This window comes from Ambystoma mexicanum, chromosome 14, assembly GCF_040938575.1.
Source record: "Ambystoma mexicanum isolate Mex_15411 chromosome 14, UKY_AmexF1_1, whole genome shotgun sequence".
Lineage (NCBI taxonomy): Eukaryota > Metazoa > Chordata > Amphibia > Caudata > Ambystomatidae > Ambystoma > Ambystoma mexicanum.
This window is the reverse complement of record NC_090940.1, coordinates 93,943,093-95,096,525: the sequence shown is the minus strand read 5'-3', so window position 1 is coordinate 95,096,525 and position 1,153,433 is coordinate 93,943,093. Positions and strand designations below refer to the sequence as shown.

Sequence of the window (1,153,433 nt, the reverse complement as noted above, 5' to 3'; positions counted from 1 at the left end):
TTGAAGAACCATCAATAAAGAGAATCTGCCCTCCTGCCAAAGCATTCTCCTTCCCCCAGGGTATGTCATCCTAAAATTCATCATAATTAGCATAGTCATGCACATGTTTGCCTTCTTCTATCGGCTCAGCTATAAACATGGCAGGATTCACTATTTTACATCTTGCAAACTTAATTGTTGGATTATAAATCCTTACCTCATAAACTGAAGCTCTTTGGGATGTCAATGTGCCTTTGGGTTTCTCTAAAATGGCAAATAGAGCATGCTCCACAAAGAGGGTCATGGAGCAACCCATAACAATACTTGTAGACTTCTCAATTGAGAACGCGGCAGCAGTCAGAGATTGTTTGCAAGGAAAGTGTCCTCTCATTACTATGTCTAAAATCCCACTGTAATACGCTAAAGGCTTGTACCCCCAATGTAGTTCTCTGCATACGCACTGCTGTCATGACTGTCCCATTTGTGTGCGAAAATAAATAAAATTCCTCAGCATCATTGGGAATTCCTAAAACAGGGGCCGTACAAATTGCTTTTTTCAGCTCATCAAATCCTTCCTCCATTTCTTCAGTCCATTCTATTTTTACTTTATCCACTTGTGCTTTCTTTAAAGCTTGCTAAAGGGGTGTTGTGTATGCACTGTAATCAAACACCCAGGCTCTAACATAGTTGCATAGCCCCAAAAACTGTTACATCTGTTTCACTGTATTTGGCTTTGAGGTTTTCATAATCGTCTCAGCACTTTCAGGTGTCACCTTCCTCCTTCATGTGAAATCAGCTGCCCTATGTATAACACCTCTTCTTAGCAGTATTGTAATTTCTCCTTGTCTACCTTATAGCCCTTGTCTGCTAGAATAGTCATCAACTGAATAGAATCTTGTCTGCACTCATCTTCTGTAGTGCTACAAATTAAAATGTCATCGACGTATTGTATCACTGCACTCTTAACATCAATATTGCCTAAATCCATCTGTAGGACTCTGATAAAGATCGATGGGGACTCACAGTACCCCTGGGGCAGACTGGAATGTTTCAGTCAAGTTTGGCGGAAGACATAAAGGAAGTCAAGGCTTTTGAGTCTTTGTGCAACGGGATCGAGAAAAATGCATTTTTTAAACGATCACCATGAAATATCGAGCTTCCACCGGAATACTGCATAGTATCGTTGGTGGATTAGGAACTAGAGGAAACTCTGCATCTACAATCTGTTTAATCGGTCTCATATCTTGTATAAACCTCCACGATCCTGTTTTAGATTTTTTGATAGGATACATTGCGGTATTACATGAGGATTCCGATGGCATCAGAATCCCTTGTTTCATCAATGCTGAAATGGTTTGAAATATACCTTCATCAGCCTCTCGAGACGTGGGGTACTGTTTTTGCCTGAGGTAAAATTGCTTCTTGTTTCAGCTTTATTTTAACTTCCCCTATTCCCTTTAATAAACCTACATCATAAGGGCCTGTGGTCCAAAGGACGCTTGGCACCTTCGCCAAGTCTTCCTGAAAAAATGCTGGATGCTGCTGCATTATTGTCATTTGCTGTGGGACTTCCCTCTTTTCTATCCTTATCCAGTATGTGATGCTCATAATGAAAGCCACCTCATCATCTGTTTGGTCTTCCCTGAATATATCGTCATCAGTTACGCCAGTCAATCTGTACTCTTCCTCGAGAGCTATTATTGTTCTCCATGGTCTACGGTCATCATCTACTCCTTCGAGTATTGCCATTTCCCCTCGTACTATGGTGCTTCTAATTCTATAGGGATAGTCTGTCCCCCCTCTTTGTGCATAGGGGTTTATGGTCATAATACTGAATTTACAAATCTCGAAAAAATAAATCTTGAAAAAAAAGGCCGAAAAAAAAAGGTCGAATTTTTTTTTATGATGTTTTTTATTCGAAATGGGGGGGGGTTCCTCCCAACCCCCTTTTTTTTGTTGTTTTTTTTTACCATTTTTTTTAATCCCGGACCCCAAAATAAATATATAATTAAAAAAAAAATTCAACTTTTTTTTTCGGTCTTTTTTTTTCGACCTTATTGTTATTCGAGATTATTTTTTCAAGATTTTGACTGACCACCCTGCATAGGTATTCGTGGTTGTGGAATCTCTTCTATTGTGTCCCATCTTATTTCTGGGCTTGGCCCTACTGGTTCCTTACAAACAAGGCTATTATCAAGACCCCACTGTCTTCTTCTTTGTTCTATTTTTTCTTCTACTTCTTTTTGCTTTCTTGCATCCCTTCTAGTTCTTTCTTCCTCTTGATTTCTTTTTTTCTTCTCTCCTTACACTTTCCCTTCTTTCCTCTTCTTCCCTTCATCTCTGTCATCTTTTATTACTTAATCTTTGCGCTTCCTGCTCTTCTCTCTTCCTTCCTCTTCTATCCCTATCTTATATTGCTCTCTGTCTATTGTCATACTTGCTGTGTTATTCTGCCTGTTCTTCTTTTGTCTCTTGCTCCTCCTGATATATCTGTACTCGTCACTCCCTGTTCTTCCTTTTCTGCTCGTCTTCTTTCAATCTCTTCTCTCGTTCTTAGTCTTTTCTTTCTTGTTCGTCCTTATCTTCTCTTTGCCTAACTTCCTCAATGCTTTTCCCATCTATTTTAAGTAGGTTCTGTCCTCCCATCCATTCATCCTGCACGAGCGCTATCTCATCAGCTTTATCCTTCTCTCCTTTCCATCTCCTAATCGCCCTATCTATTTCTGTCAACAGTTTCGACCACTCACTCCTTTCTTCTCTGTCTTGTATGATCTTATAGATCTCTTCTTTTCTCTAAGTCTCCTCTGGACTATCATCGCTACTATAAGCGGGGGTTCATATATTGGATTACTATATCCTGTTGCCTCTTTCAATTCCTTTAAATGATATAACCCTATTTCTTCTGTACTAACACCTTTTACTTCAGGTGAGGTGAGATAGTGGCAGCTGAGGGCTCAACACCTTCCTCTTTACGCTAAGCATCCACTCCTCAGGTGGCGGATCTTCCCTTTCTTCTTGATACATTTTCCAGAGATCTAGAATCGCTAATCCTTTCTCTAATTTCTTCGCCATGTACGCAGCATGCAAGTATGTAGTCATGTGTTGCTATACCACTTTTGGCAATGATCCCCCTTGTGGCCATGGTATGAACATTTTATCTGCCATGCCTTTCACCCATTCCACACTATACTGTTTGAGCTTGGGCATATGCTTTAGTAACGTTTTACATAAGTGCATCAGAGGAGTATCTCCCATAATGACAGGTTTCAATTGACTGTCAATATGGACCAGACTTATGAAATAACCTTAATAATTTTGCTTAAATCGCCACTTTTTCAATGCCTTTAAAACAACAAATATGAGCACGCACCATCAATCGCTGCTCAAGCCTCTAATTTCTTAATTAGCTATCTCTACCTTTTGATTGGTATCAATCACTTTGTTATGCTCAATCACTACTGCTCCTCAACTTTTTCAATTACTTCACAACTTCTATCGCTCTTCGATATTTTTACTCATCCAACAACATACAGACTAGTCAACATTACACATTAATAAAAATAAACATTCTATACCCTATATAGGATTTGAGACGTCATCTTACGAAAACCTGTTTATGCTTTATATGTTTCTGCTCTACCCCTTTTGGGATTTGAAATGCCTCCTTCTGAAACTCCCTTGAGCCAGGACTCTAGGCACTACCTTTTCTTCACACAATATTTCCTGTTACTTAAAAAGTATCACAATCCCACCCCCTTCACTTGCCATTCCCCTTAGTCTACTCACCATTCATTTGTTAATCGACTTGAGGCCTTTGGTATCGACTCCACCTCCAATCCGACCACTTCACCTTTCATCCGCAGAGCACCCGTGGAAACCGTGCAGGGATTTCGTCAATGGGGTACCTGCCCACCATCTCTGTTTTTCTAGCAAATTTATTTCTATCGGCCGCTCTCCACAGGAAATCCTGCGATCTTCTGGCTAATGGCAGAGGATGCCCGATCGTCAGAAAATCTGGAGACCAACTAGTTTTAATCTTTTCCAACCATCCGCAGCACTATCACATCAGCATATGGCCCTTTAGGTATCGTGCATGCAATGGATGGGGATGCAGAATAGCTGACACCAAATAATCGAACCAGCTCAGGAAGATGGCAAAGGTACTGTCTTATTAACAATTATTAAACAGGGAGTTACAACGGACATCAACTGACTTTCGCTCGAGCTCTCAGTGCATTTTTCACAAAAACATCCTCAAATGCAAAAAATACATCAGATGTGAGGTCATACTCTGTGGCTGTCATGATTCCTGCCCCTCATGTCCCCAGCCCTCCAAGATGTCAGGCTGGAGCCAGGCCACGATCACCTACATGGTCCTCATGGCCCTCAAGGGCCTCTCCATCCCTCCAAAGACCCACTTGGAGTCAGACTTGGCGCTTGTGGCACCAGACTCCCTCACTCCCATAGGATAACATTGGGGCTAATACCCTGCCACCGCATAGACTATACGAATGCCAAATCAACCTGATACCCGGCGCACAAATCCCTTGTGGGCGAATTTACACACTCACGGAACCAGAAAACCAGCACCTGAAGGCCTATCTTGACCAATACCTGGCCAACGGGTTCATCCGTCCCTCGAAGTCTCCAGTAGCCAGTCCTCTAGTCTTCGTACCTAAAAAGGAGGGGGAGTTGAGAACGTGCATCGACTATCGCACACTGAACCAGATTACCGTAAAAAAACGCTCCCCCCTGCCACTGATCCCTGAATTGCTTGATCAAGTCAAAGATGCCCAAATCTACACAAAACTAGACCTGAGGGGGGCATATTACCTTGTTCGCGTAAAACAGGGGGACGAATGGAGAACTACTTTTCCCACCAAATACGGCTTGTACGAATATCAAGTAATGCCCTTTGGCCTTTGCAAAGCGCCTGCAGCATTTCAATACTTCATGAACGATGTCCTACGGGAATTGATTGATGTCTGTGCTCTAGTGTAAATCGACGATATTCTAGTATATTCCGCATCAAAGCAGGACCATGTTAAACACGTCTGATCCGTATTGTAGAAACTCTGTCAACACCAGCACTAGGCCAAGCTCGAAAAGTGCTCATTCCACATCTCCGAGGTGGAATTCCTGGGCTTTATTCTCAGCCCGAATGGAATCCGAATGGATCTACACAAGGTAGATGCTATCCTGAACTGGCCATCCCCAAATTCATTCAAGGGGGTTCAAAGTATGCTGGGTTTTGCAAACTTCTACCGTCGGTTCATCCCAGGATTTTCGCAAATCGTGCATCCCATCACGTCATTGCTAAGGAAAAGCAACAAAAAGTTCCAGTGGACAACAGAAGCCGAGGAAGCTTTCCAGGAACTCAAAGCAAGATTCACATCTGCCCCAATCTTACGCCACCCTCGCCCTGATCTCCCATACCTGGTGGAAACGGACGCCTCAAGCATGGCTATGGGAGCTGTTCTCTCACAAAAGGACCCCGAAACAGTCCAGTTACACCCTGTTGCCTTCTGGTTGCGTAAATTCACACCCCCTGAACTCAATTACGCTATCACAGACAAAGAGCTCCTGGCCCTTAAGTCAGCCTTTAAGGCATGGCGGCACTACCTCTTGGGCGCCAGACACACAATCACCGTAATAACTGACCACCGGAACCTCCAGTACCTAAAAACGGCAAAGGCCCAATCCTCACGACAACCACGTTGGGCTCTTTTTTTTGCTGAATATGACTACGTGATTACATTTCGACCAGGGGTGAAAAACGGGAAGGCCGATGCCCTTTCCCGTATGGGGGTGGAAGAGCAAGGGTATCAGACCCCTGACCCAATAGAAATCATCCCGAATGACAAGCTCCTAGGAATCACAGCAATCATAACTCAGAAAGAATTACATGAAGAAATCCCAAACCTGATGAGTCATGAGCAATTACAAGCGTGGAGTGCACAAGGAGAACATTACATGATAAAAGATCAGTTGCCCTACTTCAGGAATGGTTTATTCTTACCAAACCAAGAACTACGAGAACAAGTCATGTCCGGTTATCATGATTCCTTGATCGAGGGCCACCCCGGAATCGCTAAAACCCTAGCCAAGGTAAAACGAAATTATTGGTGGCCCACGTGACGTAAAGACATTATCCAATTCATCCTATCTTGTGGAGTGTGTGCTCAAAACAAGTCACCCAAGCAGAAACCGGCTGGGCTATTACAACCATTGGAAATCCCACCAGCACCCTGGCACACGTTGTCCCTCGATTTTATTACTGACTTACCACCCAGTCAAGGGTTTAACAGTATTCTTGTGGTCGTGGACCTATTTTCAAAAATGGCATATTTCATTCCTCTTAAGGGGCTCCCAAATGCTTCCACTCTGGCAAAGGTATTTCTTGAAGGCATTGTACGACTCCATGGGTTTCCTTCAGTTTTGGTCTCAGATCGAGGTACTCAATTTGTATCTAACTTCTGGAGAAAATGCTGCTCTATGGCCCAGATCGACATCCGGCTATCCTCCAGTCACCATCCCCAAACGGATGGTCAAACTGAGAGGACAAATCAGACGCTCGATCAGTATCTGCGTTGCATGTTACACCAAGCTGAAGGAAGCTGGTTCGACCTATTATGGATAGCTGAATATGCTTATAATAATTCTCTACACACCAGCACTGGGCAGACACCCTTTTATACCATGTATGGCAGGCACCCACGTACTTCTGAGTTGGATGTTCCTACAACCCTGGAAATGCCAGCAGTCAAAACCTTGCACACAACCATTTCTCAAACCTTTAAAAGGGCAGCTGAACACCTACTTCAAGCTAAGAATCGCCAAAAGAAGTTTGCTGATCAACACCAAGCAAAGAGCCCCAACTACCAAGTGGGAGACAAAGTCTGGCTGGCGTCTAAACACGTGTCCATTAAAGGAACCCAAACTTTCCGTCCAAGATACCTGGGTCCATTCACCGTCACCTACGTGATAAATCCTGTGGCGGTCAGACTAGCTCTGCCGTCAAACATGCAGATTCATCCTGTGTTCCACGTATCTCTCCTTAAACCTGTTCAACCTGGGACCCGGGTAGAAATGCCACTGCAGCCAGTAGTAGTCACGGGGAGCCAGAATTCGAAGTCAAGGACATCCTGGATTCAAAGTACGTCAGATCCAAATTATACTACTTAGTAGACTGGAAGGATTATGGTCCACAAGACAGGACATGGGAGCCTTGTGAGTACATCCATGCACCTCGTTTGCATAGACGATTTCATCAAAATCATCCAAACAAACCAGGACCAGACAGAAGAGCCACCTTGAGAGGGGCGTTGGGGGGAGTGCGGTTATGATTCCTGCCCCTCATGTCCCCAGCCCTCCAAGATGTCAGGCTGTAGCCAGGCCACGATCACCTACATGGCCCTCAAGAGCCTCTCCATCCCTCCAAAGACCCACTTAGAGTCAGACTTGGCGCTTGTGGCACCAGACTCGCTCACTTCCATAGGATAACATTGGGGATTGGACTTGTAGTGCATTGATGGGGACAAGATGGATGCCCCCACATATTTCAGTTCCCAGAACTGCATGTGCAGTCTAGTCTTTTGGGTGTGGTTCAGCCCAGAGACACCTGGGATACCCAGAGACTATTTAAGACTATTAAGCCACGCCCAGGCTGAGAAACATGCTTTGTGTTTTCTGCACCTGCAGCGTGACACTCACCGTGTTCGGATCGGTCTCCAGTAGGCAGCAAAGAGCCTGCATCAATCAACACACCCTTGCGCTGAAAGCAGGATGGAGAGCACACTTTCCAAGAAAACAAGGTGAGCTGTGGATCAAAGGGAAGGTTTGGACCCCGGGGAAGAAGGGGTTCAAGCACACAGAGACAATAGGGAGTTAAACTCTACCAATCCTGTGTTTCAGGCCCAGTCTCCAGTCGAGTAGACTCCAGGGAAGGGTTTGAGGTCGTAATAGGTCAGAACAGGCTGAGTGACGTCCCCGTGGATACCAGGTGAGCATTACAGTGGCAAATGTGATACGTTCAAGGGGAACATCGAAGTATACTTTCTATAAGGGCTGGGATTGTGATTGGCTATCTACTGTCAGATGGACAATTTATGCCTACCTCTAAAAACATGTTATCTTCAACACTTAAGTACACAGTATATCATTGGTCTTCAAACTATAAGACCCTTCGTCATACAGCCCTCTATAATTGGTTGGCATGCTCATGCCATGTCTGGAACATTCGGTTCACTTAGCAGCATGTAAGCTCATACTCAGGTGCCAGGAGGTGAACTTGACTTTATCTCCCCACCCAATTAGCCCAACATCTCTCACCACCCATGCCTTCTGCGGTGCAGATTGTCTTTGAACTTGGCCTTACAAACAAATTCTTGTCTCTGGGAATATATGGGAGTGTGAGCACTCACTATCATTGTTCTAGGACTCCACGCTCAACTCTATTTCCATCCTTGGCTCAGGTGACAGGAGACCACGATTTGGTCAATTTTGCCTCATTTAAATGTCTTAAATGACTAAATCTGGGCAAGCTTGTTGTTTTTCTTTGCACCTTAACAAGGGATGATTCAGCTTCACACGTTCACTGCCTTCAAGAATAGATAACCATCCTTGGCTGCTTCAGCTTGGATACCAGGTCAGACAGCCTCACCATTTGATTCCACAATCTCAGCTTATTTTTGCTGCAACACAGTTCACGTATTTTCTCTCCATGGGTCCTGGCTTACTAAATTCATGACACTGATGTCCATTTTCTATACAATGGCGGCTTTGCCTGCAGTCTTTTCACTACATATAGCCAGCTTCTAAGATTACTTAACCTATATTAAGCATCTGTACAGTTATTGAACGGCTTGCATCTTCTGCAATGCTTCACACACGTACAATCTTCTTTTCGCATATGAAAGTTTAATCAATTCTTAACTTCATCATCAGTTTCTGTAAAATCCATGCGTTCCCTTCAGCCAGTATTCTCAGTGCATCACGCTCGTCTTTCATGACGTTACCAGGTCTTATTTTTGCTCCTTTTCATATTTCTTCAGGGAGTTCCTCCCTCAGATTGTCGTCTCTTTGGGGATACATTTGATAGGGTTTTCTCAGAGGATACCTTTTCTCAAAGACTCGCCATGGCATGGTCACAATAGCTCGTGTTAAGTATGGCACACTCTCCGGCTTCCACCATATAGGCGGTAGGGGTGCAGGATTTCCTGCAGAGGCATGTAACTGCTCCTCTACAGTAACTTAGGTCGATTTATATCTATGACCATGCCATCACGGTTTAGGGTGATTTGATCGAATAAATTTGGTCGAAGAAGAATTCATCGATTATTTTTTGACAGATTGATTTTGCTGCAAGTTTATGCAGGGGGACCCCCTGCAACCCTCCCTTAACCCTCCTAAAATAATGATTTCCCTAAATTCACTCCCCACATTTATATGCAGCAAAATTCATCAAAAAACGGTGAAAAATTCTCCTTCGACCAAATATGCTGTGCAATAATCCACTGATCCCGTTCTCACACTCATATCATCTAACAAGTCCTGCCTGCTTGTCACCAGAGTTCCCCCGCCAGTGTTGGCCCCCGGCCGGACCTTCCACTTTGAGGACTTTGGGGTTCTGCGGGAGAACCTGATCACCTGGGCAGTGGGGAGAGCTCTGGGCAAGCCTGGTACTCTTCACCACTCTTTAAGCCCCACTGTCATTCCACCTGGTAGCTGCCTGCCCCAGCTCTTCCTGGCGCACGCTAGAGGGTATATGCCTGCTTTTGTCCTGGCCAGATGTTCCGAGACCAATCGCCTTCCTGATGTATCTCGTTATCGCGTGAAGGTGTGTTGAGGCAGTAAGGGGGTCTTTGCCAGCCGACATCAGTTCCTGTGAGATATTGGATTGTCCAAAGCCTGAAAAATTGCGAGGCCAAAATCTTTTCTCACCTGATCCAATGGACCATCCCATTCCACTCCAGCAATCAATGGCCCAACTCTGCCGCCGCCAAAAGGAGGTTACAGCCAGTGATTTAGAAACTACTGCCTTGCATGAATTAGACAATGTCTTGCAAGAAAAGGTATAGAGAAAACCTGGGTTTTGGGGGCCCTAAAGCTGGTTCTGAATCCTCCTCTGTGCCCAGCTTCAATGCAGTACAAAAGATGCGCCTAGAGGTTGCTGCTACCAGGACAGTTCTATGGAGAACAGACTAAAGAGGAACTCTATCAAACACAGGGTTTCCTACATTTCCTCTTGAACCCCACCCACCTAAATTCCAAATGATGAGCCCACGGTTATGTTCAGTATAGCACACTGCATGAACCCGAGACACCCCATTACTCAGCTTAGATGATCCACTCTTAGAGATTATGCAGGATTCAGTGTCTTGTGTAAGGAAATATTTTCTAGGCATTCCTCTTCTCAAGCCGAAGGAATGGCAATGTTGACTGTGAAATAGGGTGCCGAGGCTTGCTTTCTTATCTTGCACAGTTCCAAAAATGTGTTCCAGAGCTCCACTGGTCTGAAAACGCTCAGATGATGGTTTTTCAAAATGGACTCCGGAACGAAGTTTGGGATGGCCTTGTACATGTGCACCCTGCCACAGTCACGGTCAAAGAGCTTATCAATGTAGCACTTCAAATTGATCAGCAAATCCATGACTGCCCGTCTGAATGAAATAAACCAAAAGTCCATTGACCTTTGCCTCCTTTCCTGATCAGTCTGCCAATCCCGACTAAGACTGAGGTCATGGAAGAACCTTTACCCCATGGAGACTGGTCAACTCTACAGACGGGGGCACATGCACTGGTGACTGCAATGAAGGGTGTCTGCAAACATTACAGTTCCCATTCACCGGCGGAGCAGATGTCGGTGGCATGCCAAGGGATGCCGTAACTTCAAGCTGGCACCAAGAGCTATGCAATGCGGACACAGCCTGGCCCTCTCCAGGGAAAGAAGAAAAGTAATGGCTGATGGATGAATTGGTTGCTTGACAATAACGGGGATTGTCCCATTTGTCTAGCATTCTCTGTGATATATTCCCTGTGCTGTGTTTATCATGTATATTCCTGTATTCTGTTCCATTCCTGCTCCCTTCTCTGTCCCGGATCCCCAGTACCTACCTTCTGCGGTCATCAACGTTTTGGTATCCGAATCGGCAACTCTCTACTGGGTGTGGATTGCCTTACCTCTGAATTATTGGGTGGACTGATTCATTGGATTCTGGACTTCTTCCTTCTGAAACTGGATTCTGGATTTGGATTCTGACTATATTGGGAACATTGACTGGTGCTTCGCTCTGGGAACCTCAAGTTGTGTGAACTGTCAACACACTGTATCTCCTCTTAGTCGTACCGTCGTGCCACCAAGGAATTGGCTTCCCTTCATTTCCTCCTTGTTCATCGGTTTCTTTCTCATTTTTTTCATCCACGTGCCATCCGTTGTGGGTGTTTCCTTTCGGGCCTCCTTCATACTCGCTGATTGTGCTCTGATCCACGCACCTCCATATTGGTGACCAGGTATTTCCACTTCATTGGAGATTATGGGGGTATTTTGGAGGGTCAGGGTGGGACTGATGGGATAGGATCTACTATGCTACCCTTCCAGATAGAAAGCGTGACAGGAGAAAGCCTAACCGTGTCCATACACCACACAGCCCAATGCACACTTCAATAGTCCAAAGGCAGAAATGCCAGAATGATCACAAATCACAACCAAACCCTGCTGATGCAGTTCACCATTTCGTATGGCTCTCGACAAAGAATGTTCAGATCCGGCAATGACACCAGAATGGCATGCCCCGCTTTATTGGTCCCTTTAGGATCCTGAAACTCGTTTCCCCGGCAGCTGCCAAACTACTCTCCAAACATTGGTGGGTGTCACCTGTGTTTCATGTGTGCCTCCTTAGCCTGCTCATGCTGCACACCAGACAACCAATGCCTCGGATATTGCACCTGAGATGTAGTCTTGATGTTACAGGTATGCAGTAATAAAATCACGGCAAAAATATCGCCTTTACAAAAAATTGCAGCAAAAATGCAGTGGTTTGAACCTGTAAAGGTGTACCCCATTATACCATTAAAGGGAAGAGGGGGTTGCAGGGGTGTCCCCCGCTTCCCTTAAATGGTATAATGGGCCTGGGGGTTGTGGTGGTGCCCCCCGCATCCTTTGCATGGATTGCAGCGGCAAAATCACAGCCTTTTTGCCACGATTTATTTTGTAAACTGACATTTTTGCCACAATTTTAACACATGGAACCATGTTACATGTGAGGGAGAAAGCATGAACACCTGGATTGGTTTCAGCTCCGTGCAAACAGCGCCCAGAGCAGGTATTGATTTCTGGTTGCTGGATGGCCCTGGCCAGGTTCTCCAGAGGCAAGGAGGCTCCTTGTTCTGGGCTTCCCAGATTGGACGGTTGCAGATCACACTTGCCGAGGCCGTCACCCCCACTGAGCAGGGATCTGCATACCCGTAGTCTCAGCGTGCAGCAGGCCTAGTCCACAAAGCAGGGCACCCCAAATGTTCCTCTGGGACGGTTGAGGGCGGGGGAGGCGGGGGGGGTGTTTCTCCTGTCTTGCAGCCTTTACCTTCACCTCCATGGCAGAGGACCTTGGGACAGACTGTACCCCAATACAATTCCAGGAGAAATCATTCTTCTGCAGACCAAAGAGGATTCAACAGTGGGAGTGGTCTCCCCCCTTAAATAGGAAATCTGCCACACTGGATTGCCAGATATTCTTCTTTCATGGTCCAATCCTAGTCGCTGTGTTCAGAGACTTTTGCCTGGTGATGTCACTTCCAGAGTGTGTTATCTGCAGGAAGTTGGGAGGAGCCAGAGGAAGTGTGGGAGCCCTGCAAGATTCCAAGTAGGTGGAACCCTTCTATGGGCTGGTGCTCCTCTCCTGTTCCTCTAACTCCGCCCCCTCTCCTGTCTGCCCTGCTTCAAAAAGTCTCTAGTAAATACCACCTTGGTGCGATTTCCTTTGGCCTGGCAGAGGCTGTCCTTTGAAGTACATGGACTCTCTCTGGAAGGTGACAAGTCTTTCCCAAAGGTTTTTCCTGCGTCTTAAGCAAGATGGTCTGATTTGGGTGACAATAAGTCCTAGACGGTGAATACATGCAAGGCCCTGGCAAGAAGGCCACTAGAAGCCAAGCTGATAACAAAATGGCAGCAACAGGTTTATACCAGCACAATTGTAGATTCCCAGAAGCCACCATGTCAAAAATAGACATGACTTATATTTAGGTTTCAATCTGCTACCAGGCGCCTGGAGAACACAATTACATCATATGGATCAGGGCTGCCCACGTTAAAGAATGAACCTGTCTGCTGGAACGTTGGGTTCTAGCAGGCTGTCTGTACGGATGCTCATGTTATTCTGAATCTTCAAGGTTGCCAAACTACACGGCCGAGAGATTTCAGTAGACAGGTTCAGCAGACTTACATGTTTACGTTATACTTTTCAGCGTGAAGCATTTATGAAAGTGAGTCTGATTACCAGACCTCACTTTCAGAGGCAGAATTACCAATGTCATTTTGGGTTAAAAAAATCAAAAAGTTCAGGTCACTGCACCCTCGCAGATGGCATTCTGTTACAGTCCGTGCTCAATAGCTCCCCAAAATAAAGTAAAGAAGCGGAAGGTTTCTTTTTGTGTAGATTTACATAGTTCATAAGAGCAAGTCTGTAGTATGATATGACATGATAAGTTATTTATAACGCAATTAATACCCAGAGATTTCTAAGTGCGGACCCAGCGATCGGTCCGTGTAGAGCACGTTGCCACTGAGCTATCCTCCCGAGACAGCCTGAGTCCTGTGGGCAGCATCAGTCTGGTTGAAAGCTGCGGATGCCCTTTGGCTGAACTACCCTGTCTGATTCCAGCTACTAAGACCCTTACATGCCAGCTTTGCCACTACCTCAGCACAACACCTCTTCCTGTACAAAGACACAAGACCACAGACATGTGGTGCTGTAACATCGGTACATGGCAGGCCTTGTACTGGAACATGTACGTAAACCCCAAAAGAAAACTATCCCCCATTCATTCCGCTACAAAGAAGGCCCAAAATAACGTTTTTCGCCTCAGGGATACATTTGTATTTAATTATTTTGACATGCGTTATCCTGCCGGCTGTCCAAACACTAGCACCCCTCCACAGGGTTCTCGGGAACATAAAACACAAAGGTTGCGTTTCTTAAATAAAACGTTTTCTTCCCACGGCGATGCCTTAAAATGAGCCAAAATACTTCAGGCTTACAGGATAAATGAGGACGTGAGGGTTATTTGGGGATTTCAAAAATAAATACGTAGCAAACATTGCATTATAGTTACAGACTATAATTATCATTGTTCTTTTACTAGGCGCTTAATACCGGAGACCAGTCTCGACGTGCAAGCCCGGGATTCGAACCTGTGTTGCTAAGCGTTGTCTTGATTCCAATACGAACGAATTACACCAGAGCTATCCTCCTGGCGTCAAGGGACAAATTCTCAGAAAGTCATATAAATAAAAAAAAACGCAGAGATGTACTTTTTTATTTGCGTCTATTTTAGAGATGCACACGTCACCTTATTCTCAAAGGTGAAAATGCGCATTTAAGGGGGGCTGTACAGCAGTCCCTTGCATAGATTAGTGCCAGGAATGACCTCACAAAACTAACGTATCACATGTTTTCAGCACCCAAGTGTGTGGTGAGAGTGCATTTCATAGTGACAGACCATTAAAAGGCCTGTCACTCTGAATGGCTGTTTGAGGGATAGAAATGCAAGCGAAAAGCAGTGGGGCCTACCGCTGCTGTTCCACTGCGTTCCATGGTCAGGTAAGGCTGTGTCGTGCAAAGCACATCCTCCCGCGCCCGGTTGGTACAGCCGCAGGGGGATGTTTTAGCTTGCGGCGCATTTTAAAGTGCATACTGTTTATTAATATGTGGGCAGGGGTAGATTCTCTAAAACGAGGGCAAATAAAAATGTGCAAAAGATGCAGTTATTTTATTTGCACTAGTTTGAGAAATGCACAGGTCTCCTTATTCTCAAAGACGACTCGTGCATTTTAGGGGGGCTTGCCAGAAGTTGAAATGATTAAAATGGCAAGCCCCCTCCACACGCTTATGACACTAATATATAACAGGCTTCCAGCACCCTCTGGAATGGCCTCCCTTGCCCCTCTCAAATTTGATCCAGACCACCTGAAGTTCCGGAAGCGGCTCAAGACCTTCCTTTTCTCCTCTGCCTTCTCTATCTCGCTTCCTGGCTAACTTACCTGTCTACAATGCCAACTGGTTGCTTGGTACCCTCAGAGTCTCACTGGGCACCAGGCTCCCCCATGACCAGTCCTCCTTGCACTGCCTCCTGGCCTCACGCACACTTAGGGTCTGTAACTGTAACCCCAACAGCCCCCCTGCCTCCTTGCATTTATCCAGAGCTGCGCTGCCCCGGGTGCACTTAGTCAGAGCAATGCTGCCCTGAACGCACACCCCCCACCTTCCCCTCACTTCACCCTCTGCCTTGCCCCTGCACTTCTCGTTGTCACACTTGCACAATCGCAATGCCACAAGGACTAATAGGGTTGTTTGTCTTGCCACCCCCTCTGTCTAACCTTCCTTGCCTTGTGGCGCCTAGAAACACTTGTGTACAGGCACGTTATAAATATCATATTACTCACGTGTGGGCTGGGAGGGCATTTCACTGTGACAAGCCCTCAACGGGTCTGTCAGCTGAAATGCTAAATAAGAAAAAAAACATTTCTATCACAGTTTGAAGGATAGAAATGCAAGTGAGACAGCAGTGGCTCATGTTCCTGTTGTTTCACTTGAAAAAAATGCATGACTGTGTCAGGAATTACCTTGTCATTAATTGTGCATCCCCTTTCACCTGTTCCAAACAGAGGATGGGAAATATCTTGAATTTTTGTCCTTTTCAAAGCACATCCGATTTCTGAATTCGGATGCGCAATTAAATGTGCAGAAAGGCCCCTTCACTTGCCCAACTGTAAAAAGGAGGTGGTAAAGAGCAATTCAATGTGCACATCTGTGATGCAAAGGGAGCACTTTTTTTGGCATGAGCGCATCCCATCACTTGCGTCCAAAAATGTTTTAGGGATTGTGACGATTCACTAGGTCTCATCACATCTCCCCAGTGGGGAGTCCCTTCTCATGAGGTTAGGGTGGTGAGGCCGCCACCCACTAGTCCCCCTAGAGGTGGCTTAATGCAGGAGAACCTCATGGGGAGAGACTCCCCCACTGAGGATGAGGACAACCACCTTGGTGATAGATGGCACAACAGCTAAACCCAAACCTACCCGAAACCTCTAGCACCCTTTCACCCCCGGCCCCTCTGACTGACACGGCCATGTGCTATTGCAATATCAGGTCAGTTTCACCAACTGAGATGAAGAAGATCATCCGAAAAGCAAAGGTCAACCCCAATGCAAGTACTGAGAAGAGGTGGCTCCAAGGAGCCATGAAGAGTGACTCATGGTATGAGAGTAAACGTTCTAGTGCTCCGCGAGGGAGTGGTCACCAAAACAACATAAACAGAGATGAAGGACTCAGTGATGGAGGGAACCATCCTGGATGTGGGCCAGCCGAGAAGGAATGCAGCACAGGAGTCAGTCCAGCCTGGGAGCATCAAAGGTGGAGCGGAGAACGCTCCCGAGAAGCTGAAAGCAGTCATTGGCTGGAGACGAGAAGCAGGTGGTGAGAATCCTTTGCCTGGTGATGTGGAGCTGGTCGGTAACATGGCTGGAGGCTGAGAAGCAGTGGCACAACCTTGAGAAGGTGGGCTGTGCGGTCCTGCAAAAGGTGCCTACACCGCCGGCCCAACGAATGGAGACGAAGAACTGGAGCAGGAGCCGCAGAGACAAGGAAGGCCTGTGCAATGCTGACAAAGAAAGCAAGACCCCAGGAAGAACGGGCAGAGCGTCTCGAAGCCAGCCAAGATAACAGGTGTAACAAGGGAACCGGTAGGGGCATAAAACCTGAGAGTAAATACAAGATAATTGGACATACTGAGGGCAAGTTAACTGAACCTGATGATACGAGTAATCTTCCTCGTGGCAGTACTTGGCAGGGGAGTGAACCAAGTGGGCCTAGCAAAAAGTGGATGAAAGAAAGGGCTTGGAACCCAAGTCATATAAGGGTCTGGGACCGGAAGCAAAACCAAGCAAGTATCAGAAGGAGCCGCCTTCAAGACAGTGACAGAGATAAGCCCACTGGCCACCAGGGAAGGATTTGGGACCCTGTCCACAATCGCAGTAGGGAAGAAGAGCCCACTGGCCACCAGGGAAGGGTCTGGGAACCCAGTACATCACAAACAGTGGGGAAGAGTGTCGGGGGAAATTCTCCCGGGGCCGGCTGGGCCGTCCGCGGACCTCCGGGCAGGGAGGCCCCAACGCCTCCCGCGTATCCCAAAAATGAGTATGAGGCACACGCAAGAAGCAAGGTGATTCTGCTGTTTATTAAACAAAATGGCAGGGATGGGTCAAGGATCGTCCGTGTCCGTCCTGACACTCTCTCTCAATTCGTGGGGCTCGCAGGCTCTTTTTACCTCAGTATGACGCGCTACTTGCGTCACCTGGGAAAGTTAGCAAAAATCCTATCGCCATTCTGGATTGGTTCCTCGAGTGGTAGGGTTAGTATAGCATACGTATAGAGAACGCTGTTAGTGGTTGAGGGTCAGTCAGGTGGTATACTTGGGTTGTCCCTTCAAATAGATACATGAAAATTGTTACATGAAGACCCCTGAGGATTGGCTAATGTTAATGGCGTCAGTGATAAGTGCCCCATGTTCTGATTGGTCCACTCGCGAGCCCCCCAGTCTGGGACCATCGCTGTTCCCAGCTCGCGGTGCACCTGTCATTTGCAACAATGTATAACTATGGGTATGTGCAGACAATGCGAGAATTTGTTCATATGCTGGAGGGCAGACTACTCCCACCGCCGCAGATGTCCATTGAGTCGCTTAATTGTTGCTGCCTATGTCTCAAAACGTGGGATCCAGGCGCCTCCTTCCTCCTGGGCCTGGCACCCTGTCAGGTTCGGCTTGGTCACGTGAGGAGAGACCGTGGTTGAGGCAGAATTCTGCACATTTAATATTGCATTTTCCACTGTGTGTCTGGCTTAGTTTGCAGGTGTGACCTTGGCTTCGGCTTGTGGCATGCGAGTTTGCAACATTGTGCCCTTGACTGTCTGTTCTCGCCGGGCTCATTCTGCAGGGTCAGCAATTGTACTCTTGCTCGTTCAGTGTTCATGGAGGCTCTTGCTTGCGGCCTACTTGGGCCTGGTGCATAGGTGGGGATGTTTGATGCATGTATCATATTGCTTTATCCCCAGTATCATGTCTTTGTTATATTTCTCATTGAAATGCATGGGGTAGGAGAAGCGTCAGCAAGCATTTTAGATGAGTTCGTTGTGCGTCTTGCGTTTCTGCATTTTGAAAAACCTATGTGAAAAATAATAAAGATGCGCGTCAGTGGGTGTGTCTGTCACCTACGTCATAGCACTGAATATGTTCTTCGTGTGGATTGGTGTGGGGGTGTCCAGTGTGCATGTTTGCACGGGTGTGCTGACCGTTGGCTAGGTCGTCATGGCATCTCTAATGATGTGTTCATTTACTGTTGAATGGTTCAGTCGAGTTCATCCATGCCGCAGGTGTCGGCATGGGCAGGGCAGGCTGGTGGGCAGGCTGGTGGGCAGGCTGGTGGGCACATCCGTATGTTCCTGTACCAGGGTATTTGGTCGTCTGGTAGATAGGCAAACTCCTCTCGTGGCGGGTGTCTGGGCCGCGATCCTCTAGGCCAGGGGTGTGAGGGGATTGGTGGGAGCCTTTTGTTCCATTCTCCCACTTCAGTCCCCCCTCTGGTCGACTTGTCGACCACAAACATATGTTTTTCCTTATCTCCTCTTACTCTCCATATTTTAGTTACTCCTCCCAAATGTCCATAGTGGTTGACATGGTCTTCAAATGACCAATACATATAAACGCAGGTTCCTCCAGGTGTGCAGTATACCCATTTCCCTATGTAGCTCCTTGGGTTTCTTGGGTTTTCGAGCTTCACAGATGGTGGGCCCAGGTGGTTGGTGATGATCTGTTTGCGCAGTTTTTCTCTCTCTTTTATTATTGTGCCTGTGTGCTGGCCATCATCTGCCGGCATCAAGGGGTGCATACCAACCATTTCGATCATTTCGTCTGTAGTGCGTGCCTTCCGGGCCTTCCAAAATCTTATTATGATCAGTGCAGCTCCAGCCAGTATTATGCATCCAACTATAATCTTCAGTCCGTCCAACAGCCAAGATGGCATCCATGACCATAACATTGAAAACCAGCTGTCATCCTTCTTCACTCCTTTACTTTCTTCCATCATTTTGGAGTGCATCTGGGCCAGTTGTGATACTGCTTCTGTCAGTGTACCATTGTCAGCATCGTTAGCAGGAATGATTGTGCAGCATGATTGTCCTATCTTTGCGCAAACTCCTCCTTCCATTGCTGTAAGAAGATCCAATACATATCTGTTCTGTAGTGCTACCATCCTCACTGCTCGCAGTTCCTCTTTTATTGCATTGAATCCATTTACTGTAGAATTAATTGTCATCATCAGCTCCCATCGAGTTATCTGGAGCCATTTTGCGTTTGCGTAAGCTTGTAGTCCCGGATGTATTATTGATGAGAAGAACATTGCTGCTCTGCTGAATAGTCTGTGTTCTGGTGGGATTGAAGTGAGTGCTGTTTCCAACCTTCCCCATAGGTAATTTCCTGTCAGAGGTTCTCCTTGTCTCTTCTTTCTATTCAGGACATTGTTGTTGTTGTTGTCTTCGTTCTCTGGCCCCTTCTGAGGTTTTACAGATCTCTTCTTCCTCTTGTTTCCTTCATCCATTTTAGGGAAGTTCGCCACATTCACATGTTTCTGGGGCACCACTAGTGATGGTACATTAATGTGTACCATTGTGCATATACCATTCCACAGAGGGGGCAGTGTGTGGTATGCCTTGTCTCCGCAGGCCCAGTAATGGTCCATTAATACTGCTGTTCCTGCTCCCCCCTCAGGTAACTCCATCACGCTTGCACAGTTGGTGTTGTATCCCACGTCCACTTCTCCTCTATGTTGGTAGCATATCTTAGGTGCAGACAGCGTCAGTATGCTTATTGGGTCTTCATCCTTCTGTATCCACGTTAGCATGGGTACGTACTTGACCCAAATCGTCCAGCATCTGTTATTGTGTTCCTCAATAGTTGTAATATTTTCTCTTGTTACCATGTTGCTGCCAATCACTCCTATGTCCCATTTGTTGTCCATGTACACCTTCCCTGTTATTGTTACCAGTGGTCTTTCCCAACATCCTTGTTTACCAGGACCTTCAGTGGCGTACCAGTCACATGGTAGGTATTGTAGTGTTACTTTCTTTGTTTCTCCCTTTTCAGGACCACTTGTCATGTATCTGAATGCCTCAGCATGTAAACTGCTCTTGTGGTAACTCAAATAAGTCTTGAGGAAGTTGTTTTCATATGGATATGTGTCTCGCGTTTTCCACACCAGGTTCACCACCGTCCCTTGAAATCTCCCTTTCGTTTGGAACAGTGGCAAGTATATTATACATTGTGCTGTCTTTTCATCTATTTCCGTGGTAACGAATGTTCGAGAAGCGCTCATGGCGTATGGGATCAATGAGCAGACGTAGCAGCTGTCTTCTGTTGTCTGCTTACCTATTTGGGTCATGTGTTGGTACCACATGTTGTTCGAGACGTGTGCTGAATCTGTTATGTAGTTATCAATGCCTTTATTATCTGAGTATGTGCTGCGTTTAACTCTATTTCCCTTATGTGGAATCTTGCTAGTACCACCTCACGTAACACCTGTTGCAGCCGTGGGTGGGGGTATATTAGGTTTGGGTACAGCCAAAATATTGATAGCATAACTTTTCTGCCATACAGAGGCAGCCAAAAACCCGGTGATCATCAAAATCCCTATCATCTTTATTACAGAGGCTAGTCTCACCGGCATTTTGCTCTTACCTTGCTGCAGTCCGGCAGCTTATTCTTGCAACGTTAAAGTTGCCCACCTGAAAATTCTCAATAGGCTTGTTATTAGTGTTAGTTGTTGTTTTCAAGCTCTCCCTATCAAGTAGTCGTTCAGTGCCCAGGCGAAGAGCTGTTCCCACGCCAATTTAAGCGATCTGTCTCTTAGGGCAGGCAAGTGTGGTGAAGATGGGGCATTGATTGTTCTATGGCCAAGATAAATGCTGTGTAGTAGACACGTACCCTCCATCTTTTTAGGTACTTTGGCCTTTTTATGTGATAGACAAATTGGTGTGATAGGGCTTCAGGGTAGTTATCGTCGGAGGGTAGCATCTACTCCTGGGCAACAAACTTTGTTAGTTATCTGTTTTCTTAGCAATACAATAATACGCGGTACCTGCATGTGCGAGAAAGAAAAAAGAGAACATTCAAGTGTTTACATGTGTATATGTGCAAGATAATGTCCTTCAATTGGGTGGTTACTGTAGTGGGTAGGAGGTCGATGGGCAGGGGGTTTGGGGTTCAACTGGCGGAAGTCTCTTTACTCTTTGATCGTGTGACCATGGGGTGGGCGGTATGGGAATTACCAGTTTCTATTTCAGTAGTTGTCTCTGCGGAATCTGGGGGGTGGCAGGGTATGGAGACACTTAGGTCGTCAGCTGTGGTAGAAGTCTCTTCCTCCGTGGGTGACGCTGTCGTTGTTCTTCCAATGGCCCTGTCGGTGACGCTAGGGCGGGTCTGGAGTTTGCAAATCTTTACGTTGTGTAGGTGATTCCAAGCACGCTTATCCTGCAACTTTACTGCTCTCGTAGATACCTCCTCTACAAGGTGGGGACCAGTGAAGCGTGGGCTGTTCCACTTTCTATTGATATTGTGGAGTAGCACGTGGTCACCTTTAGCAATTTTGCACAGTTTTTCCTTTTCCGGTCCTTGGTCCTCGTCTTCTTGCTGGTAACTCTTAGACCCGCCCCGCGTGCGCTCGAGCTGTTGAGACACAAACACTACACTAGTAACCAAAGAAGACACATATTGGTACATTTCATCACCAAGAACAGTTGCAGTGTTTTCATAGTCTGTGAATGCCCTTGATGTTGGCGTTAGAGGAAGGCGCATTTGTCGTCCGGTCACCACCTCATGAGGAGTGAGGTGGTGGTCGGAGCCTGGTCTATTCCTCAGCTCAAATAGAGTAGCCGGTCAAGTGGCACAGCGAGTAGAGCGCTCGCTTTGACATCAGTGCAGAGCCTGCGAACGCAGGTTCGAATCCCGGCAGCGCCAAACTCAGCGTTTCATCCTTCCGAGGTCGATAAATGAGCACCACACACCGTGGGTAATAATTAAGCAGCGCTCAGATACCTAAGGGTTCGTAGCGCTATATAAATGCCAAATTATTATTATTATTATTATTATTATTAGAGCTAGCGGAAGGCAATACAACCAACTCTTCTTTGTTGTTTGCTGTATCTTTGCAATTGCCTCCTTTAGTAGGCCATTCAGGCGTTCGCATATACCGTTGGCCTGCGGGTGATATGCACATGCAAATTTATGCTTGATGTTCAGTAAGGATGTGATGTGCTGGAACATTTCATTAGCGAAATGCGGGCCGTTATCCGACCGCAGTACCTCGCACACTCCCCACCTGGGGAAAACCTCCCTCACTAGAAATTTAGCTGCTCTAAATGCATCTGGATGTGAGCAGGGTCCTGCCTCAATCCACCTGGAGAATGGGCATACTACTACAATCATATACCTATTTCCTTGACATACGTTGATCATATCAACATAGTCAATATGGATGTGCAGGAAGGGTCCCTCTGGCTGGGGTATAGTACCTTTTATCACTTTCAGCGTGTGACTGGCCGTAAACTGTTGACATGTGAGACAATTGCTGATAAAATTTGTCACATGGGAATTTAACTCGGGACAGAACCAATCTTCCCTAATTCGTGCTGCAATAACTTCCTTGCCTGTGTGGGCTGGGTGGTGGAGTTGGCTCAGGGCGGTGTTCAATAGTGCCAATGGCATTACCATCTTTCCAGTGTTACCCTGGCGCCATAGTGCGTCAGTTGGCGACATTGTACATCCTCTTTTTACCCATATTTCTTTTTCTGCCATTGGTGCAGCCGCTTGTAACTCCATTATCTGTGTGGCTGGGAGATGGGTGTACCCTTCTCTTATCAACATCTCTTTAGCTATCCCCCTCCCTCTTCCTCTCTCTCACTCTGGGGGGTTCCATATCTCACCAAAATATGCAGCATACTTCGCATGTGCGTCTGCTGCTGCATTTCCTTTTGAGATATGATCTTCTCCATTAGTGTGTGCGGTACATTTGACCAAGGCTAATTCTTGGGGGTCATTGATTACTTCAATTAATTCAGCTAATAAGAGAGCATGTTGCACTGGGGTGCCGTCAGCTCTCCTAAACCCCCTTCTCCTCCATTTGGACAATCCTGATTGGACAGTAGACGTGACATATGCGCTGTCAGAATATATAGTCACTCTTTTGTCAAAGCTTTCCTTCAACGCCAAAATCAGTGCAACCAATTCTGCTGCTTGAGCAGAGTAATGTTGTGGTAATTGTATGCATTTCACCGCCACACACACCAATTCCTCTGTCATTTTTACCACTGCTGCCCCAGTTCTCCTTATCCTATCACTTTGGTCTATTGTTGATGACCCATCAATGAACAAGAGCTCTCCTTCATTTAACGCGTCCTCTTCAACTTTTCTAGTACATGAGTACATTTCGGTAGTCTGCGTACAATCATGTGCATAGTCTCCTTCCTCAATTACTTCCGCTATAAACCTTGCAGGATTAACTGTGCTGCATCTAACAATTGATAATTCTGGTCTAGATAAGATGATCTCATAACCTGACGCCCTCTGCGTGGTTAGTGTGGACTTAGGCTTGTTCAATATTGCAAATAGTGCATGTTCCACAAATAGTGTGGTTGGGCACCCCATTGTAATTGATGATGCTTTCTCTACCGCAAAGGCAGCTGCGGCGAGACCTTGTTCGCAAGGGAAATGTCCTAACATCTCAGGATCCAAGTGACCATTGTAAAATGCTACTGGTTTGTAACCCATGCTTGTTTTTTGAGCCAACACTGCTTTCATTACTGCTGAGTCGCAATGTGAAAATATAAAGAATTGTCGTTCATAATCTGGGGTGGCCAGTACCGGAGCAGTTGATATTGCATCTTTCAGTTCATCAAAGGCCTCTTTCATTTCCATTGTCCACCCCAATATTTTCTCCCCTTTGTTAGCTTCTTTTAATGCCTCAAGTAGGGGTCCTATGTATGAGCTGTAATCAAATACCCATGCTCTACAGTAGTTGCACAGTCCCAGGAACTGCTGCATTTCCCTCACTGTTTGTGGCAACGGCGTTTTTGATATTGCCTGTGCTCTTTGTGGTCCAATCTTGCTTCCGTATTGGGATATGAGCTGACCAATGTATAGTACCTGTTCCTGACAGTACTGTAACTTTTCTTTGTCTACCTTGTAACCCTTTTCAGCCAATATTGTCAGCATCTTCAATGAGTCCTCTCTGCATCTTTTTTCGCTTGTGCTGCAAATTATTATGTCATCAACATACTGCAACACTGTGCTTTCCAATTCAATGTTTCCCAAGTCCATATGTATTACTCTGTTGAAAATTGAGGGTGACTCGCAGTACCCTTGTGGCAATCTGGTGTGTTTCCATTTTGTGTTTCTGTACGTGAAGCTTGTTAGGTCTTGTGAGTCTGGATGCAGGGGTATTGAGAAAAAGGCATTTTTGAGGTCAATCACTGTAAATCGTGATGCCTCTGCTGGAATGCCACACAATATTGTGGCCGGGTTTGCTGCTATGGGGTATTCTGCTTCCACTATGTTGTTCAAGGGCCTGAGGTCCTGGATGAACCGCCAAGACCCTCCTTTAGCTTTGCGCACTGGGTATACAGCTGTGTTACATGGTGATTCTGATGGTATCAATATGCCATTATTTATAAGGGCCGTTATTGTTTCATATATGCCCTCATCTGCCTCTTTTGATAGTGGGTATTGCTTCACTCTAGGGAGTATTGCACCTTTTTTTAATTTTATTCTTACTCCCCCTATACTCTTTATGCACCCCACGTCATAGGGACTAGTAGTCCATAATGATGTTGGTACTTTTGCCATATCCTCCTCAAAGAAGGGAACTGGGGTGGATGTGGGTGCTTCAAGTGCCATTGCAATTTTCTGTGCCACTTGTTTGTATGTCACTCTTAGCCACATTTCTACACTCATCATAAATACCATTTCACCTTCTTCCTTTTCTTCTGAAAAGAGCTCCTCGTCTGACACCTGGGTGAGCCTGCATCCCTCAGCTAGGGCTATCACTGCCCTCCATGGTCTTCCTTCTCTGTCTTGGGCATGTACTGCGATATAATCAGCAGTTGCTATAATGCTCTCCATGCTCACTGAAATCACCTTTCCTTCTGGTTCATTGGCTGGTGTTTCTGGTCTAAACAAATAGGCTGTTGGCCTCCTCCAGATCTTTCCTTCTATTCCTGGCATCCATGCAAATGCCATGTCTGTTCCGTACTGGAACAGTTCACCATCTACTGGCTCAGCCCTAATCACTGTCTGTCCACAGTATGCTTGCATAATTTGTCGTGCAGTGAGCATGTTTATTCCTGGAGTGGAGCAAATTATGCCGTCCTCCGTAAAGGAGATCGTCATATTCAACCTGCTCATTATGTCTCTCCCCAGTATGTTTACTGGTGAGGCCCTAGAATATAAAAGCGGGACAGACATGTCATAATCCCCTATTGATAAGGGAATGTTATCAGTAAAGGGAACCAACCCCCTAGCCCCAGAGAATCCTTGGGTGTTCATGGCTTCACCTGACATCTTAAATTTACCTTCCCTTATGCAAGACCGGGTCGCCCCGGTGTCAACAAGGAATGATAATTTTTTGTCACCTATCGTTACCTCTATGCATGGTTCCTCCGCACTATTAGGTGTTACCGACAGGATGGGACACACCAAGGCCGTCTGTGGGCTGTCCTATTGTGGGTATAATGATTGACCACTTCCTGTGTAAGGGTTGTGTCCCAGAACCGTCACCCTTCCCAGTTGTGTTTTCTGTAGTTGTGTATTGGTAGAGGTTATGTTATGGTCTTGAATTTGGGCAGGTTGCTGTACTTGCTGCACTTGACGTTGTTGTGTTATCTCTACCTGTTGTTGTGGTAGTGAATATGTCTGTGGCTGTTGTTGTGTTACTAGTTGTTGCTGCACATTTCCCGGTTGCAGTGCCTGCTGTTGTTGGATGTCCTGCTGTTCCCTTGTTGGCCCTTGTTGTCCCTGTTCTCCCCATGATGGTGTGCCTGGTCTCATTCTACATGTGCGTGACATGTGCCCTAATAATCCACAAATCCAACATACCGGTGGTTCCCTGTTCTGCCATGGAAAGCTCCCTGAATTGTCCTGGTATACTGGTTGCCCGGTGGGGTAGAAATTTCTGAATCCTCCCCCTTGCTGTTGTGTGTTATAACCGTATCCCCCCCCCCTCATCATTCCTCCCCTTCCCCTGTTGTAATTATAATATCCAGCTCCTGGCGTTGAGTATCCTCCTCCCATGTTAGTCGTGTATGGTTGGGGTGGCGGCAGCTGTTGTGCTACAATCTGTGATGATTGTATTTGGGAGGGATCTTGTGCAGCCACTACTTGTGTGGGGTTTTGAGTCATTGTTGCAGGTGTAGTTATTAGTGCACCTTCCATCGTGTATTTAGTAAGTTTTTTCTGTACCAATTTAGCCTCTTCCGCTTTTCTATCCTCTTCCTTTTGTTTCATCTTCTCTTGCCATGTCCTACAATAATGTACTATCGTCAGTTGTATTTCTGGCCATGCTTTTGCTTCCATCCCCACTACCTTCTTCAGTTGTTTCTGAACTGCTTCTGGGAGCCCTTGTATTAGTATATGATAAAATATTGCTGGTGTTTTGTCCCATTGTTCTCTAGTTTCCATACGCCACTTCTCTTGAATTTCCTGGATATAATCAACAGGATCTTCGTTCTCACGCATCTTGCGTGAGGTAATTGCTCCTATGTCTGATGTGTCTGGGTACTGTACCCTCAGCGCTTGCCATAATGCATGTCTGCAGTTTGCGAATGGTGCCCCATCGTGTGATGTGTTTGTTATTGTGACCCCGGGGAAGCCTGCTCTCTTCCAGATGTCATCTGCTGCATCCCCCAATATTGATATTAGAAGGCCCTTTACATCCCCCACTGCCAGTTTCTGTCCTGCGGTGTGTTTTTCCATTTCATATATCCATTTTCCCGCACCTCCACTTAATGATGGGAGCCTGCATTTTATATTTTCCTTGTCTGCATGCTTCCAAGGGACGTATTGTGGTCTAACCCCTCCCCTCTCCAGAAGTGTATTAAGTTGTGTCCTGTTTGACCCCCTGGGTTCCACAAAATCGAGTCTGTGCACCCCTCCTCTTCTTCCGTGTCTTCTACATCATCAATTGCGTCCATATTTCCCCTGCTCGTAACTGTTTCTCCTCCATCTCTTCCCCTTCTTTTATCATTTCCTTTATTTAATGTGGGCGTGTGTATTCGTTCTCCCTGCCTGCGTCCAGGGAGGTCTCTAAGCCTGCCTGCATAGGGTGTCAGTTCGTGGGGGAAGGGTGCGAGTTTAGGTGGGCATGTTGCACGTAATGAGCGTGGGGTGGTGGAGCATGTTGGACGGGATGGTGAGGGTGTAGCTGCACGTGTCTGCCTTCCCGCCATTCCTTGCTCTTCCCCCTCACTTCCCTCAAGTTCTTCCTTTCTCCTGCAGGCCCATGGTGATTCTCTATTTGTCCGGGTGATGTATAATTTATCTAGGCTTTCCCTTTCACTATTTCTTCCTTCCTTCTCCACTCCTTCTTCTTCCTCACTACCAAAGTCATCCAGGAATGGCAACCCCCAATCTGTCTTTTTCCCCCTAATCGTTACTGTTTTTAAGTCTATTAGATCTGTTCCTCCCTCTTCTTCTTTACCAATTGCTCCCCTTTGTGCTGATGTTGTTGCTACTTCTGTGTCTCTGTGTACATACCTCCTTTCTTCACTCTCCCCTCACCTATCTTCTCTTTCCCCTTAATTTTTCTCTGCTATTTCTCTACCAATTTCCTCTCTTTTCTTTTTCAATTCCTCCATTACTTCACTACTCATCTTTTCCAATATCCTTTCTTCTTCTCTCTTCCTTTCCCATCTCGCTCTTTCCCGCTCTAATATACTCTCTATCATCCTCCCTTCTTCGTATTTCTTTGTCGTTTCTGATAGTAATCTCCTCTTCCATATTTCCATTTCTTTTTCTTTCTCTTCTTCCTCCCTTTTCTTGTCACGCAGTGCTGCTCTGGATACCCTTTCTGCTACTGCCCTTACCCTTTCGGCTTCTCTCTTTTGCTCCTCAGTTCGTTCCCTCATTTTTTCCAACTCATTCTTGCTCTCTTTCCTTTCCCGTGCTCTCTCTCTCTCCTCTCTCTCGAGCTGCTTGATCAGTGCATTCTGCTCATCCCTTAATTCTGCTAATCGTTCCTCCAAAATCTCTTCCTTTTGTCGTAACAGCTCTTCCCCCTTTCTTTTCCCCTCTTCCCCTTTCATTTCACTCTTCCTGGTATTATCCTCATCCATTTTCCTTACTGCCTCCTTCTCTTCTCCTGTTAATGAACCTCGTAATTTTAATAGTACCTGCACAGCTACCCACTCATCATGTCCTATTTCCGCGACCTGCTCTTCGCCAGTCCTCCCCTCCCCTGCGGGCATCTTCGTACGAGCTGATCCCGTCGTACTAGTCTGCTCCCCTCCCGTGTGGCCACCTGTAGCTGTATATGGTGGCGGGCTGTATGCCGGGTTCGAGTACCCCTCAGCCGCCCTTAATTGTACTATTTCTCGTAGTTCTGTTAAAGGATATAACCCCCTTCCTCCTTTTTCACTACCTTCGCTAGGGGCATATCGTCGCTCTGTTCCTTTTTTATTTCTTTTTCGTTTAGGTTGTTACTTTTTTCTCCTCCCTCTTGTCCGTTCCCTGTGTTCTGTGTGCCTTCACTCTCTTTTTCCCCATTCTCTCCTTCCTCCTTAATCTTCTTCTCTTCCGTTGTTTCCCCCATAATGAACATCCCATTTGGTCCTGGGCGGGACCCTTGGAACATCCTCCATAAGTTAAACACCTCCACGTGGTGTGTCAACTTCTTCCCCTTGTATGTGTTATGCAGATGGGTTAACAGTGAATGTTGGGTATATGGATCGAAACTGCCATTAGGCGGCCATGGTGTTGTCATTTTGTTGTCCGTCCCCTGTGTCCATTCTATGCTATATTTGATCAGTTTCTCCCTATGGGGTGACAGTGTTTTACATATATGCTGTAGTGGGGTAGTGAGGGTGTTCCCCCACCCTCCCGATCCTGTCCCGTATGACATAGTAGCACTTCACTTGTTATCCTACCCCTATTTGGTAGCGGTTATCTTGCAAACAGTGTATGCTATACAATCTTATATCTTTACCTGGCCCCGTAAATTTGGGGACTTGCGATTGTCCGCTAAGGAAAAATAGTAAAATATAGCATTTGCATTTGTATATTCTTTTCTTTCTTTTCTTCCTTTACCGCACACCTTTACGGCCCCCTGCGGCCGAGGCGCACATAGCCCCCTGCGGCTGCGTGCCCCGTTTGATGTTCTTATACAGCCGTCCCACTTTCTTTTACCCCTTCTCCTCTTTCTTCACTTGTCGTGGCCGGCGTTCTCCGTGCGCAGCCACATCCCCCTTTTCACCTTGCCCCGATCTACTCGTTACCGTTTATCTCCGTCTCCACTCCCTTACCATTATTCTCTTCCCCACCACTCTCGAAAAAATGCCTTCTGTTCGAGATATCCTATGAAAGCCCCACTGGTGACGTCACCGATCTCCTCCAAAACTACTGGTAAGTTCTTCACATGTTTTTAAAAGTTCAAAATACACTTGTAATCTACCCCCGTTAACTCCACAGCTGTCTTCCTGTCACGCCTGGAACAAGGTAATCAACAATATAATCGGACTGCGCACGCTGCGTCACCTCGCGTGTGATACGCCCCTCGACAGGAGGGCTTAACCAGCCAATTATCTTCCGTATTAGGCAACCAGCTAGCTACCGCCTACAGGGAAACGTCATCTATCTATCGAGTTTCCTTCTCGATCAATAGGGATCCTCATCTACTCATTGATCAATAATCACCAAATCGTAGGAAACCGCACACACACACACACTTACACGTGGTCGCGACCTAGGCCAATCAGTGTCTATGAGCGGCCACACGTGATGTTTTCGTGCTCCGCCCCCTCCTCTTTCGTAATGTAGCGGACTGCTCTCGCACTTGTCCAGCTACCATTCACTTCACCGTCAACACTAATTTATCAAACCTTCGCCGCGCACCTGTGTAACACCTCCAGCCTTCCGTATTCTATTCCTCCCCCCTCCCTCACAATTTCACATTGCTTGTTGGGCGTGGCATACTCACCAAGTTCTCTTGATGCGGGGCCGCTCGACTGCGTGCACCCCTCTAAGCGGCTCGCCACCTCCCCTCGTCTGGACCACGTCTGGACACTCGCCATCCGCGGGCGGGATACTTCTCAACCGGCTCCCGAAGGCCAATATCCGTATTGCACTGTCCGGTCTTCTCGCAGTTCCGTGATGGTCCTGTAGTCCTCAAAAGGGGGCGGCGGCAGAGGGGGCCGCGCCGCCGGGCCTCCTCGTAACGGGAGCACTCGGAAAAATAAAATAAAAGAAGATCTTAAACAGATCTCAGCAGTGCCTCCAACTTGTCGGGGGGAAATTCTCCCGGGGCCGGCTGGGCCGTCCGCGGACCTCCGGGCAGGGAGGCCCCAACTCCTCCCGCGTATCCCAAAAATGAGTATGAGGCACACGCAAGAAGCAAGGTGATTCTGCTGTTTATTAAACAAAATGGCAGGGATGGGTCAAGGATCGTACGCGTCCGTCCTGACACTCTCTCTCAATTCGTGGGTCTCGCAGGCCCTTTTTACCTCAGTATGACGCGCTACTTGCGTCACCTGGGAAAGTTAGCAAAAAACCTATCGCCACTCTGGATTGGTTCCTCAAGTGGTAGGGTTAGTATAGCATACGTATAGAGAACGCTGTTAGTGGTTGAGGGTCAGTCAGGTGGTATACTTGGGTTGTCCCTTCAAATAGATACATGAAAATTGTTACATGAAGACCCCTGAGGATTGGCTAATGTTAATGGCGTCAGTGATAAGTGCCCCATGTTTTGATTGGTCCACTCGCGAGCCCCCCAGTCTGGGACCATCGCTGTTCCCAGCTCGCGGTGCACCTGTCATTTGCAACAATGTATAACTATGGGTATGTGCAGACAATGCGAGAATTTGTTCATATGCTGGAGGGCAGACTACTCCCACCGCCGCAGATGTCCATTGAGTCGCTTAATTGTTGCTGCCTATGTCTCAAAACGTGGGATCCAGGCGCCTCCTTCCTCCTGGGCCTGGCACCCTGTCAGGTTCGGCTTGGTCACGTGAGGAGAGACCGTGGTTGAGGCAGAATTCTGCACATTTAATATTGCATTTTCCACTGTGTGTCTGGCTTAGTTTGCAGGTGTGACCTTGGCTTCGGCTTGTGGCATGCGAGTTTGCAACATTGTGCCCTTGACTGTCTGTTCTCGCCGGGCTCATTCTGTAGGGTCAGCAATTGTACTCTTGCTCGTTCAGTGTTCATGGAGGCTCTTGCTTGCGGCCTACTTGGGCCTGGTGCATAGGTGGGGATGTTTGATGCACGGCGCTTTAGGTTATGGTATCATATTGCTTTATCCCCAGTATCATGTCTTCGTTATATTTCTCATTGCAATGCATGGGGTAGGAGAAGCGTCAGCAAGCATTTTAGATGAGCTCGTTGTGCGTCTTGCGTTTCTGCATTTTGAAAAACCTATGTGACAAATAATAAAGATGCGCGTCAGTGGGTGTGTCCGTCACCTACGTCATAGCACTGAATATGTTCTTCGTGTGGATTGGTGTGGGGGTGTCCAGTGTGCATGTTTGCACGGGTGTGCTGACCGTTGGCTAGGTCGTCATGGCATCTCTAATGATGTGTTCATTTACTGTTGAATGGTTCAGTCGAGTTCATCCATGCCGCAGGTGTCGGCATGGGCAGGGCAGGCTGGTGGGCAGGCTGGTGGGCACATCCGTATGTTCCTGTACCAGGGTATTTGGTCGTCTGGTAGATAGGCAAACTCCTCTCGTGGCGGGTGTCTGGGCCGCGATCCTCTAGGCCAGGGGTGTGAGGGGATTGGTGGGAGCCTTTTGTTCCATTCTCCCACTTCAAGAGGAAACCACTGGTGATATAGGAAGGGTCTGGGACCCCAAAATAGAGACATTAAAGCAGAGAGCAAATCATCCTCATCATAGAACCGGAGATAAGTCCGCTAGTCACAAGAGAAGGATCTGGGATCCAAAGAAGTTGTTGAAAGCAAGTTACAACGGAAACGTGTGTATCAATATGAAAGCTCTGAATATCACGTGATACCAGGAGAAGGCAGTAACTCTCCTGGTAATAAAGCAGAAGTAGAGAGACGCCAGAGGAAGGAGTCATTCCCCCTGGCTTTGTGTGTCAAGAGCAGACCAAGAGAATGGAGGCATTCTCTTAGTCCTGGAATAGAAGCCCAGTTGGTGATGCCGGGGATAGGGAGTCATTCCCCCTGGCCTTGTTGTGCATTGTATCAAGGCATGCCAGGGGAAGGGAGTCATTCCCCCTGGCCTTGTTGTGCATTGTATCAAGGCATGCCAGGGGAAGGGAGTAATTCCCCCTGGCCTTGTTGTGCATTGTATCAAGGCATGCCAGGGGAAGGGAGCCATTCCCCCTAGCCTTGTTGTGCATTGTATCAAGGCATGCCAGGGGAAGGGAGCCATTCCCCCTGGCCTTGTTGTGCATTGTATCAAGGCATGCCAGAGGAAGGGAGCCATTCCCCCCTGCCTTGTTGTGCATTGTATCAAGGCATGCCAGAGGAAGGGAGTCATTCCCCCCGGCCTTGTTATGCATTGTATCAAGGCATGCCAGGGGAAGGGAGCCATTCCCCCCGGCCTTGTTGTGCATTGTATCAAGGCATGCCAGAGGAAGGGAGCCATTCCCCCTGGCCTTGTTGTGCATTGTATCAAGGCATGCCAGGGTAAGGGAGCCATTCCCCCTGGCCTTGTTGTGCATTGTATCAAGGCATGCCAGGGAAAGGGAGCCATTCCCCTGGCCTGCCAGGGGAAGGGAGTCATTCCCCCTGGCCTTGTTGTGCATTGTATCAAGGCATGCCAGGGGAAGGGAGTCATTCCCCCTGGCCTTGTTGTGCATTGTATCAAGGCATGCCAGGGGAAGGGAGTCATTCCCCCTGGCCTTGTTGCGCATTGTATCAAGGCATGCCAGGGGAAGGGAGCATTCCCCCTGGCCTTGTTGTGCATTGTATCAAGACATGCCAGGGTAAGGGAGCCATTCCCCCTGGCCTTGTTTTGCATTGTATCAAGACATGCCAGGGAAAGGGAGACATTTCCACTGGCCTTGTTGTGCATTGTATCAAGGCATGCCAGACGAAGGGAGTCATTCCCCCTGGCCTTGTGCATTGTATCAAGGCATGCCAGGGGAAGGGAGCCATTACCCCTGTCCTTGTTGTGCATTGTATCAAGGCATGCCAGGGGAAGGGAGCCATTCCCCCCGGCCTTGTTGTGCATTGTATCAAGACATGCCAGGGGAAGGGAGTCATTCCCCCTGCCTTGTTGTGCGTTGTATCAAGCCATGCCAGGGGAAGGGAGTCATTCCCCCTGGCCTTGTTGTGCGTTGTATCAAGGCATGCCAGGGGAAGGGAGTCATTCCCCCTGGCCTTGTTGTGCGTTGTATCAAGGCATGCCAGGGGAAGGGAGTCATTCCTCCTGGCCTTGTTGTGCGTTGTATCAAGGCATGCCAGGGGAAGAGAGTCATTCCCCCTGGCCTTGTTGTGCATTGTATCAAGGCATGCCAGGGGAAGAGAGTCATTCCCCCTGGCCTTGTTGTGCATTGTATCAAGGCATGCCAGGGGAAGGGAGTCATTCCCCCTGCCTTGTTGTGCATTGTATCAAGGCATGCCAGGGGAAGGGAGTCATTCCCCCTGGCCTTGTTGTGCATTGTATCAAGGCATGCCAGGGGAAGGGAGTCATTCCCCCTGGCCTTGTTGTGCATTGTATCAAGGCATGCCAGGGGAAGGGAGTCATTCCCCCCGGCCAAGTTGTGCATTGTATCAAGGCATGCCAGGGGAAGGGAGTCATTCCCCCCGGCCTTGTTGTGTATTGTATCAAGGCATGCCAGGGGAAGGGAGTCATTCCTCCCGGCCTTGTTGTGCATTCCCCCCGGCCTTGTTGTGCATTGTATCAAGGCATGCCAGGGGAAGGGAGTCATTCCCCCCGGCCTTGTTGTGCATTGTATCAAGGCATGCCAGGGGAAGGGAGTCATTCCCCCCGGCCTTGTTGTGCATTGTATCAAGGCATGCCAGGGGAAGGGAGTCATTCCCCCCGGCCTTGTTGTGCATTGTATCAAGGCATGCCAGGGGAAGGGAGTCATTCCCCCCGGCCTTGTTGTGCATTGTATCAAGGCATGCCAGGGGACGGGAGTCATTCCCCCCGGCCTTGTTGTGCATTGTATCAAGGCATGCCAGGGGAAGGGAGTCATTCCCCCCGGCCTTGTTGTGCATTGTATCAAGGCATGCCAGGGGAAGGGAGTCATTCCCCCCGGCCTTGTTGTGCATTGTATCAAGGCATGCCAGGGGAAGGGAGCCATTCCCCCCGGCCTTGTTGTGCATTGTATCAAGACATGCCACGGTAAGGGAGCCATTCCCCCCGGCCTTGTTTTGCATTGTATCAAGATATGCCAGGGAAAGGGAGCCATTTCCACTGGCCTTGTTGTGCATTGTATCAAGGCCTGCCAGAGGAAGGGAGTCATTCCCCCTGGCCTTGTGCATTGTATCAAGGCATGCCAGGGGATGGGAGCCATTACCCCTGTCCTTGTTGTGCATTGTAGCAAGACATGCCAGGGGAAGGGAGTCCTTCCCCCCGGCCTTGTTTTGCATTGTATCAAGACATGCCAGGGTAAGGGAGCCATTCCCCCTGGCCTTGTTGTGCATTGTATCAATTTGTGTCAATCTCCTTCTTCGACACCCTTACAGAATCTGCCCAGTGATGCACTTTAAAATTCACAGAAATGCCCCCTGTTCCGTGAAAATGCACAAAGGGGGCGTAAAAGAGAGGATTTGAATTCACACATTATAGATGTAGACATTCAAATGCCCCTTGAATCTAGGGTGTATTTATTCAACACAACTGACGAGATGCACCTGCCCATCTCCTCAATTGCTCCAAATTCTTTTTTGAGATTTTGCATTTTGGCACAGTAGCGTCCGCAGCTCAGCATGCACAGTTTTGGTGTGGTAATTGCACAGTGTGTCTCCCCTGCACAGTATTTTGAAAATGGCCTCCGGGTGTGCTTGGGATAGTCGCCACAGCAGTTGTTGCCGTTGAGATGGTGAGCAGGGGGTGAGAGGGTTACGGAAAAAGAAGATGTGCTTTCCCACCTTTCTGGGTTGCTCGGCCTTTACTTATTCCCGCTGTTTGAGGGGATGTGCTGCTTGTATTGTCTTCCCTATCTCTGTGTCTGGATTATTGTGTAGTGTAGCAAATGTATACAGTGGAGTAACTTTGCTGCACATGTTGCAGGGGACATGACATCTAAATGAGTTGGTCTCTCCCGTCCCCGGCACACCCAATAACAATTGTAAAGGCAATCATATGTTATTTGTTTCATAAATGTAATTCATATTTCGAAAAAATAATGTAAATCACACGTGTTTATGTTTTGTAACATACACACATAGGTTTCCATACCACTATAAATACTACTAAAGGCAGACATGGTAGAATCATTAACTGATACATATATGTATTTATTATAGGTAATAAGGAAAGTAATAAAGCCGATAGGCGATTCTGTTGGGATACATCTAAGACTGAGACTGCCACCTAAAGTCTTAACACCCAAGGGCTACTCTAAGAGCTATGGAATAGACAGAGACATCCAGGAATTACCATGGTCCATTGGATGAGAATATCAAACAGGTAATACTGGGGTCATTGGGACAGCACCCTTGTGACGTTGAACACCCATCATCGGGTTATTAATAATGGAAAAACTTTGGAAATTAGTAAAGTAGTAGTTTACTCTTTTATTTTCTTGATTTTTACAGGATATATTTTTAGTACACCCGAAGAGGTCATAATAGGAAGGAACACAGGTAATTATGAGATGAGAAGTGTGACAGACACAATTATTAATATTATTTACACAAATATTTATATAAAACTGATGTAATGTAAACTAAAGACAAGAGTGATGATACTCTACTTGTTTATTTACCATATATGGGATATCTGAACTTGAGGAAAAGAATAGACAACTTCTGAAGAAGGGGATAGAACACCCCGAAACGCGTAGAGACACAAAATCCAATATTGGATGTTCAATAAGAGTCATTATTGAAAACAAGAGGAAAACTATCTGATATTAATGATTTGTATTTGTCTATTCAAATTGTTTAACATTGAGAAAGGGTACAAAAGTTGATACTGAACAGGAAATACATTATTGCTGATTGACAACGCATACTTGAGTACAGTATTTAATTTATTTTACTAAAAATTGGTCTACAAAACAAAAAAACATGTGTGATTTACATTATTTTTTTAGAAATATGAATTAAATTTATGAAACAAATAACATATGATTGCCTTTACAATTGTTCTTGGATGTGCAGGGGACGGGAGAGATCCACAAGGTTGTGGACATCTGTTGTATTGTAGTCTAGTAATACAACCCAGTGTCAAGGTTGTTTTTTCTCCCCGGCACCCCATTACCTAACCATAGATGAGCCTATATTTTGAAAACTACTGAATGAAACAAGAGTGCACTAAGATTATCCAGATCTAAATCTAAATGAGTGGGGCAAAATGATGTGCCACATACATTGGTCGGGGGGACAAACACCCTTCTCCCCCCTAAAATTACGCCCATGAATGTACAGCATGAGATCCGTTTTCAGGTAACATTGATTGTACATTCTTAACTTGGGACTGTCATGTATTCTGGACAACTACAGTGTCGACTCATTTGTACATTACTCTTCTTTTGGAAAACAATAAAAGTCACTGTGATTGGAGCTTGCTCATTGTCCACTAGGGTTTACATACTCTCTGCATCTAAATATATGACCAAATTACGATGAGAAGGTTGTAAACATTTCATTAAACACCGGCTAATGAACGTATACCTGCAAGAGGACACAGGTGAGAAAAATGGCAGTGACTATGACCAATTTGTTCCATGCTATGGCCCTGATTCATGGAATTATTTGCGTGTAAAACAGGGATTTGCGTGCCATTCTGCCTGCAAATCCCTGTTTGATGAATGGGGATTTCCAGGCAGAATGGTACACAAAAAGACACGTTTTACATGCAAATAATTCCATGAATCAGGGCCTAGGTGCCACCAAACACTAGCTATGCCAGCACTGCAGCACCACAAAATACCCCACAAATGCAATGCTGCGCACACAGAAATTAATGCCATGTTCTAGCCCACCATGGTGCTGGTGTGTGGTTGAAACAGTATTAGCATACTTGATCGAAAATTATTTGACTCTTTCAATTTGATCATTCTTTTAGGGGAAATTTGGTCAAATTAAATAAAATATATATATTGGGTTGGGAAAGGGAATAGGTAAAGGTGGGGGGAAGTGGGGTCATGCAGGTGGTCTCCCCCCACATTTTAGAACAAAAAACGACCAAAGACATTTCGGTCAAAAAGGAAAAGGTCAAATATTTTCGATCAAGTAGACCGAACCTGTTGAAACGTATTTCTAGGGCATGGCAGTACCATTACTGCTTTATTGCATGAATATTGCTCTGCATCCCAGAATGCCATGCGTGCAATAGTTGTAAATCTAGGGAGCGGCACACATTACCACTAAAAGGCAGCACAGTCCCTTCCAGCCAATGCATATACATATAGTCTCCCCCTATCTAGCGAGAAGTGTAACACTTGCTCTCTGCAACTTGTAGCTTCTATTTGGTTGCCCACTAAAAGACAAAACACTCAGTTACAGGCACTAAATATAATCTCCTCCTGCCTACCTGGAGTTATAAGACTGTTTCTCTGCAACTAGTATTTGGTCTGGCCACTGAAAGATAGTGCACTTATTTACAGGCGCTTAATGCTTTTCTCATCTCCTGGCTGCCTCCAAACAATTCTCGCGTGCTCTTCTCACATTGACAAGAAATTGACTCAGAACCCAATTCTACCTGTTCCTCATCTAAAGCCTATTTCCCGAACTGCTCCGGCAACCTCTTGCCTCAGCCCACGCAAGACTGATGCTGAACTTGAACCACGCAGGCCCTTTTTCATATTATTCTAGCACCCATCACTCGAAAACACTTTGCCCAAACCACTGATTAAGTTCACCAAAAATAGATTTCCCCAAAAATGTGCGGCATTGATGCATGTCTGAATAGTTTTGCCCAGGGGTGAGATTCTGAAATCTTTTTTTCGCAACCAATGAGAGTCACCAGCGTATCTTATCACTTCTGCCCCCAAAAAAGGAGCAGCCGCATCCAGAGATGGCATCGAAATGCGTGCTGCTTAGATGCGCCTTTCAGATCAACACTTTGCGCAAATCGGGCTGAGTTTCTGCACATTCAAAAGCGCTTCCCAAAGCCACTAATGGGTTGCATTATAAATGCAAAGAAAGGAGGCATTGTCCCATGCACCTTTTGGGAACAGGCGCAACGGGATGCACAAATCATCACAGTCACAGGGTCATTTCTCACCCCATCTTGCATTTTTCTTTAAGTGTGACAACCAGGGTTTAAACTGCGGCTGTCACACTTGCATGTATAGCCCTCAAACAGGGAGAGAACTGCTTTTGGGGTGTTGGGGGGGGGGGGGGGGGTGACAGTGTAACAGTGCAGGCTTATGGGCCTGTCACAGTGAAATGTGCTTGAAGCACCCACATGGGTTCTGGGACCCTCTAAAACAGTTTTGCGCTCCCAGAACTGATGTATTCAAGGGGCTGGCTAGCTCATCATTTGCGCTACAGCTCAGCCCCCTGGAAAAGTGCTGGCCACCTTTGAGAACAAGGCCACCTGCGCATTTCCTGAAATGGAGCTTCTAAAAGCAGCGCATCCTCTGCGCTATTTTTAGATGGCCCATTTATGGAGAATTCACCCTAATGTGTTCACAAAATGAAACTGTCCCAAGCTTCGAGCTCAAACTATAGCATCCCAGAGGGCTGTGGGTGGCTGCCTGGCACCTTCAGAAGTCTGTAACTCTGTAACCTAGTGTGTCGAGTGTCCTACATACACTGTTGCTGTCTGAGGGAGAGGGCCTGGCATGGTGCAGAAACTGTTGCAGAATGCATGAATTCCCAGGAGTGAACCAGGACTACTTGCCTCTGAGATAACTTTGTTACTTTGTGCTGCTGTTTCCACTTGCAGCTGTTGCCATCAACGTTTCTCTTAGAAACAATTGATGGGATAAGGTACCCCACCTTTTAAGAAGTGGGGCCTTGAGTTTCGTGGCCATATGGAGGCTGCAGGTTGAGTGCCTTTACCAAGGCCTGAAACAGAGGGGATCCGTATCCGGACTGTGTGCATTCAGCGGCAATACAGGAACACTACAAACATATATACATACATGCATTCCTTCATAAAAACATGCATACATTAAAAAAAATATATTTGTACATAAATTCATACATTCATACATATTTGGTACCTTATCCCACAACCAGTGTCAAGCTACTCATTTGCACATGTCTCTATGCCAATTAAGCCGCTTCATGATTGTTAAGCTACTCATTTGCACATGTCTCTATGTCAATTAAGCCGCTTCATGATTGTTAAGCTACTCATTTGCACATGTCTCTATGTCAATTAAGCCGCTTCATGATTGTTAAGCTACTCATTTGCACATGTCTCTATGTCAATTAAGCCGCTTCATGATTGTTAAGCTACTCATTTGCACATGTCTCTATGTCAATTAAGCCGCTTCATGATTGTTAAGCTACTCATTTGCACATGTCTCTATGTCAATTAAGCCGCTTCATGATTGTCAAGCTACTCATTTTCACAGGTCTCTATGCCAATTAAGCCGCTTCATGATTGTCAAGCTACTCATTTTCACAGGTCTCTATGCCAATTAAGCCGCTTTATGATTGTCAAGCTGCTCATTTTCACATGTCTCTATGCCAATTAAGCCGCTTCATGATTGTTTAGCCTGGCCCGTCTAACTAACTGTCCGGACTGCGATACGTATCTCTTGCCTTGCCACCCCCACCACCCCCCCCGGTCTCCTCCTCATCCCACCACCATGCACAGCATAACGCCCGCACTACTGCAGAGTTACTTGAACCAGAGGCGATACATGCTGCGTTACCGCACAGAACCCCCTCACCACCCTGCGTGCCACAGGCCCACTGCACTCCGGAACCAACAGCTTGGTCTGCGTACCTTCCACGTGGAAGCCCCGGCACGTACCACAAAGGCACTAGGCAGCCCGCCTTCCACTCTACTGCTCCCACCATTTGCAAGGTCAGCCATGCCAGCCTAGTGGAGCTAAATAACAATGCTGTATCCACCACACGACACCCCAGGGCTGCGGTATCTGCACCTACCCACTCAGGCCCAACGCCCGCCCATGCCTGCGGCCTCAGCCCCCCCTACCAACGCCAGAGATCACACGCTCTAGGCAAGTGGTCACTCTACCAAAACTACACGCCAGCCTTAGAACAACACGCAACCTGCAAGTAGGCACGCCCTACTTCTCCTTTATGGGGCCCGTTACTAACTCTGCCCACTTAGACCATAGCACCCCTAATAGGCATAAAGCTACACCAGCTCCACCACAAATATGTGAGCCACACCACACACCTAGCACGCTCTCCATCCTAGGTCCCAATATCCACCTTAATCACCCAAACCCACCCACCACTGATGTCTCCGGTGTCTCCCCCCAACACTGCAGTGACTGTAGCCGCGAATGACTCCCCTATTGCGCAGCCATCGCTGGCTCATTGCAACAGTCCTGTTGCATATCGGAAGACACCCCTCACTCCCACGCCCAACCTCTACCTCACCACACCCACTCTCTTGGCCCATCCACTGCCAACATTACGCACCCCTACACCCCTCTTCTATCCGCCCTCATCAATGCACGCTCCATCACTCCACAGAGATCCGGGACCTCCTCACCACCCATAATCTAGACCTCCTGGCAGTCACAGAAACTTGGCTCGACGAAGCCTCTGGCCCTGCCATTACATTAGCTCTCACCCAAGTATATAGCATCTTTCGGCAGGACCATCAACTAGCGAAAGGGGGTGGGGTAGCACTTATAGCTAAAGAATCTCTGCAGATCAGACTGATCCAATTTCCCCTGGAAAAAAACGCAGACACTATGGGGGTCATTACGACCTTGGAGGTAACCATGCCGCAATTTGCGGCATGGTTACCCGCTTACCGGGTACCAGCTCTGGGTTCCTTGAATGAGGAATTACCGGGCCATTCCAACCTTGGAGGACCTGGTAATTCCTCATTCAGGGAACCCGGACCCGGTACATCCCCATTCCCATTTGAGCCTCGATAGGGCTCAATGGAATGGTGAGGGAGCAAACAACGGGCCCGTTGTTAGCTCCCTGGTCTGCTAGCGGGACCCGCTAAGGGCACCTGGTTTTACCAGGTGCCCTTTGCGGGTCCCACGAGTAAGCTCGTAATGGGGCGGTAAGGGGTTGATGGCTCCAGCGCCATTACCGGCACCGTTAACCCCTTACCGCCAAGGTCGTAATGACCCCCTATGTCCCTTAAACTCTCTTTATCGCACAATTGCACTATCGCAATTTACATAATTTACCAACCCCCTGGCCCTTCAGCAGACTTTCATGAAAACCTACTACACCTCATTGGCAACAACCTAAAAACCGCTTCCAAATCCATTCTCCTCTGCGATCTCAACTTGGGTTTTAATGACCCGAAAGACCAGCAGGCAATCTCGCTCGCCAAAGCACTAAACACCATGGGCTTCTTACAACTAGTTAACAGCCCCACTCCCTCTAAAGGCCAAATCCTAGGCTGGATTGCAGACCACAACTGCTCTGCCACCATCAGCACCAACGCTCCCTGCCCCTGGACAGACCACCATGCTATTTTCTTCTCCATCCCGAATCCTTCTAAGACAAAATCCAAACCACACGATCCACTACTACCACCCTCCTTTGCTAGGGGCTCACGCAAATTAACCAAAGAGAACCTCTCACCTTATCTAGATTTGCTTGTCTTCAAGCCCCCCTTCTCAAACGACACCACTTTACTAGCACAAAGCTACATTGACAAACTCAAGGAAAGAGAGGAGGCCATTGCCCAACTATCACTAAAAAAGCCAAAGCTTAATGACTTGCCAACTCTTGGTTCACAGCCGAGCTCACAGAACTACGGGCCCTGAACCGCACTGCTCTTTCCAAATGGCAATCAAACCCTCAAAAATCCACTAAAAAAGAATTGAACGTGATAGCTACTCAATACAAAAAAGCCATCATCACCGATAAATCCAACTCCTTTAACACTGGAATTTCCAATGCGAAATCCGAATCCAAAGAGATGTTTGCCATTTTCAGGGAACTAGTGACGCCGGGGCCCATCACTCAAAATATCTCCAAAGATGAATCTTGGTGCTCCAGCATTCAAATGGCCATGATCAATAAGAGAACCCTTCTACAAAACAAAATCAAATCTAGCCAAAAGCCTCCTTCCTTTCCACCTCCCAGCAGGCCTCCTACCAACATTCCTAACTTAGATAATCCAGGCTTCACCTTCAAAGACATCACAGAACCTGAAGTGCTCACACTCCTCAAACACATTAAACCATCCAACTGCAAAGGGGATATTAGCCCAAGCCAATATCATCAAAGATTGCGCAAGCACACTAGCCCCGTTCATCACCGCTTTTATAAATGCCTCTTTCGCAGCAGGTATGGCTCCCCCGTGACTCAAAGAAGCTTGGGTATGCCCGCTCTTAAAAAAAACCTCCCTAGACCCCTCCTCCCCCAACAACTACTATCCCATCACCACAGTACCATTCCTTTTAAAGAACCTGGACAACGCAGCATACACTCAGGTCCAACACTTCCTGGAAACTAATGGCATTTTGGGTAAGCATCAATTGGGCTTCCGCCCAGGTCATGGGACTGAATTCGCCCTACTAGATTAAAAAAATCAACTTTGCGAAATGATCGATGAAGGGAAACCAGCGCTACTCCTTCTCCTCAATCTATCTGCGGCGTTTGACCTAGTGGACCATAAGACCCTTTGCAAACACCTCACTACCGCAGCTCAGTTCTCACTCAAAGCTACCTCCTGGATCTCCACCTTTCTTGAAGGGAGAGCCATGAGAGTGTTCTCAGAGCAGGCCTGTGCAGCTCCTACTACCATAGAATGTGGAGTGCCGCAGGGCTCATGCGTCACTCCCACTCTCGACAATATTTTTACAAAGCCACTCTGACATCCTAGACGCATTGGGCATAGCATACACTAAGTATGCCGACGACACTCAGGTCATCATCCCTCTCACTGGCAATTATGAAGCAGACTCCAAAACACTTGATGCGGTTTATGCCACAATCCAGGCTTGGATGGCGGATAACGGGCTCTGTTTAAACAGAGACAAAAGGGAAATTCTTCTAGTTTGTCCCAAGGAAACTCTAAAGAAACTCAAATCGCAATACACCTCGTTCACTGTCGACAATACTCAGATTCCGGTTCTCAAGCCGTCAAGACACTTGACGTCTACCTGGACTCCACACTCTCCATGATACGGCGAGTAAACACTATTGCATTCTCAGCAGCGTACTCCACCAAGCTTATCAGGGTGCAAGAGCTTCTCAGTGCTAGCGGCCAAACTCTGGAACTCTATGCCTCCAGCTATCAGAGCTGGACCTTCAGAAAAAAGGTAAAACTAGGTTCTTCGCTCATGAGGTCTAACCTATCTCTGTAAAGAAATACTTCTAATTGACGCTGTACACACCTAATGCTATGAAATGTAATGTAGGAAATAATTGTATTATGTGAATTGTACCTTACTGTAATTACCTGAAATGTCATGTCAAAGTTCTGAAATGTAAACCATGCAAGGCGCCCAGATACCTACGGGTTTGGAGTGCTACACAAATGAATAAATAAATAATTAAATAAATGCGGTCGAACCATTCCTATCGACTCAAAACTGTCTTGACATCTCGATAGCCACGATAGGATCAAAATTAGACTACTGCAATGTCCTCTTAGCTGGCACCTCAGCAATAAATGTCAACAGATTGCAAATTATTCAAAATAATGCTCTCTGTGCGTCCCTCAACATACAAAAGAGAGAACACATTTCCGCTGCTAGACGCTCTGCACACTGGCTCCCTGTACTTACCATCCCGCACAAATGCCTCACACTCACAGCCCCAGCATACCTGTCGGAGAAGATAATCAGAGCAGTCTCAACCTGGCCTCCAAGGACTCACTACGCTAACCAGCACTACACCCCCAGGGTTAAGCGCACCAAGGCGAGTGGTGCCAGTTTCCCTTTCATTGCCTCCAAACAATGGAATGCCCTGCCACCCTCCCTCAGGAATGAACCCTCTCACTGTTCCTTTCCCAAAACAGCCCTGAAAACCTGGTTATTCATCTACGACACCCGCTCACTCCTCAGCTCCAATCTGCCAACTCGATAACCCCTTGGCTTAACTCATGTACCGCCACCTAGCAGTTACCAGGTTCACTTGCAACCGTATAAAACCTTGGACTTCTCTATGCTATATTTTCACGCATTTTGTGTTTGCATTCACTTCTGCAACTAAGTAAGTGTGTTTGTAACAGCGCAATGATGCCCAAGGGCTGCCTTGTGCGCTTTATAAATGTAAAAAAAAAAAGAAAATAAATGCTCCAGTCTAGTTAACGCCCTGTATTCATGCTTCCCCTCTACAAACCCCTCCCAGGGGTCTGTAACCTGCAGGTCTCCAGATGTTTTGGACTACAACTGCCAACAACCCTTGGCTATGCTGGAGTTGTAGTTCAAAACATCTGGAGAGCCAAAGGTTGCAGACCCATAGTGCCACGCTTCCCTTAAATTCCTAATGGCATTGGCATCATGGTACCCACATCTGAAGTGTCATTACAGATTTACTAAGTAATTCCTGGGATACCAATCTCCCTGCTCCCTGGTCCCCTTCGCGTTAGCCATCATTCGGCGTACTGGGGGGAGTTACAGTGTCACTGTGAGGCATTTGCTGCATCTGGACCTGCAGGGAGGACACCTCTATTTTGCAGCATGAGGCCAGATGCCATATGGCCAAACATAAGTTTGAGTGGACATTTGTGGCTTTACATAATAATAATTCGCATTTATATAGCGCTACGAACCCTCCGGCATCTGAGCGCTGCTTATCATTACCCACAGTGTGTGGTGCTCATTTATCGATCTCAGAAGGATGAAAGGCTGAGCTTGGTCCTGCTGCCCTGCCGGGATTCGAACCTGTGTTGGCAGGCTCTGCACGGATGTCAAAGCAACCTTATCGACCGCAGAAGGATGAAAGGCTGAGTTTGGCCCTGCTGGGATTTGAGCCTGTGTTGGCAGGCTCTGCACAGATGCCAAAGCGGGCGTTGTACTCGCTGTGCTATCTGACCGGCAGAGGTTGAAGACTGGTAGTTGTGTATTGATAGTTTAGAGAATGTTCCTTTTTGCCTCTTAGGGAGGTCCGCCATCTCAGCTCACCCCATTCTTATATAGTTGGTACATTGAGAATCCCCTTTTCTTGCCACTTGACTGTGGCAGAGTATGAAATAATCTCATTACAGGATCAAGATTCATCAGAGCTCTTTTGCTCGGCGCCGCTCTACTCGTCGAGTGGCCGCTTGGTCTTGGTCTATATGCATCTGCAACTCCAGCGGAATCTCATAAAGTGGGCTTTTTTTAGCTTCTAGGCTTTTCACCTAGACTGAACTAGTTCCATTTAGTATTATATTACTGTTTCCTGTCATCAGAAACAGCAGGGTGCTTATGGGGAAGGGTTGTCCTTTTCTCTGTGCGGGAGCGTCCACATGATGATCGATTTATCCTACATGAAAAAAAATGTCAAAATGGCATTTACATCAAGATTGCACTTGAGTCCCCAGCGATAACATCAGGAAGTGTTCTACATTGGTCAAAAAATAAAATGCTTAGTTTGGTAGTTTGGGATAAATGTGCACATATGCAACTATAAGAGAAACTGCTTAAAACGAAATCATATAATGTACTAAACATGACTTAGTGTACTAGAGCAAAACATATTGGGCCTCATGACGAGTGTGGCGGCTTTCCGGTTGTAAATCCACTGGAATACAGCCAGACAGAATTACTGTTAACGCCACTTGGTTCAGCGGATTTATCGCCAGATTACAAGGGGTGGAAAATGGTGTTAGTCCCCATTTATTGTAGTCCACAGTACTCGGTGGGGATTTTGCCACAATTACCACTGGTGGTAGTTCTGCCGATTTACGGTGGTAGAGGGCCGGATTTACCTCCAACATTTTTCTGGAGGTGAATCCTACACTTCACTGCCGAACTTGTAGTTTGGCGGTGCAGTAATGTGGTGGTAACAGAATTACGGCTCCATTACCGCCATTTTTAACCACACCGCATGCTTGTAATGAGGCCATTGTCTTGAATGTTCTGCAATGACCGTTTAACAATAGTAATGATGTCATCCACCGCCCCGTATCTTTTTACCGCATTTCTGACAGCTGTGCAACCTCTTTTATTCACACACTTTAGGAAGAAGCTGAAATCATATCCCTTCAAGGGGCAACATGTTGGTTTCTGCTAAGAATAGAATGCCTCTGGACTTGTAAAAAGTGTCACCCCCGATCTACAACATCAGGGGTCTGCAACCTTTGGATCTCCAGATGGTTTACACTACAAATCCCATCAGACCTAGCCAGCTTAGTCTATGGTGAGGGATCATGAGAGTTGTAGTATGAAACATCTAAATTGTCACAGGCTGCGGACCCCTCTCTCCTATATGTGGGATCTTAGATCAAGCCCTCTCCTTTACTATCTACTGTGACAAAGTCCTCAGCCTGACCCTCAAGGTGGTTGGCCGGATTGCCAGGGGGGCCGGCTGCCACCACCTGCAGTGTGATGCTGCTCCCGGCGGTGATCGGGGATGATCCCCTGCCTACGCTCAGCACGCTATGGGCTGGTTTCAAGGGATCACCACGTGTATAGTCCACAGGGCTCTGGCCCTTTAAAAGAAGATATGCAAAGTGATTCAGTGAACAGAAACACAGTCGCAAAGACAGGGGGCCTTTAACCCAGGACCTGTGGTTATTGAAGTGTTTGCATGGTATAGAAATGCTGACCCCCATAATTAGCAAAGTAGCAGAACTGCCTGCCACCCTAGTGAGCATTGGCAGAATTCACACAAATGCTGACACTGCAGCGGCTCTGTGTACAATGGCCGAACTTTTGTGCATGCACGGGTCCTGCATAAGGAAGATGGCGGAGCAGTATTTTAGAGACTCTGGGACTAATTAGGATGTCCCCGGTCTGGAACAATGCCGGTACAAATGGCAGTAATTCCAGCACCAGCATTTGTTCTAGACCGGGAAACACAAGTTTGCCGGTGGGGGCACAGATCTACTGGCAGGCCTGACCTGCCAAGAGTTCAGGCCCCTACAGGCAAATAAATGCCTGAATCACTGATACCAGTCCTACCAGTGCCGGTAATTCCAGCAATTCCATGGAATGAGATGGGAACTTACCAGCGTCTCTGCCGCTCGTATTATCCTGGTAATACCTGGATATCAGGCAGTGGGGAAGGATATCAGGCAGTGTAGACGGTAGGGGCAGTTTCCCGGCACCTCACCAGAATTACCAGTGTGATCCCGGGAAACTTGCGATGAGCTCCTGCGTCTGTGAACTATGGGAGAGCTGGAAAAACTGAATTAGACAGACTTGAAAGAGCAAACCTGCTGAAAAGCACCCAGTCATGACAAGAAGTCCCAATCAAGCATGCAGTCAAGTCCTTGAGCTGAGCCAGGCCCAGCAGGAGGGGGCCTGGAAGCATAAGGCAGCCCAACGCGGGTGTTTGGAGTCAGAGATGGAGAGGCGTTGGATGGAGAGCGTGGATAGTGGGACACAGACACTGAAGTGGGGTGAAGAAAGAACCACGCACGATCACTACAGGAGAAGGAAGCCACTTTAAGTTGTGCTTTTTTTACCCGCTGTCTTGCACCCCCACCCAGAATGATACTTGGAAAACCCTAACAGAAGATAATGTGAAAATGTATTCCTTCCTTTGCTGGGCTGTGTTCCCCCTAACCCCTACACTGCATGGCAGTGCACAGTCTTGAATCACTTTAACACAGTGTGCAGTTCTCATCTTGTTAGTGCTTAGTGCAGCTGGAACCTTCAGCCGCGAATGCAAATCTAATAGTTTGACTTCTCATGGCACCAAAGCCACCCCTGGAAACCGCGGTCAAAAATGCAACCCACCTTTGGCTTCTAGTAGTGTGGCAAAGTGTGCCGAATTAAATAACTAAATCGACCAGAAAGTTCAAATTATAAGGTTTTTACGGTTAACATCCACTTTTGTGTATGCCGATATCTTTATATAATGCAGGCGAAGGAGGTCCCTGCGTACCTTAAGGGCTGGTCCCATTTCCTCGCTATTACCTTGTTGCAATGCTGGGTCTGCTCCGAATTACTGGCAGGGCGTGCCACCCTTTGGCCAACATCATTGGGCTATGCCCGTGGCAGAGCAGGCACGTCTGCAGTCCTACCAGGGGTGGAATTGGGCCAGACCAAGATGGAACAAAACTCTTCACTCTGCGGAGACTGCCCTTCTTTCAGTGCTGAACTCTCTTCTTTCCGTGCGATGCTCTAAACACTCATCTTTCCTCATCCTCTTGGATTTTCTACTGCTTTGGACCCCGTTGGCCACTCTTTACTTTTGCCATCACTGTCCTTCTTTGGTTTCACAGGTTTCTGTCCTGTCTTGGTTTCATTCTCAGCCATGCCAGAGAACATTTTCAGTCTCTTGGGCCGGCAAATCATCTAAGTCTTTCCGGCTTGCCCACGGTGTGCGTCAAGGTTCTGTCTTGGGCCCTTTTCTGTTCTCTCTTTACACCGCTCCTCTTGCAGCTATATCTCTTCTTTTGGTCTATCACATCACTTTTATGCTGATGATACTCAACTCTTTCTCTATTTTTCTTAATTCTCTTCTGAAGTTCACAATACTCTTTCCGCTTGTTTAGTTGCCATTAAATCTTGGATGTTCTCCCACTATCTTATCCTCAATCCTGGGAAGACTGAAGTCCTCTATTTTCCTGCTAATATCCTTTCTCCTCACTCTCCCCTTCTTTTATTTCCTTTCCGCCATCCCAGCTCTTAATCTCACCTACGGCCCAAAATCTTGGCCTTCACTTTGACTCTAGTCTTTCCTTCTCTCATCATATCTCTCTAACATCACGCTCCTGTCGCTTCCATCTTCACAATATTCACAAAGCTTGTCCATTTCTCACTTTTCAAGCTTCTAAACTTCTAATTTCATCCTTAATTATTTCATTACTGTTCTACCGCCCTCTTTGGACTTCCTAGTTCTCGTCTTTCCCCTCTTAAATCTGTACTCAGTTCTTCTATCCATCTTCTATCTCTTCTCTCCTTTCGAGATTCTATTTCTTCTTCCCTTAATACTCTTGGCTGGTTACCTTTCCATACTCAAATTAAATCTAACTTTCTCTGTCTTGTTTTCAAGTCTCTCTATGGTCTAGCTCCTAGCTATCTCCCTGCTTTGATATCATTCTATACTCCTTCTTGTACCCTCTGTCCTTCCTCACAGTTTTTATTGGTAGCACCTCATCCTCCCTGCGCCCAATCTCGTTTTCGCACTTTCAAGTTTCTAGCTCCTCTTTACTGGAATGCTCTTCCTTATTCTCTCTGTTCTATTTCCCTCTATTCTTTATTTCATGGGTCGCTGAAGTCTCATTTGCTGCAACATCTCTGATTGATTGTTTTCTGAACTTTTTGTTTATGCATTGTGTTTGTGCTGTCTCTTATCCTCTGTACAGTGCCTTGGCTTAAGGTGCTTTATCAGGGATGTCATTTTACCAAAATGCCAGGGGTCACGGAAGTGACCTCAGATGACCCTTGACCTCTGATGACATCACAGGAAGTAATGTCATTTGACCCCACCCCGAAGTGACATCACGGGAAGCAATGGAACACAACCTTTCACCCCTTTCACTAGTCTAGAATTGTGTAGAATTCCAGAAAGCCAAATTATTTGTTATTCTGATTCTTTCTTATTTAGGGTCACTGCTCAAAGTATTACACTTGTATGGAACCCCCTGATTTTTTTTAAGAGGCCTGAACAAAAATGCCAGCCACTGCAGAAACAAAGAGCCACATGGCACTGGCCACAGCACAGGAGCTTCAATGTAAAAAAAAATAAAAATAGAAAACTAAAAAAAGAGAAAAAGTGTATATCTTTTTTGTTTTGGGGGGTAGCAAGGGAGACCACAGGGGTAGCACAGGAGACCTCGGGGTCGCAGGTGCGACCCCTGACTACCCAAAATTACATCCCTCTGCTTTCTAAAATACAAATAAAATACAAAAATATAAATACAAACGAAGTGCAGTTTCCATAGATGGTGGAGACGGAATCCAGACTGAAAAGAGGGTAGTAAAGAATGTGCATTAGTAAAGGAATAAACATGTATTTATTCCTTACAATATGCTCTAGAAGCTTAGAAAGAAAAGGAAGGAGATAAATAGGATGAAAATGAGAGGGCAAAGAAGCATCAATAGTAGGTTGTTCAGGATAGGAAGTACAGAGGCATGCTTGTAACGAGATGGAACAATAGCAGTAGAAAGAGAAATATGGAAGAGTGCAATCAGATAAGGTAAAAGTAAAGAATAAATCGGATTAAGGGAGCAGGAAGGGAATCATCAGGGGAAGAGGTGGGGTGAGCCCTGTTTAGGACAAAAGAGATCGGCATCAACAAAAGGTTGGAATGTCGATAATACAGGAAGAGAAGACTCAGACTTAGTCGAGAATACAGGAGATACAACTGAAGAATGGAGCAAAGACATTTTTTAGGTAAAGTAATTAGCAAAATCAGATGTAGAAAGGGAGGAAGAAGATGAAGGCTCAGGAAAGAAGGAGAAAGAAAGTGATTCAGATTTGGAAAAAGACAAGGATGCGGAGCAAGTGAAGGAAAATATTACTGCTTAGTAGAATGAAGATGGGGGTCATAGGTAGAACGCAGTACAAATAAAGAAGATCAATCGGTTGCTGAGCCGGACTTGTACCAGTGTCGTTCAGCCTGCCAAAGGGAGCCGCAAGCAGCCTGAAGAGAAGGTGACATCCAAGGGTGCGAGAGCCTTGGAGAAGAAGTAAATATCCCCAAAGGATATAGAAGATCCAAAAATTCAGATAAAGTGTCAAACAGGATCGAAAAGGCAGGATCAACCGGAAGAGAATGAAAGTTGGAGCTAGAAGGAAGGGTTGAGTTGACAACAGAGGAAAAGGAAAGAAGATCAAAGGATCTACGATCACGACAGTAGAAAAACGTTGGAGATTGGGGCAAACAGAGAGAAGACGGAAGGGAAAAGAGAGGAGAAAAGGATCGGATAAATAGATAGGGAAAGATAGATAGGGAGAGCAGAGACAGAAGCAGATTCAGGAAAAGAAGAAAGGAGGTGTTGGAATTTGTAATAGAGAAAAGGAATGAACAACAGACAGAAACGGAACAGAACGATGAGTAGAAGAGAGATGGAGATTAAAATCTCCGTAGGGAAATATAGGAGCAGAGGACGGCAAAAGAGTAGAACGAAGAATATCAAGATCTTCACAAAAGGAAGAAACAGGACCAGGCGGGCGATAGATAACGACAAAATGACGAGAAGGACAAGAAAAATAACTGAGAATGGGATGAGACATGAGGAACAGATAATAACATACCAGCAGCACTACCGCGGCCAAATGGGCAGGGTGTGTGGGAGAAAAACTACTGAGCAGAAGAAAGCGAAGCAGGTATTGCAGTATTAAACAGAGTCAAGAAGGTTTCTGTGAAACGAAGAAAATGAAAATGAAAGCAGGAAAAAAGATCACGAACAGAGTGAGCTTTATTACTATGGGAATGAGAGTTCCATAGAGCCATATTAAACGTATGAGAGACATGAGTCAGAGGGGGAGAAATGAGATTCAAGCAATTGTGAGACAAAGAATTTTTGGTTTGGGCATATGAAGAAGAAGATGGCATAGAGAGATAAGGAAGAAAAGAAAAGCAAGAAAAAAACTGCAAAAGGAGGAATATGACTATGCCAGTAGTTGGACAAAGAACAAGGATCTCAGACAAAAGCAAGGAAAGGACGTATGCAGAGACGCAAATCCAGATGGTCAGGCAGTGCAAGCTCATAGTAGGAAATAATAAATAGAAAACAAAGAGCCAAAGTGATGTGAGGAGCCAGGAATTAGACGCAGACACAGAGAAGTATTGTATTGTATTGTATTGTATTTGGTTATTTATATAGCGCCTCTTTCCCCACTTGTGTGGCCTCAATGTGCTTTTTCCTCGGTTGAACGCCCTTGGTGACCGTAGTCGATGCGGTTGGAAAGTTCTAGGGGGTTTAGTTTAGGAGATGCATGTGTGCTTGTTGCCGTTCTAGGACTTGGGTGGCTGGTGAGGCGTGACTAAGCAGCCCAAGAGAGGTCAGACACATGGGTGGGTGCTGCTGAGGGTTAGAGATAGAGGGCTATTGTTGAGAGAACCTAAGTGAGGCCAGCTATACCAAATTCCTTTCGGGTGGTGGTCGCTGTATGCTAGTGGCAGAGGTGTTGCGGTACGTCAGGTGTTTTAGTCTGGGCGGCTATGTGTGCACTAGACCAGATGTGCTTAGCCGTAGGCGTATTCTCTCATGCATGGATACTTGGCCGTGCCTGCGGCCTGTGTCCACGATAGTGGTGTAAGATATACGTACCATAGGCTGCGATGTTGCTCAGCTGGGGCAATATATTTCCAGGTCTATACCAAAGGGCCTAGCTTTCATACTGTAGTATGTATCTGCCGATATTAAGCAGAAATGGAGGCCACACCTAGAATTTGAGAATTTGGGTACTAGGCTAAGAACAGCTAGAGTTGAGAGTCCTGTATGGTGGGAGAGAGGCCTACACCTAACGGTGCAATTTGAGTATCCGGCTAAGCACAGCCGGATTTGAGAGTCCTGTATAGTGGGAGAGTTGCCTACACCTAAAAGTGCAGTTTTGGGTACAAGAGTAGGCTCAGCCAAATTTGAGAGTCCTGCATAGTGGGAGAAGGCCTACACCTGAGAATGCAATTTGAGTACACACTCAAGGCCTAGGCTTGACCGGCCATAGGTTTCAGCCTATTGTATAGTAGGTATCCGTAATTTCACAGTCATCGATGGTTTGTTGTACCTGGCTTGGGGAAATAGGTTTGTGGGGGGGCCACTTGTCTCATTGTTAGTTGTCTCTCGTGTGATTTGGTGGGCAGGGTCGGGTGAGTAAGATGTGAGTGTAGCCACGGCGAAGGCTGCTGGCTTAGCTCGGTTTCTTTTTGGGTTGGAATGATGTTGTGGGTGGGGTGATGGTGGATCGGAAATGCCACAGCGAAAGCTGCTGGCTTACCTGGAGTTCTAGTAGGCAGGCAGAATAGTTGACCGGTATGTGATGGTGTGTCAGGTAACACCACTGGGAGAGCTGCCGGCCCCTGAATTATGAATTACGGTGGAGTTTATTAATGGTGTATTCACGGGGTGCTGTGGCTTAGGAGAGTATTGGGAAGAGCCAGGTTTTAAGTGCCTTCCTGAATTTCAGGTGGTTTTTGATGTTGCAAATGTTTTAAGGGGATGGAATTCCAGATGATTGGCACTTGGACGGAGAAGGAGGAGCCGCCAGGTCTTATGGAGTTATGCAGTGGGATCAATAGGCGAAATGCGTGGCAAGATCTGAGGTTCCTGGATGGTCGGTAAGGGACCATTTTGTCTCGCAGGAATTCAGGGCCTGTGTTGTGGATTGCACGATGGGTGATGCATACGGCTTTGAAGGTGGTGCGCCGAGCAATAGGGAGCCAGTGGAGGACTCTCAGGGTAGGGCTGATGTGCTCCCTGGCAGGAAGGTTAATGAGAAGGTGTGCTGCCGTATTTTGGATTCTTTGGAGTTTCCGTAGTTGGGATGTGGGGGCTCCTAGGTAGAGGCAGTTTGCATAGTCAAGGCGGGAGAGGATGATGGAGTTGATGGCCGAGAAGTGGTGGGGATAGGTGAGGTCAGGGAAAATCCTCCTGAGGATACGTAAGTGAAAGAAACAGGTTTTGGATATGCTGGTGGTGTGTTGCGTGAGGGATAGATCTGAGTCAAATTGACATCCAAGATTTTTAACCACGTTTGAGGGTGCTGGTACTTGTCCTAGTGATTCAGGCCAAGGGATTGGTTGGGGGATGAGGGATGTTTTCCCACAGAATAGGATTTTGGTTTTCCCGGGGTTGAGGATGAGATGGTTGGTCGTCATTGTCAGATTCACCAGGTGAGTAACCTCCTTTCCCAACCTCCTCCTCACCTGAACCTTCTGAGATGTTGTCCTTGGTTTCTGTGGTGGGTCTTCTCTTAGCTTTCTTTGGCAGGCAACTGCCTTTGGGATGTCTTCTTCTTCTTATCGCGTAAATAAGGCCTGGCTCCCTCAGAGGCCACCTTGACAGGGGAGGAACACCTGCCCAAGGGGAACCCCGAGGAGCCAAACCTCCAATGGCAGGGAAAAAGCCGAAAAGGCACAAAAAACCCTGGTAGGATGTATTTCTTCCTTGAGATGGATAGTCAAAGTCTGTAGATAAATTGTCTTTTCTGAGCAACTTCTGGTGTTGATGCGGAAAACGGTATAAGGAAGCTTGGACTTCGATAGGAGTCTGAAGAAGGGAATATATACAGAAACAGTTCCCACTTACCGAGAGCTCTGGCAGAACCCAGAGAGTGAAGGTACCCAAGTCGTGATCGCGGATGCCTAAAATAAACAGCTCCGCGACCGCGAACAATACGGGAGTGCCGCAGCGCTGTGAAATGAAAAGGGAAACAGTGCCGCGGTCAGGGAAAGAAAACAGAAACAATACCGCTGCAACAACACCGAGTAAGTGCGAAATACAGAACGAGCGGACAGGACAGAAAGAAAGTAACAAAGGAAGGCAGAAACCGGAACACAGGCGAGAAGGGAGAGAATACAAGATATGAAGGGCAGAGTGAACGGAGGGAAGAAAAGCCAAAGGCTAAGCGGGAAACTCTAAGAAGAATTGTGGAAGGACGATCCGTAGCTCGCAGCGTTGAAGAGTCTGAAGGAAACACAGATACAACGCGCCGGAAAGGGGGCGTGGTTGTGTCTTATAGTCCAGCGACGCCATGTTGGGTGAGGACTAGACCGAAGTATACTATTATTAGAGACGCCATGAGCTCCACAGCTTCCATGGACGAATCCTGACAGTATACCCCTTTCCCTTCGGGGGCCCTCCGGGCTTCCCTGGGTGGAGGCGGTGGAAACGTTGAATGAGCCTAGGAGCATGGAGATGACCTCTAGGTTCCCACGTTCTCTCTTCCGGAGGATAACCCTTCCAGTGTACCAGATATTGAAGTCTTCCCTTACGGTATCGTGAGTCCACCAGATAAGCTACCTCATACTCCTCTTGAACAGGTGGGTGTAAAGGGTTTTTGTTAGACAGCCTTCGTGCATACGGGTCCGTCTGGTATTCTTTGAGCAAAGAGGTATGGAAGACTGGATGCACCCTTTGGAGTCTGTCCGGTAGTTTAAGTCTGTAAGCAACCGGGTTAATCTGTGCGAGAACGGAGAAAGGCCCTATATATCGTGGTGCAAATTTGCCAGCATGGACCCATTTTGGCAAAAACCTTGTGGACAACCAGACTAACTGGTTGGGCTTCCAGGCCGGATTACTACTTCTCCTCCGGTCTGCCCACTTCTTGTGCATCTGTCTGCTGGACTCCAGTGCCCTTTTGGCAGTCTTCTGAACTTCTAGGAGTTCCACCAACAGGCTATCAATAGCAGGTGTCCTGGTGGAAGGCATACCTAACCATGGCAAGGGGTTAGGATGGTACCCGTAAGTACAGAGGAATGGGCTCATTCGGGTGGATGTATGAAGAGCATTGTTATAGGCGAATTCCGCCTGAGGGAGAAAGGATACCCATTCTTCTTGCTTATTAGAGCAAAAACATCGAAGGTACTGTTCAAGGGTGGAGTTTAGCCTCTCGGTCTGACCATTGCTCTGCGGATGGTAACCCGATGACAACGCTCTGTCGATGCCTAGCTGTTGGCATAAGGTGGTCCAGAATCTAGAGGTGTATTGGGATCCTCTGTCCGAGACTATAGTCCTAGGCAGGCCATGTAGTCTGACAATGTCCCTTAGGAATACTGCTGCCATCTCTGGAGCCGATGGTAGATGGGGTAAGGCTGAAAAATGTGCCAGTTTGCTAAAGGAATCGATAGTTACCATGATGGTATTCATTCCCTTTGAGAGGGATAGCTCCACGATAAAGTCTGTGGAGATATGTTCCCAAGCTCTTCCTGGTACTTTTGGCTGTTGTAGCAAGCCAATCAGTCTCCCTGTAGGATTTTTGCTACTGGCACACACCGGGCACGAAGAGACATATTTGTCTACGTCCTTGCGGAGAGTGGGCCACCAAAATTGTCGACATATGAGATCCCGTGTCTTGCGTATGCTAGGATGACCCGACAACTGAGAGTCATGGCACCACTTGAGTATCTGGCTCTGCAGGGTCTTAGAAGGGATATAGAGAGCCTTCCCTAGGTAGTACAAACCGTTCGGGTCTTGAATGACTGACCGGGGCAGTGCTTCTTCCTCTTTATATTGCTCCATAAGTTCATGCAAGAAAGGGATCACGGTGGACACTCCCAGTGCCTTAGAGAGCAGTAATTCATGACCCTGGATCTTGGTGGGTTCTTCACCTTGGCTCCGGGATAGGGCATCAGCAACATGATTTTCGGTACCAGGTATGTAGGTAAGACAAAAATCGAACTGTAAGAAATAATATGCCCAGCGGGCATGGCGGGAATTGGTGCATTCCATTTGTTGGAGTACCTTTAAATTCCTGTGGTCAGTGCGAATAAGGAAGTTATGGTTTGCCCCTTGTAGTAAATGGCGCCATTCTTGACATGCCAGCTTCATGGCCAATAGTTCCTTTTCGAGGACTGAGTAGTTCTGCTCACTGCTAGACAACGTTTTTGAATAGTAGACAACTGGATGTTCCAGTCCGTCCTCTGCCTCTTGTAATAGCACTGCTCCTACTGCTCCAGCTGAGGCATCGGTCTCAAGGACAAAGGGTTGGTTCTGATCTGGCTGGACTAGAATAGGGGCTGTAGAGAAATGTTCCTTTAAACGCTTGAAGGCCTCCCTCTGGTCTTGATCAAATGAAAACTTGACGCCCTTCTTAAGCAAATGAGTGATGGGTTGTCCGAAATGCAGTCTTCCACTCATCACCCTTACGGATCCTCAAAAGGTGATAGGCTCCTCTGAGGTCCAATTTAGTATAGAATTGTGCTCCTTGAACTGCTTCCAGAACGTCCCTTATCAAGGGCATGGGGTAGCGGTCTCTAACCGTTACCTGATTAAGCCCCCGGTAATCTATGCAGGGTCTGAGTTCTGCTGAGTCCTTTTTAGGTATAAAGAACAGTGAAGTTCTCCAAGATGACCTGGATTCTTGGATCAGTCAGTTCTGGAGGTGAGCGTCTAGGTAATCTCTTAAAGCCTTCTTTTCAGACAAAGACAAAGGGTACATCCGACCAAACGGAACTTGAGAGGAAGGCTCGATGTTGATGACGCAATCTTCCGACCTGTGGGGAGGAAGTACTCTTGGCAATATATCCTTCAAGACTTCAGCGTATTCCTGGTACTGGAGTGGGATAGAAGATACTGTCTTCTTTATTGGATTACTTAACACTTCTAGTCCAATCTGGAGTTTAGGGACCTCCATGCAATGTACTTGACAATAATCCGAATCAAAACACACCTTGTTTGTGTACCAGTCAATTGAAGGGTTGTGCCTTCGAAGCCAGGGAATTCCAATGACCAACGGAAAGTGTGCCGCCTTAATCATATCAAATACCATGTCTTCTGTATGCTGTTCCATCTTCATCCGTAAGGGAACGGACTCCTTGACTATGGGCCCTGAGGACAGAGGAGTACCGTCCACTCCTTCCACTGGAATGGGTTTATTCTTGAGGCGCTCGGGCACCTTGTTCTTCCTGGTCCAGTCTATGTCAATAAAATTCCCTGCGGCCCCGCAGTCCAGCATGGCCAACACCTCGATGGGCTCAGGACTCGTTATCCAGAGTTGGACCTTGAATACCATGAGTCTATTGTCTTTGCCCCCTGTTATTGGTCTTGTAATGAAGCAAGGGCTGTAGCTGGTTCCCCCGACACCTCCCTTGCATAGGTTCGGGGGCTGGAGTTTTCCTTTCGACGAGGTGGTACTTCTGGACAGTTGCGAAGTAGATGCTTAGAAGAGCCACAGTACATACACAGTCCTGCTTCGCGGCGTCTTCTTCGTTCTTCTGGAGTTAGAGGCCCCCTGGTTGTTCCGATCTACATGGGTTCATCCCCTCCGGTGTTTTCTCGGGAAGGTTGGGAAAGAGGTGTGGTAGTCAGTGGACGAGGTCTTCTCCTTTCTTTTGGTCGTTCGTTAAGACGGAATTCAATCTGTAAGGCTATAGTAGTGAGTTCCTGAAAAGACGACGGGCGAGCAATCCGAGCCAGCTCGTCCTTGATATCCTCATGAAGACCTCTTCGGAATATAGTCTGTTTGGCAGAGTCCGGCCAGTCTGCCTTTGTGGCAAGCCGGATAAAACGGGATAAGTAGGTTTGGACATCTGTAGTGCCCTGTATCACATCCAAAATGGCCTCAGAAGAAGTGTACAGGACCTCCGGCCGATCGAATCTCTCCTTGAACAATTGTGTGAAGCGGTCGTAATCCTGTAGCGCAAGGTCATTATTTGTGACCAACGGAGTGGCCCAAGCCAGGGCGTTACCAATCAGGTTACCTATGATGAATCCCACTCTGGACCGGGCTGTCTGGTAGGCGTAGGGACGGAATGCGAAAAACACCTGGCAGGCATCCAAGAACTCCTTGAGACCTCCAGGATGCCCATCATATTTCCCAAACGACAGGGCCATAGGGAGTAGATCTCCCCGGTCATCTCTTTGCAGGACCACCTGCTGTTTTAAAGCTACATTCTCTGCTTTCAATGCCTGTACTTCAACCGTAAGGTTCTGCATCGCCACCACCAACTCCTGATACTGCTCCAAGGACGCCATGGGGGTCTTTTGGCGTTGTATACTGTCAGATTCACCAGGTGAGTAACCTCCTTTCCCAACCTCCTCCTCACCTGAACCTTCTGAGATGTTGTCCTTGGTTTCTGTGGTGGGTCTTCTCTTAGCTTTCTTGTCTTCGGCAGGCAACTGTCTTTGGGATGTCTTCTTCTTCTTATCGCGTAAATAAGGCCTGGCTCCCTCAGAGGCCACCTTGACAGGGAAGGAACACCTGCCCAAGGGGAACCCCGAGGAGCCAAACCTCCAATGGCAGGGAAAAAGCAGAAAAGGCACAAAAAATCCTGGTAGGATGTATTTCTTCCTTGAGATGGATAGTCAAAGACTGTAGATAAATTGTCTTTTCTGAGCAACTTCCGGTGTTGATGCGGAAAACGGTATAAGGAAGCTTGGACTTCGATAGGAGTCTGAAGAAGGGAATATATACAGAAACAGTTCCCACTTACCGAGAGCTCTGGCAGAACCCAGAGAGTGAAGGTACCCAAGTCGTGATCGCGGATGCCTAAAATAAACAGCTCCGCGACCGCGAACAAGACGGGAGTGCCGCTGCGCTGTGAAATGAAAAGGGAAACAGTGCCGCGGTCAGCAAAAGAAAACAGAAACAATACCGCTGCAACAACACCGAGTAAGTGTGAAATACAGAACGAGCGGACAGGACAGAAAGAAAGTAACGAAGGAAGGCAGAAACCGGAGCACAGGCGAGAAGGGAGAGAATACAAGATATGAAGGGCAGAGTGAACGGAGGGAAGAAAAGCCAAAGGGTAAGCGGGAAACTCTAAGAAGAACTGTGGAGGGACGATCCGTAGCTCGCAGCGTTGAAGAGTCTGAAGGAAACACAGATACAACGCACCGGAAAGGGGGCGTGGTTGTGTCTTATAGTCCAGCGATGCCATGTTGGGTGAGGACTAGACCGAAGTATACTATTATTAGAGACGCCATGAGCTCCACAGCTTCCATGGACGAATCCTGACAGTCATCCATTGATCAATATCAGAGAGGCACGATGACAGGTCCAGGCTTAGGTTCTTCGCAATTTGGGATTTTGAGGATGATGTGGGAATCATCTGCGTAGTTGTAGCAGGTAAGGTTGTACGAACGGATGATTGCAGGAATGGGTTGTATGTAGAAGTTGAAGATTAACAGTGATGTGGAAGCTCCTTGGGGAACACCTTTGCCAACTGGACGTGATATGGATGTGAATTGGTCGAGGTGCATGATTTGAGATCGGTTAGAGATGAAGGAGGAGACCCACGAAAGGACTGTGCTTTTGATTCCTAGTGTTTGTAATCTTTCTAAGAGAATCATGTGATTGATGGTATCGAAAGCTGCAGAAAGGTCTAGAAGGATGAGAACCGCGCAGCCGTCTGCGTCGGCTGTTCTTTTTAAGTCATCCCAGATGGAGACTAGGGAGGCTTCTGTTCCCCTTAGTGGTCTGTAACCTGATTGTGCTGGGTCTAGGAGGTTATTGGTTTTAGCAAATTGGCCAAGCTGTTTGTAAGAAGCATGGTCAATCAGTTTGGCGATGAAACGCATATTGGAGATAGGTCGGTCGTTTTGGGGAAGAAGTGGGTCAAGTGTCGATTTTTTGAGAATGCGTTTGGTGTAGGATGTTTTTAGGGCTTTTGGGAAGGATCCTAAGGTGAGTGAGTGGTTAAGGATTGCCCAGGTGACGTTACCTGCACAGGTGGTGGTTAGTATTTTCTTGAGCAGTGTGGGTGGGCACAGTTCTTCTGGAGAGCCTGACGGGCGGCTGGCCGCTACCAGTGACAGGAAATCTTGGTGTGTGATGGGAGAGAAGGAGTCAAAAGAAAATTGCGATTGGGGTGGGGTTTTTGTGAGGTGCTGGGGGCGGGTGAGCAGTGGTGGTAGGATTTTTTGTTTGGTGATGATAGCATTGTGTCTTTCATTGGCAGCATTTTAGAAGTAGAGGGAGAGGGTGTCGCATATGGCTTGGGAGCTTGGGATGGTCAGGCGAGAACATGAGGGTGATTTGAATTCTGCTATGATTTTGTGTAGTTCCTTACTTGGGCTAAGGGCATTTTGGATTCGGTTCCCATAGAATGATTTCTTGCTTTTTCTGATTTCTGATCTGTAGGCTCTGGTTGTCCTTGCTAGGGCAGTTTTGTTTTGGGCTGAAGGGTTGGTTCTCCAGGTACGTTCCAGACGGTGCTTGAGAGTTTTGAGGTATTTGAGATTGGGGAGAACCACTTCGGCGATGGTCCACATCTCTGCGAGGAACGTTTTGATGGGGTGAGGGGTTTGAGGGCATTGATAAGCCAGAGGTTGAAGGAATCAATTTCCAGTGGACCTTCCACTCAGAAGAATGAGTTGAGGGAGTTGCGTAGTGAGAGTTCAAGATCGAGCTGATTACCACTTTGTTCCATAATGGGAAGGTGGACGGGGCAGTTTGTGGAGGACGTGTTGGGTGTTGGATGCTGACCACTGTGTTGAGCGGTATGGTGAAACAGAGTGCTGAGTGATCAGACCGTGAAAGTGGGCACAGGGTTGGGTGGATATGTTTGTGGTGCTGAATATTGCATCAAAGGTGTGGCCTCTCGCGTGGGTGGGAGTAGAAGTGTGATGTTTCAGGTTGAGTAGATCTAGACTATCTGTAAGTGACCTGGTCATAGGGTATGATGGGGAGTCGGACCATATGTTGAAGTCTCCTAGGATGGTGAGAGTCGGGTGTTGGATGAGGTTGGCAGACAGAGCTTCACCAAATGGGTCTGCAAAGTTTTTGTCATAGCCAGGGTGGGGGAGGGTCTATAGATGAGTAGGAAGCTGTGTGAGGGGGGTGGTGCGAGTTGGAGTTTTACCAGGAGGGATTCGTAGTCGGTGATGCTGGTGGAGGTGTCCTTGGTTAATATTGATTGTGATTGTGGTTATAAACTTGTATTCAAAGTAAAAGGGGTTGGAAAATGCCTCGCTGTCCCTACTCTAACAGGTATTTATTTCCCTACCTTAATTAAAATTGAGGGTCTGTCAAGATGTCCAAAATAACTGTACGTCCTGTGTCCAAAATCCTATCCTCGCACTACAACTCTAAAAACGAACTCTAAGGTGTAAAGGGAACTGTCTCTGCTTCTTGAAGAGTACAAATGTTAAAATCCAACACAAAAGTTCCAAATGGTCAATGTTCACAGTTCCAATGGGCACAACTCCCTTCCCCAAGAATCTTTCCACCAAAACAAAAAGTTCACAACTAACTCCAACAAAGGATATCAGTGGTCGATGTTCACAGTTCCAATAGGGATGACTCCCCTCCCCAGGATTCTGTCCATCCAAAGCAAAAGTTCAAGATTAACTAAATTCTGCGAATCAAGAGGATAGCTCTCTCCTCTTGTACTGTAACTCACTCCAGGGGATATAGCTCCCTTCCCCAGGATCTCACATTCAATGAAGTTCAATTCTCAAGAGCATTTACCTTCCTTAGAATTCTCTTTTCATAGAAGCACCAATTGGGTGTGAGTCCCAAACTCACAAAACACATGGCATGTTTCCCTGCCAGGTTGTCTTGTACCACTCCTTATGGGTGTCAATCCCAGATCCACTCTTCACCTGGTATACTCTCCTGCCAGGACTTCATAAACCAATCTCTCCCTTTCTCTAAATGCCATTCTAGTCAAAACCCCAGGGGCATGGATCTTCCTTGGGATTCTCTTCTGCAGCTTTACACACACTTGGTTTTTGCCTGGTATACTCCCCTGCCAGGACCTTTGGCGCACTTGTAATAGCTTCATAAAATTCATGAGGTGAGGGGTTATCCTTCTCTATCCTTGGCCTCTCTTTGGCTTTGTTTCCCTTGGATGCGAGCCCCAGACTCATCACTATTGTGTCTTTGCAAAGTTCACAAGGTAAGGGTTTCTCCTTCTCTCCCCTTGACCTCTCACGCTTTGCTTCCCCCAAACTAGTAGTGTTGGTCCCAGACTTTTCTTGGTCTTCCCCAAGTTTGTACTGTGGGTCCCAGATCCTTATTGGTCTTCCCCAAGTTCATACGGTAGGTCCCAGACCCCAGTCCCAATGTCTAGGGCTTTTGTGATACTGCCCGACAGTGCTTCATTGTCCCAACCTTTTACCTGGGCTCGCCGGCTTTTTCTCTTTATAGCTTACCAGCGTCTTCGGTGAGCCTCTGTGGCCTGGATAGTGTCCCAGCTTCTGCCGCCTTCAGGAAGCATGACTTGCTTTGTTCCGCTATGCTCTGCTTTGCACGAGCCTCTCCAAAGCGCATTGCTCACTGGGCTGTCCTCTCGTGCCTTGTAGCTGTCTGGACCCTTGCACCGCCACTGGTACCTTACTCAGCTGTGAGCTGGAGAAATCCTCCTGCTTTCAGCTGCACTTCCCCACTTAGGGAGCCTCCAGCTTCCCTCTGGCACACTGCTGGTGTCCAGGGGTTCATCCACTTTTTGTGGGCCCAAGAGGTTCCCCAGTTCTCACCAAGGTGTTGGGGTGCAAGGGTTTCCCCTTCACTTCTCTGTGATAGCAGTTCAAGGCCACTTCTTCTGCTATAAATGAATCATGCAGCTCTCTCACACTTCATGAGTCTTTCCTTGCTTTTATGCTGGATCTAGCCAATAGAATTTGGGGAAAGACTAGACTGCTGACGGTGGTTCTCATTCGGCGTGATAATCTTTTCTCCTCGCCTCTTTCTCCTCTCAGCTGTTGGGGAAAAGACTGGACCGCTGACAATGGTTCTCATTAGGAGTGATCATCATTCCTCCATACTTCTGCCTTGTCACAGTACTGATCTTATAACTCCCTTGTGAATCGTTGGGGATTTTCCTCGTAGCAGTACTGGAAAAGGGATCTCCATTCAGGATACTCCTATTCTTCTGCATCCCAGGACTTTCTAGGGGAGTGGTAGGATAAGTACAACCCATGAGTCCATTAGGGAAGCGATGGTTCTTAAGGTTGAAATAATGGGGTTTAGGGTCCATTGATTGGTGGGGATAACACATTTCACCAATGATGTTGTGTCACTCCCTTGAGGGTTGCCTCCCTCCATGTGACCCTCCCTCATATAGCCGCCCTCAGTGTCCGGATCAGGTAGCGGCTGCCATCCTCTGGCCACATGGGGAGCAGTCACCTGCGGGAAATAAGTGATGACACCATTGGATTCTTCACAGTGATCAGAAACTGCATAGGGACAGAAAGCTGCTTACAGCTGCGGACATTGCAGACTCGGCCAAGACTTTACCTGGGGCTTTGCCCCCGGGTTGATGTTTTAACTTCTGATGGGTGGTGAGCAGGTCGGGGGGGGCGTGACCATCAGCCGAGGGATGGCATACCGAGACAATCCACAGAGAGCCGGGCCGCACCACAGCAGTGATGTTGCAGGCACACAGTTCTTCAAGCTGTTCCAGGAGATAGACAGCACTCCCAGGTAGGAGGCAGGAGCCATAGCACACAGGGATATAGAGAAAGATGGTGATAGCAGCAATATTACCATTGCCTGGGATATAGAAAGAGGGTGATAGCAGCAGTATTACCAGTGCCAAGTATATATAAATGGGGTGATAGCAGCAGTATTACCTGTGCAGGTATATAGAAAGATCAGCAGTATTACCAGTGCTAGGGATTTAGGGACAGGGTGATAGTGCATCATTACCAGTGCCAAGTATACAGAAAAATGGTGATAGCAACAGTATTACCAATGCCAGGGATATAGGAAGAGGGTAATAGCAGCAGTATTACCAGTGCCAGGGATATAGGAAGAGGGTCATAGAGGCAGTATTACCAGTGTCAGGGATATAGGAAGAAGGTCATAGCGGCAGTATTATCTGTGCCAAGTATATAGAAAGGTAGTGATAGCAGCAGTACTACCAGTGCCAGGTATATGGAAAGGTGGTGATAGCCACAGTATTACCATTGCCAGGTATACAGGAAGGAGGTGATGGCGGCAGTATTACCAATGACAGGGATATAGCAGAGGGTGATAGCAGCTGTATTACCTGTGCCAAGTACTTAGAAAAAGGGTGATGGCGCACTACTACTTATGCCAGGTATATTGAAAGAGGGTGATAGCACTAGTATTGCCAGTGCTAGGTATATAGAATGGGGTGATAGCAGAAGTACTATCTGCGCCAGGTATATAGAAAGAGGGTGATAGCAACAGTATAACCTATGCCAGATATATAGAAAGAGGGTGATAGCAAGGAGTATTACCTGTGCCAGGTATACAGAAGGATATTGACAGCAACAGTGTTACCACTGCCAGGCATGTAGAAAGGGCATACCAGGCGTGTAGAAAGAGGGTGACTGGGCAGTATTACATGTGCCACATATATAGAAAGAGGGTGATAGCAACAGTATTACCAGTGCCAGGTAAATAGAAAGGTGGTGATAGCCACAGTATTAGCAGTGCCAGGTAAAGAGAAAGGTGGTGACAGCCACAGTATTACCAGAGCCAAATACATAGAGGGTAATGGTGCAATACTACCTATGCCAGGTATATCAAAAGAGGGTGATGGCACTAGTATTGCCAGTGCTAGGCACATAGAATGGGGGTGATAGCAGAAGTACTGCCTGTGCGAGTCATAAAGACAGAGGGTGATAGCAACAGTATTACTAGTGCCAGGCATATAGAAAGTGGGTGATAGCAACAGTATTACCAGTGCCAGATATATAGCAAGAGGGTGATACTGCAATACTACCTGTACCACCAAGAGTGTCATAGTGCAGCATTACCTGTGCCAGGTATACAGGAAGAGGGCGATAGCAGCAGTATTACCTCTGCCAGGTACATAGATAGATATTGACAGCAACAGTGTTACCAGTGTCGGGTATATAAAAAAGAGGGTGATAACAGAATAACCAGTGCCAGGTGTGTATAAATAGGGAGGGTGATTGTGCAGTATTACCTGTGCCAGGCATATAGAATGAGGTGTATAGTGCAGTGTTACCTGTACCAGGTATGTATAAAGAGGCTGATGGCAACAGTATTACCGTGCCAGGTATATAGAAAGAAGGTGATAGCAGTAGCGTTACCTGCACCAGGACCAGTGCCGCAGCACCAGTGCTACCTACATGCACACCGTGTACAGGCACACTGAGGCAAACAGCAGTTCACCCCACCCCAGGCACACAGAGACAGCCATTTTGAAAGTAGAACTTGCAAATAGTGCCTAAAGTGAAAAACATTCCAAATCCGTGTGTCCATTCCTCCCACTTCTCGCCCATGTTTTTGGTTTTATGACCATCAGCTGCTGTGTTTCAAGGAAGAAAAGGTATAGATATATCATGCTGGGAAGATAGCTCAGCAAGTCCAATGACTGCCTCTGACATCTGTGTGCAACCTGCTGTGCCTGGCGCGTGTCAAGACAGGGCTCACTCTGCCCTTCATGCTTCTGAGGTCGTTACATTCAGTACAGTTACCTTGGGAAATAATACCATCTGTGATCACAGCGCTTAGAAGTGGGGGGATCCGGCGTGAAGTGCTAAAAAATAAGGAGATATTATTATCCTTGAATTCTTCATGCAACTCCGCGGCCGCTGCTTCAGCAAGGCAACGCTAGGCAGGGCTGGATTATCCATGAGGCAACTATGCACGTGCCGAGGGTCCCCCAAGTTCAAGCAACACCCTCCCACATCCACCTTATCCCCAGGACACAGTGATAATAGGGGTCACATTTCCTGATGTTTTTGTCCTACAATTATTGGATGGGTTGAGAATCTCTCAAAGAACCTTTCGCATTAAGAAATACTATGACAACCGGATCACAAAAGCCACAAACACTCAGAAATAACTATTCAACGTCGTTAACGAGATGAGAAATCCCCCTGGATGCAATAACACACCGGTACCTTCATAAAAATTATGCGATGATCTCACAGATCATTTTAAGAATGAAATCAGACATAAACCTGATACCATACAGGGTAGACCAATCAACCAGACCACGCACCATCCCCTATCCCGGGACCACAGAACAGGTTGAACAGTTTCACCCAAATGTCAAGAGGAAAACTCCCCAGCGTGGTGAAAAAAGCAGCAAGTCAGGCTCCCCAGTGGAGCCCTGCCAACCTGACCTCTATACATCAATCCTTAAACAGGGAACGCCTAAACCGCTTCAACTTATCACTCTCAATCGTGAGAGTACAGCGAGCATTCAAATCTGCCTACATCAAACCACTCCTCAAGGATACAACGGGGGCCGTAGAAGACCTCTCAAACTTCAGGCCAATCTCAAACATTCCCTATCTAGCAAAACTCGAACGAACAAACACTGGAACACGACGAAAATCACCAACTATTGGACCAGGTACAAGTTGGCTTCAGACCCATGAGAGGGATTGAGATGGCACTTCTCTCTATATGGGACGACCTAAAGACCAACACAGACTCCAACACTAACTCACCACTGATACTACTCAACCTCTCTGCAGCATTCGACACAGTCAACCATAACATCCTCACCAAGAGACTAGAAGAAATAGGGATCAACGATAGGGTGCTGCTCTGGATTAAATCTTTTTTGTCTGAAAGAACAGGAACAGTATGGATAAAATGGTATTGTACAAAAATGTCACCCTCGTTTGTGTGCCCCTGCAGTCACTGCAACTTTGGAGGATGACATTTACTGCACCCAAGCAGAGTGGGTGTTGCAGGGGTGTCCCCTGCTCTTTCTGGGTGTAGTAATGGGGGTCAGGGGTTGCAGGGGTGTCCTCCGCTTACCTTTTTGGAAAGCAGGGTAAACGTAAGAAAAAAAAAAGAAAAAAGAAAAGCACCCTGTGGCGTCAGCTCCAACCCATGTTAGTGGGAGGAGCTGACACCACAGGGATCGCAGAGTGCGGGCAGCACACTTCTGCGTATACTGCCCTAAAGGTAAGTGGAGTGGGGGGTTAGGAGGGGTAATGCAGGCCAGGGGAACGGGAAGGGGGCACAGTGATCCATATGATCACTGCGCCACGCCGTAATAGGCGTCAGCATTTTGGCCGTCGCAGTAACGGGCGGCGCAGTGATCACATAGATCCAATAAAACCATTCAAATCTGCACCGCGGCACACCACCAGTGGAATACCACAACGATCCTCGTTATGCCCACTACTCTTCAACATCTACGTGATGCCACTAAACAACCTCATCAACATACATGGCTTTACTTGCTACAACTACACAGATGATACCCAAATAATCTACAAACAACATGTGATGAACAAGAGGAGAACACAACGCTGATAGAGTGTATCAAAGAACTCGAAAAATGAATGAACACTAACAACCTCAAAATCAACCCTTACAAGATGGAAATCATGATTACATCCAACAACCAAAGAAGCAACCAGTACATTTCATGGCCCACAGAACTGGGAACACCATCAGCACCATCCAAAGTTGCAAAAAACCCTGGAATCTTAATGGACAACGAGCTCACCCTTGAATAGCAAGTAAACGCGATAATTAAAAAATGCTTCTTTCACCTACAAACGATCAAAAAGATTCGCCCATTCCTCTCCTTCAAGCACAACACATTGGCCATCATCTTTGAAGAAAGTGTATGTGATCTACTCTGATACTCCGGTGCAATTATCTGCACAATTGTTCAGGAGGACAAGAGCATTCAAAATATAAGTACCAATAGGATCTATTGGGACACTAGAGATAACATTATTCATTTTCATTTTAAACAACCAGGGATTTAATCTGTCTTATATCTTAGTAAGTGGGAGTCTATGAGGCTCTGCATTCAAATTGGATGAATATGATCTTAAAAAACAGTACAACAAAGACGAGCGTATCCATAAACTGCCACGCGCGACGTCACATGTGATGTTATCGTGCCACCAAATTGTGATGACGTCCCTTTTAATAGCGGCCATTTTAGAATGGCGCCTGGCATTAGGATCGCGAGGAAGAATAGCGCCTGGCATTAGGATCGCGAGGAAGGAAGGGTCATGCTGTATTAAACCATGTGTTAAGCATTATAGACCAGATTTCTTGGTAAACACTAGAATAGGGGTCCAACTGATCACATATTCATGTGAACTTTTATACTTTTCCTGTTTATACAGGGTTTTACGGGTCATGTAGCTTGAAAATTGAACTTTCAGCAACAAATCTAACTTAATGTCAGGCATGAATAGTACTTGAGACGCGCCTTAGAGGTAAGCCTTCACACCATTCTCTATATATTCTTCATACAATGCAAAAGTATGAGCTCGGCCATTTTAAAATTCCTATAGGTTGGAGAAAGGCCCCGGTTGCCATTACTCATTTGCAGTGCATCTTGGACCGAGACACTCCTGGAGAAGCAGAGCGCAGCTATGCTATAGAGTTGCCATGAGTTTTTATGGATAGAATCAGTAGCATTTATGAGAAAATTTGACTCTTTGCACTGAGAGCTGATGGGATATCATTCCTAACGGACAGAGTGAATACAAGGCAGCTCAGATGAGTTGATTCTAGAACATACTTGACAAGATACAGTCTAGAGTAGGAATATTTCCATATTCCGCTTTAGCTACACTCCATCGAACAACAATAGATTTGATTTAAGGCTAAATAAATGCATTAATCAGCCATCTATTTAACAGGTTGGAGAACGGTTGACCTTGCGTTTATTAGTACTGAAGTTACCCACTTGGATCACCCGATCCCGTCTACACCAGGTGAATGAGCTAGGGTTGGGTCTCGATAGATTGACCAGTGATGATACTAGCATGTGCATACATATGAATACCACATACTAAAATGAGTATTTTCTTTTATTTATTTCTAGCTATAGATTACTGTGAAGGTTCTTGAAAGAAACAGTGTGAATTCTTGCTCCTGAATAAAGGACCCGAAACACATAGAGCAGAGAAGATTTTTTTCTTTGTTTTTAGAATTTGTGAATTGTGTATTAAATTGTTATTAATTTGTACATCTTTGATGTTACAATTACTGTTAAAGAAAACTTGTGTTTTTGCAAAGAATTGTGTGATTGAACTTATTCAGATAACACTACAGATCAGTAATTAGAATTGTTGTTTGTTATATAATAATACTTGGTGTGCAGGGGACGTGAGTGTTCCACAGCCAGTGGACACCGGTTTCTTTACTGCTGTTATACAACCCAATGCCAGGGTTGTCTGTCTCCCCCACACCCTCTTGCCCATAGAAAGAATATTGATTGAATTCTTATCATCAGGTGTGCACTGTACAACAGATTTTTGGTATCATCAGATTAATCACAAGAACCTCTCTTTGATCACCAATGCATAGAACACCCATATAGCAAGTGCACCAGCTCACCTTCATCACCAAAAACATTCCACACCCATACCAAGTGCATCGAGACCCAACCCCCAAAATGCAGCAGGTACAGAACAGCCCAATAGTTCGCCTGAAACCTCATTAACTATTAATATACCTCTGCGTCCAGCGACTTCCAGTATACCGATTTTAGACATTTCATTTTTTGCCTATTTCTTTTAGTTGGTGGGTGCTGTCAGGTCTGCTAAGACCCCCTGCTAACCTATGTCCGAGGTGGCTATCGCTAAGCTGAAACTCAGCAGGCCTGGAGGAATTCGGCAGGAGGGAGTTAAGCATATTCCAGGTGATGCAAACATGGACCGGACTAGGAGGAAAGGGGCTAAGCTTGGCAATACCTGGAGGGAGGTACGAGGTATGACCTGGACTGGACTACGACGCTGGAACGGTATGAGCTTTACAGAGGGAAGAGAGAGAAATACATACAGCTATGGAACATAAGTAGAGCAGAGGATGAAAGCAGGAGCGGAGGATGAAAGCAGGAGCGGAGGATGAAAGCGGGAGAGTAAAGCTGGAACAGAGGAGTAAAGTTGCTCCACTTAGTACAGGCAGGTGCGAAGAGAAAAGGTGGAGACGAGAAAGAACCATAGCGAGATCACGAGAGTCTGCTCCGTGGGTGTGACCTGACCTGAACTCTTGAAAGAGATGAACTCTTGAAAGAGATCAAAGGTCACAGCGCATATAGTTTCTCCTATGGAGTTATCCAGTCTCCATATGGGAAGGAGGGCTCAGGAGTTCTCTGTATGTGGGATGGTACACAGCCCCTATAATACCCGCGGACACCTTCGGAATGGACTCACTGGCACCCTCAGAATGGACTCAAGCACACAGAAGAGAGGACCGAGAGGAATATTCAAGAAGCAGAGAAAAGCTGGAAAAAAGGGAAGCAGACAGGGGAGGAATTGGGCCGGAACAAGACGGAGCTGCGCTCCGGCAAAAACTGTCTTGCCAGCGCGCCGTTCCGTGTAGACACGAGGCCCAAACCCCTCCAAGTTGAGAAAGCTCTCTGCCTCGACTGCCGAGAGTCTCAACGCTGTGTCTCAGCGTTCAGGAAACTGCCACGGGTCTCGCTGTGTCTCAGACCCAGAGAGCTTCAGCTGCACGCGTAGACGCAGTGTTTTTACGCGTGCAGCTGAACGGCGATATGCAGCAACTTCACAGACTGCACCTGAAAGTCGTCCTTTGCTCAAAAGCCCAAACACAAACAATGAAACCGTCCAAAGCTGTATATCTGTCTCATGCTTTGCACACATTTTACTGTCAGGGTGACTATTCTGACACAGGAATTGAGCACCATACCCAGTGTGCATTGCATGCTCAGAAAGAATAAACGCAGGGACGTAATTTCACCAAAATGCCAAGGGTGGCGGAAGTGACATAACACAACCCTTGACCCCTGATGGCAACACAGGACGTGATGTCATTTGACCCCACCTCGAAGTGATATCACGGGAAGCGATGGAACACGACCTTTCACCCGTTGACAAAACAGAAAGTGGCATCATATAGGATTGTACACTACGAAAAATATGGTTACAATATCACTATAATGTGATGTACATTTCATACAAGAATGGATCGCCATATGTATCATTAATATCAGTGTGTATAGGCCCATATTACCAAATTACTGTGAATGCAAGCAGACGTCCATGACCAAATGATAATGATGTGTTATTATATAGCACTTACGCTTAAGCGCTTCATATAGAAAAAATATACACCCAACATCACCCAACCTGTGTTGGTACTCATTTATCGACCTCAGAAGGATGAAAGGCTGAGTTGAGGCTTTTAAGAACAGACAAAATCAGTGACTCACCACCTGAAGTGTGCCTGAAATAAACCTTTAATGAGTCTAGCAATTATTGTATAGATTTCCAGAAAGACACATTATTTGGTATTCCTATTCTTTCTCATTTAAAGTCAGCGCTTAAAGTGTTAGACTTGTGGCACTTGTGTTCTTATTTTTCTTTTGTTTTTTTAAGGGGCCTGAACAAGAAAGGCAGCTACTCCAGAAGTAAAGAGCCACATGGTGCTGGCCACAGCCCAGGAGCTTGCATTACAAAAAAAAATGATTGTTTTTTTTTTTTTGCTATTTTTTTTAGAGGTCGCAAGGGAGACCACAGAAGTCACAAGGGAGACATCAGAGGTCGCAGTTGCGACCTCTGGCGACCCCTAAATGACGTCCCTGAATAAATGTTTGAATTACTAGCACAGACATGTTTGATACATTGGCAGTGTAAGAGTGCAGAAGTAGGATACTGGCACACAGGTGGCAAATCTTTGGTTATAAATGTTTAATGAATACAAATGAAAGAGAAAACCTTACTGCACCCTATTACTAAGAGGGGTTTCCCTGCCTCAACCAAATACTAAGGATTCTGTCAAGATGCCCGTCAAAAACAAGTAGTCCACCTGCGCTTGTCAAAAACCTATTGTGTTCCCTTACACTCTAAATTAAACTAAGTAAAGGGATGATCTTCTTGGGTCAGAAGGATGGCCCGCGTCTTCTGGACGATAGACCAAAGTTCACTTTCGGGTGTTGTAAAAAGGAAATGTTCTTCAAAAAGTTCAAAACCAAAAGTCTCAAAAATATTCCTGGCTTGCGACTCCACCAATGCACATATAAAAAGAAAGTCTTGTATCTCCACAGTGTTAAGGGGGGATGTCTCCTTCTCCGGTTTATCAACACTTTTCACAGTGGCAGGAAGGACGACTTCCTTCTCCATGTAGTTCACAGTGCCAGGTGGAATGGCTCTGTTCCTCTGGTCCTCCTTAGGTTCCACACAATGCCAAGGAAATGACTCCCCTTCCCTGGCTTCTCACAGAATGTTCAATGCCAAGAGAATGACTCCCTTCTCTTGGCTTCTTTCCCAATGTTCATTGACACCCGGGGGAATGACTCCCTTCCTCTGGCCGTTCTCAGGCTTTTCATAATGCCAAGGAAATGGCTCCCTTTCCCTGGCTTCTCTCACAATGTTCAATGCCAAGAGAATGATTCCCTTCTCTTGGCTTCTTTCCCAATGTTCATTGACACCAGGGTGAATGACTCCCTTCCCTTGGCCGTTCTCAGGCTTTTCACAATGCCAAGGAAATTACTCCCTTTCCCTGGCTTCTCTCACAATGTTCAATGCCTAGAGAATTACTCCCTTCTCTTGGCTTCTTTCCCAATGTTCATTGACACCAGAGGGATCGACTCCCTTCCCCTGGCCTTTCTCAGGCTTTTCACAATGCCAAGGAAATTACTCCCTTTCCCTGGCTTCTCACACAATATTCAATGCCAAGAGAATGACTCCCTTCCCCTGGCCGTTCTCAGGCTTTTCACAATGCCAAGGAAATGACTCCCTTTCCCTGGCTTCTCACACAATATTCAATGCCAAGAGAATGACTCCCTTCTCTTGGCTTCTTTCCCAATCTTCACTGACACCAGGGGGAATGACTCCCTTCCCCTGGCCTTTCTCAGGCTTTTCACAATGCCAAGAGAATGACTCCCTTATCTTGGCTTCTTTCACAATGTTCATCAACACCTGAGGGAATGACTCCCTTCCCCTGGCCTTTTTCAGGCTTTATTTGGGTGTCAAGCCTGGCCCACGGAGTTGTGTTGGGCAGACCTGGTGTACTTCCCTGCTAGGTACTGCCACGAGGAAGATGCACTTTGGAGGAAGTCTCTTTCCCTTATCCAGGCTTCCCCTATAAATGCTTCACTGTCCTGCCAGGTATAGCCTTTTCCCCCAGTTCCTCCTCTTTCTTCTCTTTGGGTCCTAGACCCTCTTAGTAGTGTCCCAAAAGATTCTTATCTTCTTTCTCGGGGTCTTGAACCCCCTTCATATTTCTGCACAAACTGTTTAATACTTTCTCTTATAGGTGCAGCTCCCAGACTCGCGCCTCTTGCTTGGTTTTGTTAATAGACTTGGTTCACTCTTCTGCCAAGTACTATTTTGCGGCTCAAAAGTGTAATAGAGTTCCTTTCCCTCTGTAAGGGTCCCAGACCATATATTCTCCGCTTCCCTCTATCCCCTCTGAGCTTTCCACCACCTCCTCAGGGCCCAGCACCTTCCCAGCAACCTGCAAACCCTTTCTTGTGGTCTACAGTGGTTCTGGGTCTCCCTTGGTGTCTGAGGTCAGCTGCGGGGCTTCCACAACCCCTGTGGTCCTTTTTTGGTCTGCGGCTACTCTGCACCGATAATTCTCCTTTGGGTAGAACAGCTCTTCCTTCCAACGCTTCCCGGTTCTTAGGAATGCTGGGAGCTTCACTTTCCTGGCTTGCCGAGCAGTCCTTCCACTTAGACCGGCTGCGGACCTTCTTGCTCCTGTCTCGGCATCCCGATCTGCCTTCTTCCTCTTTCATGGGCTGTGCTGGCTCTCGCAGTTCCTCTACGGAGGGCATGACTGAATTATGATTCACTCCTCAGTTTTTATACTTGCACAATGTCCATATAGACTGGAATGCTCGCTGTGGTTCCGCAGGGCGCTCTTCATGGTTCTGCACGTTTTCTTTATTCCAACACAAGTATGATCACTCCTTATTGGGTTTGCAAGACTCTTCCTCGTCTCAGTTTTGCAGCATACCTCAGACATTAGTGCCTACTCTTCCTCGTCTCAGTGGTTCTTACAAGTGTTGGAGTATCTACTCTACACAAGTACATGGAAGTGTAGGGCATTAGTTTACTGTGCCCAGGGAATGAGGATGAGGGAGGTTGGGATGTATTTTGGCCATACAGCGTTGTCCCTACAGAGTCGTCCCTAGTCCCATAGGTCCTCATGGGGGGGGATCCCACCCCATGAGGTCCTCCCGCTGAGTACCAGCATAGAGGGACTATCGGTTAGCAGCCTCATCTCCCTGGCCTAATGGGATGGGGCTCCCCCTAGAGGAGAAGGGACGACAACTGAGGATTTATCAGAGCGATAATTCGTATGTTCCCAAAATGCACTTTGTTTTTATGCAAAGCAGCCAGCATCCTATGTTCAGGGCACGTACATCATTCAACACATAGCTCCGCCCTCAGATCCCACCCACACCATTGACAATACAGCCCCAGTCCCACCCACACCACTGACAATCCACCACCCCCCACACCCCACCGCAAAAGTGGAGGGGAGGGGTGCTCCAGTACATTTTATCAATTTCCAGCACTGGAAGCAGGAATGACTGAACGGAAAAATGGGATTAGATAACTGGACTGGACTCGAGACTGAGGAGTTGGCAATTGAGGAACTTTGACAAAAAGGGCAAAAGAAGGCACTGGGCATAAGGGAGAAGACTGACCAAACAGATCCTGGACAGCAGGACTAGCTCTCACAGAGGAATGGGAGCTGGAAATGGATAAAGAAGGATGTTATACACAATGGGACTATGAAGAAATCCTTCAACACATTAGACGATTAAACTCTTTGAGAGCCCCAGGGCCCGACGGCTTAAGTAACAACACCATCAAAAGCCAGTCCGAAGCATGGGCCAAATTATGCGTGCATCTCTTCACACTCATCTCTGAAAATAATTACATACCCAAAACCTGGAAAATGATTCAACAAATGGACAAAGAGAAGAAAGGGTATGCACAGGCTGTGGACCCTCACGTCCCCTGCACACTCGTGGTTACTGTCCTGAGACAGACAATAGCTAAAGCTTTATCAATGTGAATATTCACAACAAGGTAAGTAAAAGAGTTTGGAATTGTTCAATTTTTATAGGTAAACAGACATTTCACCAATAGGTTAAGGGTAAGTATAATGTTTTCATATATTTAAAAGTTCTCAATTCCACTAATTTCAAATAAATGTTATTCAGACATAAATCGATTTTTTATTTTGCAAATTGCAAATGCTAATAACCTCGTAGCTCAGACAATTTTTATAACACCATACATTTCTGTTTGTACATGTTTTCCCCTATTAACTTCATATTGTGAAAAACAAGTGACTAACAGTCTCTGTAATGTTTACTACAGTTACAGCGGAACTCAACGCGTTTCGGGAAATAATTTCCCTTCACCAGGAGTAAATGCTTGTGATTTTCATAGTATACATCAGTTCATAAAAATTCTTAGATCCTTCAAATTCTTTAGTTCTTCCTGGGTCTCACTAGAAAATGACAACATTGAGATAATATTGTGTGAGTAGCTTTTAGAAAATCAACTATGATTCTTCATATGGTCACCAATAGTACAGTCTCCTACCTCACATTGGTGCCCCCAAGTTATTCATAGTGCTGCAATTTTAGCGGTGGTAACTATCCCATTCAGATGATCTATACCTCATCACAGGTAGTCAGTAACTTATAAGTGTAATATATATCTGCTTAGATAATGGTGCAGTTAGGTGCAGAAAGCAAGTCACTTTCATGTACTTGATCGTAAGGATTTATATCAGTGTGTGGAAATAAAAGGCCTACCTTAAATAGATTAGACTCTGTTCAGACGTTACCCTCTAATCCAGGGGTTAGCGACAGGTGATTTAGGATGCCTTAGTGTCCTAGTTCAAAAACGAAGAGGAGGAGATGCTAATAAGTTTGTAATGGTCAGTAAAGGTAAATACAAACGGGCACTGGAGTAAGAATCTTACCTGTGCTGTCCTAATTTTCAAGCGGGCAAGGCAGTGCTGTCCTCTCTTAAGGTACAAAATCTACCTAAAGAGTAAAGAAAGAAAGGAGGTAGGAAGTCTTAATGGTCTAAGAATCTAAAGTTATAAAGTTAGTGGAGTCACTACACAAATTAGGGGATGGGTCCCGTTTTGGGAAAAAAAGCACAAGGTCAGTCTCTTACCTCTGTGTGAGCAGGCAGGTGTAACTTGAAAGTGTTCACCTTGCGCGACATCCAATAACGGATGTGGACGTGCCTTCCATGATTATCAGAGCACAAAAAGTAAAAACGTCAGAAAATGGCGTTTGCGGGCGCGAGCGCGATGACATCACATGTAAACATGTGACATCATCACGTCTCTCACACCAAAAGTAAATACGCGTCAAACGCGCATCAGGAGCTAAAAGGCTTGAGCTTATCTATATAAATTGCAGGAAGATTTCTGACGCTACCCAGTGTCTAAAGTGGGTGCAATCGCACTAACCAAGTAGGACGTATTCCTAATCATTTAATGTCAATATTCGAATGCCAGTGTACAATGTGTTAATAATGAGTTCTGGAGTCAGAGAGGTGGTCGGCCCCTCGCTATGTGATGTTCATCCGGTATCCACAACAGTCAGGCTGACCACAAGTCTTGTAAGGAAATTCTAAAGTATTCTAATGATCATGTGACCCTCTCATGCCTGATATCATTATAGTGTAGGGGAGTGTAGACTAATCCCACCTTAGGGCACCTCTGCTCACAATCTCCCTTATTTTTATGGCACCATTTCGACAAGTATGCGTTCAAAATTCATAACACATTTGTGCTAAGTGATTAATGCTCCCCTGATCATAATCAACCCTATGTATGTGTTGGATGTATCTATGTGAACCTATTAAAGGAAAGCTCCCAGGTGAAAATCTTCATTCATCCCATAGGGGTTCATACTATCCAATTTGTCAATCCAGAACAGTTCTTGTTGATCCAATCTTTTAGCATGATTTCCTCCTCTTGAGGCTCTTGGGACTACTTCCAGTATTTGTTAACGAGCTGGGCTACTGAATGACGTTTGTCAGTGAAATGTCATGCCACTGGTGACCGTTCGTTCTTCGTCCTGATGTTGTTCTTATGCTCATTGCATCTATCTTTCATTTTCCTAGTGGTTTGTCCCACATAATATATCCCGCAAGGGCAACTCAGTGCATATATTACCGACTTTGTGTCGCAGGTAGCATAGTGTCTAAGTTTAATCTTGGCTCCTGTTCGTGGGTGTCTTACATAATCAGCTTTAGCTATTGTCTGTCTCAGGACAGTAACCCCGAGTGTGCAGGTGACGCGAGGGTTCCACAGCCTCTGGATACCCTTTCTTCTCTGTTTTTTTCAAACTCACAACCTAGTGTCAGGGTTGTGTGTTCTCCTCTGCACCTTGCTACTTGACTAAAATACATAAAAAGTTGAATTTTATACATATTTAGGTGTGCATGTGTGTTTACTTCTTTCTCTCGAAGAAAGACCCTAGCCAAATTGGCTTTGCCAAGAATGTTGGTACCAACATTAATTTACTGATCCTTAACATCTTGAAACTGGAATCGCTCAGAACCCGAACTAATGCTCACGCTATTTTTCTCAATCTCAGGATGGCGTCAGACAGCATCAATAGAAACAAACGGTGGAAAAAACTGCAACAACAGAACTGGCCTCATGAGCTGCTGGAACCCATCAAAGCGCTCTACAGCGATACCACCATCCGAGTCCGACTAACTAACGACAGAGTCCTGTCTTCTGCAATCAATACGACCAACGAACTCAAACAAGGGTGCCCACTAGCTGCCGCCCTTTTCAACTTTTATCTACTCGACATCGGTGAAAATCAAACAATCCCCATATCCAATCCACTGAGACTTAATGCAACCTCTGTCCCTTACATCTTATATGTGGACGACATCGTAATCTTGTATAAGACAAAAGTTGGCCTACTAAGAAGGCTGAACAAACTCAAAAATTTCATAAAGAACAACAACTTGGAAATCAACTAAAAAAAAACCCAAGTTCTGTCTCTCTGCTATTGCTCCAAGAAGCAAAACGATTCCTTAAGCCTATACCCAGCAGGGCAAAAACTCGAAGTAGTTAAGGAGATCAAATATCTCAGTGTCTGGCTCTCCCAATCCCATGCCAAACAGACCTGGTCCACCTACTTAAGGAATGGAGCCCTTACCTTAGCCAGACTATACCTGATTATCCACCGGCAATAAGACCAATACACCACAAAACCAGTTTTGGCCTTTTATAAGCAGAAAGCCAGTGCTATATTATTGTATGGAAACAAAACACTAATCAACATATTTTGTAACATTTAGCCGTTGGTGGAAGGCCTTTTATGGTGTAAAATACTCTCCTTTGCCCATCGTTCCCGGTGCCCAGAATACGGTACAAACTGGGAGTCCAATCACTAGACTCCATCAAAAGTTGGAAACAACTGGATGTCTACAAAAAGATCATTAATAACGACGAAAACCCGCCAACCAAGATTTTCGCTGAAACAAAGGAAAGACCAAACCAGACCACCATAGAACTATGGGAAAAAGCAGGTCTACTGCTCTTGAATCAAAATGACATCACAGTCGAGATGCTAATAAACAGACCTCTGAAGGCGAAACGGAAAATCAAAGATAACGACTGGATAAAAACTACCAAAGACAATAAAAAGGATAGAAGGACCAAAGTACATTGTTGGTGGAGCCTGGGGGTTTCAAACGTGGAGAGCCTTAACACTATAGCAGAACTGAACTTGCAAGTCAGAGTGAGAGTTTTTGGGGAGGTTAAAGGAAGGCTGTTGAAGCAAGTCGGCGGAAGAAAGGAATAAGCTGTGCGGAGGAGGAGAAGGGAGGAGCAGAAGGGTTTAGAGCTGGAGTGGGAGAAGGAGGCAAAGATGATGGCTGTATCACTTCAGGTGGTTGGAGGTACACTTTTGATAGCAAAGGACGTTACTGGGCAGCACCTGGGGGCCGTAGAGGCAATTAAGGAGGAGGTTGGATATTTTGGGCAGAGCGTTAGAAGTCCTCTGGAGGAAGGAGGCAGAGCCAAGCAAGAGGGCTGAGAGAACAAGGGGTAGGTTCTGAGGTACGAAGAGAAGGTACAAGAACAATGACAGTAGGGGGGTTTAGATGGAAGTTTGGAGGAGGATTGTCTGGTAAGATGCAGGAAGATCAGAGAGACGAGACCTGAGGTAGAGAAACCAAAAACCACCCTGCCTGGGTTTCTCCACCAGGTGATCTCGACCTAAAATGTTTGAGCCCAACTCGGGAGGAGTGACGAGCACCTGGTGGTGAGGAGGATAGGTCTGACCAGAGCCGGGGCCAGAACATGAGGGAAGTCTGGAGACCTCCACCCGCCGACGCTTGAAGACTTGGTTTGTGCCTCACTAGGGGTAGTGCTGAAACTGGAAGCAGAAATTATTAAGAGGTGTCAACCCATGCGGGTGGAGCTCAGTGTTACCCCTCACATCTCATCAATACAATGGCAAGGACGACAGGACACGTCTTTCTCTCACTCTACTTTATTACAACCAATTCCTCTTCCTCCCGGAGGCTCCTCCCTTTCCTCTTGCTACAGCTCTGTCCTTTAACCCTTTGGGTTCCTTCCACATTCCATCACAACACCTCCCCCTCACATATCTCCTTATGTCTCTGCCACACATCCTCAATGAGTATGCAAGGCCTTTTGAACATTCACTTGGGTCGCCCCTCTGGATCCGCCTCTTCTCTTCTTTCTGCTGGTGCCGAGACATCATGCTCGCTCTCTCCTCCTTCTTACTTTAATGTTCTTGTGTCTTGTCCAGTATCTCTGTCTGGCATGAAGTGCTTGAAGAACAATGTGTTCCTCTTAACTGCCCTCTAGGTGTTGGCGGTCGTCACCATGGTCCCTTTCACGTTGGTCACCCAGAGGGGTGTGCTGTCATAATTTGCATATGTATTCCTCTGTATCCATTGCTTCACGAGCACCTCTTCTCCTTCGTCAAACTCCTTGATCCTCACTTTCCGGCTCCAGTCAGTTCTTTCCTTTGTTGCCTCTTTTGCCTTTGCGTCTCTGTCTCTCACCTCATCCTCTAAAACGTCTCTGTTTTCAGGTTGTCTCTGGGGTCCTTGGGTCCCTTGAGCAGGGTCGGATTGGCCTGTCGGCCTTTCGGCACGTGGCCAGGCCGAAATCATCCCTGGGGAGTGGGGGCCGGTTTCTGGCCATGCCTGGGCCGTTTTTGGGAGAAAAAAAGAATTTAAAATAAATATATATATACATTTTTACTAATTCTTTTTTTTTTTTCAAAAAGCCTTTCATCCTTCTTAGGTCGATAAATGAGTACCAACACAGGTTGGGTGTTATTGTATACATATGTGTTGTATAAAAAAGAGCTTAAGTGTAAGTGCTATACAATAACATATTATCATTTGGCCTTGGACATCTGCTTGGATTCACAGTAATTTAGTGTACATAAGAACAATGCTATTTGATGCCACCTCCTGTTTTGTCAAGGGGTGAAATGTCGCGTTTCATCCCTTCCCGGGATCTCACTATGGGGTGGGGTCAAATGACAACACTTCTGGGGATGTCATCAGAGGTCAAGGGTCGTGAGGCGAGGGTGGGCCACTTTTTAGGCAAGAGGTGGGCCACTTTTTTTTGGGTGACCAGACCTCTTTCTTGTCCCAGTTCGACACTGCCCTGGAGCTAAGAGTGTCTTGGCCTGGCACACTCTCATTAGGTCTCCGGGTAGTACTCCTGTCACCGAATGTGGTGTGTTCCTGTAATGGTGTAGCATGCGGCATAGGGCCTGCTGGATCGACATGCCCTCAATGATTGCCTTTCGGATGGTCCTCTTGATCGATGACATAAACCGCTCTGCCATTCCGTTGACTTGTGGCCATAGGGGTGTTATCCTTTGGTGGGTGAACCCCATATGTTTTGCAAACCTGTAAAAGTTCTGGCCACTTAATGGCAGCCCATTGTCCGCCTTGACTGTGAGGGTATGCCCCACTCGAATACTTCATCCATGACCCGACAACCTGAGCAAATGATGTGGACGATGTGTGCTTGATGATGGGGAATCCGGAGAACTCATCTACAATTATCAATAAGTAGTCCCCGGACTTAAGTGGCCCATAGAAATCCATTGCAACTCCTTGCCACACCTTCTCGGGTATACACGTTGGTTGCATGGGAAGTGGCAGGTCGTTTCTCATCGCAAACTGACATGGTAGGCAGATTCTTATCATGTTCTCCACCATTGCATCCATGAGTGGGAACCATGCTGACTGTCAGAGTAGTTTCTTGGTTGCCTCTACTCCCGGATGACCTTCGTGTGCTAACTTCACCAACATCCTCCGGAAGGATGATGGGATGACAATGCGGCAGCCTCTTAACAGTATCCCCTGTTCCGACAATGCCAGATCCGTGCTAATCTTTGCCATGCGTTCTAGCTCCTGCTTGTTCACTCCTTCTTGATGATGCAATAGTCTTTTGTAGACTTTCCATTTATTTGAGACAGTGGGCCTCATTACGAGTATGGAGGTAGCCATGCCCTTAATAAGGGCATGGCTGCCTCCATACCGGGCTCCAGTACCGGGTTCCTTCAATGAGGAATTACCGGGTCATTCCGACATAGGAGGACCCGGTAATTCCTCCTTGAAGCAAGCCATCCCCATTCCCATTTGAGCCTCCATAGGGCTCAATGGGAATGGGGAGGGAGCTAATAACGGTGCCGTTAATAACGACCCGTTATTAGCTCCCTGTTCCCCTCACGGGACCCGCTAGGGATGCCTGGTTTTATCAGGCGTCCTTACCGGGTTCCGCAAAGGGAACCTCGTAATAGGCACTCCCGTAATGAAGGGTACCGGTCCCATACTGGCACCCTTCATTACGGGAGTGCAAAGGTTATAATGAGGCCCAGTGAGTTGTTTGGCCCATCTGGTGAACGGGTCAGCTTGCATTGCTCTGGCCAGGTCCTCAATGGTGACGGCGGGCAGTAGGGCCTGTTCTGTGACATAGCACAAGTATTTCACGTCGCTTTCCCTTGGTGGCAGGTTGTCTGTCATCGGGTGTCTCAAAATGTAGTCAGCCGGGTTGCTGCCTCTCCCTGGTCTGTGTGTGATGACATAGTATTCTTGGAAGCAAATGCTCCATCTCTCAATTCTGGGTGGCATTTTGGTTCTTGGATTGCCGAATAATAAAAAAAGAGCCTGGTGGTCCGTCACAAGGGTAAATCTCTTTCCGATTGCAAAGTGGTGGATGTATTCGCAGCCCCTCACCGCGGCCAGGCTCTCTTTCTCCGCCTGTGAGTATGCACCCTCCGTCTGGGATAGGGATCTGCTCGAATATGCTACAAAGCAGCTTGCAGAGGGCGTCTAGCCTCTTGCATTGTGCCAGGATGGCGCCCAGACCAACCGGGCTGGCGTCGACCACCAGTTCTGTGTGCCATTGTGGATTGAAATATGCCAGGTGCGTAGCACTTGACAGTTCCGATTTGATTGTGTCATACGCCTTCTGGTAGTCTCGTGACCATCAGAACGGCTCATCTTTCCATAACAGTCGTCTCAGCGGTGATGGCGTACCTCTGCAGGTATCGGGCGCAGTACCCGGCCATCCACTGGAAGGATCTGACTTCCCCCATGTGGGTGGGTTCCTGTAAATCGTTAATTGCACGCGCCTTTTCTGGGTCAGGCTGCATCCCTTTTCCCGAGAAGATGTGGCCATAGAACCTCAATTTGTCCTTGTTAATATTGCATTTCTCATAGTTCAGGGTGAGCCCCGCATCTTTCAGGATGGTGCACACGTCAATGAGCCCCTGGTCATGTTCCTCTTGGGTCGTGCCGTACACTAGGATGTCGTCGAAATAGTTAAAGGCTAGCTTGCCCAGGAGAAGCAAGTGTCTGATGGTCTCCTGGAAGATCTCCCCGACCAACTAGACTCCAAAGTCCAGCAGGTTGTACCGAAAGAGACCATCGTGAGTGGCAAATGTTGTTATCACTCTGGAGTCAGGAATGCAATGGCAAGGACAAGACACATATTTCTCTCCCTCTTACTTTATTACAACTAATGCCTCTTCCTCCTTGAGGCTCCTCCCTTCCCTCTTGCTATAGCTCTGTCCTTTAACCCTTTGGGTTCCCTCCACATTACCTAGCAACACCCAGCTTCCAGACCGGCACAAAAGATTGAGATCTGGAGGCTCAGTTGCCAATGCCATCGATGAACCAATTTTTTTTAAGAATAGTAAACCAAAGTCTACTGAACTCTTGTGTCTGTGCGTTTTGTGGGTCCCAATGGGCCATATTCTGACAGTATTTACTCTCTTCATGAAACAAACAAAAATGTCAGGGCTCAAGCACGCATTCACCAAGAGCAACAGCATCACAGCTGGCCAATGAGTCTACTTGATTTGTCCATATCTGAAACCCACGCCGAGGTACGCGGCCTCCGCCCCTTCCGTATTTATATATTTGCCCAGTTTGTGCTTCAGTTTCTTCCTGGCAGAACACTGGACTTATAAACAACAATAATTAGATATCAGATCCTAGAGGGCCAGGCTATGAGATCCAGACAAAACACTTCCTGTTTTTCAACGAAAACCGATTTTTCATAATGCTGTGTCACAGAGCCATGTGCTAATGTTTAGTGCAGGAAGTGGGTGGGCGGTTAAGCGTCCTTCTCATTGCTAAAGCAGTTTACTAGGTGTTATTAATGGAGGAGAGACATATTGGCCACAGATAGGTATGTTAAATGCAAACAAGATAATGCAGTGAGTTCCTCTAATGAGTACACTTCCAGCCAGATCTTGGCTCTAAAGATTCCCTGAACTACAGCCTGGAGACACCCATTTGTCAAAGGTTGTGGCTCTGGTTGGTTTCAGGTTTGGAATTACATATCAGTCTGAAATTAGATTTTGCAAAAGGCAATGGATAATCAGGTTTTGCAGAACAAGAAAGGGACTTCTGCAGCTCTCACTGAAGCAGAAAGAGGCCTCTGCTCCCCAACGTTGGAATTTTTCTAGAACACAAGAGGTTGTTCTTCAGAGAGGAAAGAGGCAGTGCTGGAAATGGACAACATCTACTCTGGGAACGCCTCTGCCCTCACTTCATGAGGGGTGGAGGGGAATTGGTTGGACGGATGTGGCTGGGGTTGAGGGGCGGAACCCCAGCTTAAGTCGAGCAGCACCAGCTCTCCTCAACAAACCTAATCAAGTGCAGCTGGAGGGAGCATTTGCAGGAGGAGTGAGTGATAGTGATTTGAATAAAAGCGAAGAGAATTTTGGTAACATAAGAATGACCACAGAATTTTATATTTGTGATATGTCTTTGGTAGTGATTGAAGCCTGACGCTCTTCTGGGCAGATCATGAAGAGTGCTGTGCCTATTCACAGGATCTCATCACTTCTCCCCAAGGGGGAGCCCTTCTCTGTGAGGCTAGGGAGGTGAGCCCGCTACACAACAATCCCAATAGGGTTGGCGGTAAGCGGGACCTCACCGGGAGAGACTCCCCTTTTGGGGACAAGGACTCCCGCTTCATCAAGGAACTCCCTAAACCCCTTTATGAAGAACCAGTAAGATCATCAGAACTTCCTGAGAACCATCCCAAGCAAGTCACCATTTGTTACTGTGACATCACACCAAATAACCAACAGAAAGACAAACATACTGAGAAGAAGAAGAGCATGCGAGAAATGAAGATTACCCAGTGGGTGGGAGCCAACCATACTGGGATCAAGAAGATCGACCAAGTAACAAAGAACTTTCAAGGAAGAGAGACAAAGAACTACAGGTCTACTCTGAGGAGGATCCAGCACTTCCCAATAAAAAGGAAAGAAGGACCAACGTACAATGTTGGTGGAGACTGGGGGTTTCAAACCTGGAGAGCGAGAGAAACCAAGAGAGTCCAGGAGGTCCACTTGCAACTGAGAAGGCGAAGGTAAGGAGACAGCCATACTGGGATGAAGAAGGTCGAGCGAGTAACAAAGACCTTTCAAGGAAGAGAGACAAAGAACTACAGGTCTACTCTGAGGAGGATCCAGCACTTCCCAATAAAAAGGAAAGAAGGACCAACGTACAATGTTGGTGGAGCCTGGGAGTTTCAAACCTGGAGAGCGAGAGAAACCAAGAGAGTCCAGGAGGTCCACTTGCAACTGAGAAGGCGAAGGTAAGGAGACAGCCATACTGGGATGAAGAAGGTCGAGCGAGTAACAAAGACCTTTCAAGGAAGAGAGACAAAGAACTACAGGTCTACTCTGAGGAGGATCCAGCACTTCCCAATAAAAAGGAAAGAAGGACCAACGTACAATGTTGGTGGAGCCTGGGAGTTTCAAACCTGGAGAGCGAGAGAAACCAAGAGAGTCCAGGAGGTCCACTTGCAACTGAGAAGGCAAAGGTAAGGAGATAGGGAAAGGGCAAGAAGCCAATCTGTGTATGCCTAAGAAGGAATGCCAAGGCGGTGGCGTGACTAGGAGGAGGTGAACCGGCTGGTCCTTAAACGATGCTGAGACCGCAGGGGAAGGGGCACCGCCGAGTCAGGCACTGGAGCAAAAAGAAAGAAGAGACGCTAGAAACGTTCAAGCTACGAGATAGAGCTTACCCCACAGGAAAAAACAGGGATGCCAATCCGGCAGAACAATGGTAACTTGAGCGCCGGGAGACCCGAGAGGGGAAAAGGTCAGAAAGAGCCCGACGGGACTCATCATACTCATCCTAGTGGTAGCGAATACCTTAAAGAAAGGGAACAGTACTGCAGGACTCATCATACTCATCCCAGTGGTTGTGAATACTTAAAGGAAAGTTAAGAAAGCTTATAAATATAGTCCATTAAGTCCACAAATTGATCAAAACCTTTCTTGATAAACCAAGGTACTGTACATAGAGAATGACAGGGGAGACCCAAAAGGTGGAAAAGACCCTTAGAAGAACTAAAGGAACTGATTCATGGAATCACAAATAACTATTTGAAGATAGAATATTGACGCTAGAAAAGCCTGCCCAGGAGAAGGGAGGCATTCCACCGGACCCTTTCTATTTCTTCGGATGTTTGGTTACTGGTAGGGTCAGCACACGATAGCTTTTTGGACCTTCGGACAGATCATTAGTTTTGGACTACACTACCGACGATGAGCACCCTGGTTAGGTAGGGCAGACCCTTTTGGTAGGGCTAGGCAGGCCTTTCCTCTTATCGTTTAAATAAAAATAATTTGTAAAGAGTACCACCATTTGGTCTGCCTACTTCTTGCAACCTACCATAGTGTTCTCTTTGATCATTTGATGTAGCAAGACACTCACCATAACATTTAAATGCCTGCAAATCCTAAGCCATATATACGCATTTGGAGAGTGCTTTGGGGATGTGAGGCCTGGGCTGTTCCGCGTCTCATTTTCCTAAATGCCCTTAACACTCCACAGAGCTTGTACATGTATCACTCAGCCAACCTGACTTACCAGACCGTCCACGGAAGCGTGCCTCCAGACTAAGGGCAGGAGCACAGAAGAGAATCGCTTGGGCTGCTTAAGGGTACAAGATTTTGGGTCGGAACGGTGCTCCAGCAAGATATATCTCCACCATGCTCCGGCCCATTACCGCCCCTGGAAGAAGTAATGCAAGGGAGTGAATTCCAGAAGGGCTGGTAGGTGTACAACCAGTCTCAGAAATCACACAAGAAACCAGTACAGCCTTGAACAGAACAAAGAGAGAGCTGGAGACTAAGAAGAACCAACAGTGGTGTGGTGAACTGGCAGGCAAGCAGATAGATGGGCCTGGATGTTAGTTTAAAGTATGAGCTTTGACAAAGGGTCATCATGTCTGCCTATGCACAGAGACCTTGCTTATTCTCGTCTCCCTGTACCACTCAGACCCCTGAATGCTTCTGCAGGCCCTCTTTCAGAGAAGTGCTGCTCGAATTGCCCCTGGATAGTGCCACAGAAGTCATGCATTAGTTCTTAAAAAATGTGTGTGACTCGCTAATAGTCGCATTTCTTTCAATGGGTGGGTAAACCAACCAGTAGCGGAGGCAGCTTTTGGTGCCGGGGCGATCAAAGGGTGCCAGCAGGAGGCTGGGGGAAGAACTGGGCACCAGAGGGGAGCTGTGGGTGGCGTGGCTGCCCCCCCTGCCTGAAACCAACATGAATTCCCCGTCAAACCGCCTTGATTCGGCTGGGCTTCCACGCTGTGCTAGGCTGCTCTGGCATATTCGTGGCAAATATTTATGCACCTCCAAAAAAAAGAAAAGAATAACCAGCTGCCACTGCTACATTGACTTCTTCAGGAGAGGTTTACTCCCTCAAGAATTGGCATTAATGTTGGTAAATCTTAATCCTAAATTGGGATGGTCAGGACTCGGGGCTAGCTGGCCTTTTGGTTGTAGCCCCTGAGCTTCTATCTGGGGCTACAACTAAAAGATCCAGGGCTGTAGCGCCCCTATACCGACCTCCCCCCATAGCGACGCCTTTGGGGATATATGTGTCCAACATTTAAACCACAGGAACACTCCCATTCCAACATGTCAGTGAATTCCACATTCAGCAGGGGAGCACAGTCTGTCAGATCACAAACGCCATTTTGCTCTGGGTCCAGAATAAAGAGCTGAACTGCATGGAACCGTGCATCAGACTCCTCCCCTGCGCCCCACGCTACGTTTCAGTGGCACCTCCATCTCTTGAGTTCAGTCTTTCCGCTGGTCCTTTTCTTCTTATTCCCTCTTTTGTTTCCTTTCCTCACCCACGTGCTACGTTCTCCTGTCTTCTTTCTATTCCATCCTGTTTCTGCCTGACTGCCTGGCCTCTGTCTTGCTTCGCCACTCCAGTCCATCTAGTTGCCTGAAATACCTCCTACCTGGATTTGCTAATAGTTCCTCTACACCATCTTCCAGATGTTCTTTCCAGCCCACTCTCTTTTTTCCGCTGTAGTGTTCCTCCTTGGGTGCACGCTTCCCATTTTCCCATCAGAGCACCCTGGCTTTAGGAAGGATCATCCTTGGCTGCAGAGGTGTTGCTGGGTCTGTAAAAGATCCGGGCTAAGCTAATGTCGGACAGTCAGGACTTGGGGCTAGCTAGCCTGAGCTTCTATCCGGGGCTACAACCAAAAGACCCAGGGCTATATCCCCCTCAGCCACTCCCTAGCAACGCCTCTGCTTGGCTGAGGGAAGCATTGAGACAAGGTACGAAATGAGAACCCCCTGGGTTCAGCGCTTGACACCTACCCTACCACCTGCAGCCTATCCCTCTCTACTTGCTTTTCAATACCCCTTGGTCTTTCTAAAAATCCTCAAGAAGCACCTGGTTGTCGCTACCAGGGCTGCCTACTAACCGACTGTCTTTTCTCTCCCTACTATTGCAAAATCCTGGAGCTTGTGGACCTTAACAAGATCACCATATATTCAGAGGCCACGAGGTCTGTTGCCAGGGGTGGACTGGGAACCAAAAGAGGCACTGGAAACAATGTTCAAAGTGGCCCAATATTACACATTTTCAGCAGGCTCCACCCTTTTTCTATGAGAACATTTTGAAATAAAAAAGGTCACAAAAGAGGCCCAGGGTGCAGAGGGCTATGGGGAAATCTCCAGAGTTCCCTACAGGCCAGTCCACCCCAGTCTGTGGCCATTTCCAGTCTGAATTCCGCAGCCACCCACAGAAACAGCACCAACCCACGCCTCCAACTTTCTACCTAATGCCTACCGCTACACATTTTCATCTATTCTTATCCTTCCTGACCTGTCTACCGGCTTCAACACTGTCAACCACCTTGCATTCCTTCTCAAACTCCGCAACATCAGAATGCAGGACCCTGCTCCCGCCCTGAGGCCCCTCTACCTCTTTGATCAATCTTTCTGCATCTCCTGAAACATGGGGGGGGTCCATTTCTACCCCCCTGAGTTGGGGACGCCAGGACCCTGTCCTTGGCCCGCCTCTCTTTACCCTCTACACCTCCCCCTTTGTTAAGCTTATCACCTACTTCGGAATATTAAACCACTTCTTTGCAGATGGCACACACACGTTCTTCTCTTTTCTCTCCTTCAACCATCAGGTCATCAACCACTGGATGGGACTTTGTTATCACCTGATCAACTCCCTACAAGACACAGGTTAACTACTTCGCTGTCCAGAATGTCTCACCCCCAACCTCTGAACTCTGCCCCCCCCCTCTTCACAAAGACTCACAGCCTGGAGGTCCTCTTCTGTAGTGACCTTACAACTCCAATGCTTATTCACCTCTACCACTGCCAGGCTCAACCTGCTTAACATCTGGGGATACAGCCGCCTTCTCGCCCACCAATTTGTTTATTTATTTATTGTGCATTTGTAAAGGTGCTTATGCATCAAGAAATTGTTTTTCATAGTGCCCACAGGGCAAAGGGGTGAAAACAGGGGAACAAGACAATGGAATAAAATAACAATGGTTAGAAAAAGGCACAGGTGGTCCTACTAGGCCTCGTGAACATTCGGAGCATGTAAGAGCAGAGAGAGAAGGGATAGGGGGGTGGGGGTAAGTGCTAGAGGTTCCACAGAGGGGGGAAGTGCCAGAGAGCCAGTTGCAGGGCAACTGGAAAGTGCCAGGCAGTGACCACTTGGTAGGAGAGGGGTCCCCTGCCAGTACAATAAGTGCAGGCCTGTGAGATAGCACAGTTCAGTGGGTGCCAGAGGTCTTGTGCAGGGAGAGGGCGGAGGCTGCATGTGATTGTACAGAAACCCAGGACCCAGAAGGACACATAAGGGCCCAGGCCAATCTCAGCGACTGTGCATATTAGCCAATCTCAGCGACTGTGCATATTAGCACAGGAGGGAGAGGGGGAAGGAGGAGGAGAAGAGAAAATTCTTAAGAATCTTGCGGAATTTGAGGAGATCCGGCTCAAGACGGAGAGGAAGGGGGAGGCTGTTCCAGAGGAGGGAGCCAGCTGAGGAAAGAGAGTGGCCACCCGCTCGCTGCTTAAAGAAGCGCTTGACTGTTAAGACGGATTTCTGAACTCTGTCCTGGTGGCGCAGAAGTTCAGAAGGCCAACCTAATTACTTGGAACAGGGTAACCTCTGGACGAGCCAGACCAATCAAGGTAGCGATCGCGGCGGTCAAGACTAGGTCTCAAGAGGGGTGAGGGTGACTGAAAGCCCGCAATGAGCACACAAAGCAAGGACACTTACAAACTACTCCAAACAGGTGTTATATTAAAAATATATACACATTTATTCCAAGGCCTTTAAAACAATGACTGTAGCGAGAAATCACAATATAACTCTAGTAAACCAACACATACCATACCAATACAATATATATACAAATACAACAAGTCTCAAGCGTTAGATGCACGAAATGTGTAGTCCACCTAAAAGGGAGGGAAAACAGGCAGTGCAAAATAATGCTTAGACCCAGTCTGCCTTCAGAGGCACCTAACTAAAAGGAAGTCCGAGCCCTACGAAGAGTGGAGCCTTGTGCTCAAAAGTACCTGCACACGCTGGTGCCAACGGGCAAAAGGGGAGTCTCTTTGAGGGAAATCAGGCAGTTCAGTTTAGTGCACAAATGAAGAAGAACAGTGTTCCGCAACTCAAGCGCAGCCTCCACTGTGGGCAGAAGCAGAGCGTGAGTACGGAAAGGCGTGCTGTTTAGACACAGCGGGGAAAAGCTATGGGCTCCTGCAGGAGGGCGACCAGTTCCTAGCTATGCTACTCACCGGTCCCCGATGCAAGCGGACCCAGGCTTCTCCGCGTCAGTTTCAGTCGCTGGCAGGTTCAGAAGAGCAGGGGACGTCTCGTCGTCGTGTTGAGTCTGCAGCAGCAGAGTTGAGTAAAAGACGTCCCAAACGAAGGAACCCGCACAGTTTGTTACCACAGCAGGGCAACGGAGCGGCCGTGTGTATCCGAGCCAAATGTACACTACTCACTTCAGACCTGGGAACACCAAGTGTACGAAGAGTGTGAGAGTGACAAGGACTCGAAATACTACACAACCTGGCGGCGGTTACAGAGCAAGACTCCTGTGTAAGCTGGTCAGTCTGCTGGATGGCCCAGAGACGCTTCCGAAGGCTTACGAGCAGGAGATGGTGAAGATGCCAAGAATAGCTGTTCCCGCTATTCCAAGGGTCGAAGTACCAGTACAGGCCTTCTGGTTCGATCAAAGGTGAAAAGGGTTTCACAAGGCGACAGCAGTGCAGAGGAGCAGTCCTTCAGCGGGTCACCAGCGATTCCTCGGTTCCGCCTCTTGGTTGCAGGATACTTGGCTCCTGTATTCCTTCGTTCGTGAGAACTCAGGAGATCGACATGGTAGTGCTGTTTCCAGCCCCCTTTTATCCACGGTTCCCTTCGCGCCAAAACGGAGGGGACCCAATGGGAGATCCGCTCATCAACACTCACACCATTCGTGGACCTATCACGGACCACGGTGGTCCCAGGCATTCACACCACCCTAAACTCTCTGGCACCCAGGATGTGTATTGGGACCAGACATCCCAGCCCACATCCTGGAGGCACACACCAGGCATGTAGAAGCCCGCAAAAGCATCCATGTTTCGCGGGAAAGTACATGCCCAAATAAGGAAGACCCCGGGTCGGCTCGACCTGGGGAAGGTGAAGGGAGCAAGACGGTCAGCAGACAGGACAAAGGAGCCTCGTGGGCTGGCCATTTTGGGAGCCAGGCCACCATTTTGGGTTAAGCGCGAGAAACGCGCTTAAAACGCCAAAAAGAGCTCAAAACACAAGAAACGATCGCTGCCACCATTCCCGTCCGTGAATCACTTGCACCGATCAGTTACAATCCTAAACGAGTATTTAGGGCCTGTAGAAGGCTAGAGACCCAAGAGAGCAGTAACTTAGCTTACAGTGCCCTCTTGTGTCATGTTGCACGAAAGCCGCAACATGATGAAAGAAACTACGGAAAACAGCCTTTCCCGGTACTGACTGTCTTAAGGGCATGTCAGTTTCCCCGTAAGAAAGGAGCGAAAGCCCAGAGGAGTGCGGCAGAAGGCTGCACTTCTCTGGCAAAGTCGAGAACAAGGTGAAAAACAACAGCAAAAAGTTTAGGGGTTGCCACATGGAAGGAAAATTACCTACAATTACGAAATCTTTCCTAACACTCGCCCCTCCCAGACTATGGACAGGGGGAACTAATCCATCCCTGGATGAGTCTCTTGTTCAGGTTGGTTAAACATTCTGGACAACCCATCAGCATTGCTATGTTGGACACCTGGCCTATGCTCAATAGTGAAGTCGAAGCCTTGTGGACGTATGGACCACCTAAGCAACTTTGGATTCTCCCCCTTCATGTTCATTAGCCACTTTAAGGGCTTATGGTCAGTTTGCACAGTGAAGAGGGTCCCATAGAGGTAGAACCTCAGCTTACTTAGGGCCCACACAACAGAGAAACATTCTTTCTCTACCGTGGGCCATCTGAGCTCTCTGTCCTTAAGCTGGCGGCTAATAAAACCAATAGGGTGTTCCTTACCCTTCTCATCTACTTGTGATAGTACAGCTCCTATCCCAGTGTCAGAGGCGTCCGTCTGCACGATAAAAGGCCTTCTCACACTCGTCGGTCCAAGTTACCTTCTTGGGCTTCTTCGGAGTTGTGAGGGCAGTCAGAGGGGCAGCTATGGTGCCATAGTCTGCCACGAAGTTTCGGTAATACCCCGTGAGTCCCAAGAAGGCTCTCACTTGGGTTTGTGTAGTGGGGGTAGGCCAGTCTTGTACTGCTTGTACTTTACTGGGAAGAGGCTGTATCCTCCCTCCACCTACTTCATGTCCAAGGTAAACCACTGAGCCTTGTCCAACCTGGCATTTACTAGCCTTTATGGTCAGGTGTGCTTTCTGAAGAGCCTGGAGCACAATCCCGAGGTGTTTCACATGGTCTTCCCAGGTGGCACTGAAAACTGCTATATCGTCCAGATATGCAAGACAGAATTCGTCCAACCCATTCAAAACATGATTCACAAGCCTCTAGAAAGTGGCAGGTGCATTCTTCAACCCGAACGGCATTACCCGGAATTGGTAAAGGCCGTCTGGAGTAGAAAATGCTGTCTTCTCCTTGGCATGTTCTGCTAAAGCTATTTGCCAATAGCCAGCAGTGAGGTCAAACGTGCTGAGGTACTTGGAGGCACCCAAAGTATCCACCAGCTCATCTGTTCGAGGCAAGGGGTGTGCATCTGTCTTGGTGACAGCATTCAGAGCCCTGTAGTCCACGCAGAACCTCAATTCAGAAGTGCCTGCCTTTTGAACCAAAACCACAGGGCTGGACCAAGGACTACTAGAGGGTTCAATCACCCCAAGGTCTAACATCTTGTTGACCTCGGTCTTAATATAAGACCGTACTTTGTCTGACATCCTGTATCCCCTACTTTTGGTAGGTACACTGTCTCCTGTGTCTGTTATGTTTGCACCAAGGTGTCAAACCAGGCGACTGTGAAACAGGGGGGAAAACTGCCTAAGCAAACTTTTCACCTCAGCCTGCTGATCAGAAGTCAGGTGAGGGGCCACTCGGACACCCTCAAAGGAGCTATCTGAAGGACCGCTTTGGAACAGGTCGGGGAGAGGTTCAGACTCCTCTTCCTCAACATCTGAAGCCAGTAGCAGTGCTGCGATTTCGACTCTTGGGACGAAAGCCTTCAGCCTATTCACGTGACACACTTTTGGAGCCTGTCCAGGCCTTCCAAGGTCCACTAAATACTTAACCTCACCCAGGGGCTCCAACACTCTGTAAGGGCCTGACCATTTGTCCTGTAAAGCTCGAGGGCTTATGGGATTCATGATCAGGACTTGCTGACCAGGTGTAAAGTTGATGAGGGAAGCTTTCTGGTCGTACCAATGTTTCACCAGCGCTTGTCCTGCCTTCAATTTATCACTAGCCAAGCCCATCAGAAGTACCATCCGTTTTCTGAGCCCTAGCACATAATCAACTACGTTGGTAGTAACCGGGGGAGTGGGCATCTCCCATCCCTCTTTGACTATGGCTAAGGGTCCCCGTACAGGATGACCAAACAGAAGTTCGAAGGGGCTGAAGCCAACACCCTCCTGTGGTACCTCTCGGTAGGCACACAGTAAGCATGGTAAAAGAAGATCCCATTTTCTTCTCTGAGGTTCTTCCAGAGCCCCAATCATGCTCTTTAACGTTCTGTTGAAACGTTCCACCAGACCATTGGTCTGGGGGTGGTATGCAGAAGAGAACTTGTAGGTGACCCCACATTCTTTCCGCATAGCCTGCATATACTTCGACATAAAGTTGCTGCCACGATCCGACACAACTTCTTTAGGGAAGCCAACCCTAGTAAATATGCTAAGTAAAGCTTTTGCAACTGACTTGGCAGTTACAGTTTTCAATGGGATGGCCTCAGGATATCTGGTTGCATGGTCGACCAGCACCAGGATAAACCTATTGCCTGAGGATGTTTGCGGGTCAAGGGGACCAACGATGTCGATCCCTACCCTTTCAAATGGTACCCCCACAACTGGGAGCGGTACCAATGGAGCTTGGATTGTCGAGCCAACCTTACCAGATAACTGGCAGGAGGCACAACTCCTGCAGTGACTTTCTACTTGCACCCCCATCTTGGGCCAGTAGAAGTGCATGGATAACCTTTGCTTGGTCCTCTTCATACCAAGGTGACCAGCAAGGGGCACTTCATGCGCCAACTGCAGGAGGAAGGGCCTAACAGCAAGGGGAACCACCAACCTCCTATGGTCTCCTTCTGTAGACTCTGTGGGCTCACTATACAGGAGTCCACCTTCCCAATAAATCCTATGCGTCCCAGGAGGTTCACCCTCAAGCTGGGAGCAGGCCTGTCTCCTTAGGCCTTCCAGAGATGGGCACTCACGTTGGCCTTTACTGAATTCGTCCCTATCAGGACCTCCTTCAACTAACAAGTCTTTTAGTTCAGGATGGTCGTTGGGGTCAAATACTTCAGGCATCGCCACCTCCTCGTCAGGCCCGGGCGATTGACCAACTTCCTCCACCGCAGTGGTAGGCGAGCTCGGGGGAATATTCTCTTTCCCTCGTCTTGACTTGTTGACTCCTTTCGCCTTGGGTTTCCCCTTCGGCTGGGGCGGCGTATTGGTCTTGGCCAATGCTGCCCGTGCTTGAGACCGTGTGTAGGGTCTTTCGGCAGTGTCTCCTGCGAGCCCTAAAGCTCTGAGATCATTACCTAACAAGACGTTTCCCGGGACGTTTCTCTGAATGCTCACTGGAATCCTGACTGCTGTACCATTTAAAGTAAGATTTACAGGTATTACTGGGAACATACGGAGTGGGCCGTCAGCCAACTTAGTGGGCATCATAGTAGCTGTGGAAACTTCCTCTGAGTCTACCAAGGTAGAATTCACTACAGTTCGACTGCACCCACTATCCCTAAGAGCTGGAGTATCTACTCCATTGATCAGCACACTGTCTTTAAAGTAGTGCTTGGTATTATCTGGAATCCTAGCATAAGCCTCTGCGACTTTAGGCTCCCAGGAACCCAGGGAAACTAAAACTACCTTGGCCTCTATCCCGCTGGGAAATGAGTCTGAGGAGAAGGATGCTCCTGTAATCTCTTCTTCCTCGTAGGAGGAGAAGGCCAGATTAGCGGAGTGGACCCCTAAAGGTCTAACCTTACACCAGGATCCCCCTTCACGTGGTCAGTTGCTCCACAAGCAAAACAATATCCATTGGGTCTGTTTACATAGGGAGGCTTATTGTAACCAGAGTTCTGTTTCGGAGGCTGACCTCCACTACCCTGTGAGTTCTCTTGTGTCTTACCCTTATTTTTCTTTTTGTGGCCCTTTTGAGAAGAAGATTTATCAGATTCTCCACCCTCCTTATCTTTCGACTTTTTCCCTTCCTCCTGCTTACCAGGATGAGTTTTGTCCTTATGGGACACTCAATGTGACACCCATAAGTCTGCTGCAATGGCCAGTTTCTTAGGATCTATCTCCTTCGAATCGGCCAAATGCTGCTTAAGCTCCGGGGAAGAAGATGCAAAAATGTGTTCCAGCATGACAAGATTTATCATGCCTTCGAAGGTAGAAACCTTATAACCTTCGACCCAGCCAGTTAAGTTTTTCAAGGATTCGGTGACATAAGATACCCAAGTACCACCTTCTTTTTTCTTATACTCTCTGAATCGTTTCAAATATTGGGCCGGAGTTTTCCCAAACTTTAAAATGAGAGTTTGCTTTAACATTGCGAAATCAGCTCGCTCAGCCTTCGACATTTCCATAAAGGCACTACAGCCAGAATGGGGCAGTCTGCTGAGTAACCAGGCAATCTTATCAGCATTGTCAACTTGCTGAACTTCGCATGCATACTCAAACGCATTCAGCCAGTCCATAATGTCATTCCTTTGCTCATACACACTGAGCAGATCTTTCGGAAACCGTGGATGAGAGGAGGCCCCAGACCCATGTCCAGGACCCTTGGACCCATTTGCAACCTGAAGCTTGGCCAGTTCCAACTGGTGATCCCTGTCTTTCTGTTTTTCTGCCTGTTCGATTTTTAGTTTGGCTATGCTGAATTCAAGCTCCTTCTGCCTAAACCGCAGCTCTTGCTTCTTGAATTCAAGCATAGCCTCCCCATCAGCACTGGCAGAGGAAACATTAGACATCTCATCCTCCCTGTCCTCGTGGTCGCGGTGGATCAGTGCAGCGGCAGAACCGTCGGTTCTACCAGTGAGAGCAGCCCCACCTCCTTCCGCACTGTCCTCAGAAGTTATAGCGTCAAGCTGCGCTTCTTGCCACGCCACGATTCTTTGGATCATATCCAATTTCGTGCCTTGAGAGGAAACACCTCTCTCCGCACACATCTTTTTCAATGTTTCTGATTTGGAAGCATTTAAAGTTAACAAGGTATTTGTTTCCATACTGTTAGATAGGACTATGGCCTTTTTAAAGTTATACTACAACAATTCACTACGTGTCCTGGTTGGAATAACCTGACCTGAAATGCCTTAGTTCGTGCGCAACACTGGATACCTTCAGTCGTATCCCACCGCTGTACACCAATTTGTTGAGATGGATTTCTGAACTCTGTCCTGGTGGCGCAGAAGTTCAGAAGGCCAACCTAATTACTTGGAACAGGGTAACCTCTGGACGAGCCAGACCAATCAAGGTAGCGATCGCGGCAGTCAAGACTAGGTCTCAAGAGGGGTGAGGGTAACTGAAAGCCCGCAATGAGCACACAAAGCAAGGACACTTACAAACTACTCCAAACAGGTGTTATATTAAGATTATATACACATTTATTCCAAGGCCTTTAAAACAATGACCGTAGCGAGAAATCACAATATAACTCTAGTAAACCAACACATACCATACCAATACAATATATATACAAATACAACAAGTCTCAAGCGTTAGATGCACGAAATGTGTAGTCCACCTAAAAGGGAGGGAAAACAGGCAGTGCGAAATAATGCTTAGACCCAGTCCGCCTTCAGAGGCACCTAACTAAAAGGAAGTCCGAGCCCTACGAAGAGTGGAGCCTTGTGCTCAAAAGTACCTGCACACGCTGGTGCCAACGGGCAAAAGGGGAGTCTCTTCGAGGGAAATCAGGCAGTTCAGTTTAGTGCACAAATGAAGAAGAACAGTGTTCCGCAACTCAAGCGCAGCCTCCACTGTGGGCAGAAGCAGAGCGCGAGTACGGAAAGGCGTGCTGTTTAGACACAGCGGGGAAAAGCTATGGGCTCCTGCCGGAGAGCGACCAGTTCCTAGCTATGCTACTCACCGGTCCCCGATGCAAGCAGACCCAGGCTTCTCCGCGTCAGTTTTAGTCGCTGGCAGGTTCAGAAGAGCAGGGGACGTCTCGTCGTCGTGCCGAGTCTGCAGCAGCAGAGTTGAGTAAAAGACGTCCCAAACGAAGGAACCCGCACAGTTTGTTACCACAGCAGGGCAACGGAGCGGCCGTGTGTATCCGAGCCAAATGTACACTACTCACTTCAGACCTGGGAACGCCAAGTGTACGAAGCGTGTGAGAGTGACAAGGACTCGAAATACTACACAACCTGGCGGCGGTTACAGAGCAAGACTCCTGTGTAAGCTGGTCAGTCTGCTGGATGGCCCAGAGACGCTTCCGAAGGCTTACGAGCAGGAGGTGGTGAAGATGCCGAGAATAGCTGTTCCCGCTATTCCAAGGGTCGAAGTACCAGTACAGGCCTTCTGGTTCGATCAAAGGTGAAAAGGGTTTCACAAGGCGACGGCAGTGCAGAGGAGCAGTCCTTCAGCGGGTCACCAGCGATTCCTCGGTTCCGCCTCTTGGTTGCAGGATACTTGGCTCCTGTATTCCTTCGTTCGTGAGAACTCAGGAGATCGACATGGTAGTGGTGTTTCCAGCCCCCTCTTATCCACGGTTCCCTTCGCGCCAAAACGGAGGGGACCCAATGGGAGATCCGCTCATCAACACTCACACCATTCGTGGACCTATCACGGACCACGGTGGTCCCAGGCATTCACACCACCCTAGACTCTCTGGCACCCAGGATGTGTATTGGGACCAGACATCCCAGCCCACATCCTGGAGGCACACACCAGGCATGTAGAAGCCCGCGAAAGCATCCGTGTTTCGCGGGAAAGTACATGCCCAAATAAGGAAGGCCCTGGGTCGGCTCGACCTGGGGAAGGTGAAGGGAGCAAGACGGTCAGCGGACAGGACAAAGGAGCCTCGTGGGCTGGCCATTTTGGGAGCCAGGCCACCATTTTGGGTTAAGCGCGAGAAACGCGCTTAAAACGCCAAAAGGAGCTCAAAACACAAGAAACGATCGCTGTCACCATTCCCGTCCGTGAATCACTTGCACCGATCAGTTACAATCCTAAACGAGTATCTAGGGCCTGTAGAAGGCTAGAGACCCAAGAGAGCAGTAACTTAGCTTACAGTGCCCTCTTGTGTCATGTTGCACGAAAGCCGCAACATGATAAAAGAAACTACGGAAAACAGCGTTTCCCGGTACTGACTGTCTTAAGGGCATGTCAGTTTCCCCGTAAGAAAGGAGTGAAAGCCCAGAGGAGTGCGGCAGAAGGCTGCACTTCTCTGGCAAAGTCGAGAACAAGGTGAAAAACAACAGCAAAAAGTTTAGGGGTTGCCACATGGAAGGAAAATTACCTACAATTACGAAATCTTTCCTAACACTCGCTCTCCACCCCACCCCAAATTCCCCACTTTAGCTGGCTCTCTAAGCAACACCATTTCCTTTCCAAATCCCTTGCATCTTTATATCAATTAATGGGTTAGTGTCCCCGCCCCTTGCCTGTCAATCTCTATGTCTCCTACTGCCCTCTCCTGGCCTTCCTCTGCTTCAGCGTCTTCCTCAGTCTTTCGATCCCACCATCATCCTGTGCACTGTCTTTCTTCTGCCCCTTCGTTCTGATTGCACCCTCCACTGCAACACTCTACCCCCTGAAAATCAGTAATCAAAGTCAATGGGAACGGTTGGGAGCGGTGTTCCACTACTTTTATTTTTTTTATGTTTACCATTCCTCTACTTTTTGGGACCATATTCACCATTTTATGTGGAGCATTTGTCCATTCATGTCTCTGTGCAATGTGTAAAGTTGTAATAGGAGCCGTAGTAACTAGTCACTTAGACTATTGCAATGCCCCGGACGCAGCACCTTGTCACATGTTGCACTATGCTTCTGCCTACCCTCTCCCCTGCCGAGACCACAGTTTACACTACTTTTTTTCAGTACACTTCTACCCCTGCAGAAAAATAACACCACAGCCGCTGTTTGCTTAAGGCTTCACCGGACCCCACCACCTGTCCCTGAAAGGGACCCCTGTGCTCTTCCACAGCTGGCGCCCTCTCACATTGCTAACTATCTATGGCAAGCCATATTTGTGGGATGCTCTGATTTCAGAAATGGTATCTTGTCTCAGGAGGATAGCTCAGGGGCAATGTGCATGCCTTGGAAGCAAGACCACATGGAGCCACACAGGTTCGATCCCGGGTCGGCGTTTATAAACCTCTGGGTATTAAGCACATTATAAATAACCTATCGTATCATATCATATACATGTTGCTGGTCAAAACACCCTGTCTTCGCAATAAACAGAAGAAATACAATTGGAGGCTATGAGCCACATCTGCTGATAGCATTGAAGTTCATTAGATCCAAACGAGCCGAGTGAACAGAGGGGCATCTTCAGTTGTAATGTGAAAGCCCAAGTCCCACACCAGCTTCTCTGATAGACACATCTGCAGCTCCCATGGAACACCCATTAGGGGGCCCATCTAGCCAATAGGAATACAATCGTAATATTCTACGGTTTATAATGCAGCATGGGCCCGGAGCATACTGCCAGAGACGTCGGCAGGTCCTTTCAACCGTTTCAGTTAAAATAGGACCAGGACTGGGGCGGGTGGGGGCGTCCCGAGCAGCTGCCGCATGTTGGCAGTCTTATGACACAGCAGTACAATTTGGGGCATTGAACCTGCGGAGTGTGCACTTTGCAGACTGCCTTTTACTGGCGCCCTCAGGCTGTTACCTGCCTCATATCGGTTGACATCAGCGCTCTGCTGTCAAAGACCAATTTTTAGCAGACATTTAGTGTTTCAGCTCCCCACTGACTGGCTCCTGCAATAACCTGCATCTATTTTGTTGACTTAATTATAATGTAAGCACCCCACAGGTGCCTCAGACTGTTTTTCTCAGCAGGTAGGCGGGGCCCCTCAAACACCATATTAAAATGGGCCCACACCAACCCGGTGTGACGAATCAACTTCCCGGGCACCAGTGGTCCACGGATGAATATCGGTTTCGAAACCATCAATCAGCCCCACACCTCTAGTACACAAGAAGGGATCCAAACAGATTGGAAACATAAGCAAATTATAAACCTCCTTGTCCAATTTTGGTAACGTGGACGGGAGTCTTATCTCCGAAAAGGTTTTGAATCGTTGGTTAGTTGCAACACAGCTAAAATACAATTATTACCCAATGATAAAAGGGACTGTCCAGTCAAGGTTGTATAAAAATATCTACTTTATTATTATCACAACAGATAGTTCTACCAACATGACAAAATACAACCCACCCTGTAAAGAAATACAGACAGTTTCAAAGAAGGGAAAAGGATGCACTCTGGATACTGACAGAAGGATAGTCGGTATTATAAATATTCGCAGTTCAAGGTTACTTGGCTTCAGCGCCAAGGGAGCAATGGGACTTAAAATGTCTCTAGGGGCTTCAGAGAAGGACCAGGGGGACAGAACCACAATGTACCTTGTGCTGTAGGTGTTCTTGGTATTCAACAGGGTCAAGTTGGCTTCAGTGCACTTTGCAGCTTCTGTGACAGCTGCTGGTGACAGGCGGCAAACAGTTTGACGGCTGCAGGCTGGCCTACACAAAGACTATGGGTCACAAATCATTGTCTCAGTGCTGGTCAGCGGTTCTGAAGCACTGGTCGAGATGTCTCGGATGTCTTTAAACGACTGCGGTGTAAAAACGGTCAGCATTGCAGCTCGAGGAACTCGACTGGCTTGAAAATGTTATTTAAGGCAGATGTCAGTAGATGCTTGTCTATGCACTTCTCCTAGCTTCTTCACTCAGTTTGTGCCGTCCTTTAAGGTGGATGGCACAAAGCTGAGGAGTGCATTGCAGGCAGCTGCTGTGTCCTTGGTTTCGGGTTCAGAGACTCTCTGGCACTTCCCACCTAGGAAGCTTGCTGCAGCACGTAGCAGGGCATGCTGTGTGCTGGCCGGGTACCAATTCTGGAGCTGCTGGAGGATCCTCTGTATTCGGTATCTCCCTCTGTTCTCTGGGAGATGTTTAGGGGGGGATCTTGCTTCCCTCTTTGCAGCTCCTGGCCTTCCTTCACTGGCAGAAGATGTAAGGCAGACTATACCTTCAGCCAGGGTCCAATGATGAGATCTACCTTCTGCTTCTGGTGGAGCCTTTAGATAATTTGCCAAAAGAGGGGCTCTGCCCTCTTTTAAAGCCAAATGGCCCACAGAGATTGGTGTAGGCTAAGCCTAACTTAATGAACCAATCTTGGGTCCCAACCAACAATCTCCTGTATATAGGAGGTCATAACCAGAGTGCTTTGCAACAAAAAAGGTAAAGGGGTGAAAACATGTGATACTAAGTCCCACGCATCTTCCTGTCTGTTGTGGATCAAAGGGTCTCTCTGGTTAATGGAGCTCTCTGTGGTTTCTCATTAAAGTGGCAGGTCTCCCTTGAAGCTGCACAAGGGACTAGACTCCCTGGCTCCTGCAAACCACATTGTCGTACCTTATGAATGGGGTCCCCCTGTGGGGTGGACTACGGTACACATGCAGTCCCAGACATAATAGCTCACTGACAATTGATACTGAGGGCGGAGCTGGCTTCAGGTTGACACAGCTGCATATGAAAGGTTTTTGGGGTTTTTTGTCTCCTTTGTAACCTCTGCAGTCAGGCCCCCTGTGGGCCTGTTTCAATTACCCTCTGATAGGTATGCAAATCACTGCCACCAGCTGCAGGGCCCGACAAAAGAGCAGAGTATATCCATGCAGCCTTTGTTAGTTAATCAGGCTGGCCATGGCAGTGAAGAGGGAGACATAAGGGGTGGTCCTCGTTGCACCGGTCCTGCCCTCATCAATGAAAGGGGCGATGTTGATAAGCTGAGAGTGATTGGTTACCCATAGTGTTCAGAATCGGCAGCAGATGGCAGTGGGAAATTACACGGGAAGAGGAGACACTAATTATTGGCTGTTAGGAAGAGGACTTGTGCCCAGGCAGAGAGGAGAAGGATGGCCAGTGCAGCAAGGTGGGGATGGGTTTAAAAGGGGACAGCCTAGACCCATGGGTGGTCCAACATAATGCTGGACATACAGAAAGATAGGCCACATTTTGCAAGTGTGTAGGAGCAGAGGGGGAATGCAGCAGAATGAGGGGGTGAAAATACTAGCCAACATACCATGCAGAGCAGCCTGACTATTATGCCCAAGATCAAATGCAGATGCAGACACATGCACCACAAATGGCACCAGTACAACCTGCAACAGTGCAGTCGCAGCAGTCAATGACCTATACATCGCAGGTAAGGGTGCACACAGAGCCACTGAAAACAGTACCGCAAGCACCGGCACAGCGGAATGCTGTAGCCAAGCGACACGCAGACACCACAATGCAGACTCCTGTACAGAGACTAGGGGGAGCGACTTTAGTGGGAGGGAACCCTTTCACTGGGATTGGGCTGACTTTATATCCACAATAGGGCAGCCCACAGACTGACTTGATGTGTTCCATCCTATCTGTTATACCCGACACGAACAAGGAACCATGTGTACGGCTAACCATAGGTGACAAGACTTTTTCTTTTCTCATAAATACGGGGGCAACATACCCTATGTCAGGGATTGCCATTAATGGTCAAGGCTTCTCTGGGGCTATGGATTTGGTTCCTTTTACTGACAAACTGCCAATTTCCATAGGGGAGCTTGACCTTACTATGCCACTGTTATATTCCCGATAGATAGCAGTTAACATAATGGGAAGAGACATGATGAGCAAACTTAATATGACAAGAGTTCATTCATGCATTTTGTGTTCAGACTGTACAGAGGAGGGGGGTGGTGTCCCTAGATCCTGAGTTATTTCATTATGGGGTGGGAGGGCTATTAGCATGGCTCCCAGGGATGAAGGGCAAACTGCTTGCATGCCCAACAAGTTTTTGTTTAGACCAGAGATTCTCTTAGAAGGAGAAGAAGGACAGGTGTTTCCACTAGAGTTCAGGACAGTTATATTGAGAGATTAACGGATAGTACTGCATGGGACTGATGATACAGGACGAGCATGGTGAGCAGTAATTGCAGTCGGAGAGGGGCCTAGACTGACTGACTTGACAGAAGAAGGATTGTTTCGGGAGGACTATTCAGTGTTCTTTATGAGCATTACTTTCTGGGTGAGAATTTATTACAGGGAAGTCCCACAGAGAATGGCCCTAATGAAAAAGGCGCCAGCACCATTTCACATGGAAGATCTGGCACAGGTACCAACCACATTATGGACCAACAGTCCCGTATGACACTGGCCTGTTAAAATTAAGCTCAAGCCAGTGGTGATTTTATCAAGGGCGAAGCAATATCCTTTATCAAGGGGGGCAGACAAAGGTATTTTTGAGACAATCTCTACGCTAATGCAGCAGGGGATTTTGTTGCCATCAGAATCACAATTTAACATGGTTGTGTACCCGGTGAAGAAGGCGACAGGGGGGTTGTGGCATTTTATTCAGGATTTGCGCCCTCTGAACCACTTTGTTGAAGCAGAGTTTCCTTTAGTTCCCAATCCAGCAACAATACTGTGTAGTATTCTGCCGAAAGAAACTCCTTTTATGGTGATCGATTTGAAGAATGCTTTCTTCTCTATCCCACTTCATGAAGAATAACAGGCGCTGAGAAATAAAAAATGGAAACACACAAGACTACCTTAAGGGTACTGCAAATCTCCTGTTATATTCAATAGAGTCCTCCAAATTGACCTAGGGGACATACATTTGGACATCATGGTCATTCGGTAGGTAGAGGACATTTTGATAGGTAGCAGGTCAGAAGAACAGTGTTGAAAAGACTCAGTACAGTTACAAACAGTACTAGCCGAAAAGGCTTACAAGGTGGACAAGGTTAAATGAGAGTATTGCCAAAAGAAGCTTTAATATATTGGACAGTTAATATCGCAGGAAAGCAGAAAGGTGACAACTGAAAGAGCAGAGGTGATTTTCAGAACGCAGCCACCAAAGACCGAGAGTTAAATGCAGCAATTCTTAGGTCTCTGTAATTACTGCAGGACCTGGGTGTTCCACTACAGTACATACACTAGACCTCTTTTAAGCAGGCTCAGGGAGGCCCAAAGGGGGGACGGTAAACTAAAATGGACAGGGGAGATGACAGAAGCATTTGAAGAACTAAAAGGGGCAATATGCACTGCCCCAGTATTAGGGATTTCAGACTACAGTGCAGAATTTTATTTGTTCTCAAACTCCAATGGAGTAGTGTAGTGATGACGGCAGTGCTCATACAGAAAACTGCCCTAGGGCACAAATCGATAGCTTACTACAGTAGGAATTTAGAATTGGTGATGAGAGGTCATTATCCTTGCGAACAAGCATTGGCTGCTGCTGCCTTTGCAGTAGAGAAATCAGCAAGTGTCACGATGGGCTGTATCACTACGCTGTATGTAGAGCATGCCTTTTTGCCATTCTTGAAAAGCTGAAGTGCACGTTGACCACACAGAGAGCGTCTGGATACAAGATGATTATCTCGAATCCGGCGGTAAAAGTAGCAAGGAGTCAAATTGTGAACCCAGCTAAATTTATAGCAGAACAAGCAGAAAAAGGAGACTATGTACATGGCTGTACCAGGTACACAGAATATTATGATATTGCGACCTGCATGCACAATTGTATTCTCTGCCAGAAATTTGCTGCAGGTCACACGTTGGGTGTAGTGCGACGAGCAAAACCACACCCTAATGGGCCCTTACAAAATCTCCACACAGATTACATGGTTATGATCCAAAATTGTAATGGCTACAGGTATATGCTTGTAGTACTATGCCCATTTTCTCGTTGGATCGAAGCTGGTCCATGCTCACACCCAATGCCCTCAGTGCTGCAAAATTCCTCGTCAGAGAGGTGTTCCCACAGTGGGGGCGTGCAAGGTCCTACGACCAGATAATGGACCTCACTTCGTAAATGAAGTGTTTGAGTATATCACAGCCGTGCTGGGGATTAAGCATAAGTTTCCTGGGCTTATAACCTGCAAGCGAATGGCATTTGTGAACGCCTCAATGGCTTGCTCAAAGAAAAAAAATCACAAAGATAAAAATGACACTGAAAAAGGGATGGCTTAATTTCCTGCCCTTAGCATTATTAACATTGCGCAATCAGCCTGAATCTGACCACCATTTAACCTCTCATGAGGTGGTGACAGGATGATGCATGTGCCTCCCACCTGTTCCTCCCACTAGAGTGCTGACGGGCGACCATAATATTGCACTGTTCTCGGTAATGAAATACATGAATATCTTGCTTCGATGATGGCTATTGCTTCTTTTATTTCTCAACAGTTGAAGTCCCGGATGGGGACGTCGAAGAAGGATGATGAAGACAACGCACAAGTAGAACAATCTGAACTGCTTAAACCACTACTTCTTTATCCAGTGGGCAAAGTCCTTTTAAGAAATGTTGTTAGAGCGTGGCACAAGCCACACAATGATGGCTCCTTTATAGTAGAGCAAGTAAGTAACAGACAAGGCCATCAAATTAGTATAGTGAGGAAAAGGCACAGAACTACCTGGGAGACGTCAAGTCCATTCGAGGTGAGACCTGTGAGGAATTTGAGGGTGTCCTCACTTCTTTCCCCAACATATCTTCCTCCCAGGTGACCAGGGAAAAGCCATTGCCATCGAATCCTGACCCTGGGGGTGGATATATGAAGGAGGATCACCTGGGTGGAGGAAACTTGGGGAGTGGGGAAGAGGCACCCCTGGGTGAGCCACGGTATCCCCCATGTAGGTTATTACGAGTCATTTCCCTGTCGTTTACTTAAATAAATTCCCAGTAAACACCAGTCAGGTATTGGGGCAATGAAGAGGCCATACATCCTCTTTCTATTGATTCTTACACACACACACAAACACCACTTTGGTACTAGGACCAGGAAGATGCAACAAAGACTGACAACAGAACTAACCAAACACAGTCTAGTAGCCAAGGACGTAATCAAGCTGGCAGGATATGTAACGGCCAGTACTGGATGAAGAAGAGGGTTCTGAATGAGAGAGCAGCCAGGTGGAAGTGAAACCCTTAGAAATCGGGAGAACCTGGAGAGGGATGCAGAGCAAATGCAGAAGGAAGCAACGTGGAAAGCATGCCGGCACAAGAAAGCTCTGCAGAGGAAAGTTGGTGCTTCCCTCTGAACCAGAGAGACATCTGGAGAAGCCAGGTGAGAACTGAAGGAGCACCAGTGAATGAACTGCAGCCGAAAAGGGGCTGGTGGAATCACAGAGGCTGTAAGGGTGCATAGGCTATTTCGGTGAGCAAGAGAGATGGTGTCCACAAAGCCAAAGGAGGACCGGCAGGACAGGGAACGCTTCCCGGAGACACAACCAGTTCTGCAGCCCCACACCATATGTTGGACACACTAATCGACAACGGTGGGTCTGCCCAGTAGCACTGGAAACCCAGGGGGCATACCGACACAGGTATCAGTGGGAAATCTGCCATATATGACAAGCTGATAAAAAAAGAGACTGTATTTTCCGTGAACTCCCTTACTTAAGCCAATTTGGGGAAAGTTTGGGGGAAATTCAGAATAAATACAACAACAGATTAATGGACTGTGATAAAACCAGGGGAAACGTTGATTGAAGTGAATTGGTTATGAACTGACATGAAGAGTAATGCTAACAAACAAAGCCAAACAAGTAAGCATAAGTGAATGATTTTGATGAACATTGTTAAGAGGCAAACAAGCATTGCCAAGTGTCAAAAATGCATTGCTAAGAGTCAAGCAGATGATATTGCATATTACTGAAAGAAATGAATGGTTGAAAATTGAAAGAAAAACCTGGAAAAAGGGGCGTTGGATGCTTTGATAGAGACCTGAAATAGTGAATATGTTTCCTGGCATCAGAGTGTACTGGGAAGCTTAAGATGGCTTGTGCAAGAGAACTAGAACAGTAACTGAGTTTCCTAGTAGGAGTTTGTACTGGGAAGCTTATAATGGATTGTGCAAGAGACCTAGAACAGTAACTGAGTTTCCTAGTAGGAGTTTGTACTGGGAAGCTTATGATGGCTTGTGCAAGAGACCTAGAACAGTAACTGAGTTTCCTAGCAGGAGAGTGTACTGAGAAACCTATATTGGTCTTTGCAAGTGAAAGCTACTAAAGAAGTGAATGGTGACAAAACAAGCATTAATAAAGCTTCACGGCCACTTGAAAGGATAATAAGTCAAGCCTCACTGTGAAGCTGGTACTGTGACAAGATTCAAGTAATTTGTGTCATTTGCGTGACCTGTGATGGGTGGACCGTGTGGTCCGAGAACTGCACCTAGACCCAGTACACCCACCTAAGGAAAAGCCAATTTCTGATTGAATAAAGCAAAATCTGTGTGAGCTGAAATTGACAAACTGAATTTTATAAATTGGTGAAAGGTAACCAAACCAGAAAAGCTGGGACGTATCCCAGGGAAATGTGTTATCTTGGAACATTGAAAGACCAGAAAGCTTGGGGAGGGGAACCCCTCTTTTGTAACGGGATTTCTTTCAACCTTGGGGAAGGCAAACCCTTTTCCGTCCCCATGAGTTTGAAGAAGCACAGAACTTTTATTTTGAACACTTATCATTTGATGCCTCGTTACCAGGTTGCCGATAAAACCCAACGGTAGGCGACGGGTTACCGGCAACCCTGTAACACTGTTACCACCACCTGACTTCCCGGTGCCACTGGGAGATTATGGCAGGCGGCGTATGGCAGGCGGCGTTAACAGTAAATCCCCATTCCCGTGGAGTCCAATAGTCCAATAGGACTCCACGGGAATGGGGTCACTGAAGCACCGGCACAGTTGCTAACGGTGCCGGTGCTTCCGTGAAAACACTGCTGGTAGTGGCCTGAACTCCCGACAGGTCAGGCCTGCCTAGAGTTCTGTGCCTTTACCAGCAAACTCTTAGTTTTGGCAGCCGGGAAAGGGTGCTGGTATGTTGCTACCGGCACCCTTAGTTCAAGATCGCCAAACCTCTAATGAGGACCATTGTATACAATTAGATGTAACGGCAAGTATAGGTTCTGGACATAGAGAAATGGGGTATAGGGGTGCACAGGTCAGTTTGAGTAATCATATACTATTTAGGAAACCAAAAGAATTGCGGGGGGATGTGTATCAACAAGGATTAGGGAACAATATTACGTATTTCAGGTGCAGGCGGGCATACGTCACAAGGCCACTTGGGACAGAGAAAATCAAGCAGAACCAGAGCTGTGTATTGCTACGCAGCAAACCCAAATGCACTCCAAGGGGAAATTAATCCCTATACACAGATAAATGTTTCTTAACTGGATTTGCACCGTTCAGGCGAGTTTTTGCGTACAAGAGTACCTTGTTATCTTCTATACTTGATACAAATGATTAGTAGCAATTTCACATTAGCAAAAAACATAACGTTTAAAACATCAATGAGGAATGTATAAATAAATAAATCAGAACTTAGAATATAGAGGTAACCCTTAGATTTTAATCTTTCAAGTCCACCAAGTTATTAGAAGCGATAGAATCAGATTTAAACAGTGTCCTCTATTCACATATAGAGAACATATATGTCCATGTTACATATAATACACAGAACCTTTTTAGAACGTAGAGAATGCCTTACAACAACTGGCATTGTGTAAATCAGCCACAGGTCTCTGAAAATGTGTCACTTCACAAAACTATAATCAATAGCTCCAATCAACATCAACTTCCAGCAAAAATCCCTTTTTGAGTGTCAAAAAGATGACCGACGCATTTCGGTTCATAGAACCATCGTCAGGGTATAGACTTTCACTGTTCCTATTTCACAATAATATTCATAACATGGACACAGACAGACATTTGCTTTGGCCTTCCTGACACAGACTATCATTAGTTTTATTTAGGTAGGGAAATCTCACCTTAGCGTAGGGCAATATAGGCCGTTTTCCAACCCCCCGGTTTTGTTAATAAAGGTTCATAGCACACATTCTATTGAGTTGTCTGTGTTTCCTTTCTGATGCCTTCACAGACCACCCCCCACCCACAAGCCCAACACAAACGATCCACCACAAGAAGAAGAAGAAAAAGAAGCAGAGGAACAGCAAGATATTCAAACATGTTCAAAGACCAGAGCTAGACAAGAGCACACAGAGAGCTAGATTAGGCACATTGGGCCTCATTGCGATGTTGGCGGTCCGGAAACAAAGGCGCCGGTAGCAACGTACTGGCACCCTTTCCGGACCAGCAATAAGTCTGTCGCTAGGGGCATGAACTCCCAGACACCATGGGAATTGGAAATAACCGTACCGCGGCCTCCTGTGATATCCCGGTAGCACTGGGATGTAAGGCGGTAGTAACAGTGTTACGGGGTTGCCGGTAACCCACCACCTACTGGCAGGTTATACCGGCGCCCTCATAATGAGGCCCATTGTCTTTTCTTATACTAGGTAATGACTGCACGTCTTTGAACTGAGTTCAACTAGCAATTTTGCACTTGCATTATCAAAAGAAAAGCACTTTTGTGAACTCATAGCAGCCCAGAGCCAAGTACCAGAAATAATTTGCATTTATGGTTTCCTCCTTTACGTTGCACACACTTATCCAATTCTGACAAGAAATAACATGTCTATTGTTGCCTTGCTTGGTAACACCAAAGTTCTGTTTGTATTCAAATGACCTTTTATTGCCGCATTAGCACAGTACTATCACAGACGAGCCCAACTGTTTTAACAATGATAAGCTCCAGAGTTAGGAGTTTTGGTAAAGGTTTGTGTCAAATTTGTGGACAACGTCAAGAGAGTATCCGTATGCAAGCTATGGACACTGCTGCAAGAGTTATTGTACTGACATTTTTCGAATTCGGCTGTCTCTACCTCTTTACTCTACTCGCTTTAGAAAGGGCTGCATTGTACCACACACACTTTGAAGAGTATGCTAACACAGCCCGTATCCCCACTGTGACGAAAGCAATCCCTGACTTAATTAGCAGCTCTGCCCGCAAAGTAAAAGGACTTTGGAGAAGTGTGAATACTGACTTTGAGCTTTGAAATGCCTGTTTAGCTGATTCGGCCCAAGTCACCAATAACTTATGTTACCAGCACATGAAAAAGGTCGGGAGAGAAACCACAAATGAGAGCGTCTTTGTGTATTCTCTCATCCCCTATGCCATGAGTACCTCCAGAACATTCATAGCAACAGAAATTCCAGCAGCCAAAGCCGAATGCCTTATGCACTTAGCACTCTGCACCACGAGAGGCCAATTTCAAAAAAGATGGCCACACTGCGGTGGATGTCACAAAAGACGTTCTTGTATGAAGATAATTACATTAAGACTTAAGCATTTATGGAGGATTACTGGAGCTCAGACAAAATGATACAGTATATACTGGATGCCCCAAATAAAGGGGAAGCAAGAGTATTGACCCAAAAGAAATTGCAGTGCCCGAAAACAGGGGGAAAATGAAACAGGAAGACTGCCAGGTTGCTGGCAGAGACCTTAACTGTTGGTGTATGGACACGTATGTTTACAGGAGAAGATTGGTTGGAATATGTTGCATGCGGGGGATGCAGGGAAACTTTCCCTGCTTGTAATGCTTGATATTTCAGCCGCTTTTGATACGGTGGACCACAGAATTCTGTTAGATCTCTTAAATAATTTGGTTAATGTGGGCCCTGGGGCACTTCAATGGTTTACATATTTTCTCACTGATCATCAGCAAAGTGTCCGAGCTGGTGAATCCCTTTCAGAAATCCTCTTTCAGTGTTGTGGTGTGCCACAGAGATCGGCTCTCTCCCCACTTTTGTTTAATATTTATCTTCGTGCCTTGATGAATATCCTGGAAAAATATCATCTCAGGTTTCATTCTTATGCTGATGACACTCAGCTGCAGCAATACAATAGATGGGTATCCCCTACTTCGCTGGCAAGAAGGGGAAGCAACTAGCAATAATGAACAATGGTCAAGCCAGCGGATTTAGAACTGAGTTCACTTAAAAGGACACAGTCTCATCAGCAATGTAGGAACAGGAACCCACAGTCAACACCGCAGATCACCCCATACAGACCACAGCAAAAGCTTTAAAAAATACATTTTTTTATTAGTCAGTCAAATTTCATTAAGAGAATATTAAACAGTTTGAAATTCACACAAGGAAATAACATACAAAAATATAACACAGGTAAAGTGCAATGTGTAATAAAAGTGCTAGTCACAAAAGGAGGCTGCAGACAATTCACTGCCAGTTAAGATTACAAGGGCAGAATGGCAATAATCCCTCATATACATTTTCAGTTGCCAGGGCCACATACTCCATCGGGAAAAGACAATCTCTCGAGCAGGAGAAGCCAGGTCAACTGGACAATTATGGATATAAAGGTTTAATTCATAAGTTGATTAAATCAACCTATCACATAGGCAGAAAAGAAAGAGGACAAATAATTTGATCCGAAATAGGGCAGTCCAATAAAGTATTAGCACTGCAAGACCTCACAATCCTAAAACCATACACTAAAAATCTGACATAGCATGCTATACGTCCACTACTAAAGTGGCATGCATAAATTCACGTAAATACATATAGACAATGTAGTAGGCATGACACCAAAAAGAGTCGTTTCGAACGAAAAAACATCTAACTGAAATGCAGATAATGTCCATCTTCATCAGGACGTTGCATTCCCGTACATAAATTCTTGAAAATTCGTCTGTGTTTTTTTTTAACAAGTACACAGATTGTTGAACATTTAAAACAACCTTTATATTAAAGGTAGTATCACATGGATAGTAGTTCTACCATAGTCTCAACCGCTGAAAAGGCGATGGCTCAGGAAGCCTGTCTAAAAAGTCCAAGAAATCACAGTCCAGCCATGCCAACAATAGATCACTAATGGATTAGATCTAGAAACTGGATGAAATCGGATGTCGCCAGAAATGGCGCAAAAATATGTCCTTAATTTGAAATGTCACCTCGTATTGAGTCGAGCTTCTAAGTCTTCATAAGTTCCCAATAAGGTGATCCGCAAGATGTCAGTCTGTATGAGCCGTTATCTGCAGCGGCCGCCAGAAGTCGAGCAGCAAAACAAAACTGGTCAGATGCACCAGACAGCGGTACATCAGGCTCGATGATGTAGAGGATGCTCTCGTCCTGGTTACTAGATGTCTAGAGAAGATACGTGGATGGAAGAAAATTGGCTGCAACTGAACCCAAAGAAAACAGAGGTGATTCTGTTTGGACCTAAACATCTTCTTGATGGAGGAAAATGTCCCCCTCCTCCTCAGTTTTTGGGAGCCAGCCTCAAATATTCCACCAAGGTAAATAATTTGGGCTGTATTTGGCAGAGTGACCTGGGATGTAATGCCCAGGTCTCAGCCAAGGTGCAGTCCGTATTCTATAACATTCGCCTTTTGCGCCAAGCTCTACCCTATGTGCCTAAAGCAGATCGGGCGGTAGTGGTGGGGGCATTGGTCAATTCAAATCTTGATTACTGTAACGGACTTCTGGCTGGAGCACCGAGTAATCAAATCCATCGTCTTCAGAAAGCACAAAATGCTGGAGTGAGACTGGTTTTTGGGGTAGCCAAAAATACTCATATATCTGGTCTCCGCCGATCACTATATTGGCTGACGGTCGAAGATCAGATTATATTTAAGACTGGTTGCCTGCTTTATAGATGCCTGCATGAGATAGCACCAGTATATCTAATAAACAAACTGAAACAATACCAACCCACTCGTACCCTTAGGTCAGAGGATCAACTCTTCCTTGTAATTCCTAGGATGAAGTGCAGTTCTAGAGGAGATATGTGTTTCTCAGTGACCAGACCCAGACTGTGGAATAGTCTCCCATTATATCTGAGACAAGCTAACTCCTTGATGAGTTTTAGAGCAGGTCTCAAAACTTATCTTTTTAAATAAATCTACGATCTTGGATTACTTTTTGTCTATGTTGTATTCAATTGACTCAGTTGGTCCTCTTGACCCTCTGTGTCTCATTGTTTTGTTCCATCTGCGCCAGGATACGATTTAGTTTGTTGTGTGCGCGTTTGCAAGTGCTTCAAAATTCAAAATTCAGGGATGATGGGGCGCAAAGCACAGACACTCCTAACGGTTCCAGTAGAAGTCGTCCACAAGGAAAATGATGACTATCTGAAGGAATGGGCACCGAGTGCCAAACTGCTCACGTGGGTTGAAAATGAAACAGGCACTATGTCTATCATACCACTCGAGAATGCTTCCCTGTGTTTCCAGAATGATGGTCCAGTGAAGGCTGGGGAGAATAAAGGATGCAAAAGAACATTGAAGATACCAGGAATGAAGGTCGGTACTGCAGTAATAATGGACCAGTCCTGGGCCTGTGGGTTCAAGGCATATATGCAATTACCACCAAACTGGGGAGAGATATGCTCTCTAGTACAGCTGAATAGACTAGCCTTGGTAGTGCCAGAGAAGGGCATTCAAGTGGATGGGTTTCCTAAAATGGAGGCACACCAAAGGAAGAAAAGATCTGTGGAGCTGCCAAGAGTGAAATGAGGAAATGATATCTCATCCAACATGGAAGCACTGGATATGATGCCACCAGAGCACAGACTGTTCAGCAGAAACTGAAATGTTCTTTGCATCAGTTGCAAATGAATGCAGCAGCCTTGCCCATCTCCAAATCCCGCCTGCGCTTGCTGTCACTGAGAAGCAGCACCTGCTTGTCTTCACACTCTCCTTAGGCAGGTGATACACTCCTATCTTCTCCTAGGCTTCAAGGATCAGGATAGAAAGAAAACAAGTGTAAACTGTTGACTTGAACCTCCAGGTGAGTAGGTGCATTTACATATTGTGCTGTAGCCTAAAGGATCTTTGTGCTGGTGATCCAACACTGCTGTGGCTGTAGAAGAAAGGATTTCAGCTGACAAAGAAAGCCCGAAAATGTGGCAAAAGACTACGGGCCTCATTAAACCGCCTGGTTACCGCTGGACTCGTATTACCATTCCGCTTCCCTGACTCCCGGAAATACCAGGGCATTACGACCCTGGTGTCCCGGGAATTCCGGAGGCGGAATTCGGTAAATCCCCATTCCCAATGAGTTCCATAGGACTCAATGGGAATGGGTAAGTGGAAACACCGGCACCATCTTCTGATGGTGCCGGTGTTTCCACGGCCGCCTGCAGGCGGGCGGTGTTAAACCCTCCAGGTCAGGCCTGGCGGGAACATCAACTCCCACCTGCAGGACTCGGGATCGGGCGGTCCGGAATTAACAGTGGCGGCGGGTTTACCTCCGGACCGCCCGACCTGTAATGAGGCCCTACATGTCTGCCGTTAGAGTTTTAGCCGCTTGAATGCACATTACTTACCTCTCTGAAGACCCAATTGAAGTTCGAGGCAGACCGGGTTCTGTTGACTACTACTGCGCAAGCGCAGGGATGTAATTTCACCAAAATGCCTGGGATAGTGGAAGTGACACCACACGACCCTTGACAGCTGATGACATCACAGGAAGTGATGTCATTTGACCCATACCGAAGTGACATCACAGGAAGCGATGAAATACACCTTGACAAAACAGGACGTGGCATCACATAGCATTGTTCCTAAGTACACTACGATAAATATGGTTACAATATCACTAATGTGATCTACATTTCATACAAGAATGGACCACAATATGTATCGTTAATATCACTGTGTATATGCCCATATTACCAAATGACTGTGAATGCAAGCAGTAGTCCCAGGCCAAATGATAATGATGTGTTATTATAAAGCACTTCCGCTTAAGCGCCTTATATAGTACAAATATACATACATTATCACCCAACCTGTGTTGGTACTCAACCTCAGAAGGATGAAAGGCTGAGTTGGCCTTGCCAGGATTCAAACCTGCAACCAGCATATCACATACACACAGATTGGAGTAGCGAGCGCTCAACCCACTGAGCTATCTTATCGGCTATAGTAAAATGAGCAATTACATGTCTGAAAGCAAATTACACTCTGTAGTGGATACCATTAAACTGGTAACTGAGATTCAACAGCAGGCCAGTTCATCTGCAGGTCTGGTGCAAAGTTGGCCGCATTTCAAGCCTGCGTGGATCTACTTTTCAGGCTTCAAAGGTTGGCAAAATAGGGACAGCAGCACACTCACACGACATCCCATGCAAACAAACATCCTGAACAGAATGCCATGGAGATATGAAAGATGGACACATTACAACAAAGCATTAATTGTGGCACAATGAAATCAATGGCCACTTGATGTGCTATGGTCAAACATTTCTACACTCTACACAAGCGTTTAGGCACAAGGATTTTGTCAAGTGACCGAGGACACCGAGATGGAATGTCTTGTGATGATCTTAACAGACGGCAGAAAAAACATGCTATAACTGCAATTTATGAAGAGCAAAATACATAGTACGAAATGAATGCTTATTCTACTCTAAATGTTTTTGGGAAGCTTTTGTCTGCATTGTGAATTTGAGGTGTTTAAGAACAGATTAAATCAGTGACCCACCCCCTGATGTGTATCTGAAATAAACCGTTAATGAGCCTAGCAATTATTGTATAGGATTCCAGAAAGACAAATGATTTGTTATTCCTATTCTTTCTAATTTAGGGCCACTGCTCAAAGTGTTACATTTGTGGCAGCCCCTGTTTTTTTAAGAGGCCTGAACAAGAAAGCCAGCCACTCCAGTGAAGAGGGAAAATCCAAATATCCCTTAACTCCTGACAGGGCCCCCAACCAGAAGAAGCACTCCCGACAGAATAACTACCGACTATAACGACTATCAGAGATTGCACCCGGTCCCACCGCTCCCAGCGTAAGCTCACATCACGAAAGACATCCAGCCAAGTGCCCATTCCATCCCGCGATGGCACGAGCCCTAGCCAACACAAGCAACGACAACCAAGACTGAGCTGGAGACGACTATATGGACCAAATCGATTGAAGTCCCCGCAAGCCATGCTGCAGGTCGTTAGAGACTTCATGATGACATAGCTGCATTAGACAGGAAGCACACGTGCAGTCGGCACAATCGGGACACTCACACACCAACCCACACAAAGAACATAAGCGTACAGTTCTATGAGCTAGAGGACAGCGACACACACACACAAGGTCTACGCGTTTGTTTATTTTCCATATAGGCTTGCTACTGCACCGCAGAAACGCAAGATGCCAGAAGAGCTTGTGTATATGCTTGGAGATGCTACCCGCTATTAACCCTATGGATGGACAGTGGCATTCAAGGGACCTGACCACCTACGACATGCTTTTAACCTATGAACAATTGTACTGAAAGTATAACCAGAGTTGAAGTAGGCCTCATACAAATCCAGCACACTCGAATCGTCTCAGAGAGATCCCGAAACTGCAAGCTAATGAGCAAGCAGAATAGCCCTGGCAGGGACTGCCACTGCCAAGGCCACAATGTTACAAGTGACATTCCTCATTCCCTGTGCCCGGATGAGCCCAGCTGTAGAAGAGAATACCCTGAGCTAAAATACAAATCAAATCGAAGTAATTCGGCCTCACCAGCGGTCTCCTCACACGTGATCCGGCCAACCTGACCTGATGCCAATACCTGGAAGCTGGGAAGATGCAGCGGTCTCACGTCGGAGGCTGAGCCTTGCAACAAATTGCAACAATCTACCTACAACATGCGTTGGGACTGGACCGCTCTCATGGCATTAGTAAAGACACCATTGTTACACACGGCCATATAGTCACACCTTGTTGATACACATTGTACAAGAACAGGTGTCTCGCGGGCTGGGAACAACGGTGGTCCCAGGCTTGGGGGCCCGCAGCCTGACCAATCAGGACACTAGGGGATAGAGGCTGGCGGCCAGAATCTCCAGCCAATCATTAGGGGTTCTCATGTAACAATTCTCAGGTAGCAATTTTTAGGGACGACCCAAGCATAGCACCTGACACAGTGTCTGGTAGTAACAACACGCACTATATGTTCCTATACTGAACCTACCACTCAAGGAGCCAACCCGGAGTGGCGTTAGGTTTGGGGAAGGATTTTGGTAAGTGACGCTGGTTGTGATGTCACGAGTGTACAAAAAGGTCCTGCGAGCTCGAAATCAATGAGATGTGCTTGGACTGGATTTGGCCTTGTAAGTTATCCCTGCTCGTTTGTCATAATAAAATGGCAGTTACCCTTTGCTCCTTGTGTGGACCTCGACTTCTTTGGGACATTGGAAGGAGTTAGGGCCTTCCGTGAGCTGGAGGTCCACGAACCCTATGTACGGCTCTGCCGACCCCAGAATTTACCCTAACAAGTTGGAGGCACTGCTGAGAGTCGCTCCCCAGCAAGATCGTTTGTGACGTCAGCTCGGCAAGGTGCGGCCCCCTCCGCCGTCAGACCTCAGAGGACTGCAGGACCCTCGCGAAATTGCGACACAAACTGACAGCACAACCGGAGATTGGCCGTCGGGAGACAACTTCAAAAATGTATCCCGCCTGCGGTTGGCGAGTGGCCACACGCGGTTCAGAGGAGGCGAGATGAGCCAAGTGGGAGGGGTGCCAGCAGCCGAGCGGCACCAGCAGACGTGCAACTAATGTAAGTGTGGTCCACACGATGAGCAACAATCTATTGTGTGGGTGGGGGGAGGATGCGTAGGTAGGGTGGAGGGTGGTGTAACATTGCCATAATGTTCAGTACCAAGACAGTGGTTGGCACATGTATGACTGTAGGGAACGGAGCGGAGGTAGTACCTTTTTGTGTTGGTGAACGTCTCGTGGCGGGACAGCAGGTCCCTATGTAACGGAAGGGTTGTTGCGCCAATAGGTCTGGATAGTGAGCACATGTGTAAGGGCATAGTTTTCCTATGAATCGACGCTGTAGTTCGGTGAATAGATGTGGTTTTCCTATTAATTGAATGTTCTGGTTCGGTAAATAGATGTTGGATTCCTGTACAAGTTAGCTGTGGCTATCTTAAGATTGCGGAAGGTAATTGACTGGTTAAGTTTCTGGGGTAGGAAGCGTATCACTCGTCAGGCGACGCGGCAGGTGCAGTTCAATTAGAAAAAAGAGTTGGTTGATGACGTATACTCCACTCCGGGGGAGGTGGGAAGACAGCGCTGGGGATTGTGGATTTTACATGTGGAATTAAAATGGCGGGAGTAAGAGTATAATACGTGCACTAAGTGTTGATTGTGAAGGGTTAGCTTTGTGACGTCACCCATAGACCATTGCATAGGACATTGTGTGATCAGCGGGTGCAAAGCTCGCAACTCAGCGCTCAAACTACAGAACAGGTGGATTAGCAGCCTTGCACGGACAGCGCCGGTACGTGATCAAGGGGTGCGCCGAGCGGCGACAGCCCAGTAGAGGCTGGGCAGTACCAGAGTACGCTGCACTGATGTACGGTCGCAGGGGGCTGGACACATTGAAGGGGCTTGCCGGGAGGTGGCAACGCCCGTGAAAGCAGGATACACTGCGACTTTGGGGGAGTGTGCTGGATCGCGGTAGCTCCTTAGAGGCGGGCGGTACGAGAGTATGCCTCACGAGAGGTGTGGCTGTTAAGGGCCGCATGTTTCAATAATTGAACGTTAAACTGCATACCAAACACTTTTCTATCCTTTTTCTAATAGCGGAAAGTCGAAGCCCTCAATTTGAGATCAGGTAAAACCTATGAGTAAAAAGCAATGATGTACCACGGGGGCGGGGAGGAGCACCATACAGGGTACACGGGACGGTACTGACCCCAATCCAACACATCTGTAAAACACTGCCTACTTATCGAAACAAAATAGTAAAGAAAGAGTAGAATGGACTAAGGGTACGGATGGGAAAATAACAGTACCGTGGCCACTTAACGGCAGGTTCTCTAAGGATATATTACAGTCACTACTCACTTACAGAAAATCAATACTAAAAATTTGGAACATCATCAACACTGATAATTTTAAGATTGCCCCTCCACGCTTTGCATTTAAACATATGCCAATTTTAAGAGACAAATTGGTCCACACTGATCCACAATCCATATCCTTTGGTCTCAAGCAAGATACACTCTGGAACCTTCCACCTATGTTGGGGCATTTTAAATGTGAAAAATGTTCAGTTTGTAATCTCACTCAGAATCTCAAAACAATTGACATGTATGGAAAAAAGTGGCAGTTGAAATCCTTCACTAATTTTGCCACTAAGTGGGCCATTTACTTTATTAAGTGCCCATGCGGCCTAGTCTATATTGGAAAAACTAAAAGACCTGTTTGGCAAAGATTTGGAGAGAATGGAGTAGCAGACAAACCTTTAGTGGAGCATTTTTAAAAAGCCCATCACACCCACGAGGACATCTTTTGGTGTATCTTGAAAACTCTCAACCCACACCCACGTGGTATTGATCGGGACCTTAGACTTCGTAAACTAGAGCAAAGATGAATCTATAATCTTGACTCCGTCAACCATGGGATAAATCTGTATATCGAATGGAATATTTTCCTGCGTAAATGAACCAACAACATGCAGATTTCTCTTTTGAGCAGGATGATCCACCATGAGAGGAAGTGTGCACCTGTCCACAGCCCTGGACACTGAACACTCCCAGCTCCTTTATGTGCGAGATGTATTTTCAACACTTGCTATCCACAATAAATATGGGTAGAACATGTCTGTTTGGGACTCGTGGAACCCAGTGCCACTTTGTTGCACTTAATACTCCCCCCCTACTACCTGGCCCCCGTTCCACCAGTGGCCATAGCGGCCCTAAGAAAGGTTGTATCATGCAGCTCCAGTGGCATGATCCACTATTAGAATAACTAGGTGATTGTCCACAAATTCTTTGGACACTGTACTCTGGTTTCTGCACATGTGAGAGGAGTCTGTGATACTCCGCGTCTGTAGCTGTGATGGACGGAATCTACAAATACGAGAAATATAGCACCCAGTGCAGTTCCCTGCACTATTTGTCACTCTTGGATTTATGTTCCACATTTGGCCAACACTACACGTCATTCATTAGTCACACTTTTTGAAGGCACGAATTTGCAACATACATCTGGGTTGTTATGTATTTATTTGTTAGACCGAATCGTGGCTCCCACACGTAAAATGGTTAATTTGAGATGTGACGTATGGTTACGCTATGTCTCCAACGTTATATCACATGATCCCGCACGTTGCAGTCCTTTCCATTCACACAGACGCTAACAGCTATCCAACTGACGCAGACACGTCTCGAGTAAGTCCGACGCCTTGCTGGAATTTCTTTCGCCCACCCGATTTAGCCTTGGGTTGACAGTTAACAGCATTCCACTTCCCTGTCTTGCAGCGTTATCTCATCAAAGGCGCAAACTAAGTGTGAACACCAAAAACGAGGTTCCTATTCACGGACCGTCTGTTCGAAAATAATGAAAACTATGCAGTCACATGCGCACAGGTATGTGGGCCCTTGTAATAACTATGCAGCCCCTGGGTTGTTGTCTGGTACAGTTAAGATCATTGTGTGACTATACCCCGTCAGTCGTTCAGGCTCTGCAGTTGTGAATTTGCTGGTGGTTTTGCAACCTGATTTTTCCCCTGTGGATATTTCCGAAAAACGCATGTATAAAGTACAATAATTTTTCTGCTAGAAATGTCTTTCTAAGATATAGGACTAGCTCTTACATATGAGAATAAATTAATACAGGCTGAGAAGAAAACGCACTCTCGATCTCCGATACTGAAATTATTTTTGATTGAATGTGACTCAAAATAATTTAGGGTTACCACCTATTGTGTTAGGCAAGAAATATTTGACTTCATTATTGTTGTATAATTGAAAATAGAAAAATAGAATGGTGTGCACCGAAGAACAACGGCGCTGGGAGAACTTGTGAACAAATAGAGTTTATTGACAAATGATGGTAGGTCGGCCATAGCATTACTGTTCTGATACAGTTTTTATTGTTTGTTTTTAGATATATGTGTGCAGCATTTTAGAATCAAGAATCTGTATACAACAACACTTCTCCCTAATAAGGCATCCTTTGTCCTGAAGAAAGCCTTGAAATGTTGTCCATCTCTGAATCTGTATGAAAGACTAGAACTGTTTCATAACAAGGCTGGAAACAGATCTATACTGTCGACACTGTCATCTGAGGTCTTTTTCTGATATATGTAGATCAAAATGAATGCATAAAAAAGTCACCCATCAGTTACTAACATCACCTTGATTCTGCTTGTGGCTAAGTGATTTAGAGTAGTCATAACCAAATATTTCCCAACAACAAGTTAGGCTGTAGTGCTGTACACATGTGAGATGCATGTTTTAGTTCTCTTTTATGTATTTTTGTATGACCAAGTGGTCAGTGTTTTATGACGTGCTATGTTGAAAAAATTGTGTATATTTTTATATACCTGACCCTCTCCATATTTTGATAAACGTTTATAAAGATGGTCTATCACTTTTATTTATTTATTGGTAATTGCTCGTCTCCAGCTGTCTGTGCAACACATAAGGGTAGCCTTTTGGGGATTTTGCTTGTCTGGATGTTCACATGTCCTCTCCCAAATAGGTCCCCCTTCTATAAAAAAAAGAGGACCCCCTTTTTGTGCTCTTTGAGTATATACTACTCACTTACATACACAATACATACAAGGGGAAAAAATTAGCAAACTGCATGGAAATATTTGAGCTGTAGCGAATGTTCCAGGGGGTATGACCCTGGGATGTTGAGCCTACAGGAGGTAAAGGAAGAGGGAGGGGACCCATGTGCTCCACCCCCTGCACCTCCCAGAATTGCCTCGGACAATGCGGACGAGGAGGAGGAACAGGGTTTGTACCCGATTACAGAACTAAAAGAAGCTGCAGATCCCCGGGAATTAACTGCAGGCAAGGGCTACTCAAATCCCATGTACAAACCACCCCCATACGCCCCGAATGCACACACCCCACGGGCAGAGGTAGGTAGCCCTGATGCTGGAGAAGGAGGGCTGAGACAGGCGAAGAGCGAATTTGCAGGGATAGGCCCAGATGAGTGGATAGCGGCACAAGTATTATTGAAGTTACAAGGGACCACCACGGGAGAAACAGAAGGGGTAACCAAAGAAATAGAGGATTTGGGGAAAGGATGTAAAGGCAAGTCAATGGACGACACGAGAGAGGAGCAGTTACGGGAGGAGGAGGAGGCAAAGCTAGAAGCGAGGATCGCAGAGTTGAAGGAGAAGAGGAACGCATTAGTGAAACAATTAAAACAGAAGGAACGGGAGGTGCAGCTAGAATTAGAAAGGCAGGAGAAGGCGGAGCACGAAAGCAGGGAACGGGAGGAATTACTGGAGAAGGAACGGGAGAGATGTTGGGGAGGATAAAAACAGGAGGGATGAGCAAGGTGAGTACGGAAGCGAAGGGGCGTAGAACGCAAGAAAAGGAAAGGGTTGAAGCTGAACGAGAAATGGCATTTTGGAGAAGAAAGATATTGCTGGAAAGCACACGTAAGTACAAGGAAATCAGGCTGAAGGAGTTAAGTTCAGCATTAACAGGGGGAGCATAGAGTCAGAGAGACGAGGACGAAGAAGCGCTACAGAAGGTACACAAAGAAGTAATGGAAGAAATAGATTGGACACGGGCAGATGAGGCAGAACGAGAAGAGCACCAACCCCGACGGGTACTGACAGGACACACAGGGAGTAGCGTGGGAACGGCCGGGGTGCATCAGACAGAGTCGGTACCACAGAGTACAACAGGAAAAGAAGACGCGGATGTGGCAAATTTTACAAACATTGATCTCCAAAGCGTAACAGTGTGGTACCCAATCCCACGTAAATTGGCATTCTCTGACGTATTCTGTAGTGAGGAAGACGAAGATAGCAATGGCGTAGGAAAGGAAGGGATAAGTAAACTGTACATTACATGAATAGGCACAGGAATGTCAAGGGAATGTAGGACTCAAAATTAAAAGAACGGGGGGCAGCACACTGGCACGAAAACAGAGGATACGGCAGCAACAGTAGCACCACATACACCCTACACGAATAGACTCAGAGACCTCCCCGGGCGCAGAAGTGATGGGGCAGCGGTAACACACAACAGGGGACACACATGTCAGCGGGGTGGGCACACGGGACCCCGGGATGCCTCAAGCAGGCCACCCAATATAGACATCACAGACATCGGGGCAGACATGGAAGATGAGAGAGGGCCAATCCAGATACAACAGTATAGATGGACACCGGAGGAAAGGCCTGAATATTCACAGATGCCATTATTAGAGAGAGGGGGAAATAGGCCACAATATATACCCTGGAAACATGCAGACAGGGAGATCATTAAGAATAGGTTGCCATCACTCAGTGGAGGGGCAGGGAAATGGATATATGAAATAGAAAAGCAGACAGCGGGGCCCAGGCTGGCAGTGGGGGGCGTGAAAGGGCTGCTAATATCCATACCAGGTGATGTGGCAGATGACATCTGGAAGAGGGCGGGGTTTCCAGGGGTAGCAACACAAAGCACCACACATGACGGGTCCCCATTTGAGAATTGCAGGCACGCGGTATGGAAAGCACTAAGGATACAATACCCTGATACATCAGACATAGAGGCAATTACGTCACGCAAGATGCATGACGATAAAGATCCTGTTAGTTACATTCAAGAGATTCAAGAGCTTTGGTGCCTTGAAACGCTGGAGCCATGGGACAAAACAATAGCTATCTTCTATCACATCTTAATACAAGGGTTGCCAGAATCTGTGCAGAGACAACTAAATAAATTAGTGGGAATGGAGGCCAAAGCATGGTTAGAAATCCAACTAACAACAGTACACCATTGTAGGTTATGGCAAGAAAAGATGAAACAGAAGGCGGAGGATAGAAAAGCGGACAAAGCTAAATTAGTGCAGAAGAAGTTGTCAAAATATACGCCTTAGAGGGAGCACTAATAACAAGCCCTGCACCACCAACTTAGACAGCAGTGTCCCAACCCCAGCCACAACTACAACTGCCACAGCAGCCGCCACAATACAACACAGCCCAGCAGCACCAACCACCAATGGGGAGGGGTACATGGGTATGGGCGGTTACCAGCAAAACTTTAGAAGAAAGGGAGGGGGAACTAGAGGGCTGGGCTTTGTGCCACAAGCACACTACCCAGGAGGAGGGTTCCGGGGTCACACACAACAGGGATGGCAAGGCCAAGGAGAGGGAGAAGGGGGATTTCCATGGCAAGCGCGAGAATCGTCCCAATGTTGGACATGCGGACTAGTAGGTCACATCTCCCGCACGTGCAGATACAGAACAGCACAACAAGGGTGGGGTGAGCAAGGGCAACAAACCTGCCAAGGGGGCCAGAATGGGTATTATCAGCAGGCAGGACAACCACCCACGGTGCAACAGCAAGGCATACCCAGCCACGGGCACAACATCAAACAGTACAAGGGACATTACAACCACATCAACAGCAAGCACTACCGCAACAACAAAAACAAAGCGCACCAACAGCACAACAACTAACACAGTTACAAGATGGCTCACAACAGCCAATGGATACGACGGACGTTTGTGTCAATAGACGTTGAAGGGATAGTGGCATGGGAAGATTGGGTTGCGGTACACACCGTAGACGATGAAGGAAAGGCATGGAGGGCAGTAATAGCACTATCAGAAGGGTGTAGATTGACGCAGGTATCTGATGAGGAACTCTTCTCACAAGAAAAGGGAACAAGCGAGATGATGTTGGGAATAAGTGTGTACCTTTGGCTACATTTAACGTATAGAGAGGTAGCCCAGAAAATGGCAATGGCATTAGAAGCACCCCTCCCAGCACCGCCCCCCTTCTGCGAGGAGGACTTAGCAAAGGTACCAACCTCATTATGGACAACAAGTCCCTATGATTTAGGGTGCATAAAAAGCATAGGGGGGAGTGAAAATAAAACTGAAGAAGAAAGGAGCAATTCTGCCCAGGGTTAGACAATACCCACTGTCGAAGGAAGCAGATGAGGGTATTTATGAGACGATAAGCGCCCTCATCGAAAGAGGCATTCTAGTGCCATCAGAATCCCCTTGCAACACTGCAGTGTACCCCGTCCACAAGGCCAATGGGGGATCGTGGCGTTTTATACAAGATTTGAGACCCCTCAACAACATTGGGGAGGCAGAATACCCAGTAGCGGCTAACCGAGCTACAATACTCTGCAGCATTCCAGCTGAGGCCACGTGGTTCACTATGATCGACCTCAAAAATGCCTTTTTCTCGATACCACTACACCCAGAGTCGCAAGAATTAACAAGTTTCATGTATCGTAACACAAAGTGGAAACACACAAGATTGCCCCAAGGGTACTGCGAGTCGTCGTCTATCTTCAACAGAGTAATTCAGATGGACTTAAGCAACATTGACGCAGGGAGTACGATACTACAATATGTAGACGAAATTCCTATTTGCAACACCACGGAAACTGAGTGCAGGAAGGACTCAGTTAAAATGCTCACTGCATTAGCGGAGAAAGGATACAAGGTAGACAAAGCAAAATTGCAATACTGTCAGGAGGAGGTTCTGTACATAGGCCAATTGATATCCCAAACGGGCAGGCACATAGCACCAGAGAGGGCACAAATAATTTCAAGCACACCTCAACCACAGACGGTAAGAGAGTTACAACAGTTCCTTGGTCTATGCAACGATTACAGGGTATGGGTGTTTGATTACAGTACATACACAGGTCCCTTGCTTACAGCCCTCAGGGAAGCACAGAGGGGACAGAAGACACTGAAGTGGACACAGCAAATGACAGATGCATTTAATGAATTAAAGGAGGTGATATCAACAGCACCAGTCCTGGGTACCCCTGATTATAAGGAGTTTTTTATATTCTCACACTCTGATGGGGTGGTAATGAAAGCGGTACCAACACAAAAGACAAGCATGGGCCACAAACCAATTGCATACTACAGCGGGCAACTAGACCCAGTGATGACAGGGCATTTTCCATGCGAACAACACCTGGCTGCTGCAGCTTTCACTGTAGAAAGTCATCATCAATAACAATGGGATGTTCCACAACACTTTATGTGGAGCACACCATCTTTGCGATCCTGCACAAGCCAAAGAGCACACTAACAACAGAGAGAGCAACAGGGCATGAAATCATCCTCTCACGTCCAGAACTAAAAATAGTAAGATGCAAGAATGTTAACTCAGCACATTTTTTGGCAGAATAAATCGAAGAAGGGGAATATGTCCATGATTGTACAAAAGCTATTGAATACTACTCAGAAACGCGTAAAGTAGAGGAAGATGCACTTGAGGGGGGAAGACGTACTATACATCATTGAAAGTGATGGGGTGAGAAGAACAGGGGCAGCGGTGGTAAGATTAAGAGAGGACTGGACAAGCGAGGCAGTAAAATTTATTAAACTGCCTCCCCAATATTCGGCCCAAGCAGTAGAACTGGTGGCCCTGATACTAGCCCTTAGAAAGAGTGCAGGGAAACGGGTCACTATCTACTCAGATAGTGCCTACGTGACATCAACAGTACATTCTGGATTAGCAAGATGGTTGAGAAGAGGGTTTAGATGGGCAGATGGCTTACCAGTACAGCACGCTCTCCTCCTAGGGGAACTAATAGAGGTTGTAACATACCCAACAGAACTATCATTAGTGAAGTGCCAAGCACATATTAATGGGGAAGACCCGATATCAAAAGGAAATGAAGCAGGAGATGTCTATGCAAAGCATGCCTGATATTTTGGGGAATTATGCGACCTCCAAGAAAAACAAAAATAGAGGGGCGGGGCAAGACAGATGCTAATGAAAGAGGGGTACAGTCACTTACCACAAACACAGGTAATGGAGCTACAGGCAGCAGCCCCAATGAGTGAAAAGGAACTGTGGGTAAAAAGAGGGTACTCGATGTCCCCCACAGATGTACTGTGGAGACAAAACAATACGGTAAAGTAGTTATGCCCCTTGCATTATTAGAAATAGCACTAACACAACTACACTATCCTGCGCACACAGGGAAAGAGGTAATTGCGGCACGTATTAAGGAATCATGGTTTTGCCCTGAATTAAATGCCCATGTTTCAAATTTAATAAGTAATTGCCTTACATGCCAGCAGTTTACTGCGGGTCACACGCTTAAAGTAATCAAAGGAGTAATACCCAGACCCAAAGGCCCTTTCTTACACCTCCATATCGACTATGTTGATATGATAAATGTATGTCAAGGCTACCGCTACATGATTGTGGTGGTATGCCCCTTTTCAAGGTGGATAGAGGCGGGCCCGTTCTCCCATGCTGACGCTTTAAGGGCAGCCAAGTTCCTGGTTAGAGAGGTGTTTCCAAGGTGGGGTGTCTGTGAGGTCCTATGGTCGGACAATGGATCCCACTTTGCCAATGAGTTGTTCCAGCATATCACTGAATGACCAAGAATAAAGCACAAGTTTGCTTGTGCATACCACCCACAGGCCAACAGCGTTTGTGAATGCCTCAATGGCCTCCTCAAGGAAACGATAGCAAAAACACAACAGACAGCTAAAAAGAACTGGCTCTATTGCCTGCCCATGGCTTTATTTGAGCTACGGACTAAACCAGGGTCAGACCACCACCTCACCCCCCACGAGGTGGTGACCGGTTGCCTAATTCACCTCCCATTAGCCCCACCTACAAGGGCCATCCATGACTGTGAAGGGGCAATCAAAATATTTGGAAGTGAAATGCATGAATACGTTACTTCACTGGTTACTAGTGCTTCGTTTATCTCTCAACAGATCCAACGGACACAGGGGAGGTTTGAGAACGATCGACAAGAAACCAGCGACCCCCATGAAACAGTAAAAGCATTACCCATCAAAGAAGGAGACAGCTTCCTCCTACGCAATTACCGTAGGAAGTGGAAAACCCCCAGATTCACAGGGCTGCACTCTGTCGAAGTGGTCCCAGATAGAGCAGTGAAACTCAAGAGTAAAAGCGTTTGGCATCATACCCACGACATCAAGCCTTACAAAGCATCAACCTCTACTCAGCTCAGCATCGACAGGGCCAACGCTACAGTAACGACAGATACACAGGATAGCAACAGTGCTCCATTACCGATAACACAAAACACAGACAGTCCTATGAACTCAAATGAACAAGAACATGTACATCACCCGATGACAAGACGCTCACAAACACTTGATTTCTTTAATTGAATAAATAAACTGAATATTCATTATTAAATAATACAGAACTGCACAGGAACTACCCACTGGAAAATGTATGCTGCTTTGATGTAGACACGCCAATACAGCACGCATACACCCACTAGGAATACACTGTGTTTACACTGTCTTAGCATAGTCTCTTTTTACTGCACATGCAGGGTTCTGCATCTATGTAAAATGTGTATGCATAAATGTTAGAAGTAGGTTGAAAATTGATTTAGATGTTACCCCCATTGAACACCCTGAAGCACTGTCCCACCAACACATTCATATGATACGAAGGCCTTCACACTTCTGGCCAAGACTACCACGAATTTACTATATTGTTTTCATAGTGTACATAGAACAAACGTACCCACAGCTTCATGACACCCTACCCATACTTAGAAATAGATCAATACGGAAAATATGGGAACAGTGGTTTGCATGGGCATTAAATGATTATTTAGTAAATCGGGCTTGAAATACTTACAAGTACTAACATAAGTAACGCTTTTTATCGTGATTTTCAGGCGGCAACTTTATCATCCCATCAAACAACCGGACAAAGGTGGTAAGAAGTGTATAGATATACTTACTCATGGCTAGGCCAATAAAATTGGTTTTGACAATCGTGTGGCTCATGTTATCCACCCGATTACTAGCCGATGTCATTTGGCAACTGTACTCAGCACTGCTTGTCTCTGCAACTCCCAATACTAAAATCCCACCTACCCAAGCTTCAAGGAGCACTGTGTCAGGTGATACGACCAGCACGGATGGAAAGGTAAGGAGAGGTAAGTGTAGTGTTGGTACTGATGTTAATGCGGTTGACACATATCTCACTGGTAAAGCACACATCACAAACAACATGTGGTACAAGCGCATATCAAAAATTGGTAAGGACACAACACAGGACAGCTGCTATGTCCGCTCATTGATCCCATATGCCATGAGTGCTTCCAGAACCTTTGTAGCCACAGAAGTACCAGCAACAATGGCACAATGCCTCCTATACCTCACATTGTTCCAAACACAGAGGAGTTCCCAAGTGAAAACAGCAACCCTCTGGTGGAGATCAAAAGCAACATACCCATCCGAGGATAACTTCATCAAGACATTGGGCCTCATTATGAGTGTGGCGGAAAGGCAACAACGGCGCCGGTAGTGCTACCGGCGCTGTTGTTACCTCTCCACCACACTACAAATTCTGCTCGCCGGTGCCGGACTGCACGCCTGGTCTGACCAGGCGTGCATACCGGCACCCGGGAGCAGAACTCATGATTGCACCAGCACCGTTATAAACGGTGCCGGTGCAACCATGCTCCCGACCCCCATTCTGCCCTAGAGGGCAGAATGGGGATCGGGAGGCCGGCCATAACGGCACCCGCAAATGGGCAATTACCGGGTCCGCCAAACTCAGCATGACCCGGTTATTGACCATTCGCGGGTACCGGAAAAAACCAACTCTGGCGGTAGCCCTGGCCTTAATAAGGGCACGGCTACCGCCAGAGTTATAGTGAGGGCCATTACCTATGTTCGACAACTACTGGCAACACACTCAAGCACTCAAGAAGTGGGAAAATATGAATGTCCCTTGCCTCCCGACGGGGCCCCCAACCAGAAGAAGCACTCCCGACAGAATAACTATTGACTATCCGAGATTGCACCCAGTCCCACCGCTCCCAGCGTAAGCTCACATCACGAAAGACATACAGCCATCCGCCTATACAATCCCACGATGGCACGAGCCCTAGCCAACACGAGCAATGACAACCAAGAACGAGCAGGAGACGACTATGTGGGCCAAATCGATTGACGCCCTCGCAAGCCATGCTGCAGTTCGTTAGAGACTTCATGACGACATAGCTGCGTTAGACAGGAAGCACACGTGCAGTCGGCACAATTGGGGCACACACACACCAGTCCACACGAAGAACATATGCATACAGTTCTATGAGCTACAGCCTCTCTCTCTCTCTCTCTCTCTCTCTCTCTCTCTCTCTCTCTCTCTCTCTCTCTCTCTCTCTCTCTCTCTGTCTCTCTCTCTCTCTCTCTCTCTCTCTCTCTCTCTCTCTCTCTCTCTCTCCGCGTTTGTTCTTTTCCATATAGGCTTGCTACTGCACCGCAGAAACGCAAGACGCCAGAAGAGCTTGTGTATATGCTTGCAGATGCTACCCGCTATTAACCCTATGGATGGATAGGAGCACTCAGGCGACCTGACCAGCCACGACATGCTTTTAACCTGTGAACAATTATATTGAAAGTATAACCAGAGTTGAAGTAGACCTCAGACAAATCCAGCACACTTGAATCGTCTCACAGAGACCCCGAAACTGCAAGCTGCTGAGCGAGCAGAATAGCCCTGGCAGGGACTGCCACCGCCAAGGCCACGATGTTACAAGTGACATTCCTCATTCCCTGTGCCCCGATGAGCCCAGCTACAGAAGACATTACCCTGAGCGAATTTACAAATGAAATCGAAGTAATTTGGCCTCACCAGCGGTCTCCTCACACGTGATCCGGCCAACCTGACCTGATGCCAATGCCTGGAAGCTGGGAAGATGCAGCCATCTCAAGTCGGAGGCTGAGCCTTGCAAGAAATTGCAACAATCCACCTACAACATGCGCTGGGACTGGACCGCTCTCCTGGCATTAGTAAAGACACCATTGTTACACACGGTCACATAGTCACACCTTGTTGATGCACATTGTACAAGAACAGGTGTCTCGCGGGCTGGGAACAACGGTGGTCCCAGGGTTGGGGGCCTGCAGCCTGACCAATAAGGACAATGGGGGGATAGAGGCTGGTGGCCGGAATCCCCAGCCAATCATTAGGGGTTCTCATGTAACAATTCTCAGGCAGCACATTTTAAGGAACGACCCAAGCATACCACCTGACACAGTGTCTGCCAGTAACAACGCGCACTATATGTTCCTATACTGGACCTACTACTCAGGGAGCCAACCTGGAGTGGCGTTAGGTTTGGGGAAGGATTTTGGTAAGTGACGCGGTTTGTGACGTCACAAGTGTACAAAAAGGTCCTGCGAGCCCGAAATCAACGAGATGTGCTTGGACTGGATTTGGACTGGATTTGTTATCCCTGCTCGTTTGTCATAATAAAACGGCAGTTACCCTTTGCTCCTTGTGTGGACCTCGACTTCTTTGGGGCATTGGAAGGAGTTAGGGCCTTCCGCGAGCTGGAGGTCCGCGGACCCTAAGTACGGCTCTGCCGACCCCAGAATGTACCCTAACACCAGAAACAAAGAGCCACATGTTGCCGACCACAGCCCAGGAACTTATATAAAAAAACAACAAAAATATTTTTCAAATGTATTTAATTTTTTAGGGGTATCAAGGGAGACTTCAGGGGTCACAGTTGCGACCCCTGGCAACACCCAATGACGTCCCTGCGTAAGCGTTTGCCAGGGACTTAACTATTAATCTTCACATGGATACATAGTTAACTTAACTTTTCAAGGCAAGTGTTGAGATTTTAAAACGTATTTGTTCATTTACCAGAAGCCGGTGCAAAGATTGTCTGGCTGTAGAGAATGTCAGGGGCAGTGTCGAGGCCTTTCATCTTTTTCAGTTCAAGTGGGCCTGAGCCTCAGGGTGCCCCCAGCAGTTTCCTCCATGTTCGCAGTCTTACTACACAGCAAAATATTTCTTTAATTCATTACTTTAAATGTGCCCTCTCCAAGCATGCATATTACTGGTTGCTCTTTGCTGGCTGCTGTCCCCTTAATTCAATGCTTTAAATGTGCACTTTGGGCGTGCCCGTTCCAGCCTCCAGAAGCATCGTTATCCTTGCCTTTTACTCCGGTTTCGTCTGCATTAGCCCCTCGCTGGCAAAGAGCAAATACTATTGTTTCATCTCCCTGCTGGTATGCTGCCCAGCGATAATCTGCAGCAATTAACATCCTCGCTGCATTCCTTTGTATCAATTTTTATTTAAGTACCACACGTGTGCCTCTGGCTATTTTCCCCAAATGGTAGGCATGGTGGCCCCCACAAATTATATTGAAATGGTCCCACACTAGCCCCGGCAAATCTTCAGCCGGACCTGCGAGACACGATCACTATTTTTTTTTTTTAAAGATATTTATTGTTTTTTCAAAATACAATACAACCAGCATCATCAACATAGTAATCGGTTATGTGTCAATAGTAACTCTCCCCCTTCCCTCCCCCCAATGCAAACCCAGACCGGGACGTTGGGCAATCTACTGTTTGCGCTAAGGTGAGCCTGGGCTATCCAGGTCCTCTCCTGAGGAGCTGTCCTCTTTAGGGCGGAACAGAGCTGCTGTAAGGGCTATCCATTGTAAAAGGTCCTCAGAGTCGCCAATTTTTTGTTGTCGGTGCGCCAGCTCCCAGGCCCCGGTTTCGGCCACAGTCCATCTACGGAGGTCTTCCCACCATGTAATGAGTCTAGGGGCGCTGGGGCGCTTCCAGGCCATGGCGATACGCCTTTTTGCCAGGATGTACATTAAATCCTTGAGTCTGTTAAGGGGCTTGTTCTTTTTGCCTCGCGGGTATGAGCCCGATAAGCAGGCCCTGGGGGACTGCACGTCCAGTGTTATGTCCTCTTCTGCTACTCTAGCTTGAATTTGGGACCAGAAGGTCTGTATGCCCGGGCAGGCCCAGAACATGTGGGTCAGTGAGGCTGCGGGTTCTTGGCACTTGGGGCACGTCACTACACCGGTGCCGCTGAATCTTGAGATGACAGCTGGGGTAAGGTAGGCTCTGTGGATGATATAGAATTGAATGAGCTGGAATCGGGCATTCCTGGAAACTCTTTTGTGGTATTGTGTTATGGCTTCCCATTCCGTGTCTCCAAACTGCGTGTTTAGTTCGGATTCCCATTTGCCTTTACATTTGAGTTCGTTATGTGTGGTGTTGTCAATTAGGATCTCATAGAGCCTCGAGGTTTCGCGCCCTCCTTCTGCGACGCTCAGCAAGTTTTTGATGGCCTCGTGCCCGACGCAGAGGGATTCTGCATCTGGCCATCGCTTCTTGAGTTTTTCCAACACCGCCCCGTGTAGGAGGAACTGACCCAGCGGGACCCCTGTCAACTCGTGCAGCTCAGGAAATGTGTGGATGCCCTGGTCGTCCACTAGGTCACCCAGGGTGGCGACACCGGAGGGTTCCCATATGTTCCGGATCGCCTTTCGGTCCTCTGGTCTGTTGGACATGATGGCAGCTATTGGGATTTGTGGGGTGTAAGGGTCGGTCAGCTTGACCGATTTGCAGGCACGATTCCAGAGCTGGGTGCCCAGGCGGATTAGGTGTGTATTATGCGTTTTTGGCGCTGGTTTGATCCAGAGAAGATCCCTGAGCAACCAGGGTGCGTCTGGGGGCTGTAAGAGGCGTGTGTCCGTTGAGGCGTCATCAGCCATCCACTGAATCACGTGCTTGAGCTGGGCTGCTATATAGTAGAGCTCAAAGTTGGGGGGTTTTAGGCCTCCTTTGTCGTACCGTCTCTGTGTTATGTCTAGGGCGACTCTGTGCCTTCCTTCCCGCCATAGAAGTTTCCTACAAAGTTTATTCAAGTCTCTGAAGAAATGTTGCGAGGATATTGTAAGGGACATTGGTGAAGAAGTGTAGAAGGCACGGGAGTGCCACCATTTTAAGGAGTCCCGCCCTACCAGCCATCGAGAGGGGCAGCTTGCACCAGAAGTCAATTGATTTAGCCAGGCCTTCCTTTGCCCTGCCGGTGTTTAGTGCGTGTTCGGCTACGGGGTCGCGGTGGATCATAACACCCAGGTATTTGAATGTGGTGGGTTCCCATTTGAGGGCTAGAGGGGGGAGGTGTTCTTTCTCGGTCTCGCTAAGGGCAGCCAGGGGGAATAGGCAAGACTTGCTGTGATTGATCTGGATCCCGGTGCATCTGTGGAACCCATCTAGGGTTTCAAGAATGTAGGGGAGGATGTGTTCGGGATCTTTTAGGTAGAGGAGCATGTCGTCCGCGTACATGGAAACGAGGTGGTTCACTCCATTTATCATTATACCCCCGTCTCTGTACTCCTGCCTGAGGTATGCCGCCACTGGTTCGATCGCTAAGATGTAGAGCAAAGGGGATAGAGGGCACCCTTGCCGGGTGCCTCTGGCCAGGCTCCATTTTTCTGAAAAGGTGTTATTGGTTCGCACTCTGGCGGTGGGATCGGTGTAGATGAGTTTGACCTAATTTATGAAAGCCGGACCGATCCCCATCTTGGATAGGGCGGCGTAGAGCCATTTCCATCGGACCGAGTCAAAGGCCTCAGAGGCGTCGAGGGACACAACTGCGTATTTTCCGGGTATGCTGTTTGTGCTGTGTATGACGTGATGCAGCCTGCGCAGGTTCTCTGAGATGGAACGGCCCTGCACGTAACCCGTTTGGTCCTGGTGTATGAGGTGTGGGATGGCAGCTTGAAGCCTTCTGGCCAGTAGTGCTGTAAGGATTTTGTTATCTACGTTTAGCATGGACAAGGGACGATACGAGTCGCAGTCAGTGCTATCTTTGTCGGGTTTGAGTAAAGGGATGATGGTGGCTTCAGCCATGGAGTCGGGGAGGTGGCCTTTTTCGTACGCCTCGTTGTATACTTTGGACAATAGGGGGGCTAGTATGTCCTCGTAGGCTTTATAAAATTCACCTGGGAGACCGTCTGGTCCCGGCGTTTTCCCAGAGGGCAGTGACCTGATGGTGGCCGTGACCTCGTCTGGGGTGACAGGGCCTCCGAGGGGGTCTGCCAGGAGGTCTTCCAGGCAAGGGAGCCTGATGATGTCCAGGACATCTTCAATTGCGGAGTCTGGGGGCGGGGCGGGATCGGAATAGAGGGTTTGATAATATTCCTTGAACGCTGCATTGATCCCCACTTGCGTGTGGAGGGTCAGGCCATCTATGTTACGGATAGAGCCGATGGGGTGCCTGGGGGTTTCTCGCTTGTAAAGCCACGCGAGTAGTTTCCCGGGTTTGTCGCCTAGGGCGTGGTTCCTTTCGGTGTATTTGGTATAGCTTAGTTTCCCCAGTGTCTCCCAGTGTGTCAGGCATGTCTGTTTGAGTTTGACCAATTTGTGCGTGTGGGCAGGGTCAGGGGATGGTGTTGCTTCGAGGGCTTGAAGTTTGGCTTCGGTGTGCGCTAGTTGGGACGTGGTGAGTTTTAGGGCCCCTCCAGCGGCGGCTATCATTTCCCCCCTTGTCACCACTTTATAGGCTTCCCATGCTGTACTTATGTGTTGGACACTATCAATGTTGGTTTGCCAGTAGTGTGTAGTGCCCTCTCTGATTTGTTCATTAAAGGCTTTGTCTAGTAGCGCTTCGCTTCTTAGTTTCCATGTCGGGATGGGGGGTCTAGGGGCTGTGATCGCCCAGGAGGTCATCAGGGGGGAGTGGTCCGATAGCACTCTGGCCAGGTACTGCGTGTCCTCAAATCTGGCCGCATGCTCTTCACTAACGAACAAAAGTCTATTCTGGTGTGAACCTTATGTGGTGGGGAGTAAAAGGAGTAGCCTCTGGTTTCGGGGTTTTGTGCTCTCCACAGGTCTTTCAGGCCGTATTGCTGCGTGAGGGCGTTCAGTATTCTGGCGGGTGGGGAGGGGTGACCATGCTTACCATCCGATCTGTCTATGCGAGGGTCTAAGGTGCAGTTGTTATCGCCTCCCCATATTGTTATGCACTCGGGGACAGCCGGGTGTACAACGAGCGAAAGAAGACAGTTGCATCATGATTCGGGGCGTAGGTGCAGATCAGGCGCATATCACGCCCTTCTATGGTGCCCTGTACCAGGGCCATTCTGCCTTCATTGTCCGTTTTGGTGTGGGTCAGCGAGACAGGGACGGAGGGGGCAATCCATATCAAGACTCCTATGGAGTATGTGGAGTACGAGGAGCCCACCAGGGTACCTCTCCAGACTTTGGCCAGCGCTGCTAGCTTGGGGGCACTTAGGTGGGTCTCCTGAAGGAGGGCGATTCCGACTCTGTGGCGTTTCATGTAGGCGCGGATGCGGCGCTGTTTGATGTAGCTATTTAATCCCCTGACGTTCCAGGACATGACTCTGATCTTCTCAGCCATAGTCTGGATGTGGTTGTGGGGCTGTGGACAGTCTGAGGTTGAGGTATTTCACAAACTTGGTCAGCCTGGTGGCGATTCCGTTGTGCGTGGTCCCGGTCTGGCGTGTGGAGAACTTAAACTGAAATCCCAACTTGGGGTTCCCCCCATGAATAATAACGTCTAACTTAACTTTAAACACAACACGTCTAGCGAGGTTACCCTTGCTCTGACTTTCCCGTTTCTGCCCCATCGGACCTGGGTCTTCCGGTGCCCTACGGGCGGGTGAACTCACCCAAACTAGCCTGGGGGTAGGGGAGGGTTTGCCTCCGGGGATGTTATCAAGAGGTACGCCGTGTCTGGCGCCGCTCCGGTACCATCAGTGTCACTGCCATTGCTGGCGTGTTGCTGTGTGGTTGATGGGTGCTGTCCATGAGAAGTGAGGAAGGGATCATCGCTGCGGGCGGCTAGGGTCTGCGTTGCTTCAGTTCAATGTCTGGGATCTGTTCTCTGTCCATCCATTCGCAGGCCTCTGCGGGGGTGTCGAATAAGTGTGCCTTGTTGTTGCGCAGGACTTTCAGTCTAGCCGGGTAGAGGAGTAAATAGCGCAGGCCTGCGTTCTTGAGTCTAGCTTTGGTGTAGTGGAACTGGGCCCTACTCCTTTGAACTTGCAGGGTGTAATCGGGGTATATTGCGATCTTTGCAGCGTCCCTCTGTATAGAGCCACCCATTCTGGAGAAGGCCAAGATGGTTTCCCTGTCCTTGTAGTTGAGGACTTTGGCTATTATAGGTCTGGGTGGGTTCCCCGGAGGGGGCCGCCTGGCTAGGGAGTGGTGGGCTCTTTCTATGGTGAAGCCCTGTGACAGTTTTCCAGCTCCAATTTCGTGTATGAGTAGGTCCTCGATGTAATTAGTGGGGTCGTTGCCCTCGATGCCCTCGGGCAGGCTGATGATTCTAATGTTATTTCTGCGGGCCCGTCCTTCGGCCTCATCAGCCCTGTCTTCCAGGTTCTTCACCTTTTGCGCCAAAATGTCCACTTCCTTTAAGAGCTGTGTTTTGGATTCAGTGTTGTCTCGAACTTGGTTCTCCAGGGCGTCCGTTCTGTTGGCGACGGAGCGCACATCCTGCTGCAGTAAGTTCAGGTCAATGGCGACCGCGTCTATTTTGTTCTCCATGGTCTTCTGAAGTGTCATGATGGCCTCTAGTAGCTGGGAATTGGCCGGCTCAGGCGTCTCTGCGCCCGGCGCCTCCCCAGGGGCGGGAGCCGCCTCGGGCCCAGTCGCTCCGGCGGCCGCGAAGGACTCCATGGTGGTTTGGCGGTGTTTGCTTCGGGCGCCTTTGGTGGTCATGTCCCCGCCGCGAGGCCACCCAGTCCTCGGAAGGCACTGTGCGGTCTGTAGCCTCTGGTTGTACTGATGGTCCGCTGTCATGCGAGGGATGCCCGGAGTGGGTAGTCCTGCGTGTGTCGTCCGAGCAGGTACTGCCGGCTAGTGTGGGGGTAGCTTTCGTGCTCCAAGGGGCCTGTCTCCCGGTGGACGTGTTCGTGCGCTGGTTGTCCTCGGGCCTTGCTCAGGGTGCCAATGGGATGTGGGTCATCGGCCCGCCGGGCAATGTCAGCGTGGGCGCCTCAGCTGCTTGGCAGGGTGGCTGGGTGCAGGTCGGCTTTGAGGCCCCTGCCTCGGGTCCAGTGGGAGTGTAGTAAAGGCCGCACCAGGCGCTCCCCCCCTCCAACTCCTTACCGCTTTCCTTCGTGGTTGCGGGAGTGCGGATCTCAGCGGAGGCCGCCGCTGCCGCCCCAGTCCGATTTCCTCCGAGGCAGTTCCGACTCCCCCTCCGACGGCCTGGGGCTCGGGCGTGCAGGTCCGGGCCCCATGGATGCAGGCAGCCCTCTTCAGATCACCGTTGGTCGGGCGCCCAGGTCCTCAGCGAGCTCCCTCGAGGTCGGTCACAGCGCTCCGCTTACAGCGTCGGGCCGGGACTCACAATGGCTGCCATTTTCTGTGTCCGCATGGCGTTCTTTCCTTTTCGACGTTGCGGGCCAACGGAGGGAAGTAGGGCTTCCAAACTTCGACAGCGGGCGGATCAGGCTTTCGCACGGCTTGTGTGCGGTTTTCAGATGTTTGTAGTTGTATAAAGCAGTAGTTGGCGGCAGATTGATAAACGTATCGCGCGGAACTGCACCAAACACGTCTCTCCTACATGGCGGTTAGCCACGCCCCCCTACCAACACGATCACTATTATTAGGTCAACCAAATGCCTCCATTCTGGGATCTTTTGAAGTGTTTCAGTGGGGTAGGAAGAAATTCTTGCAAAAAAGTTTCCCACCGGCCTTCATTGGGAATAGATGGAATTACTGCATGCAGAATTTCTGCCTGGCCCATTACCACTACTGTAGTTGGCGCTAATGTCTCCACTTACAACCGAGCGATTTTATTAGCATATGGGTGGTAAAACCCGTGCAACCTCATTACGAGTTTAGTGGTTAATTGGCATTGAATCCATGATTTACCGTCAAAATAATGTATTGTTACTGCCACTTGGTCCTGTTGTAGTATTATAGGATTAAACGTGGTGGAAGGGCGGTGCAAATCCCCATTTTTGGAGTCCATAGAACTCCATTGGGATTTTTGGTGGATTTATTGTGAGCGGTAATACCGCATGGTAAATAAGTCGATCTTTGGCCTTAAAGTGAAGGATTTATCTCCATTGTCATGTTGGATGTAAATCCTTCACTTTAAGGTCATACTTGGTAGTGTGATAAAAGTGGTGGTAAAGAAAAGTGGCAGCAACGGAATTACCGTCACTTTTTAGGGCACCACCAAACTATTAATAAGAACCCTAATTGTGTGGGTGCATTTTTCCGAAATACCACCTGTTTGATCAATACCACACAACATGTAATGAGGGTCGTTGTGCCTAAATTTACTAAGTTCACCATAGAGGGGTGGAGCACCCCAAATGATCACTTGATCTTGGCCAACTAGTCCCAAGGAAGGGCCGGGGTCTGGTGAGATGGCGGGAGGAGGGACCCTTTTCCGTGCACCGAAGGGTAGCTGGAGTGGGAGACAGACATGGAGGGGATGTCAGCCCACCCCTTCAGAGAAGCCCACGATCACACAGTCAACAGAGAACAGGAGCAGGGCATCTAATGCCAATCAGTGCCAGCCTTAGCGGTGGCAGCGCCCCGGCCGGTTTAAGAAAAATGTGGTGCCCCCTCCACCTCCACTGCTCAATGCGTGGGTGGTGACCATTTTTTGTTTACTCCCTACTCCGGGAAGGGAGTTAATCACTGGAATAGGGCGCTCATGCTAATGCATGAGCGCCCTATTCCAATGTAAACCTCCTCGCTCCTGCGTCAGTGCGGGAAGGTGGGGAGGTAATCAATTGCATCAGCAAGCTATTGTTATTCAATGCGCCCCGCGGGCGCATTTAACAACAATAGGCCACATGCTGCGCCTTCTCCCACCAGGCCTGCATGGAGGAGCCCTTTAAAGACTCCCCCCAGCTGGTCTGTCGGGGCGCGGGGGGGGGGGGGGGGGCAGAGGCGTAGCCAGGATTGTCCAGCAAATGGGGCCTGATGCTAATGCAGTTGGGCCCACTGCACTGACAAAAATATCTGTAAATGCCCACACAGCGCTGCTGAGTGGGCATTTACAGATTTTGGGTGGGCCTTGCTCCTCAGGCCCTACCCTGCCTACGCCTCTGGCGGGGGGGGGGGGGCTAATAGCACCCAGGATGGGTAATGGTGCCCCGGACGGTCACCCAGCCTGCCCTGCCGCTAATGCTTGATTTGCCGTCACTCATAAACTCCAGCTCCATGCGGGTGGGAGGATGCTTTAAAATTGGCCAAGTACATGCTGTTTATGAACATATCGAAAACTGGAGTTAAGTGCCAAATAAAGCTGTTTTAAATCCGAAACTTTATGCAAAAATTATCGCATTGCGGGAATCCAAACGCGTGTTAATTTAGACTCGTAAAACTAGCGGATTTACACCGCTCAGGCCCACTGACACATCTGGTGGGTCTCTGTTTACATCTTGGCTCCACGATTTATTATTTGGCAAATTTGAGCTGGACAGTGAAAGCTTAGATTGGGTGCACGCGAGGGCTTCTCGCGCACACTGTCTAAATATTTAACAAAATGGCTGCCGACTGTCATACACAACAGTGGGTCGCACTGTCAGCCAGAGAAACAGGCCATACATCACCCAAGGGTGGTAGACCTTATGCCTCACCAGACAGGGCCGCCCACTGGGATGTTGGTGCATTAATGCGGGAAGGGTGTGAGTGGGGGGGGTGCGTAGGGAGGGGTGAAGGATTCAGCAACTCAGGCCATTATGATCATGTCTTTCTATGGGGAGACAAAATAGATTCCAGAGGCAATAACATACAAAACGTGGGCCAGCCAGGCGAGCATATTTGGATATTTTGGGGTATCAGTTCAGCATTTCTTTAAACCAAAAAACTCCACTGCACAAGAAAGAGAAAATGAGAAAAAAACACCTTCTCCTAGGGCCTCTGGAATAAATTACCCCCTTAACTCATGGCGGCCCCTTCTCTCCTGCACTTCAGGAAGGGACTGAGGACGCTACACTAAAAAGAACACCAAGCATTCATGGTTAAGGTGCCAGATTTCAGTCGGTTGAGTCTGGGACACCCGAGTCTTTGGGGCAGTGAGTGAGCAGAATAAAGTTTGTCTGGGCTGGGGGGTGTGGAGGGGTGAGTGGTGAGGACACGAGGATCCTTGCTAGCTGTCCTCCCCACCAACTCACAGATCTAAGTTACTTAATTGTTTGGTTTTTTCCTCGAGTACCATTTTCAGAGAGGGAATTTTCCTCAGGTTACTACTATCCGTTGCATTTTTATAACCCATTGTCACATTACCTTTTGCCTCCAATCCTTCCCTTTAAACTCTTCAACGACTTCCCTTCACCACTTTTCAACGTTCCTTTCACTCCTAACCACTGCCCCTGAGCCCTTTGCCACTAGCCCATTCATCCCAGTACAGCTGTACCCGTCCTCTGTGCCCCTCTGTATCACCCCCGCTGTATATCTGTTCTGTTACTTCTGAAAAGCGCTGTTATGCATCTATACTGTTGTACACCTCTGTAAAGTGCTCAGTTATGCATCTGTACTATTGTATACCTCTGTAAAGCACTGTGTTATGCATCTGTACTGTTGTACACCTCTGTAAAGTGCTCTGTTCTGCATCTGTACTGTTGTACACCTCTATAAAGCGCTCCGTTCTGTATCTGTACTGTTGTTTGCCTCTGTAAAGTGCTGTTAAGCATCTATAATGTTCTACACCTCTGTAAAGTGCTCCTTTTCGCATCTGTACTGTTGTACACCTCTGTAAAGCATTCTGTTATGCATCTGTACTGTTGTATACCTCTGTAAAGCATTCTGTTATGCATCTGTACTGTTGCATACCTCTGTAAAGCGCTCTGTTATGCATCTGTACTGTTGCATACCTCTGTAAAGCGCTCTGTTATACATCTGTACTGTTGTACACCTCTGTAAAGTGCTCCTTTTCGCATCTGTACTGTTGTACACCTCTGTAAAGCATTCTGTTATACATCTGTACTGTTGTATACCTCTGTAAAGCATTCTGTTATGCATCTGTACTGTTGTACACCTCTGTAAAGTGCTCTGTTATGCATCTGTACTGTTGCATACCTCTGTAAAGCACTCTGTTATACATCTGTACTGTTGTATAACTCTGAAAAGCATTTTGTTATGCATCTGTACTGTTGTACACCTCTGTAAAGCATTCTGTTATGCCTCTGTACTGTTGTACACCTCTGTAAAGCACTCTGTTATGCATCTGTACTGTTGTATACCTCTGTAAAGCATTCTGTTATGCATCTGTACTGTTGTACACCTCTGTAAAGCGCTCTGTTATGCATCTGTACTGTTGCATACCTCTGAAAAGCACTCTGGTGCTTCTCGAAGCCAGGTGGTCCGCGCTCAATAAATACCATAATAATGACAATCCCTCGCCCTTCACCCCGACTCTTCCAAATGACCCTACCCCTTAACTTCAGCCCTTCACTCCAACCCTACAATCCCTGCTCTACATGTAAAAACAACCTATGAAAAGGTTTACTGTGGTCAAATCTACTCTATTAAAAGAACTCCAAAAGTAAGTGACTGCAGGAAAAAGCACTGAAACAATTGGCCTGCCCCCAATGTACATACCTAAAAGCAGCATGACAGGAGGTACAGCATCAACTCAAATGCTCCCATGCGCGCCAGCTCATGTTGAGGGGAGTAGTTTGCTGCTGCTGCTGGAAAAAACAGCAACAGTGCCATGCCTGCTCTTTTTTTTTTTTAAGCAGAGGTGTTCCCTTCTACATTCCTGATCCCGGCTAATTTATGACTTTACCCCCACCACACCTATAAAGATTTATAAGAAACCGTTGCAACAGTGTTTTTTCAGCAGCAGCCTTCCATTGCCAGCAAAGTGACCCACCACAGCTTCCAGGCCATCAACTCATTAGCAAACTGTTATTGCAATGTATCATTGTGCAAATGAGGCAATATTTCGTCCTCCAAAGTCTTCCCAATTCTTTAATTTCACTCACTTGACATCCTTCCTGACGTATGCCTCTTCCGACTTCAACAGGTAATGCCAGTAAGTGACTCGCAGCAGCACGGGGTCCTTACGAGTTTGGCGGTAATTCTGCGGAACTCCCGCCAAACGGAATTACTGTTACCACCACTTGGTCCAATGGATTTACCGCCAGATGACAAGTGCTTGTAGGCCGTGTAATGCCCCATTTCTTGGAGTGCCAACACTATTGGATTACATCGGATTATAAATTAATTTACTACAAAGTCAGATTAACAGTAGAATCCTAATGCGTTCATGCGAATAGGTTTTTGTCAAGGATACTCACCTTTTAACTCCTGGGCCTGGATCACAATTCGCTCGCCAGCCGACTAGTATTCAAAGCTTCAAGACTACCACAGTGGTGATTCGCGCAGTTTAAAATCCAAATAACACAAATGCGCACCTTCATTAAATAAAACGTTGCGATAATGAATCCTGCGCAATTACCTGTGTGTAAGAGGATAGCAAGATTTACGTCACAAGCCGCAGTTAGTGGACCGGATACTCAAAAAATAACACATTGGAAGGATTGCAGAGAATGCACTCGTTTCATTTGCGCTATTTTCAGAAATGCTCCGGTTCCCTTGTTAACAAAGGTGACCTGCATATTTCAGGACGGGCTGGACAGTGGCGCAAAGATGGGCTGTCCAGCGCCTTGAATACATTAGTGTTGGAAGCGCGCTCTAGAAACGAATGTATGACAGGTTCAGCGCGCGTTTGCCCGGGACGGCCCGTCTCTGTGAAATGACAGAGGAAAAAAAGCATTTCTATCCTTTTTGGGAGATTTAAATGCTAATGTGACAGACGCAGATTAAGCCATGGATGTCACACTTCAAAAACAAACCATGGCATGGCAAGAAATGACCCTTCCATGGTTTGATGCTCCCTCTGCGTCCGTTTCAAACAGCGCAGAGGGAGGCCCCTCATTTCTGGGCATTTTAAAACTCATCACGTTTACGAATTCGGGGTGCGCTTTAAAAGGGACAGAAGCGCTCCCATATTTGTGCAAAAGGGCATCTGAATGCCAAATCACCCATGCAAAATGCAATCAAATTGGTCATAGGTCAAATACGCTAACACCGTAACTATTGCTTTATTTATTTGTACTCAATTTGACATCCAAAGGAAGCAAAGCTAAGAGGGCTGTGCCAGGATTCAAACCTGTGTCCTGCAGGTTGTGCACAGGTCTAAGGAGCAAGCGCCTAACTGGTGAGCTAGGGAAGTAAGGTAGAGGAGCTAAGAGTCTGATGAGGGAGTGGCCACACAAGCCAGCCCACCGGGAGCATGGGATGGAAGCAGGAGGAGGTTGGCCAAGCAGAGGTGGTTGGCCAATGGGGCATGAGACTGGACCACGGTTATCGAGGAATCGCCCTTGGCCTAGCTTTGTTGGTCACCTACAAGGATTTAATTTGCATTATAATCTTCTGTGGGAGCCACTGGTTCTGTACTGGGCCACCAGTTAGGCACTCGGCCGCAGTGTTCTCAACCAGCTGTAGCCAGCGCAGGAGTAGAAATACGGAACAAGAGTAGACAGATGGAATTCATATAGTCTAGAGATTTGCAAGCTTTGGCTCTCCGGATGTTTTGGACTACACATTTCAACAGCCCTGGGCAGTATAGCCAATGGGGAGGGATAATGGGAGTTGTAGTTTCTAACATCTAGAGAGCCGCAGGTTCTGAGAATATTGTGAAAGCAGACCCACAGCCATAGAGAGCTGAGGCACATGACCACCCCAGGGAAGCAGATAAATGCCACAGAAAATAAAGGAGCTGGCACATAGCCAGGACAGCCAACTGATGCCAAGATGACCGCTGAGCTATTAAGAAGCTTGGAACGACAAGGCCATATGATATGGGACACAAAGAGATGCGCAATACCTAATGTGAATGGCCCATACAGCGTGCATGTGACATGCACTCATCATAGGAGGTCGCAGAACGAGCATTGAAACTGGGCCTATAAAAGGCCACGTAGGAGAGTGGACAGAGGCCTCTGAGAAACCTGAGGGTATTCTCACTTCTACTCTCTTTGGATCCTCCATGTAGGTAGCCAAGGAAAGGCCATTGCTTTTGGATCTTGCCCCTCGGGGTGGACAAGCGATGGAGGATCACGTGGATAGAGGGCCCTCTGGGATTGGAGGTGAGATACCCATAGGTGAGTCACAGTATTCCATATCCTCCTATCCGAAAGGAACCACTGTCCCAGATATAGGTATGGAATATTGTTCATCTTGTTGCCTGGTTTCTGAGAAGGGTAAGAATCAGTATCATACCAGACATGTTAAACAAAGCAAGAGAAAGGGTAGAGATGAGATACATGGGAATAAATCTTGGTATCCCCTTATCCTCAGGATCACCAATCTAATCTTCCCCCAATCTTTATGTGTTACTATAAAAGTGTTCCACTTCTCTCCTCCTATACGATGCATGATAATACTGAGACGAGAAAAGAATAACTAGGAGCTGTGAAGATTACCTCCATTTCCCATTCAAGTACTGGGACGAAGAAGAGGCCTAAAGGTTAGGCATTTCTATTGATTTACTTAACTATGGTCAGGCAAGCCAAGCAAGGCAAACCCTTAACCTTCACCTGCAACCTATTAATCCAACACAAGTGTATAAAAGCTGGAGCTGCAGGCAGAAAGGAAGAGAGCAAGAGCAGAAGATTGGAAGCCACGCGGGAGTAGAAGCCGAGACATCAGTATGCCAAAAGAAACCCTGGGAATCCCGCTGATTTGTGAATGCTGATCGGAGGTCCCTCAGACAGGTCGGCAGGCAGCAGGTGCTGCACAATGGCAAAGGTGAAGCTCCACATAACAGCCGGCGAGTGCGAAGTGAAGCACCCAGCTATTTGGCTGTACCTCGGAAGGAGGAAAAGGAAAGAAGGAGCCGCCGGAGGATCTGCCGAGACTGGCTAAGTGTCAGGGACACTTAAAATAACTTGGGCGATCGAAGGAGAACGTGCAGAGGATAATGGTCAATGAAATAAGATTGAACTAAATGAAATAAATGAAAGTAAATTATCGCTTTGAATGAAACAGACCAAGTTACTTTACTGAATACTGAACTGAATGAATCAAGTGAAAAGAACTTATTTTGAGTACCAGATTGAATTAACTGAACAAAAGCTACATTTATTGAATACTTCTTTGAATACAGTAACAATTGAAAGGCAGAAGCAAAGATATAATCAATAGTGCAAGCCACATCTCTAGCAAATGGAACTATTTATCTGAATGCAATGAGATAAGGTTCAAACATCATTGATGAACATTGAAGTACAAATCAAAGAGGAAGCTGAACTGAAGGAAAGAAACAAATGTGTTAAAAGGTGTGAAGCTGCACCGTTTATTGATTCAAATATTGAACTTTGAAAGAAACTTGAAAGTTCCTGGTTGCATGACCTATAATGGGTGGACCGTGTGGTCTAAAACGGCACCAAGACCAGAGAGCAGCTACTTGTGAAATACAGGATGATGGAAGAGTGAAAGTTAAGTTCCTGGTTGCGAGAACTGTCATGGGTGGACCGTGTGGTCTAAAATTGCGCATTGGCTAGAGAACTTCTTTATATCAACAAGGAAGCTTGCTGCGGTGAAAGCAGGAAACCAAATATTGCTAAACATCAGATCTGGGGAAAGGAACCCTGAGTTGTGAAAGTCCATCTGAAAGACCAAAGTTCAAGATATTTCATTTTGATATTGATATTAAGCTTGGGGAAAGGAACCCTAGGATTTGGTGTCCTGGAACTGTGTTACCCTGGAATTGTGTTGAACTTAGGGAAGGGCACCTTGACCTTTATAAAACTATATTTCATCTAATGCTCAAAGGAGGAGACATTGAACTTGGTGGTGAACTTATTGACATTTGGGAGAGAAAGCCGACAAGTAATCTAGAGCTGGAAGTGGATCAGAACATTATGTTTGGAACACTATTTGAGTTATGGTTGATGTCCCTACACATTGTTTTGTATTAGTTGTGAGGGCAAGTATAATATTTGGACCCAGACAGACTTAAGTTGGACATATTGACACAGACTTTACTTAGTTTCTTTAGGTAGGGAAATCCCACCTTAGTATAGGGCCAGTTAGGCTATGATCCATCCTCACATTTTCTTTAATAAACATTGTTCAACTTTGAATCTGTTGTCTGTGTCTCCTTACACAATGTCAACCCCCCCCCCCCAACCCCCGATGAGGCAACCAAGGCAGCAGCAGGCCAGTGGAGCCCACGGCAGTGTCAGGAGAGCTTTCCCATCCATTAGTCTGTGAAAGGGAAGGGAAGGGAGGCAGACACCTGGGGTTGTGCCAGAGTGCCTGAAGCAGGACCAGAGAACCAGGAGAAGCAAGTTCTTGAAGGTCCCGAGGGCCCTGGCAAGGCTCCTATCACGGCTATGGAGAAACCCGAAATAGGTCCTGGGAGCTGGACCTGCTTAGCCCAATAGTGAGAAGGGCACTATATCCATATTAAAGCACAAGAGAAAGGGCAAACATCCTTCATATTGACAAAGGCATTATATTCCTAGAAAAAAAGAGAGAGAAAAGACTGGATAAACCATGAAGGTCAGAAAGACACTATATTCCTTATAGAGGAAGGATGATGGAAGAGAAAAAACTACCCTAAAGTGGGAAACTATTATACCCTTGTGCAGTAGCACCTGGAGCGTACCAAGTGCTGGACGGGATTACCACAATAACTAATTTCAGTCCCAAATAACCGGACAGACTGAAAGAAAATGGAATAATACTACTTTATTATCAGCTCAATAAAGTAGGGAAACCTGGCAAGCATAACAAATCGCAGCTCACTCACTCTCAAAGCATTTCTGTTACACAAAAGACTTCATACCTCGATGTACGTCAGCTAGGACATCCTCCTACGTGGCAAACAGTAAAAACCTATCGAGCAGAGGGAAAGGTTAAGGGAACATATATACTTATATTGTACGTAAGTGTTAGTAACATCATGGGCTGTCCTTTATCAAGCAGGCATGCATTGAACTACCCCTAACTTCATATAATACAGATAATAGTATAATAATAACAGCGGATTGGCTTCTGCAACAATGTGTAGTCCATCATCACATTGGCCATCCTAATTGGTTGGCACCCTCTTCCAACCTTGGACATTCGGCTCGATAGCAGCACGTAAGCAAAACGAAACCCAGGTGCAGGGATCAACATCAGACAACTGCCCACTTGGCTACTTAACCTACCCTCTCTCATCAGCTAGGCCCTAAGCCAAGGCTTCTTTGCACTTGACCTTGCTGACTGTTCCTTCCTCGGAACATTAAAGGGAGTAAAGGTACATTGCTATCTTCGTCTGGAACCTTCATGAATAAGCCTTGTGTTCTGGTCTTGCACCACGTGTGAGGAGACCATGATTCTGTCCTCTTATCCTTCTCTCTAGTAATATTTGATTGAATCATATTGGGTGTTATTACTCTCTTCTGCTTCTGCAGACTTGGTTGCTCGGTTTTGCATATGCTTTCTGCATCTTGGATTGTCCAATACTTGGCATTCGCAAATGTTAATTCCTTTACTTATTCTAAGAGAAATATTCTGCACGTAAATGGCTTATCTTCTTCGACTCCTTTTGTGCCTTGCAGTTGCTTCCTGCTGCTGCATCCTTGATCCTAAGCCAAAAAAATATCCTTTGTTCTGCACAATTCTGTACTCCAGCACCTTTCAGCTCTGCAGCTTTCGTTTTTCTTCTTGAGGCTTCTAGCTTACTATTATACAAAGCCAACATCCATTTTCTCAACATGGCTGCTTTACTCGTGTTATATTTCCTACGTTTTGCGAGCTTATAAATGTCTCATTTACCTTGCGTTTCCGCGTATGTACATCTTCTACTGCATTTATTCTCACTTATCGTCTAATCATACATGATTTCTTCATATTAGCATATTCCTTTCCTTTGTTACCTCGGTTAAATCTTCATTCTTTAAGTACTCTATCGCTTCAGTGCGCTGTCGTCTTTTCTCTTCATGGCGTCACTTTGCACTTGTCAGACTTTACTTATAGTTCCTATATGCCCTGTGGTGTCTGCAGACTTCCTTCTACCACATCAGATTGAGGGGACAATTGGTATGGTTGTCTGTGCGCATAACGGTTTTCATATCTTTGATGCAGTATTGGGACGATACCAGGTGTCATGCACAGTGCTTTCTTGCTGTTCTTCCAAAATGACGGAGGTGAGGGGTGTACTCCATGAGTGACGTGTACATCTGCTTCTCTACACACTTTATAAACCAGAGCGGGCACGGGAGAGAGTAATCCCTTCGCCTGCCACTGTTGATTTAGGCCTGTTCCCAAAAGGGAATCCCTGCCTTCATATGGCTAAAACCCTAGCCCATTCAGGGGGTCATCCCGGTCCTGTCCGAGTGCTGAAATAAACCATGGGCCTCATTACGAGTCCGGTGGTAAAACCGCCTGGTTACCGCCGGACTCGTATTACCATTCCGCCTCCGTGATTTCCGGAATTACCAGGGGATTACAACCCCGGTTTCCCGGGAATCACGGAGGCGGAATGGTGTTAATCCCCATTGCCATTGAGTCCTATGGAGCTCAATGGGAATGGGGATCATGGAAACACCAGCAGCATCTCGTGATCACCTCCCGCCTGCAGGAGTCGGGATCAGGCGGTCCGGAAACAACGGTAGTGGCGAGTTTACCGCCACCGTTATTTCTGGACCGCCTGATTTGTAATGAAGCCCCATGTATGCCTTCATTTTGCATGTCAAAAGGCCTGTGGATCCACCACAAACATTACCAACATTTCTGTTTTACTCTCTATGGAACATCACCAGCCTCCATACTTTACTGTCAATGTGACAGCACCAGCCTTTCTCAGCAGGAAGTAGGTAAGTGATACTAAGCACACACAAGCCACACCCACCACACTCTTGAAAACTTGGAATGATCAAATAAGGACACACATTGCAAATCGTTAAATATTGTACACAGCAGCAAGAGGCAGGTCTCCACAGTGCATGCTATAGAAATCATCTCACTCACTCATTGATTTGGCACAGAATAAAAACATATTAACATATTCCAAAACAGTGAACAAGAGTAGGAGACACAATGGAAAGCACCGTCATTTAGGACATCTGGGATTGAGAAGGATGCCAAAACAGCATATTGTTGCTTCGCAGATTTTAATTTGGAGGTATATACAAGTACGGGCCAACTAAAGAAATATCCCACAGCAGAAAATAATAACATTCCAGTCGGTCCCTTTGGTGCAATTGTCTCTCCGACATGTTCAGGTATACAGTCCCCAGGCCCTTGGGGCAAATGTCCACTGGAGCTTTCATGGTTTGTACTGAATGCAGGCTTTCCAGGGTCCTGTGTCGTGTGTTTGTGGGGGCAGGGTGGTCTCTGCAGCAGGGAGAGCTAGAGAGGGGTCCCTAGATGAGGTTAGGCAAACCTCTGGCTCCTGCCCCTTTTCCTCTGTAAACTGTTTGCAACCTCGCGGACCCAGTCTCATTCCTGTGCACAGTTTCAGGTCCTGCCTAAGGCCAACTTGCCCGGCAGAACATGGCTATTCTGGCTGATTAACCCCTAGTAGCCTGCTTTCACTTCCCCCCTTCTTGATCTTCTCTGTGTCACTCCCTTCGCTGTGGTGGTTGAGTTGGTATCACTTCTGGGTACTAAGGTCTGTAATCGCTTTCTCTGCCTGGAATTTTGTCCACAATGCCTCCTGAATCTCTTCCTCTGTAAGCCTCACTTCTTCAAATCTTATTTCATTTCTGTGGGAACACACTCAACCCCCAAGGTCATCCTCACTGTTGTCTCCTCCTTTCCATTCCAGGCTTTGCGTATGCTGATTCATTTCTCGTTACCACTGTGATAAATCACAGAATGTCGTCACTGCTTCCGAAAGGGGAGTCCCTTCCCATGAGGCCAGGGAGGTGAGGCTACTACCCGATAGTCCCCCTGGGATGGTACTCAGTGGGATGATCTCATGGGCGGGAACACCTCCTTTGGGACCAGTGATGACCACATCAGGAGAACATGTTATTTCCACCAGTCCCATGACCCTAGAACCCCTTCCCACAGGTATCCCACTTCTCAGTCCCCTCTTCCTCTTCTCTTATTCCTTCAAGCCCTGCCAGGAGGAGCTGTGAAAGCCAGTAGGAACCCGACGTGCACACAGGTATTGACTAGGACGCCAAGGAGAAGAGAAGGAAGCCTGAAGTTGATCCTGGATGCCAGGACTGACCAACCCGTGAGCGACCAAGACCGCTTGGCACCCCAGCGGCCCGGGAGCGGGAAGCCATGCTAGCCCGGAACAGAGAAGCATTGTGAGTGGCTGCAGAGCAGGGAAAACTCCAAGAAGGCAACAGAGTCCCATGAGTGAGCCCAGCGACTGCCACCAAGCCGACAACCGTGCAGCCTGCAGGAAGAGGTATGTGGGTAGTTGGGAAGACCGGGGGTGCTCAAGCAAGTTAGGACACAATTCACAAACCAGTGTCTGGGATCCAGAGACAAGTAAAGGGAGGCAAAGAAGTACACATGGTTGTACTACGGCTTGGCAGGAGAGTAACCCAGGCCTTGGAAAAGCCAAATTGCTGTGGGATTTGTGAGTCTGGGACTCGCACCCAAATAAAGAGATTTGGTACTTGCTGAACAATTCTTACAGTGATTGGTAGGTTAGTGAACCAAGGCTGTATTACCCACCTCAGCCTGTGAAGCCTCCAGGCCAATCATTAACATCAAAGTACCTGGTGAGAGGGAACCAGGCCTGCCCAGCAGGGCTAAGAACCCACCACAGCTGGGAAGTCTCCAGGCCAATCTTCTACATCGCAGTACCTGGTGAGAGGGAACCAGGCTTACCCACCAGGGTCAGAGACCCCGTACAGCTTGGGAAGCACCCAGGCTATTTTTCCTCAGAGCAGTACTTGGTGAGAGGGAACCAAAGCTGCCAATTAGGGTCTGGGCCTCATAGACTAAGAACTGCCTTTTGTCCAGGGGAAGGGAATCATCCCTCTGGACCACGAAGCTAACACTTTGATTTGGTTAGTTTAGTGGGTTAGGGACAGATTTAGGATTTTGACACTGGAGATTGGGAATTTTTACTTTGGACATTCCGAGACTAGTTATTTCCGTAGAGGCAGGGAACCCCCTCTTAGAGTAAGGGTGAGATAGAGTTTTATTTACCTTTTTGTCTTCTAATAAAAGTTTATAGCCAAAACCATAGCCCTTCCGTGTCAGTCTTTTACTTCTTCACCCTTATATGATATGATATGGCATTTGTAACGTGCCTATACACAAGTGTTTCAAGGCGCGACGAGGCAGGGAGGGGGGAACAAGGGGAGACAGACAAATGATCCTACTAGGCCAGGTGTCATTCAGATCGCGCAAGTGCAGGGTAAAGGGGACTGGAAAAGTGCAAGGGGGAAAGTGCAGTACAAAGTGATTAGTAAAATACAAGATAAATAATAAGGGCCAGCTGGTGGCAAGTGCAGTATAAGTGCAGACAAGTGCTGGGAAGGGGGGCTGTAGGGATACAGAGACAGTCCCGCAGTGCAGAGTTTGCCAGGGAGGCAGTGCAGGGGAGAGTGGCTAAGCCAAGGACCGAGATTGGTGAGTGGCCCAGTTGCTGATTCAGTACAGTTTCAGTGATTTAGCAGTGGAGAGGGGGAGAGAAAGCAGAAGCAAAGAGGAAGGTTTTGAGGTGCTTCCGGAAGCGGAGATGGTTCTCCTCAAGTTTCAGGGAGGCAGGAAGGCTGTTCCAGAGGGAGGCCCCTGCTGCGGAGAGAGATCTCCCCCCAACTCGTTGCTTGGAGAAGCGGCTGACCCTGAGGGAGTTGGAGGCGGATGAGCGAAGAGCTCGAGAAGGAAGATATTTAGGAAGAGAGAGTTGAAGGTATTTTGGCCCAAGGCCCCAGAAGGCCTTGTGGACAATGCAGAGGGTTTTGAACTTAATCCTCGCAGCGACAGGGAGCCAGTGTAGCGATTTCACCTTCCTTTGTCTAGTCTCGCCTATTGAGGTTGTTGCTCCCTTTGTTACTTCCTCCACCCTGCCACTCTAGCCTTATGTTGGTAACTGCTTCTTCAATGCCACCACATCCTTCTCCTTATCCTCCTCTCTAGATTTTTCTGGTTAGCATTTTCTCCTGTTACCACCCCCTTTTATTTGCACCACCTTCTGGTTAACCTCTCCTCCTAATGTTTCTACCCCCTTATCTTCCACCAGCTCCTCCTTGTTGTTAAACTCCCCTTCAGGAATTACAACATCCAGTACCTTCTCTCCAGATAACTCCTCCTTCTCCTCCTGATGCCACTACCTCCTTTTGCTCTCCACTGCCGCTTCCTCTCCAGCTTCCTCTGCTCCTCGAGTCTCCTCTCCTTTCAGCGCTCTCCATCCTTCTCTGAACTTGAGCCCCCTGCGTCTTCCAGCCACACCTTCTGAGCAAGGGTCCGCCTTTATAAAGGTTAGTAACCCTTTTCCCTTTTCTGTCTGCATATCTGTAGTGGGCTTTGGGCTGAGTGGTGATTTGGCCATGGGCCTATGGTCAGGTGGGCTGACAGGGGACTGGCTTAAGGTGATGTCAAGGCAAGCCACCATTTTGAGTTTCAAATTTGTTCTTAACTTCTGCCCACTACTTGGCTCGCCTCTGGTAACCCCCTCCTCAGGGCATCATGGTATTAACAGAGACTCCCTGGCACCCTCGCGGGTGAAGCTGAAGTCAGGGACATGCATAGCAAGCCTGACAAATTCTCTTCTACTGAAGATCCTGCTTCCACGTTAGGAAAGCCGCCTGCATGACATGCCAAAAAGGCACCGAAAGCCAAGTCTCTGTCTGATGGGCAATCTTCACGGTCAACAGGAGTTTAACAAAGAATTGTGTCCAGCAATTGTGATTTCATGTCTGCATGACTTCTACAGACTCGGTCTGTGCATTTAATTTTTTGGTATTGATAATTATAGTCAAAAGAGACTTTTTAAATCATAAAATACGTCATCAGAAAGATACATATGTGAAAATCAACAAGGAAAAAGAAGATAGTTGTAAAAGAACATCAACGTGCATTATCACCAGGTAAAATTCCAGGGTGCCTAGAGAAGGGAGGATAGCTCAGCGGCAACGTGTGCGCCTTGGAAGCAAGATGACACGAAGCTCTGGGTCCGCGCTTAGAAACCTCTGGGTGTTTAAGCGTGTTATAAATACGCAACTAAGACAAAAACAGTTACGCAACTAAAAACAAAAATTCCTGTAACAGCCCCTTGATGCCCACGGGCTGTGTGAGCGCTTTAAAAATGTAAAATAAATAAATAAAGATCTTCCAGTTTAGTCAAGTGATAAATTGCATTATTATTGTTTCCTGCCATATAAATATCCCAGCTATCTCCCAAATACCACTCATTAATATAAGTCTTACCAGGGCATCACTTCGTGGTATGACAAGATTGTCACATAGCGCCAACAGATGTTTAGCATTTTCAAGTACTGTCTCATCAAGGCGCAGTGAGCCTGTGAAACAGCATGCATCACAATGGCTTTTCCCGACGCCTGGGCAATGATCGTTTATTTATATAGCGCCTATACACAATGTGTTTCAAAGCGCTTCAAGGCAAGGGAGGGAACAAGGGAAAATACAACCACACTCTTACAGGCCATGAACAGTAAGGATGTGAAATTAACTATCGTACTCGGCCTGACGACATTTCAGATAGTGCAAGAGCTAAGACATAGATAAGGAAGGGAGGGGGAGAGTGGGAAGGAAATGGAAACAGACAGGCGACTACCATACTAGGTCTGCCGACATTTGTGGTAGAGCTGGAGAAAAACAAAAGGTGAGGGAGAGGGGTGCAGAAAGGGAGGGGAGGAACAAAACAAGCAACTATCATACTAGGCCTGACGACATTTCAGATAGTGCTGGAGGCGTGGTGGGGAAGAAAAAAACAGTAATGGGAGGGTGGAGGAAACAGACGAGGTTGCTATCATATTAGGTGCAGGGACAATTCTGATAGAGTAAGTGCATAGAAGAAAGTAAGGGGAGGAGATAGGAAAAGAGAGAAGGGAAAGGAGGAGAGAAAAGAGAGTAAGCAGTCAAAAAGAGTGGAGAAGCAAGAGTGGAGAGTGAATACAATTGCAGAAGTCAGTAGTAACACATAATGTTGCAAGCCAGGATACAAGATGAAGATGGGAACAGCATGATTCAGGGCCACCATGAGTACAAGATGCAAAGGAAGTCCAGCATGAGAGTTGAGAAAGAGTGACGCACCGTGAATGAATGAAGTCCATAAAAGTCAAATCCAGCATTGGCCACAAGACAGTGATGGTGAAGGAAGGCACCAGGTGGGCGGGGCTTGCTAAGTGGTGAAAAACAGCAGCAGGCAGGAAGGTACCAGGTGGGCGGGGCTTAGGCCAGGTGACCTAGATCCACTTGCACCTGCTCCCCATCTGCAAAGGAAAAGAAGCTGGAGGGCTCCTTAAGTAGGGAAACAGAGCGGCAAGCAGGAAGGCACCAGGTGGGCGTGGCTTGCTAAGTGGTGAAAAAGAGCGGGAAGCAGGAAGGCACCAGGTGGGCGTGGCTTGCTAAGTGGTGAAAAAGAGCAGCAAGCAAGAAGGCACCAGGTGGCCGGGGCTTAGGCCAGGTGACCTAGATCCACTTGCACCTGCTCCCCATCTGCCCATATGCAACACGCATATTCTCAAGTGGACGCATATTCTCAAGTGGACCTGGGCATCAGCGCAGAGCACGACAGTGAACTGTCTGCTATCGGCCTGTTTTGGGGAATTTAGAGGCAGATTGTAAGTCTCGGCAGCATTTCTGTTAAATTGGATGATAATCGCTATTTAACGAAAGTGCTGCCGAGAAAACTCTGCAGGTGGAATGCAGTCATCTATTCGGGTGTTGAGGGCGGGGTTGAGGGAGTATGTTACTGATGATATGATGTCCAAAGGCAGTACTAGTCTGCACTTTCAAAAAATATTAAATTAAAGTTATATTGGCAACATGCACCGACGCATCCAATGGGTCTGAATACCTATTATTTTTTACAAACGTTTGTGCCCAGACCCGAGTGTGCAGATATGCTGTTTGCTGAGTTTTGTAAGATTGTGTGTGAAGAGAATATTTTGGTTGTGCGACGAGGGAGTATGGTGCGCTTACCTGGTGCCACTCCTCCACAACACCGAAACTTCAGTGAGCGGACTGCCGCAGAAGGAGGTGCTGTATTTGTACATTGTAGCTAATGTGGAGGAGTGACACCAGAATGAGCATGCAAAGCAACGGTTCCTGAAGTTGCCAGTTGCCACGTTGGTTTCCAGCCAATCCTAGCAATCGGTGCCCGGGTTTATACAGTGGCGCTTTCTGAGGTCCTGATTAGTTAGTCGAGTATGATGCCTTGCATAGTTCTGAAACACATCAGTGCAACCACTAAAGTTAAACTGCCCTATACATTCTCAAGAGGTAATCATTGGGTTGTTGCAACAAAGAAAAGGGTCATTTTAAACGTGCGTACCTTGGTCAGTGTAGGTGGTGAAAAAGGCATAGGTCCTGATTAGTGCCGGATCCGCATGTCAACAATAGTGTCATAATTAGGACAGAATCCCTAATGTTCAATTGGAACAACATTTCAATAAACCTTTATTTATTTATTTATCTGGATTTGTATAGAGCGGGTAGTGCGTTCCATAGTTTTACAAGAAGCCAAAGCTTACCTCTTTCTACTCAACATAAGATGGCTTTTGGGTATAACCCATAGGAAGAATAAAGAAGGCTGGTAATTATGGAAGGTAAATTATACCAATCATAACATGTTAATTAAGAATGATATAATATCTCAAATTTGAATGCACATGTTACATACAATTTTTGTTTATCTGCTTGAATAGTCCCTGAAGATGGTCACCATTGACCGAAATGCATTGGACAGATACATTATTTGCCACCGGCCTATTTTCGAACTTTTTAAAGAATAAAAAATCACTAATTGTGAAAAAATACATGTACCTTTGGATGAATCTTTATTGATGAATATAACAGGCTTATTTAAACAACATACTACCAACTAGTGGATTCCCACACATGTCCTTCCAGTTGTCTGGAACACCTTACCCAGATCAATATTCGGTCAACATTTTATATCACCCCACAGTGCGAATAGAGAGAAATCTGGCGACAGGACCAAATAATTGAACTTCAATCATAAAAGTCTATTACAAACTTCAGATCCACATTAGCTGTGCCCGGCACAACCTGGTCTACCCTCGCTAAAATCTGACATCAGGAGAATAGGTGTTAATTACAGAAAGTGTTGGTAAGCCTTGATATGACTTTTTCAGTAATGAATATCTTGTTCAGAGCCAGGCCCTGTATCAAAACACACTCTCACGTATGTTCGGCTCTGCATGGATTGAATCAAGCCCCAATGACTTTGTGTCTGCTAATCTGATTGAATTTTATCTTCAAATATTTCCATATGATGCAATAGTTTGGAAAAGCAATTGTGTAATTGGAAATGCCAGGTGCAGCAAGCTTAGAGGCTATGAATAGAGTACTGTTACTCGTAGTGTATAAGTCAACCAGGATGTGTTCATAATCGCAGGTCTTGGTAGTGATATGTGTCATTTTCGTGAAGAGATTATAGCTGCTGTCATTAGTGCTCAGGCCAATACGCGGAGTCCATGAGCTATAGTTGGTGTACAAACTAGCAAGCGCGCTACCCTTGAGAAACACTATGCAAGGAACGTGACCCTTGACAACGTTATGTGTTAACGTCCCTGTTAATGCATTAACACATTTCCAATAGAAGTTGAGCCTCCTAGCAATTAATGTAGAGATAGGTCTGGTGATATGGTTTTCCAAACAGACATATTAAATGGCAATTTGACCAATGTTTTAGACATTTGTTCTCTAAGGCATTGAGAGGTTTAAAGTGTCTATTAGCCAAAATTCCATCTCCATATGTAGTTACAGGGGTACCTTTAGCACAGTAAATTTTAATAATGGTGTTGAGTGTGCAGCTTCCATATTTGTGGGAGAATGCCTGAAGCACCCCTGTTAGTTTTAGAATGTAACTGCGTGTTGTGTAATTGCATATCACTAAGAGAAACGAGACTGAGGAAGTACATCTCTTCTACTACCTCATCGGATAGCCACTTGAGGAGACTCCACGTTAGAAACTGCTAGTCTTCCATCGAGGTTTTATGAGCATCGTTTTTTAGTCACCACATGTTAGACCCATTTGGGTCAGCAATATTGGTTTCCTTCCCCTGAAGAAGTTCCCACAATGACCTGAAATGTTCAGTCTAGAGGAATGAAACATGTTGGGTTATAGGACAACACCAGACCAAGTGTTGTGATAGACACTAAGATATATGCCATGTGTAATACATGTATGTGTACCCTTACATAGACATATCAATCAGGCACTCTTTACTGTGGATAACAATTGCGTTTTTTGTTTTATAAAAGGTGTGCTCTTCATTAATTCTTGTTATTTTTGTACATTTGTACCTTGATCATATAAGTGTTCTGTACTGTATTTGCACTTTGTAATCAACCGACGGGTGATAAGCACGGGACACTTTATCAGGCACTCACCACTTTTTGTGATGGTTTTTATCAGAATGTTTGTACCCTGTCCTTTTGATGTATTAAAGATACAATAACGTTGTTTGAACTTATGATGTTGGGTTTTAAAGTGTCTGGTTGAATACTCCATGCGCATTGTGTTCCCATAGATCTGGTGGAATCAAATGAGTGGTATATTTCCAATACCTTAGTAATTGTAATGACCAAACCCTTTAGAGATAGGAAGCTCCTTTTTCATTAAGATTGTATTCTAATCAGGTTTGCTCGAACATCCCCACTTATTTACCTGGTATCCCCCCGGTTTATATACGTGTAATGCATGCGCCAATTAAATCTACTCTCAATGATTAGAGCTAGATGTTTATATTCATTGACAGTCTGCATGGTAATCTTGTTGATGGCCCACTTATAGCCCTTGTGGTTAGTTCTAAAGGGATGGAAACCCATGATATTGGACTTTTCGGTGTTCATTTTGAGCCCGTTATCAGATGCATATCTACTTAACAGACCTAGTTGGACTTGCAGACCATTTTGATTGTAGTCCATAATGGCAATATATACATAACCCAGCCATTGCACAGCAGTTTCTCCAATTTTGATGCGCAAATCTTAGTTGACGTGAGAACAGAGGTAATGTCAGCTAGATAAAGGTTGAAAAGAGTGGGGGGCTAGAATACAACGCTGTTTCAACCCAGTGCATGTGTTCACCCAGTCCGAAACTGCCCCATATTGATTTAAACGTATATGAACCCTAGCATGGGGGTATAGAGTGGTAATTATGGTAAGCAGGCTCCTAGGTATGTTCCAGTTCTGCAATTTAATCCAAAGTTTGGTTCTAATTACTGTATCAAATGTAGAACTGAAATCGATGAAGGTTGTATGTATAGACTGGTTGTCGATTTTCCAAGCTGTCTCTGCCAGAGTGACTAAGGCCAGCACATTTTTTTAAATTTAATTTTTATTTATTTATTGTTGTTTTTGATATAATCATCTTTACAACACTTACATTACAAAATTGCAGATTCTTTAAATAACAGTTAAACATTTAAAAAAATATCAATTCGAACATTTAAAACGCCAAAAAATAAGTAAAAAGAAGCTCCAAGTAAACAGCACTCGGTAACAGGTGTGTTTGCAATTTACGTATACTTTTGCATTTTATCACATCGCCACAACCATCGATCATGTGGATTACTGTCGATTACTTCAGACATCTCACCTTGTCTTAGTCAATGTATACTGCTCCCTTGCATATGTTCACATTCCATACAATTACCTAGCTTATTAAAAGCTATGAGCCCCAATTCATGGTACGCCTTGTATACCACACGTCTGGGCCATACAGCCATTATGTTCATTATCCAGATACATGTATATGCTTAACATTTGATTAGGCTTTCAAGAGTGACAAAAGCATAAATAAAATGGCACTATTACACAATTCAGGTCAACCTATGGCTTCATTTGTTCCAAATTGCTGTCTATAATTGTCAAAAAGTGAAACCGCGCAATGAGCAGAGATTGCCTATATCCCCACATGCATTGTATCCATAGGAGTTCTAGGTTAGAGCAAATTCACAGGAACTCCCATATATTTTTGCCTGTCATTATCAAAAAAGACACAGTCTAAAACAAGATGTTTCAAGGTTTCACTTACATTATGTTTGCAAAATCTGCAACTGTCCTCGTTTAGTGTCTCCCTAGAGTTTTGCCAATGTTTCATAGCAGCCAAGAGATTGAATTTAAAACGCATGTACATTGTTCTAACCTTGTGGCATGGAACCTGCCTAATATATGAAAGGTGGGGTTTCTGGTTATGACGAAACTTAGGGTATTCTGTATACGCTGTCTAGTTCCCAATCATATCAGAAGTAACTGCCCAATCGTATTGATACAGTTTCGTTTTTACAATTTGTGGCCGTCAAACCAGATCTTCTGTATTCATTGCAATCATTCCTAGATCTGCTTTTCGACTAATAACCGAAAGGGTAGAAGGACTGCCGTCACTATGGCGACGTCAGTTTTATTACCGATGCGAAGCGCGGCGTCTGTGCTCGCTTCCAGACGCCGACGCTTGTGAAGGAGACCACCTCTTGTGAGGTAAGCCCTAAGCCCTCCACCTTAGCATTAATTTGCTTTCCAAATGTATTCGTGCCTGCATTTTAGTGCACCAAAAACAGTATGACACGAAATGCGCGTGAACTACACGTTGCCAGGAAAATAACATTCCCTTACTACTGATTAGCCAAGTTTGACTACTGAGTACGTTTAGCTATTGAACCAAATAACATGATAAAATAATGTAAAACGGTTGAAATTAGTCGTTTGGTGCACAGTGCTCGCTAACAACAGATTAACGTCTAGCTAATATGTCAAATGAGTATGCTTACGATTGGGTAACAATTTTTTAACAGGCGGGATTGATCCCATGAAATTTACCAAAATTAAACAACCTATTTGAACAAGTGAACTTTAGCGCTCACCAATTAGGTAAGCAATTTCTTTGTATTTTAAAGATACCAATACAAATATAATCTGTATACATATAAAATCTAATGATTTGTTCCTTTTGCTTTTTCTCCCTTTTTTTGATGTTTTCTTTATCACTCCTAACAATCCTCCCTGTTTCCCCTCCTTTTGATCTCTGTCTCACTAATCAGCCCTGATTGAAAAAGGCGAGTGATTCGCCGAAACACGTGTCTCTATAGGGCAACTGTCCGATATCTATAGGGCAACTGTCTGATAAAATATATTTCATGAAAATCTGACAATCTCTTGTACTTTCTTTATTGTATGGCGCTTGATCTAAAGTGGAGCAGGGTTCCTCCTGAGCCCTATATATTTACTTATTCCTAGATTCTGTTGACACAAATGAGCGGCTATATGCAATGATTTTGCTATGCCATTCGTTAGCATAATGGCCAGATCTTCATATAGTGAATTCCGTATTGGATTTATCATTTTTGCATAATTGGTAAATCTACGCCATAAACATTTTGATGCAAGTGGTGAGAGCCCTAATTCATGGATGATAATGGAATTGGGCAAGGAATTGGGTTAATGCAAAACCTTTTTCCATATCATTCCTTGAATTGTGTTCAAGACTGGTCCAATAGCTAAAGTACACAGATCCAATCCGTAGAGAATAATTGCTTCCACCTTGAGGAGGTAGAACTCAATAAGTGAAATTAAAGAGAATCTGCAGAGCTTCAAATGTAATAACTTCATCTGTGCGATCAAGGGGGTAATTTTGATGGAAATTGCTGTCTGCCATTTCGTTATACAGTCAGTATTAGTCAAATTATAGCCTAAATATATCATCCCCAATGCCCGTGGGATCACAATCCCCTTGATATGCCAATGGTAAGGAGTGATTTTTCTTTGGTTCGTAAAGACGAGAATATTTGATTTTGCTGGATTTATCGTCAAATTATGGTTGTCACAAAACTCAGCAAAGTGCAGCAATTTGTTTTTAAGGCCAAACGGAGACCGGTCAAACAGGATCAAATCGTCCGCAAAGGCTAGCAAGTTAATACGGAGGACACCTAATTTGAACAGAAAGGAATAACAATTAGACCGTAAGTTGTCAATATCAGTCAGATACAAATTAAATAATATGGCCGCTAGGTTGCATCCTTGTTTGACTCCTTTAAAAGGTAGGTATGGGATCTGTTAAAAGCCCAGTTTGGTCTATTCTAACCCTGTAATTTGTGTAAGTGTGAAAAAGGGCAATCATGGCATTGAGATGTGCTGGAATTTGAAGGGTTTGCATTTTCCCCCATAGAATTTCTCTAATAACGCTATCAAAAGCTGAGGATCGGTCTAAGAGGGCCATATAAATTGGCCCATTCTCCTTCTGACGAGAGACCCGCAATAAGTGTGCCAAAATGGTGGCATTCAATTGGGTGCCCATTCCTTTCCTGAATCAGGTCTGGAACCGCGAAAGGATGCGCTGAGATGAAATAAATTAATTTAGTTCTCTAAGGATTAATGCAGCGAAGATCTTAGCGACACATCTATCGGCGCAATGGGTCTAAAATTCCCCGGATCACAGAGAGCACCCTTTTTATGCAAAGGGATCACAGTCGCAGATAGCCAAGAGGGTGGCAGCGTTTTTGTTCGAAACAAATAATTGAATCGACATTTCAAGCAGGCTGCCCATAGCTTTGGGTCATCTTTTAAGATGCAAGACGGAATTCCGCCTGGACCTGCAGCTTTGGAAGGTTTCAGGTTCCTAATTACATCTCAATATCAACCTCTCCCCCGGGACAACTAGCTGGTATGTCTGTCACTAAGGATTGGGTTTGACTGATCACAAATTTCCTTAGCAAAGCGTATTTATTTTGAAAGAGGTCAACCCAGACCTCCCCACTCACAGCAGAGCACCAGGCGGGGTGGGGGCTTTCATTAAAGGGTCTCTTAGGGACGGCCAGACTTCCCGGGTATTTTTGCATATTAAGTTATTAATAATTTTTGAGGTAGTTGCCAAATTCTAAGGTTTTGATATCGTTTTTGTAATTTGTCAAGATTGCCTTTTTCTCCACTAAATTTTCACTTATATTCTTAGTCTTCCTTGACAATGTACGAATCACAATATTTTTCTGCCATTTTCTTCTAGCAATTGCTGCAATGTAGATCCCAGATAAATCATTACGTTGTTCATGACATTTCTGGGCTGCCAGAAGCTCAAGGTGCTCACAGATCATAATTTCATTCAACAGGTCACATGACCTGCATTCCCCTGCCGACATCAGAGTAGGGTTGATTTTTACAATGTCCCGATTAACTAGGATATTCAGTTGCCTACATAGTCCTGGATTTCACCTAATAGATAGAGCATGCCTATCAATTTCTGGTACTGACAATGATTTTAAAAGTTTGTAAACTGGATAAATAATCTCAATGGAACACTCCAACAAACAATGATCACTCAAATACAAGTTCAATACAGTACACGAGGATGCCGTATTGGCCAGGCTGCTTGACAACACAATGTAGTCAATTGTTGAAGATTTCGATCCACGAGACCATGTGACTAATGAATCATTAAGATTAAAAGGCACAATTTGCATATCCCACTCTTAAAAAAATGTAACCCATAATTGTCCTCTCTCATGCGAGGCAGTGGCATAGACATAATTTTGTGTTTCATACCAAGGATTACTTGTCATTAGAGTAGAATTAAAGTCACCACCTAGAATAATTTGCACATTTGGTGATTTAACAACAACATCCATCAAAAGATTATTTAATCTGTCAATTATAAATTCAATGTGTGTATTGTTAGAATTCCAGTATAAGGAAATAATTAATAGATGAGCACTCACAAGAGTGCATGGGGCTACTTCAATAGCAAGCATCTCAGTCATTGAATATACTAGCCACACTTTAACACAATATACATTCTTCACAAGGATGGCAAGACCACCTGAAGGGTGCCCAAGTACGCCCCTTCAAACAATAACCTTCAAAGTGAAGGTCCAGCATTGACATGGTTTCTTGTACCAGAATTATTGCGGGCTGCTTGTTCTGAGGTAGCTTGCTAAACCATAAGCAAAGATTTTTAAACCCACAATTCCATGAATTTACCACAAAGACATTGTTTTATAATTTTTCCTTCACTGGTATGACATTAAGTATGGATTTCATCATGGGTTCCAACCAGGCAAGACTTGTTACAATTTGTGCTACTGATTCCGATTGAACTCTTATTTTTTCATTCAAGGTTGCCAACAGGAAATCCCTTGAATCAGTGTTCAAGTTTTGCGAAGGCACTGGAGCTTGATACTCAATGAACCTTGTAGCCTCTTCCATTGAATAACATGACAATAATGTATAGCCCAACAGCTCGAAGTCTTTCTGATGTTTCCAAATGAGTGAAGCAATAATTGTGGTTTGAAATGTACAAATCATACGAAAATTGGGTGAGTGGGGCAGTCTGATCCGGTCTATATCTTCAGGTATCAGGTTACGCAAGGCCGGTATCTGGTGCAAGACTTTCATCAGGGAGGCACGATTTAGATTGGGTTTGTGTATCTTGGACGGATCTGCCATCCAACCCATCACCAGTTTCATTGGCGGCGATATATCCTTACATGCATTCGACGTGGCCACACTAGGACCATCAACGTCAGTTCTATCATTTCTGGCTTGATTAGGTTTTAAGAGATCAGGGCCAGACGGGTACATCGTTTGATTTAACACTGAAGCAGCTTGAGGGAACCCATTTACTTTGTCCACCAACACTTCTTGCTTTGAGTTATTGGATGGGACCAATTCCCTCAGGTCCGCCCCAGCATCGTTAGTCCCACTACTATTTTTGATGAGTCCCTCGGAATTATTCGTAATATTTGCTGTGTGCTGAGACAACAATGTCATTTTCTTATCCATTTTCTCAAAGAACCTTTGCAGATGTGTTTGGATTAGAAAGGGAGAGCTTTGGGAGGGAACATCCTTACCGAGTTCATGAGCCCCCTCTATCATATCATGTAAATTCAAATTAGGCGGCCCGATCGAGGGTAAGGATGGTAAGACTTCATTTTGCTGACAAGGCGATTGGCTTTCAGTATTCAATTGAGTAAGGTCAATAATCATTTTGTCCGTAGATCTTAAAGCAGTGTTTTTGAAAAACGAATTCGAACCACTGACTTTAGGGATCTGTGGAAGATTTTTTTTTTGTTATGGGGGCAACAGTTTGAATTTTAGCATTTTGAACGTTTGTCTGCACCTGTCTTTTCAATGCTCTAGCATGGAATTTTTTTAGCTTTGCGAGACTTAAAGAACGTGGATTGTTGAATCCCACTCTGTTCTGCCAAGTCTTCAAGGACTGGTTGTGTGCCCATGTGAGGAACCACATTCAGGTCAATCAGATCAGTGAGGGCAGACGAGCTGTCCGGCATATCATTAGTAGCTGGAATCTTTGTTACAGGACTTCCAATCTGTTCGCCTCGGCAATATCTCAGGTGGAACCAGATTGGCTGCCACCAGAATGTTTTCTAAGACCAGCATTCATTCAGGCTGAAGTTTGGTAATTTCTATATAGGCAGGGACATGGCCTTGACTGTGCTCGTCAGTAGTAAAGACTTGTTGCTGCATGGTTTGGGCACATGTTTTTTGTAATGGGGACTCTGGCACACATATTGGATCAGTTTGTGTGGCTTGTACCCGAATGGAACATACAGGAGCCGTCTGTTGATTTTGTACATTGTGCTTCCCACTAAGAAGTTGGTCCGCCCAGAATGTCTGGCATTTTTCCTGAGCCATCAGAAACCCTTCAATTCTACTTAGCCTATTCGAGATTTCTGAATTAGAGGAGGTTAAAGCATTAATGGCACCATGGGTGTAATCGTGCCCTTTATCGAGCAAGTTCAGAATCCTAGTCAATACCGGAAAATTTTTGATTTCTCGATGGTTGAGGTCTACTAACGTATCCTCAAGTGGATATAGTGGGAGCGATGAGTTGGGCAGGCGCGGATGGTCAGGTATACCTTTATGTTGATGTAAATCAAATCCTAAAACAGGAGGATGCGGGTAAAGTATGTCTCTCGGGTTACCCACAAGCTCATGTGCCAGAGAACTAGCCTTTTGCTTAGTCCCCTTTGCTGCTAAACTCATGTCTTTTTTCCCTTTTTCTTTTAGGTGGTTCAAGTTAGCAGCAATTGCCGCATGAAAGTGTACCTGTTCTCTAAACCCATGAGAGCTTGAAGCTGGTGTTGATGGGCTGTTAGACAGGCGAGTTCTACTATGTAGCTCGGCTAAAACAACCGGGGCCACTAGAGATGTGTCTGATGGAGGGAGAATAGAAGCATCGCCAACAGCACCCAGGAGAGAATTGTCATTAATTGGCACGTTGCAAATTGGATTAGAAGGATATAAATGGCCATTATTAACATCGAAACTATTATTCTTTAGAATCTCTACTTGAGCGCTATGTGGTTCCACAACCTGGTTATCAGACATGGGGGACAGAGCAATACCTGGAATCATAATGTTAGGACCAGGGGGCTCACTACTCCCTGCTACATTCCTCGCACACCTCCCCTTTTTTTTAGTCTGGTTTACAGACTCTACTGACAGGTCATCAATTGACACATTCCACTCAAGCATTGTGTCTTGAGACCCGTTCAGACAGCGTTTCCCGCTCCTTAAATTTTTGACCATTCTTTTAGGCAAAAATAAGTTTAGGCACCCTTGTTTTTTAATTTCTTTTTTTATATATTTAGCCCTGAAAGCCTAGCGGCAGTTTGTACACACACTGAACAAGATTCTCAGCTCCAGAGAGTACCTGTGTGAATCCTGATAGCCAGCACCTCCACGCTCGCCGCCAAGCCGAACAGCCACACTTGTGATGGCACTTCGGTGCTATTATGGAAGTGAGGCAAATGACGACAGGCTGTGGGCGGTTGTGTGGGAGGAGGTGGAGGAAAAGATGGGAACGTCACTTAGTCAGTGAAGTAACGACACAATGAAGAAAAGTTTAGCAACGCGGGAAACCCGCAAACTCAGAACTCAGAACCTAATAGAGTTCAGGGTGAAACATAGTCCATAATTACTTTTAACAGATGGGTGGTCAAGAGTTCTTGTTGTTCTGTTTTGGCAGGCACTGAGAGCTTCTGCTTGCCGAAGGCGATATCGCAAAACTCAGCCGGACTCAGCAGAAGCAAGCTGACAACAAGGGAAACAAGGGAAACGGAGCTTCCAGCCAAACAGCCACACTTGTGATGGCACTTCGGATGCGCTCGCGAGATGCACATGCACCGGTGCTATTATGGAAGTGAGGCAAATGACGCCAGGCTGTGGGCGGTTTTGTGGGAGGAGTTTTAACAGATGGGCGGGCAAGAGTTCTTGTTGTTCTTTTTCGGCAGGCACAGAACTTTTGCTTGCCGACTGCGATAAAACAAAACTCAGCAGGACTCAGCAGAAGCAAGCTGACAACAAGGGAAACGGAGCTTCCAGCCAAACAGCCACACTTGTGATGGCACTTCGGATGCGTGCCAGCACATTATCCAGGGTGCTGGAGTTCTTACGAAATCCAGTCTGATTATGGGGAATGACAATTGCCTTCTCAATCCAGTTATTTAGTTAATTCAGAAGTACTCTGGCAAAGATTTTAGCCCTTCCCATGAGACCAGGGAGGTGAGGCCACTACCCTATAGTCCACAAGGGAGTGGTACAATGCACGAGGATCTCATGGGGAAGGACTCCCTCTTCAGGAAGGAGTTGGACCATCTAGCGGGCAGCCCTTGTAACATCAACACGCCCCCACACACTCTTACCTCTCCTTCCTTGAAGAACCTCTATTTAGAGAGTAAACGTATTGTGAGGGTCTAGGAGTTAGAGACGGACACAAAGGTGGCATGTTGATTGGCAAAGACTTTTATTAATAACCAAAAATGGGGGAAATTGGAGGAAAACCTAACTAACCCCATCTCTAAGAGGGATTCCCCTGCCTCAACAAAACTAGCTAATGAAACTGTCTGTATCAGAATGTCCACAGTACAGTTCTGCGTCCTGTGTCCAAATCCTAACCTATCTTTCACAAGCTAAACTCAATATAATGTGCAAGGGTAAATGTCTTTTGACTGCCGATCTGCAGCCGACCTTGTAGATCAAACACAAAAGTTGCAAAAGGTGAAGGGAAATTAAGCAAAAATTCCACCAAACTCAAGGGGTTGATTCCCTTTCCCCAGAGTCTTTCCAGCATCTGAAAACAAGTAAAGGTTCCAAAAGACTTGAGGCTTGCCTCCTTTTCCCAGTACCCCTCCTTGGTCTACTCTCCTGCCAAGTACGGTACAAGTCCTTCTCATTCATCCACAGCTTTGGTTTACTCCCCTGCCAAGGTCTGTGAGTGTACCTTGAATATGCAAGCTTCGTTTTCGTTGGTATTATGGTTTGGGGAATTTGCCTCCTTCATGGGTCACAGACCCCCTTCACTTGGTTATCTTCCCAGCTTTCTTATTTCATCTGCTTCTCACTGAGTGAGGTCCTGTTTCCACCCTCCTGGCAATCTGTTTTTCTCCTGCAAATGTGGAGTCTGTGCCTGGCTGCTGACCATTCCATTAGGTAGGTGCACTTTCTGTGCATTACTGCACCTCCAGGGGAATTATTGAACCTGAAAAATCAAAATTGGAAAATAAAAGAGAAGAAACAGAAAAAAAAATGAAATTTGCATAAAATTGTTGGAAAGGACTGTTTTATTTGGCATTTTCATCATGCTGCCATTTTTTGAGCTTTTTAATACCTGGAGCTGCCTTGCTATTTTGAAAGCACAAGTTTTTTCCCACTATTGCCTGCTTATTTGACTATTTTTTTGCCTTTGCAAGATGTCCACCGTGGATTTCTTTGTTGTGTAGGCAGGCTGTGCTGCACTCCCATTGATTGCTGAGTGTTTTCTTCCATCCAATCAGGTACCGGCAGGCTTCAGCCGGCCCTCTCAGCAAAGGCCCACTTCTAAGGCCCCTGTATGCTCCCTGTCCACTTTCGGAAAGCTAATTGGGGACCACCCTGCACCTTAACCACACTGATCCTGCCACCTCACTCCTCTAAGAAATCCGGACTGCCTCGATTTTGCCTCCTCCAGAACTATGGGTTAGTTGCCTCCTTATGGACTCACTCCTACCGCCTTTGACTATCACTGTTCTTTCTGCTTGTTACTCCCATGTTGTCATCCTGATGCGCAGTGCTTCATAAAACGCTTTGCTAACATCTGATTCCAAGATTGAAATGTCAAATCTTGCTGTTTTTGCTTTGTGTTAAAAAGTCAAATCTTGCTGTTTTTGCTTTGTGATAAAAAGTCAAATCTTGCTGTTTTTGCTTTGTGCTAAAAAATCAAATATTGCTGTTTTTGCTTTGTGATAAAAAGTCAAATCTTGCTGCCCATTCCGAAATTCTCTGTATTTTGCTTGTATACTGTTTCTTCTCTGTAACTTGCCAGCCCAGTGACCTCACCACTCTCCTTTGTCCCACACCTACCTGCCTTAGCCCCCCCCAGTATCTCCATCCTCTCCTCGCTTCCACCCCAATGGCGCTTTCTGTTTCTCTGATCTTTTCCAACTGCTTCTCCATTGACTATCCTTCCCTTCTCAGTAAGTCTGGTAGGTAGAAGTTCAAAAAGGATATCTTGGCCTCTAACCCTGGTCTTCCTATCGCTGACACCTACTCCAATGCTTCCGCCAGACAGAGCCTCACCGACATCCTCTTTGTCATTCCTTCGCCAGATCTATGGACTCCTCATTTGGTCTGTGTGCTCTGCCCTATCTCCTCCATTAATGGTGGTACTCGCTGGGAAGTTCTCATGGCTTCCTTCAACTCCTCTAAAGTCATCATTAATGTCTACCTAAATGGCAGTGTCATGGTCCATGGCCCTCAGGCCAATCTCCTCCTCTTTGATAGGCGCTTCCCTCGCCTCATCAATTTCCTCTCCTCTCATGCTGTCCCCTCCTCTCCCTGTTGGCTACCTTGCCCTCTCTCCTCCTCGGCCCCTCCTAGGGCTCTTTCTCCTCCGCAGGGCATACCTCTGATCTGTACCCCTCCGCGGAAGGTCTTTAAGGCTGGCAACCTTCTTCATATTGCCACTCTGAACTCTCGCTCTGCTGTCAAACACTCCTCTGACATCTGCCACCTCCTTGAAGAACTAGACCTTGATGTCATTGGTCTTACTGAGACATGGTTCACGGCCAGCTCTGTCACTCTCCTCCGTGATAGCTATAAGATCCTCTCAGCACCCAGATCCTCCCGGTCCAGTGTGGGGGGGGGTAGCCCTGATCTTTCCTGAGTGGATTCCTGCCTCTATCATTCCCACTCAGACCTACTCCTCTTTTGAATGCCTTGTCTGTAGGCTTTCTCTCTCGCCTACCCATTGTCTTACTGTGGTTACCATCTACCGGCCTCCTGGTCAAATCACCTCATTTCTTTCTGAGTGAGCAGACCTCTCCTCCTCCCTCCTGGCCTCTACCACTCAACTCCTCCTCCTCGGTGACCCCAATATACATTTAGACTCTCCTTGCTCCTCCTCTATATTCTTCCGTGACCTCTGCGACTCCCTCTCCCTGTCCATCCTCCCCTCTGGCCCGACTCACTCTGCAGGGCACACACTCAATGTCTTGATCTCCTCTGACCTCCTCCTCTCCATCCCTCTGACCACTCCTCTCTCCTGGAGCGATCAATCCCTCCTCTCCTCTCATCTCTCCCTCTCTTCCCCGCAAGCCAAGGCTACCCCAACACTGCCACCTACCTTCTCGGACATCCGGCCCATGAAGCGTGTGTCAGTTGAGGTTTTTGCCGCCACTTTCTCTGCCCCCCCTCCACCTTTGGCTGTCTCACATCCTGACACAGCCCTGTCTCTGCTCTACTCTTCAATTTCTGATACGCTTGATGCTCTTGCCCCTGTCATGAGGATCCATTTGAAGTCTAAAGCCAAGTGCAATTCCTGGTATGACTCTAGCTACACTTAAACGTAAGTGTAGGGCGGCTGAGAGGAAATGGAGGACTTTCTGTTTATCCTCTGACAAACTGGCCTGTCGCCTGCTACAAAGGCAATACCGACTCTCTGTCCTAACCAAGAAGAGAGTCCACATTCCAGCTCGTGTCTCTGCGGCATCTAACAACTCGGCCGAACTCTTTAAAATCTTCAAGGAGCTGGCCAACCCTACTACAGTCTCGACCCCTCCTGTTGCCTCCCAGGCTCTTTGCAATGCCCTTGCCTCTCACTTCATTAAAAAAACCAGGACATCCTGTCCATCCTCTCCACCCACACCCCTCATCTCCCCCCTTCATCTGTGCTTGCTGACCCTCCTTTAGCCACCCCCCACCATCCTTCTCGTCCTTTCTCCTCTGACGAGGTCGCTAGACAAGTCCGATCTATGAAAGCCTCATCAAAACAGGTTCATCCCTGTTCCTATAAAAACCATCAAGCACCATATTGACACCCTCGCTCCGGTCCTTGCTGATTTTTGCAACCACTCTTTTGCCTCTGGATCCTTCCCCTCCCCTCTGAAGCACTCCTTTGTGCATCCTCTTCTCAAGAAACCCACAGCTGATCCTTCTTGTCCAGCTAACTATCGCCCAATTTCCATTGCTCCCTTTCTTGGCAAACTCCTGGAAAAGTTGGCCATCTCTCAGCTTAACCTTCATTCCCATTCTGTTGGCTGTCTCCATAACCACCAGTCTGGCTTCAGAGCTGACAGAAGCATGGAAACTGCTCTCCTGAACATCCATGAAGATTTCCTCTCCAACCTTGACTCTAACATTCCCTCTGTCCTCATCCTCCTCAATTTCTCCTCTGCCTTCGACACGGTCAACCATACCATCCTGCTCAACCGTCTCCGTGAAAACCTGGGTATCACTGATCAGGCTCTGGTCTGGCTGACCTCTTTCCTCTCAGATCGACCCTCCCAGGTCCAACTTGGGTCCTTCCTTTCATCTATCTTCCTCTCTACCTGTGGTGTTCCCCAGGGGTCTAACCTCTCGCCCTGGCTTTTCAACCAATACCTGGCAGCTCTCGCCCACTGCATTGCTACTCTCTGCTCAAATTTCCAGTGCTTCGCTGACGACACTCAACTCATTTTCAGGCTGCCCTCTGCTACCTCCTCTCCCTCTCTCATCTCTGACTGCCTAACTGCCATTCAAGATTGGTGTGCGGCCAATGATCTTTGTCTGAATGCCAGCAAGACGGAGATCCTCCTCATCGGCACACCTTCACCATCCTTTCCCCTCACTTTCTGGCTGACCTCCCTTGGCCCTCCTCCTACCCCCACCTACGAGGCTAAGAACCTCGGGGTCATCTTTGACTCCACCCTTTCCTTCTCTGCCCACATCTCTGAGGTCTCTAAAAAGTAACATTTCCGACTGCACCTCCACAGAGGTACTCTGCCTTTCCTCTCCTTCCCTCAGAAGCTCATGGTATCCCAACCTCTGGTTCTCTCTAGCTTGGTCTATTGTAACAGACTCTTTCTAAATCTACCTGCCTCTACTCTCCGCCCTCTGCAACTAATCCAGAACAGGACTGCGAGACTTGTCCTTGGCCTCAAGCCCTGGGATCGTAGCTCTCCAGCTCTGAAATCTCTCCATTGGCTCCCAGTGGATGCAAGGATTAAATTCAAAACCCTCTGCATTGTCCACAAGGGTTTCTGGGGCCTGGGTCCAAAATACCTTCAGCTATCCCTCCGCAAATACTGCCCCTCTCGAGCTCTTCGCTCCTCTACCTCTAACTCCCTCAGGGTCAGTCATTTTTAAAAGAAACGAGCTGGGGGTAGATCTCTGTCTTCGGCTTGGGCCTCCCTCTGGAACAGCCTCCCTGCCACTCTAAAACTTGAGGAGAACCATCTCCGGTTCCGGAAACACCTCAAGACCTTCCTCTTTTATTCTGCCTTTGCTCCCCCTCTCCCCTGCTGATCTGTTCTCTCTTGGCACTGTGCACCTGGCCACCCTCTGTCCTCCGGGCCCAGGTACCTGCTCACCCTGCCACCTTCCTGCACTGCCTCCGGGCCACCCCTTGCACTGGGGTCTGTATCTGTACCCATACAGCCTCCCCTTTTTCTTCCTGAACTTATCAGACCTACCCTGTCTGCTGCCTTAAACCTAGCACTTGCAAATTGCAGGCTGCACTACCACTGTTTGTTGCCTTTATTATTTATTTATTGTTATTTATCTTTTTCTCCTCTGCTTCGCACTTTCCCTTCTGCCCCCTTCCATGCACTTTTCCCCTCCCCCTCTCCCATGCACTTGCGCGTTCTCAATGTCACTGGGCCTAGTAAGATCGCTGTTTTGTTCTCCCCTGTTCCCCTCCCTTGCCTTGTCGCGCTCTGAAACACTTGTGTACGAGCGCAATAGAAATAAAATATCAATATCAATATCAATAGCTCTCTCTACAAGCCACAGCCATGCTTCACTCTCCTGCCAAGATCTGTGAATCTCTCTTGAATGTGCAAAGTTTATATTTATCTTTGTTATTGGTTGGTGTTTATCTCCCCAGCGTGGGTCCCAGACCCCCTTCACTTTTATGTTCTTACAGTTCTCTTTATTTATCGACCACAGTCTTGGTTTACTCTCTGGACAAGGTCTGTGGTTGGTGCTTAAATATGCAAGGTTCGTATTTCTCACCGTTCAGTGTTTATCTTCCCACCATGGGTCCCAGACCCCTTTCGTGTAATTATTCTGCCTCGTTGATGTCACATACATCTACGTTTCATCATTCTCTCCCTCAGCAATTGCTTCATGGCACCCATCTTCGTCGAATCAACAATCACTGCTCTGCAACTAGGTGCCCTGGGAACTCTAGTCGAGTGTTCCCGGGAACTCTAGTTGAGTGTTCCAAAGTCAAGATATCTGTGGGTATTCAAAGAAGGGAATGTGAAGAAATGCCGTATAGCCTTGTTGCGTTACTAGTTTGGGTATACTTAGTCCTAGATCAGTGGTCTTCAAACTGTGGAGCGTTGCCTTTGCCCACCGGTCCGAATGATACAAACAGTTGTGCAGTCTTGCAGACCTCTTTTGTGCGTTTGGTATTATACCTTAACGCATGTGTGACATCCAGCAAGTGCAAGGCTCTCTCTGCTGGAGAAACCAGAGTACCAAATAAAACTAGAAGATAGAATGGTTTGTTAAGGTGAAAAGCTGGAGGGAGATATAGGCATGAAGGAAGGGTTTGTGTGAAGCACTACCTTGGATCAGTGAACTGCCATATACGGCGGTGTGCAGGAGAGGGTTTGCCTCTCCCTTATCTATCTGGCAGATGTAATGGCCACTAAAAAGGCAGTGTTCCATGATAGAAACGTTATCAGAGGCCAGCAAAGAGGTTCAAATGGAGGGCCAATTTACCTAGAAAGAACAACATTGAGTTCCCACACTGGAGCTGGAGCCTTGACAGGGGGAAAAACTTGAGAGTCCCTTGAGAAATTCGTTGACTAGCCTGTGTGACCATAGAGCAGGCAGTCCTGTAGTGGGAGTGTAGCGAGAGATGGCTGCCAGATGCACCTTAATGCATGCCTGTGCTAGTCCTGCTTTTGCTAGAGACAGAAGATATGGCAAGACTTGTGAGCTTTGATTTGAAGAGGGTTTAATCGTTGCCGTTGACACCATATTGTAAAATGGTTCCACGTGTGCTTGTAGCACGAGAGGGTAGAGGGTGCCCTATCCCTTGCTAGAATCCTTCTGCATTCTAGAGGTAATGTGAAGTGTCCGAATTCCTGGGCTGCAGGAGCCAAGCCATCAACTGCAGGGATGCGGGGTCGCGGTGCAGCACCGATCCTTTGTCTCTGGAGAGGAGGTCTGCCAGAGGAGGTAGCTTGATGTGAGGGGCCACGAGAGATTAAGTAGGTCTTAGTACTAGATTTGGTATCGCCATGCCGGGGCGATCAAGATCATTTTGCATTGCCTCTGTTTGAGTAGAAGAAGTGGAATTGGGGGAATGCAGATATTAGCAAACCGTCCCATGGGATTGAGAAAGGGTCCCCTAGACTCACTTCTAGAGGATACCGGCTGGCAAACTGGGAGCTGTGCAACTGTGTTGGCAAGTGTGTATTGGGTTTTATAGATCACAAACCCAGCAGGGTGGCAAAAGAGCACTGCACTACATGGGGATACAGCACTAGGGTGCTGTGTCAGTCTCACTCACTGAGGACCCGCTCCATCATTACTTAACGCGCACGTTGGAAGCCATTATATTTCACATAGGACACAGGAACAGGCCACACCGATTTAAAGATCCGCTGCCATGAAGGAGCTGCGAAGTCGAAGCCCTCAAGCTTGACAGATGGACTAGAAGAGGGCACTAAGCGATGGGCCAAAGGGTTGAGCAACCATTGCTTTAGCCCAGGTTTGTCCAACTCCAGGCCTCGAGGGCCGGGATCCTGACAGGTTTTCAGAATATCCCTCATTAATATTCATGAAGAAACCCGTGCATACATTTAGAATCATTGTATGCACATTTATCTCATGAATACTAATGAGGGGTATCTGGAAAACCCAACATGGATCCAGTCCTCAAGGCCTGGAGTTGGACAACCTTTCGCCCATCATCTTTCCAAAACAATTCAGTTTCCTGCATAGGTGTGTTTCTCGACTTTGTCCTTTCATTATGTCTGGGATCCTTGAAAGTCGTGTCCTGGCACCTCGTGGTTGGTGGGCGTACAAGAATGGGGACTCAATGCCATGCTTTGATAGCTTGAGTGATATTTTTGAACCGGAGGGCTATCTTGATTGGAAGGCTGCAAGGCAGAGTGCATGGCCCGCTCTGGAACCCAATGATGGGCTGCAGGGAAGTGGTCCTCCATGGCCTATCACATGGCCAATCAGAAGGTGCCCCAAAGCAGTTGGCAGTAGGGGATTGGAAACACTGAATCAGGCTACTTCTTGCTTCTCATCACTTTCGATGAATGCCTGGATCTTGGAGCCCAGACTGTCAGTGTGGCGCCGCCTGCTGTGGAAGACGCGAGTACAGTGCCTGCCTGGCACATGTCCCCATGGGTTACACTGGAGTGCTAGGGGAACCTCTTGGAAAAAGGGTCTGCGGATGAAGCTAGTCCTGGGCGTTCACCGACACTCCACTTTGTAACCACCACCTGCACGTCTCACACCTCTGCGCGCCGTCTCCCTCTAGAGGGCCAACCTGGATGCCCCATTGACTTTATTCACTGCCCACTGAAGATGCTCAATCAGAAACCATGTGTTAAAATAACCTTCAATTCTTATTCTAGTGCAGGCTTCACCTGGATATCTCCAGAAGGTGTCTTTTAAAGCATTTCAGTCTTGAATAGGCCCTAGGGTTACTTCCTCCCACCTTTTAAAGACGCAGAGAGAGGCAAGATATGGTTCCATGTGATAATATCGCCGCAAAAATATCGCCGTACAAAAATGTCACCATATTTTTGCGGCGATATTACCCCATGCCCCCATATATTCTAAAAGGGAGCAGGGGATACCCCGCAACCCTCCCACCCATTCACCCCATAAATTATCCCCACCAAAAATATCGCCTATGGCAGTTCCCGACGACCATATGTACGGCGATATTTTTGGTGGCGATAATATTACCTGATACCCAAGATATGGGCTCCTGAGGTGGTGTAGGGGGTTGTTAAAACTCCCACCAACAGACCCCACACCAGCCATAACAGCATGCGAATTTGTAGGGTGCACGCTCACCACCACAGGGGTATCTTGGCGCTATTGACAGATAACAGATGTTTATTGGTACCCAACTCAATGGTAATCGTTGTATCGACTTCGGAAGGATGAAGGGCTGAGTAGACCAGCCAGGATTCGAACCTGTGACCAGCAGGTCAAACACAGGCCCCTGTAGTGGCTGCATTAGTCCGCTGAGCCACAGAGTCGGATCCCATGCATCACAGCCGCAGAGAGAACCAATCGGATATCCCCCATATAAAGAATGGACTGGGACAGGCAAGCAAATCAGGGAACAGCGGGGTGACAGCCCTCTATGCCACCACCCGCAACCACCCCTACTGTACACTCACTCCCCAAAAAATAAATCTGTCTTTAAGTGAAGTACAAATCGGTAGCAGGTCCGACTTCTCTTTTCATGAAGGCTTGGACAGGTTTGGGCTCAGCGCCTTGCTTCCTGACATGTTGTCTGAATACGTGGGTTCAACTCCCCGTCTATTTTATCTGTTTTTTAATCATCTGCCGCCACCCCCCACCCCGGGTGCACGCTCACTACAGTGACTCATCAGCATCCAAACAATTCCTTCTTTTATTGGCTTCAAGAATAGACTTTCACTGGAAACCTCTACCAGGCCAGCGCCTGTTCTTAGTTGACAAAGAGGCGTGGGGTGAGAATCACAGCTCTTAAAACCAGCACCTGCGGGAATGTGGCTGTGTTGGTTGCTGGTATAGCGCTACACACCACTGTCCAGACAAGCGACCGCAAAGCGCTTAAAGGGACGAGTGGAAAGAGAAGTAGAGGCAGAGAGGGATGCAGTGCATTAAAGGCAGTATAGAGTTATCTCGGCTGCTTATAGAGTGGTTTACACCGCTGTCAGGTTTCTTCAAAGCGCCGAGCACTTTGATCACGGTGGCATTTGGGGTTGGAGCCAGTCAACGCAGACAGTCAATGCCAAGTGTGTTTTATAGAGCTCACAACTGCCACTTTCCACAATGAAATCCAAGCACTGGAACACGCACTGCTTAGTTTGCAAAATGCCAGGGCCCATATATTTTCTAGCATGCCTGTGACACATTAGCTCCCCACCCATGGCTGACCCCTATAGTGGCAACACATTTGGGGTTAAAGTTGGACCTCTCGCTGGTTCAGTGAGGATAATGGACCCACCCACTGTGGCAGGTATCAGGTAATAATGTCCCCATACATAATGTCCCCAGGAAAAGCCATTGGAAACATTATATATGATATGTTATGATAGGTTATTTATAATGCGCTTAATACCCAGAGGTTTCTAAGTGCGGACCCGGGGATCGAACCTGCGGTGCTCCGTGTGGTCTTGCTTCCAAGGCGAGTGTTCTCATGAGCTATCCTCCCGAGATTATGATGACATTATGTATGGGGACGGGTTGCGGGGACATTTTTGTCAGGAGACCTTTTTGCTGGGACATTATTCCATGGAACCCCATTTAGAGATATCAATTTCCATAGCATACTAGCTGTGTCTCGAAATAAAATAAATGTTTAAGTATTTCTTTAAACACAACATTGTTAACCTGTTGCTCCGATTCTGCAGTGAATGGCACATGCTGGCCAGAGCAGCCATGCTTTCATCCTATGGTAAAATGATGGACGCACGCAGGCAAGAGCCTCACTGAGCGGCAGGACCTGCCCGTCAAACACTGCAGCAAGTTCTGCTTGTATGGGTTGGCACTCGGGAACCTCCTTTTAGATAAGGGCCTTTTGCCTGGCCTTGCCCCTGTGCTGGAGCTGGTGGCTGTCCTCTTGTCGCCAAACCCACCCTGCTGCGGCAGTGCTGCTGGTTATTGCAGTAGTGAAACTGCCCCAATGTCATTCAGGCTGAGTGGAGCCGTGTGCGGGCATGGCCAGTGTGAGTGCCCCAGCACTGTCCTCTTCCAAGTCATTGCTGCCCATCTGGGTCATCAGGTTAATGAATTATAAGGAGACGGCCCATGATGCAGAGACCCTGGCCAGTGCACACTGTTGTTGCTTTTCCTGTGACTACTACTTACTGCCAGTTAAAATACTAAGGTAAGTTGCCAAAATACCACAACATAATCAACCAGCGGCTGACAAAATAAGTTCCAGGGAGCAGTGTACTTCCTGGCATGGGGTCAGGTGGCAGCCCTATCCTCAAGGGCCACGAGGTTGGCTCTGTTAGAGCGGGCAGATAATGTGCCTGTGTGCAGGGGAGCCGACTTATGAATTTCCGGGGGGGGGGGGGGAGGGGCAAATACAGGAAGTGACATCACTGCAGTCGCCAACTTGGTGCAACAGCGCGGGGGTGGGGCGCGCGCAGAAAAGTAGAAACATTGGCTAGCATGTACTGCATATACTAAAGTCAAGTAAGAAGGGGATTTAAGTCTTCGAGTTGCATTCCGGTAAGACATCACTGCCCCTACTCCCCCTTACCATGGCCCACCTAACAGAACTGACATGCACCCATGCTATCAGAAAACTTTCCCGCCCACCCCCTTAACCATGGGCCACCTAACAGGACTGACATGCACCCCGGGCTTGCACCCATGCTATCAGAAAACCTTCCCGCCCATCTAACAGGACTGACATGCACCCTGGGCTTGCACCCATGCTATCAGAAAACATTCCCGCCCACCCCCTAACTATGGCCCACCTCACAGGACTGGCATGCACCCCGGGCTTGCACCCATGCTATCAGAAAACATTCCCGCCCACGCCCTAACCATGGCCCACCTTACAGGACTGGCATGCATCCCGGGCTTGCACCCATGCTATCAGAAAACATTCCCGCCCACGTCCTAACCATGGCCCACCTCACAGGACTGGCATGCACCCCGGGCTTGCACCCATGCTATCGCCAAACATTCCCGCCCACCCCCTTAACCATGGCCCACCTCACAGGACGGGCATGCACCCCGGGCTTACACCCATGCTATCAGAAAACATTCCCGCCCACCCCTTAACCATGGCCCACCTATCGGGCTTGCACCCATGCTATCAGAAAACATTCCCGCCCACCCCCTAACCATGGCCCACCTAAGAGGACTGACATGCACCCCGGGCTTACACCCATGCTATCAGAAAACATTCCCGCCCACCCCTTAACCATGGCCCACCTATCGGGCTTGCACCCATGCTATCAGAAAACATTCCCGCCCACCCCCTAACCATGGCCCACCTAAGAGGACTGACATGCACCCCGGGCTTGCACCCATGCTATCAGAAAACATTCCCGCCCACCCCCTAACCATGGCCCACCTAACAGGACTGGCATGCACCCCGGGCTTGCACCCATGCTATCAGAAAACATTCCCGCCCACCTAACAGGACTGACATGCACCCCGGGCTTGCACCCATTTGAAAAAATAAATTAAAAGAACACATTACATTTTAATACATATCTACAATACATACAAGATAATGCAAACTCGAATACATTTAATTTCATAGGATTCATTTAATATCTTAAACAGACTCTATGCACAGCTGCCTTAAAGTTTCAAAGGACTTACTTCATAGACCTGATCTACATATTCTTTTCATCTTAATCATACCCTGCCAGGCCCCCACCACTTTCTGGGTGTGCAAAAGATTGCAATGAACTCGTATGAAGACGCTACATAGAGAGGCAGCTGGCCAGCAGCAGGCAAGACTTTCCAGCACTCCACAAGCGAGGGACATTCTAGTAAAGTGACATAACTTTGATATTGTTCAGAGATGAGCATTTCACTTATATCTCTCTCATCCAAGAGATATAAGTGAAAAACATGCTCAGCATGTGCCCTTGAAGGGTGGACAGGGAATGCTCAGCGCAAATGTTAATTCCGTTTCATGCTCTTTCTCTGCCTCCAAATGGCTGTAAAATGCCCGGGAGGGTGAAAGTAAACACACCCGGCTTTTACACCTTACTTTTGCACTTGGGGGCTTTGGTAAAGGCCCAAATGTTTGCAGAATTAGATTGGCGGTCACCCTGGCCTAGTTCCAAACTGAGCCATGCCCTGGGCCCAACAGGAGATTGGCCAACTCACTGTGCCCAACTCATGCTGGAAACACCCTGTGCCATTACTTGGTATAATAACACCTTCTGCCAGCACCAGACTGAGCAACATTTTGCCCATTACAGACTGAACAACTCCCTGTCCCAAATAACAGACTGAACAGCAGCCTGTGCCCAGCACCACAAAGGGCATGTAGGTATGCCCAGAAGCAGGTCGAGCCGCGCCATGCGAGTCTCTCTCTCCCCCCTCTTCATTTCCCTCTCCCTCTCCCCTTCCCTCGCCCTCTCACCTCTTTCTCCCCTCCCCCTCTCACCTCCCTCTGCCTTACCCTCACCCTTCCTCTCCCCCTCTCCCGCTTTCCTCTCCCCTTTCTCCTCCTCCTCTCTCTCTCTCTCTCTCTCTCTCTCTCTCTCTCTCTCTCTCTCTCTCTCTCTCTCTCTCTCTCTCTCTCTCTCTCTCTCTCTCTCTCTCTCTCTCTCTCTCTCTCTCTCTCTCTCTCTCTCTCTCTCTCTCTCTCTCTCTCTCTCTCTCTCTCTCTCTCTCTCTCTCTCTCTCTCTCTCTCTCTCTCTCTCTCTCTCTCTCTCTCTCTCTCTCCTCTCTCTCTCTCTCTCTCTCTCTCTCTCTCTCTCTCTCTCTCTCTCTCTCTCTCTCCCTCTCTCCCTCTCTCCCTCTCTCTCCCTCTCTCTCTCTCTCTCTCTCTCTCTCTCCACTTCCTACTTCCTCTCCCTCTCTCTCTCCACTTCCTACTTCCTCTCCCTCTACAGTCCCTTTTAGTATTGGGCAATAATTGTATTTTTGCTGTGTTGCAACTAATCAACGATCCGCGACCTTGCGGAGATAAGCCTGCCATTCAGGCCACGTTACCTAAATTGGACAAGGAGGTGTATAATATACCTGTGTTTCCAATCTGTTTGGATCCATTCTGGTTTAGTAGAGGTGTGGGGCCGATTGATTATTAGAAACCATATTCATCCCTCGACCACTGGTGCCCCGGAAGTTGATTTGCCACAAGGGAACTCTGGAGATTTTCCAGTAGGGCTCAGCACTCTGGACCTCTTTTGTTTTGCATTTCCAAATTTTCCCATAGGAAAAGGGTGATATGGGGCCACTTTGAAAATTATTTCCAGGTCCTCTTTTGTTTCCCAGTCCACCCCTGCTTGGAGGCACAGTTTGCAGATTATTTGTCATAGGAACTTAAAAAAATATGTTAACATATATTTTTCATTATGATCAATATTTTAAACAATAACATTTTTGAGTGAGGGTGCGATGGGAGGTCCGTAAATGAAGAATAGCAATAACTATACATACATATATAACTCATTTGTCTGGGCTCTGGATAAACACATCTTGGCTGGCTTGGTTTTCAAGATGGCTGACAATTTTAAACGCACAGTGGGGCGATTTTCTTTTCACAGGAAAAGAAAAACATTGCAAACATTTTAAAGTTCAAAATGCAGAAAGGAAAGCCTAATTTCAGCGCCAAATTGATTTCTAGCCATTATTATTTGTAACACAAATAAATAAATAAAAAATAAATAAGTGAACAAAAAGGTGCAACACAACTATCAAGACAACAATTGAGTTAAGCACTCAATGCGGGTTTGAATCCCAGGGAGCTCACACAGTCGTGCACCTTTCTGTCAATACATTGGTGTGCACACTGGTCTAAAAGTCATATGAACAAAATATGCATTGATAAACGCACCCATACTGAGCTGCTGCTGTTTGTGACTCAGTCATGTTGTAATCGCAGACTCTCAAAGTCCGGGCCACAGAAGACGGGCATTTTTAAAGCGGTTGCCTGAAAAGCTTTGATTTTGCCCGATTTAAAAAAAATCAGGGACATAAGCGAAGCCAGGAGTCCAGAAGACATAACTACATAAAATATTAGGTAGACCATTCTTTTTGTGGTCATCATAAAATGCTAATCAGAGCATTCGTTTTAAAATCCCTCCCAGAGTGGTTAGAAACTCCCTTGCATGATACTGCTTTGCTGTGCACTGTAGCAGCGAGCACGCCGTTCCCCTTAAACAAAAGAGGACCTGGCTTAATCCGACATTCTCACGCTTTTACCCGGTCTACAGAGAAGTGATGCAGTATCGATGGAAAGGGCCATCGATGCTGCATCACTTCTCTCCGGCCCGGGGGGGGCTCAGCCCTGACTTGATCTTGGCGGGGGGGGGGGTGCCCGGGCCCCGGAGCCCCTCCGTACTCGGCACCCCTGCCCGTGTGCTCGTTCCCTGTTCTCATGACCGGACACCAGGGGTTTTGCTAGATCTGGAACATATCCGGGGCTACGCTAATGTCGGGCTGGTCGGGACTCAGGGCTATAGCCTTTTGGCTGCAGCCCCTTGTGATGTCCTGTCTAAACCACAACACCCTGAGCTTCTGGGGCTATAAGCAAAAGCTCCAGGGCTATAGTCCCCCCGATACCCCTCCTAGCAACGCCTCTGCTGGACACTGCTGCTCCGCCGGTGCCCTCTGGAAGTCGTTGAGCTGCTCCAGGCTCTTCCGATGAAGGCTTCTCTGAATGATCAAGTTTCTTGGGTATATGGCATGGTGTCTCTTGCACAAGTGCTGCATGGCCTTCGTCACCAGGTGGAAAAGCGTCTCTATGTGATTTTATCGAAAGAATTAATCGATGGAGAATTCATCTAACATTTAACTGATCAATTTTGCTGCAATTATATGCAGGGTGAGACCGCCCGCAGCACTCCCCCCCCTTAATCCCCTACATTATTTATTTGACTAAACCCAACCCCCTAATATATTTGGGGCAAAATCCGATCAAAATAATTTGATGAATTCTACTGCGGCAAAAACTCATCTACAAAGTGCTTCTCAATGCTGTCCTCAGAGCTGTCCACAATTACCTGGCAGCAGGTTCCATACGGAGAAACCCTTGCCCTCACCTGAGTTCATCACACTTGATGGCATGGAGATGTTGGTGTCTGGTTCACCGCCCTGCGTCGTAGGCGATGCTGGCAGAAATGCTCACCACTTCTTAAAGATGTACCCTAGCTGTGCCAACAGGAGACTTACTTGCTCACACTTCCGGAAGCCATACCACCTCTTTTATAGGTCATCCATGTGCCTCTTGGGGGTGCCAAGAGTACTTATCTTATCCCACATTCCACTCTTGACCTGTAAAGGAGTTTGATGCCCCTTTTTGCCAACAAAAGTATTGCCTGTGACCAGGACTTCCAGCTCCCCGTCAGGAAACATTGCTTTCCTTGTTTCAGCCCAACACAACTTCTGGAGGTTCTGCAGGATGCCAGCACCAGAGCACTGCACAGCGGGCGAGGAACAGGGCAGAATTTGTGAACCTGGACAACCGCGCATTGGCGTAATAGCATGCTGCACTACCGCTGCATGCGTTAACGCCATTGCGCTACTTCTGGCCAGGGGTCAAGTCCTAAAAACAAAAACCAGTGGGGGGAGGGACTCATTAACATACCAATTGAATGTGGAGTCATCAGAAATTAGCATATCAAGGTGCCCTCTTAAAAAAGTAGGGGGACTCCGTCCACCCGCATGTACCCTTGACTTGAGCCTTGCTTATGCTTCATTTAGTCTGCGCTCCAGTCAAAGCAATGGAAGGACACAAACATGTGTTGTACCACTGCCACTAAAACTGTCACGGGGCACAGTACGGTAGTTCTGTCATACTGCTGTGGGCCACGTTGCCTTCAAAATAGAAGTGAAGGGTGCAAGAGCTTGGAAAACTCATTACAAGTTTGGTGGCATTGCAGCGTTCAATCTGCCGAGATACCACCAACCTGTGCTGTCTACATGCTTACCTATGCCTGTAACATAGCTGATTTGACCGGGCAACCCGCGCTGCCCATATGCCTAACCGATGCCTTGTAACATACCCGATATGACCTGGCAGCTTGTGCTGCCTACATGCTTACCTATGCCTGTAACATAGTTGATATGACCGGACAGCCTTTGCTGGCCACATGCTTAACCTATTCCTTGTACCATACCCGATATGACCTGGCAGCTTGTGCTGCCTACATGCTTACCTATGCCTGTAACATACCCGATATGACCTGGCAACTTGTGCTGCCTACATGCTTTCCCCAAGTCAAGTAACTGCTTGACCCGAATTGGCAGTCTTGTGCTGCTTTACCTATCCATCCTATGCCATCTTCTTGATCTTAAGCATTTTGCATGTTGTACCTACTGTAACTATGCCATGCAACCGCTATATAAGTATGCTGTAACTACTGTAATTATACTATGCAACCACTACATAAGCACCTTTGTAACTAACCATTGTAAGATAAGCGTCCAGATGCTTCCGGGTTCGGTGAGCTATATAAGTGTCCAAATAAATAAATTAATTAATAGCAGCATTAGACAGGAAGCACACGTGCCATCCGCACATCGTGACGCAAACATACACTTGAATGCATGAAGAACACAAGCGTACAGTTCTATAGTTAGAGGACAGATACATATACATACTGTCATTGCTTTTATTATTTTGTCATTAGCTTAATGCAGCAACGCAGAAACCACAAGAAGCAAGAGATCCTGAGTAAAGCTTGCAGATGCTTATATGCAAGTAATCCTATGGAACTGCAGGAGCACCTATGGGACCTGACAGAGCCAAGTGTGACTAACATATGGAGAATATAGAATAGCACGAACATGTAGACACCTCGTTATGGCTTAGAAAAACTACAGCAGGCCACAGATCTCAGCAAGAGCTGAGCTGAATGCAGGCTGAACAGAGAGCGAACGTGAGACAGGACCCGCTGCCAAGGCCACCAGATACGAATGACATTCCATTCCCTGAACGACGGTAACACCAGCTGCAATAAATGATAAAAATCCCTCATAATTCAGAGCTGCAGAAGCTCCAAATCACAGTCTCTAAACACGTGACCCGGCACACTCAATGAATAGAACCCAGAGCTGGGAAAGAGTCAATCTCATGTCGCAAGACAGAAGGTTGCAACAAAGATGTTACAATGTGAGACAAGAGTTGCACGAGATGAACGAGCACTCTCATAGTCTAAGGTGGTGCACACAAGTTACAATGCAGACACATAGTCATTCTTATTACCTTGAGAAGGTACACCAAGAGCTGAGAACCACTGCGGATCCCAGGCCTTGGGAGGACAGCTCTAGCCAATCACAGTTCAGGCTCCTAGGGGTGGGTAGCAACGGGCAAAAACCAATGGTAAGACCCTCAGACTGCAACATTGTTTAGAGATAGCGATTTGGGGATGGACCAGGCCAGCCACCTGACAAGTGAGAGCCAGTAGAATAGCTCATATAGGGGATTCCAGCCAGAAGATGGTCAAGTCAGCGGCTTGGTAGCCCTTGACATACAACGCTGCTTTTCAGTTGCCTCTTGGGAAATTGATCCAGAGACCCACGTGGCCCATGAGGACGTGTTCGCGCTCATCTACGTTGGAGCAGAAATTATCCTCGAGGCAAGATGTGTCCTACGTAACAATGATGGACAGGCACAAGTTCGAAAGCCCCTTGACATCATAAGCCATTGTTTAGTGCCAGTCCACAAACAGTCACACTTTTAACTTATTTAAGAATTAAACCAGTTTTTTTTTAAAATATATTTTAAAATTTTCCCCATTTGGCTGCCTTTTCTCGTACATATCAAAAGCACCAACCTAACATGAGCAAGGACTGCACAAGTCACCCAACTCATACATGACATCCAGCTGCTCACCACTGTAGATGGCCGACTCTTGCCCAGCCAAATACCCTAATAAGGCTTGGAATGTAATTACTTCTGGAGCGGAGACAATACCAGGCACCTCAACAGTACAGGGTGTAGGAGCTTTCAATTGAATTTTGGTTTGTGTTGCTCAGGGGTCAAAACTGTTAGATAGCTAACTGGACATTATTTTAATTTCTTTCATTTACATTTTGGATTGGGTTGCTGCGAGTTGAGGAAACCCCACTGTCACATGACACTAGAACTAGATGGACACCGTGCTGCCCATGAGTAAAGAGCAATGTCGGAGCCCCTGCAATGATGCTGGGCATATATAGGTAGTCTGGCCATGGATCAAAGTCAGGTGTTTTCTGCCTGCACGCTTCTAGGCACTATACCTTGTGCAAAGGCTCAGTGCCCATGGTGTTTAGTCATACCAGCCTGGGGAGCCCGGCTGGTAATGGCGTGAGCCAATGGGCCCAACTCACAAAGATTTGCATGGAGCAAAACTGAGATACCATTAGCCTCTCAGATCGGCTCCTTATATCTTATTCAAAAACCCTAAAACTGGAGCAAGTCTGAAGCATCTCTAGAATGAGCACATGCAAATGTGATTCTGAAAGATTTGCTACAGGGCATCTTGGAGATGCTGCGGGCACCTCTGGATTTGCACCAGGGCATCTTGGAGATGCTGCAGGCACCTCTGGATTTGCTCCAGGGCATCTTAGAGATGCTGCGGGCACCTCTGGATTTGCTCTAGGGCATCTTGGAGATGCTGCAGGCACCTCTGGATTTGCTCCAGGGCATCTTGGAGATGCTGCAGGCACCTCTGGATTTGCTTGCTCCAGTGCATCTTAGAGATGCTGCGGGCACCTCTGGATTTGCTCTAGTATAAGGCTTTGGGAATCAGGCATGATGCTGGTGGAGCAAATCTGAGATGCTGCTGGCACCTATGGATTCGCTCTAGTATAAGGCTTTGTCAATCAGGCATGATGCTGGTGGAGCAAATCTGAGATGCTGCTGGCACCTCTGGATTTACTCTAGTATAAGGCTTTGTGAATCAGGCATGATGCTGGTGGAGCAAATCTGAGATGCTCTGGCACCTCTGGATTTGCTCCAGTGCATCTTGGAGATGCTGCGGACACCTCTGGATTTGCTCGCTCCAGTGCATCTTGGAGATGCTGCGGGCACCTCTGTATTTGCTATAGTATGAGGCTTTGTGAATCAGGCATGATGTTGGTGGAGCAAATCGGAGACGATCAGGGCATCTCTGGATTTGCTCCGGTGGAAACCTTTGTTACTATCAAGACATTGTGTAACATAGCCAAAGCATACTCTAACAAGTCCTCCCCACACCAGGGATACCCTAATCTACAAAGAACGTTTAAGCTTAATGAGTCTTTAGCGTCCTGGGCCACCTGTGCCAACGGCGCATACGTTCCAGGGCTTGGCCAGAGCAAACATTCAAAACCTACTCTTCAAAGTCCATCCCAATTCTAATGCAGAATAAACAATCATGTCCCTCAGGTCACACGAGGTCTACAACAGGCCTGTCCAAGACCTTGGATTTCAGATTTCACGACGGGTCTCTCCAGCACCTTCCTTCTTTCTCCAGCTTCCCGTTCATTGGTGTCCTTTCTTCTTTGGTCTCTTTTACATCAAGAGTTCAGGTTCACAGTAGGCCTCCCTCGTGGGTACCAGATCCGCAATAGGCATCTCTCATAGGCCTCAGCACCTCCTTCCAAGGCCTGGAACCTCTTATTTTCTTTCACAAGGGGTCACGGGTGAGAGGAAGGGGACCCTCAGGCTTTGGCATTCCAGATAACCCAGGAAGTTGACAGGAGTGAGGCGGCCTTCTAGTCAGGCTTCCTTTAGTAGGGTCTCACAGCTCCCTCCTCCTTTCCCTCCAGTCTCTCTGGTTTGCACGACCTCCCTCCAGACAGCAGTCCTTCCTGGAGTCCTCCCTCCAGCAACCTCTCCTTGTAACCAGGAAGTATCTGCAGGTACATCTGCTTTCTATGGGTCATAAACACTGAATGATTTAACCCCGCCCATTTTATACCCTTACGGCTCTGGTGCAACGGACTCCGATTGGTTACTTCCCAGACTTCTTTGTCTTCCACCCTGAGATTGGTTATACTCGGTGATGATTTTTCTCTATCAGTTTAGGGATTGGTTCTCGGTATTGATTTATTGGTATTCTGTTTACATCCTCTATGGCCTGCACAGGAGAGGTTTCTAAGGTGTCTGCCGACTGCAGGGCCATCTTGGAATTCCCTAGTTTGATCTTGGCAGCTCTTCAGCCCTCTAAGGTCTCTATAACAACAAGGAAGCACCGAACGGGCAGCGCCTCTGTGCCGGATCACGGTGTCTTCGTTCTGCCCTTACACCGTCTGCTCCCTCCCACGGGTAAGCATCTCGGTTCGTTATCTGTTGCCCCCCCCCCCCCCCCGGACCCCCCTACTCCCCTTTCGGTTTGCATCTCATTGTGCTCACATGATTGTTGGACCTCTAGTGCTTTCCTCACAAGGTTTTAGAGGTTGAAAGATTACCATATCTCAGAGGGGGTGAGGAACCCAAGGCTCATGGCCAATGGGTAGACTTGGTGATTCCTTAGAAACAACACTTTTTAAGTGCTCACCAATACTGTACTTGTGCTGTGCTATCCCAGCCTCGGTCACCCAGCCCTTTTAAAGATCGAGAGCCTCCCTTCTGCAGTTTTGCAAAAACATATAGCGTGAGATAATTTTTTAAATAATGCATTATGATATGGCATAAGTTACCACACGAATGCAGGCTCTTGCCCCTCGTTCCCCCAGCTATGCATTGCCAATGTGTTTATGTGGCAGGAGTGTAATGGCTTAAGAACCCTTTACCCATCCATCTACCAATAGGAGGCACGCTAGTTCTGTTGACTTAGGAGGTGCAAGCTCCAGCACCCCCTCGCCCCCGATTCCAAACTCATTCTGTTAAACGAGGCCCTGTTTCTGCAACTTTTACAAAGTACAGTGATGAGAAGAGAGCTTTTACGCTGCACTTTGTGTTTTGTAATGTTTACTAATGGCAGTGAGCGTGGCCGTGTCTGCACTGAGCTGCGTGCATTCAAGGGGGAGGACTGATGGGAGTTGTGGTTAGGAATGTCTTGCAACCTGCGTGTCGTATCTGTGAACCAGGGTCGGACTGGGGCATAAAATTGCCTCGGGCACCAACGAAAAAGTGGCCCACCGTTGCAAATGGGAATTCATTCTTTTTGTGACGCAGTTTTAATAGTACCCAAGGGGCAGGTTTTTGATAACATGTGATGCAAATTGTATATTTTAAAGAATATTTACTCAGCAACAATGCTGAAAACTATCAGCCGCCTAGTAAAGTAACTCATCACACTGGCCCACATTGGCCAAAAAACTGGCCCACTTTGACCCAAAAAACTGGCCCACACCAGCATTTTGCGTTTTTGGTTCGGCCATGGGCCTATTGCCCTTTGAGCCAGTCCGAACCTGCTGTGAACCCTACTTCTTCCGCTTCGGGATGCAAATGTACGCCAGCCTACAGTAGCAATTCAAAGCGTTTAGTAATGCCATTTCCGTCTTCTCCACGGTTCACACACGCACAGAGAAGCAATGTCATCTTTCTAGTTTGCAGATCACGTGTTTTGTACTTCCACTCCCACACAGGAAATTCTTTGGGGAAACTGGTGGGGGTGGAAGTTCAAAACATCTTGCAGGTGCCATCTTGAAATGCTGCTTCCCTGGCTCTGGTATGAGTGTATGGTATGCCTGCATACAGTGGCAATGGAATGTTATGTCGCGTCTTCCTGCTTGGATGTCGCTGACGATGTCATGGCGAGAACGTTGCCTGAGCGACTGGGGTGTTGGTGTGTTGTGGTTTGAGTTTAGAAATTCCAGTCCAGGTAGTTGGAACCATGTAGCCTGGGTGGTGGGAGCCAGTGGGCTCTTGTCCTGCTCTGTTCCTAACTGATGTTGCCTCAAGAGCTGAATAAAGGAACTTGTGTCTAACCCTACCTGCTGCCTCCAGAATCCTGCTTAATATTGTTTCAGAACGTCAATGGATGCACCCCTTTTTCCTTTCACCGCAGGTCGACCCTCATCCCCTTTTATTGCCATGCACCGACGGAACCACTGCTGTTTATTTGTAGCTTGATATGATATGTGATAGGTTATTTATAATGCGCTTAATACCCAGAGGTTTCTAAGCGTGGACCCGGGGATCGAACCTATATTGCTCCGTGCCGTCTTGCTTCCAAGGCGAGCACGTTGCCCCTGAGCTATCCTCCCGAGACTTTCGATTCATAAAGAGATTGCAGATGTTGATCTCTAATAAATATTTATATAAATGCTTAAATGTGTTCATATGCATCAGGGCAGAGTCCTGAGGGAGGAGCAATCAAGTAGGGTGGCTGTGGCGTGCAAGACGGGATGGCGCTTCATGGAATGATTGGATATATTGAAATTCCATAGTTGCCACCTACTCTTTATGCACCATCCTACACAGCAGGTGCACATTGTCCCTTCAGAGGTGCAAGTGCCACTTGTGGGTGCACAGGTCAGAGTTCCTGGACCTTCTTTCTGAACATCAGCCTCATCATGATCCACCCGCCCCCACCCCCATCCACACCTCCTCACACAATGGTGTTGTCCTCTGGCTTCTTATACATTTCTGGGTAAGGCCCCTGACCTTTTGCCAAATAACCCAAGCTACTCCTCACTGATGAGGCCAAAACACTTCTGGGGTTGCCTCTGGTCTCGTGCACAAGGGATGGCACCAAACAGTTTGGGCTGTACTGCCTCTTTTGGGGTGGGACCAAGCCTGATTTGCATATGGTCTTTCCTCTTCCTGTAATGGCTTGGCAGGCGAAGAACGATGGTCTGGAGGGCTGCCCAGAGCAATGGCAGAGGTTACGATTCATTCTAAACCATCACCTCTTTGGTTCTGCTGTGAATGGCATACGCCAGTTTGACAGGGGTCTATAATTGCAAGCTACTGTCATTATGCTGAGCAGTGCTTGTGTGCTCTGGCAGATCAAGGGCTGCTGTGAGCTCCTCTCAATTTTTATTTTTAAATGACAGCCAGGGTATATTAAACCACATGTAATAAAATGCAGGGGGCAAATCAAAACAATAAATACTTCTGGCGTTAAATACACTTTTACTGAATGCATTCAAAATAAGGGTGGCGTGGATCAAAAGCTGGGCCCAAGTTGCTTTAGGAGTCGCCCAGTTGATGGGGCATTTGCGCATTTGGTGAAGCAAACAGTAGGTTTGAACCCTTGTCCCCAATCTATTAAGGGTACAGCAGATAGGTGCTCAACCCCGCAACCACCACTGTTACATGGAACGGGCAGTGCCTCCATTGCTAAGTGCTTGAAAGGACTGCCCATGTCACACAGTGTGTTTGTGGCACCTATTGAAAGACAAGGAACCACCTAGCGGTGAAATTATAAACAGCATCTCGGAAAACTGTGTCCAGTTGTATCAGAGACATATTGGGCCCAAAATAGTGGCGAGATGTGCTGGAGAGATGGCGATTATGACAATAAAAAAGAGCAATATGGACAAATGTCACTCTCGTCGATTACATGCAAGACAAAATGACCACATCATCAGCCAAGAAGAGTGGAAAACGTACATCCCGTACCATAGGTGTATACGCCTTCACCTCCCAAAGCCATCCACTGGCACCATCAACACTAAAACCTGGTAGGGGTGGTGACAAATCACCGGGTATCGTCACTGCTTCCATAGGGGGAGCCCCTTCACAGGAGGCCAAGGAGGTGAGGGTGCTGCCCCATAGTCCCCTTGGGGGTGGTGCACTGCAGGCCGATCTCATGAGAAGGGAACCCCTCTGTGGCACCAGTGATGACAATATCGAGAGCGCAGTATCCCTGCCAATCACCTGACCCTAGACCCCCTTCCTACAACCTTAACAACCCCTTCCCTAATAGAGTTGTGAGTTATTGTCACACTACCATTACATACCCTAGAAAGTACTGGGACTATTACATACCCTAGAAAGTACTGGGACTATGAAGAGCACAACCTTCACAAGTGAAGTGCATTTACCTACCAACACAAAGAAGTTCAGGCAAGGAGGAAAAAGCCACCGCGGAACCAACATATGAGGTACAGTCAACTAGAGTCAGACGCAAACATAAAAAGGTAATAAGGACTGTGTACTTGGTCAGATCCTCCCTGGAGGAACCGGGAGCTGGCTGGAGGCTCGCCGTAGAGAACAGGAAAGGCTTGACGGAGCCTCGCCGAACACACGCTGTGTTCCTCGTTGTCCAGGTTGGAGAATCGGAGGTCCGGGAGGAACAGAGAGTTGGACCACACGGTCGGACCGAGAAGCGCACACAGAGGGACCAGACCTATGAACGCTGCAAGGACATGCGGGGATCGATCAAAGGCATTATGAAGCCCGCTGCAGGAAGAAGCAGTTCTGCAAATCCGCCCGAGCAAGCCGGTAATGCCACAACAGGTACCTGGATTACCATAGCGGTTGGTAGAGATAACAGAGAATGATGAAGGCCATGTCCCTCGTACCAGTACTTGGTGAATTCAAAGAAACTAACAGTGCCTGGCAGGTTAGTGAACCAGGCCTGGGTACGACATGAGATAAACCTGAGAGATGGTTCTGGGACTCACAAAGTCTGTGAAGCCCCGCAAGAATGGCACATAGGGGGTCAAGGACCCAATTATCAATTCGAAGATGCACGCAACGAAGGGGCTGAGGCCTGCAGCAAGTCGGGGCGGTCCAGAGACAGGATAGAGTGGTCTGGGGCCCACACAAAAAGAGAGAAAAGCTACACAACAAGTCGGGGAGATCCCAAGACATCCCAGAGGGGTCGGGACCCACATAAGAAAGTCCACAACAAAGTGGCCTGGGCCCAGAGCATGTCAGGGAGGTTGTGAGACAATATAAAGGGGTCCGAGACCCACACAAAAAGAGAGAAGCTACACAAGTCAGGGAGATACCGAGACATCCCAGAGAGGTCTGGGACCCACACAAGAGATAGAGATGTGCCAAAAGTGAAGATAAAGGGTCGAGGACCCATTGCCAAAAGAAGGGACATTTTCTGGAACACTAAGAGCTACAGCCAAGTCTGGCAGTATAGTGAATCAGACTTCATGTTACATATGTGAACTGGGTTTTTGTGAAACAAGATTAACAGAGCAAGAGAAGATGAGGGAAGGCAATTCCCTGCTAATCCTGCTGTGTTTTTGGATCCGTTTGAAAGAGCATCCAACATCAAGAACCTTTAAGTTAAAGAACCACTTGATGTGTTTTCTCGTCAAGAATTTAACATTTGAGGTGACATCCATAAAGAGACAAGACTCCTTCTGGATCAACAAGACACCCAGTCTTTCCTTAATTAATCTAGAGAGTAAGGGACGGAAATGGGTTTGGACATCCCGACAGATTCCTTGAGTCTCTTTGTTGAGGTAGGGCAAACCCTCTTAGAAATAGGGCCAGATAGATTTTTCTTTCCTTTACTTTTATATATAAATTAAAGTCTTTGCCAACAAACATACCATCACTGTGTCAGACTCTTAGTTCTGCACCCCTACAGGGCCGCGGTGTCAACTGGTCTCTACCCATGCTATATGAAGTTATTGGTTAGTATAGCGCTTTACACTTATGTCAGGCTGTCTCAAAGCATAGACACCTTACGGTCACTGCTTTAGTCACTGCAGCTGCCCAACCATTATATGACATTGTACTCAGTACTAATCCTCCGCACACACTGCTCACGGCTGCACACCTCTCTCAAACCATACTGTGATGCAATGCAGATACACACAGACCACTAGAACTGTGTCGGACCCTATGGTCGCTAACAGTCCCTCTGATGTATGCAGTCTAGTCAATGTCAGGAATTGTCACATCTAGGTGCCCCTGTTGTATGCTCCAACCTCTCAACCAGTTGTATCCAATCTAGATACTATAGTGCACAGGCTGCACCTGACCGATTCTACCCGACTCTAACCGGCCACCATCTATCTTAGTCTGGCCTGCGCCCCACCAGCGCCACTAGACTCCACCGATATTCTCAGACCATGATCCTCTGGCTTGCCCTAACCATGTTCCCTTTCTGCTTAATACAGGACAATGTACCTTGTAGCAATAATAGCTACATAGCCCACCAGGACGGCCTGGCTAAACTAGGGTGCCCCAGACACCACCCCATCCCTTGCCCCACTCCGTTCCTACCCTCCACACCCCCTTTCCCCTCCACTTACCACCACCCTCTCACATCCACATCCCTCGTCATCCATGGCCTACCCACCAACAGCCACCACAGTCCCATTGCTAAGCCTAACCAAACCAAAATGAGCACCAAACCTCCCACCCGCTTTAAGCCGCCCGGGCCAACCCCCCTCTCCCTGATTCCCAACATCACAGCCCGCAATGACAGATTAGGCTCCAGGCTCCCCACCACAAATTCTAAACCTAACTCCAGACCTTACACCAAAACTAATACAAAGCACATTGCACCAAACAAGCCCACTCCTCCCCCACTAAAAGGCGCACTACTCAACGTCAGATCCCTGGCTGCCCACCCCACAGAAATTGCAGACATCATCCTTACCAATGACCTGGACTTCTTAGCCTTAACAGAAACTTGGCTTCATGAGGCGTCCGGACCCTACTTATCGCTAGCCATCCCAGACAAATACACTATCTCCAGAGCAGACAGACCTAACGCCAGAGGTGGAGGCGTAGCGATCATTTCCAAATCCGCCCTAGGCCTTAGACCAACCAACACAGTCGCATTCACATCCTGCGAGCTACTCACAACCAAACTACAAACCTCCCCCACAGCCACGATCACCATCCACCTCATATATAGACCCCCAGGTCCCCCTGGGACCTTCGAAGAAGACATCACATCCCTCATCACCGAAATCTCCAAACGAACAGCACAAATCATGATCCTTGGAGACTTCAACCTCGGCTACCAAGACCCAAACGATGCACATGCTGCATCCCTAGCCAATGTCCTAACTGATCATGGTCTCACTCAACTCATTGTACTCCCCACCCACCAAAAAGGCAGAACCCTTGATTGGGTAGCAACCCACAATTGCAACACAACTTGCAAAGACCCCCAACCTCTGGCATGGACCGATCACCACATGACCCCCCTCGAGGTTTACACCAATCAGGTACTGCCCAATCAGCACCCCATGGCACCAGCATGCCCCACCAGGAATAAACGCAACATCACTGCTGAAGCCCTACTACCTCTGGTCTTACCGACCCTCAACGCTCTCCCAGCTAACGCTGACTTAAACCTGCTGATCGACACCTTCAATGATTCCATGGCCAGAGCAATGGACACCGTTGCCCCCTTGAAAATACACAAAGCTAAACCCAAAGCTCATCTGAACTCGTGGTACACCCCTGAGCTCAAACTACTCAGGAAAGAGAAAGTCAAGGCTCACCACACCTGGAAGACCAACCCCACTGCGGAAAACAAATCCAACCTCACTAACTTATCCTCACTTTACAAAAACGAGATAATCAGGACCAAAAAAGATACATACAACACCAGGAGCACTCAGGCAGGATCCTCCACTAAAGAATTATTCAAAATTCTGAAGGAACTAGAAAACCCTATCTCGCCCCCGGAAACCTGCCTGAAAGACAAATCCTGGTGCACCAACATCCAGAACACCCTCAACAATAAAATTCTACGACTCCAAACTAAAATCGAAAACAAACGGCAACAACTCTTCAACAATAATGTCACCAACCTTAGCCTACCCACACCTAACAACGCTATCGCAGGCTTTTCGTTCAAAAAAGTCACCATCCCGGAAGTTCAAAAAATCATCACCTCCCTGAAACCCTCTAACTGTAAAGGAGACAGCTGCCCGGCTCAGATCATAAAAGATGGAGCCAGAGAGCTCTTCCCCTTCATCACCAAACTCATCAACCTATCCTTCACCAATAGCTCTATCCCCAGCAACTTAAAACAATCATGGGTTCTCCCTCTCCTGAAAAAACAATCCCTCGACCCCGCCATACCCACAAACTACAGACCCATCACCACAGTCCCCTTCCTACTGAAAATCCTGGACAGAGTCGCCTACATCCAAATTCAGGAATACCTCGAATCCAACCAACTGCTAGGAATACGTCAATCTGGCTTCAGACCTCAACACGGGACTGAAACCGCCCTTGTTGATCTCAAAAGCAGATTGATGAAATTAAAGACAAAGGCAATGCCGCAATCCTACTCCTCCTAGACCTCTCAGCGGCCTTTGACCTGGTCAGTCATGAGGTCCTCTGTAATCACCTGGCCACCGCAGCCCACTTCTCCCCCCCCCGCCATCACATGGATACAATCCTTCCTGGCAAACCGAACCATACAAGTCTTTTCCACTACAGCTGCAGCAGACCCCATCACATGCGGGGTCCCACAAGGTTCCTGCGTATCCCCCACTTTGTACAACATATTTACAAAGCCTCTATTTGACCAACTGGACCATCTGGGTGTCACCTACACAAACTACGCAGATGACACCCAGATACTCCTCACCATCTCTGGTAATTACCAAGAAGACTCCGCCCGGATCAACAAAATATTCTCCATCATTCAGGCATGGATGGCCTCCCATGGTCTCTGCCTGAATGATGAGAAGACAGAGCTCCTAATCGTCGGCTCCCCCAACACTCTAACCAAACTTGACCCTAGCTATAACAACATCACCATCGATGGTCATTCCATTCCCATAGCCAAAAGCGTAAAAACCCTTGGCTTCTATCTAGATGCCAACACCAACCTTAGCAAACACACTAATATGACCGCCTCAGCCGCTGCCTATACCGGCAAACTCATTAGGGCCAGCAGACCCTTCCTATCACCCAACAACTGCCTCACCCTTGCCAGGGCCCTAATACAATCCAAACTGGATTACTGTAACAGCCTGTACCTAGGCGCTAATCAATCCGTACTCAACAAACTGCAGGTAATACAAAATAACGCCTTGCGCGCAGCCCTCAACATTCCCAGACAAGAGCATATCTCTGCTACCAGGAAAGCCTGCAAATGGCTATCCATACGCCAAAAAATTGATCTAAAAACCCTCTGCCTCACGTACAAAGCCCTCAATCACCTAGCACCACCTTATCTAGCTAATAAACTCACCCTGAAACCTGACACCAGATCCTCCAACACGCTTTGCCTACTAGTGCCCAGGTTCCACCTAAAAAGAGCTGGAGGGGTAAGCTTCACAGTGCTTGCCCCCCAACTCTGGAACTCCCTACCGCTGAACATCAAAACTGTCGAATCCTTCCAGATCTTTAGGAAGCAGGTCATCAGCTGGCTGCTAAACAAAGAATAACACTACTAATTTTAGACCCGTGCGGCTACTGGCTTAGACACTGTATTTATTCTGAAAATTGTATATTGTACGCACTGCATATGTTCTGTTTATTGAACACTGTATCTATATGTATATATTATAAACCTGTACGAAGTATGCAACACACAGATACTTCTCAACCCTGTAATCAAATTCTTAAGCGCCCTTCTACCTCTGGGTTTGGAGCGCCATATAAATAAAATAAACAAACAAACAAATAGAGAATGAGCAGCAGGGGAGAGGGAAGTAGGGAGTAAATGACGGTCAAGTACAACTCAATTCCAATACCCAAGCAGTCTTCAGGCTCTGGAAACAAAGTACAGACTGCCTATGGCTTAATGGAGACTGGGTCCCTCTTAAGCCATTAATAGTTATCCTCGGACTAATCAGCGTATACATTATCCCTTTTAAATTTCCCTCTTTGTGCTGCGGTTGCCTTCTTATTTGAACAGATGGTGGCAAGGTGGACCCGACACAGGACGGCATCTTAGTTTATAAGACTTCCAGCTCTTTGTGCATCACTCTATCGGGGGATGCAATTCCTTACTGCCAGGGCAAGTAAGCAATTAGGAATAAGTGCACTGTACTCCACAGTGTTCATGCGTGTTGGGGCCAGGGGGTTAAGAGAGGTGGGGGGACTGAGGCCGACAGGCATGTGGCGCGTTAAAAGAACTAAAATAAATAAATAAATAGCTGCATACAACACTGAATACATTTGAAGAGAATGGAGGCTTTTGCAATTTCATGCTGCTGGAAAGGTAATGGATAGGGGCAGAATCAAACCCTTTAAGCATAATATATTAATTTGGGGAGGACAGGTGTCTGGGCCTAAGGTAGCTGGGATTACATGGACCCAAAGCAGCTACAGTGGAATGGTTACCTGGGAATTTTTCTTTTCTGCCTCTGGAGTCTGAACAGAGCAGATACAGAAGACTTGTCTGCAGCACAAGCAACAAGCAGAAGCTGTTATGTTGTTTCAGCACAAGGTCTGAAGATCATTCAGTAGGCGCTCCCATTGACGCATACCAAGCGAGAGTCGCTTTGGCTTTTTTTAGTGGCAGTGAGTTGTGGTGCCGCAACGAGAGTGGGCAAATTGCCCGTCCAGCCTGTGTTCATTAATTCTCTCCATCGCAGCCCCTCACATATCTAATCTCTTCTTGTTTATGAGGAATTTGGGGGTTCGCACGTATCCAGTCCATAGTGTTCTGGGCAAAACGAGGAGCTAAACCAGGCCTCCCTGGGTTCAAGCAAAATTGAAGAATGATAGCTGGAGGATTTTGAATTAATCAGAACCACTGGCATTGCTCTGGGCAATCCTCCATACCATAATTTTCAGGCCTCCAAGCCATTATACAAAAGGAAAGACCCTATGGGAATTGGGCTTCGTCCTGCCCCAAAATGGCAGTCCTGCACGAACTGCTAGCTCACATCCCTTCTGCACGAGACCACACGCAACACCAGTATGCAACCTAGCTGGAGGGCTTAGAGGGCAACATCACCTGGTTCACCCACATTCCATGGCCCACCGAGTTAAGAAACCCACCAGAACCATCCAACGTGGTCAAAAACATTGTCATCCTAATGGATAACGAACTAACTCTAGAACCACAAGTCACCACAGTAGTAAAGAAATGCTTCTTCCACCTACACACGATGAAGATGTTTCCCTACCTCTCTTTCACACACAGAACACTCAGCGTCATTGCTCTCGTCACGTCAAGAATAGACTACGCCAACAGCATCTACCTCAGAATGCCAGAATACTTCATGAGGAACCTACAACAAATTCAGAACAAAGCAGTAACACTAACCTCGTGCGCCCATCCGTACTTGCGCCTATACTGTTTATATTGCTTGTTCTCCTTACTATGCTCTGTATATACTTCCATTGCCTACATGTATATTCTATATTTGTAACTAAGCTTCGCATATTCTTGTAAATGCTGCGCCTTGATACCCCTGGGTATATCTGTGCATTATAAATAATAAAACAAACAAACAAACAAACTACTCCTTAGACTATTCATTAGACTCACACATCACTCCAGCACCAAGAACACTGCATTGGCTACAAGTCAAAAAATGAAATCCTCTTCAAAACTCTCTGCATAACACACAGAGCGATCCACAGCCAAGGAGCATAATTCATGCAGGAAAAAAAAGTCACCATCTGCAAACTAACTTGAAAACTAAAATCCAGCAACGACATCTGCCTCAAATCAAAACAATAAGCTAAACACAAATAGTGATCAGCATTCTCATGCATAGCGGTGAAACTATGGAACTCGCTCTCAAGGGAAATACAAACAGCAGAAGATCATCTACAATTCAAGAAGATATTAAAAACATTGCTTTTCAGCGCACCAAGCTGAAAAAACACCAGAGAAAACCCCACCACTGCAATGCAAGAACACACAACGCAACTGGACCACCCAAAGAAATATCAGACACTAAACGGAAAAACACTAAGGGTTAACCCAACGCAAAAACAACCCAGACAACCCCTGATAACCCTTCCAATAACTCTCTAGCGATCCGTTTACCCAGCATCCAACCCAGACCTTCACTACAAAACACCCACACTACAGGCACTCTACCAACTCTCCACTACACCCAACACGCAAATGAAACACCCACATACAACCACAAACAAAACATCACACAATGAAACCATACCAGCACCTTCAGGGGCTTTTGGGCAGAGACGTGCCCACAAAGCCGAGGGTAGAAAAGTGCACAAGAGACAGGAGTGTAAGGAATCCTAGAGACAATAAAGGATAGGCAATAACTACAGACAGGCAACAAAGGCAGTGAACAAAAGGGGCAGGGAGTACAAGTAAGACAAACATGTTAGCGCTCCACTTGGGGTGTATGCAGAATGAGGGAAGAGTTGCCCACAGTACTGGGGGAAACTCTAGCCTTCTGAGCTGGTTACTATTACAGGGCCCTACTCTGAATGCGCATTGGAAAGGAGCAGCAGGATTGGGCGTCCGTGTATGGACCCTAAGACACAAACAAGGAAACAGTACTTGCAACATTGAAGCCTGTGCGGGCCCAGCGGGAACTGGACAGTGACTGCCTCCTAAAACAGGAACCAGCACAATTAACAATGTGGCATAATGTACAATAATGAAACGTGACAAAGGCAAGGGGCAGATATTGCCTGCTGGGAAACCCAGCAGCCAAACTCTGAACAAAGGAATTACACAAGCACAAGTGAGGACAAGAACAGTAACAGAAATATCCAGGGAAATAATAGGAAGTCAAAGTGAGCAAGGTTCAGGACAGAGCAGGAAGAAAGAGGAAAAGCAAGAAGACAAGAATCAAAGTGCAAGGATACAGTAGACTGGAACTGCAGACTATAAACTAAGGACCAGCATCAAGGAACAGCAGACTGAACTATTGACCAGGAACAAGAAAACTCAGGACTGAAACTCTGGCCTAGGATAGCAAGGACTGAACTGTAGACTGGTAACAAGGAACTGTAACTATGGAATTTAATAAATACGGGCAGGACTGTAGACAGATAACCAGGAAGCTCAGGACTGGAATCTAGGAAGCTAAAAACCAGGTAACACAGACTATGGGCACAAAACGAGGAACTGCAGGCATGGAACAAAATTGAGGGAAAGGGGCTGCAGACAGGGAACAGAGGACTGCAAGCAGGGGAGCAGGGCTCCATTCATTGCAGGATGCACAGCGGTGCAGGGCAGAAGGCAGGGGAGTGTAGGCAGAGTAGCAGGGCTGCAAAGCAGGGAGCACAGGGCACTGGAACAGGAACAGGTTCTGCAGGCAACAGGAAATGGCATAAACCCAAGGATCAAAGCACAAAGGGCTGGGGGCAAACTCCATGTAAGAGCCCTGTGCTCCTGCAGGCAGCTGCTTAAATTCTGATCAGCCCTGTGCTGAAGAAGGCTCATTAGCAGCACCTGGAGCATCACAAATTAAGGTAATCTGCCCCTCCCTCTCTGGTCCTGGGAAAATGAAAGCAACATTGATCTCCAAGGCCTCTGGGGATTGTAGTTCTAAGACTGCTGCCTAGGAATAGCCAGGGAATCAGAACTGCCACGAGCTGCATTTTGGGATATGTAGTTTGTAAAATTAAATAGGGAAGTTCCAAAGTCTTGCAAACGGAAAGTAAATACAGAAAAAATATTAGGTATTGTCCAGGGAGGCTTATGAAGATGAATGAGACCCAAATATTCCATGATGGGTGTCACTTAGTGCTCCTGTGGTACAGTCATGACAAGTACACAGTGACCAGATTTTCCGGCCTGAAGCTACTAGCAGCACATCAATGCTCCCTTGTGCTTGTCCCTCTCAATCCAATTAACTGCCCACCCCACCTCCTTCCTTTTCAGATCCACCTGATCACCTGGAGACCATGAACAATGGTAGTGGTGCACTGTACAAGTCACAATAACATAAGACAGGTGTGGCTTTGAACTTGTGGGAGTCGCTGGAGATGACTTTGGCTAACATTCAAATGACTAAAGTGGTTTTTCAGGGAGCATGAAGAGGAAGTAGCCTTGACTAAGGGGTGAGGTCATCTAGGCTGATGCTATGCTCCTAAATCTTGATAGAAGATTAAGGGATTCATTATAAGTTTCCCAGTTTCCCACCGTAATTACCATCTAATTTAATCTTTAAACATTAGGGGTAATAATCATAGTGCAACAAAGGTGTGTCTAAGATTGGAGAAAAATACGCAAGTCAACAAACGCTTCACTTTATTCAAAAATTGCCAAATCCCCAAACACCACATTTCATACATTTGTGAACGATCGCAGACTTTTTTTTCCGAAAGTATAGCAACAAACTAAATACTGCACTTGTCTGGTTGACAAGGTCACACAGTAAAATACAAAAACATGTAACAAACATACAATCGAATCCTGAAATTGTTTCATTAGGATTTCACGGTAGATACGCAAGCAACTCAATACTTTTTAAAGTTGTGGTTCCATAACATTAATGCAAAAAATGTAATCTTGCAATCAAAACATCTGTCTACTAGACAAGACAGCATCAAATATTTGTCTTATGTAACGAGCTCATGTGAGGTCCTAGTTAAATCAACCCTACACTCGTTTCCTTGTAAAAGGGCTGGTTTTTATCAGGACTGAAAACTCTACATTCTAGTTGTCCAAGAAATCCTGTTCTTGTCCAGTAACAGGCGACTCTCAGAGGTCCTGTGGATTCAAAACACAGGGAAAAATCAGTGCATTAGGGGATTCCTATACACAATATGTAGTTACATTTACAGAACTGTCTTGGAACAGTGAGTATCCTGAATCACTTTGGGTTTTCTGGTTGATATTACAATATATTAAGTATAAGAATCCCCTAACACACTGATTTGTTTGTGTGTTTTGAACTCACAGGACCTTTGGGAGTAGGCTGTTACTGGACAAGAACAAGATTTCTTGGACAACTAGAATGTAGATTTTTCAGTCCTGATGAAACCAAGCCCTATTACAGGGACACAAGTGTAGGGTTGATTTAATTAGGACCACACAGGAGCTCATTGCAGAAGACATATTTGATGCTCTCTCTTGTAGTAGAGCTCGTTACAGAAGCCACATATTTGATGCTGTCTCTTCTAGTAGACAGATGTTTTGATTGCAAGATTCAAGTTGTTGCATTGATGTTATGGAACCACAACTTTAAAATGTATTGAGTTCCTTCGCTATGTACCATGAATTCTTGATGCAACAATTTTAGGATTCGATTGTATGCTTGTTACATGTTTTTGTATTTTAATATGCAACCTTGTCAACTAGACAAGGGCAGCAATTAGTTCACGGATATATTTTGGGGAAAAAAGTTTGTGATCATTTGTTGCTGTCAGAATGCACCAAAGTATCAACCGAAAAGGATACAATATTCAAAAGGATACAGGAGGTAGGGTCTTCCGGATCCCTGTTCACCCGACTTGATAGTCGTGAAGTCAACAAAGACCTTCCAAATGATACAACCCTCTGGCTGATAAAACAGGCAGAGCGATGGATCACTGGAAAGGGCGTGGGTAAGGTATAGTAATCCAGCCTAGGACAAATTAAAGTATCATGAATAACTGCTCCAACCTGAGTATGATGAGTTAGATAATGACAGGAATGATCACACTGACCTGTATCTCTGGGTAGAACAATCCAGAAGTCTCTTGATGGATTTGAAATGAAGAACAAAACGACAGGGAAGGGAAAATTAGTAAGGGAGACTTATCCCGGACGGAACGAGGCTCACGCTAGATACGGGTTGAATTCACCACAGGATAGCGTCCCAAGTTCAGTTCAAAGTCACTTCCAATAATCCTTGAAAGGCTTCCTTCCCACTTAGGGATCAATCCTTCTGTTAATTCCACAGATGCAGGAGTTAGAAGAAAATAGTGTTTGAAGACAACGTGAGCGTGTGGATTTACACGCGGGCAGGAATCGCGCAGCCTGGGCCAGCCGCGTGTGAAGACAACGTGCGCGTGTGGATTTACACGCGGGCAGGGTTCGCGCAGCCTTGGCCAGCCGCACTTGAAGACGAAGAGCGCGTGTGGATTTTACACGCGGGCAGGATTCACGCAGCCTGGGCCAGCCGCACTTGAAGACGAAGAGCGCGTGTGGATGTTACACGCGGGCAGGATTTACGCAGCCTTGGCCAGCCGCGTATGAAGACAAAGAGCGCGTGTGGACTTTACACGCGGGCAGGATTCACGCAGCCTGGGCCGGCCGCACTTGAAGACGAAGAGCGCGTGTGGATGTTACACGCGGGCAGGTTTTACGCAGCCTTGGCCAGCCGCGTATGAAGACAAAGAGCGCGTGTGGACTTTACACGCGGGCAGGATTTACGCAGCCTGGGCCGGCCGCACTTGAAGATGAAGAGCGCGTGTGGATGTTACACGCGGGCAGGTTTTACGCAGCCTTGGCCAGCCGCGTGTGAAGACAAAGAGCGCGTGTGGATTTTACACGCGGGCAGGATTCACGCAGTCTTGGGCCGGCCGCACTTGAAGACGAAGAGCGCGTGTGGATGTTACACGCGGGCAGGTTTTACGCAGCCTTGGCCAGCCGCGTATGAAGACAAAGAGCGCGTGTGGACTTTACACGCGGGCAGGATTTACGCAGCCTGGGCCGGCCGCACTTGAAGATGAAGAGCGCGTGTGGAATAGCACGCGAAGGGATAGCTCCAGGAATCAGCGTGTGGCGGAACACACGCTATCGAAGGCCCAAAAGTAGCTGTAGGAATATACCAGGATGTAGATCAGAGGTTCAGCTACACGACGCCAATAGAGACGATCAGAAGCAGCGAGTGAAGTTTCTACGCTGCTTAAATACGTGATACCGTAGTTCACGTGACGAAGCAAAAGTCACGTGAAGTTAGCGACGTGAAAAGTGTAAACGTCGTTTTCCCGGTAACGTATCGAATAGCCTCCATTTGGAGTAGAACGGTCTAGCTGTTCTACGAGCGTAGCGTCCAGCATGCATGACAGTTGCACTTCGGAATGACTGGCACATTTGCCAGCACTTTTCCTGCACTGCAAAATTTATATTGCGGGACTAAGAGTCTACTCTCTGTTCCTTTCCAATTCACCCCACACTTGTTGGCCATCACACTTTGACACCCTTGGGCCACCAGCAATTTACAGAATTCTGAACACCAAATAGAAACCCATCCCCCAAAATGCAAACACCACAAATGTCTGCATAGGCCCCAAGTGGGCCGTATGAATGGGGCCATCTTCGCAGGTGAGTATATGCACTTGTGATGGTGAATTGCAAGACACATTGATACACTTTTTTTTGTTTTGTTGCAACTATTGTTTCAGAGCGAGGACTCCGTGGCTTAAGCCTTTTTAGAGGATGGAGTGAGACATGTTTTGGAACCCTTGCTCCAAACAAAGAGCACAGCGTGTCCGTCTGTACCGTCTCCTGTTGCCGTGCATATAGAGAAGTCCTGGACGCGTGCTAGCGTGAGCTCATTGGATGGGCTAGAGGAGACAAAGGAACCAACCACAACCCCCAGGTCCACCCCCTCTGCATTCCCCTGGACTCTCTACTTTCCTCCTCTGGTGCTTTGCAGTACTGCTGGTTACATTCTCTCCTTCCGCCTCTGCCTTGTAATCTCCCCGTTTATTTATTTTATTTTTACATTTGTAGCAGCGCGCAAAGCCCAAGGGCATGTAGGTGCTAGTTTCTAACAAAAGGCATCAGGTAAGAAATTAGCCGATGGTGAAATCATTTGAGGAACACAGGTGTACATAGAGAGTCCAGCAGAAGTTACATCAACGGGTAAGTCTTCTTCCATGTCATTTATTACAGGCCCAATGGTTCCCTTACTCTATGAGCCCTCTGTTGCTTCCGGAAGATAGGTGCACGCTCAAAGACCCAAATAATAATCAGTTAGTGTGCACCTCTTCCCCCTTCTAACCCTGATCCGCCACATGTAAGCACATCAACAATAATTTAGCATTTATATAGCGCTATGAACCCTCAGGCATCTGAGCGCTGCTTATTTTTACCCATGGTGTGTGGTGCTCATTTATCGACCTTGGAAGGATGAAAGGCTGAGTGTGGCCCTGCCGGGATTCAAAACTGCAACAGCAGGCTCTGCAAGGATGTCAAAGCGAGCACTCTACTCACTGTGCTATCTGACCGGCTCAAGGGTACTACCACAGATAATCTGCAAGTGAGCACATTAATAAGGGTACTAACCAAGCTACTAACTTCCCAAGTGAGCACATCAATCAGGGTACTAACCCGGACCCTCACTTCTGATACTCCCCATGTGAGCATATCTCTTAGGATACTAACCATTATAGTCGTTAAATTAGCTCATCAATCAGGGTACTAACCTGGACACTCCCAAGTGAGGCCATCAATCGGGGTACTACCACAGATATTCTGCAAGTGAGCACATCAATCAGGTTAGTAAGCTGAATACTTCCTAAGTGAGCACATCAATCAGGGTACTAACCCGGATACTTCCCAAGTGAGGACATCAATCGGGGTACTACCACAGATATTCTGCAAGTGAGCACATTAATAAGGGTCCTAACTCAGCTACTAACTTCCAGTACTCCGCAAGAGAGCACATCGGTCAGAGAACTAACTTCTGATACTCCCCAAGTGAGCTCTTCACTCAGGATACTAACCTTGATACTCCAAATTGAGCTTATCACTCAGGGTACTAACCTGGCTAATCTCCAAGTGAGCACATCCATCAGGGTAGTAACCCAGATACTCCACAAGTGAGCACATCAATTAGGGTACTAACCCGGACCCTCACTTCTGATAATCCCCATGTGAGCATATCTCTTCGGATACTAATCATTATAGTCCTTAAATTAGCTCATCAATCAGGGTACTAACCCGGATACTTCCCAAGTGAGCACATCAATCAGGATACTAACCCGGATACTTCCCAAGTGAGCACATCAATCAGGGTACTAACCCGGATACTTCCCAAGTCAGCACATCAATCAGGGTACTAACCCGGATACTTCCCAAGTCAGCACATCAATCAGGGTAGTAACCCGGATACTTCTCAAGTGAGCACATCAATCAGGTTAGTAACCCGGATACTTCCCAAGTGAGCACATCAATCAGGGTACTAACCTGGATACTTCCCAAGTGAGGACATCAATCAGGGTACTAACCCGGATACTTCCCAAGTGAGCACATCAATCAGGGTAGTAACCCGGATACTTCCCAAGTGAGCACATCAATCGGGGTACTAACCCGGATACTTCCCAAGTGAGCACATCAATCGGGGTACTAACCCGGATACTTCCCAAGTGAGGACATCAATCGGGTACTAACCCGGATACTTCCCAAGTGAGCACATCAATCAGGGTACTAACCCGGACCCTCACTTCTGATACTCCCCATGTGAGCATATCTCTTAGGATACTAACCATTATAGTCCTTAAATTAGCTCATCAATCAGGGTACTAACCCGGACACTCCCAAGTGAGGCCATCAATCAGGGTACTAACCCGGATACTTCCCAAGTGAGGACATCAATCGGGGTACTACCACAGATATTCTGCAAGTGAGCACATTAATAAGGGTACTAACTCAGCTACTAACTTCCAATACTCCTCAGGAGAGCACATCGGTCAGAGAACTAACTTCTGATCATCCCCAAGTGAGCTCATCACTCAGGATACTAACCCTGATACTCCAAATTGAGCTGATCACTCAGGGTACTAACCTGGCTAATCTCCAAGTGAGCACATCCATCAGGGTAGTAACCCAGATACTCCACAAGTGAGGACATCAATCAGGGTACTAACCATGATACTCACTTCTGATACCCCCCATGTGAGCATATCCCTCAGGGTACTAACCTGGCTAATCCCCAAGTGAGCACATCAATCAGGGTACTAACACGGATATTCCACAAATGAGGACATCCATCAGGGTAGTAACAATGATACTCCATAAGTGAGCACATCAATCACAGTACTAATGGTCTATGCCACGTTTCCTCTTCAGCAATTCCAGGGTCCTCACCACAAAAACACGACGAACATCTCCCGTGACCTAAGAAACTCGGACAATGTACACAGCGTTTAGCAGTCATCTGTAGGCCCCATTAATGTTGCGGTCATCACCGGTTCGGCGATTGGCTGTTTTCACTTGCGTTTTCTGTAACATGCTTGTCATTTCTTGAGGAATTTGTATCAACTGAGGCAGAGTGAATTCCAATACATGTTATCTGGGAGGGCATCCGCAGTGAGTGAGGCCTTGTGTATTAGGGGAGATGCATGCATGCGACGGCAGCTGTACAGAGGGATGTTTGGTGCATTCTGGGATATGCAGCCCATCAGGGAGGCTTCGATACTGGGTGAGGTAGTTTGATCTGCGCTGCAGTCATGTCTTCATAAGGTGAAGTAAATTAATTATGTGATTTGACGTCAAGTGGGTGTATTGCTACTGAGGGCGAGTGCATTCTGTGACACTTAGTCCTATTGAGGAATTAGCACTGGGCGATGTCGATTACATTGTGGGACAGGCAGTCCTCTGGGACCTCTACAAATACATTGTGGGGACATGTACTGTGGGCTATGTGTACTGTGTGAGGAAGAGCTCACCCCCAAACCATGGAGTCCATTTGGGGCTTCTCTAGTCAGTCAAGTAGAGTGTATTCTGGAAAATGCAGTCCTGTGAACTAAGGACCATTCATTCTGGCAAAGGACGGCATCACCAGGCATGTGATGGGAGTTATTTAATATCGATAAAATATGCTCTGCCTAGCATATCCTCCTTCTCTGTCCAAGCACCCACAATATGGAACTATATCCCCTTTAGCATCCGCATCATAGAGGTTCACCTCGCCTTCCAGAAGGAACTCAAGACATGGCTCTTCCCATCTGCATCTTGACTGACCTAATCCACCTCTAGGGTGAACTTTCACCCCCTAGAAAGGTTGGTGGGGGTATCGATGAGTCACATGGGGAACTCCAAGCAAGTACACAGCATGCACAGAAAGGATTTCCGCAGACCTGCATGAAAGGACCTGCACTACGTCATCAAAATGAGTAATCAGCCATGACTCATGGGTATGTATCACAATCCATCTTGATGAACGATAGCCGTATCCCTCCCAAGGCACGGCCCCACACCCACAATCCTCTACAATCATCCACTACTTGACCTCATATCGCACAACACCCCAGCCACTAGAAGGCAGCTAAGTCCCATGACAAAAATTCGGTCTAGCTGGACACAGTCTCCTTAACTTGCATACTCTGCCGACAGCCCATCACAGCTCCCAACCCACAAGCCAGTTCTCCAGGAGTCACAAGCAGGGACTTGGCCACCCCTACCCACCTTCGTACTGGCTAAAATGCACACATGCATTCTAAAATCCTCTTACCAATCTCTCAAACCTCAGACTTTGGCACTATAAGGGCGTTCACCAACAACGCTTTGGAAGTAGGTGCTATACAAATGCCATATTACATTACTTATGAGCTGCACTTTGACATATGATGGCACTAACAGGCACAAGGGTGTACCTGGGCATATGTTGGCTGTAGGTGGCCATATTTGACTGTGCATGGCACATGATGGCAGGATTTGGGCATTTGAGGCTTCAACCCATATTTATTTGTTTGAGTTTGATAACCGTGAGCACAGTCACTTTGCAGCAGAGAAGGGATTCTGATCATCACATGTTTTAGAAACATTCAGATCAGTTACCTGTGAGGGAAAGGTACAGGGAGAAGGGCATTACTATGAGAAGGAGACAAGCATGAGGTGGGAAGTTGGAGGAGTGCATTGTAGTGTGGGAGAGGCATACATAGTAAGTGCAGGAGAATGACAAATACAGGGAGGAGGAGCTAAGAGTCCAATGCATGTTCATTCCCCTTAGTCATACATGTAGGGGTCTAGACCCAGTACGATTCTGGCATGACTTCTTTTTTAGTCTTTAGTTAGTACAGGTGGTTCTCAATGGCTCTGATGGGTGCCAGTAGGTTGTTCCATCCAGATAGACGCTCCGGCTGCATCAAGAGTTCTGCCACCCCTTGTCTTTCTCCTGACTGCAGACTTCAAGCATGGCGGTCTCAAGATCCTGAAAGGGGAAATATTTTTTAACTTGTCTCAAGCCAACGCTTCTTCCAGTACACCCTGTGAATGATGTACCATTCCGTAATCAAAGGGTGGCCATGCAGAAGAAACCACGTCTTGCAAATTGTGTTCTAGGATCACGTCACCGACCATGACTTGCCACTATATAAGTCGTTAGTATTTTGTTTCCCTTGCCCGTATCCTCCTCAGATACGCTCCGCGTGAGTTGGTTTGAATCTCTTGCAAGACCTGTGTCAGTGACAATCTGATTATTTAAATCTTGCCTTTCTACTTGCTCCTCTGCAAACCATCCGAAGGCAAGAACTTTTGGGCAATGTGAGGTAACATGGGCAGGATTACAGGGTGGTTCTTGCTAGGCTCATAGTAGACAAGGTAAGTCATTGTATACATTCCAATAGTTCCTTGGGATTTTAGTATACATTCTATTTTATTCACTGTTCCTTAACTCACCCCCCTTCCTGGAGCCCCCGAGTTGTGTGACCTGAATCCCACAGTGCGAGGGGGCGCATATATAAGCCGCTCCTGCCAAAGGTTTCTTGGATTGGTGTGGCCTTTTCCTACGGATTCCCAAGAGACTGTCACAAGTGGAAAGCAATCTGCATATCATCTGCACACATTTGCAAGGAAGCAGAGTGTAGCATGCTAAGGCATGTCCATGGGGCTAGCTATGCATTTAATAACCACCGTGAGAAGATGGAGCCTCAGGGGACTCCACATAAGAAAGCGGTAGGACGTGAGAGAAAAGGTCCTGACCGGAACTGGATTTATCTCTCTGCCAGGAAGGATAAGCAAATGAAGCGCAGAACCTGATAGGACGAAGGAGAATGGTGTTGTGGACTCTGTATGATAGCCTTACCTGAGGATGAAGGAGATTGGCCCTGAGCGTATTAGAGTGCAAGTGACCTGGAAAATGACAAACGTATTGCCTCTGACAATCCTTGTTCACTTAATGTCTGACATAGAAGGAGGAGGAGAATAGCCATTTCGAAGCCCTCCAAATGTGATCAGATAAGGTAAATGAGACACAGGAGGTAAAATGGGCCTGGTATGACACCATTTGGTAACGTGAAGAATTTGGTATTAAACTCAGGACTACGGGTGACTTAACAGGATGGGGTGTTATCAAATACATAATGGACACTGACCAGGGCACTAGCAAAAAGGATGGAGTGGGGACGGCCTCCACTGATCGGATAACCAATCTGAGGCACAGGAGAGTGGGTGGGGAGGGGTCAGTGCCAGCAGGCATGAAGAAGCTGTGGGTCATCAAATGAAAACAAAGACATTGGAGAGAAGAGTTACAGATTCCATCGCAGACTCAGCCACTGGGGACATAACGACCAGAGAGACAGTAAGGGACACAAGAGGACGATTCAATTGCAAGGGGTCAGAAGGACTAGTGCAGGGATCAAAACTCATTGGGAGCTATTTAGATCCTGCGTGTAACTCAGAAGAGCCCAGTAGGCTTGACACCAACAAGTGTCTGGAGGTAATTGTGACTATCCCGACCAACGAGTGCCATAAAAACCTGCCTATGTGACATTAACTCTGTGTGTTTGGGAATGGCACCACATTTGAAATTGTGTGCCGTCTCACCCAATGGATGGCAGAGGATTAGGACGAAGAATACAAATGAAAATTTGATTATTTTACCTCAAGAAGCCTACAGCCGCTTCTATGGAAACATTATATATAAAAAGGTTCTTTAAAGAAAGTGAAGATGTTCCATTTAATGAGATATGCATTGATTAGCACCACAAATGTGCCAAGAGAATTTCAAGTACTCCTTGGGAACCTGGATGGTTCAGCGATAGAAATTCTATAGCAATCTCACAACCTATGCATTCAGGTCTGTGTCACAGATAAAGAACAGAGTACGTGGCCTGAAGAAGGCAGCCAACAACTATACCAACGAAACCGGTGTAGACTGATTTTTTGTTTGCTTTGAAAACATTAGTATTCAAGAGAGATAAATAATGGCAATGGTTTCAAATGTAATGTATCAAGAATAATTCCATAACAGTGCTGACATCTTGGTTCTAGTATAAAACCACCTTTGAACATATTGACATGTAATGACATCAATGAGTGATTGAATATTCTTGGGTCCGATCAAATTTTGGAATTGGAGTATTTACTGAATTGTTCTCAGTAAAACGTTATACGTGTTGATGAACAGAAATAGAACTATTCAGAGAAACCATATGTTAAATACACAGGCGATGACTAGTCTATGGCACGTGCCAATCTATTGTAAGGCAGTACACACCCAGTGTTCCCTGTCCAGACTGAGTTTAGTAGTCAGTGAAAAGGGTGGATGTGCGACAAAGAGGGTAGGTACGGAGAGGCTGGCACGATGTCTGTCCTTCTGTGCACAGGCACAGTCCGGCACCCTTTTGTGTGAAATGCTCTAATGATGCAAGCATTGCTTTGCCTCAGCAGTGGTCAGACATGTAAGCCTTCTGCAATGCCAGGGTGTCATTACACGTTTGCCACATGCATCGCCGATTGTTCATCTGCGACTGGTCACCATGGAAAGGGAGAAGGGACTACGTGTAGTCCCTTTGCTCTGTTCTATGGCGGCCATTTTCTTGGCTTACTTTTAAAAAATCTTTTTCATGGCCACCATGGAAAGGTTCTTGGCTTACATTTTAAAAATCTTTTTCATGGCCACCATGGAAAGGGAGAAGGGACTACGTGTTGTCCCTTCTCCCTGATCCAAGGTGGCCATTTTTTTCTCGAGCTGAGAAACGGTTTCCCCGCCATTTCCCAACTCGAGAAAAAATACTGTTTGTACCCTGGTACAAGGTGCCAGAGTACTAATCGCAATAGAACCCTCGGAGGGAGGATATTACTGGTCGGCTAATTCCCCTAGGTTTCATTAGTGCCCTTGCTTCGCTCAGGCTTGTAACTGTCGCAGCGGGTGCATTACACAACTGGTAATGCCCGCCCTCCTCGGGTTCTATTGCTGTATTAACAGAAAGCAGGAACACATGAACAGCAACAGGGGACAGAAGCCTGCTCTGCCCACATCGCTCTATCCCTCATGATGTAGCCAAAGGCTTAACTTGCTCAGTGTTTTGAGATAGTTCACACTGCCCAAAAAGTAGGAGCTCTTTGTGAAACTAAGCGCCCTCCACTTACACTGCATAATCGCATAGACCTACCGGAAGGGAAGGATTAGGAAACAATGGCACAAAAATATGTAAGAGATGAGAAGACAACCAAAGCAAGAAGGTAGATGGTGGGGAAGAGGATATTGCAAGTGCAGCTAGAGGTAATATGAAAGAAGGAGTGGAAGGAATAGAGAAATTGCAAAAGGTAAAAAACAGAAGGGAGAAAAAGGGGAGCTGAAAAGATCATGATCAAAAACAGAACAAAATACCAGGAAAGAAAGTGAGCAGGGAGAAAGTAAATGACGAGGGAAAAAGAGTAAAGGAAATTAGGGGATTGAAAAGAAAAACAAAAGGGAGAATTGAAATACTTGGAAATAAAAGATCAAATGCCTCGCTATCTATGGAGGCTCAGGTCAGCTCTGCCTGTCAAATCAAGTCAGTATAAACTTAAAAGTTTTACGCAGGGTCCTTCCTTTTCTTCCTCACCATCTCTGTGCACCTATTGTGTCTTCTGCTGTGGTCACTTGGATTATTGTAACGCACTCTACTTGGCTCAACCTATGTATTTACATCACCATCTTCAAGTCTTGCAAAACTCAGCCGTGGGAGCGGTTTCCGGTTCGTCTTAACGTGCGCACATTTCTCCCATCTAATGCGCTCGGCATTGGCTCCCTGTAACAAGCGAAATTTAGTTTAAAACACTTTGCAGTGTCCATCATGACTTTTATGGTTGTGCAGCTGAATTTTTGCAGGACAAATGTCGCCCCTATATCCCATCTAGATGTCTTTGCTCAGCTACTGCCCTGTCCATTTAGGCCTCTCTGTTTCACCGCCCAAGAATTGGGGGGGCGCTTTTTCCATTGCTGCTGCCATTCCAGGGAACACATTACCGCTTTCCATTCGCACGACCAAAGAACATCTTCTGTTTTGTCGTTAGGTGAAAACCTTTTTCTAAACTTTTTTCTTTCACCTATCTGTTCCCCTGCGATACTTTCCTCTCTAGCGCCATGTCTTCTGGTGATGGCTGCGCTTTACAAATTCATACAACATAACATAGCAAATGAAAAAGGGAAGGAACGCAGGCAGAATTAAAAGAAGAGGCCGGGAAAGTGCAGACAGCAGCCTGAGGAAGGTGAAGGACAGGAAATATAAACAGCAACGAGGACCTGTCAGTTAAAGAACTGGAGAGGGGCGACGATGAGGGAAAGCTCAAGCTCAGAACCAAACAAAAGCCGGTAAAACAATGAGATGATCAGCGGTACAACGGTGAATTGGAGAAACTGGAAAAGGGCACTTTCTAGTGTTTCGACATAGGCAAAATGTTGTCTTGAATCTACCCCGCTAATCACTTGCTCTCGTTTCCAATGGCTACATGAGTGGGAACTACCCTTACTCCAACTCTATAAGCCTCCAACTCTAAAAGCCTTCTCGTAATCTCTGCCATGCCTCGACTACCCTTGTGGCTCCTCGCCCTCCCTGTGCTTCTGTGCTCTCTCTTCTTCCTCTACTTGCATGGAATTCGCCTTCCCCGGACATCCGAGAACAGTCCACACTGGTTAGATTTGTTCAAAATCAAAGTAAAAGCCTACCTCCTCACCTCCGAGTTACCTTCTTAACTTACCTCTCATCTGCCTGCTAGCTAACATCTTTCCTTTGCCTCGAACCTGCCTATGTCCCTCACTTTTCTGCCTCCATTCTAGCACTTCACCCATCATGGTCACATCCCTACCACAACTGGCCTCACTGCCTACCTGCACTTAAACGTTTCGAATGTTGGCTGCCCTTAATCTATGTATGTACACCCATGTATTGTCCCTGGTGACTGTTCCATTTACTCCCCTCTACAACATGGTCGGAATGTCACTCAAACTCACCCCTTTGCAAGAAGCTCACCGCTTCCCGTCAAATCGGATTTCTTATCTATTGAACATTTATGTGTGATCAAAAGAGCATTGATCCTGTATACAAATAAATTCACATACATTATAATACCTAGAACCAGCACCACACGGAGACAGTAATGTGGGGACAGGGTGCAGGATTCAAGCATTGGCAGACTAGGACACAGAGGCATAATAAAGTATTCTAAAAAGCCAGCATGGGGGCAGGATGTTAGAATACAAAAACGTGAACAGGCTAGGGCCCTGCAGGATAGAGAAGGACTAGGGAAGCAGCAGTAGAGGGAAACGGGAGGATGGATACATGGGCTGTGGCAAATGAGGGTCGACTTAAGGCTGTACGAACAGTGTGCAGAAAGGGGGTGCCATAATAACTGGGACAACAGAACGTGAAGGAAGGGCACAGCTCAGGGAACAATGTGAAAGGCGAGGTGCATCTGCAATCCTGCAGTGGGGTCAGGCATCGTCCAGGGGACAGAGCAGGATGGCTCTGACTGTTGGCGCATCCTCTGCTAGGAGGCCTTGCAAATTCTTAAAAATCCTACTAGACCTGCAGGGAGCGATCCTCATTTTACATACATGACCTAAGAGAAATGCATTTGTCCCAAGGGGGCTGGTGACAAAATATTTACCAGTGCTTTTCGTAAAATGGTGCCAGTTGCCATAAACACACTTGACATTTGCTGCAATGAGGTCATGCGTGCACAGTGAGACCTGTATTTGCCATTTACTGCAACAAACTGTGTTTGCAGTAAATGAAAAACATGTTTCTAACATCCCCATTCTCGCCAGCAAGGTCGAGCATCATGCAAACGGTACTCGTCCTGCATAAAAACTACTTGCCAATGCTGGTGAGCTAGTAGATTTTGCGAGAAAGTGTAAAGTAGACCTACCTGCTATCTACAGCATCATTCCCCTCTCCCATTTCCTTTCCGCCTGCCCTTCCTGCTCCTAAACTTGATGTCCCCCTTGATAGTGATCTTGGACTACAAGAACTCATCACTGTCTCCACCTATGTTGCTTGTATTAACCTTCTTAACATTTGTAAAATTCATCAATTTCTTGCTCACCACGCTGTGAAAACTCTGATCTACACTGTCTGTTCAGCAAACTCAACTGCTACCTGTGCCTAGTCCTGGGCCTTACTCTCTACTCCATCTTCCTTGCTCCATCTTCCTTCTAGAGGAAGTCCACAACTTCGCTACCTGCACTCACTAAAACCTACCAAGAGCCACACCCCATGTTTACCTACCGACACCATGCTGGATGGCTCTCTATGTATAACCACTCCCTTTTCAAGTTCCTTACCCTAGTATACAAAGTTATCAGTGGTCTTCCTTAGAACCCATTTGATTGTTCTCAGTCTACTCACCTTATCCTTCCCACCGCACCTCCTCTGCACACAAGCTCACTGTCCCATGCACCCTTGGGCCTCCTCTCACTCACGCTCTTTCTCCCGGGTTTGCCCTGCTCTATTGGAAACCGCTGTCCATCACAATCAAAGCCAACCTGACTATGGATCTCTTTAAAGTTCTGCTTAAACCTCACCTACTGGCTAATGAGGGAGCTTCCCCAGCCCCCTCCCTCAACCTCACTACCTAACCTCAGCACTTCCACCAGTGTAGCATAATATAAATGAGTAGATTTGTAGAGTATTCCTCTTTGGTTTGCAGCATTTCACCCCCCTACATTAATGTTACCTTTGTAAGTTACTTTTTTTTGTTTTGTCTCTGGTCTTTGTTCCATTTTGTTCACAACTTCAAACTGGCTCACCATTATTTCTTGCTGTTGCGCTGCTGTACAGGCACCTTTCCTGGGAATGCCTCCGCCATCTGTAAATGTGCTAATTTAAGTAATTTCTGATCGAAATTGAAATACCTGTTCTTAAAAAAAAATACAAGTACAAAATAAATACAAACACACGTTGGAGTGTGATGACCAGTTAGTTTCAGCATCTCAGGAATAGAGTGTTAGAGTGGTTTTCCCATCAGGCTTCCACTTCCCCATGGAACACATAAATCACCTTTATGCGTGGGAGCACATGCACTCAAGAATGCCACCCTAAACCCAGCCACTATTTTATGGTGCCTTGACAGGCAGTACCTACGACTGAAAGGGTGGTCAAAGAAGCACCAAGGCTGAGACTGCCTGCATCCTTCATTTACCCCATCCCTATCTGTAGAACTCCAAAAGGTCACATGAAAGTAGGCTTACTCCCCGCAGCCACCCTAAACTCAAAGAAATGTTTCTGCAACTCAGTGCAAGAGTCTAGAAATCCAGACAGGCCAAAATAGGGGTAGGGGGGGGGGTGAACTTGAGCAGATGAAAGCAAGATGATGCAGAATCCAGTCTTTTACCAATATTCAAAGGCCATTTTTTACTGCACATTTGTTATCACTACTTTCTCAGCAAAAAGTAGAAGGTAGGTTTGGGTTTGGTGAAATTGGTTGGGGAGGGGTGTGAGGTTATCTCCCCCAGCATTTCACCAGGCAAACAAACAAAAAAACGCACAGGAACAAATCCACAGTGAATATTCGCTGGCGAAAATCCATAGAACCAATGAGTCCCATTGATTAATAGGGAGACAGATGTTCCCGGTTCCTTTTCAACTTAGCAGGTCAGGTTAACTGACAATATTAGCTCATATTTCTGTTGCTAAAGGTGGGTGAAGTGTTAAAAGGTTGGACAAACACTTCCAGTGAAAGTTGACATGCTACTGGCAGGTTTCCCAACCAGCATCCCAAGGACACGCCCAGCCCATCATGTGCCGAACATAATACACACATAATGCACACAGTCAAAACATCCACACTGTCCTTTCAGTATTGACAAGCACAATGTACATTGGCAAAATGATGTGTGCACGTGACTGCTAAAACAATTTCTATTACAATGCCCATGCTGCATGGAAGGTTTGCTTGTGCAAACTTCCCAACCTTAGTCACCAGGACACGAGCACAGGCGTTGGGTTGAATGGATGGGGAAATAATGAAGGGATATGTCATGGCAGGGCAGGATCGCCGTGTTGCTAACTGCCCAACAGCCCTAGGTAAGGGCATGAGTGAAGCGAGGACCCTGGGGGTGCCAATAACGAGAACACTGGCCCAACCCTGGAGGGATACATCGCTATAAGCACCTGCATACAGCAATGCTGCATGGATTGCAAATAAAGCCCTCAACACGGCCTTTTACTAATGGCGTCCCTTTTCAGTGTTAACTAGGGCGACGTGAAAAACACAGGCACAGACTCCAATCTGAGAGACGCTTTAGACAGAGTGTGAGAAAGCCAAGGGTATCCTCACTCCTACTCCCCCTCTTGTCAGGTGGCCAGGGAAAGGCCATCGCTTTTGGATCCTGACTCTGGGGCTGGAGAAGCGAGGGAGGATCACCTGAGTGGGGGGTCTTTGGGTATTGGGAGTGGGGTACCCACAGGCAAGACATGGTATCCCCCCTTCCCTATTGAAGACCAACCTAACCCTCCCCCAGCCTTTATGGGCTATTGTCAAACATCTCCCCTCATTTTCCCATATATTTCCTATGACAATACTGAGATGAGGAAGAGGCGACTAGGAGTAGTGAACACCAGCAACTCTTTTCACCATTCTAGTACTAGGATGAACACAATGCCTGCAGAGTGCTGTGAAAGTCAGGCATGTACATCTAACTATGGTCAGGCAAGTCTAATTAGAAACTCACACCTGCAACCTGTCAAGGGGTTGCAGGTGTATAACAGGAAACCAAGAGAGCAGCAAAGGGAAAAACAGGGAGGCTTATGTGGGAGGGGCCAGCAGGGGGCCGTGCTCGTGAGTAGGCAGCTGTGGTAGGTCTTGCAGCAATGCCAGGACACCGGCAGATGACCCCGGAGACCCGTGGAGCCTAGGAAAAGTTGGGCCGTTGAAATTACTCTAGTAGGGAAGCCTCTTTGGTCTGGAAAAAATTCAGCTGGAGCTGCGAACCAGAAAAAAGAAAGTGAACCGCCAACAGCATCCGCAGAAGCAGAGCAGAGTTGCTAGCGCTTCCAGGGAGGCATCAAAGCGCGAGCGGGGCTCACAATTGAATGGAAGCCGGCAAACGGAGCAGCTACCCGACAGGACTGCTGGAGACCAGTGAGTGAAAGGAAGCCTTACTCAAGACCGGGACGCTCCGAGAGGCTGGATGTAAGCAGAATGAATGCTGAGCGCCTGAAAAGCATGCACAGAGTGGGAACAAACCCAAATTTACGGCAAAGTAGCAAAGTAAACAATTATGCAAAAAGCATAAATATTGAATACTGAACTGAATGAAAACCTTTGAGAGCAAAGCTATGAGTAAATGAAAGTTAAATGGGAAAGCGCCCATTTTAAAGCAACAGATGAAATACGAACGGATGGGTAAAAGCATAACAGAAAGTTGGGGAATAAAATAAGACAACCGCATAGTGAACGTTGTGAATAAATACAGTGCAACAAGACCCAAGACGGGCATAGCCATGAAGGTGTGAAGCTGCACATAAAGCCAAGATGCCGATAAGAAGAAACTAAGTGAATGTGAATCTATACAAAGGCTGGATACAGAAGAACGTGTGTGGGCTGAAGAGCCTGAGGTTCCTAACTACGCGACCTGTAATGGGTGGACTGTGTGGTCTGATAACTGCGCCCAGACCAGGGAACCGTCCATTGTGAAAACCAAAGACATGGTGAAACAAACCAAGAAGGAGCACTGGGAATGAACTGTTAATGTAATCCAGAAGGAGTGTCAAGTTGACCTGGAGTTGTGTTAAACATTGAAAGAATGAGAGCACTATAAATTGCTACATTGAAGTCTTGGGGAAGGGAACCCTGAGATTTGATGAATTGCAGTGCTGTCTTGAGGACGGAGCCTCAAGACCCCTTCTCTTTTGAACTGTTCTGCCTTACGCTTGGGGAAGGGAACCCAGAATATTTAGTGGAACTGTATTGCCTTGAACTTGGGTAAGGGAACTTCAAGGAGTTGTGGAACTTTCTTGAACTTGGGGAAGGGGAGCTGAAGAGGAAGCTAGGAGCTGGGAGAATCTCAGAACCTTGCGTTAATCACCATTTCTTTTATTGTTAACATCCCTACACATTCTTTAGCTTCAGTTGTGAGGGCAAGGATAGGTTTTGTACGCAGAGAGACTTAAGTTGAACTTTTTGACTCAGACTGTCCTTAGTTTCGTTCAGGAAGGAAAATTCCACCTTTGCATAGGGGCAAGTTAGGCATTCAGCCATCCTGACATTTAATTTAACAAACCATCTTATTTTGAACTTTAAGTCAAAACACTGAGGCTACTGGGGAAATTGTCCTTATTCCAGTGAATACACCCTGCGTCCTGAGAGTACCAATGGCAGAGGCCATCTCCAGACAGCTAATATAAAAAATGGATTCAACACAATAAAAACTGGGAGATTGACAAGAAACATCTGAGAATGAAGACGTGTGTGTCTACGCGAGTATATGTGGAGTGAAGCGCATCCAGAATCCAAGTGATTTGCCCGCAGCTGAAACTACTGTGGGCAAATCGTTTGCATGAGAAAGGTGCAAACTACCAAATATTTGCACCTTTCTCATGCGAACACACATACATTCTCACACCCACACACACACACACAACACACCCTCAGCACACCCACACCCCCAACATAAACAAACCCCACTTACCTTCATCTTCACGCTGGGTTCCTGCAGCACCAGTTCCCTTTCACTTCCGTGATCGGGAACCAGTGCTGCAGGGTCCTTTTCTTTTTTTAAAGGAAGGCTGCGGGGGTGTTCCCCAGAACTCCCACTCACAATATGAAGTATAGTGAGCGGGGCGATGCGGAAGACACCCCCGCAGCCTCAGTTTTTTTTTTTTTTTACAATGCTACTACCAAAGGATCGAACTTTTTGGGTGTTCGAACCTTTGGTGGTAGCATTTTTAGAACTTTTGGTCTTTGCAACAATTTTTTTAAAGTAAATAAGAAAAAGTAGTTTTTGCCAACTTTTGTCTTACTCCCAATCCTCCCAAGCTCCTCCCTGCATTTCTTCCTCTTCTTACTCTGCTCTTTTGAGGATAGGTCTGAGAGCCTGGGACAGCCAGAAGACTTTACCCGAAATAGAGTGGAAGGAATGAGAGGAATGGGAGTTAGGATTCGGCCAGGGTCGCAGTTCACACCACAGGGGAATATCTTCTTGTGAGCGTACTGTGTCCCCTGGAGAATCTCTAAATCTCTAACAGGAGTCGGTGCCTCGCTGGACGCGATGACGCTGATCCCCCACATCGTGGCAACAGGGACACGGATCCCTGCATCATGACAGTAAAACGTGGATGGTGCGGGAGTCGCGTCATCTCATTTTGACCAATGAGGGGTGATGCATGGAGCGTGTCCACGCGGGTAGGTACTTTTCTCTAACCCGCGTGGTGTCGCTTCAGTGTTCATAAGGAACTTCTACTTAAACTAGCATCAGACCTTTGGAGAACGTTCTTGCAACAGTCACACTTTTGGATTCTGGCAGCAAGTTTAGTTTAGTTTAAGGAACCAGGTAATTAGGCAAGTGAGTTAGAGAATTGCCTGCCTGTCTAAGAATCAGGTTTACTGCAGACAGCAGCATTAACTCAGGTAAGCAGTGTGTTGGAGTTGAGACCTATAATATTGCCATTTAACGATTACAACCTTGTGTATAAAAGCACTTGCATTAAAGGCTTATGTTTACTGCAACTCCTGTCCTGATCTTACAGAACAAGGGGGAGTGTCACATAGCACCCCTGCCTGGGGGGGACCTTATTCCCAGTAACCTTAAAAGTCCTTACAGATTGCCGGGCTCCTCCTGGATGGGTGGTGTATTGCCTTCAGCACTCCTGAGAACTTCATGCAAGAATACTCCATATCTTGTCTAGCCTGACAATGGGTGAATGAGGCAGTCGTTTACGGTGTGAACACTTAGAACACACCTTTTTATGGTCTCCTCTATACCTGATTCCATCTACTCCAATAATCAGAAGCGAAACCAAATGACTGTCCACTTCACCTTTGAAGATCCAAGGACCTTTAGAGCAAAGAACGAGCCTAGACGTAGTGTGATAAATCATGCAGACTCCTCACAGAATCCCAGCCTAAAGTCTCCTCCCATGTGGCCAGGGGAAGGCCGACACTACTTGATCCTGACCATGGAGGTGGTATTAGCTGGGTGGATCACATGGGACGAGAAGGCAAGCAAGGGAAAGTGAGGACTCCATCAGGGAAAACATAATAGTCATCATCTTCTGAGGGCGAGGGTTCCCCGATACCTGGCTATTTGATGGCTTGTTGTCACCATACAACTTCCCCTCCCAGACATCCTCTAAACATAATGTTTGAAACCTCTTATGGTAAACATGGAAGCAAAAATCAAGGAATTAATACTACTTCTGATTATCATAATTCTACGTTATATTTGAATTGTGACGTCAAGAAGATACCATTAATTTCTTTAAAAAGCCTCCTCAGCATACATTGTGTATTTACATCATTGAAGCAGAGCAAATTGAATGAACTTAAAATAAATCAGAACATTAGGAACTTCAAGTCCTATAATGGTCTAGGTCCTGGACGAGGAAGAGGAGCTCAGCGGTTCAGAACTGCAGTAAGCAGTCTAGTGGTTCTGATGACCCACACCTGAGCGGGACTTTTGAATATTTAAAGCCTCTTCAGGTGCAGGCCATCAGAATGAGTAAGAAGCAGTGGAAGCAGCAGAAGTTTGAGGAAGTTGCAGGACACAGACGCTGCTGTTGTGGAAGCAGGACGCTGTGTAAAAGCTGTGGAAGAGGTTGGGAATCCTTTGAGATGCAGAGAGTGCTCAGCAAGAAGCAGTAAAGAATCTAGCTTCCCAGAGGGAGAGAGAGAGGTTCTCCCAGTCCTGCACGCTGCGCCGGTGTGTGGTGTTCAGAGTACGAGCGGAGCGCAGGCAGCTCCAACTGCAGGAGGCACGAGTCATGGGAGCATTACCAGAGCTGTCAGATGCCTGGGTTTCCCAGACGAGATAAGGAACACGAGCAGCAGGTCTGGAGGAGACGCACAAGATGACCAGGGATTTGGCCTTCGTTAGGTGACCCGGGGCGCTGCAAAAGCGACTGCTGGCTCACAAAGAGTTTTGAATACCGCACTAATTAATTAAGACAATTTAGGCGCAACTCTTATCTGAAGAGAGTGAAAAGGGAACAATATTCAAACGAAGTGAACGTGATACACAGAAAGGAAGATTATGTAGAGAGGAAATTATAACAAGCATTGCCTGAGCCAAAGAAAGGCAAACAAAGGAAACCAAAAGGTAGCAGAATAGAAGCCATCCTTGTTGGCAATAATCAAGGGTGGGGGGGGGGGACACAATCTGCAATGCCTGCGGGCAAATGAGTCAGTGTGAAAGACATTGGCAATGCATAAAATAATTATGATGCAACTTTCCCCATTGAGGTTTGAAGTGTGGAAAGTTGGAAGCAAGCCTTACCACAAGGTACTGATAGTAGTTGTAGGGGTTTTTATCCTGGCAGGGGAGTAGACCAGGAGAGAGACACTTTGTTGTTAGTCCTGGCAGGCGAGTGGACCAGGAAGAGGGGACAGTAAATACTGCAATGTGGTGGAAGGCTGTGGCAGAAAGAAAGTGGTAGATCCACTGGTTTGCTTTGTTGAACTATTGTGAAATCATTCTGACAAAACTGTGTTACATAAGAAGTATTTTGGTTTTATCAAACAGCAGTTTGTGGACATTTTGACCAAAGCCCTGAAGAGTGAGAAATCCTATTTTACAATAAGACCATTGTGTTGTTAAGTGAAGAACTATGGAGTGAAGAGAACTTTGAGTGGAACGTGGCTATTGGAAGAACGTGCTTACTTTTGACTTTTTTTGGGAAACATCCTGATTTGATCTAGGGTAAGGGGATTCAACCCTGCATACATGGATGTATGTTTATACTTTCTCTGTATGCATCTAAATATTATTTTATGAAGTTTGAACAGCCAGATAACCCCTACATGATTTTGTTGTATGTTTAAGTGTGAGGGACAGAGATCTTTGGATATGTGTTTTCTTAAGCTTTGGGTTTGTTATGTTAGGGAGAGTCAGGCGTTTTTCCCAACCTTACTGCATGTCCGTCTCCCATTTCTGACCCCTCACAGTAAGCTAAGTCCAGGTGTTCAAACAGACAAAGCCTCATCACGAGTTGGGTGGTAGACCTTAAATGCGATGGTCACAGGGTTACCGTCTCATTTAAGGGTCCGCCCAATCATGAGTATGGCGCGTTACCCCCAGCTGAGAGTAAACCCGCCGGAAAAATGCAGATTTTCAGCGCAATTACAGTGCACTAATTGCACCAAAAAGTTTCCATTGGATACTGCCCAACTCGTGATGAGGCCCACAGTCTTTTCTAAATGCTATGCAATGCGGGAATCCATCTGTATTGTCCAACCATTGGAAAAGTCCTGAACCCCAAAGATACACAACAGGGACGACAAGGGCTCACCAAGGTTCCCCGTCCTCGACAACCTAGCATCATTGTGAGGGCATGTCTTTCACTTCTGCAATAAAAGCATCAAAAGGGCAAATCCATTGAGACTTTTTGTGAATTGGATCCAGGTTCCACGGAACCCCTCCCTGTGCATAGTTGCCAGAGGTCTCTATGGTATTATGTGCAATTTAGGCAATGTTAACTCCCACGTACAACTCTCAGTACTGATCATTACAGCGTGTTTCCAGCAGGGAATATTGGGGTCTACATCCTCAGCTCCCAGACTATTAATTACTTCATCTCAATGTTCAGGCCTCTGGTGCTCCTGGCCCACTGCTTAGGGTTCTAAATGTACCCCGACGACATCCAGAAATGCCGAGGACACTCAGGCGCTTCCAGCAGTGAATGGAAAATCGAGGCTGTGAAATTTCTGCCTGTAGAGGGTAAACCTCCCAGAATACCCCTAAAATTAGCTCCGCAAATTCCATCAGTGTACATTGCTTTTTAATTTCAAATGTACTCATTCTATCATCAGAAATACACAACCAGGACTGAGATTTCGTGAAATTACAGAAAGCCAAAAATTCCAATTCTTTGAAAAGTAGGAACAAGTACATTTTCTGAACTGGCTGATCAAAAACCCAACAAACCCCACCAGAAATGTAATTTTGCGAAAAAGTATTTGAACATAAAACTTCAGAACTCACTGGAATCAGTGAGCAAAAATCTTTAAAGCTCAAAACATTATGCTGGCCTTTAAAACCGCCACCAATGTGACTTAAAAAGCACACGCATTCAAACAAGCAAACTGTCTCAACTTGGGTTATTTGAACAAAACATTTCTTGCGTAAGTTATACTTTTTTGTTGTAACCAAGGAGCTTGCTGGAAATTTAGACAACAAATTCCAAGATGGGCCAATCGACCAGCATTATTTCATTTGAAACCAATCCAAAAGAATGGCTCTTATGGTCACAGAGGACCAGAGCTTGTGCAGGCTGGATGTGGTGTCTGGCTCTTCAACCAAAATGATACTTTGAAAAGTCAGCATTCTCTTTTGGGGAGCAGCGGGGACTAGGCTCTTTTCTGCAATGAAAACAAAATTACTCCAGAACGGAAAGGAGCATTTGAAACACACGATTCATCACCCAGGCTCTACAGGTTTTAATACTTTTTTTTTTTTAAGTAGAGTTCTAAAACAGGTCTCCGTTTATCATGTTTTTAATTTCTTTTCTGGAGAAGAGCTCTCAGAGTCGGAATCGTCCAGTTCGACTCTGTGCCGTTTCAGCTCACCGCAGTTTTGGGGAAACTCACGCAAAACTGAAATTTCGCCATTAGTGCTTACACTAATCGTGTTCAAGTCCACTTCGGGCACACAACAGTCTTTGAGCAAAAGTGCACCCGTCTCAACCAGGGTGTCATGGTCTGTGTTTGAATGCACAAGAAGTCCAGTGACATCAACCCCTGGTTCGCTACAGCTCTGTCCGTTGCTGTTGAGGAAGGAAGGGAATGGGTGCTGCCCATTGTTGTGCTTTACACAGGGGGGGTCAACCCCCCGGTCTTCGGGGACATCAGTCTGAGTCCTCGGACAACTACTTGATCCATGGCTCATTGTGCTGGCAAAGGAGTCCTTTGGAACTACTAAGGTGTGCTGCTTTGGAGACTGGGAACTGTTCTGGCAGTTCCTCTGTTGCTTGCGTCCTACAGTCAGACTCAGGGGCTCCTCTGGGCACCTGTTTGATTCTTTGCAGACAGATTTTCCATTGAGAATCTTCACCTCCTGATTATGCTCAAAAGGACTAGTGCTGGCACTGTGGGAGGTACTTCCTTGAGCCTCGAAAGACTGCCTTTCGCTCTCGCAGCATGGACTAGGACCATTACTGGAGTTCTCGAACAAGACACATCTGTTCACAGATTCCTTGCACCAACCTTCAGGGAGAAGATCTCTGGTAACCTGGCGGTCTACTAAACTTGAGTCATGTACCTCATTTACGGGAGGTGCTGTACCATTTCTAGCACTAGCTCCTGGCCTTCCTTCGTCATCATCCTGATGGCCATGGGAGGACTCGCCGTCTTTTCTAGCAGAGTAGGATATACATGAATTTTGTAGCCACTTATAAGCTTTGTAGATCTTCCGTTCTACAGATTCGATGTTTGTACGTGGTGAGGGCTTGGCTTTGACAACCTCTACCTCAGTAGAGCTCCTTGCCGGCGAAGATGTTGGTGAGGAAGAGAGGTCATCCACTTTGATCTGCGGGTAGTCACAAGTATCTTCGCCAATGTAGGCAGTTGCATTTTCGGCATTAGCATTTGGCTTCTCCTCTTTCTTTGGCTTCGGACGGCGTCGCATTGCATTGCGTTGCCGTGTCAAGGCCCGCCGTTCATTGAGGTCTTCCTCATCCTCACTGGTACTGCTGCTACTGCTGCTGCTGTTACTACTGCTGCTGCTGCTTGAACTGCTCAATCTAACCTCCTCTGGGCTTGGTGACCTGGGCCGCGGGAAAAGGTCTGCTTCAACTTCAGTTTCACAAGCTTCGTCGTAGGAATCACTCTCGGTGCGGGCTTGAAGACGCTTATCTTTATGCCTTCTGAAATTGGCCAACCTCTGCTGACGCGAAGACATCTCCTTCCTGGCTGCTGAGAACTCTCTGGACAACATGGCCCCCAAATTAAAGGCTGTTTGATCTGGTTCTTCAGCTGTGGGTTGGGGCGAGTGAGGCAGTGAGGTGGAGGACTCCGAATCGCTGTAGCCGGAGCGCTCGCTCACTCCGGTGTGAAGCTGAAGGAAGGTGCTGTCACTGTCTGAGTCAGAGCTCCAGCCCTCAATCTCCCGGCGCACCAGCGAATCAAAGAAGGCCATCATTCGGGGGTCCTCATGAATCGACTGACTGGCGTAGTCATGGGACAGGCTGCTGCCGCCACTGCTGCTGCTGTTTAGAACAAGGCCAATGTATTCTTCATGCGTGTACAGGCTACGGGAATCGTCTTCCCGCCTCCCATCAAGGTCTCCAGTGCAGTTCGGCTGCTTATAAGGGCTCCATATCTAGAAAAGAAATCAAAACATATACGGATGAAGGTAATAAAGTAAAATAGGTTATATATCAATCTCATTGTTAAGCTATTATTAAGACAAATATTTACATTTGTTCCATAAGAGCAAGCACATCTATCTCAGATGCTCCCATATACCAATTATTTTAAATAAGTGTATGTTTTCATGGGGATACTAAGTTCAGGTTTGAATCTTGCTTTTATTATCATGGGGCAAGCCATATTATGTCCTGTGGGAAAAGTGTGATGTGTCCATTTGGGTAACTGGCATTTACAAAGTAGAACTTCCCTCTCAGTTAAAGGGGTGGGGATTGGGGTGCAAAGCGGATTACCTCTCATTCAAAAAAGGTCTTACTTTTGTTCTTCCCTTCGCTCTCAGCGCAGTGTTTTTAAAGTGTACAGAGATTAACCCTTCCGCAGGTGAACTCATATTGTGGCAGCTACATTTAAAGTCCACTCTCATCCCATCTTCAGGCAGAAGTAAGAAGAAGAGACTTAGGTGGTCTTGAAAGCTCGAAACCAAATATAACAGTCAGCCTAAAAAAAAAATCTCACGACTGCATGGTCTCATGGTAAGAAAGCATAGCTATACTTTTAATCTCAGGGTGTGATAAGAGCGCCATTGACCTTTGTCCCAGAGTGGGCAGTGCATTGATTTTACAGATCTCAAAGAAAGTGGGCCCTATCCTCTTTCACACTCGGGCAACTACAGAGTGGGTAATTGTCACTTTTGACTATGGCTTGGTGGGAATAACCCAATCCTCCCCAATGACCCTACCTTGAAATGGTCCACCTGAATACATGGAAATAAAGGTGTTACTCCTGGAACATAGTATATTGGCCGTACTTAAAGTCAACACAGATCTCCAGGAAGTGGCTGTGTCACATACCTAAAGGGCCCTGGTCACCTGGCATGAGACACCGGTGCCAATCGGAAGGAGACGCTTCCGTAAAGTAGCGCTTGGCATGTAAGAGTGCTACCGCTGCTTCCCAATGACGCTTTCTTTGGATCCCAGGATTGGCTGGAAGCAAGGACCATATCATTGGGGATTTGAAGCTGGCTGCATATTTTACTGAAGAGCCAAACATATGTTGGGAAAGGACTTGAGGTCTGAATGTCTGAACCCAGCTGAGGACACAGCAGGCACACACTGGGCCTCCTTAGGCCAACAGGACCCTAAAGACATTTGAAAATCTCTTACCTTGAGCTGTTTTTATGTTGGCCCTTCACAGCCATGAGACAAGTGGCTTTGACCATAAAGAAAAGGGTAACATGGGGGAGCATCTTACTAAATGAATGCCAAAGTGTTTGCTGTTGACAGGGGATCTTCGCTGGCACCACAAAGTCTGGGTGCGGGGCTCAAGATGGCTATGGCTGACCCCGAGACCAGCCTGCTTTCCTGAATTACAAACCTATCTGAATTCTGAGAAACCAGTTTTTTGGAACCGTAGGGTGGCTCTGACTGTCTTCAACTCCTAGATCATGTGTGCAAAGCAGGCATCCCCAGGTCGGTGCCCTGTACCAACTTCCTCCAGAACTGGCTTCGATCCATCAGCACACAGATATTACCCACACGTATCGGGCAAGCAGTGCAGTGATGAAGCCACTATGACTTCAACAGACCAACAAACAAAGAAGCTACCCTCTGTCTGAGAGATGCCAATCATGACACTACCCCTTAAAGAGGGGCATCAACCTCAAACCTTTGCAGCACTTCAACACTACTCTACACAAGTTTCTGCTTTTTTTTCTACCGCTCCCTGCTCCTCCACACACAGGATCCAGTGCCAATCGTGGATCCCAAGCAGCCCAGCAAGATCGCCCAAGTCGCACAGCGTCCATGCGAGCATGTCACACTACATGCCCCCTAGTGGACATGAATTATTTCAAAGCCCCCCCCCAATAGCTAATTAACTATTTAATCTGTCATACCCATGTACTGCCCAAACACACTGAAGCAAGACAAATAGCCTTCCCACACACCTGCTTGCCGGCTGCTTAAGGTCTCAGGTGTGCAACTCCATTCACATGACACAGAGAGGCTTTCTGGGATTTAAAAAGAGTTCTCCACTAGATGGGAAATCAAATGAGGGGTGAGGACTGTAGGGTGGACATAGGCAGGCCCGACTAGTGTGCAGTTCCAGGGCAGCGGGCCTGCCATTAGGCTCTTGGCTTGCCCTGATCTGTGCAGACTGCCCACCCAGCTGGGAAATTAAGCAGAACCTGGGGCATGAACCCCCAGCTTGAAATTGCCCTTTTCTCGGTAAAGGAGAGTAGGGGAAATATTAAAAAAGAAGCATAGGTTCTGCTCTTACTAGCAACTAAGCTACCATTTGAATTCATACTATACCTCTCTTTTGTTGTACATATACAGTAGTATATTGGTCTTTGGGCTAGGTGTATACGACATAAATAACTTTACGGCATGAATAGGTGCCATATAGACGTGCTATGTCCCAGGAATGGCTTCCGAGCAGTGAGCATGCAGGCCAGCACTGTTGCTGCTACTGTGTTATCCAGCAGCCATGTCATGTTCCACTGGCGCACAAAGAGTCGCAGGGTCTGTGCATGCAAACCACAGTGGTGCATGCACAATGACGAGGACCATTAGTGCAGACTGCAGCAGCGCACACCCAGTTCCGCTGAGAAGTCCAATTGCAAGGAACGATAGTGCGGGGCATCACTTGGGGGAGACGGGGCATGTGCGAACCAGGCACATGGCAATCAATGACATTGGCATTGATGGCCCGTGGTTGCTTCATCCGCAGCCGGTGTTGCATATACCCTACGTGGTGACCAGGGCGTGTTAAGGGGGTGGCATAGCTACGATGAGGAGGAAAAAGGGTTACAGACGAGTTTCTAGCTTCATCACATGGCTTGGCGGCATGTCATTTCCCAGAAGTAAAGTGGTGTGCTGCCATGGTGTCCCTGAAAAAGGAGTGGGCACAGAAGCTGAACACATCAGTCATGGGAAGAGACAGACTTTCTGTGAAAAGGGACTCTTAAGCAGCACCCAGCATGTCTTAAAGGTCCATCTCTCGAGGCAAGCCAAGACCTGCCTATCGACACAATAGTGTATCTGGACTTTGCATCTAATACCATTCCATCTAATGCATTTGGATTGAGGCATTTGCATCTAAAATATATGCCTCGAGTGCATGTTTTTGGGGGGTAAAGGGTTCATTTTGATTGTGGTGGGTTTTAAAGGGTTAAAAACGGGGGGTTGCGGGGAACCCCCCCAAAAAGAACAAAAAACTTCATTGATGCATATTTTTTCAATGCAAAAAAATTCGATGCAAATGCATTCGATGTAGAAAAAATGTGATGTAAAGTCCATAAACCCACAATAGTTGCCTTTGCATGGTCTCTCCAGTCTTAGGAAGCGGTGCGTAAATAACCAGGTGGGGTTCTGCCTTGCTGTGTGGTTATTATTTTTATCAATATGTATTGAACTGTTGTGGCAATAAAAGTCTCAATAATATGTAATTTTACTCCACTAAACGTAATTTGAGATAATCACTCATCATACAATATACGCCGGAAAAAAATCGAAGGGCCACCTTACTATACCTTCTTATGTCCATCACCATCTCTATTGTTGCAACAACCATGCCCCCAGCAGAAAATGTACCTTGCTCTCTCACAGAAAGAAATCTCAGACTTCGCGCAAGATTACCCCGCCTCTATGAGCCTATCTACCATAACAAACTCCCCAATCCCCCCTTGAGATCCACCTCACGACACCCCAAAGTATGTCCTCACCTAACCACGCCCTGTAGCAACTCCACCCAACCTAAACTTATCCCTATAACCACCCAGGACTCACCCAATACAACCACCTTATCCGGAGCTTTGATCAACACTAGATCCTTAGTGGCCCATCCCACGGAAATAGCAGACACCCTATCCACTAACAACCTCGACCTACTAGCAATCACCGAAACTTGGCTGCATGAAACGGTAGGCTCAGCACTCTCAATAGCCATCTCCAAAAACTACCAAATAATCAGATTGGACAGACCCAATAATAGAGGAGGCGGTCTGGCCATCATAGTAAAGACCAACCTTGAGCTAAGATTATTCAACCAATCACCTGTCAAATCCTGCGAGCTCCTCACTGCAAAATTACCCATCTCCAACTGCCGCACCTTAACCATCCATCTCATATATAGGCCTCCCGGCCCCATTGGCTCATTCGAGGGAGACCTATCCAGCCTCATAGCCAACAATACAAAAGACACCTCTCAACTACTATTACTTAGCAACCTAAATCTTGGCCTGAACGACCCAGACGACAAATCAGCACAAGTCATAGCTACCATGCTAGCCGAATACGGCCTACTCCAAAAAGTACTCACCCCTACCCACAATAAAGGCAGGACCTTGGACTGGATTGCCACCTTGAACTGCGATGCCACTATTACCAAAGCCACTCCTCAACACTGGACAGACCACTACCTCATCGACTTCACATAATCACTCAATAAAGAAGTCAGTAAAGAAAATACCATGGCACCACCACTGCCCACCAGAGGAAAAAAAATATAACTCCAGACAATCTCCTACTACTTCTACTGCCAACCCTCAATGCTCACCCTGACAATTTAAATCCAGAACGCCTTGTAGAAAGCTACAACCAGGCTATGAAAAATGGACTAGACATCATTGCCCCTCTAAAAATGCAAAAAAGCAAACAGCAAGCTCACCTGAATAATTGGTTCACCCCCCACCTGAAAGAACTAAGAATGCGCAAAAGGAAACTAGAATCCCAATGGCGCAATACCCCCACAGAAGAGAACAAACCAGCTTAAACTCTTCGCCAATAATTACAAAAAAGAACATATTTAACGAAAGAATCGAAAACTCCAATTCTAACACCAGAGAACTATTTACTATACTAAGGGAACTAGAATCCCCAATACCCCCGCCGGACAACATAACTAAAGACAAGCAATGGCGCACCAGCGTACAAAACGCTCTAATAAAATCAAAACTGTCCATACTAAAATCAAACTGAAAAAAGATTCCATAACCCCTAACGTATCATCACCCAGTCACCATGCCAAAACTACCAACCCATCAAACCCGAATCCTTTCAGGTTCACCAAAATATCCATCCTAGAAACTAAAAGGGTTATAGCCTCACTTAAACCATGCAACTGCAAAGGCGACAACTGCCCACCTCAAGTAATCAAGGATGCTGCCAGGGACCTAGCCCCCTTTATAACCAAACTGATCAACGCATCCTTCTCCTCCAACACCATACCTAATAATCTCAAAGAATCTTGGGTTCTGCCTCTCCTCAAGAAGCAAACACTAGACCCCCGCTATTCTCACCAATTACAGGCCCATCACTACGGTACCGTTCCTGTTAAAGGTAATAGACAGAGTAGCATACCTACAAATCCAGCAATACCTAGAAACCCACAAACTCTTAGGCACCCACCAATCTCGTTTCAGACCACAGCATGGTACTGAGACAGCTCTCATCGACCTTAAAACCCAGATCAATGAAATTAATGTCAAAGGAAACACCGCCATGTTACCCCTCCTCGACCTGTCGGCGGCCTTCGACCTGGTGGATCACACAGTCCTGTACAAACACCTGGCCTCGGCAGCCCACTTTTCGAAAGAGGCCATAGACTGGATACAATCATTCCTGGACAACCGAACTATGAGAGTCTCCTCCTCAATAGCCTCAGCAGACCCCATCAGCATAACTTGCGGTGTTCCCCAGGGCTCCTGCGTCCCCCCACCCTCTACAACATCTTTACCAAGCCCTTATTTGACAAGTTGGACAGACTGGGTGTCACATACATTAATTATGCAGATGACACCCAGATCCTCATACCCCTTTTGGGCAACTCCGACTCAGATACGGCCTTGGTAAACAAAACATATCTCATCATTCAGGCATGGATGGCCACACATGGCCTATGCCTGAACGATGAGAAAACCGAAATCCTGCTCCTTGGCTCCAACGCTAATCTAAAAAAACTCAGCCCTAGCTATAAAGCGTTCAACATCGATGGCAATACCATTGTAGCTGCCAAAACAGTAAAAACCTAAGGCTTTCACCTAGACTCAGCCTTGTCACTAAATAAACAAGTAAACTCTTTAGCATCCTCCACCGCATACATGTGCAAGCTAATCAGAGCATGGAGAGCATTCCTCTCCCAAGCTAGCTGCATCATCATCACTAATGCCCTAATACTCTCCAGGCTTGAATATTGTAACGCCATGTACCTAGGAGCCAACAAACACATAATCAACAAACTCCAAACTCTGCAAAATAATGCACTCAGAACAGCCCTCAACCTACCCTCTAAGGAACACATCCCTAACAAAAGAAGAGAACACAAATGGCTCAAAATCTGCGACCGCATCCCGCTCAAAACAGCATCACATACTTTCAAATGTTTAAACACCGCAGCCCCCCCCTATCTCGCTGCCAGAATAGTAAAAAAGACCTCCACCTGCCCCACCAGAACGATTAACTCCTACCGCCTTCAGGTACCCAAATTCAGACAAAAGAAAAAATGGGCAGCAGTAGTTTCCCTGTCATGGCAGCCCAACACTGGAACGCCCTCCTACTCAACACCAGAGCAGACCAATCCTACCACAGCTTCAGGCGAAACATTCTCACTTGGTTACGTTCCAATGATCCCCAAGACTGATCTGCGTACCTTCATACTAACAGACCACAGCCAACTTGAATGTATATATCTATATCCCTTAAACTGACCTGACGAAATGTAATTAACTGTATGTATATATGTAAATATGTGCACATCTTGTAACTAAGTTTTTATGTAACCTTATCTTCCTGCCCTCTGTTGTGCCCTGTTACCTCTAGGTTTTGTGTGCCATACTAAAATAAACAAACAAACCAAACAGCGAGTTGTGAGCTTGGGGTTAGTATTGGGCATTAAGCACACCCTACTGGCAACTTAGCATCACTCCTCAAGGCCTACGGGTGAGGGAGAGGGGCTGGGGAAAATATTTTCCATCACACAGGGCTATCACCCAAACGATACAGGCGGTCTAGGTATGACTGTGAAAGATGCATGCGCAATCCTTCCATGGAATTCGCTGCACAGCTGTTGCTCAGCCTGGATGTAATGACGGAAATGTAAACAGGTATGACTGTGAAAGATGCATGCGCAATCCTTCCATGGAATTCGCTACACAGCTGTTGCTCAGCCTCGATGTAATGACGGAAATGTAAACAAACTTTGACTCGTTTTTCTTTAACTTAGCTTTTTTCCTTCTTCTACTTGAAAGTTAAAATATGTCAAAAACGTAGGATTGGTTAAATGTCTATGTTCTGGCGCGGCGGATACAGCTTGATGGATACACTCCTCTTCAATTGACAGGCCTGCCCTGGTGTGTGCCTTGCGCACATACGTTCTGAGACTCACCTTGATGACCTTTTCAACACCGGATGAGCAGATCATATAGTTCTGAGGGTTGAAGCGCACCTGGTTGACTATCGACCGATGACCCTTCAGGACCATGAAGGCTCCGTTCACCACTCGGCCAACGCCGCCTGCAAGGAAAAGTGTAGAGAAATAAGAGGGAAAAGTCCATCAAGAGGGTGAGTGCAGAAGGACAGTGGCGCATGCAATCTTGACGCACATTCCGACTCGCTGACAGACAAGTGAAACAGTGCGCACGCATGGCTCAAGCACACTCTGAACCGAGCGCTAGCTTGGTTCCATTGGTCAACATGACATGAAGTTCCAGAATCGTATGCTGCAAGCACTAACATACTAGTACTTATACTGATCTATGTTACGCGGGCTTCGATTCCAGGAGCATTGCCAATAACAGGCATTATGTATCCACAGAAAGTTTCTAAATATAGCAACACCAAAAGGATGCTACTTAAACCAGGTCCTCCAGTCAACACATGGGTCTCAGCAGGAGGGACTTTAAACCCCAAGCTCCTACCAAAAACAGAGTGTCCCCAGAAAGTTAAGGACAGTAAGCTTGACCCCGCACCTACGGATTGGCATCGAGAGGCACATTTAAAAGGATACAAATGCAACATGGCCAAGAAGAAAACTGTGCCTTTTGGCCGCAGTTAAACCATGACCTTCGCCCCCGCCACCCACTCAACAATGGTGGCATTTCAAACAGAACCAGACAGCATTTGGAGGCCCTCGTCAAGAATTAAGGCATGCAGAGACCAACTAATCCAACTCAAGCAGAGTTATTCCGATTGGATGACCTCTCTGTGACCTCACGAGAATTGGAGGCTCCTCTTCAGCTGTGTGTGTTACAGTAGCAACTTTACTGGGGCGTCCTCAGACTGGGATTGGGAGGTTGCCAGAGAATCCATCCGCAGCAGGCGCCCCCCAATACCAGTTACATGGATGAAAGTGGAATCCGACTAAACACCCGGATGACCAAACAAAACCTCCGTTAAATAAACAACAAAAAAGGCCCACGCTTAACAGGCAGGCCTCTCATATTATTTCCGTGTAGGCATTTATCTGGCCAAGATTCAATCACACGGGCACAGAAGACGACCACTGTGCTGTAGTCTTCTAGAGCTGGACATGTTATCATTTAAACTATTTAAACATGGGGGGCCAAGGCAACCACTCTCAGTAGTCAGCCCTGCGGTGCATCGAGGGAGGATGCAGGCCCTGTAGACTACACTGGACGATCATGCGTGTCCTTACATGGTCATTACACGCAACACTGGAAATGCAAGGAGGGTGCATTCGATGCTGGTAACAGTGAATAAGCATACCAGGTGGGGCCCCTGGACTCTGATATAGAGGAAACACTTTCTAATCAAGCTATTTAACAAGTGTTCATCTGTCAATTAACATAACCTCGAAACTCCAAAACTGTGAGAACCCTACATAATCGCTGCTGTGTTCTTTACAACACACATCAAGCGGGAGCACAATCACTGATTTCTGCCACACCCCAGTAGGCATGAAGTTATCCAACAAGTAGGAAACCTTTTAGCGTAGAGCTGGCACAATAGCTATGCCAAGGGTCTGCAAACTTTGGCTCTCTTGATGTTTTAGACTACAGCTCCCATCAGCCCCAGCCGGCATGGCCAATGGTGAAGGATCATGGAAGTGGCAGTCCAAAGCATCTGTAAAGCCACAGGTTGCAGACCCTTGGTCTATGCTTGCATTTCCTACCTTGCTCTCCATACACTACTACGCATAGAGCACTGGGATAGGCTCCTCCTTCCAGTACCACCCACTGTTCCTTCCCACCACCAACCCCTTCCAAACACCCACCTCCCCCCCCCCCGACTCACCCCTGGTATTTTACCTGGCTCAACCAAGCACTGCGCTGTGCCCTCCCGTGACTCCCCATCAGACGACTGAACTCCTGCAAAGAGGCCGCAAACCAGTTTTAGTATGCAAAGCACCTCATTGTACCACCCACCATACCCTTCATTTTATTTATTTCTTTAATGATAAACATTTTCAGCACAATGATTATTTTTGAATTGTGACAGAAGCTTTTTGACGTCTCCCGGTCAATGCAAAAGCTGATCAATCATTTCCAGTCGATGAGTTCACCACGTCCCACTATATGTTGGATATGTCGTACTGGGGTCTACTCATTACACATTATATTGGAGCACCCGTTATCTTTAATACGCTCATCAGTGACATGTTACTGTTTCCGCGTCTACCAGCACGCATAGGATTGACGCTGCTTACTCAGTTTCAACATCGGTTCTAACACCCAATTACATTCGTGATTATGCAGCGTAGTTACTATGCACCATAGGTTAAACATCCAAGTGTGGAGGTAAACATACTTTTTATTTTAAACATTCTAAATGATCAGATTAGCAGGTATTGTGGTAAGAGTGGATCCAGTTATTAAGCCAACGGGCATGTCATCGGAGGCATATCTTTCACCACAGCCCCCAGTTTCATACTTCAAAACAAATTATGTGGGCTACGCCTTCAACAACTGTCCCAGTGCACACTGCATAGGTATGGAATTAGTGTATATAAACACTGCCAATTAGGATCGTGGTTTTTGTCAACCAAACAATGGCAGACATGAGGAACGGGGAGAATTCATCTTGCATAAGCACATGATCATATTTGGAGATACACAAATCAGAGGTTGTAACAAAAAAGGGCACTGTTAGCATGCATATCTGGAACCCTCAGCCCAATGAGTTATGTGGCAAATGAGGTGGGCCTACCATCTCAACGTTCTGGGTGGATCAACCTCACGGCCGTGCACAATTACGTGCCTGTATTCTACAGCCGAAACTTCGAGTCCCAACTTAACAAAATAGCATACATAAAGACTGGCCCACGGCCAAGATATGTTCTTCAAAAGCGCAGCCTCCAGTAATCATTTCACTCATTGTATGCATCGGCAGCCTGCTAAGCACAATGGCAAGACGGATCTTAGGCCAAGCCTCATTGGTCATTTGCTACAATCCCAAGGGAACTGCCTTGCCCCGCCATCCCTGAAAGAGCTGCCTCAAGGTGGCCGACCCACTAAGTATGCAAGCATAGTGTGAGTATGTGTGGGAGTGAGAGTGTGTGTGTCTGTGTGATAAACCCCTATCCAGAACCATCATGACACGAGCCACGCTTCTTACTCACCTTCTAGAGCCAAGCTCTGCTTGGGAGGTGGGTAGATATTGGTTGGCACGGGGCGTTCACGTACCATTGCCCACTCCCTTGCATCAAGCGCGCAAAGATTGGGAACAAACAAAGCTCTCTTGAGCAAATACCTATTTGAAGACTCCAAGCCTGGATGGCACTTGTACTGTCAAGATGTAGACAGCAGTTTGCCGTCAGCCCGGAGAGAGCTCTCTGGTGCAGATTGCACTGTTGAGCAAGTAAGGAGAATTTTTTGCAAAGGTGGGGGGGAGGGGTCGGGAGAAGAAGGGTATCTGGCTGAGGAATTAGCCCAACTAATGGCCAAAAAGAACATGTTTGAGCCATGCATTCGGCACTAGAGAAACCACAATAAGGCGAGCATGTCAATGTCACTAGTAAGGGCTGTTTCCTCAGGGAAAGGGCGCCAAGCAAACAAGGGAATTGGTTCACTGTGCAGCAATGGCACATAATGGGATCCTTGTCAAATCCCGGTCTCCCCGGTACTTCAGATCCCACAGTACTGACATTTCTCTTTACAGAGTAGGAAAGGTAAACAATTTCATTAATAACAAAACAGTCCCTAAGATTCTGGTGCCTACCAATTTAATGTCATTACATATTCCTTGCTAGAAAATCTTATGTAGTGGGACGAATCAGCGGTATTGGTCCCTTCTCCCCAAGGAGGAGCCACCCCCTTTGAGGCTCGGGAAGTCTGCCCACCCCGCAAGACCCTCCATAGGTGTCTGGGCAAGTGAAAGCTCACTGGGAGTGACTCCCCCTTAGGGGAAAAGGACTCCTGTTCCTGTGAGCAACTCCCTGGATCAGCCACACTATCAGCATATATGGGACTGCCTAATGGCAAGAATAATTTAACATCCTAATATGTGGCTGTAGGCAATGCTGAAGCAAAACCATCAGAGAAGGTAAAAGAAGATGTCCCTTTAAGAGTCTTGCACTTAACTGAGACGAGCAGAGGAGAGAGGGTGTTGGAAGCAGGGGAAGCCCCTGACATGAATGCACCAAGGAGGGGTGGAGTCGAGACAAGCCGCAGAGCCCTCTACTTACAAACAGGTGAGGATCATCAAAAGTGAGATGCCAGGAGACCGACAACAAGGCACCATTGAAACCGTTGCCCGTGAGAGAAGAGGTATCTAGGACATGGTGGTGGCATGACCACGAGCAAATAGTGGTGGGCAAAGTGCCCGCACCAATACGCAGAGACTGCTGGACGGGAGCAGAGCTCCCTGGCGTCCGAAGAAGGCAGCAGCCCGAGGGGAAGCAGAGATCGAGACGCCAACAAAAGCAGAGCAAGAAAAAACAACCGAGAAGAGTACCTGAGTGAGTGTGAGCCCTGCAAGGTTCCCATACTCACCTTAAGGTACCGGGAAAGATTGGAAAAGTGAGAGGCAGCTAGGGAAGGAACACATGAAGAGTACAACTTGTCCCAGTCATAAAGACAATTCTAGAGGAACGCAATTGTTGATTTACAAAGGTTAAAGGTGTCTAGAGTCAATAACCAGCAACCCTGTGAGGGGAAGAAAGTGTATGAATAGTGGAACTCGTCCTAGTCCCAATGAAAAGACACAAGGACTAAAGTTATTTAACTGACAATGTGGAGAGCTTTTAAGAGTGAATGCCAAATAAACCCAAAGAGGTAATAGAGAGAGAATGGAGACAAATACGCTGGGAGGAAGGGATGTGGTTTCATAAGCCAATAGAGGAAGACAGAAAATACAACCCAAAGCTATATCTTAAGAAATATGGTATCATAGTACCAAGAGAGTATGAGAATAGAAGAGAAAGCGCTAAAGAAAGATTCCAGAAGAGAGCACTTATACAACGGGATCAAGTCCCTCGTAATCTAATCAAGGGTGAATTGAGAGACTACAAAACAAGAGCCAAGAGTGTACAAAAGTATATAAAGACTCATTGGCCACAACGCATCCTTAAAGAAAGCACACAACCTAGGAGTATTGTCAAATAATTATAGGAGCTCATGTAGAAGATATCCAGGCTTTATTTAAGATGAAAATAGGTGAAACAGAGACATTTGAACCAGAGACTATTGAAGAAATCAGCAATCCAAGAGAATAAGGATCTTCTCTTGGGTTGTTAATCTTAGTGGTAGGGCCAGGTATAGTTAGGTTTGGACCGAGGTCATTTTAGGACTTCCTGATCAGCACCCTTAGTTACTTTGGATAGGTAGGGCGAACACTTTTAGTGGTAGGGAAAGTTAGGCCTGATCTACATAATTGAATTAAAAATCACTAAAATGCCCTTAAAGTGTCCGAATCCTACTTCCAACCCAGCACAGTGGACACCATTAACCAATGGTTCCCAGAGATGTATGAAGAGTAAGCAAAAAATTCAAATAAACCACAAAGATCACCACTTCAACTTGGGGAACAAAAACCAGACAATTGGTTTTGTTCAAAGTTCAAAAGAAGCTGAGATTGGTTCTGGATGATTTGGAAAAGGGAAACATCTAATCCTCTAAACATATTCACTTCTAGCAATTCAAGAGTATGAAAACCGCCAAATCACTTGTGGTCTGAATATGCTAATGAGAAGGAAAGACTTGCATTTGCCCATTACCATCGACTCAAAGTCCATATAGCGGTCGGCCTACCAGAATTATTTTTCCTCTGCCACGGAGCAGATTCTTCTCGAATGGGACAAGCAATAAACAGATGAGTGAAAAATAAGTGTGGTAGGAAAACAAAATGGTGCAGTGTTTAATGATGGCTTAAAAGACGACAACATGCCAGGTTTGCTTTTAAGTCCATCCGGTGTTACGGGCCCCAGTTTAGAAATCCATAAGTATCACACCTCAATAGAGCAGGTTCCATGTATCCACAAAGGGGCTGCAGGTTCCCTGTATCCACAAAGGGGCTGCTCCTGAACGCACTCAAAGCTTGACCTAGGTGAGCGAAATAATCAAAATGTCTGCTCTGAATCTTCTTACTGAAATGTCTCGTGCCAGGCTACCAGTAGGCTTGCACAGCCAGGAAAGAACATATTCCCATGCAACACCAGTTCCCCCTGCTCGTCACACTCTCCACCAGCTCCAGCACCACATGCGTGCAGAGAGTAACGGGACACACACTATAATGAAAAAGAGCTGCCCGTATATCAAATCCACTTATTGACTGCGGCGAGGAACTCAGTCCACTCTTACAGCTCTTAGGTCCTGGATCCACAATTTTTAGAAACCTGCTTCATGTCCGCTGATGGGAGGCTTTTTGAAAAAATGCCCCCCCCCCTTCCCCAATCCAGCAACACTTGCCAAAACAAGTGTTGGTTGTTGGTTTGCAGTGGTGACACAGAAGGCTCGGGGGTCAAGTGCGGCTGGATTGGCTGACAGTAGATACTTAGCAAATAAATGCCAACTTCTGAGCAACTTGCCCCCTTCTTCATTTAAGACATGGGGATTAAGTTCCCACAAGAACACTGATCTCAGTAAAATGATATGTTGGCAAGAATGGACATTAAGGCAACATCTGCCACTAATTGGTCCCCCATATCAAACTTAAATACATTTGACCTCCTTTATCTCCAGTACTTGAAAGCAAAACACTGGTATGTTTTTGTTGTTATTTGAAGTTACACATGCAAGTACAGGTAAAAAAAGTAATAAGCCTCCTGACTCATGCACACTCCTTGTTGTAGGCCATCATTGGTGGATTGCTGCACATCCAGCTTGCAGTAAACATAAGAATTTGAAAAATCGGGGGGCGCTGCTGAGCGACAACGAATATGCCTGACTAGCATGTGAGCTCTGGCCTCGTCAATATCCTCTGCCCAAATAAATCCTGCATTGAGCCTGGTGGACTCGCTCCAGTTGAGGAGGCGAGGGGAAGACGGTGTACGGTCCCTGTGACAATCTGGGATTTTCTCAGGTCGCAATGCACGCCGGTGCGTTCAGCGGCGCAGACACGTGGGTCTACTCTATGTGTGATTCCGAGCTCCCCTGGGAGAGAGCGTGGCGCGGCGGCTTGGTGAGGCCGGCCATGTGACAGCGACCAAACTGCTGAGGCACTGAGGGCACAGAGATGGTGCAGGTGAATCGGAGTGATATGGGGGATGGTGGACCACCGCTGCATGGCGGGGTGTAGCTTGACAGCAGCCGAAGTGGCCCACCTACCAAGCTGTTCTCCATGTCAGAGAAACAGTGCCGGTGGCTGTGAGGTCCCTGTGTCGCGGTGGTGAAGCTGGTTGCCGGTAGAGCGTGTGGACCGGCCCTGGTGATCAGGAGAGCTGGGGATTCTTGGCCTGCATGGCAGTTGGTGCACTGTGACCGCGCTGTGTGCCTTGGCAATTAAGGGGTGCAGCTGTATTACTGGAGCTGGGTCAGAGCCTTGAGCGGTTCTGGAGGCAAGTTACACAGCCTTGCCTGCTGTGTTCAGCTGGGAGTGACTCAACACAGTTGTGGTGTGCAGAGTGGAGGTGGTGAATAATCTTAAAATAAACAAAAGTTCTCTTGGTGGTTTTGCACCTTGGGTGATTGCTCTTCGCCCCAGGATCTCCCTCCGTCGGGCTCGGATTCTCCTTACAGTTTGTGCCTCCCTCCGTCTGGTTCACTATGGCCATTCTTTAACACAGTTCATGTACTTATCACTTTCATCAGAAAGCAAGGTTTTCCTTCTCCTAGCTTTCTCTCTGCATCCTTGTCGGGTTCACACTTGGCTTATTTCACAGTTCACAATCTTATTGGAAAGCGGGGTTCCCTTCCCCTAGCTTTCCTCTGCCCATGGGTCAGAGACTTTCGATTGTATAAGGGGTTTGACGTAACCCTTATAGGACCACTCAGACGCCTCATGTCACCCCTTCCTAGGGCTTCTGGTTCTTGTAGTTTCAAAGAATAGGTCCCGGTCAGAGTCTTTCGAATGAGCGCCCACGCATCGCCAGACCCCTCTGCACCTGGACTTCAACTGGGCTTTCTCTACAGTTCAACCACATACACCAGTTCTTTGTCTTTCAGGTTCCTTGTTGTTAAGATGGATTTCTGAACTCTGTCCTGGAGGGGCAGAGGTTCAGAAGGCCAGCCTAGTTTCTTGGAACAGGGTAACCTCTGGACAAGCCAGACCAATCAAGGTAGCGATCACAGCGGTCAAGACTAGGTCTCAAGAGGGGTGAGGGTGACTGAAAGCCCGCAATAAGCACACACAGCAAGCAAACTTACAAATTACTCCAAGCAGGTGTTATATTAAAAATAGACACATTTATTACAAGGCCTTTGTAACATTGACCGTAGCGAGAAATCACAATAAAACTCAAGTAAACCAACACATCACAATCAAATACAATATATATACAAATACCAACGAGTCTAACGAGTTAGACGCACGAAATGTGCAGACCACCTAGATGGGGAGGAAAACAGGCAGTGCGAATAATAGTTAGACCCAGTCCGCCTTCAGAGGCACCTAACTAGAAGGAAGTCCGAGCCCTACGACGAGTGGAGCCTTGTGCTCAAAGGTACCTGCACACCCGGGTGCCAACGGGCAAAGCGGAGTCTTCTCGAGGGAATCAGGCAGTTCGGTGAACAAATGAAGATGAACAGAGCTCCGCCACTCAAGCGCAGCCCCCACTGTGGGCAGAAGCAGAGCGCGAGTACGGAAAGGCGTGCTGTTTGACACCGCGGGGAAAAGCTATGGGCTACTGCAGGAGGGCGACCAGTTCCTAGCGATGCTACTCACCGTCCCCGATGCAGGCAGACCCAGGCTTCTCCGCGTCAGTTTCAGGGCTGGCAGGTTCAGATACGAGCAGGGGACGTCTCGGCGTCGTGTAGATTCCGCGGCAGCAGAAGTTAGAGTTGAGGATGTCCCAAACGCAGTGAACCCGCACAGTTTGTTACCACAGCAGGGCAACGGAGCGGCCGTGTGTATTTCAGCCCAATGTACACTTCTCACTTCAGACCTGGGAATGCCAAGTGTACGAATCGTGTGAGAGTGGCAAGGACTCGTAATACAGCAGCAACCTGACGGCGGTTACAGAGCAAGACTCCTGGGTAGGCTGGTCAGTCCACTGGATGGCCCAGAGACACTTCCGAAGGCTTACGTGCAGGAGATGGTGAAGATGCCGAGAATAGTTGTTCCCACTATTCCAAAGGGTCGAAGTACCAATACAGGCCTTCTCGCTCGATCAGAGGTAGAAAGGGTTTCACAAAGCAACAGCGGTGCAGAGGAGCAGTCCTTCAGCGGGTCACCAGCGATTCCTCGGTTCAGCCTCGTAGTTGCAGGATAAATGGCTCCTGTATTCCTTCGTTAGTGAGAACTCAGGAGATCGACGTGGTAGTGGTGTTTCCAGCCTCCTCTTATCCACGGTTCCCTTTGCGCCAAAACGCAGAGGACAAAATGGGAGATCTGCTCACAAAACACTCACACCATACGTGGACCTATCACGGACCGCGGTGGTCCCAGGCATTCACGACACACTAGACTCTATGGCACCCAGGATGTGTATTGGGACCAGACATCCCAGCCGACATCCTGGAGGCACACACAAGGCCTGTAGAAGCCTGCGAAAGGATCTGTGTTTCGCGGGAAAGTACATGCCCAAATAAGGAAGGCCCTGGGTCGGCTCGACCTGGGGAAGGTGAAGGGGGCAAGACGGTCAGCGGCCAGGTTAAAGAGACTCGTGGTCTGGCCATTTTGGAAGCCGGGCCACCATTTTGGGCTAAGCGCGCGAAACGCGTTTAAACAGCCAAAAGGAGCTCAAAACACAAAGAAACAATCGCTGCCACCAGTCCCGTCCGTGATTCACTTGCACCGTTCGTTAACGATCCCAAGAGAGTGTCTAGGGCCTGTAGAAGACTAGAGACCCAAGAGAGCAGTAACTTAGCTTACAGTGCCCTCTTGTGCCATGTTGCGCGAAAGCTGCAACATGATAAAAGAACTACGGAAAACGTTTCCCGGTACTGAATGTCTTAAGGGCATGTCAGTTTCCCCGTAAGAATGGAGCGAAAGCCCAGAGGAGTGCGGCAGAAGGCTGCACTTCTCTGGCAAAGTCTAGATCATGGTGGAAACAACAGCAAAACGTTTAGGGGTTGCCACATGGAAGGAAAATTACCCACAATTAAGAAATCTTTCCTAACACTCGCCCCTCCCAGACTATGGACAGGGGGAACTAATCCACCCCTGGAGGAGTCTCCTGTTCAGGTCGGTTAAACATTCTGGACAACCCATCAGCATTGCTATGTTGGACACCTGGCCTATGCTCAATAGTGAAGTCAAAGCCTTGTAGACTTATGGACCACCTAAGCAACTTTGGATTCTCTCCCTTGATGTTCATCAGCCGCTTTAAGGGTTTATGGTCGGTTTGCACAGTGAAGTGGGTCCCATAGAGGTAGGGCCTTAGCTTCCGTAGGGCCCACACAACAGAGAAACATTCTTTCTCCACTGTGGACCATCTGAGCTCTCTGTCCTTAAGCTGGCGACTAATAAAACCAATAGGGTGTTCCTTACCCTTCTCATCTACTTGCGATAGTACAGCTCCTATCCCAGTGTCAGAGGCGTCCGACTGCACAATAAAAGGTCTTTGATAATCAGGGGCCCTGAGGACAGGGGCCTGGCACAAGGAGTCTTAAGCCATTGAAGGCCTTCTCACACTCGTCGGTCCAAGTTACCTTCTTGGGTTTCTTCGGAGTGGTGAGGGCAGTCAGAGGGGCAGCTAGGGTGCCATAGTCTGCCATGAAGTTGCAGTAATACCTAGTGAGTCCTAAGAAGGCCCTCACTTGGGTCGGTCTGTGTAGTGGGGGTAGGCCAGTCTTGTACTGCTTGTACTTTACTGGGAAGAGGCTGTATCCTCCCTCCACCTACTTCATGTCCAAGGTAAAGCACTGAGCCTTGTCCAATCTGGCATTTACTAGCCTTTATGGTCAAGTGTGCTTTCTGAAGAACCTGGAGCACAATCCCGAGGTGTTTCACATGGTCTTCCCAGGTGGCACTGAAAACTGCAATATCATCCAGATATGCAAGACAGAATTCATCCAACCCATTCAACACATGATTCACAAGCCTCTGGAGAGTGGCAGGTGCATTCTTCAACCCGAACGGCATTACCCTGAATTGGTAAAGACCGTCTGGAGTGGGAAACGCTGTCTTCTCCTTGGCATGTTCTGCTAAAGCTATTTGTCAATAGCCAGCAGTGAGGTCAAACGTGCTGAGGTACTTGGAGGCACCCAAGGTATCCACCAGCTCATCTGTTCGAGGCAAGGGGTGTGCATCTGTCTTGGTGACAGCATTCAGAGCCCTGTAATCCACGCAGAACCTCAATTCAGAAGTGCCTGCCTTTGGAACCAAAACCACAGGGCTGGACCAAGGACTACTAGAGGGTTCAATCACCCCAAGGTCTAACATCTTGTTGACCTCGGTCTTAATGTAAGACCGTACTTTGTCTGACATCCTGTATCCCCTACTTTTGGTAGGTACACTGTCTCCTGTGTCTATGTTATGTTTGCACCATGGTGTCAAACCAGGCGACTGTGAAAACAGGGGGAAAAACTGCCTAAGCAAACTTTTCACCTCATCCTGCTGATCAGAAGTCAGGTGAGGGGCCACTCGGACACCCTCAAAGGAGCTATCTGAAGGACCGCTTTGGAACAGGTCGGGGAGAGGTTCAGACTCCTCTTCCTCAACATCTGAAGCCAGTAGCAGTGGTGCGATTTCGACTCTTGGGACGAAAGCCTTCAGCCTATTTACGTCGAACACTTTTGGAGCCTGTCCAGGCCTTCCAAGGTCCACTAAATAGTTAACCTCACCCAGGGGCTCCACCACTGTGTAAGAGCCTGACCATTTGTCCTGTAAAGCTCGAGGCCTTATGGGATTCATGATCAGGACTTGCTGACCAGGTGTAAAGTTGATGAGGGAAGCTTTCTGGTCGTACCAATGTTTCACCAGCGCTTGTCCTGCCTTCAATTTATCACTAGCCAAGCCCATCAGAAGTACCATCCGTTTTCTGAGCCCCAGCACATAATCTACTACGTTGGTAGTAACAGGGGAGTGGGCATCTGCCATCCCTCTTTGACTATGGCTAAGGGTCCCCGCACAGGTTGACCAAACAGAAGTTAGAAGGGGCTGAAGCCAACACCCTCCTGCGGTACCTCTCGGTAGGCAAACAGTAAGCATGGTAAAAGAAGATCCCATTTTCTTCTCTGAGGTTCTTCCAGAGCCCCAATCATTCTCTTTAACGTTCTGTTGAAACGTTCCACCAGACCATTGTTCTGGGGGTGGTATGCAGAAGAGAACTTGTAGGTGACCCCACATTCTTTCCACATAGCCTGCATATACTTTGACATAAAGTTGCTGCCTCTGTCAGACACAACTTCTTTAGGGAAGCCAACCCTAGTAAAGATGCCAAGTAACGCTTTTGCAACTGACTTGGCAGTTACAGTTTTCAATGGGATAGCCTCAGGATATCTGGTAGCATAGTCGACTAGCACCAAGATAAACCTATTGCCTGAGGAGGTCTGTGGGTCAAGGGGACCAACAATGTCGATCCCTACCCTTTCGAATAGTATTCCCACAACTGGGAGTGGTACCAATGGAGCTTGGATTGTTGAGCCACTCTTACCAGATAACTGGGAGGAGGCACAACTCCTGCAGTGACTTTGTACTTGCACCCCCATCTTGGGCCAGTAGAAGTGCATGGATAACCTTTGCTTGGTCCTCTTAATACCAAGGTGACCAGCAAGGGGCACTTCATGCGCCAGCTGCAGGAGTAAGGGTCTTACAGCAAGGGGAACCACCAACCTCCTATGGTCTCCTTCTGTAGACTCTGTGGGCTCACTATACAGGAGTCCACCTTCCCAATAAATCCGATGCGTCCCAGGAGGTTCACCCTCAAGCTGGGAGCAGGCCTGTCTCCTTAGGCCTTCCAGAGATGGGCACTCACGTTGGCCTTTACTGAATTCTTCCCTGTCAGGATCACCTTCTACTAACAAGTCTTTTAGTTCAGGATGGTCGTTGGGGTCAAATACTTCAGGCATCGCCACCTCCTCGCCAGGCCCGGGCGATTGACCAACTTCCTCCACCGCAGTGGTAGGCGAGTTCGGGGGAATGTTCTCTTTCCCTCGTCTTGACTTTCTTACTCCTTTCGCCTTGATTTTCCCCTTTAGCTGGGGTGGCGTATTGGTCTTGGCCAATGCTGCCCGTGTTTGAGACCGTGTGCAGGGTGAGAAACGTCCCAGGAAAGGTCTTGTTAGGCAACGATCTCACAGCTTCCGTAGGGCCCACACAACAGAGAAACATTCTTTCTCCACTGTGGACCATCTGAGCTCTCTGTCCTTAAGCTGGCGACTAATAAAACCAATAGGGTGTTCCTTACCCTTCTCATCTACTTGCGATAGTACAGCTCCTATCCCAGTGTCAGAGGCGTCCGTCTGCACCCAGGATGTGTATTGGGACCATATAACAAGGTGGGTTGTCCTACCCTCTATGGATCTCAGGGGTGCGGAGGGTGAATTCAGTGCACACTGGTTTTTAGACCCTTACGGGTGCCCGTGCAGTTTGGGCAACCGTTGTAATAAACAGCATGCTTGCTGCTGTCAAACGGGTATCTCTAATTCATATACATCATTCATATACAGAATTCCAACGTTTTTATACAAAATTGCAGCTTTTTATTATTAGCTGATGCTTATTTTCTTTATGCAAAACATTTTAGTAGATTTTTATATATGACAATCTATAATGTCCATTGTGGAACACAAAAGCATACTTATGCATTCACTATGACATAAATGCAAAAGGCATGGAAAATAGATCATTCACTTGTACATTTAACTGGCAGTTTGTTTGTAAGCAAAATGTTCCATGCCAATGAGTATAGAAAGCACAGGATGAAAGTGCAAATGGAGGAGACGTTGGTAGTCGCTCTCCTATGCCCGGCTAAAGTCTGACCTCATATTTGGTCATTGCGTATTGGGACCAGACATCCCAGCCCACATCCTGGAGGCACACACAAGGCCTGTAGAAGCCTGCGAAAGCATCTGTGTATCGCAGGAAAGTACATGCCCAATTAAGGAAGGCCCCGGGTCGGCTCGACTTGGGGAAGGTGAAGGGGGCAAGACGGTCAGCGGACAGGACAAAGAGCCTCGTGGTCTGGCCATATTGGAAGCCAGGCCACCATTTTGGGCTAAGCGCGAGAAACGCGTTTAAACAGCCAAAAGGAGCTCAAAACACAAAGAAACGATCGCTGCCACCAGTCCCGTCCATGATTCACTTGCACTGTTCGTTAACAAGCCCAAGAGAGTGTCTAAGGCCTGTAGAAGACTAGAGACCAAAGAGAGCAGTAACTTAGCTTACAGTGCCCTCTTGTGCCATGTTGCGCGAAAGCTGCAACATGATAAAAGAACTACGGAAAACAACGTTTCCTGGTACTGACTGTCTTAAGGGCATGTCAGTTTCCCCGTAAGAATGGAGCGAAAGCCCAGAGGAGTGCGGCAGAAGGCTTCACTTCTCTGGCAAAGTCTAGATCATGGTGAAAACAACAGCAAAATGTTTAGGGGTTGCCACATGGAAGGAAAATTACCCACAATTAAGAAATCTTTCCTAACACTCGCCCCTCCCAGACTATGGACAGGGGGAACTAATCCACCCCTGGATGAGTCTCTTGTTCAGGTCGGTTAAACATTCTGGACAACCCATCAGCATTGCTATGTTGGACACCTGGCCTATGCTCAATAGTGAAGTCAAAGCCTTGTAGACCTATGGACCACCTAAGCAACTTTGGATTCTCTCCCTTGATGTTGATCAGCCAATTTAAGGGCTTATGGTCAGTTTGCACAGTGAAGTGGGTCCCATAGAGGTAGGGCCTCAGCTTCCGTAGGGCCCACACAACAGAGAAACATTCTTTCTCCACTGTGGACCATCTGAGCTCTCTGTCCTTAAGCTGGCGACTAATTAAACCAATAGGGTGTTCCTTACCCTTCTCATCTACTTGCGATAGTACAGCTCCTATCCCAGTGTCAGAGGCGTCCGACTGCACAATAAAAGGTCTTTGATAATCAGGGGCCCTGAGGACAGGGGCCTGGCACAAGGAGTCTTTTGCCACTTGCAACCTTGGGCGCAACAGTTTGGTTTACTATCAGTTTGCTTCGACTCACTGGCTGTGCTGAACTCGTAGGTTTCTTTGTTCTCTGGAGTCAAGGATAGTACCACGGTAGCCAGCTTGCCTCTCCACCTGCATTATGAAAGCGGGAGGACCCCCGTGTAGCATTGATGTCTGCTGCTTCGCACACCAGCTGTAGCCCCTGGTCTTATGCTTTGCCTTTCGGAAGCTTTGCGGGTCTGAGGTGAAAAGGGCAAGGGCAATTCCCCCTTCGTCATCTTTCCAGATCTCACCGCCTTTCTTCTCTTCTTGAAATGCCGATTTGATGTAGCTGTCGCCTCGTGCGCTCGGCCTTGCTCGGATTGTGCTTTCGGGCTCCTCCTTTTATCCCTGTGGGGAAGGTAAAGGGCCATCATGCGTGATTATTGTTAATTGCCTGACCCGTGTATTGGGACATGTCCGGTAAATGGCTTTGTTGTTAGTGCGTCGTTTGTTATCGTGTAAGAAAGTGTTTGTATTGGGAAAAGAGGGGGGTAGAATTTCCAGATATCCTACAGGGTAGGATGAAGAAAAGGTGTTCTAGGGAATTATAGTCCTCTTGCTAGAGAGGTTGGTGAACTCAAAAAGGTGAGGTTGGTAGGGTTTGTGAAACAAACAGGAATGACTGGGATTATTATCGTGAAATGAGCAGGGGTAACTGTGGGAACAGTGGTGTTTTGTCAAGTAGACTGGGAGTTTGGGAAAGAATAATCAGAGGGATGTGAATTAGAATGATGGGGAGGATTTGGTAACAAAACAGGAAAACAGGGATTCTGGGAGATGTGGTTTCCGACAGCCGCAGGGTTTGGATGTCTAAAAGGTTTGCCAGATGTGGAGGGGTTGCTGGGTTTAGGGAAGGGGGATTCATTGGGTGGAAGGGAGGTGGATCTACAGTTGCCTATAAACACGTTAGAAACGTGGGCCCCTGTGTTATACCGCTTCTCACCAGGGGTGTTTTCGCTAGCACGACCCCGGGTTCCCCTACCCAGGTGATACTCCCCCCACTGGTCCACCCCCAGGAACTGGATCCAACAGCGATGGCCATTTCCTGGCCACCTGGATAAGGGATTCCTGGGTCCTACTCAGGAGAGCACCTTAGGTTTCTCACAGGACCCATGGATTCCTACACAAGTACACCTGCTAGGGACGCAGCAGTGAACAACTCTAATGGTACCCCAAGGGGCAGCCCGGAGGCCCCTGCACACATGGAGCCCATCATGGCTGCAACGCATAGTGGTTTCTCCTCTGTTAATTCAAAGCTGGATGACATTGTGGCCGATATATGTTCCTTGCAAGCTGGATAAGGACAGCGGGTCCATAATCATGATTGAAACGCGCATTAGTGAGCTGGAGGATAGTGTGAAAAGTCATGACCAGGAGATTGCCATGGGTAAGAAGGAACTGATAGCAGTGCTGGTGAAATGCGAGGACTAAGAGTCACGGTCACGCAGGACAACATATGCATTGTGGGGGTGCCTGAGAATGCTGTCAGGGCTGTCATGGAGCAGTAAATTGAAGCCCTTTTGAAAGACCTGCTGGGGGGCACACTTTTTGGCACAATTCCTTGTGGAAAGGGCTCACTGTGCGCTTGTCCCTGCCCCGAAGGCCGGTGCACCACCACGCACGATATTGCGAGGCGTTTGAATTACAGGGACAGGGATCACATATTGAAGCTGTCAAGAGAACGAGGGTTCGCTACAGTGCGAATCGAGCAAAGTTTTTATATATCCAGACTTTTCTGTTAACGTCCAAGCCGCCAGAAGATCCTATGATCCCGTCAAGCGTATGCTCCGCGAGCGACAAATTCCTTACGCCATCCTCTTCCCGTCAAAGCTTTGCATATAGCATGGTGGCTGTGCACACTTTTTTGAAAACCCTTGTGAGGCCAAGGCCTACGTCAAAGCGTTGATTCCACTGCTGGTAAGAGGCAGCCCTGGGGGTGAAAAGTCAGGCCAGGGTCCACCGGCTGGTCCGTTGATCTCAGGCGAGTAACTGTGAAAGTTCTTGTTAAGGGGCTATGTTAGATTTGGATCAATGCTATGAGATATGCCGGGGCAACCCAAAGCATTGTATGCGAAGTTGCTGTTCGCATTGTTCTCTGTGATTCTTCAAAAGGAAATGTTTGGAATATGCACAATTCACATATCTCCAATCCCCCAAACACCCACACACTTCTCTCACCAACACACACACATCTCACGAACTCCCCATCACAACTTGCATTCCTGAACCTGTCACTCTGTCATACATATACTCCCGTGCTATGCCACACTGTCAAGTCACAATTTACACTGCCCAGCCCCTGCCATACTCCACAATCATACTCCCAACTCACACCTTACACTCTTTAATTCCTCCCGCAATATACAGTCCTTCATTCTTTTGTGCTGCTTCTGCATCTTGCATTCTTTCACACTCTTCCCTCATCCTTTTCCCCAATCTGCAGCTCACTGCCTGCTTTCTGGCTCACTGACCACATGCTCCCTCTAATTTCTGTACCTCTGATCACTCTCAGATTTCTAGCCCACTGCATCACTGCTTACTCTGCTCTCTTGTGCACCACTTCCTCCACTGACCCACTATTCTCCCTCTGCTTTCTTGCCTATCACTTCACATCTCACCCATCACTCTCCTATCTCTCCTTTCCCTCTCATAGTGTAACCATTTTTTTTTAATGTAGATTTTGACAGAGATCCTCAAAAAATGGGACATTTTAAAATAGAGCCGAGGATATGCTATTTTTAGACAACCCATTTTTGGAAATGAGCAGGTCACCTTATTCTCATAGGTGGCCGGCGCATTTCCACAGGTTTGCGCTGTAGCACAAATTGTGCGCTGGCTATCTGCCTTGAATGGTGTTCTGGGTTGTTTGACCGAAGTGTAATTATTTGCGGCGGAATTGACCGTAGTCAATTTCGCTGCAAATTGATTTGCACTTAAGCCAAACAACCAAAAATGTACCTTTCACCACCAAACCCCACCCCACCCCCTCCCCTACTTAACTGCTTGGTCGTTGCCGCTTCCCCTGCAACCCTGCGGTGCCAGATCCGTCCCTCTAACGCGGGTTGGATCCGCCTCCACAGGGTCCCTTTTTCGTTATTTTCTTTCTTCTGTCCCGCCTTCAATTTTGAGGAAAAAGGGGAAACACTTCTGCAACCACCCTAGACCAAAAATACGGAACAACCCCCGCAACACATGTTAAGTATTTATAAAAATCGATCGAATAGTACTGGACGAAATAGGTCAAATTGTAACATTCGATAGATTTTTGTCTTCAAAATGGGCAGTACTTTGAATAGAATTGCTCTCCCGACAGTGTTCTGCAAGCTCCCAGCGCCTTTCACAGGGACAGGCACTCCAGGTGCGTTCCGCTGTAAAATGCGACCCAAAAAATGCATTTTTATCCTGTTTGAGGAACAGAAATGCAAGCAACAAAGCAGCGGTTCATACCTTAAAAGAAATGCATGACAGGGTCAGGAAAGACCCTGTCATGCAGTGGCGCCCCCACATCCTGTGCGCGTAGGGTTGCCTACAATTTCTGCACATTTAAAAGTGCATCTTACTTGAAAATGAGGGATGCGCTTTTAAATTGGCAGAAATGCCACTTTATTTGATCAAGGAGGTGAAAAAGTCCCTCTGAATGGGTGCGCATATAAAATGGCCCATTCATGTGTCCCTTGTGCTTTTTTTGGGCGCAAGTGATGAGATGTGTTGGCGCATTTCATTTCTTAACGTAAAAAAAAGTAGAGAACCTGGCACCCTGAGTATTTTATTTTGAAACTAATTTTAGCAGATTCGTTTTTTTTAAAAAAAAAAGTTTTAAAGATGCTGTTTTTGCACAAAACAGCCGTTTTCGCTGCATTTTGCGGGATCGCAAAATCGCTATAAGCTAGAGGGTCTCGGTTGGGATGCTTAAAACCTCAGATCGAAATACAGGAGGAGGAACATATAAGGCGGCTAGAGAATGAGTAGGGGGAGATGAATGGCAGGCCACTGCTGGGAATGATCAAAGGGAAACCTGATAAAATTTCAGGAGCTAGCGGATAAGGAGGTGTTGTATATGTCTAGGCCGAAGCAGGTTCGCAAATGCAGAGAGGACGACAGGCCTGGGAGTTCTTGAGCTAGGACCATCAGGGTGGAAAGTAATGCATATACAATCCCGGGGCCAGAGGGGTGGCAGGGACGGTTCTCACCACAGAGTACGATATCAACACTGAATTTAGGAGGCATTGCATGGAGTTATATGCTAACGTAGAGACGTGTTCTGAAGAGAGTGTGTTGGAATACTTGGGTAATATAGACCTTCCAGAGATTCCTGAGGGGACACGCCTCAGACTCGGCGTACCTATAACTGCGGAGGAGGTAAACTGCTGCAATAGCAGCGTTGGCACCTAGCAAAGCACCAGGGTCTGATGGCCTGGGTGCGGAATTCTATAGAGAGGTTAAATTAAACCTAGCACCTCATTTGCTTCAGGTATGGGAGGAGTTGCAACTGTGGAACTCTCCTCATCTTTACAAGAAGCTATTATCACAGGGTTGTTGAAGACTAACACACCGCCGGATGAGGTAATCTTGTATCGGCCGTTGTCTCCAATAAATGTAGATGCAAAAATATTTCCCAAAATTCTGCCTGCTAGACTGCTTCCGCACATGAAAACCCTGGTAAAGCCTCATCAGTTGGGATTTATCCTGTCTCTGTCCACGGCGCTGAACCAGAAGTGACTGTTTTGCATTATGGCCTAAATAAACCCACACAACAGGGCAGTGGCGGCTTTGCTCGACGCTGAAAAAGCCTTGGACGCTGAGTCTTGGAAGTACCTATTCATGGTCCTGAGGCGTTTACGGTTTGGCCAATACATCTCAAGCTGTGCTCAACTCCTTTACACCCACCGCACAGTGAGGGTCCGTACTAATAGCAGTGCTATCAGTAAAGATCTAAATATATCTCTAGTACAAATGGTTTGTACTAGAGATATATTTAGATCTTTACTGATCAAACTTCAGCCAAACAGTTTAGTAAGACCTGACTCTGAAGTTTGCTGATGTCACATTTGTATCAGTGTTGAATTCCTGCTACCACATTAGAAGGTCATAGTGTTACAAGTATTGTATTTTAAAGTTGTTTTAATCTAATTGTGTTTAACTGTGTTTTATCTATTTCAAATACATTGAAAATGTTTAGAATTGTAATATTTGTATTTGGATGTGCTGTTGCCTTCTATTGATATACACTCTAGTCTTTTTCAAGCCAGTCAGCCCTCTAAATCTGTGAGACGGGCGAAATGGGGGGGATCTGGGTATGGACCTTTCTGACGTGCAGTGCAAGAGATGCTGCCTCTTAACCAAAGAGCTGTCCATTGTGCCAGATACAGATGAATTCAATGTAAGATTCTAAACCGGTTGCACTATACACCAGCAAAGCTAGCCAAGTTCACCCATGGGACTACCGGCGCCTACATGGAATGTGGGATGACCTCAGCGAGCTCCATCCATATGTTCTGGGAATGCCCGTGTGTCGCTCATTTCTGGGAACAGATGGCTGGGGCCTTAAGTGACATAGTCGACATCCCCCCATTTCGTCCCCTATTAATTATCTTTTAGGGGACAGTGGCTAGGTGTTGATAGTTCCTTGGTGACGCTTTAATGACGCCTGTATTGTTGCCAAGAAATGCATCCTGAGGTAAAGGAAGTCAAAATCTGCCCCAAGGCGGTCAGAATGGCTGAGACACCTGGTCTACAGCAGCGAGAGGGAGGAGACAGATGTTGCCATGGTAACCTCAGCCTGTCGGCCCAAGGACATTTGGAATCCAATGCGTGGTAGATCTAGCACAGTCTGCACAAGCAGAGGCAGATGTCCCGCTGGAGACTCTTGGGGACCTGGTGTTTCTTGCTACTTTGCTGTGTTGTATTTTCGACTCTATGGCACCATGTCGCTAGCCTTGCATGTCAAGTCAGTAATGATCTTGTGATGCCTGTATGTTTATTTCAAAATAACAAATTTGAAAAAACAACATTTGGGCTTTTGTGTAGGGATGGCATAGGCATATGGTAAGCACTGCTATAATGGTACAATCTGGTTATAAAATGGCAAAAGCTGGGAAATGGTTAGAGTAGCTGGGCATATGATAGCAGTGTCTGGCACATGCTGATCTGATATGAGATACATTACTCACCGTAATCGTATTTCTGATGCTTGCATCTGCTTAGATTCACATGCTGTGCATAGGCCGACATCTAGTGGAAGCTGCGGAGTATTACAGCTTGTTTTTTGAAACTCGAAAATGGGCGTCGACACAGGGCATGCCAGTAATACTATCCCTAGTGTGACGTCCACTGTACCCATGATCCCTCACGCGTCTAGGACCCTCAGATTGTATTTGTTCTGACATGAGGTAGCATGAGGAGTAGCGTGAGTACAGATAATCCAAGCAGATAGATAGATAGAAAGGTAAGACTACAAGCATCCATGCGCCTTCTCTCAGAGGGGAGGAAGGGTGGGTCGCATGTGAATCTAAGCAGATACAAGCATCAGAAATACGATTACGGTGAGTAATGTATCTCTTCTGAGGCTTGTTGAATCTGCTTAGATCACATGCTGTGCATAGATTAGCGAGCAGTGTTAGAAGGAGGTGGGATGTGAGAAGGGTCATGAGCAAATAAATGTCTTAAAACCACTTGTCCCACTTGAGTATCTGTGTTGGAATGGGTGTCAATGCAGCAGTGCCGAGTAAAATTGTGACTAGAGCTCCAAGTAGCTGCTTTGCAAATGGTGTCAAGGGGTACATTTGCAATGAAAGCCAGAGTGGCCCCAGAGTTTTTTCAGAAAGAGAGTAACACAGCTGGATACAGTTAACAATCCACTTAGAGATGGCACCTTTAGAGACGCGATCTCCCTCTCTGCCTGTAGCTACGGAGACAAACAGCTGATCTGTTTTCCTTAGCGGTCTGGTCTTGTTTACATAGTAGAGGACTGCCCTACGCACATCTAGGGTGTGTAGTTTCACCTCAGCCGAGCTTTGTGGGTCTTGGAAGAAAGCCGGAAGCTCGATGTATGGTTCTCGTGGAATTTAGAAATAAACTTAGGTGAGAACCTAGGGTGTGTACGTAAAACCAGTTTATCTTTATGAACTGTAAAGAATGGATCCTGCACTGACAGAGCCTGAATTTCACTGACCCTTCTTATAGATGTTATTGCTACTAAGAAGGCCGTCTTATAAGTCAGGTGTTTGTGACTGCTTTTATGCATGGGTTCGAATGGGGGGCCCATGAGTTTACATAGCACCACGTTAAGGTCCCATCCTGGTGGTGGGTTTGAAATAGGGGGGTGAAGTCTCTTTACCCCTTCCATGAAAGCTTTAACCACTGGTATCTTCCACCACGACACCTTGTTATGGGATGTGGTGTATGCTGACAGCGCTGCCAGGTGTACCTTCAGTGAGTTAAATACCAGTCCTGCATCCAGCAGGTGGAGCATGTATGTGACAATTGTGGAAGGAGTGCAATCAACTGGGTTGACTTGCTTATTCTGGCACCAGATAACGAATCGTTTCCATTTGTCAAAGTAGCAGTGCCTCGTGTTTGGCTTCCTAGATTCCTTTAGGATGTCCATACACCTCTGAGGTAATTTGAGATGTCCGAACTCTATGACCCCAGGAGCCATGCTGCTAGGTTCATTGAGTCGGGTTGAGGGTGCACTGTTTGACCTTGGTGCTGGGACAGTAGGTTGTACCAGCCCGGGAGTTTGATGGGTTCGCACACCGCTAGTTTGCGTAGGTGTGGGAACCACGTTTGTCTCACCCACATGGGAGCAATTAGGACGAGCGTCATAGACTCTCTGTTCATCTTGTTGACCACCTTCCTGATGAGGTGTTGGTGGAAAAGCGTACGCAAACATCCCTGACCAGTTCATCCACAGGGCGTTCCCCTGGGAGTCTGGCTGGGGGAACCTGGATGCAAATCCTGGGCACTGTCTGTTTTCGCTTGTGGAGAATAGGTCTATAGTGGGGAAACCCCACTGAGAGAAGATATCTTCTACGATTTCTCTGTGTAGACACCATCCGTGTTCCTCTGGGAGGGGATCTCTGCTCAAAGCATCCGCCAGAGAATTGAGATCCCTGGAACATGTTGAGATGACAGGAAGATCTTCCGTCTGAGTGCCCATATCCAAATTTTCTGGGCAAGCTTGGACAGATTTGGCGAACGAGTCCCTCCTTGCTTGTTTAGGTAAAACATGGCTGTAGTGCTGTCTGTCCGGATCTGCACTGATAGATTCAGCAGGTAGGGCTTGAACGCTTGAAGCGCTCTGAATACTGCCAGAAGCTCTAGCAGGTTGATGTGATTCTTGGCCACTGAGTGAGACCAGAGGCCCTGAGCTGTGTGGTGGAGGTGGCGAGCTCCCCACCCTGTCAGGCATGCATCGGTTGTGACTACCGCCTGTATCTCGGGATCGTTAAAGGGTTTCCCTTTGGACAGATTTTCTCTTGTCCACCAGTGAAGGCTTAGTACCAGTGTTGGCGAAACGATCACTAGCTTGTCCCATTGACCACTTGCCTGAGACCAATGTTTCGCCAACCATTCTTGCATGGGACGCATGCGCAGGCGCGCGTGGGGGACCAGGTAAATACATGACGCCATCATACCCAGCAAACGCATTGCTTTGCGTACCGTTATCTGGCGACCGGCCTGATATTGCGGAATTTGCAGTAGCATATTCCGAATTCTTTCCTCTGATGGAAAGGTCAACCCCTCTTGTGTGTCTAGGATAGCTCCTAGGAACTGTTTGGAGGTGCTTCCCACCAGACTTGACTTCTTCTCGTTTATTGAGAAGCCTAATTCGAAGAGGAGGTCGATCGTCCTTTGAATGAATGTTCTGCAAATTACTGGGGTTTCCCCCGTGATGAGCCAGTCGTCCAGGTAAGGGTACACCGGGATTGCCTCCCTGCGTAGGTGTGCTGCCGCCACCGCCAGTACCTTGGTGAATACCCTTGGAGCCGAGGCTATCCCGAAGGGCAGTACCTTGAACTGGCAGTGCCGACTGTCCATCTTGAAGTGCAAGTACTTTCTGTGCGCTGGGAACATGGAAATATGAAAATAGGCATCTTTCATGTCCAATGTTGCCATGTAATCCCCCTTTTTTAGGAGGGGGGATTACCTCTTGGAGAGTAGTCATGCGTAATTTTTGGGGCTTGACATACTTGTTTGCAGGCCGTAAGTCCAATACTGGGCACATTGTCAAATCTTTTTTGGCACAAGGAAGTAAGTTGAATAAATACCCTTGTTTACCTGGTGTCCCGGGACGAGTTTTATCGCGTCCTTTGCTAGAAGATTGACAATCTCCTCGAGGAGGATCTTCTGTTGGTCCAAAGAATGTATTTTTTGTCGTGGAGGGTGGTTTTGGGGACGCTCTAACAGTTCTATGCAGTATCCTGCGGACACTGTGGACAGCACCCATCTGTCTGAAGTGATCCCGTCCCAAGCTTGGGTGAAGTTGGAAATGCGTCCCCATACTGGGGATGTGTGAGAAGGGACCCTGAACGGAACGTCACTGTTTTGGTGGAGGCGTGCCGCCGCCTCTACTGGGGCTGCCTCTACCCTTACCACGCCCTCTCTCATTACCCCTGCCATAACCCTGGGTAGACTGCTGGCTGTTGTTGTTCCATTGTGTACCCTGCCCCTGGGAATAGTTAGACCCTCTCTGGGAATTTTGTCCGCGTGGGCGACGAAAATTGCCATTCCCTCTCTGGTTTGGGGGTTTATTGGTTAGCTGGCCTAGGGATTTGAGTGTCTCATACTCGTCCTTGGCATTTTTCAGCGCGTCCTCGACCGCCTTTCCAAACAATAGATCCGGCTCCACTGGTTTGGTTTCGGCTTTGAACCCAGAATGTCGCAACCAAGCATGCCTTTTGATAACAGTACCTTCTGCTATCAATCTGCCGGCGTTATCCACGGCATCAAAGGTTGCCTTTAATATGCAACTGGACAAGGCTCTTCCTTCCGCCGAAACTCGTGCCAATTGGCTTTTTAAGGGTTCTGGGGCAGAATCTATGAGTGCCGCGACTTCTTCCCACTGGTGGCAGTTGTAACTCGCCAGCAGGGTGGTGGAGTTGGCAATCCTTGCCTGGTAGGCGGAAGTGGAGGCTACTTTCCTGCCCAAGCCATAAATCTTCTTGCTCTCCTTGTCGGGAGGAGCTTCCGACAATGACAAGGGTGTTCCCGCCCTCTTACGGGTGTTTGTAACTACCAGGGAGTCCGGTTTCAGATGCCCTCTTATGTACAGTGGATCTGTTTGGGCTGCCCTGAAAAGCTTCTCAACTCTGGGGTTTACCGCCCTAGTGTGATAGGGATTAACAAGGGAAGGGTCTATCCTCCTTTGTATTGACTAAAGGATAGGGATGGCCTGGGCAACATGTCTCCTTTCTCCCACCAACTTCTCGGCAATGTCCCTCTCTTCCTGAGCACCCTGGGTGTCAATGTGGAAGTGTTCTGCCGCTCTGGACAGCACTTCATTCAAGAGAGGCTGGTTATCGACAGGGGAGTCGGTAACCAGGGGTTCTTTATCTACCAGGGAATCTAGCCTGTAGGTTTCTGGGTTGTCCTCCTCCTCCTCCTCCTCCTCTTGGTCCTCGTCATCCCCATAGTAGCCCGTCCCAGTTTGTTCTTCCAACATGCCCGAATCTGGATCCTCATAAAGGGATGGATCTCCCAGATATTGAGAATAGGGCTGTATACTGAAGGGGTCTGAAGTAGGAGCTTCAACCCGGGACTTCTTACTTGGGGATATAGGATCCTTAGACCCTAAGGGAGTTGACCCGTCGGGGGTAAAAGAGAGAAAGTGTTCAGGGTTTTTGGCGTAGAAATCTGCCAATGATGACATCCTTGACATGACTCTGTCTATGTCATTTGTACACTATTCTCTTGAACTGGGAATGATTCTTTCTTCAAGGCCTTTCCCGGTTTTATCTAGACTAGACCTACTGGTTTGAACAGGGGTCTTTGGGATAACAGAAGACTGAGACTTGTCCATCTGTTTAAGAGGGATAGAATATTTTTGAGGCGTGGAAGGAGGCTGAGACTGCTTCCTCTGTTTTTCCCTTCCCCGTGTGTGGAAGAGCGTTTACCCTGTTTTTTCGCCCCTCTGGAGCCTTTCGACGCCTGGCGCTGAGGTTCGGGGGTAGTATCCCTATCTCTGGATAGTGGAGGTTGGGACTCGGGAGCAGCCATTGCGCGGCCTGTTGATGCCGACTCCTGGAGTGCGGACTGGGGATAGAGGTTGGTTTAGTCTTCTGACGATCGAACCTCCGTTACCTTGGGGAGCGAGGCACTTTTGGCAACAGTGGATGGTTGCCTGGAGTCATGCAGCGATCTAGATCGAGAACGCCCAGAGGACACCGATTCGGACCGTTCTCTATGTGCCTCTTTCCGAGTACTCGACGTGCGCGTCGAGTCTCGGTTGGACTTCATGTATTTTGTGGAAGTGCTGTGGGTAGCGCTTGTATCGCTGGGGGTCTTCCCCATAGCCGCCCTGCCGGACGACCTTCCGAGGTTGGGGACTTGCGCTTGGCTGTCAATTGACGCCATGTTGCCCTCACCGTCCGAAAGCACGGAGTCGCTGCCATCGCTGAAGGCGCCCTCCGCTGCCATGGCCTCTTGAAACCTGGCGTGGTAGGCCCAACGCTTGATCGAATGGTCCTCGAGTGTTTTCGGTTTGAACCTACTACACGGTCTGCAATTAGCCTCGGGGTGGTCCCTCGGTAAGCAGAGATTGCACGTGGCGTGCCTGTCAACCCAAGGGTACTTGCGGTTGCACTTGGGGCAAAATTGGAAAGGGGTACCCTCCATACGCACCTTGTGGCAGCGGGCTAATAAGTGTAGGAATATATACGAATGTACCTATATACCAAAAGGGTGTAGAGTATGTCCACCCCCCACTCTCCCTACTTGCAGGGCCGAGGCCAGAGGCCTTCCTAGGCCCGGGCCGAGGCCAGAGGCCTTCCGAGGCCCAAATCCATCATGCAGCTCTCGACGGTCGATTCTTTCTCCGTGCCGGCATCGAGTGTGGATGTTCGGTGACTCGACGTTGGGGTGGAGAAATGGGGAAATATAACAATATTTTAGCAAAAAGTATGGCTAAGGCCAGGGAACTCCGCGGAATGCTTCCGACCAGTATGGCGGAAAAAAACAATCTGAGGGTCCTAGACGCGTGGGGGATCATGGGTACAGTGGACATCACACTAGGGATAGTATTACTGGCACGCCCTGTGTCGACGCCCATTTTCGAGTTTCGAAAAACAAACTGTAATACTCCGCAGCTTCCACTAGATGTCGGCCTATGCACAGCATGTGATTAAGAAGATTCAACAAGCCTCAGAAATATGGGATACATTACTCACCGTAATCGTATTTCTGATGCTTGTATCTGCTTAGATTCACATGCTGTGCATAGGCCGACATCTAGTGGAAGCTGCGGAGTATTACAGTTTGTTTTTCGAAAGTCGAAAATGGGCGTCGACACAGGCGTGCCAGTAATACTATCCCTAGTGTGACGTCCACTGTACCCAAGATCCCTCACGCGTGTAGGATCCTCAGATTGTATTTTTTCTGACATGAGGAAGCATGAGGAGTAGCGTGAGTACAGATAATCCAAGCAGATAGACAGAAAGGTAAGACTACAAGCAATCATGCGCCTTCTCTCGGAGGGGAGGAAGGGTGGGTCGCATGTGAATCTAAGCAGATACAAGCATCAGAAATACGATTACGGTGAGTAATGTATCCCTTCTGAGGCTTGTGGAATCTGCTTAGATCACATGCTGTGCATAGATTAGCAAGCAGTACCAGAAGAAGGAGGTGGGATGTGAGAAGAGTCATGAGCAAACAGGTGTCTTAGAACCGCTTGTCCCACTTGTGTATCTGTCTTGGAATGAGTGTCAGTGCAGTAATGCTGAGTAAAAGTGTGAATAGAGCTCCAAGTAGCCGCTTTGAAAATGGTGTCGAGGGGAACATTTGCAATGAAAGCCAGAGTGGCACCAATGCCTCTAGTAGAGTGGGCCCTTGGCGTAAAAGGCAGAGTCTTTTCAGAAAGAGAGTAACACAGCTGTATACAGTTGATAATCCACTTCGAGATAGCGCCCTTAGAGACGCGATCCCCCTCTCTGCCTGTAGCTACGGAGACAACCAGTTGATCTGTTTTCCTTAGCGGTCTGGTTTTGTTTACATAGTATAGGACCGCCCTACGCACATCTAGGGTGTGTAGTTTCACCTCAGCCGAGCTTTGCGGGTTTTGGAAGAAAGCCGGAAGCTCGATGGACTGGTTTACATGGAACTTGGATATGAATTTAGGTGAGAACCTAGGGTGTGTGCGTAAAACCAGTTTGTCCTTGTGGATAGTAAAGAAAGGATCTTGCACTGACAGAGCCTGAATTTCACTGACCCTTCTTATGGAGGTAATGGCTACTAAGAAGGCCGTTTTATAAGTCAGGTGTTTGAGACTACTTTTATGCATGGGTTCGAATGGGGGTCCCATGAGCTTAGCTAGCACTACGTTGAGGTCCCATCCTGGCGGTGGGTTCGAAATAGGAGGGTGAAGTCTCTTTACTCCTTCCATGAAGGCTTTAACCACTGGTACTTTCCACCACGAGACCTTGTTATGGGATGTGGTGTAAGCCGAGAGGGCTGCCAGGTGTACTTTCAGCGAGTTAAAAACCAACCCTGCATCCAGCAGGTGGAGCATGTATGTCACAACGTTGGAAGGAGTGCAATCAACCGGGTTGATTTGTTTATTCTGGCACCAGATAACGAATCTTTTCCACTTATCAAAGTAACAGTGCCTTGTATTTGGTTTCCTGGACTCCTTTAGAATGTCCATACACCTCTGTGGTAATTTGAGATGTCCAAACTCTATGACTTCAGGAGCCATGCTGCTAGGTTCATAGAGTTGGGTTCCTGATGCACTGTTTGACCCTGTTGCTGGGACAGTAGGTTGTACCAGGCTGGGAGTCTGATGGGCTCGCACACCGCCATCCTGCGTAGGTGTGGAAACCATGGTTGTCTCGCCCACATGGGAGCAACTAGGATGAGCGTCATCGATTCCTTGTTCATCTTGTACACCACCTTTCTGATGAGAGGAGTTGGTGGAAAAGCGTACGCAAACATCCCTGACCAGTTCATCCACAGGGCATTCCCTTGGGAGTCCGGCTGGGGGAACCTGGATGCAAATCCTGGGCATTGTTTGTTTTCGCTTGTGGCGAATTGGTCTATAGTGGGGAAACCCCACTGAGAGAAGAGATCTTCTACCACGTCTCTGTGAAGGACCCATTCGTGTTCTTCTGGGAGGGAGTCTCTGCTTAGAGCATCTGCTAGGGAATTGAGCTCCCCTGGAACATGTTGCGATGACAGGAAGATGTTCCGTCTGAGTGCCCATATCCAGATTTTCTGGGCAAGCTTGGACAGATTTGGCGAACGAGTCCCCCCTTGCTTGTTCAGATAGAACATGGCTGTCGTGCTGTCCGTCCTGATCTGCACCGACAAGTTCAGTAGATGGAGCTCGAACGCCTTTAGCGCTCGGAATACTGCCAGAAGCTCTAGCAGATTGATGTGGTTCTTGGCTACTGAGTGAGACCAGAGACCCTGAGCTGTGTGGTGGAGATGGTGAGCTCCCCACCCAGTCAGGCATGCATCTGTAGTCACCACGGCTTGTACTTCGGGATCGTAAAAGGGTTTCCCCTTTGCGAGATTTTCTCTTGTCCACCAGTGTAGGCTCTGTACGAGTGTTGGCGAAACGACCACTAGATCGTCCCAATGACCACTTGCCTGAGACCACTGTTTCGCCAACCATTCCTGCATGGGACGCATGCGCAGACGCGCGTGGGGGACCAGGTAAATGCATGACGCCATCATGCCCAGTAACCGCATAGCTTTGCGTACTGTTATCTGTTGACCTGACTGATAATGCGGAATTTGCAGAAGTATATTCCGAATTCTCTCTTCCGAAGGGAAGGTCAATCCTTTCTGAGTATCTAGGATAGCTCCTAGAAACTGTTTTGAGGTGCTTGGCACCAGACTTGACTTTTTCTCGTTGATAGAGAAGCCTAATTCGTGGAGGAGGTCGATAGTCCTCTGAATGTTTGACCTGCAAATTCCTGGGGTTTCCCCCGTTATGAGCCAGTCGTCCAGATAAGGGTACACCGGGATTGCCTCCCTGCGTAGGTGTGCAGCCGCCACCGCCAGTACCTTGGTGAATACCCTTGGTGCTGAAGCTATCCCGAAGGGCAGTACCTTGAATTGGTAGTGGCGACTGTCCACCTTGAAGCGCAAGTACTTTCTGTGCGCTGGGAGCATGGAAATATGAAAATAAGCATCTTTCATATCCAAGGTTGCCATGTAATCCCCCTTTTTTAGGAGGGGGATTACCTCTTGTAGCGTGGTCATACGGAATTTTTGGGGCTTGACATACTTGTTGGCAGGCCGTAAGTCCAATACTGGGCGCATTGTCAAATCTTTCTTTGGCACAAGGAAGTAAGTTGAATAGATACCCTTGTTTACCTGGAGTCCTGGGACGAGTTCTATCGCGTCCTTTTCTAGCAGAATGGCGATCTCCTCGAGAAGGATCCTTTGATGCTCTAGGGAGTGCACTCTTTGTCGTGGAGGATGGTTCCGGGGACGCTGCAGTAGTTCTATACAATATCCTGCGGATACTGTTGACAGCACCCATCTGTCTGAGGTGATCCCTTCCCAAGCCTGGGTGAAGGTGGAAATGCGTCCCCCTACTGGGGTTGCGTGACAAGGGACCCTGAACTGAGCGTCACTGTTTTGGTGGAGGCGTGCCACCTCCCTTGTTGGGGCTGCCTCTGCCTCTTCCACGACCTCTCTTGTTACCCCTGCCGTAACTCTGGGTAGACTGCTGGTTGTTATTCCATTGTGTACCCTGTCCCTGGGCATAGTTGCCTCTTTGTGAATTTTGGCCGCGTGGGCGACGAAAATTACTGTTCCCCCTCTGGTTAGGGGGTTTGTTGGTAAGCTGGCCAAGGGATTTGAGAGTCTCATATTCATCTTTGGCATTTTTAAGTGCGTCTTCGACCGCTTTCCCAAACAATAGGTCGGGTTCCACTGGCTTGTCTATTAAAGAAGCCTGGGTTTCTGTCTTGAATCCCGACTGCCGTAACCACGCATGTCTCTTGATAACAGTACCTTCTGCTATCAATCTCCCTGCGTTGTCAGCGGCGTCGAAAGTTGCTTTTAAAATGCAACCAGAGACGGCTCTCCCCTCTGCCGAGATCCGAGCCAGCTGGCCCTTTAACGGTTCTGGAGCAGAGGCAATGAGCGCCGCGACTTCTTCCCATTGATGGCAATTGTAACTAGCCAACAGGGTGGTGGAATTCGCAATCCTTGCTTGGTAGGCGGACGTTGAGGCTACCTTCCTGCCAAACCCGTAAAGTTTTTTGCTCTCCTTGTCGGGAGGAGCTTCTGATGAAGATAAGGGCGTGCCAGCCCTTTTTCTAGTGTTGGTAACCACTAGGGAATCTGGTTTAAGATGTCCCCTTATATACAGAGGGTCAGACTGGGCTGCCCGGAAAATCTTTTCAATTCTGGGGTTGACAGCTCTGGTGAGGTTCGGATTCACCAGGGAAGGATCTATTCTTCGTTGGATGGATTTGAGGATAGGGATGGTCTGAGCGACCGGTCTTCTCTCTCCTACAAACTCCTCCGCAAAGTCCCTTTCCTCCTGTACACCGTGGGTGTCGATGTGGAAGTGTTCCGCTGCTCGAGCGAGAACCTCGTTAAGGAGGGGCTGGTTATCAACTGGAGAGTCAGTAACTGGGGCTTCGCTTTGTACTGGGGAATCTACTCTGTAAATTTCCTGCTCATCTTCTCCCTCCTCCAGGTCCTCATCCTCCGCATAGTAATCTGTCCCGGTTTGTTCTTCCATAATGTCAAACTCCTGGTCCTCTTCAGGGAAAACTTGTCCCTGGTAACTGGGGAGTGGAGTAGAATATGGAGTGGAGTAAGGCTGAACCTCGAAGGGTTCAGGTCTTTCGAACCGGGGCTTTTTACTTAGCGGGATAGGATCGGAGGAGCCTGAGGGTGTGGCCCCTTGAGGGTTATATGAAAGAAAGTGTTCTGGGTTCTTATCATAAAAATCAGCTAAGGAAGACATCCTAGACATAACCCTGTCTATGTCTTCACTGGACCATTCCCTGGAACAGGGTATTACTTTAGCAGGTGATTTATGGGACTTTTCAAGGGTAGACTTGTGTTTGCTTGTCTGCCTAGGGTGAGAGGATGGCTTTACAGGGGTGGAAGGCTGTGCTTTCCGCTGTTTCCCCCCCTCCCCGTGCGTGGAAAAATGTTTTCCCTGTCCCTTGGAGGCCCCAGAGACTTTCGACGCCTGGCGCCGAGGGTCTGGAGAGGTATCTGTGTGCTTCGGGCGTGGGGCCTCACTGGTGTTAACCGCGGTCTCGGTATCTTGGAGCACGGCCTGGGGGTGGAAGTCGTCTTCGTCTCCCGACGATCGAACTTCCGTTAATGTGTGTAGCGAGGCACTCTTGGCAAGAGTGGATGATTGCCTTGCGTCGTGAGGCGATCTCGATCGAGAGCGCCCAGAGGACACCGAGTCGGACCGTTCTTTTTGTGCCTCTTTCCGGGAAGTCGACGTCGTCGAGGTCCGGTTGGTCTTAGTGTGTTTAGTGTGTGTTAGGTGTGTAGCGCTTGCGTCGCCGGGGGTCTTCCCCATAGCCGCCCTGCCGGACGACCTTCCGAGGTCGGGGACCTGCGCTCGTCGGCTGTCTTTCGACGCCGTAATGCCCTCGCCGTCCGAAAGTACGGCGTCGCTGCCATCGCTGAAGGCGCCCTCCGCTGCCATGGCCTCCTGCCTGGCGTGGTGGGCCCAACGCTTTGTCGAACGGTCCTTAAGTGTCTTAGGTTTAAACCTACTACACGCTCTGCAGTTCGCTTCGGGGTGATCCCTCGGCAAGCAGAGATTGCACGTGGCGTGCCTGTCGACCCAAGGGTATTTGCGATTGCACTTGGGGCAGAATTGAAAAGGGGTACCCTCCATACGCACCTTAAGGCAGCGGGCTGCTAAGTGTAGGAATATATAAATGTAACTATATATCAAGAGTGAAGAGTATGTACCACCCCCCACTCTCCCTACTTGTAAGGGCTGAGGCCAGCGGCCTACTAGGCCCGGGCCGAGGCCAGCGGCCTTCCGAGGCCCAGATCCGTCGTGCAGCAGTCGACGGTCGATGACTTCTCCAGCTGTCGTCGAGGTTGAGGGTCGACGTTGGGGTGGGGAAGGGAATGAATAAGAATTATAATTATAATAACAGCAAAAGTATGGCTAAGGCCAGGGAACTCCGCAAGATGCTTCCGACCAGTATGGCGGAAAAAAACAATCTGAGGATCCTACACGCGTGAGGGATCTTGGGTACAGTGGACGTCACACTAGGGATAGTATTACTGGCACGCCTGTGTCGACGCCCATTTTCGACTTTCGAAAAACAAACTGTAATACTCCGCAGCTTCCACTAGATGTCGGCCTATGCACAGCATGCGATCTAAGCAGATTCCACAAGCCTCAGAAATATATATATTTATAGCATGGTTCGAGGGGAGCTTTAGTTCCTGCTTGTAGCCAAGAAGAGCCTGGTTAGCTTGATACCAACAGCTACCAGGAGCTACATTTGGCTCCCTAGGCTGAACAAATACTGTATACACCTATGTAAATTAATCTCCGCGAGTTTGGGACAGTTAGTACACATCTATATGGCATTTAAAGCATAAGGGGTCATATAATGGGCAAATGTTATGTTTGCAGCTTATCTTGAAGGTGGATTTGCAGAACGCTGTGCACTAGTCCTGGTTCTTCAGTGTTAGCGCCTGGTCGCTGGTAAATGCTGGCTACCCAGGAGCTGCCTCTAGCTCCTGCTTATCCAATCTTAATCTCAAGCCCTGTTAGGATGAGGCAGGGTCTACCTTAAAACTCTTCCAAAAGTCCTTAATAGTCTAAATACAATATTAGGTGATAAAATTCTAGGTTTTGCCTGAATATATGTCAAATAAAATAAAAAAATATTAGGCGATAACCAAAACCCGAATTGCACTATTCGGGAAACAAAGTGCATAAGGAACGGTGGGAATCAGAACCAGTATTGGTTGCGCCCTGGTAATAAATACTGCAGTAAGTTTACACGAAGGTCAAGAAATGTCTAGGTCTTCATGTCCGCATAAAACACCTTTCTTAATGGGGCTCCTTGCAGGAGTGGCAAAAACATTGGCCAATGCATTATGGACAGCACGTCCATAGGCAGGGCAATCTCGGACATCAAGCAGAGCATATATTGTCAAAGTATTTCCTTTTATCCAAAATTACATGTGCGCCAGCAGGTGGCAGAAAAAAGCACCATGTTAGAAGGAGGTGCCCGGTAATATGCACATGTTGATATGATGCCTGGGCAAGAGCTGAAACTGTTGGCTTTGCCAATACTCGTTTTCAACAAGACATTAGCGGAAGGAACATATGAGAGGACACACACTGCTTACATACATCAAGTGTCTGAAGCCACACTTAGGCAGGAGGTGTATATTACTTCAGGAAGTGGCTTACAGCTGTGATTAAGCCATTGCCATTCAGAACGCTGCTTAGAAATAACAGTGGAAGCCCAATTGCAGCACATAGGTTGTGTGACAGAGCTAGCTAAAAGAGATCACAGGAGGGTGTGTTTTGGGCTGTGAGGAGTGGTTAGTGGGCAGGAAAGGCCATAGTAATGACCATGGACATGGGCAGTCAATGGGGGGGGGGGGTACAGAAAAACTGCCACAAGCTGTGTGTTACTCCTCACAGCCCATCTGTCTACCTGCAACCCTATGCCAATAGTTTTGTTCTATAGGCGGCGCTGAAGCACCACTTGACAGCCAAAACTAAAAACGCAAGCATAATACCACGAACGCTACTTTCGCATAGCAGCTCGTTTCTGCAGAGAATCGCAATGGGCTTAACTATTAAAGCACACCAGTGGAAACACGCTCTGTGTGCAGGTCCCCGGAGCTCATGACACTAATTGAATGCGCTTTGCAAAGAAGCAGGCTTTGAGAGAGGCATGTCCTATTATTGGAGTTACAGGGAAAAGCGGGGGTCGCTGCAAGAAGGCAGGATTTAAGGATTAGGAGGTGCTAGCAGAACGGGTGTCCCAATGTTTTGCAGATACCTGTATTGTTTTTTCTAAATCCTCGCGCTGGAATTGAGAGAAATCTACAAAGGCGATCGAGTGTCTTTATTGAATACAACAACAAAAAGCAGATTGTCCAGGACGCCATGCACTGTTTCTATGCATCTGCCAGATGCCGGTGAATAGAAGGCGTAGCCACATTCATAAAGGTTACACAAGAAAAGAGACTTCGGATTATAGCCATAGCCTAAAGCCCTTTACACGGGGGCTAAACCGTTAGCCCCTCCACCCACATTCTCGAATCCAGGGCAGTCCTCATCCCACCAGTGAAGAATTTAAGCCAATTCCCATCCCAAGAGGTGGCACACACCGTGCCCAGCAAAGACTGCTGCGGGCAGAGCATGGCGGGCCGGGGACACATCCACACGTGGATGTATTGCCCCTTCTTCAAGGTACACCACTTGGGGCAGTCCATGGCCTGTCACTGAGAAGTAGAAACCCCCAAAGGTAGTGAGAGTAACTCTTATTCTAATTCCTATTCGTGGGCTGTGGATAGTCTCAGACAGCTTCCCAGCCTCAAGGCTGTGGATGGATTTCAAGCTTAAACAAGTCTCTATTGCACGGTAAGGTTATTATATTGGCTAAGCACAGGCGCCACCTCTGTAGGTCTTGCAGATGTGCGATATGCTCTTGAAGGTCACCGTCTATCCGAAAAATAGCATTTCATAGGAGGGGCCCTGCAGAGCAAGACCCCAGGCCCTTAGGTTCCCAGGGGATTTAGACCTTTAGGACTAATAATCATCATTTATGGCGCCAGAGGGCAGGCCTCTGGGCACAGTAGGACTGGGGCTCAGCATACCTGATCTGGCTGGACGTAATCCATGAAAACGTTGGCATAGATTCACTGGGAGCCAACTTAAGGTCTTCCATGGGCCCCTTGATTACCGCCAACAAGCACTGGGCCAACACATCCTTTCAAGTGTGATGCCGATCCACTCGGGCGGTGGGAGATCTGCGACTTGAACCCATGTTCAAAGAGACTGGTTTCCATGTTTTGCCACAAAGCGCTCAAGAGAAATTCAGCAAGAAAGGGACAAGTCGGAAAGATCCAGAAAAATGCATGAAAAGGGGATTGAGAGGCTTCCATGGCAACCCTCAGCTCTTGCAGCGCTTCCCTTTCAGGTGGGTTTGCAAACAATGACATAACAGTGATTTTCAGAGCCTTTGGACCATTGCTGGATGCGCAACACAGAGTAAAGCAATGTGCAATCAGCTTGCCATTGTCTGCTTCCTCGAATAAGCCATCCATTAATATATTTCCCAGAAGAGATTGAACAATGCAAGCATGGCGTGGGCGAAAACAAAGGCCCCCTGTGCGCATATTCTATTTGTCGCTCTCCGGTAATCTTCAACAGTCCTCAACTGGGAATATGTCAATGTTGGGTGTTCAGAGAACCACAGAGGCAAAGTCAGTCTCACCGCCCCTGTAAGAATTTATCTGCGCTAAGCTAATTCTTTTGGGAGACTTTAATTGATATTGGGGGAAGGATTCTGATGCTAAGGCCACAGAGTTAAGAATACTATTCGGGGACCTGAAACTCAAGTTGATCCCAAAGGCAACTCCCAATAAAGGTAATATATTAGATTGGGTGGGCACTCCTAACTTGTCAGCCAGCAAGGTTACCATCTCTCAATGCCCATGGTCCGATCATTTCTTTGTACTTTTTGATTTGCCATGTCCGAAAACAGTTACTAGAAACCCTAAGCCCAGAACGTTGGATACCATCACGCAATCTACGCAAATTATCCACAAAGGCAAAGGACAGCTGGATCATTGCACTGGCGAACAAAGTTGCCAACATGGAGTCTGCCAAGGAAGTGGCAAATGCTCGTCAAGAAACCCTCACGAAAGCGGTAAACACAATTGCCCCGATGCATATGAAACTGCTGCAACATAAAGAGTAACAGTTGGCATACCCCCGAACCTCAAAGATCTAAAGTACATAAAAACAAATGCTTTAAAACATGGAAACATACGGCTTTAGAGGAAGACAAAATAGACCATGGTAGGGCTACCAAAAAATATAAAGTAGCGATTCCTAGAGCCAAAGAAGTAATGTACGACAGCGGGATAACAGGTGCAGAGCATGACTCCCAAGCGTTATTTAAAATCTTAAAAGAATTGGAAAACCCTTGTCCAAAAAGTACAAAGGCTGCCGTGCAAGATGAAGCTTGGTGCTCAGTTATTCAGGAAGCAATGCTCAATACAATGCATCACATTAAACAGAACAAATTCCAAGGCACTCTGAATTTAACAGACCAAGCAGGAACAAGTGCCTACGCTCCTAAGAAGGAAACATTTCACACCCCATGTATGAGCTGGTAGCAGAGATAGAGATAGCGGATGCGATAAAACAAACTCAAACCAATGTGCTGTAAGGGTGATACATGTCCCGCTATGAAAGTTAAAGCATTCTACCATCTTTACTAGCCCCAATTACCACATTTGTGAATTCATCTTTCGAAGAATCACATGTGCCTGAGATATTAAACAAAGTGTGGGTTACACCACTATTAAGGAAACTTGGGTTAGACCCTTTTCATTCTTTGAATTATCGACCAATTACTACCATTTCTTCTAAAAATCTTAGAGTAGCCTACAAACAGATATCAGAACACCTTACAAATAACAATATTCTGAATAAATGGCAAGCAGGTTTCAGACCTGGGTACAGAACGGAGACAGCTTTGCTGGATCTCAAATCCAGAATTCTGCAACATATGGACAAAGGTCAGCTTGTACTTCGGGTGTTGCTAGACGTGTCGGCAGCTTTTGATTTAGTGGACATACAATATTGATCGAAAGACTGCAGACTGTTGCCACCTTTTCAAAGGAGGCAGCGGAATAGGCCCAATCTTTCTTGGAAAATCGACTGAACCGAATATGTACCAAAAGTGCAGAGGCACCCCCAATGCAAATGCATTAGGGAGTTCTGCAAGGGGCTGTCTCTCCCCCTCCTTCTATAACATCTTTACAGTTCCACTTTTTCAGAAGCTTGAGGAGAGAGGGCTAGGGGGCACTTCACAAAATACTCTGACGACACACAAAAAGCATGGTTCTACTGTCCGGAGGCTACAATGAGGATGTTGAGGCCATTAATGCAATATATAGATTAATGCAGGCTGGGATGGTCAAAAACTGTCTCGCCTTAAACAACGAGAATACAGAGTTAATGATAATGGGAACCAGCAAATAAATCCAGAGACTGAGTGCAGATTATCAATATCTACAGATCACAGACTGCCAGACAAAGGTGCAACAAAATGTCTAGACATTGGGTGTCTATCGCGATCATACTTGTGTCCTGGTGTCTTATATATGCCATATCATATCATACAGTGAATATGAGAGCCCAGGTAAATAAACTGGTAACAACATCCACGCACTACCTTAAATTGTTATCCCAAATCCCCCCATTTCTCTCCAAAAAGAGCCGCGCGACTATAGCAAGGGCCATTATCAATACAAAAATTGATTGTTGTAGGAGTCTCCTGATTGACATCGGCAAAGGAGATTACACAGACTTCAAGTTATCCAAAATAGCACCATAAGAACCACTGAAAGATTGAAGAGAAGAGACCATGTCTCTGAAGCCCAAAAACAATGTGCATTGGTTGTCAATAGAGGCAATAACTGAGTTTTGCTTCTTAGCTATTACACACAAATGCTTCATGGGGATCAGCTCGGAATAGTTGAGTGAAATGTAGAGGAGCAGCTGGACGCATTTTCCATAACTCTCGCCCCCTCACCACGGTCATATTGGGTCAGTAGAAGAAGAGGCCTATATGGGACTCCAGTGTTGTCCATATACCACATGGAGTGTACGACAGACAATATGCACTCAGACTACCATATCGAATGTATCCTCGCACTGAAAGAGTGGAAGGATATCGTGTGGACGGGTGTTAGCACGCACCACTGGGCATCATGGAGCGCTGAGTGAAATCTGATGAGGGTAGAGTGATGTCATGAAGATGTGCGAAGAGATACTGAAATGATAAGAAAAAACGTGAGTGATGATGTGACTGAAGTGACAAGAGAAACATGTACGAAATGAGAGTAATCATGAATACAAAAGAAGATGAAGTAACTTTATGACCAATAAGTGTAAATATGCAGCAACGCAAGGTAGAGAAGGCATAGAGAAGCTTGCTATAGAGTAATATATAACATGGCTAGTACAGCCATAATTGGAAAATGGACGCTGGTTCGTGCTAAGACTCAAATCAGCTACTTCAGAGACAGAACAGGGATGCAGCGGCAGGAGATGCTGGAAAACAGCTTTGTGTGCAAAACGAAGAGGAGTCTGTGTTGCCTGGGATCAAGGATGCTATTTTTAAAGAATAGCTGCAAGGCACAAAGGGAGGCAGACGGATAAGCCATGGGCATGAGACATATTTCTCTTAGATTAAAGAAGAAAGCATCTGCAAGAGACAAGTATTGGACAATTAAAAGTGTATAAAGTATGTATAAAATAGAGTGAGCAGGTCTCTAGAGGCCGAGAGGAGCAATGACATCCATCATAACTGAATCAAATAGCAGTAAATAAGAGGTCGAAATTGACACATATGTGGTCTCGTCACACGTGATTCAGAAGTTGTAAACAGGGGCTATTCATTAAGCTGTGGATGAAGAAAGTGATGTGCTTACACTCCCGTGAATGTCCCAGGACAGAGAACAGGCTACAAGGTCAACTACAGATGGAAAACTTTAGCCCACGGTCAGACTGTTGAGAGATGATGGACTAATTTGGAAAGTGGGGAGTAATCCGACGTGACTCAAGCACCTGGGTTTCGTTTCGGTTACGTGCTGCTAGTCGACCTGAAAGTCAAAGGTTGGGTGAGAATGCCAACCAATCAGTGGGTTTATGGGGAAACCTGCTATACAATGTTGCAGAGACCAATCCGCTGCCATTTTGTCTGCTGTAATCAGTATTATAGGTATTTAGAGGTAGTTTGAGGCGTGCCTTATAGATAAGAGACAGCCAATGGTGTACCTATCGGGGTTACCCTATGTATTCTATAAGTAGATATGTTCCCCTAGCCAATCCCTGCGGTCAATAGGTTTTACAGTTTGCCACATAGGATGAAATCATAGATGACGCATATGGGGGTACAAAACATGTGTAATAAAGTTTGTGTGCGAGTGTTGTGAGAAACCTGAAGGTCAATTTTCCTTTTGTTTACATAATCTACAAAAGGAATATCCCTTACTCTGACCACTTCTACTATCTACTATTTGTCCCGTACCTAGCACATTGAAGCAAAATCTCATATACTCATGTCTCCAGGTTTTATCGGGAAATTTTAATAGATATGGTGCAAGCTCCCCCATTTTTTATATTCCGAGACCATATGGTTATATAAATGAGTCATCTTAACCTCTTGGACAGTTGAATTCCAATCGGAATGAAGCATGAGTTTTTTTTATTTTCATTGGGTTCGTAATAAGTGTATCTCTATGGATCCCTAGTTTGTCCAGAATTTCATTTGCTTCTTCCAACATGTCCCTGAGGTACTTTGATGTAGGAGCGCCACTCCTAAGGCCTCTGCCCATTACATCATACAGAGTAGTATCTTTGCTAATTACCAGCTTCCTGAATAGGGCCATTCTGCGCCATTCTATGGTACTTCTAATAGAATGCAAGCCAAGCTCATATCTTAATGCTACCAAAGGCACGCATTTTGGCAAGCAATGTACCATCGTTTTTACGATTTTGGATTTAAATGCAGTTACTTCCATCCGGCACCATAAGGGTGCAAGTTCTAATCCATGGCACAGTTGAGGCCCTATTCTGTTTTTATACAGGCGAATACAGGGCAATAAAGAGAATTTACCATATTTTCCATCAACTTTACGTAGTTGAGAAACCATAGGAGTGATTTTCGATTCCAATAAAGCCCTAAAGTTTGCCTTGTTCTTGTTTCCAAAAACTGGGTAGCCTAGATATCTTATTACATTCCTTGTCGGTAATTTTTCATGATTTAGAAAAAGAGTGTTCATTTTTTGTTTTCTTATTTGACAAACAATCGTTTTTTTTAATAATTAATTTTTAGTGCATTTTTGATAATGTATTCTTTAAAAGCAGTTAAGAGTCGTTGGAGGCCTATGGGGGTGTGATCATAGAGAGTCACGTCATCTGCATAGGCAGTCCACTGGATCTTGGTTCCCTCCACTTTAGGTGAATTTACAACCAATTTTTTAAAACTCTCTCCTATATCGGAGAAGTATAAATTGAATAAAGTTGGAGCATATATGCAGCCCTGCCTAAATCCATTTTTAACCCTTATTTCTTGGGACAAATTTCCTTCCATACTAAGTCGGATCTTAATTCTAGAGTCCTGGTGCATGTTGTAAACAATTCACAATAGAGAATCAGGCATCCCTAGGTGTGTTAATTTTGTCCACAATATTGATCTATCGACTAAATCGAAAGCAGATGTTAAGTCAATTGACGCCAAGTAGATAGGGAGATTTCCGGGGGTCCATGCCACTCTTTGCATAATATTTATTAAAAGACCTCCTGCATCAGTACCTACATTCGTTCTAAAGCCAAACTGAAAGGGCGATAGAATATTACACAGATCCATCCAGTTCCAAATACGCTCTAAAACTAAGCTTGCAAATATTTTGGAATCAACATCCAAAAGGGCTATTGGCCTATAGCTAGTTGGTAAAGCCCTGTCCCCTTTCTTGTAAATTGGGACTACGTAAGACATTCTCCAGCTATTTGGAATTAGATGTTTCTTTATGAGGTCTTTAAAAAAGGAAAATAGCATTTTGGCCCATAAGTTAGCTTTCTCTTTCATAACCCTGTTGCAGAGCAAGTTTGGCCCGGGGGCCCTGGATGGAGAGCTTTTCACAATAATATATTCAATATCTTTAACACAAAAGGGAATATTCCATGTGGAATATCTACTAGTTCTGATCGCATGGTGGCAATGGCGCCCGGACAGGAGGCAACACATGCAGAAACCGGCACTCCCTCATGGCCCACCGGGGCACTCACCTGCATCTGGACTCGTGGGGATCTTCCACATGTACAGATTGAAGTCATCGGAGCCAGACAGGACATACTGTAAAAAAGGAGAAACACAGGCTCATTACTGACTGGAAACTTTGTGGGTAAGTCAAACCATATTTTAAATGAAAAGAAGAAGTTGTATCATTTAGGCTGTGTTCACATCAGGCAGCAGTATAGCAGAGCTAGACTCTGTGGAGTCGCAGATCCTGCACATGGTCTGAAAACATGACCCGAGCAGCGCATGTGGCACAAAGGGTCAGACACATGGGCACCTATTACCCGCTACTTTCTTCACGGAGGAAAACAGGCAGACATCTTGCTGATCTGAATCCCAGAGAATGCTATAAAAGCACTATGGAACAATAGACTTTCTGCAGGCACGAGGCACTTGAATAAAGTGCCAGGCTATTATGCAAGTCTATGCAAAAAGGACAAGCATACTCGTCCTTGGCACATAAGGGGTTAAGACTGAAAATAAGCAAAAGCTTTCTCGGAATTCAGGCTCAAACGTGGAACAGCCGAGTTTCACCAACTGTCCCAAAGACCTCTGGAAATGTGCCCCATTTAGGCATGCATGAGGGCACCAACCCCAGGCACACATGTTCTGCACAAGCCTGGTACCAGGAGGGGAAGATCAAGGCACTACAGAGGTACTGCGCCCACAGCAGTTTGGAAATTGCTTAAAGAAGTGTGTGTCTAGCTCAAGGGTAGGTCCCACAGAAAGCCAGTGACAGAGGGGTAGGGAGATACTAATGGGTCATGAAATTAAGCTCTTATGTCTGTACGCCGCATCTGAGCTGATGGGTGTCACATTTCTCAAAATGATAAAAAGAAGTTTCTGAAAAGATTGGTTAAGAAAATATTCTACTACTCAAGCACACAATAGAAGATCACATTACCTCATTTTGGGAGAGGCTACAATAATTTTTCCACGACATACTCTTTTTCATTCAGAAGGTGGGCAAATGCTATAGTCCTGCGTAGAGTCATGGGGGACATCTTTGGGAAGGAGAGGCAGGGTGGCGATTCCATGCACATCTTAAACCAGGAAGGGCTCTACCCATAGTTCTCTTGCCTCTGCATACAAAGCAGGCTTGTGCTGGGCTTGCAGAGTCTTAGGACAGGCTAGGTTTCCTTTCCTACCCACTCCGCTTCCATTGCTTTCTCAAGATCTTGGGTAGGAAGTAGCCGGACACCATCCCCCCTCCTGCAGCAAAATATCCTGGAAGAACACACCAATCCAGCACCCAAAATCCCACTCAAACAGGACACAAGTGCTGCTGAAAACACTTCTTGCAAGGATTTCAAGAGTAATCAGTTTACTTAAAGTTGAATTTTTCCAAGACGAGAGTTTTATAACAATTGTAAATAAGAGTTAAGATGTTTATACAGTGTTCCCAATATAAAATAACAAAACATTCAACTTATTTAACAGATTTCTGACATCGCAAAGTAGCGACCCCACAGGATTTGAGATTTGCTGGTTCATTTACCTAGTTTCAGGGCATCAAGACACATTTGGGGTCAAAACCATACTCTGAAGGAAAACAAATCCCTTTGGACGTGTTAAGACTTGGCAGCGGTAGAGATCTCTCTGGAAAGGACGGGCTTCAAGCCCAGTGGAAGAGTTTCTGACAGATTCCTACATCACTTGACAAGTAGCCAGTGGGAAAAAGCCAATGGACAAGGCACTGATTGCCGAATGTAAACTGTCCCTTTAAAATGAATATCACTCCCAACTTCATGCGGTTAAAAGGGAGGATGGAAACCAGAGATAATAGCTTGTGAGGCTGCACTCCTGGTCACAACCAGCTCACAATGGCCACTGGAAAGTTCAAGACGAGTTGGCACTGAAGGCGTACAATTTCAAACCCTAGTCCAAAAAATAGAATTGATTTGTTACATTATTAAAACTGCAATGAAACTTTCGGGTTACTGCCTGATGTTGTGCCTTTCCCTCCAGCTTACTCATTGGCTACAGAAGGAAGAACCATATTAATGGCCCCACCTTTAAGTTCAAAAAAGAGATTTTTCTCATTATTCTGCTGTGGACTACAACTGCCACAGTCCTTTTGTTTGAAGTCCCGGTGGGTCTACTAGAGTTACTATCAACGTCCATTGCATGTCCATGATGTGAACATTCCGAAAATGCATTAACTATGCAAGGAATTGTGCCAGCAGCAATGATCTCTTCCTTCTGCAAGCACCAGGGCAATATTTAATGTATTATGTTGATGCTGATCAGGGGAGCAGGTGGAGATGGTCTGCAGAAGAAACTGCAAGACTAAGCCATGCCACTCGGACAGCAAAGCCTTGATGGACCTTAGGGACCAGTCATTTCCCGATGGCTCATCTTACTCAATGCAGGGGCCACATACAGGGCCACATCCCTGCCGGGGTCTGGCCATCAATGGTAGAGCCACTTGTGACCAGTTGTGAACATAGTGCCTTTGCTCTGTGGGATTTGAGGGTGAAACCATGAACATTTCTGTATTCTGCAATTGCTACTAGAAAGCAGAAGAGAATGTGAATATAGCTACTGATCCTGATTGGTCAACAGCCTTTATGTTTTGGTGAATGCAGCCTCTGATTGGGAACTGAAATCTGCATACCAGTTCCAAGACCTCATAAGTAATGCAGGATGGTGTTAAAAAGAAAACGCTGATCAGGGGAGCGGGTGGAGATGGTCTGCAGAAGAAACTGCAAGACTAAGCCATGCCACTCGGACAGCAAAGCCTTGATGGACCTTAGGGACCAGTCACTTCCCGATGGCTCATTTTACTCAATGCGACCAGCCAAGACCAGTCTCGCTAGTCGGACCAGACTCCTACACTGTAGCCGCGTATTCCTAGAAGATGTGAAGGCACCACGAATTAGACACAGACAACTGAATGTAATTGTAAGATACACACTTTTATTAACTAAAAATAAGGATTGGAGAAAGGACTAACTTGCCCTATGCTAGGGTGAGATTTCCCCATCTAAATAAAAATAAGGATAGTCTGGGTCAGGAAGTCCAAAGCAAATGTAGCCTGTGTCTGAAACCTATAAGTGCCCTCACACCTAACTGTATACAATGTGCAGGGATATTGGCATCAGGCGAGAAGTGTGCAAAGTAAAAGTTCAGAGCTTCCTCCAGCTTCTAGGTGGAAAAGGGTTTTCCCTTCCCCAAGGTTCAAATAGTTCACTTTACAAAAGAGGGGTTCCCTTCCCCAAGCATGCAAGTTTTCCGATACTTCCACTGTATCAAGATAAAATAATTCCTTGGTATATTCACTGCTTCCCAGCTCTCTGGGTTTGGTTACCTTTTCACCAGTTTTATACAGTTCATTCAGAAAGTGCAATTCATCAACTTCACCAAGTTCAGTTCACAAAGATTTACTTTATTCCGTCACAATGTTGCTTTTCCTTAGGTGGGTGTATTCAGTCTAGGTGCAGTTATTAGACCAACCGGTTCACCCATTACAGGTCACGCAACCTATACGCCTTACTTGGATCTGTTTCATAGTTACTGTATACCCTGTTTCATTAGTCAGGACCAGACGGCAGGAGATGTTGAGTGAGACCGAGGGGGATTAATCCCGTGACCTTTCATGTTGCCATCCTGAATTGAAACATTTTGATATGGACGATAGCTAAAATCAGCCCTGATTTGAAAAAGACCCTTGTGTGTCGAAACATGGGTTATCTAAAAAGGGCAACTTATTAAACGCACATACTTCTCACTCAAAAATACAATGTGGCGCAGTTTCTAAAGAGTGGAGCTTTCTGTCTACCGTTTTCTCCAAGGGGTTGGGGCCTTGATACCCCTTTTTTGCTCTGCACGTAACTGCGACATAAATCTAATTTTTACTAGCAATCTGGCGCATGGGCCTGCAAGTTGGTACTAAAAACGCCCCAAACCTTTCTTACACTGTTTCATTAGTCTCTTGCCACAGTTTCAACTTCACAGTGGGAATTAACTTAATATCCTTTCAAGTACCCTCCAAGCTTTATCATCACTTGATTTGTCATCATTCACTTGTTTAGTAGTTTTCACTTGCAAGACCAACATGGGCTTCCCAGTACACTTTCCTGCTAGGAAACTCAGTAACTTGTGCATTCCATCATAAGCTTCCCGGTACACTCTCCTGCTAGGAAACTCAGTAACGTGTGCATTCCATCATAAGCTTCCCGGTACACTCTCCTGCTAGGAAACTCAGTAACTTGTGCATTCCATCATAAGCTTCCCAGTACACTCTCCTGCTAGGAAACTCAGTAACTTGTGCATTCCATCATAAGCTTCCCAGTACACTCTCCTGCTAGGAAACAGATTCTCTGTTTCGAGTTTCTTGATCAAAGCACCTGGCGCCCTTTTCACCAGGTTTCTCTTCCATGCAGACTTGCCTACTATTACAGTTCTTATGGGCAATGCTTGCTTATTTAACTCTTGGCAATGCTTGCTGATTCAACTTCTCATTGTTTTAATTACTTTTCATATTTGACTGTTGGTATTACTAGCTTCAATTTGGATATTCAAATGGTAATGTCTTTGGCACTAAACCACCCATCCACCGTGTCCGGGTCCCCCTTTTCACCAAGCGGGACTCACCGGCCTTCTCCCGGTCTGCTTTCCACTTTGTGACTTTCCAGAGAAATGTGTCTGCTCCCTCTGGGGTATGGTATCCTCCACGACTTCCTCGCTAGCTTTCTTAGAGCTACGGTAGACTGCAGTCAGAGGTCCTGCACCTGTGAGCGTTCAGGAGTCACTCCTCTGCTCCCAGTACTTTGGCTCCGTGCCGCACTGCTTTCCCATCTTCGCCTCAGACTGCTAAAAGCCCCTCTCGCTCGCTGCACACTCTCTAAACCTCCCTGCATCTTGGGAAGGTGCCTTCACACAGTCCCAACTTTGGAGCTGCAACTCTGCTTTGCGCTTTTCGTGCCTCTCCCACAGGCTCCCAGCAGAGCCTGTTTTAAAGTTCCTGGCTCCAGGATAATGAGCCCAACAACTAGACGGCTCATGTTTCTTCTTCCAGTCTGTCTTCTGTGTTAATGGTGGCCTCCTCGTCTCAGTACCTAAGCTATGTTCGTGGGAGTTAGATTCCAAAAAAGAGAAGAAGATGTATGGCTCTGGTGTGTCTCTTCCTTGTCCCAGTACCTGACTGGAGTGTACTGGGATTTAATAATTTAGTTAAAGAATAGGGAAGAGACTGACCGTAACCTACAAAGGTCGGGGGGACATTAGATTCACTAGAAATGGGAAATTAGGGATACTGTGTCTCACTCAAGGGTGCCACATCCCCACTCCACAAGTCTCCTCCACCAAGGCAATCCTCCCTCACATATCCACCCCTAGGGTCAGGATCCGATAGCAACTGCCTTTCTCTGGCCACCTGGGAGAAGGATATGTTTGGGAAAGAAGGGAGGACACCCTCAGATTCCTTCCAAAGACCTTTGACCACAACACTGCTACGGGCTGTGGGGTGCATTTAAAGGCCCCAAACAGAAGTCCCTTTCACTTGAATGGCAGGCATTTTAAACACTGAAACAAAAACGGCCTGGCCTTGTTTTTGTTTTCCATGTAGAAAGGGTCCTACTTGGCATTACCAATGGATAAGCAGCCTTTTAGTTTACAAAAGGAGGAATCAAAGATACCCGTCACATGGAAAACAGGATTTTTAAACATTGAAAACAAAAACGGCCTGCACATGTGTGTGCAAATAAAAACAGTTGAAAAAAGTAAAAGTGAAAAAGATATCGCTGCTCACAGAAAAATGTCAGGAAAACAAAACATGATGTGTGGGTTGACAAAGAGAAATGTATATTATGTTTCACCCACAAAACTCTAGTGACAATTGAAGAGCCACTTTGTCTTCATGAATGTCAGCCCAAGGCAGACTCTTTTGCAGGCTGTGGGCAAAACTTCACAAAGACATCTCCCACTTCCAGCCCGGATGTCGCATCTCCCATCTAATGATCAAGCACAATAAAATATCATGCTAAAGGTGTCGAAATTCAGTGTTCTACAGACCTGCTGGCTCTGAAAGCATCGACTCCAAGAAAAGTTACTGCTTGGCTGGAGCACGACTAAAAAGGTGTGAAAAAGGGGGCACCCACTCAAAGAGCAAGCATCCAACACAAAGGAGACTGATAAAGGCACAGGCTGAACCAGTGAAAACAAATGGGCGGAAGGCAGAAAAGGGTCATTTACTCACACATGAAGACTCACAATTTATTTAAAAGGACCGTTCTCATTTAGGCCTTTTTCTCAACCATCATAAGGCAGATGGATTTCATCTATGTAACTGTTATGGCCAGTTGAACTAGGTTTCTGGCTGATCTGAACATGTTTCAAATATGAGAATTGGTGAGCGGTGGGAAATGAAACTAGGGATGTTTAATAACTCACATATTCATAACTGTTGTACTTTTTAATGGAAACTGGCAGAAATGTGCCACATGGCCGTGCAACATCATACGGATTTGGTGGTTGGCTTATCTAATTCTCCATGGTTAGCGGAATCAGAAAATATGTTTAGTATGCCAGTTTCTAGTAAAATTATTTAGTTGTGATACTTAACTAGGTCTCGCCAAAATGTTGAAAGGAAAACAAAAGGGCACTTACAAATGAAAATTGACATATGTTGCTCCAGAACCCTCAACCAATCCTGACTTGGAGGCTGAGTTGGGATGAGAATGAAGGGTAACTGTCCAATCCTAGTGGCAAGGATTATTGCAGGGTACTTCCCTAAGCTTGTAAAATTGTTGGTGTCATTGCCGCTATATAAGGGGGACTGCCTTAGGACAGGGTACACACAGATAGAGGAAACACAAGGACAGAAAAAGGAGAAAGAGAGAAGGACAGAGAGAAGAGACAGTCCATCAGCAAGGCTGCTGAAACTTACCACCTGACAGCTGTAAGGAGACGGTAGAGGAGATTTCTGAGAGTACATCTGCGTGGAGCTGTCTATTTCTAGGAAGGCCTCAAAGCTGACTGGGTCCAATGGTGGAGAGTGGGAGGCCAACTTTGAGAGTGGTGTGACCAGACCCCTGTCTTATCTTTCCAGAGTGTCCTGAGATGCACCTGGCTTTCCTGAACCGTAAACAGAGGTTTGCGGTGTAAGTAGAACTGAGCTGTGGGAAACCAAAAGGTGGGGGAGTCTGCTTGCCTTGAATCCTTTCCCATTATAGTTGGCAGGGGTGCAAAACTGTGTAGATCCTTAGCCTACATAACCAAAAATATTAATTTAATGAATTCCCCATTTGGCAGAACGCTACTGGGTGAATTTTGTTAACATTCGAAATTAACAAAGCTCACTTCCCACTGTGTTCTGAAAATTATAGCCTATAAATTAATTGGGTAATCATTGCTGTCCAGCTGACACCAACCTCTTTAAGGAAGAGGGGTGTTTTTGTTCTTAAATCAATCCAACCTTTTTATCCAGCTTCCCCAACACAGGCCTTTCAGTTAGGAGGGTCTGAAATCCAAAATTCCCCAAAGCATCCCAATGTTTCTGTCTGACTTCCCTCCATAGACCAAAGCAAGAGGGGGCTGGGTTGTCTGAAAAACCGATAAATCACCCTGTGTTTATTTTAAACCAAAAGGTATGGGCGAAATCATCATTACCCATCTTGAAATACTACTGCTAGCCTTTTAAGCCTGCAAGAAAATCAAAATCGCACATTACATAAGTGCCCTCTTTATTGATCAGTGTACTTCTTTTGTGAAGTGAAATTTACAGAAAGTGAAACATTGTGGTGGTGTTCTCTTTAACTCACTTTTCTGATTTATTTATGCTGAGATAAGTTGATTGTGCTGTGCCATGGATAGTGGGGTGTAACAATGTCGTGCTAATTCCTATTACCTTTAATTTCAATAAATACCAATATATTTCCCGTACACCAACCTGGTTCTTGGCTCATTGTTAGCTCAGGGGTGAGGGATCCAAGGGGCATGATATGTGTCTTAGATGGGGCTTCAAAAAAATAATCTGTTAAATAGTTTGTTTCATAACCAGTGGGTAGGGAAGGAACTCCCTGTGTTTAGAGTTGCTTCTCAATAAACCGTTACAGGGTACACCACAAAGAAGTTAAGCCTGTGATCTCATTCTCCACACATTCCTGGGTGTTGCAGAAACCCACAACAAGCAGAGACCACTCTGGCGTCAAACACAGACCTCTTGACTGTACCATAAGCAACTCTTGGAGAAGGTCACGGGTCCATCCCCTCTACACTGATCCTTCTGTTGAACACCACAACAGGCAGAGGCCACTGAAGGCAAGCACAGAATAGAGGACCACAGTGTTTTTTGAAAGACAGACGAGATTCAACCCACCAATAGAAAGCCACTCTAACAACAAACCAGACATAACCTTCAACACAAACAGGCAGCGCAAATGGTATACCTTCCACTTTACAGTGTCTAACAAAACAAGGAGTTTATTTGAAAGCAGGGCCTTAAGGGCTGGATCCCTCCAGTTCCCGAACACATCAAACCTGAAAAAAGGCACCTCTCCACACACTCCACTCCAAGGCGTGTCCCTGGGTGGTACTTCATTTCAGGAGACAGACTCTGGTAGTGACAGCCCACCCTCTCCAGCCAGCCCTTCCCCTGGAACTTTACTCCTGTTTCCAGAACTTGCCCAACAGCACAGACACTGCTTTATGGTTAATTCAGTAGCTCAGGGGTTCTCATGCTGCGCCCCACTGCCACACCCCCTTACCCTCTTACACCTCAGACTCTTGGCCCACCTTGAAATGCTATGAAACTGCAAGTGCGCCTAGCTGGAAATTATCAATGCAAATGAGTCTTCTGCCAGGTGGCCAGGCTCACTTCAACAGCTAAATAGATGCATGGTTAATTTCATTAAGTATATCATCTTCTCATTTATCGCCAACTATTCCCTTTCTTACATGTGGCATTGTACTATAGAGAAAAACACAGTTTGCTGGCCTGCCGTTTGCATACTTGCCGTAAATAGTTATTTTTGTCAAGTTGGTTAACCGTGTGGTTTGTTGCATTGTAACCCACTTTCACTCAATACAGAATACTAGGCTAACCCTTAAAAGACAACCACACAGAAATAAGTGTATATTGGTGTACAACTATGGATGACATGTTGTCTGCTGCCAAACTGCAAAGTCTTGATCCAGGAAACAAAGGGTACAATTAGAGCTTCTCCACTTGATCACATTATGTGATCCTGGGCAAATGCGTTTACCTCACAATGGGTCTCATACAATGTTTGGTGGTATTTCATTGGTAAATACGCCAAAATACCACCAAATGGATTTACTGTTACCGCCACTTGGTCCAATAGAATTGCTGCCGGATTACAAGTGGTGGTATGGCAGTGTTCGTCCCCATTTATGGAGTCCACAGGACTCCATGGGGATTTCGGCAAAACTACCACCAGCGTTAACTTCCGCCAAAATGGCCACATTTTGGCGGTAAGGTTGTGGAATTACCTCCAGTATTTTGCTGGAGATTCTTCCTCCACCCCACTGCCAAAATCATAGCTGGCGGTGGGGTAATTCGATGGTAACTCCATGACCACACCGCTCAACTTGTAATGAGGCGCACTATACCGTATTTCTCACTCTGCTAAAACGGTGATCACATAGAAGGGATTCTTTTAAGTGTGAAATGTACAAACTCCTCACTCGTTATGGTTTAATAAGAGTATATTGTTGCTACACACATAATAGCAATGACCATTCATAGAGCCCACATTACAGAGTGAATTGTCTCTTAACCGAAGCATGGCAGATATGTTGCAAGGCTCCTCACTTAGCCATAGGCTCACATATACACACAAGGATTCCTAATAGGAACACTGGTGATGCTGACTGTGCATAGACTAGAGGGTGTGCAGTCATAAAGTCGAATCAATAAAGTCGAATGACAAAAATGTCGAAAATAAAATGTCAATTTTTTTTTTCGATTTTTTTTTTTTTATTTATGTCTTTTTTGGGTCCCGCGAGAAAAAAAAGGGGTAAAAAAAGAAAAAAAAAGTGGGGGTTTGGGGGGGAACCCCCCATTTCGAATAAAAAACGTAGTAAAAAAGAAATTCGAAATTCTTTTTTTCGACTTTTTTTTCGACTTTATGACTTTTGACTTTTTTACATTCGACTTTATGACTATAAACCCGACTAGAGTCTAAACTCTGAACACGCGGCAAATCTGATTATTTTATGTTACTGTTTAAAGTGTGTCCCTAGCTCTGGAGCAGCAGAGTGCTGCACAGGGCGTGGCTAGCCAGCGCATGGGCTGGAAGCTTTCATCAGTAGCGCAATAGTGTGAGTTATTCTCTGTATGTACATCCATTGGCACTTCAGAAATACTGACCAGAGTATTGCTTGGCGCGAATTTGTGGTTGTGTGCAATTTTACGTGTACTTGTTAAAACCTCTATAAAAAGATTTTTAAAAAAAACTGATGGTACGAAAATGGGCCAGACCTCCTCACTTTGTCAGCAAGCCCTATTCATAATGCTTCATGGACCCAGCACTCCCACCCCTTTTAATCCCACTATAAATTAACAGCGTCCACAATGCAAGGTGATCTGAAGTGTCCCAGGTGGCCGGCTGCTAGTTCTATCATTTTTGGAAACGATCAAAATAAGATTTCATCCACACGTAGGATTTATAGCAGCAATACACTTCCGAAGGTTTGCCAAAGGAGGAGAAGAGAGGACTACAGGGGATGTGGTGGTAGAATTTGGAAGTGTGAAATGGCAGATGAATACCACAATATATGTGTGATAAATCATACAGAGAGACTGAAGTTTGATGCTTTGGAAGCTGACTACCACGCGAGAGTGACCAGGGCCAGAGGAACAGATCTATTTCCTAAGAGGAACGTGTCCGAGTTCTGTGTTCCGATCTGTGTGATTTGGCCGTGGCAGAATTGTTTGTGGCGGAATTGACCATACCCCCGCTCCCCATGTTTGGTATTGATTACCCAATTTGATCGATTTTAATCGATCAAATGGTACTGGACGAATTCATCCAGATGCACCATTTGATCATTTAAAATCGATCAAATTGGGTAAGACCCTGTATTCTACACAGCGTTCCCGTTAGGATCAGCGGGAGTCCTTCACCAGGCACAGGCAATTTGATGGCACTTGCCACAGACACCAGCAAAGGAAGTATCTTTGTTAGTGTCTGAAGATGGGTAGATCATGTAAGCCCAGAGTCGCTCTACTGGGGACCAGAGATCCATCTACATCCAAAAAGTGTTCAAGGCCTTTGCATTTGCAAATGCCATACAACGTGCGACAACTGAGACAGGCCAAGATGGAGGGTCACTGTTGGTCTGACTAATACCTTTACTGTCAATGTTACCGGCCAAGATGGAGGGTTCACTGTTGGTCTGACTAATACCTTTACTGTCAATGTTACAACTTAGCCAGTGCGACAGCCTTCAAATATATGTCAGCTCAGTAGAGCAACAGGATTAATGTTCTGGCAAACTCTTCAGTCTTTCTAGCTAATGTCTGGAAGGCGTCTGCAGACAAAAACTCCCGGAACCTTGAAAATAGAAGCCAGAAAAACAAAGTTAAATGTTGGAAAATAAATGGTAAAAGTGACCCCTTTTCAGGGACATCAGGGAAGAGGAGCTGTGCTTTTACAAGATTAGCTACAGTGAGACCAGATATGGGGACCCGACCAGGTACCCGACTGTGAACGTCCATGACCTGTGAATGCCCTGCACCAGAAAGCCTGCTATGAACAGCTGAAGGCCAATGGAGTTCAGTGGCATTGAAGTTCCCAAACAATCAGGATATCCTCATCCAAAGCCCCGGTGATGGTGACGTTTGCGTAGGTTACCCAGGCCAAAAGGAACAAGCTAATTTAGCTGCTTGAAAGCGGGCTTGCTTAACATAAGGGGCCTGATTCATGGAACGTTTTCCTATGGGATTGCACCATTATAAACCACTTCCTTGAATCAGGCCCTAGGTATGGTAGGCCAGGCCATTGTTCTCAGTGCAGTTCTGAAGCTGGTCAAAAAGGAGAGGGACAGACATGTGAGTGAGCAACAAATTGAAAATGTGTAGTAGTGGGTCACCCAACGGTGGGCAGCGGTCTCCCAGCGGGAAGTTAAGTGTTAGGATGTGTGCGGATAGGCAAATGCAGAGGAGATGAGGTGCAAACTAATTTAGTAACGGTGTGAAATCTAAGTGAGTTTGGAGAAGCTGATGATTACTACAAGCAAGGGTGTTATGTTGTGTTGGTGCCATCAATAACACTTATGCTGCACAAAGCCCACATCAAAGGGCCGCAGAAGAATAGGAGTGAAGGTGAGAGGGAATGAGGGATTAATGGAAAGAGTGACATAGGAGTGGTTTTAAGGCTATCCCATGGTATGTTAGGGGCTGCGCATGGTATTGCAGGGAATAATGTTCGTCAATATATTAACAATTTGTCAATAAAGAACGAAGACAGCTCTAAGGAAACGTGAAGGGCCTGGAGTAGCAATGATCCAGCGCTAATGGCTTAGTAAATTCTATCATTATGGAGTAAGAGCTCCTCAGATGATGGTGATGCAGAAATCTATGGGTTTTATTGATGATCCGTGGATGAAGAAAGGCGCCCTTTGGTTGAGGACAACCGGTTTCGTCCATGCCTCTTCCACATTTTGGTCCAGCGCATAGCACTTAATTCTGATGAGTTTGACCACCTCAATAGCACATCTGGAAGGCCGGTCTCTTTGCTGAGATTCTGATCCGACACTGCATATGGACTCGGATCAGACGGGAAAGAAACGGGAAAACCCTGTGCCTTACACTGCATGCGTGTGTCAAACCCCGGGTGTACACCACACCAAAGGGCATGGAGGACTTCTGCAATGGTGACTGCAATTGCATCATTACCCCCATTAAGTTACATGGATTTCGCCAGGTCCCTGTAGGAATAATGCACCCTACCTAAGTAGATTCAGCCATGTCAGAATTCTGTTGCTGATTTCCTGTGTGGACTTCCAATGCCACCGGACATCTGAATGAGTAACGCAAAGAAAAAGTATACAAATTCCACTTATGCACTGTTTACATGCATCTGCCTCTATCAGAATGAGGGTGTATACCTTCTGCTTGGCTATTTTGCTAAAGTCTTTTCAGAGCATGCTTGCTCCCGATTATAGGTAACCACTTTGTGCAGTGCAGCAATAACCAGACTTTTAGTGAAGATGTATGCGAAGGTGGGTTATGTGGCTGGTAGCTATTGACATGGAAAGTGTGCAGGCTTTCAAGGGAAGTGCTTAAATTGCTTTTTTTTTTATTGATAAAATGTGGAACGCTGGTCAATTTCAGATTCAAAATACAGGAATATCATCCAATTTCAGATTCATGCCAGACTGCTGTGCACACTGCCCATCATGATGGCAGGCGGGCCACAGAGAATGCCTTCGAGATCGACTGAATACGATGCTGCCTCTCCAGCATGCTGCCACCGGGCAGGGAGAGGATACAGGGCTGTGGAAATAATCGAGGCAGAATTGATCAGCTGGGTGGGTTCGGAAAGCTTTTTGGAAACTGGCTAGTAGGCAAGAGTAATCTGCCCATTTAATTTTTCAAATGTTCTCATTAGAAAAGGGTTGCCAGACAGGTTTCAGAAAATCGATGGGCACCTCATTGGATGGCTTTGTGCTGAATTGTACTATGAGTCATGTGTGGTTGGCTGAATATGACTCAATTTTTCTAGCCATTATTGATCTATCAGCAGCGTTTGACGTGGTCGATAGATCACTCCTTTGGGCTAAATTACACGGATGGTGTATTCCGGAGGAACTGTTAACGCTCATTTCTGATCTCTATCACGGGCCACACGTGCGTATTTGTTTTAATCATCAAGGACTCCTTGCCCGACGCACAGATACCTAGCGAGGAGCGAGATAGGGTTGCCGGTTGGCACCCTGCCTATTCAACTTGTACATGTCCGATGTGGGAGATTGTTAGTTGTCGTCCGTGTTTGTAAGCCCTAAGATTGGAAATCTTAAAGCGATGTGGCTTGCTTACGCCAACGTAATATTCCTCCTATTTGAATGCACACAGAAAGGCCTACAGAGCTTGCTCAATGCCTTTTCTAATTTCTCAAGGGTACACAGTTTGAAAGTTAATCCATCAAAGACTAAAGTCATTCACTGTACTATGCGGAAACGTGATGCTAGGTTTACTGGGAATTTGGATTTAGAGCTGACTGAAATGGTTGACCACTTTACATACACGTGGTTTTCCCATCTAGAAAAAAAACATGATAGCAGCTCACTAAAGAACAGCTTAAGATACACACGAGGGCATTACTAATTCAGTTGTGTCGTATTGATATTAAATATGGTAAATACTTGTATCCTGTATTGAAGTTTTTTAAGGGACGATTGTCCCAAAACTTCTGCATGGGATTGAGTTGACAGATTTTTGGATCCTGGATTGCTTGCCTGTCCTAGAGGGATTGGTGTGGAGGGAGATTCTTCAGGTCTCCACCAGAGTGCCTAATCTGGCCATTAGGTATGGGGTCGGAATTTCATCTTTAAGCGTTAGGACATGTTGGAGGGATCTCCGTTTGTACAGAAGAATCATCTGACGCACCAAGAACTCCCTGTTTCCTGATTTGAAAACTATTCTGGAAACTTTGGGCGACAAGTATATTAACACCTTTTCCTCTTTCTGTCTAACGCAACTTTAGATGGTGGGGTCCAGTGGCAGATCTGCTTGGTAATCCATGTGGAGTTAAGAAGCTGTTATAGCTACATTATTGATCCGATACTGTGCATTCCATGCATTAAGTCCGATCACTGAGTCATCTGACAAGGGATCACAAAACATTGGGAACACTAGCTCTGCATCTCTCAATTTACCCAGATCGGGAAGTAAGCAGAGGTTTTTTGCTCTTCCGATGGAACCTTATTTTAACCAAAGGATTCATGATTCAATATGGGCTATTGCCCCCAGACCAAGGTCACCGTGGCTTTTGCATGGGAGAACAGCAGGAGGAGACACTAAGACACCTTTTGATAGCATATGCTGCGACTCAGGGGAAAAGGTGGAATTGTTTTGGTAACTATGCTGATGTGTTCTCTTTTGGTGATGGAGAAATGATGTGGCAGCATTGCCTTTCAGTAAGAAGTGCTGCCATAGTACTTGCCAGTGACTGGCTTCTTGGCCCACTTAAAATTGGAAGAGTCTCAGCCGCATCATGTTGCACTTTAGTCACGTTGCACTTTAATTTTGGATTTTGGACAGGGTGTCCGTTATGCTCCCTCTATTTATTTTAGCTGCCTATTAAGTAGTGCTGAAACCAACCTTGATATTGTCTATGAAAGGTCCTTTTTTTATAATGGTAAAAAATGCATGTTGTAAATGAACTAAAGTGATTGAATTGTTTTAAATTGTTGTTTTAACAGGTTTTAACTATGTGGATGAATTTAATGTGTTTTGTGCATGACATTTTGTGTAGAAATATTTGGTGTAAAATGTTGTTAAGGTGATTGTTTTAACCAAATAATAAAAAAAGGGGTTGAGCTTGCTGAAAATGTCTCATATGTGGCCACTTTGAACATTATTTCCAGGGCTTCTTTCGGTTCCACCCCTGGCTGAATTCCACACACTGTGTGGCTAGCGCTTAAAACATGCAAGTTAGCGCTAGCTCTGGGGATGCACTGAAGCCTAGAATACACACCCAAAACATGTTCACATTTTTAATTTGGATATTGAGCATAAACCTAGCTTTGGGAAGCAAGGCGGTGCTGTACATATGTAGGGGTTACAGGCATACATCAGCTGGGGTGAATATTCTCAACCTAGATACTACGAACTTAGGTTACAGGTTTGCTTTTGGGTTGCCAGGTTGGCTCTTGCTCCATTGGTCTCCCAGTGTTGGGCTTATATGGTTAAGGTTTGGGACACCGGTTTCCAGTATAAAATAGACTTCACAAATGTCTCCCTTTTCACTGCTCAAGTAGTTCGAGACTAAATTAGTCAAGTCTCTCTTTCTGAATGCAACTGCATTCACGCGTGCAACCTTTCATATCTTCAACATGGGACTTCTATCCCTCTCAATATTCATGCTACGCTGTTGAGCACTTGGGTTCCAGGATTCGGCATGGGATTTTTATCCCTCTCAATATTCATGCTACGCTGTTGAGCACTTAGGAACCTTCACTGCAGGTTCCAGTGCTCGGCATGGATTTCTATCTCTCTCAATGTTCACGTTTGTTTGTTGCACACCTGGGAATCTTCAGTAGAGGTTACAGTATTCTGCATGGGAGTTCTATCTCTCTCAGTATTCAGATGAGGCTGTTGCATGCTTGGAAACTTTCAGTCCAGGCTCCGGTATTCGGCATGGAATTTCCATCTCTGTCAATGTTCAGGCTAGACTATTGAGAACTTGGGAACCTTCACTCCACATTCCAGGATTCAGCATGGGATTTCGATCTCTCGCACTGTTCAGGCTAGGCTGTTGTATACTTGGAATCCTTCACTCCAGGTTCCAGGATTCGGCATGGGATTTCTATCCCTCTCAATGTCCATGTTTGGCTCTTGCACGCTTGGAAATCATCCCATGCCGAATCCTGGGAGGAAGATTTCCAAGCGTGCAAGAGCCAAACATGGATATTGAGAGGGATAGAAATCCCATACCGAATCCTGGAGGGAATTCTATCGATCTCACTGTTCTCTGAACTTCTTTGGCAGTGCAATGTCTCACTTGATTCCCCTCGCTGGCTGCCGCTCACCAGTGCTCTCCTTCTTGCACCACGCAGCTACTCTCCTTCGGCCATGACCCGCACTTTTCTCCTCCTTTCTCCATGAGTTCTTTCTCGCTACCATCGTTTGCAGCTTCAGTGTCTGACATCAAAGATAGGATGGCATCTTCTGTCTAGCTCACCATTCTCCAGGTCGCAAGCCCCAATTCTGCTTTTCAGGGTGCACTGCTTGTCAGCGTCCCAAATCCGGTCTGGAAGGATCTCGCCGTTCTCCGCTTACCGAGGCGTTTCTCTTTCCAGCAAAGCTATGGATCCTCCCTGTGATTGTAGGCACTGAAGACAGATTTGAAAGGTTTGTGACTTTCAGCATAAGCCAGGAACCTGCCACCAGAGCTCACTACCAGGATCTTCCCAACCTCACAACCTGTATCCTGTGACAACCCCACAGAGAGCCACTGATGCACCTCGCGCAGCATCTTCACCCGGATGAGGACCACTCTAAGGCTTTTGATGTGCCACAGTGCTGCTTCTGGCCACCTGATCGCAGTCAGGGGCGACAGACTTCCTAGAGTGAGTCCCTCTGCCACTTCCATATCGTGATTAATCATAATGGTCGTGGGTGGACAGTCGTTACTACATAAATAATCTATTTTGAAGGGACCACCTTATTTTGTTAAGAAATATCACAATAGAAGGTTACAAGAGAAACAACACATATATTATCGTGGATACACAGACACATGACGTACAAAAAATAAAGTACAGAATACAACAACAACAACAAAACAAGTGTTTACTCCAAAGCACTTATAATGATCACATGGCACTGCTTCCAGCTGCTGGCAAGCTACCCCGCAGCTAACAATAGCACACATCTAATCCTTGAAGGGAAAACTCCACTTACAATGCCCTGGGAGGCTCTTTATTAATACTCACGGGGAACCTACACACAACGTGATTAGAGCAAAGCATCGCTTCCGTTCTGAGAGCAGCTCCATAGCTGACAACGCCCACGCGCTCTGCGGGCTGCCATTTTGAAAACACTGTCAATGGGCAATGGCGTACACACTGAACAGGATCAGTTAACATTGCTGCACGTTCTATCGGCAGCTTATGCAGTTGAGCCATAAGCCACACAGACGCTATATTGTCTTGCCACTGGGGTCGATACGTTCCATGGCACGCCCAAGTCGAATAACCAAACGGCTCCGCGTCAACGGGACACCAGGTTTATAACCCTGGGCTTTGATTAATGCATTTGTTTTAATTCTTGTATTGTGACGCTATATAGGCTCAAGAGGCTGAGCAAGAGCAGCTGACGATTCCAGAGGAAAAGCCAAGATGGATCTGGAAGGACTGGACCCTCCCTACACTTCTGGTGGGCATCATGAACCCGTTGGACTTAAATACTAAATAACAAGAGGTCATACAAATAAAAAGGCAAAGACTGGAAGCATGGGTCCCCTTCGTCAAGGAGCCAACTGGTCACTCTACCTTGGCAATGTACATTTAGGCCTTGGGGCAGTGGTCACAGCCAGGACAGATATGTACATATTTATAGTCGCTATAGGGGAGATTCGTCTGCACATAGAGAGCAGGGATGCGCGTGAAGAGTGTGCCTGTGGATTGGCTCGCAGGTGAGCCTTCAGCCGGGTTGCGAATATTTTCACTGATTGAACTGCTTTGAGAGCAAGTGGGAAAGCGCTCCAGTGGGGAGGTGCCTGGTCCTAGAGAGAAGGAGCGGGGAAAGGGCAAGGTGGCTGAAGGTTAGTGACGGCGAGATGGACGCAGACAGACTGTTGCTTGATTTACAGAAAGAATCGCAGGGAGTGATTTGCATAGAGAGCCACCCAGCATAGTGCAAATGGCAAAGTTGAATATTTTCTTGAGAGGTGCAAAAGTACAGAAGTGGGGCTACAGTAAACCGGTGTTTGACCGAACGATGAGTGAGGGGAGGATGGATATTAATGATCTTTAAAACGTTGATCCTGGCAGCAGTGGCAGTTATGGTGTCGCTGACACGGGATCCCAAGGTTGTGAGCCGTGGGAGACGGCGTGTAAGATTGTGATTAGAGGGTGGGGACGGGAGGAGGAGGGCTTCTGCTGCAGAGGTATTTCGTATCAGGCGGCAGGAGGCCCGTGGCAGTCTGAAATAAGGTGCTGCACAGACATGCCCGCCCTGCCACCTCCTACTGCAATCCCAGCCCTCCAGCAGGAACTGCCACTGGAAGGTGAGGACGGCACGGGTAGTTCAGGTCCGGCGGGTCAGTCAAGCAATGCCTGAAGAGGAGGCCAGACGGGCCTACTGGGCAGCCAGGAGTTTCCCAGACTAAAGGCTCTTTAAAAAGCACCATTCGCCACTAACATTCCCAGAAATCTCCCCACGCCCCACTCTTCAAACTATTTGTCACCAAAAAGCCACCAATTTCCTTTTTTGGTGTCCTGGCCTATTTTATGTCCAAGTCCAACCCTGCAAGCAAACCATCTTTAATAACCCTTTGCCCCCACACTCCCCTCCACCTGTGGAGGCCCAGACAGATGCAACCCAAATCACACACAAAAGGTTACTTGTAGCCATGGTACATGGGACTTTGGGGCACTCGCCTCACTGCCATGCTCGCCACACACCAACCGCAAAATTAGACCTTTTTGGACCCATATATAGGGGAGCCGCCGCCGGGACAAGCCATCTGCGCCATAGGGTATTCCCACCACAAACGCATTGAGGCCATAATAATGGGAAGAGGCGATATATAAAAGACGACTACTACCACCAAAAGTCCCCATACTTACATTTGGACGTTCTTTAAATGTTCCCACACTGCCGCCTCCCCATGACCCTCCCCCACTCCCCAGGCAAAATCAAAGTCAACTCCCCTGCCCATATACACGTTGTGAGGGCAATGAAGGGTTAAAAGAGAACCTCTCACTTAGCGGGGGCATGGACATGCAAAGTGGCGCCAGCTGAGGTATAAAGCAGGCTGAGCGTACACATCTAGCCAGACCCAGATGACTTGCGCGCCGAGATGGCTCCATGTCACAAGGAAACAACTTTTTCACTTCACTCCCAGGGCCCAACTCAACATATAAATGTATTGTGGGAGTTGTATTGTCATGTTAAGTTGATTTATAGCACACAGCGCTGCCATTTTCATAGTCTCCAGGTGCTCACGTGGCTCTATAAGGTAAGGTGGGCTGGGTTATGATGGAGAGAGGGATAGGAAAGATGTTGTGCTCATCTGTGATGATTGCAGAACCAGGAGCAACTAACGCTTGTACGTGTGAGCTTTCTGTGTGTGCTTTGTTTTGTGCACTGTGACTTGTCTCCAGAAGGGTGGCGTCCAGTGTTTGAGTTGTTTGTAGTCGGAGAGCATTAGGGTCGTAGCTTGGTGCGGTTTGGGTGTTTTGGTGGAATGTTTCACTAGCACTCGGGGTACGTTTTGTGGGTGGGACGTGTAGTGTGTGGAAGAGAGATGAGGGGGTTAGTGGGTTTTGGGTGAGTTCTGGTTGTTAAGGAACTAGATTATTGGTTTTTCATTCTGTATTTATCCTGTGTTGTCTTTATTCTGGGCTCATGGTTTGTAAAGATGGGTGTTGTATGAGGTTGGGGTGGTCTGTTCGCAGGGTGGTAGTTGTATAGATCGGTCTGTTAATCTCGGCTTTTTGAATAGCCAGCTTTTTAGTTGTTTCCTGAAAGTTAGGAGGTCATCCTTCGTTCTTATTTCCTTCAGGATTGAGCTCGATATTTTGGCTATCAATAGGAAAAGGCTCATCCTCTGAATTTTCTTTTCTTGTAGTGTCTTGTTTCTATTTGGAGGTCGGCGCTACTTCTTAAGTCTCTTCTCGGTTAATGTTGGCTGATTTTTGCTTGGAGGATTTCGGCTCCTTATCTGTATAGTGATTTATGGGAAATGCAGAGAGCTTGGAAGTTGATGCGCTTCTTTACTGGTAGCCAGTGTAGACTTCTCAGGACTGGTGTGATGTGGTCTCCTCTATTAAGTCAAAGGCGTAGTCTTGCTGAAGTATTTTGGATGCGTTGAGGTTTTTTGGTGAGGCGTCAGGCATTCCTAGGTAGAGCGTTTGCGTAGTCTATTCCTGATAATACCAAGGAGAGGGCCGAAGAGGCATGCAGATGTAGTAGTCGGAAAATTAAGCCTAACAGCCATTGTAGTGTCAGGCAATTGGGCCCAACAGCGCACACCTGAAGGAACCTGGGAGGCATAAAAGGCCCCCCTCAGGTGCAGGAAGTAGAAGGAAGGAGTGGAAGGAGCTGGAACATTAGCGTGTTCTGAGAGAGTCCCATCCTCCTAAACTCTGAAGTGCAGAGGCTGTGCAGTGAAAGATGTGCGTAGGAAGCTAAATGCTACCAATACCCATTGTTCTACTATTTGAAGGCTATTCCTATTCCGAGTAGTAACATGTTCCTAATTAAAGAGAGGGAACGCTGGTATGACCATTACTGAACATTCAATCTTGACTATACTGAAATTACAATCAGTGGGAAAACTACATTAAAGAGTCGTCGTGTGTGCCTTATTGGGATTCTCCAAGGAGGCCTGAACTGTATCCTGTACTGCTTCTTTGGGAATACAATTACATAACCACCTTTAAAGCTGGAAAACAACATCAAAGAGTGGTTGCGTGTGTCAAATTGTAGTTTTTACCGAAAGATGGAACTTTATACTTTGTATAACACGGACATACCTTATATTAAACGATTGAAGAAGAGAACAAGAATTGCCAAGAGGAACCCCATACTATTGTGTAGCTGACCTTTTCTCAAAAGTTTAAAGCAATCCAGCAATACTGTGAAATCATTAACAGTTAGTTGGCCTAAACCGGCCAGTAAACAACTATTCTGTGAAGCTAAGCGAGTAGCACCAAGGTTTCTGGGTAACTGTTGGGCTGTAAGGTGCAAGGACAGTTGGGGAAGGAGAATTGGCTGCTTGTGAAGAACATATTGAAGCAGACTGAACCTGTCATACCTAAGACTGAAGAGAATTGAGTCTTGGAGGCAAACGCAGGTTACCATTTTGCCAGTGAGACAAGAAAGGCTAAGAGGCTGCCCCTTTGAAGAAAGAGTGCCTAGCCTACCTGAAGAGGTTGAAATAATGTAAAAAATGATCTTGTAAAAGTCTGTCTAAAAGTAATTTGAAGTTGTGGCAGTAGTCCAAAGTATTGAAACACCAAAGGTATATTTGGTTGTCAGTAGATGTTACATTGCATTTGTCGAAACCAAGGTAAACTACTATGGGACAAAGGTGACAAGAAATATAGTTGTTGAAGCAGATGCAGGAGTATCAAGAAATCATCCTAACAAATATACCATTTTGAATGTTGAACTAATTATTCAAGGAATCCTAACTGTTAAGTAAGAACTGTGAACCATTAACAGTGTGAATATTGCTTTTCTTTTGAACTGTGGCAAATCTTCCTGTGAGAATGACAAAGCATTGTGGCCAGGATTGCCATTGGGGCTATTTTGCTTCAAGTGGAAAGTGGAACACTTCACCCAAAAGAGAAGATTTGTTGCTAGTGGAACTTTATCTAAAAAGGAGATTTGTTACCATTGGAACTTTTATTGTTGATGAACTTTTGCTTTGACTTTACATCTTTAAGAACAGAGTTAAAACATTTAATTTCTAAGGTGGACCATTTGGCAAAGTGACTTTAAATCCTGCGAGGGGATCCAGGCCTTCAGAAGATCATTTAGGAAATGTGAATGTTATTCATATCATGTGGAAATGCCATACCTTTCCTTTGTGTGTGTTGTTTAGTGTGAAGGCCAGTTATCCTGTGTTAGAGTGTTTCCCAGTAGCGTTTAGAGTAGTGAGTGAATTCCTCAGCAGATTAGGAACAGTGAGGCGTTTTGATATATTTTCTTTAATAATAAAATAGCATATTTTGAAAGCTCTTCTAACAGTTGTCCACCTCGCATTACTGACCCCTCACAGTGTCAATGACCTGGCCGGCCCTGGAGGCAGGAAGGCTGCTTGGCACTACTGGCATACTTAAATGAGGGTGTGCATTGAACTGTGGCTCCTTGCGGAGCAAAGCACTGTAGCAGGCTGCCTAGAAGCTCTCAGAGCTTTAGGTGGGGGCTCTACTGATGTGGGAGGCTGGGGCTCTCTGTAGGGCCGAGGACAGGAACTGATCTATATGATCCATCCTTTCCTCCAGTCCCTAATATAACAGAGAGCGTCAGTTGCCACCCAAGTGGTCTCCCAGCACCGAGTATTGGAACTGGATTTATTGAATTGGAAATGGGGAGGGAGAGAAGCAGGGAGGCAATGCAAAGAGCGCAGAGACTAGAGGGAATTAATGTAGGTGAGTCAGGAAGGTCTGCTCGAATGTCTCCTAGTTTGTGTCTGGTGGATTTGGCAAGAGGTTTAGTGAGGGAATAGGGTGACAAAGGTGATCCAGTTTAGTCAGCGCTTTATGTAGGCCTTTGTGCATTTATCTGTGAGGTAAAATCAGTGCTTTAACTGGGCCGGGGCCAACCAGGGCTGAGCCACAGCAATACCTAGAAAGTCGGGCTTATCCATGATCAAGTCAGCAAGCTGTGACTGACGGAAGTGGAAGCCAGTCGACGCTGTGGCTGGCTGGCACTTCTGTCAGTCACAGCTGAACCCTCAGCATCATCAAAATGATAACTTCCTCTTGCGCCACTTACAAACCTCACACGAACACGAGGGACACGAGAGGAAGTTGATAAAGGGTTACCATCTAAACGTACCCTCCCCATCCCCACGTTAGCACTCCGGAAGAGCCCGCAGCACTGGGTCCAACAGATCCCCCATTGTATAGTGTCCAGTAACAGAGAAAATCCTCTGCTTTCTCGCTCGGGTCAGTTTGATGGGATACAGAATGCAGGAGCAGCCCTGAAGCAAGCAGACGAAAAGAACCAGGTAGCCTGTTCGTGCTGCCCAGAGTCCGCTATCCACTGCAGTCACATCCATAATGTCACCGGTGGGCGTCCTCTACCCTAGCCATACTCTGCACTGCCACGGCCGGGAGCTGTCAGCGCCTTCCGCAAAAACAAGCCCGAACCGAGCAACTGGGCACGCCGTAACGCAGGCTCACGATTCTACCATTCAAATCCACCCATCTGGCTCCCACTTATACCATTTTGCAAGTTGTTACATTGGCCCAGACTGGAGCCGGTGATGTAGGGGTCGGGGCTTAGGGTGAGTCTCTGGGCTTTGGCAGAGAAGCAGGACCAAGAAACATGCAATACAACAATGCTTTCATATTGGCATGTCAGAGAACACAGATATTGGCCAAGGTGTAATGCAAATGGTATACCTCTTTATTTTTCTTCTTAAAAGGAATAGTTTCAGCCTGCATGTCTTGCATGGCGTGCTGTGAACATGTGCTTCTTGAAAAAACAATGCCGAGGCGTTGCAGTGTTTAGTAATCCCTTTACTAAAGTTTTGTAATACGGTAACCAACTAACCAACACCTGGCAAATGATATATTTGTTTTATTTTGTGTGCTACAGATATGCAATTAAACTTTAAACACAAGACATTCAACAGTTAAAACATGCAATACGTTTCACTCACTATTCCAGCGGTCTGCAACCTTTGAATCGCCAGATGTTTTGGACTACAACTCATAGCAGCCCTAGCAGGCATAGCCAAATGTGACAGATCATGGGAATTGCGCATGTTCAAAACATGTGGAGCCGCAGTTTGCAGATGCCTGCACTATTGTTGCACCAATCCTCTGTAAGAGAAGTGTGGTGATGGGGCGACACTTTAGGAGCAATGCTTTAAGTGGGCCCTGGGCAGTGACTGCAAGATGGGGCGCAAGGTGCCCGCAGAGCAGAGTATACGCTGGGTTTTATGTAGAGTTGTAAAATTGAACACAGAGGTAAGATGGTCCATCAATGGAAGAGTAGGGTACATAAATAACAACCATTGGCAATGAAATAGTCTTGGCGTTTGTCTAGCCATGAGAATGGCACTTTGCTATGTAGACCAGACAGTTTTTACATGTTCGTCTTTAGGCCACGCCCATCAAGTCTTAGACCACGCCCATCATGCAAACCATGCCCCCAAATTAGACCCCCACCCTCAATTTCTTACCACACTTAAAGCACTGGGTAAAAGTGATTAGTGAACAGATATACGCTGGGCTTCATACATGCTCAAGCATACCCTTGCAGCATGGAAGCGGTTTTAGGTATGGCATTGTGTACATGTGTCCCAGATCCAACAACCAGGCCGTTAAATCTTGGCACTGCCCCGTTTTATGTGAATCACAGCCGACTCAAGAGTTCATTACGTGTTCGCAGGTGAATGGGGAGGGGGTGGGCTGTGTCTCTTGGGGGGCCTACAAGTAAATGACCTAAGAGCAGTAGACAATGAATGATCGGGAAGGGCCCCATTCGTTTTGGGAGGCGACTGGATAGTGACAGAGGGGAATGTCAGTCACCCCTGAACATTCACAAAGGAGGTTCCCCAGGCAGGCGCAACCTCGACCAGGAGCCATAGAGGGGTGCAAGAGAAAAGGGTGTTCTGCTGATGAAATGCCACTATCAGCAGAAGCATGAACTCTGCAGAAACCGGTCCACTCGACGCAACAGCGCTGTGCTCACCCGCTCCCAATTAAACATGGCAGAGCATGACATGACATTTAGGATTTTGTCTGTTTTTTTTCGTGGGTACGACCTTAGGGCTTGCTTCAGATGGAGATAATCCCAGACCTTGTCCACAGGATTGAAGGCTGAATTTTGCCACTCTGGTGAGGGCCTGTATGGATATGATGGGGGCCATATGGTTATCCCTTGCTGATGAGAACAATCTCCTGGTCAGTACCCCTCCCGAGCCTGGGGAGGGTGGAACAAAAATGCAGCAAGACTAACTGTTGCATCTAAATATTCGGGTTTCTACAAATACTGCGACTTAAAAATGTTGCCTATACCGAATACGGTTCCTTTGCGCCGTACTAAAATCCTGACCCCCCCCCCCATTACTCGGACTAATGGGAGCAGGGGTTGCGGGGGTGTCCCCTGCATCCATTGGATGGTGGCGGGATACAATAAAGAGACAAGTAAAAAAAGGAACAAGTTACTTACCCGTAACTGTTGTTCTCCAGCATGGGTCTGGCATGGATTCACATGCTCATGAATATTCCCCGTCGTCAGGCTGGGAATCCTCGGTAAAGAAAAATCAGTATCAGTTTCGTTTCTGATCTGTCTTTCGTAGTAATAACCAATCACTGATCTCTGCGTCATACGGACCACAGCCAATGACTGCCATCTCCCTAAGCCCCGCCTCTGGCAGCCATCTTCAGATTTGGTAGCACGTGAAGTGGCAGTATGACCAAGTGAAGAGCCGCAGAGGGGTAGGCGGGAGGGTTCGCATGTGAATCCATGCCAGACCCATGCTGGAGAACAACAGTTACGGGTAAGTAACTTGTTCCTTCTCCAGCATGGGGTCTGGCATGGATTCACATGCTCATGAATAAAAGAATACATAGCAGTACACACATGCACAACCACGGGAGGTGGCAACAGGGTCAACATTAAGCAATACAACAACTCAACATTAAGCATCTCTTACCTTCTCACCAGGCTCACCTTTAGGCGAACAGGTTGCGCAGCACTGCTTGGCCGACCCTGGACTCCTCCCTGGAATCCCGGTCGACGCAGTAGAATTTCGTGAAGGTGTGCGTCGACCTCCACGTAGCAGCCCTGCAGATGTCCAGCAGGGGCACACCAGATAGGAACGCCGTGGTAGCTGCGATCGCTCTGGTGGAATGGGCTCTCGGACAGCCGGGCAGAGGTCGGTTTGCGAACCGATGACAGTACATGATACAGCCGGAGAGCCATCTGGAAATGGAAGCCTTCGAGAGAGCCTTCCTCTGATTGACAAGTCCAAAGTTCACAAAAAGTTGTGACGTCTTCCGAAAACTCTTTGTGCGGTCCACGTAGAACTTCAGCGCTCTAGCCACATCCAGCGAGTGCAAAGTCCTTTCAGCCGGCGACAAAGGCGACAGGAAGAAAACAGGCAACACCAAGAGTTCGTTGAGGTGGAAGTCCGACGGAACCTTGGGCATGAAGGAGGGGTGCGTCCTGAGCACTACCCTCGTGGCGTAAAAAGTCAAGTAAAAGTTGCAGGAAAGGGCCTGGATCTCTCCCACCTGTCGTGCGGAGGTCATGGCCACAAGAAACGCTGTTTTCCACAACAAGAACTTCAACGGAGCTGAGTGCAGAGGCTCGAACGGAGGTCCCATGAGCTTGGTCAGCACCACGTTGAGCTCCCACGCCGGGGCCGGGGCCTTCACCGGCGGGAACGATCTGAACAGTCCCTTCATGAACTCTTTCACCAGACGATGAGACCACAAAGACGTCCGTCCCGTGGTTCTGGTGTATCGGGAGATCGCAGCAAGATGAATCTTGATGGAAGCGTGCGCCAGTCCAATCTTGGCCAGCGTCAGCAGGTACGGCAGTACTTGAGGAGCCGTAATCCGTAGAGGGTTAATCTTCTGTGCTTGGCACCAAACAGAGAACCTCTTCCATTTGTGTCCGTAGCATTTAAGAGTTGAGGACGCCCTGGCCTTTGCAAGAACCTCTCTGCAGTCGGCCGGTATGTCGTAGCCTCCAAACTCTAATGCTGCAGGAGCCAGGCCTGCAAGTTCAGCGACTTCGGGTCGTGATGGAGGATGGCGCCTCCTTCCCTGGAGAGAAAACCCGCGTCCACTGGCAGCTTGATTGACGGGGACGCTGACAAGTCCAGAAGGTCCGGGAACCATATCTGCCTCGGCCACGCAGGTGCGACGAGGATCATCCTGCACCATGACCTCTTGAGCTGGTTGATGAGCCGGATCAGCAGCGGCAAAGGAGGGAACACGTATAGGAACAGGCCCTCCCAGGGGAACGAGAAAGCATCGCCCATGCTCCTCGGCTGGGGAAACCTGCTGGCGAACCTCCGGCACTTGGAGTTTGTCGCCGTCGCGAACAGATCGATGTGGGGTGTGCCCCACCGTCAGAAGAGGCGGTCCACTAGATCCTGTCGTAGTTCCCACTCGTGGCACGAGCGCAGCTCTCTGCTGAGCAAGTCAGCGATGGTGTTTTTTATTCCTGCCAGATGAAACGGCACCAGAAACATCCCTTGGGCGATGGCCCAATGCCACAGATCCTGTGCCTCCTTGGACAGGGCTGGGGATCTGGTACCGCCCTGCTTCCTGATGTAGATCATGGTGGTGGTGTTGTCGGTGAAGATCCTCACCACCTTGCCCTTGAAGGACGGAAGAAAGGACCTGAGGGCCCAAAACACTGCACGGAGTTCCAGGACGTTGATATGGAGGGACTTCTCCGTCGGCAGCCAAAGGCCCCTCGTGTGCAGATTTTCGGTGTGCGCTCCCCACCCTTCCAGGGAGGCATCCGTGGTCACGTCTTCTCGTGGCCCGGGGTCTGGAAGTCCATGCCCGCCGTCAGATGCGTGCGGGTGCCCCACCACCGGATCGCTCGTCGGAAGCTCTCGTCGAGTGTGATCCTGTCCTCGAAGCTGCCTGTCGTCTGGATCCAGCGAGCGTCCAGGAACTCCTGTAACGGGCGCATCCGAAGCCTGCACAGGCGGATGAGATAAATGCAAGAAGACATCATTCCGAGGAGGGACTTGATGGACCTCACACTGGCCGCGTCCGCAACCAGCATCCGCTACACCTTGCCCAAGATGGCCCTCGTCCTTTCCTCCGATGGAGAGGCCAGAAGCGCCACTGTGTCGAGCTTCGCTCCCAGAAACAGTGCGTCTTGCGCGGGCACCAGGTGGGACTTGGCTTAGTTTATGGAGAATCCCAGGTCCGTGAGTAGTTGGACGGTCCTCGCCGTGTGCTCCGCGGCGAGCTCCTTTGTCTTTGCTCAGATGAGCCAGTCGTCCAGGTAGGGGTAGACGTGGATCCCCTCCAGGCGCAGCCGCGCTGCCACCGGTGCGAGGCACTTGGTGAACACCCTGGGTGCCGACCTCAATCCGAAGGGAAGGGCTCTGAACTGGTAGTGACGCCCTTGGACCACGAATCTGAGAAACTTTCGGTGTCCCTTTAGGATGGGGATATGGAAGTAGGCATCCTCCAAATCCAACGACGACAGGAAATCGCCCTCCTCCAGTTGACCCAGGACGTGCTGGAGGGTGACCATCCGGAACTTCTGTGCCTTGATGAATTTGTTCAGTCGTCGTAGGTCCAGGATGGGACGCCATCCTCCCGTCTTCTTCTTCACGAGGAAGTATCTTGAGTAAACTCCGGAGCCCCAAAGCCTCTTTGGGACGAGCTCGATGGCGCCTTTCTTGAGCATCGCCTTTACCTCCAAGAGAAGTTGAGGGACGTGATGTTCCTTCCTGGCCACGGGGGGGACGCGCGGGCACTTCTTTAGAGACTCGAGCGCGTGACCCTGGGCCAGGGCGTCCAGCACCCAACGGTCGGTGGAGATGGGCTCCCACACGCTGATGAAGCTCGCCAGCCGGCCTCCCACCGGGGTGCTTCGGTGGGGGCCCGACCCCACGGCCGGTTCAGTCCTGCTTCGACGAGGCTTTGCCGCCTTGTCCTCCTTGGCGACGACGGCGGAGTCCGCCCGACTTGCCTCATCCCCTGTAGGCTTCCTGTGACGACGAACGGGCCGCTTGACGATAGGTGGAAAATCTGCCGCCGGAACCTTTGGAGGCACCCTGCTTGCCTCCGCCGCTCCGAAAGGGCGGCCGTCATTGCTGGAGAACACCAAGAGCCCGGGCCGTCTCCGTGTCCGTCTTGATGGCTTGTAGGGAATCGTCCACTGTTTTCCCAAACAGGTTGCTCCCGTCGAACTGCATGTCCAAGACTCTGGTCTGCACGTCCTGACGGAAGCCAGTTGCCTTGAGCCATCCACGCCGTCTAAGGCACACGCCGTTGCCCAACTGGAGAAATCCAGTGTCAGCGATGTCCGTCGCTATCGTAATGGCGTGGTCCGACGCCACTTCTCCTTCCTGCAAGATCTCTAGGGCCTCCGCCCTCTTGTCGTCTGGTAAGAAGTCCAACAGGGGGGCGATTTTGTACCACAACTCCCTGTCGTAGCGGGCTATGATAGTCAAGGCGTTGGCAGCCTTAATCGTCGTCGCTGCCGATGAGATGACTCTGCGTCCCATCGTGTCCAATTTATTTCCCTCGCCGTCCGGCGGGGAGGTTGACGTAGAGGCCGAGGCCCCCCCGCTTTCTTCCTGGCCGCCGTGGAAACGACCGAGTCCGGGGTCGGCTGTGCCCGAAGGCACAAGGGGGCCACGTCCGGGACCCGGTACTTCTTCTCGTACCGATCCCTTCTCGCAGGCGTTGTGGATGGGTTCTTGAGGAGGGCGAGACCCTCATCCCAGATATCGTCCAGTAGAGGTACCGCGAGGACAGTCTTCCTCTTGGTCTCGCGCCATTGATAAAGGAAACCTTCCTTCTTCTCTTCCGGGGAGAGCTGGAAAAGCTTTCATGCCGATCATGGCATGAAACGATCCAATCTTGTCAGGCGGGGAAGCCCGGGGAGGAGGTGACGACGGGAGATCCTCTTCGTAAACCTCGTCGTCTGTACCCGTCGCGGCCGTGTCAGTCCCCGTATCATCCCCACGGGTCGTGGACGGGGAGGAGGGCTGAGCAGGGCGCGATGGTTGAAAAGGAGGTGGAGGATGAATCCTTCTTCTCTTAGGAGGAGGGCTCCCAGAAGGGCCTGGCTCCGGGTCCCCCGTCGGGAGAGGTTCCTCCGTTGGTGGCAACGGCAATCTCGTCCTTATCTCCGAGCATAAGGACTGTATAGCCAACAAAATGGCCGCCAGGTTGTCTTGCGGCACTGGATGAGGGGATTCCGATGGGCGGTCAGGAGCCCCGTCGGCACCCTCGACGTTCTCGTTGTCTCCTACGTCGGGGTCCCTCCCGACGGGCTAGTCTTCTTCCACGCCAACGCCGTGGCTTAAGACTTCGATCAGCTCCTCCTCAGAGGTTGAGGCCGAGTCCACAACGACCTCCTGCCCCCCCCTTTTTCTTCTCCGTCAGAGGTTTCACGGGGGTCCTGTCGATGGGCATGAAAGAGGACTCCCTCCGCGGTGGCAGGGAGACTCTGGGCCCCGAGGTCGCCACCACTGGTGTAGCCTCCACAGGCTGAGCCAGGGCCGCCGCGACTGTTTCAATAGAGGCCTTGGCCGGGTGGATCAAGGCTTTCACCACCTTAGGTGCGCTCACCGCCTTCTCCTTGGGGGGGAGGGTCACCGCCTCGCTCCTCCTACGATGGGGCCTTCGAGCTCGACCGGGGTCTCTCCAGGAGCTTCGCCGGGTGCTCGGCCTTCCTCTTTCCCGAGCCAGAGGGTTGGCTGGTGGTTGATGGCGCCGGGGAGGATGCGCCCTGCCTGGCGCCCGTAGAGCCCGACCGTTCGGCGCTCCCGGTGCCAGCGGACTGGCGGTGCTTGGCCTTCTGTTGGACCCCCGTCGCCGGGGCGCCCTGAAAGGTCTTAGAAGACCGCTCGGACTTCTTCTTCTTCTCGCCCGACGGGCTCTTCCCTTCCAGCCAGTTGGCGAGACGCAGATGGCGGTCCTTCATGGTCCGCTCCGACATTGCTACAAAAGGCACAGTCCTTCTCCACGTGTGTCTTGTCCTCATGCAGGCAGTAGAGGCAAAGGGAGTGTTCGTCCTCCTTAAAGACATTCTGAAGCTGGCATCCAGGGCAGACCCTGAACAGCTTTCCGGGCATCGAGCTTCCCTTCTCCTGGGCCATGATCGAGATGGGCCTGAGAAACTTCTGGAGTCCTCCAAAAGCGTGGCTCGACGAAATCTTCACCCTTGAGGGGCGTAGAAGAATCCGACACGGGTCCCCGTTGATCGGATAAAGATATGGTGGAGCTTGAGGCGCTTTTGACCGAAAAAGAGAACATTTTCCTAAGAAAAGGCACGAAAAAAGCACTAAAGCTCGAGAGCAATAGCACGAGGATCCCAACACTTGAACGTGCAGTAAAAATCTGAAGATGGCTGCCAGAGGCGGGGCTTAGGGAGATGGCAGTCATTGGCTGTGGTCAGTATGACGCAGAATCAGGGATTGGTTACTACTACGAAAGACAGATCAGAAACAAAACTGATACTGATTTTTCTTTACCAAGGATTCCCAGCCTGACGACGGGGAATATTCATGAGCATGTGAATCCATGCCAGACCCCATGCTGGAGAAAGAAGAAAAAAGACCCTGCAGTGCCAGTTCAGACCCATGCTAGTGGGACAGAACAGACACTGCAGGGATATAGTTCAAACGGTGGGTAGGGGGGAGGTGGGTAGGGGGATGTGGGGCACAGTGATGTATGTGATCACTCCGCTGCACCATAATGGAAGTCAGCTTTTTGTAAGTCGACGTTGTGGGCGGCACAGTGATCATATAGATCCAAATATTCAACAGACAGAAAATATGTCGTTTGATGCTTCCATTTCGTCAATGAATGTCCACATAAACCAACCAAACAAGCATCAGCAAAGCCAACCTGTTTTGTTGTCTTATGTCAAGTGCCTCCTAAAATGCAGCAATGAATGTTCTGCCATCACTAAAGGATAATGATAAAGTTTGCACCATTAAAATAGATAATTATTAAAATATTTAACTATCAACAGGAACCCACTTCAAACAAAAAAGCAGAGCACAACAACCAGCGGCCTGTTCAGACCATGCAGTAAGCAAGGACCCTATCTGCATTAACGGATCCTGCACCCTGTCCAGACCATGGAGTAAGGTAACCCCCCCCCCTATCTACATGCATTGCCGGATACTGCCCCCCTGGTGAAACATTGAATAAAAATCAAACCACCCTCTAGATTGCCAGATCCTGTATCCTGTTGACATCCCGGAGTAAGATAACCTTCTCCCGGGTAATCCCCCTTCTGCATGCATTGCTGGATCCTGCAACCTGCAGTACGGTAAACCCTTATTTGCATTGCTTGATCTTGCCCCCTGGCGGGACCCTGGAGTAAAGGTACCCTTTTATCTGCACTGCTGCATCCTGTCCCCTGGCAGGACCCTGGACTAAGGTAAGCCTGTGTCTGCATGCCTTGCTGGATCCTGCCCCCTGGTGAGACCCTGGAATAAGGGAACACCTTGTCTGCACTGCCGGATCCTGCCTCCTGGCGAGACCCTGAAGTAAGGTAATCCCCATCTGCGTGCATGCTGGATCCTACGCCCTGGCAGGACCCTGGAGTGAGGTAACCCCCATCTGCGTGCATGCTGGATCCTACGCCCTGGCAGGACCCTGGAGTAAGGTAACCCCCTATCTGCATGCATTTCCAGACCCTGCAACCCAGAGAGACCCTGAAGTAAGGTAACCCCCTATCTGCATGCATTTCCAGACCCTGCAACCCGGAGAGACCCTGAAGTAAGGTAACCCCCTATCTGCACAAATTGCTTGATCCAACACCGTGGCAGAACCCTGGACTAAGGTAAGCCTGTGTCTGCATGCCTTGCTGGATCCTGCACCCTGGGGAGACCCTGGAGTAAGGTAACCCCTTACCTGCACTGCCGGACCCTGCGCCCTGGCAAGACCCTGGAGTGAGGTAACCCCTTATCTGCACTGCTGGATTCAGGGTAAGGTAACACCCCTGGATTCAGGGTAAGGTAACACCCCTGGATTCAGGGTAAGGTAACACCCCGGGTAACCCTCTATCTTCATGCACTGCCGGATCCTGCGCCTCGGCCCTCCCTCCCATCCTCGGCACTCTGGGACGGGGAACCGAGGCCTCTGCCTCTCGGCCCGCAGGGTGCGAGCATGGCGGCCCAGCAGAGGCCCGGGGCTGATTCAGCAGCTTGCCTTAGAAGGGCATGAAGGCTGCCTGGCAGCGCGCGCGGCTCCCGCGTGGCTTTCATCTCGGGAGCAGGAAGTATGCTGCAGCAGAATGCCTGGAATGCGAGCCATGCTCTTCCCGATTTGGACCAAGCCAGGCTTCCTTAAACCGCTGCTCTCTGGGGAAAGGCCCCTCCAAGTGCAGCCTTCCCTTTCTGCTGATGGGAAGAGCTTTCCAGCAGGCCAGGGGCCACAAACTAGGACCAGCGCGAAACGCACATCAGCGAGACTTCTCCTTCCTGACTCAAGACTGCGCAATTTTCCAAAGAATGAACTGCGTGTATTCCTCACAAACGTGTTCTATTGGTTTTAAGTCCACATGACAAAGTATGCAGTCAATTTCTGGCAGTAAACGAAAGAAACATTCATGAACTGGGATGAAACGGAGAACCAGCAGCGAATGACTAATCACAAGTCCCGATGAAGCACTATACGCAAGAAACAGGTGTTGGTTCGCTTGCCAACATTTGCAATTAAAAAATATATATTTGTAATGACCAACATGGATTTTAGATTATTTTCAAACACACTAAAAAGCATTAAATTAAGTCGGAGACATCATTCTGGTACACACGAACACGAGCGTTAAGCAGGCTAGGATCACCAACTCCATGACAATCCCGTGTCTTGAGGCTAGAGTAGGGCCTAATCTTTCTGGTGCAGAGGGCCATGTTGCCTTATCCGTTCTACCACCAGTGCTGGAAACGGACCAAATATACAGTGGGCTACTACCCCCTCACTCTTCCTGGGAGGGGGCAAGGGCCTTTCAAAGTGAAGTGGCTATGGGGCGGAGCTCGGTGTAGATTAATGTGGGGTGCCCCGACTGTAGGGCGCTGGCTGCCTCGCGTAAAATAAAAGTGCATTTTGGGAACATAAGAATAACCACATGTGACACATATGTCTGATAGTAATTAAAGCATGCAACCCTTCTGAGCATGCACTTCACACTGGGTAATGCGCTCGCCATACTCACCCTAATAGTACAGTGTCTGCAAACTACAAGCCCTACATACTCCTTTGGACCATTTCACCATTGGGGCTTGGCCTGTCCGGCTGAGCAGCTTTCTTTAAAACAGAGAATGTGCAGTCAGGGGGGCAAAGGGCTTCCTCGTTATGGGGAGTTTGGGACTTGGGTATACACACAACGGTGCTCCGGGAAGACACATTGTGCAGGAGCGCAGCACCATCTTGTTCTGGCCCAATTCCTCACCCGGCCACCGCCACTTTTAGAAATGGCAGAAAACCTGCAGGCACAGCCTTTCTGTCCACAGTTGAACATGGTTTCAGCGCTTCAGGTGGAGCCTTATTCTGTGTCGTGTCCAGCAGCTGGCCGGCCACATTAAATGGCAGCAGAGGGGAAAGTGGGCGGCTACTAAAGGGTATGACCTTCCCTTACTTTTCGGGGCACCCCGTAATCGTTCCCTTACTTTATGCGACCTAGAATACTGTTCCAGGACAGCAACTTAAAAAAAATACTTTTTTTGTTTTAAAGATCACCCCTACTGGGGACTCGAACCTGAGCCCTGCCGATATAAAAGCCAGTGTAACATTGCACTGCGCTCTCTGGTGCTGGAAGGTTTTTTTTTTAAGGTTGCGTAGGATGTAAAACCCATTCCCAGGTAGCCAAAACGCCCAGCTTGATCGGGATCTGCCTATGAAGGGCCGCAGGGCTCAGACTTGTTAGCAGGTAACAGAGGGGTGTGTCTATGGCTGGCCATGTTCTTTAAGAAGAACAAGTTACTTTCTTACCTGGTAACGTTCTTTCGATGGGATGGTCCGACGATGTATTCCATATCTATGACATGTAATCACCACAGCTGTGCTGCTTCGGAAACTTTTTTCGGCGTCTGCGTCCTGCGTCGATGACGTCGATGCGCCGTCGTCGAGGACCTCCTCCGACGTCTGACGTCATCCGATGTGATAAGTAGGACGCACGACACCCGTAGCCTCAGTTGTAGTTTTTTCCCCCAGAACGTGTGACATTAGTCAACTGCCAGTCAGACACAAAGCCTTGCGGAACGTAAGCTGCAATCGCAAAAGAAATTCTGCAGCGGGGAAGGCAGGGAGGGAGCGATATGGAATACGTCGTCGGACCATCCCATCGAAAGAACGTTACCAGGTAAGAAAGTAACTTGTTCTTCGAGGGGATTGGGTCCTCTGACATATTCCATTTCTATGACAGACTCCCAAAGCAGTACCAGAGCAAGGAGGAGGGAAGGAATTTAGAATCAAAATTTAGAATTGCCAATCAAATAGCAGAGCAAAGGACTGCCTTGCCAAAGGCCAGATCCTGTCCTCGGATGGAATCGAGGGAATAGTGACGTACAAATGTATGTACTGAAGCCCAGGTGGCTGCATCACAGATGTTGCGAATAGGAACACCCCTCTGCAGGGCAGTAGATGCAGCCATACCCCTGGTAGAATGGGCACGCAAGCCAGCCGGCGGGTCCTTACCCGCCAAGCGGTAACACTCCGAGATGGCCAAAATAATCCAGCGAGACAAAGTCTGTTTCGTCACAGCCTGTCCCAAACGCTTACCAGCGTAACCAATAAAGAGTTGATCGTCCACTCTGATCCGGGACATGCGTGAAACATAAAAGCTTAAAGCTCTCCTAGGATCAAGCCTATGGAGCCTCTCCTCTTCCTTACCAGGATGCGGAGGAGGATAGAATGCCGGAAGAACAACCTTCTGGGCTAAATGAAATTCCGAAACCACCTTCGGAACAAAAGAAGGACGAACTCTAAGGACAACCCTGTCCTTGTGAAACACAGTGAAGGGTGGCTTAACTGAAAGTGCCTATAACTTGCTCTCTCTGCGAGCGGAAGTAACCGCAACCAAAAACACAGTTTTCAGAGTTAACAGCCTCAAAGGGCAAGAATGCAAAGACTCAAACGGAGCACCCATAAGAAACTTAAGAACAAGGTTTAAATTCCAACCGGGCACCAGGAAAGGTGACGGAGGGAACTCATTAGTGAGCCCTTTCAGAAACTGTGAAATTAAAGGGATTTTAAAGTAGGAACCCTCCTCAGACGAGCGCTTAAAGATGGACAGCGCCGTCAGGTAACCTTTAATGGTACCCACTTGCAAGCCCCTGTGGGCCAAAGAAAGTAAAAAGGACAGAACCATGGGGATGTCACATGCAAAAGGATCCACATTCTGAACTCAGCACCAGTCGCAGAACTTACGCCAATGGCAACGGTACAGAGACTTTGTTGCTGGCCGTCGGGCCGAGAGCAACACCTCCATCACGTCTTCAGGGAGGTCCCAATCCTTATACCTCAACCTTACAGAAGCCAAGCGTGAAGGTTGAGGGATCTGACCTCTGGATGGAGAACCTGACCCCCCTCCCGTGAGAGCAGATCGTCTCGGTAGGGAAGACGACGTGGAGGGCAGATGGACAAGTCGAGAAGGTCCGGGTACCACGTCCTCCGAGCCCACACCGGAGCAATGAGGATCATCCGGGAACCGAACTTCCGTAACCTCCGCAGCACTTGCGGGATGACCGGGAACTGGAGGAAACGCGTACAGCAGCGGGAATGACCACTCCACCACAAACGCGTCTCCTAAGGCTCCTTTTGGAGGAAATTCCCGCGAGCAGAACCTCTCGCACTTCCGGTTGACACTGGAGGCGAAGAGATCCACTTGAGGGGTCCACCAAAGGGCGAAGATCTCCAGGAGAATCTCCTAAGCCAACTCCCACTCGTGAGAGATCATGCTCTGCCTGCTCAGAGCGTCCGCCGTCACGTTTTCGTCTCCGGCCAGATGAACTGCCGAGATCGAAACTTCCTGCTGGATGGCCCAGAACTCGAGCTGCATCGCCTCCCTGCACAGAGGAAGGGACCCTGCCCCCCCCCCCCTTTTTGTTGAGGTAGTGCATGGCCACTGTGTTGTCCGTCAGGATCAGGACATTCTTTCCTCGCACAGTCGGCAGAAAAGCCTTCAGGGCTAGCCTGATGGCCCTCAGCTCCAACAGATTGATATGGAGTCTGGACTCCGACGGAGACCAACGACCGCTGACTGTCAGCTCGTTGGCATGAGCTCCCCATCCCGTGAGGGATGCATCCATCACGATCGTCACCTCCGGTCAGGGAAGCCAAAATGGAGCCCCCTTCATCAAGTTGCCTTCGACGGCCCACCACAGAAGGTCCCGGGCGACCGAGGGCGGCACCTGAACCGGGTCCGACATCCTGCCGGAGGCCTGCGACCATTGCATCTTGAGTGCCCACTGCAAAGATCTCATCCGCAGGCGAGCCTCTGGCACCAGAAGAATGCAGGATACCATGAGGCCGAGCAACCTCAAGAACTTGAACGCTGGGAGCGTCTGGACATGCTGAAACTTGTGCACCATCTGCTGAATGTGAAGAGCCCTCACCTGGGGAGGAAAACACTGCCCCAGGGAAGTGTCGAGCACTGCTCCGATGTACTGGAGCCGCTGTGTTGGCGTCAAATGGGACTTCTTTAAATTGAGGGAGAAGCCCAGCCTGTGAAGGGAGTGGCAGGTGACGGACAGATGATCCAGGACTTGCTCGGAAGAGCTCCTCCTGATCAACCAATCGTCCAGGTAGGGGTAGACGTGAATCCCCCCTTGCCCGAGATGCGCTGCCACCACCACCATGAGCTTGGCGAAAACCCTCGGGGCGGAGGTCAATCCGAACGGCAGGACCCGAAACTGAAAGTGCGAGTCGCCAACCGCAAACCTCAGGTACTTCTTGTCCTTGGGATGGATCGGCACATGGAAGCATCCTGGAGGTTAGAGACACCAACCAGCCCTGAAGCTGAAGGGCCTGGAGGACTTGAGAGAGAGTAACCATCTTGAACTTGTCCTTCCTGAGGAGTTTGTTCAAACCGCGCAAGTCCATGATGGGTCTCAATCCCCCGTCTTTCTTTGAAATCAAAAAAAGGGGAATACCATCCCTTGTTCCTCTCCACTACAGGCACCAGTTCTATGGCGCCTTTCTCCAGCAGGGCTTGAATTTCCTGCGCAAGGAGCAGATCCGGACTCTGCAAAGAGAGGTTTCCCGGTGGATTGTCATGAGGCCTCTGCCGAAAGGGAAGACAGTAGCCGTGGGTTATGATCTCCAGAACCCACACATCTGAAGTAATGGCACGCCACTCTACAAGATGCTGTGCCAGCCTTCCCCCAACCGGCGAACCATGGGACATGGCCTCATGACTGAGTGGTAGCGGCTGCGGCGTTACCTGAGGGCAAAGAGGCAACTGCCCGAGCGGCCTTGGCACCACGGGTACCCTGTCGTCCACCTCTGGTACCCCTGCGTTGGCCTCTTTGACTGCCAGCTCCTCTCGCTTTACTGAAGGACGAGTAATAGCGAAAGGGACCACCCCTCCATTGCTGTCCCCTAGGACGAAAAGGCGGAGGTTGCAAACTGCAGTGCCCAACGACTTCGCTGCAGCTTTGGAGGCCTGCAACCTCTCAAGGCTCTTGTCAGCCTTGCTGCCAAAAAGGTGTTCACCGTCAAAGGGCATGTTGAGGAGCCGGGACTGCACATCAGGAGCAAACCCCGACTTCCGCAACCACGCAAACCTGCGTATCACGGTGCTCGCCACCATGGACCTGCTGACGCATTCAGCCATGTCCAAACCCGACTGAACGGACTCACACATAGCATCCTTACCATCCTGGACCATAGCAAGGAAACCAATCCGCTCGTCCCCTTCGGGAATATGTTCAGCCGCTAACGCAACACAGTTCCACAGAGTGTGTGTGAAACGAGACAAGGCACAAATGGAGTTGGACGCCTGAAGCGCCATACCACCAGAAGAAAACACTTTCTTCGCCCAGCCATCAAAACGTTTGTCGTCCCTATCAGGAGGGATGGTAGGGTACGATGCCTGCTTTGCCGGGGCCGTGGCCGCCTGCACCACCAAACTCTCCGGAGTGGGGTGTCTGGTCAAGTAGCAGGGGTCGCTACTGGCTGGATGGTATTTTCGCGACAAGGACCTGCCCACCGCCGGGAGACTCTCCGGAGCAGTCCAAGCCGCCGCCACCCTTCTCTGTAGAGCCATATGAAACGGCAGTACCGGGTCAGTTGGGGGACCAACATCAAGGGTGTCCGTGAGATCATCCTGCACAAACTCCCAGACCTTCCAAGTACTCGGAAACCCTAGCCATAAGGCGCCGGTACGAGGAATCGGCATGAGAGCCAGGCTCAGGCCTACAAAACTCTACCTCCGAGAGGTGTCCAGTCCACTGGCATCATGCAGTGACTGCCTCAAATCGTCAAATTGGCTATGGCCCGAGACCATCTCATCTGGAACCTGACTAGGAACCAGGCCATCAGAATCCTCATCCACCTCCGAAATATATTCCAGGTTGTGAAAAGAAGGCACCCGAGAGTGCTTGCTCTTAACCAGAGCCTTTCTAGGGGGTTCCCCCCTGCCACGGGGGTACCTCCGACACCCCGGCCTCGAAAGGCGTCAAGTGAATCGGCGCCGGCGTCGAGAGAACAGGCATCGGCGCCGAGAGGATCGGCGTCAACGTCGAGTAAATCGGCGTCGACGTCAGATGCAGCGCCGCCAGCATCGACACAGTCCTTGAAGCCGGAGCGCCGAGCGTGTCCTTCGACGACCTGAGCGTCGACGGCTTCGACGACTTCCTCTGAGCCAGAGCCTCGAGAAAGCCTGTCGACTCCCTCGACGGCCGACCCCACTCGGGGGCGCGGACGGCTTAGTACCCTGCGACTCGAGATTCGCCAGCATTTTCTTCCCGAAGGAAGCCCATTCCTCTGGCATTGCACGGCTGGTGGGGTAAGCGACGTGCCGGGCAGAGTCCTCAGAAGAGGACCTGGAAGACGACCTCTGTCGGCGCTTCCGAGAATGCCTCGAAGAGGCCGAGGAGTGGCGAGACCGACTCCTAGAAGGAGACCACGAGACTTCTGACGACGACGCGGAGAGTCACCTCTCGAATCATCCATCGAAAGCCCCGTAGACTTCGACTTCCGGGCCTTGGACACCCGACCTACCGACAACTTCTTACGTTCCCGTAAAGCTTTGGACGTAAGCGACTGGCAGTCGATACAGTCATCCGTGTCGTGGGCCTCCCCGAGGCACCAGAGGCAGGCGTCGTGCGAGTCCGTCACCGACATCTTGGACCCACACTCCCCGCAGTTCTTGAAGCCCGGACACGGGGTCGAAGACGAAGTAGAACACATCTTCTTACGAAGGATTTTCTCACAAAAACAAACAGGTTCGAAGAACCGAGAAGAACAGAACTCCAAAGAGTCGAGGCGTAACCGAGATTCAAAAAGCAACACGTTCGCGGAAAAAACGGAACTGAGGCTACGGGTGTCGTGCGTCCTATTAATCACATCGGATGACGTCGGAGGTGGTCGTAGATGACGGCGCATCGACGTCATCGACGCAGGACGCAGACGCCGAAAAAAGTTTCCGAAGCAGCACAGCTGTGGTGATTACATGTCATAGATATGGAATACGTCGGAGGACCCAATCCCCTCGAAGTGCGAACACAGGGTGGTGAAGGGGAGGCTGCAAGAAGGTACATGCTGAGTGGGACAATGACACACTAATGCTGATCATTTAAATCCATTGTCTTTCGTTGTGTTTTCTTCCGTCTTACTAGAACTGTTGTAAAACACAATGTTGTAGGGTGGAGGCAAGGAAGGACCCAGGTATGGGGGTTGAATGTGGGGCAGCTGGAATATGGTTGTACTGTTGGTACCCTTCGACCAGTGAATGGCAGCCTGCAGGTATGCCTCCAGTAACTGCAGATGGATCTTCAGGTGGGATGTGGAAGCATGCCTCCAAGGACCCTTGCTAACAGTGGCGCGTTATGTGCAGCCAGCTCCAGTTTTAGACACACTCGGGTCTTAAGTCTGAAAAGAAATGCGGGCCCCTAACCTGTCGCAAAACAGTATTTGGGGGCAAGGCCTAAGATTTTGGTGCAGCCTGATAACCAGTGGACCCAAGAGGTGGACAGCTGAAACCTAAATCCCCCCCATGTACCACACGAAACATTGGTTGCGTGTTGACAATAAAAAGGCCCTGGCAGGAAAGCATACCAGGCAGTGCATAATTAAACAGTGCATATTATACAAGCAACCAAGGAGATCCTGAGAAGGATATATATCAGTGTTAGCAAAAGACGGTGCAACTATATTAAGAGAGAGAAAACCTGGCAGGAGAATACACCTGGTATCCCGCAGACAAAGAACAGTCGTTTGTGAGAAACCTGAAGGTGTTCGCTCACCTATTCCCCAGGGATCTTCCACCCATGTGGCCAGAGAAGGGCCATCGCTTTTGGACACCGATCCTGGGGGTGGACAAGCGAGGGAGGATCACCCAAATAGAAGGTCTCTGGGGATTGGTGAGAGGATGCAGGTGAGGCATGGTATGCCCCCTTTCCCAATTTACATTTACCCTACTCTCCCTCCACATTTATGGGTGCTGTCACTCTTATCCCGTACCTCCTCCCCCATTTCCAGTCCTTACTGAGACGAGGAAGAGGTATCCGTGAGTAATGCAGATCCCGTATGAGACCTATGCACATAGTACTGAGAGGAGGAAGAGGACTAGAGAGGCACCCTGCAATACACTACAGGCATGTCCCTTTAATGAGGTCAGGCAGGGCCAGGTGAAATCAAAGTACAAGTCAACCTATGAGCACTTACCTCATGGCGTGGTCTCTCGAACAGAGATATGCTAAGCCCTTGGTTTACCATCATGATTTCTGTGTCATCAGAAATTGCCCTGCATGAATAAGGCACAATGAGGACATGAGGTGGCAACAAGAATGAAGCCGAGGGTTGCAGTCATGTGTAACATATTATGCTCCACAGTAAGAAATCCCTGGTGAGTATAGGGAGTTGTAGGATATTTTTTTAAACAGACTTTTACTATTTTGCCCACCCTGACAAGGGGTTGTGAACAATGGGCTTTGTAATTGTTCTTCAGGTAACAACCCAATATTGGTTTACATCTGTTGAGAATGAAGTTGCAGCAGAGCACGCAAGGTAAAAAAGATATCTGCACCCATGTAAGGCAACTTACATCATCAGGCTTGTGTGATGTTGGGTCTTTTCCAGTTGCGCGATTACACTCTTTTGCCTTGGGCTCGGTTTTGTGTGGCACCAAAGTTGTGTGTGGTCTTTTGGGATTCACCATATGTTCTCGTGCACATGTTGAATTAAAAAGGATGACTAATGACACTCGTGTGATTTAAATGTTATTTGAATATATGTTGTATGTAGGTTGATGACATTTTGATATATATGTAATTTTTTTTGAGTGCTTTATGTTGCCCGATGAAGACGTGGTGAAGTTGTACCCTTTACATCAAAACCGGTCGGTCCTGCTATATCTGGAAATGTGATCGTGTCTTTCAAAAAATCAATTAAGATCCACTCTAGAATAAAGAGAGGAACATACATGTTTGATTATTGTTTATTTCATTGTGATGGTTTGTAATTTTAATTGGTGAGTTGTATGAATGTGAGTTGTAGATATGGATATGAATGTTGGGATGAAGGCATATTGCCCAGCTCATATGTGAGAATGATTTGTGTTGCTTTCATTATATATATTTTTTATGGCCTGCATTGAATTATTGTTTTCTGGATTTATTCATGATTTAGTTCATATACATTTCTTTATCAATTAAAATAAATATTTTTGATAGCTTTTTTAAAAAAAATAAATGATGTCCTCTGGATATTCTTTCTCATAGTTGAGTTCTGTAATTCCCCATTCCAGAGAGGGGGGGGATTTCCTGCCCTTCACTTCTATACATACTGGCCCTGCAAGCAGCATGTTTTCCTGCCTTGCGGCAATAGCACTCAGAACACCATAATCATGCCTTAAAGTTTCCCATGCCACTAGCCGTTTCCACTAGCCACTGGGTGGCGATAGTTGACTGCTGGCGAACAGGAAATAGTGTGAAGTAGGTCTGTGGAGAACGGAGAGTGTGAGTGACTTTATTCCTGGCTTGTAGCTTCATCTTGCAATGTTTAACCCTGCTATAATGTTGCTCCACTGACAGACTATGTTCCAGGTTTTCTACCAACATGCCTTCATAATCTTTCATCGACCGCTCACAGAGGATGTCTTTTATGTTACCAGCATCAGTCATTTTACTGTTGAAACGTGTCTGGTTGCATTATAATTTTCTCCCCCAAAAACACTTAATGTAGACCTTTTAAGTTTAGGTGAAGTAGCCGCTTTTCCTCTTATGCTGCCTCTGAACCTCACTCACCAAAACTGGCTACTCCATTCTGACCTCAAACAGGTACTCAGCGCCATAATGTCACGGGGGATGTGAACTGTAGTAATGTTTACCCTGCCTATATCCTACTCAGGACCACCCTGTAACCCGGTCCTCACTCTCCACTGTAACTATCTTGTACCATGTTTTCTGTGTATTCTACTCTCTGTATGTAACTACTCAGAGCCTGGACTAATGTATGTGCTCTGATTGTTGTATTATTGTGTTCGTGTAACGATATGCAACTCTGCTGTGCACATGATTATGCGCCCAGCTACCTGAGGGTTCGGTCGTGCTTTATAAATAAACAAACCAAACTAAACTCTTCGGCAGCCACTGCAGCACTGGGCCAAGAGGAAGAGCGCTGCTTGCAATCCGAGCTAAAAATCTGCGCAATGTTTGTGACGTCAGCACAGAGCAAAAGGACATGTTTGGATCACATGTGTGACCATGTGACAATGTTAATAAAAACGGCGCACGTTCCGCCATTCAATACCAACTGACCCTGCCTGACCTGTGTTGTGTGGCGCTGCGCGAGCGCCGTCATGCAGACCGGGGGCCTGCCTGCAAGTACCCTCATCACTGTGGGGCCGGACTGGTCGGCCCCATAACAATTCGCAATGAGGATGGGATACGGACCCCTGGCGAGCCCCGTAAAAGGGAAACAGCCTGCTCCTGCCACACCGCTGCGGCGTGGCAAAGCTCGCTGCCTCCTGGGAGAGTTGGAGCCCGGCAGAGATGGCGCGGCCCAGACACGCTGCCGTCAATGCTCCCAGATGGGGGAGCCTGGAGGCCGAGTGGCGTGGGGCGCTGCAACATCGGAAAAAGAAAGTAAGCTCCCGCATGGGGGAGCCTGGCAATGACAATGCTGCTGCCGAGGTGGTGCAGCCCAGACCGCTGCCGTGGTCATTTGGGGGAGACGAAATGTGGCACAGCCTCCACCGCCGCCACACTGAGCAAGTAACTCCTGCCTGGGGCAGCCATGGAAATGACGCTGCGCACTGCAGGGCCAAGAGTAGGCGTGACGGTACGCTGTTACTCATTGGCCCCGCTGGTGGGGGACAACACAAGTGTTTCGCCATCCTCCCGACTGGGGGAGCCTGAAGTGGCGTGGCCCATGAGTCACCGCCTGCCCCACCCTCACAACATCGTCACCCCTCCTCATGGAGGCTTCCGCCGCATTGGTTTAAGTTGTCTCCCAACCTGCATTGGTTTGAATACTACCGCATGGGGGAGAGAAGGAGCGGCGAGACCACTGACCGCCGCCGCTACATTAATATGATCATCTCCTACCTGAGGAGAGAGAGCAAGTGGCACGGCCCTAACCGCTGTCACTGTTGTCCCCGCCGGATAGAGGACACAGATAAACTGGCATTAACAATGGACACCCACGCAGCAGATGTGGCCCCCTGGTGTACAGAGGTGTGGCTTTGCCTGCCAGCGGAGAGGGGCTTGGGGGGGAAGGCTCCATCCCGTGCGACACCGGACCAATCAAGGAACTGTCAAGTGTATGCATGTATCATATGGCCCAAGGAATAGTGGCTAATGACGAGTGTCCGAAACTGCTATCCCGCATGGCCCCATTCTCAAAATGGTCGCAGTAAGATAGCATGGCATCAATGTTGGTTATCACGGCCTGTGTGCCATGCAATTACCACCATCACGCACAAGCTAATACGTTGAATGTACAAATGTTGATAGTGCACCCCCTGTAAATTGTGTATACGTTAATGCCCAAAATGACTAACGAGTTCAATGTGGATTTCTCATTTGTGACAACAATCCATGCGGTTTGATATTGCCGGTATGGTTTCATTTATTTGACTTTACCCTTGGCATGGGATGTTATGACATCAGCACAGGGCTCGTGCAGAGTCACATGTGTGACCATGTGACTATGTTAATAAAAGCGGCAGGTCAACTGACCCTGCCTGACGTGTGTTGTGTGGCCCTGCGAGAGCGCCGTCATGCAGACCGCCGGCCTGCCTGCAAGTACCCCTCATCACTGTGGGGCCGGCCGGCCCCATAACACACACCAATCGACGACCAAAATGGGCGACCACGCGTAGCCTAATGCGCTTCTCCACGAGCATGCATCAATCGACGTTAAAAGGAAGAACACACGGTCCCTAGTGGCCGCGTGAAATGAAGGTTTCTTGGCCGGCGCCTCGCTTGCTGAAAGGCTCTGTTTACATCATCTTTCAGATCGGTGCTGTTTGAATGGTGGTCCCACAGGATCGGGCAGCAGGGCCATTTATAATGCTTGCAGAGTATAAATGTCTTTATCATTACATGGTTGAAGGGGACACACTATGTAAGTGGCTGGTAACTTGAGACCAAGCTGGCCGCATTTATGAGGCCTCATTCCTACGCCTTTCTGACGAATGCCAAATAACATATTTGCACCACTTGAGGGCAAGACAGCAGTTAGGCAATCCTGATCCGGGTGGGAGGGGACAAAGGGGTCTATAACGGGCTAAACAAAGGCACAATGGTACTGTGAAAGAATGCCATCGGTGAGGATGGGAGAGTTGTTTTAGTTTCACTATATGTTATATTATTTGACATGTGTATATCGCTCTATATATCATTGGTATGACCTCAAAGCGCTGGTGGGTTGAACGCCCTCGGGGACCGTAGTCCAGGTCAGTCAAGAGAGTAAGGTGTCATAGGGTGCGTGGGTGCACTCATTATGTGCGCAGCTGATGCGATTGCCTGATGGTAGCTGCGCCCTAGCATTAGGTGTGGTGGTAATTGATATCAGTTGAATGTGTGCAGTCTGGAGGTTGGTCACCAAGACTGGGTTCTGGCTGGGTTAGGCCCGTGTAGGACGCGTATGTGTGCAGCTAGGCCGATTTCCGTAGGGTATAGCTGCGTTTTGTCAGAATGTTGAGATGTTCATGAAGTATTGTTTGTATGTGAGCAGCTAGGCCGAAACTGATCTAGCGGTGTAGCTGCGCTCTATTGTGTGTTGCTGTAGAGTAGAGCGTGAGTATAGTGATAGGATAGGCGAGTGTCTGGGTGGAGGTTTGATCCTTCCAAAAAGTGCAACCCCCGACACGAACCCCGACCCGGCCGCCCCAAAAGGCAAATGCAGAGGAAGTCCACCATTCCAGCAGCAAACCACTTTTGAGCTATACTGACTCAGACATCGCCTGCCTGTCCCAAGTGTCTTCATGCCATGTGCCTTTGCTGCTTGTGGACTGCGCTGTGTATTGGACCTAGTCGTGCAGCTCAGCACACCAATTGCAAACTACTGCCTCAGAAAGTACCCTAAAGGCTGGCTTCAGGCTGTTGAGCTGCAAGAATGAGACTAAAAGGAATTTGCAGTGGTACTGTCCCTCTGGCTGGCCTTGGAGTTCACTAGTGATTTGTAAGACCCCACTCTCTACCTTTGTCTAAAGACATGTTTCTTATTCAGAAATTGCTGCTTAAATGATTGTCTACGCCAGTCTTCAAGACCCAGAGTGCCCTTTTACTATAGAAGTCTGCACTCTCTCCAACAGCGGTGGGGTGGTAGTGCTCTATTAGTTGTGTGCATTTTTAGTTCAATTAAAGGTCCTTTTTTGACATTTTGTCACAGGTGCATCAAGCCAAGCGCCAACATTTAGAAGCCATGGAAATGGTCCCACCTCGGAAACGGTTCAAATTAGTTTTTGCAAGCTGTCCCCGGCTAGGGGCCCCCAATAGACAAATACTTTCTGGCAAGCGCAATCAGTTAAAAATCAATGGAATCAGTGTCTTGCGTTAACATGATCTGAGAAACCAGGAATGAGACGCGGACAGAGAAGACATATTGTTGGTTAAAATCTTTTATTAGAATAATTAGGGTTGGTAAATGCCTCACTATCCCTATTCTAGGAGGGATTTCCCTACCACAAACCAAAAACTACGTAGTCTGTCCAGTGTCAGGATGTCCAAACAAAAGATCTGTCCTGCGTCCGTAATCCTATTCTGACCTTCACACTCTAAATAAACTCTAAAAGGTGCAAAGGGGATTGTTTCTGGACTTCTCCAGGTGTTCAAATGCTCAAGTTTACCACAAGAGTTCAAATCCAACAAAAAGGCTCTTCTCATGAAAAATAGGTTCTTGACTTTTCCAAGTGCTCAAATGTACAAGCTCAACACAAAAGGTCCAATTCAACAAAAAGGCTTTTCTCATGAACAGTGCTCTTCTTCCCAGGGATTAGCTTTCTTCCATAGGCTCCTTAAAATCAACTTTCACCAGTTCAACAAAAGATGAATCAACTTGTAAGGGGGTTAACTCTCTCCCCTCTGTATTCTTACTTCTTACGGGGAGTTGGCTTCCTTCCCCAAGCTTTCTCTTCCTTTACAGTTCTTTAGGGATATATCGCTTCCTAAGAGCTTCCCTGTATCTTTATAGTTTCCCAATAGTTAATTCAAGGACCTTTCCTTGAAGAACTTTAGAACAGCCTTACTGTTGTTCTCCGCCTGGACATACTTTGCCAGATTGCGTTGCATAAGTGTTTCACCTTCACCTGGTGTACCTTCCTAGCAGGACCTTTTAATCTCACATACACCTTGTTGCACAAATACTTAACTTCACCTGGTAAAGTTCCCTGCCAGGATAACATTTCATTGTACAGATACCCAATTCCAGCTGGTAGCCTCTCTTGCTAGGACTTTGTTACTTTAACACTTTATGGTACAGGTACTCAACTTTGCCTGGTATTCTGTTTGTCCAGGACTTTATTATACAAACACTTTATTGCATAAATATTTATTTTCACCTGGTACACTCTCATGCCAGGACTTTGTTATATAAACAGTTAATTGCTCAAATGCTTAGCTTCACCTTGGGTGTTTGCTTTCCAGGACGTTCTATTATGAATCACTCTTCTATCACAACCCTCGTTTGGTATATTGGCTTACTAGGTCTTTGTAATCTTTCCTTCCCGGTTGGGGTTTAATAACCCATTGGCAACTTGCGTTATAAGCACTCTGGCTTCTCTAATGACTTCGCTGCTTCCTGCTCGCGACATTTTCAAGAAGCGTTTACCTTTAGTTAACCACCCGGTAATCCACTTGCTTCTTCTAGATTCACTGGTTATTTCTGTTGCTCATGCACAGCAACCTTTATTCTCTGACAACCCAGTAACCAACTTTCTTCCCAGCGCTTACTGGTGGTCTCTAGTGCCCCTTTGCTCCTCTCTGCCTTGCTGTACTGCCTTTCCGTAAACTTCGTCTAGGGCTGCAGTCCAGTGGTGTTGATTTTCATGACGCGCGGCTCCCACTGCTTTCTCTCTCTAAGCTGTGGACCGCCTGCACCCTGGTTTCTCTGTTCCTTTGTCGGGTCTGCCTTTCTGACATCTGCCACTGCGTACCTGCCTTCAACGCGGTGCTCAGCGAGCTGACAGGTTTGCAAGGTGATTCGGTGTCAGCAGCTTTCCTCTCGCCTGCCTGCTGTCAGCTGCGACCGGCCCGTATTTAAACTTCCCGGTCTGCATACTCACTTCCCAACAAGTAAACCACGGCATTCACTGCCCGGTCCTTGTAATCATCATTCCTCGGTCACTCTGTCAGTGCTTCTGTAATTGGTTTCTGAATGTCTTAGGGGAAGTGGATACTGAGCTTCCCGTGGAGTGATCTTCACTACTCCCTGCCTCTTCCTCGTCCCAGCTATCCATCTATTCTCCCTAATGGGAGTTTAGACACACTTGCCTTACACAGAGGTGGAGAATGAGTGACAGTATGCCATTAAGGCATGAAGGACTGAGGAGACATCCCTGAAAGGGAAAGGGGGCCACGTGTTTTCCTCCAACAATGTCATTGAGTCTCCCCGAGAGTCACCTCCCCCCCAGGTGGTCGTCCCTCATATAGTCGCCCCCAGGGTCAGGATCAGGTAGTGGCTGTCATCCCCTGGCCACAAAGGGGGAGGCCATCCCAGGGAAAGTGCTGATGACATCATTGGATTCATCACAATTCCAACAGATGATGTGAGTGAAGTGGTCTGCCCTTGCCAAAAGAAAACAAATTTAGGGGGGGACTCAAAATGTTCTTGCAAATTAAGGGTAGAACAGAAGGAAACATTTACATTTGCTTCGACCAAGCTAAGAGGCTTCCCAGAATCAGCAATACATGCAGGCAAGTGGCAAAGTATAAACTATTCAAAGTGGGAGAAAGGGCCCCAATTGTCCCTCAAACGAGGAATCCCACCAAATGTAACTTGGACGGATTCAAGCATATATCCTAACCCCACTTACCATTTGCATTTTGCTGCTGAAAAAAAGTTCAAATAAATAACTAAAACTCTGCAAAAATGCATTTGGTGAACGTGGGCTAGAGCCGAATGACTGCTCGGGCAGCAGACTCAGTCAGGGCTGTGTTCTCATCAGGGATAATGCATACTGAATGCCACCCTAACACGGAAGTGCCTTTAGGGTTGCCCACTTATCAATACTATAGGCATGGTAGGGGTTTGGGGCAGTTAAGGGCAGTGGGGCCCTCTACTGCACGACTGCGCACACTGTTGGCTTCCATCTTCAAAGACTCTCTGTTCCTCAGCCTAAGTTCTGCCAGGTGGCCTTATTGTGGCATAAAGTCCAACACATGAAACTCATTGGGCTTCCGTCATTTAGCAAACACTGGCCCTGTACAGGAACCCTGAGCTGTGCAGAGACTGCACTCTTAGACAATATACAATATATTATCAGAATATGACAGCATTTCCTCCCACTGCAACAATCCCTCACTATGTGGCTGTGATAAAATGCCATCTAGTGAGGGCAGGAATGCCTGAACTTTTGGGATTTTTAGAAATAAAAAGATGCTGGTAATTCTATTTCTGAAATGGAGGACTGCCAGTCAAACTCCCTTTTTATAATGCACAATGCCAAAATCACAGTGCACTCGTGCTTCTGCTGTGACGGTCTATTGACATCTCAAGCTACTGCCATGCAGCTGCAACAGGGCAGGTTCAAAGGTCGCATGTGCATTTCTGACAACTGCTGGAACACAAGGTTCCAACAGGCTGAGGTGGCATTTTAATCATCTGCATTCTAGTTGAACCTATAATAATGGTGTGCCCTTGTCAGCCTGGTGGCACATTAAACTGCAAATATAAGGTAGGTGTGACTAAGATTTCATCGCTACTGGGATCACACAATTCCACGGGAACAGGATGTGGAGGGGGTAGGTCAACAGTGTGGTTTTATCGCTTTGTGCGACAGAGGGTATGTGGCTGTTTCACGTGTGTGTAGTGACAATGGCTGATTGCAATGCTGTATGAGAGAAAAAAGGGCCCAGTGGTTTTAGAGTTGGTTCCAGTGGTGTGTGAAGAGAGCACCCATGATTTCAGTTATTTTTGCGGGATGTGGGGGCTATTGGTTTCAGAGCTGTGGGAGGAGGCATCAGCGGTGTCAGTGCTGTGTGCGGGGAGGGTGAAAGGGGCCATTTCTGGGAAGGAGAAGAAATGAAAGAAAGGGGACACACACTTCACCACCTGGCAGGCTAGATACACTTCATGTGTGCGACTCGGATCACACCCAGAATGCAGCTCGGCTTTATAGGGACGTCAGCAGACTGGGGGCGGCTGGGAGGCGCATTCCTGGCATACTCCTGTAGAAGTGTAATATCAACAGAGGTGGCTGGGCTGAGGTCATGTCTGGGGGCATGCCATGAGTGCAAGTCCCAGCTAGCAGAGGTCTAGGCAGGGGCCAGCCAGAGGAACTCTCCAGCTGCTTCTCACACAGAGGCTGCCAGTGGATGCACATGGTCCTGCGTGGGACCACCTTCACAGGAGCAGCGCGGCTAGGCGCTTACATTTGCATTCAAAATTCCAATTAACGTCATTGGCATGAAAAGATACACTGCTACTGCCAACGTTAATAGCGTTTGACTGTCAGACAAAATACTGGCGGCTTGCTATGGGTGGAGGGATTACTGGGGTTGCCATCCCCTTGCTTGAGTGGCAGGGGCGTGTGTGTGCCCCCCACCTCCCTGGGTGCATTTTTTGTATTTTTTGTATGAAGAGTCCTTTGGACTCTGCAACAAACATACTGGGAGTCCCTCCCCACTGCCTCCCAATATTGTGCCACTGGGTAGAAATGGTAATTGACAGGAGAGGGGTCCTCACACTGTGGAGAGGAGGGGCAGCCTATCCGGCCGCCACAAGAAGATAAGGTATGTATTTTCTTAATGCAAGGATTACGTATGTAGGTGCGTGTGTATGTTGCTGTGTTTGTTTTTATGTAGCGTGCATGCAAGCAGTTGATGTATGAATACGCATGTGTGTTGTATGAGAGCGTGTGTGAAGTGCCCTACATTTAGTGGCCCCGCTCCGACAGTGGGAGCGAGGACACTAAACTTAGGGGTTGGTACTGCCATGCCCCCAGGGAGCAGGGCAATCTTTTTTGCTTCACCCTTGATGCCCAGTATATTTTACTGTGCATGTAGGGCTAAGCAAACATGGTACACGTTATTACATAGTTAGAGTTCACTACATTGATATAGTAGCCAGCCTGGGTATACTTTCTTTCTGAGACGTGGCATTTTTTTTACCAGCTTAGAGCTCTTAAACAGTAATACTGGCATACATTCGTGCGGCCTGCATGGACATGTATGGGAACAGGCCGCAAGAACATATTTTGTATAGTACCATAGGATGTGGCCAAAGACCTCATGAAAATGCGTTGGAAATGCTCCCGTGCAGTTGGTGACTTGCATCAATTGTGTTTTTGCAAGTGCTACAATACAAAACCGATAGCAAACTGTGTGGCTTTTAACACTATTTTTCACAAAACATGCTAGAAAGTGCACATTTTTGACCCCATTTTTAAAGAATTCTCTCCTCGCGAGAACCATCCCAAAACCGCTTACTTGGTTCAGGCTCCCTCGCTATGCTCAGTTGCTACTGCATTACTTATTTCAGGCTCCCTCGCGATGCTCAGTTGCTGCTGCATTACTTGGTTCAGACTCCCTCGCTATGCTCAGTTGCTACTGCATTACTTGGTTCAGGCTCCCTCGCTATGCTTGGTTGCTGCTGGATTACTTGGTTCGGGCTCCCTCACTATGCTCAGTTGCTACTGCTTTACTTGGTTCAGACTCCCTCGCTATGTGTTCAGGCTCCCTCGCCATGCTCCGTTGCTACTGCTTTACTTGGTTCAGACTCCCTCGCTATGCTCAGTTGCTACTGCTTTACTTGGTTCAGACTCCCTCGCTATGTTCAGTTGCTACTGCTTTACTTGGTTCAGACTCCCTCCCTATGCTCAGTTGCTGCTGCTTTACTTAGTTCAGGATCCCTCGCTATGCTCAGTTGCTACTGCATTACTTGGTTCAGACTCCCTCGCTATGTGTTCGGGCTCCCTCGCTATGCTCAGTTGCTACTGCATTATTTGGTTCAGACTCCCTCGCTATGCTCAGTTGCTACTGCTTTACTTGGTTCAGGATCCCTCGCTATGCTCAGTTGCTACTGCATTACTTGGTTCAGACTCCCTCGCTATGCTCAGTTGCTGCTGCTTTACTTGGTTCAGGATCCCTCGCTATGCTCAGTTGCTACTGCATTACTTGGTTCAGACTCCCTCGCTATGTGTTCGGGCTCCCTCGCTATGCTCAGTTGCTACTGCTTTACTTGGTTCAGGCTCCCTTGCTATGTGTTCGGGCTCCCTCGCTATGCTCAGTTGCTACTGCATTACTTGGTTCAGACTCCCTCACAATATGTTCAGGCTCCCTCGCTATGCTCAGTTGCTACTGCTTTACTTGGTTCAGGATCCCTCGCTATGCTCAGTTGCTACTGCATTACTTGGTTCAGGCTCCCTCGCTATGTGTTCAGGCTCCCTCGGTATGCTCAGTTGCTGCTGCATTACTTGGTTCAGACTCCCTCGCTATGCTCAGTTGCTGCTGCATTACTTGGTTCAGGCTCCCTCGCTATGCTCAGCAGCTACTGCATTACTTGGTTCAGGCTCCCTCGCTATGCTCCGTTGCTACCGCATTACTTGGTTCAGGTTCCCCCGCTATGTGTTCAGGCTCCCTCGCTGTGCTCAGTTGCTGCTGCATTACTTGGTTCAGGCTCCCTCGCTATGTATTCAGGCTTCCTCGCTATGCTCAGTTGCTGCTGCATTACTTGGTTCAGACTCCCTCGCTATGCTTGCTTGGTGCTGGATTACTTGGTTCAGGCTCCCTCACTATGCTCAGTTGCTACTGCTTTACTTGGTTCAGACTCCCTCGCTATGCTCAGTTGCTACTGCTTTACTTGGTTCAGACTCCCTCGCTATGCTCAGTTGCTACTGCATTACTTGGTTCAGGCTCCCTCGCTATGTATTCAGGCTCCCTCGCTATGCTCAGTTGCTGCTTCATTACTTGGTTCAGACTCCCTCGCTATGCTGAGTTGCTACTGCATTACTTGTTTCAGGCTCCCTCGCTATGTGTTCAGGCTCCCTCGCTATGCTCAGCTGCTACTGCATTACTTGGTTCAGGCTCCCTCGCTATGCTCCGTTGCTACCGCATTACTTGGTTCAGGTTCCCCCGCTATGTGTTCAGGCTCCCTCGCTGTGCTCAGTTGCTGCTGCATTACTTGGTTCAGGCTCCTTCGCTATGTATTCAGGCTCCCTCGCTATGCTCAGTTGCTGCTGCATTACTTGGTTCAGACTCCCTAGCTATGCTTGGTTGCTGCTGGATTACTTGGTTCAGGCTCCCTCACTATGCTCAGTTGCTACTGCTTTACTTGGTTCAGTCTCCCTCGCTATGTGTTCAGGCTCCCTCGCTATGCTCAGTTGCTACTGCTTTACTTGGTTCAGACTCCCTCGCTATGCTCAGTTGCTACTGCTTTACTTGGTTCAGACTCCCTCGCTATGCTCAGTTGCTGCTGCTTTACTTGGTTCAGGATCCCTCGCTATGCTCAGTTGCTACTGCATTACTTGGTTCAGGCTCCCTCGCTATGTGTTCGGGCTCCCTCGCTATGCTCAGTTGCTAGTGCATTACTTGGTTCAGACTCCCTCGCTATGCTAAGTTGCTACTGCTTTATTTGGTTCAGACTCCCTCGCTATGCTCAGTTGCTGCTGCTTTACTTGGTTCAGGATCCCTCGCTATGCTCAGTTGCTACTGCATTACTTGGTTCAGGCTCCCTCGCTATGTGTTCGGGCTCCCTCGCTATGCTCAGTTGCTACTGCTTTACTTGGTTCAGGCTCCCTTGCTATGTGTTCGGGCTCCCTCGCTATGCTCAGTTGCTACTGCTTTACTTGGTTCAGGCTCCCTCGCTATGTGTTCGGGCTCCCTCGCTATGCTCAGTTGCTACTGCATTACTTGGTTCAGACTCCCTCGCAATATGTTCAGGCTCCCTCGCTATGCTCAGTTGCTACTGCTTTACTTGGTTCAGGATCCCTCGCTATGCTCAGTTGCTACTGCATTACTTGGTTCAGGCTCCCTCGCTATGTGTTCAGGCTCACTCGGTATGCTCAGTTGCTGCTGCATTACTTGGTTCAGACTCCCTCGCTATGCTCAGTTGCTACTGCTTTACTTGGTTCAGGATCCCTCGCTATGCTCAGTTGCTACTGCATTACTTGGTTCAGGTTCCCCCGCTATGTGTTCAGGCTCCCTCGCTGTGCTCAGTTGCTGCTGCATTACTTGGTTCAGGCTCCCTCGCTATATATTCAGGCTCCCTCGCTATGCTCAGTTGCTGCTGCATTACTTGGTTCAGACTCCCTCGCTATGCTCAGTTGCTACTGCTTTACTTGGTTCAGACTCCCTCGCTATGCTCAGTTGCTACTGCTTTACTTGGTTCAGACTCCCTCGCTATGCTCAGTTGCTACTGCATTACTTGGTTCAGGCTCCCTCGCTATGTATTCAGGCTCCCTCGGTATGCTCAGTTGCTGCTGCATTACTTGGTTCAGACTCCCTCGCTATGCTCAGTTGCTTCTGCATTACTTGTTTCAGGCTCCCTCGCTATGTGTTCAGGCTCCCTCGCTATGCTCAGCTGCTACTGCATTACTTGGTTCAGGCTCCCTCGCTATGCTCCGTTGCTACCGCATTACTTGGTTCAGGTTCCTCCGCTATGTGTTCAGGCTCCCTCGCTGTGCTCAGTTGCTGCTGCATTACTTGGTTCAGGCTCCCTCGCTATGTATTCAGGCTCCCTCGCTATGCTCAGTTGCTGCTGCATTACTTGGTTCAGACTCCCTCGCTATGCTTGGTTGCTGCTGGATTACTTGGTTCAGGCTCCCTCACTATGCTCAGTTGCTACTGCTTTACTTGGTTCAGACTCCATCGCTATGTGTTCAGGCTCCCTCGCTATGCTCAGTTGCTACTGCTTTACTTGGTTCAAACTCCCTCGCTATGCTCAGTTGCTACTGCTTTGCTTGGTTCAGACTCCCTCGCTATGCTCAGTTGCTGCTGCTTTACTTGGTTCAGGATCCCTCGCTATGCTCAGTTGCTACTGCATTACTTGGTTCAGGCTCCCTCGCTATGTGTTCGGGCTCCCTCGCTATGCTCAGTTGCTAGTGCATTACTTGGTTCAGACTCCCTCGCTATGCTCAGTTGCTACTGCTTTACTTGGTTCAGACTCCCTCGCTATGCTCAGTTGCTACTGCTTTACTTGGTTCAGACTCCCTCGCTATGCTCAGTTGCTGCTGCTTTACTTGGTTCAGGATCCCTCGCTATGCTCAGTTGCTACTGTATTACTTGGTTCAGGCTCCCTCGCTATGTGTTCGTGCTCCTTCGCTATGCTCAGTTGCTACTGCATTACTTGGTTCAGACTCCCTCGCTATGTGTTCAGGCTCCCTCGCTATGCTCAGTTGCTGCTGCATTACTTGGTTCAGACTTCCTCGCTATGCTCAGTTGCTACTGCATTACTTGTTTCAGGCTCCCTCGCTGTGTGTTCGGGCTCCTTCGCTATGCTCAGTTGCTACTGCATTACTTGGTTCAGACTCCCTCGCTATGTGTTCAGGCTCCCTCGCTATGCTCAGTTGCTGCTGCATTACTTGGTTCAGACTCCCTTGCTATGCTCAGTTGCTACTGCATTACTTGTTTCAGGCTCCCTCGCTATGTGTTCAGGCTCCCTCGCAATGCTCAGTTGCTACTGCTTTACTTGGTTCAGACTCCCTTGCTATGCTCAGTTGCTACTACTTTACTTGGTTCAGGATCCCTCGCTATGCTCAGTTGCTACTGCTTTACTTGGTTCAGGATCCCTCGCTATGCTCAGTTGCTACTGCATTACTTGGTTCGGGCTCCCTCGCTATGTGTTCGGGCTCCCTCGCTATGCTCAGTTGCTACTGCATTACTTGGTTCAGACTCCCTCGCAATATGTTCAGGCTCCCTCGCTATGCTCAGTTGCTACTGCTTTACTTGGTTCAGGATCCCTCGCTATGTGTTCGGGCTCCCTCGCTATGCTCAGTTGCTACTGCATTACTTGGTTCAGACTCCCTCGCTATGTGTTCAGGCTCCCTCGGTATGCTCAGTTGCTACTGCATTACTTGGTTCAGACTCCCTCGCTATGCTCAGTTGCTGCTGCTTTACTTGGTTCAGACTCCCTCGCTATGCTCAGTTGCTACTACATCACTTGGTTCAGGCTCCCTCGCTATGTATTCAGGCTCCCTCGCTATGCTCAGTTGCTGCTGCATTACTTGTTTCAGGCTCCCTCGCTATGTGTTCAGGCTCCCTCGCTATGCTCAGCTGCTACCGCATTACTTGGTTCAGGCTCCCTCGCTATGTGTTCAGGCTCCCTCGCTATGCTCCGTTGCTACCGCATTACTTGGTTCAGGTTCCCCCGCTATGTGTTCAGGCTCCCTCGCTATGCTCAGTTGCTACTGCTTTACTTGGTTCAGACTCCCTCGCTATGCTCAGTTGCTACTGCATTACTTGGTTTAGGCTCCCTAGCGATGCTCAGTTGCTGCTGCATTACTTGGTTCAGGCTCCCTCGCTATGTGTTCGGGCTCCCTCGCTATGCTCATTTGCTACTGGATTACTTGGTTCAGACTCCCTCGCTATGTGTTCAGACTCCCTCGCTATGCTCAGTTGCTACTGCTTTACTTGGTTCAGGATCCCTCGCTATGCTCAGTTGCTGCTGCTTTACTTGGTTCAGGCTCCCTCGCTATGCTCAGTTGCTACTGCTTTACTTGGTTCAGGATCGCTCGCTATGCTCACTTGCTGCTTCATTACTTGGTTCAGACTCCCTCACTATGTGTTCAGGCTCCCTCTCTATGCTCAGTTGCTACTGCATTACTTATTTCAGGCTCCCTCGCGATGCTCAGTTGCTGCTGCATTACTTGGTTCAGGCTCCCTCGCTATGCTCAGTTGCTGCTCGATTACTTGGTTCAGGCTCCCTCGCTATGCTCGGTTGCTGCTTGATTACTTGGTTCAGGCTCCCTCGCTATGCTCAGTTGCTACTGCTTTACTTGGTTCAGACTCCCTCGCTATGCTCAGTTGCTACTGCTTTACTTGGTTCAAGATCCCTCGCTATGCTCAGTTGCTACTGCATTACTTGGTTCAGGCTCCCTCGCTATGTGTTCGGGCTCCCTCGCTATGCTCAGTTGCTACTGCATTACTTGGTTCAGACTCCCTCACTATGTGTTCAGGCTCCCTCGCTATGCTCAGTTGCTGCTGCATTACTTGGTTCAGACTCCTTCGCTATGCTCGGTTGCTGCTGCATTACTTGGTTCAGACTCCCTCGCTATGCTCAGTTGCTACTGCATTACTTGGTTCAGGCTCCCTCGCTATGCTCAGTTGCTGCTGCATTACTTGGTTCAGACTCTCTCGCTATGCTCCGTTGCTATTGCATTACTTGGTTCAGGCTCCCTCGCTGTGTTCAGGCTCCCTCGCTATGCTCAGTTGCTGCTGCATTACTTGGTTCAGGCTCCCTCGCTATGTATTCAGGCTCCCCCGCTATGCTCAGTTGCTGCTGCATTACTTGGTTCCAACTCCCTCGCTATGCTCGGTTGCTACTGCATTACTTGGTTCAGGCACCCTCGCTATGTGTTCAGGCTCCCTCGCCTCGCTATGCTCAGTTGCTACTGCATTACCTGGTTCAGGCTCACTCGCTATGTGTTCAGGCTCCCTCGCTGCTGCATTACTTGGTTCAGACTCCCTCGCTATGCTCAGTTGCTGCTGCATTACTTGGTTTAGACTCCCTCGCTATGCTCAGTTGCTGCTGCATTACTTGGTTCAGGCTCCCTCGCTATGTGTTCAGGCTCCCTCGCTATCCTCAGCTGCTGCTGCATTACTTGGTTCAGACTCCCTCGCTATGCTCAGTTGCTGCTGCATTGCTTGGTTCAGACTCCCTCGCTATGTGTTCAGGCTCCCTCGCTATGCTCAGTTGCTGCTGCATTACTTGGTTCAGGCTCCCTCGCTGTGTTCAGGCTCCCTCGCTATGCTCAGTTGCTGCTGTTTTACTTGGTTCAGACTCCCTCGCTATGCTCAGTTGCTGCTGCATTGCTTGGTTCAGGCTCCCTCGCTATGCTCAGTTGCTGCTGCATTGCTTGGTTCAGACTCCCTCGCTATGTGTTCAGGCTCCCTCGCTATGCTCAGTTGCTGCTGCATTACTTGGTTCAGGCTCCCTCGCTGTGTTCAGGCTCCCTAGCTATGCTCAGTTGCTGCTGCATTGCTTGGTTCAGACTCCCTCGCTGTGTGTTCAGGCTCCCTCGCTATGCTCAGTTGCTGCTGCATTACTTGGTTCAGGCTCCCTCGCTGTGTTCAGGTTCCCTAGCTATGCTCAGTTGCTGCTGCATTGCTTGGTTCAGGCTCCCTCGCTATGCTCAGTTGCTGCTGCATTACTTGGTTCAGACTTCCTCGCTATGCTCAGTTGCTGCTGCATTACTTGGTTCAGACTCCCTCGCTATGCTCAGTTGCTGCTGCATTACTTGGTTCAGGCTCCCTCGCTGTGTGTTCAGGCTCCCTCGCTATGCTCAGCTGCTGCTGCATTACTTGGTTCAGACTCCCTCGCTATGCTCAGTTGCTGCTGCATTGCTTGGTTCAGACTCCCTCGCTATATGTTCAGGCTCCCTCGCTATGCTCAGTTGCTGCTGCATTACTTGGTTCAGGCTCCCTCGCTGTGTTCAGGCTACCTAGCTATGCTCAGTTGCTGCTGCATTGCTTGGTTCAGGCTCCCTCGCTGTGTTCAGGCTCCCTAGCTATGCTCAGTTGCTGCTGCATTGCTTGGTTCAGGCTCCCTCGCTATGTGTTCGGGCTCCCTCGCTATGCTCAGTTGCTACTGCATTACTTGGTTCAGACTCCCTCGCAATATGTTCAGGCTCCCTCGCTATGCTCAGTTGCTACTGCTTTACTTGGTTCAGGATCCCTCGCTATGCTCAGTTGCTACTGCATTACTTGGTTCAGGCTCCCTCGCTATGTGTTCAGGCTCACTCGGTATGCTCAGTTGCTGCTGCATTACTTGGTTCAGACTCCCTCGCTATGCTCAGTTGCTACTGCTTTACTTGGTTCAGGATCCCTCGCTATGCTCAGTTGCTACTGCATTACTTGGTTCAGGTTCCCCCGCTATGTGTTCAGGCTCCCTCGCTGTGCTCAGTTGCTGCTGCATTACTTGGTTCAGGCTCCCTCGCTATATATTCAGGCTCCCTCGCTATGCTCAGTTGCTGCTGCATTACTTGGTTCAGACTCCCTCGCTATGCTCAGTTGCTACTGCTTTACTTGGTTCAGACTCCCTCGCTATGCTCAGTTGCTACTGCTTTACTTGGTTCAGACTCCCTCGCTATGCTCAGTTGCTACTGCATTACTTGGTTCAGGCTCCCTCGCTATGTATTCAGGCTCCCTCGGTATGCTCAGTTGCTGCTGCATTACTTGGTTCAGACTCCCTCGCTATGCTCAGTTGCTTCTGCATTACTTGTTTCAGGCTCCCTCGCTATGTGTTCAGGCTCCCTCGCTATGCTCAGCTGCTACTGCATTACTTGGTTCAGGCTCCCTCGCTATGCTCCGTTGCTACCGCATTACTTGGTTCAGGTTCCTCCGCTATGTGTTCAGGCTCCCTCGCTGTGCTCAGTTGCTGCTGCATTACTTGGTTCAGGCTCCCTCGCTATGTATTCAGGCTCCCTCGCTATGCTCAGTTGCTGCTGCATTACTTGGTTCAGACTCCCTCGCTATGCTTGGTTGCTGCTGGATTACTTGGTTCAGGCTCCCTCACTATGCTCAGTTGCTACTGCTTTACTTGGTTCAGACTCCCTCGCTATGTGTTCAGGCTCCCTCGCTATGCTCAGTTGCTACTGCTTTACTTGGTTCAAACTCCCTCGCTATGCTCAGTTGCTACTGCTTTGCTTGGTTCAGACTCCCTCGCTATGCTCAGTTGCTGCTGCTTTACTTGGTTCAGGATCCCTCGCTATGCTCAGTTGCTACTGCATTACTTGGTTCAGGCTCCCTCGCTATGTGTTCGGGCTCCCTCGCTATGCTCAGTTGCTAGTGCATTACTTGGTTCAGACTCCCTCGCTATGCTCAGTTGCTACTGCTTTACTTGGTTCAGACTCCCTCGCTATGCTCAGTTGCTACTGCTTTACTTGGTTCAGACTCCCTCGCTATGCTCAGTTGCTGCTGCTTTACTTGGTTCAGGATCCCTCGCTATGCTCAGTTGCTACTGTATTACTTGGTTCAGGCTCCCTCGCTATGTGTTCGTGCTCCTTCGCTATGCTCAGTTGCTACTGCATTACTTGGTTCAGACTCCCTCGCTATGTGTTCAGGCTCCCTCGCTATGCTCAGTTGCTGCTGCATTACTTGGTTCAGACTTCCTCGCTATGCTCAGTTGCTACTGCATTACTTGTTTCAGGCTCCCTCGCTGTGTGTTCGGGCTCCTTCGCTATGCTCAGTTGCTACTGCATTACTTGGTTCAGACTCCCTCGCTATGTGTTCAGGCTCCCTCGCTATGCTCAGTTGCTGCTGCATTACTTGGTTCAGACTCCCTTGCTATGCTCAGTTGCTACTGCATTACTTGTTTCAGGCTCCCTCGCTATGTGTTCAGGCTCCCTCGCAATGCTCAGTTGCTACTGCTTTACTTGGTTCAGACTCCCTTGCTATGCTCAGTTGCTACTACTTTACTTGGTTCAGGATCCCTCGCTATGCTCAGTTGCTACTGCTTTACTTGGTTCAGGATCCCTCGCTATGCTCAGTTGCTACTGCATTACTTGGTTCGGGCTCCCTCGCTATGTGTTCGGGCTCCCTCGCTATGCTCAGTTGCTACTGCATTACTTGGTTCAGACTCCCTCGCAATATGTTCAGGCTCCCTCGCTATGCTCAGTTGCTACTGCTTTACTTGGTTCAGGATCCCTCGCTATGTGTTCGGGCTCCCTCGCTATGCTCAGTTGCTACTGCATTACTTGGTTCAGACTCCCTCGCTATGTGTTCAGGCTCCCTCGGTATGCTCAGTTGCTACTGCATTACTTGGTTCAGACTCCCTCGCTATGCTCAGTTGCTGCTGCTTTACTTGGTTCAGACTCCCTCGCTATGCTCAGTTGCTACTACATCACTTGGTTCAGGCTCCCTCGCTATGTATTCAGGCTCCCTCGCTATGCTCAGTTGCTGCTGCATTACTTGTTTCAGGCTCCCTCGCTATGTGTTCAGGCTCCCTCGCTATGCTCAGCTGCTACCGCATTACTTGGTTCAGGCTCCCTCGCTATGTGTTCAGGCTCCCTCGCTATGCTCCGTTGCTACCGCATTACTTGGTTCAGGTTCCCCCGCTATGTGTTCAGGCTCCCTCGCTATGCTCAGTTGCTACTGCTTTACTTGGTTCAGACTCCCTCGCTATGCTCAGTTGCTACTGCATTACTTGGTTTAGGCTCCCTAGCGATGCTCAGTTGCTGCTGCATTACTTGGTTCAGGCTCCCTCGCTATGTGTTCGGGCTCCCTCGCTATGCTCATTTGCTACTGGATTACTTGGTTCAGACTCCCTCGCTATGTGTTCAGACTCCCTCGCTATGCTCAGTTGCTACTGCTTTACTTGGTTCAGGATCCCTCGCTATGCTCAGTTGCTGCTGCTTTACTTGGTTCAGGCTCCCTCGCTATGCTCAGTTGCTACTGCTTTACTTGGTTCAGGATCGCTCGCTATGCTCACTTGCTGCTTCATTACTTGGTTCAGACTCCCTCACTATGTGTTCAGGCTCCCTCTCTATGCTCAGTTGCTACTGCATTACTTATTTCAGGCTCCCTCGCGATGCTCAGTTGCTGCTGCATTACTTGGTTCAGGCTCCCTCGCTATGCTCAGTTGCTGCTCGATTACTTGGTTCAGGCTCCCTCGCTATGCTCGGTTGCTGCTTGATTACTTGGTTCAGGCTCCCTCGCTATGCTCAGTTGCTACTGCTTTACTTGGTTCAGACTCCCTCGCTATGCTCAGTTGCTACTGCTTTACTTGGTTCAAGATCCCTCGCTATGCTCAGTTGCTACTGCATTACTTGGTTCAGGCTCCCTCGCTATGTGTTCGGGCTCCCTCGCTATGCTCAGTTGCTACTGCATTACTTGGTTCAGACTCCCTCACTATGTGTTCAGGCTCCCTCGCTATGCTCAGTTGCTGCTGCATTACTTGGTTCAGACTCCTTCGCTATGCTCGGTTGCTGCTGCATTACTTGGTTCAGACTCCCTCGCTATGCTCAGTTGCTACTGCATTACTTGGTTCAGGCTCCCTCGCTATGCTCAGTTGCTGCTGCATTACTTGGTTCAGACTCTCTCGCTATGCTCCGTTGCTATTGCATTACTTGGTTCAGGCTCCCTCGCTGTGTTCAGGCTCCCTCGCTATGCTCAGTTGCTGCTGCATTACTTGGTTCAGGCTCCCTCGCTATGTATTCAGGCTCCCCCGCTATGCTCAGTTGCTGCTGCATTACTTGGTTCCAACTCCCTCGCTATGCTCGGTTGCTACTGCATTACTTGGTTCAGGCACCCTCGCTATGTGTTCAGGCTCCCTCGCCTCGCTATGCTCAGTTGCTACTGCATTACCTGGTTCAGGCTCACTCGCTATGTGTTCAGGCTCCCTCGCTGCTGCATTACTTGGTTCAGACTCCCTCGCTATGCTCAGTTGCTGCTGCATTACTTGGTTTAGACTCCCTCGCTATGCTCAGTTGCTGCTGCATTACTTGGTTCAGGCTCCCTCGCTATGTGTTCAGGCTCCCTCGCTATCCTCAGCTGCTGCTGCATTACTTGGTTCAGACTCCCTCGCTATGCTCAGTTGCTGCTGCATTGCTTGGTTCAGACTCCCTCGCTATGTGTTCAGGCTCCCTCGCTATGCTCAGTTGCTGCTGCATTACTTGGTTCAGGCTCCCTCGCTGTGTTCAGGCTCCCTCGCTATGCTCAGTTGCTGCTGTTTTACTTGGTTCAGACTCCCTCGCTATGCTCAGTTGCTGCTGCATTGCTTGGTTCAGGCTCCCTCGCTATGCTCAGTTGCTGCTGCATTGCTTGGTTCAGACTCCCTCGCTATGTGTTCAGGCTCCCTCGCTATGCTCAGTTGCTGCTGCATTACTTGGTTCAGGCTCCCTCGCTGTGTTCAGGCTCCCTAGCTATGCTCAGTTGCTGCTGCATTGCTTGGTTCAGACTCCCTCGCTGTGTGTTCAGGCTCCCTCGCTATGCTCAGTTGCTGCTGCATTACTTGGTTCAGGCTCCCTCGCTGTGTTCAGGTTCCCTAGCTATGCTCAGTTGCTGCTGCATTGCTTGGTTCAGGCTCCCTCGCTATGCTCAGTTGCTGCTGCATTACTTGGTTCAGACTTCCTCGCTATGCTCAGTTGCTGCTGCATTACTTGGTTCAGACTCCCTCGCTATGCTCAGTTGCTGCTGCATTACTTGGTTCAGGCTCCCTCGCTGTGTGTTCAGGCTCCCTCGCTATGCTCAGCTGCTGCTGCATTACTTGGTTCAGACTCCCTCGCTATGCTCAGTTGCTGCTGCATTGCTTGGTTCAGACTCCCTCGCTATATGTTCAGGCTCCCTCGCTATGCTCAGTTGCTGCTGCATTACTTGGTTCAGGCTCCCTCGCTGTGTTCAGGCTACCTAGCTATGCTCAGTTGCTGCTGCATTGCTTGGTTCAGGCTCCCTCGCTGTGTTCAGGCTCCCTAGCTATGCTCAGTTGCTGCTGCATTGCTTGGTTCAGGCTCCCTCGCTATGTGTTCAGGCTCCCTCGCTATGCTCAGTTGCTGCTGCATTACTTGGTTCAGACTAGGGCTGTACCGAATAGCATATTTAGTATTCGGCCGAATACCGAATAGTTTGTTAACTATTCGGCCAAAGCCGAATATGAAGCCGAATAGTTGCTTTTTAAATAAATCGTGTTCCAAACTTCAAAAAACACACTTATTAAAAAAACGAATAAAGCACAATTTTAAATGCATTCTATACTTTTATTTCTCTTCAGTGTAATTAATGTAGCATCTTCATTTAAAATATAAAAGCCAGAAATAAAGAAGATTTAACCAAAATGAAGGGACCAAATGTACAGAAGATTGTTGCATATTCATTGCCAGTTAAAGTAGGAGTCTTCATAAACGCAAAAGGACTGGCTTTGTGAATCAGATGCATTGCATTCGCTATCCAGTTGCAAAGTCGATGCAGTCGAGTTTTGAAACTTCTTTTCAGCTCACATAGAAATGTATAAAATGGTTCATGTCGGCTCATGCAGGACACAAGTCAAGAGGAAATCTGAAATGTGTGAACTCCATCTCGCAACTATTCACCCCACCCAAACAAATGCTGCTCACTTTTAACTTATCCTAGCCACTCTTTCTCGCCAATACACAAACATATGCAATTTATAATTCCTGATAAAATATCAGATAATGTTAAACTCAGGACTCAAGTCCTTAAAAAAAAGAAAAGGGGGGACTATGACGTATGCAAAGGGAAGTGACATGACAGGAACTGAAAGTATCTGTGCGCAGTTTGTTTTTTCCAACTGAAAAAAGTGCACATTGCATATAAACATTCAACAAAAGTAAAGATGTTCCTGTATTGTTGCAGGCTAAGTATAAAAGATGAGCACCTTTTTTGTCAAAAGAATCTGTAACAAAATATGCCCTAAAGTGCAGATTACAACATAAGATATTTTTCAGCTGTGTAATAACAGTTTTTCTGGTCTAATTTTATTCAGTTTTGCAAACTGAAGTCTATATTTGCCTTTCTGAGTTCATGTTGCATTGTATTCAAATGAGAATGTCAAAGTATTCGGCGAGAGCCTAATAGCAAGGAAGTATTCGGCCGGAGCCGAATAGCTTTTTTTCAGCCGGAATTCAGCAGAATACTTACTCGAAGCCAAAGTTCGGTACACCCCTCATTCAGACTCCCTCGCTATGCTCAGTTGCCGCTGCATTGCTTGGTTCAGACTCCCTCGCTATGTGTTCAGGCTCCCTTCGCTATGCTCAGTTGCTGCTGCATTACTTGGTTCAGGCTCCCTCGCTGTGTTCAGGCTCCCTCGCTATGCTCAGTTGCTGCTGCTTTACTTGGTTCAGACTCCCTCGCTATGCTCAGTTGCTGCTGCATTGCTTGGTTCAGGCTCCCTCGCTATGCTCAGTTGCTGCTGCATTACTTGGTTCAGACTCCCTCGCTATGCTCAGTTGCTGCTGCATTGCTTGGTTCAGACTCCCTCGCTATGTGTTCAGGCTCCCTCGCTATGCTCAGTTGCTGCTGCATTACTTGGTTCAGGCTCCCTCGCTGTGTTCAGGCTCCCTAGCTATGCTCAGTTGCTGCTGCATTGCTTGGTTCAGACTCCCTCGCTGTGTGTTCAGGCTCCCTCGCTATGCTCAGTTGCTGCTGCATTACTTGGTTCAGGCTCCCTCGCTGTGTTCAGGTTCCCTAGCTATGCTCAGTTGCTGCTGCATTGCTTGGTTCAGGCTCCCTCGCTATGCTCAGTTGCTGCTGCATTACTTGGTTCAGACTTCCTCGCTATGCTCAGTTGCTGCTGCATTACTTGGTTCAGACTCCCTCGCTATGCTCAGTTGCTGCTGCATTACTTGGTTCAGGCTCCCTCGCTGTGTGTTCAGGCTCCCTCGCTATGCTCAGCTGCTGCTGCATTACTTGGTTCAGACTAGGGCTGTACCGAATAGCATATTTAGTATTCGGCCGAATACCGAATAGTTTGTTAACTATTCGGCCAAAGCCGAATATGAAGCCGAATAGTTGCTTTTTAAATAAATCGTGTTCCAAACTTCAAAAAACACACTTATTAAAAAAACGAATAAAGCACAATTTTAAATGCATTCTATACTTTTATTTCTCTTCAGTGTAATTAATGTAGCATCTTCATTTAAAATATAAAAGCCAGAAATAAAGAAGATTTAACCAAAATGAAGGGACCAAATGTACAGAAGATTGTTGCATATTCATTGCCAGTTAAAGTAGGAGTCTTCATAAACGCAAAAGGACTGGCTTTGTGAATCAGATGCATTGCATTCGCTATCCAGTTGCAAAGTCGATGCAGTCGAGTTTTGAAACTTCTTTTCAGCTCACATAGAAATGTATAAAATGGTTCATGTCGGCTCATGCAGGACACAAGTCAAGAGGAAATCTGAAATGTGTGAACTCCATCTCGCAACTATTCACCCCACCCAAACAAATGCTGCTCACTTTTCACTTATCCTAGCCACTCTTTCTCGCCAATACACAAACATATGCAATTTATAATTCCTGATAAAATATCAGATAATGTTAAACTCAGGACTCAAGTCCTTAAAAAAAGAAAAGGGGGGACTACGACGTATGCAAAGGGAAGTGACATGACAGGAACTGAAAGTATCTGTGCGCAGTTTGTTTTTTCCAACTGAAAAAAGTGCACATTGCATATAAACATTCAACAAAAGTAAAGATGTTCCTGTATTGTTGCAGGCTAAGTATAAAAGATGAGCACCTTTTTTGTCAAAGAATCTGTAACAAAATATGCCCTAAAGTGCAGATTACAACATAAGATATTTTTCACCTGTGTAATAACAATTTTTCTGGTCTAATTTTATTCAGTTTTGCAAACTGAAGTCTATATTTGCCTTTCTGAGTTCATGTTGCATTGTATTCAAATGAGAATGTCAAAGTATTCGGCGAGAGCCTAATAGCAAGGAAGTATTCGGCCGGAGCCGAATAGCTTTTTTTCAGCCGGAATTCAGCCGAATACTTACTCGAAGCCAAAGTTCGGTACACCCCTCGTTCAGACTCCCTCGCTATGCTCAGTTGCTGCTGCATTACTTGGTTCAGGCTCCCTCGCTGTGTTCAGGCTCCCTAGCTATGCTCAGTTGCTGCTGCATTACTTGGTTCAGACTCCCTCGCTATGTGTTCAGGCTCCCTCGCTATGCTCAGTTGCTGCTGCATTACTTGGTTCAGGCTCCCTCGCTATGTGTTCAGGGTCCCTCGCTATGCTCAGTTGCTGCTGCTTTACTTGGTTCAGACTCCCTCGCTATGCTCAGTTGCTGCTGCATTACTTGGTTCAGGCTCCCTCGCTATGTGTTCAGGTTCCCTCGCTATGCTCAGTTGCTGCTGCATTACTTGGTTCAGGCTCCCTCGCTATGTGTTCAGGTTCCCTCGCTATGCTCAGTTGCTGCTGCATATTTGGCACAAACATCTACAACCCTCCAGAACTTCCCTAGCAGCCGCTCACTGCATTTGATGCCACAAAACTTTATATTATGCATTATTTATGCATAATTATAAAGGGCAGCTCCTAAACGTACATAATTCAGTCATCGTTGTTCTTTTTCTCTGCTCTTTGAAAAGTAACTCCTGCACAGGATTTGAGCGCCGGCGGACACTGGTGCTCTGGCCATCGGATATCAGAAAACGATATTGATTTATCGAGCAGACAAATTAAAATGATTGGAAGTGGAAGTCCCACAATACTACACGTAGCGGATTATAAGTGGCATTTTGGAAATGCGTATTTGAAACTGAGAAGCATTGTACATAGTGTTGCAGTCAGCATCTCTAGAAGCTGGTGGACTGACTCTAGCCCGATACTTTATCCCTTTCCCGGTTCTTTCGCTTGGCTGAGTAGAGTCAAGACTGTACTAGCCATGTCCATCCCCAAGGGGGCGAGAATGTGCACGGAGCCCGATCTCCTGCCTGGCCATACACTAGAGGGGGAGGTCTTGCAACCCACAGCTCTCCAGATGCTTAGGACTGCAACTCCCATGATGCCACACCATTGACTATGCTGACTAGGGCAGATAAGAGCTGTAGTTCAAACCATCAGGAGAGCCAAAGGTTACAGACCCCAGCACTAGAACGTTCAGATCGTGTCCGAGGCAAACTCTGCTATCTAACTATTACTATTTAGTAAAATAAATACATCCTTCTCAATTATTACTTATTTTTTGCTACCTGAATAATTTCAATGTTGTATTTTATACGTTGCTTTTCCAATAGCACCTTTTCCATAATTATTTTATTTCGCTTTTGCAGCCGCCCTGCAACATTGGGCTAGGCTCCACGTGTGCCCACTTGGACCCTACAGCAGCATGCGACATAGCTGCCCTGCAACATTGGGCTAGGCTCCACGTGTGCCCACTTGGACCCTACAGCAGCATGCGACATAGCTGCCCTGCAACATTGGGCTAGGCTCCACGTGTGCCCACTTGGACCCTACAGCAGCATGCGACATAGCTGCCCTGCAACATTGGGCTAGGCTCCACGTGTGCCCACTTGGACCCTACAGCAGCATGCGACATAGCTGCCCTGCAACATTGGGCTAGGCTCCACGAATGTGCCCACTTGGACCCTACAGCAGCATGCGACATAGCTGCCCTGCAACATGGGGCTAGGCTCCACGAAGGTGCCCACTTGGACCCTACAGCAGCATGCGACATAGCTGCCCTGCAACATTGGGCTAGGCTCCACGTGTGCCCACTTGGACCCTACAGCAGCATGCGACATAGCTGCCCTGCAACATTGGGCTAGGCTCCACGAATGTGCCCACTTGGACCCTACAGCAGCATGCGACATAGCTGCCCTGCAACATGGGGCTAGGCTCCACGAAGGTGCCCACTTGGACCCTACAGCAGCATGCGACATAGCTGCCCTGCAACATGGGGCTAAGCTCCACGAATGTGCCCACTTGGACCCTACAGCAGCATGCGACATAGCTGCCCTGCAACATGGGGCTAGGCTCCACGTGTGCCCACTTGGACCCTACAGCAGCATGCGACATAGCTGCCCTGCAACATTGGGCTAGGCTCCACGTGTGCCCACTTGGACCCTACAGCAGCATGCGACATAGCTGCCCTGCAACATTGGGCTAGGCTCCACGTGTGCCCACTTGGACCCTACAGCAGCATGCGACATAGCTGCCCTGCAACATTGGGCTAGGCTCCACGTGTGCCCACTTGGACCCTACAGCAGCATGCGACATAGCTGCCCTGCAACATTGGGCTAGGCTCCACGTGTGCCCACTTGGACCCTACAGCAGCATGCGACATAGCTGCCCTGCAACATTGGGCTAGGCTCCACGTGTGCCCACTTGGACCCTACAGCAGCATGCGACATAGCTGCCCTGCAACATGGGGCTAGGCTCCACGAATGTGCCCACTTGGACCCTACAGCAGCATGCGACATAGCTGCCCTGCAACATGGGGCTAGGCTCCACGAAGGTGCCGACTTGGACCCTACAGCAGCATGCGACATAGCTGCCCTGCAACATTGGGCTAGGCTCCACGTGTGCCCACTTGGACCCTACAGCAGCATGCGACATAGCTGCCCTGCAACATTGGGCTAGGCTCCACGTGTGCCCACTTGGACCCTACAGCAGCATGCGACATAGCTGCCCTGCAACATTGGGCTAGGCTCCACGAATGTGCCCACTTGGACCCTACAGCAGCATGCGACATAGCTGCCCTGCAACATGGGGCTAGGCTCCACGAAGGTGCCCACTTGGACCCTACAGCAGCATGCGACATAGCTGCCCTGCAACATGGGGCTAAGCTCCACGAATGTGCCCACTTGGACCCTACAGCAGCATGCGACATAGCTGCCCTGCAACATGGGGCTAGGCTCCACGAATGTGCCCACTTGGACCCTAATGCACCTTGCGACGTAGCTGCCCCGCAACATGCGGCTAGGCTCCACGAATGTGCCCACTTGGACCCTACTGAACCATGCGACGTAGCTGCCCCGCAACATGCGGCTAGGCTCCACGAATGTGCCCACTTGGACCCTACTGAACCATGCGACGTAGCTGCCCTGCAACATGGGGGTAGGCTACTCCATTGTGCACGCCTAGACTCTTTTACACTCTTTATTACTTTCTGCTTGCTTCCTGCCTGTAACCGAACTCAGTAACCACCTTCACTTTATTGCACTCCATAATGTAACCACTTCTTGTTCATCCTTTCCTGTAACCAAGTATAAGCGCCTAGATCCGTCCGGGTTTGGTGTGCCATATAAATAAATAAATACAATATTAACGTGTTGTCTTCACTAGGTACCATTTGGGTGCTGTTTGATGTTGCTCCTTTATTAATTGCATATATTTTCTGTCTGGAGATGCCCCACAAACCCCCTGGCGTTCCCTGTGGATTCCCAAATGGAATGTTTCAGGTGAAGGTATTTTTCAAGCAAATGGTTTCCCATAAGGAGTTATTGAAAAGCAATGTTCAGAGTTTAGGAAAATGAGCTTGTTGCCATCACCAAGGGACTAGCTACTGTCAGTGCTGAATTTCTTGGGGGACGGCATAACACGGATATTAAAATGTCTTATTTAAAGATTGCTTGGTTGGTAAATGTACGGTGCATCTACATAAAACCAAGTCTGTAATATAGCCTGGTGGGTAGGGGGCAGGTGGCATGTTCGAATTTCAGTATTGCCAACCCAGGCCCTAAAACCAGTAACTAAAAGTGATCACCAGTTTACCCAAATGCGGTCCAACGGCAGAACACTGAACACGTTGGTTAGCCATCCAACTCTCCACTATTTGGATTACAAAATGGACAAAAACCACATCGGATACGAGCAAAGTGTACTCAAGCCTACCCAGAAAGCAGCAGCCCCAAGACCAATAAAGATGTTTCCCCACAGACTCTTCTCAGAGTGCCTCTCTGATTAAAAGTATTAAAGGAAGACAAGTGATCGTAGTGACCTTGACTTAATAGGGCTCTTCAGATACCATGAAAAGCATAAGGACTTTCTTGGGTCGGACAGGAGTAGGGGGTAGTCTAAAAGGACCGTGCCCCCCCCCCCACCCATTGAAGGAGGATAATGCTGAGCACCCAAATGGCTCTCAAGGAAGACGGATCAACTCTGGCAGATCCTCCCGCGAGGAATGCACATGTACCTGCTCAGCCAGGCTGCCTTCTCTAGATACCCTTAAAGAAATGTCCCATCGATGAATGCCCTCGATGTCCGCTCTCTCCCCTCTGCCATAGCTCCCCAAGACGACAGGCCAAAAGTGAATGCCCGTCGGCGTGTTCACACAATACGCAACAGCTATGTCGTCAGTGTAGAGCAGCGCCATCTTCCCGCGTTCCAGAAGTGATAGCTCCTGAATGACAGGAAAATGTGCCGCAAGTTGCAGGAAGACTATTATAAGGGCTCTGCCTCGGGGACCCAAGATCGAGGATGCATTTGTATTAAATTGAATGTATAGAGTGCGTTTGCCAAAGCGCTTTACAAAAGGATGTGAGCAGAACTCAGTAACCCCTTACGTTCCCCTTCCACACATCCACCCAATCAGCCCTCTGATCATCAGATGTCAACCTGTGGTAGTTCAAAGGATGCGGCGCACGAGCTTCACAGCTGGAGCCACATCAGGAACTGGCAAAATAAGGATAAGCGCTGGAGGCCTTGGAGTGATTGATGTGAAGATGGTAGGGCGACCCCAGCATCATGTTTGCAAATGGCTCATCGGCAATTGTCCCCCAATGGAGCACTGCTTTAGGGTTCAGAAGCAAAGTAGCAGTGCCTACAGGGATGGCACATGTTCATAGGGTGGAACAGGGAGAATTGGCGAAGCCTGATAAGACGGCAGCCCGAGTGGGATCACTCGCAGGTCGCCTAGACCACCTGAAAGGGGACAATGGCTGGCTACATTGAAACACCACCTTCCATCGCAACATCCAGGTGGCAAGCCGTCATCATCAAAAGGGGCAGCATTCCGGATCTGCTAGCACCCATTTGGTTCCTTCCCACCTCGGGCATTGGGAAGGCAACCGCACACGCCTCGCGTCAGGTCCATGACTGCTGAGCCATCCACCACTCAATGGCCTGGCTTACCTCCTCCCCAGATCAGTCTGAAAGGTCTTGCACAGTCAGCCTCGGGCAACTGCAAAGTGTGTCGTCCATCCCAAATGTCCAGGCGGTTTGGGATTCACAGGCACTAGGCTAGGGACCCTGAGCAGGAGCAGCCTTGAGTGAGATGGAGGTGGGCGCCTCTACCACTGCCTACTGGAAGAAGATTGGGCAGTCTGGCAGGGTCTTTCAAATGAACGATGAGAGTGCCGGGGTCTCGCAACCACCGTTCTTGCAACTTCTTAATGTGCTATTTAGAACAGTCTTGTTGGACCAGGAGACTGATATCTAATCTTTATTTACCCCATAACCGGAATATGGCATCCTGTTCAGAATTGCACCCCTGGTGAGGTGAGGGATAGGTTGGACTCCTCACACTGGAATGGGCACTCTTTGCATGTTTAGGCAATTTTGGCACCGCAGCATTGATCCCATTACTAGGCCTATAAGGCATCGGGACCAGAAGGCTGTTGGGTCCTGTGGGCACCTCAGGATCATGTCTGGTGTTATGCCTTTTATTTATTTAATTTATTGTGCATTTGTTAGGCACTTCTACAGTAAGTCAATTATGTTTCAAAGCACCCACAGGGCAACAGGGAGGGAACATGGGATTGAAAAAAAACAACTACAGAGGAAGATAAAGACGAGCCTACTATACCTTGTGAGTATTCAGAAAGTGCAAGTGCAGCGAGAAGAGGGAAAAGTGGGGGGGTGGTTAATTGACGGAATGTCTGTGCTCGTGATTGAGCAGCAGATATGATATGAAGTAGCATCTATAATGCACCCGCACACAAGTGTTTCTAGGTGTGACAAGATAAGGAGGGGAGGGAAACAAAGGGAGGACAAAATAACGTAGGCCTTGTGTCATTCAGATCACGCAAGTGCGGGGAAGAGGGAAGGGAAGAAGTGCCAGAGGGAGAGTAAGGAGGAAGTGCAGTTAACTCACAAGTGCAGCCAGCGGGTGGCTCATAAGTGCAGAGAGGAGGGACTGTAGGGTTGCAGATACAGGCCCGTAAGTGCAGGGAGGCCCGTGGCAGTGCGAGGGCAACTGAACATGCAGGAGTCTTGGCCCGAGTTCAGAGGGTGACCAGTACGCGGAGCAGTCAGGTGCATCAGCAGGGGAGAGAAAGTGTAAGCAGAAGCAAAAAGGAAGGTCTCGAGTTGCTTCCAGAACTAGAGGTGGTTCTGCACAAGTTTGAGCGAGGCAGGGAGGCTGTTCCAGAGGGATGCCCCAGTCGAGGAAATAGATCTGCCCCCAACTTTTTGCTTGGAGAAGCATCTGACCCTCAGAGTTGGAGGTGGATGAGAGAAGAGCTCAAGAAGGAAGATATTTTGGAAGAGAACGATGGAGGTAGAGCAGTCCTAGGCCCCAGAAAGCCTTGTGGACGATGCAGAGGGTCTTGAACTTGATCCTTGCAGCCATGGGGAGCAAGTGAAAAGATTTCAGATCTGGAGAGATACAATCCATAGGCTTGATGCCAAGGACAAGTCTTGCAGTCCTGTTCTGAATAAGTTGTAAAGGTCGAAGAGTAGAGGCAGGAAGATTTAGAAAGAAGCTGTTGCGAAAGTTCCGCCTAGAGAGGACCAGAGTTCTGGAGACAGTGAACCTCTGGGGGAAAGTGAGAAAAGGAAGAATACCTCTGAGGAGGCGAAGCTGACAGTTTGACTTCTTAGAGATGAGAGAAGGAGAGGGTGGAGTCGAAGATGACACCAAGGTTCTCAGCCTCACAGGAAGGAGCAGGAAGAGGGCCCAGAGTGGGCAGCCAGAGAGCGAGAGAGAGAGGAAAGGCGGGAGTGTGTGTCCCAATGAGGAGGATCTCTATCTTACTGGCAGATGAAGTGCATAGTAAGGTAAGTGTTATGCAGCCGGAGGCCGCATTGGTAGAAAGTGCAAGCCTACAGGATTGAGGCCGATGGGTGCTGAGGTAAGTGCTGAGAGGTAGACACAGGCTGGCACGATTGGGTATGGGAGGCCAGGTCCCCGAGGGATAAAGGCCCTGGGCACCAATCATAGCTACTGTCAGATTAGCTGTGGAGGGAAGAAGGGAAGGAGGAGGTGAAGAGGAAAGTCTTGGGGAGCTTCCGGAATTTGATCAAGTCCTGCTCAAGATGGAAAGGGATGGGGAGGCTATTCCATAAGAGGGAGCCAGCTGAAGAAAGTGATTGGCCTCCGGCCCTCTGCTTAGATAAACACTTTACACACAGAGAGATTTGGTGCCAGAGGACCACAGAATTCTAGGGGGAGAGTATTTAGTAAGAGAAAGTTGCAGATAGAGTGGTCCCAGGCCCCAGACAGCCTTGTGGATGATGCAGAGGGATTTTAATTTAATCTGTGTCGCAACGGGAGTCAGTGAAGCGTTTTAAGGGCAGTAGAGATCCGGTGCCTGGGCTTAAGACCAAGGATAAGTCTTGCTGCCCTATTCTGGATTGGCTGGAGGGGTCATAAAGTGGAAGAGGGTAGATTCAGGAGAAGGCTATTGCAGTAGTCAAGCCTGCAGAGAACCAGGGCGTGGGTAACATTGAGCTTCTGGGCGTAAGTGAGAAAAGGGAGAATTCATTTGAGAAGAAAGAGTTGAAAGTGGGCCTTCTTGGCAATGTGAGGTAGGAAGCAGAGAGAGGAGTTGAAGATGTGGGTAGAACCAACGCCACAGTGGTCAGTATGCTGGCTCTGCTGGATCATGTTGGTGTTATGCCTTGATGTAGGTAGAACTAACGCCATACTGGTCAGTATGGTGGCTCTTCTGAATCAGGTCTGGTGTTAGGCCTTTATGTAGGCTCTGCTGAGATAAAGGTCTGCCTGGGATGGAGAGCGCCCAGGCCTAGGGAAAAAGGGGTTTTCTTGCCCATAGCTTTCTTGCAACAAGTTCCACTCCCGCAAAGCAACAAAGTCTAAAGTTGATCAGCAAGAGAAAAAAGTCTGATCCCCCAGCACAAGCAGAAAAGGAACAACATCTGCTATACTTGATGAACAGAAAGCAGTACTTGGGGGTACCCTACATGAGTAGGACTCTGGAATGTAAATAAAGCTGTTCTTGCAGAGGTACGAGGCATGGGGAATTGCAGATGGAGATGAAGAGGAAGCCCCGGTGCACATCATCCCCCTCCCCCGGCCCGGGCAATTGAGAAAGAAAAGCGATGGCTTGCCCAGGAACTTAGCAGGGTGGCACCACACATTCATTCGCGTGGGGTAAAGAGAAGGCACTGAAGGTGAAGTTGGGTGCGCTGATTCTAAAGTCAAGGCCTGAGCCTGCAAGGGGTTGTGCATGCTCCCAGTTGCAAAGTATTGCGCCCATTCACTTTATCAGGGATGGACTTCCACGCAGACACTAAAGACATTAAAGTAGAGCCGGCCTAATCGGCTTATTTGATGTTACACTCATTCATAGACAATACCATAATGTTGCAGCATAACACACAAATTGTCTTAACGGTACAATTACACCAAGGCCTAGGTACATACTGCGGTGGTCCCTGCTTGTGCAGAGGTTTTCACAAATAAAACCGAGTGGGTAAACGGATTAGGCTTGATGCAGCTGTGGTACCTGTGGTCTCTGGCTATGAACATGATCACCAATACAGTCATTAAATGATGGCCTCTGGCACCAGGCAGCCAAGCGCTGCAAATCCAGTACGACCTTTGTCAGGCACATAGTTCCTTTCTTCTGTCATCAGGAAATGAGGTGAGGCCGGGCTGGGTCTTATAAAGAGCACTCCACAGAAACAACTTCTTTCCTGTGGCTATGGGCTGGACCAGCGAATTGGGGACCAACTCTGTGGCGCACAACTCCTTTCTCCTGAATCAGGACATGAAATGAGGCCGCACAGAGACCCAGAGCGAGGAATTACTTCAGACAGACATGGCTCCTTTCTTCTGTTATCAGGAAATGAGGGAAGGCCGGTATGGGTTTTACAAAGAGGATTTACTCACAGACAACTCCTTCCTTGTGCCTATGGGCTGCAGCAGCAAACTGGGACTACCTCGGCGGCACACCGCTGCTTTCTCCTGAATCAGGACAAGAATTGAGGATGGGCGGAGCTCCACAGGGAGGAGTTAGTTTAGAGGCAGGCACCTCCGTTCTTGCGGGGCAATGACGCACACAGCGCCCTTCTCTCAGCCCTGGGCTAAGTGACGCAACGGGCAGCGCATGCTGTGATCTTGGCCTAGGGAAGAGAGGGGACATGGGTGGGCTACAACATCCAGTACTGAAAGGGTAACTGCAGTACAGGAAGGACAACACAACAAAAAGGGGCCTACGGCGCTTTGGTGTACACTCACGTGATGCAAGCGCCACCATCGGCCAACACTAAAAGCACATGGCCTCAAAACATCTGTTTTGCATTCCTGTAAGGAACATAACATCTGTGATGCGCAGGCAGGATTTTAACCTGTTAAATCTATCGGCCTGGCTGTTTCCTTCCATGCCCTGCCATGCGGAGCTGCAAAGTGTCCAGCATTCCAGTGTCCTCGTTGTGCTCTGAGATAGAGAATGCGCTTGGAGAGAGCAAGGGAAAGGGGAGCTCGCAATCTAAATTAAGAATCAAAGTGATATTGTTCTGTCCGGTGTCCCCTCTTCTTCAGCTCTTCCATCTCCTCCCTGGATGGCTGAGCTCTGAGAACCCTTATGGTCCAGGCCCTGTTGGCAGTGTTCTAGCAGAAATAGCAATGAATCATGAGAGTGGGAAGTGGATACTCGTACCATGGTCGTGAGATACCGAAACTATCCGGCGTTTAAGCCCACAGCGCCTTGCATGCTGGGACTGGGCGCATACTTCTAGTGGAGTACACAAAACAACAAATCCCAGTATGCAAAATGACATGGGGCCATGTGGCAACTCTGCATTGAGCAGTGCATGTTCCAGAATCCCCCCCACCCCACTTCCTTCCAGAATCACTCGGGAAGGAAGGGGGGATGGGCAGGTATTGTGCAGGTATGAACTATAGGATGGGCCACCCATGGTAAACGGAACAACTAAAAAGGTTCAGTAAGAGCTCGATAGCAGGGTAGAGTCGCCATGTTATCCGCCAGAAGAATCTGGAAGTATAACCTGTGCCGCTCTTGTTGCAAATAGTCGGAGCATGAACTGTCGCTAACCGCTTTATCGCAGCTGCAAGAATCGACAGAAGAAGCCAATTACTCGAGTGGGCGCACAAACAAGAAATCACCAAATTCCACCAAGTACGTATAATGCACCACTCCAGTGGACCCTGGCCGCAAGCATGGCTACACGCACACATCAGAATACAGCAAGGACTATGACAACATTCGGGTGTGCTGGCCACAATTCTCCACCTACTCACACCAGACTATGCCTCAACACCTCCGATATCACAATGTAGCGCAGACTTATGACAATTTTGGGCACGCAAGACACTGGTCAATCCTAAGGGTCCCTCACTAAAACCCTGCCTAAATACTCCTCCCAGGTGGCCAGGGAAAGGCAGACGCTTCCTGATCCTAATCTTGGGGGTGGTGTGTACTGCGGGAAGGATCACCTGGAAGGTGACAAGGCCTAAGTTGGTGAGGAGATCCCGTGGGATGAGACACAGTATTTATCTTTGAAGTAGAAGAACCTTTTAAAGATTCATAGCCATGTAATGGCTTATTGTCGCTATGATATATCTAAATCACACATTAAGCCTATGTATGTGGGTAAAGCTGGTCCTTAAATACCTTAAGGAAGGAAAGACCATTTAAGACTTCTAAGATCAAAAATCTGTCATGATGCCTACCCCCGGAGCACCGCGCCAGGCCCAGCACCCCCGGGAGCAGTCATCATGCCCCCGGGTAAAAGCCCAGCGGCCCCTTATAGGGGCTCTTTGGACTCTGTCCTGGCGCCGTTGGTGCCAGGCTCATGTTGGACATCAGTCCTGGCGCCATAGGCGCCAGGCTCATAAAGGAAGGTGTTTTGTGCGTTTACCTGATGCAGACCATGCTGCAAGATTCAGGCCTCCCTGAGACCTGAAAGGGACTATTTTTTCATTGGGACTATTTTGCCACTCGGGTATGGGCCAGGGAAGGATACTTACCTGGAACTACTTTGGGGGCTATTTAAGCCACGCCCAGACAGTAGCTCACGCTTCGCGTTGTTCTGCATCCAAGCAGCTGAACGCTCACCGTGTCTGCTCCTGCATCTAGTCTCCAGCCACGCCCGCCTCGATCCTAGAACACCTGTAAGGAAAGAAGAGAAGAGAAAGGTGAAAACCAAGAATTTTATCAAACTTCTTACCTGCATCCGGAACCTTCACGCCAGCGTTCCTGAGAAAAGACTTTCATTTAAAAGCACCGCGTTGCTCGCTGTAGCGCCGCGCTTCACTCACCTGTCCTCGGGAGTTCTACTGGCTCCACCGCAACTGTCTGCACCGGTCGCCACATCTCTGCGCCTAGGGGAGAGAAGAAGAGACAAAAGGTGAGCAGAAGGAACATATGAGGAAAGCCTAATTTTCCGCCATAACACTTACCGGTCTTCTGTTGGTGGACCATTCCTCATTTCGGGTCGGCGTCGCTTCGTTGGCAGGTACCGCACCCCGGCCCCTAAAGGGAAAGGACAAAAGACATTACTGGAGGAATATAAAGACATTAAGAGGGATCGCCCCCATCGCTAACTCACCTGAGTTTACCATCGGCAATTCAATCCCTCAACGCATCGCCTTCATTCTGCACCTGAAATAAAGGACAGATCACAGGTTAGGAAGGCAACAGAAAAGGAGGCTCTACACTTGAACTTTTGTAATCTTCATACTTACGGCGTTCCGCTCGGAAAAGTCAAGTGGATTTTGCCAGCGCCATTCTGAAAACCAGTGAAGTAACTGGACAAACACGCGCCCCTGCACCAGAAGCAGGATGGAGAGTTCATCCTTTCAAACCATAAGGTGAGCTTCAACCGGGGATTTCGGAGGAAGTTAGAGAAGAACGAAGGGGGGGAAAGGGGGAGCAAGCACACTATTCTGCAGACTGTTAATCCCCTTTCTCATCTGCAGAAGGATATTCCTACGGGCCAGACAAGCAAGATTTGAGGGTCCTGTTCAGTCGGTGTTCCGAGTTCTGCGCATCACGCTCGAAGAGGCCACAGCAACCCAGACTAGACCAGCGCCTCCGTGGGGGTCAGGAGAGCGTTACAGAACGCAAAGCCTTCCTACAAATTTCCACCCAGGCGCTATGGAAACTTCTCAGACTGATCAGTTGGCCCAACTACTGGGGGAATTACGGGCCGAAGTACACGCCGCTCGTCAAGAGACTAATGCTCTCAGGAGGGAAGGATTGTATCAAAGGAAAGAACTGATGACCTAGCTAGACAGTTTTTGCAAGGTCAAGCTGGACACACTCCTCTACCCGGTTCCGGGGGGAACCCCGCTCCTGTGGTTCCCAGTAACCCTGTGCAGATTAATCTACCTGGAAACATGCCACTGGCCCCACCCGAACTCTTTGCTGGGGACCCCAAACGATTCGCCGTATTCATGAATGAGTGTCGTTTGCACTTCCTATGCAGACCTGGGGCCTTCCCTAATGACCAGACCAAGGTAGCCTTTGTATTATCATATCTCAGCGGCTGTGCTGCCGATTGGTCAGTTCCACTGGTTACTCAAGATGACCCGATTCTCCGTGATTTTCAAGGATTTCAAGCAAGCATGGAAAGGTTATTTGCTCGACACTCTCAGGGGCAGGCTCTGGATGACGAACTCCTATCCCTGCGACAGGGCAATCAGGACCTCCTACCCTACATTGCAACCTTTAATAGACTAATTGTGGAAACTGGGTGGCCAGAGGATAAAAGAATCACGTTATTTTATCAAGGTCTACGCAGAGAACTTAAAGATGTCCTGGCCCAAGTTGTAAATCCGCCCCAAGAATGCACAGAATATATAGACTTAGTGGTCCAATTGGATCACAGACTTTAAAACAGAAAAGCAGATCGGTCCAAGTTTGAGACCCGGGTGTTGGTCAAGACCCACGCTAACCCCAATGGTGCTGATGTCTCTGCGCCTATGCAAATCGGAGGGGTTAAAGGACCTTTAACTCAAAAAGAACGTGAAAGAAGACGGCAGATGCAATTATGTCTTTATTGTGGGTCCTCTGGACACTTTCTACGAGATTGCCCGGCAAAACCGCCCAAGAAGGTGGTAGGAGCCGCTGATAAAAACCATGAAGACTCTGTTTCGGGAAACGACCACACCCGACAAGCGTAGGGGTCCGCTTGCCGAGCTTGAAAACTAACTCTCAGACCTTGCATTTCATTGTGCCAATGGTCCTCGTAGATCCGGAACAGCCTAAGCGGTTGCATGCAATAAAGGCATACATCGATAGTGGGGCTATAGGAAATTATGTGGATCGTGAATTGGTCTCTAGGATTAACCTCCCTCTGCGTCCTAAAACCAGCAAAGATGTCATCACCACAGTCGATGGAACCGAAATTGCCTCTGGACGGGTAACACATTCCACTGCTGAGGTGACACTTATAGGTCCGGACGGCCATCGGGAGGCAGTTGCGTTTGATGTAATCAAGGCTCCACAGTTTCAGGTTATTCTCGGAATCCCTTGGTTAGAGACACATAATCCTCGAATTGATTGGCGAGCGAAGAGAATAACCTTCCCGGATTGTGCACAAACCTGCTACCCAGAAAATCTGAAGATTAGTCTAGCATCTGTAACCTCTGTCTCCATGCAACTACCTCCAGAATACCAAGACTTTCAGGACGTCTTCCAAAAGGAACAGGCCAACACGTTACCTCCCCACAGATCGTACGATTGCCAAATCGATCTGGTGCCCGGTGCACAACCCCCTTGTAGCAGGATTTATGCCCTTACTGAACCTGAGAATCTGCATTTGAGACAATATTTAGATCAATACCTAGCCAATGGTTTCATTCGCCCGTCAAAGTCTCCGGCATCCTCGGCTTTGTTCTTCGTGCCCAAAAAAGAAGGCGACCTTAGAACTTGTATCGACTACCGCTCATTGAACCAGATAACTGTTAAAAACTGTTACCCTCTGCCTCTGATCCCTGAACTCCTTGACCAGGTGAAGGATGCTTGCATATACACCAAGTTAGATCTCCGGGGGGCATATCATCTGGTGCGAGTAAAAGAAGGCGACAAATGGAAAACGGCCTTCCGTACAAAATATGGATTATTCGAATACCAGGTGATGCCTTTCGGGTTGTGCAACGCGCCTGCTGCCTTCCAATTCTTCATGAACGATGTCCTTCGGGAACTCATCGATGTTTGTGTTGTCGTATATATCGATGACATTCTTGTGTACTCCTCTTCGGAATCTGATCACAGAAAGCATGTCAGGGCCGTCCTTGAGAAATTGCGCCAGCACAAACTGTTTGCAAAGCTGGAAAAGTGCGTTTTCCATACCACCGAGGTTGAGTTTCTTGGATTCATCCTGACACCTAAAGGGGTCCGAATGGACTCACGAAAGGTGGATGCCATCCTCAAATGGCCATCACCTAGTTCGGTGAAAGGTGTCCAAAGCATGCTTGGTTTTGCTAATTTTTATCGCAGATTTATCCCGGAATTTTCACGTGTGGTACAACCCATCACTGCACTCTTGCGAAAAAATAAACGCTTCGAATGGACCGAGGAAGCCGAACAGGCCTTTCAGGAATTGAAAGCTAAATTCACGTTCGCACCCATTTTGAAGCACCCGCGTCCCGATCTCCCATATGTAGTCGAAACGGACGCGTCCAGCTTAGCCATGAGAGCTGTCCTGTCTCAGAGAGACCCTGAAACCAACCAACTGCACCCCGTAGCATTTTGGTCCAGAAAGTTCTCGCCGCCTGAGGTAAATTATGCAATCACTGACAAGGAACTATTAGCCATTAAGTCCGCCTTTAAGGCTTGGCGGCATTATCTTCTTGGCGCCAGGCATACCATCACCGTGATCACTGATCACCGAAACTTACAATATTTAAAAACTGCCAAGGCTCAATCGTCACGTCAGCTCCGATGGACTTTGTTCTTTGCTGAGTTCGATTTTGTAATCACTTACCGCCCCGGCTGTAAGAATGGCAAAGCGGACGCGCTATCTCGAATAGGAATGGGAGAAATAGACACAATCTCTGAACCTGTGCCGATAATTCCCGAACAAAGAATTTTGGGGATAACCTCTTTACAAACACTTGAAGACATTCAAGCACGGGTAAAACAACTCCTGGACTCTACAGCCTTGCAGGATTGGATCCAAAGGGGGTCTTACTTTTCGGTCAACGATGGCCTACCTTACTTCCAAGGACGCTTATTTCTGCCAGAAAAGGAATTGCAAGAACTGGTTATTTCCCGTCATCATGATACCCTGATGGAAGGACATCCTGGCATTGCCAAAACTGAGGAAAAAATTAAACGACAATTCTGGTGGCCTTCCTGGCGAAAGGATATTAAATCTTTCGTGATGTCCTGTGGAGTTTGCGCCCAAAACAAAGGCCAAAAGACAAAACCCGCCGGTCTTCTTCAGCCTTTAGACATTCCACCAGCACCTTGGCACACCTTGTCACTAGATTTTATCATGGACCTGCCCCCTTGTAATGGATACAATACTATTCTGGTTGTGGTGGATTTATTTTCCAAGATGGCCCATTTTATTCCGTTGAAAGGATTACCTTCAGCTTCTGTCCTAGCCAAGGAATTCCTCGAAAATATCATCCGTTTGCAGGGATTCCCGTCCATACTAATCTCCGACCGGGGAAGCCAGTTTATTTCTCATTTTTGGAGAAAGTGTTGTCAACTGGCACAAATCGACATAAGACTCTCAACCAGCCACCACCCACAGACCGATGGTCAGACGGAGAGAACGAACCAGACCCTTGAACAATACATACGATGTATGTTGCACCAATCGGAGGGTAATTGGAAGGATATTTTATGGGTGGCCGAATATGCATACAATAACTCGGTACACTCTGAACTGGACAAAGACCCTTTTATACCCTATATGGACATCACCCTCGTACTTCAGACCTGGACTCACCTCTGAGCCTTGAAATGCCCGCAGTGGACCATTTGCATTCCACGATAACTCAAGCTTTCAAGGAGGCAACTGCACATTTGCAACAAGCGAAAGGGAAATACAAAAAGAATGCGGATCTGCATCGGAGTGAGGCGCCTCCATACCAAATAGGGGATCAAGTATGGTTGGCTACCAAACACTTATTGCTCAAGGGACCTTGAACTTTTAATCCAAGGTATTTGGGCCCTTACTCGATCAAAGCTATAATTAACCCAGTGGCAGTCAAGCTCGATCTACCAGCTAACATGCGGATTCACCCCGTTTTTCATGTGTCACTTTTGAAACCAGTGCAACCAGGAACCAGATTAATAAAGCCACCAGAACCAATCCAGATAGATGGGGAGCCTGAATTCGAGGTGAAGAACATTTTGGATTCTAAGATCTCAAAATCAAAACTTTTCTATCTAATTGATTGGAAAGGGTACGGGCCTCAGGAAAGGTCTTGGGAACCCAACGACCACGTACATGCACCTCGGCTGATAAAAAGGTTCCATCGGAATTTCCCAAACAAACCGAAACCTCCAGAGGGAACGACCTTGGGAGGGGCCTTGCGGGGGGTGGGGGGGGGGGGGAGTGCTGTCATGATGCCTACCCCCGGAGCACCAGGCCAGGCCCAGCACCCCCGTGAGCAGGCATCATGCCCCCGGGTAAAAGCCCAGCTGCCCCTTATAGGGGCTCTTTGGACTCTGTCCTGGCGCCGTTGGCGCCAGGCTCATGTTGGACATCAGTCCTGGCGCCATAGGCGCCAGGCTCATAAAGGAAGGTGTTTTGTGCACTTACCAGATGCAGACCATGCTGCAAGATTCAGACCTCCCTGAGACCTGAAAGGGACTATTTTTTCATTGGGACTATTTTGCCACTCGGGTATGGGCCAGGGAAGGATACTTACCTGGAACTACTTTGGGGGCTATTTAAGCCACGCCCAGACAGTAGCTCATGCTTCGCGTTGTTCTGCATCCAAGCAGCTGAACGCCACTGTGTCTGCTCCTGCATCTGGTCTCCAGCCACACCCGCCTCGATCCTAGAACACCTGTAAGGAAAGAAGAGAAGAGAAAGGTGAAAACCAAGAATTTTATCAAACTTCTTACCTGCATCCGGAACCTTCACGCCAGCGTTCCTGAGAAAAGACTTTCATTTAAAAGCACCGCTTTGCTCGCTGCAGCGCCGCGCTTCACTCACCTGTCCTCGGGAGTTCTTCTGGCTCCACCGCGACTGTCTGCACCGGTCGCCACATCTCTGCGCCTAGGGGAGAGAAGAAGAGACCAAAGGTGAGCAGAAGGAACATATGAGGAAAGCCTAATTTTCCGCCATAACACTTACCGGTCTTCTGTTGGTGGACCATTCCTCATTTCGGGTCGGCGCCGCTTCGTTGGCAGGTACCGCACCCCGGCCCCTAAGGGGAAAGGACAAAAGACATTACTGGAGGAATATAAAGACATTAAGAGGGATCGCCCCCATCGCTAACTCACCTGAGTTTACCATCGGCAATTCAATCCCTCAACGCATCGCCTTCATTCTGCACCTGAAATAAAGGACAGATCACAGGTTAGGAAGGCAACAGAAAAGGAGGCTCTACACTTGAACTTTTGTAATCTTCATACTTACGGCGTTCCGCTCGGAAAAGTCAAGTGGATTTTGCCAGCGCCATTCTGAAAACCAGTGAAGTAACTGGACAAACACGCGCCCCTGCACCAGAAGCAGGATGGAGAGTTCATCCTTTCAAACCATAAGGTGAGCTTCAACCGGGGATTTCGGAGGAAGTTAGAGAAGAACGAAGGGGGGAAGGGGGGAGCAAGCACACTATTCTGCAGACTGTTAATCCCCTTTCTCATCTGCAGAAGGATATTCCTACGGGCCAGACAAGCAAGATTTGAGGGTCCTGTTCAGTCGGTGTTCCGAGTTCTGCGCATCACGCTCGAAGAGGCCACAGCAACCCAGACTAGACCAGCGCCTCCGTGGGAGTCAGGTGAGCATTACAAAATCCCCCTTTCTCCCAGGGGAGGAAAGGAATGACAGAAAACTATAAATCTACATTTAAAATGAGAAAGCTGACAAGAAAGCCTAATTCTAATGATTGGGACTACAAGTCCCAGAACTCCCCAAGTACTGGGACGAGGAAGACGGCACAAGAGCAATGTTGCAGGAGTAGTCAGCCTGTTATGCACAATGACCCAGACCTGAGGGAAGCAGAGAGGTTTGAAAGACCTCCACAGATGTGGGCCATTAGATGTAGATGGAGAGGGAGCTGTAACCGGAAAGGACACAGCCGTAGCAGCAGCAGAAGCATAGCACGATGTTGGCAATCCAGTCAGAAGAGGGTGTGAAGAAGGGATGCATTGATTTTGATTAAGCAGATTTCAACTGCCTATCCTGAGAGGGTCCTGTTCCCCCTAAATCTGAAGTGCAGAGGATGAGCAGCAGAAGGCGTGAAGGCAGCCGTGTTTTCCCCCATGTGAACCCGATTGCAGAGATTGCGCAGCAGTGAGCTTGCCGGAGGCCGTGGCTTAAGAGTGTTATGCAGCCTAGGGTCGTAGGAGTGAGGAGCTCCTTGACTGCGTGGCAGGACCGCAGATACCTTCACTGAGGGTGTGTGTGTGTCCAGACGAGGCCAGAAGCAGTCCCAGCCCTGCAGAATGCGAAGGGAGCAAGACAGAAGCCGGCGAGTCTTACCGAGTGTTCTGATCCCTTGCACAAACAAAGGCAGGCAATTGTATCCAAGCAGAGTCATTCACATACGAGTGAAAGTTATATTAAACTGACCACTGATTGACAGACAATGAGAAGTATGAAAAGTAGCACTCGCATATAAGTGAACATTATTCATTTGACTCAAGTTTCAAACCCATTCATTGAATATTCAAATCTAAGAAAACTGATGAATGAAAGACTGATCGTGTATGCATAAAAGTGATTCTAAGGTCAAGATTAACCTAAGGATCATTTGTGTAGCAGTGGAAAACAATGTGACATTGAAGTTAAGTGGTTGAACATTACTAATTATGAACTGGGGAGCAAGCATTGCCCAAGCCAGGAGGGAAACAAGTATTACCAAAGCCAAGATTGAATCTAGCATTTCCCAAAGAGTGGTGCAACCATTGCCCAAGGCCAAGAGAGATACAATTGTCACCAGAGCCAGGGGCTGGTTAAATATTGCCTAAAGCCAAAAGAGACTAACAACACAGCATAACTTAAGCTACTGTGGTTGGCAGGAAGCAAAAAGGTGAATGCCAGGATATGAAAAGGTAAAACCCGATGATAAATATTCCCTAACCAGTTGTTGACTCACATTGCCAAAGCGACAAGGAGGGAGGTATAATTATATCCTTACAGGAATTGTGGTTGTTTTTGCTGCAGAAAGACAAGAGAGGCAAAGAGGTTGCCCTTCTGAAAGGTGAATGTTCAGAGGAAGAGTGCATTGCCTACCTGAAGAGGTTGAGTAACACTGTTGTGAATATGGTCTCTTTTTTTTTACCTCTTTATTTTAATTTTTTAAAAGATAACCTCAATATAATAATAAATGTATACATTAGAATAGTAAATCAGTACAATGTAATCAAAACAATGAAGTAGTAATCAGTATGGAACTAAAACAAATACAAAATTGCAAAAACATTAATAATATCCGCAAGATTTTAGAATGTCTAACGAAAGCAATATGGTCTTTTTCTAAGTTGCTAAAAAAAAATCACAGGGCTGCAGACTGCTGAAGCTGTGGTTAGAAACTCTTGGTTGTCAATAGATTTGACACTTCAGAGGCATGATTGAATGTGGAACACTATACGGCAGGCGAGTAGACCTGCATGGTGATTCCTTGCAGAAGCTAAGCTGATATAAGAGTTATTCAGGTGGAAGCGAGTTATTCAGGTGGAAGCAGAGGTGCTGTGAAGTCATCCTGACAAAGATGTAAGCTGCATTTTCTAATGCTATCCAGATAAACGTGAGAAGTGCTACCAAGCAGCTGTGTTTCTTTTACCTTTCCAGAAATTGTGTTTTCTTTGAAACGGACAAGGAACTGTGTTTCTTCTTTAGCATGTATAAGTTGCGGCAAAGCATCTGGACTGAGAATATAATTGATGCTATTTGTAGAAGTGGAAAATCATTGTTCCAGGAAGAAAAACTTTTCCGTTGGTTGAACATTGATTGACAGAACTTTCTTTTGACACAGTGAAGGAGCCAAGACCTGAATTGGAACTCAAGGGGCCTCATTACAAGGTGGACAGTAAAACCTGCCGGTAGGCGGAAGTGTAAGGGCCAGATTTCCTTTGCTTTAGTGTTTTCCTTTAGTTTTGATAGGCATGGAAATCCTCATCAGGTTAGGTAACGTGAGGCGTTTGATGAAATGTGCGACTGAATAAAATGACTTATTTTGAGAAATCATCCAAAAGTTGTCTGTCTCACATTTCTGACCCCTTGCAACACATAGCGAGCCTCTAGCACCGACACCACCCCCACTCTTCTCATCACCCACCCACCCACACGCGTGTCCACACGGGTTGCTCTCCATCAGAGCCTGGCCAGTCTGCTAAACCTTATTTGGCCAAATGCAGACATGCATCCTCATTCTCCTACATGACCTCCACCACTCTGGACATCGGTCCTCTAAGGGCTTTCCCACTATCAGCGCATTGAGACTATAATAATGGTAAAAGGTGCTACATTGGTCTTTCCTTTAGGCATATTTAAATAAAGGGCAGTGCTGTACAATCCCAGATTGTGCACCTTGTAAGCAGCCTTTCATTGTTTTGTGTGGGTTTTTAAAAGCATAAACCCTTTCAGGATTTTTTTGCACAATCAAAAAAATCGCTGTGAGATTTGAAGTGTCTGGCAAGTGACATACGTCGCCTTTGAAACGACCAATATTAAGTTAGGTCTGCTTAGTGTACTATTTCTATAGCTTCGGTTCAGGGATAGGCATGGATCGCCATAATACATTGCTTCATTTCGGTAGATAAAGCACACTTTATTGGGTGCTACTAGCATCGCATGGACGGCCTCAACCGCCCATCAACCTCACCTGGAAATCAAAATAAACATACACCTGAAAACTGTATCAAGCAGGTCTTGTCTGCCCTGCTTCACGACTAGTGCTTCCACCGGGACAAGATGTGGCACTCATAAAGACGAGAAGAAACCTAGGTACAGAGTCACTCCATGGCAGGATGATGCTCTTGCATCAAAGGAAGGAAACCATCAGATCCGGTCAAACCTTCATGGACCCCTGGCTACGCTCTGAACTCTTTCATCCTCACGTTATATATCCGTGCATTGCGGCCAGTAGGACGCCATCACCATGGCTCATCCTGAAACGTGCACCACTTTCAAAGTGAGCACTGCTAATCAGACTCGCTTTCCTAAAAGCTCCATGCCAAAGAAAAAGCACAGTGAGCCATGTAGCTGCCCACAGCTATTTACTGACACCCCCAGTAGCTGCCTTGCTGGGGCAATAAGGCAGGTTGAAAGGTCATGTGTACACTCCTGAACTCAGCTGCTGGAACTCAAAGCTGCAACAGGCAGAGGTTTATTAGCTGCAAACATAATGAGTAAGAGTGTGGGAGCCCTTCTACTGAGAACAAACGTAGTTCAAGAAACCCTTTTCTTCCTCTCAGGAGGGTCATTTGAACCATGTTCGTTGTCAGTAGAGGGGCTTCCACACTCTTGATAATTTAGTAAAACTTGGGATTTCAGCTAAGTTACCAGGAGTAATGCAGAAGTCCAGACCTTGCTCTCTGTGCTTTGAGAGGGTAAGCTTCACCTCCCTGACAAAGCCCAAAAAGGCCGAAACACAAGTCTGGGGTTGCTGATGGGACTCTTGCTCAGAGGAGAATTCCCCGTTATTATGGTGCTGGACTGTCCTGGTGGGTGGGACCAGACTGATCTGCAAATTAATATTCTCCTCTATGATGGGCCAGTGAGCTAAAACGTGGTTGTAGACACTCCTGAGTGGAAGCAATTCTATAGAACAGGTTATTTGAACCATGTTTGTTCTCAGTAGAGAGAATCCTACACTGTTGTTTATCAACTGCAAGTACCGCCGGTCAGATAGTACAGCGAGTAGAGCGCTTGCTTTGACATCCGTGCAGAGCCTGCTGACGCAGGTTCGAATCCCGACAGGGCCAAAACTCAGCCTTTCATCCTTCCGAGGTCGATAAATGAGCATCACACACCGTGGGAAATAAGCAGCGCTCAGATACCTGAGGGTTCGCAGCGCTATATAAATGCCCAAACAAAACCTCAGATTTAAATGTAATATTGGTGTGCCCCTGGTCAGCCTGGTGGCACTAGATTAATAATTAAATATAAGCCACGTCCTGTTTGACACAGTGCCTACTGGAATCATACAATTATAAAGAGACAACGTTTAGATGACGTATTATTGTCATATTGCTAAGGTGAATGATTAATATTAGGGTATTTATTGAGCGCAGACATGACTAATGACAGGGCTGGGTATGTATTAACTGCCTGGCCTGTGATCGCCCACAACCACCACATGGGTACCTGTCCAGGAAGCTCCAACTGGATTCAACCCAAAAAGGGTCGACATCTTCCGGGAGAGGAACCCTCCCGGGGAGGACCCTTGGGATCTGGTGCATCTTCGACATTCCTTATATGACAATGGCCCACTCACACCAGGGTGCTGATTACGGGGGTCTGTTTTAAGTAGTCAGACAGAGAAAGGGTGGAGTTAGAATAGCCCAGAGGATACGTTTAGTCCAAAGAGGAGTTCCACCATCATGGATTATGCTACGGATCCCGAGACAACCCGATCCCTCCCCATTTCCTGTATACAAGGCACTCTGGACGTGACATCAGCAGGCACAGGACACCTGTTACAGCAGCTAAAATTTGACTCTTTACAGACTGGTTAAAGACCATTTCACTGTAGCATTTTGTGTATATGGGGAGGGTGGTCCTCCCTTAGTAAATTCTAGACAAGTGGTTTTCACCTGGAACGCTGCTGGGGATATATAGAGATTTTAAAGTCCTCTGCCATAGAGGTGAAGACAGAAGGCAACAAGGAAAAGGTAAGTTCTTCTTCCTACCCACCCCAAGGGAACATGTGGGGTGAAACTGCAGTGTGAACAAGGCCTACTGCAACCAAAGCACTGGTACCCATGACCCTGTCACTGGAGGTATCAAAACCCCTGCAAGTGCCATCTACACACCATCCTAGTTAGTAAAGGCAGAAGAAAGAACTCACCTAGCCCCTGGAGACTGGGGCAAAGGCAAATACTGCCCTGTATGGACACAGCCAGTATGTACATGTTTACTTGCAGGGACGTGGCATGATGGGTAAAGCCAAAGTGAGTCTTCTGTGTGGATAATCACCTTTATGGACAGAGCGAACATTGACCTGTTTACTTGCAAGGGCATGGCACTTTGGCCAAAGCCAAAGTAAATGATCTTACATTGGGTTACTGGCCTTCATGGGCACATGGACATGTTGCATGCTTTCTTGCAGTGGCATGGCATTATGGGAAAATCCACAGGGAGTGTGGTTACATGGTAACACTGTGCCGGATTAAATGGCTCAGTAGGTCAATGTACCTTATTCTGCAATAAGTGCGTGCAATTCACAGCCTTGAAACCTGAGCTTCAGGGGTTCAGCCTTCCATGGACATTGCAAGTTATTTCCTTTATATGTTATTACTTGTAGGCCTTGGGATGAAGCACAGCTATCTTGAATTGCAAGGCAAAGAACATTGCAGCCACTGTGGTGGCCCAGAGCACCACTGCTGTGAACAGTTAATTGCCCCGTACTCTTTTGGGTAGCCTACACTCCTTAAATGCTCTTGGGGACAGCATTAGACACGCACTTCTTGACTTCAAAAATAAACTTATTCTGAATAGGTAAATATGGTGTAAACGAGAAACCCGATAGCCGTACCATCTTCCTCTGAGAAGGAGAAGAGCATTCATGTAAAGGCGTACGGGTTGGTGGACGCACTTCTTTGCTCTCCTACAAGTCAACTCCTGGGTCATCCAGAAAGTGACTAGGCACACAAAGATGCCATCTAGGAGAAGAAGCCAAGAATGTTCGAATCCAAAAAATACCGCATAACTTGAATAACATAGCGTGCACACAAAATACGTTAAAAAAAAACAAAACCTCGAAATGTAAGGTGCAGAACTGCAGGAAACCCCAAGATTCTAACAGATGTATTTATGACATCTTTTAATTGAGAAAGGAAGATGGCAACAGAATTCTCCTACCCTAGCAACAGGACTTTAAAATATCAACTGTAATGTCCCAAAGAACATCGTTTGAGGGACGTTCTACACTTTTTTTCTATTGAGTTCCTCCTGTTTTTTTTTTAAAGTAATTTCCTACAAATTCGACACTAATTACAAGAGAATTTCAACGAAGATAACCATTATTTTGAGAAGAGCCATGCCAAGTTCTGAAGGCATTTGAAATTACATGTAGTCTTGACACTACGTGTCTGTACAAAATACATGACGAAACTGCCAGTTATTTTGTATTTCGTAAAACGCGATGCTATTTCTGCATGGAGAGCAGGAGCACGGCTTCCCCCAGACACTCAACCGTGGACAAATGCAAAGCAAGCCTAACATAGCCAGCCACCTGTAAATCTTGCTAACATAGCCACCCATCAAAGGTACAGTGAGCTAAAACGTGCTTGTAGACACTCCAGAGTGGGAACCTAGCCGTAGAATAGGTTATTTGGCTGTGTTCGTTCTCGGTAGAGGGGCTCTCAGACCTTTTTCTAACACTGCGAGCACATCTTTTGAGTAGCGCTTTCTGCCACAGTCATGCGTCTTCGTGGCAGCGCTGTAAATAACAGATGCTACTATTATTCAAGCCAGACTCTGCCCACAGCTCCTGTAAACGCCACATGTTTTCTCCAAGCATCCCCAGATGTCTGCCGGTCTATAAAATATCTGCGCTGACCCCCAGCACTGCCTTTTAAGGAGCTGCACTTCACAGCCGTGTTCGTGATGAACGGGAGCGAAGCTCTCCAGAGCAGCTGGCAGTATAAATCCACAGCGCTTCCATAAGGGAGCGAGTGTATAGGGGGGGCAGACAGCAGGCTGTGTGCAGACCAGAAGGGTGGACCTGGGAATGGCTCTGGGCCTCCAAGGAACTAGTTTCAATAATCCCCATTATGATGTCATTGCAGAGGATTACTGAAATCAAAATGCCGCTGTGACATCACAACACTATAAGAGCAACACCTTCTCTTCATAGATACAAACAGTACACACATGGGCCTCATCTCAAGTTGGGCGGTAAATCCGCCATGATACCACCCAACGCAAATAGCGTTACCGGAACTCGGTCCGGTGCTATTAGTGCCGGGTCCCGAGTTGTAGCAAAGCCGCATGTCCCCATTCCTTTTGGTCCATTGGACGCAACGGGGCATTTTCGGGGCAATTACTGTGTCGCTGGTTGCGCTGCGGTAATATGTGCCTAAATTGGGCGGAAAGTCGGCAGATTTACCTCCAGCTAATGCTGCAGGCTTTGATTTGGGCGGAGCAGTAATGCGGCCGCAATAGCGTTACTGCCACATTTTTACCGCTCCGTCCAACTTGTGATGAGGCCCAAGTGAAGAAGTCAGTCATGATGTAGTGGGGACAACATCCCTCACCAATGTAGAACACGTTCCTACACAAACACGGGAAGTACATCCATTACAAAAAGCACATGAATCACAGTAAAAACACTGTTCCATGCATCACACATCTGAAAGTGACGCAGCCTAGATCAAGCATAAAAAATATGCATTTACACATAAATCTAAAGTGCAGATGTGCTCTAAGTGCTCAACAAGGTTAGTAAAGTGCAAGTGCTTGAGCAAAACGTGGCTAGCGTGGGGGCGCAATCAGGCAGATGGCGCACGCACACCTAGTCATAATTGCAGCCAAAAACAAAGGGCCATCACAATACAGAATGCTGCTTCCCTGGGGGAGGCGAGTGATGAAGGCAGGTATTATGGGAGTGAGAGGGAGGCGAGTCTGGTTCCAGATCTCTCGAGTTTCCTGTGGCCATGCATAAAAAGGACCCTTAGCCCTGTTTTTTATTTAGAATTCTGGGGATTGTAGTATTCCTGAATTTCATATGGCAAAGAAAAAACGACAAGTCCCAGAATGCAAAGGCAAAAAAAGGACTGGAATGCTTTCTCACGCATGTCCACGGGAAACTTGCTTCCTGCATATCTTTCTTCTGCACCCCATGCAAGGCTTATCTGGGCACAGCGCACGCAGCAGAAAGGGATAAAGGGGGACCATTGCAGACTGGTAACTATCAAGCATGGGGCGCATCCCACCTCGAGGTTCCGAGTGACATCCTAGAGCGCTCGCGCTTCGCGCTTGTTGCTTATGGGATGCCCTGGAGAAGCTTCGCTCTCGTTGTCGATCAGATCTCACAGGGAACCCCGTGGGTGATAGCTGGCCATCTACAAGTCTATATGTGTCATCACGGATAATCCAGAGTCATCCACACTTTATCAATGATCCCAAGAGTGGGGTCCTGGTGTCCACCCCACAGCCTGCGACTGAACGCACTCAGACTATAGGCCATGTCACCTGTTCAAGGGTAAAGCTTATAGTTATCTTAAGAAGGGCCTTCATGATTTTTAAAATATTTGTATTTTGCATATTTATTGAACACAGACCTAGTGTCGGCAAGCAATGGAGTGGTATACAGTATAGATGGTTGGGGGGGGGGGGGGGGTGGGGAAGCAGTCCTTACCATATAGCAGTTACTATTGCCATGCGATTTGGGCAAGAGGTAATACTTAAAATGTACAGTCAGTTGGGAACATATAACAGTGTTGAAATCAGCGGTGGGGAGCAGGGGACCGAGTGTAGTCACCAAGAGCAGTGGCCAGTGGCACTTGGTGGTAATCCTACCCCCCTCCCCCCTGATCAGGCTATAAATACATATTTCCCAAGAAGGTGTGGAGGGACCGAGTGTAGTGGGGGAGCCATAACCAACCACGGGAGATCCGAAGGGGTTCTCCCGAGATTTATTTTTTACAATAATTGGTTAAAATGGTACATTTTACAGCGCACATTTGTGAGAAATTGGGGGGGGGGGAAGCAAAAAAATTTACCATCCGTTTTGGAGGGTAAGACAAGAAAAAAAGACTCAAACACCAGGTCACCAATAGCACAGAGACGCATTTAAAGGTCAATTTCATGATGACTTTACACACAATATATGCCAGTATTCTGTAAGTGTTAACAAGACATTTCCATGATGGCTGTCCCCAATAATGGCAGCATTGCCAATGTGAGAAGACCAGGTTATGCCGGCTGTGTAAATATATGGCAGTATTACCACATAAGAAGGCATCCATGCTGGCTTTGCCAAAAATGCCAGCCCATACTGACTGTGTCCATATATGCCAGTATTGCCAAGTAGGAGGAACACTTCCAGAAGAGCTTGGCCCACAGTTCCATTAATGCCATTGTAAAGAAAACATGTTCATGCTGACTATGCTAATACAGGCCATTATCCCCATGTAAAAACACTAAATTTGACTTTGCCCATAATGCTATTAATAATGCCATGTCACATTAAGGAACATTTGTATAGTGGCTGTGCCAATGTAGGCCATTATCCCCATGTAAGAACACTCATTTTGGCTTTGCTAATAATGCCAGTAATAATACAAATACCAATGTAGGAGAACACGTCCATGCTGGCTGGGCACCTATAGGCTGGTATCACCACATAAGAAGACTCAGTTTGGCTTTGCCCATAATGCAAGTAATGGGATTAAGCCTTTTCAAGAAAGCACGCCCATGCTGGTGTATACTAATATCACACCACTATTGCCTGCTCTGGCTTCTTCGAGCATGCCAATGCACATTTTCTTGCCTCCTACCTGAGGTCCCACACTGGTTCCCCTTATCACACCAGTGAATGACCCATCCCTCCTATTAAAATCCAATGAAATACATTAATTCTCCCTTACATTCACCAGTCCCCTCCCTGCCCCCCACACACACACACACACACACAAACCCCCCCCCCCCCAGCTCGCTCCACTGGATGGCCCGCGCGTGCTTGCACAACTTGTAAGCAGGGAGACATGTCAATCAAGCACCTATCAAGTCCTGGTTCCTGACGTACATGCTGAGGGGCTGGATCTCCCTACCCCAAGCCGTCCTCACTAACATTGTGGCACTTGAGCGCACCCTAGCCATATTTTCTAGGGTTCAGTATGTCAGCCAACATGGGCCATGTAAGACTGGTAGTGCAAAATGCCCCTGGCCTTACATGGCTCATTGGGCATACACAGCTGGGTCGTACACGCAAAGGAAACCATTGTTTCCACAACAGCACCCAAGCCCAGGAGAGCTTCCTCAGCTGCAGCTGAGGTAGCCTCAGGTATCTGCTGGTTCAGGTTTGGTTTAACCATAATGGGTGGTGTGAACAATATGTGTTCATATTGTAGTCTCTTTTGAAGTTCTAATGAGATAGCTGCGCACATGATTTAAAAGGACCTTAGCTTGCAGAAACAGAATGCCCTTGTTTGGATGGACTGCTCACATGTGCTTGTGAAATAGGCCAGTGGGTTAAATTAGCCCAAACACAGCATTGTGGGTGTAAGCTGAGATTCTGGTCTCTGTCCACCATTAGCCCATGAGTGAATGGCCCCCCATAAAGCCATTTGTGCTGAAGAGTATAATGCTGTTTGCTCTCGTCAGAGGGAGAGAGAGGAAGCGGCTCAGATGGTAGCTTGTAAAGCATGCTGGACTCGTTTGGTCGTGCCGGTGCTTTATATATTTAAGTTGTTTGTATACACAGGCAGACATGCTGAAAAGTAGTTTCCCACAAATTGGCAACCCCACATGGAACATCATTGCAGTTAAGATTCCGTTGGACTATGCTGCCACGGTCGGTCGGAGAGTAAGCAGAGGTTGGGAGTGGGTCGTGGAGCGCACTGCAGTTATTTGCACAAGAGTTTTCCAGCAGCCACACCTTCACTCACCAGCTGACCTCTTTGACACATTGATCTGTGCAACTGAGGATCCCCCTTCTATGTGAGGAATGGAGATTTACACTCCTGGTGAAGCACTGGCAGAGAAGACTGCAGAAAAGAGGGGTGAGACCGTTTCATGCACAGAATGTGATGTTTTAATGATGATGTACGGTCTGATGTTATGAAAATATAATGTGTTTTCTATGGAAACATACTGTTAATGAACCATAGAGAAATGCACCTAAAAATATAATGTGTTTTCTATGGAAGCATACGGTTAATGAACCATAGAGAAATGCACCTGAAAATATAATGTGTTTTCTATAGGGAGCATACTGTTAATGAACCATAGAGAAATGCACCTGAAAATATAATGTGTTTTCTATGGAAGCATACTGTTAATGAACCATAGAGAAATGCACCTGAAAATATAATGTGTTTTCTATAGGGAGCATACCGTTAATGAACCATAGAGAAATGCACCTGAAAACATAATGTGTTTTCTACAGGGAGCATACCGTTAATGAACCATAGAGAAATGCACAAGGGCATACACGAGCTGAAACCATGGTAGGGGTGAATCAGGAAATGATGATGTAGATTGCCTCCATATGTGGGCACACTGCACTTAAGTGGGACATTATCAAAGCAGCTTTGTGATCACAAAGTAAGTAGGAAAGAAATGGAATTGCAATGATCCAAGAGTCGACCGCAATTAGAAAAACAGGTACCTGTTCCCGTGGAAGGTACACCAGGATAGGAATTAATGATCAGGAAAGACTTGGGGGTGGTGTTTTTGCGAAAAATGCCATGAATACACTGCCAACAACCCTGATATACAATTACCAATGCCTGTGTCTTTTGACCTAGAACAAAATAGGATATTTAAGGGAAATATTAACCGCTAAGGGTGATAAGGTCATTAGACCCTGCAATGAGAAGCATAAAACAATGGGAAGATTCCACAAGACAAAAATGCATGAGAGAAGCACAGATTAAAAATCGTAAGCAACAATCCGAGAAAGAGAAAGTGTGCGCATATGATCAGAAAGAGATGAAAAAAGATTGGGATGAGGAAGACCGCAAAGATACAATGAGGATTAAGGATGTGTATGTAGCCAAGGCTTACCCCTCAGCCCAGACACAAAATCCAGCCCAGACACCCAAATCCAGCCTAAATCCAGCCTAGACACCCAAATCCAGCCTAGACACCCAAATCCAGCCCAGACACCCAAATCCAGCCCAGACACCCAAATCCAGCCAGAACCTTGGAAGATGAGACAGATCCATCGTTAGAATGTTTAATGGTTAAAAGCCCCCCCCTCCAGCCCCTATCAGGTTCCTAGCGATAAGGTGGTCTCCTCACCACTTCGTGCCCGCAGGATTACAGCCCACGACACAGAAACCGCAGAAAAGGTAGTTTTGGCATGGATCCACATTGGGGTGTAAGGAGTAGAACGAGTTAAAGTGTATGTGCCCCAGCAACGAGATACGCTTATATTTGCATATGCAAACAAATGTGGAAGTTGCATAAAAAAGAAAGCGCCAAGGATAACGTGTATCCCTTGCCAGATGATTATGAGGACATAGACCAACAGTTAAGGATTACAAACGTGATGCAAATTTCTGTCCTGAAATAGTGTCAACATTTTTATTTTGGATTATAAATGCCCCCATCAAAGTCTATGGTAACTAGCGTTTCCAATGAGAGAAGTGTCTGGGTTTCATACTGATAATCCAACGCACCAGATTCATGTTCCTTAGAATAGGATAGAGTTACTGTCTTTTAGTAAAGATTATCCAGATATTAGACAGAATCCAGAACAGTGTTATACCCAGATAGACCAGGTACTTAAAACAGGTCCGCTTATCAGTTGTTTTCATGTATTCTGCCAGCAGATCTATGGCGCCAATGCAGAATGCAAGACAGTTTAGATCCTGTCAAAGTGAGAAGAAGTGAAAGGAGGAGTGAATAAAAGGGGAAGACTGGGGAGTAGTCCAAAGAAATAATAGCTCTTTCAGCACTGCTAATAACACGTTTCCAGCAAGTGGTTCCCTGCAAGCAAATTAATTGGGATAACTTAACTGCTTGCAGACAGGAAGAAGGGGAGTCAGTTGAATAATATTTTGCATGAAAGGAAGACGATTTTACCGTGTTTAGTGGAATGGACATGGCTATGCCAGAAGGACAGAAAGCCTTTTGTTCATATTTTGTAGAGGGATTGTTGCCTCACCTAAAGAATGATATACACATCTATGAGTCTACATGGCCAACTCAAACTGTTGCCCAAATTTTGACAATGGCTACATGTTAAGCCAATCGCCATGCTAAAGATAAAGGGCAGAAGGAAAAGAAAATTAAAATTAAGGAATTAAAAGTTAGAGCACTAATGCAACAGGCTTTTGCAGAAAAGGGGAAAAGGTAATATATATAGACAAAGAAGAATGTATAGAGGAATACGAAGTGGTAGCACCCTGCCAATTAAATAAAGCAGGTACAATAGACACGGGGTGCCATTTTTGTTAGGTAGAGGACCACTGGATAAGGGAGCACCCTTTGCGCCGAAAAGGGCATGGATGCTCGTATGGGTGGGGAATGACAAGAGGACTTTTTTTTTTAGGATGGGCAAAGTATAGTACACAAATGCTGGGACATGCGAAGAGAATAATGAGCAACAGCATAATTATTTTGACCCTAGGCAAGGGCAGTAATATTCAGCTAGGAATCATTATGAAGATGAATATAGCACAATAGACTGCATAGCAAACGGCCAGTCCAAAGTCCAATATCTGATCCTGTACAGTTCAGAATAGGTCCTAAATCTTGCATTACTCAGCTTGTCACCGATAAACGTGCTTTAAATCTGTTGGGAATGGATGTGTTGAAACATGTGCATGCAACTATACATTGTTTGCACCCCAGTTCCCTTGCCATGGAATGCTGCTCTATAAGAGATTTGATATTTTAAAATCTGTTTTATGTAAATCACCTGCTTTTAGGCACACCCGATTTATGATTGTGCACGAAAAGCAAGGCTGTGTGTTAACTGTACTAACTCAACAACAAAGGGGAAAAACAGACTGAGTGCATATTTTTCTTCCACACTGGACCCAGTGGAAAAAAACACTTCCAAATTGTTTAAGGTGTAGCGGCTAACTTCACATGGGATAACATACATCATTGTACCATGAGGTTTAAATTATTGTAATGCGTTGACACTGTATAAAAAAACTGTGCGTCATCAAATACAACGCTCCAAGGCCAGTATAAAAGACATGCGAAAGGTAATGCTTTTGTTGACCAAATTGCAAAGGGAACTCTGCAGTCCCCTGTATCTTTTATGTACATTACACACATGATGCAGCCAGATGACATTGTATTTGAAAAATACCCTTGAGCCAGTGCAAACTACTCAGCACAAGGCCACTGAGCACGAGTTTCAGGAAAGGAAACAAACTGGGAAATATGTAGGATGGTTCTTGGATAGATATACAAGATAAGGAAACATGGAAATGACTGCATATATATTTACCTTTAATGTTGTCCTATGCCAATGGCCGTCTCATATAGGTGCATGTGAATGTGTAAAGTTGCTCACTAGTTTGGAGTAACACTAAACTAAAGACCAGCCAAGATTGCCTATCAAACAGTTTAGCATGTGTATCCTATAACATTGGGAAGAGAAACGAAGCCCCAAAAAGACATTTTCAGCCACCTGAATTTCTTTTGAAGTGTTAAAGCTAGAGTTCATTAAAGTTGCCTCCCTGTCAAGAAAAAAGATGTGTTAGTGATAAGAATGTATGTTTAGCAAATGAGTAGAAGTATTTCCCCTGGGAAGACAGTACTGCATTAAGCATTTGAAGAAAAGAAAATTACTCGTAAAGGAGTATTTACCCTGATGTGGACCATTTTACACTGTTTGGAGCAACACTAATGTATTTTTTGTTAATGCTGCAGCAGAATTAGTGCACGCAGGCATTGGATGGTCTCTTTACAAAGTAATTATGGGCCGCCTAGCAAATGAATGGGGTGTGCCAAATTTCAAAATATGCATTATATTCACTGTTAATAAACTACTCTAAGAGTTAGCTAAACACCTGTCTATTCTCCGCAAACAATTTCCTGATTGGAGTATTTTTCTAAACACCATTAGGGAGGCCAGAACACGGCATCCAGGCAGATGACTGGGTATTTATTGAGCATTTGTCAGGAGGGGCCCGAGGGTAGAGACATGCCCACTAAGCCAAAGGGAGAAAGGAACACAAGAAGTTGGATTACAAGGAGTCCTGTAGACAAGAAAGGATAGGCAACAGAGGCTGCGAACAAAAAAGGGCAGGGAATACAAAGATAACAAACACGCTGCGTTCCCTCTTGGGATGTACGTAGAATGGGGAAAGTGTGTTCCAAGGAACTTGGGGAAACTCCAGCCTTCTGCACAGATTGCTATTACAGGGGCCCACTCCGAATGCTCATGACATTACTTACCTGTAACTGTTGTTCTCCAGCATGGGTCTGGCATGGATTCACATGCTCATGAATATTCCCCGTCGTCAGGCTGGGAATCCTCGGTAAAGAAATAATCAGTATCAGTTTCGTTTCTGATCTGTCTTTCGTAGTAGTAACCAATCACTGATCTCTCCATCATACTGACCACAGCCAATGAATGCCATCTCCCTAAGCCCCGCCTCCGGCAGCCATCTTCAGATTTGGTAGCACGTGAAGTGGCAGTATGACCAAGTGAAGAGCCGCAGAGGGGTAGGCGGGAGGGTTCGCATGTGAATCCATGCCAGACCCATGCTGGAGAACAACAGTTACAGGTAAGTAACTTGTTCCTTCTCCAGCATGGGGTCTGGCATGGATTCACATGCTCATGAATATAAGAATACATAGCAGTACACACATGCACAACCACGGGAGGTGGCAACAGGCTCAACATTAAGCAATACAACAACTCAACATTAAGCGTCTCTTACCTCCTCACCAGGCTCACCTTGAGCGAACAGGTTGCGCAGCACTGCTTGGCCGACCCTGGACTCCTCCCTGGAATCCCGATCGACGCAGTAGAATCTCGTGAAGGTGAGCGTCGACCTCCACGTAGCAGCCCTGCAGATGTCCAGCAGGGGCACACCAGATAGGAACGCCGTAGTAGCAGCGATCGCTCTGGTCGAATGGGCTCTCGGACGGCCTGGCAGCGGTCGGTTAGCCAACCGGTGGCAGTGCATGATGCAGCCGGAGAGCCATCTGGAAATAGAAGACTTCGAGAGAGCCTTCCCTTGATTCACAGCTCCAAAGTTCACAAACAGCTGTGATGTCCTCCGAAAACTCTTCGTGCGGTCCACGTAGAACTTCAGCGCTCTAGCCACATCCAGCGAGTGCAAAGTCCTCTCGGCCGGTGACGAAGGAGACAGGAAGAAAACAGGTAACACCAGGGGCTCGTTAAGATGGAAGTCCGACGGCACCTTGGGCATAAAGGAGGGGTGCGTCCTAAGCACCACCCTCGAGGCATGGAAAGTCAAGTACGGTGCTTTGCAGGATAGGGCCTGGATCTCTCCCACTCGTCGTGCGGAGGTAATGGCCACCAGGAATGCAGTCTTCCACGACACAAACTTCATCGGTGCGGAGTGCATCGGCTCGAATGGGGGCCCCATGAGCCTAGTCAGCACCACGTTAAGTTCCCACGCCGGGGCCGGGGCCTTCACCGGCGGGAACGACCGAACAGTCTTTTCATAAACTCTTTCACCAGTCGATGGGACCACAGGGACGCCCGTCCTGTGGTTCTGGTATATCTGGAGATCGCCACCAGATGAATCTTAATGGAGGCATGGGCTAGCCCAGCCTTTGCCAGCGATAGCAGGTACGGCAGCACCTGAGGGGCCGTAATCCGTAGGGGGTTGATCTTCTGTGCTCGGCACCAGACAGAGAACCTCTTCCACTTGTGACCGTAGCATTTGAGAGTCGAGGATGGCCTGGCCTTTGCAAGAACCTCTCTGCAGTCGGCCGGTATATCGTACCCTCCAAACTCTAGCGCTGCAGGAGCCAAGCCTGCAGGTTCAGCGACGCCGCGTCGTGGTGGAAGATGGCGCCTCCTTCTCTGGAGAGGAGATCCGCGTCCGCCGACAGCTTGATGGATGGGGACGTTGACAAGTCCAGAAGGTCCGGGAACCAGATCTGCCTCGGCCACGCCGGTGCGACGAGGATCATCCTGCACCGGGACCTCTTCAGCTGGTTGATGAGTCGAAGCAGCAACGGCAACAGAGGGAACACATACAGGTATAGGCCGTCCCAGGGGAACGAGAACGCATCGCCCATGCTTCTCGGCTGGGGAAACCTGCTGGCGAACCTCTGGCACTTCGAGTTCGTCGCTGTTGCGAACAGGTCGATTTGGGGTTTGCCCCATCGTCAGAAGAGTTGATCCACCTGATCCTGGCGCAGCTCCCACTCGTGACACGCACGCAGCTCCCTGCTGAGCGAGTCGGCGATGGTGTTTCTTTCTCCTGCCAGGTGGAAGGGAACCAGGAACATCCCCTGGGCGACCGCCCAGTGCCACAGATCCTGTGCCTCCTTGGATAGGGCTGGGGATCTGGTACCTCCCTGCTTCCGTATGTAAAACATTGTTGTGGTGTTGTCCGTGAAGATCCGCACCACCTTGCCCTTGAGCGACGGGAGGAACGATTTGAGAGCCCAGAACACGGCTCGGAGTTCCAGGATGTTGATGTGCAGGAGCTTCTCCTCCGGGAGCCAGAGGCCTCTTGCGTGGAGATCTCCGGTGTGGGCGCCCCAACCTTCCAGGGAAGCGTCCGTCGTCACTGTCTCCTGGTACGCCGGCGTCTGAAAGTCCTTGCCTGCCGTGAGGTGCGCTCGAACGCCCCACCACTGAATCGCCCGCCGGAACACCTCGTTGAGGGAGACCCTGTCTTCGAAGGTGCTCGTCGCCTTCGTCCAACGGGCGACGAGAAATTCTTGAAGAGGGCGCATCCGTAGTCTGCAAAGGCGCACCAGGTAGATGCAAGAGGACATCATCCCCAGGAGGGACTTGATGGACCTCACCTTGGCCACGTCCGTGGCTAGCAGGTGCTGCACTTTTCCCAGAATGGTCTTCGTCCGTTCTTCCGATGGTGCCGCCAGGCACCTCACTGTATCGAGCTTTGCTCCCAGAAACAGGGCCACCTGCGACGGCACCAGGTGGGACTTTGGGTAATTTATGGCGAATCCCAGGTCTGTGAGTAGCTGGACGGTCCTCGCAGTGTGTTCGACGGCGAGTTCCCTCGTCCTTGAGCGCATGAGCCAGTCGTCCAGGTAGGGGTAGACGTGAATCCCCTGCAGACGCAGCCGCGCCGCCACAGGTGCCAGGCACTTGGTAAAGACCCTGGGGGCCGACTTCAATCCGAACGGCAGTGCTCTGAATTGGTAGTGGCGTCCCTGGACGACGAACCTGAGGAAGTTTCGATGACTTCTGAGGATGGGAACGTGGAAGTATGCATCCTCCAGGTCCAGCGACGATAGGAAGTCGCCTTCCTCCAGCTCGGTGACCATCCTGAACTTTTGTGGCCTGATGTATTTGTTCAAACGACGAAGGTTCAGGATGGGGCGCCAGCCGCCCGTCTTCTTCCTGACGAGGAAGTACCTTGAGTACACCCCGGAGCCTCTTCGGGACGGGCTCGATGGCACCTTTCCTGAGCATCGCCCGAACTTCCAAAAGCAGTTGCGGGACGTGATTTTCCTTCCTGGCCACAGGTGGAATGCGAGGGCACTTCTTCCTGAATTCGATAGAGTGTCCTCTTGCCAGGGTATCCAGCACCCAACGATCGGTGGAGATGGACTTCCACACGCCGACGAACTTCGTCAGCCGGCCTCCCACCGCCACCGGGGTGCTTGGGTGGGGGCCCGAGGCCACGGCCGGTTCAGTCCTGCTTGGAGGTGGTGGCCTTGCCACCTTGCCGACAGCGGCGAGGTACTCCCTGCTTGCCGCAACCCCTGTAGGCCTCCTGAGACGAAGAGCGTGCCGCCTGGCGGTAGGACGAGCCACCGCTGGATCCCTTGGAGGCCCCCTGTCTGCCTCCGGAGCTCCGAAAGGGCTGTCGTTGCTGAAGGGCTCCTAGAGCGCGGGCCGTCTCCGTGTCCGTTTTTATGGCTTGGAGGGATTCGTACACCGCCTTCCCGAACAAGTTGCTGCCGTCGAACGGCATGTCCAACACCCTGGTCTGGACGTCCTGACGGAAGTCGGCCGCCCGGAGCCAACCCCGTCGTCGTAGGCAAACTCCATTGCCCAGCTGGCGGAACCCGGTATCGGCAATATCGGTTGCCACCGTTATGGCGTGGTCCGACGCCACCTCGCCTTCTTGAAGTATTTCCAGGGCCTCGGACCCCTTGCCGTCCGGTAGGAAGTCCAATATGGGGGCCAGCTTAAACCAGAGCTACCTGTCGTAATGGGCCACGATCGCCAGGGCGTTGGCCGTTTTGATCGTCGTCGCCGCCGACGAAATGACCCGTCGCCCCATGGCGTCCAACTTCTTTCCCTCGCCGTCCAGAGGGGAATTCGACGTTGAGGCTCCTGACCCCGCCGCTTTCTTCTTCGCTGCCGCCGAAACCGAGTCTGGCGTTGACTGGGCCCTGAGGCACAGGGGAGCGGTCTCGGGGACCCGGTACTTCTTCTCGTACCGGTCCCGTTTGGCTGGTGCTGTGGAGGGGTTCTTGAGTACCGACAGGCCCTCCTCCCAGATGTCATCGATTACAGGCACCGCGATGACAGTCTTCCTCTTGGCCTCCCGGCGCTGATAGAGGAAACCTTCCTTTTTCTGCTCCTCCGGGCAGATCTGGAACAATTCGGACGCCCTGGCGATCATGGCGTGGAATGAGCCAATCTCGTCGGGCGGGGATGCCCGTGCGACGGGAGACGGGAGACCCGTTCTGTCGCCGTCGCCCTCAGAACCCGTCGTCGAGCCCACCGCACCGTCATCTCCCGACTCGTGGGAGGATGAGGATGGAACTGCAGGCCTCACGGGGGCGAGCGGAGGAGAGGGTTGGGTCCTCCGTCGTTTGTTCTGAGGACTTCCCGACGGGCCAGGTTGCGGGTCCTCCAGCCTGGGCCGTGGTAATCTCGTCCTTATCTCAGAGCATAAGGACTGGATCGCAGACAAAATGGCCGCCAAGGGTTTATAGTCAAAAAGTCGAAAAAATAATGTCGAATTGCAAAAATGTCGAAAAAAAAATGTCGAATGTAAAAAAGTCGAAAACACATACATATAATAGGAAAAGTCATAATTTCGAAAAAAAAATGTCGAAAAAAAAAATCGAAAACCCAAAACATTTTTTTTTTTTTTACCCAGATAGTAACATTTATTATGGGGGGGGTCCCCCCCCAACCCCCCATCCCAAACCCCTACCCCAACCCCCCCCCTCCTCCCCACCCCCATAGATATACCTTTAATTATTTTAAAACAATGTTTAATATAATATTAAATAATTAATTAATTATTAAAAAAAACATCCCAAACCCCTATCCCCAACCCCCCCCCATCCTCCCCATCACCCCCACCCCCCATGGAAATACCTTTAATTATTTTTTAAAAAAAGTTTAATAAAATATTTATTATTAACACATAAAATCGAAAAAAATCGAAAAAAAGTCGACATTTTTGTTTTTCGACATTTTTGTTTTTCGACTAAATATTTTCGACATTTTTGCTTTCGAATATATTGTATTCGAAATTATGACTGGATACCGCCGCCAAGCTATCCCGAGGCCTAGGTTCCGGCTGCGCCGGAAGGGAAGGCTGCTCTTCCTCGCCATCGTCATACTCCTCGGTTATCTCCCGAGGATCTTCCTTGCGGGACCGAACCTTCTCGAATTGTACTTCGAGATTCCTCGTGACCTCGGTCAGTTCCTCCTCCGAGGCTGACTCCGAGCTCGAGGAGGCTACCGTCCCCCCCCCCCCCTTGTTCCATCATGGTGGCCATGACGATGGGCTGAAAAGAGGATTCCCTCCTTGGTGGCAGGGAAACTCTAGTCCCGGAGGCAGTCTCCGCTGGCAGGGTCTCTGCCGGCTTGGCCAGAGTCGCCGCGATCGCCTCGATAGAGGCCTTTGCCTGCTGGGTAGGGGCCTTCACCACCTTAGGTGCGTCCTGGGCCTTCTCCTTAGGGGGAGGGGCGACACCTCGCTCCCCCTCTCCCGAGATCGGACAGGGCTTCTCCCGAAGCTTACCCGGGGTCTTGGACTTCCTCTTCCCCGAACCGGAGCGCTGGCTCGTGGTTGACGGTGCCGGGGAAGGTGCGCCCTGCCTGGCGACCAAAGAGCCCGACCTTTCGGCGCTCCCGGAGCCAGCAGACTCGCGGCGCTTGGCCTGGTGTTGGGCCCCCGTCGCCGGGGCGCCCGCACAGGACTTAGAAGCCCGCTCGGACCCTTTCTTCTTCTTCTCACCCGTTGAGCCTTTCTCCAACCAGCTGGTGAGACGAGATAGACGGTCCCTCATGGTCCGCTCCGACAAGTTCTTGCAGAACTGGCAGTCCTTCACTACATGAGTCTTGTCCCCATGAAGACAGTAGAGGCATCGCGAATGTTTGTCCTCCTTAAACACATTCTGCAGTCCGCATCCAGGGCAGCTGCGAAACAGCTTGGGTCCGGGTGACGAACTCCCGTCCTGGGCCATCTCGAAGTAGGCCGCAAATCTTCTGGAATCCTCCAAGGGGTTGATTCGACGAAATCTTCACCCTTGAGGGGCGTAGGAAAATCCTGCAACGGGTACCCGTTAATGGGAGTAGAAACGGTGGAGCTTGAGGCTCGATTAACCGAAAAAATGTGAAAGTTCACCTGAAAAAGCGCGAAACACGCAGTAAAAGCTCGAGAGGTAAGCACGAGGACTCCCAACACTTGAACGTGCGGTAAAAATCTGAAGATGGCTGCCGGAGGCGGGGCTTAGGGAGATGGCAGTCATTGGCTGTGGTCAGTATGACGCAGAGATCAGTGATTGGTTACTACTACGAAAGACAGATCAGAAACGAAACTGATACTGATTTTTTCTTTACCGAGGATTCCCAGCCTGACGACTGGGAATATTCATGAGCATGTGAATCCATGCCAGACCCCATGCTGGAGAATAGGAGCAACATCAGTGGGTGTCTGTATCTGAACCCTAAGGCACGAACAAGGTAACAGTACTCACAAGATTGAAGCCTTTACACGTCCAGCAGGAACCGAACAATGACTGCTTCCTGAACAGGAACCAGAGCACTGTAAACAATGACACGAAGTACAACACTAAAAGGCGACAAGGGAAGGGGCAATGATTGCCTGCGGGAACTCCAGCAGCCAAACTCTGTACATAAGAATTACATAAAACACAAGTGAAGACAATAACAGACATATCCAGGGAAAAAGGAAGTCAGAGAGAGCAAGGTTCGGGACAGAGAACCGGAAGAAAGGAAGCGCAGAAAACTTGTATCTAAATGCAGGGAATGGCGACCGGAAAACAGAACACGGGAATCAAGAACGGTAGCTCAGGGCTGGAAAGACAAGAGAAAGCTAGCAAAGAGAAATCAAGGAAACAGTACTACTGAAGTGGATGAAAAAAGGGGAGGACAGAAGACTCAAGGAAGCTAAGGACAGGAATCATGGCAGAGGGCGCAGCACATGGCAAGGAACAAGATAATTGATGGCAGAAAGCAAGTGGGTGTAGCCAGGGAACAGAGGGCTGCAAGCAAGGAAGCTGTAGCCAGGGAATAGAGGGCTGCAAACAAGGAAGCAGGGCTGCAGTATGGAAGGCACAGAAGTGCAGGCAAAAGCCAGGGGAGAGAAGGCTGAGAAGCAGGGCTGCAAGGCAGGAAGCACAGGGCTCTGGAACAAGAGCAGGAACTAGAAAACACAGGACACAGCAAATATCCAAGGAACAGGGCAACAAAGGTCTGGTCGAAAGCTCAATGCAAGAGACCTGTGCTCCTGCAGGCAGCTGCTTAAATACTGAGCTGCCCTGTGCTGAAGTAGGCTAATTAAGAGCACCTGGAGCAGCAAACTTGAATGTAATTGGCCTCCGCCCTCTCTAGTCCTGGGAAAGCGAAAGCTGCACTGTTCTCTAAGGCTTCTGGGGAGTGTAGTGCTAGAACTGCTGCATAGGAATAGCCAGGAAATGGGAACTGCCACAAGGTGCATTATGGGACATGTAGTTTGTAAAAGTAAATAAAGTTCCAAAGCCTTGCAAACGCAAAGTAAGGACAATAATATGAATAGGTGTTGTCCAGGGAGTATTACGGAAACAAATTCCCAAATAGTCCACGATGGGTGCCAATTGGTGCGCCAGTGGCACAATCGTGACAGTATACCCGTCTCCAAGCCCCATGTAGTTAGACCAAGAAGAAGATGGAGTCCAAGGCCTGTCTCACTGTAGAAGGGTCTTTTACTGTGATAGCATATCATGATGAACCAAACCTTGTTTAAGGCTTCAAGGTGAGAGTCTTTAAAAGGAGGACACTTTTACATCCTGTAGAACCTTGGTGTGTAAATCCATGAAAGGCAAGTTTTCAGAGAAACAAAACACTGCAATGCGTCCATGGACTGAGGCACTGTGAAGCTCTGCTGCATGCTCCATTGCTTCTTCTTTCTTGAAGGAAGACATTTTCCGTAGGGCTGGCAATGGTACAACACTCATAGGTGGAACCAGGGCTACGGCTGGACTGGTTGCCTTAGGGAGTTCTTCCAGATCTTCCAGTGTATGGAACAAGTTACTTACCTGTAACTGTTGTTCTCCAGCATGGGTCTGGCATGGATTCACATGCTCATGAATATTCCCCGTCGTCAGGCTGGGAATCCTCGGTAAAGAAAAAAAAAAACAGTATCAGTTTCGTTTCTGATCTGTCTTTCGTAGTAATAACCAATCACTGGTCTCTGCGTCATACTGACCACAGCCAATGACTGCCCTCTACCTAAGCACCGCCTCTGGCAGCCATCTTCAGATTTGGAAGCACGTGAAGTGGCAGTATGACCAAGTGAAGAGCCGCAGAGGGGTAGGCGGGAGGGTTCGCATGTGAATCCATGCCAGACCCATGCTGGAGAACAACAGTTACAGGTAAGTAACTTGTTCCTTCTCCAGCATGGGGTCTGGCATGGATTCACATGCTCATGAATAAAGAATACATAGCAGTACACACATGCACAACCACGGGAGGTGGCAAAGGCTCAACATTAAGCATTACATCAAACTCAACATTAAGCATCTTACCTCCTCACCAGGCTCACCTCAGGCGAACAGGTTGCGCAGCACTGCTTGGCCGACCCTGGACTCCTCCCTGGAATCCCGATCGACGCAGTAGAATTTCGTGAAGGTGTGCGTCGACCTCCACGTAGCAGCCCTGCATATGTCCAGCAGGGGCACTCCAGAAAGGAACGCCGTGGTAGCTGCGATCGCTCTGGTGGAATGGGCTCTCGGACGGCCAGGCAGCGGTCGGTTTGCCAACCGATGACAGTACATGATACAGCCGGAGAGCCATCTGGAAATGGAAGCCTTCGAGAGAGCCTTCCCCTGATTGACAGGTCCAAAATTCACAAAGAGTTGTGACGTCTTCCGAAAACACTTCTCGCGGTCCACATAGAACTTCAGCGCTCTAGCCACATCCAGCGAGTGCAAAGTCCTCTCAGCCGGCGACAAAGGCGACGGGAAGAACACAGGCAACACCAAGGGTTCGTTGAGATGGAAGTCCGACGGTACCTTGGGCATGAAGGAGGGGTGCGTCCTGAGCACTACCCTCGTGTCGTGAAAAGTCAAGTACGGGGCCTTGCAGGAAAGGGCCTGGATCTCTCCCACCCGTCGTGCGGAGGTGATGGCCACAAGAAACGCTGTTTTCCACGACAGAAACTTCAACGAGGCCGAGTGCAGAGGCTCGAACGGAGGTCCCATGAGCTTGGTCAGCACCACGTTGAGCTCCCACGCCGGGGCCGGCGCCTTCACCGGCAGGAACGATCTGAACAGTCCCTTCATGAACTCTTTCACCAGACGAGTAGACCACAAGGACGTCCGGCCCGTGGTTCTGGTGTATCGGGAGATCGCAGCAAGATGAATCTTGATGGACGCGTGTGCCAGTCCAGCTTTGGCCAGCGTCAGCAGGTACGGCAGTACTTGGGGAGCCGTAATCCGTAGAGGGTTAATCTTCTGTGCGTGGCACCAGACAGAGAACCTCTTCCATTTGTGTCCATAGCATTTAAGAGTCGAGGACGACCTGGCCTTTGCAAGAACCTCTCTGCAGTCGGCCGGTATGTCGTATCCTCCAAACTCTAGCGCCGCAGGAGCCAGGCCTGCAAGTTCAGCGATTTCGGGTCGTGGTGGAGGATGGCGCCTCCTTCCCTGGAGAGTAGATCCGCGTCCACCGGCAGCTTGATTGGCGGGGACGCTGACAAGTCCAGAAGGTCCAGGAACCATATCTGCCTCGGCCACGCAGGTGCGACGAGGATCATCCTGCACCGCGACCTCTTGAGCTGGTTGACGAGCCGGATTAGCAGTGGCAAAGGAGGGAACGCGTAGAGGAACAGGCCCTCCCAGGGGAACGAGAAGGCATTGCCCATGCTCCTCGCCTGGGGAAACCTGCTGGCGAACCTCCGGCACTTGGAGTTCGTTGCCGTCGCGAACAGGTCGATCTGGGGTGTGCCCCACCGCCGGAAGAGGCGATCCACTAGATCCTGCCGTAGTTCCCACTCGTGGCACGAGCGCAGCTCCCTGCTGAGTGAGTCGGCGATGGTGTTTTTTATCCCTGCCAGATGAAACGGCACCAGAAACATCCTTTGGGCGACGGCCCAATGCCACAGGTCCTGCGCCTCCTTGGACAGCGCTGGAGACCTGGTTCCGCCCTGTTTCCTGATGTAAAACATGGTGGTGGTGTTGTCGGTGAAGATCCTCACCACCTTGCCCTTGAGGGACGGAAGGAAGGACCTGAGGGCCCAGAACACTGCACGGAGCTCCAGGACGTTGATATGGAGGGACTTCTCCGTAGGGAGCCAAAGGCCTCTCGCGTGCAGATTTTCGGTGTGCGCTCCCTACCCTTCCAGGGAGGCATCCGTGGTCACTGTCCCCTGGTGGTCTGGGGTCTGGAAGTCCATGCCCGCCGTCAGATGCGCGTGGTTGCCCCACCACCGGACCGCTCGGCGGAAACTTTCGTCGAGTGTGATCCTCTCCTCGAAGCCGCCCGTCGTTTGGATCCAGCGCGCGTCCAGGAACTCCTGCAACGGGCGCATCCGGAGCCTGCACATGGGAATGAGGTAGATGCAAGAAGACATCATTCCGAGGAGGGACTTGATGGACCTCACCTTGGCCGCGTCGGAAACCAACATCCGCTGTACCTTGCCCAGAATGGACCTGGTCCTTTCCTCCGACGGGGAGGCCAGAAGGGACACTGTGTCGAGCTTCGCTCCCAGAAACAGTGCGTTTTGCGCGGGTACCAGGTGGGACGTGGCGTAGTTCACGGAGAATCCCAGGTCCGTGAGAAGTTGGACGGTCCTTGCCGTGTGATCCATGGCGAGCTCCCTCGTCTTGGCTCGGATGAGCCAGTCGTCCAGGTAGGGGTAGACGTGGATCCCCTCGCGGCGCAGCTGCGCCACCACCGGTGCAAGGGACTTGGTGAATACCCTGGGTGCCGACCGTAGTCCGAAGGGGAGGGCTTTGAACTGGTAGTGACGCCCTTGGACCACAAACCTGAGGAATTTTCGGTGCCCCTTTAGGATGGGAATATGGAAGTAGGCATCCTCCAAATCCAACGACGACAGGAAGTCTCCTTCCTCCAGCTGCCCCAGGACGTGCTGGAGGGTGACCATCCGGAACTTCTGCGCCTTGATGAACTTGTTCAGACGTCGCAGGTCTAGGATGGGGCGCCATCCTCCCGTCTTCTTCTTCACGAGGAAGTACCTCGAGTAAACTCCGGAGCCCCGAAGCCTCTTTGGGACGAGTTCGATGACGCCCTTCCTGAGCATCGCCTTTACCTCCAGGAGAAGCTGAGGGACGTGAAGCTCTTTCCTGGCCACGGGGGGGACGCGCGGGCACCTTCTTTGAAACTCGAGCGCGTGGCCCCGGGCTAAGGCGTCCAGCACCCAACGGTCGGTGGAGATGGACTCCCACACGCTGACGAAGCTTGCCAGCCAGCCTCCCACCGGGGTGCTTCGGTGGGGGCCCGACCCCACGGCCGGTTCAATCCTGTTTCGATGAGGCTTTGCCGCCTTGACCTCCTTGGCGACGACGGCGGGTTCCGCCAGACTTGCCTCGTCCTCTGTAGGCCTCCTGAGACGACGAGCGGGCCGCTTGACGGTAGGTGGAGAAACCGCCGCCGGAACCTTTGGAGGCGCCCTTGCCTCCGCTGCTCCGAAAGGGCATCCGTCGTTGCTGCAGAACCCCAAGGGCCCGGGCCGTCTCAGTGTCCGCTTTAATGGCCTGAAGGGAATCGTCCACTGTTTTCCCAAACAGGTTGTTCCCATCGAACGACATGTCCAGGACTCTGGTCTGTACGTCTTGACGGAAGTCCGTAGCCTTGAGCCATCCACGCCGCCTAAGGCAAACGCTGTTGCCCAACTGGCGAAACCCAGTGTCGGCGATGTCCGTCGCAATAGTGATGGCGTGGTCCGACGCCACCTCGCCTTCCTGTAGGATCTCCAGGGCATCCGCCCTCTTGTCGTCCGGTAGGAAGTCCAGCAGGGGAGCCAGTTTGTACCATAGCTCCCTGTCGTAGCGGGCCGCGATAGCCAAGGCGTTGGCCGCTTTAATCGTCGTCGCTGCAGACGAGATGACCCTGCGTCCCATAGCGTCCAATTTCTTTCCCTCGCCGTCCGGTGGGGAAGTCGATGTGGAGGCCGCACCCCCCCCGCTTTCTTCCTGGCCGCCGCAGAGACGTTGGAGTCCGGGGTAGGCTGCGCCCGGAGGCACAGGGGGGCCGCGTCCGGGACCCGGTACTTCTTCTCGTACCGGTCTCTTCTAGCTGGCGTCGTGGAAGGGTTCTTGAGGAGGGCGAGGCCCTCATCCCAAATGTCGTCCAGTAGAGGCACCGCGAGGACCGTCTTCCTCTTGGCCTCGCGCCGTTGATAAAGGAATCCTTCCTTTTTCTTCTCCTCAGGGCAGAGTTGGAAAAGCTCGGATGCCCTGGCGATCATGGAGTGGAACGATCCAATCTCGTCGGGCGGAGAAGCCCTGGTGGGAGGTGACGACGGTAGATCCTCGTCGTATACCTCGTCGTCCGTACCCGTCGCTGCCGTGTCAGTCCCCGTATCATCCCCTCGGGTGGACGGGGAGGAGGGCTGGACGGGGCGCGACGGCTGAAAAGGAGGTGCAGGGTGAATCCTTTTCTTGGGCGGGGGAGCACCAGAAGGTCCCGGTTCAGGATCCCCCGACGGGAAAGGTTCTTCCGTCGGCAACGGTAGTCTCGTCCTTATCTCTGAACATAAGGACTGTATAGCCAACAAAATGGCCGCCGAGTTGTCTTGCGGCACTGGCAGAGGGGAATCCGACGGGCGATCAGGGGCCCCGTCGGCACCCTTGACGATGTCGTCACCTGCGTCGGGATCCATCCCGACGGGCCGGTCTTCTTCCACGCCAAAGCCGTGGCTTAAGACCTCAATCAGCTCTTCCTCTGAGGTTGAGGCCGAATCTACGACGACGCCCTGCCCCCCCTTTTTCTTCCCCGCCGGGGGTTTCACGGGGGTCCTATCGATGGGCACAAAAGAGGACTCCCTCCGAGGTGGCAGGGAGACTCTGAGCCCCGAGGTCGCCACCACTGGTGTAGCCTCCACAGGCTGAGCCAGGGCCGCCGCGACAGTATCGATGGAGGGCTTGGCCGGATGGATTAAGGCCTTCACCACCTTAGGTGCGCTCACCGCCTTATCCTTGAGGGGGGGGACACTGCCTGGCTCCCCCTCCGATGGGGCCTTCGAGCTCGACCGGGGCCTCTCCAGGAGCTTCGCCGGGTGCTCGCCCTTCCTCTTACCCGACCCAGAGCGTTGGCTCGTGGTTGAAGGTGCCGGGGAGGGTGCGCCCTGCCTGGCGCCCGTAGAGCCCGACCGTTCGGCGCTCCCGATGCCAGCGGACTCGCGGTGCTTGGCCTTGTGTTGGACCCCCGTCGCCGGGGTGTCCTCAAAGGTCTTAGAAGACCGCTCGGATTTCTTCCTCTTCTTCTCGCCTGACGGGCTCTTCCCTTCCAGCCAGTTGGCGAGACGTTGATGGCGGTCCTTCATGGTCCGCTCCGACATGTTGCCGCAAAACGCACAGTCCTTCTCCACGTGCGTCTTGTCCTCATGTAAGCAGTAGAGACAAAAGGAGTGTTCGTCCTCCTTAAAGACGTTCTGCAGCTGGCATCCAGGGCAGATCCTGAACAGCTTTCTGGGCGTCGAGCTTCCCTTCTCCTGGACCATGTCCGGGCCTGAGAAACTTCTGGAGTCCTCCAAAAGCGTAGCTCGACGAAATCTTCACCCTTGAGGGGCGCAGACGAATCCGACACGGGTCCCCGTTGATCGGATGGAGAGTCTGTGGAGCTTGAGGCTCTTTTGACCGAAAAAAACAAAGTTTTTTGAGAAAAAACGTGAAAAAATAGCACTAACGCTCGAGCGCAATAGCACGAGGATCCCAACACATGAACGTGCGGTAAAAATCTGAAGATGGCTGTCAGAGGCGGTGCTTAGGTAGAGGGCAGTCATTGGCTGTGGTCAGTATGACGCAGAGACCAGTGATTGGTTATTACTACGAAAGACAGATCAGAAACGAAACTGATACTGTTTTTTTTTTTCTTTACCGAGGATTCCCAGCCTGACGACGGGGAATATTCATGAGCATGTGAATCCATGCCAGACCCCATGCTGGAGAATGATAGTCAGCGTGATTTTCTTATTGGAAGGCACATTAGGCAAGACAGGAAACTCATTGCAATGTACAAACAAGGATGCATCTTTGTTCGTAAAAAAAAGGTTCTTCAGTGGCATTCATGTACCAGGAAGGGTTCTTGAAAGGTACAGTATCCACTAGAACAGTATCTGTCTCAACAACAGGGTAATTTGAGGGATGTAGATCAGGATTCGCTTGGAGGTTTAGACAGTCTTTGTGAACGGAAGGAAAGGCTTCAAGAAGCATGACACCAATGACTGTGCTTATCAATAGGTCTTGGACAACTTTGTTCAAGTTCATGTCTTCCCTGTTGGTTAGGGTAGTATCAGGCAAGGGCAGGCTTTCGGGTGGCTGGCCTTCAAAGTCGTGTGTGCTCCGGTTGACTGATGGATCTGGGGTATTGACTGATGACAGAACTGGACTCCATACAGGTGCTGGGTTAAGTTCAGGATGGGTCTCAATTTCTGACTCATGGTCTGGTGCCGGAATGTCCAGAGAAGCAGAGTATATATCTGACTTGGTCACTTCAATAGAGGCTGTAAGTGTGAGTAAAGGACTGACATCAAGGGCAAGAACTGGCAAGTCCTTCAACTCAGCAGGACCTTCACTCAGAAGGTTACACTTGGCTTATGGTGAAATGGCAGCTTCCGCTGTTTGACCAACTGGTGGAGTGAATTCTTCACTAGTTTTGCAACAGTCTGAGGTACTTTGGCTGGTAAGGGTATGAGCTGTGTTAAGCTGTAGCTGGTATGCATATGCCAAATTCAGGTCTTCCATCTGCTCTGTGTAGGTCTGTGTCAGTTCTGTGTTACCATTCCAGGCCTTACCATGTCGATATTCAAAGACAGAATGTCAGGTGTTTTAGATAGTGCCACATGGTCTGGTATATTGTGGCCCGCTATAGTCCTGTTATGCAAGTAGACAAACTCATCATAGGAGGTCTTCAGTTTGTCTTCTAAGGCACACAAGCTGTTTCTCTAACTGGTATGTTCCTGTGACATCTTCCAGACCTACAATATCAGACTCTGGTGTCGCAGTAGAGGAAGGTGTTGAAATGTGAAGACTAACCTTTGTGTTACTGTGGTTAGTAGTTTTCGGGGAAGCATTAAGAAATCCTATGACCTGTATTGGTCCTTTGTACACAGGACCAGCATCACTAATCTCACAACACAGAGTCATGTCCTATTGAATCAGTGTTTTTAGCAACCTGGAGTGACTATGCAGCTAGCCACACTGATCTAGAGAAATTTACTTTGGCAACAGGGATCCTATTAATGTATTGCTGTGGCATGCTTTGAGGTAAGAGAAGCACCTGGAGAAGGAGTTTCAAGTAGATTCAAATGGGGAGTACTGTGCGCTGGGAGAGGCTCAGTGGAACGCAGGCTCTGAGAGGTAAGTACAGAATTGGCATAAGGTTCGGACTTGATGTGTGCATTGGCAGCACTAAAGCTATTATGGGAATTTCCCATGGGCTGTGCTATTAATGTCTGCAAAAAGTGGTTTTCATCTTGCAATTCCTCTGTAGATAGTAGCTCAGGGTCGTAATCACATATGTCATTGTAATCTAACATTGTTGGATCACTGAGCCAGTGTGTGTAATAAGCATCACACAAAAAGTAATTTTCTTGAAGATATGTCTCCCTAAGATTAGCAGTTCTCTTAGCAAAGGTGCGTGAACCTACAGTCTTCAGCATGGGTTTCTTTTGCAGGGATTCAGATACCTTAGACTTAAATGTGCCTACCCTTACTGGGAAAGCAGAATAATGTTGCTCTTGCATTCTGTCAGGAGGGTCCTGCAAGTAGAGACGTGCCCACTAAGCCAAAGAGAGAAAGGCACACAAGAAGCTGGATTACAAGGAGTCCTGTAGACAAGAAAGGATAGACAACAGAGGCTGTGAACAAAAAGGGGCAGGGAATACAAAGATAACAAACACGCTGAGTTCCCTCTTGGGATGTACGTAGAATGGGGAAAGAGTGTTCCAAGCAACTTGGGAAACTCCAGCCTTCTGCACAGATTGCTATTACAGGGGCCCACTCTGAATGCTCATGACTAGGAGCAACAGCAGTGGGTGTCTGTATCTGAACCCTAAGGCACGAACAAGGTAACAGTACTCACAAGATTGAAGCCTGTACAGGTCCAGCAGGAACTGAACAATGACTGCTTCCTGAACAGGAACCAGTACACTGTAAACAATGACACGAAGTACAACACTAAAATGCGACAACGGAAGGGTCAGAGATTGCCTGCTGGAAATCCAGCAGCCAAACTCTGTACATAGGAATTACATAAAACACAAGAGAAGACAAGAACAGAAATATCCAGGGAAAAAGGAAGTCGGAGAGAGCAAGATTCAGGACAGAGAACCGGAAGAAAGAAAGGGCAGAAAACTAGTATCTAAATGCAGGGAACGGCAACCGGAAAACAGTACACAGGAATCAAGAACGGTTACTCAGGCCTGGAAAGACAAGAGAAAGCTAGCAGAGAGAAATCAAAGAAACAGTACTACTGAAGTGGATGAAAAAAGGGGAGGACAGAAGACTCAAGGAAACTAAGGACAGGAATCATTGACAGAGGGCGCAGCACACGGCAAGGAACAAGATCATTGATGGTAGAAGGCAAGTGGGTTTAGCCAGGGAACAGAGGGCTGCAAGCAAGGAGGAGAGCAAGGAAGCTGTAGCCAGGAAACAGAGGGCTTCAAACAAGGAAGAAAGCAAGGGGGCTGTAGCCAGGGAATAGAGGGCTGCAAACAAGGAAGCTGGGCTGTAGTATGGAAGGCACAGAAGTGCAGGCAAAAGGCAGGGGAGAGAGGGCTGAGAAGCAGGGTTGCAGGCAGGAAGCACATGGCTCTGGAACAAGAGCAGGAACTGGAAACCACAGGACACAGCAAATATCCAAGGAACAAAGGGCTGGTAGAAAGCTCAATGCAAGAGACCGGTGCTCCTGCAAGCAGCTGCTTAAATACTGAGCTGCCCTGCGCTGAAGTAGGCTAATTAGCAGCACCTGGAGCATTACACCTGAATGTAATTGGCATCTGCCCTCTCTAGTCCTGGGAAAGCAAAAGCTGCACTGTTCTCTAAGTCTTCTGGGGAGTGTAGTGCTAGAACTGCTGCATAGGAATAGCCAGGAAATGTGAACTGCCACACTGTGCATTATGGGACATGTAGTTTGTAAAAGTAAATAAGTAAGTTCAAAAACCTTGCAAACGGAAAGTAAAGAAAGTAATATGAATAGGTGTTGTCCAGGGAGTATTATGGAAACAACTGAGCCCCAAATAGTCCACGATGGGTGCCAATTGGTGCGCCAGTGGCACAATCGTGACAGCATTAGGACTGCAGCCCAGGTGAAAAGGGTGTTGCAGGCATTGCTCACCACTCAGATGGCAGCAAAAATATTGTGGCTGCTAGTTTTAGGTCCAGGCTTTACGCATAAAAGCAAGCATCATTTTCTTTTGATTACCCACACTATTGCCTGCCATGTTTGACACTAAAAGTACCCCTTCTGCTGAGAAATTGACATTTGCATCATTGACATTTGTCCCAAAGACATTGCAATATGAACTTGAGATCCAGCACAATCAGAAGTTAACTACAAACTGTGAAAAGGAATCACTTTTTGTAAGGGACAGCTACTAGATGGGCAAGAGCATCATTATAGACTACTTGTGGGGTGAAAGTAGGAAAAATACACTTCAAGGAGCGATTGCGCTGCATGAAACCTGTCCTGTTGGAATTCCATTTTGCTGTTTTACTTTGCTCCAGAACACAAGCTATGCCAAAACCACATGTATGGCTATTTCATCCCAAAGAGGGTCTACGCATCTTTATGCTCCCATCAGAGAAGAAGAAAAAAACAAAGGCTTTGTGCCAAGGGGATTGTATATGCAGTACTGTTAAGACAGAGTGTTTGTATGTTAGGTGAGTAAGTTATTACTGGAATGTTATGTAGCGCTATCCTTATTTAGTATAGTAAAACGTTTCCCCGATGCAACCATGTCACTTAAGACAGGCAACTTCAAAATCCACCACAAATGATTTTATTGGTCAAAAGAATGTTATTAGGGAAATGTTGGTCATAGATGTAGCAGATTAATTTACTTACTGAGATAGGTATAGTTAGAGAACTATGTTAAAGGATCAATTCTGAACAATATGTGTCAATATTGTAGGCGCTTTGAAAGTTGTATAACATAGGTTCTCTAATGAGATAACTGCACACATGATTTAAAAGGACCTTAGCTTGCAGAAATAGAATTCCCTTGTTTGGATTGACTGCTCACATGTGCTTGTGAAATAGGCCAGTGGGTTAAATTAGCCAAAAGACAGCAGTGTGGGTGTAAGCTGAGATGTTGGTCTCTGTCCACTTTTAGCCCATGAGTGAAAGACCTGTCATAAAGCTATCTGTGCTGAAGTGTATAAAGCAGTTTGTTCTTGTCAGAGGGAGAAAGAGGAGGAGGAGAAGAAAGAGGAGGAGGAGGAGAAGGAGAAGGAGGCTCAGATGGTCGCTTGTAAACCATGCTGGGCTGGCTTGAAGCAAAATAAACCAATCTCTCTGAAACTTTGAACGATCTCCTGTGCTGGTGCTTTATTTATTGAAGTTGTTTGTGAACACAGGCAGGGATGCTGAAATGTAGTTTCCCACAGTGGCTGGTCAGCTTCCTGTTGCCCTATATGGCCGAGCTGCCCCTGGGGTTACGAAGGATACGGGGCTATGTGGGACAGGTGACACATTGCCCTCTTCATCCATGCATTCATTCCGCCTCCTCAAAAAATGAACCGGCTCAACAAGCTGGTATGTGCTGTAATGCATCTTACAGTGTCAGGCAGTGCACAAAGGTAGGATTATGGAAGCCTATGATGTTATTTGTCCGGTGTCCGATTTAGTAACAATGTCAAAATCACTCAGCAATATATTACTAGCAATATATAGAGCTTTAGATTAGTAACTGGATTTGCCATAGACCAATTCACACTACATCATTACCAAGTTTAGGCTTGGGCAAGTTCCCATGGCCACATATTTAAGGGCTTAGTTTAGATTTGTAAGTGAATGATGTGTGTGCAGTTGCACTAATGGTCAGCTGGATGATATCCTATGAAGAGTGTTCTGCCTCTTCACCTGAGAAGAAGGTCTTAAGGTACCACTGAAAAATCTCAGGGCCTGAAATAGGCCAAAAGCAGAGGACTTCTGAGAAGCTGGCCTGTCAGGCAGTTACATTCAAGTTATGAAAAAAGCCCCCAACTTTATAATAGATGAAAATCTGCAGCGAACAGCTTGGACATAGTTTTAATAACAGAGGAAGCGGAGAAGAGCGGAGGAGCAGGAAGGGAGGGATAAGAAAGCAAAGGAAAGAATAGGCAGTGGAGGAGGTGAAAAGGGTTGACAGAAGAGGTGGCGGAGAGGAAGAAAAGCAGAGCAGAGGAAGCAGGAAGGAGAAATGGAGGAACAGAGGACGAGGAAAATGGGGAGAGAGAAGTAGGAAAAGAGGAGAGGGAACAGGATGTTAACCTGTGTTAAAGGAGGTGGAGAGGAGGAACAGAGAAAGGGGAGAAGGATACAAAGGTGACACAGGGGAGAGATCAGAGAAGAAACACAAGGAGAGAGAAAAGGGAGCAAGAGTCAGTATCCCTGGACCTCGATTCTCGACAGTCAGAGTAGCTGGCAGGCCTCAAAGGACACCTAAGGGACCTTAAAAGGCAACCACATGAGGTCCACTGCCACTGCACGAGGGGGGAAGCCTGATGAACCCCATTGTCCACCGATCCTGAAAGAGTTGGGCGCCTGACCACCATCCTGACAATCCACAGGATCAGGGAAAGGGTGCCAGTTATCTGCAAACCAGGGGGGTGATGGCAGCATTTTGAAAAGTCCAGCACTAACCAAGAAAGGCCCCGGACAAACCAAGAGAGAAGTGAGGCAAACTATGTAAATGGCAGAGATGGAGTGACTGTTTGGCAGACCTGTTTAGCCTGACCAAAACGTGCAAGGATACACTTGTACCAGGACCCACCCAGGGCTCAGTTGAAGCCTGGATCCCGTTTGCATATATTTAGACTGAGTTTTCCATTGATCCCTTAGTGCAGATATTACCCTCCTCTCATCTCCCCTAGATAAGCCTGCTAGCAGCGGACCTCTATGCATAGAGGTGATCTAGCATTGGGATTAACTTGATCATTCTCCTTTTCTGCCAACGCTTGAACTGAATAGAGAGAATGTATTCAAGCTCGGGAGGATAGCTCGGGGGCAATGCACTCGCCTTGGAGGCAAGACGATGCAGAGTAACACAGGTTCAGTCCCCGGGTCCATGCTTAGAAACCTCTGATTATTAAGCGCGCTATAAATAATCAATTATAATAAACCAGCAGACCTTTGGACCTCAGCAGAGACCATACGTTCTGGATGCAGAGATCAAGGGGAGAAGAATCCTTGCGCAGGAAACACTGCAGCGTCTAGACCACACAACACGTGTGGATAAAGTCTTACAGACTTATTTCTGGGAATTTCATCAGTCGCAATTAATGATGTTGCCATTTAACTTTTTGTGTAGGGTAGTCTGCAATAACATGTATGCACGTATTACAATGAAGGTTCTGGGTTGTTTAGGATAAAACATATTTTAAAGACTGGATCGCTCACTTGTACGAAATAGTTCAGGCGCAGCTATAAAGGTTAAATCTAGGTTTTGGTGTCTAGGACCAGTTGGCCTGCAGACATGGTCACTTTGGGCTACCAGAGGGTTAGTGTAACACCAGCCCAGGTGTGGTGTGGAACACTTATAGCCTACAGATCACCAGGAGACTCCCAAGATGAGAACATGTTTCAGAAATCACCATCGTCACTGGACGGAGACTTTGCGGGCCAAAGAGCCAAAATCCAGAAGCAGTAAATACACAATTCAAGAGACCAAAATAGATCTAAAGAAATGTGTGTTGTAGAATTTGCACTCCGCAACTTTTACGTTTGTTCTATAAAGCACCTCCTGTCAACGATAAAGGTCTACCTCCAAAAGACGTTTTGCAAAAATGTGGACCTTGTAATGAAGGCTCCTAGGCCAGGCAAACAGTGACCGCACACTGATATGATAATATGATGTAATGAGTCATTTATAATGCGCCAGTACTCAAGTGTTTCTAGGCCTGACAAGATAATGGAGGGAAGACGGAGGCAGGACAAAACAACGATCTTACTAGGCCTCGTGCCATTCAGATTGTGCAAGTGTAATGATGCAAAGTGCAGGGGGGTGAGGAGAGGGGGAAAATGTCAGGGAGAGGGAAGGGGGAAGTGCAATCAGGGCAGCATTGCTCGGAGTAAATGGAGCCAGGGCAGCACGGCTTTGGGTAAGTGCATGGAGGCAGGGGACTGTAGAGGTTACAGTTACAGCCCCTAAGTGCACAGTAGGCCCAGAGGCAGTGCAGGGAAGACTGATCATGGAGGAGCCTGGTACCAAGGGCGAATCTGAGGGTAGCCAGGCAACCAGTCAGTGTAGAGACAGGTAGGTCAGGAGAGAGAGGACGAGGGAGAGAGAGGGAGAGGGAGATGGAGAGAAAGAGGGAGAGGGAAAGGGAAGAGACGAAAAGGAAGATCTTGAGCTGCTACCAGAACTTCAGGTGGTCCAACTCAAGTCTGAGAGGGGCAGGGAGGCCATTCCAGGGGGGAGGATCCTGCAGAGGAGAGCGATCTACCCCCCCACTCTCTGTCTGGAGAAGCGTCTGACCCTCACAGAGTTTGAGGTGGCTTGCGAAAAGGTTCGAGAACAAAGGTGTTTTGGAAGAAAGAGTTGGATGTAGTGCGGACCCTGGCCCCAGAAAGCCTTGTGGACGATGCAGAGGGTCTTGAACTTGATCATTGCAGCCACCGGAAGTCAGTGGAGAGATTTCAGTGCTGGAGAGATATGGTCCCTCGGCTTGAGGCCAAGGACAAGTCTTGCAGTCCTGTTCTGGATAGGTTGTAAAGGTCAAAGAGTAGAGAAAGAGGCTGTTACAGTATTCCAGCCTAGAGAGAACCAGGGCACTGGAGACAGTGAGCTTCTGGGGCAAAGTGAGAAAAGGAATAATACCTCTGAGGAGATGCAGCTATTAGTGAGCCTTCTTTGACAGATATGTGAAGTGAGGAGAGCAGGAGAGAGGAGTCGAACATGACACCAAGGTTTTTCTGCCTCGCAGGAAGGCAGAACAGGAGAGCTCGAGATGTGCCGGCAAGAGAGTCTGAAACGTGCCGCCAGGAGAGCCCAAGACATTTTGCCAGGAGAGACCAGGACCTGCCACCAGGAGAGTCCGGGACATGTATTGCTGCCACAGGCATTTCAGTGAATGAATATGCTAAAGGATGCCAGTGACTCTTTATGGGTGCTTGGCCGTTAGTAGTCACCCGCTCAAAGCCAAAAGTGGGCCTATCAACTTTTACATATTGGTGATGCCAGCAGCATCCGAGTCATACATTGCGCTCCTATAAGATTAAAAGAGGATCCTGTTTGGCAACAGGATTGCGTGAGGATGATTTACAATTAGTTTGGAATCATTGATTTTGGACAAGATGTGTCTCCATTGTCATGAATTAGAGAAAGTGGAAGACCCACTGGATTTGCTCATCTTCCATCCACCAATGATGAAAGGAGACTGATGTTTAATCACCGATAGTAGCCCTGAGGAAGACACTAGTGATTCAAATCCACTACCGCAGCTTTGTGGAAAAATATGTATGGTGTTATGTGTTTGCTGGATTGGATCGATGGGATTAAATGACGTGTACTACATATTTTAACTTTTATCCGCCCGTATCTTTGTTGTAAACTGTGTAAACCTATAACACTGAGATTACAACTACGTAGAGCAGGATGATGTGATACTACAACTCCCAAGATCAATTAATTACCACTGACTAAGATGGGAGATGAATTCCGCAAAATGTGGAAAGTTGAGCCGATGAAGAAAATTCCAATGAAGACTAAAACGTGTTCATCCAAAATATCTACAAATTATTTTTCATCGGGAAAGAATTGTCCATTAGTTGAAGAATCTACTATATGTGAGGACACACAATTTTTCTGTAACTTGAATTTGCCCAATTTCCTACTTCTATGGCAGAGAGTCTCGCCTTTTTTATTTTAAGGGTGAAGTAGGGCGGCATCGGAGACGAGTTGAGGGGTCAAGAAGAAAACAACGATCACAGTTTGGGCTGAGAATCCGTACCCATGCTCAAGAACCCTAAATCCGAGCCTAGCCAAACCCTAAATCCGAGGCTAGCCAAGATGCACCACCATCCACCCCAGTTCGCTCTCTCCCTAACTGCTCGCGCATCAATATTTTTCCGCTTCCCAGCTGGCGGAATCGCTGTTCAAGCTGCCATTTGGGAAATCAGATTTAGACATTGGGCCTGGCAGCCTGACTGGAGCAGGTGCCCAAGAATAACACGCTAATTACTGTAATGACTGGCGGTCGCTGAAAACAAAATCTTAATTATATAAATGAATATCGAAGGCGACGACTGAACGCGCACTGGGGTGTATAGGAAGCTCACAGTGTGAAGGGGCAGCCATGACTGTTCACGCCCAGTCTGGAAGGCCTTCATTGCATTCATGGGCTCGCAAACTAGCTTCAGGTTCAGCTCAGATCTTCATGGGGTCACGAACTAGCTTCAGGTTCAGCTCAGATCTTCATGGGGTCACGAACTAGCTTCAGGTTCAGCTCAGATCTCACTTAATAAATGGAGTGATGGGGGCCTTGGAGGCCCAGGAGCTACCTCCACCGAACATATGGGCAAGGCCAAACACAGGTAGCCTTCTCCTAGTCCTCCAGTAGGCCGCCAGTGGCTGAATCGATTAAGCTACATAAAGCTGCAAACCAGCATTGCATGGAATTAACGATAAACTCTGAACACATGAAGAATTGAAGGCTTTGACTCACTCAATCAATCTTAAGTACTGGAAAGGGAAGGGACAGGTTTATGGGCTCTTGAGTATTGGCCTGTATATGTACTGTGCAGAAGAGGAACAACCATATAGAAATCAGACTTTCCCAGTCCCCCAGAGGGTGCAGTTCCCCTCAAGCAGCTGGGCCAGGGGTTTGCAACCGGTGGCTCTCCACAGCTACCATCAGTCGAAGCCAACACCAGCAATGGTGGGAGATCAGAGGAGCCATACTCCAAAGCATCTGGAGAGCCACAGGTGCAGACCCCTGAGCTAGGCCATGTTCAAGGAAACACAGTCCACCCCAAGTACATTTCAGCCTTGTTGGACTTCGTGGGTGTGGTGTTCCTACATTCCCTAGAACAGCAATCAAGGGGCCGTATCTGCCCAGAACCACCAGCCCCCACTTTGGGAGACTAAGGGGTGGATTATAATAACTGCTGTGAATTTGCTCTGGCACAAGCAAGTCTGCCCCATTATGGAAGTAGAGCAGCCATGTGCTCCGGATCAGAAGGAATGGGACCTACCATTCCGGAGTCAGGCAGACTATTCGGCATTTAGTTTGCCCCATTCTATGATGAAACAAAAGGCCACCTCGAGGAATCCACAATTGTTATCAATTCAAAGGGGGCCACCCATCACTGTGTTAGCCTTTAAATAAACTGCTCATATTGACCAGATTGCACTCCCCCTTCCACCCTTTCTAGAAATGCATACTAATACAGGGCAGTATTGCCCCATATCCTTGCGCAATACCCCAACTAGTCCAGCCATTGCAATTGTTCTTTGCAGCTTCCATGAAGATGACAGTATTGATATGGAGAGTAGAATTGTTTTGATGGCAGAAGCAGGCAACCAAGGCCTTCACAGATATCCCCAGGGCTTTAAGTGGGTGTGGGCTAGCCAGGTCTCAGCCCTGGCAGTCTCCAAATAATGCCCTTGAGCCGGGGATCTACAGGGCTCTCCGAAGTGACGTTCCCAACCAGATATCTTCCTTGCAGTAATGTAAATACAAAGGTGAGAGATAATTCTGATGTGACAGGCATGATTATAAATACAACATCAGTTAAATACATTTTCTGTTAGGTTGTTTTCAAACAGGTTTGATTATTGCAACATTATATTAAAGTATTGTCATTCCAATATTAATTAGTACATAGAATTACGGATTTCTTTCAAAAGATCTATGTGATTGCATGGTGCAGTGACCTATTTTATATAGGAATATATTTATTTTGGTCAATACTTTTAAGCACATTTATTTTAGTTAATATATATTTTAAAGTAGAATTTACTTCCCTTCATTGCAGGTATGAAAACTCGTTGGATATGTTGAGGTACTCTTAATTATGTAGGTCCCACGTCTTTCAAAGGCTTTGGGATTTGAGGGTGTACTAGGCCCTTTTTAGGCCCCGCCCCCAAACATGTGCATCATGGCACGTCAGAGCCCCCCATTAATTTGCTACCCCACTTAAAGCAATGGATATGCCTCGCAGTTTGTCGTGCCAGCGCCGGCTCTGCGTTGGTTATGGTGTTGAGCAAGTGTGACTCAAACTCAACCGCGAGCGCCCCGTGGCTCCTGGAGTCCTGGGGTACCTGCTAAATGCCCTCTAGTCACCCCTTACCTGGTCCCGGTCGCCAGCGAAGCAGCAGCTCTTCATGGTGCAGGAGTTGAAGTAGCCCTGGTTGTCGAACTGGAAGACGGGCAGCCGGGAGTGGATGTCGTAGAGCACTGGCGGGAGGCGGCGCCGCAGGGCTAGGAGCTGGGTGCCGCTGCTGTTGAAGCGGACGCTCATCGCGCTCTGCAGGGACAGGTTGCCCCCGTATCGCAGAAGGGAACTGCAAATGGAAAGAAGACGGCATTCAGACACCAGGAAGCACGCAGGACTGCAATCAGGACCAATCAAATCCCAGCAGGCGTGTATAGCAATGGGGTTCCCAGGCTTCAATTCGAGTAGAGCATCTCTAGTTGGCACATATCCACCAAAATCTTGCTATCAGGACTATGAACATCCCAGTTTATTTATAGTTCAGTTCAAAAGACCTTTATTCGACACGGAGCCATCTAGCCACAGTTACATATACACAATTGCAATTTTACCTTTATAAATAATACAAGTGAACAACCATTTTTAAATTCATTCATCAGTACTGCAGAATCCAAATGAGTAAAATCCATTGGCACCATGTTAAGAAGTCCTACCAGCGTCGTGTAAAAGACCATCTTTCGAGTGCATATATGGCCCTTTTGGACATTAGGGGCTCCACCAATACACCCTTAAACGTTTCGCCCTCACTCGCCATGCTGGAGTCAGATATGTGGCAACACAATAAACAACTTTGATTACATCACATTTTCTTAAGAAAGGGAGTGCAGAATCTTTGTTACCTATTCATTATCATTCAGTAGGAGAACTAAGAGTCTCCGTCTGGGGCTTGATAACCAGTTCAAAAATATAACAAAAATGGGCCATGGTCTCCTCTGCTGCCAAACACATGGAGCCTAGGCCACTCCCATTTGGGGCCCACTTCTTTGTGGTGCTGGCCAGGTTTAGATTGGAAATTCTAAACCTTATATAGAGATTGCGCGAGTATTGAGGCTTTATCATGTCCAAATAGCTTTCAAAACCCGGGCTTAACTTCCCCGGCAAGAACGTGGGACCCCCTGAGAGTAGCCGGCGTTCATTTGCCAGTTCGACTTCTAGCACATATCTAGCGAGATTCGTACCTTCCGTGCTGTGTGCTCTCCAACGATATCGGGCGTTCAGTATTTTTACTGAACGCCCAATATCGAAGCCCACTTAGTGATCGTTATTTTTCTTTGCTCCAAAAATTCACTACAATCCTCAAAAGCAACTTTGGGGAGTTGTAAAATAGTTTCAATTTTAAAGAAAGGGAAGGTATTACAATTTGCAATTAAAATGGCTGTAAATGATCAAACTGCTGCAACAATGTGAGTAATGTTACCTATTGAATTTGTGATAATAGCATTTTTTCACCTTTTGAAACAATCTTAGATGCTGGAAGGTAATGTTATAAAATATGAAAACAATTTGTGAAATTAAGTGCAGAACTTTTAACATCAATACCCATTGCAATGGCTTACAAATAAAAAACAGTAAGGGGCAGCTCCAATACAATTTCAAGAATAAAACATAAGAACATATTTTTGAAAATGCTACTAGCCAATTCTCTTGATGAGAACCTGCGCCCCCTGTGAATCAGAGGGCCTCTGTCAGCGTTGTATCCCCACACCAACAGATTCAGCACAGGAACAATGCTGCTGTGACTGAGGTTTTAGAACCACAAAGCACAACCTTTAGGTGCCCTGCTTCTTTAGTGGTCGTTAGTGCCACTGTCTACTGTCACTAGGGGCTACGTGTTAGAGCCATAAAGCTTAACTTTTTGGGCTCCTGGTTCTTTAGTGTGGGAGTCTGAAGGCCGCGTTTCCTGCGCTGCCCACAAAAGATCCCGCACAAGAAACACCACCCACAGACAGTGCCAGTCCCTGCTCTGCCAGCGCTCAGTTCGAGAGTTTTCGGTGCGCCCCCCCACCAACATTCTGACAGCATCCGCCCGAGACTCCTCTCCTACTCAAAGATGTGTTTGGTTGGCACCTAAACTAAGGGGCTGGCGATTACTTTTGTTAAACCTTTCTCTGTCATGAGCAGCCCATTTTTACAACTTAGAGGCAATTAGAACTGCGATGGGACATTTACAAATGAAAGTGCCACAGAGCCCCAACTACCTCCCAAAAATGTGCCTCAAAGGCCTAGCAAGAACAATTGTCAGCCCAACAAAAGGACGGAGCCCCCTGCTGTTCTGGTAAAGTGTGTGTATGGGCTGCGCCCTGCGTGGCGTGTTTCTTTAATAGGCGCTGGGCTAGACCAACGCTTAAGTTTACATGACACTGAGCTGGAGGCAAGGCACCCTTTATCGCCAGAGGGGGCGCCCTTTTGCAGCCGCATCTCCTGAGCGCCCCTTGCGCCGGTGCTGCCCACAGTTGTCCCCACATACAAGGGGAGGATTCAGCATGCAGAGCAATGGGCTGTGGAAGGCGAGCAAGTAAGTGGGTCAGGCAAGCTGGGGACCTAGAAAGAGGCGTGAGAAAACATAAAAAGGAGGGTTCGGCCCAGGACGACACCGGGAGGCAGGTACAGAAAGAAAGAGGAGTTCAGGGGAGTAAGGGGACCTATAGAGTGAGGTAGAGAATGTGCAGTGGGTGAGGCAGGGTGATGGTATGAGGGGGTGCATGGTATGAGGGGGCATGGGAGGAGAACCAGATTTGTTGTCCATTCGTTCCCCGGAAGAGGCCATGCTAAGACAAGGACCAGCACATTAAAAGCAGCCTTTTTTTGGCGTGACCTAATGGGGGATGAAGAGACATAGAACTGTACCTTCATCCTTCCACTACATTAAGAGACTTAAGGCCTCATTACACAGTAGGTGTTTACCGGTACCGGTAAGGGCACCGGTACCGGTAAACCCCTACCGCCTTACTACGAGTTCCCTTTGCGGGACCCGATTTTAACAGCTGGTTTTACCAGCCATTAAAGTTGGGTGCCGCAAAGGGAACTCGGAGTTAATTACGGTACCGCGATTTGCGGTACCGTAATTAGCACCTTCCCCATTCCCATTATGCCCTATGGGGCAAAAATGGGAATGGGGGAAGAGCCTTGGTGAATGGGGAATTACCACCCCCGCTCACCTTGGAGTAGGGCGGTAATTCCGCCATCCACCAAGGCGGACACGGTAAAATACCGGCGGCAACCATGGCACTAATAGCGCCATGGTTACCGCCTACCGTTTAATGAGGCCCTTAGCCTCAATACAAGTCTGGCAGTCAGGAAATAAGGGTGCTGGTAGCAATGTACCGGCACCCTTTCCGGACCGCTAGACTACGAGTATGCTTGCAGGGGCCGGTGTGTAATCACCACAGCTGTGCTGCTTCGGAAACTTTTTTCGGCGTCTGCGTCCTGCGTCGATGACGTCGATGCGCCGTCGTCGAGGGCCTCCTCCGACGTCATCCGATGTGATGAGTAGGACGCACGACGCCCGTAGCCTCAGTTGTAGTTTTTTCCCCCAGAACGTGTGACACTAGTCAACTGCCAGTCAGACACAAAGCCTTGCGGAACGTAAGCTGCAATCGCAAAAGAAATTCTGCAGCGGGGAAGGCAGGGCGGGAGCGATATGGAATACGTCGTCGGACCATCCCATCGAAAGAAGGTTACCAGGTAAGAAAGTAACTTGTTCTTCGAGGGGATTGGGTCCTCCGACGTATTCCATATCTATGACATGTAATCACCACAGCTGTGCTGCTTCGGTGTCCCCATTCGCATTGAGTCCTATGGGACGCCACAGGAATGGGGACTTACAGTTCCCACCGCCCAACATCCTGGGCTGCCAGGACTTGTAATATCCTGGTGGCACTGGGATTTCAGGTGCAGAAACGGTGTTATGAGTTCGGCAGAAACCCGTCGGCAGCAACCCACCAGTACTACCGGTGGGTTACCGCCGACCTCGTAATGAGGTCCACTGTCTCCTCTTCTCGAATACTATTTCTGGTCCCACGGTTCCGATAGAGGAGTCACATGATCAAAAATCTTGGGAGGGGGAAATGGAGCTGTATCATCAGAGTACGCCATCTAATGTTTGAATTGAGTGTTGTGAAGTAGTGGTGTAGTGTGAGTTGATGTTTAATTTGTGGTGGGATGCACATGAGCAAAGCAGCAGGGTTGGACTCAGTGTGTGTACTTTAACATTGGCATGCTCAATGTTTGTAGACTCATTTTTGTATTAATGTTTTCCCCACTGTGTGTGTGTGCATAGGCATATTTACCACAGATGAGTGTGTTTGCTTGACAGTGCAGTGTATTTGTGTCTGCGTAGTTGAGTGATTATATGTGTCGTTTCCAATACAGTTACTCATTAAGTGTGTGTGTGTCTGGGGAGGAGGGAGTGGGTTATTTGTGTGTGCATTTGTCACTGATGAGAGTGTGTAACTGTATTTGTGTTTGCCAGTGCTTCGTTTGTGTGTGTGCAATCCCAATTGCCGTTGTGGAGTCTTTATGTGGTTGTGCATGCATTTTCTAAATGTAAAATGCATTTGTATTTTACTCTGTCTTGCAAAGGTGGAAGCACAGATTTTTAGGGAGGAAAATAGCAATGTCGGTTCCCCGTGGGAGTATTTTTTAGGCAACTGAAATTTATGTTTAAGTATTCAAGATTGTATAACTTTCGGTAATCCATACTTCTAAACCTATAGCAATTCACTCAAATGAAAAGATGCAGTTTTACTTTAAATATCTTCTTGTGATCAGCCAGTAATAATATTAGAGCTCCTTCCTGTGCCCTGCTCTGCTAGTACCGCTGATACAAAAGGCTGTGTGGGTGAAAGCAGCCACCAGGATTCATGTGCCTGTGTCCTATTTTTTTATAATACATATGTGCCTGTTTTAGTGAGTAATGGTGGCTGATATGCCCAATATGTGCAGGGCTGGCTCTATGCATCTGCGGGCATGTCTGTATATAAGGTTTAAGTTACTTACCTGTAACTATTGTTCTCCAGCATGGGTCTGGCATGGATTCACATGCTCAAGAATATTCCCCGTTGTCAGGCTGGGAATCCTCGCTAAAAGAAAAGACTGTTTCACTTTCACTTTAAAACTGTATTTCTCATCTAAACCAATCACTGTCCTCTGGTTCATACTGCCCCCATTCAATGACTGTCCTCTCCCTAAGCCCCTCCTCTGGCAACCATCTTCAGATTTGGTAAGCATGTAAAGTGGCAGTATGACCAAGAAGAACCGCAGAGGGGCCGGAGGGAGAGTTTGCATGTGAATCCATGCCAGACCCATGCTGGAGAACAATAGTTACAGTCAAGTAACTTAAACCTTCTCCAGCACGGAGTCTGGCATGGATTCACATGCTCATGAATAACAAATACATAGCAGTACAATATTACACAACCACAGGAGGTGGCAAGGCTCAATGGAAGCAATTTACTCTTACCTCCAGAACAGGCTCACCTCAAGCGCACAGGTTGCGTAGGATTGCTTGGCCGACTCTGGACTCCTCCCTGGAATCTCTGTCGACGCAGAAGAACTTCGTGAAGGTGTGCGTGGACCTCCATGAATCAGCCCTGCAGATGTCCAGCAGGGGGACACTAGACGGGAACGTTGTGGTTGCAGTGATCGCTCTGGTGGAGTGGGCTCTCGGACAACCAGGCAGCGGTCTGTTCACCAACTGATGACAGTGCGTGATGCAGCCGGACAGCCACCTTGAAACAGAAGCCTTGGACAAGGCTTTCTCATGGTTCACAGGACCAAAGTTCACAAACAGTTGTGAAGGCTTCCGAAATCTCTTTATGCGTGTCAAGTAGAAATTCAGTGCACAAGCAACATCCATCCAGTGCAAGACCCTTCCCACCAGTGACAAAGGTTTCGGGAAGAAAATGGGTAACACCAAAGGCTAGTTGAGGTGAAATTCCGGCAGAACCTTTGGCATGAAAGATGGGTACGTATGCAGTACCACCCTTGATTTGTGGCAAGTCAGGTACGGTTGCTTGCAGGATAGGGCCTGGATCTCACCTATACGTCTGGCATAGGTGATGGCAACAAGGAAAGCCGTTTTGCACGAGAGAAACCTGAGTGGAGCCTGATGCATAGGCTCGAAGGAGGACCCCATGAACCTTGTCAGAACCACATTGAGTTCCCACACCGCGGCAGGAGCCTTCACCGGCGGGAAAGATCTGAAGAATCCTTTTACAAACTCCTTGACAAGTCTGTGGGACCAGAGCGAAGATCTTCCTGGGGATCTGGTGTAGCAGGAGATAGCCGCCAGATGCACCTTGATGGAGGCATGCGCAAGACCAGCTTTTGCCAAGGATACATATGGAAGAATCTGTGGAGACGTGACCTTCAGAGGTGTAATCTTCTGCGACCTGCACCACGTAGCAAAATGCTTGCACTTATGGCCGTAGCACTTTAAGGTTGACGATGCCCTGACCTTAGCGAGGACTTTCCTGCAGTTCACTGGTAACTCATAACCTCCAAACTGTAAGGCTGCAGGAACCAAGCCTTCAGGATCACCAATCCTGGGTCGTAATGAAGGATTGCACTCCCCTCTCTGGTGAGAAGACCCAGAACCACCGGCAACTTCACTGGAGGCACTGCTGAGAGGCTGAGAAGGTATGGGTACCAAATCTGCCTCGGCCACGCTGGGGCAATGAGTATCACCTTGCATTGGCATGATCGGAGTGTGTTGATGACCCGTAGCAGGAAAGGGAACAGGGGGGTATGCGCATAGGAACAGTTCCCACGGGAAGGAGAAGGCCCCCCCCCCCCCCAAGCTCCTAGGCTGGGGTAACCTGTTGGCAAACTTCTGGCATTTGAGTTTGCAGCCGTCGCAAACAGATCGATCTGGGGTCTGCTCCTTTTGGCGAACAGGCGGTCCACCTGATCCTGATGAAGCTCCCACTCATGGTAGGAGCGGAGTTCCCTGCTGAGGGAGTCTGCAATGGTGTTCTTGATTCCCGCTAGGTGAAGAGGGACGCAGAACATCCCCTGTCCGACCGCCCAGTGCCAAAAGTCCTGGGCCTTCTTGGAGAGCGCCGGGGATCAAGTGCCCCCCTGCTTCCTGATGTAGAACATGGTGGTGGTGTTGTATGTGAAGATCCTCACCACCATGCCTTTCAGAGATGGTAGGAACGACTTGAGAGCCCAGAACACTGCCCGTAGCTCCAGGATGTTGATAAGGAGGTCCTTCTTCTCCGGCAGCCACAGACCTCTGGTGTGCAGACGACCGGCATGCACTGGCCAACCGTTCCAGGGAGGCAACCGTGGTGAATGTCTCCTGGTATGGGCGGGGGGGTTTGAAATCCCATGCCCTGGGTGATGTTGGAGGAACGCCCCACCACAATATCGGCTGTTGGACTTCTCAGTTGAGAGGGATCTTGTCCGTGAAGTTTGCGGCCACCTGTATCCAACGGCATCCAGGAATTCCTGTAGGGGTTGCATCTGCAACCTGCAGAGCCGGAAAAGATAGATGCAGGACGACATGATGCCCAGTAACGACTTGCAGGCCCGCACATGGCTGCCTTCATCGATGATAGCTGTTGCACCTTTCCTTGAATGGCTGCTAGCGGAGAGGCGACGCCAGGCAAGAACCCATATCGAGTCTGCCACTCAGGAACAACGCATTCTGCAATGGCGTTAAGCATCACTTTGGATAGTTGACAGAGTACTCCAGATCTGTCAATAGTCTTCATGTTTTTGTCGGCCAGCTCTTGTGTGTGGGGGCGCATCAGCCAGTCGTCCAGGTACGGGTATACGTGTATGCCCTGTAGATGTAGCTGTGCCACCATTGGTGCCAGGCATTTTGTGAACACTCATAGCGCTGACTTCAAGCTGAATGGTAGGGCCTTGAACTGTTAGTGCAGGCCATGCACCACAAAACGCAGACATTTCCGATGTTTCTTGTGAATGAGGATGTGAAAATAGGCATCCTCCAGGTCCAACAAGGTCAAGAAGTCTCCTTCTTCTAGTTGGCCGAGCACATGCTGCAACGTGTCCATCCTGCATTTCGGGGACTTTAAGTATTTGTTGAGATGTCGCAAGTCCAGGATGGGCCTCCAGCCCCTGGTCTTCTTTCTGACTAGAAAGTATCTGGAATAAACTCCGTAGCCACGGAGCGTTGGGGAACTAGCTCAAGCACCCATTTTCGTAGCATGGCTCGCACCTCTTCCAGGAGCTGAGGGATGTGCTGCTCCTGCCGGGGGAACCGGCAGAATATAAGGACTCCTGCGTTGGAACTCCAAGCTGTGCCCCTGGGCGAGAGCATCTAGCACCCATCTGTCGGTGGTCATCCTTCTCCACTCGCTGTCAAACCTAGTCAGCTGGCCTCCCACCGGGTGCATGAGTGGGGGCCCGACGTCTTGGCCGGTTCAGGTCTACTTGGGCACCGGCGTCCTGCCCTGAGGGCAAAAGCGATGCGGTCCTCTGCTACCGTAGGCCTGGGAGCAGCCTCTGTAGGCTTCTTACGTAGAGGATCGGGAAGGCTGTCTGTACCACGTGGAGAACATTTTCATAGACCTGCTCAATTTTCCCCTGGAGGAGCGAAAAGTAAACTAGCGGTGCTATTGGAGAGTGCAGAGGGAGCGGGCTGTCTCCATATCCGCCTTGACGGCCTGGAGGGACTCGTCGACGGCCTTCCAACAGATTTCCCCCATCAAAGGACATGTCCAGCACCTTCGCTTAGACCTCCTGACGGAAGTTAGTGGTCTTCATCCATCCCTGCCGACGAAGGCAGACACTGTTCCCCATTTTGACGGAAACCTGCGTTGGCGACATCCACTGCCACTGTGATGGGGTGGTCCAATGCACTTCTCCTACGTGGAAAAGGGCGAGGACCTCCATCTTCTTATCATCGGAGAAGAACTCCAGGATCGGTCCTAGTTTGTACCACAACTCCCCATCGTACCTGGCTGGGATCGCCAATGCGTTGGCTGCCTTGATTGTGGATGCAGAGGTGTAAATCACATTCTTCCCCATGGTGTCCATCCTTTTCCCCTCACTGTCCGGAGGGACTGAAGACAACGGGTTAGCCCACCATTTCCTCACAGCCGCTGACATCACAGAGTAAAGCCATGGTTGCAGCCTTAGACATTTGGGTGCAGAGTCCGACACCCTATACTTCTTTTCCAGCCTATCCTGCTTGGCTGGCGCTATGTAAGGGTTCTTCATGAGGGCTACGTCCTCTTCCCAAATATCGTCCAGAAAGGGCACCGCCATGATAGTGTTCATCTTGGCCTCTCGCTTTTGATACTTTGATACAAGAAGCCCTCCTTCTTAGTTTCCTTGTGCACCAGCTAAAATAGCTCTGAGTCCCTGGAGGTCATGGAGTGGAGTGGGGAAACCCTATGCAAGGCATCTAAATGTGGCGACTCATCGTCCACTGCGACGAGGTCTTTGTCGTCATCCATCGTCATGGCCGTATCCGTTCCTGTACCCATGTCTGCTGGGGGAGTTTGCTCTCGACGCGGCGGAGGCGGTTGATATGGGGGCGTCAGATGACGCTTCCTCTTCTTCGTCTGACGGGCTGACCGGGGACCTGGGGGAGCATAGATATCGGTGCCAGAGGCATTCTCATCTGGATCTCTGACACCAAGGTGCGGAGAGTCAACAGAATATCCAAGGAAATGTCCCTTGGGAAGGCAACACAGGGAAACAAGGCCCTGCACCGTCATCGCGGTCTTCCTCGTCATCGTCCTCGTGGACCGTATGCATGGACTCCTGACCTTTGTCGTCCATGGACGAGTCTTCTATGGCTTGGGAGACGACCTGGGAGGGCTGTTTTGGGGCCTCCTCTCCCTCCCCCTTTTTCCTCCTTGAAGGTTCTGAGCCGGTATCTTCACCCCTTCTGGCGTACTTGCAGACTTTGCCAAAGTTTCTACAGTGGTGTTGTGCTGTGGAGGCAGGGACACTTTCTGCACCTTGGGAGCCACCCTCATAGGATCAGCGCTCTCAGCTGCGATGCTAGTAGTAGCCGTCAGAGTTGCTGACAAGGTCTTTGCCTTTGTCGGTTGAGCCTGCGTAGGCTGTGCTGCCTTCTTCTCCTCTGTCCGCGGCTTCTCTGATCTTTCCCGTAGCTTAGCTGGGGTAGATGACTTCCTCTTTAAAGAGAAGTTTGATGGTAAGCTGGCAATGGAGGCGGAGGGTGATGCTTATCGTGCCCTATCCACTTTGGGACCCGCTTTCCACGGCAAACCCGGTTGAGTCAGACTTGCAGATCTTGGCCTTACCTTGGGTCCCCACGGATGAGGCGCCCTCAAAGCACTTACAAGACCGCTCCTTGGACCGGCCGGTCCTGGATGAGGCATGACCCTGCTGGGAGCACGGGTAAGAGGCCTTGGTGTCAAGCCATGCCACCAGCCTACTATGCCTGTATGTAATTTTTCTTGGAGAAACCGAGGCATACCTCGCACTCCCGATGGTCTGGGATTAGGCAGTAGAGGCATTGTAGGTGCTTGTATTCCACAAATACATTCAGTAGCCCGCATTTGGTGCAGGGTTTGAAGCGGAGACCTTCCCTCCTTCTCCATCATGGTCGCAGGGCGCGAAGTAGGCACAAGATCGTCTTTGAGAATCTTCGATGAAACCTAGCCCTTTAGGGGAGCAGAACGTCACCGACGAGTCCCTGCTGTCAGCAGATGAAGGAAAGAGCGCACAGGCTCTTTGAAAAAAAGGAACTTCTCATCGAAAAACATGAAAAAACATACAAATAGCTCGGAGAGCAAACTCGAGGACTCCCAACACTGAAGCGTGCAGTAAAAATCTGAACATGGCTGCCACGGGAGGGGCTTAGGGAGAAGACTGTCATTGGATGGGGGCAGTGTGACCCAGAGGACAGTGATTGGTTTAGAGGAGAAATAAAGATTTAAAGTGAAAGTGAAACCGTTTTTTCTTTTACAGAGGATTCCCAGCCTGACGACGGGGAATATTCATGAGCATGTATTCCCATGCCAGACCTCATGCTGGAGAACTGGATCTTTGCTGTGTGTTTGTGTATTATATGCGTTATACATTCTTGTAGTCATGTCTGCAGATAGTCGTGGGTATACATATTGGCGGCATTTTCTGAGTAATCCGAGCTGTGTGTGTGTGTTAAGATGACCAGATATCCCGGTTTTGGCGCGATTGTCCCGGAAATGGGTGCTCTGTCCCCCTTTTCTAAAGATTATTTTTCCATTATAAAATGCAGTGGTCCCGGTTTAGGTCTCCATAGCTGGCAGGCAGGAATGCACAATCTCACAAAGAAGAAACTATCACAATGTGTGTATTCCACCAGTAACACTTAAACCTCCTTCTCCTCCAACCGCTACTGAGGTGTAGTGCCTTGACAGCCACTTTCAAGAGTTGTTCCTACTTTTAGGTGTGTGTGAGTGGTGTGTGTGGTGTGTATCATCGTGTCCTTGGGCATAGTCAGTTATTCTGATTGTAGTTCCAAGAGTGCAAGCGTGCTAATATGTTATCCGCATTTGCGGCTGTGTGTGGTGTTATCTGGGTGTTCATCATCACCCATCGGAATGCCAGCCGATGGAGGGAGGGAAGGGGGGTGGGTTGTGTGTTTTTTAAAGTTAACTAGATCTGTGGTCATGTCCCTAACCAAAGTGCTTTCATATGCGGTATGTGGGGGTGTTATAGAGAGAATTCACAAGCATAATTTGTGTGGTGTCCAGGACCCACGTTACAGGGTCCAGGCACACCTTTGCTGGGGCCACCCAGCCAACACACAGGGACAAGGAGCACCCTGTCAGCTCGTAGTCATATGGGCACTTCCATCGCCCGGGGGCACCCAGGCAGTCACGGCCAACGCTGCCAGAGTTGCCCAGCAGGGGCGGCGGGGCACCGCTACTGGGTTGCCCGGCAGGGGCCCTGCGACACACAGGGGACATAGAGGACAGCGGTGCCCATCATCGCGCGGCATAAAAAATTACTTAGCAGGCAGGAGTCTGTTGGCCTCAACTGACGAGCCGGAAACGGCTCATCCATTTTATTGTGCGAGTCATATGGTCACAGCATGTGACATTAGCACAAGCCCTGGGAGGAACGATTATACCCCAAAAGGGTTGGCACACCACATGTCTCCTTTTCTATAACAAAACAAACAAAAAAAAACAACGGACATCACAATAAACCCAAAAGTCACAAACAGTAATGCTGGCTTCATTTGGGAGTCATTGGCTGGAACACAGAATCAGACACTTAGACTCAGGCAGTTACAAACATGAAACATACGCTGAGCATTCTGTACATGTTGAGGGTGACAGTAATGGGAGGTGGACTCCCGGTGGCACATTGGTAATTCTGCTACCCATTAAAAGACCCTTAATTAATCTGGGGTGAATAGAACTTCAGCCACTGAATGACGCCATTGTCGGTTTCTGGCACCATATAGAGCAGGCCGACTATATGCAGGAACACAGCTTCACATAAACATTTTAACAAGGCCCACCTTGAGCAAAGATGACAAGCAAGCGCATAGCATCAAAATTGACATTGCTGAGTCACTTTAAGCATTATCAGAGCTGCAGGAGACCAGTTCATAGTTGCACAAGCATCGGTTCCGGACAGTCAAACTCACAGTTCAAGGGCCGGCAAAGGAATAAATAACCTATCATCGGCCTAGTCCATAGATGTTGGGGGCCGGCAGTGACAGGGCAGTGGTGGCAGGCCACTCATTTCACTTCCCCTGCCACGCACGCAGGGGCTGCTGGCAGGACACTGCTGGTAGAGGGCGCACAAGCACTTGCAAGAGCTGCAGCCCTCTTCTACTCTTTCCCTTCTCCTTTCCATGTGTTCCTTGGCAGTCACTGTCACCTGGCCCAGGGATGGCGCCAGCATGGCAGGTGCACACTGGCGTGGGGCCTGCTACTGTATGGTGAGCACGGGCAGCCACACGGTTTCTTTAATGTGCATATTATTGCTCTTACCTGGAGCCTGCAGCCAGCACCGCTTTCATTTTATGATGTCACAGCTCCACACCGGAGCACGAAAACATTTTTATTCTTTGTTCTCCACATTTCAAACTCACTGCCGGTGGTCCCGGGATTTTCAGAGGACTCGTATCTTATTGTCCTCGAGCTGACGCGGAGCGCTACTTTTTTATTTCACAGCCGGGCGGCCGCGGACGACATTTGTACAGCCGGCCCTCTACTTTCAAATGCTCCGACGTGGAGCGTTTTACGTTTTCCTTCCTCTTCCCACTCCGCTCCGGAGCACACACAAAGTTCTGAACCCAGCTTCACTCGGGGAGCACCAGCAGCCGCGGGACACCTTTTCTTTTACTTTAGAGGGCTCCGACATGGAGCATGAGGTTTTATCACTGCGGGTTAGCTCGAGTTCGCCCGGAGGGGGGATGGGGGGGCTCTCTTCAAGTATACTTCGCTCCGACAATTTGGTCAAGTGTTGGCAATAAAAGGCAGTAGGTTTTATTGATACATGTATGGCTATGGGAAAATAAACAATCCTCGTATATCATCATTAGATCATCCTTTTGGGCACCGGGTCCCCGTGCCGCCTTTCTTGTCCCACGACTTGTTGTGGTCACCGTACGGTGTCCCGAATTTCTTTCTATTGTTCTTCTCCCCTTTTTCTAGGGTGGGAGGGTTTTTGTGGAAAAGAAAAAGAGCAGGAAGACACCGAGTACACAGCGAACTTGCCTATACAGTTTGGGTCCCCGTGCAGGGTCGACAAACAGTTTGTGTTTTTTGGAGCTGCAAGCAGCTCATTATATAGGACCCAGAGAAGGCCCTGGGTCTTTGTAGTGTGTGGGGGGCTGTGCACCAACCCCCCCAGGCCAGCCTACAGCTGACTAATTGGGCCCCCTCTGCCCCCCCCTGGGGTGGGCGGGTGGGATCCCTTTGTACTTCCCTGCCTAGGTATCTTGGGTCTCCTGGGTGCAATGAAGCCATATATTCTCATGGAATGGTGAGGTCTTTTTATTACCTCGCCCTTACTGCGCTTTGATGCGCCAGACCATGCTGACTGTCTCACTTATCCGTGGGACAGAGAGGGGCACTGACCCTGGAGGAGGGTGCTGCCCCTCTCCTGACCCTGCTGCCATGTAACAACAGTTACCTGGCCTCGCCTTGGGCGGCCCAGCGGCATTACCCAGAAATGTGCGACATCCACACACCTTCATTTCCTTTTTTTTCATAATAACACTGATGGCAGGAGCACAGGAGAGGGTCCACGCCACCAGCTGGCCCAGGAACGCTCTGGGGGCCATGGCAGCAAGGCAATACACACGCTGAAGGTGCCGGTTGCAGGGGAGCAGGCACTCATCTTCTCCAAAGCTGGAAAACAGAGCGCGGGATGCCACGCTGACACTACTTCTTTTCTCCCCACTGGTCTGAAACACCATATTAGGCCTCTTCTTTGGGGGGCATCTAGAGGTTGCAGCAGGGGCCGCCTCTCCACTGCCCAGGCACTGCTGACACCCTCTCTCCCTCTCAATCTCCAAACGAAAACTCCACACACACAGAGCACAGTGCGGACCCCTCGCAGGGCCCAGCAGACAGCCGGGCAGCCACAGCAGTCGCGTGGGCTCCTCTTCCACACGACGGCAGATGCCGCTTTCATACCAGGGCACGGGGGCCCAACGCCAATGGTGTGTCCTGGGCATAGGGTCCAGGCACACCTTGCTGGGGCCACTCAGCCGACACACAAGGACAGGGAGTACCCTGTCAGCCCATAGTCATACGGGCACTTCCATGGCCTGGGGGCACCCAGGCCATCACGGTCAAAGCTGCTGGAGTTGCCCAGCAGGGTCGCGGGCACACAGCTGCAGGGTTGCCCTGGCAGGGGCCCTGAGACACACAGGGAACATCGAGGATAGCGTTTCCCAGGAGGGGCACTGTCCTATCGGAGGGCCATGCAGGGAAGGCCCATCTGTCCACTACGCAGGGCCATCATCGCACTGCATACAAAATGACACAGCAGGCAGGAGTCAGTTGGTCTCGACTGAGGAGCCGGAAACGGCTCGTCCCTTTTATTGTGCGAGTTACATGGTCACAGCATGTGACATTAGCACAAGCCCTGGCAGGGACCATTATGCCCAAAAGGGGTGGCAAGCCACAAATCTGTTTTTTGGTATCTGTAGTTATTGTATATCCAAACATAGATGTGTTGGGGGAGGGGGGTTTAAAAAGTGAATACTTTGAGTTTGGTAGATTAGATTTGTCTAATCTTTTCCCCCTGCACTAATTTAAGTTAAGGGCTAAGAGTGCATGGCAAACAAATCTACAAGCAGATAGTTCTGAGATATACACCACAAAGCATGATTATGTGGGCTTGTGGAAACCCTTTTTTGTGCATTGTGTGAGAAACCAAAGGGTGTCTCACTGATCAGTCCCTTGGGATATGTCATCCTGGTGGCCGGGACATTGCCATCGCTATTGGATCCAGAACCCGGCAGTGGACTAGTGCGGGCAGATCACCTGGATGGAGGGCCCCTGGAGAGTGGGGCACCCGGAGGAGAGACGTGGTATCCCTGTTCCCATTTTCCTGTAGAACACCCTAATTCCATGTACTATCTAGGAACTTTACCCCCCCCCTTTCCTACACACACACTGCTGCACAGACAAAGCGCTTCAGGGAAAGAGACTCACACACAGCCAGTCCGTTTAACATGCCCCAACATCAGGGTCAGGCAGAGTCAGGCACATAACTTTGATGACTTGCAGCTGAATCCTTTTACGTTTTCCCACTGGGATAAAAGGAAGCGCATGAGAGCACCCGGAGAGCAAGGCGAGAAGGACAACCGAAGCGAGCAACACCAGCAGAACGGAAGGGCTGGAAATCCCGGGATGGCGACCATAGGGACCAGGAAACGAATGAAAGGCTGTGGTCCTACCAGCTGCGGGGTGAAGGTCACTGCAGAATCCCAAAGGGGCAACTCCCTGCTGCTGCTGTACTACAGAAGATCATGGTGGTACCTCCTTCCTGTGCGGTGTGATAACTTGAAAGGAAGCTAGCTGCGCTGGCCCAAAAGCCTTGACTAGACGGAAGGTCTTGATAAACTATCAGCCTCTGCCAGTGAGTGAAACCGGAGACCGGCTTGTGTTGATAAATGAAAAGGACCTATACGTTTGAAGTGCTAGTTGGTCCCGTCTGTTAGCCCTACGTAGGATCTCTGCGATTCATTGGCACAATTCTTTGTGTCAAAAGTTGAAACAATACGTCCCAATATTGCGTTGATTATGACTATACCTTTCTCTGCGACATTAACTCCAGATGATCCTTTGAGCTTGGCAGTCTCAGATGGGTGGTCTTCCTTTCCTGTCTTCTCTGAGACGGACGTATCCTCGGCTATCCAGCGGATTAAGTCGGGGACCCCCTCGAATGCTATTCCCCTGACGGCGATGAAAGAAATGTCTTCTGCGCTGTTGTGCGAGATAACGCAGGCAGTTAATGCGTCATGCCAATCTGGCAGTATTCCTTCTGGGCTTATGTCAGCCACCATGATTCCTCTTCTCAAGAAACCCTCACTTGACCCTCTGCAACCTTCTAACTATCTCCCAATCTCACTCTTGCCGTTTCTAATCAAGACCCTCCAGCTTATTGCGATTTTGCGATCCCGCAAAATGCTGCAAAAACGGCCGTTTTGCGCAAAATGCCGCAAAAATTGCCGTTTTGCGCAAAAACAGCATCTTTAAAAAAAAAAATGTAACTTTTTTTTTAAGTAATCTGCAAAAATTACCGTTTTGAAAAAAAGAATCCTCAGGGTGCCAGTTTCTCAACTTTTTTTTTTTATTCACACAAGAAATGGAATCACTTGCGCCCCAAAAATTGCAGCCCAATCCACAAGGGACACATGAATGGGCACATTTTATATGCACGCCCATTCAGATGGCCTTTTTCACCTCCATCAAATAAAGTGGCGTTTCTGTCAATTTAAAAGCACATCCCTCATTTCCAAGCAAGATGCACTTTTAAATGTGCAGAAATTGTAGGCAACCCTACGCGCACGGGATGTGGGGCTGCCACTGCATGACAGGGTCTTTCCTGACCCTGTCATGCATTTCTTTTAAGGTATGAACCGCTGCTGAGTCGCTTGCATTTCTGTTCCTCAAACAGGATAAAAATGCATTTTTTGGGTCACATTTTACAGCTGCAGGCACCTAGAGTGCCTGTCGCTGTGAAAGGCGCTCGGAGCTTGCAGAACACTGTCGGGAGAGCGATTCTATTCAAAGTACTGCCCATTTTGATGACAAAAATCTATCGAATGTTACAATTTGACCAATTTCGTCCAGTACTATTCGATCGATTTTTATAAATACTGAACATGTGTTGCAGGGGTGTCACCCGCTCCCCTTGTTTAGTATTTTTGGTCTAGGGTGGTTGCAGAAGTGTTTTAACCTTTTTCCACAAAATTGGAGGCGGGGACAGAAACAAAAAAAGAAAATAACGAAAAAAGGACCCTGCGGAGTCGAATCCGACCCGCGTTAGAGGGACGGATCTGACCCGCGTTAGAAGGACGGATCTGGCACCGCAGGGTTGCAGGGGAAGCGGCAGCGACCATGCAGTTAAGTAGGGGAGGGGGTCGGGTGGTAGTGAAAGGTACATTTTGGGTTGTTTGGCTGAAGTGCAAATCAATTTGCAGCAAAATTGACTACGATCAATTCCGCCGCAAATAATTACACTTCGGTCAAACAACCCAGAACACCATTCAAGGCAGCTGCCAGCGCACAATTTGCGCTACAGCTCAAGCCTGTGGAAATGCGCTGGTCACCTTTGAGAATAAGGTGACCTGCTCATTTACAAAAATGGGTTGTCTAAAAAGAGCATATCCTCCATTCTTTTTTTAAATGCCCCATCATTTGAGGAACTGGGTCAAAATCTACATTTAAAAAAAAATATAAAAATGGTTACACTATGAGAGAGAGGGAGAGTGATGGGTGAGATGTGAAGTGATGGGCAAGAAAGCAGAGGGAGAGCAGTGGGTCAGAGGAGGAAGTGCTGCACAAGAGAGCAGAGGAAGCAGTGATGCGGTGGGCCAGAAATCTGAGAGCGAGCAGAGGTACAGAAAGTAGAGGAAGCGGTTGGCCAGAAAGAGGCAGTGATCTGCAGATTGGGAAAAAGGATGAGGGAAGAATGTGATAGAATGGCAGAAAAGATGCAAGATGCAGAAGCAGCACAAAAGAATGAAGGACTGTATATTGAGGGATGAATTGTAGAGTGTAAGGTGTGAGTTGGGAGTTGGGAGTATGATTTGGAGTGTGGCAGGGGCTGGGCAGTGCAAATTGTGACTTGACAGTGTGACATAGCACGTGAGTATTTGTATGATAGAGTGAGAGGTTAAGGAATGTAATTTGTGATGAGAGTTGGTGAGATGTGTGTGGGTGTTTGGGGGATTGGAGAACATAGAAGGGGAATATTTTCAGCATTACAATCGATAATGATCAATTTAGTTAATACTATTAAATAGGCATGAAGATTAAACCAGAAATGTAGCCAAATCAAACACTGTTCTGCCAAGCCAGAGACATCTGGGACTCTTCCTATTAAATTAATACAAAATATACATAATAATGATACCCTGGCTCTCTTCTAGCCTTGCACTCTGCCTATTTCCTGCAATGTGGCAATCTTACACCCTCCAGTTAATACAAAATGTCCTGCAAAAATGCTGCAATAAATAAAGGTTTGTGCCGCAAAATTTGCCATTTCATGCCGCAAAATTTGCCATTTCATGCCGCAAAATCCTGGAAGGTCTGTCTAATGAAACTTCTCGAAGCACTGGTGTCCCCTTTACTGTCTTTATTTATGGAGTCTATGGGCTTCTTTGATCCTTCCCAATCTGGCTTTGGAGCAGGTCAGGGTACTGAGCGCATCTTGGTCTCAGTTGAGGACGACATGGCCAGGCTGGTGGATGCAGGAGGGGTAGGCGCCCTGATCTTATTAGATCTCTCTGCGGCTTTTGACACTGTCGACCACCCCATCCTGCTTGACCGCCTGGCCCAAGTTGGAATATCGGGTCAGGTTCTTGCCTGGCTCTCCTCATTCCTGACTGATAGAACCCAGACCCTCTCACTCCCTCAGTTTCTTTCTGGCTTATTTTCTTTTTGTTGTGGTGTCCCGCAAGGGCTCCACTGTGTCTCCTATTCTCTTAAATATTTACATCTGGCCTCGTGTGTCTCATCCGCTCCTTCGGCATTGGGTGCTATTCATATGCCGACGACACCCAGATCCTGATCCGGTTTGATCGGGATCAGGCTGAGGTGTTGTTGTGCTTGCACCGGTGCCCGACTGCCGTGGGGCATGGATGAACCACAATTGGCTGAAGTTGAATGGAGACAAGACGGAAGTGCTGGTGGTGGGCTCTCCTCCCGATCTGTCACTCTGGGTGTCCTCCTTTTGGCCCTCTTCCCTTGGTCCCCTCCCAGTCCCGGCAGTTAGGGTTAAGGACCTGGGTGTGGTTGTTTCTGCCTCCCTATCTATGGAGGCGCAAATGGGGCAAGTTTTCCAGGCAGGCCATTTCCACCTAAAATTACTTAAGAAGGCGCTTCCACTGATCCCCCCTCATATTTGCCCTCCTGTTTCAGCTCTGGTATTCAGCCACCTAGATTACTGCAACTCTCTATACCTGGCCCAGCCTCGAGCTCTAGTTCAGAGACTTCAGCGCCTACAGAACATGGCTGCTATGGTGGCCACCGGTGCCCCCTATGGGGCTCATATATCGCTGGTGCTACGGTCCTTTCATTGGCTGCCCGTCACCCAGCGCATTGTTTTTAAGTCCCTATGCTTGGTACACCATGCTCCGCATGACCAAGAGGCTGAATACCTTCGTAACAAGTTTACTCGCCATCTTCCTGCAAGGCAGTTATGATCAGCCACCGCAGGTTTACTTGTTGTTCCCCCTTTCCACCGATCACACCTTGGAGGTAGAGCTTTTTCAGTCGCCTCATCTCAGCTTTGGAACAGTCTTCCGCTGTTCCTGAAAAGCTCTTCAAACCATCTGGCATTTAGGAAGCTGCTGAAAACTTATCTGTTTCAGTGAATTTCCTATATTTGGCTCTCCTTCCTCCTCTCTCTCCTCTAGTGCCATGATACCTTTGGGTGACCGTGCGCTTAACAAGTTTTAATAACATAACATGGGTTGTCGAGAATCCGCGAGCAAAAGCACATTTTAGGGAGAATGAAGAATGCCGAGATTGTACGTGTGAGAGAAGCTGTGAAATAAAATAACCGAGAAAGGAGGAGAATAGTCAAAGTGGTCATACAAGGGTAAAGTCAAGGGTACAAGCTGCCCGCCTCCCTCGTGCAGTCGAAAGTCTTTGATAAAAAGTGAAACAAAGTATAAAGTTAACCTAAGGAATTATTAACCCTGTGATGCTAACTAACAACTGCAGATACCAGAAGGCCTTGAGAGAGGAGACCGGCATAAACCATTGAACTGTACCCAGTATTGTGGGTTGCGCGTAGAACAGCAGCCGTGAGAACGAGAAGCTTGATTGTTGAAAGTAAATACAGTTGCTACAAAAGAACAGAGTGATCCAGCGAGATGCGATCACCTATCCGAAGTCTCTCTATTAAACTGGCAAGTACTTTGAAGTGAAAGCGTGAAAGATTGCAAAGTAACAAGTGTGATGCTAGCAGTTTGAAGGCTCACACCCGATCGAGGGAAGCCAGAACTGCCTACAGAGGAAGGTCTGAGCCCGGAGGAGGGGCACCTTAGTGAATCGGTGAAAGTTAACCAAATATTTGTTTTAAAAGACTTTAAGAGCTCCTGACGGTTATAAGCTAGAAGAATTGGTAAAGTAAACAACTGTGATGTGAAGGCTACAGTAAACCCAACGCAGGGATGCCAAGTGAAAGCAAGGGAAAGTGAATCGTGCATTTTTATAAAGTGACTGAAAAGTGGTGTAAAGACGAAGGTGAACAACAAAGGGGTATCATGAGAAAGCCAGGGAAGTGGGGGATCCTGCATGGTGAGATCTTAGGAAAAGTCTTGTGATGCCAAGCAAAAGACATTGATTCGAGGGATCCTGCCTTTTCTCAAGAAACTGCTGCCTGATGTAAACAGACTCAGGTGGGTGCTCACAGCCATGCCACTGCTCCGCCTTGTCATGGGGAAGGGAGTGCATTAGTTCAGCAGTCTTTCTTTAATTTGATGGTCGTAGCTTGCTCCCATCTTAGATTTAGGTTTAGATTAGGCCTTTTTCTCACCCACATACTTGTTCAATAAACGCCCTTCGATTGTACTCCTTGTGTCTGTCATACTTCTGATAACCATGCCTTCCTTACAATTGTTTGATGGCATGACACCATCCTTGAGAGTTCACTGTGTTTGGCATGGCATGTGTGTTTGGATGTGGACTGGCCAATGTGGTGAAACTACATGGGCATGGCCAAATGTTACAGCAGGATTTACTCCTTTATTTTTCAATGAAAAGTGTTTTGTAATCTTCACTACAATGTCACTAATTTGACAAAATTGTAGACATACAGTGTTGCAGTTGGTTGCCAAAGATCAGACATACAATAGCTATCTATCTTTCAACATATTTTTTCCTATAGCGAAAGAGAGGGGTTACGGCCTGTGCAAGAAGTTTTCAACTCAACACGGGGAGGGTAAGTAAATAAAGCAGTGGAGGAAAAGATGTAGAACTTAAGTTCAGGGTAAGGCCCATCTCTAAAGGCCGGGAGTGTCTGCCCACGACAGTCTTCCTCAAATCTCTGGCAGTCACTTTACCAGCGTGCCCACCCTGGTTACGACTCATGGGCTCTGCCATGGTCATGTGTAGTAGGATGAGGCGACGGCCGCAGAACTGCTACTGAAGGAAGCCCTGTATTTATGGGGGTTTCTTCGTTTTAAGGGCAGATGGGTATTCTCTCTACTAGCCAGTACTTCCGGTAGGATTTTCTTTCCTTCTCCCTTGGATTTTCATCAGTTATTTTGGGCTGGTGGTCTGGCAATTGCCGCTAGAGTCTGGGTTAGAGCTGCTAGCAGTCTTCACTCAGCACGCTTCTCTGAGCTTTGGAGTCCTGCTAGTGTTTGGGGCAAGGTTCTCAGCAGGCTTCCTACTCTAGTGTGTCCCTTCAACCGGACCGCTCCACCCACAGCAGTGGGCCTCAAGGTTCTGCTCTCCTGGTTCTCCTTCAATGCTTCACCTCACTGTAACACCACTTTCTCCCGCTCCCTGGAAGGCCATCTCAGGCGGCTGTTGCCCCTCTGTAGGCCCTGACTGAGTGCGGGGCAGTGTCCACACCAGTTTGGCGCACAGGTCCCTATTCGTTTCACCTCTTCTGTTAGTGTGCCCGGATAGATGCATCTTTCCTTAATAAGGGTTGGGCCCAGGCCCTACCCGGGGCCACAGCGCTGCAGCATCCGTGCATGGGTAAGGTTCTCTCCCCATTGCCAACACAGCTGCTCACAGAGTTCACTGCATATCATCTGGTTGTCTGGGTGGGGGTCCATGCAGGACCTTCGACACCTGGTCTACATGGTTTTCCGTCCGGGTACAGGTCAAAGAGTTCAGAGTGCTTCTGGGGTTGGTTCTCCTTGGAGGCACAGGGTTGGTTCTGGGCCCAGGAAGGCAGGGTGCATATTGCCCTATGGAGTCGTCTTACTGCTCTTGCCAATCGCTCTACCCCGGGGCCACGCAAGGCAGGACTGAGGAGATCTGGGGAATCCGCCTTATATCACCTCAAAGAACTGGCATATTGAGTGGGTGGCTCCACCCCCAACCCCCCCTCCCCCTCCCCCAGAGATCACACGAACCATCTTGCACCAATGCCACAGGAACCGTGCAGTTACGATGTAGCGTGGAGTCCCAACCACGGGGAGCCGAAAACACAGCGAAGTGAAATTACAAAAAATCCCTACAGGTAAACTTTAATGATATGATATGAGTGGGTATTAAGCGCGTTAAAAATAACCTGGCGGTTTCTAAGCGCGGACCCAGGGATCGAACCTGTGTTGCTCCGTGTCGTCTTGCTTCCAAGGTGAGCACGTTGCCCCCGAGCTATCCTCCCGAGACTCATGGGTAAAGTCATACCATCAAACCGCTGGGTGGGTTACCATGTTGCCAGAGACTCTTTGTGCCGTTATAGGATTCGTGTCTTCCAGATTCACCGATATGGCACTTTTTTCCAGTGACAACCTAAAAGGTGCGCACACTGCGCCAACTGAGTGGTTAAGAAGAGAATCCACGCGCGCGGACTTGAACTCTAAGCACCAGAGTTTGGACGGATATTTATTTCTTTGGCTACCGATCTCTTTTATCGGACTAGAACACCCGGGCCATGCACACTTGGCACACGCGGGATTTCTTCTGCGGTGCCCAGCTACTGCATCAGGAAAACGTCAGGAGGAGCTGGACGAGAAGGGATCCCCTGACTTGATCTCCAGCGGTACCCAGTGGAGCGCAGGGGCCGTCCTCTTGCCGCCAGCCGAGGGAGCAGGGGACAAAGTCACCCCAGCTTAGCGCCGCAAGCATGGTCTGGTGCTGGGGTCACGGTTTCCTACACCCCAAAGCCAAAGCGGACACAGCCCTAGCAGGCGCCCCACAAACTGCTCTCGAGTAAACAAAAACACACATAAAATAAATAAGCTGCTCAAAGCAGCCGGTTTTATTTCCATGAGGGATTTGCTGGGCACGAGCATAACATGCACAACAACACCCACGATGCCCATGTTCTGTTAAAGAATGACTGATCAAGAAGCCTCATTTGAGGACGCGCGAGTTTGGAGAGATTTCAAGCTGGCCCTTGTCTGGTGAAAACTGTTCGGCAAGTCCTGTCAAACTGACATCGCTTTGCATGCTGGTACTTGTAGTACTACATTTACAAAGGGGAGATAACCCTCAAGTATGTAACAGGAATTCAGAATGGCATGAGCAAAAAACCAGGGCGTGCTTGACATCGCGCGTGGCCTCTGCATATACACCCAGGAATGAGGTTAGGTGAGGCAGGTAGTAGTGTGTCTACATTGCTAGGTTTGGTGGAATTCTGCATTCCCCGCTCGTCGGTTTCCATGCAGATTGCTGATGTGTAGTACAAGAGAAAATCTGTTCTGCTGTCAATCAGGCAAATGTACCCTAAAGGATACAAAGGCCAGACATTCCATAGACATGGCGTCATTGCCTCAGATGCCACTACCTGCGGTGTTGCACATTCTGTGCAACGGTCAGGCAATGCATAGACCTGGCATCACGACACCTGATGCCACTTCCTGTGGTGTTGCACATTCTGTGCAAAGGTCAGGCAATGAATAGACCTGGCATCACGACACCTGATGCCACTTCCTGTGGTGTTGCACATTCTATACAACGGTCAGGCAATGCATAGACCTGACATCCCGACCTCTGATGCCACTTCCTGTGGTGTTGCACTTTCTGTACAACGGTCAGGCAATGCATAGACACGGCCTCATGACCTCTGATGCCACTTCCTGTGGTGTTGCACTTTCTGTACAACGGTCAGGCAATGCATAGGCACGGCCTCATGACCTCAGATGCCACTTCCTGCGGTGTTGCACATTCTGTACACAGGTCAGGCAATCCATAGGCACGGCCTCATGACCTCAGATGCCACTTCCTGCGGTGTTGCACATTCTGTGCAAAGGTCAGGCAATGCATAGACACGGCCTCATATGCCACTTCCTGCGGTGTTGCACATTGTGTACAAAGTTCAGGCAGTACATAGACCTGGCATCCCGACCTCCGATGCCACTTCCTGTGGTGTTGCACATTCTATACAACTGTCAGGCAGTGCATAGACCTGGCATCCCGACCTCCGATGCCACTTCCTGTGGTGTTGCACATTCTGTACAACTGTCAGGCAGTGCATAGACCTGGCATCCCGACCTCCGATGCCACTTCCTGTACAACTGTCAGGCAGTGCATAGACCTGGCATCCCGACCTCCGATGCCACTTCCTGTGGTGTTGCACATTCTGTACAACTGTCAGGCAGTGCATAGACCTGGCATCCCGACCTCCGATGCCACTTTCTGTGGTGTTGCGCATTCTGTATCTCATCAGTCCGCTCCATTACTTTTGTAGGACGTGTGCCCTGTACACACACATGCGACTACAGCACGTTACACAAGGGAGGGGTGCATCAGCAGAACAATGGCATATCCAGACGCCTGAGTTGGCTGGCTCAAGTGGGGCACTGATTTATGCAGGGGTGGCATGAACACGCACACGCACACGCACACCCACCCCCCTCCTCCTCCTCCTCTATATGCATCTCCCATATCTAATTACTAACAGTGCCTTACATTCCTGTGTTTGACGTTTTCATGATCATAGGTTAGAATAATAGGGTGGCACCTGCGGTGGCCAATCAGATTCCAGGGATAGCAGGTGCTACCCCAGGTATGAGTGCAGGGGAGGGGGAACACTAGGTAGCACATGGATGGCATAGCGTGTTTATTGTCATGTACTACAGTTGTTGGCTATAGATCATAGATTTCCAAGTCATGCCTTCGACATATGACCACACTACGTGACCCTGAGCAAATAACTGGATCTCTGCGCGCCTCAGGCCCTTCACCGGAAAAACAATCGACAATGCATTTAAACTGGCTCACCTTGCATTGCTTGCACACGGCACCGCAGGACCCAGCGCGCACACTGCTGGGGCAGAAGCTCATGAGAGTGGTCTATGTCGGTGTCTGGCACGAGGGCTGCAAAGGTGACGCGTAGCTGCAAAGTCTGCCATAAAGCGTAGCTGAAAGGAGGACCTACAACTACCCTCTGAAAGCATTGAAGTCCAGAGAGGTTACAAGGACACGCTTGGCTTCACACTTCATGTGAAACTGTTTGAGGGCATTCTCAACTGGCAGTAGCCGAGTGGCACTGGACGCCAGTCTCTGCCAGGTCTCCCCTACTGGGCATCACTCCCGCCCAGCTTTCCCGCCTTAAGGAGTTACACATCTTCCTTAACAGCAAGTACTGAGCAATCGCTCCCAGGGCCAGTACTATTCACAGGCAGGAGTCTGCCTGCGTAATGTAATGGCCCGATTACTTGTGGGTAATCTTCATTACCCCAACTCCATCTCTTCCTCGTTACGGTCCCTATTCCATGCACAGCACTCCATTGCTTTCCAGTTATGTTTGTGCCTGCCGTAGTGGCCCTGTAGTTATGGTTAAGTTGCTTTTTGGGCAGCTTATAACTTTGCCCCCACTGGACAAATCCTTACCAAACTTTGCAAAAAAAGCACATGGCCCTGTCAAGATTGATTCTGGGACGTTTAGTGAAGTTCCATCAAGGGGGGACAAAGTTCTAGGGGGTGTCCTAAAATGTCTGTTTTTTCCATAGACGCAAAATTTATGGCAGGACCGGCGGCTTGGTGCCGAAACTGTGCAAAATCCATTCAGTAGTTTTTTTAAAAACAGCCCAAAAGTAGGTTAAAAAAAAAGGTGATATCTGGGTTCGTTCCGGGATGGGCATCCGATTGGCCTAGAGGGTGACGTGATGTCCGTGGACATCGGACGCGCCCACCGATTGGATGGTGAAAAGCATGAAGTGCGTCAGATTTTTGGAAATGCCCGCCATTTTGGATTCACGGACAGCCACCGTTGTCCGCGAACATCTCAGTAAAAATATATTAAACACAACATTGCACTTGTCAAACTTATCAAACAATCTCTGGGGATGTGAGGGATGATGAGGATGGGATGGGTTATGGCTGTAAGAAGCCAAAAAATTGGTGTTTTCTTCCCAGAACAGTCCGAATGTTCAGGTACAGTCCTGTGATGTTTGCCAACGCTCCAGACTTTCGGGAGCATCTATGCCTAGTTCTGCGTTACAGGATTGGTGAAAAGCTGTTTTTGGATGGCTTACAACTTTGTTGCCATTTGACAAATATGGACAAAAGTTTTCAGAAAGATTATAGACCCAACCTTGAATGTTGGTGTAAAGTCTGAATGTCAAATGGGGGCGAAGTTAAAAATAAAACATGGGCAGATTTCCAGCAATCCCATGCAAGGAGCATTGGCAAGGAACTGAAAGCATGGTTTTGTAAATGTGCCTGTGTTTTATTTTTTGAAAAGTGTCATAATGTAGGTACAAAAAATAGTGATATACGTTCTGGTGACTGCGGTATAGCCTGTGGCCATGAGTAGTGGCCAGATTGTCTGGGTCACGGCATAAGGTCATGACCCGAACAATCTGGCTACTGGCCATGACCAGGGGGACGACAAATGGGTTGTAGTGGCCATGTCCACCTGCAACTGGCTATCTGTTAAAGCTATTTGAAAGTGGGATAGATTTGAAAGGGAAACTAAAACATGCTCAGGGCAATATAGTCCTAGGGTTCCCCCTTCGCCTTCTGCAAGCTGCCATGGAAAGGGAAGAGGGTCTCTATATGGAGCCCTGCCTTCCCTTTCCATGGTGGTCATCTTGGAAAAGGATTTTCCTTCCTACAGCGGGACGGCGCAAGCATCCCTCTGTAGGAAGAAAAATCCTTTTTTTTAGCACCCCGGTTTCCCGCTTTGGGAACCCGGGGTGCAAATGGCCTTCATCCCCGATTGCAGGGGCTGGAATGGGGAAAAACGGTCCAGAGCCCTCGTTATCCGCCCTCGCTTCACTTGGGCTGCCGGGCCGCTATCCCCTGTTCCAGTACCTGGAACGGGGATGAACGCCCCATTATTCCCATTAGCATAACAAAAAATGCTAGTGGGAAAGTTGGAAAATCCTATTGAGTCTATGTACATTACTGAGAAATGTAAAGTAGATGGAGTCTATAAGATTATTTTTTTGTTCTTTTTTTTTACTCGGAAAGGTGGTTCCTAAAAGGAACCTTTCTTTTGTTTTTTTATGTATTTTTTGTTGTTGCAGAAGAGGTTAAAGCATAAGGTGGGGAGGGAAATGAGGGAAGAGGCACCAAGCACTAATATGGAGGGGCAGGTGGACAGGGGAAGATGTTGCACGTGTGTGTTACTTCTATGGTAGGGGCAGTGTTTCTCATGCTCTGATTACACAATCAAGCTTTACTAACCTTAGCATCACCTCTGCAGTGAACACTAAACCACTTCAACCTAATACAAGTCATAAAACAATGACCATTAACCACAGTAAGACCAGGCCTACCGCTACTTTCGACTCTCTCTCCCACCCACCAGCTTAAGGGAGATCTTATCAACGCAAAGTCTCTAGTAGCACATGCTACAGAAATTGCTGGTTTAATTGAAACAGAGAACTATGACTTCCTAGCAATCACGGAATCCTGGCTGCACCAGACAGCAGGCCCCTCGCTGATCGCTGCGCCAACAGGTTATACTATTGTAAGAGAGGATAGATATAACACCCGAGGTGGGGGAATAGCAATTATAGCTAAATCCTCACTAGCAATGAGATTAGTAGCTCCTATGCACGCTTATTCATGTGAATCCCCGACTATAAAGTTACCTATCTCAGATTCACAAACTATTGTCATGCACCCAATTTACAGGCCTCCGGGCCCCATTGGCTCCTTTGAAGAGGACTTATCCATGTTATTATCTGACAACCTAAAAAGTACATCCCAGGTCAGGGGTGTACTGGCCTTTAGGGAACTCTGGAGATTTCCCGGTGGGCCTCTGCACCCTGGGCCTCTTTTCTGTGGTATTTCCAAATTTTCTCATAGGAAAAGCATTGGACTTACTGAAAATGTGTCATACAGGGCCACTTTGAGCTTTATTTCCAGGGCCTCTTTTGGTCCTCAGTAATTATTTCCAGGGCCTCTTTTAGTTCCCAGTCCAGCCCTGTCCCAGGTACTGCTACTAGGAGACTTGAACTTAGGTTATAATGACCCTAACGGCTCCCAAGCGACTATTATCGCGAATGCCTTATCCGAACTCGGCTTTGAACAAAAAGTAACTCATCCCACTCACGTCAAGGGCCGAACACTTGACTGAGTAGCCAACCACAATTGTAACATCAATGTCAACACCATCAGCCCCCAGGCTTGGACGGACCACTCCCTCATAGCCTTTACTCTAGACTCCAAAATGATTTATGATTTATACTGCTAACAACCCCATAGCGCCCTCCTTGCCAACCAGAAACAAAATGAATATAAATTGAGATAGACTCCTTCCACCGATACTTCCCACTCTAAACTCACTCCCAGACTCACTCGACCCCTCCACCCTAGTGAATAAATTCAACAGAGTTGTATTAGAAGCTCTTGATACCCTTGCCCCTTTAAAAATAAGGAGTAGCAAGCCACGAGCACATCTAAATGCCTGGTTTACTCCATGCCTTAAGTCATTAAGAAAAGAAAAATGAAAATGTGAGGCTAACACCTTCTGTTGAGGACAAAGCAAACTATATGAACATCTCTGGTAAATACAAAATTGAAACACTACAAGCTAAAAAAGAAGGTTTTGACTATAGGATATTACAGGCTAAATCAGGTACAAAGGAACTTTTCGCCATACTAAAGGAATTAGAAAACCCCATCCCTGTACCCAACAACTGTGTCAAAGACCAGCCTTGGTGCGCTGGCATACAGAAAGCACTTACAGACAAAATTGCCAATCTTCAAGTAAAAATGGACAAAAAAAATGAAACGTACCAATAGCTACTACACAGCCCAGAAATCTACTGAACTTACCTAAACCAGACGTCCGCTTCAACTTCAACAAAGTCACTATACTGGAAGTTGAAAAAAATAATACTCTCTCTCAAACCCTCTAACTGCAGAGGAGACCAATGCCCAGCCCAAATCATAAAAGACGCTGCCAGAGATCTCTCACCATTTATCTCTAAGCTTATTAATGCATCCTTTAGATCAGGTACCATCCCAAGTGATCTCAAGGATTCATGGGTCCTCCCTCTTCTGAAGAAACAAACTCCTGACCCTGCCATACCCACTACCTATAGACCTATAACAACAGTACCATTCCTCCTCAAAATATTAGACACAGTGGCGTGCTTACAGATTCAAAGCTTTTTGGAACAGAACAAACTCTTAGGCACAAGGCAATCAGGTTTCAGGCCTCAGCATGGAACCAAAACAGCACTTATCGACCTTAAGGTCCAAGTGGACGAACTTAGAGATCAGGGCAAATATGCCCTTTTACTCTTACTTGATTTCTCTGCAGATTTTGACCTGGTGGATCACACTACCTCTGCAACCACCTAGAATCAGCTGCACATTTTTCACAACATGGATACAATCATTCTGGAGTGAAAGAACAATGAGAGTCTTCTCCACCTCAGAAGCAGCTGATCCTATCCCTATCGCATGTGGTGTTCCCCAGGGCCCCTGCGTCTCCCCTACCCTGTATATTATATTCACCAAGCCCCTCTTTGATGATCTGGGTTGTCTTGGTGTCACCTACACTAACTATGCAGATGACACTCCGATTCTCTTCCCACTTACAGGGGATTACAACCAGAATTTGGCCTTGGTGAATAAGATATACCTCATCATCCAAGCATGGATGGCATTACATGGCCTATGCCTGAAGGCTGACAAAACGGAACTCATCATCCTGGGGACCACCCCCAACATCGACAAACTCGTCCATAAATATACTTCTTTCAACATAGATGACAATTCAATAAAGGTAATGAAGGAGGTTAAACAACACTAGGTTTTTACCTTGACTCTAGCCTTACTCTGACAAAACAAGTGAGAGTGCTATGGCATCCGCCACGGCTTACACTTGCAAACTGATCAGGTCAGCTAAACCCTACCTTTTAACCAGCAGTTGTAGCACACTGGCAAGAGCACTTGTGCTTTCCAAGTTGGATTATTGTAATGCTCTTTACATCAGAGCCAACAAATACATTATGAAGAAAATACAAATAATCCAGAACAACGCCCTAAGAGCAGCCCTAGGAATATCCAAAAAAGAGCATATCACTATAGAAAGGAGAAACAACAATGGCCATCTAGCGTTGACAAAATTAAAATTAAAACTGCCCCCCCCCCTAACGTACAAATCCCTCAACAATGCAGCACCTCTCCATCTCACAGAGAGGTTTAACAAAAGACAGACAACCCGACCGACCAGAACGGTCTACTCAAACTGCCTAACAGTTCCTCTATTCAAACGAGCTACCATAGGCGGAAACAGCTTCCCGGTCAAAGCTGCCCAACTACGGAATTCCTTACCCCCACGTCTAATCGAAAACCAAACTTACCGACACTTCAGGTGCAATCTGGTAACCCAATGCACAATTTGGGAATGCTGTAAACTTACTGCGAAACACTCTTTTTGACTAGGTATATTCCTTATGTAATAACTATGCAATCTGTAAATAATGTACACTCCTGTGACATATTCTGTAACTTGTAATCTTAAAATATCCATGTCTCTGCGCCCCGATACCTCCACGTCTGGCGTGCGCTACAAATAAACAAACAAACAGCTTCAAAAGCACTTCGAAATTGCTTCCCCCTGCAGAGTGGTGTGTTGCAGTGTATAGAGAGGACGGTTGTCTTCGAAAGATATGGATCAACAGCCTCTTTTATTGCTTGCAAGGTAGCTGGTGGGATCTTGTGTGCCAGAGAAGTAGGCTGTGTGGTTACAGTGTTGGTTAAGGAAGATGAGATAGAGGAAGACAGCCCACTGCTTGCTAAGAAAGGAACAACCTTTCTGAGAGCATTGCAGTGGTTGGATTTGGTGTGGCGGCGCATGGAGGTGGTCCCATAGGAGTACTGTCTGGATAGTCTGTGACTGAGTACACTCAGTGCATTTCACTTTAGTAGCTTTAGCCTTTGGTACATTCCCAACAGTGGTAAAGAACGGCCACACCCATGATTGTCTCTGGGTGCTAGAGATAGGAACCTCTTCTACCTCATCTTCTTGGTCCTCTTCTTTGGAAGTACTGTGCTTTTTTCGTTGTGTAGGTCCTCCAGCTGGTGGTGGCTCTTGCGGAGGAGCAATGGTAATAGCTGATGCCATTTTTAAGATAAATAGCAGTTTTGCTAATATTCTTCCAAGTATGTGCTTTCTACTAGATTGTTAATGGATAATAAGTAAGTTAGGTGTAGGAGCTGTGCAAGGGTACATTTTGAGCTTGAAAGTTCCTAGATCAGTAGAAAATGCAGTTCCGGACTGTCCTCGAAGCACAGACCCGATCACGAAATGCAGACGCATTCGCGGACACATCATGCTGTGCGTGAGTGCATGGTCACGTGGCACTATCCGGAAGGTTCGCAGTGACATCAGACGTTTGCGGGCGTCGCCGGCGCAAAAACAGTAGAAAAAGTTGCAAAAAGTGTATAGGAGTGTTAAAAATTATGCTAGAAGGTGGGAAATGGCAGATTTTTAAGGTGAAACTTCGTAAATTGGACAACAATGTCGCTAAATTGGGGCAAGTATGATATTAGTAATTTGTAGGAAAATAGCATGCACTGGTAAAAACCCCATGAAATTCACTGAAAAAAACGTTGTTAACGGGACGTTATGGTTAAGTTGCACTAATAAAAACCTATAAAATTCACTGAAAAAAACATTGTTATAAGGACGTTATGGTTACAAGTGCAACTGAAAAACCTTAGAAAATTCCCATTTATGGTAAGCTAAGCAACCATAACTCACGCCACCACCGCGCACTGCTACGACTAACACCCAGGATATCAAAGATGACATCACAAATGTCATTGATGACATCACATGTGCAATTAATTTTGATGATGTCTATCCCTAACTGGCAAATTTCTGAGGTTTTCCAGTTTTACTTGTAACCATAACGCCCCTTTAACAATTTTTCATTGAATTTCATATGTTTTCATTAGTGCAACTTAACCATAACGTCCCTTTAACAAAGTTTTTTCAGCGAATAGTTATGTTAAATTAAGTGAGCTTGTATATCACACTTCTGCTATTTTGACCTCATTGCCTCATATGGCCTTGCACTAAAACAGGAAAGGCGTTGTTAATGGGAGAGAGGGAAAGGCAGATGTGAACCCTCTGACGTTGGCACTCGTAAACTGGAAGTACCAAGTGGCATAACTCTGAGTACTGGTCGAAGAGTTTGTTTCAACCAGAATAGAGAGCCCAAGATCCAGCAGCTGGAATCGACACTGCAAGGAGCTACTTTAGTCACGGGTGTGGCAGAGGCGCTGGCGCAGCGATAGTGCTCCAGAAGCGAGCAGTTGCGTTTCTCAGTTAGTGAATAGTGTAACGTGGAGCAAGGTGAAGATGAAACGGTTAATGGGAGAATCCTGAGATGTGGTGGAGAAACGGATCACCTGTAAGCTAACTCTTAGCTTGATGTTCAATAAAGCTTGCTGCAGCATTTCTGACTTCCACCCTTGACCTTTGACAACTGGACCGGCCTCCATATTTCAGTGAATCCGCAAGGGGGTTTTGGGGAGATAGCAGGCTAAAGGGAGTGCGGATACAAGTATTGGGTGCAGTATGACTGATGGGGTGGATGCAATCTAAATCTGTGGGGGGGGGGGGGGCACAACTGTGGGCTGTCCTCGCTATGTGGTTCTTGCTGTTCTAGTTTGAAGGGCAAGAGGAGACTGACACAAATTAGCCCTAGTGCCGCCCAATGCACTCAATAGGTTCATCAAGGACCAGGAAAGGAATCTTAAGGATTGTGAAAAGGCATAAGTAGACTCAGAGTAACGCCGATTCCTGGCAAGTAATCTGTCCATTATCTCTGCATTCATCTTCCTCGTCACGGTCTATGAGGGTGTGCCAAGTCAGTGCATGAATCATTCAAGACATGCAACCAAAATGTGCAAGCTTTGCTATGGCATTTGTGTATTGAGAGCCATCTAACTTATCATAAGATACAATAGCAATCCAGTGACACTGGGCTAATAACCTCGGCGAATATCAACGGGCTCATTCCCTGGAACTCCCAAGAGGCCCTCCCCACCCCCGGCACCTGACAAGAACTGCACAGCCACTGCCTGGGACTCCCAAGGGGCCCCCAGAATCCGGCGAGCACTGCACAGCCACTGCCTGGGACGCCAAAGAGGCACCCAGAATCCGGCGAGCACTGCACAGCCATTGCCTGAGACTCCCAAGAGGCCCCCAGCATCCGGCGAGCACTGCACAGCCATTGCCTGCGACTCCCAAGAGGCCCCCAGCATCCGGCGAGCACTGCACAGCCATTGCCTGGGACGCCAAAGAGGCCCCCAGCAAGCACTGCACAGTCATTGCCTGAGCCTCCCAAGAGGACCCCAGCATCCGGCGAGCACTGCGCAGCCATTGCCTGGGACGCCAAAGTGGCCCCCAGCATCCAGCAAACACTGCACAGGCATTGGCCCTATAATCTGGCAGCCTCCCCTGTAACTGAGATACATACGAGAGAAAGGTTTCCAACCTTTACTAAGGGTCCAATAATCACAGAGAGGCCAGAAAATGCAAAGGATAACCTTGCCATTTCAGAAGACCTCCAAGACTTCCAACACAGAGATGACGACAGAAGAACTAGGAATGGAAATGACACATGCTCACCATAGTAAACAAAGCGAAGTCAGAGCATCCACTGCAAGAAATGGCGTTGGGAAACGAAAATATAAATCTGATTTTCTGCAAGTTCTGAAACAGAAGGAGTGGTGGGATGAGGACCACTTATTTGAGGGAAAGGTTTTGAAGCAAACAAGTGCCAGATAGGAAAGGAACAAGGCCAACCAAGCAAGGGTGGCCCACGATGCAGCCTGTGCGCCAGGTTCACTCACAGCTAGACCCTCCCCTTGATAGGTCAAAGCACAAAAGTGCAGAGCTTCTTAAAGTTGGAGATACAGGCACCCTGAAACTGTGCAATGCGTCAGCACGCACCATCGTCAACCAGCCAAAGGGTCTTAGGACAGCTGGCCAAAAAACCAAAGCGCTGTGCTTGGGTGGAGCGAGGACAGCCTTAGAACAGAAAGCAATCCATGCCCCCCGTGAACCTGCCTCCAGTGGAGAGGTGTGCTTTCACAGCCAATTGATGGGGGCGGGAGATGTGGCATAAAAGAGCATTTGTAAGAGCTGAAAGTAACATTTTAAGGGGCATGTGCAGCTCCTGGGTGAAGACTCCCTCAGAGAATAAAGACTGCGATGAGACAGGTGGGCAAGGGAGCAATTGGCATGGCCTATGAGACCTCCCTTCAGGGAGTGCAGTCTCCCTGAACTTCGCTACCTCTCCCAACCACCACCAGGTCTCTACCCTGGCAAGAGTCACTGGGTCTCGCTGCTATGAGCGCAGCCTCCTTTAACAGGCCAGTAATGTCTAGCCGGGTCACCTTGCACTGGCTAGTGGACTATGGCTGGTCTCCATACAGTAGAAAGTGTATGGGTGCCGGCTAGCTCTCCCACCCACCACCAGGTCTCTACCCTGGAAGGAGTCACAGAGTTGATCAGCAATCCTCACCTGGTCTTGCGGCTATGAGCACAGTCTCCTTTAACAGGCCAGTAATTTCCAGCCGGCTCACCTTGCACTTGCTAGTGGACTATGGCTGGTCTATGTTAGGCAGAATCATGTGCAGTGACCTTAGGGACCACTACACACAATTAAGACCACAGGTGGTAATACAAGTTGTAGGGTTTCCTAGCAAGGACTCGTCTACTTCTTCTAAATTAACACTCTCAGAATCAGAAACATCAAAATCCACATTGGCTGGAGAGGTAGGCCCTTCTGACCCACTCTCCAGACTTTTTCCCATTAACTTTACAACCAGTTCAGATTTCTTTCCTTTACCAGAGAGATTCTCATCTCTACACATGGTTCTAAGAACCTCAGCAGTATAGAGTAAAAGACTCTTCAGTGTAGTTTTCCATATTTGACATGATTTCTCAGTCAAATAGAATGAGTGGTGTTAGCCTTGTGGTTAGTTGAACCCAAGCAACAGCAGTACTCCAAGTGTAATCACTCTACTTCCGAATCCCACCGCTGCCAGCAGTGTTAGGCAGAATCCTGTGTAGTGCCCTCAGGGACCACTACACACAATTAAGACAACAGGTGGTAATACAAGTTTTACCTTTGGTACAAGCCTGTACTAGTAAGTTATAGTGGTAGAAGTAACAGAGCAGCCAGGCTTATCTCAAGAGTATATGAGCAGTAGCAGAGATTACACAAAGGGACCACAATTACTGGAGCTCAAGCAAACACTGACTCAAGGTTTCAGGTAAAAAATATAAGAACATTTATTTTTAAACCATCAGTTATAAACACAACACCTCTATTACACTTTAAACAAAACTACACGTTAAATATACAACTAACCAATTCACTTTGTACAGTATGTCTCAAGGTAAGTACCCTGTGTTTGAATGAACCGGTGTTATGAACAAAACACGATACCGCGGATACGGTTGCTATCACTTTTTGACAGTTCGGTCTACTCAATAAACGCGTATCCGTGACATTAAATGCTACCGGGGCAAAAACACACTTAGCACCTGAGATGCCCAGAGAGAGTTTGAGGCAGAAATCACAGGCAATATTTAGGTTAGGCAGACAGTATCGAGAAACACTCAGAAACAAGAGTTCAAAAGTCAAAGGGTCGGAGCCAGGGTTAAGTGACACCGGAGACCTGTTGCCGAAGATCACACCGTTAGACAGTTCACGATTCAGTGTAGGCCAAGAGTACTTTGATATTGTCAATGTTCGGAAGCGAAAGTTATAAGAAGGAGGGAAGACAAGGGCGAGCCTTGAGGATGAAGAAAAAGGGATTCACCCAGTTTCCTCGAGTAGTGCACAGTACCTTATTCCAATGATGCAGCTGGTGCCCTGGCAGTTGTTCCTGTTGGTTTCCCGCAGACCCACGATTCCTGGAGCTTCGTCGTGAAGGAGGACGTCTGAAGGGGGTCTGCACAAAGGTGTGCTCCTTAAAAACAGGAGAGGCTCGGCAGGTGGCTATCCGGACCACTACAGCAGTGTGCAGCGATTTCGGCCACGGCGGAGATCTCTGGCTGAAGAAGATGAGCTGGTTATCCCCACCAGGCTCAAGGGAAGAAGACTCCGGACTGGATCTCCTCTTAGTCGTCGAAGGGTAGATAGCTCAGGACTGCAACAGGGCTTCACCGGGATGGGGTAGGTGCAGCAGCCGTCGTTCTCTCCACTTCTCTTCGGTTCCTTGTAGTTCCAGAGGCGACTCTGACTTCTAGCCCAAGAGACCTGCCTTTTATGTGCAAAACCCCCATTCACACAGCCTGGCTGTCAATCACGCAGCAGGGGGGTTGTCCAGCCAGGACAACCACCTCAGCCAATCATGGCAAAGTGTGACTTGGGTTTCCTAGGATACCCTGTGCAGGGGGTGACTACAACCTCTCCCTCACATTCGGCCCACCTAGACACCCAGGCGCCTTGAGGAGGGCTTCTCTGCAGAAGCCCGCCAAAAGACGGTGAACAAAGAAGGCGAACCTAGTTTGCCGCGCAAAGTAAAACACAAGAAGGGCTTTAACAAAAAGAAATGGCGAATAAACCCAACCAGAGCCAAAAGAAAGACGATTTGGTCAAACGGGTTAATGTTAAAGGCTAATATAATAGCCAAGAACAGTACCACGTTTATCTAATAGAATCGCGGTAGAAAAGTTAACAATAATTTGCCATTTATATAGCGCTACGAACCCTCAGGTATCGGAGCGCTGCTTATTATTACCCACGGTGTGTGGTGCTCATTTATCGACCTCGGAAGGAAGAAAGGCTGAGTTTGGCCCTGCCGGGATTCGAACCTGCGTTAGCAGGCTCTGCACTGATGTCAAAGTGAGCACTCTACTCGCTGTGCCACTTGACCGGCTATGATCCCATAGCCGGTCAAGTTAGGGTAGTTAGGTAGATACAACTGCCGCCAGCCAAGTCTAAATGTTAAAAGAGCGAAACAATGCTCAGAGAGATACAGACAGAAAAGGGGTACAGATTAGCCCTTTCCAGTACTCCATGTAAGATGGGGTGTACTGGGTCTGTGGTAAAAATGACTATGTAAAGTAAATGGCAACTTTACCTTTCTCTTGGGGACAGTAGTCAGCCCCAGCGAAATGGAGTCAGAGGGAAGTCTTAAAGACAACCCTGGGTTACTGCACTAAAGGTGCTGTGTAACCCATACAAGAACAGGGGCACCTGGAGTGGTGTGCTCCAGTGCCCCAGATCACACAATGAGTAAAAACACATAGGCCAAAAACACATGTAAGAGTGGAAAAAGGATGTACCACTCTTACCGGGTGGAAAAAATAAACTCCAGAAATCCAGCAAAGCTGCTGGAGGACTCACTAGGTGAGGAAATTAGCCCTAGAAGGAGAACTCTCCCTAACAGTCTCCATACAGTAGAAAGTGTCTGGGTGCCGGCTAGCTCTCTACACTAGCAGGATTCTGCCTGCACTGATGAGCAATCTTTACCTTCTCTCCCACCATGAGCTCAGAATCTCTGCACTAACCAGCACTCTGTACCAGTCGCAGGTCTCTGCACAGTCAGGAGGCTCTCCCGGAATCTGGCTAGTGCTCTCTAACCCCCACCCCTCCACCCCCCGCGTCCCCCTGATCATTTTCATCCCACAGGCACAGGCATCAGGGCTGTGCTTGACAGTTTAACCTAAAGCAGCTTTGTTTTTTCACCACAGCTTGCACAATGTTGTTTTCTTTAAGCTGTTACCCATTTTCGTAGGCCTTTTTGGTTTGGTTTTGGTGCCAGCAGCTAGTCTTAAATAAGGAAGTTACTTTTTCATGGGATATATTTAGCCTGGGAAATAAAAATTATGACGTTATATTTGTATATAGCGCCTGATGCTTGATTCCTACTCCTTCTGGACACTGAAATCATAGAGGCCATTATTCCACTGATTTAACCTGAAGGGTCCCCTGGACTTGCACCTGTGCCGTGCAGGGTGAAGAGAGATGTCCAGGAGAAGCGCGTGAGCCATTTTGCCAGGAAGTGGCTTATGTGGATCACAGTCGCCTTGTTAAGGTTTCCCTCTATGCTTGCCCGCAATACAGCCGGGGAGATGCCAAGACAGCCGAGGCTTCATTTCCCAAGTCCCTGGGTCTTGCACACAGTCCCCGGCCGCCATGGTTTGATTATTGCCACTCAGAGGTGAGGATTATGCATAGAAATCCCAGAGATGCCGTTTTCCGTGTATACTCGTAGATGGCAAATAACATTTGGAAAAGCTCATTGGTGCTAACCAGGCCTTTAAGTGGGGTAAGAAATTGAGGGGGGGGGAGGTGGGGGACTCATTTTGAGGCGTGGCTTGCATGATGGATGTGGCCTGAAAAGTACAGAACCATATGCTTATATTTATATATTTGTGTGCAGTATATGCTATAGGGCACCTGGCGGGGTCCTGATTTACCCGGGTGGGTATACATATAATAGACAAAAAATCAGCATGAAGAGATCCGACAGAAAACAGAGAACTTCTGTGTGTGTGTATTTATTTTGCATCAACACAGAAAGTTTCGGGTGACAAGACAATTTATTTTACAGTTCTTTCGATAAGCACGAAAGATAAGTGAAATATAAACGGACAAGGTTGGTTATGGATAGTGGTAACCACAGGTGCCTCTCCCGACGAAGGCCAGCACAAAGACAGGCGTTAATTAAGCCCCTTTTTTGGCTGAAACACACCCTGTGTCGATCCCTGTGACACAACTATACCATCCCCCCTCGTGTATCTTTTATGTAAATATTGTTGTGTGCACCATGTGTAAACTATGCCTTGGACCAATGCAAGTCTCAGGCGCATGTTTCCCTGCTTTATAGGGTTGTTATACCCCCTCCATCTGTGGGAAATGTGCATCCGAATGAAGTTTTGACCTCAATAATCCTGAGGTCGACACCTATCTGTGTTACCACTATCCATAACCAAACTTGTCCGTTTATATTTCACTTATCTTTCGTGCTCATCAAAAGAACTGTAAAATAAATTGTCTTGTCACCCGAAACTTTCTGTGTTGATGCAAAATAAATACACACACACACACAGAAGTTCTCTGTTTTCTGTCGGATCTCTTCATCCTGATTTTTTGTATATTTGTGTGCGTACCTTACTGTGGTTTGTGCACTTTTCAATATATTTCTATGTTTATAAAAGATGGCTTGAAAAGAACACAATTCGATGCATCTTTTATAAAGCTTTGACGACGGGACAAAGTCTGAGGCGTCTTTGTCCGTCAGCAAAGCTTTATAAAAGATGCATTGAATTGTGTACTTTTCAAGCCATCTTTTATAAACATACAAATATGTCACGGAGTACCCAGGTTCGCCGAGGGTCTAAGACACCTCAGTGACCTGGGGATGGGGTGGGGAAACAAAAGGACAGTAACTTCGTCTGGTGACCCTTTGCGCAAGGGGTCATCAGAGGAAGTTACAGCGACTGACTGATGTGCCAGCCAGCGTCATGCTGTGGCTGGCTGCCTGGCACTTCTGTCAGCTTGCCTGACTTAATGGCGGGCGCATCGCCTGTTGTGGCTGTGGCAGGATAATGTATCCCGCCGTGGTGGGACCAGGGGGGCCCCGGCAGGGCCCCGGCTCAGCGCAGCATCTGGGAGACTGCCAGGGCACAGCCCCCAGCTGGCCCCAGCCCACTTAAAACACTGGGTCTAAACTATGCTGGGTGCCTGTGCTCCAGTTCACTGCCATAGTACAGGGGAAGCAGCAGTGGTTTAAGTGGGGTGAGAAATCGAGGAAGGCTCTGAAATGGGGCGTGGCCTAGGACTTTTTGGGCGTGGGAGGTGGCACGCAGCTCTTGTGCAATGGCCGGCTAATACATAACCTGGCACTGTGTGGTCACAGTGGCTCAGCACTGAATCATTTATAATGCCTGGCGTTCAAATGCCACAACACACCAAAGGAACTACCAAAGGACCAAACACAAGGCGGAACTGCACACAGATTAGATGAAAGCTGCTTTCAAGCTTAACTATGTAGAGATGGGAGCCAGCTCGAAAGGAAATGCTTTCTTTCCAAAACGTCATACAACATTGTTCACTGCTTGAGAAATGCAATGTGCAGCCACGCGCTGTTGGAAACAAAAGCCTCTCATGTTAATCAAGAAGGGCCGGAGGGGTTGGCGGGGGCCAGTGGAAGGAAGCATGCGTTTAAAACACATGGAGCGCTCAGTGGCCCACGTGTACGAAAAGAAGTAGTGGCACTATGTTCCCTGCTGGCCCAGCCCTGCTCCCCACAAAGCCGATTGCCACGCTCCCTCCCACGCGCACTTCCAAACCCGCAAACACAGAGCGCCTGGGGACCAATTCCGTTGGTGACGGTGCGCGGTACAAATACCTTTAACATTTAACACCCGCTGTTTAAGAGAATGTTCATTGCAGCGCACACTCAAGTGCAAGTTTCAACTTGTTCCTAGACTTTTATTTTAAAACTAAACCATCCCGGAATGATTTATTTTAAAAATTAAAGTATAAGAACAGTAAAACTTAAAAACAACAACAACAAAAAAGTAGAGGAGCACCGCTCCAGCCCACGGCTGAGGCCGTGCTGTGGCTCGATTGGGGAGGATGATGGCCACTCGGAACACCGCCCAAGACATGGCAGACAGCCATGCAGGGAGACAACAGGACATGGCTGCAGAAGGGACAAGTGGCCAGGGAAGACGATGGAGGCAGGCATCCTGAGGAGATGGGAACACGGCCTAGACCGCTCTCCTGATTAGTGCATTTCTTGTAGGATTCTTCTCCTCAAACATCGTTTTTTCTTCTTTGGGGCTCGCTTAATTTAAATGAACTTTCGACCCTCAACGGGTGCAATAATGTAATGGCATTATAGTCCTTCTGCCTCGGTCTACACCAGCCATGAATGCCCCATATGCACACTTCAGAGCGTGGAACCTCCCATCTGCGTTCACCAACTCTACAGGGTTTGCACCGGCATATATATCCGCCCCCCACACCCCTCCACTCCATCGATTGCGGGTTTCATGTTTCAGAAGAGATGCGATGTTTCCCAGAGGGGTACTTTGGTCTTACATTTTACATTTTAGTGGAAAATATTGCAATACTTTATTGTGCACTGCCAACACTCACGTTGAGACCTCTGCGAACCTACAAGTCTCTGCGTGTGTCGAGCAGTACAAAACAAAAGCCTTATGAAATGCACAGTGCAGCCATGCACTGTGCAAAACAAAAGCCTCGTTCATGTTAATCAAGGTGAGGGGGAGAAGACGAGGGCAGGGGCGCACGGCAATCATTTCTTCTGTGCACCCCCATCCACAGGGCTTGGTGTAACAAATAGAAGGGGGGGCTCATTTGGGGGTGTGGCCTTCAGGACGGTCCTGGCCTGAAAGTACACAAACCATAGTAACGCACATACGCCATAGCATACAAATATATAAATGCTATATATGTGCGTACCTTACTATGGTTTGTGTACTTTTCAAGGCATCTTTCATGGTACATATTTGTGACATTTTGTCTTTATGGACAGTGGAGTAACGAGGATTGGGTTCTGTTGTTTTTTTGTAGAATTGCGAGTTGGTGTTTTCAAAGCACGCACCAGCAGTTAATCGGCATTCAAAGTTCAAAGTGTTTGCAAAGAGATAGCTTAGCTACACCAGTAAGATATGGAGTATTTAACTACCATATTATGATTCGAAGGGAAAGTATAAGGTGCTAAAAGAAAGTCAACTGTAAACCTGGTAATGAAACATAATTGTTTCATGTATTTCAAGGGACAACGTTAAGAAAAATGCACTGAACAAATCGAGCATAACACACTACAAAGTTTGTCAGCCCCAGCGGAATAAAGCTTGGAAGGACAGAAAGGTGGGCTTGTGAAGGAGTGAGAATTTGTACATTGTGTATACTGTGCTTACAATACTTGAGAATAAGATAGTGCACTTTGACACGTTTCTCTGGTTTTAGAGAGAGAGAGAGAGAGAGAGGTGAAATATTTTTCTATTGTATGTTTTTTAACTGCATATTTTTTATACGTTTTTGCAGATATGTTTTAAAAAAATTATTTTATATTTAACACATGGACTGAAAAATCTATTTTTGACGTGATAGCAATATAGTTCCCTTGAGACGAGTTAACTGTGTAGTTTTCCTTTTCTTTGCATATTTGTTTGTATTAGACTATTACCCATAAGGTAGGATGGCTACATTTCCCTTAGATGGGGAAGTTTTGCATAAGAGGATACTTTTCAAGCCATCTTTTATAAAACATAGAAATATGGCACTGGGCCCCCAGCCTAGGCGAGAGTCAAAGACACCTCTGTGTCCTGTGGAGGGGGAAACAAAAGGACACTAACTTCCTCTTGTGAGCCCTCGTGCGAGGGGTCACAAGAGGAAGTTACAGTGGCTGACAGAAGTGCCAGCCTGCCTTTGGAGACTGCCCCAGCTGGCCCCGGCCCACTTAAAGCACTGCCTATCTGCCTCTGCAATGTACCTGAAGCAGCGGTGACCCCCCCGCCCTCTCCCCAATCAGGCAATCTTTGGAAAATGAGGCAGATCGATCAGCATCTGTTTGGTGGGGAGGAACTGGAACAGATATACATTGTTGTGCTTTATGCCCCTCCTCCCCAAACCGATGATGCATCACGCTGACAGCATGCAGCATCAGCAATGCGCACTCTGCCAGAGGCTAGTGAGCGGCCTACATGAGACCCGGCAGGGCCCCGCCTACTGACACTATTTGGAGACTGCTGGGGCTCGGACCACCGATAGCCCCACCCCACTTCAAGCCCTGGGAAGCAGTATGCTTGTGCGGCAAGCATCATGTCACAGCAAATGCACTTTGAGGTTGTGCACATCCCCACTCTAAACCTCGCATGCATCTGGCTCTATGCGCCCCCTCCACATTTCACTGTTGTCTGTATGTGGGGATTTCGTTGTGAAGTTCCCCTCTATCCCTGAAACTCCCGCTCCTCCGACTGCCGGAGCCTGGGGACCCCTGGGTAACGCGGACGGGAGGGGAATAAAGGGCTCTTGTCCGCAGTCTCTAGCCGCCCCTCGCCTGGGAGCCCGGCGCGCAGACAGCACCCAAGTGCTAACCAAACACGGCTACAAAGGGGGTATTCAGCCCCAAAAGGAGCCCCCTTACTGTAAATAAATGATGCCGTGCTGCGGGGGGTGAGGCCAAGGGCACAGCTACAAGTGGCGATACCCTATAGGTGCGGCTCAGACGCCCCGTGCCCATACCACCCAGCAGCCGGGGTGGTTTAGCGCCACCCAGACCTCGCGTTCTAGTCCTGGGCTACATTCCGAGACCCCACGGCCACCAATGGAACCATCTCAGGGTAATTCCGGCCACCCGATAAAATGAGCTCTCACCAAAAAGAGGAGGACTGAAAGGGGACCTCTGGCGGCTGCAGTCAGTCTAGTGTCTGCAGGATGGCCAGGAAAGGGCGGCTACCTCGAGGCGAGGGCTCTGCCCCACCCAGCTTTAAAAATAACACCCAGGCACTTGTCTGCAATGCACTACAGTGTTCTGTGTGACCTCCCAAGCCATCATGTGCGGTGCGCCGTGCACGAGTCAGGGGCGCACTTCAGTGCTTTCACTGCTGTGCAAGGTGTGTGGGGGGGGGGGGCATGTCTGCCAGGCGATGATGTCATAAGCCCCCTTCCATGGGCGGGAATTACACGACCCCGTCATTGAGCAGGCAAACGCGTCCCTTTGCCCACGATGCGGGGCAGGAAAGCCATATTCTGGAACAGAATGTGAGGGGGCAATATCAAACAATGCTATGGGTGGCATGGGAAAGTGGCATAATGCGATGTTCTGGAGGACAACGAGAAAATGGCTTGGAGCCATGGAAAAGTGAAAAGGGGCAATGTGAAAATGACTTGGGCAATTTTGGTGGTTGAAGGTTAAATAGCAAGGGACAACATGAATGTGGCAATGCGAAAGTGACATGGTAAATGTTCCAGGGCAATTTTAAACACGCAGAACTGTGTTCTGCTTGACACAATTGGCATAGAAATGTTGAAACAGATTATAGTGCTTCAAAGCATGGTAAAAAATATGTCATTAATAGGCCAGTTTGCAACTGGCTAAGCAATGTGGCAGATAACATAGCAATGTTTAAACTGACAGGTTGCACACTGAACTGAACTCTAGCATACTGAAATTGAGAGTATAATGGCCAATTTGAGCAGCACACCTGGCGTACTGCCATCTTGAGCATTCTAGAAATAGCAGCACCTCCTAGTACGTGTAAAAATACCCATTATTAGCAGCTTTGTGGATTATTTGAGCAACACTCGGATATACTTTGAAAAGAGTTCTATGTGAAATTTCGCTTTTTAAAAGCTGCACATTAAAAAAAAAAGACTGATTTCTTTCAGTCGATATTGTGTGGCCCTCAGAAAGCCGAAATAGCATGAATTCTGGGGGTATCATCCCCAAACCCCATTTCCTCATTGCTCCCCCATGCCGCCTTCTTTCGCCCCAAGCATACTGTGATGAGTCAATGGCGTCATCACGGATTCCCCGGTGCTGGCCTCCTCCCGGTGCTGGCCTCCTCCCATGGGGCCACGGGACGGCAGCTGCTCCCTGATCCTGGAGGCGGCTTTATGATGGGGGAATCACATGGGAGGAGGCCACTACTGCGGTGATGTTATGTCTTCACTGGATGAGACGCTGTATCTCCCCTTTCCCATGAGGAAGACCCTCTATGACCCAAAACCCTTTTGCACAAGGAAGGCACTCTAACACCAAAGACTCTCAAGGCATACTGCCAAATGCTTGTTCCCCATTGTAGAAGAAGTAAAGAAACACCGTCTTCATATTTTTCTGGTCAAGTGCCTAACTATGACACAAACACACACAGAGTCAACACAACACATTTTCTATCCAAAGTACCTTTATGTAAAATCAATAAGAGCTAGTCAAATATCATGTATCCAATAACACCTATAGACTTCAACTCCGAGAATTCCCAAAGTACTTTTATGAGGAGATGAGGAGTATACAGGAGATTGAACAAGATACCAAGAACCTGAACCCTAATGTGCAGTCTAGTTGATTTTCCAAAGGACTGGTGCGAGGGACATTTAAGCCTGGTGAGCCACTTTTTGGAGCGTCAAGAAGGTGGTGTTTTCCATTCCGGGTCCTGCACGGAAGCGCAGTGTGAACGCAGAGACGCGAGAGAAGCCGGCAGAACGTCTAGAGATACTCCAATTTGGAAAGCATTTGAAAGCAGCACACTGCAGAAGGGGGAACCGGACCGGAGACGCTGGAGAAAACTAGTGAGTCTTCCTGAATCGAGTGGGACCCAAGGGCATTTCAACAACCACACCAACAGCAGTTTGAACCTAATACCATTGAAGAATTGTTTGAATCCAGAAAAGGCAAAGTGCAACCCCCAATGAACTAGGAGTATCTAAAGTGCAAATTTGGGGCAAACCTTGAACAAACCTCACCACAAACATATACACTAAATCAAGACCAATACATACAGTATCGGTGAGACTGAGAAATTATAAAATGCATGGGAAGTCCTGGCAAGCAAGATACCAAGCAATCAAGATATATAAAAAGTCCTTTTATAACTGAAGGGTAAACTCATGTACAAGTGGAAGGACTGAGGAGCAAATAATACTTGAAACAAGTGGGAAGGCGTCCTGCCACTTCCTTTGGAACCGTTTACCTATGTGTTTTGGTAAAGGCTAAATTCTTTTGCATGTTAGGTATGGCAGTGGCTTTGTTATTTGGCTAACTGTCATAGGTATTCTAAAAAGATGAGCAAGAAAAGCCCTTTGAGAGTGCATCATAGCATGCTTTTATTATTTTGCTAGTGCTTATAGGTGCACAACATATTTTATGCATCTAGAATTTTTCAAGAAATAATGCTATTTCATAATATACATCTTAGATCAAAATACATTCATTTTGTTTTATAAATGTACTAGAAAAGAAAGAGTGAGTGTTAAACATAATTGTGACAAACGTTCAGCAAATACAAAATATCTAACACATATAGTACACAGAGTCACCATCAATAATGTTTTTTGTGTCTTGGGTGGATCATATATGCAAGACAGCATGGTGTCTGTGAGCTCTAAAAGAGACAGGGACCTAGTCGTTGGTCCATATTTTGTATTTGCTGAACGTTTGTCACAATTATGTTTTCCCATTTCCCATCACCATCTTCAACTCCATCATCATCATCCTCTGTCTGGGGGGAGCAGAATGTTCCTGCGCATGCACAGATTGTGCAGCATGGCACACACAAGCGCAATTTTACCCATCTTCACTGGGCTGTAGAGCAGTGAACTGCTAGATCTGCTCAAGCAGCGGAACCTGGCCTTCTGTAGGCCAAATGTTCTCTCAATCATGCCACATGTGCGGACGTGTGCCCTGTTGTACGCCTCCTTATGCCTGTTCCTTGGCCTCCGTACAGGCGTCATCCGCCATGGCGTAAGTGCATATCCAGCATCAGCTAAATGGGATGTAAATGTGGGGGATATGTCAGTGTTTGTGGCATCATGTCTTGATCAGATGCAGCGCAATCTTGCGTCATCATTCATTCCTCCATATGGGCCCAGCAGTGGTCGGACCGGTGGGTGATTACCATTCCTGGGTCATTGTTGTCGACGTTGGCATTTGGACATTGCCCAACGACTTGCTGTGCATATGTAGTTGCCCTTGTGGACAATAGTGGTTGGTAAGTATGGCATTGTGCAGTGATGTACACACATGGAGGAGTCAATCAATCAATAGACTGATGATATGGTCGATGCAGGTTGTCTCATGTGCAGGCATCATGTGCATTGGGGGAGCAGTGGTGCATAGTGTGGGTGGCGTTGACCATATATTGTCATGATCTCTGGTTTATCTCCCACTCTTTAGTATAACCTTTGAGCTCTAAATATCCCCTCCAATTATTATTTCAGGGGCACCTCTGTTTCTACTGTGCGAATAAAGGCTGATTGTCAAGATCCGTGTACCTGATGAAGGTGGTCTCCATCTATTCATATACCACCGAAACGCCAACTAGTCATAAGTGATAACTGCAGGCCCTGTTTTCCCCTGCTGTTTATCACTGTGGCCATGCACGCGTTATAGCGGTAGGCGTTGTACACCCCTTTCAGCCTGTGTCATGATTCATGCCAGCTTATGTAAACCACTATATAACTTTTTGTCAAAGCCTAAAAGTAAGTGTACATTTTAATTTCACAAATGTATATTTGTGCGACACTGCTAACATTGTTGTGATTTCTAACCAAAAAGTATGATATTGCTCTATACATAGCATTCATTGTTTGGTGCATGACCTATGCCATTGATTTAAATTAGGCCCAATACACAACACTTTGTGTGTTAATGTTTATGTTGATGTTCTTTTCAGCCGAAATTAGGCCCTACACACAGCATGCATTGCCTAGTGCATGATCTGTTTCATTTATTTTGATTTACTTTACCCCTAAAACAAGTAAGGGTCAGCCAGGGTTAGTTCCATCTCTATTAACTATCTTGGCATATATATTTTTTTCTGCCAACATTAAACCATTTTTTCGGCAGCATGCATATGCTATTTGCATATGTATAGTTTATTATGGGGTTGTACCCCTACTTTCGCTAATTTTTGTATAAATGTTATCTTCATTGACAGAATTGGTCAACCAGTGTTCTTTCTTTGTTTGTATAAACTGTGTTGTTTATGTATGTTTTCTGTTATATTATGTACTCATTGAATTGTTATTCTCTTTGCTATAAACAAAAAAATAAAAGAAAGTTTATTTTTCTATACTAGTGTACCCACTTTACCCTCATAAGGTGACTTTGACTGGTGAGATACCAATAAATTTAATACTGACAATCTGATATATACTGCTGTTTAGGCTACCAGTTGAATCATTACTGACAGCTATATAAATGATGTTTTCAACTTAGTTCGATCAGGAACACCCGTGTGTTTTTAGGTACGCCTCCTTATGCCTGTTCCTTGGCCTCCGTACAGGCGACACCCGCCATGGCATAAGTGCATATCCAGCATCAGCTAAATGGGATGTAAATGTGGGGGATATGTCAGTGTTTGTGGTATCATGTCTTGATCAGATGCAGTGCAATCTTGCGTCATCATTCATTCCTCCATATGGGCCCAGCAGTGGTCTGACCGGTGGGTGATTACCATTCCTGGGTCAATGTTGTCGACGTTGGCATTTGGACATTGCCCAACAACTTGCTGTGCATATGTAGTTGCCCTTGTGGACAATAGTGGTTGGTAAGTATGGCATTGTGCAGTGATGTACACACATGGAGGAGTCAATCAATCAATAGACTGATGATGTGGTCGATGCAGGATGTCTCATGTGCAGGCATCATGTGCATTGGGGGAGCAGTGGTGCATAGTGTGGGTGGATATATTGAGTGGCTCAAGTTGTATGGGCTTGTGGTAGTATTGGTTGTGTGTCTCATTTGGCAGGGTGTGTACGGGCACACTGTGGCAACCTGTCATGTGTGGCTTTGTGACGTGTGGGTTGTGCTGACTGTCCATTACATGGGCGGGGGTGATGCGTGTGCAGTTGCAGCAGCCCACTCACACAGGTCATTGCACTGGACACCCCCCCCCCCTTCCACAGGGCCTGTGCATTGGCTTTTGTACTCGCCCAATAGCCATGTGCTTTGTCCAGCGTATCTTTCCATGTACTGCGGCAATGTCGAATTCCGCAGGACCATTGAGTCATGTGTTGACCCCGGATAAAAACGTGCACAGCAATGTGTTATCACTTGTCCGGAGTCACATACCATCTGTACATTCAGCGAGTGGGACAGTTTCCTATTGCGGTACACCATCTCCATTGCACGTGGTACTGTCAGCCCTATGTGGGTGCAGTCTACTGCACCTATGCAATTTGGCATGGCCGCAATGGCATGGAAGGCCAACTTGGTGGCAATGACCTGGGCAAGGGTACGGCGGTGTTTTTTCCGACACATGGCGCAGTAGGGCATCCAGTACCTGTCCCAGTATTTTAGAAAGACAGGGTTGTGAGAGCCCGTGCAGCTCACCAACTGTGTGTTGATAAGTTCCGGTGCCAAGAAAATGCAGTACCGACACCACCTTCAGGGGCAGGGGGATTGCGGTGGAAATGCCAATGTGGCTGCTGATGTCGTCCTCAATCATGGTGGTGATGTACATGATTGCTGGACGGTACAGCCGGTATAATGTGTGGATCTGTCCTGGGGTCAGGTTCCAGGGTGAGGCCCTGATGCAGGGTATTGCAGGCTGCCTGCGGGGCCGTGCCAGCTGCACAATTGGGTTTGGCTTAGGTGCAGGGTTTGCTAATTGCCGCCTGCGCCTACTCTGCCTCATCCTCCTCTGCACCATTACTGCCACCATATGCAGTGCTGCCTGTAGGTTCAATAGTCCCAATGCTGCTACAGCTGCTGCCTGCATAGTTGTGTTTGGAGTTGGACTGGGTGTGGGCGTGGGCCTTTTGTAGGCTCCCAGTGGCCTGCTGGGTCCAGCTGGGCTCATTTGGTGCACCTGTGGCCTGATTCAGCTCACCAGGCATTGTTTAAATTCATGTCCGCGGTGGCGGCAATACCGCCACCGTGTCCACGGTTTTTCCGCCATTTTTGTGTCAGTGTTTCCATGTCCGTGATACTCGTAATGCGCACAGTGTTACATATTGCCGGTAACGGCGGGAGGGGGGGGGGGGGTTGTTCCCTGCCAACGCAGTTTACGGGTGCCTTAACTCTACGGTGGTGGTTTTGGTTTATGGTGGTGGTATTTACGGGATCGTAGGTCGGAATGTGCCGATCGTGGAAATGGTGCCACTATTGTTATATGCAACGTTAAGTCCGGACCGGCGGACTCGTAATGAGGCCCAATGTCTCCCAAAACAAGGAGAAAGTTGCCTTAAAGTAAGACAATTAAAGAATTTGTTGTCTAAACAGGAACCTTGTGAAGCAAGGCAGCAAACAAAGAACTACTAGTTAAAGAGACTGTTTTCACTCTGCTTAAGAATCATGGGGAAAATATCCACCCTCTGAACCCAAGGCTTCCACCATGGAGAACATTTTTGTTGGAATTGTTCTTACTTCAGCTGTTAACACTTTTTTCCAGTTTCAAGTTGAAGATATTTTACTTACAAATATGTACTGTTTTGTTTGTAGTGTGAGCATCAGGATAGGACGTTTTGGACACAAGGACAGCTTTTTCAGTTACTGACATCCTGAAACAGACAGATCCTTAGTTTTGGTTTTTAGGTAGGGGAAACTCCTCTTTAGCATAGGGTCAGAGAGGTATTTTCCCAACCCTTTTTGATTTAATAAACGTCTGACAAAAACATGGCAACCTTGTGTCTGGCTCTCATTTCTGACCCCTCACAATATCCACTCAATCCCCCACCACGTTCACACATACGCAACCACTTACGTTTACCCCCTGGCCCTCCCCCTTCACAAACATTCCTTTTACACACAAACACACACACAGTCACTCCACAATCACATTGGGCTCCTGCGACTCCTCCTCTGGGTTCCACCTTGCCTGTCAGCCCCTGCTCGCACTCGTGTTCATCGCAGGGCCTGACGGTTCGATTTAGAATTAACGCTCAGAGCGGTCTCTTTTTAAACTGATTATTAGTAATCGTTTCTTTCACTTCACTACCCTTTGAAAATACCCAGTAATGCGTTCGTGCAATGACAATTCTAAATCCATTTTATTTTCTGGCACTTCTGATTATTTTATTAACTAGCACACAAACACTGAACAAATGGTGCAGTTGTATGGCAGGGCACAATATTTAAAACTGGTGTACTTGCTACTGGCATATGTTTTGGCACGGTTTTTGTGATCTGGCACAAATGTTTGCCTATTGTGCAACCACTGTTTTGTTTATCAGGCTCACAATTTGCTGATTTGCTGCAGATAAATGTTTCTGTGCTCTATGGCAGGCCTGCACCTGTGGAAGGAACTGCAGTATCAAATGCATTCACCTTCAGAACTGCCCCTAAACCCAATGGTATTAATCCAGCTTCTTCTGAACATGGAATATGATCCATTATGATCACAAATCCTCCACCTTGGCCAGAAAAGAGAGGGGGGAACGGAGGTGGGGATGAGGGTCGAGGACTCCCAATCTTTTGCAGCAGTTAGGACGTCTGACGTCAGCTTCCTGGGGAGGGACTTTGCCAAGTCCCCTGATTGGCAAGGGACAAAACGGCCCTAAACGAGGAGGATGGTCACATTTTAATTCCTGCTATTTGGAATGGGAAATCGTGCGCTGGCGGTTCCCAGCCTGGTGACCGGGAAGCATTCGAAGCATGTGAATCCATGAAAGATCCAATGCTGGTGAACACAGCTTTAAAAGGACCGGCAAGAGGCGCCAGAATTAAAACCAGGACTGCATCAGGATCCATCAAATAAAACGGACCATGTTGACACCCAAGTCTTGGGGATGAAACTTCCATTGAGAAGTTGAGGCCACACCCACTAACTTGATGTCCTCTTGCCCCTAATGAGGCCCTCCTCCTGTATTTTAACCAGCTAGGATAGTGTGCATTTTGGCAATGAGAGAGAGAAAGCATTGTCGGAGGAGTGCAGAGTGCTTTTCAAACACCATAGGCCTCATTACGAGTTGGGCAGTGCAGGTAAAATGCAACGTTAATACCGTTACCGCTGCATTACTGCACCTCCCAACTATAAGTATGGCGGAAAGTTCGAGGATTCAACTCCAGCTCAAAGCTGGAGGTAAAGCCACCACCTTACTGTAAAATTTTGGCAGAAGTACTGCTGCAGTAATTCCACTGAAATCCCCCGTAGAGTCCTATGGGCTGCAATAAAGATGGGGACTAATACTGCCCCCGCTGCTTGTAACCCGGCAGTAATACCGCCGGACCAAGTGGCGGGAACGGTTTTACAGTTCGGTGGTATCTCAGTGGATTTACTGCCGGGATACCACTGACTCGTAATGAGTCCCACTGGGAGGTACTCGGAGTCACAAGATGGCAGCTTGCAGCCACAGTTTGCCTAAAACGTCTCTGCTGTGCATCTCCTACCGGGACCTTTCAGACATGGAAAGAAAGGGCTAGTGGAGGGCTCTTCATTTACTCTTGGCTACCCTGCCCTTCTCTAGGCTTCTCAGCCACAGGGCATGGTCGTCCAGGGACAACAATGGGCAGGAAACAGAACCAGTCAGAGTTATTTTTGTTCTCATTTTTAGACCCTCTTGCTGCAGTCACCACCAATGATTTGGTGGGAAATGACTAAACTGTCTGTGTAGCTTAGAAGGCCGCCTCCGGCCATGGCATTTCCTGTCGGCTGATGTCCAAGGCTTGACATCTCCTGCTGCCAAGTCTTAAAGGCAGGGAAATGCTTCTGCTAACCAATCGCCACTGATTGGTGCCAGGCTGGAGCAACACCCCCAAAAATGCTAGACCTCAGTAGCATCCCATGTGAGGTTGCTATTCTTTGTCCCCTTTGTGTATTTCGCCATAATTAATTATGTGTGGGAATTGTAGTCCCGGATTATAAACCTAGTACTACAAGTCCCACAATGCAAAGTTAAAATAAGGACTCAGCTATCTTCTCCTGACTTCAATGGGTCATGTTGAATGTGTCAAGACATTCAAAATGTGGTGAAAAGGGTCTTGTGGGAGAAGGAGAGGGATTGCATTTAGAACAGTACATGTTAATGTGGGCACTCTTCTTTAAATAAGAACTTTCGTTTTGAACTGTGCCAGCTCCGCACCATAGTCAGACGACCCAGGATATTGTGGCAAGAAATTGAGCATTTAGCAGAAGAACACTTGAAAAAGGCAGTGTGTGTGGGGCTTTAAGAGAGCCAGATAGTATGTGCACTCTTTGCTTCCATTTAATAGAAAGAGGGCCTGATGTCTCTCTGCTTGAGAGTACAGTGTTTTTGTTCTTTTTTGGTTTAATGTGCATGTCCATTTTATATTATTAACTATACTGATCTTTATCAGTTGTAATGGTGCAAATATTGCTGTTCCATTTTCTTCAATCCCACCAAGCACCACACTGACCAACCCACCAACACCCCACACAACTTACACTCCAATAACACTCGCTCTGCCAGTAATGCGCATACTCACATGCTGTTACACTGCCAAGTTACAAATCAAACTACCTAACCCCCGAAACGCTCTGAACTGTGCTCCCAGCTAAAACCGAATGCTCTCCATTTCATCCTGCGGTCTACAGTGCTTCATTCGTTTCGCTCCTTCTGCATCTCGCATCCTTTCTCAAAGTCCATCTTCAACTTATCTACCCTCTGCAACTTACCCAGAACAGGACTGCAAGACTTGTCCTTCGCCTCAAGCCCAGGGATCGTATCTCTCCAGGACTGAAATCTCTGCAATGGCTCCCAGTGGCTGTGAGGATTAAGTTCAAAACCCTCTGCATTGTCCACAAGGTCTTCTGGGGCCTGGGGCCGCAATACCTTCAACTCCCTCTTCCTAAATATCTTCCTTTTCGAGCTCTTCGTTCATCCGCCTCCAACTCCCTCAGGGTCAGTCGTTTCTCCAAGCAACGAGTTGGTGGTAGATCTCTCTCTTCTGCAGGGGCGTCCCTCTGGAACAGCCTTCCTGCCTCCCTGAAACTTGGGGAGAACCATCTCTGGTTCCGGAAGTACCTCAAAACCTTCCTCTTTGCTTCTGCTTTCTCTCCCCCTCTCCCCTGCTGAATTCCTGACAAACTGCACTGGTTACCTGGCCACCCTTCTGATCTTGGGCCCTGGCCCTGCCAGTTGCACACCTGCACTGCCTCCCTGGCAACCCCTGCACCTGGAGACTGTTTCTGTATCCCTACAGTCCCCCTATCAGCACTTATGTCTGCACTTACCTTGCACTTGCCACCAGCTGGCCGTTTTATTGGTCTTATTTATTCTACTATCCCGTGAACTGCACTTTCCCCTCTCCCTTCCCCCTCGCACTTTTTCTCTTTTCCCCCTTCCCATGCACTTGCGCAATCTGAATGCCACCTGGCCTAGTAGGATCGTTGTCCGTCTTCCCTTTATTCCCCCCTCCCTTGCCTCGTCGCGCCTTGAAACACTTGTGTATAGGCGCGTTATAAATGCCATATCATATTTTTGTATTTGTATTTTATTTATTTATATAGCGCACCAGGGGCAACCGGGCACATCACATAGATACAGCATGAAAAGGCAGACAGTGCAATAATTACAAAGTTTACAGGTTTAAAAATAACGATGAGAAGACAAAGCAAGATTGTATTTACAAGGATACAGCTATGTACAAGTTAAATAGAGAACCCAGTGCTAGAGATCTTGGGCGGGCAGCCAGGCTTTGGTAAGGTGTTTGAATCTCAGGAAGGAGGGTTCTGCTCTGAGCTCATTTGGAAGCGTGTTCCATAATTTGGCAGCCATGATAGGGAAGCTAGTTCCACCTGATCTTTGGAGATTGAAGCGTGGAATATATATCATATCCATCGAGTACTTTCCCCATCCCTTCTCCTTAGCCGCAAAATCCCACACTAAGCCCCTCTGCCCTGCATGTTCTAGTTCTTGGTTTCCACTTCCACCTGATTTCTCCCCTATAAATTGCCTCTAGCAACATGTCCCCTGTTGCCTTGCCCTCCACACCCACACCCCCTTAAATAACAAGCAGACTCTCTTTGTGGGTGGACAGGCAGCAGTTGCTTTATTAAGCAGGAGGTAGCTTGCAGGTGTTCCGTTTTGGCAGTACAGCATCAGGATTCTGCTCTAAGCTAAAAGTCCTTACACGCTCTCACCCCCTTCTCTGGGCCACCACTCGCTCTCTGCTTTATTGCCCATCGCTCCGCTCTGGACGATCACTCCCTCTCTGCTTTCTTGCCCACAACTCCCCCTTTGTTCCACCGCTCTCTATCGCGCTCGTTCTTCCCCCTCATACTGACTATTTTTCCATTAAATAAAAAAGATTGTGTTTTTTTGGGGGGAAAAATATCAGTTTGCAAAAACCACTTTTATTTGCAGGTGTTTTTCCAAAAATGGCCCATTTTGCATGTTCTTTTTTGAAAACAGCGATTTCGTGGTATATTTAGCGATCGCGAGATCACAATAAGCTGGAGGGTCTGCATTGTGATCTCAAAGCATGTAAACATTGTACGAGTTTAAGGCACATTGTGATCCTGCTGCGGGGATCGCAGGTCAGGCGGAGTCCTCGGATGAGGACGGGGAAGGCGACCTGTGACGGCGCTTCCGTGAGTGCCTCGAAGAGGCAGAGGAATGTGAGACCGACTCCTGGACCGAGACCCCCCCAGACTCACGACGATGATGCGGAGAGTCGCCCCTCGAATCGTCCGTCGAAAGTCCAGTGGATCGCGACTTCTGGGGCTTGGCCACCTTACCCACCAACAGCTTCTTCTTACGCTCCCGAAAAGGCCTTCGATGTAAGCGACTGGCAGTCGACACAGTCATCCGTATCGTGGTCCTCCCCGAGGCACCAGAGGCAAGCGTTGTGCGTGTCCATCAACGACATCTTGGACCCGCACACCCGACACTTCTTAAAACCTGACCGCGGGGTGGAAGAAGCCGAAAGACATCATTACAATACACAAACGAACCGCTTCAAAGAACCAAAAGGACAGGATTCAGTAGAACCGAGGCACGCCGAGATCTCCGAAGCGAACACGTTCGCGGAAAAAACAGAACTGAGGCTACGGGCGTCGTGCGTCCTACTTATAACATCCAGTGACCTCGGCTCGACGGAGGCCCTAGAGGACAGCGTTTCGACGTCATTGACGCAGGACGCAGAAACATTTTCCGAAGCAGCACAGCTGTGGTGATTACTGTCATAGATATGGAATACGTCGGAGGACCCAATCCCCTCGAATAATGTATTGCGAAGCACGAGGGGCTCGAGGTGCGCTTGGCTTGTCCTAAGCGGGCAGGTGTGACCATGGTTGTCTATTGGGTAGACTGTGTCTTAAACATGTCTAGCTAGAAAAGCTGCCCAAGGCTGAGGGCAGCGAAGTCGTGTGTGTATATGGCCGTTTATGGAAAGATGGAGGATGGGAAGAGAAAAGTGAAAAAGCCTAGAAGTACATCTTCAAAAGAAGAGATGGACAGAAGATAAGGAGCGAATGTGCCTTCACAGAAGCAGACAGAAGCTATACAATAAAATATCCAAACCTGATGAGCGTCACTTGCATTTAATGCAGAAGCTAATGAGCGTCGCGCGATGCCAAGAATAACAGCAGATACATTAAGAGGAAGTGACCGTGAAGTCGTACATTGCAAATAGTGATGTTAAAGGTATGAGAAAGATCAGGGGTCGGTGCGTTTGCCCACTGGAGCCTATGAACGGGCATAGGGCTCGCTGCGAGTGTTAAATGAGTCCATGGTAAGTCACACCCTCCAAACGAGGGCGAGTGGAGGGGTACACGATAAGGGGTTGGATCATGTGGTGGTCTTTCAGAATGCAGTAAAGAAGTCGAGCTTTTTACACTTCGTCCAGTTCTTCTGGCCCAGCTCTTCGGTTTAGGATAGTTGATGCCACACAAGGTTGTGTGCCCCTTCCAGGAAACCGGCTTCACTTAACAGAGAATGAAGACCCCCTGAAGGGGCTCTGCGTAAAATACAGCAGAGAGAGTGTGTAGCCTCGCCTAAAAACAGCGCACTGCTGCGCTACAGGCATCCACACAACAGCAAAGTTACCCTGCCCTCTTCCTCTAGCCGCAGCATTCTGACCGCCCCTCGTTCCAATCCACCAAATGGCAGTGGTGCGTGCTATGAAGCCCAGTGACTTTGGAGAGATCTGGCAAAGAAAGCGACATAACACTAAGAGCTAGATCGGGGTGACCAGCAAGGGGCTGGGGCGATTGAATTGTCACACTTTAGGTGCTGTGGTGAGCTCACCTTAGGGGGTTAGGCTATTCTGCTCCCTAACCACATCTTTATCATGCCACCATGTCCACGTGGCCTCACCGGAAGCTACAGGGCAAGTGCCCCCACTATCCTCCTACAAGCAGCAAAGCAGAAGGATGCACCTTTCAGGGACCATTTTCCAAGCTCAGAACGGATAGGAAGGTTGCAGGGCTATGGGACAATGCACCCTTCGTCATGTAGTGAGAGTGATCTTGCGAAAATAAAATGTTGAATCCCAAAATACCAATTGTTTTTTTTTCCCCCATATATATGCGGGGGGAGTCCACCCGCACACCAATATCCCTCTACTTTTTTAATTAACTTAACCCCCCTTGCTCCTCCCTCCCACATATCCCACATATAAGTAGGGCAAAATGGATTTTTCGAAATTCGGTATTTAAGGTTTCGAAATTATTCCATGCTCTATTTTGGTATGATCCCAAGTTTTCCGGGCAACTACCACTAATGGCTGATTGACAAACAGGTGGTCTTCTGTTGAATCCTGCTCGACCACCTCTGAGGTTGGCAGAATATGCACTAGAGCGGACGAGCTCTACCCACATCAACAAGGAGTAAAACGCACATCGTCTGACCTGTCCATGGCAATAGAGGTGAAGCCACTTGACCTTTAACCCGCATGCCTTCACAAGTAATGACTTCACACCACCTTTGACATTGACGAGATAAAGAAAACCCACAATAACAGGAAGACTACGAACTTCAAAATCTAAGAGAAGCAGGTAAACATCAGGCACTGGAGTCACGGGGGCAAAGCGAGTGCCAGTAGCCTTTTAACGATGCTCCTGCCATCAGCTACTATGTCACATAATAACCCTCAGGGGGAGTAGGGTTCTTAGCCCTGGGGGCCTTGAGTGGATGAGGGTGGGTGGCCGCATGAAGGACAGGCCGCTAGCCTGCCCTCTGGGGACTTGGGTGTGCATGCTGGCACAGTCACCCGACTGCTTTGGCAACTGTCCGGTCATCTGCCCTTCCAAGGGCTCTCCAAATACAGCATCTCTCTAATGCGTTGGGTTGTGTGTGCAGCGGGGCAGCTTTTCACTCCGACTGCCCTTAGGCCGAGCTAGGTCTCAAATATGAACCACTTGTCACAACTAGCAAATGGGGGCAGAGTTACCAAGGGGGTTATCTGCTTCCAGCAACTTAAACAGTATGTGGGGGCGGGAGGCTCAGTACAGCCAACTTTTTCACCTGAGGCTTTTTTAGCTGGGAGGAGGTCATGCAGCAATGGGATAGGCGGAGGCCCATTATGACCACAGTAGGTCAACGGATGAACGTCATACGTAGACGTAGTGAAAGAGGGAGCTTGCATGCCAGCCAGTAATGGAGTGACAGCCCAGGGGTGTGTGGGCGACTACCTCTCCTAGTCAGTTTGGCATAGCGAGGCTTCCAGGGTCTAAAGCCCTGGGATAGTTAGGGGCAATTAGATGTGATTTATAAATGAGGCTTCTTAAATGTTAATTAAATCAACTTGTATAATGTGAGGAATTTGACCATCCGCACAGGGAGAGTGCGCTCGCCTGGACCATTTGATTTTTTGATACATGAAAATGAATGATGGGAGATCAACCTCTGAGGACTGTGTGAGGCCATTCCGCACACAGACAGTATCTGCTTCCTGCACAAAACGCATAGTCACATGTTCTCACTGGAAGACACAGCCTACAGGAGCAGTCTTCCCCAGTCATATTCAACTGGAATGTGACAGTCCGGGGTACATCAAAGCATCTCAAGAAGGGGAAGACACACCTTCCTCCAGCATGGGCAGCCCAATTTAAATATCAACGGCCCCATGGAACTGCTTTACTTTTGTATTATCCAGCTGGTGGCAGTGCATACTAACGGGATAATTGAAGCAAGCCTGAAGGAGCTTGGTTGTCAGAGGGACAACAGGAAGGCGGGGCTAACACACCTTTGGCATGCAATGTGTCAACTTGAAGCTAGTTCCCACATGTCTGTATGAAAGGCAGTGAATGGCCTGTCTGGGTCCAGCAGTTACAGCAGGTGTCCCTGCAGACCAGACCCCTTTCAGAGGGACGAAGGATGTGATTTGGGGGAGACAGGAAGTCTGCTCCCAGCTCAATCTTCAAGGGAAACCTGTGCTTTAATCAAGAGTCACAGAGGGCTCAGTTAACCAGAGAGACTCTTTGATCTACAACAGACAGGAAGATGGGTGGGACTTGGGTATGTGTTGTCACCCCTCGTCTGTCTTGTTGCAGAGCACTCTGGTCCTGAGCTCATGCATCACAGAAGAGTGTTGGTGGGGACCCAGGATTGGTTCATTAAGGTAGGCTTGGCCTGCACCAATCACTGGGGCACATTTGGCTTTGAAAGAGGGCTGAACCCCTCACTTGGCAGACAATCTGACGACTTTGAAAGGAGTAAGAAGGAGGATTCATTTGGACCCGGGCTGAAGGTACAGTCTACCTTATATCTTCCGCCAGTGAAGGAAGGCCAGGAGTTCCAAGAGGGAAGCAGGATCCCTCCCCTAAACATCTCCCAAGGAACAGAGGGAGATACCAGACTCAGATGACCCGTCCAGCAGCACCAGAACCGGTACCAAGCTAGCACACAGCGTGCCCTGCTAGGTTCTGCCAGCAAGCTTCCTAGGTGGGAAGTGCCAGAGAGTCTCTGGACAAAGGACAAGGCCGTTGCCTGCAAACACACTCCTGAGCTTTAGGCTGTCCACCTTGAAAGGACATTATGAGCCCTGGAAAGAAGCTAGGAGGAGTGCCAAATAAGCATCATCCAGCGTCCATCTTTTTAAGGACATTTTCGAGACAGTCGAATAAAAGAACCGCATGCGGCTGCACCGCTGACTGTTGTCACGCTGCAGTCACCAGAGCTGTCTGAGACGCCTCGACCAGCATTCCAGGTATGCCAACCAGCACAGAGAGAACGATTTTTGGCCCTGAGCCGCCACGCAGGACAGCCCGCAGACGTCCATCCAGCCTTGCTTGCTGAACTGCCTGCCACCTGGTACCCGCAGCTGTCTCCCGCCACTAACTCTGTCTTAAGGACTGCAAAGCACCCTGGAACTGCCTCAATGCGGTCGAGCACCAAGAACTTCTTCAGCACCCGGTGCATTGTGGTTCTGCCCCCCCCCCCCCTGGTCCTTCTCCGAAGGCCCTTAGAGACAGTTACGAACCTTTCCCCCCCTTGGTGCTGAAACCAAATAACCTTGAACAGTATGACTGATTACTTTACCAAACTACCCTCCTGTCAGTATCCAGGGTGCATCCCTTTCCTTCGTGAAACTGTCTGTCCTCTGTGTTCCTTTACAGGGTGGGTTGTATTTTGTAGTGTGCTATAACTGTCTGTTGTAGTAATAATGAAGTAGATATTTGTATACAACTTTGACTGGACAGTCCCCATTATCATTGGATAATAATAGTTTTTTCGCTGTGTTGCAACTAACCAATGATCCACGACCTTGCGGAGATGAGCCTGCCGTTCCGTCCACGTTACCAAAATTGGACAAGGGGGTCTTATCATTCACTTGTATTCTAATCTGTTTGGATCCCTTCTGGTGTACTAGAGGTGGACCACTGGTGCCCCGGAAGTTGATTTGTCACATATAAAACGCTTAACACCGGAGACCTGTCTTTAAGCACGGGACCGGGATTTGAACCTGTGTTGCTCTGCGTTGTCTTGCTTCCAAGACAAACACGTTGTCCCTTGACTACCCTCCCAGCTTCCCCAAACTTTTAATGTAGGATTGTTTCCCATCCTTTTAAGAGCCAAACCATGTTTTAGTGTGCTCGTGGTCTGTCTCATCCGATTATGGGTGGAATGTGACCTTGGTGGTTATTGCAGCATACACAAGAATACAATAACTTCTAAGTACATTATGCATGGGAGCGTGGACGTTAGTGCTTATTTTCCGTTTGGCCCCCTGCATGCAATTTCCCATATTTACAAGCCAGAGTGCAAAGGTGAAGAGTGAAACCGCCTTTACTCTTCACTTTTACTCGCAAATGCGGCCTGCAAATAAGGCTTTGCAAAGAGAGTTTGCTCATTGCAGACGGATTTCATAGCCACCCATCAGTTTTACACCAGCATGAAAATCTCTTGCTGGATTAAAACAGAGGTTTTACAGACTGAGTGGGAAGTAGGAGACTCCGGCCTCCGTCTCAGCCTGCAAAACGTTATCAAGACCTCCCGGGGCGGTACAGCAAGGCGTAAATGGCTTTACGCCCTCCTATACAGCACCAATGTTTAAAATGACTGTTGGTGCTTCCAAATTCCTTCTATCAGACCCTGTTAATGTTAAAGGTATTTGTACCGTGCACTGTCACCAGCAGCGCGGTCCCCAGGCGCTCTGGTGGATCTGAAAAGGGAAGAAGGTTAGTAGGATTGAGCGGGAGAAAGGCAAGAGAGCAGTGATGTGCTGTTGGCAACCTCAGTTCGATTTGCACCGTTCGCTGAGCTTAGGTGTGCTTTTAGGTTGGGAGCCGTTGTGTGAGGCTATGTGTGATATATTTTGTTGTTGCAGTGTGGTGAGGTGTGTGCATTAGAGGTATGATGGTGTTTAGTTAGAGTTTGAGATGTGTATGCAGAGGGTGAGATTGTTTAGTGGGTTGGTTAGTGCCATCACTGTTTAGAAGTGACGCAATGCTAATCTTCACAATTATGTATAAATGCGACGCAAGCTAGTATTACAGTTCTGTCTACATGTGACACAAGCTAATCTTCACAATTCAGTCTAGATGTGATGCAAGCTAATCTTTACAATCCTGTCTAGGTGTGGTGAAAGCTGATATTCACAATGTTGTCTAGATGCGACAAAGCTAGTATTTCAGTTCTGTCTAGGTATGACGTAATGCTAATCTTCACATTCTGTCTAGATATGACCCAAGCTAGTATTACAATTCTGTCTAGATAGGACATAATGCTAACCTTCACAATTCTGTCGCTGGCTTATACATGCAGTGTTTTGCTGGACTAGCTAGCACAGAGTATAGCCTACCTAGTTGTGAGATATTGCTCACTAATAGTTCTCCTGATGTGAGAGATGGCTAGGCAGCTCAGTGAGTCTATGTGGGGCGACAGTTGCAGAATGGAAGTGGGTACATGCACATTACCTTCTATTTGGTGGCAATAAGATAGGATCAAAGTTGGGCTTGGCAAGCTGTCCTCCAGCTAAATGCCCACTAATGGACTGGTGTCCTTTAGGTGTCATGTGTACCCACTCTTTCTCGGGTGCGAGTCTTAAGTTGGATGCACAGGAGATACAGTACACACCTTCTGTCCACAGAATACAGTAACCAACATTGATGAATGTGCAAGCGCGATTAGCATTGGGTTCTAAAAATACAGCTTGCCTCTCTTACAAAATATGCATCCATTTCTAAAAGGCACTAAACTACAGCTGGGGGATGGCATAGGAGGAGAGACCAGATGCTCTTGCGGGTTTGGCCATTTATCCACCCATTGACTGCAGATATCCATGGTAATCTCTATGGCCATTCCCAGCCACTTTCTGCTTTTCTCCGCCCAAAACACATCCTCCCGAGATCTCTTTGAAATACCTTTATCAAGCCTTACCATCAAACTGTGCTTGAAGTGCCTGTCATGGTTTTTTTCAAAGCAGTGTTCTGACAGTTAATTACTTAATTGGAGCTATAAACGTGCTATTGGTGTAGTAAAAAGGTCTTAACCAGGGCTGGCTTCAGCCACCTGATTTATAAGCAGTGTTCTTCACTAACTCCTGTTAAAAACAAGCAATGGCACAGTCAACAGTTTTGGCTTGAGTACAAGCATTAGGCATTTGCCAAGCACTGCTATTATATGCCCAGGTACTCGCACCATTTTGCAGCTGCTACCATTGATGGCCAGTTAATACCACTATGGCAGTGCCCGACAGATGCCTTTCCCACGCCTACACAAAAGCCTAAACTATTGGCACTACCAATGCTCGTTATTCAAACCGATTGCAAAGAATCATTCGGCAGCGTGACCTTGTTAGTCCAGATTTAAAATCACACAAAATGCAGGTGTTGATACTTGTATGGGACTATCTGAAAAAGTCATGCAGCGATGGAGCACGGCCTTCACTTTCAGAGTGCGGCTAGTGCATCGTTCCACCGCTACATAAGATTTCCAATACAAGGTACCAAAGCCTGTGTGTACTGAAAAGGCGCGCATTTCTGCAAATCCCAGAGGTGCGGATGGAGGGGGGGGGCAGAAGCACAGGACAAAGCTCCAGCGAAGGTGCTGCGGCTCTAGTCCCCCGCTGGAGCCGGGCAGGGAATGAGGAGGGCGGCTACTCCTAATAGGCCAGCCCCAGGGCAACGGGTCACGGATAACCTAATCAAAGCGTGCTGGGGACACGCGCTTCAGCTGAGGTCAGAGGGCACGGCATTCTCAGGGTCACAGGTCAAAGTGGAAGAAAGAGAGACAAGAGACCTCCTTGTCGGGACCCTGACCCTGGTTATTTGTGACAGTCTGTACCTGCACATGAACGGGGTGAGGGAGGGGGGAGGGGGTGAAGTCAACTACAACGAAGACACCACGAAAGGAGGAGGGAGCGGGGGGAGCAGTCACCTACAACATAGACAGCCAAAGCGTGGCCTTCCAATCCCACCACGTCACAACCCACGGAGGTTTCTTCGGAGACCATCCTAGCTTTTGGTGAGCCATCCTTATTGGGACACACAAACACCAAGGAGGATGTTTAGGACCCACGCCTCTTCTAGCTCACATGTGCGGCTGCTCGTGCAGTTACTGCAATGCAGTAGACTTTCCACAAACTAGCCTTTCTGCTAGCTAGTGACCTTGGCTTCGGCTTCCAAGTGCGTGCAGCGGGAGGGGGTCGAGGTGGGGTCGGGGTCCCAGTAAAGCACACAGCACCGCCGGCTGACTGGCACCTGTCCCTTCCAGAAATCACCTGGGTCACCCTGTGCTTCGGCCACACCTTAAAGTAACCCCCTCTTCCCATTTCGCAGGCCGCCCCATACCAGTCGTGTGTGTGAGTAGAAGGCGGCTGTAGCGGTTTTCTTTCGGAAGGAGATAAACTCGAACCTCACAGCCTCGGGATTCTACGCCGAGCTGCATCCTAGCGGTACCCCACAAAAGGAATGCACATGTATTCTTCACGGGGCCCCGATCTACCCTAGACCCCTAGCTGGCCCGGTCTACACATGATGTGTTACATGTCAGTTTTTCACTTTACGTTTCACTGTACTTAACGTTGTTGGACGTTTCACTTTAGTAACTCCACTCAACATTTGGGGGAGGGAAGGAGTTCCAATCCGCCCGGGACCCACGATATATGCAATGGCCTCCCATGGCCTTTTATCCCCGGAGCAAGGCCAGCCTTAGAAGCGGCAGCGCCCGGGGCAGCAAATCAAAAATGTGGCGCCCCGCCCCTACCCCTGCACCAAATGTTTCAATAGGCACGTCTCCGCTACCGAGAACCGAGTACATTTAATTTCAATAGGGCCCCTGCCGCGCAGTCTCCCACCACGCCAGCTCCGGGGAGACCTTGAAAGACACCCCCCCCCACATGGGGTTGTAGGGGGCTAATGGAAGGGCGCCCTAGGCGGCCCCCGGTCCACCCTGCCCTAAGGCCGTCTCTGCCCGGAGTGCTGCTGTACTTGTAGCTGCGCACTGCCCTTTAGGTGCGACAGGCCTTCCTTAATAATAATAATAATTTCGTATTTATATAGCGCTACGAACCCTCCTGGTATCTGAGCGCTGCTTATAACCCACGGTGTGTGGTGCTCATTTATCGACCTCGGAAGGATGTGTCGGGATTCGAACCTGCTTAGCAGGCTCTGCACGATGTCAAAGCGAGCACTCTACTCGCTGTGCTACTTCACCACTTTTTGACATTTGACAAAATTCATTTGACAGTTCTTCAAAGCATCCATTGTATTGTAATGGTGTTATATAGCGCCCATCTGCCAGTAACGTTGGCCTCAATGCGCATGGCTCTGTGAGAAAGGAGGCCAGGGTATTAGATGGATAGCGAGAAGGCAGATGCAGAAACCTTTGGGGCTGGTGGATGCAGGCCAGAAAGACCCTACCTGTGTGTCCATATTAATATGTTGATTGGGGTCGGTACCAACCAGGCAGGTTAGCCATGTGGGCAGCCCCCGGATTGCCTGCATGGTTCTGCAAATCACACTGCCCCCTCTCAATGCGCAATATCAATAATAAAATAATGATAAGGATGCATTACTTATATAGCGCTTTCGGCAACGCACTTTGCATAGAACATATTTACATACAATATCACCCAACCGAAGTTCGTACTCCTTTATCAACCTCGGAAGGATGAAAGGCTGAGTTGTCTGTGCCGTGATTCAAAACCTGCACATGCAGATCACAACAGATCACAGCAGCTAGCGCTCAAACCACTGATCTATTTTATTGGCTATTAAATACTTGCCAAGATATGAACTAATCGGCTAGAGCTTCTGTCGTCAATGGTACTATCGGATCAATGAAGTTCGCACCGGCCGATCTACCACATCTAATATCAGTAAAATATTCCATAATATCGTTAATTAACCCAAATGTGGACACCATTGCTGTACTGCTTGACACCGAAAGGGCATTAGACTCCCTATAATGGAACTTCAGGTTTCACACCGAAAAGGCATTAGTCTCCCTATAATGTGACGTTAGTTTTGACACCAAAAAGGCATTAGACTCCCTATAATGTGACGTTAGTTTTGACACCAAAAAGGCATCTGACTCCCTATAATGTGACGTTAGTTTCGACACCGAAAAGGCATTGGACTCCCTATAATGTGACGTTAGGTTTGACACCCAAAAGGCATTAGACTCCCTATAATGTGACGTTAGGTTCGTCACCGAAAAGGCATTAGACTCCCTATAATGTGGCGTTAGGTTTGACACCGAAAAGGCATTAGACTCCCTATAATGCGTCTTCAGGTTTGCAGTCCTTACGAGAATGAGAACCGGCTCCATAGAAATGGTCCGACACAGAGTACACACCAATGGGGTGATATCCGATCCTTTCCTGCTCTCCAGAGGAACTAGATAGGGTTGCCCCCTATTGCCTATACTCTTTGTCATAGCAGTGCAGCCCCTGGCTGCAATACTACGTGACTTTCATGCACACAGAGGGCTGAAACTATACAATCAGCAAGTGCTCCCGTTACAATATGCAGACGACTTGGTATTGTATGTGAAAAACCTCTGAGAACCTTGCCCTGCGGATACGCCAGGAGCAAGAATTTCGGCAACCACTCAGGTCTTCAGATCAAATGGGACAAAACCAAACTTTTTCCGCTGGCGAAATCTGCTACAGCACCTCAACGCACCCTTTAGGCGATGCTACCTATTTGGAAAGTGTTAAATACCTAGGAGTCGTAGTTGCAAGAATGTCTAAAAAGCTGTATGATCTTAACTTTAAGCCTCTTATCGATGAGGTTTGGGCCAATGTTGGGCAATGCTGCATGGGCATCCCACAAGCGAGGCAGGGTAACTGCTGTTACCATCGGCAGCTGAGAGAGGGGCAGCCCCAACTTTTTTTGTGCCTGCTCCTCTCCTCCCCCCAGCTACGGAGACACGCAGTCTCGGCAGCACAAAGCCACGGAAGGGTAAGGTGCAAACAGTCATCTCACCCTTCCTCCAAAAAGCAAGGTGCTATGCACCCTAAGGAAAACAACCATCAGGCAGGGCCCATGTTCAAAAGATCTGCCCCCACCAGGGGGCCAGACAGTCGGCTATCCGGCCGGGGGTTGCGACAACAGCAGCCCCCACCACATGCACAACAAAGACCCAGGGCCTCCCTGGGTCCTATAAAGATGAGCAGCATGCTCAGAGTAAACACAATCTGTTTGTGGACCCTGAACAGGGACCCAAGCAAACAGGAGGTTCACTGTTTACTCAGTGTCTTCCAAATCTTCTTGCTTTTTTAGCAAATCTCAAAGTTCGCTGTACATCGCAGTGTCTTTTTTTCTTTCCTGAACATTGTACTGTTCAAAGCAATTCGATTGCAGCCTTAACGAAGCAGGAAGAGGCAACCGAACAGCCAGCGCAGCCGGCGTCAATTTCAACATTTCGGCATAGAGGAAAAGCGAGCGGCGAGCGTGTCCAAAACGAAACAAACAAAGACGCGTGCTGCAGAAGCATCCTAAGCCAGTACGAACGAAGGAGAGAGAGGCACCCGAGCAGCCCAGCGCGGACGGAGGCCGATTCAACAACTTACAGGTGAACCATCGTGCTGGGGCTACGAGGGAGGAAAAATAGATACTTGTGTCCGGGAAGAGATACAATTTGTTACAGTGGACTGGAGCCCCTGCTTGATAAGGCAGGCGGGGCAAGATAACACAAGCCAGTTTTTAACGGGGGCAGAGCCACAGCCAGCCTGGTAGCATGGCGAGCCGGGAGCTCGTTCTTTCTTGACATCCACACAGAGCTAATTTCAAGCTCGGAGGGCCCAAATACTAAGATTAAAAATATTTTCTGTAATTTTGCACGGGCGCCCTCACAGCGAAACCAATTATTTAAATACCATTGAAACAAGTCTGGGGGCTGCCCATTTATTAAAATGAACATCGCACAAAGCGGACACTAGGAGACAATTTTCTTTGAACCCTTTCAAGAAGGTACCAGCCATCAGTTCCCAGCATGGGCAACAAATAGAACAGGCTCAAAGAGCTCGCCGATAGCAACAGTTTTAACTCCTTGATAAAACTTTTTTCCTTTTCCTATAACAGGCATAAAAAACCATGGGGCCTAAACGGAAAGCACGGGCACCCTCAACACCGGCGCAAAAGCCCAAATCACCACAATAGCAGCCATTGAGGCGGCAGAGCACTACGAATGGGCATGGGTTAGAGAAAACATGTATGGCCTACCCAGGAAGGCATTACCAGCCCACCCAGCCAAGATGAGGTGTCTGCACCATTAAAAAGGAGGAAAGTATCTGAAGGCGCCAAAAAAGGTAACAAAAAAATTGTCAAAGCTATGCGAGAATGTCGCGGAATTACAGCAACTAATGGTAGAAGTAAGGGGGAAACAGACACCGCCCACAAGGGAACCTGGGGCTTCAAACCCTACCGTCACAGTAGAACCTACAATAACGGTTGTCAACCCACCCGTAACCCTACCTACAGCAATCCCGCCACAACAAGTACAGCAGTTGCCAGTAGCACCCACAGCTATAAATACAACAGCCTCCACAACTCCAGCAACAGACACGCAGCAGGTGCTCTAAAAGCATGGGCAACCCCCAGCGCAGACAATACGGGCGTGACAGGGACACCCGGCAGCAATACAACTGACATTGTAACAATCTGTAATGCACAGTTAGACCAAAAAATGAAATCTTTCCGAACAGAGATATTAAATAGATACAAAAGATGCATGGCATGGAACATTGATACCACAATCAAAGAAGCCATAAGGGCCAAGGAATTTATAGAAATTTGTTCCTTAATAGAAGCCCAACGCAAAGGGAAATACGCTTTCAGAGACCCCAAAAAGATAGAAGAAAAAGCGATTGCCAGAAACGCCCAGGTCAAACAAAACTGGGACAACTGGTTACAAGCCTTTGCCATCTTAGCAACAATACATGAAGAAAAAATCCCCATGGATGGTAGGAAGATCTGGGCATACGTTGATAAAATAAGGGAAGTAAAAGTAACCCAGAGGGGGAAGACATGGCTAGCATATGACATCAGATTTAGGAGGAGCATGTCAGAAAGGCCGGCCATTGAGTGGGATGAAGTCCAGAACGATTTATACACCCTCAACCCCGAACCTCCCCAGGAAGAAGATACCATGCATTGTTCTTCCAAAAATAGCAAAAATTTGCAAGGAAGCAAATCCCATGACAATGATAAATCCAAAAAAGGGGAGCAGCCCTTTCGGAAGAACCAGCCCTGGGTGGCTAAGAATAATGCCCACAGACAGAACAAACAGCAGGCTGCCAAATCCAACATCCCATGCAGAAATTTTGGGAAAAACCAGTGTACATGGGGCAAAGAATGCTGGTACAAACACGCCTGCACAAACTGCAACAGCAAGCAACTGCACCTGACTACCAGCCAAGAAAGAATGATAGGTGCAACACCCCAATTTTAGAACCGGGACGAACACCCATCAATCCGGGCAACTTTAGGGATTCCCAAACAACTACCCAGACAAGGAAATAAGCAGGACATTATGGCAGGGTTTCACCAAAGGTTTTTCCATCCCATTCAAGGGCTCTGGGTCACACACCATCCCGATGAACCTGAAGTCAGCCAGGGACAAACCCCAGATAGTAGAAACCAAAATCAAGAAAGAACTGCAACTATGCAGGGTAGCAGGTCCCTGGGACGGCATGCCTTTAAAGAACTATTTAATATCTCCACTAGGCCTGGTCCCCAAAAAAGAACCTGGGAAAATGAGGCTAATCCATCATCTCTCCTACCCTAAAGGCCAGTCTTGAAACAACGGCATCCCACACACAGAATCCGCCGTATCTTATACACATTTCCAAGAGGCGGTAAGGCTCATACAAGAGTGCGGCAGAAATGCCTTGATGGCCAAACTCGACATCGAATCTGCTTTCAGACTTTTGCCAGTACACCCAGAGTCACAGCAGTGGCTAGGTTTCACTTTTAACAACAAATTCTATGTAGATAGCTGCCTCCCCATGGGGTGCGCAGTATCCTGTGCGCTATTTGAGCAATTCAGTTCCTTTTTCCAATGGGCTTTCATAAAGCAGAGACCAGGGACAAAAATAGTGCATTACCTAGACGATTTCATGGTCATGGGGACACCAAACTCTGGGGAATGCGGCAGGGCTTTAGCAAAACCTGAGCACATAGCCGCACAGTGGCATTCCCCTAGCGAAGGAAAAAACCACCAAACCAGACACAAACATCATTTTCCTGGGCATAGAAATAGACACAGGAAAAGGCCTCTGCAGAATCCCCAAAATAAAAATAGCAGAACTCCTTTTTAAAATACAAAACCTGATAACGAAAGAAAAGGGGACAGTAAAGGAAATACAATCCTTAGCAGGAAGCCTCAATTTCGCATCCAGAATAATAACGCAAGGGAGGATATTTTCCAGAAGCCTAGAGTTCAAAATCAAATCATTCACCAAACCACACTTGCATATCCAGCTAGGTAGAGAGGTGAAACAAGACCTGGAAACATGGGGAAAATTCCTCAGAGATTTCAACGGGTCTTTACTTTGGCGAACGCCTTTAAATACCTGGTCAAACAGGGTCCTATACACCGACGCAGCCGGGAGCAAGGGGTTTGGAGCCATACTAGACTCTGAATGGGTGGCAGGACACTGGCCCAATTCATGGCAAGCAGCAGGGTGGACAAGAAACATCACCCTACTAGAAATATTTCCCATCTGGCTAACATTACACATCTGAGGCAGGCGACTAGCGAATACGGAACTTTTGATCTGGTGCGATAACAAGGCAGTAGTAGGCTCCATAAACAGAAGGTCTACGAAATGCCCTTTAGTACTGAAAATATTACGAGCCATTACAACAGTCACACTACAAGAAAATGTTGTAATCAAAGCGAAGCACAATTCAGGGGCAGATAATAACATTGCTGATGCTTTATCTCACTTCCAGTGGACAAGATTCCGAGAGCTAGCGCTGCATGCCCAAGAACAGATGACGCCAATACCAGCAGAATGCTGGGCAATAATAGGAAGACAAGAATAATGGCATCAACGCCAACGCCAGAGAGCACAGGCCGGGATGCCCAACGAAAACCAGGCACCTCCGAAACGGGTGGCAACAACACATTGGCATCAATGCCAGCACCAGAGAGTGCAGGCCGGGATGACCAATACAAAGCTGGCACCCCTAAAACAGGTGTCAACAACACATTGGCATCAACGCCAGCGCCAGAGAGCCCAGGCCGGGATGCCCAACAAGAATCAGGAACATCACCAACGGGTGCCAACAACCTCACAGGCTTCCTAACGGAGATGGCAGAGAGGGCAGTGGCAAGCACTACGGTAACACAGTACAGTAAGTGTTTGCAAACAGTATTTAAGGCCACAGGTGTAAACCACATAGAATTAATAACTATTAAAGATATAGAAGTATTTTTAAAATGGGCTAGGGAACAAGGTTTCAAAAGGGATTGGCCAAAAGACACCTGGTGGCAATTTCATATTTTACAAAAATACGGGCCGATTCAGACCCCAGCCAGAACGCCCTCATCTCTTAGGCAATGAAGGGATGGGGCAGAATAGGGGGTGCCCAAGTGGACACCCGCCGACCCCTTGATTTCAGCAAACTGGTGCAGATAGCAAGCCAGTTGGAAGCCATATGTTGGCACCCATACGAGGCAATGTTATTTAAAACAGCCTTTTTCCTAGCCTACTTTGGGGCTTTCCGGGTAGGAGAACTCATCGCTTCCAGCACCAAGGCCACAAACGGCCTGGGTGTCATGGAAGTCAGGGTGAGACACGAGAGTGTTAACATAGAAATGCAACAGTCGAAAACGGGTGCAAAAAGAACCATCAACATTTGTTGCATTGATGAAGCAACAAACTGTCCGGTTTGCATCACCAACCTCTATTACGCCCAACGACCCAAAGCGGGGGAGGAGGGGTTTAATCCACAAGGATGCATCGGCCCTAAGCCGCTACCAATTTAAAGGAGTGCTGATAAAATCAATCAGCAAAGCGGGGTGGGATCCCAATCAGTTCCGCACCCATTCCTTCAGGATAGGTGCCACCACTGCAGCATGGCAGGGAGGCTTAGCACCGCAACAACTAAAAAGCATAGGGGGATGGAAGTCAGACTGTTATAAAAGATAGATCAGACCACAACTGATATAGCCATCCTCCCTCAAATTTTCTTTTCTTTTCCCTCCCTCCCTCCACCACAGAAACAGGCTTTTCGAGGACCACACTCCGATCAGCATGGATAGTTGGCCACTCATTCGTTTTCAGGACAGGCAGATGGGCAGAGGAGAATAAAGAAGGGCCACCTTTCGGAAACACCATTACTTCATGGTGGGGATTCAGAGGCCTACGGTGGGCCGAAGTCCACGAAACACTAGCAGAACTGGTGGCATACAGGGACCCCCCAGAATTCCTGATCATTCACCTAGGGGGCAACGACCTAGTCAACACGGCTAGACGCATCCTATGTGAGAAAATCTGCTCCTCCCACGCACAACTGGAGGGTTACTGAAATATACTTCTCAGCCATCTTACCAAGAAAGAAATGGCTAGGGGCCAACTGCTACAAATCTATAGACATATCCAGAAGAAAATTGAACAGGAGGATAGAGAGATTCTGTATGACAAGAGGACTGGGTTTTATAAAACACCCAGCCATTACACTAGGCAACCCAGACCTCTTCCTCCACGACGGCACCCATTTGTCTAACCAGGGCATGGAGCATTTCTTTCGGGAAATCAACGCAACACTTGCTCTCAGGGGCTGTGTCTAGGGCATTCTCTTGGGGGAACACGGTCAGCCGGCAACCTGCCCGTGTGGGGTAACCTCAGGACCCGCTGCCCAAAAGTATGATACCATCATGATATGTGATATTGTGTATTTGCCATAACTCATATCTGTACAATAAATCCTACGGCCTTTTATTGCCAACACTTGACACATGTTGTGTGCCTATCATTAAGGGAAAGGGCTTGGGGTTCAGTCAATACCAATGCATGCATATGGGTTCAGCAGTTATGGGCAATGGATGGGCATCCCACAAGCGAGGCTGGGTAACTGCGGTTACCATCGGCAGCTGAGAGAGGGGCAGCCCCAACTTTCTTTGTGCCTGCTCCTCTCCTCCCCCCAGCTACGGAGACACGCAGTCTCGGCAGCACAAAGCCACGGAAGGGTGAGGTGCAAACAGTCATCTCACCCTTCCTCCAAACAGCAAGGTGCTATGCACCATAAGGAAAACAACCATCAGGCAGGGCCCAGGTTCAAAAGATCTGCCCCCACCAGGGGGCCAGACAGTCGGCTATCCGGCCGGGGGTTGCGACAACAGCAGCCCCCACCACATACACAACAAAGACCCAGGGCCTCCCTGGGTCCTATAAAGATGAGCAGCATGCTCAGAGTAAACACAATCTGTTTGTGGACCCTGAACAGGGACCCAAGCAAACAGGAGGTTCACGGTTTACTCAGTGTCTTCCAAATCTTCTTGCTTCTTTACCACAGACCCCGCCCACCCTACAAAAAGGGGAGAAGAACAAAAAGAAGTACAAGGCACTGTACGGTGCCCACAACAAGTCGTGGGACACAAGAAGGCGGCACGGGTTGGAGGGGGTAACCTCAGGACCCGGTGCCCAAAAGTATGATACCATCATGATATGTGATATTGTGTATTTGCCATAACTCATATCTGTACAATAAAATCCTACGGCCTTTTATTGCCAACACTTGACACATGTTGTGAGGCTATCATTAAGGGAGAGGGTTTGGGGTTCGGCCAATACCAATGCATGCATATGGGTTCAGCAGTTATGGTAAATGGGTGACACTACCGCTGTCTAGGATGGCATGTATCACCCTACTCAAAACGACTGTCCTCCTGAAAATGATGGTCCTCCTGAAGGGTCTACATCTGTTCACCAATGTCCCTGTAAAGCTGCCCAGTAAATTCCACACCAAGCTCAAATCAACAATGGCCTACTTAATATCGGCTGGGAAGTAAGTCAGACTTGTATCAGATACCCTCACTTTACCCTATAAATGATAAATGGCTTGAAAGTCTCAGGCCTAGAAGATAACACACTGGTCGCCATAACTGCACGCCACGCCGTGGTACGATCCTATTGCTGCCAACAGGATTCCAATGAGCGATTGCAGAAGCTACTCGCTACTCGCCCCTTCCCACTCACTGGAATCCACTTTACTCTCCCAACCAGAGACAATCAATCTAAAGAGGTGGATACTGCGGGGGTGACAGTATGGGCATATCAGACTACAACCCCCACCATAAACTGCTAATGTATACCTAGAGGAAGTACAGGGACTCCCTTTCACCTCGGACAGTGGCATAGGGAAAGCAGAGAGTGGGAATTTGACATTGGGAAGAGTGTTGAATGACAAGGGGCGGAGGGAGGCCTGCATCCAAACAAGGCAAATCTCACTAAACCCTAAACACCGGCCAATTCATTTCAAGCATCTCCATCAGATGCACTGCAACCCTATGAAAATAAGCACGTTTCATCCAACGGGATCTGCGTCTGTCCGAAGTGCAAGATGGAAGATGCTGATTTCTGACACCTGGCCTGGAGCTGCCCACTAGGGGGCAGATTCTGCCTCAGATATTCCCCTCAACCCAACCATATGCTTGCTTGGGGCCCTCCCCCTCATAGGTAAGACCCTGAGTAAAATGGTTACCCTGGCACTTCTTTTAACGTGGAAGCAAATCGCCTTGTCGTGGATGGTTCCTCCCTCCCCAAAGTGACTTGTTAAATGCAAATCACAGAAAAGTCTATGCAGCTGTGATGCCCCCAAGATCCCGACCCAAGAACATATGGTCGACACTTACAACCTATCTTTGGAACTCTGCTGGTCGGTCTCGAGATTCCCGCTCCCCCACACTCACTGCAGAGTGGATATGAACTATGAAACTAAGAACCACTAGTCTGGCCCTTCATCTGTGCTTATCCAAATACGATGCTAATCAGAGGTGAAAACCTGTCTCTGGTTATGTGTTATCTGATTGCTGTTGGAATCATGCCAAAATGTCGCCACGATGGTGGCGACATTACTAAAACTGCTCAAGCGCAGTTTCAGCTGTACAAAAATCCCGACCCCCATTACACTGACTAAGGTGAACGGGGATTGCGGGGTTACCCCGCTCCCCTTAGTCGGTGTAATGGGGGTCTGGCGTTGCATGTGTGGGGGATAAGAAATACAATTTAAAAAATTAAAAAAAGGACCCAGCGACGCCAGCACCGCCCCACTTAAGTGGGGGGAACTGACGCTGCAGGGGTACAGGAAAGTTGGCGGTGCACAGAGAGGTGCGCTGCATGAAATGTAAGTGGGGGATGCAGGTTGGGGGATTGCGGGCCGGGGCATGCAGGTAAAAGTGATCCATCTGATCACTGCGCCACCCTGTAGTTGGAGTCAACATTTTCATCGGCGGAATTACGGGCGGTGCAGTCAGATTCATGCCGTCCTGATATTGGACTGACCTTGCTGTTAAGTTGTGTAAGGGTGTGGAAGGAGGAGGCTGGCACACAGGTAGCATGTTTTTGGGCAAAGACTTATTTAAATCAAAAGAAAGAAGGAAACCAAACTATCCCCAACTCTAAAAGGGATTTCCCTTTCCCTGCTTCAATAAAAACTAAGGAGCTGTCAGAATGTCCATAACTAAAAAGTCCACCGTCCTGTGTCCAAATCCTACTTCGATCACTTACACTTTTAAATGAATTCAACTTGATCAGTCTCTTCCGAGTCCAGAAGAATGACTCCCTTCTTCTGGATGAACACAGTTCATGTCTCCCTTCCCCAGGCAGTTCGACATAGTAGGGGGACTGGCTTCCGTCCCTTGGCCTCTCAGGCTTATATTTACAGTGCCACTAAGGAAGAGGAATGTCTTCCGTCCCCTGGCCTTTTTCACACACCTGGTGCGCCCCGCCAGTGACTCACTTGGACAGACCTGGTATTTGACCTTACCAGGTACTGCGACGAAGAGGGCTTGTTGGAGGATCTTGTCCTCATGCACTGTTGGGTCCTTAACCCCTGGGTATGCTTGACTGATTCTTCCCAGTATCCCTGGTACAAATCCCGCCAGGAATGCTGTCTCTCGGTTTGTACTTGACTGGTTCTTCACAGTGTCCCTGGTACACTGCCCTGCCAGGAATACTATCTCTCCTCCAGAGGGTCCTTGACACTGTCATTTTGTTTTCTTATCCTTAGGTCCCAGACCCTTAACATTGGTTTCTTTTTCTCTGGTCCTCAACACCTTCAATATGTCTTCTCGGGCCCCAACCCTGTTTCTGTGTTTCTCTCTCTGGTCCCAGACCCCTTTGTATTGGCTTCTCAGGTCCCAGATTCCCCCCCGCCCCTCAAGTTTCTGCATTTCTCTCTCTCTGATTCCCTGACCCCTTTATATTGGCTTCTCGGGCCCCAGACGAGTGTTCCTGTATTTCTTCTCTCGGGTCCCAGACCCCTTTACATTGGGTTTTGTAGTGCCCTTGAGGTCCCTGGACCACCCCTTACTCTTCTGAATGGACTCCAGATCTCTCACTTCGGTATCAGGCTTCCTCGCGTCTTCCGTCGATTCTTCTACATTGTATCCTGTTCGCGCATTGCCGTATGCGGTTCCCCAGCACTTCATGGGAGCCCAGCTCTGCGTACCTGCTGGACTGTCTTTGTCGATGCTCTTCCGCGTCAGGAACCTTAACCTCTTCCAGTCCTCGGTCATCTTCCAAGCAGGTAAGGGCGCCGTCTCTCCTTCCACCACGTCCCAGTCAGTAGCTGAAGGTTCAGCTGTTCCGTCTGTTTGGTGCTTGTCTTGCTCGCGGTTACTCCAGGGAGGGACTGACAATGTTGTTAATCTTTCTTCTCTTTTTAAATTCCATGGAAGATATTATTATTATAAAAGCTAGACTGCTCAATGCGATGGTCTAGTGAGATCTTCCTAGTGCAGATCATCTTCCTCGTCCCAGTATATTGAGGTGATAGTTCAGTGGAGTCAGTCTTGATCTTCCTCGTCCCAGTACTAGTGGTACTATTGCTATAGCAAAAATATATGGGGGAACTTGTTTGACCAGAGGAAGGAAAAGGAAGGTGGGTGCGGGTGCACTATACTGTGTTGACCTATGATGTTCTGCCTGAATTCCAGGGGGGAATCCCTCCCCGTGAGATCCCCCTCCCCACTGAGTACCAGTTCCTCGGGGACTATCGGGTAGCAGTCCCACCTCCCTGGTCTCATGGGATGTGTCTCCCCATTGGTGAGAAGGGACGACATCACAGAATTCGTCACAGTTGTTATATTGATATCCCGACCAGTGCTTCAGAACTGCCGATCAGCACCGAGACAGTGATTCCTGACCCTGAACCACCATGTAGGCCAGCCTGCAGCCATTCGTGCAGCTTTTCTTGCCGAACCGTCTTGCCGCCTGATACTCGCAGCTGACTCCCATCTCGATCTCTGTCACAGAAGCCTGCAAAGCGCCCAGAAGTCGACTCGACCTTGTCGTGCACCAAGAACATCTATTGTGGTTCTATCCCCCTGGTCCTTCCGAGAAGACCCTAGGGACATTTTAAGACCCATTGCTCCCTTTGTGCTAAAGCCAAGAAACCTTAACAAACACTTGTGGTTATTAACCATACCGACTCCCCTCCTGTCAGTATCCAGAGTACATCCTATTTCCTTAAATACAGTCATTTCTTAGAACTGTCTGTAGTGATATAAATAAAGTAGATATTTTTGATACAAGCTTGAAGGGACAGTCCCTTTTATCATTGAGTAATAATTGTATTTTCACTATGTTGCAACTAACCAACGATCCACACCCTTTAGGACATAAGGCTGCCGTTCCCTCCACATTACCAAAATTAGAAAAGGAGGTTTATAATGTGCTTGTTATTCTAATCTGTTTCGGATCCCTTCTGGTGTACTGGAGGTGTGGGGCTGTTTGATGGTTTAGAAACAGATATTCACCCCTGTACCACTGGTGCCCCGGAAGTTGATTCATCACAGGTTGTCTGAAGATCTAAAGTGGGGTCATCTGGAGAGCAAAAGGTTGCAGACACATGGTCTGAAGCAATGCCTGTTGCTTTGACAAATGTTTTCTTCCCCACGTGATTCTTGTAACTGACCTCTCAAGTCCCTGTATTCAATGATTCTACTCAAGATCACTTTGCAATGGCTTTCAGGCACCCGACTTCCAGTTCCTGCATGCAGCCTTCCTCTCCATGTTCAGTTTGTTAATGACCTCGAACCTCAGATTCCAGAATACAACACTTTGTTTCATCTTGTTCTCATTTTCAAGACTTCCTCAAGGGACTCAAACTTTAATTTGAAACATGAAACTTTTTCAAGGGTTTCCCTTTTCAAAGCGCTCTAGGAACTCGGCCCTTAAGATCAAGCATGGAACACTTCTTCTCGTTCTCAATTTTCTTAATGTACACTATGCTCTCTTATCTCAAGTTTCAGCAGGGACCGTTGCCCCTCTGCTCAGTTTTCTCAGTGTGCTCTATCGAGATGTAGCCTCAGACAATTTTCTTTCAACCTCTGGCCTACTCTCTGGTTTCTGCCTCTTGATAATGGTGTCCACGAACCAACTACCTTGTCGGAGGGGTCCCGTCCCTCACCCTCACTTAGTCTTTCAGTCTGCTCTCACTCACACACTTGTCATCAAGAACATATTTAGCAACTCTGCATCATTCTAGTGTATGGCTTCTTTTCTTTTTTCAGACCCTTGCTCTTAACTCCAACTTGCGTCGCCTCAGGTTCTTGTGGGGGGGGGGGGGGGATTTCGTTATCTATGCTGCTAAGAGGCTCTATGCCTGACATCTGCCGGCTTTCGTCAGCTGAGCGTCACACTGAGTGTCCACACTCTGCTCCATCCATCTGCAATGCCCTCCTTCAAACTCGCATGCCATTCCTCCTCTGTTGCACTTTTTCGTCCAGCTGCAGTGCCACAGGCCTGGCCTATCGACTATGGACAGGGAAGAAAGACCCCCAGTTGTCCAACGCAATTGCATGCAACTTCTCTGTCCCCCACCATCTTAATCTCTCCCACACAAAAAAGTCCCCAAATGTACCTTAGACCTCCAAGGTCACATCACTGAAGCTGTAGCAACTTCATGCCACCTGCTTTGCCCACCTCCTGCCAACCCCCCATGCCTCAAGGCCAGATAAACCAACACCACTCAACTCTTCCAAACTGCTTACTCCTCCAGACTTCCAGGATCAGGTTGCTGCAAATAGTAAATCAGGCGCCCCCGACAGCCCTTGTCCCCCAGCACTATTCAAGAAAATCCTCAGATGCACCTCACCTACTGATGGGGTACTTTGTAACCTTAACTCTTTCCTTACTTCAAGGACTGTTCCCAAGAGTTCAAGATATCCCATGCCAAATCCCTCCTGTGCCCTACTAGTTTCAAAAACTACAGAGTGATTGCCTACTGCCACTTCCCGGATAAATTAGCTGACCGTGGCCGTTACCAGCATCTCCCCAATCAGGCTGAAGAGCGTGACTGATAACTCAAGTTGGTTTCAGAATGCAGACATGGGGAAAGATCCATGCTCATCTCCCACTGGAACAACCAAAAGATGCATGTAGATGCAGATAGATGGGGCAATAGCACTGGTCCTGTGGAACTTCTCTGAAGCATTCAACACAATTGGCATCATTATCCTCTCCTGCTGCGTCCATCTTGAGATCGGCTACCGTACCCAAGGTTCAATATTCACATTCGTCTGCGGAAGGTCAAAGATCATGCACCTTGCCCTGTTCATTCTGAATCTCATCTAGTTTGTGTTGGAATACCCTTCTTGGTGGCCTTTATGTCACCCATGCTATTTATTAATACCTTGGTTGAGCCAAATTAAGCAATGTTAGGCTAGTTCAACTTATGCTAGGTTAAACAGGCTTTTTGTGACTTCCTTACCCTGTAGGCTTTTCTTCGTATTAATGCCGTCATGCCTTTTAAGCCCTAGGCCTCCTAAACTGGGAATGCCTTGTTGAGTTCTAACAAGTGATGTTAACCTGTGCCATGTTGGAACCGGTTACGAAATACCAGGCCATTCATTTAGGGGCAAAATGTGCAGTGATACTGCCCTCTGACACCTCACTAACTACCGAGCGCAACTCCACTTAGCCTTCTATGGGGCAAAAATAAGATGTGGCTAGAACCACACCACGCACTAGCAACTGACATAGCCCACCAAGCACCACCACAACCACACACATCGCAACCAGCGGATTACAAAGCAGCCAGGTACTGGAAAAGGCCGGTTTGCAAAGTTCTTACAATTAAATATGGTTTTCTGACTGCAATGCCATGTTAACGCCCATCTGCAAAATAGGATTATGCCATATACGCTAGCCATCCTGCACGGTTTACTCTGTGTCAAATATTATGCAGCATCAGCGTATGGTCCCTCAAAACCTGGAGCAATTCAAATTGGCACACCCAGGCTGGCCGAAGCACTACAAGGCCATACCAATGACAGAGGAGCACCCTACGAATGACATGAAACATAAGGTTTGACCTTTTCTTCCGATTACCAAAACACTGCCTAGGGCTCCACTTTAAAAGTCGCTAGTAGCAAGATAGTATAGCTAAGATATGGAAATGTCCACTGCTGGGATCCAGACAATGTTCTAACATGAACCAGGACTTCAAGTGACGAATTTACTAGTGATCCACCACAAGAACTTAGTTATAAGGCCTAGGTGCCATTCTTTACTAAAAATTCTCAGAACGCATATAAAGTCAACCCACCCCTCCATTAGCTTTGCCTATTTAGATGTATCCCTTTCCTTCATCTCACAAGGCATCTTCCAGTATTAGTGGCCACTACTACCACCTCCTGACTGGACTACATCAACCCCAAGTACATCAGTCTGGCTTGTAAGGGAGGCATGGTATCACATGTAGGACACTGACACAAGAGTTACAAGTCTCAAAACCTGTACACAATTCTTGGGGTTTAGAAATCAAATAATAAAGAAAACACAGTCCTAGTCAGTCTTTGTCAAATCAAAATGGCCTATACTAACAAAACCTGAAGGAAAGTCAGTGTTACAACATAAAGGATCAAGATCGCTGAGTCAGCTCTCCTCCCCACGTTGGACAGCACAGAGTAAGGCAGTCTCCGTAGACAGGGTGACGCACTGGCTCAGGTTATCAAATAAAAAGGCAGATCAAAAACGTGGGTCGAGGCACGCTTGGCCATCCATGTTAAAGTTACTTATTCCAGCTTTTCAAATGTTCTTTCACAGTTCAACAAAAGTTCACGTAGGTCTCCCTCGGTCGGGCTCGAACCTCTCAAAGCATCAATAGTTCACATAGATCTCCCTCAGTCGGGCTCTGACCTTTCACTGACGAAGACTTTCGAATGTGTGAGGCTTTTACTATAGACCTCCGCAGGACTACTTCGAATTTCACTCCAGCTTTCCCTTTATGTTATTTACCCCAGTGTCTCCTGGTATTTCCATAACATAAGCACAAACGTTCAAAGAAACCTTTCTCTTAAAGCTTTCACCTTTTACTTCCCCTTTCACCGGGGTTAATCTTGACCATTGCACATTTCAGAGTTTGTTCACTTTGTCACGAGACAACAAACATTTTGCAGAGACTTTTAAGTGGGCTACTTCCTTTCACCGGACCACTCAGCCACTCTGTAGCACTGGGTTCACAGTTATCGGTAACTTAAAAGTTCAGCACTGGTTAGCTTTCTTTTGCATCTCATTAGCATAAGCGCAATGTTCAATTGTGAGATACACTGTTGCGGCTTCAGTCTTTACTTGACACAAACTGGACTTTCGTGTCTTTCACTAAATCACTGGTTGTGCACGTTCCTTTCTGGTCTCTGGAGCTTTAATTCACGAGTCAAGGTTAATAGCACAGGCTTGGCCTTGCCTCCCCAACACAGCCGTTCACCCGGGAGGGTCGCCGTCGTCCTTGAAACACAATGCAGGTTTCTTCTTGTTTGTGATTTGGCTTTCTCCACATCTCCTTCACAGCTTCCCGGAGGCAATGACCTCCTGCAGGGCACTTAAGGGTTTCTCTACCCTTTTCCCTAGTTTCTCCATCAGTCGTCCTGCTCCAGTGGGTACACCTTCACCCCGGAAGATCTGCTCCTTCTCGTGTTCCACTTTGCTCAGAGTGTGTCTCTATGTTCCGCCTTTTATCCGTGTAGGGAGAGCTAACGGGTATCAGATGTATGTGATTAAAGTCAAGTGCCTGACTTTGCCTGACCCGATTAACAGGACATGTCCAATGAGATATGCAAGTGTTAGCTTTCCTACCCTCAGTCGACCTCTCCCTCGGGCCAGTGTTTCTTTAGAATGGGGGTGGGGTGAGTTGTGACATTGGAGGATCAGATAACATAGGATGGGGTATGGGTACAGGAAAGGGGGGGGGGGGAATACCACATCTCACCATCGGTTGCCTCACTCCCACTCCCCGAAGACCCCCCCACCCAGGTGATCCTCCCTCACTGGTCCACCCCCCAGGTCCTGGATCCAAAGGCGATGGCCATGCCATGTCCACCAGAGAGAGAGAGAGAGATCCATGGGGACTAGAAAGTGGGACACCCTTTGGTTTCTGACAGGCTGAACACCGAATCTCCCACCTTCAGCTGTCCTGTACACTGAGGCCAGACGTCTAGCCTTTAACAAGTCTGAGACTCCCCCACCCCCTCATATCTTCAATAATGAAATCTAGACACCACCATTCAATAACTGGATTCCAGTCAAGATCTGCTTCACGCATAAATGCATCCCCTGTAAGCACACTTGTATAACTCATCAGGAAATACCTGTGCTCATGCAAACACGAGCTGCTCCAGATCCGAGAATGTTCCTGCAGCTCAAAAGGAGGTACTTACTTTGCCATCTATGGAATGCCCTCCATGGCACCATTCACAATCGGGACACAAGGAAGGCTCCCATCTCTTTTCTTTCTGAATCTTATCTGTCCTCTCACCTCCAAGTAGGAAGAAGAAATGGCAACAGTGGAAGATGTGCTGGGAAGTTGGTCCACACCTCACCGATAGATGGGATTTTTGAGAATATGACACATCGTTTGGATGTGAACATCATAGGTTATGTAAAAGCAGGGTCATATTAGGTACTGGAGAAGTACAGCCCTGCTCCCTGTCTCTGCACACAGATAAAGGGGACCTGAGGTGGTGGTCCAATGTGAAGCTACTGCACATATCGAAATAAATATTTGATGAGCAGGATCTAAACGTTTCTCCTGGGAATCCTGGGGGGTCTGTCTCCCAGTGAGCAGGAGCTACCTAGGGGAATGAGAAGCTAGTGCACAGTGGGCCACATACCCAACTTCAACAGGAGATGCAAACTAGAACTTTTCGCACTTTACACATGACCCATTTGCTTTACGTGTATTGTAGGGGATTTCTAATGTACTGCTTGAAAATAAGATCACTTTTTAAGACAATTGCTTAAAGTTATAAATATTGAATGACTACATGGCTATTTTTCTGATGTTGTAAATGCCCTGAAGAAGGCGGGCCAGAGTCCCAATCTGAAACTCGGAACTCATGGGACTCGAGCATCTTTAAGACACTCTTTTATAGATATTCTCAAGCATGCAGAGAGAATGTCATACAGGCATGTTTTTCTGGCACCATATCAATCTACCGAAGCTCTTCTAGGCTACAACCATGATCCAAGTAGCTCCCAGCGATTCTGATCCCTTTAATGTGCCTGCATTGCTATGTGTTAGGGAGAATTCTCATTCTATGGCTAATTTCCCTTACCTATAGAGTCCCCCAGCAGCTTTGCTGGATTTTAAGGGTTCGTTTCTTTTTACCTGCTAAGAGTGAGACTCTTTTCCCCACTCTGAGGCGTTTTTGCTATGTGTGTTCTAGGCTATTTTTGTGTTTAATGCCTATAGGATTTTCTCTCCCCCATAGGAACCATCTTTATTCACATGTGTTACACAGCACCCTCAGTGCAGTGACACAGGGGTGTTGTAGCGACCCCCAAACAGACTCCATACCCTGGGACTGACTACTGTCTGCCAGGGCATGTAAAGTCCCCATTGACTTTACTAGTCAATTCTTATGAACTTAACCAGTACAACCTATCTTACTATGGAGGTACTGGAAAGGGTTAATAGTTTTTCCCTTCGGTTCATTTTCGGGGAGGGGGGGTACCGTAAAGTCCCTCTCTCTAAAGTTTCTGGCTGGTGGCAGTGGTTACTACCATAAATATTCGACCGCAAATATTTTCCTATAGGGATTTTCCCATTGTTCGAGGCTACCACTTTTTCTGACAGCCTCTAACATACCGCCGTTTTATTTTATTATTAACTTTACTCCGGTAGGTTTTATTTCCCAGAACTTAATATAAATTCTTTCTCGGGTCTTACTCTAAACTCCTAACCCAGGTCGGGGATACTTTGTTCGTCCTTTTGGCGGGCTTCTGCCAAGAAGCCCTCCTTTCGGCGCCACGGAGTCTGGAGTGGGTCCATTGTGTGGGAGGGGGAGTAGGCCCCCTGGACAGGGTTGCCTCCGTAACCCATGTCGCACTCTATCCCGATAGGCTGGAGGGTCTCCCGCCAAGATGACCACTCCACTGTGTGAGCGATAGCTAGGCTGTATGAATGGGGTTCTTTTTGCATAAAAGCAGGGTCCTGGGGACTGGAAGAGCAAACGTCGCCACTGGAACTACGGAACCGAAGGGGAGAGAAGCCACGGACATCTTCAGCACCTGCACCACCGGTGAAGCCCTGCTGTAGCGTCTCACCACTTTTCTTCCACACGACAAAAGGAGATCTTCTTCGCAAGGGCCTTCTTCCCTTGAGCTGGTGGGACCAACCAGTTTACCAATCGCTTCCTCGGACCTGCCTTGGTCGAATCGCCAGTGCCCAGCACTTGGAGGCCGGATAGCCAGGCAGCCATCCACCCGGACCGCGATTTAAAGGAGCATACCTTTTTTTTGTTGGGCAGCACCGCGGCTGGTTTCATCCCTGGGTAGGGTTTCATCCCTGGGTAGTGCAGTAACTCGAACCTTCCTCCATGACGAGAGCCTCTCTTCCTCTGCTGGATCCCTCGAACTGCAGGAACTACGAGGAACAACTGCCACCGCAGGAGCTGCTTCTTCATTCAAAAGGTACTTTGTTCCGCCAGGCCTCCCTTTCTGCGTGGTAGCCCTAAAGGTGTTTTAAATCCTTTATCTACTTGTTGGGTTGGCCGCCCTTTCGTCTAACATTGTCTTTCGCCTTGCATCTACCTTTTCAATATTCGTTAACCAAAGACCTGACTGCAGCTACAAGAACATTTTTGCTCCTAAGCTCTTGGTCCTGTACCACTGACTCTGGCTCAGGCCTATTGACTCTAGCTGATTTGTTAGATATGCTCTCACTAGATTGATTCTCAATGAGAAATGTGTTGATGCACCTGAATCTTCTAAACACCTCTTCCTTCCTACTGTTTTAACTTGTGAAGTGCCATTTTGCTCAGTTTTCAATTACTTATCTTTCTGCTAAAGTATTACTGTGCATTACTTGTTCACAAAACTTCAGGGAAGTGTTGCTAGGGGGTGTCTGAAGACATTTCAGTTTAAATTGTGCTTTCCCTCCATTTCGCTGAATTGCTAGAGTGCCATTTGTAGTTGGTTTTCACTGTGCTGTTTTGCTCTGTTTTCACTATACCGCCAACTTGTCTACAATTGACTAGGGAGTTGTGTATACTTTCCTTGACTAAACTTAACTTGCTTTATCAACTGTGATTTATGTGTTGAACTAGATGTGTATAAAATTAATCTATATATTCTCTTTTTGATACAGAGCTTTGGTCCGTGTTTCCTTGTACCATAGTACTGTAATACCTATTGTGTAAACCCTGAATACTGCTCATCTCCCTCTTGAGATAAGTCTGACTGCTTAGCCACAGCTATCAACTAAATCTTTGTGGTACAGACTGATACCAAAGGGGAATTTTCTTGCTTATACCTGTAGTCTTAATCTCCTCAGTGCTCTCTAAGGGAACTGCACAGGATTCTGCCTAACACTATGCACCTATCTCAAGTGCCAGACAGGAACGATGTGCGTCACCTGTCATATTTATGTTGACAGATATGTACAATGTGTGTGCTTCTCGAAAGATCCACGCACAGGGCCAGACATGCAGAATGCACATCACCAGAATCGCATGTGCAATGTTGCGGTATGTTACTGAGATTTATACCACGCGCCGCTAACATTTGCGTGCCAAAATCCACTCCTGATGATAGGGCATTGCCCAGTAGGCAGGAGCTTCTTCTGGGGAATGGAACATAACGTGCGGCAAAGTTAACGTACGCATTGGATTCAAATATATACCATTTTGTTTATTCAATATATATATGATCCGTTCTGCTTCAATTGTTTTGCAGATGCGCCCTAAATCGCCTTAGTACACGTTCCCAAACACAAGAGTTACTGTCGCATAGGCCGGTTTGCATGGCACCAGTTGGTCTAGAGAGTGAAAAGGAGCTTAATCTCAAGCTAGCCAGGCTCCTCTAGCTTACAACCAGGTGCTGAATAGTTCCCAGCAGCAGAGTCGAGCTCTGGAACTTGGAAGATCAAGGAAGCAATCAAGGGAGGGGGGTGGGGGGGGAAGAGCATAGGAGACGGACCGAGGAGGCCATGAAGGAGGCAGAAGTGGCGATAGCGAAGTAGGACAAAGTTCAAGAACATAAACAAGATAGACGGTGCCTCGTCACTCGGCATGTGGGCCCAGCTGCGCGGTCTTCTTTAAATGACTGAGGGGGATACCGCTCTTCTGATAAGCTCTGGCTGAAACGGGATTTATTTTGCACAGTCCATTTGGCAATTGTTTCAGCAGTGACATTTTTATTATGAAAAATGAGGAAAATCTATCACGCGGGAGAAAGCGGTTATAATTGCGTTTTCGGGAATTATTTTCCGTGAGGAGACTCCGGCTCGGCCTTCAGACTATTTAAGTCATAGGATGCGGTTCAGTTCAGCCTGAAGCCGACTGCCCATGTAAATCGCGGTAGTTACAAATGGCAGTCAATGATGCCGACCGCAGAGCCCGGAGACGAGAGCTCTAAACTGGACCTCACCATCTGGCCAATACTGTGTGATCCTGGGTAGAGCGCTGCACGTGCCAAGTCTTCATTCCGTTTCCTTATCTGCCAAAAAAACGAGATGGTTTACCCAAAGCTAAGCGCTATCGACAGAAAATGGAAACTTACACTAGTACAGAGGATTCATGAGGTAGGAGCCAAACCACCAGGCCAAGAGTTTTATGGGCTTCTGCCAAGATTATTCTAAAAACATTCACCTCATGAAATCCTGATCTAAAGAGCGAAAGACTGCGTCACTTAGCGTCGTCACACAGAGTAATTTGGGCACGTTGTTTTACCAACAGGTTCTTTTTCGAAGTAATTTTCATAGAAATAATTACTTCAAAAAACATTGAAATACATGTGTGGAGTAAGGGCTTAAAAGGGGTCTGTGGTAGGGATATAGTATAGGCAAGGGGGAAGCTTGGGTGAACGGCCTTGGAGGGGTTAAATGGAGGGCATCGGCATAATAGAAACCTTGCGGGGGTCGGCCTTTTCACAACTTTGGTCTTATGTTTGCGGTCTTCGGACCTAGATCCTGAAATCCGAACATTAAGCAAACTATGATGTCCGGGCATTTATCACGGGCCGCGGAGCTGAGGAGCGAATGACTAGACACTCAGGCAGTAAAGGTTTTACTGGAGGAAAGAACCCTTGGTGGGCTTTCTAGCTCCCTTTTATTACCCTGGTCAAATGGGCCGTCACGGCCACGCTCTCCAGCTGCAGTGGGCTCCAGGTGTGGTAAGGGGGAGTCCTACTTGGATGGGGAATCCAAACATGAGTGCTACTAGGCTGACTAAGGTGGATGAGTGTGGGGTTTGCCTGTATGATCGGAGGAAACGGTAGAGCTCCGAAAGCCACAGGCGGCCTTTGGCTATCTGCATTACTTTGTTGATCGAGGACATGAACCTTTTGGTGTCCCCGTTAGCTTGGGCCAGTATGGCGTGATGTGATGGTGTCGTATTCCCATGTTGTAGAGGAACACCTTAAATTCTCTGTTCCCGAACGGCGGGCCATTGTCACTCTCGATTGAGGATGGTATCCCGTGAATGGCAAACATCTTTTCCAGCGCTGTTGTTGCTGAGGTCACGTCAGTGGATCTCACAGGCCCGACTTCCGGATATCTCATAAATTCATCCACGGCCACGGGGCGATATGCGTTGTTTGGAATGGTACATAAGTCTATGCGGACAGCGTCCCATCTGTGTTCACTCTGAGGTGAGCTGGCGATTGGTTCCGGGGGACCTAGCCGGCGAGCTGCTTGGCATGACGTGCAGGCCTCCACCAGAGGGGTTACCTTTTGTTGAATCTGTGGCATCCACACCCTTGATTTGAGGAATGCTTGTGTTTTTACCATCGCCTGGTGGCCTTCATGCGCTAGCTGGAGTGCTCGGTTTTGCTAGCTGGCGGATACTACAATGCGGTACCCTTTTTGTATTAGCCCTTTTGGGGACACTGACAGTTCGTGCCAGATTACGAAAAGGATATGCATCTGTTCTTGAGCTTGTGGGATGTAGTGGGCCACCGCTGAGAGGTAGTTCTTCCATTCTCCCGTTAGTATGGCCTCTTTTGTGATCTGGAGACAGGTGGCCTTGTCTGTTTCTGTTATCATTTTGTGCAAGTGTATCGTTTTTGACCAGGCACAGGCTATTATGTGACAGACTTGTTCTTCCGGTTCTTTCACAGCTTCACACTCCCTCACGGTAGCCGGTGTTGGGTGTCGCAACAGAAAGTCAGCCGGTTTGTCTACCTCGGCTCAGTATTGCACTTCCAGGTCAAATTGCTGAAGCTGGAGCATCCAGCATTCTATTCTTGCTGGTGGGTGAGGCGCAGATCCCTGGACTATTGTTATGATATGGGTTGAAACAACGAAACACAATGGACACAGGAGAATGATACAATGGCCCTCGTAAAGGATACGGGTTGGTAGAAACAAAGGATACACTCGATGTCTTCTTATCTTCGTAAGATGACAGGTAGGGCGTAGTGTATCAAAGGGAACCTTCTAATCAATGTCACTCTCTGACTAGTAGTTTAAACAGTCAAAGAGAGCTATTGGTGAGAAGGGCTTTTGAGGACCAAGATCCACCAGGCTGTTGATGAGAGGAAACTGATTAGAATGCTGGTAGATAAGAAGGGCAATAAAAACCTAAGTTGTAAACACTGACCTGGAAGTAAGGACAAGGAAGTCTCTTTAGATGGTCTGAAGGGTCCGAGGATACAACGACCAGGAAAGGGTAGTGAGGAATCTAACCCGGGCGGAACGAGGGCCGCACTAGAGACGAGTTGGTGCACACAGGAAAGCGTCCAGAGTACAGTGCACGTGCGGGAGAGAAGAGGAATCCTGGTCCAAGAGCAGCAAGTCCTTAGGCGGTAGAAGAGAGGCAGAGCGAGACTCTGTGAGTCTAGATTGGCTGAGGCAGAGGGGGGCTCTTCTGGTCTCTGCGGGATCGTGGAACTGGAGCAGAGAGGTCTCTGCAGGATCGTGGGGTACTGGAGCAGGGAGGACTCTGAGAGTCTAGAATGGCTTAGGCAGAGCGGGACTCTGCAGGATCGTGGGAAACTGGAGCAAGGAGGATTCTGAAAGTCTGGAATGGCTTAGGCAGAGCGGGACTCTGAAAGTCTGGAATGGCTTAGGCAGAGCGGGACTCTGCGGGAATGTGGAGAGAATGAGCCACGTAGGAGCGCAATTAGCAGCTAGCTCAAGGAGGAGCTGCACTGTTCCCGGGAACTGCGTAGGGACGCGGAAGGCAACCGCACCTTGAAATGAAAGTAGCGTCTGCGAGAAAGTAGCAGAAACAGCTCCGGAACGCGAGGTAACAATAACGATCAGAAGCGCTGTTGCAAGGCTTCCGTCTTGCTAAATAGTGTCAGCTGACTTACGTCTGACCGACGCGCTGACGAAACGTGTCTGCTGGTCATGTGACCTTTGCATTAGCGTCTCCCGAACAGCTTCCATTGGGTGTAGAACGGTCTAGCCGTTCTCAAGGCTGAGGAAGCAAGGAAACAGGGATGCCTGGGTTTAGTAACGGAACCGGATGGGGAGGCAGGCATGACAACTATGGGCACCAGTGGCTTGTGGTCTGTTAGCACCTTGACTGGGTGCCCTACAATGTAGATGTGGAAGTGTCGGCACCCCACAGTATGGCTAGCAATTCTTTTTTAATGTGTCAGTAGTTCCTTTCAGTCGGTGGGAGAGCCCGGCTGGCAAACGCAATGGGGTGTATGGTCCCGTCTCGATCTTTTTGGGTCAGCACTGCTCCGAACCCGACCAGACTAGCGTCTACTAGTAGTTTGGTCTCACGGGATGTATCAAAGAAAGCCACTGTGGAGTCTCTGGACAGTGAGTCTTTTATTCCTTGGAATTTAACCTCATGTGTCTCATTCCACTACAACGCGGTTTTCGTCTTGGCGAGTTCCCGCAGGGGTGGGGCTGTAGTGGCCAGGTTAGGGATGAACCTCCCACAGTAGGTCGCCATCCCGAGGAAGCTGTGGACCTCTGTGGTGCTGGTTGGTGCTTGGGCGTTTTTGATTTCCGCCACCTTGGTTGGGTCTGTGGATACTCCTCTCTCAAGTAAAGAAATACCCAAAGAAGACAAGTGTCGGCTTTCCAAACTCACACTTCTCCGTATGGAGGGTGAGCCCTGAGTCTTCAAGCCGCTGGAGTACCGCTGCCAGTCGCGAGTTGTGTTATTTGTCAGTTTTCCGATAAACCAGAATGTCGTCAGTCACATTTGTGACCGTAGGGAGATCTTGCAACACCTTCCTGAGCTTGTGCTGGAAAGCCTCTGCTGCAGATGAGATCCCAAAGTTGAGTTTGCAGCATCTTCGTAGTCCCAGATGAGATGAAAAATTCGGAATGTAACGGGACTCCTTGGCCAGGCGGATCTGGTGGTATCCTGACCTCTAGCTTGCTGAAAACGGTGTCGGCCCTGTGGTTTTTTCGATGATGTGGAGGTCTTCTAGTTTGTTGAGCTCGGCCTCCACAGCTGCCCTCATGTGAAATGGTACTCACAGGTGTCCGACAGCTCTTGGTTCCACAATGGGGTCAACGTGGAGCTTCACAGTGCGAACCTTCAGGCATCAAATCCTCTAGAATAATTTCTCATGCTTTTCCAATAAGCGGTCAATTACTTGTGTGTGTGTATAGCGAAGGTGAAGTGAATGAGCTTCAGTTTCTCTGCTGTTGGGCAGCTTAGTAGCGTTTCAATCCCTGCATCTACTACGTATATGAGTATTCTGCAGCTTTCTTCCCCATGTGCGAGTCTGTAGCTGTTTCTTACACCTGTAGAAGAGCTGCACCGACTTTCGTTGTAGGGCTGGGAGCGGGCGAAGTTCTTCATATTTGTTGGCCGGCATGACATTCACCGTGGCCCCAGAGTCGTCATCTTCACTGGTGTCTCGTCTCCCATCACTACACAACTGCGGTGTGACTGTGTTCTGTGTACCGTTTCCTCTTAATGGTTTGACTGCTGAGAACATGTGTATTCTTTCTCTCCTCGTTCTCCTATGTCGGGTTGTCCAGTCTGGGGAGGAGTCCCTCCTCGACTGTTCCTCCTCCTTACTGTTGCTTTCGTCGTCCTCAGCGTTTACCGCTCGTGCTTGTGGTCTGATGTGTGTTCGCGGTCGATGTGGTCGAGGTTCTTGTTGGCAGGCCGGTGTGTCTGGGGGGTGTCTCTGGTCTCTATCACTCCTCCATTTCCTGGACGTGTCAGGCATTTGCAGCTCCTTCGGTCCTCTGGAGCTCAGATACACTGCTGCAAAATAGTTCAATTTCCTGCATTTGTGCCACGAGGTTCCAAATGCCGGACATGGCTCTTCCTTGCGTCGTTGTCCTCCGCACCAGAGGCAGTATCCAGGTTTCCCAAGTGTTGGCTTCTGTTTGCTTCTCCCTTGTGGGAGGGTGTTGATGGTGGTGATGCTGTTCCCTGGGTTTTCTGTATCGAGCAGCAGTCGGCTGATCATTTGTTTCATCTCTGCTACATGCTCGTTGGTTCTTTCTCTCTGGCATCCCATGCCGAGGATTTGTTCGAGGGGTAGGTCTGTTTCAGATAGTATTGTCTGCAGAGCTTTTCCAACGATAGGCCATAATGACCTGTTGCCAGACGGCAAATTCTTCATCCGGGATCTCCCAGAGGCAGCCGTGGAAGTGGTTGATGTTCTCATTTGGCGCTGTCATGCCTGGCTCATCTTGAACCTCTCGAAGTCTGGACTTAGTCGTGGTTTGAATTTCATTTGCAGAGCCATCATGCCTAGGTTAAGCATCAACAAGGTCTGCTTTTCTTCTGGGTCTAGGACTTTCCTCTATTTCATGCTGAGTTCAAACTGCTGAATCCAGAGTTCCCAGTGGAGTGCCACTCTGGCCCAAAATGGTTCAAACGGCTTCATGAACGTGCCTCGGGTCGTGTCCAGCCAGCTGCTGGTACCAGGGTTCTGTCCTTGGCCTTGAGCTGTTGCTGGGGACGTGGCCAGGTCAGACGCCATGTTGTCCATCTGCCTTTCTGTCTGTGGCATGTGCTGCACGAAGTGTCTGTCCTGTGGTCGTCACCCGGCTTTTTGGATGCGAGTACTAGAGGGAGGTACCTAAGTGTGGCTGCTTTCTTTCTTTATCGCTGCGGCGTCGCCCCTTTAGCTCTTGCGTGGTACTCACAGTGTCCCTGCAGTGTCCCCAGGCTTCTCGCGTGAGGTGCCTGGTCCCTCAGACTGCTGCTGCTGCTCACGTGCAGGTCAGCAGGGCGTTCACTGTGCTGGTGGCAACGCAATGTCGCCCGGAGTAGTGCAGAGTCTGTGCGACTTTGTTCTGGCAGGATGGTTGTTCCTCTTTTTGCTTGTGCAGGAGGGCTTTTTTATTTGTTCCTGTTTGCCGTCGCTTCTGCCCTGCTATGGTGGCTCAGCCCTTCCCTGGCAGGTCCTTCGTTTACGGGTAGGCACTGCAGAGTGATCGCGTGAGTTAGGGGCGTGGTTCTCGTGAGCCCGGGCTCGGGTGGCAAGAAGCGGTCACATTTCTCACCTCGGAGAACAGTGAATTTACTGACTTTTAAAACTTTAAAAAGTAAGTAAATATGCCATTGGACAGTACGGATGGAGGCAGGGCATGGCAGCCGGGCGACCGCCCGGGTCACCATTAACCCCACCGCCACGCCAGCTTGAGTTGGGGAGGGGGGAGAAGGCACGGCAGGTGCCCATATTTGCGTCCCACTCTCGGAAGCGGGGGAGATTTAATAGCAAAAGGACGCTGATTGAAAAATGGGGCACCCCTACCCACCGGATCACCAGGGGGCATGCAGGGGCGCCACATTTTTTTTTCTGCCCGGGGCGCTGCCGCCACTAAGGCCGGCCCTGGATGGAGTGACAGACGACAAGCAAAAGGCGGCGAGGCAAAGAATGGAGGGATGTCAGAGGAGGGAGGTTGGGAAGCTGCATTATCGCCTCCTCTTCCACTCTCTCACACCTATTTTTTTCTATCATTGTGCTCTTTCCCACTTTGTTCCCCCCAGAGTACTTTTCTATCCACTCATGCGTTATATTCCTCACTATACGAGCTGCCAATCTCATAAAAATAACATTAGGTTACTCATCATGTGACCCTTCAGATGTTTTGGACTTCAACCCCCATAATCCCTAGCCAGCATTATTTAATATTTAAATGTAATTAACTTCGCTACTTGCTCTCGGCGACTCTTCTCCCCTAAGAATTGGCAGAAGAGGAACTGAGAGGGCAAAGATAAAATTACAGACCTGTCAAGGAGGCAGAAGAAGGGCTGCTGAAGCTGCAGCTCCTGACTGCCACACTGCACTGCAGTCGGCTTCAGTTACTGGAAGCAGAGCTGCAGCTCCTGACTGCACTGCAGTCAGCTTCAGTTACTGGCAGCCGAGCTGCAGCTCCTGACTGCCACACTGCACTGCAGTTGGCTTCAGTTACTGGCAGCTGAGCTGCAGCTCCTGACTGCCACACTGCACTGCAGTCGGCTTCAGTTACTGGCAGCTGAGCTGCAGCTGGTGAATGCCACACTGCACTGCAGTCGGCTTCAGTTACTGGCAGCAGAGCTGCAGCTGCTGAACGCCACACTGCACTGCAGTCGGCTTCAGTTACTGGCAGCAGAGCTGCAGCTCCTGACTGCCACACTGCACTGCAGTCAGCTTCAGTTACTGGTAGCTGAGCTGCAGCTCCTGACTGCCACACTGCACTGCAGTCGTCTTCAGTTACTGGCAGCTGAGCTGCAGCTGCTGAACGCCACACTGCACTGCAGTTGGCTTCAGTTACTGGCAGCTGAGCTGCAGCTCCTGACTGCCATACTGCACTGCAGTCGGCTTCAGTTACTGGTAGCTGAGCTGCAGCTTGTGAATGCCACACTGCACTGCAGTCGGCTTCAGTTACTGGTAGCTGAGCTGCAGCTGGTGAATGCCACACTGCACTGCAGTCGGCTTCAGTTACTGGCAGCCGAGCTGCAGCTGCTGAATGCCACACTGCACTGCAGTCGGCTTCAGTTACTGGAAGCCGAGCTGCAGCTGTTGAACGCCACACTGCACTGCTGTCGGCTTCAGTTACTGGCAGCTGAGCTGCAGCTGCTGAACGCCACACTGCACTGCAGTCGGCTTCAGTTACTGGCAGCTGAGCTGCAGCTCCTGACTGCCACACTGCACTGCAGTCGACTTCAGTTACTGGCAGCTGAGCTGCAGCAGCTGAATGCCACACTGCACTGCAGTCGGCTTCAGTTACTGGCAGCTGAGCTGCAGCTCCTGACTGCTACACTGCACTGCAGTCGGCTTCAGTTACTGGCAGCCGAGCTGCAGCTGCTTAACGCCACACTGCACTGCAGTCGGCTTCAGTTACTGGCAGCCGAGCTGCAGCTGGTGAATGCCACACTGCAGTCGACTTCAGTTACTGGTAGCCGAGCTGCAGCTGGTGAATGCCACACTGCACTGCAGTCGGCTTCAGTTAATGGCAGCTGAGCTGCAGCTCCTGACTGCCACAATGCACTGCAGTTGGCTTCAGTTACTGGCAGCTGAGCTGCAGCTGGTGAATGCCACACTGCACTGCATTCGGCTTCAGTTACTGGTAGCTGAGCTGCAGCTGGTGAATGCCACACTGCAGTCGGCTTCAGTTACTGGCAGCAGAGCTGCAGCTGCTTAACGCCACACTGCACTGCAGTCGGCTTCAGTTACTGGCAGCTGAGCTGCAGCTTCTGAACGCCACACTGCACTGCAGTCAGCTTCAGTTACTGGCAGCTGAGCTGCAGCTCCTGACTGCTACACTGCACTGCAGTCGGCTTCAGTTACTGGCAGCTGAGCTGCAGCTGCTTAACGCCACATTGCACTGCAGTCGGCTTCAGTTACTGGCAGCTGAGCTGCAGCTTCTGAACGCCATACTGCACTGCAGTCGGCTTCAGTTACTGGCAGCTGAGCTGCAGCTCCTGACTGCCACACTGCACTGTAGTCGGCTTCAGTTACAGGTAGCTGAGCTGCAGCTGGTGAATGCCACACTGCACTGCAGTCGGCTTCAGTTACTGGCAACCGAGCTGCAGCTGGTGAATGCCACACTGCAGTTGGCTTCAGTCACTGGCAGCTGAGCTGCAGCTCCTGACTGCCACACTGCACTGCAGTCGGCTTCAGTTACTGGCAGCCGAGCTGCAGCTGCTTAACGCCATACTGCACTGCAGTCGGCTCCAGTTACTGGCAGCTGAGCTGCAGCTTCTGAACGCCACACTGCACTGCAGTCGGCTTCAGTTACTGGCAGCTGAGCTGCAGCTCCTAACTGCCACACTGCACTGCAGTCGGCTTCAGTTACTGGCAGCCGAGCTGCAGCTGCTGAACGCCACACTGCACTGCAGTCGGCTTCAGTTACTGGCAGCTGAGCTGCAGCTCCTGACTGCCACACTGCACTGCAGTCATCTTCAGTTACTGGCAGCCGAGCTGCAGCTCCTGACTGCACTGCAGTCGGCTTCAGTTACTGGCAGCCGAGCTGCAGCTGGTGATTGCCACACTGCACTGCAGTCGGCTTCAGTTACTGGCAGCCGAGCTGCAGCTGGTGAATGCCACACTGCAATGCAGACTGATTCAGGGCCCTGCCTCGCAGAGACCTACATGAACGTTACCTTCACATCCATTTCTACTGATAGGACCTCCTAGCACACCAAAGTCAACGTTGTCTGAGCCACAAATCAATCTCCTTCCATCATCCCCTCCGCATAACAAGGCGTCCTCCATGCTGGAATACCGTATTTGAAAATTCTCTTCCCCCATAAATGTCATAACGAAATCCATCACAATTTCAAAGAAGGGAATAAATCATGCACGGCAAACCCCCCATAAGAGGATGCAAATGGACGTGTCCATTGTCTTGCATCTGATGCACGGAAAGATGATGGGAGCGGAGACACCAATATGGGTGAAGGGGTACCCGGGGCCGCATATAGGGAAGCAAATATGGTGGCTAAGGGGACAAGGGGCCCTAAGGCCCCACCGGCGCCACGTGAGAGGACATGGCGGGAGGGTAACAGGAGCACTGCGGGGCGCCCATAGAAGAAACACGGGAGGAACAACGGCAGTAAGGTGACCAGAATCCATTGAAATAAGTGCAGTTTGCCAGATCCATCTCCTCTCACATGCCCACCTCTGGGGAAGAGTATGAGCGCGCCAAGACGGAACATCTCTTCAATAGAGAAGACAAAACGATGGACTTGGCCAGGCATGGCTAGTCGCACCAGGCCGCCCGGCCTTCTTTGCCCCCATTCCTCCTCTCCTGCGCATCTTCACCGGAGCCAATAGGCTCCGCTCTGATGATCTGAGGGGCCTCATCCAATATCCCCATGATCTCAGGGGCTGAATCCGTGATCCATGGTACTGTCCCCATGGTTCTGTATCCGCAAGAGCCCGATCCATTTTAAAATGCACCCAGCCCCATTTGCACACATTATTGAATTCCACGTTGGATATGAAATGTGTGCCGATGATATTCAGATACACACAAATCTCTACAGGGAACTGATGAAAGCAATCGCGTAGGGAACTGCCTATCCCACACTCGGCTATGGATGAACCAACACAAACACTGCCTTAAGGCTTCCAAAACTGGAGACATGCTGGTGGGCTTGACTGACCCAACAACCGTTCCTTTCAGATGGCCTGGCTCCACGGGCTGTCCGCCACAACCTGGGTAGAAAGTGTGCAACTTAAGGGTAGTATATGACTCTAAACCGACTCACCCCCACATCAAGTCTGTCAACAGAAGGGTCTTCCATCACCTGCACATCATGAGAGGAAACTGACCACTGACCCCTACTCGTCATGCTCCATGGCATCGCTCTGGTCCATAGAGTGGAAAAGTCCTACGTGGATTAAGTCATATCCCTGTACAGGGTGCTCCTAGCAACGTCAATCGCAAAACTCCAAAGTGCCTAGAACTTTGCTCTAGCATCATCCTCGATTCTCAACAAACAGGACACGTCATACCGACCCTCATCACACTGGCCCTTTAATCCCTTCCACTGTCAACTGATCAGAAAAGAGCCAACTTTAAAGCACTCTGTATAGCCCAGAATAGGTTTGGGTGGCCCTCCATGCTTATAAATCAGCGAGAGGCCACTACATCCCTGAAGCTACTGTCCACTCACCGACTCAACATCACCTGTTCCCAGGCAGATCCCTCCACGAACCAGGCCTGAACCTTTGCCACTTCTCCTTCTTCGCCTCAGTCTGGAAGAAGAGGTCTCAATTTTACTGGGATCTGAAATGCGTTCAGTCACAGGGGGTGCTCTGTACCATGGCACTGCCACTGGCTGATGCCCAATTTCTTGACCCAGGCTCTCACTGAACAACACCAACTCTTTGAAAATATGAACACTGAAGTTGTTCCAGTGGCTGACTTTTAAGCCCTCACTACATTCAACTCGGTCTCCCAAAATACCTCCCTGCTAGGGTTCTTCGGTCCTCTATCTCCAACTCTCTGCAGATCACACATTTCTCCAAGCAGATAGTGGGGGGGGGGGTAGATCTCTTTTTTTGGCAGGAGCCTCCCACTGGAACGGCCTACCTGCCCCTCTACGTCTTGAGCCGGATCTCCTCAAGCTCCAGAAGTTTCTCAAGACCTTCCTTTTCTCCTCCTGCTTCCCTCTCCCCCTCCCTTGCTAGCCTCCTTTTGCCGCTGTGACTGGTTGCCTGTGTCCCCTATGAGTCTTACCGAGGCTAGGCATTCCTACGACCAGTCTTCCCCTGCGCCCCCGTTCCCCTGGCACTTGCCCCCTTGGGCTCCCCCTTGCTCTTGCCCTTCACTTCTGTCTCTCCCATCCCTTGCCCGACCTTTCCCTTACCCCTCGCTCTTCTTGTTACTGCACTTGCACGTTCCGAATGTCACAAGGCCGAGTAGGATCCCCCCGACCCTCATCTTTTGTCTTGTGGTGCCTGAAAACACTTTTGATGTATAGGCGCCATGCAAATAAAAAGGGAATGGACTCCCAACCTGGCCTGCCACCAGAGTCCCGCTGGGACTTGCCAGCAGGGTTCTGCAGTACCCACATTCTCCACGCTCTTAACCTCAAAGCCATCTGATGCCACTGCAAAGGGGGGAAAGCAGTGTATGAAAACATGAATTCAAAATAAACCCGAAGAGCTCTCATCGTGATCCGAACCATCAACTTGCACTACAGCAAAGACGACTTGCAACCAAACTAAGCAAACATAAAACAAAACACCGTTTTCTAAACAATTAGGAGTTCCAATACCATTATTAACTCCTCGTCCCTCCCGTTTGCCTCTCCACTCGGACGCTGTCCTGTTTATCCTTCACAGTGCCCAAACTGTCGACGTTCCCACTGCTCGTTAGGCGGGTGCAGCACCTTAGGAGTCTCTGAACAATGGCAGGCTGGCAGGCGCAGAGGACTGCATGCCTGTGGTCGAGATCACTATCGCCACACACACCTGGGCCCAGGCACGGTGGTGTCTGCGCGCGATAATACACCATGCGGGCCTTCAGATCTCAGCCTTGACTCCGGGATCGGACAGCACATTTCCACCGCACACACAGACGAGAGATGCGAACCAATAGGAAAGCTGGTTACAGACGAGAGGTGCGGACCAATGGGACCGCTGGTTACAGCGCCCGCCGGGCATTCTGACTTGCTTTGCTCCAGCGCCCACTTCTGAAGTGCCAGCAGAACCCCTGATGGCTTTTGCCACAGGATGTACAAGGAATGTAGTTTCCATCAGAGCTTTATCATCCAATTAGCTACATGTGTTAATAGTTATATGTAAATATCGGCATGCCATTACTGCATGTACAGTTATGTCGCTGCCCGACAGGGTGCAACACTTTTATTCAAAATATGTTCATTTCTTGTTTCCGTCTCTGTCATTCACGTATTTTTCTATGTTCTTATTTTCATTTCTCCTTTTTGACTTTTGCCCTTTGCTGTTTCTCCTTCCTTTTATTCTGCTTCTATTGTGTCCTGGTGCACCGTTTTTCCAGGTTACCTTTCTTCTCACCTTTGTCACTTATATTTAAGGCTGTGGTATTTAGTTTTCTATCATTTCTGACTGTACTGATCCACATTTATTTTTTGCCCATTTTTTTCTGTATTTATCCACATCTATTACTGGTCATATAAAAACATAATTCGCAACCAGCATATTTATTTATTTATTCAAAAGAAAAAATTCAGTTTAAAAACAAACACACACCTACCCCCCCACCATCCCCGCCCCTATAAATGTCGGACCCATTTCTACCATAACAATGCATGGCTCCTCTTGTTATTGCTACTGACCTAACATATATGCTATCAACATTTTGATGAACTTTAATACTATTTTTCATACAACTACAATGCGATTGGCCTTCAAAGCACCATTGACAGCACAAGGAACCAAGCAGAAAGACCTGCGTTTCTGTGCTTTCCCATTTTTATAAATGAATACAGAAAGCAAATAGTTTTCCCATCTCCATTGATATGTAAAAACCAGTTAACAATAAATACAGAGCGCCCTACTTATCTGTAAACTTCCTCCATTTTAAATGTGTGTGATTTGTGCTTCAATTGCCCGTCCCTTTTCTTCTCTAATGCTTTTGAAGCAGTATCTGAACCTTTTTTTAGTTGCAGAAGTAGGACATTTTGTTGCTATGCACATAGATTGCGCCAGCTTAAGGGCAGTGGATGGTAAGGCCTACCAGCGAAAGGGTAGTTAATGGCTTACTGTAGAATGGCATTCCTACCTGGAATCCAACATGCGTGTGGGCGCTATACTTGCAGCCCAGCCAGTATGCGGGTGGTAGTGGGCAGACATATGCAGGGCACAGTAGCAGAGATTGGCTCTTGGCGCAGGTGGCCAGCCAGAGAGCTACTTGAATGGAAGGGCTTTAGCTGCTGATGGACCTAAGCTCCCACCATAGAGGGACATGTCAATGTCCTACCCGTGTTGCAAATAATAAGGTACCTTTGTTTGTTTATTTTTATTTCTTTGTTTATTCATTTATATAGCGCGCCGAGTCCAGGGGTATCTTGGATGTAAGTTTGACCCGGAGCAACTGCAGTAAAGCCAGTAGACAAGTTGAGAAAGCGGCTAGGAGACTAGCGGGCCACATTGGCTGACAGATAAGAATGGACTACATTTGTTCGGGTCTCCCTCTAAGAGTGGTGGCCAATGCAATGTCCTTCTGGCTTTGGAGATCTCCACCGGACAGTGTAGATCAAGAGTTCGTGATTGCGGCCAGTATTACAGATGTGTGTTGGTGGAAGGCAACTTCCTAAACTGGAGGTTCAGGGTTAAGTAAAAGCCTACAGCTTTGGCTTGGAGTTTTATGTAGCGTTAAAATGTTGCCTTCTGGCTGGTTGTGATCACTTAAGAGACACAGCACATGAATAAACGGTCCTGTTAAGAAAAGGGTAGTATAGAGAAGCAGCACAAGTGCATCGCAGGAGCAGTCATGGGGGCGGGGAACCTGAGAAGTCTCTGCGTCCTCAAACCGGATCTATTTTGCGGACTTGATACCCCCAGAGGACACGGAGGACACTCTGCAGTGAGGATGGGATTCGATCCCAAACTGACTCCCATGCCCTGTGTCTGCTCCCAGCATGTACTATTTTCTAAGGAGCTGGGACTGACTGTCTACAAGTATTATCAAGCATGACGAGGGGCCTCTTGGCAGCCCAGGGGCAGAGTTTTGCTTCATGGGTACCGATTTGTTTTCCATCAGTCCCGGCAGGCTTGCAGGTGGTGGAGAGGCAACCAGGGCTGTAGTAACATGGATGGGCAGTGCGGTGGCAGCGGGAAGATCGCATGCCTGTGGTCGAGATTAATATCGCTTTACCGTCCGTGGCGCCTGATCACACCGCCTTCAGATCCCGTCTGCGATTAGCGATGTCAGACAGACACAAGCACTGCCAGTACGCACAGGAACCCAAACAGTACAATAGCGTCAAGTTACAGGCATGAACTCCAGAGCGGCGAGGCACGGGCTTGCTTCTCCAAAGCAGGCCAGGATCCCAGAGCAAGCAGCAGTGAGTGTCTATATCCAACCCTAGTTACACAGCAGCGGGGGGTCATTAGGAAACAGGCCGAAACCATTCTCAGCATGAGGACCAAACTACACTGGTCTGGGGCCACTGTTGCACTTGGACTACCAAAACGCTGCCAGGGACTGTGCTGCTAAGTGTAAACACCGAGAGCACAGGTTATTTAGCCAACCACATGCCCTCGAAACATCATGATCCTGCCAACTGTGCAGTCTCTACCAGCAATGTCTGGTCTTTACAGGCTTTCCAGCCAGAATCAGAGCATAAGCTGCACACATGCAGCCTTTTCCACTCTAGGAAGCGAGCCTTCCAGCCTCGGTGATGATACGGCTAAAAGCTTTGGGTCCATGTAAATGGAGGGTTAGGATGAATGGAACTTACATTTCCAAAGACAGCCAGAGCGCACATAGCGAGGCTAGCCCCCACTAAGACCACCCCCCTCTTTCTGGATACTCTACATGAATAAAGTAATACAGACATTTTGTTTGTCTGGAATAAAAACAGTCCACTTTATTGAAGAGTTAATTTACGGGCGAGCTTGGCAATGCCAATGCCCCTCGAGAACTCCAGATGGCCTTCTGTCATTGCAGGGCTTCCCAACCGATGAACCCATCACTGCAGTTTAACATTAATTCCGCAGGAACTAGGTCACTTCCAGTTAAGTCCTTCCAGGTTAAACCCCGCCTTTGGTAGCCTTTCCTACCAGGAACAGTCTGCTAACTTCCATAAATCTGTAACCATCCCGGCCTTCAAAGAAGAGGTGTACAGTACAGTACACCTCTTTTGGCGGCCGGGATGGTTCCCGGCCCGGACCAGGAAGGCTGCTCCCAGCCTACCTGGCTCCGCCCCTTCCTTTTCCGACCTCCCCTCGCGAGGAGTAGAGACAGAAAGAAACCTGAGGGGCAGCCCACTATGCCACTGCCCCTTTATTGGGGGCTGGTGCATCTGCTAATGGGCAACAATCACAGACGGGCGAGTATGTATGCATGCATGTATGCCCGCACTTCCAGCAGCCAGAGTTCACTGGGGGCGGCGACAGACAACCATTAAACATGGCATTTGCAGTGCAGCCAATTAACGTAATGTTGCATTTAAATTCATAGAAAAGCAAACCCCATTGTGGCTGTAAATGGAATCTTTAAACCTGCACCATAAACCACGAGGTCAAAGTGCACGTGCTTTGCATCTGAACACTAGACGGATGGTACATGTCTTAATAAGGCACATTTTACGGTTGCATCTGCAAAGCAATTTGATTGAAAATGCTCACATTGCAAGCTCCAAAGTATTATAGTGTAGATTAAGGTGAAGATATGCATTGTGGAAGGCAGACCCCCAACCCTCACGTCAGGTGTGGTAAAATGAGGCCCAAGTGGCAGTAATGGGGGCACCTGGTACACACTTACATTGTCCCCGCGCCACGAAGCCGTTGCTCTTTAACCCTATCCAATTTAGCATTTCCAAATGTCCCATTACCAATTGGAATTGGCTCAAGTGCTCATGCTGTTGATGGCCAAGGTTGGTGCAATGCACACTATGCACATTCCTTACAAGATTATTCCCCTTCTGCCCCCGTTGAAGGCCTGCATTGGACGGAGAGAAGTTACTATTGACCTTTCAGCAATCGCCAGCTCCCGCAGCCCCAGATGTGTCTCACAATGTAGGGGTGCATGTAGACTAGACGGGGGTCTAAAGTGTTGTCCTTACTCGGGAAAGCCACTTGTGGGACGTGGAATGTCCCAGGCTGCCACATTCAATTTTACAGTATCTTACCAATGGACAGTCCCACATTTTAAAAAAATCATTTGTAGCTCTTAAACCACGTAAAATGCATTCATTTCTGTAAACAATTATTTTCTCATGGGATGTAAAATAAAATGCTTCCAATATCCAATTGGAGGGTCGCCCCCCAATGTCTCACAAGGTGCTGTTGCGTCCCCCCTCAGCACCACCTGAGGCCTATAAACGGGATTTCATAAAAAGTGCAGCAGGTCCATCAAGAAGACAAAACTAAGCAGAAAGCGTCTTAAGTAGAGTTCGCACCTGAGACCTTGTATTCACCCTTCAATCTGCAGCGGCAAGTATCCCCGTATTTAGATTTGTACATGTACGTGTATGTTTGTATTGGATTTCAGACAGTGAAGAACGCCTATATAGCGCCGTTTTCCCAAGTGCAAAGCTCGTTGGGTTGGTGGGGCACTTTTGTGCTATCGCACCTGAAAGCAATGTCCATATTGGGCAGGTGGAGCTCCTAGGCTGGCACAAGCTGCCCATGGATCCAGGCAGCTGGTCTTGCCTCACATTTACACAGTGGTAGAGTAAGCTTAGGATGGGTGGAGGGCAGGGTAGGGTAGGGTAGGGTAGAAAATGGGCTGGCTCAAGATGGAGCGAAGCTCCGGCAAAGTTTGTCTTGCTGGACCGTGGCCGGAGCTCTGCAGCTTCCCTGGGCCCTGAAAGCTCCCAGATAGGTCCTCAAGCCAGGCTCTAGCAGCCTGTTCCTCAAGACTCGTTGGCGCAGGAGACGGATTGCAGGAACAGCCAAAGCCTCGCAGACTGGGTAGCAGCTGTCCAAATTGCTATATATTTCTTGCAATTTGCAGACGTTGTTGTGTATTGTGACTACTGAAAAGAGCAGAGTCTGCCTTCTATTACTCGCTCAAAATGGTTTTGTTAGCCACAAGAAGCCAGGCAGGTAAGTGTTGCAACACCTCATTAAAGTGACACGTGTTATGAGGCCCTCCTGCAGTAGAGATCCTGGCAACTGCCTGAAGCTCCATGGGTGGGGTCTTTTATAACCTCAGTTGGAACACTGGGCCATGATTGTTACGTCTCCCACTACCCCACACACTTACCTGGGTCCACGTAACCCCTTGACCCTCAACCATCCTGTCAGATCACTGCATGGCAGACCCGGAGTTTATCGCCCCTCCCGTTCTTGGCAGCTGAACTGGAGATTGACATCTCGCTACAACGCAAAGCGTTGCTCACGGAGACCCGCGCGTCACGGATCACGTGATTGCCCTTCACGCAGCAACGCTCCCGTGTCACGTATCACGTATCACGTGACCCCTGAAATGACCCGCGCGTCACGGATCACGTGATTGCCCTTCACGCAGCAACGCTCCCGTGTCACGTATCACGTATCACGTGACCCCTGAAATGATATAAGAGACTTCCGGAAACAAGGAGCGTTGCTTCACAGCTGTTTTCCTCCTGGATCACGTGACGCTACTTCTACGCTTTTGATACTTACGGATTGTTTTTGTGCCTCGACCACGCTTTGTTTCACGGATTGCCTCGCATTACCCTTCTACTAACCGAACTTTTGGATCTTCAGTTGCCGACCTACGCTTTGCTCCACGGACTGCTTCTGCCTCACCCTCCTGTTCGAACTTTGGTCCTCTTGTTTACTTGACTTCGGCTTCGTCTCTGGATACTCTACGGATCACGTCTGTCTGTTTGGTAACCTGGCCTCCGGCCTCCACTCTAGGTGTTTACCTATCCATATTCCTAGCCTCCAGCAACTCCTGCTCCGGGGTTCAGCCTTTCCTCACATCTCTGGGCCACCTCTTGTACAGATAGGTAAGCAGCACCAACTTACCTGTGTCTTTAGTTGTCCTTCCTGTTCTGTGCATAACTGCCTAACCTTTTGCTTTACAGCGTTCAAGGGGTTCTTCCGGCTGTTCCCAAATCGGCTCGACGGACTTCCACCTGTGGCCTCAAAGATCGCACAGGCAGTATTTCTGGTGTTGTCTGTGTGGTACTTGGGGACGGAGGTATTTATACTCTGCACGACCATCAAGTCCATAACAGACTGTGAAGCCTTTGGCCGTTCAGAGTATGAATCCCTCCGCCGGGGACCCAGTGACCGCTCTAATGCAGGCCGTAGCGGCCCTTAGGACCGACATGGCGGCAGCTACGACCGCCATTCACCATCGCTTAGACGCCTTGCAAAGCACACGTTATCCTTTGCCTACAGACGCCGAGTTCGGAGACCCTGCCCCTCCAGTACAACCTGTCCCGGCCCCGGCCTCCGCACCCACACCTGTTTTGCTCCCAACCTCTTTCCCACTTGCCGCTCCAGAACGCTATCAGGGTGACCCGCGGAAGTACCGCACCTTCATAAACCAATGCAAGCTCCACTTCTTGTGCAGACCCCAAGCCTTCCCCGATTCTATCACAAAAGCTGCATTCCTTTTGTCCCATCTTTCTGGTGTAGCGGCTACCTGGGCAAACCCAATGCTAGAAAATGACCATCCAGCTTTATATGACTTTGAGCTCCTCATAACGGAAATGGCTAAAGTGTTTGACACCCGCTACAAGGCCCAGTCAAGGGACCTGGAATTACTAGATCTCTCACAGGGAAAGCAAACACTTATCGAGTACATCACCCGTTATAACCAACTCGCCGCTGAAACCTCCTGGCCAGAGGAGAAAAAGGCGATCGTGTTCTACCGTGGGTTATGTAACTCCTTGAAGGACGCTCTATCAGTGGTTCCTGCTCTTCCTTCTGTGTTTACGGATCTTGTAGACCTTGCACTACAGGTGGACGCCCGGAGGTCCGAACGGAAGGCAGAAACCACGTTTGCTGGCCAGTCAACCCCTGTTCCTTCCCCCGCCAGTTTTGAACCCATGCAAATAGGTGGGATCCGAAGCCCAATAACGCAGTCTGAACGGGAACGTCGGAGAACCAACAACGCCTGTTTTTACTGCGGGTTAAATGGACACTACGTAAGGGAATGCCCCCGACGACCAAAGAACAAGGCGCCGGGTTTTCTGAAGGCTCGCCCATGATACAGGGGGCACCGGCGAGCCTATCCACGACCCCCACTGAACCCGCCTTCGGTCCTATCAGACCGGTTGTGGTCCAGGCCCTGTTGAAACCTACCCAGGAGATCGTCCATGCCGTTCAGATCGTGATCGACTCCGGGGCCACGGGTTGTTTTATAGATATCACATTAGCCCATCGTCTCAATCTGCCTTTGATCAAAAAGGAACACCCGGAACCAGTGCAAGCGGTCGATGGCACGTCCTTGGCCTCTGGTCCGATTAAGCACCAAACTGCACCTTTGGAAGTGGTGATACAGAGCACTCATAAGGAGAGCCTGTCATTTGACCTCATCACCACACCACAGTTCGGGGTTATTTTGGGTATCCCCTGGTTAAGGCACCACAACCCTTTGATCAATTGGGGAACGGGACAGGTAACATTCGAGTCAGAAGAATGCCAGCACTTCTGCCTAACAGAACCTGAATCACTCTCCTCTCCCGCCAGAATCCTCGGCGCCTTGGCTTCCTCCAGTATCAGGGAAATAGCCACTGACACCACGTCAACACACACTGTGGGAGCCGTTATGGCAGGTATTCCTGTGGACTACCATGATTATCATATGGTCTTTGACAAAGTCACAGCGGAAGGTCTACCTCCACACAGACCTTATGACTGTCCTATTGATCTTCTCCCGGATGCTCCTATACCAAGGGGTAGGATCTACTCGTTATCACAGTCTGAAGAACGGGCTTTGAAAGAATACATTCAGCAAGCCTTGCGTTTGGGTCATATCCGTCCTTCCTGTTCTCCAGCTGCCAGCCCTATTTTTTTTGTCCCGAAAAAGGAAGGTGATCTGCGCCCATGCGTGGACTATAGACGGTTAAACGCTATCACCGTGAAGAACAGGTACCCCATTCCGCTCATCTCCACGCTACTGGACAGGTTGACAAAGGCGTCCCTGTTTACCAAATTGGACCTGAGAGGGGCATACAACCTAATCCGCATGCGGCGTGGAGACGAATGGAAAACGGCATTTTGCTCCAGACAGGGTTTATTTGAATATACAGTGATGCCTTTCGGGCTCTGTAATGCACCTGCAACGTTCCAGCGTTTCATCAACGATGTATTCTCGGACATCTTGGATATGTACGTGGTGGTCTATCTGAACGACATTTTGATCTATTCATCCTCCTTGAAGGAACATATCGCTCATGTTAGAGAGGTACTCTCCCGTCTCAAGAAGAACGCCCTGTTCGCCAAACCCGAGAAATGTCTGTTTCATACAAGGGAGGTGGAGGGTTGTCTATGAATGAGTCAAAAGTCCGTGCTGTCACGGAATGGCCAGTCCCTGTCAACCTCAAACAGCTCCAGTCTTTTCTCGGCTTTGCTAATTTTTATCGACGTTTCATTGCCGGTTTTTCTTCCATTGTGTCTCCCCTGACTGCGCTGACTAGCCCTCTCGTCCCTTTCGTCTGGTCCTCCGTACACCAGGAGGCTTTTGAAGCACTTAAATCCAGATTTGTTTCTGCCCCCGTATTGCAGCACCCCGACCCGGACCTTGCGTAGAGGCTGACGCTTCCTCGTTTGCTCTGGGTGCCATACTGTCACAACCATGTCCAACCACGGGTAGTTTGCATCCGGTAGCCTATCACTCACGGAAGTTCACTGTAGCCGAGTCACACTATACAGTGACCGAGAAAGAGTTGTTGGCCATCAAGGACGCCCTCCAATCATGGCGTCACCACCTCATGGGGGCGAAACACCAAACCATAGTATACACGGATCACAAGAATCTACAGGATCTGGCCTCTCTTAAATGCGTGAACAGCAGACAAGTGCGTTGGCATTTGTTCTTCGCTGCTTTTGATTTTGTGGTTAAGCACAGGCCAGGTCTTGTTCATGGTAAGGCTGATGCCCTATCCCGTTCACCTGGGGGGGAACCACTGTCTTCATTTCCAGACACATTGTTGGGGAAGGGTCATGTTGTTTGTTTGTGTACACCATCCCAGCCACTGCTTACCGCCATCAGACAATGGGTCTCCCAACATCCGCATGCACTCACAGAATGGGACATTGTACTACGAGAGGGGTTGCCGTTTGTTCAGGGCAAGTTGTTCCTTCCCACATGCGATGTGCGCAACCAAGCAATGGCCTGGTCTCACGATGCTGCCATAAACGGTCACCCAGGGCAGCAACGCACCCTGGATCTGTTACACCGGTGGTGCTGGTGGCCGTCCATGAGAAGGGATGTAGAGAACTACGTGAACACCTGTTCAATATGTGCCCAATGCAAGTCACGTAGAGGACGCCCCCTAGGCCTACTCCACCCATTGCCCATACCCCCCCGACCGTGGCATACTATCTCCATGGACCTTGTCACGGATCTGCCACGCAGACGAGGTTATGATACCATTTGGGTTATCGTGGACTCCTACACTAAGATGGCACGCTTCGTTCCCTGTACCGGCATACCTTCGGCCCCAACGCTAGCCCGCCTGTTCTTCAGGACAGTCTTTTGTCTCTTTGGTCTTCCACAGGTCATCATATCGGACCGCGGGTCGCAGTTCACTTCCTGTTTCTGGCGTGCCCTTACCAAACTACTGGGAATTGATGCTCGTTTCTCCTCTGCCTATTACCCAGAAAGTGATGGGCAGACTGAGAGGGTAAATCAAGCCATGGAACAATATTTGCGGTGCCTGACCCTTCAATACCAAGACTCCTGGTACAATCTGCTCCACCTCGCTGAATTCGCATATAACAACTCACGACACTCGGCTACTGGTTTCTCTCCTTTCTATTCTATGTATGGTCAACATCCGCGCACCCTTCCTCTCCCGGATCTCTCCTCCGACACCCCTGCTGCCAACGCCTGTGTTCGCGACCTTGCGGACGTCCATGCTCGGACCCTTGTCCATCTCCGTGAGGCCCAAACATTGATGAAATCAAAGTCTGACCGGAGACGGTCGGTGGCCCCTGCTTATCGCGTAGGGGACCGGGTGTGGTTGTCAACCCGACACTTGCGTATACCTGGGTGTCGCAAACTGTTGCCCCGTTTTGTGGGTCCCTATAAAATCACTGGGATCTTGAACCCTGTGGCCTTCCGCCTTGCTGTCCCTCCTTCTTGGCGAGTCCACCCGGTTTTTCATACCTCTCTCCTCAAGCCTTGCCTGGCCCCTACCCGTGTCACTGCGCCACCACCCTCTGTCTCGGTGTCCTCTCCGGATGTTTTCGAGGTCAGTGCTATCTTGGGTTCCCGTTTTCACAGGGGTCGTTTCCAATATCTCGTCGACTGGGTGGGTTACGGTCCCGAGGACCGATCTCGGGTTTCCTCCAATGATGTCCATGCCCCGCTTCTTGTTGCCCGTTTTCATAGGGACTGCCCTGCCTGCCCACGGGGTCGTGGGCCTTTGAGGGGGGACTCTGTTACGTCTCCCACTACCCCACACACTTACCTGGGTCCACGTAACCCCTTGACCCTCAACCATCCTGTCAGATCACTGCATGGCAGACCCGGCGTTTATCGCCCCTCCCGTTCTTGGCAGCTGAACTGGAGATTGACATCTCGCTACAACGCAAAGCGTTGCTCACGGAGACCCGCGCGTCACGGATCACGTGATTGCCCTTCACGCAGCAACGCTCCCGTGTCACGTATCACGTGACCCCTGAAATGACCCGCGCGTCACGGATCACGTGATTGCCCTTCACGCAGCAACGCTCCCGTGTCACGTATCACGTGACCCCTGAAATGATATAAGAGACTTCCGGAAACAAGGAGCGTTGCTTCACAGCTGTTTTCCTCCTGGATCACGTGACGCTACTTCTACGCTTTTGATACTTACGGATTGTTTTTGTGCCTCGACCACGCTTTGTTTCACGGATTGCCTCGCATTACCCTTCTACTAACCGAACTTTTGGATCTTCAGTTGCCGACCTACGCTTTGCTCCACGGACTGCTTCTGCCTCACCCTCCTGTTCGAACTTTGGTCCTCTTGTTTACTTGACTTCGGCTTCGTCTCTGGATACTCTATGGATCACGTCTGTCTGTTTGGTAACCTGGCCTCCGGCCTCCACTCTAGGTGTTTACCTATCCATATTCCTAGCCTCCAGCAACTCCTGCTCCGGGGTTCAGCCTTTCCTCACATCTCTGGGCCACCTCTTGTACAGATAGGTAAGCAGCACCAACTTACCTGTGTCTTTAGTTGTCCTTCCTGTTCTGTGCATAACTGCCTAACCTTTTGCTTTACAGCGTTCAAGGGGTTCTTCCGGCTGTTCCCAAATCGGCTCGACGGACTTCCACCTGTGGCCTCAGAGATCGCACAGGCAGTATTTCTGGTGTTGTCTGTGTGGTACTTGGGGACGGAGGTATTTATACTCTGCACGACCATCAAGTCCATAACAATGATGCCATCACCCAGGCACTGTGCTAAGGGGTACTTTCATATATGAGAAGTCTTTATATGATAATCTAAATGCTTTATATTTGTTACATATATTAACTGCTGTTGATTTATAGTTTATTTGCTGTATGTTGTAAGCTTTATATGCATTGTTTTTGACCAAAATAAATAACATGTTTTGTCTCTTTTTTTGAACTAGCTATTGTTCACAGGATCTGTTTTTTAGGTCATCATGCCAGGAGCACTCCCCGGGACATCTGGCAGGCATACCCGTACCTATGAATTCTATTTCATAAATAAGCTATAATGAATAAGGCCCCGCCGCGGTGGAATCACGATTTGTGTGTGCAAGTACCTCACCCCAGCCACCAGTGGGAGAAGGGGCTGGCCCTACCCATGTAAATATAGCCCAAACAATCCCAGTGCAGACACATTCATTGGTCTCACATGGGGGGGGGGGGCGACACATGGGAGGGCAGACAACACTCATTATTAACAGAACTCTAGCTCAACATCCAACAGATTTAGGATGTCCGAAAACAGAACTCTAAGTTATAGCGAAATACAGATTTCAGAGGTCATCAGAGGCCCCACAACCATCCAAACATTTACCAGTTCAAAGACAAGTGATGAACTTTTAAAACTGAAGAAGAAACATTTCAGAACAGAACTACATGGTCATTTTTTACGTGAATACCTCAAAGCCAACATCATCCCGGCAGGACTGGTGGTAAGAAACAAACCTTGTTTATTCCTAGAATAGAAAGAACATACAACTAATTTCAGCTACATAGCCACGAAATGCAGCAGGGACCTTATGGTCTTAACTATCACCACAATACAAATAGTGAGTGCAGTGCAGCGATCCAGAGAAAACTAGACACTGAGTAAGAGAAATTCCTGTCTAACACAGCACTAACTAATGCGCGTGATCAATTAAAAGACATTAATAAACTCTTCGATTACTTTAAAGCTTCAACTATAGCACAGAAGACAAGGAATTTGACGAAGGACATTAGAGAATTTAAATTGGATGGAATGTATCCATACACAAAAGACAACTACTTGGAAACCCTGAACAGACAAAGGGTCACATCTACACAATCTGGACCTTTTGGCAGAAGAAGGTGGGTGACATTTTCAGACTTGAGCAGCGACTCTGCAACAGATGATAACACCAGATATAACCAACAAGCAGCGTCAAGAAACTACCCACCCCCACCCCCTTCTTTAGGCAGAGGAGGATTCAGAGGAGACAACTGGGGGCCACCACCATGGATACAACCTTATGGAACTGGGAGGAGACGAACGAGACAGAGGAGACGGTCATTCCAATAACCGATGACCAGCATAATATACCTATTTTTAACCTTGCTGCAACCGAATTGTTCCAAATACAAATATCTGTACTGTCAAAAGGCCTAACATTTGTGCCGTCTACACACACTGATTGGTTTGACACGATGGAAGTGCATAGATTCCTTAGGACGATACGTTTATGTACGTTCTTTAAGGAACACACCGAACAGACTAGAGAAATGGACTCAGGACTTCACCCCATTGAACAATCAGGTACCCAAGTATGTTCTCACCTTCGAAAAATGCATTTTGAATTACCTCAACAGATTAACACAGAAAAGTGACTCTCCAACATAATATTTCTAAAGAAGAGAGGGAAGCCCTGGACACATTAGGATCTGATAAGAACCTTACCATCAAGCGAGCAAATAAAGGGGGAGGGATAGGGATTATGACCACCGAACAATACCAAAAGATGGTATATGCACTACTGAACGACACGGACAGCTATATACCACTAAGAAAAGACCCCACGAAAGAACTAAGCCTCAATATCTCAGAGACAGTATCCTATGGACTACAAAGAAAATTGGTTTCCGAAAAATAAGCAGAATTCCTTAACAGCACTCGATTCACAAGACCATATGGACTCTCCCGGTAGAGCTATTGTATCAGGATGTGGTTCCATTCTGGAACCAATATGCACGTTTGTTGACATTTCTCAAACCGATGAGCGTCTAAACGGAAACTTACCTTAAAAGATACAACGCATACCATCCAAATCTTTGAGAAACTAAAAGTTCACCCCGACAAGCAATTTCTAGTTACTATAGATATTAAATCCCTTTGTACTAGCATTCTGCAGAACCAGGCCATTGAATGCATATAGCAACACTTGAACACATAACCTGCCAACTAGGGTCCCACACAACTTCATAGTATAACTAATGACTCTAGCCTTATGCAAAAATGTCTGTCTTTAACCAACAATTTTACCTTCAGACTAAAGGCACTGCAGTAGGTGCAGCTTTTGCGCCTAGTCTGGCCATTTTGTTTATGGCCAGTTTCGAAGCAGAACACATCCTAACTGATCTGAACCCTTTTCAGGAACACAACAACTGGAGAAGATACATAGATGACGTCATAATCATCTGGAACGACACAGAAGAAAAACTTAAATCGTTCCTCAGTTGGCTTAATAAGCGGGATGAAAACATCAAATTTGCAATGGAATATAACCACTTGGAACTTAATTTCCTGGGCTTGATGATTAAACACAACAATGGAAGATTGTAATGTAGTTTGTATTGCAAGAGTACTGATAAACATCAGTACTGACACATATTACTCCAGGTTCCAGAATGCAGTAAGCGTTTCTCCCATGCTCGCAATGTTCCATTGTTACTGTTGCACATGAGCGAGCCATCACGCCAGGTTCAAGAGTGCAGTATGCATTTCTCCCATGCTCACAATGTTCTGTCGCTACTGTTGCACATGAGCGAGCCATAACTTGAGGAACACTGTTGCACGTGAGCGAGACATCACTCAAGGTACCAGAATGCAGTAGGAGTTTCTCCCATTCTCAATGGTCACATACTACCGTGCCACACTTTTAGACCTTTATGCCAGGTTGCAGAAGGCAGTGCAGGTTTGCCTCCTTCACCGTTTACTAGTCGTCGTGACATGCGTGGGAAATGTCACTCAGTGTTACAAGCTGTAGCACTGTTGATCTCCCACTATCAAAACGTTCCAGTTTATCCAGTGCGGGGGCCTCGCTGGCATATATTCTGGGCAGAGGTGGGTGGGGCGGGTGCCCTGAGACTTCAAAAAGAAATAGTGTCTTTTTGAAGTCCCTCTGACTTCATAGAGAAATTATTTCTGTTACAGGACTGTATTGGAAATAATTTCTTTATAAAGTCAGAGTGATTTCAACGAGAAACAATTTCTTTTTGAAGTCATAGGGGTCCCCTGCACACCAGGACGTGGAGGCCTCCAGATCCATGGCAACAAGCTTTCCTGTTGCAGGGAGCTGGATGCCTCGTTCCCTGTCCTGGATCAACGGATGCAAAGGTAAAAAAATGTATTTTGTGTAAATGTGTGTGCGTGCATGTAAGTGTGTATATGTCTCGGGAGGATAGCTCAAGGGCAACGTGAGCAACTTGGAAGCAAGTCGACACAGAGCAACACAGGTTTGATCCCCGGGTCCGTGCTCATTAAGCACGTTATAAATAACCTATCATATCATATAATGTAATGTCTGAATGAGTGAGTGCATGATGTATGGGTGGCTGCCTGTGTGTGAGTGTATGATGAAAGGATGCAAATGTAAATATATGGGTGTGAATGTATGGGGAATGCTCCGATCACCTATCAGCAATCTTCATTACTCCTAGTCCTACTCTTCCTCATCACAGTACTTGTGTATGAGACACATTGCCCCATACACAAGCAATGGGACGATCAAGAGGGAAGTGGATGTAATGCCTGGCTTAGTTACATGTAATCTTCATTACTCCCAATCCTGCTTTTCCTCGTCCCAGTACTTTCCTATGAGGCAAGGTGCCTCATAGTTAAGTACTGGGATGAGGAAGAGGGACGAAGAGGTAATTCTGTGCTGAGGAGCCGATTTCGGCAGTTGGGGTGGTAGTCTAGGCCAGCACAGTGTGCAGTGCGACCCGTGATTTGTTGCCGAACATGGGGGGGTGGGGCTCCCACAGCAAGACCCAGGGGGGCGGGGGGACCCCAGCAAGGCTCACAAGGAAGCCTCCATATTTTGCGCAACGACACTGATCTCCACTGTTTCTCTTCAGTCTGCTCTCTCAAACAACTGTGGCAACACAGTCTCTCTCATACAACTCCCCTTCTTGGTGGTAATTTACCAGTTGTCTTCTTGTTCCAGGTCTTCCTGGTAAAACGCAGCAATGGTACCTCTCAACCTATCGAATCAGCACAGCGGATGAAATCAGAGGATTCTGCATTTGACGAGTGGAAGTGGTGACGAATCTGAAGACTTTGTCCCTTTTTCCTTAGGGGGAGCCATCCCCCTTTGAGGCTAGGCAGGTGAGCCTGCTCTGCAAAGCCCTCCCTAGGGGTTTGGGCAAGAGGGACCTCACTGGGAGGGATTCCCCTGCTGGGGGACAAGGACTTCCATGGTGAATTCCCTATACCCCTTGAACATTCTGCCTATGTTCATGAGCGCAAGAAAAGAAGACAATACATCTATGTGTTTGACTCAAGGTAATACTGAACTTTCCACCTGCTTGACAACCTGTGGTGAACAATACACCCCTTCTGAATTCCGGGGGGAGAATAAAGAGCCAACCACCCTTGAATGGAAGAGGAGAATCCCAATGCCGAGGCAAGTCTCTGATGTGTGGCAAGGGGAAGAGCGTTGCAGACCAGCGGAGCCAGATGCTGCGTGGAAGGTGGTGGATGCCAGAGAGGGGACGCTGTACTCTGGATGAGGAAATGCGCACAGCAAGAGGAGTCAAGGCTGTGCTAAGCGCGCTGGACCTAGAGGCGTGACCATGCACAGGACGTAGTGGGCACGAAGCCTGCAAACCGCTGCTGAGTTCAGGTACACAGGGAGGACTGGGTTCTCTGCTCTAAGCCCGTAGAGCCAGCAAAGAATGGGAGTCAAGACTAGATGCGAAGACTGCAGCATTCAGAGGCGAGGAGTAGCAAGCCACGGAGAACACTGCCTTTGCAAACTAGACGGATCCTCCCTGGAACAAGCACTGCAAGACAGCTGGTATGCCGGTTGCACAGGTCAGAGGGAGGAGAATAGAAGAGCGAACGCGAAGGGATTACTCAAACCCCATCCAAAGATCACAGGGACCTGAGAAACCAGAGAGAACGAAATCAGGAAATGGGTTGCAGGAGCCCTAGAAACCAGAGCAGCATAAACCCCCCGGAAGGGTCACAGGGACCCAAGGAACCCAAGAGAACGAGAAGCATAAAGGGGTGACAGGAACCCTAGGAAACTAAGTGAGATATTGGGTCAGGGAACCCAAAAGGAGCCATAGTGGCAAAATAAGCAGCGTGAAAAGCATATATCCCCGGGAGCACGGGGTGTGGAGTGATTGACCAAGTTGGTGTAAAGGGATCAGGGAAACATCTCTCAACATAAAGAAAAGCTGGTAAAATAGCTCAGCGGGTTGCGCGCTCGCTGCTGTGATGTGTGTGATCTGCAGCTTGCAGGTTCTAATCCGGGCAAAGCCAACTCAGTCTTTCATCATTCGGAGGTCGAGTACCAGGTTCGGTTGGGGTGATTAATATATGAAAATATGTTCTATGTACAGCACTGAGGCATAAGCACTGTATAAATAACACATCATAAAAAAACGTTGGACATTTTGTTTTGAGATCGTTTCAAACTTTGGGAACCTTTGGAGAACATTTGATAAGACTGATAAGAACAGTTTTTTTTGAGAGGCACTTTTGTTAATTTCTAAACCTTTGGAACCAGGCCCAGGGGGATTCCTGGAACAGACGTGGACGCCTGTGTGAAGATCCTAGAGCGCAGGGCACTCAATCCATTTCTTCTACATTTTTCTAAGTGGCAGGGCCAGTTCAATAGATGGGTTTGGCCCAATGGCTATCTTTATTTTGGACTAAAGTTGAGCTCCTTAGTTTAGTTTGATTAGGAAGGGAACTCCCTTTTATTAGTAGGGTCTGTGAACCATTTGCTAAAATGCTAACTAAAACACTACTGTCACATGTCCTCTGGTCCCAGTCCTCCTTCTGGCTTGCCACGGAGCCTATTGAAAAATGTGGACGGGTATGGGGCCTCCGGTGTGTACAAATGGACTTGACAGCGGCTGACAGTGTCACTGCCTCCTCGCAGGCATTCCCCACCTGCAGAAGCGCTCCCCGTCGCTCATCTCTCACTGCCACAGCTTGGGACTCTGCAGTCGGTCGGTCACTGGTAATTAGACCGGTAATGTGATTCATGGTGTGTTACGCAACGCACGGTCAGAGGATTTACTGGATTTTATTTTTTTTCGGCTCAGTTCATTCCTCGACTCGAAAGATTACAATAATTCCGTTACTTTGCAATTTAGGTTTTTCTCACTGCAGACCTGCTTTGCATTAAATTTTGACAGTTGATTATCCGCTGGAGCCACGGGAACTGTTGACATATGCGAGGCTTGCTTGGAGCTAGAGAGGTATTTTAATTCACTCAATTTACGATGATGTTGATTTCATTTTGTAAAGTATGTCCACTTCATTGCATTTAACTAGTTGGCGTTTCTATTTGATGGTATTTATTTTAAGTGATTTATTTTCGTTTTACATTGACACCTATTTTAACTTAATTGTAGTTTTATCAAGAACTATGTGGTGTGCTTATCTATGTTTGTGTGTACGTTGATGGATTGTTCAATCCAGATAAGGTTTGTTGACTGACTGGCTGTCAGGCATGCAGCAGCAAATCTCTCTGCGATTTTCCAGTGGTTGGGTGAGACCTCTCAGCGGCTCTCGTGTGCAGGCCCTCCTTCTGCCTCTCAGTGGGTGCACCTCTCTGTGCATCTCTTCTGCTCTGACATCGTCTCCTTTCCTTCTGGCATTCAATACTAGTCAGCTTCCTTCTTCCGAACTAACAGGGTTCTCTCGCCTTCCGACAGGTAGTGCTCGCCAGCATCCCTCTTCCAGTCTGCTAAGGTTTCCTCACATTCCATCAGGTAGTGCTCACCAGCATCCCTCTTCCAGTCTGCTAAGGTTTCCTCGCCAGCATCCCTCTTCCAGTCTGCTAAGGTTTCCTCACATTCCAACAGGTAGTGCTCGTCAGCATCCCTCTTCCAGTCTGCTAAGATTCTCTCACCTTCCAACAGGTAGTGCTTGCCAGCATCCCTCTTCCAGTCTGCTATGGTTTCCTCACATTCCAACAGGTAGTGCTCGTCAGCATCCCTCTTCCAGTCTGCTAAGATTCTCTCACCTTCCAACAGGTAGTGCTCGCCAGCATCCTTCTTCCAGTCTGCTAAGGTTCTCTCACCTTCCAACAGGTAGTGCTTGCCAGCATCCCTCTTCCAGTCTGCTAAGGTTTCCTCACATTCCAACAGGTAGTGCTCGTCAGCATCCCTCTTCCAGTCTGCTAAGATTCTCTCACCTTCCAACAGGTAGTGCTTGCCAGCATCCCTCTTCCAGTCTGCTATGGTTTCCTCACATTCCAACAGGTAGTGCTCGTCAGCATCCCTCTTCCAGTCTGCTAAGATTCTCTCACCTTCCAACAGGTAGTGCTCGCCAGCATCCCTCTTCCAGTCTGCTAAGGTTTCCTCACATTCCATCAGGTAGTGCTCACCAGCATCCCTCTTCCAGTCTGCTAAGGTTTCCTCGCCAGCATCCCTCTTCCAGTCTGCTAAGGTTTCCTCACATTCCAACAGGTAGTGCTCGCCAGCATCCCTCTTCCAGTCTGCTAAGGTTTCCTCACATTCCATCAGGTAGCGCTCACCAGCATCCCTCTTCCAGTCTGCTAAGGTTTCCTCGCCAGCATCCCTCTTCCAGTCTGCTAAGGTTTCCTCACATTCCAACAGGTAGTGCTCGCCAGCATCCCTCTTCCAGTCTGCTAAGATTCTCTCACCTTCCAACAGGTAGTGCTTGCCAGCATCCCTCTTCCAGTCTGCTAAGATTCTCTCACCTTCCAACAGGTAGTGCTTGTCAGCATCCCTCTTCCAGTCTGCTAAGGTTTCCTCGCCAGCATCCCTCTTCCAGTCTGCTAAGGTTTCCTCACATTCCAACAGGTAGTGCTCGCCAGCATCCCTCTTTCAATCTGCTAAGGTCCTCTCACATTCCAACAGCTAGCGCTCGCCAGCATCCCTCTTCCAGTCTGCTAAGATTCTCTCACCTTCCAACAGGTAGTGCTCGCCAGCATCCCTCTTCCAGTCTGCTAAGGTTTCCTCACATTCCAACAGGTAGTGCTCGCCAGCATCCCTCTTCCAGTCTGCTAAGGTTTCCTCACATTCCATCAGGTAGTGCTCACCAGCATCCCTCTTCCAGTCTGCTAAGGTTTCCTCGCCAGCATCCCTCTTCCAGGCTGCTAAGGTTTCCTCACATTCCAACAGGTAGTGCTCGTCAGCATCCCTCTTCCAGTCTGCTAAGGTTTCCTCACATTCCATCAGGTAGTGCTCGTCAGCATCCCTCTTCCAGTCTGCTAAGGTTTCCTCACATTCCATCAGGTTGTGCTCACCAGCATCCCTCTTCCAGTCTGCTAAGGTTTCCTCGCCAGCATCCCTCTTCCAGTCTGCTAAGGTTTCCTCACATTCCAACAGGTAGTGCTCGTCAGCATCCCTCTTCCAGTCTGCTAAGATTCTCTCACCTTCCAACAGGTAGTGCTCGCCAGCATCCCTCTTCCAGTCTGCTAAGGTTTCCTCACATTCCAACAGGTAGTGCTTGCCAGCATCCCTCTTTCAATCTGCTAAGGTCCTCTCACATTCCAACAGGTAGTGCTCGCCAGCATCCCTCTTCCAGTCTACCAAGGTTCCCTCACATTCCAACAGGTAGCGCTCGCCAGCATCCCTCTTCAGCTTTAGCAGGATCGCCTTCCTCTGGTCTTCCAGTGGCTTTATTCGAGCACACTGAGCCGCAGCTGTGCACGAGTGATGAATAATGGCAACACAGTGCAGATGCTCCTGCGTTTCAAGCTACAACAGGGACACTTCACCACAGTTACTTTGTTTAGTCACAAGCAGGCAACTTCTCACAATTGCAACTCGAAATGAAGCAAACACAACTGGCCCTGTGCAGGTTTATATGCCATCATTTGAACTTTAAAGGATAACTCCCTCCTGAAAGCTGCAACTCACTCTTGTCTTACTTTACAAAGGATAAGGGCTGCTTGTGCAATGAATCCCCAAATGAAGAGAAAGCGGAGCCCAGAGGTGCAAGTCTGATGACCTAGGCCCATGCTGGCTCTGACCCCCTTCCCAGCAGGTCCAGAAACATGGGTCTGCTGAGCAGAGGACAATCCTGCAGGTTACGTGGACATTAGGATGAGAATTATGAAAAAACAAGCGAGCAGGCAGAGACACTACGTGGCCTAAGTCAGCAGGAGGACGGTGCAAATGGTGAAAGTTACAGGGTTCGAAATTGAGGGGAGCTGAGAGCTATTTAGCTCCTGCTTGTAGCCTAAAAGAGCCTGGTTAGCTTGATACCACCAGATACAAGGAGCTTCTTTAGGCTCCCGAGGGCAACTGATGACAAACAAACATACCTCTATGTGAATTTAAATCTGTGCATTAGGGACAATCTATAAATAAAGTTTAAGACATATCTATACTACATTTAAAGCATAAAAGGTCATAAATAATGTACAAAATGATATGTTTACATCTTATTCAGAAGTTAGATTTGCCTAACACTATGTACTTGCTTCTTGTTCCCCAGTCGTAGCTCCTGCTCAGTGTTTATTGCTGGATACACAGCTGTTACGCTGTATAAATCCGCAGAGGTAGATGGCTCATAGATTGGAAAGTGAAAACTGCAGCAGGTCGTCCGTCGGCAGTCGCGAGCCCTCGTAACGATACGCCTACCTGACCCAGATGTTATCTCTGGCCTCAGGCCACCCTTAGGAATGGGCACAACAAGGACCTCGAAATCCTTCCAGTGTACTTAGACACTGACTTCTCGAGCCACTGCGCTACCAAGATCCGACCGCAAAAGATACCTCTCCCCTTGGAAATATCCCGTCCTGATGAAGGCCACATCACTAGTGCTCACCTAGCTCACCTTCTGGCCGAAACACTGTTGTGTTGACTTAATGTATTGTATGTGGTGTTGTTGTGCAACCCTACATTGTTCTGACGCATTGTCTGCCACTAAAATGTGCTATCACCTCACTAAGTCTGCTAGTTTCCTTCCCAAGGACTCCTTAGTGGACGCAGAAGCAACAGATTGATACCCCAAATATCCATCATTTGTTCCCTACAAACTGGGTACTAAACCTTGAAAATGTACACTAGCTGATGTATATTTTGCACCATACTTTGTGTATTAAAAACACCAATTGCAATTTAATTAAAACCCTTTTGCAGCCCACAGAATTGTCCCGTCACAGATTTGTCAGGCACTATTCATATTAGTTGACACCCACCACGAAAAGGTGGTTGGTACTAAGGAGTGTGTTCAACCGGTTTTCAGCAGTAAAGACTCTCATGACCTTACTCAACTCTGTTCTACTCACGATATTACCCACTTGGGCAGAGTAAGGTATTAACCAGGTGCCCTTTTATGAAAATTACAAATGTAACTGTGGGATGATGTCATGACCTGCCACGGACGAATCCTGGAACGGGGTATGCTATGAATACGATCTGAAGATGGTGGTTAAGATAAATGTGATCAAGGAGAATGGGAGAATTGGATAAAGATTGGATTTCTTTTGTAGAAGTCTTTTCCAATCACATGTGGGTGGACTGTAATTAAATATATGGGAGTGTTTTACCTGTTGCAAAAATGTATATAATGTATGCACTTATGTGGTCCGGGGAGACTCAGGTTAGTTTGACTCTACAGCGTCATCTAGCTCCTCCCCGGACGATTGTACAACAAACTTGCTTTACGAAAAAAACGTGCACTTGCTTCTTAAGTGGTGGGCCTGCTTTGAGTTAAGGTGATTAGGGGCCGACTACTACATGGTCTTACAGCGCCAGTAGCTAGTGAGAAGTTGTTACATTGTGCACCTGCCAGGAATAGTCAGACTGAATGTAGACTATGGAATAAGAAGAAAGGAAAAAGAGAAAAGAGGCGTAGGGAGAAGCGAGAATAAGAAATGGACGCAGAGAACAAAATGAGCAGATATAATGGGGTTGAGGTAAAGGGAATTGGGGTGTATAAGGGAGGGGGAGTGTATGCAATGCAGAGAGAGAATCGAACAGAAAGCTGATCATGAGAGGGGAGATGCACAGTCTGGTGCAACAAGCAAGTTTCCACTGATGGCACTTTATAGCGCCTTGGAGGAAAGCACTAGAATTAGTAGAAGCATGGTTGGATGGCCCAGTGATCTGCTCAGGCAGCCCATGCAGTGTGGATGCTCTGAATTGTCACGTGTCATTTTGAGGCAAATCCAGACAGGGGCAAGGATCAGCTCTGTACATAAAGCGAATGCAGGGAAAGGGGAGAGAAAGCGTCAACAGCTACCCTAGGCCCAGCACATGCATTCCATTTAATAAAGCGAGCCTTTGCACCCTGTATATAGAGCCTGAGAGGAACGTTCCCTAAGGCCCAGCGGCTGGTGTTGGATCAGTCTACACACTACAGCAGTGGGTGCAACCTTCGGCTCTCCATATGTTGCAGACTACAATGTCCATATCTGGCCAGGGCCAGTCTTGGGGCAGGGCTGCCCTGGCGACTGCCCCGGACGCCATTAGCCCCCTGTCACGCCAGCTCGGGGGAGTCTTTCAAGGTCTCCCCCAAGCTGGTGTGGTGGGAGAAGGCACAGAAGCGCCCTATTGAGATTAAATGCACCCCGCTCTCGGGAGAGGGCGCATTTAATAACAAGAGGGCACTGATGCTGTTGCATCAGCACCTCCTGCATGACCAGGGGCACACAGTGGGAGGGCACCAAATGTTTGTTTTGCTGCCCAGGGCGCTGCTGCTGCTGCTAAGACCGGCCCTGTAATTGGCTATTGACTATGCTGATTAAGGAAGATAGGAGTTGTAGTCCAAGGCATCTGGAGAGCCAAAGGTTGCAGACCCGTGCAGTAGACTATGCATCGTTCTGAACTTGTTATGGCTACTGTATGGCGTTACGCTGTCTTGTAACGACCACGGTTTCCTACATATACATTAAATGGGTTTTCCTTTATTTATCGGAGGACGAGTCGATTTGCTAATTTCAACGAGGCTGTGGTTTTGAAGAGTTAAAAAAATCTGAAATATTCTAAATGTGTGTGGCTTCATAAGCATGTGCCCCGGCCTGCATGTACCTGCTGCAGGCAGCCGGGAGAGGCCGTTTTACAGCTCTCTCCGGGCGGTATGCGGAAGCGCGCATTACCCGAAAATGAAAACGCAGCCCAGCTCAGAAGACAAACAGGCTCCTTCTGCCATCTAGTGGCTGAAAGGCGTTACGTCAAATTAATACACTTCATAGTTATTTTGCTCTTACCAAAACAAAAATTCAAAAATATATCTAATTAAGGAATGTGCCAAAAAACCTCCAAAATGCCACTTTTTACATTGTATTTTTACTTTCTCTCTAACATTTAATTTAGCCCGAGCGCTGCTCAAAATGCATTTTCAATACGATCGCACTCATTTTATCCAGCTTGGAGGCACAGCCAATACTGCCAGAATTCGAACCTCCGGGTGAGTACTCAACCAACCGAGCAACATTACTGCATAGCAGGACTAGAAATGGAAATAAAAGACTGTGGGATGCCACTTCCTGTGGAGCGAAGGGTGTTGCCTGTGTAAAGAGGGCAGGCACTTGATAAGTAGAATACAGTGGTTTTACCTACCGGTGTGCCTTGAATGGACCACAACCCCAGGTATTTCCTCCATGTGCCAAGCCTCTGGATGAACCGTAGCCAGAGCCCCACCCGACCAAGACATTCTGAGAGCAAAAGTGTAGACCCTTTTTCCATTGAATTCTCCTTTAAATCAAGATCATAGCCCCCAATAGCAATGGGGCAGCTACTGGACAGCGAGCTAGTTGTGACATATTGGTTTTTGAAGACACACCCAGATGCCCAATAAACTTGGCCAACCCAACACACACTGCCGTTTACTAGCTTTTATTTATAGTACTATTTTACCTTCCACCTAGCATTTCTCCCACCACCTTCCTACAGAAACACTTAACAGATTACAAACCATATCCATCGCATTATATTGCACAATAACTGGCGTTTCACCTGCCCCCAAAAACACCGCACACGCAAACTGGCACATTAGCAACTATGCCACTCATGTTATAAGGCGCAGTAACTCATGTTCCACCTGCCCCCAAAACACTGCACACGCAAACTGGCATATTAGAATTTAAAAAAAAAACATTATAAAACTTATGTCCTGTAGTTCTACATATTCCAATGGGAAATGTATAAACATATGTTCCACAAAAGTAAAATGCCTTGGCCTTTGTGTGAAATGCGAGCGCACTCTTCCATAGGTTGCGATGTATTTATTTATTTTATTGTTTTTTTTATAACGCGCCTAATACCATACCCGAGTTCGGCGTCTAAGCGCGGATCCGGGATTCGAACCTCTGCTGCTCTGCGTGGTCTTGCTTCCAAGACCAGCGCGTTGATGCGACCATGCGAGGTGGCTCAAAGTTCTCAGCTTAGCTGACGACGCAGGTGCAGTGGGAAGAAGGCGCACGCCCCCCACATGGTCCCCCAAATGCGGCAAGGTGCGGATGATGATAATGCACAAGTGGGCTTTCTCGTTTCGTCAGATTTAGAATCTGGGGAGATCCAGCCCTGCCGGACAGAAATGAGAGAAAGCCTGCATGAAGGGCGAGCACAGACTCTATGGGCTGGCTGTTCAGCACTCAATCGCAGAACAGGAGACCAGTCATCGGAAGGGCACTATATGAGACCACTTTACATGACATTAGCTCATCAGACTGGCGCTGGCATTGTGGGCGGTGCTGGAAAGTGAAAACACTCTGGGATCCTTCTCCTCCTTGAGGGGGTGGTGCCCACGGAGGGGGCGAGGCTGAGGGGCAGGGCAACACAGTATCTCATCCTGGAACCCAAGCCTGGCGATTTCCATAAAAGCAAAGAGCATTTTAGGAACCTAAAAATGCCCACAATTTTAAATTTAACATCTCAGTGATAGTGTTTTAACAAGAAACTCTTTTGAAAGAGCAATGGAAGTTGAACTCTGCTCTTTTCATTGGTCACAATCCCCCTGTAAATTGCAAGCCATATATACCGGGTTGAACAGCCTGTGAACATGATGTGAAGCTTCGGCTGTTTCTGCATTCAGTCTCCCATGCCAAGTCTTCTGAAGCATGGGTTGCTGGTGGGTGAGAGCTCGGCTGGCAAACAGATCTGGGAGTTTCCAAGACAACATCTCCAGCAGCAACGGGTAACCCGTCCACACACCTGTCCCCTTCCATTTCTCACATCTATCCAACAGTTGTGTCCCACGCCACACACCAAAACAAATCTCTTTGTGCTGGAATACGAGAGGCTATTTCCCAACTGAAAGGGACCCATTGTATTGATGTTGCAATAACATGAGGACGTCCTGCTACTGCGACCAATCCTTTGACTTGCAGATTGGAACAACAGATTACCCAATTGAGTTATCCTAACATTGCTCTGAAGCACTGTATGTTCATTAGCAGCGCTTGCGGATGCATGCACGATCTCACGCTTGCTGGGCAGCAATAGTGGTCCACGCATAGCAAGGTCTCAGAAGGTCACCATGCAGTATCCAGGCAGCTAGCCGCTGAACAGTTATTGTAGGACCTTGGTCCAACAAATGTGAAGACATCCTAATATAAAGCCATGACACGCGTGTTCTAGGTAGGCTCTCTGGTCTAGAGAAGGGGTACAAATAAGGCCTCTAAAACTCTCGCATATTGCAGAGAAGAGTGCTCCGATAGAGGAAATCAAAAGACAAAGCTCCTCTCACGCGGAGGCGTCACTTTCAGTAGCATAAGAGAAAGGCACCGTCGCCAGTAGCCGATTCCCTGCTGATAGTCTGGGGTGCAAAAAAAAAAAAAAAAAAGGGAAATTCTAGATAAACAATAGCAGCAATTTTTCTCGAGTTGAGACACAGCGTTGCGACCGTTTCTCAACTAGAGGGGAAAAAATGGCCGCCAGGGATGGGAGCATGGCGGCCATTAAAAAAAATAGAAAAAAGTTAAACAAAATGGCTGCCATGGAACAAGAGAAGGGACTACAGGTAGTCCCTTCTCCCTGTCCATGGCAGCCGGGGAAGAAAGGGATGGAACTACGGGACTCGGGTAAGTCTTATCCAGCCAGGTAACAACCCGGCGAAGGCCAATCAGATTGTTTGTACCCTCGCTGGGTAAAAATGATGCATTAGAGCCCACAACAGTGGACTTTATTTTATGGTATTGTAAGGTGTGTGTGACCATTGACGAAGTAAGTGGTCTAATGAGTGTGAAGGTCACCTCGCACACAGTGGAGCTCAGCAGTGAGGGTTCCAACACTATCAGAATTTGGCAGGGGTGGGTGGGGAGGAGCTTCAGCTGCAGTTTGTGTGAATTGCCTCCTTGCCCAGTATGTACACATCACAACAGGAAGCTTGCAACAGGTGTTTAGAGCCTGGATTCTAAGCTTCCTGATTGGCTGCAGAGCTGGAAAGAGTAATAAGGAACAAGTTACTTACCTGTAACTGTTGTTCTCCAGCATGGGTCTGGCATGGATTCACATGCTCATGAATATTCCCCGTCGTCAGGCTGGGAATCCTCGGTAAAGAAAAAACCAGTATCAGTTTCGTTTCTGATCTGTCTTTCGTAGTAATAACCAATCACTGGTCTCTGCGTCATACTGACCACAGCCAATGACTGCCCTCTACCTAAGCACCGCCTCTGGCAGCCATCTTCAGATTTGGAAGCACGTGAAGTGGCAGTATGACCAAGTGAAGAGCCGCAGAGGGGTAGGCGGGAGGGTTCGCATGTGAATCCATGCCAGACCCATGCTGGAGAACAACAGTTACAGGTAAGTAACTTGTTCCTTCTCCAGCATGGGGTCTGGCATGGATTCACATGCTCATGAATAAAGAATACATAGCAGTACACACATGCACAACCACGGGAGGTGGCAAAGGCTCAACATTAAGCATCACATCAACTCAACATTAAGCATCTTACCTCCTCACCAGGCTCACCTCAGGCGAACAGGTTGCGCAGCACTGCTTGGCCGACCCTGGACTCCTCCCTGGAATCCCGGTCGACGCAGTAGAATTTCGTGAAGGTGTGCGTCGACCTCCACGTAGCAGCCCTGCATATGTCCAGCAGGGGCACACCAGATAGGAACGCCGTGGTAGCTGCGATCGCTCTGGTGGAATGGGCTCTCGGACGGCCAGGCAGCGGTCGGTTTGCCAACCGGTGACAGTACATGATACAGCCGGAGAGCCATCTGGAGATGGAAGCCTTCGAGAGAGCCTTCCCCTGATTGACAGGTCCAAAGTTCACAAAGAGTTGTGACGTCTTCCGAAAACCTTTCGTGCGGTCCACGTAGAACTTCAGCGCTCTAGCTACATCCAGCGAGTGCAAAGTCCTCTCAGCCGGCGACGAAGGCGACGGGAAGAACACAGGTAACACCAAGGGTTCGTTGAGATGAAAGTCCGACGGTACCTTGGGCATGAAGGAGGGGTGCGTCCTGAGCACTACCCTCGTGTCGTGGAAAGTCAAGTACGGGGCCTTGCAGGAAAGGGCCTGGATCTCTCCCACTCGTCGTGCGGAGGTGATGGCCACGAGAAAAGCTGTTTTCCACGATAGAAACTTCAACGGGGCCGAGTGCAGAGGCTCGAACGGAGGTCCCATGAGTTTGGTCAGCACCACGTTGAGCTCCCACGCCGGGGCCGGAGCCTTCACCGGCGGGAACGATCTGAACAGTCCCTTCATGAACTCTTTCACCAGACGATGAGACCACAAGGACGTCCGGCCCGTGGTTCTGGTGTAACGGGAGATCGCAGCAAGATGAATCTTGATGGACGCGTGTGCCAGACCAGCTTTGGCCAGCGTCAGCAGGTACGGCAGCACTTGGGGAGCCGTAATCCGTAGAGGGTTAATCTTCTGTGCGTGGCACCAGACAGAGAACCTCTTCCATTTGTGTCCGTAGCATTTAAGAGTCGAGGACGCCCTGGCCTTTGCAAGAACCTCTCTGCAATCGGCCGGTATGTCGTATCCTCCAAACTCTAGCGCTGCAGGAGCCAGGCCTGCAAGTTCAGCGACTTCGGGTCGTGGTGGAGGATGGCGCCTCCTTCCCTGGAGAGTAGATCCGCGTCCGCCGGCAGCTTGATTGGCGGGGACGCCGACAAGTCCAGAAGGTCCGGGAACCATATCTGCCTCGGCCACGCAGGTGCGACGAGGATCATCCTGCACCGTGACCTCTTGAGCTGGGTGACGAGCCGGATTAGCAGAGGCAAGGGAGGGAACGCGTAGAGGAACAGGCCCTCCCAGGGGAACGAGAAAGCATCGCCCATGCTCCTCGTCTGGGGAAACCTGCTGGCGAACCTCCGGCACTTGGTGTTCGTCGCCGTCGCGAACAGGTCGATCTGGGGTGTGCCCCACCGTCGGAAGAGGCGATCCACCAGATCCTGCCGTAGTTCCCACTCGTGGCACGAGCGCAGCTCCCTGCTGAGTGAGTCGGCGATGGTGTTTTTTATCCCTGCCAGATGAAACGGCACCAGAAGAATCCCTTGGGCGACGGCCCAATGCCACAGGTCCTGCGCCTCCTTGGACAGCGCTGGGGACCTGGTTCCGCCCTGTTTCCTGATGTAAAACATGGTGGTGGTGTTGTCGGTGAAGATCCTCACCACCTTGCCCTTGAGGGACGGAAGGAAGGACCTGAGGGCCCAAAACACTGCACGGAGCTCCAGGACGTTGATATGCAGGGACTTCTCCGTCGGGAGCCAGAGTCCCCTTGCGTGCAGATTTTCGGTGTGCGCTCCCCACCCTTCTAGGGAGGCATCCGTGGTCACAGTCACCTGGTGGGCTGGGGTCTGGAAGCCCATGCCCGCCGTCAGATGCGCGCGGGTGCCCCACCACCGTATCGCTCGTCGGAAGCTCTCGTCGAGCTTGATCCTTTCCTCGAAGCTGCCCGTCGTCTGGATCCAGCGCGCATCCAGGAACTCTTGCAACGGGCGCATCCGGAGCCTGCACATGGGAATGAGGTAGATGCAGGAAGACATCATCCCGAGGAGGGACTTGATGGACCTCACTTTGGCCGCGTCGGCCACCAACATCCGTTGCACCTTGCCCAAGATGGTCCTGGTCCTCTCCTCCGACGGGGAGGCCAGAAGGGACACTGTGTCGAGCCTCGCTCCCAGAAACAGTGCGACTTGCGCGGGCACCAGGTGGGATTTGGCGTAGTTCACGGAGAATCCCAGGTCCGTGAGGAGTTGGACGGTCCTTGCCGTGTGGACCACGGCGAGCTCCCTCGTCTTGGCGCGGATGAGCCAGTCGTCCAGGTAGGGGTAGACGTGAATCCCCTCGCGGCGCAGCTGCGCCGCCACCGGTGCGAGGCACTTGGTGAAAACCCTGGGTGCCGACCGTAGTCCGAAGGGAAGGGCTTTGAACTGGTAATGACGCCCTTGGACCACGAATCTGAGGAATTTTCGGTGCCCCTTTAGGATGGGAATGTGGAAGTAGGCATCCTCCAAATCCAACGACGATAGGAAGTCTCCTTCCTCCAGCTGACCCAGGACGTGCTGGAGGGTGACCATCCGGAACTTCTGCGCCTTGATGAACTTGTTCAGGCGTCGCAGGTCCAGGATGGGGCGCCATCCTCCCGTCTTCTTCTTCACGAGGAAGTAACGCGAGTAGACTCCGGAGCCCCGAAGCCTCTTTGGGACGAGTTCGATGGCGCCCTTTCTGAGCATCGCCTTTACCTCCAGGAGAAGTTGAGGGACGTGAAGTTCTTTCCTGGCCACGGGGGGGACGCGCGGGCACCTTCTTTGAAACTCGAGCGCGTGGCCCCGGGCCAGGGCGTCCAGCACCCAACGGTCGGTGGAGATGGACTCCCACACGCTGACGAAGCCCGCCAGCCGGCCTCCCACCGGGGTGCTTCGGTGGGGGCCCGACCCCACGGCCGGTTCAATCCTGCTTGGACGCGGCCTTGCCGCCTTGGCCTCCTTGGCGACGACGGCGGGGTCCGCCAGACTTGCCTCGTCCTCTGTAGGCCTCTTGCGACGACGAGCGGGCCGCTTGACGGTAGGAAGCGAAACCGCCGCCGGAACCTTTGGAGGCGCCCTTGCCTCCACCGCTCCGAAAGGGCGTCCGCCGTTGCTGCAGTACTCCAAGGGCCCGGGCCGTCTCAGTATCCGCCTTGATGGCCTGAAGGGAATCGTCCACTGTCTTCCCAAACAGGTTGTTCCCGTCGAAGGGCATGTCCAGGACCCTGGTCTGGACGTCCTGCCGAAAGTCCGTAGCCTTGAGCCATCCGCGACGTCGAAGGCAAACGCCGTTGCCCATCTGGCGGAACCCAGTGTCGGCGATGTCCGTCGCCACGGTGATGGCGTGGTCCGAGGCCACCTCACCTTCCTGCAGGATCTCAAGGGCCTCCGCCCTCTTGTCGTCCGGCAGAAAATCCAGCAGGGGAGCTATCTTGTACCAGAGTTCCCTGTCGTAGCGGGCCACGATAGCCAAGGCGTTGGCCGCTTTAATCGTCGTCGCCGCCGACGAGATGACTCTGCGTCCCATGGCATCCAATTTCTTTCCCTCGCCGTCCGGCGGGGAAGTCGACGTGGAGGCCGCACCCCCCCCCGCTTTCTTCCTGGCTGCCGCGGAGACGACGGAGTCCGGGGTAGGCTGCGCCCGGAGGCATAGGGGGGCCGAGTCCGGGACCCGGTACTTTTTCTCGTACCGGTCTCTTTTCGCTGGCGTCGTGGAAGGGTTCTTGAGGAGGGAAAGGCCCTCATCCCAAATGTCGTCCAACAGAGGCACTGCGAGGACCGTCTTCCTCTTGGCCTCGCGCCGTTGGTAAAGGAAGCCTTCCTTTTTCTTCTCCTCAGGGCAGAGTTGGAAAAGCTCGGATGCCCTGGCGATCATTGAGTGGAACGATCCAATCTCGTCGGGCGGAGAAGCCCTGGTGGGAGGCGACGACGGAAAATCCTCGTCGTATGCCTCGTCGTCCGTACCCGTCGCTGCCGTGTCAGTCCCCGTATCATCCCCTCGGGTGGACGGGGAGGAGGGCTGGACGGGGCGCGACGGTTGAAAAGGAGGCGGTGGATGGATCCTTCTTTTCTTGGTAGGGGGAACACCAGAAGGTCCCGGTTCTGGATCCCCCGACGGGAGAGGTTCCTCCGTCGGTAACGGTAGTCTCGTCCTTATCTCGGAGCATAAGGACTGTATAGCCAACAAAATGGCCGCTGAGTTGTCTTGCGGCGCTGGCAGAGGGGAATCCGACGGGCGAGCAGGGGCCCCGTCGGTATCCTCGACGATGTCGTCGTCGTCACCTGCGTCGGGGCCCATTCCGACGGGCTGGTCTTGTTCCACGCCTAGGCCGTGGCTTAAGACCTCGATCAGTTCCTCTTCTGAGGTTGAGGCCGAATCTACGACGACGCCCTGCCCCCCCTTCTTCCCCACGGAGGGTTTCACGGGGGTCCTATCGATGGGCACGAAAGAAGACTCCCTCCGAGGAGGCAGGGAGATTCTGGGCCCCGAGGCCGCCACCACTGGTGCAGCCTCCACAGGCTGGGCCAGGGCCGCCGCGACCGTTTCGATAGAGGGCTTGGTCGAATGGATCAAGGCCTTCACCACCTTAGGTGCGCTCACCGCCTTATCCTTGAGGGAGGGGGCACTGCCACGCTCCTCCTCTGCCTTAGAGCTCGACCGGGGTCTCTCCAGGAGTTTCGCCGGGTGCTCGGCCTTCCTCTTACCCGACCCAGAGCGTTGGCTCGTGGTTGATGGTGCCGGGGAGGGTGCGCCCTGCCTGGTGCCCGTAGAGCCCGACCGTTCGGCGCTCCCGGTGCCAGCGGACTCGCGGTGCTTGGCCTTATGTTGGGCCCCCGTCGCCGGGGCGCCCTCAAAGGTCTTAGAAGACCGCTCAGATTTCTTCTTCTTCTCGCCAGACGGGCTCTTACCCTCCAGCCAGCTGGCGAGACGTTGATGGCGGTCCTTCATGGTCCGTTCCGACATGTTGCCGCAAAACGCACAGTCCTTCTCCACGTGCGTCTTGTCCCCATGAAGGCAGTAAAGGCAGAAAGAGTGTTCGTCCTCCTTGAAGACGTTCTGCAGCTGGCATCCAGGGCAGGCCCTGAACAGCTTTCCGGGCGTCGAGCTTCCCTTCTCCTGGGCCATCTCCGAGACCGGGCCTGAGAAGCTTCTGGAGTCCTCCGAAGTGTAGCTCGACGAAATCTTCACCCTTGAGGGGCACAGATGAATCCGACACGGGTCCCCGTTGATCGGATGTAGGATCGGTGGAGCTTGAGGCTCTTTTGACCGAAAGAATCGAAGTTTTTGTGAAAAAGCGCGAAAAAATAGCACTAACGCTCGAGAGCAATAGCACGAGGATCCCAACACATGAACGTGCGGTAAAAATCTGAAGATGGCTGCCAGAGGCGGTGCTTAGGTAGAGGGCAGTCATTGGCTGTGGTCAGTATGACGCAGAGACCAGTGATTGGTTATTACTACGAAAGACAGATCAGAAACGAAACTGATACTGGTTTTTTCTTTACCGAGGATTCCCAGCCTGACGACGGGGAATATTCATGAGCATGTGAATCCATGCCAGACCCCATGCTGGAGAACAAAGGAGAGGTGTGGAATGCAGGCTTTTATGGTGCTCAGAGCATTCATTCTACACGTTCCGGTTGTCTAAAAAGAATAAGGCATCCTCGACTGGGCTTTAATCAGAAGGAACGACCCGACTGCATAACTAATTACCTCAAAACTGAAAGGAATCCATAAAGCTTTATTGCACCGACTGTTTCGGTCCATGCCAATAAATGGGCTGCCTTTCTGTCCTTGTTGTACCATTTGTTTGTTTCGGCAGCTAAAGCTGTGTGGTTTTCTGCCATTGGGGCTCGCCACTCTGGTACATTGCCACCCCAATGGAATGCTTGCCTGGGGGACTTTGCCATTCTGCTGCCCTCGCACCCTGAACTGAGTTCGCTGGCCTCTTGCCTGGGGGACTTTGCCACTCTGCTGCCCTCGCACCCTGAACTGAGTTCGCTGGCCTCTTGCCTGGGGGACTTCGCCACTCTGCTGCCCTCGCACCCAGACCTCCATTTGATGGCCGCTAGGCAGAAAGACTAGAGAAGCCAGGGCCACATCAGCAGACGAGGAGAGCCAATAGAGGGGCGAGGACAGAGAAACGAGGCCCCGGGGAAAGCTAACCTCACAGCTGTGGGGTCATATCAGGAGGGACCGCAGAAGGTGGCCTTCGGATGGCCAAGTTTACAGAACAGTTTTGCAGGACACTGTACACACTACAGGTGCATCCGAAGTATACTCTGGTGGTGTGCGCAGTTCCGCATGCATAATTTTCTCCCAGCCGGTCCCTTATCCACCTCTAGGGTAACATAAGTGTCAAAACTGCAGGACTCTTATTCATAAAGGGCACTGACGTGGGAGATTCCTCTCCAGGGCCACAGCTAGGATGTATGTGGCCCTGTGCGGCAAAAGACTAGTGGGCCCCTAATTTGCATATGAATTGACCTCATCGGAAGTGACATCACAGAAAAGCAGATTACCAGGCACCATGGAAAGTGACATTACGAGAAGTTGCCATGAGTAAGCCAACACACAAATAGCTTTGTGATGTGCAATATATGAATAGCCACTAGAGCAACAATATAGCAATAGCGTCATCTACAAAGTGACTGATTTAATTGTACTCCCATTTCCGGCAGACAAATCACAGCAAGATTAAATGATTTGCCTAGAATTACAAACCTTAGTACAACGGTGAAACCAGAATTCGAACCCAGTCTGCAATTAAGACACTTCAACACAAACATTACCACATTTAGTATTTACAAATATTTGTTAATGTTTGAGCTTGAAGAGTTAAAATAATCGTTTTATAGAAATGCATTGAAAAGTACACAAATAGCAAACATAACGAATAATGAACCTGGCAATATATAAATGGTTATAGTCACACCTTTGCTGCGCCATCAGTCGTCTTGGACGCAATTGAAAAAGGTGATGGGCACCCCCCCCCCCCGCACCTTCCCCCCAGATGCAGAGCCTTCTTTCAAGCTTTTGGCCAAAATAGGGGCACGGCCCAGCAGGACCAGCCCCACAGCGGCTTGCTAATAGCATTCTATTCCTGCCCGCAGGCAATACAGGCAATATGGTGCCCTGGACCCATGTTATGCAGTGGCCACATAGGTGCCAGTGTAGCCCGCAGAGAAAGCCCAGACACTTGATTACACACTACTATGGAAGTCAATAAGAAACCCTTCCAGCAGGGACGCCTTTCATGGAGGATGGCATTATGGTTAATAATCTCCGTGCCTTGGCATGCAGCATTCACTGCTTCCGGGTGCCCACTGCACAGCTAAGTTCTTCTTCTCAAGTGCCCAGTAGGAGATTTTCAAACTATGGCAAAGAACAGTAAACCATTGGTGGAAGGCTGGATTCACGGTCAACTATGCCGGCTTTTTAGGAGACAACTATGTTTTTTACAACAAAACAGACCCGACCCCTGGATCCCTGGTCTCCATTCACACACTATAATGCTTAGTGGGTCTTGCAACTGCCTGGTAATGTGTCCACATTCACTCTCTCCCCAGTTGGTCTTTCTCCTCTCGTGTCTTTGTTGTAACAAACACAACGTTTGAGCATTAACACCTTTTAAGTGCTGAGGACGAGTATGCTCGTCCTATTTACATAGACATGTGCTGAGGACGAGTATGCTCGTCCTATTTACATAGACATGTGCTGAGGACGAGTATGCTCGACCTATTTGCATGATATGTGCTGAGGACGAGTATGCTCGTCCTATTTGCATAGACATGTGCTGAGGACGAGTATGCTCGACCTATTTGCATGATATGTGCTGAGGACGAGTATGCTCGTCCTATTTGCACAGACATGTGCTGAGGACGAGTATGCTCGTCCTATTTGCATAGACATGTGCTGAGGACGAGTATGCTCGACCTATTTGCATGATATGTGCTGAGGACGAGTATGCTCGTCCTATTTGCACAGACATGTGCTGGGGAAGAGTATGCTCTTCCTATTTGCATGATATGTGCTGAGGACGAGTATGCTCGTCCCATTTGCATAGACATGTGCTGAGGACGACTATGCTCGTCCTATTTGCAGACGTGCTGGGGAAGAGTATGCTCGTCCTATTTGCATGATATGTGCTGAGGACGAGTATGCTCGTCCTATTTGCATGATATGTGCTGAGGACGAGTATGCTCGTCCCATTTGCATAGACATGTGCTGAGGACGAGTATGCTCGTCCTATTTGCACAGACATGTGCTGGGGAAGAGTATGCTCGTCCTATTTGCATGATATGTGCTGAGGACGAGTATGCTCGTCCCATTTGCATAGACATGTGCTGAGGACGAGTATGCTCGTCCTATTTGCACAGACATGTGCTGGGGAAGAGTATGCTCGTCCTATTTGCATAGACATGTGCTGAGGACGAGTATGCTCGTCCTATTTGCATAGACATGTGCTGAGGACGAGTATGCTCGTCCTATTTGCACAGACATGTGCTGAGGACGAGAATGCTCGTCCCATTTGCACAGCCATGTGCTGAGGACGAGTATGCTCGTCCTATTTGCATAGACATGTGCTGGGGAAGAGTATGCTCGTCTTATTTGCATAGACATGTGCTGAGGACGAGTATGCTCGTCCTATTTGCACAGACATGTGCTGAGGACGAGAATGCTCGTCCCATTTGCACAGCCATGTGCTGAGGACGAGTATGCTCGTCCTATTTGCATAGACATGTGCTGGGGAAGAGTATGCTCGTCCTATTTGCATAGACATGTGCTGAGGACGAGTATGCTCGTCCTATTTGCACAGACATGTGCTGAGGACGAGAATGCTCGTCCCATTTGCACAGCCATGTGCTGAGGACGAGTATGCTCGTCCCATTTGCATAGACATGTGCTGGGGACGAGTATGCTCGTCCCATTTGCATAGCCATGTGCTGGGGAAGAGTATGCTCGACCTATTTGCATAGACATGTGCTGAGGACGAGTATGCTCGTCCTATTTGCACAGACATGTGCTGAGGACGAGAATGCTCGTCCCATTTGCATAGCCATGTGCTGAGGACGAGTATGCTCGTCCTATTTGCATAGCCATGTGCTGAGGACGAGTATGCTCGTCCTATTTGCATAGCCATGTGCTGAGGACGAGTATGCTCGTCCTATTTGCATAGACATGCATACTAGCCCAGCAGTTAAGGGGAGTATGGTTATGATGGAACCTTAGGAAGTTGGTGATAATAAAGGCACTCTTCGGATGAAATAAAAGGTTAATTATAAAAAAGAGGATATTTGCTCTAGTACTGGCTGAGCATCCAATCAAGAATCTATGTCGCATCACAATGTAGTGTCTCATCTTTGATTGGAATCCCTTTCCACATAGGCGTGTTGCCATTTATACTGCACCCTGAGGAACATTTGCCTTAAAACAGGTCAGTGACCATCTACATATTGCGCTGATAACAGCTCCTGCAATCACCCAGGCTAGTGGAACTCTTTGCAGCAGCGGGCCCGAAAAGGATGACAGGCTGTGCCAATCTGCCAGGGTTCTTACTTGGCAACGTGTGGCAATGCACCAGTCTCAGGAAAAGCTGAATGAACCAACTGGACTACATAACCAGCTTAAAATAAAAAAAACATGTTGCTGGAGTCGGCCCAATAGATGCCACCGTGCGACTATGCAACGCCTGGGCTCTCATGAGCAGAGTCAAATGCAGAAAACCAGCAGCAGCTGCTCACCTGTTGGGTTTGCGGATGTCCCACAGGCCCACGCCTTCTTTCGAGTTCGCCGTTGCCAGCAGCCTGGGCTCCACGGGGTTGAACATGACACTGTGGAAGGCCGAGGGGTAGTTTGCCAAGCAGAAGGGATCTGGTGGGAACAAAAGCAGAGGGAAGCATGAGGAGGTGACGGAGCATTGAATCATATCCCAAGAACAAAGCCATACAAGTAGGGAACCTGCACAGTGGCACAGCACCCTAGGACCAGAACTACTGAGCTAGGTAACTTGCAGACGCTAAACACATAGGATGTATGTGCTGCTTGCAATGCCACTAATGGGGCGCAAAGTGAAATAATGGCACTGGCACACAATGAAACGCTGCAGCGAGTGTATATCCCCTTCAGGGTGCAGAGCAGATACCTGTGGCGAACCAGAAGAAGGAGGCGGACCGAGTACTGCCTCGGTTCAATGGTGTTTATTCAAAATAAAAATAAAACGCCTGTCTAGCCCTATCGCTATGAAGGAAGCTCCCTGCCCAAAAAACTAAATGTAAGGGTGCTCGTCCAAGTCCAAAAGAAAACAGTCCTTAGTCCAAATCCCAATAACCAACTGGCCCTACCACTTAGGAACACTTAAAAAGAAGGAGGCTAAAGCAATAGCTTCTGTCATTGGTTTCTGCCTGGCCCAACACTTGGTTCTCTTTTCTAAGAAGAAGGCTTAAAAGATCGTCTTGTTCTGTCAAATTTCACCCGTTTCTTGTAATACAGTTCTCAGCCTCTATGTAGGTTCTGTATGCCAAGTTTAAGTCTTTACACAGATTCCATAAAGTTCCCCTTTCTCAGGAAAACCAAGTATTCCTTATCACAATTCCACCATTTCTTACTTGGTGCTCGACAGTGTCCTTGGGTCTCATTACAACTCTAGCGGTAGCCGTGCCGGCAAAACCAACATGGCTGCCACCGGAGTTGCATTTTTACCAGCACCCGCGAATGGGCAAGAACCGGGTCATGGCGAGTTCGGCGGACCCGGTAATTGCACATATGCGGGTGCCGGCAATAAGGGACTCCTCATTCCCATTCGGCCCCATAGGACTGAATGGAAATGGGACGTCGGATGCAGCGGCACCATTTGGTGCCGCTGCATCCCACGTGCTGTGCTCGCGGGTGCCGCTCTGCCCACCAGGTCAGACCAGACAGACCAGACAGACGCCCGTGAGCACAGGACGTAGTATGGCGGTCCGGGAACTACGGTACCGGCATGCTTACCGGTACCGTAGTTCCCGGACCACCAGGGTCGTAATGAGGTCCCTTATCTTGTTAAACACTGGAGCCCTCCAGGTTCTTTCTCCTCCCTGTTCTCTATATTTTGTAGTTCCAGGACCCTCAAATGCCTCTGGTCCTCTGTCCGGTTTGCTTTAGCAGAGCCTCGGTAGGGAGTCTGATCGTTCAGGTTTTCTGGGCTCCCGTAACCCCTGTGCCTTCTCCACCATTATGCTTTAAGGTCTCCCGGTTTCCCCGTTTTTTGCTGTAACCCTTGTGGCTCTCCCAGACTGGAATACAAATGTCTCTCTGTTTTTCAGGGTTCTCCAAAGCCCTCTTGTGGCTCTCCAAGCCGTGAATACGAAGGTCTCTCAGTTGTTCAGGGCTCTCGAAGGCTCTCTAGTGGCTCTCTCATAGGCTTGGGTAGGGCATCTGCCTGTTTGGGTTTTGTCAGCTCCTGTAACCCTTACATCTTCTGCGGCCCCTGGCATCACAGTTCGCCCCTCTCAACAGCGTTATCTCTTCGGGAGAGTTTGCCTTCTTTTTTTGCTGCTTGGTACGGCAGCTAACACACTTCTCATGTGATGATTGGGAATCAGACTTCTCCACTGCAGTCTGGTCTCGATGTTAGTTAATGGGCCCAAGGCCCACCACGGCGAGACGGCCGCTTCACCGTCTCTGTCTCTCTCCTGACCATAGCTTCTTGATTGTTCAGGACGCCAGCCTTCCGGAGTCTGGCTAGCAATTTGCTCACTTTCCACGTCACCACCGGCTCTGTGGACTAGCGTAGCTCCGCTCCTCCAGGATGTCTTCCCGTCAGAGGCTCGCCTCTGCGTAGGTTTCCCTCTCTCCGATTCAAATTCCCTCGTGGTTTTATGAACGTTATCAGAAACAAAAGGGGTGTGTTGTTCCCCTTTGTCTGTGTACTTCAGGTCAGGATCCGCATTACCTGAAGACAAAGAGACTGAAGCAATGTCACTGTTTGGTGGATTCAAAACAGAAGTAACAAGTCTTTCCAAACCCCATGTAGGCAGATAATTTACTCTGGACCGGGAGTTTTGTACTGGAATGGAAGTCCTTGTCCCCAACAGGGGAGCCACTCCTAGTGAGGTCCCACTTGCCCAGACCACTATGGAGGGTCTTGCTGAGCAGGCTTACCTCCATAGCCTCAAAGGGGGTGGCTGCCCTCTCGGGAGAAGGGACGAATAGTTCAGATCCTTCACATACCCTACTGATAATCAATATGTTCAGAGCCACAGATGAAGGGACAATTCAGCACTATGACAATGTTCCACTTGACCCATGGAATGTAAGGTGGGGGTGAGTGTCAAAACCTCTTCTGTGATTCTGGGTGTGGTATAGGGAATAAACCCTGGTACTCCAGAAAAACCCAGGTCAGGGGTTAGGAACATGTTCACCCCATTAACACGTGGTCCTTTTAGGAGGACTATAAATAGCATTGCGGAATATGAAAATAAGAAGAAATGATCTGCAGGCCCACAATCAGAAATGCTTTGCATTCCTCAGATAATGTCATTCTTATGGGAAAAGAGCAGGAAAACTGCTTAGCGGCATAGTGACAGGGAGAGCCATCCATGAAGAAACTACTGCAGAACCTCATCAGCTCTGCTTGACCAGCTCAGAATTTTCACAATCACAAGCATCCCCAAGACTTGAAAAGACACAACATGGCGGACCAACCTTGTATAGGCTTGGTCGGGGAAATGCAGGGAGACTATCATCAAAGTGAAAGCACCTGATGCAGAGAATCAATTAAGAGACAATCAATCTCACCGTAGCACAAAGTATTATGCATAGGTGTAGCCCATCAATGGAAACCCTGCCCAATGCAGGTGGGGGTGTGGACAAAGACATATTACAAATACATATATGCACAGACAGAGTCCCAGGGAGCACATAGGTGTCAGTGTTTGGAGAATGAGATGGTGTGGGTTTGGAATCGGCTGGAGAAAGGAGAGGCTCATGGTAAAGTGGAGTTTAGAGGCGACAGGAAGAGAGGAAGGAGGGGGTGATAGTGGGAGCAAAGGAGACGGTGGAAAGAGAAATATCTAAGGAGGTGGTGAAGAGAAGATGAAAGGAGGAGGTGGTAGGAAAGGAACAGAGGAGGATGGGTAGTAAAAAGATCAGAGGAGGCGGTGATACAGAAGGAGCAAAGAAGGAGGAGGGAGACAAAAGAAGCAAAGGAGTAAGAAAGGAGGGATACTAAGAAGCCTAAAGACGCTGGTGAAAGGAGGGCCTGGAAAGCAGAATAATCTGGGAAAGGCCAGAAGAGAGAAGAGCAAAGAGGGAAACACATGCCTCACATCTAGGGGGCTTGTGGGAGTAGATGGGGGGAGGAATGAGCATATAGTGAGCATCAAGGAGGCCAAGCAGGAGTTTCAGAGGGTGGAGTCTTAGAGCAATGCCCCATTGGTACGAGCATACTTTGAGGAAGCGTGGAGGAGAGCAAGAGTGTGCTGGGGGCCAATGTAATCAGGACCCTTGTGCTAGGGGAAGGCCAGGGCCACCAGTGGGCAGCACACAGTGTCTCAGAAGCAACCTAGCTCCAGCCCAGACTCGGCAGTTCCACCACTGAAAGTCAAGGGCCCGACGCCCATGTGGCAGTACTGACTGAGCTTTTTGTGGATTTTCTTACAGTGATGGCGACTCCCCAGAAATACCAATAGCCTACCCAGGATCCCACAACCTTGAAACTAAGTGACATGCGGCTCTGTGAACTGTTTGTTTTTCCCAAAGACTGACAAGGAGGAGAGAACCATTGACACTTAAACACATTCCTTCTATTTTGGGTGGCAACTTCAAATAACTTGAAATAATTGCTATCCTGACAACTGCATGGAAGAATTACTTTGGCATAGATTAATCCATCAAAAAAGAGGATGAGATCATGTGGATGAAGGCAGCTTAGTGGTGGGGGTGACTAGCTTCCCAGTAGAAAAGATCACGCTTTCTTTTAGTTTCCTTTAGTCATTTTACTTTCCCTGACCCATTCAACCACTGTGTGGAAACTCTGCAAACATGTTATACTTATATCTCTAAAATTGGTCTTTCCTTACATTTCTACGAGTACATGGTCCTACCTGCCAAATAGAAACCTTAAAACCTTTTCAGCACAAGCATTTTGAATGCCACCAAATGGCAATAGCCAAACAAATTTGGATAAAGCAGAGCTGTCCTATGCAATGGTAGAGGAGCAGACTGGTACAGGCAAGACCATCCAGCTCGCTGAGGAAATCAGGGTATTTGTCTGTTAATGATCCTTTTTTCCAAATCCAATGCCATATGTAATATGGTGGGGGACGAGAGCTAATTTCCCATTCCCAGCTTATATTAAAAAACAAAATACTGCTAATACTTGCAACGTGGAGTTCCTGCTATGAAGAAGGAAACGCACCATTTCAACCACAAGTAGAGCTGTGGTTAACATTTTGATGTTCAGTGTAGTTTAGTATTTTATTCCCCATTTCGTTTTAAGCTGGGAGTAAAATGATTTTTAAAAAGGAGAAAGAAAATTATTCTCATTCCAAAAGGGGAATTGTTTAGTCAAGTAAAAATCAAGTTGAACTCTCTGACAAGTGATTTTTTTGTAAGGCCTTATAATAAATTTTAAAATTCAGAAGATGCATTCATGCTACCTACAAGTTCCTCTTCAGATCACGGAGTAATACTAAGAACCTTCCTGTGGTACTGCTCCGAACATATCAGTAAGAGGGCGGTGGTGGCAGGCGGTTTATGGTCTTTGCATCGAAAAATGTTTCAACAAAACTTTTCCCATTGAATTCCAACTAACGAAAAAAATAGTATCGAATGCATTTTTTTAATACTTTTTTTGGGGGGGTTCCCCCTAACCCCCCGTTTTGACCCTTTAAAAAACCACCCCAAACAAAATGAACCATTTAACACAAACACATATATATTCGATGCATATTTTTTCGTTGGTTGGAATTCACTGGACAATGTTTTGTTCAAACATTTTTCGATGGAAAGACTGGATACCGTGGCTGGCTCCCATGTGTCTACATTTCCTATTATTTGCTGGGTATATTTTTACTCCCTTTTTTGTTGGGAGAATTTGACTATTTTTATGGAGTAAAAGGGGCCTGTATGCTACCTATCTGTGGGACTGCCTGCAAACAATGCTCCAGATAAGACCTTTTTTAAGGACACTTTTTTTTTAAGACGTGAGTTGGTGGATATTTTGTAGGCGAGTAAGACTTTATTAATTCTAGAACGTATGAAATCAAGCTTTTTTGCAATTATTATTATTCATAGGGAATTTAAGGAGCACTGACCTAGTTTCATAATGCAACTGAGCGCTTTACAAGTAATGGGTGTGGGGGGGGGGGGGCTACACGGAGGGGGAAGCATTTCACAAGAGATCAATACAAGGGAGTGGGGAGGTAACAATGGGGGAGAGGGAAAGCGGGTAATTAAGCAGCAAGTGATTTACAAACAGGGGAGGAAACAGGAAAGAGCAGATCACCCAGTCTCAGGTTAGATGGGGAGTGGAGGTTGTGAAGACTTAGGTGGTAAGCAGGAGCCATTTCTTTCAGGAGGAGGGTCTTAAACTCCTTCCTGAAATGTAGTAGCGAGGGAGCGAAGTCTGATGCTGACGGGGAGAAGTTTCCAGAGTGTGAGGGCGTAGAGCGAGAGAAGGCCCGTCTTCTGGTTCTTTCCTTCCTGCACAGTCGGAATTCAGGTCTGCAACAGTGCTGGCTTCTGGGTGATCGTAGGCCTACAGATATGATCTGCTTCTCAGCGAGGGAGCTCGGAGACTTGAGGGTGGCAGCCTTGTAGATGATGCAGCAGGATTTGAAGATGATACATGCTTGCAGCAGGAGCCCAGTGCAGTTCAATAAGGGTGGGGATGCTGTAGTTGAATTTGTGGAATCATTTGAGGAGTTCTGCTGCAGCTTGTGGACACCTCTCAGGAGTTCCAGATTGGTTGATGGAAGGCCTTCCAGGGGGGCATTGTCACCATCCAGGTAGAAGAGGCCCAAGGCTGGGAGAGTAATTCATGCAAATTAAAACACACACTTTTAGATCAGGCAGTACTATTAGAGCTCCATCGTGCAGCACTGCCCTGCTGACAATACTGAGCATCACTCATCTGTGGAGCTCTGGTGATGGAAACAGGGAGCAGGCTACTATGTGTCTCCTTTTGTTGGCAGTATTTTAACTCGTCATTTTATTTTGTTGGGAGTATTGGACTATTTTTAGGGAGTAAAAGTAGCCACTATGCTGCTTAGCTGCGTGGCTGTCTGCAAGCATCAATTTTCTTTGGTTTTATTATTACCTAAAGAGCCACCATACAAATCATTCTAGAAGACCGCCTGGAAAGAGGCCAAAATAGTAAAAAAAAAAAAAAGGACAGCTGAAAGAACAGGATAATATGTTCCAAAATATAAAAACATTTTCTAGAATGGTGGACAAAGGTAGAGTAGTTGTAAGTAGATATTTATGAGGGGCCGGGGTAGGGAAATACTCTAAAAGGAGGTGTATGCAATAGATCCCCTCTACCAGTGGGTAAAAATACTGTCAGGCCTCCAATAGCCCCTGGAAATAACACTTTGGAATAAGTGGATCATTTCTGTGAAACTTTATCCTGTCATTTATGAAAACATTGTTTACATTCAACAAATCATCTTTGAAATGAGTTATTAATTGTACATGACTGAAGGAACAGAGGAGGGAACAAAATCAGTCCTTGTTATGTATCATATGTACATTTGAATGATAGTTTGAGAATTGATCTAAAATAGATTTTTCATATTTTCCTGAATTGGTGTCCGTTTCAGATTACGATTGAAATTGGTCATTTTAGTAACATATTACTTGGGATTTTTCCCATAAGAGTGCCCAAGTATTTCCTCAATTTGGTTTAAGGAAACCCAGATTTGCACTATTTATCATATACCTTTAGGCAGGGATATTTACCTGGATCACCTGAAACTCATTACAAAAAGCAACATAGACATTGAATTTAACTAAGGATTAGTAGCGCCCCCCCCCCCGCCCGCAATCCCCTCACTCCAGGGTGAACTGAGGCCTCCACTAGCCCAAGACCAGACCTGCATCTGTGGTCTTGGTGACTTGAGTCTGTTGCAAAATATGCCATCAATCAGGACTTTTCCCATTGAAGAGGCAGCTTGAGGAACACCTTGCAGAGTCCATCTCATGGCTTTCGGGCCAGGGCATGGGGCTCTGCAAGCGCGGTGCATGATATATGGCTCTTCATAGTGATGGTTGGGTCATGGCTTTCGGGCCAGGGCATGGGGCTCTGCAAACGCGGTGCACGATATATGGCTATTCATAGTGATGATTGGGTCATGGCTTTCGGGCCAGGGCATGGGGCTCTGCAAGCGCGGTGCACGATATATGGCTCTTCATAGTGATGGTTGGGTCATGGCTTTCGGGACAGGGCATGGGGCTCTGCAAACGCGGTGCACGATATATGGCTATTCATAGTGATGATTGGGTCATGGCTTTCGGGCCAGGGCATGGGGCTCTGCAAGCGCGGTGCACAATATATGGCTCTTCATAGCGATGGTGGGGTCATGGCTTTGTCTCTGTGGATGGCACGGGCCAATGTTCCACAGGATTCTTGGTGACCAGAATATCCAGCCGCATTCAGCACCTGCACGTGTGCATAGCGCTCAGCGCACTATGCATCTGTTGTGTCTGTTGCACAATGCCTGGGAATAAAAGAGCAGAGTTTATGCAGGCCCACACACCTTTGCGTGTTATTTTCTCAGAGTTCTGCTTCATCACTTTTCTAAGGATTACTTGGTTACCAACCATGCTGGCTGCTTTCAGGATTCCCCTGGATTACCCTCTGCCCTGGTTTGCTCGTGCGGTATAGTCTTCCACCCACTTTTGGGACTTGTGGTGTGTCAGAAGAAGGACACAGACTCTTGTTGGACATTTGTAATGTGTGTTTATTAAAGAAAAAAGGTAAATGCCCATCTTTCCCTATTTCTGTGGGGTATTCCCTACCTAACAAAACTAAGCTGCTCACCAGTTAGCAGTGAAATGTCTTTAAAGAATCTGTCCACTGTCCCAAACTAACCCTAACTGACCCTACCACCTCGGAGAACAACTCAAGACAGGAGAATGGCTCCCTTCTCCTGGGCTCTTGCTTCTCGCAAGTTATATTCAGTAACCAATCTTAAAATAGTTCTTTGTGACCTCTTTATAGTTCACACAGTTCTTTTAGTACTTTATCGTTCTTCTGGTCCTTCTCAATATGGAACTCACTTGATTTAATATTAATATCTCTCCTTTTATCAGTGTCTATTCTTGGTCGATTACTTTTTCCAATATTGGTTCTACCCTTTTCCCACCATAGGGTTAGCAAACCTTTCTGTGATTCTCTGTGGCTTTCTTTACTGAGACTATAACAAGTCCGATTGCTCACGGAGGGTTTTGCCTCCAACTCCTCGTCTCTCTTGATTATGATGATTTTCATCCACCTATTTTACTGATGGATTCCCATTATATTGACTGGGCAGAGAATGAATGTTCATATAAATGATTTTCATTAACTTCTCAATAGTGTATTTTCATTATATTGACTAGGACAAGTATGAATGTCCATATAATGATTTACTGTATCCTCCCCAGGTCTCCCGCTTTCCCAGTTACCCGCTTGTCTCGGGGATAGTCACCGGGTTTCTGTTTTGTTCGGGTTTCTCCTTCACTCGTCCGCAGCCTTTTTCTCTTGCATCCTCTCCTCGTTGTTTCAGACGGGTGCTCGGTATCTCCGTGCCTGGTGTGCTTCGCGGTCCCATTCGCGTAGCGGTTTCAGTGTGCTTGACAGGACTTCTGGTCCACCACTGGCTCGCTGTGGCCACGCTACTGCTTCGCTCTCTATCAAATGCTTAGGACGCTGCACGTCTGCTTCCTCGACTCTGCATGGCAGTCTGTTTGAAACTCCTGGCTCTCCGGAGTTCCCAGTCTCCTCCCCTTATAGAGGTGACGTAGCCGTGGGGCTTAGATTCTCCTCTCCTGTTCTCCAACGTGGCTCCTTGAAGCCCTTCGTCTTGGTTATTCATCATTTTCGGCTCAGTGGAATAAAGTCCTTCCCTTAAAGGAATATTTACAATTTCAGTTTCACAATAACACATATTGGTTCCTCCTTTATGCGAGTACTTGTGGGGCATAGTTGAAGAGGTACATTTAGGAGAGTCTTTAGGGAGTTCCTCACAGCAGGAACGGGAGTCCTTGTCACCACAGGGGGAGTCTCTACCTGTGAGGTCCCGCTTGCCTCTACCGCTAGGGAAGGTATCACAGAGCGGGCTCACTTCCCTAGCCTCAGAGGGGCGGGGGGGCTCTCCCTCAAGGAGAAGGGTAGACTATCTGTGATTCGTCACAGACTTGCCTCTGGATTACTCTCTGCTTTGGTTGCTTCTCATTTTCCTGAAAAAATGTTTAGCAGCATATGATCAGATCTGAATTCTTCCTCTTGGATCTTCCCCTTCCTTCTGACTTGTACTAATCTGGACTCTAACCTATGTAGGTCTGGCTTGCTTGGACTCTGCGACCACATTCTGTTGGACTGTTTAGCTTCAGTTGATTTCTGCTCCTTGTTGACACCTACCTGCCTCCTGTGTCCTCTTTGTCAGTCTGACCTCCTGGGAACTGCATTCTCCCTTCTGAAGTCCTCTGGCCTGCTTTACTTAGATTCTCCACTTTTTATTCATCAAACCAGGTACTTCTGAGTATTGTGGTGCCAATGTTGGGGTCATAACCCATAGTGATTCTTCTTTCTTTTTTTTCTTGTGTTTAATCATTAAGATTTTTACAAGTACAGTAAAAGTAGAAACAAAAATCTTTAGTACTCAGGAAACCCCTTACTCGTTGGAGAATCACTCTGAAAGAAGAAACAAGACAGAAGGAAGGAAGCATAAAAAAAAGAAGGAAAGAAGGAAGAATCATAGGGCCGGTGTTTCTGAAGATGGAGTTTGTTTCTTAGTCTTTTTGAGCGCCAGATCCAGCAGTTTGGCAGTTGCCATGGACCATCTGGCATTTTCACCAGCCATTAGGCGACTCCAGCAAACTTCCTCTTCCATGATGGTAGAGTCTGACAAAAGTGGTGCCAAGTATGCCGCTCTCTCCGTGCTCATTTGGGGGCATGTCATGAGTAGGTTTCTTACAGTTTCAGGTTGCTCAGGGGTGTCACATATTCGACACTGATTCGAGATCGCCGATAATCTGATGGCCATGATCTCCTGCATCGGGAGTAAGTTCAAACGCGATCTCATAAAGAGTTTCCTCAAAGGTTTGTCCGGGAATTTAGCACAGTACTTCAATGGAGTTTTTAGCTTGTTAAAAGACAGAGTAAGATGCTTTAACAGTTTATTAGCCATGGCTTTCTCATTCGTGACAATCCAATCTTGGTGCTCTATTTTGGACTTTACTCTTTGAGGGTTGCCAATATGATCGTCTTCTGAACAAGCTAAATCACTTAGTTTGTCTTGGAGGATCTTTATCCAGCCATTAAGCGCATTGCAGTGTCCACTCTTGATTTCTGCGGCCACCACCTGGTATACTGGTAAACTGTCCGCCAGTCGAGTCTTTCTGTACACTTGCATTGATTATTCTGATTTACTGGTATGCTTTTTCCAGCACCGGAGTAGAGCGGTCTGGTGACTTCCTCCCTACCTTTTGTTTCAACCTCTAGTTTTGAGTGTTTCGTATTGCTCACTTGGAGGGTGGGACGTCCATGAGGACTGGCCTTGTAGTACCCACAATAAAGTCCTTGCCAGGCAGACTTCATCACATTACAATATGTTGAGGACTTTGAAGAGAGGTGGGGGGAGGGGAAAGGACAAGAAATAGTCTATGGTTAACCAAACTTGTATGGTCAAGAAACAGGACCTTTAAGCAGCATTGGCCCTACCCTACGGTCCTACCCCTAAACCTTTCACTTCCCCCTGTCATTTGTCTTATGCACTGCTTGGCTCTGAACTCAGACAATGCAGATAATCAGGTATGGCTATACCTTACATACACCTGGCCATTGGAAAGGTCAAGGAGTTTACAAACAATGAGCACACAAATTACTTACACAAAACAAAAAGAAATCATTAGTAATGAGTCCAGCTGATTCACAATTTAAAGGAAGGACTGAGAGGTGCTAACAGCATATTGTCAGGCACCACAGCATTCTCGCTAGATTGCTACATACATGGCATCTGTCCGACTGCATCAGTCACCGGCTCAGGGATCGGAAACTACATTGCCCAGAATCCTGAGCCAGGACACGGCATACGTGTCATGTGACCCGCAATATCACCCGCAGAATGCAAAACTCACATCCCTGCTACAGGAATTTAAAACCGGCTCTTCAGAGACTTGGCACTTCTCAAATTGGCTACAGTCTTGCAAGTGGCGTTTGTTCCTGGTCTTCAGTTGATACTTCTGGCATTTCTCTGATCTCGGGTTCTGTTCCCTGGATTTCTTTGCCTTCACAGATTGTGGCTTGCTGTTTGGTATTTCTGGCTTCGATTCCTTGGTGTTTTTGGACACGGACTTGGTTAATGGATTGGATTTGCATTACACTGCTTTGGTGACATTGTGGGTTTTTTGGGAACTTTGGGGCTTTATATTGGATTACGCTTGTGGATTATTGGCAGCAACCCTGTGGAACCAGCACGGCCTTCGCTCTTCTAATGCCTCAAAAACCTCTAAGAACACCCATACATCCTGCATCAGGTAAATCAGATCTACAAGGGGATTGTCTTGGAGGTCTGATCCAAATCAATTTGGCTGACATTGGGCCTCATTACGACCCGGGCGGTAAGGGATTACCGGTACCGGTAAGGGCACTGGTGCCAGTAATCCCTTACCGCCCAATTCCGAGGTCCCTTTGTGGGTCCTCCCTTAACGGCTGGTTTTACCAGCCGTTGGACGAGACCCGTAAAGGGACCTTGGAGGTAATTACGGTACTGCAATTTGCGGTACCGTAATTACCGCCTTCCCCATTTCCATTGAGCCCTATGAGGGCAAAAACAGGAATGGGGAAGGGCCAATGGCGAATGGGGAATTACCGCCCGCCAACCTTGGCGGAATCGGTACTGGCGTCAACCATGGCGCTAATAGCGCCATGGTTAACGCCTGGGTTGTAATGAGGCCCATTGTCTTTGCTCCTTTTACAGCTTGGGGACGAGAGCCTGGCAGTGTGCCGCCTTTCCTTCCTTTTAGCCAACCCTCCGGTTAGCGCAGTCTGCTGTTTTAGTCCGACTGGTAGATTGGGAAGGCTATTCACTTTAACCGAGAACCCAACTCCTGACACGTACAACAAGCAACATGGACAAAAGATTGGACAAAACGCCCAAATATCAGCCTTGGCATATGAAGAGTAAAACATATAAAATGCATTTGTTGCCTGGGATTACAACACCTTAAAGAAAAAAAAAGCAATTGATAACAAAAGCTGCAAAATTGTGCAGGTACTTAGCGGTGCATGGCAAATGTCTAATATTTATGCACAAGCGAAAACTGTTTGCTTTGCCATGGCTTGTTTTTAACAGGACTTCAGTGAAGGGCATGCATAAATGAAGTGGCTGAAGGCAGACCTGGTTTAGAGATTTGTATTACCCCAGTAGTGTGTTTACAGCTCCAATTAAGTAATTGGGCCTCAGTTTGGTGGTATCCCGCCGGTAAATCCAGCAGATTACAGATGCCGTTAAGGATAGGTAATTCCCCATTCCATGGAGTCCCACCATAAGACTCTTTGTGGCGAATGCTGGTGTTACCGGTGCCAGTAATACCGGCTGTTTTTTGCTGGTGGGGGGGCCTGACTTACCTCCAGCTGTTGGCTGGAGGTAAATCAGGATCTGCACCAGCAAACCTGTAAGTTTGGCGGTGTGGGGAAAGTGCACCACCAAACTCTCAGAAAACTGCTTTGAAAAAAGTAAGGCTTGATTAAAGTGAGCTGAAAGAGTTCCCAAGAGGAGGTGTTTTGGGCGGGCATGGGCAGGAACTGACTGGGAATGACAACAGCGATTACCGTGGCCATAGGAAGCCAAGGGGTGGGTGAATAACCAAACAAAACATACAAGTTTTGTGTCGCCCCTTCATATGCCATTTCTCCCTATATGTGCTCTAATGCAATAGTTTCGGCTTATAGGTGGCCCTGTTTTTTCTTAAACCTATGTTTTAGTCAAGAAGCGGTCATCCCATGTTTGCTGGTATCTGGGGCCAGTAATGCTCCGCCCGCCTGAGCCTAAGGTAGGCCCGAGCGCAGTGAGGGCTCTGGGCCGTTATGAGCCCTGTGGACTCCCGAACAAATAGGTTGTCACTACTTGCACCTCGAGGCCGGGGGCAGTTTGGGGGCTGGAGACGAGCAGGCGTTGAATGAAAACAAATGGTGAAACCCAGTCCCTGGCAAAATCCACTTGCACTCCCAGCCATCGGATTGGCAGAGCGCCCTTCCCCGGGTGCGAATATGAATTTTACTTTGGTAGGAAGTGGGAACAGAGGGCGCCTCCCTGAAAACTGTGTATGTTTCCGAACAAGGAAGACTGAATTTCACGGAGTCATCCGCCAGAAGTAAGAGTCACTTGGAAATCTGTTTCCCTTAAAAAAAATGTACAAGAGAAGATACAATAACACCACCTCGTTGCCTAACTCCATGTCAACACTGTGGCCTGAAAGCACAACTATAATACACGCTGCTACAATCCAACTTAATGGCACTTACTTTAGCAACCTTAGAGAAACGAGCATTGGCAAAGCCAGTAGGCCTAGCTTTGCAACTATAAAGTCAAAGACATTTTTGACATTTGAGGACTACATATTTTTTTTTTACCCTGGTTGCTAAGACTAATTGGGAGAATTGTAAAAGTTTATATAGAAGGTGCCCACTCGATTAGGGCCTCATTCTTTAAGCAGAAAAACAGCAGCAGCCATGGACATTACCATAATCCTTAATGTGTCTAATAACAAATAATGTGATGTTATGTTATTTTGCATTTATATAGCGCCTTATATACCATTGGTATGGTCTGAAGGCGCTGGTAGGTTGAACGCCCTCGGGAACCGCAGTTCCGATCAGTAGAGGGAGTAGAGAGAGTCAAAGGTGCGTGTGAGCACCGGGTATGTGTGCAGCTGGTGCGGTATTCGTGTAATAGCTGCTTCTTTCCGGTAGGTGTGGTGGTTGAGAGATCAGGGGTATGTGCCAGACAGGATGTGGCTGCGTTATGCTTAGTGCTGCATAAAAGTGGAAAGCACATCAATGTACCAAAAATTATGGAGAAAAAAAACATGCTCTTAAAAGCCATATTCAAAAATGATCTCGCAAACTTAAATAATCCTGCTCGCTTCTGCATAGCAGCTGCCACTGACATACAGCTCTCACCAGGCGCTCGTTCTGCATCAGGTGGCGGCTGATTGGCTCACATCTATCCTCCCAAACAGGTGAATGCAGGTAGAAATAGGACAGCAGGTCATCGCTTTCCCCACACTCCTGCAGTGTGGAGACCCAAAGGATGCTTCAACCCCCACCCCCCATGCTTTTTAAGACATACATGTGCCCAGAGGGGGGATATATGAATACCTCCACACACTCTTCCCAATTCTAGGCGGATGTCACCCAGCTACTTATTTAAACTAAATGTGACCACAAAACAGGACAACACTGTGGAATGCCTTTCATCAAAGCAAAGTTGTACAGTGGGCAACAGACACTGCTTTAATGAACAATCATTCTGAACACAGGAAACAATATCAAAACGAAACATTTCTTTCAAAAAGCCAGACACCCTGGGCCCAATTCCACTTTGAAATACAGAGAAAAACCTGAGCTAGTTTCCAACATCGCCTTTAAACAACAAACTAATATATTCACCAAAAGCGCCCCTCTACAGCTTGGTTGCATCAACAACAAAAACGTTAACTTTGGACCATAAATAAGAACTAGTGCAATCCTTGGTACTGAGCAAATTAGACTAATCTTACTCAATTGACATGTGCCGCCCCCAACATCCGCAGATTCAAATGCAACTGGTATAAAACACGGCGGCATTCCAGAACTAAAGGCGCAATAAATGCGACCACATCTCAGATGCACGAGAAATACTCTCCAAACCCTTCGTATTGACCAGTGAAGTGTCTGGAACAGAGGCTAGAGTACTTCTCGCAGGGTCCTCCTTCTCACTGAAATCCCCAACAACCTCCCTGAGGAGCAAGATCATCCACTGTAGACACCTTAGAACTCAGGGACCAGACCTTTTGGAGCAAGAGAACACCTGAACCACGAAAAGAACAAGACCAGAAATGTCTCCGATGCTCGCTAAAAAGGACTTTCCCAAAGGAGCCCAGACAATAGACAAAGTCCCTCGCGGACGGGAGCACTCGAGGCACCCAGGAAAGGACTGCTCGGGCCCCCCATGTATGGCCTTTTCACTATGTCTGTGTAACCAAACGATTCTATGCAACCCTACCGTGTCTTCCATGTATCTTTATAGGCATGTTTGTGATCTGTGCAAACCTTGATAACCTTGACACCATGGCCTCACTAGTATGCATCTTTAAGAGCTTTGGCTGAAAGCTGAACCTCTCCAGCACCAGACATAATGAGAGACTAAGTGGACCCTCCGGGAAGTGAACCTGCTACCATCAAAGTGCCCACAGGTCTGTGCGGTGGGTGCACCGGGACCTCAACAGGACCCCGTGTCATATGATAGTCCCGTCCACTAGGTAGAGATGTATATGAATGAATAGTGATCTGTTTGAATAATCATTTGGGATCTTCAAAACGTAGCATGGAGTTTATACAAATCGGGACCAACGTCTTAAGTCCTGTGTTTACCAGACTTGTGGTAATTTAGCCAATATTTTGCCCATACAAGACAATGCTTCAGATGGGTTTTCAAATCAGAAAGAACTTGCACAAGTGCAGAGGGCCTAGCCCCATCCAGCGCCTTTGCTGGGTTCTCATTCCATTTTCTGCTGAGCCTGTTGGCTGGCACGTTAGATGTGGTGGGCGAGGGCACTGGTAATAGAAGAGCGCATATGCACTAAATGTCTGGATCTGAGGTCTGAGGTTTGAATGGTGGGAACTAAAGACCGCCTTTGCAGAATCCAGCCCCTGAAGGATGTCCCCGCAAGATCGCCTCCTCTCCTGGTTTTGTTTTCAAGGAGATCACCCCCACCCCGCATCCACTTTGCGCCCCCCTTTCCTCCTCCACTTACCTGCTACAGGCTCTGGCTCTCCTCCTCGTCGGTCTGCAGGCCCCGAAGATGAAAGCCCCATCTTCTGTATGCAACCTTTTGGGCATCAGGCTTACGTCTTCGCAGCCTACACAACGCGTCCGAAATGTGTATGCACTAATCTTATGGAATTAGTCTTCTCTCCCAGTTCCGTCCTCGGAAGCCTCAATCACATCAGGTTTTCAGGTTAACCACGATCTACGTTAGTAAGTCTCATTTAGAGCTAGTGTATTTAAATAAATAGTCAAATCAAACTTATTTGGAACATGACATTCCATCAAAATTACAACACATAAAATCGTCACATATTACATACACTATTCCCATGATATTTTTGTGCGCATGTCATAAAAACGAAAAAGTTGTTTTGGCTCTTAAGGTCTGGAGTTGAAAACCAAAAGGTAGTGTACAGGCAATTATTCCTAATGCTTTCTTCAAGAACTTGAAAACGTTATGTTACGTTCCGTTAATAGGCTTTTATACTGATCCAAATCATCACCATAGTAGTTTCACAGCTCCTAGGTTGTCCACAGAGTCGACAGTGCCCCTGCCTGGGGAATCAGACATAGGGCCTCACTCCCAGTTGTGTACCAGAACTCCAGCGCTACCAGAACTCGGGTTGTGTGGTGGGGTGGTACATCCCTATTCCCCATTGGGTCCATAGGACGCGCTATTGGGTCCATAGGAAGCGCTATTACCGCAGGTAATTGCGCCAGCAATAATCATGCCGAGAATAGCCCGAAAATTGTAATTTTTACCTCCAGCAAAAAGCAATTTTCCGCCCAACTCGTGATCTGGCCAGCCCTTAAATGCGGCGGTAATACCGTTACAGCTGCATTCAAGGGCTCAGGCCAAACTCTTCATGAGGCCCCTTAGTCTGCTGCAAGAAATTCAACTAGTGAGCAAGTGAATGGTAAGAGGTTGGGACAGGGGGACATGCATGTTACTACAAAGGAGGGCGGGGTGTAGCAGGGGGAGAATGTTTTGTGGTAGCATGTGTACATGTCAGTCAATTAGGTGATCCGTACGTCGGGAGAGAGGAAGCAGGGAGAAAGCAGTGTATGTCCTACGGTGTGGGATTGAGTTTCCAAGATATGGCAAACTTATTTGGTGAGATGGGAGGTGGGGACTGCAAAGGTCCAAGCAAGCTAGGCTTAGAACACAATGTGATGAAAGCGAGCTCCAGCTTTGCATGAGGCATCGAATGGCTAATGCTCATAGAACCCGTAGAGATCATCCATGGCGGGGTCATGCCTCTCAGTGGGGGGTGCTTCTGGAAAGCCATGCGCAGAGATCAGGGATCATGGAAACCAGGATCATTCCTCTTAGTGGGGGGTGCTTCTGGAAAGCTGCATGCAGAGATCGGGGATCATGGGAACCAGGATCATTCCTCTTAGTGGCCGTGCTTCTGGAAAGCTGCGTGCAGAGATCAGGGATCATCAATGCCACGATCATTCCTCTTAGTGGGGGTTGCTTCTGGAAAGCCATGCGCAGAGATCAGGGATCATCAATGCCAGGATCATTCCTCTTAGGGGGGGTTGCTTCTGGAAAGCCACGCGCAGAGATCAGGGATCATGGAAACCAGGATCATTCCTCTTAGTGGGGGGTGCTTCTGGAAAGCTGCATGCAGAGATCAGGGATCATGGGAACCAGGATCATTCCTCTTAGTGGCCGTGCTTCTGGAAAGCCACAGATGCGGCACTGGGTTGTCTGACAGGAGCACGGATGCTCTTGCAACACTGAAGTCCAGCAAGCGGGCGACAAGTCCTTACTTGAAAACTCCCACAAAAAGAACGGAAAACCAACAATGCCCCATTCTCTTTGGTCCCAAGCACATGGAACGTGAAGAGAAACGCCAGCTTATTTTATGGGGTAGTAGAGGTCGCCACCACACCCCCAGCTCAACAATCGCCCCATGAGAACTAGTTTTAGGAGGCCCTGGGAAGGGTACATCTTTGCTTAAATAACAGTGGTGCAGCCATTTGGGTAGCAAAGATGTGTGTTCTCTGGCACCTGTCTTCATTAGAGAGGCGGTAGCCAAGCCAAAGGCGCTGATGCAGCTTCCAGGAAACAGTCCCAACTGGGGGAAATACAGGGGCGACTTGGGGATGCATGGCCATTTGAAGAAAAGGCCCCAGGTCTCAGTGGGATTAAGAGTGGCCCCCCGTGCTAGCGGTCATGATTTTGTGACCTCCGGGAACTGCTCCAAAGTGGAAGGGGCAAGAGGCGCGGGACACTTAATGCGGTCAGTGCTGGACAGAGAAGCCTTAAGGCATGGGCAAAGGGGGATATACCCCAGGCCCCCAGCTTCCCAATGTATTGCTTCCTACTGCTGAACCTTAGTGCTCTGCAATGGCTGCAGCCTCCAGCACTGCTTTTGTACAGAGTGGCCACACCTGGGACCTCCCTTCATGGGGAACCAGACAGATTTCTTTTGACTTCATTGTGGATGAGAGTGGCAGATGGTGTGGCTGCCGGCGGGTGCGGCTACTAGTTATTTATATGGCCATGATTATTATGAGTAATGGGCTGGAACATAGACAGAACCTACTTTTTATGTAACAGCGGCGACTAGGTTTAAATAAAAAGTCTCTGCAGCATTTACCTTACAATAAGTTTACAATTAACAAACAAGTTTAACATTTGAGCCTGCGTCTCAAAGACTTGGAACATCTGTCATGGAGACAATGTGAAATGTAGAAAGTGCACAGCTGTACAATGGGCAGTAGCCACAAAACAAGGCGTGTGTAAATACAAGATGTCAACCTTCCAGGTTTGTAATTAGGTTTTCTGGCATTAAAATACTGGGTCATCATAACCATTCCAATGAAACGCATTAGCGACGAGGATTAATGCAGAGGACCAAAGCAGGAAATTGTTATTTTGAGACTAAGACATGCATTACTCACCGTAATAGCATTTCTGATGATTGCATCTGCTTAGATTCACATGCTGTGCATATGGTCCGACATCCAGTGGTAACCGCAGAGTATTGCATCTTGTCTTTCAGGGACCGAAAGGGGATGTCGGCATAGGCGTGTCTGTAACACTATCCCTATCGTGACATGTGTAGTACCCAAAATCCCTCACGCGCCGAGGTCCCTCCGATTGTATTTTTTCTCCCATGAGGGAGCCCAAGGGTATAGTGAGTGAGTACATAAAGAGAGAAAGTTGTAAGAGAAAGTTGTAAGACGTCTATGTTCCTTCCACCCCTAGCGGGGAGGTAGGGAGGGCGCATGTGAATCTAAGCAGATACAATAATCAGAAATGCTATTACGGTGAGTAATGCATGTCTTCTGATGCTTGTTAAACTGCTTAGAATTACATGCTGTGCATAGACTAGCGAGCAGTACCCGGAGTTGGAGGTGGGTTGTGAGAAGGAACAGTAGAGAAAAGATGTCTTAGTACTGCTTAGTACTGCTTGTCCCACCTGAGAATCAGACCTAGAATGAATGTCTAGGCAATTTGCAAATGGACTCTAGGGGAACATTTGCAATGAATGCTATGGATGCCCCAGTGCCTCGAGTAGAGTGTGCTCTAGGCTTCAAGGGCAGTTCTCTCTTCGCAAGAGTGTAACATAGTGTGAAGCATTTGACAATCCACTTTGAGATCGCCGATTTAGAGACAGGATCCCCTTCTCTACCAGCTGCCACTGAAACGAAGAATTGTAGTTTTCCTCAGTGGTTTAGTTCTTTCCAGGTAAAACATGACTGCCCTGCGCACGAATAGTGTGTGAAGGCTTCTTTCGGCCATGTTAGTAGGGTTCTGGAAGAACGTGGGTAGTTCAATTGACTGGTTCACATGGAACTTTGAAATAAATTTCGGCGCAAACCTGGGATGTGTGCACAGAACTATCTTATCTTTGTGGACTGTAACAAAGGGGTCTAAAACAGAAAGCCTGTAGTTCGCTAACCCTTCTGATAGAAGTGATAGCCACTAGGAAGGCTGTCTTATAAGTCAGATCTTTCAGACTTGCTTTATGCATAGGCTCAAAGGGAGCTCCCATGAGCCTGGTCAAAACCACATTCAGATCCCATCCAGGGGCTGGATGAGAGATGGGAGGATAAATCCTCTTAACCCCTTCCATAAAGGCTTTAATTACTGGCATCTTCCACCACGATACTCTCTGCTGTGATGTGGTATAGGCTGACAGAGCAGCCAGATGAACCTGTAGGGAATTGAAGACTAACCCAGAGTCCAGCAGGTGGGTTAGATACAACACAATGTGTGAGGGTGAGCAACAATGGGATTGACGCCCTTGGAATTGCACCAGATGACAAACCGTTTCCATTTGCTGGCATAGCAATAACGTGTATTAGGCTTTCTCGCTTCCCTGAGTATGTCCATGCATCTCTGAGGGAGTTGCAAGTGTCCAAACTATGATCTCAGGAGCCAGGCTGCTAAGTTCAGAGTTTGTGGGCATGGGTGGAGGGCCTCCCACCTGTCCTGAGACAACATGTTGTTGTGTGACTGGTGGGCAGTGTGACTGGTGGGGAGAGGGGCATCTCCATCAGGTGAGCGAACCAGGGTTGGCGGGCCCACATGGGGGCCACCAGTATCATGATAACCGGTTCCTGGTGCATTTTGTGCACCATCTTGTTGAGAAGGGGAGATGTGGGGGGGGGGGAGCGTAGACACATTTCCCCAACCAAGTTATCCAGAGACCGTTCCCCTTGGATCGGTTCTGGGGGTACCTGGAGGCATAGTCTTGGCATTGGGCGTTCTCCCGAGTAGCAAACAGGTCGATCTCTGGAAAACCCCATTCTGCGAACACGTTGGGCACAATGTCTTCGTGCAGCCGCCATTTGTATTCTTCTGGCAGAGGAAAATCTATGCTGAATACGTCTGTCAGAAGATTGAGTTCCCCTGGAACATGTTGGGACAACAAAAACATCTTGTGTTTGAGAGCCCATATCCAAATGTTTTGTGACAGCTTGGATAGCCCTGGAGAGGAGTGCCCCCGTTTGTCAGGTAATACATTGCTGTAGTGCTGTCGGTTGGGATCAGCAGTGTCTTCTCTTGCAGTTGCACCTGAAAGGCTTTCAATGCTTTGAACACTGCTAGTAGCTCCAGTAAGTTTATATGATTGGATGCTACTTGAGGGGACCACACTCCCGTGTGCTGTCTGCTAAAGCAGGTGAGCCCCCACCCCCCACCCTGTGAGCGATGCGTATGTCGTAAGAGTGGCTTCCACTGCCGGGGTGGTGAAGGTCTTCCCCTTCAAGAGGTTTTCTCTTGACCACCACTGCAGAGAGAGAATGAGGGCTGGCGAGACAACTAACAGATCTTCCCATTGTCCACTGGCCTGACACCACTGGCTATTGAGCCACTCTTGCATGGGACGCATGCGCAGCCGCGTGTGGGGAACGAAGTATATGCATGACACCATCATCCGTAGCAAACGCATGGCTTTGCGTACCGTCACCTCCCGACTGGCTACATATTGAGGAATCTGAGAGAGCATGTTCTGAACCCTCTCGCTGGAGTGGAAGACAAGGCCGTCTTCTGTCCGAATTAGCGCTCCCAGAAATTGTTTTACTTGGCTGGGGACTAAGCTGGATTTCTTGTAGTTGATTGAAAACCCCAGGCTGAAGAGGAGATCCACTGTTTTTTGGGTGTTCGAAAAACAAGCGTTGAACGAGTCCCCCGTAATGAGCCAGTCGTCGAGGTAAGGGTAAACTGGGACTGATAGTCTGCGCAGGTGTGCTGCTGCCACTGCCAGGACCTTGGTAAACACCCTTGGCGCCGAGGCGATGCCGAAGGGGAGTACTTTGAACTGGTAGTGTTTGTCCTGAATCATGAACCTTAGGTATTATCTGTGCGCTGGCAACATTGAAATATGAAAGTATGCATCTTTCATATCCAATGTTGCCATGAAATCCCCCTGTTTCAGCAATGGGATCACCTCCTGCAGTGTTACCATGCAAAGCTTCTGGGGTTTTATGAACTTGTTCGCTGGGCACAGATCCAGAACAGGACGCATGGTGAGATCCTTTTTGGGTACAAGGAAGTACACTGAATAAATACCCTCGTTTACCTGAAGAATAGGGACTTCTATGGCGTCCTTTCCCAGCAGTGCTTCCACCTCTTGGATCAGAATCTCCAGATGGTCCGGTGAAAGGCGCCGTGAGCGCGGCGGTCTGAACTGTGGAGGTCGGGTGAATTCCACGCAGTAACCATGGGCGACCGTTTTTAAAACCCACTGGTCGGAAGTTATCCCCTCCCATGCCTTGAGGAAAGATGTTAATCGCCCCCTGACCGGGGAGACATGGGAGGGGACCTGGACTTGGTGGTAATTTCTGACCAGAGGCTGTGGCTCCTGTGGGATTGGGGCCTCTGCCTCTACCTTTGCCGAGTTTCTGACCCCTTGGGGGGTAGCAAGTAGAGCTTCCGGATGCTTGATTCGTGTTGAAGTTACCCGTGCCGTAGTTGTTCTGACCGGCACGGGCTTGTCCTCGAAAGGACCGCCGAGAATTATTACCCCTCTGGGAGGAGGGTTTTTGTGTAATCTGGTGCAAAGACCTAATAGTCTCGTGCTCCTTCTTGGGCGTCTCCAACGCTTCATCCACTGCTTTCCCGAAGAGGTTAGTCTCCTCAATGGGTTTATTAATGAGGGAGGCCTGAGTCTCCGGTCTGAAGCCCGATGTACGCAGCCATGCATGTCTTTTCAGAAGAGTACCTTGTGCAAGAGACCTGCCTGCTGTTTCTGCAGTGTCCAGGGTGTTTTTCACCACATTCTGGTTAACCAGTTTTCCCTCCGAAACAATGGCGAAAAGCTTTGTTCTGGCGGGTTCAGGAACCTCCTGGAGGCCTTCTTGGAGTAAGTTACATTGGGCATCAGCATAGCTTGCTAATAGTATTATTAGCAACCCGAATGGTGTATGCAGCTGCTGATGTCACACGTTTGCCCAAGGCATACAACCTTTTAGTCTCCTTGTCCGGTGGGGATTCTCCCGTGGCAAGGGGTACCCCTGCTCTCTTTCGAGTGGTAGTCACTACCAGTGAGTCTGGGATGGAGTGCCCTTTGATATACAGAGGGTCGGTAGGAGAAGGCCGAAATTATTTTTCGACTCTTGGGTTCACTGCCGGTGTCTGAACAGGTGTGACCAAAGAGGGAGTTACCCGTCTCTTGACAAAGTTAAGGAGGAGGATGGATTGACTCGCTGGAGGTTTTTCTTTAATAATATCCTCCACAAAATCCTGCTCCGGTACCACCTCTTGAGTGGCAATTTTGAGGAACTATGCCGCTTTTTTCAACATGAAGTTGAAAGCCATTTGGTCATACACAGGGGAGGCCTGGCGAGCCGGGGTGGACAGAGGAGAATCCAGGCACAAAATATCAGCGTCCTGATCTTGTTGTGTCCAAGGGTTTTCACCTTCCTGCTGGATTTCCTCCCAGTTGTCCGTCGTGCCCTGTTGATCATCCTCATAGTTTTCGAGAAAAAGGAAGCTTATATATATATATATATATATATATATATATCTCTATAAGTATCCATATGTATCACGTCTTCTTGCTGGAAAACCGGAGACTGATCTACTTGAACCTGGGGGTTAGGGTCTACCCGTGCTTTTTTCGGGGGCGAATGATCAAGAAAGGATAATCCGCTCCAGCCGATCCATACAACCTTTGAATTTTTCTGCAGTCCATTTAGAGGACCCAAACGGGCCGGTGCGAGTAGAAGTGACATTCTCCGCACATTGGCGTCGACGGGAACCTCCAAGGGTGTCGTAGAGAGTCTCTTGACTAACTACGTAAGTCCCATCGGAATCGGGAATCCAATCCGCCGATAACTTTTCCGCGGATTGACCCATAACCTTCGGCGGGACCGGGATAAGACCCACCGCCGCTGCGATTCTTCCGATGCTACTTTGGATAGTCGCCCAAGCGTTGTGAGAAAAAGGCTCCGATGATTTGTCAGCAATAGAAATACCGTCCGTGCCACAATGAGGTTTAGCGGGCGGGTTTCTGGGTAGAGGCCTAGTCATCGTTTTTGGGCCTACTGAGGCCTTGGAACTCGTCGAAGCGTCGGGCTCCCGACTTTCGACGTGTGTAGGATTAGGAGTAGCGCCCTTGGTCTGTCTTGGTTGCCCAGTCGCCATGCGCTGCTTCAAATGCGGGGAAGGCCTTGGATCAGAGCGATCCGAGGGAACCGGCGAAGACTTTGTCGGCCCCGTTGGCGCTTTCGCGTTTTTCGATGAAGGCGTCAAAATTGGCGTAGGGGTTGTGTGCTTAGTGTGATGCGATTGTACGCCCCGGTCGCCGGGTGTGGTCCTTGTAGCAAGACCAGAGTCGAGTCTGGAAGGGTCGGGGACGGGCGCTGCGGATCTAGAAGTGTCCGCCTCAAGGTCTATAACATCCGCGTTGGACGTTTGGTCATCCGAAGTATCGCCGTCACTTTTGGCTGGTATGGCGGTGGGGGAGGGGGGGGGCTCCACCTGTGACATGCCGTACGCGGCCCACCGCTTTACACAGCGCTCCTTAAGGGTCTTGGGCCGAAGGAGTTTGCATGCCGCACACCGCTTCTCGTCGTGCTCTAGGCGGAGACAGGCGTTACACGTCCTGTGTTCGTCCTTCCAAGGATATCTGACCCTACACTTAGGGCAGAATCTAAAAGGAGTCCTTTCCATAGCAAAAAGGAAGGATGACCAAACCGAAAGGGAAAAGAGGGGAAAGGAGGAAAGACATACTAAACAATATGGCCACCCCGACCACACTCTCCCTACTGTATAGGTCGGCCAGAGGGCCCGACCACGTAGACAATCCGGCCGCCGGATCTTAGGCGCCGAAATCCACAGCCGTAGACGATTCCTCCGTAGTCTTCGTCGAAGTTGTTGTTATTGGCGAAGTGACTTAACGGGGAATAAATCGACAATTCGGTAAAGATAAACAAGGTCTCTAGTAAGAGCTCTGCTATAGGGCGACCAGCTATCGGGACGGAAAAAAACAATCTGAGGGACCTCGGCGCGTGAGGGTTTTGGGTACTACACACGTCACAATAGGGATAGTATTATAGACATGCCTATGCCGACGTCCCCTTTCGGTCCTCGAAAGACAAGATGCAATACTCCACGGTTACCACTGGATGTCGGACCATATGCACAGCATGTGATTCTAAGCAGATTAACACGCATCAGAATGTATAGTATTATAAAGGCACCACCATGACCTACACTGACAGGTACATGTACAAGTTAAGCAACTTTGGCTTGAAATAGCAAAAAGTACCACAACGGTTTATTCCAAGAATATTGCAGGCTCACAGAGCAGGTTCGGGAACATAGGGGGATCTTACTACAATAGTGAAGGGAAATGCTGGACTATGACGCTGCTGGTCAGATATCATCAACACCTGAGACCCTCCGATGGCCACGAGGGGCTCTTGAGGGCCACTTTATTCCTGCAGAGAGAGAATACTAAAATAGAAGTTTTCTGAGGGGCCTCAATTGCTTCTGTGTCCATGACCTCCACAATCTTTAGGATGGCTCTGTGCTGGTGCACTGGATGCGGAACGCCAGCCTACAGGTGGCTGCAAACCCAAGAAGACACTGACGGATGACTCCAAAAAAGCCACAGGAGAGTGTGCATGCCGTACAATGAGCTCGCTGCCACAGCAGTTTCCCCCAAGTGGTGTGAACGTCTCCCTGGACTCCCCTGCATTCCTTCTCAATGGCGGAAACGCTCCTGGCATACATAATCTGGCATTACAAGTCTCGCCTTCCCTGCATGCCTTCAGACAAAAGCGAAACACTCCCGTCATAAGAGGTCCACCATAACAAGCATCGCCTCGCCCATTTTCCTGTTCGTATTCAGACAATAGAAGACAGCTCCTGGCATACATGGTCCTCCATTACAAGCCTTGCCTTCCCTGCACACCGTCTGACAACAGAGGACCATTCCTGGCATATCTGATCAGCCTCTACAAGCTTGGTGCGAAGGTGTTGTGCGCGTGTTTTCACCTGCACGCTGCTTCATGGATCCTCTCTTCCTGTTGCTTCTGCTACTGGCTCATTCCTCCTTTCCCAAGCTTTAAAGGGGCTTTCTCCTCTACTGAAGACTCAAGCTAGGCCTCTAACCTCTCAGCCCTACCTTTAGTGGTGTAACCGGTCAGACTTCTCCACTAGATCTGCGACCTTCTAGGTTCCTCTGGAGGAATGACTGTCTTTGAAAATAATGATGTGCATAACCAAAGGGGTGCACTGATCCCCTAGGAGAAAGAGGGGAGTTACTATAAGTAAATATTTGTATTATATTGTATTTGGGTGCCTTCTTGACTTTCTGAAATGAAATAGATTGGGGTGGGGCCGGGGGGTCTCTATTCTATCATTTGCCACTGCCATTTGTGAAATGCAGGACTTGTCTCCCTGTGGTATCTGGAAGCCCGCCCCACCCCACAACGAACAGATTGCAGAATCAACTGGGAATAAGTGAGTGAAACACCGAGCCAAAAACAGTGTTCAGCGTAGTCTGGGCAGGATCTGCTAAAGAGTCAAGGCCCTGCTCAAGGATTTGTACTCCTAGGTGTAAAGTTGAATTATCAAACGGTGCAGGTGAACAGCGATAACAGCAAGGGTCTGCGTCAGAAGAATAGGCTGAATTTAGGTTATGTGTCTGACAAGTGAATGTCAAAGTTCAACTAAATCCAAACAGGGGATTCACAGACCATAGCCTTCTAATTCCAACCAGCTGGGACCGTCATGCATTTCGCCATTGTTAGGAGCAGAGACTAGGGAGGCCTTCAAGGTGCCCCAGCTCCGGTGGACATTTTGGTTAGAGTGACAGAAGAACTGTAAAAACCTGGATCATGGAATAAAGCCGAGGCACTGGGCCCAGCTCACAAGCCGTTCGGCCAGCAGGAGCATCTTGGACCCAATGATAGTTGCCCTGCGTTACTATAAGCAACTCCCAGGAATACATGGAGATTTCTGCCACTCAACAATCAAACTGGGCCTGCTAGACTGAAAAGGAAGGTGTGCCACTCCTTGATAAAGGAAGAGGCGGAAGCCACCAGCCTTTTGAAGCCATGGTGACGTCTTGGAATCGTGGCTTGTTAGTGTTGAAAGTCACGCTGTGTCTGTAGACTTTGTTTTGGCAGATTACTTAGGTCTGTAGTTTTGAAAGGCCTGGGCAGGTCACAATGACCTGGAGGGCGAGGCAGCCCCAGCTAAGGAAAAGAAACAAAGTATTTGGCACAGAGTGAGGACTGCATAGACAGAGCTAAGAGCATTTTCATCAAAGGGAAGTGCACTCAACTGGTCCATCAGGTCTTGTATGATGGGTGATGAACACAACCATGAGCACCTTTGGAAGGAAGCGTCGGCCACCACTGTTCTAGCAGGCGTCCAAGTCTCACACAAGTGCTGCCCTGCCAGCGGACTACATCCAATGAGGAAACAGAACTACTCACAGACAAGGACCATACACCTGCTATTCTTTCTGTGTCCGGCCAGGACATGGTGGCGGGCCACACTTTCATTCTGTATACCTTGAATGCTTCAAGCCTTGGACTCTTTACCAGAAGATTGTGAGCTGAAAGAGCCCAGCAGCGGTGGCCACCCTCAACTATGCCGAACGGATGGCCTCACCCTGCAGTCTCAAGCTTCCTTTCCAGAATCAGGACGGTCCCATTTCCAATAGAAAAGATGGTTTCCAAGTGTTCAAAAACCCTCCTTTACTTTCCCTGCCTGGGTAGCTTTGGGTGTACATACTCTAGAGTTAATCGCATTCTGCCATTCCATCTCCTTTTCTGCTTGAAATACAATTCAATGCAACAGTTATACCGCAAAACAAACTACTGCAAATACAACTAACTGAAATGTGGGTAATAAGGAAAAGGGTACTGTCCAGATTTGGCTTGGAGTGGTCTTATGTCTGAAAGCCACGCACAAAAGATCACACCACGGATTGCAGCACAAAAGGTGGCACTCCCGCAGGTGCAACCTTTTGTGCGCGGTCCTCTCCCCTTCCTTGTCACGGCCCTCCCATCCACGAACTCCCACCCACTACGCAGCACGCTCCGCACCTCGCAATCTGCCACTGCCAACTTACCTGCTGCGAGCTCTGGACTCTAGCGCCCTGGTTTCCTTCTGGGAGGAAGGATAGCTCAGGGGCAATGCGTTTGATTGGAATTAAAGAAACGCAGAGCAACACAGGTTTGAATCCCTCGCTTAGAAACCACTGGTTGGTATTAAGTGCCTTATAAATGAACAATTATTATAAATTCTGTGTTCTGCAGAGCGCATACCCTGGTAGCCCGGGGGACAGCAGGCCACTCTTTTGTGACCCGGGCTTCCGATTACACGCTCTGCAAACTGTGGGTGCCCCCACTCATAGATCCATATGGGTGTGTGTCGAGACCCACTACGAGGTAGCCAAAGATGTTGCACACCTAGTGTTGTAGTGCTTGAGAGGGAGAAGTCTCCTGGTGTAGAACTGGGTCGGAGCTTCTGGAAAATGCACTCGACTGAGTGCCTCGCCGGCAGTGAGCCGTGAAGGAGAGGAATCCTGCAGGGCGGGTCGCTGTGTCTGTATCCGAGCGGGAAACAAAGTAGTACAGCGCTGGTCAGCGTCTGTATTCAAAAGCAGAAAGGCCAGGCCCAAACGCGTGTCCAGAACGACCCAGATGAATCAGACTACCTTAGATGGACTGAGCCGGAACTACAGAGAGCACGCTTGAATGTTAGTTGCCCACGTAGAGAAAGATGTAAATGTGCTCCCTCCTGAGATGAGTGGCCACCACGGCCACCCGCTCAGTGAATTATTCAGGGTCCGATGACAGACCGAAGGGTTGGACCACCAACCGGGAGTGGGTGGTGCCAACCATTAAAGTTAGGAGCTTCCTGTTCTTCCGATGTATCAGCACATGAAAGCAGAAGTCCAGAAGATCTAGGGTCTGAGGGATCTAAGGAAGGGTGACCTTGCAGGCATAAGTTCAGTAGCTGCAGAGTGATGATGGATCACAGACCTAGACCTCTTTCCCCACCAAAATCAAATGGGAGTACCATCCCTTCCCATCTCAAAAGCAGGCACAAGTTCCATCACGGCTTTCTACAGGAGTTGGGAAATGTCCTGCTGCAGGAGGTCATATGGGAGAGGGGAGGGCAGTCCAGGTGGCAATAGAGAAAAAGGAAGGTGATAAGCCTGAGAAACAACCTGAAAGGACTAGTCATCAGAAGTGGTGTCCATCCACTCATGGAGGAATAGGGACAACATCATAGCAACAGAGAAGTGCTTTGAAGGGATCTATTTGATCACTGCATGCATGAATGTCGACTTCGAAAAGACAAAGTGCGGAAACGGAGGCCCGTCGTGATCGAACCTTATGTTTTTTCTAAAACATAACAGGGAGCTTTTAGAACTAAGCGGATGATAAATTAAATAGGAGGCATAGTCATAGTAAGAAAAAGCAACTTGCCGAAAACAAAACACTCGAAAGGCAACTACTGCGCAATGTAATGTTAGCCGACAAGGGTATATTATAAATGTTGCCTATTGTATCTTGATCCAAATAAAGCCTTTATATAGATTACTTATCATTTTCTTAAACCTCGACCATGGGAACTTGAAAACGGAGGATATTCCCGGGTTCGCCTAAATTGGCCGAAATTGCAAAAGATTTTGGTACAGGTGTAGAACTTTGTGCTTGACACTTTAAACAAGCGGGGGGGACCCCCATCAACCATATTCCCCTTTGGAAGGAGACTTGGAGGAGTGACTGCGTGGTAAACCGCTGCAACCCCCAATCCCCTTTTGAAAGAAGACGTGGAGGAGCGACTGCAGGGACCAAGATTCAATAAATCTGCCGGAATACCCCCCAAATAAATAACCCTTTCCACCACTTGGTCCGGCGTAATTTCTGCCAGATTACAAGTGGTGGTGGTGGTGGTGGTGGTGGCGGTGTAATTCTCCATTTATTTTGGTTCCATTGGACCTATTGGGGCTTTTTATTTGCGGAATTAATGTGGTTAATCCGCCAATTTTGCTGATTTTTCGGCCTTGAGTTTGAGGATTTACTTCCAGGGATTTTCTGGAGGCAGATCCTCCACTCCAGGCCCCATATCGTAATTTAGCAATTTGGTAAAGTTGGCGCTAACTGAGTTGCCACCAACTTTACCACTTACCACCAAACTCGTAATGAGGCCATATGTGCATAGTCTAAAGACTTTTCAGCGTTCCACAAAAGGATAGTAATGTAAAAGAGAAGGAACAGTTCAACCAACACCCTTTGTTTTTTTTAAATCACAACTAGCTGATGGTTCCTCCAAAGAAAATATAGGCCTGTGCCCTGCAAATGGCAATGCTTCAGTCAGATGACAGGCAAAGGCCAATCTTGAGGTATTAAAGTTACATGTTTTGGGGTACAACAGGCTATTAGGACAGAGGAAGATGATGCAGCTATGTACTAAAACTTGCACTCTTTCTACTGGGATAGGATACTGTAGTTTTTCTGGACTTTTATGTACATTTTCAAATGCTTGAGGTACTGAAAAATGTATGTGTGTCCTTTGGTAGCATACGCTAAATCTCCAGCTGAGGAATGTTTTTCAAATGTCTTGAAATAAAGTACCTGCATTTTTCCTGATGACATTTACATTCCAGTGAGTCGTATCATAAGTGAGGTCACATGTGATGTCATCGTTGGCGTCATTAGCGTGCTCATGGGCCATTAAATGAGAAAGCTCAGAGATAAAGTGGAGTAGCTTCCAACACTTGTTGAATTTTAGGATTTGTTGCATTGAACTGGAACTTTTAACATCACTTGAACTTATGTTTGTTCGCTGAATTTGAAAGGTTATGATATGCTTCAATCCTCCTGCAGTAATAAAAATGTTTAATTTTGATATCATAAAAAAAAAAAAAAAAAAAAAGATTCTATATTTTTGGCTAATACCCTTTGACGGACCATATAAAGGGGTTTTCAACCAAGGCAGCAGGGGATGAGCGATCCATGGAGTTGTCAATGTTGCGTCTAGGTGCACCTCTACCAGGGCGGTTGTAATGCCGCAGTTGTTTTTTCCTTGGAACATTTGCTGGATTGCCAAACCAGTGGACTTGGCTGTCCCCATCCAAGGCTATGTCTGAGAGCTTAACATGTACATTGGGCACAAATACCAGGAATGTCCCCACCAGAACAATAACATTCCACATGGTGTGGGAAAATGTGGCAAGAGTAAAAAAGGTAGTCACCCTCCACCGCCGCCAGGAGTCAATAAAATGTGGCTAAATGCATCCAGTTTGTTATTCTCCTCATCAGGGAGCAAGCTGGGAAAGACTGCAGCTTTTGCACCCTCTTTGGAAGCCTGAACCATCAGGAGTAGGGTGGCTAGAAAGCAACACCAGATCCAAGAGTGTAGGTCATGGTTTCCTTCCAAAGCCTTTGACCACAGCAAGAGTCGAGGCTAATGGACATGAACGCGTCTGAAATGGTCAGATTAAAGGAGAAGATGGCCTCCTTGAGAGGGTCTTGCTACAGGTTGTCCGTTAGATAAGGTTGCACCTTGATGACAGAGCATAGTGGTACCTAGGCATTTAACAGCATTGGCAATGGGCTTTTGATAAAGGTACAATGACCTGTGATGGGTAATGTGGCAAGGCCACTGGCATCCCAGAGGTCAGAAGCCAAGTTGATTAAGTCCACATTCAGTTTACAGTATTGCTCTGGAAAGTCTCCCAGTTCAGTCTCCTTAAGAGACTCGGAGCAAAAGGGCACGGTCACCAATCTCATCAAAAATATGATCCAATGAGGCCAGACATTCTGATCTGGAGGCAGTGGCCAATTTCAAGCTCTTGCTCTTCCTCTTCCAAGCGCCAGGGATACTATCCTGGAAGGTAGAGCACCACGGCACTGAAGGAGAGCAGAAGCTTCCACGCCCAAGGCCTTGACCAAGCTCCCGGGCATGCAATAGTGGGCCAACGGAGGTACTCTACTGATCTTAGAAGGTGCACTTGTGCCACCACCATCACCGGGGCCGAAATTGTGAGGTCATGACCAAGAGGTCTAGCATCTTTTGCCAGAATCTGTCGCTCTAGCCCTCGTTAAGTGGTAACCTCCCAAGTGTAAGAGGGGATTCCTTGAAGGCTGACTTATAGTAGCGATAGTGAAATGTATCTTTTTTCACATTCTCGGGTCTTGTCTCCTTTTAAGGCCGAAGGCTCCCTCCTATGCAGCATGGGACTTTGCCCACTATCCTGGAGTGCTGTAAAGACCTTAGCGACCCACTCCCAGACATCCTTGGGGGAGGAAGGATAGTTCAGGGGCAACACGTTTGTCTTTGAAGCAAAGCCAACGTGCTGCAACACAGGTTCGAATCCCGACCCTGCACTTAGAAACCACTCGCTGGTATTAAGCATGTTATAAATGAAAATAAAATTAAAAAAGAATCCTTAGCGTGCATCGAGTGGCAGAAGTGACAATCGTTGGGGTCATGATGATCTGGTCCCAAACACCAAACACAGCACCTGTGCAGGCCCATAGCGCTCAGGGCTTCCCAGCATTAATAAAACCCACGGCCTTATGTAGGGACATGACACAGGTCAAAATTCGAGATAGCAGTGACGTTCCAAAGCAGCACCTGCGAATGCAGAAAAAATGAACTGAGGTTCTGGGGCGCAACCAACTCCACAGAGATGGACCAGGATGTCACATCCAAACTCATGGGTGCCAATGATCCAGAGAGAAGCCAGACTTTAGGAATCTATGGGAGGAAGAAATCCATTAGAATAAAGATTCAGAGAAAACTATTCAGAAGAGGTCCATGATTAACCCTTTCACTGCTGAACTCCGTGGGGTGCAGACTGCCATTGCCATGTTTGCCGGGACCTGAAGGGTAGGGCACACAAACCAACTCCTAATTTTGGATGTATGCATTTGTTTTAGGGGCAAAATGAAACACCATTTTTTTGCAAGCAGAGTTGAAGAGCAGAAGACTTTAGTTTCATGGGCGGATAGGAAACTGAGAACTATGGAAGTCCGAGAGTGTGTACAGGAAACACTCCTCTAGCAGTTAGCAATAAGGCAACGTTTGATCTGGTTCTTGCCAGGTCCAAAATATTGTGGAGTCTCCATATTAGCTGTAGCGTTAAGGCCATTGCGATAAGAATTACTCCATTGCTGACTTCTGTAGGAGTGCGCCCTGAACAGGATTCCATTTTCCTCCAATTTTTTGCAACGGTTTGTAATTTGGCTGGTGTATTTTTTTTAAACAAACATTCCTTTCGAATATATTAAAAAAGAAAAATATTGCTTTTAATCCCATGAGGGCAGAGCCTGGACCCTCAGAATGTGACCTTTAGTTCTAAGGGTTGCGATGCACTGGAAAAGGCAGATACTTGCCCCGTGTATATGGAACCTCTTTTATATGCCCCCACTCGCCATTGCTACCGCTGACACCCCAACTCATCCCAGGCCTGGCGTCCTAGTTAAATGTATCCTCTACAGTTGAATGCAACCCAAGGTTGATTCACGTCTTCCTATTGAGTACATAACGATTGTCATCAAAAAGAAGTTCTACATAGAAACGTGAAATAATGACGAGTTCCTAGCAATGAATATGCAGGATTATCAAGCACCGACCCCCCAGTGCTACTGATGGTTGTGTGGACTCACCTCCTTGCAAAGACTCGCGTATGTCCCAAATCAAGACTCTGCCATCATCGGATGAGCTGGCAAAGACGTTGTCGTTCACAGGACTGACGGAGAGTCCGTACACGGCATCTTCGTGCGAGAACACATCCATTGATGCACCACTAGTGTGAAGACAAAAAACAGCCATTATTATTAAATATACATACACATGCAGACATACACAATATTACATCATCCGGTGCACTTAGACATGAGCAGAAGGCCACACCAAACCTTTTAAATGGCCAGCCAAGGGCAACCGAGTCTTGCCGCATGCCAACGTCCTATTATGTACTACTATTATGTGGAAGGATGCAAGGGTAGTGGGTGTGGTTGGCACTAAGGCATAGCATTACAAAAAATATCGATTTTCTAGTAGAGGCTGGTTTCTTAATGAGAAGCAATACCCAAGCGATGGATGGATGGATGGATGGATGGATGGATGGATGGATGGATGGATGGATGGATGGATGGATGGATGGATGGATGGATGGATGGATGGATGGATGGATGGATGGATGGATGGATGGATGGATGGATGGATGGATGGATGGATGGATGGATGGATGGATGGATGGATGGATGGATGGATGGATGGATGGATGGATGGATGGATGGATGGATGGATGGATGGATGGATGGATGGGAGTTCTGCAGACTGTGCTCCCTCAGATGATGAAGGAAGAGGGAATGGATGGACCCGTACAAAGTGATGGGGTCCGTTTAATGACATCGGCTGGGCCACAGCAAAATACTTTTTTAGATGTCGAATTGGGCACAATTAAACGGTTTTCCCTCTCCAAAGTCTAGAACAGGACAAATAAAAAAATGCATACCTTTCCACATCATGCAGAATAACTTGCTCATCGTTTCCTAAAGTGAGAAAATAAGTGAATTTACGGGGATTAGTCCACAGAATTGCAAAAGCATGCTTAATCCTAACATATCCTGATAGTTACCATCCTCATTCCCACAATGCATTTCTCTAGAGCCCCACCCAGCCCCCTGCCCCTGATCCGGTGAGTGCTCTGTGGCTAACCTCTTCCTCGCCACCTACCTCCAGTGAAAAGGCAAAGGGAGCTACACATGTCCACTCGCCACTAGCCATTGGCGAGTGATTAGTGATTTTTGGCTAGCAATAACCGCACTGCCTTCGTGTAGACTAGAGCATTGACTTTTTGGGCTTGACCCATACACCGCAGACATGCAAAACGGTTTAGACTTATAGGTAGGAAAAATAGGGCCCTTCTTTTCTGTGTGGACCTCTCCTAGGCCTCTCCTTGGTTTGCACCCCGAGTAATTATCTAAAAATGATGGCCTTCAGCAGTCCCTCCAGGGTCGTCATATGTGTCCCCTTTGTTCTTTGGCCTTCATGAACAAACACCAATCCCCAGCAGTCGCTGCAGGGGGCGCGAATGCATCACGCAGTGGTGTATTCAAGGGCGGGGGGGGCGATCTTTTTAGATTTCTCTTACCTGCGCCCGGAGCACTGTTACCACCGCTGCATACCGTCCAATATTGGCACAGGTGTTTAACGTGGGTTTAAAGCGATAATCAACTTCTATATTACACGTGCAGAGATTGCCATGGGGTGAATGAATAACAAAACCTGCCTGGTGCCTTAAGGCAGCATCACTTTAAATGTGGGGGTCGGGACATTGGGAGTTTGCCACAGCGGGGGTTTGCCCTTGCCGTATTGCGCTGAACGGCTTCTGTAAAATCACATGTTTATAGTGATACAAAAGAATGACATTTCAAAGCTCGATATAGTCACGATAAATGTCCAACATCTTCCACAAACAGCATTTATTTCCTTAAAAGGCCACTGACATCATAAAACGGCACGGGCGGAAGCTGTGAGGCTACAGCATCGCTACTACTCCTCAGGAGGATAGCTCAGGAGCAAAGTGCTCGCCTGGGAAGCAAGACGACGCAGAGCAACACAGGTTCGACCCCCGGCTCCGCTAAGAAACCTCTGGGTATTAAGCGCGTTACAAATAACATGATATCATATACGCACAACGACCAAGACAGCCAGATCAGAGAACGGGTTATACCCTGGCTTGCAGCAGTGCGTCCGCGCATGAGCTTAAAAGGTGGTTACTCTGCATGCACCTGAGCACGCTTCCCGATGTGTAATGGTCAGTCATCCATAACGTTAACCCTATGGGTGCTAAACAAAAACCATAAACTCCTTTAGTCACGTACAAAACCAAACCCCGCATAGAGGGTCAAAGATTTAATATTTATTTTACTAAAAAGCTCATTATAGCTGGCTGATATTAATTGCTTTAGAAAACAAATGCCAAATGTGTAATGTGTATTATACTGCAACCACAACATCCCTCTAAAGTTGATTCACTGAACATTTTTTATAATATAAACTAGGGGCAAATATGCAAGTTGCAAGCTACTAGCCAGTCTTAAAAAGTCACTTGCCACCTTCATGCCGTACATTTATTTTATGTATTTATAAAGCGCACCTTCACCAGCAAGGACATCGTGACGCTAACTATATGAGATAGGGCAGAGGTCTGCAACCTGTGGCTCTCCAGATCTTTTGGACTACAACTCCCATAAGCCCTTCTAATTCAATATGCTCACTAGAGCTGCTGGCAGTTGTAGTCCAAAACACCTGGAGAGTCACAGCTTACAGACCCCTGAGAAAGGGCAACAGAGAGCCAAAAAGAAAAAAACCTAGAATGGAAACGTTTTTAAGGCACAACAAAAAGAAATATGATCCTGCATAGTTCCAGAGTAGGGCAGTCACCACCGCAAAAGGAGTGGCCCCCAGTCCTGGAACATTGAGAGCGGGGGGATATGAATAAGACAAAGGGAGACCGAGCAGATGCAACGAAATGGGACATGTGGCAAAATATAGCCTGTAAATACTCAGGCCCAGTTCCGTAAAAAGCACAGTGCACAAAGCATAGTGCCTTAAATTCCACAAGTGTCAATGAGAAGGCAATGCAATGCGGCAAGAATCGGAGAGGCCGATGCCTGAAAAGAAAAAAAAACCCCAGCAGCTATTCTGGCCACCATGTTCCAGAGAACCAGTGGGCGGAGGAGCAAATCGAGCGGCTGAGCCATGTACAGAGAATTGCAGTAATCGAGAGATCCAGCAACCATGGAAGACGCAACCACTGAGGACAAATTTGCCGGAAGAAAAGGGAGGACTTTATGTAGAACTTTAAGTTTGAAATACACTGACAGACTGAACTCACCTGTGCCTCCACAGACAGAAAAGAAACCAACTTAATTCCAAGGTTTTTAACCACCCGGAAAGGTTTAGGCAAGCGCCAAAGACCAAAAATCCGCAGTCCACAGGGAGGCACTCAAAGCAGGGCCCACCAATAAGACCTTGCTCTTACTGTCATTAAGGAGAAGCCAGTTGTCACTCATCCAGGTATTAACCGAGAGGAGGCAAGCCTGGCAGCGCGAAGCCGTAGCCTGCTGCATAATATCAAGACCTTTTAGTATCTTGGTGTCCTCTGCATAAGAATAACACCTAAGACCAAAAGTAAATGAGCTTAACCGATGGCTGAATATAGATGTTGAGAGGAGAAAGGGCCAAGCCCTGTGGAACCCCACACGAAATAGAGATGGGATCAGAAAGAAAGAGAAAGAGAACGATTGGGAACGACCCAACAGAAAGGAACGGAACCAAGCAAGGACCGGGCCGGTGATGCCCTCAGAGGAGAGCCTGTCAGCTAAAATGATCTAACAAAATCAATGCCCCAACACCACCCGGGTCCACCAGGCAAGCCAGGTCATCCACTATGGAAAACCAACACTGACTCGGTCGGTCCCCGTCCCGGGGCTGAAAACCAGATTGAACAGAATCAAGAAAGCCTGAATCCTGAAAGAAAGAACGAAGAGTAGGCATAAGATTCAAGTAACTTCAAAAAGAAAGGAAGTAAAGAAATAGGCTGAAAGTTTGAAGGAGTAGAAGAATCAAGAGAGGGTTTCTTCAATAGCGGGATCACCAATGTATGCTCGAGTGTGGAAGGAACAGAACTATTAGCAAAAGAAAAATTGACTGCAGATGACACCACTGGGCCAATAAGAGGAACCATCTTTTTCAACATTGCCAATGGTACGGGATCACAAAGAGAGGCAGATTTTAAGCTCTTAGTGGCCCAAGAACATTAACAACGTTAACAAGGGAAACATTGCCCAACCCCAAAAGGAATCGGGGGCGAAGGGGCCCTTAACCCGGCTGATGTTAAGAATTGTGACCCAGAATCAACAATTTGCTGAAAAATAGTAATAATCTTGTCCAGAAAGAAATCAGATAGAGAATCACACAAGCTTTTACATGTGCACAGCATACAGTTTCTTACTCGCCAAGAGTCATAAATCACTAGCCAAAGGTTAGTAGGGGGGTACCCATTTTACACCCTGATATACACTACCAGAATGGTCACGCCCAGTAGGCACTTTCCCCAGAGCATGGCCTTCAGCCATGTGACTGTGCACGTCCAAGACACCCATTAACATCCACTGCGGACACAGTGCACGAGGCATGGAATCTGCCAGGGCATTTCCGCATTAAAACATGACATTTGTATAGCCTTATAGACAGAGAGGGGTCGTTATCATGGGATAAATGATCCGCCAACAAGTTATGGCCAGAAGCAAAGCAGAGGACCATAAGTTAGGGAAGGGCCATAATCACATGCAATAATGACACTTCAGCAGGTCATTAGGGCTATTAATTAGCACACAGTGGCAGTCGCAATACATGCTTTGGATTTTTCATGGTGAAGTCAAAAATTGTGCTTTAAGAGTGAGTAAAGTAAACTGACAATAAGTAAATTAAATGTGGTTTTGTACTATTTAAATAACATGGTTTACTATTTTAATTGAATCTTGGTACAACTGGCACAGGCTTAATGTGAGCATGTATTAGGTGTCATGTCAAAGTAAATGGCTTCTCTATAACAAAATGAAAATGAAAGCATTTTCCAATGTTTGATCTTTCTTTTTCGTGTGTTAAATAGGATGTTGAGACAAAAAAAAGGTCCTGCCAGAGAGGAACGTCTTGTATAAACAAAAACCTGCATGGAAATTGCATGGTTTCCCCGTCTGCTTCTGAAGACAGTATGTTCAGAATCCAGTCAATACCAGTAGTTATTGACTGCACTCTAAACATTCTGATTGGCTGAGAGAAAGTCAATAACGATTTCAGTGCTATAAAGACGACATAAAATACCACATAGACTTGTTAAAAGTAAACAGCTTCTGTGCAGTAATTATTTCGATAGAACAGGGCTTCAGATAAGATTTGTAAGTTACGTTACTCCCATCACAACAGAGGATCAAAAGGACGACTCGAAGACCAGTTTGATGATTCAAGAAGTTCGATTACAATAAATAAAGTTAAGGGTTTGGGTGTCACAGGAGTCACTTAGCGGAAATTCACCAGACCATAAGTAAGTTAGGCTTCTCTGCATTCCTTCTCTCTCTCCTGCTTAGGCCTCCATCGAGACAGGAATGGTAAGTTGCTTACAGTCTTTGGGGTTTAAGTGCATTTCCTTCTGGAGTGTAGAGGTCGGTGGCTTTTGCAGAAGTGGTCAGGATGTCACACTTTCCCTTAGACAAACCTACACCACCACCCCTAGTCGCTCAGGTCGGCTAAACACGGGTCAGGCATCAGGGACTTTAAGATCTTTTCCAAGATGGCACTGGGGCCTAGGGTTGTTAGGCAGAACAACGTCTGAGGCAGTCAAGAGACCTCCCTCTGTGCTGCTCCACCTGCCAACGACGAGACTGTCGAGGAGCTCCGGTCCAGACAAGGTCCCGCTCTTGCAGCTGCTCTTCGTGGGCACATCCTGCCCCATATGTCTCCCCGCTTCCTCCTCCCTGGTCGGCTGCTTCTCTCTCCACCTTGACATTTCAACAGGCTCCGATCACTTCCTCCTCCACCCCCCTTTCCTATTCTTCCTCCATTCTGATGCTCCCCCTAATTGCTCTCAATGGTATTCTTCTCCTTTCTTGGATTGCTTCCCTGGTCCTTCATCTCTTCTCGTCTCGCCATGATGTTCTCCCCACCTCTTCTTCAGTCTTATTGCTAATTCTTCACCTCCTTTCCTCATTCTCTCTCTGCTCTTCTCTACACCTCCTCCTGTTGCTCTTAATCTCCTCTACCTCCGCATTACCTCTTCCTGTCCCCCTTGCTACTCTGCCACCCACTGTCGCTCAACTCGCGCTTCCAACTCCTGACTTCCATGCCTTTCGGTCGCCCCCTCCTGCTTTATACTCTGGCAGGAGTGCCAGAGGGGCTCCTCATTTCTTGATCGACTTTACTGTATGAATGTGACAAGCGAGCTTGGACTCTTGCCAATGGAACTAGAGACTTTCTATCTGTTGTCCTATGGAAAGCCCGCCTGAATGCAGCTACTGAGAGTGCGCTTGTTTCTGCGTGGCCCGCCATTTTAGATCCACATTGGTTGGGACCGTGGTTGCCTTGCAGATTTCAGAGCTCCTCTTTTCATGAGGTGGGAACGTAAATCATTTCTGACCTCGTGAAGGATCCCTCCCACGCGGGCAGGTTTGCATGACGTCAGTGGCCACCAAATGTGTCCGCTAAAACCACCTTTTCACAACAGAGTCCTGGGCTCAGAGGAAACCGGCGGCAGCAGCTCCTTAGACAACCGGGCCAAGGCATCATTTCCGTTTACTTTATCAAACTTGGCTATATGTTTGTATTAACCCATAAGTCCTTTCTAAATATTACAAGTAACATTTCTCCCAGGGCAACTATCAAGCTCTTGAGCTGCACAGTGGACCTCCTTGTTGGTAAGAGTCGTACACACTTCATGCCCTAGACCCGGAGCTTGCTTACTAGTGGGCACGGGTCTCATAGGGCTGCGGGAAGGGGCACCTCAGAGGTTCGAGTCCCTTCCCTGCTGAAAAGGGTCCTGCACTCAATCCGATGGAGGGAGTCAGCAGAGCCTCTGCTGGACCCAGGCTTGTTACTTTCTCTTTCCCTGCAAACTGTCCCTTCTGTATCCAGTCCCATGGCCCTTTAGGAAGTTCACTCTCTGGGGGCCTTTCCAGTCTGGCCAAATCTGGTTGGCCAGGGGTCTTCAAAGTTCTTGGAGGGGACTACAGATCTTAGGCTAGTGACAGACTGGGGAGCTTGGGGGATTCTCTGTGTACCACCTTCTGACCCTGAATCACTGAGCGGATGGTGGCTGCTGGCACTCCCCGATCCGGCCTCCAACATGGACCTTGGTCAGGCTCCCGATTTTTTGAAGTTGGGAGTAAAATATATATTTAGTCTACAAAAACAAAGTAGGTCCTATTCTGAGGAAGGATATTTTCTCTCTGAAACATATCTTCCTGCAATCATGACTTCATTGCACTTAGTAACTCATGCAAATGAATAGGTGTCCACCCTCCCTCCCCCACATGGTGGCCCCCCTCAGATCAGGCAGTACCATTGCATAGCTCCTTCCTGTGGCACTGCTCTGCTGGTACCACTGATCAGAATATATGCATGGGGATGTGTGGGTGGAAGCAGGACAGTGTAAGTGGCTGGCGCGCCGCTCATATGCAGGGCTGCCTAAATATGCTTTAAAGGGGAAACTTCAGACACACTTGTTTGTTTCCGCTACAGAGTTACTTTTTGGGGAAACACCCGAGGCCTAAGCAATCATTCGTTTTAATATGTCCGTGGGTTTTAAAGCACATTGAACGTGCATAAACAGGGCAGCGGTTCATAGTCATAATGTCGAAAAAATAATATCGAAATACAAAAATGTCGAAAAAAAAATGTCGAATGTAAAAAAGTCGAAAATACATACATATAATAGGAAAAGTCATAATTTCGAAAAAAAAATGTCGAAAAAAAAATCGAAAACCCAAAACACTTTTTTTTTTTTTTTACCCAGATAGTAACATTTATTATGGGGGGGGGTCCCCCCCCCAACCCCCCCATCCCAAACCCCTACCCCAACCCCCCCCCTCCTGCCCATCCCCCCCACCCCCATACCTTTAATTATTTTAAAAACATCTTTAATATAATATTAAATAATTAATTATTAAAAAAAACATCCCAAACCCCTATCCCCAACCCCCCCCCCATCCTCCCCATCACCCCCACCCCCCACGGAAATACCTTTAATTATTTTTTAAAAAAAAGTTTAATAAAATATTTATTATTAACATATAAAATCGAAAAAAGTCGAAAAAAAGTCGACATTTTTGTTTTTCGACATTTTTGTTTTCGACTAAATATTTTCGACATTTTGTCTTTCGAAATTATTGCATTCGACATAATGACTGGATACCCAGGGCAGCTATTGCGTTTACTAAAGAGCACACCGTGCCCCTTAATCTGAGCAGTAATGCGCCTCCTCTGCCTTCCGAGGATGGCTAGGCAGGGAAAGCCCTTAGAACTTTCCCTTAGGGCAAGGAAGGGTTTCAGAGTTTTATGATTATATTTACAGGTCATGAAGACTGGCACACCGCTATCCAGAATCTTGGATTTCCTCCTCAAAACTTCGTGATCGGGCATTTTTCATTAGTCAGTAACAGTACTAATTAATGCAATGCTGGACACAAGTTTTGAGGCTGGAAAGCCAAGATTCTGGATGTGAGACTGGCAGTAAACAGCTAAGCAGGGCGGGAAGCCCAGTAGGAATGGGGCTAGACTTACAGAGCTCAGCCAGAAGCAATACATCTGGGTGCAGAGCCATGAAGCAAAAGAACCCTTGCAGTGCTTCTGATATTACAGCCCACCTCCGCATATTACAGCAGATTGCAGACCCGCAATCCCTTTAAATCCCTCCCTTAAATGCAGAAGGTCAGATGAGGGCATCTTGCGCAAGGATGCGTATTTTAGCCAACATTATTGTGTCAGCGTGGAACCCTTAGGTTGCCCGTTTTCATTGCAATGGCTCATTTACAAACAAAAACAAACCTCAATTTATTATCTGTATTTTTATATTGCAGCTGCACGGGTGTGCCAACCAGAAGCATGTACATGGGCTAGAAAGAGTCAGCAGGCAAGGCCTGGGACAGGTGCTTTACAAGGGATTGTTGCTAGCCAGTGGCGGATGCAGGAACATGACTAAAGAGACCTGGGACAGGAGAGACACAAGGCAGAACTGGTTATTAACGGGTAAATACACACAATGTATGTAGAGAGCAGATAGGCGAGCGAGAAGGGCTAATGTAGGAGTATGGGCTAGTATTCCACTGCGCTGACCACCCCTTATCTGTTGAGTCAACCATTAAAGTTTAGACGGCATAAATAGGCTGCAAAAGATAGGGAAAAGGATAGATTCAAGCCCTACAAAACTAGATCATAACAGAACTAAAGTTTTCCCATCAGCGCCAATGCCTAATTAAGCAATATGACCCGAACAGCAGGGGCATTACCAGCTCAGGTAATGCCCCGACGGGGCCCATAGTTGCGGCAGGCATTTCTTTTTGTTCTCCCACAATGCTGCAGCGTTTTGGGACAAAATAAAAGCTTTCAGTGCCCCGGTCACGCAATTTTTGCGGGCTGGGGTAGTAATAGCAATATAACCCTTGCGTCGGGGGCATTACTGACTCTGGTAGTGCCCCAGGGCCTTCGGTAAGGCCCTCGCTTTGCTCAGGGCCTTACCTATGGGCATTACTTGAGTCGGTAATGCCCCCGCCGCTCGGGTTATATTGCTTAAATAAACACAATGGTTGTGACATTTAGAACCACTTGCGCAATCTAATGCTAATGTCTTGCTTTTCAATCTTCCAACAATGAATGAATTTTAACAAACGTCTTTAATTGTCACATTCGCGGATGATAGGTAGACTTTGCCGACACGCGTTTCGACCTTCTAAATCAAGGTCATCCTCAGGACTTTTGGAATATTGAAAATCAAGACATTAGCATTAGATTGCGCAAGTGGTTCTAAATTTCACTACCATTGTGTTGTTTATTATTAATTAGGCATTGGCGCAGATGTCAAAACTTCTTTAGTAATGTAGGAGTAGGTAGGTCAGAGATGGGCAATCCTCTGGGAACTGATCACACCTTTCTAATACCCACAGCTGCAAACGACAGTCCCAGTGACTAACAAGTGAAACTATTTGGAAAATTGGGGGATCATCTGTGGATACTTTTAGATTTCCAAACCACCAGGTTGGGCTCGACCACCACTCTGGCTACAGTTAGGAACAGAGGCCCTTTTCAGATTTATTCCATGCAGGGCCTCCCCGCAACCTGGAGGCTGCAAGACTAGGGAACATCAAATAGAGAAAAAGGGATCTTAAAGGGTGGAACAGGGAAGTGGCATGAACGTCATTCAAACTTGGTGGCCATCTTGCTCAGGCTCTGCGCATCTGTCCCACCTCTGGCATACCTCAGCCTCAGGTTAGTTTGAGGTTTTACATTAAAAATAGGGCATTGCAGGTGCTGATTTACTCGGTTGTACTTTTGTTTAAAATATTACATATTTTGAATAATTATGTATTGATCATTTGCCCTAAAAAGATTTGTTCAATAAAATATGGAAATATAAAATATTTGTATTTGAATCACGTCCCACCCTCTCTATCCAAATGCGTGGGACTATAATTGTGCATTAAAACTGAATGTGCTCTTTATGGCCACCGGCAGATGAATTTGCCATTTTACAGGAATACAAGCAACAGAAAGCAAACGCAAAAATAAAAAAATAAATAAATAAAAAAGGAGGACTGGGTAGATGAGCTACTTACTCTGGACATCTAACAACTTGAGACACCTGAAAGAACTATCGAAGTAGCATGACATTAAGAGGGGGTAAACAGCCTAGTAATCTCAACTCGCAAAGAAGATGTCCCAAATGCCCAGTTCCAAGACAGGGGATTCAGAAGTACAACCTCAAGCATGGGCGTCCATTCCAATGGTCCGCAATATTTGTATAGGACACAATGAACCAGAATAAACAGGGATTAAGCGGTGTGCTATCAAATGATGACGTAAGTATTGCTTTCTGCAAAGCTCCTTCTTCGTCACTGAACACAGTACACAGAGAATGTTCCTGAAGAGTGAAACATTGCCACAGCCCATGAAGTGGAAAGAAAGCGGACTGGGAGGAGGGTTTGAACTGCATGGAAACCTTGTGATCTTTGGCCAGCCAGTGAATATTGTACGGTCTTGTGTTTAATATGCCATGTAATGCATCCTTTAAGAGCACATCATTGATATTTACTCATGCAGAACCCCATGCATTTGCCTGGTCTTAAAATTAGCCACATTGCAGACAATGATCTGTCGTGCTCCTGCCATGCCTTCTTTCCATTTTAGCACTCTTCTCAAGCCGAGCACCCATCTGGACCCCACCAATAATATTTAAGGCTGACTTCATGTTGTCTGTTCCCACCACAGACAACTCACCTCCAGAAAAGACTCTGGTGTTTGCGTTGTTGAAAGCCAGGCAGAAGATGTTGGAATGGTGCTCCCCCTTCAGCTGAATGGGGTGGATTCGGGAGTGAATGGCACGCTCCATGTGCCACAGCAACACCCTCCGGTCATCTCCTCCTATGGAAACAAGCATGCGTAATAATGTCAAGCGTATTCATTAAACCACTGGCAGTACAAAACAATGGAAAACTTCACCAGAATTCCAGGGAAACCCACCAGGACAGTACCGGGAGAGGCCACCCTTCTCATTTTGGCACAAACAGTTCAGACACAAGTTGCCCTGGTGTGTTCAGAAGGAACCAGTGACTCAGAGATATGTCGAGTTTTGGTTAAGTTAGAGATGTGTCTGGGTCAAAGACAACACGTTATCCATTCGAGTTTATGGTGTGTTTGGGTCTGAAGAGGGCGTAATATAGCATTCTTTACATTTACAGTGATTGAATCGGCTCCTCTGACTTTGTGGTCTTGTAGTTAGATGGAGGAAGTGATGGGGAGGGGGTAGAATGAGGGGACCACTCCATTTAAACAATGTAACAAAATAGAAACTTGACTTGCAAGAGTCCAACTACAAGACCAAAAACGAAATGTGGTCAATTGAATCACATAGAACAGAACCCACTCTCTGGGTAAGCAGGGAGCACAAGCTAGCATTGATTGAGTCTGAGGAAGCTAAATATAGCATGGTTTAGGTCTGTAGCCAGCTCATAACAAATTCTGTGGTTCTGGAGGGAGCTAATATATCATTGGGTGGGTCAGAAGAAGACCATCATTGTATGGTTCTGGAGAAAGCACAGGGTAAAAGATTTGCACTCACTACTAGCCAGTGGCGATTGATATTTGACTCTTGGCGAGTAAGAAATTAGGTTCTGTGTGGTGAGGTGGCAAGTGACTTTTATGGCTGGCTAGTAGCTTGCAATTTGAATGTGTGCCCCATGGAAAGCTCAATATAGCATTGTGTGGGTCTCGAGGAAGCTCAATGTAGAATTATTTGGGTCTGGAGGGAGGTCAAGTTAGCATTGATTGCACCTGAAGGAAACTGAGTAAGCATTCATGGGTCTGGAAAAACCTAAATACAGCATTGCTTGGATCGAGAGAAAGCTCAATAAAGCATCGTGTGGGTCTGGAGACAGCTCAATATTGTATTTATTGGGTATGGGGGAAGCTCAACATAGCACTGCTTGGGTATGGAGGAATATCAATGTTGCATTGTTTGGGTCTGGAAGAAGACTAATAGCATTGCTTGTGTCTGAAGGGACATAAATATAGCATTGTGTGGGTCTGGAGGAACACCAATATGGAAATGTTTGGGTCTGGAGAAAGATCAATATAGCATTGTTTGGGTCTGGAGAAAGATCAATATTGGATTGTTTGGGACTGGAAAGAGCCCAATATCGCGTTGATTGGGTATGGCGGAAGCCCAATACAGCATTGTTTGGGTATGTAAAAAGCTCAATATCGTGTTTTGGTATGGTGGGAGCACAATATAGCGTTTTTTGGGTATGATGGAAGCCCAATATGGCCCAATTTGGGTATGGAGAAGCCCAATATAGCACAATTTATGTCTGGAGGAAGCCCAATTTAGCATTGTTTGGGCCTGTAAGAAGACCAACATAGCATTGTTTAGGTATGGAAAAAGCCCAATATCATGTTGGATATGGCGGGAGCCCAATATAGCATTGTTTGGGTATGGCGGGAGCTAATTATAGCATTGTGTGGGTATTGAGGAAGCCCAATACAGCATTGTTTGGGTATGGCGGGAGACCAATATAGCATTGTTTGGGTCCGGAGGAAGCCCAATTAAGCACTTTGTAGGTCCAGAGGAAGTTCAATATAGCACTTTATGGGTCTGGAAGAAGATCAATATAGCATTGAGGGGAGGGGGTTTGGAGGAAGACCAACATAGCATTGTTTTGGTCTGGAGGAAGCTCAATATAGCACTGCGTGGGTTCGGAGGAAGTTCAATATAGCATGGAGGTGGGGGTTGGAGGAAGACGAATATAGCATTGTTTGGATTTGGAGGAAGCCCAATATAGCATTGGTTGGGTATTGAGGGAGCTCAAGTTAACATCGATTGCACCTGAAGGAAATTTAGTAAGCATTCATGGGTCTGGAAAAAGCTTAATACAGCATTGTTTGGGTCGGGAGATGTGTGGGTTTGGAGAGCGCTCAATTTAGCATTCGATGGGTCTGGAGGAAGCTCAATATAGAGTGAGTGATAGAATCTTTATTCAGAAATATAAATTCCCATCAAAGAACAGACAATTAAAATGTTACAACAATAAAAACATTTAAATACAATCAAAATCATGTAATCCACAAAAGTATGCGAAAATCATTTATCTGTACATACAAATTACCTACGTAATATAACTGCCCATTCGATATACAATTACACGTTATGGGTCGTCGATAAATCTGGGGCGGACAATACCAATTTAAGTGCTATTTGCACATGTCTGATGTTGGAGGTTCTTAGTGCTGGGATTATAAAGATCTTTCTTAGATTTGCTAGGGTGGGACACAAAGAGGGCACCCTTTCTTCAGTGAACAAGAGATTTGCTCTGAGGGCCATAATAACTGCTCTTTCCCTTGGGGTGGCAAACCATTGGACATTTGCTGGCCTTGTCATTTTAAAGGCAATGTTACGATAATGAAATTGGACACTTTGTTTCTGTAAGTCATTTTTGTTCTTATTCTTGCTCTTGGAGGGTAGAAGGCCTCTATTACCACTCCTGTGGTGGAGTTACCTATCCGCGACTCAACACTAAACAAATAACCATGGCCAACCTCTCATAGAGAAGATGTTATTTACATTAACCAAGGCGAGGCGGCCTAAGAATTTGTGGCCATGAGATCCTTCACTAGGGGCCTAGTTATTGATAACTGGGGCCTCTCCCACAGAAGCAGCCAGTAAATCAACAGTTGTATTGCTATAAGGTCTTCTATATAAGCCAGTTCAAGTTCTTTGTATAGTAGATGACCTGGAAAGCCCTGTGATAAACCGATGATGTTCCTTAAGAATTTGTTTTTGGTTATTTATGTATTTTTGTTTTATAGTAACTCCACGCAGTCGCACCATATGTTAACAGCGGTGTTGATTTAGCTGCGTAAATGTGCAGGGTATGATCCATGGGAAATCCATCCAGTTTTGCCCCAAATCTCAGGACTGAGCCATTTATTTGTGATGCCTTTGTAGTTTGCTGCTTTATGTGCAGTGACCTGCCCAAATCACTAGAGAATGTCACCCCAAGATAGCCCACTCAAGACTTTTCCCTTCTACCCGTATGGTGTTCCCCCGTGGTTTAGTATCGCCAACACAAGCGTTGACTTCCCTACGTTAAATGCTAAACTCATTATAGTATTTTCTGGGCATGGGGAAGCTCAATATAGCACTGTGTGGGTCAGGAGGAAGCTTAAAATAGCACTGGATGGGTCTTGAGGAAGACCAATATAGCATTGTTTGGGTCTTGAGGAAGACTAATATAGCATTGTTTAGGTCTGGAGGGAGGTCAATATAACATTGTTTCGGTCTGGAAGAAGATCAATGTAGCATTGTTTGGGTATGGAGTGAGACCAATATAGCATTGTTTGGGTATGGAAGAGCCAAGCCCAATATCGCATTGTTTTGGTATGCAGGAGCCCAATATAGCATTGTTTGGGTATGGAGGAGGACCAATATAGCATTGTTTGGGTATGGAGGAAGCCCAATATAGATCTGCTTTGGTCTGGAGAAAGCTCGGTATAGCAATGTCTGGGTCAAGCTCTAACAGAGGGTGGCAGACCTATGGTAGAACAGCAAGCAAAAGTATTATGCACGGTGCACAGAATGGTGCAACTTCTAGCCCAGTCTCATTTGATGACCAAGCTTCCAAATAACACATGGATGAGATTTAATTTCTTTTTTTTTTTTTTTTTTTTTTTAAAGTGCCAAACCTCATGCAGTAAAAGAGGCTCGTCTGTTGCGTTGGAATCCGATTTGCGGCTAACAAGAAAAAAAGGGATAATTTTTAAAGGCATTACCTGTAGAAAATGCTCTCAAATTTAATTTTACATTCTAGTTTCAAGAACAGGAAGTAAAATACTAGGATGTCGGGAGCCTTTCGTGTGGTGCCAACGTTACGCAAAGTTTAGAAAGATTTTAAATAAAAGGTCCTACGCCATAGCTCTGACAGTGGTTAGAAGCCATTTGAAAGACAAGAGATTAAAGTCTACCTTATCACCAAGATTATGGGAAACATTTCAAGCACAAAATTGGTGGTGATTGGAAGGCACATCTTCAGGGGGTCCCAAGAAGACACCTAAAATGAAGGCGCTTCTGTCACCTGGAAAGCTGCTGGGCGACATAAGAACGTGAAACAAGAGCGGCAGCACAGAGAACGACAAAATGCATGCAACAGCCTTCCATCAGGAGTGATGTGGGTACAATCAGTGAGGATATTCAACAAGCATTCATAACGCCAATAGGGTGGGATTCTGAAAGGTGAAAAGATGTTCGATGTTCACACATGGGCAGTGATCTTTCTAAACTCCTATGCAGGGCACTGCATCCTGCACATTTATGGCAAGCCCTGCCCAAAGTACTGTTGCAAGAGTGAAAAACCCCCTCCCTCTTATAATCCTAGGCAGATCACTGCAATACGTGGAGAAGAGGGCAGCCTGCGAGAGCGTGAAGGAAGATGAAGGTCAGGGAGCGCATAAGATAGAGAAAGAGGTACAAAGCAAACAGGTCGAGACAAGGGGGTGAGTGCAAGAGAAGGACAACGAAAGTGGGTGCCGGATAAGGCGGGCATGACCGTCCTGGACAAAACTTGCAGTAGGCAGGGATAATGAAGGGATATAAAGAGGTATTTTAAGCGTCTGCTCAAGAACCGATACAAGCTTTCTTATTTTAGATTAACAAAGGTGTCATTCCATGGTTCAATTAGGTCCTTCAAGCTGCGACCGAAAACGATTCATATATTTAATCCTTGTTAGGATGTCAAAGGTCTTCTTTCAGGATGGCACTGCTCCGCGTGTGTGTATTAACAATTTAAAAAAACTGATGACAATTTGATTGTGATACAGACTGTAAATAACTGAGGAACTCACTGAATGACCATAGGAGACAATGGGCTCCATCACAACCGTGGCTGTATCCCGGCGCTAAATCCGCCAGGATTCTGCCAACACAAATAGCATTACCGCAATAGCGTCAGATTCCGAGTTGTGGTAAAGCTGTAAATCCCAATTTTTTCAAGAGTCCATAGGACTCTATCGGGCATGCTGAGCGCTCTTACCGAGGCGTAATTTGTGCCGCGGTAATAAAGCCGCAAATGGGCAGAAAGTGGAGCTTTTTACCTCCAGCAAAAAGCTGCAGCTAAACCTCCCACTTTCTACCCAAACTGGGGATTGGGCAGAGTGGTTATGCGGCAGTAATAGCATTACTGCTGCATTTTTGCCGCTCCGCCCAACCCATTATGACCCCCAATAACCTGTATTTTGGAAACAGGCTCATCGGTTTAAAATTGCTTTGATTTTGTTACGCCTTGACAAAGCCCGGTAACGGGAGAAACCTTTGCACGTGCCACCATTTGGATGATGTTGGTTTAGGATAGGTTTGTAATAAGGCCTAGAATGTCTTAGGACTGGTTCAGTACCTAAGGACTCCAGTTTGGTAACTAATACATCTATTTTCTTATGTACACGTTTGTATTGAGTTTCTATTAACCCTGGAGCAGAATGCCTCCTAACTAATCTGTACCTTTATCATTTTTTTGACTAAGTGACTATCAGTCTCAGTTGGGTCACTGCAGCCAGGATCCTTACTGAATCAAAAGGTTCCAAAAATCTGGAAAAAAGGAATGAACTAACAATGTATCTTAAAATCATAAAATGTTCTTTACTGCACTTTGACAAAGACATTTTTGGCACCAACAGTGTGCCGTGTCCACCTACTGTGAAGGCATCATGAAGTAGACACAGACAACAGATTCAAAATTGGATCGCAAAACTTTATTTAACTTAAATGTCAGGATGAGTAAGGCCCAACTTCCCCTTTGCTAAGGTGGGATTTCCCTACCTAAATAAAACTAAGGATAGTCTGTGTCAGGTAGTCCACATCAAAAGCCAGTTTGTGTCCAAACCTATGCTTGCCCTCAAGTCCATGTGTAGGGATGTCAGCAGCAAAATGAATAGTGCTCAAAATAAAGTTCTGAGCTTCTTCCAGCTCCTGGCTTGTAATCTGCTTCCCTTTCCACAAATTAAAAATAATTCACAAGGTATCAGGGGTCCCTTCCCCGATAGTTCAAATCTTCCAGCTTTACAAAACATCATAATTCCTCATGATACTTCCCATCTCTTTCACCATCAGTACTTTTCACTGGTTCACATGAATAGTTCAGTTTCTTAACTTCAAAATGACCTAAGCGACTGTTGCAAAACTCAAGCTTCTTTATGGATAATTGAATTTGCTTTTTCCATAAAGGTAGGCACTCAGTCTAGGCGCAGTTGTCGGACCACACTGTCCACCCATTACAGGTCACACAATGTGGACCCCTTCTGATCTGCTTTCTGTGAGGAAGGCATGGTATCAACAGTAGACACAGACACAAAAAGATGCACATTTTCAAAATCGTTATTGTGTAATTTCAAAGGTTTGGGAGAATTCCTATCTGACCCTAACTCTATAATGGGAGTAGTCTACACCATTAAACAAAAGAAAACAAGTCCAAGTCAGTATTATCAAATACATTGACCTTGTTATAAACCGAACCCTGCCCTCGCTATTAAATACAAAATGTGAAAAGGGAATATGCGCCAACAGAAAATAGCGTTTCAAAAGGAAAGTCGGAATGGCTTTTATAAGCAGGTGACAACTCCCTTCCCCACGTTCAAGTCACAGGGTCTTAACAGTTAAGAAAGTGATAGGTGGAAAGCACAGTCCTCTTAATGTGGCACACTATGGCTTGCTGATACAATTCAACTGTTCATTCTTGGGCTTCAAGCGTTTCTCAGTTCAAAACAGTTTCTTTGCCTTGAATCAAAGATATTCTTGACACTTACTTTGGTACAATTCACTCCGACTTCCCTCGTTAGGGCTCCAGCCTGTCTTTGCTCTTTACAGTTCACTTTGTAATTCACTCAGGTTTCCCTAGTTTGTGTCATTCACTTTCTTTGTAACACACTTTCACTTAGGCTTCCCTCAGTCAGGCTCAAGCCTTCTTATTTTCACTTCATTACTCTGTCAAAATTCACTTTGTAGGGATCCCTTCCCCACTTCTGGTCTTATTGTCTCATTAGCGTCGAAGACTTTCGAAACTGCACAGTTTTTAGATACTCCTATGCATGACCACTTCGGCATCCCGATCAATATGATTCACAGTTCACACTAAAGCTTTCTGGGCTTTGTAGTTCCATTTACAAACGTTCATAGGCTTCCCTCGGCTGGATTTTCACCTTCCATTTCTTTATTATCAACGCGCTTTCAAAATATTTCACAGCTTTCTTTCGTTAGCCTCGCGCAAAAGTCCAAACACATTTCACAGAGATTTTCAGTAATGCGATTCACTTCCACAGGACCACTCCGTTTCTATGTAATAACTTGGGTTGCTTTTAACAATTGAATCCTTCAAGCGATTATCATTTGCGTGACCTTTGCTTGATACAGTTTCACTCGCTTGGAACACAAACCAGACTTTTGTTTAATTTGGTAACTCACTGGTTGTGTTTATCTCAGTTCTTTCCTCTTCGCCTTGAATGTGGCTATCAAGGTCTTTACCAACGACTCCTCTGCTCCTCCCCAACTCAGCTGTTCACCCGAGAGGGGAACAGGCAACCTTGGAATACATCAAAGGAAGGCGCTCTCCATATTCTTGGCCTCACTTTGCGAACCTTTATGGCCTCTTGGAAATACGGTTTGTTCGCCTGGCTTTCTTTTGCTACTCTCAGAATTTGAACAGCCCCTTGGCTTTCTGACCTCCGCAGTCTGGTTTGCAGCAGCTCATGAACAGCTGACCCTTCTTGTACTGTAAGGTACTCATGGTGGTAACAGTAAAGACAGACACAAGTGAACACAGTTCAAGGGTGTTTATTAAACTGTAAATGCAGGGTGGAAAAACGCCTACTATAAACCTAAATCTAAGATGGGAGCAACCGTCGACCATCAAATGAAAAATAAGGCAGTGCTTGTGGCGTTGTGTCAAAAAAAAGGCCTATACTAAGAAAAAACGATTGCTAAATCTTACAGCCAATTATAAAAAGTGTGTGAGATAGGGTTTCAATAAAGAAAAAAGTGTTCAAAAATAAGAAGTCAGGATGTGATTACCAGGGGCCTCCCTTCCCCGCGTTTTCAGCACAAGACAAGGCGGGACCTTGGAGCACAGCACACGCTCTAGCTTTCTCTGCATGAGCCGACAGTTCCGTTCCAGTTATCAGCTTCTTCAATGGTTAAGTCTCTTTTCAATAAAGTCTCTTGCCTTCGAGGACCTGATGTATTCAACAACAAACAAACAAAAGGTTTCTTTGCAAAATGACTGGGCGAAGACTTTTCACCTCTGATCTACCTCGACCGGGCTCGGACCCACTTGACAATGGGGACCATTCACTTCCCCATGTCTTCTAATGCTTCTTACTTTCACAAGTCTTAATGTCTTTTAAAACAGTTCTTCAGGGTTCGCCCCAGACTGTCGGCTTCCCTCTGCCGGGTTCACGCTCATCAACCTTTGCCAAACAGTTCCCTATGGGACTTTAGACTTCGGCCCGTCTTGCTAGCATCCCTCCAATGGGTTCACTCTTTCAACACACCGTTCAAGTCGGATTAATTTCCCTTTCTTTCACAATCATCTGTCGGTCAAAGACTTTTGACGGTACAGAGGATTTTACGAGAGCCCTACATGACCACTTTGACCTCTTCTCGCCTTTTTCCAAGGCGTTATGGTAGTCTAGCGTTTCCTTCATGAGCATCCATGTGGTGCTGGATTCCCCCATCTTCTCTCAATAGTTTATTTATATCTTTTAAAACTTCAGATTAGCTGCTTGCTACTTTTTGTTCAGCACAGTTTGGTTTCTTATCGACTCCCCCCTCGACTTGCCGGCTGTGATGAACCACTTGGCTTTCTTCTCCTTTGAGTCAAGGTTGGTACCACAGAGACCAGCGTCTCTCCCCGACCTGGTTATCAGCGGAGGAGAGTCTTGTGTATTGCTGACATCTGCTGCAACACACGCTGGCCTTTGTTCACGGTCTTAGTTTGCGTCCACAGAGATTTCATGGGCCTGGATTGGAAAGGGCAAGGTCACTTCTCTCCTTGTCACTCTCTCGGTATTTTGCCTCCCCTTGAACTGCCGTGCCGAGTTAACCCTCACATCGGTTAATCTGCCTTGCTCGTCCTGTGCTTTCATGCTCCACCTTTATCCCTGTGGGGAAGGGAAAGGGCAGTCAGGTGTGTGTGATTCTGGCCAATTGCCTGACTTTGTGTGACCCTAGTATTGGGACATGTCAGGTAAACGGCTATGGTGTTAGTCCGTTGTCTTTCCTGTTGTGCGAAAGTGTACATGTCGAAAAAGGGGGGTGGGCAGTGTTTTTGAATATCCTACATGGTAGGATGGGGATAAGGTGTTGAAAGTAGGGGATGCCACATCTCACCCGTTAGCGTCCCCCATCCAGGTGATCGTCCCTCACTGGTCCACCCCTGGGAAATTGATCCAATAGCGATGGCCTTGTCCTGGACACCTGGATGACAGATCCCCGGGGACTAGCTAGGGAGACACCTTCAGGTTTCTCACAGTACCCAGCCTCGCTCAAAGTGTGCCTGTGTGCTCCACCTTTCATCCTCACAATGATATCTAATTGATGGCAGGTGTGTGTGTGATTGAAACTGAGTGCCTGACCCTGCTTAGCCTCGTTAATGGGACAGGGCCACTGCAAAGTCCTAAGGGTAATCTTCATAGCCTCATTCCTTCTTCGGCTCCGTTGTTTTTTCAGCGTAGAGAGAGTAAGGATCATGGGAGTTTTAGTGTCCCAGAAAATAGGTAGAGATAGGGGTTTAATAGTGGTTAGGAAAAGGGGAATACCATGTCTCACCATCAGGTGTCCCTGCCCCACACGCGTGGACCGCCTATCCAGGTGATTCTCCCTTGCTTGACTGCCCCCAGCGTTGGGATCCAAAAGCGATGCCCCTCCCCTGGCCACCAGAGTACGTGACCCCCGGGGACTAGGTTGTGAAACCCCTTCTGGTTTTTCACATTTCCATACACAAACGTCCACTGCTTTCTTTTGACAGTGAAACTTGCTTCTTTCATCAGTGTTACACTTTTCCAACACTTTGGCCACCATGCACTTTGTTACGCTTTCTGTATTCTTCTGGCTCTTGCCAATACAGATTTCCTCTTAACCTGCAGGTCCTTAACTCTTGTAGCTTTGTTCAAAACTTAGTTTCTCATATCAAACCCTTCTTGGTATTCTCTTGGCTTTGCCAAAACTTGTATCCCAAACAATTCAATATGTGGTATCTGCTGCTTGCATCGCTTTGCTTTAATTCCATTCACAAGTGCTCATAACTTGCTTTTGCTCTGGGCGGCATTCAAAAGGGTTCCTAATGTCTTTCAATTCATTCAGTATTAAAAAGCACCCGATTTAACATTCAAAATTGCCTCTAACAACTTTCAGTTTGTTTGACATTTGAAAGCACTTATTTCGGCATTCAAAAGTGCTCATAACCTTCAGGTTGTTAGGTTTTCGAAATTCCTTTCTTTCATGTCCTTGGAGCGCCCTGGTATGAGTGTTCCCTGTTTCCACTCACCGGCTTCATACGTCAGCTTCCTTCAGCTTCCAATAGCTCTGCTCATCCCTCACGGAGGTCGGAGAGAGCACTGCTCGCTCTCCTGGAGATCCGCGGCAACTGCAGTGCTTCTGCGTCCCAGAGCTCCTACTGCTTGCGCCCAACACAGGGGATTTGCAGGACTTCCTGACCCTCTCTTGTCCTGCCTCAGCCCCAGTGTCCCTTTCCCTGGCTCAACATGGCTTCCAGCACCCGTGTCTTCTGGTTCTGTCTCTTCAGGCTGCCTCTCTCCAGCCTGCTTTGCTCCAGCCGGCTCCAAGCTCCAGCCTGCTGTCTCTCTCTCTCTCTCTCTCTCTTCGTGCTGTGCAGCCTGCATTTTTAAACTCATTAGACTTTTAAATGGCCACAGCTGTGGGTTAGTCATTCCAATTGCCTGACCATAGTAACACTCATTACCGGGATATGCCTTGCTGTTCCATCTGAAATCCTCCATAGCCCTCTTCTTCATCTGAGTACCAGAGTGGTGTTTGGGGAGGTTTGCATTAAAGAAGTGTGTAGAACTCTGTGTTGCCTCCTCCTCGTCTTTGTACTTGGCTAATATGAGTATATATTAACACTATAAGGCTGATCTGGGATTAACTCACCCAAATGAGGATGTGTCCTCCTAATTGGTCTCTTCCTCGTCCCAGTTTTGAGATGGTGTTTCTGGAGGACATTTTGTAGGGTAGAAAATGGAAAGTGCTGATAGCAACCCACACATGCCTGAGGGATAGAAGGTTCATTCTGAAAAGGGAATTGGGGATATCAGGTCTCACCTAAGGACGTCCTCTCCCCAAGTTCCCTCCACCCAAGTGATCCTCCCTCGAATAGCCACCCCCAGGATCGAGGTCCAAAAGAGAAGGCCTTTCCCTGGCCACCTGAGAGGAGGATCCAGGGGAAAAGAAGTGAGGACACCCTCAGGTTCCTCACACCACATAGATGACATATAGAGTCATACATGGTTTCAGTGTTACCTGGTCATCTACACAACAGCAAAGGTTCCTTCCCGGTGAGTGGGTAAGCTACCGGGAATTTTTGATGCTTAGGCCATTAAAGATGGCCTCTGTGTATGCTTAAGTTGATAAATATGATGCATATATCTGGCTTAGGTCTGTTGTAAAGCGCTTGAGCATTGTGGTCGGCTTGTGGACTAGTGTCTTTGTTTCAAGTTTGGATATGCTTTAAGATCCGGATGAACACATGCATATCACAGCTGTGGTTTGTGATGTGGTGTATGAGGCAGAGTGTTGAGTGGTGGGATTTGATGTAAGTTGTGATGTAAGAGTGAGCAAGGCTAGATACCAACCGTGCATAAGGCTAGAAGGGCAGAGAAATTAGAAGGTATTCTTATGGAGCTGGGTCGTGTCGACTGCAATTCAGATCACATCAATTTAGAATGTAATGTGCGCCTTGTTGAGAAAGATGCATTTTTGTTGTGAACACATCTTATGTTATCAATTGAAAAAAACATACAGTCTCATAAAATGCAATAATCCAATCTAACCCTACATGAGTTTTGCTCAAAGAGGTTCCTCTGGACGTTTCCTAATTTAAAACACAATTTTAAGCTTCAGTTCAAAAGATTTTTGATGTTTATGGGACCTCATCTGGATGGAAAGCTGTTGGGCCACGTAATATTGGAAACGCTGATATGGTTTAGCGAAATGCGCTCAGATTTTAAAACGCAGCTTATTTTAAGTATTTCAAGAACATAGATCAGTTAAGGTTATACACCCTTGAAGCTTGGTGTAAAATTTGCACTCAGCACGCGCCATTGGTTAGTGATAATTGATTCTTGGCGAGTAAGAAATTGTGTGCTGCATGTGTATGTATAGCAGTGAGGTGGCAAGTGACTTTTAGCTCGCAACCCGAAATGTGTACCCCTGCTTAAAACATTGCTGAATGAAAGGTGAGGTTCTGGAACACCTTACAGCAGGGGTCAGCAACAAGTAGCTCTCCAGATGTTTTAAAACTACCACTCTTGGGATTCCCTCACCATGGACTATACTAACTAGGACTGATGGGAAATGTAGTCCAAAGCATTGCGACTCAAAGGGTGCATGTAGACCACTCTCTGCCCTACAGAATCAAAATGGAGTATCCCATTTGTGATGCTGTTTGCAAGGCATCCCAGGGATGTCCTAGATTTGACAAATGACGATCAGCGGAAAATAACCCTTCATTGACCTACACTTCACACAGAACCAAGACAGAACACAACAAAAATAGCAGCCAGGACACATGAAGAAAGTGCACCACATAGTTGTTTGCTCCTTGTGGCGGGAGAAGGAAGTGCAGGGAATTGCTGATGCAGGCCCAGATACTCAGCGGTGCCGTCAGGAAGACCAGATTGTGTGAACCATGTGGAATTATAGATGCAAAGGGTACACAGCTGCAGATCCACCAACAAATTAATCAAGACAGGATCCCCCTACCCTTCTACCCTGCACGCCCCACCTCCACTTGACCTTCCAAGGGTACCTTTGATAGCCTCTCCGTATAACTTTATGCACATCATTGCATCATACTGAACCCTTGTTGCAGTGCTCTGTTGCCTCACAGCTAGGTTTGCGCTATACAACTGAGAATCTAGAAGGTGTCTGACCCACTAGTCCAATGGGATCTGTCATCCAGGTGGCCAGGACATGGCCATCGCTTTTGGATCCAGTTCCAGGGGGTGGACCAGTACGGGAGGATCACCTGGGTGAGGGGTCATCAGGAGTGGGAGACCGGATGGTGAGACACGATATGCCCTTCCTTGTAACACCTTTACCCCCCCCCCCCCCCCATCATGCCCAGTAGGATATTTAGGGACTCTACAACCCTCCCCCATTTTACAACACAAACACTTTCTCACTGACAGCCTGCTCAAAGAGAAAACAGACTAACACTCGAGCCGTATAACTGGCATGTCCTAATACCATGGTCAGGTGAGGTCAGGCAATTATCAACAATAACTCACACCTTACCTCCACTACACTTCCCCAAATGGATAAAAGGCAGAGCACAGGAGCACACGAGCACACTTTGAGCAAGGCAAAACACACGAGGAAACAGCATTTCCAAGATGCCAGTTTTACGAGAGAAGAAAGACGGCAAAGCAGAAAGGGATTGCATGGAGGGAAGTCCCCTTGATCTTTTCGACAATGAACCGTTACTTTCATGAGCCCTAGAGATTGGAAAGCGTAAGACCAGGAAAACAGGCTTACAAATCTTATACTGTGTGTCGGAGGTAACCGGGGCCCTCCCGCGTCGATAATCAAGGTGGGGAGAATCACCAGACGCCGTGGTACTGTCCTTGACTGCAAGAACAAAGCAACATCAGTGAAATCAGCACAACTAGTGAGTTGGGGAAACCAATACAAGACTGGTCTTTGTTAAAGCCAAGGTTCAAAGCAGCAACACTGTATGGCGAGCGCTGGAACAAACATCGTTTGAAATACATATGATAAAAGACAAGTAAAGTTGAACTGCTGACGAGCCATTGAACTTTGAAACCAAGATACAATACCTTTGACAGAGTGGTCTGGCACTGCGTGTTTGCTCAATCGAAGGTCTCTGTAAGGTATACAGCTGAAAGTGAAAGAGTTGTAGAGAATTGGGAATCGAAGTGGTCCTGCAATGAGTGAAACTAAATCCTGCACACAGTCAAAAGTCTTCGATGTTGACACAGAAAAGAAAGTTGGCGGCAAAGTAGATAAAGTTGGTCCAAGCCCGGCAGAGGGAGATCAATTGAAAGCCTTGTGTTAAAGTGGGTCTGAGCTCGGCGGAGGGGGACCCGGGGTGAAGCGAAAATCCCCTGAGAATTGGTACAGTATGAAATCCTATGATGAATGGATCTTTGAGGTTTTTTCGTTTTGCATCAGGCCCTATGAAAAAGAGACTTTGAATGGCAAAGAGACTTTGGTACAGAAGGCCACGATGTTGAAGTTTTGAACTGCATGCTGGTGCTAGAGAAGCCAGAGACTGTTCCAAGCTGGAGTGTGCCGCCTTGTCTCATGCTAAAAGGGGAGGCCAACAGCTTGAATATCCTGACATATTTCTTTTCTTCAACACTTTACTAATACATATCATTGTTTCCCACACTGTTTGTATTTACAAGTAAGTATTGGCAATATGATTATTAGTACAGGCCCTTTTATTAGGACAAGACACCACTAGGACTGCGTTATTATTATTTGATGGTCGTAGCTTGCTCCCATTTTTAGATTTAGGATTAGATGGGCGTTTTTCAAACTCAACTGAAGTTCAATAAACATCCTTGAACTGTGGTCACTTGTATCTGTCTTACTGATGGATACCATGCCTTCCTTACAAAACCCAGCCATGCAGTCTGCCTGGTGGGTGACAGGACCACAAGAAGTCAATGAAAAGTGAAGTTGTTTGGTTTGAGTAGTCGGGATGAGAAGAGAAAGGAAGAAATATGCACTTATTAGACACAATGTATAGTTAAAGAAGGCTTTCTATATAGTTTGATTGCTCTGAGCTGTGGGCCAAATGAAACATTGGCGGTAAACAGGGTTCTAACCTGACCGAGCGGCCAGCAGCTGCAGGCAGTGCTGGAAATGGTTAACATTTATTGGGGGAACCGCCACTTCTTAGGAGGAGCGGGGCTTTGGGAGAAGGGGAAGGGGTGGGGGCCCCGGCTAGGTTGCGCAACACAGTACCTTTATATAGAACCCAATTGTGGTGATTTGCATAAAAGCAAAGAGCATTGTGGGAACATCATAATGTCCACAATCTTAAATGTTAAACATGTCATAGTGATTTAGTAAGAAAGCCTTTTAAGCGAATAATGGACTCTTCTGTTTTGATTGGTCACAATATTCACCCTAATCAAGAGGGGTGTGTAAATTACAGGACATACATACTAGATTGGACAGCTACAAAACTGTATTTGAGGCTCCGGCAGTTTCTGTATGCAGGCTCCAGTACTGTGTGTTCTAAACGCTTGATGAAGAACAGGTTGTGCAGCAGGAGCAACCTGCGCTTCAAGCAGACTGCTTTCAGAAGACCTGGCAGCGCTTCATAGAAAACAGGATCTAGGAGAGTCGGGTATGGGAGAACCTGGGTCTAGGGGACAGAGCGGCGCTCCGACAAGACGTTTTATGCTGGAACGCCGCTCAGTCTTGTCGCCTGGCCCATTCCCTGCGCTGGCTGCAGGCTACTTAGACCAGTAGAACCCAGGCCAAACATCCAAGTGCTAGGTTTAAATATTACACACGCTGAACGCTCTCTGAAGGTAATGTACTCACAGAGCGAACACGTTTCCCAAAATGAAAGCACCGAGCATGAGGTACCTCGCAAATACTGGGCCATACTCCAGTCTAATGCCCACACTCCGACCACCCTGATTGGCTGAGGGTCTGAAGCACACACCCTAGGTCAGGGGCCAGTAACCTTTGGCTCCCCAGATGTTCTTGACTACAGCTCCCATGAGCTCTAAGCGGGAGAGTCCATGATGAGCGACCATGGTAGTTGTAGTACAAAACATCTGGAGAGCCTCAGGTTGCAATTGGTACACATGCATGCTAAAGGTACCTCTGGTCGCGACGCACAATCCGGATGATTGACGTTTGCGCAACACATTTTCTATCCTTTTAGGAAAGATAATACTGGAGACACGTTGGTAAAGAAAACAGGATCCTGTTTGAGTTTTCTGTCCAGATCTAGCTCCCAACTATGCAACATCGGGTCACCAGTATGATAGGGGGTAGGAGAACATTAATGAAAATAGTTTTCAAGTGCTTTCATTATAATGTATGACATGGCCAAGGGCATTGGGATAAGGGACGCATTAAGCAGAGAGGCCGTCTGAAAGGTTTGCGTGACAGGGACCGTCTTACCCAAACCTTGCTCACAAGAGCTGGAGGAAGGTGGCTGGCAGTGTAATTATCACATATAATGGACTCGAGTGGCGCAACGGCCATTGGGCAGATGTTGACTGGACCTGGCTGACCTACATAGCCGTGGCTGGGCAGGACACAGACAAACCGTGCCTGTGGCTGCACAGTCAACAAAGGCCCAGCAATTACTAATGCAAAACGTTCCATTGTTAGCACCTGTATTCGGACACATATATTTTTTGGGATGGGCGTTAGTACTTGCATTCCGGGGGAATAATTGGAAGGGTAGGGGGGCAGGAGACAGCTCAATCTTATTTATTATATTTATGTTTTACAGTTGTAGAGCGCCCTTAGCCCTGGGGTATTTAGGCGCTGGTTACAGGACAATGCAAGGTTAGAGACAGGGTGGCAGAAGATGGTCGACATAGTTCATTAGGTGAAGAGCCACGTTTTCAGGGATTTTCTGAGGGTTCAGAGCGAAGGGTAAGCAGCAAGGAATTCCAGAGTTTGGAGGCAGTGACAGGGGAGCTAGCGCCACCTGCTCTAGATCTCTTGAATCTAGGAACGGTGATGCAGTGGCGATGGTAGGCTGCGCCTGTCAGCCTTGTCGAGTTTGTTTTTTTCGCTGTGTTGCTTAGGCAACGGTGGACCATGAAGAGGGTTTTAAATTTGATGTGTTCACGAATTGTGAGCCAATGTGCCCTTCTTCTGGTATCTGAAAGGTGATCATATTTGGGAAGATCAAGGATCGGAAGTTGTTTTGGATTATTTGCAGTTTATTCATATTCCGTTCAGAGGTGCCTGTGAATGGGGCACTGTAGAGTGTCTAATTCAGATTCTATGAGGGCTTGTGCAATGCTAATGCGGTGGTTGATGGAGACGAAAGGCTTGCTGGTGTTTGACTATCGTGGTGTGGGCAGCAGAGGATGTAATTGCACTGACTTGTCTCGTCATGTCTAGGGTGGCATGTAGGTAAAGTAATAATGCTGTCCATTATGAAGCCGGGTCTAGTTTGTTGAGTAATACCTGTGGTCCAACAAGTAGGATTTCAGTTTTTCGTCATTAAGGCAGAGCAGATGGGAAGCTATCCAGGCCTGGATGGTTTTGTAGGTGGCGTTGAGTGTGGTGGTATCCCGAGAGTAGTTTCCTTTAAGGGGGAGGAGGATTTGGGGGCCGTCTGTGTAGTTAGTGTATGTAATTCCAAGGGCATTCAGGTGGTTGAAGAGGGGTTTTGTGTAGACATTGTAGAGAGTAGGGGAGACGCAGGAACCTTGTGGGATTCTGCAGTTGACTGGTGATGGGGAAGCTGCGGATTCCCCAGCAAAGACGCATGTTGTTCTATCAGCGAGGAAGGAGGTGATCCATTTGGTTGCTTCAGTGGACAAGTTAGCAGCGGTAGACATTTGGTGGCAGAGGGTTTTGTGGTCAACGAGGTCGAATGCAGCGGATACGTCAAGTGGGAGTAGGAGGGTCAACTTGCCTGCAGCTCTGGAGTCGTCGGGTGGATTTATTAGGTCTAGTAAGGCTGATTCAGTGCAGTCTCCTGGGCGGAAGCCCAACTGAGGGACACAGAACATTTGATAATGCTCAAGGTAGTCTTGGATCTGAAGGTAGGCAGCTAGACCCACTATCCTTAGTATGAAAGCAACTGTACTGAGGGGGCGGTAGTTGGTTGCAATGGTGGGGTCGAGCAAGGGTTTGAGGAGTAGTAGGATTCAGGCTTCCTTAAGGCTATCGGGACAGAGCATGAGGTGAAGGAAGTGTTGATGGTGGCCGTGATAAAGGGGGATCAGGTCCACAGCACACTCTTTGATTAGGGGGCAGGGCAGGCGTCACCTTTGCAGCCTGAGGGTTTAAGACCTTTGATGAGGTGGGAAAATTCCACAAGTGAGGGTGGAATTAGAAAGGGGTAAGGAGAACAGTGCTTCAGGTTGTTGGTTGAGAGGGGTGGGCTGAGACGGACAATGGTGATTTGTTTTCGGTGGATTTTCTCTTGTAGTAACAAGATTTTACCCATGAGGGCATCTTGTATATTACTGCACCATGCGTCATCTTGGTTGAGGGTGGTGGTTTAGGGGACTCGAGTTCACATAGGGTAATGAAGAGTTCTCGCATATCTGATTTGGCGTTGGTGATTCTGGTATTGTATGCATCGGCTTTGGTGAGGCGTATAGCTTGCTTGTATTCTTTAGCAATAGTAGTGAAGTGAGATTTCTGGCATCAAACTGAGATTCCTGCCATTCTGTCTGTATATTTCCTTGTGCAAATGGCTTTGAGGTCCGGGGTGAGCCACGAGTTCTTGTGTGGGGATGGTTTTGCCTTGAGCTGTATCAGAGGGACAAGTGTGTTTACCGCTTTGGAGAGAACATCATTGTAGTGGTCAACGAGCATGGTGGGGTTGGTAGGGAGAGTTGGGTAAGCCTAAAGTCTGTGAGTAAGGTGAGGAGGCTGTCCTTTGCGAGGTTAGTGCAGAGGGCATGGATGCACTGGGGCTACTGCCAGGTTTGGTAGTGGGAATGAAGAAGGTGATGTGGTGGTCGGACCATGGGCAGGGAGTGTTAGATAAGATTGAGGTGTTGCAGTTATAATCTGCTAGCCAGTCCAGGGAGCAGCCTAAGAAGTTGGTGGGTGTAGAAATACTTTGAGAGAGGCCAAGTGCACGTAGGGCTTTGGCCAAGGAGATGGCACCCTTATCAGTGGTGTCGATAAAGCCAAAAGCGAGATTGCCTAGGAGTAGGGGTCTAGTCTTGGGGTTCAGGAGTTGCAAGAGATCCTCTTCGAAGATAAAAATGGGTCACAGGGTAGATAGACGATGTGCTTTGTTGGTGGTAGTGGGTAACAGCAAGAGTTGGGGATACAATTTTGCAATTGGGTAGGGGGCTTGCGTTGAAGGCTCTGATGAGGAGAGATTCTCTGTAGATCAGAGCAACACCGCCATCTCTACAGTCAGATCTGTCACTGCCGAGTATGGCGTAGCCTGGGAGAATGGTGACAGTTAGAGCGGGGCCTGCTGTAGCGTGCAGCCAGGTTTCAGGGTTGCCGGTTGGCATAGTGGCACAGATTAGGGTGTCAGGTTTGTGAATGCATGAGCGTAGGTGAATGTTTCGAGTATATGTTGAGGCGGGGATGGCACTAGGTATCGAGGGAACGGTATTGAGAGTCTCACAGCAGTTCTTAAGTGTGTGGTTTCAGGCTTGAAGGAGAGAGAATTAATTGCTTGTAACATTTAAGCTGCACTAGAATAATCTCATTAGAATGTGGAAAGAAGTTAGATGCCCCCACGCAAGTAAGTTTTTGCCCCTCTCCCAGTCCCCGAACTTAGCCCTTATAACAATATTTGAATATTTAGCCTTGCAGAATTGTAGTGTAGGTGCACCCCTAATGAATATAAATGTGGAAGAACTTCGTAAGTCGAGACAGCGGAAGGAAGATCCAAGAACTACATGGGGCCTCATTGTACAACATTTGGCACCAGTGCAAAGCAATTGTGCTTCGCATTAGCACATGGAGAAAATGCCCTAGTCACCTAGTGCATCAATATATGCATTTAAATGCAAAGTGCATCAGGACAATCTATGTGTGCTACCCTGTGCTAACGGAGATGGATATAAACCGCATGACAAACGGTTCCCTATTGCAAACATGGATTAAAAGAATAAAACAGGCAGTGCAATACTTAGCTCAAAAAATCCAAAAATGTGGACCCCCACAAGGATACTACTTTGAGATGGTTGTGGTAGGATCATTATGTGGAAAAGAGTAGGAGTGGTAATGCCCCTTTTGGCCAGTAGAGGTCGCTATTCCCTTTGTCATCAGCCATCGCATTGCACAGCATCAGCAACTTTTACATAGCGCCCAGGAAACAAGGCCCAGCATCTAGAAAGCCTACACAGCGCCCCCCAAAATTTCACGGACTGGCACACTCATTACAGCCGCCAGTCCATTTATGCACAGGGATGAGGGCCCTTCACGCCTTTTAAATGAAATGGCCTCAAGCAGGGGGGTGGGGTTTACCAGCAACTGCCCCCATGTTGTCAGCAGTCTTGTAACACAGCAATATATTCCTTTTTCTATTTTCTATTTTCGTTCTGGGGCTTAAAATGTGCTTTGCAGGGCTCGCATTACAAGCTGCGTTTCCTGGAGCCCTTCCGGCCGTCACTTCCCACGGGATATACAGAAGTGGAATCATCTCATTTTCTTTCAACACTGGTTCCTCCACATCAGTCAGTGGGCATTTGGTGTTTAAGCTTCCTGCTGGCTGGCAGTCTCGTGATAATTAACCTTAGCTTTGTCGCCATTGTAATGTACGCACCCCAGGGCTGCCTCAGACTGTTTTCACTCTAAGCAGAGGGCCCCCCAACCATCATATGGAAATGGGCCCCCCACCCATCTTCAGCAGGTCTTTTCTATACAGCAGCTAAGACAGGATCCAGCCTTTCCAGCAAATCATGGCACAGACCATGTGGCAGAAAGGCATATAGGTGCCCTGTGAGCACCTGCAGGACCAACACCTTCATCAGTTCCCAAGTAGCATAAACACACCTCGACCCCAGCCCTGGAGCGCTGACAGGCAGAGAGAGCACAGGACACACCTGGATCAGATGACGAGCAGACACCTGGAGCACTGACCTCGATGAGGCACAGATCCAGGACAACATTAAACGGGCACATGCAGGGAAGGAACTGGGCAGGAAAAGATTAGAGCTGCGCTCAGGGCTTTAAGTGAGGTAAGAAATCGAGGGGGGTGGGGGCACTCATTTGGGGGCGTGGCCCAAAAAGTACACAAATCATAGTAAAGTATGCAACCAAATATATAAATGCATGTAAGCATTTATATATTTGTACGCGTACATTATGGTTTGTGTATTATGCAAGCCATCTTTTATAAACATAGACATATTTAACATATTTCTATGTTTATAAAAGATGGCTTGAAAAGGAACAAGTTACTTACCTGTAACTGTAGTTCTCCAGCATGCGTCTGGCATGGATTCACATGCTCATGAATATTCCCCTTCGTCAGGCTGGGAATCCTCGGTAAAGAAAAAATCAGTATCAATTTTGTTTCTGATCTGACTTTCTTAGTAGTAACCAATCAATGATCTCTGGGTCATACTGCCCCCAGCCAATGACTGCCCTCTCCCTAAGCCCCGCCTCTGGCAGCCATCCTCAGATTTGGTAGCGCACCAAGTGGCAGTATGACCAAGTGAAGAACCGCAGAGGGGTAGGTGGGAGGGTCCCATGCCAGACCCATGCCGGAGAACAACAGTTACAGGTAAGTAACTTGTTCCTTCTCCAGCATGGGGTCTGGCATGGATTCACATGCTCATGAATAAATGAATACATAGCAGTATACACATGCACAACCACGGGAGGTGGAAACAGGCTCAACATTAAGCAATACATTAAGCATCTCTTACCTCCTCACCAGGCTCACCTTAAGCGAACAGGTTGCGCAGCACTGCTTGGCCGACCCTGGACTCCTCCCTGGAGTCCCGATCGACGCAGTAGAATCTTGTGAAGGTGTGCGTCAACCTACACGTAGCAGCCCTGCAGATGTCCAGCAGGGGCACACCAGACAGGAACGCCGTGGTAGCAGCGATCGCTCTGGTCGAATGGGCTCTCGGACGGCCAGGCAGCGGTAGGTTTGCCAACCAGTGACAATGCATGATGCAGCTGGAGAGCCATCTGGAAATGGAAGTCTTCGAGAGAGCCTTCCCTTGATTCACAGACCCAAAGTTCACAAACAGTTGTGACGTCTTCCAAAAACTCTTCGTGCGGTCCACGTAGAACTTCAGCGCTCTAGCTACATCCAGCGAGTGCAAAGTCCTCTCGGCCGGCGTCGAAGGCGATGGGAAGAAAACTGGTAACACCAAGGTCTCGTTGAGGTGGAAGTCCGACGGCACCTTGGGCATGAAGGAGGGGTGCGTCCTCAGCACTACCCTCGTGTCATGAAAAGTCAAGTATGGAGGCTTGCAAGATAGGGCCTGAATCTCTCCCACTCGTCGTGCAGAGGTGATGGCCACGAGGAACGCGGTCTTCCATGACAGGAACTTCAAAGGCACCGAATGCATAGGCTCGAATGGGGCTCCCATGAGCCTGGTCAGCACCACATTAAGCTCCAACGCCGGGGTAGGGGCCTTCACCAGTGAGAATGATCGGAATAGTCCCTTCATAAATTCCTTTACCAGGCGATGAGACCATAAGGATGCCCGTCCCGTAGTCCTGGTATATCGGGAGATGGCAGCCAGATGTATTTTTATGGAGGCGTGAGCCAGTCCAGCTTTGGCCAGCGACAGTAGGTACGGCAGCACTTGAGGGGCCATAATCCGCAGAGGGTTAATCTTCTGCGCACGGCACCAGACAGAGAACCTCTTCCATTTATGACCATAACACTTGAGAGTTGAGGACGCCCTGGCCTTTGCAAGAACCTCTCTGCAATCAGCCGGGATATCGTACCCTCCAAACTCTAGTGCTGCAGGAGCCAGGCCTGCAAGTTCAGCAACTGTGGGTCGTGATGGAGAATGGCGCCTCCTTCTCTGGAGAGAAGATCCGCGTCCGCCGGCAGCTTGACTGGTGGGGACGTTGACAAGTCCAGAAGGTCTGGGAACCAGATCTGCCTTGGCCACTCCGGTGAGACGAGGATCATCCTGCACCTGGACTTCTTGAGCTGGTTGATGAGGCGGAGCAGCAACGGCAATGGAGGGAACGTGTATAGAAACAGGCCGTCCCAAGGGAACGAGAAAGCATCGCCCATGCTCCTCGGCTGTGGGAACCTGCTGGCGAACCTCTGGCACTTGGAGTTTGTCGCCGTCGCGAACAGGTCGATCTGGGGTTTGCCCCATCGTTGGAAGAGTCGATCCACTTGGTCCTGGCGCAGTTCCCACTCGTGGCACGAGCGCAGCTCCCTGCTGAGTGAGTCCGCGATGGTGTTTTTTTATTCCTGCCAGGTGGAAGGGAACCAGAAACATCCCCTGGTCGACGGCCCAGTGCCACAGATCCTGGGCCTCCTTGGATAGGGCTGGGGATCTGGTGCCACCTTGCTTCCTTATATAGAACATCGTGGTGGTGTTGTCGGTGAAGATCCTCACCACTTTGCCCTTGAGGGATGGAAGGAACGACTTGAGAGCCCAGAACACTGCTCGGAGCTACAGAATGTTGATGTGGAGAGACCTCTCCTCTGGGAGCCAAAGGCCTCTTGCGTGGAGGTCCCCAGTGTGGGCCCCCCAACCCTCCAGAGAGGCGCCCGTCGTCCCCGTCTCCTGAAACGCCGGGATTTGAAATTCCGTGCCTGTCGTGAGGTGAGCACGGATGCCCCACCATAAGATCGCCCGACGGAACTCCTCGTCGAGAGGGATCCTGTCCTCGAAACAGCCCCTCGCCTGAAGCCAGCGGGCGTCGAGGAACTCCTGTAGCAGACGCATCCGAAGTCTGCAAAGGGGTACAAGATAGATGCATGAGGACATCATCCCGAGGAGGGACTTGATGGACCTCACCCTGGCCACGTCCGTGGCTAGCAGGCGCCACACCTTGCCCAGGATGGACTTGGTCCTCTCCTCTGAGAGGGAGGCCAATTGCCCCACTGTATCGAGCTTCGCGCCCAGAAACAGTGCTATCTGCGATGGAACGAGGTGGGATTTGGGGTAGTTGATGGCGAGCCCCAGCTCCGTGAGCAACCGGACAGTCCTTGCCATGTGTTCCACGGCGAGTTCCCTTGTCCTTGCCCGGATTAGCCAGTCGTCCAGGTAGGGGTAAACGTGGATCCCCTGCAGACGCAGCCGCGCCACCACTGGTGCCAGGCACTAGGTGAAAACCCTGGGTTCCGACTTTAATCCGAACGGTAGGGCCCTGAATTGGTAGTGGCGTCCCTGAACCACGAACCTGAGGAACTTCCTGTACCTTTTTAGAATAGGGATGTGGAAGTAAGCATCCTCCAGGTCCAAAGACGATAGGAAGTCGCCTTCCTCCAGCTGTCCCAGCACGTGCTGGAGGGTGACCATCCTGAATCCCTGCGCCTTGATGTACTTGTTTAAGCGACGCAGGTCCAGGATGGGGCGCCAACCGCCTGTCTTCTTCTTGACGAGGAAGTACCTTGAGTACACTCCGTAGCCCCCGGAGCCCTCTGGGGACGAGCTCGATGGCACCTTTCTTGAGCATTGCCTTTACCTCCAACAGTAGTTGAGGGACGTGATTCTCCTTCCTGGCCACGGGAGGAATGCGAGGGCACTTCTTTTGGAATTCCAACGAGTGCCCGTGGGCCAGGGTATCCAACACCCAACGGTCGGTGGAGATGGACTCCCACACGCTGATGAACTTCGTCAGCCGGCCTCCCACCGGGGTGCTTTGGTGGGGGCCCCGACAACCCGGCCGGGTCAGTCTTGCTTGGAGGCGGCCTTGCCGCCTTGGCCTCCTTGGCGACGGCGGCGGGACCCCCCCTTGCTTGCCACGACCTCTGTAGGCCGACTGGGAAGAGGAGCGGGCCGCCTGGCGGTAAGTGGAGGAGCCACCGCTGGATCCTTTGGAGGCACCCTGTCTGCCTCCGGAGCTCCGAAAGGGCCGTCGCTGTTGAAGCACCCCCAGGGCCCGGGCCGTCTCTGAGTCGGTCTTGATGGCCTGTAGGGACTCATCCACCGCCTTACCAAAAAGGTTGTTGCCGTCGAACGGCATGTCCAACACCCTGGTCTGGACGTCCTGGCGAAGGTCTGTCGCCTTGAGCCATCCTCGTCGTCGGAGGCAAACTCTGTTGCCCAGTTGGCGAAATCCGGTATTGGCAATGTCCGTTGCCACCGTTATGGCGTGATCCGACGCCACCTCGCCTTCCTGCAGAATTTCTAGGGCCTCCGCCCTTTTGTCATCAGGCAGGAAGTCTAGCAGTGGAGCTATCTTGAACCAGAGCTCCCTGTCATAGCAGGCCATGATCGCTAATGCATTGGCTGCCTTAATCGTCGTCACCGCCGACGAAATGACTCGTCGTCCCATAGAGTCCAACTTCTTGTCCTCGCTGTCCGGCGGGGAAGTGGAAGTTGAAGCCGCCGCACCCGCTGCCTTCTTCTTAGCTGCTGTCGAGACGACAGAGTCCGGCGTGGGCTGGGCCCTTAAGCACAAGGGGGCGGCATCGGGGACTCGGTACTTCTTCTCGTACCTGTACCTCTTGGCTTGTGTCGTGGAAGGGTTCTGGAGGACAGCAAGCCCCTCGTCCCAGATGTCGTCGAGTAAAGGCACCGCGAGGACTGTCTTCCTCTTGGCCTCACGTCGTTGGTACAGAAACCCCTCCTTTTTCTGTTCTTCAGGGCAGAGCTGGAAGAGCTCGGAAGCCCTTGTTATCATGGCGTGGAAGGAGCCAATTTCGTCGGCCGGAGACGCCTGCGGGGTCAGGGGTGACGACGAGATGTCCGCTGTGTCATCTCCACCGTCATCGTCCGTCCCCGTCGCTGTATCCGTCGCCGTATCCTCTCTAGGGTTCGGCAAGGGGGATGAGGGGTCCACCGGTCTCGCAGGCACGAAGGGCGGAGCGGGGTGGACCCTCCTCCGCTTGTTCGGAGGGCTTCCCGACGGGCCTGGTTCTGGCTCCTCCGTCGGGGTCCATGGTAATCTCATCCTTCTCTCGGTGCATAAGGATTGGATTGCCAACAAAATGGCCGCCGAGCTATCCTGGGGCTCGGGCAATGGCTGCGACGGACGGGATGGCCGCTCCACTGGGCCCTGCTGTCGTCGTCGCCATCTTCGATCACGTCAGCAGGGACCGCCCCCTGGGATCGAACCTTCTCGAACCTCTCGTTGAGGCCTATGAACCTCTCGTTGAGGCCTAAGGACCTTTCGTTGAGGCCTATGGACCTTTCGTTGAGGCCCTTCTCGGTTTCCACCAGTTCCTCCTCAGAGGCTGATTCCGAGTCTATAATGGCCACCGGCCCCCCCCTCTTTTTCAGCCAGGGGGTTCACGGGGGTCTTAGCGATGGGCTGGAAAGAGGAATCCCTCCGCGGTGGCAGGGATACTCTGGGCCCGGAGGGCGTTTCCACGGGCATAGTCTCAGCCGGCTTCGCCAGTGTCGCAGCGACCACTTCGGTAGAGGCCTTTGCCGGGTGGATCAAAGCCCTCACCACCTTAGATGCGTCCTGGGCCTTCGCCTTGGGGGGGGGGGGGAGTCAGCGCCTCGCTCCCCCTTCGAGATCGACTGGGTCCGCTCCAGCAGCCTACCCAGGTTCTCGGACTTCCTCTTCCCCGAACCAGAGCGCTGGCTCGTGGTCGAACGTGCCGGGGAAGTAGCGCCCTGCTTGGCAACCGAAGAGCCCGACCTTTCGGCGCTCCCGGTGCCCGCGGACTCGCAGTGCTTGGCCTTCTGTTGAGCCCCCGTCAGCGGGGCACCCTTACAGGACTTAGAAGCCCGCTCAGACTTCTTCTTCGCCTTATCACCTGCTGTGCCCTTCTCCAGCCAGGCGGCGAGGCGGGAACAACGATCTTGTTTGGTCCGTTCCGAAAGGTTCTTGCAGAACGCACAGTCTTTCTCCACGTGCGTCTTGTCCTCATGAAGGCAGTAGAGACATCACGAATGCTCGTCCTCCTTGAAAACGTTCTGTAATCCGCATCCAGGGCAGCACCTGAACAGCTTGGATCCGGGCGTCGAGCTTCCCTTGTCCTCGGCCATGTCCGTTGAGGTAGGCCGCAGATCTTCCGGAATCCTCCAAGAAGTATAAACTCGAGGAAAACTTCACCTTTGAGGGGCGTAGAAGAATTCCGAAACGGGTCCCCGTTATCGGAAGTAGAAACGGTGGAGCTTGAGGCTCGATTAAACCGAAAAAATGAGAAAATCTCCTGAAAAAACGTGAAAACGCAGTCAAAAACTTGAGAGCTAAACAGGAGGACTCCAAACACTTGAGCGTGCGGTAAAAATCTGAGGATGGCTGCCAGAGGCGGGGCTTAGGGAGAGGGCAGTCATTGGCTGGGGGCAGTATGACCCAGAGATCAGTGATTGGTTACTACTAAGAAAGTCAGATCAGAAACGAAACTGATAGTGATTTTTTCTTTACCGAGGATTCCCAGCCTGACGACGGGGAATATTCATGAGCATGTGAATCCATGCCAGACCCCATGCTGGAGAAGTACACATTTCAATCCATCTTATATAAAGCTTTATTGACGGACAAAGCCTGAGGTGTCTGTCGGCAGAGCTTTATAAAAGCTGGCTTGAATGGTTTACTTTTCAAGCCATATTTTATAAACCTCGAAATATGTCAAGGAATCCCCAGGTTCAAGGGTTAAAGACGCCATGGCGACCTGGAGAGGGGGGGGGTGGTGAAACAAAGGGACAGTACTTCCTCTGGTGACCCCTCATGTGGGGGTGGAGGGGTTACCAGAGGAATTTACAGTGACTGACGGAAGTGCCAGCCAGGCACATCATCGCTGGGGCTGGCTGGCACTTCTGTCAGCTTGCCTGTCTTCATGGAGGGCGAGTCTCCCATCGGCGCTGCGGCCGCTGCAGGATAATTTGTCCCGCCAATGTGTCCCGCAAATGTTGTGGTGTGACCGGGGACCGACGGCAGGAACCCGGCTCAGATCCACTTTTTGGAGACTGCCAGGGCCCGGCCACAGCTGGCCCCAGCCCACTTAAAGCACTGGCTGTGCTCCAGCAAAAATTTCTTGCTGGAGCGCCATTACGTGTAGACGTGAAGCCCTTCGTATGATCCATACATGCACAGCAGCCAGCATCCTAGATTCAGGGCACCCACATTATTTGACACCCAACTCTGCCCTTCAGTCCCACCCACACCAATGACAATCCACCCCCTCCCACCTGCCTGCACACGCCCCGATCCCCCACACAAAGAAAAAGAGAAAGTGAGTTCACCCAGCACATTTTGTCAATTTGCAGCGCTAGCCATATGACAACCTCTCTTTTAAAGGGTCCTCATCTACTTGCGACTTTTAGTTGCCACAGACACTTCTAGAGACCCTGCCTTTACGCAATGTTTTGTGACTGGTTAGGGAGCCCCCACACCCCCCCTCGGCTTCGTAGAGCAGAAAAGGGAGCAGCGGAATTACTCAAACTGTTACCCACACGGATCTACAGGCAACTCGTTATTAAGTTGCACCTGATAGGGCTTGAAGGACCGTCTCTTGCCTTTCTCAAGGTCTTCAGTGCAGAGGGCCTTTCCAGATGTTTTCTTTCTTTTATCAACCCCTAGCTGTCTTCCTACTCCTCTGCCTTTCCATTCCTCTTTGTCCTGCAGTTCCTTCTACTTTTCCAACACAACTAGAACATTGTGGTACTTCTAGCAGCAACGGGAAAATTGCTGGTAATATACAAACAGCACCCATTTTACCGCCCGCCACATTGGGGAGATGTACCCCTGGTGCCATTTAAACTCATGTTACTCTGCTTTTATACTGCGCCACATCACTAACAGAGTTTCAGAGTGCCTGATCCTTATGCGTGGCATACTGGGCCCCCACCTGGGGTGCCCCAGATCTTAGTCTGCTTGAGGAATAGTGAGCAAAACTGTGGAATGCAAGAGCAGAGCGTGGGAGGAAGAGAAGAGGAGAGGAGAGAAGAGGAGAGAAGAGAAGAGAAGAGGTGTTTTTTGTAAGGATGGACATGTGGTAGTCCATGTTATATGATTTATCTTCTGGAGAAAGTGAATAAATATGTGTGTTGGTTTAGCTGAGGGGGGAGGTGGGTGGGATGTATGTTGGTTTTGTGGTTCGTCCTTTGTGTGTGTGTGTGTGTTTTGTGTATTACATTTTTATTGCCTTGATCTAATTGGGTTTTGGGAAACGAATGGGATTTATTGCTCTAAATTGTTGCGTTTATTTGCATAAAGGGATACGTTAGATAAAATGTGCTCTGATTTACTTGAAACTGTAACAGCACAAAACCTATGTATTGGTTAGAAAAGCTATTTTTGTGAAAATTTAAATAAAGTGATGAAGAAAAAAGAAAAAGACATTTGGCTCCAAAGCAATTTTGGAAGGTTATAAATTAAATATCGAGTAGTGTTGTGTGTGTGAAGGGTTCCGGAACTGCCACACCCATCTTCATTCAGGGGCCCAGTCCAAGAGTGGAACAGTCATAAAGGGGTAAGTTGGTTTCGTGGGGAAGGAGCCAGACATCCGCCGGCATACCATTAAAAGGGGAAACTGAAAACACACCATTCTGCTGCGTTACCTTTAGCCAGTCCTTAATGCACTTCTCCAGCAGAACATTGACTGCTTAGGTTAGACAGGCATCACTCCATGCTCTGTTCACCTCGCTGTAGCACAACACACTCATACACACACACACACCATATTATAAGTGCATCTACTTTCCATTCCTTCCCCATGCAACCTACATCTCAAGCACCTGCTTCCCTACCCACCTAAGGTAGCATGTGAAGAGAAGGTATTCCCCATGATACCCTATGGAAAAAGAAAGAAAAAAAAACAGCCGCTGGCACGATCTTCCTCAGTTCCACCAGGTTTGCCCACAATAACAGTGTTGGGAAAGAATTTCTTTTTGCAGTTCTCCCTCCATTGACACAAATGGACCCCTCCCCCACCCCCCAACTATTTGCTATTGTTGGATCCCTGATGGGATCCTCAGAGGTTCGCAAAGCCCTCTCGCTTCATTTTCCAGCCGTTCTGGGGCACTGGTCAGTCCCCAAGGCTACCAGTGCAGGTGGACCCAATCTCCCCTCACCAGATTCCATTGTTTTTAAACTGCACAAATCACCCTACAGCGATGCACAGCAGGGCCACCCTGCACCTTTTGATTTTCCTGTTCATAACATTTCTGTTACTTTCATGATGTGTCCAGTTTTTGCAATTGTTCCTGTACTAAAGGGAAGTGCAAGCGCTTCCATTCACTGTAAGGAGAAATACTTCAACATGCTCTCAAGAGGGTGTGAAAAAGTGAGACCTCTGATGCCCATCATCGCACCGCCTTTGTACAACAAGCATTGGCAGTGTCAACAGTTTGGGCTTTTGCATAGGCATGGGAAGGGCACTGCCTTAGTGGTTTTAAGTGGCCATTGATGGTAGCAGGTGCAAAATGGTACGAGTCCTGGGCATCTAATGGCAGTGTCTGGTAAATACCTAATACTTATACACAAGCCAAAACAACTGGCTTTGCCAATGCTGGTTTTCAACGAGACTTCAGTGAAGGACACACTGCGTTCTTATACAACGAGAGGCTGCCAAAACCGCCTGATCTGACCATTGTCGTTGAAACCTTAAAGAAGCAAGTGCTGAATACAAAGCATTGGATGTCTAATGCCTGCAATCTTGGTGTCCAGACTAAGAAAGATTTCCACCTTTGGAGTGCAGTGAGGTCCAGTAGAAAAGCAGAAAAGGGAGGCCACCAGGAGGAGCGCAGGCGATGGCTGCCTGAAGACGCTGCTCCTGCCGAAACTGGGCCGTGTTGAGGGATTGAGCCCCCCCGCGACCCTCCCTAATATATCTGTAGTTCTCAGTGGCGGTGAACCCCGGGGGACCCCCCCCTCCCGGGCGAAAGAGCGACGCCGAAAGATCCTCGGGTGCCCGGGACTGAGGCCTTGCGGCCCAACGAGAGAATCCACGAGAGGCCCCGCCCGCCTCCGGAGCTGCGCGGGGAGTCATGGTGCGCGGTAGCCGTTGAGGCCTGCAAGCGCGCCTGACCTCTCCACCCTACCCTGGTCACAGAGCACGCCGGCGCTCCGGCAGGGACTCCACCGTCAGGGCCCCTCGGCACAGGAGAACGGTACCAGCGCAGAGCGGAAGCCCCAGGCGGCGGTGATTTGAGCCGCGGACCCGCACCTGCCAAAAGAGAGGCAGCCCGCTTGACCCGAGCTCCCGAACACGGAGTCGAGCAACGGGGGCGACGAGGCCCCGTCCAGCGGACCTTGGCAAGGGCCATCAGAGCGGTGGACAGCGAACAGCGGGACACGGCTGGTGAGAGGCCCAGGCGGGAGGAGACTTACGCAGGTGGTGGCCCCTGGGCTCCTTCCCAGGGCGAGTGCCCACCTGGAGACGAACTCTGAAGTAAACATGGCTGATAGTATCTAACCAGCACGCCATGGGCGCTGTGCCCCCCTTCCCTGGGGGCCTAGCCTGGACCCTCATCCGATCACAATTTGACACACATCGTCGCCACCTCCCCACCACAGGGACAGACGACCACAAGCAGCGGGAAAAGGGCGTGTAAAGAGTGTGAGGCCCCCGCAGGAGGCCGGTGGGGCGTGTGCCCGCTCACAGATAGCTCCCCACGGAGCGGTTTTGCCCGAAGGAGAGAGGGTAGTCTCCCAGCAGGGTCATTGCTCCTGGCCCCCGAGGACCACCGGCCGGAGGAAGAGAAAGGGAGATCGGATGAGCTGGCGCCACACACTCCAGGAGTACCACTACCAGGACGCCAGAAGGGAGATTAGCGGCCCGGAACAGACGACCAGAAAGTCCCAGCCAAAGACCTCGCCCCCGCCCACCCTTACAATGGAAAAGGGCTTTGCCTTGGTCCTGCAGGAGATCAGAGACATGCGGGCGGACATTGCCCTGAAAATGGAGAACATGGACCGTAGGGTGGACAAAGTCGAGGACAGACTGTTGCAGCTGGAGACCAACCATTCCTCAGCAACGACCCAAGAGATGGACATGTCCCTGAGAATAGCCGCTCTAGAAAAAAAAGAGACGAGGAGAGGCCAGGCAAATGGACGATTTCGAAAATAGGGAACGGAGGAACAATCTCAGAATCTTTGGGGTGCCGGAGTCGGAGGGAGAAACGGAAAGAGAATTAAACCGGGTGGTGAGGTACATCATCACCCTCCGTTTCTCGGACGATATGACAACCGAACCAACATTTGATCGGGTCCACAGAGCGGGGGCAGAGTGGGAGCCCCCGGTCAATTCTAGTCCGCTTTCATTACTACACTGAGAAAGTGAAGGTTCTGGAGGAGGCCAGAAAGACACGGGAGATTACCTATAACAATGCACAAGTGTCCATTTTCCAGGACCTCTCTTCATACACGCTGGCCAAACGCAGGATGTGCTGCCCTCTAACACAAATGCTAAAAGGGAAGGGGGTGCGCCAAAGATGGAGGTACCCCTTCTCCCTCTCGTTCGAGTATGAGGGTCAACGGTCGACTCCGATTACAGAGGAGGACATAAGGGGAGCAATCCAAGAGTATGTGTCGGACCCGTCCCCCCCGGAGAGAACCCACGGGATTCACAGCGGAAGGAGCCAGAGAACACAGGCCACAAGGAGAGAGGAGAAAGAAGACGGGTCCACGGAAATTTAAGAAACTGAACCCGCCGTCCCTGACGACGGACAGGGAGGACGCCGACCCCGGACACGGAGGAGCGGGCCGGTCGGGCCTGGGGTAGTCTGGTAGCTGAAACACCAATCTGGAAGTGAAAAAGCGGCACGGGGAAACCGGGCAAAGAACTTGGTTCATGATCACGACGTCCGGCCTGGCTCAAAGACGAGTTGACTTCCAGGACCATGGGGTCCAAGGACGTAAGGGGCCTCCCGGAACAGCAAGTATGTCGGCTACCTGGGGGAGGGGGCTTGGGGGGTGCAGGGGGGAAAGGGGGGCTCAAGGAGGAGTGATTTCTGACATCAGCCCAGCCAGAGGCGGTAGGCTGGTGGTCTGGCCAATTACCAGCAATGGTGGAACTATTTGGCTGGATGCCGGGGTGGGGGAGGGGGGGGGGGTCGAAGGAATAGTTGGGGTTGTTCAGTTCGGAGGGGGGACCAGGGGGCAGTTGGGGACAGGTTTAAGGCCCACCTGGGGGGTGGGGGAGGGGGCAAGGGAGATCAGGTTATAATACAAAAGGAGCAGGAAAGGAAAAGTGCCATGAGTCAGCTATCCAGTAAGATGTTGATCCTAGACAATGGCTGACGATCTGTCTGCCCTGGGCGTGGGTTCCCTTAATGTGCGGGGGTTGAACACCCCAACCAAGAGATCCTTAGTCTGCAGGAAATTCAGGAGGGCAAAGCTTGACCTGCTCTTTCTTCAGGAAACACACTGGGCTCGGGGGAAGGAACCGAAATTGCGAGGAGGCGAGATCGGGGAGGTCCTCAGCGCATCACACAGAACCAAGAAAAGGGGGGTAGTCATACTGCTAGCAAGGGATGTTGGCTTTGAAGTGGAAGCCACGGTGAAGGACCCAGAGGGCCGATATCTGCTGGCAAGGGACTCTTTGCGGGGCTCCCCTCTGACTCTGGCAGTTGTGTACGGCCCCAATGAAGGCCAGGCGTAATTCTGGGAGGGAGTGAAGGACAGATTGAAATTGTTTGTTCACGGAATGTTGGTGGTGGGGGGGAATTTCAATATGGTCCTAGACCCAACCGCGGATAGAAAACGCTTGGGGCCCCAACCCACTAGGGCTGCAGATGAAACCATGGCCTTCCAGAGGGTCAACACGGAGCTGGGCCTGGTGGACACCATTCCGACTCCCAGGACAGGGCTCTCCTCCTTCACATACCACTCAGCAATCAACACATCATACTCCCGTATAGACTACATCCTGGTAGACGAACCCCTTCTTCCACATGTCTCTGGCCACAGGGTTGACCCGGTCCCTTGGTCCGACCACGACTTGGTCCGTACCACCATAGTAGGGGGATGGCGGAGTGGCAGCAGAGGGCGATGGAAATGTAATGACTCCCTGTTGAAGGACGAAGTTCTGGCACAGGAAGTGCAGGACGCCATCTCGGAGTACTTCGAGTTGAACGACAATGGCGAGGTGGGCACCCATGTGCTGTGGGACGCCTTCAAGGCGACCTTACGTGGTGTCCTCATTAGAATGGGAGCCCAGAAAAAGAGGGAGAGGGAGGCCCAGGAAAAGTCCCTGAGGGAAAAGATAGCCCAACTCCAGCCGGATGACCTCCCGGAGGCACCCCTGGAAAGGGATCAGATTGCCTCCCTACAAAACTACAAACTCCAGTTGAAAGACCTCCTGCTACATAAGACTGAGTGGAGCCTCCAACTAGTGAAACAGAAATATTATGAGAAGGGGGACAGAGCTGACAAAATCCTGGCCTGGAAACTCAGAGAGATTCAGAGGAACAGAACGGTGAAGACAGTGAAGAATGATCGGGGATTGTTAGATCACGACACCCCGAACATTGGAGCAGCCTTTTGCCGTTATTATGAAAAGTTATACTCGTCAGAATATGACGGGGATGACACCCAGATTGAGGGTTTCCTGGACTCCATCCAGATCCCGTCCTTGACAGGTGAAATGCCGGAGGGTCTAAAGGGCCGGGTGACGGAAGAGGAGGTGGAGCATGCGATCAGTGGGATGAAGGTGGGAATGTCCCCGGGGAAGACGGCTTCTCCGTATACTTCTACAAGAGGTTTCGGGCTATCCTAGCCCCACATCTGGTGAGGGTGTTTAACGGGGTGTTGAAGGGGGGCTCTCTGCCGGATACCATGATGAGGGCCATAATCGTGGTTCTGCCCAAAGAGGGCAAAGACCCCACGGAAGGCTCCTCATATCGCCCGATTTCCCTCCTCAATATAGATGTTAAGATCCTGGCCAAGGTGATAGGCAAACGGATGGAGGGGATAATGCCCAAGCTGGTTCACAGGGATCAAGTGGGGTTCATAGGGGGCAGGCAAGGCTCTGACAACATCAGAAAGACGATAGACCTAATCCACCATGCCCAAGAATCGGACCTCAAAGCAAGTCTGCTTTCCCTGGACTCCGAGAAAGCTTTTGACAGGGTAGAGTGGAGGTACATGCAACTCCTCCTCCGTCGAATGGGCTTCGGGGCTCACATCAGGAACTGGGTTTCCGCCCTATTTGGGGCCCCAACGGCGAGAGTGCAGGTGAATGGAGAACTTTCCCTCTTACGCAGGGGACGCGGCAGGGATGCCCACTCTCCCCTTTAATATACGTCCTGACGATGGAGCCCCTGGCCATAGCGGTCCGAGCCCACCCCAACATTAAAGGGATTAAAAGAGGAGAGGTGGCGTTCAAGCTCTCCCTGTTTGCTGACGATATTCTAGCATACCTAGTGGAGCCCAGCTCCTCGCTCCCCCCCCCTCCTGTCCCTGATGACGACCTTTGGGCAATTCTCGGGGCTAAAAATTAACGCATCAAAATCAGTGTTACTCCCCATGAGGGCTCAGGACCCGGGGCTGGACCACCAGGATAGGTGTGCGGGGATTGTTGGGGGGGGGGGAACTCCATTAGGTATTTGGGTGTGCTCCTCACGAGAGATCTCTCAAAATTAAGCTTCGGCGAATTATGGGCCCATTAAGTCGGAGATTAAATCAGATCTGAGGAGGTGGGGAGGTATGATCCTGTCCTGGTACGGGCGCATGACAGCGGTGAAGATGAACATCCTCCCAAGACTGCTGTATCTTTTCACGGCACTCCCAACGGGGGTCCCTGACCAGATGTTTCGAGACTTACAGAGGGCAGTCCGAGAGTTTGTATGGCAAGGGCGGAACCCGAGGATAGGGAAGGCCATTCTAATGTTACCTAGGGAGGAGGGTGGTTTTGGGCTGCCGGACTTCCTTCTCTACCACCGGGCCGCCCAGCTAAGGGTCCTGTTGGAGGATGTGAGGGAGCGGATGGGCACCTATTGGTCTTATCTGGAGGACATGGATGCCCACCCTCTGAAAGTATGTGACCTTTTGTGGTTGCCGCGTAAACACATCCCAAATAAACTGCAGACCCACCCAACCCTGGGAATACTTTGGTCGATCTGGAAACAAGGTCCCACAACTGCACACCTCACTTCATGGCCCTCCCCGATGTCTTCGGTTTGGGGCCACCCGCTCAAACTAGGTAGCAGGGGATTCAGGAATGGCCAGTCCTGGTCGGATGGGGGCTGGAATGGACGGGGCAACTGTTCAAGGAGGGCGAGTTCCTCGAATACGAGGAGCTGCAAGATGCGCTTGGGCGGGGGTCTCTTTTAGTCTTTGAATACTTGCGCCTGAAGGGCATCCTCTGTGACCAGACTTGGGGCCTGAATCTGCGGAGACAGTTGACCCCCTTTGAAAAGTTACTAGACACGGCCACAATAAGGAAGGGGGTAGTATCCAAAATGTACCAGATATTGAATACTGTTAACTTGGAAGGGAGGAGAGGGTTTCGGGGGTTCTGGAATGACTTAGCGGGAGAGGCTCTCTCGGTGGACGCATGGTCCAGGGTATTTAAAATAGCATCCCATGGGAACTTGTTTACGTCGGTCCGTTTCTCATATGGGATCGAGTCCCTGGTACTGCGGTACAGTCCAGTTGGTGCTACTGAATACACCATACAGAGTTGTTGGTTTTTTTTTCCCCCTGGGACAAAGGAAGAAGACTGATTCCAAAAGAAGTGCTACACGTCATAAGCAAATGATGAAACAAAACAGAAATTTGTTCAACTACATTTAGTAGGAACGCCTCCTAGTGATTCTAGTGATCTTTATCAGTGTGAGAGTCAAGTAACCCCATCACTAGAGGGCCTTGGAAATTGGTTTAAAAAATCAGAAGAACCCAAAAAGAAGACACACTAAAAGGAATCAGCTAACTAAAGTTTTTCCATTGTGAAGGTTGGACCCTAAAGAAAAGCTTGATGGAATCCTATAGAAAGCGGTTTCCCACAGAAGAATAAGACTATAAGAAGAATATTATGATTGTACATTTGATTGAATGTTGCTTAAATTTTTACCCCAGAAGAATTTCCTTGTGATTAGTGTGTAAGTGTGGAAGGAATGAAACATGTCGGGTATGGTTTGAATGTGGTATGAAAGTAAGCATGGGTTTTATGAAGCTGAAGTAAAAGGTTTTTACGGACTAAGCTGCTTGGCTCTATGATAGAGGTAAGCACCTTTTAAGATCCAGGTTAAGAAATTAATTTTGTGAAATGTTAAATGGTCAAATGATACATGAGATTAAATGTACACAGCGATAGTGTATCGCAATGTTGTAGATCTTGTGATTCAGTATAAACACTTGAACAACTCTCCATAAAAATAGAGTGGTGATAAAAAGAAAAAAAGAAGAAAAAAAGATTAATAGTTTATGTGTTGAAATATGAAAAATAAATAACTATTTTTGATAAAATGTGGTGCAGCCTATGAGAATTTAATGGGGACTAATCTCATATAGTAGGGTTAAACTTTTCTATGGACTTGGGGAAGCAAGGGACCAAGTGAACATTGTGTATTGTTTAATAGTTCTTGTTTTTAGAGGGCTGTTCACTATCGGTCGTAAAAATTACTACCTCTAGTCTCTCTGAGTTGATTGGGTACATCGGACATGGAGCACAACTTTAAGATCCTACAGGGATGGCATAGAGACCCATTGAAGTTATCCAAGGTGTTCTCGGGGGTGTCCCCCAGATGCCCAAGAGGATGTGGCCAAGTGGGGACGAGGGGTCACACGTGGTGGTTCTGCCCTAAGGTACAGGGGTTCTGGGAGAAGGTACGGGGATGGATGGCGGAGGTCACCGAGGAACTACTCCCACTCAATCCGTTGACGATGTTGTTGGGCCTCCCGCCGGAGGAGGCGGAAATATATAGGTACCCAAGAATGTGGGAGACCATGTTGCGAGCAGGAAGAGTGGACCTAGCGCAAAGGTGGAAACGCCCACAGACCCCTCTAAGGAAGACTGGCTAAAAAAACTTAACATGTTCCTCATGGACAAACCGACGGCCATGGTAAACAATGAATCGAGCACCTTCCAGGCAAATTGGTATGGGGTTTACCAGGCATGGGGGTGGGATGCTCACTGACATTATGTGGACAACATGGGGCATGAGGGCGATGGAGCCCAGAGAGTACCACTCAAGGACAATGGAGTAACCCACGGCCCGGGAGACAGCGGATCCGTCTAGGCCAGAATTTACGGGAACGCATAGCACAGCTCCAAGGCACCGAACTAGGAGTACTGAGGACGACTCCTGCGATTGGTTTTTCGATGGGACACTGATCTGGGGGGAGGGGCGGAGTTGGGGAAGGGGGAGAGGGGGAGGGAGGGAGGGGAAGGAGACCACGGGGGTTTGATGATGATGTTAAATGTGATATTCATATTGCTCCCGGTGTTGTCATTGTTTCTTTTTCTGAAAAATTACCAATAAAACCAAAGTTTAAAAAAAGAAAAGCAGAAAAATAGATTTGACTTCTGCAAACGAGCGGATTCCGAGTCTTGGCTAAAAACCAAAGCGTTCCCTCAACAGTGCAAATCTTAAAAAGCAACCTTGGTTTAATCTTCTCTGTAGTGGCAACAGCACCAACGCCAGAGTATTTTGCATTCAGATGGTAATTTCTCTGTATGGCTGAGACCGGCGGGGGTGGACCAGGAGTTGGAAGGAGAGGATGTTGCAGTGAGTCTATGAAGCAAACATCTAGACTTTCTGGGATATAGGTCCATCATCCACTTAGACAGATGGCTGCATTGATGTTTTTGGGTAAACTATAAATACTGATGTTTTTTCAGCAGTTCCGGTCCTCCTGATCCTCTAACACCAATCCACTGGCAGTGAGCTCCTCTTCCAAAGGATGGATTTGCTGATCATCTAGCTCTAGCAGTCTTTTCTGTGTTCCACTTCGGCAATCCTTGAATCCACTGGAGACAATCTCTATTGTATTATTTCCAACCAAAAAAAGGATACAGTGCCCTTACAGGGATCAACATAAAGTCTTGATGAGCTGGAGTGAAAAGCAGCTGCTGAGCAACAGGCCTCACCTACTAAGCAAGCACTACCATGAAGAACGGGAAGCTGCTATAGAGTGTGCTGCTAAACAGTTAGAAACTAGAACGTTTTGATGGATTATGTATGGCCCATTATGCGTTAAAGGTCTTCTAGATGCTCCTTTATGCACATTCCCCAAAGGCAATGTCACATGGGCATATCTGTATGCCACCAGTTGGCCTGGAAACTCAAATGTAGCTCCTGGTAGTTGTGGATGTCAAGTTAACCAGGCTCTTCAAGACAACAAGCAGGAGCTTATCTTGTTTCACGACTTTCGATCCCTGCATTAGCTCCTCCAAGGCAGTAACCCACACTGGATTAGGTAGAGGTTTAGCCCCTGAAAAGACCTAGGGTCATTCTTATGTCTTCATGGTTGTTGAACCCACATAGGAGGGGCGGGGGGGGAGGAATGGCCTATCTGTTACCGCCTCAGAGAATCGTATTTGCTCGGATTTTATTTAACTCAGAAATTCAGCTAATAGACTCCAGACACTGCCAGGGCCCCTCACTCAACATCTATTTCACCCCTCAAAACGTTCATCAGCTGGTGCAGCAAGCCTTCTACCTTGGAAACCAAGGAGGCAAAGCTTTTACACCTAGCTACATACCAACAGTAAAGTTACATTCTTAAGTTAGCTTTTACTATCCAATGTCAGCACTTTGGGGTTGAATAGAGAAATTGCAGATCTACAGCCAGACACTGGCTCCCCCATCACTTTTGAGAGCTTCCACCAAAATAGATGAGCGGTTCTCCATTAGCAGCTCTATGCTCGTTTTCTTTTGATTCTGGATATAGATACCTTGAATATATATTTTTTAAGCATAGTTTTGGTCCCTTTAAAAAACATGCAAATGACGTAGTTTATGAGAAGGACTTAGCATTATGTTTGCCAAATAAAGTCCCGGGCTGTTTCTTTATTTTAATTGTTAGGAGGTGTGCAAAAGGGAATATACACTGCACCACAGTCCCTCGCGCAGCGCAGCCACCACAACAACAACAACAATTCCATGTTTAGGAGGAATAGTCTAGATTTGTAGCTCGAACACTGCATTTCTGAAAGTCTTTGCTCTTGTTTGAACTGCACTGCTCTTATTTCATTGCAGAGGTTAGCCTTAATGCCTTTCTGCCAAACCACGTCACCGTTTTAATGTTAAAAAGGTACACAGGTGGTTCAGTGCTGTGCGCAGATTCTCAATCCATAGAGGATGCATTCATGATGTCCTTTCTCTACTCTGCCTAGAACTCTCTGTCCCAAACTCATGCTTTCTAAAATAACGCCCACGACTTGGTCATCCGCACATGCCCCCATTGAAACTCTCAGTAATGTACAGTGGTCCAAGGTGTGAATAGGACACCCAATCATGTTTTCCCTTTGCATTCTGGTACTTGTAGCTTTGGATGTAGTAATTATAAATACAGAATCTCAGTCACAGGAAGGTAAATAAACAAACAGGTGTGACATAATAGAATACTGCAGAAATCCAAGGATTAGTAGTGAATACAACTCGTACTCAGCCCCACATTAGTACAAAACCATCAGTGATCCCAATGAAAGATGAAACGGGACTGCCCGACAGGTCGATCTCCGTCGCCTCGTTGAGTAGCGCAGGATAAGGGCAGTCTGCAGACTTCCGGAGAGGCGTGAGGCAGAACAGAAGTACAGCAAGCAATATAATACTGTGGAACACAAATAAAGGGATTTACATAATGGGCAAGAGGGTGCCGACCCGACAGAACCATCGCCCATCATGCAGGAGCCGCACAGGCCCAGTGGAAACAGAGGGCGCTCCCCCTTAGCTGCTAGCTGCTTGTTGCCTCTTAGGGAGTGCTCCTGGGCTGGCATAAACTGTCAAAGGGAAACCAAGGGAAACGTGGTTTCCCTTTGACAATTTAGTTCTCCAGCGTTCATGTCCAATAAATCATGCAAGGCCGAGAGCGTTTTGCTTCCCCAGCCTTGCTTGGCTGATTGCGGATGTAGGCAGGGGAGCTGCACGTTTGAGTGTGTGAGGGGGGGCCCTCCAGTAACCCCCTGTACATTCAAACAGATGAGGGCACGGTCAACAGAGCGCTTTGACTCCTATGTGCATGTGCAGGGACCAGGAAGCGTTCTTTTCTTCCAGCTTCACGTTCATGATGTGCAGGAGCCGGGTGGGTTTCTGGATCCACGGTTGTGCGGAGCAAAGTCTGGACCGAGGCTGCATGCAAGATGTATTTATTACATTTTAAATATGTAGTGTATGTGTGTGATTGAATGAGTGAATGCTGGTGTGTGGATGAGCGACTGAATGTGTGTATGAATGCGTTTGTACTGGGCCGCCAAGCTGATTTTCACAGGCAGTCAGTGGGCGGGTGCAGCAACAGCAGCATGTTTTTACTGGGCCCAGTAAAAAATGCTGTTGGTAAAGCAACAATTATATCATTAAGTGGCTAGACTGGCATTTTGATGCAGACAAGCCCCTATTTTTTCCTATGACCTTTGTTTTACTGGGCATCTATAATATGATAAAGCAAGCACGACACATTTTATTACCAGGCTAGACTGGCATTTTGGTGCAGCCATCCAAGCTATTTTGTACAGGTCATCCATGATAAGCCAAGCATGGTATGTGTTACTACGTGACTAGATGGTAATTTTGTTGCAGCAGTCTAGCTAGCTATTTCTTACGGTGGCATGGTATTTTATTTTGGGCATCTATGATAAAGTAAGCATGGTAGGTATCATTTTACATGGCTAGACTGGCATTTTAGTGCAGCATATCTAGCTATTTCTTACAGTTGCATGGCATGGTTTACTGGGCATCAAGGGTAAAGCAAACATAAGTAAAACGTTACTTACCTGTAACTATTGTTCTCCAGCATGGGTCTGGCATGGATTCACATGCTCATGAATATTCCCCGTCATGCTGGGAATCCTCAGTAAAAAAAAAAAAGTTTCACTTAAAACTGTATTTTTCCTTTAAACCAATCACTGTCCTCTGGGTCATACTGCCCCCGTCCAATGCCAGCCCACTCCCTAAGCCCCCGCTCTGGCATCCACCTTCAGATTTGGTAAGCACGTAAAGTGGCAGTATGACCAAGAAGAGCCAGAGAGGGGTAGGAGGGAGGCTCCACATATTAATCCATGCCAGACCCATGCTGGAGAACAGAAGTTACAGGTAAGTAACTTGCTCCTTCTCCAGCATGGGGTCTGGCATGGATTCACATGCTCATGAATAACGAATACACAGCAGTACAACCTTACGCAACCACGGGAGGTGGGAAGGCTCAACAGAAGCAATTAACTCTTACCTCTGGAACAAACTCACCTCAAACAAACAGGTTGCGTAACACTGCTTGGCCAACCCTCGACTCCTCCCTGGAATCCCCGTTGACGCAGTAGAACTTTCTGATGGTGCGGGTGAACCTCCACGTAGCAGCCCCTGCAGATGTCCAGCAAGACAAGAATGCCGTTGTCGCAGCGATTGATCTGGTGGAGTGGGCTCTCGGACGCCCAGGCAGCGGTCAGTTTGCCAACCAATGGTAGTGCGTGATGCAGCCGGACAGCCACCTTGAAATGGAAGCCTTGGACAGGGCCTTCCCATGATTCAAAGGACCAAAGTTCACAAACAGTTGTGAAGTTTGCCAAAGACTCCTTGTGCGTGTCAGGTAGAACATCAGGGCACGAGCAACGTCCAGCGAGTGCATGGCCCTCTCAGCTGGTGACTAAGGTTTCTGGGGAAAAAACAGGTAACACCAAAGGCTCACTGAGGTGGAATTCCGACGGAACCTTCGACATGAAAGAGGGGTGCTTATGCAGCACCACACTCGATTAGTGGCAAGTCAAATATGGTTGCTTACAGGATAGGGCCTGGATCTTACCTACCCTTCTGGCAGAGGTGATGGCCACAAAGAAAGCCATTTTCCACAAGAGGGATTTGAGAGGAGACTGATGCATAGGCTCGAAGGGGGCCTCCATGAGCCTTGTCAGAATCACGTTGAGTTCCCACACCGGGGCAGGAGCCTTCAATGGCAGGAAAAAATGAAAAAAAAACCTTGAGAAATTCCTTGACAAGTCGGTGGGACCAAAGTGAAGATCTTCATGGAGACCTGGTGTAGCAGGATATCGCCGCCAGATGTATGTACCTTGATCGAGGCATGCGGCAGCCCGGCCGTGGCCAAGGATAGCAAGTATAGAAGGACCTGCAGAGCAGTGCCCATCAGCAGGGTAATCGTCCGAGACCGGCACCACGTAGCGAAAGGCTTCCACTTGTCACCGTAGCACTTCAAAGTCAACAATGCCCTGGCCTTGGCGAGGAGCTCCCTGCAGTCCACTGGCAACGCATACCCTCCAAACTCTAGGGCTGCAGGAGCCAAGCCCTCAGGTTCGGCGACCCTAGGTCGTGCCTCCTTCTCTGGTGAGAAGATCTGGAACGACTGGCAACTTGACCAGAGGCAAGGCCGACAGGTGGAGAAGATCCGGGTACCAAATCTGCCTCGGCCACACCGGGGCCATGAGTATCATCCTGCATTGACACTGTCCGAGTGTGTTGATGACTCGTAGCAGGAGAGGGAACGTGTTCAGAAACAGCCCTTCCCACGGGAAGGAGAACGCGTCCCCCAGGCTCCTCGGTTGGTGGAATCTGCTGGCGAACTTCTGCCACTTGGAATTTGCTACTGTCGCAAACAGGTCGATCTGCCCAACTTGACGAATAGGTGGTCCACCTGATCCTGACGAAGCTCCCACTCATGGCAGGAGCGCAGTTTCCTGCTGAGGAAGTCTACAATGGTGTTCTTGACTCCCGCCAGGTGCAGAGAAACGAAGAACATCCCCTGTCCGCCGGCTCAGCGCGACAAGCCCTAAGCTTCCTTGCAGAGTGCCGGGGATTGAGTGCCCTCCTGCTTCCTGATGTAAAACATTGTGGTGGTGTTGTCTATGAAGATCCTCACCGCCTTGCCTTTCAGAGATGGGAGGAATGACTTGAGGGCCCAGAACACTGCCCGTAGCTCCAGGATGTTGATACAGATATCCTTCTCCTCCAGCAGGCAGGGGCCTTTGGAGTGCAGACGTCTGGTGTGCGCTCCCCATTCCTCTAGGGAGCCGCCTGTGGTAACCGTCTTCTGGTATGGCGGCCTTTGAAATCCCATGCCATGGGCGATGTTGGTGCGAACGCCCCACCATACTTTTCCCGACAAAACACATCGTTCAGCGGCATCTTGTCTGTGAAGCTTCCGGACACCTGTATCCAACAGGCATCCAGGAATTCCAGAAGGGGGCGCATTTGCAACCTGCAGAGCCAGATGAGGTAGATGCAAGATGACATCATGCCCAGTAACGACATGATGGCCCGCACCCTGGCTCTCTTCGTCAACGATAGCTGTTGCACCATCCCTATAATGGCTGCTATCCCCTCCTCTGAGGGTGATGCTAGGCAAACCACCGTATGGAGTCTGGTGCCCAAGAACAGCACGTTCTGTGATGGCGTGTAACAGGACTTTGGAAAGTTGATGGAGAATCCCAGATCCGTCAGTAGCTGGACGGTCGCTTGTGTGTGTCCGTCGGCCAGCTCCCGTGAGCGGGGCGCGTATCAGCCAGTCATCCAGGTATGGGTACACGTGTATGTCCCGTAGAGCCATCACTGGTGCCAGGCATTTCGTGAACACTCTGGGGGTTGACTTCAAGCCGAAAGGCAGGGACTTGAACTGGTAGTGCGGTCCCTCCACCACGAAACATAGAAACATTTGATGTCCCCACGATGGGTACGTGGAAGTAGGCGTCCTCCAGGTCGAATGACGTCAAGAAGTCTCCTCTTTCCAGTTGATCGAGCATGTGCTGTAACGTGACCATCCTGAATTTTTGGGACTGGCTTAGATGTCGTAAGTCTAGGATGGGCTTCCAGCCCCCTGTCTTTATTCTGACCAGAAAGTATCTGGAATAGACTCTGGATCCCCGGAGCTGTTGGGGAACTGGCTCTACCACCCCTTAGCGCAGCATGGCCCATACCTCCACCAGGAGCTGAGGGATGTGCTGCTCCTGGCGGGTCACCGGAGGGATCCGAGGACACCTGCCTTGAAACTCCAGTGTGTGTCCTTGGGCGAGAGCGTCCAGCACCCATCGTTCAGTGGTGATCTTTCTCCACTCGCTGACGAACGTCATCAGCCAGCCTCCCACCGGGGTGCACGAGTTGGGGCCCAACATCCCGGCTGGTTCAGGCTTGCTTGGGGGTCGGCGTCCTATCCTGCGGGGGATGACGGCGCTGACCTCCACCACCACTGCAAGCAGCCTCTGTAGGCTTCCGAGTTGTGGATCTGGAAGGTTGACGTTACAATGAGGAGAAACCTTTGGAGGACCTGCTTGACTTTCCCCTGGAAGAGTGAAAAGAAGAGCGGTGATTCTGGAGGGTGCCCAGGAAGCGGGCTGTCTCCGTATCCACTTTGATGGCCTGAAGGGACTCGTCGATGACTTTCCCAAATAGGTTCTCTCTGTTGAAGGTCAAGTCAAGCACCGTCGCTTGGACTTCCTGGCAGAAATTTGTGGCCTTCATCCAGCCTTGGCGACAAAGGCAGACACTGTTCCCCATCTGCCGGAACCCTGTGTCGGCAGCGTCCAATGCCACCATGATGGCGTGATCAGCCGCTACCTCCCCTCCTGGAAGAGAGCCATTGCTTCCATCTTCTTATTGTTGGGAGGAACTCCAGAATAGGCCTCAGCTTATACCACAACTCCCTGCAGTACTTGGCTAGGAGCACCAGTGCGTTGGCTGCCTTGATAGAGGACACTGCAGTGTAAAACACTTTTTTCCCTATGGCATCCATCCTGTTCCTTTGCTGTCCACAGGGACCAAAGACAACGAGGACTGGTTGGCCGACCGTTTCCTCAAGGCCTCCGATACCACCAAATCCAGCGATGGCTGCGACCTCAGGCACCTGGGTGCGGACTCCGGCACCCGATACTTGCCAGGCCCTCTTCCCAAACATCGTCCAGGAGGGGCACAGCCATGACGGTCTTCCTCTTGCCCTCACGCCTCTGGTACAAGAAGCCCTCCTTCTTGGTTTCCTCAGGCAGTAGTTGGTATAGCTAGGAGGCTCTGGCAATCATGGAGTGGAAGGATCCCACCTCATCCCGTGGGAACACCCTACATGGTGGCGATTCACTGCCTGCAGCGGCAAGGTCCTCCTCGTCGTCCTCCTCCTCCTCCTCCTCCTCCTCCTCCTCCTCCTCCTTAGCAGCGGCAGTCGGCGACGAGGTCTTAGCCTGTGCAGAGTGGGCCTGCCTGGGCTGTTGGGCTTTCTTCTCCTCCATCCGCGGCTTCTCCGATTTCTCATGTAATTTAGCCCGGGTAGATTTTCTCTTCGAAGAGGAGCTCAATTGCCGGCTTGGAATGGAAGTGGAAAGTGTCGATCGCGCCCTATCCACCTTGGGACCAGCTTCCACAGCGAACCCGGTGGACTTGGACTTGCGACTCTTGACCTTATCCTGGGACCCCACAGATGAGGTGCCCTCAAAGGACTTAAAAGACTGCTCCTCGGACCACCCAGTCTCAGGTAAGGCATGACCCTGCTGGGACTATGGGTCAGAGGCCTTGGCGTTCAGCCATGCCGCCAGTCTACTGCTCCCGTCCGTCGTCATCTTCTTCTTGGAGAACCTGAGGCAGATCTCTTACTTCCTTGTGATCTGCGTGCAGGCAGTAGATGTATTTTACGTGCTGGTCCTCCACAAACACATTCCGTAGCCCTCATTTGGTGCATGGCCTAAAGAGGGACCTTCCCCTCATTCTCCTCAGTCATGGTCACAGGACACGAAGTAGGCCTTCTAGAATCTTTGATGACTTGCACCCTTGAGGGGCGTGGAACTTCATGGATAACAGATCCCCGCCGTCAGCAGTAGAAGCAAAGAGCACACAGGCGTCTTTGAAACAAAAATAGAACTTTTTTTGCTGAAAAAAACATACAAATAGCTCAGAGGAAACTCGAGGACTCCCAACACTGAAATGTGCGGTAAAAATCTAAAGATGGCTTCCAGAGGAGGGGCAAGGGAGAGGGCGGTCATTGAATGGGGGCAGTATGACCCAGAGGACAGTGATTGGTTTAAAGGAGAAATACACATTTTAAGTGAAAGTTAAACTGTTTTTTCTTTTACCAAGAATTCCCAGCCTGACAGGGAATATTCAAGAGCATGTGAATCCATGCCAGACCCCATGCTGGAGAAGGGTTATTACGTGTCTAGACTGGCGTAGATGGTGCAGCCAGTTTGGACATGTTTTCTAATTGTGGCATGGCATTTTTAAAAGGCAAAAAGCCAACATGTTTCCTTATAGTATCACTACTTGCATTATGCACAAAGCAAAACAGGAGTATGTTCTTACATGGGAAAACTGGCATATAAAGTTGCAGCTATCATAGAAACCTATGGGCACAGCCACAGCAAACATGTTTTTATACTGGTATATAGTGTGGCAACAGCAACATGAAAATGCTCCTGTGCACTATTGGTGACTTGGATCTACTGGATTTTTGTTTTGGATTGAATTTAGCCTACAAAACCAACTTTACTTAGAAAGTGTGCTGCACAAAGCATCATTTTAACCCATTATTCAAAATATGTTATCGGAGGGAAAAAGCCACCGAACCCCCATCAAGCTCCCTCACTATTCTCAGTCGCAGTGGCATATTTGTAAGACATATTTGCACCAGCCTCCACTGCTATACAAAAAGGAAACTTTAATGAAACAATACAAACATACTAAATCAAAAAATACAATAACCCACCTCTGTAAAGGAAATGCATATTAAGGAATAAAACGGGAATATGCGTGCAAAGGCAATTATTTCAGCCACGATGTCAGTATATTGAGGAGGTCTTTAAGAAAAAGGTAGTACGTGGGGTCTTAAGTCACTAGAGTCCTTTAGGGTCGGGCAAGGGGGGACCAAGGCCCTTCAAACACCTTAACATGCTGGTCTTTGGTGCTCAGTGTTGATGCGACTTCCGGGCACTTTCAATGCGTCAAGTCCGCGTTTGATACGTTTGAAGTCAGAGATTCCAATTGGATAATGGTCGTTGAAACAGTACAGCCAGCTCAAGCCAGCTACAGATGGTACAACAATGCAGTTGTGTTCGGATTGAAGCAGTGAAGAAACCAGGCAGCGATGGGTCGAGTCAGTGTCTCGAATCGTTCCATTTGGCTCAAAATGTTCCAATGGTGCAATGCAGTTCTTCAATGGCGATTAGCGAAAAAATGCTGGAGCACAGAGACAATGAATCGAGACAGCAGTTCAACAGCAGATCAAAAAAGAGACAGGCGTCAAAGGCAGTTCTGGGTGCTTGCAGTGGCTCGAAAAAGCATCTTGAAGCAGTCAAGCCAGCGTGAAAATGAATTGAAGCTGGAAAACAGGATCCATAGCTGTGTAACTTCCAGGTGCTGGGGGGGGCCTGTCTGGGTTTCCAGGGGCACGGTACGTCCTTTCTTCTACTTTTTCAAGCCAGGAAGGTCTTAGCACTTCTAGGGTTCTGTCATCTCTAGTGAGCAGATTATGGGTACCGGTGGTCTCAGCCGCAGCAGGCCTTGTCCAGCCAGCAGGGCAGTCGAATGATTCTCTTGGGATAGTTAGGGGGAAGACTGTACCTCTTACTTGGAAATCTTCTTCTTCACCTTTATGGGAGGGGACTTTGGACCAGACTGTACTCCAAACCAGGTTCCAAATAAATCCTTCAAGCGTCCAAAGATGAATTAACTAAGGGGAGCAGCTCCACCCTTTTGTAGAAATAAAAGGCCACAGCGGTTAGTTCCCATCTAGCTTTCTGTGATGGGGTTCAACCCTGGCTGCTGTGGTCAGAACCTTAAGCCTGTGAGGTCATACCCAGCTTGCTTTGTCTGCAGGAAACGGGAAGGGGGAAAGGAAATCGGGGGGCTCTGCAAAATCCAAGATGGTGGACCCTTTATATAACTGGAAAGTTCTCTCCAGGGCTAGCTACTGTGTCCCTCTTCCTGACTGCCTACATCAAACGGTCTTTGTTCATTACCACCCTGGTGCAATTTCCTTTGGTCTGACAGGGCTTACCTTTTGAAGCACTGGACCTCTCCCGCCCCAGGTTACCATTTCAGTCTGCCTGGGAGGTGACAACTCTTCCCTAGGATAAACAAGTGTTTTGCTGCAACAAAGACCAAAGGTTCTCTTTTGGATGAAACTCAGCCAAAGACAGTGAAATCAGGGGAACCCCTAATTGGGAAGGTCACAGGTAATCAAGCCGATAATAAAATTACATCAATAGGTTTTTGGCCAATAGAATTGTGGAGTTCCAGAGACCATCATGTCATTACCAAACATGGCTTATACTTGCATATGTCATCTGCCACAAGATCCTGGAGCCCACAATTATATAATTTAATGTGGAAGCTTTGAGATCCTGGCTGCAGGACATTTGGTTACAGCTTCTGGCAGGAATGCATAGGTCACCTCGTTACAGTCTTCTTGCCAAACCACAAGGCAGCTCCTGAGAGGTGCCAGTAGACAGGCAAAGCAGAAATACGCGTTCACTATACTTTTAGAATGAAGCATTAGGAAAAGGGAGTACTCGGATTAGCAGACATGTTCAGAGGCAGATCTACCCAGATAATTGTATTACTTAAAAGAACGCTGAAGCGGTTCTTCGCTCACAGAAGGCATTTAGTCACAACGGGTCTGAAGGAGCTACTCCCCCCACCGTCCGACCCTGTGTTGCTGTGTACAGGTGAAAAAGGCACACTGTAACCTGCTGCAATAAAAGCCACCTGTCACCGCATTCAAACTGCCGAAACCAGAGTAGCTTTGGCAGTTAAAAATTACTTCACAGGTTTACCCCATCCTTTCACTCACTTAAGCACGCTGCAAGTGTCGGGAGCTGTTCTAGTGGAAGCAGCTCCCGGCACTAGCAGGTTCGCATGTGACAGGAGATGGGGCGCTGCTTTTCCTGCTGCCTGAACACAGCTGAGACATGTTACGACTGTTTGTGAGTTAGGCACCGATCGGCCTTCCCCATGGACAGAGAACTTCAAAGAGCGGGTTGCCTCTGGCAACAAACGAATTGTCTTGGGTTTCAGGAAGTACGGCTTGCTTCCACACACCTGAGGCAGTTTAGGAAGGACACCTCCCCTACAAACCAATATAACTATGACTTCTCCTTGCTAACGCAGCCGACATAAGACGCCCCCAACTGGCTCACCTCCAAACAGGTAGGTACGATAGCTCCCCTCACAGGGCAGTATAGGTATTGCCAACACTCACCCGCTAACAACTAGGGCGTTAGGGTTGATGCCTTCACCCACAGAGCACTGGCTCAAGCAGGCAATAACGATAGGACACGTCCCATTCATACAGCAGTAGAAGTATGAGGGGGTTCAGTCTACAGTGTGCACTCTATAAATGGTCACACTCACTCACCCACTCAGTACAGGTAAGGCACCTCCATCAAATAAGACTACTCCACCACCAGAAAACAGGAGTACAACAACTGTCCCCATTAGGACGTGCAGGCATGATGTTTTGCATGTTTAGGCAGTACATGTATGGCCCTAAGCGACCAGACACTAGAGTAACACCTACCCCAATATGGCCGCACAGGTGTGACTACTCGCCCACCATGGGCAGTTAAAGTATGCCATCACTCTGCATTAAGCAGTACAGCTGTTACCAATCATCAACAATTAAAGCTATGACACAGGCCCCAACCAGGCAGCACAGCCCCATAGGTAGGTGGTGAAACAGCCACGTTTACTCCTAAAGACAAATAAACCCAACAAAATAAAACAGCCCTCCCAAAAAATAGGACACAACCAACATATATAAAAGCCTGCCCCTGCTTCCACCCACAAAGGTCCATATATATGTTCAGATGAATCCGTGATGCCAACAGAGGAGGGCCACGGAAAGGAGCTCTGCTATTATTACTGCCTGATCGGAAGAGAACTCAGCTAAAAATGCACCTTTTAATTTTCATTAGTTTCTAGGTGTAATAAGTATGTATTACGAAAAGTTTTCGGTTTTAAGAGTAAAAACTTTTTTACTGGCCTAAATGATACTCCATTAGGAATGGGAATTACCTTTTACTGCTCAAAAATCATTGTTCTACCAACTTAAAAAAAATAGGGAGTGCGATTCTCCCACTTCAAAACCTTCTCTGGAACCACAAGTGCAAATAAGGTACCATCCCACTTCAGGTAGTTGAGCCAGGACCCGTTCCACGGAGCAAAGATGCAAACTAAGTAGAGGCACAAAGACGTAAAGGCATAACAAAGTAAACGTATGGTGAAGTGAGTGCAGGCGAGGGAAGTGCAGACAAAGGTTTATGGGGAAAGCCAAGACAGAGAGATACCTATAAATATGGCTCATTCCCAAAACCGGGAAAAAAACAAACGCCTCCCAAAACAAGCTGTAAGGGTATGAACACCCCTGGTATGAGGCACTATGGCGGGGGTCTGCAACCGCTGGATCCCCAGATGTTTTGGACTACAACTCCCCTGAGCTCTAGCCAAAAGAGGAATAATGCAAGTCATAGTTCAACATTTTTGGAGTGCCACATGTTGCAAATGACTTATGTGGGTTTCAACGCTGTGAGACAGGAATGTAATCATGAGAGAAACACAGACACAATGCTTCAAGTTAATGAAAACCTTTATTTTGTAGAGAAAGTGTTTGGAGACTGCCTAACTTGTCCTATGTCTATAATGGGAGTAGTCTCGACCATCAACAAAAGTATTAAGTCCAAAGGCAGTCAACAAAAGTGTCTGTACTAAACCTATGCTTGCCATCACACTCTCCAATACAATAATGTGCATGGGATTGGACTATATAAAAAGGGTGCTTCAAAGTAAACGTCAGGACAGTATTGGAGATGGTCCACAGCTCCCTTCCCCAACGCCCAGTATTCCTCAGCCCCAGGCGGGACCACTCTTGACACCTTGGCTCTCTTCACAGTTATTCAGCAGTTCAACGTATCAGAGACTTTGGATGAACACACAGTACTTTTGGCTCTGTGTGGGCACACGCTATGATACATAGGCCTCTCTTTCAGCCTTCTCTTCTCATAGTGTCCCACCCATTCCCACTCAGTAGCATCAGTTTCCTTTCGATCCACTAGCAGCTTTGCGACGAGCTTTCCAACATACAATGATTTTGTTCTCAAAACGCTTATTCAATTTGCTAAAGGCATACACCCAGTGCGCCAGATATGATTTTGAGGTGGGAGTAGTTTACTCACTATTTTTAAACTCTGCGAGTAAATGTGATTTCATAGCGAGTAAAAATGAGTTTTCCCCTTCACAAGAGAATAAAACATGTGACATCCAGATGACGCGCTACATAAAACAGTTAAATACCTATTTGCATTACCACTAAAGTAATTGAGTTTCCATTTCATTACACATGTAACCATTTCATTTTTGCTTTGTAACAGTGCTTGCGATGACTGTAGAGTCAGGTTCTGAATGTTTTAAGTGTAGTTTTGAAGATTTGAATGAGGTTGTGGCCACTAGGATTGCGGTCACAACAACCACTCACCCATGCAGCTGCCCATTTATAGTACAGTTTACAACATTGTCTGCATCTTAAGGTTTAATGGACGTTTAAACTAGACATTGTATACTCATCTGCTTCCCAGATAAGGTTTTGAGGTGGCAGTACTGTACACACCGTTTTAATAATTAGAGTGTAAATTAAATTGTAAGGGTGAAAATAATTTTCCTTTGCAAGAGTAAATAATATGTGTTGCAAAGATGTCTGGCTTCAAACAAATAATTACATTTGTGAAAAACCTTCTCTCATACCTTAATATGTATGAGCACACCACATATATGCATCTTAATGCATCTTGATGCATCATGCACTGGTAAGATATCTAAGTAGGCTGAGTGCTCGCTGCGATGTCCAAGAGATCTGCTGGTCGTAGGTTTGAATCCCAGCAAGGCCAACTCAGCCTTTCATCCTTCCAAGGTTGATAAATGAGTATCAACTTTGGTTAGGTGATAATTGTATGTAAATATTTTCTATGTACAGAGCTTTGGCGAAAGCCCTAGATAATTAACATATCACTTTCATCATCATGGATGATAAATGCTGAAAACACAGGAACTCTGAAAAATACTTTGGTGCAATGCAAGCAAGCATTCACTAAAGAGCATAATTTGTTTATTAAAAGAATACTTCGCAATTGTATTAGGTTTTCCATCTTATTACAGCAATGATCCTAAACTGCTAGGAAAAAATATGCATGAATTATGAAATACATCATTTCCATGAACATTTATAGACCCAAAATAGCAGAAGTTGAACAGATACAAACCATTCCCCTCGCACTGTGTGCTGCTACTGACAGGCTTGTGCGCACAGTACAGAGAAAAATGCCTGAATTGCTCCTACATGGCCTACAATTGCATCCATGCAGATAAGAATCACAAGAGGTGTTCTGGTGTCCATTAAGTCACTTAACATTTGCATTTCACTCTGCTCTCAATAGGTGAGTAAATGGTACTGTGCTGAAGCAAGCCACGCCATGTGGGAAAGAAGCTTGCGACATGCCGTGGGATGCCCCAGCATTGGATTCGCACCAGAAAGTGTGCAGAGCTGCGAGGGGTCCATTGAAGGTCGGCGCACACAGCACAGACCAACATGAGCTGTCAAACGCAGAAGAGGCCCTGAAGAGACCCACAGCAACACCAGAGAGTCAGAAGGAGACGCCAAGGCATACCGGTGAGTTGGCCTGAAACAGGTGATCCCGGGTTGCTCCAAAGGAGACGGCTAGGATAGAATAAGTATTTTGAATAAGGAATCATTGAATTAAGGCGAACTGGGCGCAACTCTTCTATTGAGGGATTTGAAAAAGGGGGAACATTGTAACCCGCATTGCCAAGGAAAAAGAAAATTGTTAAGAAGATAAATTGGACACAACTCTACTAATGAGGGATTCCACATAGGGGAATACGGTAACCTGCATTGCCAAAGCCATTAAAGACTGATATACATACAAATTGTATGCAACTCTCCTAACCAGGGACACCAATTAGAAGATTATTGTAACCCTCATTGTCAAGTCAGCAGAAGTGTTATACAAAGGGAAATTGGGTACAACTCTCCCAGAAAGAGATGCCAAGTGGGAGACAATTGTAACCAGAATTGCCAGCAGCCAAGAGGTTGCACAGCCAGAGATCAAAGCCTGCAGGAGCAAAGACTTTCTTGTATGAGGGACCAAGGGGATGAGAGCTGTAACCTGCATTGCCTAAAGCCAAAAGACAATCAAGAGAACCATTATCCTTTTGTGGAATATCAATTTGGGAAGAAATGTAGCACATTCTTTTAAGAGTCAAAAGACTAACAAGCGAAGCAGCTGTTGGTTCACATCTCCTCATTTATGGTTCTAGTGTGGAGTTTGAAATAAGCATTAGCACAGAGAATAAGTTGTAGTAGTAGGAGTTTTATCCTGGCAGACGAGCATACCAGGAAGAAGAAGCCGATTTAAAGCACTGTTGTTGTGGTAAAAGGTTGTGTTGGAAAAGAAGTGTTGACTATCACCTTGTCTTGATAAACTGTTGCATTTCAAGTTTTTCTTTTGAAGAAGAAGCAGGATGTATTAACAAGTGCTTGAACTTTTGAGAAAAGAATGCTTGTATTTGATTTGTGAATTTATGTTTGGAGGAGAAGACTTTTGCTTTTCCAAGCAGGAGGTTGTGGAAACGTTAACAATTACTTTGATTTGTGAGCAAACCTTTGGAAGAGAGATAATCACTTTGTTAACTGAAATGATATTGGATGGAAAAGACTTTGTATGCTAGATTGAATGGAAATTAGTTTTTTCACAGAACTTTCTTGAAACTGAACTTTGTTCCAAATATTCTGGAATTGATCCATGGGAAGGAAATCCAACCCTGGTCACAAGGATTGCTGGATACATCTTTTGAGTTCCAATTGATAAGTAATTTTGGGGGATTTAATACAGCCAAACAACCCTTGCACAAGTTTGTTTTGTATGTTAGCGTGAAGGTCAAATACTTTTTCGACAATAGGTCAGGATGTCCCTGCCCAACGCTGGGACATCCTGGTTAGGCTAGGGAAAGATGGGCGTTTGTCTTACCCCCTTTTTGTTTAATAAAAATGGCATCTTCTGAGAAAACTATACCTGTATGTCCGTCTCACATTTCTGATCCCTCACAGTGGCCATTGGCAGATGGGAGCACATCACATTTTGTGTTGATCCATGTACAATGCAACGTGAAGACAGTGTCCAGGTGACATAGAATGTGAGCGGCGTAGCTAAGCCAAAGCGGATGAGCAAAAGACACTGAGGTTGAAGGAAAATAAATACTTCTTTATTGAGGGATTTTCACTGTGGGTCAAATGGATTGTACTCGTCCCAACTCTTTTGTTGTCCGCCATTTTCTTACCGAAGGAAGGAACATCTTAAAGAAAATACAACTTACATGTCCAGGATCTGATCAAAACAAAAAGTCGTCTCTGGTAAACATCGAAGTCTCCGACTTCATCATCAACATCCATAATTTATTTGGACTATTTAACCATACAATTGCACATTCAAAAAATAAACACTTCATATTCAATAGTTCAAAAAATCATGTAACCCGTGAAGTATGTAAGACCAAGCATTCATAATAATACACTGCAACTAACATAAAAAGGAAATATTAGGTGCTGCTGAAACTCGACAAATACAAACATTTAGTAAAATTGAAAATAGTAACCAAACATTGTCTAAGTGTACAGGTTCTGCAGCACAAGGTGCATCTAATAGGTCGCTACAGCAACAGTACATCCAGATGTTATGTAGAATTACACACATTTAAAGAAGAAGCACATGCTTTACAAACACGATCGCAGGCTACTCCACCAGATGTCAGATGGTCAGAAACGCAATCAATATTGACATCTTTGTCTCTGCTGGTTGCAAGTGAGGCACAGATCTGATCACTTCAGTGATTATCATGGAATCAGTTGGAAGTCTCCCTGTGCAAAACTTGTGCAATACTCTTGATGATGGATAGCCAATTATATCAAGATCATTTTCATAACCAAAAGGCCCCCATAATCAGCAAACGTCGCATTGGCACATTACTTGTGGTGGCAAAACAATGTCAGGGTTTTGCTACTTCGGCTGCTCAGGAGGCGTATGCAGCACAAGATCGCGCAGCTGTATTCTATTGAAGCGAGCTCTGGGGATTTAGTATTCCTGCCTACTTAGGCGTAGAGGAAAACCGCAGTATTTAAAAACTTTAGCGCGTTTAACCCAGAGCACATATGCGGTCCCACTTGGAATTGGGTTTAAGGCATGTCAATTATGAGGCCCCATAGAGACCAATTGCAAAGTGGCTCCGACTGGATTCCTTGCGGGGATCATAGAGGCCAGGGTGGAAATAACTGGAAGTGGTTTGGAAAGGATAAAAATATATTTGAACTGCTCCATTTTTCGCATGCAGTTTTAAAAGGAAGCGATTATAAAACATGCAATGACGTTTAAGTGGCCTATTCCAACTGGTCTGTCCAGGGCGATTAATAAAATACCTGCTCAAGGATTGAGCATTTGATAACAAAGTGTGACAAGGGGAGTACTCTAGCCTTGTTGGGAGGGGATGGGGCCAAACCTCTTATTTATTTATTTATTTTGGTATTTGTAAAGCGCGCCTAACCCGGAGGCATCTTAGCTGGGGTGGGAGGCCTACCAAGTAGTAATCCATTGCCAATCCTACTCCTGAGGTGGACGGTGGTAGTTGAGAGGGACAACATTCTTGTCCCCTCCCCTTGAGACAGAGTGTGTTTTTATAATACCCCACTAAATCAGACCATGCCACCTTTACAAAATACTCACTCGCCATGGTTTCTTATTCTCTTCTAGAAACATGGCGTCCAACCCAAAGAAGCTGCCAAGAGAATATCAAGGAGAGCCTGAGCCAAAGACCCACACCATGCAGCCCCAGACACTAATGCAAGTGGTCAGTGCCGGACCCCACCCAGAAACCCAAACATAGCACAGAGAAATCACTCCAGCACCACTGACAATCAGTGCTGCAAGATCAAACATGCAGACAAGAGAAAGTGCAGCTGAGTAAAGCGGCTTTCTGGTGCGGCAGAAGAAGAGCTATATGTGCTGTCTGGAAGCACCAGTGAGCAAATGTGAGCAGGGACTAATCCAGTAGACCACCAGGGAAATGCAAGGAGAACGACTCCCTCTCCCCCTCCCCCTCATGAAATTCACCATAATGTCCATCATCGGAGAGATGAACTGGAACATTGCCCGTCCGGGGCCGCCAATGTGTTGTCGTGGCGAAGCTGTGACGATGAAGTGTGCAAGGTTTAGCCCCCTTCTTGTAATGTTTGCCAGAATCAAATCCTCCCGGGTTAGGAAGGCTGGGCCAGATTGGCCAGGGTAAGTGAACCAATCACAAAAGGGGATGGGCTATAAGAAGAGTCCACAGAAAGCAGGAAGTGGAGGTTATTTGGGTGAGGTCCGAGACAATGAAGGACCAACCGACCAGCAGGAGGGAGGAAGGAGTGGCAGAGTGTGGATCTGAATTGTGAAAAAGGTGAGGTATTGGCTTTTGATTGGAAGTGATACTATTGTATGAAATGTGCGTGAATATGTGGCAGAACTACTGTAAGGAGTGTGAGTGAAGTGTATGGTACAGAGTCAAAGGAGGGTGTGTGAGTAGTGGGAGGAAGGAGTCGGAGTAGTTGTTTGGAGGGAGTAGTGATTTTGAGGGAGAAGTAGTTGGTTGGAGGCAGGAGTAGAGATTTGGAGTGAGTGTTAACAACTAAAGATGTAGGCGAGGCCTAAGAGGCGTGAAACATCGAAGAGGATTAGTGGGAGGAGGGTTGAAGCACTGCGAGTAGACAGTAGAAAGGTGAGCGGGTTGCGTTAGAGAAAGGTTGAATCCAGAATCCAACAGTGCAATTGCAAGGCAGTGTCCCAATTTCCTTTAGCACACTAACAACTTGATAGTGTAGGGGCAGTTAAGAAGTCCAAAAGGAGGCTTAGCTAGCCGCCATTTAAATTACCATCATTAGACCCGGCAAGCTTTTAGACAGTAGGGGATAACATTCAGAAGCACTAAGCTGAGGATGCAGATTCCTGGGTTAGCGAGAAGGGTCACATCAAGACGAGAGGAACGACAGTAGGGCCCATTGAAAAGTTAATAAAAACCCTTGATTCGCCTCAGTGTATTTGGAATGTTTCTTGTGCCACCTGTGTGACAAAAAGAATTGCCATTGGCTGAACCCCATTTAGATATAATCACAATTCCGTGGGAATTTCTTTTTTTATTGCATCTGAGATTTCAATTAGTTATTTACCTCTGGCAATTCCAACTGCTACATGCAAACGCACATGAACAGATAAATGCCCTTTTTCCCAAAAAAACATAAGAGGCATTAATCATTTTCTTGCTCACTTTTCCATCTTATGGTTACATGAGGAAAAATGTCCGATTCCTCCATTTCAATCTTGGAGAATTTGCACTTTAGGAGAGGCCTGCTTTTTTTGCAAACTGTCTAATTCGATTTCGGTTGTCTTTGGGGTTTCTAAATATTTATACGTTTCCTGGTCTACAAGAACAGAGCATCTGAATTATGTAGAATAATGTTAATGACATGCAATGTCATTTGGTGCATGGTAATTCGTTTATATTAATTGAATATTAGATTTTTAGTATATGATTTTATTTCAGCCAGATTCTTTTTTAATTGAATTTTATCCAAATTAGAGATGAAAAGAAATGTTGATAGTGATACTTATTTGTATGTTTTACATGGTATAGTCGAAACAACTTAGTTGACTTTTGCATTTAGTCAGACTTAAAAAAATTGTGGTTTGATTTGGAGTACATTTAATGGTGATGAATGGTATTTCAACTTGCATAGGAATTGTGCTTTCTTGAATTGCTATTGTGTATTCTGCCCAATGCAATGATTACTCGTGATATACCTTTTTTAATGTGATGTAGTTTTAAAAGTATGTCTGACTTTTATGGAGTAATTGCTCTGAAATTAAGTTTAATTAAATGAAAATAAAAAAGACAATCCCTTGCTATTCAAATATGCAGAAATCAAAATGCACTTTGAGCATTAATTCTATTCCAAAACCAGGGACAGCTGAAAGAGTTTCTCTTTATCCAGGGAGGGTAGAGTGCCCATCAACTAGGATTGGGGTATTGTGAAGGTATCAGGAAGTAGACACAGACAACGGGGTAAAGCTTTCTTTACAAACTTTTATTCAAATAAAAAGAAGGTTGGAAAAAGGCCTCAATTGCCCTCTGCTAACGTGGGATTTCCCTACCTAACTGAAACGAATGATAGTCTGTGTCCAAAGCAAATGTCTGTCTGTGTCCAAAACCTATACATGCCCTCGCATCTACTTGTATATAATGTGTAGGGATGTCAGCATCAAAATGAGAAGTGTTCAAATAAAAGTTGAGAGCTTCTTCCAGATATAGGTTGGAAAAGGGGTTCTCGCTTCCCCAAGATTCAGGATAGTTAACTTTTCCAAAAAGAGGGGTTCCCTTCCCCACGTTTTTAAGTCTCTCAATGTTCCACAACAACACAATTCCTTGGGATACTTCCCGGCTTTTCCGGCTGAGTTGCCCTTCACCAATATCACAGACTTCGGTTCATTAATTTTAGATCACATCAGTTTTCCTTGATCTTCAATCACAAGCTTATAAGTGAGCTAAGTGGCTTTTCCTTTAGGTGGGTGTACTCGGCCCAGGTTCAGTTGTCGGACCACGTGGTCCACCCATCACAGGTCATGCAACCGACACACATTACTTGCTTCTTCAGAGCCACCATTCACTTGTTATACTTTCAAATATTCTCAGAGCTTTTGCCACTGCTTATTCTTTGAAGTTACACAGTTCCTTATATTCTTATAGCACTTGCCAATGCGTGTTCTCTTCAGTTTACACAGTTCAGAGTTCCTTTTTATCATGGAATCTCACCAACTGCTATCTATCTATCCAATTGGTATTCAATTACACTTGCTTTCTTTTGTTTCGGTATTCAAAAAAGTTTTAATTTCATTCCAATCGGTCACATTGAAACTATTATCAAATTCCTGGTTCTCCTGCTGGGAATTTGCACCCTGTTCACAGGTGTATTCACAAGTTCAAAGATTTTGGTTTCCCTGGCCCTTTCTTGGCCTTGTCATTTTCACCTTGTTTGCAGTTCGATATTCACAAAACCCTTTCATTCATTCATTCAGTTTTCTCAGCAGCTTAATTTTATCGTAATTATCAACAGTATTTATTTCAAGCGGGACCGGCATTCACATTGCTGAAGCGGTCTCTCGCTCACTCGCGAGAGATCCGGCCTGCAGCAACCACAAGGTCCACACCACAGTGTTGCAGAGTCATTCAGGCTTCTTTGACTCACCGGGTACGCTGTCTCCAGGTGCTATTCTCTGCACAGGTAGACTCTCTGTGGCTGTCACTGTCACTGCTCCCGGCTCGACGTACCTCTCATACAGGATCTCCACCCCCTCGGATTTATGGAGGAGTCTTCTTGACTCCAGGAGGTAGGCTGACCAGCTCTGCTTCCAGAGACCTTTTCGAATGCTACTGCCACAATGTGCTTCCGCTGCAACAACTCTGCAGCTTGTAGGCGCTTCGGGCACACACCTCCCTAGCTTCAGCTCCGGCTTCTCCTGCAAGCGCTCCAAAGGCGATCTCCTTAGCCTCACCTAAGCGGGCCATTAAACTGCCCCCTGGACCTCAAGTGCAGGCAATGTTCTTTTACTGCATACCGGTCTTGGTACTCGGCATCCCTCTTCCTCATCCCAGTACCAGAGTGGTGTTTGTGTAAGTCTGAGGTAATAAAGAGAGGATGTATGGCTCTTGGTTGTCTCTTCCTTGTCTCAGTACCAGATTGGTGTGTATTGAGAGAGGGTCTTCTGGAAAAATAGGGGCGGGATTAATAATACCCTACAAAGGCCTGGGATATATTCGACTCCTTATAAAAAGGAAATGGGTGATACCGTGTCTTATACAAGGGTGTCTCATCCCCACTGCCCAAGTCTTCTCCACCCAGGTGATCCTCCCTCGCATATCCATCCCCAAGGTAGGATCCTAAAGCGATGGCCTTTTCCGGGCCACCTCGGAGTAGGATATATTGGGGAAAGAAGAGAGGACGTCCTCCGATTCCTCACAGTATCCAAAGAGTACAACTGTCTCAAACTTTCCTTGTCGTGTTTAGGCCAAGGAAAACTAAACAGCCCTCCTCAATCAGGACATCCTTAGGAGCATCCCTTTGGGCTGCCATGTGGAGGTCGAACCAGAGATTCATCCCGTATTCAACAAGGCGAAGCAATGCTGAAATTGGGAGGACCACCTATGCCACAGATATACAGCCAATTTGGAAGAGGCATGGGGAAGACCTAGAAGCGTATTTAGGGATCTGTTCTTGTACCTGTGTGATTGTGGCCTTAGGCCCAGTTCTCAGCCCCATAAAAACAAGCCAGATGGGCCTTAATTGTGTAGATGTTTTGGAAAGGAGCCCCAGGCTGGCTACTGGAGAAATGTGAGAATCTCAGAACTGTGCGTGATCAAACACTCAATGGGACTCACTTTTTAGGAATTGGTTTACTCCAGGGAGAACATTGATAAAACCTGAAAAACAAGGTAATCAAAGCGGGTTACTGCTTCCAAAGGGAAATTGTTCAGATTGGAACCGATCAAGGGTTTTTTTTTCTTACTTCAAAAGCAAGACATCACTTCCGATCCCTTTGCTTGACAAAGGGATGAAAACAAAGAAACGGGCTTCTTCAGACCAGATGGCGTTTCAGATATTAAAGTAGCATTGTCCCAACAAAGCCATTTGAATGGCCAAGTAATTAACCTAAAGACAAAGAAAAGGCAGGGTGAGCACACAACCTTTGGTGGACAACTGCTTAAACAGGGAAAGAGAGGGAGTCCACTCACCCATAGGTCCCCACCTGCCAGATGCAGAATTCTCCAACTATAGAGATAATATTGCCTTAAGGGGAGGTGGAATCCACACAGATCACTTTACAAAACTCAGAACAAAAACATGCCATAACATTTGAGCATGAGCTTGAGGTAGGACAGCAGTAACTGGACATGTGAGGGCTGCACCTTACAAATGGTAACTAAACCTTACAGAAGGCCTTAACTGGCCTTAGCACATGGAGACCATTATTGACCTCTTCTCAGTCAATCAGAATGTTTGGAGTGCAGTTTATAACTACTGGTATTCGCTGCGCTCTCAACATTCAGTCTTCAAAAGCAGACAGGGAAACAACAATTCAATTTCAAAACAAGATTTCTTTCAACAAGACACTTCCTCTCTGAGAGGACCTTTTTTTGGCTAAAACATTCTATTTAACACACGAAAGAGAAAAATAAAACAAGGGAAAATGCTTTTTCTTTATTGGAGAGAAACTGTTTACTTTTGCATGGCACAAAATGCTTAACCAAGTTAAACCGGTTTCATTTCAACCAAGTTTGCAATTAAAATGCTTAATGAGAACTATGTAATTTTAATATTAGAGAATAAAACCACATTTAATTTAGTAACTCAGGTGCCAATTCACCCAGTGTTAAAGTAAACATTTTTAATTCACTACTCATTGCTACTACCACTATAAGCTAATAGCCTCAGAGACCTGAAAGGGTCCTTATCACTTTGGATAAATGACCCTTCACCCAACATATGGCCCTCCGCTTCACCTCGCGCTATAACTTGGTGGCGGGTCATCATCTTATGATAATGGCCCCTCCCTCTGTATATATGGCGGTGTTACTGGGGCTAGCTAGCAAGACTGCATTTGGCACATGATGGCAACAACTGGACAAGTGAAGCTGAAAATGTCATTTGGTGGCTATACAATGCATATGAGAGATGACCTGGCATGGGATGGCATTGCTCTGGTATTAGGAGCTGGGCTCGCACATGAGCAGAGCATCTGCATATGCCGGCTGCATCTTTAAATAAAATAAATAAAATAGTGTCAACGCACAAACATTATTCCATTCAAAAGCCAGATTATATGGCTTTATCAGTGCTGATCTTTCTATCCAATGGGCTCTCTTTGTAATACTTTTTGCTGCTCCCTGTTATCACCCCATGACTGACTGGCAGAACAGCTCATTTACGACCTTCTGCTTTCATCCCAGAGCCGACGTTGACGGGCAAATCAATACACTTCAAAGGTTCAGCAGGTGCTCAACTCTGGAAGCAGTCCACATATCAGCTCGATCTAGCGTGGCAGCAGAGGTCAGGTCAGAGGGCAAAATAAGTGATCTGAAGGGGTATAGAATGATTATCCCCGACATAAGGCAAGAAGGGATAGGGTACCCCAAATAAATGTGTTTTTAAATAATATCAAAACATCAGGTTAAGTGGGACTGGCAAAGTATTGCAAGAGGGAAGAGCGGACACACAGAAAGCTTGATGAGAAAATTCAATGGGTTTGAAATTAGGAATTTAGAGTCGCAGGATATCAGAATTTCCGATTGTACTACCACCTCCATAAAACACACGATTGGTCTTCAAATAAGCATGTTGCTGCATCCTAATACAGGCCTTGCAAATTCAATATTCCACTAGACCTGCAGGGCGAGTTCTTTAGTTTACATACTCGACCTAAGAGAAATGCACTCACTCCCATGGTGGCTGGTGATAAAATATTTACCACTGCTTTCTGTAAAATGGTGCATGTCACCATAAACACACTTCATATGTGGTGCAATGCTGCCACCCAAAGGCAAGCCATGTACAGTGTAACCTTTATTTGCCATTTACTGAAAAACGTTTTTTTGCACTAAATGTCAAATAAAAAGTTTCAAACATCCCCATACTCGCCAGCAAGGTCAAATACCACGCAAATAGTACTCCCCTTCATAAAATCGGCTCACCAATGCGAGTGGACTAGGCTAGTCGATTTTGAGAGCCTTGTAATAGCCTTGACATCTATGTAGCGAATTCAAACAAAATGTTTACAGTGGACACGTGATGAGGGAGAGGGAGAGAGGACATTCACAGTTAAAGAGGTGAGGTGACTGTCCTGTCAAATGTCTGCAAACAGCTCTTTATAAATTTTAAAAGCTGTTGGAGACATTCTGTACTGTACACCTGAGGCACTCCGCACCAAACAGGCAGGACGTCGGACCTGCAAGTACCAATCTGGATACATTGCGAAAATCCAGAAAGGAAAGATTTGAGCTATCTCATAAATAAATCCGCAGTACACATGCAAGATGGCATAATAGTGGGGAGAGCCTTGTGATCCACTGTGTCAAAAGCCACTGAGAGACTGAAAGGAACTAGCAAGTAGGCACCACCACCATCCAACAAGTATGGAATCTCAACACCTGCAAGGTACAGCCTCTGAGCTGCAACGGATTGAATCGTGAGAAGTAAAGTGTGAGTGTCGAGGCGTTTGTGGCCTCTTAGCCGCACAGCCTTCAAGTAGAGGATATGGAAAATGAAGACCTGCAATAGAGCGAAGGTTAGCAAGGTAAAAGGTTCCCTGCTTTTAATAAGTCAGCAAAGTTCCCTCAGAGAGAAGCATTCCCAATACGTAAGCAAACGGGAAGTAGGGCATGAGGAATCGGCTTAGCCAAATAAGCATCAAGGATGTCGCCTCAGTAAGATATTGCATTCATGGTGTTCACAACTGGCCTCATCTCCTCAGTAGAAAACAAAGACAACTCTTCCCAACACGTGACATGTTGTGGTCGACAATTAAAAGACTGAGATGGATAATGGTGACATGGCAACATTATCAATCAATTCTATTTTTCATGACAAATATTCATTGATCAATTCAGCTTCTGCTAGAGTTGGAGAAAAAGAGGGGCTCAGGAGAGAGTTAACTAACTTTATGAAATGCTTAAAAAGGTCCTTAGTGCGACTCAAAGTACTGGTTATTGGAGTCTGCACAGAGATGTTTGGCCAGCTTGCTTTTATGTAAACAAGGTCAAACTTGTCCATGTTGAATTTTGATTGGAGGAGATTCTTAAAGTTTTGCGCACACAGTGTTTTTCAACAACATGACAGCAGATTTGTTTGCAAGCTCTAAGAACGGTGCTGCTTCATGAATTTGTAACAATAACTGGATATTCATGCAAATGTTCAGCACCATCACAAGGGAACACCAAGTCTGAAGAGGCAGGTTCCTCTGCCAACAAATCAACGTCAATAATTTAAAAAGATCATATGCTTTGATAGTAAAAAGATGTGTACATTGGGTGTTCCTGTCCTCCCTAATTCAATACTGCAATCACTTTTAAGCAGTTTATGATTTAAACCTTCCCAGGGACCCCATGCATTAGTGATAAATCCCAATCATGAGGTGAAGAAACAACCATCAACTATGATTGGTTTTGTGGTAGCCTCTTTATTATTTTTGTGGCTATTCTTGTAAGATTTTCTTAAAAAGAAATTGAGTGCTTTGGTTAAAAGAGACAGCACAGAGAAACACCATGATTTTAACATGACATGGCTAAGTCAAAAACTGGTCAAAACTGTGTGTATAAACAAAGGCAAAGGTGAACAGTACAGAAGGTGCAATTCTTCTCAGGTCTGTACAATCAATATGCAATGACTCCTTGTGATTGTTATAATTGAACTCGAGGTATACACAGTATTACTTCATAAAGGTCACACCCTCGTAGTTCCAATGCTGTGAAGTATTGTATTCAATTACTGTTTTTTTCAATACATTCAAACAGATCACTAGAGTTAAGAAACATAAAGTCCTTTTGATGTAGGGCATAGATATTTAGCCCTAACTGGGCTACTGTAGACAGTGGCAGTTGTATCTGTCTATGTAGAAAGAATGGTCAGCAAAGGCTGATCCATGACCAAGAGAGACTGGTCCGACGTCTATTAAACAATAAAGAGAATTCAGTGTGGTCCTTAGGTGTGGTGTTTAGTCAATTTCCCACGAGGATCACTGACGTTTCGATTGTTCTAATTCACAATCTTCTTCTGGGGCCTTATATATGCAAGTCTTCCTAAAGGTAAACAAAGACAAGAGTGTCCACTCAGAAAAGGGTACCAAGTGTTTCTGTGGGAATAAAAATGCAAGTGGAAGGATAAAAGGCACTGTATTGGTGCTGGTACAAGAAATAAGTGAAGGGCTGAGGGCCATTGCAGTCCAGTAACTGACCTTTCCTGGAAGCTGTGTGGAAACTCCTATGCTTCCAGAGATTAGTAGGGGTTATAGGCATAGGCTACGAACTGGTGTTACAGTCTGTACAGGCTGCAACTAACATCCATGTGGTTGCCTAAGTACTCGGGTCGATTTTGAATAAGCAACACTGTGGAAAAGGGATACAAAAAGAAAACGGGAAGCTGTGTCAGTATATGAAGATACCCTGTATGGGGATAGCGCTATTGGTAAAGGCTTAGTTGTGGGGAAACAAATAGTTTCTAGGGTCATAGTCACAGGGGGGCTGGAGTGTGCTGACCTGTGTAGAGCTTCATATGAATGTAGCTGGAACAAATTCGCCGTGAGCTGCGAGTCAGGCGCGGTCCCGTAGTGGAGTGTAAAGAAGCTGTTGGTAGTGCTCTATAAGCGCATGCGCGCGATCAGTGTACTAGAGCGTGCGCATGCGCGGAGCGTAGCAGACTAGTGTCTGTGGCTTGCGCGCGTGTGGTGTGTGGCGCAGGAGGAGGGCGTCTGTGAATGACACGGAGCTGTGTTTCACGTGAATGCGAAAGCGCAAAGGGCGATGTGTCTAAAACAACGTGCCCGGACATTATGTGACTCCCAATGGGTGCGTGGGGAACTCCAAAAGTGTGCAAGGCTTGGGCAGATAGCCAAGCGGAGGGATTTGTAAACGGCAACAAGTACTGTGGATAGGCGCCCCCCTTGAAGATGGGGGCGGAGTAAATGTGGAAAGGGCCAGGATGAAGGGTCGGGGGTCCTAACTACTTAAAGCTGGGTGCTAGCTAATAATACTTCACTCCTGATGGATGTGATTATGCACATGTTGAATGGGCCCGGATAATAGTATACTGGTCCTGGAAGGAGGAGAACAGGATAGACCTGATGAGCCTGGGCTGGTTTAGTAAGGCATACAGGAAAAGGAAAACAGGGCGTAGAGCGAGGTGTCAGAAAGTCAAGGGCGCTCTCAGGTTGTGGCTTGATAGTCCATGGGGGCTGCTTCATTAAGACCATTAGTCAGGGTTTGCAATTTGATTATCCACCAAGATTCCTTGAAATTCAGGGAGTTGGATATGTTGGTGGTGCCTAGAACCGGTCAATCACCCACCATTTGAAGGAATCATGGGCATGTTGTAGTTCCATGAAGTGTGATACTAATGGTGCATTGTGTACTTTGCACCTCATCCTCGATTTATGGTCGCTTATTCTTTTGTGCACAGGTCTGGATGTTTGTCCCACGTATCTAAGTCTGCAGGGGCACTCAATAAGATAGATCACGTTAGTTGTTTTACAATTGGTGAATTGTCCGAGTTCCCATTCCCTATCTCCTATAAGGAAAGATTTCATTTTTTGCGTCTGGTTGCAAGCCATGCATGTGTCGCAAGGGTGATGCCCTCGGATTTCCTGCATGTTCCATAATGTAGATCTTGTGGGTTTCCTACGGGACCTGGCATGAGTAAGGAGGTCTTTCAAGTTCTTGTTCCTTTTCAGGGCCATCCTTGGTAATGGTTCGTTTGGTAGATTAAGTTGGATGATGGGCCAGTATTTTTTGATCATGTGCCTAAATTGCGAGGTGTTGGCACCGAACGTCGAGATGCAAGCCAGCATGTTGTCTGTGTTAGGGTCATGAGATTTGGCAGTTAGCAGTGTTTCTCTCGGTGTGTAGAGGGCCCTCTTCATTGTGTTTTTAAGCAATTTTTTAGGGTAGCCCCTAGTTTCCAGTTTCTGCTGTAAAAGGTTTGCATGGATCTTGAATTCTCCTGTTTCAGTACAATTCCTACATATTCTGAGGAATTGTCCGTATGGCAGGTTGTTTCGTAGGTTCTTAGGATGAGGACTATTGTAATGTAGAATGGTATTCCAGTCTGTTTCTTTTTTGAAGATAGAACATATCAGCTCGTTATTGTTAACACTGATTTTGAGATCCATAAAATTGATATTCATGTTGCTGTGTTCCATGGTGAATTGTATGTCTTCTGATCTGCCATTGATCCATGTGAAGAAACTCAGTAGCTTGTTGTTCTCTCCTTCCCAGACAAAGATAATATCAATGTACCTACACCATGAATGGATGTTGTCCTTAAATGTGTTATTCTCATTAAGTATGAAGCTTTGCTCATATTCAGCCATGTAAATTATTGCCATGCTCGGGGCAAATGCTGCGCCCATGGCGGTTCCGCAAATTTGTAAGTAGAATGACTCGTTAAAGCTGAAATAGTTGTTAGTGCTAGTTCTAACAGTTCTACAATGAAATTGATGGGCACTCTCCTTTGTGTCATATGTATTGTAAGGTGATGCCTGATGCATTCAATTGCTTGGTCTTGGGGAATGCTAGTATAGAGGCTCTTGATGTCCATCGTGACAAGTTGATTTCTGGTATTGTTGTACACTAGGAGGTGTGCAGAGCCAGATCTGAGGGTTGGTGTTCAAAATACCAGAAATCAACTTTTCACGATGGACATCAAGAGCCTCTATACTAGAATTCCCCAAGACCAAGCAATTGAATGCATCAGGCATCACCTTACAATACATATGACACAAAGGAGAGTGCCCATCAATTTCATTGTAGAACTGTTAGAACTAGCACTAACTAACAACTTTTTCAGCTTTAACGAGTCATTCTACTTACAAATTTGCGGAACCGCCATGGGCGCAGCATTTGCCCCGAGCATGGCAATAATCAGGTTGCAGGAGGGAAGAGCCACATTTTAAGGACCTTCCAGAAGGTGAGGTGGTCCTCTAGGAGGCAGAGATTGCAAGGGAGGGGGGGGGGGGTGGAGTTCCAGACTGTGGGTTCTTTCGACTGAGAAGGTGGATCCTCCTAGTCTGGTGAAACTGAAAGGGGCACCACTAGGAGGTGTGCAGAGCCAGATCTGAGGATTCTGTTGAGTTGGTAGTGAGATACTTTGTCTGGGAAGTAAATTTAACTATATTTCAAATGCACAATCTATAAGTAAACATTAGCACACACCTATACAACATTTAAATCATATGTGGCCATAAATAATAGGCAACATTTTAGGGGATATTAGATTTACAGAATACTATGTACTAGCTCCTCGTTCCCCAATGGTAGTTCCTGGTCACTGGTTAATGCTGAATACCCAGGAGCTGCTTTTGGCTCCGGCTTACAATTTCAATCCCTACACCCAGCCTTTAAAATTCTTAAATAATGTATACCTACATTTAAAGTCAAAACGTATATGCATGCATGTAGATTTAGGGGAAGAAAAAAGGAAGTCAGGAGAAAGTGGAAATTGGAGACCAACTGGCATAAAAGGAAAATAGGCTAGTTCCCGTAATGCTTATTACATTATATTTCTTGAAATGCAAGCAATGCAATGATTGGTGAACTAAAGCGCCAGTAGGCAACCGTTTGTGTCTTGTTACCATATCTCAGCTAAGGGCTGGGCAGTTCGAAGTGATTATCTAAGTAATGCATTCGTTTGGATCTGCAGAGCAGGTATGCCCTTTGTATTGGTAACCTTTCTGAATGAATTATGGAAGTGTAAGGTTGGCTACAATACGATGAATGCACTAGCTATGCCTATAAACCATCTGATTTAGGCATAACACTTGGCACTAGTCGCTCACGAAGATGGTCCTGAAGAAGGCAACCACCATTTCTTAAGTGTCGCTGAAACCGGTCGACCCATGTTTAGGGATTCTCAGAATTAAAAAGAGTACCTTAATTTTTTAGATCCATCTAGCGAGTTGAATGATCATTAGCATCTTCAAAAGCGGGGTATTTTCATACCCTAACAGAGATCCAGAATCTGGGGTAAATAAAGAAGGAGTCCCCAAGAGGGTGCTCTCTGGTTGTAATGTGTGTTCAGTGTCAGTAGTGGTGTGTAGTTTATTAGTGTTTGGTGCACATTTACAAATAAACATCTAAAAAGATTAGGGCACTTTCACAACCAAAGTTGGGTAAGAGAGGGACCCATGTCTGAGTACCTTCTTCCCTTTCTAACCACAATTCTATACAGGTGTGCACAACCAGTCTCTAAGGAAAGTAGGTGGTACTGTAAGGGACCGTTGGCTTTTTTTGTCTCCTTCAAGAAGTACTATCTCCTAATAGATTAAATGTATGTGTGAGTCGAATATGCTATAAGTGTCGTGCCCATTTTTTTGTATGATGTAGATTGAGAGTTGGGCAGGTCCTGTTAAGGTCTAAAGGTGGCCCCCTTCTGTGTTAGTGAAGTTTGCAAACACCCAGAACTTTGCTGAGGAAAATGAAAATTGGGGTGTAAAACCCCTGGAAGGAGATGAAGAGAAGGGCAGATCCATAGAGTAATACCCTTAGATTCTAAAGTACATTACAAACTATAGCTCCCGAATAGTGCTGACCCAGCAGACATGCCAGGCTGTCCCAACCACTACAACACCCCAGCTGCATAGAAAATACCAGTCCTGAAAACAATCAAAAAAATATGTGTTGACCAGGGAATTCATGGATCTGGAGAAAGCGACACTCCCAGATTGCTATCCAAGAGAAACCCCAAATCTCTGAAACTGTGCAGATTGAATGCTATATGTCAAACCCTGCAGGAAACCCTCTGTAGCAACAGAAGACATGGCGCAAAAGGGTAAGGGGGGGGGGGGTTCCTCCATGAAAGGAGTCTTTTCCCAGGCAAACCAGTACATATGCACTTTCATCTATAAAGGTATATTTCTCAGCACTGGTAGACTTCAAGACTGCAAAAAGATGTAAGATGGAGATGACTTCGCGGACATCCTGCTACAGATGGAACGGCAAATGTCAGATACAGCCATGGATGCCATTATAGTAGTAGCACACAATGAAGGCACTGTGGGAGTGTCAAGGATATACTGCCATATTAGAACATGGAAAATAGATACTGCAAAGAAGTGAATCATACAAAAGCACCCATTCCATGGCAAGAAGCTGCTTTGATCAAAATTAGACTCAAATGTAAAGAAGTAATTCGCGGATAGTCTGCACTCAGTGCCTATCTACGAAACATAGCCTCAAAAGACTCTCCTGACAACTACTCCGATATCAGCAGGCATCAGCCAGAAAAGAGCTAACTGCCAAAGGACATATGGCTGCATTAATATTTCTAGTGTCATGGGTTTAAAGCCACTGGAAACCTCTAGTCACCCAGGACCTGGACAATTGGGATACCAGCTCTCAAATACAAACAATGGTACCCCTACCACCTGTAGTGAAGCCAGCGCTACATTGTTGGCTGTTTCCAGGCCATTATGTGAGAGGGATGGACCTCAACACACCAAAACAGGTGATCCTCACAACTGATGTTAGCAAGATAGGGTGGTGAGCCACCCTTCTCGAACACACTACTCAGGGTTGATGGGACCCGGTTCAAGTCTTCAGATCATCAAACTGGAGGAAGTGAACGCTATTTAGGAGGCGCTGTGGACCTTTTCTCACATGCTGAAGGGTAAAATAGTCCACTTAAGAAAGACCATAAAACAGTAAAAGCCTACATAAAGAGGCAGGGGGGACCAAGGCGAAACATCTGAACATCGCTTCTCAGTCCAGGACATGGTCAGATGTCCGACTGCGCACCCTCAGTACGATCAGTCAACATCAAAGGAATCAACAACATTGATGTTAGACAACAAGTTTCTTCTCTAGGGTTATCCCTGTTGAAAGCAGCCTTCTATCCAATATTCAGCAACCTAGACATGTCTGTAGTAGACTTGTTCATGGAGAGAGACAACAAACAACTGCCAATGTATTGGTCATTAGATCCATATGAAAGGGCATTGGACATGGACGTTGTGGGTCCTTCATGTGGCCCAGCAGCCTACTCTGCACCTTCCCTCATTCTCTTTATCGCCAGGACACTGTTGAGGGTGACAGCAGAAGTGATCATAGTATCCCCGCCGTGGCCCGGGAGACCACAGTTCCACTGCTCCTGGAAATATCAATACAGAAACTCCCTGTACACTTCCTATAATGCCTTACCCACTGGAGAACACAGATGCCTGAAAGGATGCTACTATGTCTAAGGCTGATGGCATGGACATTGTGGGAGAGGGCTGTTTGCCTAAGGATTATTAATCAGGCATAGCTAAAGCGGTGCCTGTCTCCAGAAGACCTTTCACATGGTGTTCGTACACACACACACACACATCACTGGAGTTCATGCCAGCCCTGGTGGATGTGAAAAGGCCCAGGTCTTTCTGCACAACTGTTGTCAGCAGGGGCTAGCTGTGGCCATGTGTGCTGCCAATTGGTGGCCATGGAAACAACCATGGGAAGACCTATCATACTGACCCCCTCGTTACCCAAAGAGGTCATGCTTTTAAACCTGCCCAGAAAGGCACGTCGGAATCCATGGGATCTACCATTCTATCTCTAGGGCACTACAAGGGCCACCCCTTTGGAGCCCTGTAGGCTGTACATATGTCCTGGCTCTCATTTAAAACTATGTTCCTCATAGCAGTACATTCTGCAAGGATACTGGGGGACATTGTGGCTCTTGAATGTACGTCTCCCTGTATCCAGACATGGTAATCTTCAAACCAAACCCAGAATACCTCTTCAAAATCCGCTCCTTATTTCACCTTGATTAGGAGGTAGTGCTGCCAGTCTAGGACCAAAGCCAGTAGGGTGGGAATAGTAGTCGTTCTACCTTCGATTTAAGGATGGAAATGTTACTGCACTTGGACATGCGCACCCCATACAGGGAGAGTGATAATTATGTTCATAACATTTGGAATGGGGAGGAAGGATACAAAGAAAGGTTCTATATACACTGAGTACATGAGTCAGGTTCCTCCTTGTGATGACTTACGAAACGTCTGAGGAGACTCTCCCGCCCATCATTCAAAGTAGACCAACATGGGCAGTCACATTATCATGGGCAGTGGCTACTGGTGTGCCACTTATAGATACATAGGGAAGCAACATGGGCCTCCCAACCACACTTACCATGCACTATTTGATTCAGGTGGGCTCCTCCAGGGAAGCCCAGGTAGGGGAACAAATCTGAGCACTGTGCTATAGGGAATCAGCTATTATTTTAATTAGATCAGTTTTTCTGGCCAGTGGTTCTTTCCCCATTTCTTCCTGGCGCTCAATTTGCTACATCAAACATGACTGTTTTAGAATCGATGATGATAGCCCACAGCAGTGCTACATGCATTCTCCTTATGCCCTGGGGCCTCAGTAGCATGGTAACGCATATAGTCCATAACAACCTATATTGAGGGAATACAAAAAACAAGTGGATTGTTGTTCCAATGTCTTGTCTCAGCTACACACCAACTCTGCCACGTTACTCACATGCCTATGGATTGTTACAGAGTTTGATCCTGAACCCACAACTACAAGTATAGGGTTCTCATCTTAAGGCATCGGTACTCCTATGGACCTTACAAAAAAATAAATACATTTTAAAATTGAATGCCATTTATAAAGCAGTGTACAAAGAATAAAATGCAGTACAATAAAATGCAAATAAACCAACTATACCAAATTTATAAAGTGAGAGTTAGGACTGAAGAAGATGATGATTCTTCAAGGAAGTACGGAATACAGAATAAGAGGTAATAGAACAAAGAGAGTAAGGAAAATAAATCCAGTGCAAAGGGGCAAGAAAGGAAAAGCAACAAAATCATGATTGGGCACACAGAGGACGAGGGACAGATAATAGAAATTGAGAATGAAGAGAACGAGCGGGAGAATAAAAAGACACCAAAGATGACAAATAATTAGGAGCAAGACCATAGAGAGATTTAAACAATACAAAGAAAGTTGCATTTGCAATGAGAGTAGAAGGAAAGTCAACCAAGCGAAGCAAGAGAGTGAGAGATAGAATCACAAGGGGACAACGAATACAAGAGGCGAATAGAAGCATTCAAAACAGATTTAAGTGGAGCCAAACAGGAAATAGGAGGACCAAAGAGAATAGTGGAACAATAAAAAAGGCGAGAAAAAATAAGAAAAGAAATAAGAAATTTAGTAGTGCCAAAGGTCAGAAAAGGACAAGCTTTCTGAATATTAAAAAGATGAAAAATCGACAAGAACAGGAAATATGAGAAAAAGATAGATCAGTGTGAAGATAAAAACGGAGGTTACGAGCAGTATTAGAGAGAGCTAACAAGGAAGGAGGGAAAAAGACAAAAGGGGGGTGGCGGGAAAGTAGTTTTGGCAGGAAAAAACAGACCTTTGGTTTTGTTCGAGTTCAAGACAAGAAAGGGTCTGACATCCAAGACTTGATTGCGAGAAAAGAGGACATAAAATTATCGTGAATAGCAGATGAGAAGGAAGAAAAGGAAAGAAAAGAAAAAGTAGTGTCTCATCAGCATAAAAGTGATGCAAGATCAGCAGAAAACAGAAAATGGCCAAGCACAGAGGGGAACACCATGAAGAAGAGGCACAGTATCAGAAGTAGAACAGTTCAGGAAACAGAGCACGTGTGATTAAAGAGAAGAGCAAAGCCAAGCAAGGACAGAACAGGCAAAACCAAGTGCAGAAAGGCAAGATAAGAGTAGAGAGTGTATTAAAGCAACTGTCTAGGGTTAGGAAGAGAGAGTCATCCCCTACCACCTCTCATTAGGACCCCAATTCCCAGAGCTCGATCCTGCCAAACATAGTCGCTTATTTCCTGAAGGAATTCATTCAAGGATGAGAATCCATATGTACATATGGTATTAAGTAAAAAGGTCTTTAATTTCATTGGACGTTAAAATCTGAGAATGCTCAGAGCAGTCTTTCTTAATCTGTCACACCTCTGTCGCAAACCAGTGCGCACAGGGGCTGATAGGCAGGGTAAGATGGAAGTCGCAGCCGTGAGGTAAGTGGTTGTCTTTGTGCCTGTTTGTCTGTGTATATGTTGTGGGGTAATGTTTGTAGTGTGGAATGGAGAGGACTGGGGAGAAGGTACATGTAAGTGTGTTTGTGAGGAGGAGTAATTGTTGAGTGGAAGGGAGGGGGCGGGTGGGCAGGTAAGTGTGTGTGTGTGCTTGTTTGTGTCTGCAAGCATGTGTCTGTGGGTGGGGGGTGGATAGGAATGGTTATGGCGGGGAGGATGATGGGGAGTAAAGGGTTGGAGCTTGTGGGGGTGAAACCCCCTGATTTTAAGGTTGAGGGTACGCAGGGGATTGATTTTCAGGGTGGTGGGTGGGTGAAAAGATATTAGCGCATATTAAAAGCTGCACCAAATTGGATGGGTGAAAAACATTGATTTAAAAAAAAGGTTTCTTTTTTGCACGCGTCCTTTAATATTCAAGAATACCACATAGAACCGTACATATCCATTGGCAGAATTCGTGAGCCAGAGAGTCAGCAGCTTCACTCTTGGCTGCGATCCGAGGACTCCAACAATAAACTCCTCTTTAAAAACACATTTTCAGTAGTCTCCTGGAGGGTTAAGAGTGCCTTCAGAAGCTATTTTCAGCCACTTCTAACTTCCCTAGATTGGACCACGCACATAGCGCAACCCTATAAAATGTGCACCAGAACAGACTTGGCCTGGTATCATTATTATTATATTGAGCGCAGACCTAGCTTCGGGAAGCAATGGAGCACTTTACAACTATAGACGGTGAACACAGTGAAGGAAGCAGAGGAAAAGGCAGTGGGGAGCTAACTACAGGGACGGGCGGGCAATTAGCAACATGGGATCTACAAGCAACCAGGGGAGATAACAGTAAGGAGCATATCACAGAGTCTCAGGTGGGGTGGGCAAAGGAGGATGTGTGTGGACATAGGTGTTAGGGAGCAGACATTACTTGAAGAGGAAGGGCTGAGCTCTTTCCTGAACTTTAGAAGTGATGGGGCCAGTCGGAAGTTGACGGGAGAAGACTATCAGCGATCTGTTGCAAGATTTCATATGAACCTACGGTTACCCCGAGCCTGCTGGTTCAAGAGGGAGACGTTTGTCATGACATATGTTCATCAAGAACAGGAGAAAAACCTCAACCACAAGTAGTCAAATTCCAAAGCCACCCCCCCCCCTTCCTGAGGGCCAGAGCCTTGGAGCCCCAGATCATCATCTTGGTCTTACTAGTGTTGACAAGTAGTCTCTTGACCTGTAGTAGGTGTCAAAGGCTCCAAACAACTTAAGGAGGCTGTTCTCAGACCCAGCCATCAGTAGAGCATCATGTGGAAAAAGCAGCAATAGCACCTCCCAAGCGCCGATCTTGGGACATTAGCCCTTTCAGGTGTCAACCACTTAATAACATCATTAATAAAAATGGTAAATAGGGCTGTGGACAGACCACAATACTGCCTCACTCCTATCCCAATGGGGTACCTTCCTGCTTCAACAAGACCTCACACTACCTTGTGTCCCAACATGAGTTGCTTTAACAGGTTGGCCAGCCCTGGGCCAAACCAGGCCATTTGCAAGGACTCCCACAGAAGGGCCATAGCTACAGTGTGGAAGACTGCCCTTAGATCTACACAAGCCAGGAATAAAATCCCACCTACAATGCAGATGTATTTCATGCAGTTGTGGAATAGAAACCAAAAGAGGAACTAGATTTTTTTTCTCCAAAACCCTTGTCAGTTGCCCCTCAGAAATAAATGCATGGATGAGCAACAACAAAGTGAATTCAACCCGGACAAAACTGAAATCAAGATCATGCCCAAAAACGACCTATATAACCGCATAGAGCATGGCCTACTGAAATGGGAGCCAGGCATGAAGCATCCAAAGTAGTCATAAATCTCTGAATATTGATCGATAACAACCTTATAGTAGAACATCAACTCAATTTACCCTTTCTCACCTTCCCACACTGTACAATCAACATCATCCTCCTTGTCATGAGGTTTCTACACCAAACCTGACCCAAGTCCCGAGACCTCTAACCCGAACCAAAAATCCTACCACGCGACAAGTTCCACAGAGAGGCTTCAGCTGCTGGGAGCTGGCCGAAACATTGACTATTTTAGTACCCTACCACCAAGAATCCCTGAGAAATTCCCACCATAAGAATTATCGGCCAATAAACAACAGACCACACAAAGAAGGTCTCCCCGGAAAAACCCAATCCTCGCTCTCCGAAAACCTAACCACCTGATGTCTACCACCACAAACGCCTGGGAACTCTAAAAACCCATGAGGGTGTTTGCGAACAAATGACAAATCCAAGACCTCAGAGGAAAAGCAAGCCAGCACAAGCCGATAGCCACATCGAGGCTCTCACCACAGTGTGTTGCTGCACACCCATTAATTGCTGAGACCAAGAAAGAAGTCACCCCAGGATGGCAAATCTGAGACTTCTGGAACCAAGCAAGCAAGCACACCTAAATCCACAGAGAGGCACCCACCATTGTGTGTAAACCACTTCAATCTATCCAGTCAACAATCACCTAATAACACGGCTCACCTGCTGTGATCAAAATCAACAGGAACTACAAAGAACTTCCCAAACAGGGGGCCTACTTCCAAAACAACATAACGCACAACCAGTCCCGCTATAGAGCACAGAGCCTCAACAATCCTGAAACAATGTGACACAAACATGTCCAGATACAAGAAGGGCAGCGAAACAAGAATGGAAAACAGAAAAAAGGGAGTTCATTGTGGCAAGTCAGAAAGAGGACACAGACTCTTAGAAGACATGATGCACTGTATCCTTATGAAAATAATTTCTAAAAGCCTACGTCTCACTATAACTATGGGTGGTCCCTGCTTATATTACTAACTACGGTGCTCGTTTGTCAGTCGTGAATGTTCAAATAAACAAGTCTGCTGTCCAAAACGATCCTATCTGACCCTACCACTATGAAAACAAACTTAAAGCAGGAGAATGACTCCCTTCTCCTGTCGGTACTCCTAGTACCAATGTATGTCCTTTATTTGCTTTATGTAAAAATACCTCATTTTAAAATGTCTCAAGAAAAATAGACCGATTTACAATGCCCAATTTTCTTTTGATCGTAAAAACAGCATTGTAGAGGTGTTTTTCTCTCGAGACCTTTAAAATGCGTAAAAAAAATATATATAACATTCAGGGTGTTTTACACCCGATCCCCAGCACTGTTCCTCCCTGTCCCACCCTCTCCCATGGGATTTCAGCACCAGATCCCTCGACCACCCCACCTGCCCCCACATTTACCCATTCTCCTCACCCTCCGCTTCCGGGTCCTGCAGAGCCCGTCAACCCCTGCACGCACTCGTGTGCGGGAGGGGCAAGACAGTTTGATTTAGAAAGACTGCATAGATAGTCGTTTAGTGAAAAGGATCATTATGTAAAGTGATTTTTACTTCAGACCCCTTTATTAATATTTTATTTGCAAATAGTCTCTTGTGACTTTGTATATCAATCTCTTTAGTTCATCAACTGCATGATTAAATCTTTTCTTATTAGGAATCCCTTTTACGATTTTCTCATAGGATTTATATTTCTCCTTGTTGCGGTTATTGGCTCTTGTTACAGAATTCTTCTTCTGGGGAAGTTTCCCCTCCTGGACAATTGTACATTCTTTTCACTTGGGTTATTTCTCCTGATATATAATTCACTTGTCTATTTTTCTCCAATTCTATTTCACACTTGCTTCTCTTTCTCTCATTTCTCTCATTGTCCTTTTCTCGTTTGAGATATGTAGTTATCTTCAGTTTTTCTGAGGATATTGGGTGAGATTGGTTTTCTCTTACTTTGCTTAGCTTTTCAATGGTTCCTTCTTGAGTATCTGTAAGATTCAAGGTAATTTGTTTTGCAATAAACTATTTTCTGTATTCTTCACCAAGATGATTAAGTGGTGATACCCTGGTTCCCCTCCTGAGCTTCACGTTACCTTCATGCCTCAGAGGGGACATCCTAGGGAGCTCTATAGGGTGGGCAGCTCTCCTCGTATCGTATACCGCAGTTTGCTTCATTTTACTGGCGTCTCCCTCTCTCTCCAGCTTCACTTGCTGCTTCAGTATGCCACTGTGTAACTGGAATCCTTATGACTCTTCTGTCGGTGGTCGCAGCGATAGTTTGTGGATAGACTATCCACTGCCGCTTCTCAATCGTGGTCTCGCTGCCACCTTCTCGCAGGCTCCTGCCTTGCTGCTTTCTCTTCGATACTGTTCGCAGTGCTGCATGCATCCCTCACTGCATTCTCAGGCGAGTTCAAAACTCACAGGCTTCCGACCTCCGTGTGTGTGTGAAGTTCCCCAAGCCTACGCACAGGTTTGTCTCTCTCCTTTCCTCTCTGGCATCCCAGGGAGGACTCATTAATCAATCTCCTCGTCCAAATATATTGGTCATTTCTATTTAAAAGGTACATACTATTTAAAGGGATATACTTGTTTTCTTTAAGAAAATGGCATCAAAGATGTGCTTCTTTGTCCCAGTCTTGATATTCTGTATCTTTTGGTCCTTTTGAGCATCCCATGTAAGCCACAATATGTTTAACTTCAGGGAGTTCCTTATGAGAACAGGAGTCAGTGTCCCCAAAGGGGGAGTCTCTCCCAGTGAGGTCCCACTTGGCTCTACCCGGGTATTGCACAGCAGGCTCACCGCCATAGACTCACAGGGGGTGCGAGGGTAGACCCTCCCCCCCTTGGGGAGAAGGGACAAATTCCCTCGATTCATCAAAGTATCTGCACCCCCATCAAACAATGGGAGCCACCTACAAGAATTCGCAACACCTCAAAATCACTGTTAACCACCTCTAAATTAACTAAAGGTACAGACTAAGACAAGAACAAAAACATCATACATCTCCTGCTACCTCTCCACATACAACCCTACTACACAGGAAAAATGCAACCCACAATAAAGGACCCAACGAATCCTAGAGTGGAGCTGTCCATACTACCAAACCAACCACCACAACACACAGAACCCAGCAACATTAAAATCATCTTCGGATAAACACCCACAAGAACCAGTGGCAAGCTAGAATCCCTAACCACTTACACCCCTTAGATAAACAGAGATTGGAGAAAGGATCACAGGGACAACCAAACACTGCACATCTCGTAATCAGAACAAAGAAACCCATCACACAACTTAGTGGAACTCCTCAATGGAGGAATAGATGCTACAACTTTGCACTCAGCAAATAACAGGCTCACTCAAGAGAACTGAAAGAAAGACAGTCCCCGATCCAACCAATACACAAAAAATGATACTCAACAAAGAACAAACCAACTCGCACACACTACACTCCAGACTACTCAACCTATGATCTATGGCAAAACACCAAAGAGACGTACAACCTCTTAAGAGAAGGCAGCACAGATGCGCTGTTCCTCACAGAAACTTGCCCGACAACTACAAAGTAATCACCCACAAAGCGATACCCAACAACTACAAACAAATACATTCTAACAGAGAAACCTGAAGAGAGGAAAATCACACTAGCCCACAAAAATCCCATCTGCTCTACACCACTCCCCTCAACGAACATAGAAGATTGTGAATCACTCCTAGTCAACCTCAAACTCAATGAGCAAGCCAACATGCTGTTCCTCCTGATCTACAGACAGCTCTCCTACAATCCCAAATTCACCACAAATCACACTGACGCCACAGCCAACCTCTCTCCAAACCATGACAACATAATTGTTTTGAAGGACTTCAACATATGGTTCGAAAGAGAATAGGAAACCATAAACTCCCTCATAGCCCTACTGGAAACCGTCCGCTTCAAACAAATGGTAAAACGGTCCCACCCATAGAGTTGGACACACTTTAGACACAATCTCCTGTAGAGATGGACACTCAACTGCCACCTCACTGGTACCAATCATATTGAGCGACCATCGTATGATCCCATTCACCCCCAAAATCCAGAGCCGCATGATGCCCACAAACATAAGTCAAGTTTGGTTCATGCGCGTGAGCCTTTTCTTTTTCAGAGAGTAATAAACCACTTGAGTCATGTGTTGTATATTTAAGTTCTTGGTTTTAATGCCCGTTAGTGTTTTCTTGTATTGTAAAAAGTACCAACTTTCCCCTATTACGAGGCACATGCAGTATTTTCGCCCCGGCTTGGGTTTTCTCAAGGCACAATAATAATAATTTGCGGGAATGCAGAAGACTGTACTAACTACAGACCTATAAATCAAATCTACCTTACCCATTGACAATTCTAGAGAACCATGCCTATAAAGAACTTCTCAATCATGTAGAAAGCAACAGAATACTGACTAATTCCAAGTCGGCTTCAGACCCATGAGAGGGATGGAATCAGCGCTCCTCCCCATATGGGGCGACCTAAAAATAAACATGGACAACAACACCCAATCGGCCATCATGCTACTGGACATATCAGCTGCCTTTTACACAATCAGCCACGCAACACTAACCAAGGCAAACATTAGGTGTCAAAAGCTGATTAGCAGAGTTTGCCAATTAAAACGTTCTTGATTAGCAAACAAACCCGTTTCATTAGCTATGTTGTACTAATATTTTTTAATATCACCAGAAGTTATGAATACGCAAGACATAAAATGAGCATCAACACAGCATTGTGTACCGGTGAAGACAGGCATTAGCAAGATGTGTCAGGCCTTGCAAATTATTTAAAATTATGCTAGACCTGCAGGTCTCATAACTTAGTTTATCTACTCCACTTAAGAGAAATGCACTCAACCCATGGCAGAGGATGACAAAAAAAGTAATGCGCCATACACCGTGAAACCTTTATTTGATATTTACTGCAAACAAAGTAAATGTCAAATACAAGTTTCAAATATCTCCTGCAAATGGTACTTGCCCTTCATAAAATCTACTAGACTATGCAAGTGGGCGCGTAGACTTTGCAAGCCCTGGATGAGTGTCTGTAAAATGTAGAAGGTTAGCTGCATGAATGGACATAAATAAACAGATATGACAAAAAGGCTCTGAAAACAATTTGGCCTGCTCTCTCCCTCAGGTGCAAATATATTATGCACTTCGAATCATAGAGGAAACAAGCTATGGAGGACAACTACAGAGTATGATATTGCGGTAGATCTGAAGATGTACAGACTGGATGGAACTATCGATGCCTGCTTGGCGTAAACATCTAGTTAGCTTTGTGTATTCATTCGAACCTAGAAGTGTTCCCAACAGCCTCTCTGAAAATTGACCTAATAGTACGCCCAGTAGACTCTCCGTAGAAAATGGAATTTAGAAATGCGCCCAATGGCATCGCTGTGAAGGTTGCATTTAGAAGTGTAACCAATACCCTCTGTGAAAGTTGATTATAGAAGTGTATCCAATAGACGCTCTGTAAAGTTGAATTTAGAAGTGTATCCAATAGACGCTCTGTAAAGTTGAATTTAGAAGTGTTCCCAACAGACGCTCTATAAAGTCGAATTTAGATGTGTTCCCAATAGCATCTGTGAAAGTTGACTATAGAAATGTATCCTATAGACACTCTGGAAAGTTGCATTTAGAAGTGTGCCCAATAGCCTCTAGTAAACTGAATCTAGAAGTGTGCCCAATAGCCTCTCTGTGGAAAACTGTATTTAGAAGTGCGCCCAGTACCCTCTCTGGGAAAGTTGCATTTAGAAGTATGCTCACTGAAAGAGCATATAACCGATCATACCACACCACCATGCTTACTCTCTCCTTACATCACCACTCAACTAGAACACAGAGATACTATGACACCATTCGGTATAACTGTTCTCATACCAACATTCCGCTGCTTACTCCACATCATTCTATGTAATCACTGCTGGTTCCACACCCCCAGCCAGGCGTTTTCCTCAGGCCTAACGCAGCCACACCCGTTCCGGATAAATCCTGCCAGAACGAACACATTCTCCTGATCTCTCAACCACCACACCTACCGCTAAGAAGCAGCTACTACACGAGTCCCGCACGAGCTGCACACATACCCGGTGCTCACACGCACCTTTTGACTCTCCCTACTCTCTCTACTGATCTGAACTTCGGTTCCCAAGGGCGTTCAACCTACAAGCGCCTTCAGACCATACCAATGGTATATAAGGCGCTATATAAGTGCAAAATAACAATAACAATAACAATGTAGGAGGAGAGAAAGTAAGAGACCAAGCAGAGTGGATAGCCTAGCAGGCAGAGAACTGGGCAAACTAGGTGGAATATAGTAGTTTGCTGCCAACTCACTTTCACGGCAACTGGTATTAAGCAACAGGGTGATAATAGAATGTCAAGGATTATGGGATCAGCTAATGGATTGAACACAAGTGTACAGATGTATGCAACCACAACCAGCAGGTCACACGACTAGGATTTCCATCAAAAGCATTTGGCTGCATGATCTTGTACATTTTAAAAGGTTTTCCCTCGTCAATGTGATGCATCTTCCCCAAAAAATGAAATATAGTGGATACTGAGATTTCGATACACTAACCTACATTTTACTGTAGAGAATGGAGGTAATGCAGAGATTTACAGTATCAATACTGTAATTATGCATTATATAACAACTCACATATTTAGGAATGGAATTGGACGACTATCTTTAAAAATAAAAAATAAAGGTTAATACATACTGATCTTTGCCAGACAGAATATAGTTGGCTTAATAAATAGTATCATCCTGATATACTTCTGGTTTGCAACTTATTTGAAAAAGGAAAATCTTGCCTAGCACGTCCACACATGCCTTTGCTGCACTCTCTCCATTAGCCCCTTTTGAACTTGCAGTGAACAGAGAAAAGAGGGTGGCGAGAGCCCCAAGGGGAAATACAGAGTGAGCTATGCTTTCTTTGAGCAGGGTAACAAATAGCTAGCTTTGCTACACAAGTGTCAATTTAATTAGCAAACCTACAGAATTGCATAGCAAGTTGCTATACACTGCTTATTTCATGCCTTGCTAACAAAGAGACTGGAGGTATGTGGCATACAAAGCTCTGCACTACAATGGCTGAAATCTTTTCTCACCAACTGTGAGAAACCAGAAGGTATCTCACCCACTAGTCCATGGGGATCGGTCATCCAGGTGGCCAGGACACGGCCATCTCTTTTGGATCCAGTTCCTGGGGGGTGCGTGAGGATCACCTGGGTGAGGTGTCTTTGGGGAGTGGGACACCGGATGGTGAGACACAGTATCCCCTTCCCTTTAACAACTTTACTCCATTCTACCGGGTAGGATATTTAGGAACTCAACCCCTCCTCGCCCCTTTTACAACACAAACACTTTCTCACAGACAGCCCGCTATGGGAGAAAACAGACTAACACCCAAGCCGTGTACCTGACATGTCCCAATACAATGGTCAGGCAATTCCTGACCATCACACACACCTGATTTCCATTACACTTCCCCACACCGATAAAAGGTGGAGTATGAGAGCACACTTTTGAGTGAGGCAAAGCACACAAGGAAACAGCATTTCCAAGATGGCAGTTTAACAAGAGGAGAAAGACGGCGAAACAAGAGGATTGCAAGGGGGGGTGGAAGTTCCCTTGACCTTTTCGAGAAGAAACCGTTACTTTCACAAAGCCTTGAGAATAGAAAGTTTAAGACCAGGAAACCAGGCTGAGTAATCCTGCATTGTGTGTCGGAAGTACCCGGGGCCCTGCTGCGTCAATAATCAAGGCGGGGAGAATCGCCAGCTGCCATGGCATCAGTGAAATCAACACAGCCAGCGAGTTGGAGAGGCCGATATAGGAACGGTCTGTGTTGAAGCCAAGGGCGAACGCTGAAACGAACATGGTTTGAAACGCGTGCGATAACCAACGCGAGTGAAGTTGAGTAAGTCTTTGATGTTGACAAAGAAAGTTTATGGCAAAGTAGATAAAGTTGGTCCGAACCCAGCAGAGGGAGACTGATTGAAGATTACATGTCAAAGTGGATCCGAGCCTCGTGGAGAGGGATCAGGGGTGGATAGTAAAACACCTAAGAAAATTCTGTATTTGTGAAATACAAAAAAGAAAGGAACTTTACTGTTTGTTTTTGCATCAGGCCCTCTGAAAAAAAAAACTTTGAATGGCAAAGAGACTAGCACAGAAGGGCATGATGTTGAAGTTTTGACTGCACCCTCGTGCTAGAGGAGCCAGAGATTGAGCTAAGCTTGAGTGTGCCGCCTTGTCCCTTGCTAAAAACGTGGGGAAGGGAAGCCTAGGGCTTAAATATCCTGACATATGATTTCTTGAACACTTTTTCTTTCACATAACATGGTTTCCCACACTATTTGTATTTACAGGTAAGGATTGGCAATAGGTTTATTAATATAGGCCATTTTGTTTGGACAAGACACCACCTAGAACTGCATTATTATTATTTGATGATCGTAGCTTGCTCCCATCTTTAGATTTAGGATTAGATAGGCATTTTTCAACCCCAACAGAAGTTCAATAAACACCCTTGAACTGTGGTCACTTGTGTCTGTCTTACGGTTGATACCATGCCTTGCAGACACCGATTGATGACCTCTCTTGGTACAATATCTGGTCGAGGGTCTTCTAAATATGTACTATTGATGGAGAAGAGCTCTAAATTAATGTACCGCTGGTATCTAAACCCAGAGAGGCTTCATAAGTTTGATCTTTCGATCTCCCCCGCCTGTTGGAGGTGTAAGAACTCCCCAGGAAGTCTGTTCCATATGTGGTTGGCTTGTGTTCAGTACTGGAAAGAAGTATTGGCGCAAATAAAAAAGATTTGCGGGTTGTGGCAGATTGTCTTGTGATATTATTTGGGAATGAAGACCCTCTGGGTCAATATAAATGATTGGTCAAATCTTCCAAACTGATGACCCACTGTTTGGTTGCAGCTAGAATAGTTGTGGCTAAAAATTGGAAATCCCTGACGGCCCTGGATATATGTGAATGGTGGGCAAATATTTGGTATGTAGCCGCAATGTCGAAGATCGATGCAGCCATTAAAAAAGAAACGCTGCAATTTCTAGCGGAATGTTATTGCATTTGTGAATCAAAATGGCAATCCCAGTGTACATCACAGGCCGCATGAGTTCTCAGAGTTTTCCTTGTTGTAACGTCAATGATTTAGGTTTCACTGCTCTTCTAGCTCCAACACTTCTCCCTCCTGGCTTTAGTCCTCCAATCTTATATTTTTACATTTCCTTTTTTGTTGTTTTCTTTGTTACCAGAGACACTTTCAGTTCATGTACATGTCGGCCACTGATCTGCACTGTTATTCTGGGTCTGTCTCCGACCATTGTTCAATTGCGCTTTTGGATCATTGTGTTTATTTGTGTTAATCTGATGAAAGTGTCTAATAAAACATTAATTGCAGCAACAAAAAAGATCCCTCTATTGACAAGTCAAGAAAAGGATCTTTCTGAAACCAACATTGCAAATTACAGCCATTGAGCAGAATTATAGCAAGGAAAAATCTCCATCTACAAACCAAAAATCACCCACATGTCTGGCAATGACATACGCCTTGAACCCAAACAATATTTGAAAATGAAATATGGTGCTTCAGCCTTTTTAAACATCTCAACGAAACTCGAAGTGCCTACCCAAGAGAATACAGACAACAGAGGAAAACCTGACCTCCAAGAAAACACTAAAAACATAACTCTTTGATTTGCTGTCCTAACTCCCCAAAACGTGACCTTGGTCAAAGAGAAGCACGCAGCTCGATGAAGAGAGGTACAGCACAAAGATATAGGCCCAGGGTTGCCAGATCACGTGATCCAAGTTGAGTAGCCTACCAGTGATAGAGGGACACCAAGCATTGTCAACCACTACAGAGTGGGTTTCAGTTTACTCAACAAACATTGTGTGTGACAATGATTCACAGTATGTCATGAGGATCACCACCTTTTCCCCACAAACTCTTCTATACCACTCCATACTCATTCAAGCACACCAACTATGCCAGCCATACAACCTGAGACCATACAGCAAAAGTCCACACCTGCTCCGGTAACTCATACAAACCCAACACAGTCAATGCAACCCTAAGCCGCAGAAACGCAAAGCCTCCCTTATGAACTCCAATTCTGCATGTCAACCACCCTATACCACCTAATAGCAAATGACACATTGACCATTTTTTCGGAATTGAAACTACCAACACAACAGCAAAAGCACTTGTGCGCTCACCCTTTCCTCCCACAAACAAACACTCCTCCCTCTTATTTTCAAACCCACCAGAGCCCATTCAAATGGGGACGTTTTAAAAAATAAATTATTGATTTTAAACAACATAACTTAGACACTCATGTATATTGCATCACATTGTCTAGTCAATCCTGTCCGTATGTGGCACACACCCCAGCCCCTCCCTCCCTCATCCCAGCCTATTCCACTAACATCATACTAACATCTTACATCTACTTTATCTATGTACCTACACATTCTTTATTAATTATATGGGTCATATTGCTATTTAGGTATTGCTATATTGTAAAGTCCTCAGTTCCTGCACCATAGGTCTCCAAGAGTCAAGGTCTACACTTGCGTCTTCCTGGCCCCGGCTGCTTCCTGCCAGACTGAGGTTTCCACAAGCATCCATTTCTGAAGATCATGCCACCTGAGCACTTCGGGTCTCTTGCGCGCCTTCTACACCCTTGCTATTGTCCGTTTTATGGGGACAACGTTTCTTTGATTCTACCAGTATTCAACATTCTCGATCAGCTGATTGGTGGCCATTGGAAGCTGTGAGTGCCACTATGAGGCATTGCAGGGTTCAGAACTGAGATGTGAAAATCAGGAGCTAAACCCAGCTCCTGGGTGTCAGGCTTCACCCAGTATGCAGGAGCTACAGAACCAGGAGTGAGTAAGCAGCGCACCGCAAGTGTAACTTCCACATAAGTTGCACACTTTTTGCCCATTAAGTTTAAATGAGTACTAGCGGTGCTCTAATTCTTATTTATTAACATTCTAAAACACTCGAAGTTAATGTTACATATGCATGTTTGTAAGGCACCAGTTGATCAGGGGAGCCAACAGTAGCTGCTGCTAGCTGTTGGTTTCCAACTAACCAGGCTCTAGTTGGCTAGAAGCAGGAGCTCAATAGCTCCCAGCAATTTCAAACTCTGCATCGGTTAGGAAGTCCATGGGAAAGGACGAACGTAACAAACTGAGTTCAGAGTGTCCTAGATCGAATCTGCCAAATAAAGTGGCTCAAACCCCAGAGAATAACCAATCCATTATGGCGTTTTTTCTCCCAAAAAGGCCAAGATCCCAAGGAGGGCATAGACAAGGCGATAACATCCCATCAAGATAGGTTGTTGGATGTCCTGGGGCAGCTTACTAAGATTTGTGAGATGCTTGAAGAGATAAGGTCAGGGGTTCTTCTCTGTATGTCACAGTTTTTTACGCAAATGGCGCGTAAGATGGATCTGCCTGCTCGCAATGCTAATACAGCAAGGAGAAAGGTGCTCTTGATGCACATGGATCCCAAGCTAGTGGATATGGCCAAAAGGTGAAGGGATTTCTATTTGGCTACAGATCTGTCAGGGACTTGGCATCGTTTGTTCACACATTTACAGCTTTGGACAACACTCAGACCAAGATTTAAAAAAAAAGGTTTTTGCCCCAAGTGTTTTCCCCTGGACTGGAAGAGGCATGCCCTCCTACTCTAGCCTAATCTTCTAGGACCTTCCCTCCACTCGCAGTTTGCATCGAGGAGCTCACTCAGGATACTTTGCAAACAGAGGAGGACAAGAGATCTCTTTCCCCCCCACCCCCCATAGCGAGAGTCAACGGGGTAAGGGGCAGGCTGGTACAGGATCAGTACTTTCGCGACTCTCTTCTGGTACGCCTTTTGCCCACCCGACCCCTCAAGAAGGGTTGGGTGGCAGGTGTGACAAATCGAGGGGATGTGTCCCTTCTCCCCCAGGTTGACCCCCCTCCCCCTTGTGAGGCTAGAGAGGAGAGCCCGGTCCACAATACCGCTAGGGAGGGTAGAGGCAGGTGGGACCTCACTATTGTTCCCATGAGGGCTGGACATACTAGATCTTACATGGATGCTCAAAACAACCAGAAGATGTAAAATATCAAGAATGGGGTGGAGAAGCACCTCACAGATGCCATTATCTCATGAGAAAAAAGAGTATATGCCTTCAAATACAAATGAACAATCTACTGAGATGAGGAGGTTGATTAATGAGCCCTCTCTGTGAAGACAATGGGAAGAGGGAGACAAGCATGTATGTAAGCTTGGCGTCCATCTGGGACAGATGGAAACACAGAAGCCCACGAGTTTCGAACTTGCCTGAGAACACAGTGCAGGATGTCGGCAATACTGAGCGGAGAGAAACCAGCAAGGCAGGAGCTTGCAAGAAGATGGTGGTGAGACCAATGTGAGAAGCCGCGGGGGATAGCCTAGCCACTAACTATTGCCGAGACCACTGACAAAAGTGAGTCACCAGGTGTCCGGAAGAAGTAACTGAAGTGAGAGGGAGGCCGATGAAACAAAACAAACAGCAGTCTGTGAACCCGAGGAGAAGCGCCTGACCAACAAAGCTCCAGAGGAAGTCAACAGGGAGAACGGGGAAGCACCCACGGAATCGTTATACCTCACAAACAAATTATCTCAGTGAAGAATATGAAACAGAGTTAATGTGGAGACAAATTAACTTAAAACCTATTGACACTAAAGAAGGAACCGTTACTAAGTTGAACAAAGTGAGAGAAAAGCAGTCGGGGTGAAACACCCTGGGAAAAGAAATCACTTAATAGCTTATACAAGAAGAGTATAATGTGAGGGAGAGAACAAAGCATGAACCAGAGTTTGAGAAGACTAGACAATTGGACTATATTTCAAGAGAAGTAACCCAAGTGAAGGGGCATACCACTGTCCAAGAGGTAAAACCCACCAGAACAGTAATACTTCACCAAGATGCATTAACAACAGCGAGAGATATGAATCATATGAGAAAGTCCCAAAGGGGATTCCCAAAAAGAACGGAAGAATTAATAATGCAGTTGATGAACTAAAGAGACTGATCCACAAAGTCACAAGAGACTATTTGTGAATTAGATACTAACAAGGAACAAATATATTGGTATCAGGAGTGCCCTATTGAGAAGGGAGTAATTTACCTGATTTAAGTTAGTTTTCATAGTGGTATGGTCAGATAGGATAGTGTTGAACAGTGGCCTTGTTTATTGGGACATTCACAACTGAAGAACGGGCATCATAGTGATTAACATAGGCAGAGACTACCCAGAGTGACAGGAAAAAATAGGCCTTATTGAGTTACTTTAATAAAATACTGTAAATCATGTCCTCTAAGAGTCTGTGTCCTTCTTCTGACTCACCATGGAGGCTTGCTGGTTTCTGTCAAAATGAGTCCCTTCTTACAGCAGACGTGTGGGTACTGCAGGCAGTGACAGGGTATCGCATTGAGCTCCATTCCCTCCTCCTCATTGTCATATGGGACCCCCAGTTCCTTTGTGCTCGATTCAGGGAAACAAGGGCTGGTGGATTGAGAGGTACGTGATCTCCTTCAGAAGAGGGCGGCAGTTCATGCCACTTATCAGGCTTCCTCTTTTCTCAATTTCATTTTTAGTTCTGAAACCAGATGGGAGCTTTCAGTTATCACTCTAAAACCCCTTAACGCATTTGTGTTTTATCATCATGTGGAGAAGGAGGGTATCCACGTCTTAAGGGACTCCTTGCTTCAAGGAGATTGGATGGTCAAGGTAAGCCTGAAGGATGCTTACCTTGTGGTGTCGATTCACCCGCCCCATCAGGAGTGTCTGCAGTTGTTGTGGCAAAGCAGCTGTTTGCAGATCATCTCTATTCCGTTCAACCTGTCCTCGGCTCCCTTGCACTTGTCACACTCACCTGGTCTCCACTGGGGCGTGCTCGTTTGCGAAGGATGATGTCTGCACTGGTGGTGTTCTGCTTAATGAGGGCCTGTTTGCGTCTTCCCTTCTGTCTTGCCTCAGAGATGTTCGTCTGCAAGTTGAAACAAGATATTAGCCAACTGTGTGGAGCTGGTTTTGGTTTTCACCTCCTTCCGTGTTATCCTTCTCTTTCACTGGCTCACCTTGTCTATTATATCGGTGAGCTCTCCGTCCTGCACACTCTGTGGCAGGGGCGTGGTTACTCTGTAGTTCCAGGATCGAGTTACTTCACTGATCCGATGGAGGCTGCTGAAGTGGATGGACCGGAGGAAGCAGGTAAGTCTCTATTCCAATAACTCCTTGAAATAGCTGCCTAAAGTCCTTGCATGCAAGATATCTAATGTTCGTTTTTCTGTCTTTCAGGTGCGGCTCAAAAGCGGTTTTCGGATGATGGATGACTCTCCTGACAATGATGTGCAGGAGTGTTGCTAGAGAGGGTGCCTTCTGTTCTGATCTTCTACAGATGCGGTGGCCCTTGGATAAGCGTGAAGGCGAGGTCCGGATGTTCTGCAGTTAAGGCCTTCAATGCATGAATAACTCTTGTTCTTCTATTTTCACAGGTGCCGATGGATAGAAGACTCTGGACCGGCGTGGCAGAAAGGAAGCAAGAACTGACACGGTGAGCGTTACGCTGCAGGAGTGCAGATTAACGCGAAGCATGTTCAGTTTGCAGGGTGCGGTTTAAATAGCCTTGCAAGTAGTTCCAGGAAAATAGTCCCCTTCATCGTATCCTGTCTCTCAGAAAAAGTAGTCCCAAGCCACACCCTGTACTGAATGGCTCAGCATCTCAGAGCCAAATAAATGGACTGTGTTTTTAACACTTACCATGAGCCTGGGTCCTGGGAGGTCCTAAAAGGAAGCCAGAGTCTGGGCTGGGCTTGCGGGTTTCAGGGTTTTGGGGGCATGCCCCATGACAGCACCCCCCCTCCAAAGCCCTCCTAATCGCAGACTCACCCATTGGTTGTGGTTTGTTTGGGTGATTACGGTGGAACCTTTTTAATAACCGTGGAGCATGCACATTCTTGCTAGGTTCCCTTGATCTTTCATGTGGTCCGTATCCTTTCCAGTCTATCAAGTAAAATAGTTTTGACTTAGTGATTTTTGAGTCAAGAATTTCTTTCACCTCAAACTCAGGTTCCCCCTTTACAGTGACCGATTTCGGTGGTTTCACAACTCGTGTTCGAGGTTGCACTGGTTTCAATAGTGAGACGTGGAACACAGGATGAATCTTCATGTGCGGTGGCAAGTCCAACTTCATAGCCACTGGATTGATAATGGCTTTAATGATATACGGACCTAAATATCTGGGATTGAAGGTACGAGGTCCCTTCACTGGTATGTGCTTAGACGCCAACCAGACTTCATCTCCAACCTGATATTTTGGAGCTTCACTTCTATGCACATCGGCTGATTTCTTGTACCTTTCCTTAGCTTGTTTTAGATGATCCGTCGCTTGTTTGAAGGCCTGGGAGATGGTAGAGTGCAAACTTTTCACAGCTGGCATTTCCAGAAGTTGCGGTGGGTCAAGATTGGAAGTTCGCAGATGTAACCCGTAGATTGTATAGAAGGGACTTTGACCTGTACTGGAGTGCAGGGAGTTGTTATAGGCATACTGGGTGATCCATAAAACATCCTTCCAGCTGCCTTCAGTTTGATGTAACATGCACCTGAGATATTGCTCTACGGTCTGATTTGTTCTCTCTGTCTGACCATCAGTTTGGGGATGGTGACTGGTGGAAAGACTTACGTCGATTTGAGCTAACTCGCAACATTTCTTCCAGAAGCGTGAGATAAACTGGCTGCCACGGTCTGAGATTAGGATGGAAGGAAATCTGTGAATTCGAACAATCTGCTCCAGAAATTCTTTAGCCAGAATTGAAGCGGAGGGCAATCCTTTTAGGGGGATGAAATGGGCCATTTTTCCGAAAATAAATCCACCACTACTAAAATTGTGTTGAACCCGTTACAAGGAGGAAGGTCCGTTATAAAATCAAGAGATAGGGTGTGCCAAGGTGTAGGTGGGATGTCCAATGGCTGAAGCAGGCCCGGTGATTTATTTTTCTGGGCCTTGTTTTGAGCGCAAACTCCACAGGATAGTACAAACTGCTTGATGTCTTTACGCCATGTCGGCCACCAAAAATGCTGCTTGACCTTGGCCTCATTTTTTACAATTCTGGGATGACCTTCTACTAATGAGTCATGGTATTGTGAGACAACCTTTTCCTGAAGTTCTTTGCTGGGTAGGTAGAGACGTCCTCGAAAATAGGGTAATTGGTTAGTGACTGAATGGTGAGGACTTTTGGTCGGCCAATTCTTTAGGGTGTTGGAATCCATGAGATGAGGGATTTCTTCTTGAATGTCTTCTAGCGTTAGAGACGTAGTAATTCCAAGAATCTCTTCACCAGGAATGATGGGCACAGGGTCGGGATTGGCGTATTCCTCCTCTACTCCTATACGGGACAGTGCATCTGCCTTGCCATTTCGACAGCCAGGTCGGTAAGTAATTACAAAGTCAAACTCCACGAAAAATAATGCCCATCAGAGTTGATGCGATGATTGAGCTTTTGCCACCTTCAGGTAGTGTAAATTGTGATGGTTTGCAATTACTGTGATGGTATGCCTAGCTCCTAAGAGGTAATGCCGTCAGGCTTTGAAGGCCGCCTTGATGGCTAACAGTTCCTTACCTGTAATAGCATAATTCAACTCAGGAGCCGTAAACTTCCGTGAGCAAAAGGCTACTGGGTGTTGTTGACCAGTTTCGGGGTCCCTTTGGGAAAGGACCGCTCCTTTTGCCAGACTGGAAGCATCTGTTTCAACCACGTATGGAAGATCTGGACAAGGGTGTTTCAGGATCGGGGCTGAGATGAATCTTTGTAATAGCTCCTGGAAGGCTTTCTCAGCCTCTTCGGACCATTGAAATCACTTGTTCTTGCGCAGAAGAGTGGTGATGGGGTGCACTAGTTGCGAAAATCCTGGAATGAAACGATGATAGAAGTTTGCAAATCCGAGCATGTTCTGTAATTCTTTCATCGAAATTGGAGATGGCCAGTTGAGAATGGCTTCAACCATTCGTGAACCCATGCACACACCAGGAGGGGTTAATACAAATCCAAGGAACTCAACCTCAGTGACATGGAAAAAACATTTTTCCAGTTTTGCAAACAGTTTGTGTTGTCGAAGTTTGTCCAAAACGGCCCGCACATGTTTCACATGTTCTTGCTCTGAACGAGAGTATACCAGAATGTCGTCGATGTATACTACGACACACACATAAATCATTTTGCGCAAAACATCGTTCATGAAATACTGGAACGCCGCTGGGGCGTTGCAAAGGCCAAAAGGCATCACCTGGTATTCAAAAAGCCTGTATTTGGTGCGGAAAGCGGTCTTCCATTCGTCTCCTTTCCTGATCCGTACCAGGTGGTATGCTCCGCGAAGGTCTAACTTGGTGTAAATTCAGGCATCTTTAACTTGATCCAATAGGTCAGGAATCAAAGGCAAAGGGTAACGGTTTTTAACAGTGACCTGATTCAATGCGCGGTAGTCGATGCAAGTCCTAAGGTCACCTTCCTTTTTAGGCACAAAGAACAAGGGTGATGCCGCCGGGGACTCGGATGGGCGAAAGAAACCGTTAGCCAGGTACTGGTCTAAATATTTTCTCAAATGCAGGTTTTAGGGCTCTGTGAGAGCATAGATTCAACCGCACGGAATCTGTGCTCCTGGTACAAGGTCGATCTGGCAGTCATACGACCTATGAGGGGGCAGTGTGTTGGCTTGATCCTTTTGGAATACGTCCTGGAAGTCTTGATATACCAGAGGGAGGGAATTGGTTGGTTTCATGATCGTCGTCGCCCCAGTGACGAAAGGTCCTTTAGTTGGATAACAAGTTTGAGCACAGTCGACTGAGAAGGTCAACCTCTTGGCACGCCAGTCTATGCAAGGATTATGTGATACTAACCATGGCATTCCCAGAATTATTTGAAATTGTTGAGCCTTCATTATATCAAACACTATGGTTTCCCGATGACCGTCTTGGCACAAAAGAGTCATCTGTCGTAGAATGCGTTACTGGACCCGAAGTGATTTCAGTTCCGTCGACTGTGGTGACTAAGTCTGTTGTTGCCTTTTCGCAAAGGGAAAGGTTCATCCTCGAAGCCAACTCTTGATCCATAGAATTTCCAATGGCTCCACTGTCAATGTATGCTCTGACTGCATGCATTTGAGATGGCTGTTGGTGGTTTATAAGGACCATAGGCAAAAATAGGTGCGAGGTCTGGGAGTCCTTCTTTTCGCTCGGCAAACGGACCTCTACGCCTGCCGGGCGGAGAAGTTTTCCGGCTCAGACTCTGTTTCAACCTTACCAGCGACTCCTACTGCCTTTTTAGGTGGCTTTACTGGGCACTTTCGAAGGAAATGGCTGGCTGACCCGCAATACAAACACAGTTGTTGTTGTCTTCTCCTATCTCTTTCGGCCTTGGATAATGGCCCACGCACTCCTCCGATTTGCATGGGTTCTGACACGTCGGTGGTCTTGGAGGCGTTTTCCTTGGGGCATACAAATACCCTTGAATCGATTCTAGCATGATCAGCCTTACGGTTCTGCAGTCTGTGATCGAGCTGGACCACCAAGTCTATGTACTCAGCACAGTTTCTGGGCGGGTTAACCACTTGAGCTAAAACATCCTTTAACTCCCCTCTCAGGCCGCGATAAAACAGCGTGGTTCGTTTGTCGTCCGGCCAATCAGTTTCCACAACAGTCTGTTGAAGGTCACAATGTAAGTTAGCAGATCCTGGTTGCCTTGACACAAAGACAAAAGCTCATTGTCCAATGCCTGACCTTGGCAGCGCTGGGCAAACAGCTTCTCCGTATCCAAATCTTTGGAAGTCTCTCAAGATGGGATCATCCCGACTGACCAGCGGTACCGACCAGTCAGCAGCACTGCCACTAAGATATGAAAGTACAAAGGCCACTTTGGACTGGTCGTTTGGAAAGGCTCCTGGCCTGCATAAGAAGTGTAGACGGCACCGATTCATAAAAACCGCATACGTTTTTGGATCTCCAGATAATCGTTCTGGGGGTGCCAAAGGTACAGCTCCTGGGAGGACCACCTGAACTGGGTTGCTTGATGCAGGGGGTACCATTGACCCCACTCCAGGTAGCGACGTTTGCCCCGACTGACTGGAGCAACTGTCTGGCGAGATCATCGATGCGGTCCTTTGCTACAATAAGTTCCCTTCGTAAGGCATTGGTTTCCTGCCTAGCCGAATGTACCTCAGCCCTGAGTTCCCCCAAAAGTTGAGCTAGCTGGTCCATTTATGAGGTTTCCATGGCGCCCAGGTAGAGAATTTGTGTAAGGCTTCACGTTCTGTCACGCTCACCTGGTCTCCACGGGGGTGTGCTTGTGTACGAAGGATGATGTCTGTACTGGTGTTGTTCTACTTAATGAGGGCCTGCTTGCGTCTTCCCTTCTGTCTTGCCTCAGAGATGTTCGTCTGTAAGTTGAAACAAGATATTAGCCAACTGTGTGGAGCTGATTTTGGTTTTCACCTCCTTCCTTGTTATCCTTCTCTTTCCCTGGCTCACCTTGTCTATTATATGGGTGAGCTCTCCGTCCTGCACACTCTTTGGCAGGGGCGCGGTTACTCTGTAGTTCCAGGATCGAGTTACTTCACTGATCCATTGGAGGCTGCTGAAGTGGATGGACCGGAGTAAGCAGGTAAGTCTCTATTCCAATAACTCCTTGAAATAGCTGCCTTAAAGGAGAGTTCCGGGACTTTTTTTTTATTGTCCCTACGGTTCGGCCATGTGTTTTTAAGCATAACTCGGTAGATCGTAGAAAACTTTCCTATGGACCTTACCCGACTTTTCGTCCATTAACGCACTCGAAATCAGCCGCCATTTTATGATAATCCTATCACTTGCCGCATCGCCCTGGCTCACCTGCTTTTGCGGCACTAAATCAAATCCCCCGCCCCTGAGCCTGACATCAGCAGACGCGTACCGCCCATTTCCCAACGCCAAAGCACGTTTCGTGTCAACAATCGCTGCGCCTCAGCTAATGAAGTGTCGCCATGGAAACGGCAGGACGCCTCTTTCCTCAATAGGTATAAACACACCGTTTCACAACACACAGCAGCAGATTTTCGATTCCATTACTCTCGCTGTGTTACTTTGAGTATTCTGTGACTCGTTTCTGTGCTCTGGTCAGCTACCTTCGTTGATTGTAGCCCGTGTGAACAGATACCAGTACCACCGCTATAAATTATTTTACTTTCTTTACCACACAATGGCTACAATAATGCCGTATATGTACGAGCCCGAGTACACCGAGGAAGAACTACTGGAAAGGCAAGCACGCGAAAACGATGGGGATTCGGACGGCAGTTGGGAGGACCAGTCAACGGATGAAGAGCCTGGACCATGTCGCATGGACGGCGTCTCCACCTGGTGCACGTGCAATCGGTGCGAGCTAATGCCAACTGAGGAGGAGAACTGCTGCTGCCGTGAAAATTCCGGGTGCTTGGCCTACATTTCGGAAGGCGAGCCAAGTCCGCAATGCATCACCGAGCTGCCAGAGTTCAGGGAAGCCTGCCTCTCACGGACAGTGTTGAGGATGATGATGGTGCTTATGCACGAACTTTGCGGCACTGTTCGTCCGCGTAATCCGAGTAACGAGTATGTATACTCTGGTTGTGATGTCAGTGATGCCACTACTATTTCATGGTCGTCTCCCACATATAAAACTACATCTACATATCATTCGAATGCATGTAAATTGGTTCCATGTTGTGCATTTTCTAGATAGAATTTTTTTCAAAGCAGAATGACATTTTTGTACCTGAATCGACAGTGATAAGAAAGTTGTCATTTTAATACAGTTTGCATCTTTCATTTTCACAGGTGGTACAGGCTGGTGGCCTATCGTTGCTTCACTTGGTGGCTTCACGGGAGGCTCGGACACCGCGTTCGGAGAGTAATACCTGCCTGTGCGGTACTTGCCATTAGACAACATTTCCCCAGCGACAGTGGACAATACCGCGGCTTTTCCCGGGATGTGCTGCAACCGCAACTTTACAATGTGTAATGTTTATTATTTATGTTCAATTGAAATTAAGATCTAAAATAAAACCCAACATATATTTTAACAATGGTTGTTTTGATTTGCCAAGCATCTCCCCTCACGCTGGACGGCCCCCTGCAATCCACATAAGTGTGTCTCCATTCACGAGTCTTCCTGTGTCTTGTCTGCACGACCACCGCCCCAATCCACCCCCCACCCTATCAAAGGCAGTTCGCACCGGGGTACTTGCACTGGCAAGTGGAGCTGTCAGGGAGCGATAAAGGCCAAGAGGTGCCAAAGACCATGTACACTTCAAAGTGGTCTATAGAGCATGGGTTGTTGTTCCCATGTCTACCGCCAGACCCCGTGTCTCCTGCCAAGCATCTCCCCTCACGCTGGACGGCCCCCTGCAATCCACATAAGTGTGTCTCCATTCACGAGTCTTCCTGTGTCTTGTCTGCACGACCACCGCCCCAATCCACCCCCCGCCCTATCAAAGGCAGTTCGCACCGGGGTACTTGCACTGGCAAGTGGAGCTGTCAGGGAGCGATAAAGGCCAAGAGGTGCCAAAGACCATGTACACTTCAAAGTGGTCTATAGAGCATGGGTTGTTGTTCCCATGTCTACCGCCAGACCCCGTGTCTCCTGCCAAGCATCTCCCCTCACGCTGGACGGCCCCCTGCAATCCACATAAGTGTGTCTCCATTCACGAGTCTTCCTGTGTCTTGTCTGCACGACCACCGCCCCAATCCACCCCCCGCCCTATCAAAGGCAGTTCGCACCGGGGTACTTGCACTGGCAAGTGGAGCTGTCAGGGAGCGATAAAGGCCAAGAGGTGCCAAAGACCATGTACACTTCAAAGTGGTCTATAGAGCATGGGTTGTTGTTCCCATGTCTACCGCCAGACCCCGTGTCTCCTGCCAAGCATCCCCCCTCACGCTGGACGGCCCCCTGCAAACTGCATAATGCCACGACATATACACGTCATTCATTCACAAACACACCCCTGTTTCGAATTCTTTATAACCCACTTCATATTTATAATGAGAACTTCTTTGCACTTTGCTAGTCAACCCGTGAAGGTGCTGGTTATCTGCTCTTCGTCTCTGTGAACTTCCGTGACCACTTCGAGGAAACTCGTCAGTTTGCAACCTGTGAACTGCTCCCTGTTCTACGACAAGAAACTACTCTGATCCCTGCATCTAACTGTTTGCTCGTCAAGGTAAGGCCATGTACCATACTCATTTTGCGTCCAATTTCTTTTCGTTCAAGACAGTACATGCAAGGAACTAGTCACATGTTCTGAGTTTAGTCAAATTATTTTTCTATTTTTTTAAAGTTATTCAAATACTTATCCGCATGTGAATAACGTGTATAGTTCCAAGAACCAAAACATACCTTGCATTGAACCTTTTATGTATTTAATTTTTTAACACATTGGTATTCATAGAGAATTGTTGATCTTTACTTTTCAGAACTTTCCACAATGCCTGCCTGTTCCATTGGCGGTTGTCCTTCGAAGACCCATAATAAATCTGAAGGTACTATAATGCATGTTTTCCCTAAAACAATAGATCAGATAAGAGAATGGGTCCGATATTGCGGATATCCACCCTCTGAGCTTGAAAGTAGAGTCCTAGAAGTCTTTGCGGACAAGAGGGGTGATCGATACCGCATCTGCAGCAGGCACTTTACCTCTGACATGTACTCCACATCATTGCTAATAAAGAAGAACACACCGCGAGCGAGGCGAAAATTGCTCTCAACCGCTATTCCCACTCTATTCGTCCACATCCCTCCACTGGTGAGTCAAGTTTACGTATTTATCTCTCGGCCTTGCGGTAGTGTGTAGCATTAGCTAACAATAATTTCCCCATTTATGTATCCACTCAATATGAAGGCGGAAGATTCTCCATCCGTGTCGTTATTGCAGTCATCAGCCACTTCAAGCGCCTATCGGGTAATCTTACTTGGCTATTCTGCCACTGACTTGTTTTAGGCATGTAAATCAATAGTTTTAATTTATCGTGTAATTATTTTACCTAATGGTACACCCTTGTACTCGTCCTCTAGTCTTTGTTTTCAGTTATAATTATTGTTATCCAAAATAATTCAAGTACTGTCTTTCAGGGAGATGCTGAGGAGTCCAACGTATTGACGACTACCGTTGATGTCACTCAGATGCTCGAGGTACGTTTCAGGACAGTTCCATCGATGGAGATCATCAGATCTTGCATTCTTGTAGCGTGATTGTTACACACAATGTTTCTTTCGTTTTTAGCCATTGATATGTCCTTCTGTCGTCGCCCTCCTATGTGTCTTCTTTTTTCAATATTGTGTTCATTACTAATGAAAGTCCTATGTTTCAGGGAGTCGATGGAGCATTAGTCCAAGAAGAAGGGGGAGCGTGCAGTTACGGGTCGGCGCAACAGCTTGCAGAAGTGTGCACCGCAGTTACATCGTCCCTTGATGTTCTTATGCATTTCGAGGTATGGATACTGACAGTTCGATGAAGCGAAATCATATGACGTGATTACATCCGCTATACTTCCTTCTTTATTAACGCAAGTACTATGTTTCAGGGAGATGACGGAGCTTCTTCTACAAGAACATCACCCCTAGTAGTTGATGCAGATTTCTGGGTGGTGACACTTCCAACGATCGAGCAAATCGAATCATATTTAGATATCCATTATTTATTTTAGACAACTGATCATTTGTGCAGGTCTATTTAGATGAGCCGTTCACGCCTGCACAAACTTTCTGTTCTTTTTATCAAAATAGAAAACCATACTAATGCAATTACTGTGTTTCAGGGAGTCACTGAAGCATCATCTTCAATAATATCATCAATGGAAGTCTATGAGGAGCCCGAGGTATGGATCTTGACAGTTCCATCTAACTAGATCAACAATGCGTGAATAATTGTCGTTTGAATGTTCTACACAAAGCGTTCATTCGTGTTTTGCTATTGAGATGTACGTGGGTATTGGTCCCCAAGTACATTTTGTGTTTTCGATATTATTATACATACTAATGAAAGTTCTATGTTTCAGGGAGTCCATGGAGCGTCAGTGCGTGATGGATGTGCTTATCAGGAAAACATAGTCGTTGCAGCGCAAGAGGAAGTGGAGACATGCACACACGAGTCGGAGCAACAGCGTCCTGATGTTGAAGTTCGAGGCAAGAAAGTTTCAAAGAAAAGAAAGCAAAAGAAGGTTAGTGTCCTGGTCACTATATTATGTTGTTTTTCACTGTTAATAGTTCAATACTGTAAGTTGTGTTTAAACTGAACACCCCTTTTCCAATCTGTCCTCTAGTTGCGAGTGGGTGTACGAACTAGATCTACACAGACAGTGAAGCGAACGAGAGATGTTGCTTGTCAAACCTTTTGGCAGGGACTTGAGACTGGAGAAGCATCGTGCCAATGGGAAGAATATGAAGTGATTGACAACGGAGCTATACCACCACCAGCCATTGATAGTGAATGTCCTCCTGGTAGTTCGGATGCAGTCGGAGATCAATTCACAGAATCCACACCCGCAAAAACTAAGACGGCGAGAAAGTTGAAGAAATTGTTTTATTCACCCATCGCCGGAGAAGGAACAGATGTTGCAATGGAAGAGAATGAAGTAGACGACAATGAAATACCATCAATATCACTGAACATAGCGGAAGACGATATCAGAGATTCTACCTTTCATGTGAGTGACATGTCCTCAACGTTACAGGCTGAACCAGCTGGGATGCAGAGTGACAGTATAAGGAAAGAGGCCAAATTCATTGTATTCGATAGTTGTTTGATTGATATTATTATTCGGATTAAATGTGGGCATTTGGTAGGTGGGGAAGTATGTGGGGAGCCATTGATTAATGTGACTCGTGCAATTCGAGGCACTAACCTTAAAATACATGCCACCTGTACAAAATATCATCCTTTCACATGGTCTGCACAACCTATGCTGGGACAACTGCCAGCAGGCAATCTACTTTGTGCAGCGGCTGCACTTTTTAGTGGTTCAAGTTTTAAAAAATTAGAGTCTTTCTTTCAGTTTGTGGGAATCCATTTCATTGCGAAAACTCAGTTCTACAAATACCAAACCGATTATCTATTTCCAGCCATTAGCGAAGCTTGGAGAATGGAAAAAATGTCTATTGATAGTACATTCGCGGGCAAACGGTTCAGGCTAGCCGGTGATGGACAGTGCGACAGCCCAGGATTTTCAGCCAAGTACTGCACCTACCACTTTCAGGACATGGAAAGTAAGAAAATTGTGAGTTCGGTGGTCGTGCAGGTGTCACAAAGTACATCCTCAGTGGCCATGGAGAAAGTTGGCTTTGTAGCATCATTGCAAGAACTACAATCGCGGGGAATGGTGATCGACCTGATAGCCACGGACAGACACGTTTCAATTGCCAAGACAATGAGAGAACAGTACAAAAATATAAATCACCAATTTGACGTTTGGCATCTTGCAAAATCAATCAATAAAAAATTGTCGGCTGCAGGTAAAAAAAAAGAATTGCAAGGTATTTCACAGTGGTCCAAGTCAATCAGCAACCATCTTTGGTGGAGCTCAAAAACATGTGGAGGGTCGTTGGAAATTCTACTGGAAAAATGGCGGTCAGTAATGCCACACTGTACAAACGTTCACCGATGGAACACGAACCAACATTTCCACAATTGTGAACATGGCCATTTGTCCACAGAGGAGGCACGGAAGAAGAAGTGGTTGATTCCTTCATCACCCACTCACAAAGCCATTGAAAAGATTGTATTTGATAAAACTATAACAAAAGCTTTGAGGGGACTCACGGAATTCTGCCACACAGGAGATTTGGAGGTGTTCCACAATATGTGCCTCATGTACAGGCCAAAACGATTGCATTTTGGCATGGAGGGCATGATAAATCGGACTCTTTTAGCGGTCTGCACATAACCATAATGTTGGCCGTCAACAAAGTAGGACGACCGGAACTTTAGGGACGCTTCGCTACAATAAGGCCTTCACTAAAAGAAGTAAACAATGGGTGATCAAACCAGTGTTTGAGGATATGCAATATGAGTTTATTGAGAAACTTATTGTTGACGTCCTAGATAGGCACATAAATGGAGTTGTGAACGAACCTGTGCAGGGGACAACTGCATTGCCACCCAACATTGCATCTGTTCCATGTCCACCTAAAGAAGAACTCATTGAGAAATACACATCACGGTTTAAATGATTGTAATTTGATTGTCTGTTCTCTCAAGTCTCCTCATGTCGCAGGCCCATTGAATATGTGTATCTAGCCAACCTTGTTCATTTGCGCATTAAATTAAACCAAACAGTAATATAAATCATTTTTCAATAAATATAGAATCTCTCCGTATTTATGGTTCTGTGTGGCTGCAAAGCACGCAGACAAAATGCAAAGATGGAGTGTAAATTTCAAGTCCTGTGAGAATGCCTTACACTGAATGTAGCTAACTTGGAATGTGTGCTCGTTCAAAGTGAAGGTCAGCTGCTTTGATTTTTTCTCGGGTGCCAGAATGGCCCACGACTCAGAATAAGGTTCTATTGTATTTTGACCTTGACAGGCCTGGACCACGTAAGAAACGATAATGAATATAATTTCAGAAACGAAAGCCATTTCATGTTCGTTCATTAGAAGAAATAACGTCGGCATAGAAGGAGTGGTATTTCGGGGCTGCCCTACGCACAGACGCAATGGAAAATGCAAATATAATGTAAGTAACTCTTTAGATGAGTTTATACCGCAATTTAATTACTATACAGTAGCTTTAAAGACGGGTTAAGTTGTACTTGTTCGTTCTATGTGGCATGTTGTTTTGTACCGCGCACTATCTTGGGGAGAACCGTCTACTTTTACGGAAGCACCTCAAAACCTTTGCTTCTGCTTTCTCTCTCCCTCTCCCCTGCTACAACTGGTCCACTGTCTGCGATCTCGGTCCTGGGCCCTTCCACTCTCCACCTGCACTCCCTGTCAACCCCTGCACTGGGGGACTGTCTCAGTATCCTACAGCCCCCCCTTGACGTTTAAAACCCAGTTGCACTGTCCTAGCTATGAAATAATTTCCCGACCGAATATATAAAATGAATAATTTTAATAAAGATCTGATGGTGAGACTAATTTCATTGTTTATGTTTTTCAAACAGGTACATCATGCATTACTGCATGTGTCACGAGTACCAGACACCGGCGGACGGTTTTTTTAACCGCCAGTTGCTTCTCCGCGTGAACAACGTTACCACCCTGACCATTTTATGGGACGATCGCCAAGTACAAGTATGCCCTTATGCGGTACTAACGGCTAGATGCAACATACAGACCGTTGTGGTGGCCTAGTGCCTCGTTGTTGGAACAGCCATGCGATTATCAGTGCGACCGAAGAGCTTATTTTATCGTAAACCAACACCCTGTTTACTGCACACGAACATCGCTTGCCTCAAGACGAACTATTTTGGATCGAGAGCAAATAAAAATGAAAATCGCTGAATATTCTCTAAACATTTGATGTCCAATAAATGTACTTTGCCAAATGTACAATCTTGCAGTTTGCTTTTAAACCACAGTTTGATATTCCGAATTGTGGCGCTGTATTGTGAGATGATCTAAGACCCTGTGTACAGCAAAGGAACATCGCGTGCCTCGAAACGAACTATTTTGGATCGAGAGCAAATAAAAAAGAAAATCGCTGAATATTCTCTAAACATTTGATGTCAAATAAATGTACTTTACCAAATTTACAATCTTGCGGTTTGATTTAAAAGTACAGTTTCATATTGCGAATTGTGGCGCGCTGTGTTGTGAGCTGATCTGTGTTGGTTTCCGGGTTCTGTGTGGAGTCGCGTAGAAGACGCCTGGGCGCGTTTGCCTACGCAGCACAGTCACGTCACGGATAGAGGCGGGGAATATGAATGTTTTGATAAAGTCTGTTTCAGGGGCGGGGGATTTGATTTAGTGCCGCAAAAGCAGGTGAGCCAGGGCGATGCGGCAAGTGATAGGATTATCATAAAATGGCGGCTGATTTCGAGTGCGTTAATGGACGAAAAGTCGGGTAAGGTCCATAGGAAAGTTTTCTACGATCTACCGAGTTATGCTTAAAAACACATGGCCGAACCGTAGGGACAATAAAAAAAAAGTCCCGGAACTCTCCTTTAAGTCCTTGCATGCAAGATATCTAATGTTCGTTTTTTTGTCTTTCAGGTGCGGCTCAAAAGCGGTTTTCGGATGATGGATGACTCTCCTGACAATGATGTGCAGGAGTGTTGCCTGTAAGTAGAGCGCTGTGCGAGATGCGCTAATAGTTCGCTTTATTTTAGCCTTCTTGTTGTGTGCGACTAACCTGATTTGTCTTTTTTGTTCGGCAGGTGCAGCGCTTTTCCAGGAAGAAGATGGAAGGTCCGACTGACGGTGTCGAGATGCGGCGCATTGCAGAATGATGGAGAACTGCTCGTTGGAGTTCCTGGAGGAGGCCGAGTCAGGTGCGTCGCTACCCGAGAGGGTGCCTTCTGTTCGGATCTTCTACAGATGCGGTGGCCCTTGGATAAGCGTGAAGGCGAGGTCCGGATGTTTTGCAGGTAAGGCCTTCAATGCGTGAATAACTCTTGTTCTTCTATTTTCACAGGTGCCAATGGATAGAAGACTCTGGACGGGCGTGGCAGAAAGGAAGCAAGAACTGACACGGTGAGCGTTAAGCTGCAGGAGTGCAGATTAACGCAAAGCGTGTTCAGTTTGCAGGGTTCTGTTTAAATAGCCTTGCAAGTAGTTCCAGGAAAATAGTCCCCTTCATCGTATCCTGTCTCTCAGAAAAAGTAGTCCCAAGCCACACCCTGTACTGAATGGCTCAGCATCTCAGAGCCAAATAAATGGACCGTGTATTTAACACTTACCATGAGCCTGGCGCCAGGACTGAGCCCAGGTGAGCCTAGCTGGGGCCTGGGAGGTCCCAAAGGAAGCCAGAGTCTGGCCTGAGCTCGCGGGTTTCAGGATTTTGGAGGCATGCACCATGACAGCATTTCACAAAGCTGTTGAGCCCAGTGATGGCCTCCCTCAGGGCAAGGGAGGAGGGAGGAGGGAGTTGCGTAATCATCTCTTCGGATGACATGCTACTGATGGCTCAGTAAGTGCAGTTGCCTGTGACACCTCAAGATGGCTGCGTCCCTTCTTTAGGGTATGGGGTTTTCAATAAATTCCCAAACATCTATTCAAGCCTGCGCGATGCATCTAGTTTCTGAGCTTCATTATATATTCTCAACAATTCCTCCTGCTTCCGAAGAAAATTATAAAAAGGGATTTGTCACAAAATCATCTTCATCTCAAAAAAGGATCCGTTCTCTCCCAGACTGCTGGCCAGTATGGTAGGAATGCTCACGGACTCAATCCAGTCAATTATCCTTGCACCACTGCATTACAAAGCTCTGCAGGGACTGAACGCAAGACATCTTCATAAGGGGAGATCTGATAATCGGCAAGGGAAGACCTAGAATGGTGGCTAAAACACATGGTGGCCTGGAATATCAGAGCCATTTTCAGATCCTCTCCAGACATTGTGTTAGAAATGCAAGTATTGTAGGCTGGGGGCAAGAAGGGAGGACATCTCTACGGAAGTAAAGTGGTCCTTAGGCGAGAAATCTCTGCATGTGAAGTGTCTGGAGCTTTGACAGGCTATTTTGCAGTAAATAGTCCAGCAAAACATGATGAACAACCTCTGCGTTGCAATACACATCAATCACTTGAGGGGGACAAGGTCCAAAGGCCTGGCAGTCTAGGCAAAAGATTATTGGTATTTTAGACTTGGTCAAGGAATGATGTTGGAGGCAGAATACCTTCCTGGGTTGATAAATACAGTAGCCGACTGGAATTCCAAACAACTTCAAGACACAAGAAACTAGAAACTGAAGAGTGACGGGTCTTCTAGACAGAGACCAGTTGACTTCTTGCCTCATTGTCAGTTGCCTTGGTTCTTCAGCTGGACACCTGATCCAGAGACCCTGGCCGTGGATGCTTCCCGTCAGGATTGGATGCATCAGGAGGGGTTATGCCTTCCACCCTTTCGGGGATAGTGAGAGTTCTGGTCCTTGTGTGCAAAAAGCAAGTGTCTCTGGTCCTTCTCAGGTGCAGTTTCCCGGACCTCCTGATATTGGCAATAGATATTCCCAGACTTCTCCCGTTGCTTCCACATTTCTGGACGGATCCAGAGGGGCAGGACGGGCATCACAAACTGATCTTAGGGAACCTCCTATAACTGGTGGCATAGAGGATTTCACAGAGCGTTGGTCTTTCCCAGCCTTTCGGGAGACGCTTTCCTGGTCATCAAGAAGTCTTGGTCCAAATCCACCCAATCACCATACTCAGCAGCATGGTCACGGTGGGTGAGCTGGGTGTCAATACCATTTCTGCCCCTCCAGTAGTGGTAGTTAATTTCCTAGTCTCATGAGAGCAAGGCTTACAGAACCATTATTAATTTCAGATCAGCCATATCAGCAGGACACGTGTTGGTTGAGGGGGAACTGACTGGGAGGCACTTGTTAATTGAAGTCAATCCATGTTAAGATTCCACCTAGGGTTAAGTATTCTGTTTTTTGGGATGTTAATCTGTTTTTTCCCGTTTGTTTAAATCATGGCCATCTAGTGGAGGCTTGTCTTTGCAGCAGTTGTGTGCAAAGTTGACAATGTCAGTGTGCCTCAGTTCCATTAAAATAAAGTGTCTGATGTTAAAGCATTGGATGTAGACAATACAGTTTATTCCCCCTAGAGAGTGACTTTCTTATTCACACGTAGAATAAAGTGAATGGCCACTTTGGTTTCTCATCCATCTTTCCCGTAGGAGAAATTCTGTGTGGTCAATTGCCTGCAATGTTGACAGTAAAACTAAAGTGTCTCAGCCTCCTATCTCTCAGCGGCTTATATCCTTCCGTAAACCTTTCGGGCAGTGATCCCAGCCACTTTGGCCTGCTTGGTGAGATAAGTCATGAAGGAATTTGGGGTGGATGCTTCCATCTTTGGGGCCCAATCATCTAGTGGGGCCAGGGCTTTTAAATCAGTTCTTCTGAGGGACAGATTGGAGGAGATCCTACGTGCAGCTGACTGGTGTAGACGTTTTTTCCGCTCCTGGTGGAGGTTTGGGTCCATTCCGCACCAATCTCTTTGCCTCTCACCTTAATTCTCAGGTGTCACAGTTCATCAGTTGGCGTCCACATCAAGAGGCTCCGACGGTAGATATGTTTCTAAAAGGACTGGTAGGTACCTCAATGGTTAGGAGTTTCCCCCTTTTTACTAATTCCTCAGGTTCTTCTTCAGATTTGCAGACAGCCGGTGTCTGTGGTGCTGCTCACCCAGTTTTGGTGCCAGCCCAGGTGTGGTTTCTGGCCCTGTTGGAGCTGGCAGTAGATATTCCCTGCCTCCTTCTGTTATTTCCCCTTCTTCTCACAGATCTCAGGGGAGAGGTCCACACATGCTGGTTTTACAGGGGCAGCAGTCTCTCATCACTTGTAAGATTCCTGGGCATTCCCACGGCTTTCAGGAGATGCTTTCCAGGTTCTCAGGGACTCTTGGTCTAGATCCCCTCAGGTTTCCTACTCTTCTGCGTAGGCGTGCTGGTGTGTTTTTGCCGATCCGGGAGAAGTGGTCAATTTTTGGTAACATTGTTCAATGAAGTTAAGGTGTATAGGACAATTAATACATTTCTGGTCAGAAATTTCGGCAGGACACGCGCTAGCTAATGGGGATCTGGTGGGAAAGCATTTCATGGTCAATAAAGCGTTCCAGTCCATTAGGATTAAGGTTCTACTGAAGGCTAAGTATTTTACCTTTTGGGATGTTCATTTATATTCAACATTTTTATTCAGATGGTAAACAAAAATGGACAGCACAATTTTGCAACCCTCTAGTTGGACTCAAAGTCTGACCACATTGCACAAAACTAAGACACAATTGTTCATAACAAAAATAAATGTTCAATTAAAAGCCCACTGTGACTCCCCCATCAGAGCTTATCAGTCCAACCTTTGTACAATAAAGAGAAAACAGAACACAAAGCCGCCCCTATTCGGGGATCAAAAATGATGATAACCTGATTAAGTCTCTAATACTCTTCTGAATAATTACTTTAACTTTTCCCCCTCTCACCACCCCTGCACCTCCATCCCTCCCACCCACCCCACAAGGAAACCATCCAAACTAAAGTAAAACTAAAAACATCAGTAATTTAAAGGGGCATCCTCATCACTTAATAACATATGAAAACATACATCAGTGGTCTGGTTGCTATTGAGATCAAATCCCCTCAGGATTCACACAAAAGAAAAAGAGGAAAGATCTACCACCTTAAACAAATATATATCATAGTTATCAATAGCAGAGGTAATTCCCAGAGAGTCACTGTGGAGTCTGACATTCCCTGCTGCGTATAATATGTCAAAAAGGGAAGCAACTCCAATTCTACATCCTTGGGTGACACATAGAAGGCTGCCGTCAGACTCTCCATATCGTAGATTTAATATACCTTGCCCAATCATTCATTGTGGGTGGGGGGTGGGAACGTTCCAGTATAAAGTTATACCCAACTCTAGCTTCCAGAAACAAATTGCCCGTTAGGTGAGGTACTTTCATATCAAATTTGCCATCGTCATACAATCCAAAATGAAGAAGTGGGGGAACTAAAGGCCTCTCCACACCCTCCGCAGCCTTCACCCAAGCCAAAACCTCTTTCCAAAAGGTATGGATTACCGAACAGTCCCACCAAACATGTCAATAAGTGCCAATCGTACCACACCCCCTCCAACAAAGCAGACTTGAGTTTGGGAACATTTTGGACAGCCTATCAGGCGCATACTGCCAATGCTGCAATAAGCAGTACCCATGCATCTTATATTGCATGGCCATAGAGGTTGACCATGATTGTCGACACATCAAAAGCCAGGGATCCCTACCCTCTGGAAAAGAAATATCTTGTACCCAGTGCTGCTGAGCTTTCTGTTTTTCAGGGTCCCTAACTTCTTCCAGCAGGGCAAAATAAAGCTTCGAAAGCAAACTCTTCGAATCAGCATGACAGTCTAACACCCGCTCAAATGTCATCAAAGGGCGATCAACATTGTTTTCCATACATGGTTTGAAAGGACCCCCCCCCTTATCTGCAAATACATAAAGTTAGAGATTAACACCTTCCCCAACTTCACATCAAGCTCTGGCTTTGTGAGAAAAGAACCAACTGTCCTGCTCGTATCAGAGCCCTCTCATAACAGGACTGAAAGTTAAGAGGTTCATGGATCTTGTCCATCAAGGGGCAGAGCCCAGAGACAACTCAGGGGGAAGGCCAAGTCGTACGATTTCCTCCACAAACCCCACAAGTTTGCCAATACAGGGTGTGCCCCAACTCTCTTTGGCAGACAATTAACAGGAGCCCATAACCATTTTCCCCACAGTTACCGGGGACATCAAATCATTTTCGAGCCATACCCACTGTTTATCGTTACTGCTCGGTGATGAGCCAACAGGACTCTCAATTGAACCACCCTATAAAATTCCCACAAATCCGGGAAACCTGCCCTTCCCTTATCTTATCTTATGGTTGTATCATGGTGCAAGAGGCTACCCGTGGCTTTGCCTCCTTCAACAGATATCGCAGAACAGCCCGTTTTGCCTCCATAAAAAAAAGATTGTGGAAATTCAATCGGCAAGGCTTGAAACAGAAATAGTAGACATGGGAGGACATTCATTTTCACTGCAATGAGATGACCAGCCCACCAAGGGATCAGATTCGACCATCTTGCCATGTCAGATTTAAAGTATATGACTTCAGATCAGTGTGTAGAAACCGAAAAGTGTCAGTGAAATAATATTTTACAAAAAAGTCCCCCAATGACTTTCCGACGCCCCCCTCTGGCAGCTGGGATCCTTCCCGCAATGAATACCAATCTTTTACGGGATCCGCCAAGACATTAAAGTCCCCTCCACAGATCGTGACCCCCCCCCCCCTTATTCCACACCTCTATCAAAGAGAAGGATTCTTCACAAAACTGAATCGGTTATTGGTTGGGGGGGGGGGGGTACAACACACAGTGTCACTTTAATAATGTTCAACTTCCCTCGGACCGACATAATACAGCCGGTTGTATACTAATTGTTCGTATTACAACTGTTCGAATGACAATTGACCTTTTCACAATTGATCGAATTGTGAAGGTCAATTGTAACATATATGCGGGGGGAAACCCCCCGCAACCTCCCCGCCCAAAACCCTATATATATATATACGGTCAATTGTGAAAAGGTCAATTGTGACCCTTTAAATTTGGTCAATTGTTCATTCGAACAATTGTAAACGAACAATTTGGGTAATCCCAAACAGCCTCCCATTGCCTTCTTAGAATGCAAAATCTGCAAACCCCACGATCTTCTGATCAATCACCCCACACCACACTTTTGTTTCAAGCCCGATGACCAAACAACTGTGCCAACTCCTTTGCCCTTAACATTGTATGCCTCATTCGGTTTGAAACTGGTTTCCCAAATAATATATCAACAGTTGACTGCCAAAACTACCTCCCCAATAGAGACCTCTTTTGCAGGGAATTCAGGCCATTAACATTTAAGGACTCAATTCAAATCAATGCTTACCCAGTCACGAAAATAAAAATGGAAAGACATGCACATGAGAAGCTTTGCAAAAATGTGAAGCAAGCAGAACCATCTAACCACCTTCCCCGCAACCAGAAAGTGACCCATCAACAATGGAGCAGGTCCTCTGTGATAAAAAAGAAAATCCTTCCATTGGTTCTCTTGTCAACCGCGCCCCCTCCCACTGCCCCCTCCCACTGCCCCCCCCTCCCAACTGCCTGAACCGCAACCCCTCCCCCCTAACAGAGACCTCTATGAAACTAGAGCCACCCAATTGGGTCCCTCCCAAGACCCAAAAATAAAAACAAAACCCAGAGAGAATATGCGGCCAGGGAAGCAAAAATGTTTATATTATTAACAGGGCATGCCTTTAAGACCCCATACAGAACCCTGTCGAAATACGGGCTATCTACTGCAGGCATCACCACTGCCCCCCCCCCCCCCCGGAGGCTCCAAGACCTCAAAGAGAGCTACAACATCCAATACAAAATTCTTCTCTCAATGCTTGTTCAGTTTCCAAAACGTTCCGAAGCCCTTTCTTCTTCCTCTCTGCAGTTGAGGACCTTCAGTGCCCTGTCTTGGCCCACCACCTGAGTGCCCATCCGTAAATGTTCCAAAGCTCCTTCTGCTAATGTTGTGACACAATGTTCCGCTCCGTGTTTAAAATTGAGAGAAAAGGGAAATCCCCATCTATAACGCACTACATTATCTCTGAGCTGCTGCGTAAGAGGGCGACATTCCCTACGTTTGTTCAAAGTTAAAGTAGACAGGTCCTGATAAGATTTGAATCGCTGATCCTTCGTGCATTATCAGCTCTTTTTCTCTTGCTCTTTGAAGTATCATCTGCTTTTCTTTTCGGCGAAGTAGTGACACTTGACCAACACTATACGTTGCCTTCCTGGGGAGCCGCCCCCCCCCCCTCACTCCACCTCTGTGGGCCCTGTCAAACACAAAGTCAGGGAGTTCCAGACCCTCTTACAAGGAAGCCAGCAATGAGCGAGCCAGACCTTCCAGCGAGGGCATCGATTCACCTGGCTTTTCTTTCAATCCCAAAATTCTTAGGTTACATCTCCTTTCCCTATTCTCAAGGTCATCTAGTTGCAAAGTCCATCTCTCTGGTTTCCAAGTCCTGTAGCCGAGCGCTAATATTCATGTCCACCAGTTCAATTGAGAGCCGATTGTTCTCAAGGGCCTCCATTTTATCCTCTAACTTTCCAACTCTCCCTTTCAGTTTGGAAACAGAAGCTTGGATCTCAACCCTCCCTGACTTAATTTCATCCAGTAAAAGCGGAATGTCTGCCTTTGATGAGACCTTCTCTGACACATCAGCCAGTCCCTGTGTTGTCTCCATTTGCACTGTAAGCCTTGCAAAGGCCTGAAGTGCACACAATGTCAAGGCAGGTGGGGTGTGCTTTGCCATTATGAAATGAAAATAAAGAAGACATGCCAGGAGCGGGACTATTGCCAGACACCCCACCCCTCACTTGCACAAGTTGCTACTAAGGGAAACATCCAGAACCACAACCTTGGGAGCACAGTATTGAAAAACAATGGCCATGAGGGGGAAAAGACACTGTGCCCCACAACAAAGTCAAATTTACAGCGCGGGCCACTTCACAAGCCATCACCTTTAATAGGGTGGGGACGGCTGCTCTATCCATCAATAATCACCCAGCAGCCCCACAGTGTGTGCAACTTCTGTGTGAGGGCTAGGTCCTCTCCCAAGCGTGAAGCATGCCCCCTCTCAAGAACTGTAAAAATGCTGCGCTGGCTTCCAAACCACCGGGATGCCCCCACCTCACGAACAAGCACTTGGGAGTCCTCTGAGTAAATGGACATGTAGAGGCCTCCTAATCACCATGCCTGAAACAGTTCAACCTTGAATGGGACACCTGTATCACAACGGACGCCAGCGCATACGGGCTGGGTGCCACTCTGACCCAGAAGAAGGGCGACACGGAAAATATTGTGGAGTTTGCATCAAAAGCCCCATCATCAGCGGAGAAGAATTACTCCACCGTTGAGAAGGAAATGTTGGCATCTGCCTGGCCCGTCGACTACTTCAGATCTTATGTTTGGAGCATGAAGTTTAGACTGGTCACCGACCACGAACCCCTCATTCACATGTTGAGCCCGGGCGGCACAAAGACTGCCACCCCGAGACTGGCCAAGATCGCTGCAAAACAAGAGTACACATACGAGATAGCCCACATTGTTGGCTGGAAAAAAACGCAAGCGGACTGCATGTCCAGGCTCCTGAACCAAAACGCCCCTGGGACCACAAGATGAATGTGTTGTAGCCTCTATAAGTGACTTGAGGAACGGCAAGTACATGGACCTAAGTGAGCGCCACTGGCAGGAGGAGTTAGAGCAGGACGATGCTCTAAGGCGCGTAGCAGCTTGGGTCCGCGAAGGGTGGCCTGACGAAAGAGCAATCCCTGAAGGCCTACCCCATACTGGAAGGTGAACAAGGAAATCACCACCATGAACGGTCTCATTCTGAGAGGCGACCAAGTGATCCCGCCCAGCGGAATTCGCAAAGTGATACTGTGCAGAGCACACTCGGGCCATCTGGGACGCAACATGACCCGACGCAGGATACACAACGCCTACTGGTGGCCAGGCATGGATCAGGACATACGACAAATGGTCGAAAGATGCCTTGAGTGCACAAACAGTGACAAGCGTCTGGCTGTGAGACAAGCCCCCATGCTGCCCACCGAAGTCCCCAAAGGGGTGTGGTGCAAACTAGGATTGGATTTCATTGGGCCTCTGGACAGCATGCCTCCAGAACATAAATATGGGATAGTCACGGTCGACTACTTCTCCAAATGGGTCAAAGTTGACTTCACCTCGGAAATCACCACAAGCACAGTCATCGAAGCACTCACCACCATATTCCAACACGAAGGCCTTCCCGAAGAAATTGTGACGGACAATGGCGTACAGTTGGTCTCTCGAAAGATGGAGAAATTCCTCAAACTCAACAACATTCGACAGCGTAGAGCAAGGCTCGACCACAAGTCTCTACCACCCACAGGAAAATGGCCTGGTCGAGCGGGCGAACCGCTTCATCAAAGGGGTGCTGCAACTAGCGCACGCCTTGGGCCTAAACCCATACAAGACAGTCAAGGAGGCTGTCGCAGCCCACCGCATCACCCCCAACGCTGTCACCGGCGTTTCACCTTTCCATCTACTAAGGTGGAGAAGGGCAGCATCCACACTGGTACCACCTTGGCTCCATCAAGTGAGGGCCGACGAATATGTGGACATGGAGGACGTGGTTTTTCGCATGCAACGTAACAAAGAAGCCATGAAGGCTCAAGGGATCGAGCCGCTCGCCAGACAGCAGTTAACAAAGGCGACCTGGTAAAGATACGTCTCCCTCACAAAGACACTTCGACCGGCTCCAGATACAGCAGTCCCACAGAAGTCATCGAGAAAGACTCAAACCACATTTGCGCCAGCGACGGAAGGAAATGGAATCTAGAAAGGGTGGCCATGTACCGAAGAAAAGAATCCGTTGAGCAGCCACACTGAGAAACCGGAGAAGACCCGGACCAACAAGAGCCATCCGAAAACCCTCACCAGTCAGGAAGAGATGCCTCAGAGTCACCCTACGGCGACGAGTTCTCAAGCGCCAACTCCCCAACCCCACTCAGGGAGTCACAGCGAAGGGCAAGACAAGGAGAACCTGAATCACCCACACCTGCCCCGTTTCCAGATCAAGGCAGACCTCAGAGAGAGAAAAGGAAACCCAGCAAGTTTGCAAATAACTTGTTCTGCGTTTTCGCCGAACGCGCAAAGAGAGGCCAGCTCCCTCATCCTGGTGATATAGTTGTCCACGGGTTCGCTCCCTTCTTGTTTACGGGTGTAGAACCTCAGCCTGTTTAGCACCACGTTCTCCTTATTGGTGAACCTCTTCACAATGCGACGGGTCGCCTCCTTGTAGATGTCATCGATTACTGGTATGGCTGTTAAGCTGGCAAAAATGTGCTGACCTTCAACCCCCATTGCATTCAGCAGCATCGCCTTCTTCCTGGCGGGGGCATATCCTGTGCCGCCCACAGCCTCCAGATACGTGGAGAAGAGGGGCTCCCATTGCATCCACGGAATTGCCGGGGTCCCAGGTGACGGGAGAAACGCAGGGGGGGGGTGCGACGCCTTGCATGGTGGGCCTGTGGGTCTTTAGGTATCCTCGTCACCAATTATGTAGAGGCCTCTAAGGACGACAGGACTCTCAAATGGGTTCCAACTGTCTTTATTAATAAGACAAACTGGTGGGCATAACTTGTCCTTGGGCAGGGCAGGGGAGTTACTCACAGTTCCTGTCTGGGCCTCCCAGTTACTTCACTGGGGGCACTCATCCGAGCCACCTCAGCGGCAGGCACTGAGATCCCTGTAAAAGCTCCGGCAGCTTTCCCTCGTCCTGCAATGCTGGCTGCACGGCCCCACCCCATGGTCTGCCAAACGCCTGGCAGGCCGCTGACTCTCAAGGCAAACAGATCTCTGCATCTGCTTTAGCAAATGCGACCGGAGTTGCACCAAAATACTCCAGGGAGCCTTAGGAGTATTAGTTTAACAGACATAGCCTGTCACAGGGGCTCTGGAGGTGTCCATTTTCGGTGTTAGCATTCAGTGGATGGAGGAGACGGCAGTTCAACCAGCCATGCCATCAGCGCCCCCTGGTGGTCTCGATTTAGCCCATTTGGTTTTTCACCTATTTCAGTCCTGGCCTGATAATGAGGCCTTGTCACGTCAGCAGCTGTCTGCTACGCTAACTACTTGGTTATGTCTTAGTTCCATTAAAAGAGTTTCTGATGTCAAGGTGTTGGATGTGGACAATAAGGTGGTAGATAAGAATGTACATTTCTGGAACATTGGTGGGATCGCTAGACATCTAATGGACCATGACTGGCTAGCCTTTGTATCATGAAATGAGATTATATGTATGCAGGAGATAAAGGGGTTAAAGACTTAACATCCCGGCAGTTGAGGGCCCCAGAGGCAGACCGTGGGGGCGGGGGGGTTGTTGACGCTGGTGGAAGTAGGGTTTGGGTGGGGGAAAAAAAGAGTGGAGAAAGCACCCTAGATTTGCAGCTTGTTGTCACTACAAATACCAAGGGGATGAAACTACTTATTTTGAATATGTACAACAGGCCCTATGGCATTAACCCACTGGGGACATGGACCTTAATGCTTGACCTTGTGACTAGGTGAGATAAAGATGCTTTGCCCTTATCAGACCATTGTTGGTGGAGATCTTACCCTCCAGTTTGAGCCCCTTCATAAACTGGAAGGGCTCTGGGAGGACATAGATGTGGCCTGGGAGATTCTGTCAATAGGGGCCAGCTTTCCCATTCAGACACACAAACATGCCCTGGAGACAGCGAGGATCTTGTATGACCTTAATGGAAGGGCATGCAATGTAAGGTGCATTGAAGATAGGCCAGGGAAAGACACCTTTTTTGGTTCTGGCTGTTCTTCCAGGATGGATTATATTTTGGTTACGATTGGTGACTGGGCTGGAGTGGAAGAGTTTCTTATTTCAGTGCCCATAAACCTCATTCTGTAAAACTAAGGTGGCAGGGTAAGGGGGATATTGGCAGTGTGGTTTCCGTTCCGATCTGTAGAAATGTAAATGCAACTATGCTGTCTGATTATATATTGGCCTAAGCACGCTCGTATCACTTTCGCATCATGAAACAATGTTGCAGCATGTGACCCTGAAACCATTGCTTGAGAAGCCATTTTGTGCAAGGAGGCCATTTTGAGTTTTTGTTCTGCTCTCTCCTCATTGCATATATATATATATATTTTCTGGTGTTCAGATTGTGCACAATAACCGACCGCTGCTTGAACTTTGAGTTGCTTACATAGTTAGGAATGCCGATTTGTTTTGTCTTATAATGAGAGAACCTTGAAGCTGTACATAAGCATGAATAATCTGCAAACCCAAGTGCCGTTCTGTCTAGTTAGGCCATTATAGCAGGCAGCTAGAACGAATTATACATGGCTGTATGTGCTCCCCTGCGGGAGTTGTTATTCATTTCTGCTTCAGAACTGTCTGACCTTAGCACAGAGAGATAACATTGGCTGGTAAGACAAGGAATGTCACCTCGTTATAGGGAACACGATAGGTTTTCCTCCATCCAGATGCACCTGGTTCTCAGATAGTAAATTGTCTTGGCACTGGCAGCAAGAGTGTAGAATGTCTTAGTATAATGAATTACGTAGTAACCCCTTGAATCCTAGCCTGATGAAGTCTGAACAAATGGGGCCGGGCAATGCCTTCTAATGCTGTGAAGTTTGCTATATATGTGCCTGTTGTACTTGTGCTCGCTATCTCTTCTCACGGTGTCTGCCTTCTTACACATCGTGGTGCGCGGAGATTCATTTGATCAAATGCTATCTGAATGAATATATTTGACTTTGGATCCTCGTGACTGGCGTGTCATTAGTATGTGGTTGGATGCCTTAATTCCGGTCTTTGATCCGTCAGATCGAGATATCTGGGAACACCCGACAGGTCGTCAAGTGGGACAATATTTTGCCGGCGGGGATAAAGCATTCCATTTACCTCTCAATCCTCCCCGCAATTGAACATCTATATGAGCCTAGCATGGGGGGAATGCTGAGGTATTGGTTGATTATAATCATTTGATCTGTGAGCTTGGTCCCTGGTTCTCTAGTGTAGTGACCCATCCCAAGCCGAGAAGTGAGCACAAACCCTTGTGGTTTGCTAATCTTTGTAGCCAGGCCAAGAAGGACCTTATGCTCTATTTTGCAACAGATGGAAAGGTGAACAAGGGGGTGTTGCATATTAAAAGGAGCAATTATAGAAACATAGCGAAGTCCAGGAAAACAGAATTCCTTAATTCCAAATTGGACGCTATTAGGGGTTTTTGGCCTCTTGTAGCCGAACTGAAGAATTCCAATGACAACAGACTACACTGCATGATTACCGAAACATAATGGTTTTCCCACTTTTGTGGCCTGTATAAAACTGAGGCATGCCCTTAAGGCTCTGTTGTAACAGAATCAGTGGAGAGTGGACAGAGGTTTACCGACCATACCAGGTCGTCTATCATTATCACCATGGCGGCTGTACGAATAGCCCTATAGAACGGTAAGGGGCAAAAGGCCCCAGGCCTTGATAACATCCCGGTCGACTTTTAAAGGATGAGACGGACATTAGGGTACCATTACTATCAAGGCTGCTCCAAGCAGTGGCCAATTGTGAGTATATTCCGGAATCATGGTGTCGCGCAGAGATTATCCCCATATATAAGAAGTAGAGGAGGGGGATCTGGCCAATTACAGGCCAATTTCATTGCTCGACACCATGGGAAAACATTTTACCAAGGGGCTCCTCCAACAACTGCAAGTTTGGGTGACCAGCAATGGGCTTATTTCTGCATTTACAGTCTGGGTTTCAGCAAGGGCTGAGCACAGTGGACCAGTGCTTCCGCTTGTCTACCATCCTCCAGAAATATACTGCATTAAAATGTATGCAGGTCTAAGCTGTGTTCATTGATCACAGACCGTCTATGACAGTGCACCCAGGACCCAGCTCGGGCAGGTGCTTCTGAGACGAGGGGTGCCGTTTCAGTTGGTGTCTAATAGCTGAGCTTTACTCTAACAACATGGTAGTTGTGAAGTGGGGCCCAGGAGGAGAATCTACAAAGTAGTTCCCAGTTGACAGAGGTGTGTGGCAAGGCTGCGCCCTGGCCCTGCTCCTCTTTTGCCTCTATATCAATGAGATTATCCTGGACCTGGTGGCAGAATGCACTGAGAGGAGGGCTGGGGGGAGCTGGACCCCCTAAAATTGGTACCGACGTTTAACCGGCTTTATTTTTTGCTGACTACATCTCCCATGGGGATTAGGCCTGGTTTGGAGCACTTTTAAGTGTTCAAAGCTAGGTCTGACCTTAACAGGAGCAAGACCAAGTCCAAGGCGCAAGTGTTTAGACCAAGGAGATCCAAGCCTGTGGTTCTTCGCTTGGAGATTGATGGTACTCATTTGGAACAAGTGACCGATTACGATTACTTGGGAGTGTGGTTTACAGACACTGGTTCATGGGTAGCACCGTCCACTAGGTCACAGACCATTATGGAAAGAAATAAGAGGAGGCCTCAAGAAATTCTTTGTCTGCTATGGAAAGCAAGCTGTGTCCCCCGCTTTAGATCTCTATACCCTTCAGGCCATACCTGTGGCACTCTTTAAAGCTGAGATCTGGGGCCACACTAATTGCTTGAACCTGGGAGTAGAGGAGAATACATTATTGAAAAATGTACTTAGACTACTGTGTAAGTTCCCAAGTGCCCCACTCTTAATGGAATGTGGGCTTGTCCCTTTTATTGGCCAGTTGGTCTGGAAACCTGTTTTTCTATTGGATATCAGGCTCTGGGGGTCACCTGGGCTGGAAAGGTTTCAAGAAGCGCTTTTTGATCTGATGAACCACCCTGGTGGATGTTCCCTTCAATGGATGGTTCACATTAAACATCAACTCAATCCAATCGGCTGATCTGGATGAACTATGGCGGAATCCGGGAGGGGGCGCTCGAGAACCCAGCCAAGATGGCATGACCTTGTGAGCTCCTAAACACCTTGGAAGATCCGGCAAATATCCGGAGGTTTTGAGACGGCGTTGACACCTCAGAAACGGTGCAGAGCAACAGGACGCCCATAACCCCTCCAGGGCGAAGTCTGAAGACTGGCGATACCCGGGGAGCTGGGAATTGAGTCGCCTGCCGTAACACAGGACTGCAACGGCTCAGGGCGGGAGAGAAGGAGCCGGCCCAGAGTGCGAGCACCATGGAGAGTCAGGCCCTGATTGAGGATACGCAGCTGTGACAGAAGAAGTACCTGAATACAATCCAGCTACCAAGAGGAGCCCCAATCTAATCCTCAGTGACCCCAACTGGGGCGAGCAATCCAAGGACTTCCGACACAGAGGTGCGGTGTGCTATGGGTCTGGGGAGCCGCACCCGCAGTCAAGAGGTGCATACTGACTAGAGCGGTACCGGGGACGACAACGCCCGGCAGGTGCGGGATCTGCGCACACGGCACTGAAACGGCGCTGCAACACAGACGGAGGCAACACCCCGCCGTGCTGGGAAGTGTGGGCCCTGGCACGCCAGCGCAGCTGGTGCCACACGCATCCGGAAAGGGGGGTGACGCTGGGGATCTGTCCTGGACCCCTGCCCAGGGAGACGCGCCTGAACGGCCCCTTGGGCTCAGCTCGTGAAGTCGGGGGTGGGGGCGCCAAGGCTCCACAACCGCCGGACACGAGAGGCACTGCGGACTCCATAAAACTTGCAAACAGTGAATCTCACCGGCCGAACAAACAACCCAGTGGCGCTCAAGTGGAGTCGGGGCTACCACAGAGGCAACGGCACCCGTCAGGAGAGAGGAGTCGGAACCACCATGATCAGAGTAGCCGGGGCTACCAGAAATGGAAGGGAGTAAGTAGCGACCCGCTGCGCCACCATAGTGGAGCTTCCTCGGTTTCATACACCGGACTGGGCTGAATGAGGCCCTGAGCACTCGGAGAGACTCGACCAACACCTGGAGAGAGGACTGCGCCCCACCCACCCCCCTGACATATTCGGAGGTACATGTGTCCTGAAGTGGGAACAACCTCATGGATATTGACCGAACCCCAGACAGGGGAATGACCGGAGTGGTCCCTGGAGGACGGCACCCAGAATCCGGCATGCCATTAAAATTAGCCAGCAGCGGGTGTGCAGATAACCCGAAGGCATAGCAGACAGCGGCAACAGATGTAAGTGTGGCCAGCCGTGCGGCACAAGAATGACCCGGTGACGAACAAGGAAGCAGTGGCAGTCCGCTGCACGGGAGGCAGTGATCCCCAACTCTTAATGACACTGGAGCCGCATATGTTTGGAGGAAACGACCAATGTCCCGAAGTGCCATTGAAGCGGAGCCTCGCCCCGGCAGTGCACGCAAAACGTGACAGAGAAAGCAGCAGGTGAGGGGGAAGGAACAATAGGCGGGCACAGCATATCACAGACCCCTACCTGAAGGCAGGCAAAGCCTGCCAAAGTAAATACTACAAAGGAGGAAGGGGTGACTCTGGACTGGCTAGGTTCTAAGACATGGGCTCGGAAGAGAACGTTGCTGTGAACTGAGCCGTCAGACATCTGGGAACGGCAGGGCAGCCTCTAGCACTCAATACAGTTCGCTGATGCCCGCGGGGGGGGGGTTCTGTGCTCCCTTTATATGAGCAGCTGGCAGGGCAGGCCGTGGGGCAGACTTGGGAAACACTCTTGAGGCAACACACAGGCATTCAGGCAACAAACACAAATGCATGATTGCCCATGACAGGGGTCAGTGAATAGCAGCCACAAAAACCGGGTATAGGACGGGACAAGGCAACCCGCACAGAGGCAAACAACGGTCTCTGACCAAAGCCCTCCGGAACACTCTCTGGGTTGAGGTCGGGGGCCCCTCTCCTTAGCCCATGGTCAGCAAAGAAGATCTGGCAATTTAAGAGCACGATTTGGTAATCGTACGGTACTGCTATCGTGAGACTGACCTGCAGCAACTGGTCACTGATGACAATTGGGGCAGTGGCGCATAGGTATCAAGCATTGGATGCAGCAAATAACACCCATACCACACAGATTTCAGAAACTGCTGCAATGTCCAAGTCAGGTAAAGGGGGCAAACAACAGATCAAACTGCATTTTGATACGCCCTTTCAGGCAAAAAACCACTGACTGATGGAGGTGTCCCCGGAGAGACGTCTCCAACCAAGCCCCTTGGATCCCAATGGCGTGCTTCTGTTACGCTCACCTGGTATCCACGGGGATGCACCCAGCCCTGGTTGGATGATTTGCACTCTCAAACCCTATCCCGGTCCCTTGGTAAGGCTTTGGTAAGGCCTCTGGTTAAAGATGGTTCTGCAATACAGGAGAGCTGGATTCAATACCAGATTGTCTTTATGTTTTCCCACCTCCCTTGGCCTCAACTCCTTCTTCCCCCTTGGGCCCTCTCCTCACCTTAATATTGTAGAAGGTGGATTCTCCGTCCTGCTCCTCGCGGCAGGGGCGCGTAGATGTGGGGGGCGAGCAGCGACCAAGTTACTTCACTGATGCAAGCCCCCCCTGTGGGAATCCAGGCCTGCTGCGACTCAATAGGTTTGCTGCTTTACAGTCTTTATATGCAGTTCTTATGTTCCTCTTAGTTCGAAAAATAATGTCTTCCTTCTTTCCTTTTAGGTATGGAAAGGTATTTTGGAGTTGTCATGCAGTTTGAAGATGAGCATGGGCTGGTAGGCGAAAGCACGGTGTGTGCGATGCTGTCCGGTGAGTAATGCGCAATGCGCGGCGCCGTTTCGACTTTTATATTGCTAACCTGTGTCTTTTCTCTCCTTGCAGGTTGCGATGTTCCTCGCCGAGCGCGTAATATTCCAGCAATGATACTGACCAGGAGATGACTACCCAAGTAAGAATTGTGTGGCTTTCTTCATTCGGAAGGAAACGTGAGTAAACGCTTACTAATGCTTTCTTTCTTTCTCCTCTTTCCAGGTTATGGTATTCCAGGATGCATGCGGTGCCGGATGATGGAGTTTGTACCTTCAGGTGAGTGGAACTGAAGTCAGCGATGGATTGAAGACAGGATACTTTTCCAGGTAAGTTTCGTAGTGTTCTTTCTCTCTCTGCAGGTCCTTGGTTTCAGGTAAACTGGCCTCAAAGAACTGGATACGGTGAGCAGTACGCTGCCCACTGCAGAATAACGCAAAGCATGTTTTGCTGTTTGGGTGTGGTTTAAATAGTCTCAGGTAAAGTAGTCCAGGTAAAATAGTCCCAGGCCTGCCACACCCAAAAGACTAGACCGCATAGCTCAGTTCCTTGTAACTGAGCTATGTGTGTGCCTCCATGTTGGCTAAACCCCCCTCCCCCAAGTTAAATAGTCCCAAGTAAATAGTCCCATTCTTATGTTGGTCTTCATGATGGTCATGAGCCTGGCGCCAAAAGCACCAGGACTGACTCCAAGAGAGTCTTGGATGAGGTTTTAAGGCCTTGGACCTGGCCCTAACTGGAAGGCTGACTTGCCAGTGAGGACCAGGGACTAGGGTCATGACAGCTTCAAGATATCAAAGAAATATTCACTCAATTCCAAACAAGCATACAGTCTCTAGATGGGAAACTAGACACTCTTACTTGGAAAGTCGATCACATGCAGGTCCGCCTTGATAAACACAGAGAGAGGCTGGACGAGGTGGAGGGAAGAGTGTCCAGAGTAGAGGACGAGTCTGCATCGGTGGCCAGAGACATGACATTTGTAAAACGGGCGCTGAAGGAGCTCGTTGACAAACAAGACGACTTGGAATCCAGGTCTAGAAGGAATAACCTGAGAATAGTTGGGGTTCCTGAATCAGTGGAGCAGAGGAATATGGAGCCCCTGGTGGAGGAGATGCTAAGGGAATCATTGGGACGGGAGAAATTCTCAGTGGTGTGCATAGTAGAAAGAGCGCACCGGGTACCGAGTGGGAAACGAACAGTCCTGGGGCCACACCAGATCACAGCCCGAATGTTGAATTACCGGGACAGAGACACTGCCCTCTGCAAAGCCAGACATAAATGAACAGTAACCAATAAAGGGGATACGATCAGACTGTTTCCAGACTTCTCAGACAAAGTACAAGCCTCCAGGAGAATGTACACGAAGTCAAGAAGAAACTAAGAGAAAGGGTTATCCGCTATGCCATGCTGTTCCCGGCCAAGCTGCGGGAAGAACATGAGGGGCAGGCAATCTTTTTCCACACCCTGGAGGAAGCCAATGCCTTTTTGGAACTACAACCGGGGAATCCTTGACAGCAAGGGAACAATGGGTGACCACATGATTGTGGGCACATATTCTCTGGTGATGAAAGGTACTGGAAACAAGTGGAATAGGATCCGAGAGCGGTCGGGTCACAACCGCAAGATAGCAGAAGTGTGGTGGATGGCTGGACTTCAAGCTATCCCTCATGCGGAAGCTCAAGTTTTGTGTATGGGTAGAGAATAGGTTTCAGCTGATGAGTTGGGGTAATCGGCCGGGGGGAGGGAGGGGTGAGCTGGGGGCTGATGAAAGGCAGTTTATTGGGGGCAGTTAAGGAAGGGAACGGGGGCACTCGGATAACTGACGAATTGGGGTTGTTGGTGGGGGTAGGGGGGTAATGAGGGAAAGCTGTTACAAGCCCCTGAGTGAAGAGGAATCAAGGATGCAAGCATCATGACAAAAATGCAGGAACAATCAGAAAGCACCATGGACAGCTTACGAAATACGGAGGGGATCTTCTTATAGAACACAATGTCTGCACCGCTTCATTGCATCACATGGAATGTGCGGCGGCTGAACTGCCCGCCCAAAAGCCGTAAAGTCCTGTTATATATAAAGTGGCATAGGGTGGGGATCGCATTTTTACAGGAGACCCATCTGACACCGGGGAGGATTCTAAATTCAGGAAAAGCTGGGGGTGTCATAGGTACTTTTCATCCTATTCCTCATATGCAAGAGGGGTGGGTGTGTAGATCCATAGCTCGGTAGGGTTTCGCCAAACAAGCATGGTTAGGTTCCATGTGTTAAAAATCTATGCAAAAATGGCTGTGGACACAAAATATCACGGCAAAAAGGCTGTGGTTTTGCCGCCGCAATCCATGTAAAGGATGCGGGGGACACCCCTGCAACCATTATACCATTTAAGGGGAGAGGGGGACAACCCCGCAACCCCCGCAACTCTCGCTCACCTTAAATGGTGTAATGGGGTACACCTTTAACGGGTCAAACCATGACATTTTTGCCTCGATTTTTTGTACAGGCGACATTTTTGCCACAATTTTATCACTGCATACCCATGGTTAGAGACGAGGAAGGGAAGAGTCCTGCTACTACAGGGAATGATACAAGGCAAGCTATACAACTTAGTCAATTATTACAGTCCGAACCAGGACAAAGTGGAAACACTTTTTTATTTTCACTGGACTGGATCGACCAACAGATGGGGAAGCTCACACGGGGGGAGGTTATCTGGGCTGGGGACTTTAATGCGGTCATGGACCTGACCCGTGATCGCACATGGAGCACTTATCGCACGGTTCCCAGAGCGACGAGCAAACTACAGGGGATGTGCCCGACATTGGATCTTGGGGATGTATGGAGGGTCAGGAACCGAGAGATTCGTCAGTTCACGCACCACTCCTTGGCCCACGATTCAGCCTCACGGTTAGACTTATTTCTGGTGTTGCACACATTGATGGGGAACACCACGGGGACAATATTCTCGGACGCACGTTATCAGACCACACCCCGGTCTTGATGACTGTCGCAATGGGCGGTCGTGAGATGGGGAGACCCCCCCTTGGCAATTTAAGAGCGATAGCCTCACAGACACGTCGTCTCCTGACGGTCTAACAGAGGCGATAGACAGGTTTTTCGAAGTTAATGTCAGCTCAGTGAACTCAGCCGGGGCATTATGGGAAAGCTTCAAGTGTGCGATAAGGGGAGAGTGCATATCAAGAGAATCCGGGGTAATACGGCACATTAGAAGGGAACTATCTCTTAAAGAACGTCACATCAGCCACAACATCACACCCCCGAATAAGCGGAAATCGGCCAAATTTATATGGCGGGGGAGCAGCGACATGACAAAATGGGGAAGGGCAGAAACTAGGCAGGACTCTAGCGAGAGCGGCCAAGCTAGATGATCTCAAAACCGAGTTCAGGCTATAGCAGATTACCAGGGGGTGGACACATTTGCGGACACTGAAATAGTTCAGGAGTTCCACCACTTTTATAGTCGATTATACTCGTCGCAGACTCAGGCCTCCCAGAGGGAATTGGACAGCTATCTGGATCAGGTGGCCCTACACTGGTGTGCGGAAGAGGAGAGGGAATGTTTGGGGCGTCAATTAACGCTGGAGGAGGTGGTGAGCGCAATTAAGTCCCTCCCATCAGGGAAATCCACTGGCCCGAGCGGGTTGGTGGCGGAATTTTATAAACACTACAGTGCCAAAATCAGCCCTTACCTGTTACAGATGTATCAGCAGATCCTCCCTACGCTGCCAAAATCAGCCCTTCCTGTTACAGATGTATCAACAGATCCTCCAAGAGGGTCAGCTACCAGGGTCGGAAAGGGAGGTGGTGGTGCTTCCCAAGCCGGGAAAGCCCTGCAACGAGAGCTCCTCATATCAGCCAATTTCACTAATTAATCTAGATAACAAAACATTGGCCAAAATACTGGCCTCTCGGTTAGCGCCGCTGATGCGCACAACAGTGAGAGCGGATCAATCGGGATTCATACCTGGGCGCTCTACCTCACACGGGCTGCGCAAATGTTTGGACTGTTCTCTGCGGTGCAGCAGGAAGACCAATAGTAGCAGCTCGCTAGACGCCACCAAAGCTTTCAACTCTGTAGAGTGGCCATTTTTATTCCCTATACTGCGATGAATGGGACTTGGGGAGCAATTCATAGCCATGGTGTCATTACTGTACACAAGACCGGTAGCCAGAGTCCAAGTGAAAGGCCAGCTCACATCACATCTCGTTAGACAGGAGAACCGGGCAAGGATGCCCTCTCTCACCCCTATTGTTCGCCTTGGCTATAGAAACCTTGCGGAAAGAATCAGGGAACTTCACCTACATTGGGGTTCATATGTACAATCATAGGGGGGTAATTTCGTTATATGCAGATGACATGGTGCTGTTTGTCAAAGACCCTAAAAACAACCTTGACCCGATAATGCAGGACGTGCCGAGATTCGGTGACCTCTGTGGGTTAAAAGTAAATGCTGGGAAATCTGCCCTGTTTCCTCCAACTGAGAGCGTGGAACAATACCAGGACGCGTGGGGGTTCCAATGGCACACAGACTACACCCGTTACCTAGGAATCAACAAAGCACGGGACAGGGAGGTGGTGTATAAACACAAATACCAAAGCACGCTTCAGCAAGCGAGGGCGGCCATGGATAGGTGGATGAACTTGCCGCTGAATCTCTACGGAGGGATCTTGTTGGTTAAAATGACGTTACTTCCTAGGTTCCTGTAGGTTTTCCTAAATACTCCCATACCGTAGCCAGAGAATACTTCCGGGAACTGAAAACAGCGGTATTATGGTTCATATGGGCGGTTTAACAAGCAAGAGTCTCCTAGGATAAGTTGGTGGCTCCCATACACGAAGGGGCATAGCACTCCCAGATTTTGAAACATATTATAATGCGGCACAAGCAGGGTTTGTCCTTTACTGGTTATGGGAACTGAGGGACAAAGGGCATGTAGAGGTAAAGAGGGCGGTATCAGCACCTTCACTCCTGCGCTCCAACATTCTCACAGCACCCAGTAGACAATCCGGAGCACAAAACATGGTAAAGGTGACATGTAAAGCGAAGGAAAGTCCAGAGTAGATGTCCTATACTCCCCTAAGCTACCGGTTATACACATAACTGGGGTTCCCGTTATGGCGAAAGTGAGTTTTGTCGCCCTGATGAAGTGACTGGGGATATCGTGCTTTGGGGACATCTTCCCAAACGGGGTGTTTATAACACTGGAGAGCTGGAGGACAATGGGGAACTCACAACATTGGAGGTGTTCCGGAACTATAGGTTGAGAGTAGCCATGCAGCAACTGTTTCACCACATTTCCCATGCAGCCACACATAGCACTACATTTAGACAAGTTGCTTCAGGGCGATTATGATAACAAGGTAACCTCATTGCTCTATGCCGCGGCCTCACTGTGGGGGAAGAAATGAAAGCCTCTCCCTGGAAAAAATTGAAGCGGTCCCTGGATCAGGAGATTCCCAAAGAAGTGTGGAGACACTCCTGTGAGGGGACGAAGAAAGGGGCTATCAGCACGAGGTTCAAACGGATTCACTTTAAGTACTTACACCAATTTTATTATACATCTGCACTACTCACAGGCTTCTTCCCAGACTCATTAGACAGATGGGTGAAATGTGACACAGCTCCAGCTGACTTACTACATTTGGCATGGGAATGTCCCCCATACTAGCATAATGGAATCAGGTATTTGAACGGTAACTGGCATAGTAGGGGTAGAGATAGAACCTGATCCACAGACGGCGTTGTTGGGATATACCAAGCCGATATATAAAAAGCACACAGAAACTAATAGGATTGATATTTATTGTGGCTAAACGGCATGTGGCAATGATGTGGGGAGGAAAACAGAAACCTACAGTGGAGCAACCGAGGGCTGACATTCTATATTGCCATGATAAGGAAAATTAATATAGCGCTCTACGACAGTCCATTCCAGGTCACAGCGCAGCATGGGGCACCTATATATAATACTTGCTTGGACAAACCTGAAAACGGTTGAAAACCATACGAACCCCAAAAGACTAGAGAGACAATGGTGAGACACAGTGTACAGACACCTACAGTATGGTTGAGTCGGAACTGGAGCTGGATCAGCACGGAGAAAAAAAAAAAGGAACCATACACTGAATGGTGAATTAATGCACGATGCGCAGGTCAAGCAATCAAGAATGATTCACCTCCAAGCCTAGGGCTGAACACCTGGGGTCGTCGGGGGAGAGGGGCGGGGGGGGGGTTATTGTTGATGTTGGCACCTCAGTGCTGGTTAAAAATGCCAATAAAAAGAAATGTAAAAAAACAAAAACTATGGTGGAATCCGCGCAATATGCTGCGTAGTCTATAAAGTGATGTTAAATTGTTTGCCAAATGTGATGCGCAAGAACGCCTTATAATCTCATTTTTAAAACTGAAAGTGGGACTGGCATATTTATCACTGAAAACCTCACTAGGTGGAGAGAGGTACCTGGATCTAATAACCCCAGCCCGTGCACGTACCTTATTCCTGGAGTTTAGGATTTGCATGTTGCGACCTTTACGCGTGACTGGAGGGGTAGCAATTCCGAAATTTGACCAATGCGTGGCCTAGATCGTGGGTCTTACTAATTTCCTGTTACTATGCTTGTGCTACAGTGATTTGAGAAAAATATATTTGATGCCACTGCTTAGGAAAGCATGTGTGAATACTAATATAGAAGCTATTAACCTTTGCAAATCCACTGCTCGAGTGAATGATGTGTATTTTGTAGCTACATTTATCAGCTTGGCTTCGTAGGACGTCATTTTAAACCGTTTGATTAATTCCACTGGGTTTTTATCCACTAGGTTTTATTGGCGAATTGAATATTTGTATCTATCATGAATTGTCTTCTATTTCTGTGTATGCAACTAATGTATTACCTTTTCGTTTTTGTATTTGATTGTGTGCGCTAAAGGAAAAATTGCTGAATAAGGTATATTTTGTTGAAGGTCTGACTTTCTTTGTCACTCGTAGAACCAGGAATTTCACCACCTCAGTTTCTTATCCTTCAGTCCAGAAGGATCAAAAATGATGTGTGGTTAACTGTTTGCAATGTTATGAGCGTATGTCTTCCGTTTACCGACCTCTTTCTACCTCTCAGCTGCTAATTTCCATCAGGAAGCCCTTTGGGGCAGTTTCCTCTGCCACATTGGAATGCTGGGTTTGTTGGGTAATGAAAGAAGTGAAGTGGATGTCTACGTCTTCGGGGCCATTCCTCTACGGGGGCTATGGCTTCTAAGTCCGTTTTCCTTTGGGGTACTTTACAAGATAGCCTTTGAAACACTTCTCTGTGTATAGGTGCTATTCAAATAAACAATAAATAAGGCAGCTGACATCCAGGGAGTCTACTTTTAAGACTTTTTAAATCACAAAAAGGTTCAACATGTTGCTAATGTGGTTTTGCAAGTGCTTTGAACTTGCATAATATGAAGGCTCTGGTTTTGCCATAGAAGGGCTAACCCCCCGCACTGACGTGAGTGAGGGTTAGATTCCATTAAGAGACACCGAGGTGAGTATTATCCCTCCCGCCCTCCCTCATCATGTGTTTGCTTTGCTGCAGTTCCCTTCTGAAGATGTGGTTTGAGTGGACGTTTCACAGTGTTCCAAAGGTGGTCCATGGTGGCTGGACATCGCTCTCAGGATGGGCGTCAGTGCTTGTTTGGACTGTTTTCGTTGCTCTTGCCTTTGCCTCGCAGCTACAGAAGAGGACAAGCAGGGCCAGCCTTAAGGGCAGCAGCGCCCTGGGCGAATTGGCAACCCCCCCTTCCCCCACGCGCCCCTGGTTAACAGGGGACGGGGCAGAAGGGGGTGGGGCCAGGATGGGACACTTTCTTTTTTTACCCTCCTTGCTTCGGGAAGGAGGTAATGATATTAATAGGGCGCGTCAGCAGCCCATTGTCATTGAATGAGCCTGCCGCCGCTGGTGCGTTCACTGACAATGAGGTGCCTGCCACGCCTTCTGCCACCACGCCAGCTCGGGGGAGTCTTTGAAAGACTCCCCCGAGCTGGCGTGGTGGGGGGCTAATGGCACAGTTTGTCATTAGGTGCGCCTTTGATGGCAAAAGCCTGCCTGACACACCGCCTCCCACTATGCCAGCTCTGGGGAGCCCTTGAAAGACTCCCCCGAGGTGGCGGGGGCTAATGGAGCCCTGGGCGGTCGCCCGGCTCACCCCCCCTGAGGTCTGCTCTGAGGACAAGGGACTATCTTCGTAAGACTTTCTAGGGGAGCTCAGACCCCATTGGTGGAGAGCGGTATGGCTGCCATCTTGGACGAGGGTCCTCCGTCAAACTGTTAAATTTGTTGTACGTGTTTTAATAAAGGTTTAGTATTGTAAAAGCATGTTTATTTTCTTTGCTGCTGTTTTGCAAAGAAGGTAATGCATAATACTCGCATTCGTATCTCTTAATAGAATCTGTGGTGTCACGTGACCCTGCGCGCGCGCAGGGACGTGACGCCGGAAATAATAAAGGAATCACCGGAACTGGCGGATCGGCGCCAGTCCGGGTTTAAGCATGCAAGCCGTGAGTCGCGTGTTTCATTGCGCACAGCTGTTCCCGCGCCGCGCCCTGAACGAGCCTGCACCCACGCATCGGCAGAGGCCCCAGCAACACACGGGGGCCCAGACATCCAAAATCACACTGGCGACGAGATGAGCCACGGACCCGACGCGGAGCCGCACACCGACGCCCACACAAAAAAAAAAAAAAAGTGCAGCCGAGAATAACGGTGCACTTGAGGTGGTTGAAGCCCCACTTTCTGATCAAGACAGGGGCTCCCACACACAGCTGCAACAGAACCATCTATCACTCCTGGTGGAATCCAACGGCTTTGAACAGGTACGGCGCAGCGGCATACAAGCTGACCGCGACAACCCCTATGACATCGTGGTGCCACACTCCACACCGCCACCCTAGGCCCACGCTCCAACGCTAGGAAGAACACCCCCATAACTAACATGTCGAGTCCAAGCACCAGCCCTGGGAGGGCCGGCACAAGTCCTTCTTCCAGGAGGAGCATCTCATATGAACATCCCGACACAGACTTCATTTATGCCACCATTTGACCCATTCACCTCAGGCGCCGCCATCAGATGGGAAATCTGGCTCCAACAATTCGAGATGCACCTCGAAGCCAGAGACATCACCGTGCCAAAGAAAATGCGCACTTTCCTCCTACTGAACATTGGAGCAGCGGCCCTGCGCCTCTTTAATGCAACACCCAACCACGGCAACGCAGACAACTATGACGCAGCGAGATCTGCACTCACAAATATGTTCAAGCCCGACCTCAACCTGGACTACGAACGCTTCCACTTTTACATGGCGAGGCAGCGAGAGAAAGAGACGGTTGACAAATTTCACGCCCGCCTTTGTGAAATGGCTGTAGGCTGTGAGTTCCCGGACGAAGAATTCGCCATCCGTCTCCAAATCATTAACGGAATATCCTCTGAAAAACTGAGACGGGCTATACTTTCAGAACGTAACATACGCCTCTCACGAATCCTTGAAATGCCGCGTCTCCATGAGCAAACGGAAGACCAGGTAGCAGTCATGGAAGCAGCGATCCAGAAACTACCACTAGACTGCCCCGGACCCACGGAAGATGTAGCAGCCATTTCCAGACGCCAGAACACTCGCACGAGGCAAGATTGGAAGCCCCACCCACCACAAGGGCGGGACAAAAGCTGCAAATGGTGCGGAGGCCCATGGCACAAAGGCGACTCCTGCCCCGCATGGGGATCCACGTGCAGGAAATGCAATCGCCTTAACCATTTTGCCGCTGTCTGTTTAAACCCACCAGACAAAGACCCTGCCCCACGCCAGACACAAGAACGCCGGAAAAAGTTTGCGCCCAGAGAAACCTCACACCTCCAGACACGAAAAGGAAAAGCCAGAGCGGTCGATGAGTCCCAAAGGTCCCCAGACTCGAGCGACAGCGACATCAGCACGTCCCCCGAGAGAGGAGACAAAAGTAGACGGAAAAAAGGAAGCAGACGAATACACCGAATACATCTTATATCTGCAGTTGAACCACATCGGTCACGACAGAGGAAGAGGCCGTCGTGCACCGTTCTCTCCAATGGAGAACCACTGAAGGTGGTCATCGACACTGGCGCAACAGTGAACGTCATGCCGGTGGCAGCATTCAACAGACTGCACCCAAAGCCCGATCTCCAACAAAAAAGAGTCAGACTATATGCCTACGGTTGCAAGAAACCCCTCCCCGTGCGAGGGTCATTCAAATCAAACTTCGCCCACGAAAACACCAACTGCCGTGCGCGCATATACGTAGTGGACGCCGGCTGCGAGACGCTACTGAGCTGCAGGACAGCAGAGAAGCTGAAACTAATACACTTCGCATTCAGCCTCCAACAAGACGAACTCAGCAGCCTACTGAAACGACACAGTAAACTATTCCAGGGCATCGGGTGCCTCAAGGGGAGAACCATCAAACTTCACATAGACCCCACCATTGAACCGAAAGCAGTTCGACACAGACGGATCCCGTTCCACCTACGAAGCGCGGTAGAAAAAGAACTGGCCAAGCTTGTAGAAGAAGCGATCATTGAGAAAACATCTGGACCAACCCCGTGGGTCTCCCCCATGGTCGTGGCACAAAAACCCAAACAGCCGAATGCAGTAAGAATATGCATAGATATGAGGCTTCCCAACGTCGCGATCGGGAGAGAACGCCATGTAACCCCCACGATCGACGAACTCGTCGTAGACCTCACCGGAGCAACCGTCTTCAGCAAACTCGACCTCAGATCGGGCTATCACCAGCTACGCCTATCAAAAGAATCGAGGTACATCACTACCTTCTCATCTCACCTCGGCCTGATGAGATACAAACGGCTAAATTTTGGAATATCCTCTGCGGCAGAAGTATTCCAACATGAAATCCGCAAAGTCATCGCAGGTTTAGAAGGGACCACCAACATCAGTGATGACATCCTTGTATACGCCCCAAATAAAGATGAACACCACCAACGCCTAGCGGCAGTCCTGAAAAGGCTCGAAGATGCAGGCCTGACACTCAACGCAGAGAAGTGTGAATTCAACAGAAGTGAACTGTATTTCTTTGGCTACATATTTGTCACGCTGCGGAGACCGTGGAAGTTATGGGCAAGATGGAGGCGCTATTAGGTCCTTACAGTCTGTCTGTGAGCGGTCCAGTCTTTTTGTTGCTGCTGCATTTAAGGAAGCCACGCCCCCTGCGAGTCGCGTTGCAACTCGCTATGCTGACTTTCGATTTGTGCCTACTACAGTTCCTGACATACCGAGCTCCTCTTTTGCTTTCTCGGTTAATCACCGCGGCCCATCGCCTTCTCGTTAGGCGACGGCCGTTCACTCTTGCCTTTCCTTTCCTTGCCCTTTATCTGGTCCTCGGTTCCCGCCTAGCTTCTCTCCCGTAGTACCCTCTACCTCGCTCGGCGGGTTCCTATCTTCCCCGTCGGCGAGGTTCCGGTTTTCCGGTTCCCTGTGGCTCGGGGTCTTTTCCGTCTTCCCTCGGTCTTGTCATTCCTCTCTTTCACCCCCTCTTTCATTCTCGCACGCTCGCATTCATTCGCTCTCTCATTCATACTCTCTTGCATTCACTCTCTCTCTCATTCGCGCACTCCTGCATTCACTCGCTCTCTCATTCATACTCTCTTGCATTCACTCTCTCTCTCATTCGCGCACTCCTGCATTCACTCGCTCTCTCATTCATACTCTCTCGCATTCACTCTCTCTTTCTCTCACGGACTCACTACTGCTCTCTATTACTCACACTCTCTCTCTCCCCATTCCTTTACCTGTCTACCGAAACAACTTACCTCCGTCTGCAATCTTCTGTGCCTATGTTCGATCCTTCGGAAGCATAGAAGTTCTCCTTTGTGGCTCCACACTCCATCGCCTCTCCCAGGGCTCTTTCATCCATGCCAAGGGATCACAGTCCGGTAGCTGTCATCCATTGGAGTATCAACTGGACTTTCGCCTCAAGACTTTAAAAGCCTCTGGATCCGCAATTCCTCCATTCTATCCGCGCCTGCAGCCTCACAGGGTTTTTTCTGCCTTATTGGCTTTTTCCCTGTTTTGGGAGGGGCGGACTCCCCAGGGTTCACCTGACGGTTTATTCCAATAACGGTCAAGGTGGCCTCCGGAGGAGACCGTCCCTATCTCTTCGAACGCAAGAAGGGGAAAGGACTCCTTAAGAAGGATACTGAAGAGGAGAGAACCCCGAAAGACCGGAGGAGAAGACAGAAAGTCGCCAGTCACAGTGAAGATCAAGGTGAGGAGACTCCTGGGGAAGGCACTGTGGGAAGTGGCTGTGACAGTTTGCAACGCCAAACGAGAACGATGGCCTCCTTGGAACAATACCAGGAGATGGTAACAGCGATTCAGGGTCTCCAGGCAGAGGTTCAGAGCCTTCGAACAGAGAACATCAACTTACGTCAACAGGTGACGACTCGAGAGGATTTCCGAGGCGACCTGCCTCCCCTGACGTTCTCCTTCGGGAAGTATGATGGCAGTCCGCAACTCCTGAAAGGATTTTGGATGCCTGTATGATTTACTTTACCTTTCGACCTAAGGCCTATGAACTCGATAGGGCCAAGGTTGGGTTTTTGGTCTCCAACCTAGTGGGCAATGCTTTGGCCTGGGCTACTCCACTGATAGCGCAAGCAAATCCTGCGGTTAATGACTACGCACAGTTCACTCAATTGTTGCGGAACAGATTTGAACGACCAGAGGTCCAATATTCTTCTTATGAAGCCCTCCTGGATCTCCGTCAGGGAAATCAAGGTGTACAGACATATGCCTCTGCGTTTATGAAGTTGGCTACGGAGGCGGGGTGGCCAGATTCAGCCCAACAGACCCTCTTCCGAAGAGGATTACATGATGAACTCAAGGACGAACTAGCCCGGATGGCACGTCCTGCTTCCTTTCCAGAGTTGGTCACGATGTCTCTGCAGTTGGAGTTTAGATTGCAGGAGCGAAGATTAGAAAGGAGGAGGTTCAGACCACATCAGACTATCGGGATACCCGCCTCAAATCCTCCTACTCGATCGCAGACAGAGGAACCTATGCAAATAGGATCAACTAGGGGCCCATTGACTCCCGAGGAACGAAAAAGATGCAGAGAACAGGGTCTTTGCATGTACTGCGGATCCTCTAAGCATCTGCTTCGGAGTTGCCCCGAGGTACCCCCGAGACGGTCGGGAAACGCGTCTCCCCGGTCTTGAGCAGGGAAAGGAACCGGGCGGAATTGATTAATCCCTGCAATTTCAGGCAGCAGGATAAGCCGAAAGAGGACCATAGACTCATGGTATTTACAGTTCATCTAACTTTCGGATCTCTTGCTTCACTAGAGACCTTGGCTATGCTGGATTGCGGTGCTGCTGGAAACTTTATTGATATTCAGTGGGTTCAAGAACAAGCTATCCCCCTACTTCAGAAAGACTGTCCTTTACCGGTAGAGGGTGTAGACGGAGCTCCTCTCTCTTCTGGACCTATCATTCAAGAGACTTGTCCTGCCACTATGTCTTTGTTTCAACACCAGGAACAAATTACCTTTGATGTCATCAGAGCTGCCCATTTTCCAGTCATCCTGGGCATACCCTGGTTGCGCAAGCATAATCCCAGGATAGACTGGGCTACTAATACAGTAAGTTTTCTGTCTTCATATTGTTCCACTTCGTGTCTTCCCCAGACATCTCCTTCCAGGGGCAAGGGGGTTGCGGTTCCAACTTCCTCGGCAGTGGTTCAAACGATCCCTCTTTATTACCAGCAGTATGCCGAGATCTTTGAGGATATACTACCCCGTACTTTACCCCCACATCGAGCAGAGGATTGTGCCATCAATTTGAAACCTGAAGCATCGGTACCGTTTGGACGCATGTATCCGATGTCCCTACCAGAAAGAAGGGCATTGAAGGAGTATCTAGATGCTAATCTACAGAATGGCTTGATCCAGGAATCTCACTCCCCAGCAGGGGCTTCAATGTTCTTCATCCCAAAGAAGGGCTCTGCTGAACTCAGGCCGTGTATAGATTACCGAGGATTGAACAGCTTGACTATTCGAGACAGATATCCTATGCCTCTCATAAAGGAGGTACTGGGAGCAGTAGAAGGAGCCTCTATATTCACCAAATTAGACCTTCGGGGAGCCTACCATCTGCTGAGAATAAAGAAAGGGGATGAGTGGAAGACGGCCTTTCGAACTCCTCTGGGACATTTCGAATATCGAGTCATGCCCTTTGGCCTGGTGAACGCCCCGGCAGTCTTCCAGCGTTTTGTTGATAAGATTTTTTCTGACTTGCTGTATGCCTCAGTGGTGGTCTATTTAGACGATATTTTGGTCTTTTCCTCCTCTCTCTCGGAACACTGAAGGCATGTCTCCCTGGTCCTCCAAAGGTTAAGGGAAAATCAGCTCCTGGTCAAGCCAGAGAAGTGCATCTTCGAGGCTGCCTCAGTGTCATACTTAGGTTTTATCGTCTCAAAGGAGGGGGTACAGATGGATCCTGAGAAAGTAAGGGCAGTCCTTAGATGGCCTGTTCCGAAGAGTCCCAAGGACATACAGAGGTTTTTGGGTCTTTCCAACTTTTACAGACGATTCATCCCTAACTTCTCTGACATAGTCTTGCCCATCACTCGTCTTCTAAAAAAGGGCCAGAAGTTTGAATGGGATAAGGATGTCGACCAGGCCTTCCTGGTACTCAAGAAAGCCTTTACTACTGCCCCCATTCTAGTACAACCTAACCAATCTCTCCCCTTTGTGGTTGAAACGGATGCCTCTGGAGGGGCCATTGGAGCTGCCCTCCTACAAGTCGGCGAAGATGGAGTGGAACATCCGGTGGCTTATTATTCTAGAACACTTACACCTAGTGAAAGGAATTACTCGGTGTTGGAACGAGAGCTACTGGCTATCCGACAGGCCTGTATTGAATGGAGACATTTGTTACAGGGAGCTGCCCATCCCTTTCTGGTTCGTACTGACCACCGGAATCTGAAGATATTGCAGCAAATGGAGTGTCGCAATTCCAGACACGCTCGATGGGCCTATTTCTTTTCCCAATATGACTTTGAAATCTCATATCTTCCCGGAAAGGAGAACGCTTTAGCGGACGCTCTCTCTCGGAGACTGGAGTACCAAGAGGAAGAGAAACAGGGTCAGGAAGGGATACTTGCTGGCAAGAGAATCCTGGGAATGGTCAGCTCTTTCCTACAAGAAGTAGAGCTTGCCACTAAACATATCGATGTGTCTTCAGAGTATCAACCACTCCTGGTGAAGAGGGGTGGGTTGTACTTTCATCAAGGCGCCCTGTTTCTACCGTCTAAGGAGTTCCAAACGCAAGCCCTATATTGGTGTCACGACCTTCCGTCTGCGGGTCACAAGGGACAGAGGGCAACCCTACGCCTGGCTTCTAGATATTTCTGGTGGCCGACAATGGTAAAGGACACTAAGGCATACGTGATGAGTTGTCCAGTATGTGCGGCCAACAAGAATACCACTCACAGACCATTGGGCCTGCTCCAACAAGAGCCTCTACCATCTCAGCCTTGGGTACATGTATCTACCGATTTTATTGTAGATCTTCCCCCATCGGGGGGATACACAGCAATTATGGTGACTATTGACTCCCTGAGCAAGATGGCACATTTCTCTCCCTTACATGGCTTGCCTTCCGCCCCCATGACGGCCGAAGTGTTCCTGAAAGACGTAGTGAGATTACATGGCTTGCCTCGGACCATAGTGTCGGATAGGGGAACCCAATTTACCTCCCGTTTTTGGTCAGCGTTATGTAGCTCTCTGGGGATTCAGAAAGCATTGTCTTCTGGTTACCATCCCCAGAGTAACGGCCAGACCGAACGCTTAAATGCCACCATCAAACAATATCTACGTTGTTTCTGCAATCAGGAGCAGGATAAGTGGCAGTCTTATCTAGCACTGGCAGAGTTTACCTACAACAATACCCAACATTCTGCTACAGGCATCAGTCCCTTCTTTTTTACCTACGGGTATCATCCGAGACATATTCCTCTTTTTGGGATTCCTCCTACAACTGTACCCTCGGTGGATCAACATCTTCATGATCTCCGTACCATCCAAAAGGAAGCTGTACAGAAGTTGGAGGCAAGCCGGATACGTTACAAGAAGTATGCGGATAAGAAGCGATCCCCTAACCCTAACTGGGCTGTAGGAACCAAGGTGTGGTTATCAACCAAATATCTCCCTCGTTGGGTTCACCCAGGAAAGTTCTCGGCCCGCTTCATAGGTCCTTTCCCTATTTTGTCTCAGGTAAATCCAGTGGCCTTTCGGTTACAATTAGCACCCAAGATGAAGAGGATTCCCCCTGTTTTCCATACGTCTCTCCTAAAGGCTTATCTTCCCGATCCTACGAGTCATCGTAGACCCTCTTCTTTAAGGATCGAGGACCCGGACCCTGACGAGTATGAAGTGGAGAGGCTGGTGGATTCCCGTTACAGACATGGCACTATACAATACCTGGTCCATTGGAAAGGGTACTCTGCAGCAGAACAATCTTGGGAGCCCAGACGTAACATCCATGCCCCACGCCTTCTCAGATTGTTCCATCGCCTTCACCCAGGGAAGCCCGGGGGAAAGGGGATAAGGGGAGGGCATACTGTCACGCTGCGGAGACCGTGGAAGTTATGGGCAAGATGGAGGCGCTATTAGGTCCTTACAGTCTGTCTGTGAGCGGTCCAGTCTTTTTGTTGCTGCTGCATTTAAGGAAGCCACGCCCCCTGCGAGTCGCATTGCAACTCGCTATGCTGACTTTCGATTTGTGCCTACTACAGTTCCTGACATACCGAGCTCCTCTTTTGCTTTCTCGGTTAATCACCGCGGCCCATCGCCTTCTCGTTAGGCGACGGCCGTTCACTCTTGCCTTTCCTTTCCTTGCCCTTTATCTGGTCCTCGGTTCCCGCCTAGCTTCTCTCCCGTAGTACCCTCTACCTCGCTCGGCGGGTTCTTATCTTCCCCGTCGGCGAGGTTCCGGTTTTCCGGTTCCCTGTGGCTCGGGGTCTTTTCCGTCTTCCCTCGGTCTTGTCATTCCTCTCTTTCACCCCCTCTTTCATTCTCGCACGCTCGCATTCATTCGCTCTCTCATTCATACTCTCTTGCATTCACTCTCTCTCTCTCATTCGCGCACTCCTGCATTCACTCGCTCTCTCATTCATACTCTCTTGCATTCACTCTCTCTCTAATTCGCGCACTCCTGCATTCACTCGCTCTCTCATTCATACTCTCTCGCATTCACTCTCTCTTTCTCTCACGGACTCACTACTGCTCTCTATTACTCACACTCTCTCTCTCCCCATTCCTTTACCCGTCTACCGAAACAACTTACCTCCGTCTGCAATCTTCTGTGCCTATGTTCGATCCTTCGGAAGCATAGAAGTTCTCCTTTGTGGCTCCACACTCCATCGCCTCTCCCAGGGCTCTTTCATCCATGCCAAGGGATCACAGTCCGGTAGCTGTCATCCATTGGAGTATCAACTGGACTTTCGCCTCAAGACTTTAAAAGCCTCTGGATCCGCAATTCCTCCATTCTATCCGCGCCTGCAGCCTCACAGGGTTTTTTCTGCCTTATTGGCTTTTTCCCTGTTTTGGGAGGGGCGGACTCCCCAGGGTTCACCTGACGGTTTATTCCAATAACGGTCAAGGTGGCCTCCGGAGGAGACCGTCCCTATCTCTTCGAACACAAGAAGGGGAAAGGACTCCTTAAGAAGGATACTGAAGAGGAGAGAACCCCGAAAGACCGGAGGAGAAGACAGAAAGTCGCCAGTCACAGTGAAGATCAAGGTGAGGAGACTCCTGGGGAAGGCACTGTGGGAAGTGGCTGTGACAATATTCAGCGCGGAAGGCGTATCCCCTGACCCGTCAAAAGTGCGAGACATCAAGGACGCCAAAGCACCACAATCAGCCTCCGAAGTGAGGAGCTTCATGGGGATGGCCACCTACTGCGCACCCTTTATCCCCGACCTCGCAAGCGTTGCAAGTCCACTCAGAGAGTTAACAAAGAAAGACCAGAAGTGGGAGTGGACCGCAGCTCACCAACAAGCGTTCCAACAAATTAAGGACACTCTGTCTACCTCCACCACCATGGCCTTCTTCGACATAGGAAAGCAGACCGAACTTCTCGTGGATGCCAGCCCTTGTGGTCTAGGAGCAGTATTAACCCAAACAGACAATGAAGGCAGAGTGTTCCCCATCGCATTTGCCAGCAGAGCCCTCACGAAACCCGAACAAAACTATGCGCACATAGAAAAGGAAGCTCTAGCCATTCTGTGGGGATGCCGACATTTCAAGGTTTACCTGCTAGGGAAGCAAGCTAAAGTATTCACAGATCACAAACCTCTAATCCCGATCTTCCGAGGCTCAGCCCCCCACCCACCTGCACGCATAGAAAAATGGATGCTGCAGTTACAACCGTACAACATTGTGGTGGAGTATCGCCCAGGATCGGACAACCCAGCAGATTACCTGTCCCGTCACCCAAGGCCAGCTACCGACAGTGAACAGCACCACGCGAAGGAGACCGATGAGCATGTCTGTCAGGTAGTGGCCTGCGCAAGACCGAGAGCCCTGACTCTACAAGAAGTTGTGCGTGAGACGGAAGAAGATACCGTCCTACAACACACGGCGGCAGCCATCCAGTCTGGCAATTGGAAGAACTATCTCCTGTCAATTGCCCACCGCACAACACCAGCCCGGACCAAACTCAGAGCACTGTTTGAGATCAGGCACGAACTCTCAATAGCTCCAGAAGGAGTGCTGCTGAAAGGGCACCGCATCATATTGCCAGAGTCCCTAGAGGAAAGGGCTCTCAGATTAGCCCACAGCGGACACCAAGGAATCATAAAGTCAACAGCCTACCTCAAGTCCAGGATGTGGATGCCAAACATGCAGCAAAGAGTAGTAGAACTAGTGGAGTCCTGCGAGGCCTGCCAAGCATCCAGGAGGCCCGAACACCCTGAACCAATCAGCAGTACCCCAAGGAGCTGCACACGCTGGGACGCGGTCAGCATGGACCACTGCACCATTGCTGGAGAAGGATACCTGCTCGTGGTCATCGACGAGTTTAGCAGATATCCGGAAGTCGAACACGTAACCTCGACCAACGCCGCAACCACCATCCTCGCGCTGGAGAAGATATTCGCCACCCACGGAATCCCGAGGAAAATAAAGAGCGACAATGGACCCTCTTTCACCAGTCAGGAACTACGTGACTACTTTAAGGAAGTGAACGTCAAGCACCAGCGGATCACCCCGAGATGGCCCCAAGCAAATGGAGACGCAGAAAGATTCATGGGATCACTTAACAAGGTCATCAGAATTGCCAAAGAACAAAGGCACCCGTGGCTGACGGCCGTATACCGGTTTCTGAGGACGCACAGACAGACCCCGCACTCGGCCACCGGGATCAGCCCCGCCACCCTCATGTTCGGGGTACCTATACAAGCGGAACTCCCTGTACACCCCCACTGGACAGCCCCAGAACCTGACATCCCAGCGATAGACGCCAGACGGCTAAGGAGAAACGAACAGGAGAGCATCGCCAGGCGGGCCAGCCACCGAGAACTAACCCCAGGAGACACTGTCATTGTCAAGAACAGAGCACCGCCCAAGAAGATGTCCCTAAACTTTGAAGTACGACCATGGACAGTCAGTGCAACCAACCACAGCATGGTCACCGCCACCCGAGGAGGAGAAACCGTGACACGCAATGTGTCACACTTAAGGAAAGTACCTCCGGAAATGTGGGAAGAACCATCAACACCCCCAAGGGAAGACGAAAGAGGGACACCGCAAACTCCTCGAGGACCGGCACCTACGGAGAGTCCAGCCACAACAGGAGATGTAGACAGATCATACTCGCCCAATGGGGAAACCGAAGCGGAGATCAGGGAAAGGGACAGGCCTAGAGAAAGAAACACCCGCTACCGTCTGAGAGAAAAGCCCAAACCGTCATGCCGTCTCCAGGGATATATAGTAGACGGAATCTACAGGCAAACGCCCTCGCCAAAATGAACCCCAAGAAGGACATGAATGAAAGCAGAAGCAGTGAAGTCGCATGTTACTCGGCAAGTCAGAACAGTTTGCAAGACCCCGTGTTAATTACCATGTTGTTAAATGTAATGCATAAATATCTCCAAGTTGGGGAGGAATGTGGTGTCATGTGACCCTGCGCGCGCGCAGGGACGTGACGCCGGAAATAATAAAGGAATCACCGGAACTGGCGGATCGGCGCCAGTCCGGGTTTAAGCATGCAAGCCGTGAGTCGCGTGTTTCATTGCGCGCAGCTGTTCCCGCGCCGCGCCCTGAACGAGCCTGCACCCGTGCATCGGCAGAGGCCCCAGCAACACACGGGGGCCCAGACATCCAACATCACAGAATCTATACCCCCACTCATGTCAGTGCAGTGTGGGGGTAGCCATTCTTCAGACTTCCCTGTTGCCCACTGGTGTTATGCCTATTAAGGGAAGGCTAAGGAACAGCGTGATTGTGCCAGAGAAATTGTATCACAGATATTTGGGGGGAAAAGGTGTGAACGCATACATTCCAACCACTCCATTGCACTCTATGTAGCATGGGATTGACACTTTTTAAAAACATTTTATTTTTCATACATTGTTAGTCTCTCCCTTCTAACATAGCCCTTACCCTAAGTCAATGGGAAAATGTAATTATTTCACAGATTCAGAAATCTTCCTCCCAGGCTATCTAAAATGTTGGCATGTATGCAGCTTTCAGGTTTATAGCCACCACTGAAATTCGTTGGTGCAAGTTCAAATTTATTAGACAGAAGTGGAAGAAATCCTAAATAACAGATGTCTTGTAAAGTGTTAAGTTTTAGCTCAAGTAAGTTACTTCCTCTAGGGCTACAAAAAAGTAGAGGGTGCATGCACTATTGAAGCAGAGGGTACAATGCAGCATTGCGAGTCATCTGGTATAAAATGTTAATTTTATATTTTTAAACCTGGATGTTAATGTACAGTGGTGTTGACAGCTGCGACTATAACATGGTGCAAAAAGTAAGCGAATCTCGTATTAGCAGAAAAGATGAGATATCAAAGTACTGACAACAGCACTACTAGTACAAATATTATCTGTTTTGTGGTTGCACATATGGCCTGTCCTGCCTCAAAGAGCTATTTTGTGGGCAAGTAACAGGAAAAATATGCATTATAATACACTGCAAGACCTTTCAGACAAAACCAATCAAAAACTGCTAATGTAAACTAGAGAGCATTTTCTAAAGGGGGATAAATACATAGTCAGAAGAAGTGTCAACCCCCAAGTCAAAAAACAAAAACAAAAAAGCACTAGGGCTGTGCAAAGGCACACCCGCTGCGGTCGAGTTGCCCTAATTCGTGGGCGGGCGAGCTAAACTCTGGACCCTTCGGCTCTCGATTTCACAGCCTGTCTAAATGTGTCAGCGGCACTGAGGCCTGGACGTCCCAGCCGAGCCGCGGCCTCGATTTCTAACCCCTCCCACCAAAAGCGCCTCCTACTGGGGGAGCCCGCCCCAGGGTCTACTTAGACACACGTTTGGACACCACCGCCTTCTTGAATAAACAATGCTTATTTTGGCCTCGTTTCAGTTTTATGTACAGTGTAAGTGCGAAAAAAAACAAGTTGCGTAGCTAGACCTACCAAAAAAAATAATCCACCCCACCCCCCTACCGCCCCCTCTTCAACAAAACAACTTGACAGCTGCACCCGTGTAGTTCATTGCGTAGCGGAATTCACAATAACTACGTGGTAGGCGTGCGTGTATTTACAAAAATGTTAAGATGTGCAAAACTCCCGTGTTTAATTGAGTAATGGGGACCAGAAGCATTAAAATAACCCCGCGCAGAAAAGAGAATAAACTGCCTGCAATGTACGACAGCAACTTGTTAAACACACTGATTTACGCAAACAATGACAGGGGTCCTGTTGAAAATATCATTTAAAAGCACTTTAGCCTCCTTTCCTCCCCCTGCCCCACAACACTGTCATCGCAAACCCAACAATGGTTGATTACACAGAATATTATAACTCTTCGGAAAAAATCAATTTTAGATTGCAATGCGTTTGTTTAGTTTGCACTTGCGGCTCGTTTAAACCCTTCCTCTAGTCGGGCAAATGGAGGTGCACTTTTTAACTTTACTTGTCCCTCCCCTCCACATTCTTAAACCTGTCAACCATTTTAGATTTCGGTTAGGAAAATGTGCATTTATATATAGATATGCATCTGGCACCAGTCTCTTGCAACATGACGAAAGACAATTTACAGTTAGGGCACATGCAAGGGGGTATTTTTTAGGGTAAAAATAGGGTAGTCTGTACAGGGTGGACGTGGGCAGTTGTTACAAGAAACAGCATAAACAAAACGTACCTGAGACCAGCATCTGCCCTCCATTGTTGGAGAATTCGATGGCATTGACACATCCAAAATGCCCCAGCAGGTCCTTTTTGTAGAGGTTCCTGGAGCCCTGCAGCCTCCTCCTCTGAAAGTCCTCCTTCACGTGGGGGTCCCCTTCCAAGCCCCTTTGGGACAGGAAGCCCAGCACCGACCTCATGCCACAGCCCCTCTTTCTCTTCATGCTTCCAAAAAATTCCAACAAACACTCCAAAATAAAAAAAAATACGCCCCAGGCAGGCTCCTGGATCTGTGCAGTGTCACTCCTCCTCCTCTTGCTGCTTGACCTCTGCTCACCCAGCCTTGGCAGAGAGATGTTTAATCAGTTTGCATTTGCTGTTCAGCACCCCCTACACCCCCCTCTCAGCTCTCTCTCCCCCCTAGCCCCCTGACTCCTCCCTCCAAGCAGCTGAGCCACAGCTGCAGCAGTAGCAGCTTCTTTCCTGGATGCAACAAGGAAATCCTCCTGACAGGTTCCACGATATGCATACATGTACGTATCTCTCTTGTAATTATTTCGTTCTTGACGTTTCCTGGCTCAATTAACTGTGTCATAGGGGCACAGAGACCTGTGGAGCCAGGCACCTCTCTCCCTTGGGAGAAAGATTAAAAAAAAAAAAAAAAAACTAGAATAAATAAATGTTACAGACTAGTTTTAGTTCTTTTTTGCTGCCTCAATCTACTCTTGGCTTCCTGGGTGGTGGCCAGATCCTCCTCCCCTCAGCCAATCAGGAGCCAGCACTTTATGTAGTCTCTGCCTGCATCATAATAAGGGGACTCGAGGGGAGGGGGCTGCCCTGGCATGCTGGCGTGGTGTGTGTCACTTGCAGCGGATGCACGGGAAAGCAGCTTTGCAGCCAGCTGCAGTGCTCTCTTGATTCAGAGGGAGGGAGGGGCGCAGGGCGATCCGTTTCCTGAGGCGGAGGGCCACCAAATCTTGTTGATCGCGAACTCTCGTGTACAAAAGATCGGGAGGCGTTCGGGCTACCAAAAGATTACTCCACCAGAAGCTCAGAATATTCCAGACTTAATCAAATGCAGTTTGGGTGAGGTAGCTCAGTGGATCAAGTCGCAGACTTAACCAAATGCAGTTTGGGTGAGGTAGCTCAGTGGGTCAAGTCGTCTACGGCAGAACGATGTATAATTTGCAGGTTACACATGGGGTCCTTATTGAAGTACCATTGGTTTGGGTAATAAGTGCACCTACTTATTTTTGAAGTGATGCTCGTTTGAGACCAAAATTCGTTTTGCAGTCTTTTAAAATAACAGAAACGCAAATGTTCTTCCTGTGACTCTGAATGGCACTGTTCCTTACTGGTTTATATGGCGTATCACCCTATATTAAATCGCCTGTGTGCCATCAGGAAAGCCAGAGTCATACAAGGCTGAAGAGAGACAAACCAACCAAAAAAAAGTCAGCTGTTCAGTGCTATGGAGTTTCGCAAAAATGGAGGCCATTGTCGTATATCCTATAGTCACGGTGCCCCAAAATGTAGGTCATGCTACAGATAATTTTTTTATGGCACCTCAAATTACATTTGGAATACCAGATGACTACCTCTAAATACGAGACCCTCACTTGATCTGCAAGAGTGAATATTTTAATCCAGAGAACAAGAAGTCCGACTCTGTCTGGATACACTTGCAGGCCAGGAAGAGCATTTTAAAAGCATCGTGTTGCGCCAATGATGGCAAATTAAGAGCTATTCAAATTTGGGATGACCTAAAGGTAAACCAGTGCAATCTGCCTTCTCTGCTGTCTATGCGTCTGAAATGAAAGGAGCCTGGCATTAAGGGAGTTGGCATAGTACTACTTAAAATGTATCCATCCCCCTCTTTCTGTTGTGTAGAAGGAATAGAAATGAGTACTTTACTAAGCTGGTCTGGTGTGACAAACCCCGCATGGCATCCCTGAATTGAAGCTGAGATCAGCATCGCAACTCAACGATCCTTAACCTTTTCAGCAAGGGCAGAGTTAAGGGGAAGGAGGCTGTTAATCAGTCTCTAGTCCTCTGCAGGCTCTCGGGGCCCAGGAATGCGCGAACACCCACATGCTTGTGGAGTGCTAGTATGATTTGAATCAACGTCCATTACAGGAATTACTCTGGATCTACATGATATTTTCCTCCTGTGCCCACCTTTTCCATCTCCTAGCGTGCACTGGCAGCTAAATGCCAACTTCTACCCTTCCTTCAGGGGATAGGGTGGTACCAATGAGTTTCATCCCTTTGTAAATCTATACCTAGGTCATGATCCTACATGTTCCTCCTCGGGTCAAAACAAGGATGCATGTAGTAAAGGAAAAGAAGAAGAAAGGATAGATTGAGAAAAAGTGATAGCTCCTCAATGGGTCATTGGAGTATTCTCTGAGGATATCTTCTGGCCAAAGCCAAATCTGGCAAGTATGTTCTCCAGTCGCCAGAGTGCTGAACCCTCAACGGTGGGATTGTGGCGCTCAAGATCTTTCTGACTGTTGTATTCCCATTTCAATACTTCTTGAATTGGGCGCTATTTCTGGTGTTCTTTCCTTCATCAGCTTCTGTGACCGTTGACCCCATTTGCTGCATTTCCTGTCAGTATGGTGTCCTCAAATGACAGATCTGGTTTTTCCATGAGCTTTCTTTGACATGAGATTAATTTGTGACTTTTTTTTAATCTTCATTTTCGATTTTGTCTTTTGCTTGAACATCTTTATGACATTTCGTTGGCTTCACTGGACGCTGCAGTCGTCTGGTACGGTGCTTTGTACCCCAACATGAGTTTGGCTGGCCATTTACCGATTGTCAATCGGGGATTTGTGATAGTCCCTCAGAGTGGCTCACAGGGCTTATATAATAGTGACATTCCACTCGCTTCACTGTAGATCCGCGTTCTTGAGTGCTCCCATCAACTGTTCCACCATCCCATTGGCCCTTGGCCAGATAGGTGTGATCATTCAATGACTGACGCACATATTTTTTGAGAATTTGGCTAATTTATGATTTCAACAGTGTTGCTAGTAGTGGATGGGGATGATCTCGAATTCACATTTGTATATCTTGTATGTTCATCTGTGATGACGATAAGATATTTATTATCCTGGTGCTGTTTAAAGACACTGCGTCAACGTCTTGCCATACTGCCTCTAGAGGCACTATATGTTGCGGTTCCAGATCATTCAGCCTGCCTGTGTACTGGCAAAGATCGAGATTTTCCTATGGTGGTTTATCGAATGTGCCATTTGGTTGCTACTATTCCCCGCACGCTCATGTGCAATGTCCACACTTTGTTGTTGTAGAGTCGAAGATGACCGTGCGCCATCTGTGAAGAAAGACACCATTTACAGTCTTGGATAGTTCTTTTTGTACCTGTTTAAAAACTTTATTTTATTTATTTATTTGCATTTATCAAGCGCGCTTGCAGCCCATAAGGCATCGAGGCGCTGTTACAGATGATAAGCAGACTAGATTTACAGGCGGGTGCCCAATGGGCTCATGGTTACACGGTAACAAACAAATATGCAGGGAATTGTTCAAACCAACTCGTGATAGATATTCTGTTTAGACAAAGAGTCTAGTTTTAATAGCCTTACGGAAGGCTAGGTGTGATTCAGTCTTGGGTGGGGTGGCACGGCGTTCCAGTGCTTGGCTGCTTGGGTGGGGAAGCTGGAGCCTCCAGCGCGCACCTTTCGTGAAGTGGGTGTGACAATCGTGTTGGCATAGCGTGATCTTAGGGGTCTGGTGGCCGTGTGCTTGATGATTCTGTCGGTCAGGTAAGGAGGGGCGAGATCGTGGAGGCATTTGTGGGTGAGGGCAAGCGTTTTAAAGAAAATTCTCTCTTTGACAGGGAGCCAGTGGGCTTGCCTTCTGATTTCAGAGATGTGGTCTCTTCTGGCGGTACCTGTGGCTGCCCTGAGCGCATTGTTTTGAGCTAGCTGCAATTTGGCAACGTTTTTGCTGGAGGTCCCAGCGAGGAGGGCATTGCAATAGTCTAGCCTTGACCCGATAATTGCCCTGGCAATGGTGAGGCAATTGTGGCGGGCCAGGAAGAGCCTTACAGCGTTGAGGATTTTAGAGTAATAGGCTGAGGAGGTGGAGATGGCATTGACCTGTCTGTCCATGGAGAGGTCGGAGTCAAGGTAGACTCCGAGGGTCTTAACATGGTTTGAGATCTTGATAGGAATGTTATCGATGGTGAAAGACGAGTACTGGTCTCCAAGGTTACCCAGTGTGAACGGTGATCCTATGAGGAGGAGTTCAGTTTTTTCACTATTGAGGCAGAGCCAGTTTTCTGCCATCCAGGATTGGATGGAGGAGTAGATGGTGGTGAGGGTGTTGGTGTCTGCTTGGTAGTCGCCCGAGAGTGGGATGAGTACCTGTCTGTCATCCGCGTAATTGGTGTAGGATATGCAAAGGGAATCCAAGATGCTGAACAGGGGCCTTGTGAAAAGGTTGTAGAGCGTAGGTGCTATACAGGACCCCGGGGAACACCGCAGGTGAGGAGGCTCGGGGTGACGGATGCAGACTCCGAGAAGACTTTCATGGCCCTTTCTTGGAGGAAGGAGGTGATCCATTGTCAGATTTCGGGGAGAAGTTGGCTTGGGTGGCTAGATGGTGGCACAAGGTGTTGTGGTCCACGAGATCAAAGGCCGCGGATAGATCAAGGAGCAGTAGGAGAGCAGGTTTGCCTGTATCTCTTAAGATCGTCCATTTGATTCTTAAGGTCTAGGAGGGCCGTCTCGGTGCCGTGCCGTGGGCGGAATCCAGATTGCCGCAGGCCTAGGAGCCGGTTATCCTCTAAAAACTTCTGGACTTGCAGGTAAGCTGCTTTGTCCAAAATTTTGAGCAGGAAGTGTACAGTGGTAATAGGTCTGTAATTACCAGGGACTGTGGGGTCAAGTGAGGGTTTTTTAAGGAGTGGGCGCACCCAAGCTCCCTTGAGTCCGGACGGGACAAGGCCTGACTGGAAGGAGGAGTTGATAAAAGCTGTAAGGAAGGGGGCTAGGATGGGTGCTGAGTCTTTGATGAAGCTAGCTGGGCAGGCGTCGCCCTTGCAATTGGAGGGTTTGATGGAGTTGAGCAGGGTGATGACCTCTCGCTCAGTGACATCTTTGAATTCAAATAAAGGGGAGGTGCTGGTCTTGATGGGTGGCTCAACGTGCAATTTGGCTATGATGTTGGAGAGGGCTTTTTGGTGGCCGTGGATTTTGTTTTGGAAGGTGTTGAGCTTGTCGAGCATGGCCGACTGAATGCTATTACACCACTTTTCATCTTTGATGATTGATGGGGGTGGGGGGTGGCAGATGGTTTTTCCAGTTCCCTAAAGATGGTGAATAGTTCCTTGGACCCTGACTTGGCTTCAGCGATCCTGGTGTTAAAGGAGGCGGCCTTCGCTAAGGTAACGTTAGTCTTGTAGGATTTGGAGATTGTTTTGAACTTGAATTTGGTGGCCTCAGAGGGGCTGACTTTCCAGGCGGAGAGGGCCGTCCTTTTTTGCGCACATTGTTCAAGTAGTTCTTTGGAGAACCATGAGTTGGCATGTTTGGCTTTTTTTGCGTTTTTTAGGGTCAATGGAGCAATGGCGTCAACGGCTGACGTGATGATATCCTTAAAGGTGTCCACTAAGGTTTCGGGGTTGTTAGAGGAGGGGGCCTGGAGGGCAGGGTTGAGGAGGTAGGGTGCTAGATTCTCAACTGTGAGAAGACGAGAGCTCCTGGCGTAGGTTGCTGGGCACGGTGGTGGGGGGGTGAGTGAGGGCCACTTTCTTGGTTCCGAGGGTGAATTGGATGTAGTGGTGGAACGACCAAGGGATAGGGGTGTTAGCAGTGATGTGAAGGGAGCAGTTGTGATGACTGATCCAGTCGAGGGTGCGCCCTTCTATATGAGTGGGCTCGGAGATGGAGTGTGTGAAGCCGAGGTTGGACAGGGCTTTCTTGAGGGATTTCGCAGGGGGGTACTTGGGGTCCTTCAGCCCTAGGTTGAGGTCACCCAGAAGTAAGACCCGTGATGTTTTGTTTATGTTGTTGGACAGTGCGTGGATAAGGGTGTCATGGAAGTCAGAGGATGAGCCTGGGGGTCTATATACAATGTGCAAGGTTATGATGCAGTTGGGAGAAATGTCAATTTTTAGAGCGAGGTAGTCGCTGTTGGTGTCAAGCAGGCCTTCAACTTCTCTAATGGCAATGGCTTCCCTGGCGATGAGGGCAACGCCTCCACCTTTCTGCAAGGTGCGGTCTTTCCTGAAAATGGAATACCCAGGTGGGATGGCAAGGGATAAGGCTGGGCCTGACGTTTCATTGAGCCAAGTTTCAGTAAGGATGAGGAGGTCGAGGTCGTCCTTGATGAGCAGGTCGTTGACGTCAAGGGCGTGTGCGGGTATGGATCGGGCATTGATCAGTGCGCACCTGGGTGTGTAGGCAGAGAGAGGTGTGGAGGTGGGCGGGCTAGCCGGAGTGGAGAGTGGCTCGGAAATGGAGAGTGGGGTGGAGTCAAGGGTGGCCATGGGGGCAGCAACAGCATGGGCAGTGAGCATGGGAGAGCCAGTAGGTTTGGGCATTAGCAGAGGTGCATAGTTAATGTTAATAGAGGTACTTGAGGTACTTTTGTTTGTGGCAGCCGTGAAGTCTTGTTTGGTGGTATGGACAATGAAAGTCTGTCGTAGCGTTGCCACCGAATGAGTGGCATTACAGGGGCTGGGGTTGGCCTTAGTGAAGCAGCGCGAGATGCTTGGAGGCTGGCTTCTCACGCCAACCCTTGCATTCCGGTACCCTATGTTGGGTGTGTAAGTGAGGGGAATGGTAAGCAGGGTGCATGACCGTAGTCGTGCATTCCTGTAGGGACAATGCGTGGTGCGCATGACAGTGACCTGGGTAAGTACACACAGGGGGTGTGACAGGTAGGCGAGGAGGCTGGAGGCCTTACCTTGTGTGAGCTTGAGCGAGCGTGGAGGCGCCATCTGCACCGTCGAGCAGCGGAGAGCTGCAGAGAGTGAGCTTGGCCTTTTCTCCTGGCCACTTGCAGTTGTTCCATGTCTACTATCCAAGGTGACACCTGATTCTGCTACATATGTCTCTACTTGTGGCAATTGCCTTGCACGGTTCTTGTAGACTTGGCTCTTTGGTAGCTTCTTCTGCAATTTGTTCCAACCTGATCTGTCTTGCATGGATCCCTAGCATTAAGAAGTTGATGTGTTCTCTTGCCAGCGTGGTCTGGGTACAGATTTGACTTAAAGTGCCGTGAAAAGAAATATGCTAGATGGAATGTATTCCCAGGTTTGTAAATTATTTAGAAATCCTATTCTATGAGCCTCAAACCCCTCAACAGCATTTGTTTTTTGGGTTGCCATATATCATGAGCAATGCATCCACAGTAATCTCCATGCAGAAGGATGGCTTAAAGTACACCGTGTGATCAGCTGGTGCTATGTCTTTATGACTAGTGGCGAACCAGAAGAAGGACTCGGACAAAGATGTGTCGGGTTTGGGATATTTTATTTAAATAAATAAAAAAAACGCCCATCTAACCCTATTGCTATGAGGGATGTTCCCTGCCTAACAAACAAAAAAGTAAGGGTTCTTGTCAAAGTCCAAAGGAAATAGTCCTTGGTTCAAATCTTACTAGTTATCTAGTCCTTATCACTCTGAGGAAAATAACCAGAAAATGGAGGCCAGAGCAATGTCCTCTAACTTTGGGCTTCGGCCTGGCCAGAATAACTAGGATTTATTTTCCGAGGGGTTTTAAAAGTTAGTCAATTTCCAGCAACAAAGTTCACAACTTATCTGCAGGTTCTGTATGCCAAACCTTCCATACGGTTTCTTCTTTCCACAAAGAAAAGGTTTTCGTAATATAATTCCACCATTTCCGACTTGGTATATGACAATGTTCTTGTTTTGTGCTTGAGGATTTGAATCCTCCAGGTTCTCCTCTCTCTCCAGTTCTGTATGCTAAGTTTCGTGTTTCCTGGGCTCCCCAAAGTCCTCTGACGGTCTAGCAGGCTCACTTTATCAGGGCCTTCGAGAGTTGTCAGCCCATTCGGGATTTCTTGGTTTCCATTACCCTTGTGGCTTTCCCAGACCCGATTTCTCAGGGCTCTCCAGAGCACCCTGATAGGATTTTTTTTTTTTAGCTCGGTTTTGGTATGGCGTCTGCCTGCTGCCATTTATCTGACCTCTGTAACCCTTGTGGCTTCTACAACCTTGAGAATTAATGTCTTTCACCTTCTCAGGACTCTCCAAAACCCCCTGGCCCTCTGATAGGCTTGCTTCAGCTAGATTTAGGTGGTGTGTCTGCATGCTTGGGTTTCATTCACTGGTAACCTTGGTGGCTTTGCCAGTCTCGAATATCACTGTTCTCCCCTCTCAACGGCGTTACCTCTTCAGGAGCATTTGCTTCCCTTCCGCTGCTCGGTTCGGCAGCAAATGCACTTTTTGTGCGGAGCTCAGAGATCCCCTCTCTGCTGCAGTCTGGTCTCTGCTTCAGTTAACGGGCCCCATGGCCACCATGGATTTGGTGAGGTCGCACCACCAGGCAAGAATGTCACTTTACTGTCTCCGTCTCAATCTTGGCTTATTCGCCAGGCAGGATGCCATCCTTCCAGCAGCTTGCGTGCAATTTGTTCATTACCCACACTACCGTTGGCTCCACGTTCTAGCGTAGCTCCGTCCCTCCAGGACGTCTCCCAGTCAGAGGCTCCCCTCTGCGTAGGATACACTCTCCTCCATTCAAGGTTCCTTGTGGTTTTATGTACGTCATTGCAAACAAAAGGGGTATGTAGTTTTTCATTGACCTATGGCGTTCAGACAGAATCCAGCATTACCTGAAGCCAAAGAGATTGAAGACCTGTCATTATTCGGTAAATCCAAAACGGGGTTAACAGTTGTTAAGATTTCCATGTAGCTGGATAACGTGTTCTGGACGGGGAGGTTCTTGCAGGAATGGAAGTCCTTCTGCCCGAGTGGATAGTCATTCCCAGTGAGGTCCCACTTGCTAAGACCCCCCAGGAAGGGTCTTGCTGAGCAGGCTCACCTCCCTAGCTTCAAAGGGCATGGTTTCTCTGGGCAGAGGGGACGAATAGTCCAGATTCATTGCAGACTTTGAAAGCATCCTGATGTGCCTTACATCCTATAAATGATCTGTAAAGTGTGGTCAACTTTCCCATTGATGTACTTATGGTGGTAAAATCTTTCAGATAGCTGGTACAGTATAGCTGGTAATGCATAAGGAGTGAAGATCTGTAACACCAAAGAGGAGAAGGTGCAATGGCAATGGCTACTACCTTTCCTGCGTCAGAATGCGTTCACTTATCGTTAACATTCATGGAATTACCCATTTTCACCAAAGCCCATCTACCTCAATCCGCCCTTCTCTGAATATTTTTCCCAGAGCCACTGCCCATTTTGACAACGGCGACATTGGGAAGCTGTGTGGTCTTCAGGAAGCATTGCAGAAGTGGGAGGAAACACTGAAGTCGAGGGAGAAGGCAGAGTGCCACTGATGCCATGACAAATGTTCTAATTTCTCTGGAAAAGCACAAATGAAGTCGAACTTCTGGAGAATATGGATCATCACTAATGGGGACAAAGGCTGTTCACACGTTGGGGGGAAGTGAGGACAATGTGCAGGATCATTTGAAAAATTGTTACTCCTTTTTATTCCACCCTTACTGCAGCTTCTAAGTCTGAGTTCCTGGGAACCTTCATTAGAGACTCGCTAAATAAGTCGCCTCTACCCAATTGAAGGTGTAGCCTTAAAACCTCTGTGTATAAATGTGCAAAGAAAAGGTCCCCAACCCCAAATCCTGGCTAGGACGGCCATTACTCCTTGACTCCTAAGAGATATCAGTGGTGATGTGCACAACTTGACAGATTTCAAGACCATACTACTCTCCTCTAGTCATGAAGGATGTGGTTAAATAATAAAACAACTACCTTACAGGAATTTCATGTTGCAATAGTTGCTTCTAGACAAGAAAATATACTTTATTCGAGACCATGGACGTCCTTCAGGTAAAGGTAGGGCAATGGAGAGGAAAGATCACTGGAGCAGGTCATCCTTGAGTTGTAGTGGATGGTGCTACTGCGGGCCCTTCCAGTTCAACAAATGCTTGCTCTGAAGGTAGAGCTGTTTTTGGCACCCGTAACACTGCAGTTGCCAGGTTGAAGACCCAACATTCCTGCTCCCCAAATGCCTGTCAAATACAGAGGGGACCCTCGGGAATTCAGAGCAATTTATGCTCTGAAAGATACACTTTTTGAATCGTTCTACTCTTTATGCTTCTGGCCAAGCCAAGGTGGCATTCATACTGCTTAATCTAAAAAACACTGCGCTATTTTGGGCCACAACCCCAGTCGATCATAATGAACCCATACTTAATAACTGTGACAATTTCCATGCTTCCTTTCAAACCATGTTTGACAGATAATATGCATTCCAAACCATGCAAAATGAGTTATTAGACATACAGCAAGGAAATAAAGATTTGTTAAACTACATAGCCCGATTTTCGAAATGTAGCTACCCAGGCCTTATGATCAGAAGACGTTCAGCTAAAGTATTCTAAGACGATCTTAAAGCTGGTATGAGTCAAGTCGCGGCCCGCCCGATAACATGTTAGAATACATCTTTAGTGATAGGAATCGATCACAGAAGGTGAGAAAGAAAAGGAGAAAGACAACCTGACTGAAAAGGTTCCTTCCTCCAACTGGAAACGTTCAGCGCCCTACAGTTCCTGAACCCATGCAACTTGGACGTACCTGAGGTCACCTCAAACCTGAAGAAAGAGAGAGAAGATGATAAATGTTATGTTTTTATTGTGGTGAATCTGGGTATTGCGTCGGGTTTTGCAAGAAAATAACACCTACTTTGGGGGTGGAGGGAGGGCAAACCTGCTCGTTAATTGTGGGGAAGACATTGATGATCACTGTGAAGACCCTTCCCCATAGTCCCCTATTACCTTCCCATGCTCATTTTAATATTGACGTCCAGTTACATACTCGAAAGAAACATTGGGTAAATGTTAGTCAGTGGGAAATTTCATTGATCTCATATACACTAATAAAATGATATTGAATTATAGCCTAAAGAGACACCAGAACCTATTCTGTCTGTAGATGGTTCCCAATTGACTTCAGGCCCTATATCGCATTGTAACAGTGACCTACGAATTGGTGAATCAAGCAATGCATCAGGAAACGATGCATGCAATTTCAGCTAATTTTCAGATCATTTTAGAATATCTTGGCTGGAACACCACAACCACTGAATAAATGGGAAGGACCGGACCATTCAACTCGATTCACGTGTATGTTATGTGAGGGGTCAGAAATGAGAGGCAGACACAAAGTGGTAATATTCTCAACATTAGCCATTTTATTAACAGAAAGATGTTTAGATAAAGGACTAACTTTCCCTTTTCCCTATCCTAATGTGAATGTCCTTCCCTATGAAACTAAGATTAAAAGAGGCTGACCTTGTGTCCAAAATAAATCTGACCCTCACACTAACATACACAATCAAAAGGTGCAAGGTAAATATTTCAAAGTTCAACTCAACAGAAATGTGCAAAAACTCATACATATAATTTCAACCATAACAATCCTTGTGTCCATCGGTTGGTTCCCTTCCCCTGGATTGTTTCAGGAAAACCATTCACAATGTTATTTGTCAAGACCAGTTCCTTAAAGGCAATACCATTGTCTTTTTTACCTACTAGTTTCCTTAGGATGGCAAAACGAATGTCCCTTCCACAACAATGGTTGGATTATGGCAAAGGAAAGTCTTAACTACTTTTCAGGATGTTTAAAGAAATGTCTTTTCTACAATAGTAATTCAAGTATGTATGGCAGAAGACGAGTCTTTTCAAAGTCTCTGATTGACAAAATGTTCAATTGAAACAACAAATTGATATGACCAAGTCTCTCTTTAACACACCAGTTCAAAGTGAGTTTCCCAGTACACACTCCTGCCAGAAAACGTCTCAACTGAAACTCTTGATTTCCTGGTTTACTCTCCTGCCAGGAATATCTCCCCTTTTGGCTCCCACAGATCCCATGGTGTACTCTCCTGCCAGGTACCTCTTTCCAAAAGGTTCACTACCTGATCATCTTATCAGGCCTCTGCAACATTTACATTATCCTTGGGTATCACACAATTGTACTTCTTCAATAGTACAACTTTGTTGACTTAAGTTGTTGTCCGAATTTCCCCCCATACTGACATCCCATATATGAGTGTTTGTTCAAGCTCTGTCAACCTTTCTTTCTCTCTTGGAAATGCTTGTATGAGGTTCCCTCCAACTGACCTCATATGTCAGGAGAATTGAACAACTCTTGCCTCTTTGTTTCTCTCACAGTGTCTTTTGCCTCATGGCAATGCTGGTTCCAGGCTTCCCCCAACTGACATCTCATGTCAGGAGAATTGTACCAAGTGTTCCTTCTCTTTTAAGTTCTATCTGGTCGGTATTCAAAAGTCTTTTCCGAACACTCTTTATTTTTTGTTTGCATGTCCTTTTGACCTCTATGCTTCTAGGCTGACTCCCCAGTTCACCATGTGGCTGCTGCGAGGAGCTTGTGTGGGGCCAGCTTCCCCTTTTTGGCAGAGTCTTGTTTTTATGTCTCTGCCTCTGGGTGGCGCTGGTTGCAGACCTGCGGGGCGTTCTCTACTATCTCCAGAGAAGACCATAAATCATTATTTAAAATTTCCTTTCACAAATCTGTATATCCGAAAACATGGACTTCAATTCCCGTAGTGCGAACCATTGTCATTTGCATCTAGCTCAAATCAAGACTAAGACTGATCACCCTTCACCAAGAAATCAGTTGCCTTAAAAACCAACTACCTGCCTCACCAAATCATGATAGGCAGTCTCCTAGAGGCATCTCTCAGATTCAACAGTTTTGTCAATCACAATTTCTTTACCACTAGCCCACTCCTCACCTGAAGATTCTGTGTGGAATTCTGAAGGTTCGTCAGAAGAACTCTCCTTCTCTCTCCGGGCTGTCCTTGTTTTCTTGTTGATCTTCTTGCCCTTCTGCTTGAAGAGATAGGGACGGGCTCCCCTGGAGGCCACTTTACCTATAAGGCTATTTGCCCGGCAGCGGGGACTCCAGGGAGCCCACCCCAAACCAGGGAAAAGCCGTTTTGAAAAACCCTGCTAGGTCTTGAGGTAGGTTGTGGTTTGTGGAGCTCTGTAGAGTAATCCAGTTGTTGTATTGACTTCCGGTACCAGTATGCACTGATATGTAGCAGTAGAAATGAAGTCAAGTCTGTTGTAATAGACTTCAAGTACCAGCATACACTGGTATGTCGCAGTAGAACTGATGAAGCCAAGTCTGTGGTAATAAACTTCAAGTACCAGCATGCACTGGTAAGTAGCAGTCCAACTAGGAAGGACGGACTCACGCCAAGGCGTGAGCAAATTCAAATAATAGCTTTTATGCCAAGAGCAGCTGTCCTGGAGGCGTGTGAAACAACACGAGTTGAAGAAATTCACCCAACAGCGAGAGGAGGGGTCGTGAATTAAACACACACAGCAGCAGCGAGAAGCGCCGCGCTCTGTAAACCGCAAAGGCTGGAACAACCACCCGAATCGGATGAAGGCACAGAGGAATCTGCTCGGGAGCGGAAAACAGAATGAAACGGGATAGACAACACGAGGGAGAGAGCGGGGAAGAACACAGAGGGTCTGGGATCACTGGAAGGAGCGTAAGCAGTACTCAGTACGGCACACACAGCAAGAAAGTTGCAACACACAGGTGCTCTCCATTAACTGATATTTAAAGCTGCTACTGAAGGAAGACTAGAGCGCACCGTGCTTTGATCTTGAAGTACTAGTCCCTTTTTCATATCGTCCACCTTCTCCATAGCTTCCATGGGCGATATATGACAGTAGGACCCCTTCTCAGTGGTCGTCCTCCCGGCTATCCCGGGTGTAAGCGATGGAACCTTTGGATGAGTTGAGGTGCAGAAATGTCTAACGGGTTCCTGTGAACTGTCTGACATTGGGTATCCCTTCTATAACACTAGGTACTGCAAGGTACCCTTCTTGAACCGTGAACCAAGTAGTCTGGATACTTCATATTCCTCTGTCATTCCACTCTGTTTGGGTCCAAGTTTCTTCGTTTTTCTGGTGTGTGTCTTCCACATTTTCCTTAAGCAAGGAGGTGTGAAAAACTGGATGGATTCTCTGCATTTTGGCTGGAAGAGCCAAGCGAAAGGCCACTGAATTGATCTTGGCAGTGATCTTGAAGGGCCTGATAAAACGGAGAGAGAATTTGCCTTGGTGTAGCCACCTGGGTAAGAACTTGGTCGACAACCATACTTTAGTACCAATGTCCCACCGAGGATTAGGTTGTCGCTTGAGGTCAGCCCACTTTTTGCTTTCTCGACTTGAAATCTCAAGGTTGGATTGTGTTCTTTTGTTGAGAGTCTGAAGTGTGTCCATCAGTTGGTCAACCGAAGGTATGTTGTTAGATACTGAACCAAACAGAGGAATGTGTCTGGGATGGAAACCATAGGTGCAAGAGAAGGGGCTTTTGCCCGTAAATGAATGTCTCGTGTTGTAAGAAAACTCTGCCATAGGAAGAAGTTAATACCAATCATTCTGCTCATGTTTACAGAAACACCTGATGTATTGTTGTAAGGTTGCGTTTAGGCGTTCGGTTTGTCTGTTGCTCTCTGGATCTCTTTATCCCTAACGACTTGCACAGAACTGTCCAGAATTTGGACGTGAACTGCGAGCCGCGATCAGAAACTATGGTGTGTGGAAGTCCATGTAACCTGACCACGTCTCTTAAAAACACCTCTGCAGTGATACACACTATGGGTAATCATTTTAATGGCGAAAAATGAGCTAATTTGCTGAATGAATGAACTGTGACCATGATGGCTGAGTAACCGTTGGAAATGGGTAGATCCACAATGAAATTGGTTGAAATGTGTTGCCATGGACCAACTAGTGAGGGTTTCTGCTGCAGTAGCCCTAAAGGTTTGCATTAAGCATACTTGTTCTGAGCGTATATGGGACATGAAGCTACATAGTTTCTGACGTTCTTTGCCATAGTGGGCCACCAAAAATGCCTAGACGTTAACTCTAGAGTGGCATTTTGTCCTTTGTGCCCTGCTAATGGTATATCATGACACCCGGCCATGGCCTGTTCTTGAAGGTCTGGAGTGGGCAAGAACAAAGATCCTTCCTTGAATGGTAGTTCTCCTCTTTGGGTCATTCCTTTGTTCAAGGTGCTTTTTTCCTTACTCTGGGCAGTTTGTATTTGTTGAAGGAAAGAGTTAACAGTGTTAATAAACCTCTTCCCTGCCAAAAGAATCTTTTGACCTTGATATCCCCAAGAGTCTCCTTGACTGCGTGAAAGAGCGTCAGCAAGAGGATTGTCCTTTCCTGGTAAGTATGTAAGAACAAAATCAAATTGGGAACAAAAATAGGCCCATCTTGCATGTCTGGAGTTTCGGCATTCCATTTTCTGGAGTACCTTCAGATTTTGGTGATCTGTACGGACCTGGAAGGGACAAACCGTTCCCTGTAAAAGATGTCTCCACTCTTCACATGCCTGTCTAATAGCCAGGAGTTCTCTTTCAAGTACTGAGTAATTTTGTTCGCCCGGGCTGAGTGTTCTGGAGTAATAGGCGATGGGGTGTTCCAATCCGTCCTCCTTCTTTTGCAATAAATCTGCTCCAATCGCACCACCCGAGGCGTCGGTCTCCACGACAAAAGGCAATGATTGGTCCAGCTGTCTCAGTATTGGAGCAGTCACAAATGCTTTTTTGAGTCGTTGGAACGCTTGTTCCGTCATTTGATCCCAAACAAACTTAACACCTTTCTTTAGGAGGTTCGTAATTGGTAGGATGATATCAGAACAGTTTGGTATGAATTTACGGCAGAAGTTTGCAAGACCTCGGAATCTTTGTATGTCCTTCACTGAAGCGGGTACTGACCATTGAGTTATTTCTTGAGTCTTGGCAGGGTCCATTTGTACACTGTCTGCAGAGCGGATAAATCCTAGGTAAGGCACAGTAGTAGCTTCAAAGACACACTTCTCTGGTTTCGCCAATAGACTGTTTAGTCGTAACCTGTACAGAACCTCCTTGACATGTTGACGGTGTTTGTCCAGATTGGTAGAAAAAATGATCCAAATAAACGACTAATAAAGAATATAGCAGATCAGCAAATATCTTGTCCATAAAACGTTGGAACTGGGACAGTGCATTCACCAAGCCGAAAGGCATAACTCTATATTCATAATGCCCAAGGGGAGTTCTAAAAGCCGTCTTCCACTTGTCCCCTTCACGGACTCTTAAAAGATGGTATGCTCCCCTAAGATCTAATTTGGTGAAGAGTCGTGCTTCCTGGACAGCCTCAATAATGTCTTTCATTAAGGGTATTGGATATCTGTCTCATATGGTCAGGCTGTTTAGGCCTCTATAATCGATGCACAGCCTTAGTTCTGTGGTGCCTTTCTTGGAGATAAAGAAAAGGGACGCCCCTACTGATGAGGAGGATTCACGGATGAGTCAGTTTTGCAAGTTATTAGCCAAGTATTCACTGAGAGCTTCCTTTTCAGGCAAGGATAATGGGAACATTCTTCCAAAAGGTGCTTCTGCATCCGGAATTAGTTCGATCTTGCAATCCTCCTTCCGATGAGGTTTACGAGGTTGTGTCCAAAAATACATCCGCGTAATCCTGGTATTGGGTTAGGAATCATATTGACACTGCGAATGGTCCTTTGTACCATTGTCTGTACACTGGGTATAGCAGGTTCTGAAGTCAGGCAATGCTGGCAGCAATAATGTGATTGAAACTCCACAGTGTTTAGACACCAGTCAATGCTTGGATTATGTCTTCTAAGCCAAGGTATGCCCAATATGACAGGAAAATGAGCTGCCTGAATATGATCGAAGGATAAGTATTCATGATTATTTGACATCCGGACTCTTATTTCCTGGGTTTCTTGACTGATGGGTCCAGAGGTTAATGGTATGCCATCGACTCCTACTGGAATTGGTCATATCTTGGAGCATCTAGGGACTTGATGCTCCATGGCCTATTTATCATCCACAAAGTTTCTGGCTGCTCCACAATCCAACATGGCTAAACATTCAATAGGCTTCACTTGGTTCCAGTCTAAAATAACCTTGATCACCCTGAGACTGTTACTGTTGATCACGGCTGGTTGAGCAGCTGCACAGGGATGAATTGAAGATTCCCCTCCCTTATCCCTGTTCAGGGTCAGGGTCTTTCGTTTCCCTGTCTCCTGGGAGGAACTTCGGGACAGTCACGTAACAAATGGGTATTGGAGCTGTAGTACATGCAGAGCCAGAGTTCTTTGTGTCTCTTTCGTTCGCTTGCTGTAAGCGGTCCTCTGGCTGTTCCTATCCGCATTCACTGGTATGTCGCAGTAGAACTAATTAAGCCAAGTCCGTTGTAATAGACTTCAAGTACCAGCATGCACTGGTAAGTAGCAGTCCAACTAGGAAGGACAGACTCACGCCAAGGCGTGAGCAAATTCAAGTAACAGCTCTGATGCCAAGAGCAGCTGTTCTGGAGGTGTGTGAAACAACACGCAGTGAAGAAATTCACCCGACAGTGAGAGGAGGGGCCATGACTAAAACACACATGGCAGCAGCGAGAAGCGCCGCGTTCTGTAAACAGCAAAGGCTGTAACAACCACCCGAAGCAGATGAAGGCACAGAGGAATCGGCTCGGGAGCGGAAAACAGAATGAAGCAGGATAGACAACACAAGAGTGAGAGAGGGGAAGAACACAGAGGGTCCGGGATCACTGGAAGGAGCGTAAGCAGTACTCACTACGGAACACACAGCAAGAAAGTTGCAACGCACAGGTGCTCTCCATTAACTGATATTTAAAGCTGCTACTGAAGGAAGACTAGAGCGCACCGCACGTTGATCTTGAAGTACTAGTCGTTTTTCAATATCTCCCACCTTCTCCATAGCTTCCTTGGGCGATATGACAGCATCTGCCTCAATCAATAATCTATACCGTAATACCTTTCTCAATGTGATACAGACAACGGAACGAATAACAATGTTGGATGAACTACAGAAAGGTGGTAGACAAAAAAATTGAAATTTTGTCTACAACAGATTAAAGGTTTAAAATAAGGAAAACCATGTAAATCTGTGAAACAAATAATAATAAAAAAAATAAAAAAATGTGATATGAAATGCAGGGTAAAAATAGCCTCCTTATACTCACTAACTGTAGAAGGTATGAAGTTGAGGTGAGCTGGAAATAGAATGGATACCTGGAAAAAATCCACAATTCAAAACAAAAATGGAAAAAAACCATTTGAAAACAATCCAAAAGACACCTATTAATGCACCATGAGATTTTCATCAGAAATGCATGCAATTAGGATAAAATGCTTTAAAAAGAATTAAATATCCATTGGACTTACTGCATATAGCCAATAGAGAACATGGTGTCTGCTCTTAGGCCCTTAGGCTGTGAGCTGAATAAGGTGCCTTGGGGAAAAGCAAAAATCTTTCCCCAAACAGCTGAAAAGAAATTAAGAGTTATGCTAAAAAATAAATCGAAATAGCCAGAACCCAGTCTGGGGCTTCAGAAATCCAGAAAAACAAATTTAGGAGTGGAATCACCCCTCCCATCAGGGAAGCTTTGCTGCTCTCCATCTCCTTCGAGCCATCTGTGTCTGTCTCCATCTTCCAGCTATGTTGCCCCAAACAGCAATGGCCAGGGTCCAGCTTACTCTGTTATATACCCTCTGTGCCTTCCTGTTGGGGACAGACTCCCAGGTATGCCAGAGCGATTCTGGAAATCCGCAAACTTGGAGGGCCCAACTCCCTCCCCCAGTTTTCACGGAGGACTAAGTCAACGCCAAGTTGAAACTGCTGTTTATTACAGACAAAACCAACAGGGATCAATACAAGAACTCAAAAAAATTGCTATGGGTTTTGTCTCCCCATGATTACATATTACGTATTACTCTTACATATTAGATATGTAAAAGTAATTGGGCTAGGAAAATAGTGTAATTTATAAATCTTTGTTTGTGTTCCTGCCCTGAAGAAGCCTACCATGAGTCATCTGTTAGTAGACTTGGTGTAGGCTGTGTGCATGCTCTCCCTCCCAGTCTGTTGGATGGAAGTCATGCTTCAACTAGACATATAGTGGTTTCGCAAATGCTGCATGGTCTGCCACCTATGATTGCCCAAATTCAACCCAGCCAAGTATGGCCTGCAAATGCTTAAGTGCACGTGGGTTATGGAAATGTATACATTTCCCTAGGAATTGTGGAGCAAGTCCCTTTCCCTCTTTGGGTAATGAAAGCCCCAGAATTATGATTTATCTATGGGCTTCTTGGATTCGAAAGATACAGCCTTTACTGCTAGTGTCCTAATGATTAAGTCCATCTTCTCTAAATGTAAATTTAAGTTAGCATGTGTACTGTACATGTCATCTACTTGTGTCTAGCACGTCAGCATGTCTGTATGCCTTCTAAGAGGGATTGTATTCTACTAGAGAATAGTCAAGGAGTATTTTGTACCCCTGTGGGAATCTAGTGATGCATGTTATTGCCCATAGAGGGAACAACTGTGTATGCATAGCTCTCTGAATCCAGAAGTGGTGTAGTATTAGCATTCAAGATCCTATACTCTGTTACCAAGCAGTACAAACCATCCACTGTGAATATTGGAATAATGTATGTAATGTAGAGGCTTGCCTGTTGTATTAGAACCTCTTGTTCCAATAACTGTTTCGTTTCACAATTTTCAGATGCGGCATAGCCTGTACTATGATTGGATATCATTTCTGAGGCATTGGTGTTACAAACAATTGACATTATATGTGAAGGGTAATCAATGTCATGTCCTAGATGATTCTTGTATCACTGTATTACATCTAAAACCGCCCACGAGGCTGCATAGGAACTACTACATTTATTTTTCCAATTTCCTTCGTGAAAGCCGGTTTAATGATCTCTTTCCGCCCGAGGGCTTTCCCTAACATATAGTCTAGGCCAATTATAGTCAGCTAAAAAGCCATATTGTGTAGTATGCCAATTGCCAAAAAGTCATCTTGTGGTGTATGCAAATATGACTCAATTAGTTCCTCAATTTCCTTTGGATGTTCCCCTTCATTGTCAATTGTAATTATATACACATTATTGTCCTCAACCACTTCTCCTGTTGGAGTAGCCACCTCTATATTTTGATTGGTAGGAATGTGTTGTAATAGCTTCTTGTGTCGCTCTTTGAATATGGAGACCTGTGTGCCAGAATCCAATTGTACCACTAACCAATCCCTTGGATCTTTAGCCTCTGGTAGTGAGTCTGGTGTAGAGTTTCAATCATTGTTGCCATTGTCCATTCTCAAAGCTGTAGTTTGCTTCCTTTCTCTTGGCAGGCTTCTGCTCTCACCTGGGTATCGAGCCCTAAAGGATAGTCTCCATCTCTGTATCTTTGTGGCTACCTACAATATGCCCTATCCTTCAACTGATAGGTACCCTTTTCACTACATTTGACCTCAAATGGTCTTCTATTCCAATCAGCTTTTTACCTGTGACTGGTACTATCACTTTATATAGTGTTCTGCTAAAAAAAGGTCTCCCCTTTCTCTTTGGCAGGGGGCATACTGGAAGCCCTTGTCCTTCACCCTCTGCTTCTAGCTAAGAGGGTATGCTTACTTCCTGTTTGGTACCAGTGGCACTAGTAGGTGGTGCTCTATTAGAGTGTTTATCTTCATCTTAATCCCGTCCTTCACCCTTTCCCAGAGTCTATTACCCAGGTGATCTCTTCCCAGGGACCTTTAAGTAGCTGTGACCAAACTGGAGTTACCTTTCCTGGTCACTGGGCAATGCTGCTAGAGTCTGACAACTACTAGTCTTACTGACATCACCTCTTATAAGGGGCTTAAGTACTCATTCTACCCAGGAATATTTGCCCCCAAGCTATTGCCAGCCCTAAACACATTGCTGCTTCTCCGTGAGAGGTTAATGTCTCTTTCAGAATGCAGGTTAGTGCCAATTAATTGAAGGAACAACAAACTGTACACTGAAACCCAATGATCACAGTGCTCCACGGGAGGATTACAACCTGTTGGCATTATTATTGCTAACGTTCTCTGCCTCTGCTGATGTGTGACATGAGGGTAAGCTACCTCTAGCTGGCTCAGTTCACTGGAATACCACCTACGGATGCCATTGTGCCTTGTGGGGCCAATGCCCAATAAGGCTTATAGGGTCTGGAATAGATGTGTTCCTTCCTCCCCTATTACTAGTGTGTTCTGGGTGCTGCTGGAGCAGCTCCCAAGACTCTATATTCTAAACTCTATATTCTAAAGCTTGACACGGACAGTGTCAAAATGTCTCACCAGAATGTCTTAGCGCTCCTGGGTATGTGGGCCAATTGTGCTCCTATCCAGGTGGAACCTAACTAAGGATGTGTCCTAAGATTATCCCTTCCATAGCAAATGGAAGGACCATATCTAGCCCTTGTGGTGGGGTATGTCAATCCCTTTTGAAACCAGTTCTTGTGGTCTATCTGCTGTAAGGCTACTTCAGGATACCCATAGGGTGTGTACTATTTGATCTAGATCCCTCCTACTGTTTAGGTTCTCAAATATGTCTCCTGGCTCGGTGCCAGGTGTCTATGCATTGTGAATAGGGCTTCCCCTGGCAATCCTCCAGCCACTACCACTGTGAAGTTGGTGTTGATGTTCCTAACACCTCTTTCACAACAGCAGTTCACAGATATAGGGACATCATCATGTGTGTTAGCCATTCTAATAACATTTAGCGTGATAGCTTTCAAGAGTATTTGTTCTACACCCTGCTTTTCACTAGAGTGTTTCAATGCCTCCTAGCTTGATAGCTGTATAGAGGACTTGCTTGAAAAGGCACCCTGCCCTTCACTAGAGTGCTATAAGCTTTGGTTTACACCCTACTCTTCACTAGAGTGTTATTCTTTGTATTGCTCAGGCCTGAAACACCCCTCCCGAGCCCTCTTCAGTAGGCAGGTGGGGAGAATATCGTTAGGATGTAGGAAAGGTGAACAATGTCCCATCTGGGTCACCAACGTGACGTGATTCTTATCACCTCAACCTCCAGAGTCTTGCCTCCACTCCTAGGGCAGTGTCCATGACCACCCCAGCAGGAGCTGTGGTAGGTGTAGGTGTAGGGGTAGGGAAAAGCATGCACTTGTCACTGCAGCAGAGATGGGAGCAGGCAACAACCGCTAGGCAGCTGCTCTCAATAGCCAACACAGGAGAGGTTTACCAATGTCCAGTGCTCACACCATCCATTAACCCCTGGTGTGTATTAAAGGACATGTGCCTTGTATAACACATCAGTACACAGTAGCTCAAATAGATGCCCCACACCTAATATTCATGTTCAGTGTCATCTGATATCACTCAGTAATGAACCTCAATGAATGTCTTACACTCACATATACAAATACATCATTTTAATTATGAGAAATATGTAATATAGAAACATCATCATCATTATTATCATCACTATACACAACACTCTTAGAATGCAATAAACCTTTAATGGAAAAGCTGAACCATTGTCATTTGCCTCTACCTCAAAACAAGACTAAGGGTAAGACTGAACAACCTTCTCCAAGACATCAGTGTCACATTAAAAACTGCCTCACCAGGTCGTGATAGGCAGTCTCATAGAGGCATCTGCCTCAATCAGTAATCAATACCTTAATACCGTTGTCAATGTGATATCAAATGCCGGGTAAAAAGAGCCTCCTTATACTCACTAACTGTAGAAGGTAGGGAGTTGAGCAGAACTGGAAATAGACTGGATGTCTGGATAAAATCCACAATTCAAAACAAAAATGGAAAAAAACAAAAATTGGAAACAAATCCAAAAAAGACACCTATTAATGCACCATGGACTTTTCATCAAAAATGCATAAACTTTCGTCCCTGGTCGCTCTACGGCACTTAACATCCGCCGCCTATTCAACATGCTGTCCAGAATTGACCCGAATGCGGATGCAGTGGCAGTAACATTGGACGCCCAAAAGGCATTTGACATGATCTCAGGGAAATACTTATGGGCTGTGCTGGAAAAAATGGGAGTGGGTCCAAATATGATTTCTTATATAAAACTACTATACACAGGACCACTGGCTAGGGTGCTGGTCAACTCTATTCCCTCCACTCTCTTCGCGCTACATAGAGGTACGCGTCAGGGATGTCCATTCTCCCCCATACTTTTTGCGCTTGCCATTGAACCTATGGCTGATCATGTAAGGGAACGATACACCAGTAAGGGCATTCGGTTACAGGACACGCCGGAAATCATCTCACAGTACGCGGATGATGTACTCCTATATGTCAGCCACCCCTCCACATATCTAGACCCGATCATCCGAGACATAACTAAAATAGGCACATACTTCGGTTTCACCATCAACTATTCCAAATCAGAAATTTTCCCTCTCACTATAACAACTCAACAACCAGAGTGTGAATATCCCCTATGCTGGTCCCTGGGTGGCATCAAATACCTTGGGGTGCAAGTGTCACTAACCAAAGCTTCCTTACTGGCGGACAACTACGAGACAATGGCACAGCTCATTGAGTCGAAAATGCTCAAATGGCGCAATCTCCCACTATCCCTTGCAGGCAGACTCTCTCTAATAAAAATGATAGTGATCCGCAAGCTCCTATACATCTTTGCCAACGTGCCTGTTTGGCCCGGGAAGCAATACTTCAAGCGGCTCCACTCATAGTGCGCCCAATCTCTGTGGCACTCTGGGGCGGTCCGCAAGAAATGGCAACAGATGACCTTACCATATGAAAAAGGGGGTTTCACAGCCCCGGATCTATCATTGTACTGGAACGCAGCGCAGGCCCAGCATGCCACTCACTGGTGCACACATCTAAACCCGCCCCCACACGTAAAATTAGAGTAACTGGCAGGGGATGGGACCAACATCATGACCCTACTACTACACTGCACATTCCAATCATATGCTCCATCAGACCCGGTGGCCACCACGATTAGAGCGCGGAAGAGTATTCTGCATTCTAAGCAAGAACAATACCCATACTATAAGTGGCTCCCCATATGGCAATTTCCCGGACTCTCCCCCAAACACGACCAACACCTCTCGCAATACTGGGAAAACCTGGGCTATCGAGCCCTAACCGATCTATTCCCGATGGTACATTTATCACCCCTCAAACATGGTGACCCGTACACTCCAACTCCGCACTCGAGATGCTGCAATATTACAGGCTCAAAGCAGCGATACGGGCAATGTGGCCTTCCTACCCAGATGAACCCCCAGACTCACCTGAACTCCAATACATAGCAAAATCCGCAGGCAGTAGGGGCATAATATCCTCTCTGTATAAAATGCAGCTGGAAAAAGGAGTAAATCTATCCCTCAAACCATGGGAAGCATGGGCCAGGGAGCTGGAAACGGAAATCACTGAGGAACTGTGGAGCAAGATGTGTGCACACACGCGCAAAGTTTCCATTAGCGCCAGATTCCGCTGCATACAATACAAACTCAACAGGCTCTATTACACACCGCATAGAGTTGTGAAATTCACACGCACCCCGACTCACACATGCCCGAAATGTAAATCAGGTGAGGCAGATCATGTACACAAGTTTTGGTCCTGCGCTGCGCTAAATTCGTTTTGGGTGGAAGCGGCAAAAGCGCTCTCAGAAATAATTGGGTCACCAGTATATCTGGACCCATTAGCCCTATTGTTCGGAATCTGGGTTGGGGAAAATGAAAGGAAAATGTCAAAATTCCTAAATGTAAGTGCTATTGTCACCAAAAGATGCATATTACAATGTTGGAAGCGCCGCTACCCCCCCTACCCTCCAGATGTGGCTGAAAGCCCTCACCTGTGTACAAAGGTGTGAAGAAGAGTACATTGGATCCTTACCTTTACCATCGCGCCCCAAAAATGTGTGGTCAGAATTCTGCACCTACTTGAACAATAGAGACGAGGTCGAATGGAGCTCCACCCCCCCCCCCCCCACCAGCCCAGCCCAACTCACCTTGAGGAACGCGTCATTTATGCTTTTCCATGCTGGTAATCCCCCTCACCATGAGATGTCTGAAATGGTTATGATGCAATACCTTTGTACGCTACTATGATGTTTGATTGTCGGAGGGGGCGTGGCCAGCACGCATGCCGTGAAGACAGGTTCCTTCGGAGCTCCGTCCCGTGATCCTTGTAACACGGATAAATATCGCTGAAAATCACGCTGTGAAGGGCTATAAACATATATTCTGGAACGTAAACAGATTGCCGGCGCTCGACGGAGTTTTCGAGTAAAATCGGAAAACGGAAGCGTCGAAACGAGAGGCTTAAACTTGCACCCCTCGGACCAGCAAGATGGCGGCGCCCGCGATCAAGTGAAGCCAACTGAGACCGCAGTCCCAGGACGCCCCGCAGCTCGCTGCGACATTGCGACGAAGCGACTTCTCTGGCCCTGGCGCCCGGAGGCAGCCCACAGGGTGGAAGCGCTGAAGGAGGGAGTGAGACCGGAGCCTTTCGGCGCCAGCGGCGACGACGTACAGAGGAAGCTCCGTTAGGCAGAGGCAGAACGGAGCGGAGCCAACCCGGACGAACAAGGAGAAGCCGGGAACATACCCACGTTGATGCCGGGAGGCGCCAGTGACTCGAGGAGAGCGACTTGAGCCCGCACGTCCTGGACCCGCAACACTCGAGGAGGGTCGAGGCTGGTGTGCGATCGCGTCCCTGGGACTTTTTGCGGGCCGCCGAGGCGGAATCCTCCCCCTTGGCCTCGTCCGGGCTCCCACAGGCGGGAGACTGACCGACCCCCCCCGCTACACCAGCGACAGCGACTGCGACACACGGAGGTGGATCGAGGGTTCGACTCGACGACGCCCACACACAGGTGAGCCGGACCATAATCCCACAGCTGGGAAGGTGGTGGATTGCGGCGCAATACATTATTAAGAGAGGGACACCGTGGAGGCATTCACAACTAGGCCCCACGACTGCTGCTCTGCCCGGGGGAGGGAGCGGGCCTCATCAGACCAGCAATAACCCTGTCGCTGAGGCAGCCAGAAGCACATCATAGCGACCTGTGATTCACCCGAAGCCTGGCGCCCGCCTCACCATACACCTAGCCCCATTGCCAAGCGGTGGAACTCCTAGAACATCACAAAACACCACAATAAGCGCAGCTACAATGCCACTAATTGACGGATAAACCCAGGAGCCCCCACCCATTGGGGCTGGCATCAAGAACAACTAAAACACCTGCAGTTGGGACACCATGAAAAGCGGAACCCAATTAAAATAGCTGGAGACCGTCCTGGACTGTACCTCACCCGCTTGATTTGCGGTCAGGGCAATTGGACTTAGGGGATCCGCACCCATAGCCGTTTGAACATCGACCAGATGGAAGGCCCCATCTGAGAAACTTTACCGGACACCTTCAATCCTGAGACATGATCTAAGGGCCGCAGTTGAGACTACCATAGCTAGCACAACAAGAACTAGAACTAAAGCTTTACAATCTAACGAGGGTGATGTCCCCCCCCAAAGGCAAGCTGAAGTTGGTCACAATGGACTCCTTTACGACGGCCAAGCCCCAGAGACCGCCGCAACAGGCCCAGGAAACGGTAGCGGAACCCTCCCAACAGGGAGAAGATCTTAAGCACGCACAGGTCCTGCAGGCAATAGCAGCCCTCCGCACGTCAGTAGAAGGGAAAATTGAAGAGATGAGAACAGACATGCAGCTTATGCGACAAGACGCCCGCAACCTCGCGGAAAGAGTGACGACAGCTGAAAACACTCTACAAGAGAATGTGGAAGGCACCCAGGAGCTGAAGTCGAGAGTCCAGGTCCTAGAGCAAATGGTGTCGAGACTCGAAGCGCGCTCGGAGGATGCTGAGGGCCGAGCCCGCCGTAACAACATTCGCCTGCTGGGGGTTCCCGAGGACTTGGAAGGCTCAGACCCGACTGAATTCATCGAGACACTCCTACTACAGGAAATTGGCCCAGGGAAACTCTCGCAGGGTTTCTCTGTGGAAAGAGCCCACAGGTCCCTCCAGAAGCGTCCACCTCCGGGCTCACACCCTCGCCCAATCATAGCTAAAATCCTGAATTTTCGAGACCGAGAAATAATACTACGACACTCCAGAGAAGGTGCAGAGATCAAACGAAAGGACTCGACAATAGTCATATACCCAGATTACACCCCCACTGTGCAACGAGCAAGGAACTCCTTTATCCCAATAAAAGCACAATTAAGAAAGCTCAACCTAAAATACATGCTACTTTACCCATCACGCCTCAAAATCCTCTACAAAGGAAGAGCCATATTTCTGGAGACCCCAGCCGCGGCAAACTTGTGGCTAGAACATAATAATCTGGCTGACGACAAGGAAAACCCTCCGGGATCGGGAATGAGATGATCACCCCCACACTGAATTGAAAGATATACCCGCACTTCCACCAGTGAGCCTATACAGGCAGACACCTATGATATATCAGAGTTCTACTGTAATGATTGCTAGATCGGGCAGGAACTCCAGAAACCACACGTGCATTTGCGGAATGACCCACCCCTCCGGACACTGTGTGGGCAATTTACCCACACGCCTCCCGACCTGGAAGACCAAAAGTGGCCTGGAAGGCTCGGGACCCCTGAGCGTTGCAAGTTCGAAGCAACTGCTGGGGGCATTTCAAGGTTTTGTTCCACTGTTTAATTTGTTTTGTTCATCTTCCCCATTCAAAGGAATGGGAGTTACCAAATTACAAAATCTCCCATGAATGTGATAGAAGCTGCAGGAGGGGATGGGCCGGTTGGGGGGGGGGGCGGGAAACAGGAGCATTTTCGGAAGGAACCGATGGTTCCCGGACCGATCTGAACTCAATCGAAGAGACCCGACATGTCATCTAACGTCACAATAAAGATAGTGACGTGGAATGTGAGGGGATTGGGAACCTACTTACGCCGGAACAGAGTCAAGTCATACCTGAACAGGAAAAAAGCACAAATAGCAATGCTACAGGAGACACACTGTACGGCGGACGCCTTGGCCAAACTGGGGGAACATTGGGGAGGACAGGGAGTGGGCACTACATACTCCAAATATGCACGGGGGGTATACACCTGGATCCACCCCCAGCTCCCATTTCACCTAGTTGAGTCAGTCATAGATCCTGAGGGTAGGTTTGTCATTCTCTGGGGCCGGCTGGAACAAGAAGAAGTATGCATAGTGAACTCTTATCTCCCCAATACTAACATCCCAGCACACTTAAACTCCATGTATACTAAAGTCGCACCCTATAGACATGGCATTTTTCTTTGGGGGGGAGATTTTAATTGTGTCCATGAGGCGAACCTAGATCGCTCCCTGCCTCACCCGAAAGGCTCCTCACCGGCAACCACAGCCCTGTCTTTGTTGACAGATAGGTTGAGCCTGGCCGACATTTGGAGGGAACGCCATCCTGACTCCCAGGGGTACTCATACTTCTCCTCCCCACACGACCTTTATACGAGGATAGATTACGTCTTCATAGGCAAAGAACACCTATCACAGATAGAGGAAGCGCGTTATTTAGGTAGAAGCATCTCCGACCACTCCCCTCTCCTAATAGAATGGAATCAGACTGGTCCTAGGCCCCCTAGCCCTATGTGGAGGATGCCGATAGACGCTCTCGGTGACCCTGTGTTCAGGGAAGAACTGCACGAGTTCATAGACAACTTTGTTGAAAGAAACAAAGGAAGCGTAGATAGCCTGAGTACGGTATGGGATGCTCTCAAAGTAGTAACGAGAGGCGAAATCATCACAAAAGCAGGGGGCATCAGAAAACAATTGAGGGGAAAATTGGTTCAATGGGAACAACAGGTTGAGCAGCTAGAAGCCGCCCCGGTGAGCACTCACCTAAGGGAAGACAGCCTGAAGGAACTTAGAGCTAAATGTGCCCTCGCATGGGAAAGACTAGCCAAATTTGACTATGCCGCTAAAACAAACAGAACACACAGAGAGGCTGACAGACCTGGTAGAATGCCGGCCTGGTTATGTAGGAAGGAGCACCCTAAACACACTATCACCAAGCTACAGACCGAAGAAGGGGAGATAGTACAGACCCAGCAAGATATAAACGACACCTTTAGGGGCTTCTACGAACTCCTCTATTCTCATAGCGACCAGGTCCCCCGAGAACAAATTATAGACACCCTGGGAGAAATAGGACTCCCCAAAATCTCCCCGGAACAGGCAGCAGCACTAGATGCAGATATCACACCAGAAGACATAACTGAGGCAGTCAAGTCGCTAGCCACGGGTAAAACCCCGGGGAGCGACGGACTGCCCACTGAGTTCTACAAGGCCTATGAGACCTCCCTAACACCCTTGCTCTGCGAGGTTTTCCAAGAAGCACAGGAGAGGGGGATACTCCCTGATAGTATGAGGGAGACCCTGTTGATTCCAATTATCAAACCCAATAAGCCGGCTGACAGATGTGACTCCTACCGCCCGATAGCCATGCTTAATTATGATGTTAAGATATTGACCACGGTGTTAGCAAACAGACTGGCCAAAATCATAGGGGAGGTGGTACATGAGGATCAATGTGGCTTCATACCAGGTCGGAACACGTCTATGAACCTACGAAGGGTACAACAGATTATTGCTCAGACAGAGGCTAGCGCGGAGATGTATGCATTGTTGTCCCTCGATGCCATCAAGGCGTTCGATTCAATATACTGGGAGTGGCTAGTGGCGGTCCTAGTTGACTTTGGCTTTGGCCCAGGCTTCATCAGTTGGATCAAGATCCTTTACACCAAACCTAAAGCCAGAGTAAAAACAGGAAAGTACATATCAGAGGCCTGGGATATATGCAGGGGCACCAGGCAGGGATGCCCGCTCTCCCCCATGCTTTACGTACTAGGGCTGGAACCTATTGCTGTTTACTTCCGTAGACAATTTTTCGATGCTGGGATACAACTAGGGGGAGTTGACCATATAATCTCCCTTTACGCTGATGACGTACTGCTGTATGTCAGGGACCCACTGAACAACGTACCCACGATGTTAAATGTCCTAGACAACTTTGCAAAGTACTCTGGCATTCAGTTTAGTAGGGCGAAATCTTGCTTATTCCCCCTAGCAGGCCTCAGGGGGAGAGACATAACAGATCTCCCGGAGGTAGGAATACGATGGGAATTGGCCTCATTCAAGTATTTAGGGATACACATACTGCACACCCCCATTCTAATGCATGAGCATAACACGAAGATTGTGGTCCCAGCCCTGAAAAAATCCATGCAATTCTGGGCGAAGCTTCCCCTGTCCATGATGGGCAGAGCGGCAATAATAAAAATGATCGTCCTTCCTAGATTCCTCTACGGGTTTCAGAATATTCATTTTTACATTACAGTGCCCTTTTTCCGCCTGTTAGAAAGAATGATCCGGGACTTTTTGTGGGGTACAGGAAGACGCAAAATAGCACTCTCCACCTTGATGCTGCCATACGCCCAGGGGGGAATCCAACTCCCAAACTTTGAAAAGTATTATTTGGCGGCACAGCTTAGTTTCGTCACCAAATGGTTGGCAGACGAGGTCACACCTGAGACCCCCCTACTACAGACCCTGGTCTCCCCGCTATACTTAAAAGAACTCATCTGGGCCCCCTCCCACTTGATGCGCGGTGCCCCCCTTCTTAGCTGCACTGGGACAAAAAATCTGGCGCAGAACGGAGACCCTTACATGCACCAAACACCAGTATGCCCCAGACATACCACTAATCACGGACCTATGTGGATCCGCCATTGATTTGCAACACCTCAGACACTGGGAAAGAAATGGGATATACTCGTGGGGGGACCTGTTTATGGACGGAGCCTTCAAAGACTTTGAAACACTCCAGGAAAACGATGGAATCCACTCGGGCCAGTTTCTGTGGTACCAGAGGCTGAGAACCACAGCACGTACCAAATGGTCGTCATGGCCGGAGGAACCGGAACCAAACCCCCTAATCACGCTTCTCTATACTCTGGGAGAAGGATGGAAACCGGTGTCCCAGATATACGCCCAACTGAGCGACATCCCCAACCCACGAAGCGCCAACTTGAGAGATAAATGGGAAACTGACATAGGCAGAGAATTGTCTGACGAAGAATGGGAAAGGGCCCTGTCATTTCCTAAATCGGTCTCTAGAAACCACAGATTCAGACAAATTCAACTTAACCTCCTACATCGAACATACCTGACACCATCCAGGCTAACAAAACTTAACAACAAACTACCCTCTAACTGCATATGGTGTGGACAGTATAATGCAGACTTGATCCATATGTTCTGGCAATGCACTAAAACGCAATTCTTGTGGACCACTATTCAGCAGACAAGCAACAACATGGGAGCGACTAGATACAAGTGGACCCCGGAGGAATGCCTACTGGGCACGTATACCAGGCCGGCCAAACTCAAGCATTTCACCAAACTAATGGACATCATGTGTATACTGGCAAAAAGGGCCGTGGCAATGTCCTGGAAGAAGGCAGCAGGGCCCCAACAGAAACACTGGCACTCTGAGTTGAAACGCTGGGTGCGAGCAGAAACCTCAGCGTGGGAGGAAAGCATAACTAGATCGACCGACGAATCTAGCTCGTCCCTGGAAGCTTGGAAGGAACTTACAGACTCCCTGTTTTATCCCTCTGATGACAAGCCTCCGTGAATCAATAAGAGCCAACCGTACAATGGGCCTGAGACCATAGTCCGCCAGTTATTAAGCTGTTTCCCTCCTTTTCCTTCCCCCTCACTCCAAACCGCCTGGAACCCTTCCCCCCCGACCCACTTGGTGACACCAACCCGACTTAGCACGCAGAATCACTGGGAGAAAGTTAATGTTTTATGGTTTGTTTGTTGTTGTTTTTCCTCATTAACTCTCAACATCCTTGTACCCTGGCATATGTTATCCTACAAGTGTGTTCATTAATAAATGCCAATAAACAAATTTGAAAATAAAAAATAAATGATGTTTGATTGTCTCTGCTCATTCTGTGCTGCACCTGTCTTAACCTTCTGCCAATAAACAAATGATTTTTTAAAAAATGCATAAAATTAGGATACAATGCTTTCAAAGGAATTAAATGTCCATTGGACTTAGTGGTGCTCCGCATATAGCCAAATAGCCAATCCAGAATAGCGTGTCTGCTCGTAGGCTGTGAGCTGAATAAGGTGCCCCGGGGAAAAGCAGAAATCTTTCCCCAAACAGCTCAAAAAAAATTAGAGTTCTGTGAAAAATAAATAGAAGTAGCCAGAACCCAGTTTGTGGCTTCAAAAATCCAGAAAAGGAATTTAGGAGTGGGATCACCGCTTCCATCAGGGAAGCTTTGCTGCTCTCCATATCCTTCCAGGCATCTGTGGCTGCCTCCATCTTCCATCTCTGTTGCCCCGAACAGCAATGGCCAGGGTCCGGCTTACTCTGTTATATACCATCTGTGCCTTCCCTATTTCCAAGCCCTCCACGCCTACTGTCTGCTGTCTGTCCTTCAGAGGCCACTAGGAATTGTCAACAATTACATATCAGGTGACCACATCTTTCTCTTGCAAAGACTAGCCAAGGACATGGTCCTGTCCTCCAGAGGTGTAAGGAACTAGTGGTGGCAGCAGTAAAAACAGACACAAAGTAGTTTGGAAAAACGCCTACTCTAAACCTAAATCTAATATGGGAGCAAGCTACGACCATCAAATAATAATAATGCAGTCCTAGTGGTGTCTTGTCAAATAAAAGGGCCTATATTATGAAAAACCTATTGCCAATCCTTACACCTAAATACAAAAAAAGAGTGTAGGATAAGGTTCATAAGAAAAAAGGTAGTGTTCACTAATGATACGTCAGAATGTGTTAGCCGGGGGACTCCCTTCCCCACGCTTTGAGCACAGGACAAGGTGGGACTCCGGAGCACAGCACACGCTCAAGCTTTCCCAGCACGAGACAACAGGTCTGTTCTCATGCATCAGGACCTCTGGTTGTTAAGTCTCTTTTCTACAAAAATTCTCTTGCCTCCGAGGACCTGATGTGTTTAAAATAATAAACAAAAGTTCCTTTCCGTATGCACGTTGGGTGATGGCTTTTCACCCCTGGATCCCCCCTCTTCGGGACTAAGATCCACAAACATTTACTAGCGATATCAGGACCTTCGGTGGTTAACTCTCTTGCTTCCGAGGGCCTGATATGGTCAAAATAGCAAACAAAAGTTCCTTTCAGATTGCACTTGGGGTGATGATTCTTCATCCCTGGGTCCCCCTTTTCCGGGTTCAGACCCTCTCGAATATCAGCCTCCCTCCGTCGGGTTCACTATGGCTTGTATTTTCTTCACTCCTGGGTCCCCCCTCTTCCGGGTTCAGACCCCTCTCGAACATCAGCCTCCCTCTGTCGGGTTCACTATTGCCTGTATTCAAACACTTTTATCTGTTACATTCACGTGTCGGTTGGTGATGGTTTCTCACCCCTGGATCCCACTCTTCCGAGCTCAGACCTTCTCGAATGTTTGCCTCCCTCTGTCCCGGCCAAACCGTCATCTTACTTTCCTGATGAAAGCCATGGACATGGAAAAGTGGAGCCCCGCCGTCCTTTTCCATGGCAACCCTGCCTTACTCGCCCTGGCCACAGATGCGAACGGAGCAGCATGGCTGGGCTTTTAATTGGTGGTAATAGAAATAATCCTGCGTTTTGCAGGCTTTACCGGCCCGGTAATGGCACCAGGGCCCAGTGTTATAGCGCTCACTCAGGCCTTTAACTTGGGCCCCGGGCCGTTAATGGCTGGTGTAGCCTGCAAACCATGGATTTATTGCTTAAAGTTGGGATATTCGTGTCTTCTCCATTTTCATATAGTTTTCAGTAGGTTATTGCTTCCTCTTTGAGCTGTTTTTTGTTTGCTGTATACCCTGTATGAGTGGAGAGCCATTTACGAACAAAACATTATATGCAGGACCACTAAATTCCAAAACAGTCAGTGCAAGCAGGCATCTAAATTTGCACTTGACTCTAGCCATTGACTAGTGTTCATTGGCTCTTGGCGGGTAAGAAATGAAAGTGATGTGTAGAATTGAGGTGGCGAGTGACTTTATACCTGGCTAGCACCTTGCAACTTAAAATGTTTACCCCTGACTGCAAGGCCATTGACATGAATGCAGCTCCACGAAGGGCCAAAGCTGTATATGAAGGGCCACTAACTATGAAAGAAACTGTGTCTGCAAGGCCCTAACAGTGCAAGAAGGTGTAGGGTGTCAGTGACAACCAAAAGCAAGGTTGCTAATAAAAGCATATGCCCTTGTCTGCAATACCTTTGACTTATTCACCTCTAGTTACTACACACCTCTGAAATCTAAAACCATTATTGAACTTAATGTTTTCTTAAACAGTTCACTGCAGACATCCCTCTGTCGGGCTCACTTTTGTCAACACAATGTTCATAGAGGCATCAGGCTTCGCCCCTTTCTATCTACATCCCTCCGTCGGTTCACTCTTGCCAACCGCACAATTTCTTCTCCTTTCTCACTATGCAGGATTCCTCTCCCTTAGCTTTCCTATTACGTGCAAGTGAAAGACTTTCGACTGTACAGGGGGTTTTCCTAGACCCCTGTATGACCACTTTGACCTTTTCCTTGTAGGGCCTTCTGGTTTCAGTAGTTTCATCAAACGGGATCAACCAGAGTCTCTCGAAAGAGCACCCACGTGGTGCCGGTCCCCTCTGCAGCTGGTCTTCCTGAAAAATGTTAACAGTTCTTTGAACTTCTCTTAATTTCCCATTTGCTACTTTCGTTCAGCACAGCTCAGATTCTTATTGGTTCTCCCCTCGACTCACCGGCTGTGATTAACTGCTTGGCTTTTCTTGTTTCTGAAGTCATGGACAGTTCCATGGTAGCAAGCGTCTCTCCCTGTCCTACTTATCAGTGTAGGAGGGCTTTGTGTACTTTTGACATCTGCTGCAACACACGTTGGCTATTGTTCGCTGTCTTATGATTCCTTCCACTGAGGCTTCTCAGGACTGGGTCGGAAAGGGCGAGGCCGCTTCTCTTCTTGTCGCCCCTTCGGTGCTCGCTGCTTTTTTTTCCTCTTGAACTGCCACCCCGGGATAGCTGTGTCATCGTGTGGTTTGCCTTGCTCGTAGTGTGCTCTCGTGCTCTGCCCTCTATAGCTGTGGGGAAGAGAAGGAGCCATCAGGTGTGTGTGATTCTGGTCAATTGTCTGACTTTGCCTGACCCTTGTGTTGGGACGTGTCAGGTAAACGTCTCTGGTGTTAGTCCGTTGTCTTTCGTGGTGTGCGAAAGTGATCATGTCGGAAAAGGGGGTCTGTATTGTGTCTGAGTATCCTGCGTGGCAGGATGGGGGGAAAAGGTGTTATAAGAAGGGGGATACTGCATCTCACGCACCGATGACCCCCCATCCAGGTGATCCTCCCACACTGGTCCACCCCCAGTAACTGGATCCAATAGCGATGGCCGTGTCCTGGCCACCTGGATGACAGACCCGCGGGAACTAATAAGTCAGACACCCTCAGGTTTCTCACAGAGTTCACTAGGGATTTTGACAACAATTGTATTTTAACGTATATCCTCATTTATATACACAGCATGGATAAGGACATGGTGCTGTCCTTCAGAGGCCACTAGGGATTTTGCCAACAATTGAATTTCTAGCTGAAAGCACCTTTCTTGTGCACAGCATGGCTAGAGACATGGCTTTGTCCTTCATTATAGAACTACAGAAAGCCTGCATTTTGTAGTTCGCAGTGTTCGCTACCTATGTTTTTTGTTTTGCAAGTACATTGGCTTCCTTCCTGAAATGGTCCTCCATAGCTGTTAACAGACATTGTTTACACAATCAGAAGGTGCTGTTCCAGGGTCACGGTCATTGGCTAGCAGCACAGACTATTAGGAAAAACTCTTATGTACTTCAGTGCAACATGGAAAAGCAAATTGCACAGCTTGCATTTCACTAAATATAAATGTGTTTACATCATGCTGTGCATTATTGTAAGGAGGCCTGCATTTCACTCAATAAACTGGTTTCATCTCACAGTCTAGAAGGCCTGCTCTGCGACTCAGATCACATGCCATATTAAGCATGGTTAATATGGGCAGACATAGAAAGTTCATGTCACTATGTGTTGTTGTAAAGTAGACTACCTCGAGCACCTGGACAGTACTGAGACGAAGAAGAACATCAGGAACATTTTGTTAGACCTGGGTATCCGTACTCTCAACCCAACCACGGAAGCCACATGCAAATTACCCTCCCACCTTGGTTGACAGGAGATGCCTACTTTGAATGTACAGGCCACCCCCAGGCAACCAATGGGGGGAAGAGGGTTAGGTAGAGGTTGTGGATGAGTATGGGGGGGTTAGGGTAACTGGAAAGAGGGTTAGGAGCTGTAAATGGATAGGCAAGGGTTAAAGTATGGTAAGTACACAGAACGGAAACATGAAATCACACTAAAAACCTGTCTCACACTTTTGCCCTCTTGCCTCACTTATTTCCAGACCTTCCTGACACCTAACCACCCTATCCCAGTCCTTTTATTCTACAGTGATTCATTTGATCTTGACCAACATGCTCTGCTTTGAGCCAAATTCACATAAACCTCCCAACCAAACGGAGTACACATGAATACTTTTTTTCACTCTTGTACCATCGCTCATTCGCAAACACTTACACCTGTTACTCACCGCTCCACAAGTAGGTTGGGGATTCAGGATTAGGAGACCTTGGAGACGATGGCAGTACAGGAATTGATGTCAGCCTCCAATGTTCCAATTCCCCTGAATACAATGATTCAGGCTTCCTGAAAGAGGGGCTCTTTTCCACAATGTACCTCTCTGCTATTTCAATCTGAACAGGCAGAGGTGTCAATTGAATAAAAGAGCGGGGAGAACACACACCGCCAAACCAATGCTGAAAAGGAATACAAAGAGGATTAGCAGTGTTGAGAGAGCTAGTAATGTATTCAAACAACAGTAGTGGAGAAAATATACCTAGATAAGGAATGGAGTGGAGATTCCCCTGCAATGGAACTGTTCTACAAAGAAAATGAGCCCAATTATAAGGAGATATATGAAATCAGTGGATTCTATCTATAGGATAATTAACCCCAAAACAAAAGACCTGATTGGTAGGAATCATGGGGATAAATGTAGTCCAGATGTAGAAAAACGGTGGATAAAATACTAAACAGTTAAATTAGTACATGGTAATACCCCAGCGGCACGAGGGTCGCACTAGAGCCGAGTTGGTGCAATCTCTGGAAAGCGTCACAATATGCACTTAGAAAACAGTTCAGAAGAGTGATAATCCGTAAGATTCCAAATGTTCAGCGAAACTGGAAAGGTCCAAGAACTCCCAACAGGGACAGTAATTATGAGGGGAGCAGTAGTGAATAGGTGGTGCTGACAGGCAATCAAAATAACAGGAAAAGCAAGGGTACCTTGGTGTGTATGGTAGGCACAGCCTCCGGAACAGTTGAGACGTCCCGAGATACTCTTTACAAGTGATTGCAGGAGGTGGTAGGAGCTGGGTGAACAATCCAGTCACGGACCGTGTTGATCCCAGGAGAGATGAGCGTAATCAGGAAGAGAGAAGGCACTACAGGGGCGGTCCGGGTCAGTATCGTAGCGGTCGAGGAAACAATGCCGAATCAGGAGAGAAAACAATCCAGGAGTCAGGCGAAGGTCGAAACCAGGTAATCAATCAGGAAATGTGAGTAATATTTCACGAACACAAACAGATGTAACCGTGGCGGCGAGCAAAGCTCAATTAGCAGCAATGAGCCAAAGAGGCTGGCAGTTTTAACCCACAAGGGGGCGTGGCTTGCACACACGTTTCCTACGTGCAAGGTGTGTCAGCTGACACGGACTGTGCTGGAGCTTGTACAGGCATCATGGCAACCTGTAATGGTTCCACATGGAAGTCTGCGAATTTGACGTGATTCGCAGGGGAACCATTTTCTGCCGAAGCGTAACAGCATTCTCCCCCAAAGAAACCGGCAACCCCCGGGCGGAATGAAAACTCCTTAAAAGGTCAGGACAATGCAAGTTGGACAAAGGCTCCCATGTACGGTCCTCAGGGCCAAAACCCTTCCAATCAACCAGATAGAACACCGTACCCCTAGAGATCCTGCAGTCCAGAATGCGGGACACCTCGTATTCTTCTTCACCAGCAACCAAGACCAGAGAAGGACAAGGAGGCAAACGAGTACACTGGACAAAAGGTTTGATCAGGGAAACATGAAAGACAGGATGAATGCGCCATGAGCGTGGCAGCGACAATCTGACCACCGCAGGATTAATGACATCCGAGATGGTATAAGGCTCCACAAATTGAGGCAGAAGAGAGCCCTTACCGCAATACACAAGTTACGGGATGACAACCATACTTTCATGCCAATCCGATAGGTCGGTGCTGGGATGCGATGCGTGTCTGCATACTGCTCCGCGCGATCTTGATCTCGGAGCAAATGGCATCGTACATCCCGATGAGTCTGGTCCAGGTCCCGTACACAATCATGTGCAGCCGGGTTGGATTCCGGCAGGGTTGGATCAAACGGGAGAGCCCTAGGATGGCAACCATACAAGGCAAAGAAGGGAGAAACCCCCATGGATGTGTGCAAAGAATTATTATATGCGAATTCAGCGTGTGGTAAGGAGGTGAACCAGGACTGTTGGAACTGAAGACATAAACAACTAGAAATTGTTCAATAGTAGCGTTGGTCCTTTCGGTCTGTCCATCCGTCTGAGGGTGGTATGCCGAGGAATATCTATCCTCAATGCCAAGAGGAACCGTAAGGGCTTTCCAAAACCGTGAGGTAAATTGTGTACCATGATCAGAGACAATGACAGAGGGCAATCCAAGGAAACGAAAGACATTTGCCATAAATAGTTTCGCCAGCCCCCGGGGCTGAAGGCAATCCAGAGCAAGGGATGAACAGGGCGTATTTTGTGAAATAGTCCACAATCACCCAAATGGTGGTGTGTCCCTGAAAGTCGGGTTAGTCAACAATGAAATCCATCGACACCATTTGCCATGGTTTGTATGGGACCGGCAAGGGCTGTAATAACCCCACGGGTTTGGTTCTAGAAGTTTTGCATTGGGTGCAAATGGTACATGTTAGGATGTAGTCTTTTACGTCTCGTGCCATGGAAGACCACCAAGCCCAACGGCGCAATGCCTTAAGTGTTTTCTGACATCCTGGATGTACTGCAACCAGAGAGTCATGGGACCACTGGAGCACCATTATGCGGGCCTGACCCGGTGGAATACAGACACATCCTTGGATGAATGGCAAGCCATGAACCAGTTGCAAGTTCAATTCAGCGATTTCTGCCGGATGGGTAGAAACCCAATCCGAAATGACTGAGCGTAAAGAGGGTTGGACCGCACAACCACAAATTACTTTGTTTGGTAGGAGAGGCAGCATATCAGTCCGTTGGCATTGGTTCCCTGCATGAAGGCGGGAGAGGGTGTTAGCCAACACTTGGGCTTTAGCAGGCCGGTAGGTGATAATGAACTGATATTGTGAAAAAAATAAATGCCAACGCGCCTGCCTGGCAGTAAGGCATTTAATTGATGTAAAGGCTAACAGACTTCTATGATCCGAATATACTGTTACAGAATGTCTTGTCCCCAGGAGATGGTGTCTCCATTCTAGGAAGGCGTCCCTGATGGGTAAGAGCTCCCGTTCTGTAATAGAATAATTCCTCTCATAGGGTGCTAGTTTGCGAGATCAGTAGGCGACGGGATGTATGTCGCCAGAGTGGGGACACTCTTGAGACAAGACAGCACCAACTGCATTTCCCGAAGCGTCAGCTTCTACAAAGAACGGGAGGTCAGGATCGGGATGTTTGAGGACAGGGGTGGAAGTGAAAGCAGCTTTTAACTGGTCAAATGCTTGTTGAGCCCTGGATGACCATACATACGGAGTCTTGGTGCTGGTCAAGGAGGTGAGAGGTGCCGAAATCTCAGAAAAACCATTAATAAAACGCCTATAAAAATTGGCGAACCCTAGGAATGATTGTAGAGTCTTGATAGATTTGGTCACCGGCCATTCTAAGATGGCTTTGATTTTAGATTGGCTCATACAAACCCTCTGGTTAGTGAGGTTGTATCCCAAGAATTCCACCTCTGAGGCGTGAAAAATGCACTTTTCAGCCTTTACATACAGTTTGTGATCTCTCAGCTGTTGGAGTACTGTTTTGACATGTAGAATATGATCTGCTTGGTTTTGGGAATAGATCAGGATGTCATCCAGATAAACTACAATGTACTGATCTAGGATGTCGTGGAAAAGGTCATTCATAAACACCTGGAAGGTGGCTGGGGAGTTGCAGAGCCCAAAGGGCATCACTAGGTATTCATAAAGACTGTAGCGTGTCTTAAATGCCGTCTTCCACTCGTCCCCCTTCCTCATACGCACCAGATTATATGCCCCTCTGAGATCAAGTTTAGTAAAGATTTTGGAGGATCCCAATTGATCAAGGAGGACAGATATCAAAGGTAGGGGGTACTGTTTTTTTTTATGGTGGCTGTGTTCAAGGCGCGATAGTCGATGCAGGAACGTAAATCCCCTTCTTTTTTTGGTACAAAAAAGAGCGGGACGCAACTGGAGACTTTGAAGAGCGAATGAATCCCATGGCAAGCGCCTTGTCAATATACTCTTTCAGTACGGCGTCTTCCTTGAGAGTAAGGGAGTAAACCCTTCCAGTTGGTATCTTTATCCCTGGCAGTAGGTCTATTGGGCAGTCATAGATCCGATGCGGAGGTAGGGTTTCAGCCATCCCTTTGTCAAATACATCCACATAGTCTGCATACTGAGTAGGTACAATAGATAGGACATTGTTTGATAGAGCTCCAATTTGCATAGAAGAGGATACCAGTGCCCTGACCGGACTACCCTGGCTGATTCCAAGCAATGAAGTGCATTGGGTATTGCAGATGTTGGAAGGGAATTGGATCTGATGTGCCGACCAATCAATGACAGGATTATGGAACTGCAGCCACGGAATACCCAGAATAACTTTGTATGCCAGAGCTTTAATGACAGCAAACGTTATCTCTTCGTTATGGCCTTCCTCGGTGCTCATAACCAATGGGACCGTCTGATGGGTTACCATACCAGAGACAAGGATCGAACTGTCCACTGCATTAACAGTTTCAGGCCCATTTTTGCAAATCAATGGTATTCCTGACATAGAGGCAAAGCATTGATCCACATAATTACCCATTGCTCCCGAGTCTATCACTGCCTTCGTCTGGAATGAACCTCCATGACTCAAAGAAAAAGTAACTGGAAGGTGGAACAACTGAGTAGGGATCAATATTGGAGAGTCCATAGGTGGTCCTCCCGACATAGGGACTCCATCTACTGTCGGGATTTGGCGTTTCCCGCCTTTCTTTTGGGCTTTTTCGGACATTCAGGCAACAAATGGTCAGAAGCCCCACAATACATGCAGAGATTATGCGACCTGCGGTATTCTCATTGAGCAGGCGTGAGTGGACCCCTAACTGCTCCAATCTGCATAGGTTCCGGCGCAGGAAGTGTCGAGGATGCAGTCTCTGCAGGAGCAGAAGCGAATAGGGCAGGCTTCTTCTCTCCATGCCTTTCAGCCTTGCGGGCATCAACTTGGAGAACTAAATCAAGTAACTCCCCAAAGACTGTGGGAACAACTGGGACGGTGGAGAGAATGTCTTTTAATTTGTAAGAGAGACCCTGATAGAAGACCATGGTCTTCTTTACTTCAGGCCAATCGGTCTCAGCTGCCAGCTGATTAAAGCGGGCCAAATAAACCAATAGGGAATTATTCCCTTGCCTGTGCTTAAGCAGCTCCAGATTCGTAGCTTGAGTGGTATAGCGCGTATCGAACACTTTACTCATCATAGTAAGAAGGGCATCACAATTGTAGAGAACATGACTGTTCGACTCTAACAAGGGGTTTGCCCAGGCGGCTGCAGTGCCATCAAAATGTGACAAAACAAAAGCAGCCTTAGTTATGGAAGTAGGAAAAGAAGCAGGACGGCACAAAAAGTGTAGTTTGCATTGATTAATGAATGTCCTATATTGTTTAGGATCACCCAGGAAGCGTTCTGGAGGAGCCAGAGGAAACTGGGTAGTAAGCATGATAGGGGTGCCTCTTGTATTGGAGCCGGGAAACCAGACCCTGAAGCCGTAGCCCCAGTGCCTGTGAGGCTGGAGTAGTTACCAAGGCCTGGATCGTGTCCATACGTTGGCGCAATGCCTCTTGTGCATTGGTCAAGTCGGTTCGTAGATCCATGACCATTTGCACAATCTGATTCAAGGCATCACTGGCCTCCGTGGACATTGTACAGGCTGATAATTCTGTCACTCACCACTCCACAAGTAGGTCGGGGATTCAGGATTAGGAGACCTTGGAGACGATGGTAATACAGGAATTGATGTCAGCCTCCAATGTTCCAAGTCCCCTGAATACAATGATTCAGGCTTCCTCAAAGAAGGGCTCTTTTCCACAATGTACCTCTCTGCTATTTCAATATGAACAGGCACACGTGTCAATTCAATAAAAGAGCGGGGAGAACACACACCACCAAACCAATGCTGAAAAGGAATACAAAGAGGATTAGCAGTGTTGAGAGAGCTAGTAATGTATTCAAACAACAGTTGTGGAGAAAATATACCTAGATAAGGAATGGAGTGGAGATTCCCCTGGAATGGAACTGTTCTACAAAGGAAATGAGCCCAATTATAAGGAGATATATGAAATGAGTGGATTCTATCTATAGGATAATTAACCCCAAAACAATAGACTTGAATGGTAGGAATCTCAAGGATAAATGTAGTCCAGATGTAGAAAAAGGGCGGGATAAAATAATAAACAGGTAAATTAGTACAGGGTAATACCCCGGGTGGCACGAGGGTCGCACTAGAGCCGGGTTGGTGCAATCTCTGGAAAGCGTCACAATATGCACTTAGAAAACAGTTCAGAAGAGTGATAATCCGTAAGAATCCAAATGTTCAGCGAAACTGGAAAGGTCCAAGAACTCCCAACAGGAACAGTAATTATGAGGGGAGCAGTAGCGAATAGGTGGTGCTGACAGGCAATCAAAATAACAGGAAAAGCAAGGGTACCTTGGTGTGTATTGTAGGCACAGCCTCGGGAACAGTTAAGATGTCCCGAGAGACTCTTTACGAGTGATTGCAGGAGGCGGTAGGAGCTGGGTGAACAATCCAGTCATGGACCTTGTAGATCCCAGGAGAGATGAGCGTAATCAGGAAGAGAGAGAGAAGGCAGTCCAAGGGCGGTCCAGGTCAGTATCGTAGCGGTCGAGGAAACAATGCCGAATCAGGAGAGAAAACAATCCAGGAGTCAGGCGAAGGTCGAAACCAGGTAATCAATCAGGAAATGTGAGTAATATTTCACGAACACAAACGGACGTAACCGTGGCGGCGAGCAAAGCTCAATTAGCAGAAATGAGCCCACGGAAGCCGGCAGTTTTAACCTGCGAGGGGGTGTGGCTTGCACACACGTTTCCTATGTGCAAGGCGTGTCAGCTGACACGGACTGTGCCGGAGCTTGTGTTAGGCAGAAACCTGTGCAGTTCCCACTGGGACGACTGCAAAAGATTTACGACTACAGGTGTTTGGCAGTAAACCCACTTGGTAGCAGTCTGTACCACACAGATTCACTTGGTAGCTGTGGCTGAGCAGTCAGACTTCCCTCAAGAAGAGTTAGGCAGTATACAAAGTATTCACAATAGGTCAAAAGAACACAATAGAACAAGTAAACACTGACCAGGGCTTGGTGTAAAAGAGATATCATTATTTATTTAAAACCACATCTAGAAAAACACTCCGGCACTAATAGTAAGCAATTCAAAAACACGGTCACTAAAAGATATACACTCCCTTAGAAGAATATTAGACAAGTCTTAAGTAAAGCCCCACTTATTTTCAGACAGCGGTGAGCGCTTAACGCAGATGGCACTCTAATAATTTGTTTTAAAAGGGAGAGAAAAGCAGAGAATAAATTGAAACAGGTCCCAACACTTTTACAAGAACACAACAAGAAAGGAAGGCAAAGTAAAACCGTGAAGTTAGAGTTCAGTAGGCTGGATCCACTTTAAGAGGATCAAAACGAAATGTGTCCAAGGTCACACGGTTGCAGTGCACAAAAGTCTTGTAACGGTTCAAAAAGAGTTGGACCAAAGAAAGGGACCAGTTAGAAGGTCAAGGCGGCCAGCCCAGTCCAGAAGGTTAAGGGGTTATTATTACCTTGTAGCAATCTTTAGAAAGGGAGGCCTGGCGGACACGGTACCTTAAAGGGGTGAGAATACTCCAGCGGGGGCAGTTGTTCCTGGCAGCGGATGCAAGTCGGTGCTTCATCCTGGGGAAGAGAGGATCTCGTCGGGGAGGAAGACAGGAGTCCGTTGCACTGCCAGGGAAGAAACCAGCCGCGGAGTTCTCAGTTAAAAGGGACGGTCTTTTAGTTCGCGGTCCACTGGTAAGTGGCTATCCGGTTGCCGGGGTGCTTGGCACGGGCAATTCGACTACAAGCCGGTCTGGGGTGCGAAGAGAAGAAGGTAAACTGGTTGTGCCCACCAGTCAGGGGAAGAAGCCTCTCCAGCCGGGAGATCTTCTCTGTCGTCGGGAAGTGGTGAGTCGGTTCCGCAGGGCTCCACCGGTGGTGTCGTCGTGGTAGGTCGGCTCAGCTTCTCCCTCGTCGGATTCTCAGGTCCTGTGGCGACTTCTGAAGTTCCAGTCCCCAAAGCCCTGCTTTTATGCAGCACACCCCCATTCACTCAGCCTAGCTGTCAATCAAACATGCTAAGTGGTGAGCCGGCCGGCTCACCACTTGGGCCAATCACACAAGAGTGCGACTTGAGTTACCAAGATAACTCAGTCCAGGGTGCCTAAACCCCCTCCGACACCCCCTGTGGTACCCAGACAGAGTGGCACCACTTTTGGAGGCTTCTGTGGAGAAGCCCACCAAAAAGTGGAACAAAGGGCTCGACTTGGGTTGGAGTCACAGAAGAGAACACAAACGCCATTTTAGAATCGAGTCCTGGCAAAAAATACCAACCGGTGAATTAATATTAAATAAATAAACTGGCGGTATGTTGGGGGCTATGAGAATTAAATAATTAAAGTTGGTAGCCTCGAACAATGGGAAAATCCCATAGGAATATATTCGCGGTCGAATATAAAAAGTAGTATCCACTGCCACCAGCCAAAACTCGATCAGGGGGGACGGTGACGTGCCCCCTCGACTAACAGACCCCGGGGCAATCGAATTGCCCCGACCAGTACGTCCACAATATGATGGTTTGTACTGGTTTCAGTTAATAATTTGGGACTAGTAAATCCAATGGTGACTTTACATGCCATGGGAGACAGTAGTCAGTCCCAGGGTATGGAGTCTATGGTGGGGTGTCACTATGACACCCCTGTGTTACTGCACGGAGGGTGCTGTGTAACACACATAGGAAAAACACCTGAGACCCTATGGAGTAAAGGACCCCATAGCCCATAAAACACATTAGCAGTCAAAGGAACACCATAAATCATGTCCAAGAGTGGGAGAAAAAAAGAGTCTCACTCTTGGCAGGAGAAAAAAAGTAACTCCAGAAATCCAGCAAAGATGCTGGGGGACTCACTAGGTTAGGAAATTCAGCCTAAAGAGAGAATTCTCCCTAACAGCTTGGACAGGCGCCATGGCAACCTGTAGCGGTTCCACAAGGAAGTCTGTGAATGTGACGTGCTTCACAGGGGAACCATTTTCTGCCGAAGTGTAACAACACCCCTGTTGCCCAAATTCACCCTGAGGGCCCGCACCTTACTAGCAATGCAATTTTCACACTCCTCATATGATCCACAGTTCCAAACAAGAAGCCTTTGCTGCAAAAGGAAATCCAAACAAGGTGGTCATAACTTGTCACCTGTTACATTCAGAAAACTATAGCGTCCACTGGGCGTGAAATGCCACTTAATTGAAGCCCCTGAACCTGCGCGTGAGTTCAGAGGCATAGATGAACCGGCATTTACAGCTGGAGGTCGTGCCACCAGCTTATGCTGAGTACCTGACGCAAACTTTGCACTCTGCAAACACTGCTGCGCCCTGAGAACGAAAGTTGTGTCCCCCGCTGTTCATTCAGATGAGAGTACACAATCATAGCGGCGGCCCAGGAAACAGAATGTTCACCGCTGCGGCCCAGGTCCTCTGCTGCGGTATGAAAGAACAACGCCAGACCAGCATTCTAAAGTTGCAAAATCCTTGTGCCGGCTGATAGCATGGCATGCATGCTTCCGGGTGCAAGCACCAGCTGAAGCACGCTGCCTTCTTATCAACGTTGAGCCTAGCGTGAGTATAGTCCTGAGGAGACTGGATAATGTAGATCCTCCTTTCCCCTTCCTAACAATACTCTCCCTCTCTAACAGAGGGGCCTGACACTCGTGGCATCTTCGATGAAACTGTTTGACATTCAATGGAGTATGCACATTTGTCGCAGTTTCCCAAGACCTATCTTCTGGCCCAAAACCCACCCAATCCACATAATACTGCATTGTCTTCCCTCGTCTTTCAGAGTCCAAAATACATTTTACCTACTGCTGCTCCTGTTCTTCAGTTTCACAATTCAACAGTTCTTGGGTTGACATTCCGGCCTCAGCTGGTTTCAATATCGACACATTAGAGTAGAACTAATTGTTAGTGCACTCATGTAGATATACCGTCCAGTAAATTAGTTAACAGTTTTAATCAAGTTTAAGTGCGGAGGAGGAATAATGACCCTGACACGAGATCATGATATTAATAGTGTAGCAAAGAGTCCAGTCTATGGACTCTCCCGTCCCCCGCAGACTTTAATGCTGAAAATGAACCAAACTTTGAATGCATAATTTATACCACTAATTCGAAACTCAATCCAATAAAATAGTACAATTGATCAAACGACTGAAGACAAATTATTGATTCCTGTTTCCTGCAGAGGCCAAACAGCCTGGTGCGTGCTCGACATGTTTTCGGGGTCCCTTCAACCTCAAATATTTAGATGCCATCCATGCTTTATCTCGCACCTTATATTCAGGTGGTTCACTCATTTTCTTGTCAGCATATTTCTTATACACCTCTGTACCCCTCTCGAAATTTTGATGAGCCTTCTGCCACACCATCTGAATTTCCTGATTGCAGTCTTGTACTGCTGGGAATGTATTTACTACCAGCAACATTCTTTGATGTAGGCCGTACAAACAAAAGAAGGAGACATCTGCAAAGAAACATGATCAGAATTGTTATAGCACCATTCCTCTAACGCTAGCGCTTCCAACCAATTACCTCCTTGTAGTGTCACCACACAAAGCAAAAACTGCTCCATTGACTGATTTACCCTCTCCGCCTGCCCATCTGTTTGGGGATGATAACTAGCAGACGGCTTCGCCTGAATACCCAGTTGGCTACTGAAGGCTTTTCAAAACTTTAAAGTAAACTTCAACCCCGTGTCTGAGACCACAGAAGATGGTATCCATGTAAATGCACCACATTCTGCACAAACCATTCTGACAGCCTACCTGCATTCGGCAACCCCCTACAAGGGACAAAATGAGCCATCTTTGTGAAATAGTCCACCACCACCCAGATGGTATCACAACCTTAGACAACTATGTTATAAAATCCATAGAAATATCCTCCCATGGCTTACTTGGCAGTGGTAAAGGCTCCAAAAGCTCCGTCTGCCTTTGATGGGATGCCTTGTTTTGTGCACACATTTGTGGAGAATCCTGCATATCCCCCTCTAAAACCCTGCCTAGAGTCTCCTCCCAAGTGACCAGGAGAGGGCAGACGCTTCCTGATCCCAATCCTGGAGGTAGTATACTGCGGGAGGATCACCTGGGTGGATCACCAGGCCCAGGAAGGTGGGGAGATGTCACATGGTATGCTTATTTCCATTATTATTTCTCCATCCCCTTCGTAGTCAGTAAACAATTCTTCATCAGTAATATCTTTTAGCATTATGTTTGGTTCTATGCATAGCACACTTCTCCACTCGCGTCCTTGCGTGTCCTGGCCTATGACCACAATGCATTTGTTGGAAACTTGAACTGCCTCATTGTCTATAGACATAATTGTGCCTGGCACTACATCTGTTGGTTTGATTGGTCGGAATATGAAATCGGATGGTATTCTCCACTCTTTTTGTGTTATTTCAGGCACTACTCGGGCTAATACCTGTATTCCATAGACGAACATGTCCATGTCAATGGGAATCCCTCTAACTGCAACTTCCTTTGTAATCGTACTTATTAGCAAGAGTGCCTGTACGGGGCATACCCCTGGCGTCGAGCACACTATTCCTCTTTCAGTAAAGGCTATGGTCATTTTTAATTTACTGAGTAGGTCTCGTCCCATCAAATTGATTGGCGCGTCTTCGTAGTACAATAAGGGTGCACGCACTGTTTTTCCCTGCACTGTTACATCAAGATCTTTTGTATAAGGAACTTTTAAAATAGCCCCAGAGAACCCCTGCGTCTCCAAATTTCTTCCCGAGAGCTGAAACCGCCCTTCTGTGAGGCATGATTTTTCTGCTCCAGAGTCTACCATAAAGATAAACTGCTTGTTTCCTATCTCTGCCGCCAGTAGTGGTTCCTCATTTGCACTTTGTGTGGTGGATAGGACTGGACACGCAAGTGCTCCCTGTGGGCTGTCCTAGTCTTGGTATCTTTGCTGACCTGGCATTGAAAAAACGTTGTCATCCACGACCGTTACGCCGCGGTATGGTGCAGGGGCACCGTTTGCGGCCGCTGTAAAAGGGTTATTGTTTATGTTCCCTACTGGGTTTTGTCTCGCCATGGGCTGTAGTGCATTTTGCTGTTGTGGCTGCTGCTGCTGTTGCTGCTGTTGTGGGGCTTGCTGTCTCTGTTGCATTTGACGGTCATAGCAGTATTGATCCTGTTGTCCCCCTCTCCCCATTGGAGCTCCATAAGGGCTACCTGGGTGTGGGCTGCCCCACCCCTGTTCATTGTTCATGGGCTGTTGTTGCTGTTGAAAATACCCGGATGCTCGCATTCTACAATCTCGTGAATAATGTCCCCATCTTCCACAATTCCAACACGACCCCTGTTGTCCTCCCCTTGGTCCTTTACCACCATACCCTCTATTTCCCATTCCTCCATATCCTCCCCTTTGCCCGCGGTACCCACCTCCTCCTTGGGCCAGTCTGTTCTGCCACTGCGATCCTTGGCACGGCTGTTCCTCTCCGTTCCACTGTCCCTGATCTTCTCCAACCCACTGCGCTGCTATCCCAACGGACCTTCCTCCCGCGGTTTCCTCTCCTTCGTTTCCTCTGTCTGCTGTTGCACTGGCAGTAATGGCGGCAACCTTCACTAATTTCGTCTGTACTAATTTTGCTTCGTCTGCCAGCCTCTTTTGCGTGACCTCCTTTTCCTTCTCTTTGATCTTCCTCCAGTGGTGTACAATTATGCTCTGAATTACAGGCCACCCTTTGGCTTCAATCCCGCTATTTTGTCCAACGCCTTCTGCACCTCTTTCGGCAACCCCTTTTTAATGATAAAATAGAATAAAGCTGTTGATTGATTCCATGCCGTACCAGTTTCGTTTCTCCATAAATCTTGCATTCGCAAAATGAATTGCGCAGGATCCTCGTTCTCCTCCATTGTACACTGCAACACTGCATGTAAATCTGGAACGTCTGGAAATGCACGCCGCAATGCATCCCACACTTGTGCTCGAACATTGTTAAATGGTGATCCATCGTGTCGGTCACAGCTCATCGTTACTCCCAGGAACCCTGCCCTTTCCCAGATTGTGTCTGCTTGGTCCCCGATTGCTGAAACTAATAGACTTTTTACATCACCTATAGCTAACGGCACGCCTGCCGTGTTTTTCTCAAATACATGTATCCACTTACCTGCCCATCCCATCAGCAGGGGGAGGGGTTTTAACAAGTTGGTTTTGTCCATTTGGGCCCACGGAATGTTATTTGGCCTACCTGCTCCTTTATGTATCAGTGGCATTTGTAGTTTTTGTTTCTTTCCCGTTCCGCTTGTCCTCCCTTTTTTCGTTTTACTTACCAATATGTTTCCTATCCTCCCTGTTCGTTGTCTTAATTTACCTTGCCATAATGGTGGCGATAGTGTGTCTGGGTAACGGTGGTTTGGCAGCGGGGATCCCTGTGCGGCAGCTGCCTCTTCGTATTCATCTAATTCATCCCATATTTCTTCTATTTCTGACTCTAACTCGTTATTATCCTCCCAGTTTTCCTTGGGTTCACTTCCTTGTCTTCCACTCTGGTCTCCACTTTGTTGACTCTCTGGTGTATCTGGGCGTATAATTCTCACTGGTTTGTTATTCAATTGGAACAGGAACTGTCCTGACTGCCACTCTTGTTCTTGCCTCTGCTGCGATGACGTTCCTTGCTATACTATAGATTGCCCTGATACCGAGGTTGCTGGGGTTGCATTGCTTGCTGCCCCGATCAGAGGTGTGAGATCTGCCAATGACAGCGGGGGTACCTCCCCTCCCCCTGGCAGCATTTGCCCTTTGTCACATAAAGCTCTTAACCGTGTTATTTCCATTTGTGCTTGTGCTAGCTGACGGTCCAAATCACCTGTTAAACGTGCTATATCCACAGGAGGCGCTCTCGTGGGGCCATACAGGCCTCCTTTGCCATATGGTGGAGGTTCGGGGGCTGATGCCCTGCTGTGGGCAGTGGCGGTGGGTGGTATATACAGGGGTTCACTAAACCCTACCCCTGGCCTAGTCATTAAGGCATAGGTTTTTGTTACTTCGTTTTTGGTTGTAGTTGTTGAGCATTCCCCTTTTGGTGTCCCACCTACTTCTTCAGGGTTTTTCTGCTTTTCCGTCATTCTGTTTGTACCTACCTCTGCCGTGGGGGAAACTTCCTCAAACATTCGCCATAAATCTAACACTTCTCTCCGGTTCTGTAACTGTTTCCCTTTGTATCGCGCTAGCAAATGTGTTGATACTAAGTCCAACACTCTTTTGTCAAATGATCCTCCTTCTGGCCAAATTGGTGTAACCCCGTCTCCCTTTATCTCAGTGATCCACTGATCGTGATACTTTTGTATCCTGTCGCTATAAAGTGGAAGGTGCTGGCAAATATGTGCTAGTGGTGTTACTCCCCCCATGGCAATGTTTCTTTCCTCTGTATTCTAGTACCTTTGAATCTCTTCCCTCCTCTTACTTGGTATATCAGTTAAAATATGTAGAAATAATACGTTCTTTATCAATGCTCACAATTACCATATGTCATATTAGCTTTCTGAGAGGTGTTACCTGATCACCCCTTAAGGTTTATTTCTTCTGCTTTACCTTATATCGATCACAAATTACTTGTGTTAAAATACTTTAGCATTTTCAACAAGACATATACATAAAAGCAGACCAACAAACATATAATCATGCAACATACACATGCACTGCCTGCGCGCGTTTGTTCTTTCCCTATTCCCGTTACTGTCTCTGTTTTTTCTTCCTCCCTATGCTACCTACTATTTCGCATTCACTCCCCACCTCTTTCACTTTATTATGTCTCAAGATTTCGTACTTCCACGGAAAAAGAATATTCTAAAAACTACTCTGAGCCTACACGAGACCCCTACTATTTTTCTCTTTATCTCTATTCTGCACTTGGTCAGGACAAATGCTACGCGGCGCCGCCTTCTACCCCCTACGGGCTAGGATACCACTTCTCTTCTTCTTCTCACTTCTTATAACACCTAATGGCCATATAAAGGATAGATCAGAAAAGCCTCACCGTCACTCATGCAGGCCCTATTCTTGGCTACCTTCCCTTTGTTGCTAATTCCATTCTTCCCGTATTTTCCCCTTACCTTCCTTTGGGGTCTTTGCAACCGGGACTCCACGTGTTCAGTCAGGTACTCCGAGGGTCGCCGCTCACGGCCGGACCTCGCTCAGGTCCGTCCCCCAACCAAGCCGTGGCCTGCCTTGGCGAGCAGCTTTTTCGATCGTGTATTCGTCAACCGGGAACCCTTGACCCTTTCTTCTTGGTGTGCACAGTCTGGTCAACCGCGGAGGCGATGGTTCTGCTGGGGGGCGCCCTGGATCTTGCTGCCGGGCAGCGCAGGCCTCAAGGCACCTCTCTAAATCACGTCGGGGTCACCAAAAATGTAGGTGCCTTTCCCCGTCTTACTACGTGTGAGAGAAAAAGAAATAAAATAACAGGCAAACCCCTTGTCGGGGAAAGAGGCACTGAGACCCGGCTGCAAGAGTTCAAAGGATGGTTTATTTCTCCAGCTAGGAAATAACCCAAAAAACTCTAACTCATTAACATCAATGCCAGCATTTATATTAGTTAAAGTAACTCTAACAAAAAATACTAAATGGATCCGATTGGCCAGACGGTGTGGTGCTGTAGGTGTGGGTAGCATCTCTTTCTCCTGGTTGGCTGAGTAGCTGATGGACGTCAAACATCTTGTGCTTCATGCAGGTCAGGGTCCGGTCACTGTGGTCACTACCTAAGCTAGTATTGTTGCATACTAAATGACAAATTATTTAAAACATTTTATGCTACTTGTCACATTTCTACATAAGTTACACACAATGATTATTGTCAATACAATTGGGTCATTCCTGGCTTTAATTGAAGGCCTTGACCTTTATTGTGCATGCAAAAGAATCAGGCTATGTTTCGCATCTTTTTCTAGGTTTCAAATTCATTAGTGCAAATAAAAGCATATATAATAATAAAAATGCTTAAGGTTAGTTGTGGGTGTGTTGGGTGGGTTTCGCAGCACAGGCGATGGTCTGGCACTTTAAAGAAATACCTTACAAGGGGTGTAGGGTCAGGATGGAAATAAATTGTTCTAATGGGGGTGGGTGGCTTGCACGTTTATGAGGTCGAATTGAGCAGAAAGTGCTTAGCTCATCTTGGTTCACATGCCGGTTCTCAGACGAACTGTGATCTCAGAGGAAGAAAACTGTAGCATATTGATTGTTGCAACTTTCTCCAGCTTCAGCATGAGAATGGAAGCGTAGAGCTTTCCTTCGCAGGGGGAGTGCAAGGGTGGGGGCCAGCCAGCCGCTTGCGCGCCTTGAGTGTGTGTCTCTGTCCTTGGCTGCTGCGGTGGAAAGGGGAGCTGAGCGTTGCTGTACTATCGCAGTGAGGCCTGTTTACCCAAGATGGAGTCGAAAAGGGGCACAAAAGATGGATGCCCCGTGTCCTGCTCAGTAGTCCCATCTATGCAGTAGTCAACCGTAGTTAACTTTACATAAGGGCAAGGGGCAATTCCACTACCGGAGGCACGTGGTCCAAGCTTTGTACTGAGGAGCGTACGACGCGAGGGGGCCTGAGGACCCCTCGCTCCCATACACCCTACATGGAAGAAAGTGAGCCAGAGATCATTCACGAGATATTGTTAGCCAAACGCAATGTTTCCATTCTGGCTGAAGCCTTCCTCAAAGTAGTCCCCGAGGAGGAAGGCAGAAGCAAAGATGGTCCCTTTAAAAAATGTCTATAGCCCCAAATATGTCACCTTTGTGTCAGAGTCCTTCTGCATGGAGCTGGCTTCCCATTTCATCACTAAAACCAGGACATGCTGTCCTCACTTTCCTCTTCCTCTCCCTCTATCTCTATCAGGCCCCCCCTTGGCCACCTCTCCATCTCTTCTTTTTTCTTTCTTCTCTCTCACGACTCCCGAGGTCCAATCTATGAAAGTTTCGTCTTAACTGGTGCTTCCCTGCTCTCCCAGAACCATCAAGGACCACATTGACATGTTTGCTCCAGCCTTGGCTGATTTCTGCAATCACTCTTTTGCCACTGCATATTTCCCCTCTCGCCTCAAGCACTCCCTTGTGTACCTCGTCCTACAAAAGCCTTCTGCCGACCCTACCTGTCAACTATCATCCAATAGACTTGCACCAGACCACCTGACGCTCCGGAACCAGCTCAAGACCCTCTTTTTCTTCTCTGCCTTCTCTCTCTCGCTCTCCTGTTAACCTTCCTGTCTGATGCACTGACTGGGTGTTTGGTACCCTCAGAGTCTCACTGGGTGCCAGGCTGCTCTATGACCAGTCCTCCTTGCACTGCTGCCTGCCTACTGTGACCTTACGGGCTGCAATCTGTAACCTCTAAAGTCCCCCTGCCGACTTGAACTTACCCAGAGCCGCGCAGCCCTGGTCGCAGATACCCAGAGCCTACTGGACCTGGCTGCACTTCCCCCTACCCTTTTCCCTGCACTTCCCCCACTCTCTTCCCTGTGTACCTCTCGTGTCGCACCTGCACAATCTGAATGTCAAAAGTCCTAGTAAGATGGTTTGTCTTGTCTTCCTTCTGTCTTGTGGTGCCTAGAAAAACTTGTGTACAGGCGCATTATAAATGCAATATCATATATCATATCACCCACACACTTCCTAAAACACTCCAGCTGGAGCCCCTATATTCTTTACTCCAAAGACAGTGAGAGTAAACTAAGACCCTGTGTGGATTATAGATAGTTTAACGCTATAACTGTAAAAAACAGATATCCCTTCCCATTTGAGTACTCCTTGATCAAGCTTATGATTGTATTATCTCTGCCAAACTGAATCTAAAAGGAGTCTACAATTTAGTGTGGCTATTTTCGGGCATTGAGTGGGAAACAGCCTTTCAAACCAGATTCAGATTTTGAGTATCGCATCATACAATTTGTTCTCTGCAAAGCCTCCTGGGCTTTTCAGCATTGTGTACGTAGTCATATATTTGTATGGCATACTTATATATTCTGCTTCCCATCAAAAACACATAGGTCAGTAAACTGGACGAAATCGGAGGTCCTACCTCTCAGACCAGATATACAATGGGACCCATGTGCGGTCACCCCTTTTCGCCTCCAATTGCACTGTATGCAATATCTAGGGATCCACTTTACTCCGTCCATCCAAGAAATTGTGGACCTGAACTAACCACCTACCCTGGCAAAAATTAAATCAGACTTTACCAGGTGGAACACACTTCCACACTCCCTGATGGGTTGCATCAGCGCTTTTAAAATTAACTCTCCCAAAACTCACTTACTTAACAATGATGCTAGCCTGTGCTCCATCGAAACAAATGTGTAAAGACTTAAACAAACAATTAACAAAATTCATTTAACGAGGCAAGAGGGCAAGCATTTGGCTGGAAATTCTACAGGCTTCCAAAAACGATGGAGGGCTGGTAGCTCCAATATGGCGGACATACTACCAATCAGCCCAGATATGTTGGCCCAAGAGATGGCTGGATACATCAGACATAGCCAGCTGGAGATTGATGGAACTCTCCCTAATCTCACCTTTTACGCCAGCAGAAATCATGGCCATTCCTTTAAATAAACTTCCTACACGTATCAGCTCACACCCACTAATAGGACCTTGACTGATGCAATGGCATAAAATGAGATAACAGCTGGTCCCGATAGACGGATGGCCCCGGCTTGGATCAGCATATGGGCTATCCTATCAACATACCTAGACCACACCTTACACAAATATCAAAACTCCCATTGGCCAAAGATAAGAGTACTGGACCTCTACGATGGGGATACACCACAGGGGCTTCAAGAAGCTAGCCAATTACTCCAGCTGTGACACACGGAGTCGATACATTACTGTACCATACAGGAGATGATTAGGTCCAATACAACCAGCCAGACATTACTAAGTACCCCATTGTTGGGAGAACTGGAAATGGAACGTAACCCAATGGATTTCCCACGACTATGCTAATTTTACATTATATGCATCCTAAATAGTACCAAACGCAACATAACTCTCGCAATACAATGGTCCAATGACTTACATATCCCAATAGACTTTGGTGATATATTTGACTATTTCGAAAATATCCCCTCAATGTCGCAGAATGTTTGCAATAGAAAAATACAATACAAAATGATCCAAAGACTGTACTACACACCAAGCAAACTCTATTGCATGGGCCTTATCCGCTCACCTGCATGCTGGAGACAATGGGGCGACATGGGTACAATGGGCCATATTATGTGGTCATGCCCCCAGGTAAAACCATATTGGAAGAGGGTCCACACAATGATCACCCAGATCCCTAACATAATGATAGACTTGACCCCCGGACCATTAGTATTTGGTAAAAGATGCCAAGTGGCACACCAACCCAATTATAAGAAAGCTTGCACACACAATCCTCTTTTCCGCATGCAAACTGTTAATCATGCATTGGAAAAAAGTCAAAATCCCCTCCAAACATGCAAGCACATCGCTGATCACTAAAATCTGCTCACTTGAATGCTCTGCCCTGAGAGGGTTAGTGCTAAGCAGGCAGACCACTTAAGGGATATAGTGGACACATACATCGATTAAGATGGCAATGTGGACATAGCCCCCTTCACTATCTGTCACGCCACCTGTCCTGGGGTCTCCTTACCCGTTACGGCGCTCCACGTCTTGGAGGTTGTATCCTCGCTTCCGGCTTCGGGGTTCGGGGGTGTCCCGGGTCTCGGGCGCTTCCGGGTCTCCTGTGCACGCTGCTTTGCGCATGCGCGGGCGTCCGCTCTCCGCGCTTCGCGCATGCGCAGTGCGCAGGATGCTCGATTCTGGGAGGTATGCGGCCCAAGCCTCGTTGTGGGGTATCCAATGCCTGGGAGACGGAACGGCTTGCGTTGCAAGCCTCCCAGGTGTTGGTGGGCCTATTTAAGGAGCCCTGATCCTTTTCCAAACCGCGTCTCAACGCGGTTTGTTCGGATCGTGTCTTTGCTGCCTTGTGTGGAATTCCAGTGTTCCTGCTTGCTTCCTTCTTCCCTTGTTCTGCCTGGGGAACCCCTGTCTCTCTGTCCTTGCGCTCCCTCCTTCTAGTTCCTTCCTGTTCCTGAGTCCTCCCTGGCTTCCCTTGTCCTGGTCCCTGCCTGTCCCTCCTTGTCCGCCCAGCTCAGTCATTCCTGCCTCCATCCCTCTCCAGTCCCCGTGCTCTTCTCATTACCAGCCTGCCCTGCTTGCTTCCTTGCCTTCGTCCCTGGTGGTACAATCTGCTTCCTGCCTCCGGATCTGCCTTACGCCGGAATACCTCTGAGGACTTTGAACCATCTACGCAGAGGCTCCCCCTGCCAGTGCTTGCACTGTCCTGACGCCACACTAATCAGGGGTGAGCAATACCGTGGCGTTGGGAGCTGGTTCGCCTCCAATCCGGTTCTATTCGGGCTGGGGTTGGGCTTGTTCCCCGTGCCATTAATCACGTCTCTTCGGATCCTCTGACAGCCTGGCCTCGTCATCAAGAAACCCAACCGGACGAACAGGTATGCAGCGTTCTCGTGACGCTAGTTACAACAGATTGAGACGCCTGTCTTCTGACACCTCGGACTCTACGATGGAAGAAGATCCGGGTCTTCGTAATGAACTTCAAGCACTTCGTGCTGAGATGGCGGCGCTTCGTCAGGAAAATGTAGCCTTACGCCAAATGATGACACAGAATGTTGGTGCCATTCCACAACCCGAAGGTCCCATGGCTCACACGGCTCCCATCAAGTTCGATGGAGATCCCCGCCGTGTGGGAGAATTTTGTAATCATTGCCGTATACACTTTCTCTTCCGTTCATCTCACTTTACCAATGACAAAGCCAAGATCGGATACATCTTGGGCAACTTATCTGGGAACGCGCTTGCCTGGGCAACTCCATTGGTCGTTACCAATAATCCAATCCTGAATGATTTTCTAGCCTTCGAGAAAGCATTCTTGGATGTGTTTCAATCCCCCAATCTGGCTTCAGCAGCGCAGAATCAATTGATGGACATACAACAAGCCAATACCGATATCATCTCTTACATCAGCCGTTTCCGTCAGTTGGCAACTGACTCCTTATGGCCAGAGGTAACACAGAAGACCTTGTTTCGCCGTGGATTAAGAGAAGAATACAAAGATGAATTGCTACACATTCCGGAACCTGACGATCTACAGAAACTTATTGAACAAGTATTAAGGATAGACCAGAGGTTGGCCGAAAGAAGAGGCGAAAGACGACGTTTTGAGAAGGGAAACCTCAGACCACTGACTCATCCTACCGGGATGTCAGCACCTTCGGATGCTACCCAAGAACCAATGCAACTGGGAGCTGTAAGGGGCCCATTATCGGAAGAGGAGAAGAAGCGCAGGAGAAGTCTGCGATTATGTTTATACTGCGGGGGTGCTGGTCATTTTCTGGGAACCTGCCCTTTGCGTCCTATCAAGAAAGGGGGAAACTAGAAGACCTGTCGTCTAAGGGAAAGGCTACGACAGGTCCTTTCTTACTTTCAGACCTTTCCAGCCCTGGGTTACAACTGCCCCCAATGCAGCCTGCCGCCCTGATGACTCTGGGGATAACTTTGAAGTGGCTTGATAAAACGATTGATGTCCAGGGTCTATTAGATTGCGGGGCCTCCGGTAACTATATTGATGAGGCATTCGCCATCAACATTGGTATGCCTTTACTTACCAGGAGAACTGTTATACCAGTAGAGGTCATCGATGGTACACCTTTGGCTTCCGGTCCCATCCGGTTGCATACCATCGGCATGCTATTACAGGTCATGGGGCATGAAGAAAGGATAGCCCTCGACGTCATCAAGTCACCTTCGTATCCTGTGGTTTTGGGACTGCCCTGGCTTTTGCGACACAATCCTACGATCAATTGGGAGTCCCGTACTTTGACTTTTGTTTCTGCCTTTTGCCTAAATGAATGTCGCTGCCACAACACCTCCTTGAAGTCTACAACCTTGATCCCTCTAGTTCCAGGGGAGGACTCATCTGCTTTATGCTCTCTGTCCCAGATTCCAAAAGTTTACGCCGACCTTTGTACGGTGTTTTCGGAGCCCGGAGAAATACCTCTTCCTCCTCACAGGACGTTTGACTGTTCAATAGACCTGATTCCTGGTGCTGTGATTCCTCATGGGAAGTTATACTCTCTAACGCAGTCTGAAAAACAAGTACTCCGGAATTATCTAGATGATTGTTCTAAGAAAGGTTACATCGTACCCTCCAAGTCATCCGCCGGTTTTCCGCTGTTCTTTGTTAAAAAGAAGGAGGGGACCCTGCGACCCTGTATCGATTACCGTCAATTGAATGACATAACACTCAAGGACAGGTACCCTCTACCATTGATTCGGAACATCATGGAGTCCTTACGTTCTGCCAATATCTTCACTAAGTTGGATCTCCGAGGAGCCTACCACCTGGTTAGAATCAAAGAGGGCGACGAGTGGAAGACAGCATTCAAGACACCCTTTGGGCACTACGAATACAGGGTAATGCCCTTCGGGTTGTGTAATGCCCCTGCCGTCTTCCAACGGTTTATGGACAACGTGTTTGGTGATTTGGTGGGCATTTCGGTCTGGGTTTACTTAGACGACATCCTGATCTTCTCGGACGATCCAAAGTTACACGTCTCGCACGTTCGTGAAGTACTTCTGCGATTGTCACAGAATCACCTATACGCCAAAGCCGAAAAGTGCTCATTTCACCAGAATAGCATGGAGTTCCTGGGATACGTAATCAGCAATGCAGGTATACACATGGATTCGGGCAAAGTGAAGGCTATTCTGAATTGGAAACAACCACATGATTTGAAATCCCTTCAACGGTTTTTGGGGTTCGCCAACTTTTATCGGCGTTTTATCCCACAGTTTTCACAGTTCACGGCCCCATTGTCACGTCTAACCAGTGTCAAGATACCTTTCCTTTGGGATCATGTGGCATCAACTGCTTTCGAGCACTTAAAGACGGCGTTTAGTACGGCTCCTGTTTTGCGTCATCCTAACGACGAGCTGCCATATGTCATCGAAGCAGATGCCTCCGACTTCGCTGTTGGAGCGGTCCTACTGCAGAAACATCCTACATCTGGCGACGAACACCCTGTGGCCTATTACTCGCGGAAACTAACCTCCAGTGAGCTGAACTACGCAGTCATTGAAAAAGAACTTTTGGCCATCAAGACGGCATTCGAAGAGTGGAGGCATCATTTACTTGGTGGTCGTTTTCCTGTAGAAGTACGTACTGACCATCGCAACTTGCAGTTCCTACGATCATTGCAGTGTCGCACTGCTCGTCAAGCCCGATGGGCCTTCTTCTTCTCTCACTATGATTTCAACATCACATACATCCCTAGCTCCCAGAACCAGAAGGCTGATGCCTTGTCCCGATCTTTGGAAAAAGAAGAAGTGGGGGACAGTTTGAACATGCCTATGATATCTCCCAAACACTTTCTACTAACCTTAGCTCCGCATCTTCAGAGGATCATCCGAGAGACCTTGAGGGATCCAGAACGTATCGACCTGCTGAAGAAACCCCAGATCTGCGAACGCAATGGGTTTTTGTTCTTTCTGAACCGGTTGTACATACCTTCGACTGCTCTTCGCTTGGACATCCTACATGGATTTCACGACTCTCGAGTAGCTGGTCATCGTGGTATCAAGGCTACCCAGGAATTAATCTCCAGACAATTCTGGTGGCCCGGATGGGCCAGAGAAGTGAAATTATACGTGGAAAGTTGTCCTGTCTGTGCTCAGACGAAGACACCCAGAAGAAAGCCTTTGGGGCTCCTCAAGCCTACTGAAACACCTCCCTACCCTTGGCATACTATCGCCACCGACTTCATTGTCGAGCTTCCGCCCTCTGCAGAACACACTTGTGTCATGGTGGTTGTGGACTGTTTCACTAAATACGCACACTTCATTCCATTCATGAAGATTCCAACCTCCTCCCAGATGGCATTGGCTTTTCTACACAACATATATCGGTTACATGGACTCCCTGAGAAGATCATCTCTGATCGTGGTTCGCAATTTCTTTCTTCTTTCTGGCGTCAGTTGTGTACTCATCTGGGTATCCACAGGGCCTTGAGCTCAGGCTACCACCCGCACACCAACGGCCAGACCGAAAGGACGAATCAGACCCTGGAGCAGTACTTACGTTGCTATGCCAATGCCACTCAGTCAAACTGGTTAAGGTACCTGGACCTGGCAGAAGTTTCCTATAACAATGCGACCCATGCTGCCACTGGCATCAGTCCCTTTTTGTGTTCAGCTGGACAACATCCCAAGTTGGTTCCCTTCTCACCTGTGGTGTCCAGTTCCGTTCCATCTGCTGATCACTTGGTCTTCAAGATCCAGAAACAACATGACCTGGCCCGGAGAACCCTTACGAAGACACGCGAACGCATGAAGGGGCAGGCTGATAGGGGTCGAACCACGGAGCCCAATTTCCAGGTGGGCGATCTGGTTTGGTTGTCTTCCAAAAATTTACCTGTTCGTAATTTACCCACTAAGTTGGCACCCCGATTCTATGGACCTTTCAGAATTGCCAAACGTTTGTCTTCAGTGGCTTTTCGATTGGTGTTGCCCCGCACTTGGAAGATACACCCAGTATTCCATGTCTCCCTTTTGAAGCCCTATGTGCAGGATGTCTTTGGACGTTCTGGTCCTCGACCCTCCTCTGTTCTGGTTCAGGGGGTTCCTGAGTTTGAGGTCCAGGAGATCTGTGATTCACGGATTCGTCGGGGTGTACTCCAGTTCTTAATCGACTGGAAGGATTATCCTGCTTGTGATCGCACCTGGGAGCCGCTCTGTAATGTGCACGCTCCCCGGCTTGTCCGTGAATTCTTTCTTCGCTTTCCCTGGAAACCTGGGGCCCCGGGTCTTTCTGGGAGGGGGCATAGTGTCACGCCACCTGTCCTGGGGTCTCCTTACCCGTTACGGCGCTCCACGTCTTGGAGGTTGTATCCTCGCTTCCGGCTTCGGGGTTCGGGGGTGTCCCGGGTCTCGGGCGCTTCCGGGTCTCCTGTGCACGCTGCTTTGCGCATGCGCGGGCGTCCGCTCTCCGCGCTTCGCGCATGCGCAGTGCGCAGGATGCTCGATTCTGGGAGGTATGCGGCCCAAGCCTCGTTGTGGGGTATCCAATGCCTGGGAGACGGAACGGCTTGCGTTGCAAGCCTCCCAGGTGGTGGTGGGCCTATTTAAGGAGCCCTGATCCTTTTCCAAACCGCGTCTCAACGCGGTTTGTTCGGATCGTGTCTTTGCTGCCTTGTGTGGAATTCCAGTGTTCCTGCTTGCTTCCTTCTTCCCTTGTTCTGCCTGGGGAACCCCTGTCTCTCTGTCCTTGCGCTCCCTCCTTCTAGTTCCTTCCTGTTCCTGAGTCCTCCCTGGCTTCCCTTGTCCTGGTCCCTGCCTGTCCCTCCTTGTCCGCCCAGCTCAGTCATTCCTGACTCCATCCCTCTCCAGTCCCCGTGCTCTTCTCATTACCAGCCTGCCCTGCTTGCTTCCTTGCCTTCGTCCCTGGTGGTACAATCTGCTTCCTGCCTCCGGATCTGCCTTACGCCGGAATACCTCTGAGGACTTTGAACCATCTACGCAGAGGCTCCCCCTGCCAGTGCTTGCACTGTCCTGACGCCACACTAATCAGGGGTGAGCAATACCGTGGCGTTGGGAGCCGGTTCGCCTCCAATCCGGTTCTATTCAGGCTGGGGTTGGGCTGGTTCCCCGTGCCATTAATCACGTCTCTTCGGATCCTCTGACAGCCTGGCCTCGTCATCAAGAAACCCAACCGGACGAACAGGTACGCAGCGTTCTCGTGACGCTAGTTACAACACTATCATATGTCTGCATATACGCACCACCGATGAACCAAATACTGGCTCGAATGGACATCATTAACAAACAGCGCTACACAATATAAATCTCCTCGATACTGGTTGATGTCTAAGCAGCGAAACTTTGTGCTCTACTAGACAGTCCTTGCCTACCCAACTATAGAATGTCAAACATCTCTACAATGTATGTGTGTTATTATTGTCATTGAAATAACAACAACCACCATTTTTGCTCTGGACTGGGATATAACATTGAACAATGTGAACTGCCGAGACGCTGTTTCTCCTCTTCCAGTAACTTCTAAGCTGGCTGATTGTGGGTGCCGGGGGTGGGTGAGTTTGGATAAATGTTACCGAAAACCCAGCCTCTGAGTTTGGCCGATTGGCCATGTAAGCTGTCATTAACATTCTATGCAAAATTCTAATAAAAAGAGTGTTTAAAAATAAACACTTAGGTCACATTAGGGAAGTATTACGAATCTTCCAGGAAAACAAACTCTATGCCACATTGTCCAAATGTACCTTTCATCAGGACAGGATTTCATATTTGGAATATATTCTGTCTCCAAATGGAGTGGACACGGATCCTCAAAATAATGTAAGTAATCTTGACTTGGCCAAAAACTCAAAACATTAAAGAGCTGAAATGTTTCTTAGGTGGTGCCAATTTGTATAGGCAGTTTATCCCAGACTATTCTGAAGTTCTAGTCCCGTTGACACAACTTCTGAAAAAGGAAACCACCTACCTTTGTATGGGACACTGCCTGACAAAAATGCTTAACAGCTACTACGGGAGAGGTTTACATCAGCTCCCATATTTCACCAACCTCATCCTCCAAACTATATATTTTTGAAGCCAATGCTTCTAATCAAGTTGTAGGAGATGTTAGGGGTTGTAAACATGAGATGGACACATAGGTATAGTTTGTTCGCAAGTTCCCATTTTTATTTAATAAAAAGGGGTGAAACAAACGCCTATCTTTCCCTCACCTAACAACAATGTCCCTGCCTAACAAACTAAGACTAAAGAAAAATGACCTTGTGTCCAAAAAGTATCTGGCTCTCACACTTATATATACAACAAAATAATACACGGGTTGGTTGGCTTTCATAAATCCCACAAAATAACATACAATGGTGAACTCAAAAGTTCTGTATAGTAACAAAGTCTCATTCAATGTATCATATAAAGCCTTTTTCATTCAATGGGCCTCATTGCAAGTCCGGTGGGTTGCCGCCGGACTTGCAATATTTACCGGCGCCTGGCTTGCTAGAAACACTGGGGGATTACGACCCCAGCGTTCCGGGAAGTCAGGCGCCGGTTTTTACACCTTTCCGACATTGGTCTCTTTGGCAAAACAGACGGTTGTGTGGATCTGTACGACGGGAATCGTCCAAGATGGCCGCCGATTTTTTGTGCTATACGGGCGGCAGCAGTCTAGTTACTTCACGTTCTCAAAGGACGATATCAGCTGGTCACGTGATTCCATTTAGGAACAGAAGGAACTCTCTTCGATGCGTCGCTTCTGTGTTATGTGGTGCTCCGTAAGTTCGTTTCTAGGTTATTACCTACGCTCACTGTTGTGTGCTAATTTCCTCTTCTAACCCTTCTCATTTGACTATTTCCATTTCTAGAATTCCTCAACAGCGCCTTCTTTCCGTCGTGCTCCCTGAACGACTTTCTTTCCCTGCTTCCAACTTCCAAACGAACAGCAAGTAGTAGGGCTCCTACATTCTTCAAGAAAGTGAGTTTTCCTCCCTGCTATTGGAACCAGTGGAGACCCTTCTCCTCTCTCTCTCAGATATTAATCCTCTATCTTTCCGTAGCGATTCCTTGTGCCCCACTTTCCGAAACATAGGTGCCTTGGCTTTCTACGAGTTGACTCTGCACGCATACTTAAAATCAAACCCGTTTAGGATCTTCCGTAAGTTGAAACTCGCTTTCCTTTTCCTAATCCTTTGTCTTACCTCTTTTACTGCAGCATACTTATCTGTCCTGTCTTTCTTCTGTAGAATACTCACCACTGCCATTCCGTGGTCCAACGCCCGGAGGATTACGATAACGCTCAAGACCCATTTCTGAAGATTTCCATCGGCATCCACAGATGTTTTTTTCCCCCAGAGGGTTTCCCTGGGGGTTGTGCTCTCTCCCTCGCTGGTCATTCTGTCCTGGTGAGGGGAGGCAGGATCCTCTGGGAGATCTTTATCTTCTGCATTTGCTGTTTCACTAATTTTCTGTCTGACCAGGTTAGTGTTTGCAATTTGGTATGTAATGTCAATATTTTGCAGGCATCTTTAACTACAAAATACAGCTTAATATAGATATCAATAACAGTTAGCGACGCCAGATATAGTGGGCAGACAGCATTGGAATGGATCAACAAATACAGCAGTTTATGGCAGCAATGCAATCCATGTCCTTGGAGATGCAGTCCCTTAAACAAGATAATGCCCAGTTACGACAGCAGGTTGCCCGAGCATTTTCAGAGACCCCCCCCAGTTGCCTTAAACACAGGCAAGTTTGATGGAGATCCGCATAAACTGAAGGAATTCCTGGATAGTTGCACTGTTCAGTTTACCTTTAAGTCCTGATTCTTTCCTACTGATAAAGACAAGGTTGGCTTCCTAATCTTCCACTTATCGGGTCCAGCCCTAGCTTGGGCCACCCCATTAGTCACCTCAGGCAATGCCATTCTAGACTCCTATATGGCGTTTACCAATAGCCTAAAATCAATGTTTAGCCGGCAAAGATCTTTGTAACCACCCAGGAGAAACATCTTGATCTAAAACAAGGAACTAAAGACCTTATGGCTTATATCACCCAATTCAAACAGTTGTCCTCTGAAACGGGATGGCCTGATGACGGACTTCTGACATTATTCTGGCGAGGCCTCTCGGAGGAACTTAAGGATGAGGTTTCCAAAGTCCCGCGGCCAGCAAATTTGGCTCTGATCACCTTTACTATGCAGATTGAATACCGTCTCCAAGAGCGTTCTCAGGAGAGGAAGAAAGGCAAAGGTGTCCGTCCACATTCTGATTCTTTTCCAATCACGAGCAAGCCAACTCCCGTATAAGAACCCATGCAGATAGGTCCTGTTAGGGGTCCTATTTCTGCTACTGAAAGAGAACGTCGAAAGTCATTAGGGCTATGTATGTATTGCGGGTCCTCCTCGCATAATTTACGGGATTGCCAGATTGTTCCTCCATGCCGTTCTCGCATCCTGTTATCGTGAAACGCCAAACCCCTGCCATAGGGGGAACCACGGTAGGTGCGCATAAACAGGGTTCCCCATATAGGATTGGATCATCGCTTGAACCATCTGCAGACAATCCATGATAGTTCTATCCCTAACCATCATCTTACCTGACCAAGTTCTACCTGCGTTACTTGATTGCGGTGCTGCCGGAAATTTACTTCCATTGGCCAGTTAGGAATCATCCCAGAATGTCCTCAACAATATCATAGTGTGTTCTCGACACCCTGATTTCCTTTGTTGCCTCCTCACTGGAGAGATGACTGTCACATAGAATTTCTCTCGGACAGACCGATTCCGTTTGGACGGATGTACGTCCTTTCCCAACGAGAAAAGACAGCTCTCAAAGAATATCTCCACTCAAACTTAAAGAATGGTCTCATCACTGAGTCTAAATCTCCTGCCGGTACCTCTCTATTCTTTATTCCCAAGAAGGACTCGGAGGAACTTAGACCTTGTATCGACTATTGAGGCCTCAACAAAATCACTATCTCTGACAGATATCCCATGCCATTGATCAAGGATATTATGGAAGTGGTTCGTGGACCGGCTCTTTACACTAAATTAGATCTTCGAGGGGCATATCATCTGATTCGGATTGCTCCTGGTGATGAGTGGAAGGCTGCCTTTCGAACACCATTTGGCCATTTCGAGTACCAGGTAATGCTGTTCGGTCTAGTAAATGCGCCAATAGTCTTCCAACTATTTATGGACCACTTATTCGCAGACATTCTCCTCCACTTTGTCATCATTTACCTAGATCACATTTTGATCTTCTCTTCAAATAAAGACGAACACATCCATCATGTCAACATCGTCTTAGACCGGTTACAAGCTAACCAACTATACTGTAAAGCAGAGAAGTGTGAATTCCACCAACAACATATTACTTATCTGGGATTCGTGTTGTCTGCTCAAGGCATTTCTATGGACCCCAAGAAAGTGTCTGCAGTTCTAGACTGGCCTTCCCCGACTACCATTAAAGAAATCCAGCGATTCCTGGGTTTCGAAAACTTTTATCGTAAATTTATTCCCGGCTACTCAGAGACAATTCTACCTATCACCAGACTACTAAAGAAGGGGGTTTCATTCTCCTGGGATCAGCAAGCGCAACACGCCTTTGAGACTCTGAAGAATTTATTTACCTCTTCCTCAATTTTGTCCACTCCTGATCAATCCCGACAATTGATTGGCGAAACGGACGCCTCTCATCATGCATTAGGGGTTGTACTCCTGCAAAGGTCGGATCAAGGGGAAGAAAGACCCTTAGCCTATCTGTCAAGAACCTTTAACTCCTCAGAAGAAAATTATTCAGTTCTCGAAAAGGAACTACTAGCAATTAAAAGGGCATTCGAGGAATGGAGACATCTATTATTAGGCTCACCCTTTCCAGTGGAGGTTTGCACAGACCATCAGAACGTCAAGGTACTTCAACAAGCCCAGACTACTAATAGAATACAAGCACGAAGGGCTCATTTTTTTTTACCTTATCGGATTGAATTCTACTTCCTACCAGGGAATCAAAATCTGTGAGAAGATGCCCTATCTTGCAAGACCCCTCCAATTACCAGATTCTACTCAGTAAGGATGTTTCCAAAGGCTAAATTCATTGCAGTAATCACCTAATTTCTTCAGCTGCTCACACAAGATACTTCGCAGCAATGGCAGATATGCAAGGATCTCGCTTCTACTCATCACCAAACTAAAGATCAAGGTTATTACTTTTTTGGAGAACAAGTCCTTATCCCTTCCCCATCTCTCCAAATGGAAGTGCTCCGTATGTGCCATGACTCCAGGGCCGCTGGACATCGAGGTATTCAGACCACCCTCGATTTAGTCAAACATCATTTCTGGTGGCCCAATGTCCAATCAGACATTCGTGACTACGTGACAGCATGCAATACGTGTATTCAATCCAAAACTACTCGTGCTCCACCATTTGGTCTACTAGCCCGAATGCCTATTCCAGAAAGACCTTGGCAAGTGATATCTACGGACTTTAAAGTGGATCTTCCTTCTTCTTCTCAGTACACCACCATTATGGTCACTATCGACTATTTCACGAAATTGGCTCATTTTACCCCTTTACTCAAGATCCCAGGGGCTGCTCAGATGTCCAAGATATTCATCTCTGAAGTGTTTTCCCGACATGGTCTCCCTGATACTATTGTATCAGACAGAGGGCCTCAATACACTTCTCGCTATTGGAAAAGGGTATACCACATCCTGGGAATCAAAAGAGCGCTTACTTTTGGATATCATCCCCAGACCAAAGGGCAGACTGAACGCCTCAATCAAACTTTGGAAGGTTACTTACGTTATTCTGTCTCAGCGGCACAGGACAACTGGTTGGATCTTCTGCCTTTGGCGGAATACGTGTACAACAACGCCAGGCATTCGGCTCTCAAAACTAGCCCCTCTCATTGTTGCTATGGGTATCATCCTTCCTTTATACCTACTGTGCCTTCACCTTCCTCCTGTTCTCCAGGGGTGGACAGCCTCATAGCTGATATCCAGAATGGACACCGGATTGCTCGTTTTTCCCTACAAGTGGCACAAGACCGAGCTAAACAATATACTGACCGACATCGCCATGAGATACCAGTCTTGAATGTGGGAGACTCTGTCTGGTTAGCCTCGTGATTTCTCCCCAGACATTTAGTTCCCTCCAAACTATCTCCTAGATTTTTTGGTCCTTTCAAGGTAGTGTATTTGATGGGAACAGCTGCGGTTCGATTGGCTTTAACCTCTTCCTGGTCTCGCATACATCCGGTTTTTCATCTTTCCCAGATTAAGTTATCAGTGAAAGACCGTTTTCTACGGACCACCAAAGCCGTACCTCCCCCAGTAGTGACCGATACAGGACCTGAGTATGAGGTGGCCAACATTTGTGACTCTCAATATCATAGGAGTCGCCTTCAATTCCTCATCGACTGGAAGGGTTATTACCCAGCGGAAAGAACCTGGGAACCGGCCTCTGGTGTTCATGCTCCCCGTCTGTTACAACGATTTTGCCGACTCCACCCGGGGAAGCCGTGGTTAACCCCAATAAGGAGGGGGCATACTGTTACACGTTTCCAACGTTGATCTCTTTGGCAAAACAGACGGTTATGTGGATCGGTACGATTGGAATTGTCCAAGATGGCCGCCGATTGTTTGTGCTATACGGACAGCAGCAGTCTTGTTACTTCACGTTCTCAACGGACGATATCAGCTGGTCACGTGACTCCATTTAGGAACAGAGGGAACTCTCTTCGATGCGTTGCTTCTGTGTTATGTGGCGCTCCGTAAGTTTGTTTCTAGGTTATTACCTACGCTCACTGTTTTGTGCTCATTTCCTCTTCTAACCCTTCTCATTTGACTATTTCCATTTCTAGAATTCCTCAACAGCGCCTTCTTTCCGTCGTGCTCCCTGAACGACTTTCTTTCCCTGCTTGCATTCTATCCAGCTATTCGTATCCACCTTCCAAACTAACAGCAAGTAGTAGGGCTCCTACATTCTTCAAGAAAGTGAGTTTTCCTCTCTGCTATTGGAACCAGTGGAGACCCTTCTCCTCTCTCTCTCTCAAATATTAATCCTCTCTCTTTCCGTAGGGATTCCTTGTGCCCCGCTTTCCGAAACATAGGTGCCTTGGCTTTCTACGAGTTGACTCTGCACGCATACTTAAAATCAAACCCGTTTAGGATCTTCCGTAAGTTGAAACTCGCTTTCATTTTCCTAATCCTTTGTCTTACTTCTTTTACTGCAGCATACTTATCTGTCCTGTCTTTCTTCTGTAGAATACTCACCACTGTCATTCCGCGGTCCAACACCCAGAGGATTACGATAACGCTCAAGACCCATTTCTGAAGATTTCCATCAGCATCCACACAGGGTTTTTTCCCAAAGAAGGTTTCTCTGGGGGTTGTGCTCTCTCCCTCGCTGGTCATTCTGTCCTGGTGAAGGGAGGCAGGATCCTTCGGGAGATCTTTATCTTCTGCATTTGCTGTTTCACTAATTTGCTGTCTGACCCGGTTGGTGTTTGCAATTTGGTATGTAATGTCAATATTTTGCAGACGTCTTTAACTACAAAATACAGCTTAATATAGATATCAATAACACCGGTAAATGTTAATCCCCATTCCATTTGAGTCACATAGTACACAAAGGGAATGGGGACCACTGAAGCACCGGCACCGTTAATAACGATGCCGGTGCTTCCGTGAAACAATTCGGTCGAGTGCCGTTCCCCACACCAGGTCTGACCCTGGCGGCCGGGATGGTACCCGCCCGCAGAGTTATACTTTGCCGGTCTGGTAACAGCGGTGCCGGTCGGTTTACCGGCACCGTTGTTACCGGAACAGCATGGTCGTAATGAGGCCCAATGTCTCCTTCCACTTGGCAAAGTGTTTGTCTTTCTTCCAAAGGCTTATTCACAATCAAAGCTATTTCACTTGGCAAAGTGAGTGTGTCTCTTCCATAGATTTGTTCACAAATCAACACAATGGTTAATGTTTTTACAGGTTCCTGTTTGGAAAAACAAAAGTCTTTTCCTTTCAAATACCTCCTGCGTGAAATAATAAACATCTTCTCCGCCTAACATAAATAAATAAATCAAAAGTAAGTGTCCTTTTCTCAACGGGCCAATCACTTGTAAGCAACTCTTCTTCTTCAAAAGAAACAATTTAGTGAAGACGGTTTCAACGATCAATTTCTGAAATGTAGCAGTTTATCGAAATAAAGTGATGGAGTCAACATTTCTTTTCCACCACAATCTTTTACCACAATCACAGTACTTAGAATCACTTCTTCTTCCTGGTCCAATCGCCTGCCAGGACTACCTACAATTATACGTTTTCTGGCTTACTCGCCTGCCAGGATAAAACTCCTATTACAACAATGTTGTACTCTGTGGTATACTGCTTGTTCCAAACTCTCCACACAAGAACCATAAATGAGGAGATTTTAACCAACAACCGCTTCTCTCGATATTCTTTTAGCTTTCATCAAAAGGGTTTACATCTTTTCACAATTTATATTCTACAGAAGGATAATTCCTATCTTGCTTGTCTTTTGGCATTGCACGTTACAGTTCTCTCCTCCTTGCTCTCTCATACAAGGAGGGGTTTGCTCCTGCAGCGTTTGTTTTCTGATTGTCCAGCCTCTTGGCTCCAGGCAATGCGGATTACAATTGTCTCCCACTTGACATCTCTTTCTGGGAGAATTGTACCCAATTTGCCTTGGCATTACTCTTTTGCTAATTTGACAATATGGGTTATAATAATCTCCTGTTGAGGAGAGTCATGTCCAATTTGTCTGTATATCAGCCTTCTCTGACTTTGGCAATGTGGGTTACAATGTTCCGTATTTGGAATCCACATTAGGAGAGTTGCACTCAGTTCACTTTAATTCAATTGTTCATTATTCAAAATAATTATCATCTAGGGGTCTCCTTCCGAGCGACCCCAGGGTCACCTGTTTCAGTCCAACTCACCAATATGCCTTGGCATCTCCTTCTGACTCGCCGGTGTGGCCTCTTCTCTCTTCTGGACATTTTCTGCTTCTGATGACTCCTTTCGGTCTGCCACCTTGCGTGCTGACCCTCTATGGAGCTCACGCAGCTATGCACACTTTCTGGTGTGAATGTAGCACCGGAGCAGTTCACGGTGTGTCAGGAGCATCTCTCCCACACAGCGTGGCTCACATCAGTACTGCTTCCTATTCATGTCCTCTGCCCGGCTGCATTGTCCTCACCTCTGCCACATCTACTACATGGCTTTCTTCTACCCTCATAATGCCATCAGTCCCTGCTTCTTCCTGATGCTGCTTCCCTCACACCTGAAGGGCCTTCCAGTTTTTAAAGGTCACGCTTAGGTGTTCTGTAATAAAACAACCAGACCGCTCCCTACAATTCTTTATTTTATTTTGTATGTATTTATTTACATTTATAACGCGCACAAGCAGCCCGGATGCATTGTGTCGCTGTTACATGGATTCGGCTTAGTTACAGTTAGTTATACATACATGGGTACATGATGTGCTACATGGGTAGCAATATGGTTTCACAAGGGGTTACATAGTATAGAGCATATCGCGGCATAGCACATTACATATAGCTGCTATTGCATGTGTGCACATCAAGACATGGCATGGGGATACTGCAGGCATTGCAGAGAATTTAAGAGAATAGCCATGTTTTGATAGCTTTGCGAAAGGGGAGGTGTGAGGGTTCAGATCTAAGGGCGAGCAGGAAGGAGTTCCATTGACAGGCAGCTCTGAGCCCTTGAGGTCCATAATGTTCTTATTTGTTTTATTCTTAGTTAATCCCATCTGATTGGTTAACTGAGAGTGTTCTGATTTAGGGGAGACGTTTAAAGGAGTTGGCGTTTTTCATTTTTGGTTTGGGGCAAGCAGATCGAGAGTATTTCCCTCGTTGCAAAATAATGAGTTAAGCACAATGTGAAAAAATCCCCAGGGAATAAACACCAATCCTCTTCAAACCTGTAAAGCGGAGTGTGGTGGCAAAACATCACCAGTCCCAACACCTTCCTATTTTGTTTGACAGTTCACCTCTGCAACACTGTAATACGGCGTGTGCTGGTAATGTGGAGTAGCTCTTTGACTTCGGCCATAAGCTTATTCATAAATTCTAACCTTCATCTGTTAGTATTTCTTTGGGAAAACCGCCCCTAGAGAAATAATGTAGAAGATGTTTTGGATCTGCTGAGTGGTATTATTTTGCATGGGGAAAGCCTCTGGATATCGGGTTGCATAATCTACCATCACCAGGACATACTTGTTGCCCAATTTTGATGTTTCTAGAGGTCCTATTATGTCCATACCAATTCTTCTATGATCAGCAGCGGATTCAGAGGGGCCGGTACTGGCATGTGCGGGCTAATCTTCTGACATATGTCTCAGGTTTGTATGAAAGTTTTTATATCTGCGTGGACACCTGGCCAGTAAAACTTTCCACTTATATGTGCCTGGGTTTTAACGTGTCCCAAATGCCCTCCTGTGAGATGGGAATGTGTGATCTCTATCACAACCTTTCGGTGGTTTTTAGGTATTACTAGTTGGGTCTTTATAAAACCTTCTGGGGAGGTTACCCTTCGGTAAAGTAACCCAAGTTTTAAGAAGAAAAAGGTACTTCCCTTCTTAATGCCTTCCTCTTCTGGGATTGCTTGTAAAAAAGCTTCAGCGAGGCCTGGATCATTTTGCTGGGCAAAGGCTAGGTCGGGATAGATGGTGGGTTATTCTTCTTTTCCTTTCTTCAATGTTAAGAGATTTATCAGCTTTGCCAAAGCCTAAGTTACCTCACCGTGTTTTATCTGGTTCGCTTTTTTTAAACTGAGGGAACGAAGCTCTTTCCAAAATTCCCTGCACATTTTGGTGTCCCCGACGTACCTCAAAAGGGACTTCGCCATGATTCTGTAAGAGAACCTTCATGTCTCCCCTGAAGTCGGGGTTATTAACGCCCGCTAATATATCTATCCGAACTTCCATGCTAAGCCAGACTTTGGGGCTAATTGTATGTAACACCTTGGAGGGGGTATCAAAACCAAGTCCGTAGGAATCATTCCTCTTTTCCTAGGGGGTATAATAGCTTCTCTACTGCTACAGATATCAAACCCTATTGATTCCTTGGTGGCGATGGAAGGGTTAGAGGCTCTCTGACTACATTTTCTTAAATTGTAGGGTTCCGCAATTTGTTTCAATTGAGTCACATCCCATTTCTGACACCATATGTAAGGAACTCATGGTGGCAACAGTAAAGACAAGCACAAGTGATCACAGTTCAAGGGTGTTTATTGAACAATGAATTTTGTATGCAGGTTGGAAAAACGCATAATCTAAACCAAAATCTAAGATGGGAACAAGCGTTGATCATCAGATGAAAAAATAAGGCTGTTCTAGTGGGGTTGTGTCAAAACAAAAAGGCCTATGCTAAGAAACCTATTGCCAAACCTCTCAACTAATACAAAAAAGGGTGTGGGATAGTTTTCTGGAAAAGAAAGAAGTGTTCGTAAATAATATGTCAGGATGCAGTAAAATGGGACTCCCTTCCCCACTTTTTCTGTATGGGGTAAAATGGAAGTCTGGAGCACAGCATACACTCGAGTTTTCCCAGCACGAGTTAACAGTTCCAATGGCAGCAATCAGAACCGTCGATGGCCAAGCCTCGTTTCTCCTGAAAGTATCTTGCCGTCGAGGGCCTGATGTATCCAATAACAAAACAAACACAAAGTTATCTTTCACAGTTCACATTGGGTGACGACTTCCCCTCTGGATCCCCCTTTTCTGGGTTCGACCCTTCGCTCACAAAAATCAATGGGCCTCATTACAACTCCGGTGGTAGCCATGCCGGTAAAAACGTCAGGCTGCTGCCAGAGTTGTGTATTTGTTCCGGCGCCTGGCTTTAGGGAATCACTGGGGCATTACAGCCCCGGCGGTCCCTGAAACCAGTCGCCAGAAAATGTAACTCCACATTCCCATTTGAGTCCAATAGGACTCAATGGGAATGGGGAGGACGGAAGCACCGGCACCGTTAATAACGGTGCAGGTGCTTCCATCAAACTCTGCGGGCGAGTGCCGTTCTGCCCGCCAGGTCAGACCTGGCGGACAGGACGGCACTCGCCCGCAGAACTCAGTGTGCCGGTCCGGTAACAACGGTGCCGGTAGCTTACCGGCACTGTTGTTACCAGAGCCGGCACACTCATAATGAGGCCCAATGTCTTTTCAAACAGTTCCGGTGCACATCCCTTGTTCGGGTTTACCTTTGTCAAAACCCTGTTTTTCGAGACTTTAGACTCTGTCCCCTTTTCGTTAGCAACCCTCTTCTGGGTTCATTGTCTCCAATTTCACATTCACTTTTACTCTCAATGTTCACTTGATTCTGGATTCACTTCCCTTGCTTTCTCAAATTTGTAGATCAAAGTCTTGCGATTTTACGAGGATTTTACTAGACCTCCATAATGACCACTTTGACCTCTTCTGGCGGCTCTCCTACGGCCATCTGGTTTCTGTAGTTTCATTCACTCAAACAGGGTTTGACCATAGTCTCTCTGAGTGACAGCCACGTGGCGTAGGTTCCCTCTGCAGCTGGTCTCTTCTCAATACTTTTACAGTTCGTTCACAGTTCCTTTAACTGGGTTCAAACTTGCCACTTCGCATATCTCATTCAACACAGCCCAGTTCTTATCGGTTCTCCCCTCAACTCACCGGCTGTGATGAACCGCTTAGCTTTCAGCTTTTCTGGAGTCAAAGCCCACACCACAGTAGCAGGGGTTTCCCACGCTCCCGCTTATCAGCGTCGACACGCTTTGTGTACCCTTGACATCTATTGCAAGCCACTTGTGCTATTTTCTGCAGTCTTAGGCTCTCCTCCACAAAGGTTCCGCGGGTCTGGGACGGAAAGGGCAAGGTCACTTCTCTCCTCGCCACCCTCTTGCTTTCCGCCGCCTTTCTCCTTCTCTTGAACTGCTGCGCCGGATTAGCTGTCTCATCGTGTCGTCTGCCGGGCTCATAGGGCCGTCAGGTGTGTGCGATTTTAGTTAATTGCCTGACTTTGCCTGACCCTTGTATCGGGACATGTCAGGTAACCAACATTAACATTAGTCCGTTTTCTATCACAGTAATACAAAGTATTCATATTGGAAAAAGAGGGTGTTAGCGGTTTCAAGTGTCCTACAGGATAAAATGGATTTTAGAGGAAAAGGGCAACACATTACGCACCAAACTTGATGTGCATGTGTAAGTGGTTGGACAAGAAAAATATATCAATTGAGTCCAGTGGTCGAATTTAGAGGGAGTGGTTGGGAGCGGTGCTCCTCTACTTTTTTAAATTAAGTTTGACTGTTTCTATACTTTTATTTGAAAAAGAAACCATTCCCGAATGGTTTCGTTTTAAAATAAAAGTGTAGGAAGAAGTTGAAACTTGCGCTTTCAGTGCACTGCACTGAACGTTCCCTCAAACACCAGGTGCATGTGTTTATTTATTGTGTGTGGGGGTGGGCATGGTGATGGGGTTTGTGGGGAGTGGGGGCAGGCCAGAAGGGAACATAGTTCCACTACTTCTTTTCGTAGACTTCGACCACTGATTGAGTCACTTGTTTTTGGTGATTGACATGCAGAAAAAAATGCATCCAGCATTTTCGGCGAGGATAAACTAAGGACGCTGCAAGTTGCACAGCTCCTTATTCAGGGATCTGGCGTTAAATAAGAAGGACCCATCCTAACTATTAGAATACAAACCCCTATATGGGTCTCCTCGTTTTAACTACAACACACACTGTTATAACAGGACTCAACTCTGAAAAACCAGAGTCAAATAAAACTTGCATTCAACCTAAATTGATACTGCAGTTAAAGCATAAATACTGTCCTTAAACTCCTCCTGATGAACCAGCATCAAAATTGCTGGAGAAACACGTGTAGAGGATCAAGCAATCTAGGACTACCTACTACCTACTATTCTTTAAATGACTCTTTTTATTGTGAATATACTTAAATAAATGAACTTTCACCAAAAACAAGCCACTCAATGGATATATTTTTCTTGTCCAACCACTAACACATGGCACGTAAAGTGTTGCTCTTCTCCTCTAAAATCCATTTTCAACCAGTATTGGGCAGATACAATATTTGGAGCAGCAGGTCAGTGACAACTAATTATCTCAACCAAAATGAAGTTCGTCAGTGGTTTGTATTTTGTCTGCAATGCATTAGTAGTTTTTGTCGTACGGGGTAGGATGGGGAAAAGGTGTCACAAGAAAGAAAATGGTTGGTAGACTGAGAAAGACGAGATGGGTAGGATTTGTGGGGCAAACGACCTACGTTATAAGATGGGGAAAAGGTGTTAAAAGAAGGCGGATGCCGCATCTCATCCATCGTGGTCCCACCCCCCCTCCCTGAGGAGCCCCCATCCAGGTGACCCTCCTGCACTAGTCCACCCCATGGACCTGGATCCAATAGCGATGGCAGTGTGCTTGTTTTTGCAGTGGTAAGATTGATTTTCTTGCCTGTGGTTTGCCTCCCTGTACTTTTCCTGCTGTTTCTTCTGTCTTCAGGCTTTTGACTATTTGCATTGATTTCTGGTTTGTCTTGTCTTGTGTTTTTTGGCTCCTGCATGTCTTGCTGTTTCCTTCTGTTCGCAACTGCCATGGTTTCGTACAGTATGGAATATTTGCTATGCACTAGTTTCTCTTGTATGTGAGGGATGCTGAGACTTATCAGTATCATGTCTCTGATCACAAAAGTCTGCACTGGCACCAAATGGTGTGAGATTGACAACTGCTGCAGATTCGTTAAGTACTCATCCATAGATTCATTAGCACTCTGCCTGAAGTTGTAGAACTTCAACCTTTGTTTCATGATGTTTTCCTTAACCTGGAACCTTTTGATCACCCTTTTCATGGATTCCTCATATCTGTCGTTGATCTGTGAACAGTCTGTGTTCTTCTCTGAAGAGTGTTGAATACTGTGACAGGTCAGAAAAAGGATGTGGACTATGTAAGGGGTCAAGAGTAAGACTCTGACACAATGGCATGTTTGTTGGTTGTAATAGGCTTTTATTTTCATAAAATAATACAAAGGGTAGGAGAAAATCCTATCTATCCCTAAATCTAAGAGGTGCTTCCCTGCCCCAACAAACTAAGGACCGTTTGTGTCAGGATGTTTAAACAAACAAGTGTCATGTGTCCGAAAATTCTAATCTGGCCCTTACATTATAAACTAAATATAATATGTATCGTATCGGAGTACTCTGGTATGCTTTATACTTGTAGCTTGTTTCAAACATTCTCTTCACGTGTATTTTGCTTTCACACTTCTGGGTTACTCCCTTGCCAGAATGTCACTTTACTTCTCACTCCTGGTTTACTCTCCTGCCAGAATATGGCTTCACTTCTTACTCCTGGTATACTCTCCTGCCATGATATTGCTTCACTTCTTACTCCTGGTATACTCTCCTGCCACAATATCACTTTGCTTCTTGTCTCCCCCTCGTGGGTATGAGTCTCACACTCTCCGTCTGCCTGGTGCACCAATCTGCCAGGGCTTATGTTTTCTTGAATTACTCTTTCTTTCAACCACTTCACAACAGCGTTCCACAGTTGGGTCACTGACCCCTTTCCAACATAGTTCATATTAAATTTATCATCCCATTTCAATGGTAGGGTCTCAAACCCCTTTTTCACTCAGTTCTTAAGTATTACATTTCTTCTTTTATGGTTTTGGTTTTCTGTCTCTCTTTTAACAATGTTCATATACACATCACTCCTTCCTTTGGAGTATTGGGTCCCTGACCAGCTTTTACCAATGTTCTCATTTATATCAATTCGGTTGTTACTTTCAGTGACTTTCGTATACTCCGCGCGATGCAGCATTAGTTTCTAAGCACCCTGGTAACCCATTCCGTCTGCCTGGGCTTACCAGGGGTCTCTTGCGGTCATTGCCTCTCCTCTTATGTTTCTCATTCGGTCTGCTGACTAGGCGTCCGTCCTGTTAGCTGGTCCATTTTTGCTCTGGTCTTTCTCGCTCCAGGAAGTTCCTGCTGTTCCCTGTTACCAGGCGGCAGACTGCTTTCAGTTTGGTTCTTACTTACACTGTCTGATTAAACCTCTGAGCTGCAATTCAGAGGTTTCTAGCTTCTGGCATACTTGTCAGCCTTTGCACAGATTGCCAACATCCTCGGGCTCTGCCACACTCTCTGTCCATTACTATCAGCTGGGCTGTTTTAAACTTCCCAGGATTAGTCAAAAGCTTCCAAAGACTAGAACACAGTGTTGGCTTACCGCTTCTAGGCATCTTCATTGTTCCATCTCTCTCTCGTCTCTGTACTTAAAATGGGGGGGGGGGGAGGGTCAAACAAGGCATTTGGCTGGAAAAGCCTGGGGTTTTGTCCTATACATTACAATAGGCCATGCAAGTGGGTTGTAAAGGTGCATGTGTATCATGGGGCTTTCTGATTGCCAGATTATGTTGATTTATGATGTTCCTACCCCTCTGGAATTTGGCATCCCCCATGTGATGCTCCAGCAGACAGCCACCCCCATAGTTGGTGTCAGGTATCTTCTGCCATTCCCAGGCCACATAAAAAAAGCTTCCCTCCAGAGAATCAGTAACGTTATCGCCAAATTCATCAGAACTCTAAGGACATTTTTCAACACGTTGTACCGGGGTACTCTAAGTGTTTTCATCGCAAGTTGAGAAACTGTGTGTTTGCTGTTTCTCAGCTCGTGATAAAACTACAAAGAAAGATGGCTGCTGTGGGAACTACACATAGTCCCTTCTCCCTTTCCATGGTGGCAATTTCAGAGTCAGAGATGCGCGGGCAACAATACTGTGCCTGGCGCGGGACACAGAAGTACAAAGTAAGTGAGGAGGGAGTACGGGGGCTAAATATGTAGTAAAGAGGAGTGGGTTGATGGGGAGGTGGGGGCGCAGGGGAGCGCACTTAACTGATTCCTGGCGAGAGAAGATGGTGGTGTCCCGCTTTGAGTGGGCTCTATACTGTGTGGTAGAGACCCTGTTCTGAGCTTCCTCATTGAATGGGAGGCTGCCAGACACCCATCCCTGGGTACTAAGAAGTTGTAAACCTAACTATCCCTATGGCTATTGTGACGATCCTTCAGATGGCATCACTTAGGGGAGCCCTTTTCCATGACGCTAGGGAGGTGCGGCCTCTAACCAATAGTCCTGCTAGGGATGGTAACATGTGGGAGGACCTCATGGGGAGGAACTCCCCTCCTTGGGAAAAGGCCATGAGTCCAGAACACAGCCCTGACCCCATAGGGTAATGACAAACACCAAACATTCTCTACCTCTGGAGCAGTCTGAAACCATGTGTCATTTTAAATTGTCAGACAATCTCACTGTGATGAGTACAGGGACAAAGAAGATCGCAAACAAGGTACCATGAAGTAGAAGGAGTGCTCGACCAGCTGTTGTCAAGCGTACTGACGTTATGCTGGGGCAGTCCCCACTATTTAAACTAAAAAGTGAAGAAGGATTTTGTTTTAAATCCAGAAGGCGAACCTGATGAGGAAGAATGCTGTCGACAAGCCAGTGAGGGTTGAAACAGGGCTTCGGGAGACTGCAGAGAGGCAGCTCTCCAGAGTAGCAGTGATGAACAGCGGGATGCCCAACAAGCATTTTGCGAGTTTGCTGGGCACCGGCACCTTTAAAGTGGAAAAACGGAGAGGTGCTGGTGTGACCTGTAGTGGATCGTCTGAGCGCTACGCCCTGTCTGGCTACTCTGGCCAACTGTGGAGCCACGTAGGTGGAAGGTATGGGGAGCACGAGAAACTGGTGGTGGCATGACCTGCAATGGGTGGACTGTCCAGTCCAGAATGTGCACCGAGACCACCTACAGTACCTCACTGTCAAGACAAGCAGGCCTATGAAGAGAAGAAGTAGAGGGTGGAAGAACAATTCCATGGCCCTTGGTGAAACCGGTGAAGCATTCCCCGAGAGAAGGTAACGGGAATAGGAGTAAGTCTGGGAGGGGGCCATAAAAGTGTGAGACTGAAAATCATGAAGCAGAAGTAGAAGTGGAGGAAGTAGTGGAGAATGTTGTAGGGCAATTCCCTGACTGGTTCCACAAGAGTGTGGTGCTGGAAAGTCATGGAGGACTGTGAGAAACCTGACGGTGTCTCCCTAGCTAATCCCCGGGGATCTGTCATTCAGGAGGCGAGGACACGGCCATCGCTATTGGATCCAATCCCTGGGGGTGGACCAGTGAATGAGGATCACCTGGATGGGGGATCCCTGGGGAGTGGGACACCGACGGGCGAGACACGGTAACCCCCTTCTTCTTTCAACACCTTTATCCCCAGCCTACCATGTAGGATATTCCAAAACACTGCCCCTACCCTTTTCCTCACTAACACTTTCGCACAACATGAAAGACAACGGACTAACACCAGGGAGGTTTACCTGACGTGTCCCAATACCAGGGTCAGACAAAGTTGGGCAATTGACCAGAATCACACACACCTGTTGGCCCTTTCCCATCCCCATAGGGATAAAAGGTGGAGCACAAGAGCACAGGACGAGCAAGGCAGACCACACGACATGAGAGCTAACTCAGCATGGCAGTTCAAAAGGAGGAGAAAGACAGCGCAGACAGAGAGGGTGACAAGGAGAGAAGCAACCTTGCCCTTTCCAACCAAGGCCTGTGAAATCTCTGCAGAAAGTATAAGAGTGCGAACAATAGCCAGCGTGTGTTGCAGCAGATGTCTAATAACCAAGCAGGGAAGGATGCTGGGTTTGGAAGTGCCAACCTTGACTCCCAGGATAAAGAAAGGCACGTGGTTGATCACAGCCAGTGAGTCGAGGGGAGAATCAATATGAAACCAAACTGTGTTGAATGAACAGTAGCCAACGGCTAAATGTGAAAGACTTATTGATACATTGATAAAGAAGGGGATAACCAGCAACAGAGAGAGTACGGCACCATGTGGGTGCTCAAGCAGGAAACTCTGGGCAATTACCCAAAGGTAGAAGCTACGGTAACCAGAAGCCTTTGAGAAGAGGCGAAGAAAGGTCAAAGTGGTCATGCAGGGTTCTTGTAAAATCCTCTGTACCGCAAGTCTTTGACCAGCAGATGATTGCAAAAGGTAAGGGAAGTAAATCCTGCATGGTGAAAATTAGTACATGAACTGTATATCAGAAAAGTCGGCAAGAGTGAACCTGGCAGAGGGAAACCAACGACGAGGGGCAAAGCCGGAAACCTGTTTAAAAATACATTAAGATTTGTGAAAGCAAGAAGTATTGCAGGGCAAGGGGAAGGGAAGTATCCCCCTTGTCATTTGGGATCCGAGCCCGGCTGAGGGAGATCCAGGGTTGGAAAGCTATCACCCAAAGTTGAGAAGGGAACTGTCTTATGGGGAAGGGAAAGGACAGTGAGTTGTGTGTAGTTGTCGGCAATCGCCTGACTCTGCCTGACAGTGTTGGGACACGTCAGGTAAATGTCTCTGGTCTTAGTCCGTTGTCGCTCACGGTGTGAGAAAGTGTTCGTTTTGGAAAGGGGGGGTAGAGTTTCTAAAAATCCTACGGAGCAGGATGGGGAAAAGTTGTCATAAGGAAGGTGATAGAAGCACTGGCACCGTTGTTAAAGGTGCCGGTGCTTCTGTAACGGCTTTGCTTACCTTGACTGCTGTGCCCGGCAGGGTCAGACCTGTCAGGCACAGCGGCTCTGGCAGGCAAACCTGTAGTTTGCCGGTCCAAAAACAAGGGTGCCGGTGAGTTCCGGACCAGCAAACTTGTCATGAGGCCCCTTGAGATTGCTGAGTGATACGTTTTTGACTGAAAGGCCGTAGTCAACCCGCTTGAGGGAGGCTAAAGTTGCAAGAAGAATCTGAGTCTGGGATTCAAGCGCCAAAGAGCAGTCGCCCAACGTGAAAAGATTGCCAAAGGAACTTTTGTTTGTTTATTGTTTTTGGGACAGCTGGCCTTCTAAGGCAAGAGACTTTTGCAGGAAAGAGACCTGGCCCCGGAAGGTCCTGGCATCGTTGAAAGGAACTGTAACCTTGTGCTGACGAGGCCCAGGAGTGTGCTTGCTCAAAGGTCCTGCCTTCTCCCGTGCTAAAAAAGTGGGGAAGGGAGACCCAGTCATACCATCATGACTTATCATTTGGTAAACACTTCTTTCTTTTCTTGAGAACATTATCCCATACTATTTTGTAAATTAGTTGTATGGATTGGCAATATATTTTTTAGTATAGGCCCTTGTTATTTTGACAAGACGCCACTAGGACTGCTTTATTATTATTTGATGGTTGTAGCGTTTACTGTTGCCACAATGAGTTCCTTACAGTGCCCATGGAGGAAGGCCAGAGTGATGGGAATCTCAGTTTTTCTGGCATTGAGGCAGAGATCATTGGAGGTGCACCAGGACAGGTTGGCAGTCAAGGATGATGGAAGGTGCAAGAGGGTTAGCAGGAAGTTTGAAAAAGAGTTGAGTGTCATCTGCATAACACTGGAAGTTGGGAGAGAAGGAGGAGATTTATTTACTTATAACGTGCCGGAAGCCCGCAGGCATCAGGGTGCGACATAAACTCAAGTGGACCAACAAATATCACGGGACAAGTTCATAAGAAAATAGACCGGGAGGGAGGATTTACTTGAAAAGCAAGGTTTTAAGGATTTTTTCAAAAGTCTGAGTATTGCGGTCTTGCATCATGAGCAGAGGGTGTAAGGAACTCATGGTGGCAGACACAAGTGATCGCAGTTCAAGGGTGTTTATTGAACAATAAATGCAGGGTGGAAAAGCGCCTAACCTAAATCTAAGATGGCAGCAAGCATTGACCATCGAATGAAAAATAAGGCAGTCCTAGTGGCGTTGTGTCAAAATAAAAGGGCCTATATTAAGAATTCCTTACAACTAATTACAGAAAGAGTGTGGGATAGGGTTTCAATAAAGAAAAGAAGTGTTCCAAATAATAAGTCAGGATGTGATTTCCAAGGGTCTCCCTTACCCACGTTTTCAGCACGGGACAAGGTGAGAGCTTGGAGCACAGCACACACTCCAGCTTTCTCAGCACGAGCCAACAGTTCCCTTCCAGCTATCAGGTTCTCCGATGATAAAGTCTCTTTTCATTAAAATGTCTCTTGCCTTCGAGGCCTGATGTATCCAACAAAGAAACAAACAAACACAAAGTTCTACTCCACAGTTCTCGTTGGGTGATGACTTCACCCCTGGGTCCCCCTCTTTCGGGCGTAGACCCCTCAATCAATTCTTTATTGATATCAGAACCTTTGGTGGCTGAGTCTCCTGCTTCCAAGGGTCTGATAGTTCCAAATGAAACAAAACAACACAATAAACAAAAGTTACTTTCAGATTGCACTCGAGGTGAGGTGAGGATTCGTCACCCCCGGCTCCCTCTTTTCTGAGTGTAGACCTTCCTACATTTCAGCCTCCCTCTGCCGGGTTCACCATGGCTTATTCACTCATTCGAGGGTGACAGTTCTTCACCCATGGGTCTCCCTCTTCTGGGCACAGACCCCTTTAGAATATTTGGCTTTGTTTTCAGCCTCCCTCTTCCGGGTTCACTATGGCTTTGCACAAAGACAGTTCACCTATTAACTTTCAGCAGTCTTAATGTCTTTTTAAACAATTCTTGTGGACATCCCTCTACCGGGTTCACTTTTGTCAACACACTGTTTCTCGAGACTTTAGACTTTGCATATCTCAATTGGCATCCCTCCACTGAGTTCACTCTTGTTAATGATTGCGGGAGTCACTTCCCTTGCTTTCTCTCGGTGCGGGATTCACTTCCCTTGCTTTCTTACTGGTTCGCAAATGACAATGGGCGCCACTTCCCTTCACCTTGTCTTGCAATACTTCTTGCTTTCACAAATCTTAATGTCTTTTTATACAGGTTTTCGGGCTTTGCCCCTCGTTGTCCGTTTCCCTCTGCCAGGTTCACTCTTGACAACTTTTAAGATATACAGTTCATGTACTAATTTTCACCATGCGGGATTCACTTCCATTAGCTTTTGAAATCATCTGCTGGTCAAAGACTTTTGACGGTACAGAGGATTTTACAAGACCCCTGTATGACCACTTTGACCTTTCTTTGCCTCTTCCTAAGGGCTTCTGGTTACAGTAGTTTCTACCTTTGGTTAATCGTCCAGAGTTTCCTGAGTGAGCACCCACGTGGTGCCGTAGTCCTCTATTGCTGGTTTTCCCCCTTCTTTTATTAATGTATCATTAAGACTTTCAAAGTTCAAATTAGCCGTTGGCTACTTTTCGTTTCAACACAGTTCGGTTTCTTATCGATTCTGCCCTCGACTCACCGGCTGTGGTGAACTGTTTACCTTTGTTTATCCTTGGAGTCAAGGTTGGTACCTCCGAGACCAGTGTCCTCCCCTGACTTGATTATCAGCGGAGGAGGGTCTTGCGTACCGTAGACATCTGCTGGCTATTGTTCCCGGTTTTATACTTTCTGCAGAGGTTTCACAGGCCTTAGTTGGAAAAGGCAAGGTCGCTTCTCTCCTTGTCACCCTCTCTGTCTGTGCGGTCTTTATCCTCCTTTTGAACTGCCGTGCTAAGTTAGCTCTCACGTCGTGCGGTCAGCCTTGCTCTCTCGGTGCTTTTGTGCTCCACCTTTTAGCCCTGTAGGGAAAGGAAATGGCACTCAGGTATGTGCGATTTTGTTCAATTGCCTGACTTTGCTTGACCCTCGTGTTGGGACCTGTGAGGTAAACAGTTTTCAAATTAGTCCTTTGTGTTTTATGTCGGGAGAAAGTCCTCATGTCAGAAAAGGGGAGGGGAAGAGTTTCTGAGTGTTCTGCGGGGTAGGAAGGGAAAGAGGTGTTATATGGAGTTATAACCCTCGTATTGGTGATCTCAGAAGGGTAGATTTTGTATGGTTTGTGGAGCAAACGGGAATACCTGGGATCGTGAAATGAACATGGGTGATTGTGGGAACAGTAGTTTTTGGTCATAATAGATTGAGTTTTCGGAAAAGAATAACCAGAGGGACGTGGAGCCGAAGGATGGAGAGTATTCAAGCGGAGAATGGGGAAACAAGGATTCTGGGAGTTGTGGGTTTTGAGGGTAATGGGTGGTAGGATTTTGTCAAGGGAGCTCCTTTGGATGGAAGGGAGGTAGAAATGGCATAACCAAGGAAATCCTCAGGGACCTCGTCCCCCTCACTCTCTCCCTCAGTATAATATTGCGTTGCCCTTTGGACATTCCCCTGAGCATAACCCCTTGCTCCCCTACCCAGGTGATCCTCCCTCACTCGTCCACCCCCAGGGTTGGGATCTGAGAGCGCCTGCCCTCCCCTGGCCACCTGAATAAGGGATTCTCGAGGTCTGCTTGGGAGAATATCCTCAGGTTTCTTCCAAGGGAGGTAATTCCAAAGTTTGGCAGCTTTGACCTGGAAGGATCTTTCCAGACCCTTCTCCCTTTTGAACTTGGAACAGATAAGCTGCCCTTTGTTAGGCGACCGCAGTGCTCTGACCGGGCGATACTGTGGGATCAGCATTTTCAGGTAGGATGGAGCGTCACCATGCACACATTCATGGATGACAGTGGCCACCTTATAGTTAATACATTCTTGGACGGCCAGCCAATGCAGCTCCCGTCTATGGGGGGCAATATGCACACACCTAGGGAGATTGTTGACGGATCGCACAGCACTGTTCAGTAGTAACTGGCACCTCCTGAGGTTCCTAGCAGAGGTTCCTATCAACAGGGCATTGCAATAGTCCAGTCTTGCCAGGACAGTAGCTCGGGCGATCATAGCAGTGTTGATCTTAGAGATGAATGGCCTTATGTTCTTTAACAGGTGGAGAGAGTAGTTACAACTCATGGTCAGTAGGTCGACATTGGCGACTGAGTCAAGAAATGCCTCGAGACAGATGCCCAGAGTTTTGACCCTGTTGAGGACACAAATGCTGCTCGTATCAATTAGGAAGCTGGAATATTCAGAGGTGAGTTTGGCTTGTGCTGTTTTAGGACCAAAAACCTGTAATTCGGTCTTGTTGCTGTTTAAATAGAGCCAATTAGAGGAAGTCCAGCGCTCAATCAGATGGTAGGTAGTGGACAAGGTGGTGGAATCTGCCAAGTAGTCTCCAGTCGCCTCAATGACCAGTCGAAATCGTCTGCATAGTTGGTGAAGAAAACACCTTGATTGTGTAGCATGGTGCAAAGAGGGCGGATGTACAGATAGGACAGATTGGCGATAGACTGGCCCCCTGCGGAACTCCACACCTAATCTAGTGGCAGTGCAATCCTTTTTTATAAGCGCTATATAGACAACATATTTGGAATTTCACAGGGAACGCAGGTGGAACTTAAGAAGTTCTTGGAGAATCTGAAAACCTTACATGATAGAATAAAATGTACGTTCTGCTTTGTTCAGAACGATATTCATTTTCTTGACACGATGTTTAGTGACTAATCTATACACCAATCCTACAGATAAAAGTAGAACTTTACATGCTAAATTGTTTCATCCAGAAGTAATATAAAAGGACTACCTTTTAGTCAACTGGTGAGAATACAACACATTATATCAGATCATGTTGAGTTTGAGAGACAAGCGAACATAATGTTGCAACGCTTTAAAGCAAGATAGTATGACTCTTTGACTCTAGACACAGCCAACTATAAAGCGGCAAGTTTGGATAGAGACACTGTACTTCAAAAACGCATGACATCAACATGACATAATCTAGTGTATGTGTATACACATTCACGACAAAGCCACAGAGTTAAGAGGATAACAGCTAAACATTGGTCTATATTGCAGCACAACAGCATAACAGCCGATCTTTTTCCAGCACTACCAATGTTTGCTTATAAGAACAAACCGTCTCTGAGAAAGTATTTGGTACATGCAGAAGGTGAGGCTAAGTTCAAGTCGAGTAACACTAAAGTTGCCACTGTACCATGTCATGCTTGTCAGCACTGCCATAATGTTATACAAGGTTCAACCATCAATCATCCATATTCCGGGAAGGAGATTAAAATCAAATTAGCAACAACTTGTGACTCAATGAATGTTGTTTATGTGTTGAAATGTCCCTGTGTTTTTTTTTATGTGGGTCTAACTACACGTAAAGCCAGAAATGGACCACACATAAGTCACAAATACGAACACAGAACCAACGGTCGCCAGTTGCAGTACACTTTATGGAAAAGAAGCACACCATCGTTCAATTACAGTTTGTTAATTGGGAACAAGTGAAGAGTGGGAAAAGAGGTGGCGATGCTGTCAAGCGGCTACATCAGCGTGAGATTTGGTGGACTGAGACCCTCTCCTCACTACATCCAAGAGGCATGAACATGGAATTTGATTTGAATTGTTATGTTTAATAGCTGGCTGTTACTTTTGGTTAATACACTTGGGGACTTCTGGGAGATAACCGATACGGGTGAAAACATTGAGTTCTTACCACTGGGTCTATAACTTTCCAGCACGATCATTGGATTATTTTCTGTTTGATTTTGGTTATTTATTTCCTGTATTCTTTTTTTCTTTTGCCCATACTTCCTTGACTGAGTTCTGATTAACTACTTGACGGGTATATTTTCTAGTATTTAGCTTTTTTCTACCTTTTCCTTTTTTCCACCCCACCTTTTTGATTTACCACCTAGCAGGCACACGCTGAAGTATCTTCTTTGACTCTAAAAATCTTTTTTGACCACAGTACCACTGAACCATCTCTCCAGCTGGAGGACGGGTGCTTTTCCTACCCATCATCATCGTTTTATGACCTTATCATTCTACCCATATGCTGAATGGACGGTTTGGGGTCATGCAGGGTAGGTTTAGAACACTTAGTGTTCTAATTGTTCATATCGTGGAAGCCCTAGCTAGTGGCTCCACACTCCTATTTGAAGCTACAATTCCACTGCTGTTTTTTTTTCGTTTTCTGTTTAGTAATATGTTTTCCTCGTAGCACTTTTATAATTTTTTAAATATTTGACATTGTGGATCACAGAGGGTGCACGGACTACCTACTGACTTCCCCACTGAGGGAGTCATTGGGCACCCGAGCACCTTCCCGGATTGCGATGTTAGCAACAAGCTTTGATGGCCACAGCCTAGAGAAATTCTGAGTTAGTCCAACATGGCGTGTCCATAGACAGGCAATAGAAATGTTACATGTTTGCTACCTCGATAAGGAGGGCCTTTATATTGCTGTGTTTAGTTCTGGGCTATTCTTGGCAGCAGTGTTCAAAACAACGCAATGTTTGAATGCGCAGTCTACTGAGGCAGAGGAACTGCGTTGTGTACTTTGAGAGTACGAGGTTCAGGTATGGAGACTATACCATTTTGGGCATTGTTTTTTTAAAAAATATATTTTTATTAACGTTTTCAATTATAACAACAATACCCTCCCCCCTCCACCAGTCCCATATTTTCCCCTACCGCCTGGGCAAATTTTCAATCTAACCATCTTCTACTATATTTAAGGCTTGCATTCTAATTTACATAATATTCAAGATTCTCAGGATGTGTGGACACCATTGCCGAACAAATTCTCCTTTTAGAAAGTTCAAGAGCAATGCCCATTCCTGTTAACATTTTACATATTGTCTTTGCATGATATACGTCATCCATTCCCTTGCCACAAACCCCCTTAGTTGAAGGAGCCAATCTCTAACCGTTGGTGGTTTTCTATAACCAGCCATGCCGCCATCAACATTAACATAAAAGCTTTGCTATGTATCTTAGTTAACAAATTAATTTCAGGATCAAACATTCCACACAACCATTCCATGGGCGTCAAGATCACATTTGGGGGAATTACAGTCTTTATGTGCTTCATAACTTCTTCCCAGAAGGTCCTCAAATTTTGACAATCCCACCATACATGTCTCCAATCCCCCTTCTTACCATTCTCCAATCCCCCTTCTTACCATAGCCACACCAGCACTGTTACTGTTGGGAACATTGTATGTAGCTTTCCCGGTGTATAGTGCCATTGAACCATGATCTTATATCACATTTCTCTAATGTGAATCGACCTTGTCAGTTTGGAAATATTTATCCACAAATGTATCTAATGTTCTCTAGACAGTTCCACTCCAAGGTCTTTTCCAAATGTTTGCATATATCCCCAGGTCTGTTCCCTTTCTCCTTCCATCAGAATCCCATACAGCTTGAACACCATTTGTCTGTCTCCTGTATGTGTGGTTATGAACTTTTCAAAACCTGTGAATTCTCTGCCGTTGCTATGTTACCCCCTGATGCCCCTATCCAATGCCTTAGCTGATAGTATTCGAAGCCTTTCCTTTTCTGTTAGGCCAATCGACTGTTTACAATCCTCAAATAAGCGGATATCTCCTTCCTGCATCATGTCATGCATTTTCACACACCCCAGTGCCTGCCATTGTCTAAACACTCCTTGCACCATCCCTGGGGCGAATTGTGGGTTCCCAAATAAGGGAGTAAACAGGGATGGGCACGTGGACATACATCCCTTTTCTAATAATCTGTCCCATATACCACATACTACAGCTAATACCTGGCTCGCCTGCATGTTTGTGGGCCTATCTCGTCTATATAGCCAGAGAACCCCTTCCAACGAAGATCCTGCCACCTCCCTATCCATCCTTGCCCAGGGTTTACTGGTGTTACCTGTATACCATTCCCTTACTACCCGTAGTTGTGCTGCTTCAAAATATTTCACAGCATTTGGTAAGCCCACTCCCCCCCTTCTCTAGGTGCCATTAGCGTACGTAGCGCAATTCTAGGGGTTTTGTTGCACCATAAGAATCTCAAGACCATTCTGTTCAGAGCTTTAAAAAAAAGAGTGTGGGACCGTTATTGCAAGAGCCTGACATTTATATAGTATACTCGGGAGGATCAACATCTTAATTGAAGCTACTCTTCCTAGCCATGAATTACGAAGTGGGGACCATTTTCCCAAATCCTCTTTTACTTTCTGTAGTAGTTGCGGGTAATTATTATCATACAGCTGTGAGATCCCCTTAGTGGTGTCAACCCCCAGGTATTTAATACTAGTGTCTGCCTCTGCGAACGGACAGTAGGAGGGCAAAGCCTTCTCCTGTATGGTAGTGAGACCCAATCCTAAAATCTCCGAATTCCCCATATTGATTTTTAGGCCTTCAACCCTCTCTATATCCTTTAATTCCTGGAGTAGTGCCAATATTGACTGTTCTGGATTACTTATAGTAAGCAAAATGTCATCCGGAAGCGCGCAAACGTTGTGATCCTTACCCCCAAGAGGAATGCCCCCTATCATCGACCTCTTTCTAATTTTATGCAGAAACGGCTCCAGATATATTGCATTGAGAAGTGGCGACAATGGGCATCCCTGCAGAGTACCTCTACCTATTCCTATAATACGGGAAACATGATTATTAATCACCAAGCATATTGTTTGAGTCTGATAATTCACTTGTGCTATCTTTATAAATTTGGTCCCCATTCCCATCCTTTCCATAGCATTAAACAGAAGAGGCCACTCAACACGACCAAACGCCTTTTTCGGCATCCAGTGCTATCAACACTGAGGGAATTTGTTTAATATTAACTTTTTCTATCAAATGAATCACCCTCCTGATATTATCTGAGGTCTGACCCCCTATATTAAATCCTGATTGATCAGCATTGATTAGGCCCATGAGGAGCGGTGGCAATCGTGCTGCAAGGAAACCCGTGTATATTTTGCATCAATATTCATAAATGCAATGGGTCTATATGACCCAGATTTCGTCATATCCTTGTCTGGTTTCCTGAACACTACCACTTTTGCTTCTGCCATAGTCAGCGTAACCCTCCCTTTTGCTACTATCATATTGAACAATTCTGCCGGTCTGGGAGATAGTTGTTTTGTGTATTTTTTTTATAAAAAACCACTGTGGACCCATCAGGTCCTGGTGCTTTATTCAATGGCAATGCTCTTATTGCCGTCTCTACTTCCTCCCCCATAATGTCACCCTCTAATGCCTCCCACTCCCTTAAGGTTATCATGGGCAAAGATACTTTCGAAAGATAGCGTTGTATTTCCTGGGGGTCTGGGTGATTCGATGTGTACAGTGTTTCATAGTATTGGGCAAAAGCTTCTACAATGGCCACAGATTCGGTTGTTAAGGTCCCATCGGGCTGCTGTATCGTCAGAACCATCTTAGCTGCCTCTGATCCCCTCAATTGTCGAGCTAATAATTTATCAGCCTTATTAGCCCGTATATAATACCTGTGTTTATTCATCAATAATGCTCTTTCAGCCCTTCAAGTCCATAATAGCTCTAGCTGGCTGTGTAGTTCCTTCAGCTTTTTGTCCAATTCCCTCATCCTATGCTGCACTATAGCTTGTTGGGTCTCTCGCAATTACGCTTCAAGGTCCCTTCCAATTTCTCCCTCTGTTTGTCCCTTTGGGCCCGCAGAGCAATACGTACCCCCCACATTACAGCCTTAAAGGCATCCCATGTCACTTCATAGGTGACCGTCCAATCAGTATTGTCGGAGAAGTATTATTCTATCTTTTCTCTTACCTTATCAGCCATGACTACATCATTCATTAATTCCTGACGGAATGTCCACCTCCAGAGCCCAGTTTGCGGCCCCACATCCCTAAAAGTCACTATGAGAGGGGCGTGATCTGACAATGATATAGAACCTATGTCCATCTCCCTAACCTCCCCCACTAACCTAGGTGTAACCCAGACATAATCGATTCTAGACAAAGATTGGTATATGTGCGAAAAGCACGTATATCCTCTTTCATCCCCCCTCTTAATGCGCAATACATTGTGTAATGCCAATCTGCCCATATTTCCCTTTAACACCCGTGGAGCACTGTCCCTTTCCCTGCGCCCCCACTTCTATCTACCACTGGGTCCCACGCTAAATTAAAATCTGCCGCCAGTATTATCTCACCCCTTGCAAAATCTTCCAATTTAGCTGCCACCTCGCTCAAGAACCCCACCTGTCCTGTATTGTGTGCGTATACTGTGGCAAGAGTGAATCTCCCCTATTTATCCACTAAGGTCCTCTCCACCGTAACTAGTGTGTCTCTGAACCCTATCATAACTCCCAGAGTCTTCCCCATTGCATTAGCTTGATAGATTTGCGAGAATGACTGTATCTTGACCCTCATTTTCCCAACCTTCTTAATATGTGTCTCCTGTAACATGATAACATCCACCTTTTCCTTTTTCAGCTTTGCTCCCACCTTTTTCTGCTTAACAGGGGAATTCAATCCCCTAACATTATAAGATAATACTCTGAAGGCAAAACATTAAGTGGGCATTCCTAGTCCTGCTAGCTTTGTTCCTTGGACCTCGTAGTAGTAGCAATCTCCTAACTTTCTCTGCCCCCCCAAACACTCAACCCCCCCTCCCAACTTCCCCACCCATAACCCCCCCAACAGTCCTCTCAGGACTAGACCAAAGATCCTATAATACCCATGGGGGCAGTCCCCAAGGCTAAGGTCTAGTACATATCCCAAGGTCCCTCCCATTGGGAAGCATCCTAACACTTCCCTCAGATTCCAAGACATTGTCGGCCAGCAACCCCTCCTGATTGCCCAGATATCCTGCTCCTTTTTGATTCAACATTTCCCTGTTATGTGAACATTACCTTTTACACCTAGAGTACCCCATCGCCTCCTCCTTTCGCACCACCCTATTGCCCTCTCTCTGCTGGACCTTTCAGTTTTGCCGCTCTTTCTCCCCTTTTCCCTTGAACCGTGGACCAGACCCCCTGTCTCATTCCCCGCTGAGAGGAAAGCTCAGATCGTCTCGTACTCTGTCCCTCTTCTTCCTCCAAATTCAGCAGCGTCAACCCTTCAGCACATGATGTTATCCGATGCCAAGGTGAAGAGCAATCCAAACGGAAACTTCCATTTATATGAAATTTGTCTTGAAATCAGAGCGTGTGTAACCTGACCCATTCCTCTTCGCTTCTGCAGGGTTGCCATAACCAGATCTTGATACAACTGAACTTGTGCCTCATTCACTGTAATATTCCCTTCCGCCCTTGCTGCATGCAGAATGTTCTCTTTCATTCCATATGAAGTTAGGGCAATAAGAATGTCTCTAGGCCTTGCCCCTGGTTCTCTCCTCCTTGGGCCCACTCTGTGAGTACGATCAGTTCCGATGTCCTTAGGAGGCACCTCCGTCAGCAGGTTTCCGAAGCATTGCTGCACTACGCCCTTTAAGTCTGCATCCTGAACTGACTCATTTAATCCTTTCATCCTAATATTTGACCTCCTTGAGCGATTCTCTAAGTCCTCTGCTTGAATCTCTAAGTTGTGAGAGGCCCTGGCCAATTGTTCCAACAGTTCGATATTCTGGTGCACTTCTTCCGATGTCTCATTTAAACCTTGCTCGACAACGTCCACCCTTTGACCTAATTGCTCATTTTACTATAACCGGTAAGATACCTATAGGCAGTAAGATAGCTCAGTGGGTTCAGCGTTCACTGCTGCGATGTGTGTGTGATCTGCTGGTTGCAGGTTTGAATCCTGGCAAAGCCAACTCAGCCTTTTATCCTTCTGTGGTCGATAAATGAGTACCAAACACAGGTCGGGTGATATTATATGTATATTTGTTCTATATAAAGCGCTTAAGCATAAGTGCTATATAATAACACATCATTATCATTTGGCCTTGGACATCTGCTTGCATTCGCAGTAATGTGGTAATATGGGCCTATACACACTGATATTAAAGATAAATATGGTGATCCATTCTTGTACTTACCTAGAACAATGCTATGTGATTCCACTTCCTGTTTTGTCAAGGGGTGAAAAGTCATGTTCCATCGCTTCCAGTGATGTCACTTCGGTGTAGGGTCAAATTACATCACTTCCTGTAATATCAGAGGCCAAGGGTCATGTGATGTCATTTCCACTACCCCAGGTATTTTGGTGAAATGACATCCCTCTATGATGTGGCATTTATAACGCCCCTGTGCACAAGTGTTTCTAGGTGCGACAAGATAAGGAGGGGGAAACAAAGGGAGGACAAAACAACGATCTTACTAGGCCTTGCGTCATTCAGATTGTGCAAGTGCGGGAAAGAGGGAAGGGGAGAAGTGACAGGGGGAGGGGAAGGGGGAAGTGCAGTTAGCGCACAAGTGCAGCCAGCGGGTGGCTCATAAGTGCAGAGAGAAGGGACTGTAGGGTTGCAGATACAGACCCTTAAGTGCTGGGGAGCCCGAGGCAGTGCAAGGGCAATTGGACATGCAGGAGCCTGGGCCCGAGTTCAGAGGGTGACCAGGTGTCCAGTGCGAAGAGCAGTCAGGTGCATCAGCAGGGGAGAGGAAGAGAGAAAGCAGAAGCAAAAAGGTCTTGAGTTGCTTCCGGAACCAGAAGTGGTTCTGCTGAAGTTTGAGAGAGGCAGGGAGGCGGTTTCAGAGGGAGGCCCCAGACGAGGAGATAGATCTGCCCTCAACTCTCTGCTTGGAGAAGCGTGTGACCCTCAGAGAGTTGAAGGTGAATGAGCAGAGAGCTCGAGAAGGAAGATGTTTTGGAAGAGAAAGTTGGAGGTATAGCGGTCACATGCCCCAGAAAGCCTTGTGAATGATGCAGAGGGTCTTGAATTTGATCCTTGCAGCCACGGGGAGCCAGTGAAGAGATTTCAGAGCTGGAAAGATACGATCCCTGGGCTTGAGGCCAAGGACAAGTCTTGCAGTAGTATTAGCACCACAGGGAGAATTGTTCTGTATACATCTTTTACTTTCTAACAATTACGAATTTCTATAATCTGTTTGAGATCTTGACTGCAGTCCCCATTCTACATATTAGTGCAATCCTCTGTGTCATAGTTGACCTCTTATGTGCTCTCTCCCCTCTGATTTTGTCTACTTGCTCTTCCCTTCACAAATCATTTGGTACTTTAAGCATCACATCTGTCATTGCTACTATAGTGTTGGTGTCATAAGCAATGTTTCACTTCTTAGTCTGTAGCTGCTACAAGTAAAGACTTGTAAAATTACTTGTGATTTTAATTAAAAAAGCAAATAATGATTAACAGGTAAACCCTGGAGGAATGCAGTGGGTTTCTTTTGTCTACGCGCTCCTCTACATTTGCAAGATCTCCTCTTAGCTGTGTGCAGGAGAGTGCTGCACCCTTTTGCTTCCCATAGCTTTGCTGAACTGTTCTGCATGGGATGGATGCCCCGATCATAGCGCTCACGTCATCACTACCGCCAACTGAGGCAACCCCAAAGTACAAGACAAATACTAAGTGAGTACAAGGATGTTGTACAGTATGCACCATAAACTCATTAGTCTTCCCAACCTCCCATGGAAAGAGAAGCCATGCAGCGTAGTGTACATCGATGGAAGTGGAGCGCATGCTCGCATAGAACTGGGACATCATAAGAATACCTGTCAACTCACCCCCTTTTGGCGGATACAACCTGCCATAATGTCAGTTCACTTCCCCGCCAATCCCCTTGCCTGTCCATGGGCGTCAATGGTTCTCACCTGCCAAAAACAAAATCTTCTTTGTTCACTCTCATTGGCAACTAATAAATTGACCGGTATGCATGAGAGCGGGAGTGGGGAGTGTCAGGCCATGACGGGTGCTGCAGGGTGCATGATTCTGGAGAGGCTGGCGCCTGCAGTGGTGCCTGACAGACAGCCAAAATTACAAGCCACATCATTCCATGAGGTGCCCTTCATCGCACTGTATGCACTGTGCACCAATGGTGCGGCTCAATGACTCCAGCAAGGCAGAGGTGCAGAGGTGGAAGGATAAAGACCTTCCAGACCCACAGAGTGCCACTTGCAACTGATGTTTGCTGTGAGCTGTTCCGACGTATTGTTCCTTTGTCAGATTTACTGCTACTGACCTCTGCTTCATTTTCCTGGATTGAGCTTCGTCTTGTGGACTGGCTTGGACTTCGTATTGCTCAGTGAACTGGAACTCTTCTCCTCGGTACTGGATTTATTTGGTCTTCCACATCAGATTTGTTTCATTGATTCATTGTGGACTGGTTTTTGCTGGATTTTGTTCTCCTGGAGCCTTGGGATTTGTGTGGATTCTGGACTATGATTGATTCTTTCCTCGTTCTGGACAACACCTCTCTTCAGCCCTGTGAAGTCGGTTTCTTGCTAGTGTCACCAAGAAACATGTACCCATCATTTCGAGGTAAGGAGAGGGGCTGGAGTGGAGGACACTGTAGATAATAACCAGAGTTTTCTTACTGTTTCACTCCCATAGTTGGGGGTGAGTCTGGCATATCTCTCAACCTTTTAATTTCCAAGGGCGGGTGAAAAAGGAGAATTTTGTTTTGGGTGGGTGAAAGCCCATTGAAATGAATGGACGCACAGGAGGCTTAGCGGGTGAGTGAATTCATGTCAAGATGGTTAACACCCTCCTAAAACGTGTGAATTGGGAGGGATGGTCTGGTGGCTTACTCCCGCCTTTTCACCTGACCACTTGGTGTAGCGATTAACTACGCAATCCTACACATAAGGGTTGTGAGGAAAGTCTTGCTGTCTTAAAGGGTTCGTCCGGGTTACGGGTGACAGGGAGTGAGCAAGGGAGCGCATGCTCGATGCAGAGACTGAAAAAGCACAGAGAGTGTCATATTTGTATATAGCGTGGGAGGCCGGACTGCAGAGACCACGCGCACACAGGGTTGTTGGTAACAATGGCCCAGCCCTGCTATCGTACGGGCCGTTTATTCAAATCACCACATCACGTCTGGGCATGTGACGGTCAGACGTTACAACACTCCTCCTTCACAATAATATTTCCTTTTTTTCTTCCAGTTCTGAGGGGTCCATGAGATAGTCTTACATTCTAGCTGGTAATCCTCTGTCAGCTCTACTGGCATACTTTCCTTCTCTGATGGTTCCGTCTTGCTGATTCGAGGATACCAGTACTGAATCTGTTGCTGCGCTGCATTCGTCTCTCACATGCTCCAATGGTTCATCTTGATCAACTATCATTATTAACCTCTCTCCCTTTTTTTGTCAGAAAGAGATGTAATTTTCTCTTGAAGAGAACCTCTTGAACCAACTGCAGTTCCGTGTCACTGTCTCGCCAAGCAGTGATCATTGATCCTTTACATTTTATGATAGTCCATAAGTCTTCCGGGGGTATCATCGGTTTCGTAACAGTGCCTCATCCCTAACTGTATTGGGCAAGGTACTAATTTTCTCTCCAGATAGTCTCGGTTGATTGTTCCTCCACTGCCTCTGGCTCACCAGAGTCGCAGCTATCTGCAGCATGTTCCTCAAGACATGTTCAGGTATCACAGATCTTATCTTCCTCTGCAGCAGTGCCTCTGTTGTGGATACCCCCTTTGATGTATGCAGAGTCATCCTGTATGCCATCAAAAATACAGTCAGGCCTTTTTCCACAGAGGTTCCTTCTTCTTCTGCTATTCTGAAAACTTTGTTTAAAGGCTGGATGAACCTTCCTACATCCTCAATGGCTCTGGGCCAGAAGGGGGTTATGCGATGGTGCTGGATTTAGTAGAAGTCCACAAACTCTTTGAAAGCTGCATTTTGGAATTGTGGCCCATTGCCAGAATGCACAGACTCAGGTGGCTAATGAGCCACAAAAGCATCTTCTATCTCAGGCAACACCACTTCGGCTGCCACTGATTCCACACACATCACCATGGGTTTCTGAAGAATTCATTTAGAATGAGTAGAGAGTGGTGGTTCTGCTGAATCATGTCAAAGTCCATACTTGGGGCCTGCTGTTGAATTTCCGCCCTTCCTGGTGATTCAATCGGGGGTGGTTTGGGGGTGTTTCCTGTCACCTGACACCATTGGCAAAAGGCCAATACATCATGCACCTTTTTGTCCATCTCTGGAAACCAAACCTTTACCTTGCTTGGTTTCCCTAGCCCCTTGGTGAGCAGTGTTGGCAAAACAGATCATTTTCTAAATCAGGTCTGGTGCTATCACAATTTGTGTCCCTCTTATCAGCACCTCCTCTGCAGATACAGACAGTTCTGAGTGAACTTTCCATACACCTTGCATAAAGACTTGCATATCCTGTGTCTAGTGACCAACATCAGCTAGACGTGACTTACAGGGACCACCAATGAGCAGATCGACTACCTTCTGCATGCCATAATGTCATGCAGTAGCCTCTCCGATCATCCACAGTGTCATGGATTTTGGTACAGCTGATGTGGTGATCAGGTTCACAAATGCTTCATCTTCATTTTCCATGTCTGGAACAGCAGTTATTTTAACAGCCAAATAGCTTGATAAATAGTCTTCTGGTCCGGAGAGTGACACCGTCATCTTGTAACGGTATCCCATGGTTTTTCCAACAGTAATTATTTCGAAGTAATTTACTTCAAAGTAATTACTTGGAAAACACTTTGAATTATACAGCAGGTTGTCGGTTAAGGGTAAAAGGGGTGGGACGGGGCTTGGTGTATGTGAGGGTTCAGAAATGTGAGGCGGCGACATTTTGGATGATTTCCTAAAAATACGCCATTTTATTAAATCATAAAGTTCATCAAACGCCTCACTATCCCTACCCTAACGAGGATTTCCCTTCCTATCAAAACTAAAGGAAACATCTGGCCCTCACACTTAAGCAAAGAATAAACAAGAAAATATATGGCAATTCACAACAAACATCAACAATGATGTTTATCATATATTCACAGTCTCTTTTTATAATCTGGGTGAACTCCCCTTCCCCAGGTTTCAAGTTCAGTTCAGTTTCAATGTTCAACATAAAGAAACAAGGAAATCCAGTTATCCAACAAAGTTCCAGTTTAGTTCTTTAACTCCCTCACTTTGTGAAAAGAAAGTTCTGTTATACAGTTTTCCATCAATAGAAAGATCTTTTCTTCTTCTTGAAATAATAATTTCACTTCATCAAACAGCATCAATAATGTTGTGGTTCACGCTGCTTTTCCACAACTTTAGAAATGTCATACAAGAAATGCAATTTCCTGTCAGATTCAAGACCCACAACCTCTGGCTAGACACAAGAACACAGCCTCTTGATAGCACTACTCAAGTCTTTCTTTATAGCTTTATGAGTCAGAGTTTAGATCTTTGTCAGGATGACTTCACAGAACCACTACTTCCACTAGGATAACTCTCATATCCGGTTAACCTCTGTAAGGATTCACTATGCAGGTTTATTTGCCTGCCCCACAGTGCTCCGCATTCAACTGGGCTGCTGAAGCTTCGACCGACTGACAACACAAGATTTACTTCAGCTTCAACAGTCTGCACTTTGTGATTGATAGCAATTTTTCAGAAAAAAATATTCACATCAGTGCTCCTCAATACCTTCATGTAGGCAAGGCACTCTTCCTCTGAACATTAACCTTTCAGAAGGGCAGCCTCTTTGCCATTTGTCTTTCTGCAGCATTAGTACTTACCACAACATGAACAGTTTGGACCTTTATGACTTTGAACAACTTTTCAGAAAAGAGAAGATCCACTTTAGTGCCTCTCAACACCTCCAAGTAAGCAAGGCACTCTTCTTCTGAACAACCACTTTGTCAAAAGGGCAGCCTCTTTGCCACTCATGTCTTTCTGTCACAACACCACCAAAGTTTGCCAAAGGTTTGTCCTTAAAGATATACTTCTATCTTTTCTCTGTATGGCTTTAGTAATACGGGTCATAACGATCTCGAGGAAACATTTACATTTAGCAGGTTTCACCTTTTTACAACTTTGCATTTGCCCCTTTACTTCCTGCCCACCAAAGTAGCTTAATGGTAGGCCTGTGGTTAGTCTCTTTTGGTTGAAGAAAAACTTGCACAACTCTTGGTTTGGGCAATGCGTGTACACTCCTGACTAAAACAAAGCTTGCACCATGCTCGGCTTCGAGAAAATATACTTCTGTCACTCTCTTGGGCAATGTCTGTTTCACTTTTGGCTTCAGCAATGCTTGTTCCCCTTCAGAACTCACAATTCAATGTTAATTCTCTTAACTTCAGTGCAACATTGACTTCAACAACTTCATAATGGACTTGTCGGTTAACCTTTACCTCAGAGTACATTTTTAGGCACACATGATCAGTCTTTCAGTTTTAGATGAGAAGATTTAGAGTGTTTTACTCTTATGCGATTGCTACCGAAGATGTTCATTCACACGAAAGGGCTACTTCTGAAACTTTCCATTGTCTGACAATCAGCAGTCGGTTTATCACTACTTTCATTCGTACACAAGTAATTCTGCTTGGCTACAGTTGCCTGCCTTTGTTCGCACAAGAGCTTAGAACGCTCAGTAACACTCACCAGCTTCTGTCTTGCTCCCTTTGGCTGCTGCAGGGCTTGGACTGCTTCTAGCTTCTCTTGGACACACACCCCTCTTAGGTAACAGTGTCTTCGGTCCTGTCACGCCACTAAGGAGCTCCTCTCGCTGCTGAGATCCTCGACTGCACAACTCCATTCTGCCACGGTTTCCAGCAAGCTTCCTGCTGCGCAATCTCTGCAATTAGGTACACATGGGGAAAAGCAAGCTTCCTTTATGCCTTGCACTGTGCAGTCTCTGCACTACAGATTTAGGGGGGGTTGAGGAATCTGAGGGCATCCACACTTCTTTCCCCAGTATAGCCTCCTCTCAGGTGGCCAGGGAAAGGCCACTGCTTTTGAATCCTGATCCTGGGGGTGGATATGCAAGGCAGGATCAACTGGGTGAAGGAGACTTGGGGAGTGGGGAGAGGACATCCCTTGGTGAAACATGGTATCCCCCATTTCCTTTTCATAATGAAACCTCTATCCCTCAAGCCGTTGTAGGCTATTGTCAGCCCTTTCCCTGTTCCTCCCTTAAAGTGTTCCCAAAGAAACAAAGGTTCAATACTAGGACGAGGGAGAGAGCAACTAGAGAAATACATCCTCATTTGGACAATACACACACCTACTAGCCCCATTTGTGTACTGAGACGAGGAGGAGGACAGCAAGAGTAAGGCAGAACTATTGTCGCAACAGTGGGCGGTCTCGTTTTTTCTGGACTCATTATGGTGGCGGGAACTTTAAAAGCCAACATCCTTTTGGAAATGGAGCCAGGTGTAGAAGCAGGGCTACGGACTGCTTGGTGCAGGCAGATGTCTCTGGATCGGCGGTGTGGCAAGTGCAGTGCTCAAGACTCATTATGGTGGCAGGAACTTTAAAAGCCAACATCCTTTTGGAAATGGAGCCATCTGTGGAAGCAGGGCTACTGACTGATGGGTGTAGGCAGACGTCTCTGGATCGGCGGTGTGGAAAGTGGAGCGCTCGAGACCCGTTCAAGGATGCAGAGTTTATGCAGCGGTAAGCGAACCTGAAGGACGGTGGCTGACCGCAAGAGGGAGACCTGTATGATCCAGCAATGTCGTTGCAAGAGTACCGAACTGCAGGAGAAGCATAGCTGGGTGAGCCGAGCCACTGGAAGCTGTTGGGAGAAGATGCAAGGTACTGCACAGGAAGAGAACTCTTGTACTTTTGAATATTGAACAGAATGAAAGCAAGTTTTGGCCACTCTTGAATATTGAGCACAGTGAAAGAAAGTTGTGAAATTTGCATAAAACACAGAGCTGCATGATATGCTAAATCCAGTATTGGCAACAGCCAAAAGAACTCAAAGAACTGTATGCCATGGGGAAACAAGCATTGGCAAGTGCCAGGAGAATGCAAGAAAGTGTCACAAACACATAGTGGTCAAACAAGCCAAGATACAGTGCTAGGAAAGTGTGAAACAGGTGAATAAAGTAAGCCTCACTATCAAGTTGAAACAGTGGCACAGTGTTGGTGGAGAAGGAGCCAAGAAGGGGTATCGGTTGCGTGACCTATAATGGATGGACCGTGTGGTCCAAAAACTGCCCCTAGACCGAGTGCACCCCTGTATGGAAGAACCACTGAAAGCAACTATAAAGAAGCTTGTTTTAAAATAACCTCTTATGTGTTTTGAAGTCAAGAGACTGAACTGCCTATTTGAATTGGTGAAAAGGAACAAGATCATAAGAGCTGGGAAGTGTCCCAAGGAATTGTGTTGTTGTGAAAAGCTGGACCATTTGAACTATTGGGGAAGGGAACTCCTGTGTCTTTGGAACTATTTTGAACTTGGGGAAGGGAAGCTGATTACAAGCCGAGAGCTGGAATAAGCTCTGAACTTTATTTTGAACCCTTTTTTTTTAACAACTTTATTTATATTTGCACACAGGTTATGCACATAGTTTAGCAGCTTACTTTGATTATACAGACATATTACTTATACAGTTTATTAGCCTTCTGTGTTCAGGTTCTCCGATTCACTGAGGTCAGCCAGATATTGCTTGTATCGCGCCCATATGTTTCTGGGTCTACTTTGTGGTGTGACCAAGTCAATATACAGTTCCTCAGTGTCATTAATCCACACCATATCTCTGTTCCAGTCCTCTATTGTAGGGGGTTGTACGTTCTTCCATCTCATCAATATGACTCTTTTGGCTATGAGCAAACTCAGATTCAATCATTTCCGCCACGTCGGATTCAATTTCCCTTCTGCCCCCAACATACAGATCTGTGGTGTCCATGTCACCGGCTGGTCTGCCATCTTGTCTAGCGCCCTGCATACCCCTGACCAATAATGTCTCAATTTGGTGCAGTCCCACAGCATATGGAATATATTAGCGTTTCCAGCATTACATCTTGGACAGGCACCATTCGATGTGGGGTATATCTGCTTAAGCCTTAATGGAGTGTAATGTATCCTGTGCACTATTTTATAGTGTATCAATTTGAACCTTGAGTTACACGATATCCCTTTAGTCAGTGCGCAAATCCGAGACCACTCTTGATCGTCTATCAGTTGCCCCAAATCCTGTTCCCATCTCCCTTTAGCTGTGTGGTTTATCGCAGGGCGTGTTTGTATTATAGTTTTGTACAGCGAAGGGCAGTGACCTTTTGGGTACCTCCTGTGAATATATAGCCTAATGCCATATTTATTTCTGGTTCTTCTGGAAATGTTGGGTGGGTTCGTTGTGCCATGGCTGCAACCTTATGGTATTGCTGTTTATGTGTGTGTGTGTCTCCCAGTGTATCCTTAATATCCTCCCAAGATATAAAATGTTGGTCCAAGAATAACTGGCCCCACTGTGTGATGCCTTTAGCGCTCCAGTGCCTTGCTATTTCACTATCAACACTGAGTGATGGATATCCCCATATTGGCATGCTTGGATGATATAGTTTACTGGCACCATATATGTCAGTGATTCTGGACCATGCCGTGGATGTGACTTTGGAGGGGTTGATTGTATTGTATTGTTTCGGGGTAGGTCTGGACATTCTTTGCAGCACTCCTATCGCCTCTCTCTCTTGTGGCGACAGGGAAACGTCAGCAGGGTTAAGAAAGGATGTGGCCCATCTTGCCGCCTGTTGTGCCTGTGCCGTCAAGTAATAAAGTTCCATGTCCGGTGCCAACAGTCCTCCCCTTGGGTATGTGTCTGTCAGGACTCTCCAGCTTAGTCTGGGGTGTCCGCCCCAAGCAAAATTTGCGCAGGCGCTATTGATTTTGGTGAACAGAGCGCGGCCGGGCCATACCGGAACCGTGCTAAGAGGTAGAAAAGTTTCGGTAGTATCACCATTTTGATTAAGGCTAATCGTCCCGCCATTGATATTGGGAGTACACTCCACCGTTTCATTTTAGCGCAAAGGGTGTCTGCTAGTGTCGTGTAATTTAATGCTCGGGATAGTTGGGCCGTTCTGGCTATGTGGGCCCCTAGATACACTATGTGTATCGGACTCCATATAAGTCCGTGAAGATTCCGGGGTTGTGGTGTGGCGTCTGTGAGCGGGAATATTTCAGATTTGTGGGGGTTGAGGTGTAGTCCTGAGTATTCGCCAAATCTTTCTACTTCTGTCAGGATCTTGCCGAGCGTTCTGTCTGGGTTATTTAGGTATAAAAGAATGTCATCTGCATATAGCGTTATAATTTGCAGTTTGCCTTCAAGCCATATCCCAAACGAGCTGTAACGAGACCTGAGGATATCTGCCAGTGGTTCTAGAACTAGGGCAAAGCGCAAGGGGGAGAGCGGGCAACCTTGTCTGGTGCCTCCCAACAGCTCCAGTATGCCCGTGAGGGCTCCATTCACTCTTATCCTCGCGTGAGGCCGAGTATATAGCACCCCGATCCACTTTATAAATTGTGGGCCAAACCCGTAGTTTCGCAGTACTCCAAATAGAAAGGGCCATGGGACTGTATCGAAGGCTTTTCTCATGTCTAGTGACACCGCTATCCCTTGAGTGGTGGCAGGAATGGAAGTCATTATGTGATGGCATCGTCTAATATTAGTGGCTGTGGATCTACCTGTTATTCTACCTGTTATAAACCCGGCCTGGTCTTCATGTACCATGTATGGCATATATGGTGTGAGTCTCGTAGCAAGTATTTTGGCCAGGATCTTGGCATCAGTGTTTATTAGTGATAATGGGCGATATGATCCACAATCTGTAGCTGGTTTACCGGGCTTCAGTAGAAGCGTGATTATTGCTTCTCTGGTGGTTTCGGGGAGTTCTCCTATTTCCAGAGCTTCTTTCCAGACAGCGTGCAGTCTGGGTGTAAGGACTTGACTAAACTCCTTATAGAACTCTGCTCCTAGTCCATCTGCGCCTGGAGCTTTTCCATTGGGAAGAGCTTTAATTGCTTCATGTATTTTGGCCTCCGTAATGGGTGCCTCTAGTAGATTCTGATATAAGTGTTGTTGGTATCTTGGAGAGGTATTGTTCAATCTCGATGTCTGCGACCGTGCCCTGGGGGGAGTATAATTCTTTATAGAATTTATAAAACGTGCCTTTCACTTCATTCTGGTCTGTGGTCACCGTATCATCATCTATTTGTATACAGGGTATGCTAGTGGGTCCCCTTTCTCCACGTACTGTTCTGGCCAGTAATTTCCCAGGGCACTCTCCCTCCCCGTATCTACGTGCTGCTATAGGCCTATCAAAGTATCTTATCTCTTGGTCTGCCGCATCCCGGTACTGCTCCAGTTTAGTCTTAATTTCAGCACCCAATTGGGGGGTCGGGGTCGCGGCATATTGGGTTTGTAGTGATGTTAATTGCGTCTCAAGCCTCTCTAATCTGGCCCTGATGTCTTTGAGGATTCCCCCTTCGATGGATATCGATTGGCCCGTTATACAGACTTTAAACGCTTGCCAAAGCGTGGCCTGAGTTGAGACTGAGTGCTTGTTGATCTCAAAATAGTCCTGCACATATTGCGCCATCGAGTTTTTGTATACTACGTCCCTTAGTGCTGCTGGTTTAAACCTCCATGGCGGTCTTGGAGTGGCCTTGTTCATGATTTGCAATGTTAGTTGTATCGGTGAGTGGTCGGAGTAGGTTCTGGGGTATATGTGAGATTTCGTAACCCAGGCCATGCTATCCGTGTCTATTAACCACAAGTCGATCCTGGAATGCATATCGTGTACTGTTGAGTAGTATGTGTATTCTCTGCCAGTAGGGTTTAGCGTTCTCCAGACATCTTTTAATTGCAGATCTGTCATTTGTGTGTTTATTGTCTGTGCTGCCTTGGTTAGTGTTCTGGTTTTTGTTGACGTACGATCTAACTGTACGTCCAGAATCGTGTTGAAGTCTCCACCACATATTACCCGAGCTGTGGGGTATCTCGCTAATGTTTCAAACACTGTGGTGTAGTATTCGGGTTGGTCAATATTTGGGCCGTATATGTTCAGAAAAACTATTTCTTTGTCGTACAGCATACCATGTACTATAACATATCTCCCTTCGGGGTCGCGTTCAGTCCCTTTACATACGAACGGAATTGTTTTGTGTATTAATATCGCCACCCCCCCTTGCCCTAGTGGAGTAGGTCGTGAAGTATTGATGAGTGCCCCAATTCGAAATCAATTGGTCGCCCTGTCGAGGGCCTATATGTGTCTCCTGGAGGAAAATTATCTTGGCTTTTTGTCTATTGAGGTGAGCCATGATCTTCCTTGTCTTAATCCTAGATCCCAACCCCCTGACATTCCAGCTCAGAGCATTGATAGTTTCGGTGTTGGGCTTATCCATTATCTATGTAGTATTTGCGATGTTGTGTGTCTCTATATGTCTGTATTTTGGCCTGAGAGTTTCTGTGCCTGGTACCTGTGTGCTTTTTGTGCTTACAACCTTGCTTTTTCAAACAATAATCAAACTCCCCCAGTCTTTTCCCTCCCCCCTCCCTCACAGTTCCCCGAACTTCAACCGTGCCTTGATTTCCTCCCATCTTCCCACCCCACATCTTCTCTAGCACCTGCTACAGGGGGGGCTGCGGCGTTTCCTGTGCCCAAGCCATCCATTATTATCAGCGTTGTCTCCGGTTCTGGTCTGTTGCTCTCCTTTAGTTGGCATCTTAGAATCAGCATTTGTGTTATGTTTCTTCTTGTTGTTTCTCGACATCCGTAGTATGCGGCTCCTGACTTGGAGCTGTCTCTTTGCTGCGCTGGTCCTGTTTTCTTCTTGATCATAATGTCTGTGAAGTTGACTCAAATTTCTCCTATTGATTTTACTTCCATTTCAGGATTGTCCTTTATTCAGCGGTATGTGCGTCTCTATGAAGGTTGCGGCTTCCTCAGGAAATGTAAAAAAGTACGCCCTATTTTGATGTTGGATCTTGAGTCTGGCAGGGTAAAGCATTGCATATTGTATCTGCCGATCACGCAGCATCTTTTTGATTCCTGTGAAAAGCTTTCTCTCCTGCTGGACTGCTAGGGTGAAGTCTGGGTAGATGCGTATTGTGCTGGTTTCCCACTTAAGCTATTGTTTTTCTCGTGCAGTTTTTAGGATCAGGTCTCTGTCTCTATAATTAAGTATACAAGCTATAATGGGCCTGGGGTATGCTCCTGGTTTCGGTTTTGGGGCCAATGTTCTGTGCGCCCTTTCCACCATGAATACTGGCGACCATCCTGCTTCTCCTAGCAGTGTTCGCAGAAGATTTTCCACCGCTTTCTCCATCGTTCCTTTAATTGCCTCTTCCGGAACACCTATTATACGGATATTATTCCTCCTTGATCTCGCTTCTAAGTCTTCACACTTAGATTTAACTGTCCCCAGTTCAATGGCCATCGTGGACACCGTATTCTGCAGTGTTTCCATCTTGTCTTCTACTCCTGATATTCTGGTTTCTGCCTCCGTCATGCGAGACATCGTTTTGTCAAGCTGTGTTTTGATGCTTGCAACACTTGCCGTGATTCCGTCCAGCTTGTCTGTTAGCGTTGCAAATCCCTGTTGCATAGCTTGGAACACCGCTTGTGGGTCCATCATGGAGGCAGCAGGGGTCTGTTCAACCTGTATTAGCATTGCCTCTTCTTCCTCGGGCTCGGAACCTTTCGGCATTGTGGTTGTGTATTTCTCAATTGTGCCCTTGTTCCTTTTCGGGCCAAAGCTTTTGGGCATTGCCTCTGGTCTGGGAGCTACGCCGGTGTATGTCTCCTCTGTATACCTTGTTATTATATTCACGTAGCATGGGTTTGGTCGGTGTCCCGATATTCCTTGCGTAGTTCTCTGCCAGGATCGGGGTGTTATCGGCCGACCGGGGGATTTGTTCAAGTCCAGTTCAGTGTGGGTTGCATTGGCTTCAATCCGTGGGGTCGCCGAGGCGCGGGTTTGTGTAGTATCGTGTCACCTCTGTGTCAGGGGGAGGCAATGTTATTTGCGCCCCTTATTTAATCACTCTTTAGATGCGGGGGGAGCTGTCTCAAACCGGCCTTACCCCGGTTTCAATCATCAGTCTCTTAAGGCCAGCACCGGTAGGTCGACAGTCGTCCGCCCGCCGCCTTCCCAACTCGTCTGTTGGACCGCGGTCCCACCCGCAGCCCAGCAGTGACACGCTGCAATGGCCGTGTGGCCTACCTTTCTGCTGTGGGCCGGGTTCTCGGATATTCTCCTCTTGTGTGGGGAAGTTGCTTTGTTGTGGGCGGCAGGGGGTCGGCAGGGTGCTCTACGAGGAGCGGAGCGCCCACGACACTTCCCTCCGCGCTGAGAGGTCTCCGTGCATCGGTTCCGCCTCCGCTTTTACTGCTCCTGCGCCGGGTTCCTCCTCTCGATCTTGTGCGAGTGCGCCACACTGAGTCCCACTCAGCTACGGAGTCCTGATCCTGCGAACCGCTGTACCTTTTTTCCCAAGATTTCATGTGGGTGGTCCTGGTTCACTGAAGCATGTTTCCCTTAATATTCGTGCCGAACCGGAGTGTATAAATGTCATAAGCAGGCTTTGTGGCCCAGGATATCGCCGGAGCTTACACGGACGCCGCCATTTTGTTCCGTGCGCAACAGCGCCCCCTCATATTTTGAACACTTTACTTTGTTGCTGACATCCCTACACGTTGTATACAGTCAGAAGTGAGGGCAAGCGTAGGTGTTGGACACAGACAGACATTTGCATTGGACTTCCTGACGACTATCCTTAGTTTTCTTTAGGTAGGGAAATCCCACCTTAGTATAGGGCAAGTTAGGCCTTACTCCATCCTGTATTTTAAAGTTAATACATTTTTGTGTACCAAACTTCAACCTACTGTCTGTGTCTGCCTCATGATTCCTTCACAGGGGGACAGGAACCTCTCAGGACAGGCAGTTGATATCTGCTTTGTCAAAGTCCCGGTGTCCCTTCTTCCCACCAACTTCTGCATGGATTGACAACAATGTGCTTCTTCGCTGCTGCTGCTACTGCTGCAATTCTTCAAGCACCAGCTACACCTCCATCTAAAGGCCTGCACCTGAGGGTGCCTTTTTAGCCTCTCTGCTCCCTTCAGGTGTGGGTCATTAGGCTTAAAAGCTCACCACTCTTGCAACATTGCTCTTGGGCCCTCTTCCTCATTCCTGGTAGTTAAGGGATTATGGGACTTGTAGTCCCAACCAACAGATATAGGTTTTCCTATCACCTTTTTATTTCTAAATGCAGATTTATTTCTCTTCAAGGGAAAAGGTACAAGCGTTTATTTGAAAAGGAGAAGGCAGTTCATTTAAACCATCTTTTATAGGTTTCCTGCCATTGCACCTCTGGGAGCAAGGGAATGTTTAGCCTTGGACGTTTCAATTGGTCTTTCCTTCCTGGGGATATTTAAAGAAGTCACACCAGTTTTTCTCCCACCAATAGGTTTACTATGTGTTTCAGACACATCATAACGACAATAACCCATTAAATGTCTCAGTTTCTTTACAAGGTGCTTCCCCTTTAAAGATAAATACTGTGTCTCATCCCACGGGATCTCCTCACCACCCTGGGCCGTATCTCTTCCCAGGTGATCCTCCCGCAGTACACCACCCCCAAGGTCAGGATCAGATAGCGTCTGGCCACCTGGGAGGAGACTTTAGGCAGGGTTTTTAGTGAGGGATCCATAGGATTCATCACAGGTAGGGGTACTAGTGTAAGGGAAAGGGGACTTGGAAGGGACCCGAAATAAAAAAATTAAAAATGTGAAGTGATTTTTCAAAGTAAATTATTCCAAAGTAATTATCGTCGGCAAAATTACATTGAACCCTTGTGACTACAGCATCCAACTTTGTAGTTGCACAGGGGGATGAAGTGCAATGCCTGTATGATGGTCAAAAGAGGTTTGTGACCCGTGACCACCATGATCAGCCTTCCAAATATATATAGGTGGAAATGATGCCATCCACAAAGAACCACCAGTGTCCCCGGCTCAATCTGAGAGTATCTCCTCTCTCTTGGGGTCAGTGCCTAACTGGCAAAAGCAAAGCAATGTCTCACTCCTTCTGCATCTCTCTGGGCCAGCAGATCCCCCAGCCCAAATGGACTGGCATCAAATACAAATTCAGATTGTTTGAGAGGGTTGAAGAATTACATTGTCGTATAAGTTAGAGCGCATTGGCATTTTCAAACGCTTTGTGAGTTATCGAATTCCATTCTCAATTCACGGACATTCCGAATCAAATTCTGCAACGGTTCGGTGATAGTGGGCAAGTTACGGACAAACCTCCTGCAGAAATTGTTCATCCGCAGAAAACTTCAGACCTCTACCGTGGGCATGGGAGGTGCAACATTTTTGATGGCTAGAACCTTCTGCAGGTCGGCAGAAATGCCAGTGTCCTGAAAGTCTAAACTAAAGAAATGTACCAGCATTTCTTCTTGTGGAGAGTGTGAGGAGCCAGGAATGAGACGTGGCCACATAGGACTCATGTTTTGGGATAAAGACTTTTATTAAATCAAAGGGGGTTGGGAAAATGCCTCACTATCCCTGGTCTAAGACGTATTTCCCTACCCTAACAAAAACTAATGGGCCTGTCCTTTGTCAAGATGTCCAAAATGATATGTCCTGTGCCCGTAATCTTGTTCTGGCTCTCACACTCTAAACCTAAAGTTAAGGTGCAATGGGTATTGTCTCTGGATCTTGAAGGTGCACAAATGTTCAAATCCAATACAAAAATGTAAGTTCAACCAAAGAGTTCCAAATGGAAATATTTTCAATGTTCCTGGGGATTGCTCCATTCCCCAGGTTCAACATCACCAATATGAACATTTACAAACAAAAGATTGACCAAGTTCCTGGTAATCGAAGAGGGTAGTTCTTTCCTCTTGGAGTGTCCACAATTCTCAGGGAAATTATTTCCTTCCCCAAGCTCCTCTTCACACACAAGATAGTTTAGAATCCCAAGGGCACCAGTCTTCCTTTGAGTTCTCTTACAAGTTTCAACTCAGGTGCGAAACTCAGACTTGCGGGTCACCTGGTATACTCCCCTTCCAGGTTCCTTTTCACTTTTTACAACAACTCACAACCTCCAGGGCATGGGCCTTCCTTGAGGTTATCTTCTTTTAATGATTTAAGGTTCACACTTGACTATGCCTGGTGTACTCCCCAACAGTTCTCTGCCTGGTATACTCTCTTGCCAGGACTTTTATGCATTATTGAAACAACTTAGCTTGTAGTCTTTCTCATACAATTGGCTTTGCCTGGTATACTCTCCTGCCATGACTTGTATGTGATTATTTTCCCTTTTGTCCATGAAACAATATTTGCCCAAAATTGGCTTGTTAGATTTTGTTCAACAGAATTCTCTTTAATAATCACTGTTGCCTTCACTTTGCTTTCCTCCTGTAAATATGGGTTCAGCAACCCATTTGTGGTACAATCCACAAGTAATTTAGGTTCTTCCTACACTTCATTCTGTGACTCCTGTGTCCCTTGCTCAATGCAGCATGCACTTTTAAGCACCCTGGTAACCCGTCTGACTTCCTTGGACTTACCGGGTACTGGGAATGCTCTTAGTGTGTCTTAGTTCTGGTTTCCTTCACTCTGCTGGCTTGGCATACGTCTCTTCCACCTGTGCGCACCTCCTGCTGCTTTGCGCTCAGTGGTGGTGGCTTCTCTCTACTCCAGCTTCCTCTGGTGGTATTGCCTGCTCAGAGCTTCCTGCCACAGGCTCCTGCCCGGTGTTCTGACCGGCGATGTGCATTGAGGTCAGTGTCCGCTCCTGCAGCTCACACCCCTCATCATCAGCTGTGTTGAATTTAAAGTTCCCAGGCTGTCGGAGCAATCTCCAAAGACTAGACTGTAGTGTTGGTTTGCCGGGCCTAGTCATCTTTATTGCTCCGGCCCTCTTCCTTGTCTCAGTTATTGCCAGATTGTTCCCTATGTCATGTAGGGAAATTTAGGAAGTGGAGCTGGCAAAGAATTGCGGGAGGATATTACAATAGGCCATCAAGGCCCGGGGAAGGGAAGGGACAGCCCCAGAGGGGAATGGGGTTATGTGATTTTCCTCATCAATGCCATATTGTTCCTCTGGGAATCACCTCCCCCATGTGATCCTCCCACATATAGCCGCCTCCCAGGGTCATGTGATAAATCTGATGGCGTCATCAATGATTTCCCAGTGGTGACCTCCTCCCATGTGGCCAGAAGACGGCAGCCACTACCTGATCCTGACCCTGGGAGCCGCTATATGAGGGAGGATCACATGGGGGGGACAACCTCTGGGGAGATGTCATAGCTTCATCGGGTGAGACATGGTATTCCCCATTTTCTCTTGAAAATAACCCTCCCATATTGAATACCCTCATGGCCTATTGTCATACACCTGTCACGGAGTTCCCCCCTTCTCACCTGAGACCGATCCTTGCTGGACTCCATGGGCGGTGTCTTCTTGCGGACAGACCTGGACTTGAATAAGGCTGAGCAAGTCTCTTCCGACTCCAGCGTGCGTTTAAGATTCCGGGATGCAGCAATCCGGGGATCCGGGAAACGAAGAAGACGTGCTGATGGCGCACGAGTCCAGGAAGCAGGAGGAAAAGGGAAAGGGGCAAGGAATGGAAGTAGAAAAGCTAGGAACCAGGAAAGCAATACTGCGAACTACGGAGCACACGTCTGATCGCTACTTGGCTATAGCATAGAGACGTGCGGAGCCACGGGGGTGCGGTCTATTAGTAGAATACGTTACGTCCAACGTATAGACCGCGGAAGGCGTGTCACGCTGGTCGGCCATGTTGGGAGTGTCAATGCCGTTGCGATAAGGACCAGGAAGACCAAAAGGGGCGCATCCTGTGGGTCATGACAACACCCACTCTTCCCATGAAGATTAGGGAGATCATCCTCTCCAGCGCCACTTATCATTCAACCAAGACTCATTCACCAATTAACACTACTGAAAATGTTTATTACATTTGTCCAAATCAATTCCCAAAACTGGATTTCCTTTCCCAGAATTACCAAAATACTGGGAAGAGGAATCGAGCAATGCAGAGCAAGAAAGGCCACACGCCTAGCGAGCGCTTTAGTGGTTGCTCGTACACACCTGTGCCCAGGAAGTTTAAAAAGCAAGTGAAGCAGGGAATCAAGGTCTGCTGCTGGCGGGAGAGAGCTGTGTCTCTGTGTGAGGTTGACTGCAACCCTGAATGCAAGTAATTGAACAACAAGCAAGTGCGAGGGAAAGAAAGCATGAACTTAAAATTAGTCAAATTAAAGTAATTGAACAACAAGCAAGTGAGAGAGAAAGAATGCATGAACTGAATATTAAAAGGGGAAATAACCCTTACAAGCAGATAAATATAAATTGTGTGGAGAAAGAAAAAAACACGACCGGATAAAATATCCAGAGAACATATTTACAAAGTATGTGTGCACCTTTGGGGAAGGGCAGAAAACCTGTGTGAATACAGGAAGCCCTGGCAGGAGAGTATACCAAGCAATCACAAGTGTGTGAGTACAATAAGCGCTGGCAGAGTATACCAGGCATTCACAAGTGTGTGAATACAAGAAGCCCTGGAAGGAGATTATACCAGGCAATCACAAGTGTGAGTAAAAGAAGCCCTGGCAGGAGAGTATACCAGGCAATCACAAGTGTGTGAAAACAAGAAGTCCTTGTAGAAGAAAGTACCAGGCAACTAAGTTTGTGTGTAATGAAGAAGTCCTGGGAAGAAACATCAGGACTGAGAAAAGAACTGTGTTGGTTAAAAGAAAGAGCTCCTGAGAGGAAACATCAGGACTACGAAAAGAGATTGTGTGAACCAGAAGTTCAAAAGGAGGCATAATTGCAAAGTAAGACAAATGTGTACGTCAATACTGTTGTGGGCCAAAAAAGGCACAAGGAACTGTTGTATGCAAAACTACAGAGAACAAAGAGGAATCCAGGGGAAGGGATCCACCCTCTGGATGTCATGAACCATCGAACTCGCTCCTTCTGGTCCTCCTGGTCCCTGACACCTTGGACCTTACACTCCATAATACTACCAACATGACGGCAAGCTCAGAACGCTGCTCACCAGTCTTCACGTTCTACGCAGCGTCCTCTATAATGAAACCACACCCCCGCGGCCCTGCGCGTCTCAACGCTGCTACTAGCTGTGTCTCAGGTTCGTGCTGTTTAGTGTCTACAATTGTACCTGTATCCCTCTCCCACTCCTCACCTGTGGTTTCTGAGTTGGCTTCCGAAGGCTCGTCTGAAGAAGTCTCCACAGGTTTCTCTCTCCAGGCTCTTGGGTTCTTCTTTTTCACCGTCTTGCCCTTTTGTTTGAAGAGATAGGGCCGAGCTCCCCCGGAGGCCACTTTGCCAGTAAGGCTATATGCCCGGCAGCGGGGACTCTGGGGTGCCCACCCCAAACCAGGGAAAAGCCACAGCAGAAAAACCCTGGGTGGTTTCAGGTGCGTTGGTCTGTTCAAATAAGTATTCGCAATCCTTCTTGGAATACTACTCAGCGAATGGGTAACTCACAATCCTTCTTGGAATCCCACTTCTTTAGAGTACTACATTTACCAGAATGCACTTGGGTGCAATGTCTAAGCTTTGGAAAAGATTCCAAGAACTCAGTGAGCAAGGTTAAGTAAAATAAACAGAAGGAGGGGTTACACAGGTCAGAGGAAGCACACAACTCAGGGGGCACGAGTTGAAGTGACAGCTGCTTGGAAAAGCGTGTGTTGAAAAGAACTGCAGATAGCAAGTCCCCGCTCGCTGAGTTAAAAAAAAGCCCCAGAGCGAACGCAGGTGTCTGCTGACTCCAGCAAAATAACAAACACACACGCTGGGAGATTAACAAGAAAATGCGGGCAGGGAAAGGTCCAAATTAAAGAAGAAATATTCCCCACAGGAAGCGTGGTGGCAAAATGTACGATAAAAGGCAGGCAGACAAACAATGGAAAGGCAAATGGGAAGAAAAACAAGGAGTAGCACGAGACAGGAGCACTGTCAACTAGCGTTGGGAAAGAAATCAGTTGCAACGCACCGGTTGCCACACCTGACAGTTAATTATAGCCTCTGTTCCAGCGAGGCTAGAACGTAACGTCCAGGTAAAGGAGGAGCTCAGTCCTTCTTCCATTGTTTCCATCTCTTCCACAGGCTCCATGGGTGTTTCATGACAGTATGACCCCTTCTCAAAGGCCTTCCTCCAGGTTTACCCGGATACATCCGATGGAATCTTTGTATGAGTCTGGGTGCTGATATGTTGCGAATCGGTTCCCAGGAGCTTTCTGACATGGGGTATCCTTTCCACAACACTAAGTACTGTAATGTACCCTTCTTGTATCTGGAATCGAGCAATCTAGAGACTTCATATTCCTTATCCACATCAAGGGGCTGGTAATTCGCCTTCTTCATCTTTCTAGCATGAGGATCTGGTACATATGCCTTCAGTAAAGATGTGTGGAATACTGGATGGATTCTCCCCAGTTTGGGTGGTAGAGCTAAACGAAAGGCGACTGGGTTTATCTTCGCCGTTATCTTAAAAGGTCCAATGAATCTAGGTAAGAACTTGCCATGATGTACCCATCTGGGTAGAAACTTAGTCAACAGCCATACCATCGTACCAATTTCCCATTTGGGGTTAGGTCTTCGCTTCTGGTCAGCCCATCTCTTGTAGTCTTCACAAGCCTTTTGTAGATTGGTCTGGGCTTCTTTTTGTCGGTTCCGTAGATTGTTCAGAAGTGTTTCCACAGATGGAACATTAGATGAGACATGTCCGAACAGTGGTATGTGTTTTGGATTGTATCCATAGGTACAATGAAATGGACTCATACCTATGGTTGAATGTCTTGTGTTATTATATGAAAATTCAGCCAGGGGTAGAAGATGATACCAGTCATTCTGTTCTTGATTACAGAAGCATCTGATGTATTGCTCCAAAGTGGCATTTAGGCGTTCGGTCTGTCCATTGCTCTCTGGGTGGAATCCTGAGGACAGGGATCTTTTTATCTCCAACAATTTACACAGACTTGCCCAGAATTTGGATGTAAATTGTGTGCCTCTGTCAGAGACTATAGTGTTAGGAAGTCCGTGTAACCTAACCACATCTCTTAAAAATACCTCGGCTGTAGTAGAAGCCGTTGGTGTTCCCTTGAGTGGTGAAAAATGAGCCAGCTTACTGAAGGAGTCCACCGTAACCATGATAGCAGAGTATCCTTGAGAAATGGGTAAATCTACTATGAAGTCAGTTGAAATGTGTTGCCAGGGACCTGCCGGTGGAAGGTCTTGTTGTAGCAGACCCAAGGGCTTGCAGTATGGATATTTGTTTTGGGCACACGTAGGGCAGGTGGTGACATACTTTTTAACATCCTTGGTGATCGTAGGCCACCAGAAATGACGAGAAGTCAGTTCCAAGGTAGCTTTCTGTCCTTTATGTCCAGCGGCGGGAAGGTCGTGACACCATGACATAGCAAGATCACGTAACTCCTGAGTTGGTAGATATAAGGATTTGTCTTTGAAGAGGTAGTCACCCTTGTATAGTAATCTTAGATTGGTATGCTGTCTTTGCTCCCTTTGAGCTATTTGTACTTGTTGGAGGAAGGAATTTACTGTGTTAATGAATCTTTTTCCTGCAAGCAAGATTTCATGGCCTTGAAATCCCTCTGTATCTTCTCCCATGCTTCGGGATAATGCATCCGCCAATTGATTGCCCTTTCCTGGCAAATAAGTGATTTCAAAATCGAACTGGGAAAAGAAGTAAGCCCATCTTGCATGTCTAGAATTTCGACACTCCATCTGCTGAAGGACCTTTAGGTTCCGATGATCGGTACGTACTTGGAACGGGTAAACGGCTCCTTGAAGCAGATGCCTCCATTCTTCACAGGCTTGTCTTATAGCCAAAAGCTTCTTTTCAAGTACAGAATAATTCTGTTCGCTGGAACTGAGTGTTCTAGAAAAATATGCGATGGGATGTTCCAACCCGTCCTCTTTTTGCTGCAACAGAGCTACTCCTATTGCGCCACCTGAAGCGTCGGTTTCGACTATGAAAGGCTGGGATTGGTCTGGTTGTCTCAGAATAGGGGCTGAAACAAATGCTTCTTTAAGTTGTCTGAAAGCCTGCTCTGCCTTCAGATCCCATACAAACTTAACCCCTTTCTTGAGTAGGTTTGTGATCGGGAGCACTATGTCGGAGAAATTTGGGATGAATTTTCTATAAAAGTTTTGAGAGTCCCAGAAATCTCTGTATGTCCTTGACACAAGTGGGTACAGGCCAATGTGAGATGGCCTTAGTCTTGGCGGGATCCATTTGCACCTTGTCAGCTGAAAGGATAAACCCAAGGTAAGGAACTGTGGTTGTCTCAAAAACGCATTTCTCTGGCTTGGCTAGCAGGCTGTGTTGTCGCAGTCGTCGTAAAACTTCCTTAACATGATGACAATGTTCTGTTAGGGAAGTTGAATAAACAAGTATATCATCTAGATAAATCACTACTGTATTATACAGCATATCAGCAAAGATCTTATCCATAAAACGCTGGAACTGTGCAGGAGCGTTGACCAGCCCAAACGGCATGACCCTGTATTCATAGTGGCCGAGAGGAGTTCTAAATGTCGTCTTCCATTCGTCTCCTTCACGAACTCTTAGAAGATGATAGGCTCCTCGGAGATCAAGCTTTGTGAATACACAAGCCCCTTGGACAGCCTCTATGATGTCTTTCATCAAGGGCATGGGATATCTATCCCGTACTGTAAGGCTGTTTAAGCCCCTGAAATCAATACAGGGTCTGAGTTCTGTAGTTCCCTTCTTGGAAATAAAAAAAAGAGAAGCTCCGGCTGAAGAGGATGACTCTCTGATGAGGCCATTTTGTAAATTGGTTGCCAAATATTTTTTAAGTGCTTCCTTTTCAGGTAAGGAAAGCGGGAACATCCTACCAAATGGCACTACTGCATCCGGCACAAGATCAATCTTACAATCCTCCTTCCGATGGGGCGGAAGGCTTCGTGGTTGAGTGTCTGCAAACACATCAGAGAATTCCTAATATTGTATCGGTACTGTGTTGACACTGCAGGAAGTATCTTGAAGGGACGCGTGTATCAGAGGAGGTGTTTCCACCGGTACTAAACAATTCTGCTCGCAATATTGAGACTGGAATCCTACTGTGTTCAGTTTCCAATCAATACAAGGGTTGTGCTGTCTGAGCCAGGGGATTCCCAGTATAACCGGGAAATGAGCTGCACGTATTAAATCGAAAGTCATGCATTCTTGATGAGCCGCCATCCTGATTCTTAATTCCTGGGTTTCATGAACAATTGGACCCGAAGTTAGAGGTGTGCCGTCAACCCCTTCCACGGGTATTGGGCGTATCTTTTGGCGCCTGGGGATTTTATGTTCCGTTGCCCATTTGTCGTCAATGAAATTGCCCGTGGCACCGCAATCCAGCATTGCCAAACATTCCACCGGGCTTTCCTGTTTCCAGTCTAAGTGGATCTTAATGACCATCAGGCTGCAATTATTGATCATAGCTGGCTGAGTAGTTTCACAGGGATTCACTGTCGAAACCCCTCCCTTTTCCCTGTTCAAGGTCGGGGTTTGTCGTTTCCCTGTCTCCTAGGTGGAACTCCAGGACAATCTCGTAATAAATGTGTATCGGATCCACAGTACATACACAGTCCTAGATCCTTACGCCTCTTTCTTTCGCTAGCGGTGAGGGGGCCTCGGGCCATACCAATCTGCATAGGCTCATCTGCAGACCATTTTTCAGGTAAGGGAGGGTGGTGAGGAATGGGTACAGTAAGTCTGGGTCTCTTCCTTTCTGCCTTCCTTTTGGCCATACGGAACTCAATTTGCAGAACTAAGGAGACTAGTTCCTGAAAAGTAGAAGGTCTGGCGACACGAGCTAATTCATCTTTGATATCGTCATGTAAACCGCGACGGAATATGGCTTGCTGTGCCGTCTCAGGCCAACCTGCTTCTGTAGCAACCTTCTGGAAATTGGTAACATAGGTTTGAACATCAGCCGGTCCTTGGCGTATGTCTAATAAAGTCTCAAAAGTAGAGTACAAAACTTCGGGTCTTTCAAACCTATCCCGGAAGCGTTGAACAAAGTTATTATAATCATTAAGGGCTGGGTCAGAGTTGGTAACTAGTGGAGTAGCCCATGCCAAGGCATTCCCCACTAAGTTAGAAATCAAAAATCCCACCTTGGCCCTATCCAGTTCATATGTTTTCGGGCGAAAGGTATAGTGTACCAAACAGGCATCCAAGAATTCCTTCATTCTTCGGGGATTGCCGTCAAACTTGCCACAAGGTAATGCAATGGGAGGTAGATCTCCTCGGTTATCTTCTCTCTGTTGTACCTGTTGTCGCAGAGCTGTATTATCGGCTCTTAGTGATTGTACTTCCACTGTGAGGGCTTGAATAGCATTAACCAATTCCTGGTATTGCTCAAGGCTTGCCATGTTTTCTGGGCGTTGCAATCTCTCAGATTCGTGCTGTTTAGTGTCTACAATTGTACCCGTATCCCTCTCCCACTCCTCACCTGTGGTTTCTGAGTTGGCTTCCGAAGGCTCGTCTGAAGAAGTCTCCACAGGTTTCTCTCTCCAGGCTCTTGGGTTCTTCTTTTTCACCGTCTTGCCCTTTTGTTTGAAGAGATAGGGCCGAGCTCCCCCGGAGGCCACTTTGCCAGTAAGGCTATATGCCCGGCAGCGGGGACTCTGGGGAGCCCACCCCAAACCAGGGAAAAGCCGCAGCAGAAAAACCCTGGGTAGTTTCAGGTGCGTTGGTCTGTTCAAATAAGTATTCGCAATCCTTCTTGGAATACTACTCAGCGAATGGGTAATTCACAATCCTTCTTGGAATCCCACTTCTTTAGAGTACTACATTTACCAGAATGCACTTGGGTGCAATGTCTAAGCTTTGGAAAAGATTCCAAGAACTCCGTGAGCAAGGTTAAGTAAAATAAACAGAAGGAGGGGTTACACAGGTCAGAGGAAGCACACAACTCAGGGGGCACGAGTTGAAGTGACAGCTGCTTGGAAAAGCGTGTGTTGAAAAGAACTGCAGATAGCAAGTCCCCGCTCGCTGAGTTAAAAAAAAGCCCCAGAGCGAACGCAGGTGTCTGCTGACTCCAGCAAAATAACAAACACACACGCTGGGAGATTAACAAGAAAATGCGGGCAGGGAAAGGTCCAAATTAAAGAAGAAATATTCCCCACAGGAAGCGTGGTGGCAAAATGTACGATAAAAGGCAGGCAGACAAACAATGGAAAGGCAAATGGGAAGAAAAACAAGGAGTAGCACGAGACAGGAGCACTGTCAACTAGCGTTGGGAAAGAAATCAGTTGCAACGCACCGGTTGCCACACCTGACAGTTAATTATAGCCTCTGTTCCAGCGAGGCTAGAACGTAACGTCCAGGTAAAGGAGGAGCTCAGTCCTTCTTCCATTGTTTCCATCTCTTCCACAGGCTCCATGGGTGTTTCATGACAATGTGATCGGACGTGTGCTCCGTACCTTCTCTTGTGCTACTTGCTATCCCCTGGCCCCTGGATTCCCTTCTCCCGACTTCTTCCATCTTATCCAATCCTCCCGGAATCCCTGCGTCGCTTCCGTGTGCCCCCCTACTCCTTCTTGAATATTCCCGGAGTTTTCCTTGATCCTGGACATCGAAGCTGAACGTAATCTGGAAGCCGAGGACGGCCTAGCGGGCTAATTTACGTCCCGAACCATACGAAAGAAGACTCCGCCTAAAGAGGACATCAGGCAACACAGACAGGTGAGAAGGGGGGAAACCTGTGACAGATTGAGACACCACCTGACCGAAGTCGATATAGACATGGAGGCGGCCATCCAGGATCTTATGCGTGGCATGCAAGAACTAACGACCGAAGTACAGAACTTGAAAGCGGAGAACGCTGCGCTAAAACAATTGGTACTTTCACGTGACTCTGCCACAAAGGACAGTGTGCTATTGGGCGGCATTGTTGACAAATATGATGGCTGTGCAAAAACCCTCCGGGGATTCCTGGATTCTTGTTTGGTCCACTTTACCTTTAAACCTTATTATTTTTCCACCCCCAGGGCTAAAGTGGGCTTTATTATTTCTCACCTTTCCGGGAATGCCTTAGCCTGGGCCACACCATTAGTTAACACCGGAGATCCCCTTTTGGATGATTATGATGGATTCATTCAAACACTAAAAACTATGTTTGACCGCCCAGAACAGGTCTTTAGTGCTCAAGAACGTTTACTCGATTTCCAGCAAGGCTCTCAGGACATGTTCACCTACGTAACTCGATTCAAGCAATTGGCTAAAGAAGCGGGTTGGCCTTCTGAAGCTTGCTTCACCCTCTTTCGAAGAGGGCTAAATGAAGATATTAAGGATGAATTAGCCAGGGTAGCACGTCCTAGTTCTTACCAGGCACTTCTGGATCTTGCTCTACAGATTGATTTTCGCATCCAGGAAAGAAGGGCAGAGAAAAGGAAGACCAAGCCACCCATCCAATAAAATCCTCTTGTGGGCCCTTCAAAATCCGAAGATTCTCCTGTTCCTACAAATGAACCCGAACCCATGCAGCTAGGGGCCTTCCATGGACCCATATCCCCCCAAGAAAGGTTGAGAAGGATCCATACTGGCTTGTGCATGTACTGTGCCTCGGACAAGCATTTAGTCACAGAATGTCCCTTATCCCCTCCACAGCGTTCGGGAAACGCCAGCTCCCGATCCTAGATGGAGCTCAGTTTCGGGAGAGAGATGCAGGCTCCACATCTATACCATCCTTGAACTCTCCTGGACAAAACTCCCTGGTAATTTTACAGGCCTTCCTATCGTCATCCAAGAAGGAATCCTACCCCATTCTGGCACTAGTGGACTGTGGGGCCATGGGAATATTCATAGATCAGGAATGGGTCCTTAAACATCATATTCCTTACGAATCCCGGAACATCTTGCAACCTGTAGAAGCAATTGATGGAAGACCTCTTTCTTCTGGACCCATAACCCTTCAGACTAAGGAAATTGAGCTTGCTATAAACCATCACCGAGAAAAGATAAAGTTTGACATCATAAAATCTGTCCATTACCCAATGGTATTGGGAATGCCCTGGCTACAAAAACACAACCCATACATCAATTGGACAGCAGGTTCCCTGTTCCTAGGTTCCGAATTTTGCATGTCTCATTGTCTGCTCCTGGATCCTTCACCGACAACATCAGAAGAACGTTCAACAACTCAGCAAGGTCCTCTTATGGTCTCCAACATCATCCAGGTTCCTAAAACCTACCAGGAATACGCTGATGTGTTCTCTTCTGCTATTGTCCAAGCCTTACCACCCCATAGGCCTGAGGACTGTGCTATTGAAACCGAACCTTCAGCTGTGATTCCCTTTGGCAGGATGTTTATTCTGTCTGAACCCGAGAAAAAGGCCCTTCGTGAATACCTAGATACTAACCTAGAAAACGGCACCATACGCCCATCCAAAACTCCGGCTGGAGCCTCATTATTTTTTGTTCCTAAAAAAGACACCAAGGAGCTCAGACCTTGTCTTGATTATCGAGGTCTTAATCAGTGCACCCTTAAGGATCGTTATCCATTACCCTTGATCTCAGATATCCTGGAAGCCGTAAGAGGAGCCGTAATATTTACCAAATTGGATCTCAGGGGTGCTTATCATTTGATTCGTATTAGAGAAGGAGACTAATGGAAGACAGCCTTCAGAACACCCTTTGGTCATTACGAATACTTGGTCATGCCCTTTGGACTCTCTAATGCTCCGGCAATCTTCCAACGCTTTATGGACCGGGTGTTTTCGGATATGCTATTTCTTTTCGTCATCGTCTACTTGGACGATATTTTGATATTCTCTAAGGATCCTCTCAAGCATGAAGAACATGTTAAAGCAGTGTTACAATGGCTATGTGAACACAAGCTTCTAGCAAAACCCGAGAAATGCCTTTTTCATGTTTCCACTGTTCACTATCTAGGATTTGTCCTTAGCTCAGATGGCTAGGCATGGATCAATCCAAGGTTAAGGCCATACTATCCTGGCCAACTCCGACCACCGTAAAACAGATCCAATCTTTCCTGGGCTTGGCCAATTTCTATCGGAAGTTTATACCATCCTTCTCCGAGATTGTTCAACCGATCATCTCCTTGTTGAAGAAAGATACTCCCTATCATTGGACCCCAGCCCAGAAGAAGGCCTTCCAACGCCTGAAAACAGAATTTACACAAGCCCCCACCCTGGCTCATCCTGATATAAATCGACCATTCCTAGTGGAAACAGACGCCTCTAACTATGCCATCAGAGCAGTTCTGAAACAGGAACTCGATGACGGGCTGTAACATCCTATTGCCTATCTTTCACGGACATTGACCTTCAGTGAAACTCATTACTCAGTCTTAGAAAAGGAACTTCTAGCCATCCGTCAATCCTTCACCGAGTGGCGTCATTTACTTCTAGAAGCTAAACATCCTGTCCAGGTTCGAACGGACCATCGAAATCTCCAAGTGTTACAGGCCCTGGAATGCAGGAACAGCCGTCAGCCCCGTTGGGCATTCCTCTTTGCCCAATACCAGTTCCAGATTCACCATGTTCCGGGAACACAAAACGTAATCGCTGACGCCTTGTCTCGCCGCCCTATCAACCTCCTGAAGACCGAACATTTCCCAAGATGTTTCCCCACACAATATTTGTAGCCCAGGTGACCAGCCTCCTAGATGAAGTCCGCATTCAGACTCAATCCTCGGAGCTCTGGAAAGATATCTCGGACAAGAACCAGTGGAAATTGAAGACCAAACATGGATACTTGTTCAAAGACAATGCCTTGGTCATCCCAACACAAAAACTACAGCAAAGGATAATAAATCTCTGTCACGATACTCTTTACTCCAGACATCGTGGTATTACCAATACCCTGCGATTAATACAAAGGCAATTTTCGTGGCCTGGAATGAAAGCTGACGTACAACTGTATATTCAGGCATGCTCTGTCTGTAATCAAAACAAACATGACAACAAAAGACCGGCGGATCTATTGCAGCAACCTCCACTTCCAACAAGGCCTTGGGAATTCATAGCGACAGACTTCATTGTGGAATTACCACCTTCCAGGGGATACACAACCATCATGGTCACCATTGATTTGTTCACTCATGTGTCCCATTTTACACCTCTGTATAAACTGCCATCCTCGTCAGAACTTGCTGGAATTTTCCTGGAACACATATTCCGACGGCATGGACTTCCATCCAAGATCATATCGGACAGAGGGCCCCAATATATTTCTCAGTTCTGGAAACATCTTTGCCAAATACTAGGAATCCAACGCGCTCTTTCCTCAGGATATCATCCCCAAACCAACGGAGCCACAGAGCGCGTAAATCAAACCTTGGAACAAATCCTCTGTTGCTTCACTACCAAGGTCCAGGACGATTGGTCCCTTTTAATACCAGTGGCTGAATTAGCCTATAATAATTCGGACCACTCTGCTGTTAAAACTAGTCCTTTTTTCTGTAGCCAAGGATTCCACCCTTCGGTTCTACCCTCCATCCTTCCTCATCCTACACCAGTTCCAACAGTCGACTCCTGGATTGAAACACTCATTAATGTTCAAAGAGAAGCCAAAGAACAATTAGAAAAGGCCACGACCCAGACCAAACTGTATGCAGACTCCAAACGAAGACCAAGCCTCTCCTACACAATAGGGGATAAGGTTTGGCTATCCTCGAAACTGCTGCCATGGCATCTGCGACCAAATAAATTGGCTCCTCTATATTATTGGCCATTCCTTATAAAGGAAATCATCAATCCAGTGGCCTACCGACTCAAGTTACCAGAATCCTGGAAGAAAATCCACCCAGTCTTTCACACGTCCTTAATGAAGCCATATGTCCAGACCTCTCGAACTAACCTTTGGCCCAAACAAGTACTCATCAATGACCAACTGGAGTATGAGGTCTCCAGGATTTGCAATTCTAGATATAGACGGCAAACTCCAGTACCTGGTGGAATGGAAAGGATATCCCCCCAGTGAACGCACTTGGGAACCTATCTCAAATCTAAATACCCCCAGGTTACTCAGAAGGTTCCATCTCATACACCCGGGTAAACCCGGTGGAACAAGTTTCCGGAGGAGGCATGCTGTCATGAACCATCAAACTCGCCCCTTCTGGTCCTCCGGGTCCCTGACACGTCAGGCCTTACACTCCATAATACTACCAACATGGCGGCAAGCTCAGAACGCTGCTCACCAGTCTTCACGTTCTATGCAGCGTCCTCTATAAAGAAACCACACCCCGCGGCCCCGCGCGTCTCAACGCTGCTACTAGCTGTGATCGGATGTGTGCTCCGTACCTTCTCTTGTGCTACTTGCTATCCCCTGGCCCATGGATTCCCTTCTCCCGACTTCTTCCTTCTTATCCAATCTTCCCGGAATCCCTGCGTCGCTTCCGCGTGCCCCCCTACTCCTTCTTGAATATTCCCGGAGTTTTCCTTGATCCTGGACATTGAAGCTGAACGTAATCTGGAAGCCGAGGACGGCCGAACGGGCTTATTTAAGTCCCGAACCATACGAAAGAAGACTCCGCCTAAAGAGGACATCAGGCAACACAGACAGGTGAGAAAGGGGGAAACCTGTGACACTGAAATAAGGACCTTTATCCTTGAAGAACTTTTGTGTTGGAGCCATTTATTCTTCTTTTGTGAACACTTTCCTAAACCCCCCAAGATTAAAGACATTTCCTGTTTCACCTTAGAGTTTAGTTTTAGTGTGAGGGTTAGAATAGAACTTTGGACATGGGACAGTTTTTGTGTTGGATATTCTGACACCAACAGATCCATAGTTTGGGTTCAAGATGGGGAAGTTTCTCTTAGAGCACGGTCAGAAAGGTATTTTCCCAATCCCTTTTATTTTCAATAAAATTCCTTAAACAAAATCATGGCTAACTTGTATCCGAGTTTCATTCCTGACTCCTGACAGTCAGGATCAGGTAGCGACTGCCATCCCCTGGCCACATGGGAAGAGGTTACCCCAGGGAAAGTAGCGAAGACATAGTCAGATTCATCACAAGAGTGAGGCCCTTTTGTTGTAGCCTGTGGAACACTGCTTCAACCCTTCTGTTAAATGTTCCTTCTACACCTTTGAGTATTTTAATACATCATTACTCATGTAAATGGCCCCTTCTAGGCCAACCAATACCCCCCTCACTGTGTGCTGAAACACTTTGGTTGCCAATGACACCCCGAAGCTCAACTTCTTGTATCAGAACTAACCCAAATAAGATGAGAATGTCATGATTGGGCACAGATCTTTGTGAAGGGTTATCTGGTGATACCCCGACTGCAGGTCGATGGTGGAGAATACCCTTGTTTCCTGAAGGTCCGCCAGAGTGTGATCAAGTTTTAGGGTTGGGTGTTGTTCTTTTCAAATCGCTCTGTTTGGTATCTGCATGTCAACGCAAATGCAGACTTTCTATGGTTGCTTAGGGTTTATGGCTATAACAATGGGGGAAATCCAAGGTGTGGGGCCATATACTCTTTTAATGGTGTCCTGCTATTCTAATCTCTCAAACTCCTCCACTTTCTTCAAGTGAAGCGAGATACGCGATGGTGCAAAGCGACTGGCTGGATTGTGGCATCGATATGGAGTCTCACTTCTCGTTCTTGTTAACACCCCAACTCCTTGAAACAGGCCTTGAAATTCTGACCTCAGTCCATAAATGTCTGTTTTATGCATATTGAACCCTAAGTGTACAAAACCCAAATCTTCAGCCATATTGCAGCTCGGGAGGGTGTCTTTTACTTCGGCTGTAACTCAAACTGTGGCAGATGTCAACACCCGATCATGCGCCACTTGCATGTGAAATGCTCCTTCTAGGCGTATTGGATATTTGCCACCACAAGTAAAGTTGCGTATCTTGGGCGCTGTTAATTTAGGTAGAGGCTTTAGCTTATGAAATTGCACTAAAGGCATCAGGTTGACTGACGTGCCTGTGTCAATCAGCATAGGTACTTTTGCGGATAAAATCATAACTGCACAGCGTGGTTGTCGTGTCTTTCCGTCGGTGCCAGAGAAATTGACGAAATGAAGAAAACGTCTTCTGTGTCAAAGTTGTCCACAATACTTCCTTCTGTTTCTGGGCTTTCTGGCGACACAACTGTGACGCTAGTTGGATGACCTCTCGTTAGTGAGGGCACCTTTTGAAATATTTAGGGAGGCCACATCGCTCTGCACATGATCGCAAAATGGTTTAGCTTCCTGCACTGTCCACACAGCCGTCTTGTTGCCGGGCAGCCTTTTCCACCTTGTAGCCTCCCACCGCACTGCTCACACGGAGTGTTGTAATTTTAATTGGTTATTTTTAATACGCTTAATACCCAGAGGTTTCTAAGCGCAGACCCGGGGATCGTTCCTGTGTTGCTCCCTCTCCGAATTTTTCTTCAGTGCATGCATCTCCTCCACTTTCAGGCCTTTAATGGCGTCCTTCATGAGGGTGACCCTCAGGTTTGTCAACTCTTGGGCTTCAGGTGCCCTCATCAATGCGAGGTCCCTTATAGCGCATACAACTGAAATTGCAGATATGCTCACTATGGACGATCTAGACTTTCTGGCTGTCACAGAGTCTTGGCTTCACGATGCTGCAGGACCCACACTCATGATTGCCATACCAGACAATTACCATATACTCAGAGTCGACAGACCTAACACTAGAGGAGGTGGCCTTGCCATCATAGCTAAAACTATGTTTGCATTAAGACTCACTTCACCACCTGAAATTAAATCGTGTGAACTACTAACAGCTAAACTTCCCATTTCCAACAATAGTACACTAACCATTCTCCTAGTGTACAGACCACCTGGACCTTTAGGTACCTTTGAGGAAGACCTTTCCAGTCTCCTCACTAACAACATAAAGGATTCCACTGAGCTCTTATTACTAGGCAACTTCAATCTGGGCTTTAATGATGCTGAGGACAAACAGGCCCAATCTATTGAAACCATTTTAGTCGAACATGGCCTGACCCAAAAAGTCCTAGCTCCAACACACATAAAAGGACGTACATTAGACTGGATAGCTAATTTGAACTGCTCCATCACCATTACTAATATTACTCCACAAGCCTGGACTGTTCACCATCTCATTGGTTTTTCAACCACTATTGAGCCTCAAAAGTCGGTCACTCGCGAAACAGTACCACCACTCCCAACAAGAAGTAAAAAAGTAATTACTGCTGAAAACCTACTCCCCCCTCCTCTTACCAGCTCTCTCTATCAGCGCTAATAACTCCGACCCAAACATGCTAGTTGAGACCTTCAACAACACCATATCCATGGCCTTGGACACCATCGCCCCAGTCAAACTATGCAAAAGCAAACAAAAGTCCCACCTCAATTCGTGGTTCACTCCCCACCTCAAAGAATTACGGATCCAAAAAAGAAAACTCCAAGCTATCTGGAGACACTCACCAAAGTCTGAGAACAAAACATTACTAGCTAATTTTCAAACCAAAAGGAACACATTCAATGATAAAATTATTAAGGCCAACTTCAAAGAGCTCTTCACTAATCTTCGGGAAATGGAAAATCCTATTGCTCCCACTGATAATGTCCCGAAAGACAAACAATGGTGTACCAGCATCCAAAATGCCTTATCAAATAAAATAATAATCTTACAGACAAAATTAGCGAACAAAAAAGCATCTCTGTGTTCCACAGGGATGCACACGAACCCTTTGGCAGATACACAGAGTATCGACAAACCTTTCAGGTTTACCAATATCTCCATACTGGAAACAGAAAAGGTTATGTTATCCCTGAAACCCTCTAACTGCCAGGGGGATAGTTGCCCTGTACAAGTTATTAAGGACGCAGCTAGAGACCTAGCACCTTTTATCTCTAAGCTAATGAATGCCTCCTTTAACTCAAGTATTGTCCCCACTGACCTCAAAGAGTCTTGGGTATTACCATTCCTTAAGAAACAGACTCTAGACCCAACTATCCCTACCAATTACAGGCCCATTACTACAGTCCCATTCCTCCTCAAAATCATTGATAAGAGTAGCCTACCTCCAGATCCAAAACCATCTGGAGGCGAACCAACTACTAGGATCTCGCCAATCTGATTCAGACCAAAACACGGTACTGAAACGGCACTAATTGACCTCAAGACACAAATCGATGAGTTGAAGGATAAAGGTAAAACAGCTATGCTACTCCTCGACCTATCAGCAGCCTTTGACCTGGCGGACCATGCAGTGTTATGCAAACATCTAGTGTCAGCTGCCCATTTTTCCAAGTGAAGCTATAGCCTGGGTACAATCCTTCCTAGCTAACCGTACGATGAGAGTGTTCTCCCCCGTAGCTTCAGCTGACCCAATACAAATCACCTGTGGTGTCCCACAAGGTTCATGTGTCGCCCGACAATGTACAATATCTTTACTAAGCCACTCTTCGACAAACTTGACAGGCTGGGTGTCACTTATACTAATTATCCCGACGACACCCAGATCCTCATACCCCTATCTGGCAACTTTGTTGAAGACACAGCTCTGGTAAATAAGATATACCTTCTCATTCAGGCATGGATGGCCTCACACGGCCTCTGCCTGAATGACGATAAAACTGAGATCTTGATTTTGGGTTCCGATTCCAACCTCAAAAAATGTAGCCCCAGTTACAATGCCTTTAACATTGATGGCAAAGTTGTAACTGAGGTAAAAACACTTGGTTTCTACCTTGATTCCACACTATCTCTCAGAAAACAAGTCAGTTCAATGGCCTCCTCTATAGTTTATAGCTGTAAACTGATCAGGGCCTGCACACCTTACCTTTCCAAAACCAATTGTATCACACTAGCCAACGCCAACGGTGCTTGATTATTGCAATGCCCTATATGCAGGCGCCAACAAAAATATCATAAATAAAATGCAAATACTGCAAAATAATGTCCTCGGAGCAGCCCTGAACATACCCCGGAGAGAGCATATATCTAATATCAGGAAAGACCACCATTGGTTAAAGATCAGTGATAGAATAGTTCTCAAAATGGGTTCCCTTACCCACAAAGGACTTAACAATACTGCGCTCCCTTATATCTCTGCCAGACTGACAAGAAGAACATCCATTCACCACACTAGAGCCTCCAACCATCTCTCCCTAGAAATTCCCAGTTTCAGATTAGCTAAAGCTGGTGGAGCCAGTTTACCAGTCAAAGCTGCACATGCCTGGAATGCACTGCCCGCTGCCCTAAGAGAGGATCAGCCCTACTCTAGATTCAGATGCAACTTGATAACTTGGCTCCGCACTAATGACACCCGATAAACTGCATCCCTCTATTGACTACTTCCCCAACTTCTGACTAGAATATCCTGCTTTTCATGGATTTGTAATCTAGACCACCTACCCCCCTTTTTCCTGATGTGTACCCTGTATCTATGTATTGCATACACTGTAATAATCATGTACTGTAACTAAGCTTAAATATTCTTGTAACCATTGCGCCCTGCTACCTAAGGGTTTGGTGCGCATTATCAAATAATAAACTAAAATAAACTTGTGAATGCTGATAACCCCTGGTGAAGGGGGGCGCAAGACTTATGTTGTGATGGTGCTTTCAGGAGCCCTCAAGGTGAAGGCCACCTGGTGGTAGCCATTTTCTGATTCTGCCGGCGTATACCGGTTAGGACAATGGAACCTTATCTTTGGACGGAATGTGTCAGGGGGAGGCGGCCCTACGCCCCTCACCTGAGATGGACACTGGATATTGTTAGACCAAAGCAACCTACCTGGAAGCATTGGATTACGTGATGGCAAGAGAAGGGATGGAAACAGAAGACAGATTATGGGAACATACAAAAAGAGCTATTGTCATGTCTTGTGGGCGGGAGAGGTCAAACGAAGTGGTGTATATTGTGAGGGGCCATACCATGGGGAGATATAAGGGGAAGGCGGATTGGGTTTGTTTGGGCGGTGGGCTAACAGAGTGCTGTCCATTTATGTGGTTTGCAAACCTATAATAAATGCTATCTTGCTTTGTCCATTTCCAGCGAGACTCCTCAGTCTTTTTGTTTCCTGTTTGGGTTGTAAGACTCTACCGAGTTCCAGAATTCTTAGGATAGGCACTCTTTAGAGTATCTGCTTTCTCAGCTGCGTGAAGAAGCATTTTTTGACCCCTAATTTCACTCTCCTAACTGTGACTGTGCATGCACCGATCTGTCATCTCACAAGCAGGTGCACAAACTGGCTGTCAGATTGTCACCATATCACGTTGATTTGCCACTCTTATTTGAAAGTGTGAATGTAGTGTCATTAAAGAAAGCCACACGTTTCTGTGGTAGGTCACTCTTCGTTTAAAGTATGATGCTGCCGCAGGACACTGCCGCACCTCCTAGGCTAGCTGGGGATGCATACACTGCCACCGGCGTGTATCACGGTACACTGCCACTCCGGCTGGATGGGGATGCGTACAAGCTCACTCCAAAGTGCATTGCATGGAGCACTAGGTTGTGCAAGAGGACACCACCCTGCATGGGCACCCCTCATCGCCAGTTGTTATATTTGTATGCAGCACACGAAGGCCATGCACAAGAGACCACACGTAGACATGGTTGGTGCTAACACATCGCACAGGCCATTTATTCAATTCAATAGGTCACGTCTGTCACACATCTGGGCACATGACAGCCAGACATTACATCCAGAAATTGGCATGGAACTGGAGAGTCATAAGCTCTCAAAGCGTGAAACTACATAACTCTCATTGTGTTTTCATTAGAAAATACCACCATACATGCCAACCCTCCTGATTTAGGTAGGGACTTCCAATTTGGCAATTAAAGAATTGCCAATTTTTTATGTTCTCCCAACTAAAATAATTCAAGCCTTAACATAATCCTATGGGGAAATTAATGTCTCCCACTTTTTGTGGCAAAATCTCCCTCGCAGCTGCTGCAGAATGTTGGGCATGCATGTACTGCACTCATCTGCCTTGGCAACACACTTGCATACATGCCAACCCACCCTATTTAGGCGCGAGATATTGCAATTTTTCACTTTCTCCCGCCTAAAATAATTCTATCCCCAATACATTCCTATGGCAAAATTAATTTCTGTTGATTTCTTTGGCGAAGTCCTTCTCCTAGGTGCTTCAGGACGTTGGCATGCATGCACTTGGAGAATCATCCCTATAGGCTCCCACGGAGAGCCGCAGACCCCGAGTTTATTCTTATTCTCATCCACAGCACCTCATCTGGTCCCATTGAGGCGCCTCGGAATGCACAGGGCACAGAAACGCTCGGAATAACCTGCTTTACGGCACATCTGCCTGGACAGTTAAATGGAAACACCCTGGTATGTCTCGGCACGAGCTGTCACGCATACGGGTAGAACGACTACCGCTGGTGTTACAATGATCCGAAAGTGGCGTAGAACACATACAACGGAAGGTGAAGCGGCGAAATCACGTGGTGGCGTGCAGTGCATGGACGTAACGCGTAAAAGACGTGGTTAAGACGGCGTTGCTATGGCCTTTTCTCTAGTGGGAAGTAAGAAAACACCAGCCAGGATTGGATCGCAGCTGTTGGTGGATATACTGGCGAGTCCAATCTACGCTTCGGGTAAAGTAATAAGGCAGGGACGCTCACATCAAATTGGAATTTAAAAAAAAAAAAAAAAAAAAAGAAGGCAATTAATTAATGTTAAAGCACAGAAGGCAGATTAGAGGTGCTAAAACGGGCATCTGCATGTAATTATAAAGGACAAAATTCCGTTTTAGTTAATTAAATATTAATGATGCATGTAAAATAATGCTTTCATGTCACAGGAGCACAGAATGGCAAGTGCTCGCACAAGATCACAAGTTTGCACTGCAAACCTACCATCTCTCCTTTTCTATGAGTAGTAGGTGGCTTCGAATACACGGTTGGAGTGCGGTTCTAGCCTTGGTTCTAGCAAGCAGCAAAGAACAAGCTTTGGCAAATTCAATAGGTTTGGCTTTTGTGTAGACATGAGATGGGCACTTCCATCATGGTATTACCCGGGCTTCTTGGATAACCGGTGGAAAGTGGTGTTAGACCTTGGCATCTGAAGTCTGCTTGGCAAATGCACTGATTATATGGGGTAATCTCTTCATCACACCGAGTCCTATTCTTCCTCGTCACTGACCTAACCTAATGATGTGTGCATCCTCGAAAGACATAGGTGCTGGCACCAATCAACACAGGACACTTGGCTGAGGTGGAGGTGTTTATGACACCTTGCATACACAGGGTGGAGTGGGGTTTGTCCAGAACGGGGGGGGGGGTACTCTACTCGCAGTTCAGTCTTGATAGAAAAGTGCGGTTAGCTTCACTGCACTGGATTTACATTGGATGTTACTTCCATCCCCTGCCTGCTAGAGCTCCCGCAAGGCCTGTCTTCAGCCATTGAATTATGTTTTTCAGAGACGGGATCTGCCTGTGAGGCAGGCTTCAGTTCAGGGGTGATTCGAATCCCTCATCAAAGAGGAGTGCTGAGGCACGACTGTCCTCCTGGTGCCTCCTTCAGCTCTGCCTGTTTTCCTGGCTCCGTTGCACGCTTCCCGCGCATAATCTTGCCAGATCTCGCTCCGCCAAAATCTCGCGTGATAGGTCCTCACACACCTCCTTTCGTTGGAAAAGCTTGGTCCTATTCCACGATGAAGTCTGTGAATCTGGTTGGCTTCCTTCTTTCATGTTGGGGTCGGTTCTGGTCAATGTCTGCCTTCTGGGAATGGGTGGTTATGTGGGATGTGTCGCTTGGGGTTTGGTCTGCAGAGGATGCTTCTCAGTGTGGTTCTCTGGCACTGGGTTTTTGGCTCATGGGGACACCTTCAATTTGGGTTTCCTCTCCCCTGACCTACATCTCTTGCTGTTGAGAGCATGGGTCATTGCCATCTCCTATTACCATGGAGGAGTGGGCTGTGAAACCCCTTTTTATGTATACAGCCACCCTTTCAAGGTTCCCCCTTTTCCCATCACTGGTATAGATATGGTTGGTGCTTTTCTGTGTGAATTCTATGGCTTGGCTGTATTGAAGTGTCTTTGTGAGGCAGGCGTATCTTCACCAAGTCCCCTTCGTTGACCTCCGTGTGATATGCTGCTCTGCGTCTGTTACTAAGATTTCATGACCTCTTTGCTCTTCTGTAATCTGAACACTATCTCGCTCGAGTCGATTTTCGTCGTGCTGTCTGACCTTGTGCAGCCACGGTGGTACCAGTGTGGATGCGGCCCTTCTCCCTCTTAACATCTGAAACAGAGACACGCGTGTAATGGCATTAGGCACCAAGCGATGCGCCACCACGGCCTCTTTGACAGTTTTGCAGGGATTCATGCCTGATGCACATGCCAGTTGTAAGTCTCCTTTAACTAATTGGTTCGCCATTTCTACCAGCCCTTTGGCTTGTGGGTTTTGCAGGCTTGCTCTCAATTGCTGGATATTGTGCTACTTGAGAAAGCTTTGCATGTCTCTGGAAACTAACTGAACTCCATTGTCCGTCACAATCTATTTGGGGAGTCCTTCTCCTTGGAAGAGGGGAACTTGAGTACTTCAATGACTGCCTGTAGTGATGTCTGGCACAAATTCAACTTCCACCCATTTGGAAAGGTAGTCCCCCATGACTCCATATTTCCTGTCGCTTGACATACCGTCCAACGAGCCAATGAAGTCCAGCCCTAATTTATGCACATGGCGGCTGGAATTTCTGTGGGTATCCTGGGTGCTTGCCTCAGTTTTAGCTGTTTGTCGCAGTTTATACATTCATGCTGTCTCTTGATCATTGCCCTCGCCTTTTGATCTATTCCGGGCCAAGAGTATGCGTCATACACTATGCGTTGTGTCATATTGCTGCCTAGATGACCTGCATGGGCTCTGCATAGTATCTGTTACTCACCACTCCGAATAGGTCAAAGATGCAGAGAACACGACCTTGGAGGTGTTGGTAGTATAGAATTCCGAATTCAGCCTTCCATCCCAGCTCCCCTGAGTACAAGACTCAGGCTTCCTCAAAGAGGGGCTCTTTTCCACAATGTACCTCTCTGCTGTTTTAGTTAGAACAGACAGAGCTGTCAATTGAGTAAAAGAGCGGGGAGAACACACACCGCCAATACCAATGCTGGAAAAGAATACCAAGATATTAGACAGTGTTGATGTGTTGATGTTAAACAAGTGATTAGAACAGTTGAAATAATTGGACAACTACCTATATGGATATTGGAGTGGAATTGCGTTTCCCCGGGATAATCTACAAAGAATAACACGAATGAGTGGAATAAATCTAAATCAGTATCGGTTCCCACTTTAGCTATAGAATTGACAACAACTGACCTGAGTAAAGATAAATGAAGTAAGAGGAGTCCAGGATTGTAAGAGGAGTTCAGGATACTGAAGACAACGACAGGAGAAAATAACAAACAGGGAAGTTAGTATAGGTAAGTAACCCCGAACGGCACGAGGGACGCACTAGGGTCGGGTTGGTGCAGACCAGGAAAGCGTTTGTATGCACTGAAAAGTAATCTCACAGGAAAGTCACTCAATGTCCCAGAATCCAACAGAAGACAATGTCCATGGAAGACAATAGATATGTACCTGAGTACACGGGTATAGTTGAGTAGTTGTTGAGATGATCCGAATGTAGACAGCAAAATTGGTGTGCAGAGCGGCAACCAGGGAAGAACCGCAAAACAGAGATGAGTAGCGTTCCGAGTTCAATAACCAGATGATCACAACAAGAACAAGGGAGAAGACGAAGCAATCCAATTTTCAGGCAAAAGGTCAAAACCAGGAGTTCAGATAAGGATTCGTTTAGGGAAACACGAAGAGGAAACGGATGAAACCGCGTGTAGCTGGTAACGCTAATTAGCAGCAACGAGCCCCTTGGAAGACGGTGGTTTTATAGTGGTAAGAGGGGCGTGGCTTGCTGTACGTCTTCCACATACAAGGCGTGTCAGGTGACCTGGAGTGCGTCGACGTTTGTACAGACGCCATGGTAGCTTGTACCTGGACCATAGAGGAGCCTGTAAAGAAGTTGTATTCTGCAAGGATGCCGGCGGGGAAGTCTGGAGTGTAACAGCATCACTTTGCGGATGCCTCTTGGGGGAATTACTTGGTCGCCTCTCATTACTACGCCATCCATTTCTGCAATCTCGTCATTGACCTTCCAATATGGTCTCAGACCTTCTGAAATTGCTCTCTCGTTTGGCCAACCTTTGCAGGCCCATTCTGCTACTCGGCCCAGGGCATCATTGAGTCTCATTTCCTCCTGCCAATGAGACTTGCTCATTTCCATACAGTCCTTGTTTCTTATGTCTCCTATGGATGCTACAACACATTCGTCTTCCAGGAATGTGGTACCTAGGGTACTTGATCCAGTAACCTAGACATGCAGTCCACTTGGCCGTTCTTCCAGCCAACAATATGGGTGATCTCGTATGTGTATTCTCGTAGTTGTGGCGTTGCTGTCTTTGTGCCCCCGGGGCTCAACATGTGCACAAGGGGTTTATGGTCGGTGACCAGGCGGCACATGGTTCCCCAAATGTATGACCTGAAGTACTCCACAGCCCAGGCGCACCCCAGCATCTCCTGCTCGACTGTGGAGTCGTTTTTTTCTGAAGTAGACAGTGCTTTTGACGCGAAGGCAACTATATTTTCGGTGTCTCACCTTTTTTGTGTGAGGGTGGTGCCCAAACCATACGCACTGCCGTATGTTTCCCATTCGGGATTGAACGGTTTCAGACACTGGGTATGTAGGATTCTCTTCTTGATTTTGGTGAAGGCCTCAATTTGCTGTGATTCCCACGTGTACTCCGCTCCTTTCCTCAAGAGCTCTCTCAAGGGGGACGTGATTTCAGAAAACCTGGGAACAAATTTGGCAGAATACTCTGCGAGGCCCAAGAATGACCTGAGCTCGTCTTTTGAGGTCAGGGCTGGGGTGTCAACTATGGCTTGGAGTAGGTTTTTCTGTGGGCTCACTCCTTCTTTCGAGATCCGGTAACCCAGGTACTCTACTTCACATGCTCCAATTATGCATTTCTCGTGGTGAAGGTGGACACCTGCGCTCTGTAGTTTACCAAGGACTTCTCTTAACACTCTGTCATGGGGTTATGTGTCTTTGGCATGCACCAGGATGTCGTCCTGGAAGTATGACACGTTGTCGATGCCATACAGCAGTGAGTTCATCATTCTTTGGAATGCTGACACAGCGAATGATAACCCAAACGGCATTTGTGTGTATTGGAAGGTGTAATGAATGCGGTGAGGGGACGTGAGGCCTTGTGTAGGTTAATCTGATGGTAGGCATCACACATGTCAAGTTTTGAGAAGATTTCTGCTTCCTTCATAATTAGTATAATTTCATTGATGCTGGACAAGGGAAAACTGTCTCTGACACCTCCAAGTTTAGGCTGCGAAGTTCAATGCACACTTTCAAGTCGTTGGAGGATTTTTTCTTTATGAGGACCACCGGGCTTAGCCACTCGGAGGACGTGATGGTCTCTATTGTGCTTTCATTGACCATTTTGCGAAGCTGGGATTCCAGGGCCGACCTTGCTGTCGCTGGAACGGGCCTGACCTTGTGTTCGACACAGCATTGGGTTTTAAGCAGATTTTGTGCACATACTTTTTTTATTTTTCTGGGTGTTTAGGAGAACAGCAAGGGGAATTCCCTTTTCAGATCTGAAGCTCCTCCTGAGGAGACCAGCAGCACCTGTTTCGGCAGTGTTGGGGTCTAATCGGATGCTCAGTTTGCGCTGGTCGTCCCATCCCAGTACTGCAGGACCTTCGGTCGAGAAAGTAGACTTTCGTTGTGGTGTATGGATCCTTAACTTCGAGTTTGGCTTTAATCTAGCCCAAGAGGTCTACGGTGGCACCCCCAAAGACTGTGAGCTTTGGCTTGGTGTTTCTAATCTCAACCAAGTCACATCCCACCATGTTTTTGTATGTCTGGATGGGGAGGATGGTCAGGTTGGATCCCGAATCGGCCATGACCCGTGTTTCATTTACATCTTTCTTTTTTCTTTTTTTAAATTTTTTTTGATCAAATAGATCTTTACAAAATATAAAAACCAACATTATGCCGATTTATCATGATATAAATACAGTTATCTTGTAAACAACTCCACAGAATTTGAAGACAAGCCTTTTAAAAAGAAAATCAAAAAGGATAAAAGGATAAAAAGGAAGAAAGAAAAGTAAGAGGAAAGTAAAAAAAACCTTAATTTTCCCAAAAACCTGCACCCCATTCTACACTGTTAATTTCTACTACCGTGTTAAGCCATAATATCTAGAGAAACATTAGTCCCAGTCTGCCCAACGCTTGAATGGGTCAGGCCAAGTTTTAAAAGGACCTAACCCACTGCAATCGTCAGGGCGGTTTTGTGCCCCGAAATCAGGCGATTCCAAATGTTCTCTGAATGCAAACACTCCACTTTAGGTACACATTTCCCAAAGTAGAGAACTCTAGTCTCCCAAGTTCCTTCACATTCTAGGAGTAAGTGATGCAGGTTTTGCTTATACAAAACGGTATTATGTTCTGGCTTTGCCCTCTAATGCTTAGGATCTCGCCTGTATGAATTAGTTTAGGCGGGCCCTGAGAAAAACATAACTTGATTCACTGCTGGGATGTTTTAGCAGATATTTGGGCAGATCTCCACATTTTTTTCCAATACTAAAAAGCTATTCTTTGGTTTTACCAGCCTCATTTCCAACCCTGTTTTGATCCAGTCCATTGTTTTCAGTTCTCTTTGCTTTCAAGGGATTCTCTTTCAGGGTTGCTACCATTGAATCAGCTCCTTCCAGATTTCTTTTAACTTTTGTGTCCAGTTGTTGGAGGATCTTGGAGCTGTCCATTTGGAGATGGTGTTTGACGTCTTCATAAAGAGAGTCTTTTTGTGGAATTATTATTAGCCTGTAGAGAGAGAACAATCTCCAAGCTACCTGTTGCTGCAATGATTTCAGGCCAAGCTCAAACCTTACGACCTGAATAGGAAGACAGCTAGGCAGACCCAACAAGCTCTTCCAAATACGGCCCTCTACCTTTTGCCAGCCTATGTCCCAGAGCTTTGGTTGGGCCTCCAACCCATACAATATCACAGGGATTACTTTGGCGTTATAAAACTTTATTAATGGTTTAATTGAAAATTTACAAAGCTCAAAGAAGATCTTTTTCATCTGAGGTATTGTTTTATCAACTTTGGAACTGATTTCAAATTCCACTTTGCTCACTGAAGGAGAGGAAAACATTGTATAACCCAAATAGACTAATTCGTCTACCCTTGTAATTGCCTTTCCTTCAAAAACCATTTACCAAAGTTAATTTGATTTTTTGGATGTTTTAGCACCAACATTCTGGACTTTTTTGGGTTTACTTGTAGGCCATTTAGTTTAGTGTATTCACTTAATCCATTTAGTAAGTGCTGCAGTCCTATTGCTGTCCTGTCGATCAGGACGATGTCGTCTGCATAGGCGAGCCAAAAAACCTTGATGGAGTTAAGTTTGGGACTTGCCATAGTCCACGTTTGAAGAAAGTCTCCCAGATCTGACCGGTATAAGTTAAAGAAAAAGGGGGCTCCCATGCACCCCTGTCACACTCCTTGCTCCACGCTGATTGTATTGGAAAGATGACCAGTCTCATCTAGTCTTACCATGAGCGAGGTGTTTTTATGAAGCTCAATTAATATTGCCAGGAGCTTGTTTGGGAGACCCCACCTTCTCAATTTTGCCCACAAATTCTCCCTATTTACTAGGTCAAATGCTTTAGAGAGATCTACCCAGGTTCCAAAAAGCGGACCCTCTCCAAATGTTCTCATGTGTTCTTTTAGGAGACTCAGGTTGATGCCATTAATGTTGTAGACATTCCTCGCCTGAAACCTGTTTGAAATTTGGATGATGTATTTGATTTGGACCAGTCCTCTAGCTCTATCAAGAGTATCCGCATGAATATCTTGCTTTCGATTTCCAAGAGGGCAATTGGTCTATAATTTTCGGGCTGTGATCTGTCCCCCCTCCCTTTGTAGAATGGTATTATAACTGCTTGTTTCCAAGAAGGAGGGAAGCATTTTGACTCTAGTATTTCCCTATAGAGGGTATCAAGAAGTGTCGCTTGAACCTGATAAGTTAGCCCATTTGGGCCCGCCGCCTTTGATGAGACACTCCTAATTAGATCTTCTATTAACTTTACATCAAAGTTAAGTTCCCACTTGACGACTTCCTGATGATTTTCCATGGTAGCTGACATGTTTTTAAAGTTCGTTGTCAAATAATCTATCCACCTCTTTTCTGGAACCAGATTACATTGGGTGATGTTACTGGCTAATTTCTTTCCTTTACTATTTATCATTGACCAGAAATTGCGGGTACTATTTTCACAAAGAGCCTCCAGCATCTTTTCATTGTCTTGTTGGTGACGAAGGATCTTTCTTGCTCGTGACCATTGCTTATAGTTCCTAATAAGCTTTTTCTGTTCTATATGAAGTTCAAATGGATTCGTAATAGAATACTTCAGCCATCTAACTTCACGTCTTAAGGACCTTTTCTGAATCCATGTCTCCTCATAGAAGGAATGTAGGTGATTTTCTTTTGCCAGTGCTCCTGCTGTCGGGCGGTGCACAGACCAAATAAATGGTTGAAAGCAGTATGGTTTACAATTCTCTTTTTGTTCTTCTAATGAGATGAGATTTAACTTCACATTCAAATTCCGTCCCTCTCTTTTGTATTTAACCAAGACTGCTTTGCCTTTTCTCAATAGTAAGTCCTGTGGATATTTAACCAACTTGACTTCCATTAACCTCTTGATTTTAACTCTTAATCGAGCGTGATCGCTCTCTTCTCCCCAGATTATTTCCATGGATGTTTTCTTCAATTGTAGGTCTTCAGAGACAAATACATAATCCAATGTGGAGAAGGCGTTACCACGGGACCATGTTGGACTCGAAGGGCAATCACCTTCAACAGAGCCATTTAGCATGAAAAGGCCCCATGAATTTAGAAACTCTGACCACTGTCTCCCTGTCTTGGAGATTTTTGCCCATTTTGATGAGTTCTTCATGTCTTGAGTCATAATACATTGAGTATTCAGATCACCTCCCAAGATCACACTGGCATCTCCATGAAACAATGCAATTTTCTCCAACACCATTGACCACGACCGATGGAATTGATCAAGGCTACATTGCGCCGTGTTCCGATAAATGTTCACTACTACAAGGGAAGGAAGATCGTGAGCGGACTGTAATTTGGCTTCGCATGCTAAGATGCCTTCCTTTCCGTTATGCAGAATTGTGACATTTTTGTTAAATGAGTTGTTAATTCCAAGCAACAATCCCCCCCGACGGGCGTCCTTTGGATTTTTGGCTTGTTGTGAATATTGTGTACCCTTCTATTTCTGTTGGGTGTGTGTACCAGGTCTCCTGGAGTAGAATAGCATCAGAATTAAAAAAGAGATCTTTCTTTCTGCTACTCGCAGTAAAGGTCTTTGGTCCGCGGGTGTTCCAACTTGTAATATTAATTTCGTTATTCCTAAAGACTCTGCTGAGTCCACCCCAGCTTCAGTAGTACTTGTGAGAGAATCTCTGGGAGGGCCGCTAAGGTGCTGGCCTTATTATCTCCCATGTTTCCCCGAGGGGGTACTTTTGGCTCCTGACTTAAGATTCCCACAGCTTTTGCGCTTTCTCCTTCAGAGGTGGACTTCTCACTGTTTTTGCCAATTTTCACTTCCGCCGGGTTCTTCTCAAGAATCATCAGGCTGATTTTTTTCCAGCTCTTTTTTATTACTTTTTATGGCTCTCCATGCTTTTTGTGAAGTGAAACCCACCTCTACTATGGTCATCACCTTTCTGCTCGGAAACTTTACATATTCTAGGTCCCCCGAGTCGAACAGGTAGAAGTTGGGAACTCTTTTGACATTGTCCAAGATGGCACTTCTACAGAGTGATGTATGTTTTGGTATTTTATTTAGCGCTTATAGCCAAAGTTTTGGGACAGCATATTATTGAATTTCTAGATCTTCTTCCAGGACTTGTTCATAAGAGTTCACCTCCACATCAATTATCATTTTGAGGTCTTCTGTTTTTTCCTTCGGTACTTCTGTCAGTTTCTTGCTCTTACTGTGACCATTTTTGACTTCGTCCATCAGTGATGAGCTTATGTTTTTCTTGGCATTTCGTTTTAGAAAAATTGGTGCAATTTTTAACGTTGCTTCTGTTGAACCCTGAAGTTTTTTAGGAAGACTTCTGTTCTCCTTCCCCAAAAATATTGAGGCCCAAGGTGGGCCTTTCAGTGATGGACAGGTTAGGATTGGTTTTATCCCTCTATTCTCTTCTCCACTCCCAATGGGACTTTTGGTGCTCATGACTCCTGCAGCTGAAGTTTGATGTGGAGCTACTTGTTGATCCAAGGGATCAGTCTGAAGGCCAACACTAGCCCGCAAGGTCTTTACTTTAGCCGGGCAACACGTGTCGGATTCCAGGATAGCTTTCTGCTTCCCTTCTATGTTGTTGTTTTTTTTTCGGCAACACGAAAGGGTTTCCCACTTTTTGCCTGGGGACCTTTCGTGTTTCCATTTGTTATGTCCAGTAAGTCCGAGTCATTTCCTAGCATGTCTTTCTGAGAGGTATTTTTCAATTCTCTAGTTACGGATGGTTCTTCATTATTAACCTGTTTCATTTCTTGGGCACCAAGCGTGCCTTTTTATTTTTGTTTTTGCAGGATGACTGGGAATGCCATTGTACTGATATATATTTCTATTTCTTTTTTCTTTGGCTTTCCTTCGTCCCTTTGACAGTTGTTTACCAGGTACCAGCCATTCGCCAGAACTTCCAACTGAGGGCTTGATACGCCCTCCTGGTTACTTATGGGGGGCTCGATTTCTACCGCTTCATCTTCTTCCACAACATGTGCAAACCTTCTGACTTCCTCCAAAACTGACTCCGAGAGGGGAGTGTCATCAAACTGATTGTTTGGCCCCTCTCCCTCTCTCGGGCTTACCGGGGACCCAGTTGCTGTTTTCTTTTCGGTCTTTAATAGATGTAAAATTTCTTCAAGTAGACACTTGTGTTTTTCTTCCTCTTTTTTCTTTATCAACAACCTTTCTAGGGCTGAGGGGTCTAATCCTTGCCTCGCAAGCTCCACTCTCAGCTCTCTTAGTGCTGGTGTAATATTTGTGTTAATTGATGAGGTCAGCCCCACTATTGTGGAGTCCAAACTTTGGTTATTTCCATCAGGTTACCTGCTTGTAGTTGAACTTCCAATTTCAATTGCTCAAAGACAGACACCAGTGAGTTTAGTACAAAGTTCAAAGCTCCCAGTGCAGCTGCACTTTGGAGTTTCTTCTCCTATTGAGTTTTTTGGTTCCTGGGTTACCTCTGATGTGGAGCCTGTTTTTTTTTCCCCTCGTAATTTTGTGTTTGTATAAAAACTTGCTCTCCTGGAGCCTCCTCTACATAAAGTATCTCACTTTCAGGCACAGCAATTTTTGTACGGGCATTTGTGGAGGAGGGTTTACTAAGGATGAGCAGTCATTTATGTCATTTCCTAAGAGTTCTATGCCGCTTCTACAAATAACATCTCCATTATCACTGCGTTTGTTTTGCCAAAGTGTTCATCGATTTTCCTTTGGATCTTGTTTGTGGTGATAGTATATTCCAAGCCCTTTCTCCACGACTGTACCGTATCAGAGGGGGTACTACTAGCCGGCAGAAAACCCAAAGAACCAAGATGCACCTGTGCGATAGTTGTGTTGACTTTTGGAGGGAACATTATTCGAAGGCAGCTCTTGGTTTTGGTTCTGATTTTGTGGCTCCTCAGAGTAAGAGCCGTCCCATTCTGGGCACCTAATGTCATCCTGCATTGCATTACTTCGCAATTTCATTGTCCCCACACTCCACTGTACACAGCACAGGCACAATGCTGGATATCCCCACGCTTCACTGCTCACAGCGCAGGCACAGTGTTAGATGTCTCCGTGCTACACTGCTCAGACAACCAGACAGTCAAGCCGCACTGCCGCAAAGGACACTTAGCAGCCGCTTCCGACTATCAAGTATCTAGCAATGGGCACGGGCACAAAACAGAGCAACGCACAACAGTGCGTCGTAGAGTCAAGCTGCACTGCTGGAAACGCACAGCCACTTCCAACCGTCTGCATCCTTGATTAAGCAGAGCACAAAGGGGGAAAAAGGAACCAGGCTTGCAGAGCGCTCAGGCATGCTTGATGGCCCCACCTGGGCGGTTAATTCCTACTTTTAACGAGCCCGACAGCAAGCCCAATATGAGCACAGTACTGGAATAGACAAACAAGCAAGCAGGGCAACAAGGTAGAGAACAAAGCGACACGCCTCTCGCAGCCTCTTACCACAGTTCTAGTTGTAATCCACCTAGCACCTAGGAGGTTAGGTGGTTAGGAGCTGGAGAGGCTCGAGAGGCAAATCGGCAGCAGCTCAGGGAGCTCGGGCAACTCGCCCGAACCACTCCGCTTTTGTGCCTTCTGTGCCTTCAACGGCGGTTCTCCTGCGTTCTCCGTACTCCTGCGTTCTGAGTTTTTACGTTCTAAATTCTAGCCGGGGCTCCGCGCTCTTGAGCGTCTTCTTGAGCTCTTGGACTCCTGGACTAGCTCCTGGCTAAAACTCTGGGGCAGCAGGAGATCCTTACGATCCGCGGCTCACTACTCCCAGGGATGCTTCTACGAGAGTATGAGAATTCGAAAAAAGGACCTTACACGCTACACACTTCTGACTCAAGCCACACCTCACGTCCACTGAAACAAAGAGAGGTCGCTTCCGAATCAGGGTCAGGGTCAGTATGTCTCTATTTACATCTACTTTCACTCTACAATGGGGTTTCTCCCTTCTGGCTCGAGATGAGTTTACCATGATCACCATCGGCCTATCATCTGGTTCTTCCTCATCACTCGTTCTTCTGTCTCCTTCGATATGCGGTGGCTTTCTTTTCCTGCCACGTGCAGGCAACAGCAATGTGACCAAATCGTCTGCACTTGGAGCACTCTTTGTTCCTTGCGGGACAGTCTCCATCGTTGGCCAGGTGCTTGGTGCTGGCACATCTGTAACACTTTTGGGAATCTCTCCACTTGGGTCCTTTCTCTTTGTTAGCTTTCCGCGGCTTCCTGTTTCTGTGCCCCTTCCATTGTACAGCCACCATTTCGGGTGCGGGCGATAGCCTGCCAACCTCCGTGCATATGTTCGAAGTTTCCTCCTCGGCTCTCGCTATTTGGATGGCCTTATCTAGGTCCAGCTCTCTTGGATGAATTTGTTCTGGATTTTGCGGGAATTGGTGTGGACCACCAACATGTAACAAATGACTTGTTCCACATTGTCCCAAGTCTGCACAAGGTGCTAGTTCTCTCATTCCGGTGATGTAATCATCGACCGGTTCAGTACCCTCTTGTTTTCTTGTGTAGAACTTGAGTCTGTGGAGGACCACATTTTCTTTGTTGGAAAACCTCTTAATTATGTGTCGAATCGCTTCCTTGTAGACCTCAACGCCTTTGTTTGCGGGGGGCACAGCCTTCAAACCCACATGGTGTTTATTTCCTAGCCGGCAAATAGCCTGTTACCCCCAACACCTCCAGATATGTGGAAAACGGTGGCTCCAGGTATGCCAGGGGATTGGAGGAAAGCGGGTGGTGGCGTGACACCCTGCATGGTCACAGCTTGCGTCGTTTCTGGACCTTGTCGCCAGTTATGTGGTGGCCCCCAATGAACACATGACGCTTGGCTGAGGTGGAGGTGTTTATTATGACACCCTACAATGCATACATGCACATGGTGGAGTGGGGTTTGTCCAGAACAGGGGGGTAGTACTCGCAGTTCATTCTTGATAGAGCAGTGCGGTAAGCTTTACTTCACTGGATTTACATTGAACGTTACTTACATCTTCTGCCCGTGCTCCCACAAGGCTTGTCTTCAGCCATGGAATTAAACTCTGCAGAGGAGGGAACTGCCTGTGAGGCAGGTCCAGTTCAGTGGTGATTTGATTCCTTCATCAAGGAGGAGCGCCAAGGCCTGACTGTCCTCCTGCTACCTCCTTCAGCTCTGCCTGGTTTCCCTGCTCTGTTGCGTGCCTCCTGCGCATATTCTTGCGAGATCTCGCTCCGCCGAGATCTCGCCGTGATGGGTCCTCACAACATGCGTTTTTCATGTATTTGGGAGGGACTTACGGTTCCTCCACTCTCCGGCTCCCCTTGGGTCACAAGCAGAGCCCACGAGCCTAGCACCGGCCTGTCCTTTTTGTCTGCTCACCGAGACATCAGGCGGGCAGGGCCTGCAGGAGTCCAGTTACCGGCAGGGCAGGCAATGGGTGTAAAATGCTCTGGCAGGGCCGGAGTCAGAATTCTTGTTACGATAAGGCCATATGAACCTCTTCTGCTCTCTCTGCAAGGTGGTAGTGCCATGGCTGAGCAGTTCGGCACACGCGAGAGGGAAGCCTGCCTGGTTGTCTCTCGATGAAGACCTTGCAATGTGGTATTGCAGGAGTGGGCAGTAGGACCTTCCATCCCTAAATTCGTAATGAAGGTAGATCTGGGGCTGTTTCATCTGATCAGGCTCACAGTGGTATCGGTCGAAGTGGCTTCTGTATCTGATTAAATTGATCGCAAAGTGAAGGCCATCTTAAATTCTTTTTTGAGCAAGAGACTAGCAGGAAAAAACGTCACAATGAACCAGACTCGTTCAGCTACTGTTCTTTGGCCAGGAACTGTTCAGCTAACAGATCCATGTGGTCATGAAAAGGGCCTATGAAGGGCAGTGAACAGCCACTACCTTTCAAGCGAAGAAGTTTATAATACAGCAGTATTCAAAGTGTGGGGCGTGACCCCCTGGGGGGCCGTGCATACCACAATCTGAAGACTAGTTTAGATTCTAGACACACAAAAAAATCTGGTCTTCAGCTTGCACTGAATATTTTGTGTATTGGTACCATTTACCTGCATACAGCTTTCATTACACTCCATTTCTGTCTAGATTCTAGACAGAAGTTTAGTGGATTGATAGCTGCATGCAGGTAAATGGTACCAATACACACAATATTCATTGCAAGCTGAAGACCAGATTTAGCAAACGCACCATTTATAGCCCGCTGACAAATTCCAACAAGTATGTATAAGCCCCTGACATCCCAGGTACTCCAGTGTTTCCCAAAGTTGCTTGAGAAGATTTCAGACCAAGTAAAACAGAACAGCTTTGTAAGCATTTAAAAATAATGACATGAAATGTCAATTATAATTGATTTTGGCTCAAAGTACAAAAGGGGAATTCTGGAAACAAACTGTCATCTAAATGTCTAAATCATTATAAGTGTAGCCCGGTTTATTGGCACTGGAAAGTGTCAAGGACACCAATCATTGATATCAGAGGCAGAGAGGTGGAGCATGGAGCAATTTATAGAATATGGCCAAATTGTGCACGGTTGTGATAGTATGTGTCCAAATGAAGAGGAGAGATGTAAGCAATAGAGGGTGCTCTCGTAAGACGAGAGAAAAAAATGTACACGGTTGTGGGAAAATTATCTTTCTTTTGTAATAAAATGTGCTATTTCAAAGTAATTAAATTGTATAAAAGACTGTATCCTTGTATTACAATGAAAATAAGTGTCTGTTCATGTTACAAAACTAAAAATGCAGAGTGGCGTTTGCCTGATTCATCAATGAAGACTTTGCTCTGATGGAGTGAATTGTCAGGGACTTTGAACGCCCGACGTTCAGCCACAATCTCAGCCACTCACTGAAGATGGAAGCGCTTGGATACCCAGTCTGCAAGCACTACACAAACTGCAAAGTACAAGCCGAGATATAATTCCAAACCAATTCTTAATAAGATGCGGCGGAGACTCAGACTCCTGCAGTATTGAGGCTAGCACGCAAGCAAACTTGCAGTGTTTGGATTCAGCATCGGATTCCTGATATTCCAAACCCTCGCTCTTGTGACGTACAGAAACATTCCATTCAGCCTCCTTAAGTGCTAGTAATCTTGGGAATTATTTCTTAGCATACTGCGTGTTAGTGGCATTCTACTTTTTTAGAACATAAATGGATCATAGAGAAATACAGCAGCTGTCCCCGATGTCCAGTAAAAATGACCATGCCTCCCCTTGTGCTCCCCAGTGCCAATTGCAAACTGTTTGGCTTTTCACCCAATTTTTCTTTAAAAGCTTGCTCTAAAATTCAGCATTTTGACTTGTTATTTTAAATAATTTCCCAGGGAAGAACCCCCGGCCCCCTCAAATTGATTGGTTTGGGCTCCCTCCCTACGGTCGGTCGCTATGGCATATGTGATCTGGGGGAAATAATGATGCCTCTCCACTTAAAAAAATCACCACTAGCCCTGGGACTGTGATGGGAGCAGAATGTGGGGGCGGAGCCATGGGATAGTGTTGAGAGCAGGCTGGGTAGAGCCCCCAGGTCTGTGATGTGGTGGAGTGGGCAGAGCCCAGTGACTGGGCTAAGAATGAGATGAAGGATTCCAGAAACTGTGATGGAAGCAGGTGAGGAGCCCAAGGACTATTCTGGGAGCAGGGGGTGGCGATGGCACGCAGTAGTTAATAGCCATTTGGACTTAATGTCCATTTGGCATTTTTGGGGGGACCCAGCCTGTCCACATATCGCTCAGGGGGGCCGAGGCCAAAACATTTGAAGACCATTGCCATAGTATCAGCAATTCAGGCTTCCAAACGTAGCTTCAGGTGTTCCTTCCAGCAGATGGGCAAAGATAGATATCAGCCAAGACTTGGCCTTGTGAATACACCAAAACCAGCACCTTCCACAATAGCAATGCCTTCTAATTTCCACTCCTGACTATCTGCCAGAGATGGATATTCCAGTAGGACAGCGTCTAGCTTGATTTTCAAGTATTTGGGAGGCAGAGTAACTGACGCCTGGGCGATTTCAGTGGTAAAGAAAGGTTAAAGGATAGTATTTTGTTTCTGACCCACCACCTTCAAGATTTTGCAAAATGTCTCTACTCAGTCCAGGAAGGTGGTGAGGAGGTAATACCTATCTAATAATTATAAACCAGCCAAACATGTTGGTTTTGTCACTGCTTGTTTTTAACAGGACTTTATTGCAAGTAACAGATTCAAGGCCACAATTATTGCTTAGAAATCCAGTAGCTGAATGCACACCTGGATAAGAGCTTTTTATTAGTCACAGGTGCTCATATACAGCCGCAACTAAGCCGTTAACTCTTGGAAGACTGCTTAGAAATAACAGTGAATGGCCCTATACAGCACAAAGTATACTTTTTTCTAGCTAGCTCGTAGAGATCCCGGGTGGGTGTGTTTTGGGCGATTACGGGGCCGGTAGTTGGTGGAAATGGCCATACAGTTTACCATGGCCAACTTCAGATTTGTTATCTAATGCATTGGAACTTTGACAACTGAATGCAAAGATTTTTCTTATTGGTAATGATTGTATTAATAGTTTTGTGTAATGAAAAAGAGTGCAAGTGTTCAGAGCCTACTCACTGTTGGGCTGTGGCTTACATCTGTAGTCCTGAAACAGAACACCTTGTTGTTTCTAAAGGTCTACATTCCATCCTGGCAGTAAACTATACCTGTCCTGTGAGTGATGTGTAGGAATGCAGTGCTGCCTCAATGAGTTGCCTGGCTTAGAAAATCCTTGCCTCTTCTTCATGCTCTGACCTGGCCACGTATACCTCAAGGAACGAACCAGTAAACAGGATGTGTATGAATATTTAGATCTACATTGCCTGTGAAAACGAAGAGGTAGATTCACTTTATCGTCTCCTTTCTTGATTGGCCATTGTACAGAACTGAATATTGTAACAAATCGAGGGATTCAGTCACTTAGCCTTTCCTTGTGAAGCTGTAAGCCCCTTACCTGTGCACCAGACATCTTGCACACATGGAGCGCCATCCCCGGCAACTCCGCTGTCCACACAAAGGAGAGTCCGTACAAGAGCCTGGCGCCTGTAGCGGCTCTGGGGACGGTGCCAGGCCTGGGATGTACAGACGTATACACAGCGTCCTGATGTACCCGAAAACGCTGGGAAAAGCTTTCGGGTGTGCGTATAAAAGAGGGGATGAACATATCGACAGCGTCCGATCAACTTTATTCATTAGGACTTTTCATGCGCCTGGGAAACCACGCTAATCAAGTGTTATTTCTTTAGTTGGGGAAAGCCAGGAGATATTTCTTAAACGGTCTCATAGAGAGTTCATGTTTCATGCATTCCCTGTTGACCTATCCTCGTCCATGTTCTTTCTATGCTAGGTCCACACTACAGTATGGAGTATTGGGGCTGGGAAGAGGGGAGAGAGGGACATTCTGTTCGCCATCAGTAATACCCATCTTTTTGTCATTATAGATTTCTGCCAACGGCTCTCTTCCCGTGTTGGCTGAATATCTAGTCTATTACAGCTGAGTGTCTGGTTTCCTGTCTTTGTTCTGGTCCTTGACTAATTGCACTCTGTCATGGAGGTTCAAGTCTTCTCTGGAATTACAAGGTACTGACAGAGGCTAGGGAGGTGAGCCTGCTATGCTGTATTCACACTCGCAGGGAAAGACTCCTATAATGACTCCAATTGAGTCATCATGGATACTCCGCTGGTGACCTCCTCCCATGTGGCCTGGGGAGGGCAGCCGCTACCTGATCCTGACACTGGGTGTTGGTTATATGAGGGAGGATCACATTGAAGGAGACAGCCACCGGGAAGATGTCATGACTTCATTGGATGAGATATGGTATCCGCCATCTGCCCATGAAAAAGACCCCCTGGTACCCAATACCCTAATGGTCTATTGCCATGCATTTGATCCACTCGTTAGGGAAAATGGAACAACCTTTTCCCAATACCCTTTAGGCCAAACTCCCATACCTGGTCTTAAAAATAAAAGCTCCAAGAATACCCTTTTCAGTTCTAATTCCCCTTCATATAGAACTGTTTTTTCACATGGAATCATTGAGAGAGATTTTCCAAGTACTATGCATAAGTTGACATCAATGGACTCAAATGCCCACAACCACCTAAGTACTTAATGAGGAAAGTACTTGGATGAGGAGGAAGAAGGAAATGATGTGTAGCAGAAGGAGCCTCAAGCTCAATGAGTGTGCTCGCCGTTCTTAGAAAGCACCTGTGCGTGGGGCATTTAACGATGGAAAACAAACCATTGGAAGCAACTGTTCAGGAAAAGACGTTGCATCTCCCTCGGAGGTGTATGGAAGCTGGAAGCATGAGCTGGTGTGGCGGAGCCAAGCAGCTCGCCAGCAGAGAGGGAATGTAACTTTGCACAAGCAGTATGTGCCGCAGAGACACCAGGAACCACAGGAAGATTCCTGGGCGTTCGTCAGCTGGAGGAAGCAACGTTATCCTCACCAGGACCTAGAGGAAAGCAGGCGCGGAGCCATGAGAGAAGCCGGAGAGATGTCAAAGCAGTACAGAGTGAAAAGCAGGCAGCAAAGCTTGCACCACGTAAGCGCAAACGGTACCGAAGACTCCACATTGAGCCAATGAGTCAGCACAAGCAAAGTGGGGACCCCAGGGTGTTTTGGCGACCCCACCAAACAGTTTGTACATTGTAAAGCTGCGGTGATGGAAACTATAAGAAGTTTGCTTGCGAGTAAAAAGGGCACAGTACAAACATGACCCCCCCCCCCAACAATATGAGTACATGGAAGGCAGATATGGGGAAAGCTTAAAGCGAACATTGAAACTACTATATATAACGAACCAAAGAAGATATGTGCAATTTTGGATGTAAAGAGAAACTGTTATATATGTATAGAAATAAGAAGCCCTGGCAGGCGAGTAAACTAGGCAGTTGCAAGTGTATAAGCAGTCCTCGCAGGGGGGTATACCAGGCAATTGCAAAGCTACAAGAAGTCCCAAGAAATAAAGATTGTGAAGGTAAAGGAGAAATTGGTGCTTATAAATATAAGAGAGCCTGGCAAGGGATTATACCAGGCAGTGGAAAAATCTATAGGAAGTCCCGAGAAAGGACCATATTTGGTTTGTTGAGCAAAGAACTGTCAGACCTTGGGAAGGTCTGTTTACAGACGGAGAAAATCGAAGCGAAGGAAACATAATTACATGGTGGCGTGAGAGGACCGAGAAACCCATACCCTCTACTCGCTGATGCCACGAACGGGCACAGAGGTGTGTCAAATGAAGTAGAGTGTGCGGATCGAAGAGCCGTCCTGACCAAAGACCGAAAAGAATCAGAAGCTGACCCGGTGGTGCAACCCCATTACAATCAAGGTAAAGGGTGGAGCAGGTGACCCGTGGAGAGTGAACACTTATAAAGCCAAGAGACCGGTTTATGCATAAAGGAAACCAATATAATGATTGGGGACATCCTCTTAGTCCCAGTGAAAGAGTTGAGTATAAAAAATTGAATAAGTACAATGCCTTAAGTGCTAAGAACAAATAGAACACCTCTAATTGGATTAAATCTTTCTTATCCAATTGCACCACCAGAGTCTTTTTTCGCCCTCAGCCTCAGCAGACCCGATCCCCATCCACTGTGGGATTCCCCAAGGCTCATGCGTTTCACCAACGCTGTACAACATATTCACAAAGCTCCTCTTCGACCTTCTTGACAACATGCGTGTCATCTAAACGAATCAAGCTGATGACACCCAGGTTCTCATCACGCTGTCAGGATGCTACGAAGATGACTGTAAACTAATTAACGGTATCTACTGCCTCAATGATGAAAAAACAGAGCTCCTGATTGTCGGCACGCAGGCTCGCTTTAACCAGCTTGACCCGTGGTATATGTCCTTCAATATTGATGGGAAACCGATTAAAGTTGCGAAGGAGATAAAAACCCTTGGACTTTATCTTGACTCTACCTTGTCCTTAAAGAAACAAGTGAGTTCCATTGCATCATGAACAGCCTACACCAACAAGCTAATCAATGCCTGTAAATCATACTTGTCCCCCACTAGTTGCATGACGTTGGCTCGAGCTTTAGTGCTTTCTAAGATAGACTACTGCAGCACGCTATTCCTAGGATCCTCTGAACAGAATCTGAACAGACTTCAGGTCCTACAAAACAACTCCTTAAGATCAGCACTAAACATTCCTAGATCTGCCACATCTCGAGCCTTAGACAGAAATCTAACTGGCTCCCAGTGCGCAATAGACTAATGCTACGCGCTCTGGCAATCGCCCACAAATGTCTGTCGAATTCTGCTCCTAAATACTTGTCAGACAAGTTCTCCAAATACCAACCAGCCCGACCCTTGTCCGACAAGTATTTAGGAGCAGAATTCCCAAACGCACTTCCTCGCAGTTCCTAGGTTTAACCTAAAAAATGCAGGAGGAGCCAGCTTCCCTGTCCAAGCTGCCAAGTATTGGAACTCCCTGCCTCCCACAAACCTTCCTTCAGTGCTTTCAGAACCAGAGTAAAGATCTGGCTCACTGATAACTCTAACAACTAAAGCCTTAGGCTGCACTACTACTACTACAACAGCTGCTGCCAGCGGATCTGTATTCTTGTCTTCACCTTTCTGATTGCTAGGCTCTTATTATTTATTGACTGCCAGACCTACCTGTAGCCTTGGTCGACCCACCTGTTGATGTCCTATATATGTTTGCCTGTAACATGCTTACGTTTTCCAGCGCCCAGTTACCTCAGGGTTAGTTGTGCGATTCAAATAACGATTACTCCAGACAGGCTACTCGTCCCAGTGATGGGCAAAAGTATAAGAATACCGAAGATCACTCGAGGACTCCTCATACCCCCATACTCGTCCCAGTGATTAGCAAACTTGGAAAACGAGTGTGAATCATCATTCAGGGACTCATCATTCTCGTCCAGTGAATGGCCAGATCAGAAGAAGAACAAGAGTCAAATATGGACCCCACCTGCTCGTTTCAGTGAGGAGCTTAATAACCAAAGGAAAGCGAATTATTGGGAGCATATACTTGTTCATCCTAAAGACGAAATTAGGGTTGTGAGGGATAACCCATAGTCGGAGACTCGGTCCAGAATCAAAGAAAGCCCAGAGAGGAATTTGAAGAGTCAAATCAACCATTATAAAAGGGCCTGGAAAAGCCTCTTGAAGGAAATGTAGGACTTAGCAAAAGGCTATTAAAAATCCCATATTGAGGAGAACTTAGCTGAGAAGCAACCCAGGAGAGGGGAGACATTCTCCTGGTCTTTTGGCTATGTAGTATAGTGGTTGGGTAAGCCTAGGTTCGTTTTGGACAGATGAAAGACTTTTAATTGTGCACTTCACCATTGACAACGGGCACCCTAGTTTAGTTGTATTAGGTAGGGAAACCCTTCGGATAGGGAAGGTTAGGCATTTTTCTTTTATTATAAACCTTCTGAAAATGGCACTTAAGAGCCTCTCTCCTACTTCTGACTTACCACAATATATAAAGTATTGTAGAAAATGCTTGCCAATACCCAGCTTAATTCGGTCTCTGCCTGGTTGTGGGCAGGTTTGTCACATTTTCTTTCTTTAATGTTGGTAACATTTGTAACTGGACATAACTTAACATAATGATGCTAGCTCTGCTCTAACTAGTAATATAGTCTGTATATATAATGTATTTGGCATTGGACAATTTTCAACTTGTAAAAATAAGCGCTGATCTAATTTTTAATAACTACATGGCAACTGTATTAACTGGCAAAATAAAATGGAATAAATACTATGTGCTCTCTTTCTCTCGCTCTCTTTTTCTCGCTCTGTCTCTCTCTCTCTCTGTTGCTCTCTCTTTCTGGTTACATGTCATTTTAACAAACCAAAAATGTCTTTAAAAATAAAAAAGAAATAGTGATTTCTTTTTTTTGGTGGGGTACCTCCTTTTTGTGTTTGTTTTTTTAAAAAAATATATATATATTTATTTTTATTCATACTTTCCCCCACCCCCAAAATGTTCCCATTCCAAACTACATATATATAGTTTTTTAAAATGTTTTTTTAATATGTTTTACGTTAATTAAATTGTTTTGTATTAGTTAAAATCACTGCATACCCTCTTATCTCTCGCTCTTAATCTTTCATTTTCATTGTCTCACTCTATTTGTATCTCTCACGCTCTTTTTGGTGGCTATCAAATTATAAGAGCGTGCCACAAAACCAGTGTTTATATTACAGTTGAGTGTAGGACAATTACAAGTTGGCAGCTCTTTAAATTTAAAACAATTGTTTTCTCTGGTTTTTGTAGGTATCTAGAAAAATGATGGCAAAGCAAACCACATTGACTGTTGCCACGCTCGTGGGTGCTGCTGTTGGGTGCCTTGTTTTGTGGAAGGTTGCCAAGCGTCGCAAAGAATGGGTGGCCCTCATAGCAAAGCATAGAGGGGCAATTGAAGGGCAGAGCAGTGAAGAGCAGCCTGCGGCTGAAGACCCAGACTGGGATTGCTTCCAAGACGATGGTGCTGTTCCTGCTTTGGAGAAGATACTTGGTTCTCAGCCAGTCATCGTGTCTCGGGAGGAAGATTGGGAGAGAGTTTGGGTTCTCATGGAGAAGGAGTTAACTGAATTCCCTGTCCTTGGAATGGACTGTGAGTGGGTAAGTTGGACCTAATCTGCAGCCAGCTGATGTGGGTTCTTTGGCTTTTTTTGTTTCTAAGCCCTTTTCGTGGAATTATATCAGACCTGGTCGTGCTTACAAGTTGGAAGTTATTTTCTGTTTGAGCCCATAGTGTCTTCTGTTCCTGGTTTCGGTCCTCTCCTTGAAAGAGGTTTGGTTAAACTATGAGTATTTCTGCCGATCTATGTTTTTGTTGTAAGAAACAGAACCACTGGCCAGGCCTCAAAATTTGCACTCGCCACTAACTGTTGGCTAGTGATAATTGACTCTTGGTGAGTAGTTAAGGGACTGCTGTGTGTATGTTGAATTTTGAGGGGCGAGTGTCTTTCTGTGCCTGGCTAGTACCTTGCAACTTCAAATTTTGACCTCTGAACAGGTACTCCACAAAATGAAGTGAAGGATCCGAGGCGGGTGTGTTTCTTCATTGCCACAGCAAGTTAATTGTATAGCTTCTTTTCCCAGCAATGTTGGCATCTTCATTCTTGTCGTTGCTGGGTTCACTTCTAAAATTGCACTGCCTTCAAGAATTGAAATAAAGATTTTGAAGAATGGGAGCTTAAGCCAGCACTCCTTCTGGGGAACTTCTACGTGATAGAAGCTATAACTTTTGTTTGTTTTACATGTGCTTTAAATGCCTTCTAGATGTGTACTATTGGTTGAAGGGCTTACTTTTATTTATTTATTTTTTTATTTTTCCTGGCAGGGCTTCTGTGCAGTGTTGCCCAGTTTCTTAGCTGATAAGTCCTATTAGTTGATAAGGTATTGTGAGAGGTACAAGATGGGTTGGCTAGATCTGGCAGTGGGCTTATCTGAGCACATATTTCTTGTAGATTGATCTTCTAGTGTTGCCTAGATGTTCCAGCTTATGTTGCTTTCTTTCGTTTGTGTGTTCTCGTTCAGGTGGTTTGAGGCAGTGGTCTCTTCCTAGCTGCGCTGATTCCGCTTTCTTTACAGTTACTCATTATTGCATTGCAGTTTGGAAGTGGGTTGAAAGTCCCTGCATTATTGCCTTGCTGGTTACAGGAGAAGGTGGAGGTCTGCAGTGTGAGGAGTTCTGGACCTGGGATACTCAGGATTTGGAGGCTTGCTGTTCACCCTGGATTGTCTTTCCAACATTTATTGTGGTTGTTGCCAGGAAGGGGCCTTAGTTTAGTGTAGATTGAAGGTCTGGACCGGCCATTAATGCAATAGTCCTGGAACCTAGTTACCTGCTGGTGAAGCCATTGAGCAGCAGAACAGATAAACGGGAGAGGAAGCAGTGCTGCAGAGCAGGACGAGTATGGACCACAGGTTCTTGGGGACACTCGCCCAACTTTGTGGGTGTCGAAGAGAGCATGCAAGGCACTGGGCGACTTGGATACAGTCTAGATCTGTTGTGCTTGTACTTCTTGCTGTGCCTAGGAGGGCAGCTAGTCTGGTTGGATAGAGCATAGCTTGATTTGGTTTACCAGTTGTATCTATGTATGTGTGCTGAGCAAAGTAGACAAAGTGCAGTGAGAGTGTAGGCATGATGTAGTCGGTTTAAGAGCCTGATTGGCAGAGTAGTGGTCCAGGATATAGGTTCCATATAGTTAGCTATCTTCGAGCCAGCTTCAGACATTTTAGTGAGCAAAACTAGACTGGGAAACATTGAGGAACAAACTTAAACAATGACGGTCAAGGACGGTGTGCTTATGAGCAGACGTAGTGTGGAAAGCACCCTCCGTCAACATAAGAAAATTGAGACGGAACCTGACGTGTCAGCAAAAGGTCATACTTATTAAGCATATGTTAAGGAGCACTACTCAAAAGGGTGGAACGTTTAAGGGATACAGTTAACCGCATTACGTGAGGTAGCAGTCCAGTAGCACAGCTTCGTAAGGCAGAATCTGGAGCAAACTTAATGCTGTTCATTTCAAGAAGTAGCACTCATTGAGTGAAATTGAAAAAGGTAGCAATCGATGAGCAGATAGAATGGCAATCAAGGAGGAAAACCAGAAAAAACAGCCATTTTGGGGCAAAACGCAATAAGGCAGCAGTCCAGGTGCACCTACATGGCTCGAAAAATCCTGGCAGCTTTTGAGCTCATGCTTGTAGCCAAGAGGAGCCTAGTAAGCATGACATCAACTGCTACCAAGCCCTTCATATTACTCCCCAGGCCGACTGGTACAATTTGAACATGCTGATGTGATGTTAGCTCTGTGTGTTTGGGCATGTGTATCAGGGAACAATAGGGGACATCTAGTAGACATTTGAAGTAGAATGTACCATAGATTATGAATAAGAAAGAATAGCCTGCATCTCATGTACAAGTTACATTTGAGACAGGCAGTGTGTTAACTCTTCATTTCCCAGAGGTAGCTCATGCGTACTGGGTGATGTGTGATACATAGAAGCTGCTTTTAGCTCCTGCTCATCCATACTTTATTTCAGTCCTTGCAATAAAAGCATTTTGCCGTGCTTTTGGTGGGAGCTCCATTATCGACAATTGGGAGTTGTAAATGCAGCCTTGTTCTCCCACTTTGCAATCTCTATGAAGTTTTTCAAAGTGTGGCTTCCCTTTCATACAATGAGGTCAGAAGGGGTGTGCTTCTTTTTTGACTTGGCTGCTCTTTTGGCAGGTTTCTTTACCTAGGCGAAGGTGCTAATGTCTGCATCTCATGTGGACGTTTGTGGCACGTTGTGCACAAGCTCATCTTTTCACAGAGATGGCTCCAGCTTTCTGGTTGATGCCCGATTCCCTTGAGCTATTATTATTGCCTGTTAATCTAGTATTTGCTTTGAACCCTAGAGTTTACTGCAGGTACAGTTAGTAGTTGTACTTGGCGGTGCAACAGTGAAGGAGGGAACCTAGTAGGACAGCCATCAAGGACTAGTTCTTGATCAAACATTAACCTGGAAGCAGGGTCTATCAAGGTCATGTGAAAGGGAAATCCTAATAAGACAGACAAACGTAATACAGCAGCAATTCTTCATAGGCAACAATACTGCACAATAATGTATATGTAATAAGGCATTCATAGAGGAAGAAACTCAATATAGCAGCAGTCAAGGGGCATACTTGATGAGGCTAAACAACATAGTTCATGTAGTCCGCATTTGGTAGCAACATTTGTAAAGCAGTGACCAGGAGCAACATAAAAAAGGCAACAACAAAGGGGCAAATATCAGTAAGGTAGCAATCGACGAGCAATAGCAACATGCCAGTGCTCAATTAGCTGGTTCATTATGGTGATAAAACTCAATCAAGGAGCATAAGCACCCATGAAGGAGGCAGGCAAATTGGGCAGCAGTTGTGGAGCACAATGTCATTGGTAGGAAAACCCGATGAAGCAGTAATTAAGCAGCTAAACCTAGCTAGGTGGCAATCCTGGAGCAAGATTCATAATTACTGTTGTGATCGGGGCAATGTTTAATTTTCTTGCTGCAATTGGAATAGTGAGTTGAAGACTTTGTACAGTGTGATCATGGAATAATTAATGTTCCATTGCCATGTAAATCGTACGTTATGAAGGACCCTCTTTAGCCACTATGTAGTAATCCAGTCATCTACTCTTATTACAGGTGTCCACAGATGGAAAAGCAAGTCCTGTCTCCTTACTCCAGATGGCCTCCCACAGTGGGCTCTGTGTCTTGGTTAGATTGCCCAGGCTGGTCTCTGGTGCCACACACATCCCAAAAACCTTGTTGAACGTCTTGGCAAATGGCAGCATCTTGAAAGTTGGGGTCGGATGCCGTGATGATGGTTTCAAGCTGCTTCAAGACTATGGTCTTTCTGTGAACGGAACAGTGGACCTCCGATATCTGGCTATGAGGCACAGGTGCGTGTTTGAGTCTATCTATGGAAACTGAAGTATTGTGACTGTCCTTGGTCATGTTGAGCACTTTAGATGAATAGTAAAAGCAAATGAAGCACTGCTTAGAATGTTGATTTTTGGGGGCTTAGAAAGTTGGATGAATGGATTGTCTTAATCATGCTTCCAGCGGCTTATGAGAAAAAGCATGGTATTCCACTGCATTTCCTCCATGGCTACTTTACCTAGGGCTTCAAATAAGATTTTGAAGTGGCAGTATTTTTGTATGTTTTTTAAAGTTCAGGGTCAACCATTATTTTAGGGAGACAAAAAGTTTAATGGGTCTCTCTTTGTAGTTGTTTGTACTAAGTAGTGCATGCAAATTAAAAGATGGCTTTTACAAAAGGTTCAGATCAAGCAGTTGAAATATTAAAGATCCTTCCTGTGACACTGGTATGCTGGTATATATTCTGCCTGTTTTTGGGCTAGTAAAAGTGGCTGGTATGACACTTATTTGTAGGACTGACTATTTTAGGTTGGAATACGGGGGGAGGGAGGTTGCATAACTCAAAAATTCAGTTAATTTCGGTGTTATATGATGAAACATTCAACATTTCCCTTGTTATTTCAGGTGCACCAAGATAGGACTCCCTGCCTCGAGTCCAACATACACCATACATCAAAAGACTGTTGTTGCCACCATCTAATCTTAGTGCACTCTTAATTGGGAATATATCCTATAAATCTCACTTGTTATATATCAATGACCATAAGTACTGCATTCAAGATGTGTTCCATAACATCAATTCGCAAAAATACATATTTATTTCTTCTGATTCTCACCAGACACTTGATTTCATTAATCGAGTATCTGGTTCCACTTTAGTTAACCGTGTCCACATCATAGGTTTCTATACATCAGAACAGAAAATCTAAATCAACATATTTCTTTTCCTTTTTGATGTTGTTGCCGACTCGTTTCGGGTAATTCTTGCTATGGTCTATCTTGCTTTCAATTACATTGAAAGAATTCATCTCTTGCTCATACAATAATACTTCTAATGCATTGCTTAATTGTGTCATTCACCCACCTCCAAAACATCTTGGCCTCTCAATTTCTCCAATGATCTAAAACCAACAGTACAAACTTGTCATCTTGTCCAATCATGACCCTAAGTGTAGACAAACTTTCATTTACAGTCTGCCTTATTGCCCCCAATTTACCTGACAGTGTGTGTGCTTACAATCCCCATGGGCTTCTGCGCTGCTCGGTATCACTCTCCTACGTTCTTCTTTATCCTAAAAGTACATATGCCCCCATTACTGTCATCGCTTCTCATTGAATTCTCAGTCTCCCTTCTCTTTCCCTCTGCCCTTTACTCACTGTAACTATCTTCTCCCGCGTAACGCAAGGCATCCAACCGGAATACCGGTTGTGTGCCTCGCGTCCGCATATATGTTTATTTGGTGAGCATGGAGACCGATTCTCCGAGAATGAGGCTCGATTCCCACTAGCAGGGTGGGCATTTTAACCTAGTTCCTGTGACCGGCATTCGCATAGGTCTTTCCCTTTCTGTCGTACCTCTCTCCTATTCCATAACAAACTAACCATTCATGTGTTAGCACTATCATGCACTTATAAAAGTACATCATTTTCACCTTCCCAAATCTTATTCTTTATGAATCTCTTTATGAACTGTATATGGCATTGGTAATATTAGCATAAAACATATTTTGAAGTCTGGGAGATACATGCACTATGTTCTCAATCCTCTCTTGTTCCCAGCTCTTGTTCTCACAATATGACCCAATCCCATGTCCTCATATGGCTTCGGTTACAGTCTTAACTTCCCATTTTGGATTGTCCCACTCCTAAATACCCCAACCCATCACATCCTATCTGTCAAATCTTACTCCCCTGTCGCTTACTCTGATCCGTTCACAATCTGATTCATAACCTAAAGAAAACATGACAAATCCACTAAGTGTTCATACCCTGTGGGATCAATGAATCCAGGTCCTCTATCCACCTAATCCCCCTCTGTAGCAACATTTTCCTAATATCTCCTCTCTTCAGAATTGTCACTTTCTCTAAAATCACAAATTTCATCTGCGCAATAGTATGTTTTACATCCCAAAAATGACTCGCTGCTGGAGATTCTGACTCTTTATTCTTGCATTCGATTTGTGCTTCCTCTGACGTGTTTTGACTTTACGTGATGTCATTCCTACGTAAAAGAGGTCACGAGCACTTTATGCTGTAAACCACGTTGGCGGAGTCACAGGTGCTTGAATGTCTGGGGATTTCTTTTTACCCATGTAGGGGTGTGTAATGTTGTCTCCTTTTAGTATATTACTGCAGTGCTGACAATTATGGCACAGCTGTGTGCCTGTAACTTTAGCTCTGTTACGATGTTCTTCCAAATCCGCTCTTACCAACATATTCCTCAATGCTAAACTTTTTTTGTGGGCAAACACCAGAGTTTCTGGGAATAATTTTTCTAGTGGGTTGTCCAATTTAATAATCTCAGTTCTCTTTGATAATCCCCTCGATTTTACGGCTTTGTAATGAGTAGGTAGTCACGTATACCAGTAATGGCTTTTCTTTGGTTGCTTTGGATTTAAGTAAATCTTCTCCAGAAATCTGTTTGTTGCTTGATACAGATTCTATTCATCATATTTCATCTTAGTAAATTTTCTCTTCAATTCCTTCGCCTGAATATTATATTCTTTTGTTGAGGTGATATTTCTTCTGTACCTCATAAAATGTCTAATTGGAACGCTCTTGAGAGTACATTTCGGATGGAACTTGTATCCAGGAGTAAACCGTTTCTGTCTGTGTTCTTTGTAAATATCTTCAGTGTTCAACCTGTTCTCTGCATACATTTCCACATCCAGGAAATTAACCTTATCGAGACTGTGCCAACGTGTGAATTTTATCCAGGGTTGCATATTATTTATCATTGGGGGAAAAAGTCCTCCGCTCATTCTCCGGCTCTTTCCAGATCCCAAATATGTCATCTCTATATCTGGTATAGAGCACCAGATTCTTTTGCCATCTTTTTGATTTCAAGACGTATTCTGTCTCTAAATACAACATGTATGCATTTGCGTAGCTAGGGGCCTTTTCCACCCCATACTTGTACTAAATACTTGTACAAAGTACTGGTCCTTGAACCTAAAGAATTGTTGGTAAGTACTATCTTCAGTAGCGTCACCTTATCTGCCTTGCAAGCATCACTTCAGAGTAGTAACCACTCCATCGCTTCATCCCGCTGCGTGGCTGATATTGGTGTACAACTACGAGGCATCCATGGTGAATAGTATGTCTCGTCCTTGGACAAAATCCACTTCCTTTAAGTTTCAATAGGAAAGCGCTAGTGTCTCGAAGGTAAGTCGGGCTACTTTGTATCAGTGGCTGTATGGCTTTATCAAAATACTGTGCTAGAGGTTCCAGCACACTTCCCATTGCTGCAGTAATTGGTCTTCCCGGTGCGTTGGTCAAGCTTTAATGAATCTTAGGTAATATTTATAGCACTGACATAATTGGATTATCCACCGCCCATGAACACATTTTGTAGCTCTGCCTCTTCTACCACTTCTTTAATTAAAGCTTTCACATGTTCTGTATGGTCCTACTGGATTTCTCTTTACGTTTCTTTGTCATCCAGTTGTCTGTTTATAAGTCTTTTTTGTTCATAAGAACTAGCGCACACCCTATTTTAGGTTGGCCCATTTGATTGGGCCAGAAAAAACATTTTTATTCTTCTTGCAGAGGGAGTTGGAAAACCTCTGCTGGGAGCTATGGGGACACCATCTACAACACAAAAGGGGGAGACGTTATGGTGACAGTGCCATAATGGAAGAGTACATAAACTGGGTGCAAGTGTCTATTCTATAGGGACCTCGTATTTTGTTGTACTGTCCAATTCTCTCTTCTAGCAGGATGTTTGGGTTGTCGGACCATGGAAATGTCTTTCAGTTCTCTCACTGTGTCAGGGTATTTTATCTGCCTTACTGTGCTTCTTCTGCCTTTTGTTTCAGAAGATTTGTCCTCCTAGGGACACTAGCTGTACTTTCTACATGCTTCTACCACGCAAGATCTCAAAACGTTCTTCCACTGCTGTTGCCACAGGGAATGCTTTCAAAAGGTAGAACCACGCATTCCTTCCATCTCCCAAACTTTCCTTGCCTCAGCTTTTCAAACTGCTGTTTTTACTACCCACCAGCCAAAGGTTACCACCTTGGTTTGTTTATTTAATTTTGTATTTGTTGCAGCGCACTGAACCCTTGAGTATCTAGGCGCTAGTTACATTGTGAGACAAAAAATTCACAAAATACTGAGTAGAGAAAAAAATAAAAATACAGAGTAGCGATAATGTGGGACACTGGCACAAAACACAACCGGGTGGGAGGGGTGTCCTGCTGTCTTAAAGTTCAGGGAGGGGGGAGGCCGGTATCAGATTGTCGGTTAGCTCGGGGAGCTTTAAGGTGAAAAACCAAGTTTTTACGTTTTTTTATGAATGTCCAGTAGGAGGTTTCCTTTCTCAGGGTGATGGGGAAATTGTTCCATAGCTTGGTGGCCATGACGGGTTAGCTTTTTCCTCCTGCGGTCTTTCTGGTAAAAGTGGGCACTATTGAGGAGATGGCTGTTTGTGGATCTTAGAGGGCGGGCGGGGGATGTATTTCTTCACCCGGCTTGAAAGGTAGGGCGGGGCAGTTTTCGTGTTGCACTTGTGTGCGATGGAGAGGGTCCGTTCACGGATCGGGAGCCAGTGGGAAGCTTTGCTGGCTTTTGTGACGTGGTCGTGCTTGGTCAAACCTAGGGCTGCTTGGAGGGCATTGTTTTGGATGACTTGCACAAGTTACGTTCAGAGGTTCCTGCAAAGAGAGCGTCGCAATAATCCAGTTTGGCTTTGGTGATGGCTTTGGCTATGGGGAGTCAGTTGGTAGTGGTGAGGAAAGGCTTGCTGGCGTTCAGTATTTTTGTGGTGTAGGCAGCAGAGCAGGCAGTGATGTTGACCTGGCAAGAGGGGTCAAGGGTGGCATCTAGGTAGATGCCCAGGGTTTTGGCTGCAGAAGATGTATGGATCCGGTTGCTGTCAAGTCAAATGCTTTGTAAGCTGGGTCTGTGCTGCGGTCTGGTGGAGTGAGAGCCTACAATGAGGGTCTCAGTTTTGTCGTCATTGAGGCATAACTGGTGGGTTGCCATCCAGTTTTGGACAATGTCATAAACTGAGTTGATGGTTGCAGCGTCTAGGTGGTAGTGCCAGAGAGAGGGAGGAGTATTTCGGTGTTGTCTGCATAATTTGTGTAGGATATGCCAAGGGCATCCGGATGATCAAAAAGAGGTTTAGTGTAAATGTTGCACAGGGTTGGGGAGATGTAGGAGCTTTGTGGGACTCCATAGGTTACTGGTGTCGGTGGGGCAGCATGGTCGTCCATGAAGGCACGGGAGGATCTGTCTGCTAGAGCGGATTTGATCCAGTCTGTTGCTGCTGGGAAGAAGTTTGCTGTTGTGGTGAGGTGGCTGCAGAGGGTCTGGTGGTCGTCGAGGTCGAATGCTGCTGATGGGTCCAGCATGAGGACTAGGGGGAGTTTGCTTGAGCCTTTGTCATCTGTTTTTTTAGGTCAGTAAGGCGGTTTCGGTTCCGTGCTTTGGTCGGAAACCTGATTGGCAGATGCCCAGCATGTGGATGCCCAGCATGTGGTTGTCTTCAAGGTATTGTTGGACCTGGATATGTGCTGTGCGGTTGAGGATTTTAAGGATAAGGGTACGGTGGTGATGGTAGGGTCAAGGGAGTGTTTTTGGAATCTGTAGGATCTAGGCTTCTTTTAGGGCAGTTTGCACAGTTTTTGTTGCGAAGGAGGAGTTGATGATGGATGTGATGATGGGTATAAGCGTCTCAGCGCAGTCTTTGATTCTTTGATGAGAGGACCGGACAGGCATCTACTTTGCATCGGGAGGGCTTGAGGCCTTTGATTATGTTTGTGACTTCGAGTTCTGATACTGGGCGGAAGTCAAGTTGGGGGAAGGGTCGGCTGGTAGGAGGAGGAAGGGGCGCAGAGGTGGCTGGTGGTGTTTTGGCAAGGACGGCCAGTTGCTTCACGCAGATTTTTATTTATTTTTTTATTTTTCTAATTTTTTTGTGAGGGCTTTTTATATCTTGGTACGCCAGGTGTAATTTATGATGAGGTCTGAGGGAGGACTGGCGACTCAAGTTCGCATAAGATCGTGAAGAGTTTGCAGGTGTTGGATTTTACGTGGTTTATTCTGGCATTGTAGCTGTTGGCTTTGGCGGTGTGAATTGCTCTTTTGTAGTCCTTGGTTAGGGAGGTGTACAGTGCTTTGGAAACTATGGACGGGCATTTTCTCCATGCTGTTTCGGCGGCATATTTTTTGGTATCGGAGGCAAGGAGCTTGGGGGTGAACCAGGTGTTCTTTTTTGAAAGCTTGCTTGGCTTTTTTGAAAGCTTGCTTGGCTTTGTTCTTTTTAAGCTTTAAAAAAAAAAGAAAATGTTTTTGTTTTATTAGGTTTTTCACATTCCAACATTATGCATGGCCAGCTTACATTTTCAAACTGGTTAACTTTAACAAAACCCCAAAATTGTCTGCCCTCCCAACCCCCTCTCCCTGCGCTCCCCCCACTCCTAGGTGTAAGTGTCATTCTCTGTGTGACTTTAGTGAACCCTCTTAATACCATACATATTCCTCTTCGAAAATCGCACGTTTCCCTGGTGGCCACTTAAGGAAGTCTAATGACCTCATATGCATACCAACATTACATTGTCCTATCATCATCCTCCAAACCGCTCCCCAGAAATCCCCCAGTCGTTCCGAGGGTATCCCTATGCTGGAGGCCATGTATTAACTACAAATTTCTGCCCATTCCATTTTGAGAGGGCCAACTCTCCCATGTATAGCTGCAGTTACTCGTTACATCACATAAATGTTCTTAACATGTTGATCCATTCCCCCTTACTTGGGAGTAAGACCCTTTCCAATGTGTCGCCAAACCTGCCCTTCCTACCAGTAATAAGGAGTGAACCATATGTGGAAGTCTGATAAAGTCTTCATCAACTGCCTCTAATCTGAACAAGAACACCATTGGGGAATTATCCTCGGAGACCCTGTTCAAGTCTTAAATCCAGCCCAGCACCTCGTCCCAGAAAATGTGGACATTTCAACAACCCCACCACATGTGCCAGTAATCCGCCCTTGCCCTACATCCATGCCAACAAAGCGGGCTAACACCCTGATACATTTTGGAAAGCTTGACTGGGTCGTATTGCCACCTGTGCAAAAGTTTAATAGCATGGAGTTTGAATTGGCACGAGCTAGGTAACTTAAAAGCTCCCCTATGTAATTTATGCCATAGTGGAGGGTCAATTACTGTACCCAAATCTCTCTGCCAACAAGTCCTCACTCTATCTGTGGACACCAAGCCCATCTCTTCTAATGCCCCATATAGTGAAGAGATCTGTCCCCCTCATAACCTTTCTGGTGTCTAGGATTTTCTTAAGGGGAGTGGGGCCCCTCTGTATCCTTTCCCTCCAAACCTCTGCTGTAATTGCCCCATCCAGTTGCAAGTACAGGAAGACTGACAACTGACCGATCCCCAGTGCTTCTTCCAGATCTGTTATTGTGATAAATTTACCATCCTTCCAGAGTTGCCCTATTCTTTCCAGACCAACCTTGTACAATTTCTGAAACCTCTATGGGTTTGGAATGAGGTCTGTCACACCTGGCACCCAAATGAGGCTCAGTGGGGAGGGCCATGTTGTTAGCCCCTTCATCTCCTGGCCTGACGCCGGATGTTCCAAATTGTTCCTGGGACGGGGTGTTCCCTGATTGTCTGAGGGAGCCTACCCCTAGGTACCCATATCCATTATCCTACAGTAGCCGGCCTGAGATGGAAATTGTCCAGGTCTACCCTTTGTAAGTCTCTTTGGGCCCTCAAATGAGGGATCAGAATTCTAGGTTTTGTGGCCTTGTAAAATAAATATATATCTGGAAGGCCAAACCCCCCACCCCCCTTTATCTTTGGAGAGAGCAAGAACTTTGTGAGATATCCTCGCTTTTTCCCTTGCCATAAGAACTTAAAAGGTGTCTCTGCACATCGTTAAAATACTCTTTAGGGATCCGAATGGGTAACATCTGAAAAAAATAGATGATCTTCGGGGGGGAAAACCATCTTTAGAGCATTAAGTCGTCCAAGCCAAGAAATAGTAATTTTTTTTTTTAAAACGTTTTATTGAACATTTAACATTACAAACCAGACTACAACTGCTAATGTTCCATTCCTGCATCTTGTGGTGAGGTTTCCCCTTCCGTTATATACAAAGGGTCTTGAATTGACCCAAATAGTTCCGCTATAAGCAGTCGCCAGGCCATCAGAGTCTCGGCTTCCCCCCCCCCCCCCCAGTGCTGCTAGCTTCCTGCCATACCATGGTTTCAGCCTCTGCCAATTTCTGCAGATCTTCTACCACAACTCCAATCGTGGTTTGTGGCATACCTTCCACCCCATAGCAATTCTCCGCTTTGCAAGGCCATATGCCAGATCTTTCAATTTGCCTACATGCCTAAGTTTTCGTGGCCTAGGGAACCTCCTAACAGGCAGGCCCACACAGTGTCCACTAAGAGTCTGATGCCCTTTGCTTCCAGTTTGCGTGCAACCTCACCCCAAAAGCACTCAATAACTGGGCATGACCAGAACATATGTACCATGCCTGCATTCTCTTCATCGCACTTAGGGCATGCCTGCCGTCCCATATTCTTAAACTTGGCCATCTTTTGGGGTGTCAAGTACACCCTATGCGTAATATACAATTGCATCTGTTAGTCTTGCGTTTCTCGACACTTTCTTGTGATACCCCTGAACTCGTACCCACATCCTATCCTCCATCGGATTACCCACTTCCTCCTCCCATTCCAGTCTCAATTGCACCAGCTCCTTTACCACTCTGGACATCATCATCTCCTATATCCTAGATATTTTGTGTCCCCCTTCTGCTATATCATATATTGTATCTATAGTAACATCTGGTTCTTCCTCAAGCACCAATTCAGACCACGTTCTCTTAAGCTTCCGCACCAGTCTGTGGTGCGTGATATACTGACCGGTGTGCAACCCAGTTTCTGCCCCCAACACCTCAAAGTCTGTTATGGCCCCTTCTTGCCAGATATCTCCCAATGTCACCATCCCAGCCGGCTCCCAGTGATTTGTAATTGTCATCCTTAGTTGCTCATCTCCACCTGCCAGTGCAACTAACGGTGCCTGAGGGGAGCACGGGCATGGGTTCCCCATCAGTTGGCACGCTCTGCGCCACATCTTCCAACCTGCACCAACATCTTGGGGCGCCCATCCATTACAGCCTGGGGCAACCAAATTATCTCTCTCAGGTAAAATGGGGCACAGTCCTGTTGGAACAACCTGGTTTCGGTGGTCGCATCCTCCGAGAGCCATTTAGCCACATATTACAGCTGACTCGCAACATAATAGACTTCATAATTAGGCAATTTTATACCCCCGTTCTCGTAAGAATTCTGTAGCTTCCAGAGGGCCACTTGGTTTCGTGTACCTTGCCACAGGAAGTCCCGACACATACTATCCAATCTGCTAAAAAACTTCTTTGGTATCAAATACGGGATGTTCCCGAAGTAGTGCAGAAGCCTAGGCAGGACCACCATCTTCAACATTGCACTACGTCCCATCATTGCCAGGGGCAGATTTACCCAGAACCGCATGCAGTTTACAATTTTCGTGATAGCTACTTCTGTGTTGCGCTTGTGTTCTTCCTCCACTGCGTGGCAAATATCTATACCTAGATAACGAAATGTACTGGCAGCCCACGGTACCTGTAGCACCGGTAGATGTTCTAGGGGGATCCCTTTATACCCACCTAGCGGGAACATGCTAGACTTCTGGGGGTTCACCGCTATACCAGACATTCCCGCATATCTTCCCATCACCTCCAGAACATATTGAAGGTTCTCCTCCGGGTACCGCAAATACAGTAGTATATCGTCTGCGTACAATTATATCAGGTGTCGTTCGTCGCCCACAGGGATGCCTATCGTATCATATTGTTGCCTTTAAATAGATCGCTAGGGGTTCTAGAGCCAATATGTAGAGCATAGGGGACCATGTCTGGTTCCTCTGCGGAGTTCCCACCTGTCGGATATCACTGACCCTGTTTTAACCCTGGCCAGCGGTTCACTATATAACATTTTGGCCCACCGTAGGTATCCCGGACCCATCCCATAGCCAGCTAGGGCCGCCATCAGCCACAGCCATTTGACCGAGTCAAAGGCCTTTATTGCATCCAGCGACACCACCGCCAGTTCATCTTCGCTCTCGTTTCCATATTCAATGACTCTGTAGAGGAGCCTTCTAAGATTATGAGATATGTTTCTATTAGGGACATAGCCCGTCTGATCCGGGTGTATCAATTTACTTATAACTTTCCTCAGTCTATTTGCCAGGATAGCAGTCAGAATTGTACTATCTCGATTCAACATCGACAGGGGTCTATGAACTACAGCTATGCCCTGGCTTATTAGGCTTGGGGAGCGGTATTATGATCGCTTCTCTGAGTGATTCTGGCAGTCTGCCCCGCTCATGCGCCTCATTCAGCATGTCTAACAGCGGGGGGAGCACCTCATCTTTAAATGCTTTATAAAACTCGTTTGGGAGTCCATCAGCCCCCGGGGTCTTACTAGTCGGCAGCTGCCTTACCACCTCTCCCAGCTCCTCCAATGTAATCGGTGCGTCCATCTCCTCCCTCTCCTCTACAATAATCTGCGGCAATCCTATGTGCTCCAATGTTTCTTCTATCATCTCCCAATTATCCTCCCCATCATCTCCATACAGCAGCCCATAATATTTTGCAAACTCCCGATTCACTCCCTCCTGGGTGTCCACCACCTCCCCATCTTCCCTCTCTATCAATCTAATCGGGGGTCTAGGGGTTTTGCTCTTGTATAGCCATGCCAGAATCCTTCCTGGTTTGTCACCTCCCGCATGTTGCCTCTCTACATACTTCTTGTAGTTGGGTTACACAATCTTTCCCAGTGCCCTGCACACTTTTGCTGCAGTCTCAGTATTAGGTCACTGTCTTAGTTGTCATTGTTTCCTCCTCTCAGTGCCTCTTCCAATTCTCTTTCAGCTTCCTGTAATTCCGCTAGGATTCCTCCCTGCAGTCCTTTAAATTTCGCTATGGCCACTCCTCTCATCACAACTTTGAAGGCCTCCCACAAAGTGTCCGCTGAATCTACACTGCCTGCATTAATCCCAAAATAACTAACAATTTCTTCCCTCGTGTCCTCCCTAAAAAGGGTGTCTCTGAGCGCCTCTGCTCTGAGGCACCACATCGAAATTCTCACCCTCGGGGGGGCAACATTGCCAGCGAAGGATCAGGGGCGAGTGGTCCGAGAGGACCCTTGCTTTATATTGGATTTGCGTGATTTCGGTCAGTATCTCTGGAGTGGCAAAGACATAGTCCAGCCTCGTGTGTAGTTGCTGCGGGGCAGAGTAATGCGAATACTGTCTCCCCTGCGGATGGTGCACCCTCCATACATCCGCTAACCCAAAATCATTCAAAAGCGTCTGTAACGCCTTAGCCGATGGGGCAGGCCTATCCGGCTTCCCGTCTGACCTATCGACCTTAGGGTTTAATACACAATTAAAGTTCCCTCCCCAAATCACCGCACCCCCTGCACACATGCTCAGATTGCAACATAGCATTTTGAAATATGCCGCAGTATTTTGGTTCGGGGCATAAGTGTTTACCACACTTATTTCCCGGTTTTCCACCAATCCCTTCACCACAACCATCCTCCCATCTGTCTCCACCAGCGTCTGCAGCAGCTGAAACGGGACGTGTGGCGCTACCCAGATGATCACTCCCCTGGCATAAGCCGAATATGGAGAACCCACCATCATCCCCTTCCATTTCCTCTTGATCATTTGTCTCGCGTCAGATGAGTCTCTTGCAACAAAGCAATATCTATTTTCTGCCTTCGTAAGTATAGCATCACCTTATTCCTCTTCAGATACCTATTAAGCCCCCTAACGTTCCAAGTAATTATTCTAAGATACCCCATGGCATGACAGAGTCCCTCTCCTCCCCCCACCCATGCAGGCCAAATTCAACCGTTCAACTATTCTATGTAGGCTCGTATTCCAATTTAAACTCACCTGAACTATATACACAACAAACTCTCCCGCTTCCCTCCCTCCCACCTCTCTGCCCTTACCCAACAACGCCCTCCCCAACTGTTGCCCAGCTCCATCCCTGGATCTCAGGCACCCCCACATCTAGCCCTTTCTAGCAAATGCCTATACTCGAGGCTCAGTAGGGTGAAGTCGCCCTAATGGCCACTTAACTACTAATTCTAAGAGGTAGGTTGCTTCCATCTCTTTGCTCCTATTTCCCATTTTACTACGCTTAATGTTAGTGCTACCCAGCTCACACATGCATTTTGTTCACTATATTCCAGTCCAGCTGAGGTGCAAGGTCCAAAGGCTGCAGAATGTTAATCAAATCTCCTTTTCCGCCATGACAGGACCCCTCTCCCACTTATCCTCTCAGTGTCCATGACACAGACTCCTCACTTGTCATGCTCCTGACGATTTTGTTTCCGCCTCCTGCTCCGGACAGCCCAGCAAATCCAACCATGACGCCGCCTCCTCTGGGGTGTCAAAGAAAAGCGCTCTGCTCTTGTGCAAAACCTTTAGTTTCGCCGGGTACAAAAGCATATACTTGATACAAGCCGTGCGCAGCCTCCTCTTGACAGCCACGTAGCTATACCTCTGCACCAGCATCGTGTAATCAGGGTACGCCGTGATGTTGGTGGTTGCTCTCTCTATCGTTCAACCCTTATGAAAATACTCCAGGATCTTTTCCCTGTCTTAATAGTTCACAATCCTCGCAATTATCGGCCTCGGCGGGGCCCCAGGTCGTGGTTTCCTCATCAGGGCCCGATGCGCATGCTCAACAGTGAACCCTTGTGAGAGCTTGTCTGCCCCTATCTCCTGAAGGATCATGTTCTCCAAATAATCTGTGGGGTCTTGCCCCTCTTCTCCCTCCGGCAGGCCAACCACCCTTATGTTGTTCCTTCTCGCCTTTCCTTCCGCTTCTTCCACTCGATTCTCGAGGTTGGCAACCTGCTGTTTTAACACTTGGACCACTTTTGCATTGTTTGCGCTGACATCTGTGTTGATCTTCACCGCGCTTTCCAGGCCACTTGTTCTTTCTGCCAGCACCCTAACATCTTGTCGTAGCAGGGTGACTTCAATTCCCGCAGCATCAATTTTGTTGTCTAGGGCCGTCCGCAGGTCCGCCATTGCTGTACCCCATTTTGTGATCAATTCTGTTATGGCCGCTAGGACCTGATGGTTATCTCCTTCTGTGGTGCCTTCTGCGGGGGTCGCCACCACGCTTTGTGCCGGTGTTGTGGGAGTCACTGCGCCTTCGCAAAGATCTCCATTGTGGGTTGTTTATTCTTGGTTCTCGCTACTTTTACTGACATCGCGCAATCCTTCTTGTGTGTCCGGTTCTAGCTATTCAGTGTTGTTGTGGCACTCCCAGGTCTGCCAGGCGCTGGGGCGTCCACCTCAGCAGGCTGCGTCGTGCTGTGGCGCGTAGAATTGCGTTTTGAGTGGACTATGTCCTCCCACGTATATTCTCTGTCTACAATTGTCCATGCGCCGTCGACATGTTTCTGAGGGTCGTTCAGCTCGCCCTATCTGCCACTACCACAGTGTCTCAGGCGCCAAGAAGTCTAGTACTTTATGTCCACTCTAAAGGGAGCTTCCCCTGGGCATCTGCACTCGGCCTGGTCAGTTCCTGCTTCTTGTGCTATGGTCCTCTAGCAACCATTTGGGCCAATCTGGTTGCCAACCCCCATTTTCTGTTTTGCTGCCAGTGTCTCACACTTCGTTGAGCCGCTTCTACTGCCGTATTCTCTCACATCCTCATGGGTCCCCATCAGTCCAGCCATGCCGCCATCTTGCATTCGTTTCGCAAGCCCCCAATCTCTCAGCAAAGTGCCAGCTCCGTCAGGCGCCTGGGTCAGTCAGTCAGTCCAGAAGCGCTCACTTGTTAACACGTTTTTGTTTTTACCCTCTTTTCGTTGTTGGATTGCCTGGTCACATGCAATTTTTGCAGACTTTACATGTGCCATCGGTTTATCTTCATTACCCCCACTGTGCCGTGTCAGAGGGTACGATGGCGCTTTACTTCCCAGACCGCTTTCGACCCGCAGGGTCAATTCTGTGCAACTGTGATCTGCTGTATTTCGTGCCGGGTGCCAGTTACAGCTCTGTAGGGTCGGATGGTCTTCCGGGGACCCTATTACGGTGTTCACAGCATGCAACACCTGTCCCTGGCACTCTCGACCCGCTCCACGGGTTACGCCGGTTATTTATTACAGAGACGGCCCTTTGTTCTGTGGGGCCCGGCCGTCACTTTTTCCTTCAATGCCACACTAAATACATACAATCCTCCGTTCCCGATCCTGTGCGCCCTTGCCGATGGGCACGGCTATGTCGGTTCGTTGGGGCTCCTCTTACCCCGTGTAAGGATTTTAGCAGACAATCGCTTACGATGCGCCTCTTCAGTTCACCAAGGTCCTCGGCTATGTTGGCAGAGGGCTCCCGTTCTCCGCAGCCGCCCGAATTGAGCAGTATGTTGTTCCGTGTGTTGCTCTAGCGATCCACTGCTGTAGCCATCTACTGGAGACAGCTACTCCATTACAGGGATGCGCCCCTCGGAATCTCTTTGTTTTCGACCGCTGCCATTTTGATGTCCCTCTCGCGGCTGGCTCCGAAATACAAAGTATCCATCTGACTGTTCCACAGCTTCGAACGTGCAGCCAGCTTGCTCATACTCTGCCCGGTACCTTCACACGCCTTTCCATGTGTTTTGAAGCTGCCGTTGGTTAAAATGATATGTGTTTTCTGTCGGATCAGGTCGCTGGATCCCGGAGCTCACAGGGATCACAGCCTATTCCATGGCTGCCAAGCCACGCCCTCCCAAGCCAAGAAATAGTTAACGTATTCCACTTTTCTAGATCTGCATATCATTTTGACATTAAGGGGGGAAAATTGGCTTCATGCAGTTCGCTTAAGTACCTTGTAACATTAACCCCAAGATATCGAAGAGTACCAAGGCTAATCCTCATCCCAAGTGCGCAAGAACCTGCCTACATCCTGATCCCTTGTCATGTCACGGGGAAACAAAGTGGACTTAAATTTATTAATTTTAAATCCCAAAAACTCCCCGTATTGTTCAATAAGCCCCACTGCGGCTGGCATATAAGTCAATGTGTTCCTTGCATGTAAGTGTAGGTCATTGGCATATAACCCCAACCTATATTCGACTCCACCTACCTCTATCCCTCAACCGACGATCCGCCCGTATCTTGTGGGCTAGCGGTTCCACGGACAAGGCAAATAGAATCGGTGAAAGGGGACTGGCTTGTCTTGTTCCTCTACTCAAATCAAACCACCTGGAGAAACCACCATTCACAGCAACACAGGCTGTTGGAGAGGAATATACAGCCATAATCCCCTGTATAAATATGGTACCCATCCCATACTTAACCAGCACTGCCCTCAGGAAGTCCCAATCAACCCTATCGAAACCTTTTTCTGCGTCAACCGAGAGAAGGGTGCGGTCTCCTACTCCACCCGATGCTTCATTAATCATATGTAGGGATTTCCTCAGAGTGTCAGCTCCCTGGCGCCCCTTAATAAATCCAACTTGGTCCGGTTGGACCAAACGAGGCATGAACCCTTCTAACCTTGCAGCGAATATTCTGGTATATATTTTGGCATCTATGTTGAGAAGGGAAATCTGGCGGTATGAGCCACACATTCTCAGATCTCTACCTTCCTCGGGTATCGCAGAAATAAGGGTATGAGAAAATGATTCGGGGGGCCTCCCCACATTCAAGTATGTCATTAAATAAATTCTATCGGGAAAGAAAGCAACACAGAAGAAAATGATTTATAGAAACCAGAGGTAAAACCATGATCCCTTGAACCTTCCCCAGGTGGAGTTGCCATATTGCATTTAAGACTCTTCCCCTGTAATGGGGGCATCTTGGATATTGTATTCTTCTCTAGTCCATATAGGCAACTGAATCTCACTTAGATATGTGCCAATACTCTCCTTGGTTCTCTGGTTCCCACCCTTGTATAAGACTTCATAAAAGGAAGCATATTCCTCCGTTGATGTATTCCTCATTTCCCCCTGCCCTTTAACTTCCTTTACCCATCCCTCTGCCCACTGTCCCCTCAGTCGCACAGTCAGAAGCGCATCGGCCTGGTCTCCTTTCTCATAATACTTTTGTCTTCGAAAAAGATTACGAATAATCTTTCCCTCCTCCAATAGTCTCAATTCTTCCCTCTTCCCCCTCACGCCCACTATCAAGTCTTCTTTCCCTTCAATTGCCATCTACGCATGTCTTTCCAGAATCCCTATCTCACTTTGTAGTTTATTTTTCAAGAATTTTCTTTCCCTTTTTTTCCAGGCCCCCTCCCGAATTAATAACCCCCTCCAGGTTGCCTTACCAGCTTCCCAGACCACACTCCTAACCTCACCTGTGTTGTTCACAAGGAAGAATTCTCTGATCTGTCTTCATTTCCTCCTTAAATAACGGGTCCTTCCAGAGGGATTTGTTACAACTCCACATAATGTTTTTATTGGCATTTTCAAATATACAGTGAAATAGTTGCAATAAGTCAGTGACCAGTGACATAAAAAAGGCTTGCATCTTAATTAGTTGCGGATCAGGTCATAATAGCCAATAGAATTTGTTAAACTAAACAACTAACAAACGATCCATACACATTCAGACTCCTCTTCCAGTTCGGTGTGGAGTGACCCATTAGTCTGGGGGCTGTATTTAATAGATGTTGTAGGTGTGCGGGCGGTGCATAACCTGGTTATGTATTCTGGGGTTGCAAGACCAGGGCGTCTTTGTTATGTGCTGCTGAATTCCGAATGTTGTGGGCCTTCATGGAGGCTTGTAGTCTGACGGGTGGAACATAGCATCAACCAAAGATTTCCAGGCTTCAAAGGTGATTTGCAAGATCGTCATCTTGTGTGGGTGCAGATTCTCCCAAAAAGTCCTTTTCTCCGCTTTGCACCATGTCTCAAGGTCGTGGAGCCAGTGTGTGTAGTGTGGGCCCTTCGGTGATTACCAGGACATTGCGATCCTTCGTTTCATGAGTATGCAGGTTAGGTCCATGAATTTAGTAACCTGCTTATGTATTCTTTGTCTAGAGTATGTACCTAAAAAAATACTCCTGTGGGCTCCAGTAGTATCTGACGATCCCTGCCTTCTTGCATGTTTGTTCAATTTGAGACCAGAAGGCTTGCACCTTGGCCCACGCTCCCCCCCCCAAAACATGTGCATGAGGTCTGCTTCATCTTGGTGGCATCTAGGACATTGGGGCTGTGCCTCCTTATTGAAGTTAGCTATTCTGTTGGGGGTCATGTATGTTCGGTGAAGCATATTGATTTGGAGTAGCTTGAACCTGGCATTTCGGGACACTTGTTCGGGGAAGTTGAGCACTCGCTCCCATTCTTGGTCTGTGATAACCAAACCCATGTCTGTTTCTTATCTTACTTTCAGTTTTGGATCCCTAATACTGACTACTTCCAGTAGGAGACTATGTTGTCTGGTCACGGTAGGAGACTATGTAGTCTGGTCATGGGTCTCCAGCCATCTTCTAGCACGTACATCAAGGCTAGTAGCTGTGTCTCTTCTGGTTCAGCTGGCCATCCTCCCCATTTACATCGCTCGACTCCCTTATCTTTCATATATTGGATAAATTGTCCTGTGGGTAGGCCCGATTGTTGTGTTAAGTTGGCTATATACCTAAATTGGCTGTTGTCATACACGTCTCCCCTTGTATAGACCCCACCCCCCCATTCCTCCCAATGCCTAGCGGCTCCCAGTTTTGTCCTAGCTTTTACACACATCGGTACATTAGGTGAATATGGGTTACATATTTTGAGTAGTTTCGTTGTCCTACACCAGATCTGCTTACCTAGTCTCCCCAACAATAGGGATGTGTTCGCACAGCTCTCCGGGAGCAATAGGGTTTCATCAAGCGTTGCTGGGGCCACCAGATTTTGCAATAGTCTGGCTTCTGATGTGGGAGGGTCTGCCAGTAAATTTGTAACACGGCTTAGTTGGGCAGACAGGTAGTATAGGCAACTGTATCCCTCTATCCTTGTAAGGTAGTTGCAGTACATTGAGAGCTAGTTTGTGGCGACCTGTGCCCCATATGAAGTCTCTTATCACTGAGTCCAGTTGACGAAAGAAAGCTGCCTCTATATAGTGGTGAACATTTGTGAAGTTGTAGAGGAATCTCGGGAGTACAATCATTTTAACAATGGCAATTCTGGGTGTCCAGTCAATTCGTCGAAAAAAAACTGGTCGACTGCAATTTGGTCGACGCAATTTGGTCGAAAACCAAATGGTCGAATTTTTTTATTTATTTATATATTTATTTTTCGGGTTTTCGTTTAGTTAAAAAAGGGGTTTTTAGAGAAAAAAAGGGGGTTGGGGGGGGACCCCCCCAAAAAAATAAAAAAAAGGGTTAAAATAAAAAAAAAAAAAAATTTCGACCATTTGGTTTTCGACCAAATTGGTTCGACCATTTGTCTGGTCGACCAATTTTTTTCGACCAAATGTCTGGCAACCCAATTCTGCCCATAGATGACTGTGACAGTCTGGACCAGAAGTGAATGAATTTCTCAAGGCCCCCCCATCACTCGGAGTGTGTTGCAGTTGTGTGTATCTATAGGTGTGTGTGCAATCTGGATGCCTAGGTACCTGAACGATTGTTTCCCGGGGGCGTCCTAAATCAGGCAAAGTGTTCTCGTCCACCTGCAGGAGACTAGCTAGGGGGAAAAGGCAGGATTTCTGTCTATTGAACGAAATCCCTGATGGTTCTGCAAACCTGTCCAGTACCTCAATAATTCTGGGGATATTATGCTGGGGCTCACAAAGGTAGAGTAGGGCATCGTCCACGTAGAGCAATGTTAAGTGCTGGGAGTCGCCAATCTGGATGCTCGCTGCCAGGTATTCCTGTCACAGAAACACTGCAATGGCTTCCATGGCCAGTACATACAACACAGGTGAGAGCGGGCAGCCGTGTGCCCCTCTGTATGTTACATACCCCAGATATTTGTTTACCTGATTTCAATCGTGCCATTGGGAAAGTGTAAAGGAGTTTAACCCAGTGGATGAATTCTCAGCCTAGCCCAAAGTTCTGTAATGGATGTAAACAGCCACTCCCCGTAGACCGAGTCGAAGGCCTTGGTGGCGTCTAAAGATGCCACCACATATTGTTCCTTGCAGGCGTGTGTTTGGTCTATGATATGCCGAGTCTTCGGAGGTTCAGGGCTGTGCAGCGTCCGGGTATGAACCCTATCTGATCTGGGTGCACTGATGTTGTGATAAGTCTACGAAGGCGTTTTGCTAGTACTGTTGTGAGTATCTTTATGTCGCAGTTTAGCATGGCTAGAGGTCTGAGTCGCTGTTACGCTCACCTGACTCCCACGGAGGCGCAGGCCTGGTTTGGAGTGCTGTTGCCTCTTCTATGGTGAAGCGCAGGACTCGGAAGATGGACAGGACCGGCCCCTCAAATCTGGCTTGTCTGGCTCGCAGAAATATCCTTCTGTGTGTGAAAAGGGAGTATTAACAATCTGCGGGATAATGTGTAAGCCTCCCACTCCCTTCTCACCCTCCACGAAACCCTTCTGCGATTCCCCGTGAAGTCTCACCTTAGGGTCTGAAAGGACGAGCTCTCCATCCTGCTTCTGATGCAGGGGCGCGTTGTAATCCAGTTACTTCACTGGATCATGGATTGTAGAGAGTTGAAGTTTGCTTGACCTTCCCGGTAAAGTACTGTGAGAATTATGTTTATAAGTATGAGCCCGAAATAATAATTGTCTGTTGTCTCTATTTCAGGTGCAGAACAAAGATTCCGAGATGAGCAGTGGAACCGACGAAGGAAACTCGGGTGAGTTGTTTGATGAGAGGTTCCTTTAGTGTCCTTGTATTAATGCACTAATGCTTGTGTCTTTTTTCCCCCATAGGGGCTGGGGTTCGGAAATGCCGGAAATATGGCACCGTCCCGAAGTGAGAGGTGCAGTTCCAGTAGATATCAGGTAAGTCTTTAATGAGCGTTCAGGTAATGTCTTAGCATTCGCTCACTAACGCTGATGTCTCTTTTTTCCCCTTAGGGGCCGGGGTCCGGAAATGCCAGGATGCGGCACCGACCCGAAATTAAGTGGGAGTGACCCAACAGGTAAGTCTTATGATGGCAAATTAAGGTTTTCTTATTCTCTTCCCTAGCTCACCTTTGTTCTTGTCTTTTCCTCCCTAGGCGCTGAAATGTGGCTGCGGATCCAGATGGTCGCTGATGAACATGGAGGCGCCTAGTAAAGGTGAGTGGAATGTGGCGCTGCAGCGATCGATGCAATGTGCTTTTAAAATGAATGTCTTCCTTTTCAGGATCGTCGACGAAATGTCTCCGGAATGCGGATTTAGCAGGTAAGGACTCTTCTTTCTCCTATTCTCTTCTCTTCTCCCTTTGCAGGTGTTCCAGGATGCTGGCGGGCGTGGCAGAAGTCAGGATGCAGGAGCAGACACGGTGAGCGTCCAGCTGCTAGATGCAGAACAACGCGAAGCGTGAGTTGCTGCTTGGGCGTGGCTTAAATAGCCTTCAAAGTAGTTCCAGGTATGTATCCTTCCTCTCAGGTATGTATTCTTCCTCCGGCCACACCCGTCTGGTTAAGTAGTCCCCAAAGATAAAGTAGTCCCATTCAGGCCTCTAAATGGCCCGGATGTTGCAGCATGGTCTGCATCAGGTAAGTTTACACCAAGCACCTTTAAACACAAAGTCATCTTTTATGAGCCTGGCGCCTATGGCGCCAGGACTGTTGTCCAATATGAGCCTGGCACCAAAGGCGCCAGGACTGAGTCCAAAGGGCCCCTACTTGGGGCTGCTGAGACTTCCCTCGGGGGGCATGATGTCTGCCTCTGGGGTAGCTGGGCCTGGTCTGGCTCCTTGGAGGTAGGCATCATGACAGTCGCATCCTGGGTTTGGGGATGGGTATCACTAGAGTTTTCCCTCATGCCTGCTGGTAGTGAGCCAGTGTTGTAGGCCTCTGCAAATACTTTCTGGAGCACTGGGGTCAGAGTGGTGTTGCACGCCTTGTAAAATTCTGATGTGAGTCCATCTGTGCCTGGGGGTTTTACAGGTGGGTAAGGAGGCTATTGCTTTGCTTAGCTCTTCAACAGTAATCGGCAGATCCAAGGAATCTTGTTGGCTGTCAGAGAATCTGGCAGAACACCGCATCCAGATCTTTTTGGGGGACTGGGTTATCGCATTTGTACAATTGTCCATAAAAAGAAGTAAAGGTTTTGTTAATCATCAGTTGGGATCTTCATGGGGCCCTGCACTCTTAGAGCATCATGGTTTGGGGTTTGGGGTGTTCCCATTTGCAGAGCTCTGCGTGAGCTCAGGCTATTTGAGCAGTGTATTCGAATTTGGCCAGTCTGTCCCAGGCATTGCGGCACATGGAGCGTGCCTCTATCAATTTTCTTTCCTGTGATTTCTGGCCTGGGTGTAGCATTTTTTATTTCCTCCTTGGTGGACTCTAGGAGCTCTCACACTGTCAGGCAGAGGCCCCTTGCACTGGCTATGACCTCACCTCTGGTCACCACTTTCAGGGTTTTCCAAATGGTGCCCCAACTGCTTGCACTTCTGACATTATGTTCAAGGAAATTAAATAGAGAGTCTGATAGTGCCTTCCTAAAGGCTATGTCACTTAGGTGCCCAGTAGGGAGGTGCCACGTCAGGATAGGTGGTATAGGATCTGCCATGCACCACTCAACTATTAACGGGGAGTGGTCTGACATTGTGCGACCTAGATATTCTGCGATGGTGAGTTCTGCAAGGTCTACTGATCCCGTAAAGAAGTAATCAATTCATGTGTGCAGTTTGTGGGGGGGATGAGTAATAGGAGTAACCTCTACTGTCCGTGTGTATTTCTCTCCATACATCTATCAGGTCAAGGTCTGTTGGCATCTTGTCAAGTCTATAGAAGCCGGGGAGGGACCAGCATTTGGTGGAGTCGATTTGTCTATCGTAAGGTTTCTAATACAGTTAAAATCCCCACCCCATAAGATGAAGCTGCTTCTGGCTGCTTCAAGCTTGCTTGGAGTGTGCATGGCTGCTGGTATTTTGTGGTTTGGGAAGTATGAGTTGATTATACAAATGTCCCTGTGTTCAAGGAATCCCTTGATGATTGGATATCTCCCCTCTTTATCCCTGACTACTTCCAATAGTTGGCAGGGCAGTGAGCTGTCAAACCAGGTGAGCACTCCTCTGGCAAATTTAGAATCGGTGGCCCTGTATCCCGTTCCACCCCAGCAGGCCAGCAGCAACTCATGTCCCTCGGGAGTAGGTGTGTCTCCTGTAGTAGTACTATTGATATCTTTTTGCGTTGTATATACGGTTTCATCTAGTTTCTCTCAGGTAGGAGCCCAAGCCCTGTACGTTCCGGAAATTATTTTTAAGGTGGTCATCATTGCTCTAAGTGTCGGCTGGCCCTCTCGTGGCCCAAGTGTCTCGTCTCGGGGGTACAGTTCAGATGCTAGATGTCTGTTAGCCTGTTGTCAGTCTTGTAGGAGGTTCGCTCGGGTTTCAGTGCTAGCCTGGATATTGCAAACCCCCCCAAATTGGGATCCCCAATGCTGACTCGTCTGCCATGTGGGTCCCCATGAGAGTAGTGTTGTATGGTTGTTGTAGGAATGGAACAACGGAGAACTGAACAATAACTGAACTGGAACTTGATGCCCCCAACACCGGGTTGTTCAGGTGAACCTGTATCTTCAAGACCTGGTCCGGCCATTGTGTACTAGGTATAGGGTTCAGCAATGGGCTGGAGCCCTTTAACAACTTTGGGCGGGTGGTGAAGACCGACAGTGGTTGGCTGGGTTCCGCTCACACCAATGGTGTGAGGTCTTTAGTAGCAGTAATTGTTTGTGCTTCTCACTTGACTAGTGGCACGGACTGGCGGGTAGTACTGGTATATCTTGTTCAAGATGGGTGGGATATTGGTAATGGCAGTTTCCCAACTTGTGGTTTGTGTGGGCACCTTGGCACACCCAATTAGGCCTGCCTTTATTATGGGGTCATCTTGTGTGTCATGGGTCTGCATCGTTTTTATTGGACAGGTCATTGTGGTCCATTCACATGGCTCCGGCCTCTGGGCTTTCTAGGAATTGCACTGTGATGTTATAGAGGATTTTGAGTCTTGCAGGATATAGGAGAATATACTTGAGTCCCAATTGTCTTAATCTCGCTTTTATATGTATAAATGAGTTCCTGGCCCTTCGGACTGTTGGCGTATAGTCAGAGTAGATGGCGATCCTCGCGTTGCCCCGTGTTATTTTGCCCCCGTCTCTAGAGTATTGTAGAATGACTTCCCTGTCGTGAGAATCCTGGCGATCATTGGTCGAGGGTGGAGAGATTGGTGGGCTCTTTCATTAGCAAATCCCTGTGAGAGCTTGCCTTGTCTGATTTCTTGAAGCAGTGGGTTTTCTACATAAGAGGTAGGGTCTGGTCCTTCTGTTCCTTCCGGTATACCAAGTACCCGCACATTGTTTCTTCATGACCTGGCCTCCGCATCTTTCTGCACGTAGTTCCAATGCAGTGTTTAATTTGTCAAGTTCATTGACTCTCTTTTCTAGGTCCTTGGTGGAGTCTGATGTTTCTTTCAGGAGAGGTTCGCAGATGTGACTCTTTCAGCTGACTGCCTGACATCTTGCCGTTGAAGCTGCATGTCGATTTTTGACCTAGTCTATCTTTGTTTCCAGGGAGCAGCGTAGGGCTGCTATAGCTGCAAGAACCTAGTTTTCTTGTGGGTCTAGTATGGCTGCGGGGGCCTGTTGCTGGTCCGTGCTTTTGGCCTGCGTGGGGGGGAGGGGATACTGTTTTTGCCCTGCACCATGTATGATTACTTGGTCATTGGTAGGCGACATTATGTGGTGTATTAGTGTGAGGGATATGTCCACAGTGACCTATCCCACTGTTAGGATGATTTTGTAACACCTTTGGTATGTTACCAGGTGCTACTTCGTCTGGTGCCGCTGTAGTGATCCTGCTTGTGCTGCTGCAGCGCAGTGATGATGTGTGGTAGGTGGGCCTCCAGGTGGTAGAGGAATCCACAGACTGGTGTCCTCCTTTCCAGGGGTCTAGTCATCTCGTGCTGGTCACTGGCGCAGTAGGGTGCAGCATAGGGTCCAAGGCTCTGAGTGTGGCGGTGTTTACTGCCTTTATTTCAGAGTTTTTATGCCTGCGTGTTTGCTGGCGCCGTCAGCAGTATAACTGGGCAGGTAAGCGAGCCATTAGTAAGATATGGCAGGTGCCAGGTTGTGCCACAGTTTCCCCAGGTCTCCCAATCAATGTCTGCAGGGCTTAGACATTGTGTGATCCGGATCTGTAAGCAAAGGAGCAGTGGGAAGTATGCAGCTGCTGTTCCGGGGGGTGGGGAGGGTGTGCATTCCACTTGGGTCGACCACATCCAGATCCAAGCCCTCCCCCCACAGGTATGTAGTGCCACAACTGGCCTTCCAGGGAGCCGTGCAGGTATGGGGCCCCATTTGATGTCGCAGTCAAAGGCACTCGCCACGTTGTTTCCAAAGGTGAGGTCCCACATTCCACCGGTTACGTCTCAGACCGCTGGCAGTGGGGGTGGGGTTCTGGGTTGCTTCTTACCTCCAGGACCTCCGGGTGTCTCTGTTCTCCAGCCGCAGGGTGCCCGGATCAGCCCTCGCGGCGGTGCTCTGTTAGGCACCTCAGGCACTCTTGTCTGGCTTCAGGGCTAGGTCTGCTGTGCTCCGCCGCTGGTCGCTGCAACACTGCTACGGCCAGGGGGGCACCGCAGCAGAAACGACTAGCAATCTGCATGGGGAAGCCGTGCCCTGTTGACTGGTGGGGCCGGCGTCCCACACAGGCTGTTTTGCAGCTGTCTCCCGCACGCCACAGTGGCCATCTTGAGATGCGGGGCTCCAATTCCTGGGCAGATTCCGGGGTTATGCTGCTCCGATTTTCTTCGGGGACAGGTTTGTTGAGTGGGGGGGTCGTTTTCCCCGTCTTCTGCGTATTTGGAACATAATTGAGTTGTTCAGATTGCCGCTTTCAGGATCTCCGCAGGAGCAATTCTCAGCTGCATCTCATCGCATCGACTCAGGACACTCCTTCCTACACCTCCACCTAAAACTTCTGGGGCATAAACCCAGCCATCGGATATCAAATGGCACCAAGCCATGATCAGACCAACTAATTGGATGGATCTCTGATCCTTATGCGACATCCCATAGATAATCGATACTAGTAAAAGTCTCATGTGGGGGAGAGTAAAATGTAAACCCCTGTTCTTGCGGATGGAAGAAGCACCATATATCCTGCAATTCATATAGGTCTAGAGTCCCGAAGGTCTTCCAAACCCCCAGCCTAGGAGGACCTTGTCCATCCGGGGCCCTGGGCTGTCTAGCCAAGGTAAAATCCGCCCACATATTAAAAACCTCCCCAAATGATTAGATGTCTCACACCCTCCTTCAGCGCTCTTTCCAACATACCTTTCAAAAACTTCATCTGACCCTGATTCGGGCCGTACACATTCACAAATGTGAAATGTATCCACTTTATCACCCCAAGATCAACAATACTCTCGCCTCAGACCACACTTTCGTAACCTCGAACCTCTTGTGAATCAGCATCCCCACACTGGAATTCCCCGAGCCCCAATATGCATGACCCAGAAGGCCACAGAGGATTTTCCCTTCATCTCCTCTGAGGAACTTAGTCTCTTGTGAGAAGAGTATGTCCATTTCCCTTCTCCAAAATTCTCTGGCAACCAGGGATCTTTTAGTTGGGGAGTTGTGTCCTTTTACATTTAATGTGTAGACTCTCATGCAATCCCCTTTGTATCCCTTCATCATGTCTGCCATTTGAAAGTCTTTCCCTTTCGGGGCCCTCTGTTCCCATCATTCGACCAAGGAAGTTCCCACCAAACTGAGTCACAATAGTAAAAGGAACAGTCCACACCTACATCCATTTTTATTTTTATTTATTCTTCTCCAGCATGGGGTCTGGAATGGATTCACATGCTCATGAATATTCCCCGTCGTCAGGCTGGGAATCCTCGGTAAAGAAAGTATCAGTTTCGTTTCTGATCTGTCTTTCTTAGTAGTAACCAATCACTGGTCTCTGGGTCATACTGCCCCCAGCCAATGACTGCCCTCTCCCTGAGCCCCGCCTCTGGCAGCCATCCTCAGATTTTTACCGCACGTTCAAGTGTTGGGAGTCCTCGTGCTATAGCTCTCGAGCTTTTTCTGCGTTTCGCGCTTTTTCAAAGAGATTTATCTCATTTTTCGGTTAAATAGAGGCTCAAGCTCCACCGCTTCTACTTCCGATCAACGGGGACCCGTTTCCGAATCTTCTACGCCCCTCAAGGGTGAAGTTTTCATCGAGCTACGCTTCTTGGAGGATTCCAGTAGTTTTCTGAGGCCTACCTCGTGGACATGGCCCAGGAGAAAGGAAGCTCGACACCGGGCAAGCTGTTCAGGAACTGCCCTGGATGCAAGCTACAGAACCTGTTCAAGGAGGACGAGCACTCGAAGTGCCTCTACTGCCTTCATGAAGACAAATCGCACGTGGCGAAGGACTGTGCGTTTTGCATGAACATGTTGGAACGAACCATGAGGGACCGTCGGACCCGTCTCGTCAACTGGCTGGAAAGCAAGAGCCCAGGAGGTGAGAAGAAGAAGAAGGAACCCGAGCGGTCTTCTAAATCCTGTGAGGGCGCCCCGGCGGCGGGGGCCCAACAGAAGGCAAAGCACCGCGAGTCCGCGGGCACCGGGAGCGCCGAACAGTCGGACTCCTCAGCTGCCAGGCAGGGCGCACCTTCACCAACGCCATCAACCGCGAGCCAACGCTCTGGCTCGGGGAAGAGAAAGTCTGAGAACCCGGCTAAGCTTCTGGAGAGGCCCCGGTCGATCTCGAAGGAACCGGCCGAAGGGGTATGAGGCGGTGACCCTCCCCCTAAGGTGAAGGCCTCAAGCGCGCCCAAGTTGGTGAAGGCCTTGATTCACCCGGCCAAGGCCTCTATTGAGGGTATCACTACAGCCCTGGGGAAGCCTGTGGAGGCTTCCCCCAGTGGAGGCTACCTAGGGGCCCAGAGTTTCCCTGCCCCCGCGGAGGGAAGCCTCTTTAAAGCCCATCGAGAAGACCCCCGTGAAGACCCCGGTGGAAAAAGAGGGGGGGGCGGTGGCCTTAACGGACACGACCTCCGAGGAGGAACTGGTCAAAGTCATAGAGGAGGCCCGTCCCCACGGGAGGAATCCCGACGAGGGGGACGACGAGAGCGAGGGTGACGACGCTCCGGTGGAGGAGGAGCAACCGCCACATCCGTCGCAGCCCGGGCCACAAGACAACTCGGCAGCCATTTTGACAGCAATCCAGGCCTTATGCACAGAGATGAGGACCAGGTTGCCCTTGCCTCCGACGGACGACCCAACAGAGTCGAGTCCGTCGGGAAACCCCCCTTACAAGAGAAGGATCCATCCAACCACGCCTTCTCAGCCCTCGCGGCCCTCTCAGCCTTTGTCTCCTTCTCGACCCCGAGGGAGGACACTGGGATGGATAAGGCCATGACAGGGACAGATGACGACGGTGGTGACGACGGGACTGATCTCCCGTCACCGATTCCTCGGATGTCTCCTCCCGACGAAATTGGCTGGTTTCACACCACGATCGCCAGGGAATCCAAGCTTTTTCAGCTCTGCCCCAAAGAGAAGAAGGAAGGCTTCCTTTACCAACGGCGTGAGGCCAAAAGGAAAACGGTCCTCGCGGTGCCATTGTTGGAGGACATCTGGGACGAGGGACTTGCCCTCCTCAAGAACCCGTCCACGACACCTGCTAAGAGGGACCGGTACGAGAAGAAGTACCGTGTCCCTGACGCCGCCCATTTGTGCCTTAGAGCACAACTGACCCCGGATTCGGTCGTTTCAGCAGCGGCCAAGAAGAAAGTGGGGGGGGAGGCATCTGCCTCGACATCTACTTCCCCGCCGGATGGCAAGGGAAAGAAGCTGGATGCCATGGGACGACGAGTCATCTCGGCGGCGGCGACGATTAAGGCGGCCAACGCCCTAGCGATCGTGGCCCGCTAGGACAGGGAGTTGTGGTACAAGATTGATTGCCCCCTGTTGGACTTCCTCCCGTACGATAAGAGGGCAGCGGCCCTAGCAATCCTGCAGGAGGGTGAGGTGTCCTCTGACCACGCCATAACGGTGGCCACGGACATTGCAGACACCGGCTTCTGCCAATTGGACAACGGTGTTTGAATTCGATGACGGGGTGGCTCAAGGCGACGTATTTCCGCCAGGATGTACAGGCCAAGGTTTTGGACATGCCCTTTGACGGGAACAACCTGTTTGGGAAGACAGTGGATGAGTCCATTCAGGCCATCAAGACCGACACGGAGACGGCTCGGGCCTTGGGAGTTCTACAACGACGTCTGCCCTTTCGGAACTCCAGAGGCAAGCAATATGCCTCCAAGGGATTCGTCGGCGGCTCCTCAACGTACTGTCAAGCAGCCCGCTCCTTGTCGCAAGAAGCCTACAGGGGACGAGTCAAGTCCGGAGGACCTCGCCGTCATCGCCAAGACGGCGGCCAAGCAAGACTGAACCGCCCGTGGTGTCGGGCCCCCACCTAAGCATCCCGGTGGGAGGCCGGCTGACGAGGTTCGTCAGCGTGTGGAAATCCATCTCCACCGACCGTTGGGTGCTCGATGCCCTGGCCCAGGGGCACACACTCGCATTCCTAAAGAAGTGTCCCCGCATTCTACCCGTGGCCAGGAAGGAAAACTACGCCCCTCAACTACTGTTGGAAGTAAAGGCGATGCTCAAAAAAGGTGCCATTGAGCTCGCCCCAAAGAGGCTTCGGAGCTCCGGAGTTTACTCAAGATACTTCCTCGTCAGAAAGAAGACAGGCGGATGGCGCCCCATCCTGGACCTGCGTCGACTGAACAAGTACATCAAGGCACAGAAGTTCTGGATGGCCACCCTCCAGCTGGGACAGCTGGAGGAAGGCGACTTCCTATCGTCGTTGGATTTGGAGGATGCGTACTTTCATATCCCCATTCTAAAAAGGCACCGAAAGTTCCTCAAGTTCGTGGTCCAAGGGCGGCACTACCAGTTCAAGGCTCGCCCGTTCGGACTGAAGTCGGCTCCGAGGGTGTTCACCAAGTGCCTAGCACCGTTGGCGGCGCAGCTGCGCCTGCAGGGGATCCACGTTTACCCCTACCTGGACGATTGGCTCATCCGGGCAACAACAAGGGAGCTCGCCGTCGAACACACGGCGAAGACCGTCCAGCTGCTCACGGACCTGGGATTCTCCATCAACTTCCCCAAATCCCACCTGGTCCCGTCGCAGGTCGCACTGTTTCTGGGAGCCAAGCTCGATACAGTGGCGTGATTGGCCTTGCCGTCGGAGGAAAGAACGAAAGCCATCCTGGGCAAGGTACAGCGTCTGCTGGCCACGGACGTGGCCAGAGTGAGGTCCATCAAATCCCTTCCCGGGATGACGTCCTCCTGCATCTATCTGGTGCGCCTGTGCAGGCTTCGGGTGCATCCTTTGCAGGAGTTTCTCGATGCCCGTTGGATGCAAGCGACGGGCAGCTTCGAGGACAAGATCTCGCTCAACAAAGTATTCCGCCAAGCTGTTCGATGGTGGGGCATCCGCGCGCATCTCGCGGCGGGCACAGACTTTCAGACCCCAGCATATCGGGTGGCGGTGATGACGGATGCCTCCCTGGAAGGATGGGGAGCGCACACTGGGGATCTTCACGCGAGAGGCCTATGGCTCCCGGAGGAGAGGCCGCTCCACATCAACATACTGGAGCTCCGGGTGGTGTTCTGGGCTCTCAAGTCTATCCTCCCGTCCCTCAAGGGCAAAGTGTTGAGGATCTTCACCGACAACACCACCATGATGTTCTACATCAGGAAGCAGGGAGGAACCAGATCCCCAGCCCTGTCCAAAGAAGCACAGGACCTGTGGCACTGGGCCATTGCCCAGGGGATGTTCCTGGTACCCTTTCATCTAGCAGGGATAAATAACACCATTGCCGACTCACTCAGCAGGGAGCTGCGCTCGTGCCTCGAGTGGGAAATACGCCAGGATCAAGTGGATCAACTCTTCCGGCGATGGGGCAAACCCCAAATAGACCTGTTTGTGACGGCGACGAATTCCAAGTGCCAGAGGTTCGCCAGCAGGTTCCCCCAGCCAAGGAGCATGGGCGATGCTTTCTCGTTCCCTTGGGACGGCCTGTTCCTTTATGCGTTCTCTCCATTGCCGTTGCTGCTCAGGCTCATCAACCAACTCAAGAGGTCCCGGTGCAAGATGATCCTCGTCGCACCGAAGTGGCCGAGACAGATATGGTTCCCGGACCTTCTGGACTTGTCAGCGTCCCCACCAGTCAAACTGCCGACGGACGCGGATCTTCTCTCTAGAGAAGGAGGCGCCATTCTTCATCACAACCCGGAGTCGCTGAACTTGCAGGCCTGGCTCCTGCAGCACTAGAGTTTGGAGGATACGATATCCCGGCTGACTGGCGAGAGGTCCTTGCAAAGGCCAGGGCGTCCTCAACTCTCAAGTGCTACGGACACAAGTGGAAGAGGTTCTCTGTCTGGTGCCGTGCACAGAAGATTAACCCTCTCAGGATTACAGCCCCTCAAGTGCTACCATACCTACTTTCGCTAGCCAAAGCTGGACTTTCTCATGCTTCAATCAAGATACATCTGGCAGCGATTTCCCGATACACCAGGACTACAGGGCGGTCATCCCTGTGGTCTCATCGCCTGGTGAAGGAATGTATGAAAGGACTGTTTCAATCATTCCCGACGGTGAAGGCGCCAGCCCCGGCATGGGAGCTGAACGTGGTGCTGACCAGGCTCATGAGTCCGCCATTCAAGCGGTTGCATTCGGCCCGTTGAAGTTTTTGTCGTGGAAGACAGAGTTCCTTGTGACCATCACCTCCGCACGACACATGGGAGAGATTCAGGCCCTATCCTGCAAGCCTCCATACCTGACCTTTCACGATACGAGGGTAGTGCTGAGGGCGCACCCCTCCTTCATGCCCAAGGTGCCGTCGGACTTCCATCTCAACGAGCCCTTGGTGTTACCTGTTTTCTTCCCATCGCCTTCGTCGCCGGCCGAGAGGACTTTGCACTCGCTGGGTGTAGCTAGAGCGCTGAAGTTCTACGTGGACCGAAGAAAGAGTTTTCGGAAGACATCACAGCTGTTTGTGAACTTTGGATCTGTGAACCAAGGGAAGGCTCTCTCGAAGGCTTCCATTTCCAGATGGCTCTCCGGCTGCATCATGCATTGGCATCGGTTGGCAAACCGACCGTTACCCGGCCGTCCAAGAGCCCATTCGACCAGAGCGATCGCTGCTACCATGGCGTTCTTGTCTGGTGTGCCCCTGCTGGACATCTGCAGGGCTGCAACGTGGAGGTCGACGCACACCTTCACGAGATTCTACTGCGTCGACCGGGATTCCAGGGAGGAGTCTAGAGTTGGCCAAGCAGTGCTGCGCAACCTGTTCGCTTAAGTTGAGCCTGGTGAGGAGGTAAGAAATGCTTAATGTTGAGTTTTGATGTAATGCTTAATGTTGAGCCTTTGCCACCTCCCGTCGTTGTGCATGTGTGTACTGCTATGTATTCTTATATTCATGAGCATGTGAATCCATGCCAGACCCCATGCCGGAGAAGGAACAAGTTACTTACCTGTAACTGTTGTTCTCGAGCATGGGTCTGGCATGGATTCACATGCGAACCCTCCCACCTACCCCTCTGCGGCTCTTCACATGGTCATACTGCCACTTTACATGCTACCAAATCTGAGGATGGCTGTCAGAGGTGGGGCTTAGGGAGAGGGCAGTCATTGGCTGGTAGCAGTATGACCCAGAGGCTTTATAGTGATAATGTAGAAAGACAAAATGTAGAAAGTAAAAATGTCGAAAAATAAATGTAGAAAAAAAAAATGTTGAATTTTATTTTATGACGTTTTTTATTCGAAATGGGTGTGGGGGGGTTCCCCCCCCCCCCCAACCCTCCTTTTTTACTATTCCCGGACCCCAAAATAAATATATAATAAAAAAAAAAGGGAATTCAACATTTTTTTTTTTCTACATTTCTTTTTCGACATTATTGTCATTCTACATTTTAACTGACCACCGACCCAGAGACCAGTGATTGGTTACTACTAAGAAAGACAGATCAGAAACGAAACTGATACTGATTTTTTTATTTACAGAGGATTCCCAGCCTGACGACGGGGAATATTCATGAGCATGTGAATCAATGCTAGACCCATGCTGGAGAACAACAGTTACAGGTAAGTAACTTGTTCCATATTTTTAAAGCGCACATCAGCCCTGGGGCATCGTGGCGCTGCTGCGTGTATACATTGCTGGTTACAAAGGAAGACTTAGAAGTTACATTGAGATTTGCATTACGTTTTCATTTTAGGGTTACATTTGTACATAGAGCGAGTATATAATTACATTGTGGTACATCATGGGATTACAAGCATATGTGGATGGTTGGATGTGGTAGGCTGGATAGTCAGGGTATGGGGAGGGTTATATGAAAAGTGTGGGTTTGAGGGATTTTCATAAAGCAAGTAAGGGGGGTTCTGCTCGGAGTGCATTGGGCAGGGCATTCCAGAGTTTAGGTGCTATGTGGGGGAAGCCAATGCCGCCGGCATTCGCTCTTTTTATGGAGGGTACGCAGAGTTGGTTGGCAAGGTGGCTTCTTACAGGGCGGGTAGTGATTTTTGGAGATGGTTTCTGATAGGTAGGATAGGGCGGATAGATTGATGCATTCTGAAGTTGATCCTTTCCTTGACTGGGAGCCAGTGGGCTTCGCGTCTGGCCTGGGAGATATGGTAATTTTTTGGAATGTGTAGGGCTGTTCGTAGCTCGTTGTTTTGTGTTATTTGGAGCCTATTCATGTTTTTTGAGGAGGTGCCTGCCAGGAGGGCATTGCAATAATCGAGTTTGGCTCCTATTGTGGCTCTGGCTTTGGATAAGCAGTTTTGAGTGGTCAGAAAGGGTTTTATAGCCGTTAAAAGTTTAGTGGTGTGCGCAGAGGCAGAGGAGATGGTGTTGACCTGTCTTGTCATAGAGAGAGTAGAGTCTTATTAGAGTCTAAGGGTCTTGACAGGTGTAGACACTGGTATGATAGTGTGTCTCTACATGTCTCCCATTAGGTCCTTCTGTACCAAACAACACACAAACGTTCTTTTCCTGTTCACCAGTATTCAACTTGGGTGATTAACCTAGATCTCCCTAAGCCGGGCTCGGATCCCTTTAAAAAAAATGATTCAGTGAGTTATTTTTCGGGTGACTCACGGTTCACCAAGGATCCACCCCCCCCCCCAGCTGGGTTCAGATCCCTTTCTTTCGTGCAATTAGTTTTTCTCAGCCGGGATCGGACCAATTGTGATGTACATTAAACTATCAAACTTTCGATTGTGCACAGGGTTTAGCTTGACTAGTTACATGACCACTTTGACCTCAATATTTCTGTCTCTCGTGCTCGGCATCAGTTGGATACCCAACTGAGACTTTCGAGTGAGCATCCATGTGGCGCCGGACCACTGTGTATGGTATCCCTTCTGGACCTCTCAAAGTTCAACTATATTCAATTATAAAGTTCAACTATTTCCTTTTGGCTGGCAATTATATTTGCGTTGCTCTTCCCAACGACACACAAACTGTTCTCTTTATACAATGTTCCCACTTGCAATCTTGGTTCAAAACACAAGCTGGTTTGGTATCAGTCTCTCCGGCTCACTGGCTGTGCTGTCTTTTCTGACTCCGCTTGTTGTAGGACCCCCTGTTACCTCTGACACACTGCAAGTTTGATCAGCCTTACTTCCTAGACTTCTGTTTGTTACTTTCAAGGCTCACGAAAGTAACAGTCTTTACAGGTCAAGGGTGCCTCCTTGCAACCCTCTCTGGTCTCGCCGCCTTTCTCCTTTTATTAAACTGCCATCTCGGAACTGCAGTTTCCTTGTGTGTTTTACCTCGCTCAGAGTGTGCTTTCATGCTCCGCCTTATCTGTGTGGGGAAGTGTGATGGAAGTCAGGTTTGTGTAATGATCCGGAATTGCCTGACCATGGTGTTTGGACATGTCCGGTATACAGCTTTGGTGTTAGTCCGTTGTCGCTCACTGTGAACTGTCTGTGAAAAAATGTTCCTGTCGGGAAAGGGCTGGGAGGGTGAGTTCCTAGGTATCCTACCTGGTAGGTAGGATGGGGAAAAGGTGTTACAAGGAAGGGGATACCTTGTCTCACCCTCCGGTGTTCCACTTCCACTCCCCGAACACCCTTCATCCAGGTGATCCTCCCGCACTGGTCCACCTCCAGGAACTGGATCCTGGCCATGTCCTGGCCACCTGGATGACAGATCCCTGGGGACTAGCGGGTGAGCCACCATCAGGTTTCTCACAGTATGTATTAAAATTCGGCCAATCTTGATTTCCCTGCCATTTAACACCAGATAGGATCCGGCAGATGTAGCACGCTTATCCTTTTCTTATGGAGCTCGAGGCAATCTCCAGTCCATTCCACATATGTGCCCCCCTAGAAGTCTGCTGATCCTCGACACTGCGTCCGAGGGACCCCCTCCTTGGGCAACCTCCATCACAGTTTAGGAGCCAGTACTTATCAGGAGATTGGGTGCTCCTTTATCCCATTTTGCATTATTACTTCCCCCTACGCCCAAAATCACAAACTCTGGTCTCACTCGGCGAGCCCCCACGGCCGTTCCCAGCGGGTACCCCTCTGGGTCTAGGGGCTGACTTACACAAGTTTGTGCCCCACGGGCGTTAGGTTAATTCATAGATGTTACAACATTCGCCCCTTTTTCCACCCCTCAGGATATTCTATTTGTCATCCGCCAAGCCTTGGGGTAGGTTGGTCGCACTCAGTCTGGAGGGGGGCACCGGCATCCCAGTGGCGCACTTGTGTTCAACCAGCCTCATTCTCGAAGCTCCGTTCACGAGAATGTGTGCTTCAAACAAGGTGGGAACACCCCTTTGCGTATTTAGGGGCCCACACCTTGTTTAGTGGCTTCAGGACCCATTCTCCGATCCTGCAGTCCTCTCCAGAGGGATTTACGCTGTCTTGTACCTTGTACCTTGATGACTGGAGCAGAAGTCCCTTGTCCGGTGGGGCCACGGCAGAGTTCATGTTAACTCTACGGGCCACCGGAGCTCCTCCTCAGTGGCCTCACTTCCTTCCACAGCCGAGCCCCAAAATGTGATGGTTTGGGTCTGTCACCACATGATGCACAGGCCCTCCCTGCACGTATGGGCCTATAGACGAATTGGGCATTAGATACACAGTCCTCCCCCATTGTTCCATGTTCCAGCCACGGCCTCAGTATATGGACATTGGTGTGGGGGGCTTTCACCAGTTGCAGGTTGGTCACTCTCCTTCCTGTGCCCTCGGACAAACCTCAGAGGCCTTGCAGTGCACCGCTACTCCCGTTGCGTGCAGATCCCCCAAAGCCTCGCGTCTGGAATTTCACTTTCCTGCGATCAATTTCATTCTACCATATCTTCACTTTGGTTTAACGAAAATGCGCAGGTTTATTTTTCTGTGTCCTCACTCCATTCCAACACCTTATGGGCTGGTCAATGTTTGCCTGGGGGGTTCGTTAGTTGGGGCTCTCACCACTTTTCGACCCGGCAATTCAGGAGCGACGAGCTTAAGCTACATCCATAAGCATGCCCCCTGGTGGCCTCCTTTTTAAGCGGGCCAGAGTGTTAACAGCTAGAGCAAGGGTGCTGTTGTGCAGTTGGACCAAGGACTCTGGGTTTGTGTCCTTGTTGGATGGGTTAGTGAGGGATGACGGGTGTGAGGTGGTTCTTGTTCAGGTTTTTGGTGCAGCGGGCTAGGGTTTCGATTTTCATTGAATGACAGGGCCTGGACCTCTTGTTGTTGGGGAGGTGAAATGTGATGGTGTGGTGGTCAGACCACGGACAGGTTGTGGTGGTGAGGCCGGTCAGGTTGCAGTTAAGGTCAGCAATCCAATCGAGCGTTCGTCCATGGGTGTGGGTAGGATCAGTGGTTCGCTGAGCAAAGCCGGTGTGGTTGAGGGCTGTGGCTAGGATTCTTGCATGCGGGTCGGTGGGGTTATTGAGACGAAGGTTGAGCTCGCCCACGATTAGGATTTTTGAGCTGTGTTTGATAGTGGGATTGATGATGAGCATGAGGTCTTACTCGAAGGATCAGATGGGGCCTGGTGGGCAATAGTTGAGGTGGATATTGAGCGAATTGGTGGGTGAGAGTGAGTTTGATGGATAGCATTTCTCAGTTTGGGATAAGACTCGAGTTGCTGGCCCTGATGGTTTTTTTGTAGATAAGGGAGACTCCGCCACCTCTTCTGTGGTTTCTGTCTTTGCGCATGATGCCATATCCTGGGGGGATAGCGAGGGATAGAGCAGGGCCTGCTGCAGGCTGGAGCCATGTTTCGGATATGGCAAGTAGGTCGAGACCATTGGGGGTGAGGAGGCCATGAATTTTGGGGGCATGCGCAGGGTCTGATCTGGCGTTGATCAGGGTGCATTTGAGGGGCTTGTTGTGAAAGGCTGCTGGGGAGGGGTGTTGTGCTGGGTGGGTGCAGTTTTTAGAGGTGGGTGAGGGGGAAGAGGGCCAGGTGCGCAGGTTGAGGAGCGTGTTTCTTGCATGGATGGTGGGTGGAGCTGAGAGTGGAGCAGGGGGGGTGGCGTGGTCTTCTGGTGTGGAGCTGGAGGTGCCGATTCCTGATATATATTGGGGGAGATAGGCAGGTCGGGGGCTATGGCGTCTGCAGATTTAGAGAGGGGTGTTTTGCAGTGAGTAGTGGGCCTGGATGGGGCATAGCTCGGGGTACGAGATGCAGCGCCTAGGTTGATGTGGTGTGATTTGCGCTTGCCTAATGCAGCAGGTAGTGGGTCTAGGTGGGGGTCAGGGTGCCTCTCTGGGCACGAGATACGGGACCTAGGTGCAAGTGGCACGATTGTACTTGCTTAATGCAGCGGGCCTGGGTGGGGGTTGTGGCGCAGCTCAAGGTGCGAGATGCTGGGCCTAGATGCAAGTGGTGCAATTGCGCTTGCCTAGTGCAGCAGATGGCGGGGGTCGGGTGCATCTCTGGGCACGAGATGCGGGGCCTAGGTGCAAGTGGTACATTTCGCTTGCCTAATGCAGCTGATAGCAGGCCTGGGTGGGGGTTGTGGCATAGCCCAAGGTGCGAGATGCTGGGCTTAGATGCAAGTGGCACGATAGCGCTTGCCTAGTGCAGCGGGTAGCAGGCCTGGTCGGTAGTTTGGGATATGAGATGCAGGGCCTAGGTGCAAATGGCGCAATTGTGCTTGCCTAGGGCAGCAGTTAGCGGGCCTGGACAGGAGTCGGGGTGCAGTTCGGGGTACGAGATGCAGGGCCTAGAAGCAAGTGGTGCGATTGCGCTTTCCTTGTGTAGCGGGTAGGGGTCGTGGGGCGGGAGTCAGGCGCAGCTCGGGATTCGAGATGCAGGGCCTAGATGCAAGTGGCGTGATTGCGCATACCTGATGGGATGGGATATTGGGGCGCCATATCACAGAGCCTAACACCTGCAGCGCACAACACTGCAACATATGTGGGCTTTGGTGCCTCTGGTCTAGAATGGACTTTGGAGGCCCTTCGTCTGCTGGGTTTTGCTGCCCCACCAAACAATCCGAGATCTGATGCCGATCACCCAGTGCCGGGGAGCTCTGGGACCACTGTTATCTGATGGTTCTCAACTTCCCCAGGACTACCGGCTCAGCAGATCCATGCCAGAAGAGGCGGGTCTACGTGATCCGACCGCGGCTGATTTTGCCGCGACCGGAAATTTTGCATGAGAAAGGTGCGAACCACCAAAGGTTTGCACCTTTTTCATGCGAACACACGTACATACCCACACCCACAACACACCCACAACCCCAACATAAACAAACCCCACTTACCTTTTTCTTCACGCTGAGTCCCTGCAGCGCCAGTTCCCTTTCACTTCCTGTGATCTTTTACGGGGGACATCCCCACAGTCTTTTATTTATTTATTTATTTTTAAAACAATTTTTAATACTTAACTGCAGCAATGCTACCACCAAGGTTCGAACTTTTGGTGTTGGAACATTTGGTGGTAGCATTTTTAGAACTTTTTGTTCATGCAGCCGTTTAGATACTGTCTTTTTGTACAATACCGCAGAGGCTGTTTTATTTTTGACACCAAAAGAAATCCCCCTTCTCCAAAGGTTGCCCTTCACAGATACCCTTTAAAAAAGTCCTGTTTAGCTTGATGCCACTTCCTTTTCCCAGTGAGCCCGCCCACAGGAGTTAGATGACTAAAAATAAAAGTGCCAAACAGGTTGCACCTTCAAAAAGGCAGGAAATGGGTCTTGGATCCAGCTGACCAGGACAGTGGCGGGCAAATCTTGCCCACCCTGAAATGTCCACACACAGCCCGGCGGCCAGCAGCTCACAGGTAGTAATTCTCCCGTAGACCACCTCTATCCTCCTCCTCGTATACCACTACCGCAGGCCCAGCAGCGCCTTCCTGACGCCATTCCCGCAGCCCTCCTTCCCTCGCCCGGCGGAGAGGCTGGGGCTGGAATGCTTGGCTGCTTCCTCCCCCTCTTCTTGAGCCCACTGCAGCTTCTTTTCCAGCGTTCTAAGTCTTTAGCACTTCAGGGTAGCAAGGATTCTCTCTAAGCCTTTTGGACCGGTCTTCAGATTACCATCAGGATCTGCGCTGTGGGCTCCAGCAGGCTAATCCCAACACTGCTCCTCTCATTGGTCTCTGGCCTGGCTATGATCTGGACTGTAACCCTCCAAGCAAGCTACTTGCAGCAATTTATACTTCATGTTTAATCTCTCTCAGGTACTATGTTGGCAACATACGCATCTGGTTTTCTCTGCTGCTGCTTCACTTTCTGTTAACAAACCATTGACCTAAAACTTTATCCTTGCTCTCTCACTGATGGCCTCATTATACCTCTTTCCCTTCTGTTTTACTGGATTCCAGTGCTTCAATAATGACCTGATTGGCTGGACTCTACATCCTTAACTCACTGTCATAGTACCGGCCTACAATTTGTGGCCCATCTTCTTTCCAAGGTTTTCCTCTTTCTTTCTTACTGGATTAAGGCGTTGCACGTTCCCTAATCTTCTCTAATGGTTTGATAGATGGGAGTCTCCACAACCAAACTCAAACATGCCGGCCTTCATCAGCTTTTGAGTGGTCCTGCATTCCCGCTCCCTGCTTTGCCCATCATTCTGTTTCATCACTCACTAACCTTGCAACCACTCTCCAAGCGGGCAATACGCCCATTTTCTCAAGTAGCTGCTTTTTCACGGAGTCTGTCAACTGTCAACTCAAGCAGCCAGAGGAGAGCAGAATGCTACCTGCATGTACAATACTTTGCAAGTCTTTCCTTACGCTTGTGTTTTGTGCTTCTACACCCTGGTAATATCGAACTGTCCACTTTCACTCAAACATTTTTCCCAGCATACCGCCTTGGTGGAATGCAGCCTGCCAGTATTAATGTTCGGTAAAAGGGGACACAATAGGGACTGGTCAACAGCCCGGCAGGAGAACAGGGTTTGTGTGGGTAGCCCTTGCATTTGAGGATGGAGTTGGGTAGGGGATCCCGGGTAGCTAGAAATGAGGGACTTGTGGGTGTGTGTCTCACATAAGAGAAGGGGCAGGAGGGAGCCCATGCACATATTAGTGTAACCTGCAGCACCAAATCCGGATCTGGCAAACGGGGTTTCTGGACTGGTGCCCTGCGAAGAAAATGCATGGATGCAGAAATATTACAAGCCTGATGCTTTATTATTGGATACCCTTCATTGCTTCCCATACAATACATGTCCCGCTGGATCACCATGAGAGGGCTTTTCTAAAGGATTGACTATGGGACTCAATGTATTTTTTGGTGTGGCGGGTGGGTGAACTCTGGGGAGTCTGCCATGCTCCACCTACAGGGGTTGCATCAATGAGCGAGTGGCATCCCCTGTCCCCCAGTCTCCATGACCCTCATGTAAGCGACTGTCCCTTAACCTTAAAAAGTTCCCTCGTGGATGATTCATGAGCAAGCTCACTAAAAACGATTGCTGCAGTAGCAGATTCAACCTCCAGAACCCCCCCTCCTCCTAGGACCAGTCTGTCCACTCATTTATGCGGGAAGTTTGGGCACATGTTTTAAGGCTTACTCCATATCAAAACCCTGCAGCTGAGCATACTCTCGACAGCGTGGCGCACTGCCATTGTGTGGCAACCCAATGGGGAATGATGCACATGTCATTGGCTGAATCTTGAAATGTGTGTAGTCTAAGCAAAATCATAAGAGCGACTTATCCGAGCTCCAACTTGCCATGGCTTTGGAGGCTTTGCACTGGGGCATGGAGCTATGTTATGAGTACCAGATGACACCACTTATTATTATTTATTTCTTATATGGTGCCACACAGCCGCAGGCCTCAGGGCGCACGCTCAACATTAAAAAACCAGACAATACAAAAGCGACTGAATCCGTGTGGAAAGCTGTCGGGCAACAATTGTGCTGGTTGTCTAAAGTGTTACTTGTGATTTACTTTGGTTGGGTTGAGCATGTGTGAAGTGTCTACTGTCTTTGTGCTCCTCAATGAGATACTAGTTAAGCAACTTCCGAAGCCCAAGAGTTTGTCGGCCTTTACAAGGAGCTACAGCTAGGAGCATAGGACACATTTAGAGGTGGGTGTAGGGCCAGGGGCGACCACAAGACATTGCTATTAACGCAACTCATTCTCCCATATTACGAGCTCTCCAAGTGTCACAGCCTTTAGGCGTAGACTTATTTTTTTTAAAATACATATTTATGCTTCATTTACAGATTTAGTTCAGTTCGTATTGAGTCATTATCTGCAAAATCATATCTAAACACCCTTTCTTATTTATTTTTGTGTAAGACTTTTCATATTCATTTGTGTTTTTTTAACCTTTTTTTTATTTACATCTTTTCATATTTCGTTTTTGTTGGTAAAATAAATTCCTGCCAACTCATGCCATTAGCTTTATTCATGCCATTCTCACCCATGCACAGAAAAAGCAGCACATGGTAAAGGGACAGTGATTCTCATCTTGTTAAGTATGTGTGCAATAACCTGGAGGTATATCATGTGCAAATCAATCTTCAGGAGTCATGTAGCTCTGAAGACGCCCCCTCATGTGCCTTTCCCGCAGATCCGGAGGTGAATGCTCCGTTGCGGGATAGCCTTGCATTCCAAACACTGCAGCTGCAGGTTACACTTCTGTTTGCCTAGGGCAGCGTTTCAGAAAAGAGAACCTTATAGGTTTCCCCTTACCCTGCATCCCTTAGTTCAGAAACGTGGCCTGTCGGGACTTGGGGGATAAGTCTGGAAGTTTTCTTTAGAAAGTAGGGTGAGGAAAGTTCCCCAAAATGCACCCCACGCCCTTGGCTCCAGTGATCTTGGCTACAGCTAGAAATGTTTTTACTTTCAAGCTGTGCTCACCTCGACCCTCTCTGATCACTAAACAGCTTACTTGTGGTAGGATTTCATGTGTGACCGATGTATGATGGACTATTACAGGTGTGATCTTGCAAGATCAAATATTGCTACTATAAAGCCATGAAAGTATCAGTTATCAACATCTATCAATGATCGTAAGCAAAACCATATACTGTGCACCGATTGTTCTTGTGGTGTTCATTTCGCATAAATAACATTGCACAGCCACCTGCGACTGATCCCCGCCACACAGACATGACCCCCGACCCGAACCCTGCATCCCTTATCAGTCCAGCCATCTTGATGATGGAGTGTTTAGTAGTGTGCACAATGACAACTTCTGGAAATGAAAGTAAAGTAGAACTACATCGCCAACACTTTCCCAGATTGTGACCCACCCTCGCTGCACTGCACAGCTATGTTCACCCACTTTATCCTTCTTGGTTGTCACCCATGTGATGCTAGATGCTTTCAACCGCTGCTTCACGGGTGCACATCCTTTTTTGCACTGTTAATGGAAAATTCTGTTATATTGCAAGAGTTGGGAAGATATATCGGTGCAGTGATGCACTGAATAAAGTAGTGCAGGCTGATGCTGAGCTCCTTCACTGCATCCTTGCTCTGATTGCAGGTAGTCCTACCTTGAAGATGGCATCAATAATTTAGATAATTAGAGATATTTTCTTTCCAGGGTTAAAAGTTTTGGGAATGTTTCCAGGTTTGAGCTTTTACACCAGACCTCTGTCTCCTGTCCCATCTTGAATCCCATCCCAGCTGCCACATAACATCTCACAGAACAGTAACTGGGTGACAGAAGGAACATCCTTGCAGTTCAGTGTCTAGAATCAAAACACACTGGATAATTGCGGGTGTCTAAAACTGTCAGATTTAGGGGTGCTGTATGTTTTTGCAGTGTTCAAAATCTTGCACAATGCATTATTAAACTTTTCCTTCACAAACAATTCAATTCCTTTTAATTGCAACAGTTATGTTTATTTTTGTTTTATCTAAGGAAGGACATGTTTAACAATGGACTCAGTCTGAAGTCTCTTTCCCAGAAAATCCTCAACTATTCCCTCGATAAGTCCATCTGGCTGCGATGCAGTGATTGGGAAGCAGAAGAGTTGACCTTGGAGCAGGTAAGCATTCTGAGTCAAACAGCATGTTGATTACATTTAAAAGCCACACTGTCCTCCCACTGCTAGATTGCATTAGTCTAGTTTACAGGAGGAGGGACATCTAAAGGTTGAGAGTTTGTGGAGGTGGGAAACCTCATCGGGAGGGACACAGTGAGAGGCTACTGACTGGGAAATTGCATTGGCGAAGAGCAGGAACAGTGAAGTAAGCATGAAGGAGAGGCTGTGCCACAGATTGATGAGCAAGTGGCAGAGACAATGAGCGTGTGGGGCAAGGACGAAAGACCAAATGGGTGTGGGCAAGAAGGGACAGAGACATTTGGGCAAGGCAGGGACATGGAGTAACACAGTGTGGGCACAAACGGACAGTAAGACTATGGGTCTAATCCGAAGCTTGGAGAACTATAAACTAGTAATAGACGGGAACGATCAATAAAACTGAGGCAATGCAGGGGTATGGAGGAACACCGAGTTGGGAGTAGAGTTTACAGTGAGCATGGTGAATGCTGCAGTGAGAGCAAGATCATCCTTTCCCTCCTTTTCACTTGGCAGACTTGTGGTAGTCTTTGAATACAATGAGTTTGTTGGTGTCTGGATTGGCTTTCCAAACTGCTCTGTCAAAATGGCCTTTACCCCTCCAACGTGAACCAGCTTCCTTGATACTAGCGGTCATAGCTGAGCCCAGCAGAGCAGCTACTTCTCCTGTGAAAACCTACACATCACATAGATTCTGCTTTTGAATTTTGTAGAACGAAGTACTCTTGGCACAAGTAGACTCTAGGCCTTTAGGTTATCGGTGTGCAACGGCTCCCCTTCCAAGCAGAAGCTCAGGGTGGAGACACAAACCAAGGAGTTTCCTATCCAACTGGACATCTCTCAAATATGTTCAAGAGTAATGCACATCTACTACTGCTTTAGACCTAGTCAACGTGATGTGGTATGTTTTTTGGCAGTTGTAAGGCCAGGCAAGGAGAGGGCAGTAGATGTAGAGGATGAGTGGTTTAGGTAATGCCATGTAAGTTACGTGACATGAAATACATCTTAAAGAAAACATCCAGTGACCATGTGCACATCCACAGCTTCTATGTGTGCTTTAACTGTAGGCTGAAACACCTCGAAAAAGGGCTGAGTAGGGGGACAGGTCATGATGAATGTATCTTCCCTACTTCATAGTACATCAGATTCTTTTCACCTCTAATTTTGTTCTGCTCCCGATATCCTTGTTACTGTTGTAATTGAAAATGAATACTATCTGTTTTTTAAATGTTGCTTCGTGCCAGATTCCTCCTACTAAGCACTGTACAGATGAATTGTATTAACCATGTTAATGGTACTCCAATTATCGACCTTTGAAGGATGAAGGGCTAAGTGGACAGTGCTAGTATTCAGACCTGTCAGCAGATTGCACAGTTTTGCCCTAGGCTAGCCCCGACTTAAGTATCTTTTGCAAGCGTAAGAAATGTTCCCGTCTCCCACAAGGTGAAGACAATTGGACACCACATTCAGTGAGGCAAGAGGCCAAGGATTCCATTGCAACTTACCACTTTTAGTATACCCACTAAAAACTCCATAGTCTCTTTAATCAATCTTCGAGTCCAGTCTCTAAGCGGGGCACTGGGATTTGAACCTGTGGTGCTCTGAGTTGTCTTGCTTCCAAGACAAACGCTTCCCCCTAGATATCCTCCGGGCCTTATAAACTGTGCTAATAAGCTGTATTATTATGCAATGCTTTAACTCGCATTTCATTAGCTTCGGAAGCATGGTCGGCTGACTTGCATTCAAAGATTTCAACCCGAGTCGCCCATACTACTCCCTTCTCTGAAGCAGAGGCAGTTACCCACCACTGACCACGCCCTTGAAGTTCTCACTGTTGTAACCATGCTGCACAGTGAGGCCCCTATAGCATCTGTGCTGGGGTGTTAGTCAATTACACACCATATGGTTGGCATTGCTACAGTAACCTATAGACCAAAGGCACAAACGCAGCAGGCAAGGAAACTGTTTACTGGATACCAGAGGGTTTAAAGGAAGTGGTGTCCTCCAACTTAAAGGAGTAGGACATCATCCTAAGAATGGGATCTCAAATGCAATGTTTGCGAACAATGAGAGAAAATATTGCAGAGTGCACTTACTTTGAAGAGCCGTCCTCCTATTCAGAGCTTTCTTTGTACTGACGGCTCTTCTAGGGCAAGGTATAGGGCAAGGTAGGACAACTGTGCCACCAACAAGGGTATTCATATTTCCTGAACAACAATAAATATTGCCACATTCTCTTAGGGAGGGATAGGCTGTTTTCCATAGGGAAGCACATATTTTTGTGCTATCCATGCTTTGTGTAGCTCTCTGAACCCTCTTTTTGACCGAGAATTATCTTCTGTTTTCTTAGCAACATGATTGTGAGCTATCAAAGTTCATGCAGTCTCTACCTCTAGTAGAGACAACTAGTGATGAATGATATCTCCCTTGTTTTGCGAAGACCAAATACTTTGTCCAGTCAGCGGCCTAGGATTTTAAGAGAGCAAGGTCAATTATCTGAACTTTTAAAGGTCACTGAACATGCTGTTGGAGGGCGAAAGGGTACTTTTCAGTGCTAAGATGTATTTCTAGAGGCCAAATACGCTTAAGTTCATTTTTTTCAAAATGAATGGAGCTGGTATTGCCTTAAAACGATTTTGACCTCTACGTGGAATGAGTGGGTTGGCAGTTATAACTTAGAATGTTAAAGGTCTGAATTACCCACAGAAGAGGAAAAAAGTGATGGCAAGGATGTGGAGGGCAAAGGCAGACTTGGCCTTTTTGCAGGAAACCTACTTACTTGATGAGGCAAAAAAAATACCCGATCAGCTCCAGATATCTGTGTGAATTGTTTTTCCTCTAAGTCAAGAGGAGTTGGTATACTGATTAGGAAAGATATGGCTAGTAAAGTAGAAAGAGTTGCAATGGATGATGAGGGTTGGACGACTTTTGTAGATGTTATATATAGTGGTAGGGCGCTAACGTTTAATTGTGTTTATGGTCCTTGCCCTCTAGGGAAAGTGTTTTTTTTAGGTAATTACTCAACTATTGCGTGATATGCATGGGGTAATGTTAATTTTAGGAGGTGACTTCAACTGTGTCATTGACCATAAAATGGATCATACTGGCCAATACAGAACCACAAATTTTGGAATATGTAAAGAATGTGCTATTTTTCTCTAGGTTTGACTTGGTAGATGGAGGATTATGCATCCATCCGCGAAGGAATCTACATTTTACTCGTCGGTACATGACTCATTCTCTAGGATAGCTTGTATATTAATATCAGACAATCATATAGACAGGGTTTTTGGTGTGGATGTTAGGGAACGTGAAATTTCAGATCATGCACTGGTGGATTTCCATTTAGATCTTGGCAGGGAGTTCTTTTTTGTCAGGTGGCATCTTAGAACAGGGTTTTGGAAGATTTGGATACAGTGACGGGTATTCATACATTTGAAGAGTTGCTTTTTGGAAAAAATATGGGTTCAGCAGATGCCATTATGGTATGAGATAGCTTCAAAGCGGCAATAAGGGGGGTATTTATTATGAAAAGGACTTTTATATTAGGAAAAAATGTTTGATGGAACGGAAGTCACTTGAGGCAGAACTATCCCACCTACAACAGAAATATGCGCAAGATAGGAAGATCGCAGATCTATTGAAGATGACTCGTGTACAAGATAACTTGGCTAATACAAATGGCAGGAAAAGGCCTCCTCTTTATGAGACAGAAGTATTGGGAAAGTGGTGATAAGAGTGGCAAACTATTGGCCAAAAGATTAAAAGGGGTGACTGAAAAATCACACATCCAGGGTGTGGTGGATGAACATGGCCAAATGGTGATGAAAAATATGTAAGTGTTTTTGATCTTTTTCTGAGACTTTATAGCAGAGGATGCCTTTCCTTTGTGTGAATTGTATAAAAATGTTGTGCAGGGTCGGGATGTATGTCCATCTATGCAAGAGTCCTTGATCACATTGATTCCAAAGCAGGGCAGAGATCATAAAAAATGTGGGAACTATTGACCAATTTCATTACTTAATGTAGATGTGAAACAAGTTGCAAAAGTATAGGCGAATAGATTAGACAAATCTATTAGGGATTTAATTCATGTTTCACAGGTAGGATTTATGAGAGGCAGGTTTGGATATGATAATATTAGGACCATCTTGATGTGGCGATTCTTTCGGATACAGTATTGGTATTCATGGATGCAGAGAAGCCGTTCGATAGTCAATTGGGAATTTCTGAAATGTACTATGCAAAAGATGGCTTTTGCTAGATAATACAGCGATGGGCAAAATATGGGTGAACAATGAATTATCTGACTCATTCCCTTTTGCACGAGGCAAGGTTGCCCCCTGTCACCCTTTTATTCAATATTGCTTTCGAGCCATTAGTGACTTACATTTGATGCGAAGAAGGAATTGCAGGCCTTGGTTCGGGAAAAGAGAAGTCCAAGTACTTTCTTATGTGGATGACATGGTGATCATTGGCTCTAATCCGGAAGAGGGTAGTGTGATTTTGAAAAATGCATTCAAAAAGATAGGTAGACTTTCGGGCCACAATGTTAATTGGGATAAAATTGAGGGTTTTCCACTTTCAGCGACCTGGAGGAGAGCGGAACTGTAAATGGTCGGAATCTCATGTGAAATATTTAGGGGTTTATTTAATCAGAGATTTGAAGAAAATTGTAGAGTTTTTAATTTAGATAGGTTGACGGAGACATTGAAAAAAGACGTGAGGAAATGGAACTGGTTAACCCGCAGTATCTGGGCAAAGGTCAACGCTATTAAAATGACTCTACTACTTAAGGTGCTTTATGTTATACAATCATTACCTCTGAGGTTCTCAAAAGAATTCCTGAAGAGGATTGATCCGATTTTTCAGTACTTCCTGTAGGCCGAGAAGAAAAAACGAAAGTTCGTACTACTACGTAGTATTCAAGAGGGAGGTTTTTACCCAGACCTTCATAGAGGATTCGTACTGAAGAAAGCAGCTCACTATTTGTTATCCGGAAATACACTTGTGCTGATGTGGTTATCAATTGAAAGGGATAGATTTCATCCATTCATATTGAACAATATCTACTCAATGGGGACAATACCAAATATTGATGTCAAATTACCCACTTCTAATGTGACTAGAGAAGCGCTTGCCTTATAGTTGACTAATTCTGATAGGAATTTGTATTTGCATTATAAGGCTTATCTTGGCATCAGCATGGTCTTCAAATTGCTAATAAAACATTGAACTGGCATAGTTGGATTTCAAAAGGAGTTTTGAAGATAAGAGATGTGCTGCGGGATGGGCAATTAATACCTTTGTGGAAATACTTTCTGTCTAGGGTCTGGGGAACAGGGACGTATGTAGATGTAGGGATCTCTAATCTCTTTTTTTGCTGAGAGTGGACATGTTCTCTATGCCAATAGAGTGACACAAATGGGTGTGCTGTATTTGCATCATGGCCATGCATGGTATCCACGTATATTAACTTAGTGTCTATGGATCCATTCATTGTTGAGTCTTTGGAAAAATTGAGGGGGGCATGGGAGGAGGATTTTGGTTGTGAAATTATAGATGGAGAATGGATGCAAGTACTGTGCGCAGGTTTAAGAAGTAAGCAGGTTTTTGAACGTGAGACTCCCACATCTGAAGATTTTGGAACGCTTCTACTGGACTCTGGTTCAGATTTGATAGACAATGACACTCGATGGGGATGTGGTAAAGAGAGAGGCACCCTTATACATATGTTGTGGAATTGTTCTAGGTCAAAGGAATTTTGGGGGAATGTGTTAGACATGAAGGACACGATATTATCAATAAGCTTTCCAAGAATGCCTCTCTTTTGCTGTCTAGTAAAGGAAGGTGTAGAATTGCTAAGCAATGCAGTCAATTGATTGACAAAGTAATAGTACTAGTGGCAAAACATATCCTGAAAATTAGGAAAAAGCCACAGATAGAGAACTGGGTGAATGATGTGCAGATGTCGATAAACGTTTGTCCCGAAAACAGAATCAAGAAGCAAATGATACCGTTTTAATAGTTTGTATGGTACGTAGGAGTTGGTTACATTGAATGTGGCTTTAGTTGGTGAACGAAACTCAGGGTAGTAGGGCTGTCTATATATTGTACAGGTGTGTGAGTGATGTCCCGCCTCCCTTCTTTTTTTAAAAATGTCCTTATGTGTTTGTTTTGTGTTAGGTTCATAACTGCGATAAGCAAGTTTTGAATAATATTAAGTCACGTTATGTTGCTTATACCATGTAATTCATTTTTTTAGGACTTCTTAGATGTGTTGGTGTATTCTGTGATTAGTACTGCGAGTGATTTTAATCCCAGTGTGGTACTATTAATTGTATTCAGTGTTTAAATTGATTATTTTCATAGTGAAATTTATAAATAAAGTGTTCCTCTTTAGTTCCTGAAAAATGTCCTTCCTGTCTATCCACATCCCTCCTTTTCTCCTATCTTGATATTTTCACGTCTGTAAGCATCCGCCAGTCTATCTTTTAACCTCTGAATATGTGACTTTGGTACCGGGGCACAAAGCTCTAGATGTGCCCTCTAGGACTGGTCACAACCTTCTGTGTTGATGATTGTCCCAAAAAGATAAAAGCGTATGCCTGCTTCAACAATGTAAATATTGCATCTTGAATGTTAAACAGTATTACTATACTTGTGTGTTCAATGCTTCCCACTCTTCTAAAGAATGTTACCGTATTCTTCAAAAACACTGCTCTCCCAAACACATTCTTCTGTTAGTTCAAGCAAACCTTTTAGGTTCCCCCTATGATCATTGCCTCGCTCAGCGTGTAAGATCTCTTTTATGAGATATTTGCCAAGTGACAAACTCCTGGCCCAGTTCCCAGGGGTCTGAGCTAGGCATCCACTTGTCTTAACGTGCCAAGCCAAGCTGAGCTAGAACGCTTTGCAGAATCTTACACTTCTCCATGATTACCAATTTGGTCTTTGAGTTGGGATGGGCATGGAGCCAGGTCTTGTTCGGATGATACTATTGTCGTAGTTAGGCTGATGCCAGCTGTGTCGCAGCATGTATGTTGTTAAATCGATCAGCCGCATTTGACAGCGTAGATTGATGTCTCCTTCACAACTACCTCCACCATATCCGTGCAGTTGGATTATCCTGAAGGGAATGCAATTATATCCGACTGATTCCTTGCTACGCATTGGTACTAATGAATCCTCCTTCTGCCCTATGACCTTTTGATGACCCCAAAGGTAGGCACGCTTGCTGCTTTTATTCTATTTTTGTATGCGCCTCCTTGCCGCCTATTTGGTGGTTAGTTAATTTGGTATTATTTTCTTTACATTTATAACATTGCTGATCACTTATGGCCCCATCTAAATGCTGCCAATAAGTGGATGCATGAAACTGCTTAAAGTTCACCATTAGCAAGACAAATCTTGGATGTCCCATCTGCTACAGGTCTTTAGGCTTCTGATTTTTGCCCATTCGATATGGGCCTCTATTCAGCATCGATTAATTTAGTGAAATATCTTGTCATATTGCAAGGCCCCCCTGACTTTGTGCCCACGTGTTCTGTTGATCAGGCATGTTTCTACCAACTTTAACTCGGTTGCATTCTTCACTTTCTCTTCTTACCATCCAAGGTCGCTCTTGTAAACAGTCTGGTGTCCTCCCACCTTTTCCCCCAAAAAACATTAAGAACGTGGCGACCAGTAAATCATATCTGCCTTGGTAGTCATGTCCTTAATCCAAAATTCACAAGATGTGCCAGAGACGGTGAAAGCAGCAACACACAACCTCCAATTTTCCACTTTATTATATTTCTCCCTAAAGCATCCCATATGCCTCTAACTCTCGGACTGCATGGTGTCAAATGTGCTGGCTACCCATACCTGCTTCACATGAATCAGCTGTAACAATCTGGTGCTATTGTTGTGTTTTCTTTTAAAAATGTTTTTATTTTATTGATTATTTGTAAGGCGCTTTATACAGTAGAACTGTGTTTCAAAGCACCACACGGATAAGTGGGAAGGGAACCGGGCAAATGATGATAATGGCAAAACCAGTTAAAATACAGCTGTGGTCCTACTACGCCTTGTGGCTTTCGGGCAAGCAAATGCATTGAGGAGAAGGGCAGGGGATGGGGTTGGAAGGAAGAGCAGAGGAGTGGACAAGTGCTGGAGGAGGGCCCGGGAGAGAAGTGCTAAGGGGAGCCAGGAGGAGAACCTCAGGCTAAGTGCTAGTGCAGGTGACTCTCAAGGGTGGGATGGGCCGCTGCCAGGTAGGGGCCCGCAATGGCAGTGCACCTGGGGGGTGCTGATTTGACTGGGAAGCAGGGCCTGGGATCCTGTACGATTCATGGGGATCAGGCTACCGGTCACAGCGGCAGTGGGGTGATTAGGAGGGAAGGGAAAGGGGGAAAGGGTAAGAGAAGAGAAGAGAAGAGGAGAGTTTTGAGCAATTTCCTGAACTTAAGGAGGTCTGGTTCAAGTCAGAGAGGGGCAGTGAGGCTGTTCCAGAGGGAGGCACCAGCCGAGGGGAGAGACCTGCTCTCCCCCCCCCCCGCTCCCCCTCTGCCTGAGAAGCTTTTGACAGTCGGAAAGTTGGAGTTAGAGGAGCGTAGGGCTCTAGAAGGGGAGTATTTGGGAGGGAAAGTTGTAGATGGCGTAGTCCCAGGCCCCAGAAGGGCTTGTGGATGATGTAGTGGGTCTTAAATTTGATCCTTGCAGCCACCGGGCGCTAGTGGATTTTAGGGCTGGAGAGATCTGGTCCCTGGGCTTGAGGACAAGGAGAAGTCTTGCAGCCCTATTCTGGATTTGCTGGAGGGGGAGGAAAGAGGGAGACTGAGCAAGAGGTTGTTGCAATAGTCCAGCCTGGAGAGGACCAGAGCTCTGGAGACGTTGAGCTTCTGGAGGAAGGTGAGAAGACAAAGAATACCTCTGAGAAGGTGGAGCTGGAAGTGGCACTTCTTGGTAAGATCCATGATGTGAGGGGTGAAGGAGAGGGCAGAGTCGAAGATGACCCCAAGGTTTTTGGCCTCACAAGATGGTGGGGGTAGAAGGCCCAAAGAGGGTAGCCAGAAGGTAGGAGGAAAAGAGGGCCCGGGTGGCGGACAGACCGTTGGGGATGAGAGAGGAGGAAGGGGGGGTGGTTGGAGGTTTTAAGAAAGCTGTTTATCATCACTATAACACTGGAAATGAGGAGTGAAGGAGGAGATCAGGTGAGCAAGAGGGGCGAGGTAGAGATTGAAGAGCCATGGCGATGGGTTAAAGCCTTGGGGGATGCCACATGTAGAGAAGGTGGTGGAGGAGAAAGGACTCAGTCGCAACTGGGAAGGGCGGTTAGTGAGGGAGGAGGTCAGCCAATCCAGTGCCCGGTCAGTGATGCCCGTTGAGTCACTGAGTCGTTTTATGAGGATAGATTGGTTGACCGTGTCAAAGGCAGAGGAGAGATCAAGGAGAATGAGAACAGCTGGAGGGTTGGAGTTGAGATTGGTAAGCATGGTTTTACAGGTGTTCAGGAGAGCAGTTTCCTTGCCTCTGGATGCCCGGATTCCAGATTGATGGTTATGAAGGTCCTCAACCAGATCAGTGTGGAGGATCAGTTGGGGTAGGACCAACTTCTCCAAGAGTTTACTCGGAAAAGGGGTAGTGGAAATAGGGCAATAGTTAGTTGGGCAGGAGCAGTGAGCAGACAGCTTTTTTAAGAGTGTGCTTGAGGGATAGAGGGAAGAAGCCAGTGGCGAGGGAGTGGTTACAGAAGTCAGCAAGAGCTAGGGCAAGAGAGGAGATGCTGTCCTTAATGGTTTTGGAGGAGCACAGGGGCATCTGTTTGGTGGAGGCCTTCATAGAGCGAACCACTTTAGAGACCTCATCTGGTGCTATTGGCAAGATGGAGGAGAGTGAGGGGGGCCAAGGGTGGCAGGCGTGAGAATGGAGATCGAGATGGAGGTGGGGTGGAGGAGAGTCAGGACAGGATGTCCTGGGCTTTGGATGTGAAGTGGGAGGCCAAGGCAGTATATAGGGCCTGGGAGTGAAGGAGAGAGGTGGAAACTGCAACTGGATTGAGTTCCTTGCAGATTTTGAAAAGTTTTGACCGTGTTGTTAGTGGCTCCAGAGATGCGGGCTTGGATGTGGGCCCGCTTCTTTTGGGCGGATAGAGAGGCGATATTGCCTTTTGGAGCAGGTGGTAGGCCAGTTTGTCAGAGGGTAAGCCCAAGGTGTTAGGGAGAATTCTCATAAATGGCTAATTTCCCTTACCTAATGAGTCCCTCAGCAGCTTTGCTGGATTTCTAGGATTTAATTTTACTCACCTGGTAAGAGTGTGAGCTTTTTTCCCACTCTTACATGTGTTTTGCTGTGTGTGTTTTTACCATTTGTGTGATCTTGGGCTCTGGAGCCTCACCTACTCCATGAGCATCATTTTTGTATGTGTTACACAGCACCTTCAGTGCAGTGACGCAGGGTTGTCTTTTAGACTTCCCACTGACTCCCAGAAACATGTAAAGGTGCCATTAACTTTATGTAGTCTCTTCAAACTACAGACCCAGTACACCCCGTCTTACATGGAGTATTGGAAAGGGTCAATTCCTATCCCTTTTCGTCTGTTCCTCTTGGGGCACTGTTTCGCTCCCTTTACATCAAGACTTGGCTGGTGGCAGTGGTAACTACCCTAACCTTTCTACCGCGGTTATCTTATATAACCATGGCATTGTTTTAGGCTATCATATTAGCCTCGAACATAAACCCGCTTGACCAAATACATTTTATTTTGGCTATGGCTGTGTTTATTCGCCATTTCTTTTTGTTAAAGTCTTTCTCGTGTTCTTCTCTGCGCGCCAAACCGGGGTTGATTCCTTTGTTCGCCATCTTTTCGCTTGCTTCTACACAGAAGCCCTCCTTAAGTCGCCTGAAAGTCTGGGTAGGCAGGATGTGAGGGAGGGGTCTTAGGATCCCTGCCATGGGTTCCCTTGGTGACCCAAGTCGCACTTCTGTTTTATTGGATGTGTGACTGTCCTTGCCAGGACAGCCACCCTGCTGTGTGATTGACAGCCAGGCTCAATGAATGGGGGAAACTGCATAAAAAGCATGTCTCTGGGACTGGAAAGGCAGAGTCGCCACTGGAACGAAAGAACCAACGATGAGCTGATGGAAGAGGACCCCTTCAATGACTGAGCTGCCCGGTGAAGCCCTGCTGCAGGTCCGAATCTTCAGAATCCGACGAAGAGAAGATCCTCCAGGAAACTTCTTCCCTTGAGCTGGTGGGACCAACCAGTTCACCCAAACTGCAAGACAGGACCCCTCCTCTGGTCGAATTCGCTGTACAGAGCTACAATGTGCCTGATTGCGAGGAAGGTCGGACCCTGCTTGGGTTTTAAGGAGCGCATCTTTTATTCGTTGCTTTGCTCTGCTGCTGGTTTCTTCCCTGGGTAGTGCAGGAACCTCCAGTCTTCCTACTTCGTGTCAGTCCAACAGTCGCTTCCGGAACCGTGGGCCTGCTCGAACTACCAGGAACGTCTTCCTCAGCTACAGCTTCCTCTCCGTTTTAAGGTACTGTGCAAACCCGGTTGCTCGTTTCGTTCAGCCGCGGAGAAAGTGCGTTAAATCTTACTCCAATCTGAGGTCTTGTCCTTCTCTTCTCTTTGAACTAACTTTTCTACCAACCAACCTCGTCCGAAATCCGTGCCACGAACTTTACCGCAAACTACCCTGAAACGTGTGATCTTGAGCAAAAAACTTTTGTCCTATTGACTTTGGCCCTAAGCCTCATCTACTTGATTCTATCACTGTAGTTCCTCTTGCTCTATTGCCCTGAGTACTTACTTGTTGGTGTGGTTCTATTTCTATTAACTTTGTCTTTCCTTCCCTTTTTAAATTGCTGGAGTGCCATTTTGCTCCCACTTCATTTTGTGAGCTTAACTTGTCTGGGATTTAAGGGAAGTGGTGTGGTGTATTAAGAGTGTTATTTTTAAACTGCTTATAATAGTTTAATGTTATACAACCGAAGAGTGAAATAGATGTATATTCTTTTACTTGAAAACCTTGATTCAGTGTTTGCCTGAATCGTAGTAATTGCTGTCCTTTGTGTAACTATTTGATACTGCTCATTTACTCTTGAGATAAGCCTGGCTGCTCAGCCATCGCTACCACTTTACTGTGTAGTACAGGCTTGTACCAAAGGTGAATTTGTACTGTCGCTTGTAGTCTTAATTGTGTGTGGTGGTCCCAAAGGGTAGTGCATATAATTCTGCCTAACACAAGGTCTGCCACTTCAGTTCAGCAACTCTGCACTTGCGTTTCAGAGACGCTAGTCGTACCAGCTGTTGTTCTTGGGGGCTAGTTTTAGGCAGATCCTCATGGCATGGGAAAGGATGTCCAGGATGTTGGAGATGGTGAGGTGCAGGTTAGCAAAGACCGAGTCGGAGGGAGAGTCAGGAGCAGGAGTATGAGGGGGGATGAAGGTGGAGGCAAAAGCAGCGACTGATACTTCATCGGTCGAATGACGTGAAGATGGCTGGCAGTGCAGGGGGTGGCTCGGATAGAGGGCTAAGGGGCCTCAGGTGGATTAGAGATGGGGATGTCACCAGAGACGAGGGCATCAAGAGTGTGGCCTGCTGAGTGAGTCAGGCCAGAACGAAGAATAGTCAGAGGACTCGGAACTGAGAGGTGGATGATTAAAGAGTCAAGGTGGATGTGTTGCCAAATAGGAGGAGTTTGGAAGAAGAGGTAGAGAGGCAAGGTCGGCCCATTGAGAGAGGAAGATGGTGATGGGGTAGGGGGTCTGTTGATAGTGGCGAGGGTGAGAGAGAGAGTAGGTGAGACACCAAGCCTACATACGAGGCATTCCAAAGAGGAGTAGGATTTAGTAGGTATGATGGAGGCAGGGACCCACTGAGGGAAGATCAGGGCCCTTCCACCTCCAGGCCTGGGTATGGAGAGGATTTTGTAGCCCTCAGGAAGGAGAGTGTCAAGAGCAGTGACAGAGCTGGCATTGAACCATGTGTCCGTAAGAGCAAGGACGTCCAGATCAAAGTCTTCGAGAAGGAGACAGATGTCAGATGAGTGTTTGACAGCAGAGCAAGCATTCAGAGTAGCTAAGTGAAGCTGGTTACCACCTTTTTTGAAGGTTTTTTTACGAGGTGATGTACAAGTATGTGGTACTCCCATCGGTGGTGGAGGAGTGAGAGGGAGAGGAAGTAGGGGGTTGCAGGCGAAGGGAGGAAGTTTATGATTGAATGTAGGTGCCAGTCGAGCAGGAGGAGAGTAGGCTGAGAAGCTTGGGCCATGATAGTGCCATTGTGATGGACATTAATGATACATCTAGAGGAAGAGAAGTATGCAAGGAGTACTTCCCACCTAGTGCCACCATTAATGAGTGAGAAGGCGAAAGCCTGGAGACAAGATTGGGGTGGAGGCGGGGGGGACCATTGGGGGGGAGGAGAGGTAGAGATATGCATGCATGCATGCATGCACAGTGTACAAACTGACCAAGAGGCCTAGCGGGAAGGAGGTGAGCAATAGAATACAATCGAGGCACAGTTTAAAAAAAATAAAAGCACACCCAAGTTTGTTTTTCAGGCTAGGCACGAAAATGCAGCACAAGCAAGATGGTATGTTATTGGAGCTGGTACTGACGCTGGTATAACATCCAATATTTGAACCCAACAACAATGCTTCTGTGAGCTTCCACTTATTAAAGATATTGGACACATAAATGGGCACTTACATTTTCTGTGAGGTTTTATTTTGATTGTTGATCTATTGATTAAAAAAAGTGATTCCATTCACCGGTGGGATTGGAGGACTGGATAGTGCTGATGTTGATGCAGGTTTAAAGGATCCCGGGGGTCTGCTTCTACAGTAGTCTGAGATAATGGATACAATTGAGGCCAACACAAAGGTTCATCAATATGGAGTAGATGGAACATAGAAGAACATTCAACTCCTGTGCAGAACACCAGGACGTGTCCGATGACAAGCATCCGGTGGAAGGCAATACTTTTCTTCTAATAAAGGCGTTCACCCGGTTCACATAAACACTTTAAGTGAGGGAGGTTTGCATTTTAGGAAAACATTCTCTTTGTATAGGGTCTTGTATGCGAGAGACTGCCCACCTGTGAAGCCGTGTCACTCTGAATGCCTAGGCTCACCCTCATGTAGGTCTAACTATACTGCAAAGTGCTTCCGCTGAGAACCCATGATCGTGAGAATCGCTGATGTTGTGAAACAATTGATTGTAATGTTTAGTAGAATTGTGTCTAATCCCAGTTTGTATCATAGCTATTGTGGCTTAAAATGATTTCTTTGTTAGAATTCATCTCGTTGTTGATTTTAGATTGAACTGTTGCTTACAACAGCAACATTAATTTGTAATACTTTATTATGAATTACAAGTAAGCACCCTTTTGAGACAAGTTTTATTAATTTGGTTCTCTTGTATAAATGACCACAGTGGCTGGCCTGGGATTAATTAACTCTTTCGATTAGTATTGATTCAAGCTCATCAGTTACATTTCAGTGTATGCCACTGCTCTGACCCATTTTTCTGGCAATCTCAATGTGATCTAATCAACTAGTGACATTAACTTTTTTCCATTGCAATATTCTTACATACATTCTCTGCATGTGAAGCAAGCACAGGGCTGGCACCAGTCGTAGCTACTACCTGAAGCCATGGAACAGACCGTTTAAAAAAAAAACTAAAAACAGCACGGGTGAGTCCTGAGCATTGCAGAGCCATGAAAAGGCCCCTTTATTTGTCCCCACTGGGCCGAGGGAAAGGAACAACAGACACTGTTCATTCTGGTAGTTTCATAGTTCCAAAAAAATGCTGGTGCCTCAGTGATCATCTTGTGGTCATTCTTGTCTCTGGATGTGTCCATTTCAGATCCCACCGCCTTAATAATGTCCTGGTGCAGAGTGTGAGGGTAACATTAGCCCCCAGTCATACACGCATACAGCATTTAAAAAATGTGTATGTCAGCCAACAAGTTCTGGCAACAACATACCCTTAGTGGGCATTCTCATGGCAGACACAGGGGATGTGCATCCCAGAGGAATTCCAGACACCCAACCCCTTCAATTACCGCCAAGTAGCCCCATGCATTCCCTTTTGTGTATTCCTGGCTGGGGTTCAAGTCAGAAAATAAAACCTACTCATGATTCCTGGTCACCACCCCATTACACTTCAGGGCGACACAAGACTGGCGGTTTCCTTTTGAAAGATTTCAGGGCAAAAAATGCTTTCTGTTGGTCAAAATGGCAACTAACCATGCAGCCACTGTATTTCAGTACACCATCACCGTCCAGGACCAGTGCAACAGTCTGGGGTCAGGACATGAACGCAGCGAGTCTTGGGGGAACCTCTGTAGTAGAGCCACCTTTGGGGTCCTTAAGGGTACTCCAAGGGCTACACAAATGTGAGATCCACATGAAACTCAATGGAGAAAACGTTGTGACTGCACAATAGACGAGCAATAGGTTGGTGGAATCGCACACTGGGGCAAAAAAGTGTTTTTTTTATTTTTTTTCTTGCACTTGCAGTCCTACAAGATGGCCTTTTGGCCCACACGGCTGTGCGAGGTCAAGAGCTAGTTGCATGCATCTGCCCAGATGATACTGTGGGGCGGCACGTTTGGGCATTCTTAGGACTGTTGTGAATGACTGAGCTGCTTCATGTGTAGATCACATGATTTTGGCTACCTCCGAGCAGCTACCTACATCTGAAACAGTTATGCTTTTCCTTGTTCCATGGGTTAACTATAGCGCCAATCACACCTGGTGTCCCAGTGTTTGTCACATGGCACTGTAAAGGAGAATACAATTTGATTTACAGACATGTCAACAAATAGGGCACCATTAGAAGTTCAGTGGTATTTCGGTGGTAAATACACCAAAAAATACCACCCAACGGAATCACCATTACTGCTACTTGGTCTTGCAGATTCTCTGCAGGATACACTTCAATTACTCAATATTCATGTTTGTGCACAGCCCCTTGCTGCCCTCTCAGGGACAGCAAGAGAAGAAAGTCAGATTTTCTGCAAGTATTACATGTGGTGGCAGGCAGTGTACGTTTTTTCCTCCACGTTACGACCATAGTTGTAATACGGGAGTGCAGTAATGCAGTGGTAAGACAGTTACCACTGCATTATTACTGTTTTTTCCTGTACTGCCTTACTACTAATGAGGCTCATAGTGTTGAGAACTTGAGGATTTTAAACTGGATATGCTTGGGTGTAGGTAGGGTCCATTCCCAACTTGGTTCTGTCGTGGGGTTTACCTGTACCTCCAGGTCATTAGAGCCACCCTGCCTCACTTGGGGCTGATTAGGAACAAACCTACACCCCCCATTGGGTGCTGGGACCCCCCCTCAAACAATAGAATATCTTTATCAACTGAGCGTAACATACACTATCTTCTAGACTCTGGGATCTGTGACATCCTTCAACAAATGTATTTATGTATGCCAGGTCTGTAGGACTGTAAGGAGCTGCTCCATACACATGTAACAATTCTAAAACCTAGCAACTGCTCTATATGTACAACATTGCAGCTCTGGTTTATACTCGCTTACTCAGCCAGCCCATTCCTGATTTATTAATGCACATTGGGGTAAATGAGAACATGCAACAGAATGAACATATAATATACACTTCAATTACTGAGTATTCATGTATGTTCACAGCCCCTTGCTGCCGCCTCAGGACAGCAAGAGAAGACCGAGTCAGTGTGTATAAAAATAGGATTTGTTGCAATACTGCTCCTTGTACATTTTCTAAATGTCGCTTCTCATAGTAATTTCCCAGTTCACCAAGAAAAGCATATACCAAAGACCCACTTGTTGTCGTGGGCTCTCTTAATCCACAATGGACCAATCTCATCAAAGCATGGATCACCAATACAATTCCACAATTATCTCTCTATGGTTCCCAATCTAAACACCTACAATGGTGCAAAGCTCAATCCCAATGTAATACACCTGAAATGGTGCACGCTCTGTATCAATGCATTTCATAACACAGCATTTCAATAAATCAGGAGACCTCTTCTCATATGACAAGGCACACTGCAGCCACTCCTAGGAGTATTAAATGCCTTCTTACCCTACCTATGCATAAGTAGCTAAAGCAATTCATACATCAAATGCATGTCTACGACAAGTCATGAATCATGTGCGTAGCAAGAATAAAAAAACTTGAAATCAGCTTGCAGTGGCAAATAAAGCTTGCCTGTCTGTTTTTACTAAACAAATGCATTAACCAGCAATTTAAGAAAAGCCATCCCGGCCCAAGGTTTCTGTGTGTTGGACCTGTGGTGGACCAGAAGGAGTTGTTGGACTAAGGTGTGACATGTTCAAGGGGGTTTATTCAAATAATAGGAAAAACGCCTATCTAGCCCTACTGCTATGAGGGAACTTCCCGACTAACAAACTAAAAGTAATGGTGCATTCCAAACTGTCCAAAAGAAATAGTCCTTAGTCCAAACCCTATATACTATCTGGCCCTACCACTTAGAAAAACAGAACAAAAATAAGGTTCAGAGCAATAGCCTCTATCCTTTGGTTTTGCTCGTCCCACTACTGGGATTTTTCGCCAAGAGATGGTTTAAAAAGTTCTTCAGTTTCTCACTGTGTGGTCTTCCAGCCTCTCTGCAGGCTTTGAATGGCCATTCTTGAATCTTTTTACAGTTCTACATGCCCTCCTTTGCATGTAAAAAGGGTCTCTTTAATGCAATTCCGCTATTTCTGACTTGGTGTGGGAAAATGTTCCATTCTTTGGTTTGGGAATGTGAACCCTCCTGGTCCTCTCTGTTCCCAGTCTTGCTTTATATGCGTTATGTTTCCAGTGCTCCTCAAAGCCCTTTGATCCTCAATTAGACCTGCTTTAGTGGAGCCCCGATTGGGCATTTTCCCCATTCAGGTTTTCCTGGCTCCCATATCTGTTTGGCTCCCCCAGCCTTCGATAACAATGTCTTTCTTTCCAGGGCTCCCCAAAGCCTTTGGCCTAGTAGGGCCTCGGTTGGGGTGTCTGCCTGTTTGGGGTTTCCTGGCTCCCAAAACCTTTTATGCTTTCCCAGCCTTGGATAATAAGGCCTCTCTTTCCAGAGCCCCCCAAAGTCCTTTGGCCCTCTCGTCAGCTTACTTTAGCGGGGCCTCGGTTGGGCATCTGCCTGTTCGGGTTTTCCTGTCTCCCATAACCTTTTATACTTTCCCAGCCTGGGATACAGATGTTCGCCCCTCTCAGTAGCGTTACCTTCCCTACCTCTGCAGCTTGTGTCATTCTCTTGTGGAGATCGGGGATCTAATCTCTCTTTTGTGGTCTGGTCTCAGCCTCTTTTACCATGCCCCATACCCGCCACGGCTTCTGTGTGGTTAAACCAACCGGCAAGACTGTCTCTTCACCATCCCAGTCTCTCTCAACCTTGGCTTTGTTGCCATTCAGGGCGCAAGCCTTTTCGGTATTTTGCGAGCGATCGGCTCGCTCCTCACGCTACTACTGGCTCCACGGTCTAGTGTGGCTCCACCCCTCCAGGACGTCTTCCCGTCAGAGGCTCACCTCTACATAGGATTCTCTCTCCTCCGTTCCAAGTTCCTGGTTGTGTTATATACTTCATTGCAAACAAAAAGGGTCAGTCGCTGCTCTTTGTCTGGAGTTCAGATGAGATCCAGCATTACCTGAAGCCAAAGAGATTGAAGAAATGTCCGTATTTGGAGAGTCCAAAACAGAAGTAAGTCTTTCCGATTCCCATGTAGGCAGGAGTTCCTTACAGGAATGTGAGTACTTGTCCCCAAGAGTGGAGTCCCTCCCAGTCAGGTCCCACTTTCCCAGACCCCAATGGAGGGTCTTGCTCAACAGACTCGCCTCCCTAGCCTCAAAGGGGTGGCTCCACTCTGGGGAGAAGGGACAAATTGTTACGATTCATCACTGACCCCCTTAATGCATATCTTCAGAGGCAGGTTCCACCCGGACCGCGGGCAGCATACGTTCCTGTGCAATCAGCGCTGGTCTAGTTCTGTTGATAAGCAGTTTTTAAAAATCATTTTTTATGTAATGGGCTTGTATGGGAGATCTCGAGGCCACTTCAAAATGTAAGCAAAACTACGATGCCAAAATGATCTCAATGGCTTCTCCAGGGTTCGAAATTGAGGGGAGCTGGGAGCTATTTAACTCCTGCTTCTAGCATAGAAGAGCCTGGTTAGTTTGAAACCAACAGTTACCAGGAGCTACAAATTGGTGCCTTCGAAACATGTAAATGTGATATTAACTTTGAGTATTAGAGAATGTTAATAAAGAAGAATTAACAAAATCTTTTGACCTCTCCCAGAAGGCCTTACCTGTTTTAGCATCTTCGCATCTTCTACCCTGTGGCCATCACAGTGCTGTCTGCCAATAGCAAAGTGCTTTGTCGCTCTTTTTATTTTTATTTTTATTAGTGTTATGGCTTAAACCTTTCACCAATTACAAAGAGAGTACAAAACACATTAATATGCACTTTGATAAAAACACCTGTCCCTCCATTCTTAAATTTCATCTCAAGTAGTTAACATTTTAAATTTTAAAAAATAACTTTCACCTCCATGTATTACTTCTCGAAGGCTACTAAATGTACTAAAATAGTCTCATACAAACATATATTAGGTTAACCCCCATTCACCAGTCCCAGGAAGACGTCTTCCAGAAAGTTAATCACAGCAATTGTGAGACTCGCAATCTCTCCGCCCACAATTCTGTTCCATCATTCTTCCAGGGAGTGGGAGCTATACCTCTTAAAATGCTCTCGTAGATACAAGGTTCTCTTGTCAGTCACCCCTTGACAACTTGGGGTTAGGTGCTCCAACAATTCCTCAGCTTCAGCACTGTTACAAAAGTGACGGCTAGAGTCTGCTTCCTGCCACTGCTTCCTAATCACTAGAATTTCTTTGGTTGGATAAAGGTTTAATCTAAACCTCAGGAACCTTGCTCTTACAAGACTACTTGGGAACAGGCTCAGATATTTTGGGATAGGGTTTCTATGCTGGCATTCCACTTTGAATTTGCGGTATGTCTTATAGTTTCCCCTAGCCGTAATGGTGTCCACCCAATCCCTTTCCCACAATTTAGCTTTAGTTGCGTCTGGGTTATTTGTGAGTTCCGATTCCGTCTTGCCCAAAGCCATCAGCATTTGAATGCAGGCAGATTTCCATATGTTCAAGATCGGTTTGCTTGTTGCATCCATAGCCTCTTTCAAGACTGAACCCTCTTACAGATGGCACTGATCTACATTTCCTGTACAAAGATAGTCTTCCACTCAATCATTGCCAGTAGGGAGGTAAGGCCAAGCTCAAACCTGATTGCAGGCATTGGAGTGCCATTTGGCAGATCCAAAACCTTCCTCCAGTATGGCCCACCAAGAAAGATCTGTTGAAACAAATACCTCAGCACCATAGGTGATTATGGACGTCATTGTGGCCTTGTAAAACGTTCTACTTAAATTGGTCAATCCTGGGGCTATCGTTAAGACTTGTGTTTACCAACATACCCAGAGTCCAATTGGGTCTAGCACTCCTTCTCCCAACTGCATGTTCCAAGATTTTAGTTTTGGGAATGTTAATCCTAAGCCTTTTATGACTTGCATACTCTTCAAGCATGCTAAATTGTCGCTGAAACCTGATGCGTGTTTGATCTATTAAGACCAAATCATCCGCATAAAGCAAATGTCCAAAACACCTCCTGTTTATTTTCGGCAGAAAGGATCTTACCAGCTCCAGGGCTGACCCTATATCAGAGATGAAATAACTGAGATCTGATGCCAAAGGGCATCCCTGCTTAAGGCCTCTCTTATTATAGATTCAGAGAGCATACCCCTCGCATCCAGCCTTACTCTCAGGTTGGTGTTGGAGTAAAGGGCTTGGATTGCTTGAAGCAGACCCCATAGGCAGCCTCCCTTCTTCATTTTGTCCCACAACAGTTGTCTATCTACAGAATCGCAGGTCTCATCGAGGTCAACCAACGCTAGGTATATCTATTTTTTTGTTTGAAACACACTCTTCTTCAAGATGTTAATAAAAAAAGACATTTAGGTTGGTCCCTAACTGTTTCACAAAGCCGGCCTGATGCCAGTCAAAACGTGCAGTTTCCGAAATCCATTCCCTCAGTCTTTTTATAATAAAGCTGCGAAAATTTTGCCAACTACGTCTAACAGTGCGATAGGGCAAACATTTCTCGGGTCGTCCCAGATTCCCTTTTTATAAAGTGGCACTACTATTGATGTTTTCCAGGAATCTGGGACCTTCCCCAATTTCTCAATCTTATTGAAAAGTACCCATAGAAATTCCGCCCAAGCCTCCCGTTCCGCTTTCAGCATAAGATTAGTTAGGCCGTCCGGCCCGGGGCTCTAGAATTACTTACTCCCCTTGCATATTAGATTGTGGATATCGACTTTCTCATACCCTAGGGCCCAGGGTCTCCCTGCCACGGTTTGGTTAACCCCACGCCCTTCTGTCGGGCCACCAAAGAGGTTTGAGTAATGTTTCACCCATGCCCACTCCAGGACTGTTTTCACCCGGATTGGTCTGGCGTCTGATCCCACTGAGTTAATCAGTTTCTATATCTCTGCTATATTTTTGTTTCTCGACCGAAGTAACATGGATTCTGCGTCATCTTGGCTCAGCCTTCTTTGATAAGTACGCAACCAATTGCAATATTTCTGACCGTGTTTCCGCAGCTAATCACCCAACATGGGGCCCTGTTCTGAAAGGATCTTTCAATTTGTCGGCTCTAAGAAGCCTCCCCCCCCCCCCTGATGTTCTCATTATAAGTGTGTTTTGGGCAAAAGACAGTCTTAGAGCATCCCACCTCACTTGAGAAGTCTGGCAAGAACCTAGGGTAATTGATGTCAGCCACCGAGAAACCTCCCAAAATGCCCCTGTCCTGGCCCCACAATCTCTCATGGAGGTTCTCTCCCTAGCTGACATTCGCAACCGATTTCAACCTTGTGCCACACCAATTTTAGGGGCAAAAAATAGTTTGGGCGATGCTACGAGAGTCGACCAGCACATATTACATATATAAAATGTTATGGTCACTTCTTGATGTTACTCTGACTTTGAATCTTTTGATCTTTGCCCACAATTTCCCACATACAAAAACATAGTCACGAGTTCGAAACTTGCCGCCTCCTTTCCACGTGGGCTTCCCCGAGATGACGCCATTTAGTTTATGCAACACTCTCTCACCAACTTCCTGCTCCCACCGCTAGTTCTTGTTCCCCTTGCCTTTGACCCCTCACCCCTCCTCTTATGCACCCTTTCATCCAAAGTTAGGGAGATTTAAAATCCCCACACACTATACACTCTGCATCGGGGTGAGCTTCCAGAGATTTATTAAGGATGTCACAGAAGGTTTCTAAAAAGAGCTTTTCATCCATCTTCCCTGGTTTCCTGTAAACGTTGCACAAAATGTAATGGACCCTCCAATGATCATACACAGCTTCGATAATAGTCACCATCTGTATAGAAGGGTCAGGATGGTCAATTCCCACAACCTCTACGTTACTTCCTAGTGCCACCGCTGTCAAGAGGCACGAGGAAGGCCGCCCTTTGGGTTCCTTTGTGGCCAGATTTAAAATGACCACATATCCCTCCATACTCGGGGTGTCCTGTAACCACGTTTCTTGTAAACACATCATGTTAGGGTGTTCAAATGGGGAACTCCTAGTCCAAAAAGATGTTTAACCCCCGCGTATTCCACGAGAAGTAGCCTTCCCCTCACTGATCGGCTTTTTATGCTTTATCGCTTTTTTTTTATTGCCAGGGCCTCTGCCAACCAAGCCCAGTCCAATTTGGCTTCGGAACCCATGTTTGCATTGGATACGCAGATCACTTCCCTCGTGTCATGTCTGCCCACCACTGTTACAGTGAGTGGTTGTGGCTTGGCCTCAATAATCTCAGGTGCAGCCCCCTTCCCCCTGCTGCCCAGACCAAACTAATCCTGTGTTGAGGCAGATCTTCCATGTGCGTTTCCTTTGCCATCAGAGCCCAACGCTACCATTCTTATTTGCAAAGAGTAGTCGGCACACTACTTTGTCGCCAAAAGCTCCTGGCCACTCATAATGTACGCAAAAGCACGTGTCTTCTCCATTTCAAAACATCTCCTTAGATAGGTCTAGGATGTGTTACAAAAGACCATGCCAAAGGTTTTCGTAGTAAGCTGCTGAGCCTGACTTTTCTTGTTAATGGCGAAGTTACACAAAATAGCTTCCCTCCTAAAGGACTTGGTACACTATTCTTACTTATGCGACACCTGTATGCAAATAAGCATTTATATATTTTACAGGCTACAGTGCCTTACTCCACAACTAATGAATAGTTAATCTAGATCAGAAAATACTTCACTGTAAAAACATTCTCACTCTAGGCAAGATGCTGCATTTTTCTACATCTAGTGCCTTGCTCTAAGGCAGGTTAAATGGGTTCTAAGCGCTGCAAGCTGAATGACATCAACTAACACATTTTTACTAGGCTTCCGCCTTAAGTAGTCAAATTCATCACTTATTTTCTATGAGCTCAAAATAAGACTCAAAGGTGCAGCTTTGTCTACACCTGCTGCATTATGGCCCCCCCCCCCCCAGGTGGGGTAGTCTGGGCAAAAATGTGTCCGTTACCAAATGGATTGAGTGTGCATTCCTATCTGAAAGGAATCGGTGCCTCTCTGTCCTCCTATAAACCACATGGAATTGCTGTAACACCAGTGAGTGGGCTTTACCATGCTTAGGGACCTTCATCTGGTGGGGTGTGATGGTCTAGGCGCATGCCACTTATGGCTGGTTCACCCTCTGGCCTACATTTCTTGATTAACTCAGAATATTGCAAATGGCATCATGTAAATACACATTAAACTGTTCTCTTTTTAGATACTTTAAGTGTGACAGCATATAAAGTTCCAAAAATACTAAATAGGCCTATTGGGTCAAAACCATTTTCTCTTGTGCCCAAAATTCATACTATCAACACTGTGAGGAGAGAGAAAACATCATCTACTGTTATTTAACCGGAGCATTTAGGTAAATGTCCCTGTAAAGTTTTCAGTATTCTTCTCAGGATCTTGTCACTTTTTCATGGTTATTATTCTGTTTTTCTTGAGGGATTCACTAGCTCACATGGCAACAGATATTGGGAGTTAAGTTTCTTTGTATCAGCCATTCAGTAAGGCAGTCAAATGCTTCCTCCTACTGGCTCCGGACAATGACTATCTCCTTCCAGCAGCCTGATGCTTCACCTCCCGGCTCCAGGCGATGACTGCCTCCTGCCAGCAGCCCATTGCTTCCCAATGCAGATTCCAGATGACTGGTGCCTTCCATCAACCCATTGTTTCCTCTCACTGGCTGAAGGCGATTGCTGCCTCCTTACAGAATTCTGGGCTCTTCTTATATGCCTCCCTTGGATCCTTAATTGATAGGTCACTTCCCTGCTCTTCTACTGGCAATAGGGCTTCCAGCTCACCCTCTTTTCGCATGCTGCTATACTGTCAGGCTCCATCAGATGTCTGGGTTAGTCCAGGGACATGCACCTGGTCTTCCATCTTGGATTTTGTCAGTGCGTTTGGTAAAGCCACCACACACAGCTGTTACTTTATAGGATTAAGAGGTTCATGAAACTTGAATTATGTTTTATTTTTCTCTCAGGGGAAGTGAAGCAAGAGGGTTGATGGAAAGGGTGATTTGACACAGTACTGTAAATCCACGACACCTAGAAGTGGTCCATATCTCTCAAATTCAGGCTAGTGCTTATTGGGGTTCTACCTCACACCAAAGTTGGGGTGGTACCTGTTAGGTAGATTTTCATACTTTATGCTCAATCTCTTCTACACGCGAGTCCCCCAGCACCTTTTGCTGGACTTTCGGATTGTTGGTCGGGTCCCCTGAATGAGCTGGAAACCTCATTCCTTTACCCTATTTCTTAGGATGCTTTGTATTTCTTTTTATAACTCTTTCTTGGTGAAATACTTTCCAAGTTCCTTGACATCTGTCATTGGCTTTTGCTACAAACGGCCCTCTCTGCACAGTGTGGTTGGGAGCCCCTAGGGCTTCCTTTTTTTATTTTCTGCTATTTTCCTTGTGATAGCTAATGTTCCCATGGGTAGCATTATATTTAGTCCTTCCTAACTTTTGTATTGTGAGATCAGCACACCCCACTTTTTATGGAGTGCTGGGGGGTTACAGGGTATCCCCTTTCTCACTGCTCCTGTAACTTGTTGGTTACAGTGCCAAGCTACACTGAATGGCTCTTGCAGTGGTTTTATCCTACCTACCTTTGTCTAGTTTTACTTCCAGGCTGTACTCGCAGACGTGGTAGTACACAGAAGGTTCACCATTGACCCAAAATTGTGGCTGTATTTATATTTTCAGAATTTGCTTGTCCCTTCTGCTGTGCTGGGTGGGATAGGTCCTTGTTTCACTTTTGTCTTTGATTGGAATCCTTTGTCCAACCCGGAAGCCTGCCAAGGCTCCATCGTCTCTGTGGGGACAGGAAGCAGGGGAGGCATCCAAAAGTCTGCTGTTTTGTCTTCTGGTGTGCCTGGCAGCAACAAGTTCCAACTGGGGGGCTAGCTGTCCTGAAAGGACAGTCACCACCTGGGGTTTGAATGGTGTATGGGTGCTGATTGGCTGGGTTCCTGCATAAAAGGCCCACATTCTGAGGCAGAGAAGCTGACTCCTGGAACAGAAGAATTGATTAAGAGAAGATAGCCGCAGCCACTTCCAGTTGGCCGGAGAAGCCCTCTGAGTAACCGCTGCGTTCTGACCCCTTCTTCCAAAGCGTCAGGAGAACTCTCTAGAGGACGACTCTCTCGCTTTGATTGGTGGGAACCAATCGGTCTTAAGAACCCCTTCATTTTGAACCATCCCACGACGAACTGTGACCTTCCTGGTTTGCAAACAGCCAATAACCTGGGACCACGTGCAGTGCATCATCTTCTGAAGATTGAATCCTCCTGAAACTTTGGACTCCTTCCAGACCTCCAGAGGCAAGATTCCAGTGATTGAAGTCCCTTCACCAGAGTGCTGGACCGAGAAAGCGAGGCAAATTGATCAGGTGATAACCGTTCTTCATCTGGTATCCTGAAAAGGGTGCCAAAACCACAGAGCTGCGAGAAGAAATTGAATCCCTTGCTGGAAGCCTCTTCCCTCAACTGCTGTTGCGAGATTGACTCCAGTGTCCCTTCTTTCGTCTGCCTGACCAAGAATCAGCTGACCGTGTCTGCTGCCTCGGAGAACTCGACCTTTCTCTTGCGAGAGAAGATCCTCTTTGTGGAAGATGTATTGGAGGACAGATGTACATGTCCAGAAGGTCCGGGTACTATGTCCTCCTGGCCCAAGATTGGGCAATCGGGATCCTGGGTTTCCTGAACTTTCTCAACCTCCTGATCACATGAGGAATAACGTGGACTGGAGGAAACGCATACAGGAGTGGAAACTCCCAGTCCACTACAAACGCATCTCCTAGACCTACTCTTGTGGGAAATTCCCTGGAGCAAAACAGTTAGCACTTCCGGTTGACACTGGTCGTGAACAGATCCACTTGAGGGGTTCCCCAAAGAGTGAAGATCTCTTGAAGGACCTCCTGAGCTATTTCCCTGTACTCTGCCTGCTCAGAGCGTCCGCTGCCGTGTTCTGCTCTCCGGCTAGGTGAACTGTCGACAGAGAGTTTCCTTCTTGTATTGCCCAGAACCAGAGCTGCATTGCCTCTATGCACAGTACTAGTGACCCTACACCCCCTCTCTTGTTGAGGTAGTACATGGCCACTGTGTTGTCCGTCATTATCCGGACATTCTTTCCCCGTACAGAGGGCACGAAGGCCTTCAGCGCTAGTCTGTTTGCCCTCGGCTCCAAAATGTTGATGTGTAGTTTGGACTCCAATGCAGGCCAACGACCACTGATTGTCAGTACGTTGGTATGGGCTCCCCACCCCGTGAGTGAGGCGTCCGTCACTACCGTTATCTCCTGCCATGGTTGCCAAAAAGATTCTCTCCTTAGAATTTGTCTTTGCAAGCCCACCATTGAAGGTCCTGAGCAACTCTGCTCGGAACTTGCAGTTGGTCTGACATATTCCCTGAGAACTGGGACCACTGTCTCCAGAGAGCCCATTGAAGGGATCTCATTCTGAAACAAGCCTCTGGCACCAGAAAAATGCAGGATGCCATGAGGCGGAGCAACCTCAGAAAATCGAAGGCCAGCAGATGCTGGAATTTTGTTACCATCTGCAGAATGTGTTGAGCACTCACCTCGGGAGGCGAGGCTTTCCCAGAGGAAGTATCCAGGACCGCTCCAATAAATTGGAGTTTTTGGACTGGTATCATGTGGGACTTCTTGTAATTGAGGGAGAGGCCCGGTCTGTGAAGGGAGTAGCAGGTGATACTGAGATGTTGCAGGGCGTGTTCAGGTGAACGGGCCCTGATCAGCCAATCGTCCAGGTAGGGGTAGACGTGAATCCCCCCTCTCCTGAGACTCGTTGCCACCACCGCCATCAACTTGGTGGAAACCCTTGGGGCGGAGGTAAGCCCGAATGGCAGAAATCCAAACTGATGATAACTGCCAACCGCAAACCTCGGGTACTTTCTGTGCTTGAGATGAATTGGCACATGAAAGTAAGCATCCTGAAGGTCCAATGACACCATCCAGTCTTGGAGTTGGAGAGCCTGAGGTATCTGAGAAAGGGTAACCATCTTGAACTTGTCCTTCCTGAGGAACTTGTTCAGGTTTCTTAAGTCCAAGATGGGTCTCAATCCTCCGTCCTTCTTGGGAATCAGAAAATAAGGGGAATATCAACCCTTTTTCCTCTCCCCTACAGGTACCTGTTCTATTGCACCTTTCTCTAGCAGGGTTAAAATGTCCTGCACATGGAGCTTTCCCCGTACACAAGGAGCGGATCTTGAATTTTAAATTTTGACAGAGTCGTATCTCGGTGGATGATCCTGAGGCGTTTTTTACCTTGGGGGATATGCGTGATTTTTTCAGTTGCGGAAAAGTCAGCGACGGAAAAGTTTGCATGAGAAATGTGCCAACCAACCCCTACATAGCCACACCCCCAACATAAACAACCCCTACTTAACCTTTTTTACACGCTGAGTCCCTGCTGCAGCAGTTCCCTTTCACTTCCGTGATCGGTCGGGAACCGGCGCCGCAGGGTCCTTTGTTTTTTTTTTTTTCCGGTAGCTGCAGGGTTGTCCCCCGCAACCCCTGCTCACTATACCACACAGTATAGTGAGCGGGATGTTGCGGGGGACGCCCGCAGTCTTTTTTAAAATATTTTTATTTTGCTTTTTTTTTTTTTGTTATACTTGCCTACAATGCTACCACCAAAGGTTTGAACTTTTGGTGTTCGAACCTTTGGTGGTAGCATTTTTCGGCCTTTTTGTACGGTCGGACCTTTTTTCGGTCCGATCGTACAATTCCACCTTGGGCTACCGTTTCCAGTGCCCATGCATTTTAAGTAATGCCCCGCCATTCGTTCATACACTGAAATTGTGCCTCCCACCGGGGTCTTGTGGGTCAAGGCTTCAGAGTGGCTTGGAGACGGCTGCAGCAGCGGCTGAGGGTAAAGTTGCTGCTGCTGGGGCTGATTTAGCACCCCTTCCTTGTCCACCACGAGGGATTCTTCTTTGGCCCCTTTGACTGACCTGTCTTCTTCCTCTTCCAATTGATGAATAGAAACGAAAGGACCTAGCCCTCCATCCAGGAAGATGAGCCTCAATAGGGTTGCTGAGGTTGTCTAATGGCAGCGCTAAGGGATTTAGCCGCCGCCTTCGAGGTCTGCAGCTTCTCCAAACTCTAATCCACCTTGCTGCCAAACAACTTCAAGCCGTCAAAAGGCATGTTGAGCAGTCTAGCCTGCACGTCTGGTGCAAACCCCGACTTCCTCAACCACGCAAATCTGCCTACTACTGTGCTAGCAGCCATGGATCTGCTGATGCTGTCAGCAGTATCCAAACCTGACTGGAGACATTCTCCCATTGTCTCCATAACATCTTTAATGATCGCCAGGAAGCAGTCTCTTTTTTATTCGCCTTCCGGGATGTGATCTGCCGCCATGGCACCACAGTACCACAGGGTAAATGTGAATCTGGATAGAGTAAAAGTCACGTTGGTGGATTATAAGGCCATACTGCCTGCCATGAAAACCTTATGTGCCCAGGCATCTACCCTCTTGTCATCCTTGTCAGGGGGGGATAGAGGGATAAGCAGATTGCTTGGTTGACATGGCTACCTGAACTACCAAGCTTTCAGGAGTGGGATGCTTGGACAGGTATTCTGGATCTGTGCTGGAAGGCCTGTTCTTGTTAACCGCAGGTCCAGCTTCTGGGGTCTCCCAGTTAGCAGTGACTTTCATCTGCAATGCCGTATGAAAAGGCAAAATTGGGTCCTTCTGTGGACCCTGATCCAATAAGTCAGTCATATCATCTTGTTCATAAGCAGGGGAAGGCCTGCTCCACCCTGTAAACTCTGACTTTACTCATGAGCCTTCTGGAGGATGAATTTGCATGCTCGGAGGGCTCAGGCCTGCCAAATTCCAGTTCAGGAGAGGTGTCCAAACCACTTGCCATCTGGAGATTGTCATAGAAGTCCCTCATGTTTGACTCATCCGAAATGAGCTCTTCTGGCACAATGGGGGTGCCAAATCCAAAGCCAAAAGGAGGGGAATCCTCTTCAAAAGTCTCTTAGGGATAGGCTTGAAAACCTTGTTCTGCATGCCAAGAGGCTTCTCCAAAGTCTTAGTAGACGTAGATGGTGTTGAGGCCGGTTAAGAAAATGGCTGTCTTTGACTTTGGCGTCGGCAGGTCTGACTTTGACGGAGTTGTCAAAATCGTCGAGGTCTTATGTTTTATTGGAGGTACCAAAGAAGGACTGAGTTCCCGAGATGGCGACACTTTGGACGACTTCTCGTCGGGTCGAGAATTTTCTCGATGTACTGCCGACTTAGTGCTCGGCTTTTAAGTTGTAACCTTCGACTTCCCCTTGTTGTCCATTGTAACGAGCGGGGCATGGCTCTTGTGTGTTTATTTCGAGGGAGTCGAGGCTGCATTCTCGAAAATACGCATCATCTGCGACCGAAATGCGTTCCAGTTTGCCGGGGAATCAAATTTCGTCGGGCACCTGATTACCTCTGTCGAGGAATCGCTCGAAGATGGAGACCTATGACGTCTCTTCTTTGCCTTCTTTGAGGAAGAGAGTAGGGGACACGCAAGAACCTTAGGGTACCCCAAAGGTGTCTGGGGTCGGTGTAGCAGAGGGTGCAAAGACCCTCCTGGATCTGTTGTTGAGGAAGGGCTCAATCCAGGCATTGGCTTGGTCTGAGAAGTGCTGTGAAAGGTGCATAGAATTTTATGGTTCACCAAATGAAAAGCTGCTGATGGGTCCAGTAAAAGAAGCAAAGCTAGCTTGCCTTTGTCTTTCAGGGACTGGATTTTGGTCTTGAGGTTGATGAGGGCGGTTTCAGTTCCATGTCTGGGTCTGAATTCAGATTGCCTCAGTCCTAGAAGGTTATTGGATTCAAGGTGTTGTATCTGCAAGAATGCAGCTCGGTCAAGTATTTTTAATAAAAATGGAACCATCGTAATAGGTCTGTAATTAGCTGGGTTGTTCGGATCTAGAGAAGGGTTTTTAAAAGCAGGAGTACCCAAGCATCTTTCAAGTTATTAGGTACTATGCTAGATTTGAAGTAAGCGTTAATGACTGAAGTGATGAAAGGGGCTAATTCCTTAGCAGCTTCCTTGACAAAGGAGGTATGACATGCGTCTCCCTGACAATTAGACGGTTTAAGTTTCAGGATAATGGTTTCGACTTCTTTGATGGAGAGTGGTGAGAAATTGAATTGGGGTTGTGTGTTACTGGTTGAGGAGTGCGAGTTCAGAGTGGGGTCAGTGTTATAAATGAGAGATTTCTTCATTACTGTTTTGTTTTGTAGCATAGTAATTTTGACTTGGAGTGCATTCTGTATATCGCTACATCATTGGGTGTCTTTGATACATGTGTCAGGGGGTGGGGCAGGAGATTCTAACTCCTTAAGGATGCTATAGTTCCTTAGTATTGGGCTCAGCTTTGGAGATGCGGTCATTGTCGTTGTCTTCTTTTAGCTTGGATTATGGCTATTTTATAGTTTAAGGAGGCTGCTGCAAAATTGGCTTTATTTTCAGGAGAGGGGGTGTTTTCCAAAGTGATTCGGATGATCTTTTAGTTTTTCTGAGCGCCTTAAGAAGCGGGGCGTACCACGTATTGAGGTGGGTGCGTGGTTTAGCTTTGCGTAATTTCATGGGCGCTAATGTGTTAATCGCCTTGAGGAGGGTGTGATTATATAAATCAACTAGAGCTGTAGGGTCTGAAGTGGTCGTGGTGGGATTGATGATTGACGATGAGCTTATCTAAGGTTAGATTTTGTTTGTTCCTAGTCATCATGGCTGGTGCTTGGGGAATTTGGGGAGTGGGTGAAGCAGTTCCTATGATGTTGAACCTGATGAGATGATGGTCCGTCCAAGCGCAGGGAATGTTAGCAAGGGTGCCAATATTACAGTTAAGGTCAGCAATCCAATCTAGGATTCTGCCTTTGTTGTGGGTAGGTGCAGTGATACGGTGAGAGAACCCTAGTTCAGTCATAGTGTCCTTGAGGGCACAAGCTTTCTGGTCATTGGAGTCATGTAGGCCTAGGTTAAAATCACCAAGGATAATGACTTGTGACTTATTTATGGTGTTGGAGGATAATAGATGTGAGATGTCATTTTCAAAGGTGGTGATTGGACCGGGCGGGTGATAAACAAGGTGCAGGTTGATGGTGGATGTGGGTGACATGGATACTTTGGCAGATAGAAGTTCTGCTGAAGCAGGGGAAGATTGGTTATCTTTCCCAGGCCAAATAATGTCTTGTATATAAATGCTGTTCCCCCTCCTTTGGATATATTGGCATCTCTATCTGTGCGGATAATCGAATAGTTATCCGGAATGGCAAGGGCAAGAGAGGGGCCTGAAGCTGTGTGCAGCCAGGTCTCCGTAATCGCAATGAAGTCGAGGTCATGTGATGTTTTAAGATCTCCAATGTCTAGGGCGTGTGCCTGTAGGAATCTGGCATTGAGGAGGGCAGCTTTTAGAGGCGATTAAAGGTTATTTTGTTTTCCATTGGAAAGTCTCGGATTGGTTTTGGGAGCGTTTGAGCTGATGGGGTGTTTATGGTGGTTGCTGTCGTAGTGTCCTGAATGGTTGGGGCGGGGTGCTGTTGTGGTATGGATCTGAAGCCTAGTCTATGGTTTCTGTAGAGAGTAGAGCAAGGCTGGGTACTGGATGCATTTGGTATACGTACTTGGTGCAGTAGGCTATTAGTAGTATCGGAGTGGTCAATGGTGTATGTAGTAGTTGTGTTGTTGAGAGGAGAGGCTTTGGGTTGATGCCGATCTTTAGGTTTAATGTTAGAGCCTGATAGCGTTATCTTTTGGGGCAGCACAGATGCATAGCCTAGGCAAGGTGGTAAGAAGCTGGATGGTGGTATAAAGTCTGAGGGTGGTAGGTTGGATGGGGACATGCTAGGGGAGGAGTCACTATCCTGTACGATGGACAAGGTATTCCTTCAGGAGATGGGTCTTCAAGTACCTTTCAGAATTGTAGTAGTGCTTCGGTGAGCTTGGATACTGTTTACAATTCCTGAATGCATACATCAAGAGTACTCTTTTTTGCAGTTCTAGGTTGCAAGTCTGTGTCGTGGTTTATTGTGTTGCATTGTCCTATACATAGGGTCAACCTTTCCACTTGATAAGGTTGCCAGTTTCCATATGTGCTGCAGCAAGTCTTGAAGATGATATGGCTTTGGGGAACGAGGGCAAACCAGTGCAGGCCCATCAGGGTTGGTGTCCTACACATGATCATAATTTCTTATTTGTTTGATTAACCATACATCTTCTTGAAGTACTGACTTTAGGGGTGCCAGCAAAGAGAGTGTTGCCGCTGTTTATGTGGAAAGCATTAGAGCTTGCATGGTGGTTGTGAATCTGCTTTGTGTATTTAGGGTCTTAGCTGTCATGACAAGTGCAGGCTATCTGGGATTTTTTTTTTTAACTTTATTGGCATGAGGCCAGAACAGGTAAACAATACAGTGCATATAACAGATAATGTTGCAGACACATGAATGGCATTGCATACAGGGGTTTTCAGGAAAGGGCAGGCAATAGCTCGCACAGTTCAGCACATTTCAGGAAATAGCAAAGTCTATATGTCTGGCGGGGGAGGAGAGCAGTTCAATATCATCTTTACTGTTCAGGTAGCTACAAAAATCAGACCATACATTTTTGGGATTAGAGGTCATGAGGAGAGTGTTGATGTAGTCCTCTTCGCACATTTGAGTCCAGATGAGGGCCTTCAGCCACATCTCGAATTGGGGGGGGAGGGGAGCGGCACTTCCAGCACTGTAATATGCATTTTTTGACCACCATAATTCCGATATTCAAGAACTTGGACACCTTCCTCACCTCAGGCCCATCCCACAATCTAAACAGGGTGGCCAGTGGGTCAGGAGCGATACGGATCCCAATTATCTCAGAGAGGGCTTCTATGATGGCTTTCCAGTAGGGGCCCAGCGCATCACAAGACCAAAACATGTGAATGTGGTCTGCCTCCATGGATTTACATCTCGGGCAGGTTTGGGCCTGGCTGTGTGCAAATCTCCCCACCCTGTGTGGCGTGTAGTATAGGCGGTTCAGGAGCTTATATTGCATACACCTAAATCTGGCATTAAGGGAGACCTTGCGTGTATGCATGCACATCCTACCCCACATAGCATCAGTGAGAGTCAGGCCCAGTTTGCCATTCCATGCGTCCCGTGGTGTCTGAGGTGCGTCACCCAATTTTTCCAAAAGCATTTTATACAGGGAGGATGTTATGCCCTTAGCCCCGGCTGAGTTGGTTATGAAGTGGCTTTCAGGTGAGTCTGGGGGTTCGTCGGGATAGGAGGGCCACATGGCACGGACCGCTGAACTCAACCTGAAATATTGCAGTAGTTCCAGTGCCAAGCCAGAGTGCCCAGACCGCCATGTCTGTGGGGTGATAAATTTCCCTTCGGCATATAGGTTGGACAGTGTCCGACAGCCAAGATTGTGCCAGTGTTGCATGAGGAGTTTGTCATGAGTGGGGCTAAGGCCCGGGAACTACCAGATGTGCAGCCACTTGTAGTACGGGTGATGGCCTGGATGGGACTGCAATAACCGTCTCCACGCCATGGTCGTGGCAGTCACGGGGTCCGCCGGGGGCGTAGGCGTGGTATGTGTGATGAAGAATAAGAGACAGAGTATTAACCTCTTCACTTGCTAGTATCTCAAGTTTCACATGTGGGGGAGAGACTGAGTGTGTATACCAGTGAGTGGCATGCTCGGCTTGTGCGGCAATCCAGTATCTGGCAAGGTCAGGGGCCGTGAAGCCTCCTTTCTCATATGGAAGAGCCATGTGTTACCACTTCTTGCGAACCGCGCCGGAGTGCCATAGAAATTGGGTGCATGTAGTGTGTAGGTTCCTGAAGTATTGTTTCCCAGGCCAGATGGGGACGTTTACGAAGATGTAGAGAAGCTTAGGGACAATTATCATTTTAATATTAGGGACAGCCTGCCTGATAGGGAAAGCGGGAGGTTGCGCCATCTCAACATCCGGGCCTCCACAAGCTGCGCCGTAGCCGTGTAATTGTCGGCCAATAGCGAAGGTCTAGAGAGGGATACTTCGACCCCAAGATATCTGATTCCGCCTGGGGACCAGCAGAGAGGGAATTCACATGTTGGTTGGGAGGTTGCCGCAGTGAGCGGAAATATTTCCGATTTAGTAGTTGAATATGACATCATGCAAGGGCCAATTCCCATTTTGTGCAGCACAGCCCACATATATTGCCAAGACACCATGTCAAATGCCTTCTGGGCATAGAGGGTGACCGCTACAGCCCTGGCATTGGGATCAATTCTGGACATAACATTGAATAGCCGGCGGATGTTGAGGGCCGTTGACCGACCGGGGACGAAGCTCTGATCTGGATGAACTAAGTGAGTCATTATGGGGAGGAATCTACGTGTCAGTGTTGATTAGAGATGGGGGTCTGCAAGACCCGCATTTGTCCAGTGGCTTGCCCGGCTTGGGGAGCACAGTTATGAGGGCTTCACACATGGACTGGGGCAAGGTGGCCAGATTAAGCGATTCATTCCAGACCTCAAGGAGTGTGGGTGCAAGGATGGCGACGTGCTCTTGATAAAATTCTGAGGTGAGCCCATCTGGGCCGGGTGCCTTGCCCTTCGGGAAGCCCGAGATAGCCTCAGTGATTTCATCAAGGGTGATCCGAGTATCCAACTGATCTCTGGTGGGACGGGAAAGAAGGGTCATGGGGATTTGATCCAGAAGGAGGTTTGCATCCTGAATGCTGTGCTCCTGCTGGGGAGCGTACACGGCTGTGTAAAATTCAGTGAATGTCTCGAGGATGAGTTGGTCGGACCAGTGCTGGACGCCCTTTGCATCCCTGATGCAGTCTATGCGGGTTCTACCCCCCTCCGCATGAACCGGCCTGGATAAAGTTCTCCCCGGTCTGTCTCCCTCGCCGTACTTCCGCGCTGCCTGGGGACGGGCGTAGTATTGTACCTCCCTCTGGGCGTGGGCCTCGAAGGTCTCCAGCTCTGATCTTATCTGTGCCAGTATGGCCGCGGAAGGGGCAGTGGTGTACTCCCTCTCAAGTTCTTTAAGCTTTGTTTCAGAGCGCTGTAGGCTATTTTTAATGTCTTTGAGGACCCCGACCTCCCTGGAGATGCACATCCCTCTAAGGAAGACCTTGAACGCCTCCCACCGGGCCCCATCAGATGTATCATGTCTTTTATTGCAATCAAAAAGGTGTTAATGTCAGCTAGAATTTCAACTTTAAAGACAATATCTCTCAGTGTCTCCGACTTGAAGCGCCAAGCAGAGCGGGAAGGCAGGTCATGCCCCAGTTTGATCCACAACGTTACCGAGGAGTGATCTGAAAGAGTGCGCGGTAGTATCTGTGCGTCTATGGCCCTGCCCACCATCCCACTCGATAAGAGAAAAAGGTCTATTCTCTATAGGCTATCTTGTACTGATGAGTAAAAGGTATACTCTCTCGTGTGTGGGTGGAGAGCTCTCCACACATCACTGAGGCCCAGTGTGGCAGCGTGTGTATGTAATCGGTTGGCCGCACGTGATGTGGCTCTGCAGGCGGTGCCAGATCTGTCCAGCTCGTTGTCTAGGATCAGGTTCATGTCGCCCTGCCCCCCATATGTTTGGGACTCCAGTGTATCTGGTGGGTATGGTGGTCACTTCATCGAAAAAATCTGGGGCGTCGAAATTCGGGCCATATGTGTTCACGAGGAGGCATTCCACATTAGCTAGTAGGCAGTGAAGGATTACATATCTGCCCTCTTAGTCTATATGGCTAGTGCGCAGTGAGAATTGGACTGATTGTTGGACCAAGGTGAGCACTCCCCTAGACTGAGTTGAATATTTTGTGTAGTACCTATTAGCTAGGCATGTTGCTAGGCGCTCTAGGGCGTGTGTTTCTTGAAGGAGGAGTATTTTAATTCCGTGCCTCTGGGCATAAGCGGTTATCCTGCAAGCTTTAGTAAAGTTACTTAACCCCCGGACGTACCATGTCATAAGATTAAGAGACATGGTGCCTTATTATGGAACATCCCTGCAGTGATATTTGTTGCCATTCAATACCATGCGCACAGCTTCAGTAAAGCCGTACCGCCTTGTAACCATAGCCCCCGCTCTCATGCCGTTTTCATTTAACCAACCCTCAACTTTACCACCCCCCTCCATCACCCCCAACCAGCAGTGCAGTATTCCCCACCCAGAACACAGGTGCTGGAGTGCCATGCCCAACGTGGCAACACCAGCCCACTTGCCCAACAGGGGCAAAACTGAGAACAAACCGTCAATACAGATATTGCAATTGCAGCAGGGGTCACCACTGCCGTGTACTCAATTTAGCAAATAGTGCGGTGCAACAAGCACCTCTAATCCAACGGCGGCATTTCTGTGCGCAGTGTTACAAAAGAGGCATAATGTTGGATGTTAGCAGACAAGAAGAAATAAGGTTGCCTTTAGTGTGGCATGTCTCATTACTAAGAGTCTGTGGGGGGGGTCCATGGGCCGAGGGGCACAGTCCTTCCGTGTGGCGGCGACGAAGAAGGGGAACATGTGGCCCGCTAGAGGCAAGGGCAGGTAGAAGCTGTCTTCAACACGATGAAGGTGGTGTGTCATGTTGGAGGAAGGAGGAACTCACGCCAGTGGCAGTGGATGTGCCCAGGAGGATGCCCCCCTAATTGGAAATATAAGCCACCTCAGTCATTGTCCATTAGGTCGTCTGCAGGATCTCTCAGTGGAATCTGTGATTCAATAAATGTCAACACTTCATCCGGAACCGTGAAGAAGTATAGTTTGTTATGGTGGGTGAATTTCAAGCGTGCCGGGAATAACATTGCATATTCGATTTCCTTTCCCTAAGCATTTTCTTCACACCCTTGAATTGTCTGCGCTCTGCCTGAACCCCCACGGAGAAGTCCGGGAAAATTCGGATGATTTGCGACTCCATTCTCAGTTCACCCTTCTCACGTGCAAGGCGTAGTATGTGGTCTCTGTCTCTGTAGCTAAGAATTTTAGCGATTATTGGCCTGGGGAAGTCGCCCGGTTTGGGGCGGGGAGCTAGCGAACGATGTGCCCGCTCAACTATGAAGAATGGGGAAAGCGGAGGGTCGCCGAGGATGTCTTTGCGGTGGGTCTTCACTGCAAGTTCCATCCGACCCTTGAGTGCGGACTCAGGAACCCCCACGATGCGGATGTTATTTCTGCGTGACCTCGATTCTAGGTCATCGCACTTGGCCTTGACACTCTTCATGTCGCGCACCAGCTCCGTAACTGTGTTTTGGAGGGCGAGCACGCCATCCTCGTTTGCCCCAAATCTGGTTTCAGCCTCAGTTATTCTAGTGCCATGCTGCTCCAGTTTCGACTTAAGTGAGGCCACGTTCGCATTTATATCATCTAGCTTCTCATGGAAAGAGGTGAAGTTCTTTGCCATGGACTCCATCATTGCTGTGAGATCGGGCTGGGTGGAGTCTGATGGCGTTTCTATGACGTCGTTGTTCGAGGAGGTGGCCCCCCCTGCTCCGTTTTGGATGCTGGCTTGGTAAACTTATCCATAGCCCCAGCCTTGGTGGCTCTGCGAGACCTATTTGACATCCTGAGGGTGGGTGATGATACGTGCAGATGTAGGCAGGTGCCACCTATATAGCTCGGAAACAGGTCTTCTAGGCCCCTGGATCGATGGTGTGAGGAGGCAGGAGCGGGTACAGGCTGGGTTGTCTAAAAGTACTGACGCACCCGTTAGTGGATATCGCGCAATGTGGCCTGAGGGGGGCTCCAGCCGGGTCAGCCACAAGGCTAGGGAGCACCGCTCAACCACCCTGGATTGGTTAGAGGCAGTGGGAAGACCGCCCGCCCCCAGGCGCAGCAAAGGAAGGATACAGGGGCAGGATGAACTCAGAGGGAAGGCAGAGTAGGCTCCAGTTAAGAGGAGATAGCGGAGGGGGGCACGCGGGGCAGAGTAATGTAGGCCCTGAAGGCGAGCGTCCCCAGATAGCACGACCCTCCCCACAATGAGAGGCAAGAATGGACTCTCCCACAAATGGGAATAAGGCTAGGACCAAGTGCGGGTGAGCTTAAGGGAGGCTTTATCTAAGTCAAAATAGGGCATGCAAAGAACTCTGCAAACTCCGAGAGCGCTCTGTCTGACAATAGCAAAGACAGGCGTTTTTATTTACAAAAAGCGTCATAGGCACCTACACACTATAGGGGGCACATGTACATGGGGATTGGATGGCGTCGACTAACTATATGTGCGGCCGTGATGCGTCTCTCCGTGGTTGGTGGACACCGCCGGGTGCCAACGTGGGGTGGGCAGGTCAGCTGGGCTCATCCGGGAGGCGCTGTCCGGTCAGGCGTGGTCAGTGTCATTGATGGACTACTTTCTTGGCTGTCTTGCCTAAGGGCCAGGCACACCCCATTCATTCAATGCTGCAATGTCAGTTGTCCTGTAAATCCTACAATAAGTTATTCTACAGGTTAATATAACACAGGAGGAATGTGCATTAGGTGGGGTACTTTGGCGATACATCAATACGGGGTTACTGTTATCCTGTTGACTAGGTATCGTAGGCCACGGGGTCGGGTCTCAAGGCATGGGGAAGTTGTCCAGGCTTTGGGTCTCGTTAGAAGTCATGACGGTTGCCTTTATACAATGTTGGTGCAATATTAGGTGTCTTCTTTTACAAACATCATTAATCTGGGGTGAGCTGATGGGTCGTGGGACCTATGAGGGGGCACCTTTGGCCTCTGGTTATGGCCGGATTTTGCTGCTGGGCTGTAAATAATTCAGGTGGCTGTTCGCGGCTATGTGAGCTGCGGGGGAATCATAATGCCTGAAACGGCTCCAGCCGAATTGGGGGAGGTGAGGCGGTGTCGCTCGGGCCTTTGCTTTCTCTAGCAGGCTTCAATGGGAAGGGAGGAGAGGTGGCCTTGGATATGCCCACAGGGATAGTCTTCTAGCAAGCTGCAAACTGTAAAACGAAGGGATTCGCATAACATAAACTGGCTAAGGGGTCACACATCTATAGCATTTATAGCAGTATATATTCATTTCAGAATTCGTTAACTATATCTGCAACTCCATTAGTCACTATAGGGTAACTATTTGCAATATTAGCAGTTTTAGCATCACACTGTAAACATGATACGCGAGGTAGCATTAGGGTTGGTGGAGCACGCAGGAGCAACAGACCAACACGGTTGACAGCAGTAATACACATTAAACCTGTACATTTGCACTTGATGGCATTCTATGTATCTTGTTTACATGAGCTCACAATACTGTCGCTCTTGTGTTCCTTTGTACTCTAGCAGCATCGGGGTATTCATGGCATAAGCATTTGGTATCACTCACTTTACATTGCCCCTAGAGAAGCACATAGTAGGAGGCTAGGGGCCCTGGGTGTGTGCGCATACTGAGGGGGTTTGAGTATTAGGGTCATGTGTTCGCACACTGACACATTCTTCGGTTTGTACAGGGTTTGTAGGTTTTTTAACACGGAAGGCGTGCACTAGGGGTATCATTGAAATGCAATATATGCATATATGTATTTATGTATTGAGTAGTTTCTTGTTGTGGGGTTAAGGCTTTTGTTTCATCGAGGACGAATTACAGTTATTTTCCAAACTAGCCCCGCTGCCCGGGTCACGCTGAGGATAATGATGCACTGCGGAAGGTGAAAGATACAATGTTTGATCTAACACTAGCTCATGTCCGACTTGTCGTGGGAACGGGCTTTCAGCGGATCTGCCAGGGAGCGGAGGCAACAGGGTAGACAAGGACTCTCTAAAGGTGGGGGCCGTGCTGCAGCGCACAAGGAGTTATGTCCTAGGATGGCGTTCTGGTTCTCAAAATGGTTTCCTGGGCCTAGCTTAATACAGTATGTTTAGTCGATGTGTCGGCCAGTGGTCCACCCACCACCTGGGCCCTGGTGGCAGAGGGGCCCCTGATGAGTCGTGGACATCACAAGGAGGGGACTGCAGGGGAGGGGGTGTCTCTTTGACGTGTCCTACCATACATTTCCCCCCTTTCGTTACTTAAGTAATGAACACCGTAATTCCCCCAACCGCTCACATTCTTTTTCATCAGCCACAGCCTCATCCCACGCCGGGGTACCCTTTATTGGCATCCAAGCCCTGCACACACCCCTCAGGATTTCCCCCCTTCTAGCATATTCGTCTGGGGTACAAGTTAGATATATACAATCCCTAGTTCCCTCCAAGTCTACCCACACCTCCTCATACCATTCCATTTCCCGGGGCTCTCTAATTGTTGTGTGCCATAATCTATCTACTATATCCCCATTGCGGTATACCGGTACTATCTGGTATTTAGGCCCCGGATCTTCACCTGTTTGCACTTGAGCTTCTTGCTTAGCTTGCACTGTTGTGCCTCGAGCATTGCCCATTGTCACCATCATCAATGTACCGTTTGGTACTGCGCCTGCACAGCATCGAAGGCCCATCTGGCACACACAAAAAATTAGAAGTAAAAACACTACTGTTGGCATTAGTAGTTTAACAATCAATCCCAGCCATGATGGGACCCAGGAGAAGATGTTATTGAACCACGTGCTTGCTTCTGTCCCGCCTTCTGTTTTCATTCTTTCTCCTGGGTTGTGCACTGCTGCGATCACGTGGGACAATGTACCATTATCAGCATCTTCAGAAGGTACGAAAGTGCAACATGCGCTTCCAATTTTTCGGCAAACACCTCCGTCCATTGCTGTTAATAGGTCCAGGACATACCTATTTTGCATTGTCATTAGCCGCAGGGCTCGCAATTCTACCTTGATCACGTTGAAACCTTCCTCTGTATCGTTTGCCAACTGGATCAGCTCCCAGCGTGTTATTTGGAGCCACTTAGCATTTGCCCATGCCTGGATGCTTGGAATGAGTGATGCAAAGAATGTCTCTGCAGAGCTAAACAATCGATATCTGTCTGGGATCTGTGCCAATAGCTCTGAAGATGCCTTGGATATGTAGTTAGATGATCGTCTGTTTCGGGACAGCATTTCCTCCTTGTTGCCAGAGGACAAAACATACATCTGCGGTTCTTCTGTCGGTTGGGCCTTATTTTCACGGGGGGCTTCTTGCCCCTTCCTGCCCCCGCTGATGTGGCTTTCTGGTATCACCATTAGCGCTGAATGTAGTGTGGCCAATGAGCAACTGCCGCTCCATGATTGCGGGAGATGCAAGTATGCCTGGCGGCCACACACCCAGTAGGTGTCCATGAGTGCTGCTGTCCCTTTCCTCATGTCTGGGATGGTAAGAGTCCTGTTGCAATCTTTGTTTACCCCCATTGCTGTCTTTCCTTCCCCCTGGAAGCATAGTTCATATGTTATTTCTTTCTGCAGTTTGAATGGTTTTTCAATGGCAGTCACCCACGTTAACTTTGAGATGTGCTCTTTCCAGATGGGTGTACATGTTCTTTCGATCCACTGCATTTTTTCCGGTGACACTCCCCGCAGCGCCTCTGCTTTGCATGTAACTTCTTCGTCTTTCCTTCGGTTGTCTGTGAATAATGTCCCTTTTATTACAAAAAATGGTTCTTTCATGCATATTACTCCTTTCACTTTCGGTTAGCATGTTTTCTCATTCTGCAGCATGCTTAAAGTTATTTTGTGTGCCTGAAAGGTGTTCTTAATTCTGCACAGTATAAGATGAAGGAGACATTGGGCATTTATCAGAGGCAATTCCTTTGGTAGCAACACCTTGGGTGTTCCTGATACATGGGGGATAAGAGAGCAGACATAGCAGCTTTCATTTGTTGTTTGTTTAGCAGTCGCGCTCATGTCTGCATACCATTTATTAATCTGGTGAGGGTGTCTTGGGTCTTCCATCTGATCTAAACCCAGACCGTAATATTCGTCATATTTCCTACTTCCCACCTCCCTTTTCCTCCTATTATTTCTAAGATATCTCGCGGCTTCATGGGCGATCTGTGCTCTATACCCCCCTTTTCCCACATCCCCCTCTGTCCATTTATCATACAGAGATGCAAACTTTTCTGCCATCCTTTTGTTCTCTACAGTTGTTCTATGAAGTAAGGTACTAGCTGCTGTAGGGGTGGTTACTTGTGTGGGCGGGGTATTATAAAGCCACGATATGACAGAAGGGTTGCGGTCATTTAGACTGAGGGCATTGTAGTTAGAGACATTTGGCAGGGGACTTATGCTAGCATTTATTTCAGCACTGCTTTCCTTGGAATGGTTGGTTCTTTTGGGCGGTTTCGTGTTATACCCCACACAAGCTGGTGTCCGTTCCATACCAAAAAATCACCTTCTTTTGCATTCTCAGTTGTTATATTTTCAATAACAATATTACTTCTGTTTCCCCCTCCCCCCTCATTCATCTCGACAGAGATGAATGCTATGAACCAATATGTGCTTATACCAAACAGTATCACAAAAAATAATACGATGCACACAGTCAATCCACATTCATACGAAATATCTACAACTTTATATTATAGCATTTCTATATCTCGTTATTCTATTGCTCTCCGTTGCGGGCTGCCCGTTTATTGCCATGGTTGTTCCTATTTGAAACATAAAAGTGCATTAAGTATATACATGTAAACATTTTCATTTTGTACAGTCGCCACCATACAATTATAATGTGAGATAGAGGGAGAGGGAGGGGATGGGTGCAGAGAGAACGGGAGAGAGAGAGAGACATATTCTTATTCATATTTGATCAATTTTTTCCATTTTTCATTTCAACCATTAATGTTACTCATTTACTTTTTTCTCGTACCTGTAAGTCAAATTTTTTGTTAGCATATTGATATACCTGATACATTTCTTTTTAGTTGCACTTTTTTTTTTTCGTTCAATGTTTCATTTGTTATTGTTTGCTGTTGTCTGCGCCTCCTCATTCACTTCCTCCTGAACATTATTGTATGCCCTTCGTACGTCTGTTAAATGTATCCAGTACCTCAGCCCTTTAACCTTGACTGCTGTGGGAGTACAAAAAACTACCTCGTATGGGCCATGGAATCTTGGGGCACTCCATCTGTGCACAAAGCTTCTAACATAAATGAAATCCCCTGGCATTAATTGTCCTTGGGGGCCCTCTTCCACAAATGACACAGTTTGGTTTCCCTCTTCTCTTTTAAATGGCGGTGACAATTGTCTTGAGATTGCACGTGCTGCTCTAGTCCGTTTTCTCAGATAATCAGTGAATTCATCTCCTAATATTGTGGCGCTTCTATGTGCATCTGAGTGTCTATGCAGCGGAGAATGTGCTGTGTGCATTCTTCTTCCCGTCACAATCTCGTGAGGGGACAAGTGGTGGTCCTTACTAGGCTGGTTTCTCAACTCAAATAGGGCTAGGGGTAAGCAATACACCCAGTTCTTTTTTAGTGAGAAGCATAGTTTGGACAATCTTCCTTTTAATAGGCCGTTGATCTTCTCCACAATGCCATTGCTTTGAGGGTGGTAAATCGAGCAAAGCTTGTGTTTGATCCCCAATAATGCAGTAACTTCCTTGAAGAGTTCATTCACAAAATGAGTGCGATTATCTGAGCGAATCACGTCGCAAATTCCCCAGCGTGGGAATACTTCCCTCATTAGGAACTTTGCTGCGCACTTGGCATCTGGACGTGCACATGGACCAGCCTCAACCCATCTTGAAAACGGACATACAACTACTATCATGTAGCGTGCCCCATTACACCTTTCCCCCATGTCTGCGTAGTCAATATGTAGTTCCCGGAAGGGCCCTGCTGGCTTTGGAATTGTCCCTCTGAGTGTCCGTAATGTCATCCCAGAATTGTATATTTGACACGTTGTGCACTCAATTGCTAACCTTGATATATGTACCTGGAGCCCTGGCACGAACCAATTTTCCTGTATCTCTGCTGCTATGTGTTGTTTGGCAATTGTGTGCTGGAAAGTGCAATTGCTGGAACGCTATCTCCATCAATTTAATGGGCTTCACCACTTTACCTGTGTTATTTTAGCGCCAAAGTAAATCTGTTGCCGACTGGCTGCAACCCCTTTTTTCCCACAATGCCTTTTCTTCATTACTTTCTTCTTCCTGTAACTCTAGTATTTGTGATATGGGCATGGCATTGTACCCTTCTGGTAACTCCTCACTTGCTTTTTGCTGCAACATGTACTCACCTGCTATTTCCTTTTGGAAATATGACGCCTCCTTGGCGGCAGCATCCGCTGCCGCGTTTCCCAAAGATACAACATCTGTATTGGACGTATGTGCTTGGCATTTGAAGATTGCCACCATTGTAGGTTCCTTAAGTGCTTCAATTAATTCCTGTAGCAACTCGGCATGTTTTACTGGGGTCTCATCCGCCCTGCGAAACCCTCTCCGCCCCCACCGGGCCAGACCACGATGTACCGTTGTAGTCATGTATGCTGAATCTGTGTATATCGTGACTGTGCATCCCTTGGCTGCACGTAAGGCTTCAATTAAGGCGACAAGTTCTGCTGCTTGTGTGGAAAAGTGTGATCGTAGGCGATATTGTACTAGCACTTCGTACTCCCCTTCCTCTAGTCTCACTACTGCCATTCCTACATGTTTTTCACCTGTATCCATGTCAATTGATGCTGATCCACCTACAAAGTACACTTCTCCTTCTGTTAGGGCATTTTCATTTACCACTGGGCCCTCACCCTCTTCTCCTGTGTATGTTGCACAATCGTGTTTTTGCATGTCTTCTACTGTACATGGCTCTGTGATGAATGTCGCTGGATTTACTGTTCTACACCTCACTATGTGGATGTTGGCACTGGATAATATTATCTTGTACGCTGTTGCTCGCTGTGTTGTTAGTGTGCTTTTAGATCTTTCCAGTATCGCGAAAAGGGAGTGTTCAACATAAAATGTAACAGAGCATCCCATTACTATGGTGGCACTTTTCTCAATGGCGAACGCGGCGGCAGCGAGAGACTGTTCGCACGCAAAGTGTCCTTGCATAACTGCGTCTAGTGTGCCACTGTAGTAAGCCAATGGCTTGTGTCCCATGGATGTCTTTTGTGTCAGAACAGCTGTCATTAGTGTTCCCTTGCAGTGAGAAAACAGGTAAAGTTTGCGCTCATAGTCTGGGTTGGCGAGCACTGGAGCGCTTGAGATTAGTTGTTTGAGTGACACAAACGAGTCACTCATCTCTTTTGACCATTTTATTTCTTTATTCTCCCGCTGGGCCTCTTTGAGTGCTTGTAGTAGAGGTCTTGTGTATTCTGCGTAGTCTAGTACCCATGCTCTGCAATAGTTGCACATTCCTAAAAACTTTTTACCGTTTTTGGCTCTTTTACTGATGTGATTGCTTCTACTCTGTCAGGTATTATCGTTTTGCCATTCTTTGATATCAGCTGGCCTAGATATAATACTTCTTGTTGGCAGTATTGCAGTTTCCCTCTATCCACTTTGTATCCCTTGTGGGCTAACTGTTTTAGGAGTGTAACTGAGTCATTCCTGCACTCTTCCTCATTCTGTGCGCATATGAGCAAGTCATCTACAAACTGAATGATTGTACTCTCAGCTGTCAAATTTCCCAAGTCTTCGTGGAGGATACGATTGAATATGCTGGGGCTCTCACAGTAACCCTGTGGTAGCCTGCAATGCTCATATCTTTTCCCCACTAATGTAAATGCTATCAAGTAGCTGCTCTCTTCTGCCAGGGGAATGGAGAAAAATGCATTTTTCAAATCCACTACTGTGAAATATGATGCGTTCTTTGGGATACTGCAGAGTATTGATGCAGGGTTCGGGACTAGGGGAAACTCTTTTTGAATGATGTCATTTAGTGGGCGTAGGTCCTGGATAATCCTCCATGCCCCTCCCTTTGCTTTTTTGATCGGGTAAATGCAAGTATTACATGGGCAATTCGAGGGTACTATTATTCCCTGGGCCAAGAAGGCACCTTTCGTTTCTTTTATCCCTTCCTCAGCTTCACGGGACAATGGGTACTGTTTGACTCGGGGCAGGATTGCTCCTGGTTTTAGTTTTATTGTGACTGGGGTAACTCTGTGCAACAACCCTACATCATGGGGACCTTTAGTCCACAAGTTGCTTGGCACTAATGTCATGTCATCATCAAAGAAGGAAGGTGGTACTCCCACCACAGCCATTAACTGTACAGGCACTTGTCTCGTTTGTATCAAGATATCACATGGTATTGCTATTTCCATTATTATTTCTCTGTCACTTTCTGAGTCTGAAAAGAGATCCTCATCTGATAGGTCACGTAAGGCAATGTCAGCATTGATGCACAACACAGTGCGCCATTCACACCCGTCTATGTCCGTACCAATTACTGCAATTCTTTTGGCTATCTGGACTGCGTGCAAATCCAAAGATATCACTGACCCCGGTGTAATGTCTGTGCGCACTATTGGGCGGAAGATGAATTCTGCTGGTACCCTCCATTCTAACCTTTTTAGCTCAGGTACTACTTGTGCTAGAGTTTTCAACCCTTCAATGAACACACTTTCATCTACCGGCATGCCACGCATTTCTGGTGCTGTAGCTCGTGCATGTACCACTAGCATTACACGCAGCGGGCATATTCCTGGGGTTGAGCAAACTATCCCTCTTTCTGTGAAGGATATAGTCATATTGAGCTTGCTGGGAAGGTCCCTTCCGAGCAAGTTTATTGGGGAATGTTCGTAATACAGTAGGGGCGTCCTCACTGTCTTACCTCCCACTGTTACATCCAACTCTTCTGTGTAAGGAACTTCGATGACAGCCCCAGAGAACCCCTGTGTCTCCAACCTACGGTTAGAAAGCGGAAACCGACCCTCACATATGCATGACTTTTCGGCTCCCGAATCCACCATAAATATGAACTGCTTGTCTCCTATCTCCGCCCCCACTAATCGTTCCTCCGCTGCATTGTAGGTGGTAGATAGGACGGGACACGCAAGTGTTCCCTGTGGGCTGTCCTATGCTGGCTGCCTCATTGTCCCCCCCTGACTAAAAACATTGCCTGACACAACCGCCACACCGCTATAGGGCGCTGGGGCAGGTGCCCCGTTCGCAACTGTGGCGAAGGGGTTTCCTGGTGTGTAGTGCATAGGTTCGTCATTCTGTGGGTGACCCTGTGTTCTGCTGTGTTGAACATATCTTTGCTCTACATATCCTTGCTCCTCTGGCCTCTGTTGTCTTCCCATTGGGAGGCCATATGGGCTCCCTGGGTGGGGGTTACCGTATTGCTCCACATCCATAAAACTGATTGGTCTGTTTCTACATTCTCATGAGAAGTGCCCCCACCTCCCGCAATTCCAGCAGCTCCCTTGTGCACCTCTGGTGCCTTTCCCCCCATATCCTCCATTACCACCGTACCCCTGCCCTCCTCCTCTGCGACCCCCTGTACCCACCTCGTCCCCTGCGAAGGGCCCAATCCTGCCACTGCGGACCTCCATACTGCTCCTGTCCGTTCCACTGTGGTTGTCCCGCTCCTGCCCAATTTGCTGCCATCCTTCCCTGTATTGCTACTAGCCCCTCCTCCTCCTCGTCTCCCTCCCTGCTACGTGGGAGCGCCGCTACTGCTGCAGTGACCTTCACGAGTTCCGTTTGTACTAACTTGGCTTCATCTGCCAATCTTTTTTGTGCTATTTCTTTTTCTTGTTCCTTTATTCGTTTGCAGTGGTGTACTATTATACTCTGTATTTCGGGCCACCCCTTCGCTTCGATTCCTGCAATTTTGTCAAGTGCTTTTTGTACCTCTTTTGGCAATCCTCTCTTGATTATGAAATAAAATAATGATGTTGATTGGTACCAGGGCGTCCCCTTTTCCGCTCTCCACATCTCCTGTACCCGAAAAATGTAATCCATAGCATCCTCCCCCTCATTCATTGTGCATTGCATAACCGACTGCAAGTCTGGTGTGTCTGGAAATGTTTCTCTTAATGCGGCCCACACTCGTGCTCGTACTGTGTTAATCATGACGGTCACAATCTAATGTTATCCCCGGAAAAAACGGCTTTTATCAACACTCTGTCTGCTTGGTCCCCAACCGCTGATACTAGTAGGCTTTTTACATCCCCTACCGCCAGTGAGACCCCTGCTGTGTGTTTCTCGAATGCATATATCCACTTACTTGCCCCTCCTGACAGTGGTGGTAATAGTTTTAACAAATTGGCCTTATCCATTTGAGCCAAGGGTATGTAGTTTGGTCTCCCTCCTCCCCTGTGTATCAATGGAAGTTGTAACTTCCCCTTTGTTGCTTTGCTTGTACTCACCTTCGTTCCCTTCCTTCCTAGCGGGGCCATTCTCCCTAGCCGGTTTCTTAGTCGCCCTGTCCATTCCTCATCCATTGTTCTTCCCAGATGTGCACTATCCATTCTCCCACTCTTTCCTCCCATTGCCACACTTAATCTCCCACCTTCATCTTCATCGTCCTCCACATCACACCACAAGTCCTCTCTTCCCCCTGTAACCAAAAGCTCATCTGCATGCTCACTTGCCCCGTCTATTTCTATTATTCGCGTGGGCTCTTCTTGTATTCTGAACAATATTTCCCCCTTCTTCCACCCCTTCTCAATCGTCCTGTCATTGTTTTGTGCCCTTGGTGTTTGTTCTAGTCGGGCAGCGTTCGTCCCACTTTGTTCGCAGATATTTTAAATTCTAGATAATTCAGCTCTTGCTAATGAGAGCCTTGAATCTTAATCCTCTGTTAACTTCTCTCTGTCTACTGTGGGTGTGAATATCTGTCCACGCTGTCTATGACCCTCGTATGGCGGGGGTGCAGTCGGGCCATGTGTTGTTGTAGTTTGAGTTGGGGGCACATATGTGGGGTCATTATACCCTTCTGCGGGCACCGGTTTATTAAGTATAGGGTACAACCGTGTCACTTCACCTGATTTCTCTTCCTCAGTCAGTTCTTTATCGCCTTTGGGTATCAGTAACGGGTTGTCTGTGGTGGATGGAAAATTCGTAATCGACTCTGTCTTTTTGATGGGAGGCACCTCTTCAAACAATCGCCAGAGATCCAATATCTCCCTCCTATTGTGGAACTGTTTCCCCTCATATTTCATGAAAATGCATGTAGCCACCATGTCTAGAACGTTTTTATCAAAAGATCCTCCTTTGGGCCATATTTGGGGCAGACCTTCTCCCTTTAACTCTGTGACCCACTGATCGTGGTATTTTCTAATGTGTTCAGCATATCCAGGTAAACTCTTACAGATATGGGCCAGGGGTGTCTCTGCCCCCATTGTATGTGTTTAGCTTGTGTAACACTATATATATATATATATATATATATATATATATATATATATATATATATATATATATATATATATATAATTTCTGAGGCTTGTGGAATCTGCTTAGATCACATGCTGTGCATAGGCCGACATCTAGTGGAAGCTGCGGAGTATTACAGTTTGTTTTTCGAAACTCGAAAATGGGCGTCGACACAGGGCGTGCCAGTAATACTATCCCTAGTGTGACGTCCACTGTACCCAAAATCCCTCACGCGTCTAGGATCCTCAGATTGTTTTTTTCCGCCATACTGGTCGGAAGCATTTTGCGGAGTCCCCTTGCCTTAGCCATACTTTTGCTAAAAATGTTATATAATCCACAGCTTCCACTAGATGTCGGCCTATGCACAGCATGTGATCTAAGCAGATTCCACAAGCCTCAGAAGGGATACATTACTCACCGTAATCGTATTTCTGATGCTTGTATCTGCTTGGATTCACATGCGACCCACCCTTCCTCCCCTCTGAGAGAAGGAGCATGATTGCTTGTAGTCTTACCTTTCTGTCTATCTGCTTGGATTATCTGTACTCACGCTACTCCTCATGCTACCTCATGTCAGAAAAAATACAATCTGAGGATCCTAGACGCGTGAGGGATTTTGGGTACAGTGGACGTCACACTAGGGATAGTATTACTGGCACGCCCTGTGTCGACGCCCATTTTCGAGTTTCGAAAAACAAACTGTAATACTCCGCAGCTTCCACTAGATGTCGGCCTATGATCATACACATTTTACATTTACTAAAGTCGTCATAACATGGCTCTATTTCAACACATATAATGCATATACAATGACAGTCAATACCCTATTGAAAGTTGACCTTCAATCTCTTTCTACCCTCCCTTGTTTCACCCAGTCTTTTGATATGAGGTCCCCCTTTCTCATGCAAATCTCTTTTTGTCTTTTACTCAATATTGACCTATTTTCATTTATAGACCCAGAAAGAATGAGAGAAAAGCGTTTAGTAATATATTCACTGTGTATCCCTTTTCTACTAGACACCTTTATCTTATTCTCCACTTGTTCATATATTCCCAGTACTAGTCAAGATAGCACTATGCGCCGCCGCCTTCTACCCCCTTGCAGAGCTAGGTTCCCGTCTCTTTATCTCTTTTCACCTTTTGATCCTAATGGCCATATGCAAAGAAAAAGGAAAGAAAGGATAGTATTGATTCTAGTGATCCCCGCCGCGTCCCCCTTTTAAATGACCTCGTTTTTTTTAAAAATCCTGTTCTCTTTGCCTACTCCCCGTACCCCTTATGATCACTCGCACTTAATACTCACGTGCCCGTCTTGAACCGAGAGTCTCCGAACTGGGTTTGTCTAGGCGGCGCTGCCTCACGCTCAACGTCCAGCCCCAGCTCCGGCGAGCGGTACTCAAAGGGGATTTTTTGAAATGGGATCCCTTACCCTTTCTCTAATACGTGCGCACTTCTGAGCGTAACAGTCGCCGTAGGTGGGTAGCTTTCCGGAGCAGGCGTACCGTGCGTCTCCCCTTTTGACCAGAGATTTTCGTGCCAGAGGAGACAAAGGACGTACCAGGAGATGTGATCACGCAATCGGGGTTATCACTGAAGGCGAGCGTCCCCAGATAGCACGACCCTCCCCGCAATGAGAGGCAAGAATGGACTCTCCCACAAATGGGAATAAGGCTAGGACCATGTGCGGGTGAGCTTAAGGGAGGCTTTATCTAAGTCGAAATAGGGCATGCAGAGAACTCTGCAAACTCCGAGAGCGCTCTCTGACAATACCAAAGACAGACGTTTTTATTTACAAAAAGCGTCATAGGAACCTACACACTATTGGGGGCACATGTACATGGGGATTGGATGGTGTTGACTAACTATATGTGCGCCCGTGATGTGTCTCTCCGTGGTTGGTGGACACCGCCGGGTGCCATCGTGGGGTGGGCAGGTCAGCTGGGCTCATCCGGGAGGCGCTGTCCGGTCAGGCATGGTCAGTGTCATTGATGGACGTCTTTCTTGGCTTTCTGCCCTAAGGGCCAGGCACACCGCATTCATTCAATGCTGCAATGTCAGTTGTCCTGTAAATCCTACAATAGGTTATTCTACAGGTTAATATAACACAGGAGGAATGTGCATTAGGTGGGGTACTTTGGCGATACATCAATACGGGGTTGCTGTTATCCTGTTGACTAGGTATCATAGGCCACGGGGTCGGGTCTCAGGGCATGGGGAAGTTGTCCAGGCTTTAGGTCTCTTTAGAAGTCATGACGGATGCCTTTATACAATGTTGGTGCAATATTAGGTGTCTTCTTTTACAAGCGTCATTAATCTGGGGTGAGCTGATGGGTCGTGGGACCTATGAGGGGGCACCTTTGGCCTCTGGTTATGGCCGGATTTTGCTGCTGGGCTGTAAATAATTCAGGTGGCTGTTCGCGGCTATGTGAGCTGCGGGGGAATCATGAATGCCTGAAACGGCTCCAGCCGAATTGGGGGAGGTGAGGCGGTGTTGCTCGGGCCTTTGCTTTCTCTGGCAGGCTTCAATGGGAAGGGAGGAGAGGTGGCCTTGGATATGCCCACAGTGATAGTCTTCTAGCAAGCTGCAAACTGTAAAACGAAGGGATTCACATAACATAAACTGGCTAAGGGGTCACACATCTATAGTATTTACAGCAGTATATATTCATTTCAGGATTCGTTAACTATATCTGCAACTCCATTAGTCACTATAGGGTAAGTATTTGCAATATTAGCAGTTTTAGCATCACACTGTTAACATGATACGCAAGGTAGCATTAGGGTTGGTGGAGCAAGCAGGAGCAACAGACCAACACAGTTGACAGCAGTAATACACATTAAACCTGTACATTTGCACTTGATGGCATTCTATGTATCTCGTTTACATGAGCTCACAATACTGTCCACTTGTGTTCCTTTGTACTCTAGCAGCATCATGGTAGTCATGGCATAAGCATTTGGTATCACTCACTTTACATTGCCCCTAGAGAAGCACATAGTAGGAGGCTAGGGGCCCTGGGTGTGTGCGCATACTGAGGGGGTTTGAGTATTACGGTCATGTGTTCGCACACTGACACATTCTTCGGTTTGTGCAGGGTTTTTAGGGTTTTTAACACGGAAGGCGTGCACGAGGGGTATCATTGAAATGCAATATATGTATATATGTATTGAGCAGTTTCTTGGTGTGGGGTTAAGGCTTTTGTTTAATCGAGGACGATTTACAGTTATTTTCCAAGCCAGCCCCGCTGCCCGGGTCACGCGGAGGATAATGATGCACTGCGGAAGGTGAAAGATACAGTATTTGCTCTAACACTAGCTCATGTCCGACTTGTCGTGGGAACGGGCTTTCAGCGGATCTGCCAGGGAGCGGAGGCCACAGGGTAGACGAGGACTTTCTGAAGGTGGGGGCCGTGCTGCAGCACACAAGGAGTCATGTCCTTGGATGGCATTCTGGTTCTCAAAATGGTTTCCTGGGCCTAGCTTAATACAGTATGTTTAGTCGATGTGTCGGCCAGTGGTCCAACCACCACCTGGGCCCTGGTGGCAGAGGGGCCCCTGGTGAGTCATGGACATCACAAGGAGGGGACTGCAGGGGAGGGGGGGTCTCTTTACATGTCCTCCCATACAGCCCGCTCAGCCAAACCACGCAGAGCAAGTATGAGGGGTCTCCACGACTAGAGATCAGGATGTGAGGGCTGGAGTAGAGCCCACCACAGGCAGTTAATGTCACAGCGTGGATGTCAGTTGATGCACGCCCGCAGATCAGAGCAGCGCTGGCCCGCAAGCAGGGGTGGATCCCCCCTTCAAGTCAATGGCTATTGCCTGCCTGGGTGTATTTGGTATTAGATGTGCAGCGTGTTATGCGTGGCCCACCATAGGGCGCAGGCCTCGTTGCCTAGTAGGTTGGTACGCCGCGCTCCGCCGGCGGGGTGCGCAGTAGACAGCAGTAGCGCAGGCCCCTTGAGGTTGTTATGACAGCTGGGTGTAGGAGCAGGGGACTGTGTAGTTAGGCAACAGGGGGCATGCAACTCCAATCGGGCCGCCCCCCAGCTCCTCACCTGCAGTCTCGTCAGGTCCGAATGGTACGCAGGAAGGCGCCGCCGTGCGAGATGCAGGGACCCGCCCCAGAAGGCCGACTCAGATTCCTCCCGCAGCGCAGGAACTGGTAGGGCCGCGGGCCGCCCACAGCTGGTCACCCCCTGGCGTCAGGCCCGGGCCGCGTGGGGTAGGTGGGAAGCTGGCGGGAAGCCCCTGGACTGGGGGGTGGCAGCCCGCGATGTACGGCACCAGCCCGGGTCCAAGCACAGCCCGCCCCAGCAGAGGAGGTGCGGCCCCGGCAGCCCCAAGCAAGCACACAGGCAGAGGCAGAAGGAGAGAGTCACTGCGAGCGCCACAGCAAGCCTTGTCACAGGCGGCGGGCGGTCTGCACCTCCAGGCAGCCGCACTCTAGCGGGCGCGCAGCGTCCACGCACAACGCAGTCCAGGGTAGGCCCTTCCACAGCCCGCCCAGACCAGCTAGCATGTCGCCGTAGCTAGGCTATGCGTGTCCAATTTCCGCCAGAACTGGATGGAAATGTAGCCTGGGATCGCTGCTACACGCGGCATGTTTCCACTGCAGGATGGCGTTGTCAGCTGCCGATTGAATCCGATGATCATTATCTGGGCACAGAGCTCAACGGCTAAGCAGCCATTTTGCAGGCTGCTCAACAGCGCCCCCCCCCCCATCTGGGATTTCTTAACTATGGGTTTTGGGCATATTTGTGTGCCGATTTTTTTAATTAAAATGGTTTAGCATTAGTGGTGAGTTGGACTGTGAAGCTATGTAGTTGCATTAGAGAGCTGTTCTTGGACCGGTCCTTTTTTTTGTTTGCCACAAAGATTAAGTCGGGTTGAGCTTCTTGTAGGCAGTTGACATCCGGGATAAATGAGTGAGAATCATTCCCTGATTAGGCTTTTCTTTGATTGTGAGGGGCCTTCAAGTACAGCTCAGTGTTTGCATTCTGGTGGTACAAGATATCCAGATTGGCCATCGGTGCTCCAAGCTGTGATAATTGGGGTTGAGACTGGACTCTTGTTGTGCTCCAAAAGTCACTGGGAGACCTTTACATCTGAAATTATTTAATTCTTTCACTGCACCCTTCTTTTATCTTTTAATATATGTGCATGTGTTAATGGTATTTGACACCGAGATCCTTGCAGTACAACATAGTATAAGCAACAAGTGGAGAACCACGGTGGAGAATACGGTTGATTTTTGGATCTCTGGTACCATTTGCGTAATCTTCCATAACTACTGATTGGTGAAAGAGTTTTAGAACTGACGTGTGAGAAACCAAAGGGTGTCTCACCTGTTAATCCCCGGGGATCTCTCTCGCTCTCTCTCTCTCTCTCTCTCTCTCTCTCTCTCTCTCTCTCTCTCTCTCTCTCTCTCTCTCTCTCTCTCTCTCTCTCTCTCTCTCTCTCTCTCTCTCTCAGGTTGCCAGGGCACGGCCACCGCCTTTGGATCCAGAGGGTGGACCAGTAAAGGAGGATCACCTGGATGAGGGGTCTTCGGGTAGTGGGGTGAGGCAGCCGGTGGCGAGACGCGGTATTCCTCCCTTTCCCATACCCATGATCCCTCCTATTACATCTCCGGTGTCCCCACTCCCACCGCCCCCCCCCCCTTTCCACAAAAACACTGGGCCGAGGAATAGGGCAACTGAAAGTAATAATGTAAACTCTTACACCTCGCACTCAACATGTCCTGCTAATTGGGTCAGGCAAAGTCAGGCACTTGACTCTTAAGTGCATACATCTGGTACCAATTAGCTATCCTCATACGGATGAAAGGCGGAATATAGGTGGAGAACCCCAGGAGTTCCCTGCAGGAGGTTGTTGCCTCCAAAAGGCTGCGAGAGACATGTGGAGAAGGCCGAATGCCAAATAAGAAAGCTGCATTGTGATTAAAGGACACCAGTGACCCTCACGGGTGAAAAGCAGATTTGGGGAGGCAAGGCTAAACCTGTGGTACTAACCTTGACTCGTAAATTGGAAGACAGTAAAGACAAGAAAGAAACGCACACACCCAGTGATATGACGAGCGACATGAGGCACCAGTGTGTGTGTGTGTGTGCTAAAGAAAGATTGAAGTGGTAACGTTATATTGCACAATTTAAAGGCTGCATGCGTGTGGACGAGACACGAAGAAAGGCAGACCTGCAAATGAACCTTGAAGTAATGATAGCTGTGAAGTCAGCGATACTGAGTAACGGAGTGGTGCGGCGAAATGAATTAGCCCACTCAAAAGTCTCAGTGAAAGGTGAAATGTTTGTAGTGAAGAAGTGACTGAACTGTAAAAGCGAGGTGATTGCAATTAACCACTAGAAAAGGGGAGTGTAAAAAATGAACATTTAACTTTTTTGGTGCATAATACAGTGAACTACCCAGACCATGGAGCACTGGGGCAGATAACATAGGAGTGTGAGTTGAAAGCTGGAAAGTCGAAGTGGTCCTGCAGAGGTCTGTAGAAAAAAAGCCACACACATTTAAAAGTCTTTGACATCAGGAAACGGTCCGAGCCCGACTGAGGGAGATCGAATGTGTAATAAGTTAGGGGAAGGGAAACCCTAAAGGAGGTGAATTAAGCTTGGGTAAGGGAACCTCTTCAAGTGTTGTGTTTTGCTGTGAAAGGTCTGAGCCTGACTGAGGGAGACAGACGTGAACCTTTTTCATGAATTGTGTTTTGGAAATTGGAAATTAAGACTTTACCGTGGAAGGCCAGGCGGGCCTCGATCCACGTCTTGAAATGTCTTTGTGTTGGGAGCCTGACCCAGAGTGTGCCATCTTGCCTACAGGGACCGCATTACCCTGTGCTGTCCAATGTGGGGAGGAGAGCTGATTGGGCCACATTTATTCTTTATATTGGAGCACAGACTTTCCTTTGCATACATATTCTCCTTTTCACATTTTTGTACAGGAAGTAGGGCAGGCATTCGGTTTTTGTTACTATAGGCCATTTTGATTTGACAGACTCGACTAGGACTGTTTTATTTATTATTTGATGGTCGAGACTACTCCCAACCTAGCTCTAGGGCAAAATAGGAGTTTCTCCAACCCCATTGAAAACTTCAATAAAGGTTTTCCAAATTGTACCTTTTGTGTCAGTCTCATATTTGTGATACCATGCCTCTTGTACATATGTCACTATGACTTTTAGGAGCATTTTGATTCTCCTCCGCTTTTGACATGCATGTTATTATCCATATTGAAGCAAAAGTCTGGGTTTTTCTCACAGTAGAGCTTTGTTTCCACTGTTGCAAAATTGGGGTTGGGATACCTGTGAACATTCTTGGGGTAACCAAGTCAGCCTTTTGACCAGATCATCTTGAATGTTGCCCTTATTTGCAGGTTGCTTATGCTGCCAAAGATGCCCAGATCTCGTTGGCCCTGTTCCTTCATCTGCTGCGACTCTCCCCCGACTCGGCCTCCACTGGAGGCGATGGCTCGCCCACGTTGAGGGCCAAAATGCTCCAGAAATGTCAAGGGTTGGTTGATGTCCCTTTCAAAGGCCGCGCATTCAGCGGGTCGGTTGATGACCCCAACTTTGAGGCTGAGCACCAGAAAAAAGGGCAGTCAAAGAAGTTTGGGACCAACAGCCAGGTTGGGGTTGGACAACAAAGCAAGGACCCCAGAAAACACAAGCGGAAACCGCTGGGAGTGGGCTATTCTGCCAGGTAACAATCCATGTAGTCAGATTGCATGTTGTCAAAGACAAATCTGTAACAAGGCAATGCTTACCTTTACTCAAGATGTTGTGTTCTTGCATACTTTTTCAATTTACAATTGTTGGTGAAATATACTAATGGATTGTTTTTTCTGCATCTTGGTTTTCATGGCTTTGACATCAATCATTTTATGTTTTCATATTTAACCCTTGCAGACTGTAGTGTGTGGCAATAAAGTAGTATTACCGGTCCCAGCAAAACTCTCACAGCGAGTACCCTTCATCCAGCTTTTTTACCCCAGAATCAAGCCATAAACGGATGCGGATTTGAAGATATTCAATTCAAATAGATTTTTTTGCATTAAAGGTTTCAGGCAAAAGAGCCTCATTTGGGGCAGTGGCCCATTCACATGCGTATGCTAGATAGGGAACACCATCTTTCTTGTTTGGTATTGACAAACCAATAAAATTGATTTTCTTCTCTGTTCAGGAGAATGTGGTCTAGTGGTTAAGCGGCCCACAGTAGGACTGGGAAATTAGAGTTCCAGTCCAAGCTTCCTCACTTGACCAAATCTTGTGATCATTGGCAAACACCTTCCTGTGTTTGCCTTCCATTATTTTTCAAAGGGCTAATTATTATTATTATGGTATTTATTGAACTCAGACCTTGCTTTGAGAAGCAACGGAGCACTTTACAGAGGTATACAACAATACAGATACATAACAGAGCGCTTTACAAAGGTAATAACAAAACAGATATACAGCAGGAGGTAGGATACACAGGGGAACAGCTGTAACGGGAGGAGGAGGAGAGACCCCTTCAAGAGGTGGGTCTTGAGTTGTTTTCTGAATTGTAGGAGTGTTGGGGCGAGTCTGATGCTGACGGGAGGATGTTCCATAGTCTTGGGGCATAGGCAGCGAAGGCTTGTTTTTTGGTCCTTTCTCTTAACAACTCAATATCAACAGGTGAGTACTCACGAGTCTTCTCTTCCTTTAACACAACTTCGATGATCACAGGAGCGCCCCCCCAGTCATCCAGAGACCAGAAAAAACAGGGCTCTATGCAACCCAGGGGTCCACCCCCTGGGAAACCCTCTTGGGGAATAAAACCCAGAAGATGTAAGTTGAAGATGCTTTAAAGTTATGTGTTGATCCGGAGTTCCAGGATTGCAGAAAATAGTAATTGACTTGAAGTTCAGGTAGAGGTATTGCAGCCAATATCCATAGTCCGATGGGCCAAAAAACAGCAAGAAGGAGGAGCAACCCAAAGAAGCTGGAAAAGTTGCAGAAGTGGATTTGTAGCTGATGCAGGAAACCGCTAGTTCCACAAGGTGAATGTTGGGTCTTAATATCCGCAGAAGAAAGAAAAAGGAAGAAGAATGTGAAGAAAAACAAGCCGGCAGATGCTGAGGAAGAACGAGAGGTAAGCTGTGCAAGGACTGAGGATCGCAGGGAAATGGGGAAGGTAGACGGCAGAGGCGCCTAGGGCGAATAAAAGGTAAGCTTTGAAACGACGGTGGAGAGAGAGAGAGAGAACAAGGAATGGAGTCAGCAGAGGCGCCGGAGAAGAAAGAAAGTAGCCGCCAAAGACGACGAAAAGTAAATACACGAAAGGATAGTCGCAGAAAAACGGCGATGGAAGAGGTAAGAACAGTATGAAATAGACGAACGAATGGGTAAAGGACAGGAAATGAAGAGCAGGATGGAAACGTTGGAAAAGAAGAACCGATGTGGAACGAAGCGAGGAGTGCTGAGAGCAGAGCTTTCACAAAAGGGGAACTGCAATCGTGAGGGAGAGCAGGAGCAATGCTAAAATGGGAAAGATGGAGTAGCAATGCAATTACCTGTTCTCCTCCACTTCATATATAAAAGTGAAGGGAGCTGTTGACCGGGTTCCTCCATCTTGGATGGAAGACTAGACCGGTAACATGAGTTGATTGTAATAGAACTGAGTAGCCTCCATGTTGGTTTCCATTGTGCATAACGAGGATGATGGATCTTCCATTGTCTCCAGAAGGACCGAGGGGTACTTTTGACACTTTCTATTTTGCAGTGTAAGATTTCAAGTCTGTACGTGTCCTGGCTTCTGGTGGTGTGCTGTCCGCCAGAGATGCTGAGTTTCTCTGCGAGATAGCTGGGTGAGCTGAGGGCGATTGCCTTATAGATGATACGGTTTATACTGATAATTTGTAAAACAATGTCGAAAGTCATTATTTCGAAAAAAAAAATGTAGAAAAAAAAAATGTCGCATTTTTTTTTCAATACGTTTTTTTTTTAAACGGGGGGTCCCCCCCCCAACCCCTTTTTTTTTTTTTTTTTTAAATGTTTTTTGTTTTACCCATTTTTTTTTTTTTTTTTTACTCCCGAAAAAAAAACGGAATTCGACATTTTTTTTTCGATATTTTTGTCTTTCGACAGTATTTTTTCGAAATTATGACTGACCACCAGTTGATACAGCAGGACTTGAAGGTGATTTGTGCATGCAGTGGGAGCCAGTAAAGGTCGATAAGGGCCTGTGTGATATGGTCATATCTGAGGTAGACCCTTAATGAGGCGTGCATCCGCATGTAGGACACTTCTCGGGTTCATGAAGGAGGACAACGGGAGGCCTTTGAGGAGTGCATTGCCCCCATCCAGGTGGGATAGGAACTGTGATAGTGGATCTAAAGCTCTTCCGGAGGGAAGAATAACTTGACTTTCCGCAGGAGGGAGAGCTGATAAAGCTGTCTGTGTTTTCTTAGCTATGTGTGTCTTTAAGGAGGTGTATTTGTCGACGTGGAACCCTAGGAACCTGGTGCAGGCGGTGAGCTCGAGTGTGAAGCCCTCAGTTCATGGTTGATAGTCTGGGAGTTCGGTTTTGTTGGTGAGGAGTAGGAATTCAGTCTTGGAGTGATTGAGCTTCAAGAATGCACTGGACATCCAAGACTGGATCAGCCAGAGGCAGGTTTTTGCTACACATTTTTATCTGCATTTGATTCCAGAGTCCCAGATTGGTTGGGACATGCCTACAATTCTTCAAAATCTTTGAGAGATCTGTCTTTGCTTCAAGAAGGTGGCAACAGTGCTCCAGATAGGATTTTGAGATAGCAGTATTTTACTCCCAATTTTTTGAGTTGGAGATTAAATCCAAATTCAAGTGAAAATGAGTTTGCTCCTTCACAAGGGAGTAAAACGTATCCAACATCCTTCCAATGCATATTAAAGTTAAAACTGTTCTCGAAAATATTAGAAACAAAACGGTTTTAAATTCTCTGGATTTCAGATAGTTGCCCACCAGAGTAATAATTATCTCCCACAGAATATTTTCCAGGTTCATGCTACCCATCTGCATCTTTATGATGGACTCAGGAACTCTGTTAAGAACTTCTACAGATAGAGCAGCAGCTACTAGCTGGGTACATTGGGTATTCATAAATCAAGTACCGACTTCTACCAGCATTACTTCTCTGCCACATACTCCTACTGATGTTGCCTTCCACTACTTCTGTTTCACTACGTCTCCGTCCTGTTTTTAACTCTCTACTTTCTATTGCTACTCTGTCTCTCACTGTCTGTGGCTCTGCCTCCCACTTCTAAGTGCTACTATGCAACCTCTGGGTATGGTCTGTTGTACTGGCGCTTTGCCCCTCCTGTCTTGGCATCCTATTATTTCTATTTCTGTCCTCTGTCTTGCTGTCTCCATTACTGTAAATCCTCTGTCTGTCTCTCTCTCCGGTTTACCCTGTTTTTCTGCCTCTTTCATATCATTACTCGAGCTTTCTCTCCTTTACCATTTTTCCTGTTACAGTCTATACTGTTGATGATCTTTCTTCCATTTTCCTACCTTTCTCCTGTCTTGCTTTTTTCCATTTCTCTCTGTGCCCTGCTGTTCCGTTTCCTTATTGTTCTGCTTCTTTCCCCCACTCCTGTTCCTGATTTGTGTGGGTATCTGTCACCTGTTATTTACCGCCATTTCCTTACTTTTATTGTTGCTTTACTTTCCATAGCGCTGTGGTCTTTTTCTTCCTGTTCTTGCTCTTCCTTCTGTTTTTTGCATATCTCATGTTCTCTGTTGTTTTGTCTGTTCCACCCAACCCCCTTTGTTGCTCTGTTTGTCTTATGTCAGCGTTTGTCTTCCTCTCTGGTTTTTATTTGGCATTTGACTTAACAATATTAAGTATTCAAAAAGCTGAAAATACATTTTTCCATGTATAAATCTAGTTGAACTTGAACATTGAGTGGATCCTTTTAAATGTATGCAAACATACTTTTGGGAGTTAGGCTGGACATTCGTCTCAGCAGATGCTTCACTTGATTCCAATCAGAAGGTTTACCTGCAGTGTCTGTGTAGCATTCCAAGTATATCAGCCCTGATGAGACGTGCGTGTTCTGAACCATTGAACATTTCAAAGCCTTGTTGATAAGTGGAAAGCTAGGTCAACTCCGCTACAATTCAAACTGGCTCTGCATTTTAAACACTTATCTCTTCTGCATACACATTATCCTGCTGAGCTAGCAACAGGATTGCAACCAGCAGGTTAAACAAGGATCTATGCAGCAGGATTATTAACCCAGTGAGCTAACTTTCCTGACATGCTTTTTATGTTGACTCTGAAAGGCCCATAGGGTGGTGTGGCCAGCAGTCTCGTATAAGGTGCAGTTGACAATGGCCTGCTCGTCCCAAGCTCTTGACTATCCTGCGCACAAATTGGGAGATTTATAATGAGGCTAGTGCCTTTTGAAATGGGGTATGTTTTTGGCAGTGTCACTCACTGAGGCATCATGAGAAACACAAGATTGAGAGTCTTCTCACACTGACCACCATTGTTTATCACACCCACTCTGGAGAATGGAGAAAAGAGCTCAGACACTGTGCTTCAGTTTTTCAATGAACACATGTTCGTAATGTGCCATTACAGTAGCTTTGTTGAGTAATGCAGGTACTGTCGCAAAATATACCAGTCCTGCTGAGAACTCTGTGTATGATGGCAAACAATATGCATTAGCCCTGCTGTGAATAGTGACATTGGCCCATGGAATGGGTACAGCAGCATAGCCCAGAAAGTGCCATACTGTGCCTAAATATACAGCACAACTGTTGTGAAATATTGGTACAGTCATTCCCACAGCAAGTATATATACAGAACTGCTGCGAAGTGTTGCTCTAGTCCAGTTAAAAACGATCAGCAAGCTCTGCTGTCAGGGGTTGCTACAGTTGTATTAAAAGTATGAAGTTTCATCAAAGAATTGCTGGTAGATTTTCACACTTCGTAACCATGTGTATTAAACTGTGTTTGGGAGAGGGGGAGATTTAAGGTAAGGTTCTCTCTCTGCTGAGTCTACTAACCACATTGACTGGGACCTTTAATGCGGGTGCACAGGAGCAATCTTTTAAACTATACAAAACACATCTTTCTATTTAACACCAAAAGCCTTTCATAATTGCAAATGCCAAACACAATTACTTGCTTGGAAGCTCTCGTAAAACATGCACACGAAAACATCATGCCATTAAATGCCCGATGAACTGAAATGCCTATGCAGTTCACTGCTGCATCAACTTTACAAACATGGACAAATAATTCTGCTGCAGTTGAGCTATCTTTATGCGCCAGTCTTCTAAATCGGGCTCAATAAGAATACCAATTATATTTCCCAAAGTGTCCCAAAGCATGTGCACAGCAAATTTGTGATGCAAAATGCTAGCAAAGTGGAAAAAAAATAATTTACTTCCAAGTCACACACAGAATCCGAATACTTGGACAAACCTTACCAACACTAAAAAGTATTGTCTATGAAGAATTATCAACAGAGCAGTGTTCTACAGAACATAACTCATCCCAGTTGGCTGTCAGCAGTGGGCTCCATGACTTATGGGGGTGCTGCCAATAATAGCCTGCATAACTGATACACATGGAAACGTGTAATTTTTACAAGATTTAGGGGCATGAAAAGGCCCAATACCATATCTTGGAGGGCTGGGTGCTGCTAAAATATGAAATTGTTACTCACATTATGGCATTCTACTAACTAAGGTTTGAAGAATGAAAGTCTAGTTCAACATGCTAGATTTTGTGTAGATCTCTTCAGCGGGTGTAGTAACTCACTGAGGTTTCTTTTACGAGCTGTTTGTGTCATATCACTGAACAGCATCGGAGGCTACAACAAGGAGCTGTACACCTTTCATGAAACACACCCTGTGAGTTGTATGGTCTACAGGGATTTCTGGCTTTATCATCATAAATGATGTAGTCCATGCGCTAGGGTCTGAAGCCTCCCTGTGATATTGAAAGCTCCTCACACTCTGCTTTTGCAGTCCAAGCACTTAATACTGTTCGGTACTATCACCATATTTCACCCACATCTGTCCATATGCGTTCTTGCACTGTCAATTTGCCTACAAACTAGTTTTCAATCGCTGGAAGTGTTCAGTCTCCTCTCACTGTCTATGTGCACACATTTTGCACACTATGCTTATTTTCCCCAAACACATCTTGCTGTCTGTCCATGTGCCTCAGTCACCTCACACTTTCAATGCTTTATCCCATGTTCCCAACGCTGTCATTCCATGTGCCTCTAGTAGTAGAAAGTGGGAGCCATCCTACACTCAGCCTCCAGGGTGAGCAGAAATTGCCTTGGGAGAGCGAGGAACCGAAGAGCAAATCCATGACCAGAACTGGGAAATTATAAGTGCAGCAGAGCTTTGGGACAGATTAGGACGAGATATCGCCTTGAAGAACCGCAGAAGGAGAGATAGAAAAGGCTAACGCCTTTGGGCCCTCATCTCAGGTCAGAATATTGGATAGTAGGGATTACCTGTCAGTCTAAATCGTGGGATGCAGGGACACCTGGATTAGATAGGTGGGGCACCCATGGGAGTTGTGAGGGAGAGCCTTTAGTGTGCCATAGTTCTACATGGCCTATCTAACATATCAGGGACTTGACTGAAGAGAAAGTTAAAATGTGCTATCATCAAGAAGAAAGAGAAGTTGTATCTTTGAATGAAAATCTCCAATGCAATGAGTAGGTTAAAGAAGTACTCGTCAAGCGAGAGAGAGAGTAGAGAAAGGAACACGGGGGGATAACCCCTGGTGGCATAACACTAGCACGAGGCGGAGCCACAGGAGAATGCAGAGCCTGTGCAATTCAGAGTTGCCTTAGGATGTCACACCTTGGGGAAGATGGCGAGTCTGGAATCACTGGCGCCGTGGTTCGCCATTGAATGTTCCGTCACGTCTTCCTGAACGTAATGTGCAGGTCTAGCTTTCTTTCACTTCGCGTACATGACCGGGAGCACTTATTCTACTGCTTCCGGGTTACGGACACGTTGCAACGTTTCCTTGGTTTTCGCCTTGCCATCGCTCTGTGTTTTGCCTTCTGTGCGGTTTCTCTGCTCTCCCCTGCTCGCTTCCCTCTTGGCAGTCTCCCTCAGTTTCTGCCTTTCCTCCCTTCCTCCCGTTCTCTCCTTCCATCCTCCTTTCACTCGGGGCCCTTCCTGTGTTTTTTCCTTCGCTCTCGGATTTCTGTCTGCCTCCTTCCTTCCTTTGACTCTTAGCTTCTCCTCCTCCTGACTTCCTCTCTTTTTCCTCCTCGTTATTTTCTGCTGCTTACCTGTGCATCGACCCTGCTTGCTTACTGGACTGCTTCTGCCTCCCGATCTGTGCACGTCTTGCTTACCTGTGTACCGGACCCAGCTTACTGGACTGCCTCTGCCACGCAAATTGCTCCTTCTTGTTTACCCTTTGGCGTACCATACTCTTGCCAGCCTCTGGATCTCCTCATAACGCACCTGACATCGTCCTGAGTTTCCGAGGACCCCGGACTGTTCTCCTCAGCCTGAGGACATCACATAGGGTTTTTTGTGCCATTGGCTTTTTTCCCCTTTTTTCTGACGGTCACGGGGGATCGACCACCGCCCCACCTATACGGTGGCACTGTGGCGTCCTTTCGTGGCCGTCTCTACCTACATAAAAAAAGGAGAGACCCGGAAAAAAAGAGAAAAGGAAACCCAGGAGAAAAGACAAAGATGAGGAGGAAGGGGAGGGATTTGAGACAGAGACCTCTTTTGAGGAAGAGGACATAGCCGACCCTCGCAACGCCCAGACATCAACATGGCTACACCTCAACAGATTCAGGAACTTGTAGCTGCTGTGCAGAACCTGGACCTAGAGGTACAGAATCTAAAGGGTGCCAACACTGCCCTACAGCAGCGTCTGACAGAGAGCGCCCTTTGACAGATCTACCTCCACTTCCTTTGGTGTCCGGAAAATTCGATGGAGCTCCCAAAAGGGTCTAAGAATTTCTGGACGCTTGTAACCTCCACTTCTCATTTCGTGCGCAGACCTTTGCCTCGGACCACGCCAAAATAGGGTTTATGATTACCCATATGACTGGTAATGCCCTTGCTTAGGCCACCCCTCTTGTGAATCAAACTGACCCAGTTCTTCTGCAAGACTATAGCGCCTTCAAGACCTTGTTGCAACAGACTTTTTTGCGAACCGAGAGTACCTTCTTAGCGTCGGAAGACCTGCTTGACATTCGTCAAGGCAATTCTAATCTGCTTACCTACATTACAAACTTCAAACAAGTTGCAGCAGAAGCAGGATGGCAAGAGCAAGCACAGTATGCCATCTTCCGACGTGGCCTAAGGGAAGACCTCAAAGATGAGTTGGCCCGGATTGCTCGCCCTACTACCTTTGATGATCTCGTTACGGCTACCCTTCGCATCGATTTCCGTTTGACGGAACGCCGGGCGGAGAAAAGAAAGTTTAAACCCTATGTGTCTCCTCCCTTGGACCCTCTTCCTCCCGTTTCTGCATCTTCCTCGCGATCTAACCGAGAAGAACCAATGCAAATAGGGACCACTCGAGCCCCACTTACTCCTGAGGAACGGAAGAGGCGCAGAGAAGGGAGTCTGTGCATGTATTGTGGAGCGTCTACTCATCTACTTAGGGACTGTCCAGATGTCCCTCCCAGACGATCGGGAAACGATCGCCCTCGGTAAGTGGAAGGACTCACTTCCGAGGGGCCTCTGCAAGTCCTTACGTTACTCTTTCCGTATCTTCCCCGAAGATACCAGAAGATTCTCGTCTTATGATTCTCTCAGTGACCCTACTTTTGGGGCGATTCTGAGATCCAGTCTCAGGCCTTATTGGATTGCGGTGAGGCCGGCAATTCCATGGATACTCATTGGGCTGCACAGAAGGGTGTGACTCGCATCGCCAAGAAGGAAGATCAGAAAGTGGAAGGTGTCGACGGCGAGCCTTTAAGCTCTGGCTTAATAACTCGCACCACGGAAGAACTTGTCATGTCAATACAACAACATACAGAAAAGATCACCTTTGACATCATCCGCGCAGCTCACTTTCCTATCATCCTTGGAATAGGCTGGTTACGGAAGCACAACCCTATGATTGACTGGACCAAAAATGTTCTTAGCTTCCACTCCGCTACCTGCAAGGCGTAATGCCTGCCTGAACCCAGATTCGAAATTGTGAAGACAGCAAGCAGCTGTGAGCCCAGAGCTGTACATTGTCTGCCAAATTATCTTCAGGAGTACACTGAGGTAGTTACCGAAAAGATACCTCTGGACCTACCCCCTCACCGTCCGGAAGACTGTTGCATAGACCTTATTCCAGGGGCCCTTGTCCCTTTTTGTCAGATGTTTCCCCTGTCTATGGAAGAAAAGCGTCATCTCAGAGACTATTTGGACAAAAATCTAGCCAACAAGCTTATTAGGCCTTCGAAGTCTCCAGCGGGGGCCTCTTTATTCTTCATTCCCAAGAAAGAGTCTCAGGAATTACGTCCCTGCATTGATTACCGGGGCTTAAATAAGGTAACCATCAAGGATCGCTACCCCATGCCTCTCATAATGGAGATCATCCAAGCTGTTCAGGGATCCACTATATTTGCCAAATTAGACTTAAGGAATGCCTATCACCTGCTCAGGGTCCAAGCGGGGGATGAGTGGAAGGCGGCTTTTCGGACTCCGTTTGGGCTTTATGAATATCAGGTGATGCCCTTTGGGTTAGTCAACGCCCTTCCTTATTCCAGCATTTTATGTATCGTCTCTTCTCAGATCTACTGTGCCACACAACCATCGTCTACCTGGATGACATTTTGGCGTTTTCTCGGACGCCAGAAGAACATAAGGAACATGTCAGGGAAGTCTTCCAACGACTAAAGGACAACCATCTTTCAGTCAAGCTAAACAAATGTGTTTTCTCAGCTCCCTCCATCTCCTATCTGGGGTTTATCCTCTCCAGCGAGGGCATCTCGATGGACCCCCGGAAGGTCACTTCAATTCTAAATTGGCCTTCACCTAAATCCATTAAAGAGGTGCAGAAGTTTCTAGGTCTCGCAAACTTTTATCGGAAGTTTATTCCGAACCTCTCCCAAAAGGTATTGCCCATCACATCTTTGCTCAAGAAATCTTCAATGCCATTCAGTTGGTCTGCAGCAGCCGAGGAGAGTTTTCATCATCTCAAGGAAGCCTTCTGTTCCGCTCCCATTTTACAGCAGCCGGACCAGAGACTTCCCTTCATTTTGGAGACCGATGCATCTGCGGCAGCGGTTGGGGCTGTTCTGCTACAGTACACTCTGCTCTGGGTATCGGCCCCTTCTTTTGCACCTACGGTTACCACCCGCATTCCATTCAACCCCTCTCGATAACCTCCTCTAACCTACCCTCTGTTGATTCTTCCCTCTCGCGTATTCAAGAAGTCCACGAGAAAGCGAAGATGAGCCTTCAGGAGGCACAAGATCGCTACAAGACTCAGGCAGACAAACACCGGAGACCGGTCCCAGGGTGGGAAGTGGGATCCCGAGTTATGCTTTCCACGAGAAATTTACCCCGGGTGGGTTTCCCCCCTCGAAGTTGTCTCCCAGATACATAGGACCTTACAAGATTTCACACAAAATAAACGCTGTTGCCTTCCGTCTTCGTCTTCCTGCAGGTCCTCGGAGAATACATCCTGTGTTTCACACATCCCAATTAAAACCCTTTCAAGAGGATAAATGGTCACAAGGCCCTAAACCCAGCCCTTTGCCTATTGACACTGCACAAGAAGAATATGAAGTCGCCAGATATGCGACTCGAGGTATCACAGGGGTAGGTTAGAGTATTTGGTACGATGTAAAGGGTACCCCTGGTCAGAAAATTCCTGGGAGCCTAAATCCCATATCAATGCCCCTCTTTTGTTACGTAAGTTTCACCGTTTTCATCCAGGTAAACCCAGGGGTGTGAGTCTCAGGAGGGGCACACTGTCACACCTTGGGGAAGATGGTGAGTCTGGAATCACTGGTGCCGCGGTTCGCCATTGAATGTTCCGTCACGTCTTTCCGAACGTAATGTGCAGGTATAGCTTTCTTTCACTTCGCGTACGTGACCGGGAGCACTTATTCTACTGTTTCCGGGTTACGGACGTGTTGCAACGTTTCCTTGGTTTTCGCCTTGGTTGCCATCTCTGTGTTTTGCCTTCTGTGCGGTTTCTCCGCTCTCCCCTGCTTGCTTCCCTCTTGCCAGTCTCCCTCAGTTTCTGCCTTTCCTCCCTTCCTCCCGTTCTCTCCTTCCATCCTCCTTTCACTCGGGGCCCTTCCCGTGTTTTTTCCTTTGCTCTCGGATTTCTGTCCGCCTCCTTCCTTCCTTTGACTCTTAGCTTCTCCTCCTCCTGACGTCCTCTCTTTTTCCCCCTCGTTATTTTCTGCTGCTTACCTGTGCATCGACCCTTCTTGCTTACTGGACTGCTTCTGCCTCCCGATCTGTGCACGTCTTGCTTACCTGTGTACCGGACCCAGCTTGTCTACTGGACTGCCTCTGCCACGCAAATTGCTCCTTCTTGTTTACCCTTTGGCGTACGGTACTCTTGCCAGCCTCTGGATCTCCTCATAACGCACCTGACATCGTCCTGAGTTTCCGAGGACCCTGGACTGTTCTCTTCAGCCTGAGGACATCACATAGGGGTTTTTTGTTCCATTGGCTTTTCCCCCTTTTTTCTGACGGTCACGGGGGATCGACCACCGCCCCACCTATACGGTGGCACTGTGGCGTCCTTTCGTGGCCGTCCTTACCTACATAAAAAAAGGAGAGACCCGGAAACAAAGAGAAAAGGAAACCCAGGAGAAAAGATAAAGGTGAGGAGGAAGGGGAGGGATTTGAGACAGAGACCTCTTTTGAGGAAGAGGACATAGCCGACCCTTGTGACATAGGACCAGCAAAGCAAAGCAAAAGTTGGAAGCCAGGCGTGCGCGAGAGACGGAAAGCAGCTATGACTGGATAGCTGTGGTGGGTAGCCTGCTCATGCAATGATGCCGACAACACCCCCGGTAAACCAAAGCAAACAGCACAGCTGACTGTCGGGATAACGAGAAGCCAGGAGAAAGAGCGAGAGTCGTACGGCAAAGGCTCCAGTGAGTCTGAGCTGAATGTGATATGGAGAACAAGAGAAGATCCCAGGCACGTAAGAATTCCACAAACGTTCCCAAACAGTACGTAAGGTAACAGGGAACCCTGAAGGAACGGGAGGCCAACAAGGAATCATTACATGCTCCAAGAAACTCGTCCCAGTAGAAGTGAGAAAAGCTTGGAACCAAAGTTAAGAAACTTGAACTGCCTTACTGAAAGAAAGAGAATGATAAACCTACCTGAGATGGAGACCAATCGAATTGGAATACCAGGAGAAAATCATCTTGCTAAATGTGAGAAAGGCTTGAAAGCTAAGTTGATAAACTTGAACTGTCTTAATGAAGGAAAGAGAATAATGGGCATCCCTGAGAGGGAGATTAAGATGGTGATACCCCTAGCCTGGGAAAAGGGTAAATGTAACTTTGTGTCAAGAGTCAGAGAGTGGAATACTACAAAGAAAGAATATGATTAACTGAAGGCCAGAGAAACCTCTGTGATAAATAAACCACAGGAGAGACCACACCATGAAAAAGGATAACTATACATGTCAAGGAAACGAGCATCGTACAGGAAACGTTACTTCGCCAGCTCATGCAAAGCCCATTTAAGATTGAGCCAAGGATTCAACAAAAATCGAGGAAAGTCCTTTCTAAAGATGAAACTGAAGTCCATAATCTCCTGAATGAGCTTCACAACCTGATGAGAAAAGTCACAAAAGACTATTTAAAAATTGCATATTAACAAGATCCCTAAAGACTAAGAAAAGAAGTGTGTGAAGCACACATCAGGAGAAGGTAGTCGTTCTCCTGACCTTAGTTTAACTTAGTGGTAGGATCCGTTATCCTTAGGTTTTGGATATCGGACATATTCCTTTTGGACATTCACAGACGACTGACGAGGACCTTAGTTATTCATATAGGTGGGGAATACCCCATAGTGATGGGTATAGTTAAGCCTTCATATTATTATTTAATACACCTGGCAAATGTCCTCCGAGTCTGCGTCCGTCCTTCTTTTGATCCGCTGCCCAAGTAAACTCCGCCTTGTTGTGGAGTCTGACTGGATTTCTAACCATGACACCATTTTAACTGGGACCTGCAGGGAGCAATCTTTTGTTGCCTGATCACAAAATGTCTGTTCGATTGTGAAGCCGCCTAAAAAATACAAAAGAGCAGTTGTCAGCGAGTGAGTTAACGCAATGAGCCGAGTCGGGGGTCCTGCTGGGTGAAACAGAAAAAAGGTTTCTTTTGGTGTGTAGTGAACTACAAGCGTTGGGAACTTCACATGGCACATACACTACATTGGCCCTGGATGGAAGCTCATTCTGAAAAGAGGTTGGTGAATTATGATGGAAAAAGCAAAAAATGAGTGGACTATTTTGTGGATCATAGTTTAGGACTTTCATTTCAGCAAGTAGATGTGCAATGCCCCGCTGACTCTAGTAGAAGTCTTATGCATTTAGAAATGTCATCTGCTAAAATCGAATATGCAGTCTCTTGAGCTGACTTTTTAATATTATTTGGTGGATTAAGTCACCTGCTATAGTCTTTCGGTCACAGGTCTGAATGTAATGTTTATGAAATTAGTATAATTGGTTTGGCTATGCTTTCAATTGTCATGACTGTGGCAGCAAGCACTATGCAAATATTGTTATATAGAGCTTAACAGTCCTTTTTGCTCCTTTTAAGAGTGTGAGAATGACTGGTCATTCTCCGCCTCTTTGACTCACATCTGATATTGTAAAATAAAACTATTGAATATTGTGTTTTTGGAGCTGAATATTGAGCACAAGTTCTAAAGACTAAACTCTTAGACATGTGCATTTAGGAGCCTGATATCTTTAGATTTTTTCCTTCTTGCAGTGCAAATCGATTGGCAAAGTGTGTATGATTGATTTAGTATTTGTAATGCACGAATTAAACTTGACAGTCAAGCAAACTTAATGGTCTCTGAGCACTGTGCTTGGGAAGGAGATGCAGTGTTCTAGGATTAAGTGAAGCGATTTAGGCAATGAGCCCCGAGCCTGGGTGCCATTACCACATAAGGTAATACCCTCGGGGCCAATAGTTACAGGCTTGAATGTAGCAAGGGACTTAACTAAGGCCCCGGGGGCATTACCTTATGCCGTAATGGCCAGCAAGCGAGGGGCTTGAGCTTAGAGCCCTTTGGGTAACACACATGCAGTGGATGGGTTTCAGAATGACTCTGACCCCAAATAATCTAACCAATTCAGGAAGATGGCAAAGTTTACTGTTTTAATATCACTATCTGAAACGTGGACGTTACAACGGATGTTCGCTCAGTTCCCTCGGTGCATATCTCATAAAAACACATTTATATACTAAAAATGTGTCATAAGTGATGTCCTACTACGTGGCAAATGAGAAAAACCTTCGAGGGGTGATGTGTTAAAGGGGAACATCTAAGTATAGTTTCTATAAGGGGTGAGGTTGTGATTGGATATCTACTGTCAGGTGGACAACCTTGCCTCTGAAATGTGTCCTCTTCTACACAAGCAAGTACGCAGTATGTCATTGGCTCTCAAACTATAAGGCCCTTCGTTATACGGCCCTCTACAATTGGTTGGCACGCTCGTGCCATGTCTGGCACATTCGGTTCACTTAGCAGCACGTGAGCTCAGACCCAGGTGCCAGGAGGTGGACTTGACTTTACCTCCCCACCCAATTAGCTCAACATCTCATCACCCATGCCTTGATTGTCTTTGAACTTGGCCTTGCAGAGTATTCTTGTCTCTGGAAGTATAAGGCATGCGAGCACGCACTATCATAGTTGTGGAACTCGATGCCCAACTCTATTTTCATCCTTGACACACGTGACAGGCGACCACGATTTGGACCAATTTGCAGCATTTAAATGTCTTAGATGAATAAAACTTGGCATGCATGGTGTTCTTTCTTTGCAACTTAAAGAGGGATGATTCAGCTTCTCACGTTCTCTGCCTTCAAGAATAGATAACCGGCCTTGGTTGCCTTCAGCTTTGGTACCAGGCCAGACAGCCTTGCCACTCGTGTCCATGATCTCAGCTAATTTTTGCTGAGACACAGCTCTCAGCCTTTCCTCTCCATATGTCTGGGTTTACTAAATTCATGACACCGATGTAGAGTTCCTATACAATGGCGGCTCTGCCTGCAGTCTATTTACTACGTATAGCCAGCTTCTAAGATTACTTAAATCTACTTGCGGTCCTGCATCTGTACAGTTAGTTATTGAATGGATTGCATTTTCTGCAGTGCATCACACACACTTTGTCATCAGTTTCTATAATATCCATGCATTTTCTTCAGTCGGTCTTCTTAGTGCGTCACGCTCGTCTCTTGTGATGTCACCAGCTCATCTTTCGTGCTTTCGCATATTCCTTCAGGGAGTTCCTCCCTCAGATTACCATCTCTTTGGGGATACACTTGATAAACTTTTCTCAGAGGGTATCTTCTTTCGAACATTCTTTGTGGTATGGTCACAACTGCTGGAGTCGAGCATGGCACAATCTCAGGTCTCCAACATACAGGAGGTAGCGGGCGGGACTTCCTGCAGAGGCATTCAGCTGCTCCTCTACGGGCTTACTGCCATTGGTACCCGGCCCGTTAGACAGGGGTACTAATGGTGCTTTTTTTCCGGCTGCGAGACGCATTGCATTTCACAGCTGTTAAAAAAAATAATTTAAAAAAATGACTGCCGCGGACAGCAAAACATAGTCCGTTTTCTCTTTCCGTGGCGGCCATAGTAAAAAAATAAAATGGCCGCCATGAAAGGGAAAAAGGGACTACATGCAGTCCCTACTCCCTTTCCATGGCGACTGTTCAAGTAAATTGAAAAAAAGTCAACAAAATGACCGCCATGGAACAAGAAGTCCCTTCTCCCTTTCCATGGTGACCTGGAAAAAAATAAAAGTTAACACCGGCGCGAGGGCCGTGCAATAGCGTGTGCAGCCTGACTGTCGGGTAAGGATTGCAAACACACCAATCGGTGCATTTGAGACTGACAAACACCTGCGCTGGGTACTAATCGTCTTTACTTCGCTTTTAAAGTTAGAAAGACAGTGCAGTAGATGGAAACTAATGGGAAGGACATTCTACAACCAATGACCCTGTCCCTCCTGGCCTTAAATGTATATGATGGGATAGCCAGATGGTGCAGTGCAGCCAAATGTAAAATTCGGTAGTGGGCATAAGAGACGTTATTTTGATCTAAGTGGACTGGAGCTTGTCCTTGAAGACGCTTTGACACAATGCACCACAATGCACCTATCAATTGGGAGCCAATGAAGTTCTGGGCAACTACGCAGATGCTGTCCCTGCCTCTCCTCGGCTTGAGCAATCACCATCACTGCTGGAAATGACCACTGGATTTCCATTTTGTGCGCTGGCTGCCTTACTCCTGTAGACACTGATACTACCTGCCACCTTCCTACACCTGCTGCCTCGTCTCCACCACTTGATTGTCCCTGCCTTTCCTTGGCTAGAGCAGTCACTGCCACTGTCTTGGTCACCACCACTGCTCTTCCATTTTGTGAGCTGACTGCCTTACTCCTATGGACACTGAGACTCTACCTACAATCTTCAGTACTGCTGCCTCCTACACCGGCTGCCTTCGTCACCACCACTTGACATCTATCCTGTGCTCTGCCTGCAATTGTCGCTGCCTCTTGCACTGGCCGCCTAATCCTGCAGATACTATCCTTTGATCTACCTACCTCTTAGTACCGCTGCCTCCCTTACTGGTTGCCTCTGATACCACCACTGGGCACCTACCTAGTGCTCTGTCTACAATTGCTGTTGCCTCCTGCACTGGCTGTCTAATCCTGCCGTCATAACACTACGGACTACCTGCAAAATTCATTGCCACTGTCTCCTTCACCGATCGCCATAATTTGGATCCTACTAGCACGAGTTGCCTAATCCTACGGACACTATTCCACGGACTACCTGCCATCTCAGGACCGCTACCTCCTTCTCTGGTCGCCTGAATACGGTCCAACCTCTCTACCAACCTCCACTGCCTTTTGACCCCGTCATCACTATTGACTATTCCCCCCTCACCTGAATCCCTTGTCCCCGGTCTGCCTGCCCCCTCCATAACCACTGGTTCTGCCACAAATTGGACCATTTAGACCCGCCTCTATCTTGGACCCTCCTTACCTTCTCACTTAAGCATCCCTGTCATGCACATCGCCAATCCTCACTCTCCTCGTCCCCCCCACTCCTCTTCCTCATCCCCCTCTCTTACCCTCCCTTTCCTCTCCATACTTCTTTCCCTTCCCCTTATTATCATGTCCACTCCCTCTTTCAATCCCCTTCCCCCTCTATCTCGTCCACCTCCTTCCCTTCCCCTTCATCCCAACCTTGTCTACCCTCCTATAAACCCTCCAGGTTTATCAACATCGCTCTCTGGAATGCTAGATCCACCTGCAATAAGACCGCTGCTGTATTGGACATGTTTTTCCGACTTAACCTTCACTTCCTCTGCATAACTGAAACCTGGATCCCACTTCACAACTCTACTGTTCCTGCCTCTCTCACTACATCCTCCTCTTCCTTCTCTCACGTCCCTCGTTCTTCTGGTCGGGGTGGAGGCACTGGACTCCTCTTCCACCCTAAATACCTTTCTTCTACCTCCTCTGTACCTCTCCCAACCTTCCCCTCCTTTGAATACCTCCACAAATCCTTCTCTTCCCCTCATCCCATCTCTTTTTTAATTATATATAGACCTCCTGGCACCCTTTCCTCCTTTTATGAAGACCTTGACCACCTCCTCTCTCATCTCCTCATCTCCTTCTCCTCTCACAGTTCTTGGCGATTTCAATCTTCACCTCCCCTCTCCTCCTCATTCTTCCCCTCTCTTCTCCATCCTTGACTCATACCTCCTATCTCCTCTCCCATCTCCTCCTACTCATTCTTCTGGCTCCACTCTTGATCTCATTTTCAACTCTATCTATTCCTCCTCCTCTGTCTCTACACTACCCAACTATCTCTCTGACCATGCCCTACTCTCCTTCTCCCTTACTCCCTCTCAGCCTCAGTCTTCTCCGTCTCCCTCCTCCTCTTCCTTCGTTCGAAGAGATCTCCGCAACTTTAGTCCTTTTCTCTTTCATGATATTTGCTCCTCCTCTCTTCCCCCTCTCCTCGACTTCACTTCCCTCTCAGCAGATGAAGCCCTATCTTCTCTGTCTTCCTCAATCTCTTCTAGCCTGGATCAACTCTATCCTGGATCAACTCTATCCTCTCTCTTCCTTCCGCCCTACTCGTAAACCTTCTCAACCATGGCTTTCCTCCCACCTCCTATCTATGTGCCGTCTTCCACGCCGCCTCGAGTGTCGCTGGCTCAAATTCCCCTCTCTATCTAACCAGACTACCTACTTCTCTTACCACTCTCTTTACGACCCCAGCCTCAACTCTGCTAAAAGATCTTACTACTCTAACCTTCTACACTCTCAAGCCTCTCATCCTCGTCGTATCTTTCAAACCCTCTCTCGCCTCCTCTCCCCACCTACTCAGGACCCCTCAACCTCATCTCCCCTATCCCCTTCTGACTTTTCTGACGACTTCTCCTCTAAGATACTCTCTCTTCGCCAAATCATCACTTCCTCCTCCTTGGGTACCGACTCCCCCCTTTTACCCCAGTCCCCTTCTACATGTATGACTGACTTCTCTCCTATCACTCCGTCTGACGTTTCCATTCTCCTGTCCAAATCTCATCCCACTGCTGCCCCTTCTGATCCACTCCCTACCCTCCTTATTCCCAAGATCTACCCTCTCCTCATTCCTTACCTAACCTCCTTCTTCAATATCTGTCTCTCCTCTGCTATCTTCCCCTCTGCCTTCAAGCATGCTACCATCATCCCTATTCTGAAGAAACCATCTGCTAATCCTCTTCTTGTGTCCAACTTCCGTCCAATCTCTCTTCTTCCATTCCTCTCTAAATAACTTGAACGCATTGTCTATTCCCAGCTTCTGCGTTCGTCACCAACTACTCTCTCCTTCCCCCCTTTCAATCTGGCTTTCGTCCTAAACACTCCCCTGAGACTGCCCTTACCCAGGTCCTCAACTCCCTCCCTACTGTAAGCATTCCTCTATCCTTATCCTTCTAGATCTCTCTGCAGCCTTTGACACGGTTGACCACCCCTTACTGCTCAACACTCTCTTCTTTAGGTTTCAAAGGCTCCGTCCTCAACTGGCTCTCTTCTTACCTCTCCCACCGCTCTTATTCCGTATCATGGGGCGGTCGTACCTCTTCTACGCTTCCACTGGACTATGGTGTTCCCCAAGGCTCTGTCCTTGGCCCCTTTCTTTTCTACCTTTACACCTCGCTTCTCGCACCTATCATCTCCTCTTTCGGCATTTCTCATCACTGGTTTCCAAATGTCACCTAGATTTCTGATTTTAGTAGTGTCACCTGCTGACGTAACAAGATGGGAAGGTCGTGGACAGGCAACTGGATTGTTCAAGTGGCAGGGACTAGAAACGATAACCTTGGTTTATAAAGGGGTAAACTTGTGGCCACTATAGAGGATCCACCTGCTCATTGGGTCCAGCCCAGCACACATTAAAGTCTTCAGAGGTGCCATTGAAGGATGTTTTAATCGGGCGATAAATAATTCAGGGGAGCTTAACACTAACCCCAAAACAGACGCGCACAATTTTCCCATATTTACTCAAATTCATTTAATGAATCTGAGACCCCTAATTTAAGAACATTGATTCCTTACAGCTTCGCCAGCCACAACCCCCCCTGAACTTCCCTTTCGACAAAAGAAACGCACAGGGTTGCACAGAAGGGATATTTATTACCAAATAGAAATAGTTGAATCAATTTAAAGATGAATAAGTAATACGTCCATGACTGCTTATAATCAACACAGCAGTAACCAGAGTTTTCAATGCTACATTTATAGAGACTTTTGTAACACACACTTCACCATAGGTATCTATACATTAAATTCACCCTTAGCACACATGCACCATGGAAAGAATGCATGAGAGTTCAAGGTGAATCTTTCATTTGTTAAAAAGAAAATTAACTCAAAGTATCCCTGCTAATCCAATTATCGTGTAAAAGAGTTCTTTTATTCATTTGGGCTGGAACACTTGGCTTTAACAACAGTGTTCTACTGAATGGTATATCCAGGAAGTGACTTTATTTTTCTAGGTATTGTGAGAAATCTTGCAGATTCATCACTGATTCCCTTGTGATGATCTTGTCCCACATGGCCAGGGGACGATAGCCGCTACCAGATCCTGACCGGGCAGGTGGTATTATGAGGGAGGATCATGTGGGAAAGGACGAATACTGGGAGGAGCTGATCACTCCATTAGGAAATACTTGGTATTCTCCCACCCCGAGCCGCCTTTTGAAGATAACCCTATGGCACCTAAACCTCTGATGGCATATTGTCTTTCTGAGCAGAATACCATTCATACCTCATATACATGTAACTCACACCTAACCTCTCCTCTCTCAGGTTTTTGATCTAAACAAAAAATCCTAAACACAATCACTTTCAAAGTCCCATAAATCCTATGGACTCCAACTCCCATAAGGCCTCAAGTACTGAGATGAGGAAGAGGAGGAAGGGAGACAATGTAGATTGAAGGAAACACCAAGTATGTCTAGTCTAGCATGCAGACTAATTGTAATGGAGCCCAAATGCGCAGGACATTTAAACATGGTGTCCTCAATGCAGGAGAAGAGAGAAACGGAGCAGAAGAAGGAAGCAGAAACGAGGGAGGCTGCAGCACGGGAACGGACCATCCCGGGGAAGGCAGGCACTTCCAGACTGTCACTCAAGCCCTACTTACTGGCATGGCGTGAGGCCAAAGGAAACACAGCAGGGAGAACCACAGGGCAGCTGGCAGCAGCAGCAAAGCTATCGGGGATACGTTTGTGCTGAAATGCAGCAGTCTTACCGGCAGGTGAATGCAGCGCTGGCAAGAGAGTTGGGAGATGGTCTGCACATCGGGAAACGCCATCCCAGACTAAAAGCTTCACTGCAGCAAGGTGCCACGGGTTGGGACCGCTACCAAATACTGGTGATTCTGCCCCGAGATGTTGGGGACCTGGGGGTGAACCAACGGGTATGTGAGCAATTAAGAACTTGTTTTGAAAACCGACCAAGTAGAATACAAAGACAGAATTTGCACAAATTCTCATGTATGAGATGTCAATATGGGTAAAGGTTGGATAAAGTATTACCACACACAAATGAATACTAAAGAAGAAGATGAAAGGCAGAACTTGAACAAGTCTCTCTCTCTATATATATATATATATATATATATATATATATATATATATATATATATATATATATATATATATATATATATATATATGAGATATCAATGTGGGGAAAGTTGGAACAAGTAGTACCTCAAGCCAACGAAGTATAGACTGTGAAGGAATACAACTGTGCTTTAATGAAAGATAGTGAGAACATTAAAAGAAGTCCTGGTGAATGAAGCACATCAGGCAGTGAGAATTTGGTGGGAAGGTACCTGGCAGAGAAGCATACCGGGCGGGGGGGGGGGGGAGTCTCACTATATACAGACCATGGGTACTATTTCATTGATCTGTAATTCCAGAAGCACATACTCTTATGAAATATTTACTTATTTCCCAGGATGTACAGTCAATTTCTAAACCTCCACCCCTCAGTACTTACAAATAACAGGGTCTGGTTTTAATCTTATTCCCTTTACAGTACAATTCCCATCAGGATTGTTTCCCCTTTAGATCATACTTGCATATTAAATTCTTTTGGCTTTATCACAGACAGGTTGTCACCCTCTTAAGGACTGGTTCGATTCTCCCCCTCTAGGAACAGGTGGGCACCATTCAGCAAGATGGGGATCAGCTTTCCTACACCACCTGTCTGCAGTCTCTTCTGTTGAGGCCTGGGCCTTTAACTCCTGCTAAGCCTCACTTACAGTCTGTGCTAATAATCCATCAAAGGGTCCAAAAGGAGAGTGATATGTTCCTTCTTGTTGTTATCAATTCTTCTTTTTCTCCATCATTCAGTGAAGGGAGCAAGTGAGCCTGTCAGTGTCTGTCCCGAGTGAATGTGTTGAATCTTATAAAGCACAGTAACCTCACCTTTTGAGGTGTGTATACTTTCACCAATCTAATTGGTCAATGCATATGATTGGATTGTGTTCCAAAAGTGACATCACAGTAGACACACCCCTCTGCAGTCATTGGGCTTTTTAATGAAGAGGGCAGTCTAATGGGAGTAACGTCTAAACCCAGTTTCTATTCCATTTAATGTGATGTCATCTCTGGGTGTTCTTGCATTAAATATTTCCACATTATTAAATAAATAATTCCACACAGATTACCACTTTACTACTTTGCTCAACATATTCTGCTCTCTGACCTGAATCAGTTGATACACTTTTATCAATCAATCCATAAGTCTTTGTTTGACACAAGCTGGGGTACCCAGCGTTGCCTGTGTCCTGATTGAGTGGTGTCTCATGTACCCTGGAGGATGTCGCTCTTGTCCTCATGTCAGCAATTCTTGCTTCAGTTTGCTCTGGCATCTCATTTACCTTGGAGAAAGTTGCTCTTGTCCTCTGGTCAGCAAGTCATGCTGCTGTTTGTTGTTGTGTTTCTGAAGCTCTTGATATTGATTTTCACTTTGCATCAGATGGAGCTTTTACAAGTGATGTTAGTTTTTTGTGCGGCATGTTTCAGTCACTCAATGGCTTCAGCACATTTGAGAAAATGTCCAAGAAAGGTTGATTGTGCTCTCTTCTCCCTAATGAACTTAAATAAACTGTAACCTTGCCATTTCCCATATTTGGAGTGGCGTGACAAAAAAATGACAATTCCCTTAACAAACCCTTTAATAAACATGTTCGAACTGTATACAGTAGTAATGAATTTCAAAGGAATAACCAACACATTGAACATTTTGTTTCAGAGTACAACAATTAGATAACATTGGTTGAACAAAAAAGACATTCGAGTAAAAATAACTACAAACACACATTCAATAAATAAGCCATGCGATTTTATGAAAACATCAAACATATCACTACCCTGTCTTGGATGTTAAAACACATAGAAAAGAACAGACAATTCAGCTATAACGAGGCGTTTTATAAAAATGCAATAAATTAAGATATTGTGCTGGCCTGATGCACACATTTAGCTATAAAATATACTGCATTCAATTTGTGCATCGTTTTGTATTTCATCCTAGCCTGCTCAACACTGTGGATATTTGAGAGCTTGAACAATGGTTTAAAATACCCAATTCGCAACACTCTGTAGCGCTTACAAAGAACATAAAGTGTTCAATAGTTTCTGACTCGAACCTGCATACTGGACAGATTCTTTTATTTGTGCTATTCCATTTGCTGGTTTAGCTGGCAACATTAAGGCTATTTGCCCCTAGTTTCATGTAAAGTGCTTTTCATATCCAGGGTTCGTTTCACTAGAGCGACACTCTGGCCCATATCTGAGTCTGTTGCATGCCAGTTTTTATAATGATAGTACCAATGGTTAATTACTTACAGATTTTGGCTTATAACCTATTGATACTTTTCCGTACAAATTATTTTTCCATCTCGGTGACAAGCTCGTCCCTGCGGAAGCTATGACATATGACACACTAGCGTGCGCCATTTCTTCGTGACAAAATGCAACTTCACCTAATTTGCATAATTAATCACATGAGCAAAATCGTTTTGGTACCCCTACATAAAGCATCTCTAACTCAACATTTCACATAGAATTATTTTGTTGCCTCATTCCATTTCTGATTTATGGGCAAAATAGTAAATCCCCCTTTGCAAAAATGCATTTTGCCAATACAAAATGTTAAATAGCATCTGCAGTTGGGGGTTCCATGTGTTAATTCCGCCGCAAAAATATTGTGATGCAAAAATATCGTGATGCAAAAATATCGGCATATTTTTGCGGCGAAATTCACGCATGGACCCCGTGGGGGACACCCCCTACATCATTTTTTAATGTGCGGGGGACACCCCGCAACCCCCGCTCCCACAAATTATCCCCCCCAAAAATATCGCCTATGGCGAGACAAACGGCCATATGTACAGCAGTATTTTTGGTGGGGATATTTTGTAGGGATACCCAGTTGGGTCTGCTACCAACAGAGCTTCTGGAGTCTTCAGCTTTTTAGTTGTTAGTTCAGGGCTAATATTTACGGCACAGAGGTCTGGCGGTGATAAGGTCTTTGAAGTTTGAAATCCTCAAGTATATTGATTTTCAGATGACCTTTGTTTCTCCAGATATTTTCTTGTTCTGCCTTCATGAGTGCCTGGGAGAATAGAAAAAACAGATCAGCTGTTCACACTGAACTATCATTAATTGTTCCTTACATGAAGCCCACCATACCCAGATGCAACCTATAAACGCTGGTTTAGGATTTGCAGTCAAGTTCAGTTTTCCTGTGTCTAAATTGCAGGTCAGTTGTTAATTGAATGGCTCTATCCCCACCAGTTTGTCTCCATGAGAAAGCATGGGATTTGGTTTAATATCTTATTTGGGGGACGTGGCATGAGCAGAATACAGATGTCAAGAGTTCAATTCTGGCTGATGCTTGATTCAGGTTGCTTTCTCCCCGTTGCAATTTTAAAGTACATTTTTCTGTGCCTTTAGATGTTACATGTTCCATGAATGCAGTTTATCTACTTTTTATACAGCTGCATAGTACTTTCTGGTACTTCGACATCTTTATTCTACGGCCTTGTCAACTATAGTTTTATCTGAGTGACTGCAAAACCGTGCACATGCGTTTTTCAATGCTATGCGCAGGTTGCAGCTTAGATGTTGGTTTTGAACACAGCGCCTTCCTCTGCATCTTATGAGTTAGACTTCCCTACACCATCAGCATGCACCAAAATCTGTGTTGTCTGCATTCGGAAAATATTGCAGTCCCAGTGACTTTTTTTCTCCTGGCGTTGCAGGTGAGTGTGGGCCCTCCAGGGTTTGTTTGCATCCAGTATTTGTTTTTTGAGACCTCCCAACCCCTGATTGCTCCTTCGATGCCCCGGCCCTCTCCCTGACGACACTTCCCCGTTTCCCTCCCACCTCCCATGCCGCCCCATACCCTGATTGGTCTTTGGCCTGAGCCTGGGTGGCCTTATGCCTCGGCAGGCCTCCCTGCACACCACTTTTTTCTCCTGGCGTTGCAGGTGAGTGGGCCCTCCTAGGGCTGTTTGCATCCAGTATTAGCTTTTTTTTTTTAGATACCTCCACCCCTGATCGCTCCCTCGATGCCCCGGCCCTCTCCCTGACTCATTTCCCTGTCTCTGTCCCTCCTCCCGTCCCACCCCCTACCCTGATTGGTCTTTGGCCTGAGCCTGCCTGGCCTTATGCCTCGGCAGTCCTCCCTGCATGCCACTTTTTTTCTCCTGGTGTTGCAGGTGATTGTCGGCCCTCCTGGGCTTGTTTGCATCCAGTATTAGTTTTTTGAGACCCTGCAGGCCGCAAGTAATAGGATAGTAAGTATTAACCGAATCGCAACTAGAGAGAATTGTGTTTATTAGCCTGCACCACATTGAGATCGAACTGTGATTATTAGCCTGTGCCACATTGAGATAGATCTGTGATTGTTAGCATGCACCACATTGAGGTAGAGGTGTGAATGTTAGCCTGCGCCACATTGAGATAGAACTGTGAATACTAGCCTGTGTCACATTGAGATAGAGGTGTGATTACTAGCCTGCGTCACATCTAGACAGTATTGTAAAGATTAGCTTGCGTCACATCGCGACAGAATTTGTAATACTAGCTTGCGTCATATCTAGACAGAATTGTGAAGATTAGCATTGCGTCGCATCTCAACAGAATCTGTAATACTAGCGTGCGTCCTGCCTAGACAGAATTGTGAAGATTAGCATTGCTTCCCATCTAGACAGAATCGTGAGGACTAGCATTGCGTCACATCTGGACAGAATTGTGGGTATCACTACATATTATCCCCACCAAAAATATCACCGTATATATGGTCGTCTGGAACGGCCATAGGCGATATTTTTTGGGGGTATCATTTTGGGGGTATTTGGGAGCAGGGGTTGTGGCGGTGTCTCCAGCTCCTTTTAAAAATAATGCAGGGGTGTCCCCCGCAGGTTCCATGCCTTAATATCACCGCAAAAATATGGCGATATTTTTGTATGGCGATAATTTTGCTGGGATATTAACACATGGAACCGAATTGTGAAGATTAGCATTGCGTCACATCTAGCCAGAATCGTGAGGACTAGCATTGCGTCATATCTAGACAGAATTGTAACACTAGCTGGCATCACATCTAGATAGAATTGTGAGGATTAGCATTGTGTCACATCCAGACAGGATTGTAATATTAGCTTGTTTGTAATATTAGCTTGTGTCTCATCCAGATAGAATTGTAAAGATTAGCTCGTAACACATCTAGACAGAATTGTGAAGATTAGCATAATGCCACATCTAGACAGGATTGTGAAGATTAGAATGTGTCACCTCTAAATACCAATCTCCGCCCTCTGCATACCCCTCTCACACTCTACCCAACCACACTTTCACTACAAACCGCATGCACTTCACTACATCGCAACAACAAAACATAACACTCATAGCCTTGCACAACAACACATGACGGCTCCCAACCGAAAAGCACACATAAGCTCAGCAAACAGTGTTAACCGAACTGAGGCTGCCAACAGCACATCACAGCTCTCTTGTTCTTTTTCCGCTCAACCTTACTTACCCATCCCACCCTCTTTCTTTTTCAGGTCCACCAGAGCGCCAGGGGACCACACCGGTGGTGATAGTGCATGGTATAAATATCCTTTAACATTTAAGCTTAAGTATGTGTACATTAAAAAGTGGAAATAATGGAGACATTTGCAGTACTCTGCTGCCTCTTATAGGCAGAGAGGGGAATTGAAATTGGCCCAATTGGACACTACACACGGCTTGACGGCAACAAGTGAAAACCTTCTAGTGCATGTGATGGTGTAGAAGGAGACTGACCTCAGGGGTCATGTTTAGGGCTACCAACCTCTCTCCCTACTTCTAAGGGGCTTGCACTTCCTCAATCTAGGAAACCTCAGTGACCCGTCAGAATGTCCGTCCAAAACAATATGTTCTCCGTCCTCTCTCTGAAATCTAACCCCAACACTTAAACCAAAAGTCTTTAACCAAAGTAAAGTTCCTTCATCAGGGGAATGACTCCCTTCTCCTGGTGTCTTGCTCAGTCTTATCGTCATATTAGTTCCTTTCATTGTCCCTTTTTAAAGTTCTCCACGGCGATTCTTCAGCACTTTTACAGAAAGCCTGCACCAGTCCGTTTACTTTTCATAAAGTCGAAAATGTCACATCCTTGTTTGGCTTCCCTTTCACATGTGTATGATATATATCTTTTCCAGGCTTCTCTATATCTTTCTTGTAAACTTTTTCTAAGTCTACTTGAGCAGTGGTGTGAGTTTTACCCACTGTGACGAGGAAGGTGCCTCCTGAGGTACAGGTTTGGCCACTGCGACGTGGGAGATGTTCCGGTTCTTCACAGGGGTCCTTTCCTCTTCCTTCTCCTTTCCTGCACAGCTCTGTGGAAAGCTTGTGATCTCAGCGTTGTTTCTGGACCCGATGGTCCACCTTCACGCGGTCACGCCACCACCAAGTGAGTCGGTACCCTGCTTGCTCAAAGGACGTTCCAGCAACGTCCTGCCCTTCCTCTCTCGCTCCCAGAGAAACACGATTGTTTCGGCTGCAGCATTCCACCTTCAAACTGCCTGTGCTTTGTTGGCTTCCATGAACAGCTCTCTTGTCAGTTCTCACTTTCCCGTTTATACTGTTGACGCCGTACTCGTTCAACGTCATCACCTTCTGTGAACGATTCTGTGGCACTCTTCATGCCTCCAGTGAGCCACCTAGTTGCAGTACTTGTCTGACTCTTTATCTGGTCACTCCATATGCTTCATGTGCTCTTCTTCGTCTCCATATCATGGGTCTACGATAACACATAGTTCAACTATCAATGGTGGGCGAATAGGGTGATAATGAGAATAGGGGTTTATGTGCTGTGGTGGTGGTATAGAGGCTTTTCCCCAGGTGGACCTCCTTGGAGCCCCTCCCTACAAGGTCCTCCCGCATATTACCATCCCGAGGGGGACTATTAGTGGCCACAGCTCCCTACCTAGCTTCATAGGAAAGGGCTCACCCCTGGGGAGAAGTGATGAGACCTGGTGAATCATCACATGCTACACAGTTGAAGTTAGCCGACTGAGATAATGGTGACAGTCATGATGTATAGTATCAAATGCCACTGAAAATTCTAAAAGACTAAGGAAAGAAAGACCACATTTTGTCTTTTTGCAAGATATCTTCCCCTGGAGTTGTCTCTAACGACTGGGACAGAATCCAGAATTAAAAGGATCTAAAAGTAGCATGATCCAGAACCAGATTGATTGACCAGTACATTTTTAAGAATTGTATCTATCCAAGGAACTTCTGCAAGTATGTGAAGATGTTGAAAATGGTAGGGTCCAGCAGGTGTTTTAAGATGGGTAAGGACTAATATTTGTTGCAGCACAACCAGAATAGAAGAGTAGATCTATCAATTTAGACACTGAGTGGGCAAGGCTTCTATGACTTTTTGTTTATCTACCAACACCAGGGTGGCATCCATCGAATGAATAATCTGAAGGGTAATTAGTAAAAACAAATTCTTCTCTGCTGTGGTTTCAGTAAAGACTAGAGGGGAACCCATAGGATTAGGAGGCGGATGTGAAGCAGAATCTTAGGCAATCTCTGCTTTGTATGAAATGTATCTTATTTACAGAAACATTTTCCAAAACCTCATGGCCCAGCAATGTGTAGAAGATCCCCTTTCCTTAGTACAAGGTCTTGCCAGGAAATCTTGGATGACCTGGGGCAGGTGTTTTGGACAAATGTTGCCTGGAAAGCATTTCTTAGTAGACATATATATATATAGCGTTTTATATGTATTGAAAGCCTGCTTTAATTTTCTCCATTTGGTTTTGAGCCCCTGAAGTCCATTGCAGATCCATGAAATCGGGAGCAAACCAAGACGAGCATTTACAATTGGGTTAGGTTGCAGAATTTTGAATGGAGCTACCTTACTGGTGGCTTCCATCAGAGCTGATAGGAGCGAATCGAGGAAAGTAGAACAGCCCATTTTGATATCAAATGGGATGAGTTCTGAGAGACGACTCTTTAACATAGTAGAGGGCAGTTTAATTTTTGCTCTATGAACCTTCCCCACAGGCTAGTGGGGGGTGACAGCAAATTGGATGGAATAGCAAAAGGTTGTGAAGCATGGTCTGTCTGAGGATTACGAATAGTATTGATATTCCGCCTTTTTGGCCTTAACTCATCCCATTTGAGGGCCATGTATGCGTATTCTGTCTGACGTCCTTATTGTTCTGTGAGTGGCAGTGATGTGGGTCTCATTGTCCAATGCAAGTGCGAAAAATGTGCCTGAAATTTTGAGTCCTCTTCAAGAACTATTCTTAGCAGAGAAACACTTGTAAATTGCTTTCAAGTGGTTATACTTGCTTGCCTAGTGACCCCATGTTTGATCCCAAAGTGGGCTTGGATTCATGGTTTGTGGAAACGTTTTGTTGCACAGAGAACTTTCAAGGCATTTACTTGTAATTCAAGGTCTACGTGATGAGTAACTTTGTTAATTTCATAAACAAACCACACATCTCCCCTTGTGAGTCCGGAAGAAAGAAAAACGAGTAGACCAGTCTTTTAGCAAACCATCAAAAGAAGTTATGTTGCAGCTTCCCCTTTGGCGTATTGTGGCTTGTTGAAGCAGGCTTATAAGATGTGCTCAGCTGCCCTTCTGGCATATCGTGGCTGTGGAAGCAGGTTTGTAAGATGTGTTCCAGCTGCCCCTCTGGCGTATCATGGCTGTTGAAGTAGGGTTATAAGATGTGCTCCAGCTGCCCCTCTGGTGTATTGTGGCTGTTGAAGCTGGGTTATAAGATGTGCTCCAGCTGCCCCTCTGGCGTAACGTGGCTTGTTGGAGCAGGCCTACAAGATGTGCTCAGCTGCCCCCCTGGCGTATCGTGGCTGTTGAAGTAGGCTGGCTGCCTGAACGTGGCAGGGTTTGTTTTTTAGTTTTGCATGCAGCTCTCACTTGAATTACTGCTTTCCTTTTTTCAATGCTGAAATGGGGGAAAGAAATTATTTTACAAGTTGCAGGGTGACGTAAAAGTTCTTGGCGTCTCCTGTTCATGCTACCTAACTGAAGGGGAAAAAAACATGCGTTTGTCCTGAATCCCATAGTGCGTAATGTCCTCCTGTACTGAATCATATACTGCTTTGCCTTTGCCCTTGTCTCATGATTTTTCTCCTCCTCTTTTTAATCTTCTGGTGCATTGCCTCTGAAAGAAAAGCTCCTTTGTACGACAACTGCTTCCTGCATGCTCCAGACGGGCAGCCATTATGTACTTGTGATCGCAAGAAAGCCCAGTGGTACGTGGACAAGGGCATTGGAGGTAAGAGCCTGTGAATACCTTGGTTTGATTTGGGTAGGAGTGGGTGACTGACCATGGCAGTGAACATGTAGTTATGAGGTCTTTTTACCTAGTGTTTTTCACCTCAGATTTGTTCTTACCTCCCATTCTTTTACCACATGTTTCCCGCAAAATGCAGGTAGTTGGTGTGGGGAGGCAATATTTTATGGGGAGAGTTGGGGTGTGAGGAAGGGGGAAGTGAGGGCTGCAGAAGGTCTCCCCTGAATTTTGCAGGAGAAAGGCAGTGAAAAAAAACCCAGAGACAAAAAAGTTGCTTGGAAAAAAACACATGGAAACCTAGACAGTTAACAGAGTCCTGTTGAGACACGTGGGCATTTTGAATGCATTTCCGAGTGCAAGGATTTAAGTCTGCACCTAGAAGATTGAATTAATGGAGATCACAGGAGCCTTGTTCATCTGCCTTTTTCTTCTCTAAGGATTACTTGGCCTTTATACTGTACATAGTGACTTTAATTGGCCAGCCATCCCTCATATCTTCCTCTCTTAATTGCCTCCTATAAAATGTAAGATATTCAGGAGGTGCAGAGAGTGCTGCCAGGTGCATTAAGGTACTTCCTTTAGTCTACAAGTGCAGTCTTATAGCACCATTGGTGATCTGGTTGGTCCAACAAACCTCTAGTCATGGTGTGATCTTTTATATCAAATCTAGGGCTTCTGGCTGTTCCAAAATGTAACTCTTTGGACAATTTGGCCAAAGATTCTCTGCAAGGACGCTCGTGTGTCTGTAGCACCCTTTCAATTTCCAGCACAAACCCTCTAGTAGCAAAGACCATCATCCAGGGATAGAAGTGTCACTTTTCAAGCAAGTAGCCAGAAAGAAAATGTAACTCGCCCCTTTAGTTCTTTACATGCAAACAAGCATCAATTGGCACTCTCGAATGGCTAGTGGCGAGTGCTAATTTCGAGGTCTGCAACTTCCATGAAAAATGTTTTTTTCTTCTTTTTTTTCTTCGCAATTTATAAAATGTACAACTTTACAAGTTAACCCCCACAGATCGAATCAAATACAGTGTTAGTACAGTTCCATGAATCTACCCCAAATCTTCTCAAATAAGGTTATTTTCTTAAGTAAGTGGAATATTATTCCCTCCATAGCAGCAAGTTTGAACATTTCCTCCTCTTTCGGAGACACCTTATGTTTCTAAGCTCAAAAAATTTGTTTTTTTGCAACAAGCGAGACCCTGAACAGCCAATTCCTTTGGGCAGAACAAAGGTTCTCTAGCAACTCATCATCCCCTAGAATTAGGGTGGCAAAATCAAAGCCCATAGAGTTTCCCAAAATCTTGTTAAAATAATGCAGACTCTCCCCCAGAAGTTCCTCAGTTTGACACACTCCCAGAGCATATGTTTAAGGGTGCCTACCATATGGGCGCAACCCCAACAATGATCAGAATCGAGACATACCTGGTTTGTGCAATCTCTCAGGCATCCAGTAAACTCAGTTCAGTATATTAATTTGATGTGATCTCTCTCTCCCAAACACACAGACGAAAGACACATTCCCACAAATCCTCCACCAAAGCTTGTCTGGCAAGTCGCACCTCATTCTCTCCCTCATTATTCCTTGCCCTTGACACAATCAGCTTGTAATATTTACCGAGCCGAACCCTCCTTTCTATCCTTTAAGAATAAAACTAAACTCTGGCTCTACGAGATTGACGCCTCTGCCTCCACATCCTAACTAATTTGGCTAGGTAGGATTAGGTGCCTTTGTCTTTCTCTTCAGCCACCTACCTCACCTACTATACTTAGTTATCTTGTACTTCTGTCTACGTGGTACTTTGCCATCACTTACAGGATTTTACTGATTCTGCGTTATGTTTCGATATAATGTCCTTGTAACATTTGTTCTGACCTTAGATGACAAGACTTGCTAATTGTACTGTTTGTAACAATTTTATTTTCATTGTAACTCTTGTTGTTCTCCGAGAAAGGTTCTTTTTGGCTTGACTTCTCCCACTTGGGAAATGCTTTGTTCATGTATGTAACCATCTCCTACTTAAATTATGCACCCAGATGCCCCAGGGCAAGGTGCGCAATACAAATAAACAAATACAAAACCTGAAGATTTAACTCATTCTTCGCTGAAGTCCCCAATAGCCTTTTTGAGTCTCAAATAGTCACGAGAACTACAGTTCGGAAGATTTCCCAGTGCTCGCACTTGATCCACAGGTAACAATGCGCCTCCTCTCCTGAGGTCTCCAATAAAATGAATACCCCCAAGAAACCAGTCACGCCAGAAAAACAACATATTATTCTCCCTAATCTCCGGGTTATACCAAATAGAAGAGTTGAAATGTTTATATGAATTGTCCCCCAAAAGTCCCATCAAACTACTCCACGACGTCCTGAGGAATTCTGAAGTCTGGTCAGCTCTGGTTGACCTCACGGATTTGGTTGTTAAAATCGCTATCGGTGTCAAAGGGCCCCGTAAACTCTACCCTGCCCTAGCCCCTTCATCTGGATCCTGGGCCATCAGATGCTTGAAAAACCTGACTGAGAACGCTGGGTGACGTGCAAAATAACTTGGCACACCCAGACCTCTTTTCTCCAATGGTAACTGCAACTTCCACAGTTTCATACTGGGTGCCTTATCCCAAAAAAAGCTCTGTAATAGAACGTCAAAGTCCTTACACATCTTCTTTGTAGTTTTCAAAGGTAGCATGCTGAGCACATATGTGATCCTCAGTGTTGAGACCATTTTAATCCCGATACAGATTATCAGAAGGGAATTAGCGCTAAATTCTTTAAAGGCCATCGCTAGGTGGAATTCGATATCCTTTTATCGGAAATGTTTGTAAACAACCACAAGGGGAGGTTTCAAAACTTTAAAACCAGCAATGATGGATCCTAAAGCAATCATACTCAAAGAGTGGAGAGACATATGCCAGAGGCTAATAGAAGATCTGAACGAAACCGAGGAATCGGTGATCCAAAACCCGGGCGGGTTAAAAAAGAAGCTGTACTGTAAAGACTGGATTACCACCCTTGAGGAAATATATAAGTATAAAAATTGAGAGGACTTCTGGTTCGCCGAGAGAAAGTTGAATAAACTCCCTAGGTACATACAAATCTTTCCCAACTGGTTCCTGAGACATCAATACATGAGATTCCGTCTCAATGTCTTTCTGCCCAAAATGGCCAAGACAAATCTAAGCGGACAAGTGACAATTCCTGTATGCAATCGTTGTCAGGAAAAAAACTCCATGGCTCAAATCAAACACTTAGTAATGAACTGCCCGGCGCTAACGACAGAAAGACTTAGTGAGATGGGAAGTGTCATCGACAAATATGGGGCATCTACAGAAATCCAGTGATGGATTATTCTAATAGAGGGAGAGAAGCCTGATATCATAGTCGCATTAACAAAATTCCTGTTAAATATTCCTGCAAAGCTGAATCTTCGCAACTTGAGTTTGCCCGCACATTAGAGACAATAAAGAGTCATTTTTCTTTTCACGATGTTCAAGACCATGAGTTTTCTTTCTTCTTCGTTTTTATGTTTTTTTTCCTTGTTCCCTTCATTTTGAAGAGCTTATTTATTTTACTGTTTGTATGTATTTGTGCAATTGCATTGTATCAATACAAATGGCTAAAGGTTTTCTAAATGGAAACCATATAAGCCACAAAAATTCTTTTTTTTTTTAAGCGCATTCCTTTTTCCCCACAGAGACAGTTTCAAAAGCTTCCATCTCTCCAGATCTTGTTTCAGACCATTCAGCATAACTTTCATATGTTCTGGTACCATATTCTCAATCTCGCTTGTTAACCATACACCTAAATACTTCAACATATCCAAGCACCATTTGAATCCCAACCTGGTGATCTGCCTCTTCCTTACGTTCACAGTCAGTGGCAATGCCTCCAAATTCATCCAGTTTATCTTCTAACCAGATCTAGTACTGAAGTACGTAATCAGCACCATTAACTTAGGAACAGAACTGTCCAAATCTTCAGTACCACCAACAAATCGTCTGCATACTGCCATAATTTCGGAACCATTCCTCCATTATGAATTCCATGAATTTCTTCCTTGTGTCTGATTGACGAAGCCAGAGGTTCGATTGCAAGCACAAATAATAAGGGAGACAACGGGCAGCCTTGTTTGGTCCCATGCCCGAGGGGAAACTTCTAGAGCTCACGCCATTTGTCATCACATTTGCAGATGGAGAAGAATATAACAATCTCACCCAGTTTACAAACGGTTCACCAAATCCCATTCTCCTCAATACTTCATGTAGAAATTCCCAATTAACGTGATTAAACGCTTTCTCCGTGCCCAAGAAAATAGCGCTGCGTTATCCTCATGTTTATTAATTTGTGAAATTGTTTGCAACAGTCTCTTTGTATTATTCGTGGCATGTCTCTGCTTCACAAAACCTGCCTGGTTTTGGTGCACCAAATTGGGTAATACCTTTTCCGGTCTTAAAGGCCTTCGCTACGATCTTATTGTCTGTTTAGTAGGCTTATTGGTCGGTAATTCAAAGGAGAAGACTGGTCGCTGTCATTCTTCAGTAGTAACGAAATAGACGTGTGACATGTAGTCTCCGGTAATGCAACCTTGGACAATGAAGTCACATATATATGATATCATGTAAAAGAGCAAAGACCGACTCTGGCATTATTTTGTAAAATTCCGCTGGAAGCCCATCTAGAACGGGGCTTTTCCCAGAATGTAGACAGGAGACCGAATATCTTAACTCGTCCAAACAAAGATCACCATCCAGGCCCACTTTCTCGTTGTTAGTCAAACTACTCATTTCAGAGTTCACTCCAAACCCATCTTTTTTCGCTGTCACTGATGACTCATTCGAATACAGTGCCATATAGTAGTCCCTAACAAATCACTTATTTCCTTGGTCATGCGTGACCGATCCATCTGGCTTCACAATCAGAGGACTCGCTCTTTCCGCCTCCTGTTTCTGTCAATGATGTGAAAACCAGCGGTCACTTTTTTTCACCCTTTTAAAAATGGTTGCTTTTCATATAGAAAAGTTTATTTTCTGCATATTCTGGCATTTTCTTATTGTATTCACCTTAAGTTTGCGTAATACCTGGACTCTATAATTACTGGGGTTAAGCATCACTTCCTGTTGTATCTCTTTAATCTTTTTAACCAAGTTTTTCCTCTTCCTCCCGCTAGACAGCCCGATAAAAAAAAAAAACTCATTGTGCACTTAAAGGCTTCCCAAACTGTCCTCTGGTCCAATTCACCTCTATGATTCTCTTTAATGAAGTGACTTGCCTCACTAACAATTTTCTCAACAAGAGCATCATCGTCCAAAAAGGTAGGTGTTAGTTCTCCAAATAGCTCAGTGAATTTGTAAATTGTAAGTTCAAACACATTTCTACTGGTGCATTTAAATGTACATTTCGAATAGCACCACCGATAGTTTGTTGTTGCTGATCCGGCTGATAAAATCATATCTATCCTAGAATAAGAACCATGAGTGTTTGAAAAAAAACTATATTCTCTGGCAGTAGGATTTTCCATCCTCCAAGTGTCCACTAAACTGTGCTCTTTAACCTGTTCACTCGAGGCCACTGATTGGCCGCTTCTGTATCTCAAAATACTGTTATTGCTTCTATCTAACAACGTGTCTAACACCTCATTGAAGTCTCCTCCCAAGATGATATTCTTTTTTTGAAAATCAAGTTTTATTAATTTTCGTGCATGTATTACAACAGTACAGTGCATGTTTAAACATAGATTAACAAGAAACCAATCGTAACACACCACCCCCTACAGTTCAAGTTCTCCTTAGTTGCTTGTTGCTAGGTTGATGGGTTCTTAGAAAGCATAACAGTGTCTACACAAAGTGCACTTGGCACGCCAAAGTCATGGGCCAAACTGGAAGGGATCTGCAATCGGGTCAGTAGGCAATGGCCTGGTGCCCCTGGGGGAAATCCCCCGGCTTGGGTGCAAAACATTAAACTGGTCGGCCATATTTGTCAAAAAAGGGGAGCCATATTTCCTCGATATTGGACTTGGACTCATCGAGTAGATGTGTAAGAAATTCCATGTCATAGATGGCACGCACCTTGGTCACCCACGCTTTTTCCCCGGGCATTCCGAGGTTTTTCCATTTTTGAGCCAAACAGCATCTGGCCGCCACCAGCATGACCTCCAGCATATGATCTTGAGTGCCTTCTTGGTCATCCCCGATGTCAATTCCAAAAAGGAGGAGCCAAGGGCAGGAAGACCGCTCAACCCCGTCCACCCCTTGATCCAGGCCAATACCCTTTCCCAGTAGTTTTGGACCACTGGGCATCCCCACCACACGTGGATATAGTCCCCCCTCTCAGTCTTGCATTTCCAGCAGTGTGGGTCATATCCTGGCTTCATCCTAGCAATCCTCAGCGGGGGGTAGTGCCATCGATGTAATACCTTAAGGGCTTGGTGGTGATATTGGAGGAAAGCTGTGGAGCGATTTGCCCGCCTGCACATTTCCGCCCACCTTTCATCATCAATTATTTCTCCCAGGCCCCTACCCCTTTGTGTGCGTGCCGGTGGAGGATCTCTGGGGACAGAGAACAGGAAAAGCTTATAGAGGCGAGATATTACCCCCTTAGAGCCCCTCGCGGATAGGAGGAGCTTTTCGAAATCTGTGAGATCTCTCCTGAGCGTGTCACCCCAAGATGGTTCGGTAAGGACTCCCTTAAGCTGGAGGTAGCGAAAGGGGGACAGGGTACCTATTCCCAGGGCCTCCTCCAAGTCTTTCAAGGGTAGGAAAGAACCCCCACCCAGAGGTGGCCAGTCCTACTAAGGCCTGCTTCAAACCATTTCTGGTATGCCGCTGGCTCTGCTATTTTGGCCAGGAAGGGGGGGAGCCCAGATACAGCTCAGCGGAGAGGGCCAGGTTGTAAGCCAACGGTAGTAACCTCCTTCCCTCCATAGGGACCACAGCACTTTTAAGATTGGGTGATTCAGGACACTTCTGGATCTTCTTTCTTGGAACCCAAAGCCATTCCTCTATTGTGACAGGCGCTAGGGGCTCATTATCCATGGCCACACATTGTTTTTTCGTACCTGGGGTGAAGTGATCGACCAAGACCCTCAACTGGGATGCTCTGTGATATGTCTCCAAGTCGGGGTACCCCACCCCCCCCATCCTCCTTTGGCCTGGTCAGCACCTCGTAGGAGATCCTATGCTTTTTGCCCGACCAGAGGAAGTTGAGAAGGACTCACTTCGTTTCCGTGAAGAATGCCTTTGCGATCAGTACCGGGAGCATTTGGAAGAGGAATAAGAACTTGGGGAGGAAAACCATTTTTATAAGATTGAGGCGTGCCATCCAAGAGAGACCCAACCCCGTCCACCTCTCTATATCTCTTCTAATTGCAGACCAAAGGGGGGAGGAGAGTTCGCCACGTATATCCCGTCAAGGTTGCGTGTGACCTGTACACCCAAGTACCGGAATCCCTCCTCCTCCCGCCTAATGGGGAGCCCATTCATAAAGGACAACTCCGGGTCTGGCAAGTTCCCAGCTATAAACGCCACCGATTTATCAAGGTTAACTTTGTACCCCGATAGCTCTCCGTAGCGCGAGAGGCCCTGTAACAACCGGGGGACTGTTTGGGATGGTCTGGTAACGTAGAGTAGCGCATCGTCCGCGAAGAGGAAGATTTTGCATTGCATGTCTCCCATCTGCACTCCCTTGATGGCCGCGTCGTTGCGGACTGAGATCGCCCATGGTTCCATTACCAATGCATAAATTAGCGGGGACAGAGGGCATCCCTGCTGTGTGCCGCGCTCGAGGGGGAACACTCTCGACTCTGTCCCATTGGCCATCACTCTAGCAGAGGGGGCGGAGTAAAGAGCAGACATCCACCCAAGCCAATTTGGGCCCATCACAAACCCCCCTTGAGGCAAGCACATGGAGTGTCTTCCGCAAGTTGTCGGAGCCCTGTCTGTTTAGGACGAATCCCGCCTGGTCAGGGTGTATCAAGCGAGGAAGGCAGCCCTCGAGTCTGGAGGCCAAGATTCTGGCGAAAATCTTGGCATCCAGGTTTAGGAGCGAGATGGGTCTATAGGACCCGCATTCTGTCTGGTCTTTACCGGGTTTGGGTATGACGGTGATAAGGGCTTGGAGGAACGTCGGTGGAATTGAGTCTCGGTTCCTGATCTGATTAAACAATTTGGCCAGGGCTTTTAACAGGACCGATTTGGGTCTGTTAATAGAAGTCAGCCGTGTAGCCATCCCCCCCCGGTGCCTTTCCCACCTTCAGTCTCTTAATAGCGCCCTCCACCTCCTCCTCTGATATCTCCCCCTCGAGAGCCCCTAGCTCCTCATCAGACAGCTTAGGCAGAGGGTGTTCCACCAGGTAGGAGCGAATATCATCCAGTGATTCGCCCGCCTGTCTGGAATAGAGTTTGCTGTAGTAATCAGCAAAACACTCCATTTCCTCCCGGCCCCCATGAACACCACCCTCCCTGTCCCTGAGTTGGGAGACCCCCCCCCCCTTTCAACCCTGCAACCCCAGGCTCTTTGTGCCAGAAGAGTCCCCACCCTGTCTCCCCTCCCCGTTCGTAGTATCTCTGCTTAGTATATTGCATTTTCTTAATAACTTCCCCTATGAGGACCGTGTGAAGCTCTTGTCTTTTGCCTGCATCTCCTCCAGAAGAGCCTCTCGGTCTACCCCAGGGAGGCCCAGTCTGGCTCGTAGAGCACCCAGTTCCGTGCGGAGCTTGCCCTCCATCAGACCCCTTTCCCGCTTACGCCTCGAGCCCTCTGCTATGAGGCGACCCCTAAAAGTAGCTTTCACGGCCTCCCATACCATGGACATGTCAGTCTCACCATTATCATTCGTCTCAAAATAAGCTATCATTTCCTGCCTCATGAAATCCCGAAATACAGGGTTCCTGAGAAGCGTGTCGTTGCATCGCCATCGGGGGGATCTTGGAGCGACAGGCAATGACCAGTTGGCTACGAGTAGTTCATGGTCCGACCATGTTATGGCCTCTACCTTCGGCTGTTGAACCACCCCGTTTCCCTCTTCTGCAACTAGCAGAAGGTCAATTCTAGTGTAGGTGTGATGCGGGGGAGAGAAGGTGTATCCACCCTGGCCTGGATGTGCCTTGCGCCAGACGTCTACCCAGTAATGGTCCCTCAGGAGGGTCTGCAGGGACAGATTGTCTTTGGAAATTCCCTTGGGTGTCCCCCCCCTCGCAGACCACCAGTCTAGATGGGGGGTCCATTATGAGGTTGAAGTCCCCACCCAGTATCATGGCCCCCTCTGCCCATTCGTCCATGACGTTAAAGATCTGAGTAAGAAACTGCACTTGACCCGAGTTGGGTGCGTACAGGGTGGCCAAGGTGACGCGCTCTCCCTCGCAGAACCCCTTGACACCTAAGAATCGACCCCCGAAACCCCTCTTGGTTTCTACTCCCGTGAGACGGAACGTCCTGTTTAGGAGAATACCCACCCCCTCCTTCTTGGAGCTTCTATGTGAGGCCCAGTAGTTACAACCAATCTCTTTACCCTTAATTCTCGATTCTCTTCCCTGCCTATAATGCGTTTCCTGTAAGAAAAGGACTGTTAGGTGTTGCTTGCGGAACATATTGCTTTGCTCGTAAGGGACCTCTTATTTTGGGAGTTGAGACCCTTGACGTTTAGCGTGCCTATCCTCCCCTCAATCATTATCGTCTTTTAGTTTGTGCACTTTGAACACCTCTGAGCGTCCACTATTCAGAGCCCATTGCAAAACAAGTGTCTGTGACTTGAACTGGTTTTCCCCCACCCCTTTGAACCTATAAAGAACACCATCCCCTCTCCCCCCTCCCCTCCCCCTCTCTCCCCCTTACCCGTTGTGTAGGGCATTCGCCGCTGACTCCCCATGTGGGGTTGTAACTGACGACGAACTACCAGGGTCGCTACCCCGGCCCCGGGAAAAGGAAACTCTCGGTATAACGCCTTCAGTCATGCCTTTCTCCATTTAATAGCAGCCCTTCCTGATTGGTGGCAAAAGGCTGGCGGTGGCACCCCCCATTCAATGTACCCCCAAACCATAGCACATGGTCGGCACCCCTAGCCCCTCGCGGGGCGCGCCGTCGTGCGAGGCCATAGGCCCCTATCACTTCACGGTAGGGAGTTGCAAAACAACACTTCTATGAAACCAAAGAAACAACCTCCTTGTAAACAACATCTCAACTCTGACCTAAGCCAGTTGAACAATGAACTCCTCATAAGATGTGGGGGAAACACGTAGCGTTCAGCGAGGTCCGTCAGGACGCTGCGGGCTCCGAAGAGGCGTGAATGGAGCCTTGCCATGAAAAATAAGCCTTGATTGCCATTTGTGTGGTCATGTGGGGTCCCCCCGGTCTGTGGAGGGGTGTCTGGTTTTCCTGAATTTGCGTGAGCCCTTGATCTTTAACTTCCCCTGGGAAAGGTCCCGACCCCGAGGGGCACGGCTGTGGTCTCCGCTGGTTGCAGTCTGATCTCCCGATGGTCCCGCGATGTCGCCCGTGAGGTCCTCCGTGGCTCTACGAATGTCCGCCTCTGTGACCAGCTGGTATCGCTGACTCTGCCACTCGAATGCCAGGTAGAATGGGTGCCCCCAGCGGTAACGTATACCCTTCTCCTGTAGCCATCTGGTGATGGGGCCGCACTTTTTTCTCATCTGGAGTGTGAGGGCAGAGAGGTCCTGATATATCGTCACCCTGGAGTTGCCATGCTGAATGTCACGCAAGGTTCTCGCCCTCTCCAGCCCCCTAGCTTTGTCCTTATAATAGTGAAACCTCGCCAGGACCGAGCGCGGGCCCTTGCCCCCACCACCGGCCCGATGGACTCTGTCGAGCAGGAGGGTTTCGCCTGAGTCTGACCCCAGTACAATTCTGATGATTTCTTGAACTTTGCTTTCCAGTCCCACCGGGGTCTCTCTCTCCGTCTCCTCCAGGCCAAAAATGTGCAAGTTATTCCTCCTCTCCCGATTTTCCATATCGTCAACCTTTAGACGGAGATCTTCTTCTCGGCGGTTGAGTTCCTGGAATCTAGTTGCCATTTGCGCTTCCAGGAGGTCTGTTGATGCCTGATTGCACTCGACCCCTTCCACTCTGTCTTCTAGCGTAGAGACCTTGGCCGTGATGTCGCCAGTTTAGCCCCCATGTCCGTCCTCATGCCTCTGATTTCCTCAAGGATCATTTGGATATTACACTGCATGGCGTTCATGTTCGGGCGCTGTGCGGTGGGAGGGCCAGTCTCCATTTTGCGGTGTTCTGGGATAAACTGGTATTTGGCAAGAGTTTCTCTCCAGCTCATGGGGCGTCGATCGCCTCCAGCCGCAGGGACCTCACGGGGCACCCCCCGGAGGGGTTCCAGGGTCCTGAGTCGCTAGGCCCGCCGCGTGAGCCAAGTCCTCGGGGCTATTTCCAGGTGGTGGGACCGAGTTCAGTTTGTGGGGCACCCTCTTAGTATCGCCGAGGATGGAGTCTCCCTCCACCCGATCCCAGGCCGCCCAAGTTCTCTGACCCGCACTGGTAGTCTTCCCTGGTGGTCCGGGGAGACCTTGGACGGCAATTCTGCTTCCAGGGGTGGGTCGGGCCTGTTGTGGCGCTCTATGCCCGTTTGGTGTGGCGGGAGCTTAGTGTCCGTGTTATTGGTTGCAAGTAGGTACTGGGAGCCCTTTCTCACCTGTTGGTCTTCAGAGGTGGTGCCTAGGTCAAAGGCTGGGGAGGCCCCCTTCCTGAGGGCTCAGCCACGGCAGGCGGGTAGGCCAGGAGATGTGGGGGCCCAGGCGCGCTCCCGCGTCGGCCTGAGCCTGCTTCCAGTGTTTTCTCGGGCCCCCCAGGGGGGCCGCCTAGGAAGGGCCCACGGCGTCCTCGCGGCGGCAGTGGGATGCGAGGGCACGAGCTACTGAAGTAGGGCCCGGGCGCGCTCCCGCGTTGGCCCAGGCCAGGTCATTTCTTCAATGGAGGACCCGGTGGCCCCGAGCTGATTGCAATGGTGGTCACACGCCACTCCCTCCGTGTGGCAGGGAGGCAGGGCACCCGCAGCCGGGGGGGGGGACACCGCTCCGGGTCCGCACAGGCCTGCGATGGTGTGTCGGGCACTGTTTACTGCCCCGGCGGGCGCGGGCAGGGGGCCCGGCCCCTCCTCCCCCGGCGGGGTCACGTAGCGTGAAACACCTGGCTCAAAACCTCCCATCTCGGGGGGAGGCGAAAGGCCAAGAATCCTAGGCCGCCGACGGTAGAGCGGGGCCGCCGAGTGCCCCATGGTGCGCTCCGCAAGGTCCCCCGCTGCAGGCCCCGACGGCGGCAATCACACACCGCCCGTCTGCTCCTCGGTAGCGTGTACTGCGCCGTGTGTTGTGCGAGCAGGCACGGGCTGATCCCTCCTCCCTTTGCGCGGTCCGGAGGCCCGCAGCTCCCGGCGCAAAGTCTTCTGGTGTTTGGGGGAGGAGGGAGGGCCGCCGCTTACAAACCGACAGCGGGAGAGCAAAGGCGTCCCCAAAGTTTGGACCAGCTTCAGAGTGTTCCTCGCCGGTTCCCCAACATGAATTATGCTGGCAATTTTAGGTTTGTAGGCATTTATGGCATGATTTAATCCTGTTTCCCGGGGCACTGCGGGGAGCTTAAGGTTCAGGCAGCCATCTTGCCTGCGCCCCCTGGTGGCCTCCTCCAAGATGATATTCTTATTGCTCTGGTCCTGTAAGACTTGCGCTAAAAACCTGAAAAAAGAACCGTTATCTACTGTTGGTGCATAAATGTTACACAAAATTAACATGTCGCCTTGTACTCTTATCCGTAGTGTCACCAGTCTACCTTCCTTGTCTGAGTACTGATTCTGTATTTGTATACCCAGATTTTTCCTAATTAAGATAACACCTCTAGATCGTGAATTGAAAGAAGAACCATATACTTTTCCTAGCCATCCCTTTTGCAGTTTTTCTGTCTCTTCATTTGTCAGATGCGTTTCCAGTAATAAGCAAATGTCCGCTTTCAAGTCATTCAAATGTAGCAAAATCTGATTCCTCTTCAGTGAGCTATTTATACCCTTAAAATTCCAGGACAGGAATCGTAATTTTTGAAATCACCGATATCGGGTGATCCAATATAAATACTAACACTGTTTGCAAAATTGTCAAAATCAAAAATAGAACCCCTCTTCTGGTAACCTTGGACAGAAGAGGCGTACATAACAAACCCCCCCATTCTCCCGCCCTGCCTATATATAGAGAACACCTAATAGAACCTTCAACCCAAAGAGTTGATCTACACCCCCTTGCTCGCATCCCACGCTCTCACATGCCTTGCCACCAAGCAAATTCCTTAAAAGTTGAAATATTAAGTCTCAACAATCCCCACCCAAAGCATTCACACTCTTTAAAGACAGCATAAAACCTCATAATCATCTTCAACACCATGGGCAGAAAAGGAAGGGAAAGTTACAAACCATCATGGACATGGAGATTGTCAAAGGAAATTGACTTCACCCCTAGACCAAGCTCAGAAATAATGACATTTTGGTGTGATCGAAAACGTGAATATATTGCTTATGCACATGTACAATCTGATGAAACCATCACGCAACACTCGCTATTAGTCCTTTAAGTGTTAAAGTATTATATAGCTCCACAAGTTTGATAGCGTGTAATAGCCAGAAATGGTGTATGTAGTCTGTGTTGAATTAATTTCTAAATACTGCTAAAATTGTTCAAAGTGGGAACTAGCATCAACCTGTTAGTTAATATAAATTAATCCACGTTCACCTTATACACTGTATTAAACTAGGTTCAAAAACCTATCAGGCACACCCCACGACATCTCAGCAACTACTATAGAAATAGCAATAATTAATAAAGAGCATGTACATTGTAATGCGCTACCTTTCAAAATTGAAACATTGTCAATACAATACTAATTTATAGTAAGCTTTGTATTCAAGGTCGATCTGAACCTGCTTTAAATAAATGGTCAATATATATTTTAATTCAATGACCCTAAAGATAACTTCAAAAGCAGAAAATCAAATATACTATTGCTTCATTAATGTCTTTACAAACTTAGTGCATAAAACCTAGATTTGTCCTAAAATAAGCGCTAGTCTTTCACAACAGTGAAAACTGCACTACATTTAAAAATAATTTCAAAATGCTGCAGGTTTAATATAGGAACCCGTGACCCACCCTATACCAGAGAGCATGTATTCAAGCCTAAAAGAAAACGGAAGCAATACAGAAAGCGCACCTTGGATCCACTTGCCCCTTCAAACTATCCGCCAACACTACCAATAGCACGTATTCCAAAATGAAAGATGTCTTCAATATCCTTGTCAGTAGACTTTTAATTCAACAATCAATACTGTTGGTGTCCGACAGTAGTCCCCTTATTCTGTAATGAGGGTATTAACCTCCTTGATTGGCCTGAACATTCGTGAGGTTTTCCTTTTTGTTTTGCCCCTGGGGATAAACCCGTTTCTGTTTTCTTTTTAGCCATGTCCTGGCTTTATTTGGGAAACCCACCCCTTCTCAAAACTAATTAATATCACTTTATCAAGGGGGTTCCATACCACCTCTCCCTCCCAACCTACTTTGGTCGGACCAAACTGCTGCAGGACCCCACAAAGCTTGCGCAGAAAAATTCAGCTAAAAATGGTGTAACTTGCCCGGGCAGTTTTAACGTTTCAGCGCCAGTACAAAGCTCCAAGAATCGATAAAAATAACACGACTTCTTGGAGTGATTGTAACAATTCAGCACAGGCACAAGTACAAAAAGACTGTCAAAGTTCCGAAAATCATGAAGAAAATGGCAGAATCTCATGTAAACACCCTGGCACCATAAATCCAGAGCAGCTAACACTGTTTAGAGGGCTCTCTAGTGAAGACTGTGCTGACAGATTATGCAGAATAGGATATTACTGAGGCCCGTGTGGAAACAGGAATCCGCTCAGGATTTATTAGTTATTATTTACTAGGGTGTAGTAACATAGGACGTTACTAGAGGTCACTTTGGAAACAGAAATCAGCACAGGGTTTACCAGGATGCAGTACCATAGGCTTTTACTAGAGGTCCCTTTGGAACAGGAATGATTTTAAGGATTAACAGGATGTAGTACTTGAAGCCGTTACTAGAGGTCCCTCTGGAATAGGCATACACCCCCTCCCTCATGGTGATAAGAGTAAGTTGATAATGGCCAGCACTTATCGGCTTCAGAGATATCACAGTGCACAGACACTGGGGATAGGGTTAATCCACATCCAGTTCCCTCTGCTAAAATCAATTATAATCAGGTCTCTGACTATCACAATATAAGCGATCAGCTCTACCCGTAAAAGGAGGTTAAAGGTAAAGAAAGGCACAATAATCTTATCAGCACGCTCAAGGAAGTCTAGTTAATAAAAGAGGTATTCCAAACACCATCCGTATCGTGGCAACTCATCAGAGTTTAATAAGAATTTCCCAGGGTAGAGACAGTGCGCCGCCCGTAGATCGTTGCATGCACCTCATAGGAACGAGACTCCTTCATGCTAACTTATAGTTACGCGAACCCCAGCGGCATAACTTTTCCAAAAATGTTTTATTACAATGTATATAAGTTTACTTGAATTGCACTTGAATTGCTAGGCACAGTTTCAGTGACTTATACAACTACAACCTTTTATTGCCTGGTGAATACTGAGGAGTATAACCAAGCCGTTTTTTGTTTTGGTATTTAAGAATTGTTTCTGCTGTTTCTTTGGAGACAGGATCTTATCACAGACCGGAACCACAGTAGCTCTCTGTAACTTCTCTCCTAGTTCACACACCAAATAAAATTCAGAGGTATATTTTACCTCCTCATGAGGTGTGTGTACTTACTGTTTATTGTAATTTTTGAGAATTTACTTAATTTAGGAGCTTACTCACTTTTTTGGTATCGGCACTTTTCTGTTGAAGTATGTATTGTCATTTGTGTTAATTGATTTCCTTTTCAATACAATCACTTGAATCTAATGTGCAGCCCCTCTCTTTGTGTTTCTTTCCGGACAAAATGTGGGGCCCATTGCCCCTGGATTCATTCTACTAGTAATATTAAGGGTCCCAGATCAGATTTATATATAATATGACCAATCTGGGTAAAACCCTTTGGTAGCAGTATTTGCTCTCTTTTTGTTTTATTGCACCTCATAGGTAGACCGGAAACAGTTAACTTGAGCGCCCCCATTTTCATAAACGTGTAAGCAAAGGAGCAGCACATTGACAGTCTTTCTTTAATGATGGCAGTACCTTGTAGCATGCCTTTGATTCACCCTCATTCCGATCAGCCCGCAAGTAGTGTGTTGAACTCCCATCCATCTCTATATCCTTGCAGGAAAAAAATGATTAGTCGTATCGCATCTCCCTAAGTACGCACTCCAGACATCTCCAGTGCGCCGTGTCTCAATCACATGCTGCATGAGCGTGATCATGCTTTCAGGTCCATTCCTTTAAGGTTTAGGCGTTCATGGGAGCCCGAGAAAAGATGAGAGCCAAACAACTACAGGAGGCATTCCATAAAAGTACGTTAACGGGTATATAAATGCGGCACCATTTTTCCAGTTAATAAAGATGTTAAAGTTGAGAAATATAAATATTTATGCGCAAATGGAGAATAAATACCTTCAGCTGCTTCAGAATTCTTTTTTCTTTTTCTAGCAGAGGGTGCTGCGTGTCGATGCCTGTCGACTCGATGTCCCTCGGAGGCCTCCGTCTCAATGTCAACGTCATTGATGGTGTAAAGCGCGCACAGCGACTGTTGGCTTCAGTTCCATTTTTTACGTGTCTAGGATATCGTACACCCAACAGTTACTCCTCCTTGAAGAGCGAAGACTGCAATCAAATGGAAAAATTTACTGCCGGGCAGGTTGGGAGGGGCGATGAGGAATACGTGGTAGGAACATCCAGTCGAAAGAACGTTACCATGGGTAAGTAACTTGTTCTTCAAATGGCTTGTGTCCCCCCACATATTCCTCATTTTATGATAAAACCCAAAGCAGGGTATGTATTCCTTGAGGATGGAGTCAGAATTTTCAGACTCACGATAATTTAGGAATTCCCTTTATAGGTCTGTGTGCACAGAATGTAGCACTGCCTTTCACAATAAACCTTCCCGCTTGAGGAAGAGTCCAGATTATACTGTTTGGTAAATGTGTGTACGGACGACCATGTGGCTGCTGCACAAATATCTTTAATTGAGACTCCCCTCTGTAAGGCAGAGGAGGTAGCAATGCCATTGGTCGAATGAGCTCTTAAGACTCTCCGCAGGATCATTTCCAGCTAATCTGTAGCATTCAGATATTCCTAAAATGATCCATCTTGATAAAGTTTGTTTCGAGATTGCCATACCCAACTTGTGGCCTGTGTAGCCTACAAAATGTTGGTCATCATGTCTTAGTTTCTACATATTCAGGATGTCTAAACTAAGTGCACGCATTGGATCAAGCCTGTGTAACCTCTCCTCTTCCTGTCCAGGATGAGGAGGAGGATAAAATGAAGGTAGAATTATTTTCTGAGTTAAATGAAACTCAGACACAATCTTGGGTAAGGAGGTAGGCTTAATCTTAAGGATCTCTCTGTCCTTAGAGAAGATTGTGTAAGGAGGCTTGCAGGACAAGGCCTGAAGTTCACTCACTGTTCGGGCTGATGTGATGGCCACTAAAAGGATGGTCTTTAGGTTAATAACTTTAAAGTACAGGAATGGATAGGCTCAAAAGGAACACACATTGGACATTTCAACACCAAGTTGAGGTCACAAATTGGGACTTGAAATGGGACCGGAGGAAATGTATTTGTCAGTCCTTTTAAGAATTGTATAACTAGTGGGATCTTGAAGAAAGATACCTCTTCAGAGGAGTGCTTAAACATGGAGAGCGCTGCCATATACCCCTTAATTGTACCAACCTGGAGCCCCAGATTGGCCAAGTAGAATAAGAATAATAACACCATAGGTGTACTGCATGTAAAAGGATCCACATTCATATGCCTGCACCAGCTGCAGAATGTGTTGCAACAGCAGTGGTACAAGGATTTTGTTGCTGGCCTTCAGGCCGATGGCAAAATCTCCATTACGTCGTCCGGGACTCTATTTCTGATGATGAATGTTTACAAGGTAGATATCTAGAATTAAAAACCAACAGTGAAAAGTTAGTTGTTGACTTTTTAGGTCAAGAGGTATTGATTAAAATAGGTAAAGGCTGTGATTTACAGGTCTACTCTAAGGACTTTTACATGTGGTTTCCCCTCAGGAATCGTAACATTTGCAGAGGCCAAAGTAAGTAAGCACTTTTTTCACATGCACGCTGTCTGGGTAACACAATGTCTGCGTGTTGCCCGGTTAGGAGGGGTCTTTGGATTCCTCAACATACCGCACACTGCAAGTCACTGTGGTTCACCCAAGGTGCCTGCAAGGTCTTCAACTGTCTCCTGGGCTGATGAGCATATACCTTTCCGGTCCTGTCCTGAGGTGAGTTTAGGGCTACCCTCTACTGGCCAAAAGGCTAAGGGTGTTTCTCATCAAATGAAGGTGGTTGCTAAAAGGAAACCTGGAGCCACAAAGGCCTAACCCATTCCACAGACACATCGGAGGACACTTCAGGGTCTTGGCTTGTCTCCGTACGAGCATGGCAGATGAACCCAGTAGGGGCCATGCACCCGCCAAGGATCACAGTACACCACCCTCCAGCAAATGTTTCTTTTGCATTCCTCAGATGAGGATGCTTTGAACCACCATAAGCCGGCAAAGGCCGCTATGAAGGACGCATTTCCTAGTAGTGTGCCAATAGTCTCCTTTCCTTCGTCTGCTGCAGAAAGACCTTTGTCTTTTTCTAGTCCTCTGCTGACCAGAAAAGATTTTGCCTTCATACCAGAAATAATTCCCTCATCAACTGGGGCTGATAAGTGTTCCCCACCGTTTAGAGATCCATACTACCAAATCTTTCCTCATGCTTCCTTTTTTAGTTTGCTGAATCTGACGGCTAGCAGGTGTACTTCCAGCATCCACCAGATGCTGATTTCAGCAGAGAGGGTGTAAGCCATTCTTGAAAGGGGTCTGTACTATTGTCGCACCTTTACAACATTTTCCTAAAATATTGTGCTTCTTCAGGGATATAGTTGGAGAGGTCATGCCTCAGCCTTCCAGTCCCCAGCCTATTGTGTCTCCGGGTCTACCACAACCACCACCAATCCTTCAACTCCACTGCTGATGACCAGAGCTCCTCCTCCACCCATTCCCATTACCTCTTCTCCTCTACACAGTGGTCCACATCATAGACCCCTCCCTGCAACACATCAGTGACCCTCCTTGTGGTTGCAAGCCCAAAGATACAGACCTGGGTACAGACAAGCATGAAAAGATGAGCTTTAAGCAAGATCTTTCTTCGTCCTCGAGATCTTTTCAAGAGAGAATGCTCTGTTATGAAGTTCCTAGAATTGGAGGTGCACGTTAACCCACCTATTCAGTCAGGGGTTCTGGCCCTGGTCTTTGTTTCAAGCAAGAAAGATTGGGGATTCCTCTTTAACGCAATGTTCTTAAAGAAGCACTTAATATTGGGGAGGCTCCACTTCAAGTCAGCACTAACAAGAGGTGTGTTGCTAAACTGAGGCCGCTAGCAGAAGAGTCCTAATCCTGCTTCTCGCTCGGCCCACATCTTCTTCCTCCTCGGTCTCAGATTTACTTACACAATCGGGCAAGGAAGAGGAAGCCCTAGATAATTGGGGTAAGAAAGTGTACTGAAACATTGCACTACATTTAAAGCAATGCAAATGCTGCTTTGGCAGTATGTAACAGCCTTTAGAAATAACTGGCAGTTTTCACAGTGGTCTATTGCTGCAGGCCTCGCTAAATCAAAAGCTTGGCCCAAGATGTCATAGGCCACTGCGGGCGATGTCAATACTGCTTTTCTGAAGGGCAATACCTTGATACATGACGCACAGGAACAACTGCTAAGTCTTTCAATGGCCTCCGTTTGTTCCATTCAACAACCAATGAGGACTTGATCCGAGAAAAAAACACCTTGACTGCCATATCCGTCTCAGTAATCACAAAGCCGTAGTTTAGGAGGTTGTCCTCTCAAAAGACCAACTCTATCAGAAAGACGCCAGCCTCTGGAGAGCTTAATCTTGGACACGTGAGGAGATTGGTCCAGGGCTCCACATAGAAAGCAGCAGAAACCGAGCAGGTGTTTTTTTTCAGCACTCCTACTTCCTCATCTAACAAAGCAACAAACTGACCTGCTACTGGCCTTCTGTTTTGATATTCCTGCAGTAGGCCGAATGTCCCTTTGTTACCAGGCTTAAGTGGCCATCACAAAAGGCTGCTGGATGCATTTGGTGGTCCGCTCACTATTAAGACTCCCACTCCCAAGCTCTCCTCTTCTGCAGCATCTTTCCTCGAATTTGCAAGAAGATATTGGGCCTCATTATGACTCTGGCTGCAGCACGGCTGCCGCCGGAGTCATTTCTTTACCGCCACCCGGCAATGGGGAATTAACGGGGCATTACAGCCACAGCGGCCCCTGTAATTCCCCATTGCCGGGTGCCGGTAAAAATGACTCCATTGGACTCAGTGGGAATGGGGAGGATGGATGCACCGTTCATGAATGGTGCCGGTGCATCCGTCAAGGTCTGCGAGCGGGTGCCGTTCCGCCGGCAAGGTCAGCCTCGCGGGCTGACAGGCAAACGCTCAAAGACTCGTAGTTTGCCGGTCTGGTAACAACGGTGCCGGTAGCTTACCGGCACTGTTGTTACCGGACCGACAAACTTATAATGAGGCCCATTGTGATGAATCCTGCATAGTCATCACTGATTCCCTGGTTATGATCTCTTCCCACATGGCCAGGAGACTGCAGCCGCTACCTGATCCTGGGGGTGGTATTTATGAGGGAGGATCATGTGGGAGGCGACCATTGGGAGGAAGTGATGACTCCATTAGAAGAGACACAATACCCCCCCCCCCCACCCCTCCCCCCATTCTGAAACTATAACCTCTACAATACTCATGGCATACTGTCAATCTGAACAAAATACCATTACACATAATGGCCACTTAACATCTCCTGTTTCTTATGGTTTTGATTTAAACAAAAATCCAAAGTAATACAACTTTAAAAAAGCACAATAATCCTATGGACTTTAAATCCCATAAAGCCTCAAGTACTGAGAAGAGGTAGGAGTTAATATGGATTTAAAGAACCACCAAGATAAACGTGCAGACTAGTTGTGATGGAAATCAGCTGTGCAGGACATTTAAAAATGTGCAACCTCTTCAAGTCCAAAGTGAAAGTGGAGATGAGAGATGCTGAGCGGGCGAAGCTGGAAGCGGAACTGAAGGAAGACACCTGAGAGCAGACTGTGCTGAAGGAGGCAGGCGCTTCCTACCAGAAAGGGGAGAGACTGGGAGAAGCACAGCTGGTATCGCAAGTGGATTGCTGGGGAGCCGGCAGCAGTGGAGTAGCTGTCGGGATGCAGTCACATTGAACAGCAGCAGTTCAACCGGTGGGTGAATGAGAAGCCGTCGGGAGAACTGCACAAGGGTCTGAAAGACGTAATTTACGCATGTCTCTATATATGAGATGTCGATACGGGGAAAACTGGAGTAAAATTTGTCATATGCAATTGAACACTAATGAAGAAGTTGAAAGGCCCAGCTGTACAAGTCCTTCATATATGAGATGTCAATATGGAGAAGATTGGAACAAATATTGCCAGAAGCCAATGAATACTAACAGCAGAGTTTTAAAAAAATGTATTTATTTTTATTGCATTTTCAAACAACAGGTAACATATAATAACAAATGTTCGTCATATGATATAACTATCCAACTACTAACAGCAAAGTTAACAAACAAAATTCGAACAAGTCTCCATATAGGAAATGTCAATATAGGGGAAGTTGGAACAAGTAATACCTGGAGCCAATAAAGTATAAACAGTGAAGGAGTACAACTGTGTTGGACAAAGAGAACTGAAAGATAAGAAGACCTGGTGAAAGTAGTACACCCGACAGTGAGCCTTTGTGGCAAAGATACCTGGCAGGAGAGTTTACCGGGGGATCTTCAAAGCCCAGAGGGGAATTCCTGGCAGTGCAGTACACCAGGTTTGTTTGTTTGACTTTTTATTTATTATGCGCTTATACACATGTGTTTCAAAGTGCAGGTATCCATCTAGAGTATGTGGAAGTAAAAGAAATTGTGAAAAGGTTCCTGGCAGGAGAGTATACCAGGAGACCATCTTTTGGAAGTTACTGTGTAGAAGAGACACATTTGCCATCCTTTAAAACACCATTGCTTGGAAAAGGCACTTTCATCATCCTTAACAAAAAGAGAAATTTCTACCAATCTTAAAGAATCATCGTTGGAGCAGAACATTTTCAATATTCTACCGGAGACAGTACAGGGGAAGGGAATAATTCCCTGGATACAAGGATTGTTTTGTTGGATTGACATCGTTTTTGCACACTTTTTGCTGAATCTAAAGCAGAGACATTTACCTAGTACCTTTTTGTTGTTCATTTTTTGTGTGAGGGTCAGATACGTTTTGGACACAAGGACAGTTTCCCTAATCTTAACGATGAGACACAGACTGACCGTTAGTTTTGATTTCCTAGGCAGGGAACCTCTCTTTAGGAAAGGCACAGAAAGGCCTTCAACCAAACCCTTTTATTTTAATAAAATGTCTAATGTTGAATACATTACAACTTTCTGTCCGACTCTGATATCTGACCGCCTCACAAGATCTACAAGCCCCTCTTAATCAAGGCTATAGAGGGGGGGTGTTACCAGAGTGGAGATCTCAGAGGGTTTCCACTCTCGCTTCTTTGTGATGTCGTAGCAGGGCCAGGGGAAGTGGGGTGACTGATAACTATATCAATCTCTCCCTGTTCAACACTTAACTGTGTGAGAAACCGGATGGGTTGTTTTACCGAGGTAAAAACAATCATGGCGGAATTGACCATAGTCTATTTCGCTGCAAATATGTTTTTACCTCAGGAAAAAAAAAACCTGGCCCTCAAACCGCCCGTCGACCCACAAACCCTCCACCCTCCGCACTTACCTTTTATCCACCCGCTGCTGCCTCTCCAGTACGCTGCGGCATCAGTTACGTCCCTCTAATGCGGGTCGCAGCCGATGCCGCAGGGTCCCTTTTTCTTTTTTCTTTTTTTTTCTGTTGGGAACCCCACTTCCACCCCTGCAACCACCAAAGCCGTAATCACCAAACATGGCGAGCGGGTACATCCCTGCAACCCCCGCTCCTCATGTTCAGTATTTTCAGCTTTTGTACCAATGGTACTGGCCGAATTCAGCCAAATGTATCATTCGAGAACGTTTTTTTTTTTAAACAATTTGGACGAAACCGAGAAACCTGAGGTTATTCTCACTCTTGGACCCCTTGGATCCTCTGCGAAGGCGGCCAGGGAAAGTCCATCACTATTAGATTCTGACCTTGGGGGCAGAGAAGCGAGGGAGGATCACATGGGTGGAGGTTCCTTGGGGACTGGGAGTGGGGTGTCCTTGGGTGAGACATGGTATCCCCCTTTCCCTAGTGACAACCAACCCAACCCTTCCCCAACTTTCATGGGTTGTTATAAGCCAGCTCTTCTCATTTGTCCACAATTGACACCTGACCATACTGGGACAACGAAGAGGCAACTAAGAGCAATGAAGACTATGCTCTTTCACCACACTAGTACTGGGGCGAGAAAGATGTCTGATAAGAGCAGTGAAGGGCAGCCATGTCCCTTTAATTGTGGTCAGGGAAGGCTTCTGGTCATCCACATCTGCAGGCTGTCAAGGGGCTGCAGGTGTATAAATGGAGGCCAGCCCAGAGGCAGAGGGGAGCGGCAAGAGAAGCACCTGTGTATTGCATTTACCTATCTAGGCATGAATACAGCAAATTCTTGGGCTCTACAGACCCAGTTCCAAAATGCCTGCATGTTACTGTTTTCCAAAACAAAGCAAGGTTCAACAAACCACTATCCAGGCAACTCCTCAATTTTCCACATGTGCACACCACACCAATTCTTACTCACTAAGCACCATTCTCACTCGCCAATGGCTAATGCTAAGTGCACAGTTTGAGGGATTCCTAACATTGGTAAAAGACATTGTAAAAATATGCATATACAATATGGAGACAAGAAGTCATTTTACTAGGTCTGACTGCTATTGTGTGTGTCTGCAGAATGTTTTTGGAACTTAATTGCTGCACTCGCAGGCCAAGAATTTACTGCATTTGTGCCTATTAATGTGAAATGCGATTAAAACGCTACAAACCCCAAAGCTATTGACTTTGTCAATGAGCTTTTATAAAAGACAGAAGCGGGATGTCTTTGTGTGAAGGGACCTTGCAAAAGATTTCTCTACCCTGGCCTGTAGTTGTTGGATGAATTTCTGGTTTGAACTTAGGGCTCTGCAGTGTTACTCCTTTTGGAAAGGGGTTGCCTCAAACTAGTCAAAAGGGGTTGCCTCACACTAGTCATGGTGGGAAAGGAGGGGGGGAAGTAATCTGTGCCGTGTTAACTCACAGGTACCCTATCCCTCCCATACTCTGGTGTGGGATTCAGTATCGGAGTAGAACGTTCATTATTGGAGCAAAAAAGCATGGGGCATTAATTTCTGGAGGTGCCTTAAATCCCTGGAAAGCCCCGAGGCTTACCATATAGAGGGGGGTTGTATTGTGCACTGTATGAAATGGGATTAATGATTGGCCAATTTATTTTCCATATTTCCCCATATCTTAATTGGGTAAAAAGTGCTGTTATTCAGTTACCACATGTTGGACTGCATACAACAAAAACCACAATATGTGCCTAAGAATCCGTTTGTCATTATTCAATGCCATGCTGACTCCTTGCCATTGAGACAACTGAGCCCTGTGCGAGAAGGTCCTCTAGTAAATGGGTGTTATTGTTTCCTTAGGGAGTCCTGGCCACTGTGACTACTGCTTCGGGCAATTAAAATGTACATGTTAGAAGGTTTTATAATATTCCCCAATTAATGTTCAGTTACTTCACTACATTCAGCATGGAAATCTGTGTAAAATGGGAATGCAGCCATTTAAAGATCAATACATGCATTGCTATCGACTCCTGCCAAATATTGCTAGTCGCTTCTACCACGGTGAGTGAAAGCTGGTAATATCTGTTAGTGGCCCTATGCCAGGCATTCATGTGTTTTCGTGGCCTGTTCTCTAGGAATTGAGATTGCACATGTGAGGAGTCGTATGCCTTTCATTGGTCACCACGGTAACCCGCAATTCTCTTCCTTCACCTTTTTCTTTTTACTTTGATGTCTCACTTCCTTAAAAAGAAAGCTGAGAAGGAGAACGTTGGTGTGATTCTCACACCCTCCTACCTTCAGGCGAGTGACTTGCATATGGCTGTGGCCCTATGCATCTTTGTCCTAGAATATGTATATGCCAAACCTCTACCATTCTTCAATACATTTTACTGTCTGACAGATTAGTGACAGAAATTACTGGACCATTCTCCTCTCTGCCAATTCTCCTGTCAACAAATCACTCCAAACACCCTTACACCTACCACCACACTCCTTTGAAGAGCTTGGGCTGCGTCCAGTTAAACGTAAAGATTGTGTCACATGGGAGTAACTTTGTTTCACCCAAGGGGGAGGGGCAGTTATTCATCACTGAAGCTTAAATATTGTAAAAGTGCATCCAAGTACCTCACCATAAAGTTGCACTGAGCATTTGATCTCAATAAAACGTTCTCGTCTCGTCTAGTTTACTTCGTCCACTCCCATATCTTGTTGCATCACCTCAATGGCCACCTGACTATCGTTTCACACTTGATGTTTCGTCTCTTATCTTGCCATATGTATCTACTGTACTGCTCCTCGATTGCTGCCTCTTATGTGACTTTATCGCTGTCTCGTGTCTATATATTTCTGAGGCTTCTGGATCTGCTTAGAATCGCATGCTTTGTGGTTGGTGCATGACTTGTTTTGAAATTCAAAAGGGACGTTGACGGGGCGTGTTTATTACTATCCCTAGTGTGACAGACCTTCACGCATCTAGGTCTTCAGGTTTTTTTTTTTCGCCGTTATGTTCGGTCGCTCTATGCAGAGTTCCTGTCTTACTAGCCTTTACAGAATAATTATGAAATAAACATTTACATCACTCCCCCGCTTATTCACCATTGTTCGACACTCGATGGACCAAGCAGAACTCGGTAATGCTACCAGTGATATTACCATAAAAAATCAAAGCAGCTCAACAGCCATCTCTGATGACTTTCAACTCCTCTTTGGCTACAACAGGCTGTGGCCTGTACAGTAGGGAGAGTGGGGGAATTTACTTTTTCCATTGCCTTTAGAGAATGTCTATATTCATATTTCCATTTTGCACAGTTTATCTATCTGCCCCTTTTCCAGATATGGACAATACACCTTTCAAATGTGCCCTTCATGTAATAGGAAACGCCTGTAGAGCACAATGGGATACTATCCAGGAACAACTACTAGACTCCTCCGCTTTAAAAAAAAAAAAAAAAAGGTAGCCAACAACATTCATTAAAAATACTTTAGATGCTGTGGGAACGCTAGGAAGGATAGTGGCACAAGGCTCACTGCTCAAACAACACTCTTGGCTTCATGATTCTGGTTTCAAGCTGGAAAGACAACCGACTCTCATTATCCTGCCCATAGAGAGCAATGCATTATTTGGGAAAGCAGCGGATGATGCTCTAGAACATGCAAAAAAAGAGCTTGAGAGTTTAAAAACATAAGGCCAGATTTCAAATAAGCCTTATGTTCAACATGGGGTTTTTAACACTTACCCTTCCTTTCGATGGCAAGGCTACTGTGATGAATCTGATGATGTCATCATTTCTTTCCCTGAGGTAACCTCTCTCTATATGGCCAGGGGACAGCAGCCGTTACCTTATAGTTACCTGGGCGACTATATGCGGGAGGACCACCAAGGGGGGGGGGGGGGTTCAACCCTCAGGGAGATGACAAGACATCATTAGGAAAAGTCCCTTTTAGGGATGTTCCCTCCATTTGTCATGCCTTAATGGCATATTGCAACACTCTTCCTCAACGATGTGCTAACTCTACTTTAAGTAATCCCCAATTAGTGTGATGAATCAGAGATGATTCCCCCAGAACATCTGATTTGGGACCCTTCTCATCGGGCCAGGGAAAGGCAGACGCTTCTTTATCCTGACCATGGGGGTGGTGTTCTGCTGGAGGATCGCATGAGGGGGGCAACAAGTCCGGAGGAATGGGAAATCCCCTTTTGTAACTTTCCCAAAGACCCTAACATTCTATTGGCTTATTGTAAAATCAAAGTTGCAAGAGAAAGTCATTTGAACATTGTGGACTTCAAGTCCCACAACGCTCAAATTACTGTGACGAAGAAGAGGGAAACAGAGGCACAAAACTGCTGTGTTCAGTTAATTGAGGTTGATGACCCACACCTGAAGGGTACTGGGGAGTTATTGAAACCCCCCTTCAGGTGGAAGCAGTTGGAGCAGAGTAGTAGTGGAAGCTGTGAGCTGCTGTTGTTGAATGCAGGAGACACTGGGACCATGACCAGTGTGAAGGTGGAGTCTGGTCCTGAGATGGTCATCGGAGCAGGAACTCTGAACTGCAGAGGCCGCACAGTGGGAAGCGATGCCGTGGCAGACCGTTTCGTCGGAGAGAGACACTCTCTGAAATGCTTGTTTGCTCCGGGTGACTGGCAAGCACCGAAGTGTTAAAGGTGCAGAGCAAGTTTCTTTTCCATGCATTGCGGGCCATTGGAGAGCAACCGAAGTGGGCAGGAGCCCTTGAAGCAGAAGAAGAGGCAGCGTTTCGCATGGAGGCGAGCAAAGAAACCGGTGAGTTTGCCTAAGAGGGGAAACCTCGGAATGCTCTGTAAGTGAACACTAGCCTTTTATCCTGATTTTGAATACCAAACTGATATTAAGGAGCCAAATGGAGCAGAAATATTTTGAACACAAGGAAAGGTTATGGTTATTGTTGCAAGGAGCAAGTGAAGTACAAATATAAAAAGGGCACAAGACTTGAACAAGTCCACCAGAACTATCCTTGCCAAAGCCAAGAGGGAGTGATCTTAAAGATAACCAGAAACCCCATTACGCAAGCCAAGAGAAAGTGGTTATTAAGCAAGCTCCTTTCTACCAGCATTTCGGAAAAAGAGCAATACAAAAGAATGATTATAAACAATGTTGCTTAAGACAAAGAAGGTTAAACGTGACCGATGAAGATTGTTCACAGTGGTTTGTTGAAAGAAAGGGTTTTCAGGAAGACTGCCTTTCTTGTAGAAGTTCTTCAGAAGGAGTGGAGCGTAACCTGCATTAAATGGGGCAATCACAAGAGTGTGACAAACATTACTAGTATGGTTCTTGTTTTCCCTGAATTGGTTCTTAAAGTTGATGTTGTGAAGCAAGAGACATTTATTTGGAAGCTTTCCTCTACAACAGAAGTACTTGTAGTTAGTAGTTTACTCTGGCCTAGCAGGAGAGTACACCAGGTCAGATAACTTTGTAGTAGTAGGCCTGGCAGGTAACTAGTCCAGGTGGAAGTTGATTAAGTACTGTGGTGTATTGGTGAAATGTGGCAAAGACGAAGTGGCAGAACCACTAAAATGGTTCTATGAATTATTACAGAATCAGCCTGACAAACATATATCATTGTATGAACAACTGCAGAATTATCCAATATTGATGAAATCAGTGTTTTGTGAACTATTGCAGAACAATCTTCACACACTTTCTTTGTTGATTCAAATAAAACAAGAAGAAATTCTTGCTCTAGGAGAAGTTGCTTTGAGCTCTTTTTGTCAAAAAAGAAGAGGAAAAACATTTTCTAATATTCTTGAACTGTTGGTTGAGTTCAAGTTGGAACAAGTGTAACTATAGAGGAACTTTTGTTGTCAAGTTGGAAACAAAAGAACTGAGTTAGAACTTTTATTATAAGACAAGATTTCCTTATTCTTTGGAATTGTTCGTCCTGCTTGAATCTTGGAAAGGGGAAATTCACCCCGATTAGGAGGAAAACCGTTCTCATATTCTGGATCTAACTGTTATATTTGTTATTTTGGTTTGCATCTATTACCTTATTGAATTGTTGTATGTGTGAGAGATAGAAACCTTTTGTTAGTATTTCCTTTAGTTTATTTTAGGCAGGCATTTATCCAGCCTTTTAAGTTAATAAAATGGCATCTTTTGATAAATCTTCACAAAGTTGTCCGCCTCACGTTTCTGACCCCTCACACATGGCACATAGAACAATATGTCAACCACTGAGATTAGGAAGAGGCAGAAAGCAGTGATGATCACTCTCAAAAGTTTCCCATACCAGCTTCCTCTGCATCAGATAAGGAACAACGTGATAACAACTCAGACGAGAAAGAGGGATAGAACAATGAAGATCACTAAGACCGGAAATCCCACAAAGCGGGTCTTTGGAAACTATTCAATCATGTAGGGAAGTTTAAAACCAACACATCTGACGGCAAGCAGAGAGAGCTGCAGACGCTGATCTGCACAGTGACCTGCATGGACACTGACCAGTATGCTGGGGTCGGGGGGGTTCCATGCAAAGCGATGTCGAGGCTGACCCTGATGGCAGAAGGGGAAAGTGGAGTGCAGAGGGCTTGCCGTCCGAGAGCACAAGGCAACAGGAGTCCTATATAGACACAGCGAGGTTGCATCGGCTAATGGGTCGCACGCTGAACCAGTAACTCGAAGGGAACTGAAGCAGAGAATTGTGAAGGACACTGAAACCACGCGGTAAGCGCAGGGAAAATGGAATTGCTACCAGGTTGCCTGACAGTGTACGATGCGTAATACAAGCAACACGCAAGCAAAGTGAAATCTGTGAAGAAGCGAACATATCTGTAAGCTATGCCACAAAGAAGTTGTTGAACCCGTACCTTAAAACAGAAAGCAAAGTAATTGTGAAAGAAAGCCAAGTGAAAGTGAACAGACTGGGAAAACTGGTTAGAGGCCCATTGGATGAAAGAGGGATTTATTATTGAAACAAGCACTGTTAAAAAAGGAACAATAAGCCAACAGAGGGTAAATATTGTTTCATGGATACAAAGAAGATTCATTGTGTGAAGGCCCTGGCAGGAGAGTATGCTAGGTAAAAATAAGTGTTTGAAAGACTGCAAAGAAGTCCTGGCAGGAGAGTACACCAGGCAAAGTCAAGAGTGAAGACTGTAAAAGGAGAATCCCTTGGAAGTAACATGCCCTTAGGATTCTAAACTATTTGAAACGTGAAGAGAAACCTGGGAAGGGAACTATTTCCCCTGAGAACTGTGAATGTGCCACAAAGAGGGAATTAACCTCTTGGGATTCTAAGGAACTTGGTTATTCTTTGTTTGAACTTTTCATATTGGTAAAGGGAACCAGGAGAAGGGAGCCATTCCCTGGAACTGTGAATGTTATCCACTTGGAACTTTTTCCATTGGATTTACATCTTTGTGTTGAAGTCGAACATTTGTGCAACTTGAGGTCCAGAGACACTATCCTTTGCACTTTAGAGTTAGTTTTTAGAGTGTGAGGGCCAGAATAGAATTTTGGACACAGGACATATTTTTACTCTGGACATCCTGACAAAGGACAGATCCCTTAATTTTTGGTTGAGGTAGGGAAATAACCCCTAGATTAGGGATAGTTAGGTATTTTCTGACCCCTTATTATTTTGAATAAAAGTGCATAACCAAAACCATGAGTCCTCTGTGTCCGCGTCACATTCTTGGCTCCTCGCACTAACCACGAACATCCCAGTTCGGTTTCAGTCAGGAATCTACATGCAATCCATGCCTTTTCAGTGCCTTTTCAATGCATCTTTCAGGGGTTATAAGCGAGGAAGAGGTGGTGCTAGTGGTGTAAATATTGATGGTGCTCACTTACACAACGATCATATTAAAACATGTATTTTTTTTCCAGTTCGAAGAAAAATACATAATACACAGTTAATAAAAATGATTATCTAGACCTAAAATAAACACAATACAAGTTGCCTAAAAAACAAAATCCTACAACACAGTATTAGAGAATGAAATACTACAATTATCTTTCTCTAATTGAGTATAGGCGTTATCTCTTAAAGGGGAACCATCTCCACCTTACATCACAGCGCCTTGCTCACATAATTTACAGATGTCTGCCAAAAAGTGAACCACAGCAATCTGGAGCGGAAACACATGGTCATGAAGCATATGCCACCATAAGTGATCTAAATGTACTCTTTCAAGATTAACCGCAAATGTACTGAAGCATCTCGTGCCCTCACGTCTCAGTACAGTACATTCTATCAGGAGATGGCGTAATGATTCAGTACACTCCATTTTACTGCAAACCCTGCATACAGACGTCGCCTGATTCAGTTTACCCCTTATGTCAATCATTTCACATATCATTAGAACATTGAACCGAAAGCGCATAAAATCCTGCCGCCACTGCTTATCCGGAAATTACTTTAGAAATGTTTCAACAGTCACCCCTCCTTTTTAAAATGAGAGACAAGCTGACAATATAACTTAGTTTCCAGAACCCTCTCCACTGTTTTATTCCAATCAGAAAATTCAAGAAGTGTTTTAACTTTTCCTGGGTTAAATATTAATAGTTCAGTTGTAACAACCAATTTCTGCAAAACTTCCATACATTCCGTCTGCAACCTATGTAAATAACCAGAGCTCGTAGACACATACCACAGACCACTGCCTAAAATTGTGTAAAAAGTATTATTGGGACGTGTCACCAATTTCCTGAATAATGAGATCTGAACCTTTCCACAACGCTAGCCAAAGAATAAGTTCCCAATTTGTAGTGGATAGCTGCTAGAGGGACTGATTTAGGCAAACCTCTAAATACTGACGTCCAAATCCGAGCTTCGTATCTGGGTAATTCCTGCCTTGCCCAAGAAGGGAAGGGTTCTAGTCTGTAGCATAAATGGGGAATAAACTTATATTACTAAAAGTGGAGTGTGGGGAGGAATGAGAATTTACTGTATTTCTGGTCAATCTTTTTAAGCTGATCCGTTAGTGAGACAATTTTCATATCCAGGTACTGTCTATATTGGAATTTCTTAGAATCCCTAAAAACAGGGAAACCCAGATAGCGCATGGAAGACCTAACAGGCAAATGCTCATGATTTAAAAACCAAGAATAACCGATAGTGCTGGTGCGCCCACTAACCCTAATAATGACTGTCTTCTTTGCATTAATGCTAAGGGAGTTGGACAGCGTATATTCTCTAAATGCCACCAATAAACGCTGAAGACCTCTAGGGGTATGATCGTACAGCGTAAAATCGTCAGCTACTACTGGCGAAGCAAAGGCAGCGTCTTCCAGAGTAATTCCTGCATCGGCCGCATATAGATTAAATCTAGTAGGCACAAAAATGCAACCTTGACAGAGGCTGTTCGATACCATGATACAATGTGACAGAACACCTGCGTTATTGAGGTGCACTTGAAGCCTGGTCCCCTCATGCAGAAGACAGAGAACAGATACAAGAGGGGAGGGCAACCCATCCTTCACAAGTTTCGTCCATAGGGTGTCTCTGTCTACCAAGTTGAACGCCATAGAAAGATCCAAGGAGGCCACATAGATGGGTGTACTATTAGGCTTCCACGCCTTATCTTGGAAAATCTTCAGTACCAAGCCCCCAGCATCCGTCCCCACATTTCTTCGGAAGCTAAATTGAAATGGTGAAAGAATCTTTTTGTTATCAGACCACTCCTGAACCTGTTTTAACACGATTCCTGCAAAAATGTTTGCATCCGTATCCAGGAATGCTATAGGTCTATAATTATGGGGCCACAACCAGTCTTATTTCTTATATATTGGCACAATATAAGATGGTCGCAGGGAAGCATCTAGTCAGAAGAATATCTTTAAAGAGGGTATACAGTATTTTCGACTAAAGATCAGGAGCCCCCTTTGGAACAACATTCGCTAACACATTGGGTCCATCCGCTCTAGAAGATGAATCCCTAGTTATCAAAGATTTGATCTCACCCTGGAAGATTTCCAAATTCCATATGAAGTTTTTTACAGACACAGGAACACCTAAGCTATGCCCCGAGGGGGCATACAGAGTGCCAGAATGGCCAGCCCATACCTCCTCTGAAATTGCTGACGTGAGGGGCATCCCTCAATGCATTTAGCATGTTTTCACTGTCAGCCTGGTAGAGTGAAGTCCTGTGCTTCCTTAAGCAGTTTTTCCATTTGTTCTTTTCCCTCTTAACAAGATCCATTCTTTTTACCCAAGATGGGTGGGGGGAAACGCTAAGATACACCTAATATTCCTGTGACTTCATTTTTTCATATTGCTTACCTTCTCATCATATGTATGCATTTGCTTCCTTTTACTGAAACTGCTCCGTGGGGGTTTTGCAGCTCTTTTAATAGAAGACTCTACATATGTTACGCTCACCTGGTATCCACAGGGATGCCACCCAGCCGGGTTACTCGCTGGTATGCTTCTCAGCTTTGCCCTGATGTGGTCTGCGGGGAAGGTTCTGCCTGAAAATACAGGAGGACTGTGTTCAAGACTGACCGACTGGGTTAAGTATCCTCCCTCCACCCCGTATGATTTCAGTCCCTCTGGCGCCCTCTCCTCACCTTGTGGTAGAATTAGGCGTGCTCTCCGTCCTGCCTTATTTGCAAGGGCGCGTTGTCTTTCACGGGCGAGTGCGGTCCAGTTACTTCACTGACGTCGGCCTGTTGGATATTGTTCAGGTAGGTCTTATTGCTGTTCTTTAGTTTTGTTGCTATCCTGCATGCCTTTCTTTGTTTAAAATGTGTCTCTTTTTATCTCCCTTGGGTATGCGGAGCTTCAGCGCGGTGAACTGGCTTGGTTGAGCCCCGTTGGTAAATGATGGCGCATTAAGAGCGCTATGATGCGGTAAGTAAGCGCTATGCGCAGCGCTGCAAAGTCTTACCTTTGCTAACCTGTGTTTTCTTTCCTTGTAGGTCGCGGTGTTCTTCAGCGCGGGTGGAATGTCCGGAGTGGTGCCAGCCGAGAGGCGACCAGCCAGGTAAGCCTTTTGAGCAGTTCGTAATTTGTAAATGCCTCTACTGCTTTCTTTACATTTGCCTCTATCTTCCACTTTCAGGTCGTTCTGTCCGGGAGGCGTGCAGATTCGAGGAAGCTGTTCTCAGTAGCTGCGAGTGTTTAAAGATGAAGACTGCAGGTAAGATGCTGCTGCTAATGATGTTCCTTTTGTCTCCTTGCAGGTTCTGCTTTTCTGAGGTTCGAGGGAATAGCTGGACACGGCGAGCGTCACTTTGCAAGCTGCAAAGTAACGCAAAGCGTGTTGTCTTGCTCGGGTGTGGTTTAAATAGCCCCAACAAAATAGTCCAGGTAAATTAGTCCCTAGGCTGCCACACCCAAAACAATAGACCGCATAGCTTGGTTTTTAGGAACCAAGCTATGTGGATGCCTCCATGTTGGCTGACAATACAATAAAGTAGTTCCCAGGCACATTGTTTTTCATGGTGTATGAGCCTGGCACCATAGGCGCCAGGACTGGCCCCAAGAGGTTTTTTGAAGAGGATGCCAGGCTCTAGAGGCCCCAGTCCTGACTCCACCTGGCCAATGGGTTTGCCAGAGGGGGTTTTGGGCGAGGGTTGTGACAACATAATGACCAAATCGGTTGTGTGTATAATAGATAAACTTCTTTCCTAATTCCATAGTGGTGAAGTCGGACAGAAATACAGCATTCAGTTTTGCAACGTTATCTTTGTGCCACGTAATTTGCGTTTTTGTCCTTGTTAATAGTCAGAGGGAGGAGATCTGCATCCCTGTAATCGCTGAGTGAGTTCGATTCAAATGTCACCTGAAACATCTTGTGAATCGCTGCATGCATATTGTGTTAATGTAGCAGATGTAAACAAATCAAAAAGCAGTTTGGACACATACATGTAGTCGATAGTAGATGAGGCAGTATAAAGATCGGATTTGGCGCTCAACTGGTCATTTACACTGAAAAGGCCCCAATTCATAAATGAATTACACCACAATTTCCCTTGAAGTTGTTTCCTTGTGTGCCCACGTGATCCCCCCCCTCTATGGTGTTATAAATCCCCATTGCACTACGTTGCTCTCCTTCCCTTTTAATTTCCACATTCAGGTTACCCGCTACAATGATTTGCAGCCCTTGACACAAATCTTGGCATTCTTCGAATAGGGAATTTATAGATTTAATAATTTCACTCAGATTGGAGTCCGGACTCCAATGTTCACCACCAAAATAAAGAGAGGACATGAGTCAGTTGTTTTCTCCAATAATACCTCTAAGCAGCACCTCGCTACATTGAAGCATTCTTTTACTCTCCACCCAATGTCATTCTTTATAGCCAATAGTAGGCCACCGGATGGTCTCCCTATGAGACCCTTCACAGCGAGCTCTGAATAGACATTATAACCATCAAGGACATACAACTCAGCCAGGTTTCCTGAATACACAGAATCGAAAAATGTACAAGTACTGAACATATTTCCTCAGAGTGTTTGAGGGACCAAGACCCTCGAATTCCACGATACCATAGAGAAATTAACACTCTGGTTAAATATTAGGTTTCAGCCCTTGCAATTTTGAAATGGAATCACAAAGGCTTAGGGCCAGCCACCTTAAATTTGGATCAAAGATCACCCCCCTGCCTGTGCTCCTCCGTCCTTCTGAGTTGTCGGTGAACCTTCCGCTAGGTCTATCTAATAGACCCTCAACACGTGGATTCAAGAAACCTAGGCTATAGCTGAGGACATCATATCCAAATTTGTTAAAGGATTTGCCTTCTTTCAGCACTGCATCATACACTTTCCTTGAATGAACCACAATGCGGACGTGGTCATAGCAATCGGGGTGAATAAAAACTACTAATTTGATATCCCCCGATGATATTAATGTCAAACTAGCTATTTCGTTGAATAATGCCAGAATTCTCCAACAATATTTAGTGAGTCAGGCCATCCATGGCTAAACATGAAATGAAGAATCCTTGGGTCGTCTAGAAAATCTGGCTGTCTCCGCCCCAGTTAATTCAATTCGCTATTGTGGATGGTTTTATAAGGTCTAGCCACCATCCCCAGTGTTCCTCTTCCATCCACCCGCTAATCCCTACCACCTCCATCTGAAACCCCCTCTCCAACTTCCAGACTGTTACATTCTCGCATCCTACCATCTACACTACCACAAATTGGATTACAGACTCTTCCCGCCTCTCCTGCTATGCCACTGCCTTCTAGCTGCGGGTCCCCTCCACCCCTACAAGGGGAACCCATCACTTCATGCCTACTCTTACTCGAGTCTTCAGTATGAGACAGTGTGAGCAGGCTTCTAAGCTTGCGTCGGAATCACTCGTTCTGCGCCCTGCCCGCCTCAATTTTGGGGGCTATGGTGACAGCCCGAGAGATATCCAAAGCAATATCCTGTGGGGGAAATCTGCACCAATTTGATCAACGTGTCTCCAAACAAAGATTCCATTTCCCGACTAGCATGAGAGGTCTCCCCATCTGACAAAGCAGTGTTCCCTCAGCTTCGTTCCTTGGAGAATCATGTGAGTTTGCTAACAGTGGCCTACTTATGGGATCCTCTGTCGGGTGAGGCAGCAGGGTTATACTGCTGGCTCCGCCTTGTACATTGGATAGTGGATAATTCAAACATTCTTTCCTCTCAGGTGGTTTAACAGTACCCACAGAAACATCCTTAAAAGACTTAGTATTGCGGTTTGAGTGATTGTCACATAATTTCACTTTATAATTATTATTTTTCTTTTTTTGGTGAAAAAGGGTACACGCCCGCCGCTCTCTTAGGACAGGAGTAAATGCCAGCGGATACCATCTTCTCATACTTTTTCTTGATTCTTTTAGAACCTTTGTGCTTCATAGCCTCACTAATGGAAGCCGAGGCAGGGCCATACCTAGCACTTTAAGCCAGCCAAGCCTACTTCTACAAGAGCCTCTTCTGCTTCCGCTAGAGCACTCCCCACCTCCTTTACTTGAGAAGCGACCACCTCTTCAATTATCATGTTTCTCCACGAACCTCTTGAGAGCCTATTTGCACCTTTCTCAAGCTGGAGTCTAGGTTTCTTTTTTTAATTTTTTTACCCTTTATAGCTGTAACATGGGTTTGAATGGGGATCTCCTCAACATTCGAGGAGGTAACTTTTCCTTTTAACATAGCCGGCACCAACTCAGCCTCCTCATTGTCTCCAGAAGGGACCGTGATTGGAGTTGCTTCCGGTGCACACATGCTGACTATATCCTCAGCTTGATACCTCACTTTCTCCCTTCAAGGGCAGCTACATGTGCGCATACTTCCTTCGCGTTGTATTTTAAGGAGAACGGAAACAATTAATCTTAGGCACTTAGAATGCTCTGCCATTTCATTCAGGATCAAAAGGTTGAAACCACATGCACCGCATCCCCCAGCCCCCCCACCCCCTGGGGCCCCATCCACCACCAGCACCTGGGCGCACAAGACCCGGTCCTCCTCCTCCTCCCCCGTCTGGTTCTCCACGTGTTGAGAGAGTGCCATTAGAGAGAGCTCCCCCTCCCAAAAAATGGGGGTTATCCAAAAAGGATATATCTACCCCCTTTACAGGGGCAACTGGAACGAAGATATTGTCGGGTAACTCCCCAAGTTACTTGCCCGGGCTCAGTAGGAGATTGGCCAGAGCCTAAAAGGAGCAGTGAGTGCCCACCATCCCCCACCTCCAGCAACGTGAGATCCGTAATAGGTGGAGGTATGGGGGCAAAGGCATTGCCAATGCTCGCCTCATGGTGTTGCGGACAGGGGTAAATGCCAAGGGCGCCAAAAGAATGTCATCGTACATCTCTGCCCCCGTACTTGCTCAACCTGGAACGTAAGTTGGGTTTCATTCCCACGCAAAACACTCACAAATGCAGACGTTTGCCAACCGCAGAGTCACACCCCAATCTATTAATGTGCCACATGGGGAAATACAAGCATTTTGCCAGCCTTCGCTAAGCAAACAGAGGGCCTTCAAATAATCGCATCAAACGGCGTTCTCAATCGGAGTCCCCAATCTATCTAGATCAAACCTCCCCCGGCTGACCAAGAGCACTTCAGTTAGTATTGTGTGCTCTAAACAGCCAGTAAAGTTAGGGAAGCTATTGACATTCCGTTTTGTTTTGTTTTCTAAGCAGCACAGGACACTTCTATTACTACTTTAAAAAAAAAAAATACTTTATTTATTTGACTTGACAACACACAAAAGAAACAGAGGGAGCCGCACGGCACCAGCAGCGACAATCAAGTAACGCACATATTCAACAGTATATATGAATTATCCGTGGGGGTTTAGGGGGTCAGGCAGCAGACAAAGTGTTGGTATTTGAATCAGAGGAGACACAGTTCACAGAGCGACCATATTATGGAGAACGACCAGGGGAGGATGGAACAGAGTTTGAAGGTGAAGTCATAGTGGACATGTAATCCCAGAACTTATGCCAATTGTCTCTTAGCCTCGAATGTGGGTGTTGCATTGCGCACCAGGCCTCTTCCGTGTCATGTGCCCAGGTAATTGTCCTGAGCCACTGTGTGTAGGTAGGTGCCTTAGGGCGGAGCCAACACATCAATATGCAGCGGACTTCTAGCAGCATACAAAGGCCCGCCAGTTTCTTAGAGTCGCGCCCCAATTGGGGGAGGTCATGGAAGAGACAATGTAGTGGGGTGGGGGCAATTGTTTGCTCCAGTATGTCCGATAACGTGGAGCAGATGTCAGTCCAAAATTGGGTCAGGTGAGGGCAGTGCCAGAGCATATGGATGTAAGATGCTTGATCAGTGCCACATCTGAGGCAATTGGGAGAAAAGTCACAGAACATATGATGTAGCCTCTTTGGTGTATGATGGTATCTGTGCAGCAACTTAAATTGTATTAACTTAAATTTAGAGTTATGGGACACGTCGTGGGTGCGAGCACACATTCGGGACCATCTCATCGGTGATCTCGACCTCGAGATCCTCCTCCCAGCTGCGTTTCTACTTGGTAAAGGTGGGGGCCGATCTAGCTTGCAGTAAGGCGTAGAGCCTTGACACCTTTACTTTGAAGCAGTAAAAGGAACAGAGTTCCGCAACTATGGGTTCGTCAGGTGGTAGCGTGGGGAAATCTGGGTATCTGGATTTGAGATACCTTCAAAGCGAGGAGTATTGTAGCCATGCTGAGGGCCGACGCTTGAGGGAAAGAGAGAGTTCAGACCACTCGATGAAGTTGCCCTGTTCATAGGCATCGCAGAGTGTCAGAAAGCCAGCATCAGCCCAGCGGGATACGATAGATTGTGGGATAGGTGGGACATCAGGGAAGAAGTTCCGTAGTGGCAGGTCACCGTGGAATGGGTGAGGTGTGTTGACCAATGCCCAGAGTTTGGCCAATGCTAAGGATGTGCTACCCACGGGGTCTGCGGAGTCGGGGTCAGGAGGTAAAGGTTTAAGGATAAGGGAGCCAATCACCCGGTCAGAAACCGTTAGTTTCTCCAGTCGGACATGCGGGGTGTGGGGGGGGGTCAGTGGTGTTGAACCAATGAGAGGCGAATTGAGATTGGGCTACCACCCAGTATCTAGTAAAATCTGGGGCGTTAAACCCGCCTAATTCCTTGGTGGTGGTCAGCGTAGACAGTTTGAGGCGGACTGCACCTGAATGCCAAAGAAAGGTGTTACTTATATGGCGTAGTGATTTGAAGAATGCATCCCCTGGCCATATTGGCAGGTTGGTGAAACGGTAAAGGAGTTGAGGTAATACTACCATTTTAAGTATTCCAATCCTACCTGCTAGCGAAATGGGTAGTCTAGTCCAGCTGGAAGTTTTTGTGGCCAGGTTCGTCAGATAATTCTGGTAATTATCCTTGCGCAGCTTCGCTGTGTGCCAGGAGACTACCACCCCCAGGTAAGTGATGCTAGAGTGAGACCAGGTGAATCCCTGTAAATCCAAGGAAAGTTGTGTGGAGTCTAAGTGGGAATAATATAGATTTGGAGCAGTTTACTTTAAGCCCAGAAATGTCTCCAAATCGGGCAACATCCGCCTGGATAGGAGCGAGGGTTGGCTTCCGGGGAGCAGATGTACAGGAGAGCGTCATCCGCGTAAAGGGAAACTATATCGGATTGGCCCGCTGTGCGCAATCCCCTATGAGAGTGTTACTGGCAAATCATGTCGGCAAAGGGTTCAATGGCTATGGCGAAGATTAGCGGGGAAAACGGGCATCCCTGTCGTGTCCCTCTGGATATATGGAAGGGGATGGAGCACCTGTCCTCTGTGCGAACTCTGGCCGAGGGGGCGGTTAGAGTAGCTTAACCCAGGTTCGGAAGTTAGGGCCAAACTTAAATTTCTCGAGGACTCGCCAGAGGTACTTCCACGAAACCGAGTCAAATGCCTTCTGCATGTCCAGAGTGGCTGCTACCGCCTGTGTGGTCGGGTTAACCCTGCTGATCACATTAAAGAGCCTTCTTAAATTCAGGGATGTGGACCTACCCGGGACAAATCCCGCCTGATCAGGGTGAATGATGTGGGGCATGTATGGGGCTAAGCGGTTGGCCAGAAGTTTAGCATATATTTTAACATCACTGTTAATCAATGAGGGGGGTCAGGATGAGCCGCACTGGGTAGGGGGCTTGCCGGGTTTGAGGAGGACTGTTATCAATGCCTCCCGGAGGGATGGGGGAAGTACACCCTTTTCACATGATTCTTCCCATAAGGCCAGTAGGTGTGGGACCAGGTGTGTCTTGTATTGCTTATAAAATTCCATGTGGAGTCCATCCGGGCCAGGGGCCTTACCAGATGCCAGCGACTCAATGGCCTCAGTGAGTTACTCAGGAGTGATGGGCCTCTCCAAGGAGAAGCTGGCATCAGGGGACATGAAGACCTTCCAAATAGGAGTCAATTTCTGATATATGGGGCCCATCAGCTTCCGAGTACAGGGAGGTGTAAAACGATAGAAATTCAGAGTTGATATCCTGTGGGGAAGTGGCCAGTGAGCGGTCAGGTCTCACTATAGCCGGAATATTGGGGGGCTCTGAATTCACGACGTAGTAGCCTGTCTAGCATACGCCGCGGTCGCTCTCCCTCCCCATATTGCCTTGCCGACTGGGGGGGGGAAGTCCAGGAATTTGACCTCTCGTTCTGCAAGGCTGTGGAACCTATCCAGTTCTGAGCCCAATGCCGCTAGAGTAGTTGGGGAGTGATCTTGTGCGTATCGGGTCTCGAGGCCGGCTAGGGTTGATTCACTGACAGAAAGATCTGCTCGGATTCCCTTTAGAATGCCACATCCTTTGGAAATGGCTATCCCCCTTGTGTATGCTTTAAAAGATTCCCAGAGGATGGCTTGCGTTGTCACCGAGTCTGTATTGACCTCAAAGAATTCTTCAACGGAGGATTCGAGTTTGATAACAAAGACCTGATCAAGAAGTGCATGGGGACTCATCCTCCACTGTCTCGTTTTATAGGCGTCCGGACCCCAGTTCAACGAGATGAGTACCAGTGAATGGTCTGATAATGTTCTGGGGAGGATAGTCTGGTGGGACTGGGACCTGACCAGCATGTCGGTTATGAGCCATCTGTGTATTCTAGAGTGAGAATCGTGGACTGAGGAATAAAATGAGTACACACGGGAATCAGGGTTCATTAGCCGCCAGGCATCTACTAGTGCCAGTCGAGGGAGCGTTGTAAGAATGGTATAGGCTGCTCTGGAGAGTTGGCGAGGCCTCGAGCCCGATCTGTCTAGGGTGACATCTAGTTTCGTATTAAAATCGCCTCTCCATATAATCGGAATCTGGGGAAAGCTTTCGAGGACAGAGGCTAGGTGTAGGTAGAAGTCGGGATCGTCGACATTCGGACCATAAATATTCAGGATGGTTACCTCCTGGTGTTGCAGTGTGCCAATGGTTAATACATATCTGCCAAGGGGGTCTATACGCGAGTGGTTACACATGAACTTCAGGCTCCTGTGTATTAAAGTGAGTGTGCCGCGGCTTTGAGTGGAATAATTAGTGTAATACCTCTGGGGACCCCACTGTTTAGCGAATCGTTCACATTGTTCAGAGTGGGCATGGGTTTCTTGTAGGCATAGAATTTTAACGTGGCGTTCAGCATGTAGCTGTATCTGCCGCATCTTTTTATGGTTGCCCAGCCCACGGACGTTCCAGCTCATCAATATCAGGTCATTATTTGCCATTTGTGTAGGGGTATTGATTGGGTTTCTGTACATTGGTTACTAGAGAAAAGGAGTTAGTCGATCTGGATACAAGTGGATCTCTATCAATGTGTTTGTGATGTACTACTGTAGTGCATGTGCACCTCCGGTGGTTGTCGCGACTTTATTTTTAACCATAACGCCCCCCCCCACTCACATCCCTCCCCCAATCAGAGGGACGATACCCAACCAGAACCATAATAACAAACTTCCAGGCATCTGCACCCGGGGGCCTGCTAGTTAGCCTGGAGATGGCGCACCGGACTGGAGAGAGTGTAAGGAGATTGTACAATACAGCAGTAGTTATCAGAGTGTACAGTATCGGAGCGAGGGCGCGGAGGAGCCATGGTCAATGAGAGAGAGGGCAACTGAAAACAAGGAAAGTAACCATGGACCTTGGAGCACCAACACGAGAGCATGACATAGGCCCAGAGTGGCTGTGGGCGGGCTCAGGATCACGGTGTCTAAACTACCGGGAGCCTGGAGGCAGATATAGGATAGTTTCCAACTGGGGGCCTCGTCAGGAACCAAACGTCTCTAAGCAGAATGAGTCTGTGTGGCAGATAAGGGCCACATTGCGGAGGATCGATGGGGCAACAAGAACAAAACTAGCAACTAATGCATTTCCTGTGAAGCGTGGCCGTCGTAGGATGCCTCGCCAATGCCGGACACAGGTATGGCATAGGCTCGATCGATGACAACCATGAGCGTAGTCCACGCAGCAACGATGAAGGGATCAACCAGGAAAGTGTTTGTCAATAAATTTCGATGCCTCTTCTGGGATAGTAAAGAAGAATGTTTGGTTGGAATGTTCAATCCTTAACTGTCATGATTCCTGCCCCTCATGTCCCCAGCCCTCCAAGATGTCAGGCTGGTGCCAGGCCACGATCACCTACATGGCCCTCAAGGGCCTCTCCATCCCTCCAAAGACCCACTTGGAGTCAAACTTGGTGCTTGTGGCACCAGACTCACTCCCGTAGGATAACATTGGGGATTGGACTTGTAGTGCATTGATGGGGCCAAGATGGATGCCCCCACATATTTCGGTTCCCAGAACTGCATGTGCCGTCTAGTCTTTTGGGTGTGGTTCAGCCCAGAGACACCTGGGATACCCAGAGACTATTTAAGCCACGCCTAGGCTGAGAAACATGCTTTGTGTTTTCTGCACCTGCAGCTTGACTCACTGTGTTCGGATCGGTCTCCAGTAGGCCTGCATCTTTCTTCTGCGCTCAGCTCCTGCAAGAACAAGAACACCGTTAGGAACAGCCTTACCTTGCGGCGCTTCTGGCCATCATTCATTGCTTCTTCTGTTCTGCGGGCATCTTCGGCGGTGGCGTTGCTACCCGGGTCCCAGGTTGAACAGGTTTAGGGAGAGACACGTGGAACACGGGATGAATCTGCATGTTTTGACGGCAAAGCTAGTCTGACCGCCACAGGATTTATCACGGAGGTGACGGTGAATGGACCCAGGTATCTTGGACGCAAAGTTCGTGTTCCTTTAATGGACACTTGTTTAGACTCCAGCCAGACTTTGTCTCCCACTTGGTAGTTGAGGGCCTTTGCTCGGTGTTGATCAGCAAACTTCTTTTGGCAATTCTTAGCTTGAAGTAGGTGTTCAGCTGCCCTTTTAAAGGTTTGAGAAATGGTCGTGTGCAAGGTTTTGACTGCTGGCATTTCCAGGGTTGTAGGAACGTCCAACTCAGAAGTACGTGGGTGCCTCCCATACATGGTATAAAAGGGTGTCTACCCAGTGCTGGTGTGTAGGGAATTATTATAAGCATATTCAGCTATCCATAATAGGTCGAACCAGCTTCCTTCAGCTTGGTGTAACATGCAACGCAGATACTGCTCGAGCGTCTGATTTGTTCTCTCAGTTTGACCATCCGTTTGTGGATGGTGACTGGTGGATAGCCGGATGTCGATCTGGGCCATAGAGCAGCATTTTCTCCAGAAATTAGATACGAATTGAGTACCTCAGTCTGAGACTAAAACTGAAGGAAACCCATGGAGCCGTACGATGCCTTCAAGAAATACCTTTGCCAGAGTGGAAGCATTTGGCAGCCCCTTAAGAGGAATGAAATGTGCCATTTTTGAAAATCGGTCCACGACCACAAGAATAGTGTTAAACCCGTGACTGGGTGGTAAGCCAGTAAAAAAATCGACGGACAACGTGTGCCAGGGTGCTGGTGGGATTTCCAATGGTTGTAATAGCCCAACCGGTTTCTGCTTGGATGACTTGTTTTGGAGCAGACACTCCACAAGATAGGATGAATTGGATAATGTCTTCACGCCACGTGGGCCACCAATAATTTCGTTTTACCTTGGCTAGGGTTTTAGCGATTCCGGGGTGGCCCTCAATCAAGGAATCATGATAACCAGACATGACTTGTTCTCGTAGTTCTTGGTTTGGTAAGAATAAACGATTCCTGAAGTAGGGAAACTGATCTTCTATCATGTAATGTTCTCCTTGTGCACTCCACGCTTGTAATTGCTCCGGACTCAACAGGTTTTGGATTTCTTCATGTAATTCTTTCTGAGTTATGGTTGCTGTGATTCCTAGGAGCTTGTCACTCGGGATGATTGCTATTGGGTCAGGGTTCTGATACCCTAGCTCTTCCACCCCATACGGGAAAGGGCATCGGCCTTCCTGTTTTTCACCCCTGGTCGAAATGTAATCACGTAGTCCTATTCAGCAAAAAAAAAAGAGCCCAACGTAGTTGTCGTGAGGATTGGGCCTTTGCCGTTTTTAAGTACTGGAGGTTCCGGTGGTCAGTTATTACGGTGATTATGTGTCTTGCACCCAAGAGGTAGTGCCGCCATGCCTTAAAGGCTGACTTAATCGCCAGGAGTTCTTTGTCTGTGATAGCGTAATTGAGTTCAGGGGGTGTGAATTTACGCTACCAGAAGGGAACAGGGTGTAACTGGCCCATTTCAGGGTGCTTTTGTGAGAGGACGGCTCCCATAGCCATGCTTGAGGCGTCCGTTTCCACCAGGTATGGGAGATCAGGGCGAGGGTGGCGTAAGATTGGGGCAGATGTGAATCTTGCTTTGAGTTCCTGGAAAGCTTCCTCGGCTTCTGTTGTCCACTGGAACTTTTTGTTGCTTTTCCTTAGCAAGGACATGATGGGATGCACGATTTGCGAAAATCCTGTGATGAACCGGCGGTAGATGTTTGCAAAACCCAGCATACTTTGAACCCCCTTGAATGAATTTGGGGATGGCCAGTTCAGGATAGCATCTACCTTGTGTACATCCATTCGGGCTGAGAATAAAGGCCAGGAATTCCACCTCAGAGTTGTGGAATGAGCACTTTTCGAGCTTGGCGTAGAGCTGGTGTTGACAGAGTTCCTCCAATACGGATCGGACGTGTTTAACGTGGTGCTGCTTTGATGCGGAATATACTAGAATATCGTCGATGTACACTAGAGCACAGACATCAATCAATTCCCGTAGGACATTGTTCATGAAGTATTGAAATGCTGCAGATGCGTTGCAAAGGCCAAAGGGCATTACTTGATATTCGTACAAGCCGTATTTGGTGCGAAAAGCGGTTTTCCATTCGTCCCCCCGTTTTACGCGAACAAGGTTATATGCCCCCCTCAGGTCTAGTTTTGTGTAGATTTGGGCATCTTTGACTTGATCAAGCAATTCAGGGATCAGTGGCAGGGGGTAGCGTTTTTTTATGGTAATCAGGTTCAGTGCGCGATAGTCGATGCACGTTCTTAAGTCCCCCTCTTAGGACTGGCTGCTGGAGACTTCGAGGGACGGATGAACCGTTGGCCAGGTATTGGTCAAGGTAGGCCTTCAGATGCTGGTTTTCTGGTTCCGCGAGTGCGTAAATACGCCCACAAGGGATTTGTGCGCCTGGTATCAGGTCGATTTGGCAATCGTATGGTCTTTGCGGTGGCAGGGTATTAGCCTGCTCTTTCTGAAAGACATCTTGAAAGTCCTGGTATTCACTTGGTAGGATGCCGATTGCCACAGTCGCAAGCGTGGAGGTTCTGGTGTCTATTGGTTGTTTCTCTTGGCGATAACATGTGTGGGTGCAAGTCTCGGGAAAGGCCAATTCTTTTGCTCGCCAATCGATTCGAGGATTGTGAGTTACCAACCATGGCATTCCCAAAATCAACCGGAACTGTGGTGCCTAAATGAGGTCGAAAACGATAGATTCTTGATGTCCATCCTGGCACAGTGCAGTGCAATGGGATACTGGACCAGAAGCTATTTCTGTGCCGTCGACAGTGGTAACAGTCTCGGTGGTTGATTTAGGGCGTAACGGAAGCCCCATCTTTGCCGCAAGATCCTGGTCGATGTAATTCCCAACGGCTCCACTGTCAATGTACGATGGTTGTTGGTGATTGATAAAGACCACAGATAGTGCAAAATGGGAGGTCTGTAGTTCACTTTCTTCGCTCGACAAGTGTACCCCTATACTTGCCAGGGGTGGGGAGTTTTCCGATTCTTTGATGGTATCTTCCTTGTCCGTGGCCCCTACCGTCCTCCTCAGTGGCTTCACAGGGCACTCTTTAAGGAAATGACCTGACCTTCCACAGTACAGACATAACTGCTGCTGTCTCCTTTTATCCCTTTCCGCTTTAGTCAAGGGGGATCTGACCTCCCCGATTTGCATTGGTTCTCCTGAACCTTCCGTTGTGCGGGCAATATTGTCCTTTGAACGCACATACATAGGTCGAGGGTCCGGTCTGGTTCGATCTGCTCTTCGGTCCTGCAACCTATGATCCAGTTGAACAGCAAGGTCAATGAATTCTGAGCAGTCTTTTGGGGGGTTCACTACTTGTGCAAGAACATCATTGAGCTCCCCCCGCAACCCCTGATGAAATAACGTGGTTCTCTTCTCCACTGGCCATTCTGCTTCAACTACGAGTCTATTGAACGTGGCTATGTATGTTAAAAGGTCTTGATTCCCTTGGCGTAGGGACAGAACTTCGTTGTCTAATGCCTTCCCATGAGTATGACGGGCGAACAGCTTTTCCATCTCCTTCTGAAAGCCCCTGAAGTCATGCAGCAAAGGATCGTCTTGGGCCACAAAGGGTACAGACCAGTCTGCGGCACTACCACTCAGGTAGGATAGCACAAAAGCGACCCGTGATTGGTCATTCGGAAAGGCCCCTGGTCTACAAAGGAAGTGCAGGTGGCACTAGTTCATGAACGCTGCAAACCTCTTGGGATCCCCCATAAATCGTTCGGGCGGGGCCAAGGGAACTTCCCCAGGAAGGGTTATCTGAACGGGATTGGCTGATGGTGCTGGCATCGAGGGCACGCTTCCCGGCAGTGAAGTGAAGTAACTAGGCAGCAACGAGCCCGCATCAATCAACGCGCCCCTGCGCTGAAAGCAGAATGGAGAGCACACTTTCCAAGAAAACAAGGTGAGCTGTGAATCAAAGGGAAGGGTTGGACCCCAGGGAAGAAGGGGTTCAAGCACACAGAGCCAATAGGGAGTTAAACCCTACCAATCCTGTGTTTCAGGCCCAGTCTCCAGTCGAGTAGACTCCAGGGAAGGGTTTGAGGTTGTAAGAGGTCAGAACAGGCTGAGTCACGTCCCCGTGGATACCAGGTGAGCGTTACATTAACTTTGCAGGGAAGAGCATGGAGTATTTGACTCCTAAGTCTCAAAGTCTCTTTTTCACCGCCAGAAAGGTTTTGCGCTCCTGCTGCACAGCAACGGATAAATCAAGGTAGAGATGGATCCTTAAAGCTCCAAGGAGAAGGGCAGCGCGGTCCCAGAAAAAGATTCTGGCTATAATGGGACGAGGAGGTGCCCCCGGTCTGGGTTTTGCAGTCAGGGAGCGATGCGGTGCGGAGAGCTTGTGCGGAGAGCTTCGGAAGTATCCAGGAGTGTTAAAAGGATGCGCTCCACGTATTCCTCCATGGGCTCCTTGATGTTATCCTCGGGTACGCCATCAATGCGTAGGTTATTTCGTCTAGAGCGGGATTCGAGGTCGTCATTCTTCTTCTCTACTGCCGAAACTCGACTGGTGAGTGTGGAAACTGCGGCACGAAGAGAACCCAGATCATCCTCAGCAGTACCGACCCTAATTTCGATCTCGGCGACCCGGCTGTCTGTCCTTTCAATATGGGCTTTTATAGAAGAGATGGTGCCATTCATGTCATCTGATTTAGTATGCAGCGTGGTGAATCCTTCGCACATGTACTCCACCATCTTCTGTGAGTCATCGGGGTTAAGGATGTCGATACGGTAGGTGCTTCCTCCGGGGGCTCGGACGGCGGTCTGGACGGTGTTTTGGCAAACATGTTTATCGAACTTTGCTTCTTTCCGGCCCCAGCTCCTTTTGTCATGATGATAGCAAAAGCAGGGTTCCAGGAACGTCAGAGAGCATCAGCGATCTAAAGTATCAAGTTTCTAAGTTGACAATTGCCCAAGTCAGGACTGCAAGGATGGTGGTGAGGTTCAGTTGGGCACAGTGCCTGTGTTGCCACCTCCGGCACACCAAAGGGTTTGTCCCCACAGGCCACAGGGGGAGATCAATGTCAGAGAGAGTCCCTGTAGCAGGGGGGTCCCCAGCGCCAGCTCGCGGGGCCCAGATCGGGCCAAGGCGTCCCAGCCGCTGCTGATTAGATGTTTGGCAGGCTGCAAGGCGCGCCCGCAGCGGTCGGGCCGGCTGCCCAGGATCACAGGAGCCGTTCCATCCCAGCCCCCCCGCATCCCCTACCTTGTTGTAGAATGCATCCCATGTTCCTTGGGGAGGGGGCGGCGGGGGAGGACAAGCAAGCGGTGTGAAGGCGTGGGGGCACGCGGCGATGTCTCCGACCCTCCGCCACACGAGGACAGGCTCTGGGGGGGGAATCCAGCATCCTCAGGGCCGGCAGGAGGAGGCGGCAGCAGGTCCGGGCAGGGTGTGCGGAGCCTCAGGCAAACAACGGAAATTTAGCGGGGGGAGCGCAGGGTGAACCCGCCAGCCACAGCAGTTCGGCACGCACAGGAGGGCTCGGACACCCCTCCCCTGCAGCGCCGCGTCCTGAGGCGGCAGGGAGAGCCAAAGCCTCTGAAGCTGCGGCGCAGGGCGAGTGAGACACACGCAGCCCCAGCTCGAGCGGGACCCACAGTTTAGCTCTCCGGGGACGCCAAGGTCAAGAAGTTCACAGGGTCGTGGCGGAGAGGTTCCTCCAAAGGCACCGTCAGTGCAGAGCGGATCAGCCGTATCTGAAGGGTCTTTTTTTGATTTTATGTGCTCTCCCAGTCCGGAGCAGAGCACTTAGGCGGCCATCTTGCTTTGGCGCCACAGCGCCCCCCCCCACTTTATTACTTCTAACAAGAGTGCTGCGAACGGGTCACGCTCCCTTTAACTGTCCAGGCTCAGGAAAACAAAACAAAAAAATAGTCAACTTTATGCCTCAGACAAGGTGCACTGTATCCTCTCATGGAGCATGGCCCGCCTAATCGTGACTGTGCAGTTGTACAGCCAACAGTCCCTTTCTCAGCCAATTCTGCAGTGGGCGCACGCGCTAGTGCGCGCACACGTCTGTTTATATAGGTGCAGCTGTTAAAGAGGCAGGGACAGGCAAATTAAGTCCTTAAAAGATATTAGGATCCACAGAGTTGAAGGTGTCTTCACAGTATGTTAAGTCCACTAATATTCATACCAGCATCCAGTTTAAGTCCTGTTTCCACAGCGGTTTACTTCAGGAGAACAGGAGCACAGGGACAACGAGCCGAGCCAGCCAACAGCCACTTTCTCAGCCACTTCTGCAATGCGCGCGCTGCCATCTTTTACATAAACAAACCAGGCAGGGAACACTCACTAAATCTGTCCAAACTAGCCCAAAAGATTTGAAACTGTTCTGTCAACCAAAACACATTCCTCCTGTCGCAGGTATGGCAGTTAGACATTTATGCAACGTCTTCAAAAAATGGGGGCAACCAAACCTAGAGCTCTTCGCAACTCAAGAGAACGCACAATGCCATGATTGTGCATCAAGGATTCCCCAGACACGGTCCAAGGGCAACACACTATGGATCCCTTGATCAGGGAGATTTGCATACGCCGTTCCCCCTAACACCACTGCTCAACAAAATAATCCACAAAATGCACCAGGAGCATATCACAATGTTCTTAATGGCTCCAATGTGGGCCTGCCAGACGTGGTTCTCACACCTGCTCAAAATGTCCCTTTTCCCACCAGTCAAACTACTGAGCCCTTACAGCATGTTATTCCAGCATCAGGGGTCACCACTCCGTCTGTGTCCTCAAACACTGAATTTAGCAGCTTGGCTCCTGAAGTCATAGAGTTTGGTAACTTAAACTTACCTAAACGATGCATGGACATCTCAAAAGAGGCACATAAGCCTAACACAAGACATTGTTATTTCAACAAGTGGAAGCGCTTTGTCTTGTGGTGCAAAAGGCAAAATGTCAACCCAATTGACTATTCACCTTCTAATATCATACGCTATCTACTATATTTTTTAGACTCTGGTTAGTCTTTAATTCCCTTAAAGTCCACCTAGCAGCACTCTTGGTATATTCCACCTCACAAAGCAGAGTTTCTTTGTGGAAGGTTCCGTTGGTTAAAGCTTTCATGGAAGGGGTCAAAAGATGATATCCCCCAGTTTCAACTCAACACCCAGGGTGGGACTTAAATATTATTCTTACCATGCTTATGGACCCCCTTTTGAACCTATGCATAAAGCTAATCTTAAACTATCTTACCTTGAAGACTGCTTTTCTTAAAGCCACTACCTCAATAAGAAGACCCAGTGAGCTGCAAGCTCTCTCAGTTCCAGACCCATTTGTAACCATTCATAAAGACAAGGTAGTGTTAAGAACACATCCACGTTTTACTCCAAAATGTATTTCTAAATTTCATGTTAATCTATAGAATTTCCAGCATTCTTTCAGAACCCACTAAATGCAGCAGTGTGAAGTCTCCATTCACTTGATGTTATGAGAGCTGTCATGTATGGTATCCCGTTCATTCAGCAACAGTAATTACTTTGTGGTAATTTACTACAAAGTAATTACTTCGAATTTACTTCGCCAAATATGGGTAATTGAGGGTTAAGGGGCATAAGGGGTTAAGGAGGGTGTTGGGGAAAGGAGGACATGGGGGAGATCCCCACCCAAAATTAAAAGTAAAAATTTGAAGTAATTACTTCGTAGTACATTACCAGAAAGTAATTGCTGTCGATGAAATTACATGGAACCTTAATGTACTACCTAGACAAAACAAAACCAATCAGGAAAACTGATCAATTCTTAGTTTCCTTAATTACTGGTAGGGAAGGGGATCCTGTCTCTAAATCAGCTATTTCCAGATGGATTGTATATTGCAATCATCTCTGCTATTCTCTGTCAAAGGAAACATTACCATTCTTGCCCAGCGCGCACACAACTTGAGGCACTGGGGCTACTCTAGCATTCATTGCAAATGTACCCATGGAAGCAATTTGCAAAACAGCAACATGCAGTTCAATTTACACTTTCACGCAACGCTACTGTGCGGATACTTGTACAAGATCCGATTCCCAAGTGGGTCAAGTGGTATTGAGGCATCATTTTGCCTCTGTAACTTTTAAAAACCCACCTCCTTCTCCTGCTACTACTCGCTAGTCTACGCAAAGCATGTGAGTTCTAAGCAGATCCACAAGCCTCAAAAGACAAATATTACATACCTGTAATAGTCTTTCAGGTGCTTGTATCTGCTTAGATTTACATGCACCCACCCTTCCTCCCCTCTTGGAGTTGAAGGTACTTAGACAACTTACACCTTTCTTCACCTTCCTGTACTCGCACATGCACTTCATGCTCCCTCATGTCAGAAACAAAACAATCTGAGGACATGGACACGTGAAGGACCATGGGTACAGTGCACATCACACTAGGGATAGTATTACAAACACGCCCTGTCCACGTGCTTTTTCGAATTTCAAAAACAAGTCCTGCAATACTCTACACCAACCATTAGATGCCGCCCTTTGCAAAGCATGTGAATCTGCACAGATACAAGCATCAGAAAGACGATTAGAGGTATGTAATATTTGTCATGTATATTGCTCTGTGATTAATGCCTCATGGATATTGCTCCCCAGCTGTTGCGTCATATGTATATTTCCTTCAATGTTGCTTTTATATATGTTGCTTCTCGATCGACTTGTGCTTTCCATTGAGTGCTCCTTGATTATTGCTTCACATATATTGCTTCTTGATTATGTGCGCCACCCCACGAACTAGCTCACCATTCTGTTTCCACATTACACTACACACATCGACTAGCCACTCGCATATTGTGGGTAAGTGTTAGGGCAGCTTTTATAAAGTCCACTTATGGTAGGCCTTTATAAAACAATCCCCTTGGTATACAGAGCGCAAACTTCTAGTATACGTCTGTACTACTCAAGGTTTTGATAGTATGGCTGAGCAGCCAGGCTTATGTGAGTTGTAGGTAGGTACAAAGAACTTAGAATAGACATAGGCCCATAAGAAACATATACACACTTGTTATATCAAAATAAATTTCAGGTGAGTAAACCATAAGGTAAGACTTGTACAGTTAATGAACACAGTTCAAAGGTAATGGTAATTTTTATTTGTTTAGCACCTATTCACAAGGCAGGTGTTTCACAGAGCTCAAGGAGGGGGGGGGACAAGGGGAAAAACAGTCATTCAGAGCCCCTGAATTTCTGAACGATACAAGTCTGCGACAGGCAGAGTAAGTGCATACAGTATAATAAACAGTGTAGATAACAGCAAATAGATCTGACAACGATTCTGCAGTTTTTCCAAGTGTAGTTGAGGCGCCACCATACAAGGAGGGGAGACAGAGAAGATGGATGATCTTTAAGGCATGGTACATTCAGATTGTACAAGTGCACAGACGGTACAGGAGAGGGTGGGAGCAGGGGGAGTCCAAGTGCGCCCAGTCATTTAGAAACTGGGGTAAGTGCTGAGAGATGCCAATCTCATAGGTCATTTACCAAGTGCAGTAGTGATGAGGCAAGTGCAGGCCCAGAGGGAAGTGCGAGAGGACTGGGGAGGGTGCCAGGGACTTGAGACTCTGAGGTACAACCGGTGGCCAGTCAGCAAACTATGTGGAAAAGGAGGGGGAGAGAATTTAGCAGGGTAGAGGGAGCGAGAGAGAAGCAAGAGGAGAAAAGGAATGTCTTGAGGAGTTTCCGGAACTTAAGGAGATCCGGCCCAAGACTGAGGGCACATGTAGGCCAATCCAGAGGGAGGCCCCTACTGAGGGTAAAGATCTCCCTCCAAATCTCTGCTTGGAGAACCGGCTCACTCGCAGAAGGTTGGAGGTAGATGACCAGAGGGCTTGGGAAGGACTGTATTTAGGTAGGCATTGTTGAAGATGGGTAGATCCCAGGCCCCAGAAAGCCTTGTGGACAACGCAGAGGGTCTTGAACTTGATCTTTGCAGCCACAGGGAGCCAGTTGAGGGATTTCAGCACCAGAGAAATGCGGTCCCTGGGCTTGAGGCCAAGGATAGGTCTTGCAGTTCTGTTCTGGGTGAGTTGCAGAGGGCGCAAAGCAGAGGCAGGGAGGTTGAGTAGGGGGCTGTTGTAGTAGTCCAGCCTTGAGAGAACCAGGGCTCTGGAGACAGTGAGCCGCTGGGGTAAGGTGAGAAAAGGAAGACTACCTCTGAGGATGTACAGCTGGTAGTTGGACCTTTTAGAAATGTCTGAAATGTGAGTGGAGAGGAGAGAGTGGAGTCGAAAATGACCCCAAGGTTTGTTGACTCGCAGGTGGGTGCGGGCTCATGGCCAAGGGAGGCCGGCCAGAGTGAGTGGGAAAGCAGGAGCAGGAGCAGGAGTCCCAATGCGAAGGATTTCCGTCTTACTGGCGTTGAGGCAGAGGTCGTTTGCAGCACACCAGGACTGAATTGCAGACAAACAGTCTGATATGAGCGAACTAGAGGAGGTGGCTGAGGGTAGCCTGAAGGAGAGTTGCGTGTCATCCGTATAACACTGGAAGTGGCAATCGCACATTCTAGGGCAGCCATGTAGACATTGAAGAACCAGAGGGATAGGTTAGAACCCTGGGGAATGCCACAGGTTGAAAGAGTGATAATATAGAGAAAGGACACAAGTTCCACCTGGGATGGGTAGTCGGAAAGGAAGGAGGTTAACCACGCCAGAGCATGACCTGTGATTCCCAGGGTGTTGCGGAGCCATGCAATTAGGATGTTGTGGTTTACTGTGTCAAAGGCAGAGAAGCCAAGGAGAATGGGGACAGAGGGTTGTTGGTGTCAAGATTTGAGAGCAGGTCTTCACGGGTGTTCAGAAGAGCAGTTTCCGTCCCTCTGGATGCTCTAAAGCCAGACTGATGGTTGTGGAGGCAGCCAGCAGATTCAGTGTGGAGGGTGAGCTGAGAGATGGCCAGCTTTTCCAGGAGTTTGCCCAGGAAAGGGGTGATGGAGATGGCGTGGTAGTTTGCTGGAAATTAGGGGTCGGCAGAGGGTTTCTTAAGCGGAGGGTGCACAAGGGAGAGAGATTGCAGAGATCAGTCAAGACTGGAGCAAGAGAGTCAATGATGTCCTTAATGGTTTTGGAGGTGCAGGCGTCCACCTGTTTGGATGAGGCCACCATAGACCGGACTTGTCTGGCGACCTCATCGGGTGTGATGGGAGTGAGAGGAGAAGTGGTGGAGGGGCCAAGGGAGACTCCACAGAGGTGTTGGTGTATGATGTGGTGTGGGTGTGAGAGAGGAAAGGATGTCTTGGGTTTTTGCTGTGAAGTGTGCAGCCAGGGTCTAGCAGAGGTCCTGGATGGGTGTGACAGAAGAGGAGGCTGCTGCAGGATTGGCCAGTTCCTTAAAGACTTTGACAAGTTTGGCCGTGTTGTTTGATGCCGCTGAGATGCGGGCTTGAATAAAGACACTTTTCTTGGTGTGGATGCAGAGTCGATATTGCCTTTTGGAGGAGGCAGCAGGCCAGTTTGTCAGAGGGCCCGCCTGACGAATTCCATTTCCGCTCAGCTGCCCTACACTTGCATTTAAGGGCAGCCAGATAAGAGTCGTACCAAGAGTTGCACTTTTTGGAAGGCTTCAGTCGGACACACATGACGGGGGCAAGAGTATCAAGGGTGTTCGAGAGAGAGAGAGATTGAAGTTGGCAAGGGCTGTGTTAGGATGGGAGTCAACCGCAGGAGTAGAAGGCGGAGAGTAGGTGGAGGCAAAGGCAGCCGCTGTCCCTCTTTTCATGGGTCTGGTGACTTTGAAACCGAGTGGCTGCACGAAAACCGAGTGGCTGCGCCGGGTGTGCCGATGCAAGAGGAGAGGAGAGCTTAAAGTGTGAAGAGAGGAGAAAGTGGTCCGTCCAAGAGAGAGAGTTAGTGAGAGGGTTGTCGGTAGAGCTGAGAACCTCCAAAGTGTGGCCCACTCGGTGCGTGGATCCAGAAGGTAAGATCGAGAGGGAGAGAGAATCGCATAGGTTGTGGAAAGGTCCAGAGGAGTCAAGAGTCCAGATGGTTGTTGAGGTCACCAAGCAGGAGGAGTTGAGAGGAGGAAGAGAGTAGAGAGGAGGCCAGGTCAGCCCATTCTGAGAGGAAGAGAGTGAACTGTCCTGGTGGCTGATAGAAGGTGGTCATAATGAGAGGATTTAGGAGAGAGTGAGAGCCTACAAACTAGGCACTCAAAGGAGGCGTAGGCCTGAGTGGGGATGATGGACAAAGGGATCCATTCTGGGAAGATCAGTGCCACTCCCCCTCCTGACCCCTTGGGCCTGGGTGCCTGAGAGGTTCTTGTATCCTTCAGGGAGGAGTGTGTCAAAGCTCGTGATATAGCTGTCCTTGAAGCATGTCTCTGTGATGGCGAGCACATCTAGATTCATGCGTTCAAGGAGGTTGCAGATGTCAGACGAGCGTTTGCCAGCAGAGCGAGAGTTCAGCTTGGCAATATGGAGCAGCTTGCCACCTTTGAACGTCTTCTCAGGTGGCGCAGGGGACATGGTCCCCCCTGAGGGTAGCAAGAGAGCCAGAGGGATAGTGCAGGATGGCGGAGGAGCCAAGACCAACGAGGGAGCTGGGACAGTGAGGCAAGGCAAGGGCGCCTGTGTAGAGGAGAAAGGCACAGCAGGCCAGGGAGCACGTGCAGAGGGGGAGGAAGGCACAGTAGGCGAGGGAGCCCGTGCAGAGGCGGAGGAATTCACAGTAGGCAAGGAAGCCTGTGCAGAGGAGGAGTAAGGCACAGTGGGCAAGGGAGCCTGGGTAGAGAATGAGGAAGGCACAGCAGGCAAGGGAGCCTGTCCAGGGGGAGAGGTAAGGTTTGAGAGGCGAGGTAGGAGCATGTCAAAGAGAAGGTTGGGTTGGGGACCCTGAACCATGATGGTTCCATTCCGATAGATATTAATGATGACCCTGGAAATGGCGAAGAGGTCAAGGAGGACATCTCAGCGGGTGCCACCATTAATGGGAGAAGAGGCGATAAGAGAGAGAAAGGTGACCGTGTACCGAGGCCAGAGGTCGGGTGAGGTAACGACAAAGATGTCTGTGAGAGTCTCTCTGGCGGAAGCCGTGACATAGGTATATGCAATAGGAAGGTCTGGTTTGGAGCGCAGTATGTCCTTATGTTTCGTCAGGCCAGATTTAGTGATGGGAGAGGGATAGGAAATATAGGAGCAGTAAGAGAAGATAGGAGAGATAGATAGTGACATAGATGGCTTCAATGGTAAAATAGCTGGATGCAATGGTGAGGAGGACACTTACCAGACTGATGTATTGAGAGAGAAAACAACACAGGTGAGTAAAACCACTGTTATGTTAACTCAAAACATTTTCTGTTAAAGGAATGCAATGATTAACATCACTGACAATAGCAGGTCAGTACTTTTCGGGACGTGTAGTACTTTTCAGAGGCCTTAAGGCTTTAGCAGTCCATCCCCATCAGGTGCGAGTTCTTTTAAGTCAGATTGGAAGGAAACCAGGTAAGGCACAACTATAGAAAAGGCAAAGTTCCAAAGGATTCTTCAGTATAAATAGGTATAGAGCTTTTGTTGGTCAAAAAGGGTTTAGGGACCTCGGGGAAAGTTTCACTGTATGCCCACAAGCTTTAGGCCTGGGCAAACATCCAAACACAGGAATCGGCGCTCCAGCAACTAAAGAGCGACAGAAAGACTCTAGGTAAGTAGTACCCTGAGCCACACAGTACCTTTGGAGTGATGAAGAAGTTGCAGCTGGATGCCTTCACGATGCAGCAGTGGTGCCCTCCTGTTTCTTTGTCGTGGTGACAAGAGGAAGGATTCTGGAAGGGATTTTGTAGCAGCAATCAAGAGAGGCTTCTCCCAGCAAAGGATTCTTCATGCTCCAATGCATTATGATATGATATTTTATTTGTATCGCACTCGTACACAAATGTTTCAGAGCGCGATAAGGCAAGGGAGGGGGAACAGTTTGGAACAAAACAACGATCTTACTAGGCCCAGTGACAGAATGCGCAAGTGCATGGGAGAGGGAAAGAGGAAAGGTGCATGGAAGGGGGAGAGTGGAAAGTGCGGAGCAGTGGAGAAACAGTTAATAATAATAATAATAATAATAATAATAATAAATAGATAATAGAGGCAATAAACAGAAGTAGTGCAGCCAGCAAGTGGCAAGTGCTGTGTTTACAGCAGCAGACTGGGTGAGTCTGATAAGTGCAGAAGAAAAAGGAAAAAGAGGGGGTGTGGGGGACTGTGTGGGTACAGATACAGTCCCCAGTGCAAGGGGTGTCCGGGAGGCAGTGCAGGAGGGTGACGGGGTGAGCAGGTAGGGCCCAGGGGACAGAGGTTTTGTTGCCTTTTCACAGACTCCAACGAAGAACGGTTCTCGTCCAAACGATTCACCTCGCTTGGTCGGTCCTGCACTATGGTGAGGGGACTTTGAGGAGACGGATCTTACCTCTGGAAGTCCGGAAGGAGTCCACCAACGTTTCAGGGGAGTTTGTTTGTGGCAAGACGATGCACTGCACTGCACTGCACTCAGGCTCAGGGTCCCAGGTTATAGGCGGTTTGCAGCCCAGGAAGGTTGCAGCTCTTCTTAGGATGGCTTGAATTGAAGGTTGACTTAGGACTGATTATGCCCACAAGTCCAAGGGAAGAAGTCGTCCTCTTTGGAGTTTCTCTGTCGACTTGAAAACGAGGACAGCAGCAGCACTTCAGCAGGCTTCTCCGGTTGCTGGAAGGGGCTGCATGCATCTCTGGTCATCTTCTTCTGTCCCAGTGGTTGACTTGCCTCCAGCCTCGGGATCCTCGCCTTTTATCCAGAAACCCAGCCAATTAACACTCATGCTACATTCAAACTTCCCTCATTCAGGAGAACAGACAAAACGGTCCATTAGTCCAGCAAAAAGTGCTGGGGGTCTCACAGGTAGAGGGGATGTGGCATAAATATGAAAACTCTCCCTAACAGTAATCACCTGCTAATGGCCATGTCCCCAGCATGCAATAAACACTGTCTGAACTCTATACCTGTCCCACTAGCCTATAACCCATAGTGCACCAGCAACTCTTCTCCTTGCCTCGCTTTCAGGGCAGACCTTATCAGTAGCAAATAGAGCAGGCTCCTGGGGCCCCTTTCTGGATTTACCTTCCCTAGGTGCTCTCGTTCATACCAGCAACCAAAACAGTGTTTTTCTGATCTCTGATCATCAACACTTCAGGTGTCTCCTCTTTCCTGTCTCTCTCCTCCGAGCCACCATAGCAGGAGCTAGTAGAAGGGCACACCAAACAGTATGAGATTTGCCATAACACACCTCTTTACATCACATCAGTATCAGTATCTGAAATGTCGTTGGGCCGAGTACGATAGTTAATTTCACATCCTTACTGTTCATGGCCTGTAATAACGTTGTATTTTCCCTTGTTCCCTCACTTGCCTTGTAGCCCTTTGAAACACATTGTGTATAGGCGCTATATAAATAAACTATCGTTATCATATCATATCACATTACTAGGCAACACCATCTCACTCAATGTGGGACAGGAGCAATACTGAGCTCATTACCTGCTAAACTGCATTGTTGTGCTATAGGTAGAATGCACCAGAGGAAAGGCCACAGGACCGCAGTCATGTTGTCCTGCTTTCAGAAAAAGGACAGCTAATAACACAGATAAAATGTCTTCTTTCTTTGTTCTTAACCCACCGCAGAGTTGATGAGCAGCGAGCCCTTTATAGTGAAACTGGCCTTTGAGCCGTCTGGGCGGCCTGAGTCCCAGGTGGATTATTACCTGACGGTCAAGGAGAACCTCTGTGTGGTCTGTGGCAAGAGAGAGTCCTACATCCGGTGAGTGCATTTGAAGGGCTGGAGAATTCACTTGGTGATGAGTGTTTAAATCAGCCTGTGCTTTGACTTTCTTTCATACATAATCAGATGCTAGTTTCTCTCATTGGTGCAAAGTACCTGCCATGTTTTTTGTTGTTGTATGATTATACTGTACTGTCATGCAGTCAAGTGGATTGCACAAAGGGGACACAGCCAGAATGAAGTTAATAACCAATGATGTAATAGCTTAACAGATTACCTACCTGTTAACTTAAGCAATGGGCCAGATATCAATCTCTCTGGTTCTCCAAGTTCTTGGGGCCAAGGTCAAATGCCTTAAAACTCTCTGGGTCCCTCCCTGAATCCACTTATTGCAAAACCAAGGTCCTCCTTCCATGGACAGACAGGTTTCAAGTTAGTATGCTTGATCCTGTTCACTTTGTGGGTAGTTGTACTGCTTGCTTTTCAACAGAACTCTCCTCTCAAGCTCCATCTTCCATCGCTGCAACAATTGGTCTTATTTCCTCCTCCATCTCCCCGGCTCCTCTTGCTAGCCACCTCCCCTACCTCCCCTGCTCCTCTTGCTGGCCACCTCTCCTACTTCCCCTGCTCCGCTTGCTGGCCACCTCCCCTGCTCCGCTTGCTGGCCACCCCGCCTGCTCCTCTTGCCGGCCTCCTCCCCATCTCCTCTTGGCTGGCACTTCTCCAGTTCTGCGTGCCTGCCTTTTCCCCTACTCCCATTCTGCCAGCACACCTGTTGCCCTTACCTGCCCTGCTCCCACCTCCCCTGCTCTCCTTGCCTGCCACCTCCCCTGCTCTCCTTGCCTGCCACCTCCCCTGCTCTCTTTGCCTGCCACCTCCCCTGCTCTCCTTGCCTGCCACCTCCCCTGCTCTCCTTGCCTGCCACCTCCCCTGCTCTCCTTGCCTGCCACCTCCCCTGCTCTCCTTGCCTGCCACCTCCCCTGCTCTCCTTGCCTGCCACCTCCCAGCTCTCCTTGCCTGCCACCTCCCCTGCTCTCCTTGCCTGCCACCTCCCAGCTCTCCTTGCCTGCCACCTCCCCTGCTCTCCTTGCCTGCCACTTCCCCTGCTCTCCTTGCCTGCAACCTCCCCCGCTCTCCTTGCCTGCAACCTCCCCCGCTCTCCTTGCCTGCAACCTCCCCCGCTCTCCTTGCCTGCAACCTCCCCCGCTCTCCTTGCCTGCAACCTCCCCCGCTCTCCTTGCCTGCAACCTCCCCCGCTCTCCTTGCCTGCAACCTCCCCCGCTCTCCTTGCCTGCAACCTCCCCCGCTCTCTTTGCCTGCAACCTCCCCCGCTCTCCTTGCCTTCCACCTCCCCCGCTCTCCTTGCCTGCAACCTCCCCTGCTCCTCTTGTCTGCCACATACTCTGCTCCATCTCCTTAGCTCTTACTTTCTCCACCAATGTTAGGAAATATTTCTCTTTAGGAAACTTTCCCTTCATATTCTATGGACCCCCATACATTTTGCTTTTGTTTTTTGAACTTGTCCTGACATTTTACAGGGAAGTTCACTTCCCTGGCCTTTTGCTCATTTTGTCATGGCGAAACTGATCAGACCTTCAGGATAAAAGTACTGGAAAACGATGTTCCTGTTTTGTCTTTTTACCTTTTTTGGTAACTTTTTAACAGTGCACACTGCATCTTGCAGTGCAGTGGGAATACTTTTGTATCACCCTAGTTTTTTACACATGGGATTTTCTGGTTACCTTTATATGTGCCTCAGGACAAGCTGGTGGCAGCATGTACATCTTTACAATGTTTGCATTATTTTTAGTGTGCACCTTTGTGTTTACCACACATGGCTACTAAACGTGCCTAGTGCCCTAAAATGGCCATTGCATGACATTTTTCACTTGTCCTTTGGCCATATTGTTTGGCCTTCTTCCTGCCTTCTCAGGTCAGTAAATCCCATATAAATTCATGCACTTGCCAGGAAAAGCTGCTTCCTTTGCAGGCTAGTTATGTATTTGTGTGGGCCAGGAAGTGGGTGGGACTGTCTGATCCAACTCCACATATGTAGTGCCAGAGCCTTTGGGTGTATGACATGAGTGGAGCACTGCTGGCTGTTTAAACGGCGCAAATCCTTACCTTTGGTGGGTTTGGACTTTCTTCCAGCCGGGATTTAGGATAAGAGGACTCCTGCAGCCGTTTTTTCAGATCAGCGTTGGAGCCGAGTATCCTGTGTAGAAGAGCAGCCGACTGAAGATCCATGGACGACTCCCAAAGAGCCCTAGCATCCCTTGCTGCGTTTGGACCAGTGAAGACCTGCTGGTTGATCTGTGAAGTCCCTCAGCTGTGCTTCAACCCTTGGATTGGTCAGACCAACCAGTCTCGGCGCATTCGTGAGGATCCATCCATCCATCCGTCGTAAGTGTGCCAGGACCACCTGGTGGACTAGCCAGCGCTCCACTGGGCTACATCCGTAGAATCATTGCCGTTCCACGTTCATCGCTAATACTTAGGTGGTTGCCAGCTCATGCCACAAGTCTTCCTGCTAGGTTTCAGTTTCCCAGCATCTAGGGACCCCGCTCTGGAAAGGCTTTTACAGCCGCGACTGGAAAGATGCCTGCTGTCGCCCATGTGCAGCAGCCATCGCTGGAACTCGCAATCCCCCATCTGGTGAAGTGTCCTGAAGAAGTCTGCTTTGTTGCCTTCTGAATTTCTTCTTCACAAAGGGTTGCACTTTACTTCTGGAACTGACCGGAAGAACCCTTGCACCCGCAGCTTCTGGGCACCTTCCACTAGATCCAACGGTAGGAAAACCCACCTCCAGCATCCCCCCATTTGACCCATCTAGTCATCTGGGAAAATCGCAGTCAGGGGTGTAAGTAATTGCAACACATGCACCTCCCCCTGTTCTCCTTAGAATAAACCTCATTGGTTATTCCATTCCATCGCTTTTTGATCGTTGGATCATAAAGCTTGTATCTGAAAGATAGGAATAATATTTTACATACCTGTAACTTGTTGAAATATCTTCTGGAACATGCTCACCACCACAAGAACTCTTCCTGCATCCCTCCCCTCTCGTAAGAAGAAGCTTTGTGAATTTAGGGCACAAGGCCCCATACATCTTAGGGATTGGACTTCTAAAGTTAGGGCCTCATTCTTGTAAACTGGCTTCATTCTACTGCATCGCTACTTACCTTCTTTTTGTTGTCTGAGTTATTGTATGCATTCCTAACAGCCTAAAGGTGACGGTATATATGTTTGCTAATGGAGTATTGTGTGATATTACTACCTACTTGTGTGTTTTGTCCCTATAATGGAGTATGTTTGTTGAATTATTATGTGCTTCACCTTGTGGACCCATTGTGGACCCCTGACCCCACTCAATTTCTCCTGGTAATACGCCTTGACCACTCTCCACTCTTACCCTTTTCAGGCTAACTTCTCAGAGCTCCCCGTTCATCATAACTAGGGTGGCCTCCTAAAATCTGTCCACCAGGCCAGATCTCAAAAAGTCCTCCTTCCTTCTGTCGCCTTTGACCACCTCACCTCCAAACTCAAACCATCTCTCCTTCAAACACATACACCTATGTGCTCCTGAGACATCCTGTTATATACGTGTCCCCTCCCCTGAGTCTGGGTTCCCTGTGAGGCTCTGTACATGTGTATGATTCCTTGTGCTATTGTGGGATTGATTATCTCTTAATGGATTCTCTTTGCTAGGTGCTCTTGTTTTGTTCATGTGGGTATCTAGCATTCCCTAGAATGAGCCTATTCATTTTCTTCTGTGCATTCCTCTGCAGTCTACAGGGAAATGATGCGTCTTTTTCTGTAAAGGTGGTCGTGGTTGCAAATCTATGCACTCAGACGAGAGTTCACCAAGTATTCACTTGATGGAGTGAAAGTCACAGAAACACTGACAAATACTAGGTTCCTATGCACTTTTCTACAGCTATGTAGTAAAGAGTTGAGCATGCTCGGCCATGTGCAAAGGCCGATCAGAATGGCAGGAAAGTCACAGAGGACTTAATGGTCGCACTGTTTCCTTTGATTCAACTGCAAACATCAGAATTATTTAACTTGGTGCCAAGGCATTCCACTAAGGTCTCTTTGAATCGATTGATTTGTTTGCTTGGAAGTTTATTAGGTTTAAAACTGTGGTTTGTTTCCATCTGTTCTGCCATGAGTGTTTATGAATTACAACAGGGTTTATTCAGCACTGTTTTCAAATGGACTTGGAGAGAGGTTTAGAAAAGCTGCTGTCAGATGTGCCATCCATTAATTTATAGAACATAAAATGGTCATTGTCTAGAACCAATCCTGAGAGCTGTAGCAGGTATTCGGAAGCGCTTGAGCTTATATAATTGGACAATATTGATAATTTAATTTCCCAAAATGACTGCAGCATCCCGTGGGAACAAGTGTACACCTCTTTTCCACTTATCAAAACACATGAACTAATGATTGTTCCACAATCGGGTGCACTGTCTTATAGCATTCAACTTAGTCATAGCCAACTGATGTACACATCATGTTTGAAAAACGTCATGAAATAAGTTAGAATATTTCTTTAATTAGATTCAAAGTCCATGTTCAAAAATCTGCAGAGTCATGTGCCCAAAATCGGCAGAGTCATGTGCCTTTAATTAGATTCAAAGTCCATGTTCCAAAATCTACAGAGTCATATGCCCAAAATCAGCAGAGTCATGTGCCAACACGTGTTTCGACCTCACAGGTCTTTCTCAAGGCAAAGCTCTGCTCCAAGTAATACCCAACATTCCATTACATGTATATAACCACCGAGTAATACCCAACGATTCCATCACATATATAGAACCCCCAGTTCAAATAGGGTCAGATAATACAGGGAAAAACATCAAACAATACAAAGAAATATATATATATATATATTTCTGAGGCTTGTGGAATCTGCTTAGATCACATGCTGTGCATAGGCCGACATCTAGTGGAAGCTGCGGAGTATTACAGTTTGTTTTTCGAAACTCGAAAATGGGCGTCGACACAGGCGTGCCAGTAATACTATCCCTAGTGTGACGTCCACTGTACCCAAGATCCCTCACGCGTCTAGGATCCTCAGATTGTTTTTTTCCGCCATACTGGTCGGAAGCATCTTGCGGAGTCCCCTGGCCTTAGCCATACTTTTACTAATTATAGAAGTTTAAAATTATTTATTGACATCCTTCCCCACCCCAACGTCGACCCTCGACACTCGACGACGGCTGGAGAAGACATCGACCGTCGGCTGCTGCACGACGGATCTGGGCCTAGGAAGGCCGCTGGCCTCGGCCCGGGCTTAGTAGGCCGCTGGCCTCGGCCCTGCAAGTAGGGAGAGTGGGGGGTGGTACATACTCTTCACTCTTGATATATAGGTACACCTTATATATTTCCTACACTTACCAGCCCGCTGCCTCAAGGTGCGTATGGAGGGTACCCCTTTCCAATTCTGCCCCAAGTGCAACCGCAAATACCCTTGGGTCGACAGGCACGCCACGTGCAATCTCTGCTTGCCGAGGGACCACCCCCAAGCGAACTGCAGAGCGTGTAGTAGGTTTAAGCCTAAGACACTTAAGGACCGTTCGACAAAGCGTTGGGCCCACCACGCCAGGCAGGCGGCCATGGCAGCGGAGGGCGCCTTCAGCGATGGCAGCGACACCGTACTTTCGGACGGCGAGGGCATTACGGCGTCGAAAGACTGCCGAGCGCAGGTCCCCGACCTCGGAAGGTTGTCCGGCAGGGCGGCTATGGGGAAGACCCCCGGCGACGCAAGCGCTACACACCCTACACACACTAAGCACACTAAGTCCAACCGAACCTCGACGACGTCGACTTCTCGGAAAGAGGCACAGATAGAACGGTCCGACTCGGTGTCCTCTGGGCGCTCTCGATCGAGATCGCCTCATGACGCAAGGCAATCATCCACTCTTGCCAAGAGTGCCTCGCTCCCTAGATTAACGGAAGTTCGATCGTCGGAAGACGAAGACGACTTCCACCCCCAGGCCACGCTCCAGGAGACCGAGGCCGCAGTTAACACCAGCGAGGCCCCACGCTTGAAACAAGATACCTCTCCAGACCCTCGACGCCAGGCGTCGAAAGCCTCTGGGGCCTCCAAGGGGCAGGGAAAACATTTTTCCACGCACGGGGAGGGGGGAAACAGCGGAAAGCACAGCCTTCCACTCCTGTAAGACCATCCTTCCTCCCTAAGCAGTCAGACAAACATAAATCTACTGGGACTTCATCATCCAGCAAGGGTACCCTTGATAAGTCCTCTAAGTTGCCTACTAAAGTCATACCCTGTTCCAAGGAATGGTCCAGTGAAGACATAGACAGGGTCATGTCAAGGATGTCTTCCTTAGCTGATTTTTATGACAAAAACCCAGAACATTTCCTTTCGTATGACCCTCAAGGGGCCACACCCTCAGGCTCCTCTGATCCTATCCCCCTAAGTAAAAAGGCCCGGTTCGAAAGACCTGAACCCTTCGAGGTGCAGCCTTACTCTACTCCATACTCTACTCCACACCCCAGTTACCAAGGACAGCCTTTCCCTGAAGGGGACCAGGAGTTTACAATTATGGAGGAACAAACCGGGACTGAATACTATGCGGATGATGAGGACCTGGAGGAGGTAGAAGATGAACAGGAAATTTACAGAGTAGATTCCCCGGTAGAGAGCGAAGCCCCAGTTACCGACTCGCCAGTTGATAACCAGCCCCTCCTTAATGAAGTTCTCGCTCGCGCAGCAGATCATTTTCACATCGACACCCACGGTGTACAGGAGGAAAGGGACTTCGCAGAAGAGTTGGTGGGAGAGAGGAGGCCGGTCGCTCAGACCATCCCTATCCTTAAATCCATCCAACGTAGAATAGATCCATCCCTGGTGAATCCTAACCTCACCAGAGCCGTCAACCCCAGAGTCGAAAAACTTTTTCGGGCAGCCCAGTCTGACCCTCTTTATATAAGAGGACATCTTAAACCAGACTCCCTAGTGGTTACCAACACTCGGAAGAGGGCTGGGACACCCTTATCGTCGTCAGAAGCTCCTCCCGACAAGGAGAGCAAAAGACTGTACGGGTTTGGCAGGAAGGTAGCCTCAACGTCCGCCTACCAAGCAAGGATTGCAAACTCCACCACCCTGTTGGCAAGTTACAACTGCCATCAATGGGAAGAAGTCGCGGCGCTCATAGCCTCTGCTCCTGAACCGTTAAAGGGCCAGTTGGCTCGGATCTCGGCAGAAGGGAGAGCCGTGTCTGGTTGCATATTAAAAGCAACTTTCGACGCCGCGGACAACGCAGGAAGATTGATAGCAGAAGGTACTGTTATCAAAAGACATGCGTGGTTACGGCAGTCGGGGTTCAAAACAGAAACCCAGGCTTCATTAATAGACAAGCCGGTGGAACCCGATCTATTGTTTGGGAAAGCGGTCGAAGACGCACTTAAAAATGCCAAGGACGAGTACGAGACCCTCAAATCCCTTGGCCAGCTTACCAACAAACCCCCTAACCAGAGGGGGAACAGTAATTTTCGTCGCCCACGCGGCCAAAATTCACAAAGAGGCAACTATGCCCAAGGACAGGGTACACAATGGAACAACAACCAGCAGTCTACCCAGAGTTACGGCAGGGGTAACAAGAGAGGTCGTGGAAGAGGCAGAGGCAGCCCCAACAAGGGAGGTGGCACGCCTCCACCAAAGCAGTGACGCTCAGTTCAGGGTCCCTTCTCACGCAACCCCAGTAGGGGGACGCATTTCCAACTTCACCCAGGCTTGGGAAGGGATCACCTCAGACAGATGGGTGCTGTCAACAGTGTCCACAGGATATTGTTTAGAATTACTGCAGCGTCCCCGGAACCACCCTCCACGACAAAGAATACACTCCTTAGAACATCAGAAGATCCTTCTCGAGGAGATCGCCATTCTGCTAGAAAAGGACGCGATAGAACTCGTCCCAGGACACCAGGTAAACAAGGGTATCTATCCAACTTACTTCCTTGTGCCAAAGAAAGATTTGACAATGCGCCCAGTATTGGACTTACGGCCTGCCAACAAGTATGTCAAGCCCCAAAAATTCCGTATGACCACGCTACAAGAGGTAAACCCCCTCCTAAGAAGGGGGGATTACATGGCAACCTTGGATATGAAAGATGCTTATTTTCATATTTCCATGCTCCCAGCGCACAGAAAATACTTGCGCTTCAAAGTGGACAGTCGCCACTACCAATTCAAGGTACTGCCCTTCGGGATAGCTTCAGCACCAAGGGTATTCACCAAGGTACTGGCGGTGGCGGCTGCACACCTACGCAGGGAGGCAATCCCAGTGTACCCTTATCTGGACGACTGGCTCATAACGGGGGAAACCCCAGGAATTTGCAGGTCAAACATTCAGAGGACTATCGACCTCCTCCACGAATTAGGCTTCTCTATCAACGAGAAGAAGTCAAGTCTGGTCCCAAGCACCTCAAAACAGTTCCTAGGAGCAATCCTAGATACTCAGAAAGGGTTGACCTTCCCTTCGGAAGAGAGAATTCGGAATATACTACTGCAGATTCCACATTATCAGTCAGGTCAACAAATAACGGTACGCAAAGCAATGCGGTTACTGGGCATGATGGCGTCATGCATTTACCTGGTCCCCCACGCGCGTCTGCGCATGCGTCCCATGCAGGAATGGTTGGCGAAACAGTGGTCTCAGGCAAGTGGTCAGTGGGACGATCTAGTGGTCGTTTCGCCAACACTCGTACAGAGCTTACACTGGTGGACAAGAGAGAATCTCGCAAGGGGAAAACCCTTTTACGATCCCGAAGTACAAGCAGTGGTGACTACAGATGCATGCCTGACTGGGTGGGGAGCTCACCATCTCCACCACACAGCTCAGGGTCTCTGGTCTCACTCAGTAGCCAAGAACCACATCCACCTGCTGGAACTTCTGGCAGTATTCCGAGCGCTTCGGGCGTTCGAGCCCCATCTGCTAAACTTGTCGGTGCAGATCCGGACGGACAGCATGACAGCCATGTTCTATCTGAACAAACAAGGAGGGACTCGTTCGCCAAATCTGTCCAAGCTTGCCCAGAAAATCTGGATATGGGCACTCAGACGGAACATCTTCCTGTCATCACAACATGTTCCAGGGGAGCTCAATTCCCTAGCGAATGCCCTAAGCAGAGACTCCCTCCCAGAAGAACACGAATGGGTCCTTCACAGAGATATCGTAGAGGATCTCTTCTCTCAGTGGGGTTTTCCCACTATAGACCTATTCGCCACAAGCGAAAACAAACAATGCCCAGGCTTTGCATCCAGGTTCCCCCAGCCAGACTCCCAAGGGAACGCCCTGTGGATGAACTGGTCAGGGATGTTTGCGTACGCTTTTCCACCAACTCCTCTCATCAGGAAGGTGGTGTACAAGATGAACAAGGAATCGATGACGCTCATCCTAGTTGCTCCCATGTGGGCGAGACAACCATGGTTTCCACACCTACGCAGGATGGCGGTGTGCGAGCCCATCAAACTCCCAGCCTGGTACAACCTACTGTCCCAGCAACAAGGTCAAACAGTGCACCAGGAACCCAACTCAATGAACCTGGCAGCATGGCTCCTGAAGTCATAGAGTTTGGCCATCTCAATTTACCACAGAGGTGTATGGACATCCTAAAAGAATCCAGGAAACCAAACACAAGGCACTGTTACTTTGACAAGTGGAAGAGATTCGTTATTTGGTGCCAGAATAAACAAATCAACCCAGTTGATTGCACTCCTTCCAACGTTGTAACATACATGCTCCACCTGCTGGACGCAGGTTTGGTTTTTAACTCTCTGAAAGTACACCTGGCAGCCCTCTCGGCTTACACCACATCCCATAACAAGGTATCGTGGTGGAAAGTACCAGTAGTTAAAGCCTTCATGGAAGGAGTAAAGAGACTTCACCCTCCTATTTCGAACCCACCGCCAGGATGGGACCTCAATGTGGTGCTAGCTAAGCTCATGGGCCCCCCTTTCGAACCCATGCATAAAGGTAGTCTCAAACACCTGACTTATAAAACGGCCTTCTTAGTAGCCATTACCTCTATAAGAAGGGTCAGTGAAATTCAGGCTCTGTCAGTGCAGGATCCTTTCTTTACTATCCACAAAGACAAACTGGTTTTACGCACACACCCTAGGTTCTCACCTAAATTTATATCTAAATTCCATGTAAACCAGTCCATCGAGCTTCCGGCTTTCTTCCAGAACCCGCAAAGCTCGGCTGAGGTGAAACTACACACCCTAGATGTGCGTAGGGCGGTCCTCTACTATGTAAACAAGACCAGACCGCTAAGGAAAACAAATCAACTGTTTGTCTCCGTAGCTACAGGCAGAGAGGGAGATCGCGTCTCTAAGGGCGCTATCTCGAAGTGGATTATCAACTGTATACAGCTGTGTTACTCTCTTTCTGAAAAAACTCTGCCTTTTACGCCAAGAGCCCACTCTACTAGAGGCATTGGGGCCACTCTGGCTTTCATTGCAAATGTTCCCCTCGACACCATTTGCAAAGCAGCTACTTGGAGCTCTATTCACACTTTTACTCAGCATTACTGCATTGACACTCATTCCAAGACAGATACACAAGTGGGACAAGCGGTTCTGAGACACCTGTTTGCTCATGACTCTTCTCACATCCCACCTCCTTCTTCTGGTACTGCTCGCTAATCTATGCACAGCATGTGATCTAAGCAGATTCCACAAGCCTCAGAAGGGATACATTACTCACCGTAATCGTATTTCTGATGCTTGTATCTGCTTAGATTCACATGCGACCCACCCTTCCTCCCCTCCGAGAGAAGGCGCATGATTGCTGGTAGTCTTACCTTTCTGTCTATCTGCTTGGATTATCAGTACTCACGCTACTCCTCATGCTTCCTCATGTCAGAAAAAATACAATCTGAGGATCCTAGACGCGTGAGGGATCTTGGGTACAGTGGACGTCACACTAGGGATAGTATTACTGGCACGCCTGTGTCGACGCCCATTTTCGAGTTTCGAAAAACAAACTGTAATACTCCGCAGCTTCCACTAGATGTCGGCCTATGCACAGCATGTGAATCTAAGCAGATACAAGCATCAGAAATACGATTACGGTGAGTAATGTATCCCATATATTACCCAACCAGGTTGTGATATATGTGAATACAGCAGCACGTAATCAGCAACACATATAAAGAAATCAAATATGATAAAGATATAAATTAAAATCTTGCAACTTAAGAATGAAATTCATTAGTTACATGACATATAATAACAAGATCACCTAATATCCATGTGTGCCACCGTTTAGAGCCCAGTGTTACCAGCTACATGTGCCATATAACCGCAGCCGTTGAGCCAAACACATGCAAAAAACCTAACTTCATGTATATAGGATCCAATCATCCCTAAACCAATGTGCAAGAGAGATGCTCTCCTTTGCAATGATCATGCTGTGTCACCAAGTGGTTATTCATCAATTACCCATTGGGAAGTCTTGTTGATGAGTATCCACTGCTAATCACTTTGGTAATGTATCATTGGAATGAAATAAATGTCCTATATGATGAGAAAAAGAAACGTGGTAAAAACCAACTATCACTGTGTATGCATTTTGGTATGGTGTCACCAAACTCTTAATCAAATTCAACCACAAGTATTACCTGCACCGTTAATTTGTTGAAACGCATCCAATGTATCCATTCATTCTATCAAATAACCTGCCATATATTGACATTGCCTAATAAAGAAAGCCATAAGTGTTTGTCAAAATAAAGATACCATAACCCATGTATCCACATATTGTCTCTTATAATCAGTAGCCAGACTTACGTGATAGTCTTATGCTTCTTCATCCATCTGTTACATGATGTATTCAAACGCGACCGATCTCGCGTTCTGTGTTAAAAACCCCGGCAAGGTTAGAAAAGCGGAGCTAGCGTTTATCACTGATCACGTGTCTCATTGATCATGTGACTGAAGTTAGTCATGTTACTACTTCAAGATATAAATAAAAGCTTGTAAATATTATGTCTATACTAACTATAGCCTTTAGTACCCGAGGTGTACATGCGTTTATAACTTCAATGAAATCGATCTCGCGTTACACGCGTAAGAAAATAGAGGGAGATTAGAAAGGCGCACCATGCGCATTACACCGATCACGTGACACGCTGTCCATGTGACTCAATTCGGTCATGCTGTGACCTCCAAAACTGAATGAGATTTTGTTATTTTCTGGGTGAGCTCCCATGAATACCTGTTGGGAATTCAACCTAGACATATGGAGGTGAGTTGAACCATCATGAAAATGACTGGCTTAAGTGGATGGAAGTGTTAACACGTGTGTTGGGGCTGTCACAGAAGGGATGTATAAAAAATGGAGATACCAAGGTGTTCTGGGAATTGGTGAGCAAGGGACACCCAGCAGAGCAGAACTTAAGGAGAATAGGGATTGGGAGGCGATGGTCACGTTGACTTAACCGAAGGTTTAATTTTTAGTGAGGCTGAAGTAACACTGGCGCTGAGCTGCCAAAAAAGGGAAAAGCCCCAGGACACGATATGACCACGGTTGATTTCTTTGTCGCTGAGCCACTAGTTCGGGTACTCTACCTGACTAGACTTTTTAATGCAGTCTTATGCCTTGGACGACTTGCAAGGTCCTGGACCGAGGCAATTATCATACCAGTTTTCAAGGGGGACAGACACCATTCGGCCAATTATAGGCCATCTCCCTTCTTGATGCTGGTCAAAGATTTTTGCAAAGGCGCTATTGGTCTATTTGGAAGTATGGGCTTCTGAGGCTGGTGCTTTGAATCATCTCCAGGCGGGATTCCAAAGGGGTATTAGTACTGTGGACCAGTCCCAAAGGCTTTGCTTACTTTGTGACAAGTATGTTGCTTTGGGGAAAATGCAGATTGTTTTTTATAGACCTTAGGATGGCTTTTGATACCGTTCCCAGGGCTAGATTGTCCACAATCTTATCACACCGTGTATCCCTACAGCCTTACTCAGAGCTATCATGTTATAACAGGGCAATGGTGCCAGGGTGCGCTGCGGCATAGGTGGGGCGCTATTTAGGAAAGTTAATATTTAGCTAGGAGTTGGCCAGCGTTGTGTTTTGGCCCCCATTTTATTTTGTTAATTTGTAAACGGCGTAATTCGCAAATGTCATCACCCACTGTCACCCCTGCATTGGCACATGACAGGATAGCAGTTCTAATGTTCGCAGACAGTGACATCCACCTGTCCCTGACTCCAGGGGGATTGCGCCATTAGCTGGACATCTTTTCAGGTTTCTGCAGTAAAAATGACCTGATAATAAATACTGATAAGACCAAGATTAGGGGGAAAGGCGCTGTAGACTGGATCTGGTACTTGAGGGTTCATGAATAGAGCAGGTTAAGTTGTATGACTATTTGGGTATAAGAGTGCATGAAGGTTGTTCCTGGGGTGAACGATCCAAAAAAGGCGGGCTGATATTATCAAGATACAGTGATTCAATAGCTACATTTGCCAAAACATATGGGGTGGTGCTGTGCGTGTGACTATAGAGGCCCAGGCCAGACAAGCCACTGTTTATGGTGCTGAGCTCTGGGGGTGGTGTAATGCCACACATCTGTCTGTGGGGGAGAATGCCTTTCTCAAAAATGTATTGGGTCCCGCTACTAGTGCTTCAACATTTAAAATTCATTTGGAGTTGGACCTACAGTCCATTAAACAACTATGTAGGGCCAAACCGCTCTTATTTTTTTGGATTAGGCTGTGGAGCTCTGGAAGATGTAGTGGCCCAGAAGGGGGGCATTTCGACCCTTCCCTGGCTAGTGCACGTAAGGAGTGAATTTCTGGCCCTGGACCTTGTGGATCTCTGGGCTCACCCTACGACTATCGACGCAAACTCAAAAGCCATGGTACAGCATGCCCTTAGGTCAGAAAGAAGGGCAGAAATAGATAGGCTATTGGATATGTCAACTCAATTTAGTACCTATTGGGCCCTCAAACGGGCACAGGGCTATGAAGATTATGTTCATTGCGTGAGCCCCATGGCAATGCACTCTGTTTCTTAAGCTACGTTGTGGCATTTCATTCCTGGTCTCTGTAAAGTCCAAATGGAATATTAGCACAAGTCCAGATTGTCCATTTGCTTATGGGTTAGGGAAGAGTTAATGTTCTGTTCCTCTTCCCCATGGACATGGACCTACAGAAAGTGTTTCTAAAGCTTCTTATTCTACAGAACCAGGTTTCAACTGTTGCTGAGGCCATTAGGCTCTTGCCACGTTTACCACAGGCTGCTTTCTGATACGGTCCTGGCACAAGAGAACGAAACTGAGCAATCTTGTGCCCTGACCATAATCACATCCTGTTTTTGTACAATTGCCTATGTTGATCTATGTGTTGAAGAATGACTGCTCGACTGGTGGGCTCCAATAGAGGAATAGACAGTTACGATTGATGCATGTTAAAATTGAAACCATTATGCACATGAGCACTTTTGTCTGGTGTTGAACAACTGTTTTTAATTACCATTGGGAATATGTATTTTATTGTACCTATTAGACTAAATCCTTAGTTTTTGATGTTAGTTCTGATTGTTTCTTTTATGTACATGTTGGCTTTTATGGTAAATTATTTTTATCCAAATAAAGCAGAAATTAAATGAGAAGGGATTTATTCAAATGATGCTCGTCAATGGCTGGCCCCTTGAGAGATTTAGTGCTATCCTTTCCTGCACTGCCACTTTGTGCTTCTGCCAGCCACCATCCTATGGTGAATCCCAGTGTACCCTGCTTTGGCTTTACTGACTGTGAGGAGGAGGTAAACGGGCGAGGCAGAGAGAGTTAGACTATGTTCAACCATTATGGACTCCAACATAACATGTGATGGGACTCGAGAGACGCATAGATTCCATTCAGGACTATATGTTCATTTGATTTTTCTGGCAGCGCCTTCAGCCACATACAAAATGTCGCATACTTTGTGTGAAAAAAAAAAAGCAGTATATCGCATGAGTTGCGCAACCTTTTCTAGGTCTGATGAAGGGTGGCTCTCTTTAAAGGCAGAGCCTTAAGTGAATTTATATAAAGCTTTGTGCATTGACAGCCGCCCAAAATAATAAATCACATGTATGATGTAGGGCTAGTCCTGTAACAAATTGCATGCCAAATAGTGACTTTCATCTGGCTCTCTTGCCGCCTCCTGTTCCTCCCACTTCTCTCCCATCCCCCCCCCCATTGAAGGTCACTCTGTGAAACATTGGTTTCAACTGCTATCTTACTTTGAGCGCAAGGGTCCAGATAGTCTTCCCCCTTAAACCTATACCCAATGCCTTCTTAGATAACCACACTCATTTATCTACCACAGCCTTTAAATTAGTCTCTGTCTTGGCTGGGTCAATGAGAGGAATTCAACCATCTGCACGGTAGGTGTGCGTTCGCCTGGGCTGTTTTGAAATTTTAAATGAAATTGAATGATTGTAGATCAACATCAAAATTTGTGGGGTTAATTCACACACATTTTTCTATGCTCACCGCACGACATACCCATAGACCCGTGTACTCTGTATTCTGACTGGACACAGCCTACATGCGCAGTCCTCCCTGTATATTTAGTTGGGATTTGACAGGAGGAGTACACGACGCATCTCCAGAAGGGGGAGGACCAAACTTTCCTCCTGCCATTGCCAGCATGACTAACTGACAAAGGCTCCATGGATCAGCCCTGTCCTTTTGTTGTGACCAAAAAAGTGATGGCTGGAAGGTTTCGAATGAATCTGAACCACTGGCAATTGCTCTGGGCAACCTTCCACACCACCGTTTTTTAGCCCGTCTGCGCCATTGCAAAAGGGGTCCAGCCATGTGCAAATCAGTCAGCTGCCGCCACCAATGGTAGCAGTCCAGCCCGAACTGCTAGGCCAGGTCCCCTCTGCACAGAAAACCAAGCAACCCCAGACATGCTTCGGCCTTGTTGGACCTCCTCGGTTAGGTGCAGCCTGGTTCCCTATGGCACAGCGAGCAAGGGACCCACGCCGGGGCATACCCTCTCTCACACGGAGAGACAAACGGTGACCACAAAAGTGATGGGTGGAAGGTTTTGAATGAATCTGAACCACTGGCAATTGCTCTGGGCAACCTTCCACACCACCGTTTTTTAGCCCGTCTGCGCCGTTGCAAAAGGGGTCCAGCAATGTGCAAATCAGTCAGCTGCGGTAGCAGCCCAGACCGAACTGCTAGGCCAGCTCCCCTCTGCACAGACAACCAAGAAACCCCAGACATGTTTCGGCCTTGTTGGACCTCCTCAGTGAGGTGCAGCCTGGTTCCCTATGGCACAGTGAGCAAGGGACCCACGTCTAGGCATACCGTCTCTCACATGGAGAGACAAACTGTGACCACAAAAGTGATGAGTGGAAAGTTTCGAATGAATCCGAACCACTGGCAATTGCTCCTCACTGATGACGCCCAACCTGCTTGAAACATGTCTGGGGATGCTTGTGGTCTCGTGCAGAAGGGATGTGACCTAGCAGTTCGGGCTGGACTACCCCTTTGGGGGTGGGGCCAAGCCTGATTTGCATATGGTTTTTTCCCCTTCTGTAATGGCTTGACAGGAGAAGGAGGATGGTCTGGAGGGTTGTCCAGATCAATGCCAGAGGTTAAGATTCATTCTAAACCTTGGAGCCATCACCTCTTTTGTTTTGCTGTTGTCACCCCGAGTGGGACGGGTATACCCAGACGTGGGTCCCGTGCCTGCTTGGCCTAGAGACCCAAGCTACTCCTCACTGATGACGCCCAACAAGGCTGAAACATGTCTGGGGATGCTTGTGGTCTCATGCAGAAGGGATGTGACCTAGCATTTCGGGCTGGACTACCCCTTTGGGGGTGGGGCAAAGCCTGATTTGCATATGGTTTTTCCCCTTCTGTAATAGCTTGGCAGGCGAAGAACGATGGTCTGGAGGGTTGCCCAGAGCAATGCCAGAGGTTAAGATTCATTCTAAACCTTCCAGCCATCACCTCTTTTGTTTTGTTGCTGTCCTTTTGTTGGTCCCTGCAGCTGGTGGCAGCGATTTGCATACCATTCATAGGGAAATTCAAACAGGCCCACATGGGGCCTGGCTGCAAAGGTTAACAAAGGATACTGGAAACCCCAAAAACCTTTCATATGCATTGTCAACCTGAAGACAGCTCCCGCCCTCAGTATCGATTGACAGTCTGCTGTCATGTATGGGACTGCGTGTTTACAGTAGTCTACCCCGCAGGGGGACCTCATTCATAAGGTACGAGAATGTGATTTGCAGGAGCCAGAGAGTCTGGTCTCGCTGCAGCTTCAAGGGAGACCTGCTGCATTACGCAGGAACCACAGAGAGCTCCATTATCCAGTGCAGACAACATCCTGCTCGGGCCAATAGGTAAAACATGGACTGCTTTCTAAACACCCTCCATTGCAGACTGGACGCCGACCGTAGCATACCCCGAAGCAAGATCCTACTTGGATTAAATCTTCTCAACTCCATTTTAAGACCTTCACTGCAAAAGCCCTCCAGTCCTCTGTGGCAATCAACAAATCCCTCATTCAGTTACCTTCCCTACTATCCTTAACACTGGCAAATTCCTACTCTGCTCAAGACACCAGCTCTGGACCAGGATGACCTCAAGAACTACTGTCCCATCTCACACTTTCGATTCCTAGGCGAGATCCATGAAAGAGCCTTAGCAGCCCAACTTCAAACACACACACACACACCAGCACCATTGGTTTCTATGTTTATCTGTCGTGCACAAAAGGTTGCACCTGCGATTGCAGCACAAAAGGCTGCAATTCTGCAGTTCAACCTTTTGTGTGTGACTCTCTTCTGCTCCATGTCAGGGGGTCCTCCCCTGGACTCACAGCCGCTAAGTGGCAATCTCTACCCCTTCCCCCACTTGCCTGATGTGTGTTCTGCCTGCCTACTAACCTCCTCTGCTTGCAGTCTTTGTGCCGCAGCACCGGATGTCTGGGGCACACCACAGTGCGCTTTTGTGCGCAACCTTCTGTGACCCGGGCTTCCGGGATGCGGCACACAGACTGCAAGCGCCACCATTGGCCACCTCATATCTACCAATCGGTATCCAGTCCCAGATGCAACCCTGAGACAGCCACCATCCAAGTGGTAGACTATGCACTCCACATCCTCAACACAAGCACCTCTGTCTCCTGGTACCCCTTGAGCTCCCTTTAGCCTTCAACACAGTAGGCCTTAAAGCCCTGATAAACATGCTGCCCAAACCACGTTAGAATTGAAGCGAGAAGTCCTCCGCTGGTTTACCTCATACCTATACGATCATCCTCAATTTGTCCAGAGCCCATCTCTACTAGTAAACTCGGGAGCCCCATAGGCATCCTTCTTCTCACCCATGATCTTCAGTCCCCACATGTAGTCCTACGGACGCACATAGCAACATGCACACCGACAAATGCTCATTTGACACAGATCTCTATCTGAAAATATACATCGAAAACACCCACCACCCCTTCCTCCCTGGATCCAGACTGCTTCTCCAGTGCCTACCTCAAGCTGTACTCCTTCAAGACAATTCCTTCGTGTCACCTACAATAGTGGAGGCACTCACATCTTGACCTGACTACTGTCGTGAATCTCAAGGGGTTCACTCAGTACCTGCCTCCCGGTTACAAATCTCTGGGATTTCACATACACATCCGCTTCTCCATCGAAACATACAACCTGAAGAAAGATCTGACCGCTTAGTGCCACTTATTGCTTCTGTGGACAGTCCAGCCCTTCCCACCAGACCTCGGCTACAGACCCTGTTCTATCTCACCCGGACTGCAGAAACTCACTGATTATGATCTACCCAATGCTAGCATCTAAAGTGATCTCCACACTGCTGCCCGCCTCATCAAGTCGTCTAACTTTGCAAGCACGCATCCTCCACAAAGCCAGCTGCATCATATACAAAGCGGTCATCAGGCACCTTCCCTCTTATCTGCTGGACAGTCATCGTCTCTGGCAGTTAATGCATCGCCAGAGGGCTGCATCTGGCGACGCTAGAGCTGTAGAAGTGCACAAATGAAGAACCCGGAAATCCACATTCACTCTCTAGACTCTGACACTGTTGAATCTCACACCAGTTAACATTCGACTATTCCCAACAAGTCATGCAATTCAGAAAATAAATCAAGTCCCTCCCCTATAAGGAGCACCTTCTTCACGTCCTGTAAGATGCACCCTCCATTCCCAAAACCAGTATCCCTCCTGATGATCCCCCCCCTCTTTACAGCTCACCCCTGTTCTACCCCAGACTCCCTTTCAGCACCCTTACTCATCCCCATTAACTGGCACACCAAATAGTATGCCGGTAGCAGATACTGTGTTGGAAGCACTGTTCACCGCCACTCTGCCCTCTAAGCATCTAATGTATGCCTGTAACCTCAACAACGCCCTTATTTATCCAATATCTGCATGTCATATTGAGTTTGCCACTGCTCTTGTACAATGAATTTGCTGACAAATGTGAATATGCATCCTATCCTTGAGAATCGGCTTCAATCTGGGATGGATTCAACCCCTCACTGCCGCATGTTACCTTAGGCACAGCTTTTGTTGCTAATCATGCAACTTAACTTTTTTCAGGAATATTGAGTGGGAACCTTAATTGGAAGCATCACCTTTGACTTTTCCATGCTTACAAAATTCCGGGTTTAGTGAAGATTGATATAAAGTTGTAGGGAAATAAAAAGTGAAATTTAACAAAAAAACTCAAATATGACTTTTATTCCCGGCCTTCAACATAATCTAACCTACAGCATCCAAGTGCTTCGCGGTCTTAGTTTTTTATTTTATTTTTTATTTTTATTGATTTAACTGAAATACATCAACCTTTCAATATTTTTATACAAAACACAAAAGGAAAAAAGAACCTTACATTAATTTTCAATAATTTCAGAAAAAAAGAAAAACAAAAATTTGAATTAAATTACATCACCATTAGTCAGTCGACAGTCATATAGTGATTATCCTATTTTGATATTAGAAAGGAGATAATGTAATCATGATTACGCAAGACACAGATAACTAGATGTTTAAATGAGGGACTAAGACTTGTTTTTCACAATGTTCACATCTTTCACATTATACTGCTGCGACTACTATAGTGTGTGGATGGGTTCACACATTTTTACAGTTTCACAGATTTAGCGATTTGATAAACTGAAGAGTGGCAATACGAATGCTCATTGATTTGGTAGATAAAATCATAGGCCATCTATATTCTGAGACCATATTCCCAAAATATGCCAAGTGCTTATGAAAATGCATGACTCTCAATTGAATAAATGCCGAACAGTTCACTAGTAAGTGTTCCATTGTTTCTTTTTCCGTTCGAACCATACAAAACCTACAAGAATTTTGAGACGTGCTGATCATTCTGCGTTCGGCCAATAGATCCCGCGTTAGCCAAAAATTGAAACGCAGCCGCATTATGCATTGTCTTAATTCAGGAGCAGGTGACCTACACAAATGGGGTTCCACAGTTCTGAAACTTTTCTCACCATAACAGTCCGTATTGAAGTGTTTATACGATGAACAAAGTCTCCTAGTTTCAATCCAGTCATGTTGGTACATCTTGCATTTCGTTTTTTTTGTTGAGAACAAGGCACACAGATGCCAGTTATACAGGGGAGTTAAAGAAATTAATCCTAGCTCATATCTCAGCCATGGACCCGGTACAGAATGTGGGAGGTGTAGAACTTTACGCCAATATTTGACCTTGAGTTTGTTGAAGGTGTGATGGATATGATGGATGTAGTTTCTAAGCAATACAGTAGTGTAGGAATGATTTTTTGATTCCCAAAAATGACTGCCGAATTAATTGAGAATTTCCCAAATCTGTATAGGATCAGCCTGGTCTGTGAGATGGCGGAGACCAATTTATGCTGCATGGTTTCCCAGTGTGGATTATTCTGGGGTAAACCGCAAAATTGCAATCCTAAATATGTATACTCTGTTGCAATTTCCACTTTAACGTTCTTAATGTTAGAGTACATATGACATAAATTAGAATTGTTAAGAGCATATCTCAGAATCTGTGTTTTCTTATGATTATCAATTCATTATCATCCAAGTACAATGAGAGAGCAGATATGTTTCTGCAGTCTTATTGGTGTCTTCGCTATATGTACAAGATCATCTGAATACCATAATGCCCGAATTGGGACGCCAGACATTTTCGGTGAGTCCGAGCAAATGTCTTCAAAGATGTGTTTAATATCTTGAATGAAGAAATTGAATATTGCTGACGCAAGTGTACACCCTTGTTTGAAGCCCTTTGCTGTTGCGATCAGTGTTGAAAGGAGGCCTGTCAAGTTTAATCTGATTTGAATTGAAGTGTCAGAATGTAGAGCATATATAATATCACACAAAGTGGGTGGACATCCATCTATCCTCAGTTTATTCATTAGTTTGACTCTGGACACCGAGTCAAATGCTGAATGTAGATCGATAAATGCAAAGAATATCGGTCGCTTTGTCGACTGGGCTTGGGGTTTGAGTGCATGTAGATTTAGCAGATTAATTGACGTGCCCGTTCCAGCTACAAAGCCTGATTGTTTTAGAACTTTTGTGTCCAGACATTAAAGTCTCTCAAAACCAGTTTTGTAAATAGTTTTCCAGGGGCATCGAGAAGTGTGATGGGGCGATAATTATTTGGTACTGAACGGTCACCTTTTTTAAAAATAGGGACAATTAACGACTTACGCCAGGATGCTGGGAGTATGGTGGTTTTTAATATGTCCTGAAAGATGCCATTCAGTTTGACCGCCCATTGTTTTGGGTGCGCCTTGAACATAAAGTTGCTCAATCCATCCGTACCTGCCGCTCGGGATTTTGTAGCGTTTCGAATTAATTCAGCTACTATTTCGACATTGCAGTACAGCTGCCAGGACTGTGGAGCTCCTTTTGTATATTGATATTTTTCAAAGCTTTTATCCGCATATAGTTTGCTAAAATGCTCGAGCCATTGAGATTCTGAGACTCCATTTACTTGTGCGGAGAGCTGTTAATGCGAGTTTGTTGCATTGAGCAGGTTCCATGTTTGGGCTGAGTTCTTATTCTTAATAGATTCAAGAAAGCTCTCTCCATCAGCTTGGAAGGTGTTTGCTTTTCTTGCTCATATCCTGTTTTTATATTTGCATTTGGCTGTTTTGAAGGCTCGTTCTTGTTCCTCGAATGGTAAGAGTCGGATGTTTTTCCTTAACTTTTGGTCATTTGCTCTTACCATTCGTAATTCTTGATCGTATGACAAGCGGACCCATGTTTCTATCAGCAATTATATGCGTCTGCAACAGGTGCACGTAGGAGTCAGAGTAGTTGAGCACTTGATACATGGTTAATTGTTTATATAGCGACTGGAGTGCCGTGTCGGACCATCGAAACCGCGTTTTAGCATTGTTTAGGGTCAGGGTCTGTTTTGACCAATCACGATGAGTAGATCTTACAACTTCTTCTTCATGCCAGTATAGAGCAAGGAGTTGATGATCACTGTTGTCTTGGTGCATTATCTCTAACCTCCTAGCACAGTTAAATAGGTTGTCGTTCATGTAGACATAATCAATAATGCTCGAAGGTACTCCTCTCTTCCATGTTTGTTGGGGCGGAATGTCACCAGCTTAAGCTCCATTGGCCATTCTAAAGTTGTAATCTCTCATGTACATTTCCCATCTTCTCGCATCATTATCTTTGGGCTTCTCAGAGGATATTAAGCATTTCAAATTTAGATCGCCAACTATGATTGTTTGTTGTATGGCAGGTGCTTTCGCTATTAGTTCTAGTAAGCTAGTTAGAGCTTTATAGAAGGCTTTATCTGAGATGCCAGCCGGATTCCGATATATGTTGATTAATGCTATATTCTCTTTCACTGTTGACACTCACACGAGTTGAAGAAAAGTATTCGGTACAGCCCAAGAATGTAGTGTGATTCCAGCACTTGTTTTTACAGCTACTAAGAGGCCAGTGGTTGGTCTACCTCGAGTCGATGCTGCAGCAGAGACCAAGAGTACATCGTGATCATCCCATGTTGGCGTGGTTAACAACGTCTCTTGAAGGGCAATGATATCAAAGTCATTTGGGCGATTCTTTATTGCTTGATGAACATGTGTGTGGCCCTAACAATTCCAACTGGCTAAGGAAATCTGTTTTACCGTTTCATTCAATAGTGGTTATGCAGATCGAAAATATTGAGGTTGTTCTACTGTGGGACTAGTATTGTCACAACAAGCACAGTGACATACTGGTGTCTGAATGTTATTTTGTTGTTTGTCTCGATTTGTCTCCTCTGCTTCACTTTGTTGATCGTGGCACCTCTGCGGGTCTTGTGCTATTAGAAAGCCAAGTTTGAAAATATCCATTTTAGCTTTACAAATGGAATTTAGCACTAGGCCTGATTTGATCCAGAGTCTGACAATCGACAGGTTATGTTCACAAACAAATTCCACCTGGTCTATGTCACTCGACGAGATGTCTTCTAATTCATTAATTTCTCCAAATACATTGAGTACACTCGAGCGACACAGATCATATTTTGGAAACGGGGCATCTAGGCATTTCATGACCAAAGTGTGGTGATTTCGCATTGTCTTATGTTGGATGTTTCTTTGTGCTCTCGAGTCCCCTTGCTTTGAATCCTGTTTTTTGGTGCGTACCATACTCCATGATTTGTTATTACACTCCATGTGTGCATCTGACTTTATTCCTCATGTTGCCTTGCTCAGATGTGAGTTGATTATGTATGTCAACATGGATATGGTCGCTGCATTTCGTGGAACATTACCTGTCGGCATCTTAGTTTGAGATGCTGATCCATTAAAATTGTGCTCAGATTGTAATGTTTGGCACTGATCCAGTGAGTTTGGTCTTAATATCGTTGGAGCCACTTGAAATGACTCAGCTGTTCACTGGGCGATGAAGGGACCATTCACCAGCGCCACACTCCCTTTGGATGATAGTGAAGGGTTGTTAAGGAGGCGTGCAGAAAGAAATTCCTCTACCGCTGCTCTAATCAGTGAAGTTCTCAGTTCTAAGTCCAACAGGTGGGTGCTATTATTTGCCTCCATTTGTTTTTTTGTTTGCGCTTGGGTGACATCTTGGTCTGCCGGCGCCGATTTCTCTGCTGGTGAGTCAATGAGGGCCACTTGGCTCCCCTCTTGGTCTCCTGGTGCCGAGTTCACTGCTGGTGGGTGAATGAGGGCCACTAATGCGTCCAATGGTGGATGACTTGTTGGAACATTTAGGCCGGCGTCTGCACTTATTGCTACGATCACGTGACTCACCGAAGTTTTGGGGCTACCATATATTTATCCATTGTAGCTATGGTAGTAATCTTGGATGGCAAAGTTTCATGCCTTTTCTCCAGTGTCTGAGAGTTGGTACTTCGTGTCTCTTGAGATTTATTATTAGTCTGTTTGTTGAGTTTTCTACCTGGTAGTTTGGCCTTTTTTTTTCCCTGTATTGGCGGCATGTGTGCCCCTGGCTCGTGCGATTGGAGAAGCAATACTGGGCGCAGTGTTTACTTGGTCCTGTTTATTCGAAAAATACAGCGGGTTATCTTGTTGTTGCTTTGGTGCATTAGACGGATTGGCTGGATCTATGCTGATCAGGAGTCGTTATTTGCCTGAGGCGGTCCCTTGTCCTGTTCCAGTGGGCGTATAATATGTTGAAATGCTGGAAGCGCTGCAGGGGCAAAATTCAAAGGACTCTTGATTGATGCGTGATTTTTTTCTTCTAATGAAGAGAACAGCTTGAACAAGCTGTTGATGGTGGTATTCACTGATGTGAGGGTGATCTCTATCAGTGAGGAGTGTTCCGTGTTTATTGCTGAGACTTGAGATGGCCGGCCTCAGCGAGGAGTTGGTTGTGCATACGTACTGAGACTGAGTGAATAGATGAATCCATTGAGCACCGAGCTCGATAGTTCGGGGAGTCATTCATTGCACAGGCTCAGTTCGCCCACACTTGCATGGATCGAGATGTCTGAGAGTACTGCACTCACATCCGACAGGTCTGTCGCGATAGTGTCTGGCAGCACATTAGATGTAATTGGCAGTTTCTTGGGGATCTTACATTCAGTATCGTAGCATCTGACATTGTTTGTGTCTTAGATGTCATTTCTTTACCTTGCTGTGATATTACTGTCCCCAAGGCAGTAGTTGCTACCATACGAGTGTCTGCCAATTCTAGTAGGCACGACACACTTCTAGACTTAATTCAGTCTTTATTAGTATTATTCTCATTTCGGACGGCACAGAATGTTCGAATGTCTCGGTTGAGCACTGTCGTCCGCGATGCTGGAGAGAGCATAATGACTTTTTTTAAAATTTGTTTAGCACGATAAGCCATTTTTACGTGTTTTGCTGGTGTGCTTAAGTTGCTGGGATTATTTGGCATGCTTGTCTTTAGCGTGCAAGTGCATCTTGACATAAAGGCTTATACGACAATTCTAGCTAAATGCTTTCCAATGACACTGGGGCAAGCAGCCAAGTCGTGCAGCACTAATCAATACAATACAATTTTTCTCCCCGCCAGCCCCCGACTTGGTAGTCAGCCCAGTACCTGTACCGCTGGACTGCTGCTGCAAAGCGGTACTTCCGGTACTTGCTTGGTGCGTGCGCGCTGGTGCGCGCATGTTCTTGGTTATATAGGCACAGCCCAAAAAAAGGGAGTGTTTAAAGCTCACTAGCTCAAAATATGCCCCCAAAGGGCCTTTGCGAACGTAATCCAGGAGAATAAAAGTTTCAGCAGGCAGCAGTCCAACTGGAGCAACAAAGTAACGCGGCAAAGCGCTGCAGATCTGTCTTGTGCCTGGCTATTGCAGTGTATTAGCTTTCATTGGTGATTAATGGTTAATGGAAGAGCTAGTAGGTAGTGTAGCTTCTCAGGACATGTGGACATGCCTCTCCAAGCAGAATATTTCTGAAAGACTACTATGGCTGGTGAAACATATAAGTGTGTCTCGCCTGCTCCGCACCTTAAAAGATGTACAGGTTCTCCCATCCAAATGTAGCTGCTGCTATACCACCACTAAAACTATAGCAGCCCTGCTGAGGGTCATTTTCATATTTCCCTCCAGTGTGCCTCTTTACTTGGAGATTAGTAAGTGGGTAGTTAAAGCCAGGCCCGCTGACTTGGGCAATACTAGTTTAGGAGAAGCATTGACAATCAGTCATAGTAAACATAACTTTTTCAAGAAGCACTTCATGCCAGATTCATCCCTGTAATAATGTAGCCATGTAGACTGATGGAGTTGGCATTTCTTATTGTGGCATACTGACCCGCCTCCAAGTTATGGCTAAAGTGAAGCAGGAGGCCTAAAGTGGGCAAAGGTCATTATCCTAAGAGATAATGATCCCTCCTGAGATCCATAACTATTAATAACAATATAGTTTTGATGCTTAAGTAAAATATGATTAAAGAGTTCTTTAAATAGACAAAACCTGTTAGTGAATACATGTCTTTTTTTTACATGGTAAGCATTTTAATTGTAAAGGTGATTGAACTGGAACAGTTTTTAAAATGACCACGAATTATGTGTAATGTTAATGTGGAGAGCTTCTCTATAGGAAGCAGAGCTTTTTAATCCATGTTTTTGATTTCACCCTGGGGCGTTAAGTTGGATGTTGCTGGTCACGTTGAAGGTGCAGTGACTAAAAGATTCTCTTAGAGAGGGAATGTCTTGTTTTGCTGGAAGGAGAATTGAAGTTATGGTGGACCTGCTTTCCTCAAGCACTGGCTTTGGGTTCTGTAGGGCATCTGTTAAAATGTTGTGCGTCCAAGTGGCAAGTTGTGTCTTGTAGAGCTCATTCTTCTTCTGTGCCCCGGTTACTTGTAATAGCGGAGGAGAGAATACATGGAAATGCTTTCTGTTTGCTTGTTACTTAGAATGTCAGAAAGTGATCCAGTAGCTTTTGTCTGCTTTCCAAGCTTTCTGATTGGCTCATAGGAGCTAGTGTGCTATTGCCCACTGTTTCATGGTACTTGGGAAAGTGAGCTCAGAATGATGAAGGGCTGAGTCAGCCAAGCCTGGATTTAAACTAATGTCCTGCAGGTTGGAGCGCTCGACTCTGAACCATCTCAATGTCTCAGGTTTTGATAACTTCATTATGTTTTTGGCTTTTTAATTATTTTTTTTACAGTTTTCCACAACATGCTTGGTTGAATTTGCCCAGCACGGTTGTTGCCAATGTTTAGCTGCTCTGTGGATATGGGTTTGTGTGTAGGATCAACGCTATGACTGTTACTCCTTTTTTTGCAGCAAGAACATTGTCCCTCATGAATACAGAAGGCACTTCCCCATCCAGATGAAGGACCACAACTCCCATGATGTGCTGCTCCTCTGTACCGCCTGCCACGCGGTCTCCAACTACTACGACAACATACTAAAGCAGCGCTTGGCAGAGGAGTTTAGTGCCCCTATTGGCTGCGAGGAAGGGGTACGCCTGCTTGAGGACACTGCGCGGCGGCAGGTGCGTTCAGGTGCCAGGGCACTATTGCACGCAGAAAGCTTGCCTGAGGAAAGGAAAGAGGAACTGCTTGCAGGGATCAAAGCCTTTTACAAAACGGATGAGGTGACCAAAGAGATGCTGAATGAGGCAGCTGCCTTGGAAACCAGGTATGTTACTAAATCATGATCTTGATAGTGTAGACCTAGAGAAATTAAATATACTTTTGAGCTCGCCCCCTACGTGGTCTGCCGCCTTCACGACTCCCCTCCCCCAATACTCTTTCTCAGCTGCAGGGTCACATGATTATATTGATTGCCCAATCACAGTATTGTATTTCTGGAATTCTGTTTGAAATTATTCACTCTTGCTAGTCTCCTAGAACTTCAGGGCTACTTGGTTAGTTGATACTTTGGTGTTCACCATAAACCTCCCCTTCTATCGTCATCTGTGCCAAGTTTGATTTAGCCCCTTTTGGTTGTGCTTAAGTAAAGACCTGTTCCAAAAACGTTTGAAAGATGGAAGTTTGGCCTCCATATATTGGGGTGTGTTTAAATTATTGCTTCCATCTGTGAAGCCTCAGGAGTGTTTTTATGTCTCTTCGACAATTTTCTTCATTGAACATCTCCTTACTCTCCTGTTAAAATCCCTTTTGCCAGTGATGCCTACATCTTCTATGTTATTACCAGACCGTGAAAGGTAATGATGCAGGTCTTCTCACAGGACTATTGATTTTGCAAGTTATTACTGCCAACATGTTGGTCTAGAAGTGTTTAGACTTCTAAAAAATGTAATGAGGTTGAAATATGAAGGGATTTATTTTTAACAACTTTCTCTTCCAAAATTGAGCGTTGTTCCTGTCTACTTTTAAAAAAAACAATTGTATTAGTTTTCAACAATTAACTTTTGTAAATGTTCACAAGATATGTCGCTACTTGCGTCTGTTCAAACCACCCCCCCACACCCCTCCCTAGCCTCCACCCTAGCTTATTCCACTTATATTGTCTACTTATGTTATGCATCTGACTGTACCAAGTATGTGCCCACATCTCTATTCTGCCATTAGTGTAGGTGCTTGTGTCTGAATCTGGGTGTCCTCATGTGCAGGGGACAATAGGTCATGCAGCTTATGCTTCCAAGCCTGTAAGTCTATATTCTGCTCCTCTAGACTCTGACGGGATGCCTCTTGCCACACTGCAGTTTCTGCTAGCGACCATTTTTGGAGATCTCTCAACCACTTACTACTGGACTGCTTTTCAACCCCTTGCTATCCTTCGCTTCGTCAAGATGTATTCTAGGTCTTTCAACTTACTAACGTGTCTCGCATGTTTCGGTCTTGGAAATATTCCTAGCAAGCAAGCCGTGGGAGACTCGGTATCTATTGTTAGGCCTGCCTTAGCCAGGACCTGAGATATTTCTCCCCAATACTGGCGCATCTCCGTGCAGGCCCAGAACATATGCACCCGGTCTGCATTGAGCAGGTTGCATTTCGGGCAAGATTGTACCGTCGCTTTGCTGAATTTAGCAATTTTCCCCAGGGTTAGGTATTGTTAGGGAGAATTCTCTCTTTAGGCTGAATTTCCTAACCTAGGGAGTCCCCCAGCAGCTTTGCTGGATTTCTGGAGTTTGTTTTTTTCTCCTGCCAAGAGTGAGACTCTTTTTTTTTTTCCCCACTCTTGGACATGATTTATGGTGTTCCTTTGACTGTTGATGTGTTTTATGGGCTATGGGGTCCTTTACTCCATAGGGTCTCATCTGTTTTTACGATGTGTGTTACACAGCACCCTCCGTGCAGTAACACAGGGGTGTCATAGTGACACCCCACCATAGACTCCATACCCTGGGACTGACTACTGTCTCCCAGGGCATGTAAAGTCACCATTGGCTTTACTAGTCCCAAATTATTAACAGAAACCAGTACAAACCATCATATTGTGGACGTACTGGTTGGGGCAATTCGATTCCCCCGGGGTCTGTTAGTCGAGGGGGCACGTCTCCGTCCCCCCATATCGAGTTTTGGCTGGTGGCAGTGGAAACTACTTTTTATATTCGACCGCGAATATATTTCCCTATGGGATTTTCCCATTGTTCGAGGCTACCAACTTTAATTATTTAATTCTCATAGCCTCGAACATACCGCCGGTTTATTTATTTAATATTAATTCGCCGGTTGGTATTTTTTGCCAGGAGTCGATTCTAAAATGGCGTTTGTATTCTCTTCTGTGACTCCAACCCAAGTCGAGCCCTTTGTTCCACTTTTTGGCGGGCTTCTCCACAGAAGCCTCCAAAAGTGGTGCCACTCTGTCTGGGTACCACAGGTGGTGTGGGGGGGGGGTTTAGGCACCCTGGACTGAGTTACCTTGGTAACTCAAGTCGCACTCTCGTGTGATTGGCCCAAGTGGTGAGACGGCCGGCTCACCACTTAGCATGTTTGATTGACAGCTAGGCTGAGTGAATGGGGGTGTGCTGCATAAAAGCAGGGCTTTGGGGACTGGAACTTCAGAAGTCGCCACAGGACCTGAGAATCCGACGAGGGAGAAGCTGAGCCGACCTACCACGACGACACCACCGGTGGAGCCCTGCGGAACCGACTCACCACTTCCCGACGACAGAAGATCTCCCGGCTGGAGAGGCTTCTTCCCCTGACTGGTGGGCACAACCAGTTTACCTTCTTTTCTTCGCACCCCAGACCGGTTTGTGGTCGAATTGCCTGTGCCAAGCACCCCGGCAACCGGATAGCCACTTACCACTGGACCGCGAATCCACGGACCGCTCCTTGTACCTGAGAAACTCTGCAGCTGGTTTCTTCCCTGGCAGTGCAACGGACTCCTGTATTCCTCCCCGACGAGATCTTCTCTTCCCCCGGACGAAGCACCGACTTGCAACCGCTGCCAGGAACAACTGCCCCCTCTGGAGTATTCTCACCACTTTAAGGTACCGTGTCCGCCAGGCCTCCCTTTCTAAAGATTGCTACAAGGTAATAATAACCCCTTAACCTTCTGGACTGGGCTGGCCGCCTTGACCCTCTAACTGGTCCCTTTCGTTGGTCCAACTCCTTTTTGAACCATTACAAGACTTTTGTGCACTGCAACCGTGTGACCTTGGACCCATTTCGTTTTGATCCTCTTAAAGCGGATCCGGCCTACTGACTCTAAAACTCACGGTGTTACTTTGCCTTCCTCTCTTGTTGTGTTCGTGAAAAAGTGTTGGGATCTGTTTCAATTTATTCTCTGCTTTTCTCTCCCTTTTAAAAACGCATTATTAGAGTGCCATCTATGTTAAGCGCTCACCGCTGTCTGAAAATAAGTGGGACTTTACTTAAGACTTGTCTAATATTCTTTTAAGGGAGTGTATATCTTTTAGTGACCGTGTTTTTGAATTGCTTACTATTAGTGCCTGTGTGTTTTTCTAGATGTGGTTTTAAATAAATAATTATCTCTTTTACACCAAGCCCTGGTCAGTGTTTACTTGTTCTATTGTGTTCTCTTGACCTATTGTGAATACTCTGTATACTGCCTAACTATTCTTGAGGGAAGTCTGACTGCTCAGCCACAGCTACCAAGTGAATCTGTGTGGTACAGACTGCTACCAAGTGGGTTTACTGCCAAACACCTGTAGTCCTAAATCTTTTGCAGTGGTCCCAGAGGGAACTGCACAGGTTTCTGCCTAACAGGTATGCCCTGTGAGTGACATATAATTGGATCAGCTGGAGCTTCACATTTCTGGACGCTTTTTTGTGATATGCCATAGCCCTACCCCAAACTGCATCTGACAGTTGCTCCTGCAAGTCCAATTCCCAGCTACGCCTGGTCTGTATTGACTTATCGTTCGGTCTTGCCATTAATAACTTGTATATTCTTGATATTGTGTGTCCGCCTTCTGAGATGTCATATATTGTTTCATCTGCCAGCAGTACCCTGTCTACTCCCGGCCATTTCTGCTTTATTATATGGAGGAGTGAGGCATAGGTTATGTGTTGCCCTTCCTGTACTCCTGTTTCTGAAGTAACAGTACTAAAGACCATCGTTCTCCCCTCTCGTAAAACATCACCTATTGTCACCAACCCCCATGGGCTCCCAGTACTTCTTCACATTCAGCCTAAATTAGGCGTCTTCACTCTTTAGTACCACCAATGGGATCTGGGAGGAGTAAGGCGTCTCTTTATTTAGAAAGCGACGGGCCTTATGCCAAGTTTTCTTGCCCAACCCCCAACAACAATGGCAGTCTAGAATCTCGTGGTGTTGTGGTCCATATCACCTCTTTCAAGAAGAACTGGGTGCATGCCTGTTGTAGCAACTGGGTGTCTAGGGTCTGTTCATCTGATAACCAATTTGTGATGAATTGGAGTTGGCATGCCAAACCCCAGTTACCTGAGGGTTCAGTGAGCGATACAAATAAAGAATATGCTTCCAAGTCCGGCACCCTTATCCCACCACGTTTGTGTGATCTCTGTAATTTCTCTAACGACAACCTACATCTCAGGTTGTGCCATAGGAAGCACTGACATGTGGTATTGAATGTCCTGAAAAAGGCTTTGGGTATATCATACGGGACATTAGTGAGATAATGGAGCAGCCTCGGAAGCATCACCATCTTCAATAACGCGGCCCTCCCCATCAATGAGAGTGGCAACTTGGCCCAGAAAGTCATGGATGCCTCAATTTTGCCAACCGCCTTTAGCGTATTTTGTATGTGTTCTGTTTTGGGATCATGAAAAATATCTACTCCTAGATATCTAAATGTGTTCACTTCCCATTTAATCGATAACTCTGGTAGCACACTCTGGGGCTTCCCTTGATACCCCGTTAGGGGGAACAGACACGTTTTATGCACATTAATTGTGATACCAGATAGGTCTGCAGAGCACTCTAACACATCTAGAATAAATTGCAAGTTAGTTTCTGGATGTTGTAGGTAAAGGAGCATATCATCCGCATATTCGTCTCGGGAGGATATCTCCGCGTCAACGTGCTCACCTTGGAAGCAAGACAACACTGAGCCACACAGGTTCGATCCCCGGGTCCGCGCTTAGAAACCTCTGGGTATTAAGTGCGTTATAAATAACCTATCATATCATATATCAAGGAGATCAGATGATTGCTGCCTTCTGTGGTTGTGCCCGCCTCTTGATATCCTTTCTGTAAATATGCCGCTAATGGTTCCAAGGCCATTATAAATAGCATAGGTGACCATGGACAGCCCTGCGGTGTGCCTTTACTTAACCGCAATTGTTCTGGAATATTGGTGCCCTTTTTGACTCTCGCTATTGGATTACTATATAACAGCTTTACCCATTTAATATAAGCAGGACCTACACCAAAGCTTTTCAACACCGCCAACAACCATGGCCAACTGACCGAGTCTAACGCCTTGACTGCATTGAGCGAAGCTACCAACAGCAGCCAAGTGCTATTGTGTGTATGATCTATGATGTGATGTAACCACCTCAGGTTACATGTAATACTTTTCTGGGACATATCCGGTCTGTTCCGGGTGTATGAGTTTGTGAATTACTGGCTTCAGCCTGTTGGCCATCAGAGCTGTTAGTTTCTTACCATCCTGATTAAGCAGCGAGAGGGGTCTATAAGAGCCGCATTCAGTTTCGGGTTTGTTGCGCTTCAGTAGTGGGACAATAATAGATTCTCTCAGCGACAATGGCAAATTGCCTTTGTCTAGCAATTCATTCTGCATTGCTAATAACGGAGGTGTGACCTCAGCCATGAATTCTTTGTAAAATTCACTTGGTAGTCCGTCTGCACCAGGAGTCTTACCTCTCGGCAACCCTCTTATAGTATATTCTAACTCCTCTGTGGTGATGGGGGGGGGCTCTATTTTTGTCTGCAGCCTCAGCATCCAGCTTTGGAAGATTTATCAGTGCCAGAGCTTCCTCTATATCCGCCTCACTGGACGGCGATGTCTCCGCATATAATGTCTTGTAGTAATCATAAAAACATTCATTTATGCCTTCTTGTGTCTCGCAGACCACACCATTCTCTGTTACTATTGCTAGTATCATATCCCGCTTGGATTCATTTTTATATAACCGGGCCAGTAGGCCTCCCGGTTTATCCCCGTCAGATTGCTGTCTTTCCACATTTTTTTATAGCTCAACATGCCCAGCCTATTCCAGTGCTCAAGGTACTCCTGCTGCAGGCAGCCGGCTCCCTGAGCCTTTTCTTTAGACAGGCTTCCCGAGCCAATCATGGCTTCTAATTTAGTTTCCGCTTTTCGTAAGTCCCTTTCTATCGTGGCTTGGACCCCCTTCGCTTTAGCAATTGCCGTCCCCCTAATCACTACTTTGAAGGCCTCCCATAGTGTGCTCACGGACTCAACGCTTCCTGTGTTTTGTGTACGAAATAGTCCTTTACCCCCGCTCGCAGGTGTTCTCGGAATACTCCATCCCTCAGAGAATCGCTTTTGAGCCTCATGTCGGGATGCATGCCCTCGACGAGGAGGGTGGGTGTAAAAGGGGGGGGGGGCATGTGCCATACGACAACTAGAGGGGCATGATCTGATAACATTTGTGCTTTATATTATGCCAATTTGACTTCTCCCAAAGTTTCCCCACCTGTGAAGACATAATCCAATCTAGTGTATAGTTGTTGGGGGACAGTATATTGCCAGTACCCCCGGGTCAGCGGATGTAAGGACCCCATTTATATGAAAGTTTGAATGCTTGCAACAGTGTATTCAGGGCTTTGGCTGAAGGGACCGGGTGTATGAATTTGTCATCAGATCTGTCAGGCGTAGGGTTGAGCATATTTGTGGGTATAACGTGCGAAAGTAGGCCGCAGTCTCCTGGTTTGGCGCATATGTGTTGATGGTGCAAAATTCTCTATGCTCCACTCTAACACTCATTACACACATCCTGCCCTCTTTATCCTGAACAGTCTCAAGCACCCTCAATGGCACCGTAGGCGCCACTCATATTAGTATCCCTCTCGCATACGCTGAATATGGCAAGCCGAGCGTTATGCCTCTCCATTTTCTGGCAAGGGCATTTTGTTTCTCTCTCATGAGATGCGTTTCTTGAAGCATAGCTATGTTGATTATTTTTTGGGATGTTTCAAATAAGTCATGATCCTATTACATTTAATATACCTATTAAGACCCCTGACATTCCAGGACGCTATTTTAAGTTCCCCCATCGCACCCTAAGGCTCTAACGTGCCCCGGCAGTCTAATGCACAAATTCAATGTACCATGTGTGGATCTATAGGCTAACTCCCAATTAACTACCCCAACAGCCCAACCAACCCACCCCCCAACAATTGCCCAGCTCAATACCTTGTGCTCAGGCATCCCTGCTCTCACCTCCACCACAGGTTAATGTCCGGGTGTGTGGGGCGCAGCAGGCGGAAACGTAACTGCTAGTATCCGAAAAACAAATCCAATCTTAGGTGCAGGACATTTCCTTGCAGTGCGATCTTAAATGGGCACTACGCTGTTGGCCCCTGCAGTTGTCCAGGCTGAGTTCCTGAGGCTTCCGCAATGAGGTCCTATCTCAACATCTTTCCGTAGTCGTGGCCGCTTGCCACCGTCCTGCTGCTATAACTATCCTCAGCAGGCGTGTTCTTCTCTTCTCTGCTCGCACGGGCGTCTGATCCGGTTGGCAAGTTCTCCCTGTCCATCCATTGATGTGCTTCTTCGGAATTGTCAAAGAAAATGGAACATCCGATTGGCATGTCCGTTGTTTATAATTTTTAGCTTAGCAGGATACAGCAACATGTACTTGAAGTTGGCCAACCGCAGCCTCCTTTAGAATGATATATAGCTCATCCTCTGTTTCTGCGCTTATAGGGTGTAGTCTGGGTATGCAGTGTTGGTGGCAGGCGCTCGTTGGATTGTCCCGCCTTTACGGAAGTGTTCAAGGATCCTTTCTCGATCTTTATAGTTCAGTATCCAAGCTATAATTGGCTGTGGCAGGGCTTTAGGTGGTGGTTTCCTCATCAAAGACCTATGCGCCCATTAGACCGTGAAGCGTTGGGTGAGTGCCCCCGGGCCTATTTCTTGTAACATCAAATTCTCTGCTAGTCAGGTTTGCTCCCTCTTCTGCTTCTGGGAGCCCAATCATTCTTACATTATTGCCTCTGGCCCTTCCTTCTGCGTATTCCACTCTGTCCTCAAGATTGCGTTCTTGTTGCTGCAGTACCTTAACTTCTGCTGCGGTGTCTTTAAAGCCACTTGTGTTCACCACTACTTCTTTTTCAAGTGTTCCTGTGCGTTCGGCCAGTGACCTCAAGTCCTGCCTCAGGAGGTTCAAATCTATGCCGATGGCATCAATTTTAGCTTCAACAGCCACCTTCAAGGCTGCTATGGCCTCCAGGATTTGCTGGTCACCACTCCCGTGTATCTGCTCTCCTTTGTTGAGGTCGTCTGGGCGGAGCTCTCAGCAGGGTGTACCAGTTTGGTAAACACCACCAGTGTGGGTTGCTTCACCTTGCTTTTTTGGTTCTTGGATGCCATGACCCGTTGCTTTGGCGCTCCTATGATCGACCTCCTCTGATCATCCCGCCAATCGTGTACATCCACTGCTTGCTGACAACCCCTCTTGGGTGGGTTTTTCCTTTGACCTTATTCACTTGGTCTTCCTAGCTTGTCAGCTGGGGGACTCTTGCGTATGCCATGCCGTGTTCACCAGTGCTCAGGTGTACGGGCTGTGCTCTGTACTAGACATCTAGCATGAAGTCTGTCCTGGTGATGGATGACTGCCTGCTGCTATGACTTGTTTGGTCATATATCCTGTGCCTTGGAGTGCCGATGTGTGCACTCCGCCCTCAAAGGTCCCTGCTATACCTTGAAGGTTAGCTTTATACCTTGAGTGTGGCTTTCAATTTCGCCTCGGTGGCCCAATTTTACAGCCATCGAGCCTTGAATTATGCTCACGTAGGTGGGAGGTAGAATGTCGTGTATTCGCCTTCCTTTCGTGCATGGGTGGGTGTCACGTGTCCTCTACTGAGCTTGAGCATAGCGGCCAGTATGCATTTACTGCTTGATTAGCCCCCTGCGCCGCGTATTATGTTCTCCTCTCTGCACGAGGGTCTCACTGAGGCCGTGGAATTCGGCTCTGAACCCCCAAGTGTTTTTAATGTTACGGTCTTAGAGCACGTGTATGTGAGTATTCACTACTCCGTCGTCCTGCATCTGAACCGCACACGCATGCTTATTCGTGTGCTCGGCGGCCGCAGCCACAGGCACTACACCCGGCCGCATACCCCGACTGGGCTGATGCCTCCTCCCTAACGTTGAGGCTTACTCCCTGCTTACTCTGAACTCTGCCGGTGTCGTTCATGTGGCTTGGTTACTTATACTTGCAAACTCCCTCCTAGTCCTGCACGGGTCCCGTTCCAACGCTATGCTTGCTTGGATGCGGGATAACAACGCGCCCGCCGTGCCTAATATGTTTCAGATAGCTGTTGGATGCGTAATTGCCTCCTAGTCCGCTGTTAATGGTTGGGGCTGATTTCATTCACTGCACGTTTTGCAGTTTAGGCTTGCAACGGGCACTTCGTGCGGAGAGGCCAGTATTTACTCCTGCACAGTCGTCCCAGCATCCAAGTAAAGTGCAGTAAACGCGAATGTGTTGTGCGCTCTTGTTCACTCGGGCTTTCCGCCCGTCACTTATTTGCTATTCTGCCACAGCACCTCTGTTACCTTGTGGTACTGAGTACCTGAATTGCTTGCTCCTCGCTCGATGGGTTCCTTTGACTCCAGCACCCTTAGCAGCCACATGACCCGCGGCACCTATCTGCAGTGCAAGTTGACAAAATCCGACCCCAATGTCAATCCCGTGTGGGTTCCAGCCGGGGTGCTGACAAGTTGTACCTCACAGGATCTGTGCTGTGTCCTGGTGTCCCGCACGCATGCAGGCTATCGTCTCCTCTCCTCTCCATGATGGGTCGCAGACTTTCGTCGGCTCGTTCTCTGCTTTCGTTACTTCTCCAGTGTCCGGTCTGAGCGGAGTTGTTCACACCACCTTTAATAAAGCAGTAATGAATTAACAGGCACTGACGCTCCTTTTTCACCTCCATTTCGCAGCATCATTTTCGGATCAGCAGGAGCCACAGGAATCGCGCCCTACTGCATGGCTCTTTAGCCATGCCCCCATTCCTGTCTACTTTCCGTGTTTTTGATATCTGGTTTTGTGCAATTCTGTTCACCTTGTCTGTCCCACTGCCCCTTTAAACAAATGCCTTGTTGGCAGCCATCCTTTAGGCGTGGTTCTCTGTACATGTTAATTTGTGGTACGACATCTTTTCATCGGCTCTTGATTGTAATTCTCATAATGGTCAGTTAGTTGTGGTCCTTCAGAGCAGCAACAGGAACAAAGCAATCCGTGAGATAGGTTAAAGAGGTAGTGGAAGTAGGAAGGGAAAAAAATGGGGAGAAAATGAAGTCTTCTGTAAATGAATAAAAAATAAACTTACAAATTGAATGAGCCCACAGATGTACAGTAGTGGTTAGGGAGAAATTATGTTTTGCTGGTGTATTCTGTGCCAAAATGTGGTTTGGACGCATTCATGGTATATCCTTTTTTGTTGTTGTTCACAAATTGGGAGTGGCTCAGAGGCCAATCGGTCATAATGAGAAAGTCCAGCACACATGACTAAGCTTGAAATCAAGCAAAGAACAGATTTGGATTCCTGAAATGGAGCGATTTAAAAGGGAGGAGTTGATCTTGGGTGAAAACGTACGAGCTGTGCAGTGTTGACGATAGTCTCCAACCATATATATAATTTCTGAGGCTCGGGAATCTGCTTAGATCACATGCTGAGCATAGGCCGACATCTAGTGGACGCTGCAGAGTATTACAGTTGTTGTTACTGAAACTCGAAAAGGGACGTTGACAGGGCGTGCCAGTAATACTATCCCTAGTGTGACGTCCACTGTACCCATGATCCCTCATGCGTCGAGGTCCCTCAGATTGTTTTTTTCCGCCATACTAGACAGACGTGTATAGCAGAGTTCCTTTCGGCGCAAAGCCATTCACTTTTCACAATTACGATAGTATTTCTTTCTATCCTTTCACCGACCGCCGAAACGCTACGCCGGTGAAGAAAGAAAACTGCCCGTCGTAGACCATCGCGACGGACCAGTCGACCTTGGCGGGCCTTCGGCCAAACAGTAGGGCGGGCGAGAGGGGGGAGGCCATTTTAGAATGCATATTCTCCCCTTCCTACACTTTGTTAGCCCAGCTGCCATACCCATAACATATTATTATGGGAAATATAGTGTTTAAATTTTGCCCCAAGTGTAAACGAAAATTCCAGTGGTTAGACAAACATTTAGTTTGTAATTTGTCTTCCAAGAGACCACGTCGAAAGGTCTTGGCGAGCGTGCAGGCTCTTCAAGCCAAAGACGTTAAAGGACCGCTCCACGAAACGCTGGGCCCACTACACCAGGTAACTCGAGGCCATGGAGGTAGAGGGTACCTTTAGCAATGGCAGTGACGCCGTACTTTCGGATGGCGAGGGCGACGGAGTAGCTTCAGCTACTCAAGTGCAGATCCCTGACCCCGTAGCACAGGCTGGTGGCCATGTTGTGGGGACCACACCCGGCGGCGGCAGCGCTCCAAAAGCACACACCACCAAGCACATCAGCCCCAGTTGAGATTCGACAAAGGAGGCGAACACTCGACAACGTTCGACACCCCGAGAAAGGTCCACCAATGGGCAATCCCGATCGCCACACGACAGGGTGCAACCGTCGAAGGACGGCAAGGGTGTCGCTTAAAAAACTCCTTCCGAAGGTAGCCTCGGCTCCCACATCCGAAATTCGACACTCAACGTCGGATAAGGCGGCAGACCCCAAGAAGTCTGTAAAACACTTCTCTGTGCCCCAGGGTGTGGTAAAACATCACAAAACCCCTCATAGGGACAAGAGCCCTCCTAGGGAGAAGACACCACAGAAGTGAAGTCTACATTATCCAAGGCCATGGAAAAACCTAAGGACTCTTAGGCCTAAAGTAATATCTCCCACTAATGAGGACTTGGGTCTTTCCCCACAATCTATGGTGATTCCAAGTGCCAAGGAATGGTCTTCCCAAGATATTGATAGAGTAATGCGAAGAATGACCTTCATGGCCAATTTTTACAAGAAAACACAGATTACGAGTTTTCACTCCACTCCTCCCACCTCAGCCCCCTCCCGCTCTCAAGCCTCTGCCTTACCGACTGAACCCCCTTCTAAGAGGTCTCGCTTTAATATTCCCTTACAAAGTACGGTTATAGATTTATATGACCCTGAATTAGACCAAGAAGATCTCTCTTTTGTGGAGGCATCTGACCGTCAACTTAATGAAGAGAATACAGATTAACCTTATTATGGGGATGACGAGGACCCAGAGGCAGATCAGGAGGCTAACATGTATACCATAGATTCCCCTCTTAATCAAGACACTCCAGTTGTCCATTCCCCTGTCGATAATCAACCCCTCCTCAATGAAGTATTATCCAAGACGGCGGAACACTTCCAAATTGACACACAGGAGGTACAGGAGGATAGAGACTTCGCAGAACAAATACTTTGGGACAAAAAGACAGTGGGCCAGTTTATCCCACTACTAAAATCAGTGCAACACAGGATACAGCCATCCTTAGAAACACCCAATCTCACACGGGCCGTTAACCTGCGTGTGGAAAATTTATTCAGGCCTGCACCCTCAGACCCTTTATATATTAGAGGCCAACTAAGACCAGGCCCCTTAGTTGTCACCACAACTAGAAAGAGAGCAGGCACACCCCTTGCTTCCTCCGAGGCTCCACCTGATAAGGAAAGCAAAAAGATCTATGCCAATGGGCAGAAAAGTTTCCTCTTCTGCGGCCTATCGAACCAGGATAGCCAACAACACAACCCTGTTGGCTAGTTATAATTGCCATAAGTGGGAAGTAATTTCTGCGTTACTTTCATCTGCACCGGAGCCACTCCAATCACAACTAGCTCAGGTGGCAGCAGATGGAAGAGACGTATCTACCCGTCTCCTTAAATCAAATATCGATGCAGCGGACAATGCCGGAAGAGTCATTGCAGAGGGGACGGTTATAAAGAGGCATGTATGGCTGCGCCAGTCCGGCTTTAGGTCAGAAACACAAGCCACTCTAATAAACATGCCAGTGGAACCTAACGTGCTCTTCGGTAAGGCCATGGAAGACGCACTTAAAACAGCAAAGGACGAGTATGACACTCTAACATCTTTAGTTCAGCTCACAAACAAGCCTACCAGTCAGTGAGGTAATGGATATTTTCACCGTTTACGAGGTCAAAATTCACAAAGAGGATCCGGCTACAATCAAGGCCAAAGCTCCTCCTAGAGAAATAATCAAGGACATGCCTTCCAAGGCTGTATTTGACATTTACTGCAAACAAAGTAAAGTTTAAATAAAAGTTTCCAACATCCCCTGAAAATGGTACTGGTCCTTCTTAAAATCTACTTGACTATGCAAATGGACGAAAATACCTTGAAAACCCTGGATGAGTGTCTGTACAAAGCTTAGCTGCATGAACGGACACAAATAAATAGATATGATAAAAAGGCTCTTAAAACCGTTTGGCCAGCTCTCTCTACTGCAGGTGCAAACACATAATGCAATCATAAAGCAAAGTGAGCTCTGGAGGCCAACTAAAGTGTACAGTTTTGCAGTAGATGTACAGACTGGATGAAACTATTGATCGCTACTTTAAATATCAGGTTAAGCTTTGTGTGTTCATTAATAAAAGACTAAGCACAGTGGATGAAATAGCAGGCCGAGAACTGGGCAAAGTAGGCAGAATATTGTAGTTTGCGGCCATCTCACATTCAGGGTAGCGAGTATAAACCAACATGGTAAGATAGAATGTCAAGGAGTATGGGATTAGCTCATGGGTTGAGCACCAGTTGCAAGCTGTATGTAACCAGCAGGCCACAGGACTAGGTTTGCCATCAAAGCATTTGGCCGTGTGGTCATGTACTTTTTCAAAGGTGTCAATATGCTGCATCTTGCCCAACAAAATGAAATCTAGTTGACACTGAGATTTAGATACACTTCACTTTAAAGCAAGGAGACGATGCAGTGTTTTACAGTAGCAATACTGTAATTATGCATTATGTAACCTATTACATTTTCAGAAAAGGAATTGAAAGCCTTTTAAACAAAAAACAAAAAAAATCACATACTGGTCTTTGGCAGACAGGATACAGTTAGCTTAATAACTGTATTATACCGATTATTTCTTGTTTGCAATTATTTGAAAAATAAAATGTGCGAAGCACTCCCACACAGGCCTTTTGGCACAAGAGTGAAGGGGATGATTAGTGCTGCACTCTCTCTCCATTACCCCCTTTGAACTTGCAGTGAACAGATAGGAGGGCGGAGAGAGCTCTGAAGGCAAGAGAGGAATGCAGGGTGAGCTGTGCTTTCATGGAACAGGGTATCTTAAGTAGCTAACTTTGCTTGACAAGTGTCAATTTAATTAGCAAACCTACAGAATTGCATAGCAAATTGCTCTGTGTCACTGCTTATTTTATGCCTTGCTTCTAGAAGAGATAACTACACTTCTGTTAAAGGACGCCATAGAAGTGGTCCCAACCAACCAGGGGTATTTATTTAACTTCCTTGTGCCAAAGAAAGATCTAGCAATGCGCCCTGTGTTAGATTTACGCCCTGCAAACAAGTATGTCAAGCCACAAAAGTTCTGCATGACTACGCTACAAGAGGTAATCCCGCTACTAAAAAAGGGGGATTACTTGGCAACACTGGATATTAAGGATGCCTATTTTCATATTTCAATGTTCCCAGCGCACAGAAGATTCTTGCATTTCAAGATAGCGAACAAGCACTACCAATTCAATGTGCTACCCTTTGGAATAGCCTCTGCGCCAAGAGTATTCACAAAGGTACTGGCGGTAGTGGCAGCGGACCTGCGCAGGGAAGCAATCCCAGTGTACCCTTACCTGGACGACTGGCTCATAACAGGGGAATCACCTCTGATTTGCAGACAAAACATCCAAACAACAATCAACCTCCTCTTTCAATTGGGCTTCTCCATCAACGAGAAAAAATCAAGTCTAGTACCAAGCACTTTCAAACAGTTCCTAGGAGCTATCCCAAACACAGAGGAAGGATTGGTCTTTCAATGTTGTTACTGCAAATACCACATTATCAGGTAGGCCGCCAGATAAGGGTGTGCAAAGCAATGCGTTTAATAGGCATGATGGCATTTTGCATTTACCTGTGCATGCGTCCCATACAGGAGTGGTTGGCGAAACATTGGTCTCAGGCAAGCGGTCAGTGGGACGATCTAGAGGTCGTTTCACCAACACTTGTACAGATTCTTCGTTGGTGGATGAGAGAAAACCTAACGAAAGGGAAACCTTTCTACGACCCAGAGGTACAGGCAGTGGTCACAATGGAGGCCTCACTGGCAGGGTGGGCGGCTCACTACCTTCACCACACAGCTCAGGGTCTGTGGTCTCACATTGTAGCTCAGAACCACATTAATGTGCTGGAGCTTCTGGCAGTATTCAAAGCCCTTCAGGCATTCAAACCCCATTTAACAAACCTGTCGGTGCAGATCCTAACAGACAGCATTACAGCAAGGTTTTATATCAACAAACGGGGGCGCATGTCCAAATCTGTCCACACTTGCACCAAAAATCTGGAAATGGGCACTCAAACGGAAGATGTTCCTATCATCACAACATGTTCCAGGGAAACTCGAGGCTCTAGCAGACTCGTTGAGCAGAGATCCCCTACCAGAGGAACACGAGTGGGGTCTACACAAAGGAGTCGTAGAACACCTCTTCTCTCAATGGAGTTTCCCAACTATAGACTTATTCGCCACAAGCAAAAATCGTCAATGCCCAGACTTCGCGTCCAGGTTCCTCAGCCAGGCTCCAAGGGGAACGCCCTATGGATGAGCTGGTCAGGGAAATTTGCTTACACTTTTCCCTCAACTGCTCTCATGAGGAAGGTGGTGAACAAGTTACACAAGGAACCGATGACGCTTATCCTAGTTGCTCCTATGTGGGCAAGACAACCATGGTATCCACATCTGCGTAAACTGGCGATGTGCGATCCCATCAAACTCCTGTGCCAATACAACCTACTCACCCAGCACGAGAGACTAACAGTGCACCCACAACCACACTCAATGAACTTGGCAGCATGGCTCCTGAAGTCAGAGTTCGGGCATCTCAATCTACCGCAAAGATGCATGGATATCTTGAAAGAATCAAGAAAACCAAACACTAGGCACTGTTATTTTGACAAATGGAGAAGATTTGTAATTTGGTGCCAGACTAAGCAGATCAACCCCATAGATTGTACTCCATCTAACATTCTAACCTATATGCTCCACTTACTAGATGCAGGGTTAGTGTTCAACTCCCTAAAAGTCTACCTGGCTGCCTTGTCAGCCTACACCACTTCCCATAATAAGGTCTCATGGTGGAAGGTACCAGTCATCAAAGCATTTATGGAAGGGTAAAGAGACTCCACCCTCCAATTTCTAACCCACCGCCAGGTTGGGACCTCAATGTGGTACTCGCTAAGCTCATGAGACCTCCATTCGAGCCTATGCACAAGTCTAGTCTCAAACATACATACATTATATTTATAAAGCGCACTATGGGCCCATAGGCATGAAGGCGCTAACAAGAAGAAACAAGACATACAACAAAAAGGGTTGACCTGACACCTGATTTATAAGACTGCCTTCTTAGTAGCTATCACTTCCATAAGAAGGGTTAGTGAAATCCAAGCATTGTCAGTGCAGGATCCTTTCTTTACTATACAGAAGGACAAGCTGGTTTTACATACTCACCCTAGGTTCTCACCTAAATTCATCTCCAAATTGCATGTAAACCAGTCTATTGAGCTAACGGCTTTCTACAGGAGCCCAAGAGCTCTGCTGAGGTAAAACTCCACACACTAGATGTGAGGAAAGTGGTCCTCTACTACGTAGACAAGTGCAGGCTGCTAAGAAAGACAGATCAACTGTTGGTCTCCATAGCGCCAGGCAGAGGAGGTTACCGCATCTCTGAGAATGGCCTCTCTAGGTGGGAAGTCAGATATATCCAACTGAGCTAATCCCTATCAGATAAAACACTGCCTTTTACGCCAAGGGCCCACTCCACAAGAAGTACTGGAGCCAGTCTGGCTTTCATTGCAAATGTCCCCTTAGACAGTATTTGCAAAGCAGCTACATGGAGCTCAATACATACTTTCACTCAGCACTACTGCATTGACACTCATTCCAAGACAGATACACAAGTGGGACAAGCGATTGTAAGACATTTATTCGCTCATGAACCTTCTTGCATCCCACCTCCTTCCACTGCTTGCTAATCTATGCACAGCATGTGATCTAAGCAGATTCCACAAGCATCAGAAGGGATACATTACTCACCGTAATCGTATTTCTGATGCTTGTATCTGCTTAGATTCACATGCGCCCACCCTTCCTCCCCTCAGAGAGAAGGCGCATGGATGCTTATGAGCTTGTCTGATATGTATCTGCTTGGATACAACTGTACTCACGCTACACCTCATGCTACCTCATGTCAGAAAAAATAACAATCTGAAGGACCTCGACACGTGAGGGATCATGGGTACAGTGGATGTCACACTAGGGATAGTATTACTGGCACGCCTTGTCGATGTCCCTTTTCGAGTTTTGAAAACAACAACTGTAATACTCTGCAGCTTCCACTAGATGTCGGCCTATGCACAGCATGTGAATCTAAGCAGATACAAGCATCAGAAATACAGTAATGTGATATATATCTCTGGGATCTCAAGGTTGGCCTGCCAGTATCTCGGAACCATAGCACCGCAAAAGAGTAGATTGAGCGTTCCTCTAATCTCCGGACACAAAAGCCAGCTGTCTGCAATACTATATTCTGTATAATGTCCGCATTACCAAGTCTCCAGTTTCTGTTTATGCATAATTTCCCAACTGCTTGAAGTTTGCTCTCTTCCTGTGTAGCGCAGTCTAGCTTCAAATCGGGGAGCTGCAAATACCCTTGCAAGCGTTGGCTGGTTGCTGACATTGTCTTGAAACTGAATGGGAGTGTTTGCCAAAGAAAAATGGTTAAACGACTGCAGTGTTGCTGTATGCACTTAAACATCCTGGTCTGAGAGGCTCCTCATTGACGAAGCACTTGTGTTGGACGATCAAATTGGCTACCTGGTGAAATCCTTAGTCTACCAATTTCAGCTACTCAGTGAATTCCAGTCACATTAATCACACAGTTAATACGATCAGTAGTCTTATTGATTTCTGTGAATCCTGCTGAATAATTGCCTATTTCTAAAACCAGTACACATGCCCTGAGAGCAACTTGGAAACCTTGCATCAATTATTAAGGAGTGCTAGAATTTAATTGAGCATTAGTTGTACTTGCCATAAGTGGATAAGCGCATACATGGCCAAATCCCCTGGCATAAAGATACAACTGGTTTAAGGGTGGCATTAGGCCCGAGATACCGCCACAAGCTAGTTCACTAATACACACCAGTCCACAAAGTGATGTACAGTGCTAGCACAAAAGTGTCCGACTTCAAGGCGACTGCATCTGGCGATCAAGCCATCATGACATGGCTATCCCACCTCTGGCATTATTTAGGTACGTTTCTGAGGTCATTCATCAACCAGTTTACATTTTTTCAAGAAAAAAACTTAAAACCACGTTCTTTAGGAAAGCATTCACCCTGGTAAATCTTTTGGGGCACCCTTGTCTCATCCAGGATTTCTGCAGGAAACCAACTACCTCTGCATAATTCTAATTAATTCAGCTTGTATATTGTGCTTAATACCGGAGACCAGTCTCTAAGCACAGGACCAGGATTTGAACCTGTGTTGCTCCGAGTTGTCTTGCTTCCAAGACAAACTTGTTGCCCCTGAGCCATCGCCACAGCTGGGCATATGGCTGAACGATTCCATGTCATTTCAACAAAATAAATTGGTTATTTACTTCGTGGAAATCACTTCTAATTTTTTTTAAATGGGGTGGCTTCCCCCCCAATCCCTCCCCCCCTCCTTCAGTAAGAACCCTACCACAACCCCTTCCCAGTCCCTTTTATCCCATTACCCACAAATTACAGGGCCTGCGGTAGCAGCCCTGTCGCTATGGTCCTGGCCAGTAGCCAGATTGTCCGGGTCATGACATTATGCCATGATCCGGACAATCTGGCCACTGCCCATGGCCACAGTCTACACCTCAGTGACCAAAGGTATATCACTATTTTTTGTTCCTACATTATGACACTTGTCAAAAAATAAAACACAGGCACATTTGCAAAACCATGCGTTATGGTCCCCACCAATGCTCCTTACACGAGTTTGCTGGAAAAAGTTTGACAAGTGCAATGTTATGTTTTTACCGCGATGTCCGCAGACACCAGCGGCTGTCCACGAATCCAACATGGTGGGTGTTTCCAAAAATCTGACGCACTTCACGCTTTTCAGCAACCAAAGCAGCGGGTGCGTCAGGTGTCCGCAGACATAACGGCACCCTGTAGACTAATCGGTGGCCTGTCCGCGGACCGAACAGGGAAGTGAGTCTGCGGACCGAACCCAGATATTGCAACATTTTTTTTTACCTACTTTTTGGTCGTTTAAAAAAATAATAACTACTGAACGGATTTACAACAAATTTATAAAAGCACACTTTCGGGACCAATCTGCCACTCCTGCCGCAAATTTGGTGAAAATCCGTCCAGCAGTATGGGCTGTAGGCATGAGCAAAAAAGTTTTTCCTTTGCGTCTATGGGAAAAAAAAATGTTTGGGACCCCCCCTATTTTTTTTATAGGCCTCCCCCCTCCCCCCTCCCCCCTTAATGAAACCTCACCAAACTTTCCAGTGATAAGCCAACCGAAAACTCTAGAAATTCACCAGTTATGGCAAGTTAAGCAACCATAACTCGTGCCACCACCATGTATTGCTAAGACTAACACCCAGGACGTCAAAGATGTCATCACAAATGTCATTGATGACATCACTGATGACATAGCATATCTGGGCCACTTGTTTTTGTTCACTGAACTTTCTAAGCCAGACGGTTTTGTTCACAGACAGTCAAAATATGAACATTCTGGGCCACTTGTTTTTGTTCACTGAACTTTCTAAGCCAGACGGTTTTGTTCACAGACAGTCAAAATATGAACATTGTAAAGGTGATTTTTTTTTGTATATATATATATATATATATGTGTGTGTTCACCTTCTTATATGTTCTTAAATTACTTCCTTACGGTTTGGTCTCAGCTCATGGTGTACATATATGGGACGATGAGTAGGCCTCAAACACACAATTCATTTGTGTACATGAAGATAAACTTTAATGTTATTAACATTTTCTACTGATGCAGTTTCTTTCTTCCTTACTTTAGTTTCCCTGTATGTGCCTCTGATTTGTATGCATTGTGGGTCTTCATATGTATTGTTTGTACTAGCACAAGTGTGTAGTAAGTCTTGAATTGTTAGCTAGTTATTACATGTTTAACATTACTCAAAACTCCGATAAGGTAGCAATCATTATTTTACTATCCAAAATTAAAAGATCATAAATATTGTACTTTTATGGTGCATGCTGCAGCCATTGCCTATTTTTATGTAAGATTCGGTTCCTGTATTAACAACAACACTCCAATACAATGTTGTTTAGATGAGTACATTCTTTGATAGATTAAGTAGTTCATGATGGGTCTGCCAATCACCCCTGACATCTTGTTACCAACATTATAAACACAACCCCTTCTAGGGACTTCATCAAAATTAATGTCACATGTGATGTCATCAATGGCATTTGTGATGTCATATTTGATGTCCTGGGTGTTAGTCTTAGCAGTGCATGGTGGTGGCGCGTGTTATGGTTGCTTAGCTTGCCATAACTGGCGAATCTCTGAGATTTTTCAATTTTACTTGTAACCATAGCGTCCCTTTTAACAAAGTTTTTTCATTGAATATATTTATTTCACTTCACTTTTGTAATCTTTTATTCGGCTATTAAGCCATTAAAGAACAACGTCACATTACACCATTACATATTAATAAATTGGTTACAAATTCATATTTCAAGAAAATGTTTTAAAAACAGTGACATTCAATTCATCCAAAGTCTAAAACATTTAAATTATAAAATCTAGTGAACCATTGTCTGTTTTTTTTTAATTTATTAACTGATGCAGGTCTCAGACCATTCAATATGACAACAGTACAGAGAAAAAGCAAACCATGTTCATCAGGACAGTAACATTGCCAGAGTAGGAAGAGCAATGGAGTCCATTGACTATCTTAATGTGGCCTGGTTCACATGCGACCGAAATGTGGCATTGTAACTGGTCTTTTTAGCAAACCGACTAGTTAGTTACATGCTCCATAGGCCCAGACTCTTCTGGCCTCAACCCAGCACGTTGCGTCAGCAGGTATGCCACGAAGGGCCCCCAAATGTTCTTGGGTCTATTCTGTTGACTGCATATAGCCCCATACTCTGAATCGCTGAGCCAGACTAAATCCTCAAGCCAAGACCGCAACGCTGCGCGAGTCGAGCTAGTCCATTGCAGGAGAATGCATCCGTGCAGCGATCATACATGTTGTCAGTAGTTTCCAACAGTGTTTCTGTGCTCCTGGGAGCCATCCAAAACATGCAATACAGTAGTTTACAGGGTACTTCTCGACCCAACATACATGAGCCTGCTTCCACCACCCCCGCCCAATATTCCTGCAGCATAGGACAAAACCACACCATGTGAATAAAATCAGTGGATTCAATATTACATCTTGGGCATCTATCCATCTTCGTGTGGTTAAACGAGTGAAGACGAGCTGGGGCAAGGTATGCCCTGTGCAGGGTCTTAAGTTGAATCAGCTGTAGCCTTGTGTTGAACACCCCACTATGTGTTTGCTCACAAAGCATCGCCCACTGTTTATCTGTGAATGCAGCCCCATCTGGGTATAAATCGGCCATGTGTTCTATCCCTGCGCCCCTCCATTCTTGAACTATGGCATCATCACATGTCAGTGGTAGACACTCAACCTTCCATAACTGAAGGCCCGGATCAAAGGGGATATCAACACGCAACCACCTTAGAATCCTTTTCCATATATGCACTGTGCACGCCACAGGGTCAAATTTACAGCTATCCGAGACTCTCCCTGATACTAGAACCCCTAGCTGTGTGACAAGTCGCACTGAGCACTTCTCTATGCATATGTGGGGGGTAAGGGTGGGCCCTAGGCATCCAATATGTCATGAATTGCATCTGCGCCGGTAGGAGGTCTGGTGCACTGACCCCCCTGCCCCCCACTGTCCCAGAGGAGGCCAACATGTGCCAGCTGATCCGAGAGGTCTGAGGATACCATGGCAACTTAATCAATAGAGCCTACAACTCAGTGAAGAAACTCAACCCCGGCCACACAGGGACGTTTTGAAAGATGTAAACCAGCATGCGTACCACTACCATTTTAGTGATTGCTATTCAACCCATTAGTGATAGAGGGAGTCTACACCAACATTCTACTTTCGTCCTCAAAGTATGGAGGTACCGTAGGTGGTTGTCCTACAATAGTGATTGAACATTCTGGCTTACCCGTACCCCCAAATACGTCACTGAGGTCTTTTCCCACCTATACCCACCTATGTCAAGGGGCTTATAAGTAGAGTCATTCAGCGGTAACAGTATAAACTTCGACCAGTAAACCTGAAGCCCCGAACATCGGCCAAATTTCGCCACCTTCCTGTGACAACGGCTGCAGGTAAACTGTCGGGTCCTTTAAAATACAAAATCACATCATCCGCATACAGGGACACCAGTTCCCTAGTACCACCCATCGCCAGCCCCCTTATAAGGTAGAACCTCTGCAGTCGGGCCACCAGCGACCCGATCGCGATAGCAAAGAGCAGTGGCGACAACGGGCATACCTGTCTGGTCCCACGGCCCAGGTCAAAGGGCCTGGACCGCTTACCACCCAACCCTATTCGAGCGTTCGCCCCCAAATACAATGGTCGCACTGCCTTCAAGAAGTATTCCGGGATGCCCACCTGACACAAGACCACGAATAAATAACTCCACTCAACCGAGTCAAATGCTTTTGTTCATATCTAGCAGTGCTACCACCACGTATGCTTTAGGGTCAATCTGGGCTAGTATAGCAAAAGGTCTGCTTGAAGTTAAACGAAGTCGACCTACCAGGAATAAAACCCGACTGGTCTGTATGAATGAGTTGACACGAACGGGAGAAACCGGTCCGCCAGCACTTTGGCAGAGATCTTGGTGTCAAGGTTCAATAAAGAAATCTGACAGTACGATCATGGGGGTCTTTCTTAGGTTTTAGGGTCAAAGTCCCGACTGCCTCACGCATTGTGAGGGGGAGCCACCCCACCTCCATCGCCTCCTCCCACATAGACAGCAAGTATTTAACTACCCCTGGACCCAATTCTTTATAAAATTCTGCCGTTCTACCATCCGTGCACGGCGCCTTTGTGGTGGGCAAAGCTCGTATTGCCACCAAAATGTCCTGTTGAGTAAGTGGTTTAGCCAATGATGCGACCACCTCTTGTGCTAACGTGTTTGGGATGCTTCTTCCACGAACCCCACCTAGGTCTTCCTCAGCCAAGGTTCCCTTAGATGCATATAATTGTTCATAATATTCACGAAAGGCTTCCAAGATGGTGTCTGATTCCACCACCACATGGCCACGCGCAGTGCGTACAGCTATTATGTCCGTGGAGCACCCCTCCCGATGAAGCATTGCCGCCAGATGTCGACAAGGCCTGCCCTCTTCCCTGTACCGCCGGGCCATCACTGGCTGTGCCAGATATTTGACCTCCCGATCTGCCATGTTATTGAATCGGTCTAATGCTTTGCACAACTCGGCCCTAGAGTCGGCATCCCCTACCTCCCCGGCTCTGCTCTCATAGCCCTTAATTGACTATTCTGCTTCTATCAACTTCAGCACTCCCATTTCCAAGGACATGCACCCTCCGTGTAGGACCACCTTAAAGACCGAGCCCATTGTGGACACTGATCCCAGGTTTTCCTGAAAATACAACTGAACAAGGCTAAGCAGTTCACTCCGAAACACTGTATCATACAGGGCAGAGGCTTTAAACCTCAAAGCCTCTAGGAGCGCCTTCACCGCCGTATCTATGGTCCAGAGAACAGGCTGGTGGTCTGACAACGTCCTCTGGAGAAGGGAGCATTCAGTTGCCATACGTACCAGGAGCGGGCTTACCAAAATGTAATCTAAGCGCAAGGAAGTATTATGGACTGACGAGTGGAACAAATACACCCTACCCTCTGTGATTAGCACCCGCCAGACATCCACCAACTCTGCACGCCATTTCCGCAGCCCGGGAAAGAGGACGAGCACCACCCGTGGATATGTCCCTTTCTGGGTTTAAGATAACATTGTGATGCCCAGCCCATATAATATTAGTATGCTGTTATTTATGGCACCAAGATAGGAGTGACTCAAAGAAGAAGGGGTCGTCCATGTTGGGGGCCATAGATATTCACAAACTTAACCAGTATGTGTGCCCAGCTCCCTGAAACAATCACAAACTCCCCCAGCGGGTCAACTGCAGTTTTCGTTGTGTGAAATCAAAGTGACTTGTGTATCAATAGCATAACGCCTGCCGAGTACATGGAATAGGATGTATAGTGTCTGTAGGTCCCCCAGGATCTGGCAACCCCCTCATTCGCCCCACCAACCAGGTGGGTCTTGTAAGGAAAGCATGGTATCAAAGCAAGACAGCCACAAGTGATCACAGTTAAGGGTGTTTATTAAACTGTAAAAATGGGTGAGATAAACGCCTAATCTAAATCTAAGATAGGAGCAAGCTACGACCATCAAATCGTAATAATACAGTCCCAGTGGAGTCTAGTCAAATAAATGGGCCAATACAAAGGAAACTATTGCCAATCCTTACTGTTATGCTACAAAGGAGTGTGGGATAGAGTTCACAAGAAAGGAAAGAAGCATTCACAAAAGAATAAGTCTGGATGTTATGGCTGGGGTCTCCCTTCCCCACGTTTTAAGCACAGGACGAGGCGGCACTCTTGAGCACAGCACACTCCTGGGCTTCTCAGCACAAGGTTACAGTTCCTTTTCCAGTATCAGGGCCATTTGTGCTTAAGTCTCTTCTCATGCAAAGTCTCTTGCTTTAGAGGGCCTGATATGTCATAAACAACAAAACAAACAGTCCCTTCTGGTAACCTTCACGTCTGGTGATTACTCTTCACCTTAGAATCTCCCTCAACCGGGCCCCGATCCTTCGCTCAATGTCAGCCTCCCTCAGCCGGGTTCATGCTTTCCAAAGTTCACAATTTCTATATCTTATCAGAAAGCAGGGTTTCCCTTCCCCTAGCTTTCTCTTGGGATCCCTCCGTGAGGGTCACATTTGCCACAGTTAAATTTTAACAAAAAGTAATTCTAGACCCCTTAGGTTCTTCCCTTTTACCTAAGTCTGGGGTTTCAGCAGGCTTTCTCTAAAGCCCCCAGTGAGGCTTCACACATCACAATGAATTTGCAGGCATCCCGCAGTCAGGTTCACATCTGCCCCACAATGTATCAAAGACTTCGACTGAACAAGGGGTTTGGCTTGACCCTCGTATGACAACTTTCACACCTCACGCCGGCCTTCCCTAGGGCCTCTTGGTACTTGTAGTTCAACAATCTATTACCTTCCTTATTCAGGAGAGGGGTACCAGGCAGAGACCGTTCGAATGAGCGCCCACGTGGCGCCAGACCACTCTAGCTCTGGTACCTGTTTTACTCACAAAGTTCACAAGGGTCTCCCTCTGCCGGGCTTGGACCCCTCTTAGGGTTCACAAAGATCCCCCCCTTCTGGGCTCGGACCCTTCTCCAAAAGTTCACAAGGGATCTCCCTCTGCCAGGCTTTGACCCCTCTCAAGACCCCAAAGTTCACAAAGAAGACTTCCTCGCTGCCGGGTTTGAGTCTCTTCTTACAATTCAAAGTTTTCAAAAAGGGTTTTGGGACTTGCAGTCCCAGAATACACTGTCGGGATTTTGCTCCCACTTCTCAGCTCCCCAAAATGGCATTTGGCATTGGGAGCTTCAGGAGCTACAAGGGGATAATGTCCACTCAAAGCCTGGAATTGCGTTGGGAATGCTCTATGTGCCGGAATCGGGACGTCTGTGTCAGAGGCGGCCGCGCAGCTTGACGTGGATTATCCTGCTCTAGGGTCCCTTTCTCTAACCTTCCTCGAGGTGACGGCGGAGCAGAGAGGAGAGCGGTCGGGCTGTGAGGCAACCGAGGCAATTTGGTGAAGCGCTCCGGTGGTCCCCTCTGCACCTTTCTGCAGCTTCATGTCCCTAAGCCATAGCCCCCCCCCCCTGTTCCGAGCCGCTCAGTCCCGCAGCCCCTGCCACATTCGCATGCAAACGCGTTTTGGTGGTGGAAGGCTGCTGTCCAGTCTGGAGAGAGCATGCAGAGCATTTATTCCACCTCCATGCTCTGTGCTCGGTACAGACAGGTCAGCAGCGGGTAAGTGGTCTACTGCTGGCTGTAGATTAGATTACATTTCTGTTAAAGTGTCTGCCCATAATGGGGTGTATGACTGAAGTTGGCTGCACCAAAAGCGCAGTGAACTGCAGTATTACGCCAGTAATAAGGTTATACACACTGGCAGGCATGAGTTCGGAAACACTCACCAATGGAAGCTAAAACTGCCCCCAGTCTGGGGTCAGGTCTTCTTAGCAGCCAGCATGACATCTCGAGAAGGGCAGAATCTCTCCCATGCTCATCACCTCTTGCCTCTCACAGGAGTGGTAATAGGTTATCAGAAGTTTTGGCATTAAGTGCCAAAAGGACACAGAAACTCCAGCAAGAACAACTTTCTTTTGCTAAACTTCTACTTATTAGTAAAGATCTTAGGAACGACCCAAAAGATGACGTTAAAGGCGCCTGCTCCAGTCCACTGTTATCTAAGACCCTACAGGGAAAGATGGCCAACTCCCTTGATTCAGCAATGAGGGAAAGGCTGCCTCCCACAAATTTGGTCTTGGGTCACTCAGAATGTGACATCCCAAAGGACGCCCAGGCTGGGCAAAGTCCACAAACCCTAAATGGAGTACCAATTGGGGAAAATATAGTACTTAGTTTAGATAAGGGGCGGGTCGACACCAAGACACCAGTATCCTGGCAATCTTTGAGGGATCAGATGATGTGGGAACTTGCAGCCTGTACTTTCATCGAAGACCTTCAGAGATGGGTGGCGTCATTAAGCTTAGATACACTTATCCCCTTATCCTTACATCATCAAAAGATTACTCAATCAGAACTTGAACCTTTAGGAATGGACAAATCTTCGCAAACTCCTCGTCACCAATATGGCGTCCATCAGGGGTGCCAAACAGCTGTTACAGATTCCCCCACCCCAGTTTTGCCTTCGCAGATGAAGGGCAAGTTACCACGAGAGGATCACCCTCTCCCTGAACAGAATCCTACTCAATCTCATGCCAAACAAACTTCAGTGGAGATCACCAAATCTAAGCAAGTGACCTTAAGGAGTTCGCACCTAAGGAAATCTCAAAATTCCTAATATTGACAATTTGCGTACCAAAACCTTTGTCATGGACCAAAGGAATTTTCTGATTTCCAACATCAAGAGGTTGGATGGAAAAGAGCATAGAGAAGCTTTGCGAAACAAGGTGCTCGCTTGGCTACGTCAACGAACTGGGCCTGGGGTGGTCAGGATGTCAGACCTGAAGTTCCTACGCAGGATCGAATTGAATGACTGGTGCTCACAGCAATCAAGTGATTGTGTTTTAGTGGGCTGTGGGTTTAGCACCTTACTCGCATATCTGAGATTGCTCGGATTGTAAAATAATACTCTGAGGATGCACGGACATTTCTAATTTATGCTGATCGGACCCATTACAGTCTTTTGGTCTTTTAGACTCCATACGCTCTATCGGGAGATTGTGTTTTGCGTCCATATAGTGCTTTCTGCCTTTTCTTTGTTTTATGTTATTGATGTTTTTATGTCTGTATGCGCCATCATGCCTCAGGGTCCATTGTGCGCGATATAAATAAATAAATGTAAATGTAAATAATGTTCTCAGGTCAGGGTCTCTTCTGTTGACCCTCAGAGACCTGGGTTCGCCTGGCTGGCTCAGGGGAGGAGTCTTGCTTTGGGTACTGCCAGGCAACCCCAGATGCCCCTGGACTTGCCTTCTGGAGGTACGGCTCCCTCTGCACAGTGCAGTCTCCTCTGGACTCGCAGGGACAGTGTCAGGGCGGTTTCCTCCTCTAGGTCTCTTTGGGTCTTTACAGCTCTTCTGGTCTTCCTCCGGCTTCCTGCACCTTCCAGCATCCCAAACTTACTCAAAGTGAGCTTTCCTGCCCCGCCTTTTATACTTCCTGGAAGTAGTGATTGGATCAAGGTGTGAGTGGTTGGAAGGGAAAGCCTGACCCTGACTGTCCTTGTTAGTGGGACAACATGGTGGTTGTCCATAGGAGTTAATGGCCCTGGGATTCCTATGGGTAATCCCTATTCTCCCAATGTCTCTCCTCCTCGTCCCAGTGGTTTTAGGGAAAACCAACGTGGATGAATTAGAACTTTTCCCAAAGATTACTGGAAAACCCATGTGGGTTTTCGTCAGGGTGAAGGGGGTGCCTGTAGTGTTGGGTACAAATGGGTTATTGTAGGGCATGGGGTGGCATATGTTCTTTCCTTCTCCCGGTTCTTCTATGCTTTGCTTCTGGTTTGGTATCTGTTGGTATTGGGGGGGGGGGGTAACGGTATGGGTTCTGAAATTGTGTATGGTAATAGAGGGAATGTCAGTAGGAAGGTGTTAATACATCGCACGAACAACTCGCTGTGAGCGGCAAAGTGTCAGTGTCTGAAAGGGGGGGGGGTTGATTTTCTAAATACCCTACTGGTAGGATGGGGGAAAAGGTGTCATACGGTAGGGTGTGGCGTGTCTCGCCATTGGGTGCCCCTATCCTACTCCCGAGGACCCTTCACTCCAGTGATCATCCCGCACTTGTCCACCCCCAGGGTCTGGATCCAAGGGTGATGGCCCTGCCCTGGCCACCTGAGAAAGGGATTCCCAGGGTTCAGACAGTGAGACACCCTCAGGTTTCTCAGTCTCCTGTAGGAGAACCACCTTGGCACCATGTCATTCACAATAATGAACAACCTTTCGAGCTTTCCGCGGGTTGTTCAACCCTCGCACGTTCCAGCTCACAATTTTGCCACAAACCATAGTCACCCAATTTTATCAAACCGTTTAGCCCGGCCTCCATACCCCTTGGTTCCGACATTGTACCCCCATTCCCACAAGAATGGCTTGCTCACAAGAGACCTGAATCATTTTTCAAATGTAACCCTCAACACTTCCCACTTCCTGCCCCTCCCTCCACCCCCCAAATCCCAACTGTCCCCCATTACACCCCACCACCCACACTGCCTTCCCCCAACTAGCAGCAAAACATTCCTGCCCCCTCCGCAATTCACTTTGATAAGCCGACATGAGCAACGACCCAGGGGAGCCGGACTCTGCCACCCAAGGGGCCCACACACTCCACTTGCCTCCAGGGGGAAGCCCTTGTATAAACAAGAGTTCAGCCTCTGGCCGATTTGGTTACATGGGTCAGCATATCATAAACCCGCCGACTGTGCCTGCCCATATTCAAATTTGTCCAGCAGGGCAAGTGGTGTTCAGAGCATTTCGGAAAAATTGATCCCTGCGATTATCTGATTCTGTAGGTTGGTATTTGTCATGGTGACATTCACTGAGTACCCCTGGGATGATGCTCCAGTAGACCCATATTGTGAGTTAAAGGAGAGAAGTGGAGGGGGGAAATACCCTGTTGGTTGTGGTGCTGGACTTGGGGTAACTTGACCAGTTATGCTAGTACGTGTGGTCCAAATGAATGATGAGTCTCACTACTAGTCGAGATGCTATGATGATTTATTGTCAAATGGTTGCCTTTTGTGGTGTCAATCACATGACGAGTGCCGACGCGTGTTTCGACCAAGCAGTCTTTATCTAGGCGTATTAGGTAATGCTGGTGTGTTGTCCTGATTTAAGGTAGTGTTGTATAGCAGCTGTGAGGCCAGCAAGGCCTATGTCAGTGTGATGCGCTTACGTGATGGACACCACAAGTGCTATGTGTGTCGCAACCATTTGCCAATAAATACTCACTGCATCTCGACCTAGTAGTGAGACTCGTCATTCCTTTGGACAACACGTACTATCATCATAACTGGTCAAGTTACCCCGAGTCCAGCGCCTCAACTGACAGGGTATCCCCCCACTTCTCTCCTTTAAGTCGCATAACTATCCAGTTTGCCGGACTGTCCATTCCCAATTCACACACTGCATGTTCCCACAAGTAGTACCTCAGCCCTGCATATTCTTGGATGGAATAGCCCCTCACTCCTTCGGCAGCATCTCAAGAAAGTCATGTACCACCCCGGGGTCAATGAAGAAGTGCGACTTGCCTTCATGGAGAACTCGCAGCAGCTTGGATGGATACAGCATAGCATACTGTATATCCCGGTTATGCAGGGCGCGCTTTGCTGCCAGGAAAGAAAGACAAGCTTTCTGGACTGATGGGGTAAAGTCAGGGTAGAGCGACACCCGGGTGTTATTGTATAACAAATCACCAAGCTGCCGGGCTCTGCGAAGGAACATGTCCCAGTCCCTGTAATTCAGCAATTGAGCAATGACTGGCGATGACTTTGGCCCAACCTCGGAGTCAGCTGAGACACTGATGCGCCCTTTCGATCAAGAACTGCAATGACAATGGGGGTGCCTGCACTACTTCCCGGATTAACCTTCCCATGAAGATCACCATATTTTGCTGTGGGACTGATTCTGGAATACCCACCACCCGGATGTTATTCCTGCGGGATCTTGACTCCAAATCTTCATTCATCTTCTTGATGGTCTTGACCTCACTCTGCAGCGTGCAGATCGCCTGTGTCACTTCTCCGAAAGTGTCCTCCAGGACCCCCAATCTGTGTGCTCTGCCTCAGATATCCGGCCATTCTCCTTCTCGATGCTCTCCTGCATGCGATCAACCTTATATGCCATTCCATCTAGCTTGGTGTTGATGGATTCAAATCCGGATCTCATTTCAGACAGCACCAGGCTGAGCTCCGATGCATGTGCCCCCTCAGGAGGCTGGCACCAGTCCCACTGGGGCCTGCCTGACCTGGGGTGTCTCTGGGTGATGGCATCCTCTCTCCCTTACTACTCAGGCCCTCCTTCTGGGAGAATGGCAAGCGGAATCGCTGCTTATTTCCCTTTGCCATGCAGTGCTACAGCTAAGGGGGCCTCCTTTTGCCCCCCCTCAACATTCCAACCATAGCGTCAGGTGCTTCAAGTAGTTCAACTCTGCACTCCCTGTGAAGCCACAGGATATGCCCCTCAGCGCCGATATCCAAGGCGCTCGCCAGCAATGGGAGTTGGGACTGTAGGGGTGGGGGCACTCTCCTGTGTAGATGGGATTCAAGCCCAAGGGGTTGTCAGCAGCTCACGCTACACAGCAGTCGGGTGAACCGGGCTGCAGCCATCCCAGGAGGCCCTCCTCTTCCAGAAAATGGCACCACTTGTTCCTCAGCAATGGGGCCCCCACTGACCCCACAGCTCCTGCCTCCCAGGCAGCAAGGGAAAACCAGGCCTACTTTTGAAGTTGCAGAGGTGTGGGCCCTGGGCTGTCAGCTTCTTTCCGAGCGCACCACCAGTCCCATGGCTCGCCCTCCTCCCCCATCATTTTAGGGCGTTTCGCCCCAGCTGCAGAGCGTGATCCGATCCAGTGGCTCACCAGTATAGGGCTCCCCCACCAAGCTATCGCCAGCACTCCAGGAGGAACCCCTCCCAGCCTTGCAGCATCGGCACTCATCCCTCCTTGCTTCTGGGTGCTTCCAGCCGTTCTCTCCGATCAGAGACTGCGCTGCCGCAGGGACGTGCTGTGGCCTCCCCCCCAGAGTTGTCGTTTGCTCAACTGGCTCGCAAAGTGTATTCCCGGTTGGTGTCCTGCTGCAAAGATTTGTGGCACACGTGGCAGTTGCCGTGGTCGGCCTCCCCCTGTCAGCAAGCGACTCGCAGAGCTCAAGAGGAACGACCATCTTGGTCGCGAGCTTGCGACTGCCCCCGTAAACCAATGTCCTGGTGGCTAGGGGGGGAGTGACCACTTACAAATCATAGTTTAAAGCTTGCAGCCCCCCCAAAGTACAAATATAAATCATCAATAATCCTAAAAACATCTAATATTTTAGTTAGACCTTTTGTAAAATCCACAGCATCATTCAATATTTCATTGTACCAAAGCATTTCCTTTACAAAACCTAACAAAACGTGTACTCCACTGTGGGAGAGTAACCAATAGTGGATCATGAAACAGAAAACTCGCGGCCTCCCTAAAATCAAATACAGAGTCATCACTTATCATGAAAGCAGCATCTCACATTTTAGGCTTCAACACTCAGGCCCTGTGTATACATTTTGACAATTTATAAACATTACACAGTCATCAGTTGTCTAACGTAGCTACAAGGCTGCAATGACTGTGTGTACACCAGCTGCTCTCATTAAGGGATTCAAGTATAACTTTCTCAATCCCCAAGTAGCGGGGCAAAAAAAAATGAAATGTATAACAGTTTTCTTGCTTGCATTAGACAGAGGGGGGGTGCACTTGTTTCCTGGCCTACGTGAGGCAGTGAATTTTGCCACCTACAGTAAACCCAATCTGAAATTAATAAAAAGTGCATGAGCAAGCAGAGGGTTGGTCCATCCATATATTTTTCGAACCCAAAATCTGACTTGACTGATACGGTAATGGTGCCGGCTCTGTTAACCCCTTACTACCCTATTGCGAGTCTGCTCGCGGGACCCGCAAAGGGGTGCCTTGTAAAACCAGGTGCCTTTAGCAGCCCGGCTAGCAGACCAGGGAGCTATGGGCCCGTTGTTGGCTCCCTCCCCATTCCCATTGAGCCCTATGGGGGCTCAAATGGGAATGGGAATGGGGATGGGTTCCCTGAATGGGGAAATACCGGGTCCTCCAAGGCTGGAATGGCCCGGTATTTCCCCATTCAGGAAACCCGGACCCGGTATGCGGTATGGGGCTAGCCATGGCGCTAATAGCGCCATGGCTACCTCCACACTCGTAATGACCCCCATAGTCTGGTGCAGACTTTAGATTCCTGCATGCTATAACCATGCGTCCTCTGTAGAATTCCCCACATATCTTTACCTATATACATTTTGACTTAAGTTTATTAATCAACAAGTATGGTTGGGTCCATACTTCCTGCTCATTTTAAATCATAGAGGCTTTTTCTGACATGCGCCAGCCATGGCAATTTCATCGCTCCCTCGAGACTCATAAAATGGATCATATCCGCCGTATAAGACTCAAGTTTGGGCGTCTCCCAAAGCCGGAGCCAATAGAAAATTGGTTTGGCTGCAGCAATTACATCAATTGGGCATAAATCCAGTTCAAGATGCCACAACGCATTGGACATAGATAAAGGGAGACACAATAGTCTCTTGAGAAACTTGTTTTCCACCGTTCTCAATGGCTTCAGGTCTGCAAACCCCCATAATTCTGCTCCGAAAAGGGCGGTTGCCGTAGCCTGCTTTTTGTATAAATCCAAGGCATGGGAAATGGCACCCCTGCTGTGGTTGTTTAAGAAAGCATGGGTGCCACCACTATACTTTTCTAATGTGACAGTAGCTCTGGCAGTTTAACTGGACCAGTTACCATTATCACTGAAGCGTGTGCCCAAGTAATCGTAATGCCTTACTTGTTCTAGTGGCATCCCCCCTCACTAAACCACGGTTCACAATTTTACCAAAGCTGGGCCTGAAGACCATTGTTTTTGTTTTCTCTGTGTTCAAAGATAGTTTTAACTCCTCACATATTTCCAAAAAAGCAAACAATTACTGCTTTAATCCCTCGTGGGTGGTCGATGGAATCACATCATCATCTGCAAAGAACAGACTAAGATATCTCAAATTGCCCAGCTTTGGCCGGTCCTTGCCATTAGCTAGCAATTGTTTCACCACTTCCTCTATAAAAATACAGAACAAGAGAGGAGCCAGGGGGCAGTCCTACCTTACTTCTTTGGTGACATCAAATTTATCAGTGACCTCGCCCCCAGGCCCACTCAGACTGCAGCCTTGTTCTCTTTCTAAGGGGATTTAATGGCCCTTAATAATCTCATTGGCATTCCTCTTTTTTGTAAGACTTGCCATAGCAGATTCCGTGGGACGCAGTCGAAGGCCATCCTAAGATCCACAAACGTGTCATAAAGTCTCATCTTCCTAAGGACAGTATACTTTTGAATAATGTTATAGAGGTGGAAGCTCTGACCTACTCTATCGCCCCCCCTTACCCCCCTCTGGAAACCTGCCTGAAGCGTGCCTATAATTTAGTTTTATGAGGCCCATGCCTGTACTTGCCCTAATAGTACCCTGGAGAAGATTTTACCTGCACTATCGAACAATGAAATTGGGCAATAGTTTGCGGTGCACTCCTTCCTCCCTTTTTTTACAAATGGGCACAATTTCTGCCATCTGCCACGATTCGGGGACAGAATCAGTAATAACACAAGCTTCAAAGAGGTTCCGGAGGATCGGGCCCAGATAGATGGTTCTTCTTTATATAGGTCTATCAGCACTTTGTCAGGGCCTGCTGCCTTCCCAGCCTTTTGCGACTTAATGGTAATTGCCACATCCTTGATGCTAAATGAAAGTCCCTCAGGATCCTCTCGGATGGCCGTGATGGTCCTTACAGGTTCCTCCTCCCTCTCTCCCACATATAACAAAGAGAAATGGTCCAGCCATGTCTCTGTATTTCTACTACACTGGATCTCTACATTTCCTCTCACCTCCGCATTCGACACCAGCTTCCAGAGTGTAACATAATCCCTCGAGTTGAGTGCAGAGGCCAGGGACTCCCATTTGTTCCTACAGTAAATATCCTTTTTAGACGTAACAATTGATTTATATTCTGACCTTTTTTCCCCGAAATAGGGGTTTATCTATTGCATTACCCTTTGCAAGCACTCTTACTATTTCTTGTTTTGCTATTACGCAATAGTTAAGGCTTTTCGTTTTATTTGCCTGCTGGTGCTTGTTACAAAAGGGAAAATTCCTGGTGATAATGGTAACTGGGCAGAGCAGGAGAGCACACTCTGAGCGAGTTGGAGATGCTGGAAGGTGCAGGAAGCCAGGGGAAGACCAGAAGAGCTGTAGAGACCCTGGGAGACCTGGAGGAGGAGAAAAACGCCCTGACACTGGCCCTGTGAGTCCAGAGGAGACTGCACTGTGCAGAGGGATCTGTACTTCCAGAAGGCAATTCTAGGGGCAGCTGGGGTTGCGTGGCAGTACCCACAGCAAGACTCCTCCCCTGGGCCAGTCAGGCGAAACCAGGTCTCTGAGGGTCAGCAGAGGAAACCCTGACCTCAGAACTATACCCCCTTTTAGCTCCTGCAGCTCCCAAAGCCAAATGCCATTTTGGGGAGCTGAGAAGTGGGAGCAAATTCCCGACTGTGCATTCTGGGACTGGAAGTCCCAAAACCTTTTTTGAAAACTGTGAGGTGTGAGCAGAGACTTGAGCTCGGAAGAGGGAAGTCTTCTTTATGAACTTTGTGAGAGGTGTCTGAACCCGGCAGAGGGAGACCTTTGTGAGAGTGTCCATAATCTGGTGGAAGGAGACCCTGGTGGACTTTTGGAGTTCATTTTTGGGAGCAGGGTCCGAGCCAGCAAGAGGGAGGCGCTTGGGAACTTTGTGAGTGAAACTGGCACCAGAGATAGTGGTCCGGCACCATGTGGGCGCTCATTCGAAGGTGTCTGGCTGGTGCCCCCTCTCCCAAACCCGGAGAAACAACACGTACCAAGACCCCTTAGGGGAGGCCGGCATGAGGTGTCAAGGTGGTCATACAAGGGTGAAACCAAACCCCTTCTACAGTCAAATGTCTTTGACGCGTTGTGGAGGCAGACATGAGCTCTACAAATTGGGGTGAACCCTGATACCCCCAAAACACTGTGATGAATGAACTGTGTGAAGCCTGACTGGGGGCTGAAACCCTGGACTTGGGTAAAGTGAAGAACCTAAGCGGTCTAGAATGACTTTTTGTTGAAATGTGAACTGTGACAAATGTGAACCCGACGGAGGGATGCCAAGAGAAAGCTAGGGGACGGGAACCCCTGCTTTTGGATGAGATTTAGAAATTGTGAACTGTGGAAGGTGTGAACTTGACTGAGGGATATTGTGGGGCATGCTCTTGCCATAGAATGACAGTGACCCAGCGAGACCCGATCGCCCTTTGGAAGCCTCTGTCTAAATTAGCAAGTGCTTTGAGAGGCGAACGTTGAAAGAAGGATCAGAGCCTGGCTGTGGGGGGGGATCCAAGGATGAAGAGTAATCACCCAATGTGAAGGTTACCAGAAGGAACTGTTTGTTTTGTTGGTTTTGGCATATCCGGCCCTCTGAAGCAAGGGACTTTGCATGAAAGAGACTTCGACACAGAAGGTCCTGATATCGAGAAAAGGAACTGTAACCTTGTGCTGGAGAAGCCCAGGAGTGTGCTGTGCTCAAGAGTCCTGCCTTGTCCCGTGCAAAAAATGTGGGGAAGAGAGACCCCGTACATAACATCCTGACTGATCATTTTGTGAACACTTTCTTGTGAACACTAGCCCACACTATTTTGTAGCATGGGGGTAAGGATTGGATATAGGTTTTCTTACTAATAGGACCTTTTTATTTGACTGGACTCCACTTGGACGGTATTCTTAGTATTTGATGGTCGTAGCTTGCTCCCATCTTAGATTTAGGTTTAGATTAGGCGTTTAGCTCACCCATTTTTACACTTTAATAAACACCCTTGAACTGTGATCGCTTGTGTCTGTCTTGCTTTGATACCATGCCTTCCTTACAATACACATAGGCCAAAAGAAACACTGGCACACTAAAGTTATGTAAACATATAAAAACCAAGGCAATAATCACAGTAACACACTATGTATACTTTGTGAATGGCATTATGCAATTCAAAAGGTAAGTAAAATACTTACTGTTACAGGTAGAAAGCCGACACAAGGTAACTACTTTGCAGTATTTTCAGAGGCCAAGCACTTCAGAATTCCATCCCTATCTAGCTACGAGTGTCTCAGAGTCAGATTGGAGGGCAAAACAGTTAGGCACAAGCTGTAGAGAGTTCAAAAGTTCCAGAGGAAGTCTTCTGTAGCAAGTAACAGTCTTTGTTGGAAAAAGGGGCTGGGACTTGGGAGAAGGATCCCTGAAGACACACAGGGGTTGGGCCTAGGCAAACGTGTTTGGACTAACTCCCAAACGCACAAATCAGCACTCCAGCAACAAAGAAACTCTAGGTAAATTCTACCAGGAGTCTCACAGTACCTGCTGAGTGAAGAAGTTTTTGCATCAAAATGCCTCCACAATGCAGCAGCTCAGACCCACTCACTGGGTTCTTGGTCAGGCAGACGAAAGAAGGCACACTGGAGTGGATCTTGCAGCAGAAGTTGAGTGAAGAGGCTCCCAGCAAAGGATGCTTCAAAGCTTCTCGGGGCTATGAGGTTTTGGCGCCCTTTTCAGGATACCAGATGAAGAATGGTCGTCGGCCGGTCGATTTGTCTCGCTTTCTCGGTCCAGCACTCTGGTGAGGGGACTTCAGTGAGTGGGATCTTGCTTGTGGGGGTCCGGAAGGAGTCCACCAAGTTTTGGGAGGATTCGATATTTGAAGACTGTGCACTGCACAATGGTCACAGGTTCTAGGTTATTGGCGGTTTGCAGCCCAGGAATGTCACAGCTCGTCGTGGGATGGCGCAAAATGAAGGTTGTCTCAAGACTGATTGGTCCCACCATTCTAAGGGAGAGAGTTGTCCTCTTTGGAGTTCTCCAAACGCTTGGAGGGGGGGGTCACACAACTGCAGTTGCACAGAAGGCCTCTCTGGTCATCTGGAAGTGGCTGCGGGCATCTCACCTCTTCTTCCTCATTGTTCTTTCATTTGTCAGCTCTGTCTGTGCACCAGGAATCCACCCTCTTATCCAGGAACCCAGCCAATCAGCACTCATGCTACATTCAAACCTTGGGGGTGGCTGTCCTTTCGGGACAGCCAGCTTCTCAATTGGAACTGGTTCCAGGCAGGCATGCTAGAAGACAAAGACCAGCAGAGTTTCAGGATCAGTCCCTCTCCCTGTCCTCACAGACACACTGGTGCCTTGGCGGTCTTCTCAAAGGATTCCCGCTGAAGACAAAAGTACCTTCCTCCCCATCCTGCAAGGCAGAAGATGGACCAAGAAGTGACAAAAAAAGGAAACAGTCACTATTTTGGATCAATAGTAACCCTTCTGTGCATTACTGTTGCTGTGAGCACAGCCTGCAAGTACAAATTATACAAAAGTTGTTAGAACACGTTCATTGCCACCAGCCATTCTGGTATGCTTGTCACTGTAACACAAATGTTGAAGGAGCATTGAGAAAGGAGATACAGTGTAATCCCTCAGCACTCCACATAAGGTGGTGTGTGCTGGTCTGACAATGTAACATGTAGAAAGGATAACCAGTATCCTCCTACCCTTGGGAACATGTGTTCTTACAAGGAGAATACAATGAAAAGGGAAGGCCAAGGGGCTCCCCAGCAACACTGCACAGAAAGTGCTGCACAGTGCAAACGTAAATTACAGATACTTATACAGTTGGAGAAAAGCATGACTCCATAAAGTATGGAGCGACACAAAAATGACTCCCATAGTCTGAGTAAAAGAAGGGATGAGTGGGGAAAACGATTCCAACTCACCCAGGAACATATTCAGAAAAATCCACAAGTCCAGCAAAAAGTGTCAGGGGTCTCACGGGTGAAGGAAATTTGGCATTAAAATGGAAACTCGTACCAACAACACCACCCAAATAAACAAGCGATATTGGCATTATGCAAGAGAACATGACCGAGCACCATATTTTCTTCTTCCATCTCAACTATGCCCCCTTTCCCCTTGTCCCTTCATTGTATCTCAATGTTTTAATGCTGCTTTTATGGCCTAGGCTCTGTGCAAAACCCAGTCTAATATGAAGCCTTATCAATTAGTTATCGACCCAACCACCATCTTGAAACCCATCAAGTTCTCTCACATCTAAGGGAAGACAAATATTTTACTCACAGGTGTCCTCCTCTGTAACTTTACACTCATGGCTATCCACAACTGTGACAAGTCACAGCAATTCATTATACATGTAAATCATGGCTTTTCTAAGATTGGAATGTGAATGTCTTTTTATCTGTGATTTGGAAGTGTCTGGTTGTAATTTATGTGATGTTATACACCCAAACTGGTTGCAGGAGTGCTGGGCACAATTCTGCTGTGACTGTTGAGTCAAGGTTCGTAAACAGCAGAATTGGACAATCTATGGTAAGCGGTCAAATCTGCACCTTGTGCTCAGGCATCAGTCTGCTTATAGCACACTAAAAATGTAATCGGCACAGCTCATCGGGCGCCCATATGATGTTGATCGGGATGATTATTGCACACTCAGCATTTTTGGAAATCTCATATTTTCTTACCAAGGGAGCATATTCTACTCTGAGAAGCTTATAAATGTTAGTCTTACTTTCCTGGCAAGCAGTGTCTGGAGCAGGATTGAGTTGCTCCCACGGGTAGTAAATCTGAGGCTGCAATGATGGGATTTCTATTGTTTATGCAAGGAGAAAGCCGCCAAGATGGTTTGCTTGTGAGCCATTTATGGTATCCTGACTATGGATCTACTTCAATGGGTGGTTCTACAGGGATGCGTTAGATTGATGTTAGGAGACTCTCACTGCTGCTTCTTCATGTGCTGAAATGTTGGGAACCCCTCTCCAACAATGCCGCAGTGGATTTGGGAAAGAGTGTGTCCATATTCTATCTGACTCAGAGAAATTACCTCTTTTCTATGGGCGTGTACTAGACTGAAGGCTTTCTAGTTTCACCATTGCACAGCCATGAGTGTCCAATTGCAGAGGACCGACAATGCAATGTCAAAAGAAATGCACAATAATAGTCCCTGCTTTTATATCACAAACCACTAGATTTCATCTCAAATCCACAGATCAAGGGTAGGTTCCAGCCCCCAGCCCTCCCTCTTACCACAGGCTTGGCCTGTCCCATGTGCCTTTTATCCTCTTTGACTCTGATGCTTTGATCATGCCCTTGTCCCTCTTGGTGTCCAGCTTGGTGATGTATGGTGCCCTTTGCTGTCTTAGCTGGTCTATGATTTCAGTTCTGATGATTTATTTGTTTCTTCTTTTGCAGAATCTGCAATGAAAGCTACGTGCCTCATGGTCTGAAAGTAGTACAGGCTTGTGCCAAGGGCGCACTTCCAGCACTTATGGAGCTGGAGAAGCGATGGCGCCAGCATTTCCTGGACAGCATGCAACCCAAGTACCTCCCCACGAGGTGGTCGGTTGACCACAATCACCAGAAACTGATGCGAAAATATGGCGATACTTTACGAATAGAACTGCCATGAAATGGGCAGAGAAGGAAGCAACTCACTTTGGAAGATGTGTTCTTCTTCTGTGCCTGACTTCTGACACCAATTTAGTGTTGTGGGTGGGACCAGAAATGTCCCAGAACTCTTTAATTATTGACCTGAACTTATCAGGAGGCTGCTTTGAATGAACTATGCCTTGGACTATTTTTATGTAACTTTTTTCGTTTTGTACTACATTCTATTTTCATTTTCCCTCGTGGTTTTGACCTGTTACTATTGGTTCTCAGCCTCGACCATTTTAGCTACATCTGAGCCTGTGTGTGAACAAACTCCCCAAACCATCATGGATTCCGAGAGGAACACCCTAGAGGTTGTGCTTGTGGTCCTTTTTAGTTGTCTATTGATATCATCTTGCTGATCTCTATTTTCCCTGGCAGAGGAGACCCTTGGAAGCACAGATCGAATAGTCTCCTTTCCAATTGATGCCATGAATATTGCTGAAAGTCCTTGTGGCCCTCTATCTGACATTCGGCTATTAAGCAGAGGTGGCTTTGACTTAACAGTAAAAAATTACCAAGTTTGTTACCGTCTTGTTCTAATGGCTGACAATGACGCCTGCAAATACCGCATGAAGCCAATTGCTGCAAGAACCTGGAGAAGAAACTGGAAAAAGACTTACTAAGAAGAGACGACTAAACTAAGAGCAACGCACTTAAAAATATAGTTGGTTACTTTTGTACATATCAGTGGTAGCTGTAAAAGGTGTTGGGTGAGTCTTCAAAGCAAATGAAGCATTGTGTGTTTAAATCTGCATTTATGGTATACCTTTAAAACCCACTTGGCCACTTTAACTTGCTTATTATTGAGGTGTTTTGATATCAAATCCCTTTTCTTTAGGCTAGATGGTTTGTGTAAATTGGCTGCCACCGTGCTTAACCATCTTGCCAACGATACGCGTTTCATGCATCAGCATTGGTAACTAAAAGGACACAAGTTATTCCTTCTGAGGGCACTGACCGTGAGTGTGGTTGATCCACCAATAAATGCATCTCCTTCACAGTAGCGGCCATTTGGTACTGGTGCATCCAGGCTACCTTCCACTAGATGACTGAACGGCTGGGAACCAGGACACTAAGCAGACCACTCCATAACCAGCAGGACTACATAAAG

The 1,153,433-nt window shown here is 47.4% G+C and overlaps 2 protein-coding genes across 4 annotated transcripts; one reads left to right on the top strand and one right to left on the bottom strand.

Moving 5' to 3' along the window:
- Nucleotides 1–227,002: 227,002 nt before the first annotated feature.
- DCAF5 (DDB1 and CUL4 associated factor 5) lies at nucleotides 227,003–734,911 on the bottom strand. 2 transcript variants are annotated; one of them, XM_069638590.1, is made up of 10 exons: nucleotides 734,556–734,911; nucleotides 588,988–589,131; nucleotides 578,450–578,486; nucleotides 577,596–577,735; nucleotides 543,513–543,642; nucleotides 406,685–406,898; nucleotides 279,498–279,564; nucleotides 238,869–238,928; nucleotides 236,987–237,114; nucleotides 227,003–229,556 (listed from the first exon to the last, which is right to left on the bottom strand). In XM_069638590.1, exons 1-10 carry the CDS (start codon nucleotides 734,761–734,763, stop codon nucleotides 227,727–227,729), a joined length of 2,958 nt encoding a protein of 985 aa, XP_069494691.1. In that variant the 5' UTR covers nucleotides 734,764–734,911; the 3' UTR covers nucleotides 227,003–227,726. The 2 variants fall into 2 exon arrangements, with proteins under 2 accessions (XP_069494691.1, XP_069494692.1); XM_069638591.1 differs by lacking the exon at nucleotides 238,869–238,928 and having other exon boundaries at nucleotides 227,576–229,556.
- Nucleotides 734,912–866,929: 132,018 nt separating this feature from the next.
- EXD2 (exonuclease 3'-5' domain containing 2) lies at nucleotides 866,930–1,153,112 on the top strand. 2 transcript variants are annotated; one of them, XM_069638588.1, is made up of 9 exons: nucleotides 866,930–867,023; nucleotides 889,570–889,917; nucleotides 893,482–893,738; nucleotides 936,402–936,528; nucleotides 993,772–994,097; nucleotides 1,024,857–1,024,963; nucleotides 1,084,246–1,084,381; nucleotides 1,111,625–1,111,981; nucleotides 1,152,083–1,153,112. In XM_069638588.1, the coding sequence occupies exons 2-9, from the start codon at nucleotides 889,582–889,584 to the stop codon at nucleotides 1,152,297–1,152,299; spliced, it is 1,863 nt and encodes a 620-aa protein (XP_069494689.1). In that variant the 5' UTR covers nucleotides 866,930–867,023; nucleotides 889,570–889,581; the 3' UTR covers nucleotides 1,152,300–1,153,112. The 2 variants fall into 2 exon arrangements, with proteins under 2 accessions (XP_069494689.1, XP_069494690.1); XM_069638589.1 differs by lacking the exon at nucleotides 889,570–889,917 and having other exon boundaries at nucleotides 866,961–867,023; nucleotides 1,152,083–1,152,438.
- The last annotated feature ends 321 nt before the right edge of the window (nucleotides 1,153,113–1,153,433 follow it).

Coding starts and splice junctions, on each gene's coding strand:
- EXD2 (XM_069638588.1), top strand. CDS start 889,582: ATGATGGCAAAGCAAACCACATTGACTGTTGCCACGCTCGTGGGTGCT. Junction 893,739..936,401: donor TATCTGGCTATGAGGCACAG/GTGCGTGTTTGA, acceptor GTTTTATCTAAG/GAAGGACATGTTTAACAATG. Junction 1,024,964..1,084,245: donor CGTGGACAAGGGCATTGGAG/GTAAGAGCCTGT, acceptor AACCCACCGCAG/AGTTGATGAGCAGCGAGCCC.
- DCAF5 (XM_069638590.1), bottom strand. CDS start 734,763: ATGAAGAGAAAGAGGGGCTGTGGCATGAGGTCGGTGCTGGGCTTCCTG. Junction 578,487..588,987: donor CACCAGAGTCTTTTCTGGAG/GTGAGTTGTCTG, acceptor TTCTCACTTTAG/GAAACGATGAGCAAGTTATT. Junction 229,557..236,986: donor GTGTTGAAAAGGTCATCAAG/GTGAGTCTCAGA, acceptor TTTCTTTTCTAG/ATATGGAGCCCTTATAAGCA.